Source organism: Nycticebus coucang, chromosome 20, assembly GCF_027406575.1.
Source record: "Nycticebus coucang isolate mNycCou1 chromosome 20, mNycCou1.pri, whole genome shotgun sequence".
Classification (NCBI taxonomy): domain Eukaryota; kingdom Metazoa; phylum Chordata; class Mammalia; order Primates; family Lorisidae; genus Nycticebus; species Nycticebus coucang.
Window position 1 is genome coordinate 33,960,791 of NC_069799.1, and position 1,153,433 is coordinate 35,114,223.

Sequence of the window (1,153,433 nt, forward strand, 5' to 3'; positions counted from 1 at the left end):
CAGCTATTTGGGAGGCTAAGAGAGGAGAATTGCTTGAAACCAGGAGTTTGAAATTGCTGGGAGCTATGACACCCATGGCACTCTAGCCGGGGCAACAGAGTGACACTCTCTCTCCCCCCAAAATAAAAATAAACTCAGATACTTTTAAAAGGTTAAAGAGCTTAATTTATTGGAAATGATTGTAAAAATTAACACTTGTAAAAACAAATTATGGCTTAGGCATGCTGAGCGCTTTTGAAAATGGAAAGCTTTTTGGAAATTATAGTCCAGAAGAAACTACAATTAAACCAAAAGTCTTTTTACATGCTAATGAAAATCATGATTTCTTTTCTGTAGTGGTTCTTCATCTATTACGGGAAATGTTGAACAAACAAGCAATGATGATTGAGATTTTTATTTATTTATTTTTGAGACAGAGTCTCAAGTTGTTGTTGTAGGTAGAGTGCTATGGGATCAAAGCTCACAGCAACCCCCAACTCTTGGGTCCACGTGATCTTCTTGCCTTTGTTTTTCTGGTTTTATTAAAGACAGGGTCTTGACTTTGCAAGTTTGAGAACCTCTCCCTGTCTCTGCATACCGACTGAGATTGACAGTCAGCCAGACCCTTTTCCTCCAAAAAATGGTGTCTCTCACTAATGCAGAGGCCAAGGGAAAACCTTCCACTTAATTCTTTAAAGGTTTCCTGGATAGCAATTAATAACTAATACTAACCAAATTAATAAGAGAAAAGGCACACAAACTTATTAATGTATTACATATCTGAGGAAATCATAGAGAGATTACCCCAATCTCGCACTGGGGGTGGTCTCCAACTTCTCAGCTCAAGCAATGCACTCACTTCGGCCTCCCAAAGTGCTATGATTACAGGCATGAGCAGCTGCGCCTGGCCGATGATTGAAATTTCCAATAAAAATGATAAACAATGATGCAGAAGTTGTTTATTTTTCTTCTCTTTCAAACAATACCCATCGATTTCTTTTAGAATCGCCATTCCAAGCCCATTAAATTCCAGTTAAGAAAGATGAACCAAAGCGTGAATATTAAGTCTTTTAAAACCTCGTCTTGGGGGAGGGAAAAAAAAAAAAAAAAACCTCGTCTTGTTCCCCTCACCACAGGAGTAGAGGTGGACTGTCTAAAATGTCTATGCAACAAACAAACATCAATTCATGGATTCTCAGCCATGAGTTGTAGTTTGAAGATTCCAGGGTAGGTTGTGTTGGGGGGTGATGGAAGGAAAAGCTCTCACAAGGTACATGAGAAAGCAAACTTGGCCAGGCATGGTGGCTCTGGCCTGTAATACCAGCATTCTGAAAGGCTGAGTAGGGTGGATCACTTTAGCTCAGGGGTTGGAGACAAGCCTGAATCAGAGGGAGACCAGGTCTCCAAAAAAAAAAAAGAAAGAAAGAAAATAGCCAGGCATAGTGGCAATGGCAGGTGCCTGTAGTCCCATTTACTTGGGAGGCTTAGGCAAGAGGATCCCATGAGTCCAAGATTTTGAGGTTTCTGTGAACTGTGACACCATGACACTGTATTGAGGGTGACAAAGTGAGATTCTGCCTCAAACAAACAAACAAAAAAAGGTGAGCTGAAACCAAATTCAAGAACTGATTGGTTACAATTATGCATTAATCTTATTTGGACTATCTAAGTGAAACTCTTCTGGTATAGTAATCAGGAGAGAATTGGCAGTTTGTGATTTGGTTAAGCCTAAATTTTGTTTCCGGTTTTCCGGCTACGCTGCTACGGCTGCCGAGGAGAAGAATGGAGTTGAAACAGATTTCCAGCAATAAGTGCTTTGGGGGATTGCAGAAAGTTTTTGAACATGACAGTGTTGAACTGAACTGCAAAATGAAATTTGCTGTCTACTTACCACCAAAGGCAGAAACTGGAAAGTGCCCTGCACTGTATTGGCTGTCGGGTTTAACATGCACAGAGCAAAATTTTATATCAAAATCTGGTTATCATCAAGCTGCCTCCGAACACGGTCTTGTCATCATTGCTCCAGACACCAGCCCTCGTGGCTGCAATATTAAAGGAGAAGATGACAGCTGGGACTTTGGTACTGGAGCTGGGTTTTATGTGGACGCCACTGAAGATCCTTGGAAAACTAACTATAGAATGTACTCTTACATAACAGAGGAGCTTCCCCAACTCATAAATGCCAATTTTCCAGTGGATCCCCAAAGGATGTCAATTTTTGGCCACTCCATGGGAGGCCATGGAGCTCTTATTTGTGCTTTGAAAAATCCTGGAAAATACAAATCTGTATCAGCATTTGCTCCAATTTGCAACCCAGTTCTCTGTCCTTGGGGCAAAAAAGCCTTTGGTGGATATTTAGGACCAGATCAAAGTAAATGGAAGGCTTATGATGCTACCTTTCTTGTGAAGTCCTATCAAGGTGCTCAGCTGGACATACTAATTGATCAAGGAAAAGATGACCAGTTTCTTTCAGATGGACAGTTACTTCCTGATAACTTCATAGCTGCCTCCACAGAAAAGAAAATCCCTGTTGTTTTTAGATTACAAGAGGGTTATGATCACAGCTACTACTTCATTGCAACCTTTATTGCTGATCACGTCAGACATCATGCAAAATACCTGAATGCATGAAAAACTTCAGGGTTATAAAAGATGTAAAAACAGTATTGCCAACTACAAAAAGATTGCAAAACGTTGGATTTTATAATGCTAAAAGAACTTTATTCTGTGGTTAAATCATGTTCTGAATAAAGATATTAAACTTTTGATTAAAAAAATAAATAAATTTTGTTTCCTGCTAAGTTAATGTTGAGGAGCAGAAATAATTCTTCCAAAAATGGTAGTTTAAGTATGGTGAGTGCTTTTGAACATGGAAAGATTTTTGGAAATAAGCCTGAATATTAACTCCCTTATAACCTAGTCTTGCTCCCCTCACCACAAAAGGAGAGATTGAGAGGTTAGGGACCTGAAGATGAAAGATTATCCTGAGGTGTGACATGAAAGGAAAACGGAGGCCTGGTGTATGTGGTCAATGTGGCTTTCATTCCATCTGGATACAGGTGGAGTGAAATCAGGAAAGGAATTCTACATGTGGGTTATGGCAATGGGGATTTAAAGGGTCAGGGTGACAGTAATTGGCAGCATTCCTATTTCCTGGGATGGACATGAGTCTGACCCTACCTGGGCAGGTCATTCGCACCTGGGCTGGGTCAGGTCTATTTGGGCAGGTTCACCTGATTCTATGGTGGATTCTCTAAAATGTACTTATGTAACAAAGAAAGCGTCTTCCCAAAATAAAAACAGTTGCCTTCTATTGTTTTCCTGTTACCTCCTTATCTGCTGCAGTTCACAAATCCAACCACTCTTTGAGAACAGCTTTTTCCTCAGCATAATTTCTGCCTCTCAGGTTCATTCAGATTCCTAAAAGAATCATTTCCAGTATCGCTTCCTCCTCCCTCTTGCCTTCATTCTCTCTAATCATTTTTTGTCTTTCAAGAGAATGGTCTACATTTCCATGTCTTTCTTCTTTTATGAAAAAGAGTACTTAAGCTTCTGTACCCCCGCGGGAGGTTGGGGTAATCTCTCTATGATTCCCCACATATGTAGTACATTAATAAGTTTGTATGCTTTTCTGTTATTAATTTTCCAGGTGTGAGTTGGTATCCAGGAAACCTTCAAAGAATTAAGTGGAAGGTTTTCCCTTGGCCTCTGCATTAGTGAGAAAGACTGTTATAGGAGGAAGAGGGTCTGGCTGACTTTCACTGTCAGCCAATATGCAGAGACAGGGAGAGGTTCTCCAACTTTGCCAAAAGGCCAGCGCTTCTGGAGAACAGTGAGAGTAGCCTCTCCAAGACTGTTCTCTTTGAACATTTCCAGAATCACAGATTTATGCGTAATGGTTCATAGCAGAGGGCACATTAACTTTCAGTAATAAACAGCACAACTCAGTGACAATCTCTAACATTTCCAATTCAAAAGTTAATTCTATAAATCAATCCTCCCAAAGCAAAGACCATAATAACCCTTATTTAAAATAAGAAACCATGTGTGCTGCCTGTGGCTCAGTGAGTAAGGCGCCAGCCCCATATACCAAGGGTGGCAGGTTATAACCCGGCACGGCCAAACTGCAACAAAAAAAATAGCCGGGCGTTGTGGCAGGTGCCTGTAGTCCCAGCCACTAGGGAGGCTGAGGCAAGAGAATCCTAAGCCGAAGAGCTGGAAGTTGCTGTGAGCTGTGATTCCACAGCACTCTACCGAGGGTGACAAAGTGAGACTCTGTCTCTAAAAAAAAAAAAAAAATAGAAACCGCACAACTCAGTGACAATCTCTGACATTTCCAATTTAAAACTTAATTTCCCAAATATTCAAGATGGGCATCTTGAAGATGGGCGCTAAATATACAAAACAATAAGCATGGGAGCCAAGTAGGAAGATCTCAGTAGGACCTAAACTACCAGACCAGCTGTGTCCTCTAGTCCCTGGCCTGGCTGATTCCATCTTCTTCTCACTACATGTGATTTAAAGTGGTGTGAAAAAGCTCAGTTGCTCAGCTGATTCTGCACATAGTATGAGAAAAGACTTTCTTTAGGTCCAGATTAGGATTTAAATGTGCAAGTTTATTTTATATTAGAGAGTGGGTAGAAGTGATGAGAGAGACCAGAGAGCAGAGAGTGAGTAAAGGGAATATAGTGAGAGAGGAGACCAGAGAAGGGTGAGTTCTAGGAGAACAGGTCTGTTCAAGGAGACCACAAAAATACACTTACAGTGTTCTCTCTATGGTGACTCAGCAATTAGGAATTTGTAGACTTACCTTCTTGGAATTTGGAAATTTCCACTTCTATGAAATCCTATAGTTCTGTGGAGGCTGGAAAAGCACCACCTATTTGATTTAAACTGGGTGAATAGGTTGGAACTTTTTGACTGGAGATAAAAGGGAAAGACCAAGCCAGTTGGGGAGCATGGCCATTTGGAATTCTTCTATGCCTTAAGCTCCCAGCTAGTGAATAAAGCCCTTCCTCTTATAAACCTGGTGTTTGAGTGCTTTTTCCCAACCTTGGGCCTCATCTTCCTGCAACAATAGCAGTGGGAAGAGAGAAAGCTTAGTATCCTGAAGAAAGAAAGGAAGAATGCCGAGCCTGAGGTCAAATTGGTAGCTGGATTTAAGGGGAGTGGGAGTAATTGCATCCTAATTCACAAGTTATTGTGAATGTGAATGGTGGGTTCATTTTTTTCTCAGCAAAGTTTGAAGGCAAACATTTTTATAGGTTTTTCCAGTCCTTAGGTGAAAGGGGGGCACTCAACTGGCAGAGATCTCCCAGACCACCAAGGCTTGTACAAAAGTTCTTTATTGGTGACAAATGCTGTAGAGCAGCCCCAAGGAAGAGAGAAAAGATAGAGAGAGGAGAGGACAGAGAGGAGAGAGAGAGGAAAAAGGGAAAAGAGAGCACGAGGGAGAGACAGAAGGGATAAAAGAGAGAGAGAGATCAAAAGAGAGGAGTACCTTTATATAAGTTCAGTTAGGGGAAGTCTTAGAATGGTGATGGGATGGTAGAATAGCCAATAAGGAGTTACTCCTCTGGCAGGAAGAGTCAGTAGGGGCAGGTCATATGCTTGAAACTTTCAGCAGGTAATTGGGACAGGGAGATGAGGTAATGTTTTGTGACTGGGAGATAAGGGGATGTCTAGTAGGCCACTCCCTGTGCTTGGAAAGGAGCTGTAACTTTAAGAGTGAGACAGCTAGTCTTGGTCTGTTAAAGGCAGTAAGGGACTTTCTGGAAATGGGCTTTTCTGGGGCAATTACCTAACATTCCTCCCTTATTGATATGTTAAAAATGGGGGGTTGGTCTTGGGACAGAGGAGGTTGAGTTCTTTCTTCTGTAGCTTCTTCCTGCTAAGAGGGGCATGTAGTTTCAATTGGTCAAATAGAGGATGATTATGATCTTTTTCACTGGGGGGATGTAAGTTTTTGCTTTCAGATTGCCCTTTTAGCCATGGCTGTTTAGAAGTGGTGTTCAGGAAAGTCTTGCGGCTTGGAGTAGAGTGTAGCCCATTCATGAAGAACAGTTTCTTTTTGTTGTAGATTGGGAGCTTTGGAGCACCAACTGAGTAGTTACCTGTTGAGACAACTTTGAGAGTTGAACTTGAATAAAATGAGTTATGTACAGAGTTACAGTCATCAGCCCAAGGATGACAACTATAGGTGTGAGGAAAGGTAGATGTGCACCCCAGAGTGGGTTTCTTTAGCAGGGAATATAGACGTAGAAGTGTTAGAGATGGAAGAGTGATTCAGTTTAAGTGAATTTTGAGCAAAAGTTTGGTTAAGGTAGATTTTAGGGATCTGTTAGACTTTTCAACTTTCTCTGAAGATTGAGGATAGAAAGGAATATGGAAGTGCCATGGGATACCTAAGGCTTTGTTAAGGTTTGAGAAATGGTGCAGGTGAATTCAGGTTCATTGTTGGACTGTAAAGAATAGGGGATCCCAAAGTGGGGAATAATGTCTTTGATTATGATAGAGGCAACCGTGGTAGCTCTCTTGTTTATAGTAGAAAATGTTTTAATTTAAGAAATGTTTTAATTTAATTTGAGAAGGTATTTATTAATATTAAGAGGTATTTATAACATTTGATCTTAGGTATGTGTGTGAAATTAAGTTGTTAGTCTGTTCCAGGAAGCAATTCCTTAGTCTGGTGAGTTGGAAAATGTGGGAGGTGAGATTTTGTTTGTGGGTTGGAGCACTGGCAGATCTCACAGAATGATGTAACTTGATTTAGAAATTGTGAATCTGTCTGTGAGAGAGGAAAGAAAGTTTTGAGAAATTGTAGTAAAGTTTGAGAGTTGGGGTGGAACAACTTGTGGAGATAAATGAGGAGGTCACGAGTGGGAGGTTGATTTGTTTTCTTTACTGTAGCAATAATAGCAGTAGAAATAAGTAGGAGGTGAGAGGAGTTGTTAGGAGATGAGTGTTAGAGAGCAGCCATACATGCTGCATGGTCGGCTCCGATGTTACCTTTTGATATAGGTGACTGGTTAGATTGATGTAAATGGCAATGGACATTGCCTATAGCTTTAGGCAATTTAGAAGTTTCTAGTATTTTGATAATAAAGTGAGAGTTTAGAATAGGGTTACCTTTGGTGTTATGTAAGTCTCACTCTTTTCATATAGCTGCATGTGATAATAATATGTGGAATGCGTACTTAGAGTCAGTATAGATAGTGAGAGACTTATCTCATGCTGGGGTGAAGGCTCTGATTAGTGTTATTAGTTCTGCTTTTTGGCTAGTGGTGGAAGAGGGAAGAGAGTGCGCTTCAATGATCTCATTGAAGGACACAATTGCATAGCCTGCTCTATGAGTTTTCTCAACATAAAGGAATTGCCATTTGAAAATCAGAGGAGATTAGTATTAGGAAGAGGTCCTTCTTGTATGATGGAGAGGCAAGGGAGAAGAGTGTCTAGTGTTATAAGGCAATACTGAGTGGGTGATGAGCCAGAGGGAGTAGGCAAGAGGGATGCAGGATTTAGTGTGGGACATGTGTTAAAAGATAATGATGGGTTAGATAAGAGAGAGGTTCGAAGGTTAAGAATGTGGCATGGTGGCAGGGTTTGAAGATTTCTGTATGTCAAAAGATCAGATAAAGAATGAGGGGATAAGACTGTAGCAGGGGAACCAAAAGTGACTTTCTTTGATTCTTGTATTAGAGTAACTCCAGCTGCCAATGCCTTGAGACAAGGGGCTGAATCTCAAACAATGTGATCTAATTGTTTGGAGAGATAGGCAACTGGAGTAAGGGTGGGGCCGAGCTGATGTCCAAGTATGTTGAGAGTAAACCCATGGTTTTCTGTGACATATAGGAGGAAGGGGCAAGAAAGATCAGGAAAGTAGAGGGCTGGAGCTTCTAATAAAGCATGCTGTAGAGATTTAAAGGAAGTGGAAATGGAGGTTAGTAGAGGCTCATGAGGGTTACCTCGAATAGCATTATATAAAGGAGCAGTTAGGAGAGAAAATTTGGGAATTCATGCTCTGAGGTATTTAGTTAATTCTAAAAAGGAGAGGAGTTCTTGTTTTGTGGTGGGTAGAGGAAAGTTGTGAAGAAGGCTTTTTCTGTCTATGGTAATAGCTTTGAAACCTGGGGATAAAAGGACACCAAGGTAAGTGACTTCTTGGAATGATTGAACTTTTGAGGGAGAGGCCAGATATCCCCTATCTGTAAGGAAATTAAGGAGGGAATAGGTGTTTTGCTTAGAGTCATGTAAGGTGGGACTACAGAGCAAGAGGTCTTCGACATACTGAACTAAGGTTGAAGGAGAGGGATCATAGTACTGGAAGTTTCATGATAATGTCTGGCTAAATAAGTGGGGGTTGTCATGAAATCCCTGGGGAGGGTACAGTTCAAGTAAGTTGGGAAGAAGTCTGAAGAGTATTCAGAGTATTTGCCATGTTAAGGCAAATAGGTTTTGGCAATTAGGGTGTAAGGGAATGGAGAAAAAGGCATTTTTGAGATCTAGCATAGAGAAATAAGTGGTTCGAGGTGGAATGGTTGATAGGAGGGTGTATGGATTAGGGTTACTGGGTGTATAGGAATGACTGCAGAGTTGATGAATTTTAGATTTTGTACTAAGTGATAAATATTATTAGGTTTTTAACTGCTAGCATGGGAGTATTATATGGTGAGTGGGTAGGTCACAAAAATCCTTTTCCTAGGAGATCCTGTATAATATTTTGAAGTCTCAGGAGACTAGGTTGGGGAAGTGGATATTGATGTTGAGAAGAAAAACAGAGGGGTCTTTTAGTTTAACAAGAACTGGAGAGCAGGAGGCAATTGAGGGGGGTTTAGTATTCCAAACCTTAGGATTTTCTTGTTCTTGTGGAATTGGCCAGGGTGATGGATCTTTGATGGCTTGGGAAAGGATGAGGCAGAGTGAGGCAGAAGGAGATGGGTCAGCATCTATTAATTTAAGATTAAAAGTGAGGGCAGTACCTAATTTGGAAAGTATGTCATGTCCCAGAAGGGGAACTGGACAGGAAGTCAGTACTAAAAAGGAATGTATAAATGAGAAATTGCCAATCATGCAATGTAAAAAAAGGCATTTGACGTGGATGTTGGGAAAAAACCTCTACCCCAACATTAGAGGTAGGCGACAGGGAGGTTGGACCACTGAACTCTTTAAGAACTGAGAAGCTAATTCCTGTGTCTAATAGAAAGGCGATCATTCTAACTGCCTTGGCTCAGGGTTACCCTTGGCTCTGAAGAGGTGATCTTTGTCAGGTGAGAGAAGATAGGGTCTCATCAGTATTCAGAAGAAGCAAGCCCCAACAAGTCTGCTGTAGGTGCCACAGGTTGCTGGCCCCATGTTCTCTCTGGGCCAAGGGGCAGTCAGCCTTCCAATGGCCATTTCTTTTGCAGAGAGGGCATGGCTCTGGCAGGGGCCTAGGTTTGGTGCAATGTTGTACCCAGTGGCCTTCTCCACCGCATTTGTAATATGGTTCAGGTGGTTGAGCCATGAAGTGGACTTTGGCCCCTGATGATTTAGGCAGGTTAGGAATCATGGTCTCAGTGACAGTGTTTATAATGTTTTGAGCTAGTATTTGATAATGTTGGGTTTGAGATTTTTTATTTTCCCTTCCGAAAACATCATCTTGCTCCATGTAAACCTTAAAGGATGTGTCTAAGATCATGGCCTGGGGTGTCAGGGATCCGTGCTCCATGCGCTTTAGCTTAAGTTTGATGTTGGGGTAACTTTGGTTAAAGAAATAAGTCATGAGAACGTTTTTCCCATTTATTGTTTCAGAATCTAAGTTAGTATACTTAACAAAAGCCTCGATAAGTCATTGGAGGAAAGCTAAAGGATTTTTAGACTTATATTGTATGACTTCCCATAATTTATCATAATTTATAGCCTTTTTGGCAGAAGCTCTAAGTCCATAAAGAATGAAGTTAATAAAAATGTCTCTACTTTCCCCCCCAGCATTATTATTATAATTACAATTTGGCTGGGAGTTAGGGACCATGGTGTTACCTGTAGGAAGCTCAATGTTTGCCATATGAAATTGATCTGCTGCCTCTTTTGCCCTCTCCCACACTCGTTTTCACTCATCAGAGGTTAGGGTATTAGCTAAAATAACAAAAACATTACGCCAGGTAAGTTGATAGGACATAGTTATAAATTGAAACTCTTGAATAAAATGAGAAGGATTAGAAGTAAAGGAATCTACTCTAACTTTAAGATGTGTGAGTTTTGTCATGGGGAAAGGAATATACATAAAAACTACACCATTGAGGGAGAGCAACAGATGGCCGAGTAACAGCTTCCTTGCAGCTGGGCACCACGAGTCTGGGGAGATAAGACTCCAGGCATCTCTGGCTGGTGGGATCTGCCTATAATCATCCCTTTGAGGATACAGGGAGTCAGCGAGAGACTTCTGAACACCAAGAGGAGGACAAAAACAGTGGAAAACTGGCAAGCAATCGCGTGTGTTTGATCTGTCTAATCCCACCGACAGCTGTAAGTGCAGTAGCAGTGAGACTGCAAACCGGAAAGGCCTTACCTGTGAACTGTTTTGGTGTTTTTGGACTTGGCACTCAGTTGAACTGCCTTGGGGAGAGCTTGAGCAGGAGTGTGGAGAACTTTGGGCATTGTCTGGGACCCCAGACTGAGCCGTAGAGCCAGACGGACGGAGCTAATAGTTTTTGGCTGTGGGCTGCAGGGAGCCATTGTGAGAGAACTGCCCCAACAAGGTCCATCTTAGGGGTTTCAGAGCAAGGATCAGGAGGTAACTAGTAACCTAGTGACTGAGCAGCCTAAAGGCAGGGTCTGAGCTGTCTTACAGCCCTAACTCTCAGAGGCAGAGTGAGTCCAGTTTTGGCACACTGGGTAAGTGGATAGCTACTTCAGCAATGATTACAGCGACAAGCACATTCCTGGGAAAGCTTCTGCTTAGCAAGTTTAGAAGCTTAAAGTGCCTTTTAAGAGGGCTGAAGAGAGACTTAGGGTGTCTACCCTGTGAGGTTTGAAAAATTAGCAGAGGCCTCCAGTCATATCAGCATTGTAATTAACATCTCATACCTAGAAGACCACCTGTTGCCCAGACAATATTCAACAAGATATATACACTGCTTTGATCTTGGTTGTTTTTTTGTTTGTTTGTTTTTTGTTTATTTTGATGTTATTGTTTTGTTTTTTAATTTTAACCTTTTCTGTACAGATTTTTTCTTTTCTTTCTCCAGTTTTCTAGTATAAATACAATTTCCCATTGCCGCCTTTTTCAATAACTAGAACATCACTTTTGCTACCCCTATTATTTGGTTTTTCACCCAATTTTATCCCATAAAGTTTTCTGTTTGCTTGTTTTGGTTTGATTTATAGAGTTTTTGTCTTCCCCCCTACTTGCTGGAGGTGGGGTACTGTGTCTGATGAGTTTAGCAAAGAGTTGCTGACCTCAAGGGAACCACCCAACCAGGCACCCCCAGTGGTTGGGGTTATTTAAGGTTGTGTCAAAGTACCATACTGTACACCTATATTGTTCTGTCTCCCTCTTTCTGTGAATCTCTTCTTTTTGTCAATATTCCTTTTACCCATCCCCTCTCCTTTCTTTATTTTTTTTTCATTCTTTCTTTTTTTCTTTCATCCCTTCTTGCTTTTTAACCTTCTCATCCTTCTGGTCCTATACCAAAAGGACTCATCAAAACCTTAGTTCAAAGGACCAAGAACTTAAAGAACAAAGGAAGTGAAAGGAAAATTAGGGCAAAGAAACAGATAAAAGAAATCACTCATGAGGAAGAATCAGCAGAAAACTCCAGGCAACATGAAGAACCAGTCCAGAACAACAGCTCCAAGGGACCATGAGGTAGCTACTGCAGAGGATACCACCTATAAAGAAATGTTAGGAATGACAGAAAGGGAATTGAGAATACATATTATGAAAACAATGAAGGAAATGATGGAAACAAAGAAGGAAACTGGCAATAAATTGGAAAATAACCAAAAGGAAATCCAAAAACAGAATCAAAAAAAGATGAACGATATGAAGAATATAGAAAGGATATAGCAGAGATGAAGGAACTGAAGCAGTCAATTAGAGAACTTAAAGATGCATTGGAAAGTATCACCAACAGGTTACATCATGCAGAAGAAAGAATTTCAGAGGTAGAAGACAAAGTTCTTGAGATAACTCAGATAGTGAAAGAGGCAGAAAAGAAGAGAGAGAATGTAGAATGTTCAATGTCAGAATTATAGGACTTTATGAAGCGTTCCAACATATGAGTAATAGGAATCCCAGAAGGGGAAGAAGAATGCCCTAGAGGAATGGAAGCCATACTAGGGAATATTATAAAAGAAAATTTTTCAAATATCACCAAAGATTCTGACACACTGCTTTCAGAGGGTTATTGGACCCCAGGTTGCCTCAACTCTAACAGTGCTTCTCCAAGACACATTGTGATGAACCTGTAAAAAGTCAAGAGAAAAGAAAAGATTCTGCAAGCTGCCAGGAATAAGCACCAGATGAACTACAAGGCCAAATAAATCAGAGTGACTGAAGATTTCTCTAATGAAACTTTCTAAGCAAGAAGACAATGGTCATCTACCTTTAATCTACTTAAACAGAACAATTTCCAGCCCAGAATTTTGTACCCTGCTAAGCTAAGCTTTAAAATTGACAGAGAAATCAAATCATTTACAGATATACAAACATTGAGGAAATTCGCCATAACAAGACCAGCTCTACAGGAAATACTTCAACCTGTTCTACCCATTGACCATCACAATGGATCAGCAGCAAAGTAAAAACTCAGAAATTAAAGGGCACAACCTAACCTCCACACTGATGCAAAAGATAAAACTAAGCAATGGACTCTCACAAAATAAGATGAATAGAACACTAGCTCACTTATCAATAATCTCAATAAATGTTAATGTCTTGAATTCCCCACTGAAGAGACATAGATTGGCTGACTGGATTAAAAAACACAAGCCATCCATTTGCTGTCTGCAAGAAACACACCTGGCTTCAAAAGACAAATTAAAGCTCTGACTCAAGGGTTGGAAGACAATTTTTTCCAGGCAAATGGAATTCAGAAGAAAAGAGGACTTGCGATCTTATTTTTAGATACATGTGGATTTAAAGCAACTAAAGTCAAAAAAGACAAATATAGTCACTTTATATTGGTCAAAGGAAAAATACAACAAGAAGTCGTTTCAATTCTAAATATCTATGCACCCAATTTAAATGCTCCCAGATTCTTGAAACAGACCTTACTCAGTCTGAGCAACATGATATCTGATAATACCATAATAACAGGGGACTTTAACACTCCTCTTTCAGAGCTGGACAGATCCTCTAAACAGAAATTAAACAAAGATATAAGAGATTTAAATGAGACCCTAGAACAAGTATGCTTGGTAGACGCATATAGAACACTCCATCCCAAAGACAAAGAATACACATTCTTTTCATCACCCCATGGAACATTCTCCAAAATTGATCATATCCTGGGACACAAAACAAATATCAACAAAATCAAAAGAATTAAAATTTTGCCTTGTATCTTCTCAGCCAACAAGGCACTAAGGGTGGAACTTAACTCTAACAAAAACGTTCGATCCCACACAAAGGCATGGAAATTAAAAAATCTTCTGTTGAATAACAGATGTGTGAAGGAAGAAATAAAACAGGAAATCATTAACTTTCTTGAGCATAACAACAATAAAGACACAAATTACCAAAACCTGTGGGATATTGCAAAAGCAGTTTTGAGAGGAAAATTTATCACTTTAGATGCCTACATTTGAAAAACAGAAAGAGAGTGCATCAACAAACTCACAAGCCATCTTATGGAGTTGGAAAAAGAATAACAATCTAAGCCTAATGTAAGTAGAAGAAAAGAAATCTCCAAAATCAAATTAGAGATCAATGAAATTGAAAACAAAAGAATCATTCACAAAATTAATGAAACAAGGAGTTGGTTTACTGAAAAAATAAATAAAATAGATAAACCATTGGCCAGACTAACAAGAAACAGAAAAGCAAAATCTCTAGTAACCTCAATCAAAAATGGTAAAGGGGGAAATAACAACTGAGACCACAGAGATACAAGAGATCATCACTGAATACTACCAGAAACTCTATGCCCAGAAATTTGACAATGTGAAGGAAATGGATCAATATTTGGAATCACACCCTCTCCCTAGACTCAGCCAGGAAGAAATAGAGCTCCTGAACAGACCAATTTCAAGCACTGAGATTAAAGAAAGAATAAAAAAACTTCCAACCAAAAAATGCCCTGGTCCAGATGGCTTCACACCAGAATTCTATCAAACCTTCAAGGAAGAGCTTATTCCTGTACTGCAGAATTTGTTCCAAAAAATTGAGGAAGAAGGAATCTTCCCCAACACATTCTATGAAGCAAACATTAACCTGATACCAAAACCAGCAAAAGACCCAAACAAAAAGGAGAATCTCAGACCAATCTCACTCATGAACATTAATGCAAAAATTCTCCACAAAATCCTAGCCAATAGATTACAGCTTATCATTAAAAAAGTCATACATCATGATGAAGTAGGTTTCATCCCAGGGATGCAAAGGCTGGTTTAACATATGTTAGTCCATAAACGTTATCCACCATATTAACAGAGGCAAAAATAAAGATCATATGATGCTCTCAATAGATGCAAAAAAAGCATTTGATAAAATCCAGCATCCTTTTCTAATTAGAACACTGAAGAGTGTAGGCATAGGTGGCAGATTTCTATTTTTTTTTTATTAAACCATAGCTGTGTACATTAGTATGATCGTGGGGCACCATACACTTGGTTCATAGATCGTTTGACACATTTTCATCACATTAGTTAACGTAGCTTTTGTAGCATTTTGTTGGTTATTTTGCTAAGACCTTTACATTCCACATTTACTAGGATTCACATATACCCTTGTAAGATGCACCGCAGGTGTAAGCCCATTAATCCCCTTCCTTCCCCCTCCCTCCCCCCCCTCCCCTCCCTGTCCCCTTTCTCCCTATTCTTAGGTTGTAACTGGGTTATAGCTTTCATGTGAAGGTCCTACATTAGTTTTATAATAAGGGTGAGTACATTGGGTACTTTTTCTTCCATTGTTGAGACACTTTACTAAGAAGAATATGTTCCAGCTCCACCCATGTGAACATGAAAGAAGTAAAGTCTCCATCTTTCTTTAAGGCTGCATAATATTCCATGGTGTACATATACCACAATTTATTAATCCATTCGTGGATTGATGGGCACTTGGACTTTTTCCATGACTTAGCAATTATGAAAAAGGCTGCAATAAATATTCTGATACAAATATCTTTGTTATGGTGTGATTTTTGGTCTTCTGGGTATATGCCCAGTAGGGGGATTACAGGATTGAATGGCAGATCTATTTTTAGATCTCTAAGTGTTCTCCATATCTTTTTCCAAAAGGAATGTATTAATTTGCATTCCCACCAGCAGTGCAAAAGTGTTCCCTTTTCTCCACATCCATGCAAACATCTCTGGTCTTGGGATTTTGTGATATAGGCTAGTCTCACTGGAGTTAGATGATATCTCAAAGTAGTTTTGATTTGCATTTCTCTGATGATTAAAGATGATGAGCATTTTTTCATATGTCTGAAGGCCGTGCGCCTGTCTTCTTCAGAGAAGTTTCTCTTCAAGTCCCATGCCCAGCCTGCGATGGGATCCCTTGTTCATTTCTTGCTAATGCGTTTGAGTTCTCTGTGGATTCTGGTTATTAAACCTTTGTCAGAGACATAACCTGCAAATATCCTATCCCATTCTGAGGGCTGTTTGCTTGCTTTACTTACTGTGTTCTTGGCTGTGCAGAAGGTTTTTAGTTTGATCAAGTCCCAATAGTGTATTTTTGAAGCAGCTTCAATTGCCCGGGGGGTCCTTCTCATAAAAAACTCACCCAACCCAATTTCTTCAAGGGTTTTCCCTACACCCTCTTCTAGTATTTTTATAGTTTCATGTCTTAGGTTTAAATCTTTAATCCAGTGAGAGTCTATCTTGGTTAATGGTGAGAGGTGTGGGTCCAGTTTCAGTCTTCTACAGGTTGCCAGCCAGTTCACCCAGCACCATTTGTTAAATAGGGAATCTTTTCCCCATTGAATGTTTTTAATTGGCTTGTCAAAGATTAAATAACAGTAAGTAGCTGGATTCATCTCTTGGTTCTCTACTCTGTTCCAGAAATCTACTCCTCTGTTTTTGTGCCAGGACCATGCTGTTTTGATCACTATCGATTTCTAGTATAGTCTGAGGTCTGGTAGGGTGATTCCTCCTGCTTTGTTTTTATTTTTGAGTAATGTCTTGGCTATTCGAGGTTTTTTTTGATTCCATATAAAATGAAGTATTATTTTTTCAACATCTTTAAAGTATGACAGTGGAGCTTTAATGGGGATTGCATTGAAATTATATATTGCTTTGGGTAGTATGGACATTTTAACAATGTTTATTCTTCCCAAACATGAGCATGGTATATTTTTCCATTTGTTAACATTCTCAGCTATCTCTTTTCTTAGAGTTTCATAGTTCTCTTTATATAGATCTTTCACATCCTTTGTTAGATAAAACCCAAAGTATTTCATCTTCTTTGGCACTACTGTGAATGGGATAGAGTTCTTAATTGTTTTTTCAACTTGACTATTGTTGGTATATGTAAAGGCTACCGATTTATGAATGTTGATTTTGATAACCTGAGACACTGCTGTATTCCTTAATCACTTCTAAGAGTTTTGTATTAGAGTCCCTAGTATTTTCCATCTGTACAATCATATTATCTGTGAAGAGCGAAAGTTTGATCTCTTCTGGCCCTAAATGGATACCCTTGATCACCTTTTCTTCCCTAATTGCGGTGGCTAAAACTTCCATTACAATGTTAAAGAGCAATGGAGACAATGGGCAGCCTTGTCTGGTTTCAGATCTAAGTGGAAATGATTCCAATTTAACTCCATTCAACATGATATTGGCTGTGGGTTTGCCGTAGATGCCTCTATCAGTTTAAGAAATGTCCCTTCTATACCAATTTTCTTAAGTGTTCTGATTATGAAAGGATGCTGGATGTTATCAAGAGCTTTTTCTGCATCGATTGAGAGAATCATATGGTCTTTGTTTTTTAATTTGTTTATGTGCTGTATTACATTTATACATTTACGTATATTGAACCAGCCTTGAGACCCTGGGATAAAACCGACTTGATTATGACGTATGATTTGTTTGATATGTTCCTGGATTCTGTTAGAATGTTGTTGAATATTTTTGCATCTATATTCATTAGTGATATTGGTCTATAATTTTCTTTTCTTGTTCGGTCTTTTCCTGGTTTGGGGATCAGGGTGATGTTTGCTTCATAGAATGTGTTGGGTAGTCTTCCTTCTTTTTCTACCTTTTGGAACAGGTTGAGTAGTATAGGTACTAATTCTTCTTTAAAGGTTTGGTAGAATTCTGACGTGAAACCATGTGGTCCCGGGCTTTTCTTTTTGGGGAGATTTTGTATGGTTGATGATATTTCTGAACTTGATATGGGCCTGTTCAACATTTCCACTTGTTTTTGATTAAGTCTTGGAAGGTGACGTGCTTCCAAGTAACGGTCGATTTCCTTCAGTTTTTCGTATTTCTGAGAGTAAAGTTTCTTGTAATATTCATTAAGGATTTTTTTGATTTCTGAGGAGTCTTTTGTTATTTCGTCTTTGTTATTTCTGATTGATGAGATTAGAGATTTTACTCTTTTTTTCCTGATTAGGTTGGCCAAAGTTTTATCTATTTTGTTAACCTTTACGAAAAACCAGCTTTTTGATTTATTGATCTGTTGTATTATTCTTTTGTTTTCGATTTCATTTAGTTCTGCTCTGATTTTGGTTATTTCTTTTCTTTTACTGGATTTGGGGTTGGAGTGCTCTTCCATTTCCAGTCTCTTGAGATGTCCCATTAAGTTGCTTACTTCCTCTCTTTCCGTTCTCCTGAGGAAGGCTTGCAGTGCTATAAATTTCCCTCCTGGAACTGCCTTTGCGGTGTCCCAGAGGTTATGATAGTTCATGTCTTCATTGTCGTTTTGTTCCAGAAAATTGGAAATTTCCTTCTTGATCTCATCTCTGACCCAGATATAATTCAGCATAAGGTTACTTAACTTCCATGTTTTTGTATGTGTATGCAGATTCCTGCTGTTACTCATCTCAAGTTTTATTCCATGATGGTCCAAGAAGATGCATGGAATAATTTCTATTCCTTTAAATTTGCTGAGGTTAGACTTGTGACCTAAGATGTGATCCATTCTGGAGTAAGTTCCGTGGGCTGATGAGAAATATGTGTTTTCAGTTTTGTTGGGATGAAATGTTCTGTAGATGTCTGCTAAATCTAAATGCTGGATAGTTAGATTTAAATCTAGACTTTCTTTACTCAGCTTTTTGTTGGAGGATCGATCCAGCACTGCCAAAGGAGTGTTAAAGTCTCCGACTATTATAGAGTTGGAGGAAATCAGGTTGCTCATGTCTGTTAGAGTTTCTCTTATAAATTGAGGTGCATTCTGGTTGGGTGCATAGATATTAATAATTGAAATCTCATCATATTTAGTCTTACCTTTAACAAATATGAAGTGACCATTTTTGTCCTTCCTTACTTTTGTTGATTTAAAGCCTATTGTGTCTGCAAATAAAATTGCAACTCCTGCTTTTTTCTTGTTACCATTTGCCTGAAATATGGATGACCATTCTTTCACCCTGAGTCTGTATTTGTCTTTTAAGTTAAGATGTGACTCTTGTATGCAACAAATGTCTGGCCTGAGCTTTTGTATCCAGTCAGCTAACCTAGGTCTCTTTAGAGGGCAGTTTGAGCCATTCACATTAATGGAGAGTATTGATAAGTTTGGTGAAATTTGGGTTATTGAGTTTTTCAAAAGTTCAGTGGGCAGTTTTAATTCTTTTCCCACTGTGGAAGTTGGAGTTTGATCAGAAGTTTCTGAGTGAGTTTACTTTTGTAGTAGAGGATTGGGTTGGTTATTATGGAGGATAGGTCTGAGAATATCCTGAAGAGCTGGTTTTCTTATGACAAATTTCTTCAATATATGAATGTCATTAAAGTATTTAATTTCTCCATCATAAATGAAACTCAGTTTAGCTAGATACAGGACCCAGGGTTGAAAGTTATTTTGCTTTAGGAGATTAAAAGTTGATGACCACCCTCTTCTGGCTTGAAATCTTTCAGCAGTGAGATCTGCAGTCATTCTAATGTTCTTCCCTTTGAAGGTAATAGATTTCTTTCGGCTGGCCGCTTGGGGAATTTTCTCCTTCATATTAACTTTAGTAAAGTTAATTATGATATGCCTGGGAGATGTCTTTGGGGTTGATTCGTGCTGGGGTTCTGAAGCTATCAGCTATCTGAATTTCAGGTCGTCTAGGCATGTCTGGAAAATTCTCTTTCATAATTTCATGCAGAAGGGCCTCTGCGCCCAGTGAGGCCACTTCATCTGTTTCAGAAATTCCTATGAGACTGATATTTGCCTTCTTCGAGTTATCCCACAGCTCTCTGAGTGAGTGATCCATTTTTGTTCTCCATTTCTCTTCCTCTTTGAGAGTTTTGGAGCGTTCAAAGGCTTTATCTTCTATGTCGGCGATCCTTTCTTCTGCTTCGTCCATTCTGTTGCTACGGGATTCTACTGTATTTTTCATATCTTTGAGGGCTGCAAATTCTTGTTTCAGTGTGTCTAAGTCTTTGGTGGTTTTGTCTTTAAATTCGTTAAATTCTTGAGACAGCTTTTGAATTTCTCCACGAATTCCTAATTCCATTTTGTTAATCTTGTTTGTCATCCAAATTCTGAATTCGATTTCTGACATCTCAGCCAGTTGCTTGTGAATGAGATCTTCAATTACATCTGTCATATCTTTCCTTGGGGGGGTTGATCTATTCTGGTTATTCATGTGACCAGAGTTTTTCCACTGATTCCGCCCCATGATTGTTTTACTCCCTTTGATTTTCCTCTGGTGTTTTGTCGAGGACCCGTACAGTGCTGTGGCTTGAGAAACTGGGGCCCTGTTTGGTGTAGAAGGGCTAAGTGGTTTTGACTTGTTTTCAGCTGGTTTCTATGTGACCCTAGTGAAACAGTTACTCTGGGTTGAAGTCTCAGCTGTGGAGAAATACCAGCAATTAAGTCACCCCACCCACCGCAGGCAACAAATGGAAAAGGAAAATCAAACCTTCCTACAACCACACACCCAGGGCACCACCTGGATAGTCCCCAGGTGAGTGACTCAGTTCAAAAGGTCAAAGTCAGTTGCCTGAGTCAGCAGCTGCCTCGGGTGTGAGAGTTCAAGAGGTCCCTGGGAACAGGATCACAGGGGTCTGGTGACTGCTCTAAAGTGGCTTGCTCCAGTGCTGCATGGAGTCAGGAAGATCCACCAGTAAATAGATCAGTCTGGGAAGATTGATGCCTCCTTCCCCACCTTGCAGCTCTGTCACACCCAGTCACTGCTAGCCCCACAGGGCTGTGACCCAGTCAGTTGTCTGCAGTAAGCAGATACTCCAGGGGTTTGCACCTGCCTAAGTCACAGGGTAGTCTGTGTCTACTCGACTAGGCTGCTATTCTGTTTTTAGTCAGTAGGGAGTGGTGTGGCCCGTCAACCTCGGGCATTTGATGGAGGCTGGAGGTGTTCACTCAGTTCCAGCCCCACCCTTAGTTTATGTTACTGGGTGAAGGGTACAACCCTGTGGGAGTTTGTCTCTGACCTTGCCAGATTCCTCTGCAGAGGAGAGGCTGATCTAGTTTCCCAGAAACTGTGTCTCAGGCCCTGTCTTTAGTCCTGCATTTTTGTATTTGCAGCACAATCAGTTGTTGGCTGTAGCCTCTTGGCCTCCTTTGTCTATAGGCTGGTGATCCCCTAAGGGCCAGGTGCATCTTAGGCTCAGTAGAGCAGTTCTCTGGATCAGTCCCACCCTAGGAGTTTCCCGGCTCTGCGGGTGTGTTTTCTTGTCCCCGTGTTCCACCCAGGTCGGTACCGTCTCAGGCAAAGCCTTTACTCACGGGGCCTGTGTTTCAGTCTCAGGTCTGTTCCATGGTGGTTGCCATCTGAGAAGATGCTCGGCCTCATCTGGCTGCCCAGGAAGACAGGAGTAGAGGCTATGTGTTATCTGGGGGTGGGCCTTGTTATTGCTGAAGACAGCTGTTGCTCTGCACCTCGGGGCACCACCGCTCCAGTGTAATTCCCTCTCAGCCGACCACTGTCTTCTTACTCCTTTGTTACAGAGTCAGCACTTGCCAGCTGCAGTCCAGGTCCTGTCTACACCTCTTGAGAGTTCACCCAAGAATCTGGACTCCTGAGGGGGCATTTCTCCAGATCATGAAGTAAGAGTGGAGGGGTGTGTTAGGAGCTCAAGGTTGCAGGTCATAACACCAAGCTCATTGAGACCAAATGAACAAATAAACAGATACAAAGGTTACCAGGCACATGGGCCCATAGATAAAGAGACAGACGGAAACACATAAACATACAACAATAGCCATGACAACAGCAATATAAGAACAACTGCAATAAAAATAGTGATAATCATAAATTAAATGAAAGAATAAAAAAAAAGAGAGAAAAAAGTGGTGTTAGAAGGAATGTTAAGTGAGAAGAAAGAAGAAATTAAAATTAGAAGACATAGAAATAAAAAAATATATCTATATAAAATCTAATAATACAAAATTATCGAAATCTCCTCTAAGAAAATGGTGAAGAAAAATCAGACAGAAAGAAAACAACAGCAAAAACAAACAAACAAACAAACAAACAAAAAAACCACAAAAACCAAAACCAAAACAAAATAAAACAAAACAAAAGGCACCAACTGCAAAAATATTCTTGTGGTAGAAATATACCTATAAATATCAATATGTCTGCTGTAGGGATCAACTTTTGTAGGAATATATTCATACTGCAATATAGTTTCTGGACACCAGGTCGCACTGTGAGTGGTTTCGAGACTTATACCTGGTTTACAGTTTATACCGTTACCATGGTAAGCACCTTGCATGGCCGATCGCCATTTTTTAGTTTCCGTAAAAGTTTGTCGCCTGGGGGAGAGACAAGATGGTGGACTGAAGCCAGCTTTCAACAGAGGCTCCCGTCCAGAAGGAGAGTTAAGGGACAGGAATTTAGTAAGTATCCCAGTGGATTTGAGCCACACCAAGGGAGAAGTTTGAAGAACGCACATCAACACCGCTGAGGCAAGCTGTGATCACAAGGACACAAACAAAAGGTACAAAATCCACCACCAAGCAGACGGGAGTCCCCCTCCCCCTTGAGACCTGCTCAAGAGCCCCACAATTAAAGAAACGGGCAGAAATTAAAGGCCCTCCTACTACACTCCACGGGAGAGACCTTCTAAAAACTGGACCTACCTCCCCTACTAGGGTGCCATGGCGTTCTACTGCCGGGCATAAAACTGTATAAAACTTTAAAAATCCTTTGCCGACAACCCTGAATCCCCAACCACTCCCCTCCCGCTCACTGACGTCTGGAGGCCTGTCCCCCAGGAGTTTGGATTCTTGGGTGATTTCTCAAGGGGAGTGGACAGTCCCCAAGCTGCAACTGGTTAGCACTGACTCTGAGGCACACGAGTGTGGAGAGGGCACAGGGCTGAGGGGGAGTCACTCCTCAGCAGCACTTCCCTGCGGTGCGGTGCAGCAGCCCTTTCTGTGAATCAATACGGTCAGGCATAAAACTGAATGAAGCTCTAGCTTCCTCGCTGAGCTCTCAGCACTCCGCCCCCACTCTCACTCGGGGTCTGGGGCTTGTCCCTCAGGAGTTCGGATCCTTGGGTGATTTCTCGAGGGGAATGCACAGTGCCCGAGCCACGACTGGCCAGCACTGACTCTGAGACACGCGAGTGAGGAGAGGGCACTCGGCTGAGGGAGAGTCACACCTTGGCGGCACTTCCCTGCGGTGCAGTGCAGCAGCCCTCCCCGGGCAACAATGTGGCCAGGCATAAAACTGAGTGAAACTCTAGCTTCCCCTCACTCTCACTCGGGGGTCTGGGGGCCTGCCTCCCAGGAGTCCGGATTCTTGGGAGATCTCTCGAGGGGTGTGGACAGAGCATAAACTGCAGCCTCTCAGTGCTGACTCTGGGGCACGAGACAGAGGAGAAAAGGGTCGGTTGGGTGCACACACCAGAGCGGCAGTTCCTGGAGGCAAATCAACAGCCGTTTTTTTTTTAACAGCAAAACGGCTCACTTCTGGATATTCTGAAGCCACACCCAGTATCTCCCTGGGCAACCAGAGGAGGCCACCAGTGAGCAAAGGATTTGCCTGATGCTGCTCACACACCCGGGAAGCTTCCAGGGCAGGGCCGACACAGAGAGGTAATCGGACACAAACCTCCAGCAGCAAAGATATTTGAACTCAGAACAGCAAATCTTCTGTAGACGATTTTAGCAGAAACAGAGACAAAACCCCACAAAGTTGTCTTCTCTGTTCTGTTCTGTTAGCAACATCAATCAGGGATGGGGCTAAGCCTGAGTGAACACCTCCCTCCCACCACCTGCATCAAGCATTCAAAGATGTCAGGCCCCATCTCCTCCTGCTAGATAGTGGCAGACTGCAGGGGCCTGGCAGACTTCCTTGCAATTCAAGCAGGTGCAAAGCCCTGGAGTATCTGTTCACTACAGGCAACTGGGTTAGCCATCTGCAGAGATACCAGTGACTGGGTCCGATGGAGGGGCAAAGTGGGGAAGGAGACATCAACCTTCCAGACTGATCTATTGCTATGTGGCTCCTCCTGACTCCACGCAGCACTAGAGTAAGCCATATCAGAGGAGTCACCAGACCCTGTGATCCAGTTCCCAGAGACCTCTTGAACTCTCCCACCAGAGACAGGTGATGATTGAGACAATCGATTTGGACCTTTTGAACTGAACTAATAGACTGAGGAATTTTCAGGTGTAGCCCTGCGTATGCGGTTGTAGGAAGGTTTGGTTTTCCTTTTACAACTGCTGCCAGAGGTGGGCAGGTGGGGTGACTTAATTGCTGGTTTTTCCACACAGCTGAGACTTCAAGCCAGAGTAAATGTTACAATAGGATCGAACAGAAACCAGCTGAAAACAAGACAGAACCACTTAGCCCCACCACACAAGACAGGGCCCCAGTTTCTCAGGCCACAACACTGTATGGGCCCTTGATAAATCCCCAGGGGAATAATCAAAGGGAGTAAAATAAAGATTGGGCGGAATCAGCGGAAAAACTCTGGTAACATGAATAACCAGAATAGATCAACACCCCCCAAGAAAAGATACGGCAGATGTGATTGAAGATCCCATTCATAAACAACTGGCTGAGATGTCAGAAATCGAATTCAGAATTTGGATTGCAGACAAGATTAATAAAATGGAATTAGGAATTTGAGAAGATATTCAAAAGTTGTCTCAAGAATTTAACGAATTTAAAGACAAAACCACCAAAGACTTAGACACACTGAAGCAAGAATTTATAGCCCTCAAAGATATGAAAAATACACTAGAATCCCTCAGCAACAGAATGGGGCAAGCAGAAGAAAGGATTTCTGACATTGAAGATTAAGTCTATGAACGCTCCCAATCTCTCAAAGAGGAAGAGAAATGGAGAACAAAAACGGACCACTCACTCAGAGACCTCTCAGATAATTCGAAGAAGATCAGTATACGAATAACTGGGATTTCTGAGAATGATGAAGTGGCCTTGAAGGGCACAGAGGCCCTTCTGCATGAAATTATGAAAGAAAATTTTCCAGACATGCCTAGAGAATCTGAAATTCAGATAGCAGACAGCTTCAGAACCCCATAACGATTCAACCACCATAAGTCATCCACCAGGCATATCATAATTAGCTTCACTAAAGTTAACATGAAAGAGAAGATTCTCAAAGCAGCCTGGCGAAAGAAAACTATCACGTACAAAGGAAAGAATATTAGAATAACTGCAGATCTCTCTGCTGAAACTTTTCAAGCCAGAAGAGGGTGGTCATCAACTTTTAATCTCCTACAGGAAAATAACTTTCAACCCTTGATCTTGTATCCAGCTAAACTGAGTTTCATTTATGATGGAGAAATTAAATACTTCAATGACATTCATATGTTGAAAAAAATTTGCCATAAGTAAACCAGCTCTTCAGGATATTCTCAGACCTATCCTCCACAATGACCAACCCAATCCTATACCACAAAAGTAAACTCACTCAGAAACTTCGGATCAAACTCCAACTTCCACACTGGCGAAAGGATTAAAAATGTCCACTGGACCTTTGAAAACTTGATATCCAAATTCCACCAGACTTATCAATACTTTCCATTAATGTGAATGGCTTAAACTGTCCTCTAAAGAAGCATAGGTTATTTGACTGGACACAAAAACTCAAGGCAGATATTTGTTGCATACAAGAGTCAAATCTTAACTTAAAAGACAAATACAGACTCAGGGTGAAAGGATGGTCATCCATATTTCAGGCAAATGGTAATCAGAAAAAAGCAGGTGTTGCAATTTTATTTGCAGATACAATAGGCTTTAAACCATCAAAAGTAAGGAAGGACAAGAATGGTCACTTCATATTTGTTAAGGGTAATACTCAATATGATGAGATCTCAATTATTAATATCTATGCACCCAACCAGAATGCACCTCAATTTATAAGAGAAACTCTAACAGACATGAGTAACTTGATTTCCTCCAGCTCCATAATCGTCGGAGATTTCAACACTCCTTTGCCAGTGTTGGATTGATCCTCCAGCAAGAAGCTGAGCAAAGAAATCTTAGATTTAAACCTAACCATTAAATATTTAGAATAAGCAGACATCTACAGAACATTTCATCCCAACAAAACTGAATACACATACTTCTCATCAGCCCGTGGAACTTACTCCAAAATTGACCACATTTTAGGTCACAAGTCTAACCTCAGTAAATTTAAAGGAATAGAAATTATTCCTTGCATCTTCTCGGACCGTCATGGAATAAAACTTGAATTGAGTAACAACAGGAATCTGCATACTCATACAAAAACATGGAAGTTAAATAACCTTATGCTGAATGATAGCTGGGTCAGAGATGAGATTAAGAAAGAAATCGTCAATTTTTTGGAACAAAACGACAATGAAGACACAAACTATCAGAACCTCTGGGACACCGCAAAGGCAGTTCTGAGAGTGAAATTTATAGCACTGCAAGCCTTCCTCAAGAGAATGGAAAGAGAGGAAGTTAACAACTTAATGGGACATCTCAAGCAACTGGAAAAGGAAGAACATTCCAACCCCAAACTCAGTAGAAGAAAAGAAATAACCAAAATTAGAGCAGAACTAAATGAAATTGAAAACAAAAGAATAATACAACAGATCAATAAATCAAAAAGCTGGTTTTTTGAAAAGGTCAACAAAATAGATAAACCTCTGGCCAACCTAATCATAAAAAAAAAGAGTAAAATCTCTAATCTCATCAGTCAGAAACAAAAAAGACGAAATAACAACAGACTCGTCAGAAATCCAAAAAATCCGTAATGAATATTATAAGAAACTTTATTCTCAGAAATATGAAAATCTGAAGGAAATTGACCAATACTTGGAAGCACACCACCTTCCAAGACTTAGCCAGAATCAAGTGGAAATGTTGAACAGACCCATATGAAGTTCAGAAATAGCATCAACTATACAAAACCTCCCTAAAAAGAAAAGCCCAGGACCAGATGGTTTTACGTCAGAGTTCTACCAAACCTTTAAAGAGGAATAAGTACCTATATTACTCAACCTGTTCCAAAAGGTAGAAAAAGATGGAAGACTACCCAACACCTCCTATGAAGCAAACATCACCCTGATCCCCAAACCGGGAAAAGGCCCAAGAAAAAAAGTGTAGACCAATATCACTAATGAATATAGATGCAAAAATATTCAACAAGATCCTAACAAACTGAATACAGCAACACATCAAACAAATTATACATCATGACCAAGTTGGTTTTATCTCAGGGTTTCAAGGCTGGTTCAATATACGAAAATCTATAAATGTAATTCAGCACATAAACAAATTAAAAAACAAAGACCATATGATTCTCTCAATTGATGCAGAAAAAGCTTTTGATAATTTCCAGCATCCCTTCATGATCAGAACACTCAAGAAAATTGGTCTAGATGTGACTTTTCTTAAACTGATAGAGGCCATCAACAGCAAACCCACAGCCAATATCATATTGAATGGAGTTAAACTGGAATCATTTCCACTCAGACCAGGAACCAGACAAGACTGCCCATTGTCCCCATTGCTTTTCAAGATTGTAATGGAAGTTTAGCCACTGCAATTAGGGAAGAAAAGGCGATCAAGGGTATCCATATAGGGTCAGAAGAGATCAAACTTTCGCTCTTTGCAGATGATATGATTGTGTATCTGGTAAACACTAGGGACTCTACTACAAAACTCTTAGAAGTGATCAAGGAATACAGCAGCATCTCAGGTTACAAAATCAACATCCATAAATTGGTAGCTTTTATATACACCAACAACAGTCAAGTTGAAAAAGCAGTCATGGACTCTATCCCATTCACAGTAGTGCCAAAGAAGGTGAAATATTTGGGAATTTATCTATCAAAAGTCGTGAAAGATCTCTGTAAAGAGAACTATGAAACTCTAAGAAAAAAAATAGCTGAAAAAGTTAACAAATGGAAAAACATACCATGCTCATGGCTGGGATGAATCAACATTATCAAAATGTCCCTACTACCCAAAGCAATATACAATTTCAACGCACTCCCTATTAAAGCTCCACTGTCATATTTTAAAGATCTTGAAAAACAATACTTCATTTTATATGGAATCAGACAAAACCTCGAATAGCCAAGACATTTCTCAGAAATAAAAACAAAACAGGAGGAATCACACTACCAGACCTCAGACTTTACTACAAATCGATAGTGATCAAAACAGCATGATACTGGCACAAAAACAGAGAAGTAGATATCTGGAACAGAATAGAGAATCAAGAGATGAATCCACCTACTTACCGTTTTTTGATCTTTGACAAGCCAATTAAAAACATTCAGTGCGGAAAAGATTCCCTATTTAACAAATGGTGCTGGGTGAACTGGCTGGCAACCTGCAGGAGATTGAAATTGGACCCACACCTTTCATCATTAACTAAGATAGACTCTCATTGGATTAAGCATTTAAACTTAAGACATGAAACTATAAAAATACTAAAGAAGAGTGCAGGGAAAACCCTTTTAGAAATTGGTCTGGGCGAGTATTTTATGAGGAGAACCCCCAGGGCAATTGAAGCAGCTTCAAAAATACACTACTGGGACTTGATCAAACTAAAAAGCTTCTGCACAGCCAAGAACACAGTAAGTAAAGCAAACAAACAGCCCTCAGAATGGGAGAAGATATTTGCAGGGTATATCTCTGACAAAGGTTTAAAAACCAGAATCCACAGAGAACTCAAACACATCAGCAAAAAAAAAACAAGGGATCCCATCATAAGCTGGGCAAGGGATTTGAAGAGAAACTTCTCTGAAGAAGACAGGCACACGGCCTTCAGACATATGAAAAAAGGCTCATCATCTTTAATCATCAGAGAAATGCAAATCAAAACTACTTTGAGATATCATCTAACTCCAGCGAGACTAGCCTATATCACAAAATCCCAAGACCAGAGATGTTGGCATGGATATGGAGAAAAAGGAACACTTTTGCACTGCTATTGGGAATGCAAATTAATACATTCCTTTTGGAAAGAGATATGGAGAACACTCAGAGATCTAAAAATAGATCTGCCATTCAATCCTGTAATCCCTCTGCTGGGTATATAACCAGAAGACCAAAAAATCACAGCATAAGAAAGATATTTGTACCAGAATGTTTATTGCAGCCCAATTCATAATTGCTAAGTCATGGAAAAAGCCCAAGTGCCCACTGATCTACGAATGGATTAATAAATTGTGGTATACGTACACCATGGAATATTATGCAGCCTTAAAGAAAGATGGAGACTTTACCTCTTTCATGTTTACATGGATGGAGCTGGAACTTATTTTTCTTAGTAAAGTATCTCAAGAATGGAAGAAAAAGTAACTCAGCCCTACTATGCAACTAATTTGGGGCTCTCACATGAAAGCTATAACCCAGTTACAACCTAACAATAGGGGGAAGTGGGAAAGAGAGGGAAGGGAGGGGGGTGGTGGGTAGAGGGAGGGGGATCGGTGCGATCATAACTGTGGTGCATCTTACAGGGGTATTTGCGAAACTTGGTAAATGTAGAATGTAAATGTTTTGGCACAGTAACTGAGATAATGCCAGGAAGGCTATGTTAATCATTGTGATGAAAATGTGTCAAATGGTCTATGAAGCGAATGTATGATGCCCCATGATCATATCAATGTATACAGTTATGATTTAATAATAATAAAAAAAATTTGTCGCCTAAGAATTGTTCAACCTCGGCTGTTCTTTTCCAGACAGCACTTGCGACCCACCTTCCCACTTAGTGCAGATGTCCACACTCCCTAAGTCCCTCCACTCTGTTAACAGGTTCCTCCGCAAACTGGAGACTGCAATCGGCCATAAGGGAGTGGTGTTGAGTTCGTGGTCGTTGGCGGGCTGGCAGCTCTATCTCCTGTAGCTGGTTCCTGGGGCTTCAGCAGCCAAAACCAGTCCACGGCTTCAGTAGCTTCGCGGCTCCAGAAGCCATAGCCGGGTCCTAGGCTTCAAGCTGGTTCCCGTGGTTGGAGCGCTGGGGGGATTGATTCTGAGTTTTATGGTTCAGAGTTTTGGATGGGCGTCTGCCACTTCGCTGCACAGCCTGAACCACCAGCCCCCTCCAACACGTGGGGGAAAGGTGCCCACCCTTTTGGGTAGTTCAAAATGTCGGTTTCCCAGGCAGGATCCCTTCCCTTCAATTGTCCAACAGTTTGCCCAGCTCCCTGTGGTTTTGAGTGGCTCTCCTTTCGGTGCCTCCCTCAGTTCAGGATTAATTACTTGTCAATTGGATTTTGTCAGCATTTACAAGCTGCTGACCTCCGTAGGGGAGGGGCCTGCTGGCCGGCATTGCGTAGCAGGTAAGAATCTCTACAACAGAGTCTGATTTTAAATTACCCCTCATATATAGCAAACTGCCAGTTCACTGGGCTGTCTGTCCACTCCAATAATCCACACACAGGGAAGGTCCAGACCGCCTTTCCTCTCACCTGGTGGCTTGGGAGAGGTGGGCTACATGTCTGTCCTCCAGGTGGCACATTTCTAAAACTGATTGAAGCTATCTATGACAAACCCACAGCTAATATTTTGCTTAATGGAGTAAAACTGAAAGCTTTTCCTCTTAAAACTGGAACCAGACAAGGTTGTCCTCTGTCACCTTTACTATTCAACATAGTGCTAGAAATTCTAGCCTATACAATTAGGCAAGACAAGGAAATAAAGGGAATCCAAATGGGAGCAGAGGAGGTCAAACTCTCCCTCTTTGCTGACGTCATGATCTTATACTTAGAGAATCCCAAAACTCAACCACAAGACTCCTAGAAGTCATCAAAATGTACAGTAATGTTTCAGGATATAAAATCAATGTCCACAATTCAGTAGCCTTTGTATACACCAATAACAGTCAAGATGAGAATCTAATTAAGAACACAACTCCTTGCACCATAGTTTCAAAGAAAATGAAATACCTAGGAATATACCTAAAGAAGAAGGTGAAGGACCTCTATAAAGAAAATTATAAAATCCTCAGAAAGGAAATAGCAGAGGGTTTTAACAACTGGAAGAACACACCATGCTCATTTATGGGCAGAATCAACATTGTAAAATGTCTATACTTCCCAAAGCAATCTACATATTCAATGCTATTCCTATCAAAATACCAACATTATACTTTCAAGATTTGGAAAAAATGTTTCTGCGTTTTGTTTAGAACCAGAAAACCCATATAGCTAAGGCAGTTCTTAGTAACAAAAATAGAGTGGGGGGCATCAGCATACCAGATTTTAGGCTATAGTGGTCAAGACATAGTGATCAAGACAACATGATACTGGCACAAAAACAGAGACATAGACACTTGGAATCCAATTGAAAACCAAGAAATGAAACTAACATCTTACAACCATCTAGTCTTCAATAAACCAAACAAGAACATACCTTGGGGGAAAGACTCCCTATTCAACAAATGGTGTTGGGAGAACTGGATATCCACATGTAAAAGACTGAAACTGGACCCACACCTTTCCCCACTCACAAAAATTGATTCAAGATGGATAAAGGACTTCAATTTAAGGCATGAAACAATAAAAATCTTCAAAGAAAGCATAGAAAAAACACTGGAAGATATTGGCCTGTGGAAGGACTTCATGAAGAAGACTGCCATGGCAATTGCAACAACAACAAAAATAAACAAATGGAACTTCATTAAACTGAAAAGCTTCTGTACAGCCAAGGAGACAACAACCAAAGCAAAGAGACAACCTACACAATGGGAAAGGATATTTGCATATTTTGAATCAGACAAAAGCTTGATAGCTAGGATCTATAGAGAACTCAAATTAGTCCACATGAAAAAAGCCAAAAATCCCATATATCAATGGGCAAGATACATGAATAGAAACTTATCTAAAGAAGACATATGAATGGCTAACAAACATATGAAAAAATGTTCATCATCCCTATCTATTAGAGAAATGCAAAACAAAACCACCCTGAGATACCATCTAACCCCAGTGAGAATGGCCCACATCACAAAATCTCAAAACTGCAGATGCTGGCATAGATGTGGAGAGAAGGGAACACTTTTACACTGCTGGTGGGCCTCTAAACTAGTACAACCTTTCTGGAAGGAAGTATGGAGAAACCTCAAAGCACTCATGCTAGACCTCCCATTTGATCCTGCAATCCCATTACTGGGCATCTACCCAGGAGGAAAAAAATCCTTTTATGATAAGAATACTTGTACTAGACTTTTTATTGCAGCTCAATTTACAATTGCCAAAATATGGAAACAGCCTAAATGCCCACCAACCCAGGAATGGATTAACAAGCTGTGGTATATGTATACCATGGAATACTATTCAGCTATTAAAAAAAATGGAGACTTTACATCCTTCGTATTAACCTGGATGGACGTGGAAGACATTATTCTTAGTAAAGCATCACAAGAATGGAGAAGCATGAATCCTATGTACTCAATTTTGATATGAGGACAATTAATGACAATTATGGTTATGGGGGGGGAACAGAAAGAGGGAAGGAAGGAGGTGGGTGGGGCCTTGGTGTGTGTCACACTTTATGGGGGCAAGACATGATTGCAAGAGGGACTTTACCTAACAAATGCAATCAGTGTAACCTGGCTTATTGTACACTCAAGGAATCCCCAACAATAAAAAAAAAAAAAAAAATGGAGACTTTACATCCTTCGTATTAACCTGGATGGAAGTGGAAGACATTATTCTTAGTAAAGCGTCACAAGAATGGAGAAGCACGAATCCTATGTACTCAATTTTGATATGAGGACAATTAATGACAATTAAGGTCATGGTGGCGAGGAAAAGCAGAAAGAGGGAAGGAGGGAGAGGGGTGGGGCCTTGGTGTGTTCCACACCTTCTGGGGGCAAGACATGATTGCAAGAGGGACTTTACCTAACAAATGCAATCAGTGTAACCTGGCTTATTGTACACTCAAGGAATCCCCAACAATAAAAAAAAAAAAAAAAAAAGAAGAAGAAGAAAAAAATTACACCATTGACTCCAATTACCTCACAGAGCGCGGCCAGGAAGCTGAAGGTCCCTCTAATTCTGGAGACCGATGGGAATGGGATCGGGTGAGGGGATCGGAGGGAAGTGAAGGATTAGTACTGGATGCAGTAGAATTAGTTTGTAATTTTTCTACATTGTTACACGGTAGCACTGTAGGACCATCATATGGAGCAACTGGAGGAAGAAATGGTAAAGAGGTCCGGAAGTGTTTCTTGGAGCAGCCGGCAGTGGACTGAGAGACTACACTGTAGAACTCTGAGGACTAGTGGGAGGGATGGAGTTAGGAGATGACCTCAGATTGGTTGACAGGGAAGTAGGAGGGACAGAGGATGGAGGCAACTGCGTGGTTGAGGGAGGAGCCCAATGTGGTGGAGCCCGGCACAGGAATTACTCTGGTTTTAGAACCGGTGGCCACTTGCTTGCATGGCAGAGGTTCATCTGCCACATTAAATAGATTTGGTTTAGGGAGATACAGAGTAGAAGAGCCCTTTGCTACAAGAATGTAGGAATCACCCGAACATAAATTAGGCTTGGTTCTAAGATTACAAATTAAATGAACCATAGTTTGGCCAGATATTTTGGTTGTCTAGCTTGTAAAGTGGTAAAACTTCGGTTGACCGTTTAATTAATTTTTTTTTTGGCTTTAAGTCTAATCCTAATTCTTATCAGGTGGTCTAATAAGCACCTCAAGGGGGAGTTAGGTGGGATAGAATGGCCTGTAACCATGGTGATTCGTGGAAGAAATAAAGCGTGAGCAGAATTATGCAAGGACCAGGACAAAGGGAAGACATCTCCACTGCTTTGTTGCTGGCCTCGAAGATGAGAACACAGTCTAGGACAGTCATCACTGTTTACCCAGATCAGTATCAGATCCTTGAGGCTGAGGAGAGCTTGAGATCTGGAATTTTCATGTGAGGCATGGAAGCGCTGGGCTAGGCCACGCAGGGTCAATGGGAATAGGGAACTCAAGCCTCAAGAAATGGGTGAATTGCCAGGAATGTAAACAACCCAGTCCACGATTAGGGAAAACTCGCTTCCATAGGGATACTCACCAAGTCTGGATAAGGCCGGTGTTGAGTGCTGGTTAGAGCGCCTTGATGGATGGACACAAGCCGGGTGGACACAAGCTGATGCAGTGGTGAACCGGTGCAGTGGGAGTGCGAGAAGAGGACAGGGAGCCTCCAGGAGCTAAAACCCTGTGGAAGGGGTGGAAGCTACCCTTGGGAGCGTTCCCTAATTATATCCCACTTCTGACGCCAGATGAAAGGGGGGCACTTGACTGGCAGGGATCTCACAGACGACCAAGGTTTGTATGAAAGGTCTTTATTTGCGAGGGATGCTGTAGAGCAGCCCCAAGGAAGAGAGAAAAGAGGGAGAGAGGAGGGAGAGAGGAGAGAGAGAGAGGAGAGAGAGAGAGGAGACAGGGAGAGGAGAGTGGGAGGAAGAGAGTGAAAAGAGAAAGATTAAAAGAGAGGTACACCTTTATATAAGTTCAGTTAGGGGAAGTCTTAGAATGGTGACAGGGTAGTAAAATAAATAAGGAGTTAATGCTGTGGCAGGAAGAGCCATTAGGGGCAGGTCATGAGTTTGAAATTTTTCTGGGTAATTGGGACAGGGACATGAGGTAATGTTTTATGACTGGGAGATAAGGGGCTGTCTAATAGGCCACTCCCTATGCTTGGAAAGGAGTTGTAACTTTAAGAGTGAGACATCTAGTCTTGGTCTGTTAAAGGCAGTAAGGGACTTTTTGGGAAGGGGCTTTTCTGGGGCAATTACCTAAAATTAGGGGAATGTTGATACTCCCTGTTTCATGTGGGACACTGAGGAATCACTGGGGCTTAAAGGAACAAATACCGAAAGAGAAAATAGCTCATGAAATGTAAAGAGAAAGAATTTATATTTTCTTTTGGTTGATTTGTTGTTGTTGTTTTTTTTTTTTTTTTGAGACAGACTTTGTTGCCCTTGGTAGAGTGTCGTTGCATCACAGATCACAGCAACCTTCAGCTCTTGAGCTTATGTGATTCTCTTGCCTCAGCCTCCCGTGTAGCTGGGACTATAGGCGCCCACCACAGCACCCGGCTTTTTTTTGTTGCAGTTTGGCCAGGGCTGGTCTGGAACCCACCACCCTCGGTACATGGGGCCAGCCCACTACTCACTAAGCCACAGCTGCTGCCCTGATTTGTTGGGTTTTTTAATGGTTTGCAAAAAGAGAAATCTACTGCGGTGAGGGAGTTGGAGGCAAGAGAAAGGAGACAGGCTGAGAGATTTTAGTCCTTACTGAAAAACCATGAATTTATATGCATATATATGTCTATATATGTACACACACTTGTGGAGAATTGAAAATGATAATATATATTCAAAGAGGCCGAGTGCCAAGGCTCTTGTCTACCATCCCTGCACTCTGGGAGGCTGAGGTGGGTGGATTGCTTGAGCTCAGGAGTTGGATATCAGCCTGAGTAAGAGCAAGATCCTGTCGCTACTGAGAATAGATAAGTTAGCATGGTATTGTGGTGGTGTTGGTGGGCCTGTAGTCCCAGCCACTTGGGAGGCTGAGACATGAGGATTCCTAGAGCCCAGGATTTAGAGGTTGCTGTGAGCTATGACATTCCTGCAGTCTAGACTGGGTTAATGGAGTGAGACACTGGCTTCAAAATATATATTAAATAATAAAAATACTTATCATCTTTTTATTTTTGTATCTCCACTTTTTTTGGAAATTGAAGATTAATATGAGGGTAGAAATAATTAGCTTATATTGTTTGTGTTTGTGTGGTGAATTCCCCTTAGTAGATGTGCCCTTCACCTAAGAGGTGTGCCATATACCCTTTTCTGTGCCTCTTAGGTGAGAGTACACCCGTCTCCCTCTCACCTCCCCTCTGATTTTTTTTTTTTTTTTGAGACAGAGTTTTACTTGTTTATGCTGGGTAGATTGCCATTGCATCTTAGCTTACAGCCAACTCAAACTCTTGGGTTCAAGCGATCTTCTTGCCTCAGCCTCCCAAGTAGCTGGTAGTACAGGCGCTGGCCACAATGCCCAGCTATTTTTTTTTTTTTTAGTAACAGGGTCTCGCTCTTGCTCAGTCTAGTCTTGAACTCCTGAGTTCAGGCAGCCCATCCACTTCAGCATCCCAAGTGCCGGGATTACAGGTGTTAGCCACCGCACCTGCCCCTCCCCTCTAATTTTTGTATTATTTTTCTACAAAGACCAACCATTCTTACAATTAGTAATTTATAACAATAAATTTGAGTTGGATTTTGGTTTTCTAACTTAGGCATTAAAAGCTCCATAACCCTTTCAGCCTAGTTCCCTCCTGTATATTTTAACACTCTATAGGGATACTTGCATTTCCCCCACATTTTCCAAAAGTATAGCAGGCTGAGTCTAAATGTACCACTTTTGTATCCTCAGCCTAACTCTTCTAGGTTGTTAGGCCTAGACTAAGACGGAAAAATACCAGTTCACTTCTGGCAAATTTCTGGACCACAGGCCCTCAACAAAGTGCAGTAAGTCTGGTTCACTCCCAAGATAGATGGGAAATTACTCACTGACTTTTTGGTTGACTAACTCTCTGAGAAACATACCAGGAGTTACCAAATGTCCCCAGACTGACCTTTATGAAATACCAGGTGAGGGCAGTGCCCATGGCTCAGTGGGTAGGGCCCCATCCACATACACCCAGGCTGGTGGTTTGAACCTGGCCCAGGCCAGCTAAACAACAATGACAACTGCAACAACAACAACAACAACAACAACAAAAATAGCCGGTAATTGTAGTGGGCACCTGTAAGTCCTAGCTACTAGGAAGGCTGAGGCAAGAGAATCACTTGAGCCAAGAGTTTGAGGTTGCAGTGAGCTGTGATGCTGCAGCACTCTACTGAGGGCAACATACTGAGACCCTGTCTCAAAAAAACAAACAAAAATAAAATCAATAAATACATAAAACGAAATACCAGGTGTTGAAAGTACTGAGAAAAAAGACTTATGACTAACCGCAAAATTGTGCTTCTGTACGATGCTTGCTAACCTGCCTGGATGCACCTGGGCAGCCTATGTGCCAACCAGGATGCACACCTACAAAACTCTCCATAAAAACCTGACCCTTAAGCGCTAGGGGTTGCTCCCTGAACCCTGTGTTGGGTGTGAGCCAGTCACCTCCAGCTCTTCAATAAAGAGAGTCTGCTGTGAATTCAGCTTGTTTGGCATTGTGGTCTTTGTGGAACTTCTGGCATAATATTTGTGGAACTCCTGTGCATAAGAAAGTCTTGCAGTAAAATCCTACATTTTCAGTTTCTTACTCTTTCTTCCAAATGCTAACTTTCTATCCAACTTACATTATCAATTGCTCTCTTTTTCTTTATTTCTCATTTCAAGCAGACACAGTATTTTTGGGGGTTATTTGTCATTTCTTTTTCTTTTTCTTTTTCTTTTTTTTTCTTTTTTTGAGACAGAGCCTCATGGTGTCACCCTGGGAAGAGTGCCATGGCATCATAGCTCACAGCAACCCTCCAACTCCTGGGCTTAAGCGATTCTCTTGCCTCAACCTCCCGAGTAGCTGGGACTACAGGCGCCCACCACAACACCCCTCTATTTTTTGCTTGCAGTTCAGCCGGGGCCGGGTTTGAACCCGCCACCCTCGGTATATGGGGCCGGCGCCCCACCAACTGAGCCACAGGCACCGCCCTCTTCCATTGCTTTTAAGGACATAAAATGTTTGCTTATTTTTTGGTATCTCTGTGAAATTTTTTTTTTAATATTCTTTAGGCTGGGTGTGGTGGCTCACATCTGGAATCCTAGCACTCTGGGACCCAAGGTAGGATGATTGCTTGAGCTCAGGCATGTGAGACCAGTGTAAACAAGAGTGAGACCCTGTCTCTACTAAAAATACAAAAATTAGCTAGGCATTGGAGTGGTGGTTTTGGTTCTCCCAGCTGGTGTTTGATAGGCGGGGGTAAGCCTGGAGACCTGCTTGAACCCAGGAGTTTGAGGTTGCTGTGACTGAGGCTGATCCTATGACACTTCAGCCTGAGCAACAGAATGAGCCTATGTCTGAAAAAAAGCTTGTTTTTCTTTAGCATCATATCCAAAATATGTGCATGAAGTGGTGATATTAGTGTTTGCTTCAGAAATTCCAGGAACAGCACAAAGAGTTGTCGTATGTTATCTGCTTTATGTTTGTTTATACTATGAATTTTTAGAAAAGGTTCTGCAGAAATTATAGTCAATAATTTTATCAGAACACTAAAAATCTCCCTAAATTTAAGAAAATTTAATGTTATTTAACTTAAAAAATTTTTTTATATGGACTGTCATGAAAACTTTGATTTCTTTGTGCTCTAATTGCCAACCTTAGTACAGTTATAGATATGTATTCTGTATATTTCCTTTTTTGTTTCTTTTTTTGAGACAGAGTCATGTGCCATGGTATTATAGCTCAAGCAGCCCTAAATTCTTGGGCTCAAGCAATCCTCTAGCTTCAGCCTCCCAAGTAGCTGGGACTACAGGCCGCCTCCACTTTTCTTGGCCAGTTTTGCAATTTTTAGTACAGTTTGTATCTCCCTCTTACTCAGGCTGATCTTGAACTCCTCAAGAATTCTACCTTCCTTGGCCTCCCTGGATGTTAGGATTAGAGGCGTGAGGCCCCACATCCAGTAGTTACGTTTCTTAAATTTACTATGTCATCAGGGAGTTTAGAGAATTCCTGAGAATATATTGATGTCTCTGTTGTTACAAAATAACTTTTTTTTACAATTACCTCTGGATTAGGATATGCTTATTCATACACACACAGAGAGAGACACAAACACACATATACACATAGGAGAATCTCTGTAAGTTGACCACTCAAGAGACTGTAACAAACTTGTGAACATACAGAGGTGATTAGCATAAGGGACTAGGCCTGCTGTACCAATACACACATGTGGTGCATGTCTCATCTATGAACATCAGGTCAACTTGAGGAGGTGATCAATGGAGGGAGATGGCCAACTACGGAGGTTCTAGTGTATATAAATATACACACATAGTTATATAAATACACACACACATATATATACACACACACAAATAGTTATATAAACACACATACACACACACACAGTACCTAGATCTGCAGCCCTATCTCCATGGTCATGAGGGTGCATCTTCCTCCAGGTCTCTGTAGGTAGGACCACAGATCATGGGTAGGAGAAGTTGGAGATGACCACATAGTCACTTCAGAATTCTCATTGGGACCAAGTTGAGTAGGCCATTCTACAGGCAGTAACCATGACCAGGGTTTTTGTAGTTTGCAAGTAAATGATGCTCTGCCGTCTGTAAATGACTCCTTTTGAACATTAGGAGAACTTCACAGCCTTCTCCCTGGATCCTAAAGCTGTCATAAAATCACTTTTTGTGGGATGTTGTCTCACTGTATTGCCTAGGCCTGTCAAACTGTTGGACTGATGTAATCCTCTCAACTCAGCTTCTAAGTAGGTGAGATGACAGGTGTGAGTCACTGTGCTGGGGTGTCATTAAAACATTTTTCTCTGTAGATGGCTCCCAAATGTTTGTTACCATGGGGGGAAGACCTGAACATGGGATTTCTTTCTACCGTCTTGCTGATTTTACTGTTTCTATATATGTTTTCACATTTCATTTTATTCTGTATCCAATTTTCTGTAATTTTAGATTTAAATATTCAGAACTATGTGTTAGAATTTCAACTTATGTAACAATTAATTTAGATAATGAGTAGGCATTCCATATTCATTAAAAGACTCACTCAAAAGTTCTAGTTTACTTTGGGCAAAAAGAAAATCAACAGAATTATCATCACTTTCCTCCACCTGTATCTAAATTATATTTTAATTTTTCCCAAATGCTTATTTTACATAGTATGAATTATCGGATTTTACAAAGGTCATGTTTTTTATTTAGAAATGTAAGGCTTTCAATTGTCTCTAAAGGGTGAATTAAACCTTTTCAGTTTTTGTGAAAATAGCAATATATTGATAACATAATAAAATTATCTTTACTGTTTTTAGATGTGTATTTATTGATATTTTTTAATAAGTACCTCATATTGATAAATTGTATATTTTCCATGAAAGTTTATTGTCATATACTACCTAAAATATTCAATATAACTGCTTTCATTCAAGACAATGTTAACTAATATTAAGAAAAAATATATGCTTTGGGTCAGTCCGCAGTCACAGTGGAATATTGTAGTTATCTAAAAAAAGAGGTGTTTTTTTTTTTTGAGACAGAGTCTCACTATGTTACCCTCAGAGTAAAGAGACGTCATAGCTCACAGCAACCTCAAACTCTCAGGCTTAAGCGATTCTCTTGCCTCAGCCTCCCAAATAGCTGGGACTATGGGTGCCCGCTACAACGCCCGGCTAGTTTTTTGTTATAGTAGTCATTGTTGTTTAGCAGGCCTGGGCCGTGTTTGAACTCGCCAGCCCCAGTGTATGTGCTACCCACTGTGCTACGGGTGCCAAACATAGAAAAGAGAATTTCTGTTTGAGATGGAGCCTCACTCTGTTGGCTGGGCTAGAATGCTGTATCATCATTCCAGCTTCAAACAACTTCCAAGCCTGGGTTGAAGCAATCCTTCTGTCTCAGTCTCCCATATAGTTGGAACTGCACATGCCCACCACAACTCCTCTTTTATATTTTTCTTCTTTTAGTGGAGAACGGGGTCTTAGTGTTGCTTGGGCTGGTGTCAACCTTGTGAGTTCAAGCAGTCCTCCCACCTTGGCCTCCAAAAGTGGTAGGGTTATAGGTGTGAGCCAGCTCAGGTACCCAGAAATTTTTAAAAATGGTATAGCTATGTTGTACACAGAATTTAATGTCTAATTTTCTTATTCTTGTTTTGTAATCCCATGTTAGTGTGTTTCTTATCATTGTAGGCTTTTAAACCTCATTTTATTTTGTGTTTGGTTTCACCTGTGTAGTATAATTTTGGGTGAAACCTCAACTCTTACATATATTTTAATATGTGGTTCAATTTAAAATGAATCAGCTATATGTCTTCTACTAATGATTGCTGTATGTTTTTTCTATAAGTTTATTTATTAATGGCTTATCTTATTTATTTATTTATTTATGGCTTATCTTCTTTTCCTGGGTGATTGCCAGTGGTTATTGTGTCCCATCTAGCTTAATAGTCATGGAAATAGTCTTACTCTTGGCCTGTATTTTTGATGAATCTATATTTTCTTTTGGAGAGGAAAAAACTTGTGTAATTTTCAGGTAATATTTGAGTAACTTTGTAACTATTTTTGTTATCCCATTAAAATTTTAACTTTGGCCAAAACAAAGCTTACCACCTTCAATCTCTCTAAGTGTGTTTCTGTAGTATTAAGTGTGTATTTGTGATATACTTGTTATGCACAAGACGTCTATTATCTTTACATCTTGGAAAAGTAAAACTCAGTACCTTTTCCATAACCTCTGCTCATTTTACCCTCTCTCCAGTCCTTGACAGACTTTGTTCTGCTTTCTGTTTCTGTGAGTTTCACTACTTAACCATGTGTAATCATGTACTGCACATTGTTCTGGCTTATTTCAATTAACACGATAGGGTTTTTTTTGTTTGTTTGAGACAGTCTCACTTGTTCACCCTCTATAGAGTGCCATGGCTTCTTAGCTCGCAGCAACCTCAAATTCTTGGGTTCAAGGGATTCTCTTTCTTCAGCCTTCCAAGTAGCTGGGATTACAGGCGTCTACTACAACACCTGGCTCTTGTTAAAGATGGGATCTTGCTCTGGCTCAGAGCTGGTCTCGAACCTGTGAGCTCAGGCAATCCACCCACCTCAGCCTCCCATGTGCTGGGATTACAGGCGTGAGCCACTGTGCCCAGCAACACAATATTCTTAAGGTTTGTCCTTATCCTTGGATGTGGCAAGATATTCTGTTCCAGTGCTGCATAACACTCCATAGTCTGTACATACCACATATTTTGACATCTGTGTTGCTTATACCTCTTTTTTTTCTTTTTTTATTTTTTGAGACAGACTCTCACTCTGTCCCCCTGGATAGAGTCCCCTGGGAAGAATTTGGTGACATCATAGTTTACTGGAAACTCAAACTCCTGGCCTCAAGTAATCCTCCTGTCTCAGCCTCCCAAGTAGCTGGGACTACAGACCCATAACACTCCACTACTTTTTCTACTTTTAGTAGGGACGGAGTCTTGTTCTTGCCTAGGCTGATCTTGAACTCCTGTGCTCCAGCTATCCTCCCACCACAGTCTCCAAAAGTGCTATGATTGCAGTCATGAGCCACAGCACCTGGCCACATGTAGGCTTTTATGACGAATGGTTCAATGAGAGTGAGAACATGCATCGTTCCCATTCTACAGTTCATATTTTGAATATATATCCAGTGGATCAAATAATAACTTTTAATTTTAGTCTTCTGAGAAACCTTCATACATTTAAATAGTGTCTGCAACATTTTTCCTCACCAACATTTCAAAAAGTGTCCATTTTCTTTTCTTTTTTTGAGTCAGAGTCTCCCATTGTCGCCCTGCGCTCAAGGGATTCTCAGCCTCCTGAGTAGCTGGGACTAAAGGTTCCTACCACTATGCCCTTGCATTTTTTTTTTTTTTTTGAGACACAGTCTCACTATGTTGCCCTCCATAGAATGCAGGGGTGTCAAAGCCGACAGCAACCTCAAACTTTTGGGCTTTAGTTGTTCTCTTGCCTCAGCCTCCCAAGTAGTTGGGACTACAAGTGCCTGCCACAACACCCGGCTATTTTCTTGTTGCAGTTGTCATTGCTGTTTAGCTGGCCCTGACCAGCAGGGGTCAAAGCCTCAAGCCTGTGTATATGGCTGGCACTGTAATCAGTGTGCTACAGGCACTGAGCCTCATCTGGCAATTTTTTAGAGGTGGGGTCTCGCTCTAGCTCAGGCTGGTCTCCAAATCTTGAGATCCAGCATCCGCCCACATCAGCTTCCCAATGTGCTGGGATTACAGGCGTGAGCCACCACCCCCGGCCCCCAAAGCGTCCACTTTTCCTATATCCTTGACAACCTTTTTTTAGTGTTCTACGTGAGTATGATGTAACACTTCATTGTGATTTTCCATTGCATTTCTCCAACAATTAGTACTTTAAGGATCTTTTCAAATGCTTTTTGGCCATTTATTTATATTTCTTCTTTGAAAAATGTCAGTGAGCTGCTGCCATCCACCTGGTTCTGCCCCCCCCCCCACAGAGTTAGTATTATAGATGCTCCCCATCTCTTTTTAATTTTTTGAATAGGTCAGCTCATGTCAGTCAATTTTGTTTGTAGTTTTCCTTTTTTTTGAGACAGAGCCTCAAGCTGTTGCTCTGAGTAGAGTGCCTTGGCATCACAGCTCACAGCAACCTCTAACTCCTGGGTTTAAGCGATTCTCTTGCTTCAGCCTCCCCAGTAGCTGTGACTACAGGTGCCCTCCACAACTCCTGGCTTTTTTTTTTCTTCTTTCTTGTATTTGTCATTGTTTGGCAGGCCTGGGCTGGATTCAAACCTGCCAGCTCTGGTGTATGTGGCTGGAACCTGAGCCACTTGAGCTACAGGCCCCGAGCCTACTCAGTCATTTTCATTGTGTTCTTCAACTTCAGAATTTATTTATGCTTTTATTTTCTTCAATATCTTCATTTTTATGATGTTACTTAGTTGTTTGTATCATTCCCATTTGACCCATTTAGCGTTATTCAGATAACATTAAGTAATTTTGACATCTTTATGTTTTATGGTTGATTCCAGATAATTTCTTTTGTTTCTTTGAGTTATATCACCCTAAAATTTTGTACATGTTAGAGTCTTTCACTGATTTTTGAGGATGAGAAAAGCCTCCTTTCAAAAACTTTGTGATTGGTTTCATCCTGAAGATTCTGACACACGTTGTACTAAGACAGCAAGGACCATTACATTCTGACAGTGTTTTGCCTGTGGAAGTATGTGGTTATTTTTTAGTTGAAGCATTTTTCCACATTTCCTCTTAAGAGCTTGTCGTCACAACAGATGTGAATCTGTCTGTTGTCTTGGAGTCTCTCCGCTGCTGTAACAATATGTTAACTTTGGTTTCAGCACCTCCAGTCTGTCTTACAGACTATAGCATCACTACTTTCAGCACCCTCAATCATGGGAGACAGCAACTTTTCTCTGAAAAGGCCCTGAAAGCAAGAAGGATTAGCACTGGTGTCACTCTTTTTCTTTTGAGGACAAAGCTGGGATTTGGAAGTTTACTTCCAGTTTCACCATGCTCTATTAGAATGGAGTAAAGTCTGTGGTGGGTAAATATGACAAACTTTTTCTGTTCTATTTGTCTCTTTTTATTATTATTAATATTTACTAGCTTTTTCTTTTTTCTATTTTATTATATATATGCGCACACAAAAATTTACTTATCTGTCTATTTATTTATTTATTCATTTATTTATTTGGAACTGAGTTTCTGTCACCCTGGGTGGAGTGCTGTGTTGTCATAGCTCATAGCATCCTCAATATTCTGGGCTACAGAGATCTTCTTGCCTCAGCCTTATGAATTGCTGGGACTACAGGCATGCCTGATTACTATTTATGGTAAAAATGGGGTCTGCCCTTGCTCAGGTTCATCTCAAACACCTGTGCTTAGTGATCCATTCACCTGAGTCTCCCAGAGTTCAAGGATACAAACATGAGCCAATGTACCCAGGCTCTGTGTTGTCTCTGCGACTTCTGCTCACTTGCTGTGCCACCCATTCTTACATGGTTCTTAGAATTCCCAAAAATGCACTATATACATGCAATATTTATGTACCTTTAAGATAATTAGTGCCAGTGTTGGCCTAATTTTGCAGATGAAATGTATAATGTGTATTTACTCAATTCTGATTAAAAAAAAAAGTCAGTGGATAAAGTTGCTCTTGTTTAAATTTCTTTCAGCTATATCTAACCATCCTGACTAAGACCATTTGCAAGATTTGGACACAAATACTTTATTCCCAGAGATAATCTGGAGAAGATATCAAAGCTGTGCCCCTGACAATTTAAACTTAACAAAAGACTGGGCAAGTGTTTGAGGGTCATCAGCAGAAAGTATGTGACAGTGGACTTGACCACTGTTAAATGTCTACTCATACCCAAATCTTCCAATATACTAAATGTTTGAAAGTCTTCACACAATTGTAGACATAAGATGATATATACCATAGGGAAAACGTTTCAATGTATAAAGTATGGGAAAGCCTCTAACCCATGTTCATATGTTACTAAACATAAGATAATTTATATTGGAGAAAAACAGTACAAATTTGGCACAGTCTTCAAATCTTACTTAAGCCTGCCTAAGCATAAGAGATGTCATAATGGAGAGAAACTCTACAAGTGTGAAAATGATGGCAAATGTCTTAGCCATAGACCAAAATATTATAAACTTCAGAGTATTGATAGTGGAGGAAAACCCTACAACTATGAAGACTGTGATAAACTTACCAAGCAGTACATATACCTTTTTGGACATAAAAGAATTCATCTGGAGAGAGACCCTGCAAATGCGATGAATGTGGAAAAAGTTTTAACAATTCTTTAACCCTTTCTGGACATCAAAGAACTCATTCCGGAGAGAAAACTTATAAATGTCAAGAATGTGGCAAAGCTTTTAACTGGTACTCACACCTTTCTGAACATCAAATAAATCATTCTGGAGAGAAACCCTACAAATGTCAACAATGTGGCAAAGCCTTTAATGATAATTCAGCCTCACTAAACATAAAAGAATTCATTCTGAAGAGAAACTCTACAAATGTCAACAATGTGGCAAAGCCTGTAATCTTAGTTCAACCCTTAGTAAACATCAAAGAATTCATTCCAGAGTTAAACTCTACAAATGTCAACAATGTGGGAAAGACTTTACCATTATTCAGGCCTTTCTGTACATAAAAGAATTCATTCTGGAGAGAAACCCTACAAATATTAGCAATGTGGCAAAGCCTTCCACTGCTCCTCGTTCCTTTCTCAATATCAAAGAATTCATTCTGGAGAAAAAACCTACAAATGTCAACAACGTGACAAAGCCTTTATCCCGTACTCACACCTTTCTGAACATCAAAGAATTCATTCTGGAGAGAAACCCTACAAAGGTGAACAATGTGGCAAAGCCTTTAATGATAATTCAGCCCTTACTAAACATGAAAGAATTCATTCTGAAGGAAACCCTACAAATGTGAACAATGTGGCAAAGCCTTTCACCAAACCTCAGGTCTTTCTGTACTTAAAACAATTCACTCTGTAGAAAAACCGTACAGATGTTCACAATGTGGCAAAGCCTTCTACCAGTCCTCACAGCTTTCTGACCGTCAAAGAATTCATTCTGGAGATAAACCTTACAAATGTCAACAATGTGGTAAAGCCTTTAATGAAAATTCAGCCCTGACTAAACATCAAAGAATTCATTCTGGAGAGAAACTCTAGAAATGTTGAGACTGTGGCACTGCCTTTCACCATTACTCATGCATTTCTGAACATCAAAAATTTCATTCCAGACAGAAATCTTACAAATGTCAACAATGTGACAAACCCTTTCTCTAGTACTCAAACTCTCTGTACATCAAGTAATTCATTCTTCAGAGAAACCCTACAAATGCCTACAAGAATGTGGCAAAGCCTTTAACCAATACCCAGGCCTTTCTGTACATAATAGAATTCATTTTGGAAAGAAGCCCTACAATGGCAAAGCCTTTAATTAGTATATGAAACATTTGTACATAAAAGAATTCATTATAGAGAGAAACCTTCTAAATATGAACAGTGTGGCAAACCCTTCATCTCATGTTCAAACCTCTCTGAACATAAAATAAATTATACAGGAGAGAAACCCTTGAAACATGAAGAATGTTGAAGAACCTGTAACTGGTGTTGATTAACTTGCTAAGCATAAAAAATTTCACACTAGGCACAAATTCCACAACTGTGAACAGTGTAGTAATTCATGTAACCAGAACTCAACTCTTACTACACATAACAAAATTCACATTGGGGAGAAATCCTACAGATGTGAATAACGTGGCAAAGTTTTTCCTGGTCTTCAGCCCTTAGTAAACATAAGAGAAATCATCCTAGAGAAATGTAACAATATGAAGATGCAGCAAAGCCTAATGCCAATAGTAACAGTTTTCTGTACACAATAGAATTCATGTTGAAAAGAAACTACAAGTATGAAGAACTTGACAAATGCCTAACTTGTGCCCAAGTATTATATAAATGAAAAATTTATAACAGAGAAATCCTGGTAAAATGTGAAGAAAGTTTTGAATCCTATTACCAGGATTCAGTACAATTCAAACATTTCAGTACATAACAGAATTTGTAGAGAAATTATATATATGTGAAGAATGTGACAATGTCTTTAAAGATTTCTCATGCTTTTCTTTTCCTTTTTTTGTAGAGACAGAGTCTCACTTTGTTGCCCTTAGTAGAGTGCTGTGGCATTACAGCTCACAGCAACCTCCAACTCCTAAGCTTAGGTGATTCTCTTGCCTCAGCCTCCCGAGTAGATGGGTCTACAGGCACTTGCCATAACACCCAGATATTTTTTTGTTGCAGTTTGGCTGGGGCTGGGTTTGAACTCCCCACCATTGGTATATGGGGCCGGCAACCTACCCACTGTGCAACAGGTGCCGCCCTTCTCATGCTTTTCTAATCATGAGTCATATGAACAAAATACTGTACAAGTGTCAATTATGTCTCAAAGCCTTAAGGTTGTGTTTGTCCTGTTAGGTAGGGCTGAGGAGAGACAGGGCAGATGATACTAGGAGATCCTTTGTCCGTCATAAGATGAACAAAATAACCAGAGGGAGCTTCCACAAAAGACAAGGTGGCATTTCAAGAAGGCTTCCGAGTAAACTGATGTTTGCTCTACAAAAATGAGTCTTGGGGTGGTGTCCGTGGCTCAGTGGATAGGACACTGGCACCATATACCGAGGGTGGTGGGTTCAAACCCAGTCCCAGCCAAACTGCAACAAAAAAATAGCTGGGCATTGTGGGAGCTACTCGGGAGGCTGAGGCAAGAGAATCACCTAAACCAGGAGTTGGAGGTTGCTATGAGCTGTGATGCCACAGCACTCTACCGAGGGTAATAAAGTGAGACTCTTGTCTCTAAAAAAAGAAAAAAAAAAAACTTAAAGATATAACAATAGAATTCACTCTCATAACCAGCAAACTTCAGTTGTATGCAAAACCCATAATTCTTTACATTTCCCATTTTGTTATTAACATGATAAATTTTATCACGTTATATTGTGCATGTATTCATAGAAACATTTCAGAAGTTCTAAAGTAACATGCGTGAATGTATATATTTTATAAAAGTTGAATTAGATAATTAGTGTGTACTCCACATTTATTCAAACGATTGGTTTTGCATGTGTTAGCTTATTGCAAGCAAATAGTAGCATTCCCATTCATTATTATCAACCTTTAACTGAATGAGAATATAATTTATTTCTAATTGTTCATTTTATGTATCAATTTCACAGAATCTATTACAATATCCATATCTTGCTATATTTAGAAATTAAACCTTTTCTTGCTTCTGAAAGCTGAATTACAGCCTTTTTCTTTTGTATAAGGAGATCACCAATATATCAATAACATTAAAACAAAGTTTTTCTAGTGTCATTTAAGTCTAGTCCTTATTATTTTCTTATCAAAGCTTTTCATAGGATTTTCGTATTTTTGTAAAGTGTTATTGCCCTAACTGTATAATAACGATTCAGAATTTGTGCTTCTCATGGATGTACAGTTACAGGTTGAGTGTGGTGGCTCATGATTGTAATCCTAGCACTCTGGAAGCTGAGGTCTGTGGATAGCATGAGTTCAGGAATTCCAGACCAGCATGAGCAAGACTGAGACATTACTGGGTATATCTGGGTGTCATAACACATGCCTGTAGTTCCAGCTACTCAAGATGCTTGGGGAAAAGGATCTCCTGAGCTCAGCATTTTGAGTTTATTGTGAGCCATAATGGCACAGTACTCTATCCTGGGCCAACAGAGTGAGACTATGTCTCCAAAAAGAAAAGGAAAGGAAAACATGAGTGTTATCTAGATTAGCAATGTACTACGTTTTTCCAGAATTTTATAGGTGAAACTTTCTTTTAATTTTATTTTGTAATTTTAGATAATTCTTTTTACATTTTAAAAGTAGGTTAATTTTGTTTTTAGTTTTTCCCAATGCAGGGTGTCCTAAAATTTGCCATACATACATACCTATTGAAAATGGAAAATTCTAGCTAAATGTACTATTATATACAAAACATTCATGACATAATTTTACAAAATATTTCTCTATGTATTGATATAAAAATATTAAAAATATAAAATATGAGAGGCTGGAGCAAGATGGCAGCCAAGTAATGGCTTTGCAACTGGGTGCAGGAAGACTGGGGAGGGCAGCGCCTTTGGCTCAAAGGGGTAGGGCGCTCGCCCCATATGCCAGAGGTGGCAGGTTCAAACCCAGCCCTGGCCAAAAAAAAAAACTGGGGAGAAAAGAATTCAGGCTCAGGCATCTCTGGCTTGTGGGCTCTGCCTAGAAACATTACTTTGGGGATTCCGGGAGACAGTGAGAGACTTCTGGACACCAGGAGGAGGACAAAAACAGTGGAGAAAGGGCAAATGTTTACCTTCAGCCATGGCTGCCACTGCTATATGAACAACAGCAGCGAGATTGCAAACAGAAAAGGCTTTTCCTATGGGTTGTTTTGTTTTTTATGGACTTGGACACTCAATTGAACTACCTTGGGAGAACTTGGGTGAGAGTGCAGATGACTTTAAGCATTGTCTAGGTCCCCAGACTGAGTCACTGAGCCTGAACCGAGCTAATATTGTTTGGCTTTGGGTCTCACAGTCACTGTGGAAGATTTGCCCCTGCAGACTCTGCCCTCAAGGTTGCAGAGCCTGAGTAGCCATTGTGGGAGATCTGCCCCTACAGGCTCCGCCCTCAGGGTCGAAGAGCTAGCCTCAGGCTGAGAGACCTTGGAGAGTGATCTTGTGCCTGAGCAGCCCAAAGGCCGGGACTGAGATCCTGTGGGAGAGCAGAGCATTCAGGGTTTGGCAGTAGAAAGGCTACCTTGCGTGGGGCCTTGCTGTCTACCACACCTTCTGGGGGCAAGACATGATTGCAAGAGGGACTTTACCTAACAAATACAATCAGTGTAGCCTGGCTTGTTGTACCCTCAATGAATCCCCAACAATAAAATAATAATAATAATAAAAGAAAGGCTACCTTGCAATGTCGGTCATCAGGGCATAGAGTGAGACCCGTTTTGACACAGTGGATAAGCGGGAAGCCACTTCAGGAGAGATCCCAGAGAGCAGTGCTTTCCTGGGAAAGCTTCAGCTTAGCCAAGGTTAACAGTTTAAAGTGTCTTTTAAGCAGGCTGAGGAGAGATTTAAGTTCTCAATGAGACGGAGTTTGAGAAATCAGCAGAGGCCTCTGGTCTCCATCTCATACGGCTATATCACCATTGTGATTAACATCTCATACCCCAGAAGATCACCTGTTGCCCAGAAATCCAACAATATTCAGGCATTTGTTTTTCATGCCCAGACACCTGACAATATTCAGGAATTTGTTTGTCATGTCAAAGCATGACAATATTCATGCTTTTTTTTTCTTTTTTAATATTTCAACATTTTTCCTCTTAAATTTTTCCTTTTTTCTTCTTTTCTTTCTTCATTTTTCTAGTTTAAATATAATTTCCCATTGTTGACATCTGTAATAATAACTTCATTTTAGCTACTGTTTCTGCCCCTATTATTTGGTTTCCCAAATTTTATCCTGTAAGGTTTTGGTTTGATTTTTAGTAGTTTTGTCTTTCCTTTCTATTTGGTGGAGGTGGGTTGCTGTGCCTACTCAGGCTGACAAAGAGCTGCTGACTTCAAGGGAACCACCCAACCCAGCACCTCCAGAGGTTGGGGATTTTTAAAGGTTGAGTCAAGTACCCTCCTGTACACCTTTATTGCACCTTTGTCCCTTCTTCTCTGCCTTTCTTCTTTTTGTCGATATTTCCTTTTACTCACCCTCTCTCCTTTCTCTTTTTTCTTTCTTTCTTTCTTTCTTTCTTTCTTTCTTTTTTTTTGAGACAGAGTCTCACTATGTCACCCTCCGTAAAGTGCCATGGCATTACAGCTCACAGCAATCTCAAACTCTTGGGTTTAAGTGATTCTCTTGCCTTGGCCTCCCAAGTAACTGGAACTACAGGCACCCATCACAACACCCAGGTATTTTTTTTTGCAGTTGTCATTGTTTAACCAGTCCAGGCCAGGCTCAAACAAACCACCGTTGGTGTACATGGTTGGCACTGTAACCACTGTGCTATGGGTGCCAAGCCATTTCTTCTTCTTCTTTTTTTTTTTAATCTTTTTTCTCTCCTTGCTCTTCAGTTTTCTCATCCTTTTGGTCCTGTCCCAAAAGTACTTATTGAGACCTTAGACCAGAGCCATGGTAACTTAAGGAGCAAGGGGAAGTGAAAGGAAAATTAGGGCAAGAAAACAGATTAAAAAAAAAAAAACACTCATAAGGAAGAATGAGCAGAAGAATCCTGGCAACATGAAAAACCAGTCCAGAGCCACCTCTGCCCCTGCTTCCAGGGACCATGAAGTAGCTACTGTAGAGGATAACACCTATAAAGAAATGTTAGAAATGACAGAAGGGAAATTTAAAATACAGATGATGAAAACAATGAAGGAAATAATGAAGGAAAATTGCTGATAAAATGGAAAATAACCAAAATGAAATCTAAACTAGAATCAAATAAGAGAAGAACAATATGAAGAATACAGAAAGGATATAGCAGAGCTGAAGGAATTGAAGCAGTCAATTAGGGAACTTAAAAATGCAATAGAAAGTATCAACAACAGATTAGACCATGCAGAAGAAAGACTCTCAGAGGTAGAGGACAAAGCTCTGGAGATAACTCAGGTAGTTAAACAGGTAGAAAGAAGAGAGACAAAGCAGAATGTTCACTAACAGAATTATGGGACTTTATGAAGCATTCAAACATACAAATTATAGGTATCCCAGAGGGGGAAGAAGAATGCCCCAGAGGAATGGAAGCCATACTAGAGAATATTATAAATGAAAATTTCCCAAATATCACCAAAGATTCTGACACACTCCTTTCAGAGAGATATCGGACCACAGATCACCTCAACTCTAATAGAGCTTCTCCAAGACACATTGTGATGAACCTGTCCAAATTCAAGACAAAAGAAAAGATTCTGCAAGCTGCCAGGAATAAGTGCCAATTGACCTACAGGGGCAAATACATCAGGGTGCCTGCAGACTTCTCTAATGAAACTTTTCAAGTAAAAAGACAATGGTCATCTACCTTTAATCTACTTAAACAGAACAATTTCCAGCCCAGAATTCTACATCCTGCTAAGCTAACCTTTAAAATTGATGGAGAAATCAAATCTTTTACTTATATGCAAACTATGAGGAAATTCGCCACAAGACCACCTCTACAAGAAATACTAAAACCTGTTCTACATATTGACCATCACAATGGACCAACAGCAAAGCAAGCATTCAGAAATGAAAGGACACAACCTAGCTTTCACAATGATGAAGAAGATAAAACTAAGCAATGGACTTTCACAAAATAAGATGAATAGAATGCTACCACACTTACAAATTATCTCAATAAATGTTAATGGCTTGAATCCCCCACTGAAGAGGCATGGACTATCTGAATGGATTAAAAAACATAAGTCTAAAGCAATTTCTATTTACTGTTTGCAGAAACACACTTAGCCTCAAAAGAATAATTAAAACTCACAGTTAAGACTTGGCACGTGTGGCTCAAGCAGCTAAGGTGCCAACCACATACACCTGAGCTGGTGGGTTCAAATCCAGCCTACGCCCACCAAACAACAATGCTTACTGCAACCAAAAAATAACCAGGTATTGTGGTGGGTGCCTGCAGTGCCAGCTACTAGGGAGGTGGAGGTAGGAGAATCCCTTGAGCCCAGGAATTGGAGGTTTCTGTGAGCTGTGTTGCCATGCCATGACACTCTACCCAGGATGACAGCTTGAGACTCTGTTTCAACAACAAAAAAAAAACCTTCACAGTTAATGGTTACAAGACAAGTTTTCAGGGAAATGGAATATGGAAGAAAAGAGGGGTTGCGATCTTATTTTCAGATACATGTGGATTTAAAGCAACTAAAGTCAGAAAAGACAAAGATAGTCACAGGAAAAATACAACAAGAAGACATTTCAATTTGGAATATTTATGCACCCAAATTAAATGTTCCTTGATTCTTGAAATAGACCTTAATTAGCCTGAATAATATGATATCCTATAACACCATAATAACAGGGGACTTTAACACTCTTGCAGAGCTGGATAGATCCTCTAAATAGAAATTAAACAAAGATATAAGGGACTTAAACAAGACCCTAGAATAACTGTGCTTGATAGATGAATATAGAACATTTTATCCTGGGTGGTGCCTGTGGCTCAGTGAGCAGGGTGCTGCCCCATATACCGAGGGTGGCAGGATCAAACCCGGCCCTGACCAAATTGCAACAACAAGAACAAAAATAGCTGGGAATTGTGGTGGGTGCCTATAGTCCAAGGCACTCAGGAGGCTGAAGCAAGAGAATCACCTAAGTCTGAAAGCTCGAGGTTGCTGTGAGCTGTGACTTCACAGTGCTCTACCAAGGTTGACACAGTGAGATGCTGTCTCTAAAAAAACAAACAAACAAAAAACACTCCATCCCAAAGCTAAATAAAATACATTCTTTTCATCAGCCCATGGAACATTCTCCAAAATTGATCATATCCTAGGACACAAAGCAAACCTCAACAGAATCAAAAGAATTGAAGTTTTACCTTGTATCTTCTCAGTCCACAAGGCATTAAAGGTGGAACTCAACTCCATCAAAAACTTTCAATCCCACACAAAGGCGTGGAAATTAAAAAACCTTCTGTTGAATGACAGTTGGGTGCAGGGTGAAATAAAACAGGAAATCATTAACTTCCTAGAGCATAACAACAATGAAGACACAAGCTACCAACATCTGTGGGATAATGCAAAAGCAGTTCTGAGAGGAAAATTTATCACTTTAGATGCCTACATTTGAAAAACAGACAGAGAGCGCATCAACAAACTCACAAGCCATCTTATGGCATTGGAAAAAGAAGAACAATCTAAGCCTAAACCCAGAAGAGGAAAAGAAATATCCCAAATTAACAGAGATTAATGAAACTGAAAACAAAAGAATCAGCCAGAAAATTAATGAAACAAGAAGTTGGGTTTTTGAAAAAGTAAATAAAATAGATAAACCTTTGGCCAGACTAATAAGAAATAGAAAAGTAAAATCTCTAGTATCCTCAATCAGAAATGATAAAGTACAAATAACAACAGATGCCACAGAGATACAAAGATTACTAGATTTCTGAATACTACCAGAAAGTACTACCAAATACAAATATTATCTCTGAAATACTAACAACTTCTTTCTTTCTTTCTTTCTTTCTTTCTTTCTTTCTTTCTTTCTTTCTTTCTTTCTTTCTTTCTTTCTTTCTTTCTTTCTTTCTTTCTTTCTTTCGTTCTTTCTTTCTTTCTTTCTTTCTTTTTCTTTCTTTCTTTCTTTTTTTTTTTGTAGAGGCAGAGTTTTACTCTATCACACTCCATAGAGTGCTGTGGCATCATACTGCTCACAGCAACCTCCAACTCCTGGGCCTAAGCAATTCTCTTGCCTCAGCCTACGGAGCAGCTGAGACTACATGCACCCGCCAAAATGCCAGGCTATTTTTTTGTTGCAGTTTGGCCAGGGCTGAATATGGGGCCACCCTCAGTATATGGTGCCAGCGCCCTACCCACTGAACCACATGTGCTGCCCGAAATGCTACCAATTCCTATGTCCAGAAATTTGACAATGTGAAAGAATGGATCAATATTTGGAATCATACCCCCTCCTTAGATTTAGCCAGGAAGTAATAGATCTCGTGAATAGACCAATTTTAAGCACTGAGATCAAAGAATTGATAAAAAAAAAAATCTCCCAACAAAAGAGTGCCCTATTCCAGATGGCTTCACACCTGAATTCTATCAAACCCTAAAAGAAGAGCTTATTCCGGGTGGTGCCTGTGGCTCAAAGGAGTAGGGCTTGGGCCCCATATGCCGGAGGTGGTGGGTTCAAACCCAGCCCCGGCCAAAAACTGCAAAAAAGAAAAAAAAAAAGCTTATTCCCACACTGCAGAAATTATTCCAAAATATGGATGAGGAAGGAATCTTCCCCAACACGTTCTATGAAGCAAACATCACCTTGATACCAAAACCTGGGAAAGACCCAACTGAAAAGAAGAACTTCAGACCAGTTTCATTCATGATATACATGCAAAAATTCTCAAAAAACCCCAAACCAATAGACTACAGCTTATCATGAAAAAAGTCATACATCATGATTAAGTAGGTTTCATTTCCGGGATGCCAAGCTGGTTTGACATATGCAAGTCCATAAACATTATTCACCTTATCAACAGAAGCAAAAGCAAAGACCATAAGATCCTCTCAAATGATGCAGAAAAAGCACTCAATAAAATCGAGCATACTTTTCTAATTAGAGCACTGAAGAGTATAGGCATGGGTGGCACATTTCTTAAACTGATGGAAGCTATTTATGACAAACCCACATCTATATTTTACTGAATGGAGTAAAACTGAAAGCTTTTCCACTAAGAACTAGAGCCAGACAAGGTTGTCCTCTATCACCATTACTATTCAACACAGTGCTGACAGTTCTAGCCAAAATAATCAGGCAATAGAGAGTGGCACCTGTGGCTCAAGGAGTAGGTTGCCAGCCCCATATACCGGAGGTGGTGTGTTCAACCCAGCCCTGACCAAAAAAAAAAAAACAAAAAAACTGCAACAATCAGGCAAGGGAAGGAAATAAAGGGCATCCAAATGGGAACAGAGGAGGTCAAACTCTTCCTCTTTGCTGACAATATGATCTTATTACTAAAGAACCCCAAAGAATCAACCACAAGACTCCTGGAAGTCATCAAAAAGTACAATAATGTCTCATGATATAAAATCAATGTCCACAAGTCAGTTGCCTTTGTATACACCAATAACAGCTGAGATGAAAGGCTAATTAAGAACACAACAAAATACCTAGAAGTATACCTAAGAAAAGGGGAGAAGGACCTATATAAAGAAAATTATGAAACCCTAAGAAAGAAAATATCAGAGGATATTAACAAATGGAAGAACATACCATGCTCATGGTTGGGAAGAATCAACATTGTTAAAATGTTTATACTTCCCAAAGCAATCTACCAATTCAATGCCATCCCTATTAAAATACCAAGATTGTACTTTCAAGACTTGGAAAAAATAATCCTTCATTTTGTATGGAACCAGAAAAGCCCCATATTGCTAAGGCAGTTCTTAGCAATAAAAACAAAGCCAGGGGCATCAGCCTACCAGACTTTAGGCTTTACTACAAGGCCATAATGGTCAAAACAGCATGGTACTCACACAAAAATAGAGAAATAGACATTTGGAATTGAATAGAAAACCAAGAAATGAAACCAACATCTTATAGCCTCCTAATCTTCCATAAACCAAACAAAAACATACACTGGGGGAATGAATCCCTACTCAATAAATGGTGCTGGGAGTACTGGACATTTACATGTAAAAGACTGAAACTGAACCTGCACCTCTCACCACTCATTTTAAAATTGATTCAAGATGGATAAAAGACTTAAATTTAAGGTATAAAACAATAAAATTCCTCAAAGAAAACATATGAAAAACACTGCAAGATATCAGCCTGGGGAAAGATTTTATGAAGATTTCCAGTTCAGCACTCATAGCACAGTGGTTATGGCATCAGCCACATAAAGCCAGGGTAACAAGTTTGAACCCAACCCAGGTCTGCTAAACAACAATGACAACTTTAACAAAAAATAGCCAGGCATTGTAGCAGGCATCTGTAGTCCCAGCTACTTGGAATGCTGAGGCAAGAGAATCACTTAAGCTGAAGAGTTTGAGGTTGCTGTGAGCTGTAACACTATGGCACTCAACCAAGGGCCACATAGAGAGGCTCTGTCACGACAACAAAAAAAAATAAATGAAAAGAAGATTTCCATGGCAACTTTAACAACAACAAAAATAAACAAATGGAACTTAATTAAACTAAAAAGCTTCTATACACCTAAGGAGACAATAACCAAAGCAAATAGACAACCTACACAATGGGAAAGGATATTTGCATATTTTGAATCAGATAAAAGCTTGATAACTAGGATTTATAGAGAACTCAAATTAATCCACATGAAAAAAGCCAACCATCCCATATATCAATGGTCAGGAGACATGAATAGAAACTTCTCTAAAGAAGACAGAAGAATAGCTAGCAAACATATGAAAAAATGCCCATTGTCCCTAATTATTAGAGAAATGCAAATCAAAACCACCCTGAGATATCATCTAATCCCAGTGAGAATGGCCCACATCACAAAATCTCAGAACTGCAGATGCTGGCATGGATGTGGAGAGAAAGGAACACTTTTACACTGCTGGTGGGACTGCAAACTAATACAACCTTTTTGGAAGGAAATATGGAGAATCTTCAAAGAACTCAAGGTAGATCTCTCATTTGATCCTGCAATCCCATTACTGGGCACTTATCCAGAAGGTAAAAAATCCTTCTACCATAAAGACACTTGCACTAGACTGTTTAACAGAGCTCAGTTTACAATCGCCAAAATGTGGAAACAGCCTAAATGCCCACCAACCCAGAAATGGATTTACAAGCTGTGGTATATATATACCATGGAATATTATTCAACAATTAAAAAAATGGAGAATTTACATCCTTTGTATTAACCTGGATGGAAGTGAAACACATTATTCTTAGTAAGGCATCACAAGAATGGAGGAGCATGAATCCTATGTACTCAATTTTGATATGAGGACAATTAATGACCTAGTACATGGTAGAGTGTTGGGGAAGGGGAGAGCAGAGAGAGGGAAGGAGGGAGGGGAGCGGGGTCTCAGTGTGTGACACACCTTTTGGTGCAAGACACAATTATAGGAGGGACTTTACCAAACAAATGCAAAAAGTGTAACCTGGTATCTTGTGCCCTCAATGAATCCTCAACAATAAACAATAATAAAATAAAATAAAATAAAATAAAATAAATATATAAAATATGAGTTTCCATTCTGTGTGTAATTTTGGGACACTTTGCATATTGTAGTTTTGTAGGATAATATTCAACTCTGTATACTTGAAGACACTGAGAACAAAAAAATATAAATCAACCATATATTTATTGGTAATTTAATTTTTTGTGTTTGTTTACCTATATATTAATTATATTTGTTTTTATATTATTATTATTTTTTAAACACAGTCTCAATTTGTGAGCAGACTCAAACTCTTGGGCTCTAGCAATTCTCTTGTCTAAGCTTCCCAAGTAGCTGGGACTACAGGCACCCACTACAACACTTGTTTATTTAGAGACGAGGTCTTGCTCTGGCTCAGACCACTCTAGAACCTCTGAGTTCAAGCAATATACCCACTCAGCCTCCCAAAGTGCTAGGATTATAGGCATGAGCCACCGAGCTCTACCTTATATTTGGGTTATGAACAGTATATTTTCTCTTGGGTGCTAGCCAATGGTTATTTTTTGTTCTGTAGTGAATATTAATAAAAACTGTCAGGCTGGGTGTGGTAGCTCACACCTGTAATCCCAGTGCTCTGGGAGGCCAAGGTGGGTGGATAGTTTGAGCTCAGGAGTTGAAGACGAGCATGAGTAAGAGACCCCATCTCTAAAAAAATATATAGCCTCCATTGTGGTCAGTGCCTGCAGTCCCAGCTACTTAGGAGGCTGAGGCAAGAGAATCTCCTGAGCCCAAGAGTTTGAGGTTGCTATAAGCAACCACAGCAGTATACCCAGGGAGACTAAGTGAGACTGCCTCAAAAACAAAAAAGGAAAGAAAAAGTATAGGGCGGAACCTGTGGCTCAAAGGAGTAGGGCGCCAGCCCCATATACCAGAGGTAGCGAGTTCAGACTCAGCCCTAGCTGAAAGCTGCAAAAAAGAAAAAAAAAAAAGAAAAGAAAAAAGAACTGTCTTAATCTTAAGACATACTTATTAGTGATATATACTGTTTGTGGGAAACATCGGTGTGATGAAGATAATGTTTAAACCGCCATGTAACCCTAGTTAACTCTATTTTTTATTATTCTTTACTTATGCAATTTTTAATATTTTAATCATACAATTTAGTTGTGTTAAGTATATTGACATTGTATTGCAATATATATCTCTAGAACATTTTTTTTTTTTTGAGACAGAGCCTCAAGCTGTCACCGTGGGTAGAGTGCTGTGGCATCACAGCTCACAGTAACCTCAAACTCCAGGCTTTAAGTGATTCTCTTGCCTCAGCTTCCCAAGTAGCTGGGACTACAGGAGCCTGTCACAATGCCTGGCTGTTTTTTGCTTATCGTTGTTGTTTGGCAGGAACGGGCTGAATTTGAACCTGCTAGCTCTGGTGGATGTGGCTGGCACCTTAGTCACTTGAGCTACAGGCACCGAGTCATTTTTTAATTTAATTTTTATTTTTTCATTGTTTTTGCAGTTTTTGGCCAGGGCCAGGTTTGAACCCGCCTCCTCCAGTATATGGGGCCCGTGCCTCTAGAACATTTTTATCTTGCAAAACAGAATCTTTTTTTTTTTTTTTTTTTGAGACAGAGTCTCATGTGGCATTACAGTTCACAGCAACCTCCAGCTTAGGCAATTCTCTTGCCTCAATCTCACCAGTAGCTGGGATTACAGGGGTCCTGCCACAAAGCCCAGCTATTGTTTGTTGCTATTATTTTAGCTGGGGCTGGGTTTGAACTCACCACCCTCGGTATATGGGGCCAGCTCCCTACCCACTGAGCCACAGGCACCCTATCCACTGAGCCTCAGGTACTACCCATGGCACGTAGAATTTTAACTATGGGTAAATGATAGTTTCCTTCTGCCATATTAACTATTGTTTGCATTGTTGTTCTTTCTGGTTATAAAGGAAGCAAAGCATCAATTCTGGAATTCTTACTGTCTTCATTCTAAAATATTCATTAAATTCACATATCTACTATGTTGTAGGGAACAGAAGCCTCTTCTTAGAGAATGAGTAATGGCTGCTTTTCTTGCTATCTCATTTACACCAGGGCTTCTGTGTAATACCAAAGTAATTGTTTTGGAATTTGACTATGGTGAAGTTGAGATTAAGCTTACCAAAGAATAGAAGTCTAGGTCCCAAGACTACTTTATAACTTTTGGACATGTTTGGTAGCATAATTCTTTGTGAGAGCCAGAAAAGAATAAGTCGAACCTCTTAATTGAACATTATTTGATGACACTTCTTCCTAAATGTTAGAATAAGGCTGGGCGCAGTGCCTCATGCTTGTAATCCTAGCACTCTGGGAGGTTGAGGTGAGTGGATAGCTTGAGCTCACAAGTTCAAGACCAATTTGAGCAAAAGTGACAGCCCCATCTCTACTAAAAATAGAAAAACAACAGCTGGGTTTGAACCTGCCACCTCAGGTATATGGGGCTGATGCCCTACTCCTTTGAGCCACAGGTGCTGCCCCTTGTCTTTTTTTTTTTTTTAGGGAGTTTCTAAGGCTAGCCATAACAGTGACGTTTTTCTTTCAATTTGATCTTTCTTTCTTTCTTTGTAGAGGCAGAGTTTTACTTTATTGCCCACAGTAGAGTGCTGTGGTGTCACACAGCTCACAGCAACCTCCAACTCCTGGGCTTAGGCAATTCTCTTGCCTCAGCCTCCCGAGTAGCTGGGACTACAGGCGCCCACCACAACGCCCCACTATTTTTTTGTTGCAGTTTGGCCGGGGTGGGGTTCAAACCCGCTACCCTCAGTATATGGTGCCAGTGCCCTGCCCACTGAGCCACAGGCACCACCCCAATTTGGTCTTTCTATAAATACAAATAAGGAAATTGCTTAAGATGATAACTCTCTAAATTTTTCTTTAGATTAAAGAGTTTTTCTAGTTTAAAGAATCTATCTTTTGGGGCAGTGCCTGTGGCTAAGTGAGTAGGGCGCTGGCCCCATATACCGAGAGTGGCAGGTTCGAACCCAGCTCTAGCAGAACCGCAACAAAAAAATAACCGGGTGTTGGGGGGGTGCCCATAGTCCCAGCTGCTCGGGAGGCTGAGGCAAGAGGATGGTTTGAGCCCAAAAGCTGGAGGTTGCTGTGAGCTGCGACATGACAGCACTCTGCACAGGGCGACAAAACATTAAAAAAAAAAAAAAGGGATCTATCTTTTGGCCACTTAATTACAACAGTGTATTTGTAAAAGTGACTCAATTCATTGCCTTTTTATAAGGTCCAATGCCTCTTCATAGAAGAGCCCATTTCCAAGATTCCCTAAATTTCACTCTCAGAAATAGACTTATGTCAGAATAGACAATGACAAAAGACTCAATCCTCAGAGCTTGACACGTTTGGTACACACAGTGTGCTGCCTAGAATCTTACTGTCTCCGACTCCCAGTCTTTTGAGACCAGCCACCTGATGTTTTCCTAACAAAACACGCCCTCCGGATGGTGGAGACTGAGGAGAGAATTCCCACTCAGTCACAAAATCAAGCTCAGAGACATAGAACAGGACAAGAGGGAAACCTCCTACAATTTTTGTTTCAGGGACCCACAACAAAGGTCATCTTAAAAGACATTGGACCAATGGGAACCATCTAACCTCTGGTATGCAGGCCCATATGGACGTGGGGCTGGGGGGTGGCTAAGGCCCGAGTTCTGGCTTATGGTAACTCTCTTCAGACCAAACAACTTGGAAAGACAAGCAATAACAACAATAACATTAAAAGTTATTTCTGAGAGGAGAGGGAATCAAACAATATGAATATTCATACACCACGAAGTACCTAAAAATGTACCAATACTAGAGTCGCTTACAAGACTAGTCACCAACAAAAACGTTTCTCTTATTAATCTTAAATATGGAAAGAACAAAGGTCTTTTACCATCTGCTCAACCAGAGGCCACAGAGAGGAAGGTTGGTAAGTAAAACATCTCACCATGTGCTGGCTGGTGTTTGGGTTCCAACCCTCCTGCTACGACTTTTAGGACAACAGACTGGTTTTGGGAATCCTGCTCACAGAGCCAAACTGAAGGGGAGATTCAGGGAAACTTGCCCTTTTCCGCTATGTTGGTTCCTTGGAAAGATTAACTCACAAGTATGATAGATTAGTAAGGGAAAGGTTTATTTTCAAATACCATGCGCATGGGGGGGACCCACAGGAATGATTTCCCAATGTTTCAGTGATACTCAGTGGCTTTTAAAGATGCCTTTTACAAGGTAGAAGAGTCTCGGCACCTGTAGTTAAAGGGCTGGGGTGCCAGGCACATACACTGGAGCTCAGGGGTTTGAATCCAACCTGGACCACCAAACAACAATGACAATTACAACCAAAAATTATCCGGGCATTGTGGCAGGTGCTGTAGTCCCAGCTACTCAGGAGGCTGAGTCAAGAGAATCCCTTGAGCCCAAGAGTTTCAGGATGCTGTGAGCTATGATACCATAGTACTGTAGCCAGGGTGAAAGCTTGAGACTGTCTCAAAAAAAAAAAAAAAAAAAAAAAAGGCAGTGCCTGTAGCTCAGTCGGCAAGGCACTGACCACATAAACCTAGGTTTGAACCCAGCCCAGGCCTGCTAAACAACGATGACAACTCCAACCAAGAAATAGTCGGGCGTTGTGGTGGATGCCTGTAGTCCCAGCTACTTGAGAGGCTGACACAAGAGAATTGCTTAAGCCCAAGACTTGGAGTTTGCTGTGAGTTGTGATGCCACGGCACTCTACCCAGGGTGACAGCTTGAGACTCTGACTAAAAAAAAAAAAAAAAAAGAAATTTAAAATAAAATAATAAAAAAAAGGAACGGAGGCAGGAAACTGGAAAACATACGCGTAACAGGTGGTTGTTAAGGGTGAATGCACAGATGGAGGGAAACATTGATTAGAAGGGTCTATTAGTGGGTGGCACCTATGGCTCAGTGGGTAGGGTGCCAGCCTCATATAAACAGCAGTGGCAACTGCAAGAAAAAACAGAAAGGTCTATTAGCATGTGATAAGGAATCTAGCAGCCCTTTAAAATTTTAGGTAGATAGAGGAAAGTCTTTATTCAGAGTTTCCTGATTATGAACCGCTTTTATTTATTTATTTATTTATTTATTTGTTTTTGGCTGGGCCTGGGTTTGAACCCACCACCTCTGGCATATGGGGCTGGTGCTCTACTCCATTGAGCCACAGGCACCGCCCTATGAATCGCTTTTTTTTTTTCGTAGAGACAGAGTCTCACTTTATGGCCCTCGGTAGAGTGCCGTGGCCTCACACAGCTCACAGCAACCTCCAACTCCTGGGCTTAAGCGATTCTCTTGCCTCAGCCTCCCGAGTAGCTGGGATTACAGGCGCCCGCCACAACGCCCGGCTATTTTTTGGTTGCAGTTTGGCCACAGCCGGGTTTGAACCCGCCACCCTCCGTATATGGGGTCGACGCTTTACCGACTGAGCCACAGGCGCCGCCCATGAATCGCTTTTAATTTAAAATAATCTTTATAATAAGGAATCACATTTGGGGGTGAAATTTTCTTAGCTCCTTCACAATTCTCCCAGATCACTGAGTCAGACTTGAAGAAGAGAGAAGAAAACACCACACTTGTGTTCATTGTGGATGTCAAAGTCAATAAGCACTAGATCAGACATGCTGTGAAGAAGCTGTGTGATTGTTGTGGCCAAAGTCAACATCCTGACAAGACCTGATGGAGAGAAGAAGGCATATGTGCCACTGTCTCCCGATTATGATGCTTTAAATGTTGCCCACCAAATTGGGATGGTCTAAACCAAGTCCAGCTGGCTAATTCTAAATACAGAGTGGACATAAAGTTCGTGTCCAATTTAAATAGCAAAGAATTTTAAATTTAAATTTAAATAGCAAAGAATTTAAATTAAAATTTATATGGTGAATCATTGTACTACTACTGAGGACAAAAAATTTATATGTTGAAGTTTGAAGTTTAAATAGTAAAGTACTTTCAATTGCGCACGAACTTTATGTCCACCGTGCATATAACTTTTCAGCAAAAAGAAATATAATTGTTAATATGTTGTTTCCATGAGTGCAAAACATGTATTTTTGTTTGTATATATGAACACATACGTATGTATATGTAATTAAAATTAATGACAGGATATAATTTATATTCAGGGCTAACTACAAACATCCTTCAGGCAGAGTTTGTTTGTTACAGGTAAAGTCTACCTCAGCCCTCAATCCAGGAGGTGTGCCATACACTCTTATGTGGTGCCACCTAATGCATGATGCCTCCTGCAATGCTAATCCCCTCACTGGAGACTAGAGGTAATTTCACCCTTCTCTGAACTGCTACAGCCTTTGCTTGGAACTCCCAGTGTCTTTCATTCTATCAAGTGACTAAGTTATTGCTGTGCATGTTTTTACCTAGACATGATGATGTATCTTGAAAACGCTTTCAAAGCAAAGTCTAACTTCTAACTCAAACAGTAGGTTCCCAAGCCTAGCACAGACTAAACACTCAGTAAAGAGATTTTCATTCCTTTAGTGAAATGTGGGAAACAGGGTACTTTATGGCAAACACAGTGGCCCTGGAATATCGAGATGAATAAAGTCGTGGGCCCTGCCCTTAATCAAAAAAACGAAAAGAAAAAAAAGAGTGCTAGGGCGAAGAAACTGTTAGCATTCTGGCCTCAGTCAGCCTCTTGTTCGATGGCAGTGCTGTCACTCAAGGACAGAGAGGTGGGGCCTGAGATTTTATCCAATCAGGAATGCTCTAATATGAACTGTCCAATCAGATGCACAGCCAGAAAGAAGGAGGCGGCTCCGGGATCCGGAAAAGCATTTGTCTCTAGCCCCGCGCTGGTCTGGGATTCCCTCTGCAACTCTTGCAACTTCTGGACGATAAAGATGTCCCTGCCACGTCTTCTTTCACCCTGTGAGCTGCAGGTACTCAGAGATCTGTAGGGAGGACACCGGGACATCCCGGAAGGTGGGAAAAAATGAGTACAGGAAACTTAGTTTTCAGAGAGAGGGGGGAGGGGAGTGGTTGAAGCCAGAAGTGTCTGTGGCGGGACCGGGCAATTTCACTTCAGTTTTAGAGTCTTCAGAGTGAAGTTTGCCACTGGTACTCCTTGTCCTTCAGACCCCTGCGGGCAAAAGGTGGAGAGGGGCAGGCAGCGGGGACTCTGTTTCTGTGGCCCCTTCCCAGAGCGTTAATCAGACCACGGCCCAGAGCTCTATTTGAGCAGCTGTGCTGGAGCGCCCGGCGTCCCTCCCAGGTGATGACAATGGAAAGGTCCTGAGGAAGAATCCCAGCTGGGTGTGCGGGGCTTGTTCACGGGAGGGGCTGTAGTCCCTGGGACCTCCAGTCCCTCCATTCTCCTGTGAAACGTAAACTTAGGGCGCGGTGGCTCACGGTGTTGGTGAACAGAAAGAGGCTCTGTTGCCTATACTTGTAGTTAAACCCGGATACAGGGAGATGATTCGTGAAAAGACTTTATTATCGGAAAAGCCAGTAATTCTGAAGAGCAGTGAGAGTAATTTTTTAAATGTTGTTTTGTCTATGTAACACATTTTAATAATTGATATAGGGGATAATTGCAAAAGTAGTATACTTTTTAGTATACTAAAAGTATATTTTACTTCTCTGATTAACAACATGCAGGCAAGTTAATGACTTAAAACAATTAAAAAGCAATCACTGAAAATCATCAAAACAATATTATTAAATCTGCTATTAATTTGTTCTATAGTGCCTCATTACTTCCTTAGTTTTTTTCCCCAAGATTATTAATTTTATTCTCTATTTGTAGTTTGGCCTGTTTGACTGACTTACTGTTCCTATGTTTTCTTTTCTTTCTTTTTTTTTTAATATTTTTATTTATTTATTTATTTTTTAGAGACAGAGTCTAACTTTATTGCCCTTGGTAGAGTGCCATGTCGTCACAACTCACAGAAACCTCCAACTCCCGGGCTTAGGTGATTCTCTTGCCTCAGCCTCCTGATTAGCTGGGACAACAGGTGCCCGCCACAATGCCCTGCTATTTTTTTTGGTTGCAGTTTGGCCAGGGTTGGGGTTGAACCCAACACCCTAGGCATATGGGGCTGGCGCCCTCCCCACTGAGCCACAGGCCCCGCCATGCACCTATGTTTTCAAGTGCATTCTCAGTTCACAAATAGCTGAGAAAGGTTGTGAGGGTGTCTGTTTTATTTTCACATCTATGAAATTGATTTGAAATGGAAATAATTGCTTTGGTTAAATTGACATGAGGGCTGTGCGGTTTGATTTTGTTTTCTGAAATTTGTGAAACGGAGTACATGATGAATGGTACACATTGCATTTTGTAACGTTAAGAAGCTTAAAATACACTGGCCTCTGGTGGCTCACGCCTGTACTCTCAGCACTGTGGGAGGCGGAGGCGGGAGGATTGCTGCAGCTCAGGAGTTCCAAGGTTGTCTGAGCAAGAGTGAGACCCTGACTCTTGAAAAAAATGGAAAAACCCAGCCGGGCGCCGCAGCAAGCGCCTGTAATCCCAGCGGCCTTGGAGGCTGAGGCAGCAGGATGCCTACAGCCAGAGGTTGCAGTGAGCTACGAGGCCATTGCACTCTGCTCAGGTCACAGGGTAGAACTCTGTCTCAACAACAACAACAAAAACGAAGCTTATAATAGCTTATAATACATGAGAATAACTATTAAGGTTTGGATTTAGATAATTATGACAATGTGTTAGGAAGTGTTGGATATTCTGAGAATTCTTATTTGTTGTTTGATTTGGACTATATCTTTTATACATTTAACTTGTTTTTAATAGGTTGGGAACTGTTAGATAAATTGAAGCAGTATATGTATTAACCATTTACATCTATGATTGTGTTTTAATAATAATTAATGGCTGCTTCATTTTTTTTAGTATAGCTTCTCGTACTTGTTTTAATTCAATGTTCAGAGCATTTATCGCTTGAGAAGTTGTATTAAGGGCATTAACGATGGCACAGGACAATGGACTAATTTTCTTCTTTTTTTTTTTTTCTATTGTTGGGTATTCCTTGAGGGTACAATAAGCCAGGTTACACTGATTGCATTTGTTAGGTAAAGTCCCTCTTGCAATCATGTCTTGCCCCCAGAAGGTGTGGAACACACCAAGGCTCCAACCCCTCCCTCCTACCCTCTCTCTGCTTTTCCTCCTCCCCCCATGACCTTAATTGTCATTAATTGTCCTCATATCAAAATTGAGTACATAGAATTCATGCTTCTTCATTCTTGTGATGCTTTACTAAGAATAATGTCTTCCACTTCCATCCAGGTCAATACAAAGGATGTAAAATCTTCATTTTTTTTTTAATAACTGAATAGTACTCCATGGTATACATATACCACAGCTTGTTAATCCATTCCTGGGTTGGTGGGCATTTAGGCTGTTTCCACATTTTGGCGAATGTAAATTGAGCTGCAATAAACAGTCTAGTACAAGTGTCCTTATGATAAAAGGATTTTTTTCCTTCTGGGTAGATGCCCAGTAATGGGATTGCAGGATCAAATAAGAGGTCTAACTTGAGTGCTTTGAGGTTTCTCCATACTTCCTTCCAGAAAGGTTGTACTAGTTTGCAGTCCCACCAACAGTGTAAAAGTGTTCCCTTCTCTCTACATCCACGCTAGCATCTGCAGTTTTGAGATTTTGTGATGTAGGCCATACTCACTGGAGTTAGATGGTATCTCAGGGTTGTTTTGATTTGCATTTCTCTAATAGATAGGGTTGATGAACATTTTTTCATATGTTTGTTAACCATTCATCTGTCTTCTTTACAGAAGGTTCTATTTGTGTCTCTTGCCCATTGATATATTAGATTGTTGGCTTTTTTCATGTGGATTAATTTGAGTTCTCTATAGATCCTATTTATCAAGCTTTTGTCTGATTCAAAATATGTGAATATCCTTTCCCATTGTGTAGGTTGTCTCTTTGCTTTGGTTGTTGTCTCCTTAGCTGTACAGAAGCTTTTCAGTTTAATGAAGTCCCATTTGTTTATTTTTGTTGTTGTTGCAAATGCCATGGCAGTCTTCTTCATGAAGTCTTTCCCTAGGCCAGTATCTTCTAGTGTTTTTCCTATGCTTTCTTTGAGGATTTTTATTGTTTCATGCCTTAAGTTTAACTCCTTTATCCATCTTGAATCAATTTTTGTGAGTGGGGAAAGGTGTGGGTAAAGTTTCAGTCTTTTACATGTGGATATCCAGTTCTCCCAACATTATTTATTGAATAGGGAGTCTTTCCCCCAAGGTATGTTCTTGTTTGGTTTATCGAAGATTAGGTGGTTGTAAGATGTTAGTTTCATTTCTTGGCTTTCTATTCAATTCCAAGTGTCTATGTGGCTATTTTTGTGCCAGTACCATTCTGTCTTGACAACTATGGTTTTGTAGTACAGCCTAAAATCTGGTATACTTATGCCCCCAGCTTTATTTTTATTACTAAGAACTGCCTTAGCTATACAGGTTTTTTTTCTGGTTCCATACAAAACACAGAATTATTTTTTCCAAATCTTCAAAGTATGATGTTGGTATTTTAATAGGAATGGCATTGAATAGGTAGATTGCTTTGGGAAGTATCGACATTTTAACAATGTTGATTCATCCCATCCATGAGCATGGTATGTTCTTCCATTTGTTAATATCCTCTGCTATTTCCTTTCTGAGGATTTCATAATTTTTTTTATAGAGGTCCTTCAACTCCTTCGATAGGTGTATTTCTAGGTATTTCATTTTCTTTGAAAGTATGGTGAAGGGAGTTGTGTCCTTAATTAGCTTTACATCTTCACTGCCATTGGCATATAAAAAGGCTACTGACTTGTGGACATTGATTTTATATCCTGAAACATTACTGTATTTTTTTTGATGACTTCTAAGAGTCTTGTGGTTGTGTCTTTGGGGTTCTCTAAGTATAAGATCATGTCATCAGCAAAGAGGGAGAATTTAACCTCCTCTGCTTCTATTTGGATTCCCTTTATTTCCTTGTCTTGCCTTATTGTATTGGCTAGAACTTCCAGCACTATGTTGAATAGTAAAGGTGACAGAGGACAACCTTGTCTGGTTCCAGTTCTAAGAGGAAAAGCTTTCAGTTTTACTCCACTCAGGAAAATATTAGCTGTGGGTTTGTCATAGATAGCTTCAATGAGTTTTAGAAATGTGCCACCTATGCCTATACTCTTCAGAGTTCTAATTAGAAAAGGATGCTAGATTTTATCAAATACTTTTTCTGCATCTATTGAGCAGGTCATATGATCTTTAATTTTGCTTCTGTAAATATAGTGGATAACGTTTATGGACTTGCGCATGTTAAACCAGCCTTGCATCCCTGGGATGAAACCTACTTGATCATGATTTATGACTTTTTTGATGATAAGCTGTAATGTATTGGCTAGGATTTTGTTGAGAATTTTTGCATCTATATTCATGAGTGAGATTGGTCTGAAATTCTCCTTTTTGTTTGGGTCTTTTCCTGGTTTTGGTATCAGGGTGATGTTTGCTTCATAGAATGTGTTGGGGAAGATTCCTTCTTCCTCAATTTTTTGGAATAATTTCTGCAGTACAAGAATAAGCTCTTCCTTGAAGGTTTGATAGAAGTCTGGAGTGAAGCCATCTGGACCAGGGCATTTTTTGTTTGTAAGATTTTTTATTGTTTCTTTGATCTCAGTGCTTGAAATTAGTCTGTTCAGGAGCTCTATTTCTTCCTGGCTAAGTCTAGGGAGAGGGTGTGATTAAAATATTGATCCATTTCCTTCATATTGTCAAATTTCTGGGCGTAGAGTTTATGGTAGTGTTCAGAGGTGATGTCTTTTATCTCTGGGATCAATTGTTATTTCCCCTTTATCATTTCTGATTGAGGTTACTAGAGATTTTACTTTTCTATTTCTCATTAGTCTGGCCAATGGTTTATCTATTTAATTTATTTTTTCAATAAACCAACTCCTTGTTTCATTAATTTTCTGAATGATTCTTTTGTTTTCATTTTCACTGATCTCTGATTTGATTTTGGGTATTTCTTTTCTTCTACTGAGTTTAGGCTTAGGTTCTTCTTCTTTTTCTAGTTCCATAAGATGGCTTGTGAGTTTGTTGATGTGCTTTCTGTTTTTCGAATGTAGGCATCTGAAGCGATAAATTTTCCTCTCAAAACTGCTCTTGCAGTATCCCGTAGGTTTTGGTAGCTTGTGTCTTCATTGTTGTTATGCTCAAGAAAGTTAATGATTTCCTGTTTTATTCTTTCTGCACTCATCTGTTATGTAACAGAAGGTTGTTTAATTTCCATGCCTTTGTGTGGGGCCGAACATTTTTGTTACAGTTGAGTTCCACCTTTACTACCTTATGGTTAGAGAAGATACAAGGTAAAATTTCAATTCTTTTTATTCTGTTGATATTTGTTTTGTGTCCCAGGGTATGATCAATTTTGTAGAATGTTCCATGGGGTGATGAGAAGAATGTATATTCTTTATTTTGGGGATGGAGTGTTCTATATGCGTCTGTCAAGCACAGTTGTTCTAGGGTCTCATTTAAATCTCTTATATCTTTGTTTATTTTCTGTGTAGAGGATCTGTCCTGCTCTATAAGAGGAGTGTTAAACTCCCCTGTTATTATGCTATTATTGGATATCATATTGCTCAGACTGAGTAAGGTCTCTTTCAAGAATCTGGGAGCATTTAAGTTGGGTGCATCAATATTTAGAATTGAAACGTCTTCTTGTTGTATTTTTCCCTTGACCAATATAAAGTGACCATCTTTGTCTTTTTTGACTTTAGTTGGTTTAAATCCACATGTATCTAAAAATAAGATCGCAAGTCCTCTTTTCTTCTGAATTCCATTTGCCTGGAAAAAATGGTCTTCCAACCCTTGACTGGGAGTTTCAATTTGTCTTTTGAAGCCAGGTGTGTTTCTTGCAGACAGCAAATGGATGGCTTCTGTTTTTTAATCCAGTCAGCCAAGCTATGTCTCTTCAGTGGGGAATTCAAGCCATTAACATTTATTGAGATTATTGATAAGTGTGGTAGTATTCTATTTATCTTATTTTGTGAGAGTCCATTACTTAATTTTATCGTTTGCATCAGTGTGGAGGTTAGGTTCTGTACTTTAATTTCTGAGTTCTTACTTTGCTTCTGATCCATTGTGATGGTCAGTTTGTAGAACAGGTTGAAGTATTTCCTGTAGAGCTGGTCTTGTTATGGCGAATTTCCTCAATGTTTGTATTCCATAAATGATTCAATTTCTCCATCAATTTTAAAGCTTAGCTTAGCAGGGTACAGAATTCTGGGCTGGAAATTGTTCTGTTTAACTCTATTAAATTTAGATGACCATTGTCTTCTTGCTTGGAAAGTTTTATTAGAGAAGTCTGCAGTCACTCTGATGGATTTGGCCCTGTAGGTCAACTTGCACTTATTCCTGGCAGCTTGCAGAATCTTTTCTTTTGTCTTGACTTTGGACAAGTTCATCACAATGTGTCTTGGAGAAGCTCGGTTAGAGTTGAGGCAACCTGGGGTCCAATATCCCTCTGAAAGTAGTGTGTCAAAATCTTTGGTGATATTTGGGAATTTTTCTTTTATAATATTCTCTAGTATGGCTTCCATTCCTCTGGGGCCTTCTTCTTCAAGGGGATTCCTATAACTCGTATGTTGGAATGCTTGCTAAAGTACCATTTTTCTGACAGTGAACATTCTGATTTCTCTCTCTTCTTTTCTGCCTCTTTTACTATCTGAGTTATCTCAAGAACTTTGTCCTCTACCTCTGAAATTCTTTCTTCTGCATGGTCTAACCTGTTGCTGATACTTTCCATTGCATCTTTAAGTTCTCTAATTGACTGCTTCAGTTCCTTCAGCTCTGCTATATCCTTTCTATGTTCTTCATATCGTTCATCTCTTATTTGATTCTGTTTTTGGATTTCCTTTTTGTTATTTTCTACTTTATTAGCAGTTTCCTTCATTGTTTCTATCATTTCCTTCATCGTTTTCATCATGTGTATTCTAAATTCGCTTTCTGTCATTCCTAATATTTCTTTATAGGTGGAATCCTCTGCAGTAGCTGCAGTTGCTACCTCATGGTCCCTTTTAGGGGTTGCTCTGGACTGGTTCTTCATGTTGCCTGGAGTTTTCTTCTGATTTTTCCTCATGAGTGATTTCTTTTATCTGTTTCCTTTTCCTAATTTTCCTTTCTCTTCCTCTTACTCTTTAAGTTCCCATGCAGCTGCCGGCAGGATTAGATCAATCAAACACATGCGACCACTTGCCAGTTTTCACTGTTTTTGTCCTCCTCTTGGGATCCAGAAGTCTCTTGCTTACTCAAAGTGATGATTATAGGCACATCCCAACAGCCAGAGATGCCTGGAGTCTTATCTACCCAGACTCACGGATGCCAGATTCAGGGAAGCTGTTACTCGGCCACCATCTTGCTCTCTGTACGTGACAATGAACTGATTTTCAGATTGAGTACTATAGCTAGTTTTGATATGGCACTAATGGCTAAAGTGATGTATTTCGCAGGATTAAAAGGTGTAGTTAACTGTGATAGTTTTCAGGGAGTGTAATATCTTAAGTTACTTTAGACTGGTTGGACTTATAGTTTTGTACCCAGGGTAGTAAAGGGGTTAATCTTAGCAAACGAGTTTTCCCTGTGTTGTAGCAGGGATAATGAAAAAGCCCAAGTGCCTTATAATAACTGTTTTCTGCGTAGCTTAGTGTGTCCATTGGCATAAGGTACAAAGGCTGTTAAGTTACATTTAAGTAAGTAATTATTAAGGTTAATGTATCAAAATGGGCACCTTTCAAACTTAATATATTTATGACTAGTAGTTACACTTTTCAGTTGTATAGCAAATAATATCCCTTTTTCTTGACAGTAGTGGTTGTTTTATAAATATCTGAGTGTGGGATAATCTTGTGGATATATGGAAAAATATGACATTTCTCAGAAGTTCTAGTGAGAGCACATCTCCATTAGACATGAAGTAAATGCCTTATCTACATGAGAACTTCTAGTAAGACAGAAGTCAGACATATATGTATATGTATTTGATACAGAGCCTCACTATGTCGCCGTTGGTAGAGTGCTGTGGAGTCATAGCTCATAGCAATCTCAAACTCTTGGACTTAAGCAATTCTCTTGCCTCACCCTCTGGAGTACCTGGGACTACAGGCGCCTGCCACAGTGCCCGGCTATTTTCTTGTTGCAGTTGTTATTGTTTAGCTGGCCGGGGGCCGGACTCGAACCCATCACCCTCTGTGTATGTGGCTGGCTCCGTAGCCACTGTGCTACTGGCGCTGAACCTATTAGCTAGCTTTCAAATGTCATTATTTTGTGGTCTGGTCAGAGTGGTTTTTTAGATCTATTGTCCATTTGATGGTTGGTTCTTGTAGAAAGCAAACACAGTATTTATTTTTGATGATCAGGCTGAGATGTGAAGGAGCTAGGGAAATTTCACCACTAAATGTGATTCCTTGGTACAAAAAATATTTTGAATTAAAAGGTTATTCATGATCAGAAAGACTGGCCTCTCCTCTATAAAACCTGAATAACTTGATTTAGAATCAGGAAGGGCTCAGGTTAATTTACAAATCGGTCTGTTTCCAACAGTCTACACTTCCCCCAGCCCCAGCAACTACTTGCTACAGGTCTACGTTCTAGTTTCTTCTCCCACTGCCCCTCCCCACCTCCCCCAAGGCATCTTTACAAGTCACTGACTATCACTGAGACTTTGGGAAATCATTCTTGTGGTTCCCCCCATCCACATGGTATTTGGAAATAAACATTTCTCTTATTAATCTATCATAATTATGAGTTGATCTTTCAGCAAACCAATCTAAAGGAAAAGGGCACATTTCACTGTGATCCCTACAGTTGCCTGTACACAACTTATGGTGGTGTTGTGCCCAGATATTGAAATCCTCCACAGAGACCACCAGGGAGCCGAGTCCCATGCAAAAGCAAAAACAACCGTTTTATTGCAAGTTCGAACTTGGACTCCTGGGGTCTCCGTTACAACGGATTAGTGACAGGAGCCCTGAGCTCTGGAGCAGGGGATTTTTATGGTCCCGTGCAGTGGGTGGGCATACACAGCTTGAAACAAAGGGGGTGCTTCTGGATTGGTTAGGTGGGGGGAGGAAGCAGGTTGCCTATCACCTTTGGTATGCAAGCAGGTTGCTTATCACCTTTGGTACGCAGCTGTAAATTGAAGGCTGTGAGACAAAATGGAGTTAGTTTTAACAAAATGAAGTTAACTTGGTCCTTTCAGTGGAAGGAACACAGTTCAGACTTTGGCAGGAATGTGTCCTCTGATGAAGTCATTTAATTACCTGATGTTTTAGACGTCTGGGTAGCCTGATCTATTCTTAGCTGTGGATGAGTCAGCTTTTTCTTTATCATGGAATTTTTCTTTTTTTCCTTTTTTTTTTTTTAGACAGAGTCTTACTTTATCACCCTCAGTAGAGTGCTATGATGTCACAGCTCACAGCAACCTCCAACTCCTGGGCTTAGGCGATTCTCTTGCCTCACCCTCTGGAGTAGCTGGAACTACAGGCACCTGCCACAACTCCTAGCTATGTTTTGTTGCAGTTTGGACAGGGCTGGGTTTGAACCAGCCACCCTCAGTATATGAGAGCAGCACCTTACACACTGAACAACAGGTGCTTTTTTTTTTATTTTTTTTTTTAATTTTTTAGAGGTGGGATTGAAATCAGGTAGGTTTAGAGGGGCATTAAGGGGGTCATTACTGTCAGTGTTGCAGCTTGTTTTGTTGCAGTGTCCCCTCTGGTTTTATGTTGGCACAGGATTGTGTCTTTTCCGTTATCCTAGGCAGTGCATGACTGCCACCTTCCAGCAAAGCAAGACAGTTTCTAATAATTGTAAAACTTCTGAACTGTTTTAAATATCTTTTATTTTCCTGCTGCTAGTAATCTCTTTTTTTATTATTTGGCATTCGCATTATGAAGGATTAGATAAGGAGCTTTAGAGTCCATATAAATGGTTACTGTTTTTCTTTCTGACAATTCTAATGTCATGGGTAGGACAATTAGTTCAGTTTTGGGGCCAAAGTCCCGGGTGGAAGGGCTTTCCTTTCTGCAGTCACTACCATATAACTTGTGAAGGAGCTAAGGAAATTTCAACCTAAAATTCCTTGGTACAAAGGGTATTTTTAATTAAAGACCAGTCATGATCAGAAGGCATTAGAAGAGTCCTTTTCTCTATGTACATAAAACCCGAGTAAGGGCCTAGTACAGTGGCTGACACCTGTAATCCTAGCACTCTGGGAGGCCAACGTAGGTGGATTGCTTGAGATTCTGAGGTGGAGACCAGCCTGAGCAATAGCAAGACTCTGTCTCTACTAAAAATAGAAAAACTGAGGCAAGAGTATCGCTTGAGCCCAAGAGCTGGAACTTACTGTGAGCTATGATGCCATGGCATTCTACTCTGAGCAAGAGCTTGAGAGTCTGTCTCAAAAAAACAAACAAAAAAACTAAGTAACCTGATTGAGAATCAAAAGGGGCTGCTGACTTGCTAATCGACCTGGCCCCAAGGTCATTTGAAGCACAATACCTGTCTCTCAGGTTAATCTACAAATCAGTCTGTTTTCACCCATCTACACATTCTCCCTAGCAACCACTTACTGCACCTGTACTTTCCACATTCTACCCCCTCCCTTCCAAAAAGCATCTCTGAAGGTCTCTGACCATCACTGAGATTTTGGGTGATGATTCTTGTGATTCCCCCCAGGGGCATGAGATTTGGAAATAAGCTTTCTCTTATTAATCTACCATAATTGTGAGTTGATCTTTCAGCAAACCAGATCAAGAGGAAAGGGCGGGTTTCACCATAATCTCCACACTTGCCCTTTGCGTTCCTTTTTCAATGTAACTGCTTCCGTCTATACACGGAGTCTGGTCTACCTCTTAGGAAGGGTTGTCTGAGGGATCTCCTTGGCTAGAAAAGACTTGTTCAATTACCCCTAGATATTGCTGTTCTTTTGGTTCTTTTTTTGAGACAGCCTCAAGCTGTTGCCCTGGGTAAAGTGCTGTGGCATCACAGCTCACTGCAACCTCCAACTCCTGGGCTCAAGCGATTCTCCTGCCTCCCTCACCTGGGACAGCAGGTGCCTGTCACATCACTGAGCTGTTTTTTGGTTGCAGCCATCATTGTTGTTTGGTGGGCCCAGGCTGGATTTGAACCCACCAGCTCAGGTGTATGTGGCTGGCGTCTTAGCTGCTTGAGCCACAGGCAATGAGCCTGTTCTTTCTGTTCTTGATTAAGGTTATGGAGTGGTTGGGTTAAGTCAAACTATCACTTCTTACCATATTTCAGGGTTATTAATTAATATAGTTTTATATCTTCTCATCCTACCTACAGTTTAAGAAGAAGTTTCTTTCTTTTTTTTTTTTTTTTAGAGATAGTATCTCTTTATTGCCCTCGGTAAAGTGCTTTTGTGTTACACCTCACTGCAACCTCCAACTCCTGGGCTTAGGTGATTCTCTTGCCTCAGCCTCCCAAATACCTGGGACTATAGGCGCCCACCACATGCCTGGCTATTTTTTTGTTGCAGTTTAGCTGGGGCCGGGTTCAAACCCACCACCCTCTGTATATGGGGCTGGCACCCTACTCACTGAGCCACAGGTGCCACCCAACTAGAAGTTTCTTTTTTCTGAAGTAGGGACAAGACATGATGAGGTACATAAACAGACGGTTGTCCTAAGGTGAATTTTTTCAGTATCTTCTAGAAGATCACAAGTTACCAACCCGTAGCTGTAAAGTCTAATGGTTTAGGCAAATATGCGACTGATCTGGGAATAGTGCCAAGTTTTTGTATCAGTAAGCAAAGGCCACACCCATATCCTCTGTCTTTCATACACATATAGACATAAGTTAGGCAGGCTAAAAGTAGAGGCCTTAGGGAGGCTTTGTTTAAGTTTCTTCAGGGCTTTGACACACCCCTTAGTTTAATACAAGGGTGCATTTTCCTATCTTTTCAAGGCCTCATACAAGGGTTTAAGAAGTAAGCCATTGTTAGGCATCCATACATGGCAGAAACTTGCCATATCTAGAAATCCCCGAAACTGTGGTATTGTAGGAAGATGAGGCCCAACAGAGAGAAAGAGCACCCAAACACCATGGTTATAAGAGGAAGTGCTTTATTCACTGGCCAGGAGCTTAAGGCATAGAAGAATTCCAAAAGGCTGTGCTTCCTGACTGGCCTGGTCTTTCCCTTTTTATCTCCCATCAAATAGTTCCACCCCATAGGTACCTTTTTCACTGGCCAGTTTGAATCAAGCGGGAGACACTATTCTAGCCCCAACAGAACTACAGGATTTCACAGAAGTGGAAATTTGCAAGTTAAGTTTATAAATTCCCAAAAGCTGAGTCTCCATGGAGAGGACCCTGCAGGTGTATCCTTGTGGTCTCCTTGAGAAGACCTGTTCTAAACCTCACCCTTTTTGGGTATCTTCTCTAATTCCCACCTTTTGAGACTCCAATATATTTTAATTTGGGGTCTCAATATCAGCTTGCTTCTATAGGTGCTGAGATTAATTACTTTTTAGCACTTAGATTTTAGGAACTGTGATTTCTCTTGGGTTCTCTACTCAGATGTACCTGAGTACTGTGGTGGTGGGCTAATACATATGAGTTTTTACTTTCCTCTATGTGACATTCCTCCCCCGCTTTCCCCAAAGACCAATTAAGACAAGTCCCTCAAGGAGTTTCCTCAGGCTTCAGCGGTCCATGACCAGCCAGCTCCCAGTATGTGGCTGGAGCAGGGCATGTTGACGTCTTAAAAGTTACCTTCACTTTCTAAGGGGCAGTGAAGCTGTATTCAGCCAGCTGTGATGACTTCAGATGAGGATTTTTTTCCACCTTGGCTACCGTGTGAGTGGTCAGGTGATGTAAAGTCCTTTCTACCTTGGTTTGAGGGTGACGGGGTTCTGATCCTGGATGTAGACTTGGTCCCCTTGATTCTCCAGAGAAAAAGGATGTACAGACACAAAAGACTAAATAGAACATGGTAAATTATCCAAGTGGATATCTTCCTTGCTACTCTTTCTAGGGTTTATGTCTATTCAATTCAGTCTTTCCCAGTTCTTTTAGGAGTCCCTGCTGAATTGCTGGACTGATGGATGATGGGATTGATGGAGGCCTCTTTGAACATCAGTGGCAAGGGCTGTATCTAATTAAGTTTTGTTCCCTGGCAGAGTTTACCGATGCCTGTTCTTATGGCCCTATTCATGCACTTTACCCTGTTCAAGCTTTGAGGCTTACAAGTAACATATAGTTTCCAGGTGATACCCAAAGTTTTAGCTATTCTTTGTACTATTTCTGTTGTGAAGACTAGCTCATTTTCTTATTTAAATCAGAATAGCAACCTAAACCTTGGGATGACTTTTCTGGGCAACATTTCTACTACATTAGGAGTTCCTTTTATCCTGGTAGGGAAGGCTTTTACCTATTCCAAGTATGTGCAGACCATCACCAGCAAGTACTTGTTTCCTTTACATCCGGGCATTTCAGTAAAGTCTACCTGAAAGTCCTCGAAGGGCATTGCTCCATATGACTGGATTCCTGGGGATATTGTCAGTCCTTTGTACTTGTGTTGTACTGGCTGCAGGTGACACAGTGTTGATTGACAGTTTTGGCCAGGGCTGCCAGGTGGGAGATGCAGAGGTACTGGCCCAGCAACTTCACCAGAGACTCCTGTCACCATGGTGGTTTCTAGAAGCTGGGGGACTGCTACTCATCCATCTGGCATCTTTATCCATCCTCCCTTCATTTCCTGGCTCCTTTCCACTGCCAACTATTTTTTTTTCTTCCTGGAAGTAGATAGGTGAGAGCTTCGGAACCCACGGAATGAGGGGAGCCCTTTGAGACACCTGGTACAGATTGGATGCAGCCCTTTTTGTCTCAGTACTAACCCTAGTCTTCCTTTTTGTGATGGTGGAAACATCTCATTGATGTCCACAATAGTGCATCTCTGCTACTTTTTGGGGTTTCCATACTGCCTCTAGTGATTGAAATATCTCCTGCTGATACTTAATATCCTTTTCCCCCAGAATTTAATGATCCTTTTCCCCCAGAATTTAATAATCCTTTCTCCTTGTACAATGTCTCATGCAGTTGGATGGTCAGAAAAGCATCCTTGGAGTCTGTGTAGATATTCACACTTTTTCCTTGACTTAGTTCTAAGGCTCCAGTCAAGGCAATTAACTCAGCCTTCTGAGCTGATGTTCCTTGAGGTAGGGGCTTAGCCTCTACAGTCTCTGTTAAGGTGGCCACTGCATACCCAGCCTGCTGCTCACTTTGTAACGGCACATAACTGTCTACGTACAGGTCCCAGTCTGCATCTGTGCAAGGCTGGTCATTCAAGTCAGGTCTTTTAGAGTAAACATTATCTAGAACTTCCATACAGTTATGCTTAGTATCTCTTCCACTGACTGGAAGGAGTGAGGCTGGGTTCAGGGTGTTATATACTTTCACTGTTATGCATGGATTGACACATATTAAGCTTTGGTACTTAGTTAATCTTGTATTAGAGAGTCAGAAATGTCCCTTTCTGTTCATTAAAGTGACCACAGTGTGGGGTACTTTCACTCAGAAATCCTGCTCTGGTGTCAACTTCTCAGCTTCTTGCACAAGGAGAGCAGTAGCGGCTGGAATCCGTAAGCATGGTGGCTGTTCTTTTGCCACTCCATCCCACTGCTTACAGAGGTAAGCTACAGGTCTTGGCCAGGACCCAACCAGCTGGGTTAACACACTCATAGTCAATCTTTTCTCTCTCTGAGACATACAGAGTGAAGGCCTTGGCCAAGTGTGTTAGCCTCAATACAGCCCTATCTTTAGCTGGGAGAAAGCACATTCCTGTTCTTCTCAACCTAAGGGTTCTCCTTCCTCTCCTTTACTTGCCTTATACAAGGCCTTAGCCAAGATGGCCAAGATGGCAAAGTTGGTAATCCAAAGGCAACAGAAGCCAACTGTGCCTAAGAATTCCTGAACTTATTTTTGGCTCGTGGGGGTGGGGAGGAGGGATTAGTGATCTGATTTTGTTCCATGCCTAGATTCTTCTTCCCCTGGTGGATAGTAAATCCTAGATAATGTACTTGACGCTGGCAGACCTGGGCCTTCCATTTAGACACTTTATAGCCACTACCTCTAGATGTCGTAAAAGACAGTCTGTGCCTTAGGCACAGCCCTCCTGGTTGCCCTGAGAGCAAGTCATCAACATCCTGGAGCAGTATACACCCCATCCCTTACCTGGGAATTTCTGTGAGTCACAACCTAGAGGTTCTCCAAAAATCGTGAGTGAGTTTTTGAACTCCTGTGGCGACCTGGTCCATGTGTGCTGGATTGCAGTTTCCGTGTCTGGTCCCCCCCACACACACACTGGAAAGCAAACAGCCTCTGGCTTTCCAGAGTCAGCCTTATACTGAAAAAAGTATCTTTTATTTCCAGGAAAGTGAACCACTTGACTTCTGGCAGCAGACTCAGCAGAGTGTATGGATTAGGCTCTGTAGGTTCATTTTTCATTCCATTTATGTTCTAATTTTTCCTGAGGTATCTATATAGACACAGCGGATAACATTTTTTTTTTTTTATAAGAGAGAGGGTCTGAGTCTGTTGCCCTTGGTAGAGTGCCATGGAGTCACTGCTCACAGTTACCTACAACTCCTTGGCCCATGTGATTCTCTTGCCTCAGCCTTGGGAACAGCTGGGACTACAGGCACCCACCACAAGGTCCGACTATTTTTTGTTGCAGTTTGGCTGGGGCAGGTTCAAATCCACCACCCTCGGTATATGGAACCAGTACCCTACCCACTGAAGCACAGGTGCCATCCATTATAGATTTTTTCTTTTTTTTTTTTTTTTTGAGACAGAGTCTCAAACTGTTGCCCTGGGTAGAGTGCCATGGTGTCACAGCTCACAGCAACCTCAAACTCTTGGGCTTAAGTGATTCTCTTGCCTCAGCCTCCCATAGGTGGGACTACAGGTGCCCGCCTCTATGTCCAACTTTTTTTTTTTGGTTTTAGTTGTCTTTGTTGTTTGGTAGGTTCAGGTTGGACTTGATCCCAGAAGCTCCACTGTATGTGGCTGTTGCACTAGCCACTGAGCTACAGATGTTTATTCGGCAATACAGATTAAGACAGACCAATGTCTTATATGTTAGGATAGACCAATATCTTATAATATTGGAACATACATAATGTTTATAATCCATATAAAATTAATTACCATTTCATATTTGACAATGTTTCCTATACATTGTTAACAAATTAAATAAGTCTAATTTGTTTTTCTCAGACTTTCAGTGGTCTTAATATTTCAAAAAGATTAAATTTAGAGTTTTTTTTTTTGTTGTTGTTGTTGTTTTGTTGGCCCTGGCTGGGCTCGAACCCTCCAGCCTTGGTGCATGGACTGGTGCTGCAATGAGTGAGCTACAGACACCAAGCCCCAAATTTAGAATTTTGATTTTCGAAGTTTTTTCAAACATCAAAGGCTTAAATCATTTGTTCAAACAAGATTACAAGCCAAAAGATTTTAGAAGAAATATATAGCAACTGGATCACATGTAAACTCCTTCACAAATTCCCTTTTATGGGCCTTATTTAACTTGCACAGATAATCTACAAACATTCTAAACTTTCTTTAACTTTTGCCCTGCCTTTCACTTTCTTATATAACCATTGTTTTTGGACAAAATTTATCACACAAGATTCTTTCTTTACACAATGCCATTTACCTTTCTGTCTAATTTCTCTTGCTCTCAAAAACCCACTTCCCACAAAATAGGATCACAGTTCACTATGAAGTCAAGCATTTACTCAGCCAAACTGATAATTAGAAGGTTTAAAAGGCAAGAATCTTTTTCTTTGACAAGGACTCAGTTTTTGTAACAATTTAAACAACCCAATTACATTTTACAAATGAGAGATATTTTTTGAAATATAATATTGATAGAGGATTTTCCCACTCAGGGCTGGATGGGGAACCCCCACTTTTCAGGCCTAGGTGGGCTTAGACATCAGACTCCCATCTCGAGGCACAAACATGTTGCAGGCCATACCCTCTGAGCCCCAGCAAGGTCATGAACAAAGTAGTCCCAAATTTTCTTTCTTTTTTTTTTTTTTTAAGTGAGACTCTATCTCACTTTGTCACCTTCAGTAGAGTGCTATGTCTTCGCAGCTCACAGTAACCTCCAGCTCTTGGACTTAGACATTTCTCTTGCCTCAGCCTTCTGAGTAGCTGGGTGTGGTGCCCACCACAACGCCCAGCTATTTTTTAGTTGTTGTTGCAGTTTGGCTGGGGCTGGGTTCGAACCTGCCATCTTTGGTATATGGGGCCCGCACCCTACTCAGTCAGCTCAGGTACCGTCCAGTCCTAGATATTTTGGATGGCTCCACCCTGAGTAGACAGCACACACCCTAAACCCCTCCCCAGACAAAAACTGCAGCAAAAGCCTAATAACCTTGCCTAAGTTGAGGGGCTGCATTCATTCATTTGCTGGAACACCCATTCAGTTTGCAAAGGTGTGTTTCCATTTACCAGTCCTGGCCAAAATATTTCTCAGGGCCAATTATTTACTCCTAGATGAAGGACCGATGCAGGAGACCTCTGACTTGGGCCCCCTCTCCCCTACTAGAGGCTATTAACCTTGGAGACCTGCTGTGGATATGGGTACTGCCCTGCCTGGCACAAGATTTACACTCTCCCCCACAGATTTTCAGAGGCCTTCCAGAGCTCACCAGACTGCCCAAACCACAACACTTTCCAAGGCATACCCCCTCTGTCAATAGCTCTGGCACTCTCCACTCCCTCTGCATGCCCTTCAGTCCAACAAAATCCCATTTTATCACTGATCTATGGCTCATGGGCTTAATTCTCAAATTCCTGAGACCAAGGACTCACTGAAGAAATTCCAGTAACAAAACTACAACACAGTCATCCTTTCTAATGTCTTTTAATTTTTCCCCAAGTCCCACATGTCTGCCTGGCTGCCAAAGCCTAGACAGAAAGTGGAAAACCTACAACTTCCAGTTTTTCTCACAATAGCCAGGGGGCAAAGTTGGAGCAGGGAAGAAGGGGACACTCAGATTTGTTTCACCCTGTGTGTGGCAGGGCAAAACCCCACCTATTGTTACCCATCTCAGTCATTCTCCAAGCACTCACATACACACAATTCCAACACATTTCTTAACCTGGGCAGTCTCGATTTCCCACTTGAGCTGCCACTTAGCCATAGGAGGCAAACCAGCACTCCCCTAGGTTCAACTCTACCCTTGGAGTTCTCTCAGTCCCACCACACCCACCAACTCTCATACACCTCTCAACAGACCTGCTGGTGATGTAACTCCAAAAGAGCTGATCAGGCTACTTCTTCCACTAAAACTGCAGTGGGACCTCCAGATTGATCAAACCTTGCCTTACACGTCTTTCTGTGTGGGCACCTGTTCCTGCATGCCAGTTCCTCCTGGTGTTTGACTCCTTGAAGACCCACTGAAGGGGTTCTTTCTCCACCCAGTTGAGGTGTCCACAGAGAGAGGGCAAACTGCCTCCCTGGCATGCTCAGTGGTTCACGTCACCCAGGCTGATTAGGGTCCCCCATGTGGGTGTCCAGAGGATTGGCAGCAACTACCAGGTGCCTCTTCTCTCTGATCTCGCTTTCCGGTCAGGGAACCAAAAATGTTGCAGGTATACAGGCCCAACGGAGAGAAAGAGCACCCAAACACCATGTTTATAAGAGGAAGGGCTTTATTCACCGGCCCACAGCTTATGGCACAGAATTCTAAATGGCCGTGCTCCCAGACAGTCTTGGTCTTTCCCTTTTTATCTCCAGTCAAAAAGTTCCAACCCATAGGTACTAGGGTTCATTGACCAGGTTGAATCAAGCAGGAGGTGCTATTTCAGCAACCACAGAACTACAGGATTTCACAGAAGTGGAAATTTTCAAGTTAAGTTTACAAATTCCCAAGAGCTGAGTCACTATGGAGAGGATCCTGTAGGTGTATCCTTGTGGTCTCCTTGAGAAGATCTGTTCTTCTAGATCTCATCCTTCTTGGGTATCCTCTCTCAGTTGCAGGGGTTGGAAAATATAATATTAATTCTTTTTCTGTTTTTTAATAGCCTACCTTGTTTAGACTCTAGGTGAAAATGAAGAAATTTCACTTTCTGCATTCACATTGGCAGCAACTACCAGGTGCCTCTTCTCTCCAGGGGTGATCTCACTTTTTACTTTGATACTCAGCAGCCCAATTCAGCTAAATGGTTCAGAGTTAATGTTGTTTAGGCATTCCTGAAAGTCCTGACCAGTGATAAACAATTCATTTACACATTTTCAAGTGCATTCTAAGTTCACAAATAGCTAAAAATGATTGTGGGGGGTTTGTTTCTACCACAATGCCTGTAATCTTAGCACTTTGGGAGGCCCAGGTGGGTGGATTGCTTGGGCTCAGAAGCAGGACCCATCTCTGGTTAAAAATAGAGAAATTAGCAAGAGGTCACAGAGAACACCTGTAATCTCAGCTACTTTGGAGACTAAAAGAGGAGTATTGCCTGAAGCTAGAAGTTTGTAATTGCTGGGAGCTATGACACCCCTGGCACGCTAGCCTGGGTCTACAGAGTGAGACTCTTGTCTCCAAAAATAAAAATGAAAATAAACTCAGGTACTATTAAAAGGTTAAGGAGTGTAATTTATTGGAAATAACTGTAAAAATTAATAATTATAAAAACAAGTTGTAGCTTAGGTATGCTGAGTGCTTTTGAAAATGGAAAGCATTTTGGAAATAATAGTCCAGAACAAATGACAATTAAACCAGAAATCTTTTTATAGCTCTCAGCATGTACTGAGGAAACTCATGATATATTTTCTGGTAGTAGTTCTTCATATATTATGGGAAATGTTGAAAAAACAAGCCATGATACTTGAAATTTCTTTTTCTATTTTTTTTTTTTTTTTTTTTGAGACAGAGTCTCAAGCTGTTGCCCTAGGCATAGTGATATGGCATCACAGCTCACAGCAACCTCAAACTCTTGGGCTTAAGCTATTCTCTTGCATCATCCTCCCAAGAAGCTGGGACTACAGGCGCCCTCCACAATGCCCAGCTATTTTTGTTGTTGTTGTTTTGTGTTTTTTTTTTAGAGACAGAGTCTCAATTTGTTGCCCTTGGTAGAGTTCCATGGTGTCACAGCTCATAGCAACCTCCAGACTTGGGCTTAGGTGATTCTCTTGCCTCAGCCCCAAGTAGCTGGGACTACAGGTGCCTCCCACAATACCCAGCTATTTTTTTGTTGCAGTTTGGCCGGGCCTGGATTCAAACCTGCCACTTTCAGTATATGGGGCCACTCACTGAGCCACAGGCGCTGCCTCCTTTATTTATTTATTTATTTGGTTCCAGCTGCCACTGTTGTTTGGTGTGCCTGGGCTGGATTCAAACCTACCAGCTCAGGTGTATGTAGCTGGCACTTTAGTCTCTTGAGCCACAGGTGCCGAGCCTGCTTTTCATGTTGGCATAAGAAATGAAAGGTGTATTACAATTTCCTTCTATCATATAAACATCTACACTGAGTTTACAGAATTTTGATGGATTTCTCAAACAATTGATACTTTCTCATCTACAAGAAAGTGAACAAATTTGACTGGGAACCAGAGGTCTGATCTAGTGACTAAGACAAGGTCAATCTTGGTGTTCCAAAAGATGATCATTGAGGGTCCAGGAATTCTTCCCTGCAGGTTTTCAGCCTGTTCACACCCGCTTATGGAAGACCCCTTTATAGGGATAGATGTGTAAAGCCCTGAAACCTGGGGACCCAAAAGGAGATGTGGTTGATGGAAGTGGAGGGTGATGATATGTACTTCCTGAGGTGTAATTGGTATTGTTCTAGTGGTGTTTCTAGACATTGTCCAATAAAATAAAATTGAAATTCCGTCTTATTGTCCCCAAAAATGAATTCTTCATTGTTGTAGGAAGTATTGCTTGGGGAAAGCATAAAGTATAAGATCTGAAAGTATCACACACAAGGGCTTTTGACAGAGAGGAGCACAGAAGTGTAGAAACAAGGTGGGTGATGAGGGCAGAATGGAGGGTGGGGAAACAATCTGCCAGGTCAGGAGATAGTTCATCCGGCAGTCAGACAGTTCTTAGGAGGGGCATAAAGAGGGGTTAGATATTGAAGTCAGACTTAGAATTGGCCAAAGGTCAGGGTCCCTGGGGAAGAAGAGTAACTTCAGCAAAATTTGATGAAGAAGTATTTTGTTCTGACTGGTGAAGAAAGAACTGTTTGGGTAATTGATTATGAGCAAGAAATGGGAATTTGCAGAGTCTGTGCCTCGTCTTGTCATAGGTAAAATAGGGAGTGTCACCTGAGTCACCATGGGAAGTTTTGTTTTTTGCAGTGAGCTGCTCTTGAGAACACAGAGCCTAGGACATTTTTGTAACCAGAGCTCCTTCCCAGATTGAATTACATACCCCAGTCTCTCTCACCATTATCCCTGGCCTTATACATGTCTTTTTTGCATTTTTTCTTTTTTTTTTTTTCATTTATGATTTTTTTCTTTGTGAGACAGAATCTCACTTTGTCACCCTGGGTTTTATTATTTTATGTTGCACACAAACTTTATGGACACCCTGTATAACCAATGGTGCTGTCAGGTCTTATTGAGGACTATTTATGGTGATTTAATTCATCTTTGCAATCTCTTAGATTGTTTGAGATGAGCATCACATTTTGGTTTAATATGACAGTTCTTTTTCTGTCTACAATTATGGTGGGTTCTTCTGGAGTTTGAAATGCCTCTGTTTTTAATTATATAGTATTTTTGCATACCATCCAGAATTACCAGATATGAAATAAACATAGATGATGCCAGGTGCAGTGGCTGATGCCTGTAATCCTACACTTTGGGAGGCTGAGCCAGGTGGATTGCCTGAGCTCATGGGTTCAAGACCAGCCTCAGCCAGAGCAAGGCCCCGTCTCTAAAAATAGTCAAGCATTGTGGTAGGCACCTATAGTCCCAGCTACTTGGGAGGCAGGTAAGAGAATCGCTTTGAGCCCAAGAGTTTGAGGTTGCTGTGAGCTATGAGGCCACAGCATTCTACTGAGGGTGACAAAGTGAAACTCTGTCTCTCAAAAAAAAAGAATATATATATATAATGATACCCACTGAGTATGACTCCAGAGGGCACTGTCTATCTCAGCCTTCCAGTCACAAACCATAATTGCACAGCAAAGTGCATGCTGTCCCAAATAATGAAGCTACAATGGGCTCTGCCAATTTCCAATCTCTCTTCATGAGGAATTACAGTACATGGTGTCCCTATAGTCACCATACACAGGGAAAAAGGGAAATCGTAGCTCTGTGTACTTTTATTTACAACAAAATAATAATTAATAATGCCTCTGTTTTTAATTATATAGTATTTAAAATATTATTATTATTATTTTGTTGTAAATAAAAGTACACAGAGCTACGATTTCCCTTTTTCTAATAATAATTATTATTATTATTTTGAGAAAAGTCTCAAGCTGTCGCCCTGGGTAGAATACTATGGCATCACAGTTCACAGCAACCTTCAACTCTTGGGCTTAAGTGATTCTCTTGCCTCAGCCTCCCAAGTAGCTGGGACTACAGGCACCCACCACAATGCCCTGCTATGTTTTGGTTGCAGTTGTAATTGTTGCTCAGCAGAACCCGGGCTGGGTTCAAACTGCCACCCTAGGTGTATTGTGACTGGCACCCTTGCCAACTGAGCTATAGGCACCACCTGCAACAAAATCTTATAAAACATTTATGAACTATTCTCTATGTATTGCCATCTCTTTCTATAGGCGTGAGCCATGGGCCCAGCCTTCTTTCTGAAATTCATAAGCAAGGACATAAATAGGCATTGAGGGATTATTTGCTTGAAAATAGAGTAGGTGCTGCTGTTGCAGAATTAGATACTTAGAGTGGGCATAATGGGAAATAACTTGTATGCATATTAAACCTGGAGAGGTGATGCTTAACTAAGTGGTCCTCAGCCTAGGCTTCCAGTTAGGATTTAATGGCCAGTTTGACTGTGACTCTGCCTTCCCACAGATTCTGTGAGTCTGGGTTGTGTCATCCTGTGGTTTTCATTAAGTGTCCGCATGTGATGCTAAGGTTAAGTTAGTATCAAGCATGAGGGTTTCCAGATACATTTAAGAGAGTGGAGTTTATTTTGTTTTTTCCAGAAAGAGGTCACAGGGCCCATGTTTTCATTCCCACAGCAGAAATTGGTGGCAAGTGAGGGCACTGGAGGCGAAGAAATAAGAAACGTATACTTTGCTCTTTATGTGGAAGCTCCTTCTCCCTGACTCCTGTGATAAAGAACAGGAAAGGGTGAAATTCTTTCTGTACTTTAGGGTCCCTCTGCCTGTGGATATGGTTGGTGGTAGTAGTGAAGGGTTAGGGCGATGTCTTTAAAGGCATATCATCAAGATACAGGAGTATATGTTAGGATAATCTCCTCTGAGAAGGAAGTCAAGTCAAGGAGGAGAAAGAGAAAGAAATCATTGTTCCTCTGGTAAATGTGTCCAAGGTCTAGTGCTGTGCCCCCTTTTTCTCCTACAGTATCTTGTTCTTAGAGTTTGCAAACCTTTACATCTCTTGTGATGTTCCTGCCTAATGAGTTTGTTTCAAAGGCAAGTTTATTTCTTATAACAGTCAAGGGGTTTCAAAAATCCTTCTCTTCTACATATATGGCAGAGTCTTCTTTCTATTCTCTTCATCCAAGCTTCTCATACGCTCTAAAATATTCTACCTTAAATTTATGTCCTGACATGGTGAAAATGTTCCCTTTCTCTCTGTTGAAAGTAGAAAAATGTTGTTTGGCAGACCTGAGCCAGGTTTGAACCCTCCAGCCCCTGTTTATGTGGCCGGCGCCCTAGCCTCTGAGCTACAGGTGATGAGCTCACCATGACATTTTTATATAAAAAACATACACGACTTATACTGTATGAGGTAAATAAGGCACAAAAGTATACATGCCAGTATTTGTGGCCTTTCATTTCTGTTGTGTCAACAAAAAAAGTGTAATGTGTCCACTGGTTTGGTGGATGTTATTCTGTCCCCTTTCCTCAGTGTTAGACAACACATGAGGGAATATTTCTTTTCTATTCTTACCTTATTAGGTGACTCCAGTCTTTCATATAATTCAGAATAAGTTCTCTTCAGTCATTTAACTAAAAATGAAATTCAGTCTCCCCCTGGCTTCTTGGTAAACATGTTTGTTTTTTAGAAATTGTTGACATTCAAGGACGTGTCTATAGAGTTCTCTATGGATGAGTGGGCCTGCCTGGACACGGCTCAGCAGACTTTGTATCGGGACGTCATGTTAGAGAACTACAGACACCTGGTCTTCCTAGGTGAGGATAACTGAAATACACAGTTTCTGGTCTACACTAAGCAATTCATATTCTCTCTTTGTAAAAAGTTTTTATTGCATATTTTCTTTGGCTGCATGAGTATCAGTTTCTTTTTTTTTTGGCTGTTTTTGCCAGAGCCAGGCTTGAACCTACCACCCATGGTATATGGGGCCATTGTCCTACTCCTTGAGCCATAGGCACCTCTCCAGTTTCTTGGTTTTTGTTTTTTTTTTTTTTTTTTTTGAGATAGAGCCTCAAGCTGTCACCCTGGATAGAGTGCCATGGCATCACAGCTCACAGCAACCTCCAACTCCTGGGCTCAAGTGATTCTTCTGCCTCCGTCTCCCAAGTAGTTGGGACTACAGGCACCCACTACAATGCCTGGCTATTTTTTGGTTGCAGCCATCATGGTTGTTTGGCGGCCCTGGGCTGGATTCGAACCCACTAGCTCAGGTGTATGTGGCTGGTGCTTTAGCCACTTGAGCCACAGGCACTGAGCCCAGTTTCTTGTTTTTAAGGAAAATTTATGTATATCACAGTATAGAAAAGAAAATTCAAAGATGACTTATAGTGACATTAATCTTACCCTTTTTCTGGCTGATTTGTATCCTTCACTAGATTGATGGTAATTTCAGAAATTTAGTGGCATAGATTGTTACCCAAAAACTTAAGTCTGATTTCTAGTGCCAATTTTTTTTTTTTTTCAGTAGAACTAAGTGGTGGAGTTAAAAATCCTCCAACTTTAAATACTTTTTAAAGATTCTAAAATTTCTGTAAGGAATGTGTATTTGGTGATTATTCTTTCAGGATGTTCTAAAGTGTTCTTTTCTCTACTTTAACAAGGTAATATTTGGCAAGAATTTCAACAAGAGTCATGTTCCTTTTTTCTGATAAAACAGGTCTTACTTTGTCTAAGCCCAACCTCATCACTTGTCTGGAGCAAAGCAAAGAACCCTGGAAGGTGAAGACACACCAGACAGTAGTCAAGCCCCCAGGTAGGTTGTAGTGTCATTTTGTTGTAGTTGTCATTGTTGTTTGGCAGGCCCCGGACCAGGTTTGATCCTGCCAGCCCCCATGTATGTGACTGTCTCCCTAGCCACTGAACTACAGGTGCTGAGCCTCTATCCTGCAATTTTTTATTCCATTTTTATCATTACATGTAAGATGAGTATCATTTAGATACTATATAGATGGATCTTGATTTTTTTCATTTTTTGAATCCCTATCTTTATTTAGTGTCATTTGATTGTGATGTTTAGTCCATGAAGATTTACATAATTTTTGAAAGAGAAGACTTACTGTTGACAACTTATTGACTGTTTTCTTTGATTCTTGCATCTTGTTTTCCCCTTCTATCTTCATTTGTGTCTCATTGATTTGTGTTGTAACACACTTTGCTTTTTTTATTATTTCAGTGTGTGATTATAGGTATTTTTATTGTAGTTACCACGACAATTACACATTTTCAAAATATGTTTTAAACTGATAACAACAGTTACTAGTTTTTATTTTTAAATTTTGTTTTACATCTGTACTGAAAGATTTTATTGACCTCAGCAATTACATCTTGTTAATATGTAGACCCATTAGCAGAGCTTTAGTGCTACCTTTTTGTTTTTGTCTTTGAACTCTCAAGTATGATTAAAGTGTTTTGTGCACCATAATTTTAACAATACAGAATTTCACGGAGGTGTACTTAGTTATCTTTCCCAGTGTTACTTGTTTTTACATAATTTAGTGTTGTTGTCTAGCGTCATTTCATTGTCAACAAAAGGGCCTTCCTTTGACATTTCTTATGTGGCAGTTTTTAGCATCTGTTTATCATGATAAATATTTATTTTTTCTTCATTTAGAATGGCAGTTTTGCCGAATATCGTATATGACTTTGAAGTTTTTGTTCTTTCAGCACTTTGACTATATCACCCAACTTGTTTTTGACATGGAAGGTTTGTGTTGATTACTCCACTAGTAATTTCACAGGAGCATACTTAGAGATGACGTGTCTATGTTCTCTTGCTGCTTTCAAGATTCTCTTCTTGTGTGTGACTTTCAATCTTCATCTTCATCTGTGTTGTTATGGGACTCTCTCTGTTTCTCTTAGCTAGAGTATGGTGAGCTTCGTGATATTTTATATTTTTCTTCTTACATTTGAGACTTCTTGGTCATTTTCATTGTGTTCTTCAACTTCAGAATTTCTTTTTATTTATGCTTTTATTTCCTTTCATATCTTCATTTTTGTGATGTTAATTAGTTGTCTGTATCATTCCCATTTGACCCATTTAGCATTATTCAGATAATGTTAAGGTAATTTTGACATCTTTATATTTTAGGGTTGATTCCAGATTATTTCTTTTCTGTCTTTGAGTTTTATCACCCTAAAATTTTGTACATGTTAGAGTCTTTCACTGATTTTGGAGGATGAGAAAAGCCACCTTTCACAAACTTTGTGATATGGTTTTATCCTGCAAGATTCTGACACACGTTGTACTAAAACAGCAAGGACCATTACATTCTGACAGTGTTCTGCCTGTGGAAGTGTGTGGTTATTTTTCAGTTGAAGCATTTTTCCACATTTCCTCTTAAGAGCTTATGATCACTTGCTAAACCAAAATCTGTGTTGTCTTGGAGTCTCTCTGCTACTGTAACAATATGTTACTTTTGGTTTCAGTACCTCCGGTTACTCTTATAGACTATAGCACCACTCTTTTCAGCACGCTTGATCACTGGAGACTGCAACTTTTCTCCAGAAAGGCCCAGAAAACAAGAAGGATTAACACCAGTGTCACTCTTTTTCTTTTGAGGATAAAGCTGGGATTTGGGACTTTACTTCCATTTTCACCATGTTCTATTATGATGGGGTATAAAGTCTGTGGTGCGTAAATATGACAAACTTCTTTCTATTCTATTTGTCTCTTTTTGTTATTTATATATATGTTATATTTATATATTATATATACATTATATATATATATATACTTTTTTTTTTTTTTTAGAAACAAAATCTCACTTTGTCCTTCTCGGTAGAGTGTCATTGTGTTACAGCTCACAGCGACCTTCAACTCCTAGGCTTAGGTGATTCTCTTGCCTCAGCCTCCCAAGTACCTGGGACTACAGGTGCCCACCACAACTCCTGGCTATGTTATTATTAATTTTTACTATCTTTTTCATTTTTATATTATGTATGTATACACACACAAATTTATTTATCTATCTATTTGGAACTGAGTTTCTGTCACACTGGGTGGAGTGCTGTGTTGTCATCACTCAGCATCCTCAGTATCCTCAGTTCTTGCCTCAGCCTCATGAATTGCTGAGATTACAGGAATGTGCCACCATGCCTGACTACTATTTATTGGAGAAATGGGGTCCACTTTTGCTTAGGTTGATCTTGAAAACCTGAGCTCTATTGATCCATTCACCTCAGTCTCTCAGAGTTCTAGGATTACAAACATGAGTCAATACACCCAGGCTCTGTGGTGTCTCTGGGACTTCTATTCACCTGCTGTGTTGCAAGTTCCTACAAGCAAAATTTATTTACCTTTAAGATATTCATGCCTGTGTACTGTATTATGCCATCTTCCTAATGTTCTTGGCATGATTTTGCAGATAAAATGTGTATTCACTCAATTCTGATAAAAAGTCATTGGCTAAAATTGCTATTGTTTAAATTTTTTCAGCCGTATCTAACCATCCTGAGCAAGACCATTTGCAAGATCTGGACACAAATATTTTATTCCCAGAGATAATCCTGAGAAGATATCAAAGCTGTGTCCCTGAAATTTTAAACTTAACAAAAGACTGGGCAAGTGTGTCTGAATGTAAGCATCAGAAAGCATATGACAGTGGACTTGACCAATGTTTAATGTCTACCCATGCCAAAATCTTTCAATGTAGTAAATGTTTGAAATCCTTCACACAATTGTCAAATCTGAGTAGACATAAGATGATATATACTGTAGGGAAAACATTTCACTGTATAAAGTATTGGAAAGCCTCTAATCCATGCTCACATGTTAGTAAACATGAGATAATTCATATTGGAGAAAAACGGTACAAATATAAAGAAGTTAGCAAAATTTTCAAATCTTGCTCAAACCTGTCTAAGCATAACAGATGTCATACTGGAAAGAAACTGTACAAGAGTGAAAATGAGGGCAAATGTCTTTGCTGCAGATCAAAATATCATACCCATAAGAGTATTGATAGTGGAGGAAAACCCCACAACTATGAAGACCATGACAAACTTAACAAGCAGTACATACACCTTTTTGGACATAAAAGAATTCAATCTGAAGAGAATCGCTGCAAATGTCAAGAATGTGGAAAAGGCTTTAACAGTTCTTTAACCCCTTCTGCATATCAAAGAATTCATTCTGGAGAGAAACATTACAAATGTCAAGAATGTGGCAAAGCCTTTAACTGGCACTCACTGCTTTCTAGACATCAAAGAATTCATTCTGGACAGAAACCCTACAAGTGTCAACCATGTGGCAAAGACTTTAACCAGTACTCAAACCTTTCTAGACATCAAAGAATTCATTCTGGAGAGAAACCCTACAAATGTCAACAATGTGGCAAAGCCTTTAGGTGGTACTCAACCCTGTCTGTACATCAAAGAATTCATTCTGGAGAGAAACCCTACAAATGTCAAGAATGTGGCAAAGCCTTTTACCATAACTCAGACCTTAATGTGCATCAAAGAATTCATTCTGGAGAGAAACCCTACAAATGTCAAGAATGTGGCAAAGCCTTTAATCAGAATTCAGCCCTTACTAAACATCAAAGAATTCATTCTGGAGAGAAACCCTACAAATGTCAAAAATGTGGCAAAGCCTTTAGGTGGTACTCAACCCTGTCTGTACATCAAAGAATTCATTCTGGAGAGAAACCCTACAAATGTCAAGAATGTGGCAAAGCCTTTTACCATAACTCAGGCCTTAATGTGCATCAAAGAATTCATTCTGGAGAGAAACCCTACAAATGTCAAGAATGTGGCAAAGCCTTTAATCAGAATTCAGCCCTTACTAAACATCAAAGAATTCATTCTGGAGAGAAACCCTACAAATGTCAACAATGTGGCAAAGCCTTTAGGTGGTATTCAACCCTGTCTGTACATCAAAGAATTCATTCTGGGGAGAAACCCTTCCAATGTCAAGAATGTGACAAAGCCTTTAACCGGTACTCACACCTTTCTAGACATCAAAGAATTCATTCTGGAGAGAAACCCTACAAGTGTCAATGATGTGGCAAAGTCTTTAACCAGTATGCAGGCCTTTCTGTACATAACAGAATTCATTGTGGAGGAAAGCCCTAGGTATGTCAACAGTGAGGCAAAGCCTTTCATGTTAATTCAACCCTTGCTAGACATCAAAAAATTCCTTCTGGAGGGAAACCCTAGAAATGTTAAGAATGTGCCAGATCCTCTCAACAGAACTTGTGCCTTTCTAAACATCAAAGAATTCACTCTGGAGAGAAACCATACAAATGTGAACCATGTGTCAAACCCTTTAGTACTCAAACCTTTTTGTACATGAAGTAATTCTTTACTGAGACAAACCCTAGAAATGCCAAGAATGTGGCAAATACTTTAACCAATACTCAGGCCTTTCTTGTACATGAAATATTTATTCTGGAGAGAAACCATGAAAATAACAATGTGGCAAAGCCTTTAATCCGTATATGATCCTTTCTGCACATAAAATAATTCATTCCGGAGAGAAACCTTATAAATATGAACAGTGTGGCAAACCCTTGAACTCACATTCAAACCTCACTGCACATAAAATAAATCCTACAGGAGAGAAATCATCAAAATATGAAGAATGTTGTAGTACCTTCACCTGGTCTTGATAACTTGCTAGGCATAAAAGAATTCACACTGGTGAGAAATCCCACAACTATGAACAGTGTGGCAATTCCCTTAACTATAACTGAAACCTTACTACACATAACAAAATTCATACTATAGAGAAATCTTACAGATGTGAAGAATGTGGCAAAGGTTTCTCCGTCCCTTTTTAAACATAAGAGAAATCATCCCAGAGAAATAATGTGAGAGTATGAAAATGTGGCAAAGCCTAATGCCAGTACTCAAGTTTTGTGTACACAATAGAATTCATGTGGAAGAGAAACTACAGATGTGAAGAACTTGACAGATGTTTAACTTGTGCTCATTGTATAAATGAAAATTTTATAACAGAGAAATCCTCTACAAATGTGAAGAAAGTTTTGAATCCTATATCCACTACTCACACATTTCAGTACATAGCAGAATTCATAGAGAAATTGTATCTATGTGAAGAATGTGACAATATCTTTAAATGTTTCTCAGGCTTTTCAAATCACAATTCATATGAAAGAAATACTCTACAAATGTTAATCATGTCTCAAAGCCTTAAAGTTGTCTTTGTCCTGTTAGGTAGGGTTGAGAAGAGACTGTGCAGATGATACTAAGAGATCCTTTGTCCATCATAAGAGGAACAAAATGAGCAAAGGGGGCTTCCGTGAAACACAAGCTGGCTTTTTAAGAAGGCTTCCAAAAAGTGAACTGATGTTTGCTCTACAAAAATGAGTCTCAGACATAGAGAGGCCACAATGTGGACATACAGCCAAGGCCACAAAAAGGGATGTTTGAATCATGGGTTCAAGTAATGTGACTGTAAGCTCAAGTGACCTATTTTCATTAACATAGTACAATTTGTACCAGTTCTATCACACTACACAAATACAATGATAACTTCTAGAAATTGCGTTACAAGGATAGAACATGGGAAGACTCTCCTTTCTGGAAGTTTTCCCTCCTTCCAGGAAAAATTATGAATATTTACCCCCACACCACTTAACATAGAATTGGAAAATCTATGTAAAGGCAAAGTATCTTACTAATCCAGCGTCTTCTCTACTTGAAAGATGTGTGATTTTTTGGAGTGTACTGTTCTCTAATAAACTTTAATCTTTTGCGTACACGTATCTACTTATTTTGCTCATTTATTCCACTGTCTTGGTACCATTCTGTCTTTGGCCCCTGGAACAAATAAACAGGGAACATATACCTGACATCCGGCCCCCTTAGTGACATTTTGGTGCCAAAATTTGGGAGGAAAACACACATCTTCAGCAAGATAAGTTAATAGAACAATAAATATTGTTAATTCACTCTGCCTACTCATACTACTTATTACACCTACGGGTCTCACACTGTCTTTGCTTTCCAGGTAATGTAGCTCCTTACCTATCCCTGCTTCATCTCTTTTTGTCTTCACCTCCACAATGCACTTCATCCCATCAGTTAGGCCTGATATTTGAAAGCTTAAAAAGGTGTCTCAGGCTCCACAACCAGAATGTTCAACAAGATTTTTAAGGTCTTGATAACCAGAGTGGGGAGGAAGAGTCAGTGAGAGAAAGCCAGGCCAGCACCAGGCCCCAAAAGCAGAAGGAAGTTTTGAAATGGTTGCCACCACTAGAGAAGGTTGTCAGGGACAGAGTTTCTCTAGAAGCTCAGGTGAGAAGACACCGGGGCTAAGCCCTCCCTCACTATGTGGTTTCCTGTAGTAGGAAATGGCTCAGGAAGGGGACTGTGCTGGGACCATGCCCTCTTTTGTATTTGTCATTGATTCAGCCTGAGAGTTGGAGTTTCCATTAAAGAGATGCACTGGTAGTGACATTGCACTCTCTTGGAGACAGGGGATCATACTCTTCTTCCAGACCCTGTGAAATCCCTTAACCAGCATTTACCAACTGGAACTGTTTTAGTCTGATGGATAAGCTCTAACTTCAGTACAGGTCTACTTTCTGATTCTGGGGTAGCTGATTGTTGGGGAGCTGTCTGCCTCTGTCAGAGTAAACAAAGTGATGTTAATAACATTAGAGCCACTCTTCTGCTCTCCCTGGATACTCAGGGCCTCTGTGTCCCTCTCCTAAGTCTGTCATAAGGATAGAACATAAAATACAACCCCCCTGTGTGCTCTAAAGTCCATCACTGGCTGATGATGTTTCTGTTTATCCCTTTTAGTGCTTTCCACCTGCCCTACCCCATTGTTTGGATGAAGTCTTAACTTTAGGTTGGAGACCTAATTTCTTTAAATCCACAGGCCTCCTGTTTTAGGCCTTTAGAAAGGAAAGACTTAAGTGGGATAAAATGTTCTGTCAAAAGAGAAAAATTAAGGCAAGAAGGAACCAGTATGTAGGAGAGAGATGTGAAGAAAAAATGAACATGAAGAAACACAGGTGTGAGGAACAGTAAGGAGAGAATGATTTTGTGTAGGACAAAACCTAATATAATGATATTTGTCCTAAAGTAAGTCATGGTTTAAGAAGAATTTGGGACAAACGTAGGGCTTCAGTATTTCTAATGTAGTCCATGTAAGGCATAATATTTGCAAAGGTGAATTTATAAACATTTTGAATGAACAAGTTGGCCCGACTGAAAAGGGAATCTTTAAAAACAAAGACTTCTTTTTGTTATCATTTTTTTTTTTTTTTATTGAGAAAGAGTCTCTCTTTATCACACTCGGAGAGTGCTATGGCATCACAGCTCACAGCAACCTCCAGCTCCTCGGCTTAGGCGATTCTCCTGCCTCACCCTCCTGAGTAGCTTGGACTACAGGCGCCCACCACAATGCTTGGCTATTTTTTTGTTGCAGTTTGGCCGGGGACAGTTTCGAATCTGCCACCCTCGGTACATGAGGCTGGCGCCCTACCCCCTGAGCCACAGGCTTTGCCCCAGACTTTGTTTAAAGCTTCTACAGATTACTTGTGTATTTTTTGTAACAATTTAGTGCAAGATTATGTTCTTAAAGTTCTAAAGAAAATGGCAGTTTACAAATGGATTGAACATTTTTCTGAGAGGAGAGAAAGCATTACTGATGAAGATTGGTCAGGGCAGCTAATAATGAGCAGAACTAATGAAAACTTTGCAAAAATTCACGTTAGGGGCTATCAAAATCTTTGACTGACTGTAAGAAGCATAGCAGACCATGAAAATGTCAATAGGGAAAGAGGTAGGATAATTTTAACTAAAAATCCTGAAATCCCACCCCTCATGTTTCTAGCATCATGACAATGCACCAGTTTACGTGACAGTGTATGCGAGGGAGTCTTTAGCCAGTGGACAAATTACTGTATTGGAACACCCTTCTTATTCACTTGATATGGCACCATATGACATTTTTGTTCCCTGAAGATAAAGGAAATATTGAAGAAAAAAAAAAAGGCATTTTGCTGACATTCAGAATGTCAAGGTTAATACAACAACAGCTTCGATGGGCATTCGAAGAAAATAAAAGAGTTCCAAAACTGCTTTGAAGGGTAGATTAGGCACTGGCATCAGTACATAGCTTCCCCAGGGGAGTACTTTGAGTGTGACCATAGTGATATTCAGGAATGAGGTATGTGGCACAGTCCTTGTACCAAGACAAGTTCTACAGGTCTTTATGAGTAGAAAATCTCCCCTTTCCTCCAATGTCACTTGATTCATAGAAGAAACTATTAACAGTTAGTGTTTTTTCTTCTGGAGTATAATCATTTCCTATGAATTTACAAATACACACATTTTTAAAAGAATAGATTATATCATTCTCCATGGTTCTTTTATTTACTCTTTTCCAAGCTATAGTTAATTGATGTCTATTTATATCAGTTTCAGATCAGTACTGAGGCCTATTTCATAGAATGTCAGCCATGGTCTATATTGTAGCCTAATAATTCTTACTTTTAAATTTCTTGTCCAAACACAACTGCAACGCGTAAATAAAAAGTTTTAGTGACATGTAGGTACTGTTCTGCTTTCAAACTTATTTCTAGTTTATCATTAAATTTTTCTCATTTACTGAGATGATAAAAGGCTATCTTACAGCTACAATGAGACCTGTGGGTTTGGGAAGCTGAGGATGGGGATGAAGAAGTAAAGAAAACTCAGACCTATAAACCACATGTAGTTAAATTGAATTTTATTGGATAAAATTCACAATTATCTAAAATGTAAAATGCTCAAAACCATTAATGTTTATCTCATGGTCTGTAATATGAAAGTATTTGTCAAAGTACAAAAGAAAGCCAAGTACTATCATTTTTCCTACATAAAAATTCACTACATTTATATGATGAAGTAGTGATCCCAGTGTAAAATGTCAATAAAAATATATAAATGAAATAAAACTAATGTGGCCACTCATTGTGGCTGGTCCATATAATCTTAGCACTCTGGGAGCCTGAGGTAGGTGGATTACTTGAGCCCAGGAGTTCAAGACCAGCTAGAACAAGAGCCAGACCCTTTCTCTACTAAAAACAGAAAAACTACCCAAGGGTGGTGGTGCTCCACTGTCATCACAGATACTCTGGAGGCTGAGGCAAGAGGATTGCTCTAGCTCAACTGTGTTAGCTTACTAAGAGCTATGATGCCATAGCATTCTAACCAGTGTGACAGAGTGAGACTCTATCTCCAAAGAGTGTATATGACAAATGTCTCACAGATAGCAATACTTATATTACATTTAATATCCTACAGTAAAATGAGATCAATCAAAATAAACAGAAGAAATTTGAAAAATTAGGCAAAAATATTAACCAAAGAATATTTTTTCTTTTTGTTAGTGATCAATATTAAAATTATAGAAGGAATACATATTATCAATAAGCATTTAATATGCTTTGAGATTTTACACAAAGAAAATGTAAATGACAATAATATGATTTCTCCACAAATTCTTTTTTTCACCACGAATTTTTTTAAATTTTTATTTGTTTATTTATTTATTTATTTATTTATTTATTGAGATAGAGGCTTACTTAATCACCCACGGTAGAGTGCTGTGATGTCACAGCTCACAGCAACCTCCGGCTCTTTGCCTAGGCGATTCTCTTGCCTTAGCCCCCCAAGTAGGTGGGACGATAGGTGCCTGCCACAACACCCGGCTATTTTTTTCTTGGAGTTTGGCCGGGGCCGGGTTTGAACCTGCCACCCTTAGTGTATGGGGTGTAATAATATTTCAAATCTACTAGCCATAATTGAGTATTAGTTTAAAACTTATAACATCATTAGTAGTAGCAATGCAAGCACATCAAGATACGACTTCTTCCTTAGGTCTTCGCACATGCACCCTTCAATAGTGTCTTACTGATTGATTGATTGTGTTTATCTGGGCCTTCTTCTTCAAAGCAGGTCTGCTAAAAGGGTCAGTGGGGCATTGCGTACAGGGGCAGTAGGGATCTGAATCTTTACCTCCCAATTTCATGTAGAAGCTCAAGTAAAACATCCTTATTTTTACTCATCCAGATTCAGGGTGTGTGTGGCTCTCCTGGTTTGGTCTTTAATAAGCAGATGTTGGGCGGTGACTGTAGCTCAGTGGGTACGTCACCAGCCACATACACCAAGGTTGGTGGGTTTGAATCCCACCCTGGCCAGCTAAAAAAGCAACAATGACAACAAAAAATGGCCAGGCATTGTGGTGGGCACCTGTAGTCCCAGTTACTTGAGAGGTTGAGGCACAAGAATCGCTTCAACCCAAGAATTTGAGATTGCTGTGAGCTGTGCTGCCACAGCAATCTAGTGAGGTTGACATAGTGAGACTCTGTCTCAAAGAACAAAAAAAACAGGTCTGTTTGAGATATTTTTCCTTTCCTTTACTCACCATAACAATAAAAACAATTTAAAAATGTTTCCGACTGTGATTGCAGTGGGGACTTAAAAACGTAAAGGGGTGGTTTTTTGTGGGCTCTTGTTACAGTATTGTAAAGCAGGGCATGAAAGCCACCAGACACGGAAAAAATTCTGTGGACTCACTCCCATCATATTGCTAGCTCAGTTCTCCCATACAAGTATTTAAGAATTTGCCCAGATTTCAAGGTGCAGAATTAAGCAGTCTATCTATTGATACATGCATGTACATTGCATGTGAAACAAATATTTAGTGTTAAAAGTTGTCTAGATAAGCCAGGCACAGCGGCTCATGCCTGTAATCCTAGCACTCTGGGAGGTTGAGGCTGGTAGATTGCTTGAATTCACAGTTTTGAGTCGCTCCAGGAAGGGGCCGCAGCAACAGAGTCCCAGCTGCTTGCCCCAATGCACCCTTTGCTCACAGGAGTCTGAGGGCCAAGGGGTTCCAGTGGCAAACTTCACTCTGAAGACTCTAAAACTGAAGTGAAATTGCCCAGTCCCGCCACAGCCACTTCTGGCTCCAACCACGTCCCTCCCCCTCTCAGGACACCCAGTCTCCTAGACTCACTATTTCCCAGCTTCAGGGATGTCCCAGCATCCTCCCTACAGATCTCCCAGTACCTGCAGGTCACAGGGTGACACAGGATGTTGCAGACACCTGAATGGTCCGGTAGTAGCAACGGTTGAAGAGGGAACCCCAGATAAGTGCCCAGCTCAAGAGACATGCTGTTCCGGATCTCAGGAGCTGCCTTCTCCCTTCTGCTGTGCATCTCATTGGACGGTTCATATTGCAGCAGCCCTTATTGGATGTGGTCTCAGGCCCCAACCTCTCTGTCCTTGAGTGACAGCACTGCCATGGGACGAAAGTCTGAATGAGGACAGAATGCTGACAGTTTCTTGACCACAGCACTTTTTTTTTTTTTTTTTTTTTTTGTAGAGACAGAGTCTCACTGTACCGCCCTCGGGTAGAGTGCCGTGGCGTCACACGACTCACAGCAACCTCTAACTCTTGGGCTTACACGACTCTCTTGCCTCAGCCTCCCGAGCAGCTGGGACTACAGGCGCCCGCCACAATGCCCGGCTATTTTCTTTGTTGCAGTTTGGGCGGGGCTGGGTTGAACCCGCCACCCTAGGCATACGGGGCCGGCGCCCTACTCACTGAGCCACAGGCGCCGCCCGACCACAGCACTTTTTATTTTTTCTTTTGTTGATTAAGGATGGGAACCATGACTTATTCATCTCGATATTCTAGGGCCACTGGATATGCTCTTGCCAAAGAGTACCTGCTTCACAAATTTCGACTATAAGAATGAAAGTCTGTTCACTGAGTGTTCAGTTGTGCTAGGCTTGGGCACCTATTTAATAGGAGTTAGACTCTGCTTTGAAGGCATTTTGAATGTACATCATGAAGTCTAGCTAAAAATATTCAGAGAAATAACTTAGTCCCTGATAGACAGATGAACAACATTGGGAGTTCCAAGCAAAGGCTATGGCAGTTCAGAGAAGGGTGAAATTAGGTCAGGTCTCCAGTGAGGGGTTGACATTGCAGGAGGCTTCATGCAGGAGGTGGTGTTTAACCTTCGAACTCACAGGCACAACATAGGGGTACACGTTGCACCTCCAGGCTGAAGGTAGGAGCTACAATGTGGGTTTTATCTAATGAACTCCATAGCTCTTTTTACACATGGCTTGTTGTGTTCTCATGGATGCATCTCTGCCTGAGGATTATTTGTAGTTAGCCCTGAATACAAATTATATTCTTTCATTAATTTTAATAATACATGAAAGGGCCACACTCGGCTGGCAGAGAACTCACAGACGACGAAGGCTTGTATGATAGGTCTTTATTGGCGAGGGATGCTGCAGAGCAGCATCAAGGAGGAACGAAAACAGAGAGGGAGAGCACAAAATAAAAGTGTACCTTTGTATAGGTTTAGTTAGGAGAAGTCTCAGAATGGTGATGGGATGGTAGAATAGCCAATAAGGAGTTACTGCTCTGGCCAGAAGAGCCATTAGGGGCAGGGCATAAGTTTGAAATTTTCAGTGGGTAATTGGGACAGGGAGATGAGGTAAGTTTTGATACTGGGAGATAAGGAGATGTCTAGTAGCCAACTCTTTGTGCTTGGAAAGCAGCTGTAACTTTAAGAGTGACACAGCTAGTCTTGGTCTGTTGAAAGCAGGAAAGGGTTTTCTGGGGAAGGGACTTTTCTGGGACAATTATCTAATACTCCTTCCTTCTTGATATGCTAAAAATAGGGGGTTGGTCTTGAGATAGGGGACATTGACATCAAGTTCTTTCTTCTGTAGCTTTTTTCTGCTAAGAGAGGCGCGTAGTTTCAATTGGCCAACTAGAGGACGATTATGATCTTTTTTGCTTAGAGGATGTAAGTTTTTGTTTTCAGACTGCCCTTTTAGTGGTGGCTGTTTAGAAGTGTTGTTCAGGAAAGTTTTGTGGCCTGGAGTAGAGTTTAGCCCATTCACAAAGAACAGTTTCTTTTTGTTGTAGGTTGGGAGCTGTATCTGGGGTGTAGGTTTGGAGCACTGACTGAGTAGTTACCTGTTGAGATAACTTTGAGAGTTGAGTTTGAATAAAATGAGTTATTCATGGGGCCACAGGTACCAGCCTAAGTGGATGACAACTATAGGTGTGAGGAAAGGTAGAAGTGCAACCCAGAGTGGGTTTTGAGTGAACCAAGAGGAGAAGTCTGATGACTCTGATTACTGAAGAAGAGAGGACAAGATTGAAGGAGATAATTGGCTATCTTATGGTGTAAGTCCTGAAGGAAGAATGGGTCTACCAAACATAAACTCAAAAGGAGAGAGGTTGGAGGGTTTCTGTGGTACGGAATGTAGGCATAGAAGTGCCAGAGGTAGAAGAATGACCCAGTCTAAATGAAGTTCGAACGAAAGTTTGGTTAAGGTAGATTTTAGGATCTGTTAGTCCTTTTAACTTTCCCTGAAGATTGAGGATGGAAAGGAATATAGAAGTGCCATGGGATACATAAGGCTTTAGTTAAGGTTTGAGAAATGGTGGAGGTGAATTCAGGTCCATTGTCAGACTGTAAAGAACAGGGGATCCCAAAGCAGGGAATAATGTCTTTGAGTATGATAGAGGCAACAGTGGTAGCCCTCTTGTTTGTAGTAGGAAAGGCTTCAATTCAACCTGAGAAGGTATCTACTAATACTAAAGAGGTATTTATAACGTTTGATCTTAGACATGTGTGTGAAATCAAGTTGTCGGTCTGTTCCAGGAAGAAGTCCCATAGCCTGGTGAGTTGGAAAGTGTGAGATTCAAGACTTTGTTTGTGGGTTGGAGCGCTGGCAGATCTCACAGGATGATGTAAGTTGATTGAGAAATTCTGAATCTACCTGTGAGAGAGGAAAGAAAGCTTTGAGAAATTGTAGTAAAGTCTGAGAGTTGGGGTGAAACAACTTGTGGAGAGAAATGAGGAGGTCATTTATGAGTGGGAGGTTGATTCATTTCCTTTACTTTAGCAGCAGTAGGAACAGAAATAAGTAGGAGGTGAGAGGAGGTGTCAGGAGATGAGTGTTGGAGAGCAGGTGCACATGCTGCACGATTGGCTCAGTTGTTACCCTTCGATATAGGCAAGTGGTTAGAGTGATGTGAACCGCAATGGACAATGCCTATAGCTTTAGGCAATTTAGAAGCTTCTAGTAGTTTGAAATAAAGTGAGAGTTTAGAATAGGGTTAGCTTTGGTGTTACATAAGTCTCGCTCTTTCCATGTAGCTGCATGGGATAATAATACGTGGAATGCATACTTAAAATTAGTATAGATAGTGAGAGATTTGTCTCATGCTAAGGTGAAGGCTCTAGTTAGTGCTATTAGTTCTGCTTGTTGGTTAGTGGTGGAAGAGGGAAGAAAGTGTGCCTCGATGATCTCATTGGAGGACACATTTGCATAGCCTGCTCTATGAGTTCCCACATACATAAAGAAATTGCCATCCAAAAACTAGAAATCAGTATCAGGAAGAGGTCTTTCTTGTTTGTTGGAGAGGTAAGGGAGAAGAGTGTCTAGTGTTTGAAGGCAATTGTGAGTGGGTGATGAGTCAGAGGGAGTAGGCAAGAGGGATGCAGGCTTTAGTGTGGGACATGTGTTAAAAGATAATGACGTGTCACATAAGAGAGAATTGGAAGGTTAAGAATGAGGCATGGTGGCAGGGTTTGAAGATTTTTGTATGTCAAAAGATGAGATAGAGAATACGGGGATAAGACAGTAGTAGGGGAACCAAAAGCGAGTTTCTTTGATTCTTGTATTAGAGTAACTGCAGCTGCCAATGCCTTGAGACAAGGGGCCCAACCTCGAACAGTGTGATCTAACTGTTCTGAGAGATAAGCAACTGGAGCAAATGTGGGGCCCAGCTGATGTCTAAGTATGCCAAAAGCAAATCCATGGTTTTCCGTGACATGTAAGAGGAATTGGTGAGGAAGATCAGGAAGGTGGAGGGCTGGAGCTTCTAATAAAGTATGCTGTAGAGATTTAAAGGAAGTGGAAATGGAGGTTATTTGAGGCTCATGAGGGTCACCTCAATAGCATTATATAAAGTAGTAGCCAGAAGAGAAAAGTTGGGAATCCATGATCTGAGGTATCCAGCTAATACTAAAAAGGAGAGGAGTTCTTGTTTTGTGGTGGGTAGAGGAAAGTTGCGAAGAAGGCTTTTTCTTTTCTTTTCTTTCTTTTGAGAGGCAGAGCCTCAAGCTGTCTCCATGGCATCACAACTCACAGCAACCTCCAACTCCTGGGGTCAAGCAAGTCTCCTTCCTCTGCCTCCCAAGTAGCTGTGACCACAGATGCCTGTCACTACACCTGACTATTTTTTGGTTGAAGCCATCATTGTTGTTTGGCAGGCCCAGGCTGGATTCGAACCTACCAGCTCAGGTGTATGTGGCTGGTGCCTTAGCTGTTTGAGCCACAGGTGCCGAGCCAAAGAAGCCTTTTTCTGTCCATGGTAATAGCTTTGAAGCTTGAGGACAAAAGGACACCAAGGTAAGTGATTTCCTGTTGGAATAATTGAACCTTTGAGAGAGAGACCAGATATCCCCTATCTGTAAGGAAATTAAGAAGGGAACAGGTGTTTCTCTTAGAGTCATGTAAGGTGGGACTACAGAGCAGGAGGTCATTGACATACTGAACCAAGATTGAAGGAGAAGGATCATAGGACTGGAGGTCTTGTGATAATGTCTGGCCAAATTAGTGGGGGCTGTCATGAAATCCCTGGGGGAGTACAGTCCAAGTAAGTTGGGAAGAAGTCTGAGAAGTAGTGTCCGTCCATGTGAAGGCAAATAGGTCTTGGCAATTAGGGTGTAAGAGAATGGAGAAGAAGGCATCTTTGAGGTCTAGCACAGAGAAATAAGTGGTCCGAGGTGGGATGTTCGATAGGAGGGTGTATGGATTAGGGACTACTGGGTGTATAGAAATGACTGCAGAGTTGATGAGTATTAGATTTTGTACTAAGTGATAGGTGCCATTAGGTTTTTTAATTGCTAGTATGGGAGTATTAAAATGGTGAATGGGCAGGTCATAAAAATCCTTTTACTAGGAGATCCTATATAATAGGTTGAAGTCCCAGGAGACTAGATAAGGGAAGTGGATATTGATGCTGAGAAGGAAAAATAGAGGGATCTTTTAGTTTAATAAGAACTGGAGAGCAGGAGGCAATTGAGGGGGTTTTAGTAGCCCAAACGTTAGGATTTACTTTCTCTGGTGGAATGTGCCATGGTGACAAGTCTTTGATGGCTTGGGAAAGCATAAGGAAGAGTGCGGCAGAAGGAGATGGGTTAGCATCTATTAATTTAAAATCAAAAGTGAAGGCAGTACCTAATTTGGAAAGTATGTCATGTCCCAGAAGGGGAACTGGACAGGAAGGCAACACCAAAAAGGAATGTATAAACGAGAAATTGCCAATCATGCAGTGTAAAAGAGGAGTTTGATGTGGATGGTGGCAAAAACCCTCTATCTCAACAATAGAGGTAGGCAACAGGGAGGTAGGACTGCTGAACTCTTTAGGAACTGAGAAACTAGCTCCTTTGTCTAATATCCTGTTTCCCCAAAAATAAGACATCCTCTGAAAGTAAGACCTACTTACAGGAAAGATAAGGCCTAGAGCATGTTTGGGAGCACACCTTAAAATAAGACACTGTCTTATTTTGGGGAAAACAGGGTAGGAAGGCAATTATTCTATCTGCCCCCATCAGGGTTACTCTTGGCTCTGCAGAGGTGATCTTCATCAGGTGAGAGAAGCCAGGGTCTCGTCAATCTTCAGAAGAGGTAAGCCCCAATAAGTCTGCTGTAGGTGTTGCAGGTTGGCTGGTCCCATGTCCTCTATGGGCGAAGGGGCAGTCAGCCTTCCAATGGTGCTTTCTTTTGCAGAGAGGACGTGGCCCTGGTGCGGGCCTGGGATTGGGGCAATGTCGTACCCAGTGGCCTTCTTCACTGCATTTGTAGCATGGTCCAAGGTGGTTGAGTCATGAAGCGGTTTTTGGCCCCTGATGATTTAGGCAGGTTAGAAATGATGGCCTTACTGACACTGTTTGTAATGTTCTGAGCTAGCTTTTGCTAATCTTGGGTTTGAGATTTTTTATTTTCTCTTCGGAAAACATCATATTGCCCCATGTAAACCTTAAAGGCTGTGTCTAAGATCATGGTCTCGGGTGTCAGGGGTCCATGCTCCAAGCACTTTAGCTTAAGTTTGATGTCGGGTAACTTTGGTTAAAGAAATAAGTCATGAGAACGTTTTTCCTATCTATTGTTTCAGGATCTCAGTTAGTATACTTAACAAAAACTTCAGTAAGGTGTTGGAGGAAAGCTGAAGGATTTTCAGACTTATCTTGTATGCCTTCTCATAATTTATCATAATTGATAGCCTTTTTGGTGGAAGCTCTTAGTCCAGAAAGAATGCAGGTAATAAAAATGTCTCTAATTTTTCCCAAGCATTATCATTATAATTCCAGTTTGGCTGGGAGTTAGGGACTGCGGTGTTACCTGTAGGATGCTCATTGTTTGACATATGAAATTGATCTGCTGCCACTTTCACACTCTCTCACACTTGTTTGTGCTAGTCAGAGGTCAGGGTGTTAGTTAAAATAATAAAAACATCATGCCAGGTAAATTGATAGGACATAATAATAAATTGAAACTCTTAAATAAAATGAGAAGGATTAGAAGTAAAAGAACCGAGTCTAAACTTAAGGTGTGTGAGTGTAGTCATGGGGAAAGGAACATAAACAGAAACTACACCATCGACTCCAGCTACCACACGGAGCAGGGCCAGGAAGTGAGAGGGAGCTGAAGGTCCCTCTAATTATGGAGACCAATGGGAATGGGATTGGGTGAGGGGATCCGAGGGAAGTGAAGGATGAGTAGTGGACGGTGTATAATTAGTTTGCATTTTCTCTACATTGCTACACGGTGGCACTGTAGGATCACCATATGGAGGAGCTGGAGAAAGAAAGGGGTAAAGAGGTCTGGAAGTGTTTTTTGGAGCAGCCAGTGGTGTCCTGAGAGACAACACAGAGGAACTTTGAGGGCTAGTGGGAGAGGAGGAGTTAGGAGACAAGGTCAGATTGGTTGATGGGAAGTACAAGGGACAGAGGGTGGAGGCAACTGTGTGGTTGAGGGAGGAGCCAAATATGGCGGGGCTGGAACAGGAACTACTCCTGATTTGGAACCGGTGGCCATTTGCCTGCATGGTAGAGGTTCATCTGCTGGGTCGAATAGGTCTGGTTCAGTTGGATAGAGAGCAGAAGAGTTCTTTGTTACAAGAATTTTGGAATCACCCAAACATAAATTAGGCTTGGTTCTAAGATATGAGAAGCCCTGAACATAGGGGACCTTGCTCCATTTGCCAAGGCACTCACAATAGTTATATAAGTCTCGAATTAAAGAAAAATTAGATGAACCACAGCTTGTCCAGACACTTTGTGTAGTTTGTAAAGTGGTCAAATCTGGGTAGAGAGTTAAATGAATTTTTTTGGCTTTAAGTCTAATCTGAATTCTACCAGGTGGTACAATAAGCACTCCAAGGGGGAGTCAGGTGGGATAGAATGGCCTGCACCCATGGCGATTAGTGGCAGGAATAAAGCATGAGCAGAATCATGTGAGGATCAGGACAAAGGGCAGACATTGCTGCTGCTTTGTTGCTGGCTGTGAAAATGAGAACACAGTCTAGGACAGTTGCCACTGTAACCCAGATCAGTCTGAGACCCTTAGGGCCAAGGAGAGCTTGACACCTGGCGCCAGAAATTTTCATGCAAGGCGTAGAAGCCCTGGGCTAGACCATGCAGGGTTAATGGGAATATGGAGCTCAAGCCTCGAAAAATGGGTGAATCACCATGAATATAAGCAACCCAACCATGATCAGGGAAAACTCGCTCCCATAGCGGTACTCGCCAAGTCTGGATGATCCGGTGTTGAATCCTGGTTAAAGCACCTTGATGGATGGACACAAGCCAGTGTGGTGGTGAGTGCTGGGAGTGTGAGAAGAGGACAGGGAACCTCCAGGAGCCAAAATCCTGTGGAAGGGGTGGAAGCTACCCTTTGGAGCATTCCCTAATTAGATCCCTCTTCTGACACCAGATGAAAGAGCGGCACTCGACCAGCAGAGATTTCACAGACCACCAAGGCTTGTACGAAAGGCATTTATTGGTCAGGGATGCTGCAGAGCAGCACCAAGGAGGAGAGAAAAGAGAAAGAGAAAGAGAGGGGGAGAGAGAGAGAGAGAGAGAGAGAGACAGCACAAAAGAAAAGCATACCTTTATATAGGTTTCATTAGGGGAAGTCTCAGAATGGTGATGGGACAGTAGAATAGCCAATAAGGAGTTACTGCTCTGGTGGAAAGAGCCTTTAGAGGCAGGCCATAAGTTTGAAATTTTCGGCAGGTAATTGGGACAGGGAGATGAGGTAAGTTTTGTGAATGGGAGATAAGGAGATGTTTAGTAGCCAACTCTCTGTGCTTGGAAAGGAGATGTGACTTTAAGAGTGAGACAGCTAGTCTTGGTCTGTTGAAAGCAGGAAGGAGCTTTCTGGGGAAGGCACTTTTCTGGGCAATTACATAACAATACATACATACATATGTGTTCGTATATACATACACAATAAATACAAGTTTTCCATTCATGGAAACAACATATTAAAAATTATGTATATTTCATATTGGTGGAAAGTTATATGCAGGGTGGACATAAAGTTCTTGTACTATTTTAAATAGTTTACTAAAATTAAAACTTCACCATTTAGGGTGGTGCCTGTTGCTCAGTGAGTAGGGCACCAGCCCTATATACTGAGGGTGGTGGGTTCAAACCAGCCCCAGCCAAACTACAACAAAAAATAGCAATGCATTATGGCGGGTGTCTGTAGTCCCAGCTACTCGGGAGGCTGAGGCAAGGGAATCGCCTAAGCCTAAGAGCTGGAGGTGTTGTGAGCTGTGACGGCACTCTACTGAGGGAGACAAAGTAAGACTCTGTCTCTAAAAAAAAAACACAAAACTTCTGGCTCTATGCCTGTGGCTCAAGCGGCTAAGGTGCTAGCCTCATACACCTGAGCTGGCGGGTTCGAATCCAGCCCAGGCCTGCCAAACAACAATGATGGCTGCAACCAAAAAAAAAAAAAATAGCTGGGTATTGTGTGGGGTGCCTGTAGTCCCAGCTACTTGGGAAGCGGAGGCAGGAGAGTCATTTGAGCCTGGGAGTTAGAGGTTGCTGTGAACTATGATGCCATTGCACTCTACCTAGGGCAACAACTTGAGGCTCTGTCTCAAAAAAAAAAAAAAAAAGAAAGAAAGAAAAACTTCATTTAAATTTAAATTGTTTACTATTTAAATTTAAAGTACTTTACTATTAAATTGCACATGAACTTTACATCCACCCTATATTTAGAATTAGCCAGCTGGACCTGATTTAGATGATCCCAATTGAGTGGGCAACAACCAAAACATCATAATCAGGAGCCAGTGGCACATATGCCTTCTTCTCTCCATCAGGCCTGGTCAGGGTGTTGACCTTGACTACAGCAGTGTCATAGAGCTGCTTCACAGTCTGTTTCACCTGGTGCTTGTTGGCTTTGACATCCACAATCAACACGAGTGTGGTGTTTTCTTCTCTCTTCTTCAAGGTGGACTCAGTGGTCAGGGAGAACTGCATGATGGCACAGTGCTCAAGCTTGTCTCCTCTCGGGGAGCTCTTCCTGGCATAATTGGGCAGCCTCTGCAGCAGCCACAGTGTCTTCAGCCACTGAAATGTGGATGATGTAGGAATATTCTTTTTTGTGTGTCTGTGGTTGCCTTTTAGCACTTAGGCTTTGGCTTTGAGAGGGGCAGGTGCTTCTTTCTTCACCTTTGGCACCATCTTGTGAAAACCAAAAATTATTTTTAAAATGGGTTTTTTTAAATTTCCCTGAACTATGGGCTTTTGAGGGGCAGCCTGAGCTTTGAAAGGGGAGCCAGTCCTCTAATTCAGCTTGTCCAATAGAAATAAAATGAGAGCCATGTATGGTGCTTCAAATTTTCTAGTAGCCACATAAAAGATAAAGAAATAGATTAAATTGATTGTTATCATTTAGTGAACTTAATATATCCAAAATATTATTGTTTTTATAACTGATCAATAAAAAGATACTAATGAATTACTTAGCCACATAAAAGATAAAGAAATAGATTAAATTGATTGTTATCGTTTAGTGAACTTAGTATATCCAAAATAATATTGTTTTTATAACTGATCAATAAAAAGATACTAATTAATTACTTTGTGTATCTTTAAATTTCATGCCTTGTGTTAAGTGTAGAGCACAGCTCTATTCAGAATAGCAAGTGGCCAGTTGCCATCACATTGAGATGTAGTTCTGTGGCTCTGAATCTAACCTCAGGGATGTGACCGGCCTGAATCACACTTTTTTGTTGTTGGAAGTAAGGGAACATTCTACTTCGTATCATCGTCTCTCGCAGGTCCAAGGGTGGGAGAGACAGTGCCTGAAGAGTGAGCAGGGAGCTTCATGCAAGAAGTGTCTACTGGTTGACACACACTTCATGCATTGCTGAGTGGATACCTATCTATCTTCCAGAAATTATATACTGAACAAAAATTAGGGGGGGCCAAGAGGAAACCTTAATATTTAGTTACATAACTCTCCAAATACACTACAAAGAGTGGGATATACACACAACATATGTGATTATCATGACCGGACAGAGGAGGTTCAGTGTGACGCATCTCAGCTTCTGAGACAAACCAGAAGTCAGAATGTACATCCACAAACTCCAGGGATTACTAAACCCCACTAATTAATCCAAACTGCTAGCCTGTGAGGCTCCAAAAACAACACAGGTGAGCACAACACCAGCTGTTTCTCCTCCTGCTGTGGACGGCACCAAGCAGCAGACACCTGGGGGTTGAGCTGGGTAACCAGGGCTGTGAGCCAGGAGAAGTGGAGGTAAAGGCTGGGCTGGCTCAGCACCTGGGTGTGGCCCTGGCAGATCACAAGGTTCCTTCCACTTTAACGTCTAGAAGACACATTGCCGTAACTCACAGATTGTTAGGAAAATATAATAGTGTCATGAAGGTAAGAATGACATCTCTTGGTACCACCGACAGAGACAATTTTGCACAAATATTTTTAATAACTTCACTGTCACACTTGGTGGGACATTTACACCACTCTCTTTTCAATTCTAATGTCAAAGTGTCTGCTACTCCTTTACCTGCAATTGTCATACCCAGACCTAGTGCAAATCTCAAAATTTACTATTACACTGTGCAGGAATAAAATTTTTCATGAAAAAGGGATGATGAGCAATATGTTACACAGGTTTTTTGTTTGTTTGTTTTTATTGAGACAGTCTCACTTTGTTGCCCCCTGTAATGCGCTCTAACATCATAGCTCATAGCAACCTTCAACTCTTGGGCTAAAGTGATTCTCCTGACTCAGCCTCTCTAGTAGCTGGGACTACATGCGCCCACCACAATGCCTAGCTATTTTTGTTTAGCTGGACCGGGTTGGGTTCGAACTCACCAGCCCCGGTTGCAAGTGGCTGGTGCCCTAAGCACTGAGCTACAGGTGCCCAGCTGAGTTAAATGGTTTTATTAAAATACTTTTTTTCATTATTTAAGCTTTATGATAGCTGTGCACACATTTGCACAATAGTGAAAATATTTATATAATAAAACCCATCACAAGTACTACCAATCAAGATGATTCCAAAATTTTTATCATCTTGCCTTTACTTGGAAAAACCAACTTCAGTCACCCTCATCACACGTTATAAAGTAAATATAACACATCATGTTATTTAGTTTGTAGGTATTACATTAACTATATCTAATAATTTCAAAAATTCTTTTTTATTTATTTTTTTTTAGTAGAGACAGTCTCATTTTATTGCCCTCGGTAGAGTGCTATGGCGTCACAAAGCTCACAGCAACCTCCACCTCCTGGGCTTAGGCGATTCTCTTGTCTCAGCCTCCTGAGTAGCTGGGACTATAGGCTCCCCGCCACAATGCCCAGCTATTTTTTTGTTGCAGATGGCCGGGGCCTGGTTTGAACCTGCCACCCTCAGTATATGGGGCTGGCGCCCTAGTCACTGAGTAACAGGCACAGCCCAATTTCAAAAATTCTTATGGCAAACACTGTTATCATAGAGAGAGAGACTTACTCTGTCACCCTGAGTAGAGTGTTGTGGTGTCATTGCTCACAGCAACTTCAAACTCTTGGCCTCAAGCTATCCTCCTACCTCAGCCTCCCTAGTAGCTGTGACTATAGGTGTACACCACTATTCATGACAAGTATTGCTATTTTTAGTAGAGATTGGATCTCCCTCTTTCTTAGACTGGCTTGAATTTTAAGCTCATGCAATTCATCACCTTTAGCTTCCTGGAGAAATTATGTGGCCAGCCTACATAATTTCTTTATGTGAAATAAAAATATTTTCTCGATTTTTATGATTGAATTTCAACACTTAAACAATAACCGTAGAATTTACATGCTCCACCTATTGCATTCCATAAAAACAATATTTAGCATAGAAATTTCAAGTGACAAAATTGTAGATATTTATTGCAGATAAAAGTTCATAGACCAGGATTATTTATAAAAATACCACAGGAGGCTTGGTTTCTGTAGCTCATTGGCTAGGGCACCTGCCACATACACCAGGGCTGGCAGGTTTGAACCCATCCAGGGCCTGCCACATAACAATGACAACTGGAACAAAAAGTAGTCAGGTGTTGTGGCAGGTGTGTGTAGTCCCAGCTACTTGGGAGGCTGAGGCAAGAGAATCACTTAAACCCAAGAGTTTAAGGTTCTTGTGAGCTGTGATGCCACCTCACTCTACCAAGGGCAAGATAATGACACTCTGTCTCAAAATAAAATAAAATAAAATAAAAAATAACATAGGAATACAAAGATACTCCAAAGCACTTTATTCGGAAAACCAAAAGATAGAGAAAAATACATAGAATTGAAAATAATGCATTTATCAGGGCAATAATAATTTTACTCAGTTTTCAAAGGAAGACTAAGAGATTATGATTACCAGCTAAAATTGTAGCTCCACTACATAGACAATTAATAAAAAATATAAAACATGGCAGTGCCTGTGGCTCATTGGCTAGAGTGTCGGCCACATACACCAGGGATGGCAGGCTCGAACCCATTCAGGGCCTGCCACACAGCAATGACAACTGAAACAAAAACATAGCTGGGTGTTGTGGCAGGTGCCTATAATTCCAACTACTCGGGAGGTTGGGGCAAGAGAATCACTTAAGCCCAAGAGTTTGAGGTTGTTGTGAGCTGTGAAGCCACAGCACTCTACTGAGGGTGATATAGTGAGACTCTTTGTCTCAAAAAACTAAAAAACAAATATATATGAAAAGGACATCTCCCCTATGAAGTGAAATCTGTTTAGAGACAAGATCTTCCAATTTTAAAATGTTAGCAAGAAGACAACACCTAATAGAGGACATAGAAATGAACAAAGTATTTGAAGAAGGCTGTCTTTTCATATAAATCAGAATTCATTATATAATGTGCAAATAATATTTCTTTATTAGTTTTTGTTTTTGTTGAGACAGGGTCTAATGCTGTTGCCCCGGAGCTGAGTGCTATGGCATTATCATAGGTCAGAGCAACCTGAAATTCTTTGACTCAAGTGATCCTCCAGACTCAACTTTTTCTGTATCTGGGAATACAAGCACCCACCACAATACCTGGCTACCCTTCTTTTCTTTTCTTTCTTTCTTTTTTTATTCTTTCTTTGAGACAGAGTCTCTCTGTACCCCTGGGAGACTGCCATGGTGTCGTAGGTCAGAGCAACCTTAAATTCCCGAGCTCAAGTGATTCTCCTGAATTCTTAAATTGCTTGTCTCAGCCTTCCAAGCAGCTGGGACTACAGGTGCCAGCGACAAGCTTGGACATTTATAAATACAGTGTCTCACTCTTGCTCAGGCTGATGTCTAACTCTTGAGGTCAGGCAATACACTTGCTTTGGCCTCCCTGAGTTCTGGGATTATAGGCATGAGCCACAACGGCCAAACTCTGGCTTATTTTCTTAATTTTTTTAGTAGAGATGATGTCTCCCTTTTGCTCAAGCAATACACCCATACTGGCCTCCCAGAGTGCTAGGATTACAAGTGCGAGTCACTACACCTGGTCAAACATCTTCTTCAAACGTGGGGTGATGACATAATAGGTAGCAAATAATGTAAATTTAGAAAAACAAATCAGTAGAAGCCGAGCCAGGAGGCTGATGCCATCACTGTGGCAAACATGGTGGCCCAGACAAGGGAGGACCCAGTGGTAATAGTTAGAAGTGGTCCCAGGTTCTGTACATTCTCAAGTACTTGTTAGTGTAACCAGCTTTATAACTAAAATTGTTATAGTTGTCAAGTGTCTTCATACCCTCATATTCCAAAGGAATTTTTAGTGTTCATGTTATGACTGAAGCAGGCAGCTAAGTGGCCTTGACATGACAGGACTGAGACAGTGAGTGTTATCTCAGCCTGGTAGCCCAGCAACTGCAGCCTTAGAGAAAGGAGAGAAGGGACAGAGAGCTCTCAGGACAAATTGCTGAGTAGAAGTTTGTAACTTTCTATCCACTGATGAAATTTCCTTTTTTTTTGTAGAGACAGAGTCTCATTTTATTGCCCTCGGTAGAGTGCCGTGGCGTCACACAGCTCACAGCAACCTCCAACTCTTGGGCTTAGGCGATTCTGTTGCCTCAGGCTCCCGCGTAGGTGGGACTACAGGTGCCCGCCACAACGTCCAGCTATTTTTTGTTGCAGTTTGGCTGAGGCCGGGTTTGAACCCACCACCCTCGGTATATGGGGTGGGCGCCACACAACTGATGCAATTCTTTTGAGTTTCTTCCCAGGAACATGAGAACCTCCTTGTAGCACTGAGAAAACCGCAGAGCTTTACCCTACCTGATTTTCCAGAGAAAGACAAGATGAGTGATACACCAGCACAGATTGTGCTTACGAGCCACTGACCATGCACACAGGGGTAAAAGGATGAACAGTATGAAGCCCTAGCTCATTATAATACTAAAAGTCCCACTCTGAGGAAGGCTGTGTCCACCAAATTTTGTTCATGGGATGTATGTGCTAGCATGATTCCTCGCTGCGATTACGTGTCCTGCACTCCACCCCAAACATGAAATGGGGTTTGCTCCCCTTCTGCATTACTCATTTTCACCTCCATGAAAACACCTCTATACTGCTAATCAGAGAGGTGGATTTGAGGTTGTCCGTGCCCCCCTCTTGCAGTTAGCATGTCTTCTGAAATAAATCATTTTTGTGTTGGCAATTCTCCTAGTCTCAGTAATTGGCTATTTGTGGGGAGAACAACGTGGAACCCACCTTGTGGGTTTGTTACCATTAGGTTGGTTGTACAATTTAAATATTCCAAGATTAATCAAGTTATTTGTTTTGTGCCAGTAAGTGTTAACTTGTTGGTCTGGGCTGGATAAACATTAAGGCATGATTAATATTAAAAAGGTTTGATTGTCAGATTGTAATTAGTATTTTAAAAAGTGAGTTAGGAGCTTCAATATTTAGAAGACATAATTAAAGGTAAGTGGTGTCATGATGATGAAATCTAATCTAATAGGACCAACTGTTGTAAGAAGGGGAAGTTAGATAGACATGTGTGTGCAGATAAAGGTCAGGGAAAAATGGATGGGCATGGTGGGTCATACCTGTAATCCTAGTACTCTGAGTAGCTATAATAAGAGGATTTCATGAGTTCTTCTATTCAAAACACAAGCTTCAGTGACAGTAAAACCCAAGCTCTACTAAAAATAGAAAAAATAACTCTGGGGAGTGGACCACACCTCTAGTTTCACATACTTTGCAGGCTGAGGTAGTAGGATTGTTTGAGTCCAGAAGTTTGAGGTTGCTGTGAGCTACGCTGATGCCATGGCACTGTAGTCTGGGTAAGATGAGCCTCTGCTTCATAAGAAAAAAAAAAAGAAAGAAAGAAAGAAAAGAAAACCTGGAGTGGTGATAAATTGTGAACTGGGGGGATGTTTTCTCATAGGTGTCTATATATCAAATCATTTCTAATTTGTCCTGTTATACATTATGGATGGTTTTTTCAGAAAAAGTCTTACTCTATTGCCCTGGGTAGAGTGCCATGGTGTCATAGCTCACAGCAATATCAAACTCTTGGTCTTAAATAATCCTCCTGCCTCAGCCTCCGAAGTAGCAGAGATTATAAGTGCCCACCAAAATTCACAGTTCTTTCTCTATTTTTTTTCTTACTTTAGTAGAGATTGGGTCTCACTCTTTCTCAAGCTTGTTTTGAGTTCTTGACCTCAAGCAATCCACCCACCTGAGGCCTCCCAGAATGCTAGGATTACAGGCATGAGCCACAACACTCAACCCAAATTATACATTTTAAATGTAGACAGTTGATCATGTGTTAATTATACCATAATACAAATGCAAGAGAAGCATATGTGGGTGTATCTTCCCTGTATATCATGTCAATTATTAATAAAACCAAAATTAATTATTAAACAACTAATTATTCTGTATTGATTCTAACATTTATTGTTTGTTTATTTATTTATTTTTTATTTTGTAGAGATAGGATCTCACTTTACCACCCTCACAGCAACCTCCAACTCCTATGCTTAGGTGATTCTCTTGCCTCAGCCTCCCGAGTTGCTGTGCCTACAGGCGCCAGCCAAAACACCTGGCTATTTTTTTGTTGCAGTTAGGCCGGTGCTGGGTTTGAACCTGCCACCCTCGGTATATGGGACTGGCACCCTACCCAATGAGCCATAGGTGCCACCCTTATTTAGTTATTTTTGAGACAGAGTCTTAAGCTTTCCCCCTTGGCAGAATGCTGAGGCATCATAGCTCACAGCAACCTCCAACTCTTGGGGTCAAGGGATCATCTTGCCTCAGTTTTTGTATTTAGTAGAGATGGGGCTCTCATTTTTGCTAGTCCTGAGCTCAAGCTATCCACCCACCTCAACCTCCCAGAGTGCTAGGATTACAGTCATGAGCCACCGTGCCCATCTTGATTCTAACATTTAAGAAGTGTCATCAAATAATACACAATTAAGAAGTTCAACCTATTCTCTTCTGGCTCTCACAAAGAGTTATGCTACCAAACATGTCTAACAGTTTTAAAGTAGTATTGGGAACTAGACTTCTATTCTTTGGTAGGCTTAATATCAACTTCATCATAATCAAGTTCGAAAACAATGGCTTGGTGCCTGTAGCTCAAGTGGCTGAGGTGCCAGCTACATATCCCAGGTCTGGCAGGTTCAAATCCAGCCTGGGTCTGCCAAACAACTATGACAACTACAACCAAAAAATAGCTGGGTGTGGCAGCAGGCGCCTGTAGTCCCAGCTACTTGCTAGGCAGAGGCAAGAGAATCACTTAAGCCCTGGAGTTGGAGGTTGCTGTGAGATGTTATGCCGTGGCACTCTAGCGAGGACGACAGTTTGAGGCTCTGTCTCAAAAAAAAAAGAAAAAAAAAGTTCCAAAACAATTACTTTAATATTACACAGGAGCCCTGGTATAAACAAGATAGTAAAAAAAAACAAGCCATTTCTCATTCTCTAAGAAGAGGCTACTATTCCCTACAACATAAGTAGATATGTGTATATAATGCGTATTTTGGAATGAAGAAAGTAAGAATTACAGAATTGATGCCTTGTGTCCTTTATAACCAGAAGGAACAACAATGCAGACAACACTTAATATGGCAGAAAGAAAGTATGATTTATCCATAGTTAAAATATTCTAGCTTACATTGTGTATTGCAATTTGATAACAGAGACATGTTGAACAGGATGAAAAAATAGAGAAAATAGTTTTATTTTGGAAAAAAGCACCCAACCCTTAATGTAGTTTTTTTTTTGTTTGTTTTGTTTTGTTTTTTGAGACAGAATCCCACTATGTTGCCCTCAGTAGAGTGCTATGGCAACACAGCTCACAGCAACCTCAAACTCTTGGGCTTAAGCAATTCTCTTGCCTCAGCCTCCTAAGTAGCTGGGATAATAGGCACCTGCCACAACACCTGGTTATTTTTTTGTTGTAGTTGTCATTGTTGTTTGGCAGGCCTGGGCTGGGTTTCAACTCGCCAGCCCCAGTCAATATGTCCAGTGCCCTGGCCGCTGAGCTACAGACACCAAGCCAAACCTCAATGCAGTTTTTTTTTAATTAAATCATAGCTGTGTACATTAATGCGATCATGGTGCATCATAGGCTGGTTTTATAGACCGTTTGACACATTTTCATCACACTGGTTAATGTAGCCTTCTTGGCATTTTCTTAGTTATTGTGTTAAGACATTTACATTCTACATTTACTAAGTTTCACATATACCCTTGTAAGATGCTCTGCAGGTGTAATCCGACCAATCACCCTCCCTCTGCCTACCTCCCTCCGCCCCTCCCTTTCCCACTCCCCCTTATCCTTAGGTTATACCTGGGTTATAGCTTTCATGTGAAAGTCATAAATTAGTTTCATAGTAGTGCTGAGAACATTTGATACTTTTTCTTCCATTCTTGAGATACATTACTAAGAAGAACATGTTCCAGCTCCATCCACGTAAACATGAAAGAGGTAAAGTCTCCATCTTTCTTTAAGGCTGCATAATATTCCATGATGTACATATACCATAATCCATTTGTGGATCAGTGGGCACTTGGGCTTTTTCCATGACTTAGCAATTATGAATTGGGCTGCAATAAACATTCTGGTACAAATATCTTTGTTATGATGTGATATTTGGTCTTCTGGGTATATGCCTAGTAGAGGAATTATAGGATTGAATGGCAGATCTATTTTTAGATCTCTAAGTGTTCTCCATATATCTTTCCAGAAGGAATGTATTAATTTGCATTCGCACCGCAGTGTAGAAGTGTTCCCTTTTCTCCACATCCATGCCAACATCTCTGGTCTTGGGATTTTGTGATATGGGCTTATGTTACTGGAGTTAGGTGATATCTCAAAGTAGTTTTGATTTGCATTTCTCTGATGATTAAAGATGATGAGCATTTATTCATATGCCTGTGGGCTGTGTGCCTGTCTTCTTCAGAGAAATTTCTCTTCAAGTACCTTGCTCAGCCTGTGATGGGATCACTTGTTCTTTTCTTGCTTATACGTTTGAGTTCTCTGTGGATTCTGGTTATTAAAACTTTGTTGGAGACATAACCTGCAAATATCTTCTCCCATTCTGACAGCTGTTTGCTTGCTTTACTTACTGTGTTCTTGGCTGTGCAGAAGCTTTTTAGTTTGATCAGGTCCCAGTAGTGTATTGTTGAAGCTGCTTCAATTGCCCAGGGGGGTCCTCCTCATAAAATACTCGCCAAGACCGATTTCTTCAAGGATTTTCCCTGCACTCTCTTCTAGTATTTTTATAGTTTCATGTCTTTAGTTTAAATCTTTAGTGCAGTGAGAGTCTATCTTAGTTAATGGTGAAAGGTGTGAGTCCAGTTTTAGTCTTCTACAGGTTGCCAGCCAGTTCACCCAACACCATTTGTTAAATAGGGAATCTTTTCTGCACTGAATGTTTTTAATTGGCTTGTCAAAGATTAAATAACGGTAAGTAGCTGGATTCATCCTTTGTGTCTCTATTCTGTTTCAGACATCTACTTCTCTGTTTTTGTGCCAGTGTCATGCTGTTTTGATCACTATCGATTTATAGTATAGTCTGAGGTCTGGTAGCATGATTCCTCCTGCTTTGTTTTTATTTCTGCTAATGTCTTGGCTATTTGAGGTTTTCTGATTCCATATAAAAGAAAGCATTATTTTTTCAAGATCTTTAAAGTATGACAGTGGAGCTTTAATAGGGATTGCATTAAAATTGTATATTGCTTTGGTTGTATGGACATATTAACAATGTTGATTTTTCTCAACCATGAGCATGGTATGTTTTTCCATTTGTTAACATTTTCAGCTATTTCTTTTCTTACAGTTTCATAGTTCTTTTTATAGAGATCTTTCACGTCCTTTGTTAGATAACCTCCCAAATATTTTATCTTCTTTGGCATTACTGTGAATGGAATAGAGGTATTAACTTTTTTTTCAGCTTGACTATTATTGGTATATATAAAGGCTACCAATTTATGAATGTTGATTTTGTAACCCGAGAGGCTGCTGTGTTCCTTTATCACTTCTAAGAGTTTTGTAGTAGAATCCCTGGTGTTTTCCAGGTATACAATAATATCATCTGTGAAGAGCGAAAGTTTAACCTCTTCTGACCCTTTATAAATACCCTCGATTGTCTTTTCTTCCGTAATTGAAGTGGCTAAAACTTCCTTAACAACATTAAAGAGCAGTGGAGACAATGGACAGCCTTGTCTGGTTCCTGATCTGAGTGGAAATGATATCAATTTAACTCCATTCAATACGATATTATCTGTGGGTTTGCTATAGATGACCTCTATCACTTTAAGAAATGTCCCTTCTATACCAATTTTCTTAAGTGTTCTGATCCTGAAGAGATGCTGGATATTATCAAAGGCTTTTTCTGCATCAATTGAGAGAATTATTATTACATATTATTATTATGTTTTTAATTTATTTATGTGCTCAATTATACTTATAGATTTACAGATATTGAACCAGCTTTGAGACCCTAGGATAAAACCGACTTGGTCATGATGTATAATTTGTTTGTTAGGATCTTGTTGAATATTTTTGCTTCTATATTCATTAGTGATATTGGTCTATAATTTTCTTTTCTTGTTGGGTCTTTTCCTGGTTTGGGGATCAGGGTGATGTTTGCTTCATAGAAAGTGTTGGGTAGTCTTCCTTCTTTTTCCGCATTTTGGAACAGGTTGAGTATTATAGGTATTAATTTCTTTTTAAATGTTTGGTAGAATTCTGACGTGAAGCCATCTGGTCCTGGGCTTTTCTTTTTAGGGAGATTTTGTATGGTTGATGCTATTTCCAAACTTGATATGAGCCTGTTCAACATTTCCACTTGATTCTGGCTAAGTCTTGGAAGGTGACGTGCTTCCAAGTATTGGTCAATTTCCTTCAGATTTTCATGTTTCTGATAATAAAGTTTCTTGTAATATTCATTAAGGATTTTTTGAATTTCTGAGGAGTCTGTTGTTATTTCATCTTTGTCATTTTTAATTGATGAGATTAGAGATTTTACTCTTTTTTTCCTGGTTAAGTTAGCCAAAAATTTTTCTATTTTATTGACCTTTTCAGAAAACCAACTGTTTGATGTATTGATCTGTTGTATAATTGTTTTGTTTTCAATTTCATTTAACTCTGCTCTGATTTTGTTTATTTATTTTCTTCTACAGGGTTTGGGGTTGGAATGTTCTTCCTTTTCCAGTTGCTTGAGATATCCCATTAAGTTGTTAACTTCCTCTCTTTCCATTCTCTTGAGGAAGGCTTGCAGTGCTATAAATTTCCCTCTTAGGACTGCCTTTGTGGTATCCCAGAGATTCTGATAATTCATTTCTTCATTGTTGTTTTGTTCCAAAAATTTGGAAATTTGTTTCTTAATCTTATATCTGACCCAGCTATCATTCAGCATAAGGTTATTTAACTTCCATGTTTTTGTATGAATATGCAGATTCCTGTTGTTACTGAGTTCAACTTTTATTCCATGGTTGTCTGAGAAGATCCAAGGAATAATGTCTATTTCTTTAAATTTACTGAGTTTAGACTTGTGACCTAAGATGTGATCGATTTTGGAGTATGTTCTGTGGGCTGATAAGAAGTATGTGCATTCAGTTTTGTTGCGATGAAATGTTCTGTAGATGTCTGCTAAATCCAAATGTTGTATGGTTAGGTTTAAATATAAAAATTTCTTTGCTCAGCTTCTTATTGGAGGATCTATCCAACACTGCCAAAGGAGTGTTGAAATCTCTGAATATTATGGAGCTGGAGGAAATCAAGTTGCTCGTGTCTGTTAGAGTTTCTCTTATAAATTGAGGTGCATTCTGGTTGGGTGCATAGATATTAATAACTGAAATCTCATCATATTGAGTATTACCCTTAACAAATATGAAGTGATCATTCTTATCCTTCTGTACTTTTGTTGGTTTAAAGCCTATTGTATCTGTAAATAGAATTGCAGCACATGCTTTTTTTCTGGTTACCATTTGCCTGAAATATGGATGACCATCCTTTCACCCTGAGTCTATATTTGTTTTTAATGGTAAGATGTGACTCTTTTTTGCAGCAAATATCTGGCCTGAGTTTTTGTATCCAGTCAGCTAACCTGTGCCTCTTTAGAGGACACTTTAAGCCATTCACATTAATGGAGAATATTGATAAGTCTGATAAAATTTTGGGTATCGAGTTTTCAAAAAGTGGACATTTTTAATCCTTTTGCCACTGTGGAAGTTGGAGTTTGATCAAAAGTTTCTGAGTGAGTTTACTTTTGTGGTAGAGGATTCAGCTGGTCATTATGGAATATAGACCTGAGAATATCCTGAAGAGCTGGTTTGGTTATGGCAAATTTCTTCAACATATGAATGTCATTAAAGTATTTAATTTCTCCATCATAAATGAAACTCAATTTAGCTGGATACAGGATCCAGGGTTGAAAGATATTTTGTTTTAGGAGATTAAAAGTCGATGACCACCCTCTTCTGGCTTGAAAACTTTCAGCAGTGAGATCTGCAGTCATTCTAATATTCTTCCCTTAGTAGGTAATGGATTTCTTACGTCTGGCTGCTTTCATAATTTTCTCCTTCATATTAACTTTAGTGAAGTTAATTATGATATGCCTGGGGGATATCTTATTCAGATGGAGTCATGCTGGGGTTCTGAAACTGTCTGCTATCTGAATTTCAGAATCTCTTGGCATGTCTGGAAAATTCTCTTTCATAATTTCATGGAGAAGGGCCTCTGTGCCTTGCGAGGCCACTTCATCACTTTCAGGGATTCCAATGAAGTGGATGTTAGCCTTCTTTGAATTATCCCAGAGATCTCTTAGAGAATGATCCATTTTTGCTCCCCATTTCTCTTTCTTTTTGAGAGTTTGGGAGCGTTCAAATGCTTTGTCTTCAATGTCAGAAATCCTTTCTTCCGCTTGCTCCACTCTGTTACTGAGAAATTCTACTATATTTTTCAGATCTTTGAGCACTGCAAATTCTTGCTTCAGTACGTCAAAATCTTTCATTGTTTTGTCTTTAAATTCGTTAAATCTTGAGACAACTTTTGAATTTTTCCTCGAATTTCTAATTCTGACTTTTGAATTGCTTCTCAAATTTCTAATTCCAAATTTTCCTCCATTTTATTAATCTTTTTTGCAATCCAAATTCTGAATTCGATTTCTGACATCTCGTCCAGCTGTTTATGAATGGGATATTCAGTTACATCTGCCATATCTTTCCTTGGGGGGTGTTGATCTATTCTGGTTATTCATGTTACCAGAGTTTTTCCACTGATTCCACCCCATGATTGTTTTACACCATTTGAATTTTCCCCTGGAGTTTTGTTGAGAACCCATACAGTGCTATAACCTGAGAAACTGGGGACCTATTTAGTGTGGTGGGGATATGTAGTTCTGTCTTGTTTTCAGCTTGTCTCGTTTGACCTTTGTGAAACAGTTCTTCTGGGTTGAAGTCTCAGCTATGGAGAAATACCAGCAATTAAGTCACCTCACCCACCACAGCAACAATTGGGAAAGGAAAATCAAACATTCCTACAACCACACACCCAGGGCACCACCTGAATAGTCCTTGGGTAATTGACTCAGTTCAAATGGTTCAAATTAATTGTCTCATTCAGCACCTGTCTCAGGTTGGGGAGTTTAAAAGGTCCCTGGCAACTGGATCACAGGGATCTGATGACTACTCAGATATGGCTTGCTCCGGTGCTCCGTGGAGTCAGGAGGACCCACCCAGCAAATAGATCAGTCTGGGAAGGTTGATGCCTCCTTCCCCACCTTGCACCTCTGTCACACCCAGTCACTGATAGTCCCACAAGTCTTTGACCCAGTTGCCTGTAGTGAACAGATACTCCAGGGGTTTGCACCTGCCTGAATTACAAGGAAATAGATTTCTGCTCAGCCAGCCACTGTATTCTGCCTCTATCTAGCAGGGGGTGGTGACACCTGACAACCTCGGGCACTTGATGGAGGCTGGGGGCTGTTCACTCAGTTCCAGCCCTGCCCCTGATTGATGTTTCTGACAGAACAGAACAGAACAACTTTGCGGGAATTTGTTTCTGTCCCTGCTAAATTACCCTGCAGAAGAGAATCTGTTTTGAATTCCCAGAGCCTGCACCTCAGGCCCTGTCTTTGCTCCTGCAGATTTGTATTTGGTTACCTGAGTTCTAGCCTCCTGTCTTCCTTTGTCTATAGGCTGATGATCTCCTGAGGGTCAGGTGTGTCTTAGACTCAGTAAAGCTGTCCTCTAAGTAAGCCCCACCCTGGGAACATCCTGGCTCTGCGCATGCATTTCTAGTCCCCGAGCTCCACCCAGGCCAGTACCACTTCAGGCAAACCCTTTACTCATGGGGCCTGCGTTTCCATCCCAGATCTGTTCCATGGTGGTTGCCACCTAAGAAGATGCCCGGCCTCCTCTGGTTGCCCAGGGAGACAGGGGGTGTGGCTTTGGAATATCCGGAGTGAGCCCCATTGTTTCCAAAAGATGGCTGCTGCTCTGTGCCTCGGGGCACCGTTGCTCTGGTGTGGTTCCCTCTCAGCCGACTGTCCTCTCCTCACTCCTGTGCCCCACAGTCTGCACTGACCAGCTGCAGTTTAAGCCCTGTCCACACCCCTCAAGAAATCACCCAAGAATCTGGACTCCTCGGGGATAGGCTTCCAGACCTCAGAGGGAGAATGGAGGGGAGTGCTGGGAGCTCAGAGTTGCAGGTAGAGAATATATACAGTTTTATGCCTGGAAGGAGAATGCTTTGGCACCCTAGTAGGGGAGGTAGGTCCAGTTTTTAGAGGGTCTCTCCTGTTGAGTGTAGTGGGAGGACCTTTGAACTCTGCTCGTTTGTTTGTGGGCACTCTGACCCGTTCTCATGGGGGAGGGGACTCCCATTCACTTGGTGATGGATTTTGTACCTTTTGTTTGTATCCTTGGGGTCGCAGCATACCTCAGCAGGGTTGATGTGCATTCTTCAACCTTCTCTCTTGGTGCAGCTCTAATCCACCAGGTTACATACTAAATTTCTGTCCTTTAACTCTCCTTCTGGATGGGAGCCTCTGTTGAAAGCTGGCTTCAGTCAGCCATCTATTCTCCACCCCCCTCAATGTAGTTTTAAAATGTAAAAATATAGCCAAGTGTTGTGGTGGGCACCTGTAGTCCTAGCTTCTTGGGAGGCTGAGGCAAGAGAATCACTTAAGTTTCAGATTGCTATGAGCTGTGACACCACGGCACTCTACTGAGGGCAACATAGTGAGACTCTGTCTCAAAAAAAATGCAAAAAATAATCCATATAATTGCTTCCTCCTAATAATTTTACTTTCTTTAAATATATTTTTGTAAATTTGTCTATAATGACTATGGACCACTTAAAGGCTGTCATTTTTACATATCCACATATGTGTAGAATCTGTAGGAGCTGTTCTATTACAGACTTTATTTAATTTCATATTATAACTAATAAAGATGAGGACTGGGGAGTATTTCTAAATTTTCACTCATGCTAATATTTTCCTTGTATTATGGCAAAACAGTGTATTGTATTCTTGGCATCACAGTGATTCAAGTGGTGATTCAATGTTCAATGATTGCTCTTTCATTAGAAATGTTTATGGAACATTTTAGTGACAAGTGCTATCCTAGGTAATGAAGACAAAAAATGACACACTCCACCACCAATGAATTTACAGTCTGGCAGAATAGCTGAACAACTACAAGGTGGTATAGGGCGTCTATCAAAGAGGGTAACTCTAGAGAGACACATAGCCTCAGATGTAAGGAAGGACTGTTTCAGAAATGCTTTCTTTATCAGCAAAGGAAGAAGTTACAATAGAAACACAGGAGTGAGCGAGACACATTGGAAAGGTATTGTAAGTAAGATATGTCCACTGAGTGGTGGTTCCATGAAATAGAATTGCTTTTTAACTTCAAAAGCTGCTTTTTGATTCCAGGAATTGTTTAGAATTCGTGATCTACACATAAAGAGTCTGCCCAGCAGGCTGGGGTGTGGGTGGCTACCCAGGACTCAAGGACTAACCACTGACCACTGCCAGATGGTGCCATCTTCTTCTTCTTTTTTTTTCCTTCAGAGACAGAGTCTCACTTTGTCACCCTTGGTAGAGTGCTGTGGCATTACAGCTCACAGCAACCTCCAGCTATTGGGCTTCGGCAATTCTCTTGCCTCAGCCTCCCAAGTAGCTGGGACTACAGGCACCCACCACAACCCCAGGCTATTTTTTTTGTTATTGCAATTTGGCCGGGGCCAGGTTGGAACCTGCTGCCCTTGGTATATGGAGCCAGTTTCCTACTCACTGAGCCACAGGCACTGCCCTCAGATGGTGTCTTCTGAAAGTGGTCCCACCAGTGACTCTCACAGGCTGACCCTACACAGGTCAGGCGCATACAACTCTTGTGGGAGACAGCCAGGAGGGCAGGGGCAAGAAGGGACACAGAGAAAAGGCACCAGAGTCAGGAATGGGAGGCAGGGACAAAAAAAAGCAGCCAATAACAGCATTCTCATCCACTCCTGGAATCTGATCCCCTGGGTTCCCTCAGCTCCATCTCCCTGGTTTGTTTCTCAGATATACTTTCCAAGTCATCCAAGAGGGCACAAGGGCTCAGTCTACACACCACCAGTCCTCAGTTGTAACTGTGCCCCATACATACCAAGATGTCCTTCATCTGCATGTGCATATCTCAGCTCCTCCAAAACCAGAAGCCCCAGCTCCCTGAGCAGGCCTCCTAACAAAGTATAAATCTGTGGAGCTCATGGGAGCTATTAGGTTGCTGTTATCTAGAGTACATACAATTCATTTTTCTTTTTTTGAGACAGAGTCTTATTATGTCACCCTCGAAACAGTGCCATGGCTTCATGGCTCACAGCAACCTCAAACTCTTGGGCTCAAGTGATTCTCTTACCTCAGCCTCCCAAATAGCTGGGACTACAGGTGCCTGCCACAATGCCTACCTATTTTGTGGTTGCAGTTGTAGTTGTCATTGTTGTTTGGCAGACCCAGCCTGGATTCTAACTTGTCAGCTCTTAAGTATGTGGCTGGTGCCCTAGCCGCTTGAGCTACAGGTGACAAGCCTAGAGTAAATACAGTTTGATGACTAAAATTACAAAAAATTGATTTTAAGTAAAAGGATCAATTGAAACACCTGTGCCATATGCTTTCTGCAATACTATTTTGTTAACAATCACATAAAATAATCAAACAATTTTCTAATAATTTGTTAGAAAATCTCTACTATGGTTTCCATGGAAATCATCTCTCAGATTAAAAAATTCTACTGTATGAGAAGGCAGTGGTTGAAACAGCAAAGTTTTAGAAATAGATATGTTGGCTTGGAGCCTGTAGTTCAGTGGCTAGAGTACCAGCCACATACACTGGGGCCGGCGGGTTCGAATTCATCCCAGGCCTGCCAAAAAACAATGACAACTACAACCAAAAAAAAGCCAGGCATTGTGGTGGGTACCTGTAGTCCCAGCTACTTGAGAGGCTGAGGCAAGAGAATCACTTGAGCCCAAGAGTTTGAGGTTGCTGTGAGCTGTGATGCCATGACACTCTACCGAGGGTGACATAATGGGATTCTGTCTCAAGAAAACAAACAAAAAAAAAAACAAAGAAAGAAATACATATGTTATTCAGTAAGTGGCAAACTACTCCCAACATCCATATTTGGTCTTTACAGAGTTGCTCCCAATTCAGTCACTGACACATGTACAGATAATTCCTATAACTTCCTACAAAATGTATAGTTCATGGCCTTTACAAAATTTAACTCAGTTTTTTTATATTGCATAACTTAGAATTCTTTCTGTGACATTAGATTAAGTTAAATTGCAGCTTAAATAGTTTCATCAGGAGGTATCTGGGTGTATCATTCAGTATACTTTAGGACCCCACAATTCAGACAGGCACTACAGCTGGAGAAACAGAGGCTCACCAGACACTGACTGCTCCCTGACTCTTTTCTTCCACAGGGCATCAGTTTATTGATCAACCAAGTCATGTGGCAGTGTTGGCTAATTTATAAGATCAGAGGCAGGAAAGAGCTATTCTTGAATATGTTGAAAGGCATCAGTATGATATTATGTTTTGAGGGACACCACATAATAAAAATGTTAGGAACTCCTAATGATGGATAGAAAAACTGAAGCAGGTAAAAAAAAGAAAAAAGCATGATCTATGAAACCATTTCACAGTAAATAAGCTACGAATGGTCATTTCCCCCACCACATCCAACTTCAATGGTGTTTAGATAAAATAAATTATTTTATTGTGCATATTGTGAGATGATCAGATTAAAAAATTGAATGCTGCCTAATCCTGTCTCTTTTTATGATCAGTAGTTTTTACACACTTGTACACAGTATAAACGGCTAATAAATTCTTGAAGAACAATTAAGGACTATCTATCTAAACTCAAAATTTGCACATTTTTGTGGAGAGAATTCTGCTTCCTAAAAGGCATGTAGTAAGAAAACTTGAACAAAGCTGGCCATGGTATTTGACCCCTGAAATTCTTGCACTCTGGGATTCCAAGGTGGGTGGATTGCCTGAGCTCAGAAGTTTGAGACCCACCTGACCCAGAGCAAGACTAGATTCCATTTCTAAATTAGCAGGGTGTTGTCACAGGTTCTTGTAGTCCAAGCTACTTGGCAGACTGAGAATCACTTGAGCCCAAGACTTTGATGTTGCTGTGAGCTATGACACCATAGCACTTAATGGAGGGTGACAAAGTGAGACTCTGCCTCAAGAAAAAAAGAAAACACTTGAAAATAGTGCACATGCTGGCATGTTGTTGGTGAGGATATAAATAATAATGAACAAGAAAAAGACAATGACAAAGAAGAAGGAGGAGGGGGAAAAAAAACACATGTATGTCTATGTGAGAAATCATTTTGGCCATACTGTGTTTGTTTGTCTGTTTGTTTTTGAAGCACAGTCTCACTTTGTTGCCATCTGTAGGGTGATGTGGAATCATAGCTCACAGCAACCTCAAAATCTGGGGCTCAAGTGATCCTCTTGTCTCAGTCTCCCAAATAGCTGGGACTACAGGCACCTGCCACTACACCCAGCTGATTTTAGCAAAAGTCTCACTCTTGCTCAGGCTAATATCAAACTCATGAGCTCAAATGATCCACCTACCTCAGCCTCCCAGAGTGCTAGGATTTATAGGCGTGAGCCACTATGCCTGGCCCTGCGGTCCTGTGTATTTTAGATAATCCCTATCAATGAAATTCACAAAAATAAAAGAAACCAGGGAACCCATAAACATCAAATGAGTAGGGAACCAGGGGAAGAGACACCCCCAAACTCCACTTTCCTTTGGTTACGGACACCAAAATTGAGGTCTCCATAGAATCTTCTCTACTAGGATGTTTCTCTGTAGCTCTTCCTGCATGAAGAACAATCTATGTTAAATATCTTGTCTCAACTTGCTGTTTCACTTGGGGGATATGAAACGAGGAGACAATCAAGGCTTATATTTTGGAGTGAAGAAAGTATTGAAGATTTTCCAATGCTTCTCTTACCCTCATGTGATATCCACCTCCCAACTCCAGGCAGCTCTTCACAGTTTCTGATGCACAGTCAAGACATAGTTTCACTAAGGCTTCATTGTTATTCTACCAGCCATATTCTGTTTCAGTTCACTCCCCTACAACTGCACATAGTGATCCTCCAGGTGTAGCATGAGCCCCTGAGTGAGGAGCTCTGACATCTACTGCACTCTCTGTGTACTTCTGTATAGTTCCTCCCTCTATACTAGGAGAAGGTTGTAGACACAGAGTGAACAGAAGACACTGAAATTATAATATCTAGTGATGGCTTCAACACTTCAAATGTCTCACCTTTGCCTTGTTCCTTCAGAGAGTCTTCTTCTATGGCTCAGGAGTCAGAAGATTCCAGGACTTCTTTGGTTGCATATTGTTTCTTTCCATTATTTCAACCCATCTGTTGAGGCATAGGGTCCCCCAGCAACTTCAGTGGGCACTACCTTATCTTGTCCTGAGAATTATTCCACATCTCCTGGGAGTTAAAAGTAGGAAGGACAGAAAGTCTGCCTCTGCATCAGTCACTGGCAGCTTCCAAACAATAGCATCAGGACATTAGGATAGGCTTTTTCTTTTCTTTTTCTTTTTTTTTTATTTTAGAACAGGCTCTTTTAAATTTTCATTTTCTTTTCATTTCTTTCCTTTTCTTTTCTTTTCTTTTCTTTTTTTTAAGGACCAGACACAGGCAATAGGCCTATTAGGTTGCTGGAGGAAATTCATGATGCAATAGTCTTATCTACAACCCATTTTAAGTGAAAACACAAGGAAAAAGCATGAAAATAGTGATAATGAATAAGCTGAATTTATCTGCTGAGATTGTGGATCCTGAATAAATTCTACAGAATAGAGTGGAATTCCCAGGATGACTGAAATGAGGTAGAAGAGAAGTTCTCCCTCCACCTGGACTTTCTGCTGCCTCTATTATCAGCAGTTTCTGTGGATAGCGTTGGTTCTTATTGATTCAAAGCAATGTCATTTGATCTGATCATGTCTGTCAGTTTCTAGATGGGTTAGGACATTTTATTTTGTTTTTACTTTTTTGCTCTATCTTTATTTTCCTACATATGTGCATATCCAATACAATTTCATATTGGTCATTTGCAAGCATTTGAAAATTATAACATTTATGTATACAGTTTTTAACACTATTTTTTCATCTATAATGAAAATACGTGTGTCAGTAGATAGTCTGCTTACTTCTGCATCTTAAAATATGGGCAAGATCTTAAATACTTCTATGGGAGAACTGAGTCAGGAATCTGATGGGAATGAGTCCACTGCATTTATTTCCATGTCCCCATGGCTTTGATATCCTGGTTGAGGACACTGTAACAAAAGCCTATAAAATATCTCCCTGTGTCTATTTCTAGGTCCCCAATGCAATCACCACATGAAAGACTCTTTTATTGAGATTATGATGACTGGGAGAAAGAAAAAATGTCTTCAGCACACCTGCTTCCAAAAAATCCAACAAAGCCAAACCCACTCTAAATCTGATGTGTAAGAGAAGGGATTTTTCATTTGAGCTTCAATGTGGGATTGGGAGCTGAAGGCACTAATGCCTAGTGCCTTTCTATGCAAAGCCCCACAGACCAGCCCTTTTTTCAACTGACCTACTTTGCAGAAAATGACCCAGATAAAGGGAATCAATCATATGAAGGATCAGTAAGACACTCTTATTATTCCTGTAAGAACCATATCCAGGGCAGCGCCTGTAGCTCAGTGGGTAGTGCGCTGGATCCATATACTGAGGGTGGTGGGTTCCAACCCATCCCCTTCTGAACTGCAATAAAAAAGTAGCTGGACATTGTGGTGGGCGCCTGCAGTCCCAATTGCTAGGGAGGCTGAGGCAAGAGAATATCCTAAGCTTAGGAGTTGGAGGTTGCTGTGAGCTGTGACGCCATGGCAATCTACCGAGGGCAACAAAGTGAGACTCTCTCTCCAAAAAACAAAAGAACTACATCTAAAGGCAAGGAAAGGGCTTGGAGATTGGAAGGAGGGTGAGAGTCAGGGATACTGAGAGTGTGTCTTTGGTAGTGTTTCATTCTGAGATTGGAAAGGGAAAATGGTGTATAGCCATCCAGGATCTTTGAGGAATGCAGCAGTGATCCCCTAGATGAATGTTCTTCCTCTTTACTTTGATACAGGTGAACAGTTTCAGTTGAGAGAATAACGCACAAAAATGCAGATACAGATTATGGGATCTGCATTCTGAGAATTAAAAAAAATATACTCAAAGCCTGCTAGACCAGGGAAGATTAGATTTTTCCAGGTAAAAAGTGACAGGAGAAGGATTTACACAGTATCCCCTGGTGAGGAAACTGTAGGCTCTTTTACAGCCAGAACCTCTCAGATTCTGGACTCCAGAAAAAGAAGAATCATCTCTTGTTTACAACTTCACCTTCTGATTATCTATGATAGAGTAGAGCTTCTAAGGTGTTGGCTTAGAGGTGCTTACACAAACACTTGTTTCATCCACAGAATCAAGGCCCACCTCAGATGGCAGAATTCCAGGAAAAAGATTATTTCCAAAGGCAGCTTCCAAGATAGAGCACCATGTAGAATTTTGCTTCTTTGGCCCCCCCAAACGGACAAACCTATAACTTACACAGCACGTTAGCAGAAATGGGTTTCTCAGTGGCTGAGAGGATTTTAGTATCCTGAATTCAGAGAGAATTTAGGAGGGGTTCAGGCTTATGGACAATGAGGAGGTCAGGAAGAAAGAGGAGAGACAAGTGAGGTTCACCTGAGGGTGAATGGAAAGGTTCCAGAATGATCCTCAGTTTTGCTCTACTGAGTGTCTACGCTGTTCTACACTGTTCTACTGAGTGTCATTCACATGATTTCTGCACAGAGTACTGGCTGAAAGATGAGCACAGCTTGACTTTGGAAAAGAAAGCAAAGTTCTTTGACGTTGTACAGAGCAGGGCCATTGAAGAGGCCTCTGTTTCCTGTGGCAGGGGTGCACTAAGGGACCACACTGAGCACAGCAAGTGGTTCAGATTGTAGTTCCAAATGGCCCTGATTGCAGTTCCCTGTAGATCACCTGCAGTGAGGTTAAAAAAGACTGGTGACTTTCCTCCATGTTATGTCTGAGGCCATTTGTGATGATACAGCCAGGATGCGATCATAGCAGGTACAATTTCTACTAATCTGAGAGCAGCTCTTTCAGCTTACATGGATGAAGGGGCCTGTGAGCAAGCAGTGCAGTCATATGGCATGGCCACCTAGCTGGCCTTTATCTTCCCTGCTGAGGGCCACTTCTCTACAATGTCTGATTCTAGAAATACAAGCCTGGGTGGAGAAACACACAGCAACCCCTAGGAAAGGCATGTGCACACCCCATCCCTGAACATGTGGTCACAGATTGTCAGTGGGTCAGATGAGACTTGAGCTGGGGGCTCCTGAACATCTTCAGCAGAAGATGCAGCTCTGGTTTCAAGGACAAAGACGTGATACTTCTCATAATTTTCCAGACTACCAGATTCCCAATTTTGGTCATACACTTAATCAAGAACAGGACCAGAAGAGGTCCTAGTACAGGAAGTTGAACAATATAATTAGAATGTTCGACTCAGTTACCCTGAGAACTACTGACAAATTTTATATTCATGTAACACAGTTGATGTCTTTTGGATGTTTTATAACAGTTCTGCAATTGTTTATAATTAAAAAACTATAAGGATTTAATTATTCATGTTTCTGTATAATATATGAAGCAGCAAAGTGAGTACATATTGTTGTCATTGTTCTTAATTCAGAAAAAGATAGAGATCTTCACTCTTCTAGTCTCAGTCATGGAGGATTGTTATCCACTAACTTTAATAGGACTTTCTAGAAAAAATGTTCATGTTTTCTCTCTGAAGAAATCATGATGAAATAAAATTGTCACTGTTGTTTACTTTATATTTCCTTTGTATAAAATATGAACAAGGCATATTAAATGGTTATCAATAATATGGACTCCCTGCACACTTCTCATATTGTTCTAACATAAGGAAAAGAAACTATCCTCTATCTGGGTGACATTATTTACCTAATATTAACGTCTTGCCACTTAATTCATTTCAATTGATCTCATTTTATTATAGAATATTCAATCGGTCTCAGAACATGTAGCTCAGTGGCTAGGGAGTCAGCCACATACACCAGAGCTGGTGGGTTAAAATCTAGCCCAGGCCTGCTGAACAACAATAACAACTATAAACAAAAATAGCTGGGCATTGTGGTGGGTGCCTGTAGTCTCAGCTACTTGGGAGGCTGAGGCAAGAGAATGACTTAAGCCCAAGAGTTTGAGTTTCCTGTGAACTATGATGCCATGGCACTCTACCCAGTGTGACAGCTTGAGACTCTGTCTCAAAAATATATACATATTAAATCAAATATTGGCACTGTTATTTGTGTTACATACAGTTGTATATTGTTCACATATGTTTATTCACATTTCATACTGGGTTCAGGCAATTCTTTACTATATAAATGGACTAAATTTTTATTTAGAAAAATAATAGTGCTTGGCTTTCTTTTGTAGTTTTCCAAATCATTTCCATATTACAGAGAATGAAGTCAACATTGATGTTTTTGAGTATTTTTGATAAGTATGCATTTTATCCAACAAAATTTGTTGTAACTGCCTGTGTGATTTACAGGTCTGATGTCTCTTCACTTCTTCTTTGACCCCACCATAAGCTTTCCAAACCCACAGTCCTTGTTGGAGTTGGGAAATGACACTTTATCATTCCAGAAAATAGGGACAATTTATTGGTGATATGTAGAAATCAGTTTTAAACCAGGACATGGATTCAGAAACAAGTGCCTACAGGTGCAACTACATTTTTAATTTACATGTTACAGTTGAATTGGGACATGAAGTTTATTGTTGAATTACAATGAAGAATTCATGAAATAGGCCACACTAGTGATCTCAAACTTGCTTAATTTGCAATCAGGAGCAAAATGTAACTAAAAATATATCTTGCGAAGCCTATATGAAAAAAATACATAACAGGCTAAACCAATCAGAAATAGCCAACAAACTTCATTTGTTTTGGGGGGGGGGGATTCATTGAGGGCACAATTAGGCACACTGATTGCATTTGGTAGATAATGGCCCTCTTATAATCGTGTCCCATGGTCAAGAGGTATGTCGTATACCATAACCCCCAAACCGCCTGCTTCCTCTCCTTTGCTTTCCCCTCATTCCCCTACCCCACCCCTTGTATTAGCTCATCTACTGCATTCAAATTAGAATTGAGTCCATTGGATTCTTGCTTCTCCATTCTTGTGATGCTTTACTAAGAAGAATGTGTTCCACCTCCATTCAGGTTAATACAAAAGATGTAAAGTTTCCATCTTTTTTAATGGAGATATATAATGGTATATATACATATACCACAGCTTGTTAATCCATTCCTGGGTTGGTGGGCATGCAGGCTGTTCCCACATTTTGGAGATTGTAAATTCAGCTGCAATAAATAGTCTAGTGCAAATGTCCATATGAAAAAATGATTTTTTTCCCTCTTGGTAGGTGTCTAGTGATGGGATTGCAGGATCAAATGGGAAGTCCAATTGAGTTCTTTGAGGAATCTCAAGACACCCTTATGAAAAGGTTGTATTTGTTTGCAGTCCCACCAGCAGTATAAAAGTGTTTCTCTCCACATTCATGCCAGCATCTGCAGCTTTGAGACTTTGTGATGTGGGCCATTCTCACTGGGGTTAGGTAATATCTCACAATAGTTTTGATTTGCATTTCTCTGATGATTAGGGATGATGATCATTTTTTTTGTATGTTTGTTAGCCATTCATCTGTCTTCTTTACAGAAGGTTCGATTCATGTCTCTTGCTAAGTGATATATGGGACTTGGGGGTCTTTTTTTGTTGACTAATTTGAGTTCTCTGTGGATCCTAGATATCACACTTTTGTCAGATTCATAATATGCAGATATCTTTTCCCATTTTGCAGGTTGTCTATTTGCTTTGTTTGTCATTTCCTTAGGTGTACAGAAGCATTTCAGTTTAATTAAGTCCCATTTGTTTATTTTCGTTGTTACAATTGCCATAGAAGTCTTCATCTTGAATAAATTTTTGTGAGTGGTGATAAGTGCAGATCCAGTTTCAGCCTCTAATGTTATCCAGTTCTCCCAACACTATTTATTGACTAGGGATCATTTTCCCCAGTGTATGTCCTTGTTCAGTCTATCAAATATCAGGTGACTATAAGATGTTAGTTTCATCTCATGGTTTTCTGTTCTGTTTCAAATGTCAATGCCTCTATTTTTGTGCCAATACTATGCTGATTTGATCACTATGGACTTGTAGTGTAGCCTAAAGTCTGGTACAGTGATAACCCAGGCTTTGTTTTGTTACTAAGAAGTGCCTTTTTCTGATTCCATATAAAACAAAGAATTATCTTTTCCAAAACTTAAAACTATGATGATAGTATTTTCATTGGGATTGCATTGAATCTATAGATTGTTTTGGGAAGTATAGACATTTTGACAATAATGATATTTCCCAGCCAAGACCATGGTATGTTCTCCTATTTGTCAATATCTTCTGCTCTTTCTTTTCTTATGCTTTTGTAATTTTCTTTGTAAAGTTCCTCCACTTCTTTGGTTAGGTGTATTCCTAGTTATTTTATATTTTTAAGCCACTTTGAAGGGAATTGTGTCTTTGATTAGCTTCTCATCTTGGCTGTTATAGGCTACTGATTTGTGGACATTGATTTTATATCCTCAGACTTTATTATATTTCTTAATCCTTCCAAAAGTCTTGTGGTTTAGTCTTTGGGGTTCTCTAAGCATAAGATCACATCATTGGCAAAGCGCAAGAGTTTGACTTCCTCTGCACCCATTCAAATGCCCTTTATTTATTTATTTTTTTCTTGCCTGATTGTACTGGCTAGAACTTCCAGCACTATGTTGAGTAGAATGGCGATAGAGGACAAGCTTGTCTAATTCCAGTTTAAGTGGAAAAGCTTTTAGTTTTACTCCATTCAGTATATTAGCTGTGAGTTTGTCCTAGATGGCTTTAATCAGTTTAAGAAATGTGCCACCTGTGCCTGTAATGTTGTGTTCTAATTAGAAAAGGATGCTGATTTTTATTGAATGTTTTTTCCAAATCTACTGAGAGAATCAATGTTAAACCAGCCTTGCACCCCTGAGATGAAACCTACTTGATTATGATGAATTACTTTTTTAATGTGGAGTTGCAATGTATTGGGGAATTTTTTTTTTTTTTTTGGGAGAGCCTCAAGCTGTTGTCCTGGGTAGAGTGCTGCAGCATCACAGCTAGCAGCAACCTCTAACTCTTGGGCTTAAGTGATTCTCTTGCCTCAGCCTACCAAGTAGCGTGGACAATAGGTGCCTGCCACAACACCCTGCTGTTTTGACTATTGTTGTTGCAGCTGTCATTGTTGATTTTATGCTGCCTCCGGCCAGGTTTGAACCCGCCAGTGTCAGTGTATGTGGCCCGCTCCCTACCCACTGAGCTACAGGAGCCACCTGTTGGCTAGGATTTTATTCATAATTTTTGCACTTATATTCATTAATGAAATTGGTCTGAAGTTCTCCTTTGCATTTACGTATTTCCCTCATTTTGGTGTATCAGGGTGAACTTTGCTTCATAAAATATGTTGGGGTAGATTCCTTCCTTCTCAGATTTTTTGGAATAATTTCTGCCATATGGGTGTAAGCTCTTCTTTGAGGGTTTGATAGAATTCTGCTCTGAAACCGTCTGGTTTAGGGCATGTTTTTGTTGGAAGATTTTTTATTATTTCTTTGATCTCAGTTCTTAATATAGGTCTGTTCAAGGATCTATTTCATCTTGTTTAAGTCTAGGGAAAAGGTGTGATTTCATGTATTGATCCATTTCCCCCACATTGTCCAATTTCTGAGCATAGAGTTTCTTGTACTACTCAGAGATGATCTCTTCTATCTTTCTGTTATCTCTTGTTATTTACTCTTTGTTGTTTCTGATTGAGGTTATTAGAGATTTTACTTTTCTACTTCTAGTTAATTGGACAAAGGTTTATCAATTTCATTTATTTTTTTGAAAAACCACTTTTCTTTCCTTTAATTTTCTGAATGATTCTTTTGTTTTCAATTTCATTAATATCTAATGTAATTTTATTATTTCTTTTCTTCTTCTGGGTTTAGGATTAGATAGTTCTTTTTCCTATTCCCTAAGACGGCTTATGAGTTTTTTGATGTGCTTTCTGTCTGTTTAGTGGAATGTAGGTGTTTAGCGTGATAAATTTCCCTCTTAAGACTGTTTTTGCTTTATCCCATAGCTTTTGGTAACTTGTGTCTTCATTGTTGTTGTGTGAGAAATTCAATGATTTTCTCTTTTATGTCCTCCTAAACCCAACTGTCATTCAACAGAAAGTTGTTTAATTTCCATGCCTTTATGTGGAGAAGAATGTTTTTGTTGGAATTGAGTTCCACCTTTGTTCCCTTGTGGTCTGAGAAGATACAAGGTAAAATTTCTATTCTTTTAATTTTGCTGAAGTTTGATTTGTATCTTAGGATATGGTTGATTTTTGAGTGTATACTATGAGCTGACAACAAAAGTGTACATTCTTTAGCTTTAGGATGGTGTGTTCTATATATGTCTATTAATCACATCTGTCCTAGAGTCATATTTAAGTCCTTTGTATCTTCGTTTAGTCTCTGTTTGGGGGTCGAAAGACCCTTTCCCCTTTCACAGGGGTCACCTAAGACAATCGGAAAATACATTTCTGATTTTCTTAGGAACCAAGACACTGCTCCTCATCACCACTACATGAGGAACTTTATTAAAGGGACATGGCTTTAGGAACGTTGAGCACCACTGGTTTAGAGAATCTGTTCAGTTCTGTCAGAAGGGTGTGAAATTCCCTAGCTATTATGGTGTTATGGCATATCATATTGTTCAGACCCATCAAGGTTCATTTCATAAATCTGGGAGCATTTAAGTTGGGTGCATAAATATTTAAAATTGAATTGTAGTCTTGTTTTAGTGTTAATTTGACCAGTATAAAGTGTCCATCTTTGTCTTTCTTAACCTCAGTTGCTTTAAATCTGCCTGTATTTGAAAATAAAATTGCAATCCCTCCTTTCTTCTGATTTCCATTTCCTTGAAATTCAGTTTTCCACTCTTTAATGCTGTTCTTGGTTTGTCTCTCAAAGCTAGGTGTTTTTCCTGGAGACAGCATATGGATGGCATGTGCAGTTTTCATTCTATCACCTAGCCTTTGCCTTTTTAGTGGTGAATACAATCCATGGACATATATTGAGAAAATTGATACATATGGTGGAGTTCTATTCATCTTATTTTGTGAAAGTCCATTGTATAGTTTTATCCTTTGTGCCATCATGGAAGCTAAGCTTTGACCTTTACTACTTGTTTACTTTGCTGGCAGTCAGTATTGAGAATAGGTCTAGGTATTTTCTGTAGAGCTCGTCATGTTTAGGTCAATTTCCTCAATGCTTCTATATCTGCAAAAGATTTTATTTCTCCATGAATTTGGAAGCTTAGTTTAGCAAGATACACAATTCTGCACTGAAAGTTGTTGTGTTTAAGAATGTTGAAGGGGAATGACCATTCTCTTCTGGCTTGAAAAATTTCAGCTGAAAAGTCTGCTGTCATCCTAATGGCTATGCCTCTGTAGGTAAGTTGGGGCTTACTCCTGGTTGCTTGCAGAATTTTTTCTTTCATCATGACTTTAGATAGGTTTATTAGGATGTGTCTTGGAGAGCTGTTTGAGGTAAGATGACCTAGAGTTCAATATTCATCTAAAAGGAGTGTATCGAGATCTCAGTAAAACTTGAGAAGTTTTCATTTATGATAATCTTTAGTAGTGCTTCTGTTCCATTGGGACAACCTTCTTCCCCTTTGGTGATGCCTATTAATTGTATCTTTGAATGCTTTATGGACTCTCATAGATTTCTATGTGGACTATTCTGCTTTCTCTCTCTTCTTTTCTGCCTATTTGACTACTTTAGTTAACTTGAAAACTTTATCCTCTGCCTCTGACTTTCCTCTTCTCCATGGTCTAATGTATTTTCTTTTTTTTTTTGTCTTAAATATAGATTTTATTTTTGTATATAACCTAAAACCATTAGAATGAAAAAGAAACAGTTTAATGCAAGATTGAGAAGTATGCCTTGCAAATATGTTTAACATTTAATATATCTAAATGTCTGATTAATTGCATAGACTTTTTTCTCAAATATTGACAAATTTTTTTATTTGAATATGTTAATATATTCAGATTTCATCTATTTTACCTTCTTAGACACAGATAATGCTGAGAAATGCTACCTTTGTGTAATCATGGTAACGAAAACTACAAATTTTGGTTTTGATGAGAATTTTTATATCTTTAATTGATATCTATTTTTGCTTTTTTCTTTTTTTTATTGTTAAATCATAGCTGTGTACATTAGTGAAATGAAGGGGTACAATGTGCTGGATTCATATGCAATCTGAAATATTCTCATCAGACTGTTCAACTAGCCTTCATGGCATTTTCTTAGTTATTGTATGTAGACATTTGTATTCTGCCTTTAGTAAGTTTCGCCTGTACCCATTCTAAGATGCACTGTAGATGTGGCCCCACCTATTACACTCCCTCCACCCTAACATCCACCCTCCCTTCCCCTTCCTTGGCCATTTCCTCATAGTCTTGTGCTATAGTTGGGTTATAGCCTTCATGTGAAAGCTATAATTTAGCTTCACAGTAGGGCTGAGTACACTGGATACTTTTTCTTCCATTCCTGAGATACTTTGCTAAGAAGAATATGTTCCTGCTCCATCCATGTAAACAAGAAAAAGTTAAACTCTCCATCTTTGTGTAAGGCTGCATAATATTCCAGAGTAAACATGTACCACAATTTGCTAGTCCATTTGTGTATCGATGGGCACTTGGGCTTCTTCCGTGGCTTAGCAATTATGAATTAGGCTGCAATAAACAGTATGGTACAGATGTCTTTGTTATATTGTGATTTTTGGTCTTCTGGTATAAACCTAGTAAAGGAATTACAGGATCAAATGGCAGGTCTATTTTTAGGTCTCTAAGTATTCTCCAAACATCTTTCCAGAAGGAACCTATTAGTGTGCATTTCCACCAGCAGTGTAGAACTGTGCCCTTTTGTCAAAATCCACGCCAAAATCTCTGGCTTTGGAATTTTGTTATGTGGGCTACTCTGACTGGGGTTAGGTGATATCTCAAAGTAGGTTTGATTTGCATTTCTCTGATGATTAAGGATGATGAGCTTTTTTTCATGTGTTTGTAGATCATGCGTCTGTCTTGTTTAGAGAAATTTCTCTTCAAGTCCCTTGCCCATCATGAGATGTGGTCACGTGTTCTTTTCTGGCTAATACGTTTGAGTTCTCTGTGGATTCTGGTTATTAGACCTTTATTGGAGGTATAACCTGCAAATATTTTCTCCCATTCTGAGGGCTGTCTGCCTGCTTTACTTACTGTGTTCTTGGCTGTGCAGAAGCTTTTTAGTTTGATCAGGTCCCAGTAGTGTATTTTTGATACTGTTTCAATTGCATTGGGAGTCCTCCTCATAAAATATTCACCCAGGCTGATTCCTTCCATAGTTTTCCTTGCACTTTCTTTAAGTATTTTTATAGTTTCATGTCTCAAATTTAAATAATTTATCCAGTGAGAGTCTATCTTAGATAACGGTGAAAAATGTGTGTCCAGTTTCTATCCTCTACAGGTTGCCAGCCAGTTCACCCCAAACCATTTGTTAAATAGGGAATCTTTTCCACACTGAATGTTTTTAATTGGCTTGTCAAAGATAAAATAATGGTAAGTAGCTGGATTCATGTCTTGGTTCTCTATTCTGTTCCAGACATCTACTTCTCTGTTTTTGTGCCAGTACCATGCTATTTTGATCACTATGCATTTATAGTACAGTCTCAGGTCTTGTAGCATGATTACTCCTACTTTATTTTTATTACTGAGTAATGTTTTGGCTATTAGAGGTTTTTTCTGATTCCATATAAAACGAAGTATTATGTTTTCAAGATGTTTAAAATATGACAATGGAGCTTCAATAGGAATTGCATTAAAATTATATATTGCTTTGGGGAGTATCGACATTTTCACAATGTTGATTCTTTCCAGCCATGATCATGGTATGTTTTTCCATTTGTTAATATCTTCAGCTGTTTCTTTTTTTAAAGTTTCATAGTTCTCTTTGTAGAGATCTTTCACGTACTTTGTTAGGTATACTCCCAAATTTTTCATCTTCTTTGGCACTACTGTGAAAGGAATAGAGTCCCTGACTGTTTTTTTGGCTTGGTTATTGTTGATATACATAAAGGCTACAGATTTATGGGTGTTGATTTTGTAGCCTGAGACACTGCTGTATTCCTTGATCACTTCTAAAAGTTTTGTAGTAGAATCCCTAGTGTTTTCCAGATATACGATCATATCATCTGCGAAGACTGAAAGTTTGATCTCTTCTAACTCTATGTGCATACACTTGATCGCCTTTTCCTCCCTAATTGTGATAGCTAACACTTCCATTACAATGTTATAGAGCAATGGAGACAATGGGCAACCTTGCCTGGTTTCTGATCTACGTGGAAATAATTTCAATTTAACTCCATTCAATACGATATTGGCTGTGGGTTTGCTGTAGATGGCCTATATTAGTTTAAGAAATGTCCCTTCTATACCAATTTTCATAAGTGTTCTTATCATGAAGGGATGCTGGATGTTATCAAAAGCTTTTTCTGCATCAATTGAAAGAATCATATGGTCCTTATTTTTTAGTTTGTTTATGTGCTGAATTAAATTTATAGATTTATGTATATTGAACCAGTTTTGAGACCCTGGCATAAATCCCAGTTGGTCGTGGTGTATAATTTTTTGTGTGTGTTCTTGGATTCTGTTTGTTAGGATCTTATTGAGTATTTTAGCATCTATATTCATTTGTGATATTGGTCTATAATTTTCTTTTCTTGTTGGGTCTTTCTCTGGTTTGGGGATCAAGGTGATGTTTGCTTTGTAGAATGTGTTGGGTTATATTCCTTTTTTTTTCTATATTTTAGAAAAGGTTTAGTAACCTTTAGGCACTAGTTCTTCTTTAAAGGTTTGGTAGAATTCTGATGTAAAACCATCTAGTCCTGTGCTTTTCTTTTTAGGGAGAGTTTGTATAGTTGATGCTATTTCAGAACTTGATATAGGCCTCTTCAACTTTTCCACTTCCTTCTGGCTAAGTCTTGGTAGGTGATGTATTTCCAGGTATAGGTTGATTTCTTTCAGATTTTCATATTTCTGAGAGTAGCGTTTCTTGTAGTATTCGTTAAGGATTTTTTGAATTTCTGAGTGCTCTGTTGTTATTTCATCGTTACCATTTCTGATTGATGAAATTAGAGATTTTACTCTTTTTCTCCTGGTTAGGTTGGCCAAAGGTTCATCTACTTTATTGACCTTTTCAAAAAACCAACTTTTAGATGTATTGCTCTGTTGTATTGTTCTTTTGTTTTCAATTTCATTTAATTCTGCTCTGATTTCTGTTATTTCTTTTCTTCTGCTGGGTTTGGGGTTGGAGTGTTCTTCCTTCTCCAGTTGCTTGAGATTTCCCATTAAGTTATTAACTTCCTCTCTTTCCATTTTCTTGAGGAAGGCTTGCAGTGCTATAAATTTCCCCCTTAGGACTGCCTTTGCAGTATCCCAGAGGTTCTGGTAATTCGTGTCTTGATTGTTGTTTTGTTCCAAAAATTTGGTGATTTCCTTCTTAATCTCGTCTATAACCCATCGATCCTTCAACATAAGGTTGCTTAACTTCCATGTTTTTGTATGGGTATGCAGGTTCCTATTGTTATTGAGTTCAACTTTTATTCCATAATGGTCTGAGAATATGCAAGGAATAATTTCTATTTTTTAAAATTTGCTGGAGTTCTGAAACTGTCTGCTATCAGAATTTCAGAATCTCTTGGCATGTCTGGAAAGTTCTCCTTCATATTCTCATGGAGAAGAGACTCAGTGCCTTGTGAAGCCACTTCATCGCTTTCGGGGCTCCATATAAGACGAATATTGATTTTCTTCGAATTATCCTAGAGCTCTCTGAGAGAGTGCTCTGTTTTTGTTCTCCATTTCTCTTCCTCTTTGTGAGTTTTGGAGCATTTGGAAGCTTTGTCTTCAATGTCAGAAATCCTTTCTTCTGCTTGGTTCATTCTGTTACTGAGGGATTTTACTGTATTTCTCAGATTTTTGAGGGGTGCAACTTCTTGTCTCAATGTGTCCAAATCTTTCGTTATTTGGTCTTTGAATTCATTGAATTTTTGAGATATCTTTTGGGTTACTGCTTGGAATTCTAATTCAACCTTATTTGCTATCCAGATTCTGAATTCAATTTTTGACATCTCAGCTATTTATTTGTGCATGGGATCTTCTGCTGTGTCTGCCCCATTGATCCTTGGGGGAGTTGATCTACTCTGATTATTCATGTTGCCAGAGATTTTCTGTTGATTTCATCTCATTATATTTTTTCACCATTGCTTCTGACCATCCTTACTGTTGGGGAGGTGTCTCTCCATGATTAGACCCCAGCAGGATCACTCTATTTTTGGATCTTTGTAGGGAGTGACCATGTGCAGTTCCTCTGGGCTGCCCCAGCCAGGGAGTTCTGGTTGTGGAAGCAACTCCAGAGTATGACACACCTGGATTCAGCAACCCGGCAGAATGTGATGCGCACAGTTGTAGGAGTGCCTGGTGCCCAGTGACTTTAGCACAGACAGCCCAAGACTCCAGCAGTCTCTGGCCAGGAGAAGGGCTCTGCACAGAGGCAGGGAGGGCTCCAGAGGGCACGTGGCTACCAGAGTCCCTGACCAGATGATCGGTCCATTGTTTAGGGAGGGAGGATGCATGGTTGCTTGGCTCCCACAGTTTCTGGTCAGGTCATGCAGAGGCCCAACGGGTTTGGATCGCGGCTTGGGAGTTGCAATGCAGCTCTTATCTTGGTCTGGGTGGCGCCAAGTCCAGGAGTTTGAGCTTGCTATGAGCTGTGATGCCATGGTACTCTGCCCAGGTCAATAGTCCGAGGCTCCAGTGTGCCAAAACCAGTCTCCCTCTGCCCCTGAGGGTTAAGGCTGTAAAGCAGCTCAGTACCCACCTTTAGGCTGCTCAGTCACTAGGTTACTAGGTCACACCTGATCCTTGCTCTGTGACCCTGAGGATGGAGCTTGCAGGGGCTGTTCTCACACAATGACTCCCTGCGGTCCACAGGCGAACACTATTAACTCCGTCCAGCTCAGCAGCTCAGTCTGAGACCCTAGACAATGCCCAAAGTTCTCCACGCTCCTGCTCAAGCTCTCCCCAAGGCAGTTCAACTGAGTACCAAGTCCAAAAAACACTGAAACAGTTCACAGGTAAGGCCTTTCCATTTTGCAGTCTCACTGCTTCTTGTACTTATGGCTGCCAGTTAGATTTTTTTGATCGAATACACGCAACCACTTTCCAGTTTTCCACTGTTTTTGTCCTCCTCTTGAGGTCCAGAAGTCCCTTGCTGACTGCCTGTATCCTCAAAGGGATGATTATACCAGCCAGAGATGCCTGGAGTCTTATCTCCTCAGACTCATCGTGCCCAGTTGCAGGGAAGCTGTTACTCGGCCGCCATCTTGTTCCAATCATGATATCTTTTGTTTCAATACCTGACTCATGCAGTTATGGAAGCTAAGTCCCATGACTGGCACTAGGCAAGCCGGGGGCCAGGAGAGCTCATGGTGCAGTTGCAGTTTGAGTCCAAAGGCCTGAGTGTTCCAGGACGACGAGAGGCCCAATGGAGAGGTGTCTAATGTATTTTGATACTTTCCACTATATCTTTACATTCCCTAATTGTCTCCTTCATTTCCTTAAGCTCTACCCCATTCTTTCTATATTTTACATATCTCTCATCTGACTTTTGGTTCTGTCTTTCCATTTTCTCATCCATTCCTTTTATTCTCTTTATCATCCATATTTTAAATTCCCTTTATGTTAAAGCCATTTATTTTTTATAGGTAAAGTCTTGTGCAGTAGCTGCCTCATGGTCCGTTCAGGGAGTGCCTCTGTTTTGGTTTTTCATGTTGCCCAAAGTTTTCTGTTGGTTACTTCTTATTTATCCTCCTTATCTTCCTTTTTCCTTCTCACCTCCTCCTTTGATTCATATTACTTTGTCTCAGAGCTTAGGTCCATAGGAAGAGAAGGGTATAGTGCAAGCATGGAGAAATAAGAGGAAAAGAAAGAAAAAAGAAAAAAGGAGGAAAGATAAAAAGAAAAAAATAGGAAAAAGAAAAAGGGGATGAAAGAAAAGGATTGAAAAGCAGGAGAGAATGAGGACAAGAACAGAGAATGAGAGTGATAGAAGACATGGTATTAATTGGCACAATATTACAGCTATGCCTTTAATTCAAGAATTTTGAGAGGCTGGGTTGGTAGGTCCCTCGAAATCAGGAGCTCCTTACTAGCCTGTGCAAATCCAAACTTTTTCTCTGCCAAAAATAGGAAGAGAATGAAAAGAGCAAAAACAAAAAAACAAGAAAGAAAAAATTACTAAAAATGAAAAAGAAACTGAAAAATTCTACCGTGTGGACTTGCCAACACTGTCTTCTCAGAGTCAAGGGTAGAAGTGTTCCCTACACCATGATGTCTTGGCCTCCTTGAACTAGACTATGGTCATGACCTCCCTGCCTGACCATAGTCATTCACCCTAGCACTCAGCAAAAAAAAAAAAAAGAAAAGAAAAGAAAAGGAAAAAAACAACAATAATAAAATAAGAATAGATAAAAAAATTAAAAATACAGTTGTGTCAAATAAAGGCGAGGGAAAGAAAAAAAAAAAAAGAAAAGAAACACCAAAAAAGGAGGTGATATCTTTCTTAGCTGTCGCAAGAGCAATTTATGTGGGAAAGATGAGGAAAGTAAAAGAGTCTTATTAAAAGAGAGAATGAAGAGGAATGAAATAGAGAGAGAGAATAAATGAGGCTAAAATATTGTGACCAAAAATTCAGAGTACTTGCTGTTATTGTTTTTGTTTTTTTTTGTGGTTTTTGGCCAGGGCTAGATTTGAACCCGCCACCTCCAGCACATGGGACCGGCACCCTACTCCTTGAGCCACAGGGCCTCCCGAGTACTTGCTGTTGATGAAAGTAAAAATGAAAGTTAAGAAAAGAACCAACCAAACTAACTAGCAAAAACTAAACAGAACACAACAGCACAAAACAAAAATGCTCAAATAGACAAAAACTGCAGCAACCTCAGCAACATAGAAAAGATTTAAAAAATTAATAAATAATTTTAAAAGAAAGAAATAGAAATAAAAATGAAATATACTGACAAAATGTATATATATGTGTGTGTGTATATATAGATATAGATATATATCAAAAGAGAGAGATACAAGAGAGTACAGAAGGGACCAACTCTAACAGGAATATACAGGTTGCAATATGTCACTGGGATACCAGATGATACTGGGGCTTTCTAGGTGATTGATAAAACAGCCAGTAATGTTTGTAGTTCTTATTCTTATCTTAGTTGCCCTCAGTGATCACCTTATTGTTTCCTCAGTATTCAGACCCCACCAGGTTGGAATCTTAAAGCTCTCCAGAATCGTTCAGAGGCAGGGCTCAGAGTGCACTCTGACACCAGTTCCTGTAGGGTGTGGGAATCCCTCAGCCTGTCCCAAGAGTGGAGTTTGGATCCCAGCAGGCAAAATGAAGAGGGCTGTGCTTTAGACCCCTGCTAGGACCTTCTCACAAGCTTTCCGCAATGTCAGCCCTCTGACTGCCAAGACCTTCCCAGTATGGCTGTTTCACCAGCAAACAAATGGATGGCAAATCCACTCCAATCGCTATTCAAATTTGGTTACTGTATACTGTTTGAATCTGCCCACTATGCCAAGTTTTCCACTCAAAGTGCACCACCCCACCAAAACCTCAGAAAAGGCTTTCTCTGCTCCCAGCCATGAGGGTGGGCGGATAGCAAACACGTCCCTAATGAGTCACATTTCCACTGCTCCAGATCACACACTGTATCCAGCTCACCACCTCTTCGCTGTGCTTCCTGAGCTGCAATTCCAAGTAAGTTCCCTGTGCCACATATGGCTGGGTTCTTTTGCAACAGTCATACTCCGTGAGCTCTGCTGAATGATTCTTCTGGTCCGCCATCCTCCTCCACCCCCAGTCAAAAATCTTCTTTTATGACTATAACCTTTCCAAAAAAGTGTTAAGTAAAATAAAATCTTCAGCCTCCCTAGCTGAATGAATGGATACTTACTTTGGTCAAGATACTACAAATAGTAAGCTACAATATTGTGCACTGAGATACAGATATTGATGAAGTGTATGTTGAAAACAGTAAATAAAAAACAATGTAGAATCATATACTTTATGTTTAAAAAAATTCTGTATTTATAACTGCATACAAAGTACCCAGAAGAATAGATACTGTTAATAGCATCTTCTAAGAATGAAGTGAGTTAGGAGGAAAGGAGAGATTTTCCCCCTCATAATGACCTGTATAAGTTGAGTTTATTTTATTTTTATTTTTCATGGCTGCTTGGTGTTTATTTTCCACTTGGTGTAAGGCGAAGAGTTACAGAGTGATAGCAAGCTAGGTGTGCTTGGGCAATAAAGGCCAGGGGTGTCACTGCCTGCTGCCATCAAAGAACAGACTTCTTTCCCAATTGCTACAGCCTAGTTACATGGATGACTTACATTTTGTTCGTTGCTTTTGTTTTCTGAAACAGAGTCCCACTCTGTTGCCCTGGGTAGAGTGCCATTGCATCATAGCTCACTGCAACTTCCATTTCCTAGGTTCAAGTGATCCTTTTGAATCAGTCACCCAAGTAGCTGGAACCAGAGGCATGCACCACTATGCACAGCTAGTTTTTCTATTTGTATTAGGGGCAAGATCGCACTGTGTGATCTTGAACTCCTGAGCTCAAGCACTCACCTGCCTTGACCTGACAGAGTACTAGTATTATGAGTGTGACCAACCCACAGTGTCCAGAAAATAATGTATATTTTTACAGTATGATGACCATGCTACATAACTCATTCCTGAATATCACGATGGTCACATTGAATGTACTCAACTGGGGAAGCTATGCATTGATGTCAGTGCCTAATGTACACTTCAAAGCAAATTTGAAACTCTTTTCTGGAATGTCCATCAAAGGTGTGGTATTACGCTTGATAATTTGGATGTCATTAACTGTCTATATTTTCTTTATGCACGGGTAAAAAAAAAAGTCATTCAGGGCTAGATCAGGTGAATAAGGAGAGTGTTCCAATACAGTTATTTGTTTACTAGCTAAAACTCCCTCACAGTGTCAAGCAATCTGGTTCACTATCATGATGCAAGAGCTATGAGTTGGTGGCCAAGATTGTCCTATTTCTCTCTCAATGTTTACTTGGTCAGTTATGCACAGTTAAATAAAGATTATGAATTTTAAGCCCCTTCAATGAATTTTTGCAACTTTTGCTAGTTCTGCTCATTCTTCTGTGCCCTGACCAATCTTCATCAGAGATATTTTGTCTCTTCTCAGAGAAATATCTAATCCATTTGTCCACTGCCAATTACTTTATCATCTTATCCCCATTAACTTGGGCTAGCATGTCTCTGATACCACTTTTACTCTTGTCAATTTAACAATAAAATTGCAAATATTTGTTCATTACTCTAATTCATGCTCTGATATTGCCATGACACACAGAAACATGCAAAAATAATAGTAGACATATTCCTATAGACACCACCTTGTATAGACTAAAACAAATCCCTGAGATACTGATGTACCAATATTACATAACTTTGCTGAGTTATTTGTACAGTGTTGCTCATGTAAGCACATGGTGGCAAGTTCAAAAACTCAGTTCTCAGACCTCATATGTATTTTAAAGAAAATACATAGAGATTATGAAAATTACTAAAAAAAGGAAAAGTGTTGTTAACATTTGATATTTGCACAATAGATTCATTTTCATCTTTATTTGTAGCATATATTATTTTCACAGCACAAACTTGAGAGAGTGAAGAGAAAAAATTAACACAAAGTAATCACTCCTGCAAAAAGTGACATGATTATCTTTCTGAGTTAGCAAACATTTGCAGTGAAAACTAATGATGGTGCACTACTGCTCCAGCTCACTTGATAAACCTTGCATCTGCCAAGGGAAACCAGAGGACAGGGAAAGCCAAGGATTCCTTCTTTCCTCTCCCAAACTCCTATTTGTTCAAATTTCCTGTCATCAAGTAGAAAACGGACTCAAGATGGAATGTGTACCCTGGGAATTTAAGCAGAGAGACACAGAGAACAACACAAAGTAACTGTACTTTAAAGATACATTAATCAAAAGAATCTATGGGTTAGGAACCATCAGATGAGTGTCCAGTACTACTTCACTTACCACCCTTAGATCTTGGACAAACCTATTAATCTGTCCCAGGCTTTTTAATAAAAATAAAAGTATTTGTTGTGTATTTGATATGTTGCTTGCAACAGTGCAATCTTTTAAAGATCTTTTTGATATACACGTCAATAAGAAACCTTGTACAGAGGGAAATTAATATGTTAAATGTATTAGAGAAGATAGCTGGTATAGAAATTGATTTTTCTTGGTGTAGAACAACTCAATTTGGCTAAGTTTAAAATTTGATTGAAGAAGAGAAGTGATTTGAAGTAAAGATGGATTAATTAGAAAGGGATTGTTTTTTAAGTACTTATTTCTTTTTCAGGTTGTTATATGGCCTAAGAAATTTTGCTGAGAGCTTTATTTATAACTTCTTTTTTATCTTGTTAGTAAACATTCATTTGCAACAAAGTTTGGAAGGTGCTGAATGCAAAACAGAAATGCATGGCTACATGGTTATTACCTTTTGGACCTATTATTGCATATTAGACCTAAAATCAAACACTCATTATTGCCTAAATATTTAACAAGGCATTCTTCTTGAAGAGATTTAAATTCCCTAGAGTCCCATTTGCAAATTACATAAGATAGGGGTTCATAGTTAGCATAAGCATCTGAGAATGAAAAGCCTTCATTTATGAGCTGATACATAAATTTGTTACTAGAGACCAATAGCTCTACAGAATATTAAACTGCTACAGTGTTCAAGGAAATGGAATCTCTTTTTTGTTGGTGTTAAAAGAGTATTTAGGTAGAAGAAAGTTGCAACTGAAGATTGAGTATAGATCATCCACACCAGTACTTCTCAGCCTTAGCTATGCTTTGGACTCACTTCAGAGTGCTACAAATATTACTGATGCTTGGGTTCCTTGGGCTAAGATTCTGGTGTTGATCTGTGATATGACCTGACTATAAAGATTCTTTAAAACTTTCTGAGGTAAAAAAAAAAAAAAAAAATTCTGATGAATCTAAGCACTCTAGGAGACTGGGGAGTGTGGATTGCTTGAGCTCAAAAGTTTGAGACCAGCCTGAGCAAAGCGGGACCTCATCTCTACTAGAAATAGAAAAACTGAGGCAAGAGGATCTCTTGAGCCCAAGAGTTGGAGGTTGCTGTGAGCTATGATGCCATGGCACTCTACTCAGGTTGACAACTAGAGATTCTGTCTCAAGAACAAAACCAAACAAAACTTTCTGATGATTTCAATGCTGCCACAGTTGAGAACCATTGACCTGAAATTCATATTGAGTATTCTCATCTGCAAAATAGAAAAAAATCCTTGCTCCCTCCATTCACTACCTCACTACCCCAATTTTTGGTTTTAATATTTCCCTGTGGCTGGATATCACTTCGTAGCCTTTGTATCACCAAGTCATCTTGCTCAATGACCTGCCTGTCTCCCCCGATTTTTGCCACAGTGAAAGAGCTGCTCACAAGGATACAAAGGGTAAAGGAGAAAATAATGCAAAAATGCTTGTGCTATGGGTGAAAAGTGATATTCAATGGCAAAGTTGGCTCAGCACCTGTAGGTCAGCGGTTAGGGTGCCAGCCAGATACAGCAGAGCTGGTGGGTTCAAATCCAGACTGGGCCTGCCAAACGACAAGGACAACTACAACAAAAATAGGCAGGCATTGTGGTGGGCACCTGTAGTCCCAGCTACTTAGGAGGCTGAAGCAAGAGAACTGCTTACACCCACGAATTGGAGGTTCGTGTGAGCTGTGATGCCATAGGACTCCACCCAGGACAACAGCTTGAGACTCTGTCTCAAAAAAAAAAGAGGGGGGATATGTCTTAAATCTTGTTGATTAAGGGGTACTGATCTGATCTTCTGTGATGGTTGAGCTCCTGAGTTTTAAATAGACCTCCACTAGGGTGTTCCTGGTGACCTTCTCAGAAATTCTTCCGAGATAGAGACGTTTACTTGGATGTTGATTTCTTCTGGACCTGTGTCCTCATCATCCAGATTAGCTAACGGGCATGGTCAGGAGGAACCTTCATCAGAAGGCCATTGTTGCCTGGAGAAAAGGTAATCTGGGAATTTAATTTAGACAGTAAGTATCTCCCCTGCAATGGAACATGACAATCAGGCATCTCAATGAACTGATGAAACACCTCTTTTTCTGCAACCGAGGAGGTAAGAGGTTGAAGAACGAATTTTTGTTCCAGCTGTCCCATCACTTCTCCTTTAGAAACAGAGTATTTATTAAGAGGGGAGAGTGGAGTGTTAAGTACTAAATACGTTTTTTGAGCATTTACCAAAAAGTCTTGGTCCACAGCTTTCTATTGGTAGAGAGAAGAGGGTAGACTTTAAGCTGGACAGGGCAGCCCTAGTGCCATTGGGCCAAATTTTTGCTGGCCATAAAGGAATCACTGTCACTGACAAGTATTTCACCTTGTGACCCTGGTTGAGTACTGTGGCATCATGATTGTTCACAGCACCTCAAACTCTTAGGCCCAAGCAATCTTCTTGCCTTAGTTTTCCACTTTTAGTTAAGAATAGCTGTCTTGAACACCTGAGCTCAGCAATCCACTAACCTTGGCCTCTCAGAAGGCTAAAATTAAAGGCATGGACAAACATTTCTTGTGAGCAATTCTGTGACCATCTTAGCTGGCCAGAGTTCTCTGGGCCCTGTATTTTTCCACCCAGAATTACAAGGCCTGATCCCAGTGGCAGGAGGCCTCCCTTATCATGTGTGACACCCTTTCTCATTCCCAATTTTTGGTTTTAATATTTACCTGTGGCTGGATATCACTTTGTAGCCTTTGTATCACCAAGTCATCTTGCTCAATGACCTGCCTGTCTCCCCCGATTTTTGCCACAGTGAAAGAACTGCTCATTCATTCAGCCTCAGAGGAATCTGGGTTTTCTTCCTGAATTTTGTGAGGGAGTCTGTGAAGAGGTTTAACACAGCCTGTTCACCCCATGTTGAGTGGGGGCTAACCAGATCTTCCTTAAAAACTAGAGCAGAGCAAGACCGAAAGGTTTTAAAATGGGCACCAGTGATGCAGTAGGTGAAAAATCAAGTGCAAACACCTCATTGGATTGAGAAAGTCAAAATCAAACGGGGCAGCAATGAGGGGATGAGGTTCCCAGATTATCTCACACCCAGAAATGGGCTTCTATTTCCAGAGTCCACACTGAGAAGAGAGAAATAATTCTGTTGTGTAAGTGCCTCAGTAGTTTAACATACACGTTCTGTCATCTTACCTTAGCAACAGAAAGTCAAGAGGTGTAACAAGTGAATACAAGATACAGAGGAAGGAGTGAAGATGACAGGCATTTGGGGAAAAGAGGCTGTGTTGTCAAAGATGAAAGATAAAGATGGTTTTTGTTATATATATATTTCCTTACTTCAGTTTCAAAGCAGTAACTGACGACCTTATGTGGTGATAACAGTTTTACACCCATAAGTAAGCAAGTACTACTTCAGATAGGCAGGAGAAAATACAGAGAGGGAGCTTTGTTTTAACTCTATAGTGGGAGATTGATGTTGAATATTTGAGGTAATTTGTTTATCACTTGGAACATAAGCACAAGAAGTCTGAAGAGGTTTTTTGTCTGTTTGTTTGATTGATTGTTTTTAGAGATAGAGTCCCACTTTGTCGCCCTTGGTTCAGTGCCATGGCATAATAGCTCACAGCAACCTCCAGCTCTTGGGCTTAGGCGATTCTCTGGCCTCAGCCTCCAAAGTAGCTGGGACCACAGGCACCCACCACAATGCCCAGCTATTTTTTTTTTTTTTTTTTTACAGTTTGGAAGGGGCATGGTTTTCAGCACGCCAGAAAGTTGACTTTGTCTCATATGTGCTCCTTGTGGTACGAGAACCTAAGATGGGAAAATTACATTCTCTGCTGTAAGCGAGACTAAGGGGTTAATTCCTCCCTGCTTGCAAAAACAGCAAAGACATACGGGTTAAATCCTCCCTGCTTGCTGAAAATGCCTTAAGAAATTTCCCCAAGGTCCCCACCAAGTCATAGCTGGAGATTTAGCACCTGTCTGGCGCTGAATTGTTACTCTTCCTTCCCTAACTTCAAGTTACACAAATGTTTCATTTAACCTTTTAGGGAGGTGGGCGAACAGAACAGACAGCCTAGTGTCCTTGTAGTTTATCTTTAAGTTATATGCTCCAGATCTAGAAATGACGTGTATGACCTTTGTAACATTTATGCTGAGGAGAAATTTTTATGGCAGTCTCAATTAATGCCTTTGTTCTTTATTCTTACTTATTCTTATCTGATGACTTTGGATATATAATACAGTGAATAAGAATGTACAACCGCTGAGTGAGCCCACAGTCTTCCTTTAATTAATAAATAATTCATTCCTTCTGCAGTGATATCTCTGTGTCATTGACTGGGCTAGTGGATAGCAATATCTGGTCAGTGAGCAGGGTATGGCTGGACCGAACCTGGTCGACTGCCCACTGGATCTCTGGTCATCGAGCTTAAGGTAAATAAACTGGGAATAGGTGGAAAAGGGTGGATGCAATTGGGTTGAATTTTTGTAGGACTCCAAGCAAGAGGAATAATAAAGGGAACAAAAAGGAAAATTTAGGGAATACAAAAGGAATTATTAAGAGAACAAAATGGGAAACTCAGTATCTACTGAGGATGAATATATGCAGTCATTACGGTCTCTATTAGACTCCATGGGAGTGACAGTTAAAACTCAGTCTTTTCAACGTCTTTTTGCTACCATTCAAAAATGTTCTTATTGGTTTTCTCCTAACTCTAAAAATCAATTAAATTTGTCTGTTTGGGAAGATATCAGTCAGGATATGAAAAAGTTCCACCAGCGAAGGGAATATTATTGAAAAAGATGTTTGGACTGTGTATCATTTAATTACTATGGCTTTGCAACCTTTCTCCAATGGCACAAAGGGATGAGCGCGTCATGATTCCCCTCGTGTTTCTGATGAGCCTGAACCTGATATTAGTAAGCTTTCAGTTACGGATGTTATTAAAGATTCAGTTGTAGAGAATGATTCCTCTTTGGATGAATCTGATGAGGGAGAGGTGCCTGTCTCTCCCTCTACTCAGTCTTTGCAAGACAAAATGATTAATTTGAAGGGTTTCTTGCAGGAATGTAATGAACTTATTGATAGTATCAAACACAAACCTCCTAACCTTCCTCCAATTCCTTCTCTGGGGGAAGGAAGTCGTAAATTACATAGCCCTTGTACTTTGACTCCAGAAGCTAAAAAGGAGCTACAATGGCTAGAGAAACATGCTCAGTTAGATCAAATTGTTACTTATCAAAACTTCATTTTCTATGTTTTTCCTTCAGATCATTCCCCTACATGATTATTAACCCAGGAATCTGCTTTTATTGATTGGTGTTTTTTACCCCATAAAGCTACTAAGAAATCACAAACTTCTGTCCAAAAGATTGCTAGTTTAATTATTCAAGGTCATCATCAGTTTTGTCCATTAGTTGGACAGGATCCTGAGACAATTATAGTTCCATTAACAAATAAACAAATCTCAGATTTATTTATATTATCCCAGGATTGGCAAATAGCTTTGGCTGACTAGGCTCTATAGATAATCATTTTCCTTCTGATAAATGTTTACAATTCCTAAAAAGGACATCATGGATCCTTCCTAAAAATATTTCTCTATATCCAATCTCCAATTTCTTTACAGATGCTCACAAATTTGGGATGGCAGGCTATATTAGTGGCCATCTTCATAAAGTACAGCAATTCCCTTTTAAGTCAGTTCAAAATACAGAATTATATGCTGTTATACTAGTTTTACAGGACTTTCCTAATATTCCCATTAACATAGCAACTGATTCAAAATTTCCATATATACTGCCCAAAATATTGAAACTACTACTTTAATTAATGATCATAGTGAATTTTCTTTTGTTTGTGATATCTTGCAGAAATTGATTTGGAATAGAAATGCCCCAATTTTTATCACTCACATCCAGGCTCATTATAATTTGCTTATAATTTGTTAGCTGCTGGTAATGATTCTATTGATAATTTAATAGGCACTGTTCAAAGGCACAAGAGGAACATGATATCCACCATAATAATGTTTCATCTTTAAAACAAAGGCATTCTATAAACTGGAGAGATGCCACACAGATTATTCATTCTTGTCCTACTTGTCAAAAAATTATAATTCTTCATTTACCTCGAAGAGTAAATCTGAGAGGACAAAATCCTAATGAAATATGCCAGATGAATGTAACACAATTTGCAGAATTTGGAAAATCTAAATATATCCATCGTTCAATTTATACCTATTCTAACTTTTCTTGGGCTACTGCCGTTACATCAGAAAAGGCTGATTCTGTTATTAGACATTTGTTGGAAGCATTTGCCGTGATGGGTGTGCCTCAAATTATTAAAACAGATAATGGTTCTACATATATTTCTCAAAAATGTCAACAGATCTTTCAGATTTACAATATCAAACATATAACTGGAATACCAGGTAATAGTACTGAGCAAACAATTATTGAAAGACATAATTGTACTCTAAAAGAAATATTGATTAAACAGAAAGGGGGGATGGCATATAATATGTCCCCCAGAAGTAGATTACATTCAATGTTATTTACATTGATTTTTTTGAAGTGACAGGCCTGTTTCTAAATCATGGGTAAAACAGCCACCATCTCCAATTAATTAACCAGTTTATTATAAAGAGTTAATATCAAATCAAAGGCTACCTGCTATAGTAGTACAATGGGTTAGAGAGTATGCTCATCCTTCCACAAGGGACAATGAGTTCTGTCTCCCAGACAAACTCATCAAACTCCAGCATGACAACCTGGTCCTGCATTCACTCTTACCCGAGATGGGCCAGGAACTTGGCAGTATGAATGTCCTCACTGACAATGAAGGACAGGGATATCTGGCAAAGCCAATGACATGTCCAAAGGACGTGGTACAGGAAAGAGCAGACCCCATCCCTTCAGATGACATGGACAGAAATTTCTCAACTATGCAGGGAAGCGTGAGCAACAGTGACGGTGAGCAACTATCCAGCGACTCCCCTGACACTGTTTCACGCAATGATAGTCATTCTTAACACTCAGGTAAGTGCTGATCCAAATTATACTTATTGTAACTATGTCCCTAACCCTCTTTTACTTAGAGGGGTCTCCTGGTTTGAGCTTTCTGTTCCCATTTATGTTAATGAAATCTCTTGGCTTCCTGGGCTTTATGATGATCATGGTTCATTTAAACCTGAGGAAGAAGGCACACCTTTTAAGACTTACTCTACCGAAGTTACAGGACCTAATATTTGTGTGGGGCTCAAGCCCCCTGGTTTATATTTTGGGGTTCAGTAATGGGTCAGTTTCAGAAATACTTCCAGAAATAAAGACATGTATATGCTTTCTACTAGGACTTTTACTGAATTAATAATAACACAGCATTCTTTGTCGCCTCATCTGCTCTACTGCAAGCCTCATGTATTTATTAATATTACAGATTGGATTCATTGGTCAAAATGTCGAGGATCTTATTCGTATGCTTTACATCAAACTAAATTTGGATCTATTGTTGACTGGAGACCTTCTGCTTATGTTAGGCTAGGACTTCAATCGGGCACTAGTTATCTCAAATACCAGCAAGATGCAAATGGTATTATATACTTATTCTCAAAGGAATTAATGTGGGAGGAGAGTGGTTTTTCACCACCAGCCCGAGGCATTTCTGGATATCCATGCCAACTTGATTGATGGAAAATTGTACCAGCTCTGTTTGGCATTCACTCGTGGAGAGGGTCCCACATTTACAAATCATGCCATGGTCCTTCCCAATATACTTTTCACTTTAACTGGCAAAAAGTGCATTTTACTCAGGCTTCTGTAAAATTGCTTTTCATTTCACTTTTGGGCAACACTTTCTGGAATGAAAAATCTGGAGAAATTTATTGTCCAGGAACTTGTCAATTGTTTACTTGTCTTAACATTTCTATCATATTTAATTTTTCCTGGGATAGGATCTTTCCTCTACGTGCCCAGACAGGGGTGTGGTTGCCAGTGAAGATGATGACACCCTGGGAAGAGTCCCCCGCCATTTCAATTCTCACAAATCTGGCTCAGAAGCTGATGAAGAGGAGCAAGAGATTTATGGGTCTACTGATAACAGCAATTCTTGGGATTATAGCCATCACCGCCTCTGCAGCTGCCGCTGGAATAGCCCTCACTGAATTTATAAAGACTGAAAAATTTGTGTCTAATTGGCATAAAGATGCAGAAAAATTATGGGTATCTCAAAAACAGAGACAGAAATTCATAATGAGTTGGCTGATTTAGAACAGACAGTAATGTTATTAGGAGATTAATTGTATAGTTTAGAAAAATGAATGGAATTGAAATGTGATTAGAATGCTTCTTCTTATTGTGTTACTCCTGTGTTTTACAATGAGACTTTATTTCCTTCAGTAAAGTTAGAAAACATTTGTTAAACCATGAAAATTTAACTGCTGATATTATTGAAATACAACATCAAGTTTACAGTACCTTTGAACACCAATTGGAACAAATAAATGCAGATGAAATATTAAAAGACATATCTGAAGGAATTGCTCAACTTAACCCATTAGATAAAATTCATACCTTGTTTGCAACTTCTTCGGGCTCTCTGTTCTTGTTTTGCCTCATACTACTGTTAGTTTACATAATGTGTAAAACGACTGAGCAAATTAAAAGAACCAGTGACCATACCGTTGTAGTCTTTTTAGCTATGACAGCAGTACAAGCCAATGTTCGTTAATCAGAAAGGGGGAAATGAAGGCGCACAGTTTTTAGCACCCCAGAAAGGTGGGTTTGTCTCATATGTGCTCCTTCTGGTATGAGAACCTAAGATGGGAGAATTCCATTCTTGGCCATAAGTGAGACTTGGGGGTCAATTCCTCCTTGCTTGCTGAAAAGACCTTGAGAAATTTCCCTGAGGTCCCCACCAAGTCATAGCTGGAGATTTAGCACCTGTCTGGAGCTGAATTGTTACTCTTTCTTCCCTAACTTCAAGTTACACAAACATTTCATTTAATCTTTTAGGGAGGTGGGCGAACAGAACAGACAGCCTGGTGTCCTTCTAATTTATCTTTAAGTTATATGCTCCAGATTGAGAAATGACGTGTATATGCTTTGTAACATTTGTGCTGAGAAATTTTTATGGCAGTCTCAATTAATGCTTTTGTTCTTTATTCTTACTTATTCTTATCTGATGAATTTGGATATATAATACAGTGAAAAAAGATGTACAATTGCTGTGGGCCTGAGCGAGCTCACAGTGATCCCTTAATTAATAAATATTTCATTTCATCTGCAGTGATATCTCTGTGTCATTGATTGGGCTAGTGGATAGCAACACAGTTTGGCTGGAGCAGGGTTTGAACCCGCCCACATTCAGTATATGGGGCTGGTGTGGTACTCACTGAGCCACAGGTGCCACCCATCTGAAGAGGTTTAAACAAAATCTCATAACTGAGAAAAAAGCATTTTCTTGTTTTAACTAGATATTTATTTCTCATTTTAGCCAACTTTCACATACAAAATTTTTTCAAAATTCACCTTCATGAATCGTATCATGACTTACATAGATCACCTTTGACATGCTGAAGCCCTCTGTTTATCCCAATATTTCTATCTTAAATCATGACTTTTTTTATGACAAAAGTCGTTATATTGGGTTTTGTCCTACACAAATTTATTCTCTTTTCTTGTAATGTTTCTTACTATGCATATTTCTTCATATTCACGAGTTTCTTCAAATCTCTCTCCTACATACTGGTTCCTCCTTCTTTTTTCCCCTAAATCTCTGTTGTGAAAAGAAATTCCATTCAAGTTAAGTCCTTTTGTTTTTTAAACTCCTGCAAGCCAGACACAGGGCTTCACACCTGTAATGGCAGCACTTTGGAAGGCTGAGGCAGGTGGATTGCTTGAGTTCAGGAGTTCAAGACAGGCCTGAGCAAGCAGGAGATCCCATCTGTAAAAACAGTTGGACATTGTGGCATATGCTCATAGTCCAAGGTACTCAGGAGGCTGAGGCAAGAGTATCTCTTGAGTCCAAGAGTTTGAGGTTCCTGTGAGGTATGACACCAGGGCACTCAACCCAAGGGCAACTGAGTGACTCTGTCACACAAAAAAGAAATAAATAAGGGCCTGAGAATGGAGGGCTATGTTTTTAAAGGATTTAGGACTCAAGATAAAGTGAAAGAGTTCATCCAAACAGTGAGCTACATAAGTTGGAAATCACAAAAGGGAATAAACAAAGCACAATGTCCCATTCAGCAAAGGAATATTGGAGTACAAGTGGGCATGTATTTTAACTTCCATTCTTATTTTTTTAAAAACTATGCCACCCTTGGTAGAGTGACGTGGTGTCACAGCCCATAGCAACCTCAAACTCTTGGACTCAAACAATCCTCTTCCTTCAGCCTCTGAAGTAGCTGCGACTACAGATGCCCACCACAACGCCAGGATGTTTTATTATTGCAGTTGTCATTGTTGTTTACCTGGCCTGGGCTAGGTTCGAACCTGTCATTGCATGTGGCTGGCACCATAACCACTGTACAACAGGCAGTAAGCCTAACTTCCATTTTTAAAATAGCCATAGGAGAGGGACACAGAGGCCCTGAAATTCCAGGGAAAGCAGAGGAGTGGCTCTAATGTTATGAACATTAGTTTGTTTACCTTTGACAGAGAAAGACAGCTACCCCAAAATCAGCCATCCCAGAATCAGAAAGTAGAGCTTGTTCTGAAGCTGGAGTGTGTCCATCAGCCTCAAGTTGTTTCAGAGTGTCAGTGCTGGTTTAGGGATTTCACAGGGTCTGGAAGGTGAGTGTGATCCCCTGTCTCAAGGAGATGGCAAGGTCACTCTCAGGAAATCTCTCTAGTAGTGAGAGTATCATCAAGCAGAGACCAATTCCTCAGGCATTTCTTACTTTGGACACCCACACTCATAGGGAGGGCAGATGTCAGGCATTGTGTCTTCTTGTCAAAGCCTCTAGAGTAACTCTGCTCCTGACAACCTTCTTCCATAGTGGACCAACCATTTGAGAAGCTGCCTTCTGCTCTTGGGGTCTGGCATTGACCTGGCTTTCTCTCGCTGCTTCTTCATCCCTCTATGTGGTTATATAGACCTTAAAGGTCAGGATTAACATTCTGCGTCTGGATCCTGATGCTCCCTTTTAAGCTTTTGGATATCAGAGCCAAATGAGGGATGAAGCGTATTGTGGAGGTTGAAGAAAAGAAAAAGGAGATGGATCAGGGAAGTTAAGGACAGACATTACTTGGAAAGCAAAGACAATGAGAAAGATGTAGGAGTAATAGGAAATATGCAGCAGGCAGAGTGAATATCAGAGTGTCTATTGTTCTCTTACCTTACTGCTCAGAAGATGGATATTTCCCTCCCAGATTTTGGCCTCTAATTATCATGTGTGTGAACAGATGTCAGGTTTGTGTTCCCTGCTTTTTGGTTCCAAGTGCCAACAAATAGGTACTGGCATGAAGACAGTGGAACAAATGAGCAAACTAAGAAGATGTAAGTATGCAAAAGGGCAAAGTTTATTAAAGCACAGCACATTCAGAGAAGAGACATGTCTGTCTTTCCAGTTGAGAAACCTCTGGGTTCAGTTAGATTTTTTTTATGTTGATTTCCCAATTATATGTTAAGGGTGGGGGGGCAAGGAAATATTCATCAGTTTTCTTGGAAAGGTGGAAAGTTTACAGAACGAAGAGTTCTACCCCTTTCTTGAATTTTGTTTGTTTGTTTAGTCGTACACTTTTCTGAATCTGTAAGGCAATTTCTAGAAGTTCTCATAATATATTTACGTTTTTTATTTATTTACTTTTTTTGAGACAGAGTCTCACTTTTTTTCCCTCAGTAGAGTGCCATAGTGTCACAGTTCACAGGACCTCAAACTCTTGGGCCCAAGTGATTCTCTTTCCTCAGCCTCTCAAGTAGCTGGGACTAAAGGTGCCTGACACAATGCTTTGCTATTTTTTGGTTGTAGTTGTCACTGTTGTTTGGCAGGCCCAGGCCGTATCTGAACTTGCCAGCTCTGAGGTATGCGGCTCGTGCCCTAGCTGCTGAGCTACAGGTGCTGAACCTGTCATTCTATTTTTAAAGTGTCATAGAACAGGCATGTGTAATATTTAGTATGTTAATAGCAATGGCTCACTGGAAGCTACTGGCTCCTTATTTGTATGCATGATCTCAAGACCCTATTTTATGGCCTTGGACATTTCTCCACCTTATGGCTTCTCTACCTCAGAGAATCATTTTTGCAGAGGAAATATCTGATCAGTTTTTGGAAGCCTTCTTTAAATGCTATCTTTTCTTTCTTGGAAGCACCCTCTGCTCAATTTTTTCCTCTCATTATGGACAAAGCATCTTCTAGTACCAACTCTTCCTCTCTTCCCTTCTTATCCCTAGCTAGAATATAAACATAAGTTAAAGGCTGTGAGACATAATTCACATTTGTAGAGTATTTACTCTGTATAAATTATGATTAGAAAAGTGTGAGAAATATTTAAAGATTTTATCACTATCTTCACATCTCTAGAATTGTTCTATGAATACTTTTATTTTCTGAAAGGTGTGAGTACTCTTTGAAGAATTTTCACGTTCTTCATATTTGTAGGTTCTTTTTCTGTTATGAGTTTTTTATATATAGAAAAGGTTCACCACAAGTGAAAAGCTTGTCACATTCTTCACATTAGTTGAGTTTCTATTCAACATGAATTCTAGTACATACATGAAACCATGACTACTGGGTGAAGCTTTGCCACATTCTTTTCATTGTTAGGATTTTATTCTGGCACGATGTCTCCTATGATTAGGAAGTGTTCAGGAACCGTTAAAAGTTTTTCCACATTCTTCTCATTTGTAAGATTTCCCTCCAATATGAATATCCTTATGTGTAGTAAGTTTTGAGCTCCCTTTAATAGTTTTGTTACATTCTTCACATTTGTAAGGTTTCTCTCCCTTGTGAATTCTCTTATGTATAGTAAGGTATGAGCTCATGACACATGCATTGACACACTGTCCATGATTGTAGGGTTTCTCTCCACCATGAGTTTTTTTATGTTAATTCAGGTGATTTAAAACCTCTGCCACATTCTTCACATTTGTAGGGTTTCTGTCCTGTATGAATTTCTTTATGTACAGTCAGGCATGAACATGAGTTAAAAGCTTGGCCACACTGCTCCCTTTGCAAGATTCTCTCATGTATGAATGCTTTCATATATGGAGAGGGATGAGAACTGGGTAAGATCTTTGCCACATGCTTCACATTTGTCCTATTTCTCTCCAGTATCTGTACTTTTATGTACAGAAAGGTGTGCATACTGTTTAAAGGCTTTGCCACATTATTGACACTTGCAGGGTTTTTCTCCAGTATGAATTCTTTGATGTTGAGTAAAGGTGGAACTATGGTAAAAGATTTTGCCATGTTCTTGACCTTTATAGGGTCCTCTCCTGTATAAATTTTTTTTATGTGCAGAAGATTGTGAGTACTGGTGAAAGGCTTGGCCACATTGTTGACATTTGTAGGCTTCCTCTCCATTATCAATTCTCTTATGGTTAAAATATTTTGAGCTGTGGTTAAGATATTTGCCATAATTTTCACACCTATAGACTTTCTCTCCAAGTATGGAGTCTGTTATGGTTAGACAGGCTTGAGCAATATTTAAAGACTTTGCTATATTCTTTACATTTATATGCATTTATGTTTTTCTTTGTTATTAATTATCTTATGTTTAGTAATGTGTGAGCATAAGTTTTTACAGAGAAGTTTTCTCTACCTTATATATTATCTTATGTCTACTTACATTTGACAAGTGGGTATGGGTAGCTGTTAAAAATTAGTCAAGTCCACTGGAACATACTTTCTGCTGCTTACACTTGTACAGCCTTTCCTTGTCTTTGGTACACTCCACTCCAGACCCTCTAAAAACTGGACCTACCTCCCCTACTGGGGTGCCACAGCGTCCTCCTGCCAGGCATAAAACTGTATAAACTGTATATGGTCTCTACCTGGAATTCTGAGCTTCCAGTGCTCTCCTTCACTCACACCGGGCTCTGGAGGGCAGTCCCGGTCAGTCGGTGGAGAGGGGACTGCACCAGAGTGGCAGTTCCCTGAGGCACTGTGCGACAGCCATCTTTTGGTGATAATACAGGCAGGCATAAAACTGTGCAGAGCTGTGTGTGTTCTCTGCCCGCAACACCAGGCTTCCAGCGCTCCCCGCGCTCCCCTCTGCTCTTGCTCCAAGGTCTGGAGGCCTGTCCCCAAGGGTCCAGACTCTTGGGCGATTGCTCGAGGGGTGTAGACGGTGCTGGGCTGCAGCCTGTCGGTGCAGACTCTGGGGTACGGAGCGGAGAGAGGATGATTGGCCGGAGGGGAGCTGCACCGGAGCAATGGTTGCCTGAGCCATAAGGCAGCAGCCCTCTTTTGCTAGCAATACGGCTCACTACAGAATATTCTGAAGCCACACCCCATGTCTCCCTGGGCAACCAGAGACTCTGAGTTTGCCTGAGGCAACATAAACTTGCAAACCAGGGAAACTCCCAGGGCGGGGCTGACCCAGAGGTCCGCTTTACTAAACCTAAGATGCACCTGGCCCTCAGGGGATCGTCAGCCTATACACAATACAAGAGCAAAGACAAGCTGATTTGGAAATCAATTCAGCTTCTCTTCTGTAGGGGAAACTCAGAGTTGTTCTGTTCTGTTCTGTCAGTAACATTAATCAGGGGTGAGACTGGACCTGAGTGAAAACCCCTCAACCTTCATCTAGCACCCGAGGTTGTCAGGCCTCACCTCCTCCTGCTGGAGAGAGGCAGAGCGCAGCGGCCTGGCAGACTTCCTTGTGATTCAGGCAGGTATAAACTCCAGGAGTACCGATTCACTACAGGCAACAGGGTCAGCCACTGCAGGGCTATCAGTGACTGGGTGTGAAGTGGTGCAAGGTGGGGAAGGAGGCAGCAACCTTCCCAGACTGATTTATAGGCTGGGTGGCTTCTCCTGACTCCATGCAGCACTGGAGCAAGCCACACCAGAGTAGTCACCAGACCTCTGTGATCCAGTTCCCTGAGACCTCTTAAACTCTCTCACCTGAGACAGGTGCAGACTGAGACAATTGATTTGGACATTTTTTAACTGAACCAACTACCTGAGGACAAATCAGGTGGTGGCCTAGGTGCACGGTGGTAGGAAGGTATGATTTTTCTTTTCCAATTGTTTGCCGGTGGGGGGCGGAGTGACTTAATAGCTGATATTTCTCCACAGCTGAGACTTCAGTCCAAAGTATCTGTTTCACTAGGGTGGAACAGAAACCAGCTGAAAACAAGGCAGAACCATTTAGCCCCACCACATCAGACAGGGCCCCAGTATCTCAGGCCACAACACTGTACGGGCCCTCGACAAAGCCCCAGGGGAAAAAGTCAGAGGGAGTAAAACAACCATGGGGCGGAATCGGTGGAAAAACTCTGGTAACATGAATAACCAGAATAGATCAACCCCTCCAAGGAAAGATATGGCAGATACAATTGAAGATCCCATTCATAAACAACTGGCTGAGATGTCAGAAATCGAATTCAGAATTTGGATTGCAGACAAGATTAACAAAGTGGAATTAGGAATTCGAGGAGAAATTCAAAAGTTGTCTCAAGAATTTAACGAATTTAAAGACAAAACCACAAAAGACTTAGACACACTGAAGCAAGAATTTGCAGCCCTCAAAGATATGAAAAATACAGTAGAATTCCTCAGTAACAGAATGGAGCAAACAGAAGAAAGGATTTCTGATATTGAAGAGAAAGCCTTTGAACTCTCCCAAACTCTCAAAGAGGAAGAGAAATGGAGAGCAAAAACGGATCACTCACTCAGAGAACTCTGGGATAATTCGAAGAAGGCGAATATCCGAATCATAGGAGTCCCAGAAACAGATGAAGTGGCCTCGCTGGGCATAGAGGCCCTTCTGCATGAAATTATGAAAGAGAATTTTCCACACATGCCTAGAGATTCTGAAATTCAGATAGTGGACAGCTTCAGAACCCCAGCACGACTCAACCCCAATAAGACATCCCCAAGGCATATCATAATTAACTTCACTAAAGTTAATATGAAGGAGAAAATCCTCAAATCTGCCAGGAGAAAGAAAACCATTACCTTCAAAAGCAAGAATATTAGAATGACTGCAGATCTCTCTGCTGAAACATTTCAAGCTAGAAGAGGGTGGCCACCGACTTTTAATCTCCTAAAGCAAAATGACTTTCAACCCCGGATCTTGTATCCAGCTAAACAGAGTTTCATTTATGATGGAGAAATTAAATACTTTAATGACATTCATATGTTGAAGAAATTTGCCATAACCAAACCAGCTCTTCAGGATATTCTCAGACCTATCCTCCATAATGACCAACCCAATCCTATACCACAAAAGTAAACTCACTCAGAAACTTCGGATCAAACTCCAATTTCCACACTGGCAAAAGGATTAAAAATGGCCACTGGACTTTTGAAAAACTCGATACCCAAAACTTCACCAGAGTTATCAATATTCTCCATTACTGTGAACGGCTTAAATTGTCCTCTAAAGAGGTGTAGGTTAGCTGACTGGATACAAAAATTCAGGCCAGATATCTGTTGCATACAAGAGTCACATCTTAACCTAAAAGACAAATACAGACTCAGGGTGAAAGGATGGTCACCCATATTTCAGGCAAATGGTAATCAGAAAAAAGCAGGTGTTGCAAATTTATTTGCAGATACAATAGGCTTTAAACCAACAAAGTAAGGAAGGACAAGAACGTTCACTTCATATTTGTTAAGGGTAATACTCACTATTATGAGATCTCAATTATTAATATCTATGCACCCAACCAGAATGAACCTCAATTTATAAGAGAAACACTAACAGACATGAGCAACTTGATTTCCTCAAGCTCCATAATCGTCGGCGATTTCAACACTCCTTTGGCAGTGTTGGATTAATCCTCCAACAAGAAGCTGAGCAAAGAAATCTTAGACTTAAACCTAACCATCCAACATTTGGATTTAGCAGACATCTACAGAACATTTCATCCCAACAAAACTAAATACACATACTTCTCATCTGCCCATGGAACTAGCTCCAAAATCAATCACATCCTAGGTCACAAGTCTAACCTCAGTAAATTTATTTTTTCTTTTTTTTTCTTTTATTAAATCATAGCTGTGTACATTGATATGATCATGGGGCATCATTCACTAGCTACACAGACCGTATACCAAGTTTCACATATACCCTTGTAAGATGCACCGCTGGTGTAATCCCACCAATCCCCTTCCCGCTACCCACCTCCCCCCTCCCTCCAACCTCAGTAAATTTTAAGGAATATAAATTATTCCATGCATCTTCTCGGACCACCATGGAAAAAAACTTGAGCTGAGTAACAACAGTAATCCGCATACTCATACAAATACATGGAAGTTAAATAACCTTATGCTGAATGATAGCTGGGTCAGAGATGAGATTAAGAAAGAAATTGCCAATTTTTTGGAACAAAACAACAATGAAGACACAAACTATCAGAACCTCTGGGACACTCAAAGGCAGTTCTAAGAGGGAAATTTATAGCACTGCAAGCCTTCCTCAAGAGAACGGAAAGAGAGGAAGTTAACAACTTAATGGGACATCTCAAGCAACTGGAAAAGGAAGAATATTCCAACCCCAAACCCAGTAAAAGAAAAGAAATAACCAAAATTAGAGCAGAATTAAATGAAATTGAAAACAAAAGAATAATACAACAGATCAATAAATCAAAAAGCTGGTTTTTTAGAAAAGGTCAATAAATAGATAAACCTTTGGCCAACCTAATCAGGAAAAAAGAGTAAAATCTCTAATCGCATCAATCAGAAACAACAAAGACGAAATAACAACAGACTCCTCAGAAATCCAAAAAAATCCTTAATGAATATTACAAGAAACTTTATTCTCAGAAATATGAAAATCTGAAGGAAATTGACCAATACTTGGAAGCACGTCACCTTCCAAGACTTAGCCAGAATCAAGTGGAAATGTTGAACAGGCCCATATCAAGTTCAGAAATAGAATCAAACATACAAAACCTCCCTAAAAAGAAAAGCCCAGAACCAAGTGGTTTCACGTCTGAATTCTACCAAACCTTTAAAGAGGAATTAGTACCTATATTACTTAACCTGTTCCAAAAGGTAGAAAAGGAAGGAAGACTACTCAACACGTTCTATGAAGCAAACATCACCCTGATCCCCAAACCAGGAAAAGACCCAACAAGAAAAGAAAATTATAGACCAATATCACTAATGAATATAGATGCAAAAATATTCAACAAGATCCTAACCAAGAGAATCCAGCAACACATCAAACAAATTATACATCATGACCAAGTCGGTTTTATCCCAGGATCTCAAGGCTGGTTCAATATACGTAAATCTATAAATGTAATCCAGCACATAAACAAATTAAAAAACAAAGACCATATGATTCTCTCAATCGATGCAGAAAAAACTTTTGATAATATCCAGCATCCCTTCATGATCAGAACACTTAAGAAAATCGGTATAGAAGAGACATTTCTTAAACTGATAGAGACCATCTACAGCAAACCCACAGCCAATATCATATTGTATGGAGTTAAATTGGAATCATTTCCACTCAGATCAGGAACCAGACAAGGCTGCCCATTGTCTCCATCGCTTTTTAATATTGTAATGGAAGTTTTAGCCACTGCAATTAGGGAAGAAAGGCGATCAAGGGTATCCATATAGTGTCAGAAGAGATCAAACTTTCACTCTTCGCAGATGATATGATAGTATATCTGGAAAACACTAGGGACTCTACTACAAAACTCTTAGAAGTGATCAAGGAATACAGCAGTGTCTCAGGTTACAAAATCAACATTCATAAATCGGTAGCCTTTATATATACCAACAACAGTCAAGTTGAAAAAACATTTAAGGGCTCTATCCCATTCACAGTAGTGCCAAAGAAGATGAAATATTTGGGAATTTATCTAACAAAGGATGTGAAAGATCTCTATAAAGAGAACTATGAAACTCTAAGAAAAAAATGGCTGAAAATATTAACAAATGGAAAAACATATCATGCTCATGGCTGGGAAGAATCAACATAGTTAAAATGTCTGTACTACCCAAAGCAATGTATAATTTCAATGCAATCCCTATTAAAGCTTCACTTTCATACTTTAAAGATCTTGAAAAAACAATACTTCATTTTATATGGAATCAGAAAAAACCTCGAATAGCCAAGACATTACTCACAAATAAAAACAAAGCAGGAGGAATTACGCTACCACACCTCAGACTATACTACAAATCAATAGTGATCAAAACAGCATGGTATTGGCACAAAAACAGAGAGGTAGATGTCTGGAATAGAACAGAGATTCAAGAGATGAATCCAGCTACTTACCGTTATTTAATCTTTGACAAGCCAATTAAAAACAGTCAGTGTGGAAAAGATTCCCTATTTAACAAATGGTGCTGGGTGAACTGGTGGAAACCTGTAACAGACAGAAAGTGGATCCACACCTTTCACCATTAACTAAGATAGACTCTCACTGGATCAAGGATTTAAACTTAAGACATGAAACTATAAAAATACTAGTGGAGAGTGCAGGGAAAACCCTTGAAGAAATTGGGATGGGTGAGTATTTTATGAGGAGGACCCCCCGGGCAATTGAAGCAGCTTCAAAAATACACTACTGGGACTTGATCAAACTAAAAAGCTTCTGCACAGCCAAGAACACAGTAAGTAAAGCAAGCAAACATTCCTCATTATGGGAGAAGATATTTGCAGGTTATGTCTCTGACAAAGGTTTAATAACCAGAATCCACAGAGAACTCAAACGCATTAGCAAGAATAGAACAAGGGATCCCATCACAGGCTGGGCAAGGGATTTGAAGAGAAACTTCTCTGAAGAAGACAGGTGTGCGGCCGTCAGACATATGAAAAAATGCTCATCATCTTTAATCATCAGAGAAATGCAAATCAAAACTACTTTGAGATATCATCTAACTCCAGTGAGACTAGCCTATATCACAAAATCCCAAGACCAGAGATGTTGGTGCGGATGTGGAGAAAAGGGACCACTTTTGCACTGCTGGTGGGAATGCAAATTAATACATTCCTTTTGGAAAGAGATATGGAGAACACTTAGAGATCTAAAAATAGATCTGCCATTCAATCCTGTAATTCCTCTAATGGGCATATACCCAGAAGGCCAAAAATCACGTCATAAAAAAGATATTTGTAAGAGAATGTTTATTGCAGAAAAATTCATAATTGCTAAGTCATGGAAGAAGCCCAGTTGCCCATCAATCCACGAATGGATTAATAAATTGTGGTATATGTACACCATGGAATATTATGCAGCCTTAAAGAAAGATGGAGACTTTACCTCTTTCATGTTTACATGGATGGAGCTGGAACATATTCTTCTTAGTAAAGTATCTCAAGAATGGAAGAGAAAGTACCCAATATACTCAGCCCTACTGTGAGACTAATTTAGGGTTTTCACATGAAAGCTATAACCCAGTTACAACCTAAGAATAGGGGGAAGGGGGAAAGGAAGGGAGGGAGGGGGGAAGTGGGTAGAGGGAAGGGGATTGGTGGGATTACACCAGCGGTGCATCTTACAAGGGTATATGTGAAACTTGGTAAACGGTCTGTGAAGCGAGTGAATGATGCCCCATGATCATATCAATGTACACAGCTATGATTTAATAACAAAAAAATAATAATAATGATAAAACAGCATCATAGAACAAGAAGAAAAATTTGTCATATTTACCCACCATAGACTTTACTCCATGTTAACACAGAATGATACATATTCAAGTAAACATAAATGTCAGCTTTGTCCCCAGAAGAAAAATAGTGACACCAGTGTTGATCTTCCTTGCCTTTCAGGGTTTTTCCAAAGAAAGATTGCTATCTCCTGTGGATGAGAGTGATGAAATAAATGGTGCTATAATTCATAAAACAGGCAGGAGGTGCTTAAACCCAAAGTTAAAATATTGTCACAGCAGCAGAGAGACTCCAATACAAGAGACAGGTTCAGATCCAGCAAGTGATCATAGCTCTTAGGAGGAAATGTAGAGAAAAAGGTCAACTGGAAAATAACCACACAATTCCACCAACAAAAGATTTTCATAATGTATATGCAGTTTCTCTGGTTTTTATGGAAATTTGTGTCAGAGACCTACAAGGTAAAGTTGTATCATAAATTGGGTAAAGGTAGCTGAAGAAATCCTCAAAAATAAAAGATAGGTTACAACATGTACAAAATATCAGGGCAACACAACCCAAAGAAGCAAAGTAAATAACCTGGGACCAACCATAAAAAATAGAAATGTTTAAATTTCCTGAGATATTCATCTTTTTTTTCTTGTTTGAGACAGAGTATCAAAGGATGACAGGGAGGAGTGGAAATACCTGTAAGAATAAAAAAAAGGTGGGGGGGACAGAGGCAAGATGGCTGACTGGAGCCAGTTTTCCACAGGGGCTTCAGACCAAAAGGAGAGTTAAAGGACAGAAGTTTAGCAAGTAAGCTGATGGTTTGGAGCTGAGCCAAGAGAGAAGGTTGAAGAATGCACATAAACCCTCCTGAGGTGAGCTGCGACCCCAAGGAAACAAACAATAGGTACAAAATCCATCACTAAGAGGACAGAAGTCCCCTACTCCATAAGAATGGTTCACAGCATACTTTCTACAAACAAGTGAGCAGAGTTCTGATCTCCTATTTTATTCCACAGGACATACTCTCTAAACACTGGAACTCCTTCCCCAGAGAGGACCCACTATTGTGCCATGGCACTCTCCTACCATGCATAAAACTGTATTTATTCTCTACCTGCAATTCTGAACACCCAGCACTCCACTCCACTCTGACCCAAAGGTCTGCAAGCCTGTCCCCTATGGAGTCCAGATTCTTGGGCATTTTCTCAAGAGGTGTGGACTAGACATAGGCTTTTGCAGGTCTGTGCTGATTCTGTGGCATTGAGGTAAAGAGAGGACTGTGGACCGAGAGAGACATATGGGAGAGGGAGAAGTGGTGCCCTGTGGCACAGAGCAGCAGCATTGGTGGGAACAATAGGCTCTCACACTTGGGGATATTTGGAAAAATATTACCCGCCTCTCTTGGAAACCAGAGAAAGCCAGGCCTCTACTCCAGTGGCAGCCACAAACAGAACAGATCTGGGAGGGAAATGCAGACCCCATGAGTAAAGGGTTTGCCTGAGGCTGTACCTGCATGGGCAGGGTACAGCAGGAATGGAGACTAGAATACATGTGCAGAGATGGCATACTACCAGGGCGGGGCCAAGTCAGAAGTGCTGCTTTAGTGAGCCCAAGCAGCACCTGGCCCCAGGGGAATATACCTGAGACAAAAGCAGACAGAGCAACAGCACCAGCCCAGGGAGAGTCAAGAACTGAGAGTTGAGTGTGAGCTCTAACCACACCTGCCCCAACACAAGTGTGGCAGAGACAGAGACACCAGCTCTGTGAGAAATGGTGCAACAGCAATGGCATAGGATGGGGCTGAGTCGCAGTTTCTGTGACCTCAAACACTGCCTGGCCCACAGTGGATTGTAGCCAGACAGAAACTCAAATTCAGTGAGAATATAAGTGGCAGCAACATCAATCGGGGGCAGGATAGGAACTGAGTGAACTGCCCCAGCATCTATTAAGCTCCTGAGGTTGTCAGGCTTCAGTTCCCATGCCAGATGGTGGCAGAATGCAGGAGTCTGGCCAAGGAGACATAGATTTTCCTGTGACTCAGTCAGGTGCAAACTGCTAGAGCATCTGCTCCTTGGAGGAAACTGGGTCACAGCCCTGCGGGATTACCAGTGACTGGGTGTGACAGAAGTGAAATGTGGAGAAGGAGGCATCATCTTCCTGGACTAATTCATCTGCTTGGTGAGTCCTTCTGACTCCACAGAGCACCGAAGCAAGTCACACTTGAGCTGCCAGTAGAACCCTGCTATCTAGTTGCTGGTGATCTTTTTGAACTCTCCCACTTGAGACTGAGTGCTGACTGGGACAATTGATTTGGAACTCTTGACCTGGACCAATAACCTGAGAAATATCCAAAGTGGTACCCGGGGCATGTGGTTGTGAAAAGGTTTAGATTTTCCTTTTCTAGTTGTTGCCTGTGGTGGGCAGAGTGATTGAGTTCCTGGTATTTCTCCACAGCTGAGACTTCAACCCAGAGTTACTGATTCACTAGGATTGGACAGAGACTAGCTGAAAATAAGATAGGACCACTTAGTGCAACAACACCAGCAGGTCCCCAGTGTCTCAGGCTGTAGCACTGTACGGGTTCTTTGCAAAGCTCTAGGGGAAAAGGTACAGACACCAGTCCCAACTCTTGGGCAAAGGGCTGGTTAATCCCTATTCCACGAGCTCCCAACCTAACTTCAACTTATCTGTTCATCTAGACAAGCAGTGTAAAATAATCATGGGGCAGAATCAGCAGAAAACTTCTGGCAACATGAATAATCAGAGTAGATCAACTCCCCCAGGGAACAACATGTTGGACACACTAGAAGATCCTATTTATAAACAAATGGCTGAGATATCAGAAATTGAATTCATAATTTGGATTGCAAATAAGATTAATAGAATGGAGGTAAAGCTGAAATTAGAAATTCAAGGTGAATTTCAAAAGTTATCTCAAGAATTCAATGAATTTGAAGACAAAATCATCAAAGATTTTGACACATTGAGACAAGAACTTGCAGCCCTCAAAGATTTGTAAAATACAGTAGAATCCCTCAGTAACAGAATGGAGCAGACAGAAGAAAGGATTTCAGATATTGAGGACAAAGCTTTTTAACACTCTTAAATGCTCAAAGAGAAGAGATGTGGAGAGCCAAAACAGATTATTCTCTCATAGAGCTCTGAGATAATTCAAAGAAAACTAATATTCACCATATAGGAATTCCTGAAGGTGATGAGGTGGCTTCAAAAGGCCCAGATGTTCTACTCCATGAGATAATCAAGGATAACTTCCCAGACATGACAAGAGATTCTGAAATTCAGATAGCAGACCATTTCAGAAACCCAGCATAACTCAATCTGAATAAGGCATCTCCCATATACATTATAACTAACTTTGCCCAAGTTAATACGAAGGAGAAAATCCTACAAGCAGCCAGATGTAAGAAAACCATAACCTACAAAAGGAAGAATATTAGAATGACTTCAGATCTCTCGGCTGAAACCTTTCAAACTAGAAGAGAGTGGTCATCAATCTTGAATATCCTAAAACAAAATAATATTCAACCCAGGATCCTGTATCCAGCTAAATTGAGTTTCATTTATGATGGAGAAATTAAATACGTTAATGACATTCACAGGTTGAAAAATTTACCATAACTAAACCAGCTCTTCAGAATATTCTCAGACCTATCCTCCATAATGACCAGCTCAATCCTCTACCACGAAAGTAAAGTCACTCATAAACTTTTGATTCCAACTTCAACAGTGGTGAAAGGATTAAAAATGTCCACTGGACTTTGGAAAACTCGATACCCAAAATTCTACCTGGCTTATCAATATTCTCAATTAACATAAATGGTTCAAATTGTCCTCTAAAGAGGCACAGGTTGGCTGACTGGATACAAAAAATCAGGCCACATATCCGCTGAATACAAGAATCTCAACTTACCTTAAAAGATAAATATAGACTCAGGGTGAAGGGATGGTAATCTTATATATCAGGCAAATGGAAATCAGAGAAAAAAAAGTGTTACAATTTTATTCACACATACAATAGCCTTTAAACCTATGAAAGTAAGGAAAGATAAGGATGGTCACTTCTTATTTTTTAAGGGTAACACTCAACATGATGAGATTTCAATTATTAACATTTATGTACATAAACAGAATGCACCTCAATTTATAAGAGAGACCCTAACAGACAGGAGTAACTTAATTTCCTCCAGCAACATAGTAGTCAGAGATTTTGACACTCCTTTGGCAGGGTTGGATACATGTTCCAATAAGAAACTCAGCCAGTAAAATTTAGGCTTAAACTGAACCAATCAACAATTGGATTTAATAGACGTCTACAGAACATTTCATCATAATAAAACTGAATACACATTCTTCTCATCAGCCCATGCAATTGCCATGGCAGTCTTCTTCATGAAGTCTTTCCCCAGGCCAATATCTTCCAGTGTTTTTCCTATGGCTTCTTGGAGGATTTTTATTGTTTCATGCCTTAAGTTTAAGTCCTTTATCCATCTTGAATCAATTTTTGTGAGTGGGGAAAGGTGTGGGTCCAGTTTCAGTCTTTTACATGTAGACATCCAGTTCTCCCAACACCATTTATTGAATAGGGAGTCTTTCCCCCAAGGTATGTTCTTGTTTGGTTTATCAAAGATTAGGTGGTTGTAAAATGTTAGTTTCATTTCTTGGTTTTCAATTCGATTCCAAGTGTCTATGTCTCTGTTTTTGTGCCAGTACCATGCTGTCTTGAGCACTACAGCTTTGTAGTACAGACTAAAATCTGGTATGCTGATGCCCCCAGCTTTATTTTTGTTACAGAGAATTGCCTTAGCTATACGGGGTTTTTTCTGGTTCAATACAAAACGCAGAATCATTTTTTCCAAATCTTGAAAGTACGATGTTGGTATTTTGATAGGAATGGCATTGAATAGGTAGATTGCTTTGGGAAGTATAGACATTTTAACAATGTTGATTCTTCCCATCCATGAGCATGGTATGTTCTTCCATTTGTTAATATCGTCTGCTATTTCCTTTCTGAGGATTTCATAGTTTTCTTTATAGAGGTCCTTCACCTCCTTCGTTAGGTATATTCCTAGGTATTTCATTTTCTTTGAAACTATGGTAAAGGGAGTTGTGTCCTCAATTAGCTTCTCATCTTGACTGTTATTGGTGTACACAAAGGCTACTGACTTGTGGACATTGATTTTATATCCTGAAACATTACTGTATTTTTTGATGACATCTAGGAGTCTTGTGGTTGAGTCTTTGGGGTTCTCTAAGTATAAGATCATGTTGTCAGCAAAGAGGGAGAGTTTGACCTCCTCTACTCCCATTTGGATTCCCTTTATTTCCATGTCTTGCCTAATAGTATTGGCTAGAACTTCCAGCACTACGTTGAATAGTAAAGGTGACAGAGGACAACCTTGTCTGGTTCCAGTTCTAAGAGGAAAAGCTCTCAGTTTTACTCCATTCAGTAAAATATTGGCTGTGGGTTTGTCATAGATAGCTTCAATCAGTTTTAGAAATGTGCCACCTATGCCTATACTCTTCAGTGTTCTAATTTGAAAGCATGCTGGATTTTATCAAATGCTTTTTCTGCATCTATTGAGAGGATCATGTAATCGTTATTTTTGCCTCTGTTAATATAGTGGATAACGTTATTTTAAACCAGCCTTGCATCCCTGGGATGAAGCCTACTTGATCATGATGAATGACTTTTTTGATGATAAGCTGTAATCTATTGGCTAGGATTTTGTGGAGAATTTATGCGTCTATGTTCATGAGTGAGATTGGTCTGAAATTCTCCTTTTCGTTTGGGTCTTTTCCTGGTTTTGGTATCAGGGTGATGTTTGCTTCATAGAATGTGTTGGGGAAGATTCCTTCTTCCTCAATTTTTTAGAATAATTTCGGCAGTACAGAAATAAGCTCTTCCTTGAAGGTTTGATAGAATTCTGGAGTGAAGAAATCTGGACCAGGGCATTTTTTGGTTGGAAGAACTTTTATTGTTTCTTTCATCACAGTGCTTGAAATTGGTCTGTTCAGGAGGTCTATTTCTTCCTGCCTGAGTCTAGTGAGAGGGTGTGATTCCAAATATTGATCCATTTCTTTCACATTGTCAAATTTCTGGGCATAGAGTTTCTGGTAGTATTCAGAGATGATCTCTTGTATCTCTGTGGGATCAGTTGTTATTTCCCCTTTATCCTTTCTGATTGAGGTTACTAGAGATTTTACTTTTCTATTCCTCGTTAGTCTGGCCAATGGTTTATCTATTTTATTTATTTTTTCAAAACACCAATTCCTTGTTTCATTAATTTACTGAATGATTCTTTTGTTTTCAATTTCATTGATCTCTGATTTGATTTTGGATATTTCTTTTCTTCTACTGAGTTTAGACTTAGATTGTTCTTCTTTTTCCAATTCCATAAGATCTCTTGTGAGATTGTTGATGTGCTCTCTTTCTGTTTTTCGAATGTAGGCATCTAAAGCGATGAATTTTCCTCTCAAAACTGCTTTTGCAGTATCCCACAGGTTTTGGTAGCTTGTGCCTTCATTGTTGTTATGCTCAAGGAAGTTAATGATTTCCTGTTTTATTTCTTCCTTCACCCATCTGTTATTCAACAGAAGATTGTTTAGTTTCCATTCCTTTGGGTGGGGTTGAGCATTTTTGTTAGAGATGAGTTCCACCTTTAGTGCCTTATGGTCTGAGAAGATACAAGGTAAAATTTCAATTCTTTTGATTCTGTTGATATTTGTTTTGTGTCCCAGGATATGATCAATTTTGGATAATGTTCCATGGGGTGATGAGAAGAATGTATATTCTTTATCTTTGGGATGGAGTGTTCTATATGCGTCTATCAAGCACAGTTGTTCTAGGGTCTCATTTAAGTCTCTTATATCCTTGTTTAATTTCTGTTTAGAGGATCTGTCCAGCTCTGTAAGAGGAGTGTTAAGGTCCCTGTTATTATGGTATTATCAGATATCATATTGCTCAGACTGAGTAAGGTCTGTTTCCAGAATCTGGGAGCATTTAAATTGGGTGCATAGATATTTAGAATTGAAATGTCTTCTTGTTGTATTTTTCCCTTGAATGATATAGAGTGACCATCTTTGTCTTTTTTGACTTTAGTTGCTTTAAATCTACATGTATCTGAAAATAAGATTGCAACTCCTCTTTTCTTCTGAATTCCATTTGCCTGAAAAATTGTCTTCCAACCCTTGACTTAGAGCTTTAATTTGTCTTTTGAAGCCAGGTGTGTTTGTTGAAGACAGCAAATGGATGGCTTGTGTTTTTTAATCCAGTCAGCCAATCTATGGCTGGATTAAATTAATTTCCCTTGTGGGGAATTCAAGCCATTAACATTTATTGAGATAATTGATAAGTGTGGTAGTATTCTATTTGTCTTATTTTGTGAGAGTCCATTGCTTAGTTTTATCTTTTGCATCAGTGTGGAGGTTTGGTTCTGTCCTTTAATTTCTGAGTTCTTACTTTGCTGCTGATCCATTGTGGTGGTCAGTGTGCTGAACAGGTTGAAGTATTTCCTGTAGAGATGGTCTTGTTGTGGCGAATTTCCTCAATGTTTGTATATCCGTAAATGATTTGATTTCTCCATCAATTTTGAAGCTTAGCTTAGCAGGGTACAGAATTCTGGGCTGGAAATTGTTCTGTTTAAGTAGATTAAAGGTAGATGACCATTGTCGTCTTGCTTGGAAAGTTTCATTAGAGAAGTCTGCGGTCACTCTGATGGATTTGCCCCTGTAGGTCAACTGGCGCTTACTCCTGGCAGCTTGCAGAATCTTTTCTTTTTTCTTGACTTTGGACAGGTTCATCACAATGTGTCTTGGAGAAGCTCGTTTAGAGTTGAGGCGACCTGGGGTCCAATAGCCCTCTGAAAGCAGTGTGTTAGAATCTTTGGTGATATTTGGGAAATTTTCTTTTATAATATTCTCTAGTATGGCTTCCATTCCTCTGGGGCATTCTTCTTACCCTTCTGGAATTCCTATAACTCGTATGTTGAAACGTTTAATAAAGTCCCATAATTCTGACAATGAACGTTCTGGTTTCTCTCTCTTCTTTTCTGCCTCTTTTACTATCTGAGTTATCTCAAGAACTTTGTCTTCTACCACTGAAATTCTTTCTTCTGCATGGTCTAACCTGTTGCTGATATTTTCCATTGCATCTTTAAGTTCCCTGATTGACTGTTTCATTTCCTTCAGCTCTGCTATATCCTTTTTATATTCTTCATATCGTTCATCTCTTATTTGATTCTGTTTTTGGATTTCCTTTTGGTTATTTTCCACTTTATTAGCAGTTTCCTTCATTGTTTCCATCATTTCTTTCATTGTTTTCAACATGTGTATTCTAAATTCCCTTTCTGTCATTCCTAACATTTCTGTATAGGTGGAATCCTCTGCAGTAGCTACCTCATGGTCCCTTGGCGGGATTGGTCTGGACTGGTTCTTCATTTTGCCTGGAGTTTTCTTCCGATTCTTCCTCATGGGTGATTTCTTTTATCTGTTTCCTTGCCCTAATTTTCCTTTCACTTTCTCTTGCTCTTTAATTTCTTGTGCCTGTGGACTAAGGGTTACAGGACCAGAAGGGTGAGAAGGTTTAAGAGCAAAAAAGGGATGAAAGAACGGAGGACCGAGTGATAAGAAAAAAAAAAGAAAAATAGAGAAAGGAGAGGGGGGTGGGTAAAAGGAATATTGACAAAAAGAAGAGAGGCACAGAAAGAGGGAGACAGAGCAATATAGGTGTACAGTAGGGTACTTTGATACAACCTTAAAAAAAAAACCACCTTCTGGGGTTGCCCAGTTGGTTGGTTCCCTTGAGGTCAGCAGCTCTTTGCTAACCTGATCAGACACAGTACTCCACCTCCACCTAGTGGAGAGGAAATACAAAAATGTTATAAATCAAACCAAAACAAGCAAACAGAAAACTTTACGGGATAAAATTGGCTGGAAAAAAGAAATAATAGTAGTAGAAACACTAACAAAAATGAAGTTCTAATTATTGAAATAGGCAGCAATGGGAAATTATAATTAAACTAGAAAAATTGAGAAAGAAAAAGGATCTGTATGGAAAAGGTTGAACTTAAAAAACAAAACAACAATCCACAACATCAAAATAAACAAAAAAAAAACACAACCAAAAACAAAGCACTATGAATATGTTATTGAATATTGTCTGGGCAACACGTGGTCTTCTGGGGTATGAGATGTTAATCACAGTTCTGATACGAGTGGAGGCTGATAGTTTCTCAATGCCCAGCAGGTAGACACCCTAAATCTCTCTTCAGCCCGCTTAAAAGGCACTTTGAACTTGTTCACTTACTGAGCAGAAGTTTTCTTAGGGAAGTGCTTGTCGCTGGAATCACTACTGAAGTGGCTACCCACTTACCCTGTGTGTCAAAACTTGTCTCCCTCTGCCCCCGAGGGCTAGGGCTGCAAGGCGGCTCAGACCCCGCCCTTAGGCTACTTGGTCGCTGGGTTACCAGCTCCCACCCAATTCCAGTTCTGCGACCCTGAGGGTGGAGCTTGCCGGGGCAGATCGCTCACAATGTCTGCCTGTGACCCAGAGCCAAACACTATTAGCACCGTCTGGTTCAGCGGCTCAGACTGGGGCCCTAGACAAAGGCCAAAGTTCTCCGCACTCCCGCTCAGGCTCTCCCCAAGGCAGTTCAGCTGAGTGCCAAGTGCAAAGACACCAAAACAGTTCACAGGTAAGGCCTTTCTGATTTGTAGTCTCGCTGCTACTGAACTTACAGTTGCGGGAGGGTTTAGACATATTGAACACACGCGACCACTTGCCGGTTTTCCACTGTTTTAGTCCTCCTCTTGGGGTCCAGAAGTCTCTTGCTGACTCCCTGTATCCTCTCAGGGGTGATGATAGGCAGATCCCACCAGCCAGAGATGCCTGGAGTCCTATATCCCCAGACTTACGGTGCCCAAATGTAAGGAAGCTTTTACTCAGCTGCCATCTTGCTCCGCCTCCAAATGTACTGAATTTTTATGTAGGAAAAATAGTAGCACTTGCCTTTTTTTTCATATATTATTTTCTTTTTTTTTTTATTAATGGATAGCTGTGTACATTAATGCGATCATGGGGCACCATACACTGGTTTTATAGACCGTTTGACACATTTTCATCACACTGGTTAACATAGCCTTCCTGGCATTTTCTTAGTTATTGTGTTAAGACATTTATATTCTACATTTACTAAGTTTCTCATGTACCCTTGTAAGATGCACCACAGGTGTAATCACCCCAATCACCCTCCGTCTGCCCATCCTCCCCCCTCCCTCAACTCCCTCTCCCCCTTCTCCCTATTCTTAGGTTATAACTGTGTTATAGCTTTCATATGAAAGCCATAAATTAGTTTTATAGTAGGGCTGAGTACACTGGATACTTATTCTTTCAATATTGAGATACTTTACTAAGAAGGATATGTTCCAGCTCCATCCATGTAAACATGAGAGAGGTAAAGTTGCCATCTTTCTTTAAGGCTGCATAATATTCCATGGTGTATGTATACCACAATTTATTAATCCAATCATGGGTCAATGGGTCCTTGAGCTTCTTTGATGACTTATCAATTATGATTTGAGCTGCAATAAACATTCTAGTACAAATATATTTGTTATAATATGATGTTTGGTCTTCCGGGTATACACCTAGTAGAGGAACTATAGGATTGAATGGCAGATCTATTTTTAGATCTCTAAGTGTTCTCCAAACGTCTTTCCAAAACGAATGTATTAATTTGCATTCCCACCAGCAGTGCAGAAGTGTTGCCTTTTCTCCACAGCCATACCAACATCTCTGGCCTTGGGATTTTGTGATATGGGCTAATCTTACTGGAGTTAGATGATACCTCAAAATAGTTTTGATTTGCATTTCTCTGATGATTAAGGATGATGAGCATTTTTTCCTATGTCTGTAGGCCATACGCCTGTCTTCTTCAGAAAAGTTTCTCTTCAAGTCCCTTGCCCAGACTGAGATGGGATCACTTGTTCTTTTCTTGCTAATGTGTTTGAGTTCTCTGTGGATTCTAGTTATTAAACCTTTGTCAGAGACATAACCTGCAAATATCTTCTCCCATTCTGAGGGCTGTCTGCTTGCTTTACTTCCTGTGTTCTTGGTTGTGCAGAAGTTTTTTGGTTTGATCAGGTCCGAGTAGTGTATTTTTGAAGCTGCTTCAATTGCCTGGGGGGTCCTCCTCATAATATACTCACCAAGACCGATTTTTCAAGTTTTCCCTGCACTCTCTTCTAGTATTTTTATAGTTTCATGTCCTAAGTATAAATCTTTAATCCAGTGAGAGTCTACCTTAGTTAATGGTGAAAGGTGTGGGTCCAGTTTCAGTCTTCTACAGGTCACCAGGCAGTTCTCTCAGCACTGCCATTTGTTAAATAGGGAACCTTTTCTGCACTGAAAGTTTTTAATTGGCTTGTCAAAGATGAAATAACAGTAAATAGCTGGATTCATTCCCATTTGTTAAATAGGGAATCTTTTCTGCATTGAATGTTTTTAATTGGCTTGTCAAAGACGAAATAACAGTAAATAGCTGGATTCATCTGTTGGTTCTCTATTCTGTTCCAGACATCTATTTCTCTGTTTTTGTGCCAGTACCATGCTGTTTTGATCACTATCAATTTATAGTATAGTCTGAGGTCTGGTAGCATGATTTCTCCTACTTTGTTTTTATTTCTCATTATTTTTTGGCTATTCAAATTTTTTTCTGATTCCATATAAAACGAATTATTATTTTTTCAAAATCTTTAAAGTATGACAGTGGAGCTTTAATAGGGATTGCATTAAAATTGTGTATTGCTTTAGGTAGTATGGACATTTTAACAATGTTGATTCTTTCCAGCCATGAGCATGGTATGTTTTTCCATTTGTTAACTTTTCAGCTATTTCTTTTCTTAGAGTTTCATAGTTCTCTTTATGGAGATCTTTTACATCCTTTGTTAGATAAACTCCCAGATATTTCATTTTCTTTGGTACTACTGTGCATGGGATAGAGTCCTTAACTGTTTTTTCAGCTTGACTATAGTTGGTATATATAAAGGCTACCGATTTATGAATGTTGAATTTGTATCCTGAGATGCTGCTGTATTCCTTGATCACTTCTAAGAGTTTTGTAGTAGAACTCCTGGTGTTTTCCAAATATACAATCATATCATCTGTGAAGAGTGAAAGTTTGATCTCTTCTGACCCTTTATGGATACCCTTGATCGCCTTTTCTTCTCTAATTGCAGCGGGTAAAGCTCCCATTATAATGTTAACGAGCAGGGGAGACAATGGGCAGCCTTGTCTGTTTCCTGTTGTGAGTGGAAATGATTTCAATTTAACTCCATTCAATACGATATTGGCTGTGTGTTTGCTGTAGATGACCTCTATCAGTTTAAGAAATGTCCCTTCTATATCAATTTTCTTAAGTTTTCTGATTATGAAGGATGCTGGATATTGTCCAAAGCTTTTTCTGCATCGACTGAGAGAATCACATGGTCTTTGTTTCTTAATTTGTTTATGTGCTGAATTATATTTATAGATTTACATTTATTGAACCAGCCTTGAGACCCTGAGATAAAACCAACTTGGTCATGATGTATAATTTGTTTGATGTGTTGCTGGATTCCGTTTGTTAGGATCTTGTTGAATATTTTTGCATCTATATTTATTAGTGATTCAGTGGTCTATCATTTCTTTTCTTGTTTTTTCTTTTTTTTCTGGTTTGAGGATCAGAGTGATGTTTGCTTCTTAGACCGTGTTTGGTAGTCTTCCTTCTTTTTCTACCTTTTGGAACAGGTTGAGTAATATAGGAACTATTTCTTCTTTAAAGGTTTGGTAGAATTCTGACATGAAGCCATCTGGTCCTGGACTTTTCTTTTTAATGAGATTTTGTATGGTTGATGCTCTTTCAGAACTCGATATAGGCCTGTTCAACATTTCTACTTGATTGTGGCTAAGTCATGGAAGGTGACGTGCTTCCATGTATTGATCAATTTCCTTCAGATTTTCATATTTCTGAGAATAGAGTTTCTTGTAATATTCATTAAGGATTTTTTTAATTTCTGAGGACTCTGAGGACTGTTTGTCATTTCCGATTGATGAAATTAAAGATTTTACTCCTTTTTTCCTTGTTAGGTTAGCCAAAGGTTTATCTATTTTATTGATCTTTTCAAAAAAACCAACGTTTTTATTTATTTATTGATCTGTTGTGTAATTCTTTTGTTTTCAATTTTATTTTCTGCTCTAATTTTGGTTATTTCTTTTTTTTTACTGGGTCTGGGGTTGGAATGTTCTTTCTTTTCCTGTTGCTTGTGATGTCCCACTAAGTTGTTAATTTCATCTCTTTTCATTCTCTTGAGGAAGCTTGCAGTGCTATAAATTTTCCTCTTAGGAATGCCTTTGTGGTATCCCAGTGGTTCTGATAATTCGTGTCTTCTTGTTGTTTTGTTCCAAAAATTTAACAATTTCGTTCTTAATCTCATCTATGACCCAGGTATCATTCAGCATAAGGTTATTTAACTTCCATGTTTTTGTAGGAGTGTGCAGATTCCTGTTGTTACTGAGTTCAACTTTTATTCCATGATGGTCTGAGAAGATACAAGGAATAGTTTCTATTCCTTTAAATTTACTGAGGTTAGACTTGTGACTGAAAATGAGGTCAATTTTGGAGTATGTTTTGTGGGCTGATGAGAAGTATGTGCATTCAGTTTTTTGGGGGTGAAAGGTCTGTAGATGTCTGTTAAATCCAAATTTTGGATGGTTAAGTTTAAATCTAAAATTTCATTGCTCAGCTTGTTATTGAAAGATCTATGCAACACTGCCAAAGGTGTGTTGAAACCTCCGACTATTATGGAGCTGGAGGAAATCAAGTTGCTCATATCTGTTAGAGTTTCTCTTATAAATTAAGGCGCATTCTGCTTGGGTGCACAAATATTTATAATTGAAATCTCATCATATTGATTATTACTCTTTTTTTTTTTTTTTGTAGAGACAGAGTCTCACTGTACCACCCTCAGGTAGAGTGCCATGGCGTCACATGGCTCACAGCAACCTCTACTTTTGGGCTTACGCGATTCTCTTGCCTCAGCCTCCCAAGCAGCTGGGACTACAGGTGCCCGCCACAACGCCCGGCTATTTTTTGTTGCAGTTTGGCCAGGGCTGAGATTGAACCCGCCACCCTCGGCATATGGGGCCGGCACCCCACTCACTGAGCCACAGGCACCGCCCTTGATAATTACTCTTAACAAATATGAAGTGACCAATCTTTTCCTTCCTTACTTTTGTTGGTTTAAAGCCTATTGTATCTGCAAATTATTCTTAACAAATATGAAGTGACCAATCTTTTCCTTCCTTACTTTTGTTGGTTTAAAGCCTATTGTATCTGCAAATATAATTGCAGCACCTGCTTTTTTTTCTGATTACCATTTGCCTGAAATATGGATGACCATCGTTTCACCCTGAGTCTATATTTATCTTTTAAGGTAAGATGTGATTCTTGTATGCAGCAAATGTTTGTCCTGAGTTTTTGTATCCAGTCTGCCAACCTGTGCCACTTTAGAGGACAGTTTAAGCCATTAACATTAATGGAGAATATTGATAAGTCTGGTAAAATTTGGGGTATCGAGTTTTTTCGAAGTCCAGTAAACAATTTTAATCCTTTCACCACTGTGGAAGTTGGAGTTTGATCAAAAGTTTCTGAGTTAGTTTACTTTTGTGGAAAAGGATTGGGCTGGTCATTATTGAAGATAGGTCTGAGAATATCCTGAAAAGCTGGTTTGATTATGGCAAATTTCTTCAACATGTGAATGTCATTAAAGTATTTAACCCTCCATCATAAATGAAACTCAGTTTGGCTGGATACAGGATCTCAGGTAGAAAGTTATTTTGTTTTATGAGATTAAAAGTCGATGACTATCCTCTTCTGGCTTGAAAGGTTTCAGCAGAGAGATCTGCAGTCATTCTAGTATTCTTCCTTTTGTAGGGAATAGTTTTCTTACAGCTGGATGCTTTCAGAATTTTCTCCTTCATATTAACTTTAGTGAAGTTAATTATGATGTGCCTGGGGGATGTCTTAGTCAGGTTGAGTCATGCTGGGGTTCTGAAACTGTCTGCTATCTGAATTTCAGAATGTCTTGGCATGTCTGAAAAATTCTCTTTCATAATTTTATGGAGAAGGGCCTCTGTGCGTTGTGAAGCCACTTCATCACTGTCAGGGATTCCAGTGAGGCGGACATTATCCTTCTTCGAATTATCCCAGAGCTCTCTGAGAGAATGATCCGTTTTTGGTCTCCATTTCTCTTCCTCTTTGAGAGTTTGGAAATGTTCAAAAGCTTTGTCTTCAATGTTAGAAATTCTTTCTTCTGCTTGCTCGACTCTGTTACTGAGGGATTGTACTATATTTTTCAGATCTTTGAGAACTGCAAATTCTTGCTTCAGTGTGTCAAAATCTTTGGTGGTTTTGTCTTTAAATTCATTGAATTCTTGAGACAACTTTTGAATTTCTCCTCAAATTTCTAATTTCACCCTTTGAGTTTCTAATTCCAAATTTTCCTCCATTCCATTAATCTTGTTTATAATCTAAATTCTGAATTTGATTTCTGACATCTCAGCTAGCTGTTTATAAATGGGATCTTCAGTTGCATCTGGCATATCTTTCCTTGGGGGGAGTTGATCTATTCTGGTTATTCATGTTACCAGAGTTTTTCTGCTCATTCCACCCGTAATTACCGTTTGACTTTTCTCCTGGAGTTTTTCCGAGGAACCATACAGTGCTATGGCCTGAGAAACTGGGGACCTGTTTTGGCTGATGGGGCTAAGTGGCTGTGTCTTGTTTTCAGCTGGTCTCTGTTCACCCCTAGTGAAACAGTTACTCTGAGATGAAGTCTCAGCTGTGGAGAAATACTAGCAATTAAGTCACTCCACCCCCCACAGGTAACCATTGGAAAAGGAAAATCATATTTTCCTACAACCACACACTCAGGGCACCACTTGAATAGTCCTCGGACGATTGGCTCATTTCAAAAGGTTCAAATCAATTGTCTCAGTCAGCCCCTGTCTCAGGTGGGAAAGTTTAAAAGTTCTATGGCAACCAGATCGGAGGGATCTGCTGACAACTCAAATATGACTTGCTCTGGTTCTCCATGAAGTCAGGAGGACCCACCCAGCAAATAGATTAGTCTGGGAAGGTTGATGCCTGCTTCCCCACCTGCACCTCTGTCACACCCAATCACTGATAACCCCGCCGGGCTGTGACCCAGTTGCCTACAATGAGCAGATACAACAGGGATTTGCACCTGCCTGAATTGCAAACAGATCTATGTCTGCTCAGCCGGGCCACTGCTCTCTGCCTCCATCCAGCAGGGGGAAGTGATGTCTGACAACTTTGGGAGACTGGGGATGTTCACTCAGTTCCATCCCTGCCCCTGATATGTTACTGACAGAACAGAACAACTTTGCCGGAATTTGTTTCTGTCCCTGCTAAATTCTTTTGCAGAAGAGAAGCTGTTTTGAGTTCCCAGAACCTGTGCCTCAGGCCCTGTCTGTGCTGCTGTATGGTGTCAGCTGTAGTTTGTATTCACAGCCTGGTTACCTGTCAGTTCCAGCCTCTGCCTGCCCTCCTTTGTTTAAGCTGATGGTCCCATGGGGGCTGGGTGCATCTTAGGCTCAGTAAAGCGGTCCTCTTGGTCAGCCCTGCCCTGGGAATCTCCCGGCTCTGCATGTGCATTTTTTAGTCCCCGTGCTCCACCCAGGCCAGTACCGCCTCAGGCAAACTCTTTACTCATCGGGCCTGTGTTTTTGTCCCATATCTGTTTCACGGTGGTTGCCACCTGAGAAGATGCCTGACCCCCTCTGGTTGCCCAGAGACAGGGGTTGTGACTTTGGAATATACAGGGGTGAGCCCTATTGTAGCCCCAAACAGCTGCTGCTCTGCACCTTGGGGCAGCACTGCTCTGGTGTGTTTCCCTCTCAGCCGACTGTCCTCTCCTCACTCCCGTCCTGCAGAATCAGCACTTACCAGCTGCAGTCCAGGCCCAGTCCACACCCCTCGAGAAATCACCCAAGAATCTGGACTCCTGGGGGACAGGCTTCCAGACCTCAGAGTGAGAGTAGACAGGAGTGCTGGGTGCTCAGAATCGCAGGTAGAGAATATATACAGTTTTACAGAGTTTTGTGCCATGGCACCCTAGTAGGGGAGGTAGGTCCAGTTTTTAGAGGGTCTTTCCCATGAAGTATAATGGGAGGACTTTTGAACTCTGCTCATTTGTTTGTTGAATACTTTGAGCCGTTCTCATGGGAGAGAGGACTCCTGTTCAGTTGGTGATGGATTTTGTACCTTTTATTTGCATTTTTGGGGATGCAGCTCACCTCAGCAGGGTTGATGTGCGTTCTTCAACCTTCTCTTCTGGTGCAGCTCTAATCCACCAGGTTACTTGCTAAATTTCTGTCCTTTAACTTTCCTTCTGGATGGGAGCCTCTGTGGAAAGCTGGCTTCAGTCAGCCATCTTCTCTTTTCTCCATATATTATTTTCATATTAAAGACCATGAGATAAACATTAATGGTTTTCAACATCTTAAATTTTAGATTATTGTGAATTTTATCCAATAAAATTCAATTTAACTGCATGTGTGGGTTATAGGTCTGAGTTCTCTTTACTTCTTCTTCATCCCACTTCCCAAACCCACAGCTCTCATTGTAGTTGTAAGATAGCATTTTATCATCTCGGTAAATGAGAAAAATTCAATAATGATAAAGCAGAAATAAGTTGGAAAGCAGAACAATACCTACATGTTCACTAAAATTTTTAATTTACATGTTACTGCTGTGTTTGGACAAGAACTTCAATAGTAAGAATTATTCAGCTACAATATAGACCAAGGCTGACGTTTTATGAAATAGGCCTCAGTACTGATCTGAAACTGATATAAATAGACATCAGTTAACCATAGCTTAGAAAACAGTAAGTAAAAGAACCATGAATAATGATAATATCTATTCTTTAAAAAATATATTGGGTGGCGCCTGTATCTCAGTGAGTAGGGCGCTGGCCCCATATACCAAGGGTGGCATGTTTGAATCCAGCCGGCCAAACTGCAACAAAAACAACAACAACAAAATAGCCGGGCATTCTGGAGGGCACCTATAGTCCTAGTTACTTAGGAGGCTGAGGCAAGACAATCACCTAAGCCCAAGAACTGGAGCTTGCTGTGAGCTGTAACTCACAGCACTATACCAAGGGTGAAAAAGTGAGACTTTGTCATTAAAAAAAAAAAAAAAAAGTACGTGTAAATTCATAGGAAATGTGTGTACTCCAGAAGAACAAACACTAACTGTTAATAGTTTCTTCTATGTATCAAGTGATATTGGAGGAAAGTGGAGATTTTCTCCTCATGAAGACCTCTCAAAGTACGCCCCTTTGGAAGCTAGGTACTAATGCCAGTGCCTAATTTGCCTTTCAAGGAAGTTTTGGAACTCTTTTATTTTCTTTGAATGTCCATTGAAACTGTTGTTGTATTAACCTTGACATTCTGAATGTCAGTAAAATGTTTTTTTTTTTTCCAATATTTCCTTTGTTTTCAGGGAACAAAAATTTCATAGGGGTAAGAATGGTGTTCCAATAGTTATTTGTCCACTGGCTAAACACTCCCTCACATACATTGTCATGCAAACTGGTGCATTATCATGATGCTAGACCCGTGAGGTGGTGGCCAGGAGTTTTGGTTAAAATTGTCCTAACTCCTTTCCCATTAACATTTCCATGTTCTGCTATGCTTCTCACAGTCAGCCAAAGATTTTGACAGCCTCTTATAGGAATTTTTGTAATGTTTTCATTAGTTTTGCTCATTATTGGCTGTCCTAACCTATCTTCATCAGTGATGCTTTCAATCATCTCAGAAAAATGTTCAATCCATTTGTAAACCGCCATTTTCTTTATGGCTTTATGACCATAATCTTGGACTAACTTGTCCCTTATTTCACTTCTGCTCTTGCCAAGTTGAACAAGAAGTTTCTGAAAGTTTGTTCATTACTCTAATTTAAGCCATAATATTCTTACAGCAACACAGAAAATCACACACAAAAAACAGCACCCTGCAAAACAAAAGTACATGCCAATGAAAATACCAATGTGAGAAACTGATAAACCAAGGTTAGAGAACTTTGCTGAGTTGTTTGTACAGTGCAGCCACTGTAAGTGCACGGTGCTAAGTTCACAAAGTGAATTCTAAGATCTCAAATACATTTCTTTATAATTAGAAAAAGATTAAAAAGTGTTATTACCATTTGGTATTTGGTTAATAAATTGACTTTCATGTGTATTTGTAGCATTTATTATTTCACAGCACAAATTCCTTGCAAGCCAAGAGAAAAAAATGAACATGAGAAATTTAATGCCACTAAATTTGACATGATTATTCTTTGAAGATAAGAAAGGTAATTGGTGAAAACTAGTCAGAACCCATCACTGCTCCAGCTCAATTTAGGAAACTTAGCGTCTGACAAGTATTACTTCTCTCTTTGCCCAAGCTCCTATTTGCAATCAAGTGGAAAATGGACTCAGAATGGAACATGTATCCCTGGGATACAGGCAGAGAGACACAGACTACTACACTAAGTAATTGTCCATTAAATGTATAATAATCCAAACAATACAAGGGTTAGGTACCATCAGATGAATGTCTAGCACTACTCCATTTACAACCCTTCGGTGTTGGACAAGTATTCATCTGTTCAAGACTTTTCAATGAAAAGTTCAAGACTTCTCAATGAAAAGAAAAGAAGCATTATTTGCAGTTTGGCAGGACATTGTTGGCCCAATCTCATAAATTTGTTGATCAAAAGGGCTATGTCTAATGCTTCATGTTTAAGATGGTACATAATTTGTTCTGGTGGTTGAGCTTCTGGTTTGAAGTGGACCTCAGAGTGGTCCTGAGGGCCTTCCTCCCAGATAGAGAAGTTTACCTGGATGTTGATTTCTGCTGGCCATTTGTCCTCGTCCTGAACGTGGAGTAACTCAAGCTGGAGTAACACCTACCAGGCATGTTGTTGCAGTACCTTCATTGGAAGGCTATTGTTTTCTGGAGAAAGGTAATCTGAGTATATAATTTAGACATGTCTCTCCCTAGTAAGAGAATGAGGAAATGAGGCATCTAAAGGAACCAATGAGTCATCTATTTTTTCATAATCCAGCATGTAAGAGGTTTAAAGAAAAATTTGTGTTCCAGTTGTCCTGTTTCTCCTGCTATAGAACCAGTTTTTCATTAATAGGAGACAATGGAGTATTAAGCACTAAATATGTAGCTACAGCATTTATTAGAAAGTCTTGGTCTACAGCTTTATGTAGGTAGAGGAGACAGTGTTGACTACCTATTGGACTGGGCATTTCTACAGACATTGGGCCAAATTGTTGCTATTCAGAAAGGCATCATTGTTGTAGAGTGTTACCTGTAGACAAAACTGTGTGCATCCTCAGGTGGCCAGAGTTTTCTGGGCTCTGCATTTTCCCACCTAGAATTACAAGGTGAGATTCCAGTGCCATTTTTCATCCCTTAGCAAGCACATACTCAACTTGTACAATCAATTCCTAGGTTCCATACTTACATGTGTTTTGGTACCTCTTTTTAGCCTTTGTATCACTAAGTCCTCTTGCTCAGATAACCTCCCTGTCTACCCTGATTATTACCAATGACCACAGTGAAAGAGCTTCCAATTGATTCATCCTGAGTCTGGAGTCTCTTCCTGGATTTTTTTCAAGTCTGTGAAGAGGTTTAACACAGACCATTCACTTTCACTTGAGGGGTGGCTAACTAGAGCTTTTTTTTTTTTTTTTTTGAAAAAAAAAAAACAAAAAACAACATTCAAAATTTATTTTCCAACAGACAGATGGCATCAGCAGGTACAGCTACAGGGAACTGGAGCTTTCTTAAAGCCAGCAGAGCAAGGACATAGGTATATGAATGATCCCCCAGGAATGCAGCAGGTGAAAAGTCAAGTGTAAACAGCTCCTTTGAGTGAGGTCAAAACTCAGAAATGGCACAGTAAGAAAGGCATGGAGTGCCCAGTTTGTCCTATAACCAGAAATAGTCCAGTGTGGCCAGAGTCCCCACTTGTGAAAGAAAAACGTATGTGGTTGATTAAGTGTGGCAGGAGTTATGCATACATGTTCTGTCATCTTATCTCAGCAACAAAAAGCTAACAGGTGTGAGAATTGAATTAAAGATGCAAAGGAGGAAAAAATGTCAGGCAGCTGAGAAAACGTGGCCAGTTTTTTTGTTGTATTTGTTTTCAGATAGAATGTCACTATGTTGCCTTTGGTACAGTGAGGTAGCATCACAACTCATGACAACCTCAAACTCTTGGGTTTAAGCAATTCTGTTGCCTCAGCTTCACAAATAGCTGGGTTTACAGGCTCCCATCACAACATGTCTATTTTTTGTTGCAGTTGTCATTGTTGTAGCTGCCCTGGGCTGTGTTGGAACCTGCCACCCTCTGTATATGTGGAGGGTGCCCTAACGACTGTGCACAGGCACCAAACTGAGGCCAAAGACAAAGTTGGCTCCTTTTTTTTCTTTACTTCAGTGTCAAGAGAATAACTGATGACCTTCAGTAGTGATGACAGTTTAATAATCTTGATCTCAACACCCATAACTAAGCAGATGCAGCTTCAGGCAGGCAGAAGAAAAATACAGAGGTAGGGGTTTTGTTTGTTTTTCAACTCTATAGTGGCAGATTGACGTGGAATACTTCATGTATTGAAGAAATACACAAGTAATCTGAAGAGGCTTTAAACAAAGTCTTATAACAAAAAGAAGACTTTATTGTTTTAATTAGAGATTTCCTTTTCAGTCAGGCCAACTTGTTCACATGCAAAATGTTTATAAATTCACCTTTGCAAATATTATGCCTTACATGGACTACTTTTGACATACTGAAGCCCTATGTTTGTCCCAAATTTTTCTTCTTAAACCATGACTTAATTTACGACAAATATTGTTATATTAGGTTTTGTCCTACACAAAATTCTTCTCTCTCCTCTTAATGTTCCTCACCAGCCAGATTTCTTCATATTCATTTTTTCTTCACATCTCTCTTCTACATACTTGTTGCTTTAATTTTTCTCTTTTGAAAGAAAATTTTACCCCAGCCACCTCATTTCTTTCTAAAGGCCGGAAAAGGAGCCCTGCAGATTTAAAGAATTTAGGTCTCTAAGCTGAAGTTAAGACTTCATCCAAACAATGGAGTAGGGCAGTTGGAAAGCACTAAAAAGGATAAACAGAAACATCATCATCCAGTGAGCAGAGGGACTTTAGAGCACCCAGGGGAATTTTATTTCACCTTCTGTTCTTAAGACAGATATAGGAGAGGGAAACAGGGGCCCTGAATATCGTGGGAGAGCAGAGGACTGGCTCTGATGTCATTTACTGTGACAGAGACAGACAGCTACCCAACAATCAGACACCCCAGCATCAGAAAGTAGAACTTGTACTGAAGCTGGAGCGTGTCCATCACACTGAAAGAGTTTCAGGTGGTGAATGCTGTTTCAGGGATTTCCCACTGTCTGGAAGGAGAGAGTGAATCCCCATCTCCAGGAGAGGGCAATGTCACAAAAAGTGAATCTCTCTATGTCACTACCAGTGAGGGCATGGAACCAGCAGAGTCCCATTCCTGAGCCCTTTCTTGCTCCAGCAACAGTCATAGTGAGGGAAGAGCTCAGGCCTGGGGTCTTCTTGCCTGAGCCTATAGAGAAACTCTGTCCCTGACAACCTTCTTCCCTAGTGGTGGCAACCATTTCAAAACTTCCTTCTGCTCTTGGGGCCTGCTGCTGGCCTGGATTTCTCTTACTGACTCTTCCTCCCCACTCTGGTTATCAAGACCTTAAGAATCTGGTTTAACATTCTGGTTGTGGAGCCTGAGGCAACTTTTTAAGCATTTGAATATCAGGCCTAAATGGGAGATGAAGTGCACTGGGGAGACAAAGAAAAAAAGAGATGAAGCAGGGGTACATAAGGAGCTACATTACCTGGAAAGCAAAGACAGTGTGAGACCTGTACATGGAATAAGTAATATAAGCAGGCAGAGTGAATTAACAATGGTTATCATTCTTTTAACTTATCTTGCCAAAGATGTGCATTTTCCTCCCAGATTTTGGCACCGCAATGTCACATATGGGGAAAAGGTGTCAGGTATATGTTCCCTGTTTTTTTGTTCCAGGTGCCAAAGAATGATTACTGGTATCAAGACAGGAAAACAAATGATCACAATAATTAGATACATATATACAAAAGATCCAAGTTTATTAGAGAACAGTACACTCCATAGAACATCGTTCAAGTGAGAAGACTCTGGGGTTAGTAAGGTGCTTTCCCTTTGCATAGATTTTCCAATTCTATGTTAAGTGGTGTGGGAGTAAATATTCATGATTTTTTCTGGAAAAGGGGAAAACTTCCAGAAAGGAGTGTCTTTCCATTTTCTATCCCTGTAAGGCAATTTCCAGAAGTTATCATTGTACTTGTTTAGTGTGATAGAACTGGTGTAAATTGCACTGGGTTAATGAAAATAGATAACTTGAGCTTACAGTCATATTACTTGAACCCTTGCTCCAAACATCCCTTTTTGTGGCCTTGGCTGTATCTCCACATTGTGTCATCTTGCCCTCTGAGAATAATTTTTGTAGAGCAAACATCAGTTTGCTTTTCAGAAGCCTTCTTGAAATGCCAACTTGTATTTCGTGGAAGCCACGTCTGCTCATTTTGTTGTTCTTATGATGGATATCATCTGACCCTGCCTCTTCTTAGCCCTACCTAACAGGACAAACACAACTTTAAGGCTCTGAGACATGACTGACACTTGTAGAGTATTTCTTTCATCTGAATTATTAGAAAAGCATGAGAAATATTTAAAGACATTGTCACATTCTTCACATATATACAATTTCTCTATGAATTCTGCTATGTACCGAAATGCGTGAAATGTACTGAATCCTGCATATAGGATTCAAAACTCTCTTCACATTTTTCAGGGATTTCTCTGTTACATATTTTTCATTTATACAATGGTTTGGGCACAAGTTAAACATTTGTCAAGTTCTTCACCTTTCTAATGTTTCTCTTCAACAAGAATTCTATTGTGTACAGAAAACTGTGACTACTGGCATTAGTCTTTGCCACATCTTCATATTGTTACATTATTTCTCTGGGATAATTTATCTGATGTTTACTAAATGCTGAAGACCAGTACAAACCTTTCCACATTATTCACATCTGTAAGATTTCTCCACAATATGAATTTTGTTATGTATAGGAAAGTTTGAGTTCCAGTTACAGGAATTGCTGGACTGTTCACAGTTGTGGGATTTCTCACCAGTGTGATTTATTTTATGCTTAGCAAGTTATCAACACCAGGTAAAGGTACTACAACATTCTTCATATTTCAAGGGTTTCTCTCCTGATTTATTTTATGTACAGTGAGGTTTGAACATGAAATAAAGGGTTTGCCACACTGTTCACAAGGTTTCTTTTCAGAATGAATTCTTCTATGTACAAAAAGTTTCATATACTGATTAAAGGCTTTGCCACATTATTAACATTTGTAGGGTTTCTTTCCAGAATGAATTCTTTGATGATTAGTAAGGGATGAACTAAAAGTAAAGACTTTCCCACATTATTGACATTTGTAGGGTTTCTCTCCAGAATGAATTCTTTGATGTTCAGAAAGGTATGAGTACCGGTTAAACCCTTTGCCACATTGTTGACATTTGTAGAGTTTCTCTCCAGAATGAATTCTTTTATGTTTAGTAAGGTTTGAAATATTATTAAACAGTTTGCCACATTGTTGACATTTGTAGGGTTTCTCCCCAGAGTGACTTCTTTCATGATTAGTAAGAGATGAACTAAAAGTAAAGGCTTTGCCACATTGTTGACATTTGTAGGGTTTCTCTCCAGAATGAATTCCTTGATGTTCAGAAAGGTATGAGTACCGGTTAAACCCTTTGCCACATTGTTGACATTTGTAGAGTTTCTCTCCTGAATGAATTCTTTCATGTGCAGTAAGGGATGACCTAAAAGTAAAGGCTTTGCCACATTGTTGACATTTGTAGGGTTTCTCTCCAGAATGAATTCTTTTATGTTTAATAAGGTTTGAATTATTATTAAACACTTTGTCACATTGTTGACATTTGTAGGGTTTCTCTCCAGAGTGACTTCTTTCATGATTAGTAAGGGATGAACTAAACGTAAAGGCTTTGCCACATTGTTGACATTTGTAGGGTTTCTCTCCAGAATGAATTCTTTGATGCTCAGAAAGGCATGAGTAGCGGTTAAACCCTTTGCCACATTGTTGACATTTGTGGGGTTTCTCTCCAGAATGAATTCTTTGATGCTCAGAAAGGCGTGAGTAGCGGTTAAACCCTTTGCCACATTGTTGACATTTATAGGGTTTCTCTCCAGAATGATTTTTCTGATGTTCAGAAAGGCTTGAGTAATGGTGAAAGGCTTTTCCACATTGTTGACATTTGTAGGGTTTCTCTCCAGAATGAATTCTTTTATGTTTAGTAAGGTCTGAATTATTATTAAATGCTTTACCACATTGTTGACATGTGTAGGGTTTCTCTCCAGAATGAATTCTTTGGTGATTAGTAAGGGATGAACTAAAAGTAAAGCCTTTGCTACATTGTTGACATTTGTAGGGTTTCTCTCCAGAATGAATTCTTTGATGTTCAGAAAGGTATGAGTACCGGTTAAACCCTTTGCCACATTGTTGACATTTGTAGAGTTTCTCTCCAGAATGAATTCTTTCATGTGCAGTAAGGGATGACCTAAAAGTAAAGGCTTTGCCACACTGTTGACATTTGTAGGGTTTCTCTCCAGAATGAATTCTTTGATGTTCAGAAAGGTATGAGTACCGGTTAAACCCTTTGCCACACTGTTGACATTTGTAGAGTTTCTCTCCAGAATGAATTCTTTCATGTGTAGTAAGGGATGACCTAAAAGTAAAGGCTTTGCCACATTGTTGACATTTGTAGGGTTTCTCTCCACAATGAATTCTTTTATGTCCAGAAAGTTTTGAGTACTGTTTGTTATGTTTGTCACAGTCTTCATAGTTGTAGGGCATTCTTCCACTATCAGTACTCTCATGGTTACAATATTTTGATCTGAGATTAAGACATTTGCCATCATTTTCACACTTGTAGAGTTTCTCTCCAATATGATGTCTCTTACGTGTAGACAGGCTTGAGTCAGATTTGAAGACTTTGTTACATTTGTATTGTTTTTCTCCTGTATAAATTATCTTAGGTTCAGTAACATGTGAGCATGCGTTGGAGGGTTTCCCATACCTTATAAAGTGAAATGTTTTCCCTCTTGTATGTATCATGTTATGTCTACTTAGATTTGACAATTTTGTGAAGACTTTCAAACATTTACTACACTGGAAGATTTTGGTATGGGCAGCAGTTAAACATTGGTCAAGTCCACTGTTCAATACTTTCTGCTGCTTACACTCAGACACACTTGCTGAGTCTTTTATTACGTTTAAATTGTCAGGGGCACAACTTTGATATCTTCTCAGGAGTATCTCTGGGAATAAAATATTTGTGTCAAAATCTTGCAAATGCTCTTGGTCAGGATGGTTAGATATAGCTGAAAGAAATTTAAAGAACAATTTAGCCACTGACTTTTTATCAGAATTGAGTAAATATATATTACACATTTTATCTTGACAAGAACATTGGGAAGAGGACATGATACAGTACATTGGCACTAATTATCTTAAAAATAAATAAATATTGCATATATACACTGCATTTGGGGGAATTCTAAGAACCAGGTAGGAATTTGCAGCACAGCAAGTGAGCAGAAGTTGTAGAGACAACATAGAGCTTGGGTGCATTGGCTTATGTTTGTAATTCTAGAACTCTGGGAGACTGAAGTGAATGGATTACTAAGCACAGGTGTTTGACATCAACCTGAGCAAAAGTGGACCCCATTTCTACCACAAATAGTAGTTAGGCATGATGGCACATGCCTGTAGTACCAGCAATTCATGAGGCTGAGGCAAGAAGATCTCTTGAGCCCAGAATATTGAGGATGGTATGAGCAATGACAACACAGCACTCCACCTAAGGTGACAGAAGCTTAGTTCCAAATAAATAAATAAGTAAATAGACAAATAAATTTGTGTGTGTGCACATATGTAATTATAAAATATAAAGAACAAGACAGTGCCTGTGGCTCAAAAGTTTGGAGCACCGGCTCTATATTCCGGAGGTGGTGGGTTCAAACCCAGCCCCGGCCAAAACCTGCAAAAAAAAAAAAAAAAAGAAACTTGTCATATTTACCCACCAAAGACTATACCCCATCATAATAGAGCAAGGTGAAAATGGAAGTAAACTCCCAAATCCCAACTTTGTCCTCAAAATAAAAAGAGTGACACCAGTGTTAATACTTCTTGTTTTCAGGGCCTTTCTAGAGAAAAGTTTCTGTCTCCCAAGATTGAGGGTACTGAAAGGAGTGGTGCTATAGTTTGTAAGACAGACTGGACGTGCTGAAACTAAAGGTAAAATATTGTTACCTTTAAATATTTTAAATATTATACCTAATAAATACTCAGATATAGCCAGTGATCATAAGCTCTTTGGAGGAAATGTGGAAAAATGTTTCAACTAAAAAATAACCACACACTTTCACAGGCAAAATACTGTCAGAATGTAATACTTCTTGCTGTCTTAGTACAATGTGCATCAGAATCTTGCAGCATGAAACCGTATCACAAAGTTTGTGAAAGGTGGCTTTTCTCATCCTCAAAAATCAGTGAAAGACTCTAAGATGTACAAAATTTCAAGGTGATATAACTAAAAGAAAAAAAGAAATAATCTGGAGTTGACCATAAAATATAAAAATGTCAAAATTACCTTAACATTATCTGAATAATGCTGACTGCGTCAACTAAGTAACATTAAAAAAAATGAAGATATCGAAGAACATAAAAGCATAAATTAACAGAAATTCTGAAGTTGAAGAACACAATGAAAATGACTGAGCAGTCTCAAATGTAAGTAAAAAAGATATAAAATATCACAAAACTCACCATAATGTAGCTAGGAGAAACAGAAAAATTCCCATAACAGACAGATGAAGATCAAGGATCAAAAGTCACACACAAGAGAATCTTAAAAGCACCAAGAGAACATAGATGTGTCATCTCTAAGCATTCTCCTGTGAGATTACTAGTGGAGTAATTAACACAAACTTCCACATCAAAAAAATGTTGGATGATATAGTCAAAGTGCTGAAAGAACAAAAACTTGAAATCTAAGGAAACAGGCAATAACAGTAAGTACTCTCTTTCAAAAATTATGTAAATATTCATGGACTAAATGTCTCAATCAAATGACAGACACTAAATAAAGACAGGGATTTAAAAAATAAAAAAATCAAGATGCATCTATATACTATCTAAATGATACTCATCTTACAGTTAATGATAAAAATGGAATAAAACACTACAGGACAGAGTCTCAGCGGCTGTAGCTCAGAGGCGAGGGCATCAGCCACACAAACCGGGGCTGGCGGGTTTGAATCTGGCCGGGGGCCTGCCAAACAGTAATGACAGCTACAACCGAAAAGATAGCTGGGAGATGTGGCAGGTGCCTGTAGTCCCAACTCTTTGGGAGGCTGAGGCTAAAGAATCACTTAAGACCAAGAGTTAGAGGTTTCTGTGAGCTGTGACACCACGCACTCTACAGCCACTGCACTCTAATTAGGAATACATAGTGAGACTCTTGTCTAAAACAAAACAAAAACATTGCCAGAGAGAAAGATATTTATTTGAAATATTCATCAAAACAGAGCAAAGGGGATTATAATAATAAGATATGTGTATTTAAATATATGTGTGTGTGTCTGTATGCGTATATACACACACATATGTTGAGATAGAGTCTCACCCTATTGCCCAGGATACAGTGCCATGGCATCAGCCTAGCTCACAGCAACCTGAAACTCCTGGGTTCAAGCAATCCTCATCAATCAGCCTTCTGAGAAGCAGGGACTAATGGTGTCTGTAATGATAGGTAATTTTATCTTCTATTTTTAGTAGAGATGGGGTGTTGCTCTTTCTTAGGCTGGTCTGCAACTGCTGAGCTCAAGACATCCTCTCATCTCAGCCTCCCAGATTGCTAGTAGTATAAATATATGCCCTTAAGCCCAGCCAGGGCACAAAATATTTTGAGGCAAAACCTCTCTTATGGGGTGGCGCCTGTGGCTCAAGGAGTAGGGTGATGGCCCCATATACCGGAGGTGGCAGGTTCAAACCTGGTCCCAACTAAAAACTGAAATAAAAAACAAACAAAAAAAACCCTGTCTTATTTCATAAAATATACCTTAAGTCAAAATTTCCAGAAAATTTAAAGAATACAAAATAATAATATAAAGTCTTATTTGTTAGAAGCAAAATAATTTATTATTTTGCGTATATATAAAATACATAATGAAACAAAATGTAGGACAGATTTGTAAACCTCATGTACAGAGCCAAATGAAGAGCTATTTGCACACATACTTATTGTAGCATCATTCGCATAATTCATTAGGTGAAAGAAATCCACATCTGCCTCAAAATATAAATGGGGAAATATTATTTAGGATATATAAATAATAGAGTATTACTCAGCTTCTAACAATCAGGAAATCTTCTAACATCTCTAATAAAGATAAATCCTAACATTATCATAATGAAATAATACAGGTTCTCCCCAAAAGCAGATACAATTTAATAAAATTATATAAAAGAATGAAAGTAAGGCCAGGTGCAGTGGCGCATGCTTCTAATCCTACCACTCTAAGAGGATGAATCTGGTGGACTGTGTAAGCTCAGGAGTTCAAGACCAGCCTAAGCAAGAGTGAGACCCTGTCACTAAGAATAGCCAGGTGTTGTGATGGGTGCCTAGTCCCAGCTACTAGGGAGGCTGAGAAAGAAGACTGCTTGAGCCCAAGAAACTGAGGTTGCTGTGAGCTATGATGCCATGGCACTCTACCAAGGGTTACAAAGTGACATGCTGTCTCAAAGATAAAATAAAATGAAATAATGAATTTAGTTACATTTGTAGAAACAGAAGAAAAATAGAGAAGTGTTTATAAAGGACCAGACAGTGGGGAAAATGGATAGCAGTTTTGCCTATATTGAATTTCAATTGTGCAAAATAAAAACGTTCTAGAGACACATTTTGTTTTTTCTTTTTTTTTTTTTTTTTTTTGAGAGAGAGAGCCACACTTTGTCACCCTGTGCCCAAATGATTCTCTTGCCTCAGCCTCCCGAGTAGCTGGGACTATTAGATGCCCACCACAACACCCGGCTATTTTTGGAGACGGGGTACCGCTGTTGCTCAGGCTGGTCTCAAAGCTGTGAGCTCAGAAAACCCACCCACCTTGGCCTCCCACAGTGCTAGGATTATAGGCATGAGCCTATTTTTAGAGGTAGGGCCTTGCTGTAGCTCAGACTGGTCTGGAACCCGTGAGCTGGGGGAATCTGCCCGGCGGGGCCTCCCAAAATACTGGGATTACAGGTAGAGATGGCGACAGGCCCTAGAGATGTATTTTTGCATAGCAATGTCAATATGCTTAACACAATTGTATAATTAAAAATATTAAATTGTCAATTTTACGTGATATTTAGTTATTTATATTTTGAGAGCAATAAACCCAGTTAGCTCTCCCAAATATTATGTGTTTTTTACAAGAAAAAAATAAACAATAATACCAAAAATAAAGGTACATACAGTAAATATGGCCTTTCAAAAATTATCTTCATATTACACGAATGATTCAAACACTATATAGTCACCAATAAATGTGTTAAATTTAAGAAAGCTTTAATAAGTATTCACCTACAGGTTAAAATAAACATTGGCAAGCAACCAAGAGAAAATGTACTATATGTAAATGAAAGGTAAGTAACATACAGGAAAACAAAAAGAAAGAAAATAAAATTGCCAGTACACACACGGTTCATTTATATTTATCATTTGTTCTTAATGTTGAGTTTAATACTACTTTATTCATACTACCATACAACGTTACAATGTACAAAGTGTCCTAAGTAACTTCTAGATAGGAAACTGAGGCTATATTTTATATTTTTAATATTTTTATTTTAACAAATAGAAAAGCATGATGGAAAATTATGGTATGAATATTTTGTAAATAATGGTACATTTAGCTACAATTCCCATTTCCCCTATGTATGTATGTCTGGCAAATTTGGGGATACCCTTTATAGGTAAAAACTACAAACACAAGTCACTGATGTGAGGTGACCTACTTCAAAAAGTTAAAAACACATGGGGAGCAGTGGCTCATGTCTGTAATCCTAACTCTCTGGGGGACAGAACCAGGTGGATGGCAGGAGCTCACTTATATTTTTCAAAGAAGAAATATAAATAAATGGTCAAGAAACATTTGAAAAGATGCTTAAATTACTAATTAGTGAAGAAATGCAAAGCAAAATCACAATGAAGTGTCACATCATACTCAAAATGAACACTAAAAAACGTTTACCAAGGTTATACAAAAAGTGGACGCTTTGGGGGCTGGGCCCGGTGGCTCACGCCTGTAATGCCAGCACATTGGGAGGCTGACGTGGGTCTCATAAGTTGGAGACCAGCCTGAGCTACAGCGAGACCCCGCTTCTAAAAAATACAGGAGTGGTGGCAGGAGCCTGTAGTCCCAGCTACTAGGGAAGCTGAGAATCACTTGAGCACAGGGCGACTATGTCAGACTCTGTCTCAATAAAAAGAAAGTGGACACTTTTTGAAACGTTGGTAAGGAAAAATGTTGCAGACACTATTAAAATGTAAGAAGGTTTCTTACAAGACTAAAATTAAAAGTTATTATTTGATCCCACAATCTCATATCTGGGTATGTATCCAAAATATATGCTCAGAAGTTTGACACCAACCCAAGCAACACTAAGACCCCATTCTACACTAAAAGAAGAAAAGTATACCCAGGACATGTGGTGGGTATCTGTAGATCCAACTGTTTGGGAGGCTGAGACAAGAAGACTGCTTTATTTATTTTTTTTATTTTAAATTTTATTTTATTTTTTATTAAATTATAGCTGTGTACATTAGTATGATCATGGGGCACCATACACTTGGTTCATAGACCGTTTGATACATTTTCATCACACTAGTTAACATAGCCTTCCTGGCATTTTCTTAGTTATTTTGCTAAGACCTTTACATTCCATATTTACTAAGATTCACATATACCCTTGTAAGATGCACCACAGGTATAATCCCATTAATCCCCCTTCCTCCACCTACCTCCTCCCTCCCCTCCCTTTCCCCCTTCTCCCTATTCTTATGTTGTAACTGGGTTATAGCTTTCATGTGAAGGTAAAGTGTCTCAAGAATGGAAGAAAAAGTGCCCAATGTACTCACCCTTGTTAGGAAGATTGCTTTAACCCAGGTTTTGAAGTTGTTTGAAGCTGAAACGATGCTACAGCATTCTAGCCCAGCCAACAGAGGGAGGCTCCATCTCAAAGAAAAATTCTCTTTTCTAGTTTGGGCTCCTGTAGCACAGTGGGTAGGGTGCCAGCCACCTACACTGGGGTTGACAGGTTTGAACCCCACCCAGGCCTGCTAAACAACGACAACTACAACAAAAAAATAGCCAGGCATTGTAGTGGGAACCCATAGTCCCAGCTACTTGGGAGGATGAGGCAAGAGAATCACTTAAGGTCAAGAGATTGAGGTTGCTGTGAGCTATGATGCCATGTGAGTCTAATGAGGGTAACGCAGTGAGACTGTCTCAAAAAAAAAAAATTCTCTTTTCTAGATAATTACAATTTTCCACTGTGACTGTGGAATGATCCAAAGCACATTTTTTTTCTTAATATTAGTTAATATTTTATTGACTGAGAACAGGTATATTGAATATTTTATGTAGGATATGGCAATAAACTTTGATGGATAATGTACAATTTATCAATATGAGGTACTTATTAGAAAATTTTAATAAATACACATTTCAAAACAGTAAAGATAGTTTTATTTTGTTATCAATATATTGCTATTTTCACAAAAACTGAATAGGTTTAATTCACCCTTTAGAGGCAATCGAAAGCCTTACATTTCCAAATAAAAAATATGAACTTTATAAAATACGATAATTCATACTATGTAAAATAAGCACGGGAAAAATTAAAATATAATTTAGATACAGGTGGAGGAAAGTGATGACAATTTGGTTGATTGTCTTTTTGCCCAAAGTAAACTAGAACCTTCAAGTGAGCTTTTTAATACATATGGAATGCCTACTAATTATCTAAATTATTTGTTACATAAGTTGAAATTCTAACAGATAGTTCTGAATATTTAAATTTAAAATTACAAAAATTGGATACACAATAAAATGGAATGTGAAAACATATATAGAGACAGTAAAATCAGCAAGATGGTAGAATAGAAGTCCCATGTTCACGTCTGCCTCCCATTGCAACAAATTTTGGGGGAGACATCTACAGAGAAAAACATTTTAATGACACCTGAGCACAGTGACTCACACCTGTCATCTCACCTACTTAGAAGCTTAGGTGAGAGGATCACATCAATCCAACAGTTTGACAGGCCGAGGCAATACAGTGAGATACCATCCCACAAAAAGTGATTTTACAACAGCTTTAGGATACAGGGAAAAGGCTGTGAAATTTTCCTACTGTTCTCAAGGGGGTCATTTAGAGAAGGCAGAGAATCATTTACTTGCAAACTAAAATACCCTGGTCTTGGTCACTGCCTGGAGAATGGCCTACTCAACTTGGTCCCACTGAGAATTCTGAAGTGAGTATGTGGTCATCCCCAACTTCTCCTACCCATGATCTTGGAGTGGTACTACCCACAGAGACCTGGAGGAAGATGCACACTCATGACCATTGAGATAGGCCTGCAGATCTAGGTACTGTGCATGTGTGTATGTGTTTATATAACTATGTGTGTATATTTATATACATATACACACTAGAACCTCCATAGTTGGCCATCTCAATACATTGACCACCTCCTCAAGTTGACTTGATGTTCATAGACCAGACACACACCACATGTGTGTATTGGTACAGCAGGCCTAGTCCCTTCTGCTAATCTCTTCTGTATGTTGACATGTTTGTTACAGTCCCTCGGGTGGTCAACTTACAGAGGTTCTTCTGCATGTGTGTGTGTGTGTGTGTGTGTGTGTGTATGTATGAATAAGCACATCCTAATCCAGAGGCAATTATAAAAAAAAGAGTTATCTTGTAACAACAGAGACCTTAATATATTCTCAGGAATTCCCTAAACTCCCTAATGACATAGTATATTTAAGAAATGTAACTACTGGATGTGGGGCCTCATGCCTCTAATCCTAACACCCAGGGAAACCAAGGCAGGTAGACTGCATGAGCTCAGGAGTTCAAGACCAGCAAAAATTGCAAAACTGGCTAATAGAAGTGGAGGCAGCCTGTAGTCCCAGCTACTTGGGAGGCTGAAGAAAGAATATTGCTTAAGCCCAATAGTTTAGGGCTACGTGAGCTATAATGCCATGGCACATGACTCTGTCTCAAAAAAAGAAACAAAAAAAGGAAATATAGGGAACAGATACCTATAACTGTATTAAGGTTGGCAATGAGAGCACAAAGAAGTTAAAGTATTCATGACAGTCCATATAAAAAGAAAATTTTGAAGTTAAATAACATTAGATTTTCTTACATTTAGGTAGATTCTTAGTGTTCTGATAAAATTACTGACTATAATTTGTGCAGAACCTTCTCTGAAAACTTCATGGTATAATTAAGTATAAAGCAGATAACATAAAACAACTCTTTGTGCTGTTCGTAAAATTTGTGTACCAAACACTAATATCACCACTTCACGTACTTATTCTGGATATGATGCTAAAAAAAAACAACAAGCTTTTTTTTCAGACACAGGCTCACTCTGTTTCCCAGGCTAAAGTATCATAGGATCAGCCCAGATCACAGCAACCTCAAACACCTTGCTTCAAGCAGTTCTCCAGCTTCATCCCCGCCTACATAAACCCAGCTAGGGGAACCAAAGCCACCACTCCAATGCCCAGCTAATTTATCTATTTTTAGTACAGACAGGGTCTCACTCTTGTTTCTGCTGGTCTCACACGCCTGAGCTCAAGCAATCATCCTACCTTGGGTCCCAGAGTGCTAGGATTCCAGATGTGAGCCACCATACCCAGCCTAAAGAATATTAAAAAAAAAAAAATTCAGACATACTAAAAAGTACACATTTTATGTCCTTAAAAGCAAAGGAAGAGAAGTCATATCCTGCAGTCACATTCCAGCTATAGAAAGACCTTTCATTTCACTATAACCTAGAAGGAATATCACTGAAAAGTATGTCCTGGAAATTAAGGACTAATTAGACACGTATAGTGGCTCACAACTGTAAACCTAGCATCCTGGGAAGCCAAGCTGGGAGGATTGCTTCAGCTCACAAGTTCAAAACTAGCCTGAGGAAGTGTGAGACCCCCTCTTTACTAAAAAATAGAAAATCCATTAGCCAGACATTGTGGAGAAACCTGTAGTCCCAAGTATTTGGGACACTGAGAGAGAAAAATCACCTGAACCCTGCAGCTTCAGGTTGCTCTGTGCAAGGCTGATGCCAGATCACTCTAGTGTGAGGCAAGAAAGTGAGATGCTATGTTAATAAGGAAATAAAAATTTAAAAAATAAATAAATAAATAAAACAGTACAGAAGTGCCCTTATGTAAAAGCAAGGAAAGAAACCCAGGATTCTCAGAAACCATTCCTAATTAATCTTAGTTTCCTGAATCATATTATATAGTGTGATTTCCTCCTTGACCTTTAGACCTCCGAACAGTGTTACCCGCTTCATTCACTCCAACCTACCTGGGGGTTTGACTACAGTCTGGTGTGTCTTCACCTTCCAGGGTTCTTTGCTTTGCTCGAAACAGGTGATAAAGTCAGGCTTAGAGAGAGTAAGACCTGTTGTATTAGAAAAAAGGAGCAGGACTCTTATGGGAATTCTTCAAATGGTAATCTATTACTTTGCTAAAGTAGACAAAATAACATTTTAGAACATCCTGAAAGAATAATCTGGAATAGATGTTCTGTACAGAAACTTTAGAATCTTTAAAAAGTATTTAAAGTTGGAGGATTTTTAATTCCACCACCTAGGAGTACAGAAATAAATTTTGGTGCTAGGAATCAGACTTAAAGGTGTGGGTAACAATCTATGCCACTAAATTTCTGAAATTACCATTAATCTAGTGAAGGCTATAAATCAGCCAAAAAAAGCTAAGATTAATGCCAAAATAAACTATCTCTGGTATTTTCTTTTCTATACCATGATATCCCTAAATTGTCCTTAGAAACAAGAAACTGATGCTCATGCAGTCAAAGAAACTGAATAAAAACCTTTTACAAAGAGAGAATATGAATTGCACAGTGTAGACCAGGAACTGTGTATTTCAGTTATCCTTACCTAGGAAGACCAGGTGTCTGTAGTTCTCCAACATGACATCCCAATACAAAGTCTGCTGAGCAGGGTCCAGGCAGGCCCACTCATCCATAGAGAACTCTATAGACACGTCCTTGAATGTCAACAGTTCCTGAAAAACAAACATATTTACCATGAAGCCAGAGGGAGACTGAATTTCACTTTTAGTTACATGAGTGAAGAGAACTTATTCTGACTTATATGAAAGACTGGAGTTACCTAATAAGGTAAGTATAGAAGAGACATATTCCCTCATGGAGGAAAGGGACCGGCATAACACCCACCAAACCAGTGGACACACTACACTTTTTTTGGTTGACACAATAGAAATGAAAGGCCACCAATACTGGCATGTATAATTTTGTGCCTTATTTACATCATGTAGTATAAGTCGTGTACTTTTTTATATGAAAATGTCATGGTGAGGCTCGGCACCTGTAGTTCAGCAGCTAGGACGCCAGCCACATACACCAGAGCTGGAGGGTTAGAACCTGGCCCTGACCTGCCAAACAACAATGATAACTACAAGAAAAATAGCCGGGACTCAACCTTAGCAGAGTTGTTACCGTGCCAGTCTCATATGCCGAGGCTGGTGGGTTCTAACCAGGGCCAGCTAAACATCAATGACATGTACAATGAAAAATAGCCAGGAATTGTGGTGAGTAACTGTAGTCTCAGCAACGTGCGTGGCTGAGGCAAGAGAATAACTTGAGCCCAATAGTTTGAGGTTGCTGTGAGCTGTGTTGCCACTGCACTCTACTGAAGCCCACATAGTGAGACTGTCTCAAAAAAAAAAAAAATGTCACGGTGATTTAAATGGTACCTCTAAAGTTTTAATATGTACACTAAAGAAATGGAGAACTTGAAAAAATGTAGAAATTTATTCAGAAGTTATGAGGTGAAGACTCAATTTCTAAATTTTTTTTTCTTTGAGTCAGTCTCAAGTTGTCACCCTAATAGAGTGCCGTAAGTGTCACAGCTCACAGCAACCTCAAACTGTTGGGCTTAAGTGACTCTCTTGCCTCAGCCTGCCAAGCAGCAGGGAATACAGGTGCCTTCCACAAGGCCCAGCTATTTTTTTGTTTGGAGTTGTCATTGTTGTTTAGTGGGCCCAGGATGGATTCGAACTTGCTAACCCTTTGTATGTGGCTGGTGCTTTAGCTGCTTGAGCTACAGGTGCCAAGCCTCAATTCTAAATTTCCAAGAAGCTCAACAGGAATGCTAATGCTTCGGTCCCATGACAGTATTTTGTCAAACATGCAGTGCACTGTAGCACTGGATTTATCCCAGTTGATTTCTGAACCAATAAACAAAGAGGACACCCATTCACAAGTACAAACAATATTACTGCTGTGATAGGGCAGAAAAAAATCATAATCTGATAAAAACTAATTTAAAAATCAAGGAAACTAGTTTTTGGCAAAGTTGAATGTACAGATACCTGGCACATTCTCTAGTCTCTAATCATGTCTTTATGTCCTTTTTAGCATTCTGGAAAGCCAGGCTTTTCTAATAATTCTTGTGCCCAGAACATTGAGTTACTTTAGGCAGTTAATGCCGTCTTCTGTACAAGTGCATGTGCTTCATCTTATTCTATGTAGAACTGATGGAACTTCCAGGTGGAAGCTAAACTGCACATATTCCCCTTCTTTGCTAATATCCAATGACCCAGCCTCATCCACAATGGGACTCTTGGGCACCCACATTTTTCTATTTTCAACAGAAAGAAAGGGAACATTTTCACTATTTCAGGGTACTAATTTAAGGAGAGAATTTTTAGGGCATATGAGAAACCTGGATGAAGAGAACAGAAAGACTCTGCTATATATGTAGGGGAGAAGAATTTTTGGAACCCCTTGACCATTATAAGAAATAAACTTGTATTTGAAACAAACTCATTAGGCAGAAACATGACAAGAGATATAAAGGTTTCCAAATTCTAAGAATGTGATACTGCAGGAGAAAAAGTGGGCACAGCCCTGGACCTTGGACACGTTTACCCAAGAAGCAATCATTTCTTTCTCTTTCTCCTCCTTGCCTTGACTTCCTTCTCAGGGGAGATTATCTGGACATATTAACACTGCATCTTGATAAATACGTGTTTAAAGGCATCACCCTAACACCTTCATTACTACCACAACCATATCCACAGGCAGAGGGACCTCGAAGTAGAGAAAATATTTCACCCTTTCCCATTTTTTATCTAAGGAGTCAGGGAGAAGGAGGTTCCACGGAAAGGCCAAAGTATACATTTCTTATTTCTTGCCCTTCAGTGCCCTGACCTGCCATCAATTTCTGCTATGGAAATGAAAATATGGGGCCTGTGACCTCTTTCTGGAAAAAACAAATAAACTCCACTGACTTAAATGTATCTGGAAACCCTCATGCTTGATACTCACTTAAACTTAGCAGCACATGTGGACACTTAATGAAAACCACAGGATGACACAACCTAGAGTCATAAAATCTTTGGGAAGGCAGAGTCACTGATGAGGTACTTCTTCAAACTGGCCATGAAATCCTGAATGGAAGCCTGGGCTGAGGACTACTTAGTTAAGCATCACCTCTCAAGGTTTAATATGCATACTAGTTATTTCCCATTATGCCCACTCTAAGTATCTGATCCTGTAAGAGCAGCACCGACTCTACTTCCAAGCAAACAATCACTTTATATGAACAATGCCTGTTTATGTCCTTGCTGAAGAATTTCAGGAAAAAGGCTGGGCCAATCGCTCACACCTATAGTCCCAGCATCTTGGAGGCTGAGGCTGGTGGATCTCCTGAGCTCAGCAGTTCCAGAGCTGCCTGAGCAAGAGTGAGACCCCGCCTCTAAATATAAGCAGGTGTTTTGGTGGGCACCTCTATTATCAGCTACTCATGAGACTGAGGCAAGAAGTTGGCTTGAGCCCAGGAGTTTGAAGTTGCTGTGAGCTGTGATGCTACAACATGCTATAGAGGGTGACAAAGTGAGACTCTGTCTCAAAAAAAACCCCCCAAAATTTCACCAATTGTTTTGAACCATTAACTATAGAACGATGATTGCAGAATCCTCATAGGAATTTTTTTTTTGAGACAGAGTCTCAAAATGTCACCCTCGATAGAGTGCCGTAGCATCAGAGCTCACAGCAACCTCCGACTGTTGGGCCAAAGTGATTCTCTTGCCTCAGCCTCCCAAGTAGCTGAGACTACAAGCACCCGCAACAATATCTGGCTACTTTTTGTTGCAGTTGTCATTGTTTTTTTGCTGGCCCAGGCAAAAAACCGCCAGCCTCAGTGCATGTAACTGGCACCATAACCATTGTCCTATGGGTGTCGAGCCCTCCATAAGAATTAAGGATGGAAAATAGTGAGCAGTTAACCCCCATTTCAGTTTTGGTCTAGCTCATGTCAACCAGACTGCTGAAACCGTTTCAATGAGACATCTAGACCTACACCTACAAAGCTCCTACACATAGTTTCCCAACCTCCTTATCCCTTTCACCACGTTCTGGTCAGCTGAGGAACATCAGGTGGTCTTTGAATAGTCAGCAATCTCCCCATGCTGCTCTTGAATAAACTGCTTTTTTTCCCACCAACTCTTGCCTTGTAACTATGACTTTTCATAAAGGAATAGTCAATCTTGCGTTTAGTTAAAATTTTGCAGTTTTTGAGTGAGTCTATGAAGTTTCACAATTCCCCCTGTTGCTGCTGTTACTCCTTTTAGACTATAGCAGCACTCAGCTGTAGAAAGCAAACACGGCAGAGTCCCCTCTACTCAACACTTTGTAACAACACAAATATCTCTGGTGCAAAGAAGACCACCAATCACAATCTGGATGCATGGCATAGTTTGCTGGCACTTTAAATTCTCCAGAGGTGAGAGAAGCAGTGTCTCAGGACCTGGACTCAGAATTTGGACCTGCAGATTTGGGTCTGGCATATACAGGGGTGCAGCTAGTGTATATGCATGAGAATTACAGAAACAGACAATAGGAATGAGGACAGTCTGAGGTATACTCAATGCACATCTGTCACCCAGATTGAGATTCTGGCCTCACAGTTTCTGGATCAGTTTTAGGTCTCAAGATATCAGGATAATTGAAAGACAAAGATGGGTAATGGCTGATTGCTGCCCTATAAAAGTCGTTTTTAAAACTCTACAGGTTATTCCCAAAGTCACCATACATAGGAAAAATGGTAGCTAAATATACCTTTCCAAAATACTCATTACACGCTTTTACAAAGAGATGACAATACATAGATAATAGTTCATAAATGTTTTATAAAATTTTATTGTAAATAGGGCAATGCCTGTGGCTCAGTGAGTAGGGCACCAGCCACATATACCAAGGGTATAGGTGAAAAGCCAATATGTAAGACTTTGATACAGATTACTTCTGTGACAGTAAGTTAAAAGACTTTGGGAGACGGAATGGAAAAACTTGGCTAGCACTTCATTATTGTTTCAGGCCTGGTCACGTAAGAGACAGGACTTGCTGACTTTTGGCCTGAGCACGGAGGCAGGGCTTGAAAGCAGGTTCTGTATATCTCAGGAATTTCCAAACTGCTCCCTTAAGATGGATGACTGACTCCAGATGGTCTGTTAAAGGTCAAGGCATTGTACATTGTAGCCATGTGGTCCCCCAAAGTTCTGTCTTGTGTCTGATCTCCCAGAGCTTTGCTTAGTTATTTAGCGTAAGAAACAACTTTAGATAAGGTTAGAAGTGTTGTTATTGCCTAAGCTGTAGACACCCTGGCGCCAGATGACCTCTTTGAGTTAGAGCCAGTAGATTATTGATTTATGGTGCGTAGATGCAGTACTGCCTATAAAGGTTGTAGTAAAATAAAAATTTCTTGTTACACGCCTAAGAGAGTGGTGATCTCCTTTTCTGTTAGACAATTTCAACTGCAGGACCTATACTCTGCAACGTTACATGCATTCACATCCCACATCAGAGAGTGGCAGGTTCAAACCATGCCCCAACCAAAGTGCAACAAAAAATAGCCGGGTGTTGTAATGGGCACCTATACTCCCATACTCCCAGTTACTTGGGAAGCTGAGGCAAGAAAATCACCTAAGCCAAAGAGCTGAAGGTTGTTGTGAACTGTGACGTGACTGCACACTACCCAGGGTGACAAAGTGACACTGTCTTTAAAAAAAAAAAAGTCATTGAAAATCAAAGTACATAGAGCTATGATTTCCATTTTCCCGGTGTATGGTGATTGTAGGGTCAATTTTGGGGACACCATGTACTATAACTACTCAAGAAGGGAGATTGGAAATTGGCAGAGAAAATCGTAGCTTTGTTATTTGGGACAAAATTCACTTTGCTCTACATTATGCATTGTGACCAGAAGGTTGAGATGGAAAGCGCCCTCTGGAGTTACACTCACTGTGCATCATCTATTTGTTTGTTTTTTTTGAGGAGATAGAGTCTCACTTTGTCACCCTTAGTATGGTGTAGTGGTCTCATAGCTCACAGCAACCTCAAACTCTTGGGCTCAAAGTGATTTTCTTCCCTCTGCATCCCAAGTTGCTGGGACCATAGGCGCCTGCCTCAACGCCCGATTATTTTTAGAGACGGGGCCTTGTTCTGGCTGAGGATGGTCTTGAAACTGTGACCTTACGCAATCCAACTGGCTCAGCACCCCAAAGGGTAGGATTTCAGGCGTGAGCCACTGCACCAGGCTCGGCATCATCTATGTTTATGTCATATCTGATAACACTGGATGGCATGTAAAAATACTACATAATTAAAGACAGAGTCATTTTGAACTCTAGAAGAACCCACGGTAATTGTAGACAGAAAAAGAACTGTCATATTAAACCAGAATGTGATGTTTATCTAAAATCAACCTAAGAGATTGCAAAGATGAATTAAATCACCATAATTAGTCCTCGATAAGACCTGACAGCACCATTGGTTATACAGGGTGTCCATAAAGTTTGTGTGCAACTTAAAATAGTAAAACCCAGGGCGACAGAGTGAGACTCTGTCTCATAAAGAAAAAATAATAAAAGAAAACAAAAGACAAAAACAGAAAGAAAACATGTGAAGGGCCAGGGGATAATGGTGAGAGAGATTGGGGTGCGTAATTCAACCTGGGAAGGAGCTCTGATTACAAAAATGTGTAATCAGGCTCTGTGTTCTCAAGAGCAGCTCATTTCAAAAAACAAAACTTCCCATGGTGACTTAGGTGATACTCCCTATTTTACCTATGAAAAGGCCAGGCACAGGCTCTGCAAATTCCCATTTCTTGCTCATAATCAATTACCCGAACAGTTCTTTCTTCACCAGTCAGAACAAAATACTTCTTCAAATTTTGCTGAAGTTAACTTTTCCTCCCCCAGGATGCTGACTTTTGGCCAATTCTAAGTCTGACTTAAAATATCTATCCCCTCTTTATGCTCCTTCTAAGAACTGTATTACTGCAGGATGAAACATCTCCTGATCTGGCAGATTATTTTTTCACCCTCCATTCTGCCCTCATCTCCCACTTTCTTTCTACACTTGTGTGCTCCTCTCTGTTAAAGAAATACCTTGTGTGTGATGGTTGCAGATCATTTATACTTCATGCTTTCCCCAAGCAATACTTCCTACAATAATGAAGAATTCATTTTATTGGACAATGAGATGGAATTTCAATTTTATTCAATTGCACAATGTCTAGAAACACCAGTAGAATACCAATTACACCTCTGGAAGCACTTATCATCACCCTTCACTTCCATCCACCACACCAGTTTGTGGGTCCCCAGCTTTCAGGGCTCTACACATTTGTCCCTACAAAGGGCTCTTCCATACCTGGAGTGAACAGGCTGAAAACTTTCAGAGAAGAATTCCTGGGCCCTCAATGATCACCTTTTGGAACAACAAGAATGACCTTGTCTTAGTCACTAGACTCAGACCTTTGGTTCCTAGTCAAGTTTGTTCACTTGTAGATGAGAAAATATCAAGTGTTTTAGAAATCCACCAAAATTCTTAAAAAGTGTAAATGTTTATATGATAGAAGGAAATTGTAAGACACTTTTCATTTCTTATGTCAACATGAAAAGCAAAATTCCCAGGTGGTGCCTGTGGTTCAAGAAGTAGGGTGCCAGCCCCATATACCAGGGGTGGCGGGTTCAAACCTGGCCCTGGCCAAAACTTAAAAAAAAGAAAAGCAAAATTGCCTGTTTTGTGAGACAATAGTGATGTCATTTAATTATTAATTTCATGAAAACAAAACATTTAGTAAACAATCATCTGAGACCATCTCTGCAAGTTTACAAGTCCCCTTCCATAGCATTTAGCATTAAATTCCAACTTCCAGATGAAACAAAACAGAACAAAGTTACCTACTGTCACAGATTGTCCAGTCTGTGTAAGAGAGGAACTGACATTTGGGAATATTCACAATTCACCAATTGCTCTACCACACTTTCATGTGGAAATTTATATGCAGCCATGAAGCAATCCACACTTTATCTTCTTCTTCTTGGTGTCATTGCAAAGCTAATCCCTGGGCTTCCATTTGAAATCATCCTCAGTGACATATCTCAAAACCTTACTACTGAACCTTTTCCTTTAGGTTGCTTCACTGAAAAGATCAACTAATAGTTATGGTAGATTAATAAGAGAATGGTTTATTTCGGGCGGCGCCTGTGGCTCAAAGGTGCTGGCCCCATATGCCGGATGTTGCAGATTCAAAAACAGCCCTGGCCAAAAACTTCTAATGAGACATGTTCAGAAACTCATAAAAACCAAAAATTTAGGCTCAGCTCCTATAGCTCAGAGGCTAGGGCACTGCCCACATATACCAGAGCTGGAGGGTTTGAACTCAGCTGGGGACTGCCAAACAATGCCAACAATGACAACTACAACCAAAAAATAGCTGGATGTTGTGGCAGGTGCCTGTAGTCATAGCTACTTGGGAGGCTGAGGCAAGAGAATTGCTTAAGCCCAAGAGTTTGAGGTTGCTATGAGCTGTGATGCCACTGCAGACTATGGAGGGTGACCTAGTGAGACTCTGTCTCAAAAAAAAAAAAAAATGTAGAAAACAATCACCCACTATTATATAAAGAATGACAAATAGTGGGTGGAGCCTGTAGCTCAAGCAGCTAAGGCACCAACCACATACACCAGACGTGGTGGGTTCCAATCCAGCTCGAGCCTACCAAACAACAATGACAACTACAAAAAAAAAAATAGCCAGGTGTTGTGATGGGCGCCTGTGGTCCCAGCTACTCGGGAGGCTGAAGCAAGAGAATCACTTAAGGCTAGGAGTTGGATGTTGCTGAGATCTGTGACACCACGACACTGTACCCAGGGTGATAGCTTGAGGCTCTGTCTCAAAAAAAAGAAAGAAAGAAAGAAAAAAGAAATGACAAATAAAAAGTACTGCATCTGTTTGAAATAAGAAATAAAGAAAAAGAAAACAATGGATAATGTAAGCCAAGTCCCTTTATTGAAGAGCTGGCGGCGACTGGCTCACACCCAACACAGGGGTTTAGAGAACATCTCCGAATGCTTAAAGGTCAGTTTTTAAGGGGGGTTTTGTAGGTGTGCATCCTGGTTGGCACACAGGCTGCCCAGGTTCGTCCGGGTAGGTTAGCAAGCATTGTACAGAAGCACAATTTTGCAGTTAGTCACACATAATTCTTTCAGTACTTTCCCAACCTGGTATTTCTTTTTATTTATTTATTTATTTTATTTATTTCTTTTTTTGAGACAGGGTCTCACTATGTTGCCCTCAGTAGAGTGCCGTAGCATCAAGGCTTGCAGCAACCTCAAACTCTTGGGCTCAAGCTATTCTCTTTCCTCAGCCTCCCTAGTAGCTAGGATTTACAGGTGCCCACCACAATGACCAGCGTTTTTTGTTTTTGTTGTTGCAGTTGTCACTGTAGTTTAGCTGGCCTGGGCCGGGTTCAAAACCACCAGCCTGGGTGTATGTGGCTGGCACCCTACCCACTGAGCTATGGGTACCACCTTCCACCTAGTATTTCTTAAAGGTCACTCCAGGGACAGTTGGTACCTCCCAGTCTGTTTTTCAGATAGTCAACCAAGAAGACAGTGAGTACTATCCCATCTATCTTGGCAGTGAACCAGACTTACTCCATTTTGTTGAGGGATTGTGGCCCAGAAGTTTGCCAGGAGTTAAGTGGTATTTTTACACCTTAGTCTAGGCCTTCTACTCTACAACCTAGAAGAGTAAGGCTGAGAAAAATAAAGTGGTACATTTAGACTCAATGTGCCATACTTTTGGAAAATGTGGAGAAAATGCAAGTCTCCCTGTTGAGAGTTAAAATATACAGTACGAAATTAGGCTGAAAGGTTCTAGAGCTTTTAGTTCTGAAGTTAGGAAAGCAAAATACAATTCAAATTTATGTTATAAATTACTCATTGTAAGAATGGTTGGTCTTTACAGTGAAATAATACAAAAATTAGAGGGGAGGGGTGGGTGCGGTGGCTCACAAGTGTAATCCCAACACGTGGGATGCTGAAGTGGGTGGACTGCCTGAGCTCAGAAGTTCAAGACCAGCCTGAGCAGGAGCAAGACAATGTCGTCAAAAAAAATTAAAAATAGCTGGGCATTGTGGCTGGTGCCTGTAATCTCAGCTACTTGGGAGGCTGAGGCAAGAAGATTGCTTGAACCCAAGAATTTGAGCTTGCTGTAACCTAAGATGCCACCGCAATCTACCCAGGGTGACCAAGTGAGAATCTGTCTCAAAAAAAAAAAAAAAAATTAGACGGGAGGTGAGAGGGAGATTGATCTGTTCTCACCTAAGGGAGATTCACCAAATACAAACAATATTAGCTAATCATTTCTACCCTCATATTAATTTGAAATTTACAAAAAGAGTGGAGTTGCAAAAATAAAAGGATAAATATTTTTATTGTTTAAATATATATTTTGCAGCCAGTGTCTTGCTCTATTAACCCAGAGTGAAGGGATGTCAGCTCACAGCACCTCTAAATCCTGGGCTCAAGCAATCCTCATGTCCCAGCCTCCCAAGTGGCTTTTACTATAGGCCCACCACCACCACCACCACAGTACCATGTTAACTTATGTATTCTCAGTAGAGACAGGATCTTGTTCTTGCTCAGGCTGATCTCCAACTCCTAAGCTCAAGCAATCCACCCACCTCAGCAGCCCAGAGTGCAGGGGCAGGGATGGTAGACATGAGCCTTGGCACTCAGCCTCTTTGAATATATATTATCATTTTCAATTCTCCACAAGTGTGTGTACATATATATAGACATATATATTCATCTAAATTCATAGTTTTTCAATAAGGACTAAAATCTTTCAGCCTATCTCCTTTCTCTTACCTCCAGCTCCCTCACCTCAGTAGATTTCTCTTTTCGCAAACCATTAAAAAACCAACAAATCAGGGCGGCACCTGTGGCTCAGTGAGTAGGGGTGCCGTCCCCATGTACTAAGGGTGGCAGGTTCAAACCTGGCCCTGGCCAAACTGCAACAAAAAGTAGCTGGGCGTTGTGGTGGGTGCCTGTTGTGACACCTACACAGGAGGCCGAGGCAAGAGAATTGCCTAAGCCCAAGGGCTGGAGGTTGCTATGAGCTGCGATTCCATGGCACTCTACCGAGGGTGACAAAATAAGACTCTGTCTCTAAAAAAACCCCAACAAATCAACCAAAAGAAATATAAATTATTTCCCTTTACATTTGCTGAGCTGTTTTCTCTTTCAGTATTTGTTTCTTTAAGCCTCCAGTGATTCCTGAGTGTCCCAAGTAAAACAAGAGAGTATAAACAATCACACCTAAGGACTGGAAGCACCTAGAAAAACTTGTTCAAACTTTGCTGAGAAAAAATGAACCCACCATTCACACTCACAATAACTTGTGAATTAGGATGCAATAACACCCCACTCCCCTTAAATCCAGCTACCCATTTGACCTTAGCCTGGGCATTCTTCCTTTCTTTCTTTGGGATATTAAGCTTTCACTCTTCCCACTGCTACTGTTGCAGGAAGACAAGGCCCAATGTACAGAAAGAGCACCAAAACACCATGTTTATAAAAGGAAGGGCTTTATTCCCGGGACTGGAGCTTAAGGCATAGAAGCATTCCACATGACTGTGCTCCCCAACTGGCTTGGTCTTTCCCTTTTTATCTCCAGTCAAAAAGTTGCAATCCATAGGTACCTTTTTCATTGGCCAGTTTGAATCAAGCAGGAGATGCTATTCTACCCCCACAGAACTACAGAATTTACAGAAGTGAAAATTTCCAAGTTCCAGGAAGGTAAGTCTATAAATTCCTAAGAGCTGAGTCATCATGGAGAGGACCCTGCAGGTGTATTGTTGTGGTCTCCCAGAGAAGACCTGTTCTCCTAGACCTCACCCTTCTTGGGTCTCCTCTCTCACTATATTCCCTTTACTCACTACCTGCTTTCTCTCATGGCTTCCACCCACTCTCTAATATAAAATAAACTTACATATTTATATCCTAATCTGGACCTAAAGAAAGTCTTTTCTCACACTATGTGTAAGACCAACTAAGCAACTGACCTGTTTCACACCACTTGAAATCACATATAGTGAGAAGATGGAGTCAGCCAGGCCAGGGTCTACAGGACACATCTTATCTGGTGGTTTAGGTCCTACAAGACGTTCCTACCTGTCTCCCATACTTATTGTTTTGTATATATATCTCTCATCTTGAAGATGCCCACCTTGAATCTTTTGGAAATTAACTTTGGAAATGTCAGAGATTGTCACTGAATTGGAAATGTCAGAGATTGTCACTGAATTGGAAATGTCAGAGATTGTCACTAAGTTGTGTGGTTTTTTATTTTAAATGAGGGTTATTATGGTCTTTGCTTTGGGAGGATTGATTTATACTTTTAACTTTGAATTGGAAATGTTAGAGATTGTCACTAGTTGTGTGTTGTTTATTATATTATTGAAAGTTAGTTAATGTGCCCTCTGCTGTGAACCATTATGTATAAATCTCCAATTTTGGAAATGTTAGAAGAGAACAGTCTTGGAGAGGCTACTCTCACTGTTCTCCAGAACCATTGGCCTTCTGACCAAGTTTGAGAACCTCTCCCTGTCTCTGCATACTGGCTAACAGTGACAGGCAGCCTGACCCTCTTCCTCCTATAACAGTCTCTCTCACTAATGAGGAGGCCAAGGGAAAACCTTCCACTTAATTCTTTGAAGGTTTCCAGGATACCAACTCACACATGGAAAATTAATAACAGAAAAGCATACAAACTTATTAATGTACTACATATGTGGGGAATCATAGAGAGATTACCCCAACCTCCCATGGGGATACAGAAGCTTAGTACTCTTTTTCATAAAAGAAGAAAAGTCATGGGAATGTAGACCATTTTCTTGAAAGAAAAATCTGAATGAACCTCAGATGCAGAAATTATGCTGAGGAAAAAGCTATTCTCGAAGAGTGGTTGGATTTGTGAACTGTAGCAGATAAGGAGGTAACAGGAAAACAATAGAAGGCAACTGTTTTTATTTTGGGAAGACATTTTCTGTTACATAAGGACATTTTAGAGAGTCCATCCCTGATAGAATCAGGTGTACCTGCCCCAGCCCAGGTGGGACTGACCTGCCCAGGCAGGGTCAGACTCACGTACCTCCCAGGAAATAAACATGCTGTCATTTGCTGGCCCCCTGACCTGCTAAATCCACATGGCCATAACCCACGTGTGGAATTCCATTCCTGATTTCACCCCACCTGCATCCAGGTGGAATAAAAGCCACGTTGACCACATACACTGGGCCTCCGTTTTCCTTTCACCTCACACCTCAGGATAATCTTTCATCTTCAGGTCCCAAACCTGTCAATCCCTCCTCTTGTGGTGAGGGGAGAAAGACTAGGCTATAAGGGAGTTAATATTCAGGCTTATTTCCAAAAAGAGTTCCATTTTCAAAAGCACTCACCATGCTTAAACTACCAATTTTGGAAGAATTTTCTGCTCCCCAACATTAACTTAGTAGGAAACAAAATTTAGGCTTAACCAGTCACAAACTGCCAATTCTCTTCTGATTACTAAACCAGGAGATTTTCACCTAGATAGTCCAAATAAGGTCAAGGCATAATTGTAACCAACCAGTTTTTGAATTTGGTTTTGTGTCACTTTTTTTTTTCTGAGAAAGAGTCTCACTTTGTCACCCTCAACAGAGTGTCATGGTGTCACGATTCACAAGCTTAAACTCTTGGGCTCATGGGATCCTCTTGCCTCAGCCTGCCTAGTAAAGGAACTATAGGTGCCTGCTACTGCCACTACTGGCTGTTTTCTTTCTTTTTGTTTCTTTTCTTTCTTTCTTTTTTTTTTTTTTAGAGACCTGGTCTCCCTCTGGTTCAGGCTGGTCTCCAATTCCTGAGCTAAAATGACCCACCAAACTCAGCCTTCCAGAATGCTGGGATTACACGCCTGAGCCACCATGCCTGGCCAAGTTTGCTTTCTTATGTACCTTGTGAGAGCTTTTTCTTCAATCACCGCCCCCAACCCAACCTACCCTGGAATCTCCAAACTACAACTCATGGCTGATAATCCATGAATTGCTATTTGTTTGTTACATAGACATTTTAGAGAGTCCTGTGGTGAAAGGACCAAGAGAAGGTTTTAAGAGACTTAATATTCAGGCTTTGGTTCATCTTTATTAACTGAAATTTAGTGGACTTGGAATGGCAATTCTAAAAGAAATCAATGGGTACTGTTTGAAAGAGAAGAAACATAAATGACTTCTTCATCATTATTTGTCATTTTTATTAGAAATTTCAATCATTGGCCAGGCGCAGCTGCTCATGCCTTTAATCCCAGCACTCTGGGAGGCCGAGGGAAGTGCACTGATTGAGCTCACAAGTTGGAGACCAGCCCCAGTGGGAGGTTGGGGTAATCTCCCTATGATTTCCTCACATATATAGAACATTAATAAGTTTGTATGCCTTTTCTCTTATTAATTTGCTATGTGTGAGTTGGTATCCAGGAAACCTTCAAAGAATTAAGTGGAAGGTTTTCCCTTGGCCTCTGCAGTAGTGACAGAGACTCTTATTGGAGGAAGAGGGTCTCGCTGCCTGTCACTGTTAGCCAGTATGGAGAAAGAGGAAGAGCTTCTCAAACTTTCAAAGGCAAGACCCTGTCTCTAATAAAAACAGAAAAACTGAGGCAAGTACCTAACTTAGTACCTAAGTTTATTTTTATTTTGGGGGCAGACAGAATGTCATCTCACTCTGCGGCCCAGGCTAGAGTGCCATGGGTGTCATAGTTCCAGCAATTTCAAACTCCTGGGTTCAAGCAATTCTCCTCTCTTAGCCTCCCAAATAGCTGGGAATACAGGTGTCCTCTATGACCTCCCACTAATTTTTCTATTCTTAACTAGAGATGGGTTTTTCTCTTGCACAGACTTGTCTCCAAGCAATCCACCCACCTTGGCCTCATGGAGTGCTAGGATTACAGGCATTGTGGTAGAGATAGACACCCCCACAATCTTTTTTAGCTATTTGTGAACTTAGAATGCCCTTGAAAATGCCTCAAAATGAATTGTTATCACTGAACTTTCAATGTTGCAATGTTGTTCAATGCCTAAACAACACAACACAACACTGAACCATTAGGTGAATAGTGTTATTGGGTATCAAAAAGCTCAAATGTATATGCAGAAAGTGAAATTCTTGGTTTTCAGCTATAACCTAGACAAGGTACCCTATTAAAAAACAGAAAATAAGGCTTAGCAACCACACACATACACTGAGGCTCATGGATTCAAGTCCAGCCAGGGTTAGCTAAATGACAATGACAATTGAACAAAAAAACAGCTGGGCATTGTGGCAGGCACCAGTAGTCGCAGCTACTTGGGAGGCTGAGGCAAGATAAGCCCAAGAGTTGGAGGTTGCTGTGAGTCTTGCTGCCACCACACTTTATCAAGGGTGAAAAAGTGAGACTCTGTCTCTAAAAAAAAAAAAGATAAGCAGGCTTGGCGCCTATAGCTCAAGCAGCTGAGGCGCCAGCCACATACACCTGAGCTGGTGAGTTCAAATACAGTCCAGGCCTGCCAAACAACAATGATAACTACAACCAAAAAACAGCCAGACATTGTGGCAGGCGTCTGTGGTCCCAGCTACTTGGGAGGCTGTGGCAACAGAATCGCTTAAGCCCAGGATTTGAAGGTTGCTGTGACCTGTGATGCCACAGCACAATACCCAGGATAAAAGCTTGAGGCTCTATCTCAAAAAAAAAAAAAAGAAAGAAAGAAAGAAAAGAAAAGAAAAAAGATAAGCAAAAGCTTTTCCCATGCAAACAAAGAAAACTATGAAGTAATAAATGTACTATGAAAACATTATCCAGGAGAAGAAAGCAAGATGGTGGCTGTGTAGCAGCTTCCTTGCATCTGGGCACCATGAGTCTGGGCAGATAAGACTCCAGGCATTATTGGCTGGTGGGATCTGACTATAATCATCCCTTTTAGGATACAGGGAGTCAGCGAGAGACTTCTGGACCCCAAGAGGAGGACAAAAACTGTGGAAAACTGGCAAGTGGTCGCATGTATTTGATCCACCTAATCCTGCCGACAGCTGTAAGTACAGTAGCAGCGAGACTGCAAACCAAAAAGGCCTTACCTGTGAACTGTTTTGGTGTTTTTGGACTTGGCACTCAGTTGAACTGCCTTGGGGAGAGATTGAGCAGGAGTGTGGAGAACTTTGGGTATTGTCTAGGGCCCGAGACTGAGCCACTGAGCTAGACGGAGCTAATAGTGTTGGGCTGTGGGTGATAGGGAGCCATTGTGAGAGAACTGTCCCAGCAAGGTCCACCCTCAGGGTTGTAGAGCAAGGATCGGGTGGAAGCTAGTAACCTAGTGACTGAGCAGTCTAAAGGCTGGGACTGAGCCACCTTACAGCCCTAACCCTCAGGGGCAGAGTGAGATGGGTTTTGGCACACTGGGTAAGTGGATAGCCACTTCAGAAGTGATTCCAGGGATAAGCACTTTCCTGGGAAAGCTTCTGCTTAGCAAGTTTAGAAGTTTAAAGTGCCTTCTAAGAGGGCTGAAGACAGATTTAGGGTGTCTACCCTGTGGGGGTTGAGAAATCAGCAGAGGCCTCCAGTCGTATCAGCACTGTGATTAACATGTCATACCCCAGAAGACCACTTGTTGCCCAGACAATATTCAACAAGATATATATACACTGCTTTTTTTGTTTGTTTTGTTTATTTTGATGTTGTTGTTTTGTTTTTTAATTTCAACCTTTTCCATACACATTCTTTCTTTTCTTTCAACATTTTTCTAGTTTAAATACAATTTCCCATTGCTGCCTTTTTCAATAACTAGAACTTCATTTCTGTTTCTGCCCTTATTATTTGGTTTTTCACCCAATTTTATCCCATAAAGTTTTGTTTGCTTGTTTTGGTTTGATTTATAGCATTTTTGTCTTTCTTCTCTACTGGGTGGAGATGGGGTACTGTGTTTGATCAAGTTAACAAAGAGCTGCTGACCTGAAGGGAACCACCCAATGGGGCACCCCCAGAGGCTGGGGTTTCTTTAAGGTTGTGTCAAGTACCCAACTGTACACCTGTATTGCTCTGTCTCCCTCTTTCTGCTCCTCTATTCTTTTTGTCAATATTCCTTTTACCTACCCCTTATCCTTTCTCTAGTTTCTTTTCGTTCTTTCCTTCTTTTTTCAATCCTTCTTGCTCTTCAACATTTCATCCTTCTGCTCATATAATAAAAGGACTCAAGGAAACCGTAGTCCACAGGCACAGGAACTTAAAGAGCAAGAGTAAGTGAAAGGAAAATTAGGTCAAGGAAACAGATGAAAGAAATCACACATGAGGAAGAATCAGCAGAAAACTCCAGGCAACATGAAGAACCAGTCCAGAGCAACCCCTCCAAGGGACCATGAGGTAGCTACTGCAGAGGATTCCACCTATAAAGAAATCTTAGGAATGACAGAAAGTGAATTTAGAATACACATAATGAAAACAATGAAGGAAATGATGGTAACAATGAAGAAAACTGCTAATAAAGTGGAAAATAACCAAACAGAACTCCAAAACAGAATCAAATAAGAGATGAAGGATATGAAGAATATAGAAAGGATAAAGCAGAGCTGAAGAAACTGAAGCAGTCAATGAGGGAACTTAAAGATGGATTGGAAAGTTTCAGCAACAGCTTAGACCATGCAGAAGAAAGAATTTCAGAGGTAGAAGACAAAGTTCTTGAGATAACTCAGACAGTAAAAGAGGCAGAAAAGAAGAGAGAGAAAGCAGAACATTCACTGTCAGAATAATGGGACCATAATAACAGGGGACATTAACACTCCTCTTACACAGCTGGACAGATCCTCTAAACAGAAATTAAACAAAGATATAAGAAATTTAAATGAGACCCTACAACAAGTGTTCTTGATAGACGCATATAGAACACTCCATCCCAAAGATAAAGGATACACATTCATCTCATCACCCTATGGAACATTCTCCAAAATAGATCATATCCTGGGACACAAAACAAATATCAACTGAATAAAAAGAATTGAAATTTTACCTTGTATCTTCTCAGAACATAATGCACTAATGGTGGAACTCAACTCTAACAAAAAAGCTCAACCACACACAAAGTCATGGAAATTAAACAATCTTCTGTTGAATAACAGATGGGTGCAGGAAGAAATAAAAAAGGAAATCATTAACTTTCTTGAGCATAACAACAATGAAGACACAAGCTACCAAAATCTGTGGGATATTGGAAAAGAAGTTTTGAGAGGAAAATTTATCACTTTAGATGCCTACATTTGAAAAACAGACAGAGAGCGCATCAAGAAACTCATGAGCCATCTTATGGAATTGGATAAAGAAGAACAATCTAAGCCTAAACTCAGTAGAAGAAAAGAAATATCCAAAATCAAATCAGAGATCAATGAAATTGAAAACAAAAGAATCATTCAGAAAGTTAATGAAACAAGGAGTTGGTTTTTTGAAAAAATAAATTAAATAGATAAACCATTGGCCAGATTAACAAGACATAGAAAAGTAAAATCTCTAGTAACCTCAATCAGAAATGATAAAGGGGAAATAACAATTGATCCCACAGAGATACAAGAGATCATCTCTGAATACTACCAGAAACTCTATGCCCAGAAATTTGACAATGTGAAGGAAAAGGATCAATATTTGAAATCACACCCTCCCCGTAGACTTAGCCAGGAAGAAATCAAGCTGCTGAACAGACCAATTTCATGCACTGAGATTAAAGAAACAATAAAAAAGCTTCCAACCAAAAAATGCCCTAATCCAGATGGCTTCACACCAGAATTCTATCAAACCTACAAGGAAGAATTTATCCTGTACTGCAGAAATTATTCCAAAAAATTGAGGAAGGACTCTTCCCCAACACATTCTATGAAGCAAACATCACCCTGATACCAAAACCAGGAAAAGACCCAAACAAAAAGGAGAATTTCAGACCAATCTCACTCATGAATATAGATGCAAAATTCTCAACAAAATCCTAGCCAATAGATTACAGCTTATCATCAAAAAAGTCATTCATCATGATCAAGTAGGCTTCATCCCAGCGATGCAAGGCTGGTTTAACATACGCAAATCCATAAACGTTATCCACCATATTAACAGAGGCAAAAATAAAGATCACATGATCCTCTCAATAGATGCAGAAAAAGCATTTGATAAAATCCAGCATCCTTTTCTAATTAGAACACTGAAGAGTATAGGCATAGGTGGCACTTTTCTGAAACTGATTGCAGCTGTCTATGACAAACTCACAGCTAATATTTTACTGAATGGAATAAAACTGAAAGCTTTTCCACTTACAAATGGAATGAAACAAGGTTGTCCTCTGTCACCATTACATAGTGCTGGAAGTTCTAGCCAATACAATTAGGCAAGAGAAGGGAATAAAGGGCATCCAAATGGGAGCAGAGGAGGTCAAACTCTCTCTCTTTGCTGATGACATGATCTTATACTTAGAAAATCCCAAAGTCTCAACCACAAGACTCCAGAAGTCATCAAAAAATACAGTAATGTTTCAGGATATAAAATCAATGTCCACAAGTCAGTAGCCTTTTTATACTCCAATAACAGTGAAGATGAGAAGCTAATTAAGGACACAACTCCCTTCAACATAGTTTCAAAAAAATGAAATACCTAGAAATATACCTAACAAAGGAGGTGAAGGACCTCTATAAAGAAAATTATGAAATCCTCAAAAAGGAAATAGCAGAGGATGGTAACAAATGGAAGAACACACAATGCTCATGGATGGAAAGAATTAACATTGTTAAAATGTCTCTACTTCCCAAAGCAATCTACCTATTCAATGCTATTCCTATTCATATAACAACATAATACTTTCAAGATTTGGACAAAATGATTCTGCATTTTTTATGGAACCAGAAAAAAACCCGTATAGCTAAGGCTTTTCTTAGTAATAAAAATAAAGCTGGGGACATCAGCATACCAGATTTTAGGCTGTACTACAAAGTCATAGTGGTCAAGACAGCATGGTACTGGCACAAAAATAGAGACATAGACACTTGGAATTGAATAGAAAACCAAGAAATGAAACTAACATCTTACAACCACCTAATCTTTGATAAACCAAACAAGAACATACCCTGGGGAAAATACTCCCTATTCAACAAATGGTGTTGGGAGTACTGGATGTCTACATGTAAAAGACTGAAACTGGACCCACACCTTTCCCCACTGACAAAAATTGATTCAAGATGGATAAAGGACTTAAACTTAAGGCATGAAACAATAAAAATCCTCCAAGAAAGCATAGGAAAAACACTGGAAGATATTGGCCTGGGGAAAGACTTCATGAACAAGACTGCCATGGCAATTCCAACAACAAATAAACAAATGGGACTTCATTAAACTGAAAAGCTTCTGTATAGCCAAGGAGACAACAACCAAAGCAAAGAGACAACCTACACAATGGGAAATGATATTCACATATTTTGAATCACACAAAAGGTTGATAACTAGGATCTAGAGAATTCAAATTAATCCACATAAAAAAGGCAACAATCCCATATATCAATGGGCAAGAGACATGAATAGAAACTTCTCTAAAGAAGACAGACAAATGGCTAACAAACACACAAAACATCCCTATATATTAGAGAAATGCAAATCAAAACCACCCTGACACACCATCTAACCCCAGTGAGAATGGCCCACATCACAAAATCTCAAAACTGCAGATGCTGATGTGGCTGTGGAGAGAAGGGAACACTTTTACACTGCTGGTGGGACTGCAAACTAGTACAACCTTTCTGGAACGATGTATGGAGAAACCTCAAAGCACTCAAGCTAGACCTCCCATCTGATCCTGCAATCCCATTACTGGGCATCTACCCAGAAGGAAAAAAAATCGTTTATTATAAGGACACTTGTACTAGACTGTTTATTGCAGCTCAATTTACAATCGCCAAATGTAGAAACAGACTAAATGCCCACCAACCCAGGAATGGATTAACCTGCTGTGGTATATGTATACCATGGAATACTATTCAGCTATTAAAAAAACTGGAGACTTTACATCCTTCGTATTAACCTGGATGGAAGTGGAAGACATTATTCTTAGTAAAGCATCGCAAGAATGGAGAAGCATGAATCCTATGTACTCAACTTTGACATGAGAACAATTAACGGCAATAAGGTCATGGAGTGGGGAAAAGCAGAGAGAGGGAAGGAGGAATGGGGGTGGGGCCTTGGTGTGTGCCACACCTTCTGGGGGCAAGCCATGTTTGCAAGAGGGACTTTACCTAACAAATACAATCAGTGTAACCTGGCTTATTGTACCCTCAATGAATCCCCAACAATAAAAAAAAATAAAATAAAATAACATTATCCCTTATTATGAGCTCCCCAGAGCCTTCAAAGAAATAATTGTCTGTCTTTTATGGCAGAAGTTACTCTCCAGGTAAGCAAATTTTTCAAACATCACTAAAAATTGCATGTAGCCTGTAGCCTTCAATTAATCTGGAAAATATAAAAAGAAAATAAATCACACAGTAAAAAAAAATATTGCCCAACTATGCCAAAAGATCCATTTACATTAATGGATTATTATTGCCCCTCTAATTACTGTGAATAAATGTAGCCCCTAAAAGCAGTCTCGTATCAAATCTTTACAAAGTTATTTATAAGAAATTCTTCCAGGCAGTCTCAATTCAAATGTCCAGGCAAGCCAAATATAATCGTAAAGTAAAAAAGTATGTACAACAAATGCAGCAAGTGGTATCCTTTATTCACAAGTTCTCTTCCCAGACCCCAGTAATCCCTACAGAAAATTTACATCCCTTTTATCCTAGTAACCAAGTCCAGCTCAAACCCTGGAAAGACAGGCCTGAGAAAAACAGCTGAAAGAAATGTAGATTAGTCCAGAAGATGTTCTGCTGAGGACACCACAGTAGTGAAACTTGCAGGACTAGAAGCCTGGGCCCACCACACTCCACTCAAGCCATCTCTCACTCCAGAAGCAGCTTTGGCCCACAAAAACTAGATGGCCTCTCCTGGAGACAGTAACAAGATGCAATGAAGAAATACAATCCCTAGTCATCTTCCTCTTGAGACTACACACAGCTGTGTTCTCAAAACTTCGTCCAATTTTGATGAAATAAAACTGTAGAGATTGATTTAGTCCAAAATGTCATAAATATGTCTGATTTCTGGCTCAGTGCCTATAGCACAGTGGTTACGGCGCTAGCCACATGCAATGAGGCTGGGGAGTTCGAGCCCACCAGGGCCACAGCTAAACAATAATCACAACTGCAACAAGAAAATACCCGGGCGTTTAGGCGGGCGCCTGTAGTCCCAGCTACTTGAGAGACTGAGGCAAGAGAATTGCTTAAGCCCAAGAGTTTGAGCTTGCTGTGAGCTTTGTGGCCACAGCACTCTACCAAGGGTGACATAATGAAACTTTATCTCAAACATATATATGTGTTATTGTCTAACTTCTGTCTTACTAGAAGTCCTCATGTAGAACAGGCATTTCCTTCATGTCTAATGGAGATGTGCACCTGCTAGAACTTATGAGAAATGTCATACCTTTCCCATATATCCACAAGATTATCCCACACCCAGATATTTATACTTATAAAACAACCACTACTGTCAAGAAAAAAGGATACTATTTGCCATATATTTGAAAAGTGTAACTAAGACTCATAAATATATTAAGTTTAAAAGGTGCTCATTCTGATACACCATCCTTAATAATTCCTTACTTAAATGTAACTTAACTGTCTTTGTACCTTATGCCAATAGACACACCAAACTGCCCAGAAGACAGTTAATATAAGGTACTCAGGCCTTTGCATACATCCCTGCTACAACACAGAGAAAACTCCTTCTCTAAGCTTAACCCCTTTTCTACCCTGGGTACAAAAATATTAAGTCCAACCGGTCTAAAGTAATTTAAGGTATTACACTCCCTGAAAACTATCATAACCAACTACACCTTTTTAACCCTGATAAATACACCAGTTTAGCCATTTGTGTCATATCAACACTAGCTATTAGACTCAATCTGAAAATTAGTCATTGCCCCGTGCTATCGTCAAGACCCTTAATACAACTTCTCAAGCCACAAACGGTCTGAGCATTGAATTAAAACAAGTACGAAAAGCTACCCCCAAAAATCAATCAGCCATTATTATTAAAACACAATCATAAATGTAAAAAGTTAAAAAATATATACTGCTTCAATTTATCTACCAGTTCCCAAGCCATTTAAAACAAGTTAAATGTATAAAAGGTATACTCCAAATAAAACAATGGACAAGATTTTTCAGAATATCCAACACTTCCTAACACATTGTCATAATTACCTAAATCCAAACCTTAAGTTATTCTCATGTATTATAAGCTTCTTAATGTTACAAATACCATTGTACCAAATATATACCATTCATAATGTACCCGATGTTTCACAAATTTCAGAAAACAAAATCAAACAGCACAGCCCTCATGTCGATTTAACCATAACAATCATTTCCATTTGAAATCAATTTCATAGATATGAAAATAAAATAAATAAAAGTAGAGAATGTGGTAGACACAGACACCCCCACAACATTTCTTAGCTATTCCTGAACTGAGAATGCACTTGAAAACATAGGAGCAGTAAGTCAGTCAACAGGCCAAACCAGAAATAGGGAATAAAAATAATAATCTTGAAAAAAAAAACAAGTAATGAGGCACTATACCACAACTTAATAGCAGGTTTAATGATGTTGTTCTGATGATCTTCTGTGATTGGTTTTTTAATTGTTATATGTAATTAATTTGCCTACATGTTGTTAATCAGGTAAGTAAAATATATTTTTAGTATACTTTTGAAATTATCCCCTATATAAATTATTAAAATTTGTTACATAGACAAAACAACATTTAAAATATTACTCTTGGGGAGTCGCCTGTGCCTCGGTGAGTAGGGCGCCGGCCCCATATACCGGGGGTGTCGGGTTGAAACCCGACCCCGGCCAAACTGTAACAAAAAATAGCCGGGCATTGTGGCAAGTGCCTGTAGCCCCAGTTACTCGGGAGGCTGAGGCAAGAGAATCGCCTAAGCCCAGGAGTTGGAGGTTGCTGTGAGCTGTGACTTCACAGCGCTCTACCGAGGAGGACAAAGTGACACTCTTGTCCCTAAAAAAAAAAAAAAAGAAAAAAAATTGCTCCCGCTGTTCTCCAGAATTGCTGGCCTTTCCGATAATAAAGTTTTTTCACGAATCATCTCCCTGTCTCCGTGTTTAACTACAACAACAGGCGACAGTCTCTTTTCTGTTCACCAACACCGTGTGCCACCGCGCCTGGCCCTAAGTTTACGTTTAACAGGAGAATGGAGGGTCTGGGGGCCGAGGGACTACCGCCCCTCCCTGAACAAGCCCCACACACCCAGCTGGGATTCTTCCTCTGGACCTTTCCATTGTCATCACCTGGGAGGGACGCCGGGCGCTCCAGGCACAGCTGCTCAAATAGAGCTCTTGGCGGTGGTCTGATTAACGCTCCGGGAAGGGGCCGCAGCAACAGAGTCCTTGCTGCCTGCCCCTTTCCACCTTTTACTCACAGGGTCTGAGGGCAAAGGGGTGCGAGTAGCAAACTTCACTCTGAAGACTGTAAAACTGAAGTGAAATTGCCCAGTCTCGCCACAGCCACTTCCGGCTCCGACCTCGCCCCTCTCCCTCTCTGGACACCCAGTCTTCTGTACTCTCCTTTTCCCAGCTTCCGGGATGTCCCGGTGTAGTCCCTACAGGTCTCCGAGTACCTGCAGCTCACAGGGTGACAGAGGCTGTTGCAGAGTCATTTGGATCCTTCGGGAGTTGCAAGAGTTGAAGAGGGGATCCCAGTTGAGCTCGCGGAAAGAGACAAACACTGCGGATCCCGGAACCACCTGGTTCTTTCTGGCTGTGCATCTGATTGGACAGTTCATACTGGAGCATCTCTGATTGGATAGGGTCCCAGGCCCCACCTCTCTGTCCCTCAGTGATCGCCCTGCCATCCAGCTAGAGGCTGAATGAGGACAGAATGCTAATAGTTTCTTCACCACAGCGCTTTTTTTTTTTTTCCTTTCCTTTCTTTCCATCAAGGTTAGGGCCCATGACTTTATTCATGTGGATATTCCAGGTCCACTGCTTGCCATAGAGTACCCTGTTTCACAAATTTCGACTAAAGGAATGAAAATCTCTTTACTGAGGGTTTAGTCTGTGCTAGGCTTGGGCCCCTCCTGTTCAAGTTAGAAGTTAGACTCTGCTGTGAAGGTGTTTTCAACGTACATCATGATGTCTAGGTAAAACATACACAGCAGGCGGCGCCCGTAGCTCAGTGGGTAGGGCGTCAGCCACATACCAAGGGCTGGCTGGTTGCAACCCAGCCTTAGCCAGCTAATATCAACAGTGACAACTTCAAGAAAAAAATAGCTGGGCATTGTGGTGGGCGGCTGTAGTCCCAGCTACTTGGAAGGCTGAGGCTAGAGAATCGCTTAGCCCAAGAGTTAGAGGTTGCTGTGAGCTGTGATCATTCTACCAACGGCGACACAGTGAGACTCTGTCTCAAAAAAAAATAATAAAAAAAGCATGCACAGCAAAAACTTAGTCATTTGATAGAGTGAACGACACTTGGAGTTCCAAGCAAAGACTGTAGCAGTTCACAGAAGGGTGAAATTACCTCTAGACTCCAGTGAGGGGGTCAGCATTGCAGGAGGCATCATGCAGGAGGTGGTATTTAAGCTCCCAACTCACGGGCACCATATAGGAATATATGGCATACCTCCTGGACAGAGGGCTGAGGTACAACGTGGACTTTACCTGTAACAAACAAATTCTGCCTGAAGGATATTTGTAGTTAGCCCTGAATATAAATTATATCATTTCATTAATTTTAATTACATATATATACATATGTCTTTAGATATACACACAGTAAATAAATGTTTTGCACTCATGGAAACAACATATTAACAATTATATTTCTTTTTAGTGAAAAGTCATATCCAGGGTGGACATAATGTTCATCAGCAATTTAAAGTAGTTTACTATTTAAACTTAAAACTTCACCATGTAAATTTTAATTTAAATTGCTTGGTATTTAAATTTAAATTTAAATCACTTTATTATTTAAATTCCACATGAACTTTATGTCCACCCAGTATTTAGAATTAGCCAGCTGGACTTGGTTTAGATGATCCCAATTTGGGGGGCAACATTCAAACATCATAATCAGGAGCCAGTGGCACATATGTCTTCTTCTCTCCATCAGGTCTGGTCAGGATGTTGATGTTGGCCACGGCAATGCAACACAGCTTCTTCACAGCCTGTTTGATCTTGGTGCTTGTTGGTTTTGACATCCACAATGAACACAAGTGTGGTGTTTTCTTTTCTCTTCTTCAAGTCCGACTCAGTGGTCAGGGAGAACTGTGAAGGAGCTACGAAAATTTCACCCCCAAATGTGATTCCTTATTATAAAGATTATTTTGAATTAAAAGCTAGTCATAATCAGGAAATTCTGAACAAAGACTTTCCCCTATCTACCTAAAATCTTAAAGGCCTGCTAGACTCCTTATCACATGCTAATAGACTTTTGAAGCACAATAAATACCTACCTCTCACCTTAATTTACTAATCAATCCTTCCCTCCACCTACTCATCCCCTCTTAGCAACCACTTGCTACACATATACTTTCTAGTTTCCCTCCCCCCCTTCTATTCTTTTTTTTTTTTTTTTGAGACAGAGTCTCAAGGTGTTGCCATGAGTAAGGTGCTGTGGCATCACAGCTCACAGCAACCTCCAACTCTTGGGCTTAAGCAAGTCTCTTCTGGCAGCCTCCCAAATAGCTGGGACTACAGGCACTGCCACATTGCCCGGCTATTTTTTGATTGGAGTTGTCATTGTTGCTTAGCAGGCTGTGGCCAGGTTCAAACCCATTACCTTAGGTATATGTGGCTGGCAACCTTGCCAACTAAGCTATCGATGCCACCCTATTTATTTTATTTTATTGTTTGAGACAGTTCCAAGCTTTCACCTGGATAGAGTGCTGTGGCATCACAGCTCACAGCAACCTCAAAATCGTGGGCTCAAGCAATTATCTTGCCTCAGCCTCCCAAGTAGCTGGGAATACAGGCGCCCACCACAACTTCTGGCTATTTTGGGGTTGTAGTTGTCATTGTCGTTTGGCAGGCCCAAGCTGGATTTGAACCAGCTTTCTCTGGTGTATGTGGCTGGCACCCCTGCCCTTGAGCTACAGGTGCTGAGCCCCCCACCCTTCTACAAGGCATCTTTAAAAACCGCAGACTGTCACTGAAAATTTGGGAAATCATTTTTGTGGTTCCCCCCATGTGGATGATATTTGGAAATAAACCTTTCTTACCATACCTGTGAGTTGCTCTTTTCAACTAACCAACCGAGGGGAAAAGGGAAAGTTTCCCTGAGGCTCCCCTCTAGTCTGGCTCTGTGAGCAGGACCCCCAAAACCAGTCTGTTGTCCTGAAAGCTACAGCAGGAGGATTGGAACCCCAACGCCAGCCGGCACATGGTGAGATACTTTACTTACAGTCAGGCTCCCAGCCTTCCTCTCTATGGCCTCTGGTTGAGCAGATGGTAAAAGATCTTTGTTATTTCCATATTTAAGATTAATAAGAGAAATGTTTTTGTTGCTGACTAGTCTTGTAACTGACTGTAGTATTAGTATATTTTTAGGTACTTGGTGGTGTATGAATATTCATTGTTTGATTCCATCTCCTCTCAGAAATAACTTTTATTGTTATTGTTTTTATTGCTTGTTTGTTTGTTTTGTTGCTTGTTTTTTGGTGTCGTTTTGTCTTAAGAGGGTTAGCATAGGGCAGAACTCGGGCCTAGCCACCCCCCAGCCCCATGTCCAGATCAGCCTGCATACCAGCGGTTAGATGGTTCCTGTTGTTCTGGTGTCTTTTATGACCTTTGTTGCGGGTCCCTGAAACAAAAATCCTATTAGGTTTCCCTCTTGTCCTGTTCTATGTCTCTGAGCTTGACTTTGTGACTGAGTGGGAATTCTCTCCTCAGTCTCCACCATTTGGAGGGTGTGTTTTGTCAGGAACAGGTCCCGTTGCCTGTCTGGAAAGACCAGGAGTCTGAGACAGTAAGATTCTAGGCAGCACAATGTGTGTACCCACCATGTCAATAGAGTGAGTTTTTGTCATTCTCTATTCTATTATAAGTCTATTTCGGAGAGCTTAATTTGGGGAATCTTGGAAATGGCCTCTTCTATGAAGAGGCATTGGACCTTATAAAAAGGCAATGAATTGAGTCACTTTTAGAACAAATATATTGATGTAGTTAAGTGGCCAAAAATAGACAGATTCTTTAAACTAGAAAAACTCCTTAATCTGAAGCAAATTTTAGAGAGCTCTCATCTTAAGCAATTGCTTTATTCATATTTATAGAAAGATCAAATTGAAAGAAAAACATCAATGTTATGGCTAGCCTTAAAAATTCCCTTAAAAAAAAATGACAAGCAGAAATCTGAATTTGAGCAAAAGATAAAATCTATCTCCACCTTAAGCCCCCTTCTAACTTATACTCCTCTCTATCTTCAATTACCTGTCCCTGATTCTCCAGAAAATCTTTTAAACAATAAACTGGGCCCTGGCTCCCTTCTTTCACAAGGCTACATGATGGCGTGAATGGCTGGCCCTGTCCATATTCCTGTTTGCTGTATCAGTGGCCCCATTTTTATCCCATCTATAACATGTTTGTAATTTGTCTAAGGAAAAGTAAAAAAAAAAAAAAAAAAAATGAGAAACACACAGTGAAGCCCACCCCATTGGGAATTGTGATTTTAGCATTTGATACAAGAGACTACCTGGTAACTATGTCTCCAGAGAGAACGAGAAATTTGTGTGAACAGAAATAACTTAAATGCCTTCTTGTTCAGGTAATTGTGGTATCCTTTAAGATAAAGTTAATTTTAAACCTGTTATTAAAGTTCAAATGTTTGAAGATTATAAAACTTCCACCTCTATAACATTGATAAGTTTGCTAAATTCAACTATGAAATTATGTTCTTGATTTTAAGCCTCTGAATTCTGAGATGCCTAACAGCATGTCCCTCCCACACTTAGGCCGGCAACTGCAAGAGTCCAGCCCACATAGTCAATTCTCTACTCCAACTTTATCCTCTGACTACTCTAAGAGAAACTGGATGTTCTAGTTTCCTAATTTCTGCCTTCGAAGTGAAGGGACCCCCCTTAATTGACTCCAGTGTGCCCCCATAAGGAAGTACAGAAAGTTAAAAATTAGAAATGGGAAACAAACTGAGGTAATGAGCAATGGGAAGCTGGGTGCCTTCCTAGCACTACTGTAACCGGCTGACCTAGTGTCCAGTTTAAAATTGTTCTGTTTTCCCCATTGTATAATTATTCTGTTTCCCACTTATAATTGTTCTGCTTTCCCGCAGAAAAGAGGAATTACAATCCTGTAATTCCTCTGCTGGGCATATACCCAGAAGACCAAAAATCACAACATAACAAAGATATTTGTACCAGAATGTTTATTGCAGCCCAATTCATAATTGCTAAGTCATGGAAAAAGCCGAAGTGCCCATCGATCCACGAATGGATTAATAAATTGTGGTATATGTATACCATGGAATACTATGCAGCCTTAAAGAAAGATGGAGACTTTACCTCTTTCATGTTTACATGGATGGAGCTGGAACATATTCTTCTTAGTAAAGTATCCCAAGAATGGAAGAAAAAATATCCAATGTACACAGCCCTACTATGAAACTAATTTGGGACTCTCACATGAAAGCTATAACCCAACTACAACTTAACAATAGGGGGAAGTGGGAAAGGGGGGGGTGGGTGGAGGGAGGGGAATCGGTGGGATCACACCTGTGGTGCATATTACAGGGGTATTTGCGAAACTTGGTAAATGTAGAATATAAATGTTTTGGCACAGTAACTGAGATAACGCCGGAAAGGCTATGTTAACCACTGGGATAAAAATGTGTCAAATGGTTTATGAAGTGAGTGTATGATGCCCCATAATCATATCATTGTATACACTTATGATTTAATAAAAAAATTAAAAAAAAAAAAAATGTATAGGAAACATTGTCAAATATAAAATGGTGAGTTACAGTTATATGTACATTCCAATATTATAACATATTGATCTGTCTTAATATATATATTCAGTAATAATTTAATTCCTCTCAAAAACTGTTTTTTATTTCTAACTAAGTAAATCTAAAGTTTGTCTTTCAAAAGAAATATTAGAAGAGACTGACAAATTCTCTCAAATGCAAATTTCTGATGTTTTTGAAAATTAGATACCTTGGGACTAAAAGCAAATTTCTAGAGCTTTAATTAAAAAGTTAACATGGGGCAGTGCCTGTGTCTCAGTGAGTAGGGCGCCAGCCCCATATACCAAGATGGCGGTATCCAGCCCAGCCCTATCCAAACTGTCACAAATACAACAACATCAACAACAAAAAATAGTCAGGCGTTGTGGCAGGTAGACTGTAGTCCCAGCTACTTGGAAGGCTGAGGAAGAGAATCACCTAAGCCCAAGAGTTGGAGGTTGCTGTGAGCTCTGACATCATGGCACTCTACTGAGGGTGACAAAGTGAGACTCTGTCTCTCAAAAAAAAAAAATGTAACATGTCTATAAGTATTAGTAAACTAGCTTCAAACAAAAATCAATTACGTGGAACTATGCTATTTTGTTATGACTTTTTGTTTAAAATATTACTGATTCTTTCTCTGTTCTGTTTTCCAGAAGTCAAGAAAACCATTTTCTGGCTTTTAATCTATTTATAGCCTTTCAAGCAATGTACTTATGGGCAGAATTTGAAACATTTTTTTTCTCTTTCCTTGCTTTCTCTGAAAAATAAAAGCCATTTGTAAGTATTCTTTTTTTCCAGACAGAGCCTCAATCCATTGCCCTGGGTAGAGTGCTGGGCATCACAGGTCACAGCAACCTCCACTCCTGCGCTCAAGTGATTCTCCTGCCTCTGCCTCCCAAGTAACTGGGACCACAAGTGCCTGCCACAACGCCCAACTATTTTTTTGGTTGCAGCCGTCCATATTGTTTGATGGGCCCGGGCTGGATTCAAACCCTCCAGCTCAGGTGTATGTGGCTAGCGCCTTAGCCGCTTGAGCCACAGGAGTTGACCCTGTAAGTATTTGTAACTTCTGACAATAAAGTTATTTGCACACATTCAATAAGAATCTGTTTTATTCTATAGGACATAATGAAGGCACTGATTATTTTACTAAGGCTTTGACTGAAATAGCATTTCCAGAGGTATGCAGACTGTGTGAAGGAATTAAGGGTGATTTTATAAAGCCAGTAAAAAACCCCTTTGAGCGGCACCTGTGGCTCAGTGAGTAGGGCACCGGCCCCATATACCAAGGGTGGCAGATTTGAACCCGCCCTGGACAAACTGCAACAAAATAATAGCTGAGCATTGTGTCAGGCACCTGTAGTCCCAGCTACTCAGGAAGCTGAGGCAAAAGAATCACCTAAGCCCAAGAGCTGGAGGTCACTGTGAGCTGTGATGCCAAAGCACTCTACCAAGGGCGACACACTGACACTGTCTCTAAAAACAAACAAACAAAAAAACAAAAAATACCCTTTGAAAAAACTGGCTACATACCCATTAATAACGTTTCCTAGTCTGTAGTAAGTAATGAAGGTCACTTTCTGACAGGTCTGGGAATTGAAATTTGCTTGGGGACCTCAAAAAAAGAGGCATTTACCTAATGCATATAGGTACCTAATGGCACGAATGAAACCTGGGCTCATGAAAGGATTTTAAGTCTCACCTAAGAATTCCTCATAAAAGGTTATAGGGGAAAAGCCAGTTTTAAAGGGAAAAAAGCCTAGATGGCTAATAATTATTGTTGTTTTTTTTTTTTCATTTTTCTTTCTTTTTTTTTTTTTTAGACAGAGCTTCAAGCTGTCGCCCTGGGTAGAGTGCTATGGCATCACAGCTCAGAGCAACCTCCAACTCCTGGGCTCAAGTGATCCTCCTGCCTCTGCCTCCCAAGTATCTGGGACTACAGGTGCTCAGCACAACTCCTGGCCATTTTTTGGTTGCACCTGTCATTGTTGTTTGGTGGGCTGGGCTGATTCGAACTTGCCAGCTCAGGTGTATGTGACTGGTGCCTTAGCAGCTTGAGCCACAGGCACTGAGCCAGGAAATAATTATTCTTACTGCACTTTATTCAAATAATCAAACCCAGTATACTGAAGGTATAACTTATTTTGGCAACTAAGTTAGTTCCGCTTTAATTTGTCTTTAGTAAAAAGAAAAATTAGAGCGAGAAATGATTCAAGAAGAGAAAGACTGTGACTTGCCTGTATTAAATCCCAGCCTGGTCTGTGATGTCAACTCATAAAATGAAACATAATTACTATACTAAATTGATCTATTAAATAGAATTGAGAGACTAATCAAAAAAATGTAAAATTATATACAGTAGTTATTTTGAAGACTTAAGGCTTAACAAAAAGGCCTGTTGGCCACACTGGAAAATTTGTGCAATATTACCATTATCTACTATGTCTATATAGATACTTTGGAAGAAATTGGAACCTAGATAAGAATTTCCCAATAAATACTGTGCCTCATAAGTGACCCCACACCCAAATGATGTTCAGAAATATTCACTTAAATAATCCAGAACTTTAGATCAGTTCTGTAGAGACTCTTTTTCTTTTGTTTCTGTAGAGACTCTTAAAACTATATATTATCTTAAAAACTGTGCTAAGTCTGTACGTAAGAATACTAATGTTCTCATTGTGTAAACCTTAGCCTCGAAAACCAGAACTTGTAAATGTTTATAAGTAACTGCGAAATGGTTTCATTATGTTATGCTGAACCCAACCTTGACTTCATCCCTGTCAGTGTAAGGGAACCAGAAAGCCACAAACATATGCAAGGTGGCTAATGTCATGCAAAAGCCAGATGAAAGCCCTTAGAATTTCTGTAAAAGACTGTATGAAACATATAGACTACCAAACCATTGTATAAAGTTACTAAGAGGGGAGAGACTAAACAGACAGAAGCTCTAGGAGGAGAAACAAAGAAGATCTCCACTTGAGTAACTAACTATGTTCTGTTTAGTCTTTTATGTCTGTACATCCTTTCTCTCCAAAGAATCAAATCTAGGTTAAAGATTAGAACCACTTCCCCTCAAACCAAGAACAACTATACCATCCTCCAGACCACACCCACAACATTGAAAATGAAAGAAATCCTAGCCTAGCTCCATCACAACAGACTAAGGAGAAATGAGAAAAGCACAAATAGGTCCAGCCAACTCCTGCAAGATAACTTTTGGGGTAGACAACATGCCCTGCTTTAGCCACATACTGGAAGCTGGCTAATCAATGCATGCCTGAAGCCTGAGGAAATTCCTCATGGAATTCATCTTAATTAAAACTATGAGAGAACCCCAAAGACTCAACCACAAGACTCCTAGAAGTCATCAAAAAATACAGTAATGTTTCGGGATATAAAATCAATGTCCACAAGTCAGTAGCCTTTGTGTACACCAATAACAGTCAAGATGAGAAGCTAATTAAGGACACAACTCCCTTCACCATAGTCTCAAAGAAAATGAAATACCTAGGAATATACCTAACGAAGGAGGTGAAGGACCTCTATAAAGAAAACAATGAAATCCTCAGAAAGGAAATAGCAGAGGATATTAACAAATGGAAGAACATACCATGCTCATGGATGGGAAGAATCAACATTGTTAAAATGTCTATACTTCCCAAAGCAATCTACCTATTCAATGCCATTCCTATCAAAATACCAACATCGTACTTTCAAGATTTGGAAAAAATGATTCTGCGTTTTGTATGGAACTGGAAAAAACCCCGTATAGCTAAGGCAGTTCTCTGCAACAAAAATAAAGCTGAGGACATCAGCATACCAGATTTTAGTCTGTACTACAAAGCCATAGTGCTCAAGACAGCATGGTACTGGCACAAAAACAGAGACATAGACACTTGGAATCGAATTGAAAACCAAGAAATGAAACTAACATTTTACAACCACCTAATCTTTGATAAACCAAACAAGAACATATCTTGGGGGAAAGACTCCCTATTCAATAAATGGTGTTGGGAGAACTGGATGTCTACATGTAAAAGACTGAAACTGGACCCACACCTTTCCCCACTCACAAAAATTGATTCAAGATGGATAAAGACTTAAACTTAAGGCATGAAACAATAAAAATCCTCCAAGAAAGCATAGGAAAAACACTGGAAGATATTGGCCTGGGGAAAGACTTCATGAAGAAGACTGCCATGGCAATTGCAACAACAACAAAAATAAACAAATGGGACTTCATTAAACTGAAAAGCTTCTGTACAGCTAAGGAGACAATAACCAAAGCAAAGAGACAACCTACACAATGGGAAAGGATATTTGCATATTTTCAATCAGACAAAAGCTTGATAACTAGGATCTATAGAGAACTCAAATTAATCCACATCAAAAAAGCCAACAATCCCATAGATCAATGGGCAAGAGACATGAATAGAACTTTCTCTAAAGATGACAGACGAATGGCTAACAAACACATGAAAAAATGTTCATCATCTCTATATATTAGAGAAATGCAAATCAAAACAACCCTGAGATATCATCTAACCCCAGTGAGAATGGCCCACATCACAAAATCTCAAAACTGCAGATGCTGGCGTGGATGTGGAGAGAAGGGAACACTTTTACACTGCTGGTGGGACTGCAAACTAGTACAACCTTTCTGGAAGGAAGTATGGAGAAACCTCAAAGCACTCAAACTAGACCTCCCATTTGATCCTGCAATCCCATTACTAGGCATCTACCCAGAAGGAAAGAAATCCTTTTATCATAAGGACACTTGTACTACACTGTTTATTGCAGCTCAATTTACAATCGCCAATATGTGGAAACAGCCTAAATGCCCACCAACCCAGGAATGGATTAACTAGCTGTGGTATATGTATACCATGGAATACTATTCAGCCATTAAAAAAAATGGAGACTTTACATCCTTCGTATTAACCTGGATGGACGTGGAAGACATTATTCTTAGTAAAGCATCACAAGAATGGAGAAACATGAATCCTATGTACTCAATTTTGATATGAGGACAATTGATGACAATTATGGTTATGGGGGGGAAACAGAAAGAGGGAAGGACTGAGGTGGGCGGGGCCTTGGTGTGTGTCACACTTTATGGGGGCAAGACATGATTGCAAGAGGGACTTTACCTAACAATTGCAATCAGTGTAACCTGGCTTATTGTACCCTCAATGAATCCCCAACAATTAAAAAAAAAAAAAATAATAAAACTATGAACTTTGGATAAGGGAAAAAAATGTCATCTGTGCACCCATGCCACTAAGATAGAACTCTTACTAACCTATTCCCAAAAAGGGGAGTCAGATTTAACAGGGTATGAGAAAACGTGCTTAAATGTATTCCTTTCTTTTCTTTCTTTTTTTTTTTTTTTAGAAGCAGCGTCTCACTCTGTCACCCTCGGTAGATTGCTGTGACATCACAGCTTACAGCAACCTCCAGCTCTTGGGCTTAGGTGATTCTCTTGCCTCAGCCTTTGAAGTAGCTGGGACTACAGGCACCCACCACAATGACCGGCTATTTTTTTGTTGCAGTTTGGCTGGACCGGGTTTTAACCCGCCACCCCCCGTATATGGAGCTGGCTCCCTACTCACTGAGTCACAGGTGTCTCCCAAAATCTGTTCTTTTCTACTTATTTATTCTCATCCTAACTTACATTCTTGAATGTTTTTCATCCTTATTTTTCTATATTACTAATCCACTCTCTTTACAGTTACCAACTCAGCTCTTAATGTATGAAACGTCCAGGGAAGTTCTCTGTGAGGGGAATGAAGGAGCTAAGAAAATTTCCCCCCAAAATATGATTCCTTGTTATAAAGATTATTTGGTATTAAAAGCAATTTATAATCAGGAAACTCTGAACAAAGACTTTCCTCTATCTACCTAAAATCTTAAAGGGCTGCTAGACTCCTTATCACATGCTAACAGACCTGACCTTAAGGTCATTTGAAGCACAATACCTATCTCTCAGGTTAGTTTACTAATCAACATTTCCCTCCATTTACCCATCCACCCTTAGCCACAACTTGCTACATGGATACTTTCCAGTTTCCTTCCCCCTCCCTTCTAAAAGGCATCTTTAAAAGCCACTGACTATCACCGAATCTTTGGGAAATTATTCTTGTGGTTCCCCTGATGCACATAGTATTTGGAAATAAACCTTTCTCTTATTAGTCTAGCATAATTGTGAGTTGATGTTTTCAGCAAAGCAACCTAGGGGAAAACTGCAAGTTTCCCTGAGACTTGTCTTCAAGGGCATGATGGCACAGTGGTCAAGCTTGTTTCTCCTGGGGGAGCTCTTCCTGGGATAGTTGGGCTGCATCTGGAGGAGCCATGGTGAGTTCAGCCACCAAAATGGGAGTGAAGTATGAATATCCTTTTTTGTGTGTCTGTGATTGTCTTTCAGCACAGCCTTCTTGGCCTTCAATGCCTTTACTTTAGATTTGGCTTCCCAATCCTTCCATCTTTACTTTCGGCACCATGTTGTGAAAACCAACTATTATTTTAAAGTTTGGGATTTTTAAAAATTTTCTTGAACTCTGGTCTTTTGAGGAGCAGCCTGAACTTTGAAAGGGGAGCCAGTCCTGTAATTCAGCCTTTGCACAGAAATAAAATGAGAGCCACGTGTGTCACTTCATATTTTCTAATAGTGACATAAAAGAAAAGATTTTTAAAAAGGTTAAATTGACTGTTATATTTACTTAATCTAATATATCAAAAAATGTTATTGTTTTCATAACTGATGAATAAAAAATACTAATGAATTACTTTGTTTATGCATCCTTAAAATTTATTCCACTTGTTAAGTGTAGAGCACAGCTCTATTCAGAACAGCAAGTAGGCAGTGGCTGTCACATTGAAGTGCAGCTCTGTGGCTCTGAATCTAAACTCAGGGATGTGACTGGCCTGAAACACACTTTTTTGTTGTCAGAATTAAGAGAACATTTTACTCTGTGTCATCATCTCTCCTCAGGTCCAAGGGTGGGAGAGATAGTGCACAAAGAGTAAGTAGGGGGCTGCGAGCAGGGGGCTGCGTGCAAGAAATGTCTACCTTTAGGCACACGCTTCACCCACTGCTGGTGGATGCCTATCTATCTTCCAGAAATCATTTACTGAACAAAAATTAGGGGGATCCCAAAAGGAATTCTTAATATTTCAATCACATAACTCTCCAAATACACTACAAAACATAGGATATACACATAACACATGTGATTATCATGACTGGACAGAGCAGGTCGAGTGTGACATCTCTGTTTCTGAGATGTACCAGAAGTCAGATAACTATGTCAACAAATTCCAGGGATTAGTGAACCCCAGTAATTAATACAAACTGCTAGGCCGTGAGACTCCAAACACAGCACAAACACAGACTTCTGCTGTGCATGGTACCAAGCTGCAGACACCTGGGGGCTGAGCTGGGTAACCAGGGCTGTGGAGCCAGGAGAAGTGGCAGGTAAAGGCTGGGCTGGCTCTGCACCTGGGCAGGACTCAGCACATGGATATGGGCCTGGCAGATCACAGGGCTCCTTCCACTTGTAATGTCTTCCAGATGTTAACTCACAGATTGTTAGGAAAATACAATAGTGTCATGAAGGTAAGAATGACATCTCTTGGTACCGCCAACAGAGACAATCTTGAACAAATATTTTTAGTAACTTCACTCTCCAACTCAGTGGGACATTTGACTGCTATCTTTTCTTTATTTTTATTTATTTATTTATTTTTGAGTTAGAGTCTCATTTTGTTGCTCTCAGAATGGTAACATTGCTTCACAGCTCACAGCAACCTCCAACTTCTGGACTTAGGAGATTCTCTTGCCTCAGCCTCCTGAGTAGCTGGGACTACAAGCACACACTACAATGCCCGGCTATTTATTTGTTGCAGTTTGGCTGGGGCTGGGTTTGAACCCACTATCCTGGATATATGGGACCGGTGCCCTACCCACTGAGCCACTGGTGGCTCTCCTCGCCCAGCTATTTTTGTTTAGCAGGCCAGGGCCAAGTTTGAACCCACCAGCCCCAGTGCATGTGGCTGGCGCCCTACCCACTGAGCTTTGAGTGCCCAGCTGAGTTTAATAGTTATGTTAAAATACTTTTTTCATTATTTAAGCATTATGATAGACATACACACATTTGCACAGTAGTGGAAATATTTATATAATAAAACCCATCACAGGTACTACCAATCAAGATGATTCCAAAATTTTTATCATCTAGCCTTTACTTGGAAAGACCAACTTCAGTCACCTCATCACATGTTATAAAGCAAATATAATAGATCATGTTATATTTATAGGTATATGTTTCTAGGTGTTACATCTAATAATTACATCTAATAATTTAAAAAATTCTTATGGAAAACACTGTTATCATACCTAACAGAAATAAATAATTTCTTTTTTTGAGAGAGAGATTTACTCTGTCACCCTGAGTAGAGTGTTATAGTGTCATTGTTCACAGCAATCTCAAATTCTTGGCCTCAAGGTATCCTCCTACCTCAGCCTCCCTAGTAGCTGTGACAATAGGTGTGTCCCACTATGCACGGGAAGTATTTTTATTTTTAGTAGAGACTGGGTTTCCCTCTTATTCTGGCCTCAAAGTTCTAAACTCATGCAATTTATCACCCTTAGCCTCCCAGAATTGTTGGATTACAGGCATAAGCCACTGTGGCCAGTGTACATAATTTCTTTATGTGAAATAAAAATATTTTTCTTAATTTTTGTGACTGAAATTTTAGATTTATACAACCATAGAATTTACATGATCCATCTATTGCATTACATAAAAACATTATTTAGATAGAAATGTCAAGTGAGAAAATTGTAGATATTTATTACAGATAAAAGTTCATAGACCACAGTTATTTTTAAAAATACCACAGGAGGCTCAGGACCTGTAGCTCAGTGGCTAGGGCACCAGCCACGTTCACCAGGGCTGGCAGGTTCAAACATGGCCCGGCCTGCCACACAACAATGACAACTAAAACAAAAAAATTCCCAGGTGTTGTGGCAGGCACCTGTAGACCCAGCTACTTATTAGGCTGAGGCAAGAAAATTACTTATGCCCACGAGTTTGAGGTTCTTGTGAGCTGTGACACCATGACTCTGTCTAAAAAAAAAAATAAAAATAAAAATATCATAGGAATACACGGATACTCCAAGCACTTTCTTCTTAAAACCACAAGCTAGAGAAAAATATATAGAATTAAAAATAATGCAATAATTTTGCTCAGTTTTCAAAGGAAGACTAGAATACAATCTCCAACTAAAATTTTAGCTCTACAGACAACTGATAAAAAACATAAAAAGGAGATCTCCTTATGAAGTGACATCCCTTAAGAGAGAAGATCTTTAAATTTTAAAATGTTAGGAGGAAGTCGAGTATTATATTTTGGGAATTGATGGCCAGTGTCCCTGACTGAACACTTAGGTTGATAAAAAACAGAAGACAACACCTAATGGAGGACATAGAAATAAACAAAACATTTGAAGAAGGCTGTCTTTTCATATAAATCAGAACTCATTAAATAATGTGCAAATAATATTTCCTTATGGGTTTTTGTTTTTGTTGAGATAGAGTCTAATGCTGTAGTTCTGGGGTTGAGTGCTTTGGCATTATTATAGCTCAGAGCAACCTCAAATTTTTTTTTTTTTTTTTTTTTTTATTGTTGGGGATTCATTGAGGGTACAATAAGCCAGGTTACACTGATTGCAATTGTTAGGTAAAGTCCCTCTTGCAATCATGTCTTGCCCCCATAAAGTGTGACACACACCGAGGCCCTACCCACATCCCTCCTTCCCTCTTTCTGTTTCCCCCCCCATAACCATAACTGTCATTAATTGTCCTCATATCAAAATTGAGTACATAGGATTCATACTTCTCCATTCTTGTGATGCTTTACTAAGAATAATGTCCTCCACGTCCATCCAGGTTAATATGAAGGATGTAAAGTCTCCATTTTTTTTAATGGCTGAATAGTATTCCATGGTATACATATACCACAGCTTGTTAATCCATTCCTGGGTTGGTGGGCATTTAGGCTGTTTCCACATTTTGGCGATTGTAAATTGAGCTGCAATAAACAGTGTAGTACAAGTGTCCTTATGATAAAAGGATTTCTTTCCTTCTGGGTAGATGCCTAGTAATGGGATTGCAGGATCAAATGGGAGGTCTAGTTTGAGTGCTTTGAGGTTTCTCCATACTTCCTTCCAGAAAGGTTGTACTAGTTTGCAGTCCCACCAGCAGTGTAAAAGTGTTCCCTTCTCTCCACATCCACGCCAGCATCTGCAGTTTTGAGATTTTGTGATGTGGGCCATTCTCACTGGGGTTAGATGATATCTCAGGGTTGTTTTGATTTGCATTTCTCTAATATATAGAGATGATGAACATTTTTTCATGTGTTTGTTAGCCATTCGTCTGTCATCTTTAGAGAAAGTTCTATTCATGTCTCTTGCCCATTGATATATGGGATTGTTGGCTTTTTTCATGTGGATTAATTTGAGTTCTCTATAGATCCTAGTTATCAAGCTTTTGTCTGATTGAAAATATGCAAATATCCTTTCCCATTGTGTAGGCTGTCTCTTTGCTTTGGTTATTGTCTCCTTAGCTGTACAGAAGCTTTTCAGTTTAATGAAGTTCCATTTGTTTATTTTTGTTGTTGTTGCAATTGCCATGGCAGTCTTCTTCATGAAGTCTTTCCCCAGGCCAATATCTTCCAGTGTTTTTCCTATGCTTTCTTGGAGGATTTTTATTGTTTCATGCCTTAAGTTTAAGTCCTTTATCCATCTTGAATCAATTTTTGTAAGTGGGGAAAGGTGTGGGTCCAGTTTCAGTCTTTTACATGTAGACATCCAGTGCTCCCAACACCATTTATTGAATAGGGAGTCTTTCCCCCAAGGTATGTTCTTGTTTGGTTTATCAAAGATAAGGTGGTTGTAAAATGTTAGTTTCATTTCTTGGTTTTCAATTCGATTCCAAGTGTCTATGTCTCTGATTTTGTGCCAGTACCATGCTGTCTTGAGCACTATGGCTTTGTAGTACAGACTAAAATCTGGTATGCTGATGCCCCCAGCTTTATTTTTGTTACAGAGAACTGCCTTAGCTATACGGGCTTTTTTCTGGTTCCATACAAAACACAGAATCATTTTTTCAAAATCTTGAAAGTACCATGTTGGTATTTTGATAGGAATGGCATTCAATAGGTAGATTGCTTTGGGAAGTATAGACATTTTAACAATATTGATTCTTCCCATCCATGAGCATGATATGTTCTTCCATTTGTTAATATCCTCTGCCATTTCCTTTTTGAGGATTTCATAGTTTTCTTTATAGAGGTCCTTCACCTCCTTCGTTAGGTATATTCCTAGGTATTTCATTTTCTTTGAAACTATGGTGAAGGGAGTTGTGTCCTTAATTAGCTTCTCATCTTGACTGTTATTGGTGTACACAAAGGCTACTGACTTGTGGACATTGATTTTGTATCCTGAAACATTACTGTATTTTTTGATGACTTCTATGAGTCTTGTGGTTGAGTGTTTGGGGTTCTCTAAGTATAAGATCATGTCGTCAGCAAAGAGGGAGAGTTTGACCTCCTCTGCTCCCATTTGGATTCCCTTTATTTCCTTGTCTTGCCTAATTGTATTGGCTAGAACTTCCACCACTACGTTGAATAGTAAAGGTGACAGAGGACAACCTTGTCTGGTTCCAGTTCTAAGAGGAAAAGCTTTCAGTTTTACTCCATTCAGTAAAATATTGGCTGTGGGTTTGTCATAGATAGCTTCAATCAGTTTTAGAAATGTGCCACCTATGCCTATACTCTTCAGAGTTCTAATTAGAAAAGGATGCTGGATTTTATCAAATGCTTTTTCTGCATCTATTGAGAGGATCATGTGATCTTTATTTTTGCCTCTGTTAATATGGTGGATAACGTTTATAGACTTGCGTATGTTAAATCAGCCTTGCATCCCTGGGATGAAGCCTACTTGATCATGATGAATGACTTTTTTGATGATAAGCTGTAATCTATTGGCTAGGACTTTGTTGAGAATTTTTGCATCTATGTTCATGAGTGAGATTGGTCTGAAATTCTCCTTTTTGTTTAGGTCTTTTCCTGGTTTTGGTATCATGGTGATGTTTGCATCATAGAATGTGTTGGGGAAGATTCCTTCTTCCTCAGTTTTTTGGAATAATTTCTTCAGTACAGGAATAAGCTCTTCCTTGAAGGTTTGATAGAATTCTGGAGTGAAGCCATCTGGACCAGGGCATTTTTTGGTTGGAAGATTTTTTATTGTTTCTTTGATCTCAGTGCTTGAAATTGGTCTGTTCAGGAACTCTATTTCTTTCTGGCTGAGTCTAGGGAGAGGGTGCGATTCCAAATATTGATCCATTTTTTTCACATTGTCAAATTTCTGGGCGTAGAGTTTCTGGTAGTATTCAGAGATGATCTCTTGTATCTCTGTGGGATCAGTTGTTATTTCCCCTTTATCATTTCTGATTGAGGTTACTAGAGATTTTACTTTTCTATTCCTCTAGTATGGCCAATGGTTTATCTATTTTATTTATTTTTTCAAAAAACCAACTCCTTGTCTCATAAATTTTCTGAATGATTCTTTTGTTTTCAATTTCATTGATCTCTGATTTGATTTTGGATATTTCTTTTCTTCTACTGAGTTTAGGCTTAGATTGTTCTTCTTTTTCCAATTCCATAAGATCTCTTGTGAGATTATTGATGTGCTCTCTTTCTGTTTTTCGAATGCAGGCATCTAAAGCAATGAATTTTCCTCTTAAAACTGCTTTTGCTTTATCCCACAGGTTTTGGTAGCTTATGTCTTCATTGTTGTTATGCTCAAGGAAGTTAATGATTTCCTGTTTTATTTCTTCGTGCACCCATCTGTTATTCAACAGAAGGTTGCTTAGTTTCCATGCCTTTGTGTGGGGTGGAGCATTTTTGTTAGAGTTGAGTTCCACCTTTAGTGCCTTATGGTCTGAGAAGATACAAGGTAAAATTTCAATTCTTTTGATTCTGTTGATATTTGTTTTGTGTCCCAGGATATGATCAATTTTGGAGAATGTTCCATGGGGTGATGAGAAGAATGTATATTCTTTATCTTTGGGATGGAGTGTTCTATATGCGTCTATCAAGCACAGTTGTTCTAGGGTCTCATTTAAATCTCTTATATCCTTGTTTAATTTCTGTTTAGAGGATCTGTCCAGCTCTGTAAGAGGAGTGTTAAGGTCCCCTGTTATGATGGTATTATCAGATATCATATTGCTCAGACTGAGTAAGGTCTGTTTCAAGAATCTGGGAGCATTTACATTGGGTGCATAGATATTTAGTATTGAAATGTCTTCTTGTTGTATTTTTCCCTTGACCAATATAAAGTGACCATCTTTGTCTTTTTTGACTTTAGTTGCTTTAAATCCACATGTATCTGAAAATAAGATTGCAACTCCTCTTTTCTTCTGAATTCCATTTGCCTGAAAAATTGTCTTCCAACTCTTGACTCGGAGCTTTAATTTGTCTTTTGAAGCCAGGTGTGTTTCTTGCAGACAGCAAATGGATGGCTTGTGTTTTTTAATCAGTCCACCAATCTATGTCTCTTCAGTGGGGAATTCAAGCCATTAACATTTATGGAGATAATTGATAAGTGTGGTAGTATTCTATTCGTCTTATTTGGTGAGAGTCCATTGCTTAGTTTTATCTTTTGCATCAGTGTGGAGGTTTGGTTCTGTCCTTTAATTTCTGAGTTCTTACTTTGCTGCTGATCCATTGTGGTGGTCAGTGTGCAGAACAGCTTGCAGTATTTCCTGTAGAGCTGGTCTTGTTGTGGCGAATTTCCTCAATGTTTGTATATCCGTAAATGATTTGATTTCTCCATCAATTTTGAAGCTTAGCTTAGCAGGGTACAGAATTCTGGGCTGGAAATTGTTCTGTTTAAGTAGATTAAAGGTAGATGACCATTGTCTTCTTGCTTGGAAAGTTTCATTAGAGAAGTCTGCGGTCAATCTGATGGATTTGCCCCTGTAGGTCAACTGGCGCTTACTCCTGGCAGCTTGCAGAATCTTTTCTTTTGTCTTGACTTTGGAAAGGTTCATCACAATGTGTCTTGGAGAAGCTCGGTTAGAGTTGAGCCGACCTGGGTTCCGATATCCCTCTGAAAGCAGTGTGTCAGAATCTTTGGTGATGTTTGGGAAATTTTCTTTTGTAATATTCTCTAGTATGGCTTCCATTCCTCTGGGGCATTCTTCTTCCCCTTCTGGAATTCCTATAACTCGTTTGTTGGAACGCTTCATAAAGTCCCATAATTCTGACAGTGAACGTTCTGCTTTCTCTCTCTTCTTTTCTGCCTCTTTTACTATCTGAGTTATCTCAAAAACTTTGTCTTCCACCTCTGAAATTCTTTCTTCTGCATGGTCTAACCTGTTGCTGATACTTTCCATTGCATCTTTAAATTCCCTGATTGACTGTTTCATTTCCTTCAACTCTGCTATATCCTTTTTATATTCTTCATATCGTTCATCTCTTATTTGATTCTGTTTTGGGATTTCCTTTTGGTTATTTTCCACTTTATTAGCAGTTTCCTTCATTGTTTCCATCATTTCTTTCATTGTTTTCAACATGTGTATTCTAAATTCCCTTTCTGTCATTCCTAACATTTCTGTATATGTGGAATCCTCTGCAGTAGCTACCTCATGGTCCGTTGGCAGGGTTGTTCTGGACTGGTTCTTCATGTTGCCTGGAGTTTTCTGCTGATTCTTCCTCATGGGTGATTTCTTTTATCTGTTTCCTTGCCCTAATTTTCCTTTCACTTCCTCTTGCTCTTTAAGTTCTCATGCCTGTGGAATTTGCGGGCGGGTTTAGACAGATTGAACACACGCGACCACTTGCCGGTTTTCCACTGTTTTAGTCCTCCTCTTGGGGTCCAGAAGTCTCTCACTGACTCCCTGTATCCTCTCAGGGGTGATGATAGGCAGATCCCACCAGCCAGAGATGCCTGGAGTCCTATATCCCCAGACTTGAATCAGGTGTCAGCTACCCCTCCATTTCCTTGAATGAAAAGAACATCTGGAAGTGATATGCAAAACAGAAAACTCTTGCTGATCTCACTACACTGCCCTTTGAAGAGAGCAACCTTAAATTTTTTTGACTCAAGTGATCCTCCTGATTGAAATTTTTCTTTTCATATCTTTCTTTCCTTCTTTCTTTCTTTCTTTCTTCCTTTTTTTTTTTTTTTTTTGTAGGGAGAGTTTCACTGTGTCACCTTCGGTAGAGTGCCGTAGCATCACAGGTCACAACAACCTCAAATTCTTGGGCTAAATTGATTCTCTTGCCTTAGCCTCCCATGTAGCTAGGACTACAGGTGCCCACCAAAATGCCCGGCTATTTTTTGTTGCAGTTGTCATTCCTGCTTATCTGGCCCAGGCTTTGTTCGAACCCGCCAACATTGGTGTAAGTGGCTTGTGTCATAAGCACTATGCTACCCGTGTTGAGCTCCTTTTCTGTAATTGGGAATACAAGTGCCCACCACAGTGCCACGGATTCATAGCTCAGAGCAACCTCAAGTTCCTCGGCTCAGGTAATTCTCTTGAATTGCTTGTCTCAGCCTCCCAAGCAGCTGGGACTACAGTTGCCAGTGACAAGGCCTAGACATTTTTATTTATTTTTATTTATTTATTTATTTATTTATTTATTTATTTATTTATTTATTTATTTTTGTGAGCACAACTTGTGCTGGTGTATCACTCATCTTGTCTTTCTCTGGACAATTAGGTAGGGTAAAGCTTTGCAGTGATCTCAGGGATGCAAGGAGGTTCTCATGTTCTGGAGAAGAAACTCAAAAGAAATGCATCAGTGGAAAGAAAGTTACAAGTTTCTGCTCAGCAATTTGTCCTGAGAGTTCCGCCCTTCTCTCTTTTCTCTGAGGCTGCAGTTGCTGGGCTACCAGGGCTAAGATAACACTCACTGTTTCAGTCCTCTCAAGTCAAGGTCAGTTAGCTGCCTGCTTCAGTCATAACATGAACACTGAAAACTCCTTTGGAATATGAGGCTATGAAGACACTTGACAAGTATAAAAATTTTAGTTATAAAGCTGGTTACACTAACAACAAGTACTTCATAATGTACAGAACTTGGGACCACTTCTAACTATTACCACTGGGTCCTCCCTGGTCTGGGCCACCATATTTGCCACAGTGATGCCTACAGCAACATCTTGGATGAGCTTCTACTGATTTGTTTTTCTAAATTTACTTTATTCACTACTTATTAATGCCATCACTGAAGTTTAAAGAAGATGTTTGACCAGGTGTAGTGACTTGCACTTTTAATTCTAGCATTCTGGGAGGCTAATATGGGCATATTTCTTGAGCTCAGGAGTTTGAAAACAGCCTGAGTAGAAAGGAGGGATTACCTCTACTAAAAAAATAAGAAAATTAGCTAGAGTCTCAGCATGGTGGCTCATGCCTGTAATCCTAGAACTCAGAGGGGCGAAGGCAGGTGTATTGCCTGAGCTCAAGAGTTGGAGACCAGGCTGAGCAAGAGTGAGACTCTGTATCTAAAAAGTACAGGGTGACCCTGTGGCTCAAAGGAGTAGGGCACAGGCTCTATATGTTGGAGGTGGTGGGTTCAAACCCAGCCCCAGCCAAAAACTGCAAAAAAAAAAATGTCAGATATCTTTTTCCATTCTGCAGATTGTCTATTTGCTTTGTTTGTTGTTTCCTTAGGTGTATAGAAGTGTTTCAGTTTAATTAAGTCCCATTTGTTTATTTTTGTTGTTGTTGCAATTGCCATGGAAGTCTTCATCTTGAAGGAATTTTTGTAAGTGGTGACAAGTGCGGGTCCAGTTTCAATCTCTTACATATGGTTATACAGTTCTCCCAACACTATTTATTGACTAGGCATCATTTTCCTCAGTGTATGTTCCTATTTAGTTTATCAAATATCAGGTGACTATAAGATGTTAGTTTCATCTTATGGTTTTCTATTCGGTTTCAAATGTCAATGCCTCTATTTTTGTGCCAATACCATGTTTATATTATCACTATGGACTTGTAGTATAACCTAAAGTCTGGTAGGGTGATAACCCGGGGTTTGTTTTTATTACTAAGAATTGCCTTTTTCTGGTTCCATACAAAACAAAGAATGATCTTTTCCAAATCTTGAAACTATGATGATGGTATTTTTATGGGGATTGCATTGAATCTGTAGATTGCTTTGGAAAGTATAGACATTTTGATAATAATGATGCTTCCCAGCCAAGAGCATGGTATGTTCTCCTATTTGTTAATATCTTCTGTTGTTTTGGGTGGTGCCTGTGACTCATTGATTAGGGCACTGGCCCCCTATACCGAAGGTGGTGGGTTCAAACCCGGCCCTGACCATACTGCAACAAAAAATAGCCAGGCGTTGTGGTGGGCACCTGTAGTCCCACCTGCTCAGGAGGCTGAGGCAAGGAATTGCATACGCCCAGGAATTGGAGGTTGCTGTGAGCTGTGACACCACAGCACTCTATTCAGGGTGACAGAGTAAAACTCTGTCTGAGAAAGAAAAAAGATATATATATACACACACACACACACACACACACATATGTATGTATATATATATATATATCATATGCTGTTTCTTTTCTTATGGTTTTGTAATTTTCTTTGTAGGAGTCTTCTTCCTCTTTGGTTAGTATATTCCTAGTTCTTTCTTTCTTTTTTAGGAAAAGGTAGGCTTTTCTAACTGCCTTTATCACCAGGTTAAGTCATGAAGTTACAGAGTAGTTAGAAATTTCTGAATGTAGTTATTATAGTTAAAAAAAAAAAAAGCTCATTCTTAAGCATATATTATCTAGCACTTCACTGGGACACTATTATTCAAAAGGCTCTGGCCAAGTAACTCCCCAAAAAAACACTCAACCCAAGGTTGTTTTCAGCTCACTGTTAACAAAGCTGGTTGCAGAATGCAAAGTCTCTAAAGGAGAGAATGTAAGGTAGGCCAAGAAGGGGCCATTGGCAATGCTCAGAGTCAGCCAGACTTCAAACAGTGGAGCCCAAGTGGAATTTTCCTGGGATTTTCTACTTGAATAACTATTCAATTAGTGAAGACAATGCATCTTCAAAAGAGAAACATCAATGAACATGATAAGGAGGTTATTGCATTCTTTGGACTATGTGTCATAATTATAGTTAGCAAATTCTGCCAGTCTTAACAAAAATAGCCTCCATCACTTACAGGTATGAAGATAACTTAGTTCTTCACAGGACTTTTTGTTTTAGCTGGATAACAATACGTGACTGAGAACCATAAATGATACTGTTTTATGATATAAAAATACTAGCTTTTTTCATTTATTATGTTTATAGGCATTCACTGCTTGAGTCAAGGTTAGGTTTCTTAAGTAATTAAAGGCAATTTTATTATAGCAGCATGTACTTATTCTAAAAGAATAAAATGCATAAATAAAAATAGCTATCTTTTTGTTTGCAATCTGTAAAATTGAGTTATTTTGCTGATGTAAAATACCAATAACTCATTTGAGGACCATGCCACCTCTTGAAACCGTCACATACCTACTTCTTAAATGTGTTAAAATTACAGTGCATCCCAGACTTGTTCAGAGCAAAAGAAGCAAGTAACTGACTGCTCTTGACCGTGCTTTCCCTGGCAACCTCACTGACTGTTGGGAAGAGCCAGAGTGAGAAATTTAATTTAAAGAAAAAATACCTAAAATGGCTCTCTGTATGTGACATACACTTTCACACTCATCAGATTATACACGATTCCCTAATATTAATTTCTTTTTTCTTAAGGGGCTGATTTGGTTTGACTTTTTGAGAATGGTGTCCATTATCTAAAGAGAGAGAAAGGGATTTTTGTGGTTACATGTAAACTTGTGATAGGTCTGCAGAAGTTATAGGTGAAGAGGGTAGTGAGGAAGTGAGGCATGATCCACCTATGTGAAGGTTACCAGCCTCACTTTGAAGACTTTCTCAATGGCGTTGACATAGGCAGCTGTTCTCAGGTCCAACCTCAGGTTATACTTCATGGCTGTGAACATAATTTGCCTGGCAGAATGCTCCAATGTGTAGGCCAAGCCAGAGTGCACTATGTCTTTCTCAGAGGCACCCCGATATCCTGTGTTGGAACTCTGCTACAGGTACCATGGAGATAGTTCCACGGAGCTTTCCAAATTTTCTTTCTAAACTCTCTTGAGCAGACATAAGCAAATGGTTATTAGAATCCCTTTCATATTTGAAGGTCAAACGGCCATAGCTGACATGATTCTTCAACCACTCAAAGTAAGACACTGTCACTCCTCTAGCATTCAAGTAGAGATCTGGAATAACCATAATGTTCCTCTTCAGGAAGTTCTTATCAGCTTCTGGAGTTGTTGGCTCATTCGCACCTTCAGCAATGATCTTGGCTTTCACTCTGGGTACATTGGATTTGGTCAACTGCTTCTTGCTAGCAGCAGGGATGAGTGTGTCAGAGTCAGCTTCCAAGATACTTCCTTCACAGGGCTTTGCCTTGGGGAATCCCATAATGAACCCATGTTGCAATTTGACGTCTTCTAGTTTCTTTGGGTAAATACCATCTGGATTCCATATACTCCCCTCAGATTCATCAACACCAACACATTTAGTACCAAAACGATGTAAATATCTCATAGAGTGCAGGCCCACATTACCAAATTCCTGAACAACAAATGTTTTATCTCCAAACCCTGGTGTCATTCCTCAGATGCTCATGTAAGAAGCTTCATTGATGAAATTTTCAATCCCATGGAAAACACCACGGCCAGTACCAGAGATTCACCCAGGGATACCTCCTTGACTGATAGGTTTACCAGTAACACAGGTATGCGTAGTAATGTCATAGTGCCCCCTGGTGCTGGCATAAGTGTCAGCAATCCAGGACATCTCCCGCTCGCTTGTGATCATATCTGGGGTAGGCACAACAATGTCAGGACCAATAAAACCTTTCTTTGCTAGCTCCATGATGAAAATCCTTGTGATCTTTTCCAGTTCATTATCTGTATAGCTCTTGGGACTAACCTTAACACCGGGTTTACCACCCTGAAATGATACATCAGCTACTGTACACTTGCATGTCATCGGAGAAGCCAAAACTTTTAATTCATCTACACTCACATCAGTGCTGTAACGAATACCTCCCTTGCACGGCGTGTGGTGCTGGCTGTGCTAGGCCCGGTAGCCGTCGATGACCACCCAGGAGCCGTCGTAGCGCTGGATAGGGAAGGAGAGGCTCAGCACATGGTTACAAGGCTTGACGATCCGCAGGATGCGCGCACCCAGTTCCATTTCTGCTTCTTGCTTTCCCGGGTCTTCAGGTCCTCCACGATGCAGTCAAAGAAGCCCTCCACCATTAAAGAAGTTAGTATCATCCTCGCCGACAGCCACTGCCTGGCTGTAATGGCATCAGGCAGCCAGCAGTAGCCCGGGCTCTGGGGCAGCAGTGGGCTGCCCGCAGGCCGGCCCAGCAGCTGGGCTGAGTCCTTGGCTTCCAAGCCCAGGGCGGCCGGCCGGGTCGGAAACCACAGCAGAGCTTGGCCCAGGTAGCAGTACATGGTGGTGAATGGAGGCGAGGTGCGCGCGGGCCACAGAAGTGCCCTGGGAGTCCCCGCGAGGAGGGAGCTCATTTATTTAAGCTACTGTAAAGTGAATTGTGTCCTTGATTAGCCTCTCATCTTGGCTGTTATTGGCATATACAAAAGCTACTGATTTGTGGACGTTAATATTATATCTTCAGAAATTATTGTATTTCTTGATCCTTCCAAAAGTCTTCCGGTTGAGTCTTTTAGGTTCTCTAAATACGAGATCACAACATCAGCAAAGAGCGAGAAGTTACCTCCTCTGCGCCCAGTTGAATGCCCTTTATTTTCTTCTCTTGCCTGGTTGTATTGGCTTGAACTTCCAGCACTGTGGTGAATAGTAAAGGTGACAGAGGACAACCTTGTCTGGTTCCAGTTCTAAGTGGAAAAGCTTTCAGCTTTACTCCATTTCAGGATTATATTAGCTATGGGTTTGTCATAGATGGCTTAGAACAGTTTAAGAAAGGTGCCACGTGGCCCAGTACCTGTAGCTCAGTGGCTAGGGTGCCAGCCACATACACTGGAGCTGGGGGTTCTAATCCAGGGGTCCTATCCAACAACGACAACTACAACAAAATAATAAAAAATAAAAATAGACAGATAAGGTGGAGAGCGCCTCTAGTCCCAGCTACTTGGGAGGCTGAGGTAAGAGAATCCCCTAAGCTCAAGAGTTTGAAGTTGCTATGAGCTGTGACACCACAGCACTCTACCTAGTGTGGTAAATTGAGACTCTGTCTCCAAAAAAATAAAATAAAATGAAATAAAATAAAAAAAGAAAGAAAAGAAAAAAGAAATGTGCCGCCTATGCCTATATTCTTAAGTGTGCTCATTACAAAAGGATACTGACTTTTATCAAATGCTTTTTCTGCATCAATTGAGAGAATCAAATAGTCTTTGTTTTTGCTCCTGTTGATACGTTGAATTGCCTTTGTGAACTTGTACATGTTCAACCAGCCTTGGTCTCTGAGACGACACCTACTTGATCATGATGAATTCTTTTTTTAATGTGTAGCTGCAATCTATTGGCTAGGATTTTTTTTTTTTTTTTTTTTTTGAGACAGAGCCTCAAGCTGTCACCCTGGGTAGAGTGCCCTGCCATCACAGCTCACAGCAACCTCCAACTCCTGGGCTCAAGTGAGTCTCCTGCCTCCGCCTCCCAAGTAGCTGGGATTACAGATGCCCACCACAACACCCGGCTATTTTTTGGTTGCACTGTCATTGTTGTTTGGCGGGCCGGGCTGAATTCCAACCAGCCAGCTCAGTGTATTTGCCTGGAGCCTTAGCCACTTGAACCACAGTTGCAGTGCAGATCCGAATTTTTTTTTTTTTTAGAGACATAGTCTCACTTTATCGCCTTCAGTACAGTGCTGTGGCAACACACAGCTCACAGCAACCTCCAACTCCTGGGCTTAGGCAATTCTCTTGCCTCAGCCTTCCAAGTAGCTGGGACTACAGGTGCCTGCCACAGCGCCTTGCTATTTTCTTGTTGCAGTCTGGACGGGACCATGTTTGAACCCACCACCCTCAGTATATGGGGCCGGAGCCCTACCCACTGAGCCACAGGTGCTGCTCAATTTTTTTTTTTTCTGAGATAGTCTCAAGCTGTCGCCCTGGATAAAGTGTCATGATGTAACAGCTCCCAGCAACCTCTACCTCTTGGGCTTCAGTGATTCATTTGCCTCAGCCTACCAAGTAGCTGGGACCCCAGGCTCCCGCCACAATGCCTGGCTGTTTTTGTTTTGTTGTTGTTGCAGTTGTCATTGTTGATTTTTAGCTGGCTCAGGCTGGGTTCAAACCCACCAGCCTCTGTGTATATGGCCTGGGCCCTACCCACTGAATGACAGGAGCTGCGTATTGGTTACATTGATAATTTTTGCATTTATACTCATTAGTGAAATTGGTCTGAAGTTCTCCTTTGTAGTTGTGTATTTCCCTCATTTTGGTATCAGGGTGAAGTTTGATTCATGAAATGTGTTAGGAAAGATTCCTTCCTTCTCATTTTTTGGGGAATAATTTGTGCAGTATGGGTGTATGCTCTTCTTTGAAGATTTGATAGAATTCTGCTGTGAAGCCATCTGGATTACATCATGCTTTCATTGGGAGATATTTTATTGTTTCTTCCATCTCAGTTCTTTTTTTTTTTTCTGTGAATGGATTCAAGTTTATTTTCAGCTCCTACAGATTTGCTCAGTTTAAGACTCTGCACCACAGAGGTCAAAGAGATCAAACCAGCCATCTCTTTTTGTCTCCCTTGCCTTCCCTGACCAGACTGCAGAGACTTTTGTTGTAGTTTGGGGCCCTTGTCAACTAAAAAAAATGTCCCAGAGAGGAGGAAGGCAGCTCCTAAATTTAATATTGGGGTCTCTCTTCCCCCACTTTGGAGACTGAGCACCAGGACAACTGCCTTTTGCACTGACTTTGTAGAAAACAAGTGGTGGCCAATGCCCTTTCCTGTTTGCCAGCATTTCATTTTTCCCCCATTGAAACCCTGCTGTATCCTTTATTTATTCCTCGAACACTAAGAAAGAGGTGGTGGTTGAGGAGGAGGGAGCCTGATATGCTTCCCCTGAGCCTTTCGGGAGGGACCATGGCTGACCTGGCTGGGACCTTCTGAAGGACGCTGTTGGTTTGGGGTGATAAACCTGCAGCATCACCAGGGTTCCAGGGCAGGGCCTGGTGGCACAAAGCAAAATCCAGCAGGGGCTGCAAAATGTCTGCCAACTTAGATCTTGAAGACTCACTGGGCCTTTTAAAATCCATCACTGAGGTTTAAAGGACAACATACCACCCTGTGGTCTGGCTAGAAGAGCGGCTTGGGGACCAACTACTTCTTGCCTGTCCTTTAGCACAATTGAACACAGAGCCTTTACAACACCCAGGCCATGTGCACAGTCCAGTTCTGTGTCTGTGAAGGGGACATGTATGTGAGCTCTACTCCTGTGTCTCATGGTGTTTGGTGTCAATGTATTAGGAGGCAGAACTTGAACCAAATCTCGCTTTTGTAATGTGAGCCTCTGAATCTTTAAATGAAGATGCTTTTGAAGACCCTTATACTAGAATGTCCTTATTAAACATGTGTATATTTCTATAGTTATTGATACACAGTTTAATAGTGTATTTTGTGTCAACTGCTAAAATTTGGAACTGAAAGTTCATTGAGACTGAATTTTCTACACAGCATGTAGTAAATGGTCTTTTACATTAAGACAGTTCAGCAGGAAGGTGAAGAAAAGTTTGCCAACTGGAGACAGCTTTCCAGAAGCTCTTGTCCAGAAGTAGAGTTAAATGACAGAAGTTAGCAAGTAAGCTGAGGGTTTGGAGCTGAGCCAAGACAGAAAGTTGAAAAATGCACATCAACTTTGCTGAAATGAGGTGCGAGCCCAAGGAAACAAACAATAGGTGCAAAATCCATCGCTAAGTGAACAGGAGTCCCCTCCCCCATGAGAATGGCTCACAGTATACTTTCTACTAACAAGAGAGCAGAGTTCAGATATCCTCCTATTTTATGCCACAGGAGAGACCCTCTAAAAACCAGAACTCTTTCCACTACTAGTGTGCCATGGCACTCTCCCACCAGGCATAAAACTATATAAAACTGTATACATTCTGTACCTGCAATTCTGAACCCCTCTCACCCCAAGGTTTGGAAGCCTGTCCTCCATGGAGTCCAGATTCTTGGGCATTTTCTCGAGAGGTGTGGACAAGGCATGGGCTCTTGCAGGTCTGTGCTGATTCTGCAGCACAGGTTTAAAGAGAAGACGGTGGACTGGAGGAACCATATGGGAGAGGGAGAGGCATTGCCTTGTGGCACAGAGCAGCAGCAGCAGGAACAATAGGGCTTACACCTCTGGGTATATTTTGGAGAGACACTCCCTGCCTCTCTCAGCAACAAGAGAAAGCCAGGCATCTTCTCTGGTGGCAGCCACTGGTAGAACAGATCTGAGATGGACATGCAGGCCCTGTGAGCAAAGAGTATGCCTGAGGCAGTACCTGCCTGGGCAGGGCACAGTGGGGACAGAGAGTAGAATATGCACATGCTGACATGGCACACTCCCAGGGCAGGGCTGAGTCAGAAGGACTGCTTTAGTGAGCCTGAGAAGCACCTGACCCCCAGGGGATGATAGCTGAGACAAATGCAGGTGAGGAGAGGCAGGAACTGAGAGCTCAGTGTGAGGTCTAACTGTGCCCACTCCAACACAGAGTGCAGCAGAGACAGACATGTCAGCTCTGGGCAGTGGCACAGATCGGGGCTGAGTCGCAGTTTCTATGAACTCAAACAGTGCCTGGTCTGCAGGGGAATATAGCTGAAACAGAAACATAAATTCTGCGAAAATATAATTGTCACAAACATCAATCAGGGGCAGGGCTAGAACTGAGTGAACCATCCCAGCTTCCATTAAGCACCCTAAGTTGTCAGGCTTCAGCTCCCCCTGCTGGATGGTGGCAGACTGTGCAGCCTGGATGAGGAGACATAGCCCTCCCTGTAACTCAGGCAGGCACAACCTCCTGGAGCATCAGCTCATTGGAGAGAACTGGGTCACAGCCCTGTATGGTTGCCAGGGACTGGGTGTGAAAGAGGTGCAAGGAGGAGAAGGAGGCATCAACATTCCAAGACTGATTCATTTGCTGGGTGGGTCCTTCTGATTCCATGGAGCACCAGAGCAAGTCATACTAGAGCTGCCAGCAGACCCCTGCTATATAGTTGCCGGAGACCTTTTGAACTCTCCCACTTGAGACCAGGTGCTGACTGGGACAATTGGTTTGGATCTCTTGAACTGAGCCAATCACCCAAGGACTATACAAAGTGGTACCCTGGGTGTTTGGTTGTGGGAAGGTTCAATTTTCGTCCTCTAGTTGTTGCCTGTGGTGTGTGAGGTTACTTAATTGCTGGTACTTCTCCACAACTGAGTCTTCAACTCAGAGTAACTGATTCACTGGGGTAAGACAGAGACCAGCTGAAAACAAGACAGAGCCACTTAGCCCCACCACACAAAGCAGATCCCCAGTGTCTCAGGCTGTATCATTATTAGGGTTCTTTGCAAAACTCTAAGGGAAAAAGTACAGACACCAGTCCCAGTTCTGGGGCAAAAGGCTAGTTAATCTCTACTCCAGGAGTCCCCAACTCAACTTCACCTTATCTGCTTATCTAGCCAAATGGTATAAAATAATCATGGGGTGGAATCAGCGGAAAAATTCCGGTAACATGAATAACCAGACTAGATAGACTCCTCCAATGAACGACATGGTGGATAAACCAGAAGATTCCATTCATAAACAAATGGCCGAGATGTCAGAAATCAAATTCAGAATTTGGATTGCAAATGAGGTTAATAGAATGGAGGTAAATTTGGAATTAGACATTCAAGGAGCATTTCAAAAGTTGTCTCAAGAATTCAATGAATTCAAAGACAAAATCACCAAAGATTTTGACACATTGAGACAGGAACTCACAGCTCTCAAAGATCTGAGAAATAGAGTAGAATCACTCAGCAACAGAATGGAGCAGGCAGAAGAAAGGATTTTTGACAATGAAGAAAAAGCTTTTGAATGCTCTCAAATTCTCAAGGAGAAAGAGGAGAGCCAAAAGGGATTATTCTCTCAGAGATTTCTGGGATAATTCAAAGGAAACTAATATTCTCCTAATAGGAATTCCTGAAAGCAATGAGGTTACTTTGAAAGGCCCAGAAGCTCCACTTCATGAGATAATGAAGGAAAGCTTCCCAGACATGCCAAGAGATTCTGAAATTCACATAGCAGACTATTTCAGAACACCAGCACAACTCAACCTGAATAAGGTATCTGCCAGACACATTATAATTAACTTCACCAAAGTTAATATGAAGGAGAAAATTCTGTAAACAGCCAGAGAGAAGAAAACCATAACCTCAAGGGGAAGAATATTAGAATGACTGCAGATTTCTCTGATGAAATCTTTCAAGCTAGAAAAGGGTGGTCATCGAACTTTAATCTCCTCAAACAAAATGACTTTCAACCCAGGATCCTGTTTCCAGCCAAGCTGAGTTTTATTTATGATGGAGAAATTAAATACTTTAACAACATTCATATGTTGAAGAAATTTGCCATAACTAAACCAGCTCTCCAGGATATCCTTAGACCTATCCTCCATAAGGACCAGCACAATCCTCCACCAAAAAACTAAACTCATTCAAAAATTTTTGATCAAATTCCAAATTCCACAGTGCTGAAATGATTAAAAATATCCACTTATATTTCAAATAACTCAATACCCCAAATTCTACCAGGCTTATCAGTATTAACAATTAATGTGTATGGTTAAAATTGTCCTCTAAAGAGGCACAGGTTGGCTGACTGGATACAAAAAATCAGGCCAGATATCTGCTGCGTACAAGAATCTCATCCTACCTTAAAAGATAAATAAAGACTCAGGGTGAAGGGATGGTCATCCATATTTCAGGCAAATGGAAATCGGAAAAAAGCAGGTGTTGCAATTTTATTTGCAGATACAATAGGCTTTAAACCAACAAAAGTAAGGAAGGATAAGAATGGTCACTTAATATTTTTTAAGGGTAACCCTCAATATGATGAGATTTCAATTATTAACATTTATGCACCCAACCAGAATGCACCTCAATTTATAAGAGAGACTCTAACAGACGTGAGCAATTTGATTTCCTTCAACTCCATAATAGTCAGATATTTTAATCCTCCATGGCATTGTTGGATAGATCCTCCAATAAGAAGCTAAGCAAAGAAATTTTAGCCTTAAACTTAACCCTTCAACAACTGGATTTAATAGACATCTATACAACATTTGATCATAACAAAAATGAATACACATTATTCTCATCAGCCCATGGAACATACTCCAAAATTGGTCATAACTTAGGTCACAAGTCTAACCTCAGCAATTTAAAAGAATAGAAATTATTCCTTGCATCTTCTCAGACCATCATGGAATTAAAGTTGAACTCAGTAACAACAGGAATCTGCAAACTCATACAAAACCTGGAAACGAAATAACCTTATGCTGAATGATAGCTGGGTCATAGACAAGATTAAGAAGGAAATTACCAATTTTTTGAAACAAAATGATAATGAAAACAGAACCTCTGGGATACCACAAAGGCAGTTCTACGAGGGAAATTTTTAGCACTACAGGCCTTCCTCAAAAGAAAGGAAAGAGAGAAAGTTATCAACTTTATGGGAAATCTCAAGCAACTGGAAAAGGAAGAACATTCCAATCCCAAACGCAGCAGAAGAAAGGAAATAACCAAAATTAGAGCAGAATTAAATGAAATTGAAAACAGAAGGATTACACAACAGATCAATAAATCTAAAAGTTGGTTTTTTGGAGAGGTCAATAAAATAAATAAAACTTTGGTTAACCTAACAAGGAAGAAAAGAGTGGAATCAGAAATGGCAAAGATGATATAACAACAGACTCCTCAGAAATTTGAAAAATCCTTAATGAATATTACAAGAAACTCTGTTCTCAGAAATATGAAAATTTGAAGGAAATAGATCAATACTTGGAAGCACACTACATTCATAGACTTAGCCAGAATGAAGTGGAAATGTTGAACAGGCCTATATCAAGTTTCGAAATAGCATGAACTATACAAAATCTCCCTAAAAAGAAAAGCCAAGGACCAGATGGCTTCACATCAGAATTCTACCAAACCTTTCAAAAGAAACTGCTACCTATATTACACAACGTTTTCAAAAATATAGAAACAGAAGGAATACTACCCAACACATTCTATGAAGCAAACATCACCTTGATCCCCAAACCAGGAAAAGACCCAACAAGAAAAGAAAATTATAGACCAATATCACTAATGAAGATTGATGCAAAAATGTTCAACAAGATCCTAGCAAACAAAATCCAGCAACACATCAAACAATTTATACACCATGACCAAGTTGTTTTCATCCTAGGGTCTCAAGGCTGGTTCAATATATGAAAATCTATAAATATAATTCATCACATAAACAAGTTAAAAAGCAAAGATAATATGATTCTCTCAATTGATGCATAAAAAGCTTTTGATAATATCCAGCATCCTTTCATGATCAGAACACTTAAGAAAATTGGTATAGAAGGAGCATTTCTTAAACTGATAGAGGCCATCTACAGCAAACTCACAGCCAACATCATATTGAATGGAGTGAAATTGAAATCATTTCCACTCAGATCAGGAATCAGGCAAGGCTGACCATTGTCTCCACTGCTTTTCAACATTGTAATGGAAGTCTTAGCCATCGACTTAAGGAAGAAAAGACGATCAAGGGTATCCATATAGGGTCAGAAGAGATCAAAATTTCACTTTTCACAGATGATATGATTGTATATCTGGAATACACCAGGTATTCTACTACAAAACTCTCAGAAGTGATCAGGGAATACAGCAGTGTCTCAGGTTACAAAATCAACACCATAAATCTGTAGCCTTTACATATACCAACAATAGTCAAGCTGGAAAAAACAGTCATGTCAACTACTCCATTCACAGTAGTGCCAAAGAAGATGAAATATTTAGCAGTTTACCTAACAAAGAATGTGAAAGATCTCTATAAATAGAACTATGAAAATCTTAAGAAAAAAAATAGCTGAAGATGTTAACAAATGGAAAAACATACCATGCTCATGGCTGGGAAGAATCAACATTGTTAAAATGTCCATATTGCCCAAAGCAATATACAATTTTTTTTCACCTTTTTTTTTTTTTTATTGTTGGGGATTCATTGAGGGTACAATAAGCCAGGTTACACTGATTGCAATTGTTAGGTAAAGTTCCTCTTGCAATCATGTCTTGCTCCCATAAAGTGTGACACACACCAAGGCCCCACCCCCCTCCCTCCGTCTCTCTTTCTGCTTCCCCCCCATAACCTTAATTGTCATTAATTGTCCTCATATCAAAATTGAGTACATAGGATTCATGCTTCTCCATTCTTGTGATGCTTTACTAAGAATAATGTCTTCCACTTCCACTGCTGGTGGGACTGCAAACTAGTACAACCTTTCTGGAAGGAAGTATGGAGAAACCTCAAAGCACTCAAGCTAGGCCTCCCATTTGATCCTGCAATCCCATTAATGGGCATCTACCCAGAAGGAAAAAAATCCTTTAATCATAAGGACACTTGTACTAGACTGTTTATTGCAGCTCAATTTACAATCGCCAAAATGTGGAAACAGCCTAAATGCCCACCAACCCAGGAATGGATTAACAAGCTGTGGTATGTGTATACCATGGAATACTATTCAGCCATTAAAAAAACTGGAGACTTTACATCCTTCGTATTAACCTGGATGGAAGCAATATACAATTTGAATGCAATCCCTAGTAATGCTCCATTGTCATACGTTAAACATCTAAAAACAAAAAACCCAACAATTTCATTTTACATAGAATCAGAGAAAACCTCGAATAGCCAAGACATTACTCAGAAATAAAAGCAAAGCAGGAGGAATCATGCTACCAGACCTCAGACTATACTATAAATTGATAGTGAGCAAAACTGCATGGTGCCGGCACAAAAACAGATTGGTAGATGTGTGAAACAGAATAGAGAACCAAGAGATGAAACCAGGTACTTACCATTATTTGATGTTTGACAAGCCAATTAAATACATTCAGTGGGGAAAAGATTCTCTATTTAACAAATGGTGCTGGGTGAACTGCCTGGTGACCTGTAGAAGACTGAAACTGGACCCACACCTTTCACCATTAACGAAGATAGACTCTCACTGGGTTAAAGATTTAAACTTCAGACATGAAAGTATAAAAATACTAAAAGAAAGTTAAGGGAAAACACTTGAAGAAATTGGCCTGGTAGAATATTTTATGAGGAAGATCCCCTGGTAATTGAAGCAACACCAAAAATACATTACTGGGACCTGATCAAACTAAAAAGCTTCTTCACAGCCAAGAACACAGTAATTAAAGTAAGCAGACAGCCCTCAGAATGGGAGAAGATATTTGCAGGTTGTGTCTCTGACAAAGGTTTAATAACCAGAATCCACAGAGAACTCAAATGTATTAGCAAGAAAAGAACAAGTGATCTCATCTCAGGGAGGAGAAGGGACTTGAAGAGAAACTTCTCTGAAGAAGACAGGCACACGGCCTACAGACATATGAAAAAATGCTCATCATCCTTAATCATCAGAGAAATACAAATCAAAACCACTTTGAGATATCATCTAACTCCAGTAAGATTAGCCCTCATCAGAAAATCCCAAAACCAGAGATGTTGGCATGGATGTGGAGAAAAGGGAACACTTCTACACTGCTGGTGGGAATGCAAACTAATACGTTCCTTTTGGAAAGATGTTTGGAGATCACGTAAAGATCTAAAAATAGACCTGCCATTTGATCCTATAATTCCTCTACTAGGTATATATCCAGAAGACCAAAAATCACAGTACAACAAAGATATTTGTACCAGAATGTTTATTGCAGCCCAATTCATAATTAGTAAGTCACTGAAGAAGCTCAAGGGCCCATCGACCCATGATTGGATTAATAAATTGTGGTATATGTACACCATCGAATATTATGCAGCCTTAAATATGGAGACTTTACATCTTTCATGTTTACATGAATGGAGCTGGAACATATTCTTCTTAGGGAAGTATCTCAAGAATGGAAGAAAAAGTATCCAATGTACTCTGCCCTATTGTGAAAACAATTATAGCCCATGAAGAAGAAGAAATGGAGGATAGGGGAGGGGTATGATGTGTGGAGGGATGGTGGTGGGACCACACCTATGGTGCATCTTACAAGGGTACATGTTAAATTTACTAAGTGTGGAATATAATTGTCTGAACACAATAACTAAGAAAATGCCATGAAGGCTATGCTAACCAGTTTGATGAAAATATTTTAAATTTTATATAAAACCGGCACATTGTACCCCATGATTGCAATAATGTACACAGCTATGATTTAATTAAAAAAAAAAAGACAGTTCAGCAGAATTGACCACACAATTTCTATTCATCCTAATTCACAAAATCCAGTTCTCATTCACTCCACTAATCAGTCAAGTGGTATGAAAATAAATGTCTGTTGGGCAGCAGCTGGGTCTCAAGGAGTAGGGCCCCGGCCCCGTATACCAGAGGTGTTGGGTTCAAACCTGACCCCAGGCAAAAATTGCAACAACAACAAAAAAAAAAAAGGAAGAAAATAATTGTCTATTTTAATGCAACTAGATATCCATATCTATTGAAGATCACTCTCAGCTCAATATTGTTTGGTTGATGTACTCAAGCCACTTTTCTATTAAGCATAGTAGGATCCATGAGCCAGATAAGAACTTAGAACTAAAGAGTTGCCATTTGCCACAGTCAACCCCAATCTGACAGAGCAAAGGGCTTCTAGAGAAAAGGTCAGGTTCAGCTACAAGCATGACATCCCCAAGGATTTCTGGGTTCATCCCTTGGATTTGTACTTTCATCCACTCCAGCATGCCTTCCAGTGTAGATTGCTTGAGCTCATGAGTTCAAGACCAGCCTGAGAAAAGCAAGACCCCATCTCTACTAAAAATAGAAATACTGAGGCAAAAGGATCTCTTGAGCCCAAGAGTTGGAGGTTGCTGTGAGCTATGATGCTACAGCACTCTACTCAGAGTTACAACTTGAGACTCTGTCTCAAAGACAAAACAAAACTTTCTAATGATTTCAATGCTGCTACAGTTGAGAACCATTGATCTGAATGTCACATCCAATATTCTCATCTGCAAAATAGAAAAAAATCCCTGTTTCCTCCCTTCACTATCTCACAAGGATATTGAGGGTAAAGGAGAAAATAATGCAAAAACGCTTGTGCTATTCGTGAAAAGTGCTATTAAAAGGCTAAGTATGATGATAGGAAAAAAATACATGTTCTGTGGAGATTGGCAGAGCTTTAAAGGTTCATATCTCTTATATTTGTCAATCAAAGGGGCTATGTCTATTAAAGCTTATTGATTTAGGAGTTACTGATCTGATCTATTATGGTTGTTGAGCTTCCGATTTTTATATAAACCTTCACTGGGGTGTTCCTGATGACCTTCCCATAGGTTCTCTTGTCCCAGATAGAGACGTTTACTTGGATGTTGATTTTTTATGGAACTTTGTCCTCATCATCCAGATGCTGGAAAATCAGCTACCAGACATGTTCAGAAGGAACCTTCATCATCAGAAGGCGGTTGTTGTCTGGAGAAAAGGTAATCTGAGAATTTAATTTAGATAGTAAGTCTCTCCCCTGCAAGGGGACAGGACACGCAGGCATCTCAGGGAACTGAAGATTCATGGATAAGTATTTCACTCTGTGGCCCTAGTAGAGTGCTGTGGCATCATGATAACTCACAGCACCTCAAACTCTTAGGCCCAAACAATCTTCTTGTTAGTTGCTCCACTTTTAGTTAAGAATGGCTGTCTTGCACACCTGAGCTCAAACAATCCACCAACTTTGGCCTCTCAGAATGCTAAAATTAAAGGCATGGACAAACATTTCTTGCAAGCAATTCTGTCACCATCTCAGTTGGCCAGAGTTCTCTGGGCCCTGCATTTTTCCGCACAGAATTACAAGGCCATATCCCAGTGGCAGGAGGTCTCCTTTATCCAATGTGCTACCCCTTCTTATTCCCAGTTCCTGGGTTTCATATTTCCCTGTGGCTGGATACCACTTTGTAGCCTTTGTATCACCAAGTCATCTTGAAGAATGACCTGCCTGTCTCCCCTGATTTTTGCCACAGTGAAAGAGCTGCTCATTCCTTCAGCCTCAGAGGAGTCTGGGTTCTCTTCCTCAATTTTATAAGGGAGTCAGGGAAGAGGTTTAACACAGCCTGTTCACCCCATGTTGAGTGGGGGATAACCATATTTCACTTAAAAACAAGAGCAGAGCAAGACGAAAAGGTTTTAAAAAGAACACCAGTGATGCAGTAGGTGAAAAATCAAATGCAAACACCTCATTCAATTGAGAAAGTCAAAATCAAACAGGTCAGCAAGGAGGGCATGAAGTTCCCAGATTGTCTCACACCCAGAAATAGGCCTGTGTTTCCAGAGTCTACACTGAGAAGAGACAAATAATGCTGTTAAGTGTCTCAGTAGTTTAACATATATGTTCTGTCATCTCACCTTAGCAACAGAAAGTCAAAAGGTGTAACAAGTGAATACAAGAAACAGAGGAAGGAGTGAAAATAACAGGCACTTGTGGAAAAGAGGTGTTGTCAAAGATGAAAGATAAAGATGGTTATATAAATTTTATATATATATATATCCTTACTTCAGTTTTAAAGCAGTAACTGATGACCTTGTGTGATGATAACAGTTTAATAAACTTAATCCCAACACCAATAACTAAACAAGTACTACTTCATATAGGCAGGAAATAATACAGAGAGGCAGCTTTATTTAAACTCTATACTGGCAGATTGATGCTGAGTATTTGATATAATTTGTTTATCAATTGGAACATAAACTCAAGAAGTCTGAAGAGGTTTTAAACAAAATCTCAAAGCTGAGGAAAAAGCATTTTCTTGTTTTAACTAGATATTTCTTTCTCAGTTTGGCCAACTTGTTCACATACTAAATTTTTTCCAAATTCACCTTCATGAATCTTATCATGACTTACATAGATCACCTTTAACATGCTGAAGCCCTCTGTTTATCCCAATATTTCTATCTTAAATCATATTTTTTTTTTTTAGACAGAGTCTCAAGCTGTTGTCCTGGGTATAGTGACATGGCATCACACTTCAGAGCAACCTCAAACTCTTGGGTTTAAGCAATTCTCTTGCCTAAGCCTCCCAAGTAGCTGGGACTACATGCGCCCGCCACAACACCCTGTTAGTTTTTGGTTGTGGTTGTAATTGTTGTATGGCAGGCCCGGGCTGGATTCAAACCCACCAGCTCTTGTGTATGTGGCTGGCACCCTTAGCCACTGAACTACAGGCACTGATCCAATCATGACTTACTTTATGATAAAAGTTGGTTTTTTCCCCCCAGTGACCTCTGAACTCTTAATTGGTATAACATCACGATGCTATACTGCCTCTGTCTCAGAACTTTGGTGTCATTGGTCTCAGACACCACTTTGTGGTCTACTATCCTGTGGGTGGTGGTCTTTTGGATGGTTTTCATGGAGATGCTGCTGTCCAGGGCATCACTAAGGTTGAAATCCTCCACCAAGCAGTGGTAGGTGGCTTTCTCAGCCTCTAGCTTGACCTTGATGTTCAGCAGTGCCTCATACTCCTGGGCCTGGTGCTTCCCCTCTTCCCCGATCTGTGCCAGCTCTGACTTCAAATGCAGAAGGACCCCATTGATTTGCTCCATCTGCATGGCACTGCGGGCCTGTAGCCCCCTGAGGCTGTCCTCCAACCTGAACTTCTGATTTCTCATGGAGTTCAGTTGGGTCAACAAGGACTGGACTGAACACGTCAGCTCTGTGAGCATTGTCTTAACGGCGCTGTCTTCTGCAAACTGTGAAGTGACCACTGAGGTGCTCTCCTCAATCTGATGGGACCAGGTCTACACCACCTCTTCTTGGTTCTTTGTAGCCAGCTTGTCATCCTGGGCCCACATGTCTGCCATGATCTTGCTCAGGTCCTGGGATTTGGGAGCATCTACCTCCACAGTCAACCCACAGCTGGCAATTTGTGCTTGTAGGACTTTTACTTCCTCCTCGTGGTTCTTCTTCATGAAGAGCAGCTCCTCCTTGAGAGCCTCAATCTCTGACTCCACCTGCAGTCAAGTGACATTGGTGTCATCAATGACCTGGAGGAGTCCATGGATATTGCTCTTCACAGATTGGTGCATGGCCAGAACTGTCTCATACTTAACTCTGAAGTCATCAGCAGCAAGACGGGCCTTATCAATCTGGAGAAATGCGGGCATTTTCCACAGAATTTGCAAAGATCTGAGCCCTTGGATCCTCCATGATCTTGAAGTAATGCGCCCAGTCTCTGACCTGGGGCCCCTTCTTCTCCAGGTGTACCTGGATTTTGCTTTCTAGCCTCCGATAATCAGTTCCCAGGTTCCTCACTCTGTCCAGATAGGAGGCCAGGCATTGTTCAGTTCTTGCATGGTCTCCTTCTTGGTCTGGGTGCCCCATATTTCAGCCAGATGCTGGGCCATACATGTGGCCAGGTCCCCAGACCCCAGCCAACCCAGAAGCTGGTGGAGTGGGACACTGAGATCCAGGAGCCAGAGCCTCACCAGTGCCTGCATAGACGCTGGCTGCGCTGCTGGTGGGCCGAACACTGTAGCTGGGGACCGGGACTTAGCCCAGGGACCGGTAATTGCTGGAGAAGGTGGTAGAACGAGTAGTGAAGGACATGATATCTGAAGAGGAGAGGACAAAACTCGAATGAACGGGGGGACAAAAGTTCTTACATTGGGTTTTGTCCTACATGAATTTATTCTCTTTCCTTTTAATGATCTTAACCATGCATATGTCTTCATACTCATGAGTTTCTTTACATCTCTCTCCTACATACTAGTTCCTTCTTGATTTTTTCCCCCTAAATCTCTATTGTGAAATAAAATTCCATTCTAGTTAAATCTTTTTATGTTCTAAAGGCCTGCGAGCCAGACAGTGCTTCACACCTGTAATGCCAGCAATTTGGAAGGCTGAGGAAGCTGGATTGCTTGAGCCCACCAAGGGCTCAACCCAGGAAGTTGAGACAAGCCTAAGCACTCAGGGGATCCCATCTGCAAATACCTATAGTCCAAGGTACTCAGGAGGCTGAGGCAGGAGAATTGCTCAAGTCCAAGAGTTTGAGGTTGCTGTGAGGTATGACACCAAGGCACTCAACCAAAGGGCAACTGCGTGACTCTGTTACTCAGAAATAAATGAAGGCCTGAGAATGGAAGGGTATGTTTTTAAAGGATTTAGGACCCAAAACAAACCATAAGACTTCATCCAAACATTGAGCTAAGGAAGTTGAAAATCACTAAAAGGAATAAACAAAGACACAATGTCCCACTCAGCAGAGGGATATTGGAGTACATGTGGGTTTGTATTTTAACTTCCATTCTTATTTTTTTTGAAACAGAGTCTCACTATGCCACCCGTGTTAGAGTACCGTGGTGGCACAGCTCAGAGCAACCTCAAACTCTTGGACTCAAGCAATCCTCTTGCCTCAGCCTCTCAAGTAGCTGGGATCACGGGGGCACATCACAACACCAGGCTGTTTTTTTATTGCAGTTGTCATTGTTGTTTAACCTGGCCTGGGCTGGGTTCAAACCCTCCAGCTTCAGTGCATGTGGCCAGTGCCATAACCACTGTGCTACAGGCACCCAGCCTAACTTCCATTCTTAAAACACACAATAGGAGAGGGAAACAAAGGCTCTGAAAATCCAGGGAGAGCAGAGGAGTCACTCTGGTGTTTTGAATATCAGTTTGTTTACTGTGACAGAGAGAGACAGCTCCCAAAATCAAAAAGTAGAGCTTGTTCTGAAGCTGGAGTGTGTCCATCAGCCTGAAGTTGTTTCAGAGCATCAGTGCTGTTTCAGGGATTTCACAGGGACTGGAAGGTGAGTGTGATCCCCTGTCTCAAGGAGAGGGCAAGGACACTCTCAGGGAATCTCTCTAGTAGTGACAGCATCGTCCCAGCAGAGGCCAATTCCTCAGGCATTTCTTACTTCAGAGACCCACACTCATTGTGAGGCCAAATCTCAGGCCTGGTGTCTTCTTGTCTAAGCCTCTAGAGTAACTCAGCCCCTGACAACCTTTTCCATAGTGGTACCAACCATTTGAGAAGCTGCCTTCTGCTCTTGGGGCCTGCTGCTGACCTGGGTTTCTCTCATTGTCTCTTCATCCCCAATCTGGTTATATAGACCTTAAAGGTCAGGGTTAACATTCTGCTTCTGGATCCTGATGCTTCCTTTTAAGCTTTTGGATATCAGGGCCAACTGGGGGATAAAGTGCATTGTGGAGGTGAAGAAAAGAGAAAAAGGAGATAGAGCAGGGGAAGTTAAGGAGAGACATTACTTGGAAAGCAAAGACAACAAGAAAGATGTAGGAGTAATAGGTAATATGCAGCAGGCAGAGTGAATATCAGAGTGTCTATTGTTCTCTTACCCTATCTCGCTGAAGATGGATATGTTCCTCCCAGATTTTGGCCCCTAATTATCATATCACAAACCAGATATGAGATTTGTGTTCCCTGCTTTTTGGTTCCAAGTGCCAAGAAATAGGTACTGACAGGAAGACACTGGAACAAATGAGCAGATTAAGTAGATGCAAGTATGCAAAATGGCAAAGTTTATTAAAGCACAGCACACTCAGAGAAGAAATCTGTCTCCCCTTCCAGTTGAGAAGCCCCTGGGTTCAATAAGATTTTTTTTCTTTTATGCTGATTTCCCAATTCTATGCTATGGGAGGCCAGGGAAATATTCATGAATTTTCTTGGAAAAGGGGAAAACTTCCAGAATCGAGAGTTCTACCCCTTTCTTGATTTTTTGTTTGTTTATTTGTTTGTTTAGTCCTACCCTTTTCCTCATCTGTAAGGCAATTTCTCCAAGTGGTCATGGTATTTTTGAAGTGTCATAGAACCGGCATGTGTAATATTTAGTACGTTAATAACAGTGGCTCACTGGAGGCTACTGGCTCCTTATTTGTATGCATGCTCCCAAAACCCCTTTTTATGGCCTTGGACATATCTAAACTTTGTGGCCACTCTTCCTCAGAGACCCATTTTTGTAGATTAAATGTCGGCTCAGTTTTTGGAAGCCTTCTTCAAATGCTCTCTTGTCTTTCTTGGAAGCCCCTTCTGATCAATTTGTTACTCTCATTATGGAGAAAACATTTTCTAGTACCATCTGTTTCTCTCGTCCCTTCTTAGCCCTACCTAGCAATATAAACACAACTTATAGGCTTTGAGACATCATTGACATTTGTAGAGTATTTCCTCTATATAAATTATGATTAGTAAAGTGTGAGAAATATTTAAAGATTTCATCACACTCTTCACATCTCTAAAATTGTTCTATGAATCCTTTTATGTTCTGAAAGGTATGAGTACTCTGAAGAATTTTCATGTTCTTCATATTTGTAGGGTTTTTTTCTGTTATGACTTTTTTTTTTCAGACAGAGCCTCAAGGTTTCACCCTGGGTAGAGTGTCATGGCATCACAGCTCACAGCAACCTCCAACTCCTGGGCTCAAGCGATTCTCCTGCCTCTGCCTCCCAAGTAGCTGGGACTACAGGCACTCACCACAACGCCCAGCTCTTTTTACATTGCAGCCATCATTGTTGTTTGGCGGGCCTGGGCTGGATTCCAACCCACCAGCTCAGGAGTATGTGGCTGGCGCCTTAGCTGCTTGAGCCACAGGCGCCGAGCCTGTTATGACTTTTTTTTATATATAGAAAAGTTTTGCCACAAGTGAAAAGGTTGTCACATTCCTCACATTAGTAGAGTTTCTATTCAACATGAATTCTAGTATATACATGAAACTGTGACTACTGGGATGAGGCTTTGCCACATTCTTTTCATTGTTAGGATTTTACTCTGGCATGATATCTCCCATGATTAGGAAGTGCTCAGGACCAGTTAGAAGTTTTTCCACATTCTTCACATTTGTAATATTTCTCTCCAATATGAATTTTCTTATGTGTAGTAAGGTTTAAGCTACCTTTAAAGGTTTTGTGACATTCTTCACATTTGTAAGGTTTCTCTCCCGAGTGAATTCTCTTATGTATAGTAAGGTATGAACTCCAGATATATGCATTGCCACAATGTTCACAATTGTAGGGTTTGTCTCCAGCATGAGTTTTTTTTTTTTTTTTTTTGGTAGAGACAGAGTCTCACCTTATGGCCCTCGGTAGAGTGCCATGGCCTCACACAGCTCACAGCAACCTCCAACTCCTGGGCTTACATGATTTTCTTACCTCAGCCTCCCAAGTAGCTGGGACTACAGGCACCTGCCACAATGCCTGGCCATTTTTTGGTTGCTGTTTGGCCGGGGCCGGGCTTGAACCCACCACCCTCTGTATATGGGGCTGGCACCTTACTGAGTGAGCCACAGGCGCCGCCCAGCATGAGTTTTTTATGTTCACTCAAGTGTGAGCATGATTTCAAATCTCTGCCACATTCTTCACATTTGTAGAGTTTCTGTCTTGTATGAATTCCTTTATGTACAGTCAGGTATGAACATGTGTTAAAAGCTTTGCCACACTGTTCACTTTTGTAACGTTCTCTTTTGTATGAATGCTTTCATATATGGAGAGGGATGAGTACTGGCTAGAGCTTTGCCACATATTTCACATTTGTAGTATTTCTCTCCAGTATCTGTTCTTTTATGTACAGAAAGGTGTGCATACTGTTTAAAGGCTTTGCCACATTCTTTACATTTGTAGGATTTTTCTCCAGTATGAATACTTTGATGTTGAGTAAACGTTGAATTATGGTTAAAGACTTTGCCACATTCTTGACCTTTATAGATTCTCTCTCCAGTATGAATTCTTTTATCTACAGAAAATTGTGAGTACTGGTGAAAGGCTTGGCCACATTGTTGACATTTCTAGGCTTTCTCTCCATTATAAATTCTCTTATGGTTAAAATATTTTGACCTGTGATTAAGACATTTGCCATAGTTTTCATGGCTATAGAGTTTCTCACCATTATGGAGTCTGTTAAAGTTAGAAAGGCTTAAGCAAGATTTAAAGACTTTCCTCTATTCTTCACATTTATACTGTTTTTCTTCATTGTAATTCTCTTAGGTTTGGCAATGTTTGAGCATAGCCTTCTACAGAGAAAAGTTTTCTCTACCTTATATATCATTTTATGTCCACTTAGATTTGACAGTTGTCTGAAGACTTTCAAACATTTACTACATTGGAAGATTCTGGAATGGGTACCTGTTAAACATTGGTAAAGTTCACTGGAACATACTTTCTGGTGCTTACACTTATACACCCTTTCTATATCTTTGGTTAAATTTAACTTCTCAAGGCCATAGCTTTGATAGCTTCTCAGTATTATCTCTGGAAATGAATATTTATTCTCAGCTCTTGCAATTGATGCTGGATAGAATGAGAAGATACAGCTGAAAGAAATTGAAAAAATAAAAAATTATGCCACTGACATTTTATCAGAATTGAAAAAATATACATTACAAATGTTATCTCTATGATTATGCCAAGCACATTAGGAAGATGGTCCTAATTATTTTTATATAAATAAATGTAACAAATATGTACTGAATTTTTGTGAATCTAAAAACCAGGTAAGTATCTACAGCACCCCAGGTGTGCACAATGTGAAGGGATACATAAAGGCTGGGTACGGTGGCTCATGTTTTCAATCCTAGCACTTTTGGAGGATCAGTTGAGTAGAGATGTTCAAGACCAGCCTGAGGAAGAGGGAGACCCCGTATTCACCTGCAGTCACAACTCAGGATACCTAGGCAAAAGGATTTCTTGAGCCCAGAAGATTGAAGTTGCAGTGAAACATGCTAGTACAGCACTCTAGCTAGTGTTACATTCTGTCTCAAAAATATGTGTATATACAAAATAAAAGAAAAAATAAATATAGAAATAATAATAATAAAACAGTCACATACAACAGGAAGAAAAATTTGTCATATTTACCGACTACAGACATTATTCCATCTTAAGACAGGATGATGCATAGCTAAGTAAACATATATGTCAGCCTTGTCCCCAGAAGAAAAATATCGACACCAGTGTTGATCTTTCTTGCCTTTCAGGCCTTTCCAAAGAAAGGTTGCTCTCTCCTGTGAACAAGGGTGATGAAAGAAATGGTGCTAGGGTTTCTAAGACAGACAGAAAGTGCTGAAACCAAAGTTAAAATATTGTCACAGCCGCAGAAAGACAGGTTCAGGTCTAGCAAGTGATGACAAGCTCTTAGGAGGAAATGTGGAGAAAAAGGTCAACTGGAAAATAACCACACAACTCCACCGGCAAAACAAATTCATAATGTATATGCAGTTCCTCCAGTTTTTATGACAATTTGTGTCACAATACTACAGGATAAAGCCACATCATAATGTTGGTTAAAGGTGGCTGTACTAATCTTCAACAATCAACGATAGGTTACAAGATGTACAAAATATCAGAGCAACACAACCCAAAGAAGCAAAATAAATGATCCAGAATCAACCATAAAAAATAGAGATGTCTAAATTACCTGAGATATTCATCTTTTTTTTTTTTTGCTTTTTGAGACAGTTCAAAGAAGACAGACAGGAGGGGAAATATCTGTAAGAATAAAAAAACAAAATTCTAATTTGGTAACAGTAAGTCTTTCTCTTTTATAAAATTATGGAAACATTCATATTCTCAACTTCACAATCAAAAGTCAAATATTGGAGTCGGAGCAAAATGGCGGCCGAGTAACAGCTTCCCTGCAACTGGGCATATTGAGTCTGGGGAGCTAAGACTCCAGGCATCTCTGGCTGGTGGGATCTGCCTATAATCATACCTTTAAGGATACAGAAAGTCAGCAAGAGACTTCTGGAACCCAAGAGGAGGACAAAAACAGTGGAAAATTGACAAGTGGTTGCGTGTGTTTGATCGATCTAATCCTGCCGGAATTAGTGTAAGTACAAGCAGCAGTGAGACTGCAAACCGGAAAGGCCTTACCTATGAACTGTTTTGGTGTTTATGGACTTGGCACTCACTTTAACTTTCTTGGAGAGAGCTTGAGCAGGAGTGCAGAGAACTTTGGGCATTGTCTAGGGCCCCAGACTGAGTCGTTGAGCCAGATGGAACTAATAGTATTCGGCTGTGGGCCACAGGGAGCCATTGTGAGAGAACTGCCCTGGCAAGCTCCGCCATCAGTGTTGCAGAGCAAGGATCAGGTGGGAGCTAGTAACCTTTGACTGAGCACCCTAAAGGCAGGGACTGAGCTGCATTACAGCCTTAACCCTCAGGGACAGAGTGAGACTGGTTTTTGGCACATTGGAGCCTCAAGCTGGTGCCCTGGGTAGAGTGCTGTGGTGTCACAACTCATAGCAACCTCAAACTCCTGGGCATGGTGCCAACTGGACCTCCATAAGCACTGTGCTGTGACCACAATTGGCACCCGCTCAGACCTCCATAGGAGCTGTGCCATGACTGTGATTGGCACCTGCCCTGACCTCAGTAAGAGCTGCACACAAACCCCGACCTGTGACCTGCACCCACCAGGCCACCGCACACCCTGAACAGGAACTGTTGGAGCCTTGCAACTCCATGTCTTCCCTCCTGTACCCTCCTTGCCTCCACAGTGGCCCACTCATCTGGCCAGGGACTCTGGTAGCTGTGTGCCCTCCAGAGACCTCCCTGCCTCTGTATAGAACCCTTCTCCTGGTCAGAGACAGCTGGAGACTTGGGTCCTCTGTGCCAAAGTCACCGTGTGCCAGCCACTTCCAGAACCATGTGCACCACCCCCCGCCCTGTTGTTGGATCCGGGTGTGTCACACTCTGTAGCTGCTTACACAACAAAAACTTTCTGGCTGGGGCAGCCCCAGAGGAACTACCCAGGGAACTCCCTACAAAGATCCAGCAACAATACAGTGATCTCGCTGGCATCTAATCTTGGAGACATACCTCCCAACTCTGAGGACGGCCAGAGGCAATGGTGAAAAACAAACATGAGGTAAAATCAACAGAAAATGAATAATCAGAGTAGATCAACTTCCCCAAGGATCAATGGGGCAGACACAGCACAAGATCCCATGCACAAACAAATTGCTGAGATGTCAGAAATCAAATCCAGAATCTGGATAGCAAATAAGATTGAATTAGAATTCCAAGCAGTAACCCAAAAGATATCTCAAGAATTCAACAAATTCAAAGACCAAATGACCAAAGATTTTGACACAGTGAGACAAGAAGTTGCAGCCCTCAAAGATCTGAGAAACACAGTAGAATCCCTCAGTAACTGAATGGAGCAAGCAGAAGAAAGAATTTCTAACATTGAAGACAAAGCTTTCAAACATTCCCAAACTCTCAAAGAGGGAGAGAAATGGAGGGCAAAAGCAAATCACTCCCTCAGAGAGCTCTGGGATAATTCGAAGAAAACCAATATTCGTCTTATAGGGATCCCCGAAAGCAATGAAGTGGCTTCACAAGGCACAGAGTCTCTTCTCCATGAGATTATAAAGAAGAACTTTCCAGAAATGCCAAGAGATTCTGAAATTCAGATAGCAGACTGTTTCAGAAATCCAGAATGACTCAACCCAAATAAGACATCCCCCAGACACATCATAATCAATTTCACTAAAGTTAATATGAAGGAGAAAATTCTGAAAGCAGCCAGACAAAAGAAAACTGTCACCTACAAGGGCAAGGATATTCAAATAACTGCAGATCTCTCTGCTGAAACCTTTCAAGCTAGAAGAGGATGGTCATCAACTTTTAATCTCCTAAAACAAAATAACTTTCAACCCAGTTCTCCAGGATATTGTCAGACCTATCCTTCATAAAGACCAGCGTAATCCTCCACCACAAAAGAAAACCCACCCAGAAAATTTTGATCAAATTCCAACTGCCACAGTCGCAAAGGATTAAAAATGTCCACCAGACTCTCAAAAGGCTCATCAATGTTCTCAATTAATGTGAATCGTTTCAATTTTCCCCTAAAGAGGCACAGGTTGGCTGACTGTATACAAAAGCTCAAGCCAGATATCTGCTGCATAGAAGAATCTCATCTTACATTAAAGACAAATATAGACTCAAGGTGAGGGGATGGTCAGCTATACTCCAGGCAAATGGAAAGTAGAAAAAAGCAGGTGTTGCAATCCTATTCGCAGACGCAGTAGGCTTTAAACCAACCAAAATAAGAAAGAATAAAAATGGACACTACAGATTTGTTAATACTCAAAACGGTCATACTCAATTTGATGAGATTTCAATTATTAAAATTTATGCACCCAACCAGAATGCATGTTAATTTATAAGAGAAACTCTAACAGACATGAGCAACTTGATTTCCTCCAGTTCCATAATAGTTGGAGATTTTAACACCCCTTTAGCTGTGATGCATCGATCCTCCAAAAAGAAGCTAAGCAAAGAAATTTTAGATTTAATCTCAACCATTCAATATCTGGACCTGACAGACATCTACAGAACATTTCATCCCCCAAAAACTGAATACACATTTTTCTCATCAGCCCACGGAACATACTCCAAAATGGACCACATCCTAGGCCACAAATCTAACATCCGCAAATTAAAAAAAAATAGAAATTATTCCTTGCATCTTCTCAGACCATTATGGAATAAAAGTTGAACTCAATAACAACAGGAACCTGCATATCCATACAAAAATATGGAAGCTAAACAACCTTATGCTGAAGGATAGATGGGTTATAAATGAGATTAAGAAGGAAATCTCCAAATTTTTGGAACAAAACAACAATCAAGACACGAATTATCAGAACCTCTGGGATACTGCAAAGGCAGTCCTAAAAGAGAAATTTATAGCACTGCAAGCCGTCCTCAAGAAAACGAAAAGAGAGGAAGTTAATAACTTAATGGGACATCTCAAGCAACTGGAGAAGGAAGAACACTCCAACGCCAAACCCATCAGAAGAAAAGAAATAACCAAAATCAGAGCAAAACTAACTGAAATTGAAAACAAAAGAATTATACAACAGATCAATAAATCCAAAAGTTGGTTTTTTGAAAAGATCAATAAAAAAGATAAACCTTCAGCCAACCTAACCAGGAAAAAAAGAGTAAAATCTCTAATTTCATCAATAAGAAATGGTAATGATAAAATAACAACAGACCCCTCAGAAATTCAAAAAGTCCTTGGAGGCGGAGCAGGATGGCAGATGGGAAGGACGTGTAGCCCACCTCTCCCAAGTCATCAGGTGAGAGGAAGTGGGGTCTAGACCTTTTCCCTGCATGGATTATGGGTGTGGACAGACAACTGGAGACACACAGCAAATTGGCAGATTGCTGTATATGCGGTGTAATTTAAAACCATGGACTCTGTTGTAGAGATTTTCCCTGCTTGGCTATTCTGGCCAACAGGACCCTCCCTCGCAAAGGACAGCAGCTTGCAAGTCCTGGCAAAACCCAACAGACGAAAATTTATTTCTGAGCAAAATTTGGCACCCAAAAGGGGAGCCACTCAGAATCACAAGGAGCTAAGCAACCTGATGGAAAATTGAAGGGAAGGGATCCCATCCGGGAAACAGACATTTTGAATTGTCTGAAATGGCAGACACCTTCCCCCAGAACAACAGGAGTGATTAAATAGACCAGACCATTCCTGGTGAAGAATATTGGTGTGGGCTTGTGTGGTGAACTGGCAGTGCAGTTCGGGCTGTGTGGCGAACTGGCAGGTGGCTGGACTCAAAAGTCCAGATTCAAAAGTCAGGCTCTGAACCACAAAAACTGAGTATAAGGTTTCTGTGCACCACAGTAGCGGCAGCAGCAAGCCCCCGCGGCAGCCAGCACCCTCTCCCACAGCCAGTTGCCAGTTTGCAGGAGAATGTGGGAGCAGAGTGGAAAGATTTGTGAAGCGTAGACTCCTGCACTGAGTTGGGAGGTCGGATAGGAGTGCTGTCTGGAACAGAGCACCTGAGGTTGCACAATAATTAGGTAAAAAACTTTTACAGAAACTCCAAAATGGCAATTGGCCAGGTAGGGTGGTTACCGTGGTAACAGTATAAAATGTGAATCAGGTATAAGCCTAGAAACTCCTCACAATGCCACCTGCTATCCAGAGGTATATCGCATTATAAATATATTCCTACGAAAGTTGATCCCTATGTCATTCATATAGATGTATATTTGTACATATATACAAGAATAATATATTTGAGGTTGGTGCCTTTTTTCTTCTCTTTTTTTTCTCATCATTTTCTCGGAGGAACGATCGTTAATTTTTATTTTTTTTTATATATTTCTTTATTTTTATTTTTTCTATTTTCAATTTTTTCTTTCTGCTTTTGTAACTTTTTTATGAACACCACTTTTTTTGTCTGCCCTCTCTCTTCCTCCTTTTCCCTTCTTCTGGTTTCTGAGAATGCTAAAATCAAATTTCTAGAGGGTTTTTTTTGTTTGTTTGTTCATTTTGTTTGTATGTTTTTACCTTTTTTTCTCAATTATTTTATGATCATTATTACTTTATTGTAGTCGTTTTTTTGTTGTTGTTTGCATTTGTATTTGTGTTTCTGATTGTGCATCTGTGGGCTTGTGTGTCTGGTAGCCTTTTTGTCTGTTTATTTGCTCATTTGGTCTCAATAAGTTTGGTGTTTCAACCTACAATTCTGAGCTCCCAGCACTCCCCTCCACTCTCACTCTGAAGTCTGGATGCCTATCCCCCAGGAGTCCAGATTCCTGGGTGATTTCTTGAGGGGTGTGGACGGGGCCTGGACTGCAGCAGATCAGTGCTGATTCTATAGCACAGAAGTGAGGAGATGACAGTTAACTGAGAGGGAATCAAACTGGAGCAGCTGTGCCCTGAGGTGCAGAGCAGCAGCTGTTTTTGGCACCACTAGGGGTCACCCCTGGAAATTCCGAAGCCACAACCCCTTCTCTCTGGGCAACCACAGGAGGCCAGGCACCTTATCAGATGGCAACCACCACGGAACAGATCTGGGAATGAAACAGAGGCCCCATGAGTAAAGGGTTTGCCTGTGGTGGTACCGACCTGGGTGGAGCACGGTGACTAGAAAATGCACAGGCAGAGCCAGGAAATTTCCAGTGTGGGGCTGACCCAGAGGACCACTTTACTGAGCATAAGGTGCACCCAGCCCTCAGAGGATCATCAGCCTATAGACAAAGGAAGGCAAGAGGCTAGAGCTGACTGTGCTGCAAATACAAACCTGCAGGAGTAAAGACAGGGCCTGAGGCAGAGGTTCTGGGAACTCAAAACAGCTTCACTTTTGCAGAGGAATTTAGCAGGGAAAGAAACAAATTCCCAGAAAGTTGTTCTGTTCTGTCAGTAACATCAATCAGGGGTGGGGCTGGAACTGAGTGAACACCCCCCAGCCTCTATCAAGTGCCCGAGCTTGTCAAGCTTCATCACCCAGTGCAGGATAGAGGAAGAGAGCAGTGGCCTAGCTGAGTAGATACAGATTTCCTTGTCATACAGGCAGGTACAAAGCCCTACATTATCTGCTCACTGGAGGCAACTGAGTCACAGCCCTTCAGGGCTATCAGTGACTAGGTGTGACAGAGAAGCAAGGTGGGGAAGGAGGCATCAACCTTCACAGACTAATCTATTTGCTGGGTGGGTTCTCCTGACTTCACGGACCACTGGAGCAAATCATATTTGAATTGTCAGCAGACTCCTGCAATTTAGTTGCCAGAGACCTTTTAAACTAACCCACCTGAGACAGGGGCTGAGTGAGACAACTGATCTGGACCTTTTGAACTGAGCCAATCGCCCAAGGACTATCCAAGTGGTGCCCTGGGTGTGTGGTTGTAGGAAGGTTTGATTTTCCTTTTCCAATTGTTGCCTGTGGTGGGCAGGGTGACTTAATTGCTGGTATTTCTTCACAGCTGAGACTTTAACCCAGAGTAACAGTTTCACTAGGGTTGGACAGAGACCAGCTGAAAACAAAACAGAGCCACTTAGCCCCACCACACCAAATAGGTACCCAGTTTCTCAGGCCGTAGCACTGTACAGGTCCTCAACAAAGCTCCAGGGGAAAAGTCAAACAGTGTAAAATAATCATGGGGAGGAATCAGTGGAAAAACTCTGGTAACATGAATAACCAGAATAGATCAACCCCCTAAGGAAAGATATGGCAGATGTAACTGAAGATCCCTTTCATAAAGAGCTGGCCAAGATGTCAGGAATCGAATTCAGAATTTGGATTGCAAACAAGATTAATAGAATGGAGGAAAATTTGTAATTAGAAATTTGAAGAGCAATTCAAAAGTCAGAATTAGAAATTCGAGGAGAAATTCAAAAGTTGTCTCATGAATTGAATTCATTTAAAGACAAAACCACCAGATTTTGATGCAATGAAGCAAGAATTTGCAGTGCTCAAAGATCTTAAAAATACAGTAGAATCTCTCAGATTGGAGAGTGGAGCAAGCAGAGTGGAGCAAGCAGAAGAAAGGATTTCTGACATTGAAGACAAAGTTTTGAACGCTCCCAAATTCCCCAAAAGGAATAACAATGAGGAGCAAAAAGGGATCATTCTCTCAGAGAACTCTGGGATAATTTGTAGAAGCCTAATATCCACCTCATTGGAATCCCTGAAAGTGATGAAGTAGCCTCACAAGGCACAGAGGAGTTTCTCCATGAAATTATGAAAGAGAATTTTCCAGACATACCAAGAGATTCTGAAATTAAGATAGCAGACAGTTTCAGAACGCCAGCACGACTCAATCCAAATAAGGCATCCCCCAGGCATATCATAATTAACTTCACTAGTGTTAATATGAAAGAGAAAATTCTGAAAGCAGCCAGACATAAGAAATCCATTACCTACAAAGGGAAGAATATTAGAATGACTGCAGATCTCTCTGCTAAAACTTTTCAAGCCAGAAAAGGATGGTCATCAACTTTTAATTTCCTAAAACAAAATAACTTTCAACCCCGGATCCTGTACCAGCTAAACTGAGTTTCATTTATGATGGAGAAATGAAATACTTTAATGACATTTATATTTTGAAGAAATTTGCTATAACCAAACCAGCTCAGGATATACATATCTCAGGATATTCTCAGAACTATCCTCCATAATGACCATCCCAATCCTCTACCACAAAAATAAACTCACTCAGAAACTTTTGATCAAACTCCAACTTCCACAGTGGTGAAAGGATTAAAAATATCCACTGGACATTCAAAAAACTCAATACCCAAAATTTTATCAGACTTATCAATATTCTCCATTAATGTGAATGGCTTAAACTGTCCTCTAAAGAGGCACAAATTAGCTGACTGGATAAAAAACGTAGACCAGATATTTGCTGCAAACAGGAGTCACATCTTACCTAAAAAGATAAATATAGACTCAGGGTGAAAGGATGGTCGCCCATATTTCAGGCAAATGGTAGCCAGAAAAAACAGGCATTACAATTCTATTTGCAGACACAATAGGCTTTAAACCAACAAAAGTAGGTAAGGATAAGAATGGTTACTTCATATTTATTAAGGGTAATACTCAATATGATGAGATGTCAATTATTAATATTTATGCACCCAACCAGAATGCGCCTCAATTTATAAGAGAAACTCTAACAGACATGAGCAACTTGATTTCCTCCAGCTCTATAATAGTTAGAGATGTCAAAACTCCTTTGGCAGTGTTGGATAGATCCTCCAATAAGAAGCTGAGCAAATAAATTTTAGATTTAAACCTAACCATCCACATAAAAATTTAGCAGACATATACAGAACATTTCATCCCAACAAAACTGAATACACATACTTCTCATCAGCCCATGACACATACTCGACAATTGATCATATCTTAGGTCACATGTCTAACCTCAGTAAATTTAAAAGAATAGAAATTGTTCCTTGCATCCTCTCGGACCACCATGGAATAAAAGTTGAACTCAATAACAACAGGAACCTGCATACCCATACAAAAACATGGAAGTTAAACAACCTTATGCTGAATGATAGCTTGCTCAGAGATGAGATCAAGAAGGAAATCACCAAATTTTTAGAACAAAATGATAATGCAGACATGAACTATCAGAACCTCTGGGATACTGCAAAGGCAGTCCTAAGAGGGAAATTTATAGACTGCAGGCCTACCTCAAGAAAATGAAAAGAGAGGGAGTTAACAATTTAATGGGACATATCAAGCAACTGGAAAAGGAAGAACATTCCAACCCCAAAGCCAGTAGAAGAAAAGAAATAACCAAAATTAGAGCAGAATTAAATGAAATTGAAAACAAAAGAATTATACAACAGAACAATAAATCGATGAGTTGGTTTTTTTTAAAGGTCAATAAAATAGATAAACCTTTAGCTAACCTAATGAGGAAAAAAAGAGAAAAATTTCTAATTTCATCAATCAGAAACAATAAAGACAAAATAACAACAGACTCCTTAGAAATTAAAAAAAACTTAAATCCTTAATTAAAAAAATAAATAAATATTGCAAGAAACTTTATTTTCAGAAATATAAAAATCTGAAGGAAATTGACTGATTCTTGGAAGCACATCACCTTCAAAGACTTAGCCAGAATCAAGTGGAAATGTTGAACAGATCCATATCAAGTTCTGAAATAGCATCAACCATACGAAATCTCCCTAAAAAGAAAAGCCCGGGACCAGATGGCTTCACGTCAGAATTCTGCCAAACCTTTAAAGAGAAAGTACTACCTATATTACTCAATCTTTTCCAAAGTGTAGAAAAAGAAGGATGACTACCCAACACGCTGTATGAAGCAAACATCACCCTGATCCCTAAACCAGGAAAAGACCCAACAAGAAAAGAAAATTATAGAACAATAACACTAATGAATATAGATGCAAAAATATTCAACAAGATCCTAACAAACAGAATCCAGCAACATATCAAACAAATTATACATCATGACCAAGTTGGTTTTATCCCAGGGTCTCAAGGCTGGTTTAATGTACATAAATCTATAAGCATAATTTAGCACATGAAAAAATTAAAAAAACAAAGACCATACGATTCTCTCAATTGATGCAGAAAAAGCTTTTAATAATATCCAGCATACCTTCATGATCAGAACAATTAAGAAAATTCGTACAGAAGGACATTTCTTTTTTTTTTTTTTTTTTTTTAGAGACAGAGTCTCACTTTATGGCCCTCGGTAGAGTGCCGTGGCCTAACACAGCTCACAGCAACCTCCAACTCCTGGGCTTAAGCGATTCTCTTGCCTCAGCCTCCCAAGTAGCTGGGACTACAGGCGCAGAAGGACATTTCTTAAACTGATAGAGGCCATTGACAGCAAACCCACAGCCAATGTCATATTGAATGCAGGTAAACTGAAATCATTTCCACTCAGATCAGGAACCAGACAAGGCTGCCCATTGTCTCCACTGCTCTTTAACATTGCAATGGAAGTTTTAGCCATCGCACTTAGGGAAGAAAAGGCGATCAAGGGTATTCATATAAGGTCAGAAGAGATCAAACTTTTGCTCTTCGCAGATGATATGATTGTATATCAGGAAAACACGAGGGATTCTACTACAAAACTCTTAGACGTGATCAAGGAATACAGCAGTGTCTCAGTTACAAAATCAACATTCATAAATCGGTAGCTTTTATATATATCAACAATAGTCAAGCTGAAAAAACAGTGAAGGACTCTATTCTATTCACAGTAGTGCCAAAGAAGATGAAATATTTGCAAGTTTATCTAACAAAGGACTTGAAAGATCTCTATAAAGAGAACTATGACACTCTAAGAAAAGAAATAGCTGAAAAGGTTGACAAATGGAAAAACATGCCATGCTCATGGCTGGGAAGAATCAACATTGTCAAAATGTTGATACTACCCAAAGCAATACACAATTTTAATGCAATCCCTATTAAAGCTCCATTGTCATATTTTAAAGATTTTGAAAAAAATAATACTTCATGTTATATGGAATGAGAAAAAACCTCAAATAGCTAAACATTACCCAGAAATAAAAACAAAGCAGGAGGAATCACGCTACCAGAACTCAGACTATACTATAAATTGATAGTAATCAAAACAGCATGATACTGGCACAAAAACAGAGAATTAGATATCGGGAACAGAATAGAGAACCAAGAGAAGAACCCAGCTACTTACCATTATTTGATCTCTGACAAGCCAATTAAAAACATTCAGTGGGGAAAAGATTCCCTATTTAACAAATGGTGCTGGGTGAACTGGCTGACAACCTGTAGAAGACTGAAATTGGACCCACACCTTACACCGTTAACTAAGATAGACTGTCACTGGATTAAAGATTTAAACTTAAGACATGAAACTATAAAAATACCAGAAGACAGTGCAGGGAAAACTCTGGAAGAAATCTGTCTGGGCGAGGATTTTATGAGGAGGACCCCCCGGGCAACTGAAGCAGCTTCAAAAATACACTACTGGGACCTGAACAAATTAAAAAGCTTCTGCACAGCCAAGAACACAGTAAGTAAAGGAAGCAGACAGCCCTCAGAATGGTAGAAGATATTTGAAGGTTGTGTCTCCGACAAAGATTTAATAACCGGGATCCACAGAGAAATCAAACGTATAAGCAAGAAAAGAACAAGTGATCCCATCGCAGGATGCGCAAGGGACTTGAAGAGAAACTTCTCCGAAGAAGAAAGGCGCACAGCCTACAGACATATGAAAAATGCTCCCGATCTTTAATCATCAGAGAAATGCAAATCAAAACTATCTTGAGATACCATCTAACTCCAATAAGATTAGCCTATATCTCAAAATCCCAAGACCAGAGATGTTGGCGTGGATGTGGAGAAAAGGGCACACTTCTACACTGCTGGTGGGAATGCAAATTAATACAGTCTTTTTGGAAAGATGTTTGGAGAACACTTGGAGATCTAAAAATAGACCTGCCATTCAATTTTATAATTCCTCTACTAGGTATATACCCAGAAGATCAAAAATCACCTCATAACAAAGATATTTGTACCAGAATGTTTATTATAGCCCAATTCACAATGTCTAATTCTTGGAAAAAGCTCAAGTGCCCATCGATCCACGAATGGGTTAATAAATTGTGGTATATGTACACCATGGAATATTATGCAGCCTTAAAAAAAGATGGAGACTTTCCCTCTTTCATGTTTGCATGGATGGAGCTGTAACATATTCTTCTTAGTAAAGTATCTCAAGAATGGAAGAAAAAGTATCCAATGTACTCAGCCCTACTATGAAACTAATTGATGGATTTCATATGAAAGCTATAACCCAGTTATGACCTAAGAATATGGGGAAGGGGGAGGCGAAGGGAGGGTGTGAATGAGCGGAGGGAGGGAGATTGGTGGGATTACACCTGCGGTGCATCTTACAGGGTACTTGTGAAACTTAGTAATCCAGCTACTTTCCGTTATTTGATCTTTGACAAGCCAATTAAAAACATTCAGTGGAGAAAAGATTCCCTATTTAACAAATAGTGCTGGGTGCACTGGCTGACAACCTGTAGAAGACTGAAATTGGACCCACACCTTTCACCATTAACTAAGATAGACTCTCACTGCATAAAACATTTAAACGTAAGACATGCAACTATAAAAACACTTGAAGAAAGTGCAGGGAAAACTCTTGAAGGAATCAGCCTGGGTGAATATTTTATGAGAAGGACTCCCCAAGAAATGGAAGCAGCTTCAAAAATACACTACTGGGACCTGATCAAACTAAAAAGCTTCTGCACAGCCAAGAACATAGTAAGTAAAGCAAGCAGACAGCCCTCAGAATGGGAGAAAATATTTGCAGGTTATACTTTCCATAAATATCTAATAACCAGAATCCACAGAGAACTCAAACGTATTAAGAAGAAAAGAACACGTGATCCCATCTCAGGGTGGGCAAGGGAATTGAAGAGAAACTTCTCTAAAGAAGACAGATGCACGATCTACAAACACATGAAAAAAAAGCTCATCATCCTTAATCATCAGAGAAATGCAAATCAAAACTACTTTGAGATATCACCTAACCCCAGTAAGAGTAGCCCACATAATAAAATCAACAAACCAGAGATGTTGGCATGGATGTGGAAAAAAGGGCACACTTCTACACTGCTGGTGGGAATGCACACTAATACGTTCCTTCTGGAAGGATGTTGGGAGAATCCTTATATATCTAAAAATAGAACTGCCATTCGATCCCATAATTCCTTTACTAGGTTTATACCCAGAAGACCAACAATCACAATATAACAAAGACATCTGTACCAGAATGTTTATTGCAGCCCAATTTACAATTGCTAAGTAATGGAAGAAGCCCAAGTGCCCATCAATCTATGAATGGACTATCTAATTGTGGTACATGTATACCTTGGAATATTATGCAGCCGTAAAGAAAGATGGAGACTTTACCTCTTTCATGTTTACATGGATGGAGCCGGAACATATTCTTCTTTTTTTTTTTTTTTTTTGTAGACAGAGTCTCACTTTATGGCCCTCGGTAGAGTGCCGTGGCCTCACACAGCTCACAGCAACCTCCAACTCCTGGGCTCAAGCGATTCTCTGGCCTCAGCCTCCTGAGCAGCTGGGACTACAGGCGCCCGCCACAATGCCCGGCTATTTTTTGGTTGCAGTTTGGCCGGGGCCGGGCCTGAACCCGCCACCCTTGGTATATGGGACCGGCGCCTTACCGACTGAGCCACAGGCGCCGCCCCCAGAACATATTCTTCTTAGCAAAGCATCTCAGGAATGGAAGAAAAAGTATCCAATGTACTCAGCCCTATTACGAAGCTAAATTAAAGCTGTCACATGAAGGCTATAACCCAAATATACCAGAAGAATATGGGGAAAGGGCCAAGGAAGGATAAGGGAGGGGGGACGTTAGGGTGGAAGGAGGGTAATGGGTGGGACCACACCTACGGTGCATCTTAGAATGGGTACAGTTGAAACTTACTAAATGCAGAATACAAATCTCTACATACAATAAGAAAATGCCATGAAGGCTCCTTTGAACAGTTTGATGAGAATATTTCAGATTGTATATGAAACCAGCACATTGTACCCCTTGATTGTACTAATGTATACAACTATGACTTATCAATAAAAAAAATGTGAAAAAGAAATCTAAAAAAAAGTCAAATATTAAATAAGGCTTTTGATTTAAAAAATAAAATATGAAGATCCAAATATATATACTACCTAAATGACAGAAAATGGAATAAGATATAGCATGACATAAAAAATATTTGTTTCTGAGTAATGTCTTGGCTATTCAAGGTTTTTTCTGTTTCCATATAAAATGAAGTACTAATTTTTCCAGGTCTTTAAAGTATGACAGAGGTACTTTAATAGGGATCACATTAAATCTGTAGACTGCTTTAGGTAGTATAGACATTGTAACAATGTTCATTTTTCCCAGTCATGAGCATGGTATATTTTTCCATTTGTTAACATTTTCAGCTATTTCTTTTCTCAGAGTTTCATACTTCTCTTTATAGAGATTTTTCATATCCTTAGTTAGATACACTCCCAGATATTTCATCCTCTTTGGCACTATGTAAAAGGAATAGAGTCCTTGATTGTTTTTTCCCCTTGACTATTGTTGGTATATATAAAGGCTACAGATTTGTGAGTGTTCATTTTGTATCCTGAGACACTGCTGTATTCCTTGATCACTTCTATGAGTTTCGTAGTTGAGTCCCTGGGCTTTTCCATGTATACAATCATATCATCTGCAAAGAGTGACAGGTTGATCTGCTGGTCCTATTTAGATGTGCTTGTTTGCCTTCTCTTGCCTAATTGCGATGGCTAAGACTTCTATTACAATGTTAAAAGGCAGTGGAGACAGTGGCCATCCTTGTCTGGTTCCTGATCTGAGTGGATATGATTTCAATTTGACTCCATTCAATATGATATTAGCTGTGGATTTGCTATAGATGGCCTCTATCAGTTTAATTTTGGCCTCTACCAATTTTCTTAAGCATTCTGATGAAGAAAGGATGCTAGATATTATCAAAAGCTTTTTCTGCATCAATTGAGAGAATCATATGGTCTTTGTTTTTTAATTTGTTTATGTGCTGTATTATATTTATGGATTTACATATACTGAACGATCTTTAGGACCCTGGGATGAAACCCACCTGGTCATGATGTATAATTTGTCTGATGTGTTGTTGGATTCTGTTTGCTAGGATTTTATTGAATATTTTTGCATCAATATTCATTAGAGATATTGGTCTATAATTTTCTTTTCTTGTTGGGTCTTTTACTGGTTTGGGAATCAGGGTGATATTTGCTTTATAGAATGTGTTGGGAAGTATTCCTTCTTTTTTTATGTTTTGGGAAAAGTTTAAGTAATATAGATACTACATCCTCTTTAAAGGTTTGGTAGAATTCTGATGTGAAGCATCTGGTCCCAGACTTTTGTTTCAGGGGAGATTTCTTATAGTTGATGCTATTTCAGAACTTGTTATAGGCTTGTTCAATATTGCCACTTCCTTCTGGCTAAGTCTAGGATGGTGGCATGTTTCCAAATATTGATTTATTTCCTTCAGATTTTCATACATCTGATAATAGAGTTTTATGTAATATTCATTAAGGATTTGTTGAATTTCTGAGGAGTCTGTTGTTATTTGGCCTTTATCATTTCTGATTGATGAAATTAGATAATTTACTCTTCTGCTTCATGTTAGGTTAGCGAAAGGTTTACGTATTTTATTGACCTTTTCAAAAAAACAACTTTTTGATTGATTTATCTGTTGTATGATTCTTTTGTTTTTAATTTCATTTAGTTCTGCTCTAATTTTAGTTATTTCTTTTCTTCTGTTGTGTCTAGGGTTGGAATATTCTTCCTTTTCCAGTTGCTTGAGATGTCCCATTAATTTGTTGACTTCCTCTCTTTTTATTCTTTTGAGGAAGGCTTGCAATGCTATAAATTTTCCTGTTAGGACTGCCTTTGCGGTATCGCAGAGGTTCTGGTAATTTTTATATTCATTGTAGTTTTGTTCCAAAAATTTGGTAATTTCCTTTTTAATCTCATCTATAATCCCACTGTCATTCAGCATGAGGTTAGTTAGTTTCCATGTTTTTGTATGAATATGTGGATTTCTGTTTTTACTAAGTTTAACATTTACTCCATGACAATCCAAGAAAATACAAGGAATGATTTCTATCTTTTAAATTTGCTGAGGTTAGACTTGTGACCTAAGATGTGATCAATTTTGGAGTATGTTCCATGGGCTGATGAGATGAATGTGTATTCAGTTTTGTTAGGATGAAATGTTCTGTAGATGTCTGTTAAATCCAGTTGTTGAATGGTTAAGTTTAAGTCTAAAATTTCTTTGCTTAGCTTCTTATTGGAGAATCTATCCAACACTGCCAAAGGAGTGTTAAAATCTCTGACTATTATGGTGCTGGTGGAAATCACGTTGCTCATGTCTGTTAAGAGTCTCTGTTATAAATTGAGGCATATTCTGGTTGGGTACATAAATGTTAATAATTGAAATCTCATCATGTTCAGTGTTGCCCTTAATAAATATGAAGTGACCATCTTATCTTTCCTTACTTTTGTTGTTTTGAAGCCTATTGTATCTGTGAATAAAATTGCAACACCTGATTTTTTCAAATTTCCATTTGTCTGAATTACACATGACCATCCCTTCACCCTGAGTCTATGTTTATCTTTTAAGGTAAGGTGAGATTCTTGAATGCAGCAGATGTCTAGCCTGAGTTTTTGTATACAGCCAACATGTGCCTCTTTAGAGGGCAATTTAAGCCATCCACTTTAATTGAGAGTATTGATAAGCCTGGTAGAATTTTTGGTATCAATTTTTTTGAACATCCAGTGGACATTTTTAATCCTTTCACCACTGTGGAAGTTGGAATTTGATCAAAAGTTTCTGAGTGAGTTTACTTTGGTGGGGGAGGATTGTGCTGTTCATTATGGAGGATAGATCTGAGAATATCCTGCAGAGCTGGTTTAGTTATGGCAAATTTCTTCAACATGTGCAAGTCATTAAAGTATTTAATTTCTCTATCATACATGAAACTCAGTTTAGCTGGATACAGGATCCTGGGTTGAATGTTATTTTGTTTAAGGAGATTAAAGGTCGATGACCACCCTCTTCTAGCTTGAAAGGTTTCAGCAGATAGATTTTAAGTCATTTTTTTTTTTTTTTTTTTTTGTAGAGACGGAGTTTCACTTTATTGCCCTTGGTAGAGTGCCATGGCATCACACAGCTCACAGCAACCTCCAACTCCTGGGCTTAGACGATTCTCCAGCCTCAGCCTCCTGAGTAGCTGGGACTACAGGCGCCCACTACAACATCTGGCTGATTTGAAGTCATTCTAATATTATTCCCATTGTAGGTTATGGTTTTCTCATGTCTGGCTGCTTGCAGAATTTTCACCTTCATACTAACTTTGTTCGTGAAGCTAATTATAATGTGTCTATGAGATTTCTTATTTGGGTTGAGTCATTTTGGGTTCCGAAACTGTCTGCTATCTGTACTGCAGAATCTCTTGGCATGTCAGGGAAATTCTCTGTGATTATTTCAGGAAGAAAATCATCCTTTGAAGCAACCTTGTCACCTTCAGGAATTGCTATAAGGCAAATATAGATCTCTTCAAATTATACCAGAGCTTTGTGAGAGAATGATCCATTTTTGTTCTCCACTTCTTTTCCTCTTTGAGTGTTTGGGAGTGTTCAAAACCTTTGTCTTCAATGTCAGAGATCCTTTCTTCAGCCTGCTCCATTCTGTTACTAAGAAATTCTACTGTATTTCTCTGATCTTTCAGGGCTGAAAGTTCTTGCATCAATGTGTCAAAATCTTTGGTGATTTTGTCTTTGAATTCTTGACTTCTTAAGACATCTTTTGAATTATTCCTTGAAATTATAATTCCATCTTTACCTCCATTCTGTTACTCTTATTTGCTATCCACATTCTGAACTCAATTTCTGACATCTCAGCCATTTGTTTATGAATGGGATCTTGTGCTGTGTCTTCCAAATCTTCCTTGGGGGAGTTGATCTACACTGATTATTCATGTTGCCAGAGTTTTTTCACTGATTCCACCTCACGATTGTTTTTTACCAGTTGGCTAGATGGGCAGATAAGGTAAAATTGGATTGGGGGCTCCCAGAGTTGTGGTTAACCAGCCCTTTGTCAAGGATCTGGGACTGGTGACTGCAGCTTTTTTCCCTACAGCTTTGAACAGGACCCAAACAGTATTACAATCTGAGGCTGAGAAAACCTACTTGGAGTGGTGGGGTTTTGTGGCTCTGTCTTATATTCAGCTGGTGCTTGTCTGATCCTAGTGAATCAGTGAAGTCTGGTTTGAAGTCTCAGCTGTGGAGAAATACAAGCAACTATGACACACTACCCTCCATGGACAACAACTGGAAGAGGAAAATCAACCCTATCTCTTACCACACAACCAGGTTACCACATGAGAGGGTCCGTGGGTGATTGGCCCAGGTTAAGAGTTCCAAAACAATTGACCCAGTCATTACAAACTCTCAAATGGGAGAGTTCGAAAGGTCTCCAGAAACTAGATGGCGGGGGTGTACTGGCTGCTCAAATTTGGCTTACTCTTTGATCTCTGGAGTCAGAAAGGCCTGCCCAGCAGCAGAGTAGGACCAGGGGGCTATGTCTCTCTCTCCACTTTGTTCCTATTTCAGGCCCAGTCACTGGTGAACTCACAGGGCTGAAGTCCTGTTTCCCCCAATAAGTAGATGTACCAGGGCTTTGCACCTGTCAGATTCAAATTAAGGTCAATGCCCCCTCAGCCCAGCCACTACCCTCTGTCACCAGCAGGCTGGGGGGAGCTGAGATCTGCTGGTGGCAGAGGGTAGTGTCCGGGGTGAGGGGGCACTGACCTCAATAGCCACTGGGGAGTGTTCCACCTGAATGCAGTATAATACTGAGGATAACAAGTCAACAAATGCTTTTCTCCATCAGCCACTGTGCCTTTGCGCCAGACCCTCCGCAGCACCAATATCCCTATAGAGCAAGTTCTGTTTTCCTCTGACAGTCGCACAGTTTGGGAAGTGTCTCTCCAAGACGAGACCCAAGCAGGGTTACCCTATTGTTGCTGAATCTTTGTGGGAAGTGACCCTGCACGCAGCTCTCATGCGACTGCCATAGCTAGTGAGTGGCTATAGGGGCAGCTCCCGGGGCACGGATCCAGCAGCAGGGCAGGTGATCCTGCACATAGTCTGGCAGTGCAGGGCACCCAGTGACTTCAGCAAAGAGAGCTCTTGGCGATGAATCTGGCAGGGTGGGGCACGGTGGAGAGGATTCATCAGGATGCAGCGTGGGGTGCTTAGTTTGGCAGGACTGGGGCTGCTGCTCATGAGCTGCCTCCCACAGTCTATGCAGGGTTTAGGCTTCTGTATCATCAGGCAAGTGGGGAAGGGGGGACTGGAAGTTCAGAATGGCAGGGAATATGTTAGTTCAATTTTCCTGCCTGGTAAGAGAGTGCTCAGGGTCACAGCAGGGTCCCTCTGGGGAAGCAGTCCCCACTTCCTACAGCTTTTACCTGTGGGGTGAGAAAAGAGGTCCTCAGTTCACTGCTTACCTGTAGAAAACCTACAGGAGTGAACAAAGACAGAAAAATAAAAATCAGGAGGACACCCCAGGCAATTGAAACAATATCAAAAATACATTACTGGGATCTGATCAAATTAAAAAGTTTCTGCACTGCCAAGAACACACTAAGTAAAGCAAATAGACAGCCCTCAGAATGAGAAAGGATTTTTGCAAGTTATATTTCTGACAAAGGTCTAATAACCAGAATCCACAGAGAACTCAAACTTATTAATAAGAGAAAACAAGTGATCCCATTTCATTGTGGGCAAGAGACATGAACAGAAGCTTCTGTGAAGAAGACAGGCACATGGTCTACAGATATATGAAAAAATGCTCATCATCTTTAATCATCAGAGAAATGCAAATCAAAACCATTCTGAGATATTGTCTAACTCCAGTAAAAGTAGCCCACATCACAAAATCTCAAAACAACAGATGTTGGAGTGGATGTGGAGAAAAGGGAAAACTACTGCACTGCTGGTGGGAATGCAAGCTAGTACATTCCTTTTGGAAGGAAGTTTGAAGAACACTCAGGAATATAAATGTAGACCTATCAATTGATGGTGCAATTCCTCTTCTAGGTGTATATCCAAAAGACCAAAAATCATTTGGCAACAAAGATATTTGCACAAGATTGTTCACTGCAGCTCAATTCATAATTGCCAAGTCATGAAAGAAGCCCAAGTGCCCATTGACCCATGAATGGATACATAAATTATGGTATATGGAGGTGGAGCAAGATGGCAGCCGAGTAACAGCTTCCTTGCATCTGGGCACCGTGAGTCTGGGGAGATAGGAATCCAGGCATCTCTGGCTGGTGGGATCTGCCTATCATCACTCCTATGAGGATACAGGGAGTCAGCGAGAGACTTCTGGACCCCAAGAGGAGGACTAAAACAGTGGAAAAATGGCAAGTGGTCACGTGTGTTCAGTCCGTCTAAACCTGCCCGCAACTGTAAGTTCAGTAGCAGCGAGACTGCAAACAGGAAAGGCCTTACATGTGAACTGTTTTTGTGTCCTTGGACTTGGCACTCAGTTGAACTGCCTTGGGGAGGGCCTGAGCGGGAGTGTGGAGAACTTTGGCCATTGTCTAGGGCCACAGTCTGAGCCGCTGAGCCAGACGGAGCTAATAGTGTTTGGCGGTGGGTCACACGGAGCCATTGTGAGTGATCTAACCCGGCAAGCTCTGCACTCAGGGTCGCATACCTAGAATCGGGTTGGAGCTGGTAACCCAGCAACCAAGTAGCCTAAGGGCGGGGTCTGAGCCACCTTGCAGCCTTAACCCTCAGGGGCAGAGTGAGACCAGTTTTGGCATACTGGGTAAGTGGATAGCCACTTCAGTAGTGATTCCACGGAGAAGCACTTTACTGGGAAAGCTTCTGCTCAGCAAGTTTACAAGTTCAAAGTGCCTTTTAAGTGGGCTGAAGAGAGATTTAGGGTGTCTACCTGCTGGGGTTTGGGAAATCAGCAGCCTCCAGTCGTATCAGAACTGTGATTAACATCTCATACCCCAGAAGACCACGTGTTGCCCAGACAATATTCAATAACATATACAAACTGCTTTGTTTTTGGTTGTGTTTTTTTTTCTTTTTTTTTTTTGTTTGGTTTTTTTTGTTTGTTTGTTTATTTTGACGTTGTTGATGTTCTTTTGTTTTTGAATTTCAATCTTTTCCATACAGATCCTTTTTCTTTCTCAACTTTTCTAGTTTAATAATAATTTCCCATTGCTGCCTTTTTTAATAACTAGAACTTCATTTTTGCTAGTGTTTCTACTGCTATCATTTGGTTTTTCACCCAATTTTATCCCTGTAAAGTTTTCTGTTTGCTTGTTTTGGTTTGATTTATAGCATTTTTGTCTTTCCTCTCTACTTGGTGGAGGTGGGGTACTGTGTCTGATCAGGTTAGCAAAGAGCTGATGACGTAAAGGGAACCACCCAACTGGGCAACCCCAGAAGGTGGGGTTTTTTTAAGGTTGTGTCAAAGTACCCTAATGTACACCTATATTGCTCTGTCTCCCTCTTTCTGTGCCTCTCTTCTTTTTGTCAATATTCCTTAAACCCAACCCCTCTCCTTTCTTTATTTTTCTTTTTTTTCTTATCACGCGATCCTCCTTTCTTTCATCCCTTTTTTGCTCTTCAACCTTCTCACCCTTCTGGTCCTGTAACCCTTAGTCCACAGGCACAAGAACTTTAAGAGCAAGATGAAGTGAAAGGAAAATTAGGGCAAGGAAACAGGTAAAAGAAATCACTCATGAAGAAGAATCAGCAGAAAACTCCAGGAAACATGAAGAACCAGTCTAGAACAACCCCACCAAGGGACCATGAGGTAGCTACTGCAGATGAATCCACCTGTAAAGAAATGTTAGGAATGACAGAAAGGGAATTTAGAATACACATGTTGAAAACAATGAAAGAAATGATGGAAACATAAAGGAAACTGCTAATAAAGTGGAAAATAACCAAAAGGAAATCCAAAAACAGAATCAAATAAGAGATGAACGATATGAAGAATATAAAAAGGATATAGCAGAGCTGAAGGAACTGATACAGTCAGTTAGGGAACTTAAAGATGCAATGGAAAGTATCAGCAACAGGTTAGACCATGCAGAAGAAAGAATTTCAGAGGTAGAAGACAAAGTTCTTGAGATAACTCAGATAGTAAAAGAGGCAGAAAAGAAGAGAGAGAAAGCAGAACGTTCACTGTCAGAATTATGGGACTTTATGAAGCGGAGACTTTACATCCTTCGTATTAACCTGGGTGGAAGTGGAAGACATTATTCTTAGTAAAGCATCACAAGAATGGAGAAGCATGAATCCTATGTACTCAATTTTGATATGAGGACAATTAATAACAATTAAGGTTATGGGGGGAAGCAGAAAGAGGGATGGAGGGAGGGGGGTTGGGCCTTAGTGTGTGTCACACTTTATGGGGGCAAGACATGATTGCAAGAGGGACTTTACCTAACAATTTCAATCAGTGTAACTGGCTTATTGTACCCTCAATGAATCCCCAATAATAAAAATAAAAAGAAAAAAAAATTATGGTATATGTATACCATGGAATTCTATACAGCATTAAAAAAAGAAGACTTGGGCCGCCCCTGTGCCAGCTGCTCCGGCGCCACCTCGGGGCGGCATCTCCGGCAGGCGGGAGCCAGGTGCTGACAGGTGCTGTGGGGGCGGCCGAGCGCTCCTGTAGCTCTGGCTCCGGCTCTGCGAGTGTGGTGGCTTCCTGGCTTCTCCATGGTGCTGGCCTGCAGCGCCCGGATGCTCTGAGAACATTTCCACTGTTGCTCAGAGGACACACGCAGTGGGATTCAGAATTCCTGGAGAATTGCCTTTGTGAGAAGCTGGAAGTATTTCTTTTTAAATTCCATATCTTAGTTTTTCAATTTGTTGCATTTCAGAGAAACATCAAGAAACCATGAACAACATTAGTAATGAAGAGTTTGACTGCCACTTGCTTGATGAAGGTTTTACTGCCAAGGATATTCTGGACCAAAAAATCAATGAAGTTTCCTCTTCTGATGATAAAGATGCCTTCTATGTAGCAGACCTCGGAGATGTTCTGAAGAAACACCGAAGATGGCTAAAAGCTCTTCCTCATGTCACTCCCTTTTATGCAGTCAAATGTAATGACAGTAGAGCCATTGTGAAGACCCTCGCTGCCATTGGGACAGGATTTGACTGTGCCAGCAAGACTGAAATACAAGTGGTACAGAGTCTCGGGGTGCCTCCAGGGAGTGTTATCTATGCAAATCCTTGTAAACAAGTGTCTCAAATTAAGTACACCGCCAGTAATGGAGTCCAGATGATGACTTTTGACAGTGAAGTTGAGTTGATGAAAGTTTCCAGAGCACATCCAAAGGCCAAGTTGGTTTTGCGATTGCCACTGATGATTCCAAAGCAGTCTGTTGACTCAGTGTTAAATTTGGTGCCACACTCAAAACCAGCAGACTTCTTTTGGAATGGGCAAAAGAGCTAAATATTGATGTCATTGGTGTCAGCTTCCATGTAGGAAGTGGCTGTACTGATCCTGAGACCTTTGTGCAGGCAATCTCTGATGCCCGCTGTGTCTTTGACGTGGGAGCTGAGGTTGGTTTCAGCATGTACCTGCTTGGTATTGGTGGCGGCTTTCCTGGATCTGAGGATGTGAAGCTTAAATTTGAAGAGATCACTGGTGTAATCAACCCAGCATTGGACAAGTACTTTCCATCAGACTCTGGAGTGAGAATCATAGCTGAGCCAGGCAGATATTATGTTGCATCAGCTTTCACACTTGCAGTTAATATCATTGCCAAAAAACTTGTATTAAAGGCTCTGATGATGAAGATGAGTCCAGTAAACAAACCTTTATGTATTACATGAATGATGGAGTATATGGATCGTTTAATTGCGTCCTTTATGATCATGCTCATGTAAAGACTCTTCTGCAAAAGAGACCTAAACCAGATGAGAAGTATTATTCATCCAGCATATGGGGACCAACATGTGATGGCCTTGACCGGATTGTTGAGTGCTGTGACCTGCCAGAAATGCATGTGGGCAACTGGATGCTCTTTGAAAATATGGGTGCTTACACTGTAGCTGCTGCTTCTACTTTCAATGGATTCCAGAGGCCGACTATCTACTATGTGATGTCAGGACTGACGTGGCAACTCATGCAACAAATCCAGAACCCCAACTCCCTACTTGAAGTAGAAGAGCAGGATGTTGGCACTCTGCCTGTGTCTTGTGCTTGGGAAAGTGGAATGAAACGTCCCCCAGCAACTTGTGCTTCGGCCAGTATTAATGTGTAGATATCATTCTGTAGCTGTTCACTGCGAGTTTAGCTTGAATGAAGGGATTTGGGGGGACCATTTAACTTAATTATTGCTAGTTTTGAAATGTCTTTGTAAGAGTAGAGTTGACACTGATGCAGCAATATGTAAGGTTAGGATATGGGGTCATACTTATCTGTGTTCCTATGGAAACTATTTGAATATTTGTTTTATATGGATTTTTATTCACTTTTCAGACATGCTATGAAGGAGCGCCCCTCTGCTGCTCAGCAAGCATTTGTAGCTTGTACAGTGGCAGAATGTGCCAAAAACTTAGTGTTGTGACCTGTTTTAAGAATAAAGTATCTTGAATTAATTAAAAAAAATAAAAATAAAAAAAGAAGACTTTACCTCTTTTATGTTTACATGGATGGAGCTGGAAAATATTCTTTTTAGTAAAGTATCTCAGGAATGGAAAAAAATATCCAATGTACTCAGTACTACTATGAAACAAATTTATAATCACTCACATTTTCATATGAAAGATAAATCACAGCTATAGCCTAGGATGAAGGAGGGAAGGGGAGGGGAAGGAGACAGGAAGTGAGTGGGTTGACAGAGGGAGGGTTAGTAGGGGGACCACACCTATGAAGCATATTGCAAGTACAAGTTGGATCTATCATATGTAGAAGACAAATGTCTTAACACTGTAATTGGGTAAATGAGGTGAAGGCTATGTTAATTAGTAGGATGTGAGCACTCATATTTCTATAAATAATCAACACATTGAATCCCATAATAGCATAAATGTATTCATGGTCTATGTACAAATGACTTAATTAAAAAAATAAATAAATAAATAAAGAGAAAAAGAAAAAGGTATTTGATGCAAATGTTAATGAAATGAGCATGGGAATACTATAATAAGGAGATATTATAAGTAGATATGCATATATACATACACAGACCTGTGTTGAGACAGAGACACACCCAGGCTAGAGTGGCATGGCATCAGCCTAGCTCACAGGAACCTGAAACTCCTGGGTTCAAGCAACTTTCCTGAATCAGCCCTCTGAGAAGCTGAAACTGAAGGTGCCAACAGGCTCAGTGCCTGTAGCTCAGCGGCTAGCATGCCAGTCATATACACCAGAGCTGGTGTGTTCAAATCCAGCCTGGGCCAGCCAAACAACAATGACAATTACAAGTAAAAAAAAAAAAAAAAAAATTAGCTGAGCATTGTGGTGGGTGCCTATAGTCCCTGCTACTTGGGAGACTGAGACAAGAGAATCAGTTAAGCCCAAGAGTTTGAGGTTGCTGTGAGCTGTGATGCCATGGCACTCTACCCAGAGCAACATGGTCAGACTCTATCTCAAAAATAAAATAAGACAAAATAAAGGTGCCGACAGTGACAGCCCACATAATTTTTAATAGAGATGGGGTGTTGCTCTTGCTCTGGCTGCTCCACATGTCCTGAGCTCAAGAGATCTTCTCATCTCAGGCTCCCAGATTACTAGCCTTATACATGCAAGCCACCACACCCAGATAAGGCACAATATATTTTCATATAAACCTGTCCTATTTCATAATATATGCTTTAAGTCAAAATTGCTAGAAAAATTAAAGGATATTAATAATAATATAAGAGTTTATTAATGAGTGCCTATAATTATTTTTATATTTTGCACATTTACAAAGTACACAATAAAACAAAATTAGTATAGGTATAAATCTCTTGTATGTATGGTCAAATAAAGAGCTATTTGCACACACATATTTCTTGGAACATTATTCACATAAGTCAGTAGGTGAAAGCAATCCAAAACTGCTTCAGAAAATGAATGAAGAAATATATTTTAGGATATTAAAAAGTAGAATATTACTCAACGTTTACAGATCAGGAAATCTAACATCTCTAATAAACGTAAATCTTAACATTATGATAAATGAAAAAATGCTGTCTCTCCAAAAGACTAATATATTTGAGTCCACTTATATGAAATATCTAAAATATTTACATTTGTAGACAGAAAAAAAGAAATACTGTAGTATTTATAAAGGAAATTGGAGAGTTGTTTCATGTGTATTAAGATTTGGTTTTGCAGGGGAGGTGCCTGTGTCTCAAGGAGTAGGGAGGGCATTGGCCCCATATACTGGGGGTAGTGGGTTCATGTAACACAGTGGTTAGGGCACCCTAGGCTGGCATGTCAGGACCCAGCCTGGGCCAGCTACACAATGATGACAGCCTCAACAAAAAGTAACCCAGCATTGTGGCAGGCACTTGTAGTACCAGCTACTTGGGAGGCTGAGGCAAGAGCATCTCTTAAGCCCAAGAGTTTGAGGTTGCTGTGAAATGTGACTCCAGGGCACTCTACCCAGAATGACATGGTAAGACTCTGTCTCAAAGGGCAGTGCTTATGGCTCAGTGAGTAGGGCACTGGCCCTGTATGCCGAGGGTGGCGAGTTCAAACCAGGCCCTTGCCAAACTGCAACAAAAAATACCCAGGTGTGGTGGTGGACGCCTGTATTCTTAGCTACTCAGGAGGCTACTTAGGCAACAGAATCGCATAAGCCCAAGAGCTGGAGGTTGCTGTGAGCTGTGACGCTATGGCACTCTACCCAGTCTCAAAAGAGTGAGACTGTCTAAAAAAAAAAAAAAAAGACTCTGTCCCCCCAAAGAAAGATTCTGTTTTGCAAGATAAAAATGTTCTAGAGATATTTATTGCATAACAATGTCAATATGCTTAACACAACTAAATTATATAATTAAAATATTAAAAATTGCAACTTTTATATGTTTTTCCAAAAAAGTAAAGAATAATAAAAATAGAGTTAACTATAGTTACACAGCTGTTTAAATATTATCTTCATCACACAAATATTTCCCACAAACAGTATATATTCACTAATAAGTATATCTTCAGATTAAGACAGTTTTGATTTCTCTTTCTTGTTTTCTCTTTGACACAGTCCCAATCAGCTGGGTATACAGCTGGGTGTCATAGCTTATAGCAACCTCAAACTCTGAGGCTTAAGAGATTCTCTTGCCTCAGCCTCCTCAGTAGCTGGGACTTCTGGCATCTGCCACAATGCCAGCTATATTTTTATTAAAGATGGGATCTCTCGCTCATGCTCAGGCTGGTCTTCAACTCCTGAGCTCAAGCTATCCATCCACCTCTTCCTCCCAGACTGTAATCTTGGGATTACAGGCACGAACCACCACACCAAGCCTAGGAATTTTCATTAATATTCACCTACAGGACAAAAAATAACCATTAGCTAGCACCCAAGAGAAAATATACTGTTCATAAACCAAATATAAGGCAGGGCTCCGTGGCTCACACCTGTAATCCTAGCACTCTGGGAGGCCAAAATGGGTAGATTGCCTGAGCTCACAGGTTCGACAGTGGTCTGAGCCAGAGCAAGACCTTGTCTCTAAAAATAGCTGGGTGTTGTTTCGGGTGACTTTAGTCCCAACTACGTGGGAGCCTGAAACAAGAGAATTGCTTGAGCTCGGGCAGTGCCTGTGTCTCAGTGAATAGAGCACCAGCCCCATACACCGAGGGTGGAGGGTTCCAATCCAGCCCAGCCAAAATGAAAGAAAAAAATAGCCAAGTAAGCTATTGTTGAGCACCTGTTGTCCCAGCTACTCGGGAATCCGAGGTAAGAGAATTACCTAAGTCCAAGAGCTGGAGGTTGCTCTGAGGTATGATGCCACAGCACTCTACCAAGGGTGACATAGTGAGGCTCTGTCTCAAAAAATAAAATAAATTGCTCAAGCCCAAGAGTTTGAGGTTGCTCACAAAGTGAGACTGTGTCTCAAAAACAAACAAACAAATATAATTAATATATAGGTAAACACAAAAAATTTAATTACAAATAAATGTATGGTTGATTTATATATTTTTTGTTCTCAATGTCATCAATTATACAGAGTTGAATATTATCCTACAAAATTGCACCACACAATGTGTCCCAAAATTACACATAGAATGGAAACTCATATTTTATTTTATTATTTTCTTTTTTAATTGTTGGAGATTCATTGAGGGTACATGGTACCAAGTTACACTTACTGCATTTGTTAGGTAAAGTCCCTCCTAAAATTGTGTCTTGCCCCCCAAAGGTGTGTCACACAGAGAGAACCCACCCCCCTCCTTCCCTCTCCACTCTTCCCTTCTCCCACCCATTCCTTCCTTCCCTCTCTCTGCTCTCTCTTTTCTCCAACCCCCTTCCTCCTTCTCTTTCTCTCTTGTCTCCCTTTCCCCTACCCCCAACCTTTTACTAGGTTCTTAATTGTCCTCATATCAAAATTGAGTACATAGGATTCATGTTCCTCCATTCTTGTGAAGCTTTACTAAGAATAATGTGTTCCACTGCCGTCCAGGTTAATACAAAGGATGTAAAGTCTCCATTTTTTTAATGGCTGAATAGTAGTCTATGGTATATTTATACCACAGCTTGTTAATCCATTCTTGGGTTGGTGGGCATTTAGGCTGTTTCCACATTTTGAGCTCTGATGAAAAGTCTAGTGCAAGTGTTTTTATGGCAGAAGGATTTTTTTTTTCATCTGGATAGATGCCCAGTAATGGGATTGCAGGATTAAATGGGAGGTTTAGTTTGAGTTCTTTGAGGGTTCTCCATATTTGTTTCCAAAAAGGTTGTATTAGTTTGCAGTCCCACCAGCAGTGTAAAAGTGTTCCTTTCTCTCCATATCCATGCTACCATCTGCAGTATTGAAATTTTGTGATGTGGGCCATTTTCTCTAGAGTTAGATGGTATCTCAGGGTGGTTTTGATTTGCATTTCTCTAATAATTAGGGATGATGAGCATTTTTTTGCTAGCCATTCTTCTGTCTTCTTTAGAGAAGGTTCTATTCATGTCTCTTGTCCATTGATATATGGGATGGTTGGTTTTTTTCATGTGGGTTAATTTGAGTTCTCTATAAATACTAGTTATCAAGCTTTTGTCTGATTAAAAGTATGCAAACATCATTTTCTAGTGCATAGGTTGTCTATTTGCTTTGGTTGTTGTCACCTTAGCTGTACAGAAGCTTTTTGGTTTAATTAAGTCCCCTTTGTTTGTTTTTGTTGTTGTTGCAGTTGCCACAGAAATCTTCTTCATAAAGTTTTTCCCCAGGCCAATATCTTCCAGTGTTTTTCCTATGCTTTCCTTGAGGATTTTTGTCATTTCATACGTTAAGTCTTTCATCCATCTTGAATCAATTTTAGTGAGTGGAGAAAGGTGCAGGTCAAGTTTCAGTCTTTTACATGTGGCTATCCAGTTCTCCCGGCACCATTTATTGAATAGGGATTCATTCCCCCAGTGTATGTTCTTGTTTGGTTTATGGAAGATTAGGTGGCTATAAGATGTTAGTTTCATTTCCTGGTTTTCTATTCAACTCCAAATGTCTATGTCTCTATTTTGTGCCAGTACCATGCTGTTTTGAAAACTATGACCTTGTAGTACAGCCTAACGTCTGGTAGGCTGATGACCCAGGCTTTGTTTTTATTGTTAAGAACTGCCTTAGCAATATGGGGCTTTTTCTGTTCCATACAAACCAAAGGATTATTTTTTCAAAGTCTTGAAATTATAATGTTGGTATTTTAATAGGGATGGCATACAATCAGTAGATTGCTTTCAGAAGTATAGACATTTATTATTATTATTTTTTTTTTTTGAGACAGAGTCTCACTTTATCACCCTTGGTAGTGTGCTGTGGTGTCACAGCTCACAGCCAACTCCAACTCCTGGACTTATGTGATTCTCTTGCCTCAGCCTCACAAGAGGTACAATGTGAAGAAAATGAATGTACAATGTGTAGCTGAGAGTACAGGTGCCCGCCACAATACCCAGCTGTTTTTTTGTTGTAGTTTGGCTAGGGCTGGGTTCAAACCTGCCTCCCTTGGTGTATGGGGCCAGCACCCTATCCACTGAGCCACAGGCACCACCAAAGTATAGATATTTTAACCATGTTGATTCTTCCCAGCCATGAGCATGGTATGTTCTTCCATTTGTTAATATCCTCTGCTATTTCCTTTCTTAGCATTTCATAATTTTCTTTAAATAGTTCCTTCACTTATTTTCTTAGGTATATCCCTAGGTATTTCATTTTCTTTGAAGCTATGGTGAAGGGAATTGTGTCCTTGATTAGATTAGCCTCTCATCTTGGCTGTTATTGGCATATAGAAAGGCAACTGACTTGTGGACATTGATTTTATATTGTGAGCATTACTGTATTTTTGATGACTTCCACGAGTCCTGTGGTGAGTCTTTGGGGTTCTCTAGGCATAAGATCATACCGTCAGCAAAGGGGGAGAGTTTGAACTCCTCTGCTCCCATTTGGGTGCCCTGTATTTTCTTCTCTTGCCTGATTGTATAGGCTAGAACTTCCAGCATTATGTTGAATAGTTATGGTGATAGAGGACAACCTTGTCTGTTTCCAGTTCTAAGTGGAAAGGATTTCAGTTTTACTACATTCGGTAAAATATTAGCTGTGGATTTGTCATAGATAGCTTTGATCAGTGTAAGAAGTGCGCCACTTATGACTATACTCTTCAGTGTTCTAATTAGGAAAGGATGCTGGATATTATCGAGTGGCTTTTTCTGCATCTATTGAGAGGATCATATGGTCTTTGCTTTTGCTTCTGTTGATGTGGTGAATAATGTTTATGGACTTGCGCATGTTAATCCAGCCTTGTATCCCTAGGATGAAACCTACTTGATCCCGATGTATAAGTTTTTTCATGGTAACTTGTAGTTGAGTGCCTAGGATTTTGTTGAGAATTTTTGCATCTATATTCATGAGTGAAAGTGGTCTGAAGTTCTCCTTTACAATTGGGTCTTTTCCTGGTTTTGGTATCAGGGTGATATTTGCTTCATAGAATGTGTTTGGGGAGATTCCTTCCTCCTCAATTTTTTGGAATAATTTCTGCAGTGTGGAAATAAGCTCTTCTTTGAAGGTTTGATAGAATTCTGGTGTGAAGCCATCCAGACAAGGGCATTTTTTGTTGGGAGATTTCTTATCGTTTCTTTCATCTCTGCTTGAAATTGGTCTTATCAGGGGATCTATTTTTTCCTGATTAAGTCTATGTAGGGGTGTGATTCCAAATATTGATTCATTTTCTTCACATTGTCAAATTTCTAGGCATATAGTTTCTGGTAGTTTTCAAAGATAATCTCTTGTATCTCAGTAGTATCTGTTGTTATTTCCTCTTTATCATTTCTGATTGAGGTTACTAGAGATTTTATTTTTCTATTCCTAGTTAGTCTGGCCAAAGGTTTATCTATTTTATTTATTTTTTCAAAAACCCAACTTCTTGTTTCATTAATTTTTTTGGATGATTCTTTTGTTTTCAATTTCATTAATCTGACTTAATATTGGAATTTCTTTTCTCCTGCTGGGTTTAGGTTTAGATTGTTCTTCTTTTTCCAATTCCATAAGATGGCTTGTAAGTTTGTTGATGCACTCTGTTTCTCTTTTTTGAATATAGGCATCAAAAGCAATAAATTTTCTTCTCAGGGCTGCTTTTGCTGTATCCCACAGGTTTTGGTAGCTTGTGTCTTCATTGTTGTTCTGCTCAAGGAAGTTAATGATTTCCTCTTTTATTTCTTCTTATACCCAACTGTCATTCAGCATAAGGTTGTTTAATTTCAATGTCTTTGTGTGGGCTTGAAGGTTTTTGTTGGAGTTGAGTTCTACCTTTAATGTCTTGTGTTATGAGAAGATACAAGGTAAAATTTCAATTGTTTTGATTCTGTTGATTTTTTTTTTGTCTTAGGATATGATTAATTTTGGAGAATATTCTATGGGCTGATGAAAAGAATGTATATTCTTTAGCTTTGGGATGGAGTGTTCTACATACATCTATCAAGCACAGTTGTTCTAGGGTCTCATTTAAGTCTCTTATATCTTTGTTTAATTTCTATTTGCAGTGGTTCTCAACCTGTGGGTCATGACCCTTTGGGGATAAAGTGACCTTATCACAGGGGTTGCCTAAGACACCCTGCATATCAGATATTTAAACTATGATTTGTAACAGTAGAAAAATTATAGTTATGAAGTAGCAACAAAATAATTTTATGGTTGGGGGTCACCACAACATTATGAACTGTATTAAAGGGTTGTGGCATTAGGAAGGTTAAGAACCACTGATTTAGAGGACCTGTCCAGTTCTGTAAGAGGATTTTTAATGTCCTCTTTTATTGTGGTGTTATAGGATATCATATTATTCAGAGTAATTAAGGTCTGTTTCAAGAATCTGAGAGTATTCTTCTTGTTCTATTTTTCCCTTCACCAATATGAGCTGACCATCATTGTCTTTTTTGAATTTAGTTGCTTTAAATCCACATGTACCTGAAAATAAGATTGCAATCTCTCTATTCTCTGTTTGCCTAAAAAATTGTCTTCCAACACTTAACTCTGAGTTTTAATTAGTCTTTTCAGGCTAAGTGTCTTTCCTCCGACAGCAAATGGATGGCTTTTTGTTTTTTTTTTAATCCAATCAGCCAATCTATGCCTCATCAGTGGGGAATTCAAGCCATTAACATTTATTGAGATAATTGATAAGGTAGTAGTGTTCTATTCTTCTTTGTGAAAGTACATTGCTTAGTTTTATCTTTTGCATCACTGTGGATGTTAGGTCCTGTCCTTTAATTTATGAGGGCTTAATTTGCTATTGGTCCATTGTGATGGTCAGTGTGTAGAATAGGTTGCAGTATTTCTTGTAGAAGTGGTCTTGTTGTGGCAAATTTCCTCAATGTTTGCATGACAGTAAAAGAATTGATTTCTCCATCAATTTTAAAGCTTAGCTTAGCAGGATATAGAATTCTGTGCTGGAGATTGTTCTGTTTAAGTAGATTAAAAGTAGATGACCATTGTCTTCTGGCTTGAAAAGTTTCATTAGAGTCTGCAGTCAACCTGATGGATTTGCCTCTGTAGGTCCATTGGCGCTTACTCCTGGCAGCTTGCAGAATCTTATCTGTTGTCTTGACTTTGGACAGGTTCATCACAATGTGTCTTGGAGAAGCTCTATTAGAGTGATATCCCTCTGAAAGGAGTGTTTCAGAATCTTTGGTGATATTTGGGAAATTTTCATTTATAATATTCTCTAGTATGGCTTCCATTCCTCTGTGGCATTCTTTTTCCCCTCTGGTATACCTATAATCTTATGTTCAAACACTTCATAAAGTCCCATAGTTCTGTCAGTGAACGTTCTGCTTTATCTCTCTTCTTTACTGCCTCTTTAATTATCTGAGTTATCTCAAGAGCTTTGTCCTCTACCTCCTAGATTCTTTCTTCTGAATGGTCTAATCTATTGTTGATGCTTTCTATTGCATCTTTAAGTTCCCTAATTGACTGCTTCAGTTCCTTCAGCTCTGCTATATCCTTTCTATATTCTTCATATCATTCATCTGTTATTTGATTCTGTTTTTGGATTTCCTTTTGGTCATTTTCAACTTTATCAGTAATTTCCTTCATTCTTCCTTCATGGTTTTCATCATCTTCATTTTAAACTACCCTTCTGTCATATCTAATATTTCTTTATATGTGGAATCCTCTTCAGTAGCTACCTCATGGTCTGGGTGGGTGGGAGGGATGTTGCTCTGGACTGGTTTTTCATGTTGCCAGAATTTTTCTGCTGATTCTTCCCCATGAGTGTTTTCTTTTATCTTTTTCCTTATCTTAATTTTCCATTCACTTCCTCTTGCTCTTTAAGTTACCATGCCTCTGGCCTAAGGTTTCAATGAGTACTTTTGGTACAGGACCAAAAGGATGAGAGGTCTTAAGAGCAAGGAGGGAAAAAAGATTTAAAAAAAAAATAGAAAAAATGGCACAGTGCCCCTAGCACAGTGGTTACGGTGCCAGTCCTGCACACCAATGGTGGCAGCTTGCAGCCAAGCCCAGGCCAGAAAAACAACAAGGAGAAGTGCAACAAAAAATAGGTGGGCATTGTGATGGGTACCTGTAGTTCCAGCTACTTGGGACACTCAGGTAAGAAAATCATTTAAGGCCAAGATTTTGAGGTTTCTGTGAGCTGTGATGCCACAGAACTTTACCAAGGGCAACATAGTGAGACTGTCTAAAAAAAAAAAAGAAAAGAAAAAAGAGAGAGGAGAAGGGGTGAGTAAATGGGAATATTGACAAAAAGAAGAGAGGCATAGAAAGGAGGGACAGGAGTAATAAAGGTGTACAGTAGGGTACTTTGACTCAACCTTAAAACCCCCCAAATTCTAGCAGTGCTGGGTTGGGTTATTACCTTGAGTTCAGCAACTCTTTGTCAGCCTGAGCAGACACAGTACCCCACCTCCACCAAATAGAAAGGAAAGACAAAAATACTAAAAATTAAACCAAAATAAATGATAATATTGGGGGGAAATCAAATAATAGGGGCAGAAACACTAGCAAAAATGAAGTTCTTATTATTAAAGATGGCAACAATGGAAAATTATATTTAAACTAGAAAAATAAAGAAAGAAAAATAAAAAGAAAAATTTAAGAGGGAAAATGTTGAAATTAAAAAAAAAAAAAGCAAACCCAGCCCCAGCCAAAAACTACAAAAAAAAAAAAAAAAAAGTAGTTTCTATATCAGAGGTCCTCAAACTTTTTAAACAGGGGCCAGTTCACTGTTTCTCAGATTGTTGGAAGGCTGGACTATAGTTTAAAAAAAAACAACAACAAAAAACCATGAACAAATTCCTATGCACACTGCACATATCTTATTTTGAAGTAAAAAACAAAACTGGAACAAATACAATCGCCCCGCCACATGTGGCACACAGGCTGCAGTTTGAGGACCCCTGATTTATATCTTACTAAATATTGTCCGGTGTCTGGGCAACAGGTGATCTTCTGGAGTATGAGATGTTAATCACAATTCTGATACACAGTAAAACTTGGAGACAGGAGGCCTCTGCTGATTTCTCAAATCCCACCGGTTGAGAGCTTAAATCTCTCCTCAGCCTGCTTAAAAGACACTTTAAACTGTTAACCTTGGCTAAGCTATAGTTTTCCCAAAAAAACAATTGTCTCTGTGATCTCTCTTAAAGTGGTTGCTCTCTTATCTAGTGCACCAAAACCAGTCTCACTCTATGCCCCTGATGACTGAGGTTGCAAGACAGCCTTTCTATTGCCAAACCCTGAACACTCTGCTCTTCCACAGCATCTCAGTCCCAGCCTTTGGGCTGCTCAGTCACAGATCACTCTCCAAGGTCTCTCAGCCAGAGCCTAGCTCTGCAACACTGAGGGCATAGCCCGGAGGGGCAGATATCCCAGGCTGCTCATGCTCTGCAACCCCAAGGGTAGAATTTGTAGGGGCAAATCTCCCACAATGGCTGCAAGGCCCACAGCCAAACAATATCAACTCCATTCAGAATCAGTGACTCAGTCTGGGGGCCTAGATGATGTGTAAAGTCATCTGTACTCTCACCCAAGTTCCCCCAAGGTAGTTCAAATGAGTGTCCAAGCCCACAAAAAACAAAACAACCCATAGGAAAAGCCTTTCCTGTTTGCAATCTTGCTTCTGTTGTTGATACAGCAGTGGCAGCTATGGCCCGAAGGTAACCATTTGCCATTTTTCCACTGCTTTTGTCCTCCGCCTGGGGCCCAGAAGTCTCTCACTGTCTCCCTGAATCCACAAACGGATGTTTCTGGGCAGAGACCACAGGCCAATGAAGCCTGAATTCTTCTCTACCCAGTCTTGCTACAGCCGGTTGCAAAGAAGCTGTTATTTGGCCACCATCTTGCTCTGGCCTCTCATATTTTATATTTTTAATATTTTTATATCCACACACAGAGAAATATTTTATAAAATTAGGTAATGAATGTTTCGTATATAATGGTACATTTAGCTAGAATTTTCCATTTTCACTATGTATATATGTATGGAAATTCTAGGACACCTTGCATTAGGTAAAAACTAAAAACAAAATTAACCTACTTTTTTAAATGTAAAAAGAATTATAGAAAATTACAAAATACAATTAAAAAAATTTCACCCATAAAATTGTGGAAAAACATGGTATATTACTAGTGTAATCTAGATAACACTCATATTTTTCTTTTTTTTTTTTCTATTTTTGTGAGACATACTCTCACTCTGTTGCCCCAGGATAGAATACTGTGCCATTATAGATGACAATAACCTCAAAATTCTGAGTTCAGGAGATCCTTTTCCCAGAGTATCCCAAGTAGATGGGACTACAGGTATGTGTGTAGTCATACCCAGTGATGTCCCACTCTTCCTCATGCTGGTCTGGAATTCCTGAGCTCATGCTATCCACACACCTCCACTTCCAGAGTGCTAGAATTACAGTCATTTTTATTTTTATTGTTGGGGATTCATTGAGGGTATAATAAGCCAGGTTACACTGGTTGCATTTGCTAGGTAAAGTCCCTCTTGCAATTATGTCTTGCCCCCAGAATATACGGCACAAACCAAGGCCCCACGCATCTCCTATTTCTCTCTCTGCTTTTCCTTCACCCCCCCCATGACCTTAATTGTTATGAATTGTCCTCATATCAAAATTGAGTACATAAAATTCATCCTTCTCCACTCTTGTGATGCTTTACTCAGAATAATGTCTTCCACTTCCATCCAGGTTAATACGAAGGATGTAAAGTCTCCATTTTTTTTAATAGCTGAATAGTATTCCATGGTATACATATACCACAGCTTGTTAATCCATTCCTGCGTTGGTGGGCATTTAGGCTGTTTCCACATTTTGGCGATTGTAAATTGAGCTGCAATAAACAGTCTAGTACAAGTGTCCTTATGATAAAAGGATTTTTTTCCTTCTGGGTAGATACCCAGTAATAGGATTGCAGAATCAAATGGGAGGTCTAGCTTGAGTGCTTTGAGGTTTCTCCATACTTCCTTCCAGAAAGGTTGTACTAGTTTGCAGTCCCACCAGCAGTGTAAAAGTGTTCCCTTCTCTCCACATCCATGCCAGCATCTGCAGTTTTGAGATTTTGTGATGTGGGCCATTCTCAATGGGGTTAGATGGTATCTCAAGGTGGTTTTGATTTGTATTTCTCTAATAGATAGGGATGATGAACATTTTTTCATGTGTTTGTTAGCCATTCGTCTGTCTTCCGTAGGGAATGTTCTATTCATGTCTCTTACCCATTGATATAATGAATTGTTGGCTTTTTCATGTGGATTAATTTGAGTTCTCTATAGATCCTAGTTATCAAGCTTTTGTCTGAATCAAAGTATGCAAATATCCTTTCCCTTTGTGTAGGTTGTCTCTTTGCTTTGGTTGTTGTCTCCTTGGCTATACAGAAGCTTTTCAGTTTAATCAGTCCCATTTATTTATTTTTGTTGTTGCAATTGCCATGGCAGTCTTCTTCATGAAGTCTTTCCCCAGGCCAATATCTTCCAGTGTTTTTCCTATGCTTTCTTGGAGGATTTTTATTGTTTCATGCCTTAAATTTAAGTCCTTTATTCATCTTGAATCAATTTTTGTGAGTGGGGAAAGGTGTAGGTCCAGTTTCAGTCTTACATGTGGATATCCAGTTCTCCCATCACCATTTATTGAATAGGGAGTCTTTCCCCCAAGGTATGTTCTTGTTTGGTTTATCGAAGATTAGGTGGTTGTAAGATGTTAGTTTCATTTCTTGGTTTTCTGTTCAATTCCAAGTGTCTATGTCTCAATTTTTGTGCCAGTACCATGCTGTCTTGACCTCTATGGCTTTGTAGTACAGACTAAAATCTGGTATGCTGATGCCCCCAGCTTTATTTTTATTACTAAGAACTGCCTTAGCTATACGGGTTTTTTTTTTTTTTTTGCTTCCAAACAAAACGCAGAATCATTTTTTCCAAATCCTGAAAGTGCGATGTTGTTATTTTGATAGGAATGTCAATAAATAGGTAGATTGCTCTGGGAAGTATAGACATTTTAACAATGTTAATTCTTCCCATCCATGAGCATGGTGAGTTCTTCCATTTGTTAATATCATCTGCTATTTCCTTTCTGAGGATTTCATAATTTTCTTTATAGAGGTCCTTCACCTCCTTCATTAGGTATATTCCCAGGCATTTCATTTTCTTTGAAACTATGGTGAAGGAAGTTGTGTCCTTAATTAGCTTCTCATCTTGACTGTTACTGGTGTATACAAAGGCTACTGATTTGTGGACATTGATTTTATATCCTGAAACATTACTGTATTTTTTTGATGACTTATGGGAGTCTTGTGGTTTAGTCTTTGGGATTCTCTAAGTATAAGATGATGTCATCAGCAAAGAGGGAGAGTTTGACCTCCTCTGCTCCCATTTAAATTCCCTTTATTTCCTTGTCTTGCCTAATTGTATTGACTAGAACTTCCAGCACTATGTTGAATAGTAAATGTGACAGAGGACAATATTGTCTGGTTCCATTTTTAAGAGGAAAAGCTTTCAGTTTTACTCCATTCAGTAAAATGTTAGCTGTGCATTTGTCATAGATAGCTTCAATCAGTTTTAGATATGAGCCATCTATGCCTATACTCTTCAGTGTTCTAATTAGAAAAGGATGCTGAGTTTTATCAAATGCTTTTTCTGCATCTATTGAGAGGATTATATGATCTTTATTTTTGCCTCTGTTAATATGGTGGATAACATTTATGGACTTGCATATGTTAACCCAGCCTTGCATCCCTGGGATGAAACTAATTTGATCATGATGTATGACTTTTTGGATGATAAGCTGTAATGTATTGGCTAGGATTTTGTTGAGAATTATATATTCGTGAGTGAGGATTGGTCAGAGATTCTTTTTTTGGGAGGGGTCTTTTCCTGGTTTTGGTATCAGGGTGATATTTGCTTCATAGAATGTGTTGGGGAAGATTCCTTCTTTCTCAATTTTTTGGAATATTTTCTGCAGTACAGGAATAAGCTCTTCCTTGAAGGTTGGATAGAATTCTGGTGTGAAACCATATGGAAAAGGGCATTTTTTGGTTGGAAGATTTTTTACTGTTTCTCTAATCTCAGTGCTTGAAACTGGTCTGTTCAGGAGCTCTATTTCTTCCTGGCTAAGTCTAGAAAGGGGGTGTGATTCCAAATATTGATCCATTTTTTTCCCATTGTCAAAATGCTGGGCATAGAGTTTCTGGTAGTGTTCAGAGATGATGTCTTGTATCTCTGTGGGATCATATGTTATATCCCCTTTATCATTTCTGATTGAGGTTACTAGAGATTTTACTTTTCTATTTCTCGTTAGTCTGGCCAATATTTTATGTATTTTATTTATTTATTTATTTATTTTTTTGGCCGGGGCTGGGTTTGAACCTGCCACCTCCGGCATATGGGACCAGCGCCCTACTCCTTGAGCCACAGGCACTGCCCTGTATTTTATTTATTTTTTAAAAAGAACAACTCCTTGTTTCATTAATTTTCTGAAAGATTTTTTTGTTTTCAATTTCATTGATCTCTGATTTGATTTTGGTGATTTCTTTTCTTCTACTGACATTAGGCTTAGATTGTTCTTCTTTTTCCAACTCCAGGAGATGGCTCATGAGTTTGTTGATGCTCTCTCTTTCTGTTTTTCAAATGTAGGCATCTAAAGCGATAAATTTTTCTCTCAAAGCTGCTTTTGCAGTATCCCACAGGTTTTGGTAGCTGTGTCTTCATTGTTGTTATTCTCAAGGAAGTTAATAAATTCCTGTTTTATTTCTTCCTGCATCCATTTGTTATTCAACAGAAGATTGTTTAATTTCCACGTCTTTGTGTGGGGTCTAACGTTTTTGTTAGAGTTGAGTTCCACCGTTAGGGCCTTATGGTCTGAGAAGATACAAGGTAAAATTTCAATTCTTTTGATTCTGTTGATATTTGTTTTGTGTCCCAGGATATGATCAAGTTTGGAGAATTTTAAATGGGGTGATGAAAAGAATGTTTATTCTTCATCTTTGGGATGGAGTGTTCTATATGCGTCTATCAAGCACAGTTGTTCTAGGGCCTCATTTAAATCTCTTAATTCTTTGTTTAATTTCTGTTTAAAGGATCTGTCCAACTCTGTAAGAGGAGTGTTAAAGTTCCCTGTCATTATGGTATTATCAGATATCATATTGCTCTTAGACTGAGTCTAAGGTCTGTTTCAAGAATCTGTGAGCATTTAAATTGGGTGCATAAATATTTAGAATTGAAACATCTTCTTGTTGTATTTTCCCATTGACCAATATAAAGGGACCGTCTTTGTCTTTTTTGACTTTAGTTGTTTTAAATTCACACGTATCTGAAAATAAGTTTGCAACTCCTCTTTCCTTCTGAATTCCATTTGCCTGAAAAATTGTGTTCCAACCCTTGACTCAGAGTTTTAATTTGTCTTTTGAAGCCAGGTGTGTTTCTTGCAGACAGCAAATGGATAGCTTGTGTTTTTTAACCCAGTCAGCCAATCTATGTCTCTTCAGTGGGGAATTCAAGCCATTAACATTTATTGAGATAATTGATAAGTGTCGTAGTGTTCTATTCATCTTATTTTGTGAGAGTCCATTACTTAGTTTTATCTTTTCCATCAGTATGGAGTATGTTCTGTCCTTTAATTTCTGAGTTTTTACTTTGCTGCTGATCCATTGTGATGGTCATTATATGGAACAGGTTGAAGTATTTCCTGTAGAGCTGGCTTTGTTGTGGTGAATTTCCTCAATGCTTCTAAATCCATAAATGATTTGATTTCTCTGTCAATTTTAAAGCTTAGCTTAGCAGGGTACAAAATTCTGGGCTGGAAATTGTTCTGTTTAAGTAGATTTAAGGTAGATGACCATTGTCTTCTTCCTTGGAAAGTTTCATTAGAGAAGTCTGCAGTCACTCTGATGGATTTGCCCCTGTTGGTCAACTTGTGCTTACTTCTGGCATCTTGCAGAATCTTTTCTTTTGTCTTGACTTTGGACAGGTTCATCACAATGTGTCTTGGAGAAGCTCGGTTAGAGTTGAGGTGACCTGGGGTCTGATATCCCTCTAAAAGCAGTGTGTCAGAATCTTTGGTGATATTTGTGAAATTTTCTTTTATAATATCCTCTAGTATGGCTTCCATTCCTCTGGGGCATTCTTCTTCCCCTTCTGGGATTCCTATAACCTGTATGTTGGAACACTTCATAAGGTCCCATAATTCTGAGAGTGAATGTTCTGCTTTCTCTCTCTTCTTTTCTACCTCTTTTACTATCTGAGTTATCTCAAAAACTTTGTCTTCTACCTCTGAAATTCTTTCCTCTGCAACAAAATGGAAACGGGCATTGTGGCAGGTGCTTGTGGTCCAAGCTGCTTTGGAGGCTAAGGCCATTCTTCATCAGTGATGCTTTCACTCCTCTCAGAAAAATCTTCAATCCATTTGTAAACTGCCATTTTCTTTATGGCCTTATGACCATAATCTTGGACCAACTTGTCCCTGATTTCACTTCTGCCCTTGCAGAGTTTAACAAGAAATTTCTGAAATGAGCTACAGGCACTGAGCCATGATGTTCATTACTCTAATTTAAGCCATGATATTCTCACAACAACACACAAAAGCACACAAAAAAATAAACATCACTCAGCAAAACACCAACACATGTCAATGAGAACACCACTGTAAGGAACTGATAAACCAAGGTTAGAAAACCTTGCTGAGTTGTTTGTACAGTGCAGCCACTGTAAGAGCATGGTGGCAGGTTCACAAACTTAATTCTAAGATCTCAAATAAATTTGTTTATAATTAGAAAAATATTAAAAGTGTTGTTACCATTTGGTATTTGGTTAATAGACTTTCATCTGTATTTGTAGCATTTATTATTTCACAACACAAAGTCTTGATAGCCAAGGGAAAAAAATGAACACAACAAAATCACCACTGCTAAACATGAAATGATGATCTTTACAGGATAAGTAACATAATTGGTGATAACAAGTCAGAACCCACCAATGCTCTAGTTTACTTCATAACCATAGTGCCTGCCAAGTATCACTTCTTTCCTCCCCCAAGCCCCTAGTTTGCAATCAAGTAGAAAATGGACTCAGAATGTATCCCTTAGATACAGGCAGAGAGACAGACTACAAATGTTTACACAATTACACAAAAGTAATTGTCTATTAAATGTACAATAATCAAAAGAATATAAGGGTTAGATGCCATCAGATGAATGTCCAATAGTACTTGATTTACAATCCTTAGGTGTTAGACAAGTATTCATCTGTTAAAGGTTTTTCAATGAAAAGAATACAAGTATTATTTGCAGACTGGCAGGGCCTTCATGGCCCAATCTCATAAATTTGTTGATCAAAAGGGCTATGTCTATTAATGCTTCATGTTTAAGATGGTACATGATTTGTTCTGGTGGCTGAGCTTCTGGTTTTAAGTGGAGCTCAGAGTGGTCCTGAGGGCCTTCCTAGTGGGACCTTCTTCTCAGACAGAGAAGTTTAACTCAATGTTGATGTCTCCTGGCCATTTTTCCTCATCCTGGACATGGAGTAACTCATGCTGGAGTAACACCTACCCAGCATGTTCTTACAGTACCTTCTTTGGAAAGCCATTGTTTTCTGGAGAAAGGTAATCTGAGTATATAATTTAGACATGTCTCTCCCCAGTAAGAGAATAAGGAAATCAGGCATCTAAAGGAACTAATGAGTCATCTCTTTTTCCCAATCCAGCATGTAAGAGGTTTAAGAAAGAATTTGTATTCCTGCTGTCCTGTTACTCCTGCTAGAGAACCAGTTGTTCAGTAGTAGGAGAGTGGAGTACTAAGCATGAAATATGTAGCCACAGCATTTATTAGGAAGTCGTGGCCTACAGCTTTCTGTAGGTAGAGGAGAGAGTGCCAACTACCCATTGGACTGGGAATTTATACAGACATTGGGCCAAATTGTTGCTGTCCAGAAAGGCATCATTGTCATAGACTAAGTAAAAAGCTGTGAGCATCTGAGGTGGCCAGAGTTCTCTGGGATCTGCATTTTCCCACCTAGAATTACAAGGTGAGATTCTAGTGTCAGGTGTCATCGCTTAGCAAGCATGTACTCAGCTTGTACTACGAATTCCTAGGTTCCATGGTTACAAGTGTTTGGGTATCTCTTTTTAGTCTTTGTCTTACCAAGTCCTCTTGCTCAGATGACCTTTCTGTCTTCGCGGATTGGTAATCAATCATCACAGTGAAAAAGCTTCCCATTGATTCATCCTGAAAGGAGTCTGAAGTGTCTTCCTGGATCCTTATCTTCTCTCTGAACAGATTTATTCGCCTGCACTTGAGGGGTGGCTAACTAGAGCTTTCTTAAAGCCAAGAACAGAGGAAGTCCATAGGTTTATAAAAGAACCCCCAGCAATGCAGCAGGTGAAAAATCAAGTTTAAAGCAAGAAAGTCATGGAGTGCCTATTTTGTCCCACAACCAGAAATAGTCCAATGTGGCCACAGTCCACACTTACGAAAAACATAAGTTGTTGATCAAGTATGACAGGAGTTAAACATACATATTCTGTCACCTTATCTCAACAACGAAAACCCAACAACAAAAACCCAATACTCTTGTTTTTATTGTATACATAATCGCTTAATCAGCAAATGAATCGATTAGTTAAATCAGACCTTGCAGAGTGTGTCATCATTCTTCAGGTTCCCACATTGCCAGCTAAGCTACTTTTTAACTAATTTTTTTTTTTTTTTTGAGACAGAGTCTCACTTGGTCACTCTTGGTAGAGTGCCATGGCGACTTACATCACTGCAACTTTGAACTCCTGGGCTTAAGTTATTGTCTTACCTCAGCCTCCCATATAGCTGGGATGACAGGCACCTGTCACAATGCCTGGCTATTTTTAAGAGATGGGATTTCATTTTTGCTCAGGCTGGTCTCGCACTTATGAGGTCACGCAATCCACCTGTCTTGGCCTCATATTTGCTGGGATTACAGGCGTGAGACACCATGCCAGGCCCTATTCACTAACTCTTATAATTAATTCTCTTTCATTGTATGTTACTTATAAACTTAAAAAGCAGATGCAGCTCATGAAACAAGGAACAAAGCTCAGAAGCAGGATGCGATAATAGACCCTAGTTTGACCATGCACACAGCTTCTCAACAGAGGCAGGTAAGTCTCTTGGAAACTTGTGGGCGGACAGGCTAAGGCCACATCAGATTGAGGGCTGGAGAGAGAGGACTTTACCTCTGACCTCCCTGAGAGAATGCTTCTCACTTATGGAGATATTTTTTTTTCTTTTTTTTTTTGAGACAGAGCCTCAAGCTGTCACCCTGGGTAGAGTGCAGTGGTTTCACTGCTCACAGCAAGCTACAACTCCTAGGCTTAAGCAATTCTCTTGCCTCAGTCTCCCAAGTAGCTGGGACTATTGGCACCCACCACAATGCCTGGCTATTTTTGGTTGTAGTTGTCATTGTTGCTTGGCAGGCCCAGACTGGATTCGAACCCACCAGCTCTGGTGTATGTGGCTGGCGCCTTACCCGCATAAGGTGCCGAGCCTCTTATGGAGATCTTGGTGCTTGCACTGTTCCCAGCAACCTACTCCTTACTTTCACAGACCCCTAGACACACTTTACGGAGAGAAATGTCCAGCCTTAGCCAAACCTCTCTGTTAGTGCTCAGTGACCTTTACACAAGGGCCATTTCTTTGTCTTCACTACTACGCCTCTGATGCTGCTTGTTCAGCAGACTTTTTCCTGATATGCATTGTCGTGTAACCACGTACATACTCTCTTTAATGTGCACATCTCCAATCTCTATTTCTTTGACCTTTACCTGCCTGTGGTAATCAATCACATCTTAAAGTTGTTAAACTTTGGTTTATGTAATCTCATTAAAACTCGGAACTCAGTAAAACTCATTTTTTTTTTCCTTGAGATATTTCATTTTATTTTATTTATTTATTTTTTGTTTGTTTGAGGCACTTCCTGCCTTTTTTTTTTTTATTGTTGGGGATTCATTGAGGGTACAATAAGCCAGGTTACACTGATTGCAATTGTTAGGTAAAGTCCCTCTTGCAATCATGTCTTGCCCCCATAAAGTGTGACACACACCAAGGCCCCACCCACCTCCCCCCTTCCCTCTTTCTGTTTCCCCCCCCATAACCATAATTGTCATTAATTGTCCTCATATCAAAATTGAGTACATAGGATTCATGCTTCTCCATTCTTGTGATGCTTTACTAAGAATAATGTCTTCCACGTCCATCCAGGTTAATACGAAGGATGTAAAGTCTCCATTTTTTTTAATGGCTGAATAGTATTCCATGGTATACATATACCACAGCTTGTTAATCCATTCCTGGGTTGGTGGGCATTTAGGCTGTTTCCACATTTTGGCGATTGTAAATTGAGCTGCGATAAACAGTCTAGTACAAGTGTCCCTATGATAAAAGGATTTCTTTCCTTCTGGGTAGATGCCCAGTAATGGGATTGCAGGATCAAATGGGAGGTCTAGCTTGAGTGCTTTGAGGTTTCTCCATACTTCCTTCCAGAAAGGTTGTACTAGTTTGCAGTCCCACCAGCAGTGTAAAAGTGTTCCCTTCTCTCCACATCCACACCAGCATCTGCAGTTTTGAGATTTTATGATGTGGGCCATTCTTACTGGGGTTAGACGATATCTCAGGGTTGTTTTGATTTGCATTTCTCTAATATAGAGAGATGAGGAACATTTTTTCATGTGTTTGTTAGCCATTCGTCTGTCATCTTTAGAGAAAGTTCTCTTCATGTCTCTTGCCCATTGATATAAGGGATTGTTGGCTTTTTTCATGTGGATTAATTTGAGTTCTCTATAGATCCTAGTTATCAAGCTTTTGTCTGATTGAAAATATGCAAATATCCTTTCCCATTGTGTAGGTTGTCTCTTTGCTTTGGTTATTGTCTCCTTAGCTGTACAGAAGCTTTTCAGTTTAATGAAGTCCCATTTGTTTATTTTTGTTGTTGTTGCAATTGCCATGGCAGTCTTCTTCTGAAGTCTTCCCCCAGGCCAATATCTTATAGTGTTATTCCTATGCTTTCTTGGAGGATTTTTATTGTTTCATGCCTTAAGTTTAAGTCCTTTAATCATCTTGAATCAATTTTTGTGAGTGGGGAAAGGTGTGGGTCCAGTTTCAGTCTTTTACATGTAGACATCCAGTTCTCCCAACACCATTTATTGAATAGGGAGTCTTTCCCCCAAGGTATGTTCTTGTTTGGTTTATCAAAGATTAGGTGGTTGTAAAACGTTCGTTTCATTTCTTGGTTTTCAATTCGATTCCAAGTGTCTATGTCTCTGTTTTTGTGCCAGTACCATGCTGTCTTGAGCACTATGGCTTTGTAGTACAGACTAAAATCTGGTATGCTGATGCCCCCAGCTTTATTTTTATTACTAAGAACTGCCTTAGCTATACAGGGTTTTTTCCAGTTCCATACAAAACGCAGAATCATTTTTTCCAAATCTTGAAAGTACGATGTTGGTATTTTGATAGGAATGGCATTGAATAGGTAGATTGCTATGGGAAGTATAGACATTTTAACAATGTTGATTCTTCCCATCCATGAGCATGGTATGTTTTTCCATTTGTTAATATCCTCTGCTATTTCCTTTCTGAGGATTTCATAGTTTTCTTTCTAGAGGTCCTTCACCTCCTTCGTTAGGTATATTCCTAGGTATTTCATTTTCTTTGAGACTATGGTGAAGGGAGTTGTGTCCTTAATTAGCTTCTAATCTTGACTGTTACTGGTGTACACAAAAGCTACTGACTTGTGGACATTGATTTTATATCCTGAAACATTACTGTATTTTTTGATGACTTCTAGGAGTCTTGTGGTTGAGTCTTTGGGGTTCTCTATGTATAAGATCATGTCGTCAGCAAAGAGGGAGAGTTTGACCTCCTCTGCTCCCATTTGGATTCCCTTTATTTCCTTGTCTTGCCTAATTGTATTGGTTAGAACTTCCAGCACTACGTTGAATACTAAAGGTGACAGAGGACAACCTTGTCTGGTTCCAGTTCTAAGAGGAAAAGCTTTCAGTTTTACTCCATTCAGTAGAATATTGGCTGTGGGTTTGTCATAGATAGCTTCAATCAGTTTTAGAAATGTGCCACCTATGCCTATACTCTTCAGTGTTCTAATTAGAAAAGGATGCTGGATTTTATCAAATGCTTTTTCTGCATCTTTTGAGAGGATCATGTGATCTTTATTTTTGCCTCTGTTAATATGGTGGATAACGTTTATAGACTTGCGTATGTTAAACCAGCCTTGCATCCCTGGGATGAAGCCTACTTGGTCATGATGAATGACTTTTTGATGATAAGCTGTAATCTATTGGCTAGGATTTTGTTGAGAATTTTTCCATCTATATTCGTGAGTGACATTGGTCTGAAATTCTCCTTTCTGTTTGGGTCTTTTCCTGGTTTTGGTATCAGGTGATTTTTGCTTCATAGAATGTTTTGGGGAAGATTCCTTCTTCCTCAATTTTTTGGAATAATTTCTGCAGTACAGGAATAAGCTCTTCCTTGAAGGTTTGATAGAATTCTGGAGTGAAGCCATCTGGACCAGGGCATTTTTTGGTTGGAAGATTTTTTATTGTTTCTTTGATCTCAGTGCTTGAAATTGGTCTGTTCAGGAGCTCTATTTATTCCTGGCTGAGTCTAGGGAGAGGGTGTGATTCCAATATTGATCCATTTCTTTCACATTGTCAAATTTCTGGGCATAGAGTTTCTGGTAGTATTCAGAGATGATCTCTTGTATCTCTGTGGGATCAGTTGTTATTTCGCCTTTATCATTTCTGATTGAGGTTACTAGAGATTTTACTTTTCTATTCCTCGTTAGTCTGGCCAATGGTTTATCTATTTTATTTATTTTCTCAAAAAACCAACTCCTTGTTTCATTAATTTTCTTAATGATTCTTTTGCTTTCAATTTCATTGATGTCTGATTTGATTTTGGATATTTCTTTTCTTCTACTGAGTTTAGGCTTAAATTGTTGTTCTTTTTCCAATTCTGTAAGATCTCTTGTGAGATTGTTGATGTGCTCTCTTTCTGATTTTCGAATGTAGGCATCTAAAGCGATGAATTTTCCTCTCAAAACTGCTTTTGCAGTATCCCACAGGTTTTGGTAGCTTGTGTCTTCATTGCTGTTATGCTCAAGGAAGTTAATGATTTCCTGTTTTATTTCTTCCTGCACCCATCTGTTTTTCAACAGAAGATTGTTTAGTTTCCATGCCTTTGGGTGGAGTCGAGCATTTTTGTTAGAGTTGAGTTCCACATTTAGTGCCTTATGGTCTGAGAAGATACAAGGTAAAATTTCAATTCTTTTGATTCTGTTGATATTTGTTTTGTGTCCCAGGATATGATCAATTTTGGAGAATGTTCCATGGGGTGATGAGAAGAATGTATATTCTTTGTCTTTGGGGTGGAGTGTTCTATATGCGTCTATCAAGCACAGTTGTTCTAGGGTCTCATTTAAGTCTCTTATATCCTTGTTTAATTTCTGTTTAGAGGATTTGTCCAGCTCTGTAAGAGGAGTGTTGAGGTCCCCTGTTATTATGGTATTATCAGATATCATATTGCTCAGACTGAGTAATGTCTGTTTCAAGAATGTGGGAGTATTTAAATTGGGTGCATAGATATTTAGAATTGAAATGTCTTCTTGTTGTATTTTTCCCTTGACCAATATAAAGTGACCATCTTTGTCTTTTTTGACTTTAGTTCCTTTAAATCCACATGTATCTGAAAATAAGATTGCAACTCCTCTTTTCTTCTGAATTCCATTTGACTGAAAAATTGTCTTCCAACCCTTGACTCGGAGCTTTAATTTGTCTTTTGAAGCCAGGTGTGTTTCTTGCAGACACCAAATGGATGGCTTGTGTTTTTTAATCCAGTCAACCAATCTATGTCTCTTCAGTGGGGAATTCAAGCCATTAACATTTATTGAGATAATTGATAAGTGTGGTAGTATTCTATTTATCTTATTTTGTGAGAGTCCATTGCTTAGCTTTATCTTTTGCATCAGCGTGGAGGTTTGGTTCTGTCCTTTAATTTCTGAGTTCTTACTTTGCTGCTGATCCTTTGTGGTGGTCAGTGTGCAGAACAGGTTGAAGTATTTCCTGTAGAACTGGTCTTGTTGTGGCCAATTTCCTCAATGTTTGTATATCCGTAAATGATTTGATTTCTTCGTCAATTTTTAAGCTTAGCTTAGCAGGGTACAGAATTCTGGGCTGGAAATTGTTCTGTTTAAGTAGATTAAAGGTAGATGACCATTGTCTTCTTGCTTGGAAAGTTTCATTAGAGAAGTCTGCAGTCACTCTGATGGATTTGCCCCTGTAGGTCAACTGGCGCTTACTCCTGGCAGCTTGCAGAATCTTTTCTTTTGTCTTGACTTTGGACAGGTTCATCACAATGTGTCTTGGAGAAGCTCGGTTAGAGTTGAGGCGACCTGGGGTCCGATATCCCTCTGAAAGCAGTGTGTTAGAATATTTGGTGATGTTTGGGAAATTTTCTTTTATAATATTCTCTAGTATGGCTTCCATTCCTCTGGGGCATTCTTCTTCCCCTTCTGGAATTCCTATAACTCGTATGTTGGAACACTTCATAAAGTCCCATAATTGTGACATTGAACGTTCTGCTTTCTCTCTCTTCTTTTCTGCCTCTTTTACTATCTGAGTTATCTCAAAAACTTTGTCTTCTACCTCTGAAATTCTTTCTTCTGCATGGTCTAACCTGTTGCTGATACTTTCCATTGCATCTTTAAGTTCCCTGATTGACTGTTTCATTTCCTTCAGCTCTGCTATATCCTTTTTATATTCTTCATATCATTCATCTCTGATTTGATTCTGTTTTTGGATTTCCTTTTGGTTATTTTCCACTTTATTAGCAATTTCCTTCATTGTTTCCATCATTTCTTTCATTGTTTTCAACATGCGTATTCTAAATTCCCTTTCTGTCATTCCTAACATTTCTGTATGGGTGGAATCCTCTGCAGTAGCTACCTTATCATCCCTTGGCGGGGTTGTTCTGGACTGGTTCTTCATGTTGCCTGGAGTTTTCCGCTGATTCTTCCTCATGGGTGATTTCTTCTGTTTTCTTGCCCTAATTTTCCTTTCACTTCCTCTTGCTCTTTAAGTTCTCGTGCCTGTGGAAGTTGCAGGCAGGTTTAAACGGATTGAACACACATGACCACTTGCCGGTTTTCCACTGTTTTAGTCCTCCTCTTGGGGTCCAGAAGTCTCTCGCTGACTCCCTGTATCCTCTCAGGGGAGATGATAGGCAGATCCCACCAGCCAGAGATGCCTGGAGTCCTATATCCCCAGACTCACGGTGCCCACATGCAAGGAAGCTGTTACTCGGCTGCCATCTTGCTCCGCTCTCGTAAAACTCATTTTGTAAAGGCACATCAAGAAGGCATTCCCCACTGCCTCAGTTCCCATTTCCATCCACAAGTGTGAGAGTATTTGACATTACATTCAATAGTATTTTCAGGTTCTGCACCTGTAACACAGTGGTTATGGTGCCAGCCACATACACTGAGGCTGGCGGGATTGAACCCAGCCCAGGCCAACTCAACAACAATAACAACTGCAACAAAGAAGTAGCTGGGCATTGTGGCAGGGGCCTGTAATCCCAACTTCTTGGGAAGCTGAGGCAAGAGATTTGCCTAATTCCAGGATTTGGAGGTTGTTGTGAGCTGTGTGATGCCATGGCACTCTACCGAGGATGATAAAGTGAGACCCTGTCTCTACAAAAAAATAAAAATAAACAGCACATTGTACCCTATGATTACATTAGTGTGCACAGCTATGATTTAATAAAAAAAAATATGTCTAGCCAGGTGTTGTGGCAAGCCCCTGTAGTCCCAGCTATTTGCGAGGCTGAGGCAATAGAATCATCTAAGCCCAAGAACTGTAGGTTACTGTGAGCTGTGATGCCACAGCACTCTACTGAGGGTGACAAGGTGAGACTCTGTCTCTAAAAAAAAAAAAAAAGAAAGAAATTGTCAAAAAAGGACACAGAAAAAACAAACAAAATAAATACAATTTCAATTGTTCTATTTTTAGTTTGTGTGTGTCCTCACATCTAAAGCGAGCCTTTTGTAGAAATCATAGTTTAATTTTTTTTTTTTTTTTGGAGTCTCACTTTGTCGTCCTTGGTAGAGAGGTGTGGTGTCACAACTCACAGCAACCTCCAGCTCTTGAGCTTAGATGATTCTGTTGCCTCAGCGTCCCAAGTAGCTGGGACTACAGGTGCCTGCCACAATGCCCGGCTATTTTTTGTTGCAGTTTAACCAGGGCCGGTTCAAATCCCCCACCCTAGGTATATGGGACCAGCACCCTACTCACTGAGCCGCAGGCACTGCCTGGTGACGAGTCTTTCAAATAATTTTAAATTTACTTCATAGATTGTCAGGTTTTTAGGATCACTTGAATATTTATTATTTTTTCTTACATTGGACTATACTTCTAGGTATCTTTGATGTCTTCATTATCAATGAGGTTTTCTCATTTAGAAAACAGCTACCTGTCATGGCTTTGTTCAGGGAAGTTTAGCAACATACAGCCACATCAGATATTCTAGGTACTTCTCTACACTGTTGGCAAGCTGTGTTCTCTGGAATACTCTGTATGTTTTTCCACCAAAACATTTTACTTATGTCTTTTTTTCTTTCTTTTTTTTTTTAGAGACAGTCTCACCAAAAGAAACAAAGTTGGAATGGAATAAACTAAGATATAGGTATCACACAAAGCTACAGTACTCAAAGCACTGTGGTACTGGCATAAAGTCAGAGAGGTAATGAAACAGATTAGAAAGCTGATAAATAAGCCCTCATGTATTTTTTTTTTTTTTTTGAGACAGTGTCTCACTATGTCACCTTGGGTAGAGTGCCCTGGCATCATAGCTCGCAGGAACCTCAAATTCTTGGGCTTAAGTGATTCTCCTGCCTCAGCCTCCCAAGTAGCTGGGACTACAGGTGCCTGCCACAATGCCTGGCTATTTTTTGTTGTAGCTGTCATTGTTTAGCAGGCCTAGGCTGGATTCAAATGCTCCAGCTCCCATATATGTGGCTGGAACCTTAGCCGCTGAGCTACTGGCACCAAGCCACCTTTGTGTGTTGTTAACTTACTCTCAGCAAGGACTTCAACACATAAAAATGAGGAAAGGACACTCTTCACTAAAATACAATTGAAATTACACAAATTGAAGTTGTACTTTACCTTCCAGTATATACAAGTAAGAACTCAACATGATCTGAGCCTTTGGCGGGGGAGTGTAGATTTTCTTCTTTTTTTTTTTTTTTTTGAGACAGAGTCTCACTATGTTGCTCTTGGTAGAGTGTTATGGTGTCCCAGCTCACAGCAACCTTTAACTCTTGGCCTTAAGCAATTCTCTTGCTTTAGCCTCCCAAATAGCTGGGACTACAGGCACCTGCCAAAATATCTGGCTATTTTCTTGTTGTACTTGTCATTGTTGTTTGGCAGGCCTGGGCCAGGTTCAAACCCACTAGCCCTGGTGAATGTGGCTAGTGCCCTAGCTGCTGAGCTATAGGTGCTGAGCCAGGTGTAGATTTTCTAAATGGAATTTTGAAATTTTTTTTTCAGTTAACCATTACTGTACAACAATGGCAATTTTTTATTGATTTTGCATCCTGAAACTTTATCGACTTTTATTGTTGTTTTTTATTTTTTTATTCATTCTTTTTTTTTTCTTTTGAGACAGAGTCTCACTACATCACCCTAGATAATGTGCGTGGCATCACAGCTCACAGCAACCTCAAACTCTTGAACTCAAGCTATTCTCTTGCCTCAGGCTCCCAAGTAGCTGGTACTACAGGTGACCACCACAATACCTGGCTATTTATTTATTTATTTATTTATTCATTTTTTATTATTACATCATAGCTGTGTACATTAATGCAATCGTGGGGCACCATATACTGGTTTTATAGACCATTTGACATATTTTCATCACACTGGTTAACAAAGCCTTTCTGGCATTTACTTAGTTATTGTTTTAAGACATTTATATTCTACATTTACTAAGTTTCACATGTACCTTTGTAAGAAGCACCATAGGTGTAATCCCACCAATCACCCTCGCTCTGCCCATCCTCCCCCTCCCTTCCCTCCTTCTCCCCCTTCCCCATTTTCTTAGGTTATAACTGGGTTATAGCTTTCATATGAAAGCCATAAATTAATTTCATAGTAGGAATGAGTACGTTGGATACTTTTCCCTCCATTCTTGAGATACTTTACTAAGGAGAATAAACATGTGCTCCATCCACATAAACATGAAAGAGGTAAAGTCTCCATCTTTCTTTAAGACTACATCACCACAATTTATTAATTCATTCGTAAATGGAAAGGGCACTTGGGCTTTTTCCATGACTTAGCAATTATGAATTGGGCTGCAATAAACATTCTGGTACAAATATCTTTGTTATAATGTGATTTGTGATCTTCTGGGTATATACCTAGAAGAGGAATTACAGGATCGAATGGCAGGTCTATTTTTAGATCTCTAAGTGTTCTCCAAACATCTTTCCAAAAGGAATGTATTAATTTGCTACAACACCCAGCTATTTTAGAGACAAGGTCTTGCTCTGGCTCAGACCACTGTCGAACCTGTGAGCTCAGGCAATCTACCCATTTTGGCCTCCCAGAGTGCTAGGATTACAGGTGTGAGCCACCGAGCCCTGCCTTATATTTGGTTTATGAACAGTATATTTTCTCTTGGGTGCTAGCTAATGGTTATTTTTTGTCCTGTAGGTGAATATTAATGAAAACTCTCAGGCTGGGTGTGGTAGCTCATGCCTGTAATCCCAAGATTACAGTGTGGGAGGAAGAGGTGGATGGATAGCTTGAGCTCAGGAGTTGAAGACCAGTCTGAGCATGAGCGAGAGACCCCATCTCTAATAAAAATATAGCTGGCATTGTGGCGGGTGCCTGCAGTCCCAGCTACTGAGGAGGCTGAGGCTAGAGAATCTCTTAAGCCCCAGAGTTTGAGGTTGCTATAAGCTATGACACCACAGCTGTACACCCAGGGAGACTAAGTGAGACTGTAAAAAAAAACAAGAAAGAGAAATAAAAACTGTCTTAATCTGAAGATATACTTATTAGTGAATATATACTGTTTGCGGGAAACATTTGCGTGATGAAGATAATATTTACACAGCCGTGTAACTCTAGTTAACTCGAATTTTTATTATTCTTTACTTTTTTGGAAAAACACATAAAAGTTGCAATTTTTAATATTTTAATTATACAATTTAGTTGTGTTAAGCATATTGACATTGTTATGCAATAAATATGTCTAGAACATTTTTATCTTGCAAAACAGAATCATTTTTGGGTGGGGTGACAGAGTTTTTTTTTGTTTGTTTGTTTTTTTTTGAGACAGTCTCACTCTTGTTGCCCTGGGTAGAGTGCCTTAGCGTCACAGCTCACATCAACCTCCTGCTCTTGGGCTTAGGTGAGTCCCTTTCCTAAGTAGCCTCCTGAGTAGCTGGGAATACAGGTATCCGCCACAATGCCCAGGTATTTTTTGTTGCAGTTTGGCCAGGGCCTGGTTTGAACTCGCCACCCTCGGTATAGGGGGCCAGTGCCCTACTCACTGAACCACAAGTGCTGCCCTTTGAGACAGAGTCTTACCGTGTCGCCCTAGGTAGAGTGCCATAGCGTCATCTCTCACAGAAACCTCAAACTCTTGGGCTTAAGAGATTCTCTTGCCTCAGCCTCCCAAGTAGCTGGGAGTACAAGTGCCCGCCACAATGCCAGGTTATTTTTTGTTGAGGCTGTCCTCATTTTATTTGGCCCAGGCTGGGTTACAACCTGCCAGCCTAGTTGTATGTGGTGGCGCCCTAACCACTGTGTTACAGGTGCTGAGTCACAACGCCAGTGCCGGGTTTGAACCCGCCACCCACCAGCGCCCTCCCTACTCCTTGAGACACAGGCACCTCCCAGGCAAAACCAAATTTTAATACACATGAAACAACTCTCCAATTTCCTTTGTAAATACTACAGTATTTCTTTTTTCTGTCTATGAATGTAACTATTTTAGATATTTCATATAAGTGGACTCAAATATATTAGTCTTTTGAAGAGACGGCATTATTTCATTTATCATAATATTAAGATTTACGTTTATTAGACATGTTAGATTTCCTGATCTGTAAATGTTGAGTAATATTTTGCTTTTTAGTATCCTAAAATATATTTCTCTATTCATTTTTTGAAGTAGTTTTGGATTGCTTTCTCCTACTGACTTATGTGAATAATGCTCCAAGAAATACGTGTGTGCAAATAGCTCTTTATTTGACCATACACACGAGAGATTTATACCTATACTAATTTTGTTTTATTGTGTACTTTGTAAATGTGCAAAATATAAAAATAATTATAGGCACTCATTAATAAACTCTTATATTATTATTAATATCCTTTAATTTATCTAGCAATTTTGACTTAAAGTATATATTATGAAATAGGACAGGTTTGTATGAAAGTATGTTGTGCCTTGTCTGTGTGTGGTGGCTTGTATCTATAAGGTTAGTAATCTGGGAGCCTGAGATGAGAGGATCTCTTGAGCTCAGGACTTGTGGAAAAGCCAGAGCAAGAGCAACACCCCATCTCTATTAAAAATTACCAGGGGTTTCTGGGGGCAAGACATGATTGCAAGAGGGACTTTACCTAACAACTGCAATCGGTGTAACCTGGCTTATTGTACCCTCAATGAATCCCCAGCAAAAAAAAAAAAAAAAATGTAAAAAATAAAAATAAAAATTACCTGGGGTATCACTGTAAGCACCTTTATTTTATTTTATTTTTGAGATAGAGTCTGACCATGTTGCCCTGGGTAGAGTACCATGGCATCACAGTTCACAGCAACCTCAAACTCTTGGGCTTAACTGATTCTCTTGTCTCAGTCTCCCAAGTACCTGGGTCTACAGGCAACCGCAACAATGCTAAGCTAATTTTTTTTTTTTTTTTGCTTGTAGTTGTCATTGTTGTTTGGCTCACCCAGGCTGTATTCGAACACGCCAGCTCTGGTGTATATGGCTGGCACCCTAGGCACTGAGCCTGTAGGCACCTTTAGTTTCAGCTTCTCAGAAGGCTGATTCAGGAAAATTGCTTGAACCCAGGAGTTTCAGGTTCCTGTTAGCTAGGCTGATGCCATGGCACTCTAACCTGGGTGCGTCTCTGTCTCAACACAGGTCTGTACAGATATATATGCATATCTACTTATAATATCTCCTTATTATAATATTCCCATGATCATTTCATTAACATTTGCATCAAATATCTTTTTCTGTTTCTTTTTTTATTTATTTTTTAAAATTAAGTCATTTGTACATAGATCATGAATACATTTATGCCATTATGGGATTCAATGTGTTGATTATTTATACAAATTGGAGTGCTTACATCTTACTGATTAACATAGCCTTCACCTCATTTACCCAATTAGAGTGTTAAGACATTTGTCTTCTACACGTGATAGATCCAACTTGTACTTACAATATGCTTCATAGGTGTGGTCCCCCTACTAACCCTCCCTCTGTCAACCCACTCACTTCCTATCTCCTTCCCCTCCCCTTCCCTCCTTCATCCTAGGCTATAGTTGTGATTCATCTTAAATATGAAAGTGTGAGGGAATACAAATTGGTTTCATAGTAGTACTGAGTACATTGGATATTTTTTTTTCCGTTCCTGAGATACTTTACTAAAAATAATATCTTCCAACTCCATCCATGTAAACATAAAAGCAGTAAACTCTTCTTTTTTGTTAATGCTGGATAGTATTTCATGGTATACGTATACCATAATTTATTTAACCATTCATGGGTTGATGGGCACATGGGCTTCTTCCATGACTTGGCAATTATGAATTGAGCTGCAGTGAACAATCTTGTGCAAATATCTTTGTTGCCAAATGATTTTTGCTCTTTTGGATATACACCTAGAAGAAGAATTGTAGGACAATTGACATGTCTACATTTAGATCCCTGAGCGTTCTTCAAACTTCCTTCCAAAAGGAATGTACTAGCTTGCATTCCCACCAGCAGTGCAGTAGTTTTCCCTTTTCTCCACATCCACACCAACATCTGTAGTTTGGGGATTTTGTGATGTGGGCTACTCTTACTGGAGTTAGATGGTATCTCAGAGTGGTTTTGATTTGGATTTCTCTGATGATTAAAGATGATGAGCATTTTTTCACGTGTCTGTAGACCCTGTGCCTGTCTTCTTCAGAGAAGCTTCTGTTCATGTCTCTTGCCCACAATGAAAAGGGATCACTTGTTTTTTTCTTATTAATAAGTTTGAGTTCTCTGTGGATTTTGGTTATTAGACCTTTGTCAGAAATATAACTTGCAAAAATCCTCTCTCCTTCTGAGGGCTGTCTATTTGCTTTACTTAGTGTGTTCTTGGCAGTGCAGTAACTTTTTAATATGATCAGATCCCAATAATGTATTTTTGATGTTGCTTCAATTGCCTGGGGTATCCTCCTGATTTTTTTTGTGTGTGTGTCTTTGTTCATTCCTGTAGGTTTTCTATAGGTAAGCAATGAACTGAGGACTTCTTGTCTCACTCCACAGGTAAAAGCTGTAGGAAGTTGGGACTGCTTCCCCAGAGGGACCCTATTGTGACCCTGAGCACTCTCTTGCCAGCCAGGAAAATTGAAGTAACATTGTCCCTGTCATTCTGAAATTCCAGTCCTCCCTTCTCAACTTGCCTGATCATCCACAAGCCTAAACACTGCAGAGACTGTGGGAGGCAGCTCATGAGCAGCAGCCCCTGTCCTGCCGAACCAAGATACCCATGCACCGCCCTGCTGAAGCCTCTCCGGCATGCCCCACCCTGCCAGATTCATGGGCCAAGCGATCTCTTTGCTGAAGTCACTGGGTGCCTTGCACTGCCAGACCATGTGCAGCATCACCTGCCCTGCTGCTGGATCCATGCTCTCAGAGCTGCCCTTACAGCCAGTCACTGGCTATGGCAGTCACATGAGATTTGTGTGCAGGGTCATTTTCCACAAAGGTTCAGCAACAATAGAGCAGCGGTCTCATCTTGTAGATACGCTTCCCAAACTCTGAGGACTGCCAGAGGAAAACAGGACTCGCTCTATAGGCATACTGGTGCTGCAGAGCATCTGGGGCAAAGGCGCAGTGGCTCATGGAGAAAAGCATTTGTTGACTTGTTATCCTCAGGATTATACTGCATTCAGGTGGAACACTCCCCAGTGACTAATGAGTTCAATGCCCCCTCGGCTCGGACACTACCCTCTGCCACCAGCAGACCTCAGCTCCCTCCAGCCTGCTGGTGGCAGAGGGTCGTGGCCAGGCTGAGGAGGTATTGACTTTCCTTTGACTCTGACAGGTGCAAAGCCCTTGCACATCTACTTACAGGAGGGAGCAGGAGCTCAGCCCTTTGAGTCTCCAGTGACTGGGCATGAAAGAGGAACAAAGTGGAGAAAAAGACATAGCCCCCTGGTCCTACTCTGCTACTGGACAGGCCTTTCTGACTCCACAGAGCACATTGTGAGCCAAATTTGAGCAACCAGTAGACCTCCACCATCTAGTTGCTCTAGACCTTTCAAAATCTCCCATTTGAGAGTTTGTAATGACTGGGTCAATTGGTTTGGAACTCCTAACCTGGAACAATCACCCAAGGACCCTCTCAAGTGGTACCCTGGTTGTGTGGTAATAGGTAGGGTTGATTTTCCTCTTCTAGTTGTTGTCCATGGAGGGTAGGGTGTCATAGTTGCTTGTATTTATACACAGCTAAGACTTCAAACCAGAGTCACTGATCCACTAGGATTGGACAAGGACCAGCTGAATTTAAGACAGAGCCACATAACTCCACCACTCCAAGCAGGTTTCCTCAGCCTCAGACTGTAATACTGTTTGGGTCCTCTGCAAAGATGTAGGGGGAAAAGCTGCAGTCACCAGTCCCAGATCTTTGACAAAGGGCTGGTTAACCACAACTCCAGGAGCCCCCAATCCAATTTCACCTTATCTGCCCATCTAGCCAACTGGTAAAGAACAATCATGAGGTGGAATCAGTGGTAAAACTCTGGCAACACGAATAATCAGAGTAGATCAACTCTCCCAAGGAAGAATGTGGCAGACACAGCACAAAATCCCATTCATAAACAAATGGCTGAGATGTCAGAAATAGAGTTCAGAATGTGGATAGCAAATAAAATCAACAGAATGCAGGTAAGATGGAATTAGAATTTCAAGGAATAATTCAAAAGATGTCTCAAGAAACCAACGAATTCAAAGACAAAATCACCAAATATTTTGACACATTGAGGCAAGAACTTGCAGCCCTCAAAGATCGGAGAAATACAGTAGAATCCCTTAGTAACAGAATGGAGCAGGCTAAAGAAAGGATCTCTGACATTGGAGACAAAGCTTTTGAACACTCCCAAATGCTCAAAGAGGAAAAGAAGTGTAGAGCAAAAATAGATCATTCTCTCACAGAGGTCTGGGATAATTTCAAGAGATTTAATATTTGCCTTATAGGAATTCCTGAAGGTGACAAGGTTGCTTCAAAGCATGCTCTTCTCCATGAAATAATCAAAGAGAATTTCCCAGACATGCCAAGAGATTCTGCAATACAGATAGCAGACGGTTTCAGAACCCGAAATGACTCAACCCAAATACAAAATCTCATAGACACATTATAATTAGCTTCACCAAGTTAATATGAAGGAGAAAACTATGTAAGCAACCAGACATAAGAAAACCATAACCTACAAGGGGAAGAATATTAGAATAACTGCAAATCTATCTGCTGAAAACTTTCAAGCTAGAAGAGAGTGGTCATCGACCTTTAATCTCCTTAAACTAAATAACTTTCAACCCAGGATCCTGTATCTTGCTAAACTGAGTTTCATTTATGATGGAGAAATTAAATACTTTAATGACTTGCACATGTTGAAGAAATTTGCCGTAACTAAACCAACTCTCCAGGGTATTCTCAGACCCATCCTCCATAATGAACAGCACAATTATCTACCACAAAAGTAAACTCACTCAGAAACTTTGGATCAAATTCCAACTTCCACTGTGGTGAAAAGATTAAAAATGTTCAGTGGACTTTCAAAAAAATTGATACCCAAAATTCTACAAGGCTTATTGATACTCTCAATTAAAGTGGATGGCTTAAATTACCCTCGAAAGAGGCATGGGTTGGCTGACTGTATACAAAAACTCAGGCCAGACATTGGCTGCATTCAAGAATCTCACCTTACCTTAAAAGATAAACATAGACTCACGGTAAAGGGATGGTCATCTATAATTCATACAAATGGAAATCAGAAAAAAGCAGGTGTTGCAATTTTATTCACAGATACAATAGGCTTAAACCAACAAAAGTAAGGAAAGATAAGGATGGTTATTTCATATTTGTTAAGGGCAACACTCAACATGATGAGATTTCAATTATTAACATTTATGTACCCAACCAGAATACGCCTTAATTTAGAACAGAGACTCTAACAGACATGCGCAACGTGATTTCCTCCAGCACCATAATAGTCAGAGATTTTAACACTCCTTTGGCAGTGTTGGATAGATCCTATAATAAGAAGATAAGCAAAAAAATTTTAGAATTAAACTTAACCATTCAACAAATGCATTTCACAGACATCTACAGAGTATTTCAGCCTAACAAAACTGAATACACATTCATCTCATCAGCCCATGGAACATACTCCAAAATTGATCACATTTTAGGTCACAAGTCTAACCTCAGCAAATTTAAAAGAATAGAAATCATTCCTTGTATTTTCTTAGATCATCAGGAAATAAAAGTTCAACTTAGTAAAAACAGAAATCCACATATTTATGCAAAAACATGGAAACTAAATAACCTCATGCTGAATGATAGCTGGATCATATATGAGATTAAGAAGGATATTGCCAAATTTTTGGAATAAAACAACAATGAATATACAAATTACCAGAACCTCTGGGATACTGCAAAGGCAGTCCTAACAGGGACATTTATAGCGTTGCAAGCCTTCCTCAAAAGAATGGAAAGAGAGGAAGTCAACAACTTAATCTGACATCCCAAGCAATTGGAAAAGGAAGAACATTCCAACCCTAGACCCAAAAGAAGAAAAGAAATAACTAAAATTAGAGCAGAACTAAATGAAATTAAAAACAAAAGAATCGTACAACAGATAAATCAATCAAAAAGTTATTTTTTTGAAAAGGTCAATAAAATAGGTAAACCTTTGGCTAACCTAACCAGAAGCAGAAGATTAAAATCCCTAATTTCATCATTCAGAAATGACAAAGGCCAAATAACATCAGACTCCTCAGGAATTCAACAAATCCTTAATGAATATTACATAAAACTCTATTATCAGATGTATGACAATCTGAAGGAAATAGATCAATACTTGGAAATACGCCACCTTCCTAGACTTAGCCAGAAAGAAGGGCAATATTGAACAAGCCTATAACAAGTTCTGAAATAGTATCAACTATAAGAAATCTCCCCAAAAACAAAAGTCCAGGACCAGATGACTTCACATCAGAATTCTACAAAACCTTTAAAAAGGAAGTAGTATCTATATTACTTAACCTTTTTCCAAAACATAGAAAAAGAAGGAGTACTTTCCAACACATTCTATGAAGCAAATATTACCCTGATTCCCAAACCAGGAAAAGACCCAACAAGAAAAGAAAATTATAGACCAATATCTCTAATGAATATTGATTCAAAAATATTCAATAAAATCCTAGCAAACAGAATCCAACAACACATCAGACTTTATACATCAGAAATTGTACATCATGACCAGGTGGGTTTCATCCCAGGGTCCCAAAGATCGTTCAATATATGTAAATTCAGAAATATAATGCATCACATAAAAAAATTAAAAAACAAAGACCATATGATTCTCTCAATTGATGCAGAAAAAGCTTTTGATAATATCTAGCATCCTTTCTTGATCAGAACGCTTAAGAAAATTGGTATAGAAGGAACATTTCTTAAACTGAGAGGCCATCTACAGCAAACCCACAGCCAATATCATATTCAATGGAGTAAAATTGAAATCATTTCCACTCAGATCAGGAACCAGACAAGGATGGCCACTGTCTCCACTGCCTTTTAACATTGTAATAGTAGTCTTAGCCATCACAATTAGGTAAGAGAAGGCAATCAAGCAGATCTAAATAGGACCAGAGGAGATCAACCTGTCACTCTTCGCAGATGATATGATTGTATACATGGAAAAGCCCAGGGACTCAACTACGAAACTCTTAGAAGTGATCAAGGAATACAACGACATCTCAGGATACAAAATGAACACTCACAAATCTGTAGCCTTTATATATACCAATGATAGTCAAGGGGAAAAAACAATCAAGGACTCTATGCCCTTTACCATAGTGCCAAAGAAGATGAAATATCTGGGCGTGCATCTAACTAAAAATGTGAAAAATCTCTATAAAGAGAAATATGAAACTCTGAGAAAAGAAATAGTTGAAAATTTTAACAAATGGAAAAATATACCATGCTCAGGACTGGGAAGAATGAACATTGTTAAAATGTCTATACTACCTAAAGCAGTGTACAGATTTAATGCAATCCCTATTAAAATACACCTCTGTCATACTTTAAAGACCTGGAAACATTAGTACTTCGTTTTATATGGAAACAGAAAAAACCTCGAATAGCCAAGACATTACTCAGAAACAAATATCTTTTTATGTCATGCTATTTCTTATTCGATTTTCTGTCATTTAGGTAGTATATATTTTGGTCTTCATATTTTATTTTTTAAGTCAATAGCCTTATTTAATATTTGACTTTTGATTATGAAGTTGAGAATATGAATGTTTCCATAATTTTATAAAAGACAAAGACTTACCATTACCAAATTAGAATTTTGGTTTTTTATTCTTACGGGTATTTCCCCTCCTGTCTGTCTTCCTTGAGACTCTCTCAAAAAGAAAAAAAAAAAAAGATGAATATCTCAGGTAATTTAGACATGTCTATTTTTTATGGTTGATTCCAGATCATTTATTTTGCTTCTTTGGTTTGTGTTGCTTTGATATTTTGTACATGTCGTAACCTATCTTTGATTGTTGAGGATTAGTACAGCTGCTTTTAACCAACATTATGATGTGGCTTTATCCTGTAGTATTGTGACACAAATTGTTGTAAAAACTGGAGGAACTGCATATACATTATGAATATGTTTTGCCGGTGGAGTTGTGTGGTTATTTTCCAGTTGACCTTTTTCTCCACATTTCCTCCTAAGAGCTTTTCATCACTTGAGAGACCTGAACCTGTCTTTCTGCTGCTGTGACAATATTTTAACTTTGGTTTCAGCACTTTCTGTCTGTCTTATAAACCATAACACCATTTCTTTCATCACCCTTGTTCACAGGAGACAGCAACCTTTCTTTGGAAAGGCCTGAAAGGCAAGGAAGATCAACACTGGTGTCGATATTTTTCTTCTGGGGACAAAGCTGACATTTATGTTTACTTTAATATGCATCATCCTGTCTTAAGATGGAGTAACGTCTGTGGTGGGTAAATATGACAAATTTTTCTTCCTGTTCTATGTGGCTGTTTTATTATTATTATTTCTATATATATTTTTTCTTTTATTTTGTATATACACATATTTTTGAGACAGAGTTTCACACTAGCTAGAGTTCTATGCTATCATAGCTCACTGCAACCTCAATCTTCAGGGCTCAAGATATCCTTTGCCTAGGTATCCTGAATTGTGACTGCAGGTGTTCGCCACCAGACCCAAGTAATTATTCTACCTTTCATAGAGATGGGGTCTCCCTCTTCCTCAGGCTGGTCTTGAACATCTCTGCTCAACTGATCCACCCACCTTAGTCTCCCACAGTGCTAGGATTAGAAACATGAGCCACCATACCCGGCCTTTATGTGTCTCTTCACATTGTGCTCACCTGGGGTGCTGTAGATTCTTACCTGGTTTTTAGATTCATAAAAATTCAGTACATATTTGTTACATTTATTTATATAAAAATAATTAGGACCATCTTTCTAATGTGCTTGGAATAATTATAGAGATAAAATCGGTAATGTATATTTTTTCAATTCTTACAAAATGTCAGTGGCATAATTTTTTATTTTGTCAATTTCTTTCAGCTATATCTTCTCATTCCATCCAGTACCATTTGCAAGAGCTGAGAATAAATATTCATTTCCAGAGATAATACTGAGAAGCTATCAAAGCTGTGGCCTTGAGAAGTAAAACTTAACCAAAGATAGGGAAAGGGTGTATAAGTGTAAGCACCAGAACTTGACCAATTGGTCTAGTGAAATTGACCAATATTTAACAGGTACCCATTCCAAAATCTTCCAATGTAGTAAATGTTTGAAAGTCTTCAGACAACTGTCAAATCTAAGTGGACATAACATGATATATAAAGTAGAGAAAACTTTTCTCTGTAAAAGGCTATGCTCACACATTGCTAAACCAAAGAGAATTAATAATGAAGAAAAACAGTATAAATGTGAAGAATATAGGAAAGTTTTTAAATCTTGCTTAAGCCTTTCTAACCTTAACAGATTCCATACTGGAGAGAAACTCTATAGCCTTGAAAACTATAGCAAATGTCTTAACCAAAGCTCAAAATATTTTAACCATAAGAGAATTTATAATGGAGAGAAAACCTACAAATATCAACAACGTGGCCAAGCCTTTCACCAGTACTCACAATTTTCTGTAGACAAAAGAATTCATACTGGAGAGAGACCCTATAAAGGTCAAGAATGTGGCAAAGCTTTTAACCATACTTCAACATTTATTCAACATCGAAGAATTCATACTGGAGAAAAACCCTACAAATGTTAAGAATGTGGCAAAGCCTTTAAACAGTATGCACACCTTTCTGTACATAAAAGAACAGATACTGGAGAGAAACACTACAAATGTAAAGCAAGTGGCAAAGCTCTTAGCCAGTACTCAGCCCTTTCCATATATGAAAGCATTAATACAAGAGAGAACCTTACAAAAGGGAACAGTGTGGCAAAGCATTTAACTCATGTTCATACCTGACTATACATAAAGAAATTTATAAAGGACATAATCTCTACAAATGTGAAGAATGTGGCAGAGTTTTGAAATCATGCTCACACCTGAGCGAAAATAAAAAAACTCGTGCTGGAGAGAAACCCTACAATTGTGAACACTGTGGCAATGCATATGTGTGGAGCTCATACCTTACTATACATAAGAGAATTCACTCGGGAGAGAAACCTTACAAATATGAAGAATGTGACAAACCTTTAAAGGGAGCTCAAACTTTACTACCCATAAGAAAATTCAAATTGGAGAGAAATATTACAAATGTGAAGAATGTGGAAAAGCTTTTAACTGGTCGTGAGCACTTCCTAATCATAGGAGATATCATGCCACAGTAAAATCCTAACAATGAAAAGAATGTGGCAAAGCCTCATCCCAGTAGTCAGAGCTTCATGTATATACTAGAATTCATGTTGAATAGAAACTCTACTAATGTGAAGAATGTGACAAGATTTTCACTTGTGGTGAAACTTTTCTATATATAAAAAAGTCATAACAGGCTCCATACCTGTGGCTCAAGCAGCTAAGGCTCCAGCCACATACACCAGAGCTGGTGGGTTGGAATCCAGCCCAGGCCTGCCAAACAACAGTGATGGCTGCAACGTAAAAACAGCCGTGCTTTGTGATGAGTGCCTGTAGTCCCAGCTACTTGGGAGGCAGAGGCAGGAGAATAGCTTGAGCCCAGGAGTTGGAGGTTGCTGTGAGCTGTGATGCCATGGCACTCTACCTAGGGTGACAGCTCGAGGCTGTGTCTCAAAAAAAAAAGGTCATAACAGAAAAAATTCCTACAAATATGAAGAACATGAAAATTCCTCAAAGAGTACTCACAACTTTCAGAACATAAAAGGATTCATAGAATAATTCTAGAGATGTGAAGAGTGCAACAAAATCTTTAAATATTTCTCACACTTTACTAATCATAATTTATATAGAGGAAATACTCTACAAATGTCAATGATGTCTCAAAGCCTGTAAGTTGTGTTTATATTGCTAGGTAGGGCTAAGAAGGGAAGAGAGAAATAGATGGTACTAGAAAATGCTTTGTCCATAATGAGAGTAACAAATTGACCAGAGGGGGCTTCCAGGAAAGACAAGAGAGCATTTGAAGAAGGCTTCCGAAAACTGAGCCGACATTTGCTCTAAAAAATGGGTCCCTGAGGCAGAGAGGCCACAAAGTTTAGATATGTCCAAGGCCATAAAAAGGGGTCTTGGGAGCATACATACAAATAAGGAGCCAGTAGCCTCCAGTGAGCCATTGTTATTAACGTACTAAATATTACACATGCCAGTTCTATGACACTTCAAAAATACCATGATAACTTGCAGAAATTGGCTTACAGATGTGGAAAAGGGTAGGGCTAAACAAACAGATGAACAAATAATCAAGAAACGGGTAGAATTGTCCATTCATGAATATTTCCCTGGCCTCCCATATCACAGAATTGGGAAATCAGCATAAAAGAAAAAAAAATTTACCAAACCCAGGGGCTTTTCAAATGGAAGGGGAGACATGTTTCTTCTCTGAGTGTGCTGTGCTTTAATAAACTGCCCTTTTGCATACTTGCATCTACTTAGTTTGCTCATTTGTTCCACTGTCTTCCTGTCAGTACCTATTTCTTGGCACTTGGAACCAAATGCAGGGAACACAAATCTCATATCTGGTTTGTGATATGACAATGAGGGGTCAAAATCTGGGAGGAACATATCCATCTTCAGTGATATAAGGTAAGAGAACAATAGACATTCTGATATTCACTCTGCCTGCTGCATAGTACCTATTACTCCTACATCTTTCTCGTTGTCCTTGCTTTCCAAGTAATGTCTCTCCTTAACTTGCCCTGCTCCATCTCCTTTTTCTCTTTTCTTCACCTCCACAATGCACTTTATCCCCCAGTTGGCCCTGATATCCAAAAGCTTAAAAGGGAGCATCAGGATCCAGAAGCAGAATGTTAACCCTGAACTTTAAGGTCTATATAACCAGATTGGGGATGAAGAGACAATGAGAGAAAGCCAGGTCAGCAGCCGGCCCCAAGAGCAGAAGGCAGCTTCTCAAATGGTTGGTACCACTATGGAAGAAGGTTGTCAGGTTCAGAGTTACTCTAGAGGCTTAGACAAGAAGACACCAGGCCTGAGATCTGCCGTCACTATGAGTGTGGGTCTCTGAAGTAAGAAATGCCTGAGGAATTGGCCTCTGCTGGAATGATGCTCTCACTACTAAAGAGATTCCCCAAGAGTGTCCTTGTCCCCTCCTTGAGACAGGGGATCATACTCACCTTCCAGACCCTGTGAAATCCCTGAACCAGCACTGATGCTATGAAACAACTTCAGGCTGATGGACACACTTCAGCTTCAGAACAAGCTCTACTTTCTGATTCTGGGAGCTGTCTCTCTCTGTCATAGTAAACAAACTGATATTCAAAACAACAAAGTGACTCCTCTGCTCTCCCTAGATTTTCAGAGCCTCTGTTTCCCTCTCCTATTGTGTGTTTTAAGAATGGAAGTTAGGCTGGGTGCCTGTAGCACAGTGCTTATGGCACTGGCCACATGCTCTGAAGCTGGAAGGGTTCGAACCCAGCCCAGGCCAGCTAAACAACAATAAAAACTGCAATAAAAAAAAGCAGCCTGGCATTGTGGCGGGCACCTGTGGTCCCAGCTACTTGAGGGCTGAGGCAAGAGGATTGCTTGAGTCCAAGAGTTTGAGGTTGCTGTGAACTGTGACACTACAGCACTCTACCAAGTGTGGCATAGTGAGACTCTGTTTCAAAAAAAAAAAATGAGAATTGAAGTTAAAATACAAACCCACATGTACTCCAATATCCCTCTGCTGAGTGGGACATTGTGTCTTTGCTTATTCCTTTTAGTGATTTTCGACTTCCTCAGCTCAATGTTTGGATGAAGTCTTATGGTTTGTTTTGGGTCCTGAATCCTTTAAAAACATAGCCTTTCATTCTCAGGCCTTCATTTATTTCTTAGTGACAGAGTCACGCAATTGCCCTTGGGTTGAGTGCTCTAGTGTCATACCTCACAGCAACCTCAAACTTTTGGACTTGAGCGATTCTCTTGCCTCAGCCTCCTGAGTACCTTGGACTATAGGCATTTGCCACAATGTCCAACTGTTTTTACAGATGGGATCTCCTGCATGCTCAGGCTTGTCTTGACTTCCTGAGCTCAAGCAATCCACCTTCCTCAGCCTTCAAAATTGCTGGCATTACAGGTGTGAACCACTGTCCAGCTCACAGGCCTTTAGAAAATAAAAAGACTTAACTTGAATGGAATATTATTTCACAATAGAGATTTAGGCAGGGGTGGGGGAAATCAAGAAGGAACCAGTATGTAGGAGAGAGATGTGAAGAAACTCGTGAATATGAAGAAATACGTATGGTAAGGAACATTAAAAGGAAAGAGAATAAATTTGTATAGGACAAAACCCAAGGTAAGAACTTTTGTCCCTCATTTCGCCAGAGTTTTGTCCTCTCCTCTTCAGATATTATGTCCTTCACTACTTCTTCTACCACCTTCTCCAGCAATTACCGGTCCCTGGGCTCAGTCCAGGTAGCCAGCTACAGTGTTGGGCCCACCAGCAGTGCAGCCAGCATCTATGCCGGAACCAGGGAGGCTCTGGCTCCTGGATATCCGTGTCCCACTCCACCAGCTTTCAGGGCAGCTGTTGGTCCGGGGGCCTGGCCACGGGGATGGCCCTCCTTCTGGCAGGAATAGAGGGCATGAATACCGAAAAGGAGACCATGCAAGAACTGAACGACTGCCTGGCCTCCTACCTGGACAGAGTGATGAACCTGGGGACCGATAATCAGAGGCTAGAGAGCAAAATCCGGGAACACCTGGAGAAGAAGGGGCCCCAGGTCAGTGACTGGGCGCATTACTTCAAGGTCATTGAGCTCCAGAGGGCTCAGATCTTTGCAAATTCTGTGCACAATGCCCACATCATTCTGCAGATTGACAATACTCGTCCTGCTGCTGACGACTTCAGAGTCAAGTGTGAGACAGAGCTGGCCATGCACCAATCTGTAAAGAGCAACATCCATGGACTCCTCCAGGTCATTGATGACACCAATGTCACTCGACTGTGGCTGGAGTCAGAGATTGAGGCTCTCAAGGAGGAGCTGCTCTTCATGAAGAAGAACCACGAGGAGGAAGTAAAAGTCCTACAAGCACAGATTTCCACCTCTGGGTTGACTGTGGAGGTAGAAGCTCCCAAATCCCAGGACCTGAGCAAGATCATGGTAGACATGTGGGCCCAGTATGACGAGCTGGCTACGAAGAACCAAGAAGAGCTGGTGAAGACCTGGTCCCAGCAGATTGAGGAGAGCACCTCAGTGGTCACCTCACAGTTTGCAGAAGACAGAGCTGCTAAAACGATGCTCACAGAGCTGATGAATTCTGTCCAGTCCTTGGCGACCCAACTGAACTCCATGAGAAAATTGAAGTCCAGGTTGCAGGACAGCCTCAGGGTGGTGGAGGCCCTCTATGCCATGCAGATGGAGCAAATCAATGGGGTCCTGCTGCATTTGGAGTCAAAGCTGGCACAGATCCCGGCAGAGGGGCAGCACCAGGCCCAGGAGTATGAGGCACTGCTGAACATCAAGGTCAAGCTAGAGGCAGAGATTGCCACCTACCGCTGCTTGCTGGAAAATTGGGAGAACTTCAACTTTGGTGATGCCCTGGACAGCAGCATCTCCATGCAAAGCATCCAAAAGACCACCACCTGCAGGATAGTGGACCACAAAGTTGGTGTCTGAGACCAATAACACCAAAGTTCTGAGACACTGTAGCAGTAGAGCATCATGCCTTTATACCAATAAAGAGTTCAGAGGTCAGTGGGGGGAAAAAAAGAAAACAACTTTTATCATAAAATAAGTCATGATTGGATCAGTGCCTGTAGCTCAGCGGCTAAAGGTGCCACCCACAAACACAAGAGCTGGTGGGTTCGAATCCAGCCCGGGCCCGCCATACAACTATTACAACCACAACCCAAAAATAGCCGGGTATTGTGGCGGGTGCCTGTAATCCCAGCTACTTGGGAGGCTGAGGCAAGAGAATTGCTTAAACCCAAGAGTTCCAGATTGCTGTTAGCTGTGATGCCATGTCACTATACCCAGGGCAACAGCTTGAGACTCTGTCTAAAAAAAAAGTCATGATTTAAGAAAGAAATATTGGGATAAACAGAGGGCTTCAGCATGTCAAAGGTGATCTATGTAAGTCATAAGATTCATGAAGGTGAATTTGGAAAAAATTTAGTATGTGAACAAGTTGGCCAAAATGAGAAAGAAATATCTAGTTAAAACAAAAAAATGCTTTTTCCTCAGTTATGAGATTTTGTTTAAAACCTCTTCAGACTTCTTGAGTTTATGTTCCTGTTGATAAACAAATTATATCAAATACTCAGCATCAATCTGCCAGTATAGAGTTTAATTAAAGCTACCTCTCTGTATTATTTCCTGCCTATCTGAAATAGTACTTGTTATGGATTTTGGGATTAAGTTTATTAAACTGTTATCATCACACAAAGTCATCAGTTACTGCTTTAAAACTGAAGTAAGGAAATATATATATTTCCATATATATATGTATGTATGTATGTAAAATTATCTTTATCTTTCATCTTTTACAACACCAACCTCTTTTCCTTGAATGCCTGACATTTTCACTAATTCCTCTGTATCTTGTATTCACTAGTTACACCTCTTGACTTTCTATTGCTAAGGTGAGATGACAGAACATATATGTTAAACTACTGAGACACTTAACAGCACTATTTCTCTCTTCTCAGTGTGGACTCTGGAAATACAGGCCTATTTCTGGGTGTGAGACAATCTGGGAACTTCATTCCCTCCTTGCTGACCTGTTTGATTTTGACTTTCTCAATCGAATGAGGTGTTTGCACTTGATTTTTCACCTACTGCATCACTGGTGTTCTTTTTAAAACCTTTCGTCTTGCTCTGCTCTTGTTTTTAAGTGAAATATGGTTAAACCCCACTCATCAGGGAGTGAACAGGCTGTGTTAAACCTCTTCACAGACTCCCTTACAAAATTAAGGAAGAGAACCCAGACTCCTCAGAGGCTAAATGAATGTGCAGCTCTTTCACTGTGGCAAAAATCAGGGGAGACAGGCAGGTCATTCTGCAAGATGACTTGGTGATACAAAGGCTACAAAGTGATATCCAGCCACAGGGAAATATGAAACCCAGGAATTGGGAATAAGAAGGGGTAGCACATTGGATAAGGGATGCCTCCTGCCACTGAGATATGGCCTTGTAATTCTCTGTGGATAATGCAGGGCCCAGAGAACTCTGGCCAACTGAGATGGTGACAGAATTGCTCGCAAGAAATGCTTATCCATGCCTTTAATTTTAGCATTATGAGAGGCCAAGGTAGGTGGATTGCTTGAGGTGTGCAAGACAGCCATTCTTTTTTTTTATTAAATCATAGCTGTGTGCATTAATGTGATCATGGGGCACCATACACTGGTTTTATAGACCGTTTGACACATTTTCATCACACTGGTTAACATAGCCTTCCTGGCATTTTCTTAGTTATTGTGTTAAGACATTTATATTCTACATTTACTTAGTTTCACATATACCCTTGTAATATGCACTGCAGGTGTTATCCCATCAATTGCCCTCCCTCCGCCCACCTCAGGTTATTAAACCTTTGTCGGAGACATAACCTGCAAATATCTTCTCTCATTCTGAGGGCTGTCTGCATGCTTTACTTACTGTGTTCTTGGCTGTGCAGAAGCTTTTTAGTTTGATCAGGTCCCAGTAGTATATTTTTGAAGCTGCTACAAATGCCCGGGGGGTCCTCCTCATAAAATACTCACCAAGACTGATTTATTCAAGGGTTTTCCCTGCACTGTCTTCTAGTATTTTTATAATTTTATGTCTTAAGTTTAAATCTTTAATCCAGTGAGAGTCTATCTTAGTTAATGGTGAAAGGTGTGGGTCCAGTTTTAGTCTTCTACAGGTAGCATGTGAATCACTTAAACCCAAGAGCTAGAGGTTGCTGTGAGCTGTTATATCATGACACTTTACCCAGGGCAACAGCTTGATACTATCTCAAAAAAAAATTGAGCGGCACCTGTGGCTCAGGGGGGTAGGGCTCCGGCCACATATACTGAGGGTGGTAGGTTCAAACATGGCCACAGCCAAAGTGCAATAAGAAAATAGCCAGGTGTTGGGGTGGGCACCTGTAGGCCCAGCTACTTGGGAGGCTTAGGCAAGAGAATTGCCTGAGCCCAGGAGGTGGAGGTTTCACCCTGGACATTTTTAGATACAGGGTCTCACTCTTGCTCAACCTTGTCTCCAACTTTTGAGCTCAGGCAATACACCTGCCTTGGACCCCCTGAGTTCTGGGATTACAGGCATGAGCCACCATGCCGAGACTCTAGCTAATTTTCTTATTTTTTTAGTAGAGATAATCTCTCCCTTTTACTCAGGCTGTTTTCAAGTAATATGCCCATATTAGCCTCCCGGAATGCTAGAATTAAAAGTGCAAGTCACTACACTTGGTCAAACATCTTGTTTAAAATTGGGGTGATGGCATAAATAAGTAGTGAATAAAGTAAATTTAGAAAAACAAATCAGTAGAAGCTTATCCAGGAGGCTGCTGTAGGCATCACTGTGGCAAATATGGTGGCCCAGACCAGGGAGGACCCAGTGGTAATAGTTAGAAGTGGTCCCAAGTTCTGTACATCATGAAGTATTTGTTGTTAGTGTAACCAGCTTTATAACTAAAATTTTTATACTTGTCAAGTGTCTTCATAGCCTCATATTCCAAAGGAGTTTTCAATGTTCATGTTTTAACTGAAGCAGGCAGCTAAGTGGCCTTGACTTGAGAGAACTGAAACAGTGAGTGCTATCTCCGCTCTGGTATCCCAACAACTACAGCCTCAGAGAAAGGAGAGAAGGGGCGGAACTCTCAGGACAAATTGCTGAGCAGAAGTTCATAACTTTCTTTCCACTGATGCAATTCTTTTGAGTTTCTTCTCCAGAACATGAGAACCTCCTTGCATCCATGAGATCACTGCAGAGCTTTACCCTACCTGATTGTCCAGAGAAAGACAAGATGAGTGATACACTAGCACAGGCTGTGTTCATAAATAAATGTCCAGGCCTTGTCACTGGCAACTGTAGTCCCAGCTGCTTGGGAGGCTGAGACAAACAAATCAAGAGAATTGCCTGAGCCCAGGAACTTGAGGTTCCTCTGAGCTATTAATCCGTGGCAGTCTACCAGGGGTACAGAGAGACTCTGTCTCAAAAAAAAAAAAAAGAAAAAAGAAAAGAAAAGAAAAAAAGAAGAAGAAAGGTAGCCAGGCATTGTGGTGGACACTTGTATTCCCAGTTACAAAAAAAGTTGAGTCAGGGGCTCCATGCCAGTAGCACAGTGCTTATGGCGCCAGCCACTTACACCTATGTTGGCGGGTTTGAACATAGCCCGGGCCAGCTAACCAGCAATGACAACTGCAACAAAAAATAGCTGGGCATTGTAATGGATGCCTGAAGTCCTAGCTACTTGGTAGGCTAAAGCAAGTGAATCACTTCAGCCCAAGAATTTGAGGTTGCTGTGAGCTGTGATGCTATAACACTCTACCGAAGGTGACACAGTGAGACTCTCCCTACACACAAAAAAAAAAGAAAGACAAAGAAAAAAAAAAAAAGTTCAATCAGGAGGATCACTTGAGTCAAAAAATTTGAGGTTGCTCTGAGCTATAGTAATGCCATAGCACTCAACCCCAGAGCTACAGCGTTAGACTCTATCTCAACAAAAACAAAAACCCATGAAGAAATATTATTTGCACTTTATTTAATGAGTTCTGATTTATATGAAAAGACAGCCTTCTTCAAATGTTTTGTTTATTTCTATGTCCTCTATTAGGTGTTGTCTTCTGCTTTTATCAACCTAAGTGTTCTTTGTTATACAGTCAGGAGACACTGGCCATCAATTCCCAAAATATCATACTCGGCTTCCTCCTAACATTTTAAAATTTGAAGATTTTCTCTCTGAAGGGATGTCGCTTCATAAGGGAGAGCTCCTTTTTATATTTTTAATCAATTGTCTGTCTAGTAGAGCTAAAATTTTAGCTGGAGATCGTATTCTCCTAGTCTTCCTTTGAAAACTGAGCAAAATTATTATTGCCTTTTTATATGCATTATTTTTAATTCTATATATTTTTCTCTATCTTCTGGTTTTCAGAATAAAGTGCTTTGGAGTATCTGTGTATTCCTATGATATTTTTATTTTTATTTTTTTTTTGAGACAGAGTCTTACTACGTTGCCCTCGGGAGAGTGCCCTGGTGTCACAGCTGACAAGAACCTCAAACACTTGGGCGTAAGCGAATCTCTTACCTCAGCCTCCTAAGTAGCTGGGTCTACAGGTGCCTGCCACAACATCCGGGTATTTTTTTGTTGCAGATGTCATTGTTGTGTGGCAGGCCCGGGCCATGTTTGAACCTGCCAGCCCTGATGAATGTGGCCGGTGCCCTAGCCACTGAGCTACAGGTGCCGAGCCTCCTATGGTATTTTTTACAAACAATTGTGGTCCATGAACTTTTACCTGTAATAAATATCTACAATTTTCTCACTTGACATTTTTATGCTAAATATTGTTTTTATGTAATGCAATTGATGGATCATGTAAATTCTACGGTTGTTGTAGAAATCTAAAATTTCAGTCACAAAAATTAAGAAAAATATTTTTATTTCACATAAAGAAATTATGTACACTGTCCACAGTGGCTTATGCCTATAATCCAAGAATTCTGAGAGGCTAAAGGTGATGAATTGCATGAGTTTAGAATTTTGAGGCCAGCCAAAGAGGGAGACCCAGTCTCTAGTAAAAATAAAAATATTTCTCGTGCATACTGGTACACACTTTTTGTCATAGCTACTAGGGAGGCTGAGATAGGAGGACACCTTGAGACCAAGAATTTGAGGTTGCTGTGAGCAATGACACCACAATACTCTACTCAGGGTGACAAAGTAAGTCTCTCTCAAAAAAAAAGAAATTATTTATTTCTGTTAGGTATGATAACAGTGTTTTCCATAAGAATTTTTGAAATTATTAGATGTAATTAGTATAATACCTACAAACTAAATAACATGATCTGTTATATTTGTTTTATAACATGTGATGAGGTGACTGAAGTTTGTGTTTCCAAGTATAGGATAGATAATAAAAATTTTGGAATCATCTTGATTGGTAGTACTTGTGATGGGTTTTATTATATAAATATTTCTCTATTGTGCAAATGTGTTCGTGTCTATCATAATGCTTAAATAATGGAAAAAGTATTTTAACATAACTATTGAACTCAGCTGGTAACTCGAAGCTCAGTGGATAGGGTGCCAGCCTCATGTACCAGTGCTGGTGGGTTCAAACTTGGCCCCAGCTTGCTAAACAAAAATAGCTGGGTGAGGGGAGCCACCAGTGGCTCAGTGGGTAGGGTGCTGGCCTCATATATCCAGGGTGGTGGGTTCAAACCCAGCCCAGCCAAACTGCAACAAATAAATAGCCGGGAATTGTAGCATGCGTGTGTAGTCCCAGCTAATCAGGAGGCTGAGGCAAGAGAATCACCTAAGCCCAGAAGTTGGAGGTTGCTGTGAGCTGTGAAGCAACGGTACTGTACTGAGGGCAACAAAATGTGACTCTATCTCAAAAATAAATAAATAAATAAAAATAAAGAAAAGATAGCAGCCAAATGTTCCACCGAGTTGGATAATGAAGTTACTAAAAATATTTGTACAAGATTGTCTCTGTCGGCAGTACCAAGAGATGTCATTCTTACCTTCATGACACTATTATATTTTCCTAACAATGTGTGAGTTAACATCTGGAAGATATTACAAGTGGAAGGAGCCCTGTGATCTGCCAGGCCCACACCCAGGAGCTGAGTCCTTCCCAGGTGCAGGGCCAGCCCAGCATTTACCTCGCACTTCTCCTGGCTCCACAGCTCTGGTTACCCAGCTCAGCCCCCAAGTGTCTGCAGCTTGGTACCATGCACAGCAGGAGTCTGTGTTTGTGCTGTGTTTGGAGTCTCATGGCCTAGCAGTTTGGATAATTACTGGGGTTCACTAATCCCTGGAGTTTGTGGATGTACTTCTCTGACTTCTGGTACGTCTCAGAAGCCAAGATATTACATTCAATCTGCTCTGTCCACATGATAATCACATGTGTTATGTGTATATCCCGTGCTTTGTAGTGTATTTGGAGAGTTATGTGATTGAAATATTAAGGATTCCTCTTGGGATCCCCCTAATGTTTTGTTCAGTAAATGACTTCTGGAAGATAGATAGGCATCCACTAGGAGAGGGTGAAGCGTGTGTCTACCAGTAGACACTTCTTGCGCGCAGCCCCCTGCTCGCAGCCCCCTACTTACTCTTCGGGCACTGTCTCCCCCACCCTTCAACCTAAGGAAAGATGATGATATGGAGTAGAATGTTCCCTTACTTCCAACAACAAAAGAGCATGTTTCAGGCCAGTCACATCCCTGAGGTTAGATTCAGAGCCACAGAACTGCACTTCAATGTGACAGCCATTGCCTACTTGCTGTTCTGAATAGAGCTGTGCTCTACACTTAACACATGGAATAAATTTTAAAGATGCATAAACAAAGTAATTCATTAGTATCTTTTTATTCATCAGTTATGAAAACAATAATATCTTTGGATATATTAGGTTAAATAAATATAACAGTCAATTTAACTGTTAAAGATTTTTTAAAAATCTTTTCTTTTATGTCACTACTAGAAAATTTGAAGTGACACACGTGGCTCTCATTTTATTTCTGCTGGACAGGCTGAATTAGAGGACTGGCTCCCCTTTCAAAGTTCAGGCTGCCCCTCAAAAGACCAGAGTTCAGGAAAATTTTTAAAAATCCCAAACTTTAAAATAATAGTTGGTTTTCACAAGATGGTGCCGAATGTAAAGAAGGAAGGAGTGGGAAGCCAAATCCAAAGTAATGGCATTGAAGGCCAAGAAGGCTGTGCTGAAAGACAACCACAGACACACAAAAAAGGATATTCATACATCACTCCCATTTTGGTGGCTGAACTCACTGTGGCCCAACTATCCCAGGAAGAGCTCCCCTAGGAGAAACAACCTTGATTGACCACTGTGCCATCATGCCGTTGAAGAGAAGTCTCAGGGAAACCTGCCCTTATCCCCCAGATTGGTTCGCTGAAAAGATCAACTCACATTTATGGTAGATTAATAAGAGAAAGGTTTATTTCCAAATACTATGTGCATCAGGGGAACCACAAGGATAATTTCCCAAAGATTCAGTGATAGTCAGTGGCTTTAAAGTTGCCTTTTAGAAGGGAGGGGGAAGAGAAAATGGAAAGTATCCGTGTGGAGCAAGTTGTGGCTAAGGGTGGATGGGTAGATGGAGGGAAATGATTAGTAAACTAACCTGAGAGATAGGTATTGTGCTTCAAATGACCTTATGGTCAGGTCCGTTAGCATGTGATAAGGAGTCTAGCAGTCCTTTAAGATTTTAGGTAGATAGAGGAAAGTCTTTGTCCAGAGTTTCCTGATTATGAATCACTTTTAATTCCAAATAATCTTTATAACAAGGAATTATATTTTGGGGTGGAATTTTCCTAGCTCCTTCATTCCCCTCACCTAGAACTTCCTTGGACGTTTCATACATTAAGAGCTGAGTTGGTAACTGTAAAGATAGTGGATTAGTGATGTAGAATAATATGGCTGAAAAACATTTAATAATATAAGTTAGGATGAGAATAAATAAGTAGAAAAGAACAGGTTTTGGGAGGCACCTGTGGATCAGTGAGTAGGGAGCTGGCTCCATATACTGAGGGTGGTGGGCTCAAACCCGGACCCAGCCAACATGCAAAAACAAAAAAAATAGCCAGCCATTGTGGCCAGTGCCTGTAGTCCCAGCTACTCCAGAGGCTGAGGCAAGAGAATCACCTAAGCCCAAGAGCTGAAGGTTGCTGTGAGCTGTGATGTCACCGCACTCTACCGAGGGTGACAAAGTGAGATGCTGTTTCTAAAAAAAAAGAAAAGAAAGGAATACATTCAAGTATATTTTCTTATACCCTATTAAATCTGTCTCCCTTTTCTGGGAATAGGTTAGTAAAAGAGTTCTATCTTAGTGGTGTGGGTGCACAGATGAGATTTTTTTCCTTATCCAAAGTTCATAGTTTTAATTAAGACGAGTTCCAAGAGGAATTTACTCAGGCTTCAGGCGTGCATTGATCAGCCAGCTAAAGCTGAAGCAGGGCATGTTGATTACCCCAAAAGTTATCTTGCAGGAGTTGGCTGGACCTATTTGTGCTTTTCTCATTTCTCCTTAGTCTGTTGTGATGGAGCTAGGCTAGGGTTTCTTTCATTTTCAATGTTGTGGGTGTGGTCTGGAGGATGGTATAGTTGTTCTGGGTTTGAGGGGAAGTGGTTCTAATCTTTGACCTAGATTTGATTCTTCGAAGAGTAAGGATGTACAGACATAAAAGACTAAACAGAACATAGTTAATTACTCAAGTGGAGATCTTCTTTGTTTCTCCTCCCAGAGCTTCTGTCTGTTTAGTCTCTACCCTCTTAGTAACTTTATACAATGGTTTGGTAGTCTGTAAGTTTCATACAGTCTTTTACAGAAATTGTCAGGGCTTTCTTCTGGCTTTTGCATGATGTTAGCCACCTTGCATATGTTTGTAGCTTTCTGGCTCCCTTATACTGATAGGGATGAAGTCAAGGTTGGGTTCAGCATAACAGAACGAAACCATTTCACAGTTACTTATAAACATTCACAAGTTCTGGTTTTTGAGGCTAAGGTTTACACAATGAGAACGTTAGCACAAACTTAGCACAGTTTTTAAGATAATGTATAGTTTTAAGAGTCTCTACAGAAAAAACAGAAAAAGAGTCTCTACAGAACTGATCTAAAGTTCTGGACTATTTAAGTGAACATTTCTGAACATCATTTGGGTGTGTTGTCACTTATGAGGCACAGTATTTATTGGGAAATTCTTATCTAGGTTCCAATTTCTTCCAAAGTATCTATATAGACATAGTAGATAATGGTAATATTGCACAAATTTTCCAGTGTGGCCAACAGGCCGTTTTGTTAAGCCTAAAGTCTTCAAAGAAAATATAACTACTGTATATAATTTTACATTTTTTTGATTAGCCTCTTAATTCTATTTAATAGATAAATTTAGTAAAATAATTATGTTTCATTTTATGAGTTGACTTCACAGACAAGGCTGGGATTTAATACAGGTGAGTCACAGTCTTTTTCTCTTCTTGAATCATTTCTCTCTCTAATTTTTCTTTTTACTAAAGACAAATTATAGCAGAACTAACTTAGTCGCCAAAATAAGTTGTACCGTCAGTATACTAGGTTTGATTATTTGAATAAAGTGCAGTAAGAATAATTATTAGCTGGCTCGGCACCTGTTTCTCAAGCTGCAAAGGCACCAGTCACATACACCTGAGCTGGCAGGTTCGAATGTAGCCCAGCCCGCCAAACAACAATGAAAGCTGCAACCAAAAATGGCCAGGAGTTGTGATGGGCACCTATAGTCCCAGCTACTTGGGAGGTGGAGGCAGGAGAATCACTTGAGCCCAGGAGTTGGAGGTTGCTGTGAGCTGTGATGACACAATACTCTATCCAGGGTGACAGCTTGAGGCTCTGTCTCAAAAAAAAAAAAAAAAGAAAGAATAATTATTAGCCATCTAGGATTTTTTCCCTTATAACCTTTTATGAGGAATTCTTAGGTTAGACTTAAAATCCTTTCATAAGTCCAGGTTTCATTCGTGTCATTAGATACCTATACGCATTAGGTAAATGCCTCTTTTTTTTTGAGGTCCCCAAGCAAATTTTGATTCCCAGACCTGTCAGAAACTGACCTTTGTTACTTACTACAGATAAGGAAATGTTATTGATGGGTATGTGGCCAGTTATTTCTAAGGATTTTTTTTTTTGCGGTTTTTGGCTTGAGCCAGGTTTGAACCTGCCACCTCTAGCATATGGGGCTGGCACTCTACTCAGTGAGCCACAGGTGCTCCTTCTTCTTGTTTTTTTTCTTTTTTAGAGACAGTGTCAGTGTGTCACCCTTGGTAGAGTGCTATGGCATGACAGCTCACAGTAACCTCCGGCTCTTGGGCTTAGGCGATTCTTTTGCCTCAGCCTCCTGAGTACCTGGGACTACATGTGCCTGCCACAATGCTAAGCTATTATTTTGTTGCAGTTTAGCCAGGGCGGGTTCGAACCTGCCACCCTCGGTATATGGGGCCGGCGCCCTACTCACTGAGCCATAGGTGCCGCTCAAAGGGCTTTTTTACTGGCCTTACAAAATCACCCTTAATTCCTTTACGCAGTGTGGACACCTCTGGAAATGCTATTTTAGTCAAAGCCTTAATAAAATAATCAGTGCCTTCATCATGTCCTATAGAATAAAACAGATTCTTATTGAACGTGTGCAATTAACTTTCTTGTCAGAAGTTACAAATACTTACAGGGTCAGCGCCTATGGCTCAAGCAGCTAAGGAGCTAGCCACATACACCTGAGCTGGTGGGTTTGAATCCAGCCCGGGCCCACCAAACAATATGGACTGCTGCAATAAAAAAAACAGTCGATCATTGTGGTGAGCACTTGTGGTCCCAGCTACTTGGGAGGCAGAGGCAGGAGAATGCTTGAGCGCAGGAGTTGGAGGTTGCTGTGACCTGTGATACCACAGCATTCTACCCAGGGCGATGGCTTGAGGCTCTGTCTGGAAAAAAAGAATACTTACAAATGGCTTTTAGATTTCAGAGAAATCAAGGAAAGAGAAAAAAAAAATGTTTCAAATTCTGCCCATAAGTACATTGCTTGAAAAGCTATAAATAACTTAAAAGCCAGAAAATGGTTTTCTTGACTTCTGGAAAACAAAACAGAGAAAGAATCAGTACTAAAAAAGTCCTAACAAACTAGCGTAGTTCCTCATAATTGATTTTTGCTTGAAGTTAGTTTAGCAATACTTATAGACATGTTACCTTTTTTTTTTATTTTTGAGAGACAGAGTCTCACTTTGTCACCCTCAGTAGAGTGCCATAATGTCAGAGCTCACAGCAACCTCCAGCTCTTGAGCTTAGGCAATTCTCTTTGTCAGCCTCCCGAGTAGCTGGGACTACAGGTACCTGCCACAACGCCTGGCTATTTTTGTTGTTGTTGTTGTTGTTTTTGTGACAGTTTGGCAGGGGCTGGGCTGGATCCTGCCACCCTCAGTATATGGGGCTGGCACCCTACTCACTGAGCCACAGGCACCTCCCCATGTTAACTTTTTAATTAAAGTTCTAGAAATTTGGTTTTAGTCCCAAGTTATTTAATTTTCAAAAACATCAGAAATTTGAATTTGAGAGAATTCATCAGTCTCTTCTAATATTTCTTTTGAAAGACAAACTTTGGATTTACTTAGTTGCAAATAAAAAACACTTTTTGAGATGAATTAAATTATTAGATCAATATGTTATAATATTGGAATGTACATATAACTAACTCACATAAAATTAATCACCATTTCATATTTGACAATGTTTCCTATACATTTTTAATAAACCAGCTAAACCTAATTTGTCTTTTTCAGACTTTTAGTGGTCTTTATATTTTAAAAAGAAATAAAGTTAGAGTTTTGATTTTGAAGATTTGTCAAATATTAAAAGCTTAAGACTACAAGCTAAAAGGATTTTGTGGGAAATAAATAGTTAACTGGATCACAGGAAAATTCCTTCACAAATTTCTTTTTATGAGCTTTATTTAACCCGCACAATCTATAAATATTTTAAACTTTCTTTAACTTTTGTTCTGCCTTTTACTTTTTTGTCATTAATTATTTTGTTTCAGGATAAAATTTACCACACAATGTCCTTTTCTTATACAATGCCATTTTTCTTTCTGTATAATTTCTCTTACTCTCAAAAATCAACTTTTTATAAAACAGGATTATAGTTTACTATGAAATTGATTATTTACTTGGCAAAAGTGATAATTAGAAGGTTTAAAAGGCAAGAATCTTATTCTTCAACAAAGACTTCATTTCCCTGATTATTTATTTATTTATTCATTTGTTTATTTTTTAGGGACAGAATCTCACTTTATCACTCTTAGGATAGCACCATGGCCTCACAGCTCACTGCAAACTCCAACTCCTGGGCTTAGGTGATTCTCTTGCCTCAGCCTCCCAAGTAGCTGGGATTACAGGCACCCACCACAATGCCCAACTATTTTTTTTTTTTGAGACAGAGCCTCAAGCTGTTGCTCTGGGTAGAGTGCTGTGGCATCACAGTTCACAGCAACTTCTAACTCCTGGGCTCAAGAGAGTCTCCTGCCTCTGCCTCCCAAGTAGATGGGAATAAAGCCACCTGCCACAATGCCTGGCTATTTTTTTGGTTGCAGCTGTCATTGTTGTTTGATGGGCCCATGCTGGATTTGAACCTGCCAGCTCAGGTGTATGTGGCAGGTGCTTTAGCCACTTGAGCCACAGGCACCAAGCCTGCCCACCTATTTTTGTTGTTGTTGTTGCATTTTGGCTGGGGCTGGATTTCAACACATCACCCTTGGTATATGGGGCTGGTACCCTACTCACTGAGCCTTAGGCACCGCCTTCCCCAATCATCTAAACAAGTAAATTATTACATTTTTTTTTTTTTTTTTTTGGCCAGGGCTGGGTCTGAACCCACCACCTCTGGCACATGGGACCGGCGCCCTACCCCTTGAGCCACAGGCTTTACAAATGAGAGATATTTTATGGAATATAAGTTTGACATGGGATTTTTCTACTTAGGGCTAGAAAGGGAACCTCCATTTTTCAGGCTCAGGTAAGCTCAGAAATTAGACTTCTATCTCAAGGCACAAACAACATTGCAGGTCATACTCTCTGAGCCCTAGCAAAGTTATGACTACAACAGTCCCAAACATTTTGGATGACTTCATCCTGAGTAGGGAGCACACACCCTAATCCCCTCCCTAGATTAAAACTGCAAAGATCTAATAACCTTGCCCAAGAGAAGGGACTGCACTTATTCATTTGTTAAAACATTCAGCTTGTAAATGCGCTTTTCCATTTACCAAGTCCTGATCAAAATATTTCTTGGAACAAATTATTTACCCCTAGACAAAGGGCTCATGCTGGAGACTTCTGATTTGGGTTTCCTCCCCACTGCCAGTAGCTCTGGCACTTTCCATTCTCCCTGCATGCCCTTCCGTTCAACAAAATTCTATTTTGTTCTTGATCTGTGGTCCGTGGGCTCAATTTTCAAATTCCCCAAATCAAGGACTCACTGAAGACATTTCAGTAACAAAACCATGGCACAATCTTTTTTTCTGATATTTTTTCATTTGTCTCCCAAAGTTTCACATGGTCACATGACATTAAAGATAGTCATAAAGGATAGAACCTGTGTTTTAATTCCTTTACCAGGTGCAGAGTTTAAGGTGTTACAAAGTGTGAGATTAAAAGACCACCAAGGATGACAATTAATTGATGCCAATTTAGGAGTCTTTATTAGGTTGGCCAACCAACTGCCCCTCTATGTGGATACGGAGGGAGCAGTACTGGCAATGAAAAGAGAAGCATTTATGTAGGATAAATTATCTATACAATCAGGGGCTACATGCAGTTTGGCAAGAGAGCAAGTTAACTACTTTGACAGAAACAGAAGCAGTTTATGGCACTTGCAGTTACGTAGCAATTTACACCAGAGAGAAAACAGAACAATTATGCAAGGGGGAAACAGAACAATTTTAAACTGGACACTAGGTCAGCCAATTACAGTAGCACCAGGAAGGCAGCCAGCTTCCTGTTGCTCATTACCTCAGTTTTCCATTTCTAATTTTTAACTTTCTTTACTGCCTTATGGGGGCCCACTGGAGTCAATTAAAGGGGTCCCTTCACTTTGAAGACAGAAAGTAGGAAACTAGAACATCTAATTTTTCTTAGAGTAGTCAAGAGGGTGAAGTTGTAGTAGAGAAGTGACTATGTGGGCTGGACTCTTGCAGTTGCAGGCCTAAGTGTGGGAGGGACATGCTGTTAGGCCTCTCAGAATTCAGAGGCTTAAAATCAAGAACATAAATTCATAGTTGAATTTAGCAAACTTAGTAATATTATAGAGGTGGAAATTTTATAATCTTCAAACATTTGAACTTTAATAACAGGTTTAAAATTAATTTTATCTTAAAGGATTCCACAATCACCTGAACAAGGCATTTGAGTTATTTCTGTTCACACAAATTTCTCAATCTCTCTGGAGACATAGTTACCAGGTAGTCTCTTGTATCCTTTTTTCAAATGCTAAAAGCAAAGTTTCCAACAGGGTGGGCTTCACTGTGTGTTTCTCTCTTTTTTTTTTTCCCCTCAAATTACAAACATGTTACTAATGGGATACAAATGGGGCCATTGATACGCAAAAACAGGAATATGGACAGGGGCCAGCCATTCATGTCAGGGAGGGAGCCAGGGCACAGTTTATCGTTTAAAAGATTTTCTGGGTGCCTCTGGCTCAGTGAGTAGGGCGCTGGCCTCATACACCGAGGGTGGCAGGTTCAAACCCAGCCCCAGACGAACTGCAACCAAAAAATAGCCAGGCGTTGTGGCTGGTGCCTGTAGTCCCAGCTGCTCGGGAGGCTGAGGCAGGAGAATCACAGAAGCCTAAGAGCTGGAGGTTGCTGTGAGTACTGTGACGTCAGGGCACTCTACCGAGGGCGGTAAAGTGAGACTCTGTCTCTACAAAAAAAAAAAAAAAAAAGAAAATAAGATTTTCTGGGGAATCAGGGACAGGTAATTGAGGATAGAGAGGAGTATAAATTGGAAGGGGGCTTAAGGTGGAGATAGATTTTATCTTTTGCTCTAATTCAGATTTCTGCCTGTCATTTTTTTTTAAGGGAGTTTTTAAGGCTAGCCATAACACTGATGTTTTTCTTTCAATTTGATCTTTTTATAAATATAAATAAGGCAATTGCTTAAGATGAGAGCTCTCTAAAAATTTCTTCAGATTAAGGAGTTTTTCTAGGTTAAGGAATCTATCTTTGGCCATTTAACTACAACAGTATATTTGTTCTAAAAGCGACTCACTTCATTGCCTTTTTATAAGGTCCAATGCCTTTTCAAAGAAGAGGCCATTTCCAAGATTTCCCAAATTAAGCTCTCAGAAATAGATTTATATTAGAATAGAGAATGACAAAAACTCACTCCTCAGAGCTTGATACGGTTAGTACACACCTTGTGCTGCCTAGAATCTTACTGTTTTGGACACCTGGTCTTTCCAGACCAGCCACCTGATATGTTATCAACAAAACATGCCCTCCGTATGGTGGAGACTGAGGAGAAAATCCCCACTCAGTCACAAAGTCAAGCTCAGAGACATAGAACAGGACAAAATTGAAACCTCATACGATTTTTTTTTTTGGTGAAGTTTTAAGTCTAACTAATAAACTACTTTAAATTGCACATGAAAATTATGTCCACCTTGGATATGACTTTTCACCAAAAAGAAATATAACTGTTAATATGTTGTTTCCATGAGTGCAAAACATTTATTTATTGTGTGTATATCTAAAGACTTATGTATGTACATGCAATTAAAATTAATGAAAGAATATAATTTATATTCAGGGCTAACTACATATATCCTTCAGGCAGAGTTTGTTTGTTACAGGTAAAGCCCATGTTGTACCTCAGCCCTCCATCCAGGAGATGTGCCATACATCCCTATGTGGTGACTATGAATTGGGAGCTTAAATTCCACCTTCTTCATGAAGACTCCTGCAATGCCGCCCCCCTCACTGGAGACTAGAGATAATTTCACCCTTCTCTGAACTGCTATAGCCTTTGCTTGCAACTCCAAGTGTCGTTCATTCTATAAAGTGACTAAGTTATTGCTGTGCATGCTTTTTACATTTTTTTTGAGACAGAGTCTCACTGTGTCGCCCTTGGTAGAGTGCTGTGGTATCACAGCTCACAGCAACCTTTAACTCTTGAGCTTAAACTATTCTATTGCTTCAGCCTCCCAAGTAGCTGGGACTATACACGCCAGCCACTACACCCGGCTATTTTTTTGTTGCAGTTGTCATTGTTGATATTAGCTGGCTCATGCTGGGTTGGAACCAGCCAGCCTCAGCATATGTGGCTGACGCCCTACCCACTGAGCTACGGGCACCACCTGCTGTGCATGTTTTTTTTTATTTTTAATACTTTAGAATTATCTTTTCATTTTGGATAAAAACCCACAGTAATTTTGGGAGGCTGTAATTAAGATTTAACAGCATTATAATTCTAATGAATAACTTACATATCTTCTTGAGATAAATATAATAATATTGTATGAATATTCTGGAACCCCAGTTTTAAGAGTACAAATACATACTAGCCTACATCTATCACCAATGACTAATACTGCTTCTTTCTAATGAATTGACCATTACATTTCTAAAGGTCTGAAATGGCCAACAGACCATAGAAAGATAATTCTTTAGGCTCCTGCTTGAAACCAACAGCTTCGGCAAACTGTGCTGTGCATGTTTTTACATAGACATCATGATGTCTGTTGAAAACACCTTCCAGGCAGAGTCTAACTTCTAACTTGGACAGGAGGTGCCCAAGTCTAGCACAAACTAAACACTCAGTAAAGAGATTTTCATTCCTTCAGTCGAAATTTGGGAAACAAGGTACTCTATGTCTAGCAGTGGACCTGGAATATCGAGGTGAATAAAGTCATGGGCCCTGCCCTTGATGAAAAAAAACGAAAGAAAAAAAAAAAGAGTGCTATATTGAATTGAAACTGTTAACGTTCTGGCCTCATTCAGTCTCTTGTTCGATGGTAGTGCTGTCACTCAAGTACAGAGAGGTGGGGCCTGAGACCCTATCCAATCAGGGATGCTTCAGTATGAACTGTCCAATCACATGCACAGGCAGAAAGAAGGAGCCGGCTGGGAGATCCCGAGCTCAACTGGGATCCCCTCTTCAACTCTTGCAACTCCCGGTCGATCCAGATGACTCTGCAATAGCCTGTGTCAACCTGTGAGCTGCAGGTACTCGGAGATCTGTAGGGACTACACCGGGTTATCCCGGAAGCTGGGAAATGGTGAGTACTGGAGACTAGGTGTTCAGAGAGGGGGAGGGGCGAGGTCGGAGCCGGAAGTGACTGTGGCCGCCTGGGTAATTTCACTTCAGCTTTACAGTCTTCAGAGTGAAGTTTGCCACTGGCACCGTTGTCCCTCAGACCCCTGTAGGCAAAAGGCGGAGAGGGGTTGGCAGCGGGGACTCTGTTGCTGCGGCCCTTTCCTGGAACATTAATCAGACCACCGCCCAGAGCTCTATTTGAGCAGCTGTGCCTGGAGCGCCCGGCGTCCCTCCCAGGTGATGACAATGGAAGGTCCTCAGGAAGAATCCCAGCTGGGTGTGTGGGGCTTGTTCACGGGAGGGGCTGTAGTCCCTGGGACCCCACCAGTCCCTCCATTCTCCTGTTAAATGTAAACTTAGGGCCAGGCGCGGTGGCTCACGGTGTTGGTGAACAGAAAGAGGCTCTGTTGCCTGTCGTAGTTAAACACGGAGACAGGGAGATGATTCGTGAAAAGACTTTATAATGGGAAAGGGCAGCAATTCCGGAGAATACCGAGAACAATTTTTTTCTTTTTTGATGGGACAAGAGTCTCACTTTTTCCTCCTCGGTAGAGCGCTGTTGCATCACTGCTCACAGCAACCTTCAGCTCTTGGATTAGGCGATTCTCTTGCCTCAGCCTCCGGAGGAGCTGGGACTACAGGCACCTGCCACAACGCCCAGCTATTTCTTGTTGCAGTTTGGCCGGGGTCGGGTTAGAACACTACGGGGTATATGGGGCCGGCGCCCTACTCACCGAGCCACAGGTGCCTCCTCGAGAGTAATTTTTTAAATGTTTCGTCTATGTAACAAATTTTAATAATTTATATAGAGAATAATTTCAAAAGTATACTAAAATATATTTTACTTATCTGATTAACAACATTTAGGCAAGTTAATTACATACAACAATTAAAAAACCATCAGAGAAAAATCCTCAAAACAACATCATTAAACCTGCTATTAAGTTGTTCTATAGTGCCTCATTTCTTACATGGTTTTTTTCAAGATTATCTTTATTCCCTATTTCTGGTTTGGCCTGTTTGACTGACTTACTGTTAATATGTTTTCAAGTGCATTCTCAGTTCAGGAATAGCTAAGAAAGGTTCTGGGGATGTCTGTGTTTACCAGATTCTCTACATTTGTTTATTTTATTTTCGAATCTATGAAATTGATTTCAAATGGAAATAATTGTTATGGTTAAATTGACATGAGGGCCGTGCTGTTTGATTTTGTTTTCTGAAAATTGTGAAACATCAGGTACATTATGAATGGTATATATTTGGTACAATGGTATTGTAACATTAAGAAGCTTATAATACAAGAGAGTAACTTTAGATTTGGATTTAGGTGATTATAACAATGTGTTAGGAAGTGTTGGATATTCTGAAAAATCTTGATCGTTGTTTTATTTGGACTATATCTTTTATACATTTAACTTGTTTTTAATGGGTTGGGAACTGGTAGATAAATTGAAGCAGTATATATTTTAACTTTTTACATCTATGATTGTGTTTTAATAATAAATAATTAATGGCTGCTTGATTTTTTTTTTTAGGATAGCTTCTCATACTTATTTTAATTCAATGCTCAGAGCGTTTGTGGCTTGAGAAGTTGTATTAAGGGCCTTGAGGATGGCATGGGACAATGCACTAATTTTCAGATTGAGTCCAATAGCTAGTGTTGGTATGACACAAATGACTAAAGTGGTGTATTTATCAGTGTTAAAATGGTGTAGTTGGCGGTGATAGTTTTCAGGGAGTGTAATATCTTAAATTACTTTAGACCAGTTGGACTTACATTTTTTTACACAGGGTAGAAAAGGGGTTAAGCTTAGCAAAGGAGTTGTGTTGTAGCAGGGATGTATGGAAAGGCCTAAGTGCCTTGTATTCACTATCTTTGGGGTAGCTTGGTGTGTCTATTCGCATAAGGTACAAAGGCAGTTAAGTTACATTTAAGTAAGGAATTATTATTATTATTATTTTTTTTCTGTAGAGACAGAGTCTCACTTTATGGCCCTCGGTAGAGTGCCATGTCATCACACAGCTCACAGCAACCTCCAACTCCTGGGCTTAAGCGATTCTCTTGCCTCAGCCTCCCGAGTAGCTGGGACTACAGGTGCCCGCCACAACGCCCGGCTATTTTTTGGTTGCAGTTCAGCCGGGTCCGGGTTTGAACCCGTCACCCTCGGTATATGGGGCCTGCGCCTTACCTGAGCCACAGGCGCCACCCATAAGTAAGGAATTATTAAGGATGGTATATCAGAATGGGCACCTTTTAAACTTAATATATTTATGACTAGTAGTTACACTTTTCAGTTATATGGCAAATAGTATCCTTTTCTCTTGACAGTAGTGATTGTTTTATAAGTATAAATATCTGAGTGTGGGATAATCTTGTGGATATATGGGACAAGTATGACATTTCTCATAAGTTCTAGCAGGTGCACATCTCCATTAGACATAAAGGAAATGCCTGTTTTACATGAGGACTTCTAGTAAGACAGAAGTTAGACATATATATTTATTTCAGACAGAGTCTCACTATGTCACCCTTGGTAGAGTGCTGTGGCCTCACAGCTCACAGCAAACTCAAACTCTTGGGCTTAAGCAATTCTCTTGCCTGAGCCTCTCAAGTAGCTGGGACTAGCACCCACCAAAACGCCCGGGTATTTTCTAATTGCAGTTGTGATTGTTGTTTAGCTGTGGCTGGTGGGTTCGAGCCCTCCAGCCTCATTGCTTGTGGCTGGTGCAGTAACCACTGTGCTACAGGCACTGAGCCAGAAATCAGACATATTTATGACATTTTGGGCTAAATCAATCTCTACATTTTTATTTCATCGAAATTGGACGAAGTTGTGTGGCGAGAATACAGCCGTGTGTAGTCTCAAGAGGAAGATGAGTGGATGTTATATTTCTTCATTCCATCTTGTTACTGCCTCTAGGAGAGGCTGTCTAGTTTTTGTGGGCCAAAGCTGCTTCTAGAGTGAGATATAGCTTGAGTGGAGTGTGGTGGGCCCAGGCTTCTAGTCCTGTGAGTTTCACTGCCATGGTATCCCCAGCAGAACATCTTCTGGACCAGTCTACTACTCTTTCAGCTGTTTTTCTCAGGCCTGTCTTTCCAGGGTTTGAGCTGGACTTGGTCACTAGGATAAAAGGGATTTAAATTTTCTGTAGGGATTGACTGGGGTCTGGGAAGAGAGAACTTGTGAATAAGGGATACCACTTGCTGCATTTGTTGTACATACTTTTTTACTTTATGATTATATTCGGCTTGCCTGGGCATTTGAATTGAGACTGCCTGGAAGTGTTTCTTATAAATAACTTTGTAAAGATTTAGTATGAGCCTGCTTTTAGGGCTACATTTATTCACAGTAATTAGAGGGGCAATAATAATCCATTAATGTAAACGGATCTCTTGACATAGTTGGGCAATATTTTTTTTTTACTGGGTGATTTAATTTCTTTTTATATTTTTCAGATGATTAAAGTCTACAGGCGACATGCAATTTCTAGTGAATTTTGAAAAATTTGCTTACCTGGAGTGTAACTTCTGCCATAAAAGACAGACCATTATTAATTTGAAGGCTTCTGGGGAGCTCATAATAGGAGATAATGTTTTTCAGAAGGACATTTATTACTTCAGTAGTTTTCTTTGTTTTAATGGGAAAAGCTTTTGCTTATCTTTTTTCTTTTCTTTTTCTTTCTTTTTTTTTTTGAGACAAAGCCTCAAGCTGTTGCCCCAAGTAGTGTGCTGTGGCATCACAGGTCACAGCAACCTCCAACTCCTGGGCTTTAGCGATTCTCTTGCCTCAGCCTTAGTAGCTGAGACCACAGACGCCTGCCACAATGCCTGTTTATTTTTTGTTTGTAATTATCGTTGTTTGGCAGGCCCCGGCTGTATTCAAACCTGCCAGCTCAGGTGTATGTGGCTGGTGCCTTAGCTGCTTGAACTACAGGCCCCGAGCCTGCTTATCTTTTTTTTTTTTTAGAGACAGAGTCTCAGTTTTTCACCCTTGGTAGAGTGTGGTGGCAGCAGGGCTCACAGCAACCTCCAACTTTTGGGCTTATCTTGCCTCAGCCTCCCAAGTAGCTGGGACTACAGGCGCCTGCCACAATGCTCAGCTATTTTTTGGTTGTAGTTGTCATTGTTGTTTAGCTGGCCCGGGCTGGGCTTGAACCTGTCAGCCTCAGTGCATATGTGTGGGTGCTAAGCCTTTTTTTCTATTTTTTAATAGGCTACCTTGTCTAGGCTCTAGCTGAAAACCAAGAAATTTCACTTTATGCATATACATTTGAGCTTTTTGATCCCCAATAACCCCAATCACCTAATGGTTCAGTGTTGTGTTGTGTTATTTAGGCATTGCTGAAAGCCCAGACCAGTGATAACAATTCATTTTGAGGCTTTTTCAGGGGCATTCTAAGTTCACAAATAGCTAAAAAAGACAGGGTGTCTGTCTCTACCACAATGCCTATAACTCTAGCACTCTGTGAGGCCGAGGTGGCTAGATTGCTTGGAGACCAGCCTGAGGAAGAGTAAAACCCATCTCTAGTTAAGAATAGAAAAATTAGTGGGAGGTCATGGAGGAACCTGTAATCCCAACTATTTGGTAGGCTAAGAGAGGAGAATTGCTTGAACCCAGGAGTTTGAAATTGCTGGGAGCTATGACACCCATGGCCCTCTAGCCAGGGCAGCAGAGTGACACTCTGTCTCCCCCGAAAATAAAAATAAACTTAGGTACAAAGTTAGGTACTTGCCTCAGTTTTTCTGTTTTTCATAGAGACAGGGTCTTGCTTTTGCAAGTTTGAGAAGCTCTCCCTCTCTCTGCATACTGGCTAAGAGTGACAGGCAGCCAGACCCTCTTCCTCCAATAACAGGCTCTCTCACTAATGCAGAGGCCAAGGGAAAACCTTCCACTTAATTCTTTGAAGGTTTCCGGATAAGAACTCAAACATAGCAAATTAATAAGAGGAAAGGCATACAAATTTATTAATGTACCACATATGTGGGGAAATCATAGGGAGATTACCCCAACCTCCCACTGGGGCTGGTCTCCAACTCGTGAGCTCAATCAGTGTGCTCCCCTCGGCCTCTCAGAGTGCTGGGATTACAGGCATGAGCAGCTGCACCTGGCCAATGATTGAAATTTCTCATAAAAATGACAAATAATGATGCAGAAGTCATTTATTTTTCTTCTCTTTCAAACAATACCCATTGATTTCTTTTAGAATCGCCATTCCAAGTCCATTAAATTCTAGTTAAGAAAGATGAACCAAAGCCTTAATATTAAGTCTCTTATAACTTAGTCTTGGTCCCCTCACCACAAGCGTGGAGGTGGATTTTCTAAAATGTCTGTGTAACAAACAAATTGCAATTATGGATTCTCAGCTATGAGTTGTAGTTTGGAGAGTCCAGGGTAGGTTGAGTTGGGGGGTGATTGAAGGAAAATCTCTCACATGGTACCTAAGAAAGCAAACTTGGCCAGGCATGGTGGCTCAGGCCTGTAATCCCAGCATTCTGGAAGGCTGAGTTGGGTGGATTATTTTAGCTCAGGAGTTGGAGACCAGCCTGAACCAGAGGGAGACCCAGTCTCTTAAAAAAAATAAATAAATAAAGAAAGAAAGAAAGAAAATAGCCGAGCATAGTGGCAGTGGCAGGAGCCTGTAGTCCCATTTACTTGGGAGGCTGAGGCAAGAGGATCCCATGAGCCCAAGAGTTTAAGGTTGCTGTGAACTGTGACACCATGGCACTGTATTGAGGGTGACAAAGTGAGACCCTTAAAAAAAAAGTGACACAAAACCAAATTCAAGAACTGATTGTTTACAATTATGCATTGACCTTGTTTGGACTATCTAGGTGAAAATCTGTTTTAGTAATCAGAAGAGAATTGGCAGTTTGTGATTGGTTAAGCCTAAATTTTGTTTCCTGCTAAGTTAATGTTGGGGAGCAGAAAATTCTTCTAAAAATGGTAGTTTAAGCATGGTGAGTGTTTTTGAAAATGGAAAGCTTTTTGGAAATAAGCCTAAATATTAATTCCCTTATAACCTAGTCTTTCTCCCCTCACCACAAGAAGAGGGATTGAGAGGTTAGGGACCTGAAGGTGAAAGATTATCCTGAGGCGTGAGATGAAAGGACAACGGAGGCCCAGTGTATGTGGTCAATGTAGCTTTTATTCCACCTGGATGAGGTGGGGTGAAATCAGGAAAGGAATTCCACACGTGGGTTATGGCCATGGGGATTTAAAGGGTTGGGGGAGGGGCAGGATTGGCAGCATGTTTATTTCCTGGGAGGGACGTGAGTCTGACCCTGCTTGGGCAGGTCAGTCCCACCTGGGCTGGGGCAGGTCTATTTGGGCGGGTACACCTGATTCTATCAGGGATGGACTCTTTAAAATGTCTTTATGTAACAAAGAAAGCGTCTTCCCAAAATAAAAACAATTGCCTTCTATATTTTTACTGTTACCTCCTTATCTGCTGCAGTTCGCAAATCCACCCACTTTTGGAGAATGGCTTTTTCCTCAGCATCTGCCTCTGAGGTTCATTCAGATTTGTCTTTCAAGAAAATGGTCTATATTCCCATGTGTTTCTACTTTTAGGAAAACGAGTATTAAGCTTCTGTACCCCAGTGGGAGGTTGGGATAATCTCTCTATGATTCCCCACATATGTAGTACATTAATAAGTTTGTATGCTTTTCTGTTATTAATTTTCCATGTGTGAGTTGATATCCTGGAAACCTTCAAAGAATTAAGTGGAAGGTTTTCCCTGGGCCTCTGCATTAGTCAGAGAGACTGTTATGGGAGGGTCTGGCTGCCTGTCACTGTTAGCGGGTATGCAGAGACAGGGAGAGGTTCTCAAACTTGGTTAGAAGGCCAATGATTCTGGAGAACAGTGAGAGTAGCCTCTCCCAGACTGTTCTCTTCTAACATTTCCAAAATTAGAGATTTATGCATAATGGTTCACAGCAGAGGGCATATTAACTAACTTTAAGTAATAAACAGCACACAACTAGTGACAATCTCTAACATTTCCAATTCAAAGTTTAATCTATAAATCCTCCCAAAGCAAAGACCACAATAAGCCTTATTTAAAATAAGAAACTGCACAACTCAGTGACAATCTCTGACATTTCCAATTCAGTGACAACTCTGACATTTACAAAGTTAATTTCTGAAAGATTCAAGATGGGCATCTTCAGGGTGGGACCTAAATTTACAAAACAATAAGCATGGGAGACAGGTGGGAAGGTCTTGTAGGATCTAAACCACCAGACCAGCTATGTCCTGTAGGCTCTGGCCTGGCTGACTCCATCTACTTCTCACTACAGGTGATTTCAAGTGGTGTGAAAAAGCTCAGTTGCTCAGTTTGTCCTACACGTAGTGTGAGAAAAGACTTTGTTTAGATCCAGATTAGGATATAAATGTGTAAGTTTATTTTATGTTAGAGAGTGGGTGGAAGCCATGAGAGAGAACAGAGAGCAGGGAGTGAGTAAAGGGAATATAGTGAGAGAGGAGACCCGAGAAGGGTGAGGTCTAGGAGAACAGGTCTTCTCAAGGAGACCACAAATATACACCTGAAGGGTCCTCTCCATGGTGACTCAGCTCTTAGGAATTTGTAGACTTACCTTCCTGGAACTTAGAAATTTCCACTTCTGTGAAATCCTGTAGTTCTGTGGAGGCTGGAGTAGTATCTCCCATTTGATTCAAACTGGCCAGTGAAAAAGTACCTATGGGTAAGAAATTTTTGACTGGAGATAAAAAGGGAAAGGCCAGTTGGGGAGCATGGCCATGTGGAATTCTTCTATGCCTTAAGCTCTGGGCTGGTGAAGAAAGCCCTTCCTCTTATAAAACAATGTTTGGGTGCTCTTTCTCTTGGTTGGGCCTCATCTTCCTGTGACAATAGCAGTGGGAAGAGGGAACGTTTAGAATCCCAAAGAAAGAAAGGAAGAATGCCCAGGCTAAGGTCAAATGGGTAGTTGGAATTAAGGGGAGTGGGGTGTCATTGCATCCTAATTCACAAGTTACTGTGAGTGTGAATGGTGGGTTCATTTTTTCTCAGCAAAGTTTGAACACAACATTTTTCTAGGTGCTTCCAGTCCTTAGGCGATTGTTGATACTCTCTTGTTTCTTGTTGGACACTCAGGAATCACTGGAGGCTTAAAGGAACAAATACTGAAAGAGAAAACAGCTCAGGAAATGTAAAGAGAAAGAATTTATGTTTTCTTTTGGTTGATTTGTTGGGTTTTTTTTTTAGAGACAGAGTCTTACTTTGTCGCCCTCGGTAGAGTGGCATGGCATCGCAGCTCATAGCAATCTCCAGCACTTGGGCTTAGGCAATTCTCTTGCCTCAGCCTCCCGAGTAGCTGGCACTACAGGCGTCCCCCCACAACAACCGGCTATTTTTTGTTGCAGTTTAGCCAGGGCTAGGCTTGAACCCGCCATGTAACCTTTGGTACATGGGGCCGGCACCCTACTCACTGAGCCACAGGTGCCGCCCTGATTTGTTGGGTTTTTTAATGGTTTGCGTAAAGAGGTGAGGGAGCTGGAGGCAAGAGAAAGGAGGCCGGCTGAGAGATTTTAGTCCTTACTGAAAAACTATGAATTTATATACATATATATATATGTGTGTGTGTGTGTGTGTGTATGTATATATATATATATGTCTATATGTATGTACACACACTTGTGGAGAATTGAAAATGATAATATATATTTAAAGAGGCCAAGTGCCAAGGCTCATGTCTACCATCCCTGCCCCTGCACTCTGGGAGGCTGAGGTTCATAGATTTCTAAGCTCAGGAGTTGGAGATCAGACTGAGTAAGAGCAAGATCCTGTCTCTACTGAGAATAGATAAGTTAGCATGGTATTGTGGTGGTGGTGCTGGGCCTGTAGTCCCAGCCACTTGGGAGGCTGAGACATGAGGATTTCTTGAGCCCAGGATTTGGAGGTTGCTGTGAGCAATGACATTCCTGCACTCTAGGTTAATGGAGCAAGACACCGGCTGAAAATATATATTTAAACACTAAAAATATTTATTATCCTTTAATTTTTGCAACTCCACTTTTTTTTTGTAAATTTCAGATTAATATGAGTGTAGAAATGATTAGCTAATATTGTTTGTGTTTGTGTGGTGAATCTCCCTTAGGTGAGAGCACACCAATCTCCCTCTCACCTCCCCTCTAATGTTTTTTTTTTTTTTTGAGACATAGTCTCACTTGGTCACCCTGGGTAGATTGTGGTGGCATCTTAGGTCACAGCAACTTCAAATTCTTGGGTTCAAGCGATCCTTTTGCCTCAGCCTCCCAAGTAGCTGAGATTACAGGTGTCAGCCACAATGCCCAGCTGTTTTTAATTTTTTTTTTTTTTCATGACAGTGTCTTGCTTTTGCTCAGGCTGGTCTTGAACTCCTGAGCTCAGGCAGCCCACCCACTTTGGCATCCCAAGTGCTGGGATTATAGGTGTGAGCAACGGCACCTGCCCCTCCCCTCTAATTTTTGTATTATTTCACTGTAAAGACCAAACATTCTATAATTAGTAATGTATAACATAAATTTGAGTTGTATTATAGTTCCTAACTTAGGAACTAAAAGCTCAAGAACCCTTTCAGTCTAATTCCATGCTGTATATTTTAACATTCAACAGGGTGACTTGCATTTTCCCCACATTTTCCAAAAGTATGGCACATTGAGTCTAAACGTACCACTCTTGTTTCCTCAGCCTAACTCTTCTATGTTGTTAGGCCTAGACTAAGGTGGAAAAATACCAGTTAACTCCTGGCAAATTTCCTGGCCACAATCCTTCAACAAAATGGAGTAAGTCTGGTTCCCTGCCAAGATAGATGGGAAAGTACTCACTGACTTCTTGGTTGACTAAACTACCTGAAAAACAGATGGGGAGGTACCAACTGTCCCTGGACTGACCTTTAAGAAATACCAGGTTGAGGGCGGTGCCCATGGCTCAGTGGGTAGGGTGCCAGCCACATACACCCAGGGTGGCGGTTTTGAACCCAGCCCAGGCCAGCTAAACTACAATGATAACCACAACAACAAAACCAAAAAAAAGCTGGTTATTGTTGTGGGCACCTGTAAGTCCTAGCTACTAGGGAGGCTGAGGAAACCAAATCGCTTGAGCCCAAGAGTTTGAGGTTGCTGTGAGCCTTGATTCTACGGCACTCTACTGAGGGCAACATAGTAAGACATTGTTGTTTGGTATGCTGGAGGTGGAGTGGAACCCACCACCTCTGATGATTGTGGTTGGCACCTTAGCTTCTTCAGCTACAGGGTCCACGCACTATTTGTCATTTCTTTATATAATAGTGGGTGATTGTTTTCTAAATTTTTTTTGAGACAGTCTCACTAAGTCGCCCTCAATAGTGTGCAGTGGCATCACAGCTCACAGCAACCTCAAACTCTTGGGCTTAAGGAATTCTCTTGCCTCAGCCTCCCAAGTAGCTGTAGCTACAGGCACAACATCCAGCTACTTTTTGGTTGTAGTTGTCATTGTTGTTTGGCAGACCCTGGCTGAGTTCAAACCCTCCAGCTCTGGTATATGTGGGCAGCACCCTAGCCTCTGAGCTACAGAAGCTGAGCCTAAATTTTTGGGTTTTATAAGTTTCTGAACATGTCTCATAAGAAGAAAGCAGAAATAGGGCGGCGCCTGTGGCTCAGTCGGTAGGGCGCCGGCCCCATATACCGAGGGTGGCGGGTTCAAACCCGGCCCCGGCCAAACTGCAAACCAAAAAATAGCCGGGCATTGTGGCGGGCGCCTGTAGTCCCAGCTACTCGGGAGGCTGAGGCAAGAGAATCGCTTAAGCCCAGGAGTTGGAGGTTGCTGTGAGCTGGGTGAGGCCACGGCACTCTACCGAGAGCCATAAAGTGAGACTCTGTCTCTACAAAAAAAAAAAAAAAAAAAAAAAAAAGAAGAAAGCAGAAATAATCCCATGACACTCTGTGGTCAAAATCTTGGTGCCTTTACTCCTTCTGTATTGCCTAGGCACATACTCCTTGTCAGAATGTCTTTGCATTGAGATTCCGCTTTGATAATGTTGCAGGAAGATGAGGCCCAATGGAGAGAAACAGCACCCAAACACTGTATATAAGAGGAAAAAGCTTTTATTTCAGCTGGCGAAGCTTATGGCATAGAATTCAAAATGGCCACACTCCAACTGGTTTGGTATTTCCCTATTTATCTCCACTGGAAAACTTTCAGGGTACCTTTCTTATTGGTCACTTCGAATCATGCAGAGATGCTGTTTCAGCCCCCACAGAATTACAGGATTTCACAGAGGTGGAAATTTTCAGGTCCCAGGAAGTTAGGTCTACAAATTCCTAACAGCTGAGTCACCATGGAAAGGCCCTTGCAGGTGTATCCTTGTGGTCTTCTTTAGAAGACCTGTTCTCCTAGACCTCATCCTTCCTGGGTATCCTCTCTTGGTAACTGTACAGGGTAATGTGTCCTCAGCCACCCTTCTGTCTTTAGTTGGTCCAGAGAGCTTTACACTTGTCTGAGGATGACCCGAGATGCCCATGGCATCCATGTTTACTGGAGTGTTCACAAATACCAATTCATGGGACACACCTGTCCAGTCGATAGCCTGAGGTATGGGGATTGAGCCTCTCTTTGGAGTATATGAATGCCTTTCTCTTTGAGAACAGTCTCTTAGTATACCCTTCATGTAAACAGCTAAGCCACTGGGACTTGAAGTTTTTTCATACCAGGCTCAGCTTTCATTTCTGGGACACATTACTGTTAGTCAATGAAGTACTGGTATTCGGGGAAAATGCACAAATTATTTTTACCTTCTGGATTCTCAAATGTTTCAAAGGAGGAAAATTATCTCAAAAGATAAGGATAACCAATCCCCAGCAAGGTCATTTGAAAACCTGCAACACAGGCTGGGCGTCTGTGGCTAAATGGTTAGTGAACCGGCCACATGCTCCAGTGAGTTTGAACATGGCCCAGCCCTGTCAAACAAAAAAATTGCTGGGAGTGTGATGGGCACCTATAGTCCCAACTACTAGAGAGGCTGAGGCAAGAGACTCACTTGAGCCCAGGTGTTTGGATTTGCTGTGAGCTATGAAGCCACTGCACTCTATCAAGGATAACAAAGTGAGACTCTGTCTCAACCAAAAAAAAAAAAAAAAAAGCCCTGTAACACAGTTCACACTTCATATGCATTGAATGTTAGGGTGCACTTTCTCCTGGGTGGGTGGCCATTGAGCAATTCTGTGAGCAGGCTGAGGTTGAGGGTGGGAGGATGTCTTAAGGATTAGATGGGATGACCTTACTCGACTGAGGCATGTCTGCATTTCAATCACCAGTGAACCTTGAAAAGCTTTGTTTCTTTATTTCAGCTTCAATTTTTCATTAAGTGTAAAATGCAATATATCAGGCTCGGCACCTGTAGCTCAAGCAGCAAAGGCACCAGCCACATACACCAGAGCTGGCAGGATTGAATCCAGCCTCGGCCTGCCAAACAACAATTAACAACTATGACCAAAAAATAGCCGGTCGTTGTGGTGGGCATCTGTAGTCCCAGCTCCTTGGGAGGCTGAAGCAAGAGAGTCACTTAGGGCCAAGTGTTTGAGGTTGCTGTGAGCTGTGATGCCATGTCAGTCTACCCAGAGCGATAGCTGAGGGTCTGTCTCAAAAAGAAGAGAGAGAGAAAAATACAATATATGACTAGAACTTAAAAAATTTTCCTGAAAATGCAAGACAGAACTGGAGTTCAGAAAAGGGAATTAAATATTTAGTGATATATTCCATTTTATTAAACAAATTGTTTTTATCTTTTTTCTTTGAGTGGGTGTACTGAATTAGCTAAGTAAATTTCACCCAAAAATATGATTTCTTGGTATAAAGAATATTTTCAGTCAAAAGGTCATTTTTGATGAGAAAGCATTTGCTTCTCCACTCTAAAACCTGAGTAACCTGATTTAGAATCAGAAAAGGGGCTACTGGAATCCTTATCACATAGACCTGGCCCTAAGGTCATTTGAAGCTCAAGACCTGTCTCTCAGTCTGTTTCCACCCATCAACACACATTCCCCCTAGCAACCAAATGCTGCATCTGTACTTTCCCCCACTCTTCCCCCTCCCTTCTAAAAGGCATCTTTAAAAGCCACTGACTATCACTGAGACTTTGGAAAATCATTCTTGTGGTTCCCCCCATGGGCATGGTATTTGGAAATAAACCATTCTTTTTTTCTTTTGCATTTGGGCTGGGGCTGAGTTTGAACCTGCCACCTCTGGCATATGGGGCCAGCGCCCTACTCCTTTGAGCCACAGGCGCCACCCAAAATAAACCATTCTCTTATTAATCTACCATAACTATTAGTTGATCTTTTCAGCGAAGCAACCTAAGGGAAAAGGTTCAGTAGTAAGGTTTTGAGATATATCACTGTCTGAGGATGATTTCAAATGGAAGCCCAGGGCCTAGGTTTTCAATGATACCAAGAAGAAGAAAAAGACTAAGTGTGGAGTGTGTATTGCTTCATGGCTGCATATAAATTTCCACATGAAAGTGTGGTTGATCAATTGGTGAATTGTGAATTTTCCCAAATACCAGTTCCTCTCTTACACAGAGTGGACACTCTGTGACAGTAGGTAACTTTGTTCTGTTTTGTGTCATCTGGAAGTTGGAATTTAATGCTAAATGCTATGGAAGGGGACTTGTAAACTTGCAGAGATGGTCTCAGAAGATTGTTTACTAAATGATTTGTTTTCATGGAATTAATAATTAAATGACATCACTATTATGTCACAATATAGGTAATTTTTCTTTACTTTTCTTTTCTTTTTTTTTAAGTGTTGGCCGAGGCCAGGTTTGAACCTGCCACCCTGGCGCCCTGCTCCTTGAGCCACAGGCACCACCTGGGAATTTTGCTTTTCATGTTTACATAAGAAATGAAAAGTGTGTTACTATTTCCTTTTATCATATAAACATCTACACTGAGTTTGCAGAATTTTGGTGGATTTCTCAAACACTTGATATTTTCTCATCTACAAGTAAGTGAACAAACTTGACTGGGAACCAAAGGTCTGACTCTAGCGACTAAGACAAGGTTATTCTTGTTGCTCCAGAAGATGATCATTGAGGGTCCAGGAATTCTTCTCTAAAAGTTTTTAGCCTGTTCACTCCAGGTATAGAAGAGCCCTTTGTAGGGACAGATGTGTAGAGCCCTGAAAGCTGGGGACCCACAAACTGGTGTGGTTGATGGAAGTGGAGGGTGACGATACGTGCTTCCTGAGGTGTATGTGGTTTTGTTCTAGTGGTGTTTCTAGACATTGTGCAATAGAATAAAATTGAAATTTCATCTTATTGTCCAATAAAATGAATTCTTCATTATTGTAGGAAGTATTGCTTAGGGAAAGCATGAAGTATAAGTGATCTGCAACCATCACACAAAAGGAATTTCTTTGACAGAGAGGAGCACAGAAGTGTAGAAAGAAGGTGGGAGTGAAGGGCAGAATGGAGGGTGAAGAAACAATCTGCCAGGTGAGGAGATGTTTCATCCTGCAGTAACACAGTTCTTAGAAGGGGGTATAAAAAGGGGTTATAGAAGTAAGACTTAGAATTGGCCAAAGGTCAGCATCCAGGGGGAAGAAGAGTAACTTCAACAAAATTGAAGAAGTATTTAGTTCTGACTGGTGAAGAAAGAACTGTTCAGGTAATTGATTATGAGCAAGAAATGGGAATTTGCAGAGCCTGGGACTGGCCTTGTCATAGGTAAAATAGGGAGTATCACCTGGGTCACTATGGGAAGTTTTGTTTTTTGCAGTGAGGTGCTCTTGAGAAAACAAGCCTCGGACATTTTTGTAATCAGAGCTCCTTCCCATGTTGAATTATGCACCCCAGTCTCTCTCACCATTATCCCCTGGCCCTATACATGTTTTCTTTCTGTTTTTGTCTTTTGTTTTCTTTTATTATTTTTTCTTTGTGAGACAGAGTCTCACTCTGTCACCCTGGGTTTTACTGTTTTAATTTGCACACAAACTTTATGGACACCCTGTATAACTAATGGTGCTGTCAGGTCTTATTCAGGACTGTTTATGGTGATTTAATTCATCTTTGCAATCTTTTAGATTGTTTGAGATGAACATCACATTCTGGTTTAATATGACAGTTCTTTTTCTGTCTGCAATTATGGTGGGTTCTTCTAGAGTTCTAAATGACTCTGTTTTTAATTATATAGTATACACACTATCCCGAATTACCAGATATGACATAAACATCGATGATGTGGAGCAGGCACCGTGGCTCACGCCTGTAATCCTACACTTTGGGGTGCTGAGCTAGGTGGATTGCTGAGGTCACGCGTTCAAGACCATCCTCAGCCAGAGCAAGGCCCCGTCTTTAAAAATAATCCAGTGTTGTGGCGGGCGCCTATGGTCCCAGCTACTTGTGACACAGAGGGAAGAGAATCGCTTTGAGCCCAAGAGTTTGAGGTTGCTGTGAGCTATGAGACCACAACACCATACTGAGGGTGACAAAGTGAGACTCTGTCTCCTCAACAAAACCCCAAACAGATGATGCCCACAGAATGTAACTCCAGAGGGTGCTTTCCATCTCAACCTTCCAGTTACAATGCATAATTGTAGAGCAAAGTGAATTTTGTCCCAAATAACAAAGCTACTATGGTCTCTGCCAATTTCAAATCTCCCTTCTTGAGCCATTATAGTACACGGTGTCCCAAAAATTGATCCTACAGTCACCATACACAGAGAAAAAGGGAAATCATAGCTCTATGTAGTTTTATTTTCAATGAATTTTTTTTTTTTAATAGAGTGTAACCTTGTCACCCTGGGTAGTGTGCTGTGCTATCACAGCTCACAGCAACCTCCAGCTCTTTGGCTTAGGTGATTTTCTTGCCTCAGCTTCCTAAGTAGCTGGGAGTACAGGTAGCTGCCACAACTCCTGGCTATTTTTTGTTGCAGTTTGGCCAGGGCATGGTTTGAACCTGCCACCATCTGATATAGGATGTGAATGCATGTAACATCACAGAGTTTAGGTCCTGCATTTGAAATTGTCTAACAGAAAAGGAGATTACCACTCTCTTAGGCGTGTGACAAGAAATTTTTATTTTACCACAACTTTTATAGGCAGTACTGCGTGCATGCATCATAAATCAATAATCTAATGGCTCTAACTCAAAGACCCAGGCCCTAACCACCTGGCACCAGGGTGTCTGCAGTTTAGGCCATAATAGCACTTCTAACCTTATCTAAAGTTGTTTCTTATGCTAAGTAACTAACCGAAGCTCCAGGAGATCAGACTAAGACAGAACTCCAGGGATCAAACGGGTACAATGTACAATGCCTTGACCTTTAACGTACCATCTGGAATCAGTCATCCATCTTTAGGGAGCAGTTTGGAAATTCCTGAGATATACAGAGCCTGCTTTCAAGTCCTGTCTGTTATGTGACCAGGCCTGTAACAGTAATGGAGTGCTAGCCAGGTTTTTCCATTCCATCTCCCAAAGACTTTTAACTTACTCTCACAGAAATAATCTGTATACAAGTCTTACATATAGGCTTTTCGCCTATACCCTTGGTATATGGGGCTGGTGCCCTACTCACTGAGCTACAGGCACTGCCCTATTTACAACAAAATTGTATAAAACATTTACGAACTATTCTCTGTGTATTGCCATCTATTTGTAAAAGTGTGTAATGAGCATTTTGTAAAGGTATATTTAGCAACAATTTTTCCTATGTATGGTGACTTTGGGGATAACCTGTAGAGTTTTAGAAACTACTTTTATAGGGCAGCAATCAGCCATTACCTGTCTCTGTCTTTCAGTTATCTTTTAGGTCTCAAATATTTGAGACCTAAAACTGATCCTGAAACTATGAGGCCAGAATCTCAATCTGGATGACAGATATGCATTGAGTATACCTGAGACTGTAATCATTCCTATTTTTCTGTTTCTGTAATTCTCATGAATCTACACAGGGCACTGGCTGCTACCCCTGGATTTGCCAGACCCAAATCTGCTGGTCAAAATTCTGAGTCCAGGTACTTAGATACGGCTGCCTTCTCTCTCCTTGGAGAATTTAATGTGCCAGAAAACTATGCCATGCATCAAGATTGTGATTGGTGATCTTCTTTGCACCAGAGGCATTTGTGTTGTTACAAAGTGTTGAGCAGAGGGGACTCTGCTGTGTTTGCTTTCTCCACCTGAGTCTAAAGGTGTAACAGCAGCAACAAGGGGAATTGTTAAACCAGCCATTTCATAGACTCCGTCAAAACCTGCAAAATTTTAAGTAAACCCAAGATTGACTATAACTTCATGAAAAGTCATAGTCACAATGCAAGAATTGGTGGAAGAAAAAGCAGTTCATTCAAGAGCAACATGGGGAGATGGCTGACAAATGTTGGAAAGACCACCTGATGTTCCTCAGCTGACCAGAAGGTGGTGAAAAGGATAAGGAGCTTGGGAAACTATGTGTAGGAGCTTTCCATGTGTAGGTCTAGATGTTTCATTGAAACAGTTTCAGCAGTCTCGCTGACATGAGCTAAACCAAAACTGAAATGGGGGTTAACTGTTCACTGTTTCCCATTCTTAATTCCTATGGGGGGCTGGACACCCGTAGCACAAGGGTTATGGCCCCAGTTACATACACTGAGGCTGGTGTTTTGAACTTGGCCTGGGCCAGGAAAATAACAATGACAACTTCAACAAAAAATAGGCAGACATTGTTGTGGGTACTTGTAGTCCCAGATACTTGGGAGGCTGAGGCAAGAGAATCGCTTTAGCCCAAGAGTTGGAGGTTGCTGTGAGCTCTGATGCCACAGCACTCTACCAAGGGTGAAATTTTGAGACTCTGTCTGAAAAAAAAAAAAAAAATTCCTATGGGAATTCTGCAGTCATCGTTCTATAGTTAATGGTTCAAAACAATTGGTGACATTTTTGTTTCTTTTTTTGAGACAGAGTCTCACTTTGTCACCCTCTAAAGCATGGTGTTGTTAAGACCAAATTCTGCCACTTAGAGATCAGCAGACACACATGCAAAAAACAAAGGAATGACTTTATTCAAGCATGCTTGGGCTGTACCTCCGGCAGTGCTCTGCTCAGAGGGGACGACCCCGAGGTAGAAATGATGGTAGGTTTTACACTCTTTGGTGTGATGTATTTTGGGTTGGGAAGGGGGGACCTGGACCAAGTTTGGGGGTTGGTCGGCGCAGGGACTGAGGTAACTTAGGATGTTTAGGATTGGCTGGCTCTATCCGGGACTGGCCCTACCTAGAGGGTTTGAAAACAAAGGAGTGCTTGTTGGATTGTCTGGTTCTATCTGGAACTGACTTTGCCCGCAGGCTGTGAGACTCGGGAGGGTGGGCTTTCCCTGGTTGTGGCTGGGGCACCAGGACCAAATTTCACCCAGGGTGCAGCAGCTGAGAATATCTCAGCCCCTGGTGAAAGACCAACTCTGCCTCCCCCCGCACCCCTTCTCACTTTGCTAACTACCTTTTTATTTTGTCTCTCTTATATCCCCTGTGTCTCCCATTGCCCTTAACATCGCTGGGTGGGAGTTAACATTGTAGTGTTGCAGTCAAAACCCTCTCTTTCCAGCAATTAAAGAGTTACTACAAAGTTTGTTAAAAACTATTTTTTCTGGCTGCAAAACAAAAACTGTAGTTGCTATATTACAAGTGGTTTTGAGATAAGGTGCTGCCATTCTGCAGAAGACCCAGGGTCAATTACTCATTTAGAACTAGAGAAAAAAATGGTTTTTTAAACTGTAGCCATTTCCTCCCCCTACCCCCAACTCCCACCCCCTGCCCCACTGCAGGGTTAGGATTTTCCACCTGGCCCTTCAATGTAGCATCACGGCTCACAGCAACTTCAAACTCCTGGGCTCAAGCCAATTTCTTGGCTCAGTCTCATGAGTAGCTGATAATAGAGGTGCACACCAAAACATCTGCTTATTTTTAGAGGTGGGGTCTCACTCTTGCTCAGGCAGGTCTGGAACTGCTGAGCTCAGGGGATCTACCCGCCTCAGCCTCCGAGAGTGCTGGGACTATATGTGAGAGCCATGGGTCCAGCCTTCTTCCTGAGATTCTTAAGCAAGGACATAAACAGGCATTGTTCATATAAAGTGATTATTTGCTTGGAAGTAGAGTTGATGCTGCTCTTACAGAATCAGATACTTAGAGTGGGCATAATGGGAAATAACTTGTATACATATTAAACCTTGAGAGGTGATGCTTAACTAAGTAGTCCTCAGCACAGACTTCCAGGTAGGATTTTATGGCCAGTTTGAAGAAGCAACTCATCTGTGACTCTGCCTTCCCAAAGATTCTGAGACTGGGTTGTGTCATCCTGTGGTTTTCATTAAGTGTTCGCATGTGCTGCTAAGTTTAGGTGAGTATCTAGCATGACGGTTTCCAGATACAGTGGAGTTTATTTTTTTCTAGAAAGAGGCCACAGGACCCATATTTTCATTTCCATATCAGAAATTGCTGGCAGGGGAGGGCACTGGAGGCCAAGAAATAAGAAACATATACTTTGGTGTTTATGTGGAATCTCCTTCTCCCTGACTCCTTTGATAAAGAACAGGAAAGGGTGAAATATTTTCTGTACTTCACAGAACAGGAAAGGGTGAAATATTTTCTGTACTTCACAGAACAGGAAAGGGTGAAATATTTTCTGTACTTCGAGGTCCCTCTACCTGTGGATATGGTTGGTGGTAGTAGTGAAGGGGTTAGGATGATGCCTTTAAAGGCATATCATCAAGATTCAGGATTAATATGTCCAGATAATCTCCCCTGAGAAGGAAGTCAAGGCAAGGAGGAGAAAGAAAAAGAAATGATTGCTTCTTGGGTAAATGTGTCCAAGGTCCAGGGCTGTGCCCACTTTTTATCCTGCAGTATCACATTCTTAGAATTTGGAAACCTTTATATGTCTTGTGATGTTCCTGCCTAATGAGTTTGTTTCAAATACAAGTTCATTTCTTATAATGGTCAAGGGGTTCCAAAAATCCTTCTCCTCTACATATATAGCAGAGTCCTTCTGTTCTCTTCATCCAGGTTTGTCATATGTGCTAAAAATTCTCACCTCGAATTAGTATCCTGAAACAGTGAAAACGTTCCCTTTCTTTCTGTTGAAAATAGAAAAATGTGGGTGCCCAAGATTCCCATTGTGGATGAGGCTGGGTCATTGAATATTAGCAAAGAAGGGGAATATGCACAGTTTAGCTTCCACCTGGAAGTTCCATCAGTTCTACATAGAATAAGATGAAGCACATGCACTTGTACAGAAGACGGCATTAACTGCCTAAAGTAACTCAATGTTGTGGGCACCAGAATTATTAGAAAAGCCTGGCTTTCCATAATGCTAAAAAGAACATAAAGACATGATTAGAGACAAGAAAATGTGCTAGGTATCTGTACCTTGAACTTTGCCAAAAACTAGTTTTTTTTTTCTTTTTAAACTAGTTTTTATCAGATTATGATTTACTTTTTCTGCCCTATCACAGCAGTACTATTGTTTGCACTTGTGAATGGGTGTTATCTTTGTTTACTGGTTCAGAAATCAACTGGGATAAATCCAGTGCTACAGTGCACTGCATGTTTGACAAAATATTATCACGAGACAGAAGCACTGGCATTCCTGTTGAGCTTGTTGGAAATTTAGAAATTGAGGCTTGGCACCTGTAGCTCAAGCGGCTAAAGTGCCAGCCACATACAAAGGGGTTGGCAGGTTTGAATACATCCCGTGCCCACTAAACAACAACGACAACTCCAACCAAAAAATAGCTGGGCCTTGTTGTAGGTGCCTGTAATCCCTGCTACTTGGCAGGCTGGGGCAAGAATTGCTTGAGCCCAAGAGTTTGAGGTTGCTGTGAGCTGTGACACTATGGAACTCTACCAGGGCAACAGCTTGAGACTGACTCAAAAAAAAAATTTAGAAATTGAGTCTTCACCCCATATCTTCTGAATAAATTTCTACATTTTTTTCAAGATCTCCAGTTCTTTAGTGTACACATTAAAACTTTAGAGGTACCATTTAACTCAACACGACTTTTTTTTTGAGAAAAAGTCTCACTGTGTGGCCTTCAATAGAGTGCAGTAGCATCACAGCTCACAGCAACCTCAAACTCTTGGGCTCAACTCATTCTCTTGCCTCAGCCACCCAAGTAGCTGAGACTACAGGTACTCACCACAATGCCTGGCTATTTTTTATTGTACATGTCATTGTTGTTTAGCTGGCCCTGGTTAGAACCCTCCAGCCTCGGTGTATTTGACTGGCACCGTAACCACTGTGCTACGGTCGAGTCCCAGCTATTTTTCTTGTAGTTATCATTGTTGTTTGGCAGGCCCGGGCCAGATTCTAACCCTCCAGCCCCAGGGTATGTGGCTGGCATCCTAGCTGCTGAACTACAGGTGCCGAGCCTCACCATGACATTTTCATATAAAAAACGTACATGACTACATGATATAAATAAGGCACAAAATTATACATGCCAGTATTGGTGGCCTTTCTATTGTGTCAACCAAAAAAAGTGTAGTGTGTCCATTGGTTTTGTGGGTGTTACGCCTTCCGCTTTCCTCCGTGTTAGACAACACAAGAGGGAATATGTGTCGTCTATACTTACCTTATGAGGTAAGTCCATTCTTTCATATAAGTCAGAATAAGATCTCTTCACTCATGTAACTAAAAGTGAAATTCAGTCTCCCTCTGGCTTTTTGGTAAGTATGTTTGTTTTTCAGGAACTGTTGACATTCAAGGACGTGTCTTTAGAATTCTCTATGGATGAGTGGGCCTGCCTGGACCCTGCTCAGCAGACTTTGTATTGGGACGTCATGTTGGAGAACTACGGACACCTGGTCTTTCTAGGTGAGGATAACTGAAATACACAGTTCCTGGTCTACACTACGCAATTCATATTCTCTCTTTGTAAAAGGTTTTATTCAGTTTCTTCTTTGACTGCATGAGCATCAGTTTCTTGTTCCTAAAGACAATTTAGGGATATCATGGTATAGAAAAGAAAATACCAGAGATGGTTTATTTTGGCATTAACCTTATCCTTTTTTGTCTGATTTATATCCTTCACTAGATTAATGATAATTTCAGAAATTTAGTGGCATTGATTGTTACCCACACCTTTAAATCTGATTTCTAGCACCAAATTTTATTTCCATACTACTGGGTGGTGGAGTTAAAAATCCTCCAACTTGAAATACTTTTTATAGATTCTAATGTTTCTGTAAGGAACATCTATTTGGGGATTATTCTTTCAGGATGTTCTAAAGTGTTCTTTTCTCTGCTTTAGCAAGGTAATAGATTACCACTTGAAGAATTCCAATAAGAGTCCTGTTCCTTTTTTCTAATACAACAGGTCTTACCCTCTCTAAGCCCGACTTCATCACCTGTCTGGAGCAAAGCAAAGAACCCTGGAAAGTGAAGACGCACCAGACAGTAGTCAAGCCCCCAGGTAGGTTGGAGTGAATGAAGGGGGTAACACTAGTCAGTGGTCCAAAGGTCAAGGAGGAAACCACACTATATAATATGATTTGGGAATGGTTTCTGAGAATACTGGTTTTCTTTTTCTTGTTCTTACATAAGGGCACTTCTATACTGTTTATTTATTTATTTATTTATTTTTATTTCCTTATTCACGTAGTGTCTCACTCTCTTGCCTCACTCTCGAGTGATCTGGCATCATCCTTGCACAGAGCAACCTGAAGCTGCTGGGTTCAAGTAATTTTTCTCTCTCAGCCTCCCAAATACCTGGGACTACAGGTTTCTCCACAATGTCTGGCTAATGGATTTTCTATTTTTTAGTAAAGAGGGGGTCTCACACTTCCTCAGGCTGGTCTTGAACTTGTAAGCTGAAGCAATCCTCCCAGCTTGGCTTTCCAGGGTGCTAGGTTTACAGTTGTGAGCCACTATACCTGTCTAATTGGTCCTTAATTTCCACAAGGACTTTACTTTTCAGGGATAGTCCTTTGAGGTTTTAGTGAAAATAAAAGAACTTTCTATAGCTGGAACTTGACCACATGATGTGACTTCTCTTCCATTGCTTTTAAGGATGTAAAATATTTGTGTACTTTTCAGTATGTCTGAAAATTTTTTTTTAATATTCTTTAGGCTGGGTGTGGTAGCTCACATCTGTAATCCTAGCACTCGGGGACCGAAGGTAGGATGATGGCTTGAGCTCAGGCGTGTGAGACCAGCATAAATAAGAGTGAGACCCTGTCTGTACTAAAAATAGAAAGATTAGCTAGGCATTGGAGTGGTGGCTTTGGTTCCCCCAGCTGGGTTTGGGTAGGTGGGGGTGAGGCTGGAGAAGTGCTTGAACCGAGGAGTTTGAGGTTAATGTGACTTAGGCTGATCCTATGACACTTTAGCCTGGACAACAGAGTGAGCCTGTTTTTGGAAAAAAGTTTGTTTTTCTTTAGCATCATATCCAGAATAAGTACGTGAAGTGGTGGTGATATTAGTATTTGTTTCAGAAATTTCATGAACAGCACAAGAGTTGTTATATGTTATATGCTTTATACTTGTTTATACAGTGAAGTTTTCAGAGAAGGTTCTGCACAAATTATAGTCAGTAATTTTATCAAAACACTAAGAATCTTCCTAAATGTAAGAAAATCTAATGTTATTTAACTTCAAATTTTCTTTTTATATGGACTGTCATGAATACTTTAATGTCTTTGTGCTCTAATTGCCAGCCTTAATACAGTTATAGGTACCTATTCCCTATATTTCTTTTTTTGTTGTTTCTTTTTTTGAGACAGAGTCATGTGCCATGGCATTATAGCTCAAGCAGCCCTAAACTCCTGGGCTCAAGCAATCCTCTTGCTTCAGCCTCCCAAGTAGCTGGGACTTCAGGCCGCCTCCACTTCTGTTGGCCAGTTTTGCAATTTTTAGTACCATTGGTATATCCCTCTTACTCAGGCTGGTCATAAACTCCTGAGCTCAAGCAGTCTACTGCCTTGGCCTCCCTGGGTATTAGGATTAGAGTCATGAGGCCCCACATCCAATAGTTACATTTCTTTCTTTTTTTTTTTTTTTTTGTAGAGACAGAGTCTCACTGTACCGCCCTTGGGTAGAGTGCCGTGGTGTCACACGGCTCACAGCAACCTCTAACTCTTGGACTTATGCGATTCTCTTGCCTCAGCCTCCCGAGCAGCTGGGACTACAGGCGCCCGCCACAACGCCCAGCTATTTTTCTGTTGCAGTTTGGCCGGGGCTGGGTCTGAACCTGCCACCCTGGGCATATGGGGCCGGCGCCCTACTCACTGAGCCACAGGCGCCGCCCAGTAGTTACATTTCTTAAATATACTATGTCATTAGGGAGTTTAGGGAATTCCTGAGAATATATTAATGTCTCTGTTGTTATAAAATCTCTCTTTTTTTTTTTTTTTTGTAGAGACAGAGTCTCACTTTATGGCCCTCGGTAGAGTGCCATGGCCTCACACAGCTCACAGCAACCTCTAACTCCGGGCTTAAGCGATTCTCTTGCCTCAGCCTCCCGAGTAGCTGGGACTACAGGCGCCCGCCACAACGCCTGGCTATTTTTTGTTTGCAGTTTGGCCGGGGCCGGGTTTGAACCCGCCACCCTCGGTATATGGGGCCGGCGCCTTACCAACTGAGCCACAGGCGCCGCCCAATATCTCTTTTTTTATAATTACCTCTGGATTAAGATGTGCTTATTCGTACAGGTGCACACACACACACATACACACAGCAGAACCTCTGTTAGTTGACCACCCGCAGGACTGTAACAAACATGTCAACATACAGAGGTGATTAGCATAAGGGACTAGCCTGCTGTACCAATACACACATGTGGTGCATGTCTGGTCTATGAACATCAAGTCAACTTGAGGAGGTGGTCAATGTAGGGAGATGGCCACCTATGGAGGTTCTAGTGTGTATATGTATATAAACACATACACACACACACACACATAGTTACATAAACATGTACACACACACACAGTACCTAGATCTGCAGGCCTGTCTCCATGGTCATGAATGTGCATCTTCCTCCAGGTCTCTGTGGGTAGTACCACACCCAGATCATGGGTAGGAGAAGTTGGAGATGACCACATAGTCACTTCAGAATTCTCAGTGGGACCAAGTTGAATAGGCCATTCTCCAGGCATTAACCAAGACCAGTGTTTTTTAGTTTGCAAGTAAATGATGCTCTGCTTTCTCTATGTGACCCCTCTTCAGAACATTAGGAGAATTTCACAGCCTTTTCCTTGGATCCTAAAGCTGTCGTAAAATCACTTTTTGTGGAATGGTATCTCATTGTATTGCCTAGACTTGTCAAACTGTTGGACTGATGTGATCCTCTCAACTTGGCTTCTAAGTATGTGAGATGACAGGTGTGAGTCACTGTGCTCAGGTCATTAAAACATTTTTCTCTGTAGATGGCTCCCCAAAATTTGTTATCATGGGGGGCAGACCTGAACATGGGACTTCTATTCTACTGTCTTGCTGATTTTACTGTCTCTATATATGTTTTCACATTCCATTTTATTGTGTATCCAATTTTCTGTAATTTTAGATTTAAATATTCAGAACGATGTGTTAGAATTTCAACTTATGTAACAAATAATTTAGATAATGAGTAGGCATTCCATATGTATTAAAAAGCTCACTTAAAAGTTCTAGTTTACTTTGGGCAAAAAGACAATCAACTGAATTGTCATCACTTTCCTGCACCCAACTCTAAATTATATTTTATTTTTCCCAAATGCTTATTTTACATAGTATGAATTATCATATTTTACAAAGTTGATATTTTTATTTGGAAATGTAAGGCTTTCGATTGCCTGTAAAGGGTGAATTAAACCTTTTCAGGTTTTGTGAAAATAGCAATATGTTGATAACATAATAAAAATATCTTTACTGTTTTGAAATGTGTATTTATTAACATTTTCTAATAAGTACCTCATATTGATAAATTGTACATTATCCATCAAAGTTTATTGCCATATCCTACATAAAATATTCAATATACCTATTCTCAGTCAATAAAATAGTAACTAATATTAAGAAAAAATTGTGTTGGATCAGTCCACAGTCACAGTGGAGAATTGTAATTATCTAGAAAAGAGAATTTTTTTTTTTTTTTTGAGAAAGTCTCACTGTGTTACCCTCATTAGACTCATGTGGCATCATAGCTCACAGCAACCTCCAACTTTTGGACTAAAGTGATTCTCTTGCCTCATCCTCTCAAGTAGCTGGGACTATGGGTTCCCACTACAGTGCCTGGCTATTTTTTTTGTTGTAGTTGTCATTGTTGTTTAGCAAGCCTGGGTGGGGTTCAAACCCGCCACCCCCAGTGTAGGTGGCTGGTGCCCTACTCACTGTGCTACGGGAGCCCAACCTAGAAAAGAGAATTTTTCTTTGAGATGGAGCCTCACTCTGTTGGCTGGGCTAGAATGCTGTAGCATCGTTCCAGCTTCAAACAACTTCCAAACATGGGTTGAAGCAATCCTCCTGTCTCAGCCTCCCAAATAGTTGGATCTACACATGCCCACCACAACTCGTGGATATACTTTTCTTTTTTTAGTGTAGAACAGAGTCTTAGTGTTGCTTGGGTTGGTCTCAAACTTCTGAGCTCAAGCAGTCCTCCCACCTTGGCCTCCGAAAATGGTAGGATTACAGGTGTGAGCCACCTCAGGTAACCCAGAAATTTAAAAAAATGGTATAGCAATGTTGTACACAGAATTTAATGTCTAATTTTTTTATTCTTGTTTTACAGTTCCATGTTAGTGTGCTTCTTATTGTTGTAGGCTTTTAAACCTCCATTTATTTTGTATTTGGTTTTACCTGTGTAGTGTAATTTTGGATGAAACCTCAACTCTTACTTATATTTTAATGTGTGGTTCAATTGAAAATGAATCAGCTGTATGTCTTCTATTAATGATTGCTGTATGTTTTTTCTATAACTATAACCCCAAGTTTATTTATGGCTTATCTTGAATATTTCTTTTCCTGGGTAATTGTCAGTGGTTGTTGTGTCCCATCTAGGTTAATAATCATGGGGATAGTCTTAATCTTGGCCTCTGTTTTTGATGAATCTATATTTCCTTTTGGAGAGGAAAAACTTGTGTAATTTTCTGGTAATATTTGAGAAACTTTGTAACTATTTTTGTTATCCCATTAAAATTTTAATTTTGGGCAAAACAAAGCTTACCACCTTCAATCTGTCTAAGTGTGTTTCTATAGTATTAAGTGTATTTGTTGTTTTTTTATTTTATTTTTTTGCAGTTTTTGGCCAGGGGTGGGCTTGAACTCGCCACCTCTGGCATATGGGGATGGCGCCCTACTCCTTTGAGCTACAGGCACTGCCCTATTAAGTGTTTGTTATACACTTGTTATGCACAAGACTTCTATAATCTTTACATCTTGAAAAAGTAAAACTTAGAGGTTTCCATAACCTCTTCTCATTTTACCCTCTCTTCATTCTTGACAGACTTTTTTCTGCTTTCTGTTTCTGTGAGTTTCACTATTTAAGATCCATCATACTTAGTATAACCGTGTGCTGTCACGTTGTGCCTCATTTTAGTTAACACTATAGTCTTAAGGTTTGTCCTTGTCCTTGGATGTGGCAAGGTGTTCTGTTCCAGTGCTGGATAATACTGCATAGTGTGTACATGCCACATATTTTGACATCTGTGTTGCTTATACCTCTTGGCTTTTTTTTTCTTTTTTGAGACAGACTCTCGCTCTATACCCCTGGATAGAGTCCCCTGAGAGGAATGTGGTGACATCATGGCTTATAGGAAGCTCAAATTCCTAGCCTCAAGCAATCCTCCTGTTTCAGCCTCTCAAATAGCTGGGACTATAGGCCCACAACACTCTGTTAATTTTTCTACTTTTAGTAAAGATGGAGTCTTGCTCTTCCTCAGGCTGGTCTTGAACTCCTGTGCTCCAGTGATCCTCCTGATGCAGAAAGTTCCTCTTCAGTAGGTCCTTGGTCTCAGTGATTTAAGAATGAATCCATGGATCATAGATCAGTGGTAAGACAGGATTTATTTATAGAAAAGAATACAGAAACACCCCCCAGAGCTCCTGGCAGAGAGAAACCAACCTAGTCAGAAAAAAGCTCCCTCTCTGTCTGTCTGTCTCCCGGGCTCGTTTTGCAGGGGTCTATATAGTCACATAGGGTCCTCTGTAGTTATACTTAGTGGGACTTGGTAGTTAACATTTAGGTGTGTGCGTCCTCATCAGTTACATTTAGCTTGAATGGGTCCTCTGTATTTATATTTAACCGGGACTGTGTAGCAAATGAATGGCTACAATCCCTTTCATTCCCAGGCCTAGGAAACTTACATGAAATTGACCAGGCCTAGGATACTGGGGTTCCCTGCTCAGCAGCAAGTGCCAGGGGCAGAGGGAAACCTAAAGTGCTGGTGTCTCCCCAGCAGTTGTCTCGCCCCTCTGGCCACTGGAACCTCCTGTGGGGCTCCCCTGCCTAACCTCCAGCCTGCTGGTTCCTCTGACGGCTGCCATCGCATCGACACCACCAGGGCGGAGGCAGCAGGTCTGCCCCTCAGCTCCCGAGAGTTGGGCTGGGGCCCACCTGACCTGTATCGCTCCCACCACAGCCCCCCAAAGTGCTAAGATTGCAGTCGTGAGCCACTGCCCCTGTTGTGCCCAAGTCGCGGGATACCCCACATAAATCACCCGGAGACCAAGTCCTATGCAAAAGCAAGAAGTTGTTTATTTACAAGCTCGAGCTTGGGCTCCCTGGTCCTGGAGCAGCAGGAGAGCAGAGAAGCCCCAATCTTGAAAAGGAGGGAGGTTTTTAAGGGTACAGAAAGAAAAAAAGGGAAGGGATGAGGTGTGAGCCACTGGGGCGAGTTGATAGGGGTCTAGGGGACTGAGCAGTATTTGTCCTTGGGTGTCTGGGAGAATGTTGTTATCTCTCGAAGCAGACATTGTGCAAGGGCCTGGATCCTGGGGCAAGGAGTGGGGACGGGGGAGGGAGCAGGTTGCCTAACGCCTTTGGTATGCAGCTGCAAAATGAAGACTGAGGGACAAGATGAAGTTAGTTTAAACAAAATGGAGTTAACTTGGTCCTTACATTCCCCTCTTTTCTTGTGCTTAGAAGATCCAATCATGGGTCTTCAGTGTGTTTTATGAGCCCTAGCTCTATGCCATTGCTAGTGTGTTCAGTGCTGAGGGGGGTATACTGTGCTTGTATGACCATTAATTGAACATTATTAATTCTAGCTCTGATGAAAGCCAGTAATTTATTAATTATGCAGGGGCCAAAGGTTAATAGTAGTAATAGGATTACAAGTGGGCCCGCTATGGTTGAAATTAAAGTTGTTAGCCAGGGTGATTTGCTGAATGTTCCCGCTCGAGTTTTCTTTTGTGGAGACCTTCTCTCACTAACTCCATGGACTGTTTGATTACTCCTGAGTGGTCAGTATAAAAACAGCATTCTTCTCCTAGGGCTACGCATAATCCACCTTGCTGAAGGAACGGTAAGTCTAGTTCCCACTTATTTTGGAGTACTACTTCAGAGAGGGAGGTTAGGGACTCTTGAAGGTGGGAAATGGGGTTTTCTATTTTTCTATGTCTAAGTCTATTACAGCGCATTGAGCTCTGTAGTTCTTGTTTTATAGGACTAAGGAGGAGATTCCTGTGCCTGCTCCTGCTATACTTAGTCCAATGAGCATGGCTAGAGTTATTGCTGTGACTGGTTCTCTCTTGGTTCTTGTAAGTGTGCCTGCAGCTGACTCATATGCCTTATATAAGTCTTCTTCTGAGTGATAGATTAGCTTGGGGATAAGCTGCACTAAGACACAAAAGCCCCAGGTTAAATCAAGGACTGTTCCATGTAGACACAGGGTGAACCCCATTGAGTAAGCCCACCAGGAATTGTTGGTGGGAATTATATATCCAGTCCTATCCCAGGTGAGAGTTTGATTACATAGATATTGTTATTGCGGGGGTGTCAACCTATACAGGTTCCTTATCCTATAATGGACTGTAGGGTGACTTGAGGCTTAGACTGTTGCCAACGGCAGTTGCTAGCCTGGAAGCTGATCTTAGGTTTGCTTATTAGTACAATTCCCTCATAGTTTGGGGGTCTGGCTTCTACACATAACCAAGAGGACTTAGCAAGGTCTGGTCTGCATGTATTTAAGAGTTGATATGTAGCAATGACTAATTTCCAAAGTGGATCGGGATCTGTGGTAGGCACAGGTGTGGAGTTTAGAGTCAGACTTTGGGTATTGAATGCTTGGTCTGGGGAGTCAGGGGAGTCACGGAGCTTAGGGGTGACTACAGGGGGAGACTTAAGCACTATATTAGGGCCCACTGCAGCAGGCTTATTATTAACAGGTGTGTATAAGATTTTGAGTTGGAAAACATTACCTGGGTCTGCGCCGTGCGCATTGTACAGTCTAACACCCCACCATTTGCTGAGTTCCCAATCTAGCATTCACTTTCCTTTATCCGTAAAGGTGATACTGACTGTGGCAGGTTTGGGGCCTCCTGCATAGGAGTGCCCTCTCCAAACACCCTTCCTCTTTACTTGGCTCAAGTCTCCTTATCTCGGGGGGTTCCACCATAATTGCCTGGTGGAAACACAGTTCCATGAGTTACAGAAATATGAACTTGCTCCTCCACACTTATTTGGAAGGTGACCGGGACAGATATAAAAGTACCTGGTTAGAGTATTTCCGGACCAATATGACTGCCACCCTGAGGGACAGGGTCTAATCCCTACCAGATTATGTAGGTCGACTAAGAGCTCCGGGAACAAAGTACCCTTAGGATGAACTCCAGAGGTCTAGTTGAGCACCGTCCCTGTGCTAGCATCAGTGACTAGCCACGTTATCTTAACGGGGCGAAGAGAGTTAGTGGTGAGGGGTATAATCAGCAAGGCAGAGTAAGTCAGTAAATGGTACACTTACAGTGGTATCAGGGATCCTGGCATTTCTGCAATTTGAGCTTCAGTGGGTTATCAGGGAACCGCTGGAATTTCCACTGGGGGGTGGAGTCTTCTTTGATGGCCAACAGGTTGGCTAGGTGAATGTGCATGTGATGTATCCAGGAGGTGATGCCCTCAACTTTGAGTGTGGTGGGAGTAATAAGGACTATGGTGTATGGGCCCTTCCACTGGGGCTCTAGCATTTCTTGTCGGTGACGTTTCATGTACACCCAGTCTCCAGGCCAGAAAGCGTGTGGTTCAGGGACAGGTCCTGAGCTGTAGAGGGCTATAAATCTCTCCCAATCAGCTCGTTGTGACTTTTGATCGAAATGTAAAGTTACTGCATGATCTTTCCAAGCTTTAAGATCTGGGCCCTTTGATGTGAGGGCATCGTAATGCAACTTAGGGACTATAGAGGGTTGCCTTCCAAAGAGAATTTCATAGGGAGTTTTTCTTATAAGATAGGGTGAGTTTCACACCCTGTACAGGGCAAAGGGGAGGAGAGACACCCAGTCACCTCCAGTCACCATGATTAATTTAGTCAGGGTCTGTTTTAGGGTGCAGTCCATCTGTTCTACCTGCCCTGAACTTTGGGGTCGATAGGCACAGTGCAATTTCCAATTAGTCCCCAAGGCTTCCGCTAGACTCTGCACTACCTGAGAAGTAAAGGCTGGGCCATTATCTGATCCTATCTGATTAGGGATTCCAAACCTAGGCATTGTATCTTCTAGTATTTTCTTTGCTACTACCTGTGCAGTCTCATTTCTGGTCGGAAATGCTTCTACCCATCCTGAGAATGTATCCATGAAAACAAAGAGATGTTTATATCTATATTTACCTGGCTTAACTTCAGTAAAGTCCACTTCCCAGTATGTACCTGGCTCTATCCCATGCTCTCTAGACCCTGGATTATGGGAGCTAGATACATTGTTAGTCACAGTACATACTTAGCATGAAGCTACGACTTCGTCAATTTTAGTATTCTGGTTTTGTAGTTTGATTTTGGTGTGGTGCAGTAAGTCTTTCATTTTGCGTGACCCTAGGTGGGTGGATGAATGGATTCTATGAAGGATTTCCTGTCCTAGTTTTGCTGGCACAAGTGCTTTGCCATCACAGGTGACGTACCATCTGTTGTACTTCTTGGGGCAGTGGGCTTGTGGGATCTACTTTATTCATTTTAGGTCCTCCAAAGTATACTCCAGGGATTATGGGAGTGTTGGGGATCCAGGGTCTGGCAATGTAGTAATAGGAAGCTCTTGGATAGCCAAAGTGGCTATAGTCCTGACGACCTGGTCGGCCCACCAGTTGCCTCTGGCTACAGGGGAGTCGCCCCGCTGATGGCCAGGGCAATGAATGAGGGCTAGTTTCTGGGGAAGCCATAAGGCTTTTAGGAGGTCGTGTATTTCATTTTTATTTTTGATAGTCTTTCCCTCTGCCATAAGGAGTCCTCTCTCCTGGTAAATTGCCCCGTGTATGTGGGCAGTGGCAAAGGCATATCGGCTATCTGTATAGATGTTACATCTTAGGCCTTTCCCCAGGGTCATGGCTTGTGTTAGAGCTATGAGCTCAGCCTTTTGAGCTGACATCCCAGCTCGGAGGGGCTCTGCCCATACAGTCTTGGTCTCGGACACCACTGCCGCTCCCATGTACCTGCATCCATCCTGTATGAAGCTGCTCCCATCTGTGTACCAGGTGGCCTCTGCATCAGGGAGGGTCTGGTCTGTAAGCTCATGGCGTACGCTGTGAACCTGGGCTAGGATGCCAACACAGTCATGGAGGGGGGCACCTAGGTCTGGATTTGGCAATAGGGTTGCCTGATTGAGAGAGGTCTTTGCTAGGAACTGGATTTGTGGGGGTTCAGCAGAAGGCCCTGGTAGTTGGCGAGTTGGGCACTACTAATCCATTGATCCGGTGGCTGTTTGAGGCCTCCCTCAATGGTGTGAGGGGTTGTGATCAACAGTTCTTGTCCTAAAGTTAATTTATCTGCATCTTTAACTAGCAATGCAGTAGCTGCAATGATGCGTAGGCATGGGGGGCAGCCTGCTGCTACAGGGTCTAGTTTCTTTGACAGGTAGGTGACCGGCCGGGTCAAGGGACCAAGCGATTGAGCAAGCACCCCTCTTGCTATGCCTTTGTGCTCATCTACATACAGATGAAAGGGCTTGGTAATATCTGGGAGTCCTAGGGCCGGGGCTGAGAGCAAAGCTCATTTCAGGGCCTGGAAGGCTCTTTCTTGTTCTGCACTCTACTGGAAAGGCAGGCTGTCCCAGGTACCTTCATAGAGGGGCTTTGCTATCTCTGTGAACCCCGGAATCCATGGATGGCAGAACCTGGGTGACTCAAGGAACTCATGCACTCCTCGACGTGTGGTCAGGTGGGGGGGATTTTCTGAATTGTTTCTTTTCTTGCCTGGGATAGCCACTGCTGTCCATCTTTAAGGATGTACCCCACATAATTCACAGTTTGTTGACAAATCTGAACCTTCTTGTCAGAGGCCCGGTACCCCAGAGCTCCTAGTGCAGTCAGCAAGTCCTGGGTGCCTTGGTGGCATTCTGATTCTGTCTCAGCTGCTATCAGAATGTCATCTATATATTGTAAAAGAGTCAGGTGAGGGTGCTGCTGCCGGTACTCACTCAGGTCCTCGTGTAGAGCTTCATCAAAGATGGTGGGGGAGGTCTTAAACCATTGTGGCAGCCAGGTTCAGGTAAATTGACCATGGATCCCTTACTCTTCATCATTCCATTCAAAGGTGAACATTGCCTGGCTCTGAGGGGCTAGCGGGAGGCTGAAGAAGGCATCCTTTAAGTCGAGGACAGTGTACCATACTCCATCAGGGGTGAGAGCACTTTATAGTGTATAAGGGTTTGGGATGGTGGAGTGGATGTCTAGTATCTGCTTGTTTACCTCTCTTAGGTCCTGGACTGGTCTATAGTCATTAGTCAGTGGCTTTTATACAGGCAATGGGAGTGTTCCATGCAGATTGGCAGGGCACTATTATCCTGCTATTAAAAATCCTCTGGATGTGAGGCGTGATGCTCCGCCAGGCCTCTTGAGACATGGGATACTGCCGTTCTCATATGGGTTCAGCCATTGGCTTGAGCTCTATAATCACTGGTGGTCGGTGGGCAGCTAGCCCCACTCCTCCAGTCTCAGCCCAGGCAAGCGGGTAGGTTTTCAGCCATATAATGACATCTGTCAGCTGATGGCCCCCAGACTGCTGCTGGTGAAGTCTGTACTCATCTTCAAGTTGTAGGGTGAGTATTTGTATAGGACTCCCATACTGGTCTGTGACAAGGGGTCCTTCGTCATTGAAAATGATATGAGCCCTTACCTTAGTTAGGAGGTCTCGCCCAAGAAGAGGGTAGGGGCAGTCTGGGATAATCATGAATGCGTGGGATACCGGGCCCACGCCCAAGTCCACGGTTCTTTGGGTAGTCCATGAATATTGTTTGATGCCCGTGGCCCCCTTGTCCCATGATTTTCTGGCATCCTTAGGGCTGTGGTCCTGTGTCAAGACTGAATGCTTGGCTCCGGTATCTACCAGGAAATTAATTGGGGTCCCCTCCACTCTGAGAGTTACCCAGGGCTTGGGGAGGGGAGGTGAGCCCTGACCCCCCTACCCCTCGAGTCTGCTCAGTCCTGAGACTGGCACCGAGGGGGTGCATGAAGGTCTGGGAGGTGGTTTCTTGGGGCACTCCCAGGCCCAGTGTCCATGTTCCTTACAATAGGTGCACTGGTCTTGCTAGAGGAGGAGCCTTTCTCTGCTTGGGGAGCCCTCCTTACCTCTTGCCGGCAGTGGGCGCAGCCTCCTGTTTCTTTCGTCTGAGGTCGTGGTCGTGGAGGCCAGGAGGATCCTGGCTAATTCCTGGGTCTGTTTGTTATCCACCTTCGTTTGCTTTTCTTCAGGGGTCTCACAGTTGTACACTCTTTCAGAAGCTTCTAGGAGATCCTGCAAAGACCTCTCGCCCAGTCTATCTATTCTCTGCAGCTTGCGCTTAATGTCTGGAGCTGACTGATTAACAAAGAACATGACAACTGCTTCTTTATTCCCCTCAGCTTCAGGGTCTAGGGGTGTTTGCATGCGAAATGCCTCCATAATTCTTTCTAAGAAAGCTATTGGGGGTTCTGTCTTTTCCTGCTGTACATTACCTACCTTGGCCAAATTAGTCGGCTTTCTAGCCGCTTTACGGAGACCCCTCATTAGAGTCTGGCCGTAGGCTTGGAGTCTTACCTGACCTGTTCCCGTATTAAAGTCCCAATCGGGGCGAGTAAGAGGAAAAGTGGCATTGATGAGAGCCTGGTTGGTGGTGGGGCTTCCGTCTGTTTCCTCGACAGCCTTCCTGGCCTCAGCCAAGATGCGGTTCCATTTCTTAGTGGTGAAAAAACCCTGTAACAGTTGGTGACAATTGTCCCAGGCAGGCTGGTGAGTAAAAAGAATTGAGTCTAAGAGGTCAATCAAGGCAGTAGGTTTTTCGGAGAACTTAGAGTTCTGCATTTTCCAGTTATAGAGATCACTTGTGGCGAAGGGCCAATAATGGTACGGTTGATTTGGGGGGTTTGCTCCATCAGGGGGGCCCGCCGCGCGGAGAGGCAACACTGTGGAGTCTACCATCAGAACGCGCAGGGTTCTACTGCGGGTGTGAGGTGGGCTCTGGTGGCTACCATCTGGACCTGGGGCTGGAGTAGCCTCGCTGCCTGGTGGACTCTAAGGAACAGGTGCCTCCCAAGGTGAGGGTTGATAGGGAGGGGGAAAGAGCACTTCTGGATTACTTCCTCCTTGGAGGACCGTGGGAGGGGCAGTGGTTTCAGGGGACTTATTTTTCTCCTTCAAGGCTAGGAGTTTAGTTACTTCCTTGTCTGATGGAGGAAGGAGGGGTTTTAACCACGATGGCGGGTTTTCCACTAGGTCCTGCCAAGCAGCTATATTTGGATCTAGTCCGGGTGCCTGGTCCCAGATCAATAGACTATATCTTTGACCTGAATGATAATGAGGAGATGAAAAGTTCCCTCTGGTGGCCATTCAACGTGGTATGCCGGCCATTGATTCCTGCAAAAAACCACAAGTTTACCTCTGGACACAATAAAGCCGTACTCTTGGGCTTTGTCTTTGAAGCCCTGGAAATTAGTCAAAGTTAGGGAGAGGGGGGTCGTCTGGGTCTGTCTCCTGTGGCCCTCCAAATATAATAAAACACAGACAAATAGCACCTAAGATTCCTCCAGAAGACAGAAGCCTGCCCTCACAGGTTTTCAGGCAATACTGAAAATGAGATGACGGTGTAACCCCATCTGGCTGTCGCAACCCGCCTTGTCTCTCAACCAGAAGGATCACCTCTCCGTGGTCTTCTTGATCAGGGACTGGAAATCCACGTCCCAGTCCCCCATCCACGGGGGCATCCCCTCTTCTACTCTGTCGGGGATTCCACATCCCAACTACAGATTCAACAAATGCTGGCACACACACACTCACCTCCAGAGCAGGTACTTGGTGATTTTGGAGGGTTCTCCCGGATGAGCCCCCAAATGTTGTGCCCAAGTCACAGGATCCCCCACATAAATCACCCAGAGACCAAGTTCTATGCAAAAGCAAGAGGTTGTTTATTTACAAGCTCGAGCTTGGGCTCCCTGGTCCTGGAGCAGCAGGAGAGCAGAGAAGCCCCAATCTTGAAAAGGAGGGAGGTTTTTAAGGGTACAGAAAGAAAAAAAGGGGGGGGTGAGGTCCGAGCCGCTGGGGCGAGTTGATAGGGGTCTAGGGGACTGAGCAGTATTTGTCCTTGGGTGTCTGGAAGAGTGTTGTTATTGCTCAGAGCAGGCGTTGTGCAAGGGCGCGGATCATTGGGCAAGGACGGGGGCCGGGGGCCGGGGAGGGAGCAGGTTGCCTAATGCCTTTGGTATGCAGCTACAAAATGAAGACTGAAGGACAAGACGAAGTTTGTTTTAACAAAATGGAGTTAACTTGGTCCTTATACCCCTGGCCACATCTTGGCTTTTATGAATAATGCTGCGATGGAAGTGAGTGAGAACATGTATCTTCCCCGTTCTGCAGTGGATATTTTAGATATATAACCAGATATGAGATTGCGGGATCAAATAATAACTTTTAATTTTAGTCTTCTAAGAAACCTTCTTACATTTTAATAGTATCTGCAAAATTTTTCCTCACCAACATTTCAAAAACTGTCCACTTTCTTTTTATTGAGACAGTCTGACATAGTTGCCCTGTGCTAAAATGATTCTCAGCTTCCCTAGTAGCTGGGACAACAGACTCCCGCCACCACGCCCAGCTATTTTTCAGTAGTGGGGTCTCACTGTAGCTGAGGCTGCTCTCCGACTTCTGAGATCCGGCATCCACACACGTCAGCTTCCCAGTGTGCTGGGATTACAGGCGTGAGCCACCGCACCCAGCCCCAAAAGTGTCCAATTTTTGTATAACCTTGATAAAATTTTTTTAGTGTTCATTGTGAGTATGATGTAACACTTCATTGTGATTTTGCTTTGCATTTCTCCAATAATTAGTAATTTAAGCATCTTTTCAAATGTTTGCGGGCCATTTATTTATATTTCTTCTTTGAAAAATATCAGTGAGCTCCTGCCATCCACCTAGTTCTGCCCCCCAGAGAGTTAGGATTACAGACATGAGCTACTGCTCCAATCTCTTTTTAACTTTTTGAAGTAGGTCACCTCACATGAGTGAATTTTGTTTGTAGTTTTTACCTATACAGGGTGTCCCCAAATTTGCCAGACATACGTGCATAGAGGAAATGGGAATTGTCGCTAAATGTACCATTATTTATAAAATATTCATACCATAATTTTCCATCATGTTTTTCTATGTGTTAAAATGAAAATATTAAAAATAGAAAATATACCCTCAGTTTCCTATCTATAAGTTACTTGGGACACTTTGTACATTGTAATGTTGTATGGTAGTATGAATATAGTAGTACTCAACTCCGTGTACTTTAAGACATTAAGAACAAACGATAAATATAAATCAACCGTGTGTGTACAGGCAATTTCATTTTCTTTCTGTTTGTTTACCTATATGTTACTTTTTGTTTACATATAGTACATTTTCTCTTGGTTGCTTGCCAATGTTTATTTTAACCTGTAGGTGAATACATATTAAAGCTCTCTTAAATTTAACACATTTATTGGTGACTAGTTTTTGTATGAATCATTTGTGTAATATGAAGATAATTTTTGAAAGGCCATATTTACTGTATGTACCTGTAGTTTTAGTATTATTGTTTGTTTATTTTTTCTTGTAAAAAGCGCATAACATTTGGGAGAGCTAACTGGGTTTATTGCTCTCAAAATATAAATAACGAAAAATCACGTAAAATTGACAGTTTAATATTTTTAATTACACAGTTGTGTTAAGCATATTGACATTGCTATGTAAAAATACATCTCTAGGTCCTCTCGCCATCTCTACCTGTAATCCCAGTATTTTGGGAGGCCCTGCTGGGCAGATTGCCTGAGCTCATGGGTTCCAGACCAGTCTGAGTTAGAGCAAGGCCCTGCCTCTAAAAATAGGCTCATGCCTGTAATCCTAGCACTGTGGGAGGCCAAGGTGGGTGGGTTTTCTGAGCTCACAGGTTTGAGACCAGCCTGAGCAACAGCAAGACCCTGTCTCCAAAAATAGCAGGGTGTTGTGCTGGGCACTTAATAGTCCCAGCTACTCAGGAGGTTGAGGCAAGAGAATCATTTGGATACAGGGCGACAAAGTGAGACTCTCTCTCAAAAAAAAAAAAAAAAGAAAAAACAAAATACATCTCTAGAACATCTTTATGTTCTTTTATCTAAATACATCTTTATTTTGCACAACTGAAATTCAATATAGGCAAAACTGCTATCCATTTTCCCCACTGGTCATTTATAAACACTACTCTTATTTTTCTTCTGTTTCTACAAATGTAACTAATTTCATTATTTTATTTTTGAGACAGAATGTCACTTTGTAAACCTTGGTAGAGTGCTGTGGCATCATAACTCACAGCAACCTCAGTTTCTTGGGGTCAAGCAATCCCCTTTCTCAGCCTCCCAAGTAGCTGGGACTAGGCACCCATCTCAACACCTGGCTATTTTTAATGACAGGGTCTCACTCCTGCTTAAGCTGGTCTTGAACTCCTGAACTCACACAGTCCACCAGATTCAGCCTCTTAGAGTGGTAGGATTAAAAGCATGCACCACTGAGCCTGGCCTTACTTTCATTATTTTATATAATTTTATTCAAATGTATCTGGCTTTTGGGAGAACGTGTGTTATTTCATTTATGATAATGTTAGGATTCATCGTTATTAGAAATGTTAGAAGATTTCCTGATCGTTAGAAGCTGAGTAATACTCTTTTATATATCCTAAATAATATTTCCCCATTTATATTTTGAGGCAGATGTGGATTTCTTTCACCTAATGAATTATGTGAATGATGCTGCAATAAACATGTGTGCAAATAGCTCTTCATTTGACTGTGTACATGAGGGTTGTAAATCTTTCCTTCATTTTATTTCATTATGTATTTTATATATATGCAAAATAATAAAAAGGAATTAAATGCTTCTAACAAATAAGCCTTTATGTTATTATTTTGTATTTTTTAGCTTTTCTGCAATTTTTGACTAAAGGTATATTTTGTGAAATAAGACAGGTTTTGTTTTTTATTTTTGGTTTCTTTTTTTTTTTTTACAGTTTTTGGCCAGGTTCAAGTTTGAACCTGCTATTTCCGGTACATGGGGCTGGCACCCTACTCCTTGAGCCACAGGTGCCACCCCATAGGAGAGGTTTTTGTCTCAAAATTTTTTGTGCCCTGGTTGGGCGTACGGGCATATATTTATGCTGGTAGTAATCTGGGAGGCTGAGATGAGAGGATGTTTTCAGCTCAGCAGTTGGAGACCAGCCTGAGTAAGAGCAACACCCCATCTCTCCTAAAAATAGAAGATAAAATTACCTGAGTATCATTACAGACACCATTAGTCCCTGCTTCTCAGAAGGATGATTCAGGAAGATTGCTTGAACCCAGGAGTTTCAGGTTGCTGTGAGCTAGGCTGATGCCATGGCACTGTATCCTGGGCAACAGTGAGACTCTGTCTCAACACGTGTGTGTATATACCCATACTGACACTCATGTATTTACATATACATATCTTATTATTATAATCTCCTTTGCTCTGTTTTGTTGAATATTTCAATTAAATATCTTTCTCTCTGGCAATTTTTTGTTTTGTTTTTTTTAAAAAGGACTCTCACTATGTCGTCCTACGTAGAATGCGGTGGCATCACAGCTCAACCTCAGAATCTTGGGCTTAAGCAATTCTTTTGCTTCATCCTCCCAAGTAGCTGGGACTACGGGCGCCTGCCACAACTCTCCGTTATCTGTTTGGTTGTAGTTGTCATTATTGTTTGGCAGGCCCCTGGCCAGGTTCGAACCCACTAGCCCTGGTTTGTGTGCCTCTGAGCTACAGACGCTGAGACTCTGTCCTGTAATGTTTTATTCCATTTTTATCATTACTTGTAAGATGAGTGTCATTTAGATAGTCTACAGATGGATCTTGATTTTTTTTTATTTTTTAAATCCCTATCTTTATTTAGTGTCTGTCATTTGATTGTGACATTTAGTCCATGAATATCTACATAATTTTTGAAAGAGACTACTTACTGTTGACAACTTATTACCTGTTTCCTTAGATTCTTGCATGTGTTTTCCCGTTTCTACATTTCTGTCTCATTGATTTGTGTAGTAACATGCTTTGCATTTTTTATTATTTGATTGTGTGATTATAGGTATTTTTATTGTAGCTACCATAGCAATTACACATTTTCAAAATATATTTTAAACTGATAACAACAGCTATTATTAGTTTTCATTTAAATGTTCTTTTTTTTACATCTCTCAATTATTTTAATGATGTCAGGAATTACATCTTGTTATATTGTATGTGTACACCCATCATTGTACATGTAGACCCAAAGTTTAGTGCTAACTTTCTGTTTTTGTCTTTGAACTCTTATGTATGTTTAAAAGTGTTTCATGCACCATCATTATAACAATGCAGCATTTCACATAGGTGTACTTAGTTATCTTTTTCAGAGTTATTTATTTATTTATTTATTGAGACAGAGCCTTAAGCTGTCACCCTGGGTAGAGTGCCATGGCATCACAGCTCACAGCACCTCCAACTCCTGGACTCAAGCGATTGTCCTGCCTCTGCCTCCCAAGTAGCTAGGACTACAGGGGCCTGCCAGAACACCCGGCTATTTTTTGGTTACAGTCATCATTGTTTGGCGGGCCTGGCCTGGATTCGAACCCACCAGCTCAGGTGTATGTGTCTGGCGCCTTAGCTGCTTGAACTACAGGCACCGAGCCCAGAGTTATTTCTTTTTACATTACTTGTTTATTTATTTATTTTTTAGACGGAGTCTTCCTGTGTCACACTGAGTACAGTGCTGTGGTGTCACAACTCACAGCAACCTCCAACGCTTGGCCTTTAGCGATTCTTTTGCCTAGGCCTCCCAAGTAGCTGGGACTACAGGCGCCTGGCAGGACATTCAGCTATTTTTTTTTTTGTTGTTTTTGCAGTAGTCGTTGTTGTCTGGCAGGTCTGGGCTGGGTTCAAACCTACCAGTCCCAGTGTATGTGGCCAGCACTCTATTCACTGAGCTAAAGGCGCTGAGCCATATTTTTACATAATTTAGTACTGTTGTCTAATATCATTTCATTGTCAATGAAAGGGCCTTCGTTTGACATTTCTTTCTTTATTTCGTTCTTTTTTTTTTTGGCCAGGACTAGGTTTGAATCCGCCACCCTTGGTATATGGGGCCAATGCCCTACTCATTGAGCCACAAGCACTGCCCCACTTTGACATTTCTTATGTGGAAGCTTTTCTCATCTGTGTATTACGATAAATATTTATTTTTTCTTCATTTAGAAGGGCAGTTTTGCCGAATATTGTATATGTACTTTGGAGTTTTTGTTCTTTCAGCACTTTAACTGTATCACCCAAGTATTTTTTTTTGATGTGGAAGTTTGTGTTGATTACTCCACTAGTGATCTCACTGGAGCATTCTTAGAGATGACATGTCTGTTTTCTCTTCGTGCTTTCAAGATTCTCTTCTTGTGTGTGACTTTTGATCCTTGATCTTCATCCGTCTGTTATGGGACTCTTTCTGTTGGTGAGCTTCGTGATATTTTATATCTTTTCTTACATTTGAAACTGCTCAGTAATTTTCATTGTGTTCTTCAACTTCAGAATTTCTGTTTATTTATGCTTTTATTTTCTTCTATATCTTCATTTTTTGATGTTCCTTAGTTGAGGCAGTTAGCATTATTCACATAATGTTAAGATAATTTTGACATTTTTATATTTTATGGTTGATTCCAGATTATTTCTTTTGTTTCTTTGACTTATATCACCTTAAAATTTTGTACATGTTAGAGTCTTTCACTGATCTTTGAGGATGAGAAAAGCCAATTTTCACAAACTTTGTGATATTGTTTCATCCTGCAAGATTCTGACACACGTTGTATTAGAACAGCAGGGACCATTACATTCTGACCATGTTTTGCCTGGGGAAGTGTTTGGTTATTTTTTAGTTGAAACATTTTTCCACATTTCCTCCAAAGAGCTTGTGATCACTTGCTATACCTGAATCTATTGTCTTGGAATCTCTCTGCTGCTGTAAAAATATTTTACCTTTGGTTTCAGCATCTCCAGTCTGTCTTACAAACTATAGCACCACTCCTTTCAGCATACTTGATATTGGGAGACAGCAACTTTTCCCTGGAAAGACCCTGTAAACAAGAAGTATTAACAATGGTGTCACTCTTTTTCTTTTGAGGACAAATTTGGGATTTGAGAGTTTACTTCCATTTTCATCATGCTTTATTATGATGTGGTATAGTCTTTGGTGGGTAAATATGACAAACTTCTTTCTGATCTTTATATTTTATAATTACATATGTGCACATACATAAATTTATCTATTTATTTATTTGAAACTAAGTTTTTGTCATCTTAGGTGGTGTGCTGTGTTGTCATTACTCATAGCATCCTCAATATTCTGGGCTAAAGACATCTTGCCTCAGCCTCATGAATTCCTGGTACTACAGGCATGTGCCACCATGCCTGACTACTATTTGTGGTAGAAATGGGATCCACTTTTGCTCAGGTTGATGTCAAACACCTGTGCTTAGTAATCCATTCACTTCAGTCTCCCAGAGTTCTAGAAGTACAAACATGAGCCAATGCACCCAAGCTCTATGTTGTCTCTACAACTTCTGCTCACTTGCTGTGCTGCAGATTCCTACCTGGTTCTTAGAATTCCCCAAAATGCAGTGTATACATGCAATATTTATTTACTTTTAAGATAATTAGTGCCGACGAACTGTATTATGTCTTCTTCCCAATGTTCTTGCCAAGATAAAATTTATAAAATATATTTACTCAATTCTGATAAAAAGTCAGTGGCTAAATTGTTCTTTAAATTTCTTTCAGCTGTATCTAACCATCCTGACCAAGAGCATTTGCAAGATTTTGACACAAATATTTTATTCCCAGAGATACTCCTGAGAAGATATCAAAGTTGTGCCCCTGACAAACTAAACTTAACAAAAAACTCGGCAAGTGTGTCAGAATGTAAGCAGCAGAAAGTATGTGACAGTGGCCTTGGCCAATGTTTAATGGCTACCCATACCAAAATCTTCCAATGTAGTAAATGTTTGAAAGTCTTCACACAATTGTCAAATCTAAGTAGAAATAAGATGATTCATACAAAAGGGAAAACATTTCACTGTATAAAGTATGGGAAAGCCTCTAACCCATGCTCACATGTTACTAAACCTAAGATAATTTATGAAGGAGAAAAGCAGTACAAATGTAGCAAAGTCTTCAAATCTAACTCAAACGTGTCTAAGCATAAGAGAAGTCATACGGAAGAGAAACGCTACAAGTATGAAAATGATGGCAAATGTTTTAATCTCAGATCAAAATATTGTAACCATGAGAGTACTGATAGTGGAAGAAAACCCTACAACTATGAAGACTGCGACAAACTTATAAAACAGTACTCAAACATTTCTGAACATATAAGAATTCATTCTGGAGAGAAACTCTACAAATGTCAAGAATGTGCCAAAGCCTTTAACCGGTACTCATACCTTTGTGAACAACAAAGAAGTCATTCTGCAGAGAAACCCTACAAATGTCAACAATGTGGCAAAGTGTTTAATAATAATTCAGACGTTACTAAACATAAAAGAATTCATTCTGGTGAGAAACTCTACAAATGTCAAGAATGTGATAAAGCCTTTAAGCATAACTCAAGTCTTACTGTACATCAAAGAATTCATTCTGGAGAGAAACTCTACAAATGTCAAGAATGTGCCAAGGTCTTTATCAGGTACTCATACCTTTCTGAACATCAAAGAACTCATTCAGGAGAGAAACCCTACAAATGTCAACAATGTGGCAAAGCATTTACTTATAGTTCCTCCCTTACTAATCATCAAAGAATTCATTCTGGCGAGAAACTCTACAAATGTCAAGAATGTGATAAAGCCTTTAAGCATAACTCAAGTCTTACTGTACATCAAAGAATTCATTCTGGAGAGAAACTCTACAAATGTCACGAATGTGCCAAGGCCTTTATCAGGTATTCATACCTTTCTGAACATCAAAGAACTCATTCTGGAGAGAAACCCTACAAATGTCAACAATGTGGCAAAGCATTTACTTATAGTTCATCCCTTACTAATCATCAAAGAATTCATTCTGGAGAGAAACCCTACAAATGTCAACAATGTGGCAAAGCATTTAATAATAATTCAGATCTTACTAGACATAAAAGAATTCATTCTGGAGAGAAACCCTACAAATGTCAACCATGTGGAAAAGCCTTTCACCATTACTCAGGCCTTTCTGAATATCACAAAATTCATTCTGGGGAGAGACCCTATAAATGTCAACAATGTGGCAAAGGGTTTAAGGGGTACTCAAACCTTTCTACACATCAAAGAATTCATTCTGGAGAGAAACCCTACAAATGTCAACAATGTGGCAAAGCCTTTATTTTTAGTTCATTCCTTACTAATCATCAAAGAAGTCACTCTGGAGAGAAACCCTACAAGTGTCAAAAATGTGGCAAAGCCTTTAAGTGGTACTCAAACCTTTCTACACATCAAAGAATTCATTCTGGAGAGAAGCCATACAAATGTCAACAATGTGGCAAAGCATTTACTTATAGTTCATCTCTTACTAAACATCAAAGAATTCATTCTGGAGAGAAACCATACAAATGTCAACAATGTGGCAAAGCATTTAATAATAGTTCAGACCTTACTAAACATAAAAGAATTCATTCTGGAGAGAAACCCTACAAATGTCAACAATGTGGAAAAGCCTTTCACCAATACTCAGGCCTTTCTGAACATCAAAAAATTCATTCTGGAGAGAAACCCTACAAATGTCAACAATGTGGCAAAGCGTTTAATAATAATTCAGATCTTACTAGACATCAAAGAATTCATTCTGGAGAGAGACCCTACAAATGTCAACAATGTGGCAAATCTTTTAAACAGCACTCAAACCTTTCTAAACATCAAAGAATTCATTCTGGAGAGAAACCCTACAAATGTGAACAATGTGACAAAGCCTTTATTTTTAGTTCATTCCTTACTATTCATCAAAGAAGTCACTCTGTAGAGAAACTGTACAAGTGTCAAAAATGTGGCAAAGCCTTTAACCAGTACTCAAACCTTTCTACACATCAAAGAATTCATTCTGGAGAGAAACCCTACAAATGCCAATAATGTGGCAAAGCCTTTAACCCTTATTCAAACCTTTCTACACATCAAAAAATTCATTCTTTAGAGAAACACTACAAATGTCTGCATGGGGGCAAAGCCTTTAACAAGCATTCACACTTTTATAGACATCAAATAATTCATTCTGAAGAGAAACCCAAGAAATGTTAAGAATGTGGTAAAGCTTTTCACCAGTACTCATGCCTTTCTCAACATCAAATATTTCATTCCGGAGAGAAACCTTACAAATGTCAAGAATGTCATAAACCCGTTACCCAGTGCTCAAACCTTTCTGTATATCATGTAATTCATTCTTGAGACAAATCTCACAAATGCCAAGTATGTGGCAAAGCCTTTAACCAATACTCAGGCTTTTCTGAACATAAAAGAATTCATTCTGCAGAGAAACCCTACAAGTGTGAAGAATGTGACAAAGCCTTTAATCAGTATATGAAACTTTTTTCATATACTAAAAGAATTCATTCTGAAAAGAAACCTTATGAACAGTGTGGGAAACCCTTTGTTTCATGTCCAAACCTCACTGTACATAAAATAAATCATACAGGAGAGAAACCCTTGAAATATGAAGAATATTGTAGTACCTTTACCCAGTGTTGATAAGTTGCTAAGCATAAAATAATTCACACTGGTGAGAACTCCCACAACTGTGAACAGTGCAGCAATTCCTGTAACTGGAACTCAAACCTTCCTATACATAGCAAAATTCATATTGGAGAGAAATCTTACAGATGTGAATAATGTGGCAAAGGTTTGTGCTGGTTTTCAGCATTTAGTAAACATCAGAGAAATTGTCCCAGAGAAATAATGTAACAATATGAAGATGTGGCAAACCCTAATGCCTGTAGTTACACTTTTCTGTAGAAATAGAAATAGAATTCATGTTGAAGAGAAACACTACAAAGTGAAGAACTTGACAAATGTTTAACTTGTGCCCAAACCATTGTGTAAATGAAAAATGTATAAAAGAGAAATCCCTGTCAAATGTGAAGAAAGTTTTGAATCCTATAAGCAGGATTCAGTATATTTCACATTTTCAGTACATAGAAGAATTCATAGAAAAATTGTATATATGTGAAGAATGTGACGATGTTTTTAAATATTTCTCATGCTTTTCTAATAATTCATATGAAAGAAATACTCTATAAATGTCAATCATGTCTCAGAGCCTTAAAGTTGTGTTTGTCCTGGTAGGTAGGGCTAAGAAGAGACAGGGTCAGGTGATACTAGGAGATCCTTTGTCCATCATAAGAATAAAACAATGAGCAGAGGGGGCTTCCATGAAAGAGAAGTTGGCATTTAAAGAAGGCTTCTGAAAAGCGAACTGATGTTTGCTCTACAAAAATGACTCTCAGAGGTAGAGAGGCCACAATGTGTAGATACGGCCAAGGCCACAAAAAGGGATGTTTGGAGCATGGGTTCAAGTAATGTGACTGTAAGCTCAAGTGATCTGTTTTCATTAACACAGTGCAATTTACACCAGTTCTATCACACTGAACAAGTACAATGATAACTTCTGGAAATTGCCTTACAGGGATAGTAAATGGAAAGGTGCTCCTTTCTGTAAGTTTCCCCCCTTTTCAGGAAAAATCATGAATATTTACTCCCACACCACTTAACATAGAATTGGAAAATCTATGTAAAGGGAAAGAATCTTACTAAACCCAGAGTCTTCTATACTTGAAAGATGTTCTCTGGAGAGTACTGTTCCCTAATAAATTTGGATCTTTTGCATACATGTATCTACTTATTATGCTCATTTGTTTTCTTGTTTTAATATTAGTAATCATTCTTTGGCACCTGGAACAAAAAATCAGGGAACATATACCTGTCACCTGGTCCCCATATGGGACATTGGTGCCAAAATCTGGGAGGAGAATGCACATCTTCAGCAAGATACATTAATAGAACCATAACCATTGTTAATTCACGCTGCCTGCTCCTATTACTTATTCCACCTACAGGTCTCACACTGCCTTTGCTTTCCAGGTAATGTAGCTCCTTATGTACCCCTGCTTCATCTCTGTTTTTCCTTGTCTCCGCAATGCACTTCATCTCCCATTTAGGCCTGATATTCAAATGCTTAAAAAGTTGCCTCAGGCTCCACAACCAGAATATTCATCCAGATTCTTAAGGTCTTGATAACCAGAGTGGGGAGGAAGTCAGTGAGAGAAAGCCAGGCCAGCGGCAGGCCCCAAGCGCAGAAGGAAGTTTTGAAATGGTTGCCACCACTATAGAAGAAGGTTGTAAAGGACAGAGTTCCTCCATAGGCTCAGACAAGAAAATACCAAGCCTGAGCTCTTCCCTCACTATGACTGTTACTGGAGCAAGAAAGGGCTCAGGGAGGGGACTCTGCTGGGACCATGCCCTCACTGGGAGTGACATTGCCTTCTCCTGGAGATGGCGGTTCACACTCGCCTTCCAGATACTGTGAAATCCCTGAACCAGCATTCACCATACTATCTAGAACTCTTTCAGTTTGATGGACACGCTCCAGGTTCAGTACAAGGTGTACTGATGTTAATAACATTAGAGCTACTCCTCTGCTTTCCCTGGATATTCAGGGCCCCTGTTTCCCTCTCCTACATCTGTCTTCAGAATGGAAAGTAAAATAAAATTCCCCTGTGTGCTCTAAAGTCCCTCTGCTCACTGGCTGATGATGTTTTTGTTTATCCCTTTTAGTGCTTTCCAACTTCCTTACCCGATTGTTTGGATGAAGTCTTAACTTCAGGTTAGAGGCCTAAGTTCTTTAAATCTGCAACGCTCCTTTTTTAGGCCTTTAAAGTGAAATGAGGTGGCTGGGGTAAAATTTTCTTTCAAAAGAGAAAAATTAAAGCAAGTAGGAACCAGTATGTAGGAGAGAGATGTGAAGAAAAAATGAATATGAAGAAACCCGGGTGGTGAGGAACATTAAGAAGAGAGAGAAGAATTTTGTGTAGGACAAAACCAAATATAACAATATTTGTCATAAAGTAAATCATGGTTTAAAAAGAAAAATTTGGGACAAACATAGGGCTTCAGTATGTCTAAAGTAGTCCATGTAAGGCATAATATTTGCAAAGGTAAATTTATAAACATTTTGCCTGTGAACAAGTTGGCCTGACTGAAAAGGGAATCTCTAATTAAAACAATAAAATCTTCTTTTTGTTATCATACTTTTTTTAAAGCCTCTTCAGATTACTTGTGTATTTCTTGAATACATCAAGTATTCCATGTCAATCTGCCACTATAGAGTTTAAAAACACAAAAAAACTAGCTCTGTATTTTCTTCTGCCTGCCTGAAGCTGAATCTGCTTAGTTATGGGTGTTGAGATCAAGATTATTAAACTGTCATCACTACTAAAGGTCATCAGTTATTCTCTTGACACTGAAGTAAAGAAAAAAAGTAGCCAACTTTGTCCTTTAGCCTCAATTCGGTGGCTGTACCCAGTGGTTAGGGCACCAGCCACATACGCTGGGGGTGGCAGGTTCCAACGCAACCCACAGCAGCTACAATGAAAACTGCAACAAAAAATAGAGGTGTTGTGATGGGATCCTGTAGTCCCAGCTATTTGGATGGCTGAGGCAAGAGAATTGCTTAAACCAAAGAGTTTGAGGTGGCTGTGAGCTGGGATGTCACTTCACTACAGAGTGCAACATAGTGACATTCTCTCTCAGAACAACAACAAAAAATTGGCTACTTTTTCTAAGTTGCCTGACATTTTCCCTCCTTCCTCTTGGTCTTTAATTGACTTCTCACACCTCTTGTCTTTTTGTTGCTGAGATAAGAGGACAGAACATGTATGCGTATCTCCTGCCACACTTGATCAACCACATACGTTTTTCTTTCACAAGTGGGGACTCTGGCCACACTGGACTATTTCTGGTTGTGGGACAAACTGGGCACTCCTTGCCTTTCTTGCTCTGCCCTTTCTGAGTTGTGACCTTCTCAGTCAAAGGAACTTTTTCCACTTGAGCTTTCACCTGCTGCATCTCTCGGTGATCTTTTATATACCTATGGCCTTGCTCTGCTCCTGGCTTTAAGAAAGCTCTAGTTAGCCACCCCTCAAGGGGTGTTACTCCACATCCAGGATGTGGAAAGTGGTCAGCCGAAATCAAAATCCAGGTAAACTTCTCTATCTGGGAAGAAGATACCTCTAGGAAGGCCCTGAGAACCACTCTGAGGTCCACTTAAAACCAGAAGTTCCACCACCAGAACAAATTATGTACCATCTTAAACATGAAGCATTAATAGACATAGCCCTTTTGATCAACAAATTTATGAGATTAGGTCAACAAGGTCCTACCAATCTGCAAATAACGCTTCAATTCTTTTCATCGAAAAGTCTTGAACAGATGAATACTTGTCCAAGACCTAAGGTTTGTAAATGGAGTAGTACTGGACATTTCATCTGATGGTACCTAACCCTTACATTATTTGGATTATTATACGTTTAATGGACAATTACTTAGTGTACTAGTCTGTGTCTCTCTACCTGTATCCCAGGGATACATGTTACACTCTGAGTCCATTTTCCACTTGATTGCCAACTTGCACAAATAGGAGCTTGGGCAAGGAGAGAAGTAATACTTGTCAGACGCTAAGTTTCCAAAAGTGAGCTGGAGCAGTGGTGGGTTCTGACTAGTTTTCACCAATTACGTTTCTTATATTCTAAAAATAATCATCTCACATTTAATGCCAATGATTTTCTCGTGTTCATTTTTTTCTCTTGGCTTGCAAGGAATTTGTGCTGTGAAATAAATGCTACAAATACACATGAAAGTCAATTTATTAACCAAATACCAAATGGTAACAACACTTTAATCTTTTTCTAGTTATAAAGAAATGTATTTGAGATCTTAGAAATAAGTTTGTGAACTTAGCACCGTGCATTTACAGTGGCTGCACTGTACAAATAATTCAGCAATGTTTTCTAACCTTGGTTTATCAGTTTCTCACAGTGGTGTTTTCATTAGCATGTGCGTTTGTTTTGCTGGGTGCTGGTTTTTGTGTGTTCCTGTGAGAATATCATGGCTTAAATTAGAGTAATGAACAAACTTTCAGAAATTTCTTGTTCACCTTGGCAAGAGCAGAAGTGAAATCAGAGACAAGTTGGTCCAAGATTATGGTTATAAGGCCTTAAAGAAAATGGCAGTTTATAAATGGATTGAACATTTTTCTGATAGGATTGAAAGCATCACTGATGAAGATATGTTAGGACAGCCAATAATGAGCAAAACTAATGAAAACATTACAAAAATCCCCGTAAGAGGGTGTCAATCTTTGGTTGACTGTGAGAAGCATAGCAGAACATGGAAATATCAATAGGGAAAGAGTTAGGACAATTTTAATCAAAACTCCTGGCCACCACCTCACAGGTCTAGCATCATGACAATGCAACAGTTTATGTGACAATGTATGTGAGGGAGTGTTTAGCCAGTGGACAAATAACTGTACTGGAACATCCTTCTTACCCCTATGACATTTTTGTTCTCTGAAGACAACTGAAATATTGTAAAAAAAAATATTTTACTGACCTTCAGAATGTCAAGGTTGATACAACAACAGCTTTGATGGACATTCAAAGAAAAGAGTTCCAAAATTTCCTTGAAGGGTACATTAGGCACTGGCATCAGTACATAGCTTCCAAAGGGTTGTACTTTGACTATGGTCGTAGTGACATTCAGGAATGAGGTATGTAGCACAGTCATGGTACCAAGAAAAAGTGAAGTTCTATAGGTCTTCATTAGGAGAAAATTTCCCCTTTCCTCCAATGTCACTTGATTCATAGAAGAAACTATTAACAGTTAGTGTTTGTTCTTCTGGAGTACAAACATTTCCATGAATTTACAAGTACTTTTTTTTTTAGAGACAGAGTCTCACTTTGTCGCCCTTGGTAGAGTGCTGTGGCATTACAGCTCACAGCAGATTTTCTTGCCTCAGCCTCCTGAGTAGCTGGGTCTATAGGTGCCCTCCAGAACACCCGACTATTTGTTGTTGTTGTTGATGTTGTTGTTGCAGTTTGGCCAGGCTGGATACAACCCCCCCCTTGGTATATGGGGCCAGTGCCCTACTCACTGAGATTCAGGTGCCATCCAATACACACATTTTTTTAAAGACTAGATTATATCGCTCTCCATGGTTTTTTTACTTATTGTTTTCCAAGCTATAGTTAACTGATGTCTATTTATATCAGTTTCAGATCAGTATTGAGGCCTATTTCATAAAACATCAGCCTTTGTCTATATTGTCGCTGAATAATTCTTACTCTTAAACTTCTTGTCCAAACACAACAGTAACATGTAAATTAAAAATTTTAGTGGACATGTAGGCATTGTTCTGCTTTCAAACTTATTTCCAGTTTATCATTATTGAATTTTTCTCATTTACTAAGATGATAAAATGCTATCTTACAACTACAATGAGAGCTGCGGGTTTGGGAAGTTCAAGATGGGGATGAAGAAGAAGTAAAGACAACTCAGACCTATAACCCACATTTGCAGTTAAATTGAATTTTATTGGATAAAATTCACAATTCCTAAAATTTAAAATGCTCAAAACCATTAATGTTTATCTCATTGTCTTTAATATGCAAATAATATATGAAAAGAAAGCCAAGTACTATTATTTTTTCTACATAAAAATTCAGTACATTTATATGATGAAATATTGTATATTCCCAGTGTAAAATGTCAAGAAAAATATGTAAATGAAATAAAACTAATGTGGCCACTGATGGCGGCTTATCCATATAATCTTAGCACTCTGGGAGCCTGAGGCAAGTGGATTTGCTTGAGCTCAGGAGTTCAAGACCAGCTAGAGCAAGAGCCAGACTCTTTCTCTACTAAAAACAGAAAAACTACCCAAGGGAGGTGGTGGTGCTTGCCTGTTGTCACAAATACTCAGGAGGCTGAGGTAAGAGGATTGCTCTAGCTCAACTGTTTGAGCTTGCTAAGAGCTATGATGCCATAGCATTCTAGCCAGGGTGACAGAGTGAGACTCTATCACCAAAAATATATATATGACAAGTGTCACAAATAGCAATACTTATGTTACATTTAAAATCCTACAATAAAATTGCATCTACCAAAATAAATACAAGAAATGTGAAAATTAGGCAAAAATATTAACCAGGTAGAAAATATTTTTTTCTTTTTGTTAGTGATCAATATTAAAATTATAGAGGGAATAAATATTACCTATAAGCCTGTAATATGCTTTGAGATTTTACACAAAGAAAATGTAAATGATGGTAACTTTTATTTCACCACGAATTTTTTTTTTCACCATGAATTCTTAAGACAGAAAAAAAAGGTAAATATTTCTCCCAAGAAAGTGCTATCAAAGGTTAATGGATAATGGTTCTCCATGTACTGAGACTAGAAAAGTGAAAGTCTTCATCATTTTCTGAATTGAAGAACGAGGTTAACAACATGCATTTACTTTGTTGCTTCATATAATATACAGAAATGCATTAATAATGAAACTCTCAGGTGTTTTTTATTAGAAAAAATGACGAGTGTCATAAAACAACCAAAAGACATAAACTGTGTTACATGAATACAAAATTTGTCACTCATTATAGCCCTCAAGGAAACCCAGGGTTCAACTTTCTGATATATTTTTCCAATTATTTTACTAAGATCTCCACTACTTCTGTCATTCTTAAATATGTGTCCAAAATTGTGCAGCCGATCATCTGGAAAAATGTGAGAAGAAGAAGGTCTTTGACCTTCTCCTCAGAGCTGCATCCTCAGCTGAAGAGGGCCTGGGAGCCCCCAGGTCAAGTCTCATCTGATCTGCTGACAGGCTGTGACTTCCTGTCCAGAGATAGAGTCTGCCCATGTCATTATTAGGAGCATCTGTCTAGGGGAATAGCCCTCAGCAGAGAAGGCAAAGGACACCATTTGGGTGTCCATGGCATAGGTCTGCACTGCTATGCTCACAGGCCTCTGCAGCCAGGTGAGCTCAGAGAGCTGATCAAGATTAGGGGAAGAGCGGTGCCTGTGGCTCAGTGAGTAGGGCAACAGCCCCATATGCAGAGGGTGGCGGGTTCAAACCCAGGCCCGGGCAAACTGCAACCAAAAAATAGCCGGGCGTTGTGGCGGGCACCTGTAGTCCCAGCTGCTCGGGAGGCTGACGCAAGAGAATGGCGTAAGCCCAAGAGTTAGAGGTTGCTGTGAGCCATGTGATGCCACGGCACTCTACCCGAGGGCGGTACAGTGAGACTCTGTCTCTACAAAAAAAAAAAAAAAAAAAAATTAGGGGAAAATATATCTGCTGTGACCATATGTCTTGATATTTTGCCTTGATAATTTATGTCTTGATAAATTGCCTCAGACATAGCATTGAGGGAGGTTACCAGGCTTTTTTGTCAGCATAGCCGGTGATCTTTTGGGAACTGCCATTCTAGGCCATTTGGAACTGAAATCTGGGCCACTTCCTGAACCCTGTGTGGGACCCCTGCCACAGACTTCACAGGCCTTTTTCATGTCACCTCTGTGTATAATGTCAGAGAACTTTGGTTTCTTTTCCACAGTCAAGCTCCTCTTATGAATGAAACTCTGTGTAGAAATCATGAGAGTGAGAGACTCTTCAGAACAGTTTCCAAGGTTGCTCATTCTTGAACCTTCCCAGTCATCTTCAGATGAACCTCACTTGTCTGTCTTCCTCCTTTCTGACCCCCTCATTCTCTAGAAGGCTGATTTCCCCAATACTCTTGGAGTGCAGGATACTAAAATTCTCTCACCACTGAGGAACATACTTTATGCCAAAGCCCCGTGTCAGCTATTTTTCTGTTTTTGAAGCCAAAGAAGCAAAATTCTACCTGCTGCTTTATCTTGGAAGCTGCCTACGGAAATGATTTTCTTTTTTCTGGAATTCCCCCATCTGACCTGAAATCAAATTCTGTGGATAATATGAGTGTTTGAGTGAGCACCTCTAAGGGAACCCCTGAAAAGTCCTAGTCCATCCTTGATAATCAGGAGCTGCAGTTGTCAACAAAAGATGATTCTTCCTTTTTCAGCGTCCAGAGTCTGAGAGGTCCTGGCTGTCAAATAACTCCCAGTTCCCTTGCCACGGTTTACTGTGTTAATCCCTCCCCTGTCACCTCTCACGTGGAAGAATCAAAATTTTATGTGGTCTAGCAGTGCTGTTTTTGGTTTGGGGCTTATATTTTTTAAATTGTCTTTATCGTGTGCATTGTGCTCTGATCCTGGTGCAAAAGCAAGATTAGAAGACTCACCTGTCATGAAGCCCCAAGCCCCGTAGTCTATTTCAGGGGTCCTCAAACTGTGGCCCACAGGCCACATGTGGCCTGCCGAGGACATTTATCTGGCCCACCTGGTGTTTTTGCCGCCATTTCTGTCCTCCTTAGCAGCCGACTTGTCCCGAGCCTCAGTGTGCATGTGTGGAATGTGCGCCAACTCTCCGACTCTGCTCCTTTTCTCTGTCTCTCCCTGCTGGGTGTTTTTGCTGTTCTGCTTAGCAACCCACTAGTCCTGGCCCACAGTAGACGTGTGTGGAATGTGCCCCACACTCTCTGACTCCCCTCCTACTCTCCTACTCCTCTTCTCAGTCTCTGGTATTATCGGAGGAGTCACCAGGTTGCCTGTGCTGAGCCTGCTGCTGCCTAAGGACCGAGGTAAGAACAAGTTAGGATTTATTATTAGTAGTATTTTAAAGTTAGGAGTTCTCTCTCTCTCTCTTTTTTTGCAGTTAGTAGGGCCTTTTTTTTTTTTGCAGTTAAGGGGGGCCTTTTTGTTCCTGAAGTTAGGAGGTCTTTTTTTTTGCAGATAGGGAGTGGCTTTTTTTGAAGTTAGAAGAGCCTTTTTTTGAAGTTAGGAGAGCCTTTTTTTTTAAAATTGGTTAGTTGGTTTCTAGGGGGTTGCATCACAGTGATTACACAAATAGTCAGTGCTCAGTGCTAATGCAAATTATCAGGGCTCAGAGCTAATGCAAATGGTCAGGGCTCAGAGGTAATGCAAATTGTTAGTGCTCAGTATTAATGCAAATTGTCAGCAGTCAGTGTTAATACAAATGGTCAGTGCTCAGTGTTATCGCATGAGGGCCCCAAACTGGTAATCTGCCTAGAGCCCCATGGGAACTTAATCCAGCTCTGCAGAGAGCCAAGGAGTAGGAAACCCAATTTAATTGCCAGTAAGTGCATTTATATTCTGATTGCTATTCAGTTGGGTATGGTGTTTTATGTTGTGTGGTGTGTAAGCCCCGGTTTACACTGTTGCAATCTCTGAGCAGTGCAAGTTAAGCCATAAGCTTGTATGGCTGAACTCACATTAGATTCTGAAGAAAAAAGGCATATGTGCATTCTTTTTCCTGCAGTGGAATCTGATCGAATGGGTGAGAAGACCCATATGATCAGATTCCTCTGCGAGTTCACAGATTGCAGTTGGTTCTCACAGGGTAGTGTGAACTGGAAAGGTGGTGGAGGAACCGGCTCTGTAATCGTGCCTTTCCCATACTGCACCAGTGTGAGCCTGAGGTAAAAACAGAGTTCCACCATATGGGCACTGGTGAGGCTGCATTGATGGACACTGATCAGACTGCATTGATGAGCAGAGCAGTCTATATGTCTCTGTGTGGGCAAAGTTATTGCTGGTATATTGTTTTTGGAGCACTGTATATATATATTGGTTTTTTACTAATAGCAATTTGGAATTCCTAGGAAAAAAATGATATCAAAAAAGAGAAAAATTGACTTGGAGTGTAGGACATTCAAAGAACAGTGGACTTATGATTACTTTCTCGCGCAGTACAAGGAAAGACCTGTGTGTTTGATATGCTGGAATATAGTATCTGTTCAACGAATACCATTTGCGTTGACACTATCAAACTCAACATAAAGATAAATATCATTGGTTGGTTGGAAAAGTGAGAAAAGATAAAAAATTAAAACTGAAATATACATTGACAACTCACTTTTGTGAAGCAGAAATAGCTAAATACTTCATCACTGCAAGCAAGTTTTCAAGTTGCCAAGCTAATAGCATGCATTGGCAGACCCATTCGTGGAGGGAGAATTTGTTAAAGAATGCCTTCTTTCTGTTGCTAAAGAGATGTGTCCAGAGAAGGCCAATTTATTTAGTACAGTGAGTCTTTCAGGACCCTCAATTACACGAAGGATTGAAGAAATGGGAGACAATTTGCATCAGCATTTGAAAACTCCACAAAAAAACTTTCCTATTTTGCCTTGGCATTCAACGAAAGTAATGATGTTCGTGATTCTGCACAACTTCTTTTATTTGTGCGACGAATGACTATTTTGAAGTCACAAAAGAGCTTACTGCACTGCCAAGCATCAAAGGAACAACTACAGGAGAGGATATCTATGAAAAGGTTTGCCAAACTGTGAAGAGTTTGGAGCTGGACTGGGCAAAACTAGCCAATGTGACAACTGATGGTCCTCCTAGCAAGATGGGGAGTAAGAAAGGAGTAATTGCTTGCATTAAAGAAGAGATGGACAAAGATAACTATTCTCATCCAATAGCCATACACTGCCTCATCCACCAACAAGCGCTGTGTAGTAAATCACTGAAGTGGGACTCTGTTAAGAAAACTGTGGTATCTTGTGCTAACTTCATTAGAGGTAATGCACTAAACCACAGACAATTTTAGGAACTTCTGTCTGAGCTAAATGTTGCCTGTGAAGATGTTCCGTACCACAAAGAAGTCTGTTGGCTGAGTCGAGGGAGTTTTGAAACATTTCTATGACTTACTTCCACAGATTATAGCTTTTCTGCTTTCAAAAAACAAAGAAGTACCAGAGCTCAATGATACAGAATGGAAATGGCACCTTGCCTTTCTGACAGATGTAACAGAGCTACTTAACAGTTTTAATGTGCAACTTCAAGGAAAGGGGAAGCTCATCTGTGATATGCAATCACATGTGAAAGCATTTGAAGTAAAATTAGGCCTCCTCATCAAATAAGTGAAGGAGGAAAAGTTTTGCTATCTTCCCACAACTCAAAATCTGTTACCGGAAAATCCATTGGTTGCATTCCCAAATAAAACATGTGTGGATTCACTGGAAAAGTTGTAAAAGGAGTTCCAATTTAGATTTATAGAGCTTCATCTCCGTGAACAGGACATACAGCTTTTCCATAATCCAATTTCTATTGACATTGAACATGTGGATATGATTTACCAAATGGAGCTGGCTGAACTGCAGAATTGTGACTCTCTGAAGGACACATTTAAGTCAAGCAGCCCTCCTAATTTCTGTGCATTTCTCCCCTCTGAGACATACCCTAATATCAGGAACCATGCACTCAAAATGGCAACCATCTTTGGCAGCACTTATGTGTTTGAACAGACATTTACAGAATGAAACATCTGAAATCTCCAACCAGATCTAGACTAACTGCTGAACACTTGCATCACTTGTTATGACCAGCAGTGACAAATATGGAACTGGACATTGACCATCTCAGTAGTCAAAAGCAGGCCCATAGTTCCCATTGAAATACTGGTAAGTTTGTTGATTATCTTTACTTGTTCTGCATTTGAAATATTGTATTTGTTCCCAATTTTTTTTTTTACTTCAAAATAAGATATGTGCAGTGCACATAGGAATTTGTCCATAGTTTTTTTTGTTTGTTTTAAACTATAGTCTGGCCCTCCAACTGGGAGGGGGACAGTGAATTAGCCCCCTGTTAAAAATGTTTGAGGACCCCTGGTCTATCTTGAGGGCATATTTGTAGGTTATTCTCTCAACTGAATCTGTTCAGTGGTATCAAAATAAACAGGAAGAATACTCATGCAGGGGATCACTGCTGCATTCCTCAAAACCCCCTTATACCTATAAGCCATTTCCCATTTCCAATCTCAAAATGAAACACTTGAAAAGACACAAAACCAGTATCCCTGACTCCCACCCTCCTTTCAGGCTCCATTTGAAGAGTCCAAGCCCTTACCTTGCCTTTGGATGTAGTTCTTACTGGAATAATTATAGTTGTCATGGACCAGCCACGACATGCATTGGGTTTATTTCCTAGTGGCCTGGTGGGGTGAGGAGACCAGAGTATTATTAGTAGGAGTTATAGAATATTGATATAGAGAAATAATAGACACAGATAAAGAGATAGTTTTAAGAGCAACGAGTATTGGGAGTAGACACACACTTTTTCGTGAGATTCCAGTATGGGGAGGTTGTTTGTAGGGCCTTGTTACAGTGTTGTAAAGCAGGACATGAAAGCCACGAGACATAGGGAGAAAAAAAATCTGTGGACTCAGTCCCATCAGATTGCTGGCTTGTTCTCCCACAGAAGTATTTAAGAACTTGCCCAGATTTCAAGATGCAGAATTAAGCAGTGTATCGATGGACACATGCATATACATTGCATGCGGAAAAAAATATTTAGTGCTAAAGTTGTCTAGACAAGCCAGGCACAGTGGCTCATGCCTAGCACTCTGGGAGGTTGAGGCTGGTAGATTGCTTGAGCTCACAGTTTTGAGACCAGTCTTAGCAAGAGCAAGACCTCATGTCTACTAAAAATAGAAAATCTAAGGAAAGAGTATTGTTTGAGCCTAAGAGTTGGAGGTTGTTGTGAGCTATGATGTAATCATGGGAGTCTACCCAGGTGAAAGCTTGAGCCTCTATGTAAAAGAAGAAATAGTTGTCTACATAGATTGTTATAATTTTTCATATTCTTGGAATGACAAATATTAAATTATACTGGATATGCACATATGTAGGAAAATAAAGATGGTGCAAAATAAATAAAAATCCTTACCCATCTGGAAACTGGCAGAGATGATTAGATCACATGATATTTCTTTGACTTGATTAGAACCAATGCAAACCATAGTGACTGCTGATTCTAGTGGCAGCAAAAAATGGTGCTGAAGAGATTGGACTTCCTCTAGTCATCCTGAGATTTCCACTGAGTTCTGTAGAATTTATCCACCATATAGAATCTCAGCAGATAAATCTATCTAGTTCATTATCAGCATTTTTACACCTTTTGAAAATTATTTCTTGTATTTTCATTTAAAATTTATTTTGGATAAAAGTATTTGCCATGAGTTTCCTCATGAAATGAGCCACTAATGAGCCACTTGCCTGTGTCTTGCCAAATAATAAAATCATCATCATAATAAAAATACCAAATTTAAAACACAACCTGTTCTACCATGAATCTTCTGAAGCTTCCAGTGATTGATACAGATTCACTGACCTTCCTTTGAACTCAGAAGAAATGTGGAAGGTAAAGATCAGAAGGTGCACACTCAAGTATTTGGAGGACCCTATCCCACAGGTGGGCTCAATTAATAGGAAGAAACAGAATATGCAACCAATGAAGTTCTGGCAGATTCTGACTTCAGGGCCTTATAGCAAAACTGAAAGAAGGAACAAAGGTAAAGGTGACAGATCTCAAGGGTTGAAGCCATGATTGGACATTAAAATTTCAGCATCTCCCATTTTCTCTGTGTCTACAGCCTTCTCCAATCATAGATGGAGGAACTAAATGGAAGTCTAAATGATGTCTACTGCGCCCCCCCAGAGGGCGCAGTAGACATCAGAGTTCCTCACTCAGGGGTTCATCTTATCCCTGGAGGATTACTTTGGGAAGGTGTGTGTGGGGTTATCTTGAAACTATAAATGGCAGGTAGAGTAATTGTGAAGCCTAAGTGAAAGTATATCTTGACTGTACATCAGAAACTGAAGATCTACATGCAGTTGGAAGTTGGATTCTGCAACAGGGTATGAGAAGCCTTGGAAAAGTTTGCAAGATCTTCAATGCCTTCTTAATTCCTAAATATAATGCATGACTGCCTCCTTGTTTCCCATCCCCCAAGGGAAACAGCAAATTGAGACAGGTCTAGATATTTAACATAGATTGTTCTTCAGGCAGAAAGAGCTGCAGAAAAGAGAAATATTCTACTGCGGAAGACAGCCAGGGGACCTCAATTGTGGCACCAGCAGACAGAAGAAAAGTGGACTCAATCTTTATGGGTTCCCTGATTTGTTTTTATTTCTCAGACCTTGGAGGGGGGATTATCCCAAAAACACAAGATGACCAAAATTATTTCTCACATATACATGCATGTGTTTTGCTCTTCTGCTTCTTCTTCCTTTTGCTCACCCTCTTTGTCTTTTTCCCCTTCTCCTTCCCCTCTCCCCTGCTCTGCTTCTTTTTCCCCTTCCCCTTCTTTGCTCTTGTTCACATATCCACCAAAAGTATGCCACTGTGGGCATTTCACTTCAAGTGTTCTTATCACATGCCTTTGAAAAAGTAGAATCCTACATACAAGAGCAAGGAACTTTTAAGTCTTGATATATATTTCTCAATTATTCTTCAAGAGTTCATTGGCCATTTATACTCTGTGCAAGCATGTAGAAAGTAGTGATCATAAAATGTGACAAAGTTAGACAGCATTTACTCATAAACATGGGTTAGGTCTATTATATATGTTGAAAATTGAATTTATCATTATATAATTTCAGTCTTTTTCTACTGGCTATTTTGAACTAAAGTATATTTTGTGTAATATAATTATAGCTACTTTACTCACTTTTAGTTACTTTTTCCATGACATATAGAGGTTTTGTCTTTTTACTTTTAGCCTGTTGAAGTCCTTAAAGTTACAAGCAGTCTTCTGTAGACTCACTATTGTGGAAACTCACTCATTTTAAAATGACCCAGCCATATTATCTTCTTAGATTGAGGATTTTAACTCATTAATATTTAATGTAATTAATTTACTATTACTTTATTTCTTCTGCGTATGTTATCTCTCATTGCTTCTCTTGTTGCCTCCCTTTCTGTTTTATAGATTTTTGTAATTACTTCTTTTGATTACTTTCTTAGTTTCTTTCACATAAATTGGATAGATATTTTCTGTCTGAATGCCTTGAAAAATGGAAATTATAAAAGCATCCTAAAGATATAAGAATAGAATTTACTCTCATAACCAGCAATCTTCAATTGAATTCAAAACCCATAACACTTTACACTTCCAATTTTGTTATTAAAATGATAAATTATATCATTTCATATTGTGCATGTATTCATAGAGACATTTCAGAAGTTCTAAAATAGCATGCTTTAATGTATATATTTTATAAAAGCTGAATTAGAAAATTAGTATGTACCCTATATGTATTAAAATTATGGGTTTTGTATGTTTTGCTTATTGCAAGCAAATAGTAGCATTTCCATTCACTATTATCAACCTTTAAGTGAATGAGAATATAATTTATTTCTAATTGTTCATTTTATGTATCAATTTCACAGAATCTATTACAATATCCATGTCTCGCTGTATTTAGAAATGAATACTTTTCTTTGCTTCTGACAGCTAAATTACAGCCTTTCTCTTTGGCATAAGGAGAGCACCAACATGTCAATAACATTAAAACTACCCTAGGTGCATGTGGCCAGGCCAGTTTTGTAACCACTGTGCTACGGGCACCAAGCCATGTATTGTATTTCTTAAATCAATAGCTTTATTTAATGTCTGAATTTTGATTGTGAAGATGAGAATATGAATGTTTGCATAATTTTTTTTTTTTTGTACAGACAGACTTTTATCGCCTTCGGTAGAGTGCCAGTGCGTCACCTAGCTCACAGCAACCTCCAACTCCTGGGGTTAGGCAATTGCCTTGCCTCAGCCTCCCAAGTAGCTGGGACTACAGGAGCCCACCACCATGCCTGGCTATTTTTTTTTGTTGTTGTAGTTTGGCCAGTGCCAGGTTTGAACCCACCACCCTCGGTATATGGGGCAGCACCCTGCCCACTGAGCAACAGGAGCTGCCCTGTTTCCATAATTTTTAAAAGAGAAAGACTTACTGTTGCGAAATTAGAATTTTTTTTATTTTTTTTATTAAATTATAGCTCTGTACATTAATGCAATCATGGGGTACAATGTGCTGATTTTATATATCTATTAAAATATTTTCATCAATCTGATTAATATAGCTTTCACCACATTCTCTTAGTTATTTATATGCTACACTTAATAAATTTAACATGTTCCCTTTTAAAATGAACTGTAGTTGTGTCCCACCAATTAACCTCCCTCCACCCATCTCTTCAGCTCTCCGCCCCTCCCTCTGCTCTCTTCCCTTCTTCTTGGGCTATCATTGGGTTATAGATTTCATATGAAATTAGGTTTCATAGCAGGGCTGAGTATATTGGATATTGTGTCTTCCATTCTTGAGATACTTGCTAAGAAGGATATGTTCCAGCTCCATCCATGTAAACATGAAAGAGGTAAACTCTCCATATATTTTAAGGCTGCATTATATTCCATGGTGTGTATGTACCACAATTTGTTAATCCATTCACAGGTCAGTGGGCACTTGGGCTTCTTCCATGACTTAGCAATTATGAATTGGGCTGCAATAAATATTCTGGTGCAAATATCTTTGTTATAAAGTGATTTTTGTTCTTTTGGATATATATCTAGTAGAGGAATTGAAGGATTGAATGGCAGGTCTATTTTTAGATCCCTAAGTGATCTCCAAACATCTTTCCAAAATGAACCTATTACTTTGCATTCCCACCAGCAGTGTAGAAGTGTTCCCTTTTCTCCACATCCACGCCAACATCTCTGGTTTGGGAATGTTGTGATGTGGGCTAATCTTACTGGGGTTCAATGATATCTCAAGGTGGTTTTGATTTGCATTTCTCTGATGACTAAGGATGATGAGCATTTTTTCATGCATCTGTAGGTCGTGTGCCTGTCTTCTTCAGAGTAGTTTCTCTTCAAGTCCCTTACCCAGCCCGAGATGGGATCACTTGTTGTTTTCATGCTAATACATTTGAGTTCTCCGTGGATTGTGGTTATTAAACCTTTGTCAGAGACATAACCTGCAAATATCTTCTCCCATTCTGCTTGCCTTACTTACTGTGTTTTGGGCTGTGGAGAAGCTTTTCAGTTTGATCAGATCCCAGTAATGTATTTTTGATGTTGCCTCAATTGGCCTGGGGATCTTCCTCGTAAAATAGGCTTATTTCTTCAAGTGTTTTCCCAGCACTTTCTTCTGCTATTTTTATAGTTTCATGTCTTAAGTTTAAATCTTTAACCCAGTGAGAGTCTATCTTAGTTAATGGTGGAAGGTGTTGGTCTAGTTTCAGTCTTCTACAGGTCACAAGCCTGTTCACCCAGTACCATTTGTTAAATCGGGAATCTTTTCCCCACTGAAGATTTTTAATTGGCTTATCGAAGCTCAAATAATGGTAATTAGCTGGGTTCATCTCTTGGTTCTCTATTCTGTTCCATACATCAACCTCTCTGATTTTGTACTAGTACCATGAAGTTTTGATCACAGTCGATTTATAGTACAATCTGCCGTCTGGTAGCGTGATTCCTCCTGCTTTGTTTTTATTTCAGAGTAATGTCTTGGCTATTGGAGGTTTTTTCTGATTCCATGTAAAATGAAGTATTAATTTTTTGCAATCTTTAAAGTATGACAGTGGATTTTCAATAGGCATTGTGTTAAAATTGTATATTGCTTTGGGTAATATGGACATTTAAACAATGTTGATTCTTCCCAGCCATGAGGATGGTATGTTTTTCCATTTGTTAACATCTTCAGCTATTGCTTTGCTTAGAGTTTCATAGTTCTCTTTATAGAGATCTTTCTTGTTATAGAGATCTTTCACATCCTTTGTTTGGTAAACTCCCACGTATTTCATCTTCTTTGGCACTATTGAGAAAGGAATGGAGTAATTGACTGTATTTTCAGCTTGACTGTTGTTGGTATATTTAAAGACTACAGATTTATGAGTGTTTATTTTGTAACCAGAGATGCTGCTGTATTCCTTGATCACTTCTAATACTTTTGTAGTAGAATCCCTGGTGTTTTCCAGTATACAATCATATCTGAGAAAAGTGAAAGTTTGATCTCCTCTCACTGTATATGGATATGCTTGATCGCCTTTTCTTGCCTAATTGCTATGGCTAAGACTTCCATTACAATGTTGAAAAGCAGTGGAGACAATGGTCAACCTTGACTGATTCCTGATCTGAGTGGAAATGATTTCAATTTAACTCCATTCAATATGACATTGACTGTGGGTTTGCTTTAGATGGCCTCTATCAATTTAAGAAATGGGCCTTCTGTACCCATTTTCTTAAGTGTTCTGATCATGAAAGGATAGTGGATATTATCAACAGCTTTTCCTGCATCAATTGAGAGTATCAGATGGTCTTTGTTTTTTATTTTGTTTATGGGATCAATTTACATTTGTAGATTTACATGTATTGAACCAGCCTTGAGATGCTGGGATAAAACCCCTTTGGTTATGGTGTCCAATTTGCTTGATGTGTTCCTGGATTCTGTTTGAATTTTCTTCTTGAATATTTTTGCATGAATATTCATTAGTGATTTCGTCTATAATTTTCTTTTCTTGTTGGGTCTTTTCCTGGTTTGGGGATCAAGGTGATGTTTGTTTCATAGAATGCGTTGGGTAGTATTCCTTCTTTTTCTGTATTTTGCAAAAGGTTAAGTAATATGTGTACTAGTTCCTTTTTACAGGTGTGGTAGGATTCTGATGTGAAGCCATCTGGTTCCAAGCTTTTTTTTTTTAGGAAGTTTTGGTATTGTTGATGCTGTATCAGAAATTTATATAGGCCTGTTCCACATTTCTACTTCATTCTGCCTAAGTCTAAGATGTCATGCTTCCAAGTATTGGTCTATTTCCTTCCAATTTTTGTATTTCTGAGAATAGAGTTTCTTATAATATTCATTAAAGATTTGTTGAATTTCTGAGGAGTCTGTTGTTATTTCGTCTTTGCCATTTCTGATTGATGAAATTAGAGATTTTACTCTTTTTTTTCCTCATTAGGTTAGCCAAAGGATTGTGTATTTTATTGACCTTCTCAAAAAAACAACTTTTTCATTTATTGATCTATTGTATAATCCTTTTGTTTTCAAGTTCATTTAATTCTGGTCTAAGTTTGGTTATTTCCTTTCTTCTGCTTGGTTTAGGATTGGAATTTTCTTCTTTTCCCATTTGCTTGAGATGTCCCATTACCTTGTTAACTTCCTCTCCGTTCTCTTGAGGAAGGCTTGCAGTGGTATAAATTTCCCTGTTAGCACTGCCTTCGAGGTATTCCAGAGGTTCTGATAATTCGTGTCTTCATTACCATGTTTCAAAAATTTGGTAATTTCCTTCTTAATCTTATCTCTGACCCAGCTATAATTCAGCAAACATTTATTTACTTTCCATGTTTTTGTATGAGTATGCAGATTTCTGTTGTTACTGGGTTCAACCTTTATTCCACGATGGTATGAGAAGATGCAAGGAATAATTTCTGTTCTTTTAAATTTGCTGAGGTTAATAAGATATGATCAATTTTGGAGGATGTTACATGGGGTAATGAGAAGAATATGTATTCCGTCTTGTTATGTTGAAATGTTCTGTAGATGTTTTTTAAATCCAATTGTTGATTGGTTACGTTTAAGTCTAAAATTTCTTTGCTGAGTTTCTTATTGGAACATGTATCCAACACTGCCAAAGGAATGTTAAAATCTCTGACTTTTATGGTGCTGGAGAAAATTAAGTTACTCATGTCTGTTAGAGTCTCTCATAAATTGAGGTGCTTTCTGGTTGGGTGCATAAATGTTAATAATTGAAATCTCATCACGTTGAGTGTTACTCTTAACAAATAAGAAGTGACCATCCTTATCTTTCCTTACTTCTATTGGTTTAAAGGCTATTGCATCTGTGAATAAAATTGCAACACTTGTTTTATTTTTTTCTGATTTACATTTGCCTGAAATATAAGATGACCATCCCTTCACCCTGAGTCTATATTTATCTTTTAAGATAAGATGAGATTCTTGTATTCAGAGGCTATCTGGCTGGAGTTTTTGTATCCAGTCAGCCAACCTTGGCATCTTTAGAGGACAATTTGAAACATTTATGTTAATTGAGATATTGATAAGCCTGATAGAATTTTGTGTATCAAGTTTCTCAAAAGTCCAGTGGACATTTTTAATCCTTTTGCCACTGTGGAAGTTGGAATCAAAAGTTTATGTGTGAGTTTACTTTAGTGGTAGAGGATTGAGCTGGTCATTATGGAGGATAGGTCTGAGAATATTCTGGAGAGCTGGTTTAGTTATGGCAAATTTCTTCTTCATGTGAATGTCATTAAACATTTAATTTTTCCACCATAAATGAAACTCAGTTTAGTTGGATACAGGATCCTGGGTTGAAAATTACTTTGTTTTAGTATAGTAAAAGTTGATGACCACCCTCTTCTAGCTTGAAAGGTTTCAGCAGAGAGATCTAAAGTCATTCTAATATTCTTCCCCTTGTAGCTTATGTCTGGCTGCTTGTAGAATTTTCCCCTTCATATTAACTTTGGCAAAGTTAATTATAATGTATCTGGGAGATGCCTTATTCAGATTGAGTCATGCCGGGTTTCTGAAATGGTCTGCTATCTGAATTTCAGAATCTCTTGGCATGTCTGGGAAGTTATCCTTGATTACCTCATGGAGTAGAGCATCTGGGCCTTTTGAAGCCACCTCATCACCTTCAGGAATTCATATAAGGTGAATATTAGTTTTCTTCGAATTATCCCAGTGCTCTCTGAGGGAATGATCCATTTTTGCTCTCCTCTTCTTGTTTGACGATTTGAGAGTGTTCAAAAGCTTTGTCTTCAATGTCTGAAATCCTTTCTTCTGCCTGCTCCATTCTGTTACTGTGGGATTCTGCTGTATTTTTCATATCTTTGAGGGCTGTGAGATCTTGTCTCAATGTGTCAAAATCTTTGGTGCTTTTGTCTTTGTATTCATTGAATTTTTGAGACAATTTTAGAAATGCTCCTTGAATTTCTAATTCCAAATTTACCTCCATTCTATGTATGTTATTTGCAATCCAAATTTTGAATTTGATTTCTGATATCTCAGCCTGATTTCTTTATGAATGGGATCTTCTTGTGTGTCCAGCATGTCATTCCTGGGGGAGTTGATCTACTCTGATTTTTCATATTTCTGGAATTTTTCTGCTGATTCAGCTCCATAATTATTTTACACTACTTGGCTAGATAAGCAGATAAAGTGAAGTTGTGTTGGGCACTCGTGGAGTAGGGATTAACCAGCCTTTTTCCCAAGAGCTGGGACGGATGTCTCTTCCTTTTCCCCTAGAGCTTGCAAATGACCCATACAGTGCTATAGCCTGAGACTCTGGGGATCTGTTTGTGTGGTGGGGCTAAGTAGTTCTATCTTGTTTTCAGCTGGTCTCTGTCCAATCCTAGTGAATCAGTAACTTGGGGTTCAAGTCTCAACTGTGGAGAAATACCAGCAACTCAGTCAACCCCTAACCCCCGCCACAGGGAACAAGTAGAAAAGAAAAATCAAACCTTCCCACAGGGCTGCACCTGTGGCTCAAGGAGTAGGGTGCCAGCCCCAAATACTGGATGTGGCATGTTCAAACCCGGCAACAGACAAAAAAAAAAAAAAAAAAAGCCTTCCCACAACCACGTGCCCTTGGTACCACTTTGGATAGTCCTAAGGTGATTGGCCCAGGTCAAGAGTTCCAAGTCAATTGTCGCAGTCAGCACCCATTCTCAAGTGGGAGAGTTCAAAAGGTCTCCAGCAACTAGATAGCATGGGTGTGCTGGCAGCTTGAGTATGACTTCTTCCGGTGCCTGTGGAGTCAGAAGGACTCACCCAGCAAATGAATTAGTTCAGGAAGTTTGATGCTTCCTTCCCCACCTTACCCTCTGTCACCCCCAGTCACTGGTATTCCCTCAGGGCTGTGATCCAGTTCCCTCCAATGAGCAGATGCTCTACTGGTTTTGCACCTGCCTGAGTCACAGGGAAATCTATGTCTCCTTGGCCAGTCTGCTGCACTCTGCCACCATTTGGCAGGGGGATCTGAAGCCTGACAACATCAGGTGCTTAATGGAAGCTGGGGAAATTCACTTAGTTCTAGCCCTGTCCCCAATTGATGTTGCTGCCACTTATATTCTCACAGAATTTGTGTTTCTGTCCCAGTTATATTCCACTGTGTGCCAGGCAGTGTTTCAGTTCACAGAAACTGCGACTCAGCCCCATCCTATGCCACTGCCTTTGCACCTATTTTCACAGAGCTGCCATCTCTGTCTCTGCTGCACTCTGTGTTGGGGCAGGCGTCACACTCAGCTCTCAGTTTCCTGGGCTGTTGCCACACCTGCTTTTGTCTCAGCTATGTTCTTCTGGGGGCCAGGTGCTGTTGGGGTCACTAAAGCAGCACTTCTGACTCAGACCCACCCTGGTAGTATGCCATCTCTGAACACATATTCCAGTCTTCATCCCTGCAGCACCCCACCCATGCAGGTACAGCCTCAGGCATACCCTTTACTCACAGGCCATGCATTTCCCTCCCAGATCTGTTCTGTTTGTGGCTGCCACCGGATTAGAGGCCTGGCTTTCACTGGTTGCCAAGACAGGTGGGTAGTGTCTCTCCAAAATATCCCCAGGTTTGAGAGCCCTATTACTCCCACCAATGCTGCTGCTCTGTGCCACAGGGCACTGCTGCTCCCTCGGTACACAGTCCTCACTTTACTCCAGTGCCACAGAATCAGCACAGACCTGCAATAGCCCATGCTTTGTCCACACCTTTTGATAAAATGCCCAAGAATCTGGACTCCATGGGGGACAGGATTGCAGACCTTGGGATCAGAGTGGAGGAAAGTGCTGGGAGTTCAGAATTGCAGATAGAGAATATATACAGTTTTATGCATGGTGAGAGACTGCCATGGCACACTAGTGGGTCCTCTCTGGGGAAGGAGTTTCAGTGTTTAGAGGTTCTGTCCTGTGGGATAATATAGGAAATCAGAACTCTGCTCACCTCTTTGTAGAAAGTATGCTGCGAGCCATTCTCATGGAGGAGGGGACTCCTGTCCTCTTAGTGATGAATTTTCTACCTATTGTTTGTTTCCTAGGGGTTACAGCTTGCCTCAGCAGGGTTGGTGTGTGTTTTTCAACCTTCTCTCTTGGCTCAGCTCCAAACCATCATCTTACTTGCTAAACTTGTGCCTTTACCTCTCCTTCTGGACTGAAGCCCCTGTGGAAACCTGGCTCCAGTTGGCCATCATGCCTCTGTTCCACCCCCCCTTTTTTTTTATTCTTACAGGTATTTCCACTCCTCTCTGTCTTCCTTTGAGACTTTGTCTCAAAAGAAGAAAAAAAAAAGGTGAATATCTCATGTAATTTACACATTTCTATTTTTATGGTTGGTCCCAGGTTATTTACTTTGCTTCTTTGGGTTGTGTTGCCCTGATATTTTGTATATGTTGTGACCTATCTTTGATTTTTGAGGATTACTACAGCTACCTTTAACCAACTTTATGACACAACGTTATCTTGTAGGACTCTGACACAAATTTCCTTAAAAACCAGAGGAATTGCATATACATTATGAAAATGTTTTGTTGGTGGAATTGTGTGGTTATTTTCCAGGTGACCTTTTTACTCCACATTTCCTCCTAAGAGCTTATCATCACTTACTAGACCTGAACCTGTCCTTTGTATTGGAGTCTCTCTGCTGCTGTGACAATATTTTAACTTTGGACTTTAGCACCTCGTGCCTGTCTTATAAATTATAACACCATTTCTTTCATCACTCTCATTCACAGGAGACAACAATCTTTCTCTGGAAAAGCCCTGAAAGGCAAGGAAGATCAACACTGGTGTCACTATTTTTCTTATGGGGACAAAGCTGACATTTATGTTTACTTGGATATGCATCATGCTATCTTCAGATGGAGTAAAGTCTGTGGTGGGTAAATATGACAAAGTTTTCTTCCTGTTCTATGTGCCTGTTTTATTATTATTTATATATATATTTTCATTTTGTTTATACATATATTTTTGAGACAGAGTGTCACACTAGGTAGAGTGCTGTACTATCACAATTCACTGCAACCTCAATGTTCTGGGCTCAAGATATCCTTTTGCCTAGGTATCCTGAGTTACTGCAGGTGTTTGCCACCAAACGCAATTAATTATTCTACTTTAAGAGAAAGGGTCTCCCTCTTGCTCAGACTGGTCTTGAACATTTCTGCTGAACTGATCCACCCACCTTAAAGTCTCAGAGTGTTAGGATTAAAAACATGTGCCACCATGCCTAACCACTAGGTCTCCTTTTATATTGTGCTCACCTGGTATGCTGTAGATTCTTCCCTGGTATTTAGATTCACAGAAATTCAGTACAGATTTGTTACATTTATTTATATAAAAATAATTAAGACCATCTTCCTAATAATTATAGAGACAAAATTTGTAATGTATATTTTTTCAATTCTGGTAAAATGTCTGTGGCATAAGTTTTTATTTTTTCAATTTCTTTCAGCTATATCTTTTCATTCTATCTAGTACCACTTTCAAGAGGTAAGAATAAATATTTATTCCCAGAGATAATACTGAGAAGCTATCAAAGCTGTGGCCTTGAGAAGTTAAACTTAACCAAATACAGGGAAAGGTTTTACAAGTGTAAGCAGCAGAAAGTATGTTCCAGTGAATTTGACCAATGTTTAACAGCTACCCATACCCACGTGTCAAATGTAAATGGACATAAGATGATATATAAGGTAGAGAAAACTTCTCTGTAAAAAACCTATGCTCACACATTACTAAACATGAGATAATTAAAAACGAAGAAAAACAGTATAAATGTAAAATATATAGCAAAGTCTTTAAATCTTGCTTAAGCCTGTCTAACCATGACAGACTCCATACTTGGAGAGAAAGTCTACAGCTGTGAAAATTATGGCAAATATCTTAACCACAGCTCAAAATATTTTAACCATAAGATAATTTATAATGGAGAGAAAACATACAAATATCAACAATGTGGCCAAGCCTTTCACCAGTACTCACAATTTTCTCACAGAAAAGCATTTATACTGGAGAGAGACCCTATAATGGTCAAGAACATGACAAAGCCTTTTACTGTAGTTCAATCTTTACTCAACATCAAATAATTCATACTGCAGAAGAACCCTGCAAGTGTCAAGAATGTGTCAAAGCCTTTAAACAGTATGCACACCTTTCTGTACATGAAAACAGATATTGGAGAGAAACATTACAAACATGAAACATGTGGCAAAGTTCTTAGCCAGTACTCATCACTTTCCATATAGGAAAGCATTCATACAGGAGAGAACCTTCTAAAAGGAAACAGTGTGGCAAAGCTTTGAACTCATGTTCATACCTGACTATACATAAAGGAATTCATAAAGTACAGAAACCCTACAAATGTGAGGAATGTGGCAGAGTTTTTAAATCATGCTCACAACTGAATGAACAAAAAACAAACAAACAAACAAACTACAAACAAAAAAACCTCCTGGTGGGGAGAAACCCTATAATCACGAACAGTGTGGCAATGCATGTGTGTGGAGCTCATACCTTACTGTACATAAGAGAATTCACAAGGGAGAGAAACCTTACAAATGTTAAGAATGTGATAAAACCTTTAAAGGGAGAGCAAACCTTACTATACATAAGGATATTCATATTGGAGTGAAATCTTACAAATGTGAAGAATGTGGAAAAACTTTTAACTGGTCCTGAGCACTTCTTACTCATAGTAGACATCATGCCAGAATAAAATCCTAACAATGAAAAGAATGTGGCAAAGCCTCACCCAGTAGTCACGGTTTCATGTATATACTAGAATTCATGTTGAATAGAAACTCGACTAAACTGAAGAATGTGACAAGCTTTTCACTTGTGGCAAAACATTTCTATATACAAAAAACTCATAACAGAAAAAACCCCTACAAATGTAAAGAATGTGAAAATTTTTTAAAGAGTACTCACACCTTTCAGAACATAAAAGGATTCATAGAACAATTCTAGAGATGTGAAGAGCGTGGTAAAATCTTTAAATATTTCTCACACTTTTCTAATTATAATTTATACAGAGTAAATACTCTACAAATGTCAATTATGTCTCATAGCCTTTAAGTTCTGTTTATATTGCTAGGTAGGACTAAGAAGAGAAGAGAGGAAGAGATGGTACTAGAAGATGCTTTGTCCAAAATGAGAGTAAAAAATTGACAAGAGGGTGCTTCCAAGAAAGACAAGATAATATTTAAAGAAGGCTTCCAAAATACGAGCAAATGTTTGCTCTACAATAATGGGTCTCTGAGGTAGAGAATCCATAAAGTGTAGATATATCCAAGGCCATATAAAGGCATCTTGGGAGCATGCATACAAGTAAGGAGCCAGTAGCCTCAAGTGAGCCATTATTGTTAGCATACTAATTATTACACATGCCTGTTCTATGACACTTTGAAAATATGATGACAGGTTCAGCACCTGTAGCTCAGCAACCAGGGCTCCAACTGCATACCCTGGAGCTGGCAGGTTCAGATCCAGGCCGGGCCTACCAAACAACAGTGACAACTACAACCAAAAAATACCCAAGCATTGTGTCAGGCACCTATAGTCTCAGCTACTTGGGAGGCTGAGGCAAGAGAATCACTTGAGACCAAGAGTTTGAGGTCCTATGAACTGTGATGCCATGGCACTCTATTGAGGGCAACAAAGTGAGACTCTGTCTCAAAAAGTAAATAAATAAAAATAAATAAATAATGTAAATATACCATGACAACTTCTAGAAATTGCCTTACAGATGTAGAAAAGGGTATGACTAAACAAATAAACAGACAAAATTTAAGAAAAGGGAAGGACTCTGCATTTTGGAAGTTTTCCATCTTTCCAAGAAAATTCACAAATATTTCCCCGGCCTCCCATAACATAGAACTGGGAAATCAGCATAAAACAAAAAAATGTTACTAAAGCCAGGGAGTTCTCACCTGGAAGGGGAGACATGTTTCTTCTCTAAGTATGCTGTGCTTTAATAAACTTTGCCCTTTTGCATACTTAGATGTACTTATTTTGCTCATTTGTTCCACTGTCTTCATGCCAGTACCTAGTTGTTGGCACTTGGAACTAAAAAGCAGGGAACACAACCCTGATATCTGTCCGCACACATGATAATTAGAGGCCAAAATCTGGGAGGAAAATATCCATGTTCAGTGAGATAAGGTAAGAGAACCATAGACATTGATATTCACTTTGCCTGCTGCATAGTACCTATTACTCCTACATCTTTCTCATTGTCTTTGCTTTCCAAGTAATGTCTCTCCTTAAATTCCCCTGCTCCATCTCCTTTTTCTCTTTTCTTCACCTCCACAATGCACTTTATCCCCCAGCTGGCCCTAATATCCAAAAGCTTAAAAGGGATCAGTATCAGGAAGCAGAATATTAAAGCTGAACTTTAAGGACTATATAAAAAGATAGGGGATGAAGAAGCAGTGAGAGAAACCCAGGTCAGCAGCAGACCCAAAGAGTAGAAGGCAGCTTCTCAAATGGTTGGTACCACTATAAAAGAAGGTTGTCAGGTCAGAGTTATTCTAGAATCTTAGACAAGAAGACACCAGGCCTGAGATCTGCCCGCACTATGAGTGTGGGTCTCTGAACAAATGCCTGAGGAATTGACCTGTGCTGGAACGATGCTGTCACTACTAGAGAGATTCCCTGAGAGTGTCCTTGCCCTCTCCTTGAGACAGGGGATCACACTCATCTTCCAGACCCTGTGAAATCCCTGAACCTGCACCGACACTCTGAAACAACTTGAGGTTGATGGACACACTCCAGCTTCAGAACAAGCTCTACTTTCTGATTCTGGGATGGCTGATTTTCAGGTAGCTTTCTCTCTGTCACAGGTAAACAAACTGATGTTCACAACATCAAAGCCACTCCTCTGCTCTCCCTGGAATTTCAAGGCCTCTGCTTCCTCTCCTATGTCTATTTTAAGAATGGAACTTAGGCTTAGTGCCTGTAGCACAGTGGATATGGTGCCAGCCACATGCAATGATGGGTTCAAACAAACACCAGGCCAGCTAAACAACAATGACAACTGCAATAAAAAGACAGCCTGGTATTGTGGTGAACACCTATAGTCTCAGCTACTTGAGAGGCTGAGGCAAGAGGCAAGGCAAGATCATTTGAGTCGAAGAGTTTGTGACAGCACAGCACTCTACCAAGTGTGGCATAGTTTCAAAAAAAATAAGAATGGATGTTAAAATACATGCCCACATATACTCCAATATCACTCTGCTGAGTGGGACATTGTGCCTTTGTTTATTCCCTTTAGTGATTTCCTACTTCTGTAGCTCACTGTTTGGATGAAGTCTTTCAGTTTATCTTGGGTCCTAAATCCTTTGAAAACATAGCCTTCCATTCTCAGGCCCTTATTTCTTTATTTCTTTTCTTTCTTTTTTTTTTTTTTTTTTTGTGACAGAGACACTCAATTGCCCTGGGGTTGAGTGCCCTGGTGTCATACCTCACAGTAACCTCAAACTCTTGGACTTAAGCAATCCTCTTGCCTCAGCCTCCTGAGTACCTTGGACTATGGGCATCTGCCACAATGTCCAACTGTTTTTACAGATGGGATCTCCTGCTTGCTCAGGCTTGTCTTAAACTCCTGAGCTCAATCAGTCCACCTGCCTCAGCCTTCCAAAGTGCTGGCATTACAAGTGTGAGCCACTGTGTCTGGCTCACAGGCCTTTAAATAATAAAAATACTTAACTTGAATGGAATGTCCTTTCACAATAGAGATTTAGGGAGAAAAGGCAAAAGGAACCAGTATGTAGGAGAGAGATGTGAAGAAACTTATGAATATGAAGGAATATGTATGGTAAGGAACATTACAAGGAAAGAGAGTGAATCTGTATAGAACAAAACTAATACAACAACTTTTGTCATAAATTAACTCATGGTTTAAGATAGAAATATTGGGATAAACACAGGGCTTCAGCATGTCAAAGGTGATCTATGTAAGTCATGAAAAGATTCATGAAGGTGAATTTTGAAAAAATTCTGTATGTGAACAAGTTGGCTAAAATGAGAAAGAAATATCTAGTTAAAACAAAAAAATGCTTTTTCCTCATTTATGAGATTTTGTTTAAACCTCTTCAGATGGGTGGCTCCTGTGGCTCAGTGAGAACAGCACTGGCCCATTATACCAAGGGTGGTGGGTTCAAACCTGGCCCTGGCCAAACTGTGTTACTCTCCACTAGTCCAATTAATGACACAGAGATATCACTGCAGATGGAATTAATTATTTATTAATTAAGGGAAGATTATGGGCTTGCTCAGGCCCACAGCAATCGTACATCTTTATTCACTGTATTATATATTCAAATTCATGAGATAAGAATAAGTAAGAATAAAGAAGAAAAGCATTAATTGGGACTGCCATAAAAAATTTCTCCTCAGCATAAATGTTTCAAAGCACATGCATGTCATTTCTAAGTCTGGAGCATATAACTTAAAGATAAACTACAAGGACACCAGGCTGTCTGTTCTTTTTGCCCACCTCCCTAAAAGGTTAAATGAAACTTTTGTGTAACTTGAAGTTAGGAAAGGAAGAGTAAAATTCAGTTCCAGACAGCTGCTAAATCTCCAGCTATGACTTGGCGGGGACCTCAGGGAAATTTCTCAAGGCCTTTTCAACAAGCAGGGAGAAATTAACCCCTGCATTGCTGCTGTTTTAGCAAGCAGGGAAGAATTAACCCCCACATCTTGCTTATGGCCAAAAATGAAATTTTTCCGTCTTAGGTTCTCGTACCACAAGGAGCACATATGAGACAAACCCACCTTTCTGTGGCGATAAAAACTGTGCCCCTTCATTTCCCCCTTTCTAATTAACGAACATTGGCTCGTACTGTAGTCATAGTCAAAAAGATAGCAGCGTTATGGTCACCGGTTCTTTTAATTTGCCAAATCTTTTTACTCATTATGTAAAGTAACAGTTGTATAAGGCAAAACAAGAACAGAGAGCCTGCATAAGTTGCAAATAAATTATGAATTTTATCTAATAGGTTAAGTTGACCAATTCCTTCAGATATATCTTTTAATATTTCATCTCCATTTATTTGTTCCAATTGGTGTTCAGAAGTACTGTAAACTTGATGTTGTAATTCAATAATATCAGCAGTTAAATTTTCATGGTTTAACAAATGTTTTCTAGCTTTATTCAAGGAAATAAAGTCTCATTGTAAAACACAGTAATAACACAGTAAGAAGAAACATTCCAATCACATTTCAATTCCATTCGTTTCTCTAAACTATACAATTGATCTCCTAATAACACTACTGTCGGTTCTAAATCAGCCAACTCATTATAAATTTCTGTATCTATTTCTTTTTGAGATACCCATAATTTTTCTGCATCTTTATACCAATTAGACACAAATTTTTCAGTCTTTGTAGATTCAGTGAGGGCTATTCCAGTAGCAGCTGCCGAGGCAGTGATGGCTATAATTTTGAGAATCACTGTTATCAGTAGACCAATAAATTTCTTGCTCCTCTTCATCAGCTTCTAATCCAGATTCATTGGCAACCACACCCCTGTCTGGGCACGTAGAGGAAAGATCCTATCCCAGGAAAAATTAAATCTCATAGAAATGTTAAGACAAGTAAAATATTGACAAGTTCCTGGATAATAAATTTCTCCAGATTTTTTATTCCTGGAAATGTTGCCCACAATCCAAACGAAAAGCAATTTTACACAAGTCTGAGTAAAATGCACTTTTTGCCATTTAAAGTCAAAAATATGTTGGGAAGGACGACTGTGCGGTTTGTAAATGTGGGAGCCCCTCCCCAGGTGTGAAGGCCAAACAGAGCTGGTCCAATTTTCCATAAATCAAGTTGGGATGGATATCCAGAAATGCCTGGGACTGGTGGTGAAAAACTACTGTCCTCCCACATTAATTCCTTTCAGGATAAGTATATAATACGAGTTGCATCTCACTGGTATTTGAGATAACTAGCGCCCGATTCAAGTCCTCCTCTAACATAAGCAGAAGTTTCCCAGTCAACAGCAGATCCAAATTTAGTTTGCTGTCAAGCATACAAATGAGAACCTTAACATTTTGACCAATGAATCCAATCTGTAATATCAGTAAATATATGAGGCTTGCAGTAGGGCAGATGAGGCAACAAAGAATGCTGTGTTACTATTAATTTAGTAAAAGTCCTAGTAGAAAGCATATACATGTTTTTATTTCTGGAAGTATTTCTGAAACTGACCCATTGCTGAGCCCCAAAGGATAAACAAGGGGCCTAGGGCCCCACACAAATAAGAGGTCCCGTAAGTCTGGTAGAGTAATTTTAAAAGGTGTGCCTTCTTCCTCAGGTTTAAATAAACCATGATCATCATATGGCCCAGGAAACCAAGAGGTTTCATTAACAGAAATGGGAACAGAAGGCTCAAACAAGAAGACCCCTCTAAGTAAAGGAAGGTTAGGGACATAGTTCCAATAAGTATTGGATCAGCACTTATCTGAGTGTTAAGAATGGATATCATTGCAAGAAACAGTGTCCGGGGAGTTGCCGGATGGTTGCTTACTGTAACTATTGCTCATGCTTCCTTGCATAGTTAAGAAATTCCTGTCCATGTCATCTGAGGTGATAGGGTCTGCTCTCTCCTGTGCCATATCCTTTGGACAGGTCATTGGCTTTGCTGGATCTCCCTGTACTCTGTTGTCAGGGAGGACATTTGTACTGCCAAGTTCCTGGCCTGTCTCTGGTAAGAGTGATGGTGGGGCTGGGTTGTCATGCTGGAGTTTGATGAGTTTGTCTGGGAGCCAGAGATCACTGTCCCCTGTGGAAAGAAGAGCATACCCTCTACCCCATTGTACTACTATATCTGGTAGCCATTTATTTGATATTAACTCTTTATAATGAACTGGTTGATTAATTGGAGACAGTGGCTGTTTCACCCATAATTTAGAAGCAGGCATGTCACCTTCTGTATCTGAATTAAAAAAATTTAATACAAATAACGTTGAATGTAATCTATTTCTGGGTGACCTATTATATGGTATCCCCCCTTTCTATTTAATCAATATTTCTTTTAGAGTACGATTATGTCTTTCAATAATTGCTTGTCCAGTACTATTACCTGGCATTCCAGTTATATGTTTGATATTGTAAATCTGAAAGAACTGTTGACATTTTTGAGAAGTATATGCAGAACTGTTATCTGATTTAATAATTAGAGGCACACCCATCACAGCAAATGCTTCCAACAAATGTGTAATAATAGAATCAACCTTTTCTGATGTAAGGGCAGTAGCCCAAGAAAAGTTAGAATAGGTATCAAATGAATGATGGATATATTTAGATTTCCCAAATTCTGCAAATTGTGTTACATCCATCTGCCATATTTCTTTTGGATTTTGTCCTCTTGGATTTGCTCCTGGAGGTAAATGAGGAATTGTAATTATTTGACAAGTAGGACAAGAAGAATAATCTGTTTTGCATCTCTCCAGATTATAGAATGCCTTTGTTTAAACACGAAACATTATTATGATGGATAGCATGTTCCTCTTGTGCCTTTTGAACAGTGCCTATTAAATTATCAATAGTATCATTATCAGCAACTAACGGACCAGGCAAATTATAATGAGCCCATATGTGAGTGATAAAAATTGGGACATTTCTATTCCAAATCAATTTCTGCAAGATATGACAAACATAAGACGATTCACTATGATCATTTATTAAAGTACTTGTTTCAATGTTTTGGACAGTATACATTGAAAATTTTGAATCAGTTACTATGTTAATGGGAATATTAGGAAAGTCCTGTAAAAATATTATAATAGCATGTAATTCTGCCTTTTAAACTAACTTAAAAGGGGATTGCTGTACTTTATGAAGATGGCCACTAATATAGCTTGCCATCCCAAATTTGTTAGCATCTGTAAAGAAATTCTGAGCATTGGAGATTGGATATAGAGAAACATTTTTAGGAAGGATCCATGATGTCCTTTATAGGAATTGTAAACGTTTATCAGAAGGAAAATGATTATCCATAGAGCCTAAATAGTCAGCCAAAGCTATTTGCCAATCCTGGGATAATATAAATAAATCTGAGATTTGTTTATTTGTTAGTGGAAGTTTAATCTTCTCAGGATCCTGTGCTAGTAATTGACAAAACTGATGACAGCCTCAGTTAATTAAACTAGCAATCTTTTGGACATAAGTTTGCAATTTCTTAGTAGCTTTATGGAGTAAAAAACACCACTTGATAAAAGAAGATTCCTGGGTTAATAATCCTGTAGGGGAATGATCTGAAGGAAGCGCATAGAAAATGAAGTTTTGATAAGTAACAATTCGATCTAACTGTGCATCCTGAATATGTTTCTCTAGTCATCGTAGCTTCCTTTCAGCTTCTGGAGTGAAAGTACAAGGGCTATCTAATACAGGACTTCCTTCCAATATAGAAAATAAATATGTTAAAGAATATGTAGGAATTCCTAATGAAGAGTGGACCCAATTTTTATCACCTAAGAGTTTTTAAAACTCATTTAAACTTTTTAAAGAATCTCTTCTAATTTGTATATTTTGAGGAATTATTTTTCGAACTGTCATTTTATAACCCAAATAACTCCACTGATTAGAACTCTGAATTTTTTCAGGTGCAATGTGAAGCCCATAATTATCAAACAGCTGACAAGTTTGTTTAACAATATCATTCAAAATGGACTGATCGGAATGAGCAAATAATATATCATCCATATAATGATAGAAAAGTCCATCAGGAAATTGTGAAGTTAATTTCTGTAAAGGCTGTTGTACATACATTTGACACAAGGTGGGACTATTTAACATACCTTGTGGCAAAACCTGCCATTGATATCTTAAGGTGGGAGATCTATTATTCAGCATAGGAACTGTAAAAGCAAACCTTTCAGAATCCTTGGAAGTAAGAGGAATGTGAAAAAAACAATCTTTTAAATCAATTATTACAATAAAATAATCACGAGGTATTAAGGATTGATTGGGGAGCCCCAGCTGAAGGGGTCCCATCGGTTGGATGATTGAATTTAATTTCCTTAGGTCTGTTAACATCCTCTATCATCTTCATTTTTTCTTAAGGACAAAAATGGGTGAATTCCATGGGCTTAAAGATGGAACAATATAATTGAGTTTTAATTGTTCCTCAACTATTTGATGAAGCACTTCTAATTTTTCTTTAGGGAGGGGCCACTGCTCAACCCAAATGCGGGTATCAGATTTTCATGAAAGTGGAATGGTGAGGCACTCTATGTGGCCCCTACGGTAAATCATGTGGAAAAACAGGAAAGCCAAAACATGAATGGTCTTTTCCTATTATAACAGTTTCTGATTATTTTGGAGTAACACTTTGAGAAGAATCAAATTCCATATCAAACATCATGTTCTTTGCAGCAGAAGAGATCTTAGAGATTGATAGTATTTCTCCCCATTGTTGTAATATGTCTTTTTCCCACATGATAATAGGTATGGGAGCCACATGAGGTTTTATTTTTGCTGCTGCGCATCGGGTCCTTGACAGGACAGTGTTTCATTACTTTGTTCAATATCTGACATTGTTCCAAGGCCAACAAAATTTTGAAACATTTCTATGACTTACTTCCACAGATTACAGCTTTTCTGCTTTCAAAAAACAAGAAGTACCAGACCTCAATGGTGCAGAATGGAAATGGCCCCGTGCCTTTCTGACAGATATAACAGAGCTACTCAACATTTTCAATGTGTAACTTTATGAAAAGGGGAAGCTCATCTGTGATATGCAATCACGTGTGAAAGCATTTAAAGTAAAATTAGGCCTCCTCATCAAACAAGTGAAGGAGGAAAATTTCTGCCATCTCCCCCAACTCAAAATCTTTTAGCAGAAAATCCATTGGTTGCATTGCAAAATAAAATGTGTGGATTTACTGGAAAAGTTGCAAAAGGAGTTCCAATTTAGATTTAAAGAGCTTCATCTCCATGAATAGGCATACAGCTTTTCCATAACCCATTTTCTATGGACATTGAAAATGTGTATACAATTTACCAAATGGAACTGGCTGAACTGCAGAATTGTGACTCTCTGAAAGACGCATTCAAGTCAAGCAGCCTTCCTAATTTCTATGCATCTCTCCCCTCTGATACATATCCTACCTAATCTCAGGAAACATGCACTCAAAATGACAACCATCTTTGGCAGCACTCATGTCTGTGAACAGACTTTTTCAGAATGAAACATCTGAAATCTCCAACCAGATTTAGACTAACTGATGAACACTTGCATCACTTGTTACGACTAGCAGTGACAAATATGAAACCGGACATTGACCATCTCTTTAGCCAAAAGCAGGCGCATAGTTCCCATTGAAATACCAGTAAGTTTGTTGATTTAACTTCACTTGTTCTTCATTTTAAATATTTTATTTCTTCCCATTTTGTTTTTCATTTCAAAATAAGATATGTGTAGTGTGCATAGGAATTTGTTCATAGGTTTCTTTTAAACTATTGTCCAACCCTCCAACAGTCTGAGGGACAGTGAACTGGCCTCTTGTTTAAAAAGATTGAGGACCCCTGCTCTACAGTCACTTTTAAGGTAAACACTGCATACCCAGCCCACTGCTTACCTTGTGCCATCATGTAACTGCTTCCATCTACATACAAGTCCCAGGCTGCATCTGTCCAGGGTTGGTCACACAAGTCAGGTCTGCTAGAGTACACATTATCTATAAATTCTGTACAGTCATGCTTTGTCTTTCTTCCAGTGACTGGAAGGAGCATGGCTTGGTTCAGAGTGTTGCATTAAAGAGCCAAAAATGTTCCTTAGTGTCCATTAACTTGACCACAGAGTACGGTACTTTCACTTTGAGATCCTGCCCAGAGTCAGCTTATGATCTTCTTGAACAAGGAGAGCAGTAGCAGCTACAGCCCGTAAACAGGGTGGCCATCCTTTTGCCACTCCATCCAACTGCTTAGAGAGGTTGGCTACAGGCCTTGTCCAGGACCTAATCAGCTGGGTTAACACACCCACAGCCATTTTATCTCTCTCTGAGACATACGGAGTAAAGGGCTTGGTCAATTTTGGCAGTCCCAATGCAGGTGCAGCCATCAGCCTCATCTTTAGCTGGGAGAAGGCATGTTCCTGTTTTCCTCCCCACTCCAAGGGCTCTCCCTCCTCTCCTTTAGTTGCCTCATACAAGGGCTTAGCTAAGATGGCAAAGTTGGGGATCGAAAGACAACAGAAGCTGACTGGGCCTAAGAATTCCCGAACCTGCTTTCAGCTCTTGGGGGTGGGGAGGCGATTAATGACCTGCTTCCATTCCATGCCTAGATTCTTTTTGCCTTGCTGAATAGTAAATCCTAGATAACGTACTTGCTGCTGGCAAACCTGGGCCTTCCACTTCAGCACTTTATAGCCACATACCTCTAGATGTCATAAAAGACAGTCCATGCGTTGGGCACAGCCCTCCTGGGTAGGGTGTCCTGAAAGGAGGTCATCGACATAGTGGAAAAACACACAGTCTAATTCCTCAGCCAGGAATTTCTGGAGGTCATGAGCCAGTGCTTCTCCAAAAATCGTGGGTGTTTTGAACCCATGTGGCAACGTAGTCCATGTGTACTGTTTCCATGTCTGGTCTCTCCCACTGGAAAGGAAACAGCTTCTGGCTTCCCAGAGCCAGCCTTATACTGAAAAAGGCCTCTTTTAGTTCAGACAAGTGGGCCACTTGGCTTCTGCTGGCAGCAGATTCAGCAGAATAGAATGCAGTGTTTACAGTTACACCATTTACTGGGAAATTTTAGATAACATTTAATACTGCATAAGTTTTCCAGTGTAGCCAACAGGCGACTTTGTTGAGTCTTAAGGCTTCAGAGGAAATATAACTACTATATATAGTTCTATACTATTTGACCAGTCTCTTAGTCCCATTCAATAGATCAATTTAGTAAAACAGTTATGTCTCATTTTATGCGTACAGACAAGGCTGGGATCTAAATACAGGTGGACCACAGCCTATTTTTCTTCCTTTTAAACTATTTTTCTCTCTCCAATTTCTCTCCTTATTAAAGGCAAATTATAGTAGAACTAACTTATCTGCCAAAATAAACTGTACCTTCAATAAAGGGGTCTGATTATTTGCATAAAGTGCAGTAAGAATAATTAATTATTAGCCTTCTAGCTCTTCTTTCCTTTAAAATTGGCCTTGCTGGAACCTTTTATAAGGAATTTCAGGCTGGACTTTTTTTGTTTTTTATTAAATCATAACTGTATACATTGATATGATCATGGGGCATCATACACTCGCTTCATAGACCATTTGACACATTTTTATCACAGTGGTTAACATAGCCTTTCCGGTGTTATCTCAGTTACTGTGCCAAAACCTTTACATTCTACATTTACCAAGTTTCGAAATACCCCTGAAAGATGCACCACAGGTGTGATCCCACCGATCCCCCTCCCTCTACTCACCCCCCCCTTTCCCACTTCCTCCTATTGTTAAGTTGTAACTGGGTTATAGCTTTCATGTGAGAGCCCGAAATTAGTTTTATAGTAGGGCTGAGTACATTGGGTACTTTATCTTCCATTCTTGAGATACTTTACTAAGAAGAATATGTTCCAGCTCCATCCATGTAAACATGAAAGAGGTAAAGTCTCCATCTTTCTTTAAGGTTTTATAGTATTCCATGGTATACATATACCACAATTTATTAATCCATTCATGGATCGATGGGCACCTGGGCTTTTTCCATGACTTAGCTATTATGAATTGGGCTGCAATAAACATTCTGGTACAAATATCTTTGTTATGTTGTGATTTTTGGTCTTCTGAGTATACGCCCAGCAGAGGAATTACAGGATTGAATGGCAGATCTATTTTTAGATCTCTGAGTGTTCTCCATATATCTTTCCAAAAGGAATGTATTAATTTGCATTCCCACCAGCAGTGCAGAAGTGTTCCCTTTTCTCCGCATCCACGCCAACATCTCTGGTCTTGAGATTTTGTGATATAGGCTAGTCTTATTGGAGTTAGATGGTATCTGAAAGTAGTTTTGATTTGCATTTCTCTGATGATTAAAGATGATGAGCATTTTTTCATATGTCTGAAGGCCGTGCACCTGTCTTCTTCAGAGAAGTTTCTCTTCAAATCCTTTGCCCAGCCTGCGATGGGATCCCTTGTTTTTTTCTTCCTGATGCGTTTGTGTTCTCTGTGGATTCTGGTTATTAAACCTTTGTCAGAGATATACCCTGCAAATATCTTCTCCCATTCTGAGGGCTGTCTGCTTGCTCTGCTTACTGTGCTCTTAGCTGTGCAGAAGCTTTTTAGTTTGATCAAGTCCCAGTAGTGTATTTTTGAAGCTGCTTGAATTGCCCGGGAGGTTCTCCTCATGAAATACTCACCCAGACCAATTTCTTCAAGGGTTTTCCCTGCATTCTCCTCTAATATTTTTATAGTTTCACGTCTTAAGTTTAAATCTTTAATCCAATGAGAGTCTATCTTAGTTAATGGTGAAAGGTGTGGGTCCAATTTCAGTCTTCTGCAGGTTGCCAGCCAGTTCACCCAGCACCATTTGTTAAATAGGGAATCTTTTCCCCACTGAATGTTTTTAATTGACTTGTCAAAAATCAAATAGCGGTAAGTAGCTGGATTCATCTCTTGGTTCTCTATTCTTTTCCAGATATCTACTTCTCTGTTTTTCTGCCAATACCATGCTGTTTTGATCACTATGAATTTGTAGTAAAGACTGAGGTCTGGTAGTGTGATTCCTCCTGTTTTGTTTTTATTTCTGAGTAATGTCTTGGCTATTCGAGGTTTTTTCTGATTCCATATAAAACGAAGTAATGTTTTTTCAAGATCTTTAAAATATGACAGTGGAGCTTTAATAGGGAGTGCGTTGAAATTATATATTGCTTTGGGTAGTATGGACATTTTGATAATGTTGATTCTTCCGAGCCATGAGCATGGTAAGTTTTTCCATTTGTTAACATTTTCAGCTATTTCTTTTCTTAGAGTTTCATAGTTCTCTTTATAGAGATCTTTCACGTCTTTTGTTAGGTAAATTCCCAAATATTTCATCTTCTTTTGCAGTACTGTGAATGGGATAGAGTCCTTAACTGCTTTTTCAACTTGACTGTTGTTGGTGTATATAAAGGCTACCGATTTATGGGTGTTGATGTTTTAACCTGAGACGCTGCTGTATTCCTTGATCACTTCTAGGAGTTTTGTAGTAGAGTCCCTAGTGTTTTACAGATACACAATCATATCATCTGCGAAGAGTGAAAGTTTGATCTCTTCTGACCCTATATGGATACCCTTGATCGCCTTTTCTTCCCTAATTGCGGTGGCTAAAACTTCCATTACAATGTTGAAAATCAATGGAGACAATGGGCAGCCTTGTCTGGTTCCTGATCTGAGTGGAAATGATTCCAATTTAACTCCATTCAATATGATAATGGCTGTGGGTTTGCTGTAGATGGCCTCTATCAGTTTAAGGAAAGTCCCTTCTAGACCAATTTTCTTGAGTGTTCTGATCATGAAGGGATGCTGGATATTATCAAAAGCTTTTTCTGCATCAATTGAGGGAATCATATGGTCTTTGTTTTTTAATTTGTTTATGTGCTGAATTACATTTATAGATTTACGTATATTGAACCAGCCTTGACACCCTGGGATAAAACCAACTTGGTCATGATGTATAATTTGTTTGATGTGTTGCTGGATTCTGTTTGTGAGGATCTTGTTGAATATTTTTGCATCTATATTCATTAGTGATATTGGTCTATAATTTTCTTTTCTTGTTGGGTCTTTTCCTGGTTTGGGGATCAGGGTGATGTTTGCTTCATAGAACGTGTTGGGTAGTCTTCCTTCTTTTTCTACATTTTGGAACAGGTTGAGTAACATAGGTACTAATTCCTCTTTAAAGGTTTGGTAGAATTCTGACGTGAAACCATCTGGTCCCGGGCTTTTCTTTTTAGGGAGGTTTTGTATAGTTGATGCTATTTCTGAACTTGATATGGGTCTGTTCAACATTTCCACTTGATTCTGGATAAGTCTTGGAAGGTGGCGTGCTTCCAAGTATCGGTCAATTTCCTTCAGATTTTCATATTTCTGAGAATAAAGTTTCTTGTAATATTCATTAAGGATTTTTTTGGATTTCTGATGAGTCTGTTGTTATTTCGTCTTTGTTGTTTCTGATTGATGAGATTAGAGATTTTACTCCTTTTTTTCCTGATTAGGTTGGCCAGAGGTTTATCTATTTTATTGACCTTTTCAAAAAACCAACTTTTTGATTTATTGGTCTGCTGTATTATTCTTTTGTTTTCAATTTCATTTAATTCTGCTCTTATTTTGGTTATTTCTTTTCTTCTACTGGGTTTGGGGTTGGAATGTTCTTCCTTTTCCAGTTACGTGAGATGTCCCATTAAGTTGTTAACTTCCTCTCTTTCCGTTCTCTTGATGAAGGCTTGCAGTGCTATAAATTTCCCTCTTAGAACTGCCTTTGCGGTGTCCCAGAGGTTCTGATAGTTTGTGTCTTCATTGTCGTTTTGTTCCAAAAAGTTGGCGATTTCTTTCTTAATCTCATCTCTGACCCAGCTATGATTCAGCATAAGGTTATTAACTTCCATGTTTTTGTATGAGTATGCAGATTCCTGTTGTTACTCAATTAAAGTTTTATTCCATGATGGTCTGAGAAGATGCATGGAATAATTTCTATTCCTTTAAATTTACTGAGGTTAGACTTCTGACCTAAAATGTGGTCAATTTTGGAGTAAGTTCCGTGGGCTGGTGCGAAGTATGTGTACTCAGTTTTGTTGGGATGAACTGTTCTGTAGATGTCTGCTAAATCTAAATATTGGATGGTTAGGTTTAAATCTAAGATTTCTTTGCTCAGCTTCTTGCTGGAGGATCAATCCAACACTGCCAAAGGAGTGTTGAAACCTCCGACGATTATGGAGCTGGAGGAAATCAAGTTACTCATGTCTGTTAGAGTTTCTCTTATAAATTGAAGTGCATTCTGGTTGGGTGCATAGATATTAATAATTGAGATCTCATCATATTGAGTATTACCCTTACCAAATATGTAGTGACCATTCTTGTTCTTCCTTACATTTGATGGTTTAAAGCCTACTGTATCTGCAAATAAAATTGCTACACCTGCTTTTTTCCAATTACCATTTGCCTGAAATATGGATGACCATCCTTTCACCCTGAGTCTGTATTTGTCTTTTAAGTTGAGATGTGACTCTTGTGTGCAACAAATATCTGGCTTGAGTTTTTGTATCTAGTCAGCTAAGCTATGCCTCTTTAGAGGACAGATTAAGCCATTCTCAATGATGGAGAGTATTGATAAGTCTGGTGGAATTTTGGGTATCGAGTTTTTCAAAGGTCCAGTGGACATTTTTAATCCTTTCGCCAGTGTGGAAGTTGGAGTTTGATCCGAAGTTTCTGAGTAAGTTTACTTTTGTGGTATAGGATTGGGTTGGTCATTGTGGAAGATAGGTCTGAGAATATCCTGAAGAGCTTTTTTTCTTATGGCAAATTTTTTTCAACATATGAATGTCATTGAAGTATTTAATTTCTCCATCATAGATGAAACTCAGTTTCACTGTATACAAGATCCTGGGTTGAAAGTTATTTTGCTTTAGGAGATTAAAAGTTGATGACCACCCTCTTCTGTCTTGAAAAGTTTCAGCAGAGAGATCTGCAGTTTTTCTAATATTCTTTCCTTTGTACGTAATAGTTTTCTTTCCCCAGACTGCTTTGAGAATCTTCTCTTTCATGTTAACTTTAGTGAAGCTAATTATGATATGTCTGGGGGATGACTTATTGGGGTTGAATCGTGCTGGGGTTCTGAAGCTTTCTGCTATCTGAATTTCAGATTCTCTAGGCATGTCTGGAAAATTTTCTTTCATAATTTCATGCAGAAGGGCCTCTGTGCCCTTGGAGGCCACTTCATCGTTCTCAGAAATCCCTATAATTCTTATATTGCTTTTTTTCGAATTATCTGAGAGCTCTCTGAGTGAGTGATCCGTTTTTGCTCTCCATTTCTCTTCCTCTTTGAGAGATTGGGAGCGTTCGAAGACTTTATCTTCAATGTCGGAAATCCTTTCTTCTGCTTGCTCCATTCTGTTGCTGAGGGATTCTACTCTATTTTTCAGATCTTTGAGGGCTGTAAATTCTTGCTTCAGTGTGTCTAAGTCTTTGGTGGTTTTGTCTTTAAATTCGTTAAATTCTTGAGACAACTTTTGAATTTCTCCTCGAATTCCTAATTCCATTTTATTAATCTTGTCTGCAATCCAAATTCTGAATTCGATTTCTGACATCTCAGCCAGTTGTTTATGAATGGGATCTTCAATCACATCTGCCGTATCTTTTCTTGGGGGCGTTGATCTATTCTGGTTATTCATGTTACCAGAGTTTTTCCACTGATTCCGCCCCGTGGTTATTTTACTCCCTTTGGTTTTTCCCCTGGGGCTTTTTCGAGGGGCCGTACAGTGTTGTGGCCTGAGAAACTGGGGCCCTGTCTGGTGTGGTGGAGCTATGTGGTTCTGTCTTATTTTCAGCTGGTTTCTGTTTGATCCTATTGCAACTTCTACTCTGGTTTGAAGTCTCAGCTGTGTGGAAAAATCAGCAATTAAGTTACCGTTCCCGCCCGCCTCTGGCCCAGTTGGAAAAAGAGAATCAAACCTTCCTACAACCGCACACCCAGGGCACCACCTGAAAGGTCCTCAGTCTATTAGCCCAGTTGAAAAGATCCAAATCAACTGTCTCAATCGGCACTTGTCTCGGGTGGGAGAGTTCAAGAGGTCTCTGGGAACTGGATCACAGGAGCCTGGTGACTCCTCTGACACTGCTCACCCCCATGCAGCGTGGAGTCAGGAGGAGCCACCCAGCAAACAGAGCAGTCTGGGAAAGTTGACTTCCCCACTTTGCCCCTCCATCGGACCCAGTCACTGGTATCTCTGCAGATGGCTAATCCAGTTGCCTGCAGTGAACAGACACTCCAGGGGTTTGCCCCTGCCTGAATCGCAAGGAAGTTTGCCAGGCCCCCGCAGACTGCCGCTATCTAGCAGGATGAGATGGGGCCTGACATCTTTGAGTGCTTGATGCAGGTGATGGGAAGGAGGTGTTCACTCAGGCTTAGCCCCGTCCCTGATGGATGCTGCTAACAGAACAGAACAGAACAGAACAGACAACTTTGCGGTGTTCTGTCTCTGTTCCTGCCGAAATCGCCTACAGAAGACGGGCTGTTATGAGTTCAAACTTCTTTGCTGCTGGAGGTTTTTGTCCTCTTTGCTACTGGAGGTTTGCCGATCACCTCTCTGGGTCGGCCCCGCCCTGGAGGCTTCCCAGGTTTGTGAGCAGTGTCAGGAAATCCCCTGCTTACCGGTGGCCTCCTCTGGTTGCCCAGGGAGACAGGGGGTGTGGCCTCAGAATATCCAGAAGTGAGCGTTCTTCCGTTAAAGAAAAAAACGGCTGTTGATCTACCTCCAGGGAACTGCTGCTCTGGTGTGGGCACTCAGCCGACCCTTTTCTCCTCTGTCTCACACCCCAGAGTCAGCACTGAGCGGCCGCTGTTTGTGCTGGGTCCACACCCCTCAAGAGATCCCCCAAGAATCTGAACTCTTGGGGGATAGGCCCCCAGACCCCGATTGGGAGTGGGGGGGAAGCTAGAGTTTCATTCAGTTTTACACCCGCCCGGGGAGGGCTGTTGCATTGCACCACAATGAAGTGCTGCCAAGGCTTGATTTCCCCTCAGCAGAGTGCCCTCTCCTTGCTCACGTGTCTAAGAGTCAGTGCTGACCTGACGCAGATCGGGCACTGTGCACTCCCCTCGAGAAATCACCCAAGGATCCGAACTCCTGGGGGATAGGCCTCCAGACTCTGAGTGACAGTAGGGGCTCTCAGCTCTCAGCGGGGAAGCTAGAGTTTTATTCAGTTTTGTGCCCGGCCCCGTAATGTTGCCCGGGGAGGTCTGCTGCACCTAATCCACAGGGAAGTGCCGCTGAGGCGTGACTCCCCCTCAGTAGAGTGCTTTCTCCTCGCCCGCGTGTCTCAGAGTCAGCGCTGACCAGTCGCGGCTCGGGCACTGTGCGCTCCCCTCGAGAAATCACCCAAGGATCCGAACTCCTGGGGGACAGGTCCCCAGACCCCGAGTGAGAGTTGGGGGGGAAGCTAGAGTTTCATTCAGTTTTATGGCTGGCTGTATTGATGCACGGGGTGGGCTGTTACACCGCACCACAGGGAAGTGCCACCGAGGCGTGACTCCCCCTCAGCCCAATGCCCTCTCCTCACTCGCATGCCTCAGATTCAATGCTGACCAGTCGCAATTCGGGGACTGTCCACTCCCCTTGAGAAATCACTCAAGGATCCGAACTCCTGGGGGACTGGCCTCCAGACCTCAGTGGGCGGGAGGGGAGTGTTGGGGATTCAGGGTTGCCGGCAAAGGATTTTTAAAGTTTTATTCAGTTTTATGCCCAGCAGGAGAACGCCACGGCACCCCAGTAGGGGAGGTAGGTCAAGTTTTTAGAAGTTCTCTCCTGTGGAGTGTAGTGGGAAGGCCTTTAATTTCTGCCTGCTTGTTTAATTGTGGGGCTCTTGAGCCGGTCCCATGGGGGAGGGGGACTCCCGTCCGCTTGGTGGTGGATTTTGTACCTTTTGTTTGCGTCCTTGTGATCACAGCTTGCCTCAGCGGTGTTGATGTGTGTTCTTCAACCTTCACTCTTGGTGAGGCTCAAGTCCACCAGGATACTTACTAAATTCCTGTCGCTTAACTCTCCTTCTGGACGGGAGCCTCTGTTGAAAGCTGGGTTCAGTCCGCCATCTTGTCTCCCCCAACTCAGGCTGGAATTTTTGAAAGCCTTTCAGAACCCAGGTTTCATCTGTGCCATTAGATACCTGTATGCATTGGGTAAATCTCTCTTCTCTTGAGGTCTCCAAGCACATTTCGATTCCCAGACCCATCAGCAAGCGACCTTCGTTACCTACCACAGATCAGGAAATGTTACTGATGGGTATCTGGCCAGTTTTCCAAAGGGCTCTTTTTATTGGCCTTATAAAGTTAACCTTAATTCCATAACGCAGTCTGGACACCTCGGGAAATGCTATTCCAGCCAAAGCCTTGGTAAAATAACCAGTGCCTTCATCATGTCCTATAGAACAAAAACATTCTTATTGAACTTATGCAAATAGCTGTATTGTCAGAAATTAAGAATACTTACAAATGGCTTTCAAATTCTGGAGAAATCAAGGAGAGTGAAAAATAAGTTTCAAACTCTGCTCATAAGTACATACTTTGCTTGAAAAGCTACAAATAGCTCAAAAGACAGAAAATTATTTCTTGACTTCTGGGAAACAGAATACAGAAAGAATCAACAATATTTTGAACAAAATGCCATTACAAACTAGCCCAGTTCCACTGATTTCTGTTCTACTGAAGTTAGGTTAGCAATACTCACAGACATGTTATCTTTCCAATGAAAGTTCTAAAGATCTGCTTTTAGTTTGAAGGTATTCAATTTCCAAAGACATCAGTAATTTGAATTCAAGAGAATTCGTGAGCCTCTATTAATATTTCTTTTTCTTTTCAGGATAAATTTTGGACTCAGCCAGTTACATAAAAAAATACTTTTTTTAAAGATGAATTAATATTATTACTGACAATATATGTTAGGACAGACCAATATCTTATACATTAGGACAGACCAATGCTTTATACATGAGGACAGACAAATGCTTTATAATATTGGAACATATATATAACCATGACCGACACAAAATTAATCACCATTTCATATTTGACAATGTTTCCTATATATTTGTAATAAATCAAATAAGTTTAATTTGTTTTCCCATGACTTTCAGTGGTCTTAATATTTCAAGAAGACCGAATTTAAAGTTGTGTTTTTTTGTTGTTGTTGGCCTGGGCCAAGTTTGAACCCGCCAGTCTCAGTGCATGTTGCCAGCGTTGCAACCACTACCCTAAGGGCACCAAGCACCAGATTTAGAGTTTTTATTTTGGAAACTTTGTCAAATATCAAAGGCCTAAAACATTTGTTTAAACAAAATTAAACATTTTTTTAAACAAGCCAAAAGATTTTAAAGGAAATTCATAGTCAACGGGATCACATGTAAATTCTTTCACAAATTCTCTTTTATGAGCTTCATTTAACTTGCACAGATCATCTATACACATTCTAAACTTTCTTTAACTTTTGCCCTGCCTTTCACTTTCTTACACAACCATTCTGTTTCAGGACAAAATTTATCACACAAGATTCTTTCTTTACACAATGCCATTCTCCTTTCTGTCTAATTTCTCTTACTCTCAAAAACTCACTTCTCACAAAACAGAATCCCAGTTTACCATGAAGTCACCCATTCACTCAGCCAAACTGATAACTAGAAGGTTTAAAAGGCAAGAATCTTATCCTTTGACAAAGATTCAGTTTCCCCATCAATTTAAACAACCAAATTATTACATTTTACAAATGAGAGACATTTATGAGATGTAACATTGATACAGGATATTCCCACTCAGGGCTGGACAGGAAACCCCCATTTTTCAGGCTCAGTGGAGCTTAGACATCAGACTCCAATCTCCAGGCACAAACCCTCTGAGCCCCAGCAAGGTCATGAACAAAGCAGCCTGAAACCTTTTGGACCCCTCCACCCTGACTAAGGAGCACACATCCTAATCCCCTCCCCAGACAAATCTGCAGCAAAGATCTAATAACCTTGTCCAGGATGAGGCGCTGCATTCATTCATTTGCTAGAACAACCCTTCAGTTTGTAAAGGTATTTTTCCATCTACCAAGTCCTGGCCAAAATATCTCTGAGGGCCAATTATTTGTCCTAGTAAAAGGACTTATGCAGGAAACCTCCAATCTGGGCCTCCTCCCCTACTTCCAGAGGCTGTTCATCTTGGAGACCTGTTGCTTATATGGATAATGCCTCATCCAGTAATAGGTTAACACTCTCTTCCCCAGATTTTCAAGGGCCATCCAGAGCTCACTGGACTTCCTGAACTGCAATACTTTTCAAGGCATGACCCCTCTGCCAATAGCTCTGGCACTCTCCACTCTCTCTGCATGCCCCTCAGTTCAACAAAATGCTATTTTGTCACTGATCTGTGGCCTGCGAAATCAATTCTCAAATTCCTGAGACCAAACACTCACTGAAGGAATTCCAGTAACAAAACTACAACAACGTTGTTTCTAATTTCATTTCCTCCCAAGTCCCACATGGCCACGTGGCTGCCACCAAAGACAGAAAGCGGAAAACCTGGAACTTCCAGTTTCTCTCAGAATAGGCAGGGGACAAAGTTGGAGCAGGGAATAAGCGCACACTCAGACATTCGTTTCACCCCATGAAATAGGGGGGTGGAGGGTGAAACCCCACCTATTGTTACCTATCTCAGTCATTCTCAGAACACTCACATGCACACAATTCTAACTCACTTCTTAACCTGGGCAGCCTCAATTTCCCTCTTGAGCTGCTTCTTAGCCATAGGAGGCAAACTAACACTCCCCTAGGCCCTCTGAAGGGAGGTCCAACTCCATCCTCGAGTTCACTCAGTCACACCACATCCACACACTCTCACACACCTCTCAACAGACCTGCTGGCGATCTAATGCCCAAGGAGTTGATCAGGCTCCTCTTCCACTAAAACTATAGTGGGATCCCCAGATCGATCATACCTTGCCTTAGACATCTCCCTGTGTAGGTACCCGTTCCTCCAAGTGTTTGACTCCTTGAAGACCCGCTGACAGGGTCCTTTCTCAGCCCAGTTGATGTGCCCACACAGGGAGGCCAAACTGCCATCCTGGCGCACTCAGTGGTTCACGTCACCCAGGTCGATCAGGGGCTCCCACGTGGGTGTCTAGAGGATTGGTGGCAACTACCACGTGCGTATTCTCTCCAGGGGTGATCTCGCTTCCTGGTCAGGGAACCAAAAATGTTGCAGGAATACAAGGCCTAATGGAGAGAAAGAGCACCCAAACACCACGTTTATAAGAGGAAGGGCTTTATTCATCAGCCGGGAGCTTATGGCATACAAGAATTCCAAATGGCCAAGTTCCCGGACTGCCTTGGTCTTTCCCTTTTTATTGACAGTCAAAAAGTTCCACCCGACAGGTACCATTCTCATTGGCCAGTTTGAATCAAGCGGGAGATGCTATTCCCACCCCTACAGAACTACAGGATTTCACAGAACTTGGAAATTTCCAAGTTCCATCATGTTACGTTTACAAATTCTCAAGAGCTGGGTCACCGTGGAGAGGACCCTGCATGTGTATCCTTGTGGTCTCCTTGAGAAGACCTGTTCTTCTAGACCTAACCCTTCCTGGCTATCATCTCTCAAAATGGATAGCTGGATTTAAGGGGAGTGGGGAGTCATTTCATCCTAGTTCACAAGTTATTGTGAATGTGAATGGTGGGTTCATTTCTTCTCAGCAGAGTTTGAAGACACATTTTTCTAGGTTTTTCTAGTTTTTAGGTGAAATGGGGGCACTCAACCAGCAGATTTCTCACAGACTACCATGGCTTGTATGAAAGTTCTTTATTGGTGAGGGATGCTGTAGAGCAGTCCCAAGGAGGAAAGAAAAGAGAGAGAAGAGATAGCAGAAAGAGAGAAGAGAGAGAGGAGAAAGAGAGAGGAAAGCATGAGTGAGAGAGAGAAGAAAGAAAAGAGAGAGAGAGAGAGCAAAAGAGAGGCATACCTTTGTATAAGTTCAGTTAGGGGAAGTCTTAGAATGGTGATGTGATGGTAGAATAGCCAATAAGTGGTTACTGCTCTAGCAGGAAGACCCATTAGGGGCAGGTCATAAGTTTGAAATTTTCAGCGGGTAATTGGGACAAGGAGATGAGGTAATGTTTTGCGACTGGAAGATAAGGACCTGTTTAGTAGGCCACTCCCTGTGCTTGAAAGGAGCTGTAACTTTAAGAGTGAGGCAGCTAGTCTTAGTCTGTTAAAGGCAGTAAAGGACTTTCTGGGAAGGGGCTTTTCTGGGGCAATTACCAAACATTCCTAACTTCTTGGTATGTTAAAAATAGTGGGTTGGCAGGGGACAGGGGACATTGACTTCTTTTTTTTGTAGCTTCTTCCTGCTAAGAGGGGAGCATAGTTTCAATTGGTCAACTAGAGGGTGATTCTGATCTTTTTCACTGGAAAGATATAAGCTTTTGCTTTTAGATTGCCCTTTTAGCGGTGGCTGTTTAGAAGTGGTGTTCAGGAAAGTCTTGTGGCCTGGAGTAGAGTGTAGCCCATTCATGAAGAACAGTTTCTTTTTGTTGTAGGTTGGGAGCTGTATCTGGGGTGTGGCTTTCAAGCACCAAATGAGTAGTTACCTGTTGAGTCAACTTTGAGAGTTGAATTTGAATAAAATGAGTTATGTATGGAGTTACCATCATCAGCCAAGGATGACAACTATAGAGGTGAGGAAAGGTAGATGTGCACCCCAGAGTGGGTTTCTTTGGCAGGGAATGTAGTTGTAGAAGTGTTAGAGGTGGAAGAGTGATTCAGTTTAAGTGAAGTTTGAGTGAAAGTTTGGTTGAGGTAGATTTTAGGGATCTGTTAGATTTTTCAACTTTCCCTGAAGATTGAGGATGGAAAGGAATATGGAAGTGCCATGGGATACCTAAGGCTTTGGTTAAGGTTTGAAAAATGGTGGAGGTGAATTCAGGTTCATTGTTGGACTGTAAAAATAGGGGATACCAAAGTGGGGAATAATGTCTGATTATGATAGAGGCAACAATGGTAGCTTTCTTGTTTGTATTAGGACACGTTTTATTTTAATTTGATAAGGTATTTATTAATATTAAGAGGTATTTATAACATTTGATCTTAGGTATGTGTGTGAAATTAAGTTGTTAGTCCGTTCCAGGAAGAAGTTCCTTAGTCTGGTGAGTTGGAAAATGTGGGAGGCAAGACTTTGTTTTTGGGTTGGAGCGCAGGCAGATCTCACAGGATGATGTAGGTTGATTTAGAAATTCTGAATCTGTCTGTGAGAGAGGAAAGAAAGTTTTGAGAAATTGTAGTAAAGTTTGAGAATTGGGGTGAAGCAACTTGTGGAGATAGAGGAGGAGGTCATTAGTGGGAGGTTGATTTGTTTCCTTTACTGTAGCAATAATAGGAGTAGAAATAAGTAGGAGTTGAAGAAGGTGTTAGGAGATGAGTGTTGGATAGCAGATGTACATGCTGCATGGTCAGCTCAGTTGCTACCCTCTGATATAGGTGAGTGGTTAGATTGATGTGAACAGCAATGGAGAATGCCTATAGCTTTAGGCAATTTAGAAGTTTCTAGTAGTTTGATAATAAAGTGAGAGTAAAGAATAGGGTTACCTTTGGTGTTATGTAAGTCTCACTCTTTTCATATAGCTGCATGGGATAATATGTGGAATGCATAATTAGAGTCAGTATAGATAGTGAGAGACTTATCTCATGCTAGGGTGAAGGCTCTGGTTAGTGTTATTAGTTCTGCTTGTTGGTTAGTGGTGGAAGAGGGAAAAGAGTGTGCCTCGATGATCTCATTGGAGAACACAATTGCATAGCCTGCTCTACGAGCTTTCTCATACATAAGGGAATTGCCATTTGAAAATCAGAGATTAGTATTAGGAAAAGGTCCTTCTTGTATATTGGAGAGGCAAGGGAGAAGAATGTCTAGTGTTATGAGGCAATTGTGAGTGGGTGTTGAGTCAGAGGGAGTAGGCAAGAGGAACAAAGGATTTAGTGTGGGACATGTGTTAAATGATAATGATGGGCTAGATAAGAGAGAGGTTTGATGATTAAGAATGTGACATGGTGGCAGGGTTTGAAGATTTTTGTATGTCAAAGGATCAGATAGAGAATGAGGGGATAAGACTGTAGCAGGGGAACGAAAAGTGACTTTCTTCAATTCTTGTATTAGAGTAACTGCGGCTGCCAATGCCTTGAGACAAGGGGCTCAATCTTGAACAGTGTGATCTAATTGTTTGGAGAGATAGGCAACTGGAGTAAATGTGAGGCCCAGCTGATGTCCAAGTACATTGAGAGTAAACCCAGGGTTTTCTGTGACATATAGGAGGAAGTGGCAAGAAAGATCAGGAAGGTGGAGGGCTGGAACTTCTAATAAAGCATACTGTAGAGATTTAAAGGAAGTGGAAGTGGATTTTAGGAGAAGCTCATGAGGGTTACTGTCGCGGACCGCCAGTCGAATGAGTCTCAGTCCGAGGGCTTTCAGGGCGAACGGCTCAGGTTGATTGGAAGGTCGACGCAGGGTGATTTGACAGACTACTACACACCACGAGTGATGAGGAAAGTAGCTGTAACTTTACTGAATTTTAAGAGTGTCTTTTATACATTTTTGACAAAGCATTACAAATCACAAAAGACATTTTTATGACTTGCAGGTGGTCACAAGTTCTTATCTTGTCTTACAGATGTAAGCATTCAACCATCTATCTTACACAGTGTCTTGCCTGCGAGGGGAACAAAGGTAGCTGTGAGGTAGCTGATAAGCAGCAGTTACTTTTCAGCTTCCTTTATCTAAAGTTGAATGTGTTTTTTAACATACAACACTACTTTCTTTCATAGTTTTATTTTCATGATTATATATAGTTGTTATGATTAGAGGTGTATTGTGAATCATATAAGTGATTAGAGTGTGAAGGAAACATGAGAAATAAAAGGATATTGTATGAAAACTAAACTATATTGAAAGTGAGGTTAGGAAAGACAAGGTTAGAGATAGGGGGAAAGGGTGGGTGGATATCAGGTTGGAAACATCTTGTTTGTGGTATTTACATTCTTTTGATGCACTGTTTCAACTCACTGACTTTTATGGTGGGAACGTGTTCCCTTGGAGACATTAAGCCTCCTTTGGTAAAAAAAGATTATGAATTAGTAAGGCATTGTGTTTATTTTTAGTTCCAGTTCCTCAGAGCAAACAGGCAACAATCAGGCATTCAGCTCACCAAGCAGGTTTCAAACAAGTTTCAGGGTAAAGGTCCTTTAGGCTTTTATGCCGTACCTCATGAGTTTTTACGTTCACCAAAAGGCATGCTAGGCAACTTATGCGCTGCTGTCGCAAGCCAGGGGGACTGGGGGCAACGCTCCGGGGAGCACGCACCGCCTTACCACAGTTTTTACAACGCGGACAGAGCCATCCCGCCACGGCCAGATGCCGGGGGTGCGGCATTTCCCCCTTTTTTGTTAATGAAACGTAGTTCAAAGAGGTCTTGGCGAACAGCCTTTAAGGAGGAAAAGACACAACGAAGGAGACAAGGTAACAGTAAAACAACACAGAATATCAGGCATCCAATAATGACAATAAACACAATGTACTGAATCCAGGATAAAGGATTTAAAGATTTGAGATTGTCAGAGAGCGACTGAGCCAGAGCATCGAGAGATGTACTAGGTAAATGAGCTTCACTGATGGCAGTGATATCCTTTTGGAGGGTATGTAAGTCATGTGTAATATCATTATCCTTCCACACACCTTGTAAATGTGCCTTTGTTTTGTTCCAAGAGGTGGAGAGGTTATAAGGTAGGGGAGTGACACAGATAGCTGGAAAAGCAGAGTGACATCTAGTTTGAAGTTTATGTTGTATGAACTTTATATCTTGTCCTAGAGCTAAAACTACTTCTTCTAAGATGTTAAGTTTCGCTTCAAGTTTATTATCTATGCTGGCTTGAGTCATTAAGGCGAGAGTAATGTTGTTACTTAAAGAGTTAACAAAGTGAGCTGTATGGATTTCCTGAACTAGGGCGGTAGTAGCCACTGCAAATGTAGTCACTAAAGAAATTAAAGCTAATATTCCTAAAATCAATGCTGCTACAAATCTTTTAGGTCGGATTAATTGATTAACAGTATGTAAAACTTGTAAGGCAGAATTATCATACCAGGGATCATCTTGCAAGTCTACAGGCAGAAGTACATAAGAAGGTCTTTTTACAATTAAGACAGAATTAAACAATTTTTCATTGAACAAATCAGTAGAAGTGAGACAATTAGTCACTTTACAAACAGTACAGGATATATGATATGAATTGGCTATTGGTGTAATAGTTAAGTATTTATTAGGGGCTAAAAGTAAAGCATATGGATATCCAACACAAACTCTTACGGATATTGGTGCAGGATTAGACATATCAGGTTTTGTTTCTAAAATTAAGTTGGAGGCAGCAACTAGTCTAAACAAATCAAAATGTAATTGAGTATTATTCTTTTCTTGGGCAAGCCATATAGGTTCAACAAGGCCAGGAGTAAACCATCGTTGAGTAGGTCGTGAGGGACCAGACCATGGAATGGCACTGTCAGTTTCACGAGTCAAGTCATGTTCAGTACAGGAAGTACGGGAATAATCCCAAATAGTTACTTGTGAATTGAAAGGAATATACTTACTGACAGAATTTGGAAATCCACAGGAAAGCCAAGTAGGCGTACTAGTTAAGGAGGATTTCCAAAGCTGGTCTTTATCTTTATATTTTTCATTGCAATTAGGAATAGGTAAATGGTTTTGAGATAAACAAGTTTCATGATAATCAAGAGATCCAATAGTTTGTAATTCATATTTTCAAATATCACGTTTATGAGGTTGATTAGGGTTAGGAGCATCAGTAAGGAACGTTCTATAACTAGTAGGTAAACAAAAGGGAGATGTTCTGCCTCTTAGAGTAAAACAAATAGGTAAAGAATCAGCTTTGCCTGTAAAATTAATTAAAGCTGCAGCATGATGTCTAGATTCTGAATCAGCTAAACCTCCTAGACGGAGGGAGTCATTAGAAAGAATTTTTATGGGTTCTGGATCTAACCAGTCCACTGGGTGTAATAGCGGAGGGTTAGGCACATAAGACCAATAAGCAGTACTCTCCACTTTAGGAGTGGAGATTAGTGATAAAAATGTAATAAAGTACATTGTAGGAGTTAAAGGGTTATTCTGAGACAAGAGAAGTTGTTTTGCTTGTTTCACCAGGGCGCGGATCTGTGTCCATGTGATCTTGGAAGGTCTCGGCGAAACTTCCACAGTCGTTTTCATTTGTGCAGATAGGATCTTCAGTCGCCGCAGGCGTTGTCGTCGGCGACGAGTTTTCCGGAGGAGCCGGTTTGATGAGCCGGTCTGGGATCCAGATTGGGGAGTCGGCATCCTGAGGAAAAACACAAGCATAGCCTCGTCCCGAGGTTAATAATATATCAGGGCCCTTCCATTGGCCTGATAATAAATCTTTCCAGAGTACTTTAGGAAGTGTGGCAGTTGATTGCGATTGCCAATGAGATAGGGCAGGAGTTAGATTACTAGAATTAACATTAAGATGGTTTAGAACAAATAAAGCATGTGTTAAAATATGATGAGGAGAAAAATATTTATGAGCTTTTTGTAGGCGTTCAATCTGTAATTTTAAAATTTGATTAGTTCTTTCAACAATTCCCTGACCCTGAGGATTATAAGGAATCCCCGTAGAATGAGCAATTTTCCATTGTACACAAAATTGTTCAAATGCTCGAGAGGTATAAGCTGGAGCATTATCTGTTTTTAGTTGAAGAGGGACGCCTAGCTGCTGAAAGCAGTAAAACAGGTGTTGTAAAACATCTTTGTAAGCCTCGCCAGATCTTGCAGAGGCACAGATATAATGAGAAAAGGTATCAACAGTGACATGTACATATTGTAGTTTTCCAAAACTAGACACATGTGTTACGTCCATTTGCCATAATACATTGGGGCGTAGACCCCGGGGATTAACACCAAATTTCAAAGGATGATGAGTAATAGGACAGGCTTTACACTTTAAGACTATTTGTCTTGCCTGTTCTCGAGTAATTTGAAACATTTTTCTTAATGCATTAGCATTTTGATGATGTAAGGCATGGCTTTCTTCAGCCTCAGTTACTGATGCCACCACGGTACGTGTTAACAAATCTGCAGTGGCGTTTCCTTGGGCCAAAGGGCCAGGTAAATTAGTGTGCCCTCTTATGTGTCCAATATAAAATTGATTATTTCTTTGTTGAATTAAAGTTTGTAGTTTCTTTAATAAAGGCAAAATAGTGGAGGTTCCCGTTAAAAGAGCAGTCTCAAGGGCTGGAAAAAGGGAAGCAATATACTTTGAGTCTGTGTACAAGTTAAACTTCTGCTTGAAATTATTAAAAGCTGAAATTAAAGCCTATAATTCTGTTTGTTGAGCAGAGGCTTGTGCTATTTCCTTAACAAGAGGAGACAGACCTGGACTGAAAACCACAGCTTTTCCTGTAGAGGAACCATCTGTGAATAAAGTTATTGCATCAGACAGTGGCTGTCTGGAACACATAAGAGGAAATATGAGTGAAACTGTTTTTGTGAATTCAATTAAAGGATGTTTGGGATAATGATATAAAATTTGACCGGCGTAGCCTTGTAGGGCTAATACCCAGTCATCATTATTTTGAAACAGTTGTTCTACATGGATTTTATTATAAGCAGTTACAATTACATGAGGATCTTTACCAAATAATTCTCGTGATCTTTTTCTTCCTTTGTCTATCAGTAATGAAACTAAGTACGGATAATCTGCAACAATTTTTGCTTGAACATGTGGTAGATGAATCCATTCTAAAATACCTTCCTGCCACAAGCAGGCTGTAGGAGTATATTCAGTAGAAAAAATAAGTAAAGACCATGGGTTTTGATAATTAATTTGTTTAACCCTGGCCTGGGTTAAAGCCTGTTCAACAACTTCTAAAGCCTGCAAGGCTTCTGGAGTTAAATGTCTAGGGGAACGGGGATTGGAGTTCCCCTGTAAGATAGCAAACAAAGGACTAAGAGTTCCTGTAGTAATTTTTAAAAAAGGTCGAATCCAATTTATTTCTCCTAGTAATTTTTGATAATCATTAAGAGTTTGTAACTTGTCTCTTCGTATTTGAACTTTTTGTGGTGTGATGTAATCAGAATGAATCCATTGTCCCAGATAACTTAGTGGTTTATCTCTTTGAATTTTTTCTGGGGCAATTATTAAACCAAATTTAGTTAACTGTTCTATAGCCTTTTTTAGCATTAGCTGCACTTGTGACAGCTCAGGATGAGCTAGTAAGATATCATCCATATAATGAATTATGTAAGCACTAGGAAATTGCTTCCGTAGTGCTGCTAATGCAGCTGACACAAATTTTTGACATAAGGTAGGGCTGTTTTTCATGCCCTGTGGTAAAGTTTTCCATTGATATCGTTTAAATGGTTCCCATAGGTTTAGAGAAGGAACACTGAAGGCAAAACGAGGGCAGTCATCAGGATGTAAATTAATAGTAAAAAAGCAGTCTTGTAAATCAATAATTATAAGTGACCATTGTTCAGGTACTGCTACAGGAGATGGGAGCCCAGGTTGGAGGGAGCCCATGTCTTCCATAATGGCATTTACTGCTCTTAAATCTTGTAAAAGTCTCCATTTGCCAGATTTTTTCTTAATGACAAACACAGGAGTGTTCCATGGACTAGTGGATTCTTCTAAATGTCCTTTATCTAATTGTTCTTGTACTAAAATTTGTAATGCCTGTAACTTTTCTGTTGTTAGGGGCCACTGACTAACCCACACAGGAACATCTGTTAACCATTTTATTTTACAGGCATAATTTTCTGCAGTGGCCCCTATGAAAAACACTGATCGTTCAGCTGATCACCTGTAACTAGTTTCATGTCCATAACATGTAAAAGGTCTCGTCCCCACAGAGTATAGGGTAGAGAGGGTAACACATAAGGTTGAAAGTAAATCTTCTTATCCTTATATTCACATAATAAATGGGATGTGCTTCGCATAACACCAGAGACAGAACCTAAACCAACTAATGAAGACCCGGTCCGATGGACCGGCCAGGATTTTGGCCAGTCAGAAGCTGCAATGCAAGTTACATCAGCTCCTGTGTCCATTAGTCCTTTAATAGGTCTGCCCTCAACTTTCATTTTTAGCATTGGTCTATCATATAAATCATGTATGAGAGCTACACAGTCCTGATCAGTGAATCCAAATTGACCCTCTCCCCTGGCATCATGTAAGTGATAGGTGGGAAGTGGTATATATGGCAACAACAATAACTGAGCAATTCTTTGTCCCTTATGAATTTGTGTAGTTTCTACTAAAGATTTTACCATGACTTTAATTGTATTTTCAGTATCAGAATCAATTACTCCTGGAATAACTTCAAAATGTTTGGTGTAATTAGAACTACGGCCTAAAATAACACCAACTGTGCCCGGTAACAACTTTCCTTTAACACCAGTAGGAATAAGAGTAACACCATCATGTTTAGATATAATTACATCCTTAGAGCTGGCAAGATCTAGGCCTGCACTGCCAGGAGTTCCACGTGGGAGATCATGAATTGTCCATTCTGGCGGTATACAATTTTCTGTAGGTGTAGGTTTTAAAATAGGTTGTACCGTAGTAGGCACAGTTATTTCTCCCTTGGGGTCGGGGCTGGGAGAATGCCCCTCATCTAGTTTTTTGACCTATTGTCATTATTAGCATTTGCACCCTTGTCAGACAAGGGGGTTCCATCTTTATGAAACTTAGATTTACATTCATTTCTCCAGTGCCTGCCCTTCTTACAACGAGGGCATGGTCCCGGGGGTAGCCCACGAGACTTACTATTATTATTATTATTACCAGCGGATTTCTTACAATCCTTTTGCATGTGACCTGGCTTCCCACAGTTATAGCAAGTGGGTAAATCATGTGGGGGGTTACACCCAAAACATGTATTACTGGGGTCTCTATCAAAAGCACTTTTAACATATGAACTGAATTTCTGACCCCGCATAGCTGCAGCAAACGCCATTCCCTGGACGATTGTTGGTGAGGCATCCATGCATGCTTTAATATAATCTTGTATTGTACCCGTTTTCCTGAGTGGACGTATTAAGTCCTGACACAGCGTATTTGCATTTTCCCAAGCTAACTGCTTGAGTAGTAATGCTGTGCCCTCAGACGGTGGGAGCATTCTATTAATAGCTTCTTCTAGGCGAGAAATAAAGTCGGGGTACGACTCTTCCATACCCTGCTTTATGCCTGCTAAAGTTGTGCCCTTGGTTCCTGGGGGAGGTAGTCTGCGCCAGGCAGAAACTGCATTGTGGTTAATTATTTCTAAAATTTGCCGGGGCAGTTTAAGTTGACTCTCAGTGGTGGCGAATTCATCTGTTCCTAAAAGCATGGACAGCGTGGGGTGTGCTTTTTTACCCACATGTTGGTTAATGCTTTCTCTGCATCTATCTTCATACTCCGTTCTCCATAAAATATAATCTCCTGGAGAAAGTGTGGCCTTGGCTGTTTGTTGCCAATCATACGGAGTGAGCCACTGGCTACTAATTGATTCCACAATTTGTAAAGTATAGGGGGCAGAAGCTCCCGATGTACGGACAGCTTGTTGCAATTCTTTAAGTGTCTTTAACGACAGAGGTTCCCAGGTGGGTGGTGCCCTTTCCTCAGTAGGAAAGCGCACCGGGAAAGCGAAAGTAAAATCTCCTTGTTGACGGGCTTCTCGCACCGCCGCTTGAAAGCCTGCGGGCGGCGGGGGGAGACAAGGAGGCACACGGGGAAGTGGAGCCCGCAAAGTTGGCCTGGGTGTAGTCATAGGAATACGAGCCGCCGGATAAGCTCGGCGAGGGTGAATACAATCATCCATTCTATCCCTCTCATCTGGTTTAGTAAATTCATCGACCACATCCCACTCATCACTATCGGAGGAATCATCCACCGGTGGGAGCGGCGGCAGAATATCTTTGAGTGTTGGAGCTGAGGGAATGACGCCCTCAGCATTAGATATCGGCTCAGGGTCTTTAAGAGCCTCTGGGGGAACCTCATCATAAATGGGTGCCACCTTAGTTTCAGGGCTTCCAGCCTCCGAATCAGTTTCTCTTATAAATGCTTCTAAGAAGGTATTGTCAGCCAAAAGTTCTCTAACCTGTAACCACAAAGGAAAAGCCTGTGGGGGCAAAACCTGCTCCCCATGCTCCTGCATGTAATTCCGCATCTCGCGCCCCACTCTCTTCCAGTCGGAGAGAGAAAGAGAGCCTTCCTCCAGAAACCAAGGACTAACCAACTTTATGAAATGCATAAGCTCCTCCAACCGTTTGAGAGACACATGAAAACCATTTTTCTCTAATAAACGCTGTATCATGACACTGAGCATGTGTTCCTCTTTTACCAATGCATGCCCCATGTCTGCCTGCGGATTACTCACACTTAACCGGTCAGCCTTTACCGGCGGGACTCGAGCTCCCTGGTGAGAGTCGCCTTCAATCTGAAAAGAGAGGAAAGAAAGAAAAAGAAAGATCACCTGTCCTTCAGGTCCCTGTTCGAGGGCGCCAGCTGTCGCGGACCACCAGTCGAATGAGTCTCAGTCCGAGGGCTTTCAGGGCGAACGGCTCAGGTTGATTGGAAGGTCGACGCAGGGTGATTTGACAGACTACTACACACCACGAGTGATGAGGAAAGTAGCTGTAACTTTACTGAATTTTAAGAGTGTCTTTTATACATTTTTGACAAAGCATTACAAATCACAAAAGACATTTTTATGACTTGCAGGTGGTCACAAGTTCTTATCTTGTCTTACAGATGTAAGCATTCAACCATCTATCTTACACAGTGTCTTGCCCGCGAGGGGAACAAAGGTAGCTGTGAGGTAGCTGATAAGCAGCAGTTACTTTTCAGCTTCCTTTATCTAAAGTTGAATGTGTTTTTTAACATACAACACTACTTTCTTTCATAGTTTTATTTTCATGATTATATATAGTTGTTATGATTAGAGGTGTATTGTGAATCATATAAGTGATTAGAGTGTGAAGGAAACATGAGAAATAAAAGGATATTGTATGAAAACTAAACTATATTGAAAGTGAGGTTAGGAAAGACAAGGTTAGAGATAGGGGGAAAGGGTGGGTGGATATCAGGTTGGAAACATCTTGTTTGTGGTATTTACATTCTTTTGATGCACTGTTTCAACTCACTGACTTTTATGGTGGGAACGTGTTCCCTTGGAGACATTAAGCCTCCTTTGGTAAAAAAAGATTATGAATTAGTAAGGCATTGTGTTTATTTTTAGTTCCAGTTCCTCAGAGCAAACAGGCAACAATCAGGCATTCAGCTCACCAAGCAGGTTTCAAACAAGTTTCAGGGTAAAGGTCCTTTAGGCTTTTATGCCGTACCTCATGAGTTTTTACGTTCACCAAAAGGCATGCTAGGCAACTTATGCGCTGCTGTCGCAAGCCAGGGGGACTGGGGGCAACGCTCCGGGGAGCACGCACCGCCTTACCACAGTTTTTACAACGCGGACAGAGCCATCCCGCCACGGCCAGATGCCGGGGGTGCGGCAGGTTACCTTGAATAGCATTATGTAAAGGAGCAGCTAAGAGAGAAAAGTTGGGAATTCATGCTCTGAGGTATTCAGTTAATTCTAAAATAGAGAGGCAAAGAAAAACACTGAAGAAAAAGAAAAACAAAAAAGAAAAATAAAAAAATAAAAAGGACAGGAGTTCTTATTTTGTGGTGGGTAGAGGAAAGTCGTGAAGGAGGCTTTTTTTGTCTATGGCAATAGCTTTGAAGCCTGGGGACACAAGGACAAGATAAGTGACTTCTTCTTGGAATAATTGAACTTTTGAGGGAGAGAACCAATATCCCCTATCTGTAATGAAACTAAGGAGGGATCAGGTGTTTTGCTTAGAGTCATGTAAGGTGGGACTACAGAGCAGGATGTCATCGACATACTGAACTAAAGGTTGAAGGAGAGGGAACATAGGACTGGAAGTTTCGTGATGTCTGGCTAAATAAGTGGGGGCTGTCATGACATCCCTGGGGGAGTACAGTTCAAGTAAGTTGAGAAGAAATCTGAAGAGTAGGGTTAGTCCATGTTAAGGCAAATAGGTTTTGGCAATTAGGGTGTAAGGGAATGGAAAAGAAGGCATTTTTGAGGTCTAGCATAGAGAAATAAGTGGTTTTAGGGGAGATGGTTTATAGGAGGGTGTATGGATTAGGGACTACTGGATGTATAGGAATGACTGCAGAGTTGATGAATTTTAGGTTTTGTACTAAGTGATAGGTGTTCTTAGATTTTTAATTGCTAGTATGGGAGTATTATATGGCGAGTGGGTAGGTCACAAAAATCCTTTTTCTAGGAGATCCTGTATAATAGGTTGAAGTCTCAGGAGACTAGATTAGGGAAGTAGATATTGATGTTGGGAAGGAAAAACAGAGGGGTCTTTTAGTTTAACAACAACTGCAGAGCAGGAGGCAATTGAGGGGGGTTTAGTATTCCAAACCTTAGTATTTACTTGCTCTGGTGGAATGGGCCAGGGCAATGGGTCTTTGATGGCTTGGGAAAGGATGAGGCAGAGTGAGGCAGAAGGAGATGAGTCAGCATGTATTAATTTAAGATTAAAAGTGAGGGTGGTACCTAATTTGGAAAGTATATCACATCCCCGAAGGGGAACTGGACAGGAAGTCAGCACTAAAAAAAATGTGTAAATGAGAAATTGCCAATCATGTAATGTAAAAAAGGCATTTAACGTGGATGGTTAGAAATACCCTCTACCGCAACAATAGAGGTAGGCGACAGGGAGGTTGGACGACTGAACTCTTTAAGAACTGAGAAGCTAGCTCCTGTGTCTAATAGGAAGGCGATCATCCTACTTGCCTTAGCTCAGGGTTACCCTTGGCTGTGCAGAGATTATCTTCATCAGGTGAGAGAAACCAGGGTCCCATCAGTCTTCAGAAGAGGCAAGCCCCAACAAGTCTGCTGTAGGTGCTGCAGGTTGGATGGCCCCATGTCCTCTCTGTGCCAAGGGGCAGTCAGCCTTCCAATGGCCATTTCTTTTGCAGAGAGGGCCCCATTTCTGGCCAGGGCCTAGGATTGGGACAATGTCGTACCCAGTGGCCTTCTGCACCGCATTTGTAGTATGGTTCAGGTGGTTGAGTCATGAAGTGGTCTTTGGCCCCTGATGATTTAGTCAGGTTAGGAATGATGGTCTCAGTGACACTGTTATGTTTTGAGCTAGTATTTGATAATCTTGAGTTTGAGATTTTTTATTTTCCCTTTGGAAAACATTATCTCGCCCCATGTAAACCTTAAAGGCTGTGTCTAAGTTCACGGCCTGGCGTGTCAGGGGTCCATGCTCCAAGCGCTTTAGCTTAAATTTGATGTCAAGGTAACTTTGGTTAAAGAAATAAGTCATGAGAATGTTTTTCCCATTTATTGTTTCAGGATCTAAATTAGAATACTTAAAAAATTCTCGGTAAGGCATTTGAGGAAAGCGGAAGGATTTTTAGACTTTTTTTGTATGACTTCCCATAATTTATCATAATTGATAGCCTTTTTGGCAGAAGCTTTAAGTCCATAAGAATGTAGGTAATAAAAATGTCTCTACTTTTCCCTCCAGCATTATTATTATAATTCCAATTTGGCTGGAAGTTAGGAACCATGGTGTTACCTGTAGGATGCTCATTGTTTGACATATGAAATTGATCTGCTGCCTCTTTCGCCCTCTCTCACACTCGTTTGCACTTGTCAGAGGTCAGGGTATTAGCTAAAATAACAAAAAAATTATGCCAGGTAAGTTGATAGGACATAGTAATAAATTGAAACTTTTTTTTTTTTATAAATTGAAACTCTTAAATACAATGAGAAGGATTAGAAGTAAAGGAATCTAGTCTAACTTTAAGGTGTGTGAGTTTATCATAGGGAAAAGAACATAAATAGAAACCACACCATTCACTCCAATTAACTCGGCGTGGGCCCGGGAAACTGAAGGTCCCTCTAATTCTGGAGACCAATGGGAACTGGATGGGGTGAGGGATTGGAGGGAAGTGAAGGATGAGTAGTGGACGCAGTAGAATTAGTTTGTAATTTGTCTACATTGTTACACGGTGGCACTGTAGGACCATCATATGGAGGAGCTGGAGAAAGAAAGTGGTAAAGAGGTCTGGAAGTGTTTTTTGGAGCAGTTGGAGGTGTACTGAGAGACTACAGGGAAGAACTCTGAGAGTTAGTTGGAGGGGCGGAGTTAGGAGATGAGCTCAGATTGGTCAACAGGGAAGTAGGAGGGACAAAGGGTGGAGGTAACTGTGTGTTTTAGGGAGGAGCCGAATATGGCAGAGCTGGAACAGGAATTACTCCAGTTTTGGAACCTGTGGCCACTTGGTTGCGCAGCAGAGTTTCATCTGCCAGGTTAAATAGGTTTGTTTTAAGGAGATAGAGAGTAGATGAGCGAGCCCTTTGCTACAAGAATGTTGGAATCACCTGAACATAAATTAGGCTTGGTTCTAAGATTAAAAATTTAATGAACCATAGCTTGGTCAGATACTTTGGTTTGGTTGTCTAGCTTTTAAAGTGGTCAAACTTTGGTAGAGAGTTTAATTAATTTTTTTTGGCTCTAAGTCTAATCCTAATTCTTATCAGGTGGCATAATAAGCGAACCAAGGGGGAGTTAGGTGGGATAGAATGGCCTGTACCCATGGCAATTCATTGAAGAAATAAAGCGTGAGCAGAATCACACGAGGACCAGGACAAAGGGCAGATGTCTCTGCTGCTTTGTTGCTGGCCTTGAAGATGAGAACACAGTCTAGGACAGTCGTCACTGCACCCAGATCAGTGTCAGACCCTTAGGGCTGAAGAGAGCTTGAGACCTGGCACCAGGAATTTTCGTGCGAGGAGTGGAAGCGCTGGGCTAGGCCATGGCAAGGTCAATGTGAATAGGGAACTCAAGCCTTGAGAAACGGGTGAATCACCAGGAATGTAAGCTACCCATTCCACGATTAGGGAAAACTCACTTCCATAGGGGAACTCACCAAGTCTGGATGAGGCCAGTGTTGAGTGCTGGTTAGAGTGCCTTGTCGGATTGACACAAGCTGATGTGGTGACCACTGGGGTGCGAGAAGAAACAGGGAGCCTCCGGGAGCTAAAACACCATAGAAGGGGTGGAAGCTACCCTTGGGAGTGTTCCCTACTTATAGCCTACTTCTGACACCAGATGTAACGAGGGCACTCTACTGGCAGAGATCTCACAGACCACAAAGGCTTGTATGAAAGGTCGTTACTGATGAGGGATGCTGTAGAGCAGCCGCAAAGAAGAGAGAAAAGAGAGAGAGATGAGAGAGAAGAGAGAGGAGAGAGAGGAGAAAGGGAGAGAAGAGCGCAAGGGAGAGAGAGAGGAGAGAAAAGAGATAGAGAGAGATCAAAAGAGAGGCATACCTTTATATAAGTTCAGTTAGGGGAAGTCTTAGAATGGTGATGGGACAGTAGAATAGCCAATAAGGAGTTACTGCTCTGGCAGGAAGACCCGTTAGGGGCAGGTCATAAGTTTGAAATTTTCGGTGGGTAATTAGGACAGAGAGATGAGGTAATGTTTTAGGACTGGGAGATAAGGAGCTGTCTAGTAGGCCACTCCCTGTGTTTGGAAAGGAGCTGTAACTTTAAGAGTGAGACAGCTAGTCTTGGTCTGTTAAAGGCAGTAAGGGACTTTCCTGGAAGGGACTTTTCTGGGGCAATTACCTAACATTAGGTGATTGTTGGTGCTCCCTTTTTTCATGTGGGACACTCAGGAATCACTGGAGGCTTAAAGAAGTGAATACCAAAAGAGAAAATAGCTAACGAAATGTAAAGAGAAAGAATTTATATTTTCTTTTAGTTAATTTGTTTTTTTTTTTTTTGAGACAGACTTTGTTGCCCTCCATAGAGTGTTGTGGTGTCACAGATCACAGCAACCTCCAACTCCTGGGATTAGGCAATTCTCTTGCCTCAGCCTCCCGAGTAGCTGGGACTACAGGCGCCCACCACAGCGCCCGGCTATTTTTTGTTGCAGTTTCGCCAGGGCTGGGCTCAAACCCACCTCCCTCGGTACATGGGGCCAGCCTACTACTCACCGAGCCACAGGCACCACCCTGATTTGTTGAGTTTTTTAATGGTTTGCAAAAAGAGAAATCTTTTGAGTTGAGGGAGCTGGAGCCAAGAGAAATGAGGCAGGCTGAGAGATTCCCACCTCTCCTCTGATTTTTTTTTTTTGAGACAGACTCTTACTTGTTCACCCTGAGTAGATTGCCGTGACATCTTAGCTCACAGCCACCATGAACTCTTGGGTTCAACAATCCTCTTGCCTCAGCCTCCCAAGTAACTGGGTGTTCAGGCGCCGGCCACGATGCACAGCTATTATTATTTTTTTTAGTGACAGGGTCTCACTCTTGCTCAGTCTAGTCTTGAACTCCTGAGCTCAGGCAGCCCACCCACTTCAGCATCCCAAGTTCTGGGATTGCAGGTGTGAGCCACCGCACCCTCTCCTCCCTTCTAAATTTTGTATTATTTTACTATAAAGACCAACTATTCTTACAATTAGTAATTTATAATAATAAATTTGAGTTGGATTTTGTTTTCCTAACTTAGGCATTAAAAGCTCTAGAACCCTTTCAGCCTAGTTCCCTCCTGTATATTTTAACACTCTACAGGGAAACTTACATTTCCCCTACATTTTCCAAAAGTATGGCACACTGAGTCTAAATGTACCACTCTTGTTTCCTCAGTCTAACTCTTCTAGGTTAGACTGTTAGGACAAGACTAAGGTGGAAAAATACCAGTTAACTCTTGGCAAATTTCTGGACCACAAGCCCTCAACAAAATGGAGTAAGACTGGTTCATTTCCAAGATAGATGTGAAAGTACTCCCTGACTTCTTAGTTGACTAACCCCCTGAGAAACATACCAGGAGGTACCAGTGCCCCAAGACTGACCTTTAGGAAATACCAAGTGGAGGGAACTGCCCATGGCTCAGTGGGTAGGGCACCACCCACATACACCCAGGCTGGCAGTTTGAACCCAGGTTGCTGTGAGCTGTGATGCCATATCACTCTACCCAGGTTGATAGCTTGAGGCTGTGTCTCAAAAAAAAAAAAAAAAGAGAGAGAGAGAGAAAGAAATGCAATATTTGAATAGAACTTTAAAAAATTTTCTGAAAATGCAAGACAGAACTGGAGTTCAGGAAAGTGAATTAAATATGTAGTGATATAGTCCATTTCATTAAACACATTGTTTTTATCTTTTTTACTTTGGGTGTATTGAAGGACCCAAGTAAATTTCACCCCAAAATATGATTTCTTGGTATAAAGAATATTTTCAGTCAGAAGGTCATTTTTGATGAGAAAGCACTTGCTTCTCCTCTCTAAAACCTGAGTATCCGGATTTAGAATCAGAAAAGGGGCTATTGGAATCCTTATCACATAGACCTGGCCCTAAGGTCATTTGAAGCTGGAGATGTGCCTCTCAATCTGTTTCCACACATCAACACACATTCCCCCTGGCAAACAAATGCTGCACCTGTACTTTCCCCAACTCTTCCCCCTCCCTTCTAAAAGGCATTTTTAAAAGCCACTGACTATCACTGAGACTTTGGGAAATCATTCTTGTGGTTCTCCTTATGGGCCTGGTATTTGGAAATAAACCATTCTTTTTTTTTTTTGCTTTTGCATTTGGGTCGGGGCTGGGTTTGAACCTGCCACCTCTGGCATATGTGGCCAGTGCCCTACTCCTTTCAGCCACAGGCGCCGCCTGAAATAACCATTCTCTTATTAATCTACCATAACTATTAGTTGATCTTTTCAGTGAAGCAACCTAAGGGAAAAGGTTCAGTAATAAGGTTTTGAGATATATCACTGTCTGAAGATGATTTCAAATGGAAGCCCAGGGCTTAGCTTTGCAATGACACCAAGAAGAAGTGTTAAGTGTGTATTGCTTCATGGCTGAATATAAATTTCCACATGAAAGTGTGGTAGATCAATTGGTGAATTGTGTATATTCCCAAATATCTGTTCCTCTCTTACACAGAGAGGACACTCTGTGACAGTAGGTAACTTTGTTCTATTTTGTATCATCTGGAAGTTGGAATTTAATGCTAAATGCTATGGAAGGGGACTTGTAAACTTGCAGAGATGGTCTCAGAAGACTGTTTACTACATGATTTGTTTTCATGGAATTAATAATTAAATGACATCACTATTGTCTCACAATATAGGTAATTTTTCTTTTCTTTTTTTTTTTTAAGTGTTGGCCGAGGCCAGGTTTGAACCCACCACCCCTGGTATATGGGCCTGGCGCCCTACTCCTTGAGCCATAGGCACCACCCGGGAATTTTGCTTTTCATATTGACACAAGAAATGAAAAGTGTTTTACAATTTCCTTTTATCATATAAACATCTACACTAAGTTTGCAGAATTTTGGTGGATTTCTCAAACACTTGATATTTTTTCATCTAGAAGTAAGTGAACAAACTTGACTGGGAACCAAAGGTCTGACTCTAGCGACTAAGACAAGGTTATTCTTGTTGCTCCAAAAGATGATCATTGAGGGTCCAGGAATTCTTCTCTGAAAGTTTTCAGCCTGTTCACTCCAGGTATAGAAGAGCGCTTTGTGGGGACAGATGTGTAGAGCCCTGAAAGCTGGGGACCCGCAAGCTGATGTGGTTGATGGAAGTGGAGGGTGATGATACACGCTTCCTGAAGTGTAGGTGGTATTGTTCTAGTGGTGTTTCTAGACATTGTGCAATAGAATAAAATTGAAATTCCATCTTATTTTCCAATAAAATGAATTCTTCATTATTGTAGGAATTATTGCTTGGGGAAAGTAGGAAGTATAAGATCTGCAAGTATCACACACAAGGGCTTTCTTTGACAGAGAGGAGCACACAAGTGTAGAAAGAAGGTGGGAGATGAGGGCAGAATGGAGGGTGGGGAAACAATCTGCCAGGTCAGGAGATGTTTCATCCTGCAGTCAGACAGTTCTTAAGAGGAGCAAAAAGGGACTATATATTGAAGTCAGATTTAGAATTGGCCAAAGGTCAGCTTCCTGGGGGAACAAAAGTAACTTCTGAAAAATTTGATGAAGTATTTAGTTCCGACTGGTGAAGAAAGAACTGTTCAGGTAATTGATTATGAGCAAGAAATGGGAATTTGCAGAGCCTGTGCCTGGCCTTGTCAAAGGTAAAATAGAAAATGTCACCTGAGTCACCATGGGAAGTTTTGTTTTTTTCAGTGAGCTGCTCTTGAGAACACAGAGCCTGGGAAATTTTGGTAATCAGAGCTGCAGGTTGAATTACTCACCTCAATCTCTCTCACCATTATCCTCTGGTGCTGTACATGTTTTATGTCTATTTTTTCTTTCATTTTCTTTTATTATTTTTTCTTTGTGAGACAGAGTCTAACTCTGTCACCCTGGGTTTTACTATTTTAAGTTGCACACAAACTTTATGGACATCATGTATAACCGACGGCGCTGTCAGGTCTTCTTATTGAGGACTAATTATGGTGATTTAATTCATCTTTGCAATTTCTTAGGTTGTTTGAGATGAACATCACATTCTGGTTTAATATGACAGTTTTTTCTGTCTACAATTTTGGTGGGTTCTTCTGGAGTTCGAAATGACTCTGTTTTTAATTATATAGTATTTTTACATGCCATCCAGAGTATTCCAATATGACATAAACATAGATGATGCCAAGCCAGGTGCAGTGACTCACCCCTGTAATCCTACACTTTGTGGGGCTGAGCCAGGTGGATTGCCTGAGCTCATAACCAGCCTCAGCCACAGTGAGGCCCTGTCTCTAAAGACAGTTGGGTGTTGTGGTGGGCCCCTATAGTCCCAGCTACTTGGGAGGCTGCGGGAAGAGAATTGCTTTCAGTCCAAGCTCTGAGCTGTGAGGCCACAATACCGTACTGAAGGTGCGAAAGTGAGACTCTGTCTCCTAAAAATAAAAAGAAGATTATGCCCACTGAGTGTAACTTCAGAGGGCATTGTCCATCACAACCTTCCAGTCTACAATGCATAATTGTAGAGCAAAGTGCATTTTGTCCCAAATAATGAAGCTGCAATAGTCTCTGCCAATTTCCAATCTCCCTTCTCGAGCAGTTGTAGTATGTGGTGTCCCAAAAGTTGCCTCTACAGTCACCATACACAGGGAAAAAGGGAAATCATAGCTCTGTGCAGTTTTATTTAAAAAAAAAAAATTTTTTTTTTTGAGACAGAATCTCACTTTGTCACTCTCTATAGAGTGCTGTGACATCACAGCTCACAGCAACCTTCAGCTCTTGATCTTAGGCGATTCTCTTTCCTCAGATTTCCAAGTTGTTCTTGCTGGGACAACAAGAGCCCATCATAATGCCTGGCTAATTTTTTGTTGCAGTTTGGCCAGGGCCAGATTTGAACCTACCAACTTCAGTATATGAAGCTGGTAGTCTACTCAGTGAGCCACAGGCACCGCCCTATTTACAACAAAATTTTACAAAACATTTACAAACTATTCTCCATATATTGCCATTTCTTTGTAAAATTTTATAATGAGTGTTTGTAAAGGAATATTTAGCTACAATTTTTCATATGTATGGCGACTTTGGAGATAACCTGTAGAGTTTTAGAAACTACTTTTACAGGACAGCAATCAGTCATTACCTGTCTCTGTCTTTCAATTATCCTAATATTTTAGATCTAAAACTGATCCAAAGACTATGTGGCTAGAATCTCAACCTGGGTGACAGATGAGCATTTAGTATAACTGAGACTGTCCTCATTCCTATTTTTCTGTTTCTGTAATTCTCATGCATGTACACAGGGCACTGGCTGCATCCCTGGATGTGCCAGACCCAAATCTGCAGGTCCAAATTCTGAGTCCAGGTTCTTAGACACTGCTTCTCTCACCACTGGAGAATTTAAAGTGCCAGCAAACTATGCCATGCATCAAGATTGTGATTGGTGGTCTTCTTTGAACCAGAGATATTTGTTTTGTTACAACGTGTTGAGCACAGGGGACTCTGTGCTGTGTTTCCCTTCTAAACCTGAGCACTGCTACAGTCTAAAAGGAGTAACAGCAGCAACAGGGGGAATTGTTAAACAAGACACTTCATAGACTCGCTCAAAACCTGCAAAATTTTAACTGAACCCAAGATTGACTATTCCTTCATGAAAAGTCATAGTTCCAAGGCAGGAGTTGGTGTAAAAAAAGCAGTTTATTCAAGAGCAACATGGGTAGGTGGCTGACTAATGTTGGAAAGACCATCTGATGTTCCTCAGCTGGCCAGAAGGTGGTGAAAGGGGAAAGGAGCTTGCGAAAATATGTGTAGGGGTTTTCTATGTGTAGGTCTAGATGTCTCATTGAAATGGTTTCTTGCCATCTGGCAGTCTGGCAGACATGAGCTAGACCAAAACTGAAACGGGGGTTAACTGCTTACTATGGTCCATCCTTAATTTCTATGGGGGGCTTGACACCAGTAGCACAGTGATTACTACGCCAGCTACATGCACTGAGGCTGGCAGGCGTTTGGAACGCAGCCTGGGCCAGCTAAACAACAATGACAACTGCAACAAAAAATAGCCATAGAACATTGTTGTGGGCACTTGTAGTCCCAGCTACTTGGGAGGCTGAGGCAAGACGATCACTTCAGCCCAAGATTTGGAGGTTTCTGTGATTTGTGGCCACGGCACTCTACCGAGAGCGACATTGTGAGACTCCATCTGAAAAAAAAAAATTCCGATGGGGATTCTGCAATCATTGTTCTATAGTTAATGGCTCAAAACAATTGGTGAAATTTCTGTTTCTTTTTTTGAGACAGAGACTCACTTTGTCACCCTCCGTAGCATGGTGTGGCATCACAGCGCACAGCACTCAAACTCCTGGGTTCAAGCCAAGTTCTTGCCTCAGCATCAAGAGTAGCTGATACTAGAGGTGCCCACCAAACACCTGCTTATTTTTAGAGACGGGGTCTCACTCTTGCTCAGGCAGGTCTGGAAATCCTGAGCTTAGGGGATCTACCTGCCTCAACCTCCATGAGTGCTGGGACTATAGGCATGAGACATGGACCCAGCCTTCTTCCTGAGATTTTTAAGTAAGGACATAAATAGTCATTGTTTATATAAAGTGATTATTTGCTTCAAAGTAGAGTAGGTGCTGCTGTTGCAGAATCAGATACTTAGAGTGGGCATAATGTGAAATAACTCATATGCATATTAAACATTAGAGGCGATGCTTAACTAAGTAGTCCTCAGCCCAGGCTTCCAGTCAGGATTTCATGGCCAGTTTGAAGCAGCACCTCATCTGTGACTCTGCCTTCCCACAGATTCTATGAGTCTGGGTTGTGTCATCCTGTGGTTTTCATTAAGTGTCCGCATGTGATGCTAAGGTTAGGCGAGTATCAAACATGAGGGTTTCCAGGTACATTTAAGAGAGTGGAGTTTATTTATTTTTTCCAGAAAGAGGTCACAGGCCCCATATTTTCATTTCCATAGTGGAAATTGCTGGCAGGGGAGAGCACTGGAGGGCAAGAAATAAAAAACTTATACTTTGTTCTTTATGTGGAATCTCCTTCTCCCTGATTCCTGTGATAAAGAACAGGAAAGGGTAAAATATTTTCTGTACTTCGAGGTCCCTCTGCCTGTGGATATGGTAGGTGGTAGTAGTGAAGGGGTTAGGGTGATGTCTTTAAAGGCATATCATCAAGATTCAGGATTAATATGTTCAGATAATTTCCCCTAAGAAGTAAGTCAAGGCAAGAAGGAGAAAGAGAAAGAAATGATTGCTCCTTGGGTAAATGTGTCCAAGGTCCAAGACTGGGCCCATTTTTTCTCCTACTGTATCTTGTTCTTAGAATTTGGAATCCTTTACATCTTTTGTGATGTTCCTGCCTAATGAGTTTGTTTCAAATACAAGTTTATTTCTTATAACAGTCAAAGGGTTCCAAAAATCCTTCTCCTCTACATATATGGCAGAGTCCTTCTGTTCTCTTAATCCAGGTTTCTCATATGCCCTAAAAAATTCTGACCTTAAATTAATATTGTGAAATAGTGAAAATGTTCCTTTTCTCTCCTTTGAAAGTAGAAAAATGTGGATGCCCAAGAGTCCCACTGTGAATGAGTTTGGGTCATTGGATATTAGCAAAGAAGGGGAATATGGTTTGTTTAGCTTCCATCTGGAAGTTCCATCAGTTCTACATAAAATGAGATGAAGCACATGCACTTGTACAGAAGATGGCATTAACTGCCTAAAGTAACTCAATGTTCTGGACACCAGAATAATTAGAAAAGCCTTGCTTTTAGCTTGGCACCTGTAGCTCAAGTGGCTAAGGCACCAGCCACATGCAACAGAGCTAGCGGGTTCAATTCCAGCTCGGGCCTGCCAAACAACAATAACAACTACAACCAAAAAAAGAAAAAAAGTAGTCAGATGTTGTGGTGGGCACCTGTATTTCGAGCTACTTGGAAGGCTGAGGCAAGAGAATCACTTAAGCCCAGGAGTTGGAGGTTGCTGTGAGTTATGATGCCACAGCACTCTACCCAGGGTGACAGCTTGCGGCTCTGTCTCAAAAAGAAAAAAAAAAAAGAAAAGCCTGATTTTCCAGAATGCTAAAATGGACATATTTCAAAACATGATTAGGGACTAGAAAATATGCCAGGTATCTGTACCTTGAACTTTGCCAAAAACTAGTTTTGTTTTGTTTTTTAACCAAGTTTTTTGTTTTTTTTTTTTTTTCCATCAGATTGTGATTGACATTTTCTGTTCATCACAGCAGTAGTATTTTTGGCACTTGTGAATCGGTGTCATCTTTGTTTATTGGTTCAGAAATCAACTGGGATAAATCCAGTCTCTATAGTCACTGCATGTTTGACAAAATATTATCATGGGACAGAAGCATTGGCATTCCTGTTGAGCTTGTTGGAAATTTAGAAATTGAGGCTTGGCACATGTGGCTCAAGTGGCTAAGGCGCCAGCAACATGCACCGGAGCTGGTGGGTTGGAATCCATCCCGGGCACGCTAAATAACAATGACAACTCCAACCAAAATATAGCTGGGTCTTGTGGCAGGCGACTGTAATCCCTGCTACTGGGGAGGCTGAGGCAAAAGAATCGCTTAAACCCACGAGTTTGAGGTTGCTGTGGGCTATGACGCCATGGCACTCTATCTAGGGCGACAACTTGAGACTCTGACACATACACAAAAAAAAAAAAAATTAAAAATTGTATCTTCACCCCATATCCTCTGAATAAGTTCTACATTTTTTCAAGATCTCCAGTTTTTTAGTATACACATTAAAATTTTAGAGGTATCATTTAACTCACTGTGACTTTTTTTTTTTTGAGGTGGAGTCTCACTATGTGGACATCAATAGAGTGCAGTGGCATCACAGCTCACAACAACCTCAAACTCTTTTTATTTATTTATTTATTTATTTATTTATTTATTTTTTATTAAATCATAACTGTATACATTGATATGATCATGGGGCATCATACACTCGCTTCATAAACCATTTGACACATTTTTATCACAGTGGTTAACATAGCCTTTCTGGCGCTATCTCAGTTACTGTGCCAAAACATTTACATTCTACATTTACCAAGTTTCACAAATACCCCTGTAATATGCACCACAGGTGTGATCCCACCGATCCCCATCCCTCTACCCACCCCCCCTTTCCCACTTCCCCCTATTGTTAAGTTGTAGCTGGTTTATAGCTTTCATATGAGAGTCCCAAATTAGTTTCATAGTAGGGCTGTGTACATTGGGTACTTTTTCTTCCATTCTTGGGATACTTCACTAAGAAGAATATGTTCCAGCTCCATCCATGTAAACATGAAAGAGGTAAAGTCTCCATCTTTCTTTAAGGCTGCATAGTATTCCATGGTATACATATACCACAATTTATTAATCCATTCATGGATCGATGGGCACTTGGGCTTTTTCCATGACTTAGCTATTATGAATTGGGCTGCAATAAACATTCTGGTACAAATATCTTTGTTATGTTGTGATTTTTGGTCTTCTGGGTATATGCCCAGCAGAGGAATTACAGGATTGAATGGCAGATCTATTTTTAGATCTCTGAGTGTTCTCCATATATCTTTCCAAAAGGAATGTATTAATTTGCATTCCCACCAGCAGTGCAGAAGTGTTCCCTTTTCTCCGCATCCACGCCAACATCTCTGGTCTTGAGATTTTGTGATATAGGCTAGTCTCATTGGAGTTAGATGATATCTCAAAGTAGTTTTGATTTGCATTTCTCTGATGATTAAAGATGATGAGCATTTTTTCATATGTCTGAAGGCCGTGCGCCTGTCTTCTTTAGAGAAGTTTCTCTTCAAATCCCTTGCCCAGCCTGCGATGGGATCCCTTGTTTTTTTCTTGCTGATATGTTTGAGTTCTCTGTGGATTCTGGTTATTAAACCTTTGTCAGAGATATACCCTGCAAATATCTTCTCCCATTCTGAGGGCTGTCTGCTTGCTCTGCTTACTGTGTTCTTAGCTGTGCAGAAGATTTTAGTTTGATCAAGTCCCAGTAGTGTATTTTTGAAGCTGCTTCAATTGCCCGGGGGGTTCTCCTCATGAAATACTCACCCAGACCAATTTCTTCAAGGGTTTTCCCTGCATTCTCCTCTAGTATTTTTATAGTTTCATGTCTTAAGTTTAAATCTTTAATCCAATGAGAGTGTCCGTACTACCCAAAGCAATATATAATTTCAACGCACTCCCTATTAAAGCTCCACTGTCATATTTTAAATATCTTGAAAAAACATTACTTCGTTTTATATGGAATCAGATAAAACCTCGAATAGCCAAGACATTACTCAGAAATAAAAACAAAACAGGAGGAATCACACTACCAGACCTCAGACTTTACTACAAATCGATAGTGATCAAAACAGCATGGTATTGGCACAAAAACAGAGAAGTAGATATCTGGAACAGAATAGAGAACCAAGAGATGAATCCAGCTACTTACCGCTATTTGATTTTTGACAAGCCAATTAAAAACATTCAGTGGGGAAAAGATTCCCTATTTAACAAATGGTGCTGGCTGAACTGGCTGGCAACCTGCAGAAGACTGATATTGGACCCACACCTTTCACCATTAACTAAGGTAAACAACCTCAAACTCTTGAGCTCAAGTGATACTCTTGCCTCATCCTCCCAAGTAGTTGGGACTTCAGGTACTCACCACAATGCCCGGCTATTTATTTTGTAGATGTTATTGTTGTTTAGCTGTCCCCTGCCTGGCTTGAACCCACCAGCCTCGGTGTATGTGGTTGGCACCGTAACCATGGTGCTATGGGTACTGAGTCCTGGCTACTTTTTGTTGTAGTTGTCATTGTTGTTTGGCAGGCCCTGGCCAGGTTCGAATCCTCCAGCCCCAGAGTATGTGGCCAGAGCCCTAGCCCCTGAACTACAGGTGCCAAGCCTCACCATGTCATTTTCATATAAAAAACATATACAACTTATACTACATGATGTAAATAAGACCCAGAAGTATACATGCCAGTATTGGTGGCCTTTCATTTCTATTGTGTCAACCAAAAAAGTGTTGTGTGTCCACTGGTTTGGTGGGTGTTATGCCGTCCTTGTTCCTCCATGTTAGACAACACCTGAGGGAATATGTCTCTTCTATACTTACTTTATTAGGTAACTCCAGTCTTTCATATAAGTCAGAATAAATTCTCTTCACTCATGTAAGTGAAAGTGAAATTCAGTCTCCCCCTGACTTTTTAGTAAATATGTTTGTTTTTCAGGAATTGTTGACATTCAAGGACGTGTCTATAGAGTTCTCTATGGATGAGTGGGCCTGCCTGGACCCTGCTCAGTAGACTTTGTATTGGGACGTGATGTTGGTGAAATACAGACACCTGGTCTTCCTCGGTGAGGATAACTGAAATACACAGTTCCTGGTCTACGCTACGCAATTCATATTCTCTCTTCTAAAAGATTGTTATTCAGTTTCTTCTTTGGCTGCATGAGTATCAGTTTCTTTGTTTTATGTTTTTTTTTTTTTGCATTTTTCCCCAGGGCCAGACTTGAATCCGCCACCCCTGGTATGTGTGGCCTACTCCTTGAGCCATAGGTGCCACCCCATTTTCTTGTTTTTAAGGAAAATTTAGGTATATCATGGTATACAAAAGAAAATATTGAAGATGACTTATAGTGGCATGAATCTTACCCTTTCTTGGCTGATTTATATGCTTCACTAGATTAATGCTAATTCAGAAATTTCGTGTCATAGATTGTTATCCACACATTTAAGTCTGATTTCTTGCATCAAATTTTATTTCAGTACTTCTGGGTACTGGATTTAACAATCCTCCAACTTTAAATACTTATTAAAGATTCTAAAGTTTCCATAAGGAACTTCTATTTGGGGATTATTCTTTCAGGATGTTCTAAAGTGTTCTTTTCTCTACTTTAGCAAGGTAATAGATAACCACTAGAAGAATTCGAACAAGGGTCATTTTTCTTTTATCTAATACAATAGGTCTTACTTTCTCTAAGCCCAACATCATTGCCTGTCTGGAGCACAGCAAAGAACCCTGGAAGATGAAGATACACCAAACAGTAGTCAAGCCCCCAGTTAGGTTGGAGTGAATGCAACAGACAAAAGTGTTTGGAGGTCCAAAGTTCAAAGAGGAAAACACACTATGTAATATGATTAGGGATGGTCTTTTTAGTTGGGAATGATTTCTGAGAATCCTGGGTTTCTTTCTCTTGTTCCTACATAAGGGCACTTCTATACTGTTTTCTATAACCTGTCACCCTGGGTATATGTGGCTGGCAACCTACTCAGTGAGCCATAGGCATGGCCTATTTTATTTTTGAGACAGCGTTTCACTTTATCACCCTTTGTATTTTGCTGTGGCATCACAGCTCACAGCAACCTCAGTTTCTTGTGCTCAAGCAATCCTCTTCCTCAGCCTCCCAAGTAGCTGGGACTAGGTGCTCATCACAACACCTGGCTATTTTTGAGACAGGGTCTCACTCTTGCTTAGGGTGGTCTTGAACTCCTGAGCTCACACAATCCACCAGATTCAGCCTCCTAGAGTGGTAGGATTAGAAACATACGCCACTTTGCCTGGCCTTTTATCATTTTATGTATTTATTTTATTCAAATGTATCTGTTTTGGGGTAGAACCTGTATTATTTCATTTGTCATAATGTGAAGATTTATCTTTATTAGAGATGTTAGAAGATTTCCTGATTGTTAGAAGCTGAGTAATAGGCTCGTCGCCTGTAGCTCAAATGACTAGGGCGCCAGACACATAAGCCTGTGCTGGTGGATTTGAATACAGCCCGGGCCCGCCAAACAACAATGACAGCTGCAATTAAAAAATAGCTGGGCTTTGTGGTGGGCGCCTGTAATCCCAGCTACTTGGTGGAGGCAGGGGAATCGCTTGAGTCCAGGAATTGGAGGTTGCCATGAACGGTGATGCCACAGCACTCTACCCAGGGTGACAGCTTGAAGCTCTGTCTCCTAAAAAAAAAAGAAGCTGACTAATACACTATTATTTATATATCCTAAATTATATTTCCTCATTTATATTTTGAGGCAGATGTGGATTTCTTTCACCTAATGAATTATGTGAATAATGCTGCAATAAATACGTGTGCAAATAGCTCTTTGTGTACACGAGGGTTGTAAATCTGTATATTTTTTTCATTATGTATTTTATATATATGCAAAATATTAACAAGGAATTATATGCTTCTAACAAATAAGCCCTTATATTATTATTTTCTATTCTTTAACTTTCCTGGAAATTTTGACTTAAAGTGTATTTTATGAAATAAGACAGGTTTTGCCTCAAAATATATTGTGCCCTGGCTGGGGGCAGGGGCATATATCTATACTGACAGCAATCTGGGAGGCTGAGATGAGAGGATGTCTTGAGCTCAGGAGTTGGAGACCAGCCTGAGTAAACAACGCCCCCTCTCTACTAAAAATAGAAGATAAAGTTAGCTGACTATCATTACAGACACCATTAGTCCCTGCTTCTCAGAAGGCTGATTCAAGAGGATTGCTTGAACCCAGGAGTTTCAGGTTGCTTTGAGCTAGTCTAATGCCATGGCACTGTAGCCTGGGCAATAGGGAGAGACTCTGTCTCAACACATGTGTGTGTATGTACACATACACACATATATACATATACAAATACATATACATATCTTATTATTATAATCTCCCTTGCTCTCATTTGATGAATATTTCAATTAAATATGTTTCTCTCCTGCAATTTTTTTTCTTTTGAAACAGAGTCTCACTATGTTGCCCTCAGTAGAGTGTTGTGGCATCACAGCTCACAGCAACCTCAAACTCTTGGGCTTAAGTGATTTTCTTGCCTCAGCCTCCAAATTAGTTGGGACTACCGGTGCTTGCCACAGCTCCTGGCTATTTTTTTGTTGTAGCTGTCATTGTTGTTTGGCAGGCCCCAAGCCATGTTTGAACCCACCAGCCCCCGTGTATGTTACTGTCTCCCTAGCCACTGAGCTACAGGCGCTGAGCCTCTGTCCTGCAATTTTTTATTCCATTTTTTATTATTACATGTAAGATGAGTATCATTTAGATACTAAATAGATGGATCTTTATTTTATTTTTTCATTTTTTGCATCCCTATCTTTATTTAGTGTCTGTCATTTGATCGTGATGTTTAGGCCATGAATATTTACATAATTTTTGAAAGAGCGGTCTAACTGTTGACAGCTTATTAACTGTGTTGATTCTTGCATCTTTTTCCCCCTTCTGTCTTTATTTGTGTCTCATTGATTTGTGTATTAACACACTTTGTTTTTTTTATTATTTGAGTGTGTGATTGTAGGTATTTTTATTGTAGTTACCACAATTACACATTTTCAAAATATGTTTTAAACTGGTAACAACAGTTACTATTTTTATTTTTAAATTTTTTTAACATCTGTATTGAAATATTTTATTGACCTCAGCAATTATATCTTTTTAACATGTAGACCCATTAGCAGAGTTTTAGTGCTACCATTTTGTTTTTGTCTTTAACTCCCAAGTATGATTAAAGTGTTTCATGCACCATCATAATAATAATACAGAATTTCATGTAGGTGTACTTAGTTATCTTTTGCAGAGTTATTTGTTTTTACATAATTCAGTATTGTTGTCTAGCATTATTTCATTGTCAATGAAAAAGACTTCCTTTGACATTTCTTTTTTTAATTTTTTTATTAATATTAAATCAAAGCTGTGTACATTAATGCGATCATGGGGCACCATACACTGGTTTATAAACAGTTTGACACATTTTCATCACACTGGTTAGCATAGCCTTCCTGGCATTTTGTTTGTTATTGTATTAAGACAATTATATGCTACATTTACTAAGTTTCACATGTACCCTTGTAAGATGCACCACAGGTGTAATCCCACCAATCACCCTCCCTCTGCCCACCTCCCCTCTATTCCCTCCCTCTCTTCCTTCCCCATATTCTTAGGTTACAGCTTTCATATGAGGCCATAAATTAGTTTCATAGTAGGGCTGAGTACATTGGATAATTTTTCTTCCATTCTTGAGATACTTTAATAAGAAGAATATGTTCCAGCTCCATCCATGTAAACATGAAAGAAGTAAAGCCTTCGTCCTTTTTAAGGCTGCATAATATTCCATGGTGTACATATACCACAATTTATTAATCCATTTGTAGATTGATGGGCACTTGGGTTTTTTCCATGACTTAGTAATTGTGAATTGGGCTGCAGTAAACACTCTGGTGCAAATATCTTTGTTATAATGTGATTTTTGATCTTCTGGGTATATACCTAGAAGAGGAATTATAGGATTGAATGGCAGATCTATTTTTAGATCTGTAAGTGTTCTCCAAACATCTTTCCAAAAGGAATGTATTAATTTGCATTCCCAATAGAAGTGCAGAAGTGTTCCCTTTTCTCCACATCAATGCTGACATGTCTGGTCTTCAGATTTCATGATATGTGCTAATCTTACTGGAGTTAGATGGTATCTCAAAGTACTTTGATTTGAATTTCTCCAATGATTAAAGATGATGAGCATTTTTTCATATGTCTGTAGGCTGTGCGCCTGTCTTCTTCACAGAATTTTCTCTTCAATTCCCTTGTCCCGTCTGCGATGGGATCACTTGTTCTTTTCTTGCTAATGCATTTCAGTTCTCTGTGGATTCTGGTTATTAAACCTTCATTGGAGACATAACCTGCAAATATCTTCTCTCATTCTGAGGGCTGTCTTCTTGCTTTACTTACTGTGTTCTTGGCTTTACAGAAGCTTTTTAGTTTGATCAGGTCCCAGGAGTGTATTTTTGATGCTGCTTCAATTGCCCGGGGGGTCCTCCTCATAAAATACTCTCCCAGATCGATTTCTTCAAGGGTTTTCCCTGCACTCTCTTCTAGTATTTTTAAGGTTTCATGTCTTAAGTTTAAATATTTTATACAGTGAGAGTCTATCTTAGTTAATGGTGAAATGTGTGGGAACAATTTCAGTCTTCTACTGGTTGCCAGCCAGTTTACCCAGCACCATTTGTTAAATAGGGAATCTTTTTCCCCACTGGAAGTTTTTTATTGGCTTGTCAAAAATCAAATAATGGTAAGTAGCTGGGTTCATCTCTTGGTTCTCTATTCTGTTCCAGACAGCTACTACTCTGTTTTTGTGCCAGTACCATGCTGTTTTGATCACTATCGATTTATAGTATAGTCTGAGATCTGGTAGCGTAATTACTCGTGCTTTGTTTTTATCTCTGAGTAAAATCTTGGCTATTCGAGGTTTTTTCAGATTCCATTTAAAAAGAAGTATTATTTTTTCAAGATCTTTAAGGTATGATAGTGGAACTTACATAGGGATTGCATTAAAATTGTATGTTGCTTTGGGTATTATGGATATTTTAACAATGTTGATTTTTCCCAGCCATGAGAATGGTATGTTTTTCCATTTGTTAACATTTTCAGCTATTTCTTTACTTAGACTTTCATAGTTCTCTTTATAGAGATCTTTCACATCCTTTGTTAGATAAACTACCAAATATTTCATCTTCTTTGGCACTACTGTGAATGAAATAGAGTCCTTAACTGTTTTTTCAGCTTGACTATTGCTGGAAGATTTTTTGTCGTTTTTTTAATCTCAGTGCTTGAAATTTTTCTGTTCAGGAACTCTATTTCTTCCTGGCTAAGTCTAGGGAGAGGGTGTGATTCCAAATATTGATCCATTTCCTTCACATTGTCAAATTTCTTGGCATAGCGTTTCTGGTAGTATTCAGAGATGACCTCTGGTATCTCTGTGGGATCAGTTGTTATTTCCCCTTTATCATTTCTGATTGAGGTTATTAGAGATTTTTCTTTTCTATTTCTCGTTAGTCTGGCCAATGGTTTATTTTATTTATTTTTTCAAGAAACCAACTCCTTGATTCATTAATTTTCTGAATGATTCTTTTGTTTTCAATTTCATTGATCTCTGATTTGATTTTTGGATATTTCTTTTCTTCTACTGAGTTTAGGCTTAGATTGCTCTTCTTTTTCCAATTCCATAAGATGGCTTGTGAGATTGTTGATGCACTCTCTTTCTGTTTTTCAAATAAAGACATCTAAAGTGATAATTTTTCCTCTCAAAACTGCTTTTGCAGTATCCCACAGGTTTTGGTAGCTTGTGTCTTCATTGTTGTTATGGTCAAGGAAGTTAATGATTTCTTGCTTTATTTCTTCCTGCACCCATCTGTTATTCAACAGAAGATTGTTTAATTTCCAAGTCTCTGAGTGGGGCCAAGCGTTTTTGTTAGAGTTGAGTTCCACCATTAGTGCCTTATTGTCTGAGAAGAAAAAAGGTAAAATTTGAATTCTTTTGATTCTGTTGATATTTGTTTTGTATCCCAGGATATGATCAATTTTGGAGAATGTTCCATGGGGTGATGAGAAGAATGTATATTCTTTATCTTTGGGATAGAGTGTTCTGTATGCGTCTATCAAGCACAGTTGTTCTAGGGTCTCATTTAAATCTCTTATATCTTAGTTTAATTTCTGTTTAGAGGATCTGTCCAGCTCTGTAAGATTAGTGTTAAAGTCCCCTGTTATTATGGTATTATCAGATATCATATTGCTCAGACTGAGTAAGGTCTGTTTCAAGAATCTGGGAGCATTTAAATTGGGTGCATAAATATTTAGAATTGAAACGTCTTCTTGTTCTATTTTTCCTTTGACCAATATAAAGTGACCATCTTTGTCTTTTTTGACTTTAGTTGCTTTAAATCCACATGTATCTGAAAATAAGATTGCAACTCCTCTGTTCTTCTGAATTCCATTTGCCTGAAAAATTGTCTTCCAACCCTTGACTTGGAGCTTTAATTTGTCTTTTGAAGCCAGGTGTGTTTCTTGCACACAGCAAATCAATGGCTTCTGTTTTTTAATCCAGTTAGCCAATCTATGTCCTTTCAGTGGGGGAATTCAAGCCATTAGCATTTATTGAGATAATTGATAAGTGTGGTAGTATTCTATTCATCTTATTTTGTAAGAGTGCATTGCTTAGTTTTATCTTTTGCATCAGTGTGGATGTTAGTTTCTGTTTTTTAATTTCTGAGTTCTAACTTTGTTCCTGATCCATAGTGATGGTCAGTGTGTAAAACAGGTTGAAGTATTTCCTTTAGAGCTGGTCTTGTGGCGAATTTCCTCAATGTTTGTATATCTATAAATGATTTGATTTCTCTGTCAATTTTCAAGCTTAGCTTAGCAGGGTACAAAATTCTGGGCTGGAAATTGTTCTGTTTAAGTAGATTAAAGGTAGATGACCATTGTCTTCTTCATTGGAAAGTTTCATTAGTGAAGTCTGCGGTAACTCTGATGGATTTGCCCCTGTAGGTCAACTGGCGCTTACTCCTGGCAGTTTGCAGAATCTTTTCTTTTGTCTTGACTTTGGACAGGTTCATCACAATGTGTCTTGGAGAAGCTTGGTTAGAGTTGAGGCAACCTGGGGTCCAATATCCCTCTGAAAGCAGTGTGTCAGAATCTTTGATGATATTTGGGAAATTTTCTTTTATAAAATTCTGTAGTATGGCTTCCATTCCTCTGAGGCATTCTTCTTCCTATTCTGGGATTCCTGTAACTCATATGTTGGAACGCTTCATAAAGTCCCATAATTCTGACAGTGAACGTTCTGCTTTCTCTCTCTTCTTTTCTGCCTCTTTTACTATCTGAGTTATCTCAAGAACTTTGTCTTCTGCCTCTGAAATTCTTTCCTCTGCATGGTCTAACCTGTTGCCAATACTTTCCATTGCATCTTTAAGTTCCCTAATTGACTGTTTCAGTTTCTTCAGCTCTGCTATATCCTTTCTATATTATTCATATCATTCATCTGTTATTTGATTCTGTTTTTGGATTTCCTTTTGGTTAGTTTCCACTTTATTAGCAGTTTCTTTCATTGTTTTCATCATGTGTATTCTAAATTCCCTTTCTGTCATTCCTAACATTGCTTTATAGGTGGAATTTTCTGCAGTATCTACCTCATGGACCCTTGGCAGGGTAGTTCTGGACTGGTTCTTCATGTTGCCTGGAGTCTTCTGCTGATTCTTCCTCATTAGTGATTTCTTTTATCTGTTTCTTTGCCCTAATTTTCCTTTTACTTCCTCTTGTTCTATAAGTTCTCATGCCTGTGGAAGTTGCCGGCGGGTTTAGACCGATTGAACACATGCGACCACTTGCCCATTTTCCACAGTTTAAGTCCTCCTCTTGGGGTTCAGAAGTCTCTCGCTGACTCCCTGTACCTTCAAAGGGATGATTATAGGCAGATCCCACCAGTCAGCGATGCCTGAACGCCTATCTCCCCAGACTCACGGTGCTCAGATACAAGGAAGCTGTTACTCGGCTGCCATCTTGCTCTCTCCAAGATGTTCTTGTTCAAGTGCTCTAGGAAGTTCATTCACCCAGTGCAAACTTAAACTGCTAACCACCACGTCAAATGAATTTTCTCTAAAGGGAAGGAACTCTTCATCAGCTAAAACACTGACAATAGAAATTTCCATTTCTAAAGAATTTTTCAAAGCATTTTCTTCAATGTCAGCTTGGAAAAGCTTTCCAATAGTTTCCTTATTGAAATGTTGTGCTATGTAATCTCTTCCACAACCAAGATCCAATGAAAGTGAAATCTCTGGCTATGTCACATACAAGGTCATCAATCCAACCGACTTCCAACCTCTTCCTTCAGGTAGTCAAACTTCATCAGCTCGGACTGCTGGGCCAACCAGTTCTTCTGTTTCCTCTTCAAATACCGATTGAAAATATTTAGGGCTCTTGGCAAAGTACCGCCAGGAAGAGCGATGCTAGACGCGACCTGCCTATGGCCAAGGCTCTCTGCGAGAAACCCCACCACCCAAGGTCGCCGCCATAGATGCCAAAGGCCCATCAGCACAGCTTGACTATTGTTGGTATATATAAAGTCTATCAATTTATGAATGTTAATTTTGTAACCTTTAGATGTCTACATTCGAAAAACAGAAAGAGAGATCATCAACAAACTCACAAGCCATCTTATGGAGATGGAAAAAGAAGAACAATCTAAGCATAATGTAAGTAGAAGAAAAGAAATATACAAAATCAAATCAGAGATAAATGAAATCGAAAACAAAAGAATCATTCAGAAAATAAATGAAAGGAGAAGTTGTTTTTCTGAAAAAATTAATACAATAGATAAAACATTGGCCAGACTAACGAGAAATAGAAAAGAAAAGTCTCTAGTAACCTCAATCAGAAATGCTAAAGGGGAAATAACAACTGATCCCATAGAGATACAAGAGATCATCTCTGAATACTACCAGAAACTCTATGCCCAGAAAATTGACAATGTGAACAAAATTTATCAATATTTGGAATCACACCCTGTCCCTAGACTTAGCCAGGAAGAAATAGAGCTCCTGAACAGACCAATTTCAAGCACTGAGATTAAAGAAAGAATAAAAAAGCTTCCAACCAAAAAATGCCCTGGACCAGATGGCTTCACACCAGAATTCTATCAAACCTTCAAGGAAGAGCTTGTTCCTGTACTGCAGAAATTATTCCAAAAAATTGAGGAAGAAGGAATCTTCCCCAACACATTCTATGAAGGAAACATCACCCTGATACCAAAACCAGGAAAAGACCCCCCAAAAAAGAGTATTTCAGACCAATCTCACTCATGAATATAGATGCAAAAATTCTCCAAAAAATCCTAGCCAATAGATTATAGCTTATCATCAATAATGACATACATCATGATCAAGTAAGTTTTATCCCAGGGATGCAAGGCTGGTTTAACATACGTAAGTCCATAAACGTTATCCACCATATTAACAGAGGCAAAAATAAAGATCACATGATCCTCTCAATAGATGCAGAAAAAGCATTTGATAAAATCCAGCATCCTTTTCTAATTAGAACACTGAAGAGTATAAGCATAGGTGCCACATTTCTAAAACTGATTGAAGCTATCTATGACAAACCCACAGCTAATATTTTACTGAATGGAGTAAAATTTAAAGCTATTCCTCTTAAAACTGGAATCAGAAAAGGTTATCCTCTGTCACCTTTACTATTCAACATAGTGCTGGAAGTTCTAGCCAATAGAATTAGGCAAGACAAAAAAATAAAGGGAATCCAAATGAGAGCAGAGGAGGTCAAACTCTCCCTCTTTGCTGACGACATGACCTTATACTGAGAGAATATCAAAGACTTAACCACAAGACTCCTATTAGTCATCAAAAAATACAGTAATGTTTCAGGATATAAAATGAATGTCCACAAGTCAGTAGCCTTTGTATACACCAATAACAGTCAACATGAGAAGATAATTAAGGACACAACTTCCTTCACCACAGTTTCAAAGAAAATGAAATACCTAGGAATATACCTAACAAAGGAGGTGAAGGACCTCAATAAAGAAAATTATGATCAGTGTAACCTGGCTTTTTGTACCCTTTAATGAATCCCCAACTATATAAAAAAAAAAAGGAAAATTATGAAATCCTCAGAAAGGAAATATCAAAGGATTTTAAGAAATGGAAGAACATACCATTCTCATGGACGGGCAGAATCAACATTGTTAAAATCTCTATACTTTCCAAAGCAATCTACCTATCCAATGCTATTCCTATCAAAATACCAACATGGTAATTTCAAGATTTGGAAAAAATGATTCTGCGTTTTGTATGGAAACAGAAAAAAACCTGTATAGCTAAGGCAGTTCTCAGTAATAAAAATAAAGCTGGGGGCATCAGCATACCAGATGTTAGTCTGTACTACAAAGCCATAGTGGTCAAGGCAGCATGGTACTGGCACAAAAATAAAGACATAGATACTTGGAATCTAATAGAAAACCAAGAAATAAAATTAACATCTTACAACCACCTAATCTTTGATAAACCAAACAAAAACATACTTTTGGGGAAGGACTCCCTATTCAATAATTGGTGTTGGGAGAACTGGATATACATATGTAAAAGACTGAAAATAGACCCATACCTTTCTCCACTCACAAAAATTGATTCAAGATGGATAAAGGACTTAAACTTAAGGCATGAAACAATAAAAACACTCAAAGAAAGCATAGGAAAAACACTGGAAGATATTGGCCTGGGGAAAGACTTCACGAAGAAGACTGCCATGGCAATTGCAACAACACAAATAAACAAATGGGACTTAATTAAACTGAAAAGCTTCTGTACAGCTAAGGAGACAACAACCAAAGCAAATAGAAAACCTACACAATGGGAAAGGATATTTGCATATTTTCAATCAGACAAAAGCTTGATAACTAGGATCTATAGAGAACTCAAATTATTCTACATGAAAATACCCAACAATCCCATATATCAATGGGCAAGAGACATGAATAGAACCTTCTCCAAAGAAGACAGATGAATGGATAACAAACATATGAAAAAATGTTCATCATCCCTATCTGTTAGAGAAATGCAAATCAAAACAACTATTAGATACCATCTAACCCCAGTGAGAATGTCCCACATCACAAAATCTCAAAACTGCAGATGCTGGCGTGGATGTGGAGAGAAGGGAACACTTTTACACTGCTGGTGGGACTACAAACTAGTACAACCTTTCTGGAAGGAAGTATGGAGAAACCTGAAAGCACTCAAGCTAGACCTCCGATTTGATCCTGAAATCTTATTACTGGGAATTGACCCAGAAGGGAAATAATTCTTCTATCATAAGGACACTTGTACTAGACTGTTTATTGCAGCTCAATTTATAATCGCCAAAATGTGAACACAGCCTAAATGCCCACCAACCCAGGAATGGATTAACAAGCTGTGGTATATGTATACCATGGAATACTCTTCAGCTATTTAAAAAAATGGAGACTTTACATCCTTCGTATTAACCTGGATGGAAGTGGAAGACATTATTCTTAGTAAAGCATCACAAGAATGGAGAAGCATGAATCCTATGTACTCAATTTTGATATGAGGATAATTAATGACAATTAAGGTCATGGGGGGAAGAAAAAGCAGAGAGAGGGAAGGGGGAAGAGGGGTGGGGCCTTGGTGTCTGCCACACTTTCTGGGGGCAAGACATGATTACAAGGGGGACTTTATCTAACAATTGCAATCAGTGTAACATGGCTTTATTGTACCCTCAATGAATCCCCAACAATGAAGAAAAGGACAAAAAAAAAAAGAGATTTCAAAAGTTTAGAGTGTATACATTATTTGTCAAGAAGGATCAAATAAAATGCTTATTTTCTTGCTAAAAAAATATCTCCCTTCTATACAAATTTTCTTAACTGTTCTGATCATGATGATATAATTCATATTATCAAAACCTTTTTCTGCATCAATTGAGAGAATCACATGTCTTTGTTTTTTAATTTATGTGCTGAATTATACTTATAGATTTACGTATATTAAGCCAGCCTTGAGACCCTGGGATAAAACCGACTCTATCATGATGTATAATTTGTTTGATGTGTTGCTGGATTCTGTTTGTTAGAATCTTGTTGAATATTTTTGCACCTATATTCATTAGTGATATTGGTCTATAATATTCTTTTCTTCTTTGGTCTTTTCCTGGATTGGGGATCAGAGTGATGTTTGCTTCATAGAACGTGTTGGGTAGTATTCCTTCTTTTACTAACTTTTGGAATAGGTTGAGTATTATAGGTACTAGTTTCTCTTTAAAGGTTTGGTAGAATTCTGACGTGAAGCCATCTAGTCCCGGACTTTTCTTTTTAGGGAGATTTTGTATGGTTGATGCTATTTCAGAACTTGATATAGGCCTGTTCAACATTTCCACTTGATTCTGGCTAAGTCGTGGAATGTGACGTGCTTCCAAGTATTGGTCAATTTCCTTCAGATTTTTGTGTTTCTGAGAATAAAGTTTCTTGTAATATTCATTAAGGATTTTTTTGATTTCTAAGGAGTCTGTTGTTATTTCATCTCTGTTGTTTGTGATAGATGATATTAGAGATTTTACTCTTTTTTTCTTGATTAGGTTGGCCAAAGGGTTATCTATTTTATTGAGCTTTTCAAAAAAACTTTTTGATTTATTGATCTGTTGTATTATTCTTTTGTTTTCAATTTCATTTAGTTCTGCTCTAATTTTGGTTATTTCTTTTCTTCTGCTGCATTTGGGGTTGAAGTGTTCTTCCTTTTCCAGTTCCTTGAAATGTCCCATTAAGTTGTTAACTTCCTCTCTGTTCATTCTCTTGAGGAAGGCTTGCAGTGCTATAAATTTCCCTCTTAGGACTGCCTTTGCGATATCGCAGAGGTTCTGATAATTTGTGTCTTCACTGTCGTTTTGTTCCAAAAATTTGGCAATTTCCTTCTTGATCTCATCTCTGAGCCAGCTATCATTCAGCATAAGGTTATTTAACTTTCATGTTTTTGTATGAGTATGCAAGGTCCTGTTATTACTGAGTTCAGCTTTTATTCCATGGTGGTCCAAGATGATACAAGGAATAATTTTTATTCCTTTAAATTTACTAAGGTTAGACTTGTGACCTAGGTTGTGATTGATTTTGGAGTATGTTCCGTGGGCTGATGAAAAGTTTGTGTATTCAGTTTTCTTGGGATGAAACGTTCTGTAGATGTCTGATAAATCCAAATGTTGGATGGTTAGCTTTATATCTAAAATTCTTTGCTCAACCTCTTATTGGAGGATCTATCCAACACTGCCAAAGGAGTGTTGAAATCTCCGACTGTTATGGAGCTGGAGGAAATCAAGTTGCTCATGTCTGTTAGAGTTTCTATTATAAATTGAGGTGCATTCTGGTTGGGTACATACATATTCATAATTGAAATCTCATCATATTGAGTATTACCCTTAACAAAAATGAAGTGACCATTCTGATTCTTCCTTACTTTTGTTGGTTTAAAGCCTATTGTGTCTGCAAATAGAATTGCAATGCCTGCTTTTTTCTGGCTACCATTTTCCTGAAATATGGACAACCATCCTTTCACTCTGAGTGTATATTTATCTTTTAGGTTAAATTGTGACTCTTGTATTCAGAAATATCTGGCCTGAGTTTTTGTATCCAGTCTGCTAACCTGTGCCTCTTTAGAGGACCATTTAAGCCGTTCACATTAATGGTGGATATTGATAACTCTGGTAAAATTTTGGGTATTGAGTTTTTCAAAAGTCCAGTTGACTCTTTAAATCCTTTCACCACTATGGAAGTTGGAGTCTGACCAAAAGTTTCTGAGTGAGTTTGTTTTTGTGGTAGAGGATTGCAGGTCATTATGGAGGATAGGTCTGAGAATATCCTGAATCACTGGTTTGGTTATTGCAAAATTTCTTCAACATTTGAATGCCATTAAATTATTTAATTTCTCCATTATAAATGAAACTCAGATTAGCGGGATACAGAATCCGGGGTTGAAAGTTATTTTGTTTTAGGAGATTAAAAGTCAATGACTGTCCTCTTCTGACTTGAAAAGTTTCAGCAGAGAGATCTGCAGTCATTCTAATATTCTTCCCTTTGTAGGTAATGGATTTCTTACATGTGGCTGCTTTCAGAATTTTCTCTTTCATATCAACACTAGTGAAGTTAATTATGATATGCCTGGGGGATGTCTTATTTGGATTGTGTCACACTGGGGTTCTGAAACTGTCTGCTATCTGAATTTCAGAATCTCTTGGCATGTCTGGAAAATTCTCTTTCATAATTTCATGGAGAAAGGCCTCTGTGCCTTGCAAGGCTAATTCATCACTTTCAGGGATTCCAATGAGGCGGATATTAGGCTTCTACAAATTATCCCAGAGGTCTCTGAGAGAATGATCTCTTTTTGCTCCCCATTGTTGTTCCCCTTTGAGATTTTGGGAGTGTTCAAAAGCTTTGTCTTCAATGTCAGAAATCATTTCTTCTGCTTGTTCCACTCTGTTACTGAGGGATTCTACTGTATTTTTCAGATCTTTGAGCACTGCAAATTCTTGCTTCATTGCATCAAAATCTTTTGTGGTTTTGTCTTTAAATTAATTAAATTCGTGAGACAACTTTTGAATTTCTCCTCGAATTTCTAATTCTGACTTTTGAATTGCTCTTCGAATTACTAATTCCAAATTTTCCTCCATTCTATTAATCTTGTTTGCAATCCAAATTCTGAATTCCATTTCTGATATCTTGGCCAGCTTTTTATGAATGGGATCTTCAGTTACATTTTTCATATCTTTCCTTAGGGAGGTTGATCTATTCTGGTTATTCATGTTACCAGAGTTTTTCCGCTGATTCCGCCCAATGATTATTTTACTCTGACTTTTCCCCTGGAGTTTTTTGAGGACCCTTACAGTGCTATGGCCTGAGAAACTGGGGACCTATTTGGTGTGGTGGGGCTAAGTGACTCTGTCCTTTTTTCAGCTGGTCTCTGTCCAACCCTAGTGAAACTGTTACCCTGGGTAGAAGTCTCAGCTGTGGAGAAATACCAGCAATTAATCACCCTGCTCCCCATAGGCAACAATTGGAAAAGGAAAATACCTTCCTACAACCACACATCCAGGGCACCACTTGAATAGTCCTCAGGCAATTGGCTCAGTTCAAAAGGTCCAAATCAATTTTCTCAGTCAGCACCTGTCTCAGGTATGAGAGTTTCAAACGTCTGTGGGAAGTGGAATGCAGGGGTTTGTCGACAACTCAAATAAGACTTGCTGTGGTGCTCTGTGAAGCCAGGAGGACCCACCCAGCAAATAGAGTAGTTTTGGAGGGTTGATGCCTCCTTCCTCACCTTGCACCTCTGTCACACCCAGTCACTGATAGCCCCACGGGGCTGGGACTTAGTTGCCTCCTGTGAGCAGATACTCCAGGGGTTTGCACCAGCCTGAGTCACAAGAAATTCTGTATCTGCTCAGCCATGCCACTGCTCTCTGCCTTTATCCAGCAGGGGTAGATGAGGCCTAACAACCTCGGATGCTTGATGGAGGCTGCGGGGTGTTCACTCAATTCCAGCCCTGCCCCTGATTGATGTTACTGACAGAACAACTTTGTGGGAGTTTGTTTCTGTCCCTGCTAAATTCCTCTGCAGAAGAGAAGCTGTTTTGAGTTCCCAGAACCTGTACCTCAGGCCCTGTCTTCACTCCTGCAGGTTTATATTCATATCATGGTCAGCTGTAGCCTCCTTCCTTCCTTTGTCTTTAGGCTGAGGATCCCCTGAGGTCCAGGTGCGTCTTAGGCTCAGTAAAGCGGTCCTCTTGGTCAGTCCCACCCTGGGAATTTTCTGGCTCTGTGCGTTCATTTCCTAGTCCCTGCACTTCACCCTGGCCAGTACTGCCACAGGCAAACCCTTTACTCACAAGGCCTGTGTTTCAGTCTCATATCTGTTCCACAGTGGTTGCCATGTGAGAAGATGTGCCCAGCCTCCTCTGGTTGCCCAGGGAGACAGGGGTTGTGGCTTCAGAATATCAGTGGGTAGGCCGTATTGTTATCAAAATCGGCTATTGCTCTGTGCCTCAGGGCACTGCCGCTCCAGTGTGGTTCCCTCTCAGCCGACTGTTGTCTTCTCACTCCCGTGCCACAGCATCAGCACTGACCAGCTGCAGTCCAGGCCCTTTCCACACTTCTCAAGAAATCACCCAAGAAACTTGACTCCTGTGGGACAGGCCTCCAGACCTCAGAGTGAGAGTGGAGGGGAGTGCTGGGAGCTCGGAATTGCAGGTCAAAACACCAAACTCATTGAGACGAAATAAGCAAACACCAAACTAATTGAGACCAAATGAACAAATAAATGGATAAAAAGGCTACCAGACACATAAGCCCACAGATACACAAACTATCAGAAACACATAGACATACAGATAACAACAACAAAAACAACAAAAGGAAACTACAATAAAAATAAAGATAATCATAAAATAATTGAGAAAAAAGGGTAAAAAACATACAAAGAAAATGAACAAATAAAAAATCATCTAGAAATCTAATGTTAGCACGTCAGAAACCATAGGAAGGGAAGAAGAGAAAGAGCGAAGGGAGGAAAAAAAGTGGTGTTCATAAAAAAGTTGAAAAAGAAAGGAAAAATTAAAAATAGAAAAAATATTTTAAAAAATAATAAAAATTAACAATAGTTCCTCCAAGAAAATGATGAGAAAAAAAGTCACCAACCACAAAAATATTATTCTTGTATATATGTAGAATTATACATCTATATATATGACATAGGGATCACCTTTTGTAGGAATATATTTATAATGCAATACAATTTCTGGACACCAGGTGGTGCTGTGAGTGGTTCCCAGGCTTATACCTGATTCACAGTTTATACTGCTACCACAGTAACCATCCTACCTGGCCAATCGCCATTTTGGAGTTTCTGTAAAAGTTTTTTTTTTACCTAAGTGTTGTGCAACCTCAGCTGCTCTGTTCCAGACAGCACTCCTATCCGACCTTCCAACTCAGTGTAGGAGTCCAAGCTTCATAAATCTTTCCACTCCGCTCCTGCATCTTCCTGCAAACTGGCTACTGCAATCGGTTGTGGATGTGGGTGCTGGCTGCCTCCGGGTGACTGCCAACACAGCTGCAGTGCAAGGAAACCTTATACTCAGTTTTGTGGCTCAGAGGGTCATTTTGAGTCCAGAATTTTGAGTTCAGCCACCCACCAGTTCGCTGCGCAGTCTGAACTGCCAGCCCGCACCAATATTCCCCACCAGGAATGGTCTGGTCTATTTAATCACTCCTGTTGTTCTGAGGTAAAGTGCCTGCCATTTCAGGCAATTCGAAATGTCTGTTTCCTGGGTGGGATCTCTTCTTTTCAATTTTCCATTGGGTTGCTTAGTTCCTTGTGATTCTGAGTGGCTCCCGTTTTGGGTGCCAAACTCTGCTCAGGAATAAATTTTCATCAGTTGGGTTTTGCCAGGAATTGCAAACTGCTGTCCTTCGTGAGGGAGGGGCCTGCCGGCCACCACGGCCAAACAGGGAAAATCTCTACAACAGAGTCCATGGTTTTAAATTGCACCTCATATACAACAATCGGCCAATTCACTGCACATCTCCAGCTGTCTGTCCACACCAATAATCCACTTGGGGTAAAGGTCCACACCCCCTTCCTCTCACCTGATGACTTGGGAGAGGTGGGCTACACATCCGTCCTGTCCGCCATCATGTTCTGCCTCTCCGGTCCCTTTGACATTTCTTATGTGGCAGCTTTTGGCATCTGTTTATTGTGATAAATATTTATTTTTTCTTCATTTACAAGGGCAATTTTGCCAAATATCATATAGGTGCTTTGAAGTTTTTGTTCTTTCAGCACTTTGACTATATCACCCAACTTCTTTTTGACCTGGAAGGTTTGTATTGATTACTCCACCAGTAATCTCACAGGAGCATGCTTAGAGATGACATATCAATTTTCTCTTGCTGCTTTCAAGATTCTCTTCTTGTGTCTGACTTTCGATCCTTGATCTTCATCCGTCTGTTATGGGACTCTCTCTGTTTCTCCTAGCAAGAGTATGGTGAGCTTCATGATATTTTATATCTTTTGTCTTACATTTGAGACTTCTTGGTGATTTTCATTGTGTTCACAAACTTCAGAATTTTTTTTATTTATGCTTTTATTTCCTTTGATATCTTCATTTTTGTGAGGTTAATTAGTTGTCTGTATCATTCCCATTTGACCCATTTAGCATTATTCAGATAATGTTAAGGTAATTTTGACATCTTTGTATTTTATAGTTGATTCCAGATTATTTCTTTTGTTTCTTTGAGTGATATCACCCTAAAATTTTGTACATGTTATAGTCTTCCACTGATTTTTGAGGATGAGAAAGGCCACGGTTTACAAACTATGTGATATGGTTTTATCCTGCAAGATTTTGACACACACTGTACTAAGACAGCAAGGACCATTACATTCTGATGATGTTTTGCCTGTGGAAGTGTATGGTTATTTTTCAGTTGAAGCCTTTTCCCACATTTCCTCTTAAGAGCTTATGATCACTTGCTAAACCTAAATCTGTGTGTTGTCTTGGAGTATCTCTGCTGCTGTAACAATATGTTACCTTTGGTTTCAGTACCTCCAGTTAGTTTTATATACTATAGCACCACTCCTTTCAGCACCCTAGATCATGGGAGACAGTAACTTTTCTCTGGAAAGGCCCTGCACACAAGAAGGATTAACACTGGTGTTACTCTTTTTATTTTGAGGATAAAGCTGGGATTTGGGAGTTTACTTCCATTTTCACCAGGCTCTATTATGATGAGGTATAAAGTCTGTGGTGGGTAAATATGACAAACTTCTTTCTATGCTCTTTGTCTCTTTTTGTTATTATATATATACAATATATATATATTATATATATATTTTTTTGAGACAGAGTCTCACTTTGTCCCCCTTGGTAGAGTGCTGTGGTGTTACAGCTCACAGCAACCTTCAACTTCTAGACTTAGGTGATTCTCTTGCCTCAGCCTCCCAAGGAGCTGGGACTACAGATGGTCACCACAATGCCCGGCTATGTTATAATTCATATATTACTATCTTGTTCATTTTTATACTTTATAATTTGTATGTGTACACAACACAAATTTATTTATCTGTCTATTTACTTATTTATTTGGAACTTAGTTTCTGTCACACTGGGTCAAGTGCTGTGTTGTCATCACTCATAGCATCCTCAGTATTCTGGGCTCAAGAGTTCTTGCCTCAGCCTCATGAATTGCTGGGATTACAGGCATGTGCCACCAAGCCTGACTACTATTTAGGGGAGAAATTATGTCCACTTTTGCTTAGGTTGATCTTGAAAACTTGTGCTCTATTGATCCATTCACCTCAGTCTCTCAGAGTTCTAGGATTACAAACATGAGCCAATGCACCCAGACTCTGTGGTGTCCCTGGGACTTCTATTCAACTGCTGTGCTGCAAGTTCCTACAAGCAATATTTATTTACCTTTAAGATAATTTGTGCCTGTGTACTGTATTATGCCATCTTCCTAATGTTCTTGACATGATTTTGCAGATAAAATGTGTGTTCACTGAATTCTGATAAGAAGTCAGTGGCTAAAATTACTATTATTTAAGTTTCTTTCAGCTGAATCTAACCATCCTGAGCAAGACCATTTGCAAGTTCTGGACAAAAACATTTTATTCCCAGAGAGAGTCCTGAGAAGATATCAAAGCTGTGCCCCTGAAAATTTAAACTTAACTGAAGACTGGACAAGTGTGTCTGAGTGTAAGCAGCAGAAACTATGTGACAGTGGACTTGACCAATGTTTAATATCTACCCATACCAAAATCTTCCAATGTAGTAAATGTTTGAAAGCCTTCACACAATTGTCAAATCTAAGTAGACATAAGATGATACATACTGTGGGGAAAACGTTTCCTGTATAAAGTATGGGAAAGCCTCTAACCCATGCTCACATGTTACTAAACAGAAGATAATTCAATTGGAGAAAAGCGGTACAAATATAAAGAAGGTAGCAAAGTCTTCAAATCTTTCTCCAGTCTGTCTAAGCATAAGAGATGTCATACTGGAGAGAAACCCTTCAAGAGTGAAAATGATGGCAAATGTCTTAGCTGCAGATCAAAATATCGTGCCCATAAGAGTACTGATAGTAGAGGAAAACCGTACAACTATGAAGACTGTGACAAACTTACCAAGAAGTACATAGACCTTTCTGGACATAAAATAATTCAATCTAGGGAAAATCACTGCAAATGTCAAGAATGTGGAAAATGCTTTAACAGTTCTTTAACCCCTTCTGGATATCAAAGAATTAATTCTGGAGAAAAACATCACAAATGTCAAAAAAGTGGCACAGCCTTTAACTGGTACTCACAGCTTTCTAGACATCAAAGAATTCATTCTGGAGAGAAACCCTACAAGTGTCAACGATGCTGCAAAGCCTTTAGATGGTACTCAACCCTGTCTGTACATCAAAGAATTCATTCTAGAGAAAAACCCTACAAATATCCAGAATGTGGCAAAGCCTTTTACCATAACTCAGACCTTTCTGTGCATCAAAGAATTCATTCTGGACAGAAACCCTACAAATGTCAAGAATGTGGCAAAGCCTTCGATCAGAATTCAGCCATTACTAAACATCAAAGTATTCATTCTGGAGAGAAACCCTACAAATGTCAACAATGTGGCAAAGCCTTTAGGTGGTACTCAACCCTGTCTGTACATCAAAGAATTCACTCTGGAAAGAAACCCTACAAATGTCAAGAATGTGGCAAAGCCTTTAACCAGTACTCACACCTTGCTAGACATAAAAGAAGAAACCGTTCAAATGTCAAAAATGTAGCAAAGCCTTTCACCATAACTCAGACCTTTCTGTACATCAAAGAATTCATTCTGGAGTGAAACCCTATAAATGTCAAGAATGTGGCAAAAGTTTTAATAGTAATTCAGCCCTTACTAAACATAAAAATTTCATTCTGAATAGAAACCCTTCAGATGTCAAAAATGTAGCAAGGCCTTTCACCATAACTCATACCTTTCTGTACATAAAAGAATTCATTCTGGAAAGGAACCCTACAAATGTTAACAATGTGGCAAAGCCTTTAACCGGTACTCACACCTTTCTAGACACCAAAGAATTCATTCTGGAGAGAAACCCTTCAAATATCAAGAATGTTGCAAAGCCTTTTATGATAATTCAGCCCTTACTAAACATCCAAGAATTCATTCTGAACAGAAAACCTACGAGTCTCGATGATGTGGCAAAGTTTTTAACCAGTACTCAGGCCTTTCTGTGAATAAAATAATTCATTGTGGAGAGAAGCCCTAGTTATGCAAACAATGAGGTAAAGCCTTTCATGTTAATTCAACCCTTACTAGACATCAAAAAATTCATTCTGGAGGGAAACCCTAGAAAAGTTAAGAATGTGCCAAATCCTTTCACCAGTACTCGTGCCTTTCTGAACATCAAAGAATTCACTCTGGATAGAAACCATACAAATGTCAACAATGTGGCAAAGCCACATTGTACTAGTACTCTAACCTTCCTGTACACGAAGTAATTCTTTTCTGAGACAAACCCTACAAATACCAAGAATGTGGCAAACACTTTAACCAATACTCAGGTCTTTCTTTTACATAAAATATTCATTCTGGAGAGTAACCATGAAAATAACAATGTGGCAAAGCCTTTAATCAGTATATGAATTTTTCTGTACATAAAATAATTCATTCTGGAGAGAAACCATATAAATATGAACAGTGTGGCAAACCCTTTAACTCACATTCAAACCTCACTGTACATAAAATAAATCCTACAGGAAAGAAATCATCGAAATATGAAGAATGTTGTAGTACCTTCACCTGGTGTTGATAACTTGCTAGGCATAAAAGAATTCACAATGGTGAGAAATCCCACAACAGTGAACAGTGTGGCAATTCCCTTAACTGGAACTGAAACCTTACTACACATAACAAAATTCATACTATAGAGAAATCTTAGAGATGTGAATAATGTGGCAAAGGTTTCTCCATCCCTTATTAAACATAAGAGAAATCATCCAGAGAAATAATGTGACAACATGAAAATGTGCCAAAGCCTAATGCCAGCACCCAGGTTTTCTGTACACAATAGAATTCATGTGGAAGAGAAACTCTACAAATGTGAAGAACTTGACAGATGTTCAACTTGTGCTCAAACCATTGTATAAATGAAAACTTCATAACAGAGAAATCCCCTACAAATGTGAAGAAAGTTTTGAATCTTATAACCACTACTCACACATTTCAGTCCATAGCAGAATTCATAGAGAAATTGTATATATGTGAAGTATGTGACAATGTCTTTAAATGTTTCTCATGCTTTTCTAAACACAATTCATATGAAAGATATACTCTACAAATGTCAATCATGTCTCAAAGCCTTAACGCTCTGCTTGTCCTGTTAGGTAGGGCTGAGGAGAGACGGGATCAGATGATACTAGGAGATCCTTGTCCATCATAAGAGGAACGAAATTAGCAGAGGGGGCTTCCACGAAAGACAAGCTGGCATTTTAAGAAGACTTCCAAAAAGTGAACTGATGTTTGCTCTACAAAAATGAGTCTCAGACATAGAGAGGCCACAATGTGGACATAGAGCCAAGGCCACAAAAAGGGATGTTTGGATCATGGGTTCAAGTAATGTGACTATAAGCTCAAGTGACCTATTTTCATTAACATAGTACAATTTGCACCAATTCTATCACCCTTCACAAATTCAATGATAAATTGTGGAAATTGCCTTACAGGGGTAGGAAATAGGAAGACTCTCCATTCTGAAAGTTTTCCCTCCTTCCAGGAATAATCATGAATATTTACACCACTTAACATAGAACTGGAAAATCTATATAAAAGGAAAGCATCTTACTAAACCCAGAATCTTCTCCACTTGAAAGATGTGTTCGTTCTCTGGAGTATACTGTTCTCTAATAAACTTTGATCTTTTGTGTACACGTATCTCCTTATTCTGCTCATTTATTCAACTGTCTTGGTACCAGTAACCATTCTTTGGCCCCTGGAACAAAAAACAGGGAACATATGCCTGACATCCAGTCCCCACATGTGACATTTTGGTGCCAAAATTTGAGAGAAAAATGAATATCTTTGGCAAGATAAGTTAATAGAACAATAAACATTGTTAATTCACTCTGCCTGCTCATATGACTTATTACACCTACAGGTCTCACACTGTCTTTGCTTTCCAGGTAATGTAGCTCCTTACCTACCCCTGCTTCATCTCCACAATGCACTTCATCCCATCAGTTAGTCCTGATATTCAAAAGCTTAAAGAGGTGCCTCAGGCTCCCCAACCAGAATGTTCAACAGATTTTTAAGATCTTGACAACCAGAGTGGGGAGGAAGAGTCAGTGAGAGAAAGCCAGGCCAGCAGCAGGCTCCAAGAGCAGAAGAAAGTTTTGAAATGGTTGAACCACTAGGGAAGAAGGTTGTCAGGGTTCCTCTAGAGGCTCAGGTGAGAAGACACCAGGCCTAAGCCCTCCCTCACTATGTGGGTTCCTGGAGCAAGAAATGGCTCAGGAAGGGGACTCTGCTGGGACCATTCCCTCTTGTATTTGTCATTGATTCAGCCTTTAGAGTTGGAGTCTCCTCTGAAGAGAAGCACTGGTATTGACATTGCACTCTCCTGGAGACAGGGGATCACACTCTTCTTCCAGACCCTGTGAAACCCCTGAACCAGAATTTACCATCAGATCTCTCAGTCTGATGGATATGCTCTAGCTTCAGTACAGGTCTACTTTCTGATTCTGGGGTGGCTGATTGTTGGGAAGCTGTCTGCATCTGTCACAGTAAACGAACTGATGTTAATAACATTAGAGCCACTCCTCTGCTCTCCCTGGATACTCAGGGCCTGTTTCCCTCTCTTAAGTCTGTCATATGTACAGAAGGTAAAATACAACCCCCCTGTGTGCTCTAAAGTCCATCATTGGCTGATGATGTTTCTGTTAATCCCTTTTAGTGCTTTCCAACTGCCCTACCCCATTGTTTGGATGAAGTCTTTAACTTTAGGTTAGAGACCTAATTTCCTTAAATTCACAGGCCTCCTGTTTTAGGCCTTTATAAAGGAAAAACTTAAGTGGGATAAAATGTTCTGTCAAAAGAGAAAAATTAAGGCAAGAAGGAGCCAGTATGTAGGAGAGAGATGTGAAGAAAAAATGAACATGAAGAAACACAGGTGGTGAGGAACACTAAGAGGAGAGAGAATGATTTTGTGTAGGACAAAACCTAATATAATGATATTTGTCCTAAAGTAAGTCATAGTTTAAGAAGAAGAATTTGGGACAAATGTAGGACTTTAGTATGTCTAATGTAGTCCATGTAAGGCATAATATTTGCAAAGGTGAATTTATAAATATTTTGCACGTGAACAAGTTGGCCTGACTGAAAAGGGAATCTGTAATTAACAAAGTCTCCTTTTTCTTATCAGACTGTTTTTTTTTTTTTTTTTTTTGAGAAATAGTCTCTATCACTCTTGGAGAATGCTGTGGCATCAGAACTCACAGCAACATCCAGCTCCTGGGCTTAGGCGATTATCTTGCCTCACCCTCCTGAGTAGCTGGGGCTACAGGCACTCCCCACAGTGCTCAGCTGTTATTTTGTTGCAGTTTGGCCAGGTACAGGTTCGAACATGCCACCCTCGTTATATGAGGCTGGCGCCATATGCCCTGAGTCACTGGCGCTGCTCCAAACTTTGTTAAAAGCTTCTACAGATTACTTGTATATTTGTTGTAATGTTCCATGTCAATCTGCCACTACAGGGTTAAAATAAAAAAAAAACAAAACAAAAAACTAGGTCTGTATTTTCTTCTGCCTGCCTGAAGCTACATCTGCTTAGTTATAGGTGCTGAGATCAAGATTATTAAACTGTCATCACTACTCTAGGTCATCAGTTATTCTCTTGACACTGCAGTAAAGAGAAAAAGGAGCCAACTTTGTCCTCTAAAATGCCAGCCTTGGCTCGGTGCCTGTAGCATGGTGGTTAGGGCGCTGGCCACAATCACCAAGGGTGGTGGGTTCGAACCTAGCCCAGGGTAACTAAAACAACAATAATAATTGCAAAAAAAAAATAGCTGGGCATTGTGGCAGGAGCATGTAGTCCCAGCTACTTGGTAGGCTGAGGCAAGAGAATGGCTTAAGCCCAGGAGTTTCAGGTTGCTGTGAGCCGTGATGCCACGACACTACTGAGGGTGACTTATTGAGACTCTGTCTTCGAACAAACAAAAGAACCCACAGGCCTCATTTGCTCAGATGAGTGACATTTTTACTCCTTCCTCTGGGTCTTTAATTCACTCCTGACCTCTTGGCTTTTTGTTGCTGAGATAAGATGACAGAACATGTATGCATAATTCCTGTCACACTTGATCAACAACATACGTTTTTCCTTCACAAATGTGAAATCCAGTCACACTGGACTATTTCTGGTTGTGGGACAAACTGGGCACTCCATGCCTTTCTTGCTCTGTCCTTTCTGAGTTGTGACCTTCTCAGTCAAAGGAACTGATTCCACTTGAGTTTTCACCTGCTGCATCTCTGGGTGATCTTTTATGTACCTATGGCCTTGCTCTACTCTTGGCTTTAAGAAAGCTCTAGTTAGCCACCCCTCAAGTGGAGGCGATTGATTTGTGTTAAACTTCTTCACAGACTCCTAGAAAAAGATCCAGGAAGACAGTCCAGGCTGAATCAATGAGAACATCTTTCACTGTGGTCATTGGCAATAATCAGGGCAGACAGAGAGGTCATCTCAGCAAGAGGACTTGGTGAGACAAAGGGTAAAAAGAGCCAAACACATGTAAGCATGGAACCTAGGAATTGATGGTACAAAATCAGTACATGCTTTCTAAGGGATGTACCTGGCCCTGGATTCTCATCTTGTAATTCTAGGTGGGAAAATGCATAATCCAGAGAACTCTGGCCACCTGACATGTGCACAGCTTTGTTTGCAAGTAACACTTAGTCTATGGCAATGATGCCTTTCTGGACAGCAACAATTTGGCCCAATGTCTGTAGAAATGCCCAGTCCAATGGGTAGTTGACACCCTCTCCCTACAGAAAGCCATAGACAAAGACTTTCTAATGAATGCTGTGGCCACATATTTAGTGCTTAATAGTCCACTGTCTCCTATTACTGAACAAGTGGTTCTCCAGCAGGAGTAACAGGACAGCTGGAATACAAATTCTGTCTTAAACCTCTTACATGCTGATCAGGAAAAAGAGATGAGTCATTGGTTCCTTTAGATGCCTGATTTCCTCATTCTCTTACTGGGTAGAGACATGTCTAAATTATATACTGAGATTACCTTTCTTCAGAAAACAATGGCCTTCCAAAGAAGGTATTGCAAGAACATGCCAGGTAGGTGTTACTCCAGCATAAGTTATTCCATGTCCAGGATGAGGACAAATGAATGGCCAGCAGAAATCAACACCCAGGTAACCTTCTTTATCTGGGAAGAAGGTCCCACTAGGAAGACCCTCAGGACCACTCTGAGGTCCACTTCAAACCAGAAGCTCAACCACCAGAACAAATTATGTACCATCTTAAACATGAAGCATTAATAGACATCACCCTTTTCATCAACAAATTTATGAGATTGGGCCAACAAGGCCCTGCCAATCTGCAAATAACACTTGTATTCTTTTCATTGAAAAGCCTTGAACAGATGACTGCTTATCCAACACCTAAGGGTCGTAAATGGAGTAGTATTGGACATTTATGTGATGGTACTTAACATTATATTCTTTTGATTATTGTATGTTTAATAGACAATTACATTGTGTTGTACTCTGTGTCTCTCTGCCTGTATCCCAGGGATACATGTTCCATTCTGAGTCCATTTTTCCACTTGATTACAAACTTATACAAGTAGGAGCTTGGGGAAGGAGAGAAGTAATACTTGGCAGGTGCTAATCCTAAAGTGACCTGGAGCAGTGGTGAGTTCTGACTAGTTTTCACCAATTATGTTTTTTATCCTGTAAAGATAATCATCTCATATTTAGCAGTAGTGATTTTGTTGTGTTCATTTTTTTCTCTTGACTTCCAAGGAATTTGTGTTGTGAAATAATAACTGCTACAAATACAGATGAAAGCCAATTTATTGGATGGGAAGATGGCGGACTGAAGCCAGCTTTTCACAGAGGCTCCCATCCTGAAGGAGAGTTAGGAGACGAAAATTTAGCAAGTAACCTGATGTATTCGAGCAACACCAAGCGAGAAAGTTGAAGAATGCACATCAACCCCACTGAGGAGAGCTGCGACCACAAGGAAGCAAACAAAAGGTACAAAACACATCACCAAGTGGACGGGAGTCCCCCCCCCACCTGATTGGCTTAAGGGCCCCACAAACAAAAGGGCAGAAATCAAAGGCCCTCCCACTACACTTCACGGGAGAGACCTACTACAACCTGGACCTACCTGTCTTACTAGGATGCCTAGGCGTTCTCCTGCCAGGCATAAAACTGTATAAATCTGTAAATATTCTTTGCCTGCAATTCTGAGCTCCCAGCACTTCCCTCCACTCTCTCTGAGGACTGAAAGCCTGTCCACCAGGAGTTCGTATTCTTGGGTGACTCCTAAAGGAGAGAGGACAGTCCCAGAACTGCAACTGGTCAGCGCTGATTCTGGGGCACGGGAGAGAGGTGAGGACAGTCAGCGGAGGGAGACCCTCACCAGGGCAGCGCTTCCCCGAGGCGAGGTGCAGCAGCCCTCCTTGGGCAACAATACAAACAGGCATATAACTGAGTCAAACTCGCTACCAGCTACTCTGAGCTCCCTGCTGCTCTGAGCTCCTGGCGCTCCCCCTGCCCTCGCTCTGTGGTCCAGAGACATGAGCACCTGCAATGTGACTGGGCAGGGAGTTGGGTGGAGCTGAGTCTGTTTTTTGCTGCCTGGCGGTTCTGGGCTCCAGCTGCTCCCTCCACCCTGCCCCCACTCTGAAACCTGAAGGTTTGTGCTGCGACGGTACAACTGGGCAAGAGACTGGGAAGAACTGAATTTGCTCGCTGTCGAATGGGCTCCCTACAGCTCAGAACCCCTGCTGGTTCTGGGCTCCAGGCGCTCCCCCGCCCTCACTCTGTGCTCTGGAGACCTGAGCGCCTGCCATGTGGCCAGGCAGGGAAATGGGGTGAGCCGGGTCTGTTTGCTGCCTGGCGGTTCTGGCTCCAGCCACTCTCCCCACCCTGCCCCCACTCTGAAGCCTGAAGGCTTGAGCTGCGGCAGTACAACTGGGTGAGAGACTGGGAGGAACTGAATTTGCTCGCTGTCGACAAGTCTCCCTGCGTCTCGGAGCCCCTGCTGGCTCTGAGCTCCTGGCGCTCCCCTCACGCCCTCGCTTCTGTGGTCTGGAGACCTGAGCGCATGCCCTGTGGCTGGGCAAGTAACTGGGTGGAGCTGAGTCTGTTCGCTGCCTGGCGGTTCTGGGCTAGAGCCTCTCCCCCCATCCCGCCCTCACTCTAAAGCCTGGAGGCTTGGGCTGCAGTGGTGCAGTGGAGCCAAAGATTGGGAGGAATTGAGTGAGCTTCCTGCCAGTGGCTCTGAGCTCCCAGCACCTCACCCCACCATCACTCCGGGATCTAGAGGCCTGTCCACCAGGAGTCCAGATTCTTGAGGGATTTGTCAGGGCGTGGAAAGTGCCCGAACTGTGGCTGGTCTTTCCTGACTCTGGGACATAGGAGTGAGGCTGGGGGAGACCCACATCAGAGCAGCAGTTCCGTGAGGTGGCTGAAGCCATACCCCCTGCCTCCCTGGGCAACCAGAGGAGGCCGCCTTTGAGTATAGGATTTGCCTGAGGTGACTCACAGATGACACATGAAATATCCAGGGTAGGGCCGACTCAGAACTGAGACTTCAACCCAGAGTCAGTGCTTCACTGGGGTCAAACAGAAGCCAGCTGACAGTAAGTCAGAACCACTCAGCCCCACCACACCAGACAGGGCCCCAGTTTATCAGGCTACAACACTGAATGGGCACTCAACAAAATCATAGGAGAAAAATCAAAGGGAGTAAAACAACCATGGGGCAGAATCAGCAGAAAATATCCGGTAACATGAATAACCAGAATAGATCAACCCCCCGAAGGAAAGAAATGGCGGATGTAATTGAAAACCCCATTCATAAACAACTGGCAGACATGTCAGAAATCGAATTCAGAATTTTGATTGCATACAAGATGGATAAAATGGAATTAGGAATCCGAGGAGAAATTCAAAAGTTGTCTCAAGAATTTAACAAATTTGAAGACAAAACCACCAAAGACTTAGACACACTGAAGCAAGAATTTGCAGCCCTTAAAGATATGAAAAATACAGTAGAATCCCTCAGCAACAGAATGGACCAAGCAGAAGAAAGGATTTATGACATCGAAGATAAAGCCTTCGAATGCTCCCAAACTCTCAAAGAGGAAGAGAAATGGAGAGTAAAAACAGATCATTCTCTTAGAGAGCTCTGGGATAATTTGAAGAAGGTAAATATACGAATAATAGGAGTTCCGGAAAATGATGAAGTGGCATCAAGGGGCACAGAGGCCCTTCTGCATGAAATTATGAAAGAGAATTTTCCAGACATGCCTAGAGATTCTGAAATTCAGATAGCAGACAGTTTCAGAACTCCAGCACGATTCAACCACAATAAGTCATCCCCCAGACATATCATAATTAGATTCACTAAAGTCAACATGAAGGAGAAAATTCTCAAGGTTATCAGGCAAAAGAAAGTCATTACCTACAAAGGTAAAAACATAAGAATGACTGCAAATCTCTCTGCTGAAAATTTTCAAGCCAGAAGAGGGTGGTCATCGATTTTAATCTCATCAAGCAAAATAACTTTCAACCCCGGATCCTGTACCCAGCTAAACTGAGTTTTATCTATGATGGAGAAATTAAATACTTTAACGACATTCATATGTTGAAGAAATTTGCCACAACCAAACCAACTCTTCAGGATATTCTCAGACCTATCCTCCATAATGACAAACCCAAACTTCTACTACACACGTAAACTTACTCAGAAACTCCTGATGAAACTCCAACTTCTACAATGGTGAAAAGATTAAAATTGTCCACTGGACTTTTGAAAAACTCGATACCCAAAATTTCACCAAACTGATCAATAATCTCCATTAATGTGAATGGCTTAAACTGTCCTCTAAAGAGAAATAGGTTAGCTGACTGGATACAAAAACTCAGACCAGATATATGTTGCTTACAAGAGTCATATCTTAACTTAAAAGACAAATACAGACTCAGGGTGAAAGGATGGTCATCCACATTTCAGGCAAATGGTAACCAGAAAAAAGCAGGTGTTGCAATTTTATTTGCAGATACAATAGCCTTTAAACCAACAAAAGTAAGGAAGACAAGAATGGTCACTTCATATTTGTTAAGGGTAATACTCAATATGATGAGATTTCAATTATTAATATCTATGCACCCAATCAGAATGCACCTCAATTCATAAGAGAAACTCTAACAGACATGAGCAACTTGATTTCCTCCAGCTCCATAACACTCAGAGATTTTAACACTCCTTTGGCAGTGAGGGATCGATCCTCCAACAAAAAGCTGAGTAAAGATATTTTAGATATAAATCTAACTATCCAGTATTTAGATCTAGCAGACATCTACAGAACATTTCATCCCAACAAAACTGAATACACATACTTCTCATCAGCCCACGGAACTTACTTAAAAATCAATCACATCTTAGGTCACAAATCTAACCTCAGTAAATTTATAGGAATAGAAGTTATTCCATGCATCTTCTCGGACCATCATGGAATAAAACTTGAGCTGAGTAACAACAGGAATCTACATACTCATACAAAAACAAGGAAGTTAAATAACCTCATGCTGAACAATAGCTGGGTCAGAGATGAGATCAAGAAGGAAAATGCCAAATTCTTGGAACAAAACGACAATGAAGACACGAACTATCAGAACCTCTGGGACACTGCAAAGGCAGTTCTAAGAGGGAAATTTATAGCACTGCAAGCCTTCCTCAGGAGAATGGAAAGAGGAAGTTAGCAACTTAATGGGACCTCTCAAGCAACTGGAAAAGGAACAACATTCCAACCCCAAACCCAGTAGAAGAAAATAAATAACTAAAATCAGAGCAGAACTAAATGAAATTGAAAACAAAAGAACAATACAACAGATCAATAAATCAAAAAGCTGGTTTTATGAAAAGTTCAACAAAACAGATAAACCTTTGGCCAACCTAATCAGGAAAAAAAGAGTAAAATCTCTAATCTCATCAATCAGAAATGACAAAGACAAAATAACAACAGACTCCTCAGGAATCAAAAAAATCCTTAATGAATATTACAAGAAACTACTATCAGAAATATGAAAATCTGAAGGAAATGGACTGATACTGGAAGCTCATCACCTTCCAAGACTTAACCAGAATCAAGTGGAAATGCTGAACAGGCCCATTTCAAGTTCAGAAATAATATCAACCATACAAAACATTCACAAAAAGAAAAGTCCGGGACCAGATGGTTTCACATCAGAAATCTACCAAACCTTTAAAGAGGAATTAGTACCTATATTACTCAAAATGTTCCAAAATGTAGAAAAAAAAGGAAGACTCCCCAACACGTTCTATGAAGCAAACATCACCCTGATCCCCAAGCCAGGAAAAGACCCAACAAGAAAAGAAAATTATAGACCAATATCACTAATGAATATAGATGCAAAAATATTCAACAAGATTCTAACAAACAGAATCCAGCAACATATCAAACACATCATACATCATGATCAAGTTGGCTTTATCCAAGGGTCTCAAGGCTGGTTCAATATACGTAAATCTATAAATGTAATTCAGCACATAAACAAAGTAAAAAACAAAGACCATATGATTCTCTCAATAGATGCAGAAAAAGCTTTTGATAACATCCAACATCCCTTCATGATCAGAACACTTAAGAAAATTGGTATAGAAGGGACATTTCTTAAACTGATAGAGGCCATCTACAGCAAAACAACATCCAAAATCATATTCAACAGCGTTAAATTGGAATCATTTCCACTTAGAGCAGGAATCAGACAAGGATGCCCATTGTCTCCATTGCTTTTTAGCATTGTAATGGAAGTTTTAGCCACCGCAATTAGGGAAGAAAAGGCGATCAAGGGCATCCACATAGGGTCAGAAGACATCAAACTTTTGCTCTTCGCAGATGATATGATTGTATATCTGGAAAACACTAGGCACTCTACTAAAAAACTCTTAGAAGTGATCAAGGAATACAGCAACGTCTCAGGTTACAAAATCAACATTCATAAATCGGTAGCCTTTATATATACCAACAATAGTCAAGCTGAAAAAACAATTAAGGACTCTATCCCATTCACAGTAATGCCAAAGAAGATGAAATATTTGGGAGTTTATCTAACAAAGGATGTGAAAGATCTATATAAAGAGAACTATGAAACTCTAAGAAAAGAGATAGCTGAGAATGTTAATAAATGGAAAAACATACCGTGCTCATGGCTGGGAAGAATCAACATTGTTAAAATATCCATACTACCCAAGCAATATATAACTTCAACACAATCCCTATTAAAGTTTCACTGTCATACTTTAAAGATCTTGAAAAAACAATACTTCGTTTTATATGGAATCAGGAAAAAACTTGAATAGCCAAGACATTACTCAGAAATAAAAACAAAGCAGGAGGAATTACACTACCAGACCTCAGACTATACTACAAATCAATAGTGATCAAAACAGCATGGTATTGGCACAAAAACAGAGAAGTAGATGTCTGGAACAGAATAGAGAACCAAGAGATGAACCCAGCTACTTACCATTATTTAATCTTTGACAACCCAATTAAAAACATCCAGTGGGGAAAAGATTCCCTATTTAACAAATGGTGCAGGGTGAACTGGCTGGCAACCTATAGTAGACTGAAACTGGATCCACCCCTTTCACCACTAACCAAGATAGACTCTTACTGGATTAAAGACCTAAACTTAAGACATGAAACTATAAAAATACTAGAAGAGAGTGCAGGGAAAACCCTTGAAGAAATTGGGTTGGGTGAGTTTTTCATGAGAAGGACCCTCAGGGCGATTGAAGCAGCTTCAAAACTATACTTTTGGGACTTGATCAAACTAAAAAGCTTCTGCACAGCCAAGACACAGTAAGTAAAGCAAGCAAACAGCTCACAGAATGGGAGAAGATATTTGCTGGTTATGTCTCTGATAAAGGTTTAATAACCAGAATCCACAGAGAACTCAAACGCATTAGCAAGAAAAGAACAAGGGATCCTATCGCAGGCTGGGCAAGAGACTTGAAATGAAACTTCTCTGAAGAAGACAGGTGAGCGGCCTTCAGACATACGAAAAAATGCTTGTCATCCTTAATCATCAGAGAAATGCAAATCAAAACTACTTTGAGATATCATCTAACTCCAGTGAGACTAGCCTATATTACAAAATCTCAAGACCAGAGATGTTGGCGCGGATGTGGAGAAAAGGGAACACTTTTTCACTGCTGGTGGGAATGCAAACTAATACATTCCTTTTGGAAAGAGATATGGCGAACACTTAGAGATCTAAAAATAGATCTGCCATTCAATCCTGTAATTCCTCTGCTGGGCATATACCCAGAAGACCAAAAATCACAAAATAACAAAGATATTTGTACCAAAATCTTTATTGTAGCCCTATTCATAATTGCTAAGTCATGGAAAAAACCTGAGTGCCCATCGATCCACGAATGGATTAACAAATTGTGGTATATGTACACCATGGAATACTATGCAGCCTTGAAGAAAGATGGAGACTTTACCTCTTTCATGTTTACATGGATGGAGCTGGAACATATTCTCCTCAGTAAAGTGTGTCAAGAATGGAAAACAAAATATCCAATGTATTCACCTCTACTATGAAACTAACTTAGGACCTTCACATGAAAGCTATAACCAAGTTACAACCTAAGAACAGAGGGAAGGGGGAAAGTGTGGGGAAGGAGGGGGTAGGTGCGTAGAGGGGGGGGATCGAAAGGATCCCACCTGTGGTGCATCTTACAAGGGTACATGTGAGCCTTGGCAAATGTGGAATGTAAATGTCTTGGCAAAGTAACTAAGAAAATGCCAGGAGGGCTATGTCAATTAATGAGATGAAAATGTGTCAAATATTCTATGAAACAAGTGTATGGTGCCCCATGATCATATTGATGTACACAGCTATGATTTAATAAAAAAAAAAAAAAAAACCATCAAGAAGAAGCAGAAACATCAGATCTGGGGAACGATACCAACTGTGACTAAAGATTTTCCCAAGGATTCATTCTTCAATTTTTTCTCACCTCATGGAATTAATTCAAATGGAAGGAATAAAAATGATGACTTTTTACTTGGTCACAATTTACATACTTACATAACCCAAGATCAATATTATTTTTCTCGGGTGATGCACTTGAATCTCAGCAGGAGGGGGTAGTTAGAGAAGTTAATGATGCAATTTATGACAAAATTATTTATGATAATTGGATGGCTACAATTGAGGAGGTAAAAGCCTGTTGCAAAAACCTTGAGGTATTAGTAGATGATATTGATCACTGAGGCGAAGTATGCATGGCCTTGAAACTGTCTAGATCTAATTACTTGAGATGTAAGAAGCCTTGTATTCTGTATTTTTCTTGTTGTAACATATGTCTCAGAAATATAAGAAAAAAATTTAAATACTGAGTAATTTGACCATCCATTTTAGCAGTCAAATGTTTTCAAGAAATATAGATTGTGGTAAATGTTTTAGTTAATAATATAGTGTTGTCTAGTTTAATCCTTCTGAAGTACTTTTGTCATGTAATTATTAATCTGAGGCTGTCAATACTAAGAGAGGTGCTAAATAAGATCAATATTTGTTTGGAAAGAAAGTCTTTGGAAGCAACCCAAGAGTTTCTGATGTTCTTTTTTCTTTTTTTCTTGGTCCTTTAGCTAGTGGGTTTAATATTTTTGTGCCTGCTTCATATTGCAATAGAAATACAATAGAATTTAAAACTTGAATACTTATAAAAGGCCTACCTGTGGTTAATAATTTCAGATAAAACTACATTTATTATAAATAACAGCTTGTTCATAGGTTCTTATACTTTATGTGACTGTAATAAATAATGAAACCTAAAAAAGAAAAAAAAAGAACCTCTGAAATGTGTCTAAGAATACAGGCACAATATAAAGTGATATAATTTATCATATTAATAACAAAATGGGAAATGTAGAGAGTTATGGTTTTTGCATACAATTTAAATTTGCTGGTTATAAGAGTGTATTCTAGTGTTATATTCTTAAGATTTTCTTTTTTTTAAGATAGAACCTCAAGCTGTCACCTTGGGTAGAGTGTAGTGACATCACAGCTCACAGCAACCTCAAACTCCTGGGCTTAAGTGATTCTCTTGCCTCAGCCCCCCAAGTAGCTAGGACTACAGGTGCCTGCCACAATGCGCAGTATTTTGGTTGTAGTTGTCATTGTCGTTTGGCAGGCGCAGGCTGGATTCAAACCCACCAGGTCTGGTGTATGTGGCCAGTGCCTTAGCCACTGAAGCTACAAGCACCAAGGCAAGATGTTTCTATAATTTCCATTTTTCAAGGTGTTCAGAGAGAAAATATCTATCCAATTTATGTGAAAGAAACTAAGGAAGTAACTATAAAAATCTATAAAACAGAAATGGAGGCAACAAGAGAAGAAATGAGGGACAACATATGTAAAAGAAATGAAGTAATAGTAAATTAATTACATTAAATATAAATGAGTTACACTCCTTAATCTAAAAAGATGAGTTTCTACAATAGTAGGACTACAGATAATTTGAGGGAAATTTTTAAATATTATTTCTAATATTTCCTTGGTTATGTGTTCCTGGTGATGTAAAGGCTATATTGATGTGGTAAAATGTAAGACAATGCAAAGGTAGATCTATCATTATATGATGATATCATTATATCATTATATGATGATAAAACGGGTAGATCCTACCCAGGATCTACAATGTCTATATGTACTCACAAAAACAGGTTAGATATTTTACACATGTTGAAAATGGAATGCTGCCTAATCTTTTCACTTTCTATGATCACTAGTTTGTACATGCTTGTACAGAGTATAAATGGTCAATGAACTTTTGAAGAACAATTGAGAAATATATATCAGGACTTGAAAGTTGCTTGCTCTTGATATAGGATTCTACCTGGCATACTTTTGGTGGATATGTGAACAACAGCAAAGGAGGAGGAAAAGAAGGGAAAGGCGAAGGAGAGTCACAGGAGGGGGAAGGTGAAGGAGAAGGGGAAAAAGATAAAGAAGGGGAAGGATGAGCAAAAAGAAGAAGCAGAAGAACAAAACACATGTATGTATATGTGAAAAATCTTTTTGGTCATCTTCTAAGAATGTCTGAGAAATAAAAACAAATCAGGGAACCCATAAAGATCAAGAGTCCACTTTCCTTCTGTCTGCTGATGCCACACTTGAGGTCCACTTGGAATCTTCTGCAGTAGAATCTTTCTCTGCAGCTGTTTCTGCCTGATGAACAATCTAACTTAAATATGTAGAGTTGTCTCAACTTGCTCTTTCACTTGGGGGATTGGAAACAAGGAGAGTCATGGATTATATTTAGGAGTGAAGAAGGCATTGAAGATCTTGCAAACTTTTCCAAGGCTTCCCATACCCTCCTGTGATATGCACGTTTCAACTGCATGTAGCTCTTCAGTTTCCAATGTACAATCAAGATAAGACTTTCATTTAGGCTTCATTGTTACTCTTCCTACCATTTACAGTTTCAACATACGCCCACACACCTGACCAAAATAATCCTCCAGGAGTAGCAGGAGGCCCTGAATGAGGAACTCTGATGTCTACTGCGCCCTCTGTTTACTTCCATTTGGTTCCTTCACCTATGCTTGGAGAAGGCTGTAGACATGGAGTAAATGGGAGATGCTGAAATTGTAATGTCCAATCATGGCTTCAACCCTTGAGATCTGTTACCTTTACTTTTGTTCCTTCTTTCAGTTTTGCAATAAGTCCCTGGAGTCAGAAACTGCCAGGACTTCTTTGGTTGCACATTCTGTTTCCTCCCATTATTTGACCCCAATTGTGGGACAGGGTCCTCTAAACTCTTGAGTGGGCACCTTCTGATCTTCACCTTACAATTCTTCCACATTTCTTCTGAGTTCAAAGGAAAGAGGTCGGTGAATATGTATCAATCACCAGCAGCTTCAGGTAATTTATGCTAGGACAGATTGTGTTTTAAATTTTTATTATTATGATGATGATTATTATTTGGCAAGACACAGGCAAGTGGCTCATCAGGTGACTGGAAACTCATGATGAATAATACATACATGAATAATACATATATATGAATATATTTGAATATTCATATATTCAATATATATGAATATATGAGTAATATATATGAATAATTCATATATATTCATAGATATTATATATTCATACATATTATTCATATATACACTTTTTTTGAGGCAGAGTATGTATGTATGTGTGTGTGTATATATATATATATATATATATATATACACTTTTTTTTTTTTTTTTAAGACAGAGCCTCAAGCTGTTGCCCTGGGTAGAGTGCCCTTGCTTCACAGCTCACAGCAACCTTCAAATCCTGGCCTTAAGTGATTCTCTTGCCTCCGCCTCACACGTAGCTGGGACTACAGGTGCCTGCCACAAGGCCCAGCTGTTTTTTGGTTGTAGTTGTCATTGTTGGTTGGCAGGCCTGGGCTGGATTCGAACCCATCATCTCTGGTGTAAGTGGCTGGCGCCTTAGCTGCTTGAGTACAGGCACTGAGCCATGATGAATACTTTTATCCAAAATACATTTTAAATGAAAATACCAGAAAAAATAATCAAAAGGTATAAGAATGATAATAAACCAGATGAATTTCTGATTGTGGGTGCAATGTATATGCATGTATCAATAGACAGAATGCTTAATTCTGCATCTTGAAATCTGGGCAAGTTCTTAAATACTTCTATGGGAGAACTGAGCCAGGAATCAGATGGGAATGAGTCCACAGATTTTTTTTTTCTTGAGACAGAGTCTCACTCTGTTGCCCTCGCTAGAGTGCCATGGCATCATACATAGCTCAAAGCAACCTCAAACTCCTGAGCTTAAGTGATTCTCTTGCCTCAGCCTCCTGAGTAGCTGGGACTACAGGTACCCGCCACAATGCCCCACTAGCCCGAACCAAATTCAAACACACCAGCTCTGGTGAATGTGGCTGGTGCCTTGGCCACTTGAGTTACAGGCACCACCTTAACTTCTGTTTTTAAAACAGATATAGAAGAGGGAAACAGAGGCCTTGAATATCCAGGGAGAGCAGAGGAGTGACTTCAATATTATTAACATCAGTTTGTTTTCTGTGACAGAGACAGCTCCCCAACAATCAGCCACCCCAGCATTAGAAAGCAGACATTGTACTGAAGTTGGAGCTTGTCCATCAGACTGAAAGAGTTCCAGATGGTAAATGCTTGTTCAGGGATTTCACAGGGTCTGGAAAGTAAGTGTGATCACCTGTCTCCAGGAGAGCGCAATATGCATATCTCTAGAGAAAACTCCAGACTCCTCTCAAGGTGAATCAATGACAAGTGCAACAAGAGGGCATGGTCCCAGCAGAGTCCACTTCCTGAGCCATTTCCTGCTCCAGGAAGACATAGTCATAGGGAGGGAAGGCCTGATATCTTCTCACCTGAGACTCTAGAGTAACTCTGTCCCTGACAACCTTCTTCTCTAGTGGTACAACTATTTCAAACTTCCCTCTGCTCGTGGGGCCTGCTGCTGGCTTAGCTTTGTCGCACTGACTCTTCCTCCCCACTCTGGTTATCAAGACCTTAAAAATCTTCTTTAACATTCTGGTTGTTTAGCCTGAAGCAACTTTTTAAGCTTTGGAATTTCAGGCCTAACTGGGGGATGAAGTGAATTGTGGAGCTAAAGAAAAAAAGACGAAGCAGGGGTAGGTAAGGAGCTACATTACCTGAAAAGCAAAAACAGTGTGAGACCTGTAGGTGTAATAAGTCACATGAGCAGGCAGAGTGAATTAAGAATGTTCATTGTTCTATTAACTCATCTTGCCAAAGATGTGCATTTTCCTCCCAAACCAGACGTCAGGTGTATGTTCTGTTTTTTTTTTCCAGGTGACAAAGAATGGTTACTGGTACCAAGACAGTGGAACAAATGAGCAGAATAAGTAGATACATCTATGTGAAAGATCAAAGTTTATTAGAGAACAGTACACTCCAGAGAACGAACATATCTTTCAAGTGGAGAAGACTGTGGGTTTAGTAAGATGCTTTCCTTTTATATAGATTTTTCAATTCTATGTTAAGTGGTGTGGTGCGGGGGGTAAATATTCATGATTTTTGATAGAAAGGGGGAAAACTTTCAGAAAAGAGTGTCTTTACATTTTCTATCCCCGTAAGACAATTCCTAGAAGTTATCATTGTATTTGTATAGTGTGATAGCACTGGTGTAAATTGTACTATGTTAATAAAAAAAAAAGGTCACTTGAGCTTACAGTGACCTTTTTTGGGGGCCTTGGCTGTATGTGAACATTGTGGCCTCTCACCCTCTGAGACTCATACTTTTTTTTTTTGAAACAGACTTTCAAGCTGTTGCCCTGGATAGAGTGCCGTGGCATCACAGCTCACAACAAGCAGAAACTCTTTGGCTTAAGCAATTCTGTTGCCTCTGCCTCCCAAGTAGCTAAAACTACAGGCAACCACAACAATGCCCAGCTTTTTTTTTTTTTTTTTTTTTTGGTTGTAGTTATCATAGTTGTTTAGTGGGCCCTGGCTGGACGTGGACACGCCAGGTCCAGTGTATGTGGCTGGTGCCCTAGCCACTTTAGTTACAGGTGCAGACCCTGAGACTCATTTTTGTACAGCAAACATCAGTTCACTTTTTGGAATCTTCTTGAAATGCTAGCTTGTCTTGTGTGGAAGTGCCCTCTGCTCATTTTGTTTTTCTTATGTTGGACAAAAGATCTCCTAGTATCCTCTGCCCTCTATCTCCTCACCCTACCTAACAGGACAAACCCAACTTTAAGGCTTTGAGACATGAATGACATTTATAGATTATTTTGTTCATTATGAATTGTGATTAGAAAAGCATGAGAAATATTTAAAGATATTGTCACATTCTTCACATATATACAATTGCTCTATAAATTCTGTTAATGTACTGTGTGAAATGTACTGAATCCTGCTTGTAGGATTCAAAACTTTCTTCAGGGATTTCTGTCTTATAAACTTTTCATTTATGCAATGGTTTGAGCACAAGTTAAGCATTTGTCAATTTCTTCACATTTGTAGAATTCTCTTCAACAATTCTATTGTGTAGAGAAAACTGGGACTACTGGTTTTGGCTTTGCGACATCTTCACATTGTCACATTATTTCTCTGGGATGAGTTCTCTTATGTTTACTAAGAGCTGAAGACCAGTAAAAATCTTTGCCACATTATTCACATCTGTAGGATTTCTCTCCACTGTGAATTTTGTTATGCGATATGAGTTGTTACAGGAATTGCCACACTGTTCAATTTTGGGATTTCTCACTAGTGTGAATTCTTTTATGCTTAGTAAGTCATCAACACCAGGTAAAGGTACTTCAACATTCTTCATATTTTGAGAATTTCTGTCCTGTATGATGTATTTTATGTATGGGGAGGTTTGAAAGTGAGATAAAGGGTTTGCCACACTGTTCATATCTAAGTTTCTCTCCAGATTGAATTCTTTTATGTATAATATGTTTCATATACTTATTGAAGGCTTTGCCACATTGTTAACAATTGTAGGGTTTCTTTCCAGATGAATGCTTTTATGTATAAAAACGTCTGGGTGTGGGTTAAAGGCTTTGCCACATTGCTAGCAATAGTAGGGTGTGTCTCAAGAATGAATTACTTGATGTACATAAAGCTTTGAGTACTAGTGAAAGGGTTTGCCACATTGCTGACATTTGTAAGATTTCTGTTCAGAATGAATTCTTTCATGTTCAAAAAATGCATGAGTACTGGTGAAAGGCATTGCCACATTCTTAACATATCTAGGGTTTCTCTCCAGAATGGATTCTTTTATGTACAGAAAGGCCTGAGTTTTGGTGAAAGACTTTGCCACATTGTTGACATTTGTAGGGTTTTTCTCCAGAATGAATTCTTTTATGTACAGAAAGGTGTGAGTACTGACTAAAGTCTTTGCCGCATTGTTGACATTTGTAGGGTTTCTCTCCAGAATGAATTCTTTGATGTTCAGAAAGCTGTGAGGACTGATAGAAGGCTTTGCCACATTGTTGAGATTGGTACGGTTTCTCTGCAGAATGAATTCTTTGATGTACAGAAAGGCCTGAGGTTTGGAGAAAGGCTTTGCCACATTTTCGACTTTTGTAGGTTTTCTCACTAGAACAAATTCTTTGATGTTTAGTAGGTGCTGAATTATCATTAAAGGCTTTGCCACATTATTGACATTTGTAGGGTTTTTCTACACAATGAATTCTTTGATGATTAGTTAGGGATGAACTAAAAGTAAAGGCTTTGCCACATTGTTGACATTTGTAGGGTTTTTCTCCAGAATGAATTCTTTGATGATTAGTTAGGGATGAACTAAAAGTAAAGGCTTTGCCACACTGTTGACATTTGTAGGGTTTCTATCTGGAGTGAATTCTTTGGTGTTGAGAAAGGTATGAAGAGCAGTGAAAGGCTCTGTCACACTGTTCGCATTTGTAGGGTTTCTCTCCAGAATGAATTCTTTGATGTTCAGAAAGGTTTGAGTACCGGTTAAAGGCTCTGCCACATTGTTGACATTTGTAGGGTTTCTCTCCAGAATGAATTCTTTGATGTTCAGAAAAGTTTGAGTACCGGTTAAAGGCTTTGCCACATTCTTCACATTTGTAGGGTTTTTCTCCAGAATGAATTCTTTGATGTCTAGAAAGGTTTGAGTACCGATTAAAAACTTTGCCACATTGTTCACATTTGTAGGGTTTCTCTCCAGAATGAATTCTTTGATGTTCAGAAAGGTTTGAGTACCGGTTAAAGGCTCTGCCACATTGTTGACATTTGTAGGGTTTCTCTCCAGAATGAATTCTTTGATGTTCAGAAAGGTATGAGTACCGGTTAAAGGCTTTGCCACATTCTTCACATTTGTAGGGTTTTTCTCCAGAATGAATTCTTTGATGTCTAGAAAGGTTTGAGTACCGATTAAAAGCTTTGCCACATTGTTCACATTTGTAGGGTTTCTCTCCAGAATGAATAAATTGATGTCTAGAAAGATATGAGTACCAATTAAAGGCTTTGCCACATTCTTGACATTTGTAAGGTTTCTCTCTAGAGTGAATTCTTTGATGTTCAGAAAGGGTTAAAGAACTATTGAAGCCTTTTCCATATACTTGACATCTGTAGGGTTTCTTTCCAGATTGAATTCCTTTATCTCCAGAAAGGTGTGAATACGCCTTGGTAAGTTTGTCACAGTCTTCATAGTTATAGGGTTTTCTTCCACTATCAATAATCTTACGGTTACAATATTTTGATCTGAGGTTAAGACATTTGGCATCATTTTCGCACTTGTAGCATTTTTCTCCAGTATCATATCTCTTATGCTTAGACAGGCTTGAGACAGATTTGAAGACTTTGCTACATTTGTCCTGTTTTTCTCCAATACGAATTACCTTATGTTTAGTAACATGTGAGCATGGGTTAGAGGCGTTACCATACTTTATACAGTGAAAAGTTTTCCCTACATTATATATCATCTTATGTCTACTTAGATTTGATAATTCTGCGAAGAGCTTCAAACATTTACTACATTGGTAAATTTTGGTATGATTAGTGGTTAAACAGTGGTCAAATCCACAGTCAGATACTTTGTGCTGCTTACACTCAGACACACTTGCCCAGTCTTTTCTTAAGTTTAAGTTGTCAGGTGCACAGCTTCGATATCTTCTCAGGATTAACTCTGTGACTAAAATATTTGAGTCAAAATTTTGCAAGTGGTCTTGGTTAGGATGTTTAGATACAGCTGAAAGAAATTAAAACAAGAGCAATTTTAGCCACTGAATTTTCTGTTATCAGAATTGAGTAAATTTACATTACACATTTTTTTGTTTTGTTTTTAGAGACAGAGTGTCACTTCATTCCCCTCAGTAGAGTGCCGTTCCGTCACAGCTCACAGCAACCTCCAACTCCTGGGCTTAGGCAATTCTCTTGCCTCAGCCTCCCAGGCAGCTGGGACGAAAGGCACCCACCAGAATACCCAGCTATTTTTTGTTGCAGTTTGGCTGGGATCACGTTTGAACCCACCACCCTTGGTATATGGGGCCAGCGCCCTGCCCTTGAACCACAGGCGCCACCCTACATTACAATTTTATCTGCAAAATCAAGCCAAGAACATTAGAAAGATGGCATAATACAGTACATAGGCACTAATTATCTTAAAGGTAAATAAGTATTGCATGTATACACTGCATTTTGGAGGAATTCTAAGAACCAGGTAGGAATTTGCAGCACAGGAATTGAGAATTCATAGAGACAACACAGAGACAACATAGAAATACAAACATGAGCCATGTATTTATTGGCTCATGTTTGTAATTCTAGAACTCTGGGAGACTCAGGTGAATGGATCACTAAGCACAGGTGTTCGAGATCAAAGTAAAGAGTGGACCCCATTTCTACCACAAATAGCAGTCAGCATACCTGTAGTCCCAGCAATTCATGAGGCTGAGGCAAGAAGATCTCTTGAGCCCCGAATACTGAAGATGCTATGAGCTATGACATCACAGCACTCCACCCAGCATGATAGAAACTCAGCTCCAAATAAATAAATATGCAGATATATAAATTTGTGTGTGCATACATATAATATAAAATATAAAAAAAAGCTAGTAAATATTAATAATAACAAAAAGAGACAAATAGAACAGAAAGAAGTTTGTCATATTTACCTATCCCACACTTCACCCATCCTAATAGAGCATGGTGAAAATGGAAGTAAACTCCCAAATCCCAGTTTTGTCCTCAAAAGAAAAAGAATGACACCGGAGTTAATCCTTCTTGTTTGCAGGGCTTTTCCAGAGAAAAGTTGCTATCTCCAATGATGGAGTGTGCTGAAAGGAGTGGTACTATAGTCTATAAGAGTGACTGCAGGTACTAAAAACAAACCTAAAATATAGTTACAGAGTAGAGAGACTACAAGATAACAGACAGGTTCAGGTCTACCAAATGACAACAAGCTCTTAAGAGAAAATGTGGAAAAATGCTTCACCTAAAAAGTAACCACACACTTCCACAGGCAAAACACTGTCAGAATGTAATGGTCCTTGCTGTCTTAGTACAATGTGTGTCAGAATCTTGCAGTATAAAACCATATCACAAAGTTTGTGAAAGGTGACGTTTGTCATCCTAAAAATCAGTGAGTGACTATAACATGCACAAAATTTTAGGGTGCTATAACTCAAAGAAACAAAAGAAACAATTTGGAATCAACCATAAAATAAAAAGATGTCAAAAGTACCTTAATGTTATCTGAATAATGCTAAATGAAGGAAGACCCTTTCATTGACAATGAAATGATGCTAGACAACAATACTGAATTATGTAAAAACAAATAACTCCGGGAAAGATAACTAAGTACATCTCTGTGAAATTCTGTATTGTTATGATGATGGTGCATGAAACACTTTTAGTCATACTTGAGAGTTTAAAGACAAAAACAGAAAGGTAGCACTGAAACTCTGTTAATGGGTCCACATGTACAATATAACATACAATATAACAAGATGTAATTGCTGATGTCAATAAAATCATTTAGAACAGATGTAAAAAAAGAACATTTAAAAATAAAAACTAATAACTGTTGTTATCAGTTTAAAATATATTTTGAAATGTGTAATTGCCGTGGTAACTACAGTAAAAATACCTATAATCACACACTTATATAAAAAAAAAAGCAAAGCATGTTACTACACAAATCAATGAGACACAAATGAAGATGGAAGGGAGAAAACAGATGCAAGAATCAAAGAAAACAGTTAATAAGTTGTCAACAGTAAATTCTCTCTTTCAAAAATTATGTAAATCTTCATGGACTAAACGTCACAATCAAATGACAGAAACTAAATACAGGGATTTAAAAAATAAAAAATCAAGATCTATCTATATGCTATCTAAATGATAAGCATATTACATGTAATGATAAAAATGGAATAAAAAATTGCAGGACACAATTGCTTGGTGCCCGAAGCTCAGAGGCTTGGGCACCGGACACACACACTGGGGCTGGCAGGTTTGAACCTGACTTGGGGCCTGCCATGTTTTTTTTGACAACTACAAAAAAAAAAAAAAAATAGCCAGGAATTGTGGAGGGTGCCTGTAAATCCTGCTACTTGGGAGGCTGAGGCAAGAAAATCGATTAAGCCCAAGTGTTGGAGGTTGCCGTGAGCTGTGACGTCACAGCACTCTACTGAGGGAAGCAGTGAGATTCTGTCTCAGAAAAAATAAATAAAATAAATGAATGAATGAATTGAGGCCATGGGCTCCAGTGCTGTAACAATGACCCCCTTTCCTCACCCCTTTAAGGAGGAAGTAAAAAGCAAGAAGAAGGGAGAGATAATGGGGCCCAGAATGGGAAAGCAGGATGAGGCCACCCCAGTGAAGCCGCCTGTGCCATTGAGGAATACCAACCCCATAGTTCTGGTTTTTTAAAATAATTTTTTGCTAAGCTAGCTAGACATACCAGAAATTACCAGTAGCTACCAGAAAATCACTTCTTTATGTACCAGAGTGTGAAAATCTGCTGTTTTGCTGTCTCAACAAAAACTATTTTTAGCTACATATGTTAACCTATATAAACTCTGCCCGAAAGCTGGAAGCCACTGCCCCTTCTGATCTCATTCAGGAGTAGGCGGCTGGCCAGTCTTAACAAATAAAAAGCCTGCTCATTGGCCTTTAATATGTCTGGTGGTCTTATCTCTTATACCATCACAAAATAAATAAAATAATGAACGTAGTCACATTTGTAGAAACAAAAGAAAAACAGTGTTTATAAAGGACCAGACAATGGGGAAAATGAAAGGCAGTTTTGCCCATATTGAATTTCAATTACACAAAATAAAAACATTCTAACAATGTATTTTGGGGTTTTGTTGTTGTTTTTTGTTTTTTTTTTTTTTTGAGACAGAATCTCACTTTGTCGCCCTGCACCCAAATGATCCTCTTCTCTCAGCCTCTGGAATAGGTGTGACTACTAGGTGTCTACCATAACGACTACCCCCTATTTTTAGAGGCAGGGTCTTGCTCTAGTTCAGGCTGGTCTCGAACCCATGAGCCTGGGCAAACTGCCCACCTCCGCCTCCCAAAATGCTGGGATTAAAGGGGTGAGTCACCGCACCAGGCACTAGAGATATATTTTGCACAGCAATGTCAATATACTTAACACAACTGAACTATGTAAGTAAAAATAATAAAAATTGGTGGCACCTTTAGCTGAGTGGGTAAGGGTGCTGGCCGCATACACCGGCTGGCCCGTTTGATCCCAGCCTGGACCACATAAAACAGCAATAACAACTATAAGAAGAACAAAAAAATAGCAGGGCATTGTGGTGGGCGCCTGTAGAGCCAGCTACTTGGGAGTCCGAGGCAAGAGAATTGCTTGGGCCCAGGAGTTTGAGCTTGCTGCAAGCTGTGGCACCAGGGCACTCCATCCAGAGTGACAGCCTGAGGCTCTTTCTCAAAAAAAAAAAAAAAAAAGTCAATTTTATGTGTTTCTTATTTATTTATATTTTTAGAGTAATACACCCAACTAGCCCTCCCAAACCTTATGTGTTTCTTACAAGAAAAAATAAATACCAAAAATCAAGTTACATACAGTTATACAGCCTTTCAAAAATTACCTTCAAATTACACGAATGATTCATACAAACAATATATAGTTGATACAGAACAGGCGGCATGCCAGCCAACTCAGCCCAGCTGAGGGGAGGACCTGCCACCTCCACACTGGTGGTGTTGGTGCTGGTGTGCTGGCAGTCGGCAGAGGAACCAGCGGGCAACAGGGTAGGCAGGCCCCCCCCTTCCCCCAGGAGGAGGGGCCAGAAGGGCCAGACAATTGTTGGGGAGACACCAGCACCTTAAGTCTCCCTCCTCTTGCACTTTTGACTGAACAGGGAACTCCACATTTCCTAAGCCTGTTCAATTTCATGTAGGTTTCCAGGCCTGGGAATTGAAGGGATTGTAGCCATTCATTTTCTACAGAGGCCCAGCTAAATGTAACTACAGAGGACCCATGCATGCTAAATCTAACTATGGAGCCTGGCTAAATGTAACTACAGAGGACAGATGCAACTAGTGGGTACACCCATGTATACCCATATTACATATATATAATATATCCCTTGACAAAGAGACCGGAGAGAGACAGAGAGAGGGAGAGAGTTTTTATCCTGATCTAGCTTCTCTAAGCTGATGTTTTTGTAAATTTCTTTTCTGTAAATAAATATTGTCTTACCACTGATCTGTGGTCTGTGGATTAATTCTTCAAATCACCAAGACCAAGAATCTACTGAAGATGAAACTCTAGTATCACAGTCACCAATAAATATGTGTTAATATTAAGACAGCTTTAATAAGAATTCACCTACAGGTTAAAATAAACATTGGCTAGCAATCAAGAGAAAATATACTATAGGTAAACGAAAAGTAACTAACATATAGGTAAATAAACAGAAAGAAAATGAAATTGCCACACATGGTTGATTTATATTCATTGTCTTAAAATATACAGAGTTCAATACTATCATACAATAAATGTCCCAAATGACTTATAGATAGGAAACTGATATTACATTTTATATTGTTATTATTTTTAATTTAACACAAAAATGATAGAATATTATGTTATGAATATTTTGTAAATAATGGTACATTTAGCTACAATTTCCCATTTTCCCCATGCGTGAATGTCTGGCAAATTTTGGGACACCCTGTATAGGTGAAAACTACAAACAAAATTGACTGACATGAGCTGACCTACTTCAAAAAATTAAAAAGAGATGGGGAGCATTGGCTCATGTCTGTAATCCAAACTCTCTGGGGGACAGAACTAGGTGCATGGCAGGAGCTCACTGATATTTATCAAGGAAGAAATGTAAAAAAATGGCCAAAAAGCATTGAAAAGATGCTTAAATTACTAATTATTGGAGAAATGCAAAGGAAAAAATCACAATGAAGTGTTACATTATACTCACAAAGAACACTAAAAAAAGGTTGTCAAGGATATAGGAAAAGTGGACGCTTCAGGTGCTAGGGGCAGCGTCTCACAACTGTAATCTCAGCACACTGGGAGGCTGACGTGGGTGCCAGCCACATACACTGAGGCTTGTGGGTTCCAGCCTGGCCCGGCTGGGCCAGCTAAACAACAATGACAACTGCAACAAGAAAATAGCTGGGTGTCGTGGCAGGCGCCTGAAGTTCCAGCTACTTCGGAGGCTGAGGGAAAAGAATCGTTAAAGCCTAAGAGTTTGAGGTTGCTGTGAGCTGTGACACCACTTCACTCTGCAGAGGGTGACATAGTGAGATTCTGTCTCCAAAAAAAAATAAAATAAAATACCCGGGTGGGCGTGGTGCCAGGAGCCTATAGTCCTAGCTACTCGGAGGCTAAAGGCTCTGTATCAAAAAAAAAAAAAAAAAAAAGGACACTTTTTAAAATGTTGGTGAGGAAAAATGATGCAGACACTATTAAAATGTACAAAGGTTTCTCAGAAGACTACAATTAAAAGTTATTATTTGATCCAGCAATCTCATGCCTGGGTATATATCCAAAGTACACATGGTAGAATGGGAAAGATACATGTTCTCACTGACATTCATTGCACCATTATTAATAAAAGCCTAGATGTGGCTGGGCGCAGTGGCTCATGCCTGCAATCCTAGCACTTTTTGAGACTGTGGTGGGAGGATAGCTGGAGCACAGGAGTTCAAGATCAGCCTGAGTAAGAGCAAGATCCTGTCTCTACTAAAAGTAGCAAAAGTGGAGTGTTGTGGGCCTATAGTCCCAGCTACTTGGGAGGCTGAGGTAGGACGATTGCTTGAGTCCAGGAGTTTGAGTTTCCTGTAAGCTATGATGTCACCACATTCTTCCCAGGGTACTCTATCCAGGGAGACAGAGTGAGAATCTGTCTCAACAAAGAAAAAAAAAGCCAAGAGGTATAAGCAACACAGACATCAAAATATGTGGCATGTACAGACTAAGCAGTATTATCCAGCACTGGAACACAACATCTTGCCACATCCAAGGATAAGGATAAACCTTAAGACTATTGTGTTGCCACGCACAGTGGCTCATGCCTGTAATCCCAGCACATGGGAGGCTGAGGTGGGTAGATTACCCGAGCTTACAGGTTTGAGACCAGTTCTGAGCCACATAGAGACCCCATCTTTTAAAAATAGCTGGACATTGTAGTCGGTGCCTGTAATTCCAGGTACTTGGGAGGCTGAAACAAGAGGTTCACTTGAACCCAAGAGTTTGAGGTTGCTGTGATCTAAGACACCATAGCACTCTACTGAGGGTGAACAAGTGAGACTGTCTCAAAAAAGTGGTGTTAACTGAAATAAACCAGAACAATGTGACAGTACATATGTACACTAAATCTGATGGATCTTAAGTAGTGAAACTCACAGAAACAGCAGAACAAAGTCTGTCAAGGACTGGAGACAGGGTAAAATGAGCAGAGGGTATGGAAAAGGTAGTGAGTTTTACTTTTCCAAGATGTAAAGATTATAGATGCCTTGTGCATAACAAGTATATAACAAATACAACTTAATACTATAGAAACACACTTAGAGAGATTGAAGCTGTTAAGGTTTGTTTGGGCCAAAATTAAAAAAAAAAAATTTCCTTTTAGAACTTTAGAATTTATTTAAATGGAGAAGCTGTCTGAACAGAGGGAAAAGAAAATTAAAAAAATAACAGCTATGAGAAAATAGCTAAAAGGCACGTAGTGCACGTTTTGTCCTTCACTCTTACAGGTGAGGGACTAGAGGCATCCTGGAAACACTTTCAATTCCTGAATTCTAAACTTCATTGTACAAAATGCCACTTGAAATATGTATTAAAACCCTCAGCCCAAGACAGTTTTTCAAATCTGAAAGCTCATGGGAGAGATGGGGCTGAGGCAGCATGGAGTCCTGGTGGGAGGACGGAGCCACCCAGGAGGCAGCACCTCCTCACTCAGGCCACCATGGGAAGGTCACAAGAGTGAACAGAGAAACAGAGGGATGTTGAGTAAAGTGAGAAGGCACAAGTCCCGGCTCAAGCCGATCATGACGGCTCATTTAGCATTTTCTACTTATGTTATCAAGTTCAATCCACTGAACTTAACTTACAATTTTTTAAATGGTAATGGAAAACAGTTATTATAGAATTGCTATTTTTATGTATAGCAATTTAAAAAATCACTAGCTTTTCTAAAACTTCCTTCCAACAGATCATTAGAAACTATAAAACAGCAGGAATTTCACAAGGACTGCGTGTAAGTTGTATGTTGGACTCCGAGACAGAAGCGACTCCCATTGTAGGAGGCCAGTAACACTGTTCTAGGTCATGAAATTAGTATCTCGTGATAAATACTTTACTCTGGGTGAAGACTGCACAGTTAAAGACACAATTGCAAGTTCGGATGAAGCAAGAGTGACTTCAGGTTTGCACAAAGCTTCAAGCTGAGAGGATCGCAGTGCTCCTCAGGTGTCCTCCTTGTCTTTAATTTCAGAAATTCTGTCTATAGATTTAAGGATCTTGGCAACAAAATTCAACCTTTCCACTTCAGAAACCAGCTGCTTTATGGAAGCCTGTTCATGATGAGATGGAGGTTTTACAAGGCCACATCGGTGTTCTGCTTCACAACAGTCAGGCTGGCCCCAAGTCTGACCTCAGATCTTCCTTCTCACTTTTGAAGTTGGAGACCTGAGCCTGGAGCAAATTTATTTCCTGTTTCAGTTTCATGACTGATTTTCTGCCTTTACAGCTGGTTTCTGCTGAACCACCGATTCCAGGTCATGGTAGTCAGTCTCCTCCTTGATCATTTTTGCTTATAATTTCTGCTCAAGTGTCCTTACCATTTCTGTTTGAGTTGCACAGAAGCTCTGAACCTCATTCAGCTTAATTCGTAGCTTAGAATTTTCATCTTTCAGTGCCTCATAACTTATCTGCAGCGTCTGTAGAGGCCAGTCTCCCAGAAACTCTCTGTGAGCTGCAAAGTCTGTGCCAGGACTCCCCACTGGAGATCCCAGAGACACACTAGAGTCTGTGTCACTCCATGTCCACGAGGGCAGAGACTTGGGCCAGGTCAGCTCCGACGGAGTAGGAAAAAATGACAGGTACGTGCCACAGGGTGATGTGCTGGCAGTGACCCTTGCAGACTGCGTCTGCTCCATGGCGGATGGCAGATAGGATCCAGTCCACCCGTCATCTTCATCTTCCTCCTCCTCTAGGAGATCGCCAGCTCCTGTTGGTCTTCAAAAAATGGCTGCTAATATTGCAGGCCATAACACAAGGTCTGGAAGGTCGGAGAATAGTTTTTTTTTTTGTTTGTTTATTAAATCATAGCTGTGTACATCAATATGATGATGGGGCACCATACACTTAAGGTCGGAGAATTGTGCTGGAGTCTAACTGAGTCCCTCGAGGTTTCCTTTGAATAAATTCTTCTTTGGACAAGCTGAGGTTCTTGGTTTTCAGAAATTCTTTAAAAGAGAATGGATTTGCCTCTTCAAGATCTTCAAGTTGGTCATCTCCAAAACGTGTCTCGTGGGCTCCGGATGGACCCTGCTTAGTACATTTCCTCTTTCCATAGTCAAAATCATTGGGAATGATGAGGCTCCGGGCTCGGGACAGTGGGGTGGCGCCCGGGCAGCAGGATTAGCCCCACATTGCTGCGGGAGGCCGGGCTGGACCTGTTTAGCCCGGTAGTGGTGGCTCCATGGCCCTGGCTCCGCTCAGGACGCTGCCGGTACGCCCCACCCGTTCCCACCGCTGCTCTGACCCTCCGTCGAGGCATCGGGTCCACTACGGGAAGTGCGCGGAGGCACACAGCCAGGATGCCAGGGAACAGGAAGTGATGTCAAAATTAAAATTTTAATGGGATAACAAAAATAGTTACAAAGTTTCTCAAATATTTCCTGAAAATTACACAAATTTTTTTCCTCTCCAAAAGAAAATATAGATTCATCAATAAAGACAGACCAAGAGTAAGACTATTTCCATGACTACTAACCTAGATGGGACACAAGAACCACTGACAATCACCCAGGAAAAGAAATATTCAAGATAAGCCATAAACAGACTTGGTGTAATATTCATAGAAAAAACATACAGCTATCATTAGTAGAAGACATTCAGCTGATTCGATTTCAATTGAACCACATATTAAAATATATGTAAGAGTTGAGGTTTCATCCAAAATTATTCCACACAGGTGAAACCAAACACAAAATAAATTGAGGTTTAAAAGCCTACAACGATAAGAAACACACTAACATGGAATTGCAAAAAAAAGAATAAGAAAATTAGACATTAAATTCTGTGTACAGCATTGCTATACCATTTTTTGAAATTTTTGGGTTACCTCAGGTGGCTGACACCTATAATCCTACGACTTTCGGAGGCCAAGGTGAGAGGACTGCAAGAGCGCACAAGTTTGACACCAGCCTAAGCAACAGTGAGACCCCCGTCTCCACTAAAAGAGGAAAAGTATACCCACGAGTTGTGGTGGGCAGCTGTAATTCCAGTTATTTGGGAGGTTGAGGCAGGCAGATTGCTTCAACCCAGGTTTGGAAATTGTTTGAAGCTTGGATGATGCTACAGCATTCTACCCCCAGCCAACAGAGTGAGGCTCCCTCTCAAAGAAAAATTCTCTTTTCTATACTGGTCACCTGTAGCACAGCGGGTAGGGTGCCAGCCACATACACTGGGACTGGCAGGTGGGAACGCCACCCAGGCCCTGCGAAAAACAATGACAACTACAACCAAAACATAGCCAGGCATTGTAGCAGGCATCCATACTCTCAGCTACTTGGTAGACTGAGGCAAGAGAATCGCTTAAGCCCAAAAGAATTTGAAGTTGTTGTGAGCTATGATGTCACATCACTCTACTGAGGGTAACACAGTGAGACTCTGTCTCAAAAAAAAAAAAATTATCTTTTCTAGATAACTACAATGTTCCACTGGGACTGTGGACTGATGCAAAGCACATATTTTTTCTTAATATTAGTTAACATTTTATTGAATGAGAGTAGGTACATTGATTACTTTATGTAGTATATGGCAATAAATTTTCATTGAAAATGTACAATTTATCAATATGAGGTACTTATTAGAAAATGTTAATAAATACACATCTAAAAACAGTAAAGATAATTTTATTATATTACCAATATATTGCTATTTTTACAAAAACTGAAAAGGTTTAATTCACCCTTTAGAGGCAATCGAAAGCCTTACATTCCTAAATAAAAAATATGAACTTTGTAAAATACGATAATTCATACTATGCAAAATAAGCATTTGGGAAAAATTAAAATATAATTTAGATATAGGTTCAGGAAAGTAATGACAATTCTTTTGATTTTCTTTTTACCTAAAGTAAACTAGAACTTTCAAGTAAGCCTTTTAATAAATATGGAATGCCTACTCATTGTCTAAATCATTTGTTACATAAATTGAAATTCTAACACATAGTTCTGAATATTTAAATCTAAAATTACAGAAAATTGGATACAGAATAAAATGGAATGTGAAAACATATATAGAGACAGTAAAATCAGCAAGATGGTAGAATAGAAGTCCCATGTTCATGTCCGCCCCCCATGGTAACAAACATTTGAGAGCCGTCTACAGAGAAAAATGTTTTAATGACACCTGAGGACAGTGGCTCATGCCTCTCATCTCACCTACTTAGAAGCTGAATTGAGAAGATCACACCAGTCCAACAGTTTGACAAGCCTAGGCAATACAGTGAGACACCATCCCACAAAAAGTGGTTTTAGGACAGCTTTAGGATCCAGGAAGAATGCTGTGAAATTGCCCTAATGTTCTCAAGGGGGGGGTCATTTAGAGAAGGCAGAGCATCATTTACTTGCAAACTAAAAAAACCCTGGTTAGGATTACTGCCTGGAGAATGGCCTACTCAACTTGGTCCCACTGAGAATTCTGAAGTGACTATCTGGTCATCCCCAACTTCTACTACCCATCATCAGGGAGTGGTCCTATCCCTCCAGAGACCTGGAGGAAGATGAACACTCATGACCATGGAAACAGGCCTGCATATCTAGGCACTGTGTGTGTGTGTGTGTGTGTATGTGTTTATATAACTTTTTCTGTATATATTTCTATACATAGACACACTAGAACCTCCATCTCCCTACATTGACCACCTCTTCAAGTTGACCTGATGTTCACAGACCAGACATGCTCCACATGTGTGTATTGGTACAGCAGGCCTAGTTCCTTATAGTAATCACCTCTGTATGTTGACAAGTTTGGTACAGTCCCTTGACTGGTCAACTTACAGAGGTTCTGCTGCATGTACGCGTGTGTGTGTCTGTGTGTGTGTGTGTGTGTGTATAAATAATCATATCCTAATCTAGAGGTAATTATAGAGAGTTATTTTGTAACAACAGAGAAATAAATATATTATCAGGAATTCTCTAAACTCCCCAATGACATAGTATACTTAAGAAATGCAACTACCGGATGTGGTGCCTCACGCCTCTAATTCTAACACCCAGGGAGGCCAAGGCAGATAAACTGCTTGAGCTCAGGAGTTCAAGACCAGCCTGAATAAGAGGGAGATACCAACTGTACTAAAAATTGCAAAACTGGCCAAGAGTAGTGGAGGCAGCCTGTAGTCCCAGCTACTTGGGAGGCTGAAGCAAGAGGATTGCTTGAGCCCAAGAGTTTAAGGTTGCTTCAGCTATAAGGCCATGGCACATGACTCTGTCTTAAAAAAATAAACAAAAAAGGACATACAGGGAATAGATACCTATAACTGTATTAAGGTTGGCAATTAGAGCACAAAGAAATTAAATTATTCATGACAGCGCATATAAAAAGAAAATTCTGGGGTTTTTTGTTTTGTTTTGTTTTGGAACAGAGTCTTACTTTCTCACCCTCAGTAGAGTGCAGTGGCGTCACAGCTCACAGCAACCTCTTGGTCTTGAGCTTAGGCCATTCTGTTAAATCAGCCTCCAGAGTAGCTGGGACTACAGGAGCCAAACACAATGCCTGGCTATTTTTTGTTGTAGTTTGGCCGGGGCCAGGTTTAAACCTGCCACCCTTGGTATATGGGGCTGGTGCCCTACTCACTGAGCCACAAGCACCTCCCTAAAAAGAAAATTTTGAAGTTAAATAACATTAGATTTTCTTACATTTAGGGAGATTCTTAGTGTTCTGATAAAAGTACTGACTGTAACATCTGCACAACCTTATTTGAAAACTTCATAGTATAAACAAGTATAAAGCAGATAACATATAACAACTCTTTGTGCTGTTCCTGAAATTTCTGAATCAAACACTAAATCACCACTTCATGCACATATTTCGAATATGATGCTAAAGAAAAACAAGCTTTTTTTCCAGACACAGGCTCATTCTATTGCCCAGGCTGGAGTGTCGTAAGATCAGCCTAAGTCATAGCAACCTCAAACTCCTCGCTTCAAGCAGTTCTCCAGCCTTACCCCCACCAACGCAACCCCAGCTGGGGGATTCAAAGCAACCACTCCAATGCCTAGCTAATTTTTCTATTTTTAGTATAGACAGGGTCTCACTCTTGTTTATGCTGGTCTCACATGCCTGAGCTCAAGCAATCATCCTACTTTGGATCCCAGAGTGATAGGATTCCAGACGTGAGCTACCACACCCACCTAAAGAATATAAAAAAAAAATTTTCACAGAGATAATAAAAAATACACAAATATTTTATGTTCTTCAAATCAATGGAAGAGCAGTCACATCCTGCACTCACATTCCAGCTACAGGAAGTTCTTTTATTTTCACTATAATCTAGAAGGAATATCACTGAAAAGTAAAGCCCTTGTGGAAATTAAGGACTATTTAAACAGGCACATTGGCTCACAACTGTAAACCTAGAACCCTGGAAAGCCAAGCTGGGAGGATTGCTTTAGCTCACAAGTTCAAGACCAACCCGAGGAAGTGTGAGACCCCCTTCTCTACTTAAAAATAGAAAATCCATTAGCCAGGCATTGTGGAGAACCTGTAGTTCCAGATATTTGGGAGGCTGAGAGAGAAAAGTCACTTGAACCCAGCAGCTTCAGTTTGCTCTGTACAAGGCTCATGCCATATCACTCTAGTGTAAGGCAAGAGAGTGAGACGCTGTGTCAATAAGGAAATAAAAATAAAAATAACCAATACAGAAGTGGTCTTATGTAAAAACAAGAGAAAGAAACCTAGGATTCTTAGAAATATTTCCCAATTAATCTGAGCTTCCCTAATCATATTATATAGTGTGGTTTCCTCCTTGATCTTTGGACCTCCGACCAGTGTTATCTGCTGCATTCACTTCAACCTACCTGGGGGCTTGACTACTGTCTGGTGTGTCTTCACCTTCCAGGGTTCTTTGCTTTGCTCCAGACAGGTGATGAGGTCTGGCTTAGACAGAGTAAGACCTGTAGTATTAAAAAAAAAAAAAAGGAACATGACTCTTGTTAGAATTCTTCAAGTTTAAATCTATTACCTTGCTAAAACAGAGAAAAAACATTTTAGAAGATGCTGAAAAAAAAAAAAAAGAAGATGCTGAAAGAGTAATCCCCAAATAGACATTCTTTACAGAAACTTTAGAATCTTTAAAAAGTATTTAGAGTTGGAGGATTCTCAACTCCACTACCCAGTAATACTGAAATAACATTTGGTGCTAGAAATCAGACTTAAAGGTGTGAGTAACAATCTATGCCACTAAATTTCTGAAATTACCATTAATCTAGAGAAGGATATACATCAGCCAAAAAAGGGTAAGATTAATGCCAAAATAAACCAGCTTCAGTATTTTCTTTTCTATACCATGATATCCCTAAATTGGCCTTAGAAACAAGAAACTGATACTCATGCAGTCAAAGAAGAAACTGAATAAAAACATTCTACAAAGGGAGAATATGAATTGCTTAGTGTAGATGAAGAACTGAGTATTTCAGTTATCCTCACCTAGGAAGACCAGGTGTCTGTAGTTCTCCAACATGATGTTCCGATACAAAGTCTGCTGAGCAGGGTCCAGGCAGGCCCACTCATCCATAGAGAACTCTATAGACACGTCCTTGAATGTCAACATTCCCTGAAAAACAAACATATTTACCAAGAAGCCAGGGGGAGATTGAATTTAACTTTTAGTTAAATGAGTGAAGAGAACTTATTCTGACTTATATGAAAGACTGGAGTTACCTATAAGGTAAGTATAGAAGAGACAGTAAACTGTAGACACTGGATTTATCCCAGTTGATTTCTGAACCAATAAACAAAGATGACACGAATTCACAAGTGCAGACAATATTACTGCTGTGATAGTGCAGAAAAAATCAATCATAATCTGATAAAAAACATGTTAAAACAAAAAACTAGTTTTGGGCAAAGTTCAAAGTACAGATACCTGGCATATTTTATAGTCTCTAATCATGTCTTTAAATGTGTCCTTTTTAGCATTCTGGAAAGCCAGGCTTTTCTAATTATTCATTGAGTTACTTTAGGCAGTTAATGCCGTCTTCTGTACAAGTGCATGTGCTTCATCTTATTCTATGTAGAACTGATGGAACTTCCAGATGGAAGATAAACTGTGCATATTCCCCTTCTTTTGCTAATATCTAATGACCCGACCTCATCCACAATGGGACTCTTGGGCATCAACATTTTTTATATTTTCAACAGAGAGAATGGGAACATTTTCACCATTTCAGGTTATAAATTTAAGGTGAGAATTTTTTAGGGCCTATGAGAAACCTGGATGAAGAGAATAGAAAGAAGATTCTGCCATATATGTAGAGGAGAAGGATTTCCTCTACATAATAGACAATTATAAGAAACAAACTTGTATTTGAAACAAACTCATTAGGCAGGAACATCACAAGAGACGTAAAGGTTTGTAAATTCTAAGAACAAGATACTGCAGAAGAAAAAGTGGGCACAGCCCTGGACCTTGGACACATTCACATTCATTTTTTTCTCCTTCTCCTCCTTGCCTTGATTTCCTTCACAGAGGAGATTATCTGGACATATTACTCGTGCATCTTGATAATATGCCTTTTGTTTTGGTTTGATTTTTTGGACAGGGCCGGGTTTGAACCTGCCACCTCCGGTATATGGGGCTGGTGACTTACTCCTTTGAGCTACAAGCACTACCCTTGATAATATGCCTTTAAAGGCATCACCATAACCCACTACTACCACCAACCATATCCACAGGCAGAGGGACCCTGAAGTAAAGAAACAATTTCACCCTTTCCTGTTCTTTATCACAGGAGTCAAGAAGGAGATGCCACATAAAAACCAAAGTGTACATTTCTTATTTCTTCGCCTCCAGTGCTCTCTCCTGCTGGCAATTTCAGCTTTGGGAATGAAAATATGGGCCCTGTAACCTCTTTCTGGAAAACAACAAATAAACTCCATGGACTTAAATGTATCTGGAAACCCTCATGCTTGATACTAACCTAAACTTAGCAGCATATGCGGGCACTTCATGAAAGTCACAGAATAACACAACCCAGACTCACAGAATCTGTGGGAAGGCAGAGTCACAGATGAGGTGCTTCTTCAAACGGGAAGCCTGGGCTGAGGACTACTTAGTTAAGCATCACCTCTCAAGGTTTAATATGCATACAATTTATTTCCCATTATGCCCACCCTAAGTATCTGATTCTGCAACAGCAGCACCTACTCTACTTCCAAGCAAATAATCACTTTATATACATGATGCCTATTTATGTCCTTGCTTACGAATTTCAGGAAGAAGGCTGGGCTTATGGCTCACACCTAAGGTCCCAGCACTCAGGAGTTCCAGACCCGCCTGAGCAAGAGTGATACCCTATCTATAAAACTAAGCAGGTGTTTTGGTGGGCACCTCTATTATCAGCTACTCATGAGGATGAGGCAAGAAGTTGGCTTGAGCCCAGAAGTTTGAGGTTGCTGTGAGCTGTGATGCCACACCATGCTACAGAAAAGAAACAAAAATTTCACTGAGTGTTTTGAGCCACTAACTACTGAAGGATGATTGTAGAATCCCCATAGGAATTTTTTTTTTTTTTTGCAGAGTCTCACAATATCTCCCTTGGCACACTGCCGTGGCATTACAGCTCACAGCAACCTCCAACTCTTGAGCTTAAGCAATTCTCTTGCCTCAGCCTCCCAAGTAGCTGGGACTACAGCTACTAGAACACACTACTATTTTTTATTGCAGTTGTCATTGTTACTTAGCTGGCCCAGGCTGGGTTCAAATCCGCCAGCCTCAGTGAATGTGGTGGGCACCATAATTACTATGCTATGGATGTCAAGACCCCCATAGGACTCAGGTGACACTCCCTATTTTACCTATGAAAAGGCCAGGCACAGGCTCTGCAAATTCCCATTTCTAGCTCATAATCAATTACCTGAGCAGTTCTTTCTTCAACAGTCAGAACAAAATACTTCCTCATCAAATTCTGCTGAAGTTACTCTTCTTCCCCAGGACCCTGAATGTTGGACAATTCTAAGTCTGACTTCAATATCTAGCCCTTCTTCATGCCCCTCCTAAGAACTGTCTGACTGCAGGATGAAACATCTCCTGACCTGGCAGATTATTTCTCCATGTTCCATTCTGCCCTCATCACCCACCTTGTTTCTACATTTGTGTCCTCCCGTCAAAGAAAGCCCTTGTGTGTGATGGTTGCAGATCTTATACTTCATGCTTTCCCTAAGCAATATTTTCACTTTTATTCTATTGCACAATGTCTTTCAGGGCTCTACACATCTGTGCTTACAAATGGCTCTTCCGTAGCTGGCGATCAGGCTGAAAACCTGCAGGGAAGAAATCCTGGGCCCTCAATGATCATCTTCTGGAGCACCAAGATTGACATTGTCTTATTCACTAGACTCAGACTTCTGGTTCCCAGTCAAGTTTGTTCACTTATTCATAGATGAGAAAAATATTAAGTGTTTGAGAAATCCACCAAAATTCTGCAAACTCAGTAGATGTTTATATGATAGAATGAAATTATAAAACACTTCATTTTTTATGTCAACATCAAAAGGAAAATTATCTATTTTGTGAGACAATAGTGATGTCATTTAATTATTAATTCCATCAAAACAAAACAAATCATATAATAAACAATCATGTGAAACCATCTCTGCAAGTTTACAAGTCCCCTTCCATAGCATTTAGCACTAAACTCCAACTTCCAGAGTGGAAAGCAAGATGGTGGCCGAGTAACAGTTTCCTTGCATCTGGGCACCGAGAGTCTGGGGAGATAAGACTCCAGGCATCTCTGGCTGGTACGATCTGCCTATAATCCTCATTTTGAGGATACAGGGAGTCAGCGAAAGACTTCTAGACCAGAAGAGGAGGGAAAAAACAGTGGAAAACTGTACACAGGCATGGGAACTTAAAGAGCAAGAGGAAGTGAAAGGAAAATTAGGGCAAGGAAACAGATAAAAGAAATCACTTATGAGGAAGAGTCAGCAGAAAACTCTAGGCAACATGAAGAACCAGTCAAGAACAACCTCTCCAAAGGTCAATGAGGTAGCTAATGAAGAGGATTCCACCAATAAAGAAATGTTAGGAATGACAGAGAGAGAATTTGGAATACACATGATGAAAACAATGAAGTAAACGATGGAAACAATGAAGGAAATTGCTAATAAAGTGGAAAATAACCAAAAGGAAATCCAAAAACACAATCAAATAAGAGATGAACGATATGAAGAATATAAAAAGCATATAGCAGAGCTGAAGGAACTGAAGCAGTCAATTAGGGAACTTAAAGATGCAATGGAAAATGTCAGCAACAGGTTACACCATGCAGAAGAAAGAATTTTAGAGGTAGAAGACAAAGTTCTTGAGATAACTCAGATAGTAAAAGAGACAGAAAAGAAGAGCGAGAAAGCAGAACGTTCATTGTCAGAATTATGGGACCTTATGAAGCCTTACAACATACAAGTTATAGGAATCCCAGAAGGGGAAGAAGAATCCCCAGAGAAATGAAAGCCAAACTAGAGAATATTATAAAAGAAAATTTTCCAAATATCACCAAATATTCTGACACACTGCTTTCAGAGGGATATCGGAACCCAGGTTGCCTCAACTCTAACCAAGCTTCTCCAAGACACATTGTGATGAACCTGTCCAAAGTCAAGACAAAAGAAAAGATTCTGCAAGCTGCCAGAAGTAAGTGCAAGTTGACCTAAAGGGGCAAATCCATCAGAGTGACTGCAGACTTCTCTAATGAAACTTTCCAAGCAAGAAGACAATGGTCATCTACCTTTAATCTACTTAAACAGAGCAAATTCTGCCCCAGAATTTTGTACCCTGCTAAGCTAAGCTTTAAAATTGATGGAGAAATCAAATCATTTACAGATATACAAACATTGAGGAAATTCGCCATAACAATACCAGCTCTAAAGGAAATACTTCAACCTGTTCTATACACTGACCATCACAATGGATCGGTAGCAAAGTAAAAACTCAGAAATTAAAGGACAGAACCTAACCTCCACACTGATGCAAAAGATAAAACTAAGCAATGGACTCTTACAAAATAAGATGAATAGAACACTACCACACTTAATCAATTATCTTAATAAATGGTAATTGCTTGAATTCCCCTCTGAAGAGACACAGATTGGCTGACTGGATTAAAAAACACAAGCCATCCATTTCCTTTCTGCAAGAAACACACCTAGCTTCAAAAGACCAATTAAAGTCCAAGTCAAGGGTTGGAAGACAATTTTTCAGGCAAATGGAATTCAGAAGAAAAGAGGAGTTGCAATCTTATTTTCAGATACATGTGGATTAAAAGCAATTAAAGTCAAAAAAGACAAAGATGGTCACTTTACATTGGTCAAAGGAAAAATACAACAAGAAGACGTTTCAATTCTAAATATTTATGCACCCAATTTAAATGCTCCCAGATTCTTGAAACAGATCTTATTCAGTCTGAGCAATATGATATCTGATAATAACATAATAATAGGGGACTTTAACACTCCTCTTACACAGCTGGACAGATCCTCTAAACAGAAATTAAACAAAGATATAAGAAATTTAAATGAGACCCTAGAACAACTGTGTTTGATAGATATATATAGAACACTCCATCCCAAAGATAAAGAATACAGATTCTTCTCATCACCCCATGGAATATTCTACAAAATTGATCATATCCTAGGATACAAAACAAATATCAACAGAATCAAAAGAATTGAAATTTTACCTTGTATCTTCTCAGGTGATAAGGCAATAAAGGTGGAACTCAACTCTATCAAAAACGTTCCAGCCCACACAAAGACATGGAAATTAAACAATCTTCTCTTGAAAAACAGATGAGTATGGGAAGAAATAAAACAGGAAATCATTAACTTCCTTGAGCATAACAACAATGAAGACACAAGCTACCAGAACCTGTGGGATAGTGCAAAAGTAGTTTTGAGAGGAAGATTTATCGCTTTAGATGCCTACATTTGAAAAACAAAAACAGAGGGCTTCAACAAACTCACAAGCCATCTTATGAAGTTGGAAAAAGAAGAACAATCTAAGCCTAATGTCACTAGAAAAAAAGAAATCTACAAAATCAAATCAGAAATCAATGAAATTGAAAACAAAAGAATCATTCAGAAAATTAATGAAACAAGGACTTGGTTTTTTGAAAAAATTAATAAAATACATAAACCATTGGCCATACTAATGAGAAATAGAAAAGTAAAATCTCTAGTAACCTCAATCAGAAATGATAAAGGGGAAATAACAACTGATCCCACAGAGATAGAAGAGATCATCTCTGAATATTACCAGAAACACTATGCCCAGAAATTTGACAATGTGAAGGAAATGGATCAATATTTGGAATCACACCCTCTCCTGAAGTCTTAGCCAGGAAGAAATAGAGCTCCTGAACAGACCAATTTTAAACACTGAGATTAAAGAAACAATAAAAAATCTTCCAACCAAAAAATGCCCGGGTCCAGATGGCTTCACACCAGAATTCTATCAAACCTTCAAGGAAGAGCTTATTCCTGTATTGCAGAAATTATTCCAAAAAATTGAGGAAGAAGGAATCTTCTGCAACACATTCTATGAAGCAAACATCATCCTGATACCAAAATCAGGAAAAGACCCAACCAAAAAGGAGAATTTCAGACCAATCTCACTCATGAATATAGATGCAAAAATTCTCAACAAAATTCTAGCCAATAGATTATAGCTTATCATCAAAAAAGTCATACATCATGATCAAGTAGGTTTCATACCAAGGATGTAAGGTGGGTTTAACATATACAAGTTCATCAATGTTATCCACCATATTAACAGAAGCAAAAATAAAGATCACGTGATCCTCTCAACAGATGCAGAAAAAGCATTTGATAAAATCTAGCATCCTTTTCTAATTAGAACACTGAAGAGTATAGGCATAGGTGACACATTTCTAAAACTGATTGAAGCTATCTATGACAAACCCACAGCTAGTATTTTACTGAATGGAGTAAAACTGAAAACTTTTCCTCTTAGAACTGGAACCAGAGAAGGTTGTCCTCTGTCACCTTTACTATTCAACATAGTGCTGCAAGTTCTAGCCAATACAATTAGGCAAGACAAGAAAATAAAGGGAATCCAAATGGGAGCAGAGGAGGTCACACTCTCCCTCATTGCTGAGGACATGATCTTGTACTTAGAGAATCCCAAAGACTCAACCACAAGACTCCTAGAAGTCATCAAAAAATACAGTAATGTTTCAGGATAGAAAATCAATGTCCACAAGTCAGTAGCCTTTGTATACACCAATAACAGTCAAGATGAGAAGCTAATTAAGGACACGACTCCCTACACAATAGTTTCAAAGAAAATGAAATACCTAGGAATATACCTAATGAAGGAGGTGAAGGACCTCTATAAAGAAAATTATGAAATCCTCAGAAAGGAAATAGCAGAGAATTTTAACAAATGGAAGAACACACCATGCTCATGGATGGGAAGAATCAACAATGTAAAAATGTCTATACTTCCCAAAGCAGTCTACCTATTCAATACCATTCCTTTCAAAATACCAACATCGTACTTTCAAGATTTGGAAAAAATGATTCTGCGTTTTGTATGGAACCAGAAAAAAAACCCGTATAGCTAAAGCAGTTCTCAGTAATAAAAATAAAGCTGGGAGCATCAGCGAACCAGATTTTAGTCTGTACTACAAAGCTATAGTGGTCAAGACAGCATGGTGCTGGCACAAAAATAGATGTATAGACAAGAAATGAAACTAACATCTTATAACCACCTAATTTTTCATAAACCAAACAAGAACATACCTTGGGGGAAAGACTCCCTATTCAATAAATGGTGTTGGGAGAACTGGATATCTACATGTAAAAGACTGAAACTGGACTCACGCTTTTCCCCACTCACAAAAATTGATTCAAGATGGTTAAAGGACTTAAATTTAAGGCATGAAAAAATAAAAACCCTCAAACAAAGCATAGGAAAAACACTGGAAGATATTGGCCTGGGGAAAGATTTCATGAAGAAGACTGCCATGGCAATTGCAACAACAACAAAAATAAACAAATGGGATTTCATTAAACTGGAAAGCTTCTGTACAGCCAAGGAGAAAACAACCAAAGCAAAGAGAAAACTTGCACAATGCGAAAGGATATTTGCATATTTTGGATCAGACAAAGGCTTGATAACTAGGATCTATAGAGAACTCAACTTAATCCACATGAAAAAAGCCAACAATCCCACATATCAATGGGCAGGAGACATGAATAGAACCTTCTCTAAAGAAGACAGACAAATGGCTAACAAACATATGAAGAAATGTTCATCATCTCTATATATTAAAGAAATGCAAATCGAAATCACCCTGAGATACCATCTAACCCCAGGGAGAATGGTCCACATCACAAAATCTCAAAACTGAAGATGCTGGCATGGATGTGGGAGAAGGGAACACTTTTACACTGCTGGTGGAACTGCAAACTAGTACAACCTTTCTGGAAGGAAGCATGGAGAAACTTCAAAGCACTCAAGCTAGACCTCCCATTTGATCCTGCAATCCCATTAATGGGCATCTACCCAGAAGGAAAAAAATCCTTTTATCATAAGGAGACTTGTACTAGACTGTTATCACAGATTAATTTACAATCGCCAAAATGTGGAAACAGCCTAAATGCCCACCAACCCAGGAATGAATTAACAAGCTGTGGTATATGTATACCATGGAATATTATTCAGCTATTAAAAAAAATGGAGACTTTACATCCTTCGTATTAACCTGGATGGAAGTGGAAAACATTATTCTTAGTAAAGCATCGCAAGAATGGAGAAGCATGAATCCTCTGTACTCAATTTTCATATGAGGACAATTAACGATAATTAAGGTCATGGGGGGAAGGAAAAGCAGAGAGAGGAAAGGAGGGAGAGGGGTGGGACCTTGGTATGTGCCACACTCTCTTGGGTCAAGACATGATTGCAAGAGGGACTTTACCTAACAAATGCAATCAGTGTAACCTGGCTTATTGTACCCTCAATGAATCCCCAACAATAAAAAAAAAGAAGGAAAGAAAGAAAAGAAAACAAAAGTTCAAAAAGTGTCAGGGACACACCAAGATGTCTAAGGTTCTAAGTGCTGGAATCTGGCCTGTATCTCTACAGCCCAAACCCTTTCGTTTAAATTACTGGCAAAAAAAAAAAACCCAACTTCGAGATGATACAAAACAGAAGAAAGTTACCTACTGTCACAGATTCTCCAGGCTTTGTAAGAGGAACTGATATTTGGGAATATTCACAATTCACCAATTGATCTACCACACTTTCTTCTGGAAATTTATATGCAGCCATGAAGCAATCCACACTTTGTCTTTTTCTTCTTCTTGGTATCATTGCAAAGCTAAACCCTGGGTTTCCATTTGAAATCATCCCCCATCAGTAACATATCTCCAAACCTTACTACTCAAGGGATCATAGTGAAACGTGTCCTTTTCCGTTAGGTTGGTTCATTCAAAAGATCAACTCACAGTTATGGTAGATTAATAAGACTATTTTATTTACAAATACCATGTCCATGGGGGAAACAAGAACAATTTCCCAAAGTCTCAGTGATAGTCAGTGTTTTTTAAAGATGCCTTTTAGAAGGGAGGGGGAAGAGTGGGGGAAAGTATAGGTGCAGCACATCAATCTGTTTCCACCCATCAACACACATTCCCCCTATCACCCAAAGGTTGCGTGTTGTGTGTTGAAGGGTGGAAACAGATTGATTTGCAGATTAACCTGAGACAGGTCTTGAGCTTCAAATAACCTTAGGGCCAGGTCTATGTGATAAGGGGTCCAGCAGATTCTGATTCTAAATCAGGATACTCAGGTTTTATAGAGAAGTAAGTGCATTCTGGTTTCTGATCACTGACAATATTCTTTATTCCAAGGAATCATATTTTGGGGTGAAATTTACTTAGCTCCTTCACTACACTCACACAAAGAAAGAAAGATAAAAACAATTTGTTTAATGAAATGGCATATATCACTACATATTTAATTCCCTTTCCTGAACTCTAGTTCTGTCTGGCATTTTCAGAAAAATTTTCTTATATTTTAAGTTCTACTGATGTATTTATTGCATTTTACACTTAATGAAAAATTGAAACTAAGATAAAGAAACAAAGCTTTTCGAGGTTCACTGGCGACTGAAATAAAGATTTGCTTCACTCAAGTAAGGTCACATTATCTATCCCTTGAGACATCCTCTCACCCTCAGCCTGCTCACAGAATTGCTCAATGGTCACACTCCCGGGAAGAACTCTACCCCAGCTTTCAATGCATATGAAGTGTGAACTGTGCTGCATGCCTGTTTTTGTTTGGTTGACAGTCTTACTTTGTCATCCGTGGTAGAGTGCAGTGGCGTCACAGCTCAACCTCAAACTCTTGGGTTCAAGCAATTCTCTTGCCTCAGCCTCTCTAGTAGTTGGGACTAGAGGAGCCTGCCACACACCTGGCTAATTTTTGGGTTTAGCAGGCCGGGACCCGGTTGGAACCCACCAGCACCGAGCATGTGGCCGGCACTCTAAACACTGAACTATGGACACCCGGCCTGTGTATCAGGTTTTCAAAACACTTTCCTTGGGATTGTTTATCCTTATCTTTTGGGATAATTTCCTCCTTTGAAATATCTGAGAATCCAGAAGGTAGAAATAATTTGTGCATTTTTCCCTCCAATGCCAGTATGTCACTGATGAACAGTAATGTGTTCCAGAAATGAAAGCTGAGGCTGGTATAAAAAAACTTAAAGTTGGAGCATGATGGCGGACAGGATGGACATGGAGCCCACCTCTCCCAAGCCATCAGGTGAGAGGAAAAGTGATCTGGACATTCCCTGTGTGTGGATTATTGGAGTGGACAGACAGCTGGAGACGCCCAGCGAACTGGAGGATTCCTACATATGAGGGGTAATTTAAAACCACAGACTCTGTTGTAGAGATTCTTCCCTGCTCGGCCGTGCCAGCCAGCAGGCCCCTCCGCTACGTAGGTCAGCAGCTTGTAAATGCTGACAAAACCCAATTGACAAATATTTATTCCTGAACTGAGGGAGGCGTCTGAAAGGAGAGCCACTCAAAACCACGGGGAGCTGGGCAAACTGTTGGACAATTGAAGGGAAGGTATCCTGCCTGGGAAACAGAGATTTTGAACTACCCAAAAGGTTGGGCACCTTTCCCCCAGGTGTTGGAGGGGGCTGGCGGTTCAGCCTGCGCGGCAAACTGGTAGGTGTCGATCCAAAAGGGAAACTCTGAACCATAAAACTCAGAATAAGTCCCCCAAATGCTCCAACTACAGGAACAGGCTACAACTACTGAAGCCGCAGACCCTGCTTTAGCTGCTAAAGCCGCGAACTTGGCTTCAGCCCCGCGAGCCAGCTACAGCAGATAAAACCGCAAACCCGCCAATGACTGTGCGAACTCAGCACCACTTCCCCTACAGCCAATTGTAGTTGCCAGTTTGCAGGAGAAGGGGGAACAAAGTGGAAAGACTTAAGAAGCGGGGACACCTGCACTGAGTGGGAAGGTCGATGGTAAGTGCTGTCTGGAAAAGAACAGCCGAGGTTACACAATTCTTAGGCGACAAACATTTACAGAAATTCCAAAATGGCAATTGCCCATGGAAGGTAGTTACAATGGTAACAGTATAAACTGTAAATCAGGTATAAGCCTCGGAACCACTCACTGCGCCACCTGGTGTCCAGAAAGTATATTGCAGTATGAATATATTCCTACAAAAGTTAATCCCTACAGCAGACATATAGATATATATAGGTATATTTCTACACTCAAGAATATTTTTGTAGTTGGTGCCTCTTTTTTTGTTTTGTTTTGTTTTTGTCTGTTTTTTCCTCACCATTTTCTTAGAGGAGATTTCGATAATTTTTTATTATTACTTTTTATATAGATATATTTTCTATTTCTATGTCTTCTAATTTTAATTTCTTCTTTCTTCTCTTTTAACAGTCCACTAGCACCACTTTTTTCTCTCTTTTTTTCCCTTTCTTTCAATTATTTTACGATTATCACTATTTTTATTGCAGTTGTTCTTATATTGCTGTTGTCATGGCTGTTACCTGTATGTCTATGTGTTTCCATCTGTCTCTGTATCTATGAGCCCATGTGCCTGGTTACCTTTGTATCTGTTTACTTGTTCATTTGGTCTCAATGAGCTTGGTGTTACGACCTGCAACACTGAGCTCCCCTCCACTATCACCCCGTGATCTGGAGACGTGCCCGCCCAGGAGTCCAGATTCATGGGTGAACTCTCAAGAGGTGTAGACAGGACCTGCACTGCAGCTGGCCAGTGCTGACTCTGTAGCAAAGGAGCGAAAAGATGACGGTCGTCTAAGAGGGAATTACACTGGAGCGGTTGTGCCCCAAGGTGCACAGCAACAGCCATCTTCATCAATAAAAAGGCCCACCCCCAGATATCCCATAGCCTCTCCTCCTGTCTTCTTGGGCAACCAGATGAGGCTGAGCATCTTCTCAGATGGCAACCACCATGGAACTGAAACACAGGCCTAGTTAGTAAAGGGTTTGTCTGAGGAGGCACTGACCTGGGTGGAACACAGGGACTAGAAAACACACCCCCAGAGCCGGGAAACTCGCAGGGTGGGGCTGCTCCAGAGGACCACTTTACTGAGCCTAAGACACACCTGGCCATTAGGGGATCACCAGCCTATAGACAAAGGAGGCCAAGAGGCTACAGCTCACAACTGATTGTGCTGCGAATACAAACCCGCAGGACTAAAGACAGGGCCTGAGGCACAGGTTCTGGAAACTCAAATCAGCCTCTCCTCTGTAGAGGAATCTAGCAGGGTCAGAAACAAATTCCCACGGGGTTGTTCCGTTCACCCAGTACATAAAATGAGGGTGGGGCTGGAACTAAGTGAACACCTCCAGCCTCCATCAAGTGCCCGAGGTTGACAGGCCACAAAACCTCCTGTTGGATAAAGACAGAGAGTAGCGGCCTAGATGAGCAGACACAGTCTACCCTGTAACTTAGGCAGGTGCAAACCCCTGGAGTATCTGCTTACTGCAGACAACTGAATGGGTCACAGCCCTGTGAGGCTAGCAGTGACTGGGTGTGACAGAGCTCCAAGGTGGGGAAGGAGGCATCAATCTTCCCAGACTGATCTATTTACTGAGTGGCTCTTCCTGACTCCACGCAACACTGGAGCAAGCCATATTAGAGCAGTCACCAGACCCCTGTGATCCAGTTCCCAGGTCCCTGCCAGGGACCACCCGAGGCAGCTGCTGACTGAGACATTTGATTTGGACCTTTTGAACTGAGCCACTAACCTGGGGACTATACAGATGGTCCCCTGGGTGTGTGGTTGTAGGAAGGTTTGATTTTCCTTTTCCATCTTTTTCCTGTGGTAAGAGGGGTGACTTAATTGCTGGTATTTCTCCACAGCTGAGACTTCAACCCAGAGTAACTGTTTCACTAGGGTCAAATACAAATCAGCTGAAAACAAGACAGAACCACTTAGCCCCACCTACACCAAACAGGGCCCCAGTTTCTCAGGCCACAGCACTGTATGGGTAATCAACAAAACACCAGGGGAGAAATCAAAGGGAGTAAAACAATCATGGGGTGGAATCAGTGGAAATACTCTGGTAACATGAATAACCAGAATAGATCAACGCCCCCAAGGAAAGATACATCAGATGTAATTGAAGATCCCATTCACAAACAACTGGCTGAGATGGCAGAAATCAAATTCAGAATTTGGATGGCAAACAAGATTAACAAACTGGAACTAGGAATTCGTGGAGAAATTCAAAGGCTGTCTCAAGAATTTAACGAATTTAAAAACAAAACCACCAAAGACTTAGACACACTGAAGCAAGAATTTGCAGCCCTCAAAGATATGAAAAATGCAGTAGAATTCCATAGCAACAGGATGAACCAAGCAGAAGAAAGGATCTCCGACATTGAAGATAAACCCTTTGAACGCTCCCAAACTCTCAAAGAAGAAGAGAAATGGAGAGCAAAAACGGATCATAATCTCAGAGAGAGCTCTGGGATAATTCGAAGAAGGCAAATATCCGAATCATAGGAATTCCTGAAACAGATGAAGTGGCCTCACTGGGCGCAGAGGCCCTTCTGCATGAAATTATGAAAGAGAATTTTCCAGACATGCCTAAAGAACCTGAAATTCAGATAGCAGATAGCTTCAGAACCCCAGCACGACTCAACCCCAATAAGACATCCCCCAGGCATATCATAATTAACTCCACTAAAGTTAATATGAAGAGAAAATTCTCAAAGCAGCCAGGCGAAAGAAAACTATTACCTTCAAAGAGAAGAACATTAGAATGACTGCAGATCTCTCTGCTGAAACTTTTCAACTCAGAAGACGGTGGTCATCAACGTTTAATCTCCTCAAGCAAAATAACTTTCAACACTGGATCTTGTACCCAGCTAAAATGAGTTTCATTTATGATGGAGAAATTAAATACTTTAATGACATTCATATGCTAAAGAAATTTGCCATAACCAAACAAGCTCTTCAGGATATTCTCATACCTATCCTCCACAATAACCAACCCAATCCTCTACTACAAAAGTAAACTCATTCAGAAACTTCTGATCAAACTCCAAATTCCACAATGGCAAAAGAATTAAAAATGCCCACTGCACTTTCGAAAAGCTCAATACCCAAAATCTCACCAAACTTATCAATACTCTCCATTAATGTGAATGGCTTAAACTGCCTGCTAAAGAGACATAGGTTAGCTGACTGGATACAAAAACTCAGGCCAGATATCTGTTGCATACAAGAGTCACATCTTAACTTAAAAGACAAATACAGACTCAGGGTGAAAAGATGGTCATCCATATTACAGGCAAATGGTAACGAGAAAAAAGCAGGTGTTGCAATTTTATTTGCGGATACAATAGGATTTAAACCAACAAAAGTAAGGAAGGACAAGAATGGTCACTTCATATTTGTTAAGGTTAAGACTCAATATGCTGAGATTTCAATTATTAATATCTATGCACTTAACCAGAATGCACCTCAATTTATAAGAGAAACTCTAACAGACATGAGCAACTTGATTTCCTGCAACTCCATAACAGTTGGAGATTTTAACACTCCTTTGGAAATGATGGATTGTTCCTCCAACAAAAAGCTGAGTAAAGAAATTCTAGATTTAAATCTAACCATCCAGCATTTAGATTTAGCAGACATCTACAGAACATTTCATCCCAACAAAACTGAATACACATACTTCTCATCAGCCCACGGAACTTACTCCAAAATCGATCACATCTTAGGTCACAAGTCTAATCTCAGTAAATTTAAAGGAATAAAAATTATTCCATGCATCTTCTCGGACTATCATGAAATAAAACTTGAGATGAGTAACAACAGGAATCTGCATACTCATACAAAAAAAAGGAAGTTAAATAACCTTATGCTGAATGATAGCTGGGTCAGAGATGAGATCAAGAAGGAAATTGCCAAATTTTTGGAACAAAATGGCAATGAAGACACGAACTATCAGAACCTCTGGGACACTGCAAAGGCAGTTCTAAGAGGGAAATTTATAGCACTGCAAGCCTTCCTCAGGAGAATGGAAAGAGAAGAAGTAAGCAACTTAATGGGACATCTCGAGACACTGGAAATGGAAGAACATTCCAAACCCAAACCCAGTAGAAGAAAAGAAATAACCAAAATTAGAGCAGAATTAAATGAAATTGAAAACAAAAGAGTAATACAACAGATCAACTAATCAAAAAGCTGTTTTTTTTAAAAGGTAAACAAAATAGATAAACCTTTGGCGAACCTAATCAGGAAAAAAAGAGTAAAATCTCTAATCTCATCAATCAGAAATGACAAAGTTGAAATAACAACAGACTCCTCAGAAATAAAAAAAATCCTTAATGAATATTACAAGAAACTTTACTCTCAGAAATATGAAAATCTGAAGGACATTGACCGTTTCTTGGAAGCACGTCACCTTCCAAGACTTAACCAAAATCAAGTGGAAATGTTGAACAGGCCTATATCAAGTTCGGAAATAACATCGACCATACAAAATCTCCCCCACAAAAAAAGCCCGGGACCAGATAGTTTTACGTCAGAATTCTACCAAGCCTTTAAAGCAGAATTAGTACCTATATTACTCAACCTGTTCCAAAAGGTAGAAAAAGAAGGAAGACTACCCAACACGTTCTATGAAGCAAACATCACCCTGATCCCCAAACTTGGAAAAGACCCAACAAGAAAAGAAAATTATAGACCAATATCACTAATGAGTATAGATGCAAAAATATTCAACAAGATTCTAACAAACAGAATCCAGCAACATATCAAACAAATCATACATCATGACCAAGTCGGTTTTTTCCCAGGGTCTCAAGGCTGGTTCAATATACGTAAATCTATAAATGTAATCCAGCACATAAACAAATTAAAAAACAAAGACCGTATGATTCTCTCAATAGATGCAGAAAAAGCTTTTGATAACATCCAACATCCCTTCATGATCAGAACACTGAAGAAAATTGGTATAGAAGGGACATTTCTTAAACTGATAGAGGCCATCTACAGCAAACCCACAGCCATTATCATATTAAATGGAGTTAAATCGGAATCATTTCCACTCAGATCAGGAACCAGACAAGGCTGCCCATTGTCTCCATTGCTCTTTAACATTGTAATGGAAGTTTTAGCCACTGCAATAAGGGAAGAAAAGGCGATCAAGGGTATCCACATTGGGTCAGAAGATTTCAAACTTTCGCTCTTCGCAGATATGATTGAATATCTGGAAAACACTAGGGACTCTACTACAAAACTCTTAGAATTGATCAAGCAATACAGCAGCGTCTCAGGTTACAAAATCAACATTCATAAATCAGTAGCCATTATATATACGAACAATAGTCACGTTGAAAAAACAATTAAGGACTCAATCCCATTCACAGTAGTCCCAAAGAAGATGAAATACTTGGAAGTTTATTGTGAAAGATCTATATAAATAGAACTATGAAATCCTAAGAATAGAGATAGTTGAGAATGTTAGCAAATGGAAAAATATACCATGCTCATGGTTGGGAAGAATCAACATTGTTAAAATGTCCATACTACCCAAAGCAATACATAATTTCAACTCAATCCCCATTAAAGCTCCACTGTCATACTTTAAAGATGTTGAAAAAACAATACTTCATTTTCTATGGAATCAGAAAAAACCTTGAAAAGCCAAACATTACTCAAAACTAAAAACAAAGCAGGAGGAATCACGCTACCAGACCTCAGACTATACTACAAATCGATAGTGATCAAAACAGCATGGTACTGGCACAAAAACAGAGAAGCAGATGTCTGGAACAGAATAGAGAACCAAGAGATGCATCTAGCTAATTACCGTTATTTAATCTTTGACAAGCCAATTAAAAACATTCAATGCTGAAAAGATTGAATACTTAACAAATGGTGCTGGGTGAACTGGCTGGCAACCTGTAGAAGACTTAAACTGGACCCACACCTCTCACCATTAACCAAGATAGACTCTCACTGGATTAAAGATTTAAACCTAAGACATGAAACTATAAAAATACTAGAAGAGAGTGCAGGGAAAACCCTTGGGCGAGTTTTTTATGAGAAGGACCCCCTGGGCAATTGAAACTGCTTCAAAAATACACTATTGGGATTTGATCAAACTAAAAAGCTTCTGCAAAGCCAAAAACACAATAAGTAAAGCAAGCAAACAGCCCACAGAATGGGAGAAGATATTTGCTGGTTATGTCTCTGACAAAGTTTTAATAACCAGAATCCACAGAGAATTCAAACGCATTAGCAAGAAAAGAACAAGGGATCCCATGGCAGGCTGAGCAAGAGACTTGAAAAGAAACTTCTCCTAAGAAGACAGGTGAGCGGCGTTCAGACATAAAAAAATGCTCGTCATCTTTAATCATCAGAGAAATGCAAATCAAAACTACTTTGAGATATCATCTAACTCCAGCGAGACTAGCCTACATCACAAAATCTCAAGACCAGAGATGTTCGCGTGGATGTGGAGAAAAGGGAACACTTTTGCACTGCTGGTGGGAATGCAAATTAATACATTCCTTTTAGAAAGAGATATGGAGAACACTTAAGAGATCTAAAAATAGATCTGCCATTCAATCCTGTAATCCCTCTACTGGGCATATACCCAGAAGACCAAAAATCACATCATAACAAAGATATTTGTATCAGAATATTTACTGCAGCCCTATTCATAATTGCTAAGTCATGGAAAAAGCCCAAGTGCCCATCGATCCACGAATGGATTAATAAATTGTGGTATATGTACACCATGGAATGTTATGTAGCCTTAAAGAAAGATGGAGACTTTACCTCTTTCATGTTTATATGGATGGAGCTGGAAAATACTTTTCTTAGTAAAGTGTCTCAAGAATGGAAGAAAAAGTACTCAATGTCAGACTTAATATGAAACTAATTTAGGACCTTCACATGAAAGCTATAACCCAGTTACAACCAGAGAATAGGGAGAAGGGGGAAAGGGAGGAGAGGGATGGTGGATGGAGGTGGAAGGAGAGTGGAGGGAGGAGGAGGGATAGGGGAGGGAGGTGGAGGGAGGGGGATTAATGGGCTTTCACCTGCAGTGCATCTTACAAGGGTATATGTGAATCTTAGTAAATGTGGAATGTAAAGGTCTTAGCAAAATAACTAAGAAAATGCCAGGAAAGCTATGCTAACTAGTGTGATGAAAATTTGTCAAACGGTCTATGAACCAAGTGTATGGTGCCCCATGATCATACTAATATACACAGCTATGATTTAATAAAAAAAATAAAAATAAAAATAAAAAACTGAAAGTCCCAATGGGTTAGCTGTATACATGAAGGGTATACTAAAAGACTGCTCTCAAACAGAAAGGCATTCCTATACTCCCAAGAGACGCTCCATCCCCATATCTTAGGCTAACCACTGGACAGGTATGTCCCAGGAATTGGTATTTGTGAACACTCCAGAAAACATGGATGCCGTGGGCATCTTGGGTCATCTTCAGACAAGTATAAATCTCTGGACCAACTAAAGAGAGAAGGGTGGCTGAGGACACATTACCCTGTACAGTTACCAAGAGAGGATACTCAGGAAGGGTGAGGTCTAGTAGTGAGAGAGGATACCTGAGAAGGTTAAGATCTAGGAGAACAGGTCTTCTCAAGGGGACCACAAGGATACACCTGCAGGATCCTCTCCATAGTGACTCAACTCTTGAAACTTTGTAAATTTAACTTCCTGGAACTTGGAAATTTCCAAGTTCTGTGAAATCCTGCAGTTCTGTAGGGGCTGGAATAGCATCTCCCGCTTGATTCAAACTGGCCAGTGAGAAAGGTACCGTGGGTTGGAACTTTTTAACTGTTGATAAAAAGGAAAAGACCAAGCCAAGACCAAGCCAGTTGGGGAGCACGGCCATTTGGAATTCTTTTACGCCATAAGCTCCCGACTGGTGAATAAAGCCATTCCTCTTATAAACATGGTGTTTGGAGGCTCTTTCTCTCCATTGGGCCTCGTCCTCCTTCAAAAGAATAATAGAGGTCTTCTCAAGGAGACCACAAGAATACACTTTTCCATGCTGAGTCAGCTCTTAGGAATTTGTAGACTTAACTTCCTAGGACCTGGAAATTTCCACTTCTGTGAAATCCTGCAATTCTGTGGGGGCTGGAACAGCATCTCCACTTGATTTGAAGTGACCAATGAGAAAGGTGCCTCTGGGAGCGTATTTTTTGACTGGAGATAAAAAGGCAAATACCAAACAAGTCGGAGTGTGGCCATTTTGAATTCTTCTATGCCATAAGCTCCACCAGCCGAAATAAAATCCTTTGTCCTCTTAAATACAGTGTTTGGGTGCTTTCTCTCCATTGGGCCTCGTCTCCCTGCAACATTATCAATGGGGAATCACAATGTGAAGACATTTTGGCAAGGAGTATGTGCCTAGGCAAGATAGAAGGAGTAATAGCACAAAGATTTTGACTAGAGAGTGTCACGGGATTATTGTCTGCTTTCTTGTTATGAGACATGCTCAGAAACTTATAAAAACCAAAAATATAGGCTCAGCGCCTGTAGCTCAGTAGCTAGGGCACTGGCCACATACACTGCAGCTGGTGGTTTGAAGTCAGCCTGGGCCTGCCAAATAACAATGGCAACTACCACCAAAAAATACCCAAGCGTTGTGGCAGGCTCCTATAGTCTCACCAATGTGGGAGGCTGACGCAAGAGAATTGCTTAAGCCCAAGAGTTTGAGGTTGCAGTGAGCTGTGAAGCCACGGCAACGTATCAAGGGCAACATAGTGAAACTCTTGTGTGAAAAAAAAAATTTAGGAAACAATCACCCACTTTATATAAAGAAATGACAAATAACAAAAATATTGCATCTCTTTGAAATGACAATAAAGAAAAGGAAAACAATTGATAATGTAAGTTGAATGGAAAGTTAGCATTTGGAAAAAAGAGAAAAAAACTGAAAAATTAGGATTTTACACTAAGACCATGTTATGCCCAGGAGTTCCACCAATGTTATGCCAGGAGTTCCAAAAAGACCACCCTGCCAAACAAGCTGAATTCGCAGCAGAGTCCCTTTATTGAAGAGCCAGTGGATGACTGGCTCACACCCAACACAGGGGTTCAGAGAACAGCCCCAAGAGATTAAGGAGTAGGATTTTTAAGGCTTGGTCTGCATCCTGGTTGGCACACAGGCTGCCCTGGTGCATCCAGGTGGGTTAGCACGCATTGTACAAAAGCAGAATTTTGTGGTTAGTTAGTCATACATCTTTGTTTCAGTACTCTCGCCACCTGGTATTACTTTTATTTTTATTTATTTATTTATTTATGTATTTATTTATTTATTTATTTTTAGAGCCAGAGTCTCATTTTATTGACCTTCGTAAAGTGCTATGGAGTCACAGCTCACAGCAACCTCCAGTTCTTGGGCTTAGGCAATTCTCTTGCCTCAGCCTCTCAAGTAGCTGAAACTACAGGTGCCTGCCACAACACCTGGATATTTTGTCTTGCAGTTTGCCTGGGGTCGGATTCAATTCTGCCACCATCAGTATCTGAGGCTGGTACCCTACCCACTAAGTAACAGATGGTACCCGAAAATGTAAATTCTTTCTCTTTACATTTCCTGAGCTTTTTTCTCTTTCTGTGTTTGTTCATTTAAGCCTCCAGTGATTCCTAAGTCTTACACATAAGAGAGTATCAACAATCGCGCCTAAGGATTGGAAACACCTAGAAAAATGCTTATCTTCAAACTTTGCTGAGAAAAATGAACCCACCATTCACACTCACAATAACTTAGGAAGTAGGATGCAATGACTCCCACTCCCCTTAAATCCAGCTACCCATTTGACCTCAGCCTGGACATTCTTCCTTTCTTTCTTTGGGATACTAAGCTTTCTCTTCCCACTGCTATTGTTACAGATTGATGAGGCCCAATGGACAGAAAGAACACCCAAACACCATTATAAGATGAAGGGCTTTCTTCACCAGTCTGGAGCTCAAGGCATAGAAGAATTCCAAACGGCCATGCTCCCAACTGGCTTGGTCTTCCCCATTTTATCTCCAGTCAAAAAGTTCCAACCTATAGGTAGCTTGTTCATTGGCCAGAATGAATCAAGTGGGAGGTGCTATTCCAGCCCCCACAAAACTACAGGATTTCACAGAAGTGCCGATTTCCAAGCTCCAGGAAGATAAGTCTACAAATTCCTAAGAGCTGAGTCACCATGGAGAGGACACTGCAGGTGTATCCTTGTGGTCTCCTTGAGAAGACCTGTTCTCTTAGACCTCACCCTTCTCAGGTCTCCTCTTTCACTATATTCCCTTTACTCACTCCCTGCTCTCTGTTCTCTCTCATGGCTTCCACCCACTCTCTAATATAAAATAAACCTACAAGTTTATATCCTAACTGTACCTAAAGAAAGTCTTTTCTCACCAAAAGACTGAGGAACCAACTGAGGAACTAAGTGCAGGACCAACTGAGGAACTAAGCTTTTTCACACCACTTGAAATCACATGTAGTGAGAAGAAGATGGAGTCAGCCAGGCCAGGGACTACAGGACACAGGTGTTCTGGTGGTTTAGGTCCTAAAAGACCTTCCCACCTGTCTCCCATGTTTATTCTTTTGTAAATTTAGCTCCCACCCTGAAGATGCCCATCTTGAATCTTTTGGAAATTGACTTTTGAATTGCAAATGTCAGAGATAGTCACTGAGTTGTGTGGTTTCTTATTTTAAATAAGGGTTATTGTGGTCTTTGCTTTGGGAGGATTGATTTATAGAATTAACTTTTGAATTGGAAATGTTAGAGATTGTCACTGAGTTGTGCTGTTTATTATTGAAAGTTAATGTGCCCTCTGCCATGAAACATTATGCATAAATCTGTGATTCTGGAAATGTTCAAAGAGAACAGTCTTATAGAGGCTACTCTCACTGTTCTCCAGAATCGCTGGCCTTCTGACAAAGTTGGAGAACCTCTCCCTGTCACTGTATATTGGCTGACAGTGACAGGCAGCCAGACTCTCTTCCTCCAGTAACAGTCTCTCTCACTAATGCAGAGGCCAAGGAGAAACCTTCTACTTAATTCTTTGAAGGTTTCCTGGATACCAACTCACACATGGCAAATTAGTAAGAGAAAAGGCATACAAAATTATTAGCATACTACATATGTGGGGAAGTAATATAGAGAGTACCCCAACCTCCCACTGGAGTACAGAAGCTTAAGTACTTCTTTTTCATAAAAGAAGAAAGACATAGGGATGTAGACCATTTTCTTGAAAGACAAAAAATGATTAGACAGAATGAGGGTGGAAGAAGGGATGTTATAAATGATTCTTTTAGGAATCTGATGAACCTGAGAGGCAGAAATTATGTTGAAGAAAAAGCCATCCTCCGGGTGGCCCCTGTGGCTCAGTGAGCAGGGTGCCAGCCCCATATGCCGAGGGTAGCGGGTTCAAACCCGGCCCTGGCCAAACTGCAACAAAAAAAAAGCCGGGCGTTGTGGCAGGCGCCTGTAGTCCCAGCTACTCGGGAGGCTGAGGCAGGAGAATCGCCTAGGTCCAGGAGTTGGAGGTTGCTGTGAGCTGTGTGACGCCACGGCACTCTACCGAGGGCGATAAAGTGAAACTCTGTCTCTACAAAAAAAAAAAAAAAGAAAAAGCCATCCTCCAAGAGTGGTTGGATTTTCTAACTGCAGCAGATAAGAAGGTAACAGAAAAACAATAGAAGGCAAATGTTTTTATTTTGAGAAGACACTTTCTTCGATACATAAGGACATTTGCAGTGGTTCTCAACCTGTGGGTTGTGACCCCTCTGGGGGCCAAACTACCCTTTCACAGGGTTTACCTAAGATCATTATGATTCATAACAGTAGCAAAATTAGTTATGAAGTAGCAAAAAAATTATTTTATGATTGGGGGTCACCACAACATGAGGGACTATATGAAAGGGTCATGGCATTAAGAAGGTTGAGAACCACTGTTGAGAGTCCATCCCTGATAGAATCAGGTGTACCTGCCCAAATTGACCTACCCAACCCAGGAAGGGTCAGACTCACATCCCTCCCAGGAAGTAAATGTAGCCAATTGCTGCCCTCCTGACCCTTTAAATCCTCATCGTCATAACCCATTTGTGGAATTCCTTTCCTGATTTCACCCCACCTGCATCCAGGTGGAATAAAAGCCACGTTGACCACATAAACTGGGCCTCCATTTTCCTTTCAAGTCACGCCTCAGGATAATTTTTCATCTTCAGGTCCATAACCTCTGAATTCCTCCTCTTGTGGTGAGGGGAGCAAGACTAGGTTATAAGGGAGATAATAGTCAGGATTACTTCCAAAAAGCATTCCATTTTCAAAAGCACTCAGCATGCTTAAACTATCATTTTTTGAAGAATTATTTTTTGCTCCCCAACATTAACTTAGTAGGAAACAAAATTTAGGCTTAACCAATCACAAACTGCCAATTCTCTTCTGATTACTAAACCAGGAGAGTTTCACCTAGATAGTCCAAATAAGGTCAATGCATAATTATAACCAATCAGTTCATGAATTTGGTTTGGTTTCACCTGTTTTTTTTTTCTTCTTTTTTTTTTTTGAGACACAGTCTCACTTTGTCACCCTCAATACAGTGTCAGAGTTTACAGCAACCTCAAACTCTTGGGCTCATGGGATCCTCCTGCCTCAGCCTCCCAAGTAAATGGGATTAAGCTGCCACTGCCACTATGCCTGGCTATTTCTTTCTCTTTTTTTTTTAGAAATGGAGTCTCCGCCTGGTTCAGGCTGGTCTCCAACTCCTGAGTTGAAGTGTTCCACCCGACTCAGCCTTCCAGAATGCTGGGATTACAGGCCTGAGCCACCATGCCTGGCCAAGTTTGCTTTCTCATGTACCTTGTGAGAGCTTTTCCTTCAATCACCCCCCAACACAACCTCCCCTGAAATCTCCAAACTACAACTTATGGCTGAGAATACATGAATTGCTGTTTGTTTGTTACATAGACATTTTAGAGAATCCACCTCTACTCTTGTGGTGAGGGGAGCAAGACGAGGTTTTAAGAGACTTAATAGTCAGGCTTTGGTTCATCTTCATTAACTGGAATTTAATGAGCATGTGATGGCGGTTCTAAAAGTGATCAATAGGTATTGTTTGAAAGAGAAGAAAAATAAAAGATTTCTGCATTATTATTTGTCATTTTTATTAGAAATTTCAATCATCAGCCAGGCACAGCTGCTCATGCCTGTAATCCCAGCACTCTGGTAGGCCGAAGGGAGTGCACTGGCTTGAGCTCACAAATTGGAGACCAGCCCCAGTGTGAGGTTGGGGGTAATCTCTCTATGATTTCCCCACATATGTAGTACATTAATACGTTTGTATGCCTTTTCACTTATCAATTTGCCATGTGTGAGTTGGTATCCAGGAAACCTTCAAAGAATTAAGCAGAAGGGTTTCCCTGGGCCTCCTGCATTAGTAAGAGAGACGGTTGCTGGAGGAAGAGGGTCTGTCTGCCTGTCACTGGTAACCAGTATGCAGAGACAGGGAGAGGTTCTCAAACTTGTAAAGGCAAGACCCTGTCTCAACTAAAAACAGAAAAACTGAGGCAAGAGGATCACTTGAGTCCATGAGTTGGAGGTTGCTGTGAGCTATGATGCCACTGCACTCTACCCAGGGCAACAGCTTGAGACTCTGTCTCAGAAAAAAAGAAAAAAATAATTTTAGTCACCATCGCTTGTTGCTTCAGCATTTTTTATAACATATGAAGAACCATACCAGAAAAGAAATCATGATTTTCATCAGTTTGTGCTAAGAGCTGTAAAACGATTTGTGGTTTAACTGTGGTTTCTTCTGGACTATGATTTCCAAAAACCTTTCCATTTTCAAAAGCACTCAGCATGCCTAAGCTACAATGTATTTATACAATTATTAATTTTTACAAGTATTTAAAGTAAATTTAACTCTTTAGCCTTTTAATAGTACCTAAGTTTATTTTTATTTATTGGGGGGTACAGAGTGTCACTGTGTTGCCCCAGGCTAGAGTAAAATAGGGGTTGCCAGCAATTTCAAACTCCTGTGTTCAAGCAATTCTCCTCTCTTAGCCTCCCAAATAGCAGGATTACAGGTATCCTCCATGACCTCCCAATAATTTTTCTATTCTTTTTTTTTTTTTTTTTTTGAGACATAGCCTAAAGCTGTGGCCCTGGGTAGAGTGCCATGGCATCACAGCTCACAGCATCCTCTAACTCCTGGGCTTAAGCAATACTCTTGCCTCAGCCTCAGCAGCTGGGACTACAGGCACCCACCATGACACCCATCTATTTTTTTGGTTGTTGTTGTTGTAGTTGTCATTGTTGTTTGGCTGGCCCGGCTGGATTCGAACCCGCCAGCTATGGTGTATGTGGCTGGTGCCTTAGCCACTTGAGCTATAGGCGCTGAGCCTAATTTTTCTATTCTTAACTAGAGATGGGTCTTCCTCTTGCTCAGGCTGGTCTCCAACTTCTGAGCCCAAGCAATCCACCCACCTCGGCCTCCCAGAGTGCTAGGCATTGTGGTAGAGACAGACACCCCCACACTCTTTTTTAGCTATTTGTTAACTTAGAATGTCCTTGAAACCATGTAAATGAATTGCTAAATGCCTAAACAAAACAACACTGAAACATTTAGGGGAAAGGAGTTATTGGGTATCAAAGTAAAAAGCTCAAATGTGTATGCAGGAAGTAAAATTTCATGGTTTTAAGCTACAGCCTAGACAAGGTAGCCCATTAAAAAATAAAAAAAGGCTTGGTGCCAATAGTACAGTGGTTACGGTGCCAGTCACATGCACCTAGGCTGGCAGGTTAGAGCCCGACCTGAGCCAGCTAAACAACAATGACAACTGCAACAAAAAACAGCCAGGCATTTTGGTGAGCACATGTAGTCCCAGCTACTTGGGAGGCTGAGGCAAGAGAATCGCTTAAGCCCAAGAATTGGAGGTTTCTGTGAGCTGTGCTGCCATCACAGTCTACCAAGGGTGACATAGTGAGACACTGTCTCAAAAAAAGAAAAAACAAAGAAAGAAATGACATTATATTTTCCAACCCCTGCAACAGCTTTGGGGATTTCTACATATGATATGGCAAGTTTCTGCCAGGAATGGATTCCTAACCATGGCTTAATACTTAAACCCTTGTATGAGGTCTTGAAAATACAGGAAAATGCACCTCTGTATTAAATTAAGAAATGTGACAGCCCTGCTCTCCAAGGCCTCTGCTCTCGCACTGCCTAACTTACTCCTATATGTGCATGAAAGACAGGGGACAGGACTTTGGCCTTGGAGTAGTGACACAAAAAATTGGCACTATTTCCATACCAGTCACATATTTGTCTAAATTATTAGACTTTACAGCTGCTGGGTGACAACTTGTGATCTTTTAAAAGAAACCAAAAAATTCACCTTGGGACAACCGACTATAGTTTATGTCCCTCATCATATCTTGTCCCTACTTTAGCAAAAAAGAAACTTCTAGTTCACTGTAGGTAGGATGAGAAGATTTCTAATTATATCACTCACTAACCCTGAAATACGATTAGAAGTGATAGCTGGACTGAACCCAGCCAACTCTACTTCCTAACCTTAATCAAGAACCAAAAGACCAGCAATGTCTAGAGGTAATTGAACAACTCATTTCTAGCCAAGGACACCCGTCAGACAACCCTTCTGAAGAGGTAGACTGGAGTTCGTATATAGACGGAAGCAGTTACATTGAAAAAAGAACACGAAGGGCAAGTTACATAGCCGTGATTGCAGAAAGGCCAGTAGAAATGAAAACCCTTCCACCAGGGACTCTGACCCGAAGCTGCACTAATTGTCCTAACCAGGACATTAAAAATGACAAAAAGAAAAACAGTAAATATTTACATGGACTCCAAATTTTCTTACCTAATTCTTCATACTCAAAATGCCATATTGAAAAAAGGAGATTAAAACCAACAGAAAAAAAAGGATATTAAAAAGAGTTCTTAAGTTTTAGAACGATTAAGAGCTGTCTGCAAGGTGGCAGTTATGCATGTCCCAGGACACCACAAAAGACTTAATCCTATGCCAACAGAAAACCAGGGGGCATCACTGCAGTAAAGCAAGCTGAAAGACCGACAGCCCCCTCAATGCAGCCTCTAAATTGATCTGATTTCAATCCATTATAAGAAAAGAAATAAAAAAGAAACCAGAAAAATTCCATGCTAAGAAAAAGGTTGACTCATCAACAGCCAAGGGTTGGATCATGCTACCCAGAAGTCTAAAACCTCAGGTAATTAAAGCAATACATGAGATGACACATTCCTGCAAAAAAACCATTAAAGAAGTTTCTTCCTCCATAAGTTGGAAACAGGCAACTCACCCAGATAATAAAAAATACTCAGTGTTGCTTTGTACAAGAACCAACTCCCAAACAGACAACAGATCTACAAAACCACACCAACCATACCATAACTAGCTGATACAACTGGGCACCTGCTGCTCAGTGGTTAGGGTGTGGGCCACATGCTCCAGGCTGGCAGGTTTGAACCTGGCCCAGGCCTGCTAAACAAACAAACAAAAAAATAGCTGGGTGTTGTGCAGCGGCAGGCACCTGTAGTCCCAGCTATTCAGGAGGCTGAGGCAAGAAATCCCTTGAGCCCAAGAGTTGGAGGTTGCAATGAGCTATGAAACCAGGGCACTTAGCACCCTACCAAAGGTAACAAAATGAGACTCTGTCTCAATAAAAACAACAACAACAACGACAACAACAAACTAGCTGATAGACTTCACTCAAATATCCTGACCCTAAAGCTGAAATATTTTCTAGGATTAAAGAATATTTTTTCATGATAAGTAAAAGCCTTTCCCATGCAAACAAAACTATGGAAGTAATAAATGTCCTTCTGAAAAACATTATCTTCAGAAGCCTTCAAAGTAAAGGCTTTTACTGTCTTTCCAGCAGAAGTTACACTCTAGGTAAGCAAGTTTTTCAAAATTCACTAGAAATTGCATATAGACTGGAGATTTCAATCATTTGGAAAAGATAAAAAGAAAATAAATCATACATTAAAAAAAAATATTGTCAAACTGTGCCAACATATCCATTTACATTAAACCAGGTATTGCCCCTCCAATCACTGTGAATAAACATAGCACTTAAAAGCTGGATCAAATTAAATCTTTACAAAGTTATTTATTAGAAACCCTTCCAGGCAGTTTCAATTCAAATGTCTGGGCAAGCCTAATATAATCTTAAAGTAAAAAAGTATTTACAAGAAATGCAGCAAGTCGTATCCCTTATTCACAAGGTCTGTCTTCCCAGAACCCAGTCAACTCCTACAGGAAATTTACATCCTTTTTATCCTGGTAACCCAGTCCAGCTCAAAGCCTGGAAAGATGGGCCTGAGAAAAGCAGCTGAAAGAAAAGTAGACTAGTCGAGAAGATGTTCTGCTGAGGACACCACGGCAGTTAAACTCACAGGACTAAAAGGCTGTGCCCACCATACTCCACTCAAGCCATATCTATCTCACTCCAGAAGCAGCCAAAGAAGCCCACAAAAACTAGTCTTCCCTTCCTGGAGGAAACACAACATTAAGATTGAAGAAATACAATCTCCAGTCATCTTCTTCTTGAGACTTGTCATACACAGATGGCTGTGCACTCACCCCACAACTTTGTCCCATTTTGATGAAAAAAAAATGTATAGATTGATTTACCCCAAAAGGTCATAAAGATGCCTGATTTCTGTCTTACTAGAAGTCCTTATGTAGAACAGCTTTTTACTTTATGCATAATGGAGTTGTGCACCTGCTAGAACTCATCAGATACTTAACACTTACCTCATATATCCACAAGATTGTCACATACTCAGATATTTGTAGTTAAAAGTCAACAACTACGGTGAAGAAAAAAACACATTTTCTATACAAGTCAAAACTGTAACTACTAATCATAAATGTATTAAGTTTAAAAGGTGCCCATTCTGACACACTAATCTTAATAATTCCTTACTTAACGGTAATTTAACCGCCTTGGTACATTATGCCAATAGATACACCATGCTACCCTGAAGATACTTCTTCTTATATGGCATCAGGCCTTTTCATATACTCCTGCTACAACACAGGGAAACCTTGTTCACTAAGATTAACCCCCTTTTCTAGCCTGGGTACAAAACTGTAAGTCCAACCGGTCTAAAGTAACATAAGATATTAACCTCCTGAAAACTCATAGCCAACTACACCTTTTTAACCCTGCTAAATACACCACTTTAGCCATTTGTGTCATACCAACACTAGGTATTGGACTCAATATGAAAATTAGTCCATTGGCCTATGCCATCATCAAGGCCCTTAATACAACTTCTCAAGCCATAGACACTCTGAGCACTGAATTAAAAGAAGTCCAGAAGCTATACTAAAAAATAAAGCAGCCATTAATTATTTCTTATTAAAACAAAATCATAGGCTTGGCGCCTGTAGCACAGTGGTTATGACATGAGCCACATGCTCCAAGGGTGGCAGGTTCAAACCCCAACCAGGCCAGTGAAACAACAATGACAACTGCAACAAAAAATAGCCGGGCATTGTGGCAGGTGCCTGTAGTCCCAGCTACTTGGGAGGCTGAAACAAGAGAATCGCTTAAGCCCAAGAGTTTGAGGTTGCTGTGAGCTGTGACACCAGGGCACCCTACCAAGGGCGACATAGTGAGACTCTGTCAAAAGACAAACAAAACAAACACAATCGTAGATGTAAAATATTCAAAAATATACACTGCTTCATTTTATCTAACAGTTCCCAATTCATCAAAAACAAGTTAAATGGGCTTGGAGCCGTAACTCAGTGGTGAATGCACAGACCACATGTACCTGGACTGATGGGTTCGAATCCGGCCAGGGCCTGCTAAACAACGACAATAACAACAGCAAGAACAAAACCAAAAGTAGCTGGGCCTTGTGGTGGATGACTGTAGTCCCAGCTACTTGGGAGGCTGAGGAAAAACAATCACTTAAGTTCAAGAGTTGAGGTTTCTGTGAGTTCTGACGCCAAGGCACTCACTCTATCAGGGTGACATAGGGAGATTGTCTCAAAACAAAAAAAAATTAAATGTATAACACACATACTCCAAATAATACAACAAACAAGATTTTTCAGAATATCCAATACTTCCTATGTAACATATTGTCATAATTACCTAACCTTAATAGTTATTATGTTATATATTGTAAGCTTCTTAATATGTTACAAAATACAATATATTCCATTCAAATGTACCTGCTGTTTCACAAGTTTCAAAAAACAAAATTAAATAGCACAGCCTCCATGTCGATTTAACTAACCATAACATTTATTTCCATTTGAAATCAATTTCATAGATAGGAAAATAAAATGAATAAAAGTGGAGAAATGTGCTAGACATAGACAACCCTATGACCTTTCTCAGCTACTTGTGAACTTAGAATGCTCATGCCTGTAATCCTAGCACTCTGGGAGGCTGAGGCGTGTGGATGGCATGAACTCACGGATTAGAAACCAGCCTGAGCAAAAATAGGCCCCTTCCTCTTGGAGGCAAGAGGGTGGCTTAAGTCCAAGAGTGGGAGGTTGCTGTAAGCTATGATCACCAGGGCCACAGCCTGAGACTCTGTTTCAATAAAATAAAATAAAATAAAATATTTTTAAAAGTTGAGAGGCAGCTGTCATTCAGTGAGTAGGGTGCAAGCCCCACACACCGAGACTGGTGGGTTCAAACCCAGCCCAGGCCAAGCTGCAACAAAAAAATAGTCTGGGGTTCTGGCTGGTGCCTGTAGTCCCAGCTACTCAGGAGGCTGAGGCAAGAGAATCACCTAAGCCCAAGAGCTGGAGGTTGCTGTGAGTGGTAACACCAGAACACTCTACGGAGGGTGAAAAAGTGAGACTCTGTCTCTAAAAAAAAAAAAAAAAAAGAAAGTTTAAGTCAGTCGAACAGGCCAAATCAGAAATAGGGAATAAAGATAGTACTCTTAAAAAAAAAAAAAAAAAAGCGGACTTAATCAGGCAGTATAGAACAGGTTAATAGCATGTTTAATGGGGTTTTTTGATGATGAATTTTTTCATTAGTTTTTCATTGTTGTATATATTTAACTTGCATGTATGTTGTTAATCAGAAAAGAATAATATATTTTTAGTATATTTTTGGAATTATCCCCTATATAAATTATTAAAATTTGCTCCATAGACAAAACAACATTTAAAAAATTACTCTAGCTGTTCTCCGGAATTACTAGCCTTTCCGATAATAACGACTTTTCACGAATCATCCTGTCTCAGGGTTTACGACAAGCAACAGAGCCACTTTCCCTTCAGCAACACCGTGAGACACGGAGCCGGCCCTAAGTTTACGTTTAACAGGAGAATGGAGAGCCTGGGGGGCACTACAGACTACAGCCCCTCCCATGAACAAGCCCCACACACCCAGCTGGGATTCTTCCTGAGGACTCTTCCCTTGTCACCACCTGGGAGGGACTCAGGCTGCTGCAGACACACAGTGAAAGGCCAGACGGATCCCAGTTTCCAGTCTTTGCCCCCTCCCCTTCAACACGTAGACCTTGCATAAATGGGCTGTTAAACAAACATATCCTGCAGAGACAGGGGATTAGCCCAGAGTTGCAGCAGACCCTAGTAAAACCGCATTTCTATCCTCCGTTCCCCTGGTAACTAACCAACCCCCCAACCCTGTAGAACCTTGTAAAGCCTCGCTTCATCTAAGGATTCCATTCCTCTCCCCTACCCCAACTGCAAGAAAGTTAACAAAAAACTCCCCTCCTTTGTCATGCGGGTGCCAGAAATTTGAGGTGTGGAAACCCTTCTCGGTGGCCTAAACCATAAAGGACCCCATACCTAATTTGAACTCAGTGTGCTGGCGTTTTATCCATAATTCCACTGACGTTGGGTACAACAACAGCAGCTGAAAGTTTATGTTTAACAATTTCTGTTTAACAAGACAATGCAGGGACTGGGGCCCCACTGACTACAACCCCTCCCAGGAACAAGTCCCAGCCTCTCAATTGGGATTCTTCCCTGAGGACCCTTCCATTGTCCCCACATGGGAGGGACTCACAGCAGCTCACAGAGAGCTCTGGGCCAGGGTCCAAGTAACCACTGTAGGAAGGGGCCGGTGCAACTGAGTCCCAGCTGCCTGCCCCACTCCACCCTTTGCTCACAGGAGTCTCAGGGCCAAGGGTTACCAGTGGCAAACATCACTCTGAAGATGTAAAACAAGTGAAATTGCCTGGTCCCGCCACAGCCACTTCCGTCTCCAACCACACCCCTCCCCCCTCTCAGGAAACTCAGACTCCTAGACCCACCATTTCCCAGCTTCAGGGATGTCCCATTGTCCTCCCTACAGATCTCCCAGTACCTGCAGGTCACAGGGTGACAGAGGGTGTTGCAGAGACACCTGGAGTAGCAACAGTTGAGGAGGGAACCCCAAATCCGCGCCCAGCTCCTGAGACAGCGGGGCTCTGGATCCCAGGAGCTGCCTCCTTCCTTCCGGCTGTGCATCTCATTGGACAGTTCATATTGGAGCATCTCTGATTGGATAAGGCCTCAGGCCCCACCTCTCTGTCCTTGAGTGATAGCACTGCCATCAGACAAAAGTGTGAATGAGGCCATAATACTAACAGTTACTTTTTTTGTTTGTTTGTTTGTTTTTTGTTTTTATTCTTTTTGAGACAGAGTCTTAAGCTGTCGTGTTCGGTAGAGACCTTGGCATCACAGCTCACAGCAACCTCAAACTCCTGGGCTTAAGCCATTCTCTTGCCTCAGTCTCCCAGTAGCTGGGACGTCAGGCGCCCGCCACAACGCCTGGCTGTTTTGTTGTTGCATTTGTCATTGTTGTTTAGCTGGCTCGGCCATGGGTGGAAACTGCCAGCCTCAGTTTCCGTGGCTTGCGCAATAACCACTGTGTTATAAACGACAAGCCTCTTTAGGAGCTTTTAACGCTTAAACCAAAAAACTTGCAAGCTGTGTTTTCATAGTCACAGATCCACGGTCCATCTCTGGCAGGGCAAGAATTCGTTCCTCCCCCTGGCCACAGGTGGAAGCCCAAACTCTTCCTACAAAGTTCTCAGAGTGCAGAAGGGCTCCCCTTGTTGTGCTGTGCAGTGACTCCCCAAACCAGAGGCAAGAATGCAAGAAGAGTCTGTAATGAGTAGCTGTGAGCCAGGCCCGTACAAGGCGCTCACCAGTGTTACCTTGGTTAATTCTCACACCTACCCCACTAGTAGGCATCTCCTACTTGTGAGGAGGAAACCTGAGACTAACCAATTGTCAATCATAAAGTTCACAAGTCCATCAAAACTGACATGAAAATACAGGTCTTCTTGGGCCAGGCGCAGGGGTTCACGCCTGTAATCCCAGCATTTGGGAGGCCAAGGCTGTGGGTTGCCTGAGGAAGAGCCAGAGCACGTCACTTAAAAAAAATAGCTGGGCTTTGTGGTGGGGGCCTGTAGTCCCAGCTATTTGGGAGGCTGAGGCTTGAAAATCCTAAAGTCCAAGTTTTTGAGGTTGCTGTGAGCTATGATGTCACAGCACTCTACTGAGAACAACAAGACAAGACTCTGTCTCAAAATGATAAAAAAAAAAAAGAAAGAAAATCCAGGCGTTCTGTCTTTCCGATTCCACAACACTGACTTCTCTGTCTGGTCCAGCCTTAGCTTCCCATATAGTTCTGTCTTAATTTCATGTCCTAGGCTTTGTCCTGCCCCTATGAAAGAAGGTGTCAGCAGCAGGACACTCTTCAGTAAGGATGGGTAAGGATCCTGTCAAGGTATATCCTCTGAAATAGCAAATATGACCTTAGAAGTCACGGTTCGGGTCACTCTCCGCTGAATAATTTCCCAAGCAAATGGTGAGGTAGAGCTGTCTGCAAGTGAGAAAAAGCCCCCCTTGTGATTCTCTGTAGAGTGAGATACCACAAAGGGGCAATGCTCAAACAGTGGTGAAAAAAGCAGGGATCAGGAGGGTGAACTGGAGTAGTGTCAAAACTGCCACGGCAGGTTGCTAGATAGTCAAAAGATCAGAGAGCAAGTTTCCCAGCCACCAGGAGGCCCAACAAGACCTTTTGGCTCTAGTCCAGGAGGTGTCTTGTCTCCTCGCCCAAGAGTGACCTGGAGACCTTGAACATGTCCTATGTCTGGCCCCAGGGGTTCTCATTTTGATAGAAAGAACAGTAGCCCCAACTCCTTCAGTCTCTCCCTGGCCACTGCCTCTCAGCCCTTGTTGGTCTGTGGGTTATAGAGAGAAGAGTGCAGCAGCCCCTCCACCTGGACCTCCGGCATTAGTCCTGAGAGAACCCACAGTGCCTACTACTCTGCCAGTCACCCTACTCCACAGCAGCCACACCCCCAGCAACTGCACCTGCCAGCAAAGGGCCACATCACAGATCCCAAGAAGTTGTTCTCGCTGCCCGGCAGCTCGGCAGGCGTGAGGTTGTGCCCGCTGGGAGTCAGGAAGAGCAGTGGACAGATTGTGGAGAAAGCAGTGATGGAAGAAGACTTCAGGCTGTCCAGAGGTTCTGGGAAAAAACCCAGAATCAGGCACCACTCACTTCTAACTGTAGGTACTCCAGTCCCAGCACCATAGTTTAAGTTACTGGTGGGGAGGGGTCATGAAAGGCCCCCCAATGCACAACAGGTCCTGGATGAGGCTCGCTTTCCCAAAGGGCACCCCAGTCTGGGCCAAGCCAAAAGGTCCCGGGTTCATCCCCAGGAAGAGCACTTTCTTGCGACCCTGGCAGTAGCGAGTCACATAGCTGCAATGTGTCTCCCAGGCATACTCCACAGGATTGTAGATGATGCCCCCTGACTCTGAAAACTGCAGCTGGCACAGCTCAGGGTTGAGCCGAAGTTCCTCCTCCAAGAAGCCCTCTGCAAAGCTTCGAGGGCAGGCCGAGGGCTCCATCAAGGCACTAGTAGTAGTTCATGGAGGGCCACCGGTAGGAAAGCCTGGGGCACAGCCATGCGTTGTCACCTGGTCCAGCTCCCCATCTTGCTTGTGCTTGACCACAGCACTTTTTATGTTTTCCTTTTCCTTTTATTGATTAAGGGCAGGGACCCTGACTTTATTCATCTCCATATTCCAGGGCAACTGGATATACTCTTGCCAAGGAGTGCCTGTTTCACAACTTATGACTAAAGGAATGAAAATCTGTTAACTGGGTATTTAGTTGTGATAGGCTTGGGCACCTATTTCAATAGGAGTTAATCTCTGCTTTGAAGGCATTTGAATGTACATCATGAAGTCTAGCTAAAAATATGCGCAGAAAAAACTTAATCACCTGATGCACAGATGAACGAAATTGAGAGGTACAATCAAAGGCTATGGCAGTTCAGAGAAGGGTGAAATTATGTATGTCTAGTCTCCAGTCAGGCAATGACATTTCAGGAGGCTTCATGGAGAAGGTGGTATGTAAGCTTCCAACTAACAGGTACAATATAGGGGTATATATGGTGTACCTCCCGGGTGAGGGGTTCAGCTACAATGTAGGCTTTACTTAATGAACTCTGTAGCTCTTTTTACATATGGCTTCATGCCTTCTCTGGGATGCAGCTCTGCCTGAGGAATATTTGTAGCTAGCCCTGGATATAAATTATATCCTTTAATTAATAACAATATATATACATACATATGTGTTCATAAATACACACACAGTAAGTACATGTTTTCCACTGATGTAAACAACATATTAACAATTATATATATTTCTTTTTGGTGAAAAGATATATGCAGGGTGGACATAAATTTCGCATACAATTTTAAATAGCTTACTGTTTAAAATTAAAACTTCACCATATAAATTTAAATTTATTTACTGTTTAAACTTAAAATACTTTATTATTTAAATTGCACATGAACTTTAAGTCCACCCTATATTTAGAATTAGCCAGATAAACGTCCCGTAGATCAGTGGCTCTCAACCTTCCTAATGCCGTGACCCTTTAATACAGTGCAATGGAATTGCAACCCACAGCTGAGAACCGCTTTTAAATGATTCGAATTTGGTGGGGAACGTACAAGTCATCATAATCAAGAGCCGGTGGAACATACGCCTCTTCTCTCCATCAGACCTGGTCAGAGTGTTGACCTTGGCCATAGCAGTATCAAAGAGCTTCTTTACAGCCTGTTTTTTCTGGTGCTTGTTGACTTTAACATCCACAGTGAACACAAGTGTGTTTTCTTCTCTCTCCTTTATGTCAGACTCAATGGTCAGGGAGAAGTGAATGATGGCACAGTGGTCAAGCTTTTCTCCCCTGGGGGAGCTCTTCCTGGATATTTGGGCTTCCTCTGGAGTGGCCACAGTTTATTCAGCCACTGAAATGTGGATGATGTAGGAATATTCATTTTTTTGTGTCTGTGGTTGCCTTTTAGCACTGCCTTCTGGGCCTTCAATGACTTTACTTTGGATTTTGCTTTGGGAGTGGTAGGAGCTTCCTTCTTCAGCACCATCTTGTGAAAACCAACAATTATTTTAAGTTTGGGATTTTTAAAAATTTTCCTCAACTCTGGTGTTTTGAGGAGCAGCCTGAGCTTTGAAAGGGGAGGGAGTCCTCTAGTTCAGCCTGTCCAACAGAAATAAAATGTGAGCCACGTGTGTTGCTTCAAATTTTCTAGTAGCCAAATAAAAGATAAAGAAATAGGTTAAATTGATTGTTATTGTTTAATGAACATAATCTATCCAAAATATTTTTATAACTGATGAATAAAAAGATACTAATGAATTACTTTGTTTTTTAAGTATTTAAAGATACTTTGTATCTTTAAAAATCATTCTATGTGTTAAGTGTAGAGCACAGCTCTATTCAGAACAGCATGTGACCAGTTGCCCTCACATTGAAGTGCAGCTCTGTGGTCTCTCAATCTACCCTCAGGGATGTGACTGGCCTGAAACACACTTTTTTGGTGTCAGAAGTAAAGGAACATTCTAGTCTGTATCATCATCTCTCCTCAGGGCCAAGGATGGGAGAGACAGTGCCTGAAGAGTAAGCAGATGGCTGAGAACAAAAGTGTCTAATGATAGATGCTTTACCCACTGCTAGGTGGATGCCTACCTATCTTATAGAAATCACATACTGAACAAAAATTAGGGAGACGCCAAGAGGAAACCTTAATATTTTAGTTACATTACTCTCCAAATACACTAAAAGCATGGGATATACACATAACACATGTGTCTATCGTGACTGGACAGAGAAGGTTGAGTGTGACATCTCAGCTTCTGAGACGTACCAGAAGTCAGATAAGTATATACACAAACTCCAGGGATTACAGACCCCAGTAATTAATCCAAACTGCTAGGCCATAAGGCTCCAAAAACAACACAGGTGACCACAGTACCAGGTACTCCTCCTCCTGCTGTGGATGGCACCAAGCAGCAGACACCTGGGGGCTGAGCTGGGTAACCAGGGCTGTGGAGCCAGGAGAAGTGGCAGGTAAAGGCTGGGCTGCCTCAGCACCTGGGCAGGATTCAGCACCTGGGTGTGGGCCTGGCAGATCACCGGGCTCCTTCCACTTTAACATCTAGAAGACATGCTGCTGTAAGTCACAGATTGTTAGGAAAATATAATAGTGTCATGAAGGTAAGAATGACATCTATCAGTACCACCGACAGAGACACTCTTGCACAAATATTTTTGGTATCTTCTCTGTCACACTTGGAGGGACATTTGACTGCTCTCTTTTCAATTCTAATGTCAAACTATCTGCTACACATTTACATGCAATTGTCACACCCAGATCTGGTGCAAACCTCAAAATTTACTATTACAATGTGCAGTAATAAAATTTTTAATGAAAAAGGGATGATGAGCAATATGTTACCAAGTTGTTGTTTTTTTTTTCTTTTTGTTTGTTTGTTTATCTATTGAGACAGTCTCAGTTTGTCACCCTCTGTAGTGCGCTCTGGCATCATAGCTCACAGCAACCTTCAACTCTTGGGCTCAAGTGATTCTCTTCCCTCAGCCTCCCTAGTAGCTGGGACTACAGGCACCCACCATAATGCCCCTCTATTTTTGTTTATCAGGCCCAGGCTGGGTTCAAACCCACTAGCCCCAGTGCATGTGGCCATTGCCCCAACCACTGAATTATGGGTGCCCAGCTGAGTTCAATAATTACATTAAAATACTTTTTTCATTATTTAAGCATTATGATAGACATGCACACATTTTCACAGTAGTGGAAATATTTATACAATAAAACCCATCACAACTACTACCAATGAAGATGATTCCAAACGTTTTATCATCTTGCCTTTACTTGGAAAAAGCAACTTCAGTCACCCTCATCACATGTTTTAAAGTAAATATAACACATTATGTTATTAAGTTTGCAGGTATTACACTAACCACATCTAATAATTTCAAAAATTCTTATGGAAAACACTATTATCATACCTAACAAAAATAAATAATTTCTGTTTTTTTTTGTTTTTTTTAGAGAGACTTACTCTGTCACTCTGAGTAGAGTATTGTGGTGTCATTGCTCACAGAAACCTCAAATTCTTGGCCCCAAGGTATCCTCTTACCTCAGCCTCCCTAGTAGTTGTGACTATAGATGTACACCACTACGCATGACAAGTATGGAGACTGGGTATCCCTCTTGCTTAGGCTGGCCTTGAAGTTCTAAGCTCATGCAATTCATCACCTTTCACCTCCCAGAATTCTCAGATTACATGCATAAGCCACTGTGGCCAGCCTACATTTCTTTATGTGAAATAAAAATATTTTTCTTAATTTTTGTGACTGAAATTTTACACTTCTACAACCATAGAATTTACATGATCCACCTATCACGTTCCATAGAAACAATTTTAGCACAGAAATTTCAAGTGACAAAATTAGAGATATTTATTGCAGATAAGAGTTCATAGACTATGATTATTTATAAAAATACCATAGGAGGCTCAGAGCCTATAACTCATTTGCTAGAGTGCCAGCCAAAAATACCAGGGCTTGTTCGAACCTGGCTCAGGCCTGCCACACAATAATGACAACCACAACAAAAAAAGCCAGATGTTATGCAAGGCGCCTGTAGTTCCACCTACTTGGGTGCCTGAGCAAGAGAATGGCTTAAGCCCAAGATTTGAGGTTGCTGTGAGCTGTTATGCTGTGGCACTCTACCGAGGGTGATATAGTGAGACTCTTTCTCAAAAAAAAAAAAAATAAAATAAAATAAAAATAAAAATGCTATAGGAATAAACAGATACTCCAAAGCTTTATTCTGAAAACTACAAATACATAGAATTGAAAATAATGCATATAACAGCAATAATAATTTTGCTCAGTTTTCAGAGGAAGACTAAGAAAATACAATCTCCAGCTAAAATTTTAGCTCTACTAGACAGACAATTGATAAAAAATATAAAAAGGAGATTTTCATTATGAAGTGACATCCCTTCAGAGAGAAGATCTTCAAATTTTAAAATGTTAGGAAGAAGCAGAGTGTATTTTAGGAATTGATGGCCAGTGTCCCCTGACCGTGTAACAAAGAACACTTAGGTTGATCACAAAGAGAAGACAACACCTAATAAAGAACATACAAATAAACAAAGCATTTGAAGAAGGCTGTCTTTACATATAAATCAGAACTCATTAAATAATGTGCAAATAATATTTCTTTATGGGTTTTTGTTTTTGTTGAGACAGTCTCATGCTATTGACCTGGGGTGGAGTGCTATGGCATTATCATAGCTCAGAGCAACCTCATATTCTTTGACTCAAGTGATCCTCCAGACTTGACTTTTTCTGTACCTGGGAATACAAGCACCCACCACAACACCTGGCTACCTTTCTTTCTTTCTTTTTTTTTTTTGAGACAGAGTCTCTCTGTACCCCTGGTAGACTGCCATGGTGTCATTGCTCAAAGCAACCTCAAATTCCTGGGCTCAGGCAATTCCATTGAATTGCTTGTCTCAGCCTCCCAAGCAGCTGGGACTATAGGTGTCAGTAACAAGGCCTGGATATTTATTTTTTTATTTTTATTTTTTCTTATTATTGTTTTTATTTGTATTGTTAAATCATAGCTGTGTACATTAGTGCAATCAAGGGGTAATTGTGCTGGTTTCATATACAATCTGAAATATTCTCATCAAACTGTTCAACGTAGCCTTCATGGCATTTTCTTAGTTACTGTATGCAGGCATTTGTATTCTGCATTTAGTAAGTTTCACCTGTACCCATTCTAAGATGCACCGTAGGTGTGGCTCCACCCATTACCCTCCCTCCACCATGACCTCCCCACTCTTCCCCTTCCTTGGCCCTTTCCCCATAGTCTTGTGCTATAGTTGGGTTATAGCCTTCATGTGAAAGCTATAATTTAGCTTCATAGTAGAGCTGAGTACATTGGATAATTTTTCTTCCTTTCCTGAGATACTTTGCTAAGAAGGATATGTTCCAGCTCCATCCAGGGACATTTTTAGATACAGTGTCTCACTCTTGCTCAGGCTGGTCTCCAACTCTTGCACTCAGGCATTATACCTGCCTTGGACTCCCTTAGTTCTGGGATTACAGGCATGAGCCACCATCCCCAGACCCTGGCTAATTTTCTTATTTTTTTTAGTAGAGAGGATCTCTCCCTTTTGCTCAGGCTGTTTTCAAACTCCTGATCTCATGCAATATACCCATATTGGCCTCCCAGAGTGCTAGGGTTACAAGTGCAAGTCACTACACCTGGTCAAACATCTTCAAAGTTGGGGTGATGGCATTAATTGTTGGTGCCTGCTGTGGCACCCTGTCACCGCACAAATAAAAACAGCCAGGAACATGGATTGAAGGTACAATTGCCTGCAAGAGGGGGGCTTCCCGATTCCAGGAAGAGCCCCAAGAAACCTGTCTCTTGGTTTTTTATTGAAGCCTGATACAGCAGGATTCGGGGCCCACGTGCTAGGATCACATGTTTAATGGTTACTAAATGCTCTTTCTGCCCCAGGCTCAACTCCCATTCTGTTGTCCTACAAAAGTTACAAAGTATAACATTTGCTTGCTAACAAGCTGCAGATCTTATCTCATTAATGTATATGGCTGCTTGAGGGCTTGTCTACCGGCTGCAAAACATCTCCAGGTGGGCTAGGAAATTGTCTCACTCCCAGCTCCTTCTTCATGAATAAAATAAACTTAGAAAAACATATCAGGCTCCATGCCTGTAGCTCAAGCAGCTAAGGAGTCAGTCGCATATCAGAGCTGGTGGGTTTGAATCCAGCCCGGGCCTGTCAAACAATGACAACTATAACCAAAAAATATCCTAGGCATTGTGGGAGGTGCCTATAGTCCCAGCTACTTGGGAGCTACAATGCCATGGCACTCTACCCAGGGCAACAGCTTGAGGCTCTGTCTCAGAAAAAAAGGAAAAGAAAAAAGACAAACAAATCATTAGGACAGCACTCACAGCTCAATGGGTAGGGTGCTGGCCATATACACCCAGGCTGGCATGTTCAAACCCAGCCCAGGCCAGCTAAACAGCAATGACAACTGCAAGAAAAAAAATGGCTGGGCATTATGGTGGGCGCCTGTAGTCCCAGCTACTTGGAGGCTGGAGCAAGAGAATCGCCTAAGCCCAGAAGCTGGAGGTTGCTGTGAGCTGTGACACCATGGCACTCTACCCAGGGCAACAAAGTGAAACTCTGTCTCTAAAAAATAAATATATATATATATAAATATATATATATATATATAAAAAGAAAAAAAAATCAGTAGAAGCCCAACAAGGAGAGTGATGCAGGCATCATTGTGGAAAATACAGTGGCCCAGACCAGAGAGGATCCACGGGTAACAGTTAGAAGTGGTCACAGTTTCTGTACAGACTCAAGTACTTGTTGTTAATGTAACCAGCTTTATTACTAAAATTATTGTAGTTGTCAAGTGTCTTCATACACTTATATTGCAAAGGAGTTTTGTTTTTCTTTTTGTTTTGTTTTGTTTGTTTGTTTGTTTGTTTTTTTGAGACAGAAACTCAAGCTGTTGCCCTGAGTAGAGTGCTTTGGCATTCAGCTCACAGCAACCTCCAACTCTTGGGCTCAAGTGATTCTCCTGCCTCTGCCTCCCAAGTAGTGAAAGGACTAAGCTGACTTCATTTTGTTAAAACTAACTCCATTTTGTCTCACAGCCTTCACTGACCCCACTTTGCCCCACAGCCTTCAATTTACAGCTGCACACCAAAGGTGATATGCAACCTGCTTCCTCCCCCACCCGAAGCTCCAGTGTGTCTGCCCTGAGCAATAACAGCCCCCACCCTCGGCCCCAGTAGTAGTAAATCTTTCCCCTAAGCAATCAGCCCAACTCAAACATTGTTTAGGTCCCTAAGCCCCTATTCCCCCTACTCCTTTTTCTTTTCTGTATCCTTAAAACTGCTCTTCCCTCTGTGGTAGGGGCTTCTCTCTGCCCTCCTGCTGCGCCAGGAACGAGAAGCCCAGACTTGAGTCTGTGAATAAATGGCTCCTTTGTTTTTGCATCAGACTCAGCTCCTTAGTGGTCTTTGTGGGGGATTTCAAGATCTGGGCACAACATTTGGTGCCTTGGCCGGTAAGTCTCCCAAGACCCCAGAGGACATCCGACCCGAAGAGCCGCTGTGTGGTAAGTGTCTGTCTGTCTTGTCTGCCTTGTCTGTCATGGTTGTTTTTGGAAGTCTGGAATCTGTAAAAATGGTCGGCGTAAAATCAAGGTGGACGTGCTGGAGACTGCTGGCTAGGGGTGCTGAGAAGACGTTCCGGCACCCCCCCAGATATGGAACCCTCGGGGCATGGTGTGGACACAGGCCCTTGCCCCCGAGATGTGGAACCCTCAGGGCGTGGTGTGGCTTGTAGTTTTTTGGGTGAATGAAGCAGCATGGTCAGAGACCATCGTCCTATTGTTTCTGTGGGCCGTGGATTTGTATGTCTTCAGTGTGTATGTCTCTTGTATTGTGTTGGAATTTTAGTGTGGCTGAACTCAGAGCTCAAAGTTTGGGACTTGTGGTGGAAAAAAGAGAGCTAAGCTGATTACTTTTTGCAGGACATTCAATGTTGGCCAGCCTCTAGAGGGAACTTTTCATCTCCCCCTCTTTGACTGAAACCACTCCCCGGTTCTCGCAATGTGCGAGAGTCTCCTAAGTCCCCTAACTCCATAAACCTTCTGCACTGTTTTACTCCATTTTGCAGGATAGTGCAGACCCAGATTTACTTTTCCCTCCTTTGTATCACCCCTTGCTGAACATCTCTCCCTGTGGGGGTTGCACCAGTGCTCTCCCAGGGGGTGGGCTGCCCCTCCCATGGCGCGACTGCTCTCCCCACCCCCTTCGCATTAACCCCCCATCTTGGTGATGATGGGGCGGGGACGCAGTGAGGGTGGGGAAGGGTCGCACCTTTGGGCCTGGAGAACTTTTTTTTTCTCTCCAAGGACCACTCGAGAAAAAAAAGCCAAGCGAGTGCACGGGTTGGGTAGCCATATCGACTACCTACCCCACCGGTCTTGAAACACATGGACCAAGAAGTCTAACATGTGTGCAAGTGGGAGACTCGCATGAAAGCTGTGGCGGGGGCCCGGCCACCGCCGGGCAGCTCCAGGATGGCAGAGAAGGCCCAGAGAAGAAAGTGACTTGGGGGGCCCCACTCTTCGTGGGGTGGGCTCACCTCCTGAGTGTTACAGCATTGCTACCAGAATCTCCATGCCTGGATAACGCTCAATAATAAGGGGCCTTTATTATTAGCCCTTTGCCATTAGCAATTTGTATAAATAGAAAAATATTTTTACAAACTGAATCTTTGTCAAAGGATAAGATTCTTGCCTTTTAAACCTTCTAATTATTAGTTTGGCTGAATGAATGGGTGACTTAATGGTAAACTGGGATCCTGTTTTATAGAAAGTGAATTTTTTGAGAGTAAGAGAAATTAGACAGAAAAGAGAATGGCATTGTATAAAGAAAGAATCTTGTGTGATAAATTTTGTTCTGAAACAGAATGGTTGTGTAAAGAAGTGAAAAGCAGGGCAAAAGTTAAAGAAAGTTTAGAAAGTTTTTAGATCATCTGTGAAGGTTAAATTGCTCATAAAAGGGAATTTGTGAAGATGTTTTACATATGATCCAGTTGACTATGTATTTCCATTAAAATCTTTTGGCTTGTAATTTTATTTGAACAAATATTTTAAGCCTTTGATATTTGATAAACCTTCCAAAATCAAAACTCTAAATCTTGGGCTTGGTGCCCATAGAGCAGTGGTTGCAATGCCGGCCACATGCACTGAGACTGGTGGATTCAAACTTGGCCCAGGGCAACAACAACAACTTTAAATTTGATCTTCTTAAAATATTAAGACCACTGAAAGTCATGAGAAAACAAATTAAACAAGTTTAATTTGTTAAATATATATAAGAAACATTGTCAAATATGAAATGGTGATTAATTTTGTGTGGATTATAGTTATATATGTTCCAATGTATACAGCATTGGTCTGTCCTAACATATAAGACATTGATCTATCCTAACATATTATCAGTAATAATTTTAATTCATCTATACAAAGTGTTTTTCTTACAACTGACCAAGTCCAAAGTTTGTCCTAAAAAAGAAAAGAAATATTAAGAGAGGCCAATGAATTCTCTCGAATTCAAATTACTGATGTCTTTAAAAATTAAATCCCTTTGGACTAAAAGCAGATTTTTAAAACTTTCCTTAGAAAGATAACATGTCTATAAGTATTGCTAACTTAACTTCAAAAAGAATAGAAATCAGTTACGTGGAACTGGACCAGTTTGAAATGGCTTTTTGTTTGAAATATTGTTGATTCTGTCTGTGTTCTGTTTTCCAGAAGTCAAGAAAATAATTTTCTGTCTTTCAAGCTATTTGTAACTTTTCAAGCAATGTATGTAGTTATGAGCAGAGTTTGAAACATGTATTTTTCTCTCTGCTTGATTTCTCTAGAATTTGAAAGCCATTTGTAAGTATTCTTAATTTCTGACAATACAGTAATTGGCATAAGTTCAATAAGAATCTGTTTTGTTTCTATAGAACATAATGAAGGCACTGGTTATTTACCAAGGCTTTGGCTGGAATAACATTTCCAGAAGTGTCCAGACTGCATTAAGGAATTCAGGTTGACTTTATAAGGCCAATAAAAAAATCCCTTTCGAAAACTGGCCAGATACCCATCAGTAACATTTCCTTATCTGTAGTAAGTAACGAAGGTCACTTGCTGACATGTTCGGGAATCAAAATATGCTTGGGTACCTCAAGAGAAGAAAAATTTACCCAATGCACACAGGTATCTAACAGCATGGATGAACCTTGAGCTCTGAAAGGCTTTCAAAAAGTCCAGCCTGAGATTCCTTATAAAAGGTTCCAGCAAAGCCAATTTTAAAGGAAAGAAGAGCCTAGATGGCTAATAATTAATTATTCTTACTGCACTTTATGCAAATAATCAGACCCCATATATTGAAAGTACAGTTTATTTTGGCAAATAAGTTAATTCTATTATAATTTGCCTTTAGTAAAGAGAGAGATAGGAGAGAGAAAAATAGTTTAAAAGGAGGAAAAAGAGGCTGTGGCCTACCTGTATTAAATCCCAGCCTTGTCTGTACTGTCAACTCGTAAAATGAGATATAACTATTTTACTAAATTGATCTATTAAATGGGACTAAGAGACTGGCCAAAGAATATAAAATTACATATAATAATTATATTTACTTTGAAACCTTAAGACTCAACAAAAGTTACCTGTTGGCTACACTGGAAAACTTATGCAGTATTAAATGTTATCTAAAATTTCTTAGTAAATGATATAACAGTAAACACTGCATTCTACTTTGCTGAATTTGCTGCCAGCAGAAGCCAAGTGTCCCACTTGTCTGAACTTAAAAGAGGCCATTTTCAGTGTAAGGCTGTCTTTAAGAAGAGACCAGCCTTAGAAACCAGAGAGAGAGGTTCTTAGAGAGAGACCAGACATAGAAATAGTACACATGGACCAGGTTGCCACAGGGGTTCAAAACACCCACGATTTTTAAAGAAGCACTGACTCATGATCTCCAGAAATTCCTGACTGAGGAATCAGAATGTGTGCTGTTCCAATAGGTCAATGACCTCCTTTCAGGACACCCTACCCAGGAGGGCTGCGACCGAGGCATGAACTGTCTTTTATGAAATCTAGAGGTACGTGGCTATAAAATGTCTAAGCAGAAGGCCCAGGTCTGCCAGCAGCAAGTACATTATCTAAGATTTACTGTCCAGCAGGGGTAGAAGTATCTAAGCATAAAATAAAGACAGGTCATTAATTGCCTCCCCACCTCCAAGAGCCGAAAGCAGGTTCGGGAATTCTCAGGCCTGGTCGGCTTCTGTCATCTTTAGATCCCCAACTTTTCCCTCTTAGCTAAGCCCTTGTATGAGGCAACTAAAAGAGGGAGAGCCCTTGGAGTAGGAAGGAAAACAAGAACATGCCTTCTCCCAGCTAAAGATGAGGCTGATAGCTGCACCTGCATTAAAACTGCCAGAGTTAGCCAAGCCCTTTACTCTATATGTCTCAGAGAAAAATAAAATGGCTGGGGGTGTGTTAAACCAGCTGATGGGTCCTGGCCAAGGTCTGCACCCTGTTTACGGGCCTTAGCCGCTACTTCTCTCCTTATGCAAGAAGGTAATAAGCTGATTCTGGGTAGGGTCTCAGAGTGAAAGTACTGCACTCTGTGGTTAATTTAATGGACAGTGAGGGACATTTTTGACTCTCTAATGCAACACTCTGAACCAAGCCACGCTCCTTCCAGTCAATAGAAGAAAGACTAAGCATGACTGTACAGAAATTATAGATAATGTGTACTCTAACAGACCTGACTTGCGTGACCAGCCCTGGACAGATACAGACTAGAACTTATATGTACATGGAAGCAGTTGCATGACAGCGCAAGGTGAGCGGTGGGCTGGGTATGCAGTGGTCACCTTAACAGAGACTGTGGAGGCTAAGCCCCTCCCTCAAGGGACATTGACTCAGAAGGCTGAGCCAATTGCCTTGACTGGAACCTTAGAACTAAGTCAAGGGAAAAATTTAAATGTTTTTCTGACTCTCTGAATACACAGGACATTGTACAAGGAGAAAGAACTATTAAATTCTGGAAAAAATGAAGACATTAAGGATCAGCAGGAGATAACTTCAGTTGTTAGAGGCAGTATAGAAACCCCAAGAAGTGGCAGTTATGCACTGTTGTGGACATCAAAGAAATGCTTCCACCATCACTAAAGAGAACACTAGGGTTAGTACTGAGACAAAAAGGGCTGTATCCCAGCCTTACCAGGTGTCACAAGTAGCTCCCCTCATGCCATGGGTTCTGGAACTCATCCCTATCTACTCCCAGGAAGAAAAGGAATAGTTAGCAGTGGAGGGGAGCCAAGAAACAGAGAGAGGATAAGTAAAGATGCCAGATGGATGAGTAGCAGTCTCCCAAATTCTAAGAGCCACCATGGTGACAGGAGTATTCGATGAAGTTGCTGGGCCAGTACTTTTACATCTCCCACCTGCCAGCCCTAGCCAAAACTGTCAGTCTACAGTTTGTCACTGGCAGCCAGTTCAACACATGCCAAGGACAAGCGGTACCCCCAAGATTCCAGTTGTATAGAGCAATTCTTTTTGAGGACTTCCAGTCTTTTGTGTCTGTACCTCTTGTCTCTCTGGAAGATCAAGAGGACCAAGTCTAAGTCTAGAATCAGAACCTGGTCCCCCTGAAACCAAGGTAAAAAGAACTTTACACCATCATCCTGACATCCAACATGCCCTGCTCCAGCCACATACTGGGAGCTGGCTGGTCATTGCACAGCTGAAGCCTGAGGAACCTCGAATGAGAACAGTCCCAGAGCTGGCATAAATCTGTGTTCAGTAAATCCCCCTGGCTCACAACTTTAATTTTGACTATAGCAGGCCCACTTGTAATCCTGTTACTACTGTTAACTTTCGATCCCTGCATAATTAACAAGTTACTAGCCCTCATCTGATCCAGGATCAATGCAGTTCAAATAGTGGTTTTATGGGCACAGTATATGCCCCTCATCCCTGGAGCATAGAGCTAGGGCCTGTAGAACCTGCTGAAGACCCATGATTGGATCTTTTATGCACTAGAAAAGAGGGGAATGAAAGGACAAAATAACTTCATTTTGTTAAAACTAACTCCATTTTGTCTCACAACCTTCACTGACCCCACTTTGCCCCATAGCCTTCAATTTACAGCTGCATACCAAAGGTGATAGGCAACCTGATTCCTCCCACACCGCGGGCTCCAGTGTGTCTGCCCCAAACGATAACAGCCCCCACCCTCGGCCCCAGTAGTAGTAAATCTTTCCCCTAAGCAATCAGCCCAACTCAAACATTGTTTAGGTCCCTAAGCCCCTATTCCCCCCACTCCTTTTTCTTTTCTGTATCCTTAAAACTGCTCTTCCCTCTGTGGTAGGGGCTTCTCTCTGACCTCCTGCTGCGCCAGGAATGAGAAGCCCAGACTCGAGTCTGTGAATAAACGGCTCCTTTGCTTTTGCATCAGACTTGGCTCCTTAGTGGTCTTTGTGGGGGATATCAAGAACCGGGCACAACAGTAGCCAGGACTATAGGCACCCACGACAACACCCAGTTATTTTTGGGTTGCAGCTATCATTGTAGTTTGGTAGGCCTGGACTAGATTTGAACCTGCCAGCTCAGGTGTATGTGGCTGGCACCTTAGCTTCTTGAGCCACATTTGTTTAGCCTCCAACGGAGTTTTTAATGTTCATGTTATGACTGAAAGCAGGCAGCTAAATGGCCTTGACTTAACAGGACTGAAACAGTGAGTGTTAGCTCAGCCTGAAAGCCCAGCAACTGCAGCCTTAGAGAAAGTAGAGAGGAGACAGAGAGCTCTCAGGACAAATTGCTGCACAGAAGTTTGTAACTTTATGTCCACTGATGCAATTCTTTTCAGTTTCATCCCAGGAATATGAGAACCTCCTTGCAGCCTGCCGGGAGCCAAAACACCTCACAAATATGCCCCTTGCTATCTTGATTTTACGAGCAAACTGTTCTCAGGAATTCAACCATAAACAGCAACAGTACTTTCCCCTTGCATATCTCCTCAAAAATGCACCCCCTGCCTTAGGGTCCTTCTCCTAGTAATTTTCCAGAAACTAGTCCCCTCCTCGCCCTGTTAGGAATAGCCCTTAGTTACTTCCTTGTTTGTGTGGTTATAAGTCCAGCTGAAAAATAAACTGGACCTAGCTTGATCAGACTCTTGACTTGCTTTCATTCTTTCTTGTCTCTTGTCCCCTCATTCCACTGACCCCTTTGTTTCCCAGGTCCCCGTTGAATTCCCCACGGGCTGGGGCATTTGGCACCCAAACGTGGGGCAATGGTATGGGGATGTCATTGAACGTTGCTACCAGTAAGGGTACCCTTATCATTGGATTGCTGCAACCCGAAGATTGTGAGTGAAAATCCGCACTGTGATTGCCATGCCACAAGAAGGATGTGAGTGAAGATCCGAACCGCGATCGCTGCAGAATTGCCCACCTGCGAGTCTGATCTGTCAAGGTAAGAGAAAGCAACGAGTTTATGGGACAAGCGTTAAGTAAACATGACTTATTTATTCAGGGACTCAAGGAGTCCCTCAAGACACGAGGAATTCGAGTAAAGAAAAAAGATCTCTATAAATTTTTTGTTTTTATTGGTGATATCTGTCCTTGGTTCCCCCAAGAAGGCACTATTGGTGTTCTGAGATGGACTAGAGTCGGTGATTGTCTAAAAGATTATTATAGAACATTCGGCCCCGAAAAAATCCCCATTCAGGCATTTTCCTACTGGAACTTGATCTATGATATTTAAAAAATCTTACAACCAATGGCCTGATGTCCAAGAGGTTGTTAAAGAAGGGGAGAAGGCGCTTAAAGAACACTCCAGACCACCCTCAGCCTGCCCTTCTGCCTGAGCCTGACACTCCCGCCAATCCTGAACCTCCCAAACCTCCTGTTAATTCTCTATACCCCTCCCTCAAGGAGCCCCCTCCAGACTCTCTCTGCCCCGAAGAAACGACCACCCGGGAAGAGGAGGCCGCTAAGTATCACAATTCTGACTGGCCTCCCTTCCCTTCCGTCCTAAATCATCCCCTTTCCTATGCTTCTGCCCCTCCATTTTGTGCTCCAATTCTAGGCGTAGACACTCCAATTGAAAATGTCAAATGCAAATTATGTCAAGAGGTCTCCTCCCTTAAGGACTTACTCCAAACAAGGAAGGAACATTTAAAACTCATTCAAGAGTTACGTGCTTTAGAATTGGAGCTAAAAATCCCCTCTCCTCTCACCCCAACGTTTCATAAACATAGCTCAAAACAAAAACCTTTAAAGGCACTGCACGCCTTTCCTGTAACTAAGATAAAAGGGAATCCCCCTCCCGAATCAGAACCAAAACCCCCCTCTGATGGGGACGAACACCCCTCGGCAGATGATGCCTCGGATAATGACCAGGAGGCCTCCGATTCAGATGCTGGAAAAGCTGAAACTGCTGATCAGCAGTATCATCGCTTGAATTTCAAGCATGTTAAAGAATTAAAAACTGCTGTGTCCCTCTATGGCCCCACAGCCCCTTTCACTATATCTATAGTTGAATGTCTGAGCGAGCGGTGGCTCACCCCAAATGACTGGTTCTTTATAACCCGTGCCACCCTGCCTGGAGGCGACTATGTCCTCTGGAGAATTAAATATGCTGATAACTGCAAAGAAACAGCAGCCCGTAATCTTAAAAATAAAACCTCCAAGATATGGACTTGGGATAAACTCATGGGACATAGTCTCTATGATACTAACATTATACAAGCTAAATTTTCCCCTGGGCTCCTAATCCTTAATTTTTAAAATATGGATACCCAGGGCAAGTCTGCCGCTGACCGCCTTTGGCGCCCAGAAACAAATAACAATTATGCCACAGTCCTATGGAAGGATCCACTCACCTCAAAATGGAATGGCCCAGACCCAGTTCTTATCTGGGGCTGAGGATCCGTATGCCTATTTGATACCAAAGAAAATGCAGCCAGATGGCTGCCTGAAAGATTAGCACAACAAATTGATAACAATTCTAAAATCCAGGGAGAAAAACCTCCCTGAGATTATCTTTCTCCTTTCCCTTCCAGAACCACGGATTTCCATCCATGATGCTGCCATATCTCCTGATCTTCTACCTCTCGGCACTGGGCAAACCTGTTCCAGTGGTCACTAAGCCCTTCGCTTATAGATTTACAAAAACAAAAATTTTCTTCTGAGGCAAACGAGTGGTGGAAATCCTCCATGTATTCCTTACTCATGCCCCTTGCAGGTCCCCTTATTAGTTTGCTATTAATAATCACCCTTGGACCCATTATTCTTAACAAAATCATGAATTTTATCAAATCACAGATTGACTCCCTGGCATCAAAACCCATTCAAGTCCATTGTCATAGACTCGACCTTGCAGACCCGGGCCTTGCCGAACCTAACAATGAAGATATTCCTCCGGGAACTGTGTAAGCACTCAGAGCTGTGCATGTTGACTCACCATCATATGTGAGTACAACCTGGGTACCTTTTTATGGGGTGCAATAAAGACACTGCAGAGGGAAGGCATAAACAGCCTCTCTGAGTCCCTTGGAAGCAAACCTGATTTGCACAGAGGTTAGCATCATAAAAATTTCTCCTCTCCTCCCCAAAAAGACGCTCAAACTTATCATGCGGTCATTATGCCCGCGGGAGGAATCAGGTCAATACTTCCCCCCAAAAGGTCAATGCCCACTTCTCAACGCCGACAACTAACAGCCCCCAACAAATTTAAAAAACTAAAAGGGAGGAGATGCCGGGAGCCAAAACACCTCACAAATATGCCCCTTGCTATCTTGATTTTACGAGGAAACTATTCTCAGGAATTCAACCGTAAATAGCAACAGTACTTTCCCCTTGCATATCTCCTCAAAAATGCACCCCCCACCTTAGGGTCCTTCTCCTAGTAATTTTCCAGAAACTAGCCCCCTCCCCGCCCTGTTAGGAATAGCCCTTAGTTACTCCCTCATTTGTGTCCAGCTGAAAAATAAACTTGACGGAGCTTGATCAGACTCTTGACTTGCTCTCATTCTTTCATGTCTCTTGTCCCCTCATTTGACTGACCCTTTTGTTTCCCAGGTCCCTATTGAATTCCCCACGGGCCGGGGCAGCAGCCCTGAGATCACTGCAGAGCTTTATCCTACATGATTGTTCAGAGAAAGAAGAGATGAGTGATGCACCAGCACAGGTTATGCTCACAAGCCACTGAGCATGTGCACAGGGTGAAATAATGAACAATATGATGCCTTGGCTCATTATAATACTAAAAGTCCCACTCTCGTGAGGGATGCATCCACCATTTTTTGTTCATGGGATGTATGTGCTAGCATTATTTCTCACTGCCATTGTGTGCCCTGCACTCCACCCCAAACATAAAATGGGGTTTTCTCCCCTTCTGCATTATTTATTTTCACTCCATGAAAACCCCTTGACACTGGTAATCAGAGAGGTGGAAGTCAGGTGTTCTGTGCCTCCCCCTCGAAGTTAACATGTCTTCCGAAATAAAACATTTTTGTGTTGGCAATCCTCCTTGTCTCAGTAATTGGCTATTTGTAGGGAGAGAAATATGGAACCCTCTTTCTGGGGTCTGTTAATATTAGGTTGGTTGTACAATTCAAATAAAGATAACAGTCCAAGATTAATCAAGTCATTTGTTTTGTGCTAGTAAATGTTAACTTGTTGGTCTGGGCTGCATAAACATTAAAACATGACTAATATTAAGAAGGTTTGATTGTCAGATTGTAATTAGTATAAGAAAGAAAAGGAAGAGACAAGATGGCGGACTGAAGCCAGCTTTCAACAAAGGCTCCCGTCCAAAAGGAGAGTTAAGGGACAGGAATTTAGTAAGTATCCTGGTGGACTTGAGCCTCACCAAGAGAGAAGGCTGAAGAACGCATATCAACACCGCTGAGGCAAGTTGTGATCACAAGGACGCAAACAAAAGGTACAAAATCCACCACCAAGCGGACGGGAGTCCCCCTCCCCCATGAGACCGGTTCAAGAGCCCCACAATTGAACAAGCGGGCAGAAATTAAAGGCCCTCCCACTACACTCCACGGGAGAGACCTTCTAAAAACTGGACCTACCTCCCCTACTGGGGTGCTGTGGCATTCTCCTGCCGGACATAGGGCTGAATAAAACTTTGGGAATCCTTTGCCGGCAACCCTGAATCCCCGGCGCTCCCCTCCCGCCCACTGAGGTCTGGAGGCCTGTCCCCCAGGACTTCGGATCCTTGGGTGATTTCTCAAGGGGAGTGGACAGTCCCCGAGTTGCGACTGGTCAGCATTGACTCTGAGGCGCGTGAGTGAGGAGAGGGCACCGGGCTAAGGGGGAGTCACGCCTGGCGGCACTTCCCTGCGGTGCAGTGCAGCAACCCTCCCCGGGCATACGGGGCTCAAGACTGAATAAGTCTCTGGCCTCCCCGCTGAGAGCTGAGAGCCCCTACTCTCACTCGGGGTCTGAGGGCCTATCTCCCAGGAGTTTGGCTCCTTGGGTGATTTCTCAAGGGGAGTGCACAGTGCCTGAGCTGCATCAGGTCAGCGCTGACTCTGGGATACGTGAGCGAGGAGAGGGCACTCTGCTGAGGGGAAATCAAGCCTTGGCGGCACTTCCCTGCGGTGCAGTGCAGGAGCCCTCCCCGGACCGTAGTATTGCGTAAAACTGAATGAAACTCTACCTCCCCCCCCCACACTGCCAATCGGGGTCTGGGGGCCCATCCCCCAAGAGTTCTGATTCTTGGGGGATCTCTTAAGGGGTGTGGACCCAGCACAAACTGCGGCCGCTCAGTGCTGACTCTGGGGCGCGGGACAGAGGAGAGAAGGGTCGCCTGAGTGCCCACACCAGAGCAGCAGTTCCCTGGAGGTAGATCAACAGCCGTTTTTTCTTTAACGGCAGAACGCTCACTTCTGGATATTCTGAGGCCACACCCCCTGTCTCCCTGGGCAACCAGAGGAGGCCACCGATGACACGGCTCACAAACCCGGGAAGCTTCCAGGGCGGGGCCGACCAAGAGAGGTGTTCAGACGCAATTCTCCAGCAGCAAAGACTTTTGAACTCAAAACAGCCCGTCTTCTGTAGGCGACGACAGGAACAGAGACAGAACCTCACAAAGTTGTCTGTTCTGTTCTGTTCTGTTAGCAGCATCCATCAGGGGCAGGGCTAAGCCTGAGTGAACACATCCTTCCCATCACCTGCATCAAACACTCAAAGATGTCAGGCCCCATCTCCTCCTGCTAGATAGCGGCAGTCTGCGGGGGCCTGGCAGACTTAATTGTGATTCAGGCAGGTGCAAACCCCTGGAGTGTCTGTTCACTGCAGGCAACTGGGTTAGCCATCTGCAGAGATACCAGTGACTGGGTCCGACGGAGGGGCAAAGTGGGGAAGGAGACGTCAACCTTCCCAGACTGCTCTGTTTGCTGGGTGGCTCCTCCTGACTCCACGCTGCACTGGGGTGAGCCATGTCAGAGGAGTCACCAGGCCCCTGTGATCCAGTTCCCAGAGACCTCTTGAACCCTTCCACCCGAGACAAGTGCCGATTGAGACAGTTGATTCGGACCTTTTGAACTGGGCTAATAGACTGAGGACTCTTCAGGCGGTGCCCTGGGTGTGCGATTGTAGGAAGGCTTGATTCTCCTTTTCCAACTGGGGCCAGAGGTGGGCAGGCGGGGTGACTTAATTGCTGATTTTTCCACACAGCTGAGACTTCAAGCCAGAGTAGAAGTTGCAATAGGATCGAACAGAAACCAGCTGAAAACAAGACAGAACCACTTTGCTCCACCACACCAGACAGGGCCCCAGTTTCTCAGGCCACAACACTGTACGGGCCCTCGATAAAACCCCAGGGGAAAAACCAAAGGGAGTAAACCATGGGGCGGAATCAGTGGAAAAACTCTGGTAACATGAATAACCAGAATAGATCAACCCTCCCAAGAAAAGATATGGCAGATGTGATTGAAGATCCCATTCATAAACAACTGACTGAGATGTCAGAAGTCGAATTCAGAATTTGGTTTGCAGACAAGATTAATAAAATGGAATTAGGAATTCGAGGAGAAATTCAAAAATTGTCTCAAGAATTTAACGAATTTAAAGACAAAACCACCAATGACTTAGACACACTGAAACAAGAACTTCCAGCCCTCAAAGATATGAAAAATACAGTAGAATCCCTCAGTAACAGAATGGAGCAAGCAGAAGAAAGGATTTCTGACATTGAAGATAAAGTCTTCGAACGCTCCCAATCTCTCAAAGAGGAAGAGAAATGGAGAGCAAAAACGGATCACTCACTCAGAGAACTCTCAGATAATTCGAAAAAAAAACAACATAAGGGTTATAGGAATTTCTGAGAATGATGAAGTGGCTGCCAAGGGCAGAGGCCCTTCTACATGAAATTATGAAAGAAAATTTTCCAGACATGCCTAGAGAATCTGAAATTCAGATAGCAGACAGCTTCAGAACCCCAGCACGATTCAACCCCAATAAGCCATCTCCCAGACATATCATAATTAGCTTCACTAAAGTTAACATGAAAGAGAAGATTCTCAAAGCAGCCCGGCTAAAGAAAACTATAATGTACAAAGGTAAGAACATTAGAATAACTGCAGATCTCTCTGCTGAAACTTTTCAAGCAAGAAGACGCTGGTCATCAACTTTTAATCTCCTAAAACAAAAAAACTTTCAACCCAGGATCTTGTATCCAGCTAAACTGAGTTTCATCTATGATGGAGAAATTAAATACTTCAATGACATTCATATGTTAAAAAAATTTGCAATAAGTAAACCAGCTCTTCAGGATGTTCTCAGACCTATCCTCCACAATGACCAACCCAATCCTATACCACAAAAGTAAACTCACTCAGAAACTTCGGATCAAACTCCAACTTCCACACTGGCGAAAGGATTAAAAATGTCCACTGGACCTTTGAAAAACTCGATACCCAAAATTCCACCAGACTTATCAATACTTTCCATCAATGTGAATGGCTTAAACTGTCCTCTAAAGAGGCATAGGTTAGCTGACTGGATACAAAAACTCAAGCCAGATATTTGTTGCATACAAGAGTCACATCTCAACGTAAAAGACAAATACAGACTCAGGGTGAAAGGATGGTCATCCATATTTCAGGCAAATGCTAATCAGAAAAAAGCAGGTGTTGCAATTTTATTTGCAGATACAGTAGGCTTAAACCATCAAAAGTAAGGAAGGACAAGAATGGTCACTTCATATTTGTTAAGGGTAATACTCAATATGATGAGATCTCAATTATTAATATCTATGCACCCAACCAGAATGCACCTCAATTTATAAGAGAAACTCTAACAGACATGAGCAACTTGATTTCCTCCAGCTCCATAATCGTTGGAGATTTCAACACTCCCTTGGCAGTGTTGGATCGATCCTCCAGAAAGAAGCTGAGCAAAGAAATCTTAGATTTAAACCTAACCATCCAATATTTAGATTTAGCAGACATCTACAGAACATTTCATCCCAACAAAACTGAATACACATACTTCTCATCAGCCCATGGAACTTACTCCAAAATTGATCACATTTTAGGTCACAAGTCTAACCTCAGTAAATTTAAAGGAATAGAAATTATTCCATGCATCTTCCCGGACCATCATGGAATAAAACTTGAATTGAGTAACAACAGGTATCTGCATACCCATACAAAAACATGGAAGTTAAATAACCTTATGCTGAATGATAGCTGGGTCAGAGATGAGATTAAGAAAGAAATCACCAATTTTTTGGAACAAAACGACAATGAAGACACAAACTGTCAGAACCTCTGGGACACTGCAAAGGCAGTTCTAAGAGGGAAATTTAAAGCACTGCAAGCCTTCCTCAAGAGAACGGAAAGAGAGGAAGTTAAGAACTTAATGGGACATCTCACGCAACTGGAAAAAGAAGAACACTCCAACCCCAAACCCAGTAGAAGAAAAGAAATAACCAAAATTAGAGCAGAATTAAATGAAATTGAAAACAAAAGAATAATACAACAGATCAATAAATCAAAAAGCTGGTTTTTTGAAAAGGTCAATAAAATAGAGAAACCTCTGGCCAACCTAATCAGGAAAAAAAGAGTAAAATCTCTAATATCATCAATCAGAAACAACAAAGATGAAACAACCACAGACTCATCAGAAATCCAAAAAATCCTTAATGAATATTACAAGAAACTTTATTCTCAGAAATATGAAAATCTGAAGGAAATAGACCGATACTTGGAAGCACGCCACCTTCCAAGACTTAACCAGAATCAAGTGGAAATGTTGAACAGACCCATATCAAGTTCAGAAATAGCATCAACTACACAAAACCTCCCTAAAAAGAAAAGCCCGGGACCAGAAGGTTTCACGTCAGAATTCTACAAAACCTTTAAAGAGGAATTAGTACCTATATTACTCAACCTGTTTCAAAATGTAGAAAAAGAAAGAACACTACCCAACACGTTCTATGAAGCAAACATCACCCTGATCCCCAAACCAGGAAAAGACCCAACAAGAAAAGAAAATTATAGACCGATATCACTAATGAATATAGATGCAAAAATATTCAACAAGATCCTAACAAACAGAATCCAGCAACACATCAAAGAAATTATACATCATGACCAAGTTGGTTTTATCCCAGGGTCTCAAGGCTGGTTCAATATACATAAATCTATAAATGTAATTCAGCACATAAACAAATTATAAAACAAAGACCATATGATTCTCTCAATTGATGCAGAAAAAGCTTTTGATAATATCCAGCATCCCTTCATGATCAGAACACTCAAGAAAATTGGTCTAGAAGGGACTTTTCTTAAACTGATACAGGCTATCTACAGCAAACCCACAGCCAATATCATATTGAATGGAGTTAAATTGGAATCATTTCCACTCAGATCAGGAACCAGACAAGGCTGCCCATTGTCTCCATAGCTTTTCAACATTGTAATGGAAGTTTTAGCCACCGCAATTAGGGAAGAAAAGGTGATCAAGGGTATCCATATAGGGTCAGAAGAGATCAAACTCTCGCTCTTCGCAGATGATATGATTGTGTATCTGGAAAACACTAGGGACTCTACTACAAAACTCCTAGAAGTGATCAAGGAATACAGCAGCGTCTCACGTTACAAAATCAACATTCATAAATCGGTAGCCTTTATATACACCAACAACAGTCAAATTGAAAAAGCAGTTAAGGACTCTATCCCATTCACAGTAGTGCCAAAGAAGACGAAATATTTGGGAATTTACCTAACAAAAGACGTGAAAGATCTCTATAAAGAGAACTATGAAACTCTAAGAAAAGAAATAGCTGAAAATGTTAACAAATGGAAAAACATACCATGCTCATGGCTAGGAAGAATCAACATTATCAAAATGTCCATACTACCCAAAGCAATATATAATTTCAACGCAGTCCCTATTAAAGCTCCACTGTCATATTTTAAAGATCTTGAAAAAACATTACTTCGTTTTATATGGAATCAGAAAAAACCTCGAATAGCCAAGACATTACTCAGAAATAAAAACAAAACAGGAGGAATCACACTACCAGACCTCAGAGTTTACTACAAATCGATAGTGATCAAAACAGCATGGTATTGGCACAAAAACAGAGAAGTAGATATCTGGAACAGAATAGAGAACCAAGAGATGAATCCAGCTACTTACCGCTATTTGATTTTTGACAAGCCAATTAAAAACATTCAGTGGGGAAAAGATTCCCTATTTAACAAATGGTGCTGGCTGAACTGGCTGGCAACCTGCAGAAGACTGAAATTGGACCCACACCTTTCACCATTAACTAAGATAGACTCTCATTGGATTAAAGATTTAAACTTAAAACATGAAACTATAAAAATACTAGAGGAGAATGCAGGGAAAACCCTTGAAGAAATTGGTCTGGTTGAGCATTTCATGAGGAGAACCCCCCGGGCAATTAAAGCAGCTTCAAAAATACACTACTGGGACTTGATCAAACTAAAAAGCTTCTGCACAGCTAAGAACACAGTAAGCAGAGCAAGCAGAAAGCCCTCAGAATGGGAGAAGATATTTGCATGGTATATCTCTGACAAAGGTTTAATAACCAGAATCCACAGAGAACTCAAACGCATCAGCAAAAAAAAACAAGGGATCCCATCGCAGGCTGGGCAAGGGATTTGAAGAGAAACTTCTCTGAAGAAGACAGGCGCACGGCCTTCAGACATATGAAAAAATGCTCATCATCTTTAATCATCAGAGAAATGCAAATCAAAACTACTTTGAGATATTATCTAACTCCAGTGAGACTAGCCTATATCACAAAATCTCAAGACCAGAGATATTGGCGTGGATGCGGAGAAAAGGGAACACTTCTGCACTGCTGGTGGGAATGCAAATTAATACATTCCTTTTGAAAAGATATATGGAGAACACTCAGAGATCTAAAAATAGATCTGCCATTCAATCCTGTAATTCCTGTGCTGGGCATATACCCAGAAGACCAAAAATCACAACATAACAAAGATATTTGTACCAGAATGTTTATTGCAGCCCAATTCATAATAGCTAAGTCATGGAAAAAGCCCAAGTGCCCATCGATCCACGAATGGATTAATAAATTGTGGTATATGTATACCATGGAATACTATGCAGCCTTAAAGAAAGATGGAGACTTTACCTCTTTCATGTTTACATGGATGGAGCTGGAACATATTCTTCTTAGTAAAGTATCCCAAGAATGGAAGAAAAAATACCCAATGTACACAGCCCTACTATGAAACTAATTTGGGACTCTCACATGAAAGCTATAACCCAGCTACAACTTAACAATTGGGGGAAGTGAAAAAGGGGGGGTGGGTAGAGGGAGGGGAATCGGTGGGATCACACCTGTGGTGCATATTACAGGGGTATTTGCAAAACTTGGTAAATGTAGAATATAAATGTTTTGGCACAGTAACTGAGATAACGCCGGAAAGGCTATGTTAACCACTGTGATAAAAATGTGTCAAATGGTTTATGAAGTGAGTGTATGATGCCCCATAATCATATCATTGTATACAGTTATGATTTAATAAAAAAAATTAAAAAAAAAACAAAATATAAGCAATGACTGTCTCCTTGTTTCCTATCCTCCAAGTGAAACAGCAAGTTGAGAAAAGTCTAGATATTTAACATAGATTGTCCTTCATGCAGGAGAAGCTGCAGAGAAACATCCTATTATAGAAGATTTCAAGGAGACCTTAATTTTGGCACCAGCAACCAAAGGTGGGTGGACTCTGAGTGTATCTCTTTCCTCATTTGATGTTTATGGGTTCCCTGGTTTGTTTTATTTTTCTAAATTTCATTAATAGGGATTATTTAAAATACAGGGGATCGCAGGGCTGGGCATGGTGGCTCACGCCTGTAATCCTAGCACTCTAGGAGGCCAGGGTGTGTGGATCATTTGAGATCATGAATTTGAGGCCAGCCTGAGCAACAGTGAGATCCTTATGCTAAAAATAGCTGGGCATAGTGGCAGGTACCTGTACTGCCAGCTGTTTGGGAGACTAAGGCAAGAGAATCACTTGAGCCCCAGACTTTGAGGTTGCTGTGAACTATGATGCCACTGCACTCTATGGAGGGCTACAAAATGAGCCTCTGTCTCAAAGACAAACAAAAAACAAACAAACAAACACAGGATGACCAAAATGATTTCTCACATACACATAACATGTATTTTCTTTCTTTTTTAGTCTCAGGGCTCCTTTACTTTTTTTTTTTTTATTGTTGGGGATTCATTGAGGGTACAATAGACCAGGTTAACTGATTGCATTTGTTAGGCAAAGTCCCTCTTGCAATCGTGTCTTGCCCACAAAAGGTGTGGCACACGCCAAGGCCCCACCCCTTCACTCCTTCCCTCTTTCTGCTCTTCCTTTCCCCACCTCTCCCTCCTTCTTTCTCTCTCTGCTCTCCCCTTCCTCCACTCACACCATGTCCTTAATTGTCATTAATTGTCCTTATATCAAAATTGAATACATAGGATTCATGCTTCTCCATTCTTGTGACGCTTTACTAAGAATAATGTTTTCCACTTCCATCCAGGTTAATACAAAGGATGTAAACTCTCCATTTTTTAATGGCTGAATAGTATTCCATTGTGTACATATACCACCATTTAATCCATTAATCCATGTTAATTGATCCATTTGTTAATCCATTCCTTGGTTGGTGGGCATTTAGGCTGCTTCCACATATTGGCAATTGTAAATTGAGCTGCAATAAACAGTCTCATGCAAGTGTCTTTATAATATAAGGATTTTTTTCCTTCTGGGTAGATGCCTAGTAATGGGATTGCAGGATCAAATCAGAGGTCTAGCTTGAGTTCTCTGAGGATTCTCCATACTTCCTTCCGAAAAGGTTGTACTAGTTTGCAGTCCCACCAGCAGTGTAAAAGTGTTCCCTTCTCTCCACTTCCATGCCAGCATCTTCATTTTTGAGAGTTTGTGATGTGGGCCAGTCTTGCTGGGGTTAGATGGTGTCTCAGAGTGCTTTTGATTTGCATTTCTCTGATAGGGATGAGGAACATTTTTTCATATGTTTGTTAGCCATTCGTCTGTCTTCTTTAGAGAAGGTTCTAGTCATGTCTTCTTTCCCATTGATGTATGGCATTGTTGGCTTTTTTGTGTGGATTAATTTGAGTTCTCTATAGCTCCTACTTATCAACCTTTTGTCTGATTCAAAATATCCTTTCCCATGGTGTACAATGTCTATTTGCTTTGGTTGTTGTCTCCTTGGCTGTACAGAAGCTTTTCAGTTTAATTTAGTCCCATTTCTTTATTTTTGTATTGTTGCAATTGCAATGGCAGTCTTCTTCATGAAGTCTTTCCCCAGGCCAATATCTTTCAGTGTTTTTCCTATGCTTTCTTGGAGGATTTTTATTGTTTCATGCCTTAAATTTAAGTCCTTTATCCATCTTGAATCAATTTTTGTGAGTGGGGAAAGGTGTGGGTCCAGTTTCAGTCTTTTACATGTGGATATCCAGTTCCCCAACACCATTTATTGAATAGGGACTCTTTCCCCCAAGGTATGTTCTTGTTTGGTTTACCAAAGATTAGGTGGTTGTAAGATGTTAGTTTCATTTCCTTGTTTTCTATTTGATTCCAAATGTCTATATCTCTATTTTTGTGCTAGTACCATGCTGTCTTGACCACTATGGCTTTGTAGTACAGCCTAAAATCTGGCATGGTCATGCCCCGAGCTTTATTTTTATTACTAAGAATTGCCTTAGCTATACAGGATTTTTTTTGGTTCCATATAAAATGCAGAATCATTTTCTACAAATCTTGAAAGTACGATGTTGGGTCTTCCCAGCTATGAGCATGGTGTGTTCTTCCATTTGTTAATATCCTCTGCTATTTTTTTTCTGAGGATTTCATAATTTTCTTTATAGAGGTCCTTCACCTCCTTTGTTAGGTATATTCCTAGGTATTTCATTTTCTTTGAAACTATGGTGAAGGGAGTTGTGTCCTTAATTAGCTTCTCATCTTGACTGTTATTGGCATATACAAAGGCTACTGACTTGCGGACATTGTTTTTATACCCTGAGACATTACTGTACTTTTTTGTGACTTCTAGAGTCTTGTGGTTGAGTTTTGGGATTCTGTAAGTATAAGATCATGTCGTCAGCACATACGTGTATTCTCTTTCCCATTCCTCCTCCTCCTTCTTCTTCATTGTCTTTTTCTTCTTCATTGTTATTTACATACTCATCAACAACATGCCAGCATGTGGGCTATGCTTCAAGTGTTTGTTTTTTTCCTCTTGAGACAGACTCTCACTTTGTCACCCTGCATTAAAGCATCATATCTCACAGCAACCGCAAAATCTTGGGCTCAAGTGATTCTCTTTCCTCACCTTGCCAAGTAGCGGGGACTACAAGCACCTGCCATAACACCTGCCTAATTTAGAGATGGAGTCTTGCTCTGGCACAGATGCGTCTCAAACTCCTGAGCTCAGGCAATCCACCCACCTTGGCATCCCAGAGATTATAGGCATCAATCACCATGGCCAGCCTTGTTCAAGTTGTCTTATTACATGCCTTTTAGGAGGCAGAATCATATACACAAGAATGTGAAAAATTTAAGTCTTGAAAGATAGTCCTCAGTTGTTCTTCTAGAGTTTATGAGCCATTTGTACTGTGTATAAGTGTGTACAAAGTACTGATCATAAAAAGAGACAGGATTAGGCAGCATTCAATTTTGAATCTGATCATCTCACAAAATGCATCTATTTTATCATTTATTTTATCTAAACAACATTGAAGTTGGATGTGGTGTGGGAAATGACCATTCATAGTTTATTTACTGTGAAATGGTTTCATAGAGCATGCACTTTTTTTTACCTGCTTCTGTTTTTCTATCCATCATTAGGAGTTCCTAATATTTTTGTTTAAATGTGGTGTCCCTCAAACCATAATATCATAGTGATGCCTTTCAACATATTGAAGAATAGCTCTTTCCTGGCTCTGATCTTACAAATTAGTCAACACCACCACATGACTTGGTTGACCAATGAACTGATGCCCTGTGGAAGAAAAGAGGCAGGGAACAGTCTGTGTCTGGTGAGCCTGTTTCTCCAGCTGTAGTGCCTAGATGAATGGCAGCGTCCTAAAGTATACTGAATGGTACACCCAGAAATCCCCTGATGAAACTACTGAAGCTGAAATTTAACTTATTCTAATGTCACAGAAATAATTCTAAGTTATGGAACATAAAAAATTTGACTTAAATTTTGTAAAGGTCCTCAAACAGACATTTTCTAGGAAGTTATAGGAATTATCTGTACTTGTGTCAGTGACTGAATTGGGAGTAACTATGTAAAGACCAAATGTGAGTGTTGGAAGTAGTCTGCCACTTAGTGAATAACATATGTATTTCTTTGTTTTTATTTTGTTTTTTTGAGACAAAGTCTTATTATGTCATCCTTGGTAGAGTGCGGTGGTGTCACAGCTCACAGCAACCTCAAACTCTTGGGCTTTGGTAGTGCCTGTAGGTCAAGCAGCTAAGGTGCCAGCCACATGCACCGGAGCTGATGGGTTTGAATCTGGCCCGGGCCTGCCAAACAGTGACAGGTACAACCAAAAATTAGCTGGACTTTGTGGCGGGTGCCTGTAGTCCCAGCTACTCTGGGGGCTGAGACAAGAGAATCACTTAAGCCCAGGAGTTTGAGGTTGCTGTGATCTGTGATGCCACAGCACTCTACCCAGGGCGATAGCTTAAAGCACTGTCTCAACTAGACAAGGCAGTTGAGGAGGAGGGAGCGCTTGGAATTGGGCGGTGGGTTGTCCTGGCGTGCACTCCACACCTCGGCAACGCTATTGCACGTGGAACGGCTGCTTCTGACTTGCCTAGAAGAGAAGATGTTTGGTTTTCACAAGCGAAAGATGTACCGAAGTATAGAGGGCTGCTGTATTTGCAGAGCTAAGTCCTCCAGTTCTCGATTCACTGACAGTAAGCACTATGAAAAGGACTTCCAGAGCTGTTTTGGGTTGCATGAAACTCGTTCAGGGGACATCTGCAATGCTTGTGTCGTCCTGCTTGTGAAAAGATGGAAGAAGTTGTCAGCAGGATCAAAAAAAAAAATTGGAATAATGTGATAGATGCAACGCAGGACCCAGTCTAAAGACCACATTGAAACCAAAGAAAGTGAAAACTCTATCTGGGAACAGGATAAAAAATAACCAGATCAATAAACTGCAGAAGGAATTTCAACGTCATAATTCTGATGCTCACAGTACCACCTCAAGTGCCTCCCCAGCTCAATCTCCTTGTTAAGTAACCAGATGATGGTTCAGATACAGAGATGGCTTCTGGTTCTAATAGAACACCGTTTTTTTCCTTTTTAGATCTCATATACTAGAAAAGACAGAAAATATGTTGTGGGATGATCCATAAAGGCCATTTTGGGGAAGTGGTCATCGATACACATCTGTTCAAGCCTTGCTGAAGCAACAAGAAAACCGCTGCTGAGAAGCCGGAGGAACAGGGCCCAGAGCCTCTGCCCATCTACACTCAGGAGTGGTGACTGAGGTTCTCATGTAGAAGGGGAGCAAAAATGATTTAAATTTTGAAAAGACCACAAAGCAACAAACTGACCCTCCTATTTTTAACTTGGATACCTGCTATTCTGCCAAAAGACAACTTTTAGAATAGTTTTAAAGGGTGGTGCTTGTGGCTTAAAGGGATAGGGCGCCAGTCCCATATGTGGAGGTGGTGGGTTCAAACCCAGCCTTGGCCAAAAACCACACACACAAAAAAAAAGAATAGTTTTGAGTGGGTTATTTTTCCCCCTAGTTCCACAAAGTCTGAAGCCAGTATCTAGGTGACTAAAAAAGAATTGTACATAATATGTAAGATGCTGAGTGTTTCATAGGAAAGCTGAGTGCTGCTGTAAAGTGCTCTTTAAGTCTTCTTTTTTTTAATCCCCTGTAATTAATGAAACTAAGGGGAATTTCAGGGGACAGAGATGGGATTTGTTGTATGATAAACAGTATGTAGTTTTAGTCTTTCTATATTGAGAAGCAGTGGTTGGGGCATTTTTAAAGATGGCTGGCTACACTTGTTTTCCCTCATGATAATAATTTTGTCATAATACGGTAACATAGACTTGTCCCTAGAAGTAATTGTTAATAATTTTGAATAATAAGGTCTTGCCAAGGTTGTGACAATTCAAACCTGTACTACTGATTATTAAGCAGGACAGACTGAGCTTTCTGTTACAAATACCTTGAAGGAAAATATACAGAGAGGTAACTGTGTATTTTGCATCCTGTGCCACCTCCCTTCATATTAAATTTGATAAAGATTTTAATTTATGGGGCGGCACCTGTGGCTCAAAGGAGTAGGACACTGGCCCCATACACCGGAGGTGGCGAGTTCAAACCTGCCCTGGCCAAAAAAGAAAAAAAACTGCAAAAAAGAAAAAAAAATTTGATTTATGTGGAATTTCTAAAGCAGAATAAAAGCTCCTCTTAAGGAAATGATAAGTCTTTAAGAGAGATGAGACCCCATATAAATAGTACCAAAGTGTTACCACATGGTAGACAGCATGAAAAATGTTTAACCATCTGAAAAATAAAATGTTTAAGTCTTCAGATGGCACAAAACAAAGTTTAATGCTTTGGGGGGCATATTTCTTAGAGGGCTTGCTGAGTATGTAAATACTTGACTTTTGTTTGTGTTAAACGACTGTTTGATGACTTCATTGAAAATCTGCACAATTCAGTTTTAGCTCTGGATTACTTCAGTTGACCTTTGTGCAGGTTTTATCTGTGTAGAGTGGATGTTTAACTTCTTTTAACATGTTAGGGTTTTTATTATTTTTTTTCACTCTATATTTAAAGTAAAATTTACTAAAAGAAAATAGGTTTGTGTTAGTGGTAAGTGGGTTGGTTTTGGTTTGGCTTCTTTTAGTCAGGCTTTTTGGACATTGAGATACCGTGCTTGGAGTTCTTCAGTTCTAAAATCCTCATTCAAAGCCTCTCACTTGAACCCAAACCAAAGTGTTCTTATTGCCTCTTTTCTGAAAGTTCAGGAGAAAAATATTACCAGTTCAGACTTTTCATGAGGGAGGAGTATTTGCTTGCCTTATAATGACATGATTAGTTTTTATTTTTTGAACTGGATTTTAAAAATTGGGTAGTATAACAATAAGGAATGAGCCACTTTTAATGGGCACCCTATACTTTTGTAGTTCTTAATCTAAACATGTTACATTTCCTCCTCTTGGAAAAAACATACATGTTATACGCCACCATATGCACAGACTACACAGTTATTTGGGCCAGCTCTCATGGCCTTTGAGGTGAATTACAGGAGTCCAGCCATGATCATCCTCCTGAGTTATTTTGAAATGGAATTTTTTTTTTTTTACATTTTGGCTACAGTATTGGTGGTAGAATATACTATGATATGGATCATCTCCACTTCTGTATTTATTTATTACTAGACCTCAACCACAGTCTTCTTTTTTCCCTTCCACCTCTCTTTGCCTGTAGGACGTACTGTATGTAGTCATGCACTTTGTATTAATATATTAGAAATCTACAGATCTGTTTTGTACTTTTTATACTGTTGGATACTTACAATCAAAACTTTTACTATGGTATTGACTAAATTTAGTCTTATTAGAAAATTAAAAAAAAAAAGCTCTGTCTCAAAAAAAAACTCTTGGGCTTAAGCGATTCTCTTACCTCAGTACCTGGAACTATAGGTGCTTGCACATTGCCCAGCTATTTTTTTTCTTATTGCTGTAGTTGTCATTGTTGTTTGTCAGGCCCAGGCTGGGTTCAAATCCGCCAGCCTCGGTGTATGTGGCTGGCACACTAGCCGCTGAGCAATAGGCGCTGAACCAACATATCTATTTCTAAAACTTTGCTGTTTTCAACCAGTGCATTCTCACATAGTAGAATTTTTTAATCTGAGGGATGATTTGCACGGAAATTGTAATAAGGATATGTTAATTTTCATTACACAAATTATTTAAAAATTGGTTATTTTATGTCATTGTCAACAAAATAGTACTGCAGATAGCATATGGCACAGGTGTTTTACTTGATCCTTTTACGTAAAATCAATTTTTTGTAATTTTAGTCATCAAATTATATGTACTCTAGATAACAGCAACCTAATAGCTCCCATGAGCTCCACAGATTTACACTTTGTTAGGAGGCCTACTCCGGGAGGGGCTTCTTGTTTTGGAGGAGCCGAGAGATATGCACATGCAGATGAAAGACATCTTGGGATGTATGGGGCACAGTTATAATCGAAGACTGCTAGGGTGTAGACTGAGCCCTTGCGCCCTCTTGGGTGACTTGGAAAGAATATATGAGAAACCAGCCAGGGAGATGGAGCTGGGGGAACCCAGGGGATCAGATTACAGGGGTGGATGCTACTGCTCAGCTGCATTTTTGTCCCTGCTTTCCATTACCCACTGAGAGTTAATGGAAGAGTACCTTCAAGCGTTCACTCAGTTTACCTAGCATGAAATAACGACTGTGTTTCTCCACAGGGCAGGATGCCTATAGACCTATGACAATATACTTCAACCCTCTGGCCCGCATCTCTGAGGAGGGGTGGCATGTCCTTTGACCTCAGGCTTGATGGGGTGCACAACTTCAGAAAATTGGCTTGTGGAATTTTAATTCCAGGCAAGCCAGCTCCGTGCGTGCCTCAGGGGGCCTCAGGTCCCTTACAGGTCCCTCTGTAAGAATAGCAAGCCATTTTAAACTCACACTGAGTTCACGTTGTGTGCTTGATGAAGAATATGTTTATTTCTAAATATTATCCTACATATCGTAATTAGTGTTAATAGATGTTAAGACAGGTAAATAAGGTGCACTGCAAGTGAGAATAGGTTTGTTTGGATGCCAAAAAAAACGGTCCTTTTAAAAGTAAATATGGAAGGTCTACATAGGCTCTAATGAAGAGAGATTCATTGCATTTGAAGGAAAGAATGGTATTATTAGAAATGTGATTAACAGGTAAATGTCCTTTCCAAGCATACAATGGAAGTAAAGCTGATGATAATTTCCAAAAGATGATATTGAGAAGCTCCTTTCATTTGAGGCATGGGCGGAGATATGCCTCCTCCATGCCAGACTATGGAGGAATGTTTCGCTGTAGTGGTAATTGTATGTTTTCATGATGCCATCTCATGTCACTTCCCAGTTGTTTGTTTTGGGCAGACTGCTTTCCATATGAAGCATTAACTAATACCGAGGTTTTTCTCCTCTACACATAGTCACTCCATTGTACCCATTCAGAAAGGTGTGTCATTGTGGGTAGGGTACAATATGCAATGATAGGAGGACTATTGGAAGTGACATTGCTCAAGTTACCTTTCCATGAAGTTCTCTGGAGGAACAATGTAGTTTTTGTTTGTCCTGTCTTTGTGCTGTTATGGACTATAGACAGCCATGCTGCAGGTATAGGCTGTAAACAATGGCTACCATTGCCAATGCAGACAGGTACACCTGAAATTCCTACAGTGTAATATTATTATTATTATTTTTGTAGAGACAGAGTCTCACTTTATTGCCCTTGGTAGAGTGCCAGGCTGTTACACAGCGCACAGCACCCTCCAACTCCTGGGCTTAGGCGATTCTCTTGCCTCAGCCTTCCAAGTAGCAGGGACTGCTGACACCCGCCACAATGCCCTGCTATTTTTTTGTTGCAGTTTTGCCGGGACCGGGTTTGAACCCACCACCCTCAGTATATATGGGGCCGGTGCCCTACCCACTGACCCACAGGCACCACCCATGTACAGTATAATTATTAATGAGAGTTCCTTCCTCTCCTGGTTTTAACAGCCCACAAGTATCATAAGGACCAGGGAGCCAGCTTGAATCATTTACATAAATGGTAATGGTGGGATCATTGCAAGAAATTGCTCTGTTTAGAGGGGGATTGGGTATATAAGCCCAATATGTGAAATTGGCCTGTTCTGAGTTTGCACTCTCCGTAGTGGATAGTAGAGCTATCATAGCCAGAAAGAGGAAGTCTGCTGTGGGAGGTTTATCTTGACATCTCACTAGGTCTTCTGTGGCCAAAGAGAGCTTCTTTACTTGTCTCCATGTTGGTGGTTGTGTTCTGGTAGTGCTAGGGAGTGGCCATCTCACACTCGTTTGTTGAATGGTCATGGCATTAAAATAGACAGAGAAGGTTGATTCATCAAAGGGTGGGTATCTTCTCTTGTTCATGGTGTGGTTTGATGCACCTTACAGGTAACCACTGCTTTTCTTGTTTATCTGTAACAATATGAGCAAAACCTTGACCCCAATACAATAAATGCCCTAGTCTCCATTCTACCATATCTGGCCTTTTATAAAATATAGGTTGTTTTAGAGGCATAGGAGGTGGTTTCATTATAGAACTCCAATGTTTTTCAGCAGCAGTGATATTGTCTTAAGATTTAAGAAATTAAGAGTAAATAAAGCTTTGTTTAAGTTGTATCTAGGACTATTGTAAGGGGGGGGTCTCTTCTCCCCCTTTTTGTTTTAATAACATGTCTTTGAGAGTTTTGTGATGTCTTTCTATAATAGCTTGATGCTGAGATTTGTAAGGAATACCAAAAGTATGCTGAACATACCATAATTGAAGGAAAGACTGTAATTAGGGGGCAGAATAAGAAGGAGCATTATCAGTTTTAATAGATTGAGAAAGTCACATAATGTTAAAGCATTCAAGCAAATATTGAATAACATGATGAGCTTTTTCTCCAGGTAAGGCAGTAGCCCAAGAAAAATTGGAGAAGGTATCTATGGAATGATGGGCATATTTTAGCTTGCCAAAAGAAGGGATTATTGTAACATCCATTTGCCATATTTGGTTTGCATGCTCACCTCTAGGATTAACACCTTCAGAAAAGGGAGGTGATTGAATTTGTGAACATGAGGGACACTGAGATAAAACAGTTTGAGATTGAAGTTTAGTAAGATTGAATTTTTGTGGAGTGATCTAGCATTAGCATGTGTATAAGAATGGAAGGTGGATACTTCTTGTACAGTTGCTATAAGAGCTTTATCAGTTTGAGTACCGAGGTAAGACATAGGACCAGGAAGGTTAGTATGAGCTCTGATATGAGTAACGTACAATGAATATTTACAACATCTAAGTAGATCTTGAATCTGGCAAAATAAGGAAGACATTTCATCCTTGGCAGTAATAGTAGCGGTTTTGAGGTGCCTCACCTCAAAGCAAGAATACTGAGAGTCAGTAACGATGTCCATGTTATAGTGAAAATTCTGTAAGAGTAGACAAATAGCATATAATTCATTCTTTTTACGGAGTTGTAAGGGCTATCAAAAACTCTAGTTTATCTGTAACAATATGAGCAAAATCTTGATCCCAATACAATACATACCCTGGTCTCCATTCTACCATATCTGGCCTTTTATAAAATATAGGTTGTTGTAGAGGCATAGGAGGTGGTTTGGTTATAGAACTTCAATGTTTTAAAGCAGCAGTGATATTGTCTTAAGATTTAAGAGCCATCATTATAGCCAAATTTACCTTGTTTATTTGTATCAGTGTAGAATGTAATAGTGTCTAAGATTTGGGGTGTCCTTAATAATTTGAGGAAGAATCCAATTAGTTAATTGTAAAACTTGAAATCTTTTATCATTAGGGTAATTGTTAGAGATGTGCACAATAAATGATGCAAGAGTAATTTGCCAGGGGACACATAATTGGAAATTGAGTTGTATTTGCTTGTCAGTAAAAGGAACAATTATGGAATAGGATCATAGCCAATAAATTGTCTGATTTGATTTCTGCCTTTAGCTATTAATTCACAAATTTCATCCGGATATTGTTGAAGTTTTGAGTTGTTTATGAGGTGAGAATAACTATTCCAATTAAGTGTCAATTTGGTAAATGACTCCGGTAGGAGAGTGGGAAGTAGCTATGATAATTAAATGAATGGGAAACTTAGGATCTATACGATCAAAGCTATTAGTGGCAAATTCTCTTTCTATTATTTTTAACTCCTTTTTTTTTGCTTGAGGTGTAAGAGAACAAGAGCTATCAATATCAAAGATTTTAAGAAGATTATTAAGGATATATGTCGGGATGCCTAAAGGAGGGTGTAGGCAATTTATATGACCTAAAAATTTTTGAAAATCATTTAGGTTAATAAGGGTTAATAACCTAAAAATCATTTAGGTTAATAAGAATCAGTTCTTAATTTGACGTATTCTGGGAATACTTTTGTTTGGGAAAGTTTATAACCTAAATAACTTAATGGGGAAGTGAATTGAATTTTATCAGGAACTATTTGAAGATCATAATATTTTTTTTTTTTTTTTGCAATTTTGGCTGGGGCCAGGCTTCAACCCACCTCCCCCATTATATGGGGCTGACGCCCTACTCCTTGAGCCACAGGCGCCACCCAAAGACCATAATCTTTTACTATGAATGCTGCTAGCTTAAAGAGTTCTTGTAGAACTGCTAGGCTATGGGCGGGAAAAAGAATGTCATCCATGTAATGAATAATGTAGGCAGATGGAAATTATTTATGTAATATTTGTAAGGGTTGATCTATATAATGCTGACACAAGGTGGGACTATTTAACATTTCTTAGGGGCAATGACTTCCATTGATATCTCTGCTGTGGTTTTTGTTGATTATAAGAAGGGACTGAGAATGCAAAGCGATGCCTATCTTCTGGATGCAGATAAATGGTGAAAAAACAGTCCTTCAGATCAATAATACATAATGCCATTCTGAAGGAATCATGGAAGGTTGAGGGAGTCCTGGTTGTAAGGGTCCCATAGACAAAACTGTTTTATTTATTCTTTGAAGGTCTTTGAGCATTCCCCATTTACCAGATTTCTTTTTTATTATAAAAACTGGAGAATTCCAGCGACTTGTAGAGGGTTCAATATGTCTTTGCTCTAGTTGTTCTTGCACTAAAATTTCTAGGGCTTCCAGTTTTTCTTTTTTTAATGGTCACTGCTCCACCCATACTAGATTATTAGATTTCCACAATAATTTCAAGGCATATTTGGGGCAGTGGCCCTTAAGCTAAATTTGATACCACAGTAAGATTATGAGGTGTGGTTGAGATAGTAACTATAGTTTTCCATTGTTGTAATAAGTCTCTGCCCTAGAGATTAATGGCTATGTCTGCAATATTTCCTACGCACACTGCACATATCTTATTTTGAAATAAAAAAACAAAATGGGAACAAATACAATATTTAAAATGAAGAACAAGTAAAGTTAAACCAACAAACTTACCAGTATTTGAAAGGGAGCTATGGGCCTGCTTTTGGCTAATGAGATGGTCAATGTCCAGTGCCATAGTTGTCACTCCTAGTCATAACAAGTGATGCAAGTGTTCATCAGTTAGTCTAGATCTGGTTGGAGATTTCAGATGTTTCATTCTGGAAAAAGTCTGTTCACAGACATAAGTGCTGCCAAAGATGGTTGCCATTTTGAGTGCATTGTTCCTGAGATTAGAATACGTCTCAGAGGGGAGAGATGCATAGAAATTAGGAACACTGCTTGACTTAAATGCATCTTTTGGAGAGTTACAATTCTGCAGTTCAGCCAGTTCCATTTGGTAAATCATATCCACATGTTCAATGTCAATAGAAAATGAGTTACGGAAAAGCTGTATGTCCTATTCATGGAGTTGAAGCTCTTTAAATCATAATTGAAACTCCTTTTGCAACTTTTCCAATGAATTCACACATGTTTTATTTGGGAATGCAACCAATGGATTTTATGCTAACAGATTTTGAGTTGTGGGGAGATGGCAGAAATTTTCCTCCTTCACTTGTTTGATGAGGAGGTCTAATTTTACTTCAAATGCTTTCACATGTGATTGCATATCACAGATGAGCTTCCCCTTTCCTTGAAGTTGCACATTAAAACTGTTAAGTAGCTCTGTTACATCTGTCAGAAAGGCAAGGTGCCATTTCCATTCTACATCATTGAGCTCTGGTACTTCTTTGTTTTTTGAAAGCAGAAAAGCTATAATCTGTGGAAGTAAGTCATAGAAATGTTTCAAAACTTCCTCAACTCAGCCAACGGACTTCTGTGTTGTATGGAACATCTTCACAGGCAACATTTAGCTCAGACAGAAATTTCTGAAATTGTCTGTGGTTTAGTGCATTACCTGTAATGAAGTTAACACAAGATACCACAGTTTTCATAACAGAGTCTCACTTCAGTGATTTACTACACAGCACTTGTTGGTGGATGAGGCTGTGTATGGCTATTGGATGAGAATGGTTATGTTTGTCCATCTCTTGGTTAATACGAGCAATTACTCCTTTCGTAGACCAACACTATGCTAGGAGCACCATCAGTTGTCACACTGGCTAGTTTTGCCCAGTCTAGCTCCAAACTATTCACAGTTTGGCAAACCTTATCATAAATATTCTCTCCTGTAGTTGTTCCTTTGATGCTTTGCAGTGCAGCAAGCTCTTTTGTGACTTTGAAATAGTCATTCTTCCCACGAATAAAAATTAGAAGTTGTGCAGAATCATGAACATCATTACTTTTGTCGCGTGCCAAGGAAAAATAGGAAAGTTTTTTGTGAAGTTTTGCAAATGCTGATGCAAATTGTCTCCCATTTCTTCAATCCTTCTTGTAATTAAGGGTCCATAAAGACTCACTGTACTAAATAAATTGGCTTTTTCTGGACACATCTCTTTGGTAACAGAAAGAAGGCATTCTTTAACAAATTCTCCCTCCACAAATAGTTTGCCAGTGCATGCTATTAGCTTGGCAACTTGAAAACTTGCTTGCAGTGATGAAGTATTTAGCTGTTTCTGCTTCACAAAAGTATTTTGCTGAGTTGTCAATGTATATTTCAGTTTTAATATTTTATCTTTTCTCACCTCTCCAACCAACCAATCATATTTATCTTTATGTTGATTTTGATAGTGTCGAGGCAAATTGTATTCTTTGAACATAGACACTATATTCTGGCATATCAAACACACAGCTCTTTCCTTGTACTGCAAGAAAAAGTAATCATAAGTCCACTGTTCTTTAAATATCCTACACTCCGAGTCAATTTTTCTCTTTCTTGATATCATTGTTTCCTAGTGATTCCAAATTCCTATTAGTAAAATACCAATATATATATACAGCACTCCAAAAATAATATACCAGCAATATCTTTGCCCACACAGAGACATATATATTGCACTGCTCATCAATGCAGTCTGATCAGTGTCCATCAATGCAGCCTTGCCAGTCCACATCATTTTAGCCTCACCAGTGCCCATATGATGGAACTCTGCTTTTACCTCAGGCTCACACTGGTGTGGTGTGGGAATAGGCACAATTACATAGCCAGTTCCTCCAGCACCTTTCCAGTTCACACTACCCTGTGTGAACCACACTGCGATCTTTGAATTCACACTGCAGCAAAAAAGAAGGCATGTATGCCTTTTTTCTTCCAAATCTAATGCGAGTTCAGCCATACAAGCAATGGCTTAATTCACACTGCTCAGAGATCGCAAGACTGTGAACTGGGGCTTACACAGCACAAAACATGCAACATCATACACTACTGAATAGCAATCAGAATATAAATGCACTTACTGTCAATTAAATTGGGTTTCCTACTCCTCGGCTGTCTGCAGAGCCAGATTAAGTTCCCATGGGATCCTAGGCAGATTACCAGTTTGGGGCCCCCATGTTATAACACTAAGCAATGACCATTTGCATTAACACTGACTGTTGACAATTTGCATTAATACTGAGCACTTACAACTATCATTACCACTGAGCACTATTTGCATTACCTCTGAGCTCTGACCATTTGCCTTACCTCTGAGCACTGACAATTTGCATTAGCACTGAGCGCTGACTATTTGCTTTATCACTGTGATGCACCCTCCTAGAAACCACCCCCAACCAACTAACCAACTTAAAAAAAAAGGCTCTTCTAACTTCGAAAAATTCGCCCCCATCTGCAAAAAAATGACCTCCTAACTTCAGAAAAAAAGGCCCCCCTTAACTGCAAAAAAAGGTCCCACTAACTGCAAAATAAAAAAAAAAAAATAGACCTCTTAACTTCAAAAAAAATAATAATAAATCCTAACTTGCTCTTACCTCATTCCTCAGGCAGCAGCAGGCTCTGCACAGGCAACCTGGTGACTCCTCTGATTACACCAGAGACTGAGAGGAAGAGTCAATAGACAGAGAGATGGAGGGGCAGGGAGAGTCAGAGAGAAGGAGTGGAGTCAGAGAGTTGGCACACATTTCAAACATGTGCTCTGCAGCTCGGGACAAGTTGGCTGCTAAGCATGACAGGCAGCTGTGACAAAAACACCTGGCAGGCCAGATAAATGTCCTCGGTGGGCCGAATGTGGCCTGTGGGTCATAGTTTGAGGACCCCTGGCTTAGAACTTTGAGGCCAGCCTAAGTAAGGGGGAGACCCAGTCTCTAGTAAAAATAGAAATACTTGTCATGCATAGTGGTGTACACCTATCATCACAGATACTATGGAGGCTGAGGTAGGAGGATAGCTTGAGGCCAAGAATTTGAGGTTGCTGTGAGTAATGACACCATAACACTTTACTCAGGGTGACCGAGTAAGTCTCTCTTTCTCAAAAAAAAAAAGAAATTATTTTTTTTTAGGTATGATAACAGTGCTTTCCATAAGAATTTTTGAAATTATTAGATGTAGGGTGGCTCCTGTGGCTCAAAGGAGTAGGGCACTGGCCGCATATGCTGGAGGTAGAAGGTTCAAACCCAGCCCCAACCAAAAAAACTGCAAAAAAAAAAGAAAGAAAGAAATTATTAGATGTAGTTAGTATAATACCTACAAACTAAATAACATGATCTATGATATTTACTTTATAAAAGTGATGAGGGTGACTGAAGTTGCTTTTCCAAGTAAAGGCAAGATGATAAAAATTTTGGAATCATTTTGATTGGTATGGTAGTACTTGTGGTGAGTTTTATTATATAAATATTTCCATTGTTGTACAAATATGTGCATGTCTACCATAATGCTTAAATAATGAAAAAAGTATTTCAATGTAACTATTGAACTCAGCTGGGGGCCCAAAGCTCAGTGGTTAGGGCACTGACCAAATGCACTGGGGCTGGTGGGTTTGAACATGGCCCAGGCCTGCTAAACAAAAATAGCTGGGCATTGTGGTGGAAGCCTACAGTCACAGCTACTAGAGAAGCTGAGGCAAGAGAACCCCTTGAGCCCTAGAGCTGAAGGTTGCTGTGAGCTATTATGTCAGAGTGCACTACAGGGGGTAACAAAGTGAGACCATCTCAATAAAAAAAAAAAGAAAAAGAAAAAGAAATATGTAACATATTGCTCATCACCACTTTTTCATTAAAAAATTTATTCCTTGGTGTGGCACCTGTGGCTCAGTGAGTAGGGAGCCAGCCCCATATAATGAGGGTGGTGGGTTCAAACCCAGCCCTGGCCAAACTGCAACAACAACAACAACAACCAAAATACCCAGGTGTTGTGGCAGGTGCCGATTGTCCCAGCTACTCAGGAGGCTGAGGCCACAGAATTACCTAAGCCCAGGAACTGGAGGTTGCGGTGAGCTGTGATGCAATGGCACTCTACCGAGGGCAGCAAAGTGAGACTCTGTCTCTAAAAAACAAAAAAAAAATGATTCCTGCACATTGTAATAATAAATTTTGAGGTTTGCATCGGATCTGGGTGTGACAATTGCACATAAATGATTAGCAGATAATTTGACATTAGAATTGAAAAGAGAGTGGTGTAAATGTCCCAGCGAGTATGACAGTGAAGTTATTAAAAATATTTGTGCAAAATTGTTTCTGTGGGTGGTACCAAGAGATGTTATTCTTACCTTCATGACACTATTATATTTTCCTAACAATCCGTGAGTTACAGCAGTGTGTCTTCTAGACATTAAAATGGAACCCTGTGATCCGCCAGGTCCACACCCAGGTGCTGAGTCCTGCCCAGGTGCAGGGCCAGCCCAGCCTTTACCTGTCACTTCTGGCTCCACATCCCTGGTTACCCAGCTCAGCCCCCAGGTGTCTGCTGCTTGGTGCCTTCCACAGCAGGAGGAGGAGCCGGTGCTGTGCTCATCTGTGTTGTTTTTGGAGCCTCACGGCCTAGCAGGTTGGATTAATTTGTGGGGTTCACTAATGCCTGGAGTTTGTGGATGTACTTGTCTGACTTCTGGTACATCTCAGAAGCCAAGATATCACACTCAGCCTACTCTGTCCAGTCATGATAATCACATATGTTGTGTGTATATCCCATGCTTTGTACTGTATTTTGAGAGTCACGTAACTAAAATATTAAGGTTTCCCCTTGGGACCCCTCTAATTTTTGTTCAGTAAATGATTTCTGGAAGATAGACAGGCATCTACCAGCAGTGGGTGAAGCACGTGTCCCCCATTAGACACTTCTTGCATGCAGCCCCCTGCTCGCAGCCCCATACTTACTCTTCAGACACTGTCTCTTCCACACTTGGACCTGAGGAGAGATGATGATACGGACTAGAATGTTTCCTTACTTCCGACAACAAAAAAGTGTGTTTCAGGCCAGTCACATCACTGAGGTTAGATTCAGAGCCACAGAGCTGCACTTAAATGTGACAGCCACTGCCTACTTGCTTTTCTGAATAGAGCTGTGCTCTACACTTAACGCATGGAATGAATTTTAAAGATGCATAAACAAAATAATTCATTAGTATCTTCTTATTCATCAGTTATGAAAACAATAATATTTTTGGATATATTAGGTTAAATAAATAATAACAGTCAATTTAACTTTTTTTATCTTTTCTTTTATGTCTCTACTAGAAAATTTGAAGTGATACATGTGGCTCTCATTTTATTTCTGTTGGACAGACTGAATTAGAGGACTGTCTGCACTTTCAAAGTTCAGACTGCCCCTGCAAAGACCAGAGCTCAGGAAATTAAAAAAAAAAAAAAATCCCTGCAAGAGGGACTTTACCTAACAATTGCAATCAGTGTAACCTGGCTTATTGTACCCTCAATGAATCCCCAACAATAAAAAAAAAAAAAAAAAAAATCCCAAACTTTAAAATAATTGTTGGTTTTCACAAGATGGTGCAGAAGGTGAAGAAGGAAGGATTTGGAAGCCAAATCCAAACTAAAGGCATTGAAGGCCAAGAAGGCAGTGCTGAAAGACAACCACAGACACACAAAAAAGGATATTCATACGTCACTCCCATTTCGGTGGCTGAACTCACTGTGGCTCCACTGGAGGCAGCCCAACTATCCCAGGAAGAGCTCCCCTAGGAGAAACAAACTTGACCACTGTACCATCTTGCCAATGAAGGAGAGTCTCAGGGAAACTTAACCTTTTCCCCTAGGTTGGTTTGCTGAAAAGATCAACTCACATTTATGGTAGATTAATAAGAGAAAGGTTTATTTCCAAATACTATGCACTTTGGGGGAAAGAATAATTTCCCAAAGATTCAGTGATAGTCAGTGGCTTTTAAAGATGTCTTTTAGAAGGGAGGAGGGGAGAGAAACTGGAAAGTATCAATGTAGCAAGTGGTTGGTAAGGGGGATGGGTAGACAGAGGGAAACATTGATAGTAAACTAACCTGAGAGATAGGTATTGTGCTTCAAATGACCTTAGGGCCAGGTCTGTTAGAATGTGATAAGGAGTCTAGCAGCCCTTTCAAATTTTAGGTAGATAGAGGAAAGTCTTTGTTCAGAGTTTCCTGATTATGAATCGATTTTAATTCAAAATAATCTTTGTAACAAGGAATCATATTTTGGGGTGAAATTTTGTTAGCTCCATCATTCCCCTCACCTGAAACTTCCCTGAAATTTCACACAGAAAGAGCTGATTTGGTAACTGTAAAGATAGAGGATTAGTAATGTAGAATAAGATGGCTGAAAAACATTCAAGAATATAAGTTAGAATGAGAATAAATAAGTAGAAAAGAACAGGTTTGGGGAGGTGCCTGTGGCTCAGTGAGTAGGGTGCAGGCCCCATATACCGAGGGTGGTGGGTTCGAACCCAGTCCCCATCAAACTGCAACAAAAAAAATAGCTGGCCATTGTGGCAGGTGCCTGTAGTCCCAGCTACTCACTCAGGAGGCTGAGGCAAGAAAATCACCTTACTACAAGAGCTGGAGGTTGCTGTGAGCTGTGATGTCACCTCACTCTACTGAGGGTGACAAAGTGAGACTCTGTTTCTAAAAAAAAAAAAGAAAGAAAAGAAAAGAAAAAAATACATTTAAGTACGTTTCCTTATACCCTGTTAAATCAGTCTCCCATTTCTGGTAATAGGTTAGTAAAAGAGTTCTATCTTAGTGGTGCGGGTGTACAGATGACTTTTTTTCTTTTTCCAAAGTTCATAGTTTTAATTAAGATGAGTTCCATGAGGAATTTCCTCAGGCTTCAGGTGTGCATTGATCAGCTAGCTTCCAGTATGTGGCTAAAGCAGGGCATGTTGACTACCCCAAAAGTTATCTTGCAGGGGTTGGCTGGACCTATTTGTGCTTTTCTTATTTCCCTTTAGTCTGTTGTGATGGAGCTAGGCTAGGAATTCTTTAATTTTCAGTGTGTGGGTGTGGTCTGGAGGATGGCATAGGGTTCTTGGTTTGAGGGGGACTGGTTCCAATCTTTGACCTAGATTTGATTGTTCGGATTATTAGGAAAGAAAGGATGTACAGACATAAAAGAGTAAACAGAACGTAGTTAATTACTCAAGTGGAGATCTTCTTTGTTTCTCTTCCCAGAGCTTCTGTTTGTTTAGTCTCTTTCCTCATAGTAACTATATACTAATCTAAGCTAATGCAATTCATCATCTTTAGCCTCCAAGAATTCTCAGATTACAGGCATAAGCCACTGTGGCCAGCCTACATAATTTCTTTATGTGAAATAAAAGTATTTTTCTTAAGTTTTGTGACTGAAATTCTACACTTCTACAACAATCAAGGAATTTACATGAGTCACCTATTGCATTACATAACAACAATACTTAGCATAGAAATGTTAAGTGACAAAATTGTAGGTATTTATTACAGATAAAATTTCATAGACCACAATTTTGTTGTTGTTGTTGTAGTTTTTGGCCAGGGCCGGGTTTGAACCCACCACCTCCAGTATATGAGGCCAGCGCACCACTTCTTGAGCCACAGGAGCCTCCTAGACCATGATTATTTATAAAAAAATACCATAGGAGTGGCTAGGGTGCCGGCCACATATACCTGAGCTTGCAGGTTCAAACATGGCCCAGGCCAGCCATACAACAATGACAACTACAACAAAAAAATATCCAGGTGTTGTTCCAGGTGCCTGTAGTCCCAGCTACTTGGGAGGCTGTAGCAAGAGAATCACTTAAGCCCAAGAGTTCTTGTGAGCTGTGATGCCACAGCACTCTACTGAGGGCAACATAGTAAGACTCTGTCTCAAATAAATAAATAAATAAATAAAAATAGCATAGGAATACATAGATTCTCCAAAGCACTTTGTTCTGAAAATCACAAGATAGGGAAAAATACATAGAATTGAAAATAATGCATATGACAGAGCAATAATAATTTCCCTCAGTTTTCAGAGGAAGACTGAGAATACGATCTCCAGCTAAAATTTTAGCTCTATTAGACAGACAATTGATAAAAAATATAAAAAGGAGATCTCCCTTATGAAGTGACATCCCTTCAGAGAGAAGATCTTCAAATTTTAAAATGTTAGGAAGAAGCAGAGCATGATATTTTAGAAATTGATGGCCAGGGTTGCCTGACTGTATAACAAAGAACACTTAGGTTGATAAAAACATAAGACAACATCTAATAGAGGACACAGAAATAAACAAAACATTTGAAGAAGGCTGTCTTTTCATATAAATCAGAACTCATTAAATAATGTGCAAATAATATTTCTTTATGGGTTTTTGTTTTTGTTGAGACAGAATCTCATGTTGTTGCCCTAGGATTGAGTGTTATGGCATTATCATAGCTCAGAGCAACCTCAGAAATTTTTGACTCAAGTGATCCTCCTAATTCAACTTTTTTTTTTTTTTGACACACAGCTTCAAGCTATCGCCCTGGGTAGAGTGCTATGGCATCACAGCTCACAGCAACCTCCAACTCCTGGGCTGAAGTGATTCTCCTGCCTCTGCCTCCCAAGTAGCTGGGACTACATATGCCCACCACAATGCCTGGCTTTCTTTCTTTTCTTTCTTTCTTTCTTTCTTTCTTTCTTTCTTTCTTTCTTTCTTTCTTTCTTTCTTTCTTTCTTTCTTTCTTTCTTTCTTTCTCTCTTTCAGACAGAGTCTCTCTGTACCACTTGTAGAGTGCCAGGTATTCATAGCTCAGAGCAACCTCAAATTCCTGGGCTCAGGCAATTCTCTTGAATTGCTTGTCTAAGCATCCCAAGAAAATTGGACTACAGTTGCCAGCAATGATGCCTGGACATTTTTAGATACAGGGTCTCACTCTTGCTCAGACTGGTCTCCAACTCTTGAGCTCAGGCAATACACCTGCCATGGCCTCAACATGAGGGATTTCTGGGATTACAGACATGAGCCACCACGGCCAGACTCTGGCTAATTTTCTTATTTTTTTAGTAGACATAATCTCTCCCTTTTACTCAGGGATTTCTGGGATTACAGACATGAGCCACCACGGCCAGACTCTGGCTAATTTTCTTATTTTTTTAGTAGACATAATCTCTCCCTTTTACTCAGGCTATTTTCCAATTCCTGAGCTCAAGCAATGCACACATATTGGCCTCCCAGAGTGTTAGGATTACAAGTGCGAGTCACTACACCTGGTCAAACATCTTCCTCAAACTTAGGGTGATGGCATAAATAAGTAGTGAATAAAGTAAATTTAGAAAAACAAATCGTTAGAACCCCAGCCAGGAGGCTGATACAGGCATCAATGTGGCAAATATGGTGGCCCAGACCAGAGAGGACCCAGTGGTAGTAGTTAGAAATGGTCCCAGGTTCTGTACATTATGAAGTACTTGTTATTAGTATAACCAGCTTTATAACTAAAATTGTTATAATTGTCAAGTGTCTCCATACCTGCATATTCCAAAGGAGTTTTCAATGTTCATGTTATACTGAAGCAGGCAGCTAAGTGGCCTTGATTGACAGGACTGAAAACAGTGAGTGTTATCTCAGCCCTGGTAGCCCAGCAACTGCAGCCTTAGAGAAAGGAGAGAGGAGACAGAGAGCTCTCAGGACAAGTTGCTGAACAGAACTTTGTAACTTTCTGTCCACTGATGTAATTCTTTTGAGTTTCTTCGTAGGAACATCAGAAACTCCTTGCATCCCTGAGATCACTGCAGAGCTTTACTCTATCTGATTGTCCAGAGAAAGACAAGATGAGCGATATACCAGCACAGGTTGTGCTCACAAGCCACTGAGCATGTGCACAGGGTAAAATAATGAACAATATGATGCACTGGCTCATTATAATACTAAAAGTCCCACTCTGGCGAGGGATGTGTCCACCATTATATGTTCATGGGATGTATGTGCTAGCATGATTCCTCCCTGATTGCCTGCCCTGCACTCCACCCCAAACGTGTAATCGGGTTTGCTGCCTTTCTACATTATTCATTTTAACCTCCATGAAAACCCCTTGGCACTGCTAATCAGACAGGTGAATTTGAGGTGGTCTGTGCCTCTCCCTTGCAGTTAACATGTCTTCTGAAATAAATCATTTTTTGCTTTGGCAATCCTCCTTGTCTCAGTAATTGGCTATTTTGGGGACAGCAACATGGGACCCCCCTTGTAGGTTGGTTGTACAATTCAAATAAATGGTCCAAAGGTTAATCAAGCCATTTGTTTTGTGCTAGTAAATGTTAACTTGTTTGTCTAGGCTGGATAAACATTAAGGCATGACTAACATTAAAAAGGTTTGAGTGTCAGATTGTAACTAGTACAAGAAAGAAAAAGTGAGTTGTGGCTCTGTGCCTGTAGCACGGTAGTTATGGCACCAGCTACATACACCAAGGGAGCTGGGTTCAAACCCGGCCCAGGCCAGCTAACCAACAATGACAACTTCAACAAAAAATAGCTGGGTGTTGTGGTGGGGACTGTAGTCCCAGATACTGGGGAGGCTTGTTGGAGGCTAAACCCAAGTGCTGGAGGTTGCTGTGAGCTGTGACTCCATTGCACTCTACTGAGAGCGACAAAGTGAGACTCTGTCTCTAAAAAAAAAAAAAAAATCAATAAATAAAAATAAAAACTAAGGATTGTTGGCTCAACATGTGTGGCTCAAGCAGCTAAGTGTCAGCCACATACACCAGAGCTGGTAGGTTCGTATCCAGCCCGGGGCTGCTAAACAACAATGACAACTACAACCAAAAACTAGCCAGACATTGTGGTGAGTGCCTGTAGTCCCAGCTTCTTGGGAGGCTGAGGCAAGAGAGTTGCTTAAGCCCAGGAGTTTGAGGTTGCTGTGAGTGTGATGCCATGGCACTCTATCCAGGGTGACAGCTTGAGGCTCTGTCTCAAAAAAAAAACAACAAACAAACAAATTGCTGAATTACAATGGAGAATCCATGAAACACTCCTCAATAGTGATCTCAAGCTTGCTTAATTTGCAATAAGCAGAAAAAATGTAACTAGAACTGTATCTTGTAAAGACCTATATTTAAAAAATATATAACTTAAGCTAAACCAATCAGCAATAGCCAACAAACTTCTTTTTTTTCCTTTTTTTTTTTTTACTGAGGGGACAAATAGGTATTTTTTAGAAAACAGCCCTCTTATAATTGTGTCCCATCACCAAGAGGTGTGCCATACTCTGTGACCTCCATTCTTCTCCCTCATTCTCCTACCCCACCCCTTCTATTAGCTCATCTCCTACTTTCATATAAGAATTGAGTACATTGGATACTTGCTTCTCCATTCTTTCTTTTTTTCTCTCAATTTCAGCTGACTTTCACTCTTCTTAGTTTGAAGCTTTTATGTTATTTTGTTTTATTTTATTTTTCCATTCTTCCTTTATCCATTCTCTTGCCCTTTGCCTCCGGAGTAGCTGGGATTATAGGCGCCCGCCACAACGCCCGTTTTTCTGTTTTGTTTTTTGTTTTTGGTAGAGACGGGGTTTCACTCTGGCTCACTCCTGCTCATACTGGTCTCATACTTCTGAGCTCTGGAAATCCACCTGTCTCGGCCTCCCACAGTGCTGGGACTATAGGCATGAGCCACCACGCCCGGCCTGCTTCTCCATTCTTGTGATGCTTTACTAAGAATGTGTTCCTAACCTCCATTTAGGTTAGTAGATGTAACTAACCTAAAAGATGTAAAGTCTCCATCTTTTTTAAATGTCTGAATAGTATTCCATGGTACACATATACCACAACTTGTTAATCCATTCCTGGGTTGGTGGGCATTTGGACTGTTTCCACATTTTGGAGATTGTAAATTGAGCTGCAATAAATAGTCTAGTGCAAATCTCCATATGATCAAATGATTTTTTTTTTTATTCTGGGTAGATGTCTAGTAATGGGATTGCAGGATAAAATGGGTGGTCCAATTTGAGTTCTTTGAGGAATCTCAAGACATCCTTCTGCAAAGGTTGTATTCATTTGCAGTCTCACCAGCAGTATAAAAGTGTTCCCTCCTCTCCACATCCACAACAGCGTCTGCAGCTTTGAGACTTTGTGATTTGGGCCATTCTCCCTGGGGTAGGTGATATCTCAAAATAGTTTTGATTTTCATTTCTCTGATGATTGGGTATGACGAGCATTTTTTCATATGTTTATTATTCATTCATCTGTCTTCTTTACAGGAGGTTTGATTCATGTCTGTTGCCCAGTGATACATGGGATTTGGGGGTCTTTTTGTTGACTAATTTGAATCCTCTGTGTATCCTACTTATCAATCTTTTGTTGGATTCATAACATGCAGATATCTTTTCCCATTCTGCATGTTGTCTATTTGCTCTGTTTGCTGTTTCCTTAGCTGTACAGAAACTTTTCAGTTCAATTAAGTCCCATTTGTTTATTTTTGTTGTTGTTGCAATTGCCAAGAAGCCTTCATCTTGAATAAATTTTTGTGAGTGGTGACAAGTGTGGGTCCAGTTTCAGTCTCTTACATGTGGTTATCCACTTCTCCCAACACTACTTATTTAATATGGACTCTCTTCCCCAGTGTATGTTCTTGTTTGGTTTATCAAATATCAGGTGACTATAACATGTTAGTTTCATCTTACGGTTTTCTATTTAGTTTCAAATGTCAATGCCTCTATTTTTGTGCCAATACCATGATCACTATGAACTTGTAGTATAGCCTAAAATCTGGTAGGGTGATAATCTAGACTTTGCTTTTATTACTAAGAATTGCCTTTTTTCTGGTTCCGTATAAAACAAAGAATGATCTTTTCCAAATCTTGAAACTATGATGATGGTATTTTCATGGGGATTGCATTGAATCTGTACATTGCTTTGAGAAGTATAGACATTTTGATAATAATGATACTTCCCAGCCAACAGAATGGTATATTGTCCTATCTGTTAATATCTTCTGCTGTTTCTTTTCTTATGGTTTTGTGATTTACTTTGTAGGGGTCCTCCACCTCTTTGTTTAGGCATATTCCTAGTTATTTCATTTTTTTAAGCTACCATGAAGGGAATTGTGCCCTTGATTAGCCTCTCATCTTGGCTGGTATTAACATATACAAAGGCTACTGATTTGTCACATTGATTTTATATCCTCAGAATTATTATATTTCTTGATCCTTCCAAAAGTCTTGTGGCTGAGTCTTTGGGGTTCTGTAAGTATAAGATGACATCATCAGCAAAGACCAAGAGTTTAACCTCATCTGCCCCTAATTGAATTCCCTTTATTTTCTTCTCTTGGCTGATTGTATTGACTAGAACTTCCAGCACTGTGTTGAATAGTAATGGTAATAGAGGACAACCTTATCTGGTTCCAGTTCTAAGTGAAAAAGCTTTCAGTTTTACTCCATTCAGTATAATATTAGCTGTGGGTTTATTAATATTAATAAACTAAATATTAATATTAGCTGTGGAAGATGGCTTCCATCAATTTAAGAAATGTGTCACCTATGCCTGTGTTCTTTTTTTATTTTCTTTCTTTTTTTTTTTTTTTTTGAGACAGAGCCTAAAGCTGTTGCCCTGGGTAGAGTTCTGTGGCATCGCAGCTCACACCAACCTCCGACTCCTGGGCTTAAGCGATTCTCTTGCCTCAGCCTCCCAAGTAGCTGGGATCACAGGTGCCCGCCACAATGCCCAGCTATTATTTTTTTTTAAAGACAGAGTCTCACTATGTCACTCTTGGTAGAGTGCTGTGGTGTCACAGCTTACAGCAACTGCAAACTCTTTGCTTTAAGTGATTGTCTTGCCTCAGCCTCCCAAGTAGCTGAGACTATAGGTGCCTGCCACAATGCCTGGCTATTTTTTTTTTTTTTTGTGGTTGTTATCATTGTTCTGTAGCTTGCCCGGGCCAGGTTCAAACCCACCAGTCTTGGTGTATGTGGCCCACGCCTTACCCACTGAGCAATGGAAGCTGCCTATTGGCTAGAATTTTATTGAGAATTTTTGCATTTATATTCATTAGTGAAATTGATCTGAAGTTCTCTTTTGTAGTTGTATATTTCCCTCATTTTTATATCAGGGTGAAGTTTGCTTCACAGAATGTGTTAGGGAAGAGTCCTTACTCCTCAGGTTTTTTTTTTTGTAACTATTTCTGCAGTATGAGTGTAAGCTCTTCTTTGAAGGTTTGATAGAATTCTGCTGTGAAGCCATCTGGATTAGGGCATTTGGGGGAGGGAGATTTGTTATTGTTTCCTCAATCCCAGTTCTTGATATTGGCCTATGAAAGGATCTATTTCTTCTTGGTTAAGCCTAGGCAAAGGGTGTGATTCCAGGTATTGATTCATTTCCCCACATTGTTCAATATTTGAGCATAGATTTTCTTGTAGTACTCAGAGATGATCTCTTTTATTTTTGTGTCATCTGTTGTTATTTCCTCTTCATTGTTTCCGATTAAGGTTATTAGCAATTTTACTTTTCTATTTCTAGTTAATCTGGCCAAAGGTTTATCAATTTCATTTTTTTTTTTTTGAAAAGCCAACTTTAATGTTCTGAATGATTCTTTTGTTTTCAATTTCATTAATCTGTAATGTAATTTTGGTTATTTCTTTTCTTCTTCTGGGTTTAGGATTAGACAGTTCTTTTTCCTGTTCCCTAAGATGGCTTATGAGTTTCCTGATGTGCTTTCAGTCTGTTTTTGGAATATAGGTGTCTAATGCAATAAATTTCCCTTTTAAGACTGCTTTTGCTGTATTACACAGCTTTTGGTAACTTGTGTCTTTGTTGTTGTTGTTGTTTGAGGAATTCAATGATTTTCTCTTTTATCTCTTCCTGAACACAACTGTGATTCAGCACAAGGTCGTTTAATTTCCATGCCTTTGTGTGGGGATGAATGTTTCTGTTGGAATTGAGTTCCACCTTTATTGCCTTGTGGTGTGAGAAGATACAAGGTATAATTTCTATTCTTTTAATTTTGCTGGGGTTTGATTTGTGTCCTAGGATATGGCTGATTTTGGAATATGTAGCATGAACTGACAACAAAAGTGTACATTCTTTAGCTTTAGGATGGTGTATTCTATATATGTCTATTAATCAATCACATTTGTTCTAGGGTGACATTTAAGCCTTTTATATGTTTGTTTAGTTTCTGTTTAGAGAATCTGTTCAGTTTTGTCAAAGGGGTGTTAAAGTCCCTAGTTATTATGGTGTTATGGTATAGTATATTGCTCAGACCCATCAAGATCTGTTTCACAAGTCTGAGAACATTTAACTTGGGTGCAAAAATATTTAAAATTGAACTGTATTCTTGTTTTAGTGTTCATTTGACCAATATAAGTGTCCATCTTTGTCTTTCTTTAGTTGCATAAATTCCACTCGTAATTAAAAATAAGATAGCAATCCCTCCTTTATTCTAATTTCCATTTGCTTGAAATGCTATATTCCACTCTTTAACACTGAGTCTCAATTTGTCCCCTCAAGGCTAGGTGTGTTTCCTGAAGATGGCATGTGGATGGCATGTGCTTTTTTAATACAATCAGCCAGCCTGTGCCTCTTCAGTGGTGAATTAAATCCAAGGACATTTACTGAGAGAATTGATACATGTGCTGGAGGTCTATTCATCTTATTTTGTAAAAGTCCATTGTGTACTTTTATCTTTTGCACCATTGTGGAAGCTAAGTTTTGACCTTTAGCTTCTGGGTGTTTACTTTCCTGGCCATCAGTATTGAGAATAGGTCTAAGTATTTCCTGTAGAGCTCATCTTGTTGGGGTCAATTTCCTCAGTGCTTCTATATCTGCATTAGATTTGATTTCTCAATCAGTTTGGAAGCTTAGTTTATCAGAATACAGAATTCTGGGCTGAAAACTGTTATTTTTAAAGAATGTTGAAGTTGTGGGTGGTGCCTGTGGCTCAAAGGAGTAGGATGCTGGCCCCATATACTGGAGGTGGTGGGTTCAAATGCAACCCTGGCCAATAACTGCAAAAAAAAAAAAAAAAAGAATGTTGAATGTGGATGACCATTCTCTTCAGGCTTGAAAAGTTTTAGTTGAAAAGTCTGCTGTCATCCTAATGGCTCTGCCTCTGTAGGTCAGTTGGTTCTTACTCTTGGCTGCTTGCATAATTTTTTCTTTCAACTAGACTTAATTTAATTTACTTATTGAGTCTCACTACATCACCCTCAGTAGAGTGCTGTGGTGTCACAGCTCACAGCAACCTCAAACTCTCTGGGTTTAAGTTATTCTCTTGCCTCAGCTTCCCAAGTAGGTGGGACTACAGGCACCTGCCACAATGCCCAGCTATTTTTTGGTTGTAGTTGTTAGTGTTGTTTAGCAGGCACAGGCCAGGCTTGAACCTGCCACCTTTGATGTATGTGGCCAGTGCCCTACTCACTGAGGGCACTGAGCCTCATCTTGACTTTAGACAGGTTCATTATGATGTTTCTTGGAGAAGCTCTGTTTGAGTTAAGATGACTCGTACTTTGATATCCATCTGAATGGAGTGTGTCAGGATCTTTAGTAAAACCTGAGAAGTTTACATTTATGATAGTCTACAGTAGTGCTTGTATTACTTTGGGATAACCTTCTTCCCCTTCAGGGATCCCTATTATTTGTATCTTTGAATGCCTCATGGAGCCTCATAGTTCTCTATGTAGATTATTCTGCTTTCTCTCTCTCCTTTTCTACCTCTTTGACTACTTCAGTTAACTCAAAAACTTTATCCTCTACCTCTGAATTTCCTTCTTCTCCATGGTCTAAAATATTTTCAATACTTTCCACTGTGTCTTTATATTCCCTGATTGTCTCCTTCATTTCCTTAAGCTCCACCACGTCCTTTCTAAATTTTACATATCTCTCATCTAGCTTTCAGTTCTGTCTTTCCATTTTCTCAACCATTCCTTTTATTCTCTTTATCATCCACATTTTAAATTCCCTATCGGTTAAATCCATTTATTCTTTATAGGTGGAGTCTTCTGCAGTAGCTGCCTCATGGTCCCTTGAAGGGCTTTCTCTGTTTTGGTTTTTCATGTTGACCATATTTTTCTGTTGGTTCCTCCTCATATACCCTCCTTGTCCTGCTTTTTCCATCTCATTTCCTCCTTTCCTTCAAATTACCTTGTCTCAAAGCTTAAGTCAAAAGCAAGAGAAGGGTGAAGTGCAAGCATGGAAAAACAAGAGGAAACAAAAGAGAAAAGAGAAAAGAAGGAAAGAGAAAAAGGAAAGAAGAAGAAAAAGGGGAAAGAGGATGAAAGAAAAGAATTGAAAAGCAGGAGAGAAAGAGTACAGGAAGAGAGAATGAGAGTGATAGGAGAAATGGCATTAATTATCACAGTATTAAAGCCACATGTGCAATTCAAGAATTTTTACAGGCTATATTGGGTGGGTCCCTCGAAATTAGGAGCTCCTTACCAGCCTGAGCAAATCCAAACTATTTCACTGACAAAAATAGGAATAGAATGCAAAGAGCAAAAACAAAAAAACAAGAAAGAAAAAATTAATAACGATAAAAAAGGAATTGAAAAATTCTATAGTGTGGACTTGCCAACACTGTCTCCTCAGAGTCAAAGTTAGAAGTGCTCCCTACATCATGATGTCTTGGCCTCCTGAGCTAGACTATGGCCATGACCTCCCTGCCAGACCACAGGCATTCACCCCAGCACTCAGCAAAAAAAAAAAAAAAAGAGAAAAAAGAAAAGGTAAAAAACAATAATACTAAAGTAAGAATAGATAAAGAAAATTAAAAATAGAGTTGTATCAAGTAGAGGAGAGAGAGGGAAAGAAAGGGAAAGAAAAAGGAAAAAAAAAAAAGAAAGACCAAAAAAGGTGATATCTTAGCTGTTGCAAGATCAATTTATGTGGGAAAGATGAGGAAAGTGGGAAAGTCTCTATTAAAAGGGAGAATAAAGAGGAGTGAAATAGAGAGAGAGAATAAATGAGGCTAAAATAATTTCACCAAAAATACAGGTGTCCTTGCTGTTGATGAAAGTAAAAATGAAAGTTAAGAAAAGAACCAACCAAATTAATTAGCAGAAACACAATACAACACAACACAACAAAAAAGCTCAAATAGCCAAAAACTGCAGCAACCTTTGCAACATAGAAAAAGGCAAAAAATATTAATGAAGAATTTTCAAAGTAAAAAAGAAGAAATAAAAATAAGTAATAACAAAATATATATGTGTGTGTATATATGTATATATATACATATACGTAGAAAGAAAGAGAGAGAGATGAGAGAGCACAGAAGGGACCAAATTTAACAGGAATATATAGGTTGCAATGTCACAGGGACATCAGGTGTCCCTGTGGTGTTTAGGAGATGGATAACACAGCCAGTAATGTTTGTAATTCTTATTTTTTTTTTTTTTTCGGAGACAGAGTTTTGCAGTCTTGCTATGTCCCCCTCAGTAGACTACCAAGGGGTAAGAGCTCACAGCAACCTCCAACTCTTGGGCTTAAGTGATTCTCCTGCCTCAGCCTCCCATGTAGCTGGGAAAACAGGCACCTGCCACAATGCCCAGCTATTTTTGTTGTTGTTGTTGTTGTTGTTGTTTCAGTTGTCATTGTAGTTTAGCTGGCCCAGGCCGGATTTGAATGCACCAGCCTTGGTGTATTGGATGTGGCTGGTGCTGTAACCACTGTGCTATGGGTGCCGAGCCTAGTTTTACTATTTTTATTATAAGCAAGGTCTCACTGTTGCTCAGGCTGATCTTGAACTCTAGAGCTCAGGCAATCAACCTCCTCAACCTCCCAGAGTGGTAGTATTATTGCCGTGACCCACCCACAGTGCCCAGAGAATAACATACATTTTTATAGTATGACGATGTGCTACATACCTCATTTCTGAATATCGCTGTGGTCACATTAGATATACTCAGCTGAGGAAGCTTTGCATTTATGTCAGTGCCTAACATACTCTTCAAAGCAATTTTAAAACTCTTTTCTGGAATGTCCAGCAGAGGTATGGTATTTCACTTGATGATTTGAATGTCATTAAGTGTCTTTTTTATCTAATATTTTCTCTATGTGTGGTAAAAAAAAAAGTCATTCAAGGCTAGATCAGTTGGTGTTCCAATAGTTATCTGTTTACTTACTAAAACTCCCTCACAGTGTCAAGCAAACTGGTTCACTATCATGATGCAAGTGCCATGAGTTGGTGGCCAAGATCATCCTATTTCTCTATCAACATTTCCTTGGTCAGTTATGCACAGTCAAATAAAGATTATGATAGCCCCTTCAAAGAATTTTTGTGAGCTTTTGCTAGTTCTGCTTATTCCTGCCTGCCCTGACTAATCTTCATCAGGGATGCTTTGTCTCCTCTCAGAGAAATATCTAATCCATTTGTCCACTGCGACTTTCTTCATCACCTCATCCCCATAAACTTGGGCTAGCATGTCCCTGATATCACTTCTACTTTTGCAAAGTTTAACAATAAAATTGCAAATATTTGTTCATTACTCTAATTCATGCTCTGACATTGTCATGACACAGAGAAACAAGCAAAAATAATAGAAGACATACCCCAACAGACACCACCACGTTTAGACAAAAACAAAACTCTGAGATACTGATGTACCAAGGTTATGTAACTTTGCTGAGTTGTTTGTACAGTGCTACTAATGTAAGCATATGGTGGCAAGTTCACAAACTTCGTTCTTAGATCTCATATGTATTTCTTTATAATTAGAAAAAAAGAAAAGTGTTGTTACCATTTGATATTTGCATAATAGGTACATTTTTATCTTTATTTGTAGCATAAATTATATTACAGCACAAACCTGAGAAAGCGAAGAGAAAAAATGAACACAAAGAAACTGCCCCTGCAAAAAGTGAGATGATTATCTTTGCATGATAGCAAACATTTGCAGTGAAAACTAGTGAAGGTGCACCACTGCTCCACCTCACTTGATAAACCTAGCACCTGCCAAGGGAAACCAGAGGACAGGGAAAGCCAAGGATTACTTCTTTCCTCTCCCAACCTCCTGTTGTTCAAATTTCCTATCATCAAGTAGAAAATGGACTCAGAACGGAATATGTACCCTTGGGGATGCAAGCAGAGAGACACACAGAACAACACAAAGTAACGGTACACTAAAGGTACATTAATCAAAAGAGTTTATGGGTTAGGAACCATCAGATGAGTGTCCAATACTCCTTCATTTACTGCCCTTAAGTCTTGTTCAAAACTACTCATCTGTTCTAGGATTTGTAATAAAAATAAAAGTATTTGTTGTGTATTTGATATGTTGCTTGAAAAGGTGAAATCTTTTCAAGATTCTTTCTGATATCTATGTCAAGAAGAAACCTTGTACAGAGGGAAATTAATATGTTAAATGTATTAGAGAAGATAGCTGGTATAGAAACTGATTTTTCCCCTTAGTGAAGAACAACTTGAATTGACAAAGTTTAAAATTTGATTAAAGAAGTGATTCGGGATGAAGATGGACTAATTAGAAAGGGATAACGTTTTTTAAGTTCTTGTTTCTTTTTCAGGGTATGATATGGCCAATTCTAAGAGATTTTGCTGAGAACTTTATTTATAATTTCTCTTTTATCTTGTTAGTAAACACTCATTGCAACAAAGTTTTGCAGGTGCTGAATGCAAAACACAAACACACGGCTACATGGTTATAGCATTTTGACTCATTATTGCGTATTAGACCTAAAATCAAATATCCATAATTGCCTAAATTTTTTTTTGACTATATATATTTTTTTATTGTTGGGGATTCACTGAGGGTACAATAAGCCAGGTTACACTGATTGCAATAGTTAGGTAAAGTTCCTCTTGCAACCATGTCTTGCCCCCCAAAATTGTGACACACACCAAGGCCCCACCTCCCTCCCTCCTTCCCTCTTCCTGCTTTTCCACCCCCCCATAACCTTAATTGTCATTAATTGTCCTCATTGATAAAATTGAGTACATAGGATTCATGTTTCTCCATTCTTGTAATGCTTTACTAAGAATAATGTCTTCCACTTCCATCCAGGTTAATATGAAGGAGGTAAAGTCTCCATTTTTTTTAATAGCTGAATAGTATTCCATGGTATACATATACCACAGCTTGATAATCCATTCCTGGGTTGGTGGGCATTAAGGCTGTTTCCACATTTTGGCGATTGTAAATTCAGCTGCAATAAACAGTCTAGTACAAGAGTTCTTATGATAAAAGCATTTTTTTCCTTCTGGGTAGATGCCCAGTAATGGGATTGCAGGATCAAATGGGAGGTCTAGCTTGAGTGCTTTGAGGTTTCTCCATACTTCCTTCCAGAAAGGTTGTACTAGTTTGCAGTCCCACCAGCAGTGTAAAAGTGTTCCCTTCTCTCCACATCCACGCCAGCATCTGCAGTTTTGAAGTTTTGTGATGTGGGCCTTTCTCACTGGGGTTAGATGATATCTCAGGGTTGTTTTGATTTGCATTTCTCTAATATATAGAGATGATGAACATTTTTTCATGTGTTTGTTAGCCATTTGTCTGTCATCTTTAGAGAAGGTTCTATTCATGTCTCTTGCCCATTGATATATGGGATTATTGGCTTTTTTCATGTGGATTACTTTGAGTTCTCTATAGATCCTAGTTATCAAGCTTTTGTCTGATTGAAAATATGCAAATATCCTTTCCCATTGTGGTAGGTTGTCTCTTTGCTTTGGTTATTGTCTCCTTAGCTGTACAGAAGCTTTTCAGTTTAATGAAGTCCCATTTAGTTATTTTTGTTGTTGTTGCAATGGCCATGGCAGCCTTCTTTGAGAAATCTTTCCCGAGGCCAATATCTTCCAGTGTTTTTCCTAGCTTTCTTGGAGGATTTTTATTGTTTCATGCCTTAAATTCAAGTCCTTTATCCATCTTGAATCAATTTTTGTGAGTGGGGAAAGGTGTGGGTCCAGTTTCAGTCTTTTACATGTACACATCCAGTTCTCCCAACACCATTTATTGAATAGGGATTCTTTCCCCCAAGGTATGTTCTTGTTTGGTTTATCAAAGATTAGGTGGTTGTAAGATGTTAGTTTCATTTCTTGGTTTTCAATTCGATTCCAAGGGTCTATGTCTCTGTTTTTGTGCCAGTACCATGCTGTCTTGACCACTATGGCTTTGTAGTACAGACTAAAATCTGGTATGCTGATACCCCCAGCTTTATTTTTGTTACAGAGAACTGCCTTAGCTATATGGGGTTTTTTCCGGTTCAAAACAAAACGCAGAATCATTTTCTCCAAATCTTGAAAGTACAATCTTGGTATTTTGATAGGAATGGCAGTGAATAGGTAGATTACTTTGGGAAGTATAGATATTTCAACAAAGTTGATTCTTCCCATCCATGAGCATGGTATGTTCTTCCATTTGTTAATATCCTCTGCTATTTCCTTTCTGAGGATTTCACAGTTTTCTTTATAGAGGTCCTTCACCTCCTTCATTAGGTATATTTCTAGCTATTTCCTTTTCTTTGATACTATGGTGAAGGGAGTTGTGTCCTTAATTAGCTTCTCATCTTGACAGTTATTGGCATATACAAAGGCTACTGACTTGTGGACATTGATGTTATATCCTGAAGCATTATTGTATTTTTTCATGACTTCTAGGAGTCTTGTGGTTTAGTCTTTGGGGTTCTCTAAGTATAAGATCATGTCATTAGCAAAGAGGGAGTGTTTGACCTCCTCTGCTCCCATTTGGATTCTCTTTATTTCCTTGTCTTGCTTAATTGTATTGGCTATAACTTCCAGCACTATGTTGAATAGTAAAGTTGACAGAGGACAACCTTGTCTGGTTCCAGTTTTAAGAGGAAAAGCTTTCAGTTTTACTCCATTCACTAAAATATTAGCTGTAGGTTTGTGATAGATAGCTTCAATCAGTTTTAGAAATGTGCCACCTATGCCTATACTCTTCAGTGTTCTAATTAGAAAAGGATGCTGGATTTTATCAAACGCTTTTTCTGCATCTATTGATAGAATTATATGATCTTTATTTTTGCTTCTGGTGTGAAGCCATCTGGACCAGGGCATGGTTTGGTTGGAAGATTTTTTTATTGTTTCTTTAATCTCAGTGCTTGAAATTGGTCTCTTCGGGAGCTCTATTTCTTCCTGGCTAAGTCTATGGAGAGGGTGTGGTTCCAAATATTGATCCATTTCCTTCACATTGTCCAATTTCTGGGCATAGAGTTTCTGGTAGTATTCAGAGATGATCTCTTGTATCTCTGTGGGATCAGTTGCTATTTCACGTTTATCATTTCTAAAGGAGGTTACTAGAGATTTTACTTTTCTATTCCTCATTAGTCTGGCCAATGGTTTATCTATTTTATTTATTTTTTCCAAAAACCAACTTCTTATTTCGTTAATTTTCTGAATGATTCTTTTGTTTTCAATGTCATTGATTTCTGATTTCATTTTGGATATTTCTTTTCTTGCACTGAGTTTAGGCTTAGATTGTTCTTCTTTTTCCAATTCCATAAGATGGCTTCTGAGATTGTTGATGTGCTCTCTTTCTGTTTTTCGAATGTAGGCATCTAAAGCAATGAATTTTCCTCTCAGAACTGCTTTTGCAGTATCCCACAGGTTTTGGTAGCTTGTGTCTTCATTGTTGTTATGCTCAAGGAAGTTAATGATTTCCTGTTTTATTTCTTCCTACACCCATCTGTTATTCAACAGAAGATTGTTTAATTTCCAAGTCTCTGAGTGGGGCCAAGCGTTTTTGTTAGAGTTGAGTTCCACCTTTAGTGCCTTATGGTCTGAGAAGATACAAGGTAAAATTTCAATTTTTTTATTCTGTTGATATTTGTTTTGTGTCCCAGGATATGATCAATTTTGGAGAATGTTCCATGGGGCGATGAGAGAATGTATATTTTTTATCTTTTGGGTGGAGTGTTCCATATGCGTCTATCAAGCACAGTTGTTCTAGGGTCTCATTTAAATCTCTTATATCCTTGTTTAATTTCTGTTTAGAGGATCTGTCCAGCTCTGTAAGAGGAGTGTTAAATTCCCCTGTTATTATGGTATTAATGGATATCATATTGCTCAGACTGAGTAAGGTCTTTTTCAAGAATCTGGGAGCCTTTTAATTGGGAGCAAAAATATTTAGAATTGAAACATCTTCTTATTGTATTTTTCCCATGACCAATATAAAGTGACCATCTTTGTCTTTTTTGAGTTTAGTTTCTTTTAATCCACATGTATCTGAAAACAAGATCGCAACTCCTCTTTTTTTCTGAAATCCATTTTCCTGAAAAATTGTCTTCCAACACTTGACTCGGAGCTTTAATTTGTATTTTGAAGCCAGGTGTGTTTCTTGTAGACAGCAAATGGATGGCTTGTTTTTTTTAATCCAGTTAGCCAATGTATGTCTCTTCAGTGGGGAATTCAAGCCATTAACATTTATTGAGATAATTGATAAGTGTTGTAATATTCTATTCATCTTATTTTGTGAGAGTCCATTGCTTAGTTTTATCTTTTGCATCAGTGTGGAGATTAGGTTCTCTCTTTTAATTTCTGAGTATTTAGTTTGCTGCTGATCCATTGTGGTGATCAGTGTGCAGAACAGGTTGAAGTATTTCCTGGAGAGCTGGTCTTGTTGTGCCGAATTTCCTCAATGTTTGTATATCCGTAAATGATTTGATTTCTACATCAATTTTAAAGCTTAGCTTAGCAGGGTACAGAATTCTGGGCTGGAAATTGTTCTGTTTCAGTAGATTAAAGGTAGATGACTTCTTGCTTTGAAATTGTTCTGTTTAAGTAGATTAAAGGTAGATTGTCTTCTTGCTTGGAAAGTTTCATTAGAGAAGTCTGCAGTCACTTTGATGGATTTGCCCCTGTAGGTCAACTGGTGCTTACTCCTGGCAGCTTGAAGAATCTTTTCTTTTGTCTTGTCTTTGGACAGGTTCATCACAATGTGTCTTGGAGAAGCTCAGTTAGAGTTGAGGTGACCTGGGGTCCGATATACCTCTGAAAGCAGTTTGTCAGAATCTTTGGTGATATTTGGGAAATTTTCTTGTATAATATTCTCTAGTATGGCTTCCATTCCTCTGGGGCATTCTTCTTCCCCTTCTGGGATTCCTATAACTCATATGTTTGAATGCTTCAGAAAGTCCCATAATTCTGACAGTGAAAGTTCTCCTTTCTCTCTCTTCTTTTCTGCCTCTTTTATTATCTGAGTTATCTCAAGAACTTTTTCTTCTACCTCTGAAATTCTTTCTTCGGCATAGTCTAACCTGTTGCTGATACTTTCCATTGCATCTTTAAGTTCCCTAACTGACTGCTTCAGTTCCTTCAGCTCTGCTATATTCTTTTTATAGTCTTCATATCGTTCATCTCATATTTGATAATGTTTTTGGATTTCCTTTTGTTTATTTTCCACTTTATTAGCAGTTTCCTTCATTTTTTCCATCATTTCTTTCATTGTTTTCATCATGTGTATTCTAAATTCCCTTTCTGTCATTCCTAACATTTCTTTATAGGTGGAATCCTCTGCAGTAGCTACCTCATGGTCCCTTGGTGGGGTTTTTCTGGACTGGTTCTTCATGTTGCCTAGAGTTTTCTGCTGATTCTTCCTCATGAGTGATTTCTTTTATCTGTTAACTTGCCCTAATTTTCCTTTCACTTCCTCTTGCTCTTTAAGTTCTCGTGCCTATGGACTAAGGGTTCGATGAGTCCTTTTGGTACAGGATCAGAAGGGTGAGAAGGTTGAAGAGCAAGAAAGGGATGAAAGAAAGGAGGACCAAGTGAAAAGAAAAAGAAAATAGAGAAAGGAGAGGGGATGGGTTAAAGAAATATTGACAAAAAGGAAGAGAGGCACAGAAATAGGGAGACAGAGCAATATATGTGTACAGTAGGATGCTTTGACACAACCTTAAAAAAAACCACCTTCTTGGTGTGCCCCATTGGTTGGTTCCCTTGAGGTCATCAGCTCTTTGCTAACCTGATCAGACACAGTACCCCACCTCCACCAAGTAGAGAGGAAAGACAAAAATGCTATAAATCAAACCAAAACAAGGAAACAGAAAATTTTACAGGATAAAATTGGGTAAAAAACAAGATAATAGTAGTAGAAACACTAGCAAAAATGAAGTTCTAGTTATTGAAAAAGGCAGCAATGGGAAATTATAATTAAACTAGAAAAATTGAGAAAGAAAACAGATCTGTATGGAAAAGGTTGAAATTAAATACAAAACAACATCAACAACATCAAAATAAACAAAAAAACAACCAAACCAAAAAAAAAAAAAAAAAAAGAAATAAAAAAAAAAGAAAAACAAAAACACAACCAAAAACAAAGAAGTGTATATATGTTGTTGAATATTGTCTGGGTAACACATGGTCTTCTGGGGTATGAGATGTTAATCACAGTTCTGATACGACTGGAGGCTGCTGATTTCTCAAACCCCAGCAGGTAGACACAATAAATCTCTCTTCAGCCCACTTAAAAGGCACTTTGAAGTTGTAAACTTGCTGAGCAGAAGCTTTCCCAGGAAAGTGCCTGTAGCTGGAATCACTGCTGAAGTGGCTATTGACTTATCCAGTGTGCCAAAACCGGTCTCACTCTGCCCCCGAGGTTTAGGGCTGCAAAGCGTCTCAGGCCCCACCCTTAGGCTACTCAGTCACTAGGTTACCAGCTCCCACAAGGATTCTAGCTCTGCAACCCTGAGGGCAGACCTTGCCAGGGCAGACCACTCACAATGGCTCCCTGTGGCCCACAGCCAAACGCTATTAGCTCCGTCTGGCTCAGCGGCTCAGAATGGGGCCCTAGACAATGGCCAAAGTTTTCTGCACTCCCATTCAGGCTCTCCCCAAGGCAGTTCAACTGAGTGCCAAGTCCAAAGACACCAAAACAGTTCACAGGTAAGGCCTTTCTGGTTTGCAGTCTCGCTGTTACTGAACTTACAGTTGCAGGCGGGTTTAGACCGATTAAACACACGCAACCACTTGCTGTTTTTCCACTGTCTTAGTCCTCCTCTTAGGGTCCAGAAGTCTCTTGCTGACTCCCTGTATCCTCACAGGGGTGATGATAGGCAGATCCCACCAGCCAGAGATGCCTGTAGACCTATCTCCCCAAACTCATGGTGTCCAGATGCAAGGAGGCTGTTACTTGGCTGCCATCTTGCTCTGTAAGCAATTCCCTAAATTTTTAACAGGCCATTCTTATTGAGAAGATTGAAATTCCTTAATGTCCCATTTGATAGTTACATAAGATGGAGGTTCCTAGTTAGCATAAGCATCTGAGAATGAAAAGGCTTTATTAATGAACTGCTACATAAATTTGTTACTAAAGACCAGTAGTGCTACAGAATATTAAACTGCTACAGTGTTCAAGGAAATGGAATCTCTTTTTTGTTGGTGCTGAAAGAGCATTTAGATAAAAGAAAGTTGCAATTGAAGATTGAATATAAATTATCTAAACCAGTAGTCCTCAACCTTAGCTATGCTTTGGAGTCACTTCAGAGCGCTACAAATAATATTAATGCTTGCGTTCCATGGTCTAAGATTCTGGTGTTGATCTGGAATATAACCAGACAATAAGGATTTAAAAAAACCTTTCTGATGAATCCTAGTATTCTAGGAGACTGAGGAGGGTGGAGTGCTTGAACTCACAAATGCAAGACCAGCCTGAGCAAAGTGACACCCCGTCTCTACTGCAAATGGAAAAACCGAGGCAAGAGGATCTCTGGAGCCCAAGAGTTGGAGGTTGCTGTGAGCTATGATGCCACAGAACTTTACCCAGGGTGACAGCTTTAGACTCTGTCTCAAAAACAAAACTTTCTGATGATTTCAATGCTGCCACAGTTTAGAACCAGTGATCTGAAATTCATATTGAGTATTCTCATCTGCAAAATAGAAAAAAATCCTTGCTCCCTCCCTTCACTACCTCACAAAGATATTGATGGTAAGGAAGAAAATAATGCAAAAATGCTTGTGCTATCGGTGAAAAGTGCTATTAAAAAGAAAAGTATGACCAGGAAAAAGAAAAAAATGCATGTTCTGTGGAGATTGGCAGAGCCTTACAGGTCCATATCTCTTAAATTTGTCAATCAAAGGGGCTACGTCTATTACAGCTTATTGATTTAGGGGGTACTGATCTGATCTTTTGTGGTGGCTGAGCTTCTGATTTTTAAATAGAACTTCACTGGGGTGTTCTTGATGACTTTCCCATAGATCCTCTCTTCCCAGATAGAGACATTTACTTGGATGTTGATTTCTTCTGAATGTTTGTCCTCATCATCCTGATGCTGGAAAAACAGTTATCAGACATGTTCAGGAGGAACGTTCATCAGAAGGCTGTTGTTGTCTGGAGAAAAGGTAATCTGGGAATTTTATTTAAACAGTAAGTCTCTTCCCTGCAAAGGAATGGGGCAATCAGGCATCTCAAGAAACTGATGAGGCACCTCTTTTTCTGCAATCCAGGAAGTAAGAGGTTGAAGAAAGAACTTTTGTTCCAGCTGTCCCATCACTTCTCCTTCAGAATCAGGTTGTTTAGTCAGAGGGGACAGTGAAGTGTTAAGCACTAAATATGTTTCTCTGGCATTTACTAAAAAGTCTTGGCCCACAGTTTTCTATGGGGAAAGACAAGAGGGAAGACTTCCCAGTGGACAGGGGCAAATTTTCTCTGGGCCTAACGGAATCCCTGTTTTGGACAAGTGTTTCACTCTGTGGCCCTGGTAGAATGCTGTGCCATCATGATAGCTCACAGCACCTGAAACTCATACATCCAAACAATCATCTTGCCTTCATTGCTCCATTTTTAGTTAAGAATGGCTGGTCTTGAAAACCTGAGCTCAAGCAATGCCCCAACCTTCGCCTTTTAGAATGCTAAAATTAAAGGCATGGACAAGTATTTCTTCTGAGCAATTCTGTACCCATCTCAGTTGGCAAGAGTTCTCTGGGCTCTGCATTTTCCCACCCGGAGGAAGGCCAGATCCCAGTGGCAGGAGGCCTCCTTTATCAAGTGTACTACCCCTACTTATTCCTAATTCCTGGGTTTCATATTTCCCTGTGGCTGGGTACCACTTTGTAGCCTTTTTCTCACCAAGTCATCTTGCCCAGATGACCTCCCTGTTTCCCCTGATTTTTGCCAGTGATCACAGTGAAAGAGCTGCTCATTCATTCAGCCTCAGAGGAGTCTGGAATCTCTTCCTCAATTTTTTTTCTTTCTTTCTTTCTTTTTTTTTTTTTTTTTAGAGATAGAGTCTCACTTTGTTGCCCTCAATAAAGTGCCATGGCGTCACAGCTCACAGCAACCTCCAGGTCTTGGACTTAGGTGATTGTCTTGCATCAGCCTCCCAAGTACTTGGGATTACAGGCACTGGAGACAATACCTCGCTTTTTTTGTTGTTTTTGCAGTTTGGCTGGGGCCGGGTTTGAACCCTCCACCCTTGGTATATGGGGCAGGCACCCTACTCACTGAGCAATAGGCACCACCACCTCTTCCTCACTTTTGTAAGGGAGTCTGTGAAGAGGTTTAACCCAGCCTGTTCACCCCCTGTTGAGCAGAGGAAGACCAAAAGATTTTTAAAAAAGCACCAGCGATAAGTAGGTGAAAAATCAAGTGCAAACACCTCATTCAATTGAGAAAGTCAAAACCAAACAAGTCAGAAAGGAGGGTATGAAGTCCCCAGATTGTCTCACACCCAGAAATGGGCGTGTATTTCCAGAAGTCCACACTGAGAAGGGAGAAATAATGCTGTTGTTTAAGTGCCTCAGTAGTTTAACGTACATGTTCTGTCATCTGACCTCAGCAACAGAAAGTCAAGAGGTGTAACAAGGGAGCACAAGATACAGAGGAAGGAGTGAAAATGACAGGCAGTTGGGGAAAAGAGGCTGGTGTTGTCAAAGACAAAAGATAAAGATGCCTTTTTTTTTATTTCCTTACTTCATTTTTAAAGCAGTAACTGATGACCTTGTGTGGTGATTACAGTTTGATAAACTTAATCCCAACTAAACAAATACTGCTTCAGACAGGCAGGAGATAATACAGAGAGGCAGCTTTATTTTAACTCTATACTGGCCGACCGATGTTGAACATTTGATGTAATTTGTTTATCAACTGGAACATAAACACAAGAAGTCTGAAAGGTTTTTAACAAAATCTTATAACTGAGGAAAAAGCATTTTCTTGTTTTAACTAGATATTTCTTTCTCATTTTAGCCAACTTGTGCACATATCAATTTTTTTACAAATTCACCTTTATGAATCTTTTCATGACTTTCATAGATCACATTTGACACGCTGAAGCCCTCTATTGATCCCAATATTTCTATCCTTTTTTATTTTTTTGCAGTTTTTGGCCAGGGCCAGGTTTGAACCCACCACCTCCGGTATATGGGGCTAGCGCCCTACTCCTTGAGCCACAGGCACCGCCCAACATTTCTATCTTAAATCATGACTTATTTCTTTCTTACTTTATTTTCTTTTTATTGTTGGGGATTCACTGAGGTTACAAGATGTGTCATACACTGAGACCCTACTCCCCCCTTCCCCCATCCTCGCTCGCCTCTTCCTTTCCTCCATCCTCCTCCATCCTTCCCTCTCTCTCTCTACTCTTTCTTTTTTTTTTTTTTATTGTTGGGGATTCATTGAGGGTACAATAAGCTAGGTTACACTGATTGCAATTGTTAGGTAAAGTCCCTCTTGCAATCATGTCTTGCCCCCATAAAGTGTGACACACACCAAGGCCCCACCCACCTCCCTCCTTCCCTCTTTTTCCCCCCCCATAACCATAATTGTCATTAATTGTCCTCATATCAAAATTGAGTACATAGGATTCATGCTTCTCCATTCTTGTGATGCTTTACTAAGAATAATGTCTTCCACGTCCATCCAGGTTAATATGAAGGATGTAAAGTCTCCATTTTTTTTAATGGCATAATAGTATTCCATGGTATACATATACCACACCTTGTTAATCCATTCCTGGGTTGGTGGGCATTTAGGCTGTTTCCACATTTCGGCGATGGTAAATTGAGCTGCAATAAACAGTCTAGTACAAGTGTCCTTATGATAAAAGGATTTCTTTCCTTCTGGGTAGATGCCCAGTAATGGGATTGCAGGATCAAATGAGAGGTCTAGCTTGAGTGCTTTGAGGTTTCTCCATACTTCCTTCCAGAAAGGTTGTACTAGTTTGCAGTCCCACCAGCAGTGTAAAAGTGTTCCCTTCTCTCCACATCCACGCCAGCATCTGCAGTTTTGAGATTTTGTGATGTGGGCCATTCTCACTGGGGTTAGATGATATCTCAGGGTTGTTTTGATTTGCATTTCTCTAATATATAGAGATGATGAACATTTTTTCATGTGTTTGTTAGCCATTTGTCTGTCGTCTTTAGAGAAAGTTCTATTCATGTCTCTTGCCCATTGATATAAGGGATTGTTGGCTTTTTTCATGTGGATTAATTTGAGTTCTCTATAGATCCTAGTTATCAAGCTTTTGTCTGATTGAAAATATGCAAATATCCTTTCCCATTGTGTAGGTTGTCTCTTTGCTTTGCTTATTGTCTCCTTAGCTGTACAGAAGCTTTTCAGTTTAATGAAGTCCCATTTGTTTATTTTTGTTGTTGTTGCAATTGCCATGGCAGTCTTCTTCATGAAGTCTTTCCCCAGGCCAATATCTTCCAGTGTTTTTCCTATGCTTTCTTGGAGGATTTTTATTGTTTCATGCCTTAAGTTTAAGTCTTTATCCATCTTGAATCAATTTTTGTGAGTGGGGAAAGGTGTGGGTCCAGTTTCAGTCTTTTACATGTAGACATCCAGTTCTCCCAACACCATTTATTGAATAGGGAGTCTTTCCCCCAAGGTATGTTCTTGTTTGGTTTATCAAAGATTAGGTGGTTGTAAAATGTTAGTTTCATTTCTTGGTTTTCAATTCGATTCCAAGTGTCTATGTGTCTGTTTTTGTGCCAGTACCATGCTGTCTTGACCACTATGGCTTTGTAGTACAGACTAAAATCTGGTATGCTGATGCCCCCAGCTTTATTTTTGTTACAGAGAACTGCCTTAGCTATACTGGGTTTTTTCCGGTTCCATACAAAACGCAGAATCATTTTTTCCAAATCTTGAAAGTACGATGTTGGTATTTTGATAGGAATGGCATTGAATAGGTAGATTGCTTTGGGAAGTATAGACATTTTAACAATGTTGATTCTTCCCATCCATGAGCATGATATGTTCTTCCATTTGTTAATATCCTCTGCTATTTCCTTTCTGAGGATTTCATAGTTTTCTTTATAGAGGTCCTTCACCTCCTTCATTAGATATATTCCTAGGCATTTTATTTTCTTTGAGACTATGGTGAAGGGAGTTGTGTCTTTAATTATTTTCTCATCTTGACTGTTATTGGTGTACACAAGGCTACTGACTTGTGGACATTGATTTTATATCCTGAAACATTACTGTATATTTTGATGACTTCTAGGAGTCTTGTTGTTGAGTCTTTCAGGTCTCTACTCTTTCTTATATTGGGTTTTGTCCTACACAAATTTATTCTCTTTTCTTGTAATGTTCCTTACCATACATATTTCTTCATATTCATGAGTTTCTTCACATCTCTCCCCTATATACTGGTTCCTTCTGCCTTTCTTTTTTCTAAATCTCTGTTGTGAAAAGAAAGTCCATTCAAGTTAAGTCTTTTCAATTTTTAAAGGCCTGCGAGCCAGACACAGTGGCTTACACCTGTAATTCCAGCACTTTGGAAGGCTAAGGCAGTTGGATTGCTTGAGTACAGGAGGTCAAGACAAGCCTGAGCAAGCACGAGGTCCCATCTCTAAAAACAGTTGGACATCATGGCAGATGCCCCAAATCCAAGGTACTCAAGAGGCTGAGGCAATAGAATCACTTGAGTCTAAAAGTTTTAGGTTGCCTCACCCAGGGCAACTGAGTGACCCTATCACAAAAAAAAATTAAATAAAGGCCTGAGAAAGGAAGGCTATGTTTTTATTTATTTTTTACTTTATTGTTATTATTTTTTGAGACAAGAGTCTCACTTTGTCACCCTTGGTAGAGTGTCGTGCCTTCACAGCTCACAGCAACCTCAAACTCTTGGGCTTAAGCGATTCTCTTGCCTCAGCCTCCCAGATAGCTGGGACTACAGGTGTACACTACAACACCTGGCTATTTTTTTGTTGCACTTGTCATAGTTGTTTTAGCTGGCTCAGCCTGGTTGTAACCCGCCAGCCTCGGTATATGTGGTCGGCGCTGTAACCACCGTCCTATGCGATATTTTTGAAGGATTTAGGACCCAAGACAAACCATAATACTTCATCCAAACAGTAAGCTGGGTAAGTTTGAAATCACTAAAAGGAATAAACAAAAACACAATGTTCCAGTCAGCAGAGGGACTTTGGAGTACATGAAGGTGTGTATTTTAACTTCCAATCCTTTTTTTTTTTTTTAACAGAGTCTCTGCCACCCTCAGTAGCGGGGTCACAGCTCACAGCAACCTCAGTCTTGGAATTAAGTGATTCTCTTGCCTCTGCCTGCCAAGTATCTGGGACTACAGGCACCCACCACAATGCCCGGCTATTTTTTGTTGCAGTTGTCATTGTTGTTTAGCTGGCCTTTGTAACTTGTTTACAAACTTGTACAAATAGGAGCTTGGGGGAGGAGAGAAGTAATATTTGGCAGGTGGTAAGTTCCCTAAAGTGAGCCGGAACAGTGGTGGGTTCTGACTACTTTTCAACAATTATGTTTCTTATCCTGCAAAGATAATCTTCTCATATTTAGCAGTAGTGATTTTGTTGTGTTCATTTTTTTCTCTTGGCTTGCAAGGAATTTGTGCTGTGAAATAATAAATGATATGAATAGAGATGAAAGTCAATTTATTAACCAAATATCTATTCTATTCTTATAACTTTAAGGTGTTTTTATAATTTCTATTTTTCAAGGTGTTCAGAGGGCAAATATCTATACAATTTATGTGAAAGAAACTAAGGAAGTAATCAAAGAAGTAACTACAAAAATCCATAAAACAGAAATGGAAGCAACAGAAGAAATGAGGGATTACAGATGTAGAAGAAATAAAGTAACAGTAAATTAATTACATTAAATATAAATGAGTTAAACTCCTTAATCTAAAAAGATAATATGGCTGGATCAATTTAGAATAAGTGAGTTTCTATAATAGTAGGTCTACAGAAGGCTGCTTGTACCTTTAAGGACTTAAATAGGCTAAAAGTAGAAAGACAAAAAATTTGTATGTCATGGAAAAAGTAACCAAAAATGAGTAAAGTAGCTATAATTATATTACATAAATTATACGTTAGGTCAAATTGCCAGTAGAAAAAGACTGAAATTATATAATGATAAAAAGGTTCCATCTACAATATCTATATGTACACACAAACACAGGTTAGATGTATTATATATGTTGAAAATTGAATGCTGCCTAATTTTGTCACTTTTTATGGTCACTAGTTTATACATGCTTGCACAGAGTGTAAATGGCCAAGGAACTCTTGAAGAACAATTGAGAAATATGTATCAAGACTTTAAAGTTGCTTGCTCTTGTATATAGGATTCTACCTTTTAAAAGGCATGTGATAAGAGCACTTAAAATGAAATCCCCACACTGGCATACTTTTGGTGGATATGTGAACAACAGCAAAGAAGGAGAAGAAGAAGGGGAAGGAGAAGGCAGAGGAGGAGGAAGAGGAAGGAGAAGAAGAGAAAGAGGGTGAGCAAAAGGAAGAAACAAAAGAACAAAACACATGCATGTATATGTGAGAAATATTTTTGGTTATCTTGTGTTTTTAGGATAATTTCTCCACACCCCCAAAGAAGGTCTGAGAAATAAAAACAAATCAGGGAACCCATAAAGATCAAGAGTCCACTTTCCTTCTGTCTGCTGATGCCACAGTTGAGGTCCCCTGGGAATCTTCTGCAGTGGAATCTTTTTTTCTGTAGCTCTTTCTGCCTGAAGAACAATCTAGAATATCTAGACCTGTCTCAACTTGCTGTTTCACTTGGCAGATGGGAAACAAGGAGAGAGCCATGGATTATATTTTTGAATGAAGAAGGCGTTGAAGATCTTGCAAATTTATCCAAGGCTCCTCAACCCTCCTGGAGTATCCACCTTCCAACTGCATGTAGCTATTCAGCTTTGATGTACAATCAAGATACTTTCACTTAGGCTTCATTATTACTATACCTGCCATTTATAGTTTCAAGATAACCCCACACACCTGCCCAAAATCATCCTCCAGGAGTGAGGAACCCCTGAGTGAGGAACTCTGACATCTACTGCACCCTCTGTGTACTTCCATTTGGTTCCTTCATTTATGCTTGGAAAGGCTGTAGACAATGGAGTAAATGGGAGATGCTGAAATTTTATTGTCCAATCATGGCTTCAACCCTTGAGATCTGTCACCTTTGCCTTTGTTCCATTTTTCAGTTTTGCTATAAGGACCTGGATTCGGAAGCTGCCAGGACTTCTTTGGTTGCATATTCTGTTTCTTCCCATTGTTTGAGCCCACCTGTGGAACAGGGTCCTCCAAACACTTGAGTGGGTACCTTCTGATCTTCACCTTACCATTCTTCCACATTTCTTCTGAGTTCAAAGGAAGGAGGTCAGTCAATCTGTATCAATCACTGGCAGCTTCAGAAAATTCATGATAGAACAGGTTGTGTTTTAAATTTGGTATTTTTATTATGATTATGATTTTATTATTTGGCAAGACACAGGCAAGTGGCTCATTTCATGACTAGAAACTCATGATGAATAATTTTATCCAAAATACATTTTAAATGAAAATACAAGAAAAAATTATCAAAGGGTGTAAGAAGGATGATAATAAACTAGATAAATTTATCTGCTGAGACTGCGTATGGTGGATAAATTCTACAGAACACAGTGGAGCTCTCAGGATGACTGGGGGGAAGTCCAGCCTCTCCAGCTGAATTTTTTCCTGCCTCTAGAATCAGCAATCACTGTGGTTTGCATTGGTTGTAATCAAATCAAAGCAATTATCATGTGATCTAATCATCTCTGTCAGTTTCTAGATAGGTAAGAACATTTTATTTGTTTTTATTTTTTGCTCTATCTTTATTTTCCTACCTATGTGCATATGCAATATAATTTAATATTTGTCATTCCAAGCATTTGAAAATTATAACAGTTATGTAGACAACTTTTTTCTCTTTTAGAGGCTCAAGCTGTCATCCTGGGTAGATTCCCATGATGTCATCATAGCTCACAACAAGCTCCAACTCTTAGGCTCAAGCAATCCTCCTGCCTCAGATTTTCTATTTTTACTAGAGAGGAGATCTTGCTCTTTCTCAGACTGAAACTGAGCAATCTACCAGCCTCGACCTCCCAAAGTGCTAGCATTACAGGCATTAGCCTCTGTGCCTGGCTTGTCTAGACAACTTTTAACGCTAAATATTTGTTTCACATGCAAGGTATATGTATGTGTCAATAGATAGATTGCTTAATTCTGCATCTTGAAATCTGGGCAAGTTCTTAGATACTTCTATGGGAGAACTGTGCCAGCAATTTGATGGGAATGAATCCATAGATTTTTCCCCTGTGTCTGGTGGCTTTCATGCCCTGCTTTACAACACTGTAACAACCCCACAAAAAAAACACCCCTTTTCGTTTTAAAGTTCCCGCTGCAATCACAGTCAGAAACATTTTATAATTGTTTTTATTGTGTTATGGTGAGTAAAGGAAGGGAAAAATGTCTCAAACAGACCTGCTTTTTTTTTTTTGAGACAGAGTCTCACTATGTCACCGTCGCTAGATTACCGTGGCATCACAGCTCACAGCAACCTAAAACTCTTGGGTTTAAGTGATTCTTGTGCCTCAGCATCCCAAGTAGCTGGGACTACAGGTGGCCACCACGATGCCTAGCTATTTTGTTGCTGTTGTTGTTGCCATTGTTTTTTTTTTTTTTTTGCTGGCCAGGGTGGGATTCAAACCCACCAGGCTTGGTGTATGTAGCTGGTGCCCTACCCACTGAGATATGGTCGCTGCCCAAGATCTGCTTATTAAAGACCAAACCAGGAGAGCTGCACACACCCTGAATCTGGATGTGTAAAAGTAAGGTTGTTTTACTTGACCTTCTACATGAAATTGGGAGGTGAAGATCCAGATCCCTTCTGCCCCTGTACACAATGCTCCACTGACTCTTTTTAGCAGACCCACTTTGCAGAAGAAGGCCCAGATAAACACAATCATTCAGTAAGACACTATTGAAGGGTGTATGGGTGAAGACCTAACGAAGGAGTCATATCTTGATGTGCTTTCATTGCTAATAATAATTTTATATATTTGAAACTGATACTCAATTGTTAATTGTTAGTAGATTAGAAATATTATTAGGATTAGGGAACAGTCTAGACAAAGGGAGACAGTTATGGGGACTTCAATTCAGACTGATGTTCCTGCCTCTGAACACAAAATGTAAGATCCTATCCCTTTAATATTTCTGCAGCCTGGTATGTTGTATATCCCCCCTCCCCTTGCAACTGCGGGGCAGCATCTGGCTGGAGGCTTTGAAGCTGCTTTCTACCAGGGAAAGGCTGTGTGCTCTGAGGTAGTTGTTTTGGGGAGTTAAGAATTTGAATTCTTTAAACTTTCTCCATCTCAGGAAGACTTACTCCAGACCAGATAAGGAGAAGAAAGATTTAGTTTCTTCTGTCACCTTGATTGGTCCAGAGGAGTCTGTGTGGACACAATTCTTTCAGAGTATTAATACATCACATCTGTGGTGTGTGACTGTGGGTCAGCTAGGATTTGGTCCTTGAGTCGCCCTCTGATTGGCTTCCTTATCAAGACTTTGGTTACATTAAGACCATTATACTTTGAAGCACTAAAAAGCAACAAGTAAATCCATGCAATTAACATTATCAGCTGTAGAATTAGTCTAGTTAGTTGGAAAGCAAGCACAGCAAGAACCTTGGTGGGATTGTTTGCCTTGCTTTCCTGAGATTTATGACTGTAACACTGATGTATGAAATAAATACAGAGCTCGCCTGATACTCAGGGCAACATACTGGAAGCCTTACGAAGAAGTGTGTGCACGTCATGAGACTCGCTGCTCTTAAAACTATTGCTTTGTCTGTGTCTATTATTTCTCTATATTAATATTATATAACTCATACTAATAATTCTCTGGTCTCCTCACCCTAACAGGCCACTAGGAAATAAACTCATTGCATGTCGTGGCTGGTCCATGACAACTATTATTATTCCAGTAAGAACCACGTCCAAAGGCAAAATAAGGGCTTGGACTCTTCATATGGAGCCTGGAAGGAGGGTGGGAGTCAGGGTGTGTGTCTTTCATAGTGTTTCCTTTTAAGATTGGGAATGGGAAATGGCTTATAGTCATCATGGGGCTTTGAGGAATGCAGCAGTGATCCCCTGCATGAGTATTCTTCCTCCTTACCTTGATACAGCTGAACAGATTCAGCTGAGAGAATAACCCACAAATATGCCCCCAAGATAGACTATGGGGCTGGAGGCTTCATGACAGGGCGTCTTCTAATCTTGCTTTTGCACCAGGATCAGAGCACAATGCACATGACAAAGAAAATTTTAAAAATATAAGCCCAAAGCCAAACCCAGCACTGCTAGACTCCATTAAATTTGATTCTTCCACGTGAGAGGGGACAGGGGAGGGATTAACACAGTAAACTCTGGCAAGGGAACTAGGACCTCTTTGACAGCTAGGACCTCTCAGACTCTTGACTCTGGAAAAGAAAGAATCACCTTTTGTTGACCAGTGAAGCTCCTTATTATCCAGGATTTACTATTTCTCAGGGGTTCCCTTAGAGGTGCTCACTCAAACACTTATTTTATCCACAGAATCTTATTTCAGCTCAGATGGGAGAATTCCAAAAAAAGAAAATTATTTCCATGGGCAGCTTCCAAGATAAAGCAGCAGGTACAATTTTGCTTCTTTGTCTTCAAAAACAAACGAATACCTGACACAGGGCTTTGGCAGAAAGTATGTTCCTCAGTGGTGAGAGGATGATAGCATCCTGCACTCCAAGAGCATTGGTGGGGACCAGGCTTCTCAAGAATAAGGGGGTCAGAAAGGAGGAAGACAGTCAAGTGAGGTTCACCTGAAGATGCATGGGAAGGTTTCAGAATGAGTAACTTTTGAAACTGTTCTGGTGAGTCTCTCACTCACATGATTCCTACACACAGTAGCGTCTATAAGAGGAGCGCAGCTTGACTGTGGAAAAGAAATCAAAGGTCTCTGACATTATACACAGAGGTGACATGGAGAAGGCCTGTGCAGTCTATGGCAGGGGTCCCCTATGGATTCAGCAAGTGGCCCAGATTTCAGTTCTAAATGGCCTAGAATGCAGTTCACAAAAGGTCACCTGCTATGCTGAGAAAATAGCCTGGTGACCTCCCCCAATGCTATGTCTGAGGCAATTTATCAAGACATAGCCTGGGTATGGTCACAGCAGATACATTTTCTTCTAATCTGGGAGCAGCTCTCTGAGCTCACCTGGCTTCAGGGGCCTGTGAGCACAGCAGTGCAGACCTATGCCATGGACACCCACGTGGACTTTCCCTTCCCTGCTGAGGGCTGTTCCCCCACATAGCTCCTCCTAGGAAGGACATCGGAACACTCTATCCCTGGACAGGAGGTCACAGCTTGTCAGTGGATCAGATGAGACTTGACCTGGGGGCTCGCGGACCCTTTTCAGCAGTGGATGCATTTCTGGGTGCAAAGTCAAAGACCTTCTCACATTTTTTTAGATGATCAGCTGCACAGTTTTTGACACATACTTAAGAATGACATAAGTTGGCTTGGCACCTGTCGCTAAAGTGGCTAAGGCGCCAGCCACATGCACCACAACTGGTGGGTTCTATTCTGGCCTGGGCCTGCCAAACAACAATGACAACTACAACCAAAAAATAGCTACGCATTGTGGTGAGCACCTGTAATCCCAGCTACTTGGGAGGTTGTGGCAAGAGAATCGCTTAAGCCCAAGAATTGGAGATTACTGTGAGGTGTGACGCCATATCACTCAACCCAAGGCAACAGCTTGAGACTGTCTCAAAAAAAAAAGACAGAAGTAGTGGAGATCTTAGTAAAAGAATTGGAACACTATAATCACAAAGTTGAACCCTGAGTTTTCTAGAGGGCTATGATGAGTGACAGATGTTATATTCATGTAACACAGTTTATGTCTTTTGGCTGTTTTGCGACACTCATGCCATTGTTTCTAATTAAAAACATATGAGGGTTTCATTATTCATGGGTTTCTGTACATTATTATAAGAAGCAACAAAGTAAATGCATGTTGTTAATCTTGTTCTTTAATTCAGAAAATGATGAAGATTTTCACTTTTCTAGTCTCAGTACGTGGAAGACCATTATCCACTAACCTTTGGTAGCACTTTTTTGGGAAAAATATTAAAACTTTTTTTCTGTCTTAAGAATTCGTGGTGAAAGCAGTGCCTGTGGCTCCATGGGTAGGGTGCCAGCCCCATATACTGAGGGTGGCAGGTTCAAACCCAGCCCTGGCCAAACTGCAAGAAAAAAACAATGCCGGGCATTGTGGCAGGCATCTGTTGTCCCAGCTACTCGGAAGGCTAAGGCAAGAGAATCGTTTAAGCCAAAGAGCTGGAGGTTGCTGTGAGCCTTGACACCACAGCACTCTACCATGGGCGATTAAGTGAGAGTCCGTTTCTAAAAATAAATAATAAATAATATATAAATACAAATTAAAAAAAGAATTTGTGGTGAAAAAAGAATTTGTGGAGAAATAATGTTATTGTCATTTACATTTTCTTTGGGTAAAATATCTAAGTATATTAAATGCTTATTTATAATATATATTCTCTCTATAATTTTAATATTGATCCCTAACAAAAAGAAAAAATATTCTCTGCCTGTTTAATATTTTTGCCTAATTATTCAAATTTCTTTTATTTAGTTTGATAGATCTCATTTTATTACAGGATATTAAACCTAATGTAAGTATTGCTATCTGTGAGACATTTGTAATATATATTTTTTGGAGATAAAGTCTCACTCTTGTCAGCCTGGCTAGAATGCTGTGGAATCATAGCTCTCATTTAGCTCACGCGGTTGAGCTAGAACAATCCTCTTGCCTCAGCCTCCTGAGTATCTGTGATGACAGGAGAGCACCACCAACCCTGGGTAGTTTTTGTTTTTAGTAGCGAAAGGGTCTGGCTCTTGCTCTAGCTGGTCTTGAACTCCTGGGCTCAAGCAATCCACCTACCTGAGGCTCCAAGAGTGCTAAGATTATAGGGACAAGCCACCATGAGTGGCCACATTAGTTTTCTTTCATTTACATATTTTTATTGACATTTTACACTGAGATCATGCACTATTTCATCATATAAATGTACTGAATTTTTATGTAGGAAAAATAATAGTACTTGGCTTTCTTTTGTACTTTGACAGATATTTTCATATCATAGACCATGAGATAAACATTAATGGTTTTGAGCATATAAAATTTTAGATAATTGTGAATTTTATCCAATAAAATTCAATTTAACTGCATGTGTGGGTTATAGGTCTGAGTTTTCTTTACTTCTTCATCCCCATCTTGAGTTTCTCAAACCCACAGCTCTCACTGTAATTTAAGACTGCATTTTATCATCTCAGTAAATGAGAAAAATTTAATGATGATAAATTAGAAATAAGTTTGAAAGCAGAACAGTACCTACATGTCCACTAAAACTCTTAATTTATATGTTGCAGTTATGTTTGGACAAGAAGTTTAAAAGTAACAATTATTAGGCTACAATATAGACCAAGGCTGACATTTTATGAAATAGGCCTCAGTACTGATCTGAAACTGATATAAGTAGACATCAATGAACTTTAGCTTGGAAAAAAGTAAATAAAAGAACCATGGAGAATGATATAATCTATTCTTTAAAAAATGTGCGTATTTGTAAATTCGTAGGAAATGTGTGTACTCCAGAAATATAAACACTAACTGTTAATAGTTTCTTTTATGAATCAAGTGATGTTGGAGGAAAGGGGAGATTTTCTCCTTATGAGGACCTGTAGAATTTGACTTATCTTGGTACCAGGACTGTGCTACATACCTCATTCCTGAATATCACTACGGTCACACTCAAAGCACTCCCCTAGGGAATCTATGTACTGATGCCAGTGCCTAATCTAACTTCAAAGCAGTTTTGGAACTCTTCTTTTCTTAAAATGCCCATCAAAGCTGTTGTTGTATTAACCTTGACATTCTGTATGTCAGTAAAATGCCTTTGTTTTTTCAATTTTTCCTTTATCTTCAGGGAACAAAAATGTCATATGGGGCCATATCAGGTGAATAAGAAGGGTGTTCCAATACAATAATTTGTCCTCTGGCTAAAGCCTCCCTCACATACATTGTCACGTAAACCAGTGCATTGTCATGATGCTAGAAGCATGAGGTGGTGGCCAGGATTTTTGGTTAAAATTGTCCTCTTTCCCTATTGACATTTCCATGGTCTGCTATGCTTCTCACAGTCAGCCAAAGATTTTGACAGCCCCTTACGTGAATTCTTGCCATGTTTTCATTAGTTCTGCTCATTACTGGCTGACCTAACCTATCTTCATCAGTGATGCTTTCTGTCCTCTCAGAAAAATGTTCAATCCATTTGTAAACTGCCATTTTCTTTATGGCCTTAAGAACATAATCTTGCACTAACTTGTTCCTGATTTCACTTCTGCTCTTGTCAAGTTGTAAAAGAATTTTCTGAAAGTTTGTTCCTTACTCTAATTTAAGACATCATATTCTCACAACAACACACAAAAGCACACAAAAAATAAACATCACCCAGCAAAACAACAATGCATGTAAATGAGAACACCACTGTGAGGAACTGATAAACCAAGGTTAGAAAACCTTGCTGAGGGTGGCCCTTGTGGCTCGGTGAGTAGGGCGCTGGCCCCATATGCTGAGGGTGGCGGGTTCAAACCCAGCCCCAGCCAAACTGCAACAAAAAAAATAGACGGGTGTTGTGGCGGGTGCCTGTAGTCCCAGCTGTTCGGGAGGCTGAGGCAGGAGAATCGCATAAGCCCAAGAGTTGGAGGTTGCTGTGAGCGGTGTGATGCCATGGCACTCTACCTGAGGGCAGTACAGTGAGACTCTGTCTCTACAAAAAAAAGAAAACCTTGCTGAGTTGTTTGCACAGTGCAGCCACTGTAAGTGCACGGTGGCAAGTTCACAAACTTAATTCTAAGATCTCAAATAAATTCCTTTATGATTAGAAAAAGATTGAAAAGTATTCTTACCATGTGGTATTTGGTTAATAAATTGGCTTTCATCAGTATTTGTAGCATTTATTATTTCACAACACAAATTCCTTGGAAGTTAAGACAAAAAACTGCATACAACAAATCACTACTGCTAAACGTGAGATGATTATCTTTACAGGATAAGAAACATAATTGGTGAAAAGTAGTCAGAACCCACCACTGCTCCAGCACACTTTAGGAAACTTAGCACCTGCCAATTATCCCTTCTCTCCTCCCACAAGCTCCTACTTGTACAAGTTTGTAATCAAGTGGAAAATGGACTCAGAATGGAACATGTATCCCTGGGATACAGGCAGAGAGACATAGACTACTACACAGAATAATCTGTCTCCTACATACTGGTTCCTTCTTGCCTTAATTTTACTCTTTCGACAGAAAATTCTATGCCACTTTAGTCTTTTCTTTCTAAAGGCCTAAAACAGGAGGCCCATGGATCTAAAGAATTTAGGTCTCTAACCTAAAGTTAAGACTTCATCCAAACAATGGGGTAGGGCAGGTGGAAAGCACTAAAAGGGATAAACAGAAACATCATAAGCCAGTGATGGACTTTAGAGCACACAGGAAGGTTGTATTTTACCTTCTGTTCTTATGACAGACATAGGAGAGGGAAACAGACGCCCTGAGTATCCAGGGAGAGGAGAGGAGTGGCTTTAATGTTATGAATATCACTTGGTTTACTGTGAAAGAGGCAGACAGCTCCCCAAGAATCAGCCACCCCATAATCAGAAAGTAGACCTTGTACTGAAGCTAGAGCATATCCATCAGATGGAAAGAGCTCCAGATGGTAAATGTTGGTTCAGGAATTTCACAGGGTCTGGAAGAAGAGTGTGGTTCCCTGTCTCCAGGAGAGGGCAATGTCACTACCAGTGCATCTCTCTAGAGGAGACTCCAACTCTCAGGCCGAATCAATGACAAATACAACAAGAGAGCATAGTCCCAGGAGAGTCCCCTTCCTGAGCCATTTCTTGCTCCAGGAACCCACATAGTGAGGGAGGGCTTAGGCCTGGTGTCTTCTCACCTGAGCCTCTAGAGGAACTATGTTCCTGACAACCTTCTCTAGTGGTACAACCATTTCAAAACTTCCTTCTGCTCATGGGACCTGCTCCTGGCCTGGCTTTCTCTCAGTGACTCTTCTTCCTCACTCTGGTTATCAAGACCTTAAAAAACCGGTTGAACATTCTGGTTGTGGAGCCTGAGGCAACTTTTTAAACTTTTGAATATCAGGCCTAAATGGGGGATGAAGTGAATTGTGGAGGTGAATACAAACAGAGATGAAGCAGGGGTAGGTAAGGAGCTACACTACCTGGAAAGCAAAGACAGTATGAAACCTGTAGGTGTAATAAGTCATATGAGCAGGCAGAATGAATTAACAATGTTTATTGTTCTATTAACTTATGTTGACGAAGATGTGTATTTTCCTCCCAAATTTTGGCACCAAAATGTCACATATGGGGACCAGATATCAGGTATATGTTCCCTGTTTTTTTGTTCCAGGGGCCAAGGAATAGCTACTGGTACCAAGACAATGGAATAAGTGAGCAGAATAAGTAGAAACATTCAATGTTTATTGAAGAACAGTACACTCCAGAGAATGAACACATCTTTAAGTGGAAAGACTCTGGATTTAGTAAGATGCTTTCCCTTTACATAGATTTTCCAATTCTATTTTTAGTGGTGTGGGGATAAATATTCATGATTTTTCCCCCCTGGAAAGGGGGAAAACTTCCAGAAAGGAGTATCTTCCCATTTCCTATCCCTGTAAGGCAATTTCCAGAAGTTATCATTGGATTAGTGTAGCATGATAGAACTGGTGCAAATTGTACTGTTAATGAAAATAGGTCTCTTGAGCTTACAGTCACATTACTTGAACCCATTATCCAAGTGGCTTTGTTGTGGCTTTGGCTGTATGTCCACATTGTGGCCTCTCAATCTTTGTGACTTATTATTGTAGAGCAAACATCAGTTCCCTTTTTGGAAGCCTTCCTAAAATGCCAGCTTATCTTTGGTGGAAGCCCCCTCTGGTCATTTTATTCCTCTTATGATAGACAAAGGATCTCCTAGTATCATCTGACCCTGTCTCTCCTCAGCCCTACCTAACAGGACAAACAGAACTTTAAGGCTTTGAGACATGATTGACATTTGTAGAGTATTTCATTCATACGAATTATGATTAGAAAAGCATGAGAAACATTTAAAGACATTGTCAAATTCTTCACATATGTACAATTTCTCTACGAATTCTGCTATGGACTGAAATGTGTGAGTAGTAGTTATAAGATTCAAAACTTTGTTCACATTTGTAGGAGATTTTTCTGTTATAAAGTTTTCATTTATACAATGGTTTGAGCACAATTTAAACATATGTCAAGTTCTTCACATTTGTAGAGTTTCTCTTCCACATGAATTCTATTGTGTACAGAAAACTTGAGTACTGGCATTAGGCTTTACCACGTCTTCATATTGTTACATTATTTCTCTGGGATGATTTCTCTTATGTTTAATAAGGGCTGAAGACTAGGAGAAAACTTTACCACATTATTCACATCTGTAAGATTTCTCTACAGTATGAATTTTGTTATGTGTAGTAAGGTTTCAGTTCCAGTTAAGGGAATTGCCACACTGTTCACAGTTGTGGGATTTCTCACCAGTGTGAATTCTTTTATGCCTAGCAACTTATCAACACCAGGTGAAGGTACTACAACATTCTTCATATTTCAAGTATTTCTCTCCTGTATGATTTATTTTATGTACAGTGAGGTTTGAATGTGAGTTAAAGTGTTTGCCACACTGTTCATATTTATAAGTTTTCTCTCCAGAATAAATTATTTTATGTACAGAAATGTTCATATACTGATTAAAGGTTTTGCCACATTGTTATTTATATGGTTTCTCTCCAGAATGAATATTTCACGTACAAGAAAGGCCTGAGTATTGGTTAAAGTCTTTGCCACATTCTTGGCATTTGTGGGTTTTTTCTCAAGAAAGAATTACTTCATGTACAGAAAGGTTTGAGTACTAGTTAAAGGGTTTGCCACATGGTTGACATTTGTATGGTTTCTCTCCAGAATGAATTCCTTGATGTTCAAAAAAGCTCAAGTACTGGGGAAAGGATTTGGCACATTCTTGACATTTCTAGGGTTTCCTTCCAGAATGAATTTTTTGATGTCCAGTAAGTGTTGAATTAACATGGAAGGCTTTGCCCCATTGTTGACACATGTAGGGCTTCTCTCCACAATGAATTCTTTTATGTAAAGAAAGGCCTGAGTACTAGTTAAAGACTGCCACGTCATTGACACTTGTAGGGTTTTTCTCCAGAATGAATTCTTTTATGTTTAGTAAGGGCTGAAGTATCATTAAAGGCTTTGCCACATTCTTGACATTTGAAGGGTTTCTCTCCAGAATGAATTCTTTGATATATAGAAAGGTATGAGTTATGGTGAAAGGCTTTGCCACATTCTTGACATCTGAATGGTTTTTCTCTAGAATGAATTATTTTATGTTTATTAAGGGCTGAATTATTATTAAAGGCTTTGCCACATCCTTGCCTCTTGAAGAGCTTCCCCCAGAATGAATTCTTGGATGTACAGACAGGGTTGAGTACCACCTAAAGACTTTGCCACATTGTTGACATTTGTAGGGTTTCTCTTCAGAATGAATTCTTTGATGTATAGAAAGGTTTGTGTGTCAGTTAAAGGCTTTGCCGCATTCTTGACATTTGCAGCATTTCTCTCCAGATTGAATTCTTTTATGTCTAGAAGTGTGAATATTGCTTGGTAAGTTTGTCTTCGTAGTTGTAGGGTTTTCCTCCACTATCAATATTGTTATGGGTACAATATTTTGATCTGCAGGTAAGACATTTGCCCTCATTGCCACTCTTGTACAGTTTCTCTCCAGTATGACATCTCTTAGGCTTAGACAGGCTTGAGCAAGATCTGAAGACTTTGCTGCCTTCTTTACATTTGTGCTGCTTTTCTCCAATATGAATTATCTCATGTTTAGTAACATGTGAGCATGGATTAGAGGCTTTCCCATACTTTATATAGTAAAATGTATTCCCTACGGTATATATCATCTTATGTCTTGTTAGATTTGACAATTGTGTGAAGACTTTCAAACATTTACTACATTGGAAGATTCTGGTATGGGTAACCATTAAACAGTGGTCAAATCTGCTGTCACATACTTTCTGCTGCTTACACTCAGAGACATTTGCCCAGTCTTTTCTTAAGTTTAAATCATCAGGTGCACAGCTTCGATATCTCCTCAGGATTATCTCTGGAAATAAAATATATGTGTCCAGATCTTGCAAACAGTCTTGGTCAGGATGGTTAGATATGGCTGAAAGAAATTTAAACAATAGCAATTTTAGCCACTGACTTTTTATCAGAATTGAATAAATACACATTACACATTTTATCTGCAAAATCATGCCAAGAACATTAGGAAGAAAGCATACTATAGTACATAGCCACGAATTTTCTTAAAGGTAAATAAATATTGAGTGTAGGGACTTCCAGCACAGCAGGTGAATAGAAGTTGTAGAGACACCACAAAGCCTGGGTCCATTGGCTTGTGTTTGTAATCCTCGAACTCTGGGAGACTGAGCTGAATGGATCAACAGAGCACAGGTTTTCAAAATCAACCTCAGCAAGAGTGGTTACACTCTTCCCCATTTCTCCCATAAATAGTAGTCAGGCATGGTGGCACATGCCTGTAATCCCAGCAATTCATAAGGCTGAGGCAAGAAGATCTCTGGAGCCCAGAATATTGAGGATGCTGTGAGTGATGACAACACAGCACTCCACCCAGTGTGACAAAAACTCAGTTCCAAAAAAATAAATAGACATAAAAAAATTTGTGTGTGTGCACATACATAATATAAAGTATAAAAAAGGAAAAGATAGTACATATTAATAATAATATAGCCAGGCGTTGTGGTGGGCACCTGTAGTCCCAGCTACTCAGGAGACTGAGGCAAGAGAATCACCTAAGCCTAGGAGTTGGAGGTTGCTGTGAGCTGTAACACCATGGCATTCTACTGAGGGGTACAAAATGAGACTCTGTCTCTAACATATATATATATATATATATAACAAAAAGAGACAAAGAGAATAGAAAGAAGTTTGTCATATTTACCCACCACAGACTTTATACCCCATCATAATAGAGCATGGTGAAAATGGAAGTAAACTCTCAAATCCCAGCTTTATCCTCAAAAGCAAAACAGTGACACCAGTGTTAATCCTTCTTGTTTTCTGGGCCTTTCCAGGGAAAAGTTGCTGTCTCCCATGATCGAAGGTGCTGAAAGGAGTGGTGCTATAGTCTATAAGTGTAACTGGAGGTGCTGAAACAAAAGGTAACATATTGTTAGAGCAGCAGAGAGACTCCAAGACAACAGACAGATTTAGGTCTAGCAAGTGATCATAAGCTCTTAAGAGGAAATGTGGAAAAATGCTTCAACTGAACAATAACCACACACTTCCACAGGCAAAACACCGTCAGAATGTAATGGCTCTTGCTGTCTTACTACAACGTGTGTCAGAATCTTGCAGAATAAAACCATATCACAAAGTTTGTGACAGGTGGCTTTTCTCATCCTCAAAATCAGTGAAAGACTATAACATGTACAAAATTTTAAGGTGATATAAATCAAGGAAACAAAAGAAATAATCTGGAATCAACCATAAAATATAAAGATGTCAAAATTACCTTAACGTTATCTGAATAATGCTAAATGGGTCAAATGGGAATGATACAGACAACTAAGTAACATCACTAAAATGAAGATCTCAAAGGAAATAAAAGCACAAATAAAAAGAAATTCTGAAGTTGAAGAACACAATGAAAATGACCCAGCAGTCTCGAATGTAAGAAAAAAGATACAAAATATCACGAAGCTCACCATACTCTAGCAAGGAGAAACAGAGAAAGTCCCGTAACAGACGGATGAAGATCAAGGATTGAATGTCACACACAAGAAGTGAATCTTGAAAGCAGCAAGAGAAAATCAATGTGTCATCTCTAAGCATGCTCCTGTGAGATTACTAGTGTTGTAATCAACAGAAACCTTCCATGTCAAAAAGAAGTTGGGTGATATAGTCAAAGTACTGAAAGAACAAAAACTTCAAAGCACATATGCGATATGCGGCAAAACTGCCCTACTAAACGAAGAAAAAAATAAATATTTATCATGATAAAAGATGCTAAAAGCTGCCACATAAGAAATGTCAAAGGAAGGCCCTTTCATTGACAATGAAATGATGCTAGACAACATCACTAAATTATGTAAAAATAAATAACTCTGGGAAGCATAACTAAGTACACCTATGTGAAATTCTGTATTGTTATAATGATGGTGCACGAAACATTTTAAGAGTTCAAAGACAAAAACAGAAAGGTAGCACTAAAGCTCTGCTAATGGGTCTACATGTACAATATAACGAGATATAATTTCTGAGGTCAATAAAATATTTCAGGACAGATGTAAAAAAATATTTAAAAATAAAAACTAGTAACTGTTGTTACTAGTTTATAACATATTTTGGAAATGTCTAGTTGCCATGGTAAGTACAATAAAAATACCTATAATCACACACTCAAATAATAAAAAAAGCAAAGCGTGTTACTACACAAATCAATGAGACACAAATGAAGACAGAAGGGGAGAAACAGATGCAAGTATCAAAGAAAACAATTAATACCTTTTCAACACTAAGTCTTCTCTTTCAAAAATTGTGTAAATATTCATGGACTAAATGTCACATTCAAATGACAGACACTAAATAAAGATAGGGATTCAAAAATGAAAAAATCAAAAATCAAACTCCATTTATATAGTATCTAAATGATACTCATCTTAAACATAATGATAAAAGTGGAATAAAAAATTGCAGGACAGAGGCTCAGCACCTGTAGCTCAGCGGCTAGGAGGACGGTCACATATACCAGGGCTGGCGGGTTCAAACCTGGCCTGGGGCCTGCCAAACAACAATGACAACTACAACAAAAAAATAGCCAGGAGCTCTGGCTGGTGCTTGTGGTCCCAACGAATTGTGAGGCTGAGGCAAGAGAATCACATAAGCCCAAGAGTTTGTGGTTGCTGTGAGCTGTGATGTCATCGCACTCTACTGAGGTCAACATAATGAGACTCTGTTTCAAAAGGAAAAAAAGTTACAGGACAGAGAGATATTTAATTGAAATATTCATCAAATGAGAGCAAGGGAGATTATAGTAATAAGATATGTATATATATTTGTATATGTACATATGTGTGTGTGTCCCGTATGTGTATATACACACACATGTGTTGAGACAGAGTCTCACCCTGTTGCCCAGGCTACAGTGCCATGGTATCAGACTAGCTCAAAGCAACCTGAAACTCCAGGGTTCAAGCAATTTTCCTGAATCAGCCTTCTGAGAAGCAGGGACTAATGGTGTCCATAATGATAGTCAGCTAACTTTATCTTCTATTTTTAGTAGAGATGGGGTGTTGCTTACTCAGGCTGGTCTCCAACTCCTTAGCTTAAGACATCCTCTAATCTCAGCCTCCCAGATTGCTGTCAGTATAGACATATGCCCCTGTGCCCATCCAGGGAACAATATATTTTGAGGCAAAACCTGTCTTATTTCATAAAATACACTTTAAGTCAAAATTTCCAGGAAAGGTAGAGAATACAAAATAATAATTAATATAAGGGCCTATTTGTTAGAAGCATATAATTCTTTTTTAATATTTTGAATATAAGGCGGCACCTGTGGCTCAAAGGAGTAGGGCGCCGGCCCCATATGCCAGAGGTGGCGGGATCAAACCCAGCCTCGGCCAAAAACTGCAAACAAAAAAAGAAAGAAAAAAGAAAAAAAATCAGTATTTTGCATACATATAAAATACATATTGAAACAAAATTAAAGCTGTCTTTAATTACAGATTTACAACCCTCATGTACACAGTCAAATGAAAAGCTATTTGCACACATATTTATTGCAGCATTATTCACATAATTCATTAGGTGAAAGAAATCCACATCTGCCTCAAAATATACATGGGGAAATATTATTTAGGATAGATAAATAATAGAGTATTACTCAGCTTCTAACAATCAGGAAATCTTCTAACATCTCTAATAAAAATAAATCTTCACATTATGATACATTAAATAATATGGGTTCTCCCCCAAAACAGATACATTTGAATAAAATATAAAATAATGAAATGCCAGGCATAGTGGTGCATGCTTCTAATCCTACATCTCTAGGAGGCTGGATCTGGTGGATTATGTGAGCTCAGGAGTTCAAGATCAGCCTAAGCAAGAGTGAGACCCTGTCTCTAAAAATAGCCAGGTGTTGTGATGGGTGCCTAGTCCTAGCTACTTGGGAGGCTGAGGAAAAGGATTGCTTGAGCCCAAGAAACTGAGGTTGCTGTGAGCTATGATGCCACAGCAAAATATGAAGGGTGACAAAGTGAGACGCTGTCTCAAAAATAAAATAAAATAGGCCGTGTCTGTGGCTCGCTGAGTAGGGTGCCAGCCACATACATACAGGGTGACAGGTTACAAAAACCAGTATAGAAGTGCCCTTAAGTAAGAACAAGAGAAAGAAACCCAGGATTCTCAGAAATCATTCCCAATTAATCTGAGCTTCCCTAATCATATTATATAGTGTGGTTTCCTCCTCGAACTTTGGACCTTCGACCACTGTTATCTGCTGCATTCACTCCAACCTAACTGGGGGCTTGACTACTGTCTGGTGTGTCTTCACCTTCCAGGATTCTTTGCTTTACTCCAGACAGGTGATGAGGCTGGGCTTAGACAGAGTAAGACCTGTTTTATCAGAAAAAAAAAAAAAAAAACATGATTCTTATTGAAATTCTTCAAGTGGTCATCTATTACCTTGCTGAAGTAGGGAAAAGAACACTTTAGTACATCCTGAAAGAATAATCGCCAAATACACATTCCTTACAGAAATTTTAGAATCTTTATAAAGTATTTAAGTTGGAGGATTTTTAATTCCACCACAGTACTACTGAAGTAAAATTTGGTGCTAGAAATCAGACTTAAAGTGTGAGGAACAATCTGTGGCACTAAATTTCTGAAATTACCATTAATCTAGTGAAGAATATAAATCGACCAGAAAAAGGGTAGGATTAATGTCTCTATAAGTCATCTTTGATATTTTCTTTTCTATACCATGATATACCTAAATTTTCCTTAAAAAAAAGAAACTGTGCTCAGTGCCTGTGGCTCAAGTGGCTAAGGCACCAGCCACATACACCTGAGCTGGTGGGTTCAAATCAGAGCGAGGCCCGCCAAACAACAATGACGGCTGCAACCAAAAAATAGCCAGGTGTTGTGGCAGGTGCCTGTAGTCCCAAATACTCGGGAGACAGAGCCAGGAGACTCGTTTGAGCCCAGGAGTAGGAGGTTGCTATGAGCTATGATGCCATGGCACTCTACCCAGGGCAACAGCTTGAGATCTGTCTCAAGAAAAAAAAAATACAAAAAACAAACTGGGGAGGCGCCTATGGCTCAAGGAGTAGGATGCCAGCCCCATATATCAGGGGTGGCAGGTTCACGCCTGGCCCCAGCCAAAAGTGGAAAAATAAAACAAAAAAAAAACCTAAAGAAACTGATACTCATTCAGCCAAAGAAGAAACTGAATAAAAACCTTCTACAGAATATGAATTGCGTAGTGTAGACCAGGAACTGTGTATTTCAGTTATCTTCACCTAGTAAGACCAAGTGTCTGAAGTTCTCCAACATGACGTCCTGATACAAAGTCTGCTGAGCAGGGTCCAAGCAGGCCCACTCATCCATAGAGAACTCTATAGACATGTCCTTGAATGTCAACATTTCCTGAAAAACAAACATATTTACCAAGAAGACAGGGGGAGACTGAATTTCACTTTTAGGTACGTGAGTGAAGATAACATTTTCTGACTTATCTGAAAGACTGGAGTTACCTAATAAGGTAAGTATAGAAGAGACATAGTCCCTCATGTGTTGTCTAACATGGCGGAAAAGGGATGGCATAACACCCACCAAACCAGTGGACACACTACACTTCTTTGGTTGACACAATAGAAATGAAAGGCCACCAATCCTGGCATGTATACTTTTGTACCTTATTTACCTCATACAGTATAAGTTGTGTATGTTTTTTATATGAAAATATCATGGTGAGGCTCAGCTCCTGTAGCTCAGTGGCTAGGGTGCCAGCCATATACACAGGGGGTTCAAATCTGGCCCAGGCCTGCCAAACAACAATGACAACTACAAGAAAAATAGATGGGACTCAACCGTAGCACAGTGGTTACGGCGAAAGCTACATACACGGAGGCTGGTGGGTTCAAACCAGGCCCAGGCCAGCTAAACAACAATGATAACTGCAACAAAAAATAGCCAGGGAGGGAGACAAGGTGGCGGACTGAAGCCAGCTTTCAACAGAGGCTCCCGTCCAGAAGGAGAGTTAAGGGACAGGAATTTAGTAAGTATCCTATTGGACTTGAGCCACACCAAGAGAGAAGGTTGAAGAACGCACATCAACACCGCTGAGGCAAGCTGTGATCACAAGGACGCAAACAAAAGGTACAAAATCCACCACCAAGCGGACGGGAGTCCCCCTCCCCCATGAGACCGGCTCAAGAGCCCCACAATTAAACAAACGGGCAGAAATTAAAGGCCCTCCCACTACACTCCCCGGGAGAGACCTTCTAAAAACTGGACCTACCTCCCCTACTGGGGTGTGGTGGCGTTCTCCTGCAGGGCATAAAACTGAATAAAACTTTAAAAATCCTTTGCCGGCAACCCTGAATCCCCAACACGCCCCTCCCGCCCACTGAGGTCTGGAGGCCTGTCCCCCAGGAGTTCGGATTCTTGAGTGATTTCTCAAGGGGAATGGACAGTCCCCGAGTTGCGACTGGTCAGCATTGACTTTGAGGGATGCGAGTGAGGAGAGGGCACTGGGCTGAGGGGGAGTCACGCCTCGGCGGCACTTCCCTGTGGTGCAGTGCATCAATACGGCCAGGCATAAAACTGAATGAAACTCTAGCTTCCCCCCCACTCTCACTCGGGGTCTGTGGGCCTGTCCCCCAGGAGTTCGGATCCTTGGGTGATTTCTTGAGGGGAGTGCACAGTGCCTGAGCCACGACTGGTCAGCGCAGACTCTGAGACACGCGAGCAAGGAGAGGGCACCGGGCTGAGGGGGAGTCACGCCTCGGCGGCACTTCTCTGCGGTGCGGTGCAGCAGCCCTCCCCGGGCAACATTACTACACAAAACTGAATAAAACTCTAGCTTCCCCGCTTAGCGCCCCTACTCTCACTCGGGGTCTGGAGGCCTATCCCCCAGGAGTTCGGATCCTTGGGTGATTTCTCGAGGGGAGTGCACAGTGCCCGAGCTGCGTCAGGTCAGCGCTGACTCTGAGACACGTGAGCGAGGAGAGGGCACTCTGCTGAGGGGAAATCAAGCCTTGGTGGCACTTCCCTGCGGTGCGGTGCAGCAGCCCTCCCCGGGCGGACAACAGTACGGCTAGGCATAAAACTGAATGAAACTCTAGCTTGCCCCCTACTCCCACTCAGGGGTCTGGAGGCCTGTCCCCCAAGAGTTCGGATTCTTTGGGGATCTCTCTAGGGGTGTGGACCCAGCATAAACTGCGGCCGCTCAGTGCTGACTCTGGGGCGCGAGAAAGAGGAGAAAAGGGTCGGCTGAGTGCCCACACCAAAGCGGAAGTTCCCTGGAGGCAGAGCAACAGCCGTTTTTTCTTTAACGGCAGAACGGCTCACGTCTGGATATTCTGAGGCCACACCCCCTGTCTCCCTGGGCAATCAGAGGAGGCCACCAGTGGGCGGGGGATTTCCTGACACTGCTCACAAACGCGGGAAGCTTCTGGGCGGGGCCGGCCCAGAGAGGTGATCGGACGCAAGCCTTCAGCAGCAAAGAGGACACAAACCTCCAGAAGCAAAGACGTTTGAACTCAAAACACAACGTCTTCTGTAGGCGATTTCGACAGGAACAGAGACAGAACCCCGAAAAGTTGTCTGTTCTATTCTGTTCTGTTAGCAGCATCCATCAGGGACGGGGCTAAGCCTGAGTGAACACCTCCTTCCCATCACCTGCATCAAACACTCAAAGATGTCAGGCCCCATCTCCTCCTGCTAGATAGCGGCAGTCTGCGGGGGCCTGGCAGACTTCCTTGTGATTCAGGCAGGTGCAAACCCCTGGAGTGTCTGTTCACTGCAGGCAACTGGGTTAGCCATCTGCAGAGATACCAGTGACTGGGTCCGACGGAGGGGCAAAGTGGGGAAGGAGACGTCAACCTTCCCAGACTGCTCTGTTTGCTGGGTGGCTCCTCCTGACTCCACGCTGCACTGGGGTGAGCTGTGTCAGAGGAGTCACCAGGCCCCTGTGATCCAGTTCCCAGAGACCTCTTGAACTCTCTCACCCGAGAAAAGTGCCGATTGAGACAGCTGATTTGGACCTTTTGAACTGGGCTAATAGACTCAGGACTTTTCAGGCGGTGCCCTGGGTGTGCGATTGTAGGAAGGTTTGATTCTCCTCTTCCAACTGGGGCCAGAGGTGGGCAGGTGGGGTGACTTAATTGCTGATTTTTCCACACAGCTGAGACTTTAAGCCAGAGTAGAAGTTGCAATAGGATCGAACAGAAACCAGCTGAAAACAAGACAGAACCACTTTGCTCCACCACACCAGACAGGGCCCCAGTTTCTCAGGCCACAACACTGTACGGGCCCTCGATAAAACCCCAGGGGAAAAACCAAAGGGAGTAAAATAACCATGGGGCGGAATCAGCGGAAAAACTCTGGTAACATGAATAACCAGAAAAGATCAACCCCCCAAGAAAAGATACGGCAGATGTGATTGAAGATCCCATTCATAAACAACTGGCTGAAATGTCAGAAATCGAATTCAGAATTTGGATTGCAGACAAGATTAATAAAATTGAATTAGGAATTCGAGGAGAAATTCAAAAATTGTCTCAAGAATTTAACGAATTTAAAGACAAAACCACCAAAGACTTAGACACACTGAAGCAAGAACTTACAGCCCTCAAAGACATGAAAAATACAGTAGAATCCCTCAGTAACAGAATGGAGCAAGCAGAAGAAAGGATTTCTGACGTTGAAGATAAAGTCTTCGAACGCTCCCAATCTCTCAAAGAAGAAGAGAAATGGAGAGCAAAAACGGATCACTCATTCAGAGAACTCTCAGATAATTCGAAAAAAAGCAACATAAGGATTATAGGAATTTCTGAGAATGATGAAGTAGCCTCCGAGAGCACAGAGGCCCTTCTGCATGAAATTATGAAAGAAAATATTCCAGACATGCCTAGAGAATCTGAACTTCAGATAGCAGACAGCTTCAGAACCCCAGCACGATTCAACCCCAATAAGTCATCCCCCAGACATATCATAATTAGCTTCGCTAAAGTTAACATGAAAGAGAAGATTCTCAAAGCAGCCCGGCGAAAGAAAACTATAACGTACAAAGGTAAGAATATTAGAATAACTGCAGATCTCTCTGCTGAAACTTTTCAAGCAAGAAGAGGCTGGTCATCAACTTTTAATCTCCTAAAGCAAAAAAACTTTCAACCCAGGAACTTGTATCCAGCTAAACCGAGTTTCATCTATGATGGAGAAATTAAATACTTCAATGACAATCATATGTTGAAAAAATTTGCCATAAGTAAACCAGCTCTTCAGGATGTTCTCAGACCTATCCTCCACAATGACCATCCCAATCCTATACCACAAAAGTAAACTCACTCAGAAACTTCGGATTAAACTCCAACTTCCACACTGGCAAAAGGATTAAAAATGTCCACTGGACCTTTGAAAAACTTGATACCCAAAAATCCACCAGACTTATCAATACTCTCCATCAATGTGAATGTCTTAAACTGTCCCTTAAAGAGACATAGGTTAGCTGACTGGATACAAAAACTCAAGCCAGATATTTGTTGCATACAAGAGTCACATCTCAACTTAAAAGACAAATACAGACTCAGGGTGAAAGGATGGTCACCCATATTTCAGGCAAATGGTAATCAGAAAAAAACAGGTGTTGCAATTTTATTTGCAGATACAGTAGGCTTTAAACCATCAAAAGTAAGGAAGGACAAAAATGGTCACTTCATATTTGTTAAGGGTAATACTCAACATGATGAGATCTCAATTATTAATATCTATGCACCCAACCAGAATGCACCTCAATTTATAAGAGAAACTCTAACAGACATGAGTAACTTGATTTCCTCCAGCTCCATAATCGTTGGAGATTTCAACAATCCCTTTGCAGTGTTGGATCGATCCTCCAGCAAGAAGCTGAGCAAAGAAATCTTAGATTTAAACCTAACCATCCAATATTTAGATTTAGCAGACATCTACAGAACATTTCATCCCAACAAAACTGAATACACATACTTCTCATCAGCCCAGGGAACTTACTCCAAAATTGACCACATTTTAGGTCACAAGTCTAAACTCAGTAAATTTAAAGGAATAGAAATTATTCCATGCATCTTCTCAGACCATCATGGAATAAAACTTGAATTCAGTAACAACAGGAATCTGCATACCCCTACAAAAACATGGAAGTTAAATAACCTTATGCTGAATGATAGCTGGGTCAGAGATGAGAATAAGAAAGAAAGCGCCAATTTTTTGGAACAAAACGACAATGAAGACACAAACTATCAGAACCTCTGGGACACCGCAAAGGCAGTTCTAAGAGGAAAATTTATAGCACTGCAAGCCTTCCTCAAGAGAACGGAAAGAGAGGAAGTTAACAACTTAATGGGACATCTCACGCAACTGGAAAAGGAAGAACATTCCAACCCCAAACCCAATAGAAGAAAAGAAATTACCAAAATTAGAGCAGAATTAAATGAAATTGAAAGCAAAAGAATAATACAACAGATCAATAAATCAAGAAGCTGGTTTTTTGAAAAGGTCATTAAATAGAGAAACCTCTGGCCAACCTAATCAGGAAAAAAAGAGTAAAATCTCTAATATCATCAATCATAAACAAGAAAGACGAAATAACCACAGACTCATCAGAAATCCAAAAAATCCTTAATGAATATTACAAGAAACTTTATTCTCAGAAATATGAAAATCTGAAGGAAATAGACCGATACTTGTAAGTGCGCCACCTTCCAAGACTTAATCAGAATCAAGTGGAAATGTTGAATAGACCCGTATCAAGTTCAGAAATAGCATCAATTATACAAAACGTCCCTAAAAAGAAAAGCCCGGGACCAGATGGTTTCACGTCAGAATTCTACCAAACCTTTAAAGAGGAATTAGTACCTATATTACTCAACCTGTTCCAAAATGTAGAAAAAGAAGGAAGACTACCCAACACGTTCTATGAAGCAAACATCACCCTGATCCCCAAACCAGGAAAAGACCCAACAAGAAAAGAAAATTATAGACCAATATCACTAATGAATATAGATGCAAAAATATTCAACAAGATCCTAACAAACAGAATCCAGCAACACATCAAACAAATTATACATCATGACCAAGTTGGTTTTATCCCAGGGTCTCAAGGCTGGTTCAATATACGTAAATCTATAAATGTAATTCAGCACATAAACAAATTAAAAAACAAAGACCATATGATTCTCTCAATTGATGCAGAAAAAGCTTTTGATAATATCCAGCATCCCTTCATGATCAGAACACTCAAGAAAATTGGTCTAGAAGGGACTTTTCTTAAACTGATAGAGGCCATCTACAGCAAACCCACAGCCAATATCATATTGAATGGAGTTAAATTGGAATCATTTCCACTCAGATCAGGAACCAGACAAGGCTGCCCATTGTCTCCATTGCTTTTCAACATTGTAATGGAAGTTTTAGCCACCACAATTAGGGAAGAAAAGGCGATCAAGGGTATCCATATAGGGTCAGAGGAGATCAAACTCTCGCTCTTTGCAGATGATATGATTGTGTATCTGGAAAACACTAGGGACTCTACTACAAAACTCCTAGAAGTGATCAAGGAATACAGCAGCGTCTCAGGTTACAAAATCAACATTCATAAATTAGTAGCCTTTATATACACCAACAACAGTCAAATTGAAAAAGCAGTTAAGGACTTTATCCCATTCACAGTAGTATCAAAGAAGATGAAATATTTGGGAATTTACCTAACAAAAGACGTGAAAGATCTCTATAAAGAGAACTATGAAACTCTAAGAAAAGAAATAGCTGAAAATGTTAACAAATGGAAAAACATACCCTGCTCATGGCTGGGAAGAATCAACATTATCAAAATGTCCATACTACCCAAAGCAATATATAATTTCAACGCACTCCCTATTAAAGCTCCACTGTCATATTTTAAAGATCTTGAAAAAATATTACTTCGTTTTATATGGAATAAGAAAAACCTCGAATAGCCAAGACATTACTCAGAAATAAAAACAAAACAGGAGGAATCACACTACCAGACCTCAGACTTTACTACAAATCAATAGTGATCAAAACAGCATGGTATTGGCACAAAAACAGAGAAGTAGATATCTGGAACAGAATAGAGAACCAAGAGATGAATCCAGCTACTTACCGCTATTTGATTTTTGACAAGCCAATTAAAAACATTCAGTGGGGAAAAGATTCCCTATTTAACAAATGGTGCTGGCTGAACTGGCTGGCAACCTGCAGAAGACTGAAATTGGACCCACACCTTTCACCATTAACTAAGATAGACTCTCATTGGATTAAAGATTTAAACTTAAGACATGAAACTATAAAAATACTAGAGGAGAATGCAGGGAAAACCCTTGAAGAAATTGGTCTGGGTGAGTATTTCATGAGGAGAACCCCCCGGGCAATTGAAGCAGCTTCAAAAATACACTACTGGGACTTGATCAAACTAAAAAGCTTCTGCACAGCTAAGAACACCATAAGCAGAGCAAGCAGAAAGCCCTCAGAATGGGAGAAGATATTTTCAGGGTATAACTCTGACAAAGGTTTAATAACCAGAATCCACAGAGAACTCAAACGCATCAGTAAGAAAAAAACAAGGGATCCCATCGCAGGCTGGACAAGGGATTTGAAGAGAAACTTCTCTGAAGAAGACAGGCGCAAGGCCTGCAGACATATGAAAAAATGCTCATCATCTTTAATCATCAGAGAAATGCAAATCAAAACTACTTTGAGATATCATCTAACTCCACTGAGACTAGCCTATATCACAAAATCTCAAGACCAGAGATGTTGGCGTGGATGCGGAGAAAAGGGAACACTTCTGCACTGCTGGTGGGAATGCAAATTAATACATTCCTTTTGGAAAGATATATGGAGAACACTCAGAGATCTAAAAATAGATCTGCCATTCAATCCTGTAATTACTCTGCTGGGCATATACCAAGAAGACCAAAAATCACAACATAACAAAGATATTTGTACCAGAATGTTTATTGCAGCCCAATTCATAATAGCTAAGTCATGGAAAAAGCCCAAGTGCCCATCGATCCACGAATGGATTCATAAATTGTGGCATATGTATACCATGGAATATTATGCAGCCTTAAAGAAAGATGGAGACTTTACCTCTTTCATGTTTACATGGATGGAGCTGGAACATATTCTTCTTAGTAAAGTATCCCAAGAATGGAAGAAAAAGTACCCAATGTACACAGCCCTACTATGAAACTAATTTGGGACTCTCACGTGAAAGCTATAACCCAGCTACAACTTAACAATAGGGGGAAGTGGGAAGGGGGGGTGGGTAGAGGGAGGGGGATCTGTGGGATCACACCTGTGGTGCATCTTACAGGGATATTTGCGAAACTTGGTAAATGTAGAATGTAAATGTTTTGGCACAGTAACTGAGATAATGCCAGAAAGGCTATGTTAACCACTGTGATAAAAATGTGTCAAATGGTTTATGAAGCGAGTGTATGATGCCCCATAATCATATCAATGTATACAGTTATGATTTCACAAAAAAAAAATACTCTCCATCAATGTGAATGGCTTAAACTGTCCTCTAAAGAGGCATAGGTTAGCTGACTGGATACAAAACTCAAGCCAGATATTTGTTGTATACAAGAGTCACATCTTAACTTAAAAGACAAATACAGAGTCAGGGTGAAAGGATGGTCATCCATATTTCAGGCAAATGGTAATCATAAAAAAGCAGGTGCTGCAATTTTATTTGCAGATACAGTAGGCTTTAAACCATCAAAAGTAAGGAAGGACAAGAATGGTCACTTCATATTTGTTAAGGGTAATACTCAACATGATGAGATCTCAATTATTAATATCTATGCACCCAACCAGAATGCACCTCAATTTATAAGAGAAACTCTAACAGACCTGAGTAACTTGATTTCCTCCAGCTCCATAGTCGTTGCAGATTTCAACACTCCCTTGGCAGTGTTGGATCGATCCTCCAGCAAGAAGCTGAGCAAAGAAATCTTAGATTTAAACCTAACCATCCAATATTTAGATTTAGCAGACATCTACAGAACATTTCATCCCAACAAAACTGAATGCACATACTTCTCATCAGCCCAGGGAACTTACTCCAAAATTGACCACATTTTAGGTCACAAGTCTAACCTCAGTAAATTTAAAGGAATAGAAATTATTTCATGATTCTTCTCGGACCATCATGGAATAAAACTTGAATTGAGTAACAACAGGAATCTGCATACTCATACAAAAACATGGAAGTTAAATAACCTTATGCTGAATGATAGCTGGGTCAGAGATGAGATTAAGAAGGAAATCGCCAATTTTTTGGAACAAAACGACAATGAAGACACAAACTATCAGAACCTCTGGGACACCGCTAAGACAGTTCTAAGAGGGAAATTTATAGCACTGCAAGCCTTCCACAAGAGAAAGGAAAGAGAGGAAGTTAACAACTTAATGGGACATCTCAAGCAACTGGAAAAGGAAGAACATTCCAACCCCAAACTCAGAAGAAAAGAAATAACCAAAATTAGAGCAGAATTAAATGAAATTGAAAGCAAAAGAATAATACAACAGATCAATAAATCAAAAAGCTGGTTTTTTGAAAAGGTCAATAAAATAGAGAAACCTCTGGCCAACCTAATCAGAAAAAAAAAAGAGTAAAATCTCTAATATCATCAATCAGAAACAACAAAGACGAAATAACCACAGACTCATCAGAAATCCAAAAAATCCTTAATGAATATTACAAGAAACTTTATTCTCAGAAATATGAAAATCTGAAGGAAATAGACCGATACTTGGAAGCACGCCACCTTCCAAGACTTAACCAGAATCAAGTGGAAATGTTGACAGACCCATATCAAGTTCAGAAATAGCATCAATTATACAAAACCTCCCTAAAAAGAAAAGCCCGGGACCAGATGGTTTCACGTCAGAATTCTACCAAACCTTTAAAGAGGAATTAGTACCTATATTACTCAACCTGTTCCAAAATGTAGAAAAAGAAGGAAGACTACCCAACACGTTCTATGAAGCAAACATCACCCTGATCCCCAAACCAGGAAAAGACCCAACAAGAAAAGAAAATTATAGACCAATATCACTAATGAATATAGATGCAAAAATATTCAACAAGATCCTAACAAACAGATTCCAGCAACACATCAAACAAATTATACATCATGACCAAGTTGGTTTTATCCCAGGGTCTCAAGGCTGGTTCAATATACGTAAATCTATAAATGTAATTCAGCACATAAACAAATTAAAAAACAAAGACCATATGATTCTCTCAATTGATGCAGAAAAAGCTTTTGATAATATCCAGCATCCCTTCATGATCAGAACACTCAAGAAAATTGGTCTAGAAGGGACTTTTCTTAAACTGATAGAGGCCATCTACAGCAAACCCACAGCCAATATCATATTGAATGGAGTTAAATTGGAATCATTTCCACTCAGATCAGGAACCAGACAAGGCTGCCCATTGTCTCCATTGCTTTTCAACATTGTAATGGAAGTTTTAGCCACCGCAATTAGGGAAGAAAAGGCGATCAAGGGTATACATGTAGGGTCAGAAGAGATCAAACTCTCGCTCTTCGCAGATGATATGATTGTGTATCTGGAAAACACTAGGGACTCTACTACAAAACTCCTAGAAGTGATCAAGGAATACAGCAGCGTCTCAGGTTACAAAATCAACATTCATAAATCGGTAGCCTTTATATATACCAACAACAGTCAAATTGAAAAAGCAGTTAAGGACTCTATCCCATTCACAGTAGTGCCAAAGAAGATGAAATATTTGGGAATTTACCTAACAAAAGACGTGAAAGATCTCTATAAAGAGAACTATGAAACTCTAAGAAAAGAAATAGCTGAAAATGTTAACAAATGGAAAAACATACCATGCTCATGGCTGGGAAGAATCAACATTGTCAAAATGTCCATACTACCCAAAGCAATATATAATTTCAAAGCACTCCCTATTAAAGTTCCCCTGTCATATTTTAAAGATCTTGAAAAAACAATACTTCGTTTTATATGGAATCAGAAAAAACCTCGAATAGCCAAGACATTACTCAGAAATAAAAACAAAACAGGAGGAATCACACTACCAGACCTCAGACTTTACTACAAATCGATAGTGATCAAAACAGCATGGTATTGGCACAAAAACAGAGAAGTAGATATCTGGAACAGAATAGAGAACCAAGAGATGAATCCAGCTACTTACTGCTATTTGATTTTTGACAAGCCAATTAAAAACATTCAGTGGGGAAAAGATTCCCTATTTAACAAATGGTGCTGGGTGAACTGGCTGGCAACCTGCAGAAGACTGAAATTGGACCCACACCTTTCACCATTAACTAAGATAGACTCTCATTGGATTAAAGATTTAAACTTAAGACATGAAACTATAAAAATACTAGAGGAGAATGCAGGGAAAACCCTTGAAGAAATTGGCCTGGCTGAGTATTTGATGAGGAGAAACCCCCGGGCAATTGAAGCAGCTTCAAAAATACACTACTGGGACTTGATCAAACTAAAAAGCTTCTGCACAGCTAAGAGAACCGTAAGCAGAGCAAGCAGAAAGCCCTCAGAATGGGAGAAGATATTTTCAGGGTATAACTCTGACAAAGGTTTAATAACCAGAATCCACAGAGAACTCAAACGCATCAGCAAGAAAAAAACAAGGGATCCCATCGCAGGCTGGGCAAGGGATTTGAAGAGAAAATTCTCTGAAGAAGACAGGCGCAAGGCCTGCAGACATATGAAAAAATGCTCATCATCTTTAATCATCAGAGAAATGCAAATCAAAACTACTTTGAGATATCATCTAACTCCAATGAGACTAGCCTATATCACAAAATCTCAAGACCAGAGATGTTGGCGTGGATGCGGAGAAAAGGGAACACTTCTGCACTACTGGTGGGAATGCAAATTAATACATTCCTTTTGGAAATATACATGGAGAACACTCAGAGAACTAAAAATAGATCTGCCATTCAATCCTGTAATCCCTCTACTGGGCATATACCCAGAAGATCAAAAATCACAATATAACAAAGATATTTGTACCAGAATGTTTATTGCAGCCCAATTCATAATAGCTAAGTCATGGAAAAAGCCCAAGTGCCCATCAATCCATGAATGGATTAATAAATTGTGGTATATGTACACCGTGGAATACTGTGCAGCCCTAAAGAAAGATGGAGACTTTACCTCTTTCATGTTTACATGGATGGAGCTGGAACATATTCTTCTTAGTAAAGTATCTCAAGAATGGAAGAAAAAGTACCCAATGTACTCAGCCCTACTATGAAACTAATTTGGGGCTCTCACATGAAAGCTATAACCCAGTTACAACCTAACAATAGGGGGGAGTGGGAAAGGGAGGGGGGTTGGGTAGAGGGAGGGGAATCGGTGGGATCACAAATGTGGTGCATCTTACAGGGATATTTGCGAAACTTGGTAAATGTAGAATGTAAATGTTTTGGCACAGTAACTGAGATAACGCCGGAAAGGATATGTTAACCATTGTGATAAAAATGTGTCAAATGGTCTATGAAGCGAGTGTATGATGCCCCATGATCATATCAATGTATACAGTTATGATTTAATAAAAAAAAATTTCCCTCTTAGGACTGCCTTTGCAGTATCCCAGAGGTTCTGATAAAAAAAAAAAAATAGCCAGGTATTGCGGCAGATACCTGTAGTCTCAGCTACTTGGGAGGCTGAGGCAAGAGAGTCGCTTGAGCCCAAGAGTTTGAGGTTGCTGTTAGCTGTGATGCCAAAGCAGCGTACTGGGGCATCATAGTGAGACTCTGTCTCAAAAAAAATGAAAAGAAAAAAAAAAGTCATGGTGAGTTAAATGATTCCTCAAAAGTTTAAACATGTGCAATAAAGAACCGGAGATATTGAAAAAAATGTAGAAATTTATTCAGAAGATATGGGGTGAAGATAAAATTTCTAAATTTCCAACAAGCTCAACTGGAATGCCAATGATTCTGTCCCATGATAATATTTTGTCAAACATGCAATGAACTGTAGACACTGGATTTATCCCAGTTGATTTCTGAATAAACAGAAATGACATACATTCACAAGTGCCAACAATATTACTGCTGTGATAGGGTAGAAAAATAAATCATAATCTGATAAAAAAAAAAAAAAGAAACCTAGTTTTTGGCAAAGTTCAAGGTACAGATACCTGGCATATTTTCTAGTATCTAAACATGTCTTTAAATATGTCCTTTTTAGCATTCTGGAAAGCAAGGCTTTCCTATTATTCTGGTGTCCAGAACATTGAGTTACTTCAGGCAGTTAATGCCATCTTCTGTAAAAGTGCAAGTGCTTCATCTTATTCTATGTAGAACTGATGGACCTTCCAGATGGAAGCTAAACAGCACATATTCCCCTTTTTTGCTAATATCCAATGACCCAGCCTCATCCACCATGGGAATCTTGGGCATCCACATTTTCCCATTTTCAGCAGAGAGAAAGGGAACATTTTCACCATTTCAGGATATAAATTTAAGGTGGAAATTTTTAGAGCGTATGAGAAGCTTGGATGAAGAGAATAGAAAGAAGACTCTGCCATATATGTAGAGGAGAAGGATTTTTGGAACCCCTTGGCTATTCTAAGAAATAAACTTGCATTTGAAACAAACTCATTAGGCAGGAACGTCACGAGAGACAGTAAAGTTTTCCAAATTCTAAGAACAAGATACTACAGGAGAAAAAGTGGGCACAGCACTAGACCTTGGACACATTTACCCAAGAAGCAATCATTTCTTTCTTTCTTCTCTTTGCCTTGACTTCCTTCTCAGTGGAGATTATCTGGACATATTACTTCTGCATCTTGATGATATGCCTTTAAAGGCATCACCCTAACCCCTTCACTACTACCACCGCTATATCTACAGGCAGAGGGACCTCGAAGTACAGAAAGAATTTCACCCTTTCCTGTTCTTTATCACAGGAGTCAGGGAAGAGATTACACATAAAAACCAAAGTATACGTTTCTTATTTCTTGGCCTCCAGTGCCCTCCGCAGCCAGCAGTTTCTGCTATGGGAATGAAAATATGGGCCCTGTGACCTCTTTCTGGAAAAAAATAAATAAACTCCACTGACTTAAATATACCTGGAAACTCTCATGCTTGATACTTTCCTAACCTTAGCATCACATGCGGGCACTTAATAAAACCACAGGATGACACAACCCAGAGTCACAGAATCTTTGGGAAGGCAGAGTCACAGATGAGGTGCTTCTTCAAACTGGCCATGGAATCCTACCTGGAAGCCTGGCCTGAGGACCACTTAGTTAAGCATCACCTCTCAAGGTTTAATATGCATGCAAGTTATTTCCCATTATGCTCACTCTAAGTATCTGATGCTACAATAGCAGCACCTACTCTATTTTCAAGTAAATACTCACTTTATATACATGATGCCTATTTATGTCCTTACTTACAAATTTTGGGAAGAAGACTGGGCCCATGGCTCACACCTATAGTCACAGCACTGAGGAGTTCCAGACCTGCCTGAGCAAGAGTGAGACCCTGTCTCTAAAAATAAGCAGGTGTTTGGGTGGGAATCTCTATTATCAACTACTCATGAGGCTGAGGCAAGAAGCTGACTTGGGCAGGAGTTTGAGGTTGCTGTGAGCTGTGATGCCACACCATGCTATAGAAGGTGATAAAGTGAGACTCTGTCTCAAAAACAGAAACAAAAATTTCACCAATTGTTTTGAGCCATTAACTAAAGAACAAAGATTTCAGAATTCCCATAGGATTTTTTTTTTTTTTTTGAGATGGAGTCTCACAATGTCACCCTTGGAAGAGTGCTGTGGCATCACAGATCACAGTAACCTCCAACTCCTGAGCTCAGGTGGAGGCAGGAGAATCACTTGACCCCAGGAGTTGGAAGTTGCTGTGAGCTGTGATGCCATAGCACTCTACCCAGGGTGAAAGCTTGAGGCTGTCTCAAAAAAAAAAGAAAAAGAAAAAGAAAAAGAAAAGAAAAGACAAATAAAGAAAAAGAAAACAATTGATAATGTAAGTTAGATGGAAAGTTGTCATTTCGAAAAAAGAGAAAGAAACCACAAGTTTAGGATTTTACTGCAAGACCTTGTTGTGCCCAGGAGTTCCACAAAAACCACACTGCCAAAGAACTGAATTCACAGCAGAGTGACGAGATGTCCTTTATTGAAGAGCCTGAAGGCGACTGCCTTGTGCCCAACACAGGGGTTCAGAGAGCAGCCCTGAGTGCTTAAGGGGTTGGGTTTTTAAGGCTTGGTGTGCATCCTGTTTAGCACACAAGCTGCCCAGGTACATTCAGGTAGGTTAGCAAGCATTGTACGAAAGCAGAAGTTTGTGGTTAGTCATACTTCTTTGTTTCAGTACTTTCCCTACCTGGTATTTCTTTCTTTCTTTTTTTTTTTTTTTTTTTTAATCAAAATAGTTTATTCACAGGGACAATTAAAATGGTTCAGTTCCAGGGGATAAAATGTCACAGAGTCCTTGCTTACCAATTCCTAGCTGAAGTTGTCTTGGGAATAATCTGCTCCCTCGGCATGATGGGCAGTGCCAGGTGACTACACTGGAGATGCTAATTTTCAGCTGTGAATGTCTCTTCCAGAGGAAGGCAGGCTTAGGTTTCATCTGTAGCAACCTAAAGCCTAACAGCCTTTAACCTTTGTTGTAAGTCCTTCCTGATTTCTATGAATTTACTGAAAGATCTAACTCTTAAGGCAAAAAGCAAGCCTACGTCAGTCATTATATAAGTCAGAGGTGGTGGTTACGACTATTTAGCTGTTCTTAGCTCAAGACCTCTATTACCTAAATCAAGATACTTTCTGATTTTCAAGCCCTCACAACTAAACAATTATGATGATGATGATGACAATGACAAACGGCTGATGTCAGGCCCTGTGGCTGCTGTTTTCCAGTTTGCTGCTATCCACCCCCAACCCTCATCTCTATGGCTCTCTAGTTTGCTCTTATTTTTCACAGAGTTTCAAAAGTTTGAAAATTAAGATCTGGGTATCTTCACAGAACATACTCAGATAAAGGAACGGACTGAAATAAACACTGCAGGCTGCATTCCTGCGAGTAACACTCTGGGGCAATGGATCTCTGTAACCAGTGCTACTGATTCAGATAGGGCTGTATCAGGCCTCAAAAACAGGCAGTGCCAAGTCTCATGCTGTTGCCTGGGAGGGAAGATGGGCCGTATTACCCAAACGTTAAGGGCTGGATGTTTTTCTGCTGTTCTTTGTGTAGCTGCTGGGCCCGATTCTTTTTTTTTTTGAGACAGAGTCTCAAGCTATTGTCCTGTAGAGTATCGTGGCGTCACAGCTCACAGCAACCTCCAACTCTTGGACTTAAGCGATTTTCTTGCTTCAACTTCCCAAGTAGCTGGGAGTATAGGCGTTCACTACAATGTCCGGCTATTTTTTTGGTTGTAGTTGTCATTGATGTTTGGCGAGCCTGGGCTGGATTTGAACCTGTTAGCCAGCTCTGGTGAGCCCCCACCTGGTATTTCTTTTTTTTTTTTGGCTTCTTTCACTTTTTTTTTTTTGAACAAAAGGATAAAAAAGGAAAACATAAAGCCATCATCGAGAAGTAGGAAAGCTCTATATTTACATAAACTATTTTTTTTATTAAATCATAAACGTATACATTGATATGATCATGGGGTATCATACACTCGCTTCATAAACCATTTGACACATTTTTATCACAGTGGTTAACATAGCCTTTCCGGCGTTATCTCAGTTACTGTGCCAAAACATTTACATTCTACCTTTACCAAGTTTCGCAAATACCACTGTAATATGCACCACAGGTGTGATCCCACCGATCCCCCTCCCTTTACCCACCCCCCTCCCTTTCCCACTTCCCCCTATTTTTAAGTTGTAGCTGGGTTATAGCTTTCATGTGAGAGTCCCAAATTAGTTTCATAGTAGGGCTGTGTACATTGGGTACTTTTTCTTCCATTCTTGGGATACTTTACTAAGAAGAATATGTTCCAGCTCCATCCATGTAAACATGAAAGAGGTAAAGTCTCCATCTTTCTTTAAGGCTGCATAGTATTCCATGGTATACATATACCACAATTTATGAATCCATTCGTGGATCGATGGGCACTTGGGCTTTTTCCATGACTTAGCTATTATGAATTGGGCTGCAATAAACATTCTGGTACAAATATCTTTGTTATGTTGTGATTTTTGGTCTTCTGGGTATATGCCCAGCAGAGGAATTACAGGATTGAATGGCAGATCTATTTTTAGATCTCTGAGTGTTCTCCATATATCTTTCCAAAAGGAATGTATTAATTTGCATTCCCACCAGCAGTGCAGAAGTGTTCCCTTTTCTCCGCATCCACGCCAACATCTCTGGTCTTGAGATTTTGTGATATAGGCTAGTCTCAGTGGAGTTAGATGATATCTCAAAGTAGTTTTGATTTGCATTTCTCTGATGATTAAAGATGATGAGCATTTTTTCATATGTCTGCAGGCCTTGCGCCTGTCTTCTTCAGAGAAGTTTCTCTTCAAATCCCTTGCCCAGCCTGCGATGGGATCCCTTGTTTTTTTCTTACTGATGCGTTTGAGTTCTCTGTGGATTCTGGTTATTAAATCTTTGTCAGAGATATATCCTGCAAATATCTTCTCCCATTCTGAGGGCTGTCTTCTTGCTGTGCTTACTGTGTTCTTAGCTGTGCAGAAGCTTTTTAGTTTGATCAAGTCCCAGTAGTGTATTTTTGAAGCTGCTTCAATTGCCCGGGGGGTTCTCCTCATGAAATACTCACCCAGACCAATTTCTTCAAGGGTTTTCCCTGCATTCTCCTCTAGTATTTTCATAGTTTCTTGTCTTAAGTTTAAATCTTTAATCCAATGAGAGTCTATCTTAGTTAATGGTGAAAGGTGTGGGTCCAATTTCAGTCTTCTGCAGGTTGCCAGCCAGTTCAGGCAGCACCATTTGTTAAATAGGGAATCTTTTCCCCACTGAATGTTTTTAATTGGCTTGTCAAAAATCAAATAGCAGTAAGTAGCTGGATTCATCTCTTGGTTCTCTATTCTGTTCCAGATATCTACTTCTCTGTTTTTGTGCCAATACCATGCTGTTTTGATCACTATCGATTTGTAGTAAAGTCTGAGGTCTGGTAGTGTGATTCCTCCTGTTTTGTTTTTATTTTTGAGTAATGTCTTGGCTATTCGAGGTTTTTTCTGATTCCATATAAAACGAAGTAATGTTTTTTCAAGATCTTTAAAATATGACAGTGGAGCTTTAATAGGGAGTGCGTTGAAATTGTATATTGCTTTGGGTAGTATGGACATTTTGATAATGTTGATTCTTCCCAGCCATGAGCATGGTATGTTTTCCCATTTGTTAACATTTTCAGTTATTTCTTTTCTTAGAGTTTCATAGTTCTCTTTATAGAGATCTTTCACGTCTTTTGTTAGGTAAATTCCCAAATATTTCATCTTCTTTGATACTACTGTGAATGGGATAAAGTCCTTAACTGCTTTTTCAATTTGACTGTTGTTGGTGTATATAAAGGCTACTAATTTATGAATGTTGATTTTGTAACCTGAGACGCTGCTGTATTCCTTGATCACTTCTAGGAGTTTTGTAGTAGAGTCCCTAGTGTTTTCCAGATACACAATCATATCATCTGCAAAGAGCGAGAGTTTGATCTCCTCTGACCCTATATGGATACCCTTGATCGCCTTTTCTTCCCTAATTGTGGTGGCTAAATCTTCCATTACAATGTTGAAAAGCAATGGAGACAATGGGCAGCCTTGTCTGGTTCCTGATCTGAGTGGAAATGATTCCAATTTAACTCCATTCAATATGATATTGGCTGTGGGTTTGCTGTAGATGGCCTCTATCAGTTTAAGAAAAGTCCCTTCTAGACCAATTTTCTTGAGTGTTCTGATCATGAAGGGATGCTGGATATTATCAAAAGCTTTTTCTGCATCAATTGAGAGAATCATATGGTCTTTGTTTTTTAATTTGTTTATGTGCTGAATTACATTTATAGATTTACGTATATTGAACCAGCCTTGAGACCCTGGGATAAAACCAACTTGGTCATGATGTATAATTTGTTTGATGTGTTGCTGGAATCTGTTTGTTAGGATCTTGTTGAATATTTTTGCATCTATATTCATTAGTGATATTGGTCTATAATTTTCTTTTCTTGTTGGGTCTTTTCCTGGTTTGGGGATCAGGGTGATGTTTGCTTCATAGAACGTGTTGGGTAGTCTTCCTTCTTTTTCTACATTTTGGAACAGGTTGAGTAATATAGGTACTAATTCCTCTTTAAAGGTTTGGTAGAATTCTGACGTGAAACCATCTGGTCCCGGGCTTTTCTTTTTAGGGAGGTTTTGTATAATTGATGCTATTTCTGAACTTGATATGGGTCTGTTCAACATTTCTACTTGATTCTGGTTAAGTCTTGGAAGGTGGCGTGCTTCCAAGTATCGGTCTATTTCCTTCAGATTTTCATATTTCTGAGAATAAAGTTTCTTGTAATATTCATTAAGGATTTTTTGGATTTCTGATGAGTCTGTGGTTATTTCGTTTTTGTTGTTTCTGATCGATGATATTAGAGATTATACTCTTTTTTTTTTTCTAATTAGGTTGGCCAGAAGTTTCTCTATTTTATTGACCTTTTCAAAAAACCAGCTTTTTGATTTATTGATCTGTTGTATTATTCTTTTGTTTTCAATTTCATTTAATTCTGCTCTAATTTTGGTTATTTCTTTTCTTCTACTGGGTTTGGGGTTGGAATGTTCTTCCTTTTCCAGTTGCGTGAGATGTCCCATTAAGTTGTTAACTTCCTCTCTTTCCCTTCTCTTGAGGAAGGCTTGCAGTGCTATAAATTTCCCTCTTAGAACTGCCTTTGCGGTGTCCCAGAGTTTCTGATAATTTGTGTCTTCATTGTCGTTTTGTTCAAAAAATTGGCAATTTCTTTCTTAATCTCATCTCTGACCCAGCTATCATTCAGCATAAGGTTATTTAACTTCCATGTTTTTGTAGGGGTATGCAGATTCCTGTTGTTACTCAATTCAAGTTTTATTCCATGATGGTCCGAGAAGATGCATGGAGTAATTTCTATTCCTTTAAATTTACTGAGGTTAGACTTGTGACCTAAAATGTGGTCAATTTTGGAGTAAGTTCCGTGGGCTGATGAGAAGTATGTGTATTCACTTTTGTTGGGATGAAATGTTCTGTAGATATCTGCTAAATCTAAATATTGGATGGTTAGTTTTAAATCTAAGATTTCTTTGCTCAGCTTCTTGCTGGAGGATCGATCCAACACTGCAAAGGGAGTGTTGAAATCTCCGACAATTATGGAGCTGGAGGAAATCAAGTTACTGATGTCTGTTAGAGTTTCTCTTATAAATTGAGGTGCATTCTGGTTGGGTGCATAGATATTAATAATTGAGATCTCATCATATTGAGTATTACCCTTAACAAATATGAAGTGACCATTCTTGTCCTTCCTTACATTTGATGGTTTAAAGCCTACTGTATCTGCAAATAAAATTGCAACACCTGCTTTTTTTTGATTACCATTTACCTGAAATATGGATGACCATCCTTTCACCCTGAATCTGTATTTGTCTTTTAAGTTGAGATGTGACCCTTTTATGCAACAAATATCTGGCTTGAGTTTTTGTACACAGTCAGCTAACCTATGCCTCTTTAGAGTACAGTTTAAACCATTCACATTGATGGAGAGTATTGATAAGTCTGGTGGAATTTTTGGTATCAAGTTTTTCAAAGGTCCAGTGGACATTTTTAATCCTTTCGCCAGTGTGGAAGTTGGAGTTTGATCCAAAGTTTCTGAGTGAGTTTACTTTTGTGGTATAGGATTGGGTTGGTCATTGTGAAGGATAGGTCTGAGAATATCCTGAAGAGCTGGTTTACTTATGGCAAATTTTTTCAACATATGAATGTCATTGAAGTATTTAATTTCTCCATCATAGATGAAACTCAGTTTAGCTGGATACAAGATCCTGGGTTGAAAGTTTTTTTGCTTTAGGAGATTAAAAGTTGATGACCAGCCTCTTCTGGCTTGAAAAGTTTCAGCAGAGTGATTTGCAGTTATTCTAATATTCTTACCTTTGTACGTTATAGTTTTCTTTCGCTGGGTTGCTTTGAGAATCTTCTCTTTCATGTTAACTTTAGTGAAACTAATTATGATATGTCTGTGGGATGACTTATTGGGGTTGAATCGTGCTGGGGTTCTGAAGCTGTCTGCTATCTGAATTTCAGATTCTCTAGGCATGTCTGGAAAATTTTCTTTCATAATTTCATGCAGAAGGGCCTCTGTGCCCTTGGAGGCCACATCATCGTTCTCAGAAATTCCTATAATCCTTATGTTGCTTTTTTTCGAATTATCTGAGAGTTCTCTGAGTGAGTGATCCGTTTTTGCTCTCCATTTCTCTTCCTCTTTGAGAGATTGGGAGCGTTCGAAGACTTTATCTTCAATGTCAGAAATCCTTTCTTCTGCTTGCTCCATTCTGTTACTGAGGGATTCTACTGTATTTTTCATATCTTTGAGTGCTGTAAGTTCTTGCTTCAGTGTGTCTAAGTCTTTGGTGGTTTTGTCTTTAAATTCATTAAATTCTTGAGACAATTTTTGAATTTCTCCTCGGATTCCTAATTCCATTTTATTACTATTGTGTGCCATCCAAATTCTGAATTCGATTTCTGACATCTCAGCCAGTTGTTTATGAATGCGATCTTCAATCACATCTGCCGTATCTTTTCTTGGGGGGGTTGATCTATTCTGGTTATTCATGTTACCAGAGTTTTTCTGCTGATTCCGCCCCATGGTTATTTTACTCCCTTTGGTTTTTATCCTGGGGTTTTATCGAGGGCCCGTACGGTGTTGTGGCTTGAGAAACTGGGGCCCTGTCTGGTGTGGTGGAGCAAAGTGGTTCTGTCTTGTTTTCAGCTGGTTTCTGTTTGATCCTATTGCAACTTCTACTCTGGCTTGAAGTCTCAGCTGTGTGGAAAAATCAGCAATTAAGTCACCCCGCCTGCCCACCTCTGGCCCCAGTTTGAAAAGGAGAATCAACCTTCCTACAACCATCCACCCAGGGCACCGCCTGAAAAGTCCTGAGTCTATTAGCCCAGTTCAAAAGGTCCAAATCTACTGTCTCAATCGGCACTTTTCTCGGGTGAGAGAGTTCAAGAGGTCTCTGGGAACTGGATCACAGGGGCCTGGTGACTCCTCTGACACGGCTCACCCCAGTGCAGCGTTGAGTCAGGAGGAGACACCCAGCAAACAGAGCAGTCTAGGAAGGTTGACGTCTCCTTCCCCACTTTGACCCTCTGTCGGGCCCAGTCACTGGTATCTCTGCAGATGGCTAACCCAGTTGCCTGCAGTGAACAGACACTCCAGGGGTTTGCACCTGCCTGAATCGCAAGGAAGTCTGCCAGGCCCCCGCAGACTGCCGCTATCTAGCAGGAGGATATGGGGCCTGACATCTATGAGTGTTTGATGCAGGTGATGGGAGGGAGGTGTTCACTCAGGCTTAGCCCCGTCCCTGATGGATGCTGCTAACAGAACAGAACAGACAACTTTATGGGGTTCTGTCTCTGTTCCTGTCAAAATCGCCTACAGAAGACGAGCTGTTTTGAGTTCAAAAGTCTTTGGTGTTGGAGGTTTGAGTCCGATCACCTCTCTGGGTCGGCCCCGCCCTGGAAGCTTCCCGGGTTTGTGAGCAGTGTCAGGAAATCCCCCAGTCACTGGTGGCCTCCTCTGGTTGCCCAGGGAGACAGGGGTTGTGGCCTCAGAATACCCAGAAGTGAGCATTCTGCCGTTAAAGAAAAAACGGCTGTTGATCTACCTCCAGGGAACTGCTGCTCTGGTGTGGGCACTCAGGCGACCCTTTTCTCTTCTGTCTCCACCCCAGAGTCAGCACTGAGCGGCCGCAGTTTGTGCTGGGTCCACACCCCTCAAGAGATCCCCCAAGAATCAGAACTCTTGGGGGATAGGCCCCCAGACCCCGAATGGGAGTGGGGGGGCGGAAGCTAGAGTTTCATTCAGTTTTAGGCAACAATACGGCCCGGGGAGGGCTCCTGCACTGCACCGCAGGGAAGTGCCGCCAATGCTTGATTTCCCCTCAGCAGAGTGCCCTCTCTTCGCTCACGTGTCCCAGAGTCGGCGCTTACCTGACGCAGCTCAGGTGCCACACCCACGGCACCAGAGCCGTAGTGAGGCGGCGCTGTCCGCGTTCTAGAACGCCGGTAAGGTGGCTTGTGCTCCACGGAGCTTCGCCCCCAGCGACCCCTGCACAAACGGCATCAGAAACGGTGCTCTACGTGCCAAGTCACCCGCAGGAGCTTGAACGACCGTGGCAGTCTTTAAAATTTATCACTTTGTTTTTCTTTAACATAAGTCTGTGTGTTCTATTACTAATCACAATGTGCTTTCTCAGGGCCGGACCCATTGCACTGCAGGATGAGATAAGGCACGAGCTTGCTAGGCTCAATGCCGCCTATAAGTCAGGCACTAAGATGTTTAAGTAATAAATACCTTCACAGTAAATACCAATGATTTCAGACAATGTATAAATGCTTTGTTACAAGAAGAATCATTTATAACTAGAATAGACAATGATCATATACAAATCAAAATAGTACAATCACGCAAAGGCAGGGAAAGCAGGATAAACAGAAAAGTAAGAAATTATGCCAGCCTTCCCTTTGCCTTGAGCAGTTAGCAAAAAAATGCAAACCTTGTTATCTCTGGAAAGAGGAAGAAGCAAACAACTTCACAACCATGCTGAGACCAGCTCTTTTATAATGAGTTAAACTTTGTACTGTTTAGTCTGAACATGCTTTTGACTGTTATCAACAAAAGGCAGAGCAATTGAATTGTTGTTGAAAATGTCTCGAATAATCAGAACTTACCTAAGCATAAAAAACTGCAAACATAAAGGAAAGATCTGTACATCTAAGTAAATGATTGTAACTCTCCCACTAACTCAAAATAACTCTTGTGTATGACGCCCCCTGCCTGTAAGAAAAAATGTATAAATACCAACATGTGTACCCAGTAAATTTGCAGCTGCATACTTTAACCCGTAGTGTGTCAGACTTTCATTCCTTCGCCGATCTCTCAACCTTCCTCGTTCCTTCTCCCTGCTTTCCCTCGGACTGAAGCCCACCGACAGGGTGGTCCGTGGCAGGTGGCGCCCAAACAGGGACCTGAAGGACAGGTAATCTTCTCTCTTTTTCTTCTTTTTCAAGGTTGAGGACGGCTCTTACCAGGGAGCTGCAGTCCCGCCGGTAAAGGCTGACCGGTTAAGTGTAAGTAATCACAGGATTCATGGGGCATGCACTAACTAAGGAAGAAAGAATGTTGAGTATTATGTTACAGCGTATGTTGGGTAAAAACGGGTTCAATGTGTCCCTCAAGCGGTTGGAGGATCTTATGCATTTTATTAAGCATGTCAGCCCTTGGTTCGTGGAAGAAGGGTCACTGTCTTTGGATGATTGGAAAAGAGTTGGACGGGAAATGCGCCGTTATATGCAGGCGAACGGGGAACATACACTCCCCGCTCAGACTTTTCCCCTATGGTTACAGATTAGAGAGTTATTGACTGACACCACGTCTTTTGAAGCATTCGTACGTGAAACTGCTTCTGACTCTAAAAGTCAGCCTATATATGAGAATGTTGCAGCAGAAGATGCTATAGAAGGGGAGATGGAGCCTCTGTGTGCTACGGCTACGGCCCCCCCGTTACCGGGACCAGAGGGCTCCTTTGATGATGACTGGGATTTGGCCGATGAGATGGAAAAACAGGATGAAGAAGAGGATTTCTTTGATCATGATCATAAGCCCCCCATAGCGTTTGTGAATACGGCAAAGGCACGTCCAACTAAGCGGGTTCCTCGCCCCCCTTTGCCACCCATGGGTTTTCAGGGCGCTATGCGAGAGGCCCGCAGACAGGGGGATTACACTTTTACATTCCCAATCAGAGAATCAACAATTGACAATGAGAACCCTATATGGGAACCTCTGCCTCTTAAAACGCTAAAAGAATTACAGCAGGCTGTCCGTACTTCGGGCGCCTCTGCGCCCTATACTTTGCAGATTGTAGATCTGGTTGCAAGCCTTTGGCTCACCCCTTATGCAAGACTGGAAGAAGCCATTAATAGGATGCTCCCACCGTCAGAGGGCACATCATTGTTACTTAAACAATTAGCTTGGGAAAATGCCAACACGCTGTGTCAAGATCTTATACGACCTCTGAGAAAGGCAGGTACTTTACCAGATTATATCAAAGCATGCATGGATGCCTCACCAGCTATAGTCCAAGGTATGGCTTATGCTGCAGCAATGCAAGGACAGAAATTCAGCGCCTATGTTAAAAATACCTTCAATAAAGGAGGTAAGGGGCCAAGAGCTCCTGCTAACACTTGTTACAATTGTGGCAAGCCAGGACATATGCAGAAGGACTGTAAGCGGTCCACTGCCAATAAGCCGAGGGGAGACCCACCCGGCTTATGCCCCCGTTGTAAAAAGGGGCGACATTGGAAAAATGAATGTAAATCAAAGTTTCATAAGGATGGAACCCCCTTGAATAATGACAAGGGTGACTCAGATCCTGAGGAACAGGAAATGAGAAAATCAAAAAACTAGAGAGGGGGCGTTCTCCCAGCCCTGACCCCAAGGGAGATCGTGCTGCACTGCAGGGCACACAGCAACCGTCCACTTTAAATCCTCAGGCGCCTGAATTCACTATTCATAATCTCCAAAGAGGCACACCTGGAAGTGCAGATTTAGATTTAGCAAGTGAAAAGGATGTCTTACTATCCAAATGGGACGGTGTTACTTTAATCCCCACTGCAGTAAAAGGGCAACTTTTGCCTGGAACGGTTAGAATTATAATAGGTAGAAGTTCAAATTATACTAAAAACTTTGAAGTCATCCCAGGAGTAGTTAACTCAGACACCCAAAATACTATCAAAATAATGGTTAGGGCATTAGTAGAGACTACACAAATTCACAAAGAACAAAGAATTGCCCAATTATTGTTATTACCATATGTCCCTTTACCCAATCCTCACTTGAAGTCAACTAAGGAACAAGGTCAGTTCAGCTCCACTGATTATGTGGCTCTGGTACGTGATTTAAATAAAAAACCATTTCAAAAGGTAAAATTGAATGGAAAGACATTTAAAGGGTTAATGGACACAGGAGCTCACAAAACCTGTATTACAGCTTCTGAATGGCCTCAGTCCTGGCCAGTACGCAGAACCGGTTCTTCTTTAATTGGTCTTGGCTCAGCTTCAAGAGTTATGCAAAGTTCAGCTTATCTTTCCTGGGAGTTTGAGGGAAAGGCAGGAGTTATTCAACCATATGTACTGCCTTCCCTACCTTTTACTCTGTGGGGCAGAGACATCTTAAGCTCTATGGATCTTAAATTAATCACTGCTGATCATTTGAATGACCAGCATTTTATATAGGGGCCACTGCAGAAAATCATGCAGTTAAAATAACTTGGTTAACAAATAAAGGACCAGATGTCCTCATAACTTCGGGACGAGGGTATGCTTGTGTTTTTCCACAGGATGTGGAATCACCCATCTGGATTCCAGACCGACTGGTCAAGCCAGCTCCTCCGGAAAAAACAATGCAGAAGGAAACGCCAGCGGCCGCTGCAAGATCTCACCCGCCGCTTGGAAAAAATGAAAGTACACTCGCCGATAGCGAACAAAATCACCTGGACGCAAGTTAAAACTCTTACTCAACAAGCCAAACAACTACTACTTTCTCAGAGAAAATCCCTGACTCCTTGCATGTATTTTATAGCTTTCTTAACCCTCATTTCAAGTCCCAAAGTGGAAAGTGCAGTCTATTGGACATATATTCCTAATCCACCTTTGTTACACCCTGTAGGATGGCTGGATCCAGAACCTATAAAAATTTTAACTAATGACACCCTCCGTTTAGGAGGCCTCCAGGATTCAGAGTCACGGGAACATGCTTCCTCCTTTGTCAATTTTACAGGCAGAGCGGATTCGCTCCCCATCTGCCTTACCTTAAAAGGAAGACCCCCACCATTTTGTGTACAAACAGAATTTAGAGTGTTTTTAACAGACGCTCCGGACCCTAATGACTCCAATAAACGCTTTGTGTGGGAATATGAAATGACAACCCTAGGCTATGCTAATTTCAATGAGACCTTTGAAAAGGTAACTACTCTACCTATTCCCAACTGTAAAGAAAAACATAGAGACATTAATCAATTTTGGAATTCGTCCCTAACTAAAACTCCTGTGTGGTTGACATGCGGGTTTGCTGATGCAGCCAGTCGGCATGTCCCAGTCAATTCTAAATTTATTATTTGGGACTATTCTGCTTCCTCTGGGGAGGGTACTTATGAAAAATATTTAACGGATAATAGTGTAAAATTCCATAGATATAGATGGTCATCTTTCCCTCCTCAAAAGATTAGACGTTGGTATTCAGCTGGTCTAGTTGAACCAGTATGGGTAGCACGAGGACAAAATAGAACACAAACTCATTATGACTTATTCAGGTTGGTTGCTGCGTCCAATGTAATATTAGAAAAGAAACCAAGTATGACAAGATCTGCAGCTATACCTGTTAGAGTGTGTGTAGGATATCCCTATGCTTTGCTATTGGCATCTACAAAGTCTTTCAGTATAATTGAACATAACAAATCTTATAAAGTCACTTGTATTGCATGCAAATTAACCAATTGTATTGCTTCTTTTGACATATTACATGTTAAACTTGAAGTAATGATGATTGTTAAACGGCCTTCTTATGTTATGTTACCTGTTGACTTACAAGGTGATCCATGGTATGACAATACAGCATTACAAATTTTAGAAACGCTTAATGAATTAATTAGACCCAAAAGATTTGTAGCAACCTTAATTTTAGGTATTGCAGCTTTAATTTCTATAATCACCACCTTTGCTGTAGCTACTACAGCTTTAGTGCAACAAGTACATACTGCACATTATGTTAATGCTCTTAGTAGTAATGTAACTTTAGCTTTAATAACTCAAGCTAGTATTGATAATAAACTACAAGCCAAATTAAATATATTAGAAGAAGTAGTGTTAACTTTAGATCAAGATATTAAGTATATACAGCAAAAACTACAAACAAAGTGTCACTCAGCATTTCAGGCCATTTGCATTACACCTTTCCCATATAATGTATCTGACTCATGGAACAAAGTACAAGCACATCTTCAAGGTGTCTGGAAAGACAATGATATTACTCACGATTTACATGGCTTACAACAAAATATTACAGCCCTGAGTCAAGCTCACCTGCCAGTAACTTCTCTTAATACATTAGCCCAATCTTTAACTAATGGGTTTAAAGCACTCAATCCTCTTGACTGGATCCACTCAATATTGTGCTCATAGCCATTATTGGCTGTTTGTTATTTTGTGTTGTGTTATTGTTGCCATGTCTCATACGGTGTCTGTTTTCCTCTATTAACTCTATACGCCAAGAAGTCTTTGAACTGCGGTTTAAAAACAAAAAAGGGGGAAATGCCGCACCCACGGCACCACAGCCGTAGTGAGGCGGCGCTGTCCGCGTTCTAGAACGCCGGTAAGGAGGCTTGTGCTCCACGGAGCTTCGCCCCCAGCGACCCCTGCACAAACGGCATCAGAAACGGTGCTCTACGTGCCAAGTCACCCGCAGGAGCTTGAACGACCGTGGTAGTCTTTAAAATTTATCACTTTGTTTTTCTTTAACATAAGTCTGTGTGTTCTATTACTAATCACAATGTGCTTTCTCAGGGCCGGACCCATTGCACTGCAGGATGAGATAAGGCACGAGCTTGCTAGGCTCAATGCCACCTATAAGTCAGGCACTAAGATGTTTAAGTAATAAATACCTTCACAGTAAATACCAATGATTTCAGACAATGTATAAATGTTTTGTTACAAGAAGAATCATTTATAACTAGAATAGACAATGATCATATACAAATCAAAATAGTACAATCACGCAAAGGCAGGGAAAGCAGGATAAACAGAAAAGTAAGAAATTATGCCAGCCTTCCCTTTGCCTTGAGCAGTTAGCAAAAAAATGCAAACCTTGTTATCTCTGGAAAGAGGAAGAAGCAAACAACTTCACAACCATGCTGAGACCAGCTCTTTTATAATGAGTTAAACTTTGTACTGTTTAGTCTGAACATGCTTTTGACTGTTATCAACAAAAGGCAGAGCAATTGAATTGTTGTTGAAAATGTCTCGAATAATCAGAACTTACCTAAGCATAAAAAACTGCAAACATAAAGGAAAGATCTGTACATCTAAGTAAATGATTGTAACTCTCCCACTAACTCAAAATAACTCTTGTGTATGACGCCCCCTGCCTGTAAGAAAAAATGTATAAATACCAACATGTGTACCCAGTAAATTTGCAGCTGCATACTTTAACCCGTAGTGTGTCAGACTGTCATTCCTTCGCCGATCTCTCAACCTTCCTCGTTCCTTCTCCCTGCTTTCCCTCGGACTAAAGCCCACCGACAGAGTGGTCCGTGGCACTCAGGCACTGTGCACTCCCCTCGAGAAATCACCCAAGGATCAGAACTCCTGGGGGATAGGCCCTCAGACCCCGAGTGAGAGTAGGGGCTCTCAGCTCTCAGCAGGGAAGCTAGAGTCTTATTCAGTCTTGTGCCCGGGGAGGGTTGCTGCACTGCACCGCAGGGAAGTGCCGCGAGGCGTGACTCCCCCTCAGCCCGGTGCCCTCTCCTCACTCGCGCGCCTCAGAGTCAATGCTGACCAGTCGCAACTCGGGGACTGTCCACTCCCCTTGAGAAATCACCCAAGGATCCGAACTCCTGGGGGACAGGCCTCCAGACCTCAGTGGGCAGGAGGGGAGCGCCTGGAGGGTTGCCGGCGAAGTATTCCCAAAGTTTTATTCCGTTTTATGCCTGGCAGGAGAACGCCACGGCACCCCAGTAGGGGGGGTAGGTCCAGTTTTTAGAAGGTCTCTCCCATGGAGTGTAGTGGGAGGGCCTTTAATTTCTGCCCGCTTGTTTAATTGTGGGGCTCTTGAGCCGGTCCCATGGGGGAGGGGGACTCCCGTCCGCTTGGTGGTGGATTTTGTACCTTTTGTTTGCGTCCTTGTGATCACAGCTTGCCTCAGCGGTGTTGATGTGCGTTCTTCAATCTTCTCTCTTGGTGAGGCTCAAGTCCACCAGGATACTTACTAAATTCCTGTCCCTTAACTCTCCTTCTGGACGGGAGCCTCTGTTGAAAGCTGGCTTCAGTCCGCCATCTTGTCTCTCTCCCTGGTATTTCTTAAAGGTCAGTCTGGGGACAGTTGGTTCCTCCTGGTCCGTTTCTCAGGAACTTAGTCAAGCAAGAAGTCAGTGAGTACTTTCCTATCTATCTTGGGAGTGAACCAGACTTACTCCATTTTGTTGAGGGCTTGTGGTCCAGAAATTTGCCAGGAGTTAACTGGTATTTTTCCTCCTTAGTCTAGGCCTAACAGCCTAGAAGAAGTTAGGCTGAAACAAGAGTCAAACATTTAGATTCAGTGTGCCATACTTTTGGAAAATGTGGGAAAAATGAAAGTCTCCCTGTAGAGTGTTAAATATACAGGAGGTAACAGGGCTAAAGGGTTCTAGAGCTTTTAATTCCTAAGTTAGGAAACCAAAATCCAACTCAAATTTATTGTTATAAATTATTAGTTACAGCCTCGGCTCCTGTGGCTTGGGCAGCCAAGGAGCCAGTCACATACACCTGAGCTGGAGGGTTTGAATCCAGCCTAGGCCAGCCAAACAACAATGATGGTTGCATCCAAAAAATAGCCAGGCGTTTTGGCAGGGGCCCGTCGTCCCAGCTACTTGGGAAGTGGAGGCAGGTGAATCATTTGAGCTCAGGAGTTGGAGGTTGCTGTGAGCTGTGATGCCACCGTACTCTACCTACGGTGACATAGTGAGACTCTGCCTCAACAGCAAAAAAAGCTATAATCACGAGGGTTACGTGCTTAGTAACTTACATCACTAACAATTTTAGCTAAAGGAATTTACAGTTACAATGGGGAGGGCAAACAAGGGGAACCAGTTTATTTTTTTTTAACCAATTTTTCCTGTAATAAACTTTTATTTATTTATTTAGTTATTTATTTTGGGGGATTTTGGATGGGGCTAGATTCGAACCCGCCACCTCCAGCGTATGGGGCCGGCACTCTACTTCTTTGAGCCACAGGCACCGCCCAGGGGAACCAATTTTGAAGGTAAAAGGGAGTAAATAGTTATTCTTTTTACATTTCAATATCATATGTGGATGGTATGAAGACCACCTGAACATAATCACAATGGTTGTTGTCACAAGGGTAGTTAGCGACTTTCTACACAATATTAATAATTCTAACAGTTCTAACCAGAACTCAGAACTCATGATAAAATATCATGCAATGGGCAGGGAGGCAAGTGGAATCGGTTGTTTCTAAAGCAATAAAATATAATAAAACATAATGGAATCAGGCTTGCTTTCCCTGGCTATTTTTCTGTTTCAGTTGTCATTGCTGCTTAGCTGGCGTGGGCCGGATTCAAACGCTCCAGCCTCAGTGTATGTGGGTGGCGCTGTAACCACTGTGCTATGGACGCTGAGCCATGATCAGCCTTTTTATAACGCTTACCTATAAGTACTCTCCTCACTGTGGTTTGTATCTGTTTTGTAAGGAAGAAAAAAATCACTCATTGCTCCCGTAATCATAGTATTGTGTAAAATGACTAACCATCCTATCCCCGTGATCCCCCTACCCCTTTAACTGCTGTTTTTGCTTCTGTAATAACATTTACTTGCCCCCTGGAAAAGTTTTGTCCTATAAAAACCAAAGCTACAGGCAACTCGGGGCTACTCTCAGAACCCCCATGCTGGCCAGCTTTTCAATAAAAGGGACTCCTCTTTAAATTCGACTTGTCTGGCAGTGTGGTCTTTGAGAGACTCCTGGGCATAACACTATACAGGGCAATTCACCACACAAACACAAACAATATAAGGTAATCATTTCTACCCTCATACTAATCTGAAATTTAGAACAAAAGTGGAGATGCAAAAATAAAACAATGATAAGCATTTTTATTGTTTAAATATATTTTGAAGCCACTGTCTCACTCCCACTAACCCAGGATAGAGTGCAGGAATGTCATAGCTCACAGCAACCTCAAACTCCTAGGCTCAAGCAATCCTCATGTCTCAGCTTCCCAATGGCTGGGACTACATGCCCACCACCACCACCACAATACTATGCTAACTTATCTATTCTCAGTAGAGACAGGATTTTGCTCTTACTCAGGCTGATCTCCAACTCCTGAGCTAAAGCAATCCACCCACCTCAGCCTCTCAGAGTGCAGGGCCAGGGATAGTAGACATGAGCCTTGGCACTTGGCCTCTTTGAATATATGACACCATCATTTTCAATTCTCCAAAAGTGTGTGTGTATATGTATAGAGACATATATGCATATAAATTCATAGTTTTTCAGTAAGGACTAAAATCTCTCAGCCTGCCTCTGTTCTCTTGCCTCCAGCTCCCTCACCTCAGTAGATTTCTCTTTATGCAAACCATTAAAAAAACCTAACAAATTAACCAAAAGAAAATGTAAAGTCTTTTTCTTTACATTTCCTGAGATATTTTCTCTTTCAGTATTTCTTCCTGTAAGCCTCTAGTGACTCCTGAGAGTCCCACATGAAACAGGAGAGTATCAACAATCATGCTGAGAGAGGATACCTGAGAAGGGTGAGGTCTAGGAGACAGGTCTTCTCCAGGAGACCAGAAGGATACACCTGCGGGGGTCCTCTCCACAGTGATTCAGCTCTGGGGAATTTGTAAACTTAAATTCTTGGAATTTCCAAGTTCCATGAAATCCTATAGTTCTGTAGGGGCTGAAATAGCATCTCCCTCTTGAGTCAAACTGTCATTGAGAGGGGTACCTGTGGGTTGGAACTTTTTGACTGTCAATAAAAAGAGTAAGACCAAGCCAGTCTGGGAGCACACCCATTTGAAATTCTTCTATGCCGTTAAGATCCCGACCGGTAAATAAAGCCCTGCCTCTTATAAACATGGTGTTTGGATGCTTTTTCTCTCCCTTGGGCCTCGTTTCTGCAACAATGCCAAAGGATTGGAAACACCCAGAAAAATGTTTGTCTTCAAACTTTGCTGAGAAACAAATGAACCCTACATTCACAATCACAATAATTTGTGAATTAGGATGCAATGACTCCCCACTTCCCTTAAATCCAGCTACCCATTCGACTTCTTCCTTTCTTTCTTTGGGATACTAAGCTTTCTCTCTTTCCACCACTATCTTCCCTTCATTCACCACATGCTCTCTGCTCTCTCTCATGGCTTCCACCCACACTCTAATATAAAATAAACTTACACATTTATATCCTAATCTGCACCTAAAGAAAGTCTTTTCTCACACTATGTGCAGGTCCAACTGAGCTTTTTCACAGCGCTTGAAATCACATGTAGTGAGAAGATGGAGTCAGCCAGGACAGAGCCTACAGGACACAGCTGGTCTGGTGGTTTAGGTCCTACAAGATCTTCACACCTGTCTCTCACACTTATTGTTTTGGAAATTTACCTCCCACCCTGAAGATGCCCATCTTGAATCTTTGGGAAATTAACTTTTGAACTGGAAATGTCAGAGATTGTCACTGAGTTGTGCTGTTTATTATTTAAAGATAGTTAATGTGCCCTCTGCTGTGAACCATTATGCATAAATCTCTACTTTTGGAAATATTAGAAGAGAACAGTCTTGGAGAGGCTACTCTCACTGTTCTCCAGAATCGCTATCCTTCTGACAAAGTTGGAGAACCTCTCCCTGTCACTGCATATTGGCTGACAGTGACAGGCAGCCAGACTCTCTTCCTCCAGTAACAGTCTCTCTCACTAATGCAGAGGCCAAGGGTAAACCTTCCACTTTATTCTTTGAGGGTTTCCTGGATACCATCTCACTCATGGAAAATTAATAAGAGAAATGGCAAACTTATTAATGTACTATATATGTGGGGAATCAGAGAGAGATTACTCCAACCTCCCACTGGGGTACAGAAGCTTAAATACTCTTTTTCATAAAAGAAGAAAGAAGTAGACCATTCTATTGAAAGACAAGAAATGATTAGAGAGAATGAAGGGAACAGGGAGAAAGAAACCATCTTGTACATGATTCTTCTAGGAATCTGAATGAACTTGTGAGGTAGAAATCATGTTGAGGCGGCACCCATAGCTCAGTGTAGGGCGTCGGCCATAACACAGAGGCTGGTGAGTTCAAACCTTGCTGGCCAGCTAAAATTAACAATGACAACTGCAACCAAAGAAATAGCTGGGCGTTGTGGCGGGAGCCTGTAGTACCAGCTACTTGGGAAGCTAAGGAAAGAGAATCACTTAAGCTCAAGAGTTTGAGGTTGCTGTGAGCTGTAACACCACTTCACTCTACCGAGAGCAACATAGTGAATCTCTGTCTCAAAAAATACAAAATTATGTTGAGGAAAAAGCCATTCTCCAAGAGTAGTTAGATTTTCTAACTGCAGCTGATAAGGAGGTAACAGAAAAACAATACAAGGCAACTGTTTTTATTTTGGAAAGACGCTTTGTTTGTTACATAAGGACATATTAGAGAGTCCATCCCTGATAGAATCAGGTGTACTGGCACAAATAGACCTGCACAGGTAGGGTCAGACACATGCCCATCCCAGGAAATAGGAATGCTGCCAATTGCTACCCCCCTGACCCTTTAAATCCCCATCGCCATAACCCACGTGTGGAATCCCATTCCCGATTTCAATAAAAGTCACATTGACGACATAAACTGGGCCTCCGCTTTCCTTTCATCTCACATCTCAGGATAATCTTTCATCTTCAGGTCCTTAACCTCTCAATCCCTCCTCTTGTGGTGAGGGGAGCAAGACTAGTTTATAAGGGAGTTAACAGATGGGCTTATTTCCAAAAAGCTTTCCCTTTTCAAAAGCACTCAGCATGACTAAACTACCATTTTTGGAAGAATTATTTTCTGCTCCCCAACATTAACTTAGCAGGAAACAAAATTTAGGCTTAACCAATCACAAACTGCCAATTCTCTCCTCATTACTAAACTAGGAGAGTTTCACCTAGATAGTCCAAATAAGGTCAATGCATAATTGTAACCAATCAGTTCTTGAATTTGGTTTCAGTTCACCTTTTTTTTTTTTTTTGAGACAGAGTCTCACTTTGTCACCCTCAATACAGGGTCATGGTGTCACAGTTTACAGCAACCTCAAACTCTTGGCATCGTGGGATCCTCTTGCCTCAGTCTCCCAAGTCAATGGGACTAAGTGCCTGCCACTGCCACTATGCCCAGCTATTTTCTTTCTTTTCTTTTTTTTGCTTTTTAGGAGACCGTGTCTCCCTCTGATTCAGGCTGGTCTCCACCTCCTGAATTGAAGTGATACACGCGACCCTGCCTTTCAGAATGCTGGGATTACAGGCCTGAGCCAACAGGCCTGGCCAAGTTTGCTTTCTTCTGTACCTTCTGAGAGCTTTTCCTTCAATCACCCCCCACCAACACAACCTACCCTTGAATCCCCAAAGTACAACTCATGGCTGAGAGTCCATGAATCGCTGTTTGTTTGTTACACAGACATTTTATTATTATTATTATTTATTAGTTATTTTTATTAAATCATAGCTGTGTACATTAATATGATCATGGGGCACCATAAACTTGGTTCATAGACTGTTTGACACATTTTCATCACACTAGTTAACATAGCTTTCCTGGCATTTTCTTAGTTATTTTGCTAAGACCTTTACATTCAACATTTACTAAGATTCACATATACCCTTGTAAGATGCACTGCAGGTGTAATACCATTAATCCCCCTCCCTCCACCTACCTCCACCCTCCCTCCCCTCCCTTTCCCCCTTCTCCCTAGTCTTAAGTTGTAACTGGGTTATAGCTTTCATGTGAAGGTCCTACATTAGTTTCATAATAAGGGTGAGTACATTGGGTACTTTTTCTTCCATTCTTGAGACACTTTATTAAGAAGAATATGTTCCAGCTCCATCCATGTAAACATGAAAGAGGTAAAGTCTCCATCTTTCTTTAAGGCTGCATAATATTCCATGGTGTACATATACCACAATTTATTAATCCATTCGTGGATCGATGGGCACTTGGGCTTTTTCCATGACTTAGCAATTATGAATTGGGCTGCAGTAAACATTCTGGTACAAATATCTTTGTTATGTTGTGATTTTTGGTCTTCTGGGTATATGCCCAGTAGAGGGATTACAGGATTGAATGGCAGATCTATTTTTAGATCTCTAAGTGTTCTCCATATCTCTTTCGAAAAGGAATGTATTCCCACCAGCAGTGCAAAAGTGTTCCCTTTTCTACACATCCGCGCCAACATCTCTGGTCTTGGGATTTTGTGATGTAAGCTAGTCTCGCTGGAGTTAGATGATATCTCAAAGTAGTTTTGATTTGCATTTCTCTGATGATTAAAGATGATGAGCATTTTTTCATACGTCTGAAAACCTTGTGCCTCTTCGTCAGAGAAGTTTCTCTTCAAGTCCCTTGCCCAGCCTGTGATGGGATCACTTGTTCTTTTCTTGCTAATGTGTTTGAGTTCTCTGTGGATTCTGGTTATTAAACCTTTGTCGGAGACATAACCTGCAAATATCTTTTCCCATTCTGAGGGCTGTTTGCTTGCTTTACTTACTGTGTTCTTGGCTGTGCAGAAGCTTTTTAGTTTGATCAAGTCCCAATAGTGTATTTTTGAAGCAGCTTCAATTGTCTTGGGGGTCCTTCTCATAAAAAACTCATCCAACCCAATTTCTTCAAGGGTTTTCCCAGCACTCTCTTCTACCATTTTTATAGTTTTATGTCTTAGGTATAAATCATTAATCCAGTGAGTCTATCTTGGTTAATGGTGAAAGGTGTGGGTCCAAATTCAGTTTTCTACAGGTTGCCAGCCAGTTTACCCAGCAGCATTTGTTAAATAGGGAATCTTTTCCCCACTGCATGTTTTTAATTGGCTTGTCAAAGATTAAATAAAGGTAAGTAGCTGGGTTCATCTCTTGGTTCTCTATTCTGTTCCAGACATCTTCTTCTCCGTCTTTGTGCCAATACCATGCTGTTTTGATCACTATTGATTTGTAGTATAGTCTGAGGTCTGGTAGCGTGATTCCTCCTGCTTTCTTTTTATTTTTGAGTAATGTCTTGGCTGTTCGAAGTTTTTTCTGATTCCATATAAAATGAAGTATTGTTTTTTCAAGATCTTTAAAGTATGACAGTGGAGCTTTAATGGGGATTGCGTTGAAATTATATATTGCTTTGAGTAGTATGGACATTTTAACAATGTTGATTCTTCCCAACCATGAGCATGGTATATTTTTCCATTTGTTAACATTCTCAGCTATCTCTTTTCTTAGAGTTTCATAGTTCTTTTTATATAGATCTTTCACGTCCTTTGTTAGATAAACTCCCAAATATTTCATCTTCTTTGGCACTACTGTGAATGGGATAAATTACTTAATTGTTTTTTCAACTTCAGTATTGTTGGTATATATAAAGGCTACCAATTTATGAATGCTGATTTTGTAACCTGAGACGATGCTGTATTCCTTGATCACTTCTAAGAGTTTTGTAGTAGAGTCTCTAGTGTTTACCAGATATACAATCATATCATCTGCAAAGAGTGAAAGTTTGATCTTTTCTGACCCTAGATGGATACCGTTGATTGCCTTTTCTTCCCTAATTGCGGTGGCTAAAACTTCCATTACAATATTAAAAAGCAATGGAGACAATGGGCAGCCTTGTCTGGTTCCTGATCGGAGTGGAAATGATTGCGATTTAACTCCATTCAATGTGATATTGGCTGTGGGTTTGCTGTAGATGGCCTCTATCGGTTTAAGAAATGTCCCTTCCATACCAATTTTCTTGAGTGTTCTGATCATGAAGGGATGTTGGATGTTATCACAAGCTTTTTCTGCATCGATTGAGAGAATCATATGGTCTTTGCTTTTTAATTTGTTTATGTGCTGAATTACATTTATAGATTTACATATATTGAACCAGCCTTGAGACACTGGGATAAAACCAACTTGGTTATGATGGATGATTTGTTTGATATGTTGCTGGATTCTTTGTTAGAATCTTGTTGAATATTTTTGCATCTATATTCATTAGTGATATTGGTCTATAATTTTCTTTTCTTGTTGGGTCTTTTCCTGGTTTGGGGATCAGGGTCATGTTTGCTTCATAGAACGTGTTGGGTAGTCTTCCTTCTTTTTCTACCTTTTGGAACAGGTTGAGTAATATAGGTACTAATTCCTCTTTAAAGGTTTGGTAGAATTCTGACGTAAAACCATCTGGTCCCAGGCTTTTCTTTTTGTGAAGATTTTGTAGGTTGATGTTATTTCCGAACTTGATATGGGTCTCTTCAACATTTCCACTTGATTTTGGTTTAGTCTTGGAAGGTGACGTGCTTCCAAGTAATGGTCAATTTCCTTCAGATTTTCATATTTCTGAGAGTACAGTTTCTTGTAACATTCATTAAGGATTTTTTGGATTTCTGAGGAGTCTGTTGTTATTTCGTCTTTGTTATTTGTGATTGATGAGATTAGAGATTTTACTCTTTTTTCCTGATTAGGTTGGCCAAAGGTTTATCTATTTTGTTGACCTTTTCAAAAAACAAGCTTTTTGATTTATTGATCTGTTGTATTATACTTTTGTTTTCGATTTCATTTAGTTCTGCTCTGATATTGGTTATTTCTTTTCTTCTACTAGATTTAGGGTTGGAGTGTTCTTCCATTTCCAGTCGGTTGAGATGTGCCATTAAGTTGCTTACTTCCTCTCTTTCCGTTCTCCTGAGAAAGGCTTGCAGTGCTATAAATTTTCCTTTTAGAAGTGCCTTAGCGGTGTCCCAGAGGTTCTGATAGTTCGTGTCTTCATGGTCATTTTGTTCGAATAATTTGGCAATTTCCTTCTTGATCTCATCTCTGACCCAGCTATCATTCAGCATAAGGTTATTTAACTTCCATCTTTTTGTATGAGTATGCAAATTCCTGCTGTTACTCAATTCAAGTTTTATTCCATGATGGTCCAAGAAGATGCATGGAATAATTTCTATTCCTTTAAATTTACTGAGATTAGACTTGTGACCTAAGATGTGATCGATTTTGGAGTAAGTTCTGTGGGCTGATGAGAAGTATGTGTTTTCAGTTTTCTTGGGATGAAATGTTCTGTAGATGTGTGCTAAATTTAAATTCTGGATGGTTAGATTTAAATCTAGGATTTCTTTACTCAGCTTTTTGTTGGAGGATTGATCCATCACTGCCAAAGGGTTGTTAAAATCTCCGACTATCATGGATTTGGAGGAAATCAAGTTGCTCATGTCTGTTAGAGTTTCTCTTATAAATTGAGGTGCATTCTGTTTAGTTGCATAGATATTAATAATTGAAATCTCATCATATTGAGTCTTACCCTTAACAAATATGAAGTGACCATACTTGTCTTTCCTTACTTTTGTTGGTTTAAAGCCTATTGTATCCGCAAATAAAATTGCAACACCTGCTTTTTTCTGGTTACCATTTGCCTGAAATATGGATGACCATCCTTTCACCCTGAGTCTGTATTTGTCTTTTAAGTTGAGATGTGACTCTTGTATGCAACAACTATCTGGCCTGAGTTTTTGTATACAGTCAGCTAATCTATGTCTCTTTAGAAGGCAGTTTAAGCCATTCACATTAATGGAGAGTATTGATAAGTTTGGTGAAATTTTGGGTATTGAGTTTTTCAAAAGTCCAGTGGACATTTTTAATCCTTTTGCCATTGTGGAAGTTGGAGTTTGATCAGAAGTTTCTGAGTGACTTTTTACTTTGGTAGTAGAGGATTGGGTTGGTTGTTATGGAGGATAGATCTGAGAATATCATGAAGAGCTGATTTGGTAATGGCAAATTTCTTCAGTATATGAATGTCATTAAAGTATTTAATTTCTCCATCATAAATGAAACTCATTTTAGCTGGGTACAAGATTGGGGGTTGAAAATTATTTTGCTTTAGGAGATTAAACGTTGATGACCACCCTCTTCTGGCTTGAAAAGTTTCAGCAGAGAGATCTGCATTCATTCTAATGTTCTTCCCTTTGAAGGTAATAGTTTTCTTTCACCTGGCCGCTTTCAGAATTATCTTTTTCATATTAACTTTAGTGAAGTTAATTATGATATGCCTGGGGATGTCTTATTGGGGTTCAGTCGTGCTGGGGTTCTGAAGCTATCTGCTATACGAATTTCAGATTCTCTAGGCATGTCTGGAAAATTCTCTTTCATAACTTGATGAAGAAAGGCCTCTGTGCCCAGTGAGGCCACTTCATGTGTTTCAGGATTTCGTATGAGTCGGATATTTGCCTTCTTCGACTTATCCCAGAGCTCTCTGAGAGAATGATCCATTTTTGCTCTCCATTTCTCTTCCTTTTTGAGAGTTTGGGAGCGTTCAAAGACTTTATCTTCAATGTCGGAGATCCTTTCGTCTGCTTGGTCCATTCTGTTGCTAATGGATTCTACTGTATTTTTCATATCTTTGAGGGCTGCAAATTCTTGCTTCAGTGTGTCTAAGTCTTTGGTGGTTTTGTTTTTAAATTCGTTAAATTCTGGAGACAGCTTTTGAATTTCTCCACGAATTCCTAGTTCCATTTTATTAATCTTGTTTGCCATCCAAATTCTGAATTTGATTTCTGACATCTCAGCCAGTTGTTTGTGACTGGAATCTTCATGTACATCTACTGTATCTTTCCTTGGGGGGGGTTGATCTATTCTGGTTATTCATGTTACCAGAGTTTTTCCACTGATTTCGCCCCATGATTATTTTACTCCCTTTGATTTCTCCCCTGGTGTTTTGTCGAGGACAGTGCTGTGTCCTGAGAAACTGGGGCCCTGTTTGGTGTAGAGGGGCTAAGTGGTTCTGTCTTGTTTTCAGCTGGTTTCTATTTGACCCTAGTGAAACAGTTACTCTGGGTTGAAGTCTCAGCTGTGGAGGAATACCACAATTAAGTCACCCCACCCACTACAGGCACAAAATGGAAAAGGTAAATCAAACCTTCCTACAATGACACACCGAGGGCACCACCTGGATAGTCCCTAGGTGAGTGGCTCAGTTCAAAAGGTCCAAATCAATTGTGTCAGTCAGCAGCTGCCTCGGGTGGGGGAGTTCAAGACGTCCCTGGGAAATGGATCACAGGGGTCTGGTGACTGCTCTAATATGGCTTGCTCCAGTGCTGTGTGGAGTCAGGAGGAGCCACCCAGTAAATAGATCAGTCTGGGAAGATTGATGCCTCCTTCCCCACCTTGTAGCTCTGTCACACCCAGTCGCTGCTAGCCCCACAGTGCTGTGACCCAGTCAGTTGTCTGCAGCAAGCAGATACTCCAGGGGTTTGCAGTTGCCTAAGTCACAGGGTAGTCTGTCTGCTCGTCTAGGCTGCTACTCTCTGTCTTTATGCAGCAGAGGGTGGTGTGGCCTGTCAACCTCGGTCACTTGAGGAGGCTGGAGGTGTTCACTCAGTTCCAGTCACAACCTTAATTTATGTTACTGGATGAACAGAACAACCCTGTGGGAGTTTTTTCCTGACCCTGCTAGATTCCTCTGCATAGGAGAGGCTGATTTGAGTTCCCAGAACCTGTGCCTCAGGCTCTGTCTTTAGTCCTGCGGGTTTGTATTTGCAGCACGGTCAGTTGTCAGCTGTAGCCTCTTGGCCTCCTTTGTCTACAGGCTGGTGATCCCCTGAGGGCCAGGTGCGTCTTAGGCTCAGTAAAGCAATTCTCTGGATCATCCCCTCCTTGTGAGTTTCCCGACTCTGCAGGTGTGTTTTCTAGTCCCCGTGTTCCACACAGGTCAGTGCCGCCTCAGGCAAACTCTTTACTCATGGGGCCTGTGTTTCAGTCCCAGGTCTGTTCCATGGTGGTTGCCAACGGAGAAGATGCCCAGCCTCATCTGGTTGCCCAGGAAGACTGGAAGAGAGGCTATGGGATATCTGGGGGTAGGCCTTGTTATGGCTGAAGACGGGTGTTGCTCTGCACCTTGGGGCACCACTGCTCCAGTGTGATTCCCTCTTAGCTGACCATCATCTTCTTGCTCCTTTCCTGCAGAGTCAGCACTGGCAAGCTTCAGTCCAGGTCCTGTCTACACCTCTCGAGCGTTCACCCAAGAATCTGGACTCCTGGGGGCGCAGGTGTCCTGATCATGGAGTGAGAGTGGAGGGGAATGCTAGGAGCTCAGAGTTGCAGGTTGTAACACCAAGCTCATTGAGACCAAATGAACAAATAAACAGATAGAAAGGTTACCAGGCACACGGGCCCATAGATACAGAGACAGACGGAAACACATAGACATATAGGCAACAGCCACGACAACAGCAATATAAGAACAACTGCAATAAAAATAGTGATAATCAGGCAGAGCCTGTGGCTGAAGGAGTAGGGCGACAGCCCCATATGCCAGAGGTGGAGGGTTCAAATCCAGCCCTGGACAGAACTGCTTAAAAAAAAAAAAAAAGTGATAATTGTAAAATAATTGAAAGAAAGGAAAAGAAAGAGAAAAAAGTGGTGTTAGTAGAAATGTTAAAAGAGAAGAAAGAAGAAATTAAAATTAGAGAACATAGAAATAAAAAAATATATCTATATAAAAAGTAATAATAAAAAATTATCGAAATCTCGTCCAAGAAAATGGTGAGGAAAAAAACAGACAAAAACAAACAAACAAAAAAAAACAAAACAAGAAAACCAAACCAAAACAAAACAAAACAAAAAAAAGGCACCAACTGCAAAAATATTCTTGCGTGTAGAAATATATCTGTATATATCTATATGTCTGCTGTAGGGATCAACTTTCGTAGGAATATATTCATACTGCAATATACTTTCTGGACACCAGGTGGCACTGTGAGAGGTTCCGAGGCTTATACCTGATTTACAGTTTATACTGTTACCATGGTAACCACCTTCAATGGCCGATTGTCATTTTGGAATTTCTCTAAAGTTTGTCGCCTAAGAATTGTGTAACCTCGGCTGTTCTTTTCCAGACAGCACTTGCAACCGACCTTCCCACTCAGTGCAGGTGTCCCTGCTTCTTAATTCTTTCCACTCTGTTCCCAGGTTCTCCTGCAAACTGGCGACTGCAATCGGCAGTCGGGGGTGTGGTTCTGAGTGCATGGTTGCTGGCGGGATTGCGGTTTTAGCTGCTGTAGCTGGTTCCCGGGGTGGAAGCCAAGTTTGCGGCTTTAGCAGCTGAAGCCGGGTCTGCATCTTCAGTAGCTGTAGCCAGTTCCCATGGTTGGAGTGTTCGTTGAACTTATTCTGAGTTTTATGGTTCAGAGTTTCCCTTTTGGATCGGCGCCCGCCAGTTCGTAGCACAGCCTGAACAGCCAGCCCCCTCCACCACCTGGGGGAAAGGTGCCCGCCCCTTTGGGTAGTTCAAAATGTCTGTTTCCTGGGCAGCATCCCTTCAATTCAATTGTCCAACAGTTTGCCCAGCTGCCCATGGTTTTGGGTCGCTCTCCTTTCGGATGCCTCCCTCAGTTCAGGAATAAATACTTGTCAATTGGGTTTTGTCAGCATTTACAAGCTGCTAACCTACATAGGGGAGGGGCCTGCTGGCTGGCACGGCTGAGCAGGGAAGAATCTCTACAACAGAGTCTGTGGTTTTAAATTAACCCTTATATATAGCAATCCTCCAGTTCGCAGGGCATCTCCAATAATCCACTCCACTACAATAATCCACACACAGGGAAGGTCCAGACCCCCTTTCTTCTCACCTGCTGGCTTGGGAGAGGTGGGCTACATGTCCATCCTGTCTGCAATCATACTCCGCCTCACCTACACAGACATTTTAGAGAGTCCACCTTTACTCCTGTGGTGAGGGGAGCAAGACGAGTTTTTAAGAGACTTAATCTTCAGGCTTTCATTCATCTTCATTAACTGGAATTTAATGGGCTTGGAATGGTGATTCTAAAAGACATCAATTGTTTGAAAGAGAAGAAAAATAAACAGCTTCTGCATCATTATTTGTCATTTTTATTACAAACTTCAATTGGCCAGGTGCAGCTGCTCATGCCTGTAATCCTAGTACTCTGAGGCAAAGGTGAGTGCATTGCTTGAGCTCAGGAGTTGGAGACCAGCCCCAGTGTGAGGTTGGGGTTATCTCTCTATGATTTCCCCAATTATGTAGTACATTAATAAGTTTGTATGACTTTTCTCTTATTAATTTGGTTAGTATTAGTTATTAGTTGGTATCCAGGAAACCTTTAAAGAATTAAGCGGAAGGTTTTCCCTTGGCCTCTGCATTAGTGAGAGAGACTGCTATTGGAGGAACAGGGTCTGGCTCACTGTCATTGTTAGCCAGTATGCAGAGACAGGGAGATGTTCTCAAACTTGCAAAGGCAAGACCCTGTCTCTACTGAAAACAGAAAAACTGAGGCAAGAGGATCACTTGAGCCCAAGAGTTGGAGGTTGCTGTGAGCTATGAGGCCACAGCACTATACCCAGGGCAACAGCTTGAGACTCTGTCTCTTAGAAACAAAAAAGAAAGAAAGAGAAGAAATATAAATGACTTCTGGATCATTATTTGTCATTTTTATTAGAGATTTCAATCATTGGGCAGGCGCAGCTGCTCATTTCTGTAATCCTGGCGCTCTGGGAGGCCAAGGTGAGTGCATTGCTTTAGCGCAGGAGTTGGAGACTAGCCCCAGTGCGAGGTTGGGGTAATCTCTATGATTTCCCCACATATGTAGTACATTAATAGTTTTGTGTGCCTTTTCTCTTATTAATTTGCCATGTGTGAGCTGGTACCCAGGAAACCGTCAAAGAGTTAAGCGGAAGGTTTTCCATTGGCCTCTGCATTAGTGAGAGAGACTGTTACTGGAGGAACAGGGTCTGGCTGACCATCACTGTCAGCCAGTGTGCAGAATCAGGGAGAAGTTCTCAAACTTGGAAAAGCAAGACCCTGTCTCTACTAAAAACAAAAACATTGAGGCAAGAGGTTCACTTGAGCCTAAGAGTTGGAGGTTGCTGTGAGCTATGATGCCACAGCAACCTCCAACTCTGCCTACCCAGGGCAACAGCTTGAGACTCTGTCAGAAGAAAAAAAAAATTCAATCATCATTGCTTATTTCTTCATCACTTCCCATAATATATGAAGAACCACTACCAGAAAAGAAATCTTGATTTTCATCAGCATGTGCTGAGAGCTGTAAAAATATTTCTGGTTTAATTATGGTTTCTTACGGACTATGATTCCCAAAAAACTTTCCATTTCCAAAAGCACTCAGCATGCCTAAGCCACATTTGTTTTTTCAATTATTAATTTTTACAATTATTTCCAATAAATTAAACTTTTTAACCTTTTAATAGTACCTGAGTTTATTTTTATTTTGGGGGGTGACAGAATGTCATTCTGTTGCCCCAGGCTAGAGTGCCATGGGCATTACAACTCCCAGCAATTTCAAACTCTTGGATTCAAGCAATTCTCCTCTCTTAGCCTCACAACTAGCTGGGATTACAGGTGTCCTCCATGACTCCCACTAATTTTTCTACTCTTAACTACAGATGGGTGTTCCTCTTGCTCAGGCTGGTCTCCAACTTCTGAGCCCAAGCAATTCACCCATCTCAGACTCCCAGAGTGTTAGGATTACAGGTATTGTGGTAGAGACAGACACCCCCACAATCTTTTTTAGCTATTTGTGAACTTAGAATGCAACTGAAAACGTGTAAATGAATTGTTAATCACTGATCCTGACAATCAGCAATGCCTAAACAACACAACATAACACTGAACCATTTAGGTAAATAGGGTTATTGGCTATCAAAGTAAAAAGCTCAAATGTATATGCAGAAAGTGAAATTTCTTGGTTTTCAGCTAGAGCCTAAACAAGGTAGCCTATTAAAAAATGGAAAAAAAAGGCTTTGTGCCGTAGCAGAGAGGTTTCAGTGCTCGCCACATGCGCCCAGCCTGGCAGTTTTGAGCCCAACCCAGGCCAGCTAAGCAATGACAACTGCAACAAAAAAATAGCAAGATGTTGTGGCGAGCATCTGTACCCAGCTACTTTAGAGGCTGAGGCAAGAGAATCGCTTGAGCCCAAGAGTTGGAGGTTGCTGTGAGCTGCAATGCCACCACACTCTACTGAGGGCAACATAATAAGACACTGTCTCAAAAAAAGAAAAATAATAATATTATATTTTCCAACCTCTGCAACAGCTTCTGGGACTTCTACATACAGCAAGGTTCTGCCAAGTAGATTCCTAACTATAACTTAATTCTTAAACCCTTGTATGAGGCCTTGAAACTATGGGAAAATGCACCTTTATTTATTTATTTATTTATTTATTTTTTCCAGTTTTTTGACCAGGGTTGGGTTTGAACCTGCCACCCTTGGTAGTTGGGACCAGCACCCTACTCCCTAAGCCACAGGCGCCACCGGGAAAATGCACCTTTGTATTAAACTAAGAAGTGTGACAAGGTCCTGCAGAAACTTAAAATCTCTCTAAGGCCTCTGCCCTCGGCCTGCCTAACTTACTTCTATATGTGCATGAAAGACAGGTGACAGGAGTTTGGCCTTGGAGTAGTGACACAAAAAATTGGCACTATTCCCAGACCAGTCACATATTTGTCTGAACTATTAGACTTTACAGCTATTGAGTGGCAACTTGTGATCTTTTAAAAGAAACCCCAAAATTCACCTTGGGACAACCAACTACAGTTTATGTCCCTCATCATATCTGGTCCCTACTTTAGCAAAAAAGAAACTTCTAGGTCACTTAGGTGGGATAAGATATCAAATTAAATTACTTAATAACCCCGAAATACTGTTAGAAGTAATAGCTGGATGAACCCAGCCAATTCTGCTTCCTAACCTTAATCAAGAACAGCAATGTCTAGAGGTAATTGAACTCATTTCTAGCCAAGGAGACCTGTCAGACAACCCTTCTGAGGAGGTAGACTGGACTCCATGTACAGATGGAAGCAGTTACATTGAAAAAGGAACATGAAGGGCAAGTTACACAGCAGTGACTGCAGAAAGGCCAGTAGAAATGAAAACCCTTCCACCGGGACTCCGGCCCCAAAGCTGCACTAATTGTCCTAACCAGGACATTAAAAATGTCAAAAAGAAAAGCAGTAAACATTTACATGGAGTCCAAATTTTCTTACCTAATTCTTCCTACTTGAAAGGCTATATTGAAAAAATACCAACAGAAAAAAAAGATATTAAAAAGAGTTCAGAAGTTTTATAACTATTAAAAGCTGTCTTGCTTCCCCGCAAGGTGGCAGTCATGCATGTGCCAGGACACCACAAAAGACTTAATCCTGTGCCAACAGGAAACCAAAGGGCAACATTGGTAAAGCAAGCTGAAAGACTGACAGTAAAGACCACCTCAATGCACCCTCTAAATCAATCAGATTTCAATCCCCTATAAGAAAAGAAATAAAAAAGAAAACAGAAAAATTCCATGCTTAAAAAAAACGTTGACTCGGGTGGTGCCTGTGGCTCAAGGAGTAGTGTTCAAGCCTGGCCCTGGCCAAAAGTGCAAAAAAAAAAAAGTTGACTCATCAACAGCCAAGGACGGATCATGCTACCCAGAATTCTAACACTTCAGGTAATCAAACGACTCCATGAGATGACATATTCCTGAAAAAAAAAGACATTAACTGAGTTCCTTCCTCCATAAGTTGTAAATAGGCAACTCACCCAGATAATCAAAAATAAATACTAGAGTTGGGCAGTGCCTGTGGCTCAGTGAGTAGGGTGATGGCCCCATATAAGGAGGGTGGCGGGTTCAAACCCACCCCAGCCAAATTGCAACACAAAAACAGCTGGGTGTGGTGGGCGCCTGTGTTCCCAGCTACTCAGGAGGTTGAGACAAGAGAATAGCCTAAGCCCAAGAGTTGGGGGTTGCTATGAGCTGTGACGCCACAGTACTGTACCGAGGGCAACAAAGTAAGACTGTGTCTATAAAAATAAATAAATACATACCATACATACATACAGGTATTGCTTTGTACAAGAACCAACCCTCAAACAGACAACAGATCTAAAAAACACTCTGACTGGCTCAGGCACAGTGGTTATAGCGCTGGCCACATACAATGAGGGTGATGGGTTCAAATCTGGAATGGGCCAGCTAAACAACAATGAAAACTGCAACAAAAAAAATACCCGGGTGTTGTGGAGGGCACCTGTTGTCCCAGCTACTTGGGAGGCTGAGGCAAGAGAATCACCTAAGCCTAAGAATTGGAGGTTACTGTGAGTTATGACACAAGGGCACTCTACAGAGGGTGGCAAAATGCAAAATGTAGGGCAAAAAACAAAAAACAAAACAGGTATTGCCCCTTCAATTACTGTGAATGAACATAGCCCCTAAAAGCTGGTTCAAATTCAATCTTTTTTTTTTTTTTGTAGAGACAGAGTTTCACTTTATTGCCCTCGGTAGAGTGCCGTGACATCACACAGCTCACAGCAACCTCCAACTCCTGGGCTTATGTGATTCTCCTGCCTCAGCCTCCCGAGTAGCTGGGACTACAGGCGCCCGCCACAACGCCCGGCTATTTTTTGGTTGCAGTTTGGCCGGGACTGGGTTTGAACCCACCACCCTCGGCATATGGGGCCAGCGCCCTGCTCACTGAGCCACAGGCACCGCCCCCAAATTAAATCTTTACAAAGTTATTTATAAGAAACCCTTCCAGGCAGTCTCAATTCAAATGTCCAGGCAAGCCAAATATAATCTTGAAGTAAAAAAGTATGTACAAAAAATGCAGCAAGTTCTCTTTTAACAAGTTCTTATTCACAAGTTCTCTTTTCTCAGACTCCAGTCAACTCCTACAGAAAATTTATATCTCTTTTTCCCTGGTAACAAAGTCCAGCTCAAAACCTGGAAAGATCACCCTGAGAAAAACAGCTGATGTACAAGTAGGCTAGTCCAGAAGATGTTCTGCTGAGGACACCACAGCAGTGAAACTCGCAGGACTAGAAGCCTGGGACCACCACTCTCCTTAAGCTATATCTCACTCCAGAAGCAGCTGAGGCCCACAAAAACTAGACAGCCTCTCCTGGAGGAAGCACCAAGATGAGACTGAAAAAACACAATCCCCTGTCATCTTCCTCTTGAGACTACACATGGCTGTATGCTCACCCCACGACCTTGTCCAATTTCGATGAAATAAAAATGTAGAGATTGACTTATCCCAAAATGTCACAAATATGTCTGATTTCTGTCTTACTACAAGTCCTTATGCAGAACAGCTATTTACTTTATGCCTAATGGACTTGTGCACCAGCTAGAACTCATCAGATATTTCACACTTTCCCCATGTATCCACAAGGTTATCACATACTCAGATATTTATACTTAAAAGACAACTACTGTGAAGAAAAAGGATATATTCAGTAACTAGTAGTTACTGAAAACTGTAACTACTAGTCATAAATATATTAAGTTTAAAAGGTGAACATTCTGATACACTAACCTGAATAATTCCTTACTTAGGCTCGGCGCCCAAAGCACAATGCTTACGGCCCTGGACACATACACCAACGCAGGCGGGTTTGAACCCAGACCGGGCCAGCTAAACAACAATGACAACTGCAAAAAAAAATTAGCTGTGGGTTGGGCGGGTGCCTGTAGTCCCAGCTTACTTGGGAGGCTGAGGCAAGGGAATCGCTTAAGCCCAAGAGTTTGAGGTTGCTGTGAACTGTGATGCCACAGAACTCTATGGAGCGTAACATAGTGAGACTCTGTCTCAAAAAAAAAAAAAAAAAAAAAACAACGAAGAATAATTCCTTACTTAAATGTAACTTATCTTCCTTGGTACCTTATTCCAATAGGTACCCCGAATCTACCCTGAAGATAGTTCTTATTATATGAAGATAGTTGTTATATGACATCAGGCCTTTTCATATATCCCTGCTACAACAGAGGGAAACCTTGTTCGCTAAGATTAACCCATTTTCTATCCTGGGTACAAAACTGTAAGTCCAACCAGTCTAAAGTAATTTAAGATATTAACCTCCCTGAAAACTAACATAACCAACTACACCTTTTTAACCCTGCTAAATATACCACTTGAGCCATTTGTGTCATACTAACACTAGCTTTGGGACACAAACTGAAAATTAATCCATTGGCCTGTGCCATTGTCAAGGCCCTTAACACAACTTCTCGAGCCATAAATGCTCTGAGCATTGAATTAAAACAAGAAGGAAAAGCTATACTAGAAAAATCAAGCAGCCATTAATTACTTATTAAAACACAATCATAGATGTAAAATATTCAAAAATATATACTGTTTCAGTTTATCTAACAGTTTCTAATTCATCAAAAATAAGTTAAATGGTCTTGGCGCCCGTAGCTCAGTGGTTAGGGCACTGGCCACATGTACCCAGGTTCAAACCCAGCCAGGGCCTGTTAAACAAAAACAACAACAACAACAACAACAACAACAACAAATAGCTGGGCGTTTTGGTGGATGAACGTAGTCCCAGATACTTGGGAGGCAGAGGCAAGAGAATCACTGAAGCCCAAGAGTTTGAGGTTGCTGGGAGCTGTGATGCCACAGCACTCTACCAAGAATGACATAGTGAGACTCTGTCTCAAAAAAAAAAGTTAAATGTATAAAACACATACTTCAAACAATACAATGAACAAGATTTTGCAGAAAATCCAACACTTCCTATGTAACATATTGTCATAATTACCTAAATCCAAACCTTAATAGTTATTCTTATGTTACATATTATAAACTTCTTAATATGTTACAAAACACAATGTATTCCATGTATATGTACCTGCTGTTTCACAAGTTTCAAAAAACAAAATTATACAGCACAGCCTACATGTCAATTTAACTACTCATAACAATTACTTCCATTTGAAATCAATTTCACAGATAGGAATAAAATAAAATAAATAAAAGTGGAGAAATGTGGTAGACACAGACACCCTCATATCCTTTCTTAGCTATTTGTGAACTTAGAATGCCCTTTAAAATATAGGTAAAAGGGCCCGGTGCCGAGGCTCATGCCTGTAATCCTAGCACTCTGGAAGGCCAAGGGGGGTGGACTGCTTGAGCTCAGGGATTTGAGACCAGCCTGAGCAAAAAGGAGACCCCCACCTCCTCCACCCTGCCTCTACTAAAAACAGAAAAGTGGAGACAAGAGGATGTCTTGAGCTCAAGAGTTGGAAGTTGCTGTGAGCTATGAAGCCATAACACTCTACCCTGGGCCACAGCTTGAGAATGTCTCAAAAATAAAATGAAATAAATTAAAATTTTTTAAAAATTCAAAAAGAAAGGAACAGTAAGTCAGTCAAATAGGCCAAATCACAAATAGGCAACAAAGACAATCTTTTAAAAAACCGAGGAAGTCATCCGGCACTATAGAACAAGTTAATAGCATGTTAAATGTTTTTTTTGATGATTTTGTTTCATTAGTTTTTTCAATTGTTATATATATTTAACTTGCCTACATGTTGTTAATCAGATAAGTATAATATATTTTTAGTATACTTTTGAAATTATCCCCTATATAAATTATTAAAATTTACTCCATAGACAAAACATTTAAAAAATTACTGTCGCTGTTCCCCAGAATTACCAGCCTTTCCGAGAGTAAAGCCTTCCCACAATCATCTCCCTGTCTCCGTGTTTAACTACAAGGACAGGCAACAGAGCCACCTTCAGTTCAGCTACACCGTGAGACACCGCGTGACACCGCGCCCCACCCTAAATTTACGTTTAACAGGAGAATGGAGGGATTAGGGGCCCTACAGACTACAGTCCCTCCCATGAACAAGCCTCACACACCCAGCTGGGATTCTTCCCTGAAGACCCTTCCATTGTCACCAGGTAGATGGGACTAACAGCAGCTCACAGAGAGCTCTGGGCCCGGGTCCAAGTAACCACTCTAGGAAGGGGAGGAGCAACAGAGTCCCGGCTGCCTGCCTCACTCCACCCCTTGCTCATAGGAGTCTGAGGGCCAAGGAGTACCAGTGGCAAACTTCACTGTGAAGGCTGTAAAACTGAAGTGAAATTGCCCGTCCCGCCACAGCCACTTCCGGCTCCAACCACGCCCCTCCCCCTCTCAGGACACCCAGGCTCCTAGACTCACCATTTCCCAGCTTCTGAGATGTCCAGGTGTCCTCCCTACAGATCTCCAAGTACTTGCAGGTCACAGGGTGACAGAGGGTGCTGCAGACACACCCAGATGGTCCTAGAGTAGCAACAGTGCAAGACGGAACCTCAGCATTCGGTTTGAGAGACAAGGACTGTTTTGGATGTCAGGGCCTGCCTCCTTCCTTCCCGCTGTGCATCTCATTGGACGGTTCATATTATAGCATCTCTGATTGGATAAGGTCTCAGGCCCCACCTCTCTGTCCTTGAGTGAGAGCACTGCCATCCGACAAAAGTCTGAATGAGGCCAGAATGCTAACAGCTTCTTGACCACAGCACTTTTTTTTTTCCTTTTCCTTTTATTGATTAAGGTCAGGGACCATGACTTTGTTCATCTCGATATTCCAGGGCCACTGGATATATACTCTTGCCAAAGAGTGTCTGTTTCACAAATTTTGACTAAAGGAATAAAAGTCCATATACCAAGGGTGGCGGGTTCAAACCCAGCCCCAGCCAAACTGCAACAAAAAAATAGCTGGGCGTTGTGGCGGGTGCCTGTAGTCCCAGATGGTCGGGAGGCTGAGGCAAGAGAATCGCGTAAGCCCAAGAGCTGGAGGCTGCTGTGACTCCTGTGATGTCATGGCACTCTACCAAGGGCGGTAAAGCGAGACTCTGTCTCCACACACACAAAAAAATACAACAGTGACAACTACCACCAAAAAATAACCGGGCATTGTGGCGGGCACCTGTAGTCCCAGCTACCTGGGAGGCTGAGGCAAGAGAATCTCTTAAGCCCAGGAGTTTAAGGTTGCTGTGAGCTGTGATGCCATAGCACTCTACCCAGTGTGACAGCTTGAGGCTCTGTCTCAAAAAACAAATAAAAATACCATAGGAACAGACAGATACTCCAAAGCACTTTATTCTGAAAACCACAAGATAGAAAAAAAAAATACATAGAATTGAAAATAAAGCATAAAACAGGAGAATGATAATTTTCCTCAGTTTTCAGAGGAAAAGAAAAGATTGTGATATCTAACTGAAATTTTAGCTCTACTGGATATTCAGTAAGTTAAAACATATAAAAAGGAGATCTCACTTACAGAGTGCGATCCCTTCTGAGAAAAGAGGGTCAAATTTTAAAATGTTAGGAAGAAGCATAATATGATATTTTAGTGATGGTCAGCGTCTACCTATTGTATAACAAAGAACACCTTGGTTGATCAAAAAAGAAGACAACACCTAATGGATGATATTAAAAAACAAAAAGCCTTTCAAAGAAGGTGTCTTTTCATTTACATCAGAACTCATTTAAAAATGTGCAAAGTGCAAACAAATAAAAAAATAGAAATGTGCAAATAATATTTCTTTCTTTCTTTTTTTTTATTTTGTCTTTTTTTCTGAGATAAAGTGTCATGCTGTTGTCTACCAGTTGACAACCATGGCATCACAGTAACTTACAGCAACCTCAAACTCTTGGGCTCAAGTGATTCTCATGCCTCAGCTTTTCCATCTTTTCCACTACAGGTGCCCACCACAATGCCTGCCTATTTTTTTTTTTTTTTTGCAGTTTTTGGCCAGGGCTGGGTTTGAACCCTCCACCTCCGGCATATGGGGCCGGTGCCATACTCTTTTGAGCCACAGGTGCTGCCCTGCCTGCCTAATTTTTTTATGTTTTAGTAGAAATGATGTCTCCATTTTTCTCAGGAAGGTTTCAATTCCAGAGCTCCAATAATATACATATCTGGACCTCCCAGAGTGCTAGAATCACAAGTGTGACTCACAACACTGGGTTAAACATGTTTCTAAAACTTGGTTTAATGATATTAATAAGTAGAAAGTAAAACAAATTTAGAAAGACAAACCAGTAGAAGCCCAGGCAGGAAACTCATGCAGACATCAAAGGGGGAAATATGGTGGCCCAGACCAGTGAGGACCCAGTGGGAGTCATTAGGATTGCTCCCATGTTCTGTATATTTTGAAGTGTTTGTTATTAGTGTAACCGACTTCATAACTAAAATTTTATAATTCTCAAAGGTCTTTGTTCCCTCATAGTCCAAAAGAATTTTCAGTGTTCACATTATGACAGAAGCAGGCAGCTAAGTGGCCTTGACCTGATAGGAGTGAAACAAGTGAGTGTTACCTCAGCCCCACTAGCCCAGCAACTGCAGCCTTAGAGAAAGGAGAGAAGAGACAGAGAGCTCTCAGGGCAAATTGCTGAGCAGAACTTTGAAACTTTCTGTCCACTGATGCAATTTTTTTGAGCTTTTGCCAGGAATTTGAGAACCTCCTCACAGCCCTGAGATCACTGAAGAGCTTTACCCTGCCTGATTGTCCAAGATGAGTGATACAACAGCACAGATTGTGTTTAAGAGCCACTGAGCCTCCCCACAAGGCTAAAAGAATGAACAATATGAAGCCCTAGCTCATTATAATACTAAAATTCCCACTCTGGGGAGGGATGTGGCCACCATTTTTTGTTCATGGAATGTACGTACTACTATGATCCCTCACTGCCCCTGTGTGCCCTACACTCCACCCCAGACATATAATGGGGTTCCTGCCTCTTATCTATTATTCATTTTCAACTCCATAAAACCCCAATTGACACTGCTAATCAGAGAGGTGAATATGAGGTAGCCTGAGCCACACCCTCCCACTTGATGTATCTTCTGAAATAAATTGCTTTTGCCTGGACAATCCTCCTTGTCTCAGTAATTGGATATTTGTGGTGTGAACAACATGGAACCCCACTTGTGAGTTTGTTAACACCAGGTTTGCTGCACAATTGAAATAAAGATGATAGCCCAAGATTGATTAAGTCATTTGTTTTCTGCTAGTAAATGTGAACTTTTTGGTCTGGGCTAGATAAACATTAAGCCATGATAAAGAATTCTCAGGGCGGGGCAGAGCCTTTGACACAAGAAGTAGGGTGCCAGCCGCATATATGGGGGGTGGCAGGTTCAGGCCCAGCCCTGGCCAAAAACTGAAAAAAAAAAAAAAAAGAAATTATCATGGCGCCACCCATAGCTCAGTGGGTACGGTGGTGGCCATATACAACAAGGCTGGTGGATTCAAACATGGCCAGGCCTGCTAAAAAGACAATGAAAACTGCAACAACAGCAAAAGAAAAATAGCCAGGTGTTGTGCAGGGCACATGTAGTCCCAGCTACTTGGGAGGCTGAGGCAAAGAATCGCTTAAGCCCAAGAGTTCGAAGTTGCTGTGAGCTGTGATGTTACAGCACTCTACACAGGAGGAGAGCTTGAGACTCTGTCTCAAAAAAAAAAAAATTGTCCAAATACACTTAGTATAAAAAAGAAAAAATGAGTTGAAACCTTCAATATTTATAATACATAATTAAAGTTAAATGAGGGCAGCACCTGTGGCTCAGTGAATAGGGCCCCAGCCCCATATACAGAGGGTGGCAGGTTTGAAACCAGCCCTGGCCAAATTGCAACAAAAAATAGCCTGTTGATGCAGTGGGTGCCTGTAATCCCAGCTACTTGGGAAGCTGAGGTAAGAGAATCGCCTAATCCTAGGAGCTGGAAGTTGCTGTGAGCTGTGATGCAAAATCACTCTACCGAGGGTGACAAAGTTACACTCTCAAAAAAAAAAGTTAAATGAGGTCATGATGATGAAACTCTAATCCAAAAGGCCCAGTTGTTGTATGAAGGGGAAGGCTGGGTACCCATGGTTCAGTGGTTAGAGCACTGGTCACATTTTCAGGGGCTAGTGGGTTCACACCTGGCCCAGGTCCGCTAAACAACAAAAATAAAATGGCCGGGCATAGTGGTGGGTGACTGCAGTCCCAGCTACTCAGGAGGCTGAGACAAGAGAATTGCTTGAGCCCAAGAATTCGAGCTCACTATGAGCTATGACGCCATGGTACTCTACCAAGTATAACAAAGGAGACTCTGAAAGAAAAAAAGAAAAGGGAGAAGTAACATGAAGGTGTGTGTGCAGATATAGGTCACATAAAAAATGGCTAGGCATGGGCAGCGCCTGTAGTTCAGTGAGTAGGGTGCCGGTCCCATACAGCAAGGTTGGCAGTTCGAACCCGGCAAACAAACCGCAAAGAAAAAAAAAAATAGCCGGGTTTTGTGGCAGGCTCTTATAGTCACAGTTACTTGGGAGGCTGAGGCAAGAGAATCGCATGAGCCCAGGAGTTGGAGGTTGCTGTGAGTTGTGACACCATGGCACTCTACCCAGGGCAATAAAGTGAGACTCTGTCTCTTAAAAAAAAAAAAAAATGGGGCAGCGCCTGTGGCTCAGTCGGTAAGGCGCTGGCCCCATATACCGAGGGTGGTGGGTTCAATCCTGGCCCCCGCTGAACTGCAACCAGAAAATAGCTGGGCATTGTGGCGGGCGCCTGTAGTCCCAGCTGCTCGGGAGGCTGAGGCAAGAGAATCGCTTAAGCCCAGGAGTTGGAGGTTGCTGTGAGCTGTGTGATGCCATGGCACTCTACCAAGGTCCATAAAGCGAGACTCTGTCTTTACAAAAAAAAAAAAAAAATGGCTAGGCATGATGGGTCAGGCCTGTAAACCTAGTACACAGAGGGGATATAGTAAGAGGTGCATGAGCTCTTGAGTTCAAGACGTTAGCTTGAGTGAGAGTAAAACCCAATTTCTACCGAAAATTCAAAAATAAATCTTGGCTAAGTTCACGCTTCTAGTTTCACATACTTTGCAGGGTAAGGCAGCAGGATTGTTAGAGCCCATTGTTAGAGGCTGCTGTGAGCGAGGCTGATGCCATGGACTCTGGCATGTGTAAGAATGAGGCAATGCCTCAAGAAAAAAAAAAAAAAGGAAAAGAAAAGAAAACTTTGAGAGGAGAATTGTGGATTATGGTGATGTTCTTTTCCCAAGTGTCTATATATCAAACCATTTCTACCTTATCAGGTTATAAATTTGGGGTTTTGTTTTATGGAATTAGATAAGAAAATTTGGAGTCCATATATGTTTACTTTTTTTTTTGACAGAGTCTCACTTTGTTACCCTCAGCAGAGTGCCATGACAATCACAGCTCACAGCAACCTCCAACCCCTGGGCCAAGGCGACTCTCCCGCCTCAGCCTCCCGATCAGCTGGGACCCCAGGTGCCCGCCACAAACATCTGTCCATTTTTTTGCTGTAGTTTGGCAGGGGCCAGGCTTGAACCAACCACCCTCACATGGGGCCGGGGCCCTACCCACTGAGCCACAGGCGCCACCCCTGTTTTGTTTTGTTTTGTTTTCAAGACAGAGTCTCACTTTGTAGCCCTCAGTGGAGTGTCCTGGCCTCGTAGCTCACAGCAACCTCAAACTCTTGGGCTTAAGCAATCCACTTGCCTCAACCTCCCAAGTAGCTGGGACTACAGGTGCCCACCACAACTTCCTTATATTTTGAGAGACAGATCTTGATCTGGCTAACGCTGGTCTAAAACCTGAGCTCAGATAAACCACCCACCTCGGCCTCCTAGAGTGCTAGGATTACAGGCATGATCCACTCCACCCAGCCAAGTCTTTTCTTCCTTTCTTTTTTTTTTTTTTTTTAATTTATTGTTGGGGATTCATTAAGGGTACAAGAAACCAGGTTACACTGATTGCATTTGTTAGGTAAAGACCCTCTTACAATCGTGTCTTGCCCCGAAAAGGTGTGGCACACACCAAGACCCCACCCCCTCGCTCCTTCCCTCTCTCTGCTCTTCCTGTCTCCGCCCCTCCCTCCTTCTTTCACTCTCTGCTCTCCCCTTCCACCAACCCCACCGTGTCATTAATTGTCATTAATTGTCCTCATATCAAAATCGAGTACATAGGATTCATGCTTCTCCATTCTTTGCAGTTTTTGGCCAGGGCTGGGTTTGAACCTGCCATCTCCAGCATATGGGGCCAGCGCCCTACTTCTTTGAGCCACAGGCGCCACTGCATGCTTCTCCATTCTTGTGGTGCTTTACTAAGAATAATTGTTCCACTTCCATTCAGGTTAATAAAAAGGTTGTAAAGTCTCCATCTTTTTAAATGGCTGAATAGTATTCCATGGTATACATATACCACAGCTTGTTAATCCATTCCCGGGATGGTAGGCAATTAGGCTGTTTCCACATTTTGGTAATTGTAATTGAGCTGCAATAAACAGTCTAGTGCAAGTGTCCTTATGATAAAATGATTTTTTTCCTTCTGGGTAGATGCCCAGTAGTGGAATTGCAGGATCAAATGGGAGGTCTAACCTGAGTTCTTTGAGGGTTCTCCATACTTCCTTCCAAAAAGGTTGTATTAGTTTGCAGTCTCACCAGCAGTGCACAGTGTTCCCTTCTCTCCACATTGACGCCAGCACTTGCAGTTTTGAGATTTTGTGATGTGGGCCATTCTCACTGGGGTTAGATGGTATCTCAGGGTGGTTTTGATTTGCATTTCACTAATAATTAGGGATGAGGAGCATTTTCTCATACGCTTGCTAGCCATTCATCTGTCTTTAGAGAAGGTTCTATTCATGTCTCTTGCCCATTGATATATGGGAATGTTGACTTTTTTTCATGTGGATTAATTTGAGTTCTCTATAGATCCTAGTTATCAACCTTTTGTCTGATTCAAAATATGCAAATATACTTTCCCATTGTGTAGGTTGTTGATTTGTTTTGGTTGTTGTCTCCTTAGCTATACAGAAGCTTTCAGTTTAATGATGTCCCATTTTTTTATTTTTGTTGTTGCAATTGCCATGGCAGTCTTCTTCAGGAAGTCTTTCCCCAGGCGGATATCTTCCAGTGTTTTTGCTGTGCTTTCTTTGAGGATTTTTATTGTTTCATGCCTTCAATTTAAGTCCTTATCCACCTTGAATCAATTTTTGTGAGTGGAGGAAGGTGTGGGTCCAGTTTCAGTCTTTTACATGTAGATATCCAGTTCTCCCAGCACCATTTATTGAATAGGGAGTCTTTCCCCCAAGGTATGTTCTTGTTTGGTTTATTGAAGATTAGGTGATTGTAAGCTGTTAGTTTCATTTCCTGGTTATCTATTCAATTCCAAATATCTATGTCTCTATTTTTGTGCCAGCACATTGCTGTCTTGACCACTATGGCTTTGTAGTATAGCCTACAATCTGGTATGGTGATGCCCCCAGCTTTATTTTTATTACTAAGAACTGCCTTAACTATACAGGGTTTTTCTGGTTCCATACAAAATGCAGAATCATTTTTTCCAAATCTGGAAAGTATGATGTTGGTATCTTAACAGGAATGACACTGAATGGGTAGATTGCTTTGGGAAGTATAGACATGTTAACAATGTTGATTCTTCCCAGCCATGAGCATGGTATGTTCTTCCTATTTGTTAATATCCTCAGCTATTTTCTTTCTTAGGATTTCATAATTTTCTTTATAGAGGTCCTTCACCTCCTTTGTTAGCTATATTCCTAGGTATTTCCTTTTCTTTGAAGCTATGGTGAAGGGAGTTGTGTCCTTAATTAGCCTCTCATCTTGACTGTTATTGGTGTATACAAAGGCTACTGACTTGTGGACATTGATTTCATGTCCTGACACATTACTGCATTTTTTGATGACTTCTAGGAGTCTTGTGGTTCAGTCTTTGTGGTTCTCTAAGTATGAGATCATGTCGTCAGCAAAGAGGGAGAGTTTGAACTCCTCTTCTACTATTTGGATGCCCTTTATTTCCTTCTCTTGTGTAATTGTATTGGCTAGAACTTCCAATACTATGTTGAATAGTAATGGTGATAGAGGACAACCTTGTCTGGTTTCAGTTCTAAGAGGGAAGTGCCACTATGCCTATACTCTTCAGTGTTCTAATTAGAAAAGGATGCTGGATTTTATCAAATGCTTTTTCTGCATCTATTGAGAGGATCATCTGGTCTTTGTTTTTGCTTCTATTAATAGGGTGGATAACATTTATGGACTTGCATATGTTAAGCCAGCCTTGCATTCCTGGAATGAAACCTACCTGATCATAATGTATGACTTTTTTGAAGATAAGCTGTAATCTATTGGCTAGGATTTTGTTGAGAATTTTTGAATCTATATTCATGAGTGAAATTGGTCTGAAATTCTCCTTTTTAGTTGGGTCTTTTCCTGGTTTTGGTATCAGGGTGATGTTTGCTTCATAGAAATGTGTTAGGAAAGATTCCTTCTTCCTCAATTTTTTGGAATATTTTCTGCAGTAGAGGAATGAGCTCTTCCTTGAAGGTTTGATAGAATTCTGGTGTGAAGCCATCTGGACCAGGGCATTTTTTTGTTGGAAGATTTTTTTTATCGTTTCTTTAATTTCAGCTTGAAATTTGTCTGTTTAGGAGCTCTATTTCTTCCTGGCTAAGTCTAGGGAGAGGATGTGATTCCATTTATTGATCCATTTCCTTTTCATTGTCAAATTTAGGGGCATAGAGTTCTTGGTAGTCTTCAGAGATGATTTTTTATATCTCTGTGGCATCAGTTGTAATTTCCCTTTTATCATTTCTGACTGAGGTTACTAGAGATTTTACATTTCTAGTTAGTCTGGCCAAAGGTTTATCTATTTTATTTATTTTTTCAAAAAACCAACTCCTTGTTTCATTAATTATCTGAATGATTATTTTATTTTCAATATCATTGATCTATGATTTAATTTTGAATATTTCTTTTCTTCTACTGCATTAGGCACAGATTATTCTTCTTTTTCCAATTAGATAAGATGGCCTGTGATTTTTTTGATGCGCTTTCTGTTTTTCAAATGTAGGCATCTAACGTGATAAATTTTCCTCTCAAAACTGCTTTTGCAGTATCCCACAGGTTTTGGTAGCTTGTGTCTTCATTGTTGTTATGCTCAAGGAAGTTAATGATTTCCTGTTTTATTTCTTCCTGCACCCAACTGTCATTCAACTGTAGGTTGTTTAATTTCCATGCCTTTGCATGGAGTTGAATGTATTTGTTGGAGTTGAGTTCCACCTTTACTGCCTTGTGGTCTGAGAAGATACAAGGTAAAATTTCAATTCTTTTGATTCTATTGAGGTTTGTTTTGTGTCCTAGGATATGATTGATTTTGGAGAATGTTCCATGGGGTGGTGAGAAGAATGTATATTCTTTTGCTTTGCGATGGAGTGTTCTATATACGTCTATCAAGCACAGTTGTTCGAGGGTCTCATTTAAGTCCCTTATATCTTTGTTTAATTTCTGTTTAGAGGAACTATCCAGGTCTGTAAGAGGAGTGTTAAAGTCCCCTGTTGTTATGGTATTATACAATATCATATAGCTCAGACTGAGTAAGGTCTGTTTCAAAAATCTGGGAGCATTTAAATTGGGTGCATAAATATTTAGAATTGAAACATCTTCTTGTTGTATTTTTCCTTTGACCAATATAAAGTGACCATGTTTGTCTTTTTTGACTTTGGTTACTTTAATTCCACAGGTATCTGACAATAAGATTGCAGCTCCTCTTTTCTTTTGAATTCCATTTGCCTGAAAAATTGTCTTCAAACCCTTAACTCAGAGTTTTAATTTGTCGTTTGAAGCTAGGTGTGTTTTCTGCAACCAGAAAATGGATGGCTTGTGTTTTTTAATCCAGTCAGTCCATCTATGTCTCTTCAGTGGGGAATTCAAGCCATTAACTTTTATTGTGATAACTGATAAGTAGTAGTGTTCTATTCATCTTATTTTGTGAGGGTCCATTGCTTAGTTTTATCTTTTGCATCACTGTGGAAACTAGGTTCTATCCTTTAATTGCTGAGTTCTTACTTTGCTGTTGTTCCATTGTGATGGTCAGTGTGTAGAACAGGTTGATGTATTTCCTGTAGAGCTGATCTTGTTGTGGAGAATTTCCTCAATGTTTGTATATCAGTAAATGATTTAATTTCTCTGTCAATTTTAAAGCTTAGCTTAGCAGGATATAGAATTCTGGGCTGGAAATTATTCTGTTTAAGTAGATTAAAGGTAGATGACCATTGTCTTTTTGCTGAAAAAGTTTCACTGGGGTTTCATTTGCAGTCACCCTGATGGATGTGCTCCTGTAGGTCAACTGGCACTAATCCCTGGCATCTTGAAGAATCTTTTCTTTTGTTTTGAGTTTGGACAGGTTCATCACAATGTGTCTTGGAGAAGCTCGGTTAGAGTTGAGGTAACCTGGGGTCTGAAATCCCTCTGAAAGGAGTGTGTCATACTCTTTGGTGATATTTGGGAAATTTTCCTTTATAATGTTCTCTAGTATGGATTCCATGCCCTGGGGCATTTTTCTTCCCCTTCTGGGATACCTATAACTTGTATGTTTGAACACTTCATAAAGTCCCATAATTCTGTCAGGGAACATTCTGTTTTCTCTCTCTTCTTTTCTGCCTCTTTAACTATGAGAGTTATCTCAAGAGCTTTGTCTTCTACCTCCAAAATTCTTTCTTCTGCATGGTCTAATCTGTTGTTGATACATTCCATTGCATCTTTAAGTTCCCTAATTGACTACTTCAGTTCCTTCAGCTCCGCTATATCCTTTCTATATTCTTCATATCATTCATCTCTTATTTGATTCTGTTTTCGGATTTCCTTTTGGTTATTTTCCATCTATTTATCTGCAGTTTCCTGCATTGTTTCCATCATTTCCTTTATTGTTTTCATCATCTATATTCTAAATTCCCTTTCTGTCATTTCTAACATTTCTTTATAGGTGGAATCCTCTGCAGTAGCTACCTCATGGTCCCTTGGTGTGTGTGGGGAGGTGCACTGGACTGGTTTTTCATGATGCCAGTAGTTTTCTGATGAGTCTCCCTCATGAATGATTTCTTTTACCTGTTTCCTTGTCCAATTTTCCTTTCACTTTCTCTTACTCTTTAAGTTTCTGTGCCTCTGGACTAGGGTTTCAATGAGTCCTTTGGTTCCAGGAGCAGAAGGATGAGAAGATTAAAGAGCAAGACAGGAAAAAAATAAAGAAAAAAAAAGAGAAAATAGAGAAAGGAGAGTGAGTGGGTAAAAGGGAATATTGACAAAAAGAAGAGTGGCACAGAAATGTGGAGACAGGAGCAATATAGGTGTATAGTAGGGTACTTTGACTCTATCTTAAAAACCCCCAACCTCTTTTCACAAGATGACACAGAAAGGGAAGAAGGAAGCTCCTGCCCCTTCCAAAGCTGAAGCCAAAGCAAAGGCATTGAAGGTCAAGAAGGCAGTGCTAAAAGGCATCCACAGCCACAAAAAAAAAAAAAAAAAGAAGAAGATTCATACACCAACCACTTTCAGGCAGCCAAAGACTCTGAGGCTCCAGAGGGAGCCTAAATATCCTTGGAAGAGCACCCCCAGGAGAAACAAGCTTGACCACTATGCAATCGCCAAGTTCCCCCTGACCATTGAGTCTGCCATGAAGAAGATACAAGACAACAACACACCTGTGTTCATTGTGGATGTCAGAGCCAACAAGCTCCAGATCAAACAGTCTGTGAAGAAGCTTTATGACATTGATGTGGCCAAGGTCAACACCCTAATCAGGCCTGATGGTGAGAAGAAGGTATATGTTCAGCTGGCTCCTGATTTTGATGCTTTGGATATTGTCAACAAAATTGGGATCATCTAAACCAAGTCCAGTTGACCTATTCTAAATATATATCTTTTCACCAAAAAAAAAAAAAAAAAAAACAAACCTACCTATGACGGTGCCAGTTTGGGTGGTTCCCTTGAGGACTGCAGCTCTTTGCTAGCCCATTCGGACACAGTACGTACCTCCACCAAGTAGACAGGAAAGGCAAAAATGCTATAGATCAAACCATAACAAGCAAACAGAAAACTCTACAGGATAAAATTTGGGGAAAAACCACATAATAGGGGTAGAAACACTAGCAAAAATGAAATTCTAATTGTTGAAACAGTCAACAATGGGCAATTATATTTAAACCAGAAAAATGAAGAAAGAAAAGAAAGAGAAAAAAAAGAAAGGAAAAATCTATAGGGAAAATGTTGAAATTAAAAACAAAAAATCCACAAAAAACAAAACCAAAAGCAAAGCAGTATATATATATCTTGCTGGATATTGTCTGAGCAACAGGTGATCTTCTGGGGTATGAGATATTAATCACAGTGCTGGTACAGCTGTACAAGATGGAGACTGGAGACCTCTGCTGAATTCTTAAATCTAGCAGGGGGAGACCCTAAATCTCTCCTCTGCCCACTTAAAAGGCACTTTAAACTGTGAATCTTGGCTAAGCAGAAGATTTCCCAGAAAAGCACTTATCACTGGGATCACTTCTGAAGTGGCTATCCTCTTATACAGTGTGCCAAAACCGGTCTCACTCTATGCCCCTGATGGCTAAGGCTGTAAGGTATATCAGTTCCTACCCTTAGGCTACTCAGTCACTAGATTACTTGCTTCCGCCCAATCCTTGCCCTGCAAACCTGAGGGCAGAGCTTACTGGGGCAGCTCCATCTGGCTCAGTGGCTCAGTCTTAGGCCCTAGACAACATTTAAAGTTCTCTGCACTCTTTCCCAAGTTCTCCCAAGGTAATTCAACTGCGTGCCAAGTCCAAAAAACCAAGACAGCTCACAGGTGAGGCCTTTCCAGTTTGCAATCTCACTGCTGCTGTACTTACAGCTGCCGGTGGATTAGACCAAATGAACACACACAAACACTTGCCAGTTCTCCACTGCTTTTGTCCTACTCATGGGGTCTCACCCTGAGGTGAGTGGAAAGGGATAAACAAAACATCAGCCTGTGAGCACAGGAACTTTAAAATACACAGGGGTTTGTATTTTACCTTCTTCGATTCTTTTTTTTACAGAGTCTCTAGCTGTCGCCCTGGGTAGAGTGCCCTGGCATCATAGTTCAAAGCAACCTCCAATTCCTGGGCTCAAGCAATCCTCTTGCCTCAGTTTTTCCAATTTTTTAGTAGGGGCGTGGTTCTCTCTTTTTGCTTAGGCTGGTCTCGAAACCGTGAGCTCAGGTGATCCACTGCCTTGGCCTCTCAGAGTGCTAGGATTGCAGGGTTGAGCCACAGCACCCAGCAAACAATAGCTTCTTTACTGTGATAGAGAAAGACAGCTACCCAACAATCACCCATCCCAGCATCAGAAAGTGGACCTTGTTCTGAAGCTGAAGTGTGTCTATCAGACTGAAGCAGTTCCAGACAGTCAGTGCTTGTTCAGGGATTTCACAGTATCTCGAAGGTGTGATCCGTTCTTCAGGAGAGGCCAATGTCACTTCTAGTGCATGTCTCTAGTAGTGAGGGCATGGTCAGAGCAGAGGCCCCTTCCTGAGCCATTTCCTACTCCCAGTACCCATAGTCATAATGAGGGAAGGGCTTGGGCCTGCTGTCTCTTTGCCTGAGCTTCTAGAGGAACTTGGTCCCTGACAACCTTTTGCCATAGTGGTAGCAACCATTTGAAAAGCTTCCTTCTGCTCTTGGAACCTACTGCTGGCAAGGCTTTCTTTCACTGTCTGCTCATCCCTATTCTCCTTATCAACACTTTAAGCATCTGGTTTAACATTCTTCTTGTCAAGCCTGAGGCACCTTGTTAAGCTTTTGATTATCAGGGCTAAGTGGGGGTAAAGTATATTGTGGAGATGAAGAAAAAAGGACATGGAGCAGTGGCAGGTAAAGATACATTTCCTGAAAAGCAGAGATAGTGAGAGAGACGCAGAAGTAATAAGTAATGATAAGTCATATGCACCAGCCAGAGTGAATTCACAACGTCTATGTTCCAATAGCTTATCTTTGCTGTAGATGCATACTTTCCTCCCTGATTTCGGCACCAAAACTCTTGTTTCCCCTGGTTTTTGTTCCAGCTGCCAAAGAATGGTTGCTGGTACCAAGACAATGGAACAAATGAGCAGATCAGGTAGACACAAGTATGCAAAAGGTCAAAGTTTATTAAAAGACAGTACCCTACAGAGAAGAAACATCTACCTTCTTGCAGAAACTATAGATACCTTACTTGTATGCATGCTTCATGCAGACGACCTTGGGTTTAGTAAGATTTTTCCCTTTTATGCTGATTTTAAAATTCTGTGTTAAGTGGTATGGGGAAAAATATTCATGATTTTTCCTGGAAAGCAATAAAACTTCCAAAATGGAGTGTCGGTGCCACTGTGGCACCTCGTCACCCTTGTTGGTGCTGCTGTGGCACCCCAAAACCTTGCGAAGGAAACAGCCAGGACACGGATTAAAAGTACAATGCTTGTAAGAGTTAGATTCCCCATAGGTCCAGGGAAGCCCCAAGGAACCTTTGCTGTGGCCTTTTATTAAAACATTATGCAACAGGTGTGGGGAGCCCATGCACCAAGATCACTGTGCTTAATGGTCAATACGTGCTCTTTCCCTAGGGCTGGACTCCCACTCTGAAGCCCCACAATTGTTCAATGTCCAACACCTGCTTGCTAACGAGGGACTGATCTTATCTCATTAAAGCATTCAGTTGCTTGAGTCTTGTCTCCAGGCTGCAAGACATCTCCATGCCAGCTAGGAGATTGTCCCGCTGGGCGAACCCATGACTGTACGTACAAGCCTGGTGCTCAGTCTCTCACAGGAGAGTCCTTCCATTTTCTATTACTGTGAGGCAATGCCCAGAAGTTGTCATTGTATTTGTAAAGTATGATAGAACTGGTGTAAATTTTACTATGTTAATGGCAATGGGTCACTTGAAACTATAGATACCATACTTGTATGCATGCTCCAAAGAACTATATTTGTGGTCTTGGTCATTATCTCCACCAGGTGGCACATCTACTTCTGAAACTCATTTTTGTAGAGCAAATATCTGATCAGTTTCTGGAAGCCTTTTTTTGTGTGGGTGTGTGAGAGTCTTACTTTGTCACCCTCAGTAGAAGGCCTTGGCATCATAGCTCACAGCAACCTCAAACTCTTGGGCTCAAGTGGTTCTCTTGCCTCAGCCTCCTGAGTACCTGGGACTACATGTGCCCACCACAACAACTGGCTATTTTCAGAGATGAGGTATTGCTCTGGCTCCGGATTGTCTCAAACCTTTAAACTCTGGCAATGCACACAGCTAGGTCTCCCAATGGAAGCCTTCTTGAAATGCTAGCTTTTTTTCTTGGAAGACCCCTCTGGTAAATTTGTTCCTCTTACTATCAAAAAGGGTCTCCTAGAATCATCTGCCCCTGTCTCTCCTTAGTCCTAACTAACAGGATAAACACAATTTTAAGGCTTTCAGACATGATTGATATTTGAAGAGTATTTCTTTCTTTCTTTCTTTCTTTTTTTTATTTTTTTGCAGTTTTGGGCCGGGGCTGGGTTTGAACCCTCCACCTCCAGCATATGGGGCCTGCTTTCTACTCCGTTCAGCCACAGGCACCACCTGAAGAGTATTTCTTTGATATGAATTACAATTAGAAAAGCATGAGAAATATTTAAAGACATTGTCACACTCTTCACATACATCGAATTTCTCTATGAATTCTGTTATGTACTGAAATGTGTCAGTACATGTGTAGGGTTAGAGGATTCAACATTTTCTTCACATCTGTAGGGTTTTTCCCTATTACAAATTTTCCATATATAAAATGGTTTGAGCACAAGAGAAACACTTGTCAAGTTCTTCACATTTGTAGAGTTTCTCTCTAACATGAATTCTATTAGGTAAAGAAAACTGTGACTACTGGCATATGGCTTTGCCACATCTTCATATTGTTACCATTTTTCTCTGGTATGATTTCTCTTATGTTTACTAAGGGTTAAAGACCAACTAAAACCTTTGCCACACTGTTCACATTCATAGAGATTTTTCTCCAATATGAGTTTTTTTTTTTTTTTTTAAAGACAGAGTCTCAGTATGTGGTCCTTGTACAGTGTCATGGCATCACAGCTCCCAGCAACCTCTTGGGCTTAAGCAATTCTTTTCCCTTAGCCTCCCAAGTAGCTGGGACTACAGGTGCCCACCATAACACCTGGCTATTTTTTGGTTGTAGTTGTTTAGTTGGCCAGGGCCGGGTTCCAACCCATCACCCTTGGTGTATGTGGCTGGTGCCATAACCACTGTGCTACAGGCACCAAGCCTCCAATATGAACTCTCATATGTGTAATAAGATTTGAGCTTCAGTTAAAGGTATTGCCAGACTGTTCACATTTGTAAGGTTTCACTTCAGAATGATTTATTTTATGTCTAGAAATGTTCACCTAGTGATTAAAGGCTTTGTCACATTGTTGACATTTGAAAGATTTGTCTCCCGAATGAATTCTTTCATGTCTAGAAATGTATGAGTACCGGTTAAAGACATTGCCACATTCTTGATATTAGTAGGATTTCTCTTCAGAATGCTTTTTTTATGTGTGGAAAGATTTGAGTATTGGTGAAAGGCTTTGCCACATTCTTGAGATTTGTAGGATTCTCTCAAGAATGAATTCTTTCATGAGCAGAAAGATGTGAATTCTGATTAAAGCCTTTGCCACATTGCTGACATTTGTAGGATTTTTCTCCAGAATGAATTCTTTGATGTTCAGTAAGTTTTGAACTACAGTTAAAGGCTTTGCCACACTGTTGACATTTGTAGGGTTTCACTCCAGAATGAATTCTTTGATGGGTAGGAAGGGTTGAACTAACATTAAAGGATTTGCCACATTCCCCACATTTTTAGGGTTTCTCTCCAGAATGAATTCTTTTATGTACAGAAAGTCCTGAGTATTGCTTAAAGGCTTTGCCACATTGTTGACATGTGTAGGGTTTCTCTCCAGAATGAATTCTTTGATGTACAGAAAGGTGTGAGTGGTGGGTAAAGGCTTTGCCACATTGTCGACATTTGTAGGGTTTCTCTTCAGAATGAGTTTTTTTATGCATAATAAGGCATGAATAGTGATGAAAGTCTTTGCCACACTGTTGACATTTGTAGGGTTTCTCTCCAGAACGAATTCTTTGGTGAACATAAAGGTTTGAGTAACGTTTAAAGGCTTTGCCACATTCTTGACATTTGAAGGGTTTATCTCCAGTATGAATACTTTTATGTGCAGAAAGGCTTGAGTACCAGTGAAAGGCTATGCCACATTCTTGACATTTGAAGGGTTTTTCTCCAGAATGAATTCTTTCATGTGCAGAAAGGTGTGAGTACCGGGTAAAGGCTTTGCCACATTGTTGACATGTGAAGGGTTTCTCTCCAGAATGAATTCTTTGATGTACAGAACGGTGTGAGTCCCAGGTAAAAGATTTGCCACATTCTTCACATTCGTAGAGTTTCTCTCCAGAATGAATTCTTTCATGTGCAGAAAGGTGTGAGTACCAGGTAAAGGATTTGCCACATTCTTCACATTTGTAGGGTTTCCCTCCATTATAAATTCTCTTCTTGTTAGAATATTTTGAACTATGGCTAAGACATTTCCCATAATTTTCACACTGGTAGAGTTCTTCTACAGTATGAAGTCCACTGTGAGTAAACAGGCTTGAGCAACATTTAAAGACTTTGCAACATCCTTTACATTTGTACTGCTTTTCCACAAAATGAATTATTTTATGATTTCTAATGCATGAGCATAGGTTTAAGGTTTTCTCATATTTTATACACCCAAAAGGTTTGTTATGTATTATCTTATGTGTACTTAGATTTGATAATTTTTTGATGACTTTCAAACACTTACTGAATTCATAGATTTTGCCATGAGGAGCTTTTAGATATTTGTCAAGTCCACTATAAACATACTTTCTGGTACATACACTCATACACCCTTTCCCAATCTTTTGTTAATTTTAAATTTTCAGGGCCATAGTTTTCATATCTTCTTAGGATTATCTTTGGGAAGAAAGTATTTATACCCAGGTCTTGTGAATGGTCTTCAGTAGAATGATTAGATGTAGCTGAAAGAAATTTAAAAATATAAAATTATGCCAAGCACATTAGGAAGAGGGCATAATACAGTACACGGGACCTAATAATTTTGAAGATACATACATGTAACGAATACACCCTGCTGTTTTTGGAAATTATAAAAACCAAGTAAGAATTTGCAGCCCATCAGGTGACCAAAATGTTAAGAGGCACATACAGGATGACACAGTGGCTCAAGTTTGAAGTCGTAGTACTCTGGGAGACTAACGTGGGTGGATCATTTCAAAACAGACCTTGGAGGGTATCTTGAGCAAGACTGATACACCATTGGAACCAAAAATCCACACTGACATTGTTGTGAGGTCTGATGCCATACCATTCTACTTGTTGGGACTCTGTCTCAACAATTTCTAAGCCCATAAAATAAGAAAGAAAACACAATAATGATGAAAATCACAAAGTATGGGAACAAAAGTTTGTCCTATTTACACACTACACACGTAACCCTATCTTAACACAGCATGCTGAATATGAAAGTAAACCTTTAAATCCCAGGTTTCTCCTGAAGAAAAAGAGTGACACCTGTGTTAATCCTGCCTGCTTTTGAGGGCTTTTACAAAATAAAGTTTCTGACCTCTATAAAGAACATTGCTAAAAGGAATGGTGCTATAGTTTACAAGACAGAGTGTGGGTGCTGAAACCAAAGGTGAAATATTGTCACGCTTGGAGGAGGGATGTGGCGTTATAGCTCACAGCAACCTCAAACTCTTGGACTCAAGCAATTCTCTTGGCTCAGCCTTCCAAATACGCTGGAACTACAGTCTCCCACCACAACATTCAGCTATTTTTAGAGATAGAGTTTGACTCTTGCTTAGGCTGGTCTCAAACCTGAGAGATCAAGCAATTCACCCATCACGGCCTTCGAGAGTGCTAGGATTATAGGCATGAGCCTCTTCACCTGGCATGAAAGAAGAATTTTTAAAAAGAAAATTTAGTGGGCGGCACCCATAGCTCTGTGGGTAGGATGCCAACCACATACACCAAGGCTGGCAGGTTCAAACCTGGCCCAGGCCAGCTAAAACAACAATGACAAGCACAACAACAAAAAATAGCTGGGCATTATGTCGGGCCTCTGTATTCGTGGGAAGCTGAAGCAAGATAATTGCTTAAGCCCAAGATTTTGAGGTTGCTGTGAGCTGTGACACTAGGGCACGCCACCAAGGGTGACAGCTTGAGACTGTGTCTGAAAAAATTTAGTTGCTGCCAGTTTGAAATATAGAAAAAAAAGTATAATTACCATGGTAGGTACAATAAAATAGCTATTAAAAACACACTCAAATAATTTCAGACACAAATCACTGAGACACAAAGACATGAGAAGTAGGGATAGCTGCAAGAATCAGAGATGACAATAAATTGGCAACAGTAAGTCCTTTTCTTTCTTTCTTTCTTTTTTTTCTGAAACAGAGCATTACTATGTTGCCCTCGGTAGAGTGTCGTGGCATCACAGCTCACAGCACCCTCAAACTCTTGGGCTTCAGTGATTCTCTTAGGTCACCCTCCCAAGTAGCTGGGACTATAGGTGTCTGACACAAAGCCCAGATTTTATTTTAGTTGCACTTGTCATTGTTGTTTAGCTGGCCCGGGACGGATTTGAACTGCCATCCTGGGTGTATGTGGCTGGCCCCCTAACCACTGTGCTATGGGAACTGAGCCTAAGTCATTCTGTTTCAAAAAATTCTGTGAACGATCATCAACTAAACATCCACAATCAAAAGTCAGACACTGAGGTTGGGCACAGTGGCTCATGCCAGAGCTCACAGGTTCGAGACCAGTCTGAGCCAGAGCAAGACTCCATCTCTATAAATATCTGGGCATTGTGGTAGGCACCTGTGGTCCCAGCTATTTTGGAGGCTGAAGCAAGAGAATCTCTTAAGCCCAGGAATTTGAGGTTGCTGTGAGCTATGATGCCATAGCACTCTACCAAGGGCAAGAAAATGAGATCTGTCTACAGAAAAAAAAAAAATAATAAGTGGCTAATGGCTATAATCCTAGCACTCTGGGAGGCCGAGGCAGATGGATTACTTGAGCTCATAGGTTTAAAATCAGCCTCAGCTAGAGCTAGAATACATCTCTAAAAACAGCCAGGCGTTGTGCTTGGCGCCCGTAGTCCCGCCTACTCAGGAGGCTGAGGCAAGAAAATCACTTGAGCACAAGAGTTTGAGGTTGCTGTGAGGTATGACGCCATGGCACTCAACGCCAGAGCAACTGAGTGAGACTCTGTCTCAAAATAATAATAATAATAATGATAAATAATATAGACCCAACAAGTACAGAACTCTCTACTCAAAAGTAGCAAAAGATGGCTGGCCTACCACTCTGAGAGGATGTGGCAGGTGGATTCCTTGAGCTCAGGATTTTCAGAAGACCCTAAAAAGGGGCATGACTCCATCTCTAGTAAATATACAAAAACCAGCCAGCTCTCTTAGCAGGCGCCTATAGTCCCAGCTACTTGGGAGGCTGAGGTAAAAGTATCACTTGAGCCCAAGAGTTGAAGGTTGCAGAGAGCTATAATGACATAACACTCTAAGGAGGTGGAAAAATGGAGACTCTATTTCAAAAACAAAAAATAAAGAAAAAAAGAAAAGGAAAATCACTGGAAAATCCAAAAAAAAAAAAAGAGAGAGAGAGAAATTAAACACACTTGAAAAAAATTCTAGGTCAAAAATTAGATAATTTCATTGTGTTAAGAAGGATATTTACCCACAGTGATGAACAAATTCAGTTCAACAGAATCCAAATGGTATACTTTCTACCAATTATCAAAAATTTTTAAATTTTATTTAGAAACTATGACTAGCCATATGCTATTTAAAAAGAATAAAGATATGGGGGTGGGGTGCCTCACACCTGTAATCCCAGCACTCTGCCAGTGTGAGGTAGGAGGATCACTTGAAGTCAGGAGTTAAACATAGGCCTGAGCAAGAGCAAGACTCTAGCTCTGCAAAAAAGAAAAAGAAAAATCCAGATAGGGAGACACACACCTATAGTCACAGCTACACTGGAGCCTGAGGCAGGATTATTACTTGATCCCATGAGTTTGACATTGCAGTGAGCTATGATGATGCCACTGCACTCTAGTTCATGTGACAGAACAAGACTCTGTCTAAAACAAAAAATAAAGACAAGACATACTTCCAGATTTCAAAATACATGACAGGTAGGCGTGGTAGTTCATGCCTGTAATCCTAGCACTCTGGGAGGCTGAGGTGGTGGATTGCCTAAGCTCACAGGTTCAAGACCAGCCTCAACCAGAGAGAGACCTCGTCTCTAAAAATGGCCAGGTGGGCTCGACACCCATATCATAGTGGTTACGGTGCCAGCCACATATACCAAGGCTGGCAGGTTCCAACCCAGACCGAACCAGCTAAACAAGAATGACAACTGCAACAAAAAAAAGCCGGGCATTGTGGTGGGCTCCTGTAACCCCAGCTACTGAGAAGCTGAGGCAAGATAATCATTTAAGCCCAAGAGTTTGAGGTTGCTGTGAGCTGTGATGCCACGCCACTGTACCAAGGTCAACACAGTGACACTCAATCTCAAAAATAAAATAAAAATAGCCAGGTGTTGTAGTGGCACCTGTAGTCCTAGCTACTTGGGAGGCTGAGGAGAGAAAATATCTTAAGCCCAGGAGATTGAGGTTGCTGTGAGCTGTGATGGCACAGCACTCTACCGAGGATGACAAAGTAAAACCCTGTCGCAAAAAAAAAAGTATTACAAAGCTACAAAAATGGGCTGAGCACAGTTTCAAAATCATGATTTTGCAGTACCTTTCGTTTTGGACAGTTTCTTTTCTTTCTTTCTTTCTTTTTTTTGGGGGGGGGGAGATTTGGGATAGATTATATAGGAGTATGGAGTATGCTTTAAATAAAAATACAAGCTAGTGCTTTGTCTTAGTAGTTTTAAGAAATTAAAGCAAACAAATTCAAGTTTTCCATCGAAAATAACCTATGAATGTTTGTTTTGCATTCCTAGAAGTAGGTTAACTGTATTTTTTTTTTTTTTTCTAGAGACAGAGTCTCACTGTACCGCCCTTGGTAGAGTGCCGTGGCCACACGGCTCACAGCAACCTCTAACTCTTGGGCTTACACGATTCTCTTGCCTCAGCCTCCCGAGCAGCTGGGACTACTGGCGTGCGCCACAGCGCTAAGCTATTTTTCTGTTACAGTTTGGCCGGGGCTGGGTTTGAACCCGCCACCTTCGGCATATGGGGCCGGTGCCCTACTCACTGAGCCACAGGCGCCGCCCTTAACTGTGTTTTTAAACTGTTATAACTTCACAGCTTTTTAAAATCTACCCTACAAAGTTTGTTTGGCTTAAACGTAAAAACCATGACAATTTGTTCTTTGATGTGATTGTATTTCTAATTTCTTATTTATGTAAGATTTCAACAAAACTCAAAAAGCTATACAAAAAACCCAGAAAAAACAAAGCTACAAAAATGAAACCAATATGTTACTGGCACAAAGACAGATAAGTAGATGATGGAAAATTATAGAGTAACCACAAATAAATGTTTATGGATATGATCACATGATCTTTCATATGGTGGTCATGAACACACAATGGAGAAAAGAGGTCCTTCAAAAAATGATGTTGAAAACTGTATATTTGGGTGGCACCTGTGGCTCAGTGAGTAGGATGCTGGCCCCATATACTGAGGGTGGTGGGTTCGAATCCAGCCCTGGCCAAACTGCAATAAAAAAATAGCCGGGTGTTGTGGCGGGTGCCTGTAGTCCCAGCTACTTGGGAGGCTGAGGCAAGAGAATTGCCTAACCCCAGGAGCTGGAGGTAGCTGTGAGCTGTGATGCCACAGCACTCTACCAAGGGTGATAAAGTAAGACACTGTCTCTTAAAAAAAAAAAGGGTGAAACTGTTTCTATAGCAGATGTATGAGAGGAGATAATACTCAGAATATATATGTATGTAGGTAATACATGTATATCAATAACTCCTATAACACAACAGCAAATAATGAATACCTTGATTTAAAAATAGACCAAGAACTGAACTGACATTTTTCTTTTTTGTGTGTGTGTTTTTTTTTTTTTTTTTTGGCCAGGGCTGGGTTTGAACCCGCCACCTCTGGCATATGGGACCAGCGCCCTACCCCTTTGAACCACAGGCGCCACCCTGAACTGACATTTTTCAAAGAAGATATATAAATGGACAACAAGAATTTGAAAGGGTGCTCAAAATTACTAAGTATTGAAGAAATGCAAAGCAAAATCACAGTGAAATATTACATCATACTCAAATTAAACACTCAAAAATGTTTGTCCCACTGAGAATTCTGAAGTGACTACGTGGGCCTTTCCAACTTCTCCCAGTCATGATCTAGGAGTGGTCCTACCCATCCAGAGACTTGGAGGGAGATGCTCACTCATGACCATGGATATAGGCCTGCAGACTTCAGCACTTTTGTGTGTGTCTATAAGTTTATATATATCTGTGTATAAATACATTAATACACACAGTAGAAGCGCCATAGTTGACCACCTCAATCTAATTTTCATAAAGCAGTCATGCAGCACATGTACCTATCAGTACACTAGGCCTAGTTGCTTATGCCAACCACCTCTGTATGTTGACAAATTTCTTACAGTCCCTTGACTGATCAACTGATAGAAGTTCTACTGTGTGTGTGTATGCATGTGAATGATATAGTCCTGATAAGCATATCCTAAGAGATAATTATAAAATAAGAGTTATTCGGGCTAGGCACAGTTGTCTCACCTATAATCCTAGCACCTTAGGAGGCCAAGACAGGTGGATCACCCAAGCTCAGGAGTTGAGACCAGCCTGAGCAACAGCAAGACCCCTTCTCCACTAAAAACAGAAAATCTAGACAGCCATTGTGATGGGTGCTTGTAGTCCCAGCTAGTGGGAAGGCTGAAAAGAGAGAAGTGACTGAACACAAGAGTTTGAGGTTGCTGTGAGCTATGATGCCACTGTCCTCAACCCCAGTGATTTTGAAAAAGGAGAGAAATTAATATATGCTCAGCAATACTGTTAACTCCCCAATGACATAGTATTGTATGGAGTAGATACCTTTAAGTACATTCAAGTTGAGAAATTAGAGCATATAGAAATTAAACTATTTATCACAGTTCATATAAAAACAAAATGTTGAAGTTAAATAATAGGGTATGTTCTTATATTTGGGGGAGATTCTTAGTGTTCTGAAAAAATGATGGACTACACATTCTACAGAATGTTATTTGAAACATTAATAGAATCAAAACCTATAAAGGGCGGCGCCTGTAGCTCAGTGGGTAGTTTGCCGGCCTAATACACCCAGGCTGGTGGGTTGAAACCCAGCCTGGGCCAGCTAAACAACAAAGACAACTGCAACAAAAAAATAGCCAGGGGTCGGTGCCTTAGCTCAGCAGCTAGGGCGCCAGCCACATACACGGGAGATGGAGGGTTCGAGGGTTAGGGTTCAGGTTAGGGTTAGGGTTGCTAAACAACAGGGCTGCCAAACAACAAGGACAACCACAACCAAAAAAAAAAAAAAAAAAGCAGTAGCTTTGTGTTGAGACAGGTCCCTGTAGTCTCAGCTTCTTGGGAGTCTGAGGCAAGAGAATTGCTTAAGCCCCAGAGTTTGAAATCGCTGTGACTTGTGATGCCATGTCTACCAAGGGTGACATAGTGACACTCTGTCTCAAAAAAAAAAAAGAAAAAACAAACCTATAAAGCAGAGAACATATACCATCTATTTGAAGTGTCCCCGGATTCCTGAACCACATTTTATTATCAAGAGCTCACTCACACATTTTGAATAGGTTGCTAAAGAAAAAAAAAATTTTCAGGCAGTTTCATTCTATTGCCCAGGCTAAAGGGTCATAGCATCAACCTAACTCACTGAAGTGTTCCTCCTGCCTCAGCCTCTTAAGTAGCTGGGACAACAGACAACTATCATAAGGCATAGCTAATTTTTTTCTTTAGTTTTAGTAAAGAAAGGGTCTCATTCCTTTTTTCTTTTTTTTTTTGAGACAGACTTTCACTTTGTCACCCTTAATGGAGTGCCATAGCATCAAAGCTCACAGTAACCTCCAACTCTTGAACTTAAGTGATTCTCTTGCCTCAGAGTCCCAAGTAGCTGGGACTATAGGAGCCCGCTACCATATCTGGTATTTTTGTTGTTGTTGGAGTTGTCATTGTTGTTTTAGCTGGCCTGGGCTGGGTTCGAACCGACCACCCTCTGTGTATGTGGCGAGCACCCTACCCACTGAGCCATGGGCACCGCCGGGTCTCATTTTTGTTCAGGTTGGTCTCATACACCTCAGCTCAAGTGATCCACCCACTTCACTCTCCCAGAGTGCTAGGACTATAGAAGTGAGCCACCATGCATGGCTTAAAGAAAATTAAAAAAAAAAAAAAGGTTTCAGAGATCTTCAAAAATAAACAAATATGTTTACATGTTTACATCCTCAAAAGCAATGAAACAGCAGTCAGATTTAGCAGTCCTGTGTAAGCTATAGAAAGTTCTTCATTCTGGCCCAGTGCCTGTAGCCTAACCATTTTTTTTTTTTTTTTTTTTTGTAGAGACAGAGTCTCACTTTATTGCCCTTGATAGAGTGCCATGGCATCACACAGCACACAGCAACCTCCAGTTCCTGGGCTTAGGCGATTCTCTTGCCTCAGCCTCCCAAATAGCTGGGACTACAGGTGCCCACCACAGTGCCCGGCTATTTTTTTTGTTGTTGTTGTTGAAATTCAGCAGGGGCTGGGTTTGAACCCACCACCCTCGGTATGTGGGGCTGGCACTCTACTCACTGAGTCACAGGCGCCTCCCTGGCTCGGTGCCTGCAGCTCACTGGCTAGGGCATCAGCCAATACACCCAAGCTGGTGAGTTCGAATCCAGCCCAGGCCTACCAAACGACAATGACAACTGAGCCCCCAAAATAGCCAGGTGTTGTGGCGGGAACCTACAGTCCCAGCTACTTGGAAGGCTGAGGCAAGAGAACTGCTTACGCCCAAGAGTTTGAGGTTGCTGTGATCTATTATACAACAGCTCTTTACCAAGTGCGAGAAAGTCAGACTCTGTTTCACAAAAAAAAAAGAAAAAGAAAGTTCTTGATTTTCACTGTAAACTAGAAAGAATATCACTGAAAACTAAATTCCTTCTAAAAAATAGAAACAAGAATTGGGCCAGGCATGGTAGCTGACACATGTAAACCTAGCACTTTGACAGGCTGAGGTGAGAGGATTACTTTAGTGCCAGAGTTTGAGACAAGCCCGAGCAACAGCAAGACAATGATTCCAGGCAGTTCTCGTGGCTCAGTGGGTAGAGCCCTGGCATATACCCAGGCTGGTGGGTTGAAACCCAACCTGGGTCAGCTAAAACAACAATGACAACTCCAACAAAAACTAGCCAAACATTGTGGCAGGTGTCTGTAGTCTCAGCTAATTGGAAGGATGAGGCAAGAGAATCACTTAAGCCCAAAAATTTGAGGTTGCTGTGAGCTGTGACATAACATCACTCTACCCAGGGTGACAGCTTGAGACTCTGTCTCAAAAAAAAAAAAAGACTGGGCGGCGCCTGTGGCTCAAGGAGTAGGGCGCCGGTCCCATGTGCCTGAGGTGGCAGGTTCAAACCCAGCCCCGGCCAAAAACCAAAAAAAAAAAGACTATGATTCCACTAAAAAGAGTAAAAACATTAGCCAGGCCTTGTGGAGAAACACATAATCCCAACTATTTGGGAGGCTGAGACCGAAAAACTTGAACCAAGATGTTTAAGGTCGCTCCATGCCAGGCTAATGTCATGGCCACACTAGTCTGAAGGCAACACAGTGAGACTTTGTCTCAGTGAGAAAACAAACATAAGAAATGAAAACAAGAACACAGGTGCCCTTATGTAAGCACAAGAGAATGAAGCCCAGGCTTCTCAGAAGTTATTTCCAATTAAGCTGAGCTTCCCTTATCACATTGTATTGTGTAGTTTCCTCCTTGAACTTTGGACTTCTAACCAGTGCTATCTGCTGCATTCTTTCCAACCTACCTGGGTGCTTGACTACTTTCTGGTGTGTCTTCACCTTCCAGGGTTTCTTGCTTTGCTCCAGATGGGCGATGAGGTCTGGTTTAGAGACAGTAAGCCCTGTTTTATTAGAAAAAAGGAACACGACACTTGTTGGGATTCTTCAAGTGGCAAGCTATCGCCTTGCCAAAGTAGACTAAAGAACATTTTAGAAGATCTGGAAAGAATAATATAAAAATAGAGGTTCCTTACAGAAACCTTAGAATCTTTAAAATATTTAGAATTTGAGGATTCTTAAATACACTACCCAGTACTACTGAAACAAAATTTGGTGCTAGAAATTAGACTTAAAGGTATGGGCAACAATTGTATTCCTCTATATTTTTGAAATTACCATCAACGTAGTGAAGAATATTTATCAGCTCAAAAAAGGGTAAGATTAATGCCAAGGTAAACATCTTAAATATTTTCTTTTCTACACCAACAAATTAAGTTTTTCTTTCTTAGAAATAAGAATCTGAAACTCATGAAAAACTGTCTACAAAGAAGAAACTCCACAAAACCCATCTACAAAGAAACAATATGAAATTCTTAGTATAGACGAGGAACTGCATTTAAGTTATTCTCACCTAGGAAGGCCAGGTATCTGTAGTTCTCTAACATGACATCCTGATACAAATTCTGCTCAGCAGGATCCAGGCAGGCCCACTCATCCATGGAGAATTCTATACACACATCTGTAAAGGTCAACAGTCCCTAAAAAAAACAAACAAAAAAACATATTTCCCATGAACATGAAGCCATGGGGAGATTTAATTTCATTTTTACTTAAATGAGTGGGTAACAACTGTTTTTGACTTATATGACTGAATGAATGGAATTACGTGGTAATAAGTACAAGAGATACATTCCCTCAGTTGAAGTTTGGCCCCCGTAGCTCAGCGGCTAGGACACCAGCCACATACACCGGGGCTAGCAGGTTTCAACCAAGACTGTGCCTGCCAAACAACAACTACAACAAAAAAACACCCACAGGTGGTACCTGTGGCTCAGTGAGTAGGGTGCCAGCCCCATATACCGAGGGTGGCAGTTTCAAACCTGGCCCCAGGACAAACTGCAACAACAACAAAAAATAGCCTGCTGTTGGGGCAGGCACCTGTAGTCCCAGCTACTCAGGAGGCTGAGGCAAGAGAATCGCCTAAGCCCAAGAGCTGGAGGTTGCTGTGAGCTGTGATGCCACAGCTCTCTACTGAGGGTGACAAAATGAGACTCTGTTTCAAAAAAAAAAAAAAAAAAACAGCCAGGCCTTGTGGTGGGTGCCTGCAGTCCCAGCTACTTGGGAGGCTGAGGCAAAAGAATCGCTTACGTCTAAGAGTTTGAGGTTGCTATAAGCTGTGATAACACGGCAGTCTACTGAGGGGGACATAGTGAGATTGTCTCAAAAAACAACAACAACAACAACAACAACAACAAAACCTTCTCTAATGTGCTCTCTAATACTGAGGAAACAAGATGAGATAACATCCACAAACTCAGTGAGGATACTATCTTTTTTGGGTGACAATGTAAAGATAAGGCCACCAATAGAGACATGTGTATTTTGGGCCCTTGTACATCATACAGTATAAGCTGTGTATGTTTCTCATATGAAAATATCATGATGAGTTAAATGGAACCTATAAAATTTTAACATGCATGACAATGAACTGGAGGTCTTGTCCAAACGCAGATTTTTTACTCAGAAGATATGGGGTTAAGCTTCATTTCTTTTTTTTTTTTTAAGAATGAACTTGATTGGGTGGCGCCTGTGGCTCAGTAGGTAGGGCGCCAGCCCCATATACCGAGGCTGGCGGGTTCAAGCCCGGCCCCGGCCAAACTGCAACGAAAAAAAAAAATAGCCGGGCGTTGTGGCGGGCGCCTGTAGTCCCAGCTACTCGGAAGGCTGAGGCAAGAGAATCGCTTAAGCCCAGGAGTTGGAGGTTGCTGTGAGCTGTGTGAGGCCACGGCACTCTACCGAGGGCCATAAAGTGAGACTCTGTCTCTACAAAAAAAAAAAAAAAAAAAGAATGAATTCGATTTTACCATCTATTACAGGGTACATAAAATCATAAAAGTATTTAAAAAAAGAAAGAAACTTAAAACTGTTTTCCAAAGTGGCTGTATCATTTTACATTCCTAGCAGCAAGTGTATAGGGTTCAAATTCTTCACCTCTTCACCAGCACTTGACACCATCTGTCTCTTTCTTCCCAGAGGATGTGAAATGGTGGTACCTCATTGTATAAGCTTGATTTCTTAGTTTCCAACAAGCTCAACAGGGACGGCAATGCTCTGCCCCATGATTATGTTTTGCCACACATGCAATAAGTGGTAGAGGCCGGTTAAATTATGACCTAGTAAACAATAAATGACAGTATTTATTTTTCCATTTAAGCCATAAAAAGAAACTCTAAGAAGAAGAGGGCCACTACTTTTATAAATGTTTTGGGTTATGCACATTATTAATACTGTCCCCAAATTACTTAATAATAATCTGATAAAAACTAGTTAAAAAAAAGTTTTTTGAAAAGGTGAAGGTTCAGATCTCTACCATGTTGTCCAATATCTAACGCTACTTACAAGAAGACTTTTAGGGCCTTGTGGTAGCTCACACCTGTAATCCTAGCACTCTGGGATGCCAAGGCAGAGGATTGCTTGAGCTCAAGAGTGCAAGACCAGCCTGGGAAAAATGAAAACCTAGTCTCTATACATATCTGGGTGTTGTGGAGTGTGCCTATAATCTCAGCTACACAGGAGGCTGAGGCAAGAGAATCCCTTCAGCCCAAGAGTTTGAGGTTGCTGTGAGCTATGATGCCATGGCACTGTACCAAGGATGACAAAGTGAAACTCTCAAAAGAAAAAAAAAAGCCAGAAAGAAGACACGTAAAGGGCAAGGGGATAATAATGGGATATGTTGGGGTGTGTAATTCATCCTGGGAAGGAGCTCTGATTACAAAAATTCCCCATGCTCTCTGTTCAAGAGCAGCTCACTGCAAAAAACAAAACTTCCCATAGTGATTTAGGTGATAACCCCCATTTTACCTATGATAATGAAGGAAAATACTACAAAATCCAAAAAGTTGGGGGGACCAGATATGTAGCAGCACCCCTCGCCCCCTACCATAAGAATGTGACCTTTTGTAACTGTCCTAGGAAATAGTCCCGAGCTGAAGCAGATAACCGGTAACTGGTTCTGAAAGAAAAAAGCTAAGCAAATGTTTAACTGCTGAACTTGTCTTAAGACAGATGAGTAATGAACCAGAGTTCTTCTTATCTGGAAAAGCCCCTATGTCTGCTACCCCTCCCTAAAGCCCCTGCTATTTCTGCTACCCCTCCCTACTTTGTGGTTTTTGCCTTTATAAGCTTGTAAAACCTGCTGTTCAGGGCTTGACTCCTCGGCTCCTAAAAGAGTTGCTAGTCAAGCCCCAGCATGCTGGAATAAAATCCTCTTGCTGTTTGCATCAAGCGCCGTCTCTTGCGGTTGATTGGGGTCGTCATCGCTCAGGGCAGAGTGGGGGTTCCTGCCCCAAGTCTTTCATTTGGGGGCTCGTCCGGGATTTGACGACCACCCCTCACCTGCAGAGTCGACCTTGGAGGTAAGAAAGGGGTACCCCGAAAACTGTCTGGTCTGTGTCTTCAGTCCTCTGTTTGACTTTGTGTGCACGCTTTCAATTTTGCAGCCGTTCGGCACCTCGTAAAGCGGCTGGACAGTGGTCAGTAGACGTGCCCGGAGGACCACAGGCTGAAATCCTGGGGGACGCCCCAGGAACTGAGGAGAACCAGGGACGCCTGGTTGTCTCCTGCTGTAAGGGCGCTGATCAAGTCCGGTTGTTCGATCAAAAATTACGGGAAACGCGCCCGTCTGATTCTGTTGTAGGTTTGTGATGGACCAAGTGTGGTAGGTAGGTCCTTGTATCTGTAATATTTCTGTTATTCCTGTTATTTGTGTTTCTGACATCTCTACTGATAATGGGACAGACTGTGACAACCCCTCTGAGTTTGACTCTAGATCATTGGACTGAAGTGAAGAGAAGAGGTCATGACCTGTCAGTAGAGGTTAAAAAAGGCCCATGGCAGACTTTCTGCTCCTCGGAGTGGCCCACTTTTAACGTCGGCTGGCCCTCAGGAGGAACCTTTGACTTATCTCTTATTTTTGCTATCAAAGAGATTGTTTTTCAGAGAGGACTGGGAGCCCATCCGGATCAACAACCTTACATCATAGTCTGGCAGGACCTGGTGCAGAATTCGTCCCCCTGGGTTCGGCCGTGGACTGCCACATCCAGGCCCCCATCTAATCCTCGGGTGCTCGCTGTCCAATCTTCCGGTTCCAGAAAAGGGGGCGACAGCTCGGACCCCCCTAAGAAGATCTACCCAGAAATTCAGACTGATCATCTTCTCCTCGACCCTCCGCCCACTCCTCCCCCATACCCTCCCGCCTTGGCTCCTGTTGGGGGGCAGGGAGGACCAGCATCGCCGGATCCGGCGATTGCCCCCTCTGCACCCCCGGGGGAACCTTCACTGGGGCCCGCACAAGGTACCAGGAGTCACTGCCGGTGAGGAATGTCTCCCGACACTACTGTTGCCCTGCTCCTGAGGGCATACAGCCCCCCCGCTGGTGGCAACAGATGAGGGACCACCTCCTCTCCAGCCCCTCCAGTACTGGCCATTGTCTTCCATAGACCTGTATAACTGGAAAACTAATCACCCCCCTTTTTCAGAAGACCCCCAATGCCTGACTTGGCTGGTAGAGTCCCTGATGTTCTCTCATCAGCCCACATGGGATGACTGCCAGCAGCTCATACAGACTCTCTTCACTACTGAAGAGAGGGATAGGATTTTACTAGAAGCTAGGAAGTATGTACTCGGGGCAGACGGGCGTCCTACCCAACTCCCCAACATCATCGAGGCTGCCTTTCCCCTCTCCAGACCTGACTGGGACTTCAACATGGCAGAAGGTAGGGAGCGACTGACAGTCTATCGCCAGGCTCTAGTGGCTGGCCTCAGTGGGGCGGCAAGATGCCACACTAATTTGGCTAAGGTAAGAGAAGTAATACAGGGGGCCACGGAACCCCCCTCAGTGTTTCTTGAGCACCTAATGGAAGCTTTTAGGTGCTACACCCCATTCGACCCTGCCTCTGAAGGACAGAGGGCTTCCGTGGCTATGACTTTCATAGGGCAGTCAGCTGTAGACATTAAAAGAAAGCTGCAGAGGATTGAAGGATGCAGAACTATACTTTGAAGGATTTAGTTAAGGAAGCTGAGAAAATATACCAAAAAAGAGAAACTCAGGAAGAAAAAGAGCAGAGAAAGAAGAAAGAGAGAGAGGAAAGGGAAAATATGAGAGACTGAAGACAGGAGAAAAACTTAACACGGATTTTGGCCGCAGTAGTAGGGGAGAAGAGCCAAGAACAGACCCAAGGTAGAACTAAGAAGTCAGGTAGCCTGGGCAACCGTGTCCCGTTAGGTAAGGATCAATGTGCCTACTGTAAGGAGGAGGGGCACTGGGCCAGGGAATGTCCTAAAAAAAAGGAAGAAAGTACTGGCCTTAGAGAAAGAAGAAGATTAGCGGGGACGGGGCTCGGAACCCCTCCCCGAGCCTAGGGTAATACTTAAGGTGGAGGGGAAGCCAGTTGAGTTCCTAGTAGACACCGGAGCTCAACACTCAGTCCTATTCGAACCATCAGGACCCGTCTCCAAGAAAAAATCCTGGGTTGTAGGGGCCACAGGGCATCAGCAGTACTCATGGACTACCCGAAGATCAGTAGATCTGGGAGTGGGATGGGTAACCCACTCATTCTTTTTTTTTTTTTTTTATTTTGTGGAAAACTTAAACCCACTCATTCTTAATTATCCCTGAGTGCCCTGCCCCCCTCCTTGGGAGAGATTTACTCACCAAAATGGAAGCTCAGATCACTTTCACTCCTGATGGCCCAGAGGTAACCCAGAATAAGAGAGTAACAGCCCTGACCATGCGTTTGGAAGATGAACATAGACTCTTTGAAAAGCAATGGGAGAAAGGGACTAGTCTCATACATGACTGGCTAGAAAAATATCCCGGGGCATGGGCTGAAACTGCCGGAATGGGACTGGCCGCAGAAAGGCCGCCTATAGTCATAGAACTCAAAGCTACTTCCACTCCTGTGGCAGTGCGCCAGTATCCCATGACTAGGGAAGCTCGGGAAGGGATTAGGCCTCACATTCAGCATCTCCTACAGCTGGGCATACTAGTAAAGTGCCAGTCACCATGGAACACCCCCTTATTACCCGTCAAGAAACCCGGCACAGGAGACTATCGCCCTGTGCAGGACTTGAGAGAAGTAAACAAGCAGGCACAAGACATCCACCCCACCGTGCCTAACCCTTATAATCTGTTAAGCTCTCTCCCTCCGGACCATATCTGCTACACTGTCCTGGATTTGAAGGATGCCTTCTTCTGCCTCCGACTGCACTCCTCTAGCCAGAACATCTTCACATTTGAATGGAGAGACCCGGACTCTGGAATGACGGGGCAATTGACATGGACCCGACTTCCACAGGGGTTCAAGAACTCCCCAACCATCTTTGATGAAGCCCTCCACCAAGACCTAGCTCACTTTCGCGCCAGCCACCCTCAGGTAACGCTCCTACAATATGTAGATGACTTACTACTAGCTGGAATGACAAAGGAAGAGTGCCATCGGGGCACAGAACTGTTGCTGGAAGAACTAGCCCGCTTAGGATATCGAGCCTCCGCCAAGAAAGCTCAGATCTGCCAGAAAGAGGTAACGTACCTGGGTTACACCCTAAGAGGAGGATAGAGATAGTTAACAGAAGCCAGGAAGCATACTGTGACTCAGATTCCAGTTCCCCGCTCACCCTGCCAGGTGTGAGAATTCTTAGGGACTGCGGGGTTCTGACGCTTATGGATACCGGGGTTTGCTACTCTGGCAGCCCCCCTCTACCCTTTGACCAAGGAAAACACTCCCTTCGAGTGGGGTGCCATCTAACAGCGGGCCTTTGACAACATTAAAAAGGCATTATTATCAGCCCCGGCCCTGGCTCTACCAGATGTAACAAAGCCCTTTGTCCTATACGTAGATGAGAAGAGAGGAGTGGCCCGAGGGGTGCTGACGCAGCCTTTAGGGCCATGGAAAAGACCGGTAGCATACCTCTCCAAGAAATTAGACCCCGTCGCTGGTGGTTGGCCAGCCTGTCTGAGGTCTGTGGCGGCAGTGGCAGTACTGGTAAAAGATGCAGACAAATTGACTATGGGGCAGAAGTTGACAGTCATTGCCCCCCAGGCCTGAGCAAGCATCATCAGCCTGCCCCCTGATCGGTGGCTGTCCAATGCCCACATGACACACTACCAGAGTCTCCTATTAAATGGAGACAGAGTCCAGTTTGGCCCGCCTGTTATCCTCAACCCGGCTACCCTACTACCTGATACCTTTGTCCGGGAGGATGTATTACACACATGCCAAGAAGTACTGGCTGAGGAGACTGGAACTCGGAGGGACCTCTGTGATCAGCCCCTGCCGTATGCCCAATTGACCTGGTTCACTGATGGGAGCAGCTCCATAATAGAAGGTAAAAGGGTGGCCGGGGCGGCGGTAGTGGACGATAAGCAGACCATCTGGGCAAGTAGTCTGCCTGAAGGGACGTCGGCCCAGAAGGCCGAGCTGGTCGCCTTGACCCAGGCCTTACGTTTGGCGGAAGGAAAAAAGTTAACATATACACCGATAGCAGGTATGCTTTTGCTACAGCCCATGTCCATGGGGCCATTTACAGACAGCGAGGGCTGTTGACTTCAGCAGGAAAAGAAATTAAACACAGGGAAGAAATCCTAAGTCTACTGGAGGCTGTTTACCTCCCTAAGAGAGTGGCTATAATCCACTGCCCTGGACATCAGAAAGGGGGATCCAGAGTTGCCGAGGGAAACCAAAGAGCCGACCGAGAAGCTAAGCGAGTGACTCAAGGGCTCAACATCCTACCGCTATATGAAAACACTTTAAGGCCTAGCCTTAAAGAAATAGCACCCCCCCTTATCAAAAACTTTAAATATTCGGAGCGGGATCTCGAGAGGATGGACAGATTAGGCCTCCACCTAGAATCCCCAGAGGGGATCCGAGAAACCCCAGAAGGGAAAAACATCCTCCCTGAGGAGCAGGCAATCACCTCTCTCAGGCAACTTCATAAATTAACCCATCTGGGCCCCAAGCATCTGAAAACCATTGTTCAGTCCTCTCCATACTATATTATAGAATTAAGTAAGCTTGTTGATGCAGCTGTAAAAGAATGCAGACCTTGCCAATTAGTAAACACTCAGCCTAGAACACTACCTCAGGGAAAACGAGTCCGAGGGGATCGCCCTGGAAGCTACTGGGAAACAGATTTTACTGAGATTAAGCCAGCTAAGTATGGATACAAGTACTTGCTAGTGTTCATAGACACTTTCTCAGGATGGGTCGAAGCTTTTCCTACAAAGAGGGAGACTGCTCAAGTTGTGGCCAAAATAATATTAGAAGAGATTTTTCCAAGATTTGGGCTACCCAAAGTAATTGGATCCGACAACGGTCCCGCTTTCATTGCCCAGGTTAGTCAGGGTTTGGCCAAAATCCTGGGGCTTGAATGGAAATTACATTGTGCTTATCAGCCCCAGAGCTCAGGGCAGGTAGAGAGGATGAATAGAACCCTAAAAAAGGCCATGACTAAATTATCCTTAGAGACTGGCATTACTGACTGGACAGTCCTCCTTCCCTTTGCCCTGTTCCGTGTGCGCAACACCCCTAGTACTCTCAAGCTGACCCCCTTTGAAATCCTATATGGAGCTCACCCCCCGCTCGTTGCCATGCAGCACCTCTCTTCCCCAGAATCTTACTCCTCTCAATCTCTATGCACCAGATTAAAAGCCCTTGAAACTGTGCAAAAGGAAGTGTGGAGCCGGCTGATCGAAGCCTACAAGCCCGGAGATCTGCAAATACCTCACCAGTTCCAGGTTGGAGATTCGGTGTACATCCGGCGCCACCAGACAGCCAACCTTGAACCACGGTGGAAAGGACCATACCTAGTACTGCTCACAACCCCGACCACAGTAAAAGTTGATGGCATCGCAGCCTGGATCCACGCATCTCATGTCAAACCAGCACCGCAGCCAGACTCCGGGTAGAAAGTGGAAAAGACGGACAACCCCCTCAAGCTCCGCATCCGCCGCAGTAGCCCTTCTCCTGCTGATACAACTCCCGGTGATAAGTAGCTCTGGTCCCAATCCCCATGCCCCCCAGAGGTTAACCTGGCAGGTTCTCTCTCAGACTGGTGATGTAGTATGGAGTACTACAAAGGAGGACCCTCCTTGGACCTGGTGGCCGTCCTTCACCCCACATATTTGCGCCTTAATAGCAGGGGTAGATAATTGGGATATCCCCGATGAGACCTTTGAGGAGGTTCCATCGAGCCTTGATCATCATTTGGCAAAGCACTCACTTACCCGAGGCTCAACATCCCAAGGCCAGTACATTGCAGATGCCACTGGCTGTGGCAACTTGCCCGCCCAGCGCCGGATGCGACAAACGGAGCTCTATATCTGTCCCTGGGATGGGAGAACGAGAAGCCAGGCCAAGAGATCATACTGCTTCTAATTCTTACCTTTGGGCCCTGCATTTTCAACCGTATAGTCACCTTCATCCGGGAGAGAGTAAGTGCTGTACAAGTGTTAATGCTCAGACAGCATTACCAGTCTCTCCGCCGGGACTATAGCCATGATAATGAATACATAGAGCCAGAAGTTCCATGATTAGAACTTCCCAAAAAACAAATGGGGGAATGAAGGAAAGTACTACCAAATCCAAAAAGGGGGGGGGGACCAGATATGTAGCAGCACCCCTCGCCCCCTACCATAAGAATGTGACCTTTTGTAACTGTCCTAGGAAATAGTCCCGAGCTGAAGCAGATAACCGGTAACTGGTTCTGAAATAAAAAAGCTAAGCAAATGTTTAACTGCTGATCTTGTCTTAAGACAGATGAGTAATGAACCAGAGTTCTTCTTATCTGGAAAAGCCCCTATGTCTGCTACCCCTCCCTAAAGCCCCTGCTATTTCTGCTACCCCTCCCTACTTTGTGGTTTTTGCCTTTATAAGCTTGTAAAACCTGCTGTTCAGGGCGTGACTCCTCGGCTCCTAAAAGAGTTGCGAGTCAAGCCCCAGCATGCTGGAATAAAATCCTCTTGCTGTTTGCATCAAGCACCGTCTCTTGCGGTTGATTGGGGTCGTCATCGCTCAGGGCAGAGTGGGGGCTCCTGCCCCAAGTCTTTCAATAAGGCCAGGCAAAGGCTCTGCAAATTTCCATTTCTTGCTCATAAACAATTACCCGAACAGTTCTTTTTTCAACAGTCAAAACAAAATACTTCATCAAATTTTGCTGTCTGACTGTAGGACAAAACATCTCCTGACCTGGCAGATTATTTCTCCACCTTCCATTCTGTGCTCATCTCCCACCTTGTTTCTACACTTGTGTGCCACTCTCCATGAAAGAAATTGGTGTGTGTGATTTGCACATCATATACTTCATGCTTTCCCCAAACAATACTTCCTACAATAATGAAGAGTTCATTTTGTTGAACAATCAGATGGAATTCCAGACTAGGTGCCTGTAGCTCAAATGGCTATGTCGCCAGCCACATACACCATAGTTGGCAGGTTCGAATCCAGCCTGGGCCTGCCAAACAACAATGACAACTACAACCAAAAAATAGCCAGGCATTGTGGCGTGTGCCTGTAGTCCCAGCTACTTGGGAGGCTGCAGCAAGAGAATCACTTAAAGCCAGGAGTTGGAGGTTGCTATGAGCTGCTGTGCAGTGGCAGTCACCCTAGGATGACAGCTTAAAGCTCTGTCTTAAAAAAAAAAAAATGGAATTCCAAATTTATTCTATTGGACAATATCCAGACATAACCCCAGAACAATGGCAATTATACCCTCAGGAAGGGGGTCTCATCACCCTCCATTTCCATCAACCACATCTGTCTGTGTGTCCCCAGCTTTCCAGGGCTCTACACCTTCTGTCCATATAAAGGGCTCTTCCCAAAGCTGATGAGATAAAAACCTGCAGGAAAGCATTCCTGGGCCATCAATGACCATCTTTTAGAGGACCAATGTTGACCTTGTCTTACTCACTAGATTGAGACCTTTGGTTCCCAGTCAAGGTTATTCATTCACTTTTAGATGAGTAAATATCAAGTATTTGAGAGATCCAGCAAAATTCTGCAAACTCAGTGTTGATGTTTATATGATATGTGGAAATTGTAAGACATTTTACATTTCTTATGTGAACATGAAAAGCAACATTATCTATTTTGTGAGACGACAGTGAAGTCATTTAATTATCAATTTCATGAAAACAAATCATTTAGTAAACAATCATAGGAGAACATCTTTGGAAGTTTGCAAATCCCCTTCCATAGCATTTAGCATTAAACTCCAACTTCCAGAAGGTAGAAAACAGAACAAAGTTACCTACTGTCACAGATTCTCCACTTCATGGAAAAAGGGAACTGGTGTTTTGAGAATACTTACAATCCACCAATTTACCAACCACACTTTCATGTGGAAATGGATTCATTTTTATGCAGCCATAAAGCAATCCACACTCTGTCTCTTTCTTCTTTGTAGTATCATTGCAAAGCTAAGCTCTGAGTGTCCATTTAAAATCACCCTTGAACAATAACATATCTCAAAACCTTACAACACTCACTCAAATAAAAACAGGTTAAACACAACTTTTTTTTTGAGATAGTGTCTAACTTTGTCACCTTCGGTAGAGTGCCGTGTCATCACAGCTCACAGCAACCTCAAACTCTCAGGCTTAAGTGATTCTCTTGCCTCAGCCTCCCAAGTAGCTGGGACTACAGGTACCCACCACAACATCCAGCTATTTTTTGATGCAATTTTGATAGCTCACAGCAACCTCCAAATCAGGCTCAAGTGATCCTCTTGTCTCAGTTTTTCTATTATTAGTAGACAAGAGTCTCACTTTTGCTCAGGCTGACAAAATTTTTCTTATTCTTTAAGTTCTAATTTTTGTTATTGAGACAGAGTATCACTTTGTCACTCTAGGTAGAGTGGCATGGTGTCATAGCTCACTACAATATCAAACTCTTGGGATCAAGAGATTCTCCTGACTCCGCCTACCCAGTAGCTGGGACTATAAGCGCCTGCCACAATGGCTGGCTATTTTTTTTGTTTGTTTAGCAGGCCCGGGCTGGGTTTGAACCCACCAGCTCTAGAACATTTGACCAGCGTCCTAACCACTGAGCAAACAAGAGCCCAGCCTAAGTTCCACTGATGTATTACATTTTAAAGTCAATAACTAATTGAAGCTGAAATAAAGAAATAAATTTTTCACAGTTCAAAATTCAGAGAGAGGCGGCTCGGCGCCTGTGGTTCAAGAGGCTAAGACGTCAGCCACATACTCCTGAGCTGGCAGGTTCGAATCCAGACCTGACCCGCCAAAACAACAATGATGGCTGCAACCAAAAAAATAGCCGGGCATTGTTGTGGGCGCCTGTAGTCCCAGCTACTTGGGAGGCGGAGGCAGGAGAATTGCTTGAGCCCGAGAGTTGGATGTTGTGAGCGGTGATGCCACTGCACTCTTACCAGGGTGAGAGCTTGAGGCTCTGTCCCCCCAAAAAAAAAAAAATTCAGAGAGGGGCGCTGCCTGTGGCTCAGTGGGTAGGTACCAGCCCCATTTACTGAAGGTGGCGGGTTCGAACCCGGCCCCAGCCAAACTGCAACAAAAAAATAGCTGGGCGTTGCGGCAGGCGCCTGTAGTCCAAGCTACTTGGGAGGCTGAGGCAAGAGAATTGCTTATGCCCAAGAGTTTGAGGTTGCTGTGTGCTATAATGCCAAAACACTCTACCGAGTGCAATAGCTTGAGACTCTGTTTTAAATAAATAAATAAATAAACAAATCATCAACTGTTATATAAAAAAATGACAAATTAACAAGAATACTGTATCTCTTTGATATGACAAATAAGGAAAAAAACAATAATGTAAATTGGATGGAAAGTTGGCATATGGAACAATGAAAAAATAAACTGAAAATTTAGGATTTTACTGCAAGACTTAGAAGACTTACATGAAGGAAATAAGAGTGGTAGATTTAAACATAGCTTGCAATATGTTTGGAAAATGCAGGGGGAAATCAGTCCCCCTGTAGAATGTTAAAATATACAGGAGGCAATTAGGCTGAAAGGAACCTAGAGCCTTTTTTCCCTAGGTTAGGAAACCAAAATCCAACTCAAATGTATTTGACACATATCTTAGGTCAGGGGCACATCTATAACAGAGACTTGACCACACAAACACAAACAATGTAACCTAATCATTTGCGCCCTCATAGTAATCTGAAATTTACAAAAAAGAGATGCAAAAATAAAACAACTAATAAGTGTTCTCTCTCTCTCTCTTTTTTTTTTTTTTTTTGATACAGTCTCAAGCCCTGGGTAGAGTACTGTAGCGTCACAGATCACAGCAACCTCAAACTCTTCAGCTCAAGTGATTCTCTTGCCTCAGTCTCCCAAGTAGCTGGTACTAGAGGCACACACCACAATGCCTGGCTATTTGTTGTGGTTATTGCAGTTGTCATTGTTGTTTTTTAGCTGGCTTGGGCCGGGTTCAGACGGCCAGCCTCGTTGTATGTGGCGAGCACCCTACCCACTGAGCTACAGGTGCCACCAACTTTTAAGTATTTTCATTGTTTAAACATATATACAGATATTTGGCATGGCACCTGTAGCACAATGGTTATGGGGCAAGCCACATACACGGAGGCCGACAGGTTCAAACCTGGCCAGGGCCAGCTAAACAACCATGACAACTGAAACAACAAAAAACAAAATAGCTGGGCACTGTGGGGGGTGCCTGTAGTCCCAGCTACTTGGGAGGCTGAGGCAAGAGAATTGCTTAAGCCCAAGACTTTGAGGTTGCTGTAAGCTGTGACCCTACAGAACTATACAGAAGGCGACAGCTTAAGACTCTTTCTCAAAAAAGAAAAAAATTAACATATATTTTGGAGACAGTATCTTACTCTACTGCCCCAGATTAGAGTGCAGAAATGTTATAGCTCACAGCAACCTCAAACTCCTGGGCTCAAGCAATCCTCATCCTTCAGCCTCCCAAGTAGCTGGGACTACAGGCCCACCCCAACACCACCACAACCCCTTGCTAATTTTTCCATTCTCAGTAGAGACAGGATCTTGCTCTTGCTCAGGCTGATCTCCAACTCCTGAGCTCAAGCAATCCACCCACCTCAGCCTCCCAGCATACTAGGATTGTAGGCATGAGTCTTGGCACTTGGCCTCTTTGAATATATTAAACCATCCTTTTCAATTCTCAAAAAAATAATAAAAATAAAAAATACATATAAATACACACACACATACACAAATTCATAGTTTTTCAATAAGGACTAAAATCTCTCAGCCTGACCCCTTTCTCTTGGCTCCTGCTCCCTCACCCTTGTGGATTTCTGTTTTTATAAACCGTTAAAAAACCAAGAAACTGGGTGGTGCCTGTGGCTCAGTGAGAAGGGCGCCGGCCCCATAGACAGAGGGTGGTGGGTTCAAACCAAAACTAAAACAAAAAAATTGATGGGTGTTGTGACGGGCGCCTATAGTCCCAGCTACTCGAGAGGCTGAGGCAAGAGAATCGCTTTAGCCCAAGAGCTAGAGGTTGCTGTGAGCTGTGATGCCACAGCACTCTACTGAGGGTGACAAAGTGAGACTCTGTTCTAAAAAAACAAAAGCTAATAACAAAAACAAAAACAAACCAACAAAGCAAAAGAAAATGTAAATTATTTCTCTTTACATTTCCTTGGATATTTTGTCTTTTAAATATATTCCTTTTAAGCATCCATGTGAGAGTCCCATGTGGAACAACACAGTATGAACAATCAGGCCTAAGGATTGGGAACACCTAGAAATTCAATACTCACATTTGCTGAGGAAAAATGGACACACCATTCACATTTACAATACCTTGTGAATTCACCTTTAATTACTTCTCCCTCCCCTTAAATTCAGCTACCCATTTGACCTCTCCTCCCACTCTCTAATATAAAATGAACTTACAAACTTTTATATCCTAATTTAGGCCTAAAGAAATTTTTTTTCTTTTTTTGAGACAGAGGCTCAAGCTGTCACCCTGGGTAGAGTGCTGTAGCACCACACCTCACAGCAACTTCCAACTCCAGGGCTCAAGCAATTTTCCTGCCTCCGCCTCCCAAGTGGGTGGGATTACAGGCGCCTGCCACAACTCCCGACTATTTTTTGGTTGCAGCCATCATTGGTGCTTTGGCGGGCCCAGGCTGGACTCGAACCCACCAGCTCAGGTGTATGTGGCTGGTGCCTTACCTGCTTGAGCCACAGGCGCTAAGCCCCTAAAGAAATTCTTTTCTCACCCTATGTGCAGGAACAACCAAATAACTTGAGCTTTTTCACATCTCTGGCCAGGGCCTACGGGACACTACACTGCTTGTCGGGTTGTTTTAGATCCCAGGTGACCTTTCCACCACCTCTCTCTCCTTATTGTTTTGTAAATTTTGTTCCCACCCTAAAGAAGCTTATCTTGAATCATTTGGGAAATTAACTTTTGTTTTGTGTTTTGGGAGACAAGAGTCTCAGTTGGGTAGAGTGCCCTGATATCAGAGCTCACAGCAACATCAAACTCTTGGCCTCAAGTGATCGGTTTGCCTCTGCCACCTCCCAGGAGGTAGGACTACAGATGCTTGCCACAGTGCCCATCTATTTTTTAGAGACAGGGTCTGGCTCTTTCTCAGGCTGGTCTCAAACTCCTGAGCTCAGGAGATCCACCAGGCTAGGCCTCCCAGAGTGATGGGATTACAGGCCTGAGCCACAGGGCCTGGCTCTGGAAACTAACTTTTGAATTGTAAATGTTATAGATTGTCAATGAGTCACACTGCTTTTTTTTTTGAGACAGAGTCTCAGTTTGTAACTCTTGGTAGAGTGCCATGGTGTCACAGCTCACAGCAATCTCAAGATGTCCATCTTTTATGGCAGAAGTTACACAGCAGGTAAGCAAATTTTTGAAAATTCACTAGAAATTGCAAACAGCCTGGAGACCTCAATCCTCAGCAAAAGAAAAAGAAAAATCACACACTAAAAATAATACTGCCAAACTATGCCAAGAGATCCATTTATACTAAAACCAGGTATTGCCCCATCCATTACTGTGAATAAAAACAGTCCCTAAAGGCAGGCTCAAATTAAATCTTTAGAAAGTTATTTATAGGCTCAGCGCCCATAGCTCAGTGGTTAGGGTGCTGGCCACATGCACAGGGGATGGTGGGTTCAAACCCAGCCCGAACTTGCTGAACAAACAAATAACAGCAACAACAACAAAAATAGCCGGCATTGTGGCCGGTGTCTGTAGTTCCAGCTATAAGGGAGGCTGAGGCGAGAGAATCGCTGGAGCCCAAGAGCCGGACGTTGCTGTGAGCTATGACGTCACAGCTATGACATCACCGAGGGCGACAAAGTGACACTGTCTCAAAAAAAACACAAACAAACAAAAACTGCAGCAAGTATTATCCTTATTCACAAGTTCTCTCTTCCCAAACCCCAGTCAACCCCTATAGTAAATTTACATCCCTTTTATTCTGGTAACCAAGTCCAGGCCAACGATGGAAAGACGGGCTGGAGAAAAACAGCTGAAGGAAAAGTAGACTAGTCCAGAAGATGTTCTACTGATGGTGACTGCGGAATTACTAGTCTTCCCGATAGTAAAGTCGTTTCAAAAATCATCTCCCTGTTTCCATGTTTAACTACAACTACAGGCAACAGAGCCTCTCTTCACCAACACCGTGAGCCACCGCGCCTGGCCCTAAGTTTACCTTTAACAGGAGAATGCAGGGACTGGGGCCCCACCGACTACAGCTCCTTCCAGGAACAAGCCCCTCACACTCCGTCGCGATTCTTCCCTGAGGACCTTTCCATTGGCACCATGTGGGAGGGACGCCATGCCCTGCAGGCGCACAGCTGTTCAAAGAGATCTCTGGGCACTGGTCCAAGTAACCGCTCCAGGAAGGGGCCAGAGAAAAGAGTCCCAACCTCCACCCCTTGCCACGTTTTGCCCAAAGGTGTCTGAGGGCCAAGGGGCGCCTGTGCCAAACTATGCTCTGAAGTTTCTGAAACTGAAGTGAAATTGCCTGGTCAGGCCACAGCCACTTATAGTGGAAACCACGCCCCTCCCACTCTCAGGACTCCCAGTCTTCCGGAATGTCCCAGTGTCCTCTCAACAGATCTCAGAGTACCTGCAGGTCACAGGGTGACAGAGGCTGCAGCAGACACACCTGGATCCTCCAGGACATACAACAACGGAAGAAGGGACCGCAGCTCAGCGGCCAGAGCCAACCGAGGAGAGCACTCAGGTTGCCCCAGCCCGGTCCTCTCTGGCTGTGCATCTGTTTGGACAGCTCACATTGTGGCATCCCTGATTGGATAAGTCCTCAGGCCCCACCTCTCTGACCTTGAGTGACAGTAATGAAGTCAGCCTGAGATTGCAGCTCTTTTTTTCTTTTTCGTTCTTTCTTTTTTTTTCTTATTAAGGGCAGGGACCATGATTTTATACATTTCGATATTCCAGAGACACTGTGCTTGCCATAGAGTAGGTGTTTAACAAATTTTGACTAAAGGAATGAAAATCTATTTCCTGAGTGTTCAGTCTGTCCTAGGCTTTATGACCTATTATTTAAATAGGAATTAGACTCTGCTTTGAAGGCGTTTTCAATATACCTCAGGAAGTAGCCTGGTGTTGTGGCAGGCACCTGTAGTCCCAGCTACTCAGGAGGCTGAGACAAGAGAATCTCCTAAGCCCGAGAGCTGGAGGTAGCTGTGAGCTGTGACGCTACCACACTCTACAGAGGGTGATATAGTAACACTCTGTCTCAAAAAACAAACAATAAAAATAAAAAACAATAAAAAGTTTGTCTACCGAGGGTGACAAATTGAGACTCTGTCTTTTTTTTTAAAAAAGTAATATTTAAATATTTCGTCACACTTTTCACATTTGTAGAATTTCTTCATGAATTATTTGACAAACTAAAAGGTGTGAGCACTGTGTAAAGGATTTGCTACTTTGTTCTCATTCGTTTAGGTATTCTGTTATGAATTATTATTGTTTTGTTTTGAGGCAGTCTCACTTTGTTGCCCTCTGTAGATTGCTGTGGCTTCATAGCTCACAGCAACCTCCAGCTCTTGGGCTTAGACAACTCTCTTGCCTCAGCCTCCCGAGTAGCTGGGACTACACGTGCCTGTCACAAGGCCTGGCTATTTTTGCAGGTGGGGTCTCACTCTTGCTTAGGCTGTTCTGGAACTTGTGAACTCAGGCAATCCACCTGCCTTGGCCTCCCAGAGTGCTAGGATTACAAATATAAACCACCATGCCTGGCCCTGTTATGAATTTTTTTTTTTTCACTATTTTTTTTTTTTTTTATTGTTGGGGATTCATTGAGGGTACAATAAGCCAGTTACAGTGATTGCAATTGTTAGGTAAAGTCCCTCTTGCAATCATGTCTTGCCCCCATAAAGTGTGACACACACTAAGGCCCCACCCTCCTCCCTCCATCCCTCTTTCTGCTTCCCCCCCCCATAAACTTAATTGTCATTAATTGTCCTCATATCAAGATTGAGTACATAGGATTCATGCTTCTCCATTCTTGTGATGCTTTACTAAGAATAATGTCTTCCACTTCAGGTTAATACGAAGGATGTAAAGTCTTCATTTTTTTTAATAGCTGAATAGTATTCCATGGTATACATATACCACATTTTTTCATAGGTTTGTTAGCCATTCGTCTGTCATCTTTAGAGAAAGTTCTATTCATGTCTCTTGCCCATTGATATAAGGGATTGTTGGCTTTTTTCATGTGGATTAATTTGAGTTCTCTATAGATCCTGGTTATCAAGCTTTTGTCTGATTGAAAATATGCAAATATCCTTTCCCATTGTGTAAGTTGTCTCTTTGCTTTGGTTATTGTGTCCTTAGCTGTACAGAAGCTTTTAAGTTTAATGAAGTCGCATTTGTTTATTTTTGATGTTGTTGCAATTGCCATGGCAGACTTCTTCATGAAGTCTTCCCCCAGGCCAATATCTTCCAGTGTTTTTCCTATGCTTTCTTTGAGGATTTTTATTGTTTCATGCCTTAAATTTAAGTCCTTTATCCATCTTGAATCAATTTTTGTGAGTGGGGAAAGGTGTGGGTCCAGTTTCAGTCTTTTACATGTAGACATCCAGTTCTCCCAACACCACTTATTGAATAGGGAGTCTTTCCCCCAAGATAAGTTCTTGTTTGGTTTATCAAAGATTAGGTGGTTGTAAGATGTTAGTTTCATTTCTTGGTGTTCAATTCGATTCCAAGTGTCTATGTCTCTGTTTTTGTGCCAGTACCATGCTGTCTTGACCACTATGGCTTTGTAGTACAGACTAAAATCTGGTATGCTGATGCCCCCAGCTTTATTTTTGTTACTAAGAACTGCCTTAGCTATACGGGGTTTTTTCCGGTTCCATACAAAACGCAGAATCATTTTTTCCAAATCTTGAAAGTACGATGTAGGTACTTTGATAGGAATGGCATTGAATAGGTAGATAGCTTTGGGAAGTATAGACATTTTAACAATGTTGATTCTTCCCATCCATGAGCATGGTATGTTCTTCCATTTGTTAATATCCTCTGCTATTTCCTTTCTGAGGATTTCATAGTTTTCTTTATAGAGGTCCTTCACCTCCTTCGTTAGGTATATTCCTAGGTATTTCATTTTCTTTGAAACTATGGTGAAGGGAGTTGTGTCCTTAATTAGCTTCTCATCTTGACTGTTATTGGTGTATACAAATGCTACTGACTTGTGGACATTGATTTTATATCCTGAAACATTACTGTATTTTTTGATGACTTCTAGGAGTCTTGTGGTTGAGTCTTTGGATTTCTCTAAGTATAAGATCATGTCATCAGCAAAGAGGGAGAGTTTGACCTCCTCTGCTCCCATTTGGATTCCCTTTATTTCCTTGTCTTGCCTAATTGTATTGGCTAGAACTTCCAGCACTACGTTGAATAGTAAAGGTGACAGAGGACAACCTTGTCTGGTTCCAGTTCTAAGAGGGAAAGCTGTCAGTTTTACTCCATTCAGTAAAATATTGGCTGTGGGTTTGTCATAGATAGCTTCAATCAGTTTTAGAAATGTGCCACCTATGCCTATACTCTTCAGAGTTCTAATTAGAAAAGGATGCTGGATTTTATCAAATGCTTTTTCTGCATCTATTGATAGGATCATGTGATCTCTATTTTTGCCTCTGTTAATATGGTGCATAACGTTTATAGACTTGCGTATGTTAAACCAGCCTTGCATCCCTGGGATGAAGCATACTTGATCATGATGAATGACTTTTTTGATGATAAGCTGTAATCTATTGGCTAGGATTTTGTTGAGAATTTTTGCGTCTATGTTCATGAGTGAGATTGATCTGAAATTCTCCTTTTTGTTTGGGTCTTTTCCTGGTTTTGGTATCAGGGTGATGTTTGCTTCATAGAATGTGTTGGGGAAGATTCCTTCTTCCTCAGTTTTTTGGAATAATTTCTGCAGTACAGAAATTGGATTAAAAACCTGTTATGAATTTTTTATGTACAAAGGTTTGAGCACAAGGCAAAGCTTGTCACGATCTTCACATTTGTAGAGTTTCTCTTCAACATGAATTCTATTATGTACAGAAGAAAACTGTGACTACTGACATAAGGCTTTGCCACATTCCTTACATTGTTACAATTTTTCTTTGGTATGATATCTCTTATTGTTGTTGTTGTTGCAGTTTTTGGCGGGGCCTGGGGCTGGGTTTGAATAGTCTGGTATATGGGGCCGGCACCCTACTCCTTGAACCACAGGCGCTGCCCTCTCTTATGTTTTCTAAGAGCTGAGGATCAGTTAAAAGATTTCCCACATTCTTTACATTTGTAAGATTTTTCTCCAATATGAATTTTCTTATGTGAATAAAGGTTTGGGCTCTGGTTAAAGGCTTTACCACATTCTCCACATTTGTGGGGTTTCTCTCCAGTATGAATTCTCTTATGTATTGCAACTTCTGAGCATGTAGTGAAGGCCATTGCACATTCTTCACATTTGTAGGATTTCTTTCCTGCATGAAATTGTTTATGTACAGTGAGATATGAGTGTGAGTTAAAGGCTGTGCCACACTTTTTACATTTGCAGGGTTTCTCTCCTATATGTATTCTTTTATGTATAGTTAGGTATGAACGTGAGTTACAGGCTTTTCTACAGTGCTCACATTTCTGAGGTTTCTCTTCAGTATGAATTCTTTTATGTGCAGAAAGTTGTGAATACTGGTTAAACCCTTTGCAACATTCTTGACATTTGTGGGCTTTCTCTCCACTATGAATTCTTTGATGTATAGAAAGGGGTGAGGACTCATTAAAGGCTTTGCCATATTCTTGACATCCGTATGGTTTTTCTCCACTGTGAATTCTTTCAAGTATGGAAAGATGAATGTACTGCTTAAAGGCTTTGCCACATTTTTGACATTTGTAGGGTTTCTCTCCTGTATGAATATTTTTATGCCTAGTAAGGTATGAGCACCAGGAAAAGGCTTTGCCACATTCTTGACATTTGTAGGGTTTCTCTCTAGGATGAATTTTTTGATGTTGAGCAAGGGTTTCCCTATTGTTCAAGGCTTTAACATGTCCTTGAACTTTGTACGGTTTCTCTTTAGCATGAATTTTGTTATGTTTAGAAAGGTATGAGCAACAGGAAGAGGCTTTAACACATTCTTGACATTTGTAGGGTGTTTCTCCATTATAAATTCTCTTATGGTTAGACAATTTTGAGCTGTGGTTAAAACATTTGCCATAACTCTCACCTTTGGAGAATTTCCTCCATTATGAATTCCCTTATGATTAGAAAGGCCGGAGCAAGAATTACAGACTTTGCTACATCTATATTTGTAACTTTTCTCTCCAATATGAATTGTCTTGTTTATATTTAGATTTGACCATTTTCTGAAGACTTTCAAACATTTATTACATTAAAAAGTTTTGCTGGAATTCTGGGAAGATGGCCAACTGGTAGCAACCTTCAGCAGAGGGTCCTGAGCAGAGGAAGAAAAACTGGATGGAATCGGACTCTATGAAGCCAAAGACAGGGAGCTGAGCCAAGAAAGAAGTTTGGCAATCTGTAACTCCGAGGAAGAAAATTCTAAAAATCAAATTACAGGTACAAAGCCTATCGACTAGAGGACAGGGAGACATATTCCCCAAGCAGGGGGCCTGCTGCAGGCTATCTGTGAACAAGCAGAGCATAAAAGACCTCTCATTTTATCTGGCTGGAGAGAGCCGCTAAACTTTAGGTCTCTTTCTCCTGGAAGGTCCCATTTATCAACCTAGACACCACTCTGCCAGGCATAAAATTGAACAGATATTTTCCCCCACAAGTCCAAACTCCCAGTCCACCCTTTCCCCCTCACATGGCAGTCTGAACTTCTGCCCCCTGCAGAGCACAGAGTGTTTGGTCTTGTTTCAGAGAAAGAATTGGGCATAATGTGAACAGCCAACCATCAGAATGGAATCTGTGAATAACAGGGAAGAAAGACGGTGTGGGAAGAAAGGGACACTAGGCGGAAGAAGTCCCCTGGTTATGACTATGCCCAGTCAGTGGTAGTGTTGACTCTCAGTTCAAGCTGTGTCTGGTGGAATGGGGTACAGAACCCCCAGCTCTGATGGCACCCACAGTGGGAGAGTGGTTGCCCTGTGTGGACTGACTTTGGCAGACAGGGCTGGTCTCCAGCCTCTGGTGGACCTGCAAGTAGAGGCTTTATAGGCATGGACTGTGACCTGAGAGCCAGGGTGTGATCCCCTGATTCCAACAGAACCCCTGAACAGCCTTGAAAAGGCTTACTGGGTGTGAACCAAGACCTGAGGTCTAGGGTGTGGCCCACTGTCTCCAGTGGGGCTGGTGAGTAGAGGCTTAACAGGTGAGGACTGAGACATATAGGCTAAGTGTGGTGCCCTGACTCTAACAGAGCCTGCAAACAGAGGCTTGCCAGGCAGTGGACTGAGACTGGAAGGTGGGGGTGTGGTCCCCTGACTCTGACTTTTCTGGCAAGCAGAGGCTAGTTGTGTGTGGATTGAGACCAAATGGTGGGGTCCAGTGCCCTGACTCCAACAGAGCCTGAGAACATAGGCTTGCCAGGCAGTGCACTGAGACTGGCAGGAGGGGGTGTTGTACCCTGCCTCCAGCTAGTCTGGCAAGCAGAGGCTAGTTGTGTGTGGAGTGAGACCGGAGGGCAGGGCAGATGTCCTGACTCCAACAGAGCCTGAGAACATTGGCTTGCCAGGCAGTGCACTGAGACTGGCAGTTGGGGGCGTGGTCCCCTGACTCCAACTAGTCTGGCAAGCAGAGGCTAGTTAAATGTGGACTAAGACTGGTGGGTTGGGGCATGGCCCCTGGCTCCAGCTGGGCCTGTGAGCAGAGAAGCAGACAACAGTGTGGACTGAGTCTGGCAAACAGAAGTAGGGATTCCTGGCTCCATTTGTGCTCTTGGAGACCCTTGAATCCCTCACTGTTGGGCAGGGTTTGCACAGGCTGAGACAATTTGGTTGGAACCTTTGTCTGTGGCTGTCCATTAGGGGACATTCTTTTTTTTTTTTTTTGTAGAGACAGAGTCTCACTTTATCTCCCCTGGTAGAGTGTTATGGCTTCACAGCTCACAGTAAACTCCAGATCCTGGGCCTAGGTGATTCTCTTGCCTCAGCCTCCCCAGTAGCTGGGACGACAGGCGCCTGCCATAACACCCGGCCATTTTCTGTTGCAGTTTGGCCGGGGCTGGGTCTGAACCCACCACCCTCACTATATGGGGTCAGTGCCCTCACTCGGGGACATTCTGAGGTTGACCTTTGAAGTTCTGTAGCAGAAAAAAACTGGAGGATGTGGGCTGGGTGCTCAGCTGTTTGTATCTCTTCACGGTAGAGATTTAAACCTAATACTGTGGTTTCTTTGGATAGGGTAGAGGTTGGGTGGATATCAAACAGAGCTAGCTTGCACTATCTCACCAAGTACGTCCTCAGAGTCTCTGGATGAAACTATGAAAGAGGCCTTTGTAAGGTTGTAGGAGATAAGCCACAATTACAGAGCCTAGCGCTTTGGTAAGGGGCTATCTCTACTACCTGGAAACCCCAGTTGAATCTTACCCTACCAGTTCTAATAAGCAAACAGTGGAAAATAAACATGGTGCAAACTCAACAGAAAATCTCTGGCAACATGAATAACCAGAGTAGATCAACCCCCCCAAGAAATGACAAAGGAGATACAACTGAAGATGCCATGCATAAACAAATGGCAGCAATGTCAGAAATCAAATTCAGAATATGGATTGCAAATAAGATAAACAGAATGGAAGAAAAGATAGAAATTGAATTCCAAATAGAAGTTCTAAAGTTGTCTCAAGAAATTAATAAATTCAAAGCCCAAATCACAAATCATGGGCATAGTGAGAAAAGAGATAGCAGAACTCAAGGAAACGAAAAAGTTAGTTGAGGAACTCCAAAACACAATAGAATCCCTCAGTAATAGAGTTGACCAGGCAGAAGAAAGGATCTCTGAAACTGAAGACAAAGCTTTTGAATGTTCTCAAACACTCAAAGAGGCAGACAAATGGAGAGCAAATACTGATCATTCCCTGAAAGAGTTGTGGGATCTCTCCAAAAGATCAAATATTTGTCTTATAGGAATTCCTGAAGGAGAAGAGGATGGTCCTAAAGGTACAGATGCTCTACTTCAAGAGATTTTGGAAGAGAATTCCCAAGCATTGCAAGAGATACAGAGATTCAGATAGCACACAGTTTCAGAACCCCACCAAGACTCAATCCAAATAAAGCATCTACTAGACACATTGTGATTAACTTTGCCAAAGTTACAACGAAGAAGGAAATTCTGGAAGCAGCCAGATGTAAGAAAAGCATCACCTACAAATGTAGAAATATCAGAATAACTGCAGATCTCTCAGCTGAAACGTTTCAAGCCAGAAGAAGATGGTCATCAACCTTCAATCTTGTAAAACAAAACAACATCCAGCCCAGGATCCTGTATCCAGCTAAACTGAGTTTCATTTGTGATGGAGAAATCAAATACTTTAATGACATAGACAAGTTGAAGAAATTTGCCATAGCTAAACCAGCTCTCCAGGATATTCTCAGACCCATCCTCCATAATGACCAGTGCAATTCTCTACCTCCAACATAAACTCACCCAGACATTTTTGAAGCAAATCCAACTTCTACAATGGTGAAAGGATTAAAAATGTCCAATGCACATCTAAACATCATGACACCCAAAGTATAACCAGGCTTATCAATTCTCTCAATTAATGTGAATGGTTTAAATTGTCCTCTAAAGAGGCACAGGCTGGCTGATCGGATACATAAACTCAGACAGGATATCTGCTATATAGAAGAATCTCATCTTACCTTAAAGGATAAAAATACACTCAGGGTGAAGGGATGTACTTGTATATTACAGGCAAATGGAAACCAGAAAAAAGCAGGGGTTGCAATTTTAGTAGCAGATAAAATTGGCTTTAAATCAACAAAGATAAAGAAAAGGAAGGTCACTACATATTTGTCAAGGGAAACACCCAACATGAAGAGATTTCCATAATTAACATTTATGCACCCTACCACAATGCTCAATTCATAAAGCAGACCCTAATGGATATGAACAACTTGATATCTTCCTGCACTATAATAGTTGGAGATTTTTTTTTTTTTTGACAGAGCCTCAAGCTATCACCCTGGGTGACATTATAATTTTTTAATTAATTAATTTTTTATTGTTGTTATTATTTTCTTGAGACAGAGTCTCACTTTCTTGCCCTTGGTAGAGTGTCGTGGAATCACAGCAACCTCAAACTCTTGGGATCAAGTGATTCTCTTGCCTCAGCCTCCTGAGTAGCTGGGAGTACAGGTGCCTGCCACAACATCCAGCTATTTTTATATTATTATTTTTATTTTTTTAACTTTATTCAAATTAATATGAGGGTACAATATTTAGGTTACATTGTTCTCACTTCCAGCATAAAGTTCCATTTGTAGGGGCATCCCTCACCCAAGGGGCGTGTTATACACCCTCACAATGTGCATGTTAGGTAAGTTCCCACCTCATGCTCTCCCTCCCTCTGCCATAGGTCCTCCCCACTCCCCCCTGCCACTTCCTTCTACTCCTGAACTGGACTATAATAGTGTTTCATTGTTCTTAGGAACACATAATTGTTTATATGTTGATTTCATATTAGCATGGAGGACACTGGATATTCAGCTTTCCATTCTTGTGATACTTTACTAAGAAGAATATACTTCAACTCCATCCAGGGAAATGTAAAAGATGTAGTCTCCATCTTTTTTAATGGCTGCATAATATTCCATGGTATGCATATACCACAGTTTATGGGCACTTAGGTTGCTTCCATGACTTGGTTATTATGAATTGAGCTGCAATAAACATTCTAGTGCAAATGTGTTTGTGGTAAAATGATTTATGTTCTTCTGGGTAGATACCTAGTAATGGGATTGCAGGGTCACATGGAAGGTCTGCATTTAGATCTTTGAAGATTCTCCATACTTCTCTACAAAAGGACTGTATTAGTTTTCAATCCCACCAGTAATGTAGAAGTGATCCTTTCTCTCTACATCCACACCAGCATCTGGTGTTTTGGGACTTTGTGATGTGGGATAATCTAGATGGGGTTAAGTGATATCTTAGAATTTTTCTTTTTTTGCGTGTTTTTTGGCCGGGCTAGGTTTGAACCCACCACCTCTGGCATATTCAGCCAGCGCCCTACTCCTTTGAGCCACGGCTGCCGCCCCTTAGAGTCGTTTTGAATAGCATTTCTCTAATGATTAAAGATGATGAGCATTTTTTCATGTGTTTACTGGCCATTCATCTGTCATCCTCAGAGAAATTTCTGTTCAAATCACTTGCCCACTTATAGAGAAGGTTGCTTGCACTTTTCTTTTCTTTTTTGAGACAGAGCCTCAAGCTGTCCCCCTGGGTAGATTGCTGTGGCATCGCAGCTCACAGCAACCTCCAATTCCTGGGCTCAAGCGATTCTCCTGCTTCCGCCTCCCAAGTAGCTGGGACCACAGGTGCCCACCACAACACCGGCTATCTTTTGGTTGCAGCCATCATTGCTGTTTGGTGGGCCCGGGCTGGATTCGAACCCTCCAGGTCACCTGTATGTGGCTGGCGCCTTGAGCCACAGGCACTGAGCCTGTTTGCACTTTTCTTCTTATTTAATTTGAGTTCTCTGTAGATTCTAGTTATCAGGCCTTTGACAGATTAATAACATGCAAAAATCTTCTCCCATTCTGAGGGCTGTCTCTTTGCTTTGTGATACTCTTAGCTGTGCAAACCTTTTTAGCTTGATCAAGTTCCAGTCATTTGTTTTTGGTTTTGCTGCAATTGCCAGGGGGCAGTCTTCCTCATAAAGTTTTTTCCCAGGCATATATCTTCAAGTGTTTCCCCCACACTCTCTTCTAGAATTTTTATTGTTTTGTGTCTTAAATTTAAATCTTTTATCCAACAAGAATCAATTTTTGTCTATGGTGAGAGGTGCGGATCCAGTTTGTCTTCTGCATACCGATAAGCAGTTTTCCCAGCACCATTTGTTAAATAAGGATTCTTTTCCCCATTGCATTTTTTTGTAAGACTTAGCAAAGATTAAATGACAATATGTGTTGGCTCAGTGCCTGTAGCTCAAGTGGCTAAGGTGCCAGGTACATACACCAGAGCTGGTGAGTTCGAATCCAGCCTGGGCCTACCAAACCACAATGACAACTACAACCAAAAAATAGCCAGGCATTGTGGCAGGCGCTTGTAGTCCCATCTACTTGGGAGGCTCAGAGGCTGAGAAACGCTTAAGCCCAAGAGTTTGTGGTTGCTATGAGCTGTGATACCATGGCACTCTACCCAGGGTGACAGCTTTAGGCTCTGTCTCAAAATAAATAAATAAGTAAATGATGATATGTGGCTGGGTTCATCTCTAGATTCTCTATCCTATTCCATAGATCTGTTTTTCTATTTTTGTGCCAGTACCATGCTGTTTTGATCACTATAGCCTTGTATTATAACCCAAAGTCTGGCAACGTGATGCCTCCATAATTGTTTTTCTTTTCTTTTTTTTTTTTTTTGAGAAAAAACCTCACTATGCCACCCTCAGTAGAGTGCTGAGGTGTCACACCTCACAGCAACTTCAAACTGGTGGGCATAAGTGATTCTATTGCCTCAGCCTCCCAAGTAGCTGGCACTACTGTTTTTATTGTTGCAGTTGTCATTGTTGTTTTAGCTGGCCCGGACCAGATTTGAACCTGACAGCCTCAGTGTATGTGGCTGGCGCCCTATCCACTAAGCTATGGGCACTGGTCCCAGCTATTTTTTTGTTGTAGTTATCACTGTTGTTTAGCAGGCCCAGGCCAGGTTTGAACCTGCCAGCCCCAGCGTACATGGCCTGCACCATAACCACTGAGCTACAGGAACCAAGCTGGGAATTGTTTTTATTTTTAAGAACTATATTTGCTATTAGGGTTTTTTCTGGTTCCATATGAATCAAAGTACTACTTTTTCAAGTTCTCTAAAGTATATATATATTATTGGTGCTTTAATGAAGATTGCATTAAATCTATAGATTGCTCTGGGTAGTATGGACATTTTCACGATGTTGATTTTTTTTTTTTTTTTTCAGACAGAGTCTCACTATGTGGCCCTGGATAGAGTGCTGTGGCATCACAGCTCACAGCAACCTCAAAGTCTTGGGCTTAAGTGATTCTCTTGTCTTAAGTGATTCTTTTGTCTCAGCCTCCCATGTAGCTGGGATGACAGGCACCCACCACAATACCTGGCTTTTTTTTCTGTTTTTTTGCAGCTGTCATTGTTGTTTAGCTGGTTCAGGCTGGGTTTGAACCCGCCAGACTTGGTGTATGTGGTTGACACCCTACCCATTGAGCTATGGGCACCACTAATGATGTTGATTCTTCCCAGCCATGAGCATGGTATATTCTTCCATTTGTTGACATCTGCTATTTCCTTTCTCAGAGTTTCATAATTCTCTTCATAGAGATCTTTTGCTTCTTTTGTTAGTTATATTCCCAGGTATTTCATCCTCTTTGGTGCTATTGTAAAACGAATAGAATCTTTGATTTTGTTCTCAGCTTGACAATTGTTGGCATATATGAAGACTACTGATTTGTGGGTATTGATTTTGTAATCTGAGACATGCTATATTCCTTGATTCACTTTTAAGAGCTTTGTAGTTGAGTCCCTGTGGGTTTGCAGGTAATAAGATCGTATCATCTGTGAAGAGGGAGAGTTTGACCTCCTCTGCCCCCATTTGGATTCCTTTTATCTCTTTCTCTTGCCTTATTACGATAAGTAAGATTTATAACACTGTGTTAAAGAGCAGTGGAGACAGTGGGCATACTTGTCTGGTTCCAGATTTGATTTGGAATGCTTTCAGTTTTACTCTGTTCAATGTGATATTGGCTGTGGGTCTGCTGTAGATAGCCGCTATCTGCCTAAGGAATGTTCTTTCTAAGCCTATTTTCTTGAGTGTTTTTATCATAAAAGTATGCTGGATATTGTTAATCCTTTTCTGCATCAATTGAAAGAATCATATGGTCTTTGTTTTTGATTCTATTTGTGTGGTGTTTTATTTTATTTTTTTTAATTCAAAAATATGGACTGCTTCACGAATTTGCTTGTCATCCTTGCGCAGGGGCCATGCTAATCTTCTCTGTATTGTTTCAATTTTGGTATATGTGGTGCCGAAGCCAGCACATGGTGTTTTATATTTATATATTTGTGTATGTTGAACCAACCCTGTGTCTCTGGGATAAAACCCACTTGATCATGGTGTATAACCTTTTTAATGTGTTGTTGTAATATGTTTGCTAATATGTTGTTGAATATTTTTGCATCAATATTCATTAATGATATTGGTCTATAGTTTTCTTTTTTTGTTGGGTCCTTTCCCTGGTTTGGGGATCAGGGTGATATTTGCTTTGTAGAATGTGTTGGGGAGGATTCCTTCTTTCTCTATATTTTACAAAAGTTTATGCATGATAGGAACTAGTTCTTTGAAAGTTTGATAGAATTCCAGTGTCAAACCATCTGGTCCAGGGCTTTTCTTTTTGGGGAGATTTTGTATAATACTATTTCAGTACTATCAAGTACTGAGTGCAGGCGCTGAGCCTTCTTTTTGATTCTTTTAGGGACTTTAGACATTTAGTTATGTGGCCATAGAATTCTTTTTGGAATAGTGGGATAATTAGACCCTAAGAACTTTGGCCATGACAATGTGTAATTTATTTATTTCTATTTCAGGAACTGTTGGTATTCAAGGATGTAGCCATAGAATTCTCTCCAGAGGAGTGGAAGTACTTAGACCCTGCTCAGGAAAATTTGTATAAGAATGTGATGTTAGAGATCTCCACACACCTGTTCTCTGTGGGTGACAATAACTTACCTACAATATCTGTAGTATACCTCAGGTTTTTTTTTTTGCTTGTTTGTTTTTGAGACAAAGTCACAAACTGTCACCCTGGGTAGAGTGCCATGGTAGCACAGCTCACAACAACCTCCAACTCTTGGGCTTAAGCGATTCTCTTGCCTCAGCTCCCAAGTAGCTGGGACTACAGGCCCCTGCCACAACGCCTGGTTATTTTTTGGTTGTAGTTGTCATTGTTGTTTGGCAGGCCCAGGCTGAATTGGAACACACAAGCTCTGCTGTATGTGGCTGGCGTCTTAACCGCTTGAGCTACAGGCGCAGTGCGTGTGTGTTTGTTTGTTTGTTTGTTTTTTTAGAGACATAGTCTCACTTTGTCACCCTTGGTGGAGTGCTGTGGCGTCACAGCTCACAGCAACCCCCAGCTCTTGGGCTTAGGCGATTCTCTTGCCTCAGCCTCCTGAGTAGCTGGGACTACAGGCGCAGGCCACAGTGCTGGCTGTTTTTTTGTTGCATTTTGGCCCGGGCTGTGTTCAAACCCTCCACCTCCATATATGGGTACGGCACCCTACTCACTGAGCCACAGGAGCTACCCTATTTGTTTGTTTTTGAAAGACAGAGTCTCACTTTGTCACCCTTGGCAGAATACCGTGGTGTCATAGTTCACAGCAACCACAAACTCTTGGGCTCAAGCGATTTTCTTGCCTTAGTCTCCTGAGTAGTTGAGACTACAGGCACCTGCCACAACGCCCCACTATTTATTTTTTTTTTTTTTTGAAACAGAGTCATACTTGGTAGAGTGCCAGGGCATCATAGCTCACAGCAACCTCAAACTCTTGGGCGTAAGTGATTCTCTTGCCTCTGCCTACCAAGTAGCTGGGACTACTGGCATCTGACACAATGCCCAGCTATTTTTAGAGATGGGGTCTTGCTCTGGCTCAGGCTGATCTCGAACCTGTGAGCTCAGGCAATCTACTCACCTCGGCCTCCCAGAGTGCTAGGGTTATTTTCCGTATGAATGAGTTTCATATTCTTGTTTAAGAAAAAAAGACTGGGCTGGGTACAATGCTTCTTGCCTGTAATCCTAGCATTCTGAGAGCCTGAGGTCGGCAGATCTCTTGAGCTCAAGAGTTTGAGACCAGCCTGAGCAAGAAGAAGTCACCATCTCTAGTAAAAATAAAAAAAATTAACCAGGTGTTATGGTGGGTGCTTGTTTTTCCAGCTACTCAGGAGGCTGAGGCAAGAGGATCGCTTGAGCTCCGGAGTTTGAGGATGCTGTGAGCTATTATGGTGCCATAGCATTCTACCCAGGATCACTAACTGAGACTGTGTCTCAAAAAAAAAAAAAAAAAGAAGAAGAAAAAGAAGAAGAATTAGCTGGGCATCGTGTTGGGCACCTGTAGTCACAATTATTCAGGAGGCTATGGTAGGAGGTTGCTTGAACCCAGGAGTTTGAAGATGATGTGAGTTAGGCTCATGGGACTCTAGCCTGGAACAATACAGTGGGAAGACTTTGTCACAAAAAACCGAAAAAGATTAGGCTGGGAGGCAAGACCAACCTGAACAAGAGCAAGAGAAGCCAAGAGGAAAAATTGGCTGGGTGTTGTGGCAGATGCCTATACCCCTAGCAATTTAGGAGGTTGATGCAGGAGGATTGCTTGAACCCAGGAGTTTGAGGGTGCTGTGAGCTATGTTGCCATGACACTCTAGCCATAGCACTCTAGACTGTGTCTCAAAAAAAATTGCAGATTCTTTTTTTTCTTTAGAGACAGTCTCACTTTGTCGCCATGGGTAGAGTGCCATGGTGTCACAGTTGACAGCAACCTCCAGCTCTTGGGCTTAGGTGATTCTCTTGCCTCAGCCTCCTGAGTAGCTGTGATTACAGGCGCCTGCCACAATGCCCAGCTATTTTTTTGTTGCAGTTTGGCCAGGGCTGGGTTTGAACCCATAACCCTCAGTATATGGGGCTGGCGCCCTACTCACTGAGCCACAGGTACCGCCAAATTGTGGAATCTTAAAATTATTTTGGGACTGGGCACGGTGGTTCACACCTGTAATCCCAGCATTTGGGAGGCTGAGAGGGGTGTATTCCCTGCGTTCAAGAGTTCGGGACCAACCTGAGCAAGAGTGAGACCCTGTGCTAGACTTTTTTTTTTTTTCTAATTGAGGCAGAGTCTCATTTTGTCACCCTGGTAAAGTGCTGTGGCATCATACCTCATAAAAACCTCGAACTCTTGGGCTCAAGCAATTCTCTTGCCTCACGCTCCCTAGTACCTGGGACTATAGGCACCTGCCACAATGCCTGGCTAGTTTTTGTTTGTTTGTTTATTTAGCAGGCCTGGGCTGGGTTCAAATCCATGAGCCCCAGAACATGTGGCCCATGCCCTAACTACTGAGCTTCGAATGCTCACCCTAATATTTGTTAAGGCATATTTTGTGGCTTAGAAGTTGCCTATCTGGCATAATGTGCTTGAGAATAGTTTGTATTCTACTGTCACAGAGTGTAGTATAAGATTTTTAGGTGTAATTGATCTATAGAGTTATTTAAGTTTTCTGTTTCCTTTTTTTTGAGACAGTGTTTCACTTTGCCGCCCTTGGTAGAGTGCCATAGTGTCACTGCTCACAGCAAACTCAGCCTCTTGGGCTCAAGCGATTCTGTTGCCTCAGCCTCCGAAGTAGCTGGGACTACAGGTGCCTATCACAATGCCTGGCTATTTTTTGTTGCAGTTGTCATTGCTGTTTAGCTGGCCCAGGCTGGTTCGAACCTGCCAGCCTCTGTGTATGTGGCTCGCATCATGCTACGGGTGCCGAGCCCCCTTTGATAATTATTGGTGTAACACAGAGGTCCTCAAACTTTTTAAACAGGGGGCCAGTTCACTGTGCCTCAGACCGTTGGAGGGCCGGACTATAGTTTTTAAAAAAACTATGAACAAATACCTGTGCACACTTCTCATATCTTATTTTAAAGTAAAAACAAAACAGGAGCAAATACCATCCCATGTGGCCTGCAGGCCGTAGTTTGAGGACCCCTAGTGTAACATATATTTTGCCAATGTGTGTTGGGGACCAGCCCCAAACTGTACCATGGTTCCTTCTCAGTGCTTGGTGGTGATGAGAGAATGAAAAATAAAAACAGGGCTTGGTGCCTGTAGCTCAAGCGGCTAGCAAGCCAGAGTTGGCAGCTTCGAATCCAGACTGGGCCTGCCAAACAACAATGACAACTACAATAAAAAAATATCCGGGCATTGTGGGGGGCGCCTGTAGTCCCAGCTACTTGGGAGCCTGAGGCAAGAGAATCACTTAAGCCCGAGAGTTGGAGGTTGCTATGAGCTGTGATGCCACAGAACTCTTCCAGGGCAACAGCTTAAGACTCTGTCTCCAAAAAGAAAAACAAGAGACAAAGTATAGATTTAAGGGTCCAGGGGACCTTACACCACCTAAAATGAGGGCTGGTAAAGGCTTTTTTATTTTGGGCTGACTCTTATTTTTATTGTATACATAATTGCTTAATCAGCAAATCAATCGATTAGTTAAATCAGACCTTGCAGAGTGTGTCATCATTCTTTAGGTTCCCACACTGCCAGCTAAGCTACTTTTTAACTGATTTTTTTTTTTTGAAACAGAGTCTCACTTGGTCACTCTTGGTTGAGTGCCATGGCGACTTACGTCACTGCAACTTTGAACTCCTGGGCTTAAGTTATTGTCTTGCCTCAGCCTCCCATATAGCTGGGATGACAGGCACCTGTCACAATGCCTGGCTACTTTTAAGAGATGGGATTTCATTCTTGCTCAGGCTGGTCTCGCACTTATAAGCTCACGCAATCCACCTGCCTTGGCCTCATGTTTGCTGGGATTATAGGTGTGAGCCACCACGCCAGGCCCTATTGACTAACTCTTATAATTACTTCTCTTTCATTGTATGTTACTTATAAACTTAAAAAGCAGATGCAGCTCATGAAACAAGGAACAAAGCTCAGAAGCAGGATGTGAGAATAGACGCTAGTTTGACCATGCATACAGCTTCCCAACAGAGGCAGGTAAGTCTCTTGGAAACTTGTGGGCAGACAGGCTAAGGCCACATCAGATTGAGGGCTGGAGAGTGAGGACATTTCCTCTGACCTCCCTGAGAGAATGCTTCTCACTTATGGAGATCTTTTTTTTTTTTTCTTTTTTTTTGAGACAGAGCCTCAAGCTGTCACCCTGGGTAGAGTGCTATGGCGTCACTGCTCACAGCAACCTCCAACTCCTAGGCTTAAGCAATTCTCTTGCCTCAGTCTCCCAAGTAGCTGGGACTATGGGCACCCACCACAATGCCTGGCTATTTTTGGTTGTAGTTGTCATTGTTGTTTGGCAGGCCCAGGCTGGATTCGAACCCGCCAGCTCTGGTGTATGTGGCTGGCAACTTAGCCGCATAAGGTGCCGAGCTTCTTATGGAGATCTTGGTGCTTGCACTGTTCCCAGCACCCTACTCCTTACTTTCACAGACCCCTGCACACACTCTATGGAGAGAAATGTCCAGCCTTAGCCAAACCTCTCTGTTAGTGCTCAGTGACCTTTACACAAGGGCTATTTCTTTGTCTTCACTACTACACCTCTGATGGTGCTTGTTCAGCAGACTTTTTCCTGATATGCATTGTCGTGTAACCACGTACATACTCTCTTTAATATCCACATCTCCACTCTCTATTTCTTTGACCTTTACCTGCCTGTGATAATCAATCAGATCTTAAAGTTGTTAAACTTTGGTTTATGTAATCTCATTAAAACTTGGAACTTAGTAAAACTCATTTTGTAAAGGCACATCAAGAAGGCATTCCCCACTGCCTCAGTTCCCATTTCCATCCACAAGTGTGAGAGTATTTGACATTACGTTCAATAGTATTTTCAGGTTCTGCACCCGTAGCACAGTGGTTATGGTGCCAGCCACATACACTGAGGCTGGCGGGATTGAACATGGCCCAGGCCAGCTCAACAACAATAACAACCGCAACAAAAAAGTAGCTGGGCATTGTGGCGGGGGCCTGTAATCCCAACTACTTGGGAGGCTGAGGCAAGAGATTCGCCTAAGCCCAGGATTTGGAGGTTGTTGTGAGCTGTGTGATGCCATGGCACTCTACAGAGGGTGATAAAGTGAGACCCTGTCTCTACAAAAAAATAAAAATAAACAGCACATTGTACCCCATAATTACATTAGTGTGCACAGCTATGATTTAATAAAAAAAATATGTCTAGCCAGGTGTTGTGGCAAGCGCCTGTAGTCCCAGCTACTTGGGAGGCTGAGGCAATAGAATCATCTAAGCCCAAGAGCTGTAGGTTACTGTGAGCTGTGATGCCACAGCAATCTACCGAGGGTGACAAGGTGAGACTCTGTCTCTAAAAAAAAAAAAAGAAAAAAATTGTCAAAAAAGGACACAGAAAAAACAAACAAAATAAATACAATTTCAATTCTTCTATTTTTAGTTTGTGTGTGTCCTTACATCTAAAGCGAGCCTTTTATAGAAATCATAGTTTAATTTTCTTTTTTTTGGAGTCTCACTTTGTCGTCCTTGGTAGAGAGGTGTGGTGTCACAGCTCACAGCAACCTCCAGCTCTTGAGCTTAGATGATTCTCTTGCCTCAGCGTCCCAAGTAGCTGGGACTACAGGTGCCTGCCACAATGCTCAGCTATTTTTTGTTGCAGTTTAACCCGGGCCGGTTCAAATCCCCCACCCTAGGTATATGGGACCAGCACCCTACTCACTGAGACACAGGCACTGCCTGGTGACGAGTCTTTTAAATAATTTTAAATTTACTTCATAGATTGTCAGGTTTTTAGGGTCACTTGAATATTTATTATTTTTTCTTACATTGGACTATACTTCTAGGTATCTTTGATGTCTTCATTATCAATGAGGTTTTCTCATTTAAAAAACAGCTACCTATCATGGTTTTGTTCAGGGAAATTTAGCAACATACAGCCACATCAGATATTCTAGGTACGTCTCTACACTGTTGGCAAGCTGTGTCTTCTCTGGAATACTCTGTATGTTTTTCCACCAAAACATTTTACTTATGTCTTTTATTCTTTCTTTTTTTTTTAGAGACAGTCTCACCAAAAGAAACAAAGTTGGAATGGAAAAAACTAAGATAGAGGTATCACACAAAGCTACAGTACTCAAAGCACTGTGGTACTGGCATAAAGTCAGAGAGGTAATGAAACAGATTAGAAAGCTGATAAATTAGCCCTCATGTATTTTTTTTTTTTTTTTTTTGAGACAGAGTCTCACTATGTCACCTTGGGTAGAGTGCCCTGGCTCTCATAGCTCGCAGGAACCTCAAACTCTTGGGCTTAAATGATTCTCCTGCCTCAGCCTCCCAAGTAGCTGGGACTACAGGTGCCTGCCACAATGCCTGGCTATTTTTTGTTGTAGTTGTCATTGTTAGCAGGCCTAGGCTGGATTCAAATGTTCCAGCTCCCGTATATGTGGCTGGAACCTTAGCTGATGAACTACTGGCGCCAAGCCACCTTCGTGTGTTATTAACTTACTCTTAGCAAGGACTTCAACACATAAAAATGAGGAAAGGACACTCTTCACTAAAATACAATTGAGAATATTCTATATCCAAATTGCACAAATTGAAGTTGTACTATACCTTCCAGTATATACAAATAAGAACTCAACATGATCTGAGACTTTGGTCGGGGAGCATAGATTTTCTTCTTTCTTTTTTTTTTTTTGAGACAGAGTCTCATTATGTTGCCCTTGGTAGAGTGTTATGGTGTCCCAGCTCACAGCAATCTTTAACTCTTGGCCTTAAGAAATTCTCTTGCCTCAGCCTCCCAAATAGCTGGGACTACAGGCACCTGCCACAACATCTAGCTATTTTCTTGTTGTACTTGTCATTGTTGTTTGGCAGGCCTGGGCCAGGTTCAAACCCACCAGCCCTGGTGAATGTGGCTAGTGCCCTAGCTGCTGAGCTATAGGTGCTGAGCCAGGTGTAGATTTTCTAAATGGAATTTTGAAAAATTTTTTTCAGTTAACCATTACTGTACAACAATGGCAATTTTTTATTGATTTTGCATCCTGAAACTTTATCGACTTTTATGGGTTTTTTTTATTTTTTTATTCATTCTTTTTTTTTTTTTGAGACAGAGTCTCACTACATCAACCTAGATAAAGTGTGTGGCATCACAGCTCATAGCAACCTCAAACTCTTGAACTCAAGCTATTCTCTTGCCTCAGGCTCCCAAGTAGCTGGTACTACAGGTTACCACCACAATACCTGGCTATTTATTTATTTATTTATTCATTTTTTATTATTACATCATAGCTGTGTACATTAATGCAATCATTGGGCACCATATACTGGTTTTATAGACCATTTGACATATTTTCATCACACTGGTTAACATAGCCTTTCTGGCATTTACTTAGTTATTGTTTTAAGACATTTATATTCTACATTTACTAAGTTTCACATGTACCTTTGTAAGAAGCACCATAGGTGTAATCCCACCAATCACCCTCGCTCTGCCCATCCTCCCCCTTCCCTTCCCTCCTTCTCTCCCTTCCCCATTTTCTTAGGTTATAACTGGGTTATAGCTTTCATATGAAAGCCATAAATTAGTTTCATAGTAGGAATGAGTACATTGGATACTTTTCCCTCCATTCTTGAGATACTTTACTAAGAAGAATATGTTCCAGCTCCATCCACATAAACGTGAAAGAGGTAAAGACTCCATCTTTCTTTAAGGCTGCATAACCACAATTTATTAATTCATTCATAAATGGATGGGCACTTGGGCTTTTTCCATGACTTAGCAATTATGAATTGGGCTGCAATAAACATTCTGGTACAGATATCTTTGTTATAATGTGATTTGTGATCTTCTGGGTATATACCTAGAAGAGGAATTACAGGATCGAATGGCAGGTCTATTTTTAGATCTCTAAGTGTTCTCCAAACATCTTTCCAAAAGGATTTATTAATTTGCATTCCCACTAGCAGTGTAGACATGTTCCCTTTTCTGCACATCCATGCCAACATCTCTAGTCTTGGGATTTTGTGATATGGGCTAATCTTACTGGAGTTAGGTGATATCTCAAAGTAGTTTTTATTTGCGTTTCTCTAATGATTAAGGATGATGAGCATTTTTTCATATGTCTGTAGGCTGTGCACCTGTCTTCTTCAGAGAAGTTTCTCTTCAAGTCCCTTCCCAGCCTGCGATGGGATCACTTGTTTTTTTCTTGATAATACGTTTGAGTTCTCTGTGGATTCTGGTTATTAAATCTTTGTCAGAGGCATAACCTGAAAATATCTTCTCCCATTCTGAGGGCTGTCTGCTTGCTTTACTTACTGTGTTCTGTCTGTGCAGAAGATTTTTAGTTTGATCAGGTCCCAGTAGTGTATTTTTGAAGCTGCTTTAATTGCCTAGGGGGTCCACCACATAAAATATTTGCCCAGACGGATATCTTCAAGTTTTCCCTACAACCTCTTGTAGTATATTTATAGTTTCATGTCTTAAGTTTAACTCTTTAATCCAGTGAGAGTCTATCTTAGTTAATGGCAAAGGTGTGGGTCAAGATTCAGTCATCTACAAGTTGCCAGCCAGTTCACCCAGCACCATTAAACAGGCAATCTTTTCTCCAATGAATGTTTTTAATTGGCTTATCAAAGATCAAATAATGATAAGTAGCTGGGTTCATCTCTTGGTTCTCTATTCTGTTCCATACATCTACTTGTTTTTGAGCCAGTACCATGCTGTTTTGATCACTATCGATTTATAGTATAGTCTGAGGTCCGGTAGCATGATTCCTACAGCTTGGTTTTTATTTCTGATAATGTCTTGGCAATTCAAGGATTTTCTAATTCCATATAAAATACAGTATTATTCTTTCAAGATCTTTAAAGTATGACAGTGGAGGTTTAATAGGGATTGCATTAAAATTGCATATTGCTTTGGGTAGTATGTACTTTTTAATTTTTTTCCTTTTTTTAAATTTTATTTCTTTTTCTTCTCTTTTTTTTTTATTGTTGGGGATTCATTGAGGGTACAATAAGCCATGTTACACTGATTGCATTTGTTACGTAAAGTCCCTCTTACAATCATGTCTTGCCCCCAGAAGGTGTGGCACACACCAAGGCCCCACCTCTCTCCCTCCTTCCCTCTCTCCACTTTTACTTCCCCACCATGAGGTTAATTGTCATTAATTGTCCTCATATCAAAACTGAGTACATAGGATTCATGCTTCTCCATTCTTGTGATGCTTTCCTAAGAATAATGTCTTCCACTTCCATCCAAGTTAATACGAAGGAGGTAAAGTCTCCATTTTTTTTTAATAGCTGAATAGTATTCCATGGTATACATATACCACAGCTTGTTAATCCATTCCTGGGTTGGTGAGCATTTAGGCTGTTTCCCCATTTTGGCGATTGTAAGCTGAGCTGCAGTAAACAGTCTAATACAAGACTCCTTATGATAAAAGGATTTTTTTCCTTCTGAGTAGATGCCCAGTAATGGGATTGCAGGATCAAATGGGAGGTCTAGCTTGAGTGCTTTGAGCTTTCTCCATACTTCCTTCCAGAAAGGTTGTACTAGTTTGCAGTCCCACCAGCAGTGTAAAAGTGTTCCCTTCTCTCCACAACCACCCCAGCATCTGCAGTTTTGAGATTTTGTGATGTGGACCATTCTTGCTGGGGTTAGATGGTATCTCAGGGTTGTTTTGATTTGCATTTCTCTAATATATAGGGATGATGAACATTTTTTCATATGTTTATTAGCCATTCATCTGTCTTCTTTAGAGAAGGTTCTATTCATGTCTCTTGCCAATTGATATATGGGATTATTGGCTTTTTACATGTGGATTAATTTGAGTTCTCTATAGATCTTAGTTATCAAGCTTTTGTCTGATTCAAAGTATGCAAATATCCTTTCCCATTGTGTAGGTTGTCTGTTTGTTTTGGTTGTTGTCTCCATAGTTGTACAGAAGCTTTTCAGTTTATTGAAGTTCCATTTGTTTATTTTTGTTGTTGTTGCAATTGCCATGGCAGCCTTCTTCATGAAGACTTTCCTCAGGGTAACACCTTGAGGAAAGTGTTTTTCCTATGCTTTCTTGGAGGATTTTTATTGTTTCATGCCTTAAATTTAAGTCCTTTATACATCTTGAATAAATTTTTGTGAGTGGGGAAAGCTGCGGGTCCAGTTTCAGTCTTTTACATGTAGACATCCGGTTCTCCCAACACCATTTATTGAATAGGGAGTCTTTCCCCCAAGGTATGTTCTTGTTTGGTTTATCAAAGATTAGGTGGTTGTAAGATGTTAGTTTCATTTCTTGGTTTTCAATTCGATTCCAAGTGTCTATGTCTCTCTTTTTGTGCCAGTACCATGCTGTCTTGACCACTATGGCTTCTATGGCTTTGTAGTACAGTCTAAAATCTGGTATGCTGATGCCCCCAGCTTTATTTTTATTACTAAGAACTGACTTAGCTATATGGGTTTTTTTCTGGTTCCATACAAAATGCAGAATCATTTTGTCCAAATCTTGAAAGTATGATGTTTTTATTTTGATAGTAAGGGTTTTGAATAGGTAGATTGCTTTGGGAAGTATAGACATTTTAACAATGTTGATTCTGCCCATCCATGAGCATGGTGTGTTCTTCCATTTGTTAATATCCTCTGCTATTTCCTTTCTGAGGATTTAATAGTTTTCTTTATAGAGGTCCTTCACCTCCTTTGTTAGGTGTATTCCTAGGTATTTCATTTTCTTTGAAACTATGGTGAAGGGAGTTGTGTCCTTAATTAGCTTCTCATGTTGACTGTTATTGGTGTATACAAAGGCTACTGACTTGTGGACATTGATTTTTATATCCTGAAACATTACTGTATTTTTTGATAACTTCTAGGAGTCTTGTGGTTGAGTCTTTGGGATTCTCTAAGTATAAGATCACGTCCTCAGCAATGAGGGAAAGTTTGACCTCCTCTGCTCCTATTTGGATTCCCTTTATTTTCTTGTCTTGCCTAATTGCATTGGCTAGAATTTCCAGCACTATGTTGAATAGTAAAGGTGACAGAGGACAACCTTGTCTGGTTCCAGTTCTAAGAGGAAAAGCTTTCAGTTTTACTCCATTCAGTAAAATATTAGCTGTGCGTTTGTCATAGATAACTTCAATCAGGTTAGAAATGTGCCACCTATGCCTATACTCTTCAGTGTTCTAATTAGAAAAGGATGCTGGATTTTATCAAATGCTTTTTCTGCATCTATTGAGAGGATCATGTGATCTTTATTTTTGCCTCTGTTAATATGGTGGATAATGTTTATGGACTTGCGTATGTTAAACCAGCCTTGCATCCCTGGGATGAAACCTATTTGATCATGATGCCTGACTTTTTTGATGATAAGCTGTAATCTATTGGCTAGGATTTTGTTGAGAATTTTTGCATCTATATTCATGAGTGAGATTGGTCTGAAATTCTCCTTTTTGGGGGGGTGTTTTCCTGGTTTTGTTATCAGGGTGATGTTTGCTTCATAGAATGTGTTGGTGAAGATTCCTTCTTCCTCAATTTTTTGGAATAATTTCTGCAGTACAGGAATAAGCTCTTCCTTGAAGGTTTGATAGAGTTCTGCTGTGAAGCCACCTGGATCAGGGCATTTTTTGGTTGGAAGATTTTTCATTGTTTCTGTAATCTCAGGGCTTGAAATTGGTCTCTTCGGGAGCTCTATTTCTTCCTGGATAAGTCTAGGAAGAGGATTTGATTCCAAATATTGATCCATTTCCTTCCCATTGTCAAAATTCTGGGCATAGAGTTTCTGGTAGTATTAAGAGATGATCGCTTGTATCTTTGTGGGATAAGTCGTTATTTTTCCTTTATCATTTCTGATTGAGGTTACTAGAGATTTTACTTTTCTATTTCTCATTAGTCTGGCCAAAGGTTTATGTATTTTATTTATTTTTTCAAAAAACAAACTCCTTGTTTCATTAATTTTCTGAATGATTCTTTTGTTTTCAATTTCATTGATCTCTGATTTGATTTTGGAGATTTCTTTTTTTCTACTGACATTAGGCTTAGATTGTTATTCTTTGTCCAACTCCATAAGATGGCCTGTGAGTTTGTTGATGCGTTCTCTTTCTTTTTTTTGAATGTAGGCATCTGAAGTGATAAATATTCCTCTAAAAAATACTTTTGCAGTATCCCACAGGTTTTCATAGCTCGTGTCTTCATTGTTGTTATGCTCAAGGAAGTTAATGATTTTCTGTTTTATTTCATCCTGCACCCATCTGTTGTTCAACAGAAGATTGTTTAATTTCCATAACTTTTTGTGGGGTCAAACGTTTTTGTTAGAGTTGAGCTCCACTCTTAGTGCCTTATGATCTGAGAAGATACAAGGTAAAATTTCAATTCTTTCGTTCTGTTGATATTTGTTTTGTGTCCCAGCATATAATCAATTTTGGAGAATGTTCCAAGGGGTGATGAGAAGAATGTGCATTCTTTATCTTTGGGATGGAGTGTTCTATATGCATCTATCAAGCACAGTTGTTCTAGGGTCTCATTTAAATCTCTTATATCTTTGTTTAATTTCTGTTTAGAGGATCTGTCCAGCTCTGTAAGAGGAGTGTTGAAGTCTCCAGTATTATGGTATTATCAGATATCATATTGCTCAGAGTAAGGTCTGTTTCAAGAATCTGAGTGCATAAATATTTGAAATTGAAATGTGCTCTTGTTGTATTTTTCCCTTGACCAATATAAAGTGACCATCTGTGTCTTTTTTGATTTTAGTTGCTTTAAATCCACATGTATCTGAAAATAAGATTGCAACTCCTCTTTTCTTCTGAGTTCCATTTGCTTGAAAAATTGTCTACCAACCCTTGACTTGGAGCATTAATTTGTCTTTTGAAGCCAGGCGTGTTTCTTGCAGACAGCAAATGGATGGCTTGTGTTTTTTAATCCAGTCAGCCAATCTATGTCTCTTCAGTGGGGAATTCAAGCCATTAATAATTATTGAGGTAATTGATAAGTGTGGTAGTGTTCTATTCATCTTTTTTTGTCAGAGTCCATTGCTTAGTTTTATCTTTTGCATTAGTGTGGAGGTTAACTTCTGTCCTTCAATTTCTGAGTTCTTACTTTGCTGCCAATCCATTGTGATGGTCAGTATGTAGAACAGGTTGAAGTATTTCCTGTAGAGCTGGTCTTGTTGTGGTGAATTTCCTCAATGTTTGTATATCTGTAAATGATTTGATTTCTCCATCAATTTTAAAGCTTAGCTTAGCAGGGTATAGAATTCTGGGGTGGAGATTGTTCTGTTTAAGTTGATTAAAAGTAGGTGACCATTGTCTTCTTGCTTGGAAAGTTTCATTAGAGAAGTCTGCAGTCACTCTGATGGATTTGCCCCTGTTGATCAACTGGTGCTTACTCCTGGCAGCTTGCAGAATCTTTTCTTTTGTCTTGATTTTGGACAGGTTCATCACAATGCCTCTTGGGGAAGCTTGGTTAGATATGAGGCGACCTGGTTCTGATATCCCTCTGAAAGCAGTGTGTCAGAATTTTTGATGATATTTGGGAAATTTTCTTTTATAATATTCTCTAGTGTGGCTTCCATTTCTCTGGGGAATTCTTCTTCCCCTTCTGGGATTCCTATAACTCGTATGTTGGAATGTTTCATAAAGTCCCATAATCTGACAGTGATCATATTGCTTTTTCTCTCTTCTTTTCTGCCTCTTTAACTATCTGAGTTATCTCACGAAGTTTGTCCTTTCTTTCTTCTGCATGGTCTAACCTGTTGCTGATACTTTCCATTGCATCTTTACATTCCCTCATTGAATGCTTCAGTTCCTTTAGCTCTGCTATATCCTTTCTATATTTTTCATTTCGTTCATCTCCTATCTGATTTTGTTTTTGGATTTCCTTTTTGTTATTTTCCACTTTGTTAGCAGATTCCATCATTGTTTCCATCATTTCTTTCATTGTTTTCATCATTTGTATTCTAAATTCCCTTTTTGTTATTCCTAACATTTCTCTATTAGTGGAATCCTCTGCAGTAGCTGCCTCATGATTTCTTGGAGGAGCTGTTCTGGACATTTTCTTCATGTTGCCTAGAGTTTTCTGCTGATTCTTCGTCATGAGTGATTTCTTTTATCTGTTTTTTTGCCCTAATTTTCCTTTCACTTCCTCTTGCTTTTTAAGTTCCCGTGTCTGTGGACTAAGTTTTTGATGAGTCCTTTTGGTATGGGACCAAAAGGATTAGAAGGTTGAAAAGCAAGAAGGGATGAAAGAAAGAAGGAAAGATCAAAAAGAAAATAGACAAAGGAGAGGGGGTGGGTAGAAAGGAATATTGACAAAAAGAAGAGAGGCACAGAAAGAGAAAGACAAAGCAAGATAGGTGTACAGTAGGGTTCTTTGACACAACCTTGAAAAAACCCAACCTCTGGGGGTGCCTGGTTGGGTGGTTCCCTTGAGGTCAACAGTTCTTTGCTAACCTGATCAGACACAGTACCCCACCTCCAGCAAATAGACAGGAAAGACAAAAATACTATAAATCAATCCAAAACAAGCAAAGAGAAAACTTTACAGGATAAAATTGGGTGAAAAAGCAAATATTAGGGGTAGAAATACTAGCAAAAATGAAGTTCTAGTTATTGAAAAAGGCAGCAATGGGAACTTGTATTTAAACTAGAAAACTGGATAAGGAAAAAAAATCTGTATGGAAAAGGCTGAAATGAAAAATCAAACAACAACAATAATGTCAAAATAAACAAAAAACAAAAACAAAAAAATAACCAAAACAAAGCAGTATATATATCTTGTTGAATATTGTCTGGGCAACAGGTGGTCTTCTGGGGTATGAGATGTTAATCACAATAGTGATACGACTGGAGGCCTCCTCTGATTTCTCAAACCCCACAGGGTAGACACCCTAAGTCTCTCTTTAGCCCTCTTAAAAGGCACTTTAAGCTTCTAAACTTGCTAAGGAGAAGCTTTCCCAGGAAATTGCTTGTTCCTGGAATCACTGATGAGGTGGCTATTCACTTACCCAGTGTGGCAAAACTGGTCTCACTCTGCCCCTGAGGGTTAGGGCTATAAGGCGGCTCAGTTTCCATCTTTAGGCTGCTCAGTTACTAGGTTACTAGGTTCTGCCCAATCCTTGATCTGCAACCCTGAAGGCGGACCTTGTTGGGGGAGTTCTCTCACAATGGCTCCCCACGGCCCACAGCCAAACACTATTAGGTCCGTCCATCCAGCTCAGTCTAGGGCTCTAGACAATGCCCAAAGTTCTCTGCACTCCTGCTCAAGCTCTCCCCAAGGCAGTTCAACTGAGTGCTAAGTCCAAAAACACTAAAGCAGTTCACAGGTAAGGCCTTTCCGGTTTGCAGTTTCACTGCAACTGCACTTATAGCTGTCGGCGGGATTAGACCTATCGAACACACATGATTACTTGCCAGTTTTCCACTGTTTTGTCCTCCTCTTGGGGTCCAGAAGTCTTTCACTAGACTCCCTGTATCCTCAAAGGAATAATGATAGGCAGATCCCACCAGCCAGAGATGCCTGGAGTCTTATCTCCCCAGACTCACGGTGCCCAGATGCATGGAAGCTGTTACTCGGCTGCCATCTTGCTCTCCACCCCCAGTAATATAAAAATTTTAACAATGTTGATACTTCCCAGCCGCAAGCATCGTATGTTTTGCCATTTGTTAATATTTTCAGCTATTTCTTTTCTTAGAGTTTCATAGTTCTTTTTATAGAGATCTTTCACATCCTTTGTTATATAACCTCCCAAATACTTCATCTTCTTTGGCACTACTGTGAATGGAATAGAGTCCTTAACTGTTTTTTCAGCTTGACTATTGTTGGTGTATATAAAGGCTACCAATTTATGAATGTTGATTTTGTAACTGAGATGCTGCTGCATTCCTTGATCACTTCTAAGTGTTTTGTAGTAGAATTCCTGGTGTTTTCCTGATATACAATCATATCATCTGCGAAGAGTGAAAGTTTGATCTCTTCTGACCCTATATGGATACCCTTGATTGACTTTTCTTCCCTAATTGTGATGGCTAAAACTTCCATTATGATGTTAAAAAGCAGTGGAGACAATGGGCAGCCTTGTCTGGTTCCTGATCTGAGTGGAAACGATTTCAATTTAACTCCATTCAATACGATATTATCTGTGGGTTTGCTATAGATGACCTCTATCACTTTAAGAAATGTCCCTTCTATACCAATTTTCTTAAGTTTTCTGGTCATGAAGGGATGCTAGATATTATCAAAAGCTTTTTCTGCATCAATTGAGAGAATCATATGGTCTTTGTTTTTTAATTTTTTTTATGTCTGAATTATATTTATAGATTTACATATATTAACCAGCCTTGAGTCCCTGGGGAAAACCAACTTGGTCATGATGTATATTTTGTTTGATATGTTGCTCGATTCTGTTTGTTAGGATCTTGTTGAATATTTTGGCATCTATATTCATTAGTGATATTGGTCTATAATTTTCTTTTCTTGTTCGGTCTTTTCCTGGTTTGGGAATCAGAGTTATGTTTGCTTCATAGAACGTGTTGGGTAGTCTTCCTTCTTTTTATGTACTTTGGAACAGGTGGAGTAATATAGGTACTAGTTTCTGTTTAAAGGATTGGTAAAATTATGACGTGAAGCCATCTGGTCCTGGGCTTTTCTTTTTATGGAGATTTTATATGGTTGATGCTATTTCAGAACTTGATATAGGCCTGCTCAACATTCCCACTTGATTCTGGCTATGTCTTTGAAGGTGACATGCTTCCAAGTATTGGTCAATTTTCTATAGATTTTCATATTTCTGAGAATAAAATTTCTTGTAATATTCATTAAGAATTTTTTAAATTTTTGAGGAGTCTGTTGTTATTTCATCTTTGTCATTTCTGATTGATGAAATTAAAGATTTTACTCTTTTCTTCCTGGTTAGGTTTTTCTATTTTATTGACCTTTTCAAAAAACCAACTTTTTGATTTATTTATCTGTTGCATAATCCTTTTGTTTTCAATTTCATTTAATTCTGCTCTAATTTTCGTTATCTTTTCTTGTACTGGGTTTGGGTTGGAATGCTCTTCCTTTTCCAGTTGCTTGAGATGTCCCATTAAGTTGTTAACTTCCTCTCTTTCCATTCTCTTGAGGAAGGCTTTCAGTGCTATAAATATGCCTCTTAGGACTGCCTTTTCAGTATCCCAGAGGTTCTGATAATTTGTGTCTTCATTGTCGTTTTGTTCCAAAAATTTGGCAATTTCCTTCTTAAACTTATTTCTGAACCAGCTATCATTCAGCATCAGGTTATTTAAATTCCATGTTTTTGTATGAGTATGCAGATTCCTGTTGTTACTGAGTTCAACTTTTATTCCATGGTGGTCTGAGAATATGCAAGGAATAATTTCTATTCCTTTAAATTTACTGAGGTTAGACTTGTGACCTAAGATGTGATTGATTTTGGAGTATGTTCTGTGGGCTGATGAGAAGTATGTGTATTCAGTTTTGTTGGGATTAAATGTTCTGTAGATGTCTGCTAAATCCAAATGTTGGATGGTTAGGTTTAAATCTAAGATTTCTTTGCTCAGCTTCTTCTTGGAGGATCTATCCAACACTGCCAAAGGAGTGTTAAAATCTCTGACTATTATGGAGCTGGAGGAAATCAAGTTGCTTGGGTCTGTTAGAGTGTATCTTGTAATTTGAGGCACATTCTGGTTCGGTGCATAAATATTAATAATTGAAATCTCATCATATTGAGTATTACCCTTAACATATATGAAGTGACCATTCTTATCCTTTCTTACTTTTGTTGGTTTAAAGCCTATTGTGTCTGCAAATAGAATTGCAACACCTGCTTTTTTCTGATTACCATTTGCCTGAAATATGGACGACCATCCTTTCACCCTGAATCTATATTTATCTTTTAAGGTAAGATGAGATTCTTGTATGCAGCAAATATCTGGCCTGAGTTTTTCTATCCAGTCAGCCAACCTGTGCCTCTTTAGAAGACAGTTTAAGCTGTTTACATTAATGGAGAATATTTACAAGTCTGGTGAAATATTGGGTATCGAGTTTTTCAAATGTCCAGTGGACAATTTTAATCCTTTGAGCACTGTGGAAGTTGGAGTTTGATCAAAAGTTTCTGAGTGAGTTTACTTTCATAGGAGAGGATTGGGCTTGTTATTATGGAGGATAGATCTGAGAATATCCTGAAGAGCTGGTTTGGTTATGGCAAATTTCTTCAACATGTGAATGTCATTAAAGCATTTAATTTCTCCATCATAAATGAAACTCAGTTTAGCTGGATACATGATCTGAGGTTGGAAGTTATTTTGTTTTAGGAGATTAAAAGTCGATGACCACCCTCTTCTCACTGGAAAAGTTTCAGCAGAGAGATCTGCAATAATTCTAATCTTCTTCCCTTTGTAGGTAATGAGTTTTTTTTTTTTATGTCTGGCTGCTTTCAGAATTTTCTCCTTCACATTAACTTTAGTGAAGTTAATTATGATGTGCCTGGGGGATGTCTTATTTGGGTTGAGTCATGCTGGGGTTCTGAACCTGTCTGCCATCTGAATTTCAGAATCTCTTGGCATGTCTGGAAAATTCTCTTTCATAATTTCATGGAGAATGGCCTCTGTGCTTTGTGAAGCCACTTCATTGCTTTCAGGGATTTCAATGATGTGGACATTAGCCTTCTTCAAATTATCCCAGAGCTCTCTGAGAGAATTATCCGGTTTTGCTCTCCATTTCTCTTCCTCTTTGAGAGTTGTGGAGCATTCAAAAGCTTTGTCTTCAATGTCAGAAATCCTGTCTTCTGCTTGCTCCATGCTATTACTGAGGCATTTGACTGTAATTTTCAGATCTTTGAGGACTGCAAATTCTTGTTTAAATGTGTCAAAATATTTGCTGGTTCTGTCTTTACAATCGTTGCATTCTTGAGTCAACTTTTGAATTTCTCCTCGAATTTCTAATGCCAATGTTTGAACTGCTCCTCGAATTTCTAATTCCAAAATTTCCCCCAGTCTATTAATGTTATTTGCAATCCACATTCTGAATTCGATTTCTGACATCTCGGCCATCTTTTTATGTATGGGATCTTCAGTTACATCTGCCATATCTTTCCTTGGGGGCATTGATCTACTCTAGTTATTCATGTTTACCAGAGTTTTTCCGCAGATTCCACACCATTATTATTTTACACTGTTTGGCTTTTCCCCTGGAGGTTTCCCGAGGACCTGTACAGTGCTACGGCCTAAGAAACTAGGGACCTGTTTGGTGTGGCGGGGCTAAGTTGCTCTGTCTTGTTTTCAGCTGGTCTCTGTCCAACCCTATTGAAACTGTTACTCTCGGTTGAAGTCTCAGCTGTGGAGAAATTCCAGCAATTAAGTCACACTGCCCCCCACAGGCAACAATTGGAAAAGGAAAATCAAACCTTTCTTTAACTACACCCCAGGGCACCACGTGGATTGTTCTTGGGTGATTGGCTCACTTCAAAAGGTCCAGATCAATTGTCTCAGCAACACTTGGGAGAGTTTAAAATGTCTCTGGCAACTAGATTGAAGGGATCTGTTGACAACTCAAATATGACTTGCTCCATTGTTCCATGAGGTCAGGAGGATCTACCCAGCAAATAGATTAGTCTGGGAAGTTTGATGACTCCTTCCCCACCTTGCACCTCTGTCACACTCAGTCACTGATAACCCCACATGGCTGTGACCCAGTTGCCTCCAATGAGCAGATACTCCAGGGGTTTGCACCTGCCTGAGTCACAAGGAAATCTATGTCTCCTCAGCCAGAATGCTGCTCTCTGCCTCTATCTGGCAGGGGGAGGTGAGGCCTGACAACCTCAGGTGCTTGATGGAGGCTGGGGATGTTCACTCAGTTCCAGCCCCACCTATGATTGATGTTTCTGACAGATCAAAACAACTTTGCAGAATTTGTTTCTATGCCAGCTAAATTCCCCTGCAGAAGAGAAGCTGTGTTAAGTTCACAGAATCTGCACCTCAGGCCCTGTCTTTTCTGCCTCCTGGTAGTTTGTATTCACAGCACGGTTAGCTGTCAGTTCTAGCCTCCTGCCCTTCTTTGTCTAGGCTGATGATCCCCTGGGGGCCGGGTGCATCTTAGGCTCAATAAAGTTGTCCTCTGGGTCAGCCCTGCCCTGGGAGTCACCCAGCACTGTCCGTGCACGTTTTCTAGTCCCTGCACTCCTCCCAGGCCAGTACCACCTAAGGCAAACCCTTTTCTCACGGGGCCTGTGTTTCTGTCCCAGATCTGTGGTTGCCACCTGAGAAGATGCCCGGCACCCTCTGGTTGCCCAGAGAGACAGGGGGTGTGACTCCAGAATATACAGAGGTGAGTCCCATTATTGCCAAAAATGGCTGGGGCTCTGCGCTTTGGGGCACTGCCGCTCAGACGTGATTCCCTCTCAGTCAACTGTCCTCTCCTCACTCCTGTGCTGCAGAATCAGTACTGACCACCAGCAGTCCAGGCCCTGTCCACACCCCTGGAGAAATCACCCAAGAATCTGGACTCCTGGGGGACAGGCCTCTAGACCTAAGAGTGAGTGTGGAGGGGAGTGCTGGGAGCTCAGAATTGCAGGTGGAGAATATATACAGTTTTACACAGTTTTATGCCTGGCAGGAGAATGACATGGCACCTTAGTAGGGGAAGTAGGTCCAGTTTTTAGAGGGTCTCTCCCATGGAGCATAATGGGAGGACTTTTGAACTCTGGTCATTTGTTTATGGGGTACTCTGAGCCAGTCTCATGGGGGAGGGGACTCCCGTCTGCTCGGTTTTGTAATTTTTGTTTGTATCCTTGGGGTTGCAGCTCACCTCAGCAGGGTTGATGTGCGTTCTTCAACCTTCTCTCTTGGTGCAGCTCTAATCTGCCAGGTTATTTGCTAAATTTCTGTCCTTCAACTCTCCTTCTGGATGGGAGCCTCTCAGAGGTATTGCCACGTCCCACAGGCTGGGAAGAGTCCACGTTAGCTGGCATGTTCCCATTGGACCTCAGCCCTAGGGCACTCTTGCTGACAACTCCGCTCTTGGATCTAAGAGTTTGGTGGAGCCTATGGACTGAACTAGAGCTACAGGGATCAGAAAGAAGATACTGTAGCCTCACTCTGGGGCCTGGCTCAGGACCTCTGCAGAGACTCCAAGACCCTCCACATCTCTCTGGCAATGAACATCGAATCCTGCAGACAACTATTAAACCACAGCTAAGACCTGCAGCCGCTTCCGGTCACTACCCACCTGGCTATTTTTTTGTTGCACTTGTCATTGTTTAGCTGGCCTGGGCCAGGTTCAAACCCGCTAGCCCTGCTCTATATGGCCAGGGCCCTACCCACTAGGGCCACTACCACTAGGGCCACCTGAGCTACAGGTGCTGCCCAATTTATTTCTTATACACATAAATTCAGCATCTTCAGAAGTTTTCAATCTAAGAGACATGAATAAATTGGCATACATGTGAAAGTGAAACACACAGAAAGATTAAAATGAACAAAACACCTCCCTACTGCTAATGGATATAATGAAAAAACTGAAAATTTAATAAAGATTTTTCAGAGAAAACTCAATAATTCAGAATACAAACTCAGCAAACAGGTCATTTGATAATAACAAAATAAAAGAAAGAAAAGAAAGAGTGGATAGGTGTTTTAGAGGCATCATTAAGTGAACAAACACAGGCATTTCTAATTTGCAAATGAGTGAGAGAGAGAGAAAAATGTTATTTTCAAATATAATGTCTTAGGCCAGGTGTGGTGGCTCATAGGTTTAATCCTAGCTTTCTGGGAAGATCAAGTGTGTAGGATAATATTTAGAAATAAACTTATCCTACATCAAGCACACAAAGTAAATTCAGTGTGAGTTTAAAATTACAGTCTTTTCCAGAGGCTTAAGAGGCTTGGACCCCCCTGGGTTACTTGCAGAGTTAGGTTTTTGGAATTTCTTAGGCCTTTTCTCTGAAGCAGTACACCTCATGAAGCCTGAGATCAAAGGGCATTCCGCCCTTCCTCAGAGATGTGGGCCAGAGGGTTGACATAGTTTACAACATATTGTCAGAGGTCTATAGGTGCTCTGCTCTGAAGGAAGGTCACAGTCATTACTTCATACTGAGTAAACTGAGTGAATGCTTGAAGATATTCAATTCCCCTGTGGCTACTTTCGTCTTTGTGATCTCCTTTTAGCTACCTGCCCCAAAATTAGTCACTGTTTAGAAGAAGAGTTTTACTACACAAGTGATTGCATTGATATGATAAATATTTCCTTTCCAGTTAAAATTCAGCTAATAGATAATGGATTAGGTGTGTACGTGACTGGAAGAGTATAAAACTAAAACTTGGAATAAAGAATTTCGCTATATGCCATTTCATCTCATCTAAGTGCGTGTAGTCTGTTTCTTGACTTAATAATTACAGGAGCGAGTTTACACCTACAGCAAAGCTGCTGCTCGTTTGTGTCTCTGGTCATGCAACAAAGTGAGAGGATCACTTGAGCTCAGAAGTTCAAGACCAGCCTGAGCAAAGTGAGACCCTGACCCTGCTATTAAAAAACAGTGTAAAAAAATAGCACAAATCAAGAAAAAATGGCTGGGCGCTTGTAGCTCAGCGGGTAGGGAGCCAGCCACATACCAGAGGTGACAGGTTCAAATCCAGCCCAGGCCTGCCAAACGACAGATACAACCAAAAAAAAAAAAAAAAAAAAAAAAGCCAGGTATTGTGGTGGGCATATGTAGTCCCAGCTACTTGGGAGGCTGAGGCAAGAGAATAATTTAAGCCCAAGAATTTGAGGTTGCTGTGAGCTGTGATGCCATGGAACTCTACAGAGGGTGACATAGTAAGACTATCACACACACACACACACACACACACACACTAATGTAGACCTCCGGTTTCTTTAAATTCAAGATACCCAAAGTAAAAACCATAAAACGAATATTTCCCAGCATATATTATACTTGGAAAAATACAAAGTGAGAATCTTGAAAGCAGCAAAAGAACAGTCTTTGTATATAATGAAATTGTTATAAAGTAATCATATATTATTCAGCAAAACCTTGGAGGACAGATGGTAGGGAGAACATTTATTTAAAATGTTAAAGAAAGAACAATTTCTGGCAACTAAAAAGATGATATCTGACAAATGTGATCTTTAGAAACGGGACAGTGATTAAGACATTCTCATGCAAAAAAAAATTGAAGAAATTTATCACTACTACACCTTTCACAAAATAAATGCTGAAAGGAATTCTTCAACATGAAATGATGGAATGATAACTAACATTATGAAAACATATAAAAGTCTCAATAAAGACAGTAAAAACAAAGGGAAATTTAGAATACTGTCACCCTGGTGCATAAATCACTTTTAACTCTTGTATAACACCTACAAAATGAAACTATTTTATGTATTTCTTTGAGACAGAGTCTCATTTGATCACCCTGGGTAAAGTGCTGTGCCATGATTAATAGCTCACAACAACCTCAAAACTCTTGGGCTCAAGAGCTCCTCTTGCCTCAGTCTCCTGAATAGTTGGGACTAGAGGTGTACACCCATCTAGTTTTCTTTTATTTTTAGTAGAAATGGGGTTCTCACTCTTCTTGAGGCTCATCTGGAACTCATGAGCTCAGGTGATCCACCCATCCCAGTCTTCCAGAGTACTAAGGATCACAGGCATGATTGAAAATGAAGCTAGGTAAAATAATTTGTTAATGGATACACAATATAAAAAAAGCGTAGGCGGTAACATAAATAGTATAAAATGTGGAAGAGAGAAAATGTGTTGACTTTTCCTATGTACAGAAGTTCAATTGTCATCATCTTAAAGACTTTTGTAAGTATAAAGTCTTGGTGGGGCACAGTGGTTCATGATCCTAGCACTCTGGGAGGCCCAGGCAGGTGGATTACTTGAACTCACAAGTTCGAGACCTTGAGTTGAGCCTGAGTGAAAGCAAGACCCCCTCTCTACTAAAAATAGAAAAACTGGGGTGGTGCCTATGGCTCAGTGGGTAGGGCCCCGGCCAAACTGCAAAAGCAAAAAATAGTTGGGCGTTGTGGCAGGCACATGTAGTCCCAGCTACTGAGGAGGCTGAGGCAAGAGAATCGCCTAAGACCAGGAGTTGGAGGTTGCTGTAAGCTGTGTTATACCACAGCACTCTACTGAGGGTGATAAAGTGAGACTCTGTTTCTACAAAAAAAAAAAAAAAGAAAGAAAGAAAGAAAAGAAAAGAAAAGAAAAACTGAGGCAAAAGAATCACTTGAGACCGGAACAGAATAGAGAACCAAGAGATGAACCCAGCTACTTACCATTATTTAATCTTTGACAAGCCAATTAAAAACATCCAGTGGGGAAAAGATTCCCTATTTAACAAATGGTGCTGGGTGAACTGGCTGGCAACCTGTAGAAGACTGAAACTCGATCCACACCTTTCACCACTAACCAAAATAGACTATTACTGGATTAAAGACCTAAACTTAAGACATGAAACTATAAAAATACTACAAGAGAGTGTAGGGAAAACCCTTGAAGAAATTGGGTTGGGTGATTTTTTTATGAGAAGGACCCCCCGGGCGATTGAAGCAGCTTCAAAAATACACTTTTGGGACTTGATCAAACTAAAAAGCTTCTGCACAGCCAAGAACACAGTAAGTAAAGCAAGCAAACAGCCCACAGAATGGGAGAAGATATTTGCTGGTTATGTCTCTGACAAAGGTTTAATAACCAGAATCCACAGAGAACTCAAACGCATTAGCAAGAAAAGAACAAGGGATCCCATCACAGGCTGGGCAAGAGAATTGAAAAGAAACTTCTCTGAAGAAGAAAGGCGAGTGGCCTTCAGACATATGAAAAAATGCTCATAATCTTTAATCATCAGAGAAATGCAAATCAAAACTACTCTGAGATATCATCTAACTCCAGTGAGACTAGCCTATATCACAAAATCTCAAGACCAGAAATGTTGGCGTGGATGTGGAGAAAAGGGAACACTTTTGCACTGCTGGTGGGAATGCAAACTAATACATTCCTTTTGGAAAGATATATGGAGAACACTTAGAGATCTAAAAACAAATGTCCCATTCAATCCTGTAATTCCTCTGCTGGGCATATACCCAGAAGACCAAAAACCACATCATAACAAAGATATTTGTACCAGAATCTTTATTGCAGCCCTATTCATAATTGCTAAGTCATGGAAGAAACCCAAGTGCCCATCGATCCACGAATGGATTAATAAGTTGTGGTATATGTACACCATGGAATACTATGCAGCCTTAAAGAAAGATGGAGACCTCACCTTCTTCATGTTTACATGGATGGAGCTGGAACATATTCTTCTCAGTAAAGTGTCTCAAGTATGGAAGAAAAAATATCCAATGTATTCACCCCTACTATGAAACTAACTTTGGACCTTTACATGAAGCTATAACCAAGTTTCAACCTAAGAACAGGGGGAAGGGGGAAAGTGTGAGGAGGGAGGCGGGATGTGGGTAGAGGGAGGGGGATTGAAAGGATCACACATGTGGTGCATCTTACAAAGGTACATGTGAGCCTTGGCAAATGTGGAATGTAAATGTCTTGACAAAGTAACTAGGATAATGCCAGGAGGGCTATGTCAACTAATGAGATGAAAATGTGTCAAATATTCTATGAAACAAGTGTATGATGCCCCATGATCATATTGATGTACACAGCTATGATTTAATTAAAAAAAAAAAAAAAAAGAATCACTTGAGACCAAATTGGTGTTTGCTGTGAGCTATGATGCGATAGCACTCTGCCCAGGGCAAGAGAATGAGACTCTGTCTCAAAATAATCATAATCATAATCATAATCATAATCATAAAAAAAGTATGTAAGTCTTATGATAAACCCTAGGAAAATAACTGTAGTATATGCAGAAAAGAAAGTAATCAAAACATATATCCACAATGAAAACAAATCAATAAAAACCTAACTGGCAGGCATTCTTCCTTCCTTTCGTTAGGATGCCATGTCATCTTCCAGCTCCTTTTATCACTCTATGCCACTCTCTTCCCTCTCTCTAATACAAAATAAACTTAATACTTTTATATTGCTAAAAAAAAAAAAAGCAAAGAACTTCAAAACGGGTAGAAAAACCAAAACTATAGTAGAAACTCTTTACATATTCATAATTATATTACATATAAAAGACTAAATTACCCAATGAAATGACACTGCTATAACCTAACCGTTCCCTCTAACATTTATAGTAAAATTTTATTGCCATATGATAGAATTGTGAAGTTGGATTTTTTTTTTTTTGACACAGTCTCACTTTGTCACTGTCGGTAGAGTACAGGGTTGTCATAGCTCACAGCAACCTCCAACTCTGGGGCTCAAGTGATTCTCTTGCCTCGGCCTCCCAAATAGCTGGAACTACAGGCACCTGCCTGGCTACTTTTAGAGACAAGGTCTTGCTCTTGCTCAGGCTGGTCTTGAACCTGTGAGCTCAGGGCACTCCAGTCGTCTTGGCCTCCCAGAGGGCTAGGATTACAGACATGAACCACCCCTCCCAGCCAGAAAATTGAATTTTTATTTATTTTAACTAATTGATTTTTTTTTTTTTTTTTAGGCAGTCTCAGTATGTTGCCCTGGGTTGACTGCATTGCCATCATCAGAGCTCACAGCAACCTCAATCTCAGGCTCAAGAGACCCCTTTTCTTTAGCCTCCTGAGTACTGGGGACTACAGGCACCCACCACAATATCCAGCTAGTTTTCTGTTTTTAGTAGACATGGGATCTCACTTTTGCTCAGGCTTGTCTTAAACTCCTGGCTTCAGGCCATCCATCTGACCCAGCCTCCTTGACTGCTAGTATTGTAACTGTGAGCTACCCCGCCTAGGCTGAACTTAGATTTTTAGAAAGTGTTTAGGCCGGCTCAGAGCCTGTAGCTCAAGCCACTAAGGCGCCAGCCACATACACCAGAGCTGGTGGTTTCAAATCCAGCCCGAGCCACCAAACAAGACAACTACAACCAAAAATAGCCAGGTGTTGTGGTGGGCACTTTTAGTCCCAGCTACTTGGGAGCCTGAGGCAAAAGAATTGCTTAAGCCCAAGAGTTGGAGGTTGCTGTGAACTGTTACATCACAGCATTCTACCCAGGACAGTTTGAGGCTCTATCTCAAAAAAAAAAAAAAAAAAAAAAAGTGTTTAGGCCATAAAGGTGAGATCAACAGATTAGGTTTATTATTATTATTATTATTTTTGAGACAAATCTGACTTTATCGCCCTCAGTAGAGTGCCATGGAATGACAGCTCACAGCGACTTCCAACTCTTGGGCTTAGGCAATTCTCTTGCCTCAGCTTCTATAGTAGCTGGAACTACAGGTGCCTACCAGAATGCCTGGCTATTTTTTTTTTTTTTTGCAGTTTGGTAGGGGCTGGATTCAAACCTGCCACCCTGGGTGTATGGGGCCGGAACCCTACCCACTGAGCCACAGGCACCGCCCATTATTAAATGATTTTGAAGCCACCAATTCCGGCATATGGGGCCAGTGCCCTACTCCTTTGAGCCACAGGCACCACCCCTATCATATGTTTTTGAGACAGAGTCTATGTTGCCCTCGGTAGAGTGTCATGCATCACAGCTGACAGCAACCTCAAACTCTTGGGCTTAAGCGATTCTCTTGCTCATCTTCCCAAGTAGCTGGAACTACAGGTGCCCTCCACAACACCCAGCTATTTTTTTGTTGCGGTTGTCATTGTTTTACCTGGCCCTGACTTGGTTTGACCCCAGCATCCTCAGTAGATGTGGCTGGTGCCCTACACTCTGAGCCCGGGCGCCACCCTTTCTTCACTTTTTTATGCACATCTTCCTTCTCCCTCACTTCTTCAGCCTTCCTTCACATTATCTGATCTCAGTACCAGGCTCTTACAAAACGCCTATTCTTTATAATTTACACAGTCTGTGATATTCTGTGATAGGAGCAAAAATGGAATAAAACTGAGTAGCTGAATGGGTTTTCTAAAAAACAAATTCAATGTTATGGTGCTTATAAGACTCACTTTTAAGTTAAAAACAAACAGGCTAAAAGCAAAAGGATGGGTCCTGTAGCTGAAATGGCTAAGGTGCCAGCCCATACACCAGAGCTGGCTGGTTCAAAAATCCAGCCCTGGCCTGCCAAACAAATGACAACTACAACCAAAAAATAGCTGGATGTTGTGGCAGGCACCTATGGTTGCAGCTACTTAGGAGGCAGAGGCAAGAGAATTGATTAAAGCCCAGGAGTTGAAGATTGCTGTGTGCTGTGGTGCCAGGGCAGTCTACCCAGGGCAATATCTTGAGGCTCTGCCTCAAAAAAAAAAAATAAATAAATAAAATAAAAAATAAAAAACCAAATACATGAATTTAAAAGAATAGAGAAAGCAGAAACAAACTCATTAACTATACAGTCAACTGTATTTATTATTTATTTGTTTGTTTAGTTTTAATTGTTTCTTTGGGGAAAGGGAGATGCCACTCTGCTACTCAATGAAAAGGAGCATTTTTACAGCAGCCTTTTACTTTTTACATCTATTATACCACGAATTCATAGGGACTGGATTTGAACACTTTATGCCCCTTTTCACTGGTTCTCACAAAGTGTATTACACCTATTATACTATGAATTCATGGAGAGTAGGTTCCAGCAATTCAGGCTCTTTTCCACGGGTTCTGACAAAGTGTGCCTTTCTGGCTGGAGCAGGCTAGCACTCGAGTTGAACACAGGTACCTTTTGCTTTGGCTTTCAGGAATCTATCTCAGCTCATGGAATGTATAACATGCTCAATATGAACATTAATCCTCTTGGCAAGATTCTTACCCTTAACTTGTTTGTTTACAAAGCCAACAGTACTCTGGGTAACATTATAAACTCAGTTTTTCCATGATACATTTGTACAGTATGGATTTTTGAATACTACCCATTCCCTTTATTGTAGATTTGTACATAGGTGGTGTAGGATAATATTTAGCTTTGAGCTGGATTGTGTTGTGAGGATGGATGGTAAAGTGTACACTGAAATTCATCTGGATGGTAATCTCAGGAGGCAAATTTATTCCTCTCTCTATGGAGAGTCCCACTTGTGAGGGAAACACCAGGAACTGGGAATCAATACTGGGAGCCTTGGATCCTGCTGGTCTCCATCTGAGCTCAGTCTCTGAACTGTTACAGTCTCCATCCCCATAATAGTCAAAGGCAAATTCCTGCTTTCATGTGAGAATGGCAAAGGGTCAGAAATGTCAGAGAATATAGGAATGGGGTTACTCTCTCTTGTGCCTGATTCCTTCTTACTTACATAATATTACTTCTGCTTCAGGGATCACTATGTTTTTATTTGGCAAGTCTAGAGCAGTGAGAGATTTTTACTCACCAGAAATCAAAGTTCTCATTGTGTTGAGTGTTTGTGTCGGTTTGCCTGCAAGGGGCAGGACAGAGAGAGAGAGGCTGGAATTGATTAGTGAGGATGTAGTTCTCTTCCTGCCAAGAGAACTCCAGGATAATAGTTAGAAATAAACATATCCTACATCAAACACACAAAGTGAAGTCAATGTGAGTTTAAAATGGCTTGCTATTCTTGCAGAGGCTTAAGGGACCTGGGCACCCCTGAGGCACACACAGAGCTGGCTTGCATGGAGTTAAAATTCCACAAGCTGATTCTCTGAAGTTGTGCACCCTGTAAAGACTCAGGTCAAAGGGCATGCCACCGCTCCTCAGAGATATGGGCCAGAGGGTTGTTGGACGTTAAAAACATATTATCAGAGGTCTATAGGTGTTCTGCCCTATGGAGAAAACAGTCATTACTTCATGCTGGGTAAACTGAGTGAATGCTTGAAGGTACTCTTCCATTAACTCTGTTCCCCTGTGGCTATTTTCTTCTTTGTGATCTTTATTTAGATACCTGCCCAAGAGATTAGTCAGTGTCTAGAAAAGAATGTTTACTGCAGAAGTGATTGTATTGATGTGGTAACAGGATATTTCCTTAGAAGTTAATTTCAGATAGGTAAAATGAGGTAATGGTGAAACTAACAGATGATAGATTAAGTGTGTACATGACCAGAAGTGTATAAAATGGACCTCCAAATAAAGAACTTTGCTACACGCCATCCCAAGTAGTGTAGTCTATTTCTTGCCCCCTTTTCTTAATATTATGGGAGCGAGCTTATTCCTGAAGGCTACAAGGTTGTCTTTCTGTAGCCCCAGCATTCACACCAACATATTGGCAACAAGGACGGGACGGTGCTGCAGCTGTCCAGACAGGGAGCGTTTCCAGACTCCAGGCCGGGGGATGGCCACTCCCTCTGGGATGCCTTGATCTGTTCTTTGCTATAGCTGCTTGAGGTAAGCTTGAGAACCCTGTAACTGGGACAGTGCAATTGCCAGGCAGAGTACGTGAGACATCTCCAGCATAGCAAGAAACGTGGGAGGAAATAATATGAGTCTTCAGCTCTCTTCCTCCTTGGAGGATCAGTACTGCCATTTTAAAAACTCTGATTTCTACCACTAAAATTCCAGTAAAAACCAATAACCTGTGGGAACTTTTCCATGTGGTTGTTAAGCATTGCCACTGGTTCAAGCCTGACCAGAGAGTCCAGCTTAATTTGAAAGTCTGGAAGAAAGTGGGTTGGGCTCTGCATCCTGCCCACCACAAAGGCAATTTTATAAGCAGGGAAACATGGGCAGTGTATCAGCTGGTTCACACAGCCCGGGAACCATTCCAGCCATGTTCTGAGCAATCCTCCGGGATTGAGGAGTTTGGCACTGATGACCTGCCACCCCCACCTCCTTTGCCAGAGCTGGGTCAATTAGACCAGCCAGAGCAGGCTATGGAAACTTCCAGAGAGCCCGGACATGAATATGATATGACAGAGTCCAACTCTGACCCTTAGTAGGCTGGCTATGCCTACTAAGAAATATGTGGGTGACTTAATTAGTCTGGAGAGTGATGCGGACAGCTGTCCAGAATTAGTGGAAATGGCTGATGAATCAGCTCAAATAGAGTCTGAGTTTGAACATCTTAAAAAGGTTATGGCCGAAAGCTTCCAATGAATCAAAGAATTGACTTCTTGGAAAAGAAGGAAGCTGAAATACTCTCCTCTAGAGCAAGTTCTAAGGCAGGTTCTTGTAAAAATGTGCTTCCACCTTACAAGCCTTTAAATCCTTCTGCACCAGCAGGTCCTATGTTCTAGAGGGATGGTCCCTTACATCGTAATGCTCCACCAGGAATCTATCCTGTGTGGCCTAATTCCCCATATACTTGCTTCATTGCATGGTATTACTTTCCTTTAGATGTTTCTGAATTGTCTATCCCTACTGAGAACTCAGTTCAAATGTCAGAATTGGGTAATAATAAAGAGCCTGTTATACGAGCATATCCTGTTTTCAGGGAACTTCAAGAGAATGGTCAATTAGTTGCCGCTCAACATGCTCCTATAGAAGTAAAATTTTTAAGAACAATGAAAGATGCCATTTATGCTTATGGACCTACTTCTCCTTTTGTGATTGGCATTTTAAATTCATATTGCACAAATAATATTTTTATTCCTGCTGACTGGGAAACTTTGGCTCATACTACCTTGAAACCCAGTCAATTTTTACAATTCAAGGCTTGGCGGCTGGAAGAGGCAACTTTGCAAAACCGAGCTTCAGGAATTCCAGTTAACTCCTTGATGGGTACTGGCCCTGAGGCTGACATTCACCAACAGGTGCAATTAACACAAGACTTGTTAATACAGGTTGAAGATGTTTGCATTAGAGCTTGGCAAAGACTAGAGGAAAAAGATGGGGTTAAACAGTTTTTTACAAGAATCATGCAAGCAAACAATGAACCATATTCTGAATTTGTAGCTAGACTTTAGACAGCTATTGAAAGGTCTGTTCCTGGAGAACAGGCCAGAAAGATGCTTTTATTACAATTAGCATTTGAGAACGCAAATTCAGATTGTAAGTTATCCCTGGCACCTGTCAGAAATCAAGACAATGTTTCCATTGAACAATATCTCCACACTTGTCTGGATATTGGCTCTGGAACATTTCAGGCAAAGCTTAATGCTACAGCCTTGGCATATGCACTTAATGGGACTAAAAAGAAAGCAAAATGTTTTAATTGTGGGAAAATGGGGCATCTGCGTTCAGAATGTTGCAAGGCTAAAACTGAAAGTGCTCTGGCTTGCTGCAGCTCAGGATGCCAAGCCGCAAGCACCTGGCCTCTGCTGCCACTATGGAAAGGGCAAACATTGGACTAATGAATGTAGATCTGTTAAGGATAAAGACAGCAAACTCCTGCTGCCCAAGGTAGAAGTTGTTACAGCTCAGGATCAAAAAACTGGGTGCAGGGCCAACCTTGGGGCCTGATGATAAACAACACGAGCACCCAACTCAATTTCCAGTGAACAGTGGGGTAGCGCATGCACAGGCAAATCAGAACAAGTAATTGAAATACAGCCTGTGAAACTACATGTTCAGAATCTCTTTCATGCAACTCAAGGAAGTGCAGCTTTAGATTTACCAATATTATCTGAGGAAGAAATCTTAGCTGGACAGAAGCCTAGAAAACTTCAGAATGGAATTTATGGCCACATTCACCAGACTATGGGGCTTATTTTAGGTAGAAGCAGTTTAACAATGGAAGGTTTAAACATACATCCTGGAGTTATTGACTCTGATTTTCAAGAGGAAATCATGATTATGACTTCTTCTACCCAGAATATAAAATTAAAAGCTGGTCAAAGAATTGCAAAAATTTTAATATTGCCTTACCATAAAGGACAGGCTGTTCCCGTAAAGCGGGAAGGTGGCTTTGGCAGTACTGGAAAACAGGTTTTTTTGGCATACTTTCCTTAATGACTCTAGACCTCAGTGCACAGTAACTTTTGCTGATAAACGGCAATTACTGGATTAGTAGATTTCAGGAGCTGATGTTTCAATAATTGCTTCTTTCATGTGGCCGAGAGACTGGCCAAAAAAAAAATTGAGACTACATTTGTTGGTATGGGAACCTTAACTGATATTGAACAGAGTGTTAATACTTTAGACTGTTCTGGCCCTGAGGGTCAGAAAGCTCAACTGTGCCCTATGTGGCTCCTACTGCATTATGTATAAGGGGCGGAGATCTTTTACAGCAGTGGGGAGCCATTATCACTGTTCCAACTATTTCCAAACCAGCCAAGACTATTATGATGAATATGGTTTATAATCCCCTTGACCCCACTCCTACTTTAAAACCTGAAATTGTAAGAATGGGGAATGACAAAACTGGACTGGGTTTGCCTGCTCTTCATGAGGGTTTTATATAGAGGCTCCTGTTCAGTACTTCTCCCTGCCGTTAAAATGGTTAACAGATAAATATATATGGGTTGAACAGTGGCTGCTCTCTCATAAAAAATTAGAAGTGCTTAATAATTTAGTTCAGGAACAGCTTGAAGCAGGCCATATTGAACACAGCACAAGTACATGGAACAGTCCTGTATTCCCCATAGAAAAGAAATCTGGAAAATGGAGAATGATGACTCATTTAAGACGAATTAATGCAGTTATTTCTCTGATGGGAACCTTACAATCAGGTATACCTAACCCGTCCCTAATTCCTAAAACTTATTCTATTATCATAATTTATTTAAAAGACTGTTTCTTTACCATTCCTCTTCATCCTGAGATGCTGAGAAATTTGCTTTTACTATTCCTGCTTTGAACTCAGAAAAACCTGCAAGGCGCTTCCATTGGAGGGTCCTTCCTCAAGACATGTTGAATAGCCCTACCTTCTGTCAGCTTTGTATAAATCAGCCTTTAGAAATAGTAAGAACACTTTTTCCGGAGGGTATGTGCTTACATTATATGGATGACATCTTGATAGCACACCCTAATAAGGAAAAGTTACAACAGATGTTTGAAGCTGTAAAAGAAAATTGCCAGCAATTTGGACTTGTAGTTTCTGAGGACAAAACACAGCATACAGATCCTTGGGAGTACTTAGGATACAAGATAACTAGGCAAGAAATAATTCCACAAAAAGGAGCTATGAGAAGAGATACTTTAAAAACTCTGAATGATTTTCAAAAACTATTAGGAGATATAAATTGAATTAGACCTAGTTTGGGAATTCCCATGTATGCTCTAAAAAGTTTGTTTGCAACTTTAGAAAAACCAGCCAATTTAAAAAGCCCTAGAGTATTAACTGCTGAAGCAGAAGTATAATTACAATGGATAGAACAGCATATCCAGCAATCTCAAATAGATAGAATTGATGATGTTGGTCATTTTTATTTGTATGTATTTCCTTCAAGTCATTCTCCTACTGGACTGTTAACACAGGAAGATAATTTCATAGAATGGTGTTTTCTACCTAATAAGACAGATAAGAAAATGGAAATATATATAATGGCCACAATAATTTTAACAGTATGTCAAAAATTTAGACAATTAATTGGTAAGGACCCTGAAAAAATATTTGTGCCTCTTACTAATTCAAAAATTAATAATCTATTTATCCTCAACATTGAATGGAAAATTGCTCTTTCTGATTACCTAGGACTTATAGACAACAACTATACTAAAGATAAAATAATTCAATTCATTAAAAGAACTAAATGGATATTACCAAAAATTATTAAAGAATATCCTTTAGATGATGCTTTCAATTTTTATACTGATGCCAACAAGAAAGGAATTGCAGGATATGTAGGAGAAGAAATACAAAAGGTTGAACAGTATCTTTATCAATCTGTCCAGAAAGCCAAATTATTTGCTATATTAATGCTATTAAGTGATTACCCTGATAAGAATCTAAATATAATTAGTGATTCAATTTATTGTACCATTGTAGTACAAAATATTGAGACTGTTCCTTTAACTGAAAGTAATTCAGAATTAAATTTGTTGTTTCAAAATCTACAAAATTTGGTAAGAGCCCGAGTAAAAGGTATTTTTATTACTCATATTAGAGCCCATACAGGATTACCCGGACCTTTATCTGAAGGAAATCATATGGTAGATCAATTAATAGGGTCAGTACTTACTGCCCAACAAGAACATAATATTCAAGATCAAGATTCAATATGCAAGATCATTAAAACAGAGACATAGGGCAGCTCCTGTGGCTCAAGGGGATAGGGCGCTGGTCCCATATGCCAGAGGTGGTGGGTTCAAACCCAGCCCTGGCCAAAAACCACCAAAACAAAAGAACAAAAAAAAAAAAATAAAACAGAGACATGGCATCACGTGGCACTCCTCCAAAGCCATAGTTCGATCTTTCCCCACTTGCCAAGCTTTAGTAGCAACTCCTTTACCTAAGGGAGTTAATCCTAGAGGATTGAAATCTAATCAACTATGACAAATGGATGTGACTCAATTTCCAGAATTTGGAAAAAGAAAATAGATATATCATACTGTGGATACTTATTCTCATTTTTCATGGGCAACAGCGTTATCATCTGAGAAAGCAGATGCTGTCATCATGCATCTGTTGGAATGCTTTGCTGTTATGGGTAAACCTGAAACTATAAAAACAGATAATGGATCAGCTTATATTTCAAATAGATACAAGGAGTTTTTTAATCTCCATCAAATGAATCACATAACTGGAATTCCAAAAAATTGCACAGGTCAGGCTATAATTGAAAGACAAAATAGAACATTAAAAGATATGCTGACAAAACAGAAGGGGGAAGGACAGTATACCTTCTCAAGAAACAGATTATCTTCAGCTCTATTTACTTTAAATTTTTTAAATTTGAATGATGAAAATGAAATTCCAGCATCTAAGCACTGGAGTGTGGTCACACCGCTATCTACTGACCAACCAGTATATGACTAGAAGTGTATAAAATCAGACCCCCGAATAAAGAACTTTGCTACACATCATCCCATGCTGTGTAGTCTGTTTTGTGCCCTCTTTCCTTAACATTGTAGGAACAAGCTTATTCCTAAAGGCTACAAGGCTGTCTTTCTGTAGCCCTGGTATTCACACAAACAAGGTGGTCAAAAAAACAACTCCATGCCTTGTCAATTGTTTAGAGAACATGTAACAAGTGCTGCCCCTCTTTCCCTTTGTGTTTATCATTTTGGTAGTTCATCAATTACTGGAAAATGACACCTCAGGTTAAAAGACCAGTCAACTGATATTTGACAAGGGCACCAAGATACTCAAAGGAGAATAGTCTCCTTGATAAATGATGATAAAATGTGACTATGTCCTCACGCCTGTAATCCTAGCACTCTGGGAGGCTGAGGCAGGTGGATTGCCTGAGCTGACAGGTTCAAGAGGAATCTGAGGAAGAGTCAGACCCCATCTCTAAAAGATCCAAGCACTGTAGCTGGCACCTATAGTCCCAGCTGTTCAGGAGGCTCAGACAAGAGAATTGGTTGAGGAGTTTGAGGTTGCTGTGAGCTATGATGCCACAGCACTCTACCCAGGGTGACAAAGTGAGAATCTGTTTCAAAAACAAAAACAAAAAGTATACTTAACAGTGGCACACTTAACACTTAACATAGTAGATTAAGAGAATAGATGTTAAATATTGTCAATCCCTAAAATATAGTAACTACATGAGATAAAGGATATATTAAGTTCAGTGTATTAATCATTATGTAGTTAGTACATATATTAAGTCATCAAGATGTATACCTCAAAATTATAAACGTTAGGTTTGAAAAAAATCCACTATGAGAAAGAAAAAAAGAATGAACAAATACACACAGGACACATTTTCAGTAAATATTCTCATGCTTAAAATTATAATTATGAAGATATAAAATAATAGTCAAAAGGTTAGAATATGTTGCACAATGTTGTAACCTCCTAATAGATCATTTTTAGTTAAGAATTCTGTATTGGGCTGGGTGTAGTGGCTCATGCCTGTGTTTTTAACACTTTGGTTGGCTTGGTACCCATAGCTCACTGAGTGGGGCACCAGCCACATTCACCCAGGATGGTGGATTCCAGCCCAGTCCACACCTGCTAGACAACAATGACAACTACAAACAGAAAATAGCTGGGTGTTGTGATGGGTACCTGTAATCTCAGCTACTTGGGAGGTGGAGGCAAAAGAATCGCTTAAACCCAAGAGTTTTAAGTTGCTGTGAGCTGTGACACCACAGCACTCTATCTAGGGTGACATAGTGAGACTCTGTCTCAAAAAAAAAAAAAAAAAGAATTCTGTATGGGGCTGAGTATAGTGGCTCATGCCTGTATTTTTATTTATTTATTTATTTTGAGACAGAATCTCACTTTATCGCCCTTGGTAGAGTGCCATGGCATCATAGCTCACAGCAACATCCATCTGTTGGGCTTAGGCGATTCTCTTGACTCAGCCTCCCAAGTAGCTGAGACTACAGGTGCCTGCCACAATGCCCGGCTATTTTTTTGTTGCAGTTTGGCTGGAGCTGGTTTCAAACCCACCACCCTTGGTATATAGGGGCCGGTGCCCTACCCACTGAGCCATAGGTGCCACCCTATTTTTAACACTTTGGTTGGCTTGGTACCCGTAGCTCACTGAGTAAGTCGCCATCCGCACACACTGAGCATGGCAGGTACAGCCTAGGCCAAGCCCACTAAGTGACAACTGCAACCCCAAAATAGCCAGGCATTGTGGTGGGGGCCAATAGAAATAAAGAAAAAAAAACATGAGCCACACCTGTGGCTCAGTGAGTAGGGCACCAGCCACATACATCAAAGCTGGCAGGTTCAATGTCGACCAGGGCCTGCTAAATAACAATGACAACTGCAGCCAAAAAATAGCTGGGCATTGTGGTGGCCGCCTATAGTCCCAGCTACTCAGGAGGCTTAGGCAAGAGAATCCCCTAAACCCAAGAGTTTGAGGTTGCTGTGAGCTGTGACATCACAGCACTCTACCGAGGGCAACACAGTGAGACTCTGTCTCCAAAAAAATGAAAAAAAGAAAAAGAAAAGAAAAAAATGAAATAAATATAAACAAATAAATATCCAGGCATAGTGGCATACTCCTGTAGTACCTCCTACTCATGAGGCAGAGGTAAGAGGATTGGTCAAATCTAAGAGTTTGAGATGTCTATAAGCTATAATGCCATGGCACTCTACCCAAGAAAATAGAGTAAGACTCTGTCTCAAAAAATCAAAATTCTGGCTGTGTACCTGTAGTTCAATGGTTAAAGCACCTGACCAATGCACTGAGGATAGCGGGTTCGAAACCAGCTAGGGTCTGCTAAAAAAACAAAAAACAGAAACAGGCTCAGCGCGTTTCTCAAGTGGCTAAGGAGCCAACCACACACACCTGAGCTGGCGGGTTCAAATCCAGCCCAGGTTTGCCAAACAGTGACAGCTGCAACCAAAATATAGCCGGGCTTTTTTGGCACCTGTAGTCCCAGCTACTTGGGAGGCAGAGGCAGAAGAATCACTTGAGCCCAGGAGTTTGAGGTTGTTGTGAGCTGTGATGCCACAGCACTCTACCCAGGGTGACAGCATGAGGCTGTGTCTCAAAAAAAAAAACAAAAAACTCTCTTCTGGCAAGAAGGCAGAAAGTAGATTTGGCTGCAGCGTTTGTTCTGTCCCTACAGGCCCGTTAACCTAAGACATGAGTCATTATGAAAATTTTGAGACACACAAAAATCAAGAAATGTGAACTCTGAGTATGCCTGTGGCTCAGTGAGTAGGGCTCTATATACCAAAGGCGGTGGGTTTGAACCTGACCCTGGCCAAATTGCAACAAGAACAAAAAAAAAATTCTGCATGGAACGTGGACCGGCAGTCCCTGAGTTACAAATACCCTTTTGTACTAATCACATTTATGAATAGAATCTATTATAGTAAGTCCCAAGTCATATACATCCAATTGACATATGACTCATACTTATGACTGACAGAAGTTATTACAGGTAATGGGTAAATGTGCCTGTTTCACCTTACATACAAATTCAACTTACAAATAAACCTACAGAACTTATCTTATACATAACCAAGGGACTTAATGCACATTCAACTATTTTTTTTTTTTTTTTGAGACAGCCTCACTATGTCACCCTTGGTAGACTCCGACGGTGTCGGAGCAGCAACCTCAAACTATTGCCTCAGCCTCCTGAGTAACTGGGACTACAGGTGCCTGACACAACGCCCAGCTATTTTGTTGTTGTTGTCATTGTTGTTGTCTTTTGTTTTTTGGAGTTTTTTTAGCAGGCCCGGGCTGGGTTGGAACCCTCTAGCCCCGGTGTATGTGGCTGGCACCCTAACCACTGCCCTACAGGAACTGAGCCCATTCGACTATTTTACACATGTGGAAATTGGGCATACACAGTTTACATTTCTAAACTTACTTTAGGCTAGGAAAAAGAAATTGCTAATGTAAAATATTTGATTAGATTTTTAAGCTAAATACATAAAAATCAAACATTAATGTAATATTAACATGTAATATTACATGTAATATCACATGTTAATGTAATATTAACATGTAATATTAACATGTTATGTATACTTAAGTTTTACTTTTTTATGTATACTTAAGTATACTTTATGTATACTCTGAAGAAATTAGAGTTTCAATTTGTGTAGACTCTCCTTCAAACCCTACATAAGACTGAAAATTTATAAAACAAAGTATTTGACATCTGTCTACAGTACACCTGGGACTTCTGAACAAAACAGCATTATGTCCACCACTGTTTACATACTTCTGACATGATGCAAAAACAATGCAGAAAAAATGGTTTAACATAAAGGTAGTCAGAAACATGCACAGACAGATTTTCCACGACCCTCAAAGCATTGAATGAGTAGATCATGTAGGCCTGTAGGCCCTCACAGGCCAAGGAGGACTGTGGCACTTGCTGTGAATTTGATGGAAAATCACTGAAAGCAAAGGGAATCCTCACATATTGTATTTCACAACCTTAAATAGAATCAAACCTCAGATAATTTAAGAACATGAGAAAGAAGATATCCTTCTATAAGAGCAAGAGAAATAAACACAGGCTTGTCAAACATTGTTTGATTTTGCCACAGCTTCTGAATTCACACTTGAAGGTCTAGCTTCCTCTTTGACATCTGGACATATCACCTGTGTCATCTGCTTCATTTGTTCCCACCTACCTGGGTGGTTGGCTATTGCTTTTTCTCTCTTTACATTACAGGGCACTTTTTTTCCCCCCTAAGGTGATCAGGTCCAGCTTAGAGCCAGCAAGTTCTACTTTATGAAAAACAGACAACATGAATTTTGCTTGGGGTTCTTCAGTTTTCAACTTAGTATGTACTCAGTAGAGAAGAAAGAATATTACAGAATACTACATAAAATTATTTTACAACATACTGTTTCCTCTGGCAGCCTCTGTAAAATATTTAAGAAGCATTTTAGGTGGCACCTGTAGCTCAGTGGGTAAGGGCACTGGCCACATACACTGAGGCTGGCAGGTTTGAGCCCAGCCTGGGATAGCTAAAACAACAATGACAACTGAAACAAAACATAGCCTGGTGTTTTGGCAGGCATCTCTAGTTCCAGTCACTTGGGAGGCTGAGGCAAAAGAGAATGGCGTGAGCCCAAGAGTTTGAGGCTGCTGTGAGCTGTGATGCCACGGCAGTCTACCCAGGGTGAAAGCTTGAGACTCTATCTCAAAAAAAAAAAAAAAAAAAGGAAGAAAGAAAGCAAGAAAGCATTGTAAATTTCTGGATCCTGTGCTACACTTTCAAAAATAAAAGAGGATTTGAATTTTAAGGTGTAAATAATATTTTATATCACTCAATTTCTCACTAGAGTGAAACTTGCAAATCACCTCAAGTAAGATAATTAGATCAAACATAAACATTGAAATCTGAAACTCATTCATACAAAGCACAAGCTTCCAAAACACAGTGTGCAAAGGAAAGAAATAGAACCCTTGAGGTATATTAGAGATTCTGGAGGTAAGTTATTCTCACTCACAGAGACCAGGTTTCTGTAGTTCTAACATCACATCTCTACACTTATTTCGCTGAGCAGGGTCCAAGTATTTCCACTCCTCTGGAGAGAATTCTATTGCCCCATTCCAGAATGTCAACAGTTCCTAAAATAGCAATATATAATTGAATGACACATTGCCCATGTGGCCATGGGCAGAGTTCTTAGGGTCCAAGTAGTCCCACTCCCCTAGAGAGAATTCAGTGGCCACAAAACTAATTGTTAATAGTCCCTGATAACAAATGAATGAATAACCAACCACTTGGCTGTGGAGTGACAGTTATTAATTTGACCCAAGATAAAATGAGAAAGTAGGGAGGCACGTGTGGCTCAAAGGAGTAGGGCGCCAGCCCCATATGCAGGAGGTGGCAGGTTCAAACCTGGCCCCAGCCAAAAAAAAACTGCAAAAAAAAAAAAAAAAAGAAGAAGGAGAAGAAGAAGAAGAAGAAAATTAAGAGTCCTGGCTGTAGACCGGGTACAGGGGCTCACACCTATATTCCTACCACTTTGGGCGGCGGAGGCAGGTGGATTGCTTGAGCTCACAAGTTCAAGACTAGCCTGAGCAAAAGAAAGATGCTGTTTCCACCAAAAATAGAAAAACTGAGGCATGAGGACTGCTTGAGCCCAAGAGTTTGAGGTTGCTGTGAGCTATGACGCCATGGCACTCTAACCAGGGTGACAGTTTGAGATTCTGTCTCAAAAAAAAAAAAGAGTCCTGGCTGTGACATATATGAGTAACCTGAATTATACAAGAGACACTGAAACACACTAATATTCCTTGAGACATTCTTGACCTCTATGGAAAGAAAATGACTTAAGTTTCACAAAATTGTGTATACAGAATATAAAACTAAAACATAAATACAGGAATATATATTTTGAGCACAATATTTACACCATACAGAATCAGCTCTGTCTGATGGAAAAGCCATGGTGAGTCAGATGCATATGTCTGAAATTTTGCAGGGTACAACAATGAACTAGAGATCTCGTTATGAAGCAGATTCTAATTCGGATCTTATCAAGGCCTGAGATTCTGTACTCTAACAAGCTCAGTAGTGTGATTCCAATACCTCAGGTCTAAAAGCCACATATTCTAGCCAGGCATTGTGGCAGTTGCCTATAGTCACAGCTACTCCACAGGCTGAGCTAGGAGTATCACTTGAGCCCAAGAGTTTGAGGTTGCTGTGAACTATGATGATGCCGTGGCACTCTCCTGTGGCAACAGAATGAGACTCTGTCAGAAAATAAATAAATAAATAAATGCCATACATTTGAAGCACAGAAAGGTAGAACACTGAATAAAAATCTTTTTGAACCTACCACCTCCAGCATATGGGGCCAGTGCCCCACTCCTTTGAGCCACATGCACCACACCTGAATAAAAAATTTATGGCTAGGCCAGGTGCAGTTTCTAATGCCTGTAATCCTAGCCCTTTGGGAGGCCAAAAAGGGTGGATTGCCTGAGCTCACAGGTTCAAGACCAGCCTAAGCAAGAGCTGAGGCCCTCGTTTCTAAAAATAGCTGGGCATTGTGGCCAGTACCTGTAGTCCCAGCTACTTGAGAGGCTGAGGCAAGAGAATTGCTTGAGCCCAAGAGTTTGAGATTGCTGTGACCTATAACACATGGGAGTCTATCCTGGGCAAAAGTGAGATTTTGTCTCAAAAAAAATAAAATAAAAATTTATGGCTGACATGGAATTGAGAGTATGAAATATACAGAGTATACGATAGCTGCAAGGAGAGTGGCCATCTTTTTGAACAGTTACTGTAAACTTGATATCATTCCTGTTTTCATATATTAATGTTTAAGACACAAAAATAATCTGTGAGAAAAATAATGTAGTCTTCTCTTATGAGAATATTTTCCCAATTATCAGTAAATTTTAAAGCTTGGGTTTTACCAGTTTATGTGGCCTAGCATTAACATCAAAGAGATATACAGGCCCATAAAAGAGGTAACCCAAATAAAACATTCAGAACATATTTTATAACACAGAAGACTAATGACAAGGTATTAACACAATATTGAATATTGCTCACATTTTCTGTGCACAAATACATACAAATGGTTAGTATATACACATTAAATGTAATACAGAACATTTTTGTGCAAATAAGGAAACATACTTAATTGTACAAATTATAAATCTGTCAGTTTTTAAACATACAATGGAGACCACCACACACAATGACATTAACTATATAAATGCTATTGTTCCTGAGCCTTTTATTTTTTCAATTTTTGTTTTATTTAGTCTATGTGCTCTGTTAAATTTTAAAGATTCAGATGCTTAAATTATGTTACTTCTATGTTAATTCTTGTTTCTTTTCTCTGAAAATACAAAGAGGTAATGAAAAAACATGTTTGAACCGTGAGCGGGAATAAAATAAAAACCTATAAAACCCAGTCCTGTTTAAATCTACTAGTTTCAAAAGTAGTGCCTCCAGTCAACAAACACAAGAGCAAGCTATAAAAAGGGAGAAACTAAAAATGGGAGAGTTTTTGCATTAAATGTGATTGTTTATATACACCACTCAACATATTCCACTCAGATGACTTTTTTTTTTTTGAGACGGAGTCTCACTATATTGCTCTTAGTGGAGTGCTGTGGCATCACAGTTCACAGCAACCTCAAACTCTTAGGCTTAAAGAGCTCCTCTTGCCTCAGCCTCAGTCTCCCAAGTAGCTGGGACTACCAGCGCCTACCACAACGCCCAGCTATTTTCTTGTTGTGGTTGTCATTGTTGTTTAGCTTGCCCGGGTTGTGTTTGAGCCTACCAGCCTCAGTGTATGTGACTGGTACCGTAACCACTGTGCTACGGGCACTAAGCCCCAATATGGCTTTAATGACAAAGAGAATACTAATATAGTAATGTAGAATGCTAAATTATAAAATGATTGGTGAAATCTTGCACAGAGCACCTTAATCAAGGTGACCAACATTATCTTCACCCATAAAGGGAAACATTAATATAAGGTGTCACTGAACACACATCAATTATAATCACCACTGTAAACCAGTGAGTAAAAGTAAATCATAATCTGCATCTTATCACAAAAAAACACAATCTATGGAGGAGGCACAAGGGATGGGTTGGCTTCATATTGTCTATGTGATCCTCACGTAAGGCCTGGCTGAGAACCTCTTAGCTATCTTCTCTCTCAAGCTTCAGTGTGCATATAAATTACTTTGGATTCTGGGCCCCACGTAAAGTAATGGAGTTCTGCAGGTTTGGAAGAGGTCTATGAAGTGTCTTCTACCACTTGTCCCTATTAATGCAGATGATGCTCTAGAAACCTACTGTCAGCAGCACTCAGATAGAGACAGCAGGCACAGCACACAAAGTCCCTAATGCCCAACACTTGTCACAACAGAAATACTGTGTGCAAAGATCACATCCTTTGCTGGCCATTAAAGTTTGCAGGAGGCCAGAGAAGGCAGCAATTTGTAAAAGTACATGTACACACGTGTTGGTGTGGTGTGTACTGAGCAGATCACAAGTAGGTTACAGAGCACTGTGCAAGGGACATCACAGTATGTGTGTTAATCTTCTTAATAACACCTTGGGAGTCAGTTACTAAGTGTAATCCAAGGAAGATTCAGATGAAAGACTTATTTGTTTTTCTTATATTTCCCTATCACTGGACATTAAGATATTAATACACAGGCTTGGCACATGTAGCTCAGTGGTTAGGGTGTCGGCCACACACACCACAGCTGGTGGGTTTAAACCCAGCCAGTGACTGCCAAACAACAATGACAACTACAACAAAAAAATAGCCAGGTGTTGTGACAGGCTCCTCTAGCCCCAGCTACTTGGAAGGCTGAGGTAAAAGAATCACTTAAGCCCAAGAGTTTGAGATTGCTGTGAGCTGTGAGGCCAAGAAACTCTACTGAGGGCAACCAAGTGAGACTCTATTTCCAAAAAAATAAATTAATTCATCAAGTAGCCAGATGCAGTGGCTCACACCTGTAATCCCAACACTTGGGAAGCTAAGGAGGGTGGATTGCTTGAGCTCACAGTTCCAGAACAGCCTAAGCAAGAGCAAGACCCCTGTCTCTAAAAATAACCAGGTGTTATGGCAGGTGCCTGCAGTCCCAGCTACTTCAGAGGTTGAAGCAAGAGAACCTCTTGAGCACAAGTGTTTGAGGTTACTGTGAACAATGACCCCACAGTGACAAAGTGAGACTCTATCTCAAAAAAAAAAAAAAGAAAAAAAGAAGTCATGTGTGGATGAGACAAGACTCCCAGGGACCTGGCTGTGGTTCTATCCCCCACCCTGTGGCCACAGAAGTCCAAGGACTGAAGTGGACCAGCAGAGACTCAGATCCAAAGATTCCAGAGCTGTCCGGGCATACCTGGGACCCACCACAGTTAGTTCTGAACACTTTTAACCCTCCACACTCACCATGCGGTCACTTCAGGTCACAGGGTAACAGAGGCTGTGACAGAGACACCTGTACCTTTCAGATCAAAGAAGAACAGGATGCACATTGAGCCTAAGCCAGCTGATGCAAAAGACAAATACCAAGTATCCTGTAAAAACCCTCCCCTTCTGGGCAGTTCACACACCATGGTACCGACTGTATAGCACCTCCCAGTCTCTCTCCCCTTACCAACCACCTGAGTGACAGGTGCTGAAATTTCTACTTTTTTTTTTTTTTAAGAGACAGAGTCTCACTTTGTCACCTCAGTAGAGTGCTGTGACATCACAGCTCACAGCAACCTCCAGCTATTGGGCTTAAGTGATTCTCTTGCCTCAGCCTCCTGAGTAGCTGGGATTACAGGCACCCACCACAACGCCCAGCTATTTTTTGTTGCAGTTTGGCCAGGGCCGTGTTTGAACCCGCAATCCTTGGTATATGGGGCCAGCGCCCTACTCACTGAGCCATAGGTGCTGCCAAAGGATTCCTATTATTCAAAGCTTCAACTAGGTTGCCCTTCCCTAAAGTGACCTTGCACTTCTTGGAAGCATTTGCATTTAACCTTGTAGATAACGTTACACCTATTATGAAAAGAATATATAATATTCAAAATTGGAACCTATAATGATAAATATTTTGAATTTCAGGTTCTATTTCAGCCATGGTATCTCCTGCCTCTATAAGTGTCTAGCTAGAGCCAGCTCAGCGAAGGGGAGAGGACCAGAGCGGAATTGGTGGGGAATGAGGAAAATACAGCATAAGAGAAGACGTGGAAACAAAGTATGGGATCAGGAGGGCTACCTGAGCTGATGGCTGTAGCCAGCCCTAAAGCACAAAATCAGCTTTATTTTATATCTATACAGGGTTCTCTACAGGGAAGTAGCATAAATAAAAGATGTATTTTTGGTCTTACAGTAGAATAGAAAAATGTAAATAACTTTAACAAAGACAAATCATCTTGTTAATGGTTTCTACTCAACTTCGTTAACATATGACAAGAAGCCAGAAGGGAAAGAGGAAGAGGATCCCAGCATAGTTAACAAAGCAAAGGAAGAACTTTGTGAACTAGTGGTTACTACCGAATTTTCTTAGCATATGACAAGGAGAAAGAAGGGAGAGATCTCAAGGATCTCTGCATAGTTAACTCGACAAAGACAGGGCTATGTGACTTCTGGCAGAGGGAGCATGAAGAAAGGAATATAACTGTTTTGGGAAATGGAGAAGCAGTTGGGGGTTTATTCTCTGAATGTTCCCCAGGCTGTGAGGGCCCTGCCAGTCTAAAAGCCCCCTCTCCACATATAAGTATACATAGGATTAGATACATTATTTGTGTTTGGAAGGTGAAGTCCTAGCCCGAGTTGTAATGTTTATAATTTTGTGCTTCAATGGGGAATTGTGCCACAAACCCTTACATTTCACTCCTTAAGTGGAAACTTACCAAACACCCCTCCTCCTTCTTAAATTTAATTGTATTTTTCTCTCATGTGGGCTTGTAGTTGTTCATCTACTAGTTTCAGATTAGAATTGAGTACAAGGAATGCTTACTTTTCCATCACTGAGATAATTACGAGAATGTTCTTGTTGTGCCTAGATCTTGAAATCCCCCACAAAGACCACCAGGGAGCCGAGTCCGATGAAAAAGCAAAAGTGCCATTTATTGCAAGTTGGAACTTGGATTCCCGGGGTCTCCGCTACAACGGATCCGAGCCAGGAGCCCTGAGCTCTGGAGCAGGGGGTTCTTATGGTCCCACACATTGGGTGGGTGTGCACAGCTTGAAACGAAGGGGGCACTTCTGGATTGGTCAGGTGGGGGGGGTCCCTGATTGGTGGGCAGTTGTCTCGTGATTTCAGGGAATTGCCTGGGCTTACCTGGAAAGTTAAACTTACTGAGTGAAATGGTGTGGGGGGGAGCGAAACTCAACTCCTAAGATGGTGCTGGTCTGGTTCTTTCATTCCCCCCTCTTCTTGTAAATTCAAGGACCCAATCATGGGTTTGGTACCATGTGTGTTATCTCTAGCTTTCTGTCTGAAAGGGGCTGATATTGGCCTCTTAAGACCAGCAGTTGTACGGCTCTTACACAGTCCTGTGCAAAAGTGATGAGCTTATTGATAATGCAAGGGCCCACAGTCAGGAGTAGGACTAATAACACCAGGGGACCAGCCAGGGCTGACATCAGAGTCATTAGCCAAGAGAGAATTATAACAGCTCTGATTATTTTTTCTTTCTAATTTACGCTTGAGCAAGCTCTCCCACACAAGGGCCATTGATTCTTTTATTATTCCTGAGTAATCAGTGTAAAAACAGCATTTTTTACTTAGAGCAGCATACAATCCTCTTTTTTCTTTTTTTTCCTAAAGTTCAAAGTTTAATTAAGGCAAATTCCTTGAGGAGTTTCCTCAGGCTTCAGCCGTGCATTGACCAGCCAGCTCCCAGTATGTGGCTGTGAAAGACTTGGGGCAGAACCCCCCACTCAGCCCGGAGCTCTGACCACCCCAATCAACCGCAAGAGTCGTCTCTTGATGCAAAAACGCAAGAGGATTTTTATTCCTATATACAGGGACTTGATTCACAACTCTTTTAGGAGCCGAGAAATCAAGTCCCCCACAGCAGTTTTTTACAAGCTTATAAAGGCAACAACTACAAAGTAGGCGGGAATAGCAGACATGCCAGGGACTCTAACAAAGTAAGAGAGAATACACACACCTGGAATTCTAATTAGATAAGGAGAACTCTAGTTCACTATTCAACTGTCTTAAGACAAGACTAATAGACAAATATTTACTTAATAGTAAACATTTGCTGAAGCTCCTGGGGCTATCTCCTGGAACAGTTACAAAAGGTCACATTCCTATGGTAGGGAGCGAGAAGTGGTCACATTCTCATGGTAATATTTTCTTTCAGCTGGAGCAGAGCATGTTGGATGTCAGGATGATGGTGTAAAGTTCTTTCTACCTTGGTTTCAGGGGGACCAGGTTCTGGTTCTAGACTTAGACTTGGTTCTCTTGATCTTCCAGAGAGACAAGAGGTACAGACACAAAAGACTGAAAGTTCTCAAAGGGCATTGCTCTGTACGACTGGATTCCTGGGGGTACCGCTGGTCCTTTGCACATGTTGAACTGGCTGCGGGTGACACACTGTAGACTGACAGTTTTGGCCAGGACTGGCAGGTGGGAGATGTAGAAGTACTGGCCCAGCCACTTCATTGAATACTCCTGTCACTACGGTGGCTCCTCGAAGCTGGGAGATTGCTACTCATCCTTCTGGCATCTTTATTTGTCCTCTCTCTGTTTCCTGGCTCCTTTCCACTTCTAACTATTCCTTTTCCTCCCAGGAGTAGATAGGGGTGAGCTCCGGAACCCATGGGATGAGGGGAGCTACTCGTGACACCTGGTAAGGCTGGGATGTAGCCCTTTTTGCCTCAGTACTAACCCTAGTGTTCTCTTTAGTGATGGTGGAAGCATTTCTTTGATGTCCACAACAGTGCATAACTGCCACTTCCTGGGGTTTCTATACTGCCTCTGACAACTGAAGTTATCTCCTGCTGATATTTAATGTCTTCATTTTTTCCCCAGAATTTAATAGTTCCTTCTGCTTATACAATGTCCTGTGTACTTGGAGAGTCAGAAAAGCATTTAAGTTTTTCTCTTGACTCAGTTCTAAGGTTCCAGTCAAGGCAATTAGCTCAGCCTTCTGAGTCAATGTCCCTTGAAGGAGGGGCTTAGCCTCCAGTCTCTGTTAAGGTGACCCAGCCCACTGCTCACCTTGTGCTGTCACATAACTGCTTCCATCTACATACAAGTTCTAGTCTGCATCTGTCAGGGCTGGTCACGCAAGTCAGGTCTGTTAGAGTACACATTATCTATAACTTCTGTACAGTCATGCTTAGTCTCTCTTTCACTGACTGGAAGGTGCGTGGCTTGGTTCAGAGTGTTGCATTAGCGAGTCAAAAATGTCCTTTAGTGTCCATTAAATTGACCACAGAGTGCAGTACTTTCACTCTGAGACCCTGCCCTCGAGTCAGCTTATCGGCTTCTTGGACAAGGAGAGCAGTAGTGGCTAGAGCCTGTAAACAGGGTGGCCATCCTCTTGCCACTTTATTTAACTGCTTAGAAATGTAGGTTAAAGGCCTTCTCCAGGACTCAACTAGCTGGGTTAACACACCCCCAAGCCATTTTATTTTTCTCTGAGACATATAGAGTAAAGGGCTTGGTCAAGTCTGCTAGTTTTAATGCAGGTGCAGCTATCAGCCTCATCTTTAGCTGAGGAGAGCTGGGAGAAGGCATGTTCTTGTTTTCCTTCCCACTCTAAGGGCTCTCCCTCCTCTCTTTTAGTTGCCTCATACAAGGGCTTAGCTAAGACGGCAAGATTGGGGATTTAAAGATGACCGAAGCCGACCTGGCCTAAGAATTCCTGAACCTGCTTTTTTTTTTTTGATTCCCGGACCTGTCAGCAAGCGACCTTCATTACTTACCACAGATAAGGAAATGTTACTGATGGGTATCTGGCCAGTTTTCCAAAGGTCCTTTTTTATTGGCCTTATAAAGTCAACCTGAATTCCTTAATATAGTCTGGACGCCTCTGGAAATGTTATTCCAGCCAAAGCCTTGGTAAAATGATCAGTGTCATCATTATGTCCTACAAAACAAAACAGATTCTTATTGAACTTATGCAAATAACTGTATTGTCAGAAATTAAGAATACTTACAAATGGCTTTCACATTCCAAAGAAATCAAGGAGAGAGAAAAAATAATGTTTCAAACTCTGCTCATAAGTACACACATTGCTCGAAAAACTACAAATAGCTCAAAAGACAGAAAATTATTTCTTTTTTTTTTTTTTTTTTGTAGAGACAGAGTCTCACTTTATGGCCCTCGGTAGAGTGCCATGGCATCACACAGCTCACAGCAACCTCCAACTCCTGGGCTTAAGCGATTCTCTTGCCTCCCGAGTAGCTGGGACTACAGGCGCCCGCCACAACACCCAGCTATTTTTTGGTTGCAGTTTGGCTGGGGCTGGGTTTGAACCCGCCACCCTCAGTATATGGGGCCAGCGCCTTACCGACTGAGCCACAGGCGCCACCCAGAAAATTATTTCTTGACTTCTGGAAAACAGAACACAGAAAGAATCAACAATATTTCAAACAAAAAGCCATTACAAACTAGCCCAGTTCCACGTAACTGATTTCTATTCTTTTTGAAGTTAAGTTAGCAATACTTATAAACATGTTATATTTCTAATGAAAGTTCTAAAAATCTGCTTTTAGTCTGAAGGTATTTAATTTTTAAAGACATCAGTAATTTGAATTCGAGAGAATTCAGTGTCTCTTCATATTTCTTTTTCTTTTTAGGATAAACTTTGGACTCAGCCAGTTACATAAGAAATACTTTCTTTTTTAGATGAATTAAAATTATTATCGACAATATATGTTAGGACAGATTAATGTCTTATATGTTGGGACAGACCAATGCTTTATAATATTAGAACATATATAACCATAATCCACACAAAATTAATCACCATTTCATATTTGACAATGTTTCTTATATATTTTTAACAAATTAAACAAGTTTAATTTGTTTTCTCATGACTTTCAGTGGTCTTAATATTTCAAGAAGACCAAATTTAAAGTTGTGGGGTTTTTTGGTTGTTGTTGGCCTGGGCTACATTTGAACCTGCCAGTCCCAGTGCATGTGGCCAGCATTGCAACTACTGCCCTACTGGCTCCAGGCCCCAGATTTAGAGTTTTTATTTTGGAAGGTTTGTTAAATATCAAAGGCCTAAAACATTTATTTAAAGAAAATTACAAGCGAAAAGATTTTAAAGAAAATACATAGTCAACTGGATTACATGTAAATTCTTTCACAAATTCTCTGTTATGAGCTTCATTTAACCTGCACAGACCATCTACAAACATTCTAAACTTTCATCCTGCCTTTCACTTTCTTTCACAACCATTCTGTTTCAGGACAAAATTTATCACGCAAGATTCTTCTTTACACAATGCCATTCTCCTTTCTGTTCAATTTCTCTTACTCTCAAAAACTCACTTTCTACAAAACAGGATCCCAGTTTACCGTGAAGTCACCTATTCACTCAGCCAAACTGATAATTAGAAGGTTTAAAAGGCAAGAATCTTATCCTTTGACAAAGATTCAGTTTGTAAAAATATTTTTCTATTTATACAAATTATTAATGGCAAAGGGCCAATAATAAAGGCCCTTTATTATTGAGCTTTACCCAGGCAACGAGATTCCAGCAGCAGCACTGTAACACTCGGGAGGTGGGCCCACCCTGTGAAGGGTCGGGGCCCCCCTAAGCAACTCTCCTCGCCTAGCCTTCTTAGCCATCCTAGAGCTGCCGGTGGCTGGATGCTGGCGGGGAACCGTCCCCCGCCACAGCTTTCATGCCAGTCCCTGCCTGGTGCAGTGTTAAACTTCTTGGTCCGTGTTTCCAGACAGGTCGGGTGGGTAGCCGACAACGCCACCAACCCCATGCACTCGCTTGGCTTTTTTTTTTTTTTTTCTGGCATGGCCCCTGGAGAGGAAAAAAAAAATCCTCCAGGTCCAAAGGCGTGACCCGCCCCCGCCCTCGCCCTCACTGCGTCCCTGCCCCATCATCGCCAGATGGAGGGTTAATGTGAAGTGGGTGGGGGAGCAGTTGCACCATGGGAGGAGCAGCCCACCCCCCCCAGAGCACCTGCCCAACCCTTGTGGGGGGGTATTCAGCGAGGGGCGATAGGTGGAGGGCAAAGTAGATCTTTATCTGCACTATCCTGCAAAACAGAGCGGCACAGAAGGTTTGGGAGTTAGGAGATTCTCACGCACTGCGAGAACCAAACTGCTCGGGAAGTGCTTTCAGCTAGGGAGGGGAGGATGAAAAGTTCCCTCTGGAGGCCAGCCAACATTGAAGGTTGGCCACTCTGTCCTGCAAAAAGTAATCAGTTTAGCTCTCTTTCTTTCCACCACAAGTCCCAAATTTTGAGCTCTGAGTTCAGCCACACTAAGATACCAATTAACACAAAACACATAACAAACTGATCTCATAACACATAATCCACGGTCAGCAGAAACAATGGGACTACGGTCCTGGGGGGGGGCGACCCGCTTCGTCCACCCAGAAAAACAACAAGAGGGCCTGCGTCCACACCACGCCCTGAGGGTTCCACATCCATGGGGGTGGGGTGCAAGGTCCCTTCCAGAAGGGGTTGGAACGTCTTCCCGGCACCCCTGGCTGGCAGCCTCCAGTGTGTCCACTTTGACTTTACACCAACCACCTTTACAGATTCCAGATTTTCAAAAACAACTATGGTAGACAAGACAGACAGACACTTACCATGGCCCTTCCGGTTGGGGTCCTCAAGAGGTCTTGGGGGACTTACTGGCCAAAGCACCAAATGTTGTGCCCAGATCTTGAAATCCCCCACAAAGACCACCAGGGAGCTGAGTCCCATGCAAAAGCAAAAGGGCCATTTATTGCAAGTTCAAACTTGGGCTTCCGGGGTCTCCGCTACAATGAATCCGAGCCAGGAGCTCGGAGCTCTGGAGCAGGGGATTCTTATGGTCCCACGCAGTGGGTGGGCGTGGCCAGCTTGAAACAAAGGGGGTGCTTCTGGATTGGTCAGGTGGGGGGGTCCCAAATTAGTGGGCAGTTGTCTCATGATTTCGGGGAATTGCCTGGGCTTGCTTGAAAGTTAAATTTACTGAGTGAAATGGTGGGGGGGAGCATAACTTAACTCCTAAGATGGCACCAGTCTGGTTCTTTCATTCTCATCCTTCCAGGTGAATACAAAAGATGCAAAGTCTCCATCTTTTTATGGCTGAATATATTCCATACTATACATATACCATAGTTTATTGATCCATTCATGGCTTGATGGGCATTTGGGTTGTTTCTACATCTTTGCCACTGCCAATTAGAGAGGATACCCAAGAAGGGTGAGGTCTAGGAGAACAGGTCTTCTCAAGGAGACCACAAGGATACACCTGCAGGGTCCTCTCCATGGTGACTCAGCTCTTGGAAATTTGTAAACTTAACTTTCTGGAACTTGGAAATTTCCAAGTTCTGTGAAATCCTGTAGTTTTGTAGGGGCTGAAATAGCATCTCCCACTTGATTCAAACTGGCCAATGAGAAGGGTACCTGTAGGGTGGAATTTTTTGACTGTCGATAAAAAGGGAAAGACCAAGGCAGTCGGGGAGCATGGCCATTTGGAATTCTTCTATGCCATAAGCTCCTGGCTGGTGAATAAAGCCCTTCCTCCTATAAACGTGGTGTTTGGGTGCTCTTTCTCCCTGTTGGGCCTGGTCTTCCTGAAGCACCATAAACATTCAAATTCAAATGTCTTCATGATAAAACGACTTTTTTCCTTCTGTGTAGATACTTAGTAATGGGATTGCAGGATCAAATAGAAGTCTACTTTTAGTTCTTTGAGGATTCTCCATCAAAAAGGCTTTCCAAAAAGGCTGCACTAGTTTGTAATCCCATCAACAGTGCATAAGTGTACCACTCCCTCTGCACCCCCCTCACTATCTGTAGCTTTGGGACCTTGTGCCATGGGGCCATGGGCTATTCTAACTGGTGTTAGGTGATACATCAAAGTGGTTTATCTTTTCTTTTTCTTTTTTTTTTTTTGAGACAGAGTCTCACTATGTTGCCCTCAGTAGAGTGCCATGGCATCACAGTTCACAGCAACCTCAAACTCTTGGGCTTAAGTGATTGTCGTGCCTCAGCTTCCCAAGTAGCTGGCTCTACGGGTGCCTGCCACAACACCCAGCTATTTTTTTGGTTGTAGTTGACACTGTTGTTTGGCAACCCCAGGCTGAGTTCAAACCTGCCAGCTCTGGTGTATGTGGCTGGCTCCCTAGCTACTGAGCTACAGGCGCTGAGCCCATCGAAGTGGTTTTGATTTACATTTCTCTGATGATTAAGGATGATGAGCATTTTTTCAGGGATTTTTTTTGGCTATTTCTCTTATTGTAGGAAGATGAGGCCCAAAGGAGAGAAAGAGTATTCAAACAGCAGGTTTATTAGAGGAAGGGCTTTATTCACCAGCAGGGAGCTTATGGCATAGAAGAATTCCAAATGTCCATGCTCCCCGACTGGCTTGGTCTTTCCATTTTTATCAACAGTCAAAAAGTTCCACCCCACAGGTACCCTTCTCATTGGCCAGTTTGAATCAAGTGGGAGATGCTATTCTACCCCCTACAGAACTACAGGATTTCATGTTTACAAATTTCCAAGAATTGAGTCACCATGGAGAGGACCCCACAGGTTTATCCTTGTGGTCTCCTTGAGAAGACCTGTTCTCCTAAACTTCACCCTTCTCAGGTATCCTCTCTCAATCTGGCCTCTTGGGAGAATGTTCTCTTCTTGTAGCTTGCCCGTAGATTGATGGTATTGCTTGTGCTTTTCTTGTTCACTTGCTTGAGTTCTTTGTATATTTTGGTTTCTGTCTCTTTATCCAATTCATAATAAGTATGTGAATATCTTCTCTCATTCTGAAGGTTGCCTATTTGCTTTGTTGATTGTGTCCTTACCTGTGCAGAATCTTTTTAATTTGAATGGGTCCTATTTGTTTATTTTTTTGTTGTTGCTGCAGTTGCCTAAGGGTTCTTCTTTATAAATTCTTCCCCAAGTCCAATATCATTAAGAGTTTTTCCCACACTTTCCTCTAGGGCAGCGGTTCTCAACTTGTGGGTCATGACCCACAGGAACTGTATTAAAGGGTTGTGGCATTAGGAAGATTGAGAACCACTGCTAGGGTATTTATCCTTTTATGTCTTAGATTAAACCTTTTATCTAGTGTGAGTTAATTTTTGTAAGAGGTGAGAAGTGAGAAGTTTCATTCTTTTGCAGGCATGTATCCGGTTATTCCTTCTCTTTCATAGTGCATGCCTTTTTTTGGTTTTTCAAAGATCAGGTGGTGATATAAGGCTAGTTTCATCACTAGAAGCTTGGTTCTCTATTTTTATGCCAGTACTATAGCATATAATTGTGATCATTGTAGACTTGTAATATAACCAAAAGTCTAGTCATGTGATGTCTACTGATTTATCTTTATTTTGTAAACTTTCATTGGCTATATGAGATTTTACAAAAAATTTTCATAGAATCCTGGCATGGTGGTACCTGTCTGTATTCTCAGCTACACAGAAGGCTAGGGGGAAAGGATCACTTCTGCGTTGGAGTCTGAAGTGAACTACGATCAGGCCACTACATTCCACTCTGGGCATGAAAGCAAGATCCTGTCTTCACAAGATAAATAAATACATACGTAATTCCAATTTTATAACCTTCATGGCCTCTGGTTTTCTTTTCTTCCTTTTTATTTTTTTTCTTGAGAAAGAGAGTCTCAAAATGTCACCTTTGGTAGAGTGCTTTGGTATCACTGCTCACAGCAACATCAAACTCTTGGGCTTAAGCAATTCTCTTGCCTCAGCCTCCAAGTAGCTGGGACTACAGGTGCCAGCCACAATATCCAGCTTTTTTTTGTTGTAGTTGCCATTGTTGTTTGGCAGGCCTGGGGAGGGTTCGAACCTGCAAGCCCTGGTGTGTGTGGCTGGCACCCTAGTTGCTGAGGTATAGGCGCTGAGCCTGGCCTCCCTGGTTTTCTGAGGAGGCAGCCTGACTTTTGAAAAGAGAATTAATCCTCTCAGGCAACAATGCCTGCTAGAAGTGAAGTTTGACCTCTGTGTGTCATTTTAACTTTTCTAGTAGCAACCTAAGAGAAAAACAAACATGTAAAATGAATTGTAGTAACTTATTTTACTCAATATATCTGAATTATTACCATTCCAATATGTCATTAATGTCAAATTTTTCTTTTTTGAGACACAGTCTTACTGTATTGCCCTCAGTAGAGTGCTGTGTTGTCACAGCTCACACCAACTTCAAGCTCTTGGGCTCAAGCAATTCTTTTGCCTCTGTCTTCCAAGTAGTTGGGACCACAGGCACTCACCACAATGCACAGCTATTCCTCTGTTATTGTTGTCATTGTTGTTCGGCTGGCCCAGGCTGGGTTAGACAGAGTCTCACTTGGTTGCCCTTGGCATAGTGCCATGGCGTCATACCTCACAGAAATCTCAGACTGTTGGGCTCAAGTGATTCTCTTGCCTCAGCCTCGCTAAGTACCTGGGACTATAGGCGCCCACCTTAAGGCCCTGCTATTTTTTGAAACAGGTCTCACTCTGGCTCAGTCTGGTCTCCAACCTGTGAGCTCAGGCGTTCCGCCCATCTAGGCTTCCCAAAGTGCTAGGATTAGAGGTATGAGCCACCGAGCCCAGCCTGTTTACAGTAGTATTTTTATTAGGTTTTGTCCTGATTACTTTTTTTTTCAATTTCAGGTTATTGTGATGGGACAAAGAACCAGATCACAAGTTTTGAATTTGTTGGGTAGAATCCCTTTTGTAGTTGTGCCCTGTACCCAAAACATGTGCCGTACCTCCTTCCCTTATGTGCATTAACTGAGAACACACCAATATTCCCAGTAGTCTCCCCCATCCCTTATTTTCTCTCCCCCCAACTGATAGAATTACTTTTTTTCTTATAAGGGCAAGTGTTAGATCACTTACTGTCTTCATAATAAAATTGAGTACATTGGATACTTGCTTTTCCATTCTTGTGATACTTTCCTAAGAAAAATCTGTTTCAACTCCATCCAGGTGATTACTGAAGGAGCTAAGGAAATTTTACCCCCAAATATGACAACCTAACATACAGGATATTTGAAATTAAAGGCCAATCACAATCAGAAAGCATTGTTAGGAGCCACCTCTCTATCTCCATGAAATGAGACTGACCTGATGAGGGGATCAGAAGGGACAACAGACTTCTTTTTATTCCTGAATCCTAGCAGACCTGGCCCAAATCATTTTCAACACAATACCTATCTCTCAGGTTAATTTACAAGTCAATCTATTTCCGGCACCTATTCATCCTTCCTAGCAACCACTTGCCATACCCATATTCTACCTTCTCCTCCTCCCTTCAAAAAGGCATCTATAAAATGATTTGACCATCACTGAGACATTAAATCATTCTTGTGTTTCTCCCCATGTGCACAGTATTTGGAAATCAACCATTCTCTTATTAATCTGCAATAATTATTGAGAGAGGATACCCAAGAAGGGTAAGGTCTAGGAGAACAGGTCTTCTCAAGGAGACCACAAGGATACATCTGTGGGGTCCTCTCCATGGTGACTCAACTCTTGGGAATTTGTGAAATCCTGTAGTTCTGTAGGTGCTGGAATAGCATCTCCTGTTCATTCAAACTGGCCAATGAGAAGGGTACCTGTGGGTTGGAACTTTTTTACACAAAAATTAAAACAGTACATGTCTTCCACGTTCTGTAAACTCTCCTACTCTGGACTTTCTTTCTTTTTTTCTTTTTTTTTTTTTTTGCAGTTTTTGTGAGGGGCCGGGTTTGAACCTGCCACCTCCAGTACATGAGGCAGGCACCCTGCTCCTTTGAGCCACAGGTGCCGCCCTGGACTTTCTTTGGAATCCTAGGGAGTAAGCCTATTCTAATTATTCTTTTTCAGAACTTCTTCAGTCATTCTCTTTAAATGTGCATTTTCTCAATCCCATTCAGCATAAAGCTGATGGATTATCAAGATGGAACCTTGGAAGTACATGCTCCACTTCCTCACTGATATCCAAGGACCCAACTCCACCTCCAATAGGAACCCTGCATATTCCACTCATAGTTCCTTTTTCATCTATCATGAGAACTTTTTTTTTTGAGACAGAGTCTCAAACTGTCACCCTGGGTAGAGTGCTGTGGCATCATAGCTCACAGCAACCTCCAACTCGGGCCCAAGTAATCCTCTTGCTTCAGTTTTTCTATTTTTAGTAGAGGCAGGGTTTCACTTTTGCTCAGGCTGGTCTTGAACTTGTGAGCTCAAGCTAACCACCCACCTCGGGCTCCCAGAGTGCTAGGATTACAGGCATTAGCCACTGACCTTCATGAGAACATTTTTAATATTGCATCTCATCATGGGCTGCGCCTGTGGTTCAGTGAGTAGCACACCAGCCCCAAATACCAAGGGTGGCAGGTTTGAACCCAAACCCAGCCAAACTGCAACAAAAAAGAGTACCCAGGCATTGTTGTGGCTATTAGTCCCAGTTACCCAGGAGGCTGAGGCAAGAGAAACCCCTAAGCTCAAGAGCTGGAGGTAGCTGTGAGCTGTGATGTCACCACATGCTACCAAAGGTGACAAAATGAGACTGTCTATAAAATATATATATATGTGTGTGTGTGTGTGTATATATTGCATCTCATGAACTCATGGGGAAAATGGATCATGGCATATTAGAATCCTGGATGAAGCCTTGGCACCTGTGGCTCAAGCAGCTAAGGTGCCAGCCACATACACCTAAGCTGGCAGGTTCGAATCCAGCCTAGGCCCGCCAAATAACAATGATGGCTGCAACAAAAAAAAAAAAAAAAAAAAAAATAGTTGTGGTGGGCGCCTATAGTCCCAGCTACTTGGAAGGCAGAGGCAAGAGAATTGCTGAAGCTCAGAAGTTTATGGTTGCTGTGAGCTGTGACGCTATGGCACTCTACCCAGAGCAACAGCTTGAGGCTCTGTCTCAAAACAAAAAGAATCCTGGATGAAGGGCAATGCCGTGGCTCAGTAGGTAGGGTACTGGTCCCATATACCAAGGGTGGCAGATTCAAACCCAGTCCCGGCCAAACTGCAACAAAAAAATAGCTGGGCATTGTGGCAGGTGCAGGCAGTCCCAGCTACTCAGGAGGCTGAGGCAAGAGAATCACCTAAGAACAGGAGTTGGAGGTTGCTGTGATCTATGTGACGCCACGGCACTGTACCCAGGACAGGAAAAACAAAAGAGAGAGAGAGAGAGAGAGAGATAATCCTGGATGAAGAGAATGGGGAGAAGATTCTGGTAGATAGAAGAAATTTCCAGAACTCCTTGAGTATTACAAGATTTAAAAAGTAGTTACAGCCAGAAGAAGTAGCTCAGTCCCATAATCTTAGCATTCAGGGAAGCTAAGGCAGATAGATCACCTGAGCTCAGGAGTTTGAGACCTCCCTAAGCAACAGTGAGACACCATCTCTACTAAAAATAGAAAAACTAGGGTGGCATCTGTAGTTCAGTGGGTAGGGTGCTGGCTACATACATCAGGGCTGGTGGGTTCAAACCTGGCCCACGCCTACCAAGCAACAACGACAACTGCAACAACAAAAAAAATAGCTGGGCATTGTGGCAGGCACCCATATTCCCAGCTACTTTGGAGACTAAGGCAAGAGAATCACTTAAGCTCATGAGTTTGAGGTTGCTGTGAACTGTGACACGATGGCACTCTACCCAGGGTGATAGCTTGAGACTCTGTCTCAAAATATAAAATAAAATAAGAAAAACTAGCCAGGTGTGGTGGGTGCCCATGTGGGTCACAGCTACTCAGGAGGCTGAAGGAGGGGGAAGGCTTAAGCCCAGGAGTTTGGATTGCTATGAGGTATGATGCCATGGTATTATATGAAGGGTGAGAGAGTAAGACTCCGTCTCAGAAGGAAAATTTTAAAAATTAAAAAAAATTTTTTTTTTTGAGACAGAGTCTCACTTGGTCACTCTTGGTAGAGTGATGTGGCATCACAGCTCACAGCAACCTCAAACACTTGGGTTCAAGCTATCTTCTTGCTTCAGCCTCCTGAGTAGCTAGGACTACAGGTGCCTGCCACAACATCTGGTTATTTTTTAGAGATGGGGTCTTGCTCTTGCTGGGGTTGGTCTCAAACCCATGAGCTCAGGCAAAGCACCTGCCTCGGCCTCCCAGAGTGTTAGAATTACAGGTGTGAGCTACCGTGCCCAGCAAAAATTTTAAAAATTTAAAACCTTATTTAAAATGTTCTCATAGGCTGGGTGCCCTGTGCTCAGTTGTTAAAGTGGATTCAAACCCGGCCTGGGCCTGCTGAACAACAGTAAAAAATATGTTATCAATATAGACAAAAATGGAACTATGAGTGGGATATGCAAGATTCCTACTGAAGATGGGATTGGGTCCTGGGATAATAATATGTGTGTTAGGTAGGGACATCAGAAGTTGAGGTGCAAATGCCTACACATTCTAAACATGTGGCATTCCAGGAGGAAAAATGGACTCCACCCCTGTATTGGGACATATTCACCTAAGAACCAGCCATTTCTTCCTCTTTCTCCTCTGGAGTCTTTTTTGGTGAAAGTATCTGAACAAATCACAACTGTATCTTGAGAATATGCTTTTAAAGGCATCAGCACAACCCCTTCACCTGCTCTACCTTCTACCTTCCCATCTCTTGTCACAGGAGAGATTCAGGAGCAGTAAGTTTCTACACATAGATCAAAAAGTAAATGACTTGTTTTCCACCTTTCAGGGTTCTCCCTTTTCAAAGACATGATTAGTTTCTGCTACAGCAATGGGTATGTGGGACATGCTGACCCACCACTCAAACCAAAGCAGAGCAGTTTTTGTGATCTCACTTTGGAACAAAGAGTGAACCAAACCCTGAGGAATGTACCTGGGAGCCTTCATGCTTCACTCTGAGTTCCTTTACAAGCATGTGAAACAATACCAACTACATGGACACTCTCACCCAGAAGAAGAGCCGTTACTGGGCAGGGCACAGGTGATGGCATTTCTTCAAACTGGACTGTGATTACAAGGGGAAGACTGGACCGAGAAGCATTTATCTAAGCTTCCTCTTTCAAGCTTTACTGAGCATATAAATCATTTGGTATCCAGAGCCCACTGTAAGTAATATGATTCTGAACTTTTGGAAGGGGTTTGTAAATTGGCTTCTATAAGAAGTGTCTGGCTAATGCTCATGTTGCTCCCCTAGATCCATTATCAGTAGCTATCAGCTGGAGACACCAGGCATAGCACACATGGCCCCTTACACACAAAGCCTTACAACAACACAGATAATTTTGGTCTAAAGTGGAAACCACCAATCACTATTCAGAAGTATAACCTTCTTTACTGACCCTTTAGAGTTTATAGTCCCTGGAAACAGCAGTAATGTGTGAATAAGTCTGCATTTGGGGAATATCTTTAATACACAGATTAACACAGTGTTTATTGAGATGTGCTATGTGCTCAGAAGTATGCTACGGTGCACTGTGCTGGGAATCTCAATGTGTCAGTTAAGCCCCATAACAACATGGGAATTCTATACTAAGAATGCCATAATTGCCAAAATTTAGTGAAAGATCCATAATTTCTATTTCATTGTTTCTCCAACATTGATTTTAAAAATAAAAACTATGAACAAAAAAAAGAAAAGAAAAGAAAAACTATAAACAAAAAAGAGAAAAACAATGTAATAATAAAAAAATCTACACTAGGTGCTGTAGCTCACATCTCTAATACCAGCCCTTTGGGAAGTCAAGATGGGAGCATTGCTTGAGGTCAGGAGTTGGATACTGACTTGGGGAATGTGGTGTGACCTTATCTCTACAAAAAACTTAAAAATTAGGTAGGTTGGCATCCATTGTCCAAGCTACTTAGAAGGCTGAGTCAGGAGGATCTTTCCAGTCAAAGGTTTAGTGCTGCAATAAGCTGCTATGATGCATTACAGATGGAGGGAAATAGGGACACCCTCCCTCAAGAAAAAAAAAAAAAAAAGCTAAATACAGACAAATGAAAAGGGTATAGTTCAGAAGGATTTTTTCATTGGTCTCTTTATAATTACTTTCCTCTGATTTCAGGAATAACTACCATTTGCAGAAATGGAAAATACGTTGCTTAGTGGATATCTCTAGAAGCACTCGTTTAATAAAGAAGAAAGATATTAAGGCCCCCAAACCTGTAGTTTTGACTTCCATGTATCTGATTTTTGGTTTTCAAACATTGTGAGCACCCATTCTGGAGAGGTAGAAGCAGCTGGCACCCAAAAACTGTAATTTCTTTTAATCAATTCAAAGGGGACCAGATGCAAGGGTGGAGGAAGACTTGGATGAGACCTCATAAAATGGTGGGTCTTGGCAAGCCAGGTTAAGAAGCAGGCCTTGGGCCTCTCACCTCTATGTCAATGGAGATATTTCCAAGGTCTGTCTTTCCTGGGCCTGCCCACAGTAAGTGGGCACCAAGAGTTTGCATAATTTTAATCACTTTTAGTCAAAAAAAGAAAATTAGCCAAATCCTTTAATTTTGTTTTTTTTTTCTTTTCTTTTTTTTTTTTTTTCAGTTTTTGGCTGGGGCCAAGTTTGAACCTGCCACCTCCTGTATATGGGGCCGGCGCCCTACTCTTTTGAGCCACAGGCACCGCCCTCCTTTAATATTTTATAACATACAATAGCAAGCAATTTAACTAAAATCCCTTAAAGCTACCAGGACAATTTTTATTAGAAGCTAAATATTTATTCTTAGCAATATAAAAGCAAAAAAACCCCAAAAAACAAAACTCCTTTTTTACATAAACAGCCTTTCCTGTAGTGACTTCAGAATTTATACGAGACAATGAAAGTATTCAAATGAAGCCAGAGTCCCGTGTACATCTCCCCTCTATGTACTGACCATAGGATGAAGCCATTCATCTATTTATGGCAGAGTACAAGTTTATAGGTGGTAGGGAGAATAACTGCTTCACCTGATTACTTAATGGCCATGTGATAAAAAAACCAATGTGTTTACCTATCAGTTTGTGTCTCTCATCCTCCTCCTTATTTTTCACCGTAATGCCAGGAAACTGGTATAATTCTGATCTGGGCACCAACCAGAGATTCTGTGAGGAATGAAACAAAACCTAGATGACACATTCCTCTTCCTCTGAGACAGAACGACAGCTAGACCCTGTTGTCAGCCTCACCCCAGTTTGAACTGGACATCCTCAATGTCTCAAGGGCACCCAGGTGCTGGTGAGAGGGTTTACAGTGATCCTGGGCTGATGTTCCCATGGTAATCCAGTCAGAAGTAACTCAGGGCTGGGCATGATGTCTCCCACCTGTAGCCCTAGCACTCAGAGTGGAGGAGGTGGGTTGATTGCTTGAGCTCAGGCGTTTGAGACCAGCCTGAGCAAGAGCGATACCTCATCTCTATTAACAATAGAAAAACTAGCTGGGCATTGTGGCAGGCACCTATAGTCCAAGCTAATTGAGAGGCTGAGGAAAGAGCATTGCTTGAGCCCAATAGTTATGGTGAGTTATGCTAGGGGACTGTAGCCTGGGGCAACAGAGTAAGACTTTGTCTCAAAAAAAAGAAAAAAAAAGAAGTGACTCAGTTTGGTTCCTTGGGGTCAGAATAGAGAATAAACTTGGTGTTTCAGGAGATAACCCTGGATCTAAGTGTAATATTACCTATCCTTATCAGCTAACTCTTCATCATGAAGAAAGCCAAGAATACCTTAATGGAGTAATTTGGTATACAAGCAGGTGAGTTGTAATCATGGCTCAAGATATTCTGTGGCACTAACTTTGCAATGCTGAAGTAATTATTAATATGCACAGATTCTGCTACCAGATTCTTTTTTTTTAATTTTCTCTATACATGTACATGTGTTCATTTGGTTTCCACTTTTTGCCTTCACAAAATTAAAGAGGCTTAAAATTTAATAATAATAACAATGTTTAAGAAAAGGACTAGAAACAAAAACGTCATAAAGAATGAATGAAGATAAATACAATCAGAAAAGAAATCAGATGATTGCTGCAACAAAATATTGAGCAATAACAATAATAATGCAAAAAAAGTAACATTCATATTGACAGATAAAAATATGTCTATCATAGAATGCTTTGACCCTGAGGTTTAGTATGGAGTCATTGATTAACTTCTTTTTTTTCCTCCAAAATCTCAAAATATAGAGAATATTTATTTTTATAAACAAAAATAGAAGATAATTTCAAAAACAGATCATGCCCAATCTTATAGGCAATAGAAAAAAAAGAAATACTTCAAAATCATTCTACTTCATCAGGATATACCTGATATTAAAATTTAAAAAATATATTATTATAAAGGGAAATTACAAACATATTTAACTTATAAATGAGGATGCAATATCCTAAATAACATATTAACAAGTAGAATTAAAAATTAATATTCATGTAATGTGCTTTGGTCAAAATTAAATCTAATTCATGTGAGAATTAGTCACTATTTTTTTTGTTTGTTCGTATTCTTCTCCCTCACCCCCTCCCTCCTCTCTCTGTCTGCTCTCCCCTTTATCCACCCGACACCATGTCATTAATTGTCCTCATACCAAAGTTGAATACATAGGATTCATGCTTCTCCATTCCTGTGATGCTTCACTAAGAATATGTTCCACTTCCATCCAGGTTAACAAATGCTGCAAAATCTCCATTTTTTTAAATGGCTGAATAGTATTCCATGGTATACATATACCACAGCTTGTCAATCCATTCCTGGGTTGAGGGGCATTTAGGCTGTTTCCACATTTTGGCGATTGTAAATTGAGCTGCAATAAACAGCTCAATTTATAATAAAAGTTTTTTGTTTTTTTTTCTTTCTGGATAGATGCCCAGTAATGGGATTGCAGGATCAAATGGGAGGTCTAGGTTGAGTTCTTGGAGGTTCTCCATACTTCCTTCCAAAAAGGGTCTATTAGTTTGCAGTCCCACCAGCAGTATAAAAGTATTCCTTTTTCTCCACGTCAGTGCCAGCATCTGCAGTTTTGAGATTTTGTGGTACGGGCCATTCTCGCTGGAGTTAGATGACATCTCAGGGTGGTTTTAATTTGCATTTCTCTAATAATTAGGAATGATGAGCATTTTCTCATATGTTTACTAGCCATTTGTCTGTCTTCTTCAGAGCAGGTTCTGTTCATCTCTCTTCCCCATTGATGTATGGGATTGTTGGCTTTTTTCTTTTTTTCTTTTTTTTCTTTTATTAAATCATAACTGTATACAATGATATGATTATGGGGCATCATACACTCACTTCATAAGCCATTTGACACATTTTTATCACAGTGGTTAACATAGCCTTTCCGGCGTTATCTCAGTTACTGTGCCAAAATATTTACATTCTACATTTACCAAGTTTCGCAAATACCCCTGTAATATGCACCACAGGTGTGATCCCACCGATTCCCTTCCCTCTACCCACCCCCCCCTTTCCCACTTCCCCCTATTGTTAAGTTGTAGCTGGGTTATAGCTTTCATGTGAGAGTCCCAAATTAGTTTCATAGTAGGGCTGTGTACATTGGGTATTTTTTCTTCCATTCTTGGGATACTTTACTAAGAAGAATATGTTCCAGCTCCATCCATGTAAACATGAAAGAGGTAAAGTCTACCTCTTTCTTTAAGGCTGCATAGTATTCCATGGTATACATATACCACAATTTATTAATCCATTCGTGGATCGATGGACACTTGGGCTTTTTCCATGACTTAGCTATTATGAATTGGGCTGCAATAAACATTCTGGTACAAATATCTTTGTTATGTTGTGATTTTTGGTCTTCTGGGTATATGCCCAGCAGAGGAATTACAGGATTGAATGGCAGATCTATTTTTAGATCTCTGAGTGTTCTCCATATATCTTTCCAAAAGGAATGTATTAATTTGCATTCCCACCAGCAGTGCAGAAGTGTTCCCTTTTCTCCGCATCCACGCCAACATCTCTGGTCTTGAGATTTTGTGATATAGGCTAATCTCATTGGAGTTAGATGATATCTCAAAGTAGTTTTGATTTGCATTTCTCTGATGATTAAAGATGATGAGCATTTTTTCATATGTCTGAAGGCCGTGCGTCTGTCTTCTTCAGAGAAGTTTCTCTTCAAATCCCTTGCCCAGCCTGCGATGGGATCCCATGTTTTTTTCTTGCTGATGCGTTTGAGTTCTCTGTGGATTCTGGTTATTAAACCTTTGTCAGAGATATACCCTGCAAATATCTTCTCCCATTCTGAGGGCTGTCTGCTTGCTCTGCTTACTGTGTTCTTAGCTGTGCAGAAGCTTTTTAGTTTGATCAAGTCCCAGTAGTGTATTTTTGAAGCTGCTTCAATTGTCCGGGGGGTTCTCCTCATGAAATACTCACCCAGACCAATTTCTTCAAGGGTTTTCCCTGCATTCTCCTCTAGTATTTTTATAGTTTCATGTCTTAAGCTTAAATCTTTAATCCAATGAGAGTCTATCTTAGTTAATGGTGAAAGGTGTGGGTCCAATTTCAGTCTTCTGCAGGTTGCCAGCCAGTTCACCCAGCACCATTTGTTAAATAGGGAATCTTTTCCCCGCTGAATGTTTTTAATTGGCTTGTCAAAAATCAAATAGCGGTAAGTAGCTGGATTCATCTCTTGGTTCTCTATTCAGTTCCAGATATCTACTTCTCTGTTTTTGTGCCAATACCATGCTGTTTTGATCACTATCGATTTGTAGTAAAGTCTGAGGTCTGGTAGTGTGATTCCTCCTGTTTTGTTTTTATTTCTGAGTAATGTCTAGGCTATTCGAGGTTTTTTCTGATTCCATATAAAACGAAGTAATGTTTTTTCAAGATCTTTAAAATATGACAGTGGAGCTTTAATAGGGAGTGCGTTGAAATTATATATTGCTTTGGGTAGTATGGACATTTTGATAATGTTGATTCTTCCTAGCCATGAGCAGGGTATGTTTTTCCATTTGTTAACATTTTCAGCTATTTCTTTTCTTAGAGTTTCATAGTTCTCTTTATAGAGATCTTTCACGTCTTTTGTTAGGTAAATTCCCAAATATTTCATCTTCTTTGGCACTACTGTCAATGGGATAGAGTCCTTAACTGCTTTTTCAATTTGACTGTTGTTGGTGTATATAAAGGCTACCGATTTATGAATGTTGATTTTGTAACCTGAGACGCTGCTGTATTCCTTGATCACTTCTAGGAGTTTTGTAGTAGAGTCCCTAGTGTTTTCCAGATACACAATCATATCATCTGCGAAGAGCGAGAGTTTGATCTCTTCTGACCCTATATGGATACCCTTGATCGCCTTTTCTTCCCTAATTGCGGTGGCTAAAACTTCCATTACAATGTTGAAAAGCAATGGAGACAATGGGCAGCCTTGTCTGGTTCCTGATCTGAGTGGAAATGATTCCAATTTAACTCCATTCAATATGATACTGGCTGTGGTTTTGCTGTAGATAGCCTCTATCAGTTTAAGAAAAGTCCCTTCTAGACCAATTTTCTTGAGTGTTCTGATCATGAAGGGATGCTGGATATTATCAAAAGCTTTTTCTGCATCAATTGAGAGAATCATATGGTCTTTGTTTTTAATTTGTTTATGTGCTGAATTACATTTATAGATTTATGTATATTGAACCAGCCTTGAGACCCTGGGATAAAACCAACTTGGTCATGATGTATAATTTGTTTGATGTGTTGCTGGATTCTGTTTGTTAGGATCTTGTTGAATATTTTTGCATCTATATTCAATAGTGATATTGGTCTATAATTTTCTTTTCTTGTTGGGTCTTTTCCAAGTTTGGGAATCAGGGTGATGTTTGCTTCATAGAACGTGTTGGGTAGTCTTCCTTCTTTTTCTACATTTTGGAACAGGTTGAGTAATATAGGTACTAATTCCTCTTTAAAGGTTTGGTAGAATTCTGACGTGAAACCATCTGGTCCCGGGCTTTTCTTTTTAGGGAGGTTTTGTATAGTTGATGCTATTTCTGAACTTGATATGGGTCTGTTCAACATTTCCACTTCATTCTGGTTAAGTCTTGGAAGGTGGCGCGCTTCCAAGTATCGGTGTATTTCCTTCAGATTTTCATATTTCTGAGAATAAAGTTTCTTGTAATATTCTTTAAGGATTTTTTTGATTTCTGATGAGTCTGTGGTTATTTCGTCTTTGTTGTTTCTGATTGATGATGTTAGAGATTTTACTCTTTTTTTCCTGATTAGGTTGGCCAGAGGTTTATCTATTTTATTGACCTTTTCAAAAAACCAGCTTTTTGATTTATTGATCTGTTGTATTATTCTTTTGCTTTCAATTTCATTTAATTCTGCTCTAATTTTGGTTATTTCTTTTCTTCTACTGGATTTGGGGTTGGAATGTTCTTCCTTTTCCAGTTGCGTGAGATGTCCCATTAAGTTGTTAAATTCCTCTCTTTCCATTCTCTTGAGGAAGGCTTGCAGTCCTATAAATTTCCCTCTTAGAACTGCCTTTGCAGTGTCCCAGAGGTTCTGATAGCTTGTGTCTTCATTGTCATTTTGTTCCAAAAAATTGGCGATTTCTTTCTTAATCTCATCTCTGACCCAGCTATCATTCAGCATAAGGTTATTTAAATTCCATGTTTTTGTATGGGTATGCAGATTCCTGTTGTTACTCAATTCAAGTTTTATTCCATGATGGTCTGAGAAGATGCATGGAATAATTTCTATTCCTTTAAATTTACTGAGGTTAGACTTGTGACCTAAAATGTGGTCAATTTTGGAGTAAGTTCCGTGGGCTGATGAGAAGTATGTGTATTCAGTTTTGTTGGGATGAAATGTTCTGTAGATGTCTGCTAAATCTAAATACTGGATGGTTAGTTTTAAATCTAAGATTTCTTTGCTCAGCTTCTTTCTGGAGGAATGATCCAACACTGCCAAGGGAGTGTTGAAATCTCCGACGATTATGGAGCTGGAGGAAATCAAGTTGCTCATGTCTGTTAGAGTTTCTCTTATAAATTGAGGTGCATTCTGGTTGGGTGCATAGATATTAATAATTGAGATCTCATCATATTGAGTATTACCCTTAACAAATATGAAGTGACCATTCTTGTCCTTCCTTACTTTTGATGGTTTAAAGCCTACTGTATCTGCAAATAAAATTGCAACACCTGCTTTTTTCTGGTTACCATTTGCCTGAAATATGGATGACCATCCTTTCACCCTCAGTCTGTATTTGTCTTTTACGTTGAGATGTGACTCTTGTATGCAACAAATATCTGGCTTGAGTTTTTGTATCCAGTCAGCTAACCTATGTCTCCTTAGAGGACAGTTTAAGCCATTCACATTCATGGAGAGTATTGATAAGTCTGGTGGAATTTTGGGTATCGAGTTTTTCAAAGGTCCAGTGGACATTTTTAATCCTTTCGCCAGTGTGGAAGTTGGAGTTTGATCCGAAGTTTCTGAGTGAGTTTACTTTTGTGGTATAGGATTGGGTCGGTCATTGTGGAGGATAGGTCTGAGAACATCCTGAAGAGCTGGTTTACTTATGGCAAATTTTTTCAACATATGAATGTCATTGAAGTATTTAATTTCTCCATCATAGATGAAACTCAGTTTAGCTGGATACAAGATCCTGGGTTGAAAGTTTTTTTGCTTTAGGAGATTAAAAGTTGATGACCAGCCTCTTCTTGCTTGAAAAGTTTCAGCAGAGAGATCTGCAGTTATTCTAATATTCTTACCTTTGTACGTTATAGTTTTCTTTCGCCGGGCTGCATTGAGAATCTTCTCTTTCATGTTAACTTTATTGAAGCTAATTATGATATGTCTGGGGGATGACTTATTGGGGTTGAATCGTCCTGGGGTTCTGAAGCTGTCTGCTATCTGAATTTCAGATTCTCTAGGCATGTCTGGAAAATTTTCTTTCATAATTTCATGCAGAAGGGCCTCTGTGCCCTCGGAGGCGACTTCATTATTCTCAGAAATTCCTAAAATCCTTATGTTGCTTTTTTTCGAATTATCTGAGAGTTCTCTGAGTGAGTGATCCGTTTTTGCTCTCCATTTCTCTTCCTCTTTGAGAGATTGGGAGCGTTCGAAGACTTTATCTTCAATGTCAGAAATCCTTTCTTCTGCTTGCTCCATTCTGTTACTGAGGGATTCTACTGTATTTTTCATATCTTTGAGGGCTGTAAGTTCTTGCTTCAGTGTGTCTAAGTCTTTGGTGGTTTTGTCTTTAAATTCTTGACACAATTTTTGAATTTCTCCTCGAATTCCTAATTCCATTTTATTAATCTTGTCTGCAATCCAAATTCTGAATTCGATTTCTGACATTTCAGCCAGTTGTTTATGAATGGGATCTTCAATCATATCTGCCGTATCTTTTCTTGGGGGGGTTGATCTATTCTGGTTATTCATGTTACCAGAGTTTTTCCGCTGATTCCGCCCCATGGTTATTTTACTCCCTTTGGTTTTTCCCCTGGGGTTTTATCGATGGCCCGTACAGTGTTGTGGCCTGTGAAACTGGGGCCCTGTCTGGTGTGGTGGAGCAAAGTGGTTCTGTCTTGCTTTCAGCTGGTTTCTGTTCGATCCTATTGCAACTTCTACTCTGGCTTGAAGTCTCAGCTCTGTGGAAAAATCAGCAATTAAGTCACCCCGCCTGCCCACCTCTGGCCCCAGTTGGAAAAGGAGAATCAAACCTTCCTACAATCGCACACCCAGGGCACCGCCTGAAAAGTCCTCAGTCTATTAGCCCAGTTCAAAAGGTCCAAATCCGCTGTCTCAATCGGCACTTGTCTCGGGTTGGAGAGTTCAAGAGGTCTCTGGGAACTGGATCACAGGGGCCTGGTGACTCCTCTGACACGGCTCACCCCAGTGCAGCGTGGAGTCAGGAGGAGCCACCCAGCAAACAGAGCAGTCTAGGAAGGTTGACGTCTCCTTCCCCACTTTGCCCCTCCGTCACTGGTATCTCTGCAGATGGCTAACCCAGTTGCCTGCAGTTAACAGACACTCCAGGGGTTTGAACCTGCCTGAATCACAAGGAAGTCTGCCAGGCCCCCGCAGACTGCCGCTATCTAGCAGGAGGAGATGGGGCCTGACATCTTTGAGTGTTTGATGTAGGTGATGGGAAGGAGGTTTCACTCAGGCTTAGCCCCGTCCCTGATGGATGCTGCTAACAGAACAGAACAGAACAGACAACTTTGCGGGGTTCTGTCTCTGTTCCTGTCGAAATCGCCTACAGAAGACGGGCTGTTTTGAGTTCAAATGTCTTTGCTGCTGGAGATTTGCGTTCCAACACCTCTCTGGGTCGGCCCCGCCCTGGAAGTTTCCCGGGTTTGTGAGCCATGTCAGGAAATCCTCCGCTCACTGGTGGCCTCCTCTGGTTGCCCAGGGAGACAGGGGGTGTGGCCTCAGAATATCCAGAAGTGAGCGTTCTGCCGTTAAAGAAAAAACGGCTGTTGATCTACCTCCAGGGAACTGCTGCTCTGGTGTGGGCACTCAGGAGACCCTTTTCTCCTCTGTCCCACGCCCCAGAGTCAGCACTGAGCGGCCGCAGTTTGTGCTGGGTCCACATCCCTCAAGAGATCCCCCAAGAATCAGAACTGTTGGGGGATGGGCCCCCAGACCCCGATTGGGAGTGTGGGGGGGGAAGCTAGAGTTTCATTCAGTTTTATGCAACACTATGGCCCGGGGAGGGTCCTGCACTGCACCGCAGGGAAGTTCCACCAAGGCTTGATTTCCCCTCAGCAGAGTGCCCTCTCCTCGCTCACGTGTCCCAGAGTCAGCACTGACCTGACGCAACTCAGGCACTGTGCACTCCCCTTGAGAAATCACCCAAGGAGCCGAACTCCGGGGGGATAGGCCCTCAGACCCCGAGTGAGAGTAGGGGCTCTCAGCTCTCAGCGGGGAAGCTAGAGTCTGATTCAGTCTTGTGCCCCGTAATGTTGCCCGGGGAGGGTTGGTGCACTGCACCGCAGGGAAGTGCCGCCAAGGCGTGACTCCCCTTCAGCCCGGTGCCTTCTCTTCACTCGAGCGCCTCAGAGTCTATGCTGACCAGTCGCAAGTCGGGGACTGTCCACTCCCCTTGAGAAATCACCCAAGGATCCGAATTCCTGGGGGACAGGCCTGCAGACCTCAGTGGGCGGCAGGGGAGCGCGGGGGACCCAGGGTTGCCGGCAAAGGATTCCCAAAGTTTTATTCAGCCCTATGTCCGGCAGGAGAACGTCACGGCACCCCAGTAGGGGAGGTAGGTCCAGTTTCTAGAAGGTCTCTCCCTGGAGTGTAGTGGGGGGGCCTTTAATTTCTGCCCGCTTGTTCAATTGTGGGGCTCTTGAGCCGGTCTCATGGGGGAGGGGGACTCCCGTCCGCCTGGTGGTGGATTTTGTACCTTTTGTTTGCGTCCTTGTGATCACAGCTTGCCTCAGCGGTGTTGATGTTCGTTCTTCAACCTTCTCTCTTGGTGAGGCTCAAGTCCACCAGGACACCTACTAAATTCCTGTCCCTTAACTCTCCTTCTGGACGGGAGCCTCTGTTGAAAGCTGGCTTCAGTCCGCCATCTTGTCTCCCTCTCCTCCTGATTTTTTCTTAAGGACAAAAATGGGTGAATTCCGTGGGCTTAAAGATGGAACAATGTGATTGAGTTTTAATTGTTCCTCAATTACTTGACGATGCACCTCAAACTTTTTTTTAGGGAGTGGCCACTGCTCAACCCAAATGGCGGTATCAGATTTCCATGAAATTGGAATGGCGAGGCACTCTACAATGGCCCCTATGGTAAGTCCTGTGGAAAATCAAGAAATCCAAGACATGAACAGTCTTTTCCTATTCTAACAGTTTCTGATGGTTTTGGAGTAACACTTTGAGAAGAATCAAAACCCATATCAAACATCATATTCTTTGCAGCAGAAGAGATCATAGGGATTGATAACATGGCTCCCCATTGTTGTAATATGTCTCTTCCCCAGAAGGTAATAGCTATGGGAGCCACATAAAGTTTTATTTTCACTGGCTGCCCATCGGGTCCTTGACAGGACAGTGTTTCAGTACTTAGTTCAATATCTGACATTGTCTCAGGGCCAACAAACTTGCTTTAATATGTTGTTTTAGCCATTGCTGAGGCCAGGCAAAAGACGCTATTATAGATACATCGGCTCCTGTGTCCACTAGGCCCTCTATTTTAGTACCAACAAAGAATGTAACCTGGCATGGGGGCCAGGAATCATTTAAAAAAGCACGCCAAAAAACATGAGTTCTAGTCCTGCCTAAACCACCCTCTCTTTTAATTGTTGCAACTTTTCCTTTGTGATAAAGCAAAATTAAAAGCTGAGCAATGTGCTGTCCAGGGTTGAAAGTCATTAGTTGAGTAACAGAAGCAATAATAGAAATTTCATCATGATAATTAGCATCAATTATGCCGGCATGGACATAAAGTCTTTTTAAAGAGGAACTGCTCCGTCCTAATATAATTCCAACAGTTCCTGCAGGGATAGGCCCATGTACTCCTGTAGCCAAAACATATGGGAGGTCTCGGGGTACTAAGGAAACATTGTTAACAAGAGGCAAATCAAAAGCTCCACTATTATGAGTAGCATGAAATAAATCTGAAACAAGAAGTTTTTCAGAGCTTTTAGCTGGTGAAATTTCAGAATGTTTAGCTGGTGAAGAATCAGCTCTCACAAACTTTATAGGTTGGAAGGTTTCTGAGTCTGTGCTTGGGCCTGATCTACTCTGCTGCTCACTGGATACATTTGACTCAGTTTCCCTGTGTCATTTGACTCTGAGCCCGGGGTCTGGCCCACTGGGTAGTTTCCTGAATCTAGAAAAGGGAGAATATTACCATCTTTATCTCTGTACCTTCAACAAATTCCCAGTGGAAGAAGGGGGTCACTAACCTTCTCTTTCGTACCCTTTCTACAATCCTTTTTAATATGCCCTATCTTTCCACAATTATAATATTTTGGGGTGCTGCATTGTTTCATAGCAGCGTCCATGTGGATTCCAATCTGATCTCCAATTATGGATGCTTGAAAAGAACTAGACCTTATGTTTCTGTAAGCTCTAATGAACTTATAAATAGATGCATTCTCCTTATTTCTAATGCTAGCCAAAATACAGTGGCAATCATCATTAGCATTTTCATAAGCAAGGGAAAGTAATAACATATCTTAGGTTGCAGTGCCTGGAATTGAACGCTTGATAGCAGAACGGAACCCAGCAAGAAACTCAGCATATGGCTTATTAGCTCCCTGTAAGATTTTTGTAAAAAATTGTTCACCTCCAGGCTCCTCAAGCTAAGCCTAAGCATGCATACAAACATCTCCAAATTGAAAATAAACCTGGTTAGGAAGATTAATTTGCCTTTGATGGCGGCAGAAGTTTCCCGTTCCAGTCAATTGATCATAAGCGACATTTGGATTACTTTCCTGTCATTTATGTGCTTTGTTTCTCCACCAAGAACAAAACTGTAAATACTGAGCAGGAGAAAGAACAGTTTCAGCAATCCTTTCCCAATCTCTAGGAGTTAAAAGCCAATCCCCACAATATGTTCTAAAAAGGCCTTGGACATAAGGAGCATTAGGGCATAGGCTGTAGCAGCATCCTTTAGAGTCTTAAGAAATTTCAAGTCTACTTCTGCATAATGTATTTCATCCTTGCCCTCTAAGTTAGTTACATGAGAAACAGGCATAATCAATCCACAATTCCGGCTACAAGAGCCAGATTCTTCCAAGCAAATATCAGGTTCTGTAAGAATTTAAGTATCGGGCGGCGCCTGTGGCTCAGTGAGTAGGGCGCCGGCCCCATATGCCGAGGGTGGCTGGTTCAAACCCAGCCCTGGTCAAACTGCAACAAAAAAATAGCCGGGCGCTGTGGCGGGCGCCTGTAGTCCCAGCTACTCGGGAGGCTGAGACAAGAGAATCACGTAAGCCCAAGAGTTAAAGGTTGCTGTGAGCCGTGTGACGCCACGGCACTCTACTGAGGGCAGTACAGTGAGACTCTGTCTCTACAAAAAAAAAAAAGAATTTTAGTATCTTTTGGGTTAGGAATTCACACTTTTCTATTCAATCTTGTTGCCATCAGACTTTTATATTCATATAGAGGATAATAAAAATATTCCCTTAACCCTTCCGGAAAAGGGGGTGAGAGCGCAAAGATTTGGGCTCCTCAGGTGGAGGAGGAAAAAGTATCTCAACTGAGAAGGAATTGCGGGAAGGTTAGGAGGTATCTGCTATCAATAAGTTGATTACATTCCTGCAAGAAACCCTTCGAATTAATCATTTTGTCTTGCAAAGACTGAGTAGAGGGAGAGACAGCCACCTCCCCCTTATCAGATTCATCCAAAGAGGAATCATTCTCTACAACTGAATCTTTAATAACATCCGTAACTGAAAGCTTACTAATATCAGGTTCAGGCTCATCAGAAACACGAGGGAAATCATGACGCTCTCATCCCTTTGCATCATTGGAGAAAGGTTGCAAAGCCATAGTAATTAAATGATACACACTCCAAACATCTTTATCAATAATATTCCCTTGCTGATGGAACTTTTTCATATCCTGACTGATATCTTACCAAACAGACAAATTTAATTGATTTTTAGAGTCAGGAGAAAACCAATAAGAACATTTTTGAATGGTAGCATAAAGACTTCGAAAAGACTTTAACTGTCATTCCCATAAAGTCTAATAGAGACGGTAATAACTGCATATATTCATCCTCAGTAGATACTGAGTTTCCCATTTTGTTCTCTTAATTATTCCTTTTGTGTTCCCTAAATTTTCCTTTTTGTTCCCTTAATTATTCCTCTTGCCTGGGGTCCTGGGTACCTTCAGACCAGTCGCATCCACCGGTTTCACCTATTCCCAGTTTATTTGCCTTAAGCTCTATGACCAGAGATCCAGTGGACAGTCAGTCGATCAGGTTCGGACCAGCCATACCCTGCTCATGGTGCTAGATGTTGCTGTCCACTAGCCCAATCAATGACACAGAGATATCACTGTAGATGGAATGAATTATTTATTAATTAAGGGAAGACTGTGGGCTCACTCACGCCACAGCAATTGTACATTTTTATACACTGTATTATATATCCAAATTCATCAGATAAGAATAAGTAAGAATAAAGAACAAAAGCATTAATTGAGACTGCCATAAAAATTTCTCCTTGGCATAAATGTTACAAAGCACATACACGTCATTTCTAAGTCTGGAGCATAGAACTTAAAGATAAACTACAAGAACACCAGGCTGTCTGTTCTGTTTGCCCACCTCCATAAAAGGTTAAATAAAACATTTGTGTAACTTGAAGTTAGGGAAGGAAGAGTAACAATTCAGCTCCAGACAGGTGCTAAATCTCCAGCTGCGACTTGGCAAGGACCTCAGGGAAATTTCTCAAGGCCTTTTCAGCAAGCAGGGAGGAATTGACTCCTGTGTCTCTGCTGTTTTAGCAAGCAGGGAGGAATTAACCCCCAAATCTCGCATATGGCCGAGAATGGAACTTTCCCGTCTTAGGTTCTCGTACCACAAGGAGCACATATGAGACAAAGTCAACTTTTGTGGTGCTGAAAACCGTGCCCCTTCAAAACTGCAACAAAAAATATCTGGGCATTGTGGCAGGCGCCTGTGGTCCCAGCCACTCAGGAGGCTGAGGCCAGAGAATCACCTAAGCCCAAGAGCTGGAGGTTGCTGTGAGCTGTGACGCCACAGCACTGAATCAAGGGTGACAGGGTGAGACTCTATCTCTAAAAACTAACAAACAAGCAAATAAAAAACCTCTTCAGACTTCTTGTGTTTATGTTCCAATTGATAAAAAAATTATATCAAATATTCAACATCAATCTCTCACTGTAGAGTTAAAATAAAGCTGCCTCTCGGTATTTTCTCCTGCCCATCTGAAGTAGTACTTGTTTAGTTATGGGTGTTGGGATTAAGTTTATTTAAGTGTTATCATTATACAAGGTCATCAGTTACTGCTTTATAACTGAAGTAAATATATATCATCTTTATCTTTCATCTTTGACAACACAAGCCTCTTTTCTCCAACTGCCTGTCATTTTCACTCCTTCCTCTGTATCTTGTATTCACTTGTTACACCTCTTGACTTTCTGTTGCTAAGGTAAGATGATGGAACATGTATGTTAAACTACTGAGGCACTTAAACCACAGCATTATTTCCCTCTTCTCAGTGTGGACTCTGGAAACACAAGCCCATTTCTGGGTGTGAGATAATCTGGGAACTTCATTCCCTCCTTGCTGCCCTGTTTGATTTTGACTTTGTCAACCGAATGAGGTTTTGCTCTTGATTTTTCACTACTGCATCATTGGTGCTCTTTTTAAAACCTTTTGGTCTTGCTCTGCTCTTCCTTTTAAGTGAAGTCTGGTTAGCCCCCACTCAACAGGGGGTGAACAGGCTGTGTTAAACCTCTTCACAGACTCCCTTACAAAATTGAGGAAGAGAATCCAGACTCCTCTGATGCTGAATGAATGAGCAGCTCTTTCACTGTGGGAAAAATCAAGGGAGATAGGCAGGTCATTGGGCAAGATGACTTGGTGATAAGAAGGCTACAAAGTGGTATCCAGCTACAGGGAACTATGAAAACCAGGAATTGGGAATAAGAAGGGGTAGCACACTTGATAAGGTAGGCCTTCTGCCACTGGGATCTGGCCTTGTAATTCTGGGTGGAAAAATGCAGGGCCCAGAAAACTCTGGCCAACTGAGATGGTCACAGTATTGCTCACAAGAAATGCTTGTTTGTGCCTTTCATTTTAGCCTTCTGAGAGGAAGAGAGGCAAAGTTTGGTGGATTGCTGAGCTCAGGTGTTCAAGACCAGCCATTCTTAACTAAAAGTGGAACAACTAAGGCAAGAAGATTGGTTGGGCCTAAGAGTTTGAGGTGCTGTGAGGTATCATGATGCCACAGCACTCTACCCTGGGTCACAAGGTAAAATGCTTGCCTGTGACAGTGATTCCTTTATGGGCAACAAAAATTTGGCCCAATGGCACTAAGGATGCCCTGTCCAGCGGGAAGTCTACCCTCTTGTTTATCCCCAGAGAAAGCTGTGGGCCAAGACTTTTTAGTAAATCCTCGACGTATTTAGTACTTAACACTCCACTCTCCCCTCTGACTAAACAATTTGGTTTCAAAGGAGGAGTGATGGGACAGCTGGAACAAAAATTCTTTTCTCAATCTCTTACTTTCTGGATTGCAGAAAAAGTGGTGCCTCATCAGTTCCTTGAGATGGATTGCCCTGTTCCCTTGCAGTGGAGAGACTTACTGTCTAAATTAAATTCCCAGATTACCTTTTCTCTAGACAAGAACAGACTTCTGATGAAGGTTCCTCCTGAACATGCCTGGTAGCTATTTTTCTAGCATCTGGATGATGAGGACACAGGTCCAGAAGAAATCAACATCCAAGTAAAGGTCTCTATCTGGGAAGAATCTCTGGGAAGGTCACCAGGAACACCCCATTGGATGTCTATTTAAAACTCAGAGGCTCAACCACCACAGAAGATCAGATCAGTACCCCTTAATCAACAAGATTTAATAGAAATATTCTCCCCCCCTTTATTTATTTATTTATTTATTTATTTATTTATTTATTTATGTATTTATGTATTTATTTTGAGACAGAGTCTCAAGCTGTCACCCTGGGTAGCGTGCTGTGGCATCACGGCTCACACCAACCTCCAACACTTGGGCTTAAACAGTTCTCTTGCCTCAGCCTCCTAAGTAGCTGGGAATATAGGTGCCCACCATAATGACTGGGTATTTTTGCTGTAGTTGTCATTGTCATTTGGCAGGCCCAAATCTTTATGGTCAGGTCATATCTCAGATCAACACCTGAATCTTAGCCCATGGAACCCAAGCATCAGTAATATTTGTAGCACTCCGAAGTGAGTCCAAAGCATAGCTAAGGCTGAAAAGTACTGGTGCGGATGATCTATACTCAATCTTCAGTTGCAACTTTCTTCTACCTAAACGCTCTTTCAACACCAACAAAAAAGAGATTCCATTTCCTTGAACACTGTAGCAGTTTAATATTCTGTAGAGCTTTTGGTCTCTAGTAACAAATTTATGTATCAGCTCGTAAATGAAGGCTTTTCATTCTTAGATGCTTATGCTAACTATGAACCTCCTCTTATGTAATTTGCAAATGGGACACTAGGGAATTTAAATCTTTTCAATAAGAATGGCTTGTTAAATATTTAGGCAATTATGAATATTTGATTTTATGTCCAATACGTGATAATAGGTCCAAAACCCTATAACCATGTAGCCATGTTTTTCTGATTTGCATTCAGCACCTTCCAAACTTTGTTGCAAATGAATGTTTACTAACAAGATAAAAGAGAAGTTATAAATAAAGCTCTCAGCCAAATCTCTTAGGACATATCACAACCTGTAAAAGAAACAAGTATTTAAAAAACTTTATCCCTTTCTAATTAGTCCATCTTTATTCCGAATCACTTCTCTTCTTCAATCAAATTTTAAACTTTGCCAAATGGAGTTGTTCTGTACCAAGAAAAAAAATCAATTTCTATACCAGCTATATTCTCTAATATATTTAAAATATTAATTTCAATCTATATAAGGTTTCTTCTTGATATGTATATCAAAAAGAATCTTTAAAAGATTTCATCTTTGCAAGCAACATATCAAATACACAACAAATACTTTTATTTTTATTAAAAAGCCCGGGACAGATTAATAAGTTTGTCCAAGATCTAAGAGCAGTAAGTGAAGTAGTACTGGACATTCATCTGATGGTTCCTAATCTGTAAACTCTTTTAATTAATGTACCTTTAGTGTACAGTTACTTTGTGTTGTTCTCTGTGCCTCTCTGCTTAAATCCCCAGGGGTACACATTCCATTCTGAGTCCATTTCCTACTTAATGATCGGAAATTTGAACAAATAGGAGTTTGAGAGAGGTAAGAAGGAATCCTTGGCTTTCCCCTGTCCTCTGGTTTCCCTTGGCAGGTGCTAGGTTTATCAAGTGAGCTGGAGCAGTGGTGCACCTTCACTAGTGTTCACTGCAAATGTTTGCTAACTAGCAAAGATAATCATCTCACTTTTTGCAGGAGTGATCTCTTTGTGTTAATTTTTACTCTTCACTCTGTCAAGTTTGTGCTGTGAAATAATATATACTACAAATAAAGATGAAAATGAATCTGTTGTGCCAATATCAAATGGTAATGACACTTACTTTTCCTTTTTTTTTGTAATTTTCATAATTTCTATGTGTTTTCTCAGAAATACATATAAGGTCTGAGAACTGAGTTTTTGAACTTTCCACCATGTGCTTACATTAGCAGTATTGTACAAACCACTCAGCAAAGTTATGTAATATTTGTACATCAGTATCTCAGGGTATTGTTTTAGTCTATATTAGGTGGTGTCTATAGGAGTATGTCTACTATTATTTTTGCATGTTTCTGTGTGTCATGGCAATATCAGAGCATAAATTAGAGAAATGAACAAATATTTGCAATTTTATTGTTAAACTTGGCAAGAGTACAAGTAATATCAGGGACATGCTAGCCCAAGTTTATGGGGATAAGGTGACAAAAAAATTGGCCATGTACAAATGGATTAGATATTTCTCTGAGAGAAGACAAAGCATCACTGATGAAGATTGGTCAGGGCACAGAGAAATGAGGACAACAAATAAAAGTTTGCAAAAATTCATTGAAGGGGCTTAAAATTCATAATCTTTATTTGACTGTGCATAACTGACCAAGGAAATGTTGACAGAAATAAGACAATCTTGGCCACCCACTCATAGCCCTTGCATCATGATAGTGAACCAGTTTGCTTGACACTGTGAGGCAGTTTTAGCTAGTAAACAAATAACTATAGTGAAACACCCTCCTTATTCACCTGATCTGGCCCTGAATGACTTTTTTTTAACCGCACATAGAGACAATATAAACACTTAATAACATCCAAATAATCAAGTGTAATACCACACCTTTGATGAACATTACAGAAAAGAGTTCCAAAATTGCTTTGAAGTGTACATTAGGCACCGACATCAAGGCATAGCTTTCTCAGTTGAGTACATACAATGTGATCATGGCGATATTCAGGAATGAGTTATGTAGCATGGTCGTTATACTGTAAAAATGTATGTTATTTTCTGGGCACTGTGGGTAGGTCACGCCCATAATACTAGTACTCTGGAGGTAGAGGAGGGTGATTGCTTGAGCACAGGAGTTCAAGATCAGCCTGAGTAACAGTGACACCTCATCCCTAATAAAAATACAAAAACTAGCTGCACATAGTTGTGCATGCCTGTGGTCCCAGCTACTTGGATGACTGATTCAAGAGTATCACTTGAACCCAGGAGATTGAAGTTCCAGTGAGCTATGATGCAATGGCACTCTACCCAGGGCAACAGAGTGGGACTTTGTTTCAGAAAACAAAAGAAACAAACAAAATGTAAGTCATCTAGATAATTAGGCTGTAGCAACTGGGGGAGAAGTCTGTTGTTTGATGGCAGCAGGCAGTGACAGCCCTGGCCTTTATTGCCCAAGCACAGACAGCTTACTATTACCCTGTAATTCTTCACCTTGCACCAAGTGGAAAATAAAACTCCAAGCAACCACGAAAAATAAAAATAAAATAAAATAAACTTATACAGGCCATTATGAGGGGGAAAGTCTCCCCTTTTCTCTAAACTCACTTCATTCCTAGAAGATGCTATTAACAGTATTTATTCTTCTGGATATTTTGTATGCATTTATAAATACACAAATTTTTTAAAAATAAATTATATGATTCTACATTGTTTTTTATTTGCTGTTTTCCAACATATACTTCATTGACATCTATATCTCAGTGCACAATATTGTAGCTTACTATTTGTAATATCTTTTTTAATTTTATTTATAATCAGCAGTTTATTATTTTGAAGTCAATCTCATAAACACCAACATAGTGACTTTACAAATTCTTTAAAGAAAAGTTCTTATATCCTGATCCTAAAGCATCTTGTAATAAATTACAGTAAAAACAATGTTAAGGGAAAAAAGGTCTCCCAGTGATAGAAAATGTAAGAACATTCCTAGAAAGTTAACAATAAAAAACACTGTAAAAAAAGCACCCATCCCTTTTCTTTTTTTTTTTAATTTTTATTGTTAAATCATAGCTGTGTACATTAGTGCAATCAAGGGGTACAATGTGCTGGTTTCATATACAATCTGAAATATTCTCATCAAACTGTTCAACATAGCCTTCATGGCATTTTCTTATTCTGCATTTAGTTAAGTTTCGCCTGTACCAATTCTAAGAAGCACCCTAGGTGTGGTCGCACCCATTACCCTCCGTCCACCATGACCTCCCCCCTCCCTTCTCCTTCCTTGGCCCTTTCCCTATAATCTTATGCTATATTTGGGTTATAACCTTCATGTGAAAGCTATAATTTAGCTTCATAGTAGGGCTGAGTACATTGGATAATTTTTCTTCCATTCCTGAGATACTTTGCTAAGAAGAATATGTTCCAGCTCCATCCATGTAAACATGAAAGAGGCAAAGTCTCCATCTTTCTTTAAGGCTGCATAATATTCTATGGTACACATGTACCACAATTTGCTAGTCCATTCGTGGGTCGATGGGCACTTGTGTTTCTTCCATGACTTAGCAAATATGAATTGGGCTGCAATAAACATTCTGGTACAGATGTCTTTGTTAGATTGTGACTTTCGTTCTTCTGGATATAAACCTAGTAAAGGAATTATAGGATCGAATGGCAGGTCTATTTTTAGGTCTCTAAGTATTCTCCTTCCTTCCAGAAGGAACGTATTAGTGTGCATTCCCACCAGCAGTGTAGAAGTGTGCCCTTTTCTCCACATCCAGCCAACATCTTTGGTTTTGGGATTTTGTTATGTGGGCTACTCTTACTGGGGTTAGGTGACATCTCAAAATAGTTTTGATTTGCATTTCTCTGATGATTAAGGATGATGAGCTTTTTTTCATGTGTTTGTTGATTGTCCATCTGTCTTCTTCAGAGAAGTTTCTTTTCAAGTCCCTCACCCACCCTGAGATGGGGTCACGTGTTCTTTTCTTGCTAATACATTTGAGTTCTCTGTGGATTCTGGTTATTAGACTTTTATCGGAGGTATAACCTGCAAATCTTTTCTCCCATTCTGAGGGTTGTCTGTCTGCTTTACTTACTATGTCCTTGGCTGTGCAGAAGCTTTTTAGTTTGGTCAGGTCCCAGTAGTGTATTTTTGATACTGCTTCAATTGCCTGTGGAGTCCTCCTCATAAAATATTCACCCAGGCGGATTCCTTCAAGTGTTTTTCCTGCACTTCTTCAAGTATTTTTATGTTTTCATGTCTTACGTCTAAATCTTTTATCCAGAGAGAGTGTACCTTAGTTAATGGTGAAAGGTGTGGGTCCAGTTTCAATCTTCTACAGGTTGCCAGCCAGTTCACCCAGCACCACTTGTTAAATAGGGAATCTTTTCCCCACTGAATGTTTTTAATTGGCTTGTCAAAGATCAAATAATGGTAAGTAGCTGGATTTATCTCTTGGTTCTCGATTCTGTTCCAGACATCTACTTCTCTGTTTTTGTGCCAGTACCATGCTGTTTTGGTCACTATCAATTTATAGTACAGTCTTAGGTCTGGTAGTGTGATTACTCCTGCTTTGTTTTTATGGCTGAGTTATGTTTTGGCTATTCGGGTTTTTTTCTGATTCCATATGAAATGAAGTATGATTTTTTCAAGCTGTTTAAAATATGACAATGGAGCTTTAATAGGAATTGCATTAAAATTATATATTGCTTTGGGTAGTATGGACATTTTAACAATGTTGATTCTTCCCAGCCATGAGCATGGTATGTTTTTCCATCTGTTAACATCTTTAGCTATTTCTGTTCTTAAAGTTTCATAGTTCTCTTTGTATAGATCTTTCACATCCTTGGTTAGGTACACTCCCAAATATTTCATCTTCTTTGGCACTACTGTGAAAGGAATAGAGTCCTTGATTGTTTTCTCAGCTTGGTTATTGTTAGTATATATAAAGGCTACAGATTTATGGCTGTTGATTTTCTAGCCTGAGACATTGCTGTATTCCTTGATCACTTCTAAAAGTTTTGTAGTAGAATCATAGTGTTTTCCAGATATAAGATCGTATCATCTGTGAATAATGAAAGTTTGTTCTCTTCTGACCCTATGTGGATACCCTTGATCGCCTTTTCTTCCCTAATTGAAATGGCTAAAACCCATACAAATGGAGGTGGCTGGATGGAGACAAGTTGTTTTTCTTAGGCATTGTTATGGGGGGTATACAGAACTGAGTTAAGATGGGGGAAATGGGAGGAGAAAAAGATGGCGGCCGAGTAACACCTTCCTTGCATCTGGGCACCGTGAGTCTAGGGAGATAGGACTGCAGGCATCTCTGGATGGTGGGATATGCCTATCATCACCCCTGTGAGGATACAGGCAGTCAGCAAGAGACTTATGGACCCCCAAAAGAGGACTAAAACAGTGGAAAACCGGCAAGTAGTCACATGTGTTCAATCAGTCTAAACCTGCCCTCAACTTCCACAGGCACGAGAACTTAAAGAGCAAGAGGAAGTGAAAGGAAAATTAGGGCAAGTTAACAGATAAAAGAAATCACTTATGAGGAAGAATCAGCAGAAAACTCCAGGCAACATAAAGAACCAGTCCAGAACAATCCCGCCAACGGACCATGAGGTAGCTACTGCAGATGATTCCACCTATAAAGAAATGTTAGGAATGACAGAAAGGGAATTTAGAATACACATGATGAAAACAATGAAAGAAATGATGGAAAAAATGAAGGAAACTGCTAATAAAGTGGAAAATAACCAACAGGAAATACAAAAACAGAATCAAATAAGAGATGAACGATATGAAGAATATAAAAAGGATATAGCAGAGCTAAAGGAACTAAAGCAGTCAATTAGGGAACTTAAAGATTCTATGGAAAGTATCAGCAACAGGTTAGACCATGCAGAAGAAAGAATTTCAGAGGTAGAATACAAAGTTCTTGAGATAACTCAGATAGTAAAAGAGGCAGAAAAGAACAGAGAGAAAGGAGAACATTCACTGTCAGAATTATGGGACTTTATGAAATGTTCCAACATATGAGTTATAGGAATCCCAGAATGGGAAAAAGAATGCCCCAGAGAAATGGAAGCCATACTAGAGAATATTATAAAAGAAAATTTCCCAAATATCACCAAAGATTCTGACACACTGCTTTCAGAGGGATATCAGAACACAGGTCGCCTCAACTCTAACCAAGCTTCTCCAAGACACATTGTGATGAACCTCTATAAAGTCAAGACAAAGGAAAAGATTCTGCAAGCAGCCAGGAGCACGCACCAGTTGACCTACAGGGGCAAATCCATCAGAGTGACTGCAGACTTCTCTAATGAAACTTTCCAAGCAAGAAGACAATGGTTACCTACCTTTCATCTACTTAAACAGAACAATTTCCAGCCCAGAATTCTGTACCCTGCTAAGCTAAGCTTAAAAATTGACGGAGACATCAAATTATTTACGGATATACAAACATTGAGGAAATTCGCCACAACAAGTTGAGCTCTACAGGAAATACTTCAACCTGTTCTGCACACTGACCACCACAATGGATCAGCAGGAAAGTAAGAATTCAGAAATTAAAGGACAGAACTTAACATCCACACTGATGCAAAAGATAAAACTAAGCAATGGACTCTCACCAAATAAGACAAATAGAATACTACCACACTTATCAATTATCTCAATAAATGTTAATGGCTTGAATTCCCCACTGAAGAGACATAGATTGGCTGACTGGATTAAAAAACACAAACCATCCATTTGCTGTCTGCAAGAAACACACCTGGCTTCAAAAGACAAATTAATGCTCCAAGTCAAGGGTTGGAAGACAACTTTTCAGGCAAATGGAATTCAGAAGAAAACAGGAATTACAATCTTATTTTCAGATACATGTGGATTTAAAGCAACTAAAGTCAAAAAAGACAAAGATGGTCACTTTATATTGGTAAAGGGGAAAATACAAGAAGACATTTCAATTCTAAATATTTATGCACCCAATTTAAATGCTCCCAGATTCTTGAAACAGACCTTACTCAGTCTGAGCAATATGATATCTGATAACACCATAATAACAGGGGACTTTAACACTCCGCTTACAGAGCTAGACAGATCCTCTAAACAGAAATTAAACAAAGATATAAGAGATTTAAATGAGACCCTAGAACAACTGTGCTTGATAGACGCATATAGAATACTCCATCCCAAAGATAAAGAATATACATTCTTCTCATCACCCCATGGAACATTCTCCAAAATTGATCATATCCTGGGACACAAAACAGAATAAAAAGAATTGAATTTTACCTTGTATCTTCTCAGACCATAAGGCACTAAAGGTGGAACTCAACTCTAACAAAAATGCTCAACCCCACACAAAGGCATGGAAATTAAACAATCTGCTGTTGAACAACAGATGGGTGCAGGTAGAAAGAAAACAGGAAATCATTTACTTCCTTGAGCATAACAACAATGAAGGCAGAAGATACCAAAAGCAATGGGATACTGCAAAAGCAGTTTTGAGAGAAAAATTCATCGCATTAGATGCCTACATACAAAAAAGAGAAAGAGAGCACATCAACAATCTCACAAGAGATCTTATGGAATTGGAAAAAGAAGAACAATCTAAGCCTAAACTCAGTAGAAGAAAAGAAATCTCCAAAATCAAATCAGAGATCAATGAAATTGAAAACAAAAGAATCATTCAGAAAATTAATGAAACAAGGAGTTGGTTTTTTGAAAAAATAAATAAAATAGATAAACCATTGGCCATACTAATGAGAAATAGAAAAGTAAAATCTCTAGTTACCTCAATCAGAAATGATAAAGGGGAAATAACAAGTGATGCCACAGAGATACAAGAGATCATCTCTGAATACTACCAGAAACTCTATGCCCAGAAATTTGACAATGTGAAGGAAATGGATAAATATTTGGAATCACACCCTCTCCCTAGACTTAGCCAGGAAGAAATAGAGCTCCTGAACAGACCAATTTCAAGCACTGAGATCAAAGAAACAATAAAAAATCTTCCAACTAAAAAATGCCCTGGTCCAGATGGCTTCACACCAGAATTCTATCAAACCTTCAAAGAAGAGCTTATTCCTGTACTGCAGAAATTATTCCAAAAAATTGAGGAAGAAGGATTCTTTCCCAATATATTCTATGAAGCAAACATCACCCTGATACCAAAACCAGGAAAAGACCCAAACAAAAAGGAGAATTTCAGACCAATCTCATTCATGAATACAGATGGAAAAATTCTCAACAAAATCCTAGCCAATAGATTACAGCTTATCATCAAAAAAGTCATTCATCATGATCAAGTAGGCTTAATCCCAGGGATGCAAGGCTGGTTTAACATATGCAAGTCCATCAATGTTATCCACCATATTAAAAGAGGGAAAAATAAAGATCACATGATCCTCTCAATAGATGCAGAAAAAGCATTTGATAAAATCCAGCATTCTTTTCTAATTAGAACACTGAAGAGTATAGGCATAGGTGGCATATTTCTAAAACTGATTGAAGCTATCTATGACAAACCCACAGCTAATATTTTACTGAATGGAGTAAAACTGAAAGCTTTTCCTCTTAGAACTGGAACCAGACAAGGTTGTCCTCTGTCACCTTTACTATTCAACATAGTGCTGGAAGTTCTAGCCAATACAATTAGACAAGACTAGGAAATAAAGGGAATCCAAGTGGGAGCAGAGGAGGTCAAACTCTCCCTCTTTGCTAATGACATGATCTTATAATTAGAGGACCCCAAACACAACCACAAAACTCCTAGAAGTCGTCAAAATATACAGTAATGCTTCAGGATATAAAATCAATGTCCACAAGTCAGTAGCCTTTGTATACACCAATAACAGTCAGGATGAGAAGCTAATTAAGGACGCAACTCTCTTCACCATAGTTTCAAAGAAAATGAAATACCTAGGAATATACCTAATGAAGTAGGTGAAGGAGCTCTATAAAGAAAATTATGAAATCCTCAGAAAGAAAATAGCAGAGGATATTAACAAATGGAAGAACATACCACGCTCATGGATTGGAATAATCAACATTGTTGAAATGTCTAAACTTCCCAAAGCAATCTACCTATTCAATGCCATTCCTATCAAAATACCACCATCGTACTTTCAAGATTTGGAGAAAATGATTCTGCATTTTGTATGGAACCAGAAAAAACCCCATATAGCTAAGGCAGTTCTTTTTTTTGTAGAGACAGAGTTTCACTTTATGGCCCTCGGTAGAGTGCCATGGCATCATACAGCTCACAGCAACCTCCAACTCCTGGGCTTAAGCGATTCTCTTGCCTCAGCCTCCCGAGTAGCTGGGATTACAGGCGCCTGCCACAATGCCCGGCTATTTTTTTTTTTTTTTTTGGTTGCAGTTCAGCCGGGGCCGGGTTTGAACCCGCCATCCTCAGTATATGGGGCCGGCGCCTTACCGACTGAGCCACAGGCGCCACCCAGCTAAGGCAGTTCTTCGTATTAAAAATAAAGCTGAGGGCATCAGCATACCAGAGGTTAGGCTGTACTAGAAAGCCATAGTGTTCAAGACAGCATGGTACTGGCACAAAAAGAGAGACATAGACACTTGGAATTGAATTGAAAACCAAGAAATAAAACTAACATCTTACAACCACCTAATCTTCGATAAAGCAAACAAGAACCTACCTTGAAGGAAAGAATCCCTATTCAATAAATGGTGTTGGGAGTACTGAATATCTACATGTAAAAGACTGAAACTGGATCCACACCTTTCCCCCTCACAAAAAGTGATTCAAAATGGACAAAGGACTAAAATTTAAGGCATGAAACAATAAAAAACCTCAAGGAAATCATTGGAAAAACACTGGAAGATATTGGCCTGGGGAAAGACTTCATGAAGAAGACTGCCATGGCCATTGCAACAACAACAAAAATAAACAAATGGGACTTCATTAAAATGAAAAGCTTCTGTACAGCTATGAGACAATAACCAAAGCAAAGAGACCACCTATACAATGGGAAAGGATATTTGCATATTTTCAATCAGACAAAAGCTTGATAACTAGGATCTATAGAGAACTCAAATTAATCCACATGTAAAAAGCCAACAATCCCATATATCAATGGGCAAGAAACATGAATAGAACCTTCTCTAAAGATGACAGATGAATGGCTAACAAACACATGAAAAAATGTTCATCATCTCTATATATTAGAGAAATGCAAATCAAAACAACCCTGAGATATCATCTAACTTCCGTGAGAATGGCCCACATCACAAAATCTCAAACCTGCAGATGCTGGCATGGATGTGGAGAGAAGGGAACACTTTTACACTGCTGGTGGGACTGCAAACTAGTACAACCTTTCTGGAAGGAAGTATGAAGAAACCTCAAAGCACTCAAGCTAGACCTACCATTTGATCCTTTAATCCCCTTACTGGGCATCTACCCAGAAGAAAAAAAATCCTTTTATCATAAGGACACTTGTACTAGATTGTTTATTGCAGCTGAATTTACAATCGCCAAAATGTGGAAATAGCCTAAATGCCCACCAACCCAGGAATAGGTTAAGAAGCTGTGGTATGTGTATACCGTGAAATACTATTCAGCTATTAAAAAAAATGGAGACTTTACATCCTTCGTATTAACCTGGATGCAAGTGGAAGACATTATTCTTAGTAAAGCATCACAAGAATGGAGAAGCACGAATCCTATGTACTCAATTTTGATATGAGGACAATTAATGACAGTTAAGGTTATGGGGGGGAGGAGAAGCACAAAGAGGGACAGAGGGAGGGGGGTGGGACCTTAGTTTGTATCACACTTTATGGGGGCAAGACATGATTGCAAGAGGGACTTTACCTAACAATTGCAATCAGTGTAACCTGGCTTATTGTACCCTCGATGAATCCCCAACGATAAAAAAAAAAAAAAAAAAGAAATGGCTAAAACTTCCATTACAATGTTAAAGAGCAATGGGGACAATGGGCAACCTTGCCTGGTTCCTGATGTAAGTGGAAATGATTCCAATTTAACTCCATTCAATACAATATTGGCTGTGGGTTTGCAGTAGATAGTCTCTATTAGTTTAAGAAATGTCCCTTCTATACCAATTTTCTTAAGTGTTCTGATCATGAAGGGATGCTGGATATTATCAAAGCTTTTCCTGCATCAATTGAAAGAATCATATGGTCCTTATTTTTTAGTTTGTTTATGTGCTGAATTACATTCATGGATTTATGTATATTGAACCAGCCTTGAGACCCTGGGATAAATCCCACTTGGTCATGGTGTACATTATTTTGATGTGTGGTTGGATTCTGTTTGTTAGGATCTTATTGAGTATTTTAGCATCAATATTCATTAGTAATATTGGTCTATAATTTTCTTTTCTTTTTGGGTCTTTCTCTGGTTTGGGGATCAAGGTGATATTTGCTTCTTAGAATGTGTTGAGTAATATTCCTTCTTTTTCTATCCTACCTTTTCTTTATTAAAAAAAAATCACCAGCTCAAATAATTTGTCAACTAATAAAAAGCATACATGAAGTAAAATATTAATTTTTAAAATATCTGACATCATAATGGGCATGTTCAATTTTTTTAAATATTTTAACTTTTTGATTACTTCAGTATTAAACACCCAGCTTTTCTCGGGAAGCTGTTGTGAACCCAGGTAATGTTTTGGCTGTATAAAAATCAATAATCCTGTTTTCTTTCTATCTCTCTCTTTTTTTTAAAAAAGCAAAATAAAGATACAATTCCCTTTAAATAATAGTCATCTTGGGTGGTGCCTGTTGCTCAGTGGGTAGGGCGCTGGCCCCATATACCCTGGATGGTGGGTTGGAACCTGGCCCTGGCCAAACTGTAACAAAAAAATAGCCGGGTGTTGTGGCGAGCACCTGTAGTCCCAGCTACTCTGGAGGCCGAGGCAAGAGAATCGCCTAAGCCCAGGAGTTGGAGGTTGCTGTGAGCTGTAACACTGCAGCACTCTACCAAGGGTGATAAAGTGAGACTCTGTCTCTAAAAGCAATCAAACAAACAAAAAAATCCCACTTACCTTAATATTAAGTATCTTCCATTTTGCTTCATTACCAGAGACAGTGTTTTCAAGAACTTGATCTTTCTATGTCCACTTTTATTTTTATAGCAACTTTCCTATTTGCTTATATTCATGCAGAAAATATGAGGATAGACAGATTTAAGGAAAATAAAAATTATCCAGTATCATACTTTCTGCCTAATACAATAACAAGATTATGCACATTTCCTTCTAGTCTTTTTGTACATTTACACAGCATTTTAAAACAAGTACTATAAAATTTTTCATATTCCTTATTTCATTTCATATTACAGGAGCAACCATTTCTTCAGGACATCGAAATATTATGTGAAAAGGAATCTTGGGTTGGCTGATTCATTATCTAATTATTACTAATTAAAATTTACCCCCGATTATTGAGTACTCGGATTATTTTAAATACTTGCCATTATAACACTATTGTACACTCTTCTTCATACAAAATGTTTTGCATTTGATAAATTTTTAAAGAGAAATTCCCAGGATGACCCAGCACAAAGTATGTTAGGTATTTTTAAGCCATTTGATGCATTTTACCACATTGCCCTCCACAAATATTTTAGTAGTTTACAGTCATATCAATAAATAACCAGAGTCCCATTTCTTCCATATATGTTTCTTCCATATATATATATATATATATATTTTTTTTTTTTTTTTGTAGAGACAGAGTCTCACTTTACTGCCCTTGGTAGAGTGCCATGGCATCACACAGCTCACAGCAACCTCCAGCTCTTGAGCTTATGTGATTTTCTTGCCTCAGCCTCCCGAGCAGCTGGGACTACAGGCGCCCGCCCCAATGCCCGGGTATTTTTTTGTTGCAGTTTGGCCGGGGCTGGGTTTGAACCCACCACCCTCGGCATATGGGGCCGGCGCCCTACTCACTGAGCCACAGGCACCACCCTCTTCCTCATATTTTATGGGCAACATAGCAAACTGTATATCACCTATAAATAAACTTTTATTGTTGCAAATTTAATAGAAGAATGGTATCTTCTTGGAGTTTTTTTTTTCTGAAATGTAAAAACTTTCCCCACATTTACTGGTCATTTGCTTTTCTTCTGTATTCTGAAGCCATTCAGGTCCTTTAGAAATGTCTCATACACACAACATGTTGTCTTTCTTACCACAGGCAAGGGCAAGAAAACTGCATGTTTTGCCCATGTTTTTGAAGTTAAGCAAAAATTTCCAAAGTGGGTAAAAAAAAATTTCCAAAGCAACTGGAGTTAGAAAGCCTTCTTCTGGGCAGCCATGCTATTTTAATGTCTTGGTAATAAAACAGAAAAATGGGTCATATTCTTCAGATTATGGAGGGTTTCTGACCATTCCATGGACCCTATCTGAGGAATGGTGGTGAGAAGTAAACTTTTGGCTTTATTGGCATTTTCTTTCTGGGTCTTTAAGACCCGGTCCACGGAAACTGCTTCCTCTGCTCCTTCCAGCAATCATAATCTGTTGCCATGCTGATACTTGCATAGCAGATTCCAGCCTCCTTGGCAAGAACCACTTCTGGAACTGTGGTCATGTTGATGACATCCGCCCCCCAGGTGTGGAACACAAGGCTTTCTGGCCGGGAGCTAAAACGAGGTCCTTCAGTTATCACCATTGTCCCCTTTGAGTGACACCCGAGTCCAAGCTTCTTAGCAGTCTCGATGAGGACCTCTCTCGTTTTGGGGCAAAACGGCTCAGCCATGGGAAAGTGGCACACTCCTCTGTTACAGGAATGACTTCCATCATAGAAGGTCTGAAGCCTCATGGTGGTCCTGTCGATGAACTTATGGATAATGACGATAGCACCAGGCAGAATCTCCTCCCTCAAGGAGCCACACGCTGTGGTCACTATGACATGTGTACATCCTTCTTCCTTCAAAGCCCAGATGTTTGCCTGGTTGCAACGGACTGCTCAGTCGGTGGCCTGTCCTTCAGGTCCCTGTTCGAGGCGCCACCTGCAACGGCCCGCCCCACGAAGGGCAGGGGGAAGGAACGAGGAAAGTTGAGAGGTCGGCGCAGGAAAAATGACAGACTGCCACACAGCATGTGATGAAGGAAGCAGCTGTAAATTTATTGGGTATACATGTTGGTATTTATACATTTTTACAGAGCTTACATAATGCAATCTTTCCGCTTACGTGCGCGGGTTATCTTTGCGTTTACAAGTGTGATTTATCATGCATTGTTATGTTTTAAAGTTCCGCTTCCGGAGGGTGGTGGTTATTAGTCAACTCTGCCCGCTTTCTCCTATCTCAGTTTCTTATTATCTTTTTAGAACAGCTTGACATCTTCTTTACGTTAATGCTTGACTAATTCTACATTTACTATTTGATCTTATTGTTATTGATAATTATAATTTTGATTTAGAGTAAATTCTTTGACAAGTATTATTTTTCCTATTGATTTTTATTATGCGTGACAATTGGTGAAACAAGATGTTCTGAACAGGACTTTATGGTGGGTGGATGTGTTTTAGTGACTTTGTAACTTATGTAGATAATTTGTATTTCATGTCCTTGGGCTTATCGTCTTAGCTCACTGGTGGGAAAACATCTTTATGTGCTCATTGTTGGTGTCACTGAGTTTAGCAGCTCACAAGGCTGTGCTCTATCTGGATTAGTAGTGCATTGTGCTCATTTTTAGGAAAGTACATATTGACAATTTATCAGAACAAACAGACTTCTGGTACAGGATGACAAACACATGAGTAGACGCCACAATCTTTAAACTTAAGCGGGTAACTGAGTATGCTAGGCAACATTTCTGATGCTGTGCATACTGGGGGCAGCTGGGGGCAAAGCTCCGGGGAGCACAAACCACCTTCCCGTCGTTCTGTAACGCGGACAGCACTGCCTCACTACGGCTATATGCCGTGGGTGCGGCATTTCCCCCTTTTTTGTTTTTAAACCGCAGTTCAAAGACTTCTTGGCGTATAGAGATAATAGAGGAAGACAGACACCGTATGAGACATGGTAACAACAACATAACACAAAATGACAAACAACTAATAATGGTTATGAGCACAATATACTGGATCCAGTTAAGAGGATTGAGTGCTTTAAACCCATTAGTTAAAGATTGAGCTAATGTGTTAAGAGAAGTTATTGGTAAATGAGCTTGACTTAGGGCTGTAATATCTTGTTGTAAGCCGTGTAAATCATGTGTTATATCATTGTCTCTCCAAACACCTTGTAAATGTGCTTGCATTTTACTCCATGATTCAGACATGTTGTATGGTAAAGGTGTAATGTAAATAGCCTGAAATGTTGAGTGACACTTTGTTTGTAGTTTTTGCTGTATATACTTAATATCTTGACCTAAAGTTAAGACTACTTCTTCTAACACATTTAATTTAGCTTCAAGCTTATTATCAATACTGGCTTATGTCATTAACGTTAAAGTTACATTATTGCTAAGAGTATTGACATAGTATGCTGTATGTATTTGTTGTACTAAAGTTGTAGTAGCTATAGCAAAAGGTAGTGATTATAGAAATTAAAGTTGCAATGTCTAAAATTAAAGCTGTTACAAATCTCTTAGGCCTAATTAATTCATTAAGTGTTTCTAACACTTGTAATGCTGTATTATCATACTATGGATTGCTTTGTAGATTTACAGGTAACATTACATAAGAAGGTTTTTTTATAATTAACATAACATTTACTTGTTTATCATGTTGAATATTAAAGGATGCAATACAATTAGTTATTTTTACAAGTTAAAAGATTTTAAAGGAAATACATAGTCAACTGGATCACATGTAAATTCTTTCATAAATTCTCTTTTATGAGTTTCATTTAACCTGCACAGACCATCTACAAACATTCTAAACTTTCTTGAACTTTTGCCCTGCCTTTTACTTTCTTACATAACTATTCTGTTTCAGGACAAAATTTATCACACAAGATTCTTTCTTTACACAATGTCATTCTCCTTTCTGTTTAATTTCTCTTACTCTCAAAAACTCACTTTCCACCAAACAGGATCCTAGTTTACTATGAAGTCACTTATTCACTCAGCTAAACTGATAATTAGAAGGTTTAAAAGACAAGAATCTTATTCATTGACAAAGATTCAGTTTGTAAAAATATTTTTCTTATTTATATAAATTACTAGTGGCAAAGGGCCAATAATAAAGGTTTTAAATCTCACCCTTGGGATTTTGCCAGTGTTGCTGTCTGGGGGCTGTAACACTTGGGAGGCAGGCCCGCCCCACGAAGGGCAGGGGGGCCCTCAGCTTCTTTTCCCGCTGGGTCTTTTCAGCCGTCTTGGAGTCAGTGGAAATGTGTCCGGTGGTTTTGTTTGCTATCGGCGAGTGTACTTTCATTTTCTTCAAGCGGCGGGTGAGATCTTGTAGTAGCTGCTGGCGCCTCCTTCTGCGTTGTCTTTTCCGAATCTGAGTTAACTACTCCTGGAATAACTTCAAAGTTTTTAGTATAATTTGAACTTTTACTAATTATAATTCCAACCGTTCCAGGTAAAAGTTGCCTTTTCATTGCAGTGGGGATTAAAGTAACACCGTCCTATTTGGATAATAAGACATTCTTTTCATTTGCTAAATTTAAACCTGCACTTTTAGGAGTGCCCCGTGAAAGGTCATGAATAGTAAATTCAGGGGCTTGAGGATTCAATGTAGATAAAGGCTGTGTGTTACAAGCTACAGCCTGCTCTCCCTTGGGGCCTGGGCTGGGAGAATGCCCCTTATCTAGTTTTTTGATCTCTGTACGTCCTGATCCTCAGGATCAGTGTCTCCCTTGTTATTTAAGGGGGTTCCATCCTTATGAAATTTTGATTTACATTCATTTCTCTAATGTCGCCCCTTCTTACAATGAGGGCATAAGCCGGGCGGTTCCCCCCTCGGCTTATTGGCATGGGACTGTTTACAGTCCTTCTGCATGTGACCTGGCTTGCCACAATTGTAGCAAGTGTCAGCAGGAGCTCTCGGCCCCTTACCTCCCTTATTGAAGGTATTTTTAATATAGGCGCTGAATTTCTGTCCTTGCATTGCTGCAGCATAAGCCATACCCTGGGCTATAGCTGGTGAGGCATCCATGCATGCTTCTAACTGTTTGAGCAACAGTGATGTGCCCTCAGACGGGGGGAGCATTCTGTTAATGGCTTCTTCCAGCCTTGAAATAAAGTCTTGGTACGGCTCCTCCGTACCTTGCTTAATAAGAAAATGTATAAGCTCCTCCAACCGTTTGAGGGACACATTGAACCCGTTCTTTGCCAACAAACGCTGCAACATAGTACTCAAGATTTTTTTCTTCCTTGGTTAATGCGTGCCCCATGGTACCTGCTGATTGCTCACACTTAACCGGTCAGCCTTTACCGGCGGGACTGCAGGTCCCTGGTGAGAGCCGCCCTCAACCTTGAAAAAGAAAGAAAGAGAGAGAAGATTACCTGTCCTTCAGGTCCCTGTTCGAGGCGCCACCTGCAACGGACTGCTCAGTCGGTGGCCTGTCCTTCAGGTCCCTGTTCGAGGCGCCACCTGCAACGGCCCGCCCCACGAAGGGCAGGGGGAAGGAACGAGGAAAGTTGAGAGGTCGGCGCAGGAAAAATGACAGACTGCCACACAGCATGTGATGAAGGAAGCAGCTGTAAATTTATTGGGTATACATGTTGGTATTTATACATTTTTACAGAGCTTACATAATGCAATCTTTCCGCTTACGTGCGCGGGTTATCTTTGCGTTTACAAGTGTGATTTATCATGCATTGTTATGTTTTAAAGTTCCGCTTCCGGAGGGTGGTGGTTATTAGTCAACTCTGCCCGCTTTCTCCTATCTCAGTTTCTTATTATCTTTTTAGAACAGCTTGACATCTTCTTTACGTTAATGCTTGACTAATTCTACATTTACTATTTGATCTTATTGTTATTGATAATTATAATTTTGATTTAGAGTAAATTCTTTGACAAGTATTATTTTTCCTATTGATTTTTATTATGCGTGACAATTGGTGAAACAAGATGTTCTGAACAGGACTTTATGGTGGGTGGATGTGTTTTAGTGACTTTGTAACTTATGTAGATAATTTGTATTTCATGTCCTTGGGCTTATCGTCTTAGCTCACTGGTGGGAAAACATCTTTATGTGCTCATTGTTGGTGTCACTGAGTTTAGCAGCTCACAAGGCTGTGCTCTATCTGGATTAGTAGTGCATTGTGCTCATTTTTAGGAAAGTACATATTGACAATTTATCAGAACAAACAGACTTCTGGTACAGGATGACAAACACATGAGTAGACGCCACAATCTTTAAACTTAAGCGGGTAACTGAGTATGCTAGGCAACATTTCTGATGCTGTGCATACTGGGGGCAGCTGGGGGCAAAGCTCCGGGGAGCACAAACCACCTTCCCGTCGTTCTGTAACGCGGACAGCACTGCCTCACTACGGCTATATGCCGTGGGTGCGGCACCTGGTAGTTGATTTTTGAAGGCATGATGGTGTGCTGCCTCCCATGCCTTGCAAGCAGAACACAATCAACATTTTTAATCTTCCCCCAAATTAAGGCATCATATGGCTTGCCAAATGGAGTATCCACATATTTTTCAGTTCTTCCTTCTAAAATTTCTGGATCATCCAGGCCTGTTCCACCAATTATTCCAATCTTCACTGCGGAGGCGGCGGCGCTTGAGGCCATGTCTGAGCCGGACAGACTGCAGTGGATGAGTGGCTGGGCCAAGGGGACTGAGCCGGCCGAGGAGCAGCAGTAGGGAAGCTATTTGTAATATCTTGACCAAAATGGGTATCCATTCAGTTAGCTAGGGAGGCTGAAATTTTTATTTTAGTTCACATTTTTTTTGGAAAGGTTATAGTTATGTTAGAAGTTTTTTGACTGGGGTGGAGGAGGATGACGGATGAGAATTATCATTCAGCTGAGCTCTCCGAGTACGACTGTGGCAAAAGAACCCAGCCATACCTGGAGCAGGGAACTTACCCGGAACTGTAGCTCAGGAAGGAGAGTGAAGTGGTGCTGAGCTGAATACAGTGTGTGATCTGGAGCAGTGGAAATGTGACTCATTAAAGAAGTGTTTGCTGTCGGCCAGGATAAGCTGCTTTCCTCCCACCCCTATGTCTTGGAGCAGAGAAAGCCTTTCCTGAGTTTTTGGTTTGGGGGTGGTGGTGCATTTTCAGTGGAAAACTTGACAGAGTGGGCAGATTCAAACAATATACAGTAACCAGATTTGAATAGCGGTTGGAGTGGATTTGCCATCCATTTGGTTGCTGGCCAGATAGCCACACTGGGAAGGTCTTGGCAGTCAGAAGGCTGACATTGCGGAAAGATAGTGAGAAGGTCCTGGCAGGGGCCTAAAGCACAGTCCTCTTCATTCTGCCTGCTGGAATTCTCATACCCCACAGGAACTGGTGTCAGGGAGCACTTTGAGACCTGCCTCTGAACAATTCTGGAGGGCTTTAAGATTCCAAGCAGGTGGGGTCTGAATGCTGAGGAAATAATCAGGTGATCATTGAGGGCAACTAAGTTAAGAATAAGAACTACAAACATTACTGGCTGTTTTATCAATTGCCTAAAAAGCCACAGTGCCATCTGATATCCCGGTGACATATTGCAACCTATATGTTCCTGTTAGAATTGGTCCCTTCTAGCACCCTATGGCTCAAGGAGTAGGGCACTGGCCCCATATGCCGGAGGTGGCAGGTTCAAACCCGGCCCTGGCCAAAAAAAAAAAAACAAAAAAAACAAGAATTGGTCCCTTCTGTACTCTCTCATATCTCTCTCTTTTGACATATATGTGTATATAAACACACACATATATATACATTGTGTCAGTATATTTAATTTTTATTTCAATTTTTTTCTTTTACAATTCTTTATTAATTGTTTTTATCTTTCCTATGTTGCTGAGGTTGCTGAGTTTTTGGCTAGTTGAGCATTTTTGTTTTGTGCTGTTGTGTTCTGTTTAGTTTTTGCTAATTAGTTTGGTTGGTTCTTTCCTTAACTTTCATTTTTACTTTCATCAATGGCAAGTACCCCTGCATTTTTGGTCACAATATTTTAGCCTCATTTATTCTCTCTATTTCATTGTTCTTAATTCTCTCTTTTAATAGAGACTCTTCTACTTTCCTCAGCTTTCCACATAAATTGCTCTTGCAACAGCTAAGATATCACCTCCTTTTCTGGTGTTTCTTTTCTTTGCCTCTCCTTTTTTTGATGCAACTGTATTTTTAATTTTTTATCTATTCTTATTCTATTTTTGTTGTTTTTTTTCCTTTTTTTCTTTTTTTTTTTTTGCTGAGTGCTGGAGTGAATGACTGTGGTCAGGCACAGAGGTCATGGCCATAGTCTAGCTCAATGAGGCCAAGGCATCATGGTGTAGGGAGCACTTCTACCCTGGACTCTGAGAAGACAGTGTTGGCAAGTCCACAGCTTAGAATTTTTCAATTTCTTTTTCATTATTATTATTTTTTCTTTTTTTCTTTTGTTTTTGCTCTTTTCATTCTCTGCCTTTTTTTGGCAGAGAAAGGGTTTGGATTTGCTCAGGCTGGTAAGGAGCTCCTGATTTCAAGGGACCCACCAAACCCAGCTCCTCAAAATTCTTGAATTACAGGCATAGCTTTTATATTGTGCCAATTAATACTATGTCTTCTATCACTCTCATTCTCTGTTCCTGTCCTCATTCTCTCCTGCTTTTCAATCGTTTTCTTTCATCCCCTTTCCCCTTTTCCTATTTATTTTCTTTATATCTTTCCTTCTTTTTTCTTCTTTCTTTCTTTTTCTCTTGTTTCTCCATGGCTGCACTTTCCCATTCTCTTTCTTTGGACGTAAACTCTGAGACAAGGTGATTTGAAGCAAAGGAGGAAGTGAGAAGGAAAAAGGAAGACAAGGAGGATAAATGAGAAGTAACCAACAGAAATCTTTAGGCAACATGAAAAAAGCAAAACAGAGGCATTCCCTCATGGGACCATGAGGCAGCCACTACATAAGACTTCACCTATAAAAAATAAATGGATTTAACATAAAGGGAATTGAAAATATGGATGATAAAGAGAATAAAAGGAATAGATGAGAAAATGGAAAGACAGAACCAAAAGTCACATGAGAGATATGTAGAATATACAAAGGATAGGCTAAAGCTTAAGAAAATGAAGGAGAAAATTAGGGAATGTAAAGACACAGTGGAAAGTACTGAAAATACATTAGACCATGGAGAAGAAGGAAACTCAGAGGTAGAGGATAAAGTTTTCAAGTTAAACAAAGTAGTCAAATAGGCAGAAAAGAAGAGAGAGAAAGCAGAATATTCCACATAGAGATCTATGAGAGTCCATAAAGCTTCAAAGATACAAGTTATAGGCATCCCCAAAGGGGAAGAAGTTTGTCCCAATGGAATGGAAGCACTACTGGAGATTATCACAAAAGAAAATTTGTCAAGTTTTACTAAGATCCCAATACACTCCTTTCAGATGGATATTGAACTCTAGGTCATCTTAACTCAAACAGAGCTTCTACAAGACACATCCTAATTTACATGTCTAAAGTCATGATGAAAGAAAAAATTCTGCGATCAGCCAGGAGTAAGCCCCAACTTACCTACAGAGGCAGAGCTATTAGGATGACAGCAGACTTTTCAGCTGAAATTTTTCAAGCCAGAAGAGAATGGTCATCCATCTTCAACATTCTTAAACAAAATAATTTTTAGTCCAGAATTCTGCATCTTGCTAAACTAAGCTTCCAAATTCATGGAGAAATAAAATCTTTTGCAGATATAGAAGCATTGAGGAAATTGACCCCAACACAACGAGCTCTACAGGAAATACATAGACCTATTCTCAACACTGACTGCCAGGAGTAAACATCCAGAAGCTAAAGGTCAAAACTTAACTTCCACAGTGGCACAAAGGATAAAATTATACAACAGACTTTCACAAAATAAGATGAATTGAACTTCACAACATGTATCAATTCTCTCAATATATGTCCACGGATTGTATTCATCACTAAAGAAGCACAGGCTGGGTGATTGGATAAAAGCTGCATGTGTCATCCACATGCTATCTCCAGGAAACACACCTAGCTTTGAGAGACAAACCAAGACTCAGCATTAAAGAGTGGAAAACTGTATTTGAAGGAAATGGAAATTAGAAGAAAGGAGGGATTGCAATCTTATTTTCAAATAAAGCAGATTTAAAGCAACTAAAGTTAAGAAAGACAAAGATGGACACTTTATACTGGTCAAATTAACACTAAAACAAGACTACAATTCAATTTTAAATATTTATGCACCCAACTTAATGCTCTCAGATTTATGAAATAGACCTTAATGGGTCTGAACAATATGATATGCCATAACACCATAATAGCTAGGGAATTTCACACTCCTCTGACAGAACTGAACAGATCCTCTAAACCAGTGGTTCTCAACCTTCCTAATGCCATGCCCATTTAATACAGTTCCTTATGTTGTGGTGATGCCCACACATGAGGACCAGTATCTTGGTTCCTAAGTCCATCAGAAATGTGTTTTCCAATGGTCTTAGGTGACCCCTGTGAAAGGGGAAAGGGTCATTCGACCCCCAAACAGAAACTAAAAAAAGATACAAAGGACTTAAACGTGACCCTAGAACAGATGTGTTTAATAGACATATATAGACCACACCATCCTAAAGCTAAAGAATGTACACTTTTGTTGTCAGCTCATGGTACATACTCAAAAATCTACCATATCCTAGGATACAAATCAAACCTCAGCAAAATTAAAAGAATAGAAATTATACCTTGTATCTTCTCAGACCACAAGGCAATAAAGGTGGAACTCCATTCCAACAAAAATGTTCTTTCCCCCACAAAGGCATAGAAATTAAACAACTTTCTGTTGAATGACAGTTGGGTTTAGGAGGACATAAAAGAGAAAATCACTGAATTCCTCACACATCAACAATGAAGACACAAGTTACCAAAAGCTATGGGATAAAGCAAAAACAGTCTTAAGAGGGAAATTACCGCACTAAACCCCTACATTCCACTAAACAGACAGAAGGCAGAACAACAAACTCATAAGCCATCTTAGGGAATAGGAAAAAGAATTATCTAATCCCAAACCCAGAAGAAGAAAAGAAATAATTAAAATTACATTAGAGATTAATGAAATTGAAAACAAAAGAATCATTCAGAAAATTAAAGGAACAAAAAGTTGGTTTTTCAAAAAAGTAAATGAAATTGAAAAACCTTTGGTCCAATTATCTAGAAATAGAAAAGTAAAAACTCTAATAACCTCAATCAGAAACAAAGAGGAAATAACAACAAATAACAGATAGAAGAGATTGTCTCTGAGTACTACAAGAAACTCTATGCTCAGAAATTGGACATGTGGGGGAAATGGATCAATACATGAAATCACACCCTTTCCCTAGACTGAACAAGATGAAATAGATCCTTGAACAGACCTATATCAAGAACTGAGATCAAAGAAACAATGAAAAATCTCCCAACAAAAACATGCCCTAATCCAGATGGCATCACCACAGAATACTATTAAACCATCAAAAAAGAGCTTACACCCATACTGCAGAAATTATTCCAAAAAAACTGAGAAGGAAGGAACCTTCCCCAACATGTTTTATGAAGCAAAGTTCACCCTGATACCAAAATGAGGGAAATACTTAAATACAAAGAGAACTTCAGACCAATTTCATTAATGAATAGAAGTGCAAAAATTCTGAATAAAATCCTAGCCAATACGTGGCTTCTGTAGCTCAGTGGGTAGGGTGCAGGTCACATACACTGAGACTGCCGGGTTCAAATCTGGCCCTAGCCAGCATAAAAGCAACAATGACAACTGCAACAACAACAGCCAAATTAGCAGGGCATTGTGGCAGGTACCTACTGTCCAAACTACTTGGTAGGCTGAGGCAAAAGAATCACTTAAGCCCAAGAGTTAGAGGTTGCTTCTAGCTGTCATGCCACAGCACTCTACCCAGGGCAATAGCTTGAGGCTGTCTCAAAAAAAAAAAAAAAATCCTAGCCATTACATTGCAGCTCCACATTAAAAAAATAATTCATCATGATCAAGTAGGTTTAATCTCAGGGGTGCAAGGCTGATTTAACATGTGCAAATGTCATTCACCATATCAACAGAAGCAAAAACAAGAACATTTGATTCTCTTAATAGATGCAGAAAAAACATTTGATAAAATTCAGCATCTTTTCTAATTGGAACACTTAACATTATAGGCATAGGTGGCACATTTCTTAAACTGATCAAAGCCATCTATGGCAACTCACAGCTAATATTATACTTAATGGAGTAAAACTGAAAGCTTTTCCACTTAGAACTTGAATTAGACAAGGTTGTCCTCTATCACCATTCTACTGACGAACATAGTGCTGGAAGTTCTAGCCAGTATAATCAAGCAAGAGAAAAAAATAAAGGGCAGCTGAATGGGGACAGAGGAGGTCAAACTCTCACTCTTTGCTGATGATGTGATCTTATACTTAGAGAACCCCAAAGACTCAACCACAAGACTTTTGGAAGGATCAAGAATTATAATAAAGTCTGAGGATATAAAATCAATGTCCACAAATCAGTAGCCTTTGTATATGCCAATAACAGCCAAGATGAGAAGCTAATCAAAGACACAATTTCCATCACAGTGGCTTAAAAAAAATGAAATAACTAGGAATACACCTAACCAGTGAGGTGGAGGAGCGTTACAAAGAAATTACAAAACCATAAGAAAAGAAAGAGCAGAAGATATTGACAAATAGGAAAACATACAATGCTCTTGGCTGGGAAATATCATTATTGTCAAAATGTCTATACTTCCCAAAACAATCTATGTATTCAATGCAATCCCAATGAAAATACCATCATCATAGTTTTAAGATTTGGAAAAGATAATTCTTTGTTTTACATGGAATCAGAAAAAGGCAATTCTTAGTAACAAAAACAAAGCCAGGGTTATCTCTGTACCAGACTTTAGGCTATACTACAAGTCCATAGTGATCAAATCAGCACGGTATTGGCACAAAAATAGAGGCATTGACATTTGAAACAGAACAGAAAACCGTGAGATGAAACTAACATCTTATAGTCACCTGATATTTGATAAACTGAACAAGTACATACACTGGAGAAAAGGATCCCTAGTCAATAAATAGTGTTGAGAGAACTGGATAACCCCATGTAAGAGACTGAAACTGGATCTGCACTTGTCACCACTCACAAAAATTTATTCAAGATGAAGACTTCCATGGCAATTGCAACAACAAAAATAAACAAATGGGACTTAATTAAACTGAAACACTTCTATACACCTAAGGAAATGACAAACAAAGCAAACAGACAACCTGCAGAATGGGAAAAGATATCTGCATATTATGAATCTGACAAAAGTGTGATATCTGGCATCCACAGAAAACTCAAATTAGCCAACAAAAAATGACCCCCAAATCCCATATATCACTGGGCAAGAGACATGAACTGAACCTTATGTAAAGAAGACAGATGAATGCCTAACAAACATACAAAAAATGCTCATCATCCCTAATCATCAGAGAAAAGCAAATCAAAACTATTGTGAGATATGACCTAACCCCAGTGAGAATGGCCCACATCACAAAGTCTCAAAGCTGCAGATGCTGGAATGGATGTTTAGAGAAACACTTTCATACTGCTGGTGGGACTGCAAATGAATACAACCTTTTCAGAAGGGTGTCTTGAGATTCCTCAAAGAACTCAAATTGGACTTCCCATTTGATCTTGCAATCCCATTACTAGGCATCTACCTAGAAGAAAAAAATTTTGTTCAGTATATGATTTCTGGAAGATAGATAGGCATCCACCAAGCAGTAGGTGAAGCGTTTATCAGTAGACACTTTTTGCTCTCAGCCATTTGCTCACTCTTCAGGCACTGTCTCTCCCATACTTGGACCTGAGGAGAGATAATGATACAGACTAGAATGTTCCCTTACTTCTGACACCAAAAAAGTGTGTTTCAGGCCAGTCACATCCCTGAGGGTAGATTGAGAGCCCACAGAGCTGCACTTCAATGTGAGGGCAACTGTCCACATGCTGTTTTGAATAAAGCTATGCTCTACACTTAACCCATGGAATGAATTTTAAAGATACATAAACAAAGTAATTCATTAGTATCTTTGTATTCATCAGTTATAAAAATAATGTTTCAGATAGATTAGGTTCATTTAACAATAACAATCAATTTAACCTATTTCTTTATCTTTTATGTGGCTACTAGAAAACTTGAAGCAACACATGTGGCTCACATTTTATTTCTGTTGGACAGGCTGAATTAGAGGACTCTCTCCCCTATCAAAGCCCAGGCTGCCCCTCAAAACACCAGAGTTTGGAAAATTTAAATAAATCCCAAACTTTAAAATAATTGTTGGTTTTCACAAGATGGTGCCAAAGGTGAAGAAGGAAGCTCCTGCCCCTCCCAAAGCAAAATCCAAAGTAAAGGCATTGAAGGCCCAGAAGGCAGTGCTAAAAGGCAACCACAGACATAGAAAAATGAATATTCTTACATCATCCACATTTCAGTGGCTGAATAAACTGTGGCCACTCCAGAGGAAGCCCAAATATCCCAGGAAGAGCTCCTCCAGGGGAGACAAGCTTGACCACTGTGCCATCATCCACTTCTCCCTGACCACTGAGTCTGCCATAAAGGAAATAGAAGAAAACACACTTGTGTTCACTTTGGATGTCAAAGCCAACAAGCACCAGATCAAACAGGCTGTGAAGAAACTCTTTGATACTGCTGTGGCCAAGGTCAACACTCTGACCAGGTCTGATGGAGAGAAGAGGCATATGTTCCACTGGCTCTTGATTATGATGATTTGGATGTTGCCCACCAAATTCGAATCATCTAAAGCAGCAGTTCTCACCTGTGGGTTGCAATCCCGTTGCAGTGTACTAAAGGGTCACGGCATTAGGAAGGTTGAGAGCCACTTATTCTAAGGGAAGTTCAGCTGGCTAATTCTAAATGTAGGGTGGACTTAAAGTTTATGTGCAATTTAAATAGTAAAGTATTTTAAATTTAAACAGTAAGCAATTTAAATTTAAATAGTTTAGTATTTAAAATTGTATGCGAACTTTATGTCCACCCTGCATATATCTTTTCACCAAGAAGAAATGTATATAATTGTTAATATGTTGTTTCCATGAGTGGGAAACATGTATTTACTGTGTGTGTATTTATGAACACATATGTATGTATATATATTGTTATTAATTAAAGGATATAATTTATATCCAGGGCTAGCTACAAATATTCCTCGGTCAGAGTTGCATCCCAGAGAAGGCATGAAGCCATGTGTAAAAAGTGCTGCAGAGTTCGTTAAGTAAAGCCCACATTGTAGCTGAGCCCTTCACCCTGGAGGTGCACCCTATATACCCCTATGTTGTGCCTGTTAGTTGGAAGCTTACATACCACCTTCTGCATGAAGCCTCCTGCAATGCCATCCCCCTGACTGGAGACTAGACATACATAATTTCACCCTTCTCTGAACTGCCATAGCCTTTGCTTGTACCTCTCAATGTCATTCATCTGTGCATCAGGTGACTAAGTTATTTCTGTGCTTTTTTTTAGCTAGACTTCATGATGTACATTCCAAATGACTTCAAAGCAGAGACTAACTCCTATTTAAATAGGTGCCCAAGCCTAGTACAACTAAACACTCAGTTAACAGATTTTCATTCCTTTAGTCAAAATTTGTGAAACAGGCACTCTTTGGCAAAAGTAAATCCAGTTGCCCTGGGATATCGAGATGAGTAAAGTCAGGGTCCCTGCCCTTAATCAATAAAAGGAAAAGGAAAACATAAAAAGTGCTGTGGTCAAGAAACTGTTAGCACAAGCAAGATGGGGAGCTGGACCAGGTGACAACGCATGGCTGTGCCCCAGGCTTTCCTACCGGTGGCCCTCCACGAACTACTACTAGTGCCTTGATGGAGTGCTCGGCCTGCTCTCGAAGCTTTGCTGAAGGCTTCTTGGAGGAGGAGCTTTGGCTCAACCCTGAGCTGTGCCAGCTGCAGTTTTCAGAGCCAGAGGGCATCATTTACAATGCCATTGGGTATGCTTGGGAGCCACATTGCAGCTATGTGACTCTACTGCCAGGGCCCCAAGCAATTGCTCTTCCTGGGGATGAACGCGGGACCTTTTGGTTTGGCTCTGACTGGGGTGCCCTTTGGGGAAGCCAGCATGGTCCAGGACCGGATGGGCATTGAGGGGCCTTTGCTGACCCCTATCCACAAGCAACCTAAATGACCGGTGCTGGGACTGGAGTGCCCACAGTCAAAAGTGAATGGTGCCTGATTCTGGGGCTTTTTCAAGAACCTCTGTGGACAGCCCCAGGTCTTTTTCCCTCACTGCTTTGTGAACAATCTGTCCACTGCTCTTCCTGATTCCCAGCAGCCACAACCTCACGCCTGCCAGGCAGCGAGAACAGCTTCTTAGGATCTGTGATGTGGCCCTTTGCTGGCAGGTGCAGTTGCTGGGGGTGTGGCTGCTGTGGAGTAGGGTGACTGGCGGAGTAGCGGGCCTGGTGGGCTGTCTCAGGGCTAATGCCAGAGGTCCAGGTGGAGGGGCTGCTGCACTCTTCTCCCCATAACCCACAGGCCAACAAGGGTTGAGAGGCAGTGGCCAGGGAGAGACTGAAGGAGTTGGGGCTACTGTCCTTTCTATCAAAATGGGAACCCCTGGGGCCAGACACAGGACATGTTCAAGGTCTCCAGGTCATTCTTGGGTGAGGAGACAAGACATTTCCTGGACTAGAGCCAAAAGGTCTTCTTGGGCCTCCTGGTGGCTGGGAAATTTACTCTCTGATCTGTTGACTGTCTAGCAACCTGTGTGGCAGTTTTGACACTACTGCAGTGTACCCTTCTGATCCCTGCTTTTTTCACCACCCTTTGGGCATTGCCCCTTTGTGGTATCTCACTCCACAGAGATTCAGAAGGGGGGCGTTGTCTCACTTGCAGACAGCTCTACCTCACCATTTCCTTGGGAAACTATTCAGCGGAGAGTGACCTGAACAGTGACTTCTAAGGTCATATTTGCTGTTTCCGAGGAAATACCTTACCAGGATCCTTACCCATCCTTACAGAAGAGCGTCCTGGTGCTGACTCCTTCTGTCATAGGGTCAGGACAAAGCATAGGACATGATATAAAGACAGAAGTATATGGTAAGCTAAGGCTGGACCAGACAGAAAATTCAGTGTTGTGGAATGGGAAAGATAGAACGCCTGGGTTTTCTTTTCTTTCTTTCTGTTTTTTTTTTTTTTTCATTTTGAGACAGATTCTTGTCTTGTCGCCCTCAATAGAGTGCCATGGCCTCATAGCTCACAGTAACCTCAAACTGTTGGACTTAAGCTATTCTCAAGCGTTGGACTCCCAAGTAGCTGGAACTACAGAACCCCACCACAAAGCCAGCTATTTTTTTTAAGAGATGTGCTCTGGCAATTCCCCAGGCAATCCACCGCCTTGGCCTCCCAAATGCTGGGATTACAGGCATGAGCACCTGCGCCTGGCCCAAGAAGACCTGGATTTTCATCCGAGCTTTGATGGACTTGTGAACTTAATGATGGACAATTGGTTAGCCTCAGGATTCCTCCTCACAAGTAGGAGATGCCTACTAGGGGGGTAGGTGTGAGAATTAACTGAGATAACACTGAGGAGCACCTTGCACGGGCCTGGCTCTCGGCTGCTCATTACAGACTCTTCTTGCATACTTGCCTATGGTTTGGGGAGTCACTGCACAGCAGTACAAGGGGAGCCCCTCTGCACTCTGAGGACTTTGCTAGGAAAAGTTAGGGCTCCACCTGTGGCCAGGGTGTGGAACAAATTCATGCCCTGCCAGAGATGGACCATGGACAAGTGACTATGAAAACACAGCTTGCAAGTTTTTTGGTTTAAGCATTAAAAGCTCCTAAAGAGGCTTGTCGACTGTAAAACAGTGGTTATGGCGCCAGTCACAGATACTGAGGCTGGCAGTTTCCAACCCTGCCTGAGCCAGCTAAACAACAATGACAACTGCAACAACAAAATAGCAGGGCGTTGTGGCAGGCGCCTGAAGTCCCAGCTACTGAGAGACTGAGGCAAGAGAATAGCTTAAGCCCTGGAGTTTGACGTTGCTGTGAGCTGTGACGCCCAGGCACTCTACCGAAGATGACAGCTTAAGACTCTGTCTCAAAAAAACAAAAACAAACAAACAAAAAAAAGTAATTGTTACTATTCTGCCCTCATTTTCACTTTTGTCCGATGGCAGAGCTGTCACTCAAGGACAGAGAGGTGGGGCCTGAGACCTTATCCAATCAGAGATGCTCTAGTATGAACCGTCCAATGAGATGCACAGCTGGAAGGAAGGAGGCAGCTCCTGGGATCCCGAGCCCCGCTTGTCTCCTGAGCTGGGCGCCGATCTGGGGTTCCCTCTTCAACCTTTAATACTCCAGGTCTCTCTGCAACACCCTCTGTCACCCTGTGACCTGCAGGTACTGGGAGATCTGTAGGGAGGACGCTGGGACATCCTTGAAGCTGGGAAATGGTGAGTCTAGGAGTCTGGGTGTCCTGAGAGGGGGGAGGGGCGTGGTTGGAGCCGGTAGTGGCTGTGGCGGGACCCGGCAATTTCACTTCAATTTTACATCTTCAGCGTGATGTTTGCCACTGGTACCCCTTGGCCCTCAGACTCCTGTGAGCAAAGGGTGGAGTGGGGCAGGCAGCTGGGACTCAGTTGCACTGGCCCCTTCCTAGAGTGGTTACTTGGATCCTGACCCAGACGTCTCTGTGAGCTGCTGTGAGTCCCTCCCTCGTGGGGACAATGGAAGGGTCCTCAGGGAAGAATCCCAGTTGAGAGGGTGGGGCTTGTTCCTGGGAGGGGCTGTAGTCAGTGGGGCCTCAGTCCCAGCATTCTCCCGTTAAACAGAAATTGTTAAACATAAACTTTCAGCTGCTTTTGTTGTACCCAACGTCAGTGGAATTATGGAGAAAACGCCAGCACACTGAATTCAAATTTCGTATGGGGCCCTTTATGGTTTAGGCCACCGAGAAGGGTTTTCATGCCTCAGATTTCTTGGCACCCGCATGACAAAGAGGGGAGTTTTTTTGTTACCTTTCTTGCAGTTGGGGTGGGGGAGAGGAATGGAATCCTTAGGTGAAGCGAGGCTTTGCAAGGTCTGCAGGGTTGGGGGTTGGTTAGTTACCAGGGGGGGTTGGTTAGTTACCAGGGGAACGGAGGATAGAAATGCCGTTTTACTAGGGTCTGCTGCAACTCTGGGCTAAAGCCCTGTCTCTGCCGGATATGTTTGTTTAACAGCCCATTTCTGCAAGACCTACGTGCTGAAGGGGAGAGGGGAAAGGAGAGTGCAAACTGGGGTCCGTCTGGCCTTTAACTGTGTGTCTGCAGCAGCCTGCGTCCCTCCCAAGTGGTGACAAGGGAAGAGTCCTCAGGAAAAATCCCAGCTGGGTGTGTGGGGCTTATTCTTGGGAGGTGCTGTAGTCCCTGGGGCCTCCCAGACCCTCCATTCTCTTGTTAAAGGTAAACTCAGGGCCGGGCTCGGTGGCTTAAGGTGTTGCTGAAGGGAAAGTGGCTCTGTTGCCTGTCGTAAATACTGAGACAGGATGATTCGTGAAAAGTCGTTATTATCGGAAAGGCTAGTAATTCCGGAGAACAGCTACAGTAATTTTTTAAATGTTGTTTTGTCTATGGAGCAAATTTTAATCACTTATATAGGGGATAATTCCAAAAGTATACTAAAAATATATTATTCTTATCTGATTAACAACATGTAGGCAAGTTAAATATACAATAATGAAAAAAACTAATGAAAAAAATCATCATCAAAAAAACCTGTTAAATGTGCTGTTAATCTGTTCTATACTGCCTGATTAAGTCTTCGGTTTTTTTTTAAGATTATTATTTTTGTTCCCTATTTCTGGTTTGGCCTGTTTGACTTAAATTTTTTTTTTTTTTTTTTTAGAGACAGAGTCTCATTTTGTTACCCTCGGTAGAGTGCTGTGGTGTTACCTCTCACAGCAACCTCCAGCTCTGGGGCTTCGGTAATTCTCTTGCCTCAGCCTCCCAAGTAGCTGGGACTATAGCTACCAGCCAGAACCCTAGACTATTTTTTTGTTGCAGCTTGGCCTGGGCTGGGTTTGAACCCACCAATCTCCGTGTATGGGGCCGGTACACTACTCACTGAGTGACAGCTGCCTCTCAACTTTTAAAAAGCTATTTTATTTTATTTTTTTTGAAACAGAGTCTCAGGCTGTAGCCCTGGTGGTCATAGCTTACAGCAATGTCCCACTCTTGGACTCAAGCCATCCTTCTTGCCTCCAAGAGGAGGGGGCCTATTTTTGCTCAGGCTGATTTCTAATCCGTGAGTTCTTGCCATCCACCTGCCTCAGCCTCCCAGAGTGCTAGGATTAGGGGCATGACCATTCTACGTTCAGAAATAGCTGAGAAAGGTAATAGCGGTGTCTATGTCTACCACATTTCTCCACTTTTATTCATTTTATTTTCCCATCTATGAAATTTATTTCAAATGGAAATAAATGTTACGGTTAGTTAAATCGACATGGAGGCTATGCTATTTAATTTTGTTTCTGAAACTTGTGAAGCAGCAGGTACCTTTGAATGGAATACATTGTATTTTGTAACATATTAAGGAGCTTACAATATATAACAAGAATAACTACTAAGGTTAGGGTTATGACAATATGTTACATAGGAAGTATTGGATGTTCTGAAAAATTTTGTTCATTGTATTATTTGGAGTACGTGTTTTATAAATTTAACTTTTTTCTTTTTTTTTGAGACAGTCTCACTATGTCACCCTTGGTAGAGTGCATTGGCGTCATAGCTCACAGCAACCTCAAACTCTTGAGCTTAAGTGGTTGTTTTTCCTCAGCCTTGCAAGATCTGGGACTACAGTTGTCCACCATAATGCCAGCTATTTTTGGTTTTTGTTCTTATTGTTATCGTCATTGTTGTTTAGGAGGCCCTGGCCGGATTCGAACCCATCAGTCCAGGTATATGTAACCAGTGCCTTCACCACTGAGTTAAAGGCTCCAAGCCCATTTAACTTGTTTTTGATGAATTGGAAACTTTTAGATAAACTGAAGCAGTATATATTTTTGAATATTTTATATCTACGATTGTGTTTTTTTGTTCGTTTGTTTTTTGACAGAGTCTCACTATGTTGCCCTTGGTAGGGTGCCCTGGTGTCACAGCTCACAGCAACCTCAAACTCTTGGGCTTAAGCATTTCTCTTGCTTCAGCCTCCCAAGTAGCTGGGACTACAGGCGCCTGCCATAACGCCCGGCTATTTTTTGTTGCAGTTGTCATTGTTGTTTAACTGGCCTGTTTGGGGTTCAAACGTGCCACCCTTGGTGCATGTGGCTCATGCTGTAACCACTGTGCTACAGGCGCCAAGCCTATGATTGTGTTTTAATAAGAAATAATTAATGGCTGCTTGATTTTTTAGTATAGCTTCTGGACTTGTTTTAATTCAATGCTCAGAGGGTTTATGGCTTGAGAAGTTGTATTAAGGGCCTTGACGATGGCACAGAACAATGGACTAATTTTCAGATCGACTCCAATACCTAGGGTTTGTATGACACAAATGGCTAAAGTGGTGTATTTAGTAGGGTTAAAAAAGTGTAGTTGGCTATGATAGTTTTCAGGAGGTCATCTTATGTTGCTTTAGACCGTTTGGAATTACATTTTTGTACCCAGGCTAGAAAAGGGGGTTAATTTTAGCGAACAAGGTTTCCCTGACAAATAATGATGCAGAAGTCTTTTATTTTTCTTCTCTTTCAAACAATACACACTGATTTCTTTTAGAACCGCCATTGCAAGCCCATTAAATTCCAGTTAATGAAGATGAACTAAAGCCTGAATATTAAGTCTTACAAACTAGTCTTGCTCCCCTCACCACAAGAGTAGAGGTGGATTCTCTAAAATGTCTATGTAACAGACAAACAGCAATTCATGGATTCTCAGCCATAAGTTGTAGTTTGGAGGTTCCAGGGTAGGTTGTGTTGGGGGGTGATTGAAGAAAAAGCTCTTAAAAGGTACATGAGAAAGCAAACTTGGCCAGGCATGATGACTCAGGCATGTAATCCCAGCATTCTGGAAGGGTGAGTCGGCTGTATCACTTCAGCTCAGGAGTTGGAGACCAGCCTGAACCAGGGGAAGACTCGGTTTCTAAAAAAAAAAAGAAAGAAAATAGCCAGGCATAGTGGCAGAGGCAGGGTAGTCCCATTCACTTGGGAGGCTGAGGCAAGAGGATCCCATGAGCCCAAGAGTTTGAGGTTACTATGACCTGTGACACCATGACACTCTATTGAGGGTGACAAAGTGAGACTCTGTCTCAAGAAGAAAAAAAATACACAGGTGAAACAAAACCAAATTCATGAACTGATTGGTTACAATTATGCACTGACCTTGTTTGGACTATCTAGGGGAAACTCTCCTGGTTTAGTAATCAAAAGAGAATTGGCAGTTTGTGATTGGTTAAGCCTAAATTTTGTTTCCTGCTAAGTTAATGTTGGGGAGCAGAAAATAATTCTTCAAAAAATGGTAGTTTAAGCATGGTGAGTGCTTTTGAAAATGGAAAGCTTTTTGGAAATAAGCCTGACTATTAACTCCCTTATAACCTAGTCTTGCTCCCCTCACCACAAGAGGAGGGATTGAGAGGTTAAGGACCTGAAGATGAAAGATTATCCTGAGGCATGAGATGAAAGGAAAGTGGAGGCCCAGTGTATATGGTCAATGTGGCTTTTATTCCACCTGGATGCAGGTGGGGTTTAATCAGGAAAGGAACTCCACACGTGGGTTATGGCGATGGGGAATTAAAGGGTCAGGAGGGCAGCAATTGGCAGCATTTTTATTTCCTGGGAGGGACATGAGTCTGACCCTTCCCCTCCATTTAGGCGGGTACATGTGATTCTTTCAGGGATGGACTCTCAACAGTGGTTCTCAACCTTCTTAATGTCGCGACACTTTAATATAGTTCCTCATGTTGTGGTGACCCCTAACCATAAAATTATTTTCTTGCTACTTCATAACTAATTTTGCTACTGTTATGAATCTTAATGATCTTAGGCAAACCCTGTGAAAGGGTAGGTAGTTCGGCCCCCAAAGTGGTCGCAACCCACAGATTGAGAACCACTGCAAATGTCCTTATGTAACAAAGAAAGTGTCTTCTCAAAATAAAAACATTTGCCTTATATTGTTTTTCTGTTACCTCCTTATCTGCTGCAGTTAGAAAATCCAACCACTCTTGGAGGATGCCTTTTTCCTCAACATAATTTCTGCCTCTCAGGTTCATTCACATTCCTAAAAGAATCATTTACAACATCCCTTCTTCCCCCCTCATTCTGTCTAATCATTTTTTTGTCTTTCAAGAGAATGGTCTACATTCCCAAGTCTTTCTTCTTTTATGAAAAAGAGTATTTAAGCTTCTATACCCAGTGGGAGGTTGGGGTAATCTCTCTATGATTTTCTCACACATGTAGTACATTAATAAGTTTGTATGCCTTCTCTCTTATTAATTTGCCATGTGTGAGTTGGTATCCAGGAAACCTTGAAAGGATTAAGTGGAAGATTTCCCCTTGGCCTCTGCATTAGTGAGAGAGACTGTTACTGGAGGAAGAGAGTCTGGCTGCCTGTCACTGTCAGCCAATATGCAGAGACAGGGAGAGGTTCACCAACTTTGTCAGAAGGCCAGCTATTCTGGAGAACAGTGAGAGTAGCCTCTCCAAGACTATTCTCTTTGAACATTTCCAGAATCACAGATTTATGCATAATGGTTCATAGCACAGGGCACATTAACTTTCAATAATAAACAGCACAACTCAGTGACAATCTCTAACATTTCAAATTCAAAAGTTAAATCTATAAATCAATCCTCCCAAAGCAAAGACCACAATAACCCTTATTTAAAATAAGAAACTGCACAACTCAGTGACTATCTCTGACATTTCCAATTCGAAAGTTAATTTCTGAAAGATTCAAGATGGGCATCTTCAGGGTCGAGTTAAATTTACAAAAGAATAAGAAAGAATAAGTGTGGGAGACAGGAAGAAGGTCTTGTAGGACCTAAACCACCAGACCAGCTGTGTCCTGTAGGTCCTGGCCTGGCTGACTCCATCTTCTTCTCACTACAGGTGATTTCAAGTGGTGTGAAAAAGCTCGGTTCCTCACTTGCTCAGTTCGTCCTACACATAGTGTGAGAAAAGACTTTCTTTAGGTCCAGATTAGGATATACATGTGTAGGTTTATTTTATATTAGAGAGTGGGTGGAAGACATGAGAGAGATCAGGGAGTGAGTAAAGGTAATATAGTGAGAGAGGAGACCTAAGAAGGGTGAGGTCTAGGAGAAGACCACAAGGATACACCTGCAGGGTCCTCTGCATGGTGACTCAGCTCTTAGGAATTTGTAGACTTATCTTCCTGGAACTTGGAAATCGGCACTTCTGTGAAATCCTGTAGTTTTATGGGGGCTGGAATAGCATCTCCCACTGGATTCATACTGGCCAATGAACAAGCTACCTATAGGTTGGAACTTTTTGACTGGAGATAAAATGGGGAAGACCAAGCCAGTTGGGGAGCATGGCCATTTGGAATTCTTCTATGCCTTAAGCTCCAGGCTGGTGAAGAAAGCCCTTCCTCTTATAATGGTATTTGGGTGCTCTTTTTGTCCATTGGGCCTCATCTCTCTGCAACAATAGCAGTGGGAAGAGAAAGCTTAGTATCCCAAAGAAAGAAAGGAAGAATGCCCAGGCTGAGGTCAAATGGATAGCTGGATTTAAGGGGAGTGGGAGTCATTGCATCCTACTTCCTAAGTTATTGTGAGTGTGAATGGTGGGTTCATTTTTCTCAGCAAAGTTTGAAGATAAGCATTTTTCTAGGTGTTTCCAATCCTTAGCCACGATTGTTGATACTCTCTTATGTATAACACTCAGGAATCACTGGAGGCTTAAATGAACAAACACAGAAAGAGAAAATAGCTCAGGAAATATAAGAGAAAGAATTTACATTTTCAGGCAGGGTCTGTGGCTTAGTGGGTATGGTACTGGCCTCAGATACCAAGGGTGGCAGAATTGAACCCAACACCAGGCAAACTGCAAGAAAAAATATACAGGTGTTGGGGCAGGCACCTGTAGTCCCAGCTACTTGGGAGGCTGAGGTAAGAGAATTGCCTAAGCCCAAGAGCTGGAGATTGCTGTGAGATGTGACTCCATAGCACTTTACCAAGGTCAATAAAATGAGACTCTGGCTCTAAAAATAAATAAATAAATATAAATAAAAGTAATACCAGGTGGCGAGAGTACTGAAACAAAGATGTATGACTAACCACAAAATTATGCTTTTGTACAATGCTTGCTAATCTACCTTGATGCACCTGGGCAGCTTGTATGCCAACCAGGATGCAGACCAAGCCTTAAAGACCCCACTCCTTAATCCCTTGGGGCTGCTCTCTGAACCCCTGTGTTGGGTGTGAGCTAGTCTCTTACCGGCTCTTCCATAAAGTGAGTCTGCTGTGAATTCGGCTTGTTTGGCAGGGTGGTCTTTGTGGAACTCCTGGGCATAACATGGTCTTGAAGTAAAATCCCAATTTTTCAGTTTCTTTCTCTTTTTTCCAAATGCTAACTTTCCATCAAACTTACATTATCAATTGTTTTCTCTTTCTTTATTCTCATTTCAAATAGATGCAATATTTTTGTTATTTGTCATTTCTTTATGTAACAGTGGGTGATTGTTTCCTAAATTATTATTTTTTTTTTTCAGACAAGAGTTTCACTAAAGTGCCCTCGGTATGATGCTGTGGCTTCACAGCTCACTGCAACTTCAAACTCTTGGGCTTAAGCAATTGTCTTGCCTCACCCTACCATGTAGGTTGGACTGCAGGTGCCTACCACAACACTTGGGTGTTTTTTGGTGGTAGTTGCCATTGTTGTTTGGCAGGCCCAGGCTGCGTTCAAACCCACCAGCTTCAGTGTATGTGGCTGGTGCCCTAGCTGCTGAGCTACAGGCGCAGAGCCTAAATTTTTGGTTTTTATAAGTTTCTGGACATGTCTCATAAAAAGAAAGTAGACAAGAATCCCATGCCAGTCTGTGGTCGAAATCTTTGTACCTTTACTTCTAGGCACATACTCCTTGCCAAAATGTCTTCACAATGAGATTTCCCATTGATAATGTTGCAGGGAGACGAGACCCAATGGAGAGAAAGAGCACCCAAACAGCATATTTAAGAGGAAAAAGGATTTTATTTCAGTTGGCGGAGCTTATGGCATAGAAGTATTCAAAATGGCCATACTCCAACAGGTTTGGTATTTCCCTTTTTATCTCTAGTCAAAAAGTTCCCACCCACAGGTACCTTTCTCATTGGTCGCTTTGAATCAAGCAGAGCTGCTGTTCCAGCCCCGACAGAACTGCAGGATTTCACAGAAGGGGAAATTTCCAGGTCCCAGGAAGTTAAGTCTACAAATTCCTAAGATCTGACTCACCATGGAGAGGTGTATCCTTCTGGTCTCCTTGAGAAGACCTCTGTTCTCCTGTTGCAGGAAGACGAGGCCCAACGGAGAGAAAGAGCACCCAAACACCATGTTTATAAGAGGAAGGGCTTTATTCACCAGCCGAGAGCTTACTGCATAGAATAATTCCAAATGGCCACGCTCCCCAACTGGCTTGGTCCTGGCTTGGTCTTTCGCTTTTTATCGACAGTCAAAAAGTTCCAACTCACGGTACCCTTCTCACTGGTCAGTTTGAATCAAGTGGGAGATGCTACTCCAGCCCCCACAGAACTACAGGATTTCACAGAACTTGTAAAATTACATGTTCCAGGAAGTTAAGTTTATAAATTTCCAAGAGCTCAGTCACCATGGAGAGGACCCTGCAGGTGTATCCTTGTGGTCTCCTTGAGAAGACATGTTCTCCTAGATCTCAACTTTCTCAGGCATCCTCTCTCACTACTAGACCTCACCCTTCCTGGTTATCCTCTCTTGGTAACTGTAAAGGATAATGTGTCCTCAGCCACACTTCTGTCTTTAGTTGGTCCAGAGCTTTACACTTCTCTGAGGATGACCCAAGATGCTCATGGAATCCATGTTTACTGGAGTGTTCACAAATACCAATTCCTGGGACATACCTGTCCAGTGGTTAGCCTGAGATATGGGGATGGAGCCTGTCTTGGGAGTATAGGAATGCCTATCAGTTTGAGAGCAGTTTCTTAGTATACCCTTCATGTATACAGCTAACCCGTTGGGACTTTAAGTTTTTATATACCAGCCTCAGCTTTCATTTCTGGGACACATTACTGTTAGTCAATGAAATACTGGCTTTGGAGGGAAAATGCACAAATTATTTCTACCTTCTGGATTCTCAGATATTTCAAAGGAGGAAAATTATCCCAAAAGATAAGGATAACCAATCCCAAGCAAAGTGTTTTGAAAACCTGATACACAGGCCGCGTGTCCATAGTTCAGTGGTTAGGGTGCCGGCCACATGCTCGGGGCTGGTGGATTCGAACATGGCCCCGGCCTGCTAAACCCAAAAATTAGCCAGGTGTGTGGCAGGCTCCTATAGTCCCAAATACTAGAGAGGCTGAGGCAAGAGAATTGCTTGAGCCCAAGAGTTTGAGGTTGAGCTGTGACGCCACTGCACTCTACCAAGGATGACAAAGTAAGACTCTCAACCAAAAAAAAACCAGACCTGCAGCACAGTCCACACTTCATATGCATTGAAAGCTAGAGTATAGTTCTTCCCGGGAGCGTGGCCATTGAGCAATTCTGTGGACAGGCTGAGGGTGGGAGGATGTCTCAAGGGATAGATAGGGTGACCTTACTTGAGTGAGGCAAATCTGTATTTCAGTCACCAGTGAACCTCGAAAAGCTTTGTTTCTTTATTTTAGCTTCAATTTTTCATTAAGTGTAAAATGCAATAAATACATCAGTAGAACTTAAAAAATAAGAAAATTTTTCTGAAAATGCCAGACAGAACTAGAGTTTAGGAAAGGAATTAAATATGTAGTGATATATAGCATTTCATTAAACAAATTGTTTTTATCTCTTTTTCTTTGAGTGAGTGTGGTGAAGGAGGTAAGTAAATTTCACCCCAAAATATGATTCCTTGGAATAAAGAATATTTTCAGTGAAAAGGTTATTTTTGATCAGAAACCAGAATGCACTTACTTCTCTATCAAACCTGAGTATCCTGATTTTGAATCAGAAGCTGCTGGACTCCTTATCACATAGACCTGGCCCTAAGGTTATTTGAAGCTCAAGACCTGTCTCTCAGGTTAATCTGCAAATCAATCTGTTTCCACCCATCAACACACATTCCCCCTAGCAACCAAATGCTGCCCCTATACTTTCCCCCACTCTTCCCCCTCCTTTCTAAAAGGCATCTTTAAAAGCCACTGACTATCACTGAGACTTTGGAAAATCATTCTTGTGGTTTCCCCACATGGGCATGGTATTTGGAATTAAAACATTCTCTTACTAATCTACCATAACTGTGAGTTGATCTCTTCAACGAACCAACCTAAGGGAAAACAGCAAGTTTCACTATGATCCCGTGAGTAGTAAGGTTTTGAGATATGTTACTGTCTGAGGATGATTTCAAATGGAAACCCAGGGTTTAGCTTTGCAATGATACCAAGAAGAAGAAAAAGACGAAGTATGGATTGCTTCATGGCTGCATATAAATTTCCACATGAAAGTGTGGTAGATCAGTTGGTAAATTGTGAATATTTCCAAATGTCAGTTCCTCTTACACAGACTGGACAATCTGTGACAGTAGGTACCTTTGTTCTGTTTTGTATCATCTGGAATTTGGAGTTTAATGCTACATGCTATGGAAGGTGACTTGTAAACTTGCAGAGATGGTCTCAGATGATTTACTAAATGATTTGTTTTGTTTTGATGGAATTAACTAAATGACATCACAATTATCTCACAAAATAGATAATTTTCCTTTTTATGTTAACATAAAAAATGAAAAGTGTCTTACAAATTCTGCCGATCATATAAACATCTACACTGAGTTTGCAGAATTTTGGTGGATTTCTCTAACACTTGATATTTTCTCATCTACAAGTAAGTGAACAAACTTGATGAGGAACCAAAGGTCTGAGTCTAGTGACTAAGACAAGGTCAATCTTGGTGCTCCACAAGATGATCATTGAGGGCCCAGGAATTCTTCCCTGCAGGTTTTCAGCCTGTTTACACCAGCTATGGAAGAGCCCTTTGTAGGGACAGATGTGTAGAGCCCTGAAAGACATTGTTCAATAGAATAAAACTGAAAGTATTGCTTAGGGAAAGCATGAAGTATAAGATCTGCAACCATCACACATAAGGGCTGTCTTTGACAGGAGCACACAAATGTAGAAACAAGGTGTGTGATGAGGGCAGAATGGAGGGTGGAGTAATAATCTGCCTGGTCAGGAGATGTTTCATCCTGCAGTCAGACAGTTCTTAGGAGGGACATAAAGAAGGGCTAGATACTGAAGTCAGACTTAGAATTGGCCAAAGGTCAGGGTCCTGGGGGAAGAAGAGTAACTTCAGCAGAATTTGATGAAGTATTTTGTTCTGACTGGTGAAGAAAGAACTGGTCAGGTAATTGATTATGAGCTAGAAATGGGAATTTGCAGAGCCTGTGCCTGGCCTTATCACAGGTAAAATAGGGAGTATCACCTAAGTCATCATGGGAAGCTTTATTTTTCATAGTGAGCTGCTCTTGAGAACACAGTTCCTGGGAAATCAGAGCTTCTTCCCAGGTTGAATTACACATCCCAATTTCTCTCACCATTATCCCCTGGCCTTATACATGTCTTCTTTCCATTTTTTTCTTTTTCTACTTTTATGATTTTTTCTTTGTGAGACAGAATCTAACTCTGTCACCGTGGGTTTTACAATTTTAAGTTACTCACAAACTTTATGGACACCCTGTATAATTAATGGTGCTGTCAGGTCTTACTGAAGACTGATTATGGTGATTTAATTCATCTTTGCAATCTCTTAAATTGTTTGAGATGAACATCACATTCTGGTTTAATATAATAGTTCTTTTTCTGTCTGCAATTATGATGGATTCTTCTGGAGTTTGAAATGACCTTGTTTTTAATTATATAGTATTTTTGCACAACATCCAGAATTACCAGATATGACATAAACATAGATGATGCCGAGGCAGGCGTGGTGGCTTACGCCTGTAAGCCGAGCCAGGTGGATTGTCTGAGTTCACGGGTTCAAGACCAGCCTCAGCCAGAGCGAGGCCCGATCTCTAAAAATAGGCGTTGTGGCAGGCACCTATACTCCCAACTACTTGGGAGGCAGAGGCAAGAGAATTGCTTTGAGGCCAAGAATTTGAGGTTGCTATGAGCTATGTGGCCGCAACACTCTACTGAGGGCCAGAAAGTGAGACTCTGTCTCTCAAAAAAAAAAAAAAAATAGATGATGCCCACTGAGTGTGACTCCAGAGGATGCTTTCCATCTCATCCTTCCAGTCACAATGCATAATTGCACAGCAAAGTGCATGCTGTCCCAAATAATGAAGCTGCAATCTTCTCTTCCAATTTCCAATCTCCTTTCATGAGAATTTATAGTACATGGTGTCCCAAAAGTTGCACCTACAATCACCATACACAGCGGAAAAGGGAAATCATAGCTGTGTGTACTTTTATTTACAACAGTTTTTTTTTTTCTTTTGAGACAGAGTTTCAAGCTGTAGCCCTGGGTAGAATACTCTGACATCACACAGCATCCTCCAACTCGTGGGCTTAAGCTATTCTCTTGTCTCAGCCTCCCAAGTAGCTGGGATTACAGTCACCCACCACAATGCCCGGCTATTTTTTGGTTGCAGTTGTCATTGTTGCTCAGCAGACCCTGGGCTGGGTTCAAGCTGCCACCCTAGGTGTATTTTGACCGGCACCATTGCCAACTCAGCTACAGGCGCTGCCTGCAACAAAATTTTATAAAACGTTTACATACTATTCTCTATGTATTGCCATGTCTTTGTAAAAGTTTGTAAGGACCATTTAGTAAAGATATATTTAAGCTACAGTTTTCAATATATGAAAGCTACAGTTTTCAATTTTTTCTGTGTATTGTGACCTTGGGGATAACCTGTAGAGTTTTAGAAACTACTTTTATAGGGCAGCAATCAGCCATTCTGTCTCTCTCTTTCTTACCCTGATATCTTTAGACCTAAAACTTTCCCAGAGACTCTGAGGCCAGAAACTCAACGTGGGTGACAGATGTGCATTGAGTATACCTGAGACTGTCCTCATTCCTATTTTTCTCTTTCTGTAATTCTCATGCATGTACACAGGGCACTGGCTGCACCCCTGGATGCCCCAGACCCAAATCTGCAGGTCCAGATTCTGAGTCCAGGTCCTTAGACACGGCTGCCTTCTCTCACCTTTGGAGAATTTAAACTGCCAGCAAAACTACGCCATGCATCAAGATTATGATTGGTGGTCTTCTTTGCACCAGAGATATTTGTGTATAAAGTGTCGAGCAGAGGAGACTCTGTGCTGTGTTTGCTTTCTCCACCTGAGTGCTGCTACAGTCTAAAAGGAGTAACAGCAGCCACAGGGGGAATTGTTAAACAAGCCACTTCATAGACTCACTCAAAACCTGCAAAATTTTAACTAAACCCAAGAGTGACTATTTGTTCTTGAAAAGTCAAAGTCACAATGTTAAGAGTTGGTGGAAGAAAAGTAGTTTATTCAAAAGCCATATGGGGAGATGGCTGACTAACTTTGGAAAGACCACTTGATGTTCCTCAGCTGACCGGAAGGTGGCAAAAATGGAAAGGAGCTTGGGAAAGGCTATGTGGGAGCTTTCTATGTGTAGGTCTAGTTGTCTCATAGAAAAGGTTTCTTGCCGGTGGTGCCTGTGGCTCAAAGGGGTAGGGAGCCAGCCCCATATGCTGGAGGTGGTGGGTTCAAGCCCAGGCCCGGCCAAACACTGCAAAAAAAAAAAAAAAAGAAAAGGTTTCTTGCCATCTGGCTGACATGAGCTACACCAAAACAGAAATGGGGGTTAACTGTTCACTATTTTCCTTCCTTAATTCCCATGGGGGGCTTGATACCCATAGCATAGTAATTATGGTGCCGGCCACATTCACTGAGGATGGCAGATTTGAAACCGGCCCAGGCCAGCTAAGTAACAATGACAACTGCAACAAAAAATAGCCGGGTGTTGTGTGCGCCTGTAGGCTCAGCTACTTGGGAGGCTGAGGCAAGAGAATTTCTTAAGCTCAAGAGTTGGAGGTTGCTGTGAGCTGTAATGCCACGGCAGTCTACCAAGGGCGACATTGTGAAACTCTGCAAAAAAAAAAAAAATTTTTTTTTCTATGGGGATTCTACAATCATCGTTCTATAGTTAGTGGCTCAAAACACTTGGTGAAATTTTTGTTTCTTTTTTTGAGACAGTCTCACTTTGTCATCCTCCGTAGTATGGTGTGGCATCACAGCTCACAGCAACCTCAAACTCCTGGGCTCAAGCCAACTTCTTGCCTCAGCTTCATGAGTAGCTGATAATAGAGGTGCACACCAAAACACCTGCTTAGTTTTAGAGATAGGGTCTCACTCTTGCTCAGGCAGGTCTGGAACTCCTGAGTGCTGGGACTATAGGTATGAGCCGTGGCCCCAGCCTTCTTCCTGAAATTCGTAAGCAAGAACATGAATAGGCATCGAGTGATTATTTGCTTGAAAATAAAGTCGGTGCTGCTGTTGCAGAATCAGATATCTAGAGTGGGCATAATGGGAAATAACTCGTATGCATATTAAACCTTGAGAGGTGATGCTTAACTAAGTGGTCCTCAGCCCAGGCTTCCAGGTAGGATTTCATGGCCAGTTTGAAGAAGCACCTCATCTGTGACTCTGCCTTCCCACAGATTCTGTGAGTCTGGGTTGTGTCATCCTGTGGTTTTCATGAAGTGCCCGCATGTACTGCTAAGTTTAGATTAGTATCAAGCATGAGGGTTTCCAGATACATTTAAGTCCATGGAGTTTATTTATTGTTTTCCAGAAAGAGGTCACAGGGCCCATATTTTCATTCCCATAGCAGAAATTGCTAGCAGGGGAGGGCACTGGAGGTGAAGAAAGAGGTCACAGGGCCCATATTTTCATTCCCATAGCAGAAATTGCTGGCAGGGGAGGGCACTGGAGGTGAAGAAATAAATCCTGACTCCTTTGATAAAGAACAGGAAAGGGTGAAATTTTTTCTTTACTTCAGGGTCCTTCTGCCTGTGGATATGGTTGGTGGTAGTAGTGGGTTATGGTGATGCCTTTAAAGGCATATTTTCAAGGGTAGTGCCTGTAGCTCAAAGGTGCAAGGCACCAGCCCCATATATCGGAGGTGGCAGGTTCAAACCCGGCTTGGCCAAACAAACAAAACAAAACAAAAAAGGCATATTATCAAGATGCAGGAGTAATATGTCCAGATAACCTCCTCTGAGAAGGAAATCAAGGCAAGAAGCAGAAAGAGAAAAAAATGAATGTGAATGTGTCCAAGGTCCAGGGCTGTGCCCACTTTTTCTCCTGCAGTATCTTGTTCTTAGAATTTGCAAACCTTTACGTCTCTTGTGATGTTCCTGCCTAATGAGTTTGTTTTACATACAAGTTTACTTCTTGTAATAGTCAAGGGGGTCCAAAAATCCTGCTCCTGTACATGTATGGCACAGTCTTCTTTCTATTCTCTTTATCCAGGTTTCTCATATGCCCTAAAAAATTCTCACCTTAAGTTAGTATCCTGAAATAGTGAAAATGTTTCCTTTCTCTCTGTTGAAAGTAGAAAAATGTTGATGCCCAAGAGTCCCATTGGGGATGAGGGTGGGTCATTGGATATTAGCAAAGAAGGGGAATATGTGCAGTTTAGCTTCCACCTGGAAGTTCCATCAGTTCTACATAGAATAAGATGAAGCACATGCACTTGTACAGAAGACGGCATTAACTGCCTAAAGTAACTCAATGAATAATTAGAAAAGCCTGGCTTTCCAGAATGCTAAAAAAGACATATTTAAAGTCATGATTAGAGAATAGAAAATATGCCAGGTATCTGTACCTTGAACTTTGCCCAAAACTAGTTTTTTTCTTAAAATTTTTTTATTAGAGTATGACTGACTTTTTCTGCCCTATCACAGCAGTAATATTGTCTGCACTTGTAAATTGGTGTCATCTTTGTTTATTGGTTCAGAAATGAACTGGGATAAATCCAGTGTCTACAGTTCACTGCATGTTAGACAATATATTATCATGAGACAAGAAGCATTGGTATTCCTGTTCAGCTTGTTAGAAATTTAGAAATTGAATCTTCACCCCATATCTTCTGAATAAATTTCTACATTTTTTCAAGATCTCCATTTTTTTATTGCACATGTTTAAACTTCAGAGGTACTATTTAACTCACCATGACTTTTTTTTTTTTTGAGACCAAGTCTCACTATGTCGCCCCAGTAGAGTGCAGTGGTATCACAGCTCACAGCAACTTCAAACTCTTGGGCTCAAGCATCTCTTGCCTCAGCCTCCCAAGTAGCTGGGACTATAGGTACCCTCCACAATTCCCAGCTATTTTTCGTTGCAGTTGTCATTGTTGTTTAGCTGGCCTGGGCCTTGTTCAAACCCAGCAGCCTTGGTGTATGTGGCTGGCACTGAGCCCTGGCTATTTTTCTTGTACTTGTTATTGTTGTTTGGCAGGCTCGGGCCAGGTTTGAACCCTCCAGCCCTGGTGTATATGGCCAGTGCCCTAACTACTGAGCTACAGGTGCCGAGCCTAATCATGACATTTTTGTATAGAAAATGTATGCAATTTGTACTGTATGATGTAAATAAGGCACAAAAGTATATATGCCAGTATTGGCGGCCTTTCATTTCTATTGTGTCAACCAAAAAAGTGTAGTGTGTCCACTGGTTTGGTGGGTGTTATGCCGTCCCCTTTCTTCCGTGTTAGACAACACATGAGGGAATATGTCTCTTCTATACTTACCTTATTAGGTGACTCCAGTCTTTCATGTAAGTCAGAATAAGTTCTCTTCACTCATTTAACTAAAAGTGAAATTTCAACTCCCCCTGGCTTCTTGGTAAGTATGTTTGTTTTTCAGGAACTGTTGACATTCAAGGATGTGTCTATAGAGTTCTCTATGGATGAGTGGGCCTGCCTGGACCCTGCTCAGCAGACTTTGTATCGGGACGTCATGTTGGAGAACTATGGACACCTGGTCTTCCTAGGTGAGGATAACTGAAATACACAGTTCCTCATCTACACTAAGCAATTCATATTCTCTCTTTGTAGAATGTTTTTATTCAGTTTCTTCTTTGACTGCATGAGTATCAGTTTCTTGTTTCTAAGAAAAATTTAGGGATATTATGGTATAGAAAAGAAAATATTGGAGATGGTTTATTTTGGCATTAATCTTACCATTTTTTGGCTGATGTATATCCTTCACTAGATTAATGGTAATTTCAGAAATTTAGTGGCATAGATTGTTACTCACACCTTTAAGTCTGATTTCTAGCACCAAATTTTATTTCAGTACTACTGGATAGTGGAGTTAAGAATCCTCAACTTTAAATACTTTTTAAAAATTCTGAAGTTTCTGTAGGGAATGTCTATTTGGGGATTACTTTTTCAACATCTTCTTTTTTCTTTCTTTTTTTTTTTTTTCAGCATCTTCTATAATGTTCTCTCTGTTTTAGCAAGGTAATAGATTACCACATGAAGAATTCTAACAAGAGTCATGTTCCTTTTTTTCTAATACAATAGGTCTTACTCTCTCTAAGCCAGACCTCATCACCTATCTGGAGCAAAGCAAAGAACCCTGGAAGGTGAAGACACTCCAGACAGTACTCAAGCACCTAGGTAGGTTGGAGTGAATGCAGCAGGTAACACTGGTTGGAAGTCCAAAGGTCAACGAGGAAACCACCCTATATAATATGATTAGGGAAGCTCAGATTAATTGGGAAAGATTTCTGAGAATTCTGGGTTTCTTTCTCTTGTTCTTACATAGGGCGCTTCTGTATTGGTTATTTTTATTTTTAATTCTTATTGGCACAGCGTCTCACTCTCTTGCCTTACACTAGAGTGATATGGCATCAGCCTTGCACAGAGCAATCTGAAGCTGCTAGGTTCAAGTGATTTTTCTTTTTCATCCTCCCAATTACCTGGGACTACAGGTTTCTCCACAATGCCTGGCTAATGGATTTTCTATTTTTAAGTAGAGAAGGGGGTCTCATACTTCCTCAGGTTGGTCTTGAACTTGTGAGCTAAAGCAATCCTCCAAGCTTGGCTTCCCAGGGTGCTAGGTTTACAGTTGTGAGCCACTATGCCTGTTTAATTAGTCCTTAATTTCCAGAAGGATTTTACTTTTCAGTGATATTCCTTCTAGATTATAGTGAAAATAAAAGAACTTTCCATAGCTGGAATGTGACTGCAGGATGTGACTGCTCTTCCATTGCTTTTAAGAACATAAAATATTTGTGTATTTTTTAGTTTCTCCGTGAAAAAATTTTTTTTAATATTCTTTAGGCAGGGTGTGGTAGCTCACATCTGGAATCCTAGCACTCAGGGATCTAAAGTAGGATGATTGCTTGAGCTCAGGCATGTGATACCCTGTCTCTATTAAAAATAGAAAAATTAGCTAGGCATTGGAGTGGTTGCTTTGATTCCCCCAGCTGGGGTTGAGTGGGTGGTGGTAAGGCTAGAGAACTGCTTGAACCCAGGAATTTGAGGTTGCTGTGACTTAGGCTGATCTTACGACACTCCAGCCTGGGCAATAGAATGAGCCTGTGTCTGGGAAAAAAGCTTGTTCTTTAGCATCATATCCAAAATATGTGCATGAAGTGGTGATATTAGTGTTTGATTCAGAAATTCCAGGAACAGCACAAAGAGTTGTTATATGTTATCGGCTTTATACTTGTTTATACTATGAAGTTTTCAAATAAGGTTCTGCAGATGTTACAGTCAGTACTTTTATCAGAACACTAAGAATCTCCCTAAATGTAAGAAAATCTAATGTTATTTAACTTCAAAATTTTCTTTTTAGGGAGGTGCCTGTGGCTCAGTGAGTAGGGCACCAGCCCCATATACCAAGGGTGGCAGGTTCAAACATGGCTCCATCCAAACTGCAAGAAAAAATGGCCGGGCATTCTGGAGGGCTCCTATAGTCCCAGCTACTCTGGAGGCTGAGGCAAGAGAATCGCCTAAGCCCAAGACCTGGAGGTTGCTGTGAGCTGTGATGTCACAGCACTCTACTGAGGATGACAAAGTAAAACTCTGTTCCAAAACAAAACAAAAAAACCCAGAATTTTCTTTTTATATGGACTGTCATGAATAATTTAATTTCTTTGTGCTCTAATTGCCAACTTTAATACAGTTATAGGTATCTATTCCCTATATTTTCTTTTTTGTTTCTTTTTTTGAGACAGAGTCATGTGCCATGGCCTTATAGCTCAAGCAACCTTAAACTCTTGGGCTCAAACAATCCTCTTGCTTTAGCCTCTCAAGTAGCTGGGACTAAGGCTGCATCCACTACTCTTGGCCAATTTTGCAATTTTTAGTACAGTTGGTATCTCCGTCTTACTCAGGCTGGTCTTGAACTCCTGAGCTCAAGCAGTCTACCTGCCTTGGCCTCCCTGGGCATTAGGATTAGAGGCGTTTGGCACCACATCCGGTAGTTGCATTTCTTAAATATACTATGTCATTGGTGAGTTTAGAGAATTCCTGAGAATATATTCATTTCTCTGTTGTTACAAAATAACTATAATTACCTTTAGATTAGGATATGATTATTCATACACACACACACAGACATGCACACACATACATGCAGCAGAACCTCTGTAAGTTGACCACTCAAGGGACTGTAACAAACATGCAACATACAGAAGTGATTACTATAAGGATCTAGGCCTGCTGTACCAATACAGACATGTGGTGCATGTCTGGTCTATGAATATCAGGTCAACTTGAAGAGGTGGTCAGTGTAGGGAGATGGAGGTTCTAGTGTGTCTATGTATAGAAATATATACAGAAGGGCGGCGCCTGTGGCTCAGTTGGTAAGGCGCCGGCCCCATATACCAAGGGTGGCGGGTTCAAACCCGGCCCCGGCCAAACTGCAACCAAAAAAAAAATAGCCGGGTGTTGTGGCAGGCGCCTGTGGTCCCAGCTGCTGGGGAGGCTGAGGCAAGAGAATCGCTTAAGCCCAGGAGTTGGAGGTTGCTGTGAGCTGGGTGAGGCCACGGCACTCTACCGAGGGCCATAAAGTGAGACTCTGTCTCTACAAAAAAAAAAAAAAAAAAAGAAATATATACAGAAAAAGTTATATAAACACATACACACACATACACAGTGCCTAGATATGCAGGTCTGTCTCCATGGTCATGAGTGTTCATCTTCCTCCAGGTCTCTGGAGGGGTAGGACCACTTCCAGATCATGGGTAGGAGAAGTTGGAGATGACCACATAGTCACCTCAAAATTCTCAGTGGGATCAAGTTGAGTAGGCCATTCTCCAGGCAGTAACCATGAGCAGGGTTTTTTTAGTTTGCAAGTAAATGATGCTCTGCCTTCTCTAAATGACCCCCCATTGAGAACATTAGGAGAATTTCACAGCCTTCTCCCTGGATCCTAAAGCTTTCATAAAACCATTTTTTGTGGGTTGGTGTCTCACTGTATTGCCTAGGCTTGTCAAACTGTTGGACTGGTGTGATCCTCTCAACTCAGCTTCAAAGTAGGTGAGGTGACAGGCATGAGTCACTGTGTTCAGGTGTCGTTAAAACATTTTTCTCTGTAGACGGCTCCCAAATGTTTGTTACCATGGGGGGGAAGAAATGAACATGGGACTTCTATTCTACCATCTTGCTGATTTTACTGTCTCTATATATGTTTTCACATTCCATTTTATTCTGTATCCAATTTTCTGTAATTTTAGATTTAAATATTCAGAACTATGGGTTAGAATTTCAACTTATGTAACAAATAATTTAGACAATGAGTAGGCATTCCATATTTATTAAAAGGCTTACTTGAAAGTTCTAGATTACTTTAGGTAAAAAGAAAATCAAAAGAATTGTCATTACTTTCCTGAACCTATATCTAAATTATATTTTAATTTTTCCCAAATGCTTATTTTGCATAGTATGAATTATCGTATTTTACAAAGTTCATATTTTTTATTTAGGAATGTAAGGCTTTTGATTTCCTCTAAAGGGTGAATTAAACCTTTTCAGTTTTTGTAAAAATAGCAATATATTGGTAATATAATAAAATTATCTTTACTGTTTTTAGATGTGTATTTATTAACATTTTCTAATAAGTACCTCATATTGATAAATTGTACATTTTCAATGAAAATTTATTGCCATATACTACATAAAGTAATCAATGTACCTACTCTCATTCAATAAAATGTTAACTAATATTAAGAAAAAATATGTGCTTTGCATCAGTCCACAGTCCCAGTGGAACATTGTAGTTATCTAGAAAAGATAATTTTTTTTTTTTTTTGAGACAGAGTCTCACTGTGTTACCCTCAGTAGAGTGATGTGACATCATAGCTCACAACAACCTCAAACTCTTTTGGGCTTAAGCGATTCTCTTGCCTCAGCCTACCAAGTAGCTGAGAGTATGGGTGCCTGCTACAATGCCTGGCTATTTTTTGGTTGTAGTTGTCATTGTTTTTAGCAGGGCCTGGGTGGGGTTCAAACCCGCCAGTCCCAGTGTATGTGGCTGGCACCCTACCCCTGTACTACAGGTGACTGACCTAGAAAAGAGAATTTTTCTTTGAGAGGGAGCCTTACTCTGTTGGCTAGGGAAGAATGCTGTAGCATCATCCTAGCTTCAAACAATTTCCAAACCTGGGTTGAAGCAATCCGCCTGCCTCAACCTTCTGAATAGCTGGAATTACAGCTGCCCACCACAACTAGTGGGTATACTTTTCTTCTTTTAGTGGACAAGGGATTCTCACTGTTGCTTAGGCTGGTGTCAAGCTTGTGAGCTCAAGCAGTCCTCCCACCTTGGCCTCTGAAAGTGGTAGGATTACAGGTGTGAGCCACCTCAGGTAACTCAGAAATTTTAAAAAATGGTATAGCGATGTTGCACACAGAATTTTATGTCTAATTTTCTTATTCTTGTTTTGTAATTCCATGTTAGTGTGTTTCTTATCGTTGTAGGCTTTTAAACCTCAATTTATTTTGTGTTTGGTTTCATCTGTGTAGTATAATTTTGGATGAAACCTCAGCTCTTACATATATTTTAATATGTGGTTCATTTGAAATCTAATCAGCTACAGGACTTCTACTAATGATAGCTGTATGTTTTTTCTATGAATATTACCCCAAGTTTGTTTATGGCTTATCTTGAATATTTCTTTTCCTGGGTGATTGTCACTGGTTGTTGTGTCCCATCTAGGTTAATAGTCATGGGAATAGTCTTACTCTTGGCCTGTGTTTAATGATGAATCTATATTTTCTTTGAAGAGGAAAAAATTTGTGTAATTTTCAGGTAATATTTGAGAAACTTTGTAACTATTTTTTTACCCCATTAAAATTTTAATTTTTGCATCACTTCCGGTTCCCTGGCATCCTCGCCGCGTGCCTGCACTCGCTTCCGGTAGTGGACCTGACGCCTGGGCACAGGCTCAGAGCAGTGGCGGCGACCGGGTCGGACGTCAGGGCAGCGGCCCCAGAGGGGGCCATGGAACCACCGCTACTGGGCTAAGCAGGTCCAGCCCACCTACCACAGCCATGTGGGGCTACCCCTGCTGCCCAGGCCACCCTGCTGTCTCGAACCCTCGTCATTCCCAGTGATTTTGGCTATGGAAAGGGGAAATGTACTAAGCAAGATATATCCGGAGCCCACAAGACACGTTTTGGAGATGACCAACTTGAAGATCTTGAAGAGGCAAATCCATTCTCTTTTAAAGAATTTCTGAAAAACCAAGAACCTCGGCTTGTCCAAAGAAGACGCAACTAACAGAATTTATTCAAAGGAAACCTCTAGGCACTCAGTGAGACTCGACCCAACTCTCCGACCATCCAGTCCGTGGGGTATGGCCTAGAATATCAGCAGCCATTTTTCGAGGACCCAACAGGAGCTGGCGACCTCCTAGACGAGGAGGAAGATGAGGATGACGAGTGGACTGGATCCTATCTGCCATCCGCCATGGAGCAGACACAGTCTGCAAGGGTCACTGCCAGCACATCACCCTGTGGAAAGTACCTGTCATTTGTTTCCACTCCATCGGAGCTGACCTGGCCCAAGTCTCTGCCCTTGGGGACATTGAGTGACACAGACTCTAGTGTGTCTCCGGGATCTCCAGCGGGAAGTCCTGGCACAGAGTTTGCAGCTCACGGAGAGTTTCTGGGAGACCGGCCTCTACTGATGCTGCAGATAAGTTATGAGGCACTGAAAGATGAAAATTCTAAGCTAAGAAAAAAGCTGAATGAGGTTCAGAGCTTCTGTGAAACTCAAACAGAAATGGTAAGGACACTTGAGCAGAAATTACAAGCAAAAATGAACAAGGAGGAGAGTGACTACCATGACCCGGAGTTGGTGGTTCAGCAGAAACAGGCTGTAAAGGCAGAAAACCATATCATGAAACTGAAACAGGAAATAAATTTGCTCCAGGCTCAGGTCTCCAACTTCAAATGTGGGAAGAAAGATCTGAGGTCAGACTTGGGTGCCAGCCTGACTATTGTGAAGCAGAACACCGATGGCCTTGCAGAACCTCCACGTAGTCATGAACAGGCTTCCATAAAGCAGCTGGTTTCCGAAGCTGAAAGGTTGAATTTTGTTGCCCATATCTTTAAATCTCTAGACAGAATTTCTGAAATGAAAGACAAGGAGGAGGATTCCTGAGGAGCATTGCAATGTTCTTAGCTTGAAGCTCTGTGCAAACCCGACGTCACTCCTGCTTCATCTGAACTGTGCAATTGTGTCTTTAACTTGCAGTCTTCACCTAGAGTGAAGTATTTATCATGAAATACTAATTTCATGACCTAGGACAGTGGTATTGGCCGCCCACAATGGGAGTCGCTCCTGTCTGGGAGTCCTGAATGAGGTCCTGTGTGTAACATACAACTTACACGCAGTCCTTGTGAAATTCCTGCTGTTTTATAGATTCTAATGATCTGTTGGAAGGAATTTTTAGAAAAACTAGTGATTTTTTTAATTGCTAAACATAAAAATAGCAATCCTATACTAACTTTTCCATTACCATTTTAAAAAATTGTAAGTTAAGTTCAGTGGATTGAACTTGATAACACAAGTAGAAAATGCTAAATGAGCCGTCATGGAAATGATCGGCTTGAGCCTGGACTTGTGCCTTCTCACCTTTACTCAGCATCCCTCTCTTTCCCTGTTCACTCTTGTGACCTTCCCAGGGTGGCCTGCGTGAGGAGGTGCTGCCTCCTGGGTGCCTCGGTCCTCCCATCAGGACTCCATGCTGGCTCAGCCCCACCTCTCCTGTGAGCTTTCAGATTTGAAAAACCGTCCTGGGCTGAGGGTTTTAATACATATTTCAAGTGGCATTTTGTAAAATGAAGTTTAGAATTCAGGAATTGAAAGTGTCCAGGGTGCTTCTAGTCCCTCACCTGTAAGAGGGAAGGACAAAACGTGCACTGCGTGCCTTTTGGCTATTTTCTCATAGATGTTATTTTTTTAATTTTCTTTTCCCTCCTGTTCAGACAGCTTCTCCATTTAAATAAATTCTGAAGTTCAAAAAAGAATTTTTTTTTAAATTTTGGCCCAAACAAACCTTACCACCTTCAATCTCTCTAAGTGTGTTTCTGTAGTATTAAGTTGTATTTGTTATGTACTTGTTATGCACAAGACGTCTATAATCCTTAAATCTTGGAAAAGTAAAACTCACTGCCTTTTCCATACCCTCTGCTCATTTTACCCTGTCTCCAGTCCTTGACAGACTTTGTTCTCCTGTTTCTGTGAGTTTCACTACTTAGAGCCATCAGATTTAGTGTACACATGTACTGTCACATTGTTCTGGTTTATTTCAGTTAACACGATTTTTTTTTTTTTGTTTGTTTTTTTGAGACAGTCTCACTTGTTCACCCTCAGTAGAGTGCCATGGCGTCTTAGCTCACAGCAACCTCAAACTCTTGGGTTCAAGTGAACCTCTTGTCTCAGCCTCCCAAGTACCTGGAATTACAGGCACCCACTACAATGCCCAGCTATTTTTAAAGACAGGGTCTCTCTGTGGCTCAGAACTGGTCTCAAAACTGTGAGCTCAGGCAATCCAACCACCTCAGCCTCCCAAGTGCTGGGATTACAGGTGTGAGCCACTGTATGCGGCAACACAATAGTCTTAAGGTTTATCCTTATCCTTGGATGTGGCAAGATGTTGTGTTCCAGTGCTGGATGATACTGCATACTCTGTACATGCCACATATTTTGATGTCTGTGTTGCTTATACCTCTTGGCTTTTTTTTCTTTTTTGAGACAGATTCTCACTCTGTCTCCCTGGGAAGAACGTGGTGACATCATAGCTTACAGGAAACTTAAAATCCTGTACTCAAGCAATCGTCCTATCTCAGCCTCCCAAGTAGTTGCGACTACAGGTCCACAACACTCTGCTTTTTCTACTTTTAGTAGAGACAGGATCTTGCTCTTGCTCAGGCTGATCTTGAACTCCTGTGCTCCAGCTATCCTCCCACCACAGTCTCCCAAAATGCTAGGATTGCAGGTTTGGGCCACTGAGCCCAGCCACATCTAGGCTTTTATGAATAATGGTGCAATGAATGTCAGTGAGAACATGTATCTTTCTCGTTCTACCGTGCATACTTTGGATATATGTCCAGGCATGAGATTGCGGGATCAACAGTAACTTTTAATTGTAGTCTTCTGAGAAACTTTGTACTTTTTAATAGTGTCTGCATCATTTTTCCTCACCAACATTTTAAAAAGTATCCATTTTCTTTTTTTTGAGACAGAGCCTTTAGCGTCCCGAGTAGCCAAGACTGCAGGCTCCTGCCACCATGCCCACCTGGGTATTTCTTTTTTTTTGGTGGGGCGGAAAGAATCTCACTATGTCACCATCTGTAGAGTACAGTGGTGTCACAGCCCACAGCAACCTCAAACTCTTGGGCTTTAGCGGTTCTCTTCCCTCAGCCTCCCAAGTAGCTGGGACTACAAGTGCCTGCCACAACACCCAGCTATTTTCTTGTTGCAGTTGTCATTGTTGTTTAGCTGGCCCAGCTGGGCCAGTCTTGAACCCACAAGCCTCAGTGTATATGGCTGGCGCCCACATCAGCCTCCCAGTGTGCTGGGATTACAGGTGTGAGACACCGCCCCCGACCCCTAAAGCGTCCACTTTTCCTATATCCTTGACAACCTTTTTTTAGTGTTCTTTGTGAGTATGATGTAATAGTTCGTTGTGATTTTCCTTTGCATTTCTCCAATAATTAGTAGTTTGAGGATCTTTTCAATGCTTATTGGCCATTTTTTTATATTTCTTCTTTGATAAATGTCAGTGAGCTCCTGCCATCCACCTAGTTCTGCCCCCCAGAGAGTTAGGATTACAGACATGAGCCACTGCTCCCCATCTCTTTTTAATTTTTTGTAGTAGGTCAGCTCATGTCAGTCAATTTTGTTTGTAGTTTTCACCCATACAGGGTGTCCCAAAATTTGCCAGATGTACAAGCATGGGGAAAATGGGAAATTTTAGCTAAATGTACCATTATTTACAAATTATTCATAACATAATATTCCATCATTTTTGTGTTAATTTAAAAATATATTATCTGTTTCCTATCTATAAGTCACTCTATTTATTGCATGATAGTATTGAACTCTATATTTTAAGACAATGAATATAAATCAACCGTGTGTGTGGCAATTTCATTTTCTTTCTATTTACCTATATGTTAGTTGCTTTTCATTTACCTATAGTATGTTTTCTTTTGATTGCTAGCCAATGTTTATTTTAACCTGTAGGTGAATTCTTATTAAAGCTGTCTTAATGTTAACACATATTTATTGGTGACTGTGATACTGGAGTTTCATCTTCAGTAGATTCTTGGTCTTGGTGATTTGAAGAATGACTCCACAGACCACAGATCAGTGGTAAGACAGGATTTATTTACAGAAAAGAAATTTACAAAAACATCAGCTTAGAGAAGCTAGGTGGGGATAAAATCTCTCTCCCTCTCTCTGTCTCTCTCCGGTCTCTTTGCCCAGGGAGATATATATATATATATTACATATATTACATATATATTAATATACTCTTGGACATGGGTATACTCACTAGTTGCATGTGTCCTCCATAGTTACATTTAGCCTGCATGGGTCCTCTGTAGTTACATTTAGCTGGGCCTCTGTAGGAAATGAATGGCTACAATCCCTTCAATTCCCAGGCCTGGAAAACCTACATGAAATTGAACAGTCCTAGGAAATGTGGGGTTCCCTGTTCAGCCACAAGTGCAAGGGGAGGGAGATCTAAGGTGCTGGTGTCTCCCCAACAGTTGTCTGGCCCCTCTGGCTACTGGAGCCTTATGGGGGGAGTGGGGGCCCCCCCTGCTTACCCTGTAGCCCACTGGTTCCTCTGCCAACTGCCACCACACCAGCACCACCACCACCATGTTGGAGGTGACAGGTCCTCCCCTCAGCTGGGCTGAGTTGGCTGGAATGCTGCCTGTCCTGTATCAACTATATATTGTTTGTATGAATCATTCGTGTAATTTGAAGGTAATTTTTGAAAGGCTGTATAACTGTATGTAACTTGATTTTTGGTATTGTTTATTTTTTCTTGTGAGAAACACATAAAATTTGGGAGGGCTATTTGGGTGTATTGCTCTCAAAATATAAATAAATAAATAACACATAAAATTCACTTTTTTTTTTGCGACGGAGCCACAACCTGTCACCGTGGACAGAGTGAACTGGTGCCAAAATGCACAGCAACCTCAAACTCCTGGGCCCAAGCAATTCTGTTGCCTCAGCCTCCCAAGTAGCTGGGTCATTGAGGCACCCGCCACAATGCCCTGCTATTTTTTTGTTGTTGTTGTTGCAATTGTCATTACTGTTTTAGGTGGTCCAGGCTGGGCTCAAACAGGCCAGCCAGTGTATGTGGACGGCGCCCTTACCCACTCACCTAATGGCACCACCAATTATTTTATTTTATTTTATTTTATTTTATTTTATTTTATTTTTTAATTTACTCATTTTTATTGTTAAATCATAGCTGTGTACATTAGTGCAATCAAGTGGTACAATGTCCCAGTTTCATATACAATCTGAAATATTCTCATCAAACTGTTCAATGTAGCCTTCATGGAATTTTCTTAGTTACTGTATGCAGGCATTTGTATTCTGCATTTAGTAAGTTTTGCCTGCACCCATTCTAAGATGCACTGTAGATGTGGCCCCACACATTACCCTCCCTCCACCAAAATCTCCCCCCTCCCTTCCCCTTCCTTGGCCGTTTCCCCATACTCTTGTGCTATAGTTGGGTTATAGCCCTCATGTGAAAGCTATAATTTAGCTTCATAGTAGAGCTGAGTACATTGGATACTTTTTTTCCATTCCTGAGATACTTTGCTAAAAAGAATATGTTCCGGCTCCATCCATGTAAACATGAAAGAGGTAAAGTCTCCATCTTTCTTTAAGGCTGCATAATATTCCATGGTATACGTGTACCACAATTTGCTAGTCCATTTGTGGGTTGATGGACACTTGGGCTTCTTCCATGACTTAGCAATTATGAATTGGGCTGCAATAAACATTCTGGTACAGATGTCTTTGTTATATTGTGACTTTTGGTCTTCTGGGTATAAACCTAGTATACAGGATCGAATGGCATGGATCTTAGAATGGCATGGATCCTACAGGATCTTTAGGTCTCTTAAGTATTCTGCAAACATCCTTCCAGAAGGAACGTATTAGTGTGCATTCCCCCCAGCAGTGTAGAAGTGTGCCCTTTTCTCCACATCCACGCCAACATCTCTGGTTTTGGGGTTTTGTTATGTGGGCTACTCTTACTGGGGTTAGGTGATATCTCAAAGCAGTTTTGATTTGCATTTCTCTGATGATTAAGGATGAAGAGCTTTTTTTCATGTGTCTGTAGATTGTGCGTCTGTCTTCTTTAGAGAAGTTTCTCTTCAAGTCCCTTGCCCACCCTGAGATGGGGTCACATGTTCTTTTCTTGCTAATACGTTTGAGTTCTCTGTGGATTCTGGTTATTAGACCTTTATCCGAGGATAACCTGCAAATATTTTCTCCCATAATGAGGGCTGTCTGCTTGTTTTACTTACAATGTTCTTGGCTGTGCAGAAGCTTTTTACTTTGATCAGGTCCCAGTAGTGTATTTTTGATACTGCTTCAATTGCCTGTGGAGTCCTCCTCATAAAATATTCACCCAGGCCGATTCCTTCAAGAGTTTTCCCTACATTTTCTTCAAGTATTTTTATAGTTTCCTGTCTTAAGTTTAAATCTTTTATCCAGTGAGAGTTTATCTTAGTTAATGGTGAAAGATGTGGGTCCAGTTTCAATCTTCTACAGGTTACCAACCAGTTCACCCAGCACCATTTGTTAAATAGGGAATCTTTTCCCCACTGAATGTTTTTAATTGTCTTGTCAAAGATCAAATAATGGTAAGTAGCTGGATTCATCTCTTGGTTCTCTATTCTGTTCCAGACATCTTTTTCTTTGTTTTTGTGCCAATACCATAATGCCACCAATTTTTATTATTTTTACTTATATAGTTCAGTTGTGCGAAGTATATTGCTGTATATAGCTATGCAAAATACATCTCTAGGGCCTGGTATGGTGACTCACCCCTGTAATCCCAGCATTTTGGGAGGCTGAGGCGGGCAGATCGCCCAAGCTCATGGGTTCGAGACCAGCCTGAGCTAGATCAAGATCCTGCCTCTAAAAATATGTAGTCGTTGTGGCAGACACCTAGTAGTTTCACCTACTCCAGATGCTGAGGGAACAGAATCGTCTGGGTGCAGGGCGACAAAGTGAGACTCTGTCTCAAAAAACAACAAAAAACAACAACAAAACCCCAAAGTACATTGGTAGAACGTTTTTATTTTGCGCATTGAAATTCAATATGGGCAAAACTGTCTTTCATTTTCCCCACTGTCTTGTCCTTTATAAACACTTTCTTTTGTTTCTACAATGTAACTACATTCATTATTTTATTTATTTTGTGATGGTATGAGAGATAAGACCACCAGACAGATTAAAGGCCAATGAGCAGTCTTTTTATTTGTTAAGACTGGCCAGCTGCCTACTCCTAAATGAGATCAGAGGGGGCAGTGACTTCCAGCTTTAGGACAGAGTTTATATGGGTTAACATATGTAGCTAAAAATGGCTTTTGTTGAGCCAGCAAAGCAAGCTACTGGTTTCACACTCTGGTACATAAAGAAGCGGTTTTCTGGCGGCTACTGGTAATTTCTGGTATGTCTAGCTAGCTTAGCAAAAATTATTTTTAAAAACAAGAACTATGGGGTTGGTATTCCTCAGTGGCACAGGTGGCTTCACTGTGGTGGCCTCATCCTGCTTTCCCAATCTGGGCCCCATTACCTCTCCCTACTTCTTGCTTTTTACTTCCTCCTTATAGGGGTGAGGGGAGGGGGTCATTGTACAGCACTGGAGCCCATGGCCTCAATTCATTCATTCATTTATTTTATTTATTTTTTCTGAGACAGAATCTCACTATGTTTCCCTCGGTAGAGTGCTTTGACGTCATAGCTCACAGCAACCTCCAACACTTGGGGTTAAGCGATTCTCTTGCCTCAGCTGCCCAAGAAGCAGGAATTACAGGCACCCACCACAATTCCTGGCTATTTTTTTTTTTGTAGTTGTCATTGTTGTTTGGCAGGGCCCAGGCCAGGTTCAAACCTGCCAGCCCCATTGTGTGTGTCCGGTGCCCTAGCCGCTGAGCAACAGGCACCAAGCCTGTGTCCTGCAATTTTTTTTCCATTTTTATCATTACATGTAAGATGAGCATCATTTAGATAGCATATAGATAGATCTTGATCTTTTTATTTTTTAAATCCCTATATTTAGTCTCTGTCATTTGATTGTGATGTTTAATCCATGAAGATTTACATAATTTTTGAAAGAGAGAATTTATTGTTGACAACTTATTAACTGTTTTCTTTGATTCTTGCATCTGTTTTCCCCCTTCCTTCTTCATTTGTGTCTGATTTGTGTAGTAACACGCTCTGCTTTTTTTTTTTTATTAGCTGAGTGTGTGATTGTAGGTATTTTTATTGTAGTTATCATGGCAATTACACATTTTCAAAATATATTTTAAACTGATAACAACAATTATTACTTTTTATTTTTAAATGTTCTTTTTTTTACATCTGTTCTAAATTATTTTATTGATATCAGTGATACATCTTGTTATATTGTATGTTATATTGTACATGTGGACCCATCAACAGAGTTTTAGTGCTACGTTTCTGTTTTTGTCTTTGAACTCTCAAGTATGATTAAAAGTGTTTCATGTAGCATCATTATAATAATACAAAATTTCACGTAGGTGTATTTAGTTATCTTTCCCAGAGTTATTTGTTTTTACATAATTCAGTATTGTTGTCTAGCGTCATTTCATTGTTAATGAAAGGGTCTTCCTTTGACATTTCTTCTGTAGCATCTTTTTGCATATTTATTTTTTCTTCATTTAGAAGGACAGTTTTGCTGAATATTGTATATGCACATGGAAGGACAGTTTTGCTGAATATTGTATATGCACATGGAAGTTTTTGTTCTTTCAGTACTTTGACTATATCACCCAACTTCTTTTTGACAAGGAAGGTTTGTGTTGATTACTCACTAGTAATCTCACAGGAGCATGCTTAGAGATGACATGTCTGTTTTCTCTTGTTGCTTTCAAGATTCTCTTGTTGTGTGTGACTTTCAATCCTTGATCTTCATCTGTGTTGTTATGGGACTGTTTGTGTTTCTCCTTGCTAGAGTATGTTCAGCTTCATTCATTTTCATTGTGTTCATCAACTTCAGAATTCATTTCTTTATGCTTTTATTTTCTTTAATATCTTCATTTTTGTGATGTAACTTAGTTGTGTGTATCATTCCCATTGACCCATTTAGCATTATTCAGATAACATTAAGGTAATTTTGACAGCAGTCTTTCACTGATTTTTGAGGATGAGAAAAGCCACCTTTCACAAACTTTGTGATATGGTTTTATCCTGCAAGATTCTGACACACGTTGCATTAAGATGGCAAGAGCCATTACATTCTAACAGTGTTTTGCCTGTGGGTGGTTAATTTTTAGATGAAGTATTTTTCCACATTTCCTCTTAAGAGCTTGTTGTCATTTTGTAGACCTGAACCTGTCTCTTATCTTTTAGTCTCTCTGCTGCTGTAACAATATTTTAGGTTCGGTTTTAGTACCTGCAGTCTCTCTCATAGACTATGAGAGTCCTTTCAGCACTCTCCATCTTGGGAGATAGCAACTTTTCTCTGGAAAGGTCCTGAAAACAAGAAGGATTAACACTGGTATCACTCTTTTTGAGGACAAAGCTCAAAAGGATTTGGGAGTTTACTTCCATTTTCACCATGCTCTATTAGGATGGGGTGAAGTGTGTGGTGGGTAAATATGATAAACTTCTTTCTGTTCTATTTATCTCTTTTTGTTATTATTAATATTTCCTAGCTTTTTCTTTTTTGTATTTTATATGTATGCACACACACAGATTTATATATCTGCCTATTTATTTATTTATTTGGAACTGAGTTTCTATCACACTGGGTTGAGTACTGTGTTGTCATAGCTCCTAGCATCCTCAATATTTGGGGCTCAAGAGATCTTCTTGCCTCAGCCTCATGAATTGCTGGGACTACAGGTATGCTGGACTGCTATTTGTGGTAGAAATGGGGTCCACTCTTCTTTACCTTGATCTCGAACACCTGTGCTTAGTGGTCCATTTATCTGAGTCTCCCAGAGTTCTAGGATTACAAACATGAGCCAATAAACACATGGCTCACGTTTGTAATCCTATGTTGTTTCTGTGTTGTCTCTATGACTTCTCATGTCCTGTGCTACAAATTCCTACTTGGTTCTTAGAATTCCTCCAAAATGCAGTGTATAGGAAATATTTATTTATCTTAAGATAATTAGTGCCTATATACTGTATTATGCCATCTTCCTAATGTTCTTGGCATGATTTTGCAGATAAAAATTGTAATGTAGAGAGGAGCCTGTGGCTCAAGGGTAGGATGCCAACCCCATATACCGAGGGTGGTAGGTTCAAACCAGGCCCCCGCCAAACTGCAACAAAAAATAGCCAGGCATTGTCGCAGGTGCCTTTGTCCCGCCAGCATGGGAGGCTGAGGCAAGAGAATTGCCTAAGCCCAGGAGTTGGAGGTTGCTGTGAGGTGTGATGTCACGTCACTCTACTGAGGGCAACAAAGTGACACTCTGTCTCTTAAAAAAAGAAAAATGTGTAATGTATATTTACTCAGTTCTGATAAAAAAAAGTCAGTGGCTAAAATTGCTCTTGTTTACATTTCTTTCAGGTACATCTAACCATCCTGATCAAGATCATTTGCAAAATTTTGACTCAAATATTTTAGTCACAGAAATAATCCAGAGAAGATATCAAAGCTGTGCCCCTGACAACTTAAACTTAACAAAAGACTGGGCAAGTGTGTCTGAGTGTAAGCAGCAGAAAGTATCTGACAGTGGATTTGGCCACTGTGTAAAGGCTACCGATACCAAAATCTTCCAGTGTAGTAAATGTTTGAAAGTCTTCACAGAATTATCAAATCTAAGTAGACATAAGATGATATATAACATAGGGCAAACTTTTCACTGTATAAAGTATGGTAAAGCCTCTAACCCATGCTCACATGTTACTGAACATAAGATAATTCATATTGGAGAAAAACAGGACAAATGTAGCAAAGTCTTCAAATCTGACGCAAGCCTGTCTAAGCATAAGAGACATGATACTGGAGAGAAACTCTACGAGTGTGAAAATGATGCCAAACATCTTAACCTCAGATCAAAATATTGTAACCATAAGAGTATTGATAGTGGAAGAAAACCCTATAACTCTGAAGACTATGACAAACTTACGAAGGAGTACTCACACCTTTCTGGAGATAAAAGAATTCAATCTGGAGAGAAACCCTACAAATATCAAGAATGTGGAAAAGGCTTTAACAGGTCTATAACCCTTTCTGAACATCAAAGAATTCACTCTGGAGAGAAACCTTACAAATGTGAAGAATGTGGCAAAGCCTTTAATCAGTACTCATACCTTTCTAGACATCAAAGAATTCACTCTGGAGAGAAACCTTACAAATGTGAAGAATGTGGCAAAGCCTTTAATCAGTACTCATACCTTTCTAGACATCAAAGAATTCATTCTGGAGAGAAACGTTACAAATGTCAAATATGTGGCCAAGCCTTTAATCAGTACTCAGAACTTTCTAGACATCAAAGAATTCATTCTGGAGAGAAACCTTACAAATGTCAAGAATGTGGCAAAGCCTTTAATCAGTACTCATATCTTTCTAGACATCAAAGAATTCACTCTGGAGAGAAACCTTACAAATGTGAAGAATGTGGCAAAGCCTTTAATCAGTACTCATACCTTTCTAGACATCAAAGAATTCATTCTGGAGAGAAACGTTACAAATGTCAAATATGTGGCCAAGCCTTTAATCAGTACTCAGAACTTTCTAGACATCAAAGAATTCATTCTGGAGAGAAACCTTACAAATGTCAAGAATGTGGCAAAGCCTTTAATTTGTACTCAGACGTTTCTAGACATCAAAGAATTCATTCTGGAGAGAAACCCTACAAATGTCAACAATGTGGAAAAGCCTTTAATCGATACTCAAACCTTTCTGGACATCAAAGAATTCATTCTGGAGACAGACCCTACAAATGTGAACAATGTGGCAAAGCCTTTTATCGTAGTTCAACCCTTAGCAACCATCAAAGAATTCATTCTAGAGAGAGACCCTACAAATGTCAACAATGTGGCAAAGCTTTTAAAAGGAACTCAAACCTTTCTGAACATCAAAGAATTCATTCTAGAGAGAAACCCTACAAATGTGAACAATGTGGCAAAGCCTTTTATCGTAGTTCAACCCTTAGCAACCATCAAAGAATTCATTCTGGAGAGAGACCCTACAAATGTCAACAATGTGGGAAAGCCTTTTACCATTACTCAGGTCTTTCTGTACATAAAAGAATTCACTCTGGAGAGAAAACCTACAAATGTCAACAATGTGACAAAGCCTTCCACTACTTCTCATACCTTTCTAAACACCAAAGAATTCATTCTGTAGAGAAACCCTACAAATGTCAACAGTGTGGCAAAGCCTTTAAGTGGTACTCAAACCTTTCTGGACATCAAAGAATTCACTCTGGAGAGAAACCCTACAAATGTGAACAATGTGGCAAAGCCTTTAATCGATACTCAAACCTTTCTGGACATCAAAGAATTCATTCTGGAGAGAAACCCTACAAATGTCAACAATGTGGCAAAGCTTTTAATGATAATTCAGCCTTTAATAAACATAAAAGAATTCATTCTGGAGAGAAATCCTACAAATGTCAACAATGTGGCAAAGCCTTTAATCAGTACTCAAACCTTTCTAAACATCAAAGAATTCATTCTGGAGAGAAACCCTAGATATGTTAAGAATGTGCCAATGCCTTTCACCACTACATTTTTGAACATCAAAGAATTCATTCTGGAGAGAAACCTTACAAATGTCAACAATGTGGCAAACCCTTTAACAATGTGGCAAACCCTCTCACTAGTACTCAAACCTTTCTGTACATCAAGTAATTCATTTTTGAGACTAACTCTACAAATGCTAGGAATGTGGCAAAGCCTTGCACCCAGAGCTTTCTGTACATAAAAGAATTCATTCTGGAAAGAAACCCTACAAATGTTAACAATGTGGCAAAGCCTTTAATCAGTATTTGAAACATATTGTACATGAAAGAATTCATTATGGAGAGAAACTTAAATATGAATATTGTGGCAAACCCTTTATCTCACTTTGAAACCTCCCTGTACATAAGATAAATCATACAGAATGAAAATCCTTAAAATATGAAGAATGTTGTAGTACCATTACCTGGTGTTGATAACTTACTAAACATAAAAGAATTCCCAAAACTGAAAAGTGTGGCAATTCCTGTAACTGAACTCAAACCTCATAACAAAATTCATAGTGGAGAGAAATCCTACAGATGTGAATAATGTGGCAAAGATTTTTACTGGTCTTTAGCTCTTAGTAAACATAAGAGAAATCATCCCAGAGAAATAATGTGACAATTGAAGATGTGGCAAAGCTAAAACCAGTAGTCCCAGTTTTCTCTACACAATAGAATTGTTGAAGAGAATTCTACAAATGTGAAGAACTTGACAAATGCTTAACTTGTGCTCAAACCATTGTATAAATGAAAAATTTATAAGACAGAAATCCCTGAAGAAAGTTTTGAATCCTATAAGCAGGATTCAGTACATTTCACACATTTCAGTACATTAACAGAATTCATAGAGCAATTGTATATATGTGAACAATGTGACAATGTCTTTAAATGTTTCTCATGCTTTTCTAATCACAAGTCATAATGAACGAAATACTCTACAATGTCAATCATGTCTCAAAGCCTTAAAGTTGTGTTTGTCCTGTTAGGTAAGGCTGAGGAGAGATGGGGCAGAGGATACTAGGAGATCCTTTGTCCATCATAAGAAGAACAAAATGAGCATAGGGCACTTCCACAGAAGACAAGCTAGCATTTCAAGAAGATTCCGAAAAGTGAACTGATGTTTGCTCTACAAAAATGAGTCTCAGGCTCTGCACCTATAACTCAAGTGGCTAGGGTGCCAGCCACATACACTGCACCTGGCGGGTTCTCATCCTGCCAGGGCCCACCAAACAACTATGACAACTACAACCAAAAAAAAGCTGGGTGTTGTCATGGGTCCCTATAGTCTTAGCGACTTGGGCGGCTGAGGCAAGCCAATTGCTTAAGCCCAAGAGTTTCATGTTGCTGTGAGCTGTGATGCTATGGCACTTTACCCAGGACGACAGCTTGAAGTCTGTCTTAAAAAAAAAAAAAGTCTCAGAAGGTCAGAATACATACAGTCGAGGGCCCAAAAGGATGTTGGAGCATGGGTTTAAGTAATGTGACTGTAAGCTCAAGTGACCTATTTTTATTAACATAGTACAATTTATACCAGTGCTATCACACAATATAAATACAATGATAACTTCTGGAAATTGTCTTACAGGGATAGAAAATGTAAAGACACTCCTTTCTGGAAGTTTTCCGCCTTTCTAGGAATAATCATGAATATTCCCCCTCCACACGCACACACACACCACTTAACATAGAATTGGAAAATCTGTATAAAAGGAAAGCATCTCACTAAACCCACAGACTTCTCCACTTGAAAGATATGTTTGTTCTCTGGAATGTACTGTTCTCAAATAAACTTTGATCTTTCGCATACACGTATCTACTTATTCTGATCATTTGTTCCACTGTCTTGGTACCAGTAACCATTCTTTGGCACCTGGAACAAAAAAAAGCAGAACATACACCTGACATCTGGTTTGGGAGGAAAATGCACATCCTTGGCAAGACAAGTTAATAGAACAATGAACATTCTTAATTCACTCTGCCTGCTCATGACTTAATACACCTACAGGTCTCACACTGTCTTTGCTTTTCAGGTAATGTAGCGCCTTACCTACCCTTGCTTCATCTCTTTTATTCTTCAGCTCCACAATTCACTTCATCCCCCCAGTTAGGCCTGATATTTAAAAGCTTAAAAAGTTGTCTCAGACTTCACAACAAGAATGTTAAAGGAGATTTTTACCAGAGTGGGGAGGAAGAGTCAATGAGAGAAAGCCAGGCCAGCAGCAGGCCCCAGGAGCAGAAGAAAGTTTGAAATGGTTGCGTCACTAGAGAAGAAGGTTATCAGGGTCAGAGTTAGTCTAGAGTCTCAGGTGAGAAGATACCAGGCCTTCCATCACTATGAGTATGTGTTCCTGGAGCAGGAAATGGCTCAGAAAGTGGACTCTGCTGGGACCATGCCCTCTTGTTGCACTTGTCATTGATTCACCCTGAAAGGAGTCTGGAGTTTCCTCTAGAGAGATGCATATTGCTCTCTGCTGGAAACAGGGGATCACACTCACTTTCCAGACTGAAATCCCTGAACCAGCATTTACCATCTGAAACTCTTTCAGTCTGATTGACATGCTCCAACTTCAGTACAATGTCTGCTTTCTGATACTGGGATGGCTGATTGTTGGGGAGCTGTCTCTCACAGTAAACAAACTGATGTTAATAACATTGGAGCCACTCCTCTGCTCTCCCTGGATATTCAGGGCCTCTGTTTCCCTCTCCTATATCTGTCTTAAGAACAGAAGGTAAGTTTGCTCCTGTAGCTCAAGTGGCCAAGGCGCCAGCCACATACACCAGAGCTGGTGCGTTTGAATTTGGCTCGGGTTTGCCAGGCATTGTGGCGGGCACCTGTAGTCCCAGCTACTTGGGAGGCTGAGGCAAGAGAATCCCTTAAGCCCAAGAATTTGAAGTTGCTGTGAGTTGTGACGCCATGGCATTCTACCCAGAGCTATAGCTTGAGGCTCTGTCTCAAAAATAAATAACAGAAGGTAAAATACAACACCCCTGTGTTCTCTGTAGTCCATCACTGTTTGATGATGTTTATGTTTCTCCCTTTTAATGCTTTCCAATTGCCCTACCCAATTGTTTGGATGAAGTATTAACTTTTTAAAGACCTAAATTCCTCAAATCCACAGGCCTCCTTTTTCAGGCCTTTAGAAATAAATGACTTACGTAGGTAATAATTTTTTTTCAAAAGAGAAAAATTGAAGCAAGAAGGAACCAGTATGTAGGAGAGAGATGTAAAGGAAAAATGAATATGAAGAAACATAGGTGGTGAGGAACATTAAGAGGAGAGAGAATAATTTTGTGTAGGACGAAACCTAATATAACAATATTTGTCCTAAAGTAAGTCATGGTTTAAGAAGATAAAATTGGGACATAGGGTTTCAGTATTTCTAATGTAGTCCATGTGAGGCATAATATAAACTTTTTGCATGTGAACAAGTTGGCCTGACTGAAAAGGCAATCTCTAATTAAAACAACAAAGTCCTCTTTTTGTTATTAGACTTTTTTTAAAGCCTCTACAGATTACTTGTATATTTTTTGAAACTGATAAATTATATCAAGTATTCCATGTCAATCTGCCACATTAGATTTCTTAAAAAAAAAAAAAAAAAACAATCGCAGCTCTGTATTTTCTTCTGCCGGTCTGAAGCTTCATCTGCTTAGTTGTGGGTGTTGATCATAATTATTAAACTGTTATCACTACTCAAGGTCATCAGTTATTCTCTAGAAACTGAAGTAAAGAAAATAGGGCCCAACTCTGGTTTTTAAAACACTGGCCTCTGCTCAGCACCTGTAATGCAGTGGTTAGGGTGCTGGCCACATACACCAAAGGTGGTGGTGGGTCCGAACCCAGCGCAGGGCAGTGAAAACAACAATGACAACTACAACAAAAAATAGCTGGGCATTGTGGTGGGAGCCTGTAGTCCCAGCTGCTTGGGAGGCTGAGGCAAGAGAATCACTTAAGCCCAAAAGTTTGAGGTTGCTGTGAGCTGTGATGCCAGGACATTCCAATGAGGCTGACATAGTAAGACTTAAAAAAAAAAAAGCCAACAAAAACACGGCCTCTTTTTCTCAGATGTCTTTTTCCCTCCTTCCTCTGGATCTTTAATTCACTCCTATATTCAATAAAAATAAGAGTCAGCCCAAAATAAAAAAGCCTTTATCAGCCCTCATTTTAGGTGGTGTAAGGTCCCTTAGACTGTTTTTTCTTAAATCTACACTTTGTCTCTTGTTTTTCTTTTTGGAGACAGAGTCTTAAGCTGTTGCCCTGGAAGAGCGCTGTGGCGTCACAGCTCATAGCAACCTCCAATTCTCGGGCTTAAGTGATTCTCTTGCCTCAGGCTCCCAAGTAGCTGGGATTACAGGTGCCCCCCACACTGCCCGTATATTTTTTGATTGTAGTTGTCATTGTTGTTTGGCAGGCCCAGTCTGGATTCAAAACTGCCAACTCTGGCTTGCTAGCCGCTTGAGCTACAGGCACCAAGCCCTGTTTTTATTTTTCGTTCTCTCATCACCACCAAGCACGGAAAAAGAATCATGGTACAGTTTGGGGCTGGTCCCCAACACACATTGGCAAAATATATGTTACACTAAGGGTCCTCAAACTACGGCCTGCGGGCCACAGGGGATGGTATTTGTTCCTGTTTTGTTTTTACTTTAAAATAATATTTGTGAAGTGTGCATAGGTATTTGTTCATAGTTTTTTTTTAAACTATAGTCCAGCCCTCCAACGGTCTGAGGGACAGTGAACTGGCCCCCTGTTTAAAAAGTTTGAGGACCTCTGTGTTACACCAATAATTATCAAAGGGGGCTCGGCACCCGTAGCATGGTGCGAGCCACATACACAGAGGCTGGCAGGTTCGAACCAGCCTGGGCCAGCTAAACAGCAATGACAACTGCAACAAAAAATAGCCAGGCATTGTGATAGGCACCTGTAGTCCCAGCTACCTGGGAGGCTGAGGGAACAGAATTGCTTGAGCCCAAGAGGCTGAGTTTGCTGTGAGCTGTGACACTATGGCACTCTACCAAGGGCGGAAAAGTGAAACACTGTCTCAAAAAAAAGGAAACAGAAAACTTAAACAAGTCTATAGATCAATTACACCTAAAAATCTTACACTACACTCTGTGACAGTAGAATACAAACTATTCTCAAGCACATTATGCCAGATAGGCAACTTGTAAGCCACAAAATAAGCCTTAACAAATATTAGGGTGAACATTCGAAGCTCAGTAGTTAGGGCATGGGCCACATGTTCTGGGGCTCATGGATTCGAACCCAGCCCAGGCCTGCTAAACAAACAAACAAAAACTAGCCAGGCATTGTGGCAAGTGCCTATAATCCCAGCTACTAGGGAGCATGAGGCAAGAGAATTGCTTGAGCCCAAGAGTTCGAGGTTTTTATGAGGTATGATGCCACAGTACTTTACCAGGGTGACAAAGTGAAACTCTACCTCAATTAAAAAAAAAAAAAAAGTTTAGCACAGGGTGTCACTCTTGCTGAGGTTGGTCCCAAACTCATGAACTCAGGGAATACACTCCCCTCAGCCTCGCAAATGCTGGGATTACAGGTGTGAACCACCGTGCCCAGTCCCAAAATAATTTTAAGAATCCACAATTTGGCGGTGCCTGTGGCTCAATGAGTAGGGCGCCAGCCCCATATACTGAGGGTTATGGGTTCAAACCCAGCTCTGGCCAAACTGCAACAAAAAAATAGCTGGGCATTGTGGCAAGCGTCTGTAGTCCCATCTATTTGGGAGGCTGAAGCAAGAGAATCGCCTAAGCACATGAGCTGGAGGTTGCTGTCAACTGTGACACCATGGCACTCTAAACATGGCGACAAAGTGAGACTGTCTCTAAAGAAAAAAAAAGAATCTGCAATTTTTTTTGAGACACAGTCTAGAGTGCTATGGCTAGAGTGTCATGGCAACATAGCTCACAGCACCCTCAAACTCCTGGGTTCAAGCAATCCTCCTGCATCAACCTCCTAAGTTGCTAAGGGTATAGGCATCTGCCACAACACCCAGCCAATTTTTCCTCTTGGCTTCTCTTGCTCTTGTTCAGGCTGGTCTTGCCTCCCAGGCTAATCTGTTTTGTTTTTTTGTGACAAAGTCTTCCCACTCTATTGTTCCAGGCTAGAGTCCCATGAGCCTAACTCACATCATCTTCAAAATCCTGGGTTCAAGCAACCTCCTACCATAGCCTCCTGAATAATTGTGACTACAGGTGCCCAACACGATGCCCAGCTAATTCTTCTTCTTCTTCTTCTTCTTCTTCTTCTTCTTCTTCTTCTTCTTCTTCTTCTTCTTCTTCTTCTTTTTTTTTTTTTTTTGAGACACAGTCTCAGTTAGTAATCCTGGGTAGAATGCTATGGCACCATAATAGCTCATAGCATCCTCAAACTCTGGGGCTCAAGTGATCCTCTTGCCTCAGCCTCCTGAGTAGCTGGAAAAACAAGCACCCACCATAACACCTGGTTAATTTTTTTTATTTTTACTAGAGATGGTGTCTTCTTCTTGCGCAGGCTGGTCTCAAACTCTTGAGCTCAAGAGATCTGCCGACCTCAGGCTCTCAGAGTGCTAGGATTACAGGCAAGAAGCACTGTACCCAGCCCAATCTTTTTTTTCTTAAACAAGAATCTGAAACTCATTCATACGGAAAATAACCCTAGCACTCTGGGAGGCCGAGGTGAGTAGATTGCCTGAGCTCACAGGTTGGAGATCAGCCTGAGCCAGAGAAAGACCCCGTCTCTAAAAATAGCTGGGCATCGTGTCAGATGCCGGTAGTCCCAGCTACTTGGTAGGCAGAGGCAAGAGAATCACTTACGCCCAAGAGTTTGAGGTTGCTGTGAGCTATGATGCCCTGGCACTCTACCAAGTATGACTCTGTTTCAAAAAAAAAATAAATAAATAATGGGGTGTTGTGGCAGGTGCCTGTAGTCTCAACTACTCAGGAGACTAAGGCAAGAAAATCACTTGAGCCCAAGAGTTTGTGGTTGCTGTGAACTATGACACCACAGTATTCTGCCAAGGGTGACAAAGTGAGACTCTGTCTTTCAAAACAAACAAATAGGGTAGCGCCTGTGGCTCAGTGAGTAGGGCGCCGTACCCATATATGGAGGTGGCGGGTTTGAACACAGCCCGGGCCAAAATGCAACAAAAAAACAGCCAGCATTGTGGCCTGCGCCTGTAGTCCCAGCTACTCAGGAGGCTGAGGCAAGAGAATCGCCTAAGCCCAAGAGCTGGGGGTTGCTGTGAGCTGTGACGGCACAGCACTCCACCAAGGGTGACAAAGTGAGACTATGTCTCTAAACAAACAAACAAACAAACAAACACGCACGGCACCTGTAGCTCAAGTGGCTAAGACGCCAGCCACATGCAGCAGAGCTTGTGCGTTCCAATCCAGCCTGGGCCTGCCAAACAACAATGACAACTACAACAAAAAAATAACCAGGAGTTGTGGCAGGGGCCTGTAGTCCCAGCTACTTGGGAGCTGAGGCAAGAAAATCGCTTAAGCCCAAGAGTTGGAGGTTTTTGTGAGCTGTGCTACCATGGCACTCTACCCAGGGTGACAGTTTGTGACTTTGTCTCAAAAACAAACAAACAAGCAATCAAACAAAAAAACCTGAGGTACATTATAGATATTGGAGGTAAGTTATTGTCACCCACAGAGAACAGGTGTGTGGAGATCTCTAACATCACATTCTTATACAAATTTTCCTGAGCAGGGTCTAAATACTTCTACTCCTCTGGAGAGAATTCTATGGCTACATCCTTGAATATCAACAGTTCTTGAAATAGAAATAAATAAATTACACATTGTCATGGCCAAAGTTCTTAGGGTCTAATTATCCCACTATGCCAAAAAGAATTCTATGGCCACATAACTAAATGTCTAAAGTCCCTAAAAGAATCAAAAAGAAGGCTCAGCGCCTGCACTCACTACTTGATAGTACTGAAATAGTATTATACAAAATTTCCCCAAAAAGAAAAGCCCTGGACCAGATGGTTTCACACTGGAATTCTATCAAACTTTCAAAGAACTAGTTCCTATCATGCATAAACTTTTGTAAAATATAGAGAAAGAAGGAATCCTCCCCAACACATTCTACAAAGCAAATATCACCCTTATCCCCAAACCAGGAAAGGACCCAACAAAAAATGAAAACTATAGACCAATATCATTAATGAATATTGATGCAAAAATATTCAACAACATATTAGCAAACATATTACAACAACACATTAAAAAGGTTATACACCATGATCAAGTGGGTTTTATCCCAGAGACACAGGGTTGGTTCAACATACACAAATATATAAATATAAAACACCATGTGCTCGCTTTGGCACCACATATACTAAAATTGGAACGATACAGAGAAGATTAGCATGGACCCTGCGCAAGGATGACAAGCAAATTCGTGAAGCAGTCCATATTTTTGAATTAAAAAAAATAAATAAAACACCACACAAATAGAATCAAAAACAAAGACCATATGATTCTTTCAATTGATGCAGAAAAGGCTTGACAATATCCAGCATACTTTTATGATAAAAACACTCAAGAAAATAGGCTTAGAAGGAACATTCCTTAAGCAGATAGAGGCTATCTACAGCAGACCCACAGCCACTATCACATTGAACAGACTAAAACTGAAAGCATTCCAAATCAAATCTGGAACCAGACAAGTATGCCCACTGTCTCCACTGCTCTTTAACACAGTGTTATAAATCTTACTTACCGTAATAAGGCAAGAGAAAGAGATAAAAGGAATCCAAATGGGGGCAGAGTAGGTCAAACTCTCCCTCTTCACAGATGATATGATCTTATTACCTGGAAACCCACAGGGACTCAACTGCAAAGCTCTTAAAAGTGAATCAAGTGAATATAGCGTGTCTCAGATTACAAAATCAATACCCACAAATCAGTAGTCTTCATATATGCCAACAATTGTCAATCTGAGAACAAAATCAAAGATTCTATTCCTTTTACAATAGCACCAAAGAAGATGAAATACCTGGGAATATAACTAACAAAAGAAGCGAAAGATCTCTATGAAGAGAATTATGAAACTCTGAGAAAGGAAATAGCAGATGTCAACAAATGGAAGAATATACCATGCTCATGGCTGGGAAGAATCAACATCATTAGTGGTGCTCTTAGCTGAATGGGTAGGCTGCCGGGTTCAAACCCAGCCTGGACCAGCTAAGCAACAATGACAGCTGAAAAAAAAAAAAAAAAAGCCATGTATTGTGATGGGTGCCTGTCATCCCAGCTACATGGGTGGCTGAGACAAAAGAATCAGTTAAGACCAAAGAATCACTTAAGCCCAAGACTTTGAGGTTGCTGTGAGCTGTGATGCTACAGCACTCTACCCAGTTCCACATAGTGAGACTCTGTCTCAAAAAAAAAAATCAACATCGTGAAAATGTCCATACTACCCAGAACAATCTATAGATTTAATGCAATCTCCATTAAAGCACCAATAATATACATATACTTTAGAGAACTTGAAATAATAGTATTTTGATTCATATGGAACCAGAAAAAACCCGAATAGCAAATACAGTTCTTAAAAATAAAAACAATTCCCAGCTTGGTTCCTGTAGCTCAGTGGGTAAGGTGCAGGCCATGTACGATGGGCCTGGCAGGTTCAAACACGGCCTGGGCCTGCTAAACAACAGTGATAACTACAACAAAAAAATAGCTGGGACCGGTGCCCATAGCTTAGTTGATAGGGTGCCAGTCACATACACTGAGGCTGTCAGGTTCAAATCTGGTCTGGGCCAGCTAAAACAACAATGACAACTGCAACAATAAAAACAGTAGTGCCAGCTACTTGGGAGGCTGAGGCAATAGAATCACTTAAACCCAACAGTTTGAAGTTGCTGTGAGCTGTGACACATCAGCACTCTACTGAGGGCGGCATAGTGAGGTTTTTTCTCAAAAAAAAAAAAAAAAAGAAAGAAAAGAAAAACAATTCTGGAGGCATCACGTTGCCAGACTTTGGGTTATAATACAAGGCTATAGTGATCAAAACAGCATGGTACTGGCACAAAAATAGAAAAACAGATTTATGGAATAGGATAGAGAATCTAGAGATGAACCCAGCCACATGTCGTCATTTACTTATTTATTTATTTTGAGACAGAGCCTCAAGCTGTCACCCTGGGTAGAGCGCCATGGTATCACAGCTCATAGCAACCTCAAACTCTTGGGCTTAAGCGTTTCTCAGCCTCTGAGCCTCCCAAGTAGCTGGGACTACAAGCGCCTGTCACAATGCCTGGCTATTTTTTGGTTGTAGTTGTCATTGTGGTTGGTAGGCCCAGGCTGGATTCGAACCCACCAGCTCTCGTGTATGTAGCTGGCACCTTAGCCACTTGAGCTACAGGCACCGAGCCAACATATATTGTCATTTAATCTTTGCTAAGTCTTACAAAAAAATGCAATGGGGAAAAGAATCCTTATTTAACAAATGGTGCTGGGAAAACTGCTTATCGGTATGCAGAAGACAAACTGGATCCGCACCTTTCACCATAGACAAAAATTGATTCTTGTTGGATAAAAGATTTAAATTTAAGACACAAAACAATAAAAATTCTAGAAGAGAGTGTGGGTGAAACACTTGAAGGTATACGCCTGGGAAAAAACTTTATGAGGAAGACTGCCCCCTGACAATTGCAGCAACACCAAAAACAAATAACTGGAACTTGATCAAGCTAAAAAGGTTTTCCACAGCTAAGAGTATCACAAAGCAAAGAGACAACCCTCAGAATGAGAGAAGATTTTTGCATGTTATTAATCTGTCAAAGGCCTGATAACTAGAATCTACAGAGAACTCAAATTAAATAATAAGAAAAGTGCAAACAGTCTCAGTGCCTGTGGCTCAAGGCGCCAGCCACATACACGTGACCTGGAGGGTTCGAATCCAGCCCGGGCCCACCAAACAACAATGATGGCTACAACAAAAAGATAGTCGGTGTTGTGGCGGGCACCTGTGGTCACAGCTACTTGGGAGGCGGAAGCAGGAGAATCGCTTGAGCCCAGGAATTGGAGGTTGCTGTGAGCTGCGATGCCACAGCAATCTACCCGGGGGGACAGCTTGAGGCTCTGTCTCAAAAAAGAAAAGAAAAGTGCAAGCAACCTTCTCTATAAGTGGGCAAGAGATTTGAACAGAAATTTCTCTGAGGATGACAGATGAATGGCCAGTAAACACATGAAAAAATGCTCATCATCTTTAATCATCAGAGAAATGCTATTCAAAACGACTCTAAAAGGCAGGCCCTGTGGCTCAAAGGAATAGGGCGCTGGCTGAATATGCCACAGGTGGTGGGTTCAAACCCAGCCCGGCCAAAAACCATGCAAAAAAAGAAAAATTCTAAGATATCACTTAACCCCAGCTAGATTATCCCACATCACAAAGTCCCAAAACACCAGATGCTGGTGTGGATGTGGAGAGAAGGGATCAATTCTACATTACTGGTCGGATTGAAAACTAATACAGTCCTTTTGTAGAGAAGTATGGAGAATCTTCAAAGATCTAAATGTAAACCTTCCATGTGACCCTGCAATCCCATTAATAGTTATCTACCCAGAAGAACATAAATCATTTTACCACAAACACATTTGCACTAGAATGTTTATTGCAGCTCAATTCATAATAACCAAGTCATGGAAGCAACCTAAGTGCCTATCAACTCATGAATGGATCAACAAACTGTGGTATATGCATACCATGGAATATTATGCAGCCATTAAAAAAGATGGAGACTTTACATCTTTTACATTTGCCTGGATGGAGTTGAAATATATTCTTCTTAGTAAAGTATCACAAGAATGGAAAGCTGAATATCCAGTGTCCTCCATGCTAATATGAAATCAACATATAAACAATTATGTGTTCCTAAGAACAATGAAACACTATTATAGTCCAGTTCAGGGGTAGAAGGAAGTGGCAGGGGGGAGTGGGGAGGACGTATGGCAGAGGGAGGGAGAGCATGAGGTGGGAACTTACCTAACATGCACATTGTGAGGGTGTATAACACGCCCCTTGGGTGAGGGGTGCCTCTACAAATGGAACTTTACGCTGGAAGTGAGAACAATGTAACCTAAATATTGTACCCTCATATTAATTTGAATAAAGTTAAAAAAATAATAATACTATAAAAATAGCTGGATGTTGTGGCAGGCACCTGTACTCCCAGCTACTCAGGAGGCTGAGGCAAGAGAATCACTTGATCCCAAGAATTTGAGGTTGCTGTGATTCCACGACACTCTACCAAGGGCAAGAAAGTGAGACTCTGTCTCAAGAAAATAATAACAACAATATAAAAAATTGATTAATTAAAAGATTATAATGTCACCCAGGTTGACAGCTTGAGGCTCTTTCAAAAAAAAAAAAATCTCCAACTATTATAGTGCAGGAAGATATCAAGTTGTTCATATCCATTAGGGTCTGCTTTATGAATTGAGCATTCTGGTAGGGTGCATAAATGTTAATTATGGAAATCTCTTCATGTTGGGTGTTTCCCTTGACAAATATGTAGTGACCTTCCTTTTCTTTATCTTTGTTGATTTAAAGCCAATTTTATCTGCTACTAAAATTGCAACCCCTGCTTTTTTCTGGTTTCCATTTGCCTGTAATATACAAGTCCATCCCTTCACCCTGAGTGTATTTTTATCCTTTAAGGTGAGGTGAGATTCTTCTATATAGCAGATATCTTGTCTGAGTTTATGTATTCGATCAGCCAGCCTGTGCCTCTTTAGAGGACAATTTAAACCATTCACATTAATTGAGAGAATTGATAAGCCTGGTTGTACTTTGGGTGTCATGATGTTTAGATGTGCATTGGACATTTTTAATCCTTTCACCATTGCGGAAGTTGGATTTGCTTCAAAAATGTCTGGGTGAGTTTATGTTGGAGGTAGAGAATTGCACTGGTCATTGTGGAGGATGGGTCTGAGAATATCCTGGAGAGCTGGTTTAGCTATGGCAAATTTCTTCAACTTGTCTATGTCATTAAAGTATTTGATTTCTCCATCACAAATGAAACTCAGTTTAGCTGGATACAGGATCCTGGGCTGGATGTTGTTTTGTTTTACAAGATTGAAGGTTGATGACCATCTTCTTCTGGCTTGAAACGTTTCAGCTGAGAGATCTGCAGTTATTCTGATATTTCTACATTTGTAGGTGATGCTTTTCTTACATCTGGCTGCTTCCAGAATTTCCTTCTTCGTTATAACTTTGGCAAAGTTAATCACAATGTGTCTAGTAGATGCTTTATTTGGATTGAGTCTTGGTGGGGTTCTGAAACTGTGTGCTATCTGAATCTCTGTATCTCTGGCAATGCTTGGGAAATTCTCTTCCAAAATCTCTTGAAGTAGAGCATCTGTACCTTTAGGACCATCCTCTTCTCCTTCAGGAATTCCTATAAGACAAATATTTGATCTTTTAGAGATCCCACAACTCTTTCAGGGAATGATCAGTATTTGCTCTCCATTTGTCTGCCTCTTTGAGTGTTTGAGAACATTCAAAATCTTTGTCTTCAGTTTCAGAGATCCTTTCTTCTGCCTGGTCAACTCTATTACTGAGGGATTCTATTGTGTTTTGGAGCTCCTCAACCAACTTTTTCGTTTCCTTGAGTTCTGCTATCTCTTTTCTCACTATGTCCATGATTTGTGATTTGGGCTTTGAATTTATTAATTTCTTGAGACAACTTTAGAACTTCTATTTGGAATTCAATTTCTATCTTTTCTTCCATTCTGTTTATCTTATTTGCAATCCATATTCTGAATTTGATTTCTGACATTGCTGCCATTTGTTTATGCATGGCATCTTCAGTTGTATCTCCTTTGTCATTTCTTGGGGGGGTTGATCTACTCTGGTTATTCATGTTGCCAGAGATTTTCTGTTGAGTTTGCACCATGTTTATTTTCCACTGTTTCCTTATTAGAACTGGTAGGGTGAGATTCAATTGGGGTTTCCAGGTAGTAGAGATAGCCCCTTACCAAAGCGCTAGGCTCTGTAATTGTGGCTTATCTCCTACAACCTTACAAAGGCCTCTTTCATAGTTTCAGCCAGAGACTCTGAGGATGTACTTCGTGAGATAGTGCAAGCTAGCTCTGTTTGATATCCACCAACCTCTACCCTATCCAAAGAAACCACAGTATTAGGTTTAAATCTCTACTGTGAAGAGATACAAACAGCTGAACACCCAGCCCACATCGTCCAGTTTTTTTCCGCTACAGAACTTCAAAGGTCAACCTCAGAATGTCCCCGAGTGAGGGCACTTGACCCCATATACCGAGGGTGGTGGGTTCAGACCCAGCCCCGGCCAAACTGCAACAGAAAATGGCCGGGTGTTATGGCGGGCGCCTGTCATCCCAGCTATTGGGGAGGCTGAGGCAAGAGAATCACCCAGGCCCAGGATCTGGAGTTTACTGTGAGCTGTGAAGCCATGACACTCTACCAGGGGTGATAAAGTGAGACTCTGTCTCTACAAAAAAAAAAAAAAAAGAATGTCCCCTAATGGACAGCCACAGACAAAGGTTCCAACCAAATTGTCTCAGCCTGTGCAAACCCTGCCCAACAGTGAGGGATTCAAGGGTCTCCAAGAGCACAATTGGAGCCAGGAATCCCTACTTCTGTTTGCCAGACTCAGTCCACACTGTTGTCTGCTTCTGTGCTCACAGGCCCAGCTGGAGCCAGGGACCATGCCCCAACCCACCGGTCTTAGTCCACATTCAACTAGCCTCTGCTTGCCAGACTAGTTGGAGTCAGGGGACCACGCCCCCACCTGCCAGTCTCAGTGCACTGCCTGGCAAGCCAATGTTCTCAGGCTCTGTTGGAGTCAGGACATCTGCCCTGCCCTCCGGTCTCACTCCACACACAACTAGCCTCTGCTTGCCAGACTAGCTGGAGGCAGGGTACAACACCCCCTCCTGCCAGTCTCAGTGCACTGCCTGGCAAGCCTATGTTCTCAGGCTCTGTTGGAGTCAGGGCACTGGACCCCACCCTTCGGTCTCAATCCACACACAACTAGCCTCTGCTTGCCAGAAAAGTCGGAGTCAGGGGACCACACCCCCACCTGCCAGTCTCAGTCCACTGCCTGGCAAGCCTCTGTTTGCAGGTTCTGTTAGAGTCAGGGCACCAAACTTAGCCTATATGTCTCAGTCCTCACCTGTTAAGCCTCTGCTCACCAGCCCCACTGGAGACAGTGGGCCACACCCTAGACCTCAGGTCTTGGTTCACACCCAGTAAGCCACTGTTCAGGAGTTCTGTTGGAATCAGGGGATCACACCCTGGCTCTCAGGTCACAGTCCATGCCTATAAAGCCTCTGCTTGCAGGTCCACCAGAGGCTGGGGACCACCCCTGTCTGCCAAACTCAGTCCACATAGGGCAACCACTCTCCCACTGTGGATGCCATCAGAGCTGGGGGTTCTGTACCCCATTCCACCAGACACAGCTTAAACTGAGAGTCAACACTACCACTGGCTGGGGATAGTCAAAACCAGGGGACTTCTTCCGCCTCGTGTCCCTTTCTTACCACACCGTCTTTCTTCCCTGTTAGTCACAGATTCCATTCTGATGGTTGGCTGTTCACATTATGCCCAGTTCTTTCTCTGAAACAAGACCAAACACTCTGTGCTCTGCAGGGGGCAGAAGTTCAGACTGCCATGTGAGGGGGAAAGGGTGGACTGGGAGTTTGGACTTGTGGGGGAAAATATCTGTTCAATTTTATGCCTGGCAGAGTGGTGTCTAGGTTGATAAATGGGACCTTCCAGGAGAAAGAGACCTAAAGTTTAGCGGCTCTCTCCAGCCAGATAAAATGAGAGGTCTTTTATGCTCTGCTTGTTCACAGATAGCCTGCAGCAGGCCCCCTGCTTGGGGAAAATGGCTCCCTGTCCTCTAGACGATAGTCTTTGTACCCGTAATTTGATTTTTTGAATGTTCTTCCTTGGAGTTACAGATTGCCAAACTTCTTTCTTGGCTCAGCTCCCTGTCTTTGGCTTCATAGAGTCCGATTCCATCCAGTTTTTCTTCCTCTGCTCAGGAGCCTCTGCTGAAGGTTGCTACCAGTTGGCCATCTTCCCAGAATTCCAGCAAAACATTTTAATGTAATAAATGTTTGAAAGTCTTCAGAAAATGGTCAAATCTAAATATAAACAAGACAATTCATATTGGAGAGAAAAGTTACAAATATAGATGTAGCAAAGTCTTTAATTCTTGCTCCGGCCTTTCTAATCATAAGGGAATTCATACTGGAGGAAATTCTCCAAAGGTGAAAATTATGGCGAATGTTTTAACCACAGTTCAAAATTGTTTAACCATAAGAGAATTTATAATGGAGAAACATCCTACAAATATCAAGAATGTGTCAAAGCCTCTTCCTGTTGCTCATACCTTTCTAAACATAACAAAATTCATGCTAAAGAGAAACTCTACAAAGTTCAAGAACATGATAAAGCCTTGAACAATAGAGAAACCCTTGCTCAACATCAAAAAATTCATCCTGTAGAGAAACCCTACAAATGTCAAGAATGTGGCAAAGCCTTTTCCTGGTGCTCATTCCTTACTAGGCATAAAAATAATCATACAGGAGAGAAACCCTACAAATGTCAAAAATGTGGCAAAGCCTTTAAGCAGTACATTCATGTTTCCATACTTGAAAGAATTCACAGTGGAGAAAAACCATACCGATGTCAAGAATGTGGCAAAGCCTTTAATCAGTCCTCACCCCTTTCTATACATCAAAGAATTCATAGTGGAGAGAAAGCCCACAAATGTCAAGAATGTGGCAAAGAGTTTAACCAGTATTCACAACTTTCTGCACATAAAAGAATTCATACTGAAGAGAAACCTCAGAAATGTGAGCACTGTAGAAAAGCCTGTAACTCACGTTCATACCTAACTACACATAAAAGAATACATATAGGAGAGAAACCCTGCAAATGTAAAAAGTGTGGCACAGCCTTTAACTCACACTCATATCTCACTGTACATAAACAATTTCATGCAGGAAAGAAATCCTACAAATGTGAAGAATGTGCAATGGCCTTCACTACATGCTCAGAAGTTGCAATACATAAGAGAATTCATACTGGAGAGAAATCCCACAAATGTGGAGAATGTGGTAAAGCCTTTAACCAGAGCTCAAACCTTTATTCACATAAGAAAATTCATATTGGAGAAAAATCTTACAAATGTAAAGAATGTTGGAAAGCTTTTAACTGATCCTCAGCTCTTAGAAAACATAAGAGAGGGCAGCGCCTGTGGCTCAAGGAGTAGGGTGCCGGCCCCATATACCAGACGATTCAAACCCAGCCCCAGGCCCCGCCAAAAACTGCAACAACAACAACAATAAGAGAAATCATACCAAAGAAAAATTGTAACAATGTAAGGAATGTGGCAAAGTCTTATGTCAGTAGTCACAGTTTTCTTCTGTACATAATAGATTTCATGTTGAAGAGAAACTCTACAAATGTGAAGATCGTGACAAGATTTGCCTTGTGCTCAAACCTTTGTACGTAAAAAATTCATAACAGGGCCAGGCATGGTGGCTTATATTTGCAATCCTAGCACTCTGGGAGGCCAAGGCAGGTGGATTGCCTGAGTTCACAAGTTCCAGAACAGCCTAAGCAAGGGTGAGACCCCACCTGTAAAAATAGCCAGGCCTTGTGACAGGCACGTGTAGTCCCAGCTACTCTGGAGGCTGAGGCATGAGAGTCATCTAAGCCCAAGAGCTGGAGTTTGCTGTGAGCTATGAAGCCACAGCAATCTACAGAGGGCAACAAAGTGAGACTGCCTCAAAACAAAACAATAATAATTAATAACAGAATACCTAAACGAATGAGAACAAAGTGGCAAATCCTTTACCCAGTGCTCACACCTTTTAGTTTGTAAAATAATTCATGGAGAAATTCTACAAATGTGAAAAGTGTGACAAAATATTTAAATATTACTTTTTTTGAAAAAAGACAGAGTCTCAATTTGTCACCCTCGGTAGACAAACTTTGTGTAGTTTGTTTTTTATTTTTATTGTTTGTTTTTTGAGACAGAGTCTTACTATATCGCCCTCTGTAGAGTGTTGTAGCGTCACAGCTCACAGCAACCTCCAGCTCTTGGGCTTAGGATATTCTCTTGCCTCAGCCTCCTGAGTAGCTGGGACTACAGGTGCCTGCCACAATGCCAGGCTACTTGTTGAGGTATGTTGAAAACGCCTTCAAAGCAGAGTCTAATTCCTATTTAAATAATAGATCATAAAGCCTAGGACAGACTGAACACTCAGGAAATAGATTTTCATTCCTTTAGTCAAAATTTGTTAAACACCTACTCTATGGTAAGCACAGTGGCTCTGGAATATCGAAATGTATAAAATCATGGTCCCTGCCCTTAATAAGAAATGAAAAAAAAGAAAGAAAAAGAAAAAAAGAGCTGCAATCTCAGGCCTCCTTCAGCCTTCTGGCTGACTTCATTCCCGTCACTCAAGGTCAGAGAGGTGGGGCCTGAGGACTTATCCAATCAGGGATGCCACAATGTGAGCTGTCCAATCACATGCACAGCCAGAGAGGACCGGGCTGGGGCAACCTGAGCGCTCTCCTGGGTTGGCTCTGGCCGCTGAGCTGGGGTCCCTTCTTCAGTTGTTGAATGTCCTGGAGGATCCAGGTGTGTCTGCTGCAGCCTCTGTCACCCTGTGACCTGCAGGTACTCTGAGATCTGTAGAGAGGACACTGGGACATTCCGGAAGACTGGGAGTCCTGAGAGTGGGAGGGGCGTGGTTTCCACCATAAGTGGCTGTGGCCTGACCAGGCAATTTCACTTCAGTTTAAGAAACTTCAGAGCATAGTTTGGCACCGGCGCCTCTTGGCCCTCAGACACCTTTGGGCAAAACGTGGCATGGGGTGGAGGTTGGGACTCTTTTCTCTGGCCCCTTCCTGGAGCGGTTACTTGGACCAGGGCCCAGAGCTTTCTTTGAGCAGCTGTGCGCCTGCAGGGCATTGCGTCCCTCCCACGTGGTGACAATGGAAAGGTCCTCAGGGAAGAATCGTGATGGAGTGTGTGGGGCTTGTTCCTGGAAGGAACTGTAGTCGGTGGGGCCCCAGTCCTTGCATTCTCCTATTAAAGGTAAACATGGGGCCAGGCGCGGTGTCTCACGGTGTTGGTGAACACAAAGAAGCTCTGTTGTCTGTCGTTGTAGTTAAACACGGAGACAGGGAGATGATTTGTGAAAAGACTTTACTATCGGGAAGACTAGTAATTCCGCAGTCACCATCAGTAGAACATCTTCTGGACTAGTCTACTTTTCCTTCAGCTGTTTTTCTCCAGCCCGTCTTTCCATCGTTGGCCTGGACTTGGTTACCAGGATAAAAGGGATGTAAATTTTCTATAGGGGTTGACTGGGGTTTGGGAAGAGAGAACTCGTGAATAAGGATAACACTTGCTGCAGTTTTTGTTTGTTTGTTTTTTGAGACAGTGTCACTTTTTCGCTATCGGTGATTTCATAGCTGTGACGTCATAGCTCACAGCAACCTCCGGCACTTGGGCTCCAGCGATTCTCTGGCCTCAGCCTCCTTTGTAGCTGGAACTACAGGCACCGTCCAAAATGCCCGGCTATTTTTGTTGTTGTTGTTGTTGCTGTTGTTTGTTTGTTCAGCAAGTTCGGGCTGGGTTTGAACCCACCATCCCCCATGCATGTGCCCAGCACCCTAACCACTGAGCTATGGACGCTGAGCCTATAAATAACTTTCTAAAGATTTAATTTGAGCCTGCCTTTAGGGACTGTTTTTATTCACAGTAATGGATGGGGCAATACCTGGTTTTAGTATAAATGGATCTCTTGGCATAGTTTGGCAGTATTATTTTATTTTTAGTGTGTGATTTTTCTTTTTCTTTTGCTGAGGATTGAGGTCTCCAGGCTGTTTGCAATTTCTAGTGAATTTTTAAAAATTTGCTTACATGCTTTGTAACTTCTGCCATAAAAGATGGACATCTTGAGATTGCTGTGAGCTGTGACATCATGGCACTCTACCAAGAGTTACAAACTGAGACTCTGTCTCAAAAAAAAAAGTGTGACTCAGTGACAATCTATAACATTTACAATTCAAAAGTTAGTTTCCAGAGCCAGGCCCTGTGGCTCAGGCCTGTAATCCCATCACTCTGGGAGGCCTAGGCTGGTGGAGCTCCTGAGCTCAGGAGTTTGAGACCAGCCTGAGAAAGAGCCAGACCCTGTCTCTAAAAAATGGATGGTCGTTGTGGCAAGCATCTGTAGTCCTACCTCTTGGGAGGTGGCAGAGGCAACTGATCACTTGAGGCCAAGAGTTTGATGTTGCTGTGAGCTCTGATAAGTGGGCACTCTACCCAACTGAGACTCTTGTCTCCCAAAACACAAAACAAAAGTTAATTTCCCAAATGATTCAGGATAAGCTTCTTTAGGGTGGGAGCTAAATTTACAAAACAATAAGGAGAGAGAGGTGGTGGATAGGTCACCTGGGATCTAAAACAACCCGACAAGCAGTGTCCGGTAGGCCCTGGCCAGAGATGTGAAAAAGCTCAAGTTATTTGTTTGTTCCTGCACATAGGGTGAGAAAAGAATTTCTTTAGGGGCTTGGTGCCTGTGGCTCAAGCAGGTAAGGCACCAGCCACATACACCCGAGCTGGCAGGTTCGAATCCAGCCTGGGCCCGCCAAAACAATGATGGCTACAACCAAAAAAGAGCCGGGAGTTGTGGCAGGCACCTGTAGCCCCACCCACTTGGGAGGTGGAGGCAGGAGAATTGCTTGAGCCCTGGAGTTGGAAGTTGCTGTGAGCTGTGATGCTACAGCACTCTACCCAGGGTGACAGCTTGAGCCTCTGTCTCAAAAAAAGAAAAAAAATTTCTTTAGGCCAAAATTAGGATATAAAAGTTTGTAAGTTCATTTTATATTAGAGAGTGGGAGGAGAGGTCAAATGGGTAGCTGAATTTAAGGGGAGGGAGAAGTAATTGAAGGTGAATTCACAAGGTATTATGAATGTGAATGGGTGTCCATTTTTCCTCAGCAAATGTGAATATTGAATTTCTAGGTGTTCCCAATCCTTAGGCCTGATTGTTCATACTGTGTTGTTCCACAGGGGACTCTCACATAGATGCTTAAAAGGAATATATTTAAAAGACAAAATATACAAGGAAATGTAAAGAGAAATAATTTACATTTTCTTTTGGTTTGTTGGTTTGTTTTTGTTTTTGTTATTAGCACTTTTTTTTAGAGACAGAGTCTCACTTTGTCACCCTCAGTAGAGTGCTGTGGCATCACAGCTCACAGCAATCTCCAGCCCTTGGGCTGAAGCGATTCTCTTGCCTCAGCCTCTCGAGTAGCTGGGACTATAGGCGCCCGCCACAACACCCATCAATTTTTTTGTTTTAGTTTTGGTTTGAACCTACCACCCTCTGTCTATGGGGCCGGCGCCCTTCTCACTGAGCCACAGGCACCACCCAGTTTCTTGGTTTTTTAACGGTTTATAAAAACAGAAATCCACAAGGGTGAGGGAGCAGGAGCCAAGAGAAAGGGGTCAGGCTGAGAGATTTTAGTCCTTATTGAAAAACTATGAATTTGTGTATGTGTGTGTGTATTTATATATATTTTTTATTTTAATTTTTTTTTTTGAGAATTGAAAATGATGGTTTAATATATTTAAAGAGGCCAAGTGCCAAGGCTCATGCCTACAATCCTAGTATGCTGGGAGGCTGAGGTGGGTGGATTGCTTGAGCTCAGGAGTTGGAGATCAGCCTGAGCAAGAGCAAGATCCTGTCTCTACTAAGAATGGAAAAATTAGCAAGGGGTTGTGGTGGTGTTGGGGTGGGCCTGTAGTCCCAGCTACTTGGGAGGCTGAAGGATGAGGATTGCTTGAGCCCAGGAGTTTGAGGTTGCTGTGAGCTATAACATTTCTGCACTCTAACCTGGGGCAGTAGAGTAAGATACTGTCTCCAAAATATATATTAATTTTTTTCTTTTTTGAGAAAGAGTCTTAAGCTGTCACCTTCTGTATAGTTCTGTAGGGTCACAGCTTACAGCAACCTCAAAGTCTTGGGCTTAAGCAATTCTCTTGCCTCAGCCTCCCAAGTAGCTGGGACTACAGGCACCCCCCACAGTGCCCAGCTATTTTGTTTTTTGTTGTTTCTGTTGTCATGGTTGTTTAGCTGGCCCTGGCCAGGTTTGAACCTGTCAGCCTCCGTGTATGTGGCTTGCCCCATAACCGTTGTGCTACAGGTGCCGTGCCAAATATATATATATATATATATATATATATTTAAACAATGAAAATACTTAAAAGTTGGTGGCACCTGTAGCTCAGTGGGTAGGGTGCTCGTCACATACAACGAGGCTGGTGGTCTGAACCCGGCCCAAGCCAGCTAAAAAACAACAACGACAACTGCAATAACCACAACAAATAGCCAGGCATTGTGGTGTGTGCCTCTAGTACCAGCTACTTGGGAGACTGAAGCAAGAGAATCACTTGGGCTGAAGAGTTTGAGGTTGCTGTGATCTGTGACGCTACAGCACTCTACCCAGGGCTTGAGACTGTATCGAAAAAAAAAAGAGAGAGAGAGAGAGAACACTTATTTGTTGTTTTATTTTTGCATCTCTTTTTTGTAAATTTCAGATTACTATGAGGGCACAAATGATTAGGTTACATTGTTTGTGATTGTGTGGTCAACTCTCTGTTATAGATGTGCCCCTGACCTAAGACATGTGTCAAATACATTTGAGTTGGATTTTGGTTTCCTAACCTAGGGAAAAAAGGCTCTAGGTTCCTTTCAGCCTAATTGCCTCCTGTATATTTTAACATTCTACAGGGGGACTGATTTCCCCCTGCATTTTCCAAACATATTGCAAGCTATGTTTAAATCTACCACTCTTATTTCCTCCATGTAAGTCTTCTAAGTCTTGCAGTAAAATCCTAAATTTTCAGTTTATTTTTTCATTGTTCCATATGCCAAATTTCCATCCAATTTACATTAATGTTTTTTTCCTTATTTGTCATATCAAAGAGATACAGTATTCTTGTTAATTTGTCATTTTTTTATATAACAGTGGATGATTTGTTTATTTATTTATTTATTTAAAACAGAGTCTCAAGCTCGGTACAGTGTTTTGGCATTACAGCACACAGCAACCTCAAACTCTTGGGCATAAGCAATTCTCTTGCCTCAGCCTCCCAAGTAGGTTGGACTACAGGCGCCTGCCGCAACGCCCAGCTATTTTTTTGTTGCAGTTTGGCTGGGGCCGGGTTCGAACCCGCCACCTTCAGTATATGGGGCTGGTACCTACCCACTGAGCCACAGGCAGCGCCCCTCTCTGAATTTTTTTTTTTTTGGGGGGACAGAGCCTCAAGCTGTCACCCTGGTTAGATTGCAGTGGCATCACCGCTCACAACCTCCACAAGCGATTCTCCTGCCTCCGCCTCCCAAGTAGCTGGGACTACAGGCGCCCACAACAATGCCCGGCTATTTTTTTGGTTGCAGCCATCATTGTTGTTTTGGCGGGTCAAGTCTGGGTTCGAACCTGCCAGCTCAGGAGTATGTGGCTGACGTCTTAGCCTCTTGAACCACAGGCGCCGAGCCGCCTCTCTCTGAATTTTGAACTGTGAAAAATTTATTTCTTTATTTCAGCTTTAATTAGTTATTGACTTTAAAATGTAATACATCAGTGGAACTTAGGCTGGGCTCTTGTTTGCTCAGTGGTTAGGACCCTGGCCACATGTTCTAGAGCTGGTGGGTTCAAACCCAGCCCGGGCCTGCTAAACAAACAAAAAAAATAGCCAGCCATTGTGGCAGGCGCCTGTAGTCCTAGCTACTGGGTAGGTGGAGTCAGGAGAATCTCTTGATCCCAAGAGTTTGATATTGTAGTGAGCTATGACACCATGCCACTCTACCTAGAGTGACAAAGTGATACTCTGTCTCAATAACAAAAATTAGAACTTAAAGAATAAGAAAAATTTTGTCAGCCTGAGCAAAAGTGAGACTCTAGTCTACTAATAATAGAAAAACTGAGACAAGAGGATCACTTGAGCCTGATTTGGAGGTTGCTGTGAGCTATCAAAATTGCATCAAAAAATAGCTGGATGTTGTGGTGGGTACCTGTAGTCCCAGCTACTTGGGAGGCTGAGGCAAAAGAATCACTTAAGCCTGAGAGTTTGAGGTTGCTGTGAGCTGTGATGACACGGCACTCTACCGAAGGTGACAAAGTTAGACTCTATCTCAAAAAAAAAGTTGTGTTTAACCTGTTTTTATTTGAGTGAGTGTTGTAAGGTTTTGAGATATGTTATTGTTCAAGGGTGATTTTAAATGGACACTCAGAGCTTAGCTTTGCAATGATACTACAAAGAAGAAAGAGACAGAGTGTGGATTGCTTTATGGCTGCATAAAAATGGCTCCATAAAAATGAATCATTTCCACATGAAAGTGTGGTTGGTAAATTGGTGGATTGTAAGTATTCTCAAAACACCAGTTCCCTTTTTCCATGAAGTGGAGAATCTGTGACAGTAGGTAACTTTGTTCTGTTTTCTACCTTCTGGAAGTTGGAGTTTAATGCTAAATGCTATGGAAGGGGATTTGCAAACTTCCAAAGATGTTCTCCTATGATTGTTTACTAAATGATTTGTTTTCATGAAATTGATAATTAAATGACTTCACTGTCGTCTCACAAAATAGATAATGTTGCTTTTCATGTTCACATAAGAAATGTAAAATGTCTTACAATTTCCACATATCATATAAACATCAACACTGAGTTTGCAGAATTTTGCTGGATCTCTCAAATACTTGATATTTACTCATCTAAAAGTGAATGAATAACCTTGACTGGGAACCAAAGGCCTCAATCTAGTGAGTAAGACAAGGTCAACATTGGTCCTCTAAAAGATGGTCATTGATGGCCCAGGAATGCTTTCCTGCAGGTTTTTATCTCACCAGCTTTGGGAAGAGCCCTTTATATGGACAGAAGGTGTAGAGCCCTGGAAAGCTGGGGACACACAGGCAGATGTGGTTGATGGAAATGGAGGGTGATGAGACCCCCTTCCTGAAGGTATAATTGCCATTGTTCTGGGGTTATGTCTGGATATTGTCCAATAGAATAAATTTGGAATTCCATTTTTTTTTTTTTAAGACAGAGCTTTAAGCTGTCATCCTAGGGTGACTGCCACCGCACAGCAGCTCATAGCAACCTCCAACTCCTGGCTTTAAGCGATTCTCTTGCTGCAGCCTCCCAAGTAGCTGGGACTACAGGCACACACCACAATGCCTGGCTATTTTTTGGTTGTAGTTGTCATTGTTGTTTGGCAGGCCCAGACTGGATTCGAACCTGCCAACTCTGGTGTATGTGGCTGGCGACATAGCCACTTGAGCTACAGGCACCTAGTCTGGAATTCCATCTGATTGTTCAATAAAATGAATTCTTCATTATTGTAGGAAGTATTGTTTGGGGAAAGCATGAAGTATATGATGTGCAAATCACACACACCAATTTCTTTCATAGAGAGCGGCACACAAGTGTAGAAACAAGGTGGGAGATGAGCACAGAATGGAAGGTGGAGAAATAATCTGCCAGGTCAGGAGATGTTTCATCCTACAGTCAGACAGCAAAATTTGATGAAGTATTTTGTTTTGACTGTTGAAAAAAGAACTGCTCGGGTAATTGTTTATGAGCAAGAAATGGAAATTTGCAGAGCCTGTGCCTGCCCTTATTGAAAGACTTGGGGCAGGAGCCCCCACTCTGCCCTGAGCGATGACGACCCCAATCAACCACAAGAGACGGCGCTTGATGCAAACAGCAAGAGGATTTTATTCCAGCAAGCTGGGGCTTGACTCGCAACTCTTTTAGGAGCCGAGGAGTCACGCCCTGAACAGCAGGTTTTACAAGCTTATAAAGGCAAAAACCACAAAGTAGGGAGGGGTAGCAGACATAGCAGGGGCTTTAGGGAGGGTTAGCAGACATAGGGGCTTTTCCAGATAAGAAGAACTCTGGTTCATTACTCATCTGTCTTAAGACAAGATCAGCAGTTAAACATTTGCTTAGCTTTTTTCTTTCAGAACCAGTTACCGGTTATCTGCTTCAGCTCGAGACTATTTCCTAGGACAGTTACAAAAGGTCATATTCTTATGGTAGGGGGCGAGGGGTGCTGCTACGTATCTGGTCCCCCCCCTTTTTGGATTTGGTAGTACTTTCCTTCATTCCCCCATTTGTTTTTTGGGAAGTTCTAATCATGGAACTTCTGGCTGTATGTATTCATTCTCATGGCTATCGTCCCGGCGGAGAGACTGGTAATGCTGTCTGAGCATTAACATTTGTAGAGCACTTACTCTCTCTCCCGGACGAAGGTGACTATACGGTTGAAAATGCAGGGCCCATAGGTAAGAATTAGAAGCAGTATGATCTCTTGGCCTGGCTTCTCGTTCTCCCATCCCAGGGACAGATATATAGCTCCGTTTGTCGCATCCGGTGCTGGGCGAGCAAGTTGCCACCGCCAGGGGCGTCTGCAACGTACTGGCCTTGGGATGTTGAGCCTCGGGTAAGCGAGTGCTTTGCCAAATGATGATCAAGGCTCGATGGAACCTCCTCAAAGGTCTCATCGGGGATAACCCAATTATCTACCCCTGCTATTAAGGTGCAAATATGTGGGGTGAGGGACGGCCACCAGGTCCAAGGAGGGTCCTCTTTTGTAGTACTCCATACTACATCACCAGTCTGAGAGAGAACCTGCCAGGTTAACCTCTGGGGGGCATGGGGATTGGGACCAGAGCTACTTATCACCGGGAGTTGTATCAGCAGGAGCAGGGCTACTGCGGCGGATGCGGAGCTTGAGGGGGTTGTCCGTCTTTTCCACTTTCCACCCGGAGTCTGGCTGCGGGGCTGGTTTGACATGAGACACGTGGATCCAGGCTGCGATGCCATCAACTTTTACTGCGGTCAGGGTTGTGAGCAGTACTAGGTATGGTCCTTTCCACCGTGGTTCAAGGTTGGCTGTCTGGTGGCGCCGGATGTACACCGAATCTCCAACCTGGAACTGGTGAGGTATTTGCAGATCTCCGGGCTTGTAGGCTTCGATCAGCCGGCTCCACACTTCCCTTTGCACAGTTTCAAGGCCTTTTAATCTGGTGTATAGAGATTGAGAGGAGTAAGATTCTGGGGAAGGGAGGTGCTGCATGGCAACGAGCCGGGGATGAGCTCCATATAGGATTTCAAAGGGGGTCAGCTTGAGAGTACTAGGGGTGTTGCGCAGACGGAACAGGGCAAAGGGAAGGAGGACTGTCCAGTCAGTAATGCCAGTCTCTAAGGGTAATTTAGTCATGGCCTCTTTTAGGGTTCTATTCATCCTCTCTACCTGCCCTGAGCTCTGGGGCCGATAAGCACAATGTAATTTCCATTCAAGCCCCAGGATTTTGGCCAAACCCTGACTAACCTGGGCAACAAAAGCGGGACCGTTGTCGGATCCGATTACTTTGGGTAGCCCAAATCTTGGAAAAATCTCTTCTAATATTATTTTGACCACAACTTGAGCAGTCTCCCTCTTTGTAGGAAAAGCTTCGATCCATCCTGAGAAAGTGTCTATGAACACTAGCAAGTACTTGTATCCGTACTTAGCCAGCTTAATCTCAGTAAAATCTGTTTCCCAGTAGCTTCCAGGGCGATCCCCTCGGAGTCGTTTTCCCTCAGGTATTGTGCTAGACTGGGTGTTTACTAATTGGCAAGGTCTGCACTCTTTTACAGCTGCATCAACGAGCTTACTTAATTCTATAATATAGTATGGAGAGGACTGAACAATGGTTTTCAGATGCTTGGGGCCCAGATGGGTTAATTTATGAAGTTGCCTGAGAGAGGTGATTGCCTGCTCCTCAGGGAGGATGTTTTTCACTTCTGGGGTTTCTCAGATCCCCTCTGGGGATTCTAGGTGGAGGCCTAATCTGTCCATCCTCTCGAGATCCCGCTCCGAATATTTAAAGTTTTTGATAAGGGGGGGTGCTATTTCTTTAAGGCTAGGCCTTAAAGTGTTTTCATATAGCGGTAGGATGTTGAGCCCTTGAGCCACTCGCTTAGATTCTCGGTCGGCTCTTTGGTTTCCCTCGGCAACTCTGGACCCCCCTTTCTGATGTCCAGGGCAGTGGATTATGGCCACTCTCTTAGGGAGGTGAACAGCCTCCAGTAGACTTAGAATTTCTTCCCTGTGTTTAATTACTTTTCCTGCTGAAGTCAACAGTCCTCGCTGTCTGTAAATGGCCCCATGGACATGGGCTGTAGCAAAAGCATACCTGCTATCGGTGTATATGTTAACTTTTTTTCCTTCTGCCAAACGTAAGGCCTGGGTCAAGGCGACCAGCTCGGCCTTCTGGGCCGACGTCCCTTCAGGCAGATTACTTGCCCAGATGGTCTGCTTATTGTCCACCACCACCGCCCCGGCCACCCTTTTACCTTCTATTATGGAGCTGCTCCCATCAGTGAACCAGGTCAATTGGGCATATGGCAGGGGCTGATCACAGAGGTCCCTCCGAGTTCCAGTCTCCTCAGCCAGTACTTCTTGGCATGTGTGTAATACATCCTCCCGGACAGAGGTATCAGGTAGTAGGGTAGCCGGGTTGAGGATAACAGGCGGGCCAAACTGGACTCTGTCTCCATTTAATAGGAGACTCTGGTAGTGTGTCATGCGGGCATTGGACAGCCACTGATCAGGGGGCAGTCTGATGATGCTTGCTAAGATATGGGGGGCAATGACTGTCAACTTCTGCCCCATAGTCAATTTGTCTGCATCTTTTACCAGTACCGCCACTGCTGCCACAGACCTCAGAAAGGCTGGCCAACCACCAGCGACGGTGTCTAATTTCTTGGAGAGATATGCTACCGGTCTTTTCCATGGCCCTAAAGGCTGCGTCAGCACCCCTCGGGCCACTCCTCTCTTCTCATCTACGTATAGGACAAAGGGCTTTGTTACATCTGGTAGAGCCTGGGCCGGGGCTGATAATAATGCCTTTTTAATGTTGTCAAAGGCCCGCTGTTAGATGGCACCCCACTCGAAGGGAGTGTTTTCCTTGGTCAAAGGGTAGAGGGGGGCTGCCAGAGTAGCAAACCCCGGTATCCATAAGCGTCAGAACCCCGCAGTTCCTAAGAATTCTCACACCTGGCAGGGTGAGCGGGGAACTGGAATCTGAGTCACAGTATGCTTCCTGGCTTCTGTTAACTATCTCTGCCCTCCTCTTAGGGTGTAACCCAGGGACGTTACCTCTTTCTGGCAGATCTGGGCTTTCATGGCGGAGGCTCGATATCCTAAGTGTGCTAGCTCTTCCAGTAACAGTTCTGTGCCAAGTTGGCACTCTTCCTTTGTCGTTCCAGCTAGTAGTAAGTCATCTACATATTGTAGGAGCGTTACCTGAGGGTGGCTGGCGCGAAAGTGAGCTAGGTCTTGGTGGAGGACTTCATCAAAGATGGTTGGGGAGTTCTTGAACCCCTGTGGAAGTCGGGTCCATGTCAATTGCCCCGTCATTCCAGAGTCCGGGTCTCTCCATTCAAATGCGAAGATGTTCTGGCTAGAGGAGTGTAGTCGGAGGCAGAAGAAGGCATCCTTCAAATCCAGGACAGTGTAGCAGATATGGTCCGGAGGGAGAGAGCTTAACAGATTATAAGGGTTAGGCACGGTGGGGTGGATGTCTTGTGCCTGCTTGTTTACTTCTCTCAAGTCCTGCACAGGACGATAGTCTCCTGTGCCGGGTTTCTTGACGGGTAATAAGGGGGTGTTCCATGGTGACTGGCACTTTACTAGTATGCCCAGCTGTAGGAGACGCTGAATGTGAGGCCTAATCCCTTCCCGAGTTTCCTTAGTCATAGGATACTGGCGCACTGCCACAGGAGTGGAAGTAGCTTTGAGTTCTATGATGATAGGTGGCCTTTCTGCAGCCAGTCCCATTCTGGCAGTTTCGGCCCATGCCCCGAGATATTTTTCTAGCCAGTCATGTATGAGACTAGTCCCTTTCTCCCGTTGCTTTTCAAAGAGTCTATGTTCATCTTCCAAACGCATGGTCAGGGTTGTTACTCTCTTATTCTGGGTTACCTCTGGGCCATCAGGAGTGAAAGTGATCTGGGCTTCCATTTTGGTGAGTAAATCTCTCCCAAGGAGGGGTGCAGGGCACTCAGGGATAATTAAGAATGAGTGCGTTAAAGTTTTCCACAAAATAAAAAAAAAAAAAAAACAGAATGAGTGGGTTACCCGTCCCACTCCCAGATCTACTGATCTTCGGGTAGTCCATGAGTACTGCTGATGCCCTGTGGCCCCTACAACCCAGGATTTTTTCTTGGAGACGGGTCCTGATGGTTCGAATAGGACTGAGTGTTGAGCTCCGGTGTCTACTAGGAACTCAACTGGCTTCCCCTCCACCTTAAGTATTACCCTAGGCTCGGGGAGGGGTTCCGAGCCCCGTCCCCGCTAATCTTCTTCTTTCTCTAAGGCCAGTACTTTCTTCCTTTTTTTAGGACATTCCCTGGCCCAGTTCCCCTTCTCCTTACAGTAGGCCCATTGATCCTTATCTAACGGGACACGGTTGCCCAGGCTACCTGACTTCTTAGTTCTACCTTGGGTCTGTTCTTGGCTCTTCTCCCCTACTACTGCGGCCAAAATCCGTGTTAAGTTTTTCTCCTGCTTTCAGTCTCTCTTATTTTCCCTTTCCTCTCTCTCTTTCTCCTTTCTCTGCTCTTTTTCTTCCTCAGTTTCTCTTTTTTGGTATACTTTCTCAGCTTCCTTAACTAAATCCTTCAAAGTATAGTTTTGCGATACTTCAATACTCTGCAGCTTTTTTTAATGTCTACAGCTGACTGCCCTATGAAAGTCATAGCCACGGAAGCCTTCTGTCCTTCAGAGGCAGGGTCGAATGGGGTGTAGCACCTAAAAGCTTCCATTAGACTCTCAAGAAACACTGAGGGGGGTTCCGTGGCCCCCTGTATTACTTCTCTTACCTTAGCCAAATTAGTGGGGCGTCTTGCCGCCCCACGGAGGCCAGCCACTTGAGCCTGGCGATAGACTGTCAGTCGCTCCCTACCTTCTGCCGTGTTGAAGTCCCAGTCAGGTCTGGAGAAGGGAAAGGCAGCCTCGATGATGTTGGGGAGTTGGGTAGGACGCCCGTCTGCCCCGAGTACATACTTCCTAGCCTCTAGTAAAATCCTCTCCCTCTCTTCAGTAGTGAAGAGAGTCTGTATGAGCTGCTGGCAGTCATCCCATGTGGGTTGATGAGAGAACATCAGGGACTCTACCAGCCCAGTCAGGCATTGGGGGGTCTTCTGAAAAAGGGGGGTGATTAGTTTTCCAGTTATACAGGTCTGCGGAAGAAAATTGCCAGTACTGGAGGGGCTGGAGAGGAGGTGGTCCCTCATCTGTTGCCACCGGCGGGGGGGCTGTATGCCCTCAGGGGTAGGGCAACAGTAGTGTCGGGAGACATTCCTCACCGGCAGTGACTCCTGGTACCTTTTGCGGGCCCCAGTGAAGATTCCCCCGGGGGTGCAGAGTGGGCAATCGCCGGATGCGGCGATGCTGGTCCTCCCTGCACCCCGACAGGAACCAAGGTGGGAGGGTATGGGGGAGGAGTGGGCGGAGGGTCGAGGAGAAGATGATCAGTCTGAATTTCCGGGTAGATCTTCTTAGGGGGGTCCGAGCTGTCGCCCCCTTTTCTGGAACCGGAAGATTGGACAGTGAGCACCCGAGGATTAGATGGGGGCCTGGATGTGGCAGTCCACGGCCAAACCTAGGGGGGCGGATTCTGCACCAGGTCCTGCCGGACTATGATGTAAGGTTGTTGATCCAGATGGGCTCCCGGTCCTCTCTGAAAAACAATCTCTTTGATAGCAAAAATAAGAGATAAGTCAAAGGTTCCTCCTGAGGGCCAGCCGACGTTAAAAGTGGGCCACTCCGAGGAGCAGAAAGTCTGCCATGGGCCTTTTTTAACCTCTACTGACAGGTCACGACCTCTTCTCTTCACTTCAGTCCAATGATCTAGAGTCAAACTCAGAGGGGTTGTCACAGTCTGTCCCATCATCAGTAGATATGTCAGAAACACAAATAACAGGAATAACAGAAATATTACAGATACAAGGACCTACCTACCACACTTGGTCCCTCACAAACCTACAACAGAATCAGATGGGCGCGTTTCCTGTAATTTTTGATCGAACAACCAGACTTGATCAGCGCCCTTACAGCAGGAGACAACCAGGCGTCCCTGGTTCTCCTCAGTTCCTGGGGCGTCCCCCAGGATTTCAGCCTGTGGTCCTCCGGGCACGTCTACCGACCACTGTCCGGCCACTTTCACGAGGTGCCGAACGGCTGCAAAATCGAAAGCGTGCACACAAAGTCAAACAGAGGACTGAAGACACAGACAAGACAGTTTTCGGGGTACCCCTTTCTTACCTCCAAGGTCAACTGTGCAGGTGAGGGGTGGTCGTCAAATCCCGGACGAGCCCCCAAATTAAAGACTTGGGGCAGGACCCCACACTCTGCCCTGAGCGATGATGACCCCAATCAACCGCAAGAGACGGCACTTGATGCAAACAGCAAGAGGATTTTATTCCAGCATGCTGGGGCTTGACTAGCAACTCTTTTAGGAGCTGAGGAGTCAAGCCCTGAACAGCAGGTTTTACAAGCTTATAAAGGCAAAAAACACAAAGTAGGGAGGGGTAGCAGAAATATCAGGGGCTTTAGGGAGGGGTAGCAGACATAGGGGCTTTTCCAGATAAGAAGAACTCTGGTTCATTACTCATCTGTCTTAAGACAAGATCAGCAGTTAAACATTTGCTTAGCTTTTCTCTTTCAGAACCAGTTACCGGTTATCTGCTTCAGCTCGAGACTATTTCCTAGGACAGTTACAAAAGGTCACATTCTTACGGTAGGGGGCGAGGGGTGCTGCTACATATCTGGTCCCCCCGCTTTTTGGATTTGGTAGTACTTTCCTTCATTATCATAGGTAAAATAGGGGTTATCACCTAAATCACTATGGGAAGTTTTGTTTTTTGCAGTGAGCTGCTCTTGAACAGAGAGCATGGGGAATTTTTGTAATCAGAGCTCCTTCCCAGGATGAATTACACACCCCAACATATCCCATTATTATCCCCTTGCCCTTTACGTGTCTTCTTTCTGGCTTTTTTTTTTTCTTTTGAGAGTTTCACTTTGTCATCCTTGGTACAGTGCCATGGCGTCATAGCTCACAGCAACCTCAAACTCTTGGGCTGAAGGGATTCTCTTGCCTCAGCCTCCTGAGTAGCTGGGATTATAGGCACCCTCCACAACACCCAGATATGTATAGAGACTAGGTTTTCATTTTGCTCAGGCTGGTCTTGCACTCTTGAGCTCAAGCAATCCTCTGCCTTGGCATCCCAGAGTACTAGGATTACAGGTGTGAGCTACCACAAGGCCCTAAAAGTCTTCTTGTAAGTAGCGTTAGATATTGGACAACATGGTAGAGATCTGAACCTTCACCTTTTCAAAAAACTTTTTTTTAACTAGTTTTTATCAGATTATTATTAAGTAATTTGGGGACAGTATTAATAATGTGCATAACCCAAAACATTTATAAAAGTAGTGGCCCCCTTCTTCTTAGAGTTTCTTTTTATGGCTTAAATGGAAAAATAAATGCTGTCATTTATTGTTTACTGGGTCATAATTTAACTGGGATGAATCCGGCCTCTACCACTTATTGCATGTGTGGCAAAACATAATCATGGGGCAGAAGCATTGCCGTCCCAGTTGAGCTTATTGGAAACTAAGAAATCAAGCTTATACAATGAGGTACCACCATTTCACATCCTCTGGGAAGAAAGAGACAGATGGTGTCAAGTACTGGTGAAGAGGTGAAGAATTTGAACCCTATACACTTGCTGCTAGGAATGTAAAATGATACAGCCACTTTGGAAAACAGTTTTCAGTTTCTTTCTTTTTTTTAAATACTTTAATTATTTTATGTACCCTGTAATAGATGATAAAATCGAGTTCATTCTTAAAAAAAAAAAAAGAAATGAAGCTTAACCAATATCTTCTGAGTAAAAAAATCTGCGTTTGGACAAGACCTCCAGTTCATTGTCATGCATGTTAAAATTTTATAGGTTCCATTTAACTCATCATGATATTTTCATATGAGAAACATACACAGCTTATACTATATGATGTACAAGGGCCCAAAATACACATGTCTCTATTGGTGGCCTTATCTCTACATTGTCACCCAAAAAAGATAGCATCCTCACAGAGCTTGTGGATGTTATCTCATCTTCTTTCCTCAGTATTAGAGAGCACATGAGAGAAGGTTTTGTTGTTGTTGTTGTTGTTGTTTTTTGAGACAATCTCCCTATGTCCACCTCAGTAGAGTGCCGTGTTATCACAGCTTATAGCAACCTCAAACTCTTTGACGTAAGCAATTCTTTTGCCTCAGCCTCCCAAGTAGCAGGGACTGCAGGCACCCACCACAAGGCCTGGCTCTTTTTTTTTTTTTTTTTGAAACAGAGTCTCATTTTGTCACCCTCAGTAGAGAGCTGTGGCATCACAGCTCACAGCAACCTCCAGCTCTTGGGCTTAGGCGATTCTCTTGCCTCAGCCTCCTGAGTAGCTGGGACTACAGGTGCCTGCCACAACAGCAGGCTATTTTTTGTTGTTGTTGCAGTTTGTCCTGGGTCCAGGTTTGAAACTGCCACCCTCGGTATATGGGGCTGGCATCCTACTCACTGAGCCACAGGTACCACCTGTGGGTGTTTTTTTGTTGTAGTTGTTGTTTGGCAGGCACAGTCTTGGTTGAAACCTACTAGCCCCGGTGTATGTGGCTGGTGTCCTAGCAGCTGAGCTACGGGGGCCAAACTTCAATTGAGGGAATTTATCTCTTGTACTTATTACCACGTAATTCCATTCATTCAGTCATATAAGTCAAAAACAGTTGTCACCCACTCATTTAAGTAAAAATGAAATTAAATCTCCCCATGGCTTCATGTTCATGGGAAATATGTTTTTTTGTTTGTTTTTTTAAGGACTGTTGACCTTTACAGATGTGTGTATAGAATTCTCCATGGATGAGTGGGCCTGCCTGGATCCTGCTGAGCAGAATTTGTATCAGGATGTCATGTTAGAGAACTACAGATACCTGGCCTTCCTAGGTGAGAATAACTTAAATGCAGTTCCTCGTCTATACTAAGAATTTCATATTGTTTCTTTGTAGATGGGTTTTGTGGAGTTTCTTCTTTGTAGACAGGTTTTTCATGAGTTTCAGATTCTTATTTCTAAGAAAGAAAAACTTAGTTTGTTGGTGTAGAAAAGAAAATATTGAAGATGTTTACCTTGGCATTAATCTTACCCTTTTTTGAGCTGATAAATATTCTTCACTACATTGATGGCAATTTCAAAAATATAGAGGAATACAATTGTTGCCCATACTTTTAAGTCTAATTTCTAGCACCAAATTTTGTTTCAGTAGTACTGGGTAGTGGATTTAAGAATCCTCAAATTCTAAATATTTTAAAGATTCTAAAGTTTCTGTAAGGAACCTCTATTTTTATATTATTCTTTCCAGATCTTCTAAAATGTTCTTTAGTCTACTTTGGCAAGGCGATAGCTTGCCACTTGAAGAATCCCAACAAGTGTCGTGTTCCTTTTTTCTAATAAAACAGGGCTTACTGTCTCTAAACCAGACCTCATCGCCCATCTGGAGCAAAGCAAGAAACCCTGGAAGGTGAAGACACACCAGAAAGTAGTCAAGCACCCAGGTAGGTTGGAAAGAATGCAGCAGATAGCACTGGTTAGAAGTCCAAAGTTCAAGGAGGAAACTACACAATACAATGTGATAAGGGAAGCTCAGCTTAATTGGAAATAACTTCTGAGAAGCCTGGGCTTCATTCTCTTGTGCTTACATAAGGGCACCTGTGTTCTTGTTTTCATTTCTTATGTTTGTTTTCTCACTGAGACAAAGTCTCACCGTGTTGCCTTCAGACTAGTGTGGCCATGACATTAGCCTGGCATGGAGAGACCTTAAACGTCTTGGTTCAAGTTTTTCGGTCTCAGCCTCCCAAATAGTTGGGATTATGGGTTTCTCCACAAGGCCTGGCTAATGTTTTTACTCTTTTTAGTGGAATCATAGTCTTTTTTTTTTTTTTGAGACAGAGTCTCAAGCTGTCACCCTGGGTAGAGTGCTGTTATGTCACAGCTCACAGCAACCTCAAATTTTTGGGCTTAAGTGATTCTCTTGCCTCATCCTTCCAATTAGCTGAGACTACAGACACCTGCCACAATGTTTGGCTAGTTTTTGTTGGAGTTGTCATTGTTGTTTTAGCTGACCGAGGTTGGGTTTGAACCCACCAGCCTGGGTATATGCCAGGGCTCTACCCACTGAGCCACGAGAACTGCCTGGAATCATTGTCTTGCTGTTGCTCGGGCTTGTCTCAAACTCTGGCACTAAAGTAATCCTCTCACCTCAGCCTGTCAAAGTGCTAGGTTTACATGTGTCAGCTACCATGCCTGGCCCAATTCTTGTTTCTATTTTTTAGAAGGAATTTTGTTTTCAGTGATATTCTTTCTAATTTACAGTGAAAAACAAGAACTTTCTTTTTTTTTTTTTTTGTGAAACAGAGTGTCACTTTGTCACACTTGGTAAAGAGCTGTTGTATAATAGATCACAGCAACCTCAAACTCTTGGGCGTAAGCAGTTCTCTTGCCTCAGCCTTCCAAGTAGCTGGGACTATAGGTTCCCGCCACAACACCTGGCTATTTTTGGGGCGCAGTTGTCATTGTCGTTTGGTAGGCCTGGGCTGGATTCGAACTCACCAGCGTGGGTGTATTGGCTGATGCCCTAGCCACTGAGCTGCAGGCATCGAGCCAGGGAGGCGCCTGTGGCTCAGTGAGTAGAGCGCCAGCACCACATACCGAGGGTGGTGGGTTCAAACCCAGCCCCTGCTGAATTTCAACAACAACAACAACAAAAATAGCCAGGCACTGTGGTGGGCACCTGTTGTCCCAGCTATTTGGGAGGCTGAGGCAAGAGAATCGCCTAAGCCCAGGAACTGGAGGTTGCTGTGAGCTGTGTGATGCCATGGCACTCTACCAAGGGCGATAAAGTGAGACTCTGTCTCTACAAAAAAAAAAAAAAAAAAAAAATGGTTAGGCTATAGGCACCCGGCCAGAATGAAGAACTTTCTATAGCTTACATAGGACTGCTAAATCTGACTGCTGTTTCATTGCTTTTGAGGATGTAAACATGTAAACATATTTGTTTATTTTTGAGCATCTCTGAAATCTTTTTTTTTTTTTTTTTTTAATTTTCTTTAAGCCATGCATGGTGGCTCACTTCTTTAGTCCTAGCACTCTGGGAGAGTGAAGAGGGTGGATCACTTGAGCTGAGGAGTATGAGACCAACATGAACAAGAGTGAGACCTGGCGGTGCCCATGGCTCAGTGGGTAGGGTGCTCGCCACATACACAGAGGGTGGTGGGCTCGAACCCAGCCCAGGCCAGCTAAAACAACAATGACAACTCCAACAACAACAAAAATACTGGATATGGTAGCGGGCTCCTATAGTCCCAGCTACTTGGGACTCTGAGGCAAGAGAATCATTTAAGTTCAAGAGTTGGAGGTTACTGTGAGCTGTGATGCTATGGCACTCTCTTAAGTGTGACAAAGTGAAAGTCTGTCTCAAAAAAAAAAAAAGAAAAAAGGAATGAGACCCTTTCTTTACTAAAACTAAAGAAAAAAATTAGCTATGCCTTATGATAGTTGTCTGTAGTCCCAGCTACTTAAGAGGCTGAGGCAGGAAGAACACTTCAGTGAGTTAGGTTGATGCTATGACCCTTTAGCCTGGGCAATAGAATGAAACTGCCTGAAAAAAAATTCTTTTTCTTTAGCAACCTATTCAAAATGTGTGAGTGAGCTCTTGATAATAAAATGTGGTTCAGGCATCCGGGGACACTTCAAATAGATGGTATATGTTCTCTGCCTTATAGGTTTTTTTTTTTTTTTTTGAGACAGAGTGTCACTGTGTCACCCTTGGTAGACATGGCATCACAAGTCACAGCGATTTCAAACTCTGGGGCTTAAGCAATTCTCTTGCCTCAGCCTCCCAAGAAGCTGAGACTACAGGGACCTGCCTCAACACAAAGCTACTGCTTTTTTTTTTTGGTTGTGGTTGTCATTGTTGTTTGGCAGCCCTGTTGTTTTGCAACCCTAACACTAACCTGAACCCTAACCCTCGAACCCTCCATCTCCAATTTATGTGGCTGGCGCCCTAGCTGCTGAGCTAAAGCACCGATCCCTGGCTATTTTTTTGATGCAGTTGTCTTTGTTGTTTAGCTGGCCCAGGCCGGGTTCGAACCCACCAGCCTGGGTGTATTAGTCCGGCACCCTACCCACTGAGCTACAGGCGCCGCCCTTTATAGGTTTTGATTCTATTAATGTTTCAAATAACATTCTGTAGAATGTGTAGTCCATCATTTTTTCAGAACACTAAGAATCTCCCCCAAATATAAGAACATACCCTATTATTTAACTTCAACATTTTGTTTTTATATGAACTGTGATAAATAGTTTAATTTCTATATGCTCTAATTTCTCAACTTGAATGTACTTAAAGGTATCTACTCTATACATTTCTTAAGTATACTATGTCATTGGGGAGTTAACAGTATTGCTGAGCATATATTAATTTCTCTCCTTTTTCAAAATCACTGGGGTTGAGGACAGTGGCATCATAGCTCACAGCAACCTCAAACTCTTATGTTCAATCACTTCTCTCTTTTCAGCCTTCCCAGTAGCTGGGACTACAAGCACCCATCACAATGGCTGTCTAGATTTTCTGTTTTTAGTGGAGAAGGGGTCTTGCTGTTGCTCAGGCTGGTCTCAACTCCTGAGCTTGGGTGATCCACCTGTCTTGGCCTTTTAAGGTGCTAGGATTATAGGCGAGAGCAACTGTGCCTAGCCCGAATAACTCTTATTTTATAATTATCTCTTAGGATATGCTTATCAGGACTATATCATTCACATGCATACACACACACTGGTAGAACTTCTATCAGTTGATCAGTCAAGGGACTGTAAGAAATTTGTCAACATACAGAGGTGGTTGGCATAAGCAACTAGGCCTAGTGTACTGATAAGTACATGTGCTGCATGACTGCTTTATGAAAATTAGATTGAGGAGGTGGTCAACTATGGCACTTGTACTGTGTGTATTAATGTATTTATACACAGAGATATATAAACATATAGACACACACAAAAGTGCCAAAGTCTGCAGGCCTATATCCATGGTCATGAGTGAGCATCTCCCTCCAAGTCTCTGGATGGGTAGGACCACTCCTACATCATGACTTGGAGAAGTTGGAAAGGCCCACGTAGTCACTTCAGAATTCTCAGTGGGACAAACATTTTTGAGTGTTCAATTTGAGTATGATGTAATATTTCATTGTGATTTTGCTTTGCATTTCCTCAATACTTAGTAATTTTGAGCACCCTTTCAAATTCTTGTTGCCCATTTATATATCTTCTTTGAAAAATGTCAGTTCAGGGTGCCGCCTGTGGCTCAAAGGGGTAGGTCGCTGGTCCCATATGCCGGAGGCGGCGGGTTCAAACCCAGCCCTGGCCAAAAAAAAAAAAAAAAACACACCCACACAAAAAAAGGAAAATGTCAGTTCAGTTCTTGGTCTATTTTTAAATCAAGGTATTCATTATTTGCTGTTGTTTTATAGGAGTTATTGATATACATGTATTACCTACATACATATATATTCTGAGTATTATCTCCTCTCATACATCTGCTATAGAAACAGTTTCACCCTTTTTTTTTTTTAAGAGACAGGGTCTTACTTTATCACCCTTGGTAGAGTGCCGTGGCATCACAGCTCACAGCTACCTCCAGCTCCTGGGGTTAGGCAATTCTCTTGCCTCAGCCTCCCAAGTGGCTGGGACTACAGGCACCCACCACAACACCCGCCTATTTTTTTATTGCAGTTTGTCCAGGGCTGGATTCGAACCCGCCACCCTCAGTATATGGGGCCAGTATCCTACTCACTGAGCCACAGGTGCCACCCAAATATACAGTTTTCAACATCATTTTTTGAAGGACCTCTTTTCTCCATTGTGTGTTCATGACCACCATATGAAAGATCATGTGATCAAATCCATAAACATTTATTTGTGGTTACCCTATAATTTTCCATCATCTACTCATCTGTCTTTGTGCCAGTACCATATTGCTTTCATTTTTGTAGCTTTGTTTTTTCTGGGTTTTTTGAATAGTTTTTTGTGTTTTGTTGAAATCTTACATAAATAAGAAATTAGAAATACAATCACATCAAAGAACAAATTGTCATGGCTTTTATGTTTAAGCCAAGCAAACTTTGTAGGGTAGATTTTAAAAAGCTGTGAAGTTATAACAGTTTAAAAACACAGTTAACCTACTTCTAGGAATGTAAAACAAACATTCATAGGTTATTTTCGATGGAAAACTTAAATTTGTTTGCTTTAATTTCTTAAAACTACTAAGACAAAGCACTAGCTTGTATTTTTATTTAAAGCATACTCCATACTCCTATGTAATCTATCCCAAATCTCCCCCCCAAAAAAAAGAAAGAAAGAAAAGAAACTGTCCACAACCAAACGTACTGCAAAATCATGATTTTGAAAGTGTGCTCAGCCCATTTTTGTAGCTTTGTAATACTTTTTTTTTTTGCGACAGGGTTTTACTTTGTCATCCTCGGTAGAGTGCTGTGGCATCATAGCTCACAACAACCTCAATCTCCTGGGCTTAAGATATTCTCTTTCCTCAGCCTCCCAAGTAGCTGGGATTACAGGTGCCACTACAACACCTGGCTATTTTTATTTTATTTTTGAGACTGAGTCTCACTGTGTTGACCTTGGTACAGTGGCATGGCATCACAGCTCACAGCAACCTCAAACTCTTGGGCTTAAATGATTATCTTGCCTCAGCTTCCCAGTAGCTGGGGTTACAGGAGCCCACCACAATGCCCGGCTTTTTTTTGTTGCAGTTGTCATTCTTGTTTAGCTGGTTCGGTCTGGGTTGGAACCTGCCAGCCTTGGTATATGTGGCTGGCACCGTAACCACTATGATATGGGTGCCGAGCCCACCTGGCCATTTTTAGAGACGAGGTCTCTCTCTGGTTGAGGCTGGTCCTGAACCTGTGAGCTTAGGCAATCCACCACCTCAGCCTCCCAGAGTGCTAGGATTACAGGCGTGAACTACCACACCTTCCTGTCATGTATTTTGAAATCTGGAAGTATGTTGTGTCTTTATTTTTTGTTTTAGGCAGAGTCTTGTGCTGTCACATGAACTAGAGTGCAGTGGCATCATCATAGCTCACTGCAATGTCAAACTCATGGGATCAAGTAATACTCCTGCCTCAGGCTCCAGTGTAGCTGTGACTATAGGTGTGTGTCTCCCTATCTGGATTTTTCTTTTTCTTTTTTGCAGAGCTAGAATCTTGCTCTTGCTCGGGCCTATGTTTAACTCCTGACTTCAAGTGATCCTCCTACCTCACACTGGCAGAGTGCTGGGATTACAGGTGTGAGGCACCCCACCCCCATATCTTTATTCTTTTTAAATAGCATATGGCTAGTCATAGTTTCTAAATAAAATTTAAAATTTTTTGATAATTGGTAGAAAGTATACCATTTGGATTCTGTTGAACTGAATTTGTTCATCACTGTGGGTAAATATCCTTCTTAAGAAAATGAAATTATCTAATTTTTGACCTAGAATTTTTTTCAAGTGTGTTTAATTTCTCTCTCTCTTTTTTTTTTTTTTTTTGGATTTTCCAGTGATTTTCCTTTTCTTTTTTTTCTTTATTTTTTGTTTTTGAAATAGAGTCTCCATTTTTCCACCTCCATAGAGTGTTATGTCATCATAGCTCTCTGCAACCTTCAACTCTTGGGCTCAAGTGATACTTTTACCTCAGCCTCCCAAGTAGCTGGGACAATAGGCGCCTGCTAAGACAGCTGGCTGGTTTTTCTATATTTACTAGAGATGGGGTCAGCATACCCCCTTTCAGGGTCTTCTAAAAATCCTGAGCTCAAGGAATCCACCTGCCACATCCTCTCAGAGTGGTAGGCCAGCCATCTTTTGCTACTTTTGAGTAGAGAGTTCTGTACTTGTTGGGTCTATATTATTTATTATTATTATTATTATTATTATTTTGAGACAGAGTCTCACTCAGTTGCTCTGGCGTTGAGTGCTATGGCATCATAGCTCACAGCAACCTCAAACTCTTGGGCTCAAGTGATTCTCTTGCCTCAGCCTCCTGAATAGGTGGGACTACAGGTGCCAAGCACAACGCCTGGCTGTTTTTAGAGATGTAATCTCGCTCTAGCTGAGGCTGATTTTGAACCTATGAGCTCAATGAATCCATCCGCCTCAGCCTCCCAGAGTGCTAGGATTATAGCCATTAGCCACTTTATTTTTTTTTTTTTTTGTAGACAGATCTCATTTTGTCAACCTTGGTAGAGAGCTATGGCATCATAGCTCACAGCAACCTCAAACTCCTGGGCTTAAGCGATTCCCTTCCTTTAGCCTCCAAAGTAGCTGGGACGACAGGTGCCTACCATAATGCCCGGATATTTATAGAGACGGAGTCTTGCTCTGCCTCAGACTGGTCTCGAACCTGTGAGCTCTAGCATGAGACACTGTGCCCAACCTCAGTGTCTGACTTTTGATTGTGGATGTTTAGTTGATGATTGTTCACAGAATTTTTTGAAACAGAATGAGTTAGGCTCAGTTCCCGTAGCACAGTGGTTAGGGGGACAGCCACATACACCCAGGATGGCAGTTCGAATCCGTCCCGGGCCAGCTAAACAATAATGACAACTGCAAATAAAAAAATATCTGGGCTTTGTGGCAGGCATCTGTAGTCCCAGCTTCTTGGGAGGGTGAGCTAAGAGAATCACTGAAGCCCAAGAGTTGGAAGGTACTGTGAGCTGTGATGCCACGACACTCTACCGAGGGCAACATAGTAATGCTCTGTCTCAGAAAAAAAAGAAAGAAAGAAAGAAAAGGACTTACTGTTGCCAATTTATTGTCATCTCTGATTCTTGCAGCTATCCCTACTTCTCATGTTTTTGTGTCTCAGTGATTTGTGTCTGAAATTATTTGAGTGTGTTTCTAATGGCTATTTTATTGTACTTACCATGGTAATTATACTTTTGTTTCTATATTTCAAACTGGCAGCAACTAAATTTTTTTTTTTTTTTTAAGACAGAGTCTCAAGCTGTCGCCCTTGGTGGCGTGCCCTGGTGTCACAGCTCACAACAACCTCAAAATCTTGGGCTTAAGAAATTCTCTTGCTTCAGCTTCCCACAACTACAGAGGCCCGACATAATGCCCAGCTATTTTTTGTTGTTGTGCTTGTCATTGTTGTTTTAGCTGGCCTGGGCCAGGTTTGAACCTGCCAGCCTTGGTGTATGTGGTTGGTGTCCTACCAACAGAGCTATGGGTGCTGCCCACTAAATTTTCTTTTTAAAAATTCTTCTTTCAGGCCAGGTGAAGTGGCTCATGCCTATAATCCTAGCACTCTGGAAGGCCGTGATGGGTGAATTGTTTGATCTCTCAGGTTTGAGACCAGCCTAAGCAAGAGTCAAACTCTATCTCTAAAAATAGCTGAATGTTGTGGTGGGAGACTGTAGTTCCAGCGTATTTGGAAGGCTGAGCCAAGAGAATTGCTTGAGTCCAAGAGTTTGAGGTTGCTGTGAGCTATTACGCTACATCCCTCCTCCAAGCGTGACAATATTTTACCTTTGGTTTCAGCACCCACACTCTGTCTTGTAAACTATAGAACCATTCCTTTTAGCAATGTTCTTTATAGAGGTCAGAAACTTTATTTTGTAAAAGCCCTCAAAAGCAGGCAGGATTAACACAGGTGTCACTCTTTTTTCTTCAGGAGAAACCTGAGAATTAAAGGTTTACTTTCATATTCACCATGCTGTGTAAAGATAGGGTTACAAGTGTAGTGTGTAAATAGGACAGACTTTTGTTCCTATACTTTGTGATTTTCATCATTATTGTGTTTTCTTTCTTATTTTATGGGCTTAGAAATTGTTGAGACAGAGTCCCTGTCACCCTGAGTAGAATGGTATGGCATCAGACCTCACAACAATGTCAGTGTGGATTTTTGGTTCCAATGGTGTATCAGTTTGCTCAAGATGCCCTCCAAGGTCTGTTTTTAAATGATCCACCCATGTTAGTCTCCCAGAGTACTACGACTACAAACTTGAGCCACTGTGCCATCCTGTATGTGCCTCTTAACATTTTGGTCACCTGATGGGCTGCAAATTCTTACTTGGTTTTTATAATTTCCAAAAACAGCAGGGTATATTCGTTACATGTATGTATCTTCAAAATTATTAGTTCCCGTGTACTTTATTATGACCTCTTCCTAATGTGCTTGTCATAATTTTATATTTTTAAATTTCTTTCAGCTATATCTAATCATTCTACTGAAGACCATTCACAAGACCTGGGTATAAATACTTTCTTCCCAAAGATAATCCTGAGAAGATATGAAAACTATGGCCCTGAAAATTTAAACTTTACAAAAGACTGGGAAAGGGTGTATGAGTGTACGTACCAGAAAGTATGTTATAGTGGACTTGACAAATATCTAACAGCTCCTCATGGCAAAATCTATGAATTCAGTAAGTGTTTGAAAGTCATCAAAAAATTATCAAATCTAAGTACACATAAGATGATACATAACAAAACTTTTGGATGTATAAAATATGAGAAAACCTTAAACCTATGCTCATGCATTAGAAATCTTAAAATAATTCATTTTATGGAAAAGCAGTACAAATGTAAAGAATGTTGCTATGAAACTAATTTGGGGCTCTCACATGAAAGCTATAACCCAGTTACAACCTAACAATAGGGGGAAGTGGGAAAGGGAGGGGAGGGAGGGGTGTGGTGGGTAGAGGGAGGGGGATCCGTGGGATCATACCTGTGGCGCATCTTACAGGGGTATTTGAGAAACTTGGTAAATGTAGAATGTAAATGTTTTGGCACAATAACTGAGATAACGCCGGAAAGGCTATGTTAACCATTGTGATAAAAATGTGTCAAATGGTCTATGAAGCGAGTGTATGAATCCCCATGATCATATCAATGTATACAGTTATGATTTAATAAAAAAAAAGATGAATTAAAATAAAAACAATTATATACATGGGTGGCGCCTGTGGCTCAGTCGGTAAGGTGCTGGCCCCATATACCGAGGGTGGCGGGGTCAAACCCATCCCCGGCCAAACTGCAACAAAAAAAAGCCGGGCATTTTGGTGGGCGCCTGTAGTCCCAGGTACTCAGGAGGCTGAGGCAAGAGAATCTCTTAAGCACAGGAGTTGGAGGTTGCTGTGAGCTGTGTGAGGCCACGGCACTCTACCGAGGGCCATAAAGTGAGACTCTGTCTCTACAAAAAAAAAACAAAAAAAACAATTATATGCAATAAAAAAAAATAAAAATAAAAAATAAAATTAACAATTCTGCTTGCAGAAACTAAAAAAAAAAAAAAAAAGAATGTTGCAAAGTCTTTAAATGTTGCTCAAGCCTGTCTACCCACAGTGGACTTCATGCTGTAGAAGAACTCTACCAGTGTGAAAATTATGGGAAATGTCTTAGCCATAGTTCTAAATATTTTAACAGGAAGAGAATTTATAATGGAGGGAAACCTATAAAGGTGAAGAATGTGGCAAATCCTTTACCTGGTACTCACACCTTTCTGCTCATGAAAGCATTCATTCTGGAGAGAAACTCTACAAATGTGAAGAATGTGGCAAATTTTTTACCGGGGACTCACACTGTTCTGTACATCAAAGAATTCATTCTGGAGAGAAACCCTTCACATGTCAACAATGTGGCAAAGCCTTTACCTGGTACTCACACCTTTCTGCACATGAAAGAATTCATTCTGGAGAAAAACCCTTCAAATGTCAAGAATGTGGCAAAGCCTTTCACTGGTACTCAAGCCTTTCTGCACATAAAAGTATTCATACTGGAGATAAACCCTTCAAATGTCAAGAATGTGGCAAAGCCTTTAAACATTACTCAAACCTTTATGTGCACCAAAGAATTCATTCTGGAGAGAAACCCTACAAATGTCAACAATGTGGCAAAGCCTTTCGTCACTACTCATGCCTTATTCTACATAAAAGAACTCATTCTGAAGAGAAACCCTACAAATGTTGACAATGTGGCAAAGCCTTTACCCACCACTCACACCTTTCTGTACATCAAAGAATTCATTCTGGAGAGAAACCCTACAAATGTCAAGAATGTGATAAAGCCTTTTACCAGAATTCATGCCTTTCTGTACATCAAAGAATTCATTCTGGAGAGAAACCCTACACATGTCAACAATGTGGCAAAGCCTTTAACCAACAGTCACACCTTTCTGAACATCAAAGAATTCATTCTGGACAGAAACCCTTCAAATGTCAAGAATGTGGCAAATCCTTTCACCGGTACTCACGCCTATCTGCACATGAAGAAATTCATTCTGGAGAGAAAACCTACAAATGTAAAGAATGTGGCAAAGCCTTTAACCTTAGTTCAACCCTGACAAGCCATCAAGGAATTCATTCTGGAGAGAAACCCTTCAAATGTCAACAATGTGGCAAAGCCTTTAACAAGTCCTCAAATCTTTATGTACATCAAAGAATTCATTCTGGAGAGAAACCCTACACATGTCAACAATGTGGCAAAGCCTTTAAGCAATACTCAGGACTTTCTGTACATAAAAGAATTCATTCTGGAGAGAAACCCTAAAAATGTGGGGAATGTGGCAAATCCTTTAATGTTAGTTCAACCCTTAATACCCATCAAAGAACTCATTCTGGAGTGAAACCCTACAAATGTCAACAATGTGGCAAAGCCTTTAACTGTAGTTCAAAACTTACTGAACATCAAAGAATTCATTCTGGAGAAAAACCCTACAAGTGTCAACAATGTGGCAAAGTCTTTAACAGGTACTCAAATCTTTCTTGACATCAAAGAATTCATTCTGGAGAGAAACCCTACAAATGTCAGCAATGTGGCAAAGGCTTTAATCAGAATTCACATCTTTCTGCTCATGAAAGAATTCATTCTTGAGAGAATCCTACAAATCTCAAGAATGTGGCAAAGCCTTTCACTAGTACTCAAATCTTTCCACACATAAAAAAATCATTCTGAAGAGAAATCCTACTAATATCAAGAATGTGGCAATGTCTTTAACCGGTACTCATACATTTCTAGACATGAAAGAATTCATTCAGGAGACAAATCTTTCAAATGTCAACAATGTGACAAAGCCTTTAATCACTAGTGAACATTTCTAGACATAAAATAAATCATTCTGAAGTGAAACCTTACAAATGTGAACAGTCTGGCAATACCTTTAACTGAAGCTCAAATCTTATTACACATGTGAGAGTTCATATTGGAGGCTTGGTGCCTGTAGCACAGTGGTTATGGCATCAGCCACATAACCAAGGGTGATGGGTTGGAACCCGGCCCTGGCCAACTAAACAACTACAACCAAAAAATAGCCAGGAGTTATGGAAGCGCCTGTAGTTCCAGCTGCTTGGGAGGCTAAGGGAAAAGAATTGCTTAAGCCCAAGAGGTTGCTGGGAGCTGTGATGCCATGACACTGTACCAAGGACCACATAGTGAGACTCTGTCTTAAAAAGAAAAAAAAACTCATATTGGAGAAAAATCTCTATGAATGTGAACAGTGTGGCAAAGGTTTTACTTGGTCTTTAACCCTTAGTAAACATAAGAGAAATCATACCAGAGAAAAATGGTGACAATATGAAGATGTGGCAAAGCCATATGCCAGTAGTCACAGTTTTCTTTACCTAATAGAATTCATGTTAGAGAGAAACTCTACAAATGTGAAGAACTTGACAAGTGTTTCTCTTGTGCTCAAACCATTTTATATATGGAAAATTTGTAATAGGGAAAAACCCTACAGATGTGAAGAAAATGTTGAATCCTCTAACCCTACACATGTACTGACACATTTCAGTACATAACAGAATTCACAGAGAAATTCGATGTATGTGAAGAGTGTGACAATGTCTTTAAATATTTCTCATGCTTTTCTAATTGTAATTCATATCAAAGAAATACTCTTCAGGTGGTGCCTGTGGCTGAACGGAGTAGAAAGCAGGCCCCATATGCTGGAGGTGGAGGGTTCAAACCCAGCCCCGGCCCAAAACTGCAAAAAAATAAAAAAAGAAAGAAAGAAAGAAAGAAATACTCTTCAAATATCAATCATGTCTGAAAGCCTTAAAATTGTGTTTACCCTGTTAGTTAGGACTAAGGAGAGACAGGGGCAGATGATACTAGGAGACCCTTTTTCATAGTAAGAGGAACAAATTTACCAGAGGGGTCTTCCAAGAAAAAAAGCTAGCATTTCAAGAAGGTTTCCATTGGGAGACCTAGCTGGGTGCATTGCCTGAGTTAAAAGGTTTGACACCATCCTGAGCCAGAGCAATACCTCATCTCTGAAAATAGCCGGGTGTTGTGGTGAGCACATGTAGTCCCAGGTACTCGGGAGGCTAAGTCAAGAGAACCACTTGAGCCCAAGAGTTTGAGGTTGCTGTGATGATGCCAAGGCCTCTACTGAGGGTGACAAAGTGAGACTCTCACACACCCACACAAAAAAATGCCTCCAGAAACTGATCAGATATTTGCTCTACAAAAATGAGTTTCAGAAGTAGATGGGCCACCTTGTGGAGATATGACCAAGACCACAAATATAGTTCTTTGGAGCATGCATACAAGTATGGTATTTATAGTTTCAAGTGACCCATTGCCATTAACATAGTAAAATTTACACCAGTTCTATCATACTTACAATGACAACTTCTGGGCATTGCCTAACAGTAATAGAAAATGGAAGGACTCTCCCGTGAGAGACTGAGCACCAGGCTTGTAAGAACGGTCATGGTGGGCAGCGGCTGTGTCTCAGTCGGTAAGGCACCGGCCCCATATACCGAGGGTGGTGGGTTAAACCCAGCCCCGGCCAAACTGCAACCAAAAAATAGCCGGGCGTTGTGGCGGGCGCCTGTAGTCCCAGCTACTCGGGAGGCTGAGGCAAGAGAATCGCTTAAGCCCAGGAGTTGGAGGTTGCTGTGAGCTGTGTGAGGTCACGGCACTCTACCGAGGGCCATAAAGTGAGACTCTGTCTCTACGAAAAAAAAAAAAAAAGAACGGTTATGGGTTCACCCAGTGGGACAATCTCCTAGCTGGCATGGAGATGCCTTGCAGCCTGGAGACAAGCCTCAAGCAACTGAATGCTTTAATGAGATAAGATCAGTCCCTCGTTAGCAAGCAGGTGTTGGACATTGAACAATTGTGGGGCTTCAGAGTGGGAGTCCAGCCCTAGGGAAAGAGCACGTATTGACCATTAAGCACAGTGATCTTGGTGCATGGGCTCCCCACACCTGTTGCATAATGTTTTAATAAAAGGCCACAGCAGAGGTTTCTTGGGGCTTCCCTGGACCTATGGGGAATCTAACTCTTACAAGCATTGTACTTTTAATCCGTGTCCTGGCTGTCTCCTTCGCAAGGTTTTGGGGTGCCACAGCAGCACCAACAAGGGTGACGAGGTGCCACAGTGGCACCGACACTCCATTTTGGAAGTTTTATTGCTTTCCAGGAAAAATCATGAATATTTTTCCCCATACCACTTAACACAGAATTTTAAAATCAGCATAAAAGGGAAAAATCTTACTAAACCCAAGGTCGTCTGCATGAAGCATGCATACAAGTAAAGTATCTATAGTTTCTGCAAGAAGGTAGATGTTTCTTCTCTGGAGGGTACTGTCTTTTAATAAACTTTGACCTTTTGCATACTTGTGTCTACCTGATCTGCTCATTTGTTCCATTGTCTTGGTACCAGCAACCATTCTTTGGCAGCTGGAACAAAAGCCAGGGGAAACAAGAGTTTTGGTGCCGAAATCAGGGAGGAAAGTATGCATCTACAGCAAAGATAAGCTAATGGAACATAGACGTTGTGAATTCACTCTGGCTGGTGCATATGACTTATTATTACTTATTACTTCTGTGTCTCTCTCACTATCTCTGCTTTTCAGGAAATGTATCTTTACCTGCCACTGCTCCATGTCCTTTTTTCTTCATCTCCACAATATACTTTACCCCCACTTAGCCCTGATAATCAAAAGCTTAACAAGGTGCCTCAGGCTTGACAAGAAGAATGTTAAACCAGATGCTTAAAGTGTTGATAAGGAGAATAGGGATGAGCAGACAGTGAAAGAAAGCCTTGCCAGCAGTAGGTTCCAAGAGCAGAAGGAAGCTTTTCAAATGGTTGCTACCACTATGGCAAAAGGTTGTCAGGGACCAAGTTCCTCTAGAAGATCAGGCAAAGAGACAGCAGGCCCAAGCCCTTCCCTCATTATGACTATGGGTACTGGGAGTAGGAAATGGCTCAGGAAGGGCCTCTGCTGGGACCATGCCCTCACTACTAGAGACATGCACTAGAAGTGACATTGGCCTCTCCTGAAGAACGGATCACACCTTCGAGATACTGTGAAATCCCTGAACAAGCACTGACTGTCTGGAACTGCTTCAGTCTGATAACACACTTCAGCTTCAGAACAAGGTCCACTTTCTGATGCTGGGATGGGTGATTGTTGGGTAGCTGTCTTTCTCTATCACAGTAAAGAAGCTATTGTTTGCTGGGTGCTGTGGCTCAACCCTGCAATCCTAGCACTCTGGGAGGCTGAGGCAGTGGATCATCTGAGCTCACGGTTTCGAGACCAGCCTAAGCAAAAAGAGAGACCCCCGCCCCTACTAAAAAATTGGAAAAATTGAAGCAAGAGGATTGCTTGAGCCCAGGAATTGGAGGTTGCTGTGAACTATGATGCCAGGGCACTCTACCCAGGGCGACAGCTAGAGACTCTGTAAAGAAAAGAATCGAAGAAAGTAAAATACAAACCCCTGTGTATTTTAAAGTCCCTGTGCTCACAGGCTGATGTTTTGTTTATCCCTTTCCACTCACCTCAGGGTGAGACCCCATGAGTAGGACAAAAGCAGTGGAGAACTGGCAAGTGTTTGTGTGTGTTCATTTGGTCTAATCCACTGACAGCTGTAAATACAGCAGCAGTGAGATTGCAAACTGGAAAGGCCTTACCTGTGAGCTGTCTTGGTTTTTTTGGACTTGGCACGCAGTTGAATTACCTTGGGAGAACTTGGGAAAGAGTGCAGAGAACTTTAAATGTTGTCTAGGGCCTAAGACTGAGCCACTGAGCCAGATGGAGCTGCCCCAGCAAGCTCTGCCCTCAGGTTTGCAGGGCAAGGATTGGGCGGAAGCAAGTAATCTAGTGACTGAGTAGCCTAAGGGTGGGGACTGATACACCTTACAGCCTTAGCCATCAGGGGCATAGAGTGAGACCGGTTTTGGCACACTGTATAAGAGGATAGCCACTTCAGAAGTGATCCCAGTGATAAGTGCTTTTCTGGGAAATCTTCTGCTTAGCCAAGATTCGCAGTTTAAAGTGCCTTTTAAGTGGGCAGAGGAGAGATTTAGAGTCTCCCCCTGCTAGATTTAAGAATTCAGCAGAGGCCTCCAGTCATCTTGTACAGCTGTACCAGCACTGTAATTAATATCTCATACCCCAGAAGATCACCTGTTGTTCAGACAATATCCAGCAAGATATATATACAGCTTTTCTTTTGGTTTTGTTTTTTGCTTTTTTGTTTTTTTGTGGATTTTTTGTTTTTAATTTCAACATTTTCCCTATAGATTTTTCCTTTCTTTTTTTTCTCTTTCTTTTCTTTCTTCATTTTTTTAGTTTAAATATAATTGCCCATTATTACCTGTTTCAACAATTAGAACTTCATTTTTGCTAGTGTTTCTACCCCTATTATTTAGTTTTTCCCCAAATTTTATCCTGTAAAGTTTTCTGTTTGCTTGTTATGGTTTGATCTATAGCATTTTTGCCTTTCCTGTCTACTTGTGGAGGTAGGCACTGTGTCCGAATGGGCTAGCAAAGAGCTGCTGACCTCAAGGAAACCACCCAACCTGGCACCCTCAGAGGTAGTTTTTTGTTTTTTTTTTCAGTGAAAAGATATATATTTAGAATTGGCCAACTGGACTTGATTTAGATGATCCCAATTTTGTTGGCAACATCCAAAGCATCAAACTCAGGAGCCAGCTGAACATATACCTTCTTCTCACCATCAGGCCTGTTCAGGGTGTTGACCTTGGCCACATCAATGTCATAAAGCTTCTTCACAGCCTGTTTGATCTGAACCTTGTTTGCTCTGACATCCACAATGAACACAGGTGTGTTGTTGTCCTGTATCTTCTTCATAGCAGACTCAATGGTCAGGGGGAACTTGACGATGGCATAGTGGTCAAGCTTGTTTCTCCTGGGGATACTCTTCCAAGGATATTTAGGCACCCTCTGGAGCCTCAGAGTCTTTGGATGCCTGAAGGTGGGTGGTGTACGAATCTTCTTCTTCTTCTTTTTTTTTTTTTTGTGGCTGTGAATGCCTTTTAGCACTGCCTTCTTGACCTTCAATGCCTTTGCTTTGGCTTCAGCTTTGGAAGGGGCAGGAGTTTCCTTCTTCCCTTTCCATGCCATCTTGTGAAAAGAGGTTGGGGGTTTTTAAGATTGAGTCAAAGTACCCTACTCTACACCTGTATTGCTCCTGTCTCTGCCTTTCTGTGCCACTCTTCTTTTTGTCAATATTTCCTTTTACCCACCCACTCTCCTTTCTCTATTTTCTCTTTTTTTTTCCTGTCTTGCTCTTTAATCTTCTCATCCTTCTGGTCCTGGACCAAAAAGACTCATTGAAACCCTAGTGCAGAGGCACAGAAACTTAAAGAGTAAGAGAAAGTGAAAAGAAAATTAGGACAAGGAAACAGGTAAAAGATTTCATTCATGAGGAAGACTCATCAGAAAACTACTGGCGTCATGAAAAACCAGTCCAGTGCACCTCACCACGCACACCAAGGGACCATGAGGTAGCTACTGCAGAGGATATCACCTATAAAGAAATGTTAGAAATGACAGAAAGGGAATTTATAGATGATGAAAAAAATAAAGGAAATGATGGAAACAATGCAGGAAACTGCAGATAAATAAATGGAAAATAACAAAAAGGAAATTTGAAAACAGAATCAAATAAGAGATGAACGATAAGAAGAATATAGAAAGGATATAGCATTGCTGAAGGAACTGAAGTAGTCAATTAAGGAACTTAAAGATGCAATGGAATGTATCAACAACAGATTAGACCATGCAGAAGAAAGAATTTTGGAGGTAGAAGACAAAGCTCTTGAGATAACTCTCATAGTTAAAGAGGCAGAAAAGAAGAGAGAGAAAACAGAATGTTCCCTGATAGAATTATGAGACTTTATGAAGTGTTCAAACATACAAGTTATAGGTATCCCAGAAGGGGAAGCAAAATGCCCCAGGGGGATGGAAGGCATACTAGAGAATATTATAAATGAAAATTTCCCAACTATCACCAAAGATTCTGACACACTCCTTTCAGAGGGATATCAGACCCCAGGTGGCCCCAACTCTAACCGAGCTTCTCCAAGACACATTGTGATGAACTTGTCCAAACTCAAGACAAAAGAAAAGATTCTTCAAGCTGCCAGAAATATGTGCCAGTTGACCTACAGGAGCACATCCATCAGGGTGACTGCAGACTTCTCCAATGAAACTTTTTAAGCAAAAAGACAATGGTCATCTACCTTTAATCTACTTAAACAGAATAATTTCCAGCCCAGAATTCTATATCCTGCCAAGCTAAGTTTTAAAATTGACAGAGGAATTAAATCATTTACTGATATACAAACATTGAGGAAATTCTCCACAACAAGACCAGCTCTACAGGAAATACATAAACCTGTTCTACACACTGACCATCACAATGGATCAACGCAAAGTAAAAACTCAGCAATTAAAGGATAGAACCTAGTTTCCACAGTGATGCAAAAGATAAAACTAAGCAATGGACTCTCATAAAATAAGATGAATAGAACACTACTACTTATCAATTATCTCAATAAAAGTTAATGGCTTGAATTCCCCACTGAAGAGACATAGATGGACTGACTGGATTAAAAAACCCAAGCCATCCATTTGCTGGCTACAGAAAACACACCTAGCTTCAAAAGACAAATTAAAACTCTGAGTTAAGGGTTTGAAGACAATTTTTCAGGCAAATGGAATTCAAAAGAAAAGAGGAGCTGCAATCTTATTGTCAGATACATGTGGAATAAAAGTAACCAAAGTCAAAAAAGATAAACATGGTCACTTTATATTGGTCAAAGGAAAAATACAACAAGAAGATGTTTCAATTCTAAATATTTATGCACCCAATTTAAATGCTCCCAGATTTTTGAAACAGACCTTACTCAGTCTGAGGAATATGATATCCTATAATACCATAACAACAGGGGAATTTAACACTCCTCTTACAGACCCAGATAGTTCCTCTAAACAGAAATTAAACAAAGATATAAGGGACTTAAATGAGACCCTAGAACAACTGTGCTTGATAGACGTATATAGAACACTCCATCCCAAAACTAAAGAACGTACATTCTTCTCACCACCCCATGGAACATTCTCCAAAATCAATCATATCTTAGGACACAAAACAAACCTCAATAGAATCAAAAGAATTGAAATTTTACCTTGTATCTTCTCAGACCACAAGGCAGTAAAGGTGAAACTCAACTCCAAAAAATATGTTCAATCCCACACAAAGGCATGGAAATTAAACAACGTACAGTTGAATGACAGTTGGGTGCAGGAAGAAATAAAACAGGAAATCATTAACTTCCTTGAGCATAACAACAATGAAGACACAAGCTACCAAAACCTGTGGGATACTGCAAAAGCAGTTTTGAGAGGAAAATTTATCACGTTAGATGCCTACATTTGAAAAACAGAAAGCGCATCAAAAAACTCACAGGCCATCTTATGGCATTGGAAAAAGAAGAACAATCTATACCTAATGTCAGTAGAAGAAAAGAAATATTCAAAATTAAATCAAAGATCGATGAAATTGAAACAAAAGAATCATTCAGATAATTAATGAAACAAGGAGTTGGTTTTTTTTTTTTTATTAAATCATAACTGTATACAATGATATGATTATGGGGCATCATACACTCACTTCATAAACCATTTGACACATTTTTATCACAGTGGTTAACATAGCCTTTCCGGCGTTATCTCAGTTACTGTGCCAAAACATTTACATTCTACATTTACCAAGTTTCGCAAATACCCCTGTAATATGCACCACAGGTGTGATCCCACCGATTCCCCTCCCTCTACCCACCCCCCCTTTCCCACTTCCCCCTATTGTTAAGTTGTAGCTGGGTTATAGCTTTCATGTGAGAGTCCCAAATTAGTTTCATAGTAGGGCTGTGTACATTGGGTATTTTTTCTTCCATTCTTGGGATACTTTACTAAGAAGAATATGTTCCAGCTCCATCCATGTAAACATGAAAGAGGTAAAGTCTCCATCTTTCTTTAAGGCTGCATACTATTCCATGGTATACATATACCACAATTTATGAATCCATTCGTGGATCGATGGGCACTTGGGCTTTTTCCATGACTTAGCTATTATGAATTGGGCTGCAATAAACATTCTGGTACAAATATCTTTGTTATGTTGTGATTTTTGGTCTTCTGGGTATATGCCCAGCAGAGGAATTACAGGATTGAATGGCAGATCTATTTTTAGATCTCTGAGTGTTCTCCATATATCTTTCCAAAAGGAATGTATTAATTTGCATTCCCACCAGCAGTGCAGAAGTGTTCCCTTTTCTCCACATCCACGCCAACATCTCTGGTCTTGAGATTTTGTGATATAGGCTAGTCTCATTGGAGTTAGATGATATCTCAAAGTAGTTTTGATTTGCATTTCTCTGATGATTAAAGATGATGAGCATTTTTTCATATGTCTGAAGGCCGTGTGCCTGTCTTCTTCAGAGAAGTTTCTCTTCAAATCCCTTGCCCAGCCTGCGATGGGATCCCTTGTTTTTTTCTTGCTGATGCGTTTGAGTTCTCTATGGATTCTGGTTATTAAACCTTTGTCAGAGTTATACCCTGCAAATATCTTCTCCCATTCTGAGGGCTGTCTGCTTGCTCTGCTTACTGTGTTCTTAGCTGTGCAGAAGCTTTTTAGTTTGATCAAGTCCCAGTAGTGTATTTTTGAAGCTGCTTCAATTGCCCGGGGGGTTCTCCTCATGAAATACTCACCCAGACCAATTTCTTCAAGGGTTTTCCCTGCATTCTCCTCTAGTATTTTTATAGTTTCATGTCTTAAGTTTAAATCTTTAATCCAATGAGAGTCTATCTTAGTTAATGGTGAAAGGTGTGGGTCCAATTTCAGTCTTCTGCAGGTTGCCAGCCAGTTCACCCAGCACCATTTGTTAAATAGGGAATCTTTTCCCCACTGAATGTTTTTAATTGGCTTGTCAAAAATCAAATAGTGGTAAGTAGCTGGATTCATCTCTTGGTTCTCTATTCTATTCCAGATATCTACTTCTCTGTTTTTGTGCCAATACCATGCTGTTTTGATCACTATCGATTTGTAGTAAAGTCTGAGGTCTGGTAGTGTGATTCCTCCTGTTTTGTTTTTATTTCTGAGTAATGTCTTGGCTATTCGAGGTTTTTTCTGATTCCATATAAAACGAAGTAATGTTTTTTCAAGATCTTTAAAATATGACAGTAGAGCTTTAATAGGGAGTGCATTGAAATTGTATATTGCTTTGGGTAGTATGGACATTTTGACAATGTTGATTCTTCCTAGCCATGAGCATGGTATGTTTTTCCATTTGTTAACATTTTCAGCTATTTCTTTTCTTAGAGTTTCATAGTTCTCTTTATAGAGATCTTTCACGTCTTTTGTTAGGTAAATTCCCAAATATTTCATCTTCTTTTTCACTACTGTGAATGGGATAGAGTCCTTAACTGCTTTTTCAATTTGACTGTTGTTGGTGTATATAAAGGCTACCGACTTATGAATGTTGATTTTGTAACCTGAGACGCTGCTGTATTCCTTTATCACTTCTAGGAGTTTTGTAGTAGAGTCCCTAGTGTTTTCCAGATACACAATCATATCATCTGCGAAGAGCGAGAGTTTAAGGAGTTGGTTTTATGAAAAAATAAATAAAATAGATAAACCTTTGGCCAGACTAACTAGAAATGTAAAATCTCTAGTAACCTCAGTCAGAAATGATAAAAGGGCAATTACAACTGAAGCCACAGAGATATAAAAAATCATCTCTGAAGACTACCAAGAACTATTTGCCCCTAAATTTGACAATGTAAAGGAAATGCATCAATAAGTGGAATCACATCCTCTCCCTAGACTTAGCCAGGAAGAAATAGAGCTCCTGAACAGACCGATTTCAAGCTGAAATTAAAGAAACAATAAAAAAATCTTCCAACAAAAAATGCCCTGGTCCAGATGGCTTCACACCAGAATTCTATCAAACCTTCAAGGAAGAGCTCATTCCTCTACTGAGGAAATTATTCCAAAAAATTGAGGAGGAAGGAATCTTTCCTAACACATTTCTATGAAGCAAACATCACCCTAATACCAAAACCAGGAAAAGACCCAACTAAAAAGGAGAATTTAAGACCAATTTCACTCATGAATATAGATGCAAAAAATCTCAACACAATCCTAGCCAATAGATTACAGCTTATCTTCAAAAAAGTCATACATCATGATCACATAGGTTTCATTCCAGGAATGCAAGGCTGGCTTAACATATGCAAGTCCCTAAACGTTATCCACCCTATTAATAGAAGCAAAAACAAAGACCAGATGATCCTCTCAATAGATGCAGAAAAAGCATTTGATAAAATCCAGCATCCTTTTCTAATTAGAACACTGAAGAGTATAGGCATAGGTGGCACATTCCTCTTAGAACTAAAACCAGACAAGGTTGTCCTCTATCACCATTACTATTCAACATAGTAGTGGAAGTTCTAGCCAATACAATTAGGCAAGAGAAGGAAATAAAGGGCAGAGGAGGTCAAACTCTCCCTCTTTGCTGACGACATGGTCTCATACTTAGAGAACCACAAAGACTCAACCACAAGACTCCTGGAAGTCATCAAAAAATACAGAAATGTGTCAGGACATGAAATCAATGTCCACAAGTCAGTAGCCTTTGTATATGCCAATAACAGTCAAGATGAGAGGCTAATTAAGGACACAACTCCCTTCACCATAGCTTCAAAGAAAATGAAATACCTAGGAATATAGCTAACAAAGGAGGTAAAGGACCTCTATAAAGAAAATTATGAAATCCTAAGAAAGAAAATAGCCGAGGATATTAACAAATAGGAAGAACATACCATGCTCATGGCTGGGAAGAATCAACATTGTTAACATGTCTATACTTCCCAAAGCAATCTACCCATTCAGTGTCATTCCTATTAAGATACCAACATCATACTTTCCAGATTTGGAAAAAATGATTCTGCATTTTGTATGGAACCAGAAAAACCCTGTATAGCTAAGGCAGTTCTTAGTAATAAAAATAAAGCTGGGGGCATCACCATAGCAGATTGTAGGCTGTACTAGAAAGCCATAGTGGTCAAGACAGCATTTTACTGGCACAAAAATAGACATAGACATTTGGAATTGAATAGAAAACCAGGAAATGAAACTAACAGCTTACAATCACGTAATCTTCAATAAACCAATCAAGAACATACCTTGGGGGAAAGACTCCCTATTCAATAAATGGTGCTGGGAGAACTGGATATCTACATGTAAAAGATTTAAACTGGACCCACACCTTTCTCCACTCACAAAAATTCATTCAAGGTGGATAAAGGACTTAAATTGAAGGCATGAAACAATAAAAATCCTCAAAGAAAGCACAGCAAAATACTGGAAGATATCCGCCTGGGGAAAGACTTCATGAATAAGACTGTCATGGCAATTGTAACAACAAAAATAAACAAATGGGACTTCATTAAACTGAAAGCTTCTGTATAGCTAAGGAGACAACAACCAAAACAAATCAACAACCTACACAATGGGAAAGTATATTTGCATATTTTGAATCAGACAAAAGGTTGATAACTAGGATCTATAGAGAACTCAAATTAATCCACATTAAAAAAAGTCAACAATCCCATATATCAATGGGCAAGAGACATGAATAGAATCTTCTCTAAAGACAGATGAATGGCTAACAAACATATGAAAAAATGCTCATCATCCCTAATTATTAGTGAAATGCAAATCAAAACCACCCTGAGATGCCATCTAACCCGAGTGAGAATGGCCCACATCCCAAAATCTCAAAATTGCAAGTCCTGGCGTCAGTGTGGAGAGAAGGGAACACTTTGCACTGCTGGTGAGACTGCAAACTAATACAACCTTTTTGGAAGGAAGTATGGAGAACCCTCAAAAAACTCAGGTTAGACCTCATATTTGATCCTGCAATCCACTACTGGGCATCTACCCAGAAGGAAAAAAATCATTTTATCATAAGGACACTTGCACTAGACTGTTTATTGCAGCTCAATTACAATTGCCAAAATATGGAAACAGCCTAATTGCCCACCATCCCGGGAATGGATTAACAAGCTGTGGTATATGTATACCATGGAATACTATTCAGCCATTTAAAAAGATGGAGACTTTACATCCTTTTTATTAACCTGAATGGAAGTGGAACAATTATTCTTAGTAAAGCACCACAAGAATGGAGAAGCATGCAGTGCCGCCTGTGGCTCAAAGAAGTAGGGCGCTGGCCCCATATGCTGGAGATGGCAGGTTCAAACGCAGCCCTGGCCAAAAACTGCAAAGAATGGAGAAGCATGAATCCTATGTACTCGATTTTGATATGAGGACAATTAATGACAATTAATGACACGGTGGGGTTGGAGGAAGGGGAGAGCAGAGAGTGAAAGAAGGAGGGAGGATTGGAGACAGGAGAGCAGAGAGAGGGAAGGAGCGAGGGGGTGGGGTCTTGGTGTGTGCCACACCTTTTTGGGGCAAGACACGATTGTAAGAGGGTCTTTACCTAACAAATGCAATCAGTGTAACCTGGTTTCTTGTACCCTTAATGAATCCCCAACAATAAATTAAAAAAAAAAAAAAAAGGAAGGAAGAAAAGACTTGGCTGGGTGGAGTGGATCATCCCTGTAATCCTAGCACTCTAGGAGGCCGAGGTGGGTGGTTTATCTGAGCTCAGGTTTTAGACCAGCGTTAGCCAGATCAAGATCTGTCTCTCAAAATATAAGGAAGTTGTGGTGGGCACCTGTAGTCCCAGCTACTTGGGAGGTTGAGGCAAGTGGATTGCTTAAGCCCAAGAGTTTGAGGTTGCTGTGAGCTACGAGGCCAGGACACTCCACTGAGGGCTACAAAGTGAGACTCTGTCTTGAAAACAAAACAAAACGGGTGGCGCCTGTGGCTCAGTGGATAGGGCCCCGGCCCCATGTGCTGAGGGTGGTTGGTTCAAGCCTGGCCCCTTCCAAACTGCAGCAAAAAAAATAGACAGATGTTTGTGGCGGGCACCTGGGGTCCCGGCTGCTCGGGAGGCTGAGGCGGGAGAGTCGCCTTGGCCCAGGGGTTGGAGGTTGCTGTGAGCTGTGATTGCCATTGCACTCTGCTGAGGGTGACAAAGTGAGACTCTGTCTCTCAAAAAAAATAAAAGTATACATATATGGACTCCAAATTTTCTTATCTAATTCCATAAAACAAAACCCAAAATTTATAACCTGATAAGGTAGAAATGGTTTGATATATAGACACTTGGGAAAAGAACATCACCATAATCCACAATTCTCCTCTCAAAGTTTTCTTTTCTTTTCCTTTTTTTTTTTCTTCTTGAGGCATTGCCTCACTCTTACCCATGCCAGAGTCCATGGCATCAGCCTCGCTCATAGCAGCCTCTAACTAATGGGCTCAAACAATCCTGCTGCCTTTCCCTGCAAAGTATGTGAAACTAGAAGCGTGAACTTAGCTAAGATTTATTTTTGTTTTTGTTTTCTTTTTTTTTTTTTTATTAAATCATGACTGTATACATTGATATAATCATGGGGCATCATACACTCGCTTCATAAACCATTTGACACATTTTTATCACAGTGGTTAACATAGCCTTTCCGGCGTTTATCTCAGTTACTGTGCCAAAACATTTACATTCTAATTTTTGAATTTTCAGTAGAGATTGGGTTTTACTCTCACTCAAGCTAACGTCTTGAACTCAAGAGCTCATGCAATCCTCTTACTATATCCCCTCTGTGTACTAGGGTTACAGGCCTGACCCATCATGCCTAGCCATTTTTTTTTTTTTTTTGTAAAGACAGAGTCTCACTTTATGGCCCTCGGTAGAGTGCCATGGCATCACACAGCTCACAGCAACCTCCAACTCCTGGGCTTAAGCGATTCTCTTGCCTCAGCCTCCCGAGTAGCTGGGACTACAGGCGCCCGCCACAACGCCCGGCTATTTTTTGGTTGCAGTTGAGCCGGGGCCGGGTTTGAACCCACCACCCTCGGTATATGGGGCCAGCGCCTTACCGACTGAGCCACAGGCGCCGTCTTATTTTTTTTTTTTTTTTAAAGACAGAGTCTCACTTTATTGCCCTGGGTAGAGTGCCATGGTGTCACAACTCACAGCAACCTCCAACTCCTGGGCTTATGCGATTCCTTTGCCTCAGCCTCCTGAGTAACTGTGACTATAAGAGCCTGCCACAACACCAGGCTATTTTTTTTTTTTTTTGCGGTTTGTTTGCCGGGTTCGAACTGCCACCCTTGGTGTATGGGACCGGCACCCTACTCACTGAGCTACAGGCGCTGCCCATGCCTAGCCATTTTTTATGTGACCTTTATCTGCACACACACCTTCATGTTACTTCTCCCTTTTCTTTTTTTCTTTCAGAGTCTCCTTTGTTATACTTGGTAGAGTACCATGGCGTCATAGCTCATAGTGAGCTCGAATTCTTGGGCTCAAGCAATTCTCTTGTCTCAGCCTCCTGAGTAGCTGGGACTGCAGTCACCCACCACTATGCCCGGCCATTTTATTTTTGTTGTTTTGCGCACCTGGGCCAGGTGTGAACCCACTAGCCCCTGAAAATGTGACCAGTGCTCTAACCACTGAGCCATGGGTACCCAGCCTTCCCCTTCATACAACAACTGGGCCTTTTGGATTAGAGTTTCATCATCATGACCTCATTTAACTTTTTTTTTTTTTGAGACAGTGTCACTTTGTCACCCTCGGTAGAGTGATCTTGCATCACAGCTCACAGCAACTTCCAGCTCCTGGGATTAGGCGATTCTCTTGCCTCAGCCTCCCAAGTAGCTGGGATTACAGGCACCCACTGCATCAACAGGCTATTTTTTGTTGCAATTTGTCCAGGGCTGGTTTCAAACCTGCCACCCTCCGTATATGGGGCTGGGGTCCTATTCACTGAGCCACAGGTGCTGCCCTCATTTAACTTTAATTATGTTTTATAAATATTGAAGGTTTCAACTCATTTTTTCTTTTTTATACTAAGTGTATTTGGACAATTTTTTTTTTTTTTGAGACAGAGTGTCAAGCTCTCCTCCTGTGTAGAGTGCTGTAGCATCACAGCTCACAGCAACTTCAAACTCTTGGGCTTAAGCGATTCTTTGCCTCAGCCTCCCAAGTAGCTGGGACTACAGGTGCCCTCCACAACACCTTGCTATTTTTCTTTTGTTGTTGTTGCAGTTTTCATTGTCGTTTTAGCAGGCCTGGCCATGTTTGAATCCACCAGCCTTGGTGTATATGGCCGCCACCCTACCCACTGAGCTATGGGTGCCGCCCTGACAATTTCTTTTTTTTTTTTTTTTTTCAGTTTTTGGCCAGGGCTGGGCCTGAACATGCCACCCCCCCTTATATGAGGTTGGCGCCCTACTTCTTGAGCCACAGGCCCTGCCCAACCCTGACAATTCTTCATCATGGCTTAATGTTTATCTAGCCCAGACCAAAAAGTTCACATTTACTAGCAGAAAACAAATGACTTAATCAATTGTGGACTATCATCTGTATTTCAATTGTGCAACAAACCTGGTGTTAACAAACTCACAAGTGGGGTTCCATGTTGTTCACACCACAAATATCCAATTACTGAGTCAAGGAGGATTGTCAAGGCAAAAGCAATTTATTTCAGAAGATACATCAGGGCAGCGCCTCTGGCTCAGCGTGTAGGGTGCCGGCCCCATATGCCGAGGGTGGCGGGTTCAAACCCAGCCCCGGCCAAACTGCAACCAAAAAACAGCCGGGTGTTGTGGCGGGCGCCTGTAGTCCCAGCTGCTTGGGAGGCTGAGTCAAGAGAATCGCCTAAGCCCAAGGATTTGGAGGTTTCTGTGAGCTGTGTGACGCCACGGCACTCTACCTAGGGCGATAAGGTGAGACTCTGTCTCTACAAAAATAAATAAATACATAAATACATAAATAAATAAAGGCATGATCATTCCTTTATAAAAAAAAAAAGAAAAGAAGATACATCAAGTGGGAGGGTGTGGCTCAGGCTACCTCATATTCACCTCTCTGATTAGCAGTGTCAATTGGGGTTTTATGGAGTTGAAAATGAATAATAGATAAGAGGCGGGAACCCCATTATATGTCTGGGGTATAGTGTAGGGCACACAGTGGCAGTGAGGAATCATACTAGTACGTACATTCCATGAACAAAAAATGGTGGCCACATCCCTCCCCAGAGTGGGAATTTTAGTATTATAATGAGCTAGGGCTTCATATTGTTCATTCTTTTAGCCTTGTGGGGAGGCTCAGTGGCTCTTGAACACAATCTGTGCTTGTGTATCACTCATCTTGGACAATCAGGCAGGGTAAAGCTCTTCAGTGATCTCAGGGCTGTGAGGAGGTTCTCAAATTCCTGGCAAAAGCTCAAAAAAATTGCATCAGTGGACAGAAAGTTTCAAAGTTCTGCTCAGCAATTTGCCCTGAGAGCTCTCTGTCTCTTCTCTCCTTTCTCTAAGGCTGCAGTTGCTGGGCTAGTGGGGCTGAGGTAACACTCACTTGTTTCACTCCTATCAGGTCAAGGTCACTTAGCTGCCTGCTTCTGTCATAATGTGAACACTGAAAATTCTTTTGGACTATGAGGGAACAAAGACCTTTGAGAATTATAAAATTTTAGTTATGAAGTCGGTTACACTAATAACAAACACTTCAAAATATACAGAACATGGGAGCAATTCTAATGACTCCCACTGGGTTCTCACTGGTCTGGGCTACCATATTTCCCCCTTTGATGTCTGCATGAGTTTCCTGCCTGGGCTTCTACTGGTTTGTCTTTCTAAATTTGTTTTACTTTCTACTTATTAATACCATTAAACCAAGTTTTAGAAACATGTTTAACCCAGTGTTGTGAGTCACACTTGTGATTCTAGCACACTGGGAGGTCCAGATATGTATATTATTGGAGCTCTGGAATTGAAACCTTCCTGAGAAAAATGGAGACATCATTTCTACTAAAACATAAAAAAATTAGGCAGGCAGGGCAGCACCTGTGGCTCAAAAGAGTATGGCACCGGCCCCATATGCCGGAGGTGGAGGGTTCAAACCCAGCCCTGGCCAAAAACTGCAAAAAACACAAAAAAAAACAAAAACAAAAACAAAAATAGGCAGGCATTGTGGTGGGCACCTGTAGTGGAAAAGATGGAAAAGTTGAGGCATGAGAATCACTTGAGCCCAAGAGTTTGAGGTTGCTGTAAGTTACTGTGATGCCATGGTTGTCAACTGGTAGACAACAGCATGACACTTTATCTCAGAAAAAAAGACAAAAAAAAAAAAAAAGAAAGAAATATTATTTGCACATTTCTATTTTTTTATTTATTTACACTTTGCACATTTTTAAATGAGTTCTGACATAAATGAAAAGACATCTTCTTTGAAAGGCTTTTTGTTTTTTAATATCCTCCGTTAGGTGTTGTCTTCTTTTTTCATCAACCGAGGTGTTCTTTATTATACAATAGGTAGACACTGACCATCACTTACTAAAATATCATATTATGCTTCTTCCTAACATTTTAAAATTTGACACTCTTTTCTCAGAAGGGATCGCACTCTGTGAGATCTCCTTTTTATATGTTTTAACTTACTGAATATCCAGTAGAGCTAAAATTTCAGTTAGATATCACAATCTTTTCTTTTCCTCTGAAAACTGAGGAAAATTGTCATTCTCCTGTTTTATGCTTTATTTACAATTCTATGTATATATTTTTTTTCTATCTTGTGGTTTTCAGAATAAAGTGCTTTGGAGTATCTGTCTGTTCCTATGGTATTTTTGTATGTTTTTTGAGACAGAGCCACAAGCTGTCACCCTGGGTAGAGTGCTATGGCATCACAGCTCACAGCAACCTTAAACTCCTGGGTTTAAGAGATTCTCTTGCCTCAGCCTCCCAGGTAGCTGGGACTACAGGTGCCCGCCGTAACGCCCGGCTATTTTTTTGTTGCAGTTTGGCTGGGGCTGGGTTTCAACTCGCCACCCTTGGTATATGGACTTTTATTCCTTCAGTCGAAATTTGTGAAACAGACACTCTTTGGCAAGAGTATATATCCAGTGGCCCTGGAATATCGAGATGAACAAAGTCATGGTTCCTGCCCTTAATCAATAAAAGGAAAAGGAAAAAAAAAAAAGTGTTGTGGTCAAGAAGCTGTTAGCATTCTGGCCTCATTCAGACTTTTGTCGGATGGCAGTGCTCTCACCCAAGGACAGAGAGGTGGGGCCTGAGACCTTATCCAATCAGAGATGCTCTAATATGAACCATCCAATTAGATGTACAGCGGGAAGGAAGGAGGCAGGCCCTGAGATCCAGAACAGTCCTTGTCTCAAACCGAAGGCTGAGGTTCCGTCTTGCACTGTTGCTACTCTAGGACCATCTGGGTGTCTCTGCAGCACCCTCTGTCACTCTGTGACCTGCAAGTACTTGGAGATCTGTAGGGAGGACACCTGGACTTCCTGGAAGCTGGGAAATGGTGATTCTAGGAGCCTGGGTGTCCTGAGAGGGGGGAGGGGCGTGGTTAGAGACAGAAGTGGCTATGGCGGGACCGGCAAATTCACTTCAGTTTTACAGCCTTCACAGTGAAGTTTGCCACTGGTACTCCTTGGCCCTCAGACTCCTATGAGCAAGGGGTGGAGTGAGGCAGGCAGACAGGAATCTGTTGCTCCTCCCCTTCCTAGAGTGGTTACTTGGACCCGGGCCCAGAGCTCTCTGTGAGCTGCTGTTAGTCCCATCTACCTGGTGACAATGGAAGGGTCGTCAGGGAAGAATCCCAGCTGGGTGTGTGGGGCTTGTTCATGGGAGGGACTGTAGTCTGTAGGGCCCCTAATCCCTCCATTCTCCTGTTAAACGTAAACTTAGGGTGGGGCCCGGTGTCACGCGGTGTCTCACGGTGTAGCTGAACTGAAGGTGGCTCTGTTGCCTGTCCTTGTAGTTAAACACGGATACAGGGAGATGATTGTGGGAAGGCTTTACTCTCGGAAAGGCTAGTAATTCTGGAGAACAGCGACAGTAATTTTTTAAATGTTTTGTCTATGGAGTAAATTTTAATAATTTATATAGGGGACAATTTCAAAAGTATACTAAAAATATATTATACTTATCTGATTAACAACATGTAGGCAAGTTAAATATATATAACAATTGAAAAAGCTAATGAAACAAAATCTTCAAAAAAAAAACATTAAACATGCTATTAACTTGTTCTATAGTGCCGGATGACTTCCTCGGTTTTTTGAAAGATTTATCTTTATTGCCTATTTGTGATTTGGCCTATTTGACTGACTTACTGTTCCTTTCTTTTTGAATTTTTAGAAAATTTTAATTTATTTCATTTTATTTTTGAGACATTCTCAAGCTGTGGCCCAGGGTAGAGTGTTATGGCTTCATAGCTCACAGCAACTTCCAACTCTTGAGCTCAAGACATCCTCTTGTCTCCACTTTTCTATTTATAGTAGAGGCAGGGTGGAGGAGGTGGGGGGTCTCCTTTTTTGCTCAAGCTGGTCTCAAATCCCTGAGCTCAAGCAGTCCACTCCCCTTGGCCTTCCAGAGTGCTAGGATTACAGGCATGAGCCGCTGCACCGGGCCCTTTTACCTATATTTTAAAGTGCATTCTAAGTTCACAAATAGCTAAGAAAGGATGTGAGGGTGTCTGTGTCTACCACATTTCTTCACTTTTATTTATTTTATTTTATTTTATTCCTATCTGTGAAATTGATTTCAAATGGAAGTAATTGTTATGAGTAGTTAAATTGACATGCAGGCTGTGCTGTATAATTTTGTTTTTTGAATCTTATGAAACAGCAGGTACATACACATGGAATACATTGTGTTTTGTAGCATATTAAGAAGTTTATAATATGTAACATAAGAATAACTATTAAGGTTTGGATTTAGGTAATTATGACAATATGTTACATAGGAAGTGTTCGATATTCTGCGAAATCTTGTACATTGTATTGTTTGAAGTATGTGTTTTATACATTTAACTTTTTTTTTTGAGACAGAGTCTCACTATGTCATTCTTGGTAGAGTGCTGTGGGATCACAGCTCACAGCAACCTCAAACTCCTGGGCTTCAGTGATTCTCTTGCCTCAGCCTCCCAAGTATCTGGGACTACATTCATCCACCAAAACGCCCAGCTATTTGTTGTTGTTGTTGTTGTTGTTGTTGTTTTTGTTTAACAGGCCCTGGCTGGGTTTGAACCTGGGTACATGTGGCCAGCGCCCTAACCACTGAGCTATGGCCGCCAAGACCATTTAACTTAGTTTTGATGAATTAGAAACTGTTAGATAAACTGAAGCAGTATGTATTTTTGAATATTTTACATCTATGATTGTGTTTTAATAAGTAATTAATGGCTGCTTGATTTTTCTAGTATAGCTTCTCCTTCTTGTTTTAATTCAGTGCTCAGAACATTTATGGCTCGAGAAGTTGTGTTAAGGGCCTTGACAATGGCACAGGCCAATGGATTAATTTTCAGGTTGTGTCCCAAAGCTAGTGTTAGTATGACACAAATGGCTCAAACGGTATATTTAGCAGGGTTAAAAAGGTGTAGTTGGTTATGTTAGTTTTCAGGGAGGTTAATATCTTAAATTACTTTAGACTGGTTGGACTTACAGTTTTGTACCCAGGATAGAAAAGGGGTTAATCATAGCGAACAAGGTTTCCCTGTGTTGTAGCAGGGATATATGAAAAGGCCTGATGTCATATAACAACTATCTTCATTTGATAAGAACTATCTTCAGGGTAGCTTCGGGGTACCTATTATAATAAGGTACCAAGGCGCTTAAGTTACATTTAAGTAAGGAATTATTCTTCGTTGTTTTTTTCTTTTTTTTGAGACAGAGTCTCACTATGTTACCCTCCGTAGAGTTCTGTGGCATCACAGTTCACAGCAACCTCAAACTCCTGGGCTTAAGCGATTCTCTTGCCTCAGCCTCCCAAGTAAGCTGGGACTACAGGCACCCGCCCAACGCACAGCTAATTTTTTGTTGCAGTTGTCATTGTTGTTTAGCTGGCCCGGTCTGGGTTCAAACCCGCCTGCTTTGGTGTATGTCTCCAGGGCCGTAAGCATTGTGCTATGGGCGCCGAGCCTAAGTAAAGAATTATTCAGGTTAGTGTATCAGAATGTTCACCTTTTAAACTTAATATATTTATGACTAGTAGTTACAGTTTTCATTTCTCAGACAAATATATCCTTTTTCTTCACAGTAGTTGTCTTTTAAGTATAAATATCTGAGTATGTGATAACCTTGTGGATATATGGGGAAAGTGTGAAATATCTGATGAGTTCTAGCTGGTGCACAAGTCCATTAGGCATAAAGTAAATAGCTGTTCTGCATAAGGACTTGTAGTAAGACAGAAATCAGACATATTTGTGACATTTTGGGATAAGTCAATCTCTACATTTTTATTTCATCGAAATTGGACAAGGTTGTGGGGTGAGCACACAGCCATGTGTAGTCTCAAGAGGAAGATGACAGGGGATTGTGTTTTTTCAGTCTCATCTTGGTGCTTCCACCAGGAGAGGCTGTCTAGTTTTTGTGGGCCTCAGCTGCTTCTGGAGTGAGATATAGCTTAAGGAGAGTGGTGGTCCCAGGCTTCTAGTCCTGCGAGTTTCACTGTTGTGGTGTCCTCAGCAGAACATCTTCTGGACTAGCCTACTTGTACGTCAGCTGTTTTTCTCAGGGCGATCTTTCCAGGTTTTGAGCTGGACTTTGTTACCAGGGTAAAAGTGATAAGAATTTTCTGTAGGAGTTGACTGGAGTCTGAGAAAAGAGAACTTGTGAATAAGAACTTGTTAAAAGAGAACTTGCTGCATTTTTTGTACATACATTTTTTTTTTTTTTTTTTTTTTTTTTTTGGTTTTTGGCCGGGGCTAGGTTTGAACCTGCCACCTCCGGCATATGGGACCGGCATCCTACTCCTTGAGCCACAGGTGCCGCCGTACATACATTTTTACTTCAAGATTATATTTGGCTTGCCTGGACTTTTGAATTGAGACTGCCTGGAAGGGTTTCTTATAAATAACTTTGTAAAGATTTAATTTGAACCAGCTTTTAGGGGCTATGTTCATTCACAGTAATTGGAGGGGCAATACCTGTTTTGTTTTTGTTTTGTTTTTTGTTTTTTTGCCCTGTATTTTGCATTTTGCCGCCCTCTATAGAGTGCTCTGGTGTCATAACTCACAGCAACCTCCAATTCTTAGGCTTAGGCAATTTTCTTGCCTCAGCCTCCCAAGTAGCTGGGACTACAGGTGCCCTTCACAACACCCGGGTATTTTTTTTGTTGCAGTTGTCATTGTTGTTTAGCTGGCCCATTCCAGATTTGAACCCGTCAACCTCATTGTATGAGGCCAGCGCTGTAGCCACTGTGCTACAGGCACTGAGCCAGTCAGAGTGTTTTTTAGATCTGTTGTCTGTTTGGGGATTGGTTCTTGTACAAAGCAATACCTGTATGTATGTATGTATGTATGTATGGTATGTATTTATTTATTTTTAGAGACACAGTCTTACTTTGTTGCCCTCGGTAGAGTACTGTGGTGTTACAGGTCACAGTAACCCCCAGCTCTTGGGCTTAGGCTATTCTCTTTCCTCAACCTCCCGAGTAGCTGAGACTACAGGCGCCCACCACACCCGGCTATTTTTTTGTTGCAATTTGGACGGGGCCGTGTTCGAACCCTCCACCCTCGTTATATGGGGCCATCACCCTACTCACTGAGCCACAGGCACTGCCCAACTCTAGTATTTATTTTTGATTATCTGGGTGAGTTGCCTATTTACAACTTATGGAGGAAGGAACTCAGGTAATGCTTTTATTTTGCAGGAATATGTCATCTCATGGAGTCGTTTGATTACCTGAATTCTGGGTAGCATGATCCGTCCTTGGCTGTTGATGAGTCAACATTTTTTTTTTGCACTTTTGGCCAGGGCCAGGCTTGAACCCTACTACTTGAGCCACAGACACCACCTGAGTCAACCTTTTTTTTAAGCATGGAATTTTTCTGTTTTCTTTTTTATTTCTTTTCTTATAGGGGATTGAAATTTGATCGATTTAGAGGCTGCATTGAGGTGGTCTTTACTGTCAGTCTTTCAGCTTGCTTTACCAGTGTTGTCCTTTGGTTTCCTGTTGGCACAGGATTAAGTCTTTTGTGGTGTCCTGGGACATGCATGACTGCCACCTTGCGGGGAAGCAAGACAGCTTTTAATAGTTGTAAAACTTCTGAACTCTTTTTAATATCTTTTTTTCTGTTGGTATTTTTTCAATATAGCATTTCAAGTAGGAAGAATTAGGTAAGAAAATTTGGTTCTATGTCAATGTTTACTGTTTTTCTTTTTGACATTTTTAATGTCCTGGTTAGGACAATTAGTGCAGCTTTGGGGCCGGAGTCCCTGGTGGAAGGGTTTTCATTTCTACTGGCCTTTCTGCAGTCACTGCTGTGTAACTTGCCCTTCATGTTCCTTTTTCAATGTAACTGCTTCCATCTGTACATAGAGTCCAGTCTACCTCTTCAGAAGGGTTGTCTGACGGGTCTCCTTGGCTAGAAATGAGTTCAATTACCTCTAGACATTGCTGTTCTTGATTAAGGTTAGGAAGCAGAATTGGCTGGGTTCATCCAGCTATCACTTCTAACAGTATTTCAGGGTTATTAAGTAATTTAATTTGATATCTTATCCCACCTAAGTGACCCAGAAGTTTCTTTTTTGCTAAAGTAGGGACCAGACATGATGAGGGACATAAACTGTAGTTGGTTGTCCGAAGGTGAAGTTTTGGGTTTCTTTTAAAAGATCACAAGTTGCCACTCAATAGCTGTAAAGTCTAATAGTTCAGACAAATATGTGACTGGTCTGGGAATAGTGCCAGTGTTTTGTGTCACTACTCCAAGGCCAAACTCCTGTCACCTGTCTTTCATGCACATATAGAAGTAAGTTAGGCAGGCCGAGGGCAGAGGCCTTAGAGAGATTTTAAGTTTCTGCAGGACCTTGTCACACTTCTTAGTTTAATACAAAGGTGCATTTTCCCAGTGGCGCCTGTGGCTTAGGGAGTAGGGTGCTGGTCCCATATACCAAGTGTGGCAGGTTCAAACCCAACCCTGGTCAAAAAACTGCAACAAATAAATAAATAAACAAAGGTGCATTTTTCCCATAGTTTCAAGGCCTCATACAAGGGTTTAAGAATTAAGTTATAGTTAGGAATCTACTTGGCAGAACCTTGCTGTATGTAGAAGTCCCAGAAGCTGTTGCAGAGGTTGGAAAATATAATATTATTATTTTTCTTTTTTTGAGACAGTGTCTTATTATGTTGCCCTTGGTAGAATGTGGTGGCATTGCGGCTTACAGCAACCTCCAACTCTTGGGCTCAAGCGATTCTCTTGCCTCACCCTCCGAAGTAGCTGGGTACAGATGCTCGCCACAGCATCTTGCTATTTTTTTGTTGCAGTTGTCATTGCTTAGCTGGCCTGGGTTGGGTTCGAATCTGACAAGCTGAGTGCATGTGGTGAGCACTGAAACCTCTCTGATATGGCACAAAGCCTTTTTTTCCTATTTTTTAATAGGCTACCTTGTCTAGGCTCTAGCTGAAACCCAAGAAATTTCACTTTCTGCATATACATTTGAGCTTTTTACTTTGATAGCCAATAACCCTATTTACCTAAATGGTTCAGTGTTATGTTGTGTTGTTTAGGCATTGCTGAACGTCAGGATCAGTGATTAACAATTCATTTACACGTTTTCAGTTGCATTCTAAGTTCACAAATAGCTAAAAAAGATTGTGGGGGTGTCTGTCTCTACCACAATACCTGTAATCCTAGCACTCTGGGATGCTGAGATGCGTGAATTGCTTGGGCTCAGGAGTTGGAGACCAGCCTGAGCAAGAGGAACACCCATCTGTAGTTAAGAGTAGAAAAATTAGTGGGAGGTCATGGAGGACACCTGTAATCCAAGCTAGTTGGGAGGCTAAGAGAGGAGAATTGTTTGAACCCAGGAGTTTGAAATTGCTGGGAGCTGTGATGCCAATGGCACTCTAGCCTGGGGCAACAGAATGACATTCTGTCACCCCCCAAAATAAAAATAAACTCAGGTACTATTAAAAGGTTAAAGAGTTTAATTTATTGGAAATAATTGTAAAAATTAATAATTGAAAAAACAAATTGTAGCTTAGGCATGCTGAGTGCTTTTGGAAATGGAAAGTTTTTTGGGAATCATATCCGGAAGAAACCATAATTAAACCAGAAATACTTTTACAGCTCTCAGCACATGCTGATGAAAATCAAGATTTCTTTTCCGGTAGTGGTTCTTCATATATTATGGGAAGTGATGAAGAAATAAGCAATGATGATTGAATTTTTTTTTCTTCTGACAGAGTCTAAAGCTGTTGCCCTGGGTAGAGTGCTGTGGCATCATAGCTCATAGCAACCTCCAACTCTTAGGCTTAAGTGATCCTCTTGCCTCAGTTTTTCTGTTTTTAGTACAGACAGGGTCTTGCTTTTCCAAGTTTGAGAACTTCTCCCTGTCTCTGCATACTGGCTGACAGTGATAGTAGGCCAGACCCTGTTCCTCCAGTAACAGTCTCTCTCACTAATGCAGAGGCCAAGGGAAAACCTTCCGCTTAACTCTTTGAAGGTTTCCTGGGTACCAGCTCACACATGGCAAATTAATAAGAGAAAAGGCATACAAAACTATTAATGTACTATATATGTGGGGAAATCATAGAGATTACCCCAACCTTGCACTGGGGCTAGTCTCCAACTCCTGCGCTAAAGCAATGCACTCATCTTGGCCTCCCAGGGTGCTAGGATTACAGACATGAGCAGCTGCGCCTGCCCAATGTATGAAATTTCTAATAAAAATGACAAATAATTATCCAGAAGTCGTTTATATTTCTTCTCTTTCTTTCTTTCTTTCTTTTTTCCTAAGAGACAGAGTCTCAAGCTGTTTGCCTGGGTAGAGTGCTGTGGCCTCATAGCTCACAGCAACCTCCAACTCTTGGGCTGAAGTGATCCTCTTGCCTCAGGTTTTCTGTTTTTAGTAGAGACCGGGTCTTGCCTTTGCAAGTTTGAGAACATCTCCCTGTCTCTGTATACTGGCTAACAATGACAGTGAGCCAGACCCTGTTCCTCCAATAACAGTCTCTCTCACTAATGCAGAGGCCAAGGGAAAACCTTCCACTTAATTCTTTAAAGGTTTCCTGGATACCAACTAATAACTAACACTAACCAAATTAATAAGAGAAAAGGCATACAAACTTATTAATGTACTACATATTTGGGGAAATCATAGAGAGATTACCCCAACCTCACACTGGGGCTGGTCTCCAACTCCTGAGCTCAAGCAATGCACTCACCTTTGCCTCAGAGTACTAGGATTACAGGCATGAGCAGCTGCACGTGGCCGACTGAAGTTTGTAATAAAAATGACAAATAATGATGCAGAAGCTGTTTATTTTTCTTCTCTTTCAAACAATTGATGTCTTTTAGAATCACCATTCCAAGCCCATTAAATTCCAGTTAATGAAGATGAACGAAAGCCTGAATATTAAGTCTCTTAAAAACTCGTCTTGCTCCCCTCACCACAGGAGTAAAGGTGGACTCTCTAAAATGTCTGTGTAGTGGAGGCAGAGCATGATCGCAGACAGGATGGACATGTAGCCCACCTCTCCCAAGCCATCAGGTGAGAGGAAAGGGGCTCTGGACCTTCCCTGTGTGTGGATTATTGGAGTGGACAGACAGCTGGAGACGCCCAGCAAACTGGCGGATTGCTGTATATAAGGGGTAATTTAAAACCACAGACTCTGTTGTAGAGATTATTCCCTGCTCCGCCATGCCGGCCAGCAGGCCCCTCCTCTACGGAGGTCAGCAGCTTGTAAATGCTGAAAAAACCCAATTGACAAATATTTATTCCTGAACTGAGGGAGGCATCCAAAAGGAGAGCCACTCAAAACCATGGGAACCTGGGCAAAATGTTTCACAATTGAAGGGAAGGGATCATGCCCAGGAAACAGACATTTTGAACTACCCAAAGGGGCGGGCACCTTTCCCCCAGGTGTTGGAAGGGGCTGGTGGTTCAGGCTGCGCTGCGAACTGGTGGCCGCCGATCCAAAAGGGAAACTCTGAACCATAAAACTCAGAATAAGTTCCCCAAATGCTCCAACCACGGGAACCGGCTACAGCTACTGAAGCTGTGGACCCGGCTTCAGCTGCTAAAGCCGCGAACTTGGCTTCAACCCCGGGAACCAGCTACAGCAGCTAAAACCGCAAACCAGCCAGCAACCATGCAAACTCAGAACCACTCCCCCTGACTGCCGATTGCAGTCGCGAGTTTGCAGGAGAACCTGGGAAGAGAGTGGGAAGAATTAAGATTCGAGGACACCTGCATTGAGTGGGAACGTCGGTTGCAAGTGCTGTATGGAAAAGAACAGCCGAGGTTACACAATTCTTAGGCTACAAACTTTTACAGAAATTCCAAAATGGCAATCCGCCATGGAAGGTGGTTACCATGGTAACAGTATAAACTGTAAATCAGATATAAGCCTCGGAACCACTCACAGCACCACCTGGTATCCAGAAAGTATATTGCAGTATGAATATATTCCTATGAAAGTTGATCCCTACAGCAGACATATAGATATATGCAGGTATATTTCTACACGCAAGAATATTTTTGTAGTTGGTGCCTTTTTTTTGTTTTGTTTTGTTTTGGTTTGATTTTCTTATTTTTTTTGTCTGTTTTTTCCTCACCATTTTCTTGGAGGAGACTGCGATAATATTTTATTTTTACTTTTTATATAGATATATTTTTTCTATGTTCTCTAATTTTAATTTTTTCTTTCTTCTCTTTTAACATTTCTACTAACACCACTTTTCTCTCTCTTTTTTTTTCCTTTCTTTCAATTATTTTACGATTATCACTTTTTTTTTTTTTTAAGCAGTTCTGGCCAGGGCTGGGTTTGAACCCGCCACCTCTGCCATATGGGGCTGGCACCCTACTCCTTCAGCTACAGGCTCTGCCTGATTATCACTATTTTTATTGCAGTTGTTCTTATATTGCTGTTGTCGTGGCTGTTGCCTGTATGTCTATGTGTTTCTGTCTGTCTCTGTATCTATGGCCCCATGTGCCTGGTAACCTTTGTATCTGTTTATTTGTTCATTTGGTCTTAAAGAGCTTGGTGTTACAACCTGCACCTCTGAGCTCCTAGCATTCCCCTCCATTCTCACTCCATGATCTGGAGACCTGCCCCCCCAGGAGTCCAGATTCTTGGGTGAACTCTCGAGAGGTGTAGACAGGACCTGAAATGCAGCTGGCCAGTGCTGACTCTGCAGCAAAGGAGCAAGAAGACAATGGTCAGCTAAGAGGGAATCACACTGGAGCGGTGGTGCCCCGAGGAGCAGAGCAACAGCCATCTTCAGCAATAACAAGGCCTACCCCCAGATATCCCATAGCCTCTCCTCCTGTCTTCCTGGACAACCTGATGAGGCTGAGCATCTTCTCAGATGGCAACCACCATGGAACAGACCTGGGACTGAAACACAGGCCCCATGAGTAAAGGGTTTGCCTGAGGCAGCACTGACCTGTGTGGAACACGGGGACTAGAAAACACACCCGCAGAGCCGGGAAACTCACAAGGAGGGGTTGATCCAGAGAACCACTTTACTGAGCCTAAGACACACCTGGCCCTCAGGGCATCACCAGCCTATAGACAAAGGAGGCCAAGAGGCTACAGCTGACAACTGACCGTGCTGCGAATACAAACCTGCAGGACTAAAGACAGAGCCTGAGGCACAGGTTCTGGGAACTCAAATCAGCCTCTCCTCTGCAGAGGAATCTAGCAGGGTCAGAAACAAACTCCCACAGGGTTGTTCTGTTAATCCAGTAACATAAAATAAGGGTGGGGCTGGAACTGAGTGAACACCTCCAGCCTTCATCAAGTGCCCAATGTTGACAGGCCATATCACCCCCTGCTGGGTAAAGACAGAGAGTAGCAGCCTAGACGAGCAGACACAGATTACCCTGTGACTTAGGCAGGTGCAAACCCCTGGAGTATCTGCTTACTGCAGACAACTGACAGGGTCACAGCCCTGTGGGGCTAGCAGCGACTGGGTGTGACAGAGCTACAAGGTGTGAAAGGAGGCATCAATCTTCCCAGACTGATCTATTTACTGGGTGGCTCCTCCTGACTCCACGCAGCACTGGAGCAAGCCATATTAAAGCAGTAACCAGACCCCTGTGATCCATTTCCCAGGGACCTCTTGAACTCCCCCACCCGAGGCAGCTGCTGACTGAGACAATTGTTTTGGACCTTTTGAACTGAGCCACTCACCTGGGGACTATCCAGGTGGTGCCCTAGGTGTGTCATTGTAGGAAGGTTTGATTTTCCTTTTCCATTTTGTGCCTGTGGTGGGTGGGGTGACTTAATTGCTGGTATTCCTCCACAGCTGAGACTTCAACCCAGAGTAACTGTTTCACTAGGGTCAAATAGAAACCAGCGGAACACAAGACAGAACCACTTAGCCCCTCTACACCAAACTGGGCTCCAGTTTCTCAGGCCACAGCACTGTACAAGTCCTCAACAAAACACCAGGGGAGAAATCAAAGGGAGTAAAACAATAATGGGGAGAAATCAGTGGAAAAACTCTGGTAACATGAATAACCAGAATAGATCAAGCCACCCCAAGGAAACATTCAGCACGTGTAAATGAAGATCCCTGTCACAAACAACTGGCTGAGATGTTAGAAATTGAATTCAGAATTTGGATGGCAAACAAGATTAGTAAAATGGAACTAGGAATTTGTGGAGAAATTCAAAAGCTGTCTCAAGAATTTAACGAATTTAAAGACAAAACCACCAAAGACTTAGACACACTGAAGCAACAATTTGCAGACCTCAAAGATATGAAAAATACAGTAGAATCCATTAGCAACAGAATGGACCAAGCAGAAGAAAGGATTTCCAACATTGAAGATAAAGCCTTTGAACGCTCCCAAAGTCTCAAAAAGCAAGAGAAATGGAGAGCAAAAATGGATCATTCTCTCAGAGAGCTCTGGGATAACTCAAAGAAGGCAAATATCCGACTCATAGGAATTCCTGAAACACATGAAGTGGCCTCACTGAGCACAGAGGCCTTTCTCCATGAAGTTATGAAAGAGAATTTTCCAGACATGCCTCGAGAACCTGAAATTAATAGAGCAGATAGCTTCAGAACCCCAGCACGACTCAACCCCAATAAGACATACCCCAGGCATATCATAATTAACTTCACTAAAGTTAATATGAAAAAGATAATTCTCAAAGCGGCCAGGTGAAAGAAAACTATTACCTTCAAAGGGAAGAACATTAGAATGACTGCAGATCTCTCTGCTGAAACTTTTCAAGCCAGAAGAGGGTGGTCATCAACATTTAATCTCCTAAAGCAAAATAACTTTCAACCCTGGATCTTGTACCCAGCTAAACTGAGTTTCATTTATGATGGAGAAATTCAATACTTTAATGACATTCATATGCTGAAGAAATTTGCCATAACCAAACCAGCTCTTCAGGATATTCTCAGATCTATCCTCCATAACAACCAACACAATCCTCTACTACCAAAGTAAACTCACTCAGAAACTTCTGATCAAACTCCAACTTCCACAATGGCAAAAGGATTAAAAACGTCCACTGGACTTTTGAAAAACTCAATACCCAAAATTTCACCAAACTTATCAATACTCTCCATTAATGTGAATGGCATAAACTGCCCTCTAAAGAGACATAGGTTAGCTGACTGGATACAAAAACTCAGGGCAGATATTTGTTGCATACAAGAGTCACATCTTAACTTAAAAGACAAATACAGACTCAGGGTGAAAGGATGGTCATCCATATTTCAGGCAAATGGTAACCAGAAAAAAGCAGGTGTTGCAATTTTATTTGCGGATACAATAGGCTTTAAACCAACAAAAGTAAGGAAGGACAAGAATGGTCACTTCATATTTGTTAAGGATAAGACTCAATATGATGAAATTTCAATTAATATCTATGCACCCAACCAGAATGCACCTCAATTTATAAGGGAAACTCTAACAGACATGAGCAACTTGATTTCTTCCAAATCCATAATATCGGAGATTTTAACACTCCTTTGGCAGTGATGGGTCGATCCTCCAACAAAAAGCTGAGTAAAGAAATTCTAGATTTAAATCTAACCATCCAGCATTAGTTTTAGCAGACATCTACAGAACATTTCATCCCAAGATAACTGAAAACACATACTTCTCATCAGCCCACGAAACTTACTCCAAAATCGATCACATCTTAGGTCACAAGTCTAATCTCCATAAATTTAAAGGAATAGAAATTATTCTATGCATCTTCTCGGACCATCATGGGATAAAACTTGAGATGAGTAACAACAGGAATCTGCATACTCATACAAAAACATGGAAGTTAAATAACCTTATGCTGAATGATAGCTGGGTCAGAAATGAGATAAAGTAGGAAATTGCAAAATTTTTGGAACAAAATGACCATGAAGACACGAACTATCAGAACCTCTGGGACACCGCAAATGCAGTTTTAAAAGGGAAATTTATAGCACTGCAAGCCTTCCTCAGGAGAGTGGAAAGAGAGGAAGTAAGCAACTTAATGGCACATCTCAACCGACTGGAAATGGAAGAACACTCTAATGCCAAATACAGTAGAAGAAAAGAAATAACCAAAATCAGAGCAGAACTAAATGAAATCGAAAACAAAATAATAATACAACAGATAACAAATCAAAAAGCTCGCTTTTTGAAAAGGGCAACAAACAGATAAACTGTTGGTCAACCTAATCAGGAAAAAAGAGTAAAATCTCTAATCTCATCAATTAGAAATAACAAAGATGAAATAACAACAGACTCCTCAGAAATACAAAACATCCTTAATGAATATTACAAGAAACTTTACTCTCAGAAATATGAAAATCTGAAGAAAATTGACCATTACTTGGAAGCACATCACCTTCCAAGACTAAACCAAAATCAAGTGGAAATGTTGAACAGATTCATATCAAGTTCGTAAATAACATCAACCATACAAAATCTTCACAAAAAGAAAAGCCCGGGACCAGATGGTTTTACATCAGAATTCTACCAGACCTTTAAAGAGGAATTAGTACCTATATTACTCAACCTGTTCCAAAAGGTAGAAAAAGAAGGAAGACTACCCAACACGTTCTATGAAGCAAACATCACCTTGATCCCCAAACCAGGAAAAGACCCAACAAGAAAAGAAAATTATAGACCAATATCACTAATGAATATAGATGCAAAAATATTCAACAAGATTCTAACAAACAGAATCCAGCAAAATATCAAACAAATCATACATCATGACAAAGTCGGTTTTATCCCAGGGTCTCAAGGCTGGTTCAATATATGTAAATCTATAAATGTAATTCAGCACATAAACAAATTAAAAAGAAAAGACCATAAGATTCTCTCAATCGATGCAGAAAAAGCTTGTGATAACATCCAACATCCCTTCATGATCAGAACACTTAAGAAAATTGGTATGGAAGAGACATTTCTTAAACTGATAGAGGCCATCTACAGCAAACCCACAGCCAATGTCATATTGAATGGAGTTAAAGCGGAATCATTTCCACTCAAATCAGGAACCAGGCAAGTCTGCCCATTGTTTCCATTGCTTTTTAACATTGTAATGGTAGTTTTAGCCACCGCAATTAGGGAAGAAAAGGCGATCAAGGGTATCCACATAGGGTCCGAAGAGATCAAACTTAAGCTCTTCACAGATGATATGATTGTATATCTGGGAAACACTAGGGACTCTACTACAAAACTCTTAGAAGTGATCAAGGAATACAGCAGCATCTCAGGTTACAAAATCAACATTCATAAATCAGTAGCCTTTATTTATACCAACAATACTCAAGTTGAAAAAACAATTAAGGACTCTATCCCATTCACAGTAGTGCCAAAGAAGATGAAATATTTGGGAATTTATCTACAAAAGGACGTGAAAGATCTATATAAAGAGAACTATGAAACTCTAAGAAAAGAGATAGCTGAGAATGTTAACAAATGGAAAAATATACCATGCTCAATGTTGGGAAGAATCAACATTGTTAAAATGTCCATACTACCCAAAGCAATAAATAATTTCAACACCATCCCCATTAAATCTCCACTGTCATACTTTAAAGATCTTGAAAAAACAGTACTTCATTTTCTATGGAATCAGAAAAAACTCGAATAGCCAAGACATTACTCAAAAATAAAAAGAAAGCAGGAGGAATCACGATACCAGACCTCAGACTATACTACAAATTGATAGTGATCAAAACAGCATGGTATTGGCACAAAGACCGAGAAGTGGATGTTGGAACAGAATAGAGAACCAAGAGATGAATACGGCTACTTACCTTTATTTAATCTTTGACAAGCCAATTAAAAACATTTAGTGGGGAAAGGATTCCCTATTTAGCAAATGGTGCTGGGTAAACTGGCTGGCAACCTGTAGAAGACTTAATTTGGACCCACACCTTTCACCATTAACCAAGATAGACTCTCACTGGATCAAAGATTTATACCTAAGACATAAAACTATAAAAATACTAGAAGAGAATGCAGGGAAAACCCTTGAAGAAATTGGATTGGGCGAGTTTTTTTATGAGAAGGACCCCCCAGGCAATTGAAGCTGCTTCAAAAATACACTATTGGGACTTGATCAAACTAAGAAGCTTCTGCACAGCCAAGAACACAGTAAGTAAAGCAAGCAAACAGCCCTCAGAATGGGAAAAGATATTTGCAGGTTATGTCTCCAACAAAGGTTTAATAACCAGAATCCACAGAGAACTCAAATGCATTAGCAAGAAAAGAACAAGGGATCACATCGCAGGCTGGGCAAGGGACTTGAAGAGAAACTTCCTTGATGAAGACAGTTGCACGACCTTGAGACATATGAAAAAATGCTCATCATCTTTAATCATCAGAGAAATGCAAATCAAAACTACTTTGAGATATCATCTAACTCCAGCGAGACTAGCCTACATTACAAAGTCCCAAGACCAGAGATGTTGGCGCGGATGTGCAGAAAAGGGAATGCTTTTGCACTGCTGGTGGGAATACATTCCTTTTCGAAAGAGATATGGAGAACACTTAGAGATCTAAAAATAGATCTGCCATTCAATCCTGTAATCCCTTTACTGGTCATATACACAGAAGACCAAAAATCACATCATAACAAAGATATTTATATCAGAATATTTATTGCAGCCCTATTCATAATTGCTAAGTCATGGAAAAAACCCAAGTGCCCATCGATCCATGAATGGATTACTAAATTGTGGTATATGTACACCATGGAATATTATGCAGCCTTAAAGAAAGATGTAGACTTTACCTCTTTCACGTTTACATGGATGGAGCTGGAACATATTCTTCTTAGTAAAGTGTCTGAAGAATGCAAGAAAAAGTACCCAATGTACTCACCCTTTTTATGAAACTAATGTAGGACCTTCACATGAAAGCTATAACCCAGTTACAACCTAAGAATAGGGAGAAGGGGGAAAGGGAGGGGAGGGAAGTATGTGGAGCGAGGGGGATTAATGGTATTACACCTGCAGTGCATCTTACAAGGGTATATGTGAATCTTAATAAATGTGGAATGTAAAGGTCTTAGCAAAATAACTAAGAAAATGCCAGGAAAACTGTGTTAACTAGTGTGATGAAAATGTGTCAAATGGTCTATGAACCAAGTGTATGGTGCCCCATGATCATACTAATATACACAGCTATGATTTAATAAAAATAAATAATAAATAATAATAATAATAAAATGTCTGTGTAACAAACAAACAGCGATTCATGGACTCTCAGCCATGAGTTGTAGTTTGGAGATTCAAGGGTAGGTTGTGTTGGTGGGGGGTGATTGAAGGAAAAGCTCTCAGAAGGTACAGAAGAAAGCAAACTTGGAAAGGCATGGTGGCTCAGGCCTGTAATCCCAGCATGCTGGAAGGCTGGGTCGGGTGGATCACTTCAGCTCAGGAGTTGGAGACCAGCCTGAATCAGAGGGAGACACGGTCTCCTAAAAAGCAAAAAAAAAGAAAAGAAAGAAAATAGCTGGGCATAGTGGCAGTGGCAGGCACTTAGTCCCATTGACTCGGAAGACTGAGGCAAGGGGATCCCATTAGGCCAAGAGTTTGAGGTTGCTGTGAACTGTGACACCATGACCCTGTATTGAGGGTGACAAAGTGAGACTCTGTCTCAAAAAAAAAAAAGGTGAACTGAAACCAAATTCAAGAACTGATTGGTTACAATTATGCATTGACCTTATTTGGACTATCTAGGTGAAACTCTCCTAGTTTAGTAATGAGGAGAGAATTGGCAGTTTGTGATTGGTTAAGCCTAAATTTTGTTTCCTGCTAAGTTAATGTTGGGGAGCAGAAAATAATTCTTCCAAAAATGGTAGTTTAGTCATGCTGAGTGCTTTTGAAAATGGAAAGCTTTTTGGAAATAAGCCTGTCTATTAACTCCCTTATAAACTAGTCTTGCTCCCCTCACCACGAGAGGAGGGATTGAGAGGTTAAGGACCTGAAGATGAAAGATTATCCTGAGATGTGAGATGAAAGGAAAGCGGAGGCCCAGTTTATGTCGTCAATGTGACTTTTATTGAAATCGGGAAAGGGATTCCACACGTGGGTTATGGCGATGGGGATTTAAAGGGTCAGGGGGGTAGCAATTGGCAGCATTCCTATTTCCTGGGATGGACATGAGTCTGACCCTACCTGTGCAGGTCTATTTGTGCCGGTACACCTGATTCTATCAGGGATGGACTCTCTAAAATGTCTTTATGTAACAAACAAAGCGTCTTTCCAAAATAAAAACAGTTGCCCTGTATTGTTTTTCTGTTACCTTCTTATCAGCTGCAGTTAGAAAATCTAACTGCTCTTGGAGAATGGCTTTTTCCTCAACATAATTTTTTTTTTTTTGAGACAGAGTTTCACTATGTTGCTATCGGTAGAGTGAAGTGGTGTCACAGCTCACAGCAGCCTCAAACTCTTGGGCTTAATTGATTCTCTTTCCTCAGCTTCCCAAGTAGCTGGGACTACAGGCTCCCGCCACAACGCCATGCTGTTTGTTTGCAGTTGTCATTGTTAAATTTAGCTGGCCAGCAAGGTTTGAACTCACCAGCCTCTGTGTTATGGCCGACGCCCTACCCACTGAGCTATGGGTGCCGTCTCAACATGATTTCTACCTCTCAAGTTCATTCAGATTCCTAAAAGAATCATGTACAAGATGGTTTCTTTCTCCCTTGTTCCCTTCATTCTCTCTAATAATTTCTTATCTTTCAAGATAATGGTCTACTTTCTCATATCTTTCTTCTTTTATGAAAAAGAGTATTTAAGCTTCTGTACCCCAGTGGGAGGTTGGAGTAATATCTCTATGATTCCCCACATATGTAGTACATAATAAGTTTACCTTTTCTCTTATTAATTTTCCATGAGTGAGTTGGTATCCAGGAAACCCTCAAAGAATTAAGTGGAAGTTGTACCCTTGGCCTCTGCATTAGTGAGAGAGACTGTTACTGGAGGAAGAGAGTCTGGCTGCCTGTCATTGTCAGCCAATATGCAGTGACAGGGAGAGGTTCTCCAACTTTGTCAGAAGGATAGTGATTCTGGAGAACAGTGAGAGTAGCCTCTCCAAGACTGTTCCCTTCTAATATTTCCAAAAGTAGAGATTTATGCATAATTGTTCACAGCAGAGGGCACATTAACTAACTTTAAATAATAAACAGCACAACTCAGTGTCAATCTCTGACATTTCCAGTTCAAAAGTTAATTTCCCAAAGATTCAAGATGGGCATCTTCAGGGTGGGAGGTAAATTTCCAAAACAATAAGCATGGGAGACAGGTGTGAAGATATTGTAGGATCTAAACCACCAGACCATCTGTGTCCTGCAGGCTCTGTCCTGGCTGACTCCATCTTCTCACTACATGTGATTTCAAGCGGTGTGAAAAAGCTCAGTTGGTCCTGCACATAGTGTGAGAAAAGACTTTCTTTAGGTGTAGATTAGGATATAAATGTGTAAGTTTATTCTATATTAGAGTGTGGGTGGAAGCCATGAGAGAGAGCAGAGAGCATGTGGTGAATGAAGGGAAGATAGTGGTGGAAAGAGAGAAAGCTTAGTATCCCAAAGAAAGAAAGGAAGAAGTCCAATGGGTAGCTGGATTTAAGGGGAGTGGGGAGTCATTGCATCCTAATTCACAAATTATTGTGATTGTGAATGTAGGGTTCATTTTTTCTCAGCAAAGTTTGAAGACAAACATTTTTCTGGGTGTTTCCAATCCGTTGGCATTGTTGCAGAAATGACGCCCAAGGGAGAGAAAAAGCATCCAAACACCATGTTTATAAGAGGCAGGGCTTTATTTACCAGTCGGGATCTTACGGCATAGAAGAATTTCAAATGGGTGCACTCCCGGACTGGCTTGGTCTTACTCTTTTTATCGACAGTCAAAAAGTTCCAACCCACAGGTACCCCTCTCAATGACAGTTTGGCTCAAGATGGAGATGCTATTTCAGCCTACAGAACTATGGGATTTCATGGAACTTGGAAATTCCAGGAATTTAAGTTTACAAATTCCCCAGAGCTGAATCACTATGGAGAGGACCCCGCGGGTGTATCCTTGCGGTCTCCTGGAGAAGACCTATTCTCCTAGACCTCACCCTTCTCAGGTATCCTCTCTCAGCATGATTGTTGATACCCTCCTGTTTCATGTGGGACTCTCAGGAGTCAGTAGAGGCTTACAGGAAGAAATACTGAAAGAGAAAATATCACAGGAAATGTAAAGAAGAAGAATTTACATTTTGTTTTGGTTAATTTGTTAGTTTTTTTTAATGGTTTGCATAAAGAGAAATCTACTGAGGTGACGGAGCTGGAGGCAAGAGAACAGAGGCAGGCTGAGAGATTTAGTCTTACTGAAAAACTATGAATTTATATGCATATATGTCTCTATACATATAGAGAATTGAAAATGATGGTGTCATATATTCAAAGAGGCCAAGTGCCAAGGCTCATGTCTACTATTCCTGGCCCTGAACTCTGAGAGGCTGAGGTGGGTGGATTGCTTTAGCTCAGGGGTTGGAGATCAGCCTGAGTAAGAGCAAAATCCTGTCTCTACTGAGAATAGATAAGTTAGCATAGTATTGTGGTGGTGGTGGTGGGCCCGTAGTCCCAGCCATTGGGAAGCTGAGACATGAGGATTGCTTGAGCCTAGGAGTTTGAGGTTGCTGTGAGCTATGACATCCCTGCACTCTATCCTGGGTTAATGGGAGTGAGACAGTGGCTTCAAAATATATTTAAACAATAAAAATTCTTATCATTGTTTTATTTTTGCATCTCCACTTTTGTTCTAAATTTCAGATTACTATGAGAGTAGAAATGATTATCTTATATTGTTTGTGTTTGTGTGGTGAATTGCCCTGTATAGTGTTATGCCCAGGAGTCTCTCAAAGACCACACTGCCAGACAAGTCTAATTTAAAGAGGAGTCCCTTTTATTGAAAAGCTGGCCAGCATGGGGTTTCTGAGAGTAGCCCCGAGTTGCCTGTGGCTTTGGTTTTCATAGGACAAAACTTTTCCAGGGGGCAAGTAAATGTTATTACAGAAGTGAAAACAGCAGTTAAAGGGGTAGGGGGATCACGAGGATAGGACGGTTAGTCATTTTACACAATACTATGATCACGGGAGCAATGAGTGATTTTTTTTCTTCCGTACAAAACAGATACAAACCACAGAGAGGAGAGTGCTTATAGGTAAGCATTATAAAAGGGCTGATCATGGCTCAGTGTCCATAGCACAGTGGTTACAGCACCACCCACATACACTGAGGCTGGAGGGTTTGAATCCGGCCCAGGCCAGCTAAGCAGCAATGACAACTGAAACAAAAAATAGCCAGGGAAAGCAAGCCTGATTCCATTATGTTTTATTATATTTTATTGCTTTAGAAACAACCAATTCCACTTGCCTCCCTGCCCATTGCATGATATTTTATTATGAGTTCTTGTTAGAACTGTTAGAATTATTAATATTGTGTAGAAAGTCACTAACTACCCTTGTGACAACAACCATTGTGATTATGTTCAGGTGGTCTTCATACCATCCACATATGATATTGAAATGTAAAAAGAATAACTATTTACTCCCTTTTACCTTCAAAATTGGTTTCCCTGGGCGGTGCCTGTGGCTCAAAGAAGTAGAGTGCCAGCCCCATACGCTGGAGGTGGCGGGTTCGAATCCAGCCCCAGCCAAAATCCCCCCAAATAAATAATTAACTAAATAAATAAAAGTTTGGTACAGGGAAAATTTGTTAAAAAAAGAAAACAAAAACTGGTTCCCCTTATTTGCCCTCCCCATTGTAACTGTAAATTCCTTTAGCTAAAATTGTTAGTGATGTAAGTTACTAACCATGTAGCCCTTGTGATTATAGCTTTTTTTGTTGTTGAGGCAGAGTCTCACTATGTCACCGTAGATAGAGTACGGTGGCATCACAGCTCACAGCAACCTCCAACTCCTGAGCTCAAACGATTCACCTGCCTCCACTTCCCAAGTAGCTGGGACTACAGGCCCCTGCCAAAACGCCTGGCTATTTTTTGGATGCAACCGTCATTGTTGTTTGGCTGGCCTAGGCTGGATTCAAACCCTCCAGCTCAGGTGTATGCGACTGGCTCCTTAGCCGCTCTAGCCACAGGAGCTGAGGCTATAATTAATAATTTATAACAATAAATTTGAGTTGGATTTTGGTTTCCTAACTTAGGAATTAAAAGCTCTAGAACCCTTTAGCCCTGTTGCCTCCTGTATATTTAACACTCTACAGGGAGACTTTTATTTTCCCCACATTTTCCAAAAGTATGGCACACTGAATCTAAATGTCTGACTCTTGTTTCAGCCTAACTTCTTCTAGGCTGTTAGACCTAGACTAAGGAGGAAAAATACCAGTTAACTCCTGGCAAATTTCTGGACCACAAGCCCTCAACAAAATGGAGTAAGTCTGGTTCACTCCCAAGATAGACAGGAAAGTACTCACTGACTTCTTGCTTGACTAAGTTCCTGAGAAACGGACCAGGAAGAACCAACTCTCCCCAGACTGACCTTTAAGAAATACCAGGTGGGGGCTCAGTTCCTGTAGCCGAAGTGGCTAGGGTGCCAGCCACATACACCAGAGCTGGCTACCAGGTTCAAATCCAGCCCAGGCTCGCCAAACAATAATGACAACTACAACCAAAAAAATAGCCAGACGTTGTAGTGGGCACCTATAGTCCCAGCTACTTGGGAAGTTGAAGCAAGAAAATCGCTTAAGTCCAAGAGTTGGAGGTTGCTGTGAGCTGTGACGCCACGATACTCTACCCAGGACAATAGCTTGAGACTCTGTCTCAAAAAAAAAAAAGAAAGAAATGCCAAGTAGGGAAAGTACTGAAACAAAGAACTATGACTAACCACAAAATTCTGCTTTCATACAATGCTTGCTAACCTACTTGAAAGTACCTGGGCAGCTTGTGTGCTAAACAACATGCACACCAAGCCTTAAAAACCCGACTCCTTAAGCACTCAGGGCTGCTCTCTGAACCCCTGTGTTGGGCAGAAGGCAGTCGCCTTCAGGCTCTTCAATAAAGGACAACTCTTCACTCTGCTGTGAATTCAGTTCTTTGGCAGTGTGGTCTTTGTGGAACTCCTGGGCACAACAAGGTCTTGCAGTAAATCCTAAATTTGTGGCTTCTTTCTCTTTTTTCCAAATGCCAACTTTCCATCTAACTTACATTATCAATTGTTTTCTTTTTCTTTATTTCTCTTTTCTTTTCTTTTATTTTTCTTTTTGAGACAGAACCTCAAGCTTTCATCCTGGGTAGAGTGCCATGGCATCAGAGCTCACAGAAACTTCCACCTCCTGGGGTCAAGGGATTCTCCTGTCTCAACCTGAGCTCAGGAGTTGGAGGTTACTGTGACCTGTGATGCCACGGCACCCTTCCAAGGGTGACATTATGAGACTCCATCTCAAAAAAAAAAAAAAAAATCCTATGAGAATTCTGCAATCTTCGTTCTTTAGTTAATGGCTCAAAACAATTGGTGAAATTTTTGTTTCTTTTTTTGAGACAGAGTCTCACTTTATCACCCTCTATAGCGTGGTGTGGCATCACAGCTCACAGCAAACTCAAACTCCTGCCCAAGCCAGCTTCTTGCCTCAGCCTCATGAGTAGCTGATAATAGAGATGCCCACCAAAACACCTGCTTATTTTTAGAGACAGGGTCTCACTCTTGCTCAGGCAGGTCTGGAACTCCTGAGTGCTGGGACTATAGGTGTGAGCCATGGGCCCAGTCTTCTTCCCAAAATTTGTAAGTAAGGACATAAATAGGCATCATGTATATAAAGTGATTATTTGCTTGAAAATAGAGTAGTGCTGCTATTGTAGCATCAGATACTTAGAGTGAGCATAAAGGGAAATAACTTGCATGCATATTAAACCTTGAGAGGTGATGCTTAACTAAGTGGTCCTCAGGCCAGGCTTCCAGGTAGGATTCCATGGCCAGTTTGAAGAAGCACCTCATCTGTGACTCTGCCTTCCCACAGATTCTGTGACTCTGGGTTGTGTCATCCTGTGGTTTTCATTAAGTGTCTCCATGTGATGCTAAGGTTAGGAAACTATCAAGCATGAGGGTTTCCAGGTATATTTAAGTCAGTGGAGTTTATTTATTTTTTTCCAGAAAGAGGTCACAGGGCCCATATTTTCATTCCCATAGCAGAAACTGCTGGCTGCGGAGGGCACTGGAGGCCAAGAAATAAGAAACGTATACTTTGGTTTTTATGTGTAATCTCTTCCCTGACTCCTGTGATAAAGAACAGGAAAGGGTGAAATTCTTTCTGTACTTCGAGGTCCCTCTGCTTGTCGATATAGTGGTGGTTGTAGTGAAGGGGTTAGGGTGATGCCTTCAAAGGAATATCATCAAGATGCAGAAGTAATATGTCCAGATAATCTCCCCTGAGAAGAAAGTCAAGGCAAAGAGAAGAAAGAAAGAAATGATTGCTTCTTGGGTAAATGTGTCCAAGGTCTAGTGCTGTGCCCACTTTTTCTCCTGCAGTATCTTGTTCTTAGAATTTGGAAATCTTTACTGTCTCTTGTGATGTTGCTGCCTAATGAGTTTGTTTCAAATGCAAGTTTATTTCTTAGAATAGCCAAGGGGTTCCAAAAATCCTCCTCTACATATATGGCAGAGTCTTCTTTCTATTCTCTTCATCCAAGCTTCTCATACACTCTAAAAATTTCTACCTTAAATTTATATCCTGAAATGGTGAAAATGTTCCCTTTCTGCTGAAAATGGGAAAATGTGGATGCCCAAGATTCCCATGGTGGATGAGGCTGGGTCATTGGATATTAGCAAAAAAGGGGAATATGTGCTGTTTAGCTTCCATCTGGAAGGTCCATCAGTTCTACATAGAATAAGATGAAGCACTTGCACTTTTACAGAAGATGGCATTAACTGCCTGAAGTAACTCAATGTTCTGGACACCAGAATAATAGGAAAGCCTTTCTTTCCAGAATGTTAAAAAGGACATATTTAAAGACATGTTTAGAGACTAGAAAATATGCCAGGTATCTGTACCTTGAACTTTGCCAAAAACTAGTTTTTTGTTTTTTAAACTAGTTTTTTTTTTTTTTTATCAGATTATGATTTATTTTTCTACCCTATCACAAGCAGTAATATTGTTGGACTTGTGAATGTATGTCATTTCTGTTTATTCAGAAATCAACTGGGATAAATCCAGTGTCTACAGTTCATTGCATGTTTGACAAAATATTATCATGGGACAGAATCACTGGCATTCCAGTTGAGCTTGTTGGAAATTTAGAAATTGAATCTTCACCCCATATCTTCTGAATAAATTTCTACATTTTTTTCAATATCTCCGGTTCTTTATTGCACACGTTTAAACTTTTGAGGAATCATTTAACTCACCATGACTTTTTTTTTTCTTTTCTTTTTTTTTTGAGACAGAGTCTCACTATGATGCCCCAGTAGGGTGCTTTGGCATCACAGCTCACAGCAACCTCAAACTCTTGTGCTCAAGCGACTCTCTTGCCTCAGCCTCCCAAGTAGCTGAGACTACAGGTATCCGCCACAATGCCCGGCTATTTTTTGTTGCAGTTATCATTGTTGTTTAGCTGGCATGGGCCTGGTTCGAACCCACCAGCCTCAGTGTATGTAGCTGGCGCCATAACCACTGTGCTACGGTTGAGTCCTGTCTATTTTTCTTGTAGTTGTCATTGTTGTTTGGCAGACCTGGGCCAGGTTCGAACCCTGCAGCCCCTGTGTATGTGGCTGGCACCCTAGCCATTGAGCTACAGGAGCCGAGCCTCACCATGACATTTTCATATAAAAAACACACAACTTATACTGTATGAGGTAAATAAAGTACAAAAGTATACATGCCAGGATTGGTGGCCTTTCATTTCTATTGTGTCAACCAAAGAAGTGTAGTGTGTCCACTGGTTTGGTGGGTGTTACGCCGTCCCCTTTCTGCCATGTTAGACAACACCTGAGGGAATATGTCTCTTCTATACTTACCTTATTAGGTGACTCCAGTCTTTCAGATAAGTCAGAAAAAGTTCTCTTCACTCACGTACCTAAAATTGAAATTCAGTCTCCCCCTGGCTTCTTGGTAAATATGTTTGTTTTTCAGGAACTGTTGACATTAAGGACGTGTCTATAGAATTCTCTATGGATGAGTGGGCCTGCCTGGACCCTGCTCATCAGACTCCGTATTGGGACGTCATGTTGGAGAACTGCAGACACTTGGTCTTCCTAGTTGAGGATAACTGAAATACACAGTTACTGGTCTACACTACGCAATTCACATTCTGTCTTTGTAGAAGGTTTTTATTCAGTTTCTTCTTTGGCTGCATGAGTATCAGTTTCTTTGGGGGTTTTTTGTTTTATTTTTCCACTTTTGACCGGGGCCAGGCGGGACCTGTCACCCCTGATATATGGGGCTAGCATCCTACTCCTTGAACCATAGGCGCCACCCCAGTTTGTTTTTTTGTAGTTTTTTTTTGAGACAGATCTCAAGCTGTTGCCCTGGGTAGAGTGCCATGGCATCATAGCTCATAGCAACCTCCTACTCGTGGCTCAAACGAGTCTCCTGCCTCTGTCTCCCGAATAGCTGGAACTACAGGCACCTGCCACAACACCTGGCTATTTTTTGCTTGCAGCCGTCATTTTTGTTTGGCAGGCCTCGCGCTGATTTGAACCCACCAGCTCAGGTGTATGTGGCTTGTGCCTTAGCCACTGGAGCCACAGGCACTGAGCCCAGTTTCTTGTTTTTAAGGAAAATTTAGGTATATCATGGTATAGAAAAGAAAATATCAAAGATGACTTATAGAGACATTAATCCTACCCTTTTTCTGGTCGGTTTATATTCTTCACTAGATTAATGGTAATTTCAGCAATTTAGTGCCATAGATTGTTACTCACACTTTAAGTCTGATTTCTAGCACCAAATTTTACTTCAGTAGTACTGGTAGTGGAATTAAAAATCCTCCAACTTAAATACTTTTTAAAGATTCTAAAATTTCTGTAAGGAATGCGTATTTGGCGATTATTCTTTAAGGATGTTCTAAAGTGTTCTTTTCCCTACTTCGGCAAGGTAATAGATCACCACTTGAAGAATTTCAACAAGGGTCATGTTCCTTTTTTCTGATAAAACAGGTCTTACTCTTTCTAAGCCCAACCTCATCACCTGTCTGGAGCAAAGCGAAGAATCCTGGAAGGTGAAGACACACCAGTCAAGCCCCCAGTTAGGTTGGAGTGAATGCAGAAGATAACACTGGTCGTAGGTCCAAAGTTTGAGGAGGAAACCACGCTATATAATATGATTAGGGAGGCTCAGATTAATTGGGAATGATTTCTGAGAATCCTGGGTTTCTTTCTCTTGTTCTTACTTAAGGGCACTTCTATACTGGTTTTTGTAACCTGTCACCCTGTGTGTATGTGGCTGGCACCCTACTCAGCGAGTCACCGACATGGCCTATTTTATTTTATTTTTGAGACAGGGTCTCACTTTTTCACCTTTCATATTTTGCTGTGGCATCATAGCTAACAGCAACCTCATTTTCTTGGGCTCAAGCAATCCTTTTCCTCAGCCTCCCAAGTAGCTGGGACTAGGCACCCATCACAACACCTGGCTATTTTTAGAGACAGGCTCTCACTCTTGCTTAGGCTGATCTTGAACTCCTGAGCTCATGTAATTCACCAGATCCAGCCTCCTAGAGAGGTAGGATTAGAAGCATGCACCACAGTGCCTGGCATTTCATTATTTTATATAATTTTATTCAAATGTGTCTGTTTTGGGGGAGAACCCGTATTATTTCATTTATCATAATGTGAAGATTTATTTTTATTAGAGATGTTAGAAGATTTCCTGATTGTTAGAAGCTGAGTAATACTCTATTATTTATCTATCCTAAATAATATTTCCCCATTTATATTTTGAAGCAGATGTGGATATCTTTCACCTAATGAATTATGTGAATAATGCTGCAATAAATATGTGTGCAAATAGCTCTTCATTTTACTGTGTATACGAAGGTTGTAAATCTGTCCTTAATTTTGTTTCATTATGTATTTTATATGTATGCAAAATACTAATTTTCTTTTTTCTTTTCTTTTTTTTTTTTTTTTGCAGTTTTTGGCCGAGGCTAGGTTTGAACCTGCCACCTCTGGCATGTGGGGCCGGCGCCCTACTCCTTTGATCCACTGGTGCCACCTTATATGCAAAATATTAAAAAAGAATTATATGCTTCTAACAAATAGGCCCTTATATTAATTATTATTTTGTATTCTTTATCTTTCCTGGAAATTTTGACTTAAAGTGTATTTTATGAAATAAGACAGGTTTTGCCTCAAAATATATTGTTCCCTGGCTGCGCACAGGGGCATATGTCTATACTGACAGCAATCTGGGAGGCTGAGATGAGAGGATGTCTTAAGCTAAGGAGTTGGAGACCAGCCTGAGTAAACAACACCCCATCTCTACTAAAAATAGAAGATAAAGTTAGCTGACTATCATTACAGACACCGTTAGTCTCTGCTTCTCAGAAGGCTGATTCAGGAAAATTGCTTGAACCCTGGAGTTTCAGGTTGCTTTGAGTTAGTCTGGCACTGTAGCCTGGGCAGCAGGGTGAGGCTCTGTCTCAACACACGTGTGTGTATATACACATACGAGACACACACACATATGTACATATACAAATATATATACATATCTTATTACTATAATCTCCCTTGCTCTCATTTGATGAATATTTCAATTAAATATCTTTCTGTCCTGTAATTTTTTTTCCTTTTGAAACAGAGTCTCTTTATGTTGACCTCAGTAGAGTGTGATGACATCACAGCTCACAGCAACCTCAAATTCTTGGGCTTAAGTGATTCTCTTGCCTCAGCCTCACAATTTGTTGGGACCACAAGTGCCAGCCACAGCTCCTGGCTATTTTTTTGTTGTAGTTGTCATTGTTGTTTGGCAGGTCCCTGGCCAGTTTTGAACCTGCCAGCCCTGGTGTATGTGACCGTCCTCCTAGCCGCTGAGCTACAGGTGCTGAGCCTCTGTCCTGCAATTTTTTATTCCACTTTTATCATTATGTTTATGATGAGTATCATTTAGATACTATATAGATGGATTTTGATTTCTTATTTTTTCATTTTTGAATCCCTATCTTTATTTAGTGTCTGTCATTTGATTGTGACATTTAGTCCATGAATATTTACACAATTTTTGAAAGAGAGGACTTACTGTTGAAAAGGTATTAATTGTTTTCTTTGATACTTGCATCTGTTTCTCCCCTTCTGTCTTCATTTGTGTCTCATTGATTTGTGTAGTAACACGCTTTGCTTTTTTTATTATTTGAGTGTGTGATTATAGGTATTTTTATTGTACTTACCATGGCAATTAGACATTTCCAAAATATGTTATAAACTAGTAACAACAGTTACTAGTTTTTATTTTCAAATGTTTTTTTCTATCTGTACTGAAATATTTTATTGACCTCAGAAATTATATCTTGTTATATTGTACATGTAGACCCATTAGCAGAGCTTTAGTGCTACCTTTCTGTTTTTGTCTTTGAACTCTTAAAATGTTTCGTGCACCATCATTATAACAATACAGAATTTCACATAGGTGTACTTAGTTATGCTTCCCAGAGTTATTTATTTTTACATAATTTAGTGATGTTGTCTAGCATCATTTCATTGTCAATGAAAGGGCCTTCCTTTGACATTTCTTATGTGGCAGCTTTTAGCATCTGTTTATCATGATAAATATTTATTTTTTCTTCATTTAGAAGGGCAGTTTTGCCGCATATCACATATGTGCTTTGAAGTTTTTGTTCTTTCGGTACTTTGACCGTATCACCCAACTTCTTTTTGATATGGAAGGTTTCTGTTGATTACTACACTAATAATCTCACAGGAGAATGCTTAGAGATGACACATTGATTTTCTCTTGCTGCTTTCAAGATTCACTTCTTGTATGTGACTTTTGATCCTTGATCTTCATCCGTCTGTTACGGGACTTTCTCTGTTTCTCCTTGCTAGAATATGGTGAGCTTCGTGATATTTTGTATCTTTTTTCTTACATTTGAGACTGCTGGGTCATTTTCATTGTGTTCTTCAACTTCAGAATTTCTTTTTATTTGTGCTTTTAGTTCCTTTGAGATCTTCATTTTAGTGATGTTACTTAGTCGTCTGTATCATTCCCATTTGACCCATTTAGCATTATTCAGATAACGTTAAGGTAATTTTGACATCTTTATATTTTATGGTTGATTCCAGATTATTTCTTTTGTTTCCTTGATTTATATCACCCTAAAATTTTGTACATGTTATAGTCTTTCACTGATTTTTGAGGATGAGAAAAGCCACCTGTCACAAACTTTGTGATATGGTTTTATCCTGCAAGATTCTGACACATGTTGTAGTAAGACAGCAAGAGCCATTACATTCTGACGGTGTTTTGCCTGTGGAAGTGTGTGGTTATTGTTCAGTTGAAGCATTTTTCCACATTTCCTCTTAAGAGCTTATGATCACTTGCTAGACCTAAATCTGTCTGTTATCTTGGAGTCTCTCTGCTGCTCTAACAATATGTTACCTTTGGTTTCAGCACCTCCAGTTACTCTTATAGACTATAGCATTACTTCTTTCAGCACCTTCGATCATGGGAGACAGCAACTTTTCCCTGGAAAGGCCCAGAAAACAAGAAGGATTAACACTGGTGTCACTCTTTTTTTTTTTTTGAGGATAAAGCTGGGATTTGAGAGTTTACTTCCATTTTCACCATGCTCTATTATGATGGGGTATAAAGTACGTGGTGGGTAAATATGACAAACTTCTTTCTATTCTCTTTGTCTCTTTTTGTTATTATATATATATAATATAGATATATAGATATATTTTTTAGAGACAGAGTCTCATTTTGTACCCCTCAGTAGAATGCCATGGTGTTACGGCTCACAGCAACCTCCAACTCCTAGGCTTAGGTGATTCTTTTGCCTCAGCCTCCCGAGTAGCTGGGACTACAGGTGCCCACCACAACGCCTGGCTATGTTATTATTAATATGTACTATCTTTTCCTTTTTTATACTTTATATTATGTATGTGCACACACACAAATTTTTTTATGTCTATGTATTTTTTTGGAACTGAGTTTTTGTCACACTGGGTGGAGTGCTGTGTTGTCATCACTCACAGCATCCTCAATATTCTGGGCTCCAGAGATCTTCCTGCCTCAGCCTTATGAATTGCTGGGATTACAGGCATGTGCCACCATGCCTGACTACTATTTATGGGAGAAATGGGGAAGTGTATAACCACTCTTGCTTAGGTTGATTTTGAAAATATGTGCTCTGTTGATCCATTCAGCTCAGTCTCCCAGAGTTCGAGGATTACAAACACAAGCCAATGGACCCAGGCTTTGTGGTGTCTCTACAACTTCTATTCACCTGCTGTGCTGGAAGTCCCTACATACAATATTTATTTACATTTAAGAAAATTCGTGCCTATGTACTATAGTATGCTATCTTCCTAATGTTCTTGGCATGATTTTGCAGATAAAATGTGTAATGTGTATTTATTCAATTCTGGTAAAAAGTCAGTGGCTAAAATTGCTATTGTTCAAATTTCTTTCAACCATATCTAACCATCCTGACCAAGACTGTTTGCAAGATCTGGACACATATATTTTATTTCCAGAGATAATCCTGAGGAGATATCTAAGCTGTGCACCTGACGATTTAAACTTAAGAAAAGACTGGGCAAATGTCTCTGAGTGTAAGCAGCAGAAAGTATGTAACAGTAGATTTGACCACTGTTTAATGGCTACCCATACCAAAATCTTCCAATGTAGTAAATGTTTGAAAGTCTTCACACAATTGTCAAATCTAACTAGACATAAGATTATATATACTGTAGGGAAAACATTTTACTATATAAAGTATGGGAAAGCCTGTAATCCATGCTCACATGTTACTAAACATGAGACAATTCATATTGAATAAAAGCAGCACAAATGTAAAGAAGGTAGCAAAGTCTTCAGATCTTGCTCAAGCCTGTCTAAGCCTAAGAGAGGTCATACTGGAAAGAAACTGTACAAGAGTGGCAATGAGGGCAAATGTCTTACCTGCAGATCAAAATATTGTACCCATAACAATATTGATAGTGGAGGAAAACCCTACAACTATGAATACAAACTTACCAAGCAATACTCACACTTGTAGACATAAAAGAATTCAATCTGGAGAGAAATGATGCAAATGTCAAGAATGCAGCAAAGCCTTTAACTGACACACAGACCTTTCTATACATCAAAGAATTCATTCTGAAGAGAAACCCTACAAATGTCAACAATGTGGCAAAGTCTTTAGGTGGTACTCAACCCTGTCTGTACATCCAAGAATTCATTCTGGGTAGAAGCTCTTCAAAAGGCAAGGATGTGGCAAAGCCTTTAATAATAATTCAGCCCTTAATAAACATAAAATAATTCATTCTGGAGAAAAACCATTCAGATGTCAAGAATGTGGCAAAGCCTTTCACCATAACTCATACCTTTCTATATATCAAAGAATTCATTCTGGTGAGAAACCCTACAAGTGTCAACAAAGTGGCAAAGACTTTAAACGGTACTCAAACCTTTCTAGACATCAAAGAATTCATTCTGGAGAGAAACCCTTCAAATGTCAAGAATGTGGCAAAGCCTTTAATGATACTTCAGCCCTTACTAAACATAAAAGTATTCATTCTGGAGAAAAACCCTACAAGTCTCAATGACGTTGCAGTCTTTAACCAGTACTCAGGCCTTTCTGTACATAAAAGAATTCATTGTGGAGAGAAGCCCTACATGTGTCAACAATGGGGCAAAGCCTTCCATGTTAATTCAACACTTACTGGACATCAAAAAATTCATTCTGGAAGGAAACCCTACAAATGTCAAGAATGTGCCAAATCCTTTCCCCAGTACTTGAGCTTTTTTGAACATCAAGGAATTCATTCTGGAGAGAAACCATACAAATGTCAACCATGTGGCAAACCCTTTAACTAGTACTCAAACCTTTCTGTACATGAAGTAATTCTTTCTTGAGAAAAAACCTACAAATGCCAAGAATGTGGCAAAGACTTTAACCAATACTCAGGCCTTTCTTGTACGTGAAATATTCATTCTGGAGAGAAACCATATAAATAACAATGTTGCAAAACCTTTAATCAGTATATGAACCTTTCTCTACATAAAATAATTTATTCTGTAGAGAAAACTTATAAATATGAACAGTGTGGCAAACTCTTTAACTCACATTCAAACCTCACTGTACATAAAATAAATCATACAGGAGAGAAATCCTCGAAATATGAAGAATGTTGTAGTACCTTCACCTGGTGTTGATAAGTTGCTAGGCATAAAAGAGTTCACACTGGTGAGAAATCCCACAACTGTGAACAGTGTGGCAATTCCCTTAACTGGAACTGAAACCTTACTACACATAACAAAATTCATACTGTAGAGACATCTTACAGATGTGAATAATGTGGTAAAGGTTTCTCCTAGTCTTCAGCCCTTATTAAACATAAGAGAAATCATCCCAGAGAAATAATGTAACAATATGAAGACGTGGTAAAGCCTAATGCCAGTACTCAAGTTTTCTGTACACAATAGAATTCATGTGGAAGAGAAACTCTACAAATGTGAAGAACTTGACATAGGTAACTTGTGCTCAAACCATCGTATAAATGAAAACTTTATAACAGAGAAATCTCCTACAAACGTGAAGAAAGTTTTGAATCTTATAACTACTACTCACACATTTCAGTCCATAGCAGAATTCGTAGAGAAATTGTACATATGTGAAGAATGTGACAATGTCTTTAAATGTTTCTCATGCTTTTCTAATCACAATTCGTATGAATGAAATACTCTACAAATGTCAATCATATCTCAAAGCCTTAAAGTTCTGTTTGTCCTGTTAGGTAGGACTGAGGAGAGACAGGGTCAGATGATACTAGGAGATCCTTTGTCTATCATAAGAGGAACAAAATGACCAGAGGGGGCTTCCACCAAAGATAAGCTGGCATTTTAGGAAGGCTTCCAAAAAGGGAACTGATGTTTGCTCTACAAAATTAAGTCACAGAGGTTGAGAGGCCACAATGTGGACATACAGCCAAAGCCACAAAAAAGCCACTTGGATCATGGGTTCAAGTAATGTGACTGTAAGCTCAAGTAACCTATTTTCATTAACAGTACAATTTGCACCAGTTCTATCATGCTACACTAATCCAATGATAACTTCTGGAAATTGCCTTACAGGGATAGGAAATGGGAAGATACTCCTTTCTGGAAGTTTTCCCCCTTTCCAGGGGGATAAATCATGAATATTTATCCCCACACCACTTAAAATAGAATTGGAAAATCTATGTAAAGGGAAAGCATCTTACTAAATCCAGAGTCTTTCCACTTGAAAGATGTGTTCATTCTCTGGAGTGTACTGTTCTTCAATAAACATTGATCTTTTGCGCATACGTTTCTACTTATTCTACTCACTTATTCCATTGTCTTGGTACCAGTAGCTATTTTTTGGCCCCTGGAACAAAAAAACAGGGAACATATACCTGATATCCGGTCCCCATATGTGACATTTTGGTGCCAAAATTTGGGAGGAAAATACACATCTTTGTCAATATAAGTTAATAGAACAATAAACATTGTTAATTCACTCTGCCTGCTCATATGACTTATTACACCTACAGGTTTCATACTGTCTTTGCTTTCCAGGTAGTGTAGCTCCTTACCTACCCCTGCTTCATCTCTGTATTCACCTCCACAATGCACTTCATTCCCCAGTTAGGCCTGACATTGAAAAGCTTAAAAAGTTGCCTCAGGCTCCACAACCAGAATGTTCAACCGGTTTTTTAAGGTCTTGATAACCAGCATGGGGAGGAATAGTCACTGAGAGAAAGCCAGGCCAGGAGCAGGTCCCATGAGCAGAAGGAAGTTTTGAAATGGTTGTACCACTAGAGAAGGTTGTCAGGAACATAGTTCCTCTAGAGGCTCAGGTGAGAAGACACCAGGCCTAAGCCCTCCCTCACTATGTGGGTTCCTGGAGCAAGAAATGGCTCAGGAAGGGGACTCTCCTGGGACTATGCTCTCTTGTTGTATTTGTCATTGATTCGGCCTGAGAGTTGGAATCTCCTCTAGAGAGATGCACTGGTAGTGACATTGCCCTCTCCTGGAGAAAGAGGACCACACTCTTCTTCCAGACCCTGTGAAATCACTGAACAAACATTTACCATCTGGAGCTCTTTCCATCTGATGGATATGCTCTAGCTTCAGTAAAGGTCTACTTTCTGATTCTGGGATGGCTGATTGTTGGGGAGCTGTCTGCCTCTTTCACAGTAAACCAAGTGATATTCATAACATTAAGCCACTCCTCTGCTCTCCCTGGATACTCAGGGCCTCTGTTTCCCTCTCCTATGTCTGTCATAAGAACAGAAGGTAAAATACAACCCTCCTGTGTGCTCTAAAGTCCATCACTGGCTTATGATGTTTCTGTTTATCCCTTTTAGTGCTTTCCACCTGCCCTACCCCATTGTTTGGATGAAGTCTTAACTTTAGGTTAGAGACCTAAATTCTTTAAATCCACGGGCCTCCTGTTTTAGGCCTTTAGAAAGAAAAGACTAAAGTGGGATAGAACTTTCTGTCAAAAGAGAAAAACTAAGGCAAGAAGGAACCAGTATGTAGGAGACAGATTATTCTGTGTAGTAGTCTGTGTCTCTCTGCCTGTATCCCAGGGATACATGTTCCATTCTGAGTCCATTTTCCACTTAATTACAAACTTGTACAAGTAGGAGCTTGGGGGAGGAGAGAAGTGATACTTGGCAGGTGCTAAGTTTCCTAAAGTGAGCTGGAGCAGTGGTGGGTTCTGACTACTTTTCACCAAATATGTTTCTTATCCTGTAAAGAAAGATAATCATCTTACGTTTAGCAGTAGTGATTTTGTTGTGTTCAGTTTTTTGTCTTGGCTTGCAAGGAATTTGTGTTGTGAAATAATGAATGCTACAAATACAGATGAAAGCCAGTTTATTGACCAAATACCACATGGTAAGAATACTTTTTAATCTTTTTCTAATCATAAAGAATTTATTTGAGATCTTAGAATTAAGTTTGTGAACTTGCCACCGTGCACTTACAGTGGCTGCACTGTGCAAACAACTCAGCAAAGTTTTCTAACCTTGGTTTATCAGTTCCTCATAGTGGTGTTCTCATTGACAGGCATTGTTGTTTTGCTGAGTGATGTTTATTTTTTGTGTGCTTTTGTGTGTTGTTGTGAGAATATGATGTCTTAAATTATAGTAAGGAACAAACTTTCAGAAATTTCTTGTTCAACTTGACAAGAGCAGAAGTGAAATCAGGAACAAGTTAGTGCAAGATTATGTTCTTAAGGCCATAAAGAAAATGGCAGTTTACAAATAGATTGAACATTTTTCTGAGAGGAGAGAAAGCATCACTGATGAAGATAGGTTAGGTCAGCCAGTAATGAGCAGAACTAATGAAAACATGGCAAGAATTCACGTAAGGGGCTGTCAAAATCTTTGGCTGACTGTGAGAAGCAGAGCAGATCATGGAAATGTCAATAGGGAAAGAGGACAATTTTAACCAAAAATCCTGGCCACCACCTCATGCATCTAGCATCATGACAATGCACTGGTTTACGTGACAATGTATGTGAGGGAGGCTTTAGCCAGAGGACAAATGTATTGGAACACCCTTCTTATTCACCTGATATGGCCCCATATGACATTTTTGTTCCCTGAAGATAAAGGAAAAATTGAAAAACAAAGGCATTTTACTGACATACAGAATGTCAAGGTTAATACAACAACAGCGTTGATGGGCATTTTAATAAAAGAAGAGTTTCAAAACTGCTTTGAAGTTAGATTAGGCACTAGCATCAGTACATAGATTCCCCAGGGGAGTGCTTTGAGTGTGACCATAGTGATATTCAGGAATGAGGTATGTAGCACAGTCCTGGTACCAAGATAAGTCAAATTCTACAGGTCTTCATGAGGAGAAAATCTCCCTTTTCCTTCAACATCACTTGATTCATAGAAGAAACTATTAACAGTTAGTGTTTATTTTTCTGGAGTACACACATTTCCTATGAATTTACAAATACGCACATTTTTTAAAGAATAGATTATATTATTCTCCATGGTTCTTTTATTTACTTTTTTCCAAGCTAAAGTTAATTGATGTCTATTTATATCAGTTTCAGATCAGTACTGAGGCCTATTTCATAAAATGTCAGCCTTGGTCTATATTGTAGCCTAATAATTCTTACTTTTAAACTTCTTGTCCAAACATAACTGTAACATAAAAATTAAGAGTTTTAGTGGACATGTAGGTACTGTTCTGCTTTCAAACTTATTTCTAATTTATCATCATTAAATTTTTCTCATTTACTGAGATGATAAAATGCAGTCTTAAATTACAATGAGAGCTGTGGGTTTGAGAAACTCAAGATGGGGATGAAGAAGTAAAGAAAACTCAGACCTATAACCCACACATGCAGTTAAATTGAATTTTATTGGATAAAATTCACAATTATCTAAAATTTTAAATGCTCAAAACCATTAATGTTTATCTCATGGTCTATGATATGAAAATATCTGTCAAAGTACAAAAGAAAGCCAAGTACTATTATTTTTCCTACATAAAAATTCAGTACATTTATATGATGAAATAGTGCATGATCTCAGTGTAAAATGTCAATAAAAATATGTAAATGAAAGAAAACTAATGTGGCCACTCATGGTGGCTTGTCCCTATAATCTTAGCACTCTTGGAGCCTCAGGTAGGTGGATTGCTTGAGCCCAGGAGTTCAAGACCAGCTAGAGCAAGAGCCAGACCCTTTCGCTACTAAAAACAAAAACTACCCAAGGGTGGTGGTGCTCTCCTGTCATCACAGATACTCAGGAGGCTGAGGCAAGAGGATTGCTCTAGCTCAACTGCGTGAGCTAAATGAGAGCTATGATTCCACAGCATTCTAGCCAGGCTGACAAGAGTGAGACTTTATCTCCAAAAAATATATATTACAAATGTCTCACAGATAGCAATACTTACATTAGGTTTAATATCCTATAATAAAATGAGATCTATCAAACTAAATAAAAGAAATTTGAAAAATTAGTCAAAAATATTAAACAGGCAGAGAATATTTTTTCTTTCTGTTAGGGATCAATATTAAAATTATAGAGAGAATATATATTATAAATAAGCATTTAATATACTTAGAGATTTTACCCAAAGAAAATGTAAATGACAATAACATTATTTCTCCACAAATTCTTTCTTCACCATGAATTCTTTTTTTAATTTGTATTTATTTATTATTTATTATTTATTTTTAGAAACAGACTCTCACTTAATCGCCCATGGTAGAGTGCTGTGGTGTCAAGGCTCACAGCAACCTCCAGCTCTTTGGCTTAAACGATTCTCTTGCCTTAGCCTCCTGAGTATCTGGGACAACAGATGCCTGCCACAATGCCCGGCATGGTTTTTTTCTTGAAGTTTGGCCAGGGCCAGGTTTGAACCTGCCACCCTCGGTATATGGGGCTGGCACCCTACCCATGGAGCCACAGGCACTGCTTTCACCACGAATTCTTAAGACAGAAAAAAAGTTTTAATATTTTTCCAAAAAAAGTGCTACCAAAGTTTAGTGCATAATGGTCTTCCATGTACTGAGACTAGAAAAGTGAAAATCTTCATCATTTTCTGAATTAAAGAACAAGGTTAACAACATGCATTTACTTTGTTGCTTCTTATAGTAATATACAGAAACGCATAAATAATGAAACCCTCATATGTTTTTAATTAGAAACAATGGCATGAGTGTCGCAAAACAGCCAAAAGGCATAAACTGTGTTACATGAATATAACATCTGTCACGCATCATAGCCTTCTAGAAAACTCAGTGTTCAACTTTGTGATTATAGTGTTCCAATTCTTTTACTAAGATCTCCACTACTTCTGTCATTTTTTTTTTTTTTTTGAGACAGTCTCAAGCTGTTGCCTTGGATAGAGTGATATGGCGTCACAGCTCACAGTAATCTCCAATTCTTGGGCTTAAGCGATTCTCTTGCCACAACCTCCCAAGTAGATGGGATTACAGGTGCCCACCACAATGCCTAGCTATTTTTTGGTTGTAGTTGTCATTGTTGTCTGGCAGGCCCAGGCCAGAATAGAACCCACCAGTTCTGGTGCATGTGGCTGGCGCCTTAGCCACTTGAGTGACAGGTGCCGAGGCAACTTATGTCATTCTTAAATATGTGTCAAAAATTGTGCAGCTGATCATCTAGAAAAATGTGAGAAGGTCTTTGACTTTGCACCCAGAAATGCATCCTCAGCTGAAAAGAGTCCGGGAGTCCCCAGGTCAAGTCTCATCTGATCCACTAACAAGCTGTGACCTCCTGTCCAGGGATAGAGTGTGCCCATGTCCTTCCTAGGAGGAGCTGTGTGGGGGAACAGCCCTCAGCAGAGAAGGGAAAGTCCACGTGGGTGTCCATGGCATAGGTCTGCACTGCTGTGCTCACAGGCCCCTGAAGCCAGGTGAGCTCAGAGAGTTGCTCCCAGATTAAGAGAAAATGTATCTGCTGTGACCATACCCAGGCTATGTCTTGATAAATTGCCTCAGACATAGCACTGGGGGAGGTCACCAGGCTATTTTCTCAGCATAGCAGGTGACCTTTTGTGAACTGCATTCTAGGCCATTTAGAACTGAAATCTGGGCCACTTGCTGAACCCATAGGGGACCCCTGCCATAGACTGCAGAGGCCTTCTCCATGTCACCTCCATGTATAATGTCAGAGACCTTTGGTTTCTTTTCCAGTCAAGCTGCACTCCTCTTATAGACGCTACTCTGTTGCCGGGAACCAAAACATATCACAAGGATGCCCCTTGCTATCTTGATTTTACGAGCAAACTATTCTCAGGAATTCAACTGTGAACAGCAACGGTACTTTCCCCTTGCGTATCTCTTCAAAAATGCACCCCCCCGCCTTAGGGTTCTTCTCCTAGTAATTTTCCAGAAACTAGCCCCCTCCCCGCCCTGTTAGGAATAGCCCTTAGTTACTTCCTTGTTTGTGTGCTTATAAGTCCAGCTGAAAAATAAACTTGATGGAGCTTGATCAGACTCTTGACTTGCTCTCATTCTTTTGTGTCTCTTGTCCCCTCATTCGACTGACCCCTTTGTTTCCCAGGTCCCTGTTGAATTCCCCGTGGGCCAGGGCAATTGGCATCCAAACGTGGGGCAAGGGTACGGCGGTGTCATCGAATGTTGCTGCCAGTAAGGGTACCCTTATCATTGGATTGCCGCAACACCAAGGTTGTGAGTTAAAATCCGCACTGTGATTGCCATGCCACAAGAAGGACGTGAGTGAAGATCCGCACCGCGATCGCCGCAGAATTGCCCACCTGCAAGTCTGAACTGTCAAGGTAAGAGAAAGCAACGAGTTTATGGGACAAACGTTCAGTAAACATGACTTGTTTATTCAGGGACTCAAGGAGTCCCTCAAGACACGAGGAATTCGGGTAAAGAAAAAAGATCTCTATAATTTTTTTTTTTTTTATTGGTGATATCTGTCCTTGGTTCCCCCAAGAAGGCACTATTGATGTTCTGAGATGGACTAGAGTCGGTGATTGTCTAAAGGATTATTATAGAACATTCGGCCCCGAAAAAAATCCCCATTCAGGCATTTTCCTACTGGAACTTGATCTATGATATTTTAAAAACTTACAACCAATGGCCTGATATCCAAGAAGTTGTTAAGGAAGGAGAGAAGGCACTTAAAGAACACTCCAGACCACCCTCAGCCTGCCCTTCTGAGCCTGACACTCCCCCTGATCCTGAACCTCCCAAACCTCCTGTTAACTCCCTATACCCCTCGCTCGAGGAGCCCCCTCCTGACTCCCTCTCCCCTGAAGAAACAACCACCCGGGAAGAGCAGGCCGCTAAGTATCACAATTCTGACTGGCCTCCCTTCTCTTCCATCCTAAATCATCCCCTTTCCTATGCTTCTGGCCCTCCATTTTGTGCTCCGATTCTAGGTGTAGACACTCCAATTGATAATGTCAAACGCAAATTATGTCAAGAGGTCTCCTCCCTTAAGGACTTACTCCAAACAAGAAAGGGACATTTAAAACTCATTCAAGAGTTACGTGCTTTAGAATTAGAACTAAACACCCCCCTCACCCCAAATAAACATAGCTCAAAACAAAAACCTTTAAAGGCGCTGCACGCCTTTCCTGTAACTAAGATAAAAGTGAATCCCCCTGCCGAATCAGAACCAAAACCGCCCTCTGATGGGGACGAACACCCCTCGGCAGTTGACGCCTCGAATAATGACCATGAGGCCTCCGAGTCAGATGCTGAAAAAGCTGAAACTGCTGATCAGCAGTATCGTCGCTTGAATTTCAAGCATGTTAAAGAATTAAAAACTGGGGCGGCGCCTGTGGCTCAGTCGGAAAGGCACCAGCCCCATATACCAAGGGTGGCGGGTTCAAACCCGGCCCCGGCCAAACTGCAACCAAAAAATAGCCAGGCGTTGTGGCCGGCGCCTGTGGTCCCAGTTACTCGGGAGGCTGACGCAAGAGAATCGCTTAAGCCCAGGAGTTGGAGGTTGCTGTGAGCTGGGTTAGGCCACGGCACTCTACCAAGGGCCATAAAGTGAGACTCTGTCTCTACAAAAAAAAAAAAAAAAAAAAGAATTAAAAACTACTGTGTCCCTCTATGGCCCCACAGCCCCTTTCACTATATCCATAGTTGAATCTCTGAGCGAGCAGTGGCTCACCCCAAATGACTGGTTCTTTATAACCCACGCCACCCTGCCTGGAGGTGATTATGTCCTCTGGAGAACCTAATATGCTGATAACTGCAAAGAAACAGCAGCCCGTAATCTTAAAAATAAAACCTCCAAGAAATGGACTAGGGATAAACTCATGGGATGTAGTCCCTATGATACTAACATTATACAAACTAAATTTTCCCCCAGCCTCCTGGCCCAAATACAGAATGCTTCCCTTAAAGCATGGAGAAAGCTACCTCCCAAGGGATCGGCAACTACCTCCTTGGCCAACATTCGACAGGGCCCTGACGAGCCTTATAGTAATTTCCTTACCGACGCGGCTGAGAGACTTGTCAGCCAGCAAGAAAATGAAAGCGAGTTCATTAAACATCTCACATTTGAAAATGCAAACCCTGCATGTCAAGCCACCATACGGCCTCACCGCAGCGGCAAGACCATTTCTGATTACGTTAAACTTTGTGAAGGATTTGGCACCGCTCACTCCATGGGACTCGCTATTGGAGCCGCCCTTAAAGAATTCGCTCAGGGAAACAACCCAAAACCTTGTTTTAATTGTAAACAACCAGGACACTTTTCTAGAGACTGCACGTCCCCTAAGGCCGAACGACCCATACCCCCCTATCTTTGTCCACGATGCAAGCAAGGCAAACACTGGGCATCGAATGCCATTCGAAAACAGACGCCCAAGGCAATCCCTTACCTCAGAAGCAGGGAAACTTCCTACGGGGCCAGCCCCTGGCCCCCAAACGGGAACAAACCCCTGGGGCTATCAGGTTTCTCCCCCAAAACCCGCCCCCTCAAGTCCAAGCCTCCTCTCCCTCTCCCAAGCAACTGCCAACAGGGCAGGACTGGACATCTCTTCCTCCACCGGCAAAATACCAACACCTGAAATGGGCATCCAAATCCTCCCTAATGGGGTTTATGGCCCCTTGCCCCCCAACACTTTCGGACTTCTTCTCGGCCGTGCCAGTACCACCATGCAAGGCCTCAATATTCCCCGGCATCATTGATAATGATTACGTCGGAGAAATTAAAATACGTGCTTCCGCCTCCCTTGGCTCTATAACCATTCACCCAGGCCAAAGAATAGCTCAGCTAATATTACTTCCCCTCTTACCCTCCAACCATCCTTATTCTCTAAAAACCCGGGGTACTCATAACCTCGGTTCCTCTGATGCTTATTGGGTCAGACAAATCACACAAGAAAAACCCCTCCTTAATCTACAATTAAACGGCAAAACTTTAGAAGGATTACTTGACACTGGGGCAGACGCCACAGTAATTGCCAGTAAATACTGGCCCGCTTCCTGGCCCCTCACTACTTCCCTAACCCATCTCCGGGGTATTGGCCAAAGCTCCAACCCCCAACAGAGTGCTGAAATCCTCAAATGGACAGACGAGGAAGGCAACACTGGTACTGTCCAACCTTATGTTGTGCCTGGCCTCCCAGTCAATCTCTGGGGCAGAGATATCCTTGCCCAACTAAGACTAATTATGTGCAGTCCGAACGAAACCATCACCCACCAAATGTTAAAACAAGGGTTTCACGCTGGTCAGGGATTAGGGAAATATTCCAAGGAATAAAAGAGACCATTCAAATAACCTCAAATCTTAACCGTGCTGGACTAGGCATAGAACATTTACCCTGACGGCTATTGACCTTCCTGTACCCCACGCTGATAAGATTACTTGGAAATCCAACAAACCAGTGTGGGTCGATCAATGGCTGTTACTACAGAAAAATTAACTGCAGCAGCAACGTTAGTACAGGAACAGCTTGCTGCTTGCCATATTGAACCTACTACTTCCCCTTGGAATACTCCTATTTTTGTCATAAAAAAGAAATCCGGCAAATGGAGACTACTGCAAGATTTAAGAGAAATAAATAAAACAATGCTTTCCATGGGAGCTTTACAACCAGGTCTGCCTACTCCCGTGGCTATCCCTGCTGGATTTTATAAGATTATAATTGACCTCAAAGATTGCTTCTTTACCATTCCCTTACATCCCGAAGACAAGGCACGCTTTGCATTTAGCTTACCAGTAACTGATTTCAAAGGACCCATGCCTCGCTTTCATTGGAAAGTTCTACCTCAAGGCATGGCTAACAGCCCAACTCTGTGCCAAAAGTTTATAGCCCAAATTATTGACCCTTTTCGAACATTATGGCCTACTATCTATATAATTCACCACATGGATGACATTCTTTTAGCAGGAGCAGATGCTTCCCAAGTACTCCTATGTAGTCAGCAACTCTCACAGAGATTAATAGACCGAGGCCTCCAAATTGCCCCAGATAAAATTCAATTAAAAGACCCCTATTTTTATTTAGAATTTGAACTCCACCATCAGAAAATCACCACACAAAAACTCCAATTAAGAACCAGCCATTTAAAAACCTTAAATGATTTTCAAAAACTTTTAGGCGATATTAATTGCATTAGACCTTATCCCAAACTTACCACCGCAGACCTCAAGCCCCTCTTCGACATTCTTAAAGGTGATCCTAACCCCTCCTCCCCCCGCTCCTTAACCCCTGCAGCAATAACAGCCCTAAAAACTGTCGAGGTGGCCATCCAGAACCAAGGAGTCACTTTTATCTATTATGACAAACCCTTCTCATTCATTATCTGTGCCACACCTCATACCCCTACTGGAGTATTTTGGCAACATGGTCCTTTCTTATGGACCCACCTTCCTGCTTCCCCTTCCAAGATTCTCATCCCTTATGCTACCGTAGTTGCCAACCTCATCCGTTTAGGACGCAAACAAAGTCATCGGTTCTTTGGCAAGGATCCTGACAGGTTAATATTACCCTATACAAAAGACCAGCTAAACTGGCTCTTACAAACCACAGATGAGTGGCCAATTGCCTGTTTATCTTTTTCCGGTGTGATTGACAATCATTACCCTGCCGACAAATTACTCCAATTCAGCAAAATTCACCCTTTTATTTTTCCAAGAATAACTTCCCCTCAACCACTTCCTGAGGCATGCCTTGTGTTTACTGACGGCTCCTCTAAAGGTCTTGCTGCCTACACCATAGACGGACAAACCACCACTGTCCAATCTCCTTTTAAATCAGCACAACTTGTAGAACTTTATGCACTAATTCAAGTCTTCTCAACCTTAACTAATCATCCTTTTAATCTATATACTGATAGTGCTTACATTGCTCCTTCAGTTCCTCTCCTTGAGACAATTCCCTATATTAAACCCTCCACCAACGCCACCCCCCTTTTTATCCACCTCCAAAAGTTAATCAACTCCAGAAATTACCCCATTTATCTTGAACACCTTCGCGCCCATTCTGATCTGCCCAGTCCTCTCGCCAAAAGAAACGCTTGTGCTGATGCGGCCACACGCCTCACCTTGCCTATTTCTGTAGACCCTATTGCAGAAGCCCAGCGATGCCATGCCCTACATCATTTAAACGCCCAAACCCTACGGCTAGCTTTCAAAATTACCCGGGAAAAAGCACATCAAATTGTTAAACAATACCCAGCCTGTGTCACCCTGCTACCCTCCCTTCATATAGGTGTTAATCCCAGAGGTCTAATTCCTAATGATATATGGCAAATGGATGTTACACACATCCCTGAATTCGGCAATCTCAAGTACTTGCATGTAACTATAGACACCTTCAGTGGATTTATATTTCCTACCCTCCATACTGGAGAAGCCTCCAAAAACATTATCGCCCATGTCCTTAATTGTCTCTCAGTCATGGGCAAACCTAAAATCATCAAAACTGACAACGGCCCCGGATACACCGGAAAAAACTTTCAGGAGTTTTGCCACCAAATGCAGATTAAACATATTACTGGCACACCTTATAATCCTCAGGGACAAGGCATCGTTGAACATGCTCATCAAACCCTTAAAAATACCTTTCACAAATTAAAAAAGGGAGAATTATACCCCACGAAAGGATCCCCAAGAAACATTCTTCATCATGCCCTATTTGTCCTTAATTTTTTAAATATGGATGCCCAGGGCAAGTCTGCCGCTGACCGCCTTTGGCACCCAGAAACAAATAACAATTATGCCACAGTCCTATGGAAGGATAAACTCACCTCAAAATGGAACGGCCCAGACCCAGTTCTTATCTGGGGCCGAGGATCTGTATGCCTATTTGATACCAAAGAAAATGCAGCCAGATGGCTGCCTGAAAGATTAATAAAACAAATTGATAACAAATCTAAAATCCAGGGGGAAGAACCTCCTTGAGATTATCTTTCTCCTTTCCCTTCCAGAACCACGGATTTCCATCCATGATGCTGCGTTATCTCCTGATCTTCTGCCTCCCGGCACTGGGCCAACCTGTTCCAGCGGTCACCAAGCCCTTCGCTTGGCGCTTCTATTTAACCGAAAACACGACTGATAAAAAAGGTTTCAGCCACCTCCTAGCCACTGCCGACTGCCTGCCTTCTGGATGCAGTTCTACCATTTTTCTTAATTTTACTGACTTTAAATCCAAGCATGGCATCCCCACCCACATCTATGTTTTTTGTACAATCAAACCGATCGTAATTGTAAAGATTACTGGTACATGCAAAATGTAGGCTGTCCCTATTACTACTGCAATATTCACTCAACCCCTTATCCTGATTCAAGTTATTCCCTTAGTTCACTTCCTTACAGTAGCCCCCATAAGCTTTTTTACTTCCAAGACCACTACACCCTTATCATTCAAGATCCATGGGACAATAGATGGACATCCCCTGTCAAAGGCGCCATGTGCCCTACCTCATACAGCTCCTGGCCTTCCAGCAAGTTATTCATATGGTGCTCTCTCGTACAAATCCAAACCACCCTTCATACCCAGATTCAAAACCAATAAAATGCCTTGCTTAAACAACTTGCACCCCCTTCCCCAGATAGCCCTTTTTCCTGGCTTACTCTCCTCCGCGAAGGTCTCCTCATTGCCAATATGAGAGGGCTAGGCAACCTCACCTCTTGCTTCCTCTGCGCCAGTCTCGGCCACCCACCCCTTACTGCCGTCCCTTTGCCATCTCCCCTGAACACTACTGCTTTAGAAGAAACATCCTTTAAACCCCTACTCGATATTTCTCTGTTCTTAACCCCCCAAGAAGACTCCTTCATCTTTTGTTATTCTAACGCTTCTACTAGACTCTGCAACACCACTTCTCCACCTACCCAAAACATCACCACCACCCCTGGCTCCTTCATTTGGTGCAATGGCACTCTTTCCAAAAATCTTACCCTCCCACTTCAACCTACAGTCTTGTGCCTCCAAGTAACTCTTATTCCTCAACTGAGCATCCGTACACCTACTGAATTTATTTCCCCCTTCGACAAAATTGACTCTCGTGTTTTTTCCAGAAACAAACATGCTGTTTTCCTTCCCCTAGTTGCGGGTATCTCTCTTGCAACATCTGCCATATCTGTGGAACTTGCAGGAGGGGCTCTTGGGCACTCCTACATCACTGCTGCCAAGTTAACAGAACAATTCCAACTAGCCATCGAGGCCTGTGCAGAATCACTCGCCTCCCTACAAAGACAAATAACCTCCCTCGCCCAAGTAACCCTACAAAATAGACGAGCCTTAGATCTCCTCACCGCCGAAAAAAGAGGAACATGTCTATTTCTACAAGAGGAATGTTGTTACTTTGTTAATGAATCAGTAACAGTAGAAACACAGATTGACAAACTTCATAAGCTTAGCTTAGATTTACAAAAACAAAAATTTTCTTCTGAGGCAAACGAGTGGAGGATATCCTCCATGTACTCCTTACTCATGACCCTTGCAGGTCCCCTTATTAGCTTGCTATTAATAATCACCCTTGGACCCATTATTCTTAACAAAATCATGAATTTTATCAAATCACAGATTGACTCCCTGGCATCAAAACCCATTCAAGTCCATTATCATAGACTCGACCTTGCAGACCGGGGTCTTGCTGAACCTAACAACGAAGATATTCCTCCGGGAAACGCGTAAGCACTCAGAGCTATGCATGTTGACTCACCATCATATGTGAGTACAACCTGGGTACCTTTTTACGGGGTGCAATAAAGACACTGCAGAGGGAAGGCATAAAAAGCCTCTCTGAGTCCCTTGGAAGCAAACCTGATTTGCATAGAGGTTAGCGTCGTAAAAATTTCTCCTCTCCTCCCCAAAAGACACTCAAACTTATCATGCGGTCATTATGCCCGTGGGAGAAATCAGGTCAATACTTCCCCCCAAAAGGTTAATGCCCTCTCTTCTATGCCGACAACTGACAGACCCCAACAATTTAAAAAACTAAAAGGGAGGAGATGCTGGGAGCCAAAACATATCACAAGGATGCCCCTTGCTCTCTTGATTTTACGAGCAAACTATTCTCAGGAATTCAACCGTAAACAGCAATGGTACTTTCCCCTTGCGTATCTCTTCAAAAACGCACCCCCCCCTTAGGGTTCTTCTCCTAGTAATTTTCCAGAAACTAGCCCCCTCCCCGCCGTGTTAGGAATAGCCCTTAGTTACTTCCTCATTTGTGTGCTTATAAGTCCAGCTGAAAAATAAACTCCACGGAGCTTGATCAGACTCTTGACTTGCTCTCATTCTTTCGTGTCTCTTGTCCCCTCATTCGACTGACCCCTTTGTTTCCTAGGTCCCCATTGAATTCCCCGCGGGCCGGGGTACTCTGTGTAGGAATCATGTGAGTGAGAGAGTCACCAGAACAGTTTCAAAAGTTACTCATTCAGGAACCTTCCCATGCATCTTCAGGTGAACCTCACTTGTCTATCTTCCTCCTTTCTGACCCCCTTATTCTTGAGAAGCCTGGTCCCCGCCAATGCTCTCGGAGTGCAGGATGCTATCATCCTCTCACCACTGAGGAACATACTTTCTGCCAAAGCCCTGTGTCAGCTATTTGTCTGTTTTTGAAGCCAAAGAAGCAAAATTCTACCTGCTGCTTTATCTTGGAAGCTGCCCATGGAAATAATTTTCTTTTTTTGGAATTCTCCCATCTGAGCTGAAATAAGTTCTGTGGATAAAATGGGTGTTTGAGTAAGCACCTCTAAGGGAACCCCTGAGAAATAGTCCATCCTGGATAATAAGGAGCTGCACTGGTCAAGAAAAGGTGATTCTTTCTTTTCCAGAGTCCAGAGTCTGAGAGGTCCTAGCTGTCAAAGAGGTCCTAGTTCCCTTGCCAGAGTTTACTGTGTTAATCCCTCCCCTGTCTCCTCTTATGTGGAAGAATCAAATTTAATGGAGTCTAGCAGTGCTGGGTTTGGCTTTGGGCTTATATTTTTAAAATTTTCTTTGTCATGTGCATTGTGCTCTGATCCTGGTGCAAAAGCAAGATTAGAAGACGCCCTGTCATGAAGCCTCCAGCCCCATAGTCTATCTTGGGGGCATATTTGTGGGTTATTCTCGCAACTGAATCTGTTCAGCTGTATCAAGTTAAAGAGGAAGAATACTCATGGAGGGGATTACTGCTGCATTCCTCAAAGCCATATGATGACTATAAGCCATTTCCCATTCCCAATCTTAAAAGAACACACTATGAAAGACACACACCCTGACTCCCACCTTCCTTCCAGGCTCCATATGAAGAGTCCAAGCCCTTATTTTGCATTTGGATGTGGTTCTTACTGGAATAATAAGAGTTGTCATGGACCAGCCACGACATGCAATGGGTTTATTTCCTAGTGGCCTGGTAGGGTGAGGAGACCAGAGAATTATTAGTATGAGTTATAGAATATTAATATAGAGAAATAATAGACACAGACAAATAGATAGTTTTAAGAGCAGCGAGTCTCGTGAGGTGGCACACACTTCTTCGTGAGGCTTCCAGTATGTTGCCCCGAGTACCAGGCGTGCTCTGTATTTATTTCATACATCAGTGTTACAGTCATAAATCTCAGGAAAGCAAGGCAAACAGTCCCACCAAGGTTCTTGCTGTGCTTGCTTTCCAACTAACTAGACTAATTCTACAGCTGATAATGTTAATTGCATGGATTTACTTGTTGCCTTTTAGTGCTTCAAAGTATAATGGTCTTAATGTAACCAAAGTCTTGATAAGGAAGCCAATCAGAGGGCGACTCAAGGACCAAATCCTAGCTGACCCACAGTCACACACCACAGATGTGATGTTTTAATACTCTGAAAGTCTTGTGTCCAAACAGACTCCTCTGGACCAATCAGGGTGACAGAAGAAAATTAATCTTTCTTCTCCTTATCTGGTCTGGAGCAAGTCTTCCTGAGATGGAGAAAGTTTAAAGAATTCACATTCTTAACTCCCCAAAACCACTACCTCAGAGCACACAGCCTTTCCCTGGTAGAAAGCAGCTTCAAAGCCTCCAGCCAGCTGCTGCCCCGCAGCTGCGAGGGGAGGGGGGATATACAACATACCAGGCTGCAGAAATATTAAAAGGATAGGATCTCACACTTTGTGTTCAGAGGCAGGAACATCAGTCTGAATTGAAGTCCCCATAACTGTCTCCCTTTGTCTAGACTTTGTTCCCTATTCCTAATAATATTTCTTATCTACTAATAATTAATAATTGAGTATTAGTTTCAAATATATAAAATTATTATTATTAGCAATGCAAGCACATCAAGATATGACTCCTTCGTTAGGTCTTCACACATGCACCCTTCAATAGTGTCTTACTGATTGATTGTGTTTATCTGGGCCTTCTTCTGCAAAATGGGTCTGCTAAAAAGGGTCAGTGGGGCATTGCGTACAGGGGCAGAAGGGATCTGGATCTTCACCTCCCAATTTCATGTAGAAGCTCAAGTAAAACATCCTTACTTCTACACATCCAGATTCAGGGTGTGTGCAGCTCTCCTGGTTTGGTCTTTAATAAGCAGATCTTGGGCAGCGACCGTAGCTCAGTGGGTAGGGCACCAGCTACATACACCAAGCCTGGTGGGTTTGAATCCCACCCTGGCCAACTAAAAAAAAAAATGGCAACAACAACAACAACAAAATAGCCAGGCATTGTGGTGGGCACCTGTAGTCCCAGCTACTTGGGATGCTGAGGCACAAGAATCACTTAAACCCAAGAGTTTGAGGTTGCTGTGAGCTGTGATGCCACGGTAATCTAGCGAGGGTGACATAGTGAGACACTGTCTCAAAAAAAAAAAAAAAAAGCAGGTCTGTTTGAGATATTTTTTCCTTCCTTTACTCACCATAACACAATAAAAACAATTAAAAAATGTTTCTGACTGTGATTGCAGTGGGGACTTCAAAACGTAAAGGGGTGGTTTTTTGTGGGGTTGTTACACTGTTGTAAAGCAGGGCATGAAAGCCACCAGACACGGGGGAAAAAAATCTATGGATTCATTCCCATCAAATTGCTGGCACAGTTCTCCCAAAGAAGTATCTAAGAACTTGCCCAGATTTCAAGATGCGGAATTAAGCAATCTATCTATTGACACATGCATATACATTGCATGTGAAACAAATATTTAGTGTTAAAAGTTGTCTAGACAAGCCAGGCACAGAGCCTAATGCCTGTAATGCTAGCACTTTGGGAGGTCGAGGCTGGTAGATTGCTCAGTTTCAGTCTGAGAAAGAGCAAGACCTCCTCTCTAGTAAAAATAGAAAATCTGAGGCAAGAGGATTGTTTGAGCCTAAGAGTTGGAGCTTGTTGTGAGCTATGATGACATCATGGGAATCTACCCAGGATGACAGCTTGAGCCTCTAAAAGAGAAAAAAGTTGTCTACATAGCTGTTATAATTTTCAAATGCTTGGAATGACAAATATTAAATTATATTGCATATGCACATATGTAGGAAAATAAAGATAGAGCAAAAAATAAAAACAAATAAAATGTCCTTACCTATCTAGAAACTGACAGAGATGATTAGATCACATGATAATTGCTTTGACTTGATTAGAACCAATGCAAATCACAGTGATTGTTGATTCTAGAGGCAGGAAAAAATTCAGCTTGAGAGGCTGGACTTCCCCCCAGTCATCCTGAGAGCTCCACTGTGTTCTGTAGAATTTATCCACCATATGCAATCTCAGCAGATAAATTTATCTAGTTTATTATCATCCTTCTTACACCTTTTGATAATTTTTTCTTGTATATTTATTTAAAATGTATTTTGGATAAAATTATTCATCATGAGTTTCAAGTCATGAAATGAGCCACTAATGAGCCACTTGCCTGTGACTTGCCAAATAATAAAATCATAATCATAACAAAAATACCAAATTTAAAACACAACCTGTTCTATCATGAATTTTCTGAAGCTGCCAGTGATTGATACAGATTGACTGACCTCCTTCCTTTGAACTCAGAAGAAATGTGGAAGAATGGTAAGGTGAAGATCAGAAGGTACCCACTCAAGTGTTTGGAGGACCCTGTTCCACAGGTGGGCTCAAACAATGGGAAGAAACAGAATATGCAACCAAAGAAGTCCTGGCAGCTTCCGAATCCAGGTTCTTATAGCAAAACTGAAAAATGGAACCAAGGCAAAGGTGCAGATCTCAAGGGTTGAAGCCATGATTGGACAATAAAATTTCAGCATCTCCCATTTACTCCATTGTCTACAGCCTTTCCAAGCATACATGAAGGAACCAAATGGAAGTACACAGAGAGTGCAGTAGATGTCAGAGTTCCTCACTCATGGGTTCCTCACTCCTGGAAGATGATTTTGGGCAGGTGTGTAGGGTTATCTTGAAACTATAAATGGCAGGTAGAGTAATAATGAAGCCTAAGTGAAAGTATCTTGATTGTACATCAGAAGCTGAATAGCTACATGCAGTTGGAAGGTGGATACTCCAGGAGGGTTGAGGAGCCTTGGATAAATTTGCAAGATCTTCAATGCCTTCTTCATTCAAAAATATAATCCATGACTCTCTCCTTGTTTCCCATCTGCCAAGTGAAACAGCAAGTTGAGACAGGTCTAGATATTTAACATAGATTGTTCTTCAGGCAGAAAGAGCTACAGAAAAAAAGATTCCACTGCAGAAGATTCCCAGGGGACCTCAACTGTGGCATCAGCAGACAGAAGGAAAGTGGACTCTTGATCTTTATGGGTTTCCTAATTTGTTTTTATTTCTCAGACCTTCTTTGGGGGTGGGGAGAAATTATCCTAAAAACACAAGATGACCAAAAATATTTCTCACATATACATGCATGTGTTTTGTTCTTTTGCTTCTTCCTTTTGCTCACCCTCTTTCTCTTCTTCTCCTTCTACTTCCTCTTCCTCCTCCTCTGCCTTCTCCTTCCTCTTCTTCTTCTCCTTCTTTGCTGTTGTTTACATATCCACCAAAAGTATGCCAGTGTGGGGATTTCATTTCAAGGGTTCTTATCACATGCCTTTTAAAAGGTGGAATCCTATATACAAGAGCAAGCAACTTTAAAGGTTTAAAGTCTTGATATATATTTCTCAGTTGTTTTTCAAGAGTTCCTTTGCCATTTACTCTCTGTGCAAGCATGTATAAACTAGTGACCATAAAAAGTGACAAAATTAGGCAGCATTCAATTTTCAACATATATAATACATCTAACCTGTGTTTGTGTGTACATATAGATATTGTAGATCCTGGGTAGATGGGCTTTTTTTATCATTATATAATTTCAGTCTTTTTCTTCTGGCTATTTTGACCTAACGTATAATTTGTGTAATATAATTATAGCTACTTTACTCATTTTTGGTTACTTTTTCCATGACATACAAATTTTTTGTCTTTTTACTTTTAGCCTATTTAAGTCCTTAAAGCTACAAGCAACCTTCTATAGATCTACTATTATAGAAACTCACTTATTCTAAATTGATCCAGCCATATTATCTTTTTAGATTAAGGAGTTTAACTCATTTATATTTAATGTAATTAATTTACTATTACTTTATTTCTTCTACATCTGTAATCCCTCATTTCTTCTCCTGTTGCTTCCATTTTTGTTTTATGGATTTTTGTAGTTACTTCTTTGATTACTTCCTTAGTTTCTTTAACATAAATTGTATAGATATTTGCCCTCTGAACACCTTAAAAAATAGAAATTATAAAAGCACCTTAAAGTTATAAGAATAGAATAGATATTTGGTTAATAAATTGACTTTCATCTCTATTCGTATCATTTATTATTTCACAGCACAAATTCCTTGCAAGCCAAGAGAAAAAAATGCACACAACAAAATCACTACTGCTAAACATGAGATGATTATCTTTACAGGATAAGAAACATAATTGTTGAAAAGTAGTCAGAACCCAGAACCCACCACTGTTCCAGCTCACTTTAGGAAACTTACCACCTGCCAAATATTACTTCTCTCCTCCCCCAAGCTCCTATTTGTACAAGTTTGTAATCAAGTTACAAGGGCCAGCTAAACAACAATGACAACTGCAACAACTGCATTGTGGTGGGTGCCTGTAGTCCCAGATACTTGGCAGGCTGAGGCAAGAGAATCGCTTAAGCCCAAGACTGAGTTTGCTGTGTGCTGTGACCCCGCTACTGAGGGTGGCAGAGTGAGACTCTGTTTTAAAAAAAAAAAAGAATGGATGTTAAAATACACACCCACATGTACTCCAAAGTCCCTCTGCTGACTGGAACATTGTGTCTTTGTTTATTCCTTTTAGTGATTTCAAACTTCCCCAGCTTACTGTTTGGATGAAGTATTATGGTTTGTTTTGGGTCCTAAATCCTTCAAAAATATCGCATAGGACAGTGGTTACAGCGCCGACCACATATACCGAGGCTGGCGGGTTACCACCAGGCTGAGCCAGCTAAAAGAACCATGACAAGTGCAACAAAAAATAGCCAGATGTTGTAGCGAGCACCTGTAGTCTCAGCTACCTGGGAGGCTGAGGCAAGAGAATTGCTTAAGCCCAAAAGTTTGAGGTTGCTGTGAGCTGTGAAGACATGACACTCTACCAAGGGTGACAAAGTGAGACTCTTGTCTCAAAAAATAATAACAATAAAATAAAAAATAAATAAAAACATAGCCTTCCTTTCTCAGGCCTTTATTTAATTTTTTTTTTTTTTTTTTTTTTTGTGATAGGGTCACTCAGTTGCCCTGGGTGAGGCAACCTAAAACTTTTAGACTCAAGTGATTCTATTGCCTCAACCTCTTGAGTACTGTGGATTTGGGGCATCTGCCATGATGTCCAACTGTTTTTAGAGATGGGACCTCCTGCTTGCTCAGGCTTGTCTTGACCTCCTGTACTCAAGCAATCCAACTGCCTTAGCCTTCCAAAGTGCTGGAATTACAGGTGTAAGCCACTGTGTCTGGCTCGCAGCCCTTTAAAAATTGAAAAGACTTAACTTGAATGGACTTTCTTTCCACAATAGAGATTTAGAAAAAAGAAAGGCAGAAGGAACCAGTATATAGGGGAGAGATGTGAAGAAACTCATGAATATGAAGAAATATGTATGGTAAGGAATATTACAAGGAAAGAGATAAATTTGTGTAGGACAAAAGCCAATATAAGAAAGAGTAGAGAGAGAGAGGGAAGGATGGAGGAGAATAGAGAAAAGGAAGAGCAGAGAGAGGATGCGGGAAGGGGGGAGTAGGGTCTCAGTGTGTGACACGTCTTGTAACTTCAGTGAATCCCCAACAATAAAAAGAAAATAAAGTAAGAAAGAAATAAGTCATAATTTAAGATAGAAATGTCGGGCGGTGCCTGTGGCTCAAGGAGTAGGGCGCTAGCCCCATATACCGGAGGTGGTGGGTTCAAACCTGGCCCTGGCCAAATACTGCAAAAAAAATAAAAAAAGATAGAAATATTGGGATCAACAGAGGGCTTCAGCATGTCAAAGGTGATCTATGAAAGTCATGAAAAGATTCATAAAGGTGAATTTGGAAAAAAATTTCTATGTGAACAAGTTGGCTAAAATGAGAAAGAAATATCTAGTTAAAACAAGAAAATGCTTTTTCCTCAGTTATAAGATTTTGTTTAAAACCTCTTCAGACTTCTTGTGTTTATGTTCCAGTTGATAAACAAATTACATCAAATATTCAACATCACTCTGCCAGTATAGAGTTAAAATAAAGCTGCCTTTCTGTATTATCTCCTGCCCGTCTGAAGCAGTATTTGTTTAGTTGGAATTAAGTTTATCAAACTGTTATCACCACACAAGGTCATCAGTTACTGCTTTAAAAATGAAGTAAGGAAATAAAAAAAGGCATCTTTATCTTTTGACTTTGACATCAGCCTCTTTTCCCCAACTGCCTGTCATTTTCACTCCTTCCTCTGTATCTTGTACTCACTTGTTACACCTCTTGACTTTCTCTTGCTGAGGTCAGATGACAGAACATGTACGTTAAACTACTGAGGCACTTAAACAACAGCATTATTTCTCCCTTCTCAGTGTGGACTCTGGAAATACACGCCCATTTCTGGGTGTGAGACAATCTGGGGACTTCATGCCCTCCTTTCTGATTTGTTTGGTTTTGACTTTCTCAATCGACTTGTTTGGTTTCGACTTTCTCAAAACCTCTCAAAAGAGGTGTTTGCACTTGGTTTTTCACCTACTGTATAGCTGGTGCTTTTTAAAAAATCTTTTGGTCTTGCTCTGTTTTTGCCTTTAAGTGAGGTGTGGTTATCCCCCCCCACTCAACAGGGGGTGAACAGGCTGGGTTAAACCTCTTCACAGACTCCCTTACAAAAGTGAGGAAGAGGTGGTGGTGCCCATTGCTCAGTGAGTAGGGTGCCTGCCCCACATATCAAGGGTGGACGGTTCAAACCCAGCCCCAGCCAAACTGCAACAACAACAAAAAAAGCCAGGTATTGTCTCCAGTGCCTGTAATGCCAAGTACTTGGGAGGCTGATGCAAGGCAATCGCCTAAGTCCAAGACCTGGAGGTTGCTGTGAGCTGTGATGCCATGGCACTTTATCGAGGGCAACAAAGTAAGACTCTATCTCTAAAAAAGAAAGAAAGAAAGAAAGAAAATTGAGGAAGAGACTCCAGACTCCTCTGAGGCTGAATGAATGAGCAGCTCTTTCACTGTGATCACTGGCAAAAATCAGAGGAGACAAGGAGGTCATCTGGGCAAGATGACTTGGTGAGACAAAGGCTACAAAGTGGTACCCAGCCACAGGGAAATATGAAACCCAGGAATTAGGAATAAGTAGGGTAATAGACTTGATAAAGGAGGCCTCCTGCCACTGGGATCTGGCCTTCCTCCGGGTGGGAAAATGCAGAGCCCAGAGAACTCTTGCCAACTGAGATGGGTATAGAATTGCTCAGAAGAAATACTTGTCCATGCCTTTAATTTTAGCATTCTAAAAGGCGAAAGTTGGGGGATTGCTTGAGCTCAGGTTTTCAAGACCAGCCATTCTTAACTAAAAATGGAGCAACGAAGGCAAGATGATTGTTTGGATGTAGGAGTTTGAGGTGCTGTGAGCTATCATGACGCCACAGCATTTTATCAGGGCCACAGAGTGAAACACTTGTCCAAAACAGGGATTCCGTTAGGCCCAGCGAAAATTTGCCCCTGTCCACTGGGAAGTCTACCCTCTTGTCTTTCCCCATAGAAAACTGTGGGCCAAGACTTTTTAGTAAATGCCAGAGAAACATATTTAGTGCTTAACACTTCACTCTCCCCTCTGACTAAACAACCTGGTTCTGAAGGAGGAGTGACGGGACAGCTGGAACAAAAGTTCTTTCTTCAACTTCTTGCTTCCTGGATTGCAGAAAAAGAGGTGCCTCATCAGTTCCTTGAGATGCCTGATTGCCCCATTCCTTTGCAGGGGAGAGACTTACTGTCTAAATTAAATTCCCAGATTACCTTTTCTCCAGACAACAACAGCCTTCTGATGAACGTTCCTCCTGAACATGTCTGATAGCTGTTTTTCCAGCATCTGGATGATGAGGACAAACATTCAGAAGAAATCAACATCCAAGTAAATGTCTCTATCTGGGAAGAGAGGATCTATGGGAAAGTCATCAAGAACACCCCAGTGAAGTTCTATTTAAAAATCAGAAGCTCAGCCACCACAAAAGATCAGATCAGTACCCCCTAAATCAATAAGCTGTAATAGACGTAGCCCCTTTGATTGATAAATTTAAGAGATATGGACCTGAAAGGCTCTGCCAATCTCCACAGAACATGCATTTTTTTCTTTTTCCTGGTCATACTTTTCTTTTTAATAGCACTTTTCACCGATAGCACAAGCATTTTTGCATTATTTTCTTCCTTACCATCAATATCTTTGTGAGGTAGTGAAGGGAGGGAGCAAGGATTTTTTTCTATTTTGCAGATGCGAATACTCAATATGAATTTCAGATCACTGGTTCTCAACTGTGGCAGCATTGAAACCATCAGATACTTTTGTTTTGTTTTTGAGACAGAGTTTCAAGCTGTCACCCTGGGTAAAGTTCTGTGGCATTATAGCTCACAGCAACCTCCAACTCTTGGGCTCCAGAGATCCTCTTGCCTCGGTTTTTCCATTTGCAGTAGAGACGGGGTGTCACTTTGCTCAGGCTGGTCTTGCATTTGTGAGTTCAAGCAATCCACCCTCCTCAGTCTCCTAGAATACTAGGATTCATCAGAAAGTTTTTTTTAAATCCTTATTGTCTGGTTATTTTCCAGATCAACACCTGAATCTTAGACCATGGAACCCAAGCATCAGTATAATTTGTAGCACTCTGAAGTGACTCCAAAGCATAGCTAAGGTTGAGGACTACTGGTTTAGACAATTTATATTCAATCTTCAATTGCAACTTTCTTTTATCTAAATGCTCTTTCAGCACCAACAAAAAAGAGATTCCATTTCCTTGAACACTGTAGCAGTTTAATATTCTGTAGCACTACTGGTCTTTAGTAACAAATTTATGTATCAGTTCATTAATGAAGGCTTTTCATTCTCAGATGCTTATGCTAACCAGGAACCTCCATCTTATGTAACTATCAAATGGGACATTAAGGAATTTAAATCTTCTCAATAAGAATGGTCTGTTAAAAATTTAGGCAATTGCTTAGAGAGCAAGATGGCGGCCAAGTAACAGCCTCCTTGCATCTGGGCACCATGAGTCTGGGGAGATAGGACTCCAGGCATCTCTGGCTGGTGGGATCTGCCTATCATCACCCCTGTGAAGATACAGGGAGTCAGCAAGAGACTTCTGGACCCCAAGAGGAGGACTAAAACAGTGGAAAAACAGCAAGTGGTTGCGTGTGTTTAATCAGTCTAAACCCGCCCGCAACTGTAAGTTCAGTAGCAGCGAGACTGCAAACCGGAAAGGCCTTACCTGTGAACTGTTTTGGTGTCTTTGGACTTGGCACTCAGTTGAACTGCCTTGGGGAGAGCCTGAGGGGGAGTGTGGAAAACTTTGGCCATTGTCTAGGGCCCCAGCCTGAGCCACTGAATCAGACGGAGCTAATAGCTGTGGGCCACAGGCAGCCATTGTAAGTGATCTGCCCTGGCAAGCTCCGCCCTCAGGGTTGCAGAGATAGAATCCAGGTGGGAGCTGGTAACCTAGCGACTGAGTAGCCGAAGGGTGGGGCCTGAGCCGCCTTGCAGCCCTAACCCTCAGGGGCAGAGTGACACCGATTTTAGCACACTGGGTAAGTGGATAGCCACTTCAGCAGTGATTCCAGCTGCAAGCAACTTCCTGGGAAAGCTTCTGCTCAGCAACTTTGCAAGTTAAAAGTGCCTTTTAAGTGGGTTGAAAAGAGATTTATGGTGTCTACCTGCTGGGGTTTGAGAAATCAGCAGCCTCTGGTCGTATCAAAACTGTAATTAACATCTCATACCCCAGAAGACCACATGTTGCCCAGACAATATTCAACAACATATATATACTGCTTTGCTTTTGGTTGTTATTTTTTTTTTAGTTTGTTTTTTTTTTTGTTTATTTTGATGTTGTTGATGTTGTTTTGTATTTAATTTCAACCTTTTCCATACAGATCTTTTTTCTTTCTCACTTTTTCTAGTTTAATTATAATTTCCCATTGCTGCCTTTTTTAATAACTAGAACTTCATTTTTGCTAGTGTTTCTACCACTATTATCTTGTTTTTCACCCAATTTTATCCTGTAAAGTTTTCTGTTTCCTTGTTTTGGTTTGATTTATAGTATCTTTGTCTTTCCTCTCTATTTGGTGTAGGTGGGGTACTGTGTCAAATCAGGTTAGCAAAGAGCTGCTGACCTCAGGGAACCACCCAATGGGGCACCGCAGAAGATGGGTTTTTTTTTAAGGTTGTGTCAAAGTATCCTTCTATACCCCTATGTTGCTCTGTTTCCCTCTTTCTGTGCCTCTCTTCTTTTTGTCAATATTTCTTTTACCCACCCCCTCTCCTTTCTCTATTTTTTTTTCATTTCACTCGGTCCTCCTTTCTTTCATCCCTTTCTTGCTCTTCAACATTCTCATTCTTCTGGTCCTGTACCAAAAGGACTCATCGAACCCTTAGTCCACAGGCACGAGAACTTAAACACCAAGAGGAAGTGAAAGGAAAATTAGGGCAAGGAAACAGATAAAAGAAATCACTCATGAGGAAGAATCAGAAGAAAATTCCAGGCAACATGAAGAACCAGTCCAGAAAAACCCCACCAAGGGACCATTAGGTACTACTGCAGAGGATTCCACCTATAAAGAAACGTTAGGAATCACGGAAAGTTAATTTAGAATACACATGATGAAAACAATGAAAGAAATGATGGAAACAATGAAGGAAACTGCTAATAAAGTGGAAAATAACCAAAAGGAAATTCAAAACAGAATCAAATAAGAGATGAACGATATGAAGAAAATAAGAAGGATATAGCAGAGCTGAAGGAGCTGAAGCAGTCAATCAGAGAACTTAAAATGCAATTGAAAGTATCAGCAACATGTTAGACCCTGCAGAAGAAAGAATTTCAGAGGTAGAATACAAAGTTCTTCAGATAACTCAGATATTAAAAGAGGCAGAAAAGAAGAGAGAGAAAGGAGAACTTTCACTGTCAGAATTATGGGACTTTATGAAGCGTTCAAACATATAAGTTATAGGAATCCCAGAAGGGGAAGAAGAATGCCCCAGAGGAATGGAAGCCATACTGGAGAATATTATAAAAGAAAATTTTCCAAATATCACCAAAGATTCTGACAAACTGCTTTCAGACAGATATCGGACCCCAGGTCTCCCAACTCTAACCGAGCTTCTCCAAGACACATTGTGATGAACCTATCCAAAGTCAAGACAAAAGACAAGATTCTGCAAGCTGACAGGAGTAAGCACCAGTTGAACTAGAGGGGCAAATCCATCAGAGTGACTGTAGACTTCTCTAATGAAACTTTCCAAGCAAGAAGACAATGGTCATCTACCTTTAATCTACTTAAACAGAACAATTTCCAGCCCAGAATTCTGTACCCTGCTAAGCTAAGCTTTAAAATTGATGGAGAGATCAAATCATTTTTGGATATACAAACATTGAGGAGATTCGCCACAATAAGACCAGCTCTACAGGAAATACTTCAACCTGTTCTGCACACTGACCACCACAATGGATCAGCAGCAAAGTAAGAACTCATAAATTAAAAGAGAGAACCTAAACTCCACACTGATGCAAAAGATAAAACTAAGCAAAGGACTCTCACAAAATAAGATGAATAGAATACTACCACACTTATCAATTATCTCAATAAATGTTAAAGGCTTGAATTCCCCACTGAAGAGACATAGATTGGCTGACTGCATAAAAAACACAAGCCATCCATTTGCTGTCTACAAGAAACACACCTGGCTTCAAAAGACAAATTAATGCTCCGAGTCAAGGGTTGGAAGATAATTTTTCAGGCAAATGGAATTCAGAAGAAAAGAGGAGTTGCGATCTTATTTTCAGATACATGTGGATTTAAAGAAACTAAAGTCAAAAAAGATAAAGACGGTCACTTTATATTGTTCAAGGGAAAAATACAACAAGAAGACATTTCAATTCTAATTATTTATGCACCCAATTTAAATGCTCCCAGATTCTTGAAACAGACCTTACTCAGTCTGAGCAATATGATATCTGATAATACCATAATAACAGGAGACCTTAACACTCCTCTTACAGAGCTGGACAGATCCTGTAAACATAAATTAAACAAAGATATAAGAGATTTAAATGAGACCCTAGAACAACTGTGCTTGATAGATGCATATAGAACACTCCATCCGAAAGATAAAGAATATACATTATTCTCATAACCCATGGAACATTCTCCAAAATGGATCATATCCTGGGACACAAAACAAGTATCAAAAGAAACAAAAGAATTGAAATTTTACCTTGTATCTTCTCAGATCATAAGGCACTAAAGGTGGAACTCAACTCTAAAGAAACGCTCGACCCCACACGAAGGCATGGAAATTAAACAATCTTCTGTTGAGTAACAGATGGGTGCAGGAAGAAACAAAACTGAAAATCATTAACTTCCTTGAGCATAACAACAATGAACACACAAGCTACCAAAACCTGTGGGATACTACAAAAGCAGTTTTGAGAGGAAAATTCATTGCTTTAGACACCTACATTGAAAAAACAGAAAGAGAGTGCATCAACAATCTCACAAGCCATCTTAGGGAATTGGAAAAAGAAGAACAATCTAAGCCTAAACTCAGTAGAAGAAAAGAAATATCCAAAATCAAATCAGAAATCAATGACCTTGAAAACAAAAGAATCATCCAGAAAATTAATGAAACAAGAAGTTGGTTTTTTGAAAAAATAAATAAAATAGATGAACTATTGGCCAGACTAATGAGGAATAGAAAAGTAAAATCTCTAGTAACCTCATTTAGAAATGATAAAGGTGAAATAGCAACTGATCCCAAAGAGATACAAGATATCATGTCTGAATAAAAGTATTTGATAAAATCTAGCATCTTTTTGTAATTAGAACACTGAAGAGTATAGGCATAGGTGGCACATTTCTAAAACTGATTGAAGCTATCTATGACAAACACAGAGCTAATATTTTACTGAATGGAGTAAAACTCAAAGCTCTTCCTCTTAGAACTGGAAACAGACAAGGTTGTCCTCTGTCACCTTTACTATTCAACATAGGGCTGGAAGTTCTAGCCAGTACAATAAGGCAAGACAAGTAAATAAAGGGAATCCAAATGAGAGCAGAGGAGGTCAAACTCTCCCTCTTTTCTAATGACATGATCTTATACTTAGAGAACCCCAAAGACTCAACCACGGGACTCCTAGAAGTCATCAAAAAATACAGTAATTATTCAGGATATAAAATCAATGTCCACAGGTCAGTAGCCTTTGCATACAACAATAACTGTCAAGATGAGAAGCTAATTAAGGACACAACTCCCTTCCCCATAGTTTCAAAGAAAATGAAATACCTTGGAATATACCTAATGAAGGATGTGAAGGACCTCTATAAAGAAAATTATGAAATCCTGAGAAGGAAACAGCAGAGGATATTAACAAATGGAAGACCATACCATGCTCATGGATGGGAAGAATCAACACTGTTAAAATGTCTATACTTCCAAAGCAATCTACCTATTCAATGCCAAATGATTCTGCGTTTTGTATAGAAGCAGAAAAAACCCCGTGTAGCTAAGGCAGTTCTTAGTAATAAAAATAAAGCTGGGGGCATCAGCATATCAGATTTTAGTCTGTACTACAAAGCCATAATTTTCAAGACAGAATGGTACTAGCACAAAAACAGAGACATAGACACTTGGAATCGAATTGAAAACCAAGAAATGAAACAAACATCTTACAACCACCTCATCTTCGATAAACCAAACAAGAACATACCTTGGGGGAAAGAATCCCTATTCAATAAATGGTGTTGGGAGAACTGGATGTCTACATGTAAAAGATTGAAACTGGACCCACAACTTTCCCCACTCACAACAACTGATTCAAGATGGATAAAGGACTTAAATTTAAGGCATGAAACAATAAAAACCATCAAAGAAAGCATAGGAAAAACACTGGAAGATATTGGCCTGGGGAAAGACTTCTTGAAGAAGACTGCCATAGCAATTGCATCAACAACAAAAATAAACAAATGGGATTTCATTAAACTGAAAAGCTTCTGTACAGCTACGAGACAATAACCAAAGCACAGAGACAACCTACACAATGGGAAAGGATATTTGCATATTTTCAATCAGACCAAAGCTTGATAACTAGGATCTATACAGAACTCAAATTAATCCACATGAAAAAAGCCAACAATCCCATATATCAATGGGCAAGAGACATGAATAGAACCTTCTCTAAAGATGACAGACGAATGGCTAACAAACACATGAAAAAATGTTCATCATCTCTATATATTAGAGAAATGCAAATCAAAACAACCCTGAGATATCATCTAACCCCAGTGAGAATGGCCCACATCACAAAATCTCAAAACTGCAGATGCTGGCCTAAATGTGGAGAGAAGGGAACACTTTTACACTGCTGGTGGGACTGCAAACTAGTACAACATTCTGGAAGGAACTATGGAGAAAACTCAAAGCACTCAAGCTAGACCTCCCATTTGATCCTGAAATCCCATTACTGGGCATCTACCCCGAAGGAAAAAAATCCTTTTATCATAAGGACACTTGTACTAGACTGCTTATTGCAGCTCAGTTTACAATCGCCAAAATGTGGAAACAGCCTAAATGCCCACCAAACCAGGAATGGATTAACAAGCTGTGGTATATGTATACCATGGAATACTATTGAGCCATTAAAAAAAATCTAGACTTTACATCCTTTGTATTAACCTGGATGGAAGTGGAAGACATTATTCTTGGTAAAGCATCACAAGAACAGAGAAGCATGAATCCTATGTACTCAATTTTGATATGAGGACAATTAATGACAATTAAAGTTATGGGGGAGGAAGCAGAAAGAGGGACGGAGGGAGGGGGTTGTGGCCTTGGTGTGTGTCACACTTTGTGGGGGCAAGACATGGTTGTAAGAGGGACTTTACCTAACAATTGCAATCAGTATAACCTGGCTTATTGTACCATCAATGAATCCCCAACAATAAAAAAAAAATTTATATTCAAAAAAAAAATTTAGGCAATTATGGATATTTGATTTGAGGTCTAATACACAATAATGAGTCAAAATGCTGTAACCATGTAGCCGTGTGTTTCTGTTTTGCATTCAGGACCTTCAAAACTTTGTTGCAAATGAGTGTTTACTAACAAGATAAAAGAGAAATTATAAATAAAGATCTCAGGAAAATCTCTTAGAATTGGGCATATCATACCCTGAAAAAGAAACAAATAATTAAAAAACGTTATCCGTTTCTAATTAGTCCATCTTCATCCTGAATCTCTTCTTTAAGCAAATTTTAAACTTTGTCAAATCGAGTTGCTCTGCACCAAGGGGAAAAATCATTTTCTATACCAGCTATCTTCTCTAATACATTTAACATATTAATTTCCCTTTTTACAAGGTTTCTTCTTTACATAGATATCAAAAAGAATCATGAAAAGATTTCACCTTTTCAAGCAACGTATCAAATACACAACAAATACTTTTATTTTTATTACAAAGTCTAGAACAGATGAATAGTTTTGAACAAGACTTAAGGGCAGTTAATGAAGGCGTATTGGACACTCATCTGATGGTTCCTAACCCATAAACTCTTTTGATTAATGTACCTTTAGTGTACAGTTACTTTGTGTTGTTCTGTGTGTCTCTCTGCTTACATCCCCAAGGTACATATTCCATTCTGAGTCCATTTTCTACTTGATAATAGGAAATTTGAACAACAGGATGTTGGGAGAGGAAAGAAGTAATCCTTGGCTTTCCCTGTCCTCTGGTTTCCCTTGGCTCGTGCTAGGTTTATCAAGTGAGGTGGAGCAGTGGTGCACCTTCACTAGTTTTCACTGCAAATGTTTGCTATCATGCAAAGATAATCATCTCACTTTTTGCAGGGGCAATTTCTTTGTGTTCATTTTTTCTCTTCGCTTTCTCAGGTTTGTGCTGTGAAATAATATATGCTACAAATAAAGATGAAAATGTATCTATTATGCAAATATCAAATGGTAACAACACTTTTCTTTTTTTCTAATTATAAAGAAATACATATGAGATCTAAGAACTGAGTTTGTGAACTTGCCACCATGCTCTTACATTAGCAGCACTGTACAAACAACTCAGCAAAGTTACATAACCTTGGTATATCAGTATCTCAGAGTTTTGTTTTTGTCTAAATGTGGTGGTGTCTGTTGGGGTACGTCTACTATTATTTTTGCATGTTTCTATGTGTCATGACAATGTCAGCACATGAATTAGAGTAATGAACAAATATTTGCAATTTTATTGTTAAACTTGGCAAAAGTAGAAGTGATATCAGGGACATGCTAGCCCAAGTCTATGGGGAAGAAAGTGGCAGTGGACAAATGGATTAGATATTTCTCTAAGAGGAGACAAAGCATCCCTGATGAAGATTGGTCAGGGCAGGCAGGAATAAGCAGAACTAGCAAAAGCTCACAAAAATTCTTTGAAGGGGCTATCATAATCTTTATTTGACTGTGCATAACTGACCAAGGAAATGTTGATAGAGAAATAGGATGATCTTGGCCACCAACTCATGGCACTTGCATCATGATAGTGAACCAGTTTGCTTGACACTGTGAGGGAGTTTTAGTAAGTAAACAGATAACTATGGGAACACCTCCTGATCTGGCCTTGAATGACTTTTTTTTACCACACATAGAGAAAATATTAGATAAAAAAGACACTAATGACATTCAAATCATAAAGTGAAATACCACACCTCTGCTGGACATTCCAGAAAAGAGTTTTAAAATTGCTTTGAAGAGTATGTTAGACACTGACATAAATGCAAAGCTTCCTCAGCTGAGTATATCTAATGTGACCACGGTGATATTCAGAAATGAGGTATGTAGCACATAGTCATACTATAAAAATGTATGTTATTCTCTGGGCACTGTGGGTGGGTCACGGCCATAATACTACCACTCTTGGGAGGTTGAGGAGGTTGATTGCCTGAGCTCAGGAGTTCAAGATCAGCCTGAGCAATAGTGAGACCTTGCTTATAATAAAAATAGAAAAACTAGACTCGGCACACATAGGACAGTGGTTACGGCACCAGCCACATCCAATACACCAAGGCTGGTGCATTCAAATCCGGCCTGGGCCAGCTAAACTGCAATGACAACTGCAACAACAACAACAACAACAACAATAGCTGGGCATTGTGGCAGGTGCCTTTATTCCCAGCTACATGGGAGGCTGAGGCAGGAGAATCACTTAAGCCCAAGAGTTGGAGGTTGCTGTGAGCTCTTACTCCATGGTACTCTACTGAGAGGGACATAGCAAGACTGCAAGACTCTGTCTCCAAAAAAAAAAAAAAAAAGAATAAGAATTACAAACATTACTGGCTGTGTTATCCATCTCCTAAACACCACAGGGACACCTGGTGTCCCTGTGACATTTTGCAACCTATATATTCCTGTTAAATTTGGTCCCTTCTGTGCTCTCTCATCTCTCTCTCTCTTTCTACCTATATGTATATATATACATATATACACACACATATATATTTTGTCATTACTTATTTTTATTTCTTCCTTTTTACTTTGAAAATTCTTTATTAATATTTTTTGCTCTTCTCTATGTTGCCAAGGTTGCTACAGTTTTTGGCTATTTGAGCTTTGTTGTTGTGTTGTGTTGTATTGTGTTTCTGCTAATTTATTTGGTTGGTTCTTTTCTTAACTTTCATTTTTACTTTCATCAACAGCAAGGACACCTGTATTTTTGGTCACAATATTTTAGCCTCATTTATTCTCTCTCTCTATTTCACTCCTCTTTATTCTCTTTTAATAGAGACTTTTCTACTTTCCTCATCTTTCCCACATAAATTGATCTCGCAACAGCTAAGATATCACCTCTGTTTTTGGTCTTTCTTTTTTTTTTTTTTTTTCTATCCCTTTCTTTCCCTCACTGTCCTGTACTTGATACGACTCTATTTTTAATTTTTTTTTTTTTGCTGAGTGCTGGGGTGAATGACTGTGGTCTGGCAGGGAGGTCATGGCCATAGTCTAGCTCAAGGAGGCCAAGACATCATGATGTAGGGAGCACTTCTAACTTTGACTCTGAGGAGACAGTGTTGGCAAGTCCACACTATAGAATTTTTCAATTCCTTTTTTATCGTTATTAATTTTTTCTTTCTTGTTTTTTTGTTTTTGCTCTTTGCAGTCTATTCCTATTTTTGGCAGTGAAATAGTTTGGATTTTCTCAGGCTGGTAAGGAGCTCCTAATTTCAAGGGATCCACCCAATATAGCCTGTAAAAATTCTTGAATTGCATATGTGGCTTTAATACTGTGATAATTAATGCCATTTATTCTATCACTCTCATTCTCTCTTGCTGTACTCTATCTCTCCTGCTTTTCAATTCTTTTCTTTCATCCTCTTTCCCCTTTTTCTTCTTCTTTCCTTTTTCTCTTTCCTTCTTTTTTCTTTCATTTCCTCTTGTTTTTCCATGCTTGCACTTTACCCTTCTCTTGCTTTTGACTTAAGCTTTGAGGCAAGGTAATTTGAAGCAAAGGAGTAAATGAGAAGGAAAAAGCAGGGCAAGGAGGATATATGAGGAGGAACCAACAGAAAAATATGGTCAACATGAAAAACCAAAACAGAGAAAGCCCTTCAAGGGACCATGAGGCAGCTACTGCAGAAGACTCCACCTATAAAGAATAAATGTATTTAACATATAGGGAATTTAAAACGTGGATGATAAAGAGAATAAAAGGAATGGTTGAGAAAATGGAAAGACAGAACTGAAAGTTAGATGAGAGATATGTAAAATTTAGAAAGGATGTGGTGGAGCTTAAGGAAATGAAGGAGACAATCAGGGAATGTAAAGACACAGTGGAAAGTATAGAAAATATTTTAGACCATGGAGAAGAAGGAAATTCAGAGGTAGAGTATAAAGTTTTTGAGTTAACTGAAGTAGTCAAAGAGGTAGAAAAGGAGAGAGAGAAAGCAGAATACTCTACATAGAGAAATATGAGGCTCCATGAAGCATTCAAAGATATGAATAATAAGGATCCCTGAAGGGGAAGAAGGTTGTCCCAAAGAAATACAAGCACTACTAGAGAGTATCATAAATGTAAACTTCTCAGGTTTTACTAAAGATCCTGACACACTACATTCAGATGGATATCAAAGTCCGAGTCATCTTAACTCAAACAGAGCTTCAACAAGAAACATCACAATGAACCTGTGTAAAGTCAAGATGAGGCTCAGTGCCTGTGACTCAGTGAGTAGGTCACTGGCCACATACATCAAAGGTGGCAGGTTCAAGCCTGGCCTGTGCCTGCTAAACAACACTAACAACTGCAACCAAAAAATAGCTGGGCATTGTGGCAGGTGCCTGTAGTCCCACCTACTTGGGAGGCTGAGGCAAGAGAATAACTTAAACCCAAAGAGTTTGAGGTTGCTGTGAGCTGTGATGCCACAGCACTCTACTGAGGGTGATGTAGTGAGACTCAATAAATAAACTAAATTAAGTCAAGATGAAAGAAAAAATTATGCAAGCAGCCAGGAGTAAGCACCAACTAACCTACAGAGGCAGAGCCATTAGGATGACAGCAGACTTTTCAACTAAAACTTTTCAAGCCTGAAGAGAATGGTCATCCACATTCAACATTCTTTTTTTTTTTTTTTTGCAGTTTTTGGCCAGGGTTGCATTTGAACCCACCACCTCCAGTATATGGGGCCAGCATCCTACTCCTTTGAGCCACAGGCACCACCCACAACTTCAACATTCTTTAAAAATAACAGTTTTCAGCCCAGAATTCTGTATCCTGATAAACTAAGCTTCCAAACTGATGGAGAAATCAAATCTAAGCAGATATACAAGCACTGAGGAAATTGACCCCAACAACATGAGCTCTACAGGAAATACTTAGACCTATTCTTAATACTGATGGCCAGGAAAGTAAACACCCAGAAGCTAAAGTTCAAAACTTAGCTTCCACAATGGTTCAAAAGATAAAACTACATAATGGACTTTCACAAAATAAGATGAATAGACCTCCAGCACATGTATCAATTCTCTCAGTAAATGTTCTTGGTTTGAATTCACCACTGAAGAGGCACAGGCTGGCTGATTGGCTAAAAAAAGTACATGACATCCACATGCTATCTCCAGGAAACACACCTAGCATTGAGGGGACAAATTGAGACTCAGTGTTAAAGAGTGGAAAATAGTATTTCAAGCAAATGGAAATCAGAAGAAAGGAGGGATTGCTATCTTATTTTTAATTACAAATGGAATTTATGCAAGGAAAGAAAGACAAAGATGGACACTTATATTGGTCAAATGAACATTAAAACAAGAATACAGTTCAATTTTAAATATTTTTGCACCCAAGTTAAATGTTCTCAGACTTGTGAAACAGATCTTGATGGGTCTGAGCAATATACTATACCACAAAACCATAATAACTAGGGACTTTAACATCCCTTTGCAGAACTGAACAGATTCTCTAAACATAAACTAAACAAACATATAAAAAGCTTAAATGTCACCCTAGAACAAATGTGATTGATTAATAGACATATATAGAATACACCATCCTAAAGCTAAAGAATGTACACTTTTGTTGTCAGTTCATGGTACATATTCCAAAATCAACCATATCCTAGGAAACAAATAAAACCCCAGCAAAATTAAAAGAATAGAAATTATACCTTGTATCTTCTCACACCACAAGGCAATAAAGGTGGAACTCAATTCCAACAGAAACATTCATCCTCACACAAAGGCATGGAAATTAAACGACCTTGTGCTGAATGACAGTTGTGTTCAGGAAGAGATAAAAGAGAAAATCATTGAATTCCTCAAACAACAACAACAACAAAGACACAAGTTACCAAAAGCTGTGCGATACAGCAAAAGCAGTCTTAAAAGGGAAATTTATTGCATTAGACACCTACATTCCAAAAACAGACAGAAAGCACATCAAGAAACTCATAAGCCATCTTATGGAACAGGAAAAAGAACTGTCTAATCCTAAACCCAGAAGAAGAAAAGAAATAAAAGAAATAACCAAAATTACATTACAGATTAATGAAATTGAAAACAAAAGAATCATTCAGAACATTAAAGTTGGCTTTTCAAAAAAAAATAAATGAAATTGATAAACCTTTGGCCAGATTAACTAGAAATAGAAAAGTAAAATTGCTAATAACCTTAATTAGAAATAATGAAGAAGAAATAACAACAGATGACACAAAGATACAAGAGATCATCTCTGAGTACTACAAGAAACTCTATGCTCAAATATTGAACAATGTGGGGAAATGAATAAATACCTGGAATGACACCCTTTGCCTAGGCTTAACCAAGAAGAAATAGATCCTTCAATAGGCCAATATCAAGAACTGGGATTGAAGAAACAATAAGAAATCTCCCTCCCCAAAATGCCCTAATCCAGATGGCTTCCCAGCAGAATTCTATCAAGCCTTCAAAGAAGAGCTTACACTCATACTGCAGAAATAGTTACAAAAAAAACCCTGAGGAGTAAGGACTCTTCCCTAACACATTCTGTGAAGCAAACTTCACCCTGATATCAAAATGAAGGAAATGTACTACTGCAAAAGAGAACGTCAGATCAATTTCACTAATGAATATAAATGCAAAAATTCTCAATAAAATTCTAGAAAATAGGCAGCTTCCATTGCTCAGTGGGTAAGGCGTGGGCCACATACACCAAGACTGGTGGGTTTGAACCTGGCCCAGGCAAGCTACACAACAATGATAACAACCTCAAAAAAAAAAAAAAATAGCTAGGCATTGTGGCAGGCACCTGTAGTCTCAGCTACTTGGGAGGCTGAGGCAAGACAATCACTTAAAGCAAAGAGTTTGCAGTTGCTATAAGCTGTGACACCATAGCACTCTACCAAGAGTGACATAGTGAGACTCTGTCTTTAAAAAAAAATAATAGCTGGGCATTGTGGCGGGCACCTGTGATCCCAGCTACTTGGGAGGCTGAGGCAAGAGAATCGCTTAAGCCCAGGAGTCGGAGGTTGGTGTGAGCTGCGATGCCACAGAACCCTACCCAGGGCAACAGCTTTAGGCTCTGTCTCAAAAAAAAAAGAAAAGAAAAGAAAAGAAAAAGAACATAGGCATAGGTGACACATTTCTTAAATTGATGGAAGCCACCTATGACAAACCCACAGCTAATATTATACTGAATGGAGTAAAACTGAAAGCTTTTCCACTTAGAACTGGAACCAGATAAGGTTGTCCTCTATTACCATTACTATTCAACACAGTGCTGGAAGTTCTAGTCAATACAATCAGCCAAGAGAAGAAAATAAAGGGAATTCAATTAGGGGCAGATGAGGTTAAACTCTTGGTCTTTGCCGATGATGTCATCTTATACTTACAGAACCCCAAAGACTCAGCCACAAGACTTTTGGAAGGATCAAGAAATATAATAATTCTGAGGATATAAAATCAATGTGACAAATCAGTAGCCTTTGTATATGTTAATACCAGCCAAGATGAGAGGCTAATCAAGGACACAATTCCCTTCATGGTAGCTTAAAAAAATGAAATAACTAGGAATATGCCTAACCAAAAGGGTGGAGGACCCCTACAAAGTAAATCACAAAACCATAAGAAAAGAAACAGCAGAAGATATTAACAAATAGGACAATATACCATTCTGTTGGCTGGGAAATATCATTATTGTCAAAATGTCTATACTTCTCAAAGCAATGTACAGATTCAATGCAATCCCCATGAAAATACCATCATCATAGTTTCAAAATTTGGAAAAGATCATTCTTTGTTTTATATGGAACCAGAAAAAAGGCAATTCTTAGTAATAAAAGCAAAGCCTAGATTATCACCCTACCAGATTTTAGGCTATACTACAAGTCCATAGTGATCATGGTATTGGCACAAAAATAGAGGCATTGACCCTTGAAACTAAATAGAAAACCATAAGATGAAACTAACATCTTATCGTCACCTGATATTTGATAAACCAAACAAGAACATACACTGGGGAAAAGAGTCCCTATTAAATAAATAGTGTTGGGAGAAGTGGATAACCACATGTAAGAGACTGAAACTGGACCCACACTTGTCACCACTTACAAAAGTTTATTCAAGATGAAGACTTCTTTGGCAATTGCAACAACAACAAAAATAAACAAATGGGACTTAATTCAACTGAAAAGCTTCTGTACAGCTAAGGAAACAACAAACAGAGCAAATAGACAACATGCAGAATGGGAAAAGATATCTGCATGTTATGAATCCAACAAAAGATTGATAAGTAGGATACACAGAGAACTCAAATTAGTCAACAAAAAGACCCCCAAATCCCATGTATCACTGGGCAACAGACATGAATAAAACCTCCTGTAAAGAAGACAGATGAATGACTAATAAACATATGAAAAAATGCTCATCATACCCAATCATCAGAGAAATGAAAATCAAAACTATTTTGAGATATCACTTAACCCCAGTGATAATGGCCCACATCACAAAGTCTCAAAGCTGCAGATGCTGTTGTGGATGTGGAGAGGAGGGAACACTTACACTGCTGGTGAGACTGCAAATGAATACAACCTTTGCAGAAGGATGTTTTGAGATTCCTCAAAGAACTCAAATTGGACCTCCCATTTTATCCTGCAATCCCATTACTAGACATCTACCCAGAATAAAAAAAAATCATTTTCTCATAGGGAGATTTGCACTAGACTATTTATTGCAGCTCAATTTACAATCTCCAAAATGTGGAAACAGTCCAAATGCCCACCAACCCAGGAATGGATTAACAAGTTGTGGTATATGTGTACCATGGAATACTGTTCAGACATTAAAAAAAGATGGAGACTACATCTTTTGTATTAACCTAAATGGAGGTTAGGAACACATTGTTAGTAAAGCATCACAAGAATGGAGAAGCAGGCTGGGCGTGGTGGCTCATGCCTATAGTCCCAGCACTGTGGGAAGCCGAGACACGTGCATTTCCTGAGCTCAGAAGTTTGAGCCCAGTATGAACAAGAGTGAGCCAGAGTGAAACCCCGTCTCTACCAAAAACAAAAAACAAAACAGAAAAATGGGCGTTGTGGCGGCCGCCTATAATCCCAGCTACTCCGGAGGCAAAGGGCAAGAGAATGGCTAAAGGAAGAATGGAAAAATAAAATAAAATAAAATAAAATAAAATAAAATAAAATAAAATAAAATAAATAAAATAATAAAATAAAAACTTCAAACTAAGAAGAGTGAAAGCCAACTGAAATTGAAAGAAAAAAAGAAAGAATGGAGAAGCAAGAATCCAATGTACTCAATTCTTATATGAAAGCAGGAGATGAACTAATAGAAGGGGTGGGGTAGGGGAATGAGAGAGAAGGATGGAGGTCACAGAGTATGGCACACCTCTTGGCTTTGGGACACAATTATAAGAGGGCTGTTTTCTAAAAAATGCAATCAGTGTACCCTCAAAAAAATAAAAAGGAAAAAAGAATTTTTTTGTCTATTGCTGATTGGTTTAGCTTAAGTTATATATATTTTAAATATAGGTCTTTGCAAGATATAGTTCAAGTTACATGTTTTCTGCTTTTTGCAAATTAAGCAAGCTTGAGATCACTATTGAGGAGTATTTCATGGATTCTCCATTGTAATTCAACAATTTGTTTTTTGTTTGTTTATTTGTTTTTGAGACAGAGCCTCAAGCTGTCACCCTGGATAGAGTGCCATGGCATCACACTCACAGCAACCTCAAACTCCTGGGCTTAAGCAACTCTCTTGCCTCAGCCTCCCAAGTAGCTGGGACTACAGGCACTCACCACAATGCCTGGCTAGTTTTTGGTTGTAGTTGTCATTGTTGTTTTGCAGCCCCGGGCTGGATACGAACCTAACAGCTCTGGCGTATGTGGCTGACACTTAGCTGCTTGAGCTACAGGTGTCGAGCCAACATCTTCGTTTTTATTTTTATTTATTGTTTTTTTTTTTTTTTTTAGAGACAGAGTCTCACTTTGTCGCCCTCAGTAGAGTGCAATGGAGTCACAGCTCACAGCAACCTCCAGCTCTTGGGTTTAGCCTCCAACAAGCCTCCCTAGTATCTGGGACTACAGTGCCCACCGCAGCACCCAGCTATTTTTGTTGAAGTTTTCATTGTTGGTTAGCTGGCCTGGGCCGGGTTTGAACCCAGCTCCCTTGGTGTATGTAGCTGGTGCCATAACTACCGTGCTACAGGCACAGAGCCACAACTCACTTTTTCTTTCTTGTACTAGTTACAATCTGACACTCAAACCTTTTTGATGTTAGTTATGCCTTAATGTTTATTTAGCCTAGACAAACAAGTTAACATTTACTAGCACAAAACAAATGACTTAATTAATCTTTGGACCATTTATTTGAATTGTACAACCAACCTACAAGGGGGGGTCCCATGTTGCTGTTCCCAAAATAGCCAATTACTGAGACAAGGAGGATTGCCAACACAAAAAATGATTTATTTCAGAAGACATGTTAACTGCAAGGGAGAGGCACAGACCACCTCAAAATCACCTGTCTGATTAGCAGTGCCAAGGGGTTTTCATGGAGGTTAAAATGAATAATGTAGAAGGGTAGCAAACCCCATTACACGTTTGGGGTGGAGTGCAGGGCAGGCAATCAGGGAGGAATCATGCTAGCACATACATCCCATGAACATAAAATGGTGGACGCATCCCTTCCCAGAGTGGGACTTTTAGTATTATAATGAGCCAGTGCATCATATTGTTCATTATTTTACCCTGTGCACATGCTCAGTGGCTTGTGAGCACAACCTGTGCTGGTGTATTGCTCATCTTGTCTTTCTCTGGACAATCAGATAGAGTAAAGCTCTGCAGTGATCTCAGGGATGCAAGGAGGTTCTGATGTTCCTACGAAGAAACTCAAAAGAATTACATCAGTGGACAGAAAGTTACAAAGTTCTGTTCAGCAACTTGTCCTGAGAGCTCTCTGTCTCCTCTTTCCTTTCTCTAAGGCTGCAGTTGCTGGGCTTCCAGGGCTGAGATAACACTCACTGTTTTCAGTCCTGTCAATCAAGGCCACTTAGCTGCCTGCTTCAGTATAACATGAACATTGAAAACTCCTTTGGAATATGAGGGTATGAAGACACTTGACAACTATAACAACTTTAGTTATAAAGCTGGTTATGCTAATAACAAGTACTTCATAATGTACAAAACCTGGGACCACTTCTAACTACTACCACTGGGTCCTCCCTGGTCTGGGCCACCATATTTGCCACATTGATGCCTGTATCAGCCTCCTGGCTGGGGTTCTAACGATTTGTTTTTCTAAATTTATTTTATTCACTACTTATTTATTCCATCACCCTAAGTTTTAGGAAGATGTTTGACCAGGTGTAGTGACTCACACTTGTAATCCTAACACTCTAGGAGGCCAATATGTGCGTATTGCTTTAGCTCAGGAGTTTGAAAGTAGCCTGAGTAAAAGGGAGAGATTATGTCAACTAAAAAAAATAAGAAAATTAGCCAGAGTTTGGCTGTGGTGGCTCATGCCTATAATCCCAGAAATCAGTGAGGCCATGGCAGGTGTATTGCCTGAGCTCAAGAGTTGGAGACCAGTCTGAGCAAGAGTGAGACCCTGTATCTAAAAATGTCCAGGCATCGTTGCTGGCAACTGTAGTCCCATTTGCTTGGGATGCTTAGACAAGCAATTCAAGAGAATTGCCTGAGCCCAGCAATTTGAGGTTGCTCTGAGCTATGAATACCTGGCACTCTACAAGTGGTACAGAGAGACTCTGTCTGAAAGAAAGAAAGAAAGAAAGAAAGAAAGAAAGAAAGAAAGAAAGAAAGAAAGAAAGAAAGAAAGAAAGAAAGAAAGAAAGAAAGAAAGAAAGAAAGAAAAGAAAGAATGCCAGGCATTGTGGTGGGCCCTGGTATTCCCAGGTACAGAAAAAGTTGAGTCAGGGGCTCACCGCCCAAAGCACAGTGCTTACAGCACCAGCCACATACACTGAAGTTGGTGGGTTCGAACCCAGCCTTGGCCAGTTAACCAGTAAAGACAACTGCAACAACAACAACAACAAAAAAAAAAATAGCCAGGTGTTGTGGTGGGTGCCTGTAGTCCTATCTACTTGTGAGACTGAGACAAGAGTAGCTGTGTGCTGTGATGCCCCAGGGCATAGGGGCATCATAGGGAGATGATAGGGAGACTCTGTCTCCAAAAAAAAAAAAAAAAAAAAAAAAATGGAAAAGAAAAAGGTAAAGAAAAAGTTGAATCAGGGCTCAGCACCTGTGGCTAAAGCGGCTAAGGCGCCAGCCACATACACCTGAGCTGGTGAGTTTGAATCTAGCCCTGTCTGCCAAACAACAATGATGGCTGCAACCAAAAAATAGCCAAGCATTATGGCAGGCACCTGTAGTCCCAGCTACTTGGGAGGCAGAGGCAGGAGAATCACTTCAGCCCAGGAGTTGGAGGTTGCTGTGAGCTGTGATGCCATAGCACTCTACCCAGGGCGATAGCTTGAAGCTCTGTCTCAAAAAAAAAAAAAAAAGTTGAATCAGGAGGATCACTTGAGTCAAAAAATTTGAGGTTGCTCTGAGCTATAATGCCATAACACTCAATCCCAGGGCAACAACATGAGATTCTGTCTCAACAAAACAAAAACCTATAAAGAAATATTATTTGCACATTATTTAATGAGTTCTGATTTATATGAAAAGACAGCCTTCTTCAAATGTTTTGTTTATTTCTGTGTCCTCTATTAGATGTTGTCTTATGTTTTTCTCAACCTAAGTGTTCTTTGTTATACAGTCAGGCAACCCTGGCCATCAATTTCTAAAATATCATGCCCTGCTTCTTCCTAACATTTTAAAATTTGAAGATCTTCTCTCTGAAGGGATGTCACTTCATAAGGGAGATCTCCTTTTTATATTTTTTATCAATTGTCTGTCTAGTAGAGCTAAAATTTTAGCTGGAGATCATATTCTCAGCCTTCCTCTGAAAACTGAGGGAAATTATTATTGCCCTGTCATAGGCATTATTTTCAATTCTATGTATTTTTCTCTATCTTGTGATTTTCAGAACAAAGTGCTTTTGAGAATCTATGTATTCCTATGCTATTTTTATTTATTTATTTTTTTTTGAGACAGAATCTTACTATGTCGCCCTCAGTAGAGTGCTGTGGCATCACAGCTCACAAGAACTCTTGGGCTTAAGTGATTCTCTTGCTACAGCCTCCCAAGTAACTGGAACTACAGGCACCTGCCACAACACCTGGATATTTTTTTGTTGTAGTTGTCATTGTTGTATTGCAGGCCTGGGCCGTGTTTGAACCTGCAAGCTCAGGTATATGTGGCCGGCACCCTAGCCACTGAGCTATAGGTGCTGAGCCTCCCAGGTTTTTTTTTTTATATGTAATCATGGTCTAGGAGGCTCCTGTGGCTCAAGAAGTGGTGCGCTGGCCTCATATACTGGAGGTGGTGGGTTCAAACCCAGCCCTGGCCAAAAACTGCAACGACAACAACAACAAAATTGTGGTCTATGAAATTTTATCTGTAATAAATACCTACAATTTTGTCACTTAACATTTCTATGCTAAGTATTGCTGTTATGTAATGCAATAGGTGACTCGTGTAAATTCCTTGATTGTTGTAGAAGTGTAGAATTTCAGTCACAAAACTTAAGAAAAATAGTTTTATTTCACATAAAGAAATTATGTAGGCTGGCCACAGTGGCTTATGCCTGTAATCTGAGAATTCTTGGAGGCTAAAGATGATGAATTGCATTAGCTTAGATTAGTATATAGTTACTATGAGGAAAGAGACTAAACAAACAGAAGCTCTGGGAAGAGAAACAAAGAAGATCTCCACTTGAGTAATTAACTACGTTCTGTTTACTCTTTTATGTCTGTACATCCTTTCTTTCCTAATAATCCAAATAATTAAATCTAGGTCAAAGATTGGAACCAGTCCCTCTCAAACCAAGAACCCTATGCCATCCTCCAGACCACACCCACACACTGAAAATTAAAGAAATCCTAGCCTAGCTCCATCACAACAAACTAAAGGGAAATGAGAAAAGCAGAAATAGGTCCAGCCAACCCCTGCAAGATAACTTTTGGGGTAGTCAACATGCCCTGCTTTAGCCACATACTGGAAGCTGGCTGATCAACGCACACCTGAAGCCTGAGGAAATTCCTCATGGAACTCATCTTAATTAAAACTATGAACTTTGGAAAAAGAAAAAAAAGTCATCTGTGCACCCGCACCACTAAGATAGAACTCTTCTACTAACCTATTACCAGAAATGGGAGACTGATTTAACAGGGTATAAGGAAATGTACTTAAATGTATTTTTTTCTTTTCTTTTCTTTTTTTTTTTTTTAGAAACAGAGTCTCACTTTGTCACCCTCAGTAGGGTGCGGTGACATCACAGCTCACAGAAACCTCCAGCTCTTGCACTAAGGCAATTTTCTTGCCTCAGCCTCCCGAGTGAGTAGCTGGGACTACAGACACCTGCCACAATGGCAAGCTATTTTTTTTGTTGCAGTTTGGTGGGGGCTGGGTTCGAACCCACCACCCTCGGTATATGGGGCCGGCACCCTACTCACTGAGCCACAGGCACCTCCCCAAACCTTTTCTTTTCTACTTATTTACTCTCATACTAACTTATATTCTTGAATGTTTTTAAGCCATCTTATTCTACATTACTAATCCACTATCTTTACAGTTACCAACACAGCTCGTACTGTGTGAAACTTTCAGGGAAGTTTCAGGTGAGGGGAATGATGGAGCTAACAAAATTTCACCCCAAAATATGATTCCTTGTTACAAAGATTATTTTGAATTAAAAGCGATTCATAATCAGGAAACTCTGAACAAAGACTTTCCTCTATCTACCTAAAATTTGAAAGGGCTGCTAGACTCCTTATCACATGCTAACAGACCTGGCCCTAAGGTCATTTGAAGCACAATACCTATCTCTCAGGTAGGTTTACTATCAATGTTTCCCTCCTTTTACCCATCCCCCTTAGCAACCACTTGCTACATTGATACTTTCCAGTTTCTCTCCCCTCCTCCCTTCTAAAAGACATCTTTAAAAGCCACTGACTATCACTGAATCTTTGGGAAATTATTCTTTCCCCCAAAGTGCATAGTATTTGGAAATAAACCTTTCTCTTATTAATCTACCATAATGTGAGTTGATCTTTTCAGCAAACCAACCTAGGGGAAAAGGTCAAGTTTCCCTGAGGCTCTTCTTCATTGGCAAGATGGTACAGTGGTCAAGTTTGTTTCTCGGAGGGGAGCTCATCCTGGGATAGTTGGGCTGCCTCCAGTGGAGCCAAAGTGAGTTCAGCCACCGAAATGGGAGTGATGTATGAATATCCTTTTTTGTGTGTCTGTGGTTGTCTTTCAACACTGCCTTCTTGGCCTTTAATGCCTTTAGTTTGGATTTGGCTTCCAAATCCTTCCTTCTTCACCTTCTGCACCATCTTGTGAAAACCAACTATTATTTTAAAGTTTTTTTTTTTTTATTGTTGGGGATTCATTGAGGGTACAATAAGCCAGGTTACACTGATTGCAATTGTTAGGTAAAGTCCCTCTTGCAGGTATTTTTTTTTTTTTTTAATTTCCTGAGCTCTGGTTTTTGCAGGGGCAGTCTGAACTTTGAAAGGGCAGACAGTCCTCTAATTCAGCCTGTCCAACAGAAATAAAATGAGAGCCACGTGTGTCACTTCAAATTTTCTAGTAGACATAAAAAAAAGATAAAAAAGGCTAAATTGACTGTTATTATTTATTTAACCTAATATATCCAAAAATATTATTGTTTTCATAACTGATGAATAAGAAGATACTAACGAATTATTTTGTTTATGCATCTTTAAAATTCATTCCATGCGTTAAGTGTAGAGCACAGCTCTATTCAGAAAAGCAAGTAGGCAGTGGCTGTCACATTGAAGTTCAGCTCTGTGGCTCTGAATCTAACCTCAGTGATGTGACTGGCCTGAAACACACTTTTTTGTTGTCGGAAGTAAGGAAACATTCTAGTCCGTATCATCATCTCTCCTCAGGTCCAAGTGTGGAAGAGACAGTGCCTGAGAGTAAGTATGGGGCTGCGAGCAGGGGGCTGCATGCAAGAAGTGTCTAATGGGAGACACGTGCTTCACCCACTGCTGGTAGATGCCTATCTATCTTCCAGAAATCATTTACTGAACAAAAATTAGAGGGGTCCCAAGAGGAAACCTTAATATTTTAGTTACGTGACTCTCAAAATACAGTACAAAGCGTGGGATATACACACAACATATGTGATTATCATGACTGGACAGAGTAGGCTGAGTGTGACATCTTGGCTTCTGAGATGTACCAGAAGTCAGACAAGTACATCCACAAACTCCAGGGATTAGTGAACCCCACAAATTAATCCAAACTGCTAGGCCGTGAGGCTCCAAAAACAACACAGGTGAGCACAGCACCGGCTCCTCCTCCTGCTGTGGAAGGCACCAAGCAGCAGACACCTGGGGGCTGAGCTGGGTAACCGGGGATGTGGAACCAGGAGACGCGGCAGGTAAAGGCTGGGCTGGCCCTGCACCTGGGCAGGACTCAGCACCTGGGGGTGGGCCTGGCGGATCACAGGGTTCCATTTTAACGTCTAGAAGACACACTGCTGTAACTCACTGATTGTTAGGAAAATATAATAGTGTCATGAAGGTAACAATAACATCTCTTGGTACCACCGACAGAGAAAATTTTGCACAAATATTTTTAATAACTTCACTGTCATACTCGCTGGGACATTTACACCAATCTCTTTTCAATTCTAATGTCAAATTATCTGCTACTCATTTACGTGCAATTGTCACACCCAGATCTGGTGCAAACCTCAAAATTCATTATTACAATGTGCAGGAATAAATTTTTTTTGTTTTTTAGAGACAGAGTCTCACTTCGCTGCCCTCGGTAGAGTGCCATTGCGTCACAGCTCACAGCAACCTCCAGTTCTTGGGCTTAGGTAATTCTGTGGCCTCAGCCTCCTGAGTAGCTGGGACTATAGGCGCCTGCCACAACACCTGGCTATTTTGGTTGTTGTTGTTGTTGTTGCAGTTTGGCCAGGGCTGGGTTTGAACCCACCACCCTCATTATATGGGAATGGCTCCCTACTCACTGAGCCACAGGTGCCACACCAGGAATAAAATTTTTAATGAAAAAGTGATGATGAGCAATATGTTACATATTTCTTTTTGTTTTTTTTTTTTTATTGTGATGGTGTCACTTCATTACCCCCTGTAGTGCACTCTGACATAATAGCTCACAGCAACCTTCAGCTCTAGGGCTCAAGGGATTCTCTTGCCTCAGCTTCTCTAGTAGCTGTGACTGTAGGCTTCCACCACAATGCCCAGCTATTTTTGTTTAGCAGGTCTGGGCCAGGTTCAAACACACCAGCCCCAGTGCATTTGGTCAGTGCCCTAACCACTGAGCTTTGTGCACCCAGCTGAGTTCAATAGTTTTTTCATTAATTAAGCATTATGATAGACATGCACATATTTGCACAACAGTGGAAATATTTATAAAATAAAACTCATCACAAGTACTACCATACCAATCAAGATGATTCCAAAATTTTTATCATCTTGCCTTTACTTGGAAAAGCAACTTCAGTCACCCTCATCACATGTTATAAAGTAAATATAATAGATCATGTTATTTAGTTTTGTAGGTATTATACTAACTACATCTAATAATTTCTTTCTTTTTTTTTTTGCAGTTTTTTTTGGTTGGGGCTGGGTTTGAACCTTCCACCTCCAGCATATGCGGCCAGTGCCCTACTCCTTTGAGCCACAGGAGCCACCCTACATCTAATAATTTCAAAAATCCTTATGGAAAGCACTGTTATCATACCTAAAAAAAAAATAATTTCTTTTTTTTTTTGAGAGAGAGAGACTTACTCTGTCACCCTGAGTAAAGTGTTATAGTGTCATTACTCACAGCAACCTCAAATTCTTGGCCTCAAGCTATCCTCCTACCTCAGCCTCCATACTATCTGTGATGATAGGTTTATACCACTACGCATGACAAATATTTCTATTTTTACTAGAGACTGGGTCTCCCCCTTACTTAGGCTGGCCTCAAAGTTCTAGGCCAGGGGTCCTCAAACTATGACCCACAGGCCACATGCGACCCACTGAGGACATTTATCAGGCCTGAAAGGTGTTTTTGTCACAGCTGCCTGTCATGCTTAGCTGCCAACTTGTCCCGAGCTGCAGAGCACATGTTTGAAATGTGTGCCAACTCTTCGACTCCACTCCTTCTCTCTGTCTCTCCCTGCTGGGTGTTTTTACCATCCTTCTTAGCAGCCCACTCATCCAGGCCCACAGTGCGCGTGTGTGGAATGTGTGCCAACTCTCCAACTCCACTCCTTCTCTCTGACTCTCCCTGCCCCTCCATCTCTCTGTCTATTGACTCTTCCTCTCAGTCTCTGGTGTAATCAGAGGAGTCACCAAGTTGCCTGTGCAGAGCCTGCTGCTGCCTGAGGACTGAGGTAAGAACAAGTTAGGATTTATTATTTTTTTTTTGAAGTTAAGAGGTCTATTTTTTTTTATTTTGCAGTTAGTGGGACCCTTTTTTTTGCAGTTAAGGGGGGCCTTTTTTTTCTGAAGTTAGGAGGTCATTTTTTTGCAGATGGGGGTGCCTTTTTGAAGTTAGAAGAGCCTTTTTTTAAGTTGGTTAGTTGGTTGGGGGTGGTTTCTAGGAGGGTGCATCACAGTGATAAAGCAAATAGTGAGTGCTCAGTGCTAATGCAAATTCTCAGTGCTCAGAGGTAATGCAAATGGTCAGAGCTCAGAGGTAATGCAAATAGTGCTCAGTGGTAATGATAGTTGTAAGTGCTCAGTGTTAATGCAAATTGTTAGCACTCAGTATTAATGCAAATTGTCAGCAGTCAGTGTAACGCAAATGGTCAGCAGTCAGTGTTAATGCAAATGGTCAGTGCTTAGTGTTATCACATGGGGGCCCCAAACTAGTAATCTGCCTAGGATCCCATGGGAACTTAATCTGGCTCTGCAGACAGCCGAGGAGTAGGAATCCCAATTTAATTGACAGTAAGTGCATTTATATTCTGATTGCTATTCAGTAGTGTATGATGTTGTATGTTGTGTGCCATGTAAGCTCCAGTTCAAAGTGTTGCAATCTCTGAGCAGTGTGAGTTAAGCCATATGCTTGTATGGCTGAACTCACATTAGATTTGGAAGAAAAAAGGCATACATGCCTTCTTTTTTGCTGCAGTGTGAATTCACAGATCACAGTGTGGTTCACACAGGGTAGTGTGAACTGGAAAGGTGGTGGAGGAACTGGCTACACAATCATGCCTATTCCCACACCACACCAGTGTGAGCCTGAGGTAAAAGCAGAGTTCCACCATATGGGCACTGGTGAGGCTGAAATGATGTGGACTGGCAAGGCTGCATTGATGGACACTGATCAGATTGCATTGATGAGCAGTGCAGTATATATGCTTCTGTGTGGGCAAAGTTATTGCTGGTACATTATTTTTGAAGTGCTGTATATATATATTTGTATTTTACTAATAGGAATTTGGAATCCCTAGGAAACAGTGATATCAAGAAAGAGAAAAATTGAGTCAGAATGTAGGATATTTAAAGGACAGTGGACTTATGATTACTTTTTCTTGCAGTACAAGGAAAGAGCTGTGTGTTTGATATTCCAGAATATAGTGTCTATGTTCAAAGAATACAATTTCTGTTGACACTATCAAACTCAACATAAAGATAAATATGATTGGTTGGTTGGAAGGTGAGAAAAGATAAAATATTAAAACTGAAATATACATTGACAACTCAGCAAAATACTTTTGTGAAGCAGAAACAGGTAAATACTTCATCACTGCAAGCAAGTTTTCAAGTTGCCAAGCTAATAGTGTGCACTGGCGAACTATTTGTGGAGGGAGAATTTGTTAAAGAATGCCTTCTTTCTGTTACCAAAGAGATTTGTCCAGAGAAGGCCAATATATTTAGTACAGTGAGTCTTTATGGACCCTCAATTACACGAAGAATTGAAGAAATGGGAGAGAATTGGCATCAGCATTTGCAAAACTTCGCAAAAAACTTTCCTATTTTTCCTTGGTACTCAACAAAAGTAATGATGTTCACGATTCTGCATGATTCTGTTCATGATTTTTATTCGTGGGAAGAATGACTATTTCAAAGTCACAGAAGAGCTTGCTGTGCTGCAAAGCATCAAAGGAACAACTACAGGAGAGAATATTTATGATAAGGTTTACCAAACTGTGAATAGTTTGGAGCTAGACTGGGCAAAACTAGCCAGTGTGACAACTGATGGTGCTCCTAGCATGGTGTTGGTCTAAGAAAGGAGTAATTGCTCGCATTAACCAAGAGATGGACAAACATAACCATTCTCATCCAATAGCCATACATGGTCTCATCCATCAACAAGTGCTGTGTAGTAAATCACTGAAGTGGGACTCTGTTATGAAAACTGTGATATCTTGTGTTAACTTCATTAGAGGTAATGCACTAAACCACAGACAGTTTCAGGAATTTCTGTCTGAGCTAAATGTTGCCTGTGAAGATGTTCCATACCACACAAAGTCCATTGGCTGAGTTGAGGAAGTTTTGAAACATTTCTATGACTTACTTCCACAGATTATAGCTTTACTGCTTTCAAAAAACAAAGAAGTACCAGAGCTCAATGATGTAGAATGGAAATGGCACCTTGCCTTTCTGACAGATGTAACAGAGCTACTTAACAGTTTTAATGTGCAACTTCAAGGAAAGGGGAAGCTCATCTGTGATATGCAATCACATGTGAAAGCATTTGAAGTAAAATTAGGTCTCCTCATCAAACAAGTGAAGGAGGAAAATTTCTGCCATCTCCCCACAACTCAAAATCTGTTAGCAGAAAATCCATTGGTTGCATCCCCAAATAAAACATGTGTGGATTCATTGGAAAAGTTGTAAAAGGAGTTCCAATTAAGATTTAAAGAGCTTCATCTCCATGAACAGGACATAGAGCTTTTCCGTAACTCATTTTCTATTGACATTGAACATGTGGATATGATTTACCAAATGAAACTGGCTGAACTGCAGAATTGTAACTCTCGGAAAGATGCATTTAAGTCAAGTAGTGTTCCTAATTTCTATGCATCTCTCCCCTCTGAGACATATTCTATTCTCAGGAACAATGCACTCAAAATGGCAACCATCTTTGGCAGCACTTATGTCTGTGAACAGACTTTTTCCAGAATGAAACATCTGAAATCTCCAACCAGATCTAGACTAACTGATGCACACTTGCATCACTTGTTATGACTAGAAGTGACAAATATGGAACCGGACATTGACCATCTCATTAGCCAAAAGCAGTCCCATCGCTCCCTTTGAAATACTGGTAAGTTTGTTGATTTAACTTTACTTGTTCTTCATTTTAAATATTGTATTTGTTTTCATTTTGTTTTTTTATTTCAAAATAAGATATGTGCAGTGTGCGTAGGAATTTGTTCATAGTTTTTTTTTTTTTAAACTATACTCTGGCCCTCCAAAAGTCTGAGGGACAGTGAACTGGCCCCCTGTTTAAAAAGTTTGAGGACCCCTGCTTTAGAGTCTTAAGAAATTTCAAATCTACTTCTCTATAACGTATTTCATCTTCATCCTCTAAGTTAGTTATAGTTTCAGCAATCCTTTCCCAATCTCTAGGAGTTAAAAGCCAATCCCCACAATATAATCTTAAAAGGCCTTGGACATAAGGAGCATTAGGGCCATAGGCTGTAGCAGCATCCTTTAGAGTCTTAAGAAATTTCAGATCTACTTCTGCATAATGTATTTCATCCTCATCCTCTAAGTAAGTTACATGAGAAACAGGCATAATCAATCCATAATTCCGGCTACGAGAGCCAGATTCTTCCAAGCAAATATCAGGTTCTGTAAGAATTTTAGTATCTTTCCGTTAGGAATTGCCGCTCTCCTATTCAATCTTGTTGCCATCAGACTTTTATATTCATATGCATGAGCATTTGGAGCAGGCCTTTGGTAATGGATAAAAATGTTCCCTTAACCCTTCCGGAGAAGGGGGGCAAGAGCGCAAAGATTTGGGCTCCTCAGGCGGAGGAGGAAAAAGTATCTCAACTGGAGGAGGAATTGGGGAAAGGTTAGGAGGTATCTGTTTGATATTATCAATAAGTTCATTACATTCCTGCAAGAAACCGTCCAAATTAATCATTCTGTCTTGCAAAGACTGATTAGAGGGAGAGTCAGCTTATCAGATTCATCCAAAGACGAATCTATCAATAAGTTCATTACATTCCTGCAAGAAACCCTTCAAATTAATCATTCTGTCTTGCAAAGACTGATTAGAGGGAGAGTCAGCTTATCAGATTCATCCAAAGAGGAATCATTCTCTACAACTGAATCTTTAATAACATCTGTAACTGAAAGCTTACTAATATCAGGTTTAGGCTCATCAGAAGCACAAGGTGAATCATGACACGCTCATCCCTTTGCATCATTGGAGAAAGATTGCAAGGCCATAGTAATTAAATGATACACAGTCCAAACATCTTTATCAACAATATTCCCTTGCTGGTTAAACTTTTTCATATCCTCACCATTATCTTCCCAAACAGACAAATTTAATTGATTTTTAGAGTCAGGAGAAAACCAATAAGAACATTCTTGAATGGCAGCAAAAAGACATCAAAAAGATGGAGTTTTAACTGTCACTCCTATGCAGTCTAATAGAGACCGCAATAACTGCATATATTCATCCTCAGTAGATGCTGATTTTCCCATTTTGTTCCCTTAATTATTCGTTTTTGTTCCGTAAATTTTCCTTTTTGTTCCCTTAATCATTCCTGTTGCCTGGAGTCCTGGGTACCTTCACCTCAGTCACATCCACCCAGTTCCGCCCGTTCCCAGTTTATTTACCTTAAGTTTGATGATTAGAGATCCAGTGGACAGTTGATCAGGTTCAGTCCAACTGTACCCTGCTTGCTGCACCAGACGTTGCTGTCCCCAGTCAATGACACAGAGATATCATGAATTATTTATTAATTAAGGGAAGACTGTGGGTTCGCTCAGGTCCACAGCCATTGTACATCTTTATTCACTGTATTATATATCCAAATTCATCAGATAAGAATAAGTAAGTATAAAGAACAAAAGCATTAATTGAGACTGCCATAAAAATTTCTCCTCAGCAGAAATGTTACAAAGCACATACGCATCATTTCTAAGTCTGGAGCAAATAACTTAAAGATAAGCTACAATGACACCAGGCTTTCTGTTCTTTTCACCCACCTCCCTAAAAGGTTAAATAAAACTTTTGTGTAACTTGAAGTTAGGGAAAGAAGAGTAACAATTCAGCTCCAGACACCAGGTGCTAATTCCCCTGCTACGACTTGGGGAGGACCTCAGGGAAATTTCCTAAGGCCTTTTCAGCAAGCAGGGAGGAATTAACCCCCAAGTTTCACTTCTGGCCAAGAATGGAATTTTCCCCTCTTAGGTTCTCGTACCACAAGAAGCACATATGAGACAAAGTCATCTTTCTGGGGTGCTGAAAACCGTGCCCCTTCAAAACTGCAACAAAAAATAGCTGGACATTGTGGCAGGTATCTGAGGTCCCAGCTACTCAGGAGGCTGAGGCCAGAGAATTGCTGAAGCACAAGAGCTGGAGGTTGCTGTGAGTTGTGATGCCACAGCACTGACCCAAGGGTGACAAAGTGAGACTCTATCTCTAAAAACAAACAAACAAACAAAAAAAACAAAATAAAATAAAACCTCTTCAGACTTCTGGTGTTACGTTCCAATTGATAAACAAATTATATCAAATATTCAGCATCAATCTCCTACTTTAAAATAAAGCTGCCTCTCTGTATTTTCTCCTGCCTATCTGAAGTAGTACTTTTTTAATTTTTGGTGTTGGGATTAAGTTTATTAAACTGTTATCACCACACAAGGTCATCAGTTACTGCTTTAAAACTGAAGGATATATATATATAATTATCTTTATCTTTCATCTTTCACAACACCAGCCTCTTTTCCCCAAATGCCTGTCATTTTCACTCCTTCCTCTGTACCTTGTATTCACTTGTTGCACCTCTTGACTTTCTGTTGCTAAGGTAAGATGACAGAACATATATGTTAAACTACTGAGGCACTTAAACAACAGCATTATTTCTCTCTTTTCAGTGTGGACTCTGGAAATACAAGCCCATTTCTGGGTGTGATATAATCTAGGAACTTCATCCCCTCCTTCCTGCCCTGTTTGATTTTGACTTTGTCAACCGAATGAGGTTTTGCACTTGATTTTTCACCTACTGCATCAGTGGTGCTCTTTTTAAAACCTTTTGGTCTTGCTCTGCTCTTGCCTTTAAGTGAGGTCTGGTTAGCCCCCACTCAACAAGGGATGAACAAACTGTGTTAAACCTCTTCACAGACTCCCTTACAAAATTGAAGAAGAGTCCCCAGATCCCTCTGATGCTGAATGAATGAGCAGCTCTTTCACTGTGGCAAAAATCAGGGGAGACAGGCAGGTCATTGGGCAAGATGACTTGGTGATACGAAGGCTACAAAGTGGTATCCAGCCACAGGGAAATATGAAAACCAGGAATTGGGAATGAGAAAGGGTAGCACACGTGATGAGGGCGGCCTCTTTTGCCCCTGGGATCTGGCCTTGTAATTCTGTGAAAAAATGCAGGGCCCAGAGAACTCTGGCCAACTGAGATGGTCACAGAATTGCTCACAAGAAATGCTTGTCCATGCCTTTCATTTTAGCCTTCTGAGAGGCCAAGTTTGGTGGATTGCTGATCTCAGGTGTTCAAGACCAGCCATTCTTAACTAAAAGTGGAATAAGTAAGACAAGAAGATTGCTTGGGCCTAAGAGTTTGAGGTGATGTGAGCTGTCATGATGCCACAGCACTGTATCCAGGGCCACAAGGTGAAATGCTTGTCTGTGACAGTGATTCTTTTATGGCCAGCAAAATTTTGGCCCAATGGCACTAGGGATTCCCTGTCCAGTGGGAAGTCTACCCTCTTGTCTCTCCCCAGAGAAAGCTGTGGGCCCAAGACTTTTTAGTAAATGTTCAAAAAACGTATTTAGTACTTAACACTCCACTCTCCCCTCTGACTAAACAATTTGGTTCTGAAGGAGGAGTGATGGGACAGCTGGAACAATTCTTTTCTCAACGTCTTACTTTCTAGATTGCAGAAAAAGAGGTGCCTCATCAGTTCCTTGAGATGGATTGCCCTGTTCCCTTGTAGGGGAGAGACTTACTGTCTAAATTAAATTCCCAGATTAGCTTTTCTCCAGACAAGAACAGCTTTCTGATGAAGGTTCCTCCTGAACATGCCTGGTAGCTATTTTTCCAGTATCTGAATAATGTGGACACAGGTCCAGAAGAAATCAACATCCAAGTAAACGTCTCTATCTGGGGAGAATCTATGGGAAGGTCATCAGAAGAACCCCAGTGAAGGTCTATTTAAAACTCAGACGTTCAACCACCACAGAAGATCACATCAGTACCCCTTAATCAACAAGCTTTACTATTAAAGTAAAGTAGACATATCCTCCCACTTTTTTTTTTTTTTTTTTTTTTGAGACAGAGTCTCAAGCTGTTGCCCTGGGTAGAGTTCTGTGGTGTCACAGCTCAAACAACCTCTAATTCTTGGGCTTAAGCAGTTCTCTTGCCTCAGCCTCCTAAGTAGCTGGAACTACAGGTGCCCACCACAATGCCTGGCTATTTTTCATGTAGTTGTCATTGTCATTTGGCAGACCCGGGCTGGATTCAAACCCACCAACTCTGCTGTATGTGGCTGGCTCCTTACCCACTGACTGACAGGTGCTGAGCCAACTTTGCCATTTAGTATCACATTTCACCCATAGCACAAGCATTTTTGCATTATTTTCTCTTTTACCCTCAGTATTCTGTAAGGTAATGAAGGGCGGGAGCAAGGATTTTTTTTTCTATTTTGCAGATGAGAATATTCAATATGAATTTCAGGTCAATGGTTCTCAACAGTGGCAGCATTGAAATCATCAGAAAGTTTTGTTTGGTTTTGTTTTTGAGACAGAGTCTCAAGCTGTCACCCTGGGTAGAGTGCCATGGCATCTAGCTCAAAGCAACCTCCAACTCTTGGGCTCAAGAGATCCTCTTGCCTCAGTTTTTCTATTTTTACTAAAGAGATGGTCTCTTTACTAGAGATGGTCTCAATTTGCTCAGGCTGGTCTCGAACTTGTGAGCTCAAGCAGTCCACACTCCCCAGTCTCCTAGAGTGCTAAGATTCATCAGGTGTTTTTAAAAATCTTTATAGTCAGGTCATATCTCAGATCAACACCAGAATCTTAGCTCATGTAATCCAAGCATCAGTAATATTTGTAGCACTCCAAAGTGAGTCCAAAGCATAGCTAAGGCTGAGAAGTACTGGTGTGGATGATCTATACTCAATTTTCAGTTGCAACTTTCTTCTACCTAAATGGTCTTTCAACACCAACAAAAAAGAGATTCCATTTCCTTGAACACTGTAGCAGTTTAATATTCTATAGAGCTATTGGTCTCTACTAACAAATTTATGTATCAGCTCATAAATGAAGGCTTTTCATTCTCAGATGCTTACACTAACTATGATGTAATTTGTTACATCTTATGTAATTTGCAAAGGGATGCAAAGGAATTTAAATCTTTTCGATAAGAATGGCTTGTTAAATATTTAGGCAATTATGAATATTTGACTTTAGGTCCAATATGCAATAATAGGTCCATAACCCTATATCCATGTAGCCATGGTTTTCTGTTTTGCATTCAGCACCTTCCAAACTTTGTTGCAAATGAATGTTTACTAACAAGATAAAAGAGAAGTTATAAATAAAGCTCTCAGCAAAATCTCTTAGGTCATATAACAACCTGAAAAAGAAACAAGTAATTAAAAAACTTTATCCCTTTCTAATTAGTCCATCTTTATTCCGAATCACTTCTCTTCTTCAATCAAATTTTAAACTTTGCCAAATCGAATTGTTCTATACCAAGAAAAATCAATTTCTATACTAGCTATATTCTCTAATACATTTAACATATTAATTTCATTCTGTACAAGTTTCTTCCTGATATGGACATCAAAAAGAACCTTTAAAAGATTTCACCTTTGCAAGCAACATATCAAATACACAACAAATACTTTTATTTTTATTAAAAAGCCTGGAACAGATTAATAGGTTTGTCCAAGATCTAAGGGCGGTAAGTGAAGTAGTATTGGACATTCATCTGATGGTTCCTAACCCATAAACTCTTTTGATTAATGTACCTTTAGTGTACAGTTACTTTGTGTTCTCTCTGTGTCTCTATGCTTACATCCCCAGGGGTACACATTCCATTCTGAGTCCATTTTCTACTTGATGATAGGAAATTTGAACAAATAGGAGTTTGGGAGAGGAAAGAAGGAATCCTTGGCTTTCTCTGTCCTCTGGTTTCCCTTGGCAGGTGCTAGGTTTATCAAGTGAGCTGGAGGAGTGGTGAACCTTCACTAGTTTTCACTGCAAATGTTTGCTAACTCCCAAATATAATCATGTCAGTTTTTGAAGGAGTGATCTCTTTGTGTTAATTTTTTCTCTTCACTCTCTCGAGTTTGTGCTGTGAAGTAATATATGCTATAAAAAAAGATGAAAATGAATCTATTATGCAAATATTAAATGGTAACAACACTTACTTTTCCATTTTTTTTGGTAATTTTCATAATTTCTATGTATTTTCTCAGAAATACATATAAGGTCTGAGAACTGTGTTTTTGAACGTGCCACCATGTTCTTACATTAGCAGCACTGTACAAACAACTCAGCAAAGTTATGTAATACTGGTACATCAGTATCTCGAGTTTTTGTTTTAGTCTATATAAGGTGATGTCTATAGGAGTATGTCTACTATTATTTTTCCATGTTTCTGTGTGTCATGGCAATATCAGAGCATGAATTAGAGAAATGAACAAATATTTGCAATTTTATTGTTAAACTTGGCAAGAGTAGAAGTGATATCAGGGACATGCTAGCCCAAGTTTATGGGGATAAAGTGATAAAAAATTGGCCATGTACAAATTGATTAGATATTTCTATGAAAGAAGACAAAGCATCCCTGATGAAGATTGGTCAGGGAACAGAAGCATAAGCAGAACTAACAAAAGTTTACAAAAATTCATTGAAGGGGCTTAAAATTCATATTCTTAATTTGACTGTGCATAATTGACCAAGGATATGTTGACAGAGGATTAGGACAATCTTGGCCTCCCACTCATGGCAATTGCATCAAGATAGTGAACCAGTTTGCTTGACACTGTGAGGCAGTTTTAGCTAGTACTGGAACACCCTCCTTATTCACCTGATCTGGTCCTGAATGACTTTTTTTTTTACCCACACATAGAGAAAATATAAACACTTAATGACATCCAAATCATCAAGTGTAATACCACACCTTTGATGGACATTCCAGAAAAGAGTTCCAAAATTGCTTTGAAGGGTACCTTAGGCACCAACATCAGTGCATAGCTTCCCCAGTTGAGTACATCCAATGTGATCATGGTGATATTCAGGAATGAGTTATGTAGCATTGTCATCATACTGTAAAATTGTATGTTATTTTCTTGGCACTGTGGGTAGGTCATGCCCATAATACTAGTATTCTGGGAGGTAGAGGCGGGTGATTGCTTGAGCTCAGGAGTTCAAGATCAGCCTGAGTAACAGTGAGACCTCATCCCTAATAACACTACCCAAACTAGCTGCACATAGTGGTGCATGCCTGTGGTTCCAGCTACTTGGGTGACTGATTCAAGAGGATCACTTGAACCTAGGAAATTGAAGTTGCAGTGAGCTATGATGCAATGCCACTCTACCCAGGGCAACGAAGTGGGGTTTTGTTTCAGAAAACAAAAGCAGCGAACAAAATGTAAGTCATCCATGTAACTAGGCTGTAGCAATTGGGGGAGAGGTCTGTTATTTGAAGGCAGCAGGCAGTGACAGCCCTGGCTTTTATTGCCCAAGCATACACAGCTTCCTATTACCCTATAATTCATCACCTTGCACCCAGTGGAAAATAAACTCCAAGCAGCCACGAAAAATAAAAATAAAATAAAATAAACTTATACAGGCCATTATGAAGGGAAAAATTTCCCCTTTTCACCAAACTCACTTCATTCCTAGAAGACGCTATTAACAGTTTTTATTCTTCTGGATACTTTGTATGCATTTATAAATACACAAATTTTTTAAACATAAATTATATGATTCTGCATTGTTTTTTATTTACTCTTTTCCAACATATACTTCATTGACATCTATACCTCAGTGCACAATATTGTAGCTTACTATTTGTAATATCTTGACTAAAGTAGGTATCCATTCAGTTAGATAGGGAGGCTGAAGATTTTATTTTAGTTCACACTTTTTTGGAAAGTTTATACTTATATTGGAAGTTTTTAGACTGGGGGTGGAGGAGGATGGCTGACCAGAAGAATCATTCAGCTGAGCTCTCCGAGTATGACTGTGGAAAAAGAACCTAGCTCTACCTGGTGCAGGGAACTTATGTGGATTTGTAGCTCAGGAAGCACAGTGATGAGGTGCTGAGCTGAATACAGTGTGTGATCTGGAGCAGTGGAAATGTGACTCATTAGGGAAGTGTTTGCTATCTGCCAGGATCACCTGCTTTCTTCCAACCCCCATGTCTGAAAGCAGAGAAAGTCATTCCTGAGTTTTTGGTTTGGGGGTAGTGGTGCACTTTGAGTAGAAAACTTGGCATAGTGGGCAGATTCAAACAGTATACAGTAACCAGATTTGAATGGTAGTTGGAGTGGATTTGCCATCCATTTGATTGCATGCGAGACAGCCATACTGCGAAGGTCTTGACAGTCAGGGGGCTGACATTGCAGAAAGGTTGTGAAAAGGTCCTAGCAGGGGCTTAAATCACAGCCCTCTTCGTTCTGCCTGCTGGGATCAAAACTCCACTCTTGGGACAGGCTGAGGAATTCCCACACCCCACAGGAACTGGCTTCAGGGTCCACTTGGAGACTTGCCTCTGAATGATTCTGGAGAGCTTTAACATTCCAACCTGGTGGGGTCTGAATGCTGAGGAAACAAGCAGGTGATTATTGAGGGTAACTAAGCTAAGAATAAGAACTACAAACATTACTGGCTGTTTTATCAATCCCCTGGAAAGCCAAACAGAAACTAAACAAAGATACAAAGGACTTAAATGTGACCCTAGAACAGATGTGATTAATAGAAATATATACACCACACCATCCAAAAGCTAAAGAATGTACACTTTTGCTGTCAGCTCATGGTACATACTCAAAAATCAACCATATCCTAGGATACAAATCAAACCTCAGCAAAATTAAAAGAATAGAAATTATACCTTGTATCTTCTCAGACCACAGGCAATAAAGGTGGAACTCAATTTCAACAGAAACAGTCATCCCCACACAAAGGCATAGAAATTAAACAACTTTCTGTTGAATGACACTTGGGTTTAGGAGGACATAAAAGAGAAAATCCTTGAATTCCTCACACAACAACAACGAAGATACAAGTTACCAAAATCTGTGGGATAAAACAAATACAGTCTTAAGAAGGAAATTTATCGCATTAAACCCCTACATTCCACTAAACAGACAGAAAGCACATCAACAAACTCATAATCTATATTAGGGAATAGGAAAAAGAACTATCTAATCCTAAACCCAGAGGAAGAAAAGAAATAATCAAAATTAAATTAGAGATTAACGAAATTAAAAACAAAAGAATCATTCAGAAAATTAAAGGAACAAAAAGTTGGTTTTTCAAAAAAGTAAATGAAATTGATAAACCTTTGGTCCAATTAACTAGAAATAGAAAAGTAAACTGTAATAACCTGAATTAGAAACAACAAAGAGGAAATAACAACAGATAACAGAAAGATAGAAGAGATCATTTCTGAGTACTACAAGAAACTCTATGCTCAGAAATTGGACAATGCGGGGGAAATGGATCAATATATGGAATAACATCCATTCCCTAGACTTAAACAAGATGAAATAGATCCTTGAACAGACCAATATCAAGAACTGAGATCAAAGAAACAATAAAAAATCTCCCAACAAAAACATGCGCTAATCCAGATGGCTTCACATCAGAATTCTATCAAACCCTCAAAAAAGAGCTTACACCCATACTGCAGAAATTATTCCAAAAAAACTGAGAAGGAAGGAATCTTCCCCAACATGGTTTATGAAGTAAAGTTCACCCTGATAAAACAATGAGGGAATTCACAAATACAAAGTAGAACTTCAGACCAATTTCATTAATGAATATAAGTGCAAAAATTCTGAATAAAATCCAAGCCAATAGGTGGCTCCCATACCTCAGTGGGTAGGGCGTGGGCCACATAAACTGAGGCTGGTGGGTTCAAACCTGGTCCGAGGCACCATAAAAACAAAAATGACAACTGCAACATCAACAGCCAAAATAGCAGGGCATTGTGGCAAGCACTATTGTCCAAGCTACTTGGTAGGCTAAGGCAAGAGAATCATGTAAGCCCAGGAGTTAGAGGTTGCTGCTAGCTGTGATGCCACAGCACTCTTCCCAGTGCAACAGCTTGAGGCTGTCTCAAAAAAAAAAAAAAAAAAAATCCTAGCCAATACATTGCAGCTCTACATTAAAAAAATAATTCATCATGATCAAGTAAGTTTCATCTCAGGGGTGCAAGGCTGATTTAACATGTGCAAATGTAATTCAACCATAACAGAAGCAAAAACAAAGAACATTTGATTCTCTCAATAGATGCAGAAAAAACATTCAATAAAATTCATCATCCTTTTCTAATTAGAACACTTAACGTTATAGGCATAGGTGGCACATTTCTTAAACTGATTGAAGCCATCTATGACAAACTCACAGCTAATATTGTGCTCAATGGAGTAAAACTGAAAGCTTTTCCACTTAGAACTGAAATTAGACAAGGTTGTGCTCTATTGACATTCTACTCAACATAGTGCTAAAAGTTCTAGACAGTACAAGCAGGCAAGAGAAAAAAATAAAGGGCATCCGAATGGATGCAAAGTAGGTCAAAATGTCACTCTTTGCCGATGCTATGATCTCAGAGAACCCCAAAGACTCAACCACAAGACTTTTAGAAGGATCAAGAAATATAATAAAGTCTTAGGATATAAAGTCAATGTCCACAAATCGGTAGCCTTTGTATATGCCAATAACAGCCAAGATGAGAAGCTAATCAAAGATACAATTCTAGTCACAGTGGCTTAAAAAATGAAATATCTAGGAATACACCTAACTAAAAAGGTGGAGGACCTCTACAAAGAAAATCACAAAACCATAAAAAAAAGAAAGAGCAGAAGGTATTGACAAATAGGAGAACATACCATGCTCTTGGGTGGGAAGTATCATAATTGTCAAAATGTCTATACTTCCCAAAACAATCTATAGATTCAATGCAATCCCTAAGAAAATACCATCATCATTGTTTTAAGATTTGGAAAAGATAATTCTTTGTTTTATATGGAATCAGAAAAAGGCAATCCTTAGTAGCAAAAACAAAGCCAGGGTTATCACTGTACTAGACTTTAGGCTGTGCTACAAGTCCGTAGTGATCAAATCAGCATGGTATTGGCACAAAAATAGAGGCATTGACATTTGAAACAGAACAGAAAACTGTGAGATGAAACCAACATCTTAAAGTCACCTGATATTTGATAAACTGAACAAGGACATACACTGGAGAAGAGGATCCCTAGTCAATAAATAGTGTTGGGAGAACTGGATAACCACATGTAAGAGACTGAAACTGTATCTGCACTTGTCACCACTCACAAAAATTTATTCAAGATGAAGACTTCCATGGCAATTGCAACAACAAAAATAAACAAATGGAACTTAATTAAACTGAAATGCTTCTATACACCTAGGAAAACAACAAACAAAGCAAATAGACAACCTGCAAAATGGAAAAAGATATCTGCATATTATGAATCTGACAAAAGCGTGATATCTAGGATCCACAAAAAACTCAAAATAGTCAGCAGGGTGGTGCCGGTGGCTCAGTCGGTAAGGCGCCAACCTCATATATTGAGAGTGGCAGGTTCAAACCCAGGCCCGGCCAACCTGCAACAAATTAGTCAGCAAAAAATGACCCCCAAATCCCATATATCACTGGGCAAGAGACATGAACTGAACCTTATGTAAAGAAGACAGATGAATGCCTAACAAACATACAAAAAATACTCATCATCCCTAATCATGAGAGAAAAGCAAATCAAAACTATTGTGAGATATGACCTAACCCCAGTGAGAATGGCCCACATCACAAAGTCTGAAAGCTGCAGATGCTTGCATGGATGTGGAGAGAAACACTTTTATACTGCTGGTGGGACTGCAAATGAATACAACCTTTTCAGAACGGTGTCTTGAGATTCCTCAAAGAACTCAAATTGGACTTCCCATTTGATCCAGCAGTCTCATTACTAGGCATCTACCTAAAGGGAAAAAAAATCATTTTATCATATGGACATTTGCACTAGACTATTTTGTGCAGCTCAATTTGCAATCTCCAAAATGTGGGAACAGCCTAAATGCCCATCAACCCAAGAATGGATTAACAAGCTGTGGTATATGCATATATACCATTATATATCTCCATTAAAAAAGATGGAGACTTTACATCTTTTTTATTAACCTGAATTGATGTGGAACACATTCTTCTTAGTAAAGCATCACAAGAGTGGAGAAGCAAGAATCCAATGGACTCAATTCTAATTTGAATGAAGTAGGTGAGTTAATACAAGGGGTGGGAGAGGGGAATGAGGGGGAAGTGAAGGATAGGAAGCAGGGGGATGGAGGGTCATGGTGTATGGCATACCTCTTGACCATGTGACACAATCATAAGAGGGCCATTATCTGCCAAATGCAATCAGTGTACCTAATTGTGTCTTCAATGAATGCCCCTGACCCCCAAAAAAGAAGTTTGTTGGCTATTTCTGATTGGTTTAGCCTGTTATGTAATTTTTTAATATAGGTCTTCGCAAGATACATTTTTAGTTACATTTTGCTCCTGATTGCAAATTAAGTAAGCTTGAGATCACTCCTGGGGTCTCTTTCATGGATTCTCCATTGTAATTCAACAATGCTTAGTCATACCTCGAAGCAAACTCAAACTCTTGGGCTTAAGTAATTCTCTTGCCTCAGCCTCCCAAGTAGCTGGGACTACAGGCTCCTGCCACAATGCCCTGCTATTTTTGTTTATAGTTGTCATTGCTGTTCAGCAGGCCTGGGCTAGATTTGAACCTGCCAGCTCCAGTGTATGTGGCTGGCGCCCAAGCCACTGAGCTACAGGTACCGAGTCCAATTAAATATTCTATAATAAAATGAGATCAATTGAAATGAATTAAGTGGAAAGAGGTTAATTATTAGGTAAATAATATCACCCAGATAGAGAATGATTTATTTTCCTTATGTTAGAACAATATGAAAAGTGTGCAAATAATCCTTATTATTGATAACCATTTAACATGCCTTGCTGATATTTTATACAAAGGAAATATAAAGTAAACAATAGTGACAATGTGATTCACCATTTCTTCAGAGACAAAACATATGAACATTTTTTCTAGAAAATGCTATTAAAGTTCCATGCACTGAGACTAGAAGAGTGAAGATCTCCATCTTTGTCTGAATTAAGAACAAGGACAATATGTACTGACTTTGCTGCTTTGTATATTACACAGAAACATGAATAATTAAACCCTCATCGGTTTTTAATTATAAACAATTGCAGGACTGTTATAAAACATTCAAAAGACATTAACTGTGCTACATGAAAATAAAATTTGTCAGTACTCCTCAGGGTAACTGAGAGCTCAACTTTCTAATTATATTGTTCAACTTTCTGTACCAGGACCTCCTCTGGACCTGTTCTTGATAAACTGTGTGTCCAAAATTGGGAATCTGATAGTCTCGAAAATTATGAGAAGTATCACATCTTTGCCCTTGAACCCAGAGCAGCGTCTTCTGCTGAAGAGGGTCAGGAGCCCCCAGCTCAAGTCTCATCTGACCCACTGACAAGCTGTGATCACCTGTTTAGGGATGGAGTGTGCCCATGTCCTTCCTAGGGGTAGCTGTGTGTTTCTCCACCCAGCTTTGTATTTCTAGAATCGGACAGTGTAGAGAAGTGGCCCTAAGCATGGAAGACAAAGGCCAGCTAGGTGGCCATGTTGTATGTCTGCACTGCCTACTCACAGGCCCATTCTTCCAGGTAGGCTGAAAGAGTGCTCTCAGATTAGTAGAAAATGTACCTGTTGTGATCACACCCTGGCTATATCTTCACAAATGGCCTCAGACATCACATGGAGGAAAGTCACCAGTCTTTTTTAACCTCACTGCAGGTGATCTCCAGGGAACTGCAATCTGGGCCATTTGCTGTGAGCAGTGTGGTCCTATACTGCACCCCGGCCACAGGAAACAGAGGCATCCTCAATGGCACTGCTCTCTACAATGTCAAAGAACTTTGCTTTCTTTTCCAAAGTCAAGCTGTGCTCATTTTGTAGCCAGTACTCTGTGGAGGAATCATGTGAATGAGACTCAGTAGAACAGTTCCCACGAAGGATCATTCTGGAACCTTTCCATGCACCCTCAGATGAACCTCCCTTGTCTCTCCTCCTTCTTCCTGACCTCCTCATTACCCCTAACCCCTATGTTGTTCCTGACCTCCTCATTACCCCTAACCCCTATGTTGGGAGCTTACATACCACCTTCTCCATGAATCCTCCTGAAATGTCATTGCCTGACTGGAGAATAGACATACATAATTTCACCCTTCTCTGAACTGCCATAGCCTTTGATTGTACCTCTCAATTTCGTTCATCTGTGCATCAGGTGACTAAGTTTTTTCTCCTCGTATTTTTAGCTAGACTTCATGATGTACATTCAAATGCCTTCAAAGCAGAGATTAACTCCTATTGAAATAGGTGCCCAAGCCTAGCACAACTAAATACCCAGTTAACAGATTTTCATTCCTTCAGTCATAAGTTGTGAAACAGGCACTCTTTGGCAAGAGTATATCCAGTTGCCCTGGAATATCGAGATGAATAAAGTCCGGGTCCCTGCCCTTAATCAATAAAAGGACAAGTAAAACATAAAAAGTGCTGTGGTCAAGAAATTGTTAGCACAAGCAAGATGGGGAGCTGGACCAGGTGACAACACATGGCTGTGCCCCAGGCTTTCCTACCCGTGGCCCTCCATGAACTACTACTAGTGCCTTGATGGAGCACTCTGCCGGCCCTCAAAGCTTTGCCAAGGGCCTCTTGGAGGAGGAGCTTCGGCTCAAACCTGAGCTGTGCCAGCTGCAGTTTTCAGAGTCAGGGGGCATCATCTACAATCCTGTGGAGTATGCCTGGGAGACACATCGCCGCTATGTGACTCCCTACTGCCAGGGCCCCAAGCAAGTTCTCTTCCTGGGGATGAACCCAGGACCTTTTGGCTTGGCCCAGACTGCTGTGTCCTTTGGGAAAGCAAGCCTCGTCCAGGACCTGTTGGGCATTGGGGGGCCTTTGATGTCCCCTCCCCACCAGTAACTTAAACTACTGGTGCTGGGACTGGAGGGCCTACAGTCAGAAATGAGTGGTGCCTGATTATGGGTTTTTTTGTAGAACCTCTGGACAGCCTGAAGTCTTCTTCCATCACTGCTTTCTCCACAGTCTGTCCACTGCTCTTCCTGACTCCCAGCGGGCACAACCTCACGCCTGCCGAGCTGCCTGCCAGGCAGCGAGAACAACTTCTTGGGATCTGTGATGTGGCCCTTTGCTGGCAGGTGCAGTTGCTGGGGGTGTGGCTGCTGTGGAGTAGGGTGACTGGCAGAGTAGCGGGCACCGTGGGTTCTCTCAGGGCTAATGCCAGAGGTCCAGGTGGAGGGGCTGCTGCAATCTTCTCCCCATAACCCACAGGCCAACAAGGACTGAGAGGCAGTGGCCAGGGAGAGACTGAAGGAGTTGGGGCTACTGTTCTTTCTATCAAAATGAGAACCCCTGGGGCCAGACATAGGACATGTTCAAGGTCTCCAGGTCACTCTTGGGTGAGGAGACAAGACACCTCCTGGACTAAAGCCAAAAGATCTTCTTGGACCTCCTGGTGGCTGGGAAACTTGCTCTCTGATCTTTTGACTGTCTAGCAACCTGCCGTGGCAGTTTTGACACTACTCCAGTTCACCCTCCTGATCCCTGCTTTTTTCACCACCCTTTAAGCATTGCTCTTTTGTAGTATCTCACTCCACAGAGAATCAGAAGGGAGGCGTTGTCTCACTTGCAGGCAGCTCTACCTCACCATTTGCTAGGGAAATTACTCAGCGGAGAGTGACCCGAACAGTGACTTCTAAGGTCATATTTGCTGTTTCAGAGGAAATACCTTGCCAGGATCCTTACCCATCCTTACAGAAGAGTGTCCTGCTGCTGACCCCTTCTGTCATAGGGTCAGGACAAAGCCGAGGACATGAAATTAAGACAGAACTATATGGGAAGCTAAGGCTGGACCAGAGAGAGAAGTCAGTGTTGTGGAATGGGAAAGACAGAACGCCTGGATTTTCTTTCTTTTTTTTTTTTTTATCATTTTGAGACAGAGTCTTGTCTTGTTGCTCTCAGTAGAGTGCTGTGACATCATAGCTCACAGCAACCTCAAACACTTGGACTTAAGCGATTTTCAAGCCTCAGCCTCCCAAATAGCTAGGACTACAGGCCCCCAACACAAAGCCCAACTATTTTTTTTAAGTGACGTGCTCTGGCTCTTCCTCAGGCAACCCACAGCCTTGGCCTCCCAAATGCTGGGATTACAGGCGTGAACCACTGTGCCTGGCCCAAGAAGACCTGTATTTTCATGTCAGCTTTGATGGACTTGTGAACTTCATGATGGACAATTGGTTAGTCTCAGGTTTCCTCCTCACAAGTAGGAGATGCCTACTAGTGGGGTAGGTGTGAGAAATAACGGAGGTAACACTGGCGAGTGCCTTGTACGGGCCTGGCTCTCAGCTACTCATTACAGACTCTTCTTGCATTCTTGCCTCTGGTTTGGGGAGTCACTGCACAGCACTACAAGGGGAGCCCTTCTGCACTCTGAGGACTTTGCTAGGAAGAGTTTGGGCTTCCACCTGTGGCCAGGGGGAGGAATGAATTCTTGCCCTGCCAGAGATGGGCCATGGACCAGTGACTATGAAAACACAGCTTGCAAGTTTTTGGTGTAAGCATTAAAAGCTCCTGAAGAGGCTTGTCGACTGTAACACAGTGGTTATTGTGCAAAGCACGATACTGAGGCTGGCAGTTTCCAACCATGGCCGAGACACCTAAACAACAATGACAAATGCAACAACAAAACAGCCAGGCGTTGTGGCGGGCGCCTGAGGTCCCAGCTACTGGGAGACTGAGGCAAGAGAATGGCTTAAGCCCAGGAGTTTGAGGTTGCTGTGAGCTGTGATGCCAAGGTCTCTACCGAACAGGACAGCTTAAGACTCTGTCTCAAAAAGAACAAAAACAAAAAACAAACAAACAAACAAAAAAAGTAACTGTTAGTATTCTGGCCTCATTCACACTTTTGTCTGATGGTAGTGCAATCAGTCAAGGACAGAGAGGTGGGGCCTGAGGCCTTATCCAATCAGAGATGCTCCAATATGAACTGTCCAATGAGATGCACAGCCGGAAGGAAGGGGGCAGCTCCTGCTGTCTAAGGAGCTGGGCGCGGATTTGAGGTTCCCTCCTCAACTGTTGCTACACCAGGTGTCTCTGCAATACCCTCTGTCACCCGGTGACCTGAAGGTACTGGGAGATCTGTAGGGAGGACGCTGGGACATCCCCGAAACTGGGAAATGGTGGGTCTAGGAGTCTGGGTTTCCTGAGAGGGGGGAGGGGCGAGGTTGGAGACGGAAGTGGCTGTGACGCGACCAGGCAATTGCACTTGTTTTAAATCTTCAGAGTGATGTTTGCCACTGGTAACCCTTGGCCCTCAGACTCCTGTGAGCAAAGGGTGGAGTGGGGCAGGCAGCTGGGACTCAGTTGCACCGGCCCCTTCCTAGAGTGGTTACTTGGACCCTGGCCCAGAGCTCTCTGTGAGCTGCTCTGATTCCCTCCCATGTGGGGACAATGGAAGGGTCCTCAGGGAAGCATCCCAATTGAGAGGCTGGGACTTGTTCCTGGGAGGAACTGTAGTCAGTGGGGCCCCAGTCTCAGCATTCTCCTGTTAAACAGAAATTGTTAAACATAAACTTTCAGCTGCTGTTGTTGTACCCAATGTCAGTGGAATTATGAAGAAAACGCCAGCACACTGAGTTCAAATTAACCCTTTATGGGTTAGCCCACCGAGAAGGGTTTCCACACCTCATATTTCTTGGCACCCACATGACAAAGGAGGTGAGTTTTTTGTTACCTTTACTTGCAGTTGGGGTAGGGGAGAGGAATGGAATCCTTAGGTGAAGCGAGGCTTTACAAGATTCTACAGGGTTGGGGGTTGGTTAGTTACCAGGGGAACAGAGGATTGAAATGCGGTTTTACTAGGGTCTGCTGCAACTCTGGGCTAATCCCCTGTCTCTGCAGGATATGTTTGTTTAACAGCCCATTTCTGCAAGGCCTACGTGCTGAATGGGGTGCTGAAGGGGAGGGGGCAAAGAGTGCAAACTGGGGTCCGTCTGACCTTTCACTGTGTGTCTGCAGCAGCCTGAGTCCCTCCCAGGTGGTGACAAGGGAAGAGTCCTCAGGAAGAATCCCAGCTGGGTGTGTGGGGCTTGTTCATGGGAGGGGCTGTGGTCTGTAGGGCCCCCCAGGCTCTCCATTCTCCTGTTAAAAGTGAACTGAGGGCCAGGCTCGGTGTCTCATGGTGTTGCTGAAGGGAAAGTGGCTCTGTTGCTTGTCGTAAACCCTGAGACAGGATGATTCGTGAAAAGTCGTTATTATCGGAAAGGATTGTAATTCCGGAGAACAGCTAGAGTAATTTTTTAAATGTTGTTTTGTCTACGGAGCAAATTTTAATAATTTATATAGGGGATAATTCCAAAAGTATACTAAAAATATATTATTCTTATCTGATTAACAACATACATGAAAGTTAAATATATACAACAATGAAAAAAACTAATCATCAAAAACCCCATTAAACATACTATTAACCTGTTCTATACTGCCTGATTAAGTCCTCTTTTTTTTTTTTTTTTTTTTAAGATTATTATCTGTATTCCCTATTTCTGGTTTGGCCTGTTTGACTGACTTAAATTTTTTTATTTTTTTTTTTTAGAGACAGAGTCTTAATTTGTCACCCTCCATAGAGTGTTCTGGTGTTACCGCTCACAACAACCTCCAGCTCTTGGGCTTAGGTGATCCTCTTGCCTCAGCCTCCTGAGTAGCTGGGACTACCAGCACCAGCCAGAACCCCAGACTATTTTTTTGTTGCAGCTTGGCCTGGGCCGGGTTTGAACCCGCCAGTCTCGTTGTGTGGGGCCATCACCCTACTCACTGAATGACAGCTGCCTCTCAACTTTTAAAAATTTTTTATTTTATTTTATTTCATTTTATTTTTTTGAAACAGAGTCTCAGGCTGTGGCTGAGCAACCTCCCACTCTTGGAGCAATCATAGCTTACAGCAAACTCCCACTCTTGGACTTAAGCCACCCTCTTGCCTCCAAGAGGAGGGGGCCTATTTTTGCTCAGGCTGCTTTCTAATCCGTGAGTTCATGCCATCCACCAGCCTCAGCCTCCCAGAGTGCTAGGATTACAGGCATGAGCATTCTAAGTTCACAAGTAGCTGAGAAAGGTCGTAGGGTTGTCTATGTCTAGCACATTTCTCCACTTTTATTCATTTTATTTTCCTATCTATGAAATTGATTTCAAATGGAAATAAATGTTATGGTTAGTTAAATCGACATGGAGGCTGTGCTATTTAATTTTGTTTTTTGAAACTTGTGTAACAGCAGGTACATTTGAATGGAATACATTGTATTTATTAATATATTAAGAAGCTTACAATATATAACATAATAATTATTAAGGTTAGGATTTAGGTAATTATGACAATATGTTACATAGGAAGTATTGGATATTCTGAAAAATCTTGTTTGTTGTATTATTTGGAGTATGTGTGTTATACATTTAACTTTTTTTTTTTTTTGAGACAGTCTCACTATGTCACCCTTGATAGAGTGCCTTGGCGTCACATCTCACAGCAACCTCAAACTCTTGAACTTAAGTGATTGTTTTTCCTCAGCCTCCCAAGTAGCTGGGACTACAGTCATCCACCACAAGGCCCAGCTACTTTTGGTTTTTGTTCTTGTTGTTGTTATTGTCATTGTTTAGCAGGCCCTGGCCGGATTCGAACCCATCATCCAGGTACATGTGGTCAGTGCCTTCACCACTGAGTTACCAGCTCCAAGCCCATTTAACTTGTTTTTGATGAATTGGGAACTGTTAGATGAACTGAAGCAGTATATATTTTTGAATATTTTACATCCACGATTGTGTTTTTTTTGTTTGTTTGTTTTTTGACAGAGTCCCACTATGTCACCCTTGGTAGGGTGCCCTGGTGTCACAGCTCACAGCAACCTCAAACTCTTGGGCTTAAGCAATTCTCTTGCTTCAGTCTCCCAAGTAGCTGGAACTACAGGAGCCTGCCACAATGCCCGGCTATTTTTTGTTGCAGTTGTCATTGTTGTTTCACTGGCCTGGTTGGGGTTTGAACCTGCCACCCTTGGAGCATGTGGCTCATGTCATAACCACTGTGCTACAAGCGCCAAGCCTATGATTTTGTTTTAATAAGAAATAATTAATGGCTGCTTGATTTTTTAGTATAGCTTCTGGACTTCTTTTAATTCAGTGCTCAGAGTGTCTATGGCTTGAGAAGTTGTATTAAGGGCCTTGATGATGGCATAGGCCAATGGACTAATTTTCATATTGAGTCCAATACCTAGTGTTGGTATGACACAAATGGCTAAAGTGGTGTATTTAGCAGGGTTAAAAAGGGGTAGTTGGCTATGAGTTTTCAGGAGGTTAATATCTTATGTTACTTTAGACCGGTTGGACTTACAGTTTTGTACCCAGGCTAGAAAAGGGGGTTAATCTTAGTGAACAAAGTTTCCCTGTGTTGTAGCAGGGGTATATGAAAAGGACTGATGCCATATAAGAAGAAGTATCTTCAGGGTAGCTTGGTGTATCTATTGGCATAACGTACCAAGGTGGTTAAATTACAGTTAAGTAAGGAATTATTAAGGTTAGTGTGTCGGAATGGGCACCTTTTAAACTTAATACATTTGTGATTAGTAGTTGCAGTTTTGAGTTGTATAGAAAATATATTTTTTTCTTCAGAGTAGTTCTTGTCTTTTAACTACAAATATCTGAGTACATGACAATCTTGTGGACATATGAGGAAAGTGTGAAGTATCTGATGAGTTCTAGCAGGTACACAACTCCATTATGCATAAAGTAAATAGCTGTTCTACATAAGGACTTCTAGTAAGACAGAAATCAGGCATTTTATTTTCCATTCTTACGATGCTTTATTAAGAAGAAAGTATTAGACAATTTTTAAAACATACAGTACAGTTGAAAGAATTATACAGTAATCACCCATACATCCACCACATACATTTTATTGTTTTTTTCTTCTTCACATGTAGGGAATTTATTCATAGGCCACAAATTCTGTGCCCCTCATCACAATGATCCCAGTTTCCTTTTGGGTATGTTATAAACAGAGGAGCCATTCTTTAGGTCCCTTGCTCTGAGCACACCCCTGAAATCAGGCATCTTTATGACCTTTTGGGGTAAATCAATCTATACATTTTTATTTCATCAAAATGGGACAAAGTTGTGGGGTGAGTGCACAGCCATCTGTGTATGACAAGTCTCAAGAAGAAGATGACTGGAGATTGTATTTCTTCAATCTTAACATGGTGTTTCCTCCAGGAAGGGAAGACTAGTTTTTGTGGGCTTCTTCAGCTGCTTCTGGAGTGACATATGGCTTGAGTGGAGTATGGTGGGCACAGCCTTCTAGTCCTGCGAGTTTCACTGCGGTGGTGTCCTCAGCAGAAAATCTTCTGGACTGGTCTACTTTTCTTTCAGCTGCTTTTCTCAGGCCCATCTTTCCAGGCTTTGAGCTGGACTGGGTTACCAGGATAAAAAGGATGTAAATTTCCTTTAGGAGTTGATTGGGTTCCGGGAAGAGAGAACTTGTGAATAATGGATACTACTTGCTGCATTTATTGTGCATACTTTTTTACTTTAAGATTATATTAGGCTTGCCCAGACATTTGAATTGAGACTGCCTGGAAGGGTTTCTTATAAATAACTTTGTAAAGATTAATTTGTTCCAGCTTTTCAGTGCTATGTTTATTCAAAGTAATTGGAGGGGCAATACCTGGTTTAATGTAAATGGATCTGTTGGCACAGTTTGACAATATTTTTTTTTAATGTATGATTTATTTTCTTTTTATCTTTTCCAGATGATTGAAATCTCCAGGCTATATGCAATTTCTAGTGAATTTTGAAAAACTTGCTTACCTAGAGTTTAACTTCTGCTGGAAAGACAGTAAAAGCCTTTATTTGAAGGCTTCTGAAGATAATGTTTTTCAGAAGGACATTTATTACTTCCATAGTTTTGTTTGCATGGGAAAGGCTTTTACTTATCATGAAAAAATATTCTTTAAACCTAGTAAATATTTCAGCTTTAGGGTCAGGATATTTGAGTGAAGTCTATCAGCTAGTTTGTTGTTGTTGTTGTTGTTGTTGTTTTTATTGAGACAGAGTCTCATTTTGTTACCTTTATTAGGGTGCTAAGTGCCCTGGTTTCATAGCTCATTGCAACCTCCAACTCTTGGGCTCAAGGGATTTCTTGCCTCAGCCTCCTGAATAGCTGGGACTACAGGTGCCTGCCACTGCACAATGCCCAGCTATTTTTTTGTTTGTTTTTTTAGCAGGCCTGGGCCAGGTTCAAACCTGCCAGCCTGGAGCATGTGGCCCACACCCTAAATACTAAGCTGCGGTAGCCCAGTCGTATCAGCTAGTTATGGTATGATTGGTGTGGTTTTGTAAATCTGTTGTCTGTTTGGGAGTTGGTTCTTGTAAAAAGCAACACTGAGTATTTTTTATTATCTGGGTGAGTTGCCTGTTTCCAACTTATGGAGGAAGAAACTTCTTTAATGCTTTTTTGCAGGAATGTGTCATCTCATGGACTGCTTTAATTACCTGAGGTTTTAGACTTCTGGGTAGCATGATCCACCCTTGGCTGTTGATGAGTCAACCTTTTTCTTAGCATGGAATTTTTCTGGTTTGTTTTTTATTTCTATTCTTATAAGGGATTGAAATCAGATCAATTTAGAGGCTGCATTGAGGGGGCTGTCAGTCTTTCAGTTTGCTTTACCGCAGTGATGGCCCCTGGTTTTCTGTTGGCATAGGATTAAGTCTTTTGTGTTGTCCTGGGACGTGCATGACTGCCACCTTGCAGACAGCTCTTAATAGTTCTAAAACTTAAGAACTGTTTTTAATATCCTTTTTTTTCTGTTGGTTTTAATCTCCTTTTTTCAATATGGCATTTTGAGTATGAAGAATTAGGTAAGAAAATTTGGAGTCCATGTAAATATTTACTGTTTTTCTTGTTGTCATTTTTAATGTCCTGGTTAGGACAATTAGCACAGCTTTGGGGTCAGAGTCCCTGGTGGAAGAGTTTTCATTTCTACTGGCCTTTCTGTGGTCACTGCTATGTAACTTGCCCTTCGTGTTCTTTTTTCAATGTAACTGCTTCTGTCTATATACGGAGTCCAGTCTACCTCTTCAGAAGGGTTGTCTGACGGGTCGCCTTGGCTAGAAAAGAGTTGTTCAATTACCTCTAGACATTGCTGTTCTTTTGGTTCTTGATTAAGGTTAGGAAGTAGAGTTGGCTGGGTTCAGTCCAGCTATCACTTCTAATCGTATTTCAGGGTTAGTGAGTGATATAATTAGAAATCTTCTCATCCTACCTTCAGTGAACTAGAAGTTTCTTTTTTGCTAAAGTAGGGACAAGACATGATGAGGGACATAAACTGTAGTAGGTTGTCCCAAGGTAAATTTTTCAGTTTCTTTTAAAAGATCACAAGTTGTCACCCAGTAGCTGTAAAGTCTAATAGTTTAGACAAATATGTGACTGGTATGGAAATAGTGCCAAATTTTTTGTGTCACTACTCCAAGGCCAAAGTCCTGTCCCCTGTCTTTCATGCAGATATAGGAGTAAGTTAGGCAGTGCGAGAGCAGAGGCCTTGGAGAGCAGGGCTGTCACATTTCTTGATTTAATACAGAGGTACATTTTCCTGTATTTTCAAGTCCTCATACAAGGGTTTAAGTATTAAGCCATGGTTAGGAATCCATTCCTGGCAGAAACTTGCCATATCATATGTAGAAATCCCCAAAGCTGTTGCAGGGGTTGGAAAATATAATGTCATTTCTTTCTTTGTTTTTTTTTTTTTTTTGAGACAGTGTCTCACTATGTCACCCTTGGTAGACTGTGATGGCAGCACAGCTCACAGCAACCTCCAATTCTTGGGCTTAAGCAATTCTCTTGCCTCAGCCTCCCAAGTAGCTGGGATACATGTGCTCACCAAAATGCCTGGCTGTTTTTTGTTGCAGTTGTCATTGTTGTTTAGCTGGCTCAGTTCGGGCTCTAACCTGCCAGCCTCGGTGCATGTGACTGGCACCGTAACCACTGTACTATGGGCACCAAGTCTTTTTTATTTTTTAATAGGCTACCTTGTCTAGGCTCTAGCTTAAAACCAAGAAATTTTACTTCCTGCATACACATTTGAGCTTTTTACTTTGATACCCAATAACCCCTTTCCCCTAAATGTTTCAGTGTTGTTTTGTTTAGGCATTTAGCAATTCATTTACATGGTTTCAAGGACATTCTAAGTTAACAAATAGCTAAAAAGGAGTGTGGGGGTGTCTGTCTCTACCACAATGCCTGTAATCCTAGCAATCTGGGAGGCCGAGGTGGGTGGATTGCCTGGCCTCAGAAGTTGGAAACCAGCCTGAGCAAGAGGAAGACCCATCTCTAGTTAAGAATAGAAAAATTAGGCTCAGCTCCTATAGCTCAAGTGGCTAAGGCACCAGCCACATACACCAGAGCTGGCGGGTTCGAATCCAGCCGGGCCTGCCAAACAACAATGACAACTACAACAACAACAAAAAAAAATAGATGGGTGTCGTGGTGGGTGCCTGTAGTCCCAGCTGCTGAGGCTGAGGCAAGAGTATCGCTTAAGCCCAGGAGTTAGAGGATGCTGTGAGCTGTGATGCCATGGCACTCTACCCAGGGCCACAGCTTTAGGCTATGTCTCAAAAAAAAAAAAAAAAAAGAATAGAAAAATTATTGGGAGGTCATGGAGTATACCTGTAATCCTGCTATTTGGGAGGCTAAGAGAGGAGAATTGCTTGAATAAAGGAGTTTGAAATTGCTGGCAGCTATGACCCACATTTTACTCTAGCCTGGGGCAACACAGTGACACTCTGTCCCCCCCAATAAATAAAAATAAACTTAGGTACTATTAAAAGGCTAAAGAGTTTAATTTACTGGAAATCTTGTAAAAATTAATAATTGTATAAACACATTGTAGCTTAGGCATGCTGAGTGCTTTTGAAAATTGAAAGCTTTTTGGAAATCATAGTCCAGAAGAAAACACAGTTAAACCACAAATCATTTTATAGCTCTCAGCACAAACTGATGAAAATTATGATTTCTTTTCTGGTGTGGTTCTTCATATATTATAAAAAATGCTGAAGCAACAAGTGATGATGACTAAAATTTTTTTTTTCTTTTTTTTGAGACAGAGTCTCAAGCTGTTGCCCTGGGTAGAGTGCAGTGGCATCATAGCTCACAGCAACCTCCAACTCATGGACTCAAGTGATCCTCCTGCCTCAGTTTTTCTGTTTTTAGTTGAGACAGGGTCTTGCCTTTACAAATTTGAGAACCTCTCCCTGTCTCTGCGTACTGGTTACCAGTGACAGGCAGACAGACCCTCTTCCTCCAGCAACCGTCTCTCTTACTAATGCAGGAGGCCCAGGGAAACCCTTCTGCTTAATTCTTTGAAGGTTTCCTGGATACCAACTCACACATGGCAAATTAATAAGTGAAAAGGCATACAAACGTATTAATGTACTACATATGTGTGGAAATCATAGAGAGATTACCCCCAACCTCACACTGGGGCTGGTCTCCAACTTGTGAGCTCAAGCCAGTGCACTCCCTTTGGCCTACCAGAGTGCTGGGATTACAGGCATGGGCAGCTGTGCCTGGCTGATGATTGAAATTTCTAATAAAAATGACAAATAATGATGCAGACATTGTTTATTTTTCTTCTCTTTCAAACAATACCTATTGATAACTTTTAGAACCGCCATCGCATGCTCATAAAATTCCAGTCAATGAAGATGAACCAAAGCCTGAATATTAAGTCTTATAACCTCGTCTTGCTCCCCTCACCACAAGAGTAGAGGTGGATTCTCTAAAATGTCTATGTAACAAACAAACAGCAATTCATGGATTCTCAGCCATAAGTTGTAGTTTGGAGATTTCAGGGGAGGTTGTGTTGGGGGGTGATTGAAGGAAAAGCTCTCACAAGGTACATGAGAAAGCAAACTTGGCCAGGCATGGTGGCTCAGGCCTGTAATCCCAGCATTCTGGAAGGCTGAGTCGGGTGGATCACTTCAACTCAGGAGTTGGAGACCAGCCTGAACCAGGGGGAGACTCCATTTCTAAAAAATAAAGAGAAAGAAATAGCCAGGCATAGTGGCAGTGGCAGGTTAATCTCATTTACTTGGGAGGCTGAGGCAAGAGGATCCCATGAGCCCAAGAGTTTGAGGTTGCTGTAAACTGTGACACTGTATTGAGGGTGACAAAATGAGACTCTGTCTCAAAAAAAAAAAAGAAAAAAAAAAAAAACAGGTGAAACGAAACCAAATTCACGAACTGATTGATTATAATTATGCATTGACCTTATTTGGACTATCTAGATGAAACTCTCCTGGTTTAGTAATCAGAAGAGAATTGGCAGTTTGTGATTGGTTAAGCCTAAATTTCATTTCCTACTAAGTTAATGTTGGGGAGCAGAAAATAATTCTTCAAAAAATGATAGTTTAAGCATGCTGAGTGCTTTTGAAAATGGAATGCTTTTAGGCAGTAAGCCTGACTATTATCTCCCTTATAACCTAGTCTTGCTCCCCTCACCACAAGAGGAGGGATTGAGAGGTTATGGATCTGAAGATGAAAAATTATCTTGAGGTGTGATTTGAAAGGAAAATGGAGGCCCAGTTTATGTGGTCAATGTGGATTTTATTCCCGCTGGATGCAGGTGGGGTAAAATCAAGAAAGGAATTCCACAAGTGGGTTATGGTGATGGGGATTTAAAGGGTCAGGAGGGCAGCAATTGGCTACATTTTTACTTCCTGGGAGGGATGTGAGTCTGACCCTTCCTGGGTTGGGTAGGTCATTTAGGGCAGGTACACCTGATTCTATCAGGGATGGACTCTCTACAGTGGTTCTCAACCTTCTTAATACCACGACCCTTCAATATAATTCCTCATGTTGTGGTGACCCCCAATCATAAAATTATTTTCTTGCTACTTCATAACTAATTTTGCTACTATTATGAATCATAATGATCTTAGGCAAACCCTGTGAAATGGTAGTTTGGCCCCCAGTGGGGTCACAACCCACAGGTTGAGAACCACTGCAAATTTCCTTATATAACGAAGAAAGTGTCTTCTCAAAATAAAAAGGTTTGCCTTCTATTGTTTTTCTGTTACCTCCTTATCTGCTGCAGTTAGAAAATCCAACCACTCTTGGAGGATGGCTTTTTCCTCAACATAATTTCTGCCTCTCAGGTTCATTCAGATTCCTAAAAGAATCATTTATAACATCCCTTCTTCCCCCCTCATTCTGTCTAATCATTTTTTGTCTTTCAAGAAAATGGTCTTCATCCCTATGTCTTTCTTCTTTTATGAAAAAGAGTACTTAAGCTTCTGTATCCCAGTGGGAGGTTGGGGTACTCTCTATATTACTTCCCCACATATGTAGTATGCTAATAATTTTGTATGCCTTTTCTCTTACTAATTTGCCATGTGTGAGTTGGTATCCAGGAAACCTTCAAAGAATTAAGTAGAAGGTTTCTCCTTGGCCTCTGCATTAGTGATAGAGACTGTTAATGGAGGAAGAGAGTCTGGCTGCCTATCACTGTCAGCCAATATGCAGAGACAGGGAGAGGTTCTCCAACTTTTTCAGAAGGCCAGTGATTCTGGAGAACAGTGAGAGTAGCCTCTACAAGACTATTCTCTTTGAACATTTCCAGAATCACAGATTTATGCATAATGTTTCATGGCAGTGGGCACATTAACTTTCAATAATAAACAGCACAACTCAGTGACAATCTCTAACATTTCCAATTCAAAAGTTAATTCTATAAATCAATCCTCCCAAAGCAAAGACCACAATAACCCTTATTTAAAATAAGAAACCACACAACTCAGTGACTATCTCTGACATTTGCAATTCAAAAGTCAATTTCCAAAAGATTCAAGATGGGTATCCTCAGGGTGGGAGCTAAATTTACAAAAGAATAAACATGGGAGACAGGTGGGAAGATCTTTTAGGACCTAAACCACCAGAACACCTGTGTCCTGTAGTCCCCAGCCTGGCTGACTCCATCTTCCTCTCACTACATGTGATTTCAAGTGGTGTGAAAAAGCTTTGTTCCTCAGTTGGTCCTGCACATAGTGTGAGAAAAGACTTTCTTTAGGTCCAGATTAGCATATAAACTTATAGGTTTATTTTATATTAGAGAGTGGGTGGAAGCCATGAGAGATAACAGAGAGCAGGGAGTGAGTAAAGGGAATATAGTGAAAGAGGAGACCTGAGAAGGGTGAGGTCTAGGAGAACAGGTCTTCTCAAGGAGACCACAAGTATACAACTGCAGTGTCCTCTCCATGGTGACTCAGCTCTTAGGAATTTGTAGACTTATCTTCCTGGAGCTTGGAAATCGGCACTTCTGTGAAATCCTGTAGTTTTGTGGGGGCTGGAATAGCACCTCCCACTTGATTCATTCTGGCCAATGAACAAGCTACCTATAGGTTGGAACTTTTTGACTGGAGATAAAATGGGGAAGACCAAGCCAGGTGGGAGCATGGCCATTTGGAATTCTTCTATGCCTTGAGCTCCAGACTGGTGAAGAAAGCCCTTCCTCTTATAATGGTGTTTGGGTGTTCTTTCTGTCCATTGGGCCTCATCACTCTGTAACAATAGCAGTGGGAAGAGAAAGCTTAGTATCCCAAAGAAAGAAAGGAAGAATGCCCATTCTGAGGTCAAATGGATAGCTGGATTTAAGGGGAGTGGGAGTCATTGCATCCTACTTCCTAAGTTATTGTGAGTGTGAATGGTGGGTTCATTTTTCTCAGCAAAGTTTGAAGATAAGCATTTTTCTAGGTGTTTCCAATCCTTAGCAACGATTGTTGATACTCTCTTATGTATAACACTCATGAATCACTGGAGGCTTAAATGAACAAACACAGAAAGAGAAAAAAGCTCAGGAAATGTAAAGAAAAAGAATTTACATTTTCGGGCACCGTCTGTTGCTTAGTGGGTAGGGTACCAGCCTCAGATACTGAGGGTGGCAGAATTGAATCCGATCCCAGGCAAACTGCAAGACAAAATATCCAGGTGTTGTGGCAGGCACCTGTAGTTTCAGCTACTTGGGAGGCTGAGGCAAGAGAATTGCCTAAGCCCAAGAACTGGAGGTTGCGTGAGCTCTGACGCCATAGCACTTTACCAAGGTCAATAGAATGAGACTCTGGCTCTAAAAATAAATAAATAAATAAATAAAAATAAAAGTAATACCAGGTGGTGAGAGTACTGAAACAAAAATGTATGACTAACTAACCACAAAATTCTGCTTTTGTACAATGCTTGCTAACCCACCTGGATGCACCAGGGCAGCCTGTGTGCCAACCAGGATGCAGAACAAGCCTTAAAAACCCTACTCCTTAAGCCCTTGGGGCTGCTCTCTGAACCCCTGTGTTGGGTGTGAGCCAGTCATCCACTGGTTCTTCAATAAAGGAACTCTGCTGCGAATTCGGCTTGTTTGGCAGGGTGGTCTTTTTGGAACTCCTGGCATAACATTTGTGGAACTCCTGGGCATAACATGGTCTTGGAGTAAAATCCTAATTTTTCAGTTTTTTTCTCTTTTTTCCAAATGCTAACTTTCCATTCAACTTACATTATCAATTGTTTTCCTTTTCTTTATTCTCATTTCAAAGAGATGCAATATTTTTGTTATTTGTCATTTCTTTATATAAAGTGGGTGATTGTTTCCTAAATTTTTGTTTTTTTTTACACAAGAATTTTGCTATGTTGCACTTGATACGATGCCGTGGCTTCACAGCTCACTGCAACCTCAAACTCTTGGGCTTAAGCAATTCTCTTGCCTCAGCCTCCCACACTGGTGGGACTACAGGCACCTGCCACAACGCTTCGGTATTTTTTGGTGGCAGTTGCCATTGTTATTTGGCAGGCCCAGGCTGACTTCAAACCCCCAGCTCCAGTGTATGTGGCCAGTGCCCTAGCTACTGAGTTACAGGCGCTGAGCCTAAATTTTTGGTTTTTATAAGTTTCTGAACATGTCTCATAAAAAGAAAGCAGACAATAATCCCGAGACACTCTCTGGTCAAAATCTTTGTGCCTTTACTACTTCTGTCTTGCCTAGGCACATACTCCTTGCAAAAATGTCTTCACATTGAGATTCCCCATTGATAATGTTGCAGGGAGACGAGGCCCAATGGAGAGAAAGAGCACACAAACACTGTATTTAAGAGGAAAAAGGATTTTATTTCGGCTGGTGGAGCTTGTGGCATAGAAGAATTCAAAATGGCCACACTCCGACTGGTTTGGTATTTGCCTTTTTATCTCCAGTCAAAAAATTCCCACCCCGAGGCACCTTTCTCATTGGTCACTTCAAATCAAGTGGAGATGCTGTTCCAGTCCCCACAGAATTGCAGGATTTCACAGAAGTGGAAATTTCCAGGTCCTAGGAAGTTAAGTCTACAAATTCCTAAGAGCTGACTCAGCATGGAAAAGTGTATTCTTGTGGTCTCCTTGAGAAGACCTCTGTTGTTCTTTTGAAGGAAGACGAGGTCCAATGGAGAGAAAGAGCCTCCAAACACCATGTTTATAAGAGGAATGGCTTTATTCACCAGCTGGGAGCTTACGGCGTAAAAGAATTCCAAATGGCCGTGCTCCCCAACTGGCTTGGTCTTGGCTTGGTGTTTTCCTTTATATCAACAGTTAAAAAGTTCCAACCCATGGTACCTTTCTCACTGGCCAGTTTGAATCAAGCGGGAGATGCTATTCCAGCCCCTATAGAACTGCAGGATTTCACAGAACTTGGAAATTTCCAAGTTCCAGGAAGTTAAGTTTACAGTTTCAAGAGTTGAGTCACTATGGAGAGGATCCTTCAGGTGTATCCTTGTGGTCTTCTTGAGAAGACCTGTTCTTCTAGATCTCAACCTTCTCAGGTATCCTCTCTCACTACTAGAACTCAGCCTTCCTGAGTATCCTCTCTTGGTAACTGTACAGGGTAATGTGTCCTCAGCCACCCTTCTCTCTTTAGTTGGTCCAGAGCTTTATACTTGTCTGAGGATGACCCAAGATGCCCATGGCATCCATGTTTTCTGGAGTGTTCACAAATACCAATTCCTGGGACATATCTGTCCAGTGGTTAGCCTGAGATTTGGGGATGGAGCCTCTCTTGGGAGTATAGGAATGCCTTTCAGTTTGAGAGCAGTCTTTTAGTATACCTTTCATGTATACGGCTAACGCATTGGGACTTTAAGTTTTATTGTTTGTTTGATTGTTTTATTAAATCATAGTTGTGTACAATAGTATGATCATGGGACACCATACACTTGGTTCATAGACCGTTTGACACATTTTCATCACACTAGTTAGCATAGCTTTCCTGGCATTTTCTTAGTTATTTTGCTAAGACCTTAACATTCCACATTTACTAAGATTCACATATACCTTATAACATGCACCGCAGGTATAATCCCATAAATACCCCTCCCTCCAACTCCCTCCCCCCTCTCTCCCTTCTCTTTCCCCCTTCTCCCTATTCTTAGGTTTTAACTGGGTTATAGCTTTCATGTGAAGGTCCTACATTAGTTTCATAATAAGGGTGAGTACATTGAGTACTTTTTCTTCCATTCTTGAGACACTTTACTAAGAAGAATATGTTCCAGCTCCATCCATGTAAACATGAAAGAGGTAAAGTCTCCATCTTTCTTTAAGGCTGCATAACATTCCATGGTGTACATATACCACAATTTATTAATCCATTCGTGGATCAATGGGCCCTTGGGCTTTTTCCATAACTTAGCAATTATGAATAGGGCTGCAATAAATATTCTGATACAAATATCTTTGTTATGATGTGATTTTTGGTCTTCTGGGTATATGCCCAGTAGAGAGATTACAGGATTGAATGGCAGATCTATTTTTAGATCTCTAAGTGTTCTCCATGTCTCTTCCCAAAAGGAATGTATTAATTTGCATTCCCACCAGCAGTGCAAAAGTGTTCCCTTTTCTCCACATCCACGCCAACATCTCTGGTCTTGGGATTTTGTGATGTAGGCTAGTCTCGCTGGAGTTAGATGATATCTCAAAGTAGTTTTGATTTGCATTTCTCTGATGATTAAAGATGATGAGCATTTTTTGATATGTCTGCAGGCCTTGCGCCTGTCTTCTTCAGAGAAGTTTCTCTTCAAATCCCTTGCCCAGCCTGTGATGTGATCCCTTTTTTTTTACTTGCTAATGCGTTTGAGTTCTCTGTAAATTCTGGTTATTAAACCTTTGTAAGAGACATAACCTGCAAATATCTTTTCCCATTCTGAGGGCTGTTTGCTTGCTTTACTTACTGTGTTCTTGGTTGTGCAGAAGCTTTTTAGTTTGATCAAGTCCCAATAGTGTATTTTTGAAGCAGCTTCTATTGCCCAGGGGGTCCTTCTCATAAAAAACTCACCCAAGGGTTTTCCCTGCGCTCTCTTCTAGTATTTTTACAGTTTCATGTCTTAGGTTTAAATGTTTAATCCAGTGAAAGTCTATCTTGGTTAATGGTGAGAGGTGTGGGTCCAGTTTCAATCTTCTACAGGTTGCCAGCCAGTTCACCCAGTAACATTTGTTAAACAGGGAATCTTTTCCCCATTGAATGTTTTTAATTGGCTTGTCAAAGATTAAATAAAGGTAATTAGCTGGATTCATCTTTTGGTTCTCTATTCTGTTCCAGACATCTACTTCTCTGTTTTTGTGCCAGTACCATGCTGTTTTGATTACTATTGCTTTGTAGTATAGTCTGAGGTCTGGTAGCATAATTCCTCCTGCTGTGTTTTTATTTTTGAGTAATGTCTTGGCTATTCGAGATTTTTCTGATTCCATATAAAAAGAAGTATTGTTTTTTCACCATCTTTAAAGTATGACAGTGGAGCTTTAATGGGGCTTGTGTTGAAATTATATATTGCTTTGGATAGTATGGACATTTTAACAATGTTGATTCTTCCCAACCATGCGCATGGTGTATTTTTCCATTTTCTAACATTCTCAGCTATCTCTTTTCTTACGGTTTCATAGTTCTCTTTATATAGATCTTTCACGTCCTTTGTTAGATAAACTCCAAAGTATTTCGTCTTCTTTGGCAGTACTGTGAATGGGATAGAGTCCTTAATTGTTTTTCAACTTGACTATTGTTGCTATATATAAAGGCTACCAATTTATGAATGTTGATTTTGTAACCTGAGATGCTGCTGTATTCCTTGATCACTTCTATGACTTCTGTAGTAGAGTCCCAAGTGTTTTACAGATATACAATCATATCATCTGCGAAGAGCGAAAGTTTGATCTGTTCTGACCCTATGTGGATACACTTGATTGCCTTTTCTTCCCTAATTGCGGTGGCTAAAACTTCCATTACAATGTTAAAAAGCAGTGGAGACAATGGGCAGCCTTGTCTGGTTCCTGATCTGAGTGCAAATGATTCCAATTTAACTCCATTCAATATGATATTGCCTGTGGGTTTGCTGTAGATGGCCTCTATCAGTTTAAGAAATATCACTTCTATACCAATTTTCTTAAGTGTTCTGATCATGAAGGGATGTTGGTTGTTATCAAAAGCTTTTTCTGCATTGATTGAGAGAATCATATGGTCTTTGTTTTTTAATTTGTTTATGTGCTGAATTAATTTATAGATTTATGTATATTGAACCAGCCTTGAGACCCTGGGATAAAACCGACATTGTTATGATGTATGATTTGTTTGATATGTTGCTGGATTCTGTTTGTTAGAATCTTGTTAAATATTTTTGCATCTATATTTATTAGTGATATTGGTCTATAATTTTCTTTTCTTGTTGGGTCTTTTCCTGGTTTGGGGATCAGGATGATCTTTGCTTCATAGAACGTGTTGGGTAGTCTTCCTTCTTTTTCTACCTTTTGGAACAGGTTGAGTAAAATAGCTACTAATTCCTCTTTATAGGTTTGGTAGAATTCTGACTTAAAACCATCTGGTCCCGGGCTTTTATTTTTGGGGAGATTTTGTATGGTTGATGATATTTCCAAACTTGATATGTGTCTGTTCGACATTTCCACTTCATTTTGGTTAAGTCTTGGAAGGTGGCGTGCTTCCAAGTAATGGTCAATTTCCTTGAGATTTTCATATTTCTGAGTGTAAAGTTTCTTTTAATATTCATTAAGGATTTTTTTGATTTCTGAGGAGTCTGTTGTTATTTCGTCTTTGTCATTTCTGATTGATGAGATTAGAGATTTTACACTTTTTTTCCTGATTAGGTAGTCCAAAGGTTTATCTATTTTGTTGACCTTTTCAAAAAAACAGCTTTTTGATTTATTGATCTCTTGTATTATTCTTTTGTTTACAATTTCATTTAGTTCTGCTCTGATTTTGGTTATTTATTTTCTTCTACTGGATTTGGCGTTGGAGTGTTCTTCCATTTCCGGTTGCTTGAGATGTCCCACTAAGTTTCTAACTTCCTCTCTTTTCGTTCTCCTGAGGAAGGCTTGCAGTGCTATTAATTTCCCTCTTAGAACTGCCTTTGCGGTGTCCAGAGGTTCTGATACTTTGTGTCTTCATTGTCATTTTTTTCCAAAATTTGGCAATTTCCTTCTTGATCTCATCTCTGACCCAGCTATCATTCAGCATAAGGTTGTTTAACTTCCGTCTTTTTGTATGAGTATGCAGATTCCTGTTGTTACTCAGCTCAAGTTTTATTCCATGATGGTCTGAGAAGATGCATGGAATAATTTCTATTCCTTTAAATTTACAGAGGTTAGAGTTGTGACCGAAGATGTGATCGATTTTGGAGTAAGTTCCGTGGGCTGATGAGAAGTATGTGTATTCAGTTTTGTTGGGATGAAATGTTCTGTAGATGTCTGCTAAATCTAAATGCTGGATGGTTAGATTTAAATCTAGAATTTCTTTACTCAGCTTTTTGTTGGAGGATCGATCCATCACTGCCAAAGGAGTGTTAAAATCTCCGACTATTATAGAGTTGGAGGAAATCAAGTTGCTCATGTCTGTTAGAGTTTCTCTTATAAATTGAGGTGCATTCTGGTTGGGTGCATAGATATTAATAATTGAAATCTCATCATATTGAGTCTTACCCTTAACAAATATGAAGTGACCATTCTTGTCCTTCCTTACTTTTGTTGGTTTAAATCCTATTGTATCCGCAAATAAATTTGCAACACCTGCTTTTTTCTGGTTACCATTTGCCTGAAATATGGATGACCGTCCTTTCACCCTGAGTCTGTATTTGTCTTTTAAGTTAAGATGTGACTCTTGTATGCAACAAATGTCTGGCCTGAGTTTTTGTATCCAGTCAGCTAACCTATGTCTCTTTAGAGGGCAGTTTAAGCCATTCACATTAATGGAGAGTATTGATAAGTTTGGTGAAATTTTGGGTATTGAGTTTTTCGAAAGTCCAGTGGGCATTTTTAATCCTTTTCCCATTGTGGTAGTTGGAGTTTGATTAGAAGTTTCTGAGTGAGTTTACTTTTGTATTAGAGGATTGGGTTGGTTGTTGTGGAGGATAGGTCTGAGAATATCCTGAAGAGCTGGTTTGGTTATGGCAAATTTCTTTAGCATGTGAATGTCATTAAAGTATTTAATTTCTCCATCATAAATGAAACTCAGTTTATTTGGGTACAAGATATGGGGTTGAAAGTTATTTTGCTTGAGGAGATTAAACGTTGATGACCACCCTCTTCTGGCTTGAAAAGTTTCAGCAGAGAGATCTGTAGTCATTCTAATGTTCTTCCCTTTGAAGGTAATAGTTTTCTTTTGCCTGGCCCCTTTGAGAATTTTTTACTTCACATTAACTTTAGTGGAGTTAATTATGATATGCCTTGAGGATGTCTTATTGGGGTTGAGTCGTGATGGGGTTCTGAAGCTATCTGCTATCTGAATTTCAGGTTCTCTAGGCATGTCTGGAAAATTCTCTTTCATAATTTCATGCAGAAGGGCCTCTGCACCCAGTGAGGCCACTTCATCTGTTTCAGGAATTCCTATGAGTCAGATATTTGCCTTCTTTGAGTTATCCCAGAGCTCTCTCTGAGAGAATGATCCATTTTTGCTCTCCATTTCTCTTCCTCTTTGAGAGTTTGGGAGTGTTCAAAGGCTGTATCATCAATGTCGGAGATCCTTTCTTCTGTTTGGTCCATTCTGTTGCTAAGGAATTCTACTGCATTTTTCATATCTTTGAGGGCTGCAAATTCTTGCTTCAGTGTGTCTAAGTATTTGGTGGTTTCTCTTTAAATTCGTTAAATTCTAGAGACAGATTTTGAATTTCTCCATGAATTCCTAGTTCCATTTTGTTAATCTTGTTTGCCATCCAAATTCTGAATTCAATTCCTGACATTTCAGCCAGTTGTTTGTGAATGGGATCTTCAATTACATCTGCCATATCTTTCCTTGGGGGTTGATCTATTCTGGTTATTCATGTTACCAGAGTTTTCCCGCTGATTGCACCCCATGATTGTTTTACTCCCTTTGATTTCTCCCCTGGTGTTTTGTCGAGGACCCGTACAGTGCTGGGGCCTGAGATACTGGGGCCCAGTTTTGTGTAGAGGGGCTAAGTGGTTCTGTCTTGTTTTCATCTGGTTTCTATTTGACCCTAGTGAAACAGTTACTCTGGGTTGAAGTCTCAGCTGTGGAGAAATACCAGCAATTATGTCACCCCACTTACCACAGGCAACAAATGGAAAAAGAAAATCAAACCTTCCTGCAACCACACACCCAGGGCACCACCTGGGTAGTTCCCAGGTGAGTGGCTCAGTTCAAAAGGTCCAAATCAATTGTCTCAGTCAGCAGCTGCCTCGGGTGTGACAGTTCAAGAGGTCCCTGGGAACTGAATCACAGGGGTCTGGTGACTGCTCTAATATGGCTTGCTCCAGTGCTGCATGGAGTCAGGAGGAGCTTTCCAGTAAATAGATCAGTCTGGGAAGATTGATGCCTCCTTCCCCACCTTGCAGCTCTGTCACACCCAGTTGCTGCTAGCCCCTCAGGGCTGTGACCCAGTCAGTTGTCTGCAGTAAGCAGATACTCCAGGGGTTTGTACCTGCCTAAGTCACAGGGTAGTCTGTGTCTGCTCGTCTAGGCTGCTACTCTTTGTCTTTATCAAGGAATGGGTGGTGTGGCCTGTCAACCTTGGGCAGTTGATGGAGGCTGGAGGTTTTCACTGAGTTCCAGCCCCACCCTTAGTTTTTGTTACTGGGTGAATGGAACAACCGTATGGGAGTTTGTTTCTGACCCTGCTAGATTCCTCTGCAGAGGAGACCTTGATTTGAATTTCCAGAACCTTTGCCTCAGGCCCTGACTTTAGTCCTGTGGGGTTGTATTCACAGCATGATCAGTTGTCAGCTGTAGCCTCTTGGCCTCCTTTGTCTATAGGCTGGTGATCCCCTTAGGGCCAGGTGCGTCTTGGGCTCAGTAAAGCGGTCCTATGGATCAGCCCCACCCTGGGAGTTTCCCAGCTCTGCTGGTGTATTTTCTAGTCTCCATATTCCACCCAGGTCAGTGCCATCTCAGGCAAACCCTTTACTCACGGGGCCTGTGTTTCATTCCCAGGTCTGTTCCTTGGTGGTTGCCATCTGAGAAGATGCTCGGCCTCATCTGGTTGCCCAGGAAGACAGGAGGAGAGGCTATGGGATATCTGGGGGTGGGCCTTGTAATTGAGGGAGACGGCTGTTGCTCTGCACCTCGGGGCACCACCACTCCAGTGTAATTCCCTCTTAGCCGACCGTCATCTTCTTGCTCCTTTGGTACAGAGTCAGCACTGGCCAGCTGCAGTTCATGTCCTATCTACACCTCTCAAGAATTCACCCAAGAATCTGAACTCCTAGTGGGGCAGATCTCCAGATCACGGAGTGATAGTGGAGGGGTGTGCTAGGAGCTCAGAGTTGCAGGTTGTAACACCAAGCTCATTGAGACCAAATGAACAAATAAACAGATACAAAGGTAACCAGGCACATGGGCCCTTAGATACAGAGACGGATGGAAACAGATAGACATACAGGTACCAGCTACGACAACAGCAATATAAGAACAACTGCAATAAAAATAGTGATAATTGTAAAATAATTGAAAGAAAGGGAAAAAAGAGAGAAAAAAAGTGGTGTTAGTAGGAATGTTAAAAGAGAAGAAAGAAGAAATTAAAATTAGAAGACATAGAAATAAAAAATATATCTATATAAAAAGTAATAATAAAAAATTATCGAAATCTCCTCTAAGAAAATGGTGAGGAAAAAACAGACAAAAACAAAACAAACCAAAAAAAGCATGAAAATGAAAAAAAAGAACAAAACAAAACAAAAAAGGAGGTACCCACTACAAAAACATTCTTGCGTGTAGAAATATTCCTATATATATCTATATATCTGCTGTAGGGATCAACTTTTGTAGGAATATATTCATACTGCAATATACTTTCTGGACACCAGGTGGCGCTGTGAGTGGTTCTGAGGCTTATACCTGATTTACAGTTTATACTGTTACCATGGTAACTACCTTCCATGGCCAATTGCCGTTTTGGAATTTCTGTAAAAGTTTGTCGCCTAAGAATTGTGTAACCTCGGCTGTTCTTTTCCAGACATCACTTGCGACCGACCTTCCCACTCTGTTCAGGTGTCCCCGCTTCTTAAGTCTTTCCACTCTGTTTCCACGTTCTCCTGCAAACTGGCGACTACAATTGTCTGTAGGGGGAGTGGCGCTGAGTTCACACCGTCATTGGCGGGTTTGCGGTTTTATCTGCTGTAGCTGGCTCACGGGGCTGAAGCCAAGTTCGCGGCTTTAGCAGCTAAAGCCTGGTCCACGACTTCAGTAGTTGTAGCCGGTTCCTGTAGTTGGAGCGTTCGGGGGACTTATTCTGAGTTTTATGGTTCAGAGTTTCCCTTTTGGATCGACGCCTGCCAGTTCGCCGCACAGGCTGAACCGCCAGCCCCCTCCAACACCTGGGGGAAAGGTGCCCACACTTTTGGGTAGTTCAAAATGTCTGTTTCCCAGGCAGGATACCTTCCCTTCAATTGTCCAACCGTTTTCCCATTTGCACCTGGTTTTGAGTGGCTATCCTTTCGGATGCCTCCCTCAGTTCAGGAATAAATATTTGTCAATTGGGTTTTGTCAGCATTTACAAGCTGCTGACCTACGTAGGGGAGCTGCCTGCTGGCCGGCACGGCTGAGCAGGGAAGAATCTCTACAACAGATTCTGTGGTTTTAAATTACCCCTCATATATAGCAATCCGCCAGTTGTCTGGGTGTCTCCAGCTGTCTGTCCACTCGAATAATCCACACACGGGGAAGGTCCAGACCGCCTTTACTCTCACCTGCTGGCTTGGGAGAGGTGGGCTACATGTCCGTCCTGTCCGCCATCATGCTGCCACTTTAAGTTTTTTTTATACCAGCCTCAGCTTTCATTTCTGGAACACATTACTGTTCGTCAATGACGTACTGGCATTGGAGGGAGAATGCACAATTTCTACTTTCTGGATTCTCAGATATTTCAAAGGAGGAAAATTATCCCAAAAGATAAGGATAACCAATCCCAAGCAAAGTGTTTTGAAAACCTGATACACAGGCCAGGTGTCCATAGTTCAGTGGTTAGGGTGCCGGCCACATGCTCGTGGCTGGTGGGTTCGAACCCAGCCCCAGCCTGCCAAACCCCAAAATTAGCCAGGTGTGTGGCAGGCTCCTGTAGTCCCAACTACTAGAGAGGCTGAGGCAAGAGAATTGCTTGAGCCCATCAGTTTGAGGTTGATCTGTGATGCCACTGTACTCTACCAAGGATGACAAAGTAAGACTCTCAACCAAAAAAAAACCAGACCTGCAGCACTGTTCACATTTCATATGCATTGAAAGCTAGGGTACAGTTCTTCCCAGGAGCGTGGCCATTGAGCAATTCTGTGAGCAGGCTGAGGGTGGGAGGATGTCTCAAGGGATAGATAGGGTGACCTTATTTGAGTGAGGCAAATCTGTATTTCAGTCGCCAGTGAACCTCGATAAGCTTTGTTTCTTTATTTTAGCTTCAATTTTTCATTAAGTGTAAAATGCAATAAATATATCAGTAGAACTTAAAAAATAAGAAAATTTTCCTGAAAATGCCAGACAGAACTAGAGTTCAGGAAAGGGAATTAAATATGTAGTGATATATGCCATTTCATTAAACAAATTGTTTTTATCTTTCTTTCTTTGTGTGAGTGTAGTGAAGGAGCTAAGTAAATTTCACCCCAAAGTATAATTCTTTGGAATAAAGAATATTTTCAGTGAAAAGATTATTTTTGATTAGAAACCAGAATGCACTTACTTCTCTATCAAACCTGAGTATCCTGATTTAGAATCAGAAGCTGCTGGACTCCTTATCACATAGACCTGGCCCTAAGGTTATTTGAAGCTCAAGACCTGTCTGTCAGGTTAATCTGCAAATCAATCTGTTTCCACCCTTCAACACACAACACGCAACCTTTGGTTGGTAGGGGGAATGTGTGTTGATGGGTGGAAACAGATTGATGTGCTGCACCTATACTTTCCCCTACTCTTCCCCCTCACTTCTAAAAGGCATCTTTAAAAGCCACTGACTATCACTGAGACTTTGGGAAATCATTCTTGTTTCCCCCATGGACATGGTATTTGTAAATAAAACAGTCTTACTAATCTACCATAACTGTGAGTTGATTTTTGAATGAACTAACCTAAAGGAAAAGGGCACGTTTCACTATGATCCCTTGAGTAGTAAGGTTTGGGAATATGTTACTGATGGAGGATGATTTCAAATGGAAACCAAGGGTTTAGCTTTGTAATGATACCAAGAAGAAGAAAAAGACGAAGTGTGGATTGCTTCATAGCTGCATATAAATTTCCACAAGAAAGTGTGTTAGATCAATTGATGAATTGTGAATATTCCCAAATATCAGTTCCTCTTACACAGACTGGAGAATCTGCGACAGTAGGTAACTTTGTTCTCTTTTGTATCATCTCAAAGTTTTTTTTTTTTGCCAGTAATTTAAACGAAAGCGTTTGGGCTGTAGAGATACAGGCCAGATAGCAGCACTTGGAACCTTAGACATCTTGGTGTGTCCCTGACACTTTTTGAACTTTTGTTTTCTTTTCTTTTTTTTTTTTTATTGTTAGGGATTCATTCAGGGTTAAATAAGTCAGGTTACACTGATTGAATTTGTTAGGTAAAGTCCTTCTTGCAATCATCTCTTCTCCCAAGAGGGTGTGGCACACACCAAGGTCCCACCCCTCTCCCTCCTTTACTCACTCTGCTTTTCCTTCCCCCCCATGACCTTAATTGTCGTTAATTGTCCTCATATCAAAATTTCATGCTCCTCCATTCTTGTGATGCTTTACTAAGAATAATGTCTTCCACTTCCATCCAGGTTAATACGAAGGATGTAAAGTCTCCATTTTTTAAATAGCTGAATAGTATTCCATGGTACACATATACCAGAGCTTGTTAATCCATTCATTCCTGGGTTGGTGGGCATTTAGGCTGTTTCCACATTTTGGCGATTGTAAATTGAGTTGCGATAAACAGTCTAGTACAAGTCTCCTTATGATAAAAGGATTTTTTTTCTTCTGGGTAGATGCCCAGTAATGGGATTGCAGGATCAAATGGGAGATCTAGATTGAGTGCTTTGAAGTTTCTACATGCTTCCTTCCAGAAAGGTTGTACTAGTTTGCAGTCCCACCAGCAGTGTAAAGGCGTTTCCTTCTCTCCACATCCACGCCAGCATCTGCAGTTTTGAGATTTTCTGAGGTTAGATGGTATCTCAGGGTGGTTTCGATTTGCATTTCTTTAATATATAGAGATGATGAACATTTTTTCATATGTTTGTTAGCCATTCATCTGTCTTCTTTAGAGAAGGTTCTATTCATGTCTCTTGCCATTGATATATGCGATTATTGGCTTTTTTCATGTGGATTAATTTGAATTATCTATGGATCCTAGTTATCAAGCTTTAGTCTGATTCAAAATATGCAAATATCCTTTCCCATTGTGCAAGTTTTCTCTTTGCTTTGGTTGTTGTCTCCTTGGCTGTATAGAAGCTTTCCAGTTTAATGAAATCCCATTTGTTGATTTCTGTTGTTGTTGCAATTGCCATGGCAGTCTTCTTCATGAAGTCTTTCCCCACGACAATATCTTCCAGTGTTTTTTCTATGCTTTCTTTGAGGATTTTTATTGTTTCATGCCTTAAATTTAAGTCCTTTGTCCATCTTGAATCAATTTTTATGAGTGGGGAAGGTGTGAGTCCAGTTTCAGTCTTTTACATGTGGATATCCAGTTCTCCCAACACCATTTATTGAATAGGGAGTCTTTCCACCAAGGTATGTTCTTCTTTGGTTTATGAAAAATTAGGTGGTTCTAAGACGTTAGTTCATTTCTTGGTTTTCTGTTCGATTCCAAGTGTCTATGCATCTATTTTTGTGCCAGTACCATGCTGCCTTGACCACTATGGCTTTGTAGTACAGACTAAAATCTGTTACGCTGATGCCCCCAGCTTTATTTTTATTACTGAGAACTGCCTTAGCTATACGGTGTTTTTTCCGGTTCCATACAAAACGCAGAATCATTTTTTCCAAATTCTGAAAGTACGATTTTGGCGTTTTGATGGGAATGGCATTGAATAGGTAGATTGTTTTGGGAAGTATAGACATTTTAACAATGTTGATTCTTCCCATCCATGAGCATGGTGTGTTCTTCCATTTGTTAAAATTCTCTGCTATTTCCTTAATGACGATTTCATAATTTTCTTTATAGAGCTCCTTCACCTCCTTCATTAGGTATATTCCTAGGTATTTCATTTTCTTTGAAAATATGGTGAAGGGAGTTGTGTCCTTAATTAGCTTCTCATCTTGACTGTTATTTTTGTATACAAAGGCTACAAATGACTTGTGGACATTGATATTATATCCTGAAACATTACTGTATTTTTTGATGACTTCTAGGAATCTTGTGGTTGAATCTTTGGGATTCTCTAAGTACAGGATCATGTCCTCAGCAATGAGGGAGAATTTAACCTCCTCTGCTCCCATTTGGATTCCCTTTATTTCCTTGTCTGCCTAATCGTATTGGCTAGAACTTGCAGCACTATATTGAATAGTAAAGGTGACAGAGGACAACCTTGTCTGGTTCCAGTTCTAAGAGGAAAAGCTTTCATTTTTACTCCATTCAGTAAAATATTAGCTGTGGGTTTGTCATAGATAGCCTCAATCAGTTTTAGAAATATGCCACCTATGCCTATACTCTTCAGTGTTCTAATTAGAAAAGGATGCTGGATTTTATCAAATGCTTTTTCTGCATCTATTGAGAGGCTCATGTGATCTTTATTTTTGCCTCTGTTAATATGGTGGATAACATTTATGGACTTGCATATGTTAAACCAGCCTTGCATCCCTGGGATTAAGCCTACTTGATCATGATGAATGACTTTTTGATGATAAGCTATAATCTATTGGCTAGAATTTTGTTGAGAATTTTTGCATCTATATTTATGATTGAGATTGGTCTGAAATTCTCCTTTTTGTTTGGGTCTTTTCCTGATTTTGGTATCAGGGTGGTGTTTGCTTCATAGAATATGTTGCGGAAGATTCCTTCGTCCTCGATTTTTTGGAACAATTTCTGCAATACAGGAATAAGCTCTTCCTTGAAGGTTTGATAGAATTCTGGTGTGAAGCCATCTGGACCAGGGCATTATTTGGTTGGAAGATTTTTTATTGTTTCTTTAATCTCAGGGCTTGAAATTGGTCTGTTCAGGAGGTCTATTTCTTCCTGGCTAAGTCTAGGGAGAGGGTAAGATTCCAAATATTGATCCATTTCATTCACATTGTCAAATTTCTGGGCATAGTTTCTGGTAGTATTCAGAGATGATCTCTTGTATCTCTGTGGGATCAGTTGTTATTTCCCCTTTATCATTTCTGATTGAGGTTACTAAGGATTTTACTTTTCTATTTCTCGTTATTCTGGCCAATGGTTTATCTTTTGTATTATTTTCTTCAAAAAACCAACTCTTTGTTTCATTCATTTTCTTAATGATTCTTTTGTTTTCAATTTCATTGATCTCTGATTTGATTTTGGTGATTTCTTTTTTTCTAGTGACATTAGGCTTAGATTATTCTTCTTTTTCCAACTCCTTAAGATGGCTTGTGAGTTTGTTGATGCACTCTGTTTCTCTTTTTCAAATGTAGGCATCTAAAGTGAGAAATTTTCCTCTCAAAACTGCTTTTGCAGTATCCCATAAGTTTTGGTAGCTAGTGTCTTTATTGTTGTTATGCTCAAGGAAGTTAATGATTTCCTGTTTTATTTCTTCCCGCACCCATCTGTTTTTCAACAGAAGATTGTTTAATTTCCATGTCTTTGTGTGAGCTCGAACATTTTTGATAGAGTTGAGTTCCACCTTTAGTGCCTTATGGTGTGAGAAGATACAAGGTAAAATTTCAATTCTTTTGATTTTGTTGATATTTGTTTTGTGTCCTATGATATGATCAATTTTGGAGAATATTCCATGGGGTGATGAGAACCATGTGTATTCTTTATCTTTGGGATGGAGTGTTCTACATGTATCTATCAAACACAGTTGTTCTAGGGTCTCATTTGAATCTATTATATTTTTGTTTAATTTCTGTTTAGAGGATCTGTCCAGCTCTGTAAGAGGAGTGTTAAAGTCCCCTGTTATTATGGTATTATCAGATATCATATTGCTCAGACTGAGTAAGGTCTGTCTCAAGAATCTGGGAGCATTTAAATTGGGTGCATAAATATTTAGAATTGAAACGTCTTCTTCTTCTATTTTTCCTTTAACCAATATAAAGTGACCATCTTTGTCTTTTTTGACTTTAGTTGCTTTAAATCCACATGTATTTGAAAATATGATTGCAACTCCTCTTTTCTTCTGAATTCCATTTGCCTGAAAAATTGTCTTCCAACCCTTGACTCGGAGCTTTAATTTGTCTTTTTGAAGCCAGGTGTGTTTCTTGCAGACAGCAAATGGATGGCTTGTGTTTTTTAATCCAGTCAGGCAATTTGTGTCTCTTCAGAGGGGAATTCAAGCCAATAACATTTATTAAGATAATTGATAAGTGTGGTAGTTTTCTATTCATCTCATTTTGTAAGAGTCCATTGCTTAGTTTTATCTTTTGCATCAGTGTGGACGTTAGGTTCTGTCCTTTAATTTCTGAGTTCTTACTTTGCTGCTGATCCATTGTGATGGTCGGTGTATAGAACAGGTTGAAGTATTTCTTTTACAGCTGGTCTTGTTGTGGCGAATTTCCTCAATGTTTGTATATCCGTAAATGATTTGATCTCTCCGTCAATTTTAAAGCTTAGCTTAGCAGGGTAGAGAATTCTGGGCTGGACATTGTTCTGTTGAAGTAGTTTAAAGGTAGATGACCATTGTCTTCTTGCTTGGAAAGTTTCATTAGAGAAGTCTGCAGTCACTCTGATGGATTTGGCCCTGTAGGTCAACTTGCGCTTACTTCTGGCAGCTTGCAGAATCTTTTCTTTTGTCTTGACTTTGGACAGGTTCACCACTATGTCTTGGAGAAGCTCTGTTAGAGTTGAGGCAACCTGGGTTCCGATATCCATCTGAAAGCTGTTTGTCAGAATCTTTGGTGATATTTGGAAAATTTTCTTTTATAATATTCTCTAGTATGGCTTCCATTCTTCTGGGGCATTCTTCTTCCCCTTTTGGGATTCCTATAACTCGTATGTTGGAAGACTTCATAAGATCCCATAATTCTGACAGCGAACGTTTTGCTTTCTCCCTCTTCTTTTCTGTCTCTTTTACTATCTGTGTTATCTCAAGAACTTTGTCTTCTACCTCTGAAATTCTTTCCTCTGCATGGTGTAACCTGTTGCTGACATTTTCCATTGCATCTTTAAGTTCCCTAATTGACTGCTTCAGTTCCTTCAGCTCTGCTATATCCTTTTCATATTCTTCATAGTGTTCATCTCTTAATTGATTCTGTTTTTGGATTTCCTTTCGGTCATTTTCCACTTTATTAGCAGTTTCCTTCATTGTTTCCATCATTTTCTTCATTGTTTTCATCATGTGTATTCTAAATTCCCTCTCTGTCATTCCTAACATTTCTTTATTGGTGGAATCCTCTGCATTAGCTACCTCATTGTCCCTTGGAGAGGTTGTTCTTGACTGGTTCTTCATGTTGCCTGTAGTTTTCTGCTGATTATTCCTCATGATTGATTTCTTTTATCTGTTTCCTTGCCCTAATTTTCCTTTCACTTCCTCTTGCTTTTTAAGTTCCCATGCCAGTGGACAGTTTTCCACTGTTTTTTTTTCCTCCTCTTCGGGTATAGAAGTCTCTCCCTGACTCCCTGTATCCTCAAAATGATGATTAGAGGCAGATACCACCATCCAGAGATGCCTGGAGTCTTATCTCCCCAGACTCATGGTGCCAAGATGCTAGGAAACTGTTACTAGGCCGCGATCTTGCTTTCCACTCTGGAAGTTGGAGTTTAGTGCTAAATGCTATGGAAGAGGGCTTGTAAACTTGCAGAGATGGTTTCACATGATTGTGTACTATATGATTTGTTTTGTTTTGATGGAATTAATAATTAAATGACATCACTATTGTCTCACAAAATAGATAATTTTCCTTTTGATGTTGACATAAAAAAATGAAGTGTCTTATAATTTCCTTCTATCATATAAACATCTACTGAGTTTGCAGAATTTTGGTTGATTTCTCAAGCACTTAATATTTTTCTCATCTATGAGTAAGTGAACAAATGACTGGGAACCAGAAGTCTGAGTCTAGTGAATAAGACAAGGTCAATCTTGGTGCTCCACAAGATGATCATTGAGGGCCCAGGAATTCTTCCCTGCAGGTTTTCAGCCTGTTCATCAGCTATGGAAGAGCCCTTTGTAGGCACAGATGTGTAGAGCCCTGAAATACATTGTGCAATAGAATAAAAGTGAAAGTATTGCTTAGGGAAAGCATGAAGTATAAGATCTGCAACCATCACACACAAGGGCTTTCTTTGACAGGAGGACACAAATGTAGAAACAAGGTGGGTGATGAGGGCCGAATGGAGTGTGGAGAAATAATCTGCCAGGTCAGGAGATGTTTCATCCTGCAGTCAGACAGTTCTTAGGAGGGGCATAAAGAAGGGCTAGATACTGAAGTCAGACTTAGAATTGGCCAAAGGTCAGGGTCCTGGGGGAAGAAGAGTAACTTCAGCAGAATTTGATGAAGTATTTTGTTCTGACTGTTGAAGAAAGAACTGTTCAGGTAATTGATTATAAGCTAGAAATGGGAATTTGCAGAGCCTGTGCCTGGCCTTGTCATAGGTAAAATAGGGAGTGTCACTTGAGTCACCATGGGAAGTTTTATTTTTTGCAGTGAGCTGCTCTTGAGAACACAGACCCTGGGAAATTTTTGTAATCAGAGCTCCTTCCCAGGTTGAATTACACACCCCAATCTCTCTCACCATTATCCCCTGGCCTTATACATGTCTTCTTTCCATTTTTTTCATTTTCTACTTTTATGATTTTTTCTTTGTGAGACAGAATCTAACTCTGTCACCCTGGGTTTTACAATTTTAAGTTACTCACAAACTTTATGGACACCCTGTATAATTAATGGTGCTGTCAGGTCTTCTTATTGAAGACTAATTATGGTGATTTAATTCATCTTTGCAATCTCTTAAGTTGTTTGAGATCAACATCACATTCTGTTTTAATATGATAGTTCTTTTTCTGTCTACAATTATGGTGGATTCTTCTGGAGTTGAAAATGACTTTGTTTTTAATTATACAGTATTTTTTCACAACATCTAGAATTACCAGATATGACATAAACATAGATGATGCTGAGGCAGGTGCAGTGGCTCACACCTTTAAGCCAAGCTAGGTGGATTGCCTGAGATCATGGGTTCAAGACCAGCCTCAGCCAGAGAAAGGCCTTGTCTCTTAAAACAGTCAGGCATTGTGGCAGGCACCTATACTCCCAGCTACGTGGGAGGCAGAGCCAAGAGAATTGCTTTGAGCCCAAGAGTTTGAGGTTGCTATGAGCTATGCGGCCACAACACTCTACTGAGGGCAAGAAAGTGAGACTCTGTCTCTCAAAAAAAATAAAAGAATGATGCCCACTGAGTCTGACTCCAGACGATGCTTTCCATCTCATCCTTCCAGTCACAATGCCTAATTGCCCAGCAAAGTGCATGCTGTCTCAAGTAATGAAGCTGCAATGGTCTCTGCCAATTTCTAATCTCTTTTCATGAGAGATTTCCAATTTCTCTTTATAGTACATGGCGTCCCAAAAGTTTCACCTATAGTCACCACATACAGGGAAAAAGGGAAATCATAGCTCTGTGTAATTTTATTTACAACAATTTTTTTTTTCTTTTGAGACAGAGTCTCCAGTTGTAGCCCTGGGTAGAATACTCTGGCAACACAGCTCACAGCAACCTCCAACTCTTGGGCTTAAGCAATTCTCTTTCCTCAGCCTCCCAAGTAGCTGGGACTATGGGTGCCCACCACAATGCCTGGCTATTTTTTTTTTCTTTTGTAGGGAAAGAGTCTCAGTTTTTCACCCTTGGTAGAGTGCTGTGGCGTCACACAGCACACAGTAACCTCCAACTCCAGAGTTCGTGCAATTCTCTTGCCTCAGCCTCCACGGTAGCTGGGATTATAGGCACCCACCACAATGCCCAGCTATTTTTTGGTTGCAGTTCTCATTGTTGCTCAGCAGACCCCTGTCTGGGTTCAAACTGCCACTCTAGGTGAATTTTGACCAGCGCCCTTGCCAACTGAGCTACAGGCACTGCCTACAACAAAATTTTATAAAACTATTTTCTATGTATTGCTATCTCTTTGTAAAAGTTTGCAATGAGCATTTAGTAAAGGTATATTTAGCTACAATTTTCAAATTTTTCTATGTATGGTGACTTTGGGGATAACCTGTAGAGTTTTAGAAAGTACTTTTATTTGGCAGCAATCAGCCATTCTGTCTCTGTCTTTCAATTATCCTGATATCTTTAGACCTAAAACCGTCCCAGAGAGTATGAGGCCAGAAGCTCAACGTGGGTGACCGATGTGCATTGAGTAAACCTGAGACTGTCCTCATTCCTATTTTTCTGTTTCCATAATTCTCATGCATGTACACAGGGCACTGGCTGCACCCCTGGATGTGCCAGACCCAAATATGCAGGTACAGATTCTGAGTCCATGTCCTTAGACACAGCTGCCTTCTCTCACCTTTGGAGAATTTAAAGTGCCAGCAAACTATGCCATGCATCAAGATTGTGATTGGTGGTCTTCTTTGCACCAGAGATATTTGTGTTGTTACAAATTGTTGAGCAGAGGGTACTTCGTGCTGTATTTGCTTTCTCCACCTGAGTGCTGCTATAGTCTAAAAGCAGTAACAGCAGCCACAGGGGGAATTGTTAAACAAGCCACTTCATAGACTCACTCAAAACCTGCAAAATTTTAACTGAACCCAAGATTGACTATTCCTTCCTGAAAAGTCAAAGTCACAATGTAAGAGTTGGTGGAAGAATAGCAGCTTATTCAAAAGCAGTAGGGGAGATGGCTGACTAACTTTGGACAGACCACCTGATGTTCCTTAGCTGACCAGAAGATGGTGAAAATGGAAAGGAGCTTGGGAAACGAGGTGTGGGAGCTTTCTAGGTGTAGGTCTAGATGTCTCATAGAAACTGTTTCTTGCCATCTGGCAGTCTGGCTGACATGAGCTAGACCAAAACAGAAACGGTGGTTAACTGTTCATTGTTTTCCTTCCTTAATTCCTGTGGGGGTCTTGACATCCATAGCATAGTAATTATGGTGCCCACCACATTCACTGAGGCTGGTGGATTTGAACCCGACCTGGGCCAGCTAAGTAATAATGACAACTGCAATAAAAAATAGTCGTGTGTTGTAGTAGCTGAGGTCCCAGCTACTTGGGAGGCTGAGGCAAGAGAATTGCTTAAGCTCAAGAGTTGGAGGTTGCTGTGAGCTGTAATGCCACAGCAGTGTGCCAAGGGCGATATTGTGAGACCCTGCAAAAAAAAAGAAAAAAATTCTTATGGGGATTCTACAATCATCCTTCAATAGTTAGTGGCTCAAAACACTCGGTGAAATTTTTGTTTCTTTTCCGTAGCATGGTGTGGCATCACAGCTCACATCAACCTCAAACTTCTGGGCTCAAGCCAACTTCTTGCCTCATCCTCATGAGTAGCTGATAATAGAGGTGCCCACCAAAACACCTGCTTAGTTTTATAGATAGGGTCTCACTCTTGCTCAGGCAGGTCTGGAACTCCTGAGTGCTGAGAGCCATAAGCCTTATGGTGTGAGCCATAAGCCCAGCCTTCCTGAAATTCGTAAGCAAGGACATAAATAGGCATCATGTATATAAATGATTATTTGCTTGGAAGTAGAGTAGGTGCTGCTGTTGCAGAATCAGATACTTAGGGTGGGCATAATGGGAAATAACTTGTATGCATATTATACCTTGAAAGGTGATGCTTAACTAAGTGGTCCTCAGCCTAGGCTTACCGTTTGAAGAAACACCTCATCTGTGACTCTGCCTTCCCATAGATTCTGTGAGTCTGGGTTGTGTTATCCTGTGGCTTTCATGAAGTGCCCGCATGTGCTGCTAAGTTTAGGGTAGTATCAAGCATGAGGGTTTCCAGATACATTTAAGTCCATGGAGTTTATTTATTGTTTTCCAGAAAGAGGTCACAGGGCCCATATTTTCATTCCCAAAGATGAAATTGCCAGCAGGAGAGGGCACTGGAGGCGAAGAAATAAGAAATGTACACTTTGGTTTTTATGTGGCATCCCCTTCTCCTTGACTCCTGTGATAAAGAACAGGAAAGGGTGAAATTGTTTCTTTACTTCAGGGTCCCTCTGCCTGTGGATATGGTTGGTGGTAGTAGTGGGTTATGGTGATGCCTTTAAAGGCATGTTATCAAGGGTAGTACTTGTAGCTCAAAGGAGTAAGTCACTAGCCCCATATACCGGAGGTGGCAGGTTCAAACCCGGCCCTGGCCAAAAAATCAAACCAAAACAAAAGGCATATTATCAAGATGCACGAGTAATATGTCCAGATAATCTCCTCTGAGAAGGAAATCAAGGCAAGGAGGAGAAGGAGAAAAAAATGAATGTGAATGTGTCCAAGGTCCAGGGCTGTGCCCACTTTTTCTTCTGCAATATCTTGTTCTTAGAATTTACAAACCTTTACGTCTCTTGTGGTGTTCCTGCCTAATGAGTTTTTTTCAAATACACGTTTGTTTCTTGTAATAGTCAATTATGTAGAGGAAATCCTTCTCCTCTACATATATGGCAGAATCTTCTTTCTATTCTCTTCATCCTGGTTTCTCATAGGCCCTGAAAAATTCTCACCTTAAATTTATAACAGGAAATGGTGAAAATGTTCCCATTCTCTTTGTTAAAAATATAAAAAATGTTGATGCCGAAGAGTCCCATTGTGGATGAGGTTGGGTCATTTGATATTAGCAAAAGAAAGGGAATATGCACAGTTTAGCTTCCATATGGAAGTTCCTTCAGTTCTACATAGAATAAGATGAAGCACATACACTTGTACAGAAGACGGCATTAACTGCCTAAAGTAATTCAATGAATAATTAGAAAAGCCTGGCTTTCCAGAATGCTAAAAAGGACACATTTAAAGACATGATTAGAGAGTAGAAAATATGGCAAGCATCTGTACCTTGAACTTTGCCCAAAGCTAGTTTGTTGTTTTAACATGTTTTTTATCAGATTATGATTGACTTTTTCTGCACTATCACAGCAGTAATATTGTTTGCACTTGTGAATCGGTGTCATCTTTGTTTATTTTTTCAGAAATCAACTGGGATAAATCCAGTGTCTACAGTTTACTGTCTCTTCTATACTTACCTTATTAGGTAACTTCAGTCTTTCATATAAGTCAGAATAAGTTCTCTTCACTCATTTAACTAAAAGTTAAATTCAATCTCCCCCTGGCTTCTTGGTAAATATGTTTGTTTTTCAGGGAATGTTGACATTCAAGGACATGTTTAACAAAATATTATCGTGGGACCCGAAGCATTGGCATTCCTGTTCAGCTTGTTAGAAATTTAGAAATTGAATCCTCACCCCATATCTTCTGAATAAATTTCTGCAGTTTTTTCAAGATCTCCATTCTTTATTGTACACGTTTAAACTTCAGAGGTACCGTTTAGCTCACCATGACTTTTTTTTTTTTAAGACAGAGTCTCACTGTGTCACCCCAGTAGGGTGCAGTGGCATCAAAGCAACCTCAAAATCTTGGGCTCAAGCAATTCTCTTGCCTCAGCCTCCCAAGTAGCTGGGACTATAGGTACCCTCCATAATGCATGGCTATTTTTTGTTGCAGTTGTCATTGTTGTTTAGCTGGCCTGGGCCTGGTTCGAACCCAGCAGTGCTGGTGCATGTGGTTGACACTGAGCCCCGGGTATTTTTCTTGTAGTTGTCATTGTTGTTTGGCAGGCTTGGACCAGGTTTAAACCTTAAAGCCCCAGTGTATGTGGCCAGTGCCCTAGCTACTGAGCTACAGGTGCCAAGCCTAACCATGACATTTTCGTATAGAAAATGTATGCAACTTGTATTCTATGATGTAAATAAGGCACAAAAGTATACATGCTAGTATCGGTGGCCTTTCATTTCTATTGTGTCAACCAAAAAAGTTTAGTATGTCCACTGATTGCGTGGGTGTTATGCGTCCCCTTTCATCCATGTTAGACAACACATGAGGGAATATGTCTCTTCTATGTATACCTTATTAGATAACTCCAGTCTTTCACATAAGTCAGAATAAGTTCTCTTCACTCATTTAACTAAAAGTTAAATTCAATCTCCCCCTGGCTTCTTGGTAAATATGTTTGTTTTTCAGGGAATGTTGAATTCAAGGACATGTCTATAGAGTTGTCTATGGATGAGTGGGCCTGCCTGGACCCTTCTCAGCAGACTTTGTATCGGGACGTCATGTTGGAGAACTACAGACTACTGGTCTCCCTAGGTGAGGATAACTGAAATACACAGTTATTCGTCTACACTGAGCAATTCATATTCTCTCTTTGTAGAATGTTTTTATTCAGTTTCTTCTTTGACTGCATGAGTATCAGTTTCTTGTTTCTAAGGCCAATTTAGGGATATCATGGTATAGAAAAGAAAATACTGGAGCTGGTTTATTTTGGCATTAATCTTAACCTTTTTTGGCTGATTTATATCCTTCACTAGATTAATGGTAATTTCAGAAATTTAGTTTCATAGATTGTTACTCACAACTTTAAGTCTGATTTCTAGCACCAAATTTTATTTCAGTATTACTGGGTAGTGGAGTTGAGAATCCTCCAACTTTAAATACTTTTTAAAGATTCTAAAGTTTCTGTAAAGAATGTCTATTTGGGGATTACCCTTTCAGCATCTTCTTTTTTTTTTTTTCAGCATCTTCTAAAATGTTGTTTTCTCTGTTTTAGCAAGGTAATAGATTACCACTTGAAGAATTCTAACAAGAGTCATGTTCCTTTTTTTTTTTTTTTTTTTTAATATAACAGGTCTTACTCTCTGTAAGCCAGACCTCATCACCTGTCTGGAGCAAAGCAAAGAACCCTGGAAGGTGAAGACACACCAGACAGTAGTCAAGCCCCCAGGTAGGTTGAAGTGAATGCAGCAGATAATACTGGTCGGAGGTCCAAAGATCAAGGAGGAAACCACAGTATATAATATGATTAGGGAAGCTCAGATTAATTGGGAAATATTTCTAAGAATCCTAGGTTTCTTTCTCTTGTTTTTACATAAGACCACTTATGTCTTGGTTATTTTTATTTTTATTTCCTTATTGACACAGCGTCTCACTCTCTTGCCTTACACTAGAGTGATATGGCATGATCCTTGCACAGAGCAATCTGAGGCTGCTGGGTTCAAGTGACTTTTCTCTCTCAGCCTCCCAAATATCTGGGACTACAGGTTCTCCACAATGCCTGGCTAATGGATTTTCTATTTTTAATTAGAGAAGGGGGTCTCACACTTCCTCGGGTTGGTCTTGAACTTGTGAACTAAAGCAATCCTCCCAGCTTGGCTTCCCAGGGTGCTAGGTTTACAGTTGTGAGCCACTATGCCTGTTTAATTAGTCCTTAATTTCCACAAGTACTTTACTTTTCAGTGATATTCCTTCTAGATTATAGTGAAAATAAAAGAACGTCCTATAGCTGGAATGTGACTGCAGGATGTGACTGCTCTTTCATTGCTTTGAAGAACATAAAATATTTGTGTAATTTTTAGTATCTGTGTGAAAAATTTTTTTTAATATTCTTTAGCTGGGTGTGGTACCTCACATCTGGAATCCTAGCACTCTGGGATCCAAAGTAGAATGATTGCTTGAGCTCAGGCATGTGAGACCAGCATAAACAAGAGTGAGACCCTGTCTCTACTAAAAATAGAAAAATTAGCTAGGCATTGGAGTGGTTGCTTTGATTCCCCCAGCTGGGGTTGGGTGGATGGAGGTAAGGCTAGAGAACTGCTTGAACCCAGGAATTTGAGGTTGTTGTTACTTAGGCTGATCTTATGACACTCCAGCCTGGGCAATAGAATGAGCCTGTGTCTGGAAAAAAAGCTTGTTTTTCTTTAGCATCATATTCGAAATATGTGCATGAAGTGGTGATATTAGTGTTTGATTCAGAAATTTCAGGAACAGCACAAAGAGTTGTTATATGTTTTCTGCTTTATACTTACTTATACTTTGAAGTTTTCAAATAAGGTTGTGCAGATGTTACAGTCAGTACTTTTATCAGAACACTAAGAATCTCCCTAAATGTAAGAAAATCTAATGTAATTTAACTTCAAAATTTTCTTTTTAGGGAGGTGTTTGTGGCTCAGTGAGTAGAGCACCAGCCCCATATACCAAGGTTGGCAGGTTCAAACCTGGCCCTGGCCAAACTACAACAAAAAATAGCCAGGCATTGTGTTTGGCTCCTGTAGTCCCAGCTACTCTGGAGGCTGAGGTAACAGAATGGCCTAAGCTGAAGACCTGGCAGTTGCTCTGAGCTGTGATGCCAGCGCACTCTACTGAGGGCGAGAAAGTAAGACTGTTCCAAAACAAAACAAAACAAAACAAAAAACCCAGAATTTTCTTTTTATATGCAGTGTCATGAATAATTAAATTTCTTTGTGCTCTAATTGCCAACCTTAATACAGTTATAGGTATCTATTCCCTATATTTCCTTTTTTGTTTCTTTTTTTAAGACAGAGTCATGTGCCATGGCTTTATAGCTGAAACAACCTTAAACTCTTGGGCTCAAGCAATCCTCTTGCTTCAGCCTCCCAAGTAGCTGGGACTACAGGCTACTTCCACTACTCTTGGCCAGTTTTGCAATTTTTAGTACAGTTGTATCTCCCTCTTATTCAGGCTGGTCTTGAACTCCTGAGCTCAAGCAGTCTACCTGCCTTGGCCTCCCTGGGTGTTAGAATTAGAGGCGTGAGGCACTACATCCGGTAGTTGCATTTCTTAAGTATACTATGTCATTGGGGAGTTTAGAGAATTCCTGAGAATATATTTATTTCTCTGTTGTTACAAAATAACTCTCTATAATTACCTCCAGATTAGGATATGATTATTCATACACACACACACAGACACGCACATGCATACATGCAGCAGAACTTCTGTAAGTTGACCACTCAAGGGACTGTAACGAACTTGTCAACATACAGAGGTGATTAATATAAGGAACTAGGTCTACTGTACCAATACACATATGTGGTGCATGTCTGGTCTACGAACAGGTCAAATTGAAGAGGTGGTCAATGTAGGGAGATGGAGGTTCTAGTGTGTCTGTACATAAATATATCCAGAAAAAGTTATATAAACACATACATACACACACAGTACCTAGATATGCAGGCCTGTCTCCATGTCATGAGTGTTCATCTTCCTCCAGGTCTCTGCAGGGATAGGATGACTCCCTTATCATGGGTAGTAGAAGTTCGGGATGACCAGATGGTCACTTCAGAATTCTCAGTGGGACCAAGTTGAGTAGGCCATTCTCCAGACAGTAACCATGACCAGGGTTTTTTTAGTTTGCAAGTAAATGATGCTCTGCCTTCTCTAAATGACCCTACTTAAGAACATTAGGAGAATTTCACAGCCTTCTTCCTGGATCCGAAAGCTGTCCTAAAAACACTTTTTGTGGGATGGTGTCTCACTGTATTGCCTAGGCTTGTCAAACTGTTGGACTGGTGTGATCTTCTCAATTCAGCTTCGAAATAGGTGAGATGAGAGGCATGAGCCACTGTCCTCAGGTGTCATTAAAACATTTTTCTCTGTAGATGGCTCTCAAATGTTTGTTACCATGGGGGGCAGACATGAACATGGGACTTCTATTCTACCATCTTACTGATTTTACTGTCTCTATATATGTTTTCACATTCCATTTTATTCTGTATCCAATTTTCTGTAATTTTAGATTTAAATATTCAGAACTATGTGTTAGAATTTCAACTTATGTAACAAATAATTTAGACAATGGGTAGGCATTCCATATTTATTAAAAGGCTTACTTGAAAGTTCTAGTTTACTTTAGGTAAAAAGAAAATCAAAAGAATTGTCATTACTTTCCTGAACCTATATCTAAATTATATTTTAATTTTTCCCAAATGCTTATTTTGCATAGTATGAATTATCGTATTTTACAAAGTTCATATTTTTTATTTAGAAATGTAAGGCTTTCGATTGCCTCTAAGTGGTGAATTAAACCTTTTCAGTTTTTGTAAAAATAGCAATATATTGGTAATATAATAAAATTATCTTTACAGTTTTTAGATGTGAATTTATTAACATTTTCTAATAAGTACCTCATATTGATAAATTGTACATTTTCAATGAAAATTTATTGCCATATACTAGATAAAGTAATCAATGTATCTACTATCATTCAATAAAATGTTAACTAATATTAAGAAAAAATTTGTGCTTTGCATCAGTCCACAGTCCCAGTGGAACATTGTAGTTATCTAGAAAAGATAACTTTTTTTTTTTTTTGAGACAGAGTCTCACTATGTTACCCTCTGTAGAGTGATGTGACATCATAACTCACAACAACCTCAAACTCTTTTGGGCTTAAGCGATTCTCTTGCCTCAGCCTACCAAGTAGCTGAGAGTATGGGTGCCTGCTACAATGCCTGGCTATTTTTTGGTTGTAGTTGTCATTGTTTTTAGCAGGGCCTGGGTGGGGTTCAAACCTGCCAGTCCCAGTGTATGTGGCTGGCACCCTATCCGCTGTGCTATGGGTGACCAATATAGAAAAGAGAATTTTTCTTTGAGAAGGAGCCTCACTCTGTTGGCTGGGGGTAGAATGCTGTAGCATCATCCCAGCTTCAAACAATTTCCAAACCTGGGTTGAAGCAATCCTCCTCCCTCAACCTCCCAAATATCTGGAATTACAGCTGCCCACCACAACTTGTGGGTATATTTTTCTTCTTTTAGTGGAGATGGGGGCTCACTGTTGCTTAGGCTGGTGTCAAACTTGTGCGCTCTTGCAGTCCTCTCACCTTGGCCTCCGAAAGTGGTAGGATTACAGGTGTGAGCCACCTCAGGTAACCCAGAAATTTCAAAAAATGTTATAGGAATGCTGTACACAGAATTTAATGTCTAATTTTCTTATTCTTGTTTTGCAATTCCATGTTAGTGTGTTTCTTATCGTTGTAGGCTTTTAAACCTCAATTTATTTTGTGTTTGGTTTCACCTGTGTGGAATAATTTTGGATGAAACCTCAACTCTTACATATATTTTAATATGTGGTTCAATTGAAATCGAATCAGCTGAATGTCTTCTACTAATGATAGCTGTATGTTTTTTCTATGAATATTACACCAAGTTTGTTCATGGCTTATCTTGAATATTTATTTTCCTGGGTTGCCCCGACCCGCGGGGAATTCAACGGGGACCTGGGAAATAAAGGGGTCAGTCGAATGAGGGAACAAGAGACACGAAAGCATGAGAGCAAGTCAACAGTCTGATCAAGCTCCGACGAGTTTATTTTTCAGCTGGACTTATAAGCATTCAAACCAGGAAGTAACTAAGGGCTATTCCTAGCAGGGCGTGGAGGGGGCTAGTTTCTGGAAAATTACTAGGAGAAGGTCCCTAAGGCGGGGGGTGCATTTCTGAGTACCATTGCTGTTTATGTTTGAATTCCTGAGAGTAGTTTGCTCGTAAAACCGCAAATCAAGCAGGCTAGCAAGGGGGATTTTTGTGAGATGTTTTGGCTCCCGGCATTTCCTCCCTTTTAGTTTTTAAATTGTTGGGGTCTGTCAGTTGTCAGCGTAGAAGAGAGGGCATTAACCTTTTGGGGGCAAGTATTGACCTGATTCCTCCCGTGGGCATAATGACTGCATGATAAGTTTGAGTGTCTTTTGGGGAGGAAAGGAGAAATTTTTTTTTTTTTTTTTTTTGTAGAGACAGAGTCTCACTTTATGGCCCTCAGTAGAGTGCCATAGCATCACACAGCTCACAGCAACCTCCAACTCCTGGGCTTGAGCGATTCTCTTTCCTCAGCCTCCCAGTAGCTGGGACTACAGGCACCCACCACAATGTCCAGCTATTTTTTGGTTGCAGTTCAGCCACGGCCGGGTTTGAACCTGCCACCCTCAGTATATGGGGCCAGTGCCTTACTGACTGAGAGGAGAAATTTTTATGATGCTAACCTCTATGCTAATCAGGTTTGCTTCCAAGGGACTCAGAGAGGCTGTTTATGCCTTCCCTCTGCAGTGTCTTTATTGCACCCTGTAAAAATGTACCCAGGTTGTACTCACATATGATGGTGAGTCAACATGCATAGCTCTGAGTGCTTACGCGGTTCCCGGAGGAATATCTTAGTTGTTAGGTTCAGCAAGGCCCCGGTCTGCAAGGTTGAGTCTATGATAATGGACTTGAATGGGTTTTGATGCCAGGGAGTCAATCTGTGATTTGATAAAATTCATGATTTTGTTAAGAATAATGGGTCCAAGGGTGATTACTAATAGCAAGCTAATAAGGGGACCTGCAAGGAGCATGAGTAAGGAGTACATGGAGGATTTCCACCACTCGTTTGCCTCAAAAGAAAATTTTTGTTTTTGTAAATCTACAAGCGAAGGGCTTGGTGACCACTGGAACAGGTTGGCCCAGTGCCGGGAGGCAGAATATCAGGAGATAAGGCAGCATCATGGATGGAAATCCATGGTTCTGGAAAGGAAAGGAGAAAGATAATCTCAGGGAGGTTTTTCTCCCTGGATTTTAGAATTGTTATCAATTTGTTTTACTAATCTTTCAAGCAGCCATCTGGCTGCATTTTCTTTGGTATCAAATAGGCATACGGATCCTCGGCCCCAGATAAGAACTGGGTCTGGGCCGTTCCATTTTGAGGTGAGTGGATCCTTCCATGGGACTGTGGCATAATTGTTATTTGTTTCTGGGTGCCAAAGGCGGTCAGCGGCAGACTTGCCCTGGGCATCCATATTTAAAAAATTAAGGACAAATAGGGCATGATGAAGAATGTTTCTTGGGGATCCTTTCATGGGGTATAATTCTCCCTTTTTTAATTTGTGAAAGGTATTTTTAAGGGTTTGATGAGCACGTTCAACGATGCCCTGTCCCTGAGGATTATAAAGTGTGCCAGTAATATGTTTAATCTGCATTTGGTGGCAAAACTCCTGAAAGTTTTTTCCGGTGTATCCGGGGCCATTGTCAGTTTTGATGATTTTAGGTTTGCTCATGACTGAGAAACAATTAAGGACATGGGCGATAACGTTTTTGGAGGCTTCTCCAGTATGGAGGGTAGCAAATATAAATCCACTGAAGGTGTCTATAGTTACATGCAAGTACTTGAGATTGCCGAATTCAGGGATGTGTGTAATATCCATTTGCCATATATCATTAGGAATTAGACCACAGGATTAACACCTATATGAGGGGAGGGTAGTAGGGTGACACAGGCTGGGCATTTTTTAACGATTTGTAGTGCTTGTTCCCAGGTAATTTTAAAAGCCAGCCGTAAATTTTGGGCATTTAAATGATGTAGGGCATGGCATCGCTGGGCTTCTGCAATAGGGTCTACAGAAATAGGGAAGGTGAGGCTTTTGGCTGCATCAGCACAAGTGTTTCCTTTGGCGAGAGGACCGGGGAGATCAGAATGGGCGCGAAGGTGTTCAAGATAAGTGGGGTAATTTCTGGAGTTGATTAACTTTTGGAGGTGGATAAAAAGGGGGGTGGCGTTGGTGGAGGGTTTAATATAGGGAATTGTCTCAAGGAGAGGAACTGAATGAGCAATGTAAGCGCTATGAGTATATAGATTAAAAGGATGATTAATTAAGGTTAAGAAGACTTGAATTACTGCATAAAGTTCTACAAGTTGCGTTGATTTAAAAGGAGATTGGACAGTGGTGGTTTGGCCGTTTATGGTGTAGGCAGCAAGACCATTAGAGGAGCCGTCAGTAAATACAGGGCATGCCTCAGGAAGTGGTTGAGAGGAAGTTATTCTTGGAAAAATAAAAGGGTGAATTTTGCTGAATTGGAGTAATTTGTCAGCAGGGTAATGATTGTCAATCGCACCGGAAAAAGATAAACAGGTAATTGGCCACTCATCTGTGGTTTGTAAGAGCCAGTTTAGCTGGTCTTTTGTATAGGGTAATATTAACATGTCAGGATCCTTGCCAAAGAACTGACGACTTTGTTCGCGTCCTAAATGGACAAGGCTGGCAACTAAAGTAGCATAAGGGACGAGAACCTTGGAAGGGGAAGCAGGAAGGTGGGTCCATAAGAGAGGACCATGTTGCCAAAATACTCCAGTAGGGGTATGAGGTGTGGCACAGATAATGAATGAGAAGGGTTTGTCATAAGAGATAAAAGTGACCCCTTGGTTCTGGATGGCCACCTCGACAGTTTTTAGGGCTGTTATTGCTGCAGGGGTTAAGAAGCAGGGGGAGGAGGGGTTAGGATCGCCTTTAAGGATGTCAAAGAGGGGCTTGAGGTCTCCAGTGGTAAGTTTGAGATAAGGTCTAATCCAATTAATATCGCCTAGAAGTTTTTGAAAATCATTTAAGGTTTTTAAATGGCTGTTTTTTAATTGGAGTTTTTGTGTGGTGATTTTCTGATGATGGAGCTCAAATCCTAAATAAAAATAGGGGTCTTTTAATTGAATTTTATCTGGGGCAATTTGGATGCCTCGGTCTATTAATCTCTGTGAGAGTTGTTGACTACATAGGAGTACTTGGGAAGCATCTGCTCCTGCTAAAGGGATGTCATCCATGTAGTGAATTATATAGCTAGTAGGCCATAATATTCGAAAAGGGTCAATAATTTGGGCTATAAACATTTGGCACAGAGTTGGGCTGTTAGCCATGCCTTGAGGTAGAACTTTCCAATGAAAGCGAGGCATGGGTCCTTTGAAATTAGTTACTGGTAAGCTAAATGCAAAGCGTGCCTTGTCTTTGGGATGTAAGGGAATGGTAAAGAAGCAATCTTTGAGGTCAATTATAATCTTATAAAATCCAGCAGGGATAGCCACGGGAGTAGGCAGATCTGGTTGTAAAGCCCGCATGGAAAGCATTGTTTTATTTATTTCTCTTAAGTCTTGCAGTAGTCTCCATTTGCCGGATTTCTTTTTTATGACAAAAATAGGAGTATTCCAAGGGCAAGTAGTAGGTTCAATATGGCCGGCAGCAAGCTGTTCCTGTACTAACGTTGCTGCCGCAGTTAATTTTTCTGTAGTTAACGGCTATTGATCGACCCACACAGGTTCTTTGGATTTCAAAGTAATCTTATCATCGTGGGGTACAGTAAGGTCAATAGCCGTCAGGGTAAATTTTCTATGCCTAGTCCAGCGCGGTTAAGATTTGAGGTTATGTGAATGGTCTCTTTTATTCCTTGGGAATATTTCCCTAATCCCTGACCAGTGCCAAACCCTTGTTTTAACATTTGGTGGGTGATGGTTTCGTTCGGACTGCACATAATTAGTCTTAGTTGGCAAGGAAGTCTCTGCCCCAGAGATTGACTGGGGGACAGGCACAAAATAAGGTTGAACAGTACCAGTGTTGCCTTCCTCGTCTGTCCATTTGAGGATTTCAGCACTCTGTTGGGGGTTGGAGCTTTGGCCAATACCCCGGAGATGGGTTAGGGAAGTAGTGAGGGGCCAGGAAGGGGGCCAGTATTTACTGGCAATTACTGTGGCGTCTGCCCCAGTGTCAAGTAATCCTTCAAAAGTTTTGCCGTTTAATTGTAGCTTAAGGAGGGGTTTTTCTTGTGTGATTTGTCTGACCCAATAGGCGTCAGAGGAACCGAGGTTATGAGTACCCCGGGTTTTTAGAGAATAAGGATGGTTGGAGGGTAAGAGGGGAAGTAATATTAGCTGAGCTATTCTTTGGCCTGGGTGAATGGTTATAGGGCCAAGGGAGGCAGAAGCAAGTATTTTAATTTCTCCGGCGTAATCGTTATCAGTGATGCTGGGGGGAATAGTGAGGCCTTGCAGGGTGGTACTGGCACGGCCAAGAAGAAGTCTGAAAGTGTTGGGGGGCAAGGCGCCATAAACCCCAGTAGGGAGGATTTGGATGCCCATTTCAGGTGTTAGTATTGTGCCGGTGGAGGAAGAGATGTCCAGTCCTGCGCTGCCAGCAGTTGATTGGGAGAGGGAGAGGAGGCTTGGACTTGAGGGGGCGGGTTTTGGGGGAAAGGCTGATAGCCCCAGGGGTTTGTTCCCATTTGGGGGCCAGGGGCTGGCCCCATAGGAAGTTTCCCTGCTTCTGAGGTAAGGGATTACCTTGGGCATCTGTTTTCAAATGGCATTCGGACGCCCAGTGTTTGCCTCGCTTGCATTGTGGACAAAGGGAGGGGGTATGGGTCGTTCTGCCCTAGGGGCCATGCAGTCTCTAGAAAAGTGTCCTGGTTGTTTACAATTAAAACAAGTTTTTGGGTTGTTTCCCTGAGCGAATTCTTTAAGGGCAGATCCAATAGCGAGTCCCATGGAGTGAGTGGTGCCGATACCTGCACAAAGTTTAACATAATCAGAAATGGTCTTGCCGCTGAGGTGAGGCCGTATGGCGGCTTGACATGCAGGGTTTGCATTTTCAAATGCAAGAGGTTTAATGAACTCGCTTTCATTTTCTTGTTAGCCGATGAGCCTCTCAACCGCATCGGTAAGGCGGCTGATGAAATTAACATAAGGCTCGTCAGTGCCCTGTCGAATGTTGGCCAATGAGGTAGTTGCCGATCCTTTGGGAGGGAGCTTTCTCCATGCTTTGAGGGCAGCATTCTGTATTTGGGCCAGGAGGCCAGGGGAAAATTTAGCTTGTGTAATGTTAGTATCACAGGGACTGCATCCCATGAGTTTATCCCTAGTCCATTTCTTGGAGGTCTTATTTTCAAGATTTTGGGGTGCTGTTTCTTTCAGTTATCAGCATATTCAGTTCTCCAGAGGACATAGTCGCCTCCAGGCAGGGTGGCGCGGGTTATAAAGAACCAGTGATTTGGGTTGAGCCACCGCTCACTCAGAGATTCAACTATAGATATAGTGAAAGGGGCTGTGGGGCCATAGAGGGACACAGCAGTTTTTAATTCTTTAACATGCTTGAAATTCAAGCGACGATACTGCTGATCGGCAGTTTCAGCTTTTTCAGCATCTGAGTCGGAGGTCTCGTGGTCATTATCCGAGGCGTCATCTGCCGAGGAGTGTTCCTCCCCATCACAGAGGCGTTTTGGTTCTGATTCGGGAGGGGGATCCCCTTTTATCTTAGTTATGGGAAAGGTGTGCAGCACCTTTAAAGGTTTTTGTTTTGAGCTATGTTTATGAAACGTTGGGGTGAAAGGAGGGGGGATTTTTAGCTCCAATTCTAAAGCACATAACTCTTGAATGAGTTTTTGTTTTTTTTTTATTGTTGGGGATTCATTGAGGGTACAATAAGCCAGGTTACACTGATTGCAATTGTTAGGTAAAGTCCCTCTTCCAATCATGTCTTGCCCCAATAAAGTGTGACACACACCAAGGCCCCACCTCCCTCCCTCCGTCCCTCTTTCTGCTTCCACCCCCATAACCTTAATTGTCATTAATTGTCCTCATATCAAAATTGAGTACATAGGATTCATGCTTCTCCATTCTTGTGACGCTTTACTAAGAATAATGTCTTCCACTTCTATCCAGGTTAATATGAAGGATGTAAAGTCAACATTTTTTTTAATGGCTGAATAGTATTCCATGGTATACATATACCACAGCTTGTCAATCCATTCCTGGGTTGGTGGGCATTTAAGATGTTTCCACATTTTGGCAATTGTAAATTGAGCTGCAATAAACCGTCTACTACAAGTGTCCTTATGATAAAAGGATTTTTTTCCTCCTGGGTAGATGCCCAGTAATGGGATTGCAGGATCAAATGGGAGGTCTACCTTGAGTGCTTTCAGACTTCTTCATACTTCCTTCCAGAAAGGTTGTACAAGTTTGCAGTCCCACCAGTAGTGTTAAAGTGTTCCGTTCTCTCCACATCCACGCCAGCATATGCAGTTTTGAGATTTTGTGATGTGGGACATTCTCACTGGGTTTAGATGATATCTCAAGGTTGTTTTGATTTGCATTTCTCTAATATATAGAGATGATGAACATTTTTTCATGTGTTTGGTAGCCATTTGTCTATCATCTTTAGAGAAAGTTCTATTCATGACTCTTGCCCATTGATATATGGGATTGTTCACTTTTTTCATGTGGATTAATTTGAGTTCTCTATAGATCCTAGTTATCAAGCTTTGGTCTGATTGAAAATATGCAAATATCCTTTCCCATTGTGTAGGTTGTCTCTTTGCTTTGGCTATTGTCTCCTTAGCTGTACAGAGGCTTTTCAGTTTAATTAAGTGCCATTTATTTATTTTTGTTGTTGCAATTGCCATGGCAGTCTTCTTCATGAAGTCTTTCACCAGGCCAATATCTTCCAGTGTTTTTCCTATGCTTTCTTTGAGGATTTTTATTGTTCCATGCCTTAAAATTAAGTCCTTTATCCATTTTGAATTAATTTTTGTGAGTGGGGAAAGGTGTGGGTCCAATTTCAGTCTTTTACATGTAGACATTCAGTTTTCCGAACACCATTGAATAGGGAGTCTTTCCCCCAAGGTATGTTCTTGTTTGGTTTATCAAAGATGAGGTGGTTGTAAGATGTTAGTTTCATTATTTGGTTTTCAATTCGATTCCAAGTGTCTATGTCTCTGTTTTTGTGCCAGTACCATGCTGTCTTCAGCACTACGGCTTTGTAGTACAGACTAAAATCTGGTATGCTGATGCCCCCAGCTTTATTTTTGTTAAAGAACTGCCTTAGCTATACAGGGTTTTTTCCGGTTCCATACAAAGCGCAGAATCATTTTCTCCAAATCTTGAAAGTACGATGTTGCTATTTTGATAGGAATGGCATTGAATAGGTAGATTGCTTTGGAAGTATAGACATTTTAACAATGTCGATTCTTCCCGTCCATGAGCATGGTATGTTCTTCCATTTGTTAATATCCTCTGCTATTTCCTTTCTGAGGATTTCATAGTTTTCTTTATAGAGGTCCTTCACCTCCTTCGTTAGGTATATTCCTAGTATTTCATTTTCTTTGAAACTATGGTGAAGGGAGTTGTGTCCTTAAATAGCTTCTCATCTTGACTGTTATTGGTGTATACAAAGGCTACTGACTGTGGACATTGATTTTATATCCCGAAACATTACTGTATTTTTTGATGACTTCTAGGAGTCTTGTGGTTGAGTCTTTGGGGTTCTCTAAGTATAAGATCATGTCATCAGCAAAGAGGGAGAGTTTGACCTCCTCTGCTCCCATTTGGATTCCCTTTATTTCCTTGTCTTGCCTAATTGTATTGGCTAGAACTTCCAGCACTACGTTGAATAGTAAAGGTGACAGAGGACAACCTTGTCTGGTTCCAGTTCTAAGAGGAAAAGCTTTCAGTTTTACTCCATTCAGTAAAATATTTGCTGTGGGTTTGTCATTGTTAGCTTCAGTCAGTTTTAGAAATGTGCCACCTGTGCCTACACTCTTCAATGTTCTAATTAGAAAAGGATGGTAGATTTTATCAAATGCTTTTTCTGCATCTATTGAGAGGATCATGTGATCTTTATTTTTGCCTCTGTTAATATGGTGGATAACGTTTATGGACTTGTGTATGTTAAACCAGACTTGCATCCCTGGGATGAAGCCTACTTGATCATGATGAATGACTTTTTTGATGGTAAGCTCTAATCTATTGGCTAGGATTTTGTTGAGAATTTTTGCATCTATATTCATGACTGAGATTGGTGTGAAATTCTCCTTTTTGTTTGGGTCTTTTCCTGTTTTGGTAACAGGGTGATGTTTGCTTCATAGAATGTGTTGGGGAAGATTCCTTCTTCCTCAATTTTTTGGAATAATTTCTGCAGTACAGGAATAAGCTCTTCCTTGAAGGTTTGATAGAATTCTGGAGTGAAGCTGTCTGGACCAGGGCATTTTTTGGTTGGAAGATTTTTTATTGTTTCTTTGATCTCAGTGCTTGAAATTGGTCTATTCAGGAGCTCTATTTGTTCCTGGCTGAGTCTAGGGAGAGGGTGTGATTCCAAATATTTATCTATTTCCTTCACATTGTCAAATTTCTGGGCATAGAGTTTCTGGTAGTATTCAGAGATGATCTCTTGCATCTCTGTGGGATCAGTTGATATTTCCCCTTTATCATTTCTGTTTGAGGTTACTAGAGATTTTAATTTTTTATTCCTTGTTAGTCTGGCCAATGGTTTATCTATTTCATTTATTTTTTCAAAAAACCAACTCCTTGTTTCATTAATTTTCTGAATGATTCTTTTGTTTTCAATTTCATTGATCTCTGATTTGATTTTGGATATTTCTTTTCTTCTACTGAGTATAGGCTTAGATTGTTCTTCTTTTTCCAATTCCATAAGATCTCTTGTGAGATTGTTGATGCGCTCTCTTATCTAAAGCGATGAATTTTCCTCTCAAAACTGCTCTTGCAGTATCCCACAGGTTTTGGTAGCTTGTGTCTTCATTGTTTTTATGCTCAAGGAAGTTAAGTATTTCCTGTTTCATTTCTTCCTGCACCCATCTGTTATTCAACAGAAGATTGTTTAATTTCCATGCCTTTGTGTGGGGTCGAGTATTTTTGTTAGAGATGAGTTCCACCTTTAGTGCCTTATGGTCTGAGAAGATACAAGGTAAAATTTCAATTCTTTTGATTCTGTTGATATTTGTTTTGTGTCCCAAGATATGATCAATATTGGAGAATGTTCCATGGGGTGATGAGAAGAATGTATATTCTTTATCTTTAGGGTGAGTGTTCTATATGCGTCTATCAAGCACAGTTTTTCTAGGGTCTCATTTAAATCTCTTATATCTTTGTTTAATTTCTGTTTAGAGGATCTGTCCAGCTCTGTAAGAGGAGTGTTAAAGTCCCCTGTAATTATGGTATTATCAGATATCATATTGCTCAGACTGAGTAAGGTCTGTCTCAAGAATCTGGGAGCATTTAAATTGGGTGCATAAATATTTAGATTTGAGATGTCTTCTTGTTGTATTTTTCCCTTGACCAATATAAAGGGACCACCTTTGTCTTTTTTGACTTTAGTTGCTTTAAATCCACATGTATCTGAAGATAAGATTGCAACTCCTCTTTTCTTCTGAATTCCATTTGCCTGAAAAATTATCTTCCAACCCTTGACTCGGAGCTTTAATTTGTCTTTTGATGCCAGGTGTTTTTCTTGCAGACAGCAAATGGATGGCTTGTGTTTTTCAATCCAGTCAACCAATCTATGTCTCTTCAGTGGGGAATTCAAGACATTAACATTTATTGAGGTAATTGATAAGTGTGGTAGTATTCTATTCGTCTTATTTGGTGAGAGTCCATTGCTTAGTTTTATCTTTTGCATCAGTGTGGAGGTTAGGTTCTGTCCTTTAATTTCTGAATTTTTACTTTGCTGCTGATCCATTGTGGTGGTCAGTGTGCAGAACAGGTTGAAGTATTTCCTGTAGAGCTGGTCTTGTTGTGGCGAATTTCCTCAATGTTTTTATATGCGTAAATGATTTGATTTCTCCGTCAATTTTGAAGCTTAGCTTAGCAGGGTACAGAATTCTGGGCTGAAAATTGTTCTGTTTAAGTAGATTAAAGGTAGATGACCATTGTCTTCTTGCTTGGAAAGTTTCATTAGAGAAGTCTGCGGTCAATCTGATGGATTTGCCCCTGTAGGTCAACTGGCGCTTACTCCTGGCAACTTGCAGAATCTTTTCTTTTGTCTTGACTTTGGACAGGTTCATCACAATGTGTCTTGGAGAAGCTCGGTTAGAGTTGAGGCGACCTGGGGTCCGATAGCCCTCTGAAAGCAGTGTGTCAGAATCTTTGGTGATATTTGGGAAATTTTCTTTTATAATATTCTCTAGTATGGCTTCCATTCCTCTGGGGCATTCTTCTTCCCCTTCTGGAATTCCTACAACTCGTATGTTGGAACTCTTCATAAAGTCCCATAATTCTGCAAGTGAACGTTCTGCTTTCTCTCTCTTCTTTTCTGCCTCTTTTACTATGTGAGTTATCTCAAGAACTTTGTCTTCTACCTCTGAAATTCTTTCTTCTGCATGGTCTAACCTTTTGCTGATACTTTCCATTGCATCTTTAAGTTCCCTAATTGACTGTTTCAGTTCCTTCAGTTCTGCTATATTCTTTTTATATTCTTCATATCGTTCATCTCATATTTGATAATGTTTTTGGATTTCCTTTTGGTTATTTAACACTTTATTAGCAGTTTCCTTCATTGTTTCTATCATTTCTTTCATTGTTTTCAACATGTGTATTCTAAATTCCCTTTCTGTCATTTCTAATATTTCTTTATAGGTGGAATAATCTGCAATAGCTACCTCATGTTCCCTTTGCGGGGTTGTTCTGGACTGGTTCTTCATGTTGCCTGGAGTTTTCTGCTGATTCTTCCTCATGAGTGATTTCTTTTATCTGTTTCCTTGCCCTAATTTTCCTTTCAATTCCTCTTGCTCTTTAAATTCTCGTGCCTGTGGACGTTTTTCCACTGTTTTAGTCCTCCTCTTGGGGTCCAGAAGTCTCTCCCTGACTCCCTGTATCCTCGCAGGGGTGATCATAGGCAGATCCCACAAGCCAGAGATGCCTGAAGTCCTATCTCCCCAGACTCATGGTGCCCAGATGCAAGGAAGCTGTTACTCGGCCGCCATCTTGCTCTGCCTCCATGTTGAATGGGTCTTAAATGTTCCTTCCTTGTTTGGAGTAAGTCCTTAAGGGAGGAGACCTCTTGACATAATTTGCGTTTGACATTTTCAATTGGAGTGTCTACGCCTTGAATCGGAGCACAAAATGGAGGGGCTGAAGCATAGGAAGGGGGATGATTTAGGATGGAGGGGAAGGGAGGCTAGTCAGAATTGGCTTCCTTAGTGGCTTCCTTTTCTCGAGTGGCCGTTTCTTCGGGGGAGAGGGATTCTGGGGGGGCTCCTCGAGGGAGGGGTATAGGGAATTAAAAGGAGGTTTCAGAGGTTCAGGATCGGGAGGAGTGTCAGGCTCAGGAATAGGAACAGAAACAGAATGGCAGGCTGAGGGTTGTCTGGAGTGTTCTTTAAGGGCCTTCTCCCCTTCTTTAACAATCTCTTGGACATCAGGCCATTGGTTATAACTTTTTAGAACATCATAGATCAAGTTCCAGTAGGAAAAAGCCTGAACGGGAATTTTTTCGGGGCTGAATGTTCTATAATAATCTTTTAGACAATCACCGACTCTAGTCCATCTCAAACATCAATAGTGCCTTCTTGGGGGAACCAAGGACAAATATCAACAATAAAAACAAAAAATTTATAGAGATCTTTTTTCTTTACCCGAACTCCTCATGTCTTGAGGGACTCCTTGTGTCCCTGAATAAACAATTCATGTTTACTTAACGTTTGTCCCATAAACTCATTGCTTTCTCTTACCTTGATGGATCAGACTCGCAGGTGGACAATTCTGCGGTGATCACGGTGTGGATCTTCACTCACATCCTTCTTGTGGCGTGGCGATCACAGTGCAGATTTTCACTCACAACCTTCGAGTTGCGGAAATCCAATGATAAGGGTACCCTTACTGGCAGCAATGTTCGATGAGATCCCCGTACCCTCGCCCCACATTTGGGTGCCAATTGCCCCGACCCACGGGGAATTCAACAGGGACTTGGGAAATAAAGGGGTCAGTCGAATGAGGGGACAAGAGATACGAAAGAATGAGAGCAAGTCAAGAGTCTGATCAAGCTCCGATGAGTTTATTTTTCAGCTGGACTTATGAGCATTCTAACTAGGAAGTAACTAAGGGCTATTCCTAGAAGGGCAGGGAGGGGATAGTTTCTGGAAAATTACTAGGAGAAGGTCCCTAAGGTGGGGGGGTGCATTTCTGAGTACCGTTGCTGTTTACGATTGAATTCCTGAGAGCAGTTTGCTTGTAAAGCCGCAAATCAAGCAGGCTAGCAAGGGGCATTTTTGTGAGATGTTTTGGCTCCCTGCACTGGGTGATTGTTAGTGGTTGTTGTGTCCCATCTAGGTTAGTAGTTGTGGAAATAGTCTTACTCTTGGCCTGTCTTTATTGATGAATTTATATTTTCTTTTGGAGAGGAAAAAAATTTGTGTAATTTTCAGGAAATATTTGAGAAACTTTGTAACTATTTTTGTTATCCCATTAAAATTTTAATTTTGACATCACTTCCGGTTCCCTGGCATCCTGGCTGTGTGCCTGCACACCCTTCCCTTAGTGGACCCAATGCCTCGACGGAGGCTCAGACCATCGTTGACGACCGGGTGGGGCATACTGTCAGCGTCCTGAGTGGAGCCAGGGCCATGGAGCCACCACTACCGGGCTAAACAGGTCCAGCCCGGCCTCCTGCAGCAATGTGGGGCTAATCTTGCTCCCCGGGCACCACCTCACTGTCCTGAGCTCAGAGCCTCGTCATTCACGACTATTTTGGCTATGGAAAGAGGAAATGTTCTAAGCAATGTCTATCCGGAGCCCCCGAGACACATTTTGGAGATGACCAACTTGAAGATCTTGAAGAGGCAAATGCATTCTCTTTTAAAGAATTTCTGAAAACCAAGAACTTCAGCTTGTCCAAAGAAAAATTTATTGAAAGGAAACCTCAAGGCACTCAGTGAGACTCCAGCACTATTCTCCGATCTTAAGTGTATGGTGCCCCATGATCATATTTATGTACACAGCTATGATTTAATAAAAAAAAAAAAAAATTCTCCCAGCTTCCGGCCCTTGCGTTATGGCCCGTAATATCAGCAGCCATTTTTCGAAGACCCAACAGGAGCTGGTGACCTCCTAGAGGAGGAGGAAGATGAAGATGATGGGTAGAGTGGATCCTATCTGCCATCCGCCATGGAGCAGACACAGTCTGATGGGTCACTGCCAGCACATCACCCTGTGGCACGTACCTGTCATTTTTTCCTACTCCATCGTAACTGACCTGGCCCATGTCTCTGCCCTCGTGGAAATTGAGTGACACAGACTCTAGTGTGTCTCTGGGATCTCCAGCAGGGAGTCCTGGCACAGAATTTGCAGCTCACAAAGAGTTTCTGGGAGACTGGCTCTACAGACAGCTGCAGATAAGTTATGAGGCACCAAAAGAAGAAAATTCTAAGCTAGGAAGAAAGCTGAATAAGGTTCAGAGCTTCTGTGCAACTCAAACAGAAATGGTAAGGACACTTGAGCAGAAATTACAAGCAAAAATGATCAAGGAGGAGAGTGACTACCATGACCTGGAATCGGTGGTTCAGCAGAAACCGGCTGTAAAGGCAGAAAATCAGTCATGAAACTGAAACAGGAAATAAATTTGCTCCAGGCTCAGGTCTCCAACTTCAAAGGTGAGAAGGAAGATCTGAGGTCAGACTTGGGGCCAGCCTGACTGTTGTGAAGCAGAAAACCTATGTGGCCTTGCAGAACCTCCACGTTGTCATGAACAGGCTTCCATAAAGCAGCTTGTTTCTGAAGCTGAAAGGTTGAATTTTGTTGCCAAGATCCTTAAATCTATAGACAGAATTTCTGAAATTAAAGACAAGGAGGACACCTGAGGAGCATTGCGATGCTCTCAGCTTGAAGCTTTGTGCAAACCTGAAGTCACTCCTGCTTCATCCGAACTTGCAATTGTGTCTTTAACTGTGCAGTCTTCACCCAGAGTAAAGTATTTATCACAAGATACTAATTTCATGACCTAGAACATTGTTACTGGCCTCTCACAATGGGAGTCGCTTCTATCTCAGAGTCCATCATACAACTTACACGCAGTCCTTGTGAAATTCCTGCTGTTTTATAGATTCTAATGATCTGTTGGAAGGAAGTTTTAGAAAAACTAGTGATTTTTTTAATTGCTATACATAAAAATAGCAATTCTATAATAACTGTTTTCCATTACCGTTTAAAAAAATTCTAAGTTAAGTTCAGTGGATTGAACTTGATAACATAAGTAGAAAACGCTAAATGAGCTGTAATGGAAATGATCTGGCTTGAGCCAGGACTTGTGCCTTCTCACTTTACGCAGTATCCCTCTGTTTCTCTGTTCACTCTTGTGACCTTCCAGGGTGGCTTGGTCCTCTCACCAGGACTCCATGGTGCCTCAGCCCCACCTCTCCCGTGAGCTTTCAGATTTGAAAAACTGTCTTAGGCTGAGGGTTTTAATACTATTTCAAGTTTCATTTTGTACAATGAAGTTTAGAATTCAGGAACTGAAAGTTTTTCCAGGATGCCTCTAGTCCCTCACCTGTAAGAGGGAAGGACAAAACGTGTACTACGTGCCTTTTGGCTATTTTCTCATAGATGTTATTTTTTTAATTTTCTTTTCCCTCCTGTTCAGACAGCTTCTCCATTTAAATAAATTCTGAAGTTCTAAAAGGAAATTTTTTTTTTTTTTAATTTTGGCCCAAACAAACCTTACCACCTTCAATCTCTCTAAGTGTGTTTCTATAGTATTAAGTTGTATTTGTTATATACTTGTTATGCACAAGATGTCTATAATCTTTACATCTTGGAAAAGTAAAACTCACTACCTTTTCCAAATCCTCTGCTCATTTTACCGTCTCCAGTTCTTGACAGACTTTGTTCTGCTGTTTCTGTGAGTTTCACTACTTAAGATCCATCAGATTTAGTGTACACATGTACTGTCACATTGTTCTGGTTTATTTCAGTTAACACGATTTTTTTGAGATAGTCTGACTTGTTCACCCTCAGTAGAGTGCCATGGTGTCTCACAGCAACCTCAAACTCTTGGGTTCAAGTGAACCTCTTGTCTCAGCCTCCCAAGTACCTGGAATTACAGGCGCCCACTACAATGCCCAGCTATTTTTAAAAGATGGGGTCTCTATGTGGCTCAGAACTGGTCTCAAACCTGTAAGCTCAAGTAATCCACCCACATCAGCCTCCCATGTGCTGTGATTACAGGCGTGAGCCACTGTGCGCGGCAACACCATAGTCTTAAGGTTTATCCTTATCCTTGGATGTGGCAAGATGTTGTGTTCCAGTGCTAGATAATACTGCATAGTCTGTACATGCCACATATTTTGATGTCTGTGTTGCTTATACCTCTTAGCTTTTTTTTTTCTTTTTTGAGACAGATTCTCACTCTGTCTCCCTGGATAGAGTACCCTGGGAAGAATGTGGTGACATCATACTTTACAGGAATTTCAAACTCCTGGACTCAAGCAATCGTCCTACCTCAGCCTCCCAAGTAGCTGGAACTATAGGCCCACAACACTCCACTTTTTCTACTTTTAGTAGAGATAGGATCTTGCTCTTACTCAGGCTGATCTTGAACTCCTGTGCTCCAGCTATCCTCCCACCACAGTCTCAAAAAGTGCTAGGATTGCAGGCATGAGCCACCGCGCCCAGCCACATCTAGGCTTTTATTAATAATGGTGCAATGAATGTCAGTGAGAACATGTATCTTCCCCATTCTACCATGTGTACTTTGGATATATACCCAGGCATGAGATTGCTGGATCAAATAATAACTTTTAATTGTAGTCTTCTGAGAAACCTCTGTACATTTTAATAGTGTCTGCATCATTTTTCCTCACCAACATTCTAAAAAGTGTCCTTTTTTTATTTGAGACAGAGCTTTCAGCCTCTCGAGTAGCTAGGACTACAGGCTCCTGGTACCATGCCCACCCGGGTATTTTATTTTATTTTTTTGGAGACAGATTCTCATTATGTCACCCTCTGCACAGTGCAGTGGTGTCACAGCTCACAGCAACCTCACACTCTTAGGCTTTAGCGATTCTTTTCTCTCAGCCTCCGAAGTAGCTGGAACTTCAGGCGCCTGCCACGACACCCAGCTATTTTCTTGTTGCAGTTGTCATTGTCGTTTAGCTGGCCCAGCCGGGCCAGGCTGGAACCCACAAGCCTCAGTGTATGTGGCAGACGCCCACGTCAGCCTCCCAGTGTGCTGGGATTACAGGTGTGAGCCGCCCCCAGCACCTGAAGCGTCCACTTTTCCTATATCCTTGACAACCTTTTTTTAGTATTCTTTGTGAGTAAAATGTAACACTTCATTGTGATTTTTCCTTTGCATTTCTCCAATAATTAGTAATTTAAGCATCTTTTCAATGCTTTTTGGCCATTTTTTTATACATTTCTTCCTTGATATATATCAGTGAGCTCCTGCCATCCACCTAGTTCTGTCCCCCAGAGAGTTAGGATTACAGACATGAGCCAATGCTCCCCATCTCTTTTTAATTTTTTGAAGTAGGTCAGCTCATGTCAGTCAATTTTGTTTGTAGTTTTCACCTATACAGGGTGTCCCAAAATTTGCCAGACATTCACGCATGGGGAAAATGGGAAATTGTAGCTAAATGTACCATTATTTACAAAATATTCATAACATAATATTCTATCATTTTGTGTTAAATTAAAAATAATAACAATATAAAATGTAATATCAGTTTCCTATCTATAAGTCATTTGGGACATTTATTGTATGATAGTATTGAACTCTGTATATTTTAAGACAATGAATATAAATCAACCATGTGTGTGGCAATTTCATTTTCTTTCTGTTTCTTTACCTACATGTTAGTTACTTTTCGTTTACCTATAGTATATTTTCTCTTGATTGCTAGCCAATGTTTATTTTAACCTGTAGGTGAATTCTTATTAAAGCTGTCTTAATATTAACACATATTTATTGGTGACTGTGATATTGGAGTTTCATCTTCAGTAGATTCTTGGTCTTGGTGCTTTGAAGAATTAATCCACAGACCACAGATCAGTGGTAAGACAATATTTATTTACAGAAAAGAAATTTACAAAAACATCAGCTTAGAGAAACTAGATCAGGATAAAAACTCTCTCCCTCTCTCTGTCTCTCTCCGGTCTCTTTGTCCAGGGATATATTATATATATGTAATATGGGTATACATGGGTATACCCACTAGTTGCATCTGTCCTCTGTAGTTACATTTAGCCAGGCTCCATAGTTAGATTTACTATGCATGGGTCCTCTGTAGTTACATTTAGCTGGGCCTCTGTAGGAAATGAATGGCTACAATCCCTTCAATTCCCAGGCCTGGAAACCTACATGAAATTGAACAGGCCTAAGAAACGTGGGGTTCCCTGTTCAGATACAAGTGCAAGGAGAGGGAGACCTAAGGTGCTGGTATCTCCCCAACAGTTGTCTGGCCCTTCTAGCTACTGGAGCCTCTTGTGGGGAGTGGGGGGAGCCCTGCCTACCCTGTTGCCCGCTGGTTCCTCTGCCGACTGCCACCACACCGGCACCAACACCACTAGGGTGGAGGTGGCAGGTCCTCCCCTCAGCTTGGCTGAGTTGGCTGGCATGCCGCCTGTCCTGTATCAACTATACATTGTTTGTATAAATCATTCGGGTAATTTGA

General features: G+C 40.7%; 6 protein-coding genes, 4 non-coding genes and 10 pseudogenes across 17 annotated transcripts; 11 read left to right on the forward strand and 9 right to left on the reverse strand.

The window, feature by feature from the left end:
- The first annotated feature begins 1,729 nt into the window (after positions 1-1,729).
- LOC128572308 (S-formylglutathione hydrolase-like) lies at positions 1,730-2,741 on the forward strand. Its single transcript, XM_053572133.1, has one exon. The coding sequence runs from the start codon at positions 1,762-1,764 to the stop codon at positions 2,608-2,610; it is 849 nt and encodes a 282-aa protein (XP_053428108.1). The 5' UTR covers positions 1,730-1,761; the 3' UTR covers positions 2,611-2,741.
- Positions 2,742-64,638: 61,897 nt separating this feature from the next.
- On the forward strand, positions 64,639-415,867 carry LOC128572303 (zinc finger protein 91-like). 3 transcript variants are annotated; one of them, XM_053572122.1, is made up of 4 exons: positions 64,639-64,745; positions 89,052-89,178; positions 90,078-90,173; positions 410,191-415,867. In XM_053572122.1, the coding sequence occupies exons 1-4, from the start codon at positions 64,707-64,709 to the stop codon at positions 412,500-412,502; spliced, it is 2,574 nt and encodes an 857-aa protein (XP_053428097.1). In that variant the 5' UTR covers positions 64,639-64,706; the 3' UTR covers positions 412,503-415,867. The 3 variants fall into 3 exon arrangements, with proteins under 3 accessions (XP_053428097.1, XP_053428098.1, XP_053428099.1); XM_053572123.1 differs by lacking the exons at positions 64,639-64,745; positions 89,052-89,178; positions 90,078-90,173 and adding exons at positions 366,614-366,767; positions 388,492-388,618; positions 389,121-389,216; XM_053572124.1 differs by lacking the exons at positions 64,639-64,745; positions 89,052-89,178; positions 90,078-90,173 and adding exons at positions 366,795-367,042; positions 388,492-388,618; positions 389,121-389,216.
- On the reverse strand, positions 193,055-578,756 carry LOC128572305 (zinc finger protein 43-like). Of its 4 annotated transcripts, none has more exons than XM_053572129.1 (4): positions 578,593-578,756; positions 546,197-546,323; positions 545,569-545,664; positions 193,055-198,784 (listed from the first exon to the last, which is right to left on the reverse strand). In XM_053572129.1, the coding sequence occupies exons 1-4, from the start codon at positions 578,593-578,595 to the stop codon at positions 196,809-196,811; spliced, it is 2,202 nt and encodes a 733-aa protein (XP_053428104.1). In that variant the 5' UTR covers positions 578,596-578,756; the 3' UTR covers positions 193,055-196,808. The 4 variants fall into 4 exon arrangements, 3 of the variants coding, with proteins under 3 accessions (XP_053428104.1, XP_053428105.1, XP_053428106.1); XM_053572130.1 differs by lacking the exons at positions 545,569-545,664; positions 546,197-546,323; positions 578,593-578,756 and adding exons at positions 208,059-208,154; positions 208,654-208,780; positions 232,575-232,892; XM_053572131.1 differs by lacking the exons at positions 545,569-545,664; positions 546,197-546,323; positions 578,593-578,756 and adding exons at positions 207,338-207,386; positions 208,059-208,154; positions 208,654-208,688.
- Positions 257,204-258,838, reverse strand: LOC128573070 (glutamate dehydrogenase 1, mitochondrial-like; annotated as a pseudogene).
- On the forward strand, positions 302,205-303,843 carry LOC128572306 (ornithine decarboxylase-like; annotated as a pseudogene).
- LOC128573225 (small nucleolar RNA SNORA2/SNORA34 family) lies at positions 366,078-366,219 on the reverse strand. The gene has a single exon (XR_008376381.1). It is a non-coding gene; the product is annotated as a small nucleolar RNA SNORA2/SNORA34 family (small nucleolar RNA).
- LOC128572304 (zinc finger protein 43-like) lies at positions 422,086-927,904 on the forward strand. Of its 3 annotated transcripts, XM_053572126.1 has the most exons (6): positions 422,086-422,137; positions 433,921-434,020; positions 437,089-437,231; positions 907,541-907,667; positions 908,203-908,298; positions 923,946-927,904. In XM_053572126.1, the coding sequence occupies exons 3-6, from the start codon at positions 437,160-437,162 to the stop codon at positions 926,075-926,077; spliced, it is 2,427 nt and encodes an 808-aa protein (XP_053428101.1). In that variant the 5' UTR covers positions 422,086-422,137; positions 433,921-434,020; positions 437,089-437,159; the 3' UTR covers positions 926,078-927,904. The 3 variants fall into 3 exon arrangements, with proteins under 3 accessions (XP_053428101.1, XP_053428103.1, XP_053428102.1); XM_053572127.1 differs by lacking the exons at positions 422,086-422,137; positions 433,921-434,020; positions 437,089-437,231 and adding an exon at positions 890,836-890,974; XM_053572128.1 differs by lacking the exons at positions 422,086-422,137; positions 433,921-434,020; positions 437,089-437,231; positions 907,541-907,667 and adding an exon at positions 488,834-488,954.
- On the reverse strand, positions 539,725-540,913 carry LOC128572307 (endosome-associated-trafficking regulator 1-like; annotated as a pseudogene).
- On the reverse strand, positions 580,438-581,247 carry LOC128573071 (single-strand selective monofunctional uracil DNA glycosylase-like; annotated as a pseudogene).
- LOC128572310 (SIN3-HDAC complex-associated factor-like) lies at positions 610,678-611,342 on the forward strand (annotated as a pseudogene).
- Positions 735,166-735,648, forward strand: LOC128572311 (60S ribosomal protein L23a-like). Its single transcript, XM_053572134.1, has one exon. The coding sequence runs from the start codon at positions 735,166-735,168 to the stop codon at positions 735,646-735,648; it is 483 nt and encodes a 160-aa protein (XP_053428109.1).
- Positions 780,677-780,783, reverse strand: LOC128573155 (U6 spliceosomal RNA). Its single transcript, XR_008376325.1, has one exon. It is a non-coding gene; the product is annotated as a U6 spliceosomal RNA (small nuclear RNA).
- On the reverse strand, positions 873,729-879,106 carry LOC128572309 (S-methyl-5'-thioadenosine phosphorylase-like; annotated as a pseudogene).
- LOC128573073 (single-strand selective monofunctional uracil DNA glycosylase-like) lies at positions 888,325-889,184 on the forward strand (annotated as a pseudogene).
- LOC128573074 (endosome-associated-trafficking regulator 1-like) lies at positions 908,313-914,293 on the forward strand (annotated as a pseudogene).
- A 6,528-nt stretch (positions 927,905-934,432) lies between the features above and the next one.
- On the forward strand, positions 934,433-934,539 carry LOC128573156 (U6 spliceosomal RNA). Its single transcript, XR_008376326.1, has one exon. It is a non-coding gene; the product is annotated as a U6 spliceosomal RNA (small nuclear RNA).
- Positions 934,540-978,230: 43,691 nt separating this feature from the next.
- Positions 978,231-978,716, reverse strand: LOC128573029 (60S ribosomal protein L23a-like). Its single transcript, XM_053573248.1, has one exon. It carries the CDS (start codon positions 978,714-978,716, stop codon positions 978,231-978,233), a length of 486 nt encoding a protein of 161 aa, XP_053429223.1.
- A 113,465-nt stretch (positions 978,717-1,092,181) lies between these two features.
- LOC128572583 (single-strand selective monofunctional uracil DNA glycosylase-like) lies at positions 1,092,182-1,092,996 on the forward strand (annotated as a pseudogene).
- Positions 1,092,997-1,098,606: 5,610 nt separating this feature from the next.
- Positions 1,098,607-1,098,731, reverse strand: LOC128573238 (small nucleolar RNA SNORA11). Its single transcript, XR_008376392.1, has one exon. It is a non-coding gene; the product is annotated as a small nucleolar RNA SNORA11 (small nucleolar RNA).
- Positions 1,098,732-1,147,899: 49,168 nt separating this feature from the next.
- Positions 1,147,900-1,150,032, forward strand: LOC128572823 (endosome-associated-trafficking regulator 1-like; annotated as a pseudogene).
- The last annotated feature ends 3,401 nt before the right edge of the window (positions 1,150,033-1,153,433 follow it).

Bases quoted from the DNA above. Each gene is read 5' to 3' on its own strand.
- LOC128573029 (XM_053573248.1), bottom strand. From the start codon at position 978,716: ATGGCATGGAAAGGGAAGAAGGAAACTCCTGCCCCTTCCAAAGCTGAA.
- LOC128572305 (XM_053572129.1), bottom strand. The intron at 545,665-546,196 runs GTGAGGATAACT...TTAATACTACAG, and splicing joins CAGACACCTGGTCTTCCTAG to GTCTTACTCTGTCTAAGCCA. The intron at 198,785-545,568 runs GTAGGTTGAAGT...AATTTCTTTCAG, and splicing joins GACAGTAGTCAAGCCCCCAG to CTATATCTAACCATCCTGAC.
- LOC128572304 (XM_053572126.1), top strand. From the start codon at position 437,160: ATGGGGACAAAGCTGACATTTATGTTTACTTGGATATGCATCATGCTA. The intron at 437,232-907,540 runs GTGGGTAAATAT...TTTGTTTTTCAG, and splicing joins CAGATGGAGTAAAGTCTGTG to GAACTGTTGACATTCAAGGA. The intron at 907,668-908,202 runs GTGAGGATAACT...CTAATACAATAG, and splicing joins TGGACACCTGGTCTTCCTAG to GTCTTACTCTCTCTAAGCCA.
- LOC128572303 (XM_053572122.1), top strand. From the start codon at position 64,707: ATGTCCCTGCCACGTCTTCTTTCACCCTGTGAGCTGCAG. The intron at 89,179-90,077 runs GTGAGGATAACT...CTGATAAAACAG, and splicing joins CAGACACCTGGTCTTCCTAG to GTCTTACTTTGTCTAAGCCC. The intron at 90,174-410,190 runs GTAGGTTGTAGT...AATTTCTTTCAG, and splicing joins GACAGTAGTCAAGCCCCCAG to CTGTATCTAACCATCCTGAC.
- LOC128572311 (XM_053572134.1), top strand. From the start codon at position 735,166: ATGACACAGAAAGGGAAGAAGGAAGCTCCTGCCCCTTCCAAAGCTGAA.
- LOC128572308 (XM_053572133.1), top strand. From the start codon at position 1,762: ATGGAGTTGAAACAGATTTCCAGCAATAAGTGCTTTGGGGGATTGCAG.